General features: G+C 43.1%; 7 protein-coding genes, 4 long non-coding RNA genes and 1 pseudogene across 28 annotated transcripts in view; 6 read left to right on the top strand and 6 right to left on the bottom strand.

Annotated features, from left to right (window-relative positions):
* Window positions 1–1,285, top strand: part of PSMC1 (proteasome 26S subunit, ATPase 1) — a 17,554-nt gene extending 16,269 nt beyond the window's left edge. For both annotated transcript variants that reach the window (XM_030558937.1, XM_030558938.1), the window contains exon 11: window positions 647–1,285. In XM_030558937.1, the coding sequence (XP_030414797.1) occupies window positions 647–781 (135 nt within the window). In that variant the 3' untranslated portion in view covers window positions 782–1,285. The remainder of the gene's footprint in view (window positions 1–646) is intronic.
* A 14,561-nt stretch (window positions 1,286–15,846) lies between these two features.
* Window positions 15,847–79,690, bottom strand: NRDE2 (NRDE-2, necessary for RNA interference, domain containing). Of its 5 annotated transcripts, XM_030558932.1 has the most exons (14): window positions 79,294–79,491; window positions 62,328–62,427; window positions 57,573–57,803; window positions 55,305–55,454; window positions 51,141–51,600; window positions 50,448–50,853; window positions 40,364–40,497; window positions 36,176–36,299; window positions 34,938–35,110; window positions 28,442–28,825; window positions 26,055–26,983; window positions 23,969–24,107; window positions 17,382–17,453; window positions 15,847–16,685 (listed from the first exon to the last, which is right to left on the bottom strand). In XM_030558932.1, the coding sequence occupies exons 1-14, from the start codon at window positions 79,370–79,372 to the stop codon at window positions 16,560–16,562; spliced, it is 3,507 nt and encodes a 1,168-aa protein (XP_030414792.1). In that variant the 5' UTR covers window positions 79,373–79,491; the 3' UTR covers window positions 15,847–16,559. The 5 variants fall into 5 exon arrangements, with proteins under 5 accessions (XP_030414792.1, XP_030414796.1, XP_030414795.1 ...); XM_030558936.1 differs by lacking the exons at window positions 57,573–57,803; window positions 62,328–62,427; window positions 79,294–79,491 and adding exons at window positions 53,947–54,284; window positions 54,395–54,430 and having other exon boundaries at window positions 55,305–55,386; XM_030558933.1 differs by lacking the exons at window positions 15,847–16,685; window positions 17,382–17,453 and adding an exon at window positions 17,461–22,587 and having other exon boundaries at window positions 79,294–79,690.
* Window positions 79,691–114,501: 34,811 nt separating this feature from the next.
* LOC115649857 lies at window positions 114,502–116,398 on the bottom strand. Its single transcript, XR_003999949.1, has 2 exons — window positions 116,314–116,398; window positions 114,502–115,268 (listed from the first exon to the last, which is right to left on the bottom strand). It is a non-coding gene; the product is annotated as an uncharacterized LOC115649857 (long non-coding RNA).
* Window positions 116,399–126,702: 10,304 nt separating this feature from the next.
* On the top strand, window positions 126,703–138,138 carry CALM1 (calmodulin 1). The gene is made up of 6 exons (XM_030558931.1): window positions 126,703–126,893; window positions 130,952–130,982; window positions 132,459–132,602; window positions 136,105–136,211; window positions 137,698–137,833; window positions 138,110–138,138. The coding sequence occupies exons 1-6, from the start codon at window positions 126,891–126,893 to the stop codon at window positions 138,136–138,138; spliced, it is 450 nt and encodes a 149-aa protein (XP_030414791.1). The 5' UTR covers window positions 126,703–126,890.
* A 15,054-nt stretch (window positions 138,139–153,192) lies between these two features.
* Window positions 153,193–158,906, top strand: LOC115649855 (annotated as a pseudogene).
* Window positions 158,907–371,680: 212,774 nt separating this feature from the next.
* TTC7B (tetratricopeptide repeat domain 7B) lies at window positions 371,681–723,828 on the bottom strand. Of its 5 annotated transcripts, XM_030558928.1 has the most exons (21): window positions 723,647–723,733; window positions 716,202–716,352; window positions 696,870–697,024; window positions 695,287–695,455; window positions 659,569–659,699; window positions 640,625–640,746; window positions 594,848–594,926; window positions 591,371–591,543; window positions 576,808–576,871; window positions 570,937–571,074; window positions 554,110–554,193; window positions 552,233–552,337; window positions 550,310–550,427; window positions 549,737–549,794; window positions 526,323–526,395; window positions 517,398–517,573; window positions 493,286–493,402; window positions 486,686–486,783; window positions 475,674–475,814; window positions 443,076–443,278; window positions 371,681–372,701 (listed from the first exon to the last, which is right to left on the bottom strand). In XM_030558928.1, the coding sequence occupies exons 3-21, from the start codon at window positions 697,017–697,019 to the stop codon at window positions 372,480–372,482; spliced, it is 2,421 nt and encodes an 806-aa protein (XP_030414788.1). In that variant the 5' UTR covers window positions 697,020–697,024; window positions 716,202–716,352; window positions 723,647–723,733; the 3' UTR covers window positions 371,681–372,479. The 5 variants fall into 5 exon arrangements, with proteins under 5 accessions (XP_030414788.1, XP_030414786.1, XP_030414787.1 ...); XM_030558926.1 differs by lacking the exon at window positions 716,202–716,352 and having other exon boundaries at window positions 723,647–723,828; XM_030558927.1 differs by lacking the exon at window positions 716,202–716,352 and having other exon boundaries at window positions 517,398–517,558; window positions 723,647–723,827.
* Window positions 650,943–652,613, top strand: LOC115649854. Its single transcript, XR_003999947.1, has 2 exons — window positions 650,943–651,948; window positions 652,068–652,613. It is a non-coding gene; the product is annotated as an uncharacterized LOC115649854 (long non-coding RNA).
* Window positions 723,829–740,714: 16,886 nt separating the features above from the next.
* Window positions 740,715–901,727, bottom strand: RPS6KA5 (ribosomal protein S6 kinase A5). The gene is given in 19 exon segments (XM_030558925.1): window positions 740,715–741,561; window positions 744,318–744,481; window positions 744,942–745,101; window positions 745,817–746,008; window positions 764,308–764,478; window positions 766,896–766,989; window positions 775,374–775,507; window positions 776,338–776,463; window positions 780,055–780,216; window positions 799,814–799,964; window positions 808,214–808,317; window positions 817,698–817,764; window positions 817,766–817,779; window positions 819,014–819,121; window positions 826,405–826,499; window positions 826,502–826,519; window positions 835,992–836,210; window positions 853,467–853,538; window positions 901,457–901,727. Coding segments are annotated over 19 exon segments (2,364 nt in total). The 5' UTR covers window positions 901,530–901,727; the 3' UTR covers window positions 740,715–741,321.
* Window positions 901,728–946,173: 44,446 nt separating this feature from the next.
* On the bottom strand, window positions 946,174–980,738 carry GPR68 (G protein-coupled receptor 68). Of its 7 annotated transcripts, none has more exons than XM_030558921.1 (4): window positions 980,574–980,738; window positions 958,259–958,346; window positions 950,331–950,448; window positions 946,174–947,890 (listed from the first exon to the last, which is right to left on the bottom strand). In XM_030558921.1, exon 4 carries the CDS (start codon window positions 947,746–947,748, stop codon window positions 946,651–946,653), a length of 1,098 nt encoding a protein of 365 aa, XP_030414781.1. In that variant the 5' UTR covers window positions 947,749–947,890; window positions 950,331–950,448; window positions 958,259–958,346; window positions 980,574–980,738; the 3' UTR covers window positions 946,174–946,650. The 7 variants fall into 7 exon arrangements, with proteins under 7 accessions (XP_030414781.1, XP_030414778.1, XP_030414780.1 ...); XM_030558918.1 differs by lacking the exons at window positions 958,259–958,346; window positions 980,574–980,738 and adding exons at window positions 951,172–951,240; window positions 952,724–952,806; XM_030558920.1 differs by lacking the exon at window positions 958,259–958,346.
* LOC115649850 lies at window positions 948,081–967,385 on the top strand. The gene is made up of 3 exons (XR_003999946.1): window positions 948,081–948,218; window positions 957,879–957,881; window positions 967,374–967,385. It is a non-coding gene; the product is annotated as an uncharacterized LOC115649850 (long non-coding RNA).
* Window positions 980,739–991,790: 11,052 nt separating the features above from the next.
* Window positions 991,791–1,139,735, bottom strand: CCDC88C (coiled-coil domain containing 88C). Of its 3 annotated transcripts, XM_030558915.1 has the most exons (31): window positions 1,139,097–1,139,735; window positions 1,137,593–1,137,693; window positions 1,127,218–1,127,326; window positions 1,080,351–1,080,420; window positions 1,063,921–1,063,979; window positions 1,062,021–1,062,104; window positions 1,060,078–1,060,218; window positions 1,059,043–1,059,227; window positions 1,058,203–1,058,284; window positions 1,057,585–1,057,743; window positions 1,039,762–1,039,908; window positions 1,036,948–1,037,092; window positions 1,033,819–1,034,000; window positions 1,030,556–1,030,693; window positions 1,027,886–1,028,956; window positions 1,024,672–1,024,796; window positions 1,023,629–1,023,770; window positions 1,022,674–1,022,859; window positions 1,021,881–1,022,042; window positions 1,019,670–1,019,947; window positions 1,012,874–1,013,017; window positions 1,011,081–1,011,267; window positions 1,009,616–1,009,761; window positions 1,007,987–1,008,076; window positions 1,006,237–1,006,478; window positions 1,002,284–1,002,469; window positions 1,000,050–1,000,118; window positions 999,051–999,119; window positions 997,204–997,502; window positions 995,728–995,943; window positions 991,791–994,197 (listed from the first exon to the last, which is right to left on the bottom strand). In XM_030558915.1, the coding sequence occupies exons 1-31, from the start codon at window positions 1,139,154–1,139,156 to the stop codon at window positions 993,190–993,192; spliced, it is 6,282 nt and encodes a 2,093-aa protein (XP_030414775.1). In that variant the 5' UTR covers window positions 1,139,157–1,139,735; the 3' UTR covers window positions 991,791–993,189. The 3 variants fall into 3 exon arrangements, 2 of the variants coding, with proteins under 2 accessions (XP_030414775.1, XP_030414776.1); XM_030558916.1 differs by lacking the exon at window positions 995,728–995,943; XR_003999944.1 differs by lacking the exons at window positions 991,791–994,197; window positions 995,728–995,943; window positions 997,204–997,502; window positions 999,051–999,119; window positions 1,000,050–1,000,118 and adding an exon at window positions 1,004,304–1,004,742 and having other exon boundaries at window positions 1,002,384–1,002,469.
* LOC115649848 lies at window positions 1,139,427–1,146,799 on the top strand. Its single transcript, XR_003999945.1, has 3 exons — window positions 1,139,427–1,139,498; window positions 1,140,743–1,140,934; window positions 1,146,442–1,146,799. It is a non-coding gene; the product is annotated as an uncharacterized LOC115649848 (long non-coding RNA).
* Window positions 1,146,800–1,153,433: the final 6,634 nt, after the last annotated feature.

Raw genomic sequence — 1,153,433 nt, 5'->3', positions numbered from 1 at the left:
ACATTAATTCTTATGGGGAAATTGGATTCGCTTAACATCATTTTGCTTAAAGTTGCATTTTTCAGGAACATAACTACAATGTTAAGTGAGGAGTTACTGTAACTAAAATCATAGTGTTTTAATATGTGCTACACAGAGCTGCAGGAGACATGTGAAAGAGCCACTTGCAGCTGCCAAGCCTCAGTCTGAGTATCACTGCTGTACGCAAGTTGTAGATAGTGTAACTTGCCTAAAGCCATACAGCAGGTCTGTGGCAGAGTTGAGTATAGAGATTAGAAGTTCTGCCTCCTTGTAATTTCACCTCTAGAGACCCCTCTTAAAGTTCTGCTTAGCGATCACACATTGGCAGCCTCACTTTACTAGAGGGACTGTGCTAAGTTATATTGTAATGGTTGATTTTCTGTGGGCATGGAAGCACTGCTTGGATTGGAAACAGAACTATTTATTCAATACAGGTGTAGAGAGAACTTGAGTTCCAGTCTTATTAGCTTCATAACTTAATATGGCAAGTAATGATTAGCATGGTTTTGCCACTGTTCTGTTTGCACTAGCATCTAGAAAATATTTGAAAACTGTCAGTAATACATGTGTAGTTTGAATTAGTTGTCTGTAGCTAGCAATTAATATCAGCTTTTCTCTTCGGTAGGCAATTTGCACAGAAGCTGGTTTGATGGCTTTGAGAGAACGCAGAATGAAAGTAACTAATGAAGACTTCAAAAAATCAAAAGAGAATGTTCTCTATAAGAAACAAGAAGGCACCCCAGAGGGGCTTTATCTTTAGGGACTTCTCTCTCTTTCAAAATACATGAAATGACAACAGATGTTTCACAGGCCTCATCAATAGAGCATAACATCTTAGCCTCTAAGCATGGACTGTGTTTAGTTGTAAGTCTATAAAATACTTATTCAATTAAAATAAATTCTGAAAAATGTTTTATTTAGAAAATGTCTGTCAACACATCAGATGTATTAAATTGCCTAGTTACCTATTAGTGGCTTGATGAATTTTTTCATTGGGCTACTGGCTTCTCTGGACTATTTCAGAAAACAAGACCTGCAGCCACCGTTCAGTCTCATAACTTACTAACTATTGGGAGCAACTTTATTATAAAATTTCTCTGAATTGGATTTGTCAGTTATATAGTACTTCTGCTTCATCCTAAATGAATCTATACTTTTGTGTTAATCTTGTAGTAAGCCTAAATCTAGTTAACAGTTACACCTAGTCCAGTAACAATGGTATTCTTTTTATAGGATATTTCAATGTAATAGTATCCAGACAGTTATAAAAAGGGTTAAGAGTTTTGTTTTTTTTTAACGAACTCAGACCCTGTTTGTTAGAATCACAGCTGACCAAAACTTTTCATTAAGAGAAAAAGATATCCAAAAGGTTGTTTTAACTGACAACCTAGAGACTAAGTTTTAAAAGCTGGTGTTCATATTTAAAATAGAGTTAACACAATTGTTATTTTCACTTTGAGATCTTGTAAAGTCAAAACTTACGGCTTTCACCATATTGAAGATTCTGCATTTAAGACAACCACTACTGTTCTAATTTAAAAAAAAGTATACATTTTATAAATCCCGACACCTGGTGAACAATCGTGACTTCTGAAGTTTTACCAATTTATTCAAAGCACTCAATCTCCCAGCTCCTGCCCCTATGAGAAGAAACAAAGAAACTGCTTAGATTACTCTTATTTCTGTCACAAAGAATCTTATCATTTACTTCAAATTGTTCTACTCATTCTCTGACCACAATCTGAGTGAAATGCAATGATTTATAATATCCTGATTATCTGATATTGCTGCATTCCATAAGCACTATGGTATATTAAGTTCTGTATATATTTTCCCCAAAGTACTGAGAGCTTCCTAGTATGTAGCCACAAGAAAATGCAGAAAGATAGCTGGGGGCACTGCAGGGAGAGTAGACCAAATATAGCAGAAATACAATCACATTCTGATAATTAGTTCTTGCATAGTGTTAGGGGGCTTATTCCTTCACCTTCTCACTTCCCTGGTCCTTCTCGCTTGAACAGAGAGCAACAATACCTGAAGTCTGAAGGTGCAAACAAGTCAATGTTTATTGGGATGAACTTCCAGCAAGCATGATTCTTGTGTCCCTGTTCCCATCCCCCCCTAGCAAAACATGATTCCAATTCCCTTGTTCCCATTCCGCCCCTTACTTCCTGACTGACTGCAGACTCTATAGTAAAACTTGAGTTCCGCTTAGCTATACCGTAACCAATCCTACCATACTGTAACATGATTATTTAACCAATTATATCCCACCACCTTAATTGGTTTAGACCCAACAAAATTAATTATACAGCAGATAGAAACAATAGGGAAATGGGGACTACAGTGATAGAACAACAAATAAATGAAGATTTCACATCCCAGCTATTGATAAGTGAGTTCTTAGAGCCAGACAGAATGCTATCAAACTAAGTTTCCTTTTACATCTTCTAGGCTCTTCCCTTTCTCTGGAGGTGATAGGCATTATCAGGACAGGATTGTATTCCTAACAGCCAAATAGCACCTTACTTCAATGTGACTAGTTTGGAATGTGAGGATGTGACCATACACTTCCCAGCTTATGGATGCTTCTCCTACTTAGCCTGAGAACAGGGCCTCAGAGTGTCACAGTAAGAGAAGGCCCTTACACCAGCAGACAGTGATTTTGATTCTCTCTTTTATACCTCTATAACTAGCTAAGTGATAAGAATACACCTAAATTCTTAAAAGTATAGGCCTTTGCAGACAGGTCTGAATATCTATATCCTAACACATAGCCACTGAGGTACTTCCCTGTAATACTGAAAATTTGTTGCTAAAATCCCCTGTGCAATGATGTACAAATTATTAGGGTGCCTAATCTTCCAAGGGTCTCATGGCATTGATCTTTTCCATTATTTATTTAAAATGTATACAACAGTAAATGAGCTCTCGACAGACAAATACAAATCAGAAACATACTCCAGTAATCTCTCTCAGAAAACACCAGCTTGGCAACAAAAAGATTAAAAACTAGTGTGAACTATGGCACTATGTGAATTAGTGACAGAGCTCAAATTTAACACAAATTTAAGTTAACTATATTAACTTAGTTGATATGGCACTTTTCATTCCAGACACAAACCATAGTCATCACTTACTACAAAAATGAGACAGTGCGAAGCAACACTACCCACCAACTTAAGAGATGAATACTGTATCCAATCAAAATTGCAGTGAAAATGTACGTACTCATCTGTCCACTTAAGGCTGTTTGCACAGCAATGGCAAGCACAGTAACTTTGATCTGGTAATTTAAAAAGATATACTTGACAATGGAAAGCAACATAAATTTGGAAATTACTCACAAACAGCAATCCAGTGCTAAAATGATGATGACAGCAAAACCAGAAAACTGGTCTTCATGTTAAAAACAAGGTGGTTCATTGTCAAAAATCAGAACACAAATTGAGTCAGTCTATCTCAAGGATCTTGCCATCCAGCCAAAGGCAAAACTTGTTCTTCAGCTATAAAGAGCAAAAATGAGAGCGTTATTTCCTGCTCCTGTCTATGTGATGCATGCCTAATCCTGTGCAATGTTCAGGAAGAATCAATAATTTTGTGCTAACCTTTATGTTCTCCTGAGGTAACTAGATTCACTACAGCTTCAAAGTTAGGGCACAGTTGCTTTAATAAAAACAGGCATAATGAAAAAACAGATGCTGCAGCAAACAATAATTACAAGTCCTGCTTGCCATGTGTGATCTCTACACCAGAAGTGTGTGGAAATCTTAGAGGAGTTTTGGAGATGAGCAACAAAAATGAAGAGGCTGGATTAACAGGCTTGCAAAGAAAGCTAAAAAGTAGTAAATACAGACAGTTCGACTCAATAGTAGCTGAGGAGATGAGATGACATTTTTAGTCCATACTAACAACCTGCCAATTACCATTTCCAGGTAGAATTAAACTTTCTGCACTTTTTGCAACATTTCTATCCCTAAAATATGGAACGTTGCAAATAGAGTAATTTTGCTGCAACTTCTATGTACCAGGTTTAAATGGCACCATAGGACAATCTTCAAAAAGCGACAAAAGTTATTTTGCGTAGTGGCATGGGGAATACAATAATTGCATGAAATTTTAAAAATTAGGTGGAGATCTGGTAGAGTATGGAATAGTCTCCCCAGGGAAGTGGTAGAAGCCCCATCACTTGGCACATTTAAAATTAGCCAGGATAGAACACTGGAAAGTGGACTGTAGGGAACAATCTCGCATTGGCCGGGAGGTTAACATGAATCCAGCGAGGTCAAGGGGGCTGCTGAGATGGAGTCTGGGCTGGTGCTGGAATAGAAGGGGGTCTTTCTTCCTCTCCTTGTTCACATTGCACTCAGCTCCAGGGCAGCACCATTCTGAGAGGCTGTGAAACCAGCTCTTCAGCTCCTTGGAGCATGAAATATCCCCTGTCCTGAAGCAGAGCACTGTGTGGATGCTGCTGAAAGAAGGCTGAAAAAGGAAGAGTACAGAGAAGCAAGTTGCTTTTTCCCTTTTCCGCTCCAGAGAGTTGTCAGCATACCAGATGAGAGCAGCAACCTGCCTGGTACCCATTCTTGAACCGCTTCCAAATCACACCCCACCAGTTGAAAACTAGAAATGACCAGGAACTAGAAAGATAGATCACCTAACAAAATAATTTCTGTGAATATTTGCTCAGATTTTTAAATGTAGCCACTTTGTGCTCCTTGTGTGTTCACTTCCCAGGGAGCCAAGTTTTACTGCTAAAGGATATTTGTGAAAAGCGTATTTTAAAGTCACGTACTTGAGTGTTCACTGAATACCAGGGTACAAAATATACAAGAATGACAGAGTAGGTCATGCTGGTAGGGGAGTGGTACTAAGTTAAAAAAAATCATGGAATCAAATATGCTGAAAATCTTAAATGAATCAAACTGTGCCAAAGAAACTCTACAGAGAGAAATTCCGTGCTTGACTAAGAGTATAGCAGTAGGAATATATCATCAAACACCTGACCAGGATGGTGACAGTGATTGTGAAATGCTTCAGGAGGCTAGAGAGAGCACAAATCCAGAAAACGCAGTAATAATTAGTAATTTCAACTACCCTCATATTGACTGGGAATGTGTCACCTCAGGACAGGATGCAAAAATAAAATTTCTAGACACCACTGATGACTGCTTGGAGCAGCTAGTCCTGGAACCCACAGGGGGAGAGGCAAGTCTTGATTTAGTCCTAAGTGGGGCACAGGATCTGGTCCAAAAGGTGCATATAGCTGAACCGCTCGGTAATAGCATAATTAAGGCTACAATTTAATCATGGGTATTTTTAGTAAAAATCATGGACAGATCACGGCAATAAACAAAAATTCACAGCCTGTGACCTGTCCATGACTTATACTGTAAATACCCCTGACTAAATCTTGGGGGGAGCTGGGGGCTGCTGCAGGGGGGAAGGGGCACCCCCAGGGCCAACTGCCTAAGGCTGCTTGAGCAGTGGGTGGTGCAGCTGGCCTGGGGCCGCTCCAGCAGTGGCCAGTGTGGCTGTCCCCAGGGCCACCTGAGCCGCTGCCGTAGAAGTCACTGAGGTTGCAGAGAATTATGGTATCCGTGACTTCCTCAACCTCGGTGACAGACCCTAATGTAATTTAACTTAGCATCCTCATGGGGGAAGTCGGAATACCAAAAACAACAAAAACACCACAGTAACATTTGACTTAAAAAAGGGGAATGACACATGAATGAGGATGCTAGTTAGACAGAAATTAAAAAGCAGTCACAAGGGTAAAATGCCTGCAAGCAACAGACTATTTAAAAGCACCATAATAGAAGCTCAGACTAAATGTATACCCCAATTCCAAAAAAGCCAGCAGTCCAAAATAATGCCACTATAGCTAAACAACAGAGTAATGGAGGCCATTAGAGGCAAAAAAGCATCTTCTAAAATTAAGGCAAATCCTAATGAGGAAAATACGAAGGGGCATAAACTCTGGCAAGCAAAATGTAAAAGTATAATAAAGGAGGCTAAGAAAGAAGTTGAGAAGCGACTTTCTAAAGATGCAAAAACCAGCAGTAATTTTTTTTTTAAGTACATCAGAAGCAGGAAGCCTACCAAACAGGCAGCGGGGCTACTAGATGACAAAAGTGTTAAAGAAGCACTCAGGTAGACAAGGGCATTGCAAAGTAGTTAAATCAAATCTTTGCATCGGTGTTCACTACAGAGAACATGATGGAGATACCCACATCAGAGCTATTCTTTTTAGGAGACAAATGTGAAGTACTGTCCCAAATTGATGTGCCAGTAGAAGAGATTTTAGAACAAACCGATGAACTAAGTAGTAATAAGTCACAAGGACCAGATGGTATTCACCCAAGAGTTCTGACGGAACTCAAACATGCAATTGCAGAACTAACAGTAAAAATAACAAAAGAAGCTAAATGAATTCTTTATATCAGTCTTCACAGGGGATGTGTGGGAGATTCCCACAGTTGTGCCGCTCTTTTTAGGTGAAAAATCTGAGGAACTGTCCCAGATTGATCTGTCAATAGAGGAGGTTTGAGATTGATTAACAGTAGTAAGTTACCAGAATCAGATGGTATTCACCCTTAGCTCTGAAGGAACTCAAATAAGAAATTGAAGAACTACTAACTGGGGTATGTAACTGGTCACTTAAATCAGCCTCTGTACCAGATGACTGAAGGATAGCTAATGTGACACTAATTTTTAAAAAAAGGACTCCAAAGGTAATCCTGGCAGTTCCCGGCCAGTAAGCCTAGCTTCAGTACCAGGCAAACTGGCTAATAATATAGTAAAGAACAGAATTATCTGACACATAGATGAACTCAATTTGTTGGGGAAGAGTCAAAATGGCTTTTGTAAAGGGAAATCATGCCTAGCCAATGTACTAGAATTTTTTGAGGGAGTCAACAAGCATGTGGACAAGGGTGAGCCAGTGGATACAGTGTATTTGGACTTTCAGAAAGCCTTTGACAAGGTCCCTCACCAGAGGCTCAGAGGCTCATAAGCAAAGTAAGCAGTCATGGGATAAGACGGAGTCACTTTATTAAATTAATGGGCAGCAGGTTTAATACAAAAAAGATGAAGTACTTCTTCACACAACGGATGGTCAATCTGTGAAACTCACTTCTCTGCCTTGTGGTGGAGGCCAGAAGTATAACTGGGTTTAAAAAAAAAAAAGTGAACTGAGTAAATTCATGGAAGATATCAATGGCTATTAGCATAGATGGTCAGGGACACAACCCCATACTCAGCGCAACTCTAAACCTTTGACTACAAGAGGCTGGGAGTGAAAGAGAGTTGGTTCACTCCATAATTGCCCTGTTTGTACACTTCCTGGAGCTCTGCTACAGGCCACTATCAGAGACAGTATACTGGGCAAAATGGACTATGGTCTGACCCAGTATGGCAGCTCTTATGTTCTTAACTTTGGATTCACATAGCCGGGCATTTGTTCCAGAAGTGCTTGTTCAGTAACCCAATCTGAGAACAGAACCACCACCAAAAGGCTTATCTGAGAAGACAAACTAAGCACCAAAGATAAACACTGAATATTGACAAAGACAAGTTTGTCATCAGTCCACAGAAGTAAAAATCTTGCATCAGCAGATCTGCCAAACATTTTTTAAAAAGTTATCTTTGAATATCATCAAACGTATCTGAATATCCTCAGATGCTTCCTGAAGATGTTCTTCAAGCAGAAAGAGAAGCTAAATTTGTCAGCTAATTTATTCATTGTGAATCATTCACTCATCTCTAACCAGGACACTTAAAGCTCTGCTTAAAAATGCTGAATACCCACCTATAAAATCTTTTTGCTCTGGCTACTGCTACATACATCTCTCAGATTAATGGCAATTGTGGCCATTTGGTTTTTCATAATTATTAAATATGTCATAAGTAAAGGTTTAAAAGGTACAGTGCAATTGTCTGAGCAAAGGGCACACTATGTATGGAAATGAGATGGTTGAGTTCAGGATCCTGACAAAAGGAAGAAAAGAGAGCAGCAGAATACGGACCCTGGACTTCAGAAAAGCAAACTGACTCCCTCAGGGAACTGATGGGCAGGATCCTCTGGAGGCTAATATGAGGGGGAAAGGAGTTCGGAAGAGCTGGCTGTAATTTAAAGAAACCTTGTTGAGGGCACAGGAACAAACCATCCCAACGTGCAGAAAGAATAGCAAATACTGCAGGCAAACAACTTGGCTTAACAGAGAAATCTTCACTGAGCTTAAACACAAAAAGGAAACTTAAAAGAAGCAGAAATTTGGACAGATGACTAGGGAGGAGTATAAAAATATTGCTTGAGCATGCAGGGGCATAATCAGGAAGGCCAAAGCACAACTGGAGTTGCAGCTAGCAAGAGATGTGAAGGGCAACAAGAAGGGTTTCTACAGGTACGTTAGCAACAACAACAGGCATGTTAGGTGGTGGTCAGGGAAAGTGGGGGATGCAACCTAGTGACAGATGATGTGGAAAAAGCTGAAGTACTCAATGCTTTTTTTTTGCCTTGGTCTTCACAAACAAGTTGAGCTCCCAGACTGCTGCACTAGGCAGCACAATATGGGGAGGTGGTGAGCAGCCCTCAGTGGTGAAAGAACAGGTTAAAGACTTTTTAGAAAAGCTGGACATGCACAAGTCCATGGGGCTGGATGTAATGCATCTGAGGAAGTTTGCTTATGTGATTGCAGAGCCAATGACCATTATCTTTGAAAACTTGTGACGATTGGTGGAGGTCCTGGACAATTAGAAAAAGGCAAATATAGTGTCCATATTTATAAAAGGGAAGGAGGAGAACCCGGGGAACTACAGACCCGTCAACCTCACCTCAGTCCCCAGAAAAGTCATGGAGCAGGTCCTCAAGGAACCCATTTTGAAGCACTTGGAGGAGAGGAAGGTGATCAGGAACAGTCAACATGGATTCACCAAGGGAAAGTCATGCCTGAGCAACCTGATTGGCTCTGTGGATATGGGGAAAACGGTGGGCGTGATATACTTTGACTTTAACAAAACTTTTGACATGATCTCCCACAGCATTCTTGCCAGCAAGTTGAAGTAGCATGGACTGGAGGAATGGACTATAAAGTGAATAGAAAGCTGGCTATGTTGCATTCAGCAAGCCAAAACAGATGGAAATACAATGAAACCCCTTGAAACACTTGAGAACACAGAATGCTTACTAAAAACATCTTAAGAAAACTTCCTAGTGCAACAGTGCATTTCTTTTGGCAGTCTCTGGAACTCTAAGCAGAGATCCAGCCATGCTGCTTGCCCATGGTTTGAGCTCAGCGTATTGAAAGATCAATTCTATATACATGTAAGATCTCATGCACATAAATGATTTATTCACCACTGAAGTGCAGGCCCCTTGGCAGTACAGTGCACCAGCTCTTTATTGGTGCACAACACCACTGCACAATTGAAGAACCAAAACAACCAGGTCACTAGTTTAGCAGATCTTGTATGTATTTGTATTACCATATTGAGATCACAGACTAGTTAACTACAGTAAATATGAGATACAAGATGGGTGAGATAATATCTTTTACGGGACCAGTTTCTGTTGGTAAAAAAGAGACAAGCTTTTGAGCTACACAGAGCTCTTCTGCGTAGCTCGAAAGCTTGCCTCTTTCACCAACAGAAACTGGTCCCATAAAAGATATTATCTCACCCATCTTATCTCTCTCATATTCTGGGACCAAAATGACTTACAACACTGCAATGTGCAATGTATGTGTGACCAGAATTCCCTCCTCCCCCAAAATGACTCACTTTACAGTGAGGTTGTCATAGCCCAGAAAGACAGCTCCACACGTCCTACATCTGTTCAAGTGACAAATCACATACTCATTGTACTGGCAGGAGGCATCTTCACACACATCATAGTCACAGCTTCCATAGGCAGGCAATGCACCTGGGCAATCATCTAAAAGAGGCGTTTGCTTTCGTTAAACACTATCTTCAACTTTCTTGGTCGCTGCCATTTCCTAATTAACTACCCCAAATATATAATTGGAGAATCTCAGTCATACTGACAGCCGTGGAGACTGATATCTTTGTATTTACAGGCCAGGTACTACATAATATGATTAAAATTAAAAAAACAGCAAACAAAAATATATAGCAAAAACACCATAGATCTCAAAGTGCTTTACAAAGGAGGTCAGGATCGTTATCCCTGTGAGGCTCAGTCAGGGGTAGTCACTTCCCCATGGTCACAGAAAACCAGCAGCAGAGCTAATAATTGAACCGTGTGTGCCTGATTCCCAGTCCAGTGCACTCTCTTAGGATACACTGCCTCCCAGATCTTGTCAGCTGAAAGTTCAAAGCCCAGCCTCTGAATTCCCACTCTATAGAATATAACTGGTTTGGGTTCATCTAGTCTCAGGCAAAGATTTAGAGAAACAGATATTTTGGGAAGAAAAAAAAAGACTTCCCAGGCAATCAGTGTTGATGAGACCTTCATATGAAATCCACACAATCCAGAATCACAGATGGCAAAGGAAACTTATCCAGAAAAGTTCTGCTAGGTTCCCTTCTTAGTAATGAGAGAAAAATGATTATTCGCTGTTACTAAGAACCACTGGTCCAAATATCTTTTTGCTTACCTAGGAATAGGAGATACATGACAGATGACTTCCAACATGACTACACAGAAGAAAAACACTGTGGAAACATCTTTTTCCCTTGGCCCTGTGCAATAGAAACAGTGACATAGTAGTTCTGAAAAGGTTTTTCCCATTTACCCACTACATGGCCGGCAGTTTAATCTCCAGCAGTCAGTTCCAGTTCATTAAAGCTCCAGTTTGCCGTTATGTCTTCCAGGCACAGTTCATCACACAGATGTGCAGCTACATATTTTAAATCCAAAGCAGTGTGGGACATTTATGGTACTGAAAAGAAAGCACTGCATGCTCTAGCTCATAAGCACTTCAGTGAAAAGGCCTATTTGAAGAGGAAAGTACAGTAGTGTTGTGGGCAGGGCCGGCTCCAGGCACCAGCCCAGCAAGCAGGTGCTTGGGGTGGCCAACGGAGAGGAGCAGCACGTCCGGCAATTCAGCGGCAGGTTCTTCACTCCGTCGGAGGGAAGGACCAGCAGCCGAATTGCCGCTGAAGACTGAAACAGTGGCAGTAAGGCTGATCCCGATCGCGGCTTTTCTTTTTCTCCTCTTCTGCTTCTTTGGGCATCAAACCCTGGAGCCGGCCCTGGTTGTGGGACTAAAATTAACTTGATAGTATATCCAATTCCATGGGGAAGGTGAAAATTTGGCTTAGGATGAATTTCCTACAGTAGGCTGGATTCTCAGCTGGTGTAAATCAGTGTTGCTAATAGAGCTACATCAATTCACACCATCGGAGAATCTGATCCTGTATCTTCAGGCTCTTATACCCAATAGAGAGGGGTGGGTTTTAAACTGGACTATGGCAATGAATCTTACTAAATTAACTAACTGACCAGTCACGGAATCAGATATCATTTCCCCTCAGTCTTTACCCCTCACATTCTCCATCCCCCTTACCCCTTAGCAGTCCTCCTGCTCCCTACAACTCTTGAACTTCTTCCAGTTGTCTATCCAGGCTCCTGATTTTCAATGGCTCATAATTTGAGCAGGCTACCAAGACCAGGGGACCCCCCCTGCCAAATTTCTAGACCCTCCTTTTTCCTCCCACCACAGCCTCTTTTACTGTGGTTTCAGGATTGCAGAGGAGCATTTTGGAATAGAGGTGCTGTATGATGATGGTTTCCCCCACCCCCACTTCCCTTAGCTTCAGGCACTTGAAGCCTCCCAATACTGCACACACGGCTGAATAAGCACTAGGTTCTGTAGGTCCATGCCCTAAGAACCTGGCTCAGTGAGCAGTATGGGAGCATCCTTAAAATGCACAAGAATCTAGTCTGCTGCACCAGGCACTTCTGCTTCAGAAAAGGGAGAAATCAAAGAGGAATCAGGTGCAGCTGTGAGGCTGCAGAGAAAATGAAGGGTTAAAATCAATGTGCACTTTATATGGATTGTGCCAGCTCTTTTTGAGACCCAAAGTCCAGAGTTTGGTCAAGCAACCAGAGACCTAGCAAATAGTGATTAGCTAAGAGAAAGTTGGAGTAAACAAGATAACATGCCTTTACTAAGATATGCTTGGTCAGTAGTAATACCAGATGTTGAAATGGTAACTGAATAATTATGTTTCATCTAATGTTTCAGATTGAACAAAGGATCCCTCTTCCTATTGTGTCAGTCTCTCCTGTAGGGAACGTTCTTCCCACAGATCCAACCTTGAGTTTATGAAAAGTTGGCACATGTCAGTATAAGATATGGCATCCTTCCACCTCCCTTCCCAGGGACCAATGCCTGCCTTAAGACATAAAGGGGACAATCTTTATTGTCACATACTTTCACTGTTTCTTTGCTTTAACCCCTAGGAATGTACCTGTTGGACAATCAGAGTTGTTCCATTCCTATGGACCCCAAATCAAGATTCAATAATATATATATATATATAATACTAATAACATTTTATCAAAGTATTAATTAAATGTTAACTTGCTAACTTGAGACCATGGGCGAAGACATTATGTAACCTTTTAACCATTGGCTAATGTGCTATCTTGTCTTGCTGCAAAACCTATCCCGGGGTGTGGAACTGCCTATCCCGTCACTTTCCCCCGCTCATGGAAAATCTATATATTCTATTGTAATCCATCGATTGACAGTGTCTCTGAGCCTGATAAGCAAGGTGACACTCCGCCAGCGCTGTGCGTAATAAACTCCTATGCTTGACCTCTACACAGTGTAGATTTATGTCCTTCAGAAAGGAGACTGCCCAGCCATCTCTCCCCACCCCAAGTTCCTCCCCCATAGGGCTGGGGTCAGTACCTGTGTGCAGGGTCCAGCCTGCTGCCATTGCTGCTGTTCCCATTCTTCAGACAGGGAGGTGGGACAAAGGTTTCCTCACTCTGATCCTGGTTTTTCCAGCTGGGGTCTTCCTCCTGTCAGACCTACTATTACCACTGCTCCATGTCTGCTAATGGGCTGAGGGAAGATGAAGAATCTGACTTAATACTCCATTGCTGGTACTCCAGTTCTTCAGCAAGCCTAGGGCACCCTCCGGTACTACAAGGGGAGGAACAGGACCTGGCTCACTGATACAGATCAAGACAATGAGGTATGAGAACAATGGATTCTGAATGGCGAAGGAGCAGGGACCGATATAAGGGTGATGCCAAACTTTCCTTTTATATGCCTGAGGATGACTTGTCTTACAGAGGTCCTGTAAAGGAATTCGTAAACACAGCTTGTGAGCACTCTTGCTGCTTTGTGATGGATAAAGATGACCTGAAAGATTTAAAATAAAAAACATCTGCTTAAAAAAAACAAACCTTAGAAATGTCAGGAATATACAGTCCAATTCTCCTGCTTTTGCTGCAGAACTTGTTGGGTGTCTCAGAGATGCTCTAACCCCTTACTCAAAGGGTCAGGGATGTGGAAAAAGGACACTTCCAGAAACTGGGTAGACATGTAATATTTCTGTGACCCATCTTTTTTCCTCCGGCTAGGCTGACACTGATCCCAGCCAAAATCATGGAAAGACTGAGACGGGGCGCAATCAGTAAATTAAAGGATGGTAGTGTAGTTGATGACAATCAGCATGGTTTTACAGAAAGAAGTCTTATGACACATAGCTGATTTTTCTTGATGAAATTACAAGGCTGAATAATAAAAAGTAATTCTGAACATGGCATGCTTAAGACTTCTGTAAGGTATTTGACTTAGAACTGCACAACATTCTGATTAAAAAATTAACAATATAAAGAATAGCAATGGAATACCAATGGAACTTAGCCCATGAAATGGATTACATACTGACAAATCTCAAAAAAGTAAATTGTAAAATGGGAAACCATCATCTAAGAAGCTATTTCAGGTGGGTTCCTGCAGGAATATGTTCTTGGCCCAATGCCATCCAATATCTTTATCAGTAATCTCAAAGGAAATATAAAACCATTGCTGCTAAAGACGACACTAAAATTGGTGAAATGGTAACGAAGGACAGGTGAGTTTTACAAAGCAATCTGGATCACATAATAAGATGGGCTCACTTGAACATGTGTTTTAATACAGCCAAACTACAAGGAACACAGAACATAGGTCACATTTACAGAATGGGGAAATGCACCTTGGAAAGCGGTGACTCTGAAATAGATTTAGGGTCATCGTGCCTAACTAACTGAACATGAACTACCAGGTTGAAGCTGGGTTAAGAGGGCTAACTCAGATATCTAAGCAGGGGAAATATGTATGAATAAGGAATGGCATTACATCTGCATACAGCATTGTACAGTAAGTTCATGGAATTGGCAGCCAGCCAGTCATTACTGCTGCTCTTATTCTTCAGGTGTGGAGAAAAGGGTCTGGGGAAATGGGACTGCACCCACCAGCCCCAACCTGCTTACACTTCTCTGAGGGTGGAGTGGAGTCAATGACTTGCTCTTACGCATGAGAAATGAGATCCATGAAACCACACAAACGTTCTAGCTCTGGTACTGGGAGAGGAAGGGGCAGGGTAAAGTGAGCTAGGAGGAGAGAAAATGGACAAGTGTGAGCAAGAGGATCAGAGTAGGGAGAGAGGTGGAGAATAATATAGAGCAGGAGCTTTACGGACTTCCCCATCTCGTGGGAGAAAAAGCAAAGCAGAAACAGACCTCCAAGGCTGGGCAGAGCCTAGGCATGCCAGATCCTCTTCCACATCCCTACCATTGGCCACATCTCAAAGGGGAACAGAGAATGAGTGACTCAATTTTTGACTCACCAAAGAAACAGAGAAGTTAGAGTCTGACCTCTTTCTTCACCTACCACCCAGTAACAAGCTGCTAGCTCTCATATGAGTGTTCCTGCCATCTCGTGAAACTGGGAATTTAGAAGTAACGGGTTTTTTAAAAAGAAAAATATCATTGAATCCATTAATGTTGAAACAAAAATGTGGCCATACTTACACTTAATCAGAGCGATAATATGAGGCTAAATTTACTAAGCAAAGCAATTTTAGATATTCAGTAAAAGCTGCTACGGAAGTATTAGAAAATTTAAGAACATAGTCAAACATCTGCAAATTCCCTACTACATTCAAAATAAGTACTCAAATGGATAAATGAATTACAATGCAAACTAAAATGGACTTAACAGCCTGTGCTGCAATGCCAACAGATCTCATCAGCTGACCAGGAGCCCTCCATGGTCTATCTTATTGCTGCAGAGATAAGTATAAGTGATTGAGTAGCTTGCATTCTTCCTTCAGAGTCAATACAAAACCAATACCCCATATTGGTTAGAGGTAGTTAGAGGTAGTTTCTTTCACAGATGAAAACTCAGATCCTCATCACTTCCAGTCTTAACAGGATGCGAAATCCAGTGTCTTGTTCATATTTTCTATATAACTAGATTCCCTATTTATTTTTACCTGAACATAGTAACACTACACATCTGTTTATAGTGGGAAGTGGAAAAAACATGCTATGTACTGTTAAACAGTTGCCATATTCCATCTTATATCAGTGGCAAGTAGCCTGTAAAGTACAGAGTTGCTATAAATAGTCTTATGTCGTGAGAAGGAGCACCTCAAACAGAATTACCATTTATTTCTCTCATGACAATTACCCAGTGTATGTTGGGAGCACAGGGAAGTTAATTATAATAGCTTGCATATTAAAAACAAAACAAAAATTTGCTGCTAGAAAAGATCTAGATATTAAAAATAAAGATGAATACATTTTCCTCACCAAAATGAACATTTATAAAATAAAAAATCCAAGTTCCAACTAGATTAAAATATTTAAGTATGTTTTAATAAATATTTACATTAGAATTGTCATATTATTACACATACAAAGACAAAACTGATACTTTGTCAAACAAGTTTTGGCATTTAACAGTTTATCAACTGAGCTAATTGTTGTTCTGGTAATTTTTTTCAAGAGTTTTACTTATCTTCTTGTTTTGTACAGAGAGCAAGATACTGGAACATATGTGGATATTTATATATACATCCACACCAAGCAGGACATATTTAGCCTGTTGACAGTAGCAGATTGTAAAGGGTACATTTGGCAGATGTTTACTTCCTGTGCTGCCTAGCAAATTGTAGTAGGCATGTCTTGACATTCCACTGAATTCAAGGGAACGGCTGTATTAAACTGTAGCATATGAACTGTAGGTGGGGTCCAACAGCAAATTAATTATCGGTAAGTATCATTTTGTGGATTTTGCTTTCCAGAAAAACAGATGTATTTACATGTGTAAAGCAGCCCACTACAAGATGTGGAACAAATTTTAAGATATTTACAGCTAGTAGTGCGGCATAGGAATAGCAAAGTTTTTAACAAATTATTTTTAGTAAGAAAAATATGTGCATAGTCCATTGAAGTCCCAGTCAAAGATAATAGTTGAAAACAGACTTTTGGACGTCAACATTCCCTTTTTTTAGGTTTGCTTTTTCTTTTTCTTTTTTGTTGTTGTTGTTCTTGCACCATCTTTTTTTTAATCTTCCAGTAGCAATTCCAGTTCTTCTATAGGTACCCTTACTCTCAATTCTTTTTCAGTCATTAGATCTAGGGTCTCTTGCAGTTGATCTGGAAAATACTCTATTGCATCCATATACAGCACCTATGAATACAATTTAAAAAAAACAAACACACATTTACTCAGCCATCTTTCTGTTCAAGAAAGAGGGGCTAGACAGAGAAGAGTACATACAACTATCAGATGCAACCAGCATTTCAGCATACATAGAAGAAAGAATCAAGATAGGGTGGCAATCCTGTAGTCAGGGGTATGGACTATAAATGACTAGGTCTCTTCTGTTTCTAAAACTATATTTCTTTTATTCAGCAACCAAATGTAGGGTCTGAAATGTGCTGAAGTTCTTGAAGCTCCTTTTAATTTCAATGGGAGTCATAGGTGCTTGCCAATTTATTGATTTTCTGCTATTCTCTGAATTCCTTCTAATTTGTCTCCTACATATTTCTGCTACTGAAGTGCTCAGAATTAAACACGGTTCTCAAAACACCATCTCTCCAGGGAGGGGGATCGTCTCCATGCTTTATACAATACGATTCCTCAACTTATGAAACTGAAAACTCCACTGGCCACTTTATTTATTTATTGTTTGCCCTACAAATTCACCTCTCATTTGGAGTCAATCCTTAATATCTTTTGACAGTAAGAGTTCCCTCAGTTTTCATTCTTTTTCCACATATGTCTCATGGCTAATTACATCCTAAACTTCTCAAATTTATTTCTAAAATATAAAAATCTTCATTTCTTGATGACCAATTTAAATTTAAAAAACAAAACACTTACCTTTGCCCAGGGACAGTTCTGAAGGGCTTTATAAAACAGTCCTTTGCTCCTTTCTTTATTTCCTAGAGAAAACTGTGAGGGGGAAAAAAAATCCATATTTCAAATAAATTGTGGCTGCTGAAGTGATATTTTGTGTCTTCTTAGAAGCAGAGAAACTACCATGCAAAAGTTCAGACAGAGTTTCCCTGGTAAGGAGTCCTTTATGAACAGATTGTATAATAGGTATATATGTAATATGGTATATTACATTAATGGACTATGATATGAGCAATGCCTTTATGAGTTAGAAGTTGGCTCTTCGTAACTCACAAGTGGTGGAGTGAAACAGAAACACATCAAAGAATGACAGAAGGAACCTGTTTGATTTTTCACTTGCAGGACAGCACTCCTCTAATATCACACAGTCAAAGGTTAACATTAAGCAAGAACACAACTCCTAGCATGGAAGACCAAGGCTCCAAGGCACGTACATTAGCAACTGAGCTATACTATCTTTTCCTGTTAATCTTGAAATACTGTGTCATCTTAACTTTTCTCTCTCTTTAAAAAACTAGAATATCTAACTGATCCATTTCCAGAGTTTCCTCAATTCTAAATTTGCTAAGAAGTGCCCTCCATTTGTCCATACAATGTTAGTATACTGCTATTTGTATGCAAGTAATAATATTTACATGCACAACGATATTTGCATTTTATAAAGGGGTTACACGGGCAAATTCTATCACCTGCTTATAAAAGCGATAAGCCCACAAAAAATGTGTGTAGGAATGATAATGCCCATAGTTTCACACAAAGAGCAGGAGAAAGGGTTGAGGTCTTCTTGAAAATGTAGACCCTTTTGTTTGCAAAACTTAACTTTGCATCTGTGATAAATTTGGCTAAATTTATAAATTCTGTATGAGATTATGAGCTCTCTCTCTCTTTAGCAGACTCCAAACTCAATTTTGAATATCTGAGGGTAGATGATTCCTCGGTTCTACTTTTGCCTCCAGAATGGACAAAAATCCCAAGGGGAGTGATACAGGGCTGACAATAAAGGTTCCTTAACTCGGGATTGTCCTCTATTCAAATACAAATATAACTGATAACAGATTGACAAACCATTTCTGGGTGGGAGCCTGAGGAGTGCACCTGGCAACAAAGTCACCTCGTAAGGATTTGAGGTCACCTGACAGAGACTAAACAGCGATTAAAAGGGCAGGAGTTGAGTGATTTGAGATCTTTAGCCACTTTCACCAAGTATCCCCACCTACTGTAAGCGCCAACAAAAAAACCTTGCCGGAACTGGAGGAGAGCAAATTGGCGCAGTTTTATCACACATCTTTGCTGAAGAATCTTATATGCTGTTTACAAGAGCCATTTATAAAGCTTTCATCACCTCAATTCCAAGAGGTTGTTATAATGTCCTACACTCTCTATCTTGATAAGGAGCATGCAAAACTCCTCAATCAGTATGAAGAAAGTCGTGATTCAGACATCACCACACATCTTGAGACAGCTTGAATATTTCTAGAAGAGATGAGAGCAAGTTAACACGGAACTAAACACCTCAAGATCCAGCCACAAAGCCAGGGCATTAATCAGAAAACTTGGTGCTGCTCAGCTACCTCCAGCATAGTGCCCAGTCTCTCCAAACAACACTGCTACCCACCTGATAAATGTTGCAAAGGCAGATAAGGACAAAACATTTGAAGGAGAGATGAAGAAATAATGACGGCACTAGAAACAGTGTATACCTAGAACTGAAGACTTCAGCCATTTGCCACAGATTAAACAATTAAACAGAAAGGGCGATCAAAACACTGAAAACATGAATCTAAGGGCTTGGTAATATCTGAATTCCTGAAGAGCCAGGGAAAAACTAGAAAACACTGAGTAGCCGTTTTGCTATCAAGAGTCATCTAGAAGAGACATCTAGAATTGGATGTAAGAGTTATCTAGAAGAATAAAAAGCTTAAGAGCTTGCACAGGATCAAACATAATAAATAGTCTTGCCAAAACCTGGGAAAGACAATTGAACTGCAGCATATTACCACAACCTGATCTCTTTGTTAAGATTTGTGTTCAAATTACTTGAAAGGCTTATCCTTCAGAGAATTGCTCCCACCCCTTATCCTGAGTGTAGATTAAGCAGGTTTCAGACCAAACCACAATTACTTGTGGTCAAGTGCTGGCACTTGCTGCCTACATCAGGAATGGCTTCCAGACCAGGCAGAAGACAGGCGCAGTATTCCTAGACCTTGCTGCTGCATATAGCGCAATCTGGCATAGGTTGGCATAGGTGCAAAGTGTAATTGGTCCTACCGTGACAGGCTGTCAGAGGTGTGGAACTGCTGCTAAACGGCCGCCAAAACAATAGTATACCTCGGGGCTCAGTTCTAGCACTGACACTTTTCAGCCTCTTCACAAATGACCTTCCCTACGCCACAGCCAGGCCTTTTATCTATGCAGACATCTGTCTGGCAGTGCAGGACCAGGATTTCAGTCACCTAGACAAAGTCTTCCATGCAGATATGAGAAAGTTGGCCCACTACTGTAAAAAATGGAGACTCAAAGTAAGTGTCAAAGACCGTTTCCAGCTGTTTGCATCTAAACCACACAAGGCCAACGAACAGCTCAACATCTTCCTGAATGGACAACGACCTAATGTCTATGTATCTAGACGTCACACTGGGCCACACCTGGACATGCAAGGAACACCTTACCAAGACCTCACCTCAAATAGAGACAAGAAATGTCCTGATCAGCCAGCTATCTGGTTCAAACTAGGGAGCCAATGCGAAGTTCTGGGCCTTCCTTGTGCTATTCTGTAGCAGAATATCGTTCCCCAATGTGGCTCAGCCCCTCTCACATAGGACTAGTGGACATGCAGCTGAATTAAACTATGTATATAATAACCTGGCCTGGCTGCTGGTCCTGCCCCTTCTGACATCAGTTGACAAGTCACCTTACAGAATCTGGGTCTATCACTGTTTACAGAGGTCTCTAATCCACCAATCTACCATTTTAATTCAAGGCACCCAATCTGGACAATTCCTTTTAAGGAACCTCGATGTCACCTGCAGGCAGAATACTAGGTGGCAAGGACAAGCTTCCAGCATAGCTAGTGCCTATCTCATGACAGATGCAACCGTCCAGTCCCCGGGTTTTGACTTTCCACACCATCTGTGGGCAAAGCTCAATTGCTTCAGATTGAGTGATAAGATATACTTCTAGTGACTACAAATAGGGCCTTCATGACTCCTCCCATTGGCACTGTGGCCAAGATGATGTAGATTATATACTTGCAGGCTGCATCCATCGGCAAGGGCTGCCTGGTTTCCTCATGGACTTGCTCAATGCCCTTCCCTCAGTTATTAAATGGTTAAGTCACATACACTGGAATGTCTATGTAAAGGCAATTTCAACAATCACCACCAGAACAAGATTTGAGAAGTTGCTGCAGGAGCCTGAGTAGGTAGGGGAAGCCTTTCCTATCTGAACACAGATGGGTTCCCAAGAACTCCCAAAGGAAGGATAACTAAAGTGAGCATTATGTTCAGGTTGTTTGTTGTTTTCTATATGATCTGTACTCTGTATTTCTTGTGCTTTAGTAAAGAGTGCTTTAGAATTCTGTACAAGGTCTATGCATTTAACAGTTACACCTACCGCAAGGCCCCCTTGAAGCAGTAAACCAGAAGGCTCACACTTCTGAGTGGCATTCTGGGAAAGGGTAGGTTCAAACTACAAGGGGAGATTGAGAGTTAAGCACCAGTTCCAATGACGGGGCAGTGAGCTGTGTGATCTCAGTGGGCATGACAGAAGATCTGCACCCTGAGAGCATGCTCAGAGGCTGTAAGACTATCCCTGTTCACTATACCTGGGCTCTGTTTTAAGCCTCCAGAGTCTGAACAAACAGGATCCAGCAGCTGAATCCCCTCACAGCAGTCTGATGAGTGGCCAAGACAGGGTTGCTCATCACAACCTGTGACAGCATCTAGCTAAAGGAAGGTAAATCCTCTTCCTAGAAATGCCAGCTTGGATATCTGATGGGGCAAATACAGAACACACCAGCAGCACAGAGCTTTAAAACAGTTTTGAGTGCATTGGTTGGCTAGTCTCATTATTCGGTCATCATTTATATGTAAAGATTTTAATAGTTTCTTGCAAAGGGAATATTTTGAATTGACCAGGTTTGAAAATAACTTTATGTAAAGGAAACTCTGTGGCAAGTCTAGATCTAAACAGTGCCTTCCTACACCAACCACTTACAAAGCTCCTTGGGGTCTTCAAGGAGCAAGAGATTTTTCAACTGTAAGTAATTTAACATTTTCACTCGGTCTCACTACATTAATGATTATATTAAGATCAACAGGTTTCATGCTGAAGTGTACGGTTTCTATTTCACATAGATGAAATATTATTTGTAGACACCAATTGGGTTACGTTGGGTCACTAAACCTTTTATACTGCATGGTGAGATTTATGAATGCTAGATAGCAACACACTTCATTTAGTTGTCACAACTGAGCACTAAAATGTACATCTCCTGTTGTTCTTCAAACAGCTCTCAATATCATTCTGTCTCTAATTCTTTCTTAAAGAATAAATGGGATTTTAGGGGAAGGGGAATACTGATTCAAAATCCAACTGAATTACTGATTCTGTTAAAGATGGAGAAATACCTTGTCAAAAATACTTAAGAATGAACTAAACACATCTCAAGATCTGACAAGATCTACAGGACTTTCTGGTGACATTGGACAAACATAACATTTACTTTTAAGTGGTAATATCTGCAGAGGTGAACATTACTGAATAATTGGTTTTAGCCCTCAAGAAGCTTTTAGGTGCCATCGATGTTAGGTGAAGAATTATTATTGCGTCTTATTCTCATCTGACACCAATAACTCTTCCACAAGTGAAAATGTAAGGATCACATTTTATCATAGGTAGCATTTTTATCATTCAGACACACATGGTACAAATGTCAAACCAATTTTTGTTTTGCGTTGGGGATGTGACACTGGCAGACCAGGTCCCAACTCATGCCAAGGCCCAGGGCCTCACTGAACACTGACAAATGCTTAGCTGAAAACCAGTCCAGCTTACCTGTGGGTTAAGTTCAGAATAAAAAAGTCCCCCTTTATCTTCCTTTTCTGAAAAGCTTGATCCAAAAAGTTTGGGAATGTAACATTTAGAGCAGTGGTTCTCAAACTTTAGCAACCTGTGGACCCCCATTTTGATTTTAAAATTTTTTACGGACCCCCAAGCTCCCTGTTCAGCCCCTGGCCCTGCCCCCAATCCATCCTTCCCCCCAAGGCCCAACCCCAGCCCCACCTCTTCCCAACCCTGTTCCACCCCTGCCCCTCTTCCTGTCCCCTCCCATGAGTGCGCCCCCCTCCCCGCTACTCCCTCACCCTCCCAGTGCCTCCTGAAAACCTCTGAACAGCTGTTCTCTGGTGTGCTCGAGGCACTGGAAAGGAGGGGGAGGAATTGATCAGCGTGGCCGGTGGCCCTGGACATGATAGCAGACCCCCCGGAATACCCTCGTGGACCCGAGTTTGAGAAACCCTGATTTAGAGAAATGATACAAGAGGGGCTCAGAGATCAGATCACTTTCAAAATAAAAAAAACGGGATGAAACTTTTTATAAAGAAGTGCCCAGCCCATTATGGCCACCTCAGCAGATATTTCCATTTTGACTTTACTAACAAAAACAAAATCCAATGGAGAGATAACCATAATTATCGCATATAGCTAGTAAAGCAGTTACACCTTAAATCTTCAAGATCTTTATCTGCAGTGCTATCTAAAATAAACTGAGTTGACTTCTATAATTTTCCTATGTGTTCTTCCCCCTTTCCTTAACTTCTGTCCACCTATCTTTAAACTGCAAGCTCCATAACAGAGACAGTCCATTCCTGAATATCTGAAAAATGCCTACCACATTGTGGCCACTGCCATAAGCAAACAGTAATAATACTTAGTATCTCTCACTTGCTAAAACTATGTTACAAGCACATTACAACTCTTCACTAAACCAACACAGTTTAAATGAGCAGTTCTCAACTGGGGGGCTGCAAACAGGTCTCGGGGATCTGTCAAGACCCACTACCCCACAGGGGCCAGAGCCCCAAGCCCCGCTGCCTGGAGTTGAAGCCCGGAGCCCCACTTTCCCACGGCCTGAGGCTGAAGTTGAAAAACAACAAAGCTGCAGAAAACAACGTTTTTTTCTGCATATAAAAGCCTGAGCAACTGAGCTTTGCGAGGGCCTGGGCAATTGCCCTGCTTGCTACAGGCCTCAGCTTTTACATGCAGAACAAACAGTTGTGACACAGGTGGGCAGTGGAGTTTTTATAGCATGTTGGGGGGGGGGGGAGTCTCAGTAAGAAAAAGGTTGAGAATCCCTGGTCTAAATGACCGAACCGCATTTCCTCAAATATTCCCTTCTGTAGGAACAGATATGACTAACGTGCACCAAACTTCAAAATGATAAACGTAAGCATCTTTCAACCCATCCATACCATAGAGTGCCCACTGTTAATCAGAAATTCCAAATATGATAAATATAATAAAATTAAGCCCAAACACTGTTCTAATCTCACCAGAAAGTTCAAATACATTCTCCACAGCAATGGACAATGGGCACCATTTTCACTCTGAATTGCATGTTCAAATAAAGCTTTGATCCGATTTGTTAACCCAGTTTCAGGAATTGTTGAATATATTTCTCCAACATCTACTCTGAAACAGAAAAGCAAACAATATATACATGAGGTAAACAACTGTGTCCTTATATAAGAAGGCGAGAGTAATTTCACTGCTTCCATTCCACAGAAAATTTCACAAATGTATTAGGAACTTCATGCTGCTTTCTCTGTTAACATTTAGTGCTCTCAGATTACACTGATTTGGAATATATGCTGGTCCAACTGGCATTTTAATATATAAATCAATAAAAAAAATAGGTATTTATTTTTCTTTGTGGAAAGGGCATCTGGAATATCAAAGTAATTATTACTCTAAACTCAGAGTTGAGAAAAATGATCATTTTTTCTAGGTTATAATATCCTAATTCAATGTAACCTGAGGGCACTTATGGATTCTAGTTTTTACCCAGCATGACATATTACTATTCTTCAGACATTTTAGCCTACATGTTAGAAGTAATTAAAACAAGGCTTTTAGCAAATCAACAATTGTAACACTTTAAAAAAAATCAACATATGCTCTCAAGATTACGCAACATTTAAATTGTCTAATGTGTTCTGCACATTCTGTTCTGCATTCAGAAACATACTACAGAATGAATAACAATAGTTTAAATAACTAATAAAAATAGTGTAGTTAACACAAAATGCTGAAAACAGCACAAAAACATCAGTGATCCGAGATTAAATATTTTTGACCCCATTTAAGAATACTGTAGTCAGGCTCAATCACCTGTAGTTGCAAGTTCCCATAATGAATCACAATGGAGACTAGGGGGTGAATTAAAAAGTCCAAACAAAAACAAATTAAGAATAAGTTTGCGTTCAATTAACAAGGCAGGGGGGGGTGCATTCAGCACATAAACTATAACTAGCCTATAAAAAAAAGTTAATGACCTTCAATTTTGCTAGCTCCTTCTCCGTTCTCTAGAAATTTCCCGAAATACATCTTTAGCAAACCTGAAAGAGCAACTAGAGTTTGCAGAGGCTAAAAAGAATCTTTAAAAAGAGCAGAGATTTTTATTTACTGAATTCCTCTTATTCCTCAGTAGTGGGGGCATTCAACACATTTTATGCATAATTAATTAATCATTTGTATCTTTGTCCTATAATAGGAATTTATACAAATGGATAATACAGTCTTCACAAAGGTGTCTGGGTTAAAGATGACTTCATCCAGGAAAGAATGAAATATGGCAGGGAAAGTAATCTGACCAAAGGCAAACACCAACAGCACAGAGCTGCAATCATCCATTTCTTAAAAGCTTGTAATATTTTGATCTCTTCTCCATTACAGCATCAGGTCTTCTTGATCTCTCTCTGTGCTGCAGTGATACAAATTAAATCACTTAATGCGTTCAGATGATCTAAAATGAGCATTGTGGGCTTTTCATTTATTAAAACAGTCCAGCTAGCATACTAGGCAATTCTTTGTTCACTATCAAAGACCTGAGAATTGCCCCTGTCCTCTTAATGTCTGAAGGAAGAAGGCATGGGCTATTCTCAAATTTCCACCAATGAGCAAAGATTAATCTGATATTTATGATTATTAGTGATCTGCTGATTTAAAGAGAGACTTCTTGTTACAACAGTCAAAATACAGTACTCAGACTGCAAACAGCAGCAAGTTCTAAATTTCAACATGCTGTCTTCTTTTACATTGTATCACAAACTACTACAATTTATGACTTCATTATACTGACAGCTCAAGAACAAGAGTGTCACTTGTGCGGTTTGAGAAATGTTTGAGTACAGTATGATCCAGCAGAAAGAATATGGGACAAGAGTCAGGACATTTACATTTTATTCATGATTCTGCCACTGTTTCACTGTGAGATCTTGAACAAATACCCTCTCCAAACCTCAGTTTCCTCATCTGTAAAGTGAGGATAATGACAGTACCCACCCTCCTTGGTAAAGTAATTTGGCAGCTACAGATGAAGAGCGAAGCAGACAGTATTATTGTCTGGAGTTCTATTACCTCTGAACATTCTCGACAAGCTTCTTTCTCATCTCCTCTGCTTGGATTGCAAACAGCCACGGCTCTAGGGACTTAGTAGACCTTGTGACACTATCAAAAAATCTTCGTGCTTTGCTAGCATTGTGAGACTTGCTTTGGATCTGGATATATGACCTCCAAAGAGACTGGTTGCTAGGATACAGCTTCAAAGCTTCCATTAGTACCTCTCGCAGTGGATTTAAAGGGTAAATGCTAACTTTCATATGGTACCTGAGTAAATTTGTGTGCATGAGTGTGACAGCTTCAAGAGCAGTGGGGAAATTATGAATGCCAAGATTTTCTCCAATGCTTTCAAACTTCTGTGAAGCAGAACCTTTAAGCTTTTCAGAAATATGTCTACATATTAACACAGCAGCATCAATCCCAACAGTCAAATACTGGAAAAGTGCATAACAACCAACTAAATTAACCAGTTGGCTAGAACTGCTGGCTTGATCCCAATTAGAGACTGGACTTTCACTTAAATAATCTTGCAATGCATGCTCATATGCCTTCCGAGCTTTCAAGATATTCACAGATAGCAGTTGCCCAGTATAAGGTACATATGGTCCACTTTCAGCCAGTTTGGTCAATATATGTAAAGCACGTGACATAACAGTTTCCTCCAAATTCTCTAGTAGCTCCACTTCTAGTGAAGCATAAAGCAGGCTCAGATTACAGAGTTGGGTATTTCTCATTCCTTCAGTGCCTGCTAAGCAAAGAGCTGTATCAAACACTTTTCTAGCATCTTCAGTGTTGCCAAGTAACCATTCCAAGTAGGCATACAGTTTCCAGAGGGAAAGGTTGTTTCGGTTTTCAGATGCCTTAAGGAGATTCTTGGCTAGTTTTTTGCTTTTCTTTCCCTGTGACTTCAGTTTCTTCTTGTTTTTTGCTTGGAGACACTGAACAACCTGCATGGAAAATTGACAGAACAAACTTTGGAGGAAGAAAAACCAAAAAAAAACCCAACCCGCAGTTGTATTTGGGTTCATTATTCTATGTCTCTAGTCTTCAGCATCACTAGCCCATTAAAGATTACTGAGTCAACAGCATTTCCCATAGGCACAATCACTGGGAGGACAAGGGGAAAAAAATGCCCTCACCACCTTAGCTTCGCTCTTATGCCAAAAAAATTAATCTGTTTCCCTCCCCATGCTGGGCCACCAGCCAGCTCATGTCATATGTCACATATACTGCAGGGAGTGGTTGTATGGAACAGAGAATCAGCAAAGAGAAACTGAGGCCTTCTCCACACCAGGATTTTCAATCACCAGTGCTGCTGCACTGCTCTATTGTAGACTCGGAGTGTGAGTGTAAACCCATTACTTGCCAATGTGCTTTACTATGGTTTAAAACTGCAATAAGATGTACCAATGCATCCTACCTACAACTAAGGATCTGCACTAGTACCTTCACTGGTGAAGGTACACCAGAGGCTAAAAACCCCTTTGTATGCCTAAAAAAGACTGAATCCTTTGCCAAGTGTCAGATGTGTTTACTGCAGGTGAATACCACTCCCTATCAAGCTACCTTCACATGTATTCCATCCATACTAGTATTTCATGACAGGCAATTTGGGGAGACTTTGCAAAGTGCTGAAAATGTTATTACAATTTAAAGCAAAGAAACTCTCACTGTCCTCTGCTCCAGTATTCTTTGTCAACCTCTCAAAAATACACCCAATTTATATAGGTTCCTCATTCTTATTGATACATTTTTTTACTATTACAATAAATTTAAAGGGGTTTGTGAAAAAAAAATTTTTTTTTTTAAACTTTGAATAAGGGGTCACCAACCTGAAACGGTTGAGAAAACACTGCTCTATACAGTCACACACAATCACAGCTAGTAGAATTACAACTGAATTACATGATCACATTCTACTTTCCAAATGATACTATACTATTTTTTCAACAATGTAAAAACTGAGTATTGAGTTTCCTTGTTAAGTACTCAGGTATCATATCATTCAGGCACTCAGCTAAGTATCATACAAAATGCCTTGGTAGATTAGATTTCATAGGAGCTCTTGCCTCATTAACTGTGCATTTTGTATAACCATTGCTTATGGACTCTCTCTAGCACACACAAAGTAAGACACAGTAATAGACAATGTAATGTATCTAAGAATGTGGAAAAATTATACTATTTTTCAACAAACAAGTTATTGTGTAATTATAGACTACTGTGATATATATGCATAAGTGAACAGAGTTAAAGCTGAGTACACCACCTTAACTATAGCTTTTCCTGACCTTTGAGTGCTCAATCTTCACTTTACCATAATGTTGCTTATTTTAAATGGTATAAAAATGTACATAATAAAACTATAAGCCACATTGAGAGACAGTGCACAAATACTTAATTACCTTTGAGATTTCATATTGTAGCCAACAGACAGAAAGGTTTGCCTTTTCCTTTCCTGAAAACAACGGCAATATTAAATGAAAGACATTCTGTATGAACTCCTCTCCTTCCTTACAGTGTCCTATGTGCTGTCTCCCTCTTGTCATTGTGTCCATATGGCCAATACTATTGACTCCAGAAAGCAGTGAGTCAAAAGTCGTCAATGGCCTCTCAGACTGCTCAGTGTCAAAGATATTGTTCTCATCCATAGCGATATAGAGATTTGAAGGAAACAGACTACGCCCACATGGGACTCCCACGAATTGCAGAAATGAGTATAGCAGCTGAAACTGAAGATCTGGACTAGAAAGTCTGATTAAAGATGGACCAAGATCATCAAACAATACCTAGAAAAAGGAATAAAATAGTTAATTTAATCATAATTCAACCAAATAAGTCTATAATTTTTCAAGCAGCTTTCTGAGTTAAATGAAGATTTTCAAAAATGAATATAAAATGGTGATGGAACTTGATTCAAATTAAGAAAAACAAAGCAAATTAGATGAGTAATAGCCCCCTTCCAGAGAAGGCTGCAGGCCCAATCTGCAGATAATAGACTTCTACAGGTCTGGATTAGTGAAAGGAGTGCAGGATCTCCAATGACCTCTTCAAGAAACTTATATACAGGGGTCCAAAAGGACTAGTTTAAAAATTATTCCTTATATTGTTTTACTTGTCTTTACCTTGATGCTAATGTCTGATCACTTATTCTAACTATATTTTCTTTGTCTACAAATCTAACTTTCCTCTCTCTATTTGCACAGGTTTCAGTTTTACTTATGTCTCCTGGCTCTATAATAAAATTATATATTTATTATATGTATCACAGTAGTGCATAAAGCCCAAGACCCCATTGTGTTAGTCACTGAACAAACATAACAAGACTGTCACTGCCCCAAAGAGCTTGCAATCTAAGTGTAAGAATACAGTATCCTATATAAAATAACTACTCTGGGTGATTATTTACTTTTTGTTTGTTTGTTTATTCCCCATGCTCTCATGTCAGATGCTTATTTTATAAGTGGTCAGCTTTCAGGTAGCAAAATGGTCTTTCAGTTTGCTCATTTAACAAGGAAGTCTTTTTTTCTAAATGCAAGTTTTATTAACCACTCTGCAGTGCATCTCAGAACGTTTATAAAGATTAAGTCTCACAAGACTTCCATTTTACAGATGAGGGAAAAAAAAAATCAAGGAACCAAGAGGTCAAATGACTTGCCTAAAGTCAGACAGAAGAGCCCACAGGACAGATATACAAATATAACACAAAACCAGTCCGACACTTGAACTTCCCTGAAACGTAAGTGATTGAGTTACTATCTATGTGTCTGTTCCTCTGTAGAAATGCAATGGCAAGCAATGAGGTGAGATGTATGCGGAACTGGGGGTGGGACGTGGGAGGGGAGAAACAGAGAGGACAAATAGCTCAAGCTCCTTCCCTCGCCTGGTACAACTCCAAAGGCAGCCACAAGGCTCCAGGAAGCTCTCCTTAAGAACAGGGGCTGACTATCAATGATAGCAACTCTACACTCCTCAACATATGCACATGACTAAGGGGACTGGGGACACAGAGTGTTGCTAGTACACGGAGGCAAGTGCTGAGGGAGATGAGTGCTGCACCCTTTAAAGAAATATGTATGGAATATGATTGCTACTAGTGAGCAAACTCCTTCCAGCACTCATGGAGCTACTATGCCTTCTTCTCTAGACAGGCAAAGGGCCTCCCCGGCCACTATTGCTTAGTGCTTTGTTTCTGCATACCTGCACACCAAGGAGCAGAAGAACGATATTAACAAGGCAATGCCCAAGTTCACTGTCTATTTAGAACCCTTTGGGCAACAGTAAAATTGCCAAAAATCACATCCGTTTCATGCTGCTTGAAAAAGCAATGCATGACGGAGGCAGGTACTCAGCTATTCACAAAGAATGAGAACACAACTGGAAGAATGGTAAAGAGGCTGTGGGAGAGGCAGAGTAACGGACACACTCTCCATTTACAGCAGTTAGGGATGTTTGGAAAGGAGAAGAGAGACAGAAAGATTACTTACCTGTACAGTTCTTCAAGGTGTTTCGTCCCTATGGGTGCTCCACGTGAGGACTTGCATGTGCTCATGCACTCTTGATCAGAGATTTTTGTCATCAGTCCATGGGTCCACACTTGCACCCTACACATTCTCATGCTCTCGTATAAGGGTACAAGGGTGGACCCACCACCACTCCAGTTCCTTTTCAACCATAAAGTCCAAAGCAGAGGGGAAGGAGAGTAGGTAGTGGAACAACCCATACTTCCTATCTTTCCTATGTAGTGGGATAGTTTGCTCTTGTGCCCTTAATAACGGCAGTTTTTCAAAGAGATAACTTTCTCTAACTGTTTTTCCCTTAGACTTGCTTCCCAAGGGATCTTACCTACCAACTCCCTGAATTTGCTAACGTCTGCCTTCTTGAAATACATGGTCTTTGTTGTGCTGTCTTCCCTCCTACCATTCGTTACAATCACGAACTGTATCATTTCATGATCATTTTCATCCAAGCTGCCTTCCACTTTCAAATTCTCAATCAGCTCTTCCCTATTTGTCAAAATCAAATCTAGAACAGCCTCTCCTCTAGTGGCTTTCTCCACCTTCTGGAATAAAAAATGGTCTCCAATACATTCCAAGAACTTGTTGGAAATCTGTGCTTTGCTGTGTTATATTCCCCCTAACAGATGTTTGGGTAGCTGAAGTCCTCCATCACCACCAAATCCTGTGCTTTGGATGATTTTGTTAAGTTTATTTAAAAAAAGGAAAAAAAAAAAAAAGAAAAAAAAAGCCTCATTCACCTTCCCTTCCTGGTTAGGTGGTCTGTAGTAGATCCGTACCATGACATGACCCTTGTTTTTACCCCTTTTATCTTTACCCAGAAACTTTCAAAAAGTCTGTCTCCTATTTTCATCTCAACCTCAGTGCAAGTGCACACATTTTTTATATATAAGGCAAAACATCTTCCCTTTTTTCCCTGCCTGTCCTTCCTGAGCAAGCTGTACCTATACTAATATTCTCACCAAGTTAATAAACACCATGTCATAGTTGTGTTTATTAACTAGTTTTTCCAGTTCTTCCTTCTTATTCCCCATACTTCTCACATTAGTAAATAGACATGTAAGATACTGGTCTGATTTTCCCACCATGTTCTCTCTTGTCTCTCCTTTATCCCTGCTATAATGGCCCATGTTCCCCCCAGTTTCCAACCCTTCTCCCAAGTCTCCAGAGGATCCACAGGTGCCGGTGTTCTTGGTGAGACCTCTGGGTGCATTTCAAGGAAGGCTGGAAAGGGAAGGTGGCGGAATTCTGGACAAATATATCTGAGTCCAAGAAAGTGTCCTTACCCATGTCCAGTGGATGAGCAACAAGTTTCAGTACTGGGAGTCATTTTGGTACCAAAAGGCAAGGAAGGACTGGCAACCGCATCAGTAATGACAGCCGAGCCTTCATAGAAGGGTGCGTTGGTACAGCACCAGATGGTAATGTCAATACGTGTGGGAAATGCCTCTGAGTAGCCCTCAGCAGAGGTGATTTGGGCTCTTCCAGGATTCGAAAGTCTTCATGAAAGAGGATCCTGGATGGTACTAGAGAATCCAGGTACTGTTTTTCGGGAGTCATCATGTCGAGAGATACCTGGAATGGTACCAAACTATGGTCCATGTGCGCTTTCTCGTGGCCTGAGCACAGTGACACCAAGGACAATGACTGAGTCCTGAGTCTTCGAGGAATCCTTTTGTTTAGGAGGCTCCTATTCCGGTACCAACAATGGTACTGCACAAGGCTTCTCAGTACGCATTATGAAATTGTACTGGGAATTCAGTACCGGAGAAGGGAAAAGCCTTAATGGTACCCATACTGAAACATGAAGTCTCCTTGTTCCCTAGTTAGAGGGTGACTTTCTCCCTTCTCTTGGTATCCTTCTCAGGGAAATGGGGTCTCTTCTTTTCCGATGTTCTTGAAGACTCTGAAGATTCCCCTCCCAGGTCTTTGGTTATCGAGCAGAGGTTTGGGCAGCCACTGGAGCATTCTAAGCAGTTGAACAATAGTGGGGACTCGGACCCTGCAAGTCTCAGGGAATAGTCTATAAGAAGCAGTTTCAATCAATTCTCCCTCAGCTTTCTGGATATGCTGCTGACTAGATGCTACACTTGGAGGGGACATGCACTTCTTCAAGGCAGCTGGAATGCCCCTTGCTGACAGGGAAGAACCTATGGCAGGTCTGGCAAAGTTTGAAGCCCAGAATCTTTGGCATAATCCACGAAGAAAGGCCATGGAAGGAGAGGGGCTGAGTGGAACAGGCAAAAGAATACTGAGAGACAAAGACATCCCCCCCTCCCCAAAAAGCTGTACTAAATTAAACAAGAAAATGATGAAATAAAGAAAAAAAGTCAGCAAACTGGGTCAGCAGGCTACCAGACACCATGACGCTCCATCTCAAGCCACAGGTGGTTGAAAAGTACCTGCAGTGGCAGAGCATCTGCCCCTTCCTATATACTCTCATATCAGAGCAAGAGGATATGTAGGGAGCAGGCATGGAATCTCAGACACTGCTGACAAAAATCTCCTGACATGAAGAAATTTGAAGAAATTCCTTTTCCCTTACAGCATCTACAGCAGTAAAGTTTAAAATTTTTAAGACACCTACTAGTGAGAGGTTACTATAAAGGTGGAAGGCTTTAAGCAGGAGTAGAAGTCTCAGCACCTTCTTCCTTTCAAGCACATGAAATGACAAATGTACTGGGCTCATAAGCAGAGTATGGCCTCTAGATCTTGATGAGAAGTGCTTCCCCCCCACTCCCTTGTCTTTTGCAACTTCCTTGGTTACCCAGAGTTTTCAGAACCCACAGCAGGGGCATCTTAACTATTTCACTCCAGGCAGTGTCAGGAATAAATCAATAGGAACACAGCAATTCCATGTGATAAGATGAATGCAAATAAGTGTGCTCTATCTAAAACTGCAGTTTATTAGATTTAAGCACACACAGACGTAAGCAATAGGTTTAGCACATCCCAGATATTTACTTAATATCTGGAACAGTATTGCATAATTAACAGCAGGTTCGCAGTTGCCAGTTGCTCACCCAACGGGGAGAAAAGGTGTCAGGAAAAACCTCTCTCAAAATGGCTTCACAGGACTGCTCCAAAGTACACTCTACTATCTAGACTTTTTTTAACTAACTTCTATAAAACACATAGGTCATAATGACCCCTACTAGATCATCACTTTTCCTAACTTTCAATAAACTTTCTAATATCAGAGGCATCCAGACTCAAGGTCTTCCTTCCACCAAGGTTTTCAGTCTCAACTGTTTATTTTCCTCTCCCTTCCTCACATTCTGATTAGCAAAACTGCCAGTAGTTTTGATCTTGCTTCTGAAAGCCAGTCTACAAATTAACCCTTAACTATGTGGTGTTCTATTTCATTAATTCATGGTGGCTGAATGTACATAAAATGGCTGCAATTAGCTTGATCACATTCTGGGGTACACACAACCCTCCAATCCAGGGCAACACCTTGATTATAAAGATTATCATTTGATGTCTGGTAAATTTTTCAAGCCTTGATTTATAAAACTGTAGGGACAGTTCAAGCATGGTCGTGATTTTATGAACAAGGACTTATCTGCAAAAGGATTGGACTGGGAACACCATCACACTTCAGAAATGCCACCACAGGACTATCACTCACCACTGACACAGATTGGATATAAAGACACTGACCTACAGGTCAAAGGCTCCCACTACCAATCCCTAGGGCAGAGTTTTTCAAACTGTAGGGCACAATCAACAAGAGGGCAGGGGCAAAACAATTTAAAAAAAATTTCAGCCAAATCTTGCAGTAGCTAGGACCCAGAGACAGTCTACTCCCACCCCTAACCCACAGAAGCTCCTCCCTTCTTGATGCCTGCACTGTGCTCAGCTCCAGGGGACGTGAAACAGCATGTCCAGCAGGCTTTGGTGCCAACAAGACAGCTCCAGCTTTGTGAAGTAGCACAGTTCTGGAGCTAAACAACGATAAGAGGGAAACGCATCACCTCAACCCCCATGCCGTTTCCTAGTTCCACTAGTCTTCCACTTCCTTCCGGGAACTTCCCTCCCCACAACACAATATCTGATCTCCATGAGCCCCATCAGCCTACCCTCACCAACCAGTACCTCCTCACTCTGGAACAACCTTACCTCAAGCCCATCAGTCGGTTTTGGGGAGGACTTCATGGTTCCCAGCAAGAAACCACTGGTGAATTCTCAGTCCCACCCAAGTAAAAAAAAATAAATTAAAAAAAAAAAAAAATTTCAGAACCACTGCCCTAGAGATATCCAAGATCTCCCAAAACTATTATTTTTTGTTTAAAACAATTATGCATGCATGGAGTCCTTGACAGATTAACTTAAATGTAAAGAAATCTCTCTCTCTCACACACGTCTTATATATCACAATGACCTGTCTCTCTGGGTCGTCACAATCTTCTTCAGTCTGCTTTTTAGTTTTGTCAGGTCGCCAAGGCAGCCAATGCCTTGTTTCACGGGAACATTCAATGTCCAGCCAAATTTGCCATTTAGGTAGAGTTTTATCCTTTATTTCTTGATCTTCATCTACATCTTCCTCATCCTCATCTACAAAATAAACAAACTGGCTGGGATGGGTGATGCAGGTTATGTTACACGTATTTAAGGATATGAGTTAGTCACAAGGGTTAGGGAAGTAATGGATTCTGTGATTTTACTGGACCTCCGTGACTTCGCTTCAGCTGGCAGCAGCAAGGATGGAGCTGGGTCTGTGCACCCCCAACCGGCAACTTCAGCTGGAGCCAGGGATGTACAACCCTGACCCATAGCTTTGCTAGAGCTGGGGCTGTGCTCCCCCCCTCACAAGTGCAGCAGAAGCTGAGGCTGTGCACCCCCGACCCGTGGCTTCAGCCAGAGTCAGGGCTGTGCATGCCCCTCGCAGCTACAACAGGAGCCTGGGCTGTGTCCCCATCCACGCAGCTGCGGCTGGGGCTGTGCACCCCACAGCTTTCCATCAGTGCGGGAGAGTCCAAAGTCCATCTGTCCGAAGTAGTTTGCCTCCCCTGCCCTCCGTGGCTGAAGCTGTTTCTGTATGCTTCTGCCCCGTGGCTTCAGCCAGGGCTCGAGCTGTCATTCCTTCCCCTTCCCCTTGCAGCCCTTGCCCCACCCCATTCTTTTCAGTAAGAGTCTTGCACAGGTCAGAGCTCTGGTGAATTTTTGTTTATTGCCTGCAGCCTGTCTATGACTTTTACTAAAAATAACTGTGACAAAATCTTAACCTTACACATTGTACAAGACTGAAGAGCAAACTGTTGGAATTCATATGTGCACCAAGGCAGACTTAATTTGAGTGTAGTAACTGGTAAGGCTCTCCTCTTTTTTTTTTTTTTTTTTTTTTTTTTTTTAAAAAGGGCAATATATTTTCAACTTTACCTCTATCCTGGTGAAGATTTTTGTCTGGGAATAGCCTGTAACATGCAAAGGCACATGAAAAAAAATACAGTATATTTCCCTCAGCCCATGTGACTCAATTCCTTTTTGACATAGATATTTATGGTAACTCTCAGTGTTCTCAGGCTATGAGTAAAACCAGAAGCCTTTATGAGTTAATAAATAGGAGAAAGCAAAGAAAAAACTTGTTGAAAACAAATGTATGAAAGGGTACAGTTTTACCAGGTTTATTGATGATAATCCAGCCTCCCTTTTCTTGTTGATGCATCCATGATTTCCAGCCTTTTGCTCCTTTTTCTCCAAACCGAGGCTCTCCACTATCCCAAAATGGTTCAAAGAACTCCACCTATTGTTGAGGCAAGAAACATACTACATATTATTTTCAACATTGTAGCCACATTTAAAAAGGACTTAGTGATAGCTTGACACAGATGAACTGCTAATAAAAAAGGAATAACTAAATTAGCACACAGTAGAAAGAACGTAACACAGAAATATAGGTAAGTTTTAAAAAAAAAGTTTTGACGGTATACTTTTAACACGGATGAGCAGGCTCGCTGCTGCATATAACATGGGCAATGAGGCTCCTAGAAACCACGTCAATAGTGGAAGCAAGACAGCAGCTGCTCATCATCCACCTCTGGCCGTACAAGCACCTGTGAAACATCTGTGTCAGGATAACTGCTCTAGAAATAAATACTAAATGGGTCACTGAGCTATTTCAGTACATTGTTGAATGGGATGCTGAAAACTGATCAGAAATAGTGCATCTAATTTCATATAATTCTGCGTCACAACTCAACATTCTTATTGTGGTATCAAATCAGTAAGTACAGAAATAGTTATGGGCAGCAGAACACCATATAGCTATACTTAAAGCAGAAATATATATATACAGAGAGAGAGAGAGAGAGAGAGAGAGAGGATGAAGCCTGAATATGTTCTACAAGATATGACGTGGTAAGATGAAGAAATTGAACAAGGTATTAGAATGGACAGTCAGACTTTAATGTACACTAGGAAAAATTTTACAAAAAATTCCCACCATTGCTAACACACTACTGGTATTAGTAAAGCTGCAAATCCAAGTATGAATAAGCCGTTGGTGTTTTAATAAACCATGTCAGCTGGCATGATTAAAGGACAGTGCTTAAAACATGAGCGGCAGTCTGCCTAAACTAGGGCTCCTAAGGTGCTAACACCATATGAGCTAAATTGGTGTTAGCAAAGGTGGGAAATAAAAATAAAATAAAATAAAAAAATCCCCAGTACAGACAAAACTTTAGAAATGAGGCAGAGTCCATCCTTTCCCAGGTTTTTGTCTGACAGCAGGACGTGAATATGTACAGTGTTGTATGTAAGTTGTTTATTTTGGTTTTAGGTCTTCACTGCGTAATTTTGTATTACATACACAGGGATGTGCAACTGCGTGCATTTTATAAATTTAAAATAATTAAGTTTATGATTTCACAACTCAATAGATGTCGCTTTTCTTTACTACATGGCACAGAAAGCCATAAATGATTTAGTTAATAGAGATGAAGGAAACTGATGACATTTTCAAACAAATAGGAGAAAGATTAAGTGACATTTCATCACCCAAACCAAACAGCTTTTCAGTGTGAAAATTGCAAAAGGGCAATACAATTTTTCACCTAGGAAAACTGCCTCGTGTTTAGGTTTTTATTAATTATTTATTAATTAATTTTTATTATTAAAATAGAACCAAAAGTGATTTCCTTTTTCTGAACCTCCCAAACCATGATTTCTTTTTGGTGGCAGTGAATCTATTTCTGTACAGCTCCTAACAGTGCATATACTAACTTTGTGAGAGTGTACTTCTTCTTAAAATAGATATAGAATTTGTAATAATAGTTTGTGCACGCTCTTGATACAACCTGCCAATACATTTGTTAAACAGTGAGCAGAAATGAAAAAGTTCTACTGTGATGGAGTGGACTAGGTCCCGAGGTACCCTGCTGGAGGTCTTGCAGCCCGCGCTACACCCTGACCCAGTAAAGGGCAGTAGAGAGGTCCTCCAACCAGCCTAGAGTGGCTGTGTGGGATGCAGCCAATCAGGGCCCAACAAGCTAGTCTAAGAGGAGTTGCAGGGCCAGAGTAAGATCAGTTCCTTAATGGAGCTGGTGGAGTGTGGATAGTGTGCCTGGCTGGCTGAGGGAGCTACAGGACCCAGACAGAGCACTGCTGGCAGAGGCCAGGGGGAACACGAAGGAGTTCTGGGCTGCTAGGACTCAACCAGGACAAGGCCCTGAGGTAAAGGTGAAGAATGTGCTGGAGCCACGGGGAAGCAGCCCAGGGAACTGTAGCTGCAACACAGTTTATTTAAAAAGGGACGTGGCAGATGGTTGCTATCTTTAGCATTCCCGGGCTGGGACGCAGAGTTGAGGGCAGGCCCGGGTCCCCCTTACCAGCCACTGGGAAAGTGGTCTGGACTTTGAAACATCCTAAAAGGGGAACTGAACTCTCTTAGTGGGCCAGCTAAGAGTTGGGGCCAGAAAGGCCTAGAGAGGCAAAGACTCTCCAGGAAGGGAGCCCTGGGGGATGTGGCCCCACATCAGAGCCAGGACTGCTTGAAGAGCAGGGACAATTCAAAGGAGCCCAGAACGGGATAAGAGACATTTCAAACCAGGATGCTGCAATAAGAGCTAGGGCTGCAGATAAAGGGACCTTACAGAGACTGCTGTGATAGGCCCCCATTGGACTTATATCCCTGACATCTCTCACATACAGACTGTGACTCGGCCAGAGGTGTGCATGTGCCTCACGTGCCCTATGCTTCCTCATGCTCCCATATGAGGCCATGAAGGGTGAAATGGCAACTCCTCTCCCTAAGTTCCCTCAGAAGTTGAAGCCCATGGTAGCTGGGAACTCCGAAAACCAGAGATGCAGAGTGGGTTGTAGGACCCAGACTGACATCATCTCAAAGAAGCACAGATTTACTGCAGGATAAGTTTCCATTCTCCTCCTCCTTCAAGCAAATGGCAGTGTGGACCACACTATAAATAACTGACAAGCAGTGCCTTCCGTGGATGGCGAGAGTGTGGACTAGTGGCTGAATCAAACTGTGACTGGAGTACTGCTCTCCCATGTCAAGGGCACAGTGATTCACAAAAATTGGTGGGTTACTCCAGGGTGTAGTCTCACAAATCTCAGAATGTTTCTGAAGCAGGTGATAGATATAGTCTGGGCTCTGGTTTAGTATGCCTTAATGTTCAAAGGGGGACCCTCACCGGCCAGCTGATAGCAGGTGAAAAATGCATTACACAATCCACTTGTGATGAGATGGCTTGGCCTTTGGATGGTCCACAAATAGCCACAAAGAGGCACGGAGAAAGCTAAAATGGCTTGATCCTATTAAGGTACCACAGGAAAACTCTGGATACATCCAAGGTATGCAGGTTTCTTCTCTCCTGGCATCGGGATCAGCTTTAAGGAAAAAATTGACAAGATTTCTTACTGGTTCAGGTGAAAGTCCGAGAAAATCTTAGAGATGGATTTGAGGTTTGGTCTCAACACCACCTCGTCTTTAATAAAGAAAGTGTAAGGCAATCGATCCATAAGAGTTCAGAGCTCACCGACCTTCTGAGCTTGGGTGATGGCCACCAGAAGGAAAGAGTCTTGATAGTAAGTTGTGGAACATTTTGACAGTGGTACAAAAGGGGTCTCCATGAGTTTAACGAGGATGATACTGAAGTCCCATGAGGGTTTCAGATCTCTAACTCGAGGATAAATGTGAAGGAAGTTCTTGAGAAACTTCAATATCATTTGGTGTGACAAGATTGAGTGTGACTGTAGTGGTATGCAACATGCAGATACTGCTGGTACATGGATTCACCTGTTCCAGGAGTAGTATATAATCTAAGATCTTTGGTACTGGTGCCTTTACAGGGTCCAAAATTTTTTGGCTGCCCATGTACAAAATCTTTTCCACTTTTAGGACAATTTTTCCATTTCCTGGTGGAGGACTTCCTACTTTGTATGAGAGTTTGTTTAACCTGAAGGGAACAATCTCTGTCAGTAGTGCTCAACCAACCAACATCCAAGCTGTCAGATGAAACATCTGCAAGTCTAGGTACAAGATCTGATGCTGGTTCTGAGATATGATGTTTGCGTGAATGATACCAATATTCATTGCCGTAAGAGTGCACATTCCCTGTTGGGTATGCGTTTCAGAAAGTTCCAGAAGCTCACAGCACTATGGCTGCCTTTCCCAACCAGGGGAGAATGCAGGGACCACCCTGCAGAAGTGCCAAATAAATAGTGAATCAATTTTTAATTTTAACTAACATCTTTAAATCAGCAAATATTTTTATGTCAGTGTGAAGTTCCAACGTAAACAGATCATGCAATGAGACAGAGTGAAAAACAGTTCTAAATAGACATTGCTACCTGTCCTCTTGTTGGCAGATCTTTTACGCTGTCAGGTTTAAAGAAGGTGAAGTCAATCAGGGCTTGGAACAAAGACACAGCTTTCTCAGAATGGCCCGCCTGTCTAAGAAAATGGCACTGCTGAAGAAAGACAGCTGGAAAGCAAAGGGGACAAAATCATAATACTTTAAAGTAATATTTAGTTCCCCAATATTGGATAGCAACACAAAGATAAAGAGACACATCTCCTCCACTACCCAGTGCTATGGAGACTCATTACGTTGGAACAACAAAAAGACCTTCCGAAAAATAATTAAAATTGTTACTGGCATGTCCAAGATTTATGTCAAGGCCTACATTCCCTGTAAGCTGCACGGTTGCACAGCAGCCTATTTAGCACTGTGCAAGTGCTCAGGGAACCTGCCCAGGGACCTGCCGCAGCCGGGGGAGGGGCATCCCTCCCCTGCCCCTAACCTAGCCCCACCTCCAACCTGCCATGGCTGTGGCGGCCCCAACTATGCAGCAGCCCGGATCTGCCATGGCCGGGGCAGCCTGGCCCTGTCAGGGGGCGGCCCGGCCCTGTTGGGGGCACCCCTCTCAGAACCCAGCCCCAGCCTGGATCTGTCACAGCTGGGGTGTCCATCCCTGAACCTAGCCCCAACGGGACCTGCAGGGGCTGGGAGAGTGGCACCTATCCTACGGCCCCCAGCCCTAGAGCCACCGCAGAAGGGAGAGGTACCTCTCCCTCTCATCCCAGGTGCTGCTGCGGGGAGAACGCGCTGTGGGGAGTCCTCGCCAATTTAGTCCAGGTGGATGTGGTCCACTCCCAATAACTGATGAGGAGGTGTCAGTATCAAGAGAGGGAAAACTGCTTTTGTAGTGAGCCAGCCACTCCCAGTTCCTATTCAAACCCAAATTGATGGTGTTAAGTTTGCAAATGAATTGTAGCTCTGCAGTTTCTCTTTGAAGTCTGTTTCTGAAGTTTTTTTGTTGAAGAATGGCTACTTTTAAATGTGTTATTGAGTGTCCAGGGAGACTGAAGTGTTCTCCTACTGGCTTTTGTATGTTACCATTCATGATATCTGATTTGTGTCCATTCATACTTTTAGGTAGAGACTGTCAGGTTTAACCAATGTACATGGCATTGACACTTCCTCATCAATTACTGGGAGTGGACCACATGCACCCTGACTAAATGGGCCTACAACACTGGTTCTCCACTTGTAAGGTAACTCCCTTCTCTTCATTTGCCAATATATATTTATCCATGTATCTGTAATTTTCACTCCATGCATCTGAAGAAATAGTTTTTTTACCCAAGAAAGCTTATGCCCAAATAAATCTGTTAGTCTTTAAGGTGCTACCAGATTCCTCACTGTTTTTATTTTCATGCAGCTAGCAATACATTTGATTAAACACTAGATGGCATAATTCACCAGATTTTTTAATCCGTTCATTTATCCGTACTTGTCAAAGGCTGAAGATAGGAGACTGGCATACATCTTTAGTACCCACTATCTTCATAACAGGATTATGTCACCTGTAAATGCGTTTATCATGACTGACAATTTGATAATTTTCCTACTAAGTAAAGGGACACTGTCAGGTCAAATTTAACCCAAGATTTAGGTTTGGTTAAAAGAAGCATTCACAAAACCTGAAACTCTCAGAAATGTTTCCATTAGTATTATTTTAATTCTGATGTCAAAACCATTATCCTAAAATGTTTGCAACCCAGCTATAACAGCATCATGCTAGTGCATGGGAACCAGAAAGTGAAAATGACCAGAAACAAAAGTGAAATTGAGTCTATTTTCATTTCAACCAGAGGGATATCAATAAACAAAGAAAAAGTTTGTTTCTTTGAAAAAAAAATCGGATTATTGTCTATTTAACACAATGTATTTGCAAACTTTTTCCTCCAAAGAAAGTGGCAAACATTGAAAATAGCTTAAAGGTGTTTGGTAAGAAAAAGAATTTACAGATTAAGAAATGAGGATCAATAAGGATAGCCATACTCAGAGAAACATCCCTTACTGCGATGGCTGTAGGATGTGGTTAAAATGTCAGAAATTGTAGATGTAAGAAGCTATTATCATGTGGTCCAACATCTATCTGCCAATGCAGGATTTGTTCCTATAGTATATTTCCCAGTGCTCTGTCCAGCCCAGCTTAAATGAACAAGCAATGTAGAAGCACTCTAAACCAATTGGTAATCCAGCACTTTAAGTCTTTAAATCAATACAGTATACATTTTATTCCTATATTGTCAGAATTTTGAATTCAACTTCTTTAGAGGAGATTCTCAGGACAAAAAAAACAGACTTCCCATTATCCTTTCCCTAATAATTAGGAGTAGGGCTATCAACCGATTACAAAAATTATTTGTGATTAATCATGCTGTTAAACGATAGAAAAAACGGTTACCTACCTTTTCATAACTGCTGTTCTTCGAGATGTTGTTCATGTCCATTACACATTAGGTGTGTGCGTACCACGTGCACAGTCATTGGAAACTTTTTCCCTTAGCGGCTCCCGTCGGGCTGGCAGGGGAGCCCCCACCAGAGCAGCACCTCATGCTGGTGCATATATACCCCTGCCGACCCGACCGACCCTCCCTCAGTTCCTTCTTGCCGGTGACTCTGCCAGAGGAGCAGGAGGGTGGGAAATGTAATGGATGTGAACAACACATCTCAAAGAACAACAGTTACAAAAAGGTAGGTACCGTTTTTCCTTCTTCGAGTGATTGTTCACGTCCATTACCACATTAGGTGACTCATAAGCTTACCATAGGAGGTGGGTAGGAGTCATGGAACAATTGAGTGAAGCACAGCCCTGCCGACTGCCGCGTACCCTCTGGCCTGTTGATGGACTGCGTAGTGGGCTGTGACTGTGTACACCGACGACCAAGTGGCGGCTCTACAGATCCCCTGGAGCGGAACCTGTGCCAGAAAAGTTGTCGAGGACGCTTGAGCCCTAGTCAAGTGGGCTGTGATCGCCAGGGCTGGCACCTTGGCGAGCTCATAGCATGCACAGATACAATCCACAATGAAATCCGTTGTGCCAAGACCGGAAGCCCTTTCATTCCTTCCACAGTGGCAGCGAACAACTGCGTTGACTTGCGGAAAGGTCTAGTTCACTCCAGATAGCACGCCAGGGCCCTATGAACATCTAGAGTATGCAGGCTATGGTGACTTGGGTCCATGTGTGGTTTGGGAAAGAACACTGGCAAACAAATGTCTTGTCCCATATGAAATTGCCAAATTACTTTAGGGAGGAATTTAGGGTGTGGCCTAAGTTGCACCGTGTCCTTATAAAAAACTGTATAAGGGGGCTCCGAAGTGAGGACCCTCAGTTCTGATACCCTCCTTGCGGATGTAATGGCCGCCAAAGACACTACCTTCCAGGAGAGGTGAGTGAAAGCGCAAGAGGCTAGGGGCTCAAAAGGGTGGTCTCATGAGTTTAGTCAGGACCCAGGTTAAAGTTCCAGGGAGGGACCAGTGGGCGAGATTAAACAAACACCCTCTCACCGGGCTATCATGGGGCTGGAAAACACCGAATGCCCAGACTCCCCCAAATGGAAAGCTGAACTTGCAGCCAGATGTATTCTAATTGAGAAGGGGGCGAGACCTTGATGTTTGAGGTGCAGTAGGTATTCCAGTATGACTGGAACAAGAGGCCTGTAGAGGCTGTATGTGCTTTGGTTCATACCAGCAGGAGAACCTCTTCAACTTAGCAAGGCATGTTGCCCTAATGGAAGGCTTCCTACTACTGAGGAGAATTTGTCGCACCTGAAGGGAGCACTGACTCTCCATAGCATTCAACCACAGAGTTTCCATGCCATTAGATGTAGCGATAGCAGGTTTGAGTGGAGCAGGCGCCTGCGGTCCTGCATGATGAGATCTAGGGGCAGGGCAATCGGGTGGCCACTGACAGTTCCAGCAAAGTCGTAAACCGACGTTGGCGGGGCCAAGCTGGTGCGATGAGAATCATCACCGCTTTGTCCCTGCAAACCTTGAGGAGGACTCTGTGGATGAGCAGGAGTGGTGGAAACGTGTACTTCAGACTCCCGCTGCAAGGGATCATGAAGGCATCTGCACCTGAGCCCAGACTATGGTTTTGGCATTGACTGTTGTCCTTGGTGGCAAAGAGGTCCATTTGGGGAAATCTCCACTTCTGGAAGATCGAATGCAAGATATCCGATCTCATTGTCCATTCGTGCATTTGGCACAACCGGCTGAGGCATTGCGCCAGCTTGTTTTGCTTCCCCGGAAGGTATGATGCTACAAGGTTCACTGAGCGGACTATACAAAAGTCCCATCGGAGAAGAGCCTCTTGGCAGAAGGAGAGGAACAGGCTCCGCCCTGCTTGTTTATATAGAACATGGCGGTGGTGTTGTCTGTGAGAACTGTCACGCTGTGCCCTTCTAAAGTAGTGTGAAAGGTCTGGCAGGCTAGGTGAACTGCCCTGAGCTCCCTTATGCTGATGGAGAGCGACATTTCGTCCCTGGACCAAAAGCCCTGCGTCCGTAGGTCCCCCAAGTGTGCTCCCCAGCCAAGGTCCGACGTGTCTGTTACCAGTGTCACACATTGTGTGGCAGTGTGGCGAAGGGGATCCCTTCGCAAACTACCTGCTGATTGAGCCATTAGTCCAGAGAGTCTAATACCTGGGCAGGGGGGGGTCTCTGCCATGGGGGGGGGTCTCTGCCGGGACGATACGACTGGGCCAGCCACAACTGCAAAGTCCTGAGACGCAGACAAGCGTGTTTGACCACATGGGTGCACGCCACCATGTGTCCTAGGAGCTGCAGGCAGCATCTGGCTTTGGTTGTGAGGAACCTCAGCATGGAGTCTACGGCACGCTGGATGGCCAGAAATCTGGATTCCGGGAGGCTCACTCGCATCTGTACCGAGTCCAGGACTTCCTCGATGAACTGCAGCCTCTGTGCGGGTATCAGGGAGGACTTGGGCACATTGACTAGGAGACCTAGCCTGTGGAATACGTCCAGTGCCATCACCATGTAGGAGCGGACCTTCTCCTTGGACCAATCCTCGAGGAGACAGTCATCTAAGTACGAGTATACTCACATTTTTCTTTTGCGAAGAAAGGCTGCCACTACTGACATGCATTTCGTGAACATACATGGGGCTGTCGCCTGGCCTGTAAACTGGTAACGGTGCTGGTTTATGGTGAACCACAGGAACCGCCGGTGAGCGGGATGAATGGCAATGTGAAAGTTCGCATCTTTCATATCAAGGGCAGCGTACCAATCCCCAGGATAATAGAGCCAAGGGAGACCATGCAGAAGTGGACCTTGACTAAGAATTTGTTGAGTCCACAAAGGTCTAAAATGGGTCAAAGACCCCCCCTTTGCTTTGGGGATAAGGAAATAACGGGAGTAAAACCCCTTTCCCCTTAGGTCCCAAGGGACCTCTTCCACAGCCCCCACCTCGAGGAGTGTCTGTACCTCCTACATCAGGAGTTGCTCATGAGAGGGATCCCTGGAGAGGGACAGGGAAGGGGGGTAGCTGGGAGGGAGGGGAGGAGGAGAACTGAAGCGTGTATCCCACTTTCACCATACATAGGACCCAACGGTCCGATGTTATATGGGACCACGCACGGTAGAAGCAGGACAAGCGGGTCAGGAAACATACGGAAGGATCTGGTTCGATGCGCTGTCCTCGAGCACACCTTCAAAACCCTTGTTTGTTGCCAGGTTGTGGCTTTCCCTGGCCCTGGCCTTGGCTAGGTGTGTTGTTCCGCCTACGCCTATTGTCTCCGCCTCTCTTACAGTATGGTTCCTGCCTATGGTGAAGTTGGTATTGACCTTTGTTGTGGTGGCTGGGGCTTGACAGGTTTCCTCTGCATTACCAGGGTGTGCATCCCCAACGCCTGGGAGTCTTTAAGGCTATGCAGCCTGGCATCCGTTTGGTCTGAGAAGAAGCTGGACCCTTTGAATGGGAGGTCTTGAAGGGTATTTTGGATCTCTGGCAGAAGGCCTGATGTCTGGAGCCACGCCAAGCATCTCATTCCTACTCTTGAGGTCATTGTTCTGTCTGCAGCGTCTGCCGAGTTGAGGGAGGCTTGCAGAGAAGTTTTGGCTACTGCCTTCCCTTCATCCACGAGGGTCATGAACTCAGGTTGAGAGCCCTGGGGTAAGGAATCCTTAAATTTGGAAACTGCTGCCCAGGAATTAAAATTATATCTATTCGCCTGCTGATTCGCGATCCTCAATTGGAGGCCCCCAGGAGGAACAGACCTTTCTGCCGAATAGGTCTAGACGTTTTGCCTCCTTGGCCTTGGGAGCTGAGGCTTGCTGCCCATGTCGTTCCCGTTCGTTGACCATGGAGACAACCAGTGAAAAGGGGACCGGTGAAAGAGAGGAAGTCATAACTCTTGGAAGGGGCAAAGTACTTCCTCTCTATGCCCTTTGCTGTTGGCATGCTGGAGGTTGCCAGACCATCTTATAGTTTGACTGGATTGTCTTTATGAGTGGGAGCACGATTCTGGAGGGGCCTTCAGGGCTTAAGATGTCCACCATAGGATCCTCCTGCTCTACCATCTCCTCCGCCTACAGGCCCAAGTACTGGGCTATCCTGCAGAGCAGCTCCTGGTGTGCCCTGTGGTCGATCGGGGGAGGTCCCGATACTGCCATGCCCGCCACAGCTTCGTCTGAGGAGGACGAAGAGGTTAGGGCCTTCTGCGTCTTGTCCTCTAGCCCTTATTGCACCTCCTCGTACAGTGGGGGCTCATCTGGGGCCTGACTGACTGCGTCTGGGACGGCACCGGGCTCGGTGCCGCTTCCACCCTCCTGTGTTCCGGAGAAGTGTCTGGTGGCCTGGAAACTGTGGCCGCCTTAGGTGTGGAAGGGCGTCAGTGCGGGGACCAGGACCGATGTCTCAAGTAGCCATATCTTAAGGTTCTGGAGGGGGACCCTTCCTGCTAGTGATAAGCCCATAGTGTCCAAAACGGCCACTGTCCTGGTGGGCTCCACTGGGGATGCCACGGGGCTTGGAGCTCCCTGCTAGTCAGTACCCTGCGGGCATAGCTGGAGCAGCCCGAGTCCACCTCGGATTCCAAGGACGCTGACCTTGAAGGCAAGGGCAATGGCATGGATCAGTGCCGCTGCAGGGCTGGGAACGGTGCCTTGTCAACCGGGAACAGTATTCATGGCTTGTGGCCAGGCCCGGGGACTTCGGCCTTGCATCGCCTCAGCGCCAGCCCAGTGATGGTGTCGGGGAGTGGTGCATTGACAGAGCCGGTGCCATGTGTTGGCTGGGGTCTGGTGCCCTCGAGGCTCGCTGAGTCAGGGGCAACAGAGGATCCACCAAGGCTGAGCTCGACTGGGCCCAACGCCAGAAGCAGTGCCAGGATGGTGACCTGGACGGGCGCACCATTGCCGGTTTGCCTCTAAATGGCAGTCTTAGTGACAGTGCCGGAGGCTTCTCCTTGGCAGAAAGGGGGCTTGTAGCAGATAGACAATCTGATGAGATCCTTTGCCACCTCAAAGGTGTCCGGTGTGGAGGGCTGTTCTATGAGCACCTCCAGCCCTTCCTCCGCACTCGAGGCGCTTAGCCCAGGGCTCAACAGGCTCTTAGACGCTGGAGCCACCGGTGCCAGGACATGCCCTGGGGCAGCAATGCCATTTTGCGTGCTTGGTTCCCTTGGCGGTGCCGCCGTCTTATGTGGGGAGCGCCCTCGGGTCTTAGGCCAGCAAGGTCGAACAGTGCCGGGGCCTGTCTTGTTGCCTCGGTGCAGTATGCCTGTAGTGCCCCACCGGTGCCAGATCACAAACTGACGCAGGGGCACTCTGAAACGAGGAATCTGGTGCTGAGGTCGGATAGTCCAAGGCCAAAGGTTGAGCAGCTGCTTGAGACGAAAGTCTCTTTCTTAGTCCTTGGCTTAAAGGCCTTACAGATCTTGCAGTGCTCCATCTGATGCGATTCCCTCAGGCAATGGAGACACGAGTCGTGGAGATTGCTAATAGGCATAGGCTTGCGGCACATGGCACAAACCTTAAAGCCCTGGTCCTGTGGCATACCCCGCAGCCCAGGGCTGCTGTTGGAAGAGCTTCCAAACACCTAGAACAAAGGAAGCTTAAACTATCACTATTGAGAAGTGCTAACTACTGCTAACTATTAACTACTGATAACTGCTAAACGCTGATAACAATGCTAAGGGACACTGAGGCGAGAGATGAAGAACTGTTCCAATGCTGCCAGGATGGTAAAAAGGAACTGAAGGAGGGTTGGGTCGACAGGGGTATATATGCACCAGCATGAGGCGCCGCTCTGGCAGGGGCTCCCCTGCCAGCCCGACTGGAGTCGCTAAAGGAAAAAGTTTCCGACGTCCATGCACTTGGCACATGCACATCTAATGTGTAATGGACATGAACAATCGAAGAATATTATTTATTTAAATATTTTGAGGTGTTATCTACATTGTCTACAATGTCAAACTTTAGAGCCTACAAGTCCAATCAGCCCTACTTCTTATTCAGCCAATTACTCAAACAGGTTTGTTTACATTTGCAGAAGCTAATGCTGCCTGCTTCTTGTTTACAATGTCACCTGAAAGTGAGAACAGGTGCTACAACATATTTACATGCCAGATGCACTAAAGATTATGATTTTTGATGCTTCAACCACCATTCCAGAGGACATGCATCAAGCAGAACCCATCATCAGCATGGATAATGATCCAAAGCAGTGCAGACCCGACATGTTCATTTTCATAATCTGAATCAAATGTCACCTGCAAACAGCTGATTTTCTTTTTCGGTGGTTAGGGTTCTGTAATTTCTGCATCAGAGTGCTGCTCTTTTGAGACTTCTGAAAGCATGCTCCACACCTCATCCCTCTCTGATTTTGGAAAGCACTTCAGATTCTTAAATCTTGGGTCAAGTGCTGTAGCTATTTTTAGAAATTTCACACTGGTATCTTCTTTGCATATTGTCAAAATTGCAGTGAAAGTGTTCTTAAAACAAACAACATGTGCTGGGTCATCATCCAAGACTGCTAGAATATGAAATATATGGCTGAAGGAGGGTAAAACAGAGCAGGAGACATACAATACTCCCAAGGATTCAGTCACAAACTTAATTAACACTTTTTTTTTAAACAAGCATCATCAGCATGGAAGCAAGTCCTCTGGAATGATGGCCAAAGCATGAAGAGGCATATGAATCTTTAGCACATCTGGCACAAATAACTTGTGACGCCAGCTATAACAGTGTCATGTGAATGCCTGTTCTCACTTTTAGGTGACACCGTAAACAAGAAGCTACCTCCCGTAAATGTAAACAAAGCAATTGTCTGAACAAGAAGTAGCACAGAGTATATGTAGGCTCTAAAGTTGTGCATTGTTTTGTTTTTGAGTGCAGTTATGTAACAAAAAAAAATCTACATTTGTAAGTTACACTTTCATGATGGAGATTGCACAACAGTACTTGTATGAGGTGAATTAAAAAAATACAATTTCTTTAATCTTTTTACAGTGCAAATATCTGTAATAAAATATAAAGTGAGCACTGTACACTTTGTATTCTGTGATGTAACTGAAATTAATATACTTGAAAATGTAGAAAAACATCCAAAAATATTAAATTTAAATTGCTATTCTATTGTTTAACAGTATTACTCACGATTAATTTTTTTCAATCGTGCTTAATTTGAGTTAATCACGTGAGTAAACTGTGATTGACAGCCCTAATTAAGAGTACTCAGAAGTTTCATCTGTATATATAACTGCTATTTGCTGCGCAAACCAAAGGAATTTATTTTGCGAAGGTAAACAACACACCTATTTGATGTTGGCTACAAATCCCTCCCCTTGAAATTTGTACTTTAAACTCTTCACAGAGCATTACTGAATGTGATATCACAAGCTCTTTTGGGGAAGGGAAGCATCTGTTTTATCCATATTGGGCTTGAACATTTACTTTTACTATCACCTAAAGGGGAAAGATGCCAGACATTTTCAGTAGGCTCTTTGCAAAGCAAAAAATTAGCACAATACAGAGAAGAATCTCTTCTTAAAAATATATTCAGCCTGTATGAAAATCTTAATGGCCATAAAATGAGATATAAAAAGATAATCTTCTTACCTAACATAGCTTCTTCTGTGCCAGGCAGTACAGGATGTGATACCATGCTGCCATCCTGTACAGCTGCCAAAGTGCTCAAACATTTTCCATATAAACTATGGACTTTTGAAACTGAAAAGGTGCTGAACTGACTTTGACAAAATAAGAGATATTTCTGCCACAGGACTGGATTATTGGGATGCAAAAAAACCAGTTTCTGCCATTCTTTGATCAAACTTGATGGTTCCCAGAATTCTGTACAAAGCTTCAGCTTGGCAAGTTTCAGATCAACATCATTTGGGTTGCTTTCAATAGCTCTCTCTAAAATGGCCAGTTTCTTTTCTAGGATTAGCTTGAATGATTTTCTCCTTATTTCCTGCTCTCCATCTTTGATGGCGTAAGGGCTGGGTCCTCTCATTACTTCATCCTTAAAATAAAAGGAAATCAACAAAGTTATAAATACAGAAGGTTCTCAGGCTTTGTAGAAGCACAAAGGAGAAGGTTGACATAAGTGACAATGAATGACTGCATCTCTCTCTATTAGTGCAAGTTTTTATTTTTTAAAACATAAATCACAAAATATTTCATGTATAATAGCATAAACACACATATATAATTTAACTCAGAAACAAGATGTTAAGCAGAAAATTACTCAGATACAAATAAAATAAATATATCACAAATTACTGCAAGGAGAAGTACAAAAATGTGTACCTGAAAAGAAACAAATTCCATCCAAATGTGAACATCTCTTGGATTTTCTCTGACCATCCTATTATATTCTTCCACTTTTGCCTTTAGAATAGAGTTAACATTCTCACTGGTCTCTTGGGATGCCTGCTGCTTTAAAGTCTCATGCTCTGGGGGACCTTTTCCTTCCAACCAGAGTGTGGTCAATGGATCATAAATCCCAAGAGGATTCACACAGGTTGTTGGAGGAGGAGCATCACTGTCCAGTTGTGAAACCGGTATAAAAGTGCTTGGACCAGATGAAGAAGTTTGGCTTTTACTGTAAACTGGAATTCCATCTGTGCTCAATAACTGCACACTATTCTTCGTGAAGTAGCGTTCAGGTCGCTTGTGGGACTGTTTCTTTTCTACCATGGAACTTTCCCAAGTTATACATTGTTTCGTTAGGTCAATACCAAGGCATGAGTCCCCTTTCCGCTTGTATCTTAAACAAAAAATACAACAATGCATTTTTAAAAAATGCGACCATTAAAATATACATTAGTCAAATATGTATTTTTATCTTTTATAAGACAGAAGTTCGCTTTTCAGTATTTCCTAATTGAATTAGATATTTGTACAGAGCTTTAAAAAGGTAAAAAGTCCTTATTTTTTTCCCCTCTTATTCCAGTTCAACTTTTCTATCATAACTTCTACTATATGTGTTAGAACTGAAGCAAGCATTAAACTGCCACTTAATTAATACTTTCTAAGCAAGATCTTTAGTACTTCATGAAAGATCACCTTTTCTCTTCCTTCTAGTAGCATGAACCACTCTTCTCATGTGGACAAACTGGGGGCCATCCAATCAAGATACTGCTACATATTTAAGACTCCATATTTGCTATGTAAATTGGATTATTTTTATATAGGAAAAACAGAGTATAAGTAGCCTAGTCCTGTGCTAGTTTTCTGTATCTCTAGGTCTCTGTTCCTTTTTGTATTATTAACAATTTCACAAAAAGGAATAGACCAAATCTACATGGACAAGACCACAGGAATCAGAGCTACATGAAAACATGACAAATACGTACATAAATTTACTACAAAATATACAAAATACATGCAAGGTAAAGGGTATACAAATGTGCTGAGCTTTAAATATTTTTGGCAGCAGAATTGTGTCACAAATTATATACATATTGCTCTAGCTCAGCATACAAAGTACCAGTGTTAGATTTATAACAACAACATGAAAGAAAGAATGTTTCTATGATGTCGTACATTGGAGTAGGAGTCAGGCATTGAGTTTTATTTCTGACTCTGCCACTGACTTGCTGTGTGACATTTTCTGTACCTCAGTTTCCCCACACACTTTCTGTGACTTTCATACTTTGTCTCGTGAACCTTAGCTGGAGATGACTCACAAAGAGGAGAGATGTCCCAAGTTCTTTCCCCCTTCATCTCTACTCACAGCACTGACAACACCTGAAGAACAAAGGAAGAAGCACTGGACTCGGGGAGAGATCCTGACTGAAACAGTTTCAGACACTAAGACTGTGGTGAGAGACCTTTGCTTTGAATTCACTTAGCTTGTTAAGTTAGGCTTTAGTTGAGTTTTACTTTTATTTTCTTGTAACCAATTCTGAACTTTTATGCCTCATTACTTGTAGTCACTTCAAATCTAGCTCTCTGTAGTTAACAAACCTGTTTTACCTAAATCAATGTGTTTGGACTGAAGTGTCTGGGAAACTCCATTTGAGATAACAGGATTTGTGCTATCATTTTCTATTAATAAAATGACATACTTTATATGAGCTTGTATTGTGCAGGAGAGAGCTGGGCAGTACATGATGTACATTTCTGGGAGAAAGGGAATTTGCTGGGGTTGCTCTGCAGTGTAATTCAAGAGTGGCTGGCAATAGCATTCATATTGTATAACTGGGAGTAAATTACATGCCGGAGGCTATGAGCAGACGCGGAGTGGTAGCTCTCATAGCGAAGCAGTGTAAAAGGCGCCCCAGACTGGAGAATTCAAAGGATGCAGCTGTTCATCAAATCCAGCTTGTACCCTGGTTAATGTCACACACCCCCATTTAAAACCTTGTGAATTTTTGAAATGCCTTTTCCTGATTGTCCATTTTCGTGAGCACACCTCTAAGCAGCTCACCACTGTTGTGCACAACTGCCCAACTGACCATGACAGCTATATGCTCCAGATGTGCTCTGGCCAGAAGTAAACAGGAGATAATGGATCTCCTGGGCCTGTGTGGAGAAGAGACTATGCACACACAGCTACAGACCAGCCATAGAAACGTGGACATCTGCATCCTCCGTGCAATCTGCTTATAGAAGTGGTGTGACAGGGATCAGCAGCAGTGCCATGTGAAAGCGAAGGAACTGTGGCAGGCATTTCAGAAGGCCAGGGAGGCCAACAATCAATCCTGTGCCAAGTCACAGACCTGCTCCTTTTACAAAGAGCTGCATGCCATACTTGGCAGAGACCCCACCACCACCTCCACACATGGATACCCCCAAGCAGGCTGAGTCACAGGCCCCTGCTGTGAACACAGAGCACAAGGAGGTGAGGGAGGAGGAAGAAGAGAATTGGGAATATGAGTGCAGGGGGGAGGGAGGCTGCTATGCTGTGAACCAGAACCTGTTTGAGACTCCACCACAGTACAGTCAGTCCCAGTGGTCAAGCATGGGCAAGTCAGATGAAGGGGAAGGAACCTTGGGTAACTGTGTAAATTTGTCAGTACAGTAAAGCGCCCCCAACTTCTCAGGACACAGCTATTGACTTTTCATTAATTTTCTTGCACCAGAAGAGGTACAAAGGTAGAAATGTTACCAGTTTTTCATTCTCCCTCTAGAGTTAGGCAGGGGGCCATGCAGAGCAGTTTGTTTATGTACACAGGGATGCCCCTTGAATCCTCCTGAGCAATCTCAATGAAGTTTTCATGGAGGTACACTGCAATCCTCTCCTGAAGCTTTCATGGGATGGCAGCCTTATTTCTTCCTCCACAGTAGGACACTTTCCCATGCCAGTCAGCGATAACTTTGGCAGGCACCATTGCAGTAAACAGGCTAGCAGCATACGGGCCTAAACAGCTCTGGGGACCAGCACAGCTATGTTCTCTGTGCCTTTACCACCTTCAGGAGTGAGATACCAGCTAAAATCGCCATTGCCTGTGGAAAATGGTGCCAGTATTCAATGCCATTGCCCTGTACTCCCACAGAGTTTCATGCAATCAAGCAATTCCCTCCTCATTTCCCTCACCACAGCAAGCCATACTCACCATGGTTGGTGCTGTGAGTGGCACTCTGCACAATCACTGCAAAGCAGAAGTGTCAATAAGCAAGTCTTGTTTAAAACTTTTGGGGAGCAAGGCAAGGGAATTCTGAATCTTAACTTCTGATTTCCATTTGACTATACTGACTATGGCACCTCTGTATTTTATTTGTAGCTGTGCTGTACCAGCTTTTAGGAGTTTCCCCCTCCACACATACAGAACACCTGAGCCAGATAAAGAGGAGAAAAAAAGACGACTCAGGATGGACATGTCCTGTGAGATCCTGCAAGCCAGTGCTGCATCAGTCTGTGAACAGATGGCCTGGAGGATGAATATCACAGACTGTGTGGAGATGGAAAGAACGGATCAGAAAAAGGCCCAGGGGGCCTACCAGGAAAAGGAGGAGATGCACCAGGACCTAATGGGGCTTCTCCAAAAGCAAACACAGATGCTGCAGATTCTTGTGGACCTACAGGTTCAACATCTCAGACTTGCCTCCCTCTGCAGTCCATGGAGTACTGCAGCATAGTGCCTCTATACACCCCCTAGCCCCAGCATTCCTCATGGCATCAGGGGCCGCATCCCTACCCCTACCAGTCCAGACAAGGGGACAGTAAAGACAACCACAGCTTCACATACATCGGCCGTGGCTCTCGCAGGTCATAAGAACGGCCATACTGAGTCTTCTGATAGTGGCCAATGCCAGGTGCTTCAGAGGGAATGAACAGAACAGATAATCATCAAATGATCCATCCCACCGCCCATTCCCAGCTTCTGTCAAACAGAGGCTAGGGACATTACTGAGCATGGTTTTACATTTTATAAATAAATATTTTTAGTGTCAAACTTTGAATATAATCTCACCACTAACATGTCTTGAGACATTTTAAGATCAAAACAAAACAGCCCATTGTACCTTGCTATGTCCCCTCGATACAGTGACTTGTATTCCCAGTTTGCAGGGTCTGGATTCTTGTCTGTCCTGAAGGTCTCTGCTGTCAAAGCCTGAATATCCTCAAGCCAAACAAAGCGACTGGTGACACCATGTGAAGTTATGTCTTCTAGACTGACGAAGGGGAGGAAGAAGCATTTTCAGAACATCTGAGTTAAACATTAAGCATTTACAAAACCAGGAAATGTAACATTTCTAGATCCCATAATAAATTATACACATTCAAAAGGCCAGGATACATGTACCATTTAACAAATAAGTCACACACTGGTGAAAGAGATGGGAAAACAGAAGTGGAAATTTACCACTGGAGCCACCAATACAGTGAACTTTCAAAAGAAAATCATTCACTGCATTTCCCAAATGGACTTCCAAGAGCATGGAAAATGCTTAACAGGATTTAATAAATGGGTTTCTTACTAAGTCTAAAGCCTACAAGAAAAAAATATTGCTATTAACTGTAACTTTCTCTATAAGAAAAAGTAAATCAAAAAGGGGATAATCTGTTAGTATATTGTGCTGATTTTCTGTAACAATACCAATGCAATTCAGTAAAATGTAAAGGTTTTATGAATTAGTTACATAAGTGATTTTTTTTTTAAAGATGCAGCTACGTTACCTCTCTAAGAACTGCAAGATAAGGTGAATTCTGATTTCACATTTGTATTACAAAAAAAGGAGCTTCAGCATCCTGAAAAGGTTTTCAACAGTCACCTACGACAAGGCACTCAAGAGGGTTTCACTGTTTATGTTTCAGATGTAAATGCGAACAGGAATAATTCTGTGCATAGGTCCCATTTTAACATCAGTGAGAGTTTTAAACATAAAATTTAACACAGACTTTATATTTAAAGAGTATTTTAAGTTTTCTCAGAAAAAAAATATACAAAACAACCTATATGCACAATATAGGTACTGTACAAGAATATCAATCCTTTTGTTTGGGCACCTGAATTACAGGTAAGTGATCAAAGACCAATGAGAGTGGTCAGTGCAAAATGGAAGGTCCACTTTTTGAGCCTGGGCACCCAATGCACCCATGCACGCTCTTTTTCCTATTCAAACCATCATACTGGTCACTTTAAAACATATTTCTTGCCACATATAGACTAGTTACTGTTTATTTTAGTGTCTCTGAAAGCAGAAGCAAGCCAACAGGTGATATACAGTGGCTCTCAACCTTTCCAGACTACTGTACCCCTTTCAGGAATCTGATTTGTCTTGCATACCCCAAGGTTCACCTCACTTGAAAACTACTTGCTTACAAAATTAGACATAAAATACAAAAAAAAGTGTCACAGCACACTATTACTGAAAAATTTCTTACTTTCTAATTTTTACCATACAATTCTAAATAAATCAATTGGAATATAAACAATATATTTACATTTCAGTGTATAATATACAGAGCAGTATAAACAAATCATTGTCTGTATGAAATTTTAGTTTGTAGCAGCTTCGCTAATGCTTTTTATGCAGCCTGTTGTAAAACTAGGCAAACATCCAGATGAGTTGATGTACTCCCTGGAAGACCTCTGCATATCCCCAGGAGTATGTGTACCCCTGACTGAGAACCACTTATATAATAGAACATCACTCATTCAAATCTTGATTCACATATACAAAAAATAAAGTGTATGATGCATACTGCATACTAATGAATGGCTAAAGGGAAGAAATAAAACTAAAAATACTAACTTAATACAAACATCAATATACATCTTATAATGAATGCCCATTGCTGAGAGGGGAAATTATGAATGCATAGTATAATGAAACACTTCCCCTTAGGAAAAATAAATTTTTGCTTCATTATTCAACAACTTCAATCTTCGGCAGTATCTAAGAACATCGTTTAATACAATTCCTCTCAAAGCATAATAGGTTACTCAAGGATTAATATAATGAAACAAAGATTTACAATAATTCACAGGGAGCATTAAGATTAAAAAAGCACCACATGTTCATTGCTCTGCTATTCTGTTCAGCTCTGGAGAAAAATACTTCATAAAATATCCCACATCATAAATTTTCAGATGCAACAATGGATTAAAAAAAATGTTTGAGTGTTTCTTGTGCTGTTCTAAAATAGTTACAATGGAAGTTTAAACTTAAGAGAATAAGCGTTAGAACTGACCCACTGGTGAGAGTACTCTCATCTAACCAGTTCAAGCAACACATAGTAGAATAGGATTACATTTATATCCAAGCATATTAGTAAAATGCACATACTTCAGTGTTGCTGCTTCTCTTTCATGGTTTATGTCACTTCCTCTAGATTTATCCTTCATACACTCATTGTCTGAGTCTGACTCGCTATTACTTGATTCCTCTCTAGTTTTCTTTTTTCTTTTCTTGTGGTGGTGATGCTTTTTCTTTTTCCCTTTCCTTTTTTTAGTTGATTTTTTTAGATCTTCATTGGTATTACTTCCTCCTGAGAGTTCTGATCTTGAAGGACTCCTGCTAAGAAACAAATCACTCCTTACATAGTTAGAACAATTTTAAAGAAATCTCACCAGTGAGAAAGTTCATAACCAGAGTTTTCCTCATTCTCCAAATTATAGGGAATGATAGCTCTCAGACAGTGAAATGCATCAACGGTTGTCAAAAAGTGGAAGAAATATGAGCAACAGCCACCACCTTTACCTTTAAAATTACTGAAATTTTTTTGGAAATGACTACTTGAGACAGATCTTACAAAGTTGCACTTGCCCATGGTAAGTACACTTTGATAAGTGAATAAATATCAATAGTCCTTTCTATTATCACCCTCAGAGTAAAAGTGAATGAGTTGCTTTTGTACCTGGGCTGACACATTTTCAAGACAATTTTGCAAGGCCACTTTCACGTTAGATCAAGTTAAAATGACTGGAGAGGCTTTCAAAGAGGGGTGGGGAGAGGGAATGACCAGTGCTCTTTTTTGCTTTTTATTGATGCATAAGAAATACCTGAAAGATGTGTTGTAATATATATTATACATACACTTTTTAGATTAGAAATATATTTCTTGCTGATCTTGGAAGAATCTATGCTCACTAGAAAATTAGTAAAATTTTACAGTACAGTACAAGCAACTGAAAGCTGAGCAATTAAGAGAATAAAGAAAGCAATTGAGAGGATGCTCACTGTTAATTTCAGTACTTCATGAACAGCTGGAAGAAGGCATGTCTTTGTTAAGAAATCAGTACCCTCTCAGCTAAGATACAAACTGACAACAAACACCTGATACTTTCAAGACATCTTTCAGTAAAAAGCAAAAGAGACCAGACTTGACATTCTTGATATTTCGAAGATCAAAAATCAATCAGAAAAAAGCACTCTTTCGGGGCAAAAAAAGAAGCTTGGTAAACTGCACTCAACCGAACAGCATTCATTTTAACATGACTAAATATAAATGTATACATCCAGAAACAAAGAATGTAGGTGATATTTATAGAATGGGAGTCTGTTCTGGGAAGCAGTGACTCTGAAAAAGACTTGGGGGTCGTGGCTGATCATGAGCTTAACAAGAGATTCCAGTGTGATGCTATGGGCAAAAGAGCTAATGTGATCCTAGGATGCATAAGCAGGGGAATCTCGAGCAGGAGTAGAGAGGTTATTTTACCTCAATATTTGGCATTGGTGTGACTACTGCTAGAATATTGTGTCCACTTCTGTGCCCACAATTCAATGACGTGGATAAATTGGAGAGGATTCAGAGAAGAGCCACGAGAAGAATTAAAGGATTAGAAAACATGCCTTATAGTGATAAACTATATAGACTGAGCTCTTTGAGTCTAACAAAAAGAAGATTAAGGGGTGACTTGATTACAATTTTTAAGTATCTACATGGGGAACAAATATTTAATAACAGGCTCTTCAGTCCAGTAGAGAAAGGTAACACATGATCCAATGGCTAGAAGTTGAAGCTAGACAAATTCAGATGGGAAATAAGGTGAGAGTAACTAACCAGGAACAATGTGTCCTTAGCCTCTGTTTACCAGAAGCTGGGAATGGCTGACAGCAGATAAATTCGTAGATGATTACCTGTTCTGCTCATTCCCTCTGAAGCACCTGGCATTGGCCACTGTCAGAAGACAGGATTGGGCTAGATGGACCTTTGGTCTGCACCAATATGGCCGATATTACGTTCTAGGTCTCATGATGGATTTTCCATCACTGACCATTTTTAAAACAAGATTGGATGTTTTTCTAAAAGATACGCACTAGGAATCATTTTTGGGAAGTTCTATAGCCTGTATTATATAGGAGATCAAACTAGATCATCATAATGGTCCCTTCTGGCCTTGGAATCTACAAAAAGTACTTGGCACCCTTCTTCACAAAGATACCAAAAAAAAGGTCACAAACTCAACCTTTTAAAAATTATTTACAGACTACCTTTTGGGAAAACAAATAGGTGTTAAAAAAAAATCCATGAAGGGGCTACTGCCAATCATTGGGGAAAATCCCTCGAAATGTACCAAAAATTAAGTAGTCAAATTTATGAAATAATTCCTCTGTATATTTTCTCTCGATAGTTTAATTCAAATCATATTTTTATTTAAAATATCTGCTGTTTACATAATGTCATCTGCAAGGTAATTTTCAGAATTCCTTTTGCTTTATCACATTATAAGCCTGTAAAGACTTGAAGAAAAATGACAAATATACAAAGTTTTGGCAAGTTTAGCTGCAGAAGTTATATTCTGATAACCCAAGTCAAACATAAGTTGGTGAACAGAGATGGATTCAACTTTGATTTTTGTAACAAACACATTTTTGTCTGTACAAAGAGCAGCCGACACATCAAACAGAGGACTTTGTCCCAAATTAAACATCACTGAAGCTCAGAAATTTCCTGCTTCAACCTGACTCAGACTTTAAGGTCAGAAAGAACCATCTTGATCATACAGTCTGACCTCCTGAACATTGCCAGCCACAGAACCTCACCCACTCACTCCATTAACTACTACAGAATGCACTCAAGACTTAAATCAATATGTCTAATATTGCACCCTCTTGGGAAAAGTGTTTAAAATACAACCCTGTATTCCATAGAACTGGATCGATTTTTTTTTTAATCAAAATGCCCTTTAATCAGCCATTTAAGTGATCTATAAGATTGAATTGCAACTCCACAGCTTTACATGGGACAGTATTTCATTAATGCCCATCTCTGCACAGTTTATACTGACAATCTTCTGTATTCAACTGTGGTAAGGAAAGTGACTATTTGAACTGGTTTTCATAAAGAAGGGGGGGGGACGACACAAAGATGGTATCTAAACCTTAGCATTCCTTCAAGGATTACTTAGAATATTTAAAAGCTAATGAAAAATCATGATTAAGGGTGTGAGTTTGCCATGGAGGTCACAGATTCTGTGGCTTCTGCAGTGGCTAGGGGGCCACCTGAGCAGCTCAGGCAGTCCCTGGGCCAGCCACCCCGGCTACTGCTGGGGCAGTCTCAGGCCATCTTTCACCCCTCTCACAGCAGCAGCAGGAGTTTGGGTGTGGGAGGGTACTGGGGGTTGAGGCACAGGAGAGGGTGAGAGCTCTGGGCAGTGCTTACCTTGGGGGGCTCCCCAGAAGTAGTGACATACCTCGGCTCCTAAGCAGAGGCGCAGCCTCCGGGCTCTGCGCAGAGCCTCTGCCTGCAGACTCTGCCTCCACAGCTCCCACTGGCCAGGAGTCGTGGCCAATGGGAACTGCAGAGCCAGTGCTCAAGGCAGAAGCAGCGTGTAGAGCTGCCTGGCTGTGCCTACGCCTAGGGGCTGAGGGAGTGGGATGTCGCCGCTTCCGGGGAGGTGCAGAGCCAGATAGGGAGCCTGCCAGCCCCACCAACCTTCATCCTGCAGCACCTGCGGTGTCCCCTAGGCCACCACCCCAAGCAATCACCGCACCCATGGCCACCACAAGATTTAGTCAGGTGTATGTAGTACAAGTCATGAACAGGTCACAGGCTGTGGATTTTGCCTGTGACCTGTCCATGATTTTTACTAAAAACACTAGTGACTAACACACTGCCTTAATCATGATCACTCAGCTCCCACCTATCACTAAAATTAGCAGGGATTTGAATGCATCAGTGAGAAAGAGCTAAATCAAAAGTAATTTTAAAAGGCTAATTTCTCAATCATTTAAATGAGGGGTGGACAAACTTTTTGGCCTGAGGGCCACATGAAGTTTCCAAAATTGAATAGCAGGCCAGTTAGGGGAGGCTGTGCCTCCCCAAACAGCCAGGTGTGGCCTGGCCCCTGACCCCTATCAGACCCCCCCTCCGCTTCTCACCCCCTACAGCCCCCCTGGGACTCCTACACCATCCAACCCCACCTGTTCCCTGTCCCTGACTGCCTCCACCACTCCATCCAACCCCCCCTCCTTCCTGACTGCCCCCTTCGGGACCCCTGCCCCTATACAACTCCCCTCTGTTCCCCACCCTGTGACCACCCCAACCCCTAGTCACACCCCCATCCCCTGACCACCACCCCGAACTCCCCTACCCTCTTACCACGCTGCCTGGAGCAACGGTGGCTGGCAGCACTACAGCCATGCTGCCCAGAGCACCGGCTCAGGCTGCGGCTCTGCAGCTGTGCTGCCCGGCCGCCCAGAGCATTGCGCCGCTGGCGCAGTGTGCTGAGGCTGTGGGGGGAGAGGGAGCAGCAGGGGAGGGGCTGGGAGTGAGTCTCCTGAGCCAGGAGCTATGCGGCCGGGCAGGAGGGTCCGGCCCACGGCCCAGGCCGTAGCTTACCTACCCTGCTTTAAAATGAAAGGAAATGCAATTATTCATAGTTTTACAAATGACACCATGCTGGCTTTCTAACCAGTGAACTGAGCAACAAGGTGGGTGAGGTAATATCTTTCATTGGAACAACTGTTGGCAATATAAACAGTAAACCATGCAATGAAAAGCTACACTGTAAGCTCCTGAGTTTGGCCACACTTACAACAAAAGAAAACTAGGACATCAGAAAAAGGATATTTAAAAAGTTGCCAAGAACCTGCTACCTTATAAGTTGTGAGCTCTCAGGAGTAAGATCTGCATCACGCTGGTGCAGTTTCAATGCATCTTCTGTGCAGAAGCTTGGATTGCTAAGCCAGTCCAATTCTGAAGGTAGAGAAAAATGTGAGATCTACAAAAATTTGCCTGCTGTGCTCTTTAAAGTTGCAGATTCATCTAGTCAGCAGACAACCTAATTCACAGCAAACATCACTAAAGTCATTTATAAGAGGCAAGGATAGTAGAAAGCAATCCATGAAATTTTCACTTAGCAGAGCACTGAGCTTTAGCACATTGTAAAACATTTTTTAGGACCTGGAATCTACCCATGACATCAATCTAAATTTTAAGTAAAATGCTACAAAACAATATTTAAAAGTGTAAACTGAAAAGCAAAGAGTTTCACATACTCTAGAACTCCCTATATGGGCAATGTCAAAACCAGGGTGACTATGGGTTTTAATGCCCCAAACAACAGACATGTAGTTACTAAAATAAAACAAATACCAGAGGACTTCAAAAGGAATGTATTGCTCTCAGTGTTAACATTTATTATAATGCATAAATACCTGTATTATTCACATAGAGCTCTCCCTAGACAATATATCAATACAAAACTCTTAACCATCATTCCTATACAGAAATTATTTTATCTTTAAAACTTCTGAAAAATAAGATTGTGCTACATGCAAATACGAAGTGTTATTTATTTATTTATTTAATTCCTTCAAGTATATCAAAGCACTTCACGTATACTAACTAAATATGCTTCATAATACTATCTGTGTGAAAAGTATTTTTAAACCCATTTTACAGATAGGGACACTCAGCAAGTTTAAGTTACTTATACAAGTTCACATAGCAGAGCCAGATTTAGAACCCCAAACCCTCGACTGCCCCTCCTGTAACCACTAACGTACCATTACTCCTTTATCAAATGAAAGCAGAGACACATTTAATTCTGATATACTAATATGAATTTTAAGTGATTACTTCTCCAAAATGTTGCTTATGTCACTTTTTCTGGATGGTGGTAGGATATGAAAGTTGGTTCACTTCCCAGACATTTTATTGCTGGAGATCTCTCCATAAATACCAACTCTTTGTGTTTACAAATTCAGCTGTTCAGGCTACTTAATCATTGCCATAATTTTTACTTGTGCCATCAAAACTATCTCTACAACAACAGAATGGTAAAAGAGATTGGATGTTGACTTCTTTTGGAGAATAAAGAGAAGGAAATGAACTATTCAGAACAAAGACCTATTTTCATAAACATTCAGAATAGTAAAAAAGATGAGGAAGAATACAAAAAATATTTATTCCAGCCTTTCAGAATCATGAAAAATAGCTAGTGGAGGCACAAAATCTGTTGCTATGATGCTTGTGGTGGTGGTGATAATAATGGGGGAAAAAAACAAAAAACCTTCCAATTCCTTCCCTCCTTCTCTCTCTCCTACTTCAAAATGCAATTCTTCCAGGAGTACTTCCTTATAATTCCACATCAAAACCTTCTCTTCTGTTTCACTTCCCTGAACTGTTGTCCTGTACCTTGTCCACCTTAGGGCCTTACATGAACAAGGTTCACTCATTCAAGTAAGACTTGGTAGAAGTAAATAAGGTTCGATTGTAAGTGAAGGTGTCCTTGTTGGCCTGAATCTGCAAGCCTACCATACACAGTTCCTCAGAAGCTCTCAATGTGTGGGACTCAAGGTGGATAAAACTCAATGATTTAAAAAGCAAAAATATCTGATTTTTAATTAAAATCAGATTTCTTTGATTTTGATAACAATAATTCTCTTTATGATAAACCTGTTTTAAATGAAATTTGAATTTATTACAAAATATATTAAAGCCTAAATTTATTATAAGCTATTCAAAAATTTTAATAAAAAAATAGATATGCTGAATCCGTTGAGTTTTTAATCAAAAACTGAGTTAAAAGCTACTTTTCTACATAAAGAAAAAATTAGGAGGAAGACATCAAACTTTTGAGATCAAGCTTTACGAATATGGCACAACAGGTCAGCCTAAGAAATTTAGTAAACTGTCTCATTTTCAACAGACTTAGGCAAGATTAGGAACTTAAATTCCAGTCACTTTCACACAGGCATATTTGAAAATTTCCCTTGGTGACCTGAAATAATCAGCCTAATCCACTAACTACAGTTAATCCCTCTGTTAATAAATCATTTAGTTATAAATGTGAAACACATTTTGGATACATAAACTTTTTATCAAAATATTTAAGGATATTTTGTTTAATAATTCATTTTATACGTTGCTGGGGGTGTGTAATTAAATTCCAGTTACCATCCTAACAGTTTGACACAAAACATGAGTAATATTAAGATTTTGTCATGGTTATTTTTAGTAAAAGTCACGGACAAGTTGCAGGCAATAAACAAAAATTCACAGAAGCCCATGACCTGTCTGTGACTTTTACTAAAAATAATGGAAGGAGGGGTTGACTGGGGACAACCGAAGTCCAAGTCCTGCGGTGGAGGAAGGCGGGGGGGGGGGGAGCCCAGCCCCACTGCAGGAGTGGGAGGAGCTCAGGGTCCCCCCACCACCCAAGGCTGAAGCAGAAGGTCTTGGAAAGCCACAAAATCCATGACTTCCATGACCTCTGTGACAATCTTATCCTTAATCATAAGCAAAACATGAATTATCTAGTCCATAAGCAATATATCATTCACCATTTTCTAACATACTAAAAATGTACAATCAATAAGAACCTGAATATACTAAGCTATTTGTAGTAGAAAGAGAGAGCCATGAAGCATGGGCCTGATGTAAGGCCTGAGGCCTGAACCAAAATCAGCAAAGGTTATGCTATGAGCAACAGTCAGGCCATATCAAAAGCAGATACTTGCCTGCAAATCAGTGACCAGTACACAAACTCAGCACTAGTATTGCTAGCATTGCTAAAACACATCGAATATGTAAATACATTCCAGCAAGCCAGCACAAGAACACCCTAACCTAGTACATTATAAAATGGTTTGACAAAAGTGATGAACAGAGATAGTTTGACTGAAACATCAGGAGTAAAGGTACAAAGACAGGTGGTGAATAGGAATGTTTTGTCTAAAACATCAGGTGGAAAGTACAAGGAGAGGTAACAAACATGTCATGCAAAGGGTAAGGTGGTATGCAAGTTGTTTATCCCAGATTGTCTCAGTCCATAAATATTGGGATTACTTGCTTTAGCCCTTCGTCCGGCCTATGGGGCAGTGGTAAGTCCCTCCACTGACTGAGGTGGTTCATTGTCACGGGCATACAAGTCTCAGTATCCTCACAGAATCTACTAAGTGCTATTACCGTGCTTCGTCGACAATAAACCTGGCTGGGCAGCTCCGTACCTTAACCATGTTGCGGTCATTAGGCAGTTTGATTAAGGTCTGCTGTACCAACTATCTGCGCAGAGCTGGGACAGCACACAGGAGTCAAACATCTGACAACATTGGTGACCCTGACTGTTGATCTGGTAAGTAAGCTGTCCTCTGTAAGAATCACAATCTAACATGGCAGAAAGCTACATGCTAAGCCCTTAGTCCCACCCTATAAAACCCCACAAAGTTTAATAAGGTCTGGACACACTGGGTTGCCAGCAAAGAAGGTCCATGTGAATTTAAAAAATATGGTGGGAAAGAAACATGTAATGGAATCTGTAAGGCTAGTGCTGAGACTACAGTATTGCCTTAAAAAATAAAAGTAAAATATTGCAAAACTATGACCATGGCTGTTAAATGGTTAAGACAACATGCCACAAGACTGGCGGGACAAGTAATACAGAAACAAAGAGTGAGTTAAAAAAAGCAGAAGAAGCCACACAGTCCTGGAATGCTCCCACTCTCCTAACAGGGTGGCAAACAGTCAAGAGACAGAAAGCACAGGAAGATAATATAACGTTGGAAACAGCTGATTTAAATCACTGGTCAGGAAGACTCGATTTAATCATAGATTTCTACATAAAAGTGCACTCTTGTTGGTTGTTACAATCTTAATATATATTCTTCACAACTCAGAGATAGATGTAGGTTTCATTTTTAGAAGGTACACACTATACATTTTTTAAGTGATTTATTTTGAAAACTTTTCAGGTTAGTTTTACAGCTATATCAGAAAATGAATGATTGTTTGGTTATTTCATTTACCAAAGGTAACTGAACCAGAAATTTATGAAGTCATTGGGAGGTGAACTATCATTAATATTTGGAGGATTTTCTTGCCATGCTGCATTACAGGGACGGCCATTGTGAGCCTGAGGAGGAGCCAGAATTTACAAATGTACATTGCCAAAGAGCCACAGTACTATGTCTGCAGACCCCATTAGCTCCCCCCACTCCAACCCATAGCGCCTTCTGCCCACTCGCAGCCCCAGCAATCAGTGACTCCCCCACCCTCCCCATGCCTCTCGCCTGTGGCGTTCAGCTGTTTCGCAGTGCACAGGAAGCTCTGGTGGGGAGGGGGGAAGAGTGAGGGCATGACTGGCTCGGAGGAAGGGGTGAAGTGGGGGGCAGGGCCTGGGGCAGCTCAGGATTTAGCACTGAGCACTCCTCAGCACATTGGAAAGTTAGCATCTGTAGCTCCAGCCCCAGAGTCAGCACCTGTGCAAGGAGCCGTATATTAAACCATGAAGAGCCGCATACGGCTCCAGAGCCACAGGTTGGCCACGCCTGCTGTAGTAGGAGGAGAACATCACCAGACAGATATTTAAGTTGGTTTAGTTAACTAAAACAACATTATGTATTCTGGACTTTTTTCTTCAACAGCAAACATATAATATTTTAACAAAACAAGCATATGAATTTTTGAATTCAGTTAAACATTCAGGTTTTTTAAAATCAGGTTTGTTTTTGTTAAAATTGTTTTTAACTAAAATAATTACATGAAATTTAATTCAGTCACCTTCACCTTCATTTCCTGTTTGTTCATAATCTGGAAAAGAAAAACAAGCTTTCCTGGGTCCCAAATGATTTCTCAATTTGCAATGAATTAGTCCAAAGGAAGAAAATAGTCTTTCTAAACCAACAGAAGAAGCTACTGCTGTTAAAGTGAGATTATCACTTCAACAGTCTCTGAATCCAAGTGCTGGAGTGACTTCCACCAGTTCACCAGTGTGCCTTTCTTTAAAACATTATCAGCAAACATATATTTTTGAACGGTTCTTATTCCCAAACTTGGTCTCTTTTACGGCCTGCTGCCATTATAGCTTTTCCCTCCTAGTGAAAGAATGGTATGGTAGGTCTCAAATCAATGAAGGCTACACTCAGAAAGAGCTCAAGATGTCTGGAATATGCTGCTCAAACAGTTTCAATTTTATTTCTACTGCCTGCCTCTCCCTTCTCACATTTATCTCCAGACTTCTTCTCCTTGTCCAGATCTATTCCACCCCCAACAATTTTCTATTTATTGAACTTTTTGAAACTTTGCACTTTTAGAGAGAGAGGTAAGGGATTGACTCTGTGTACACAAATTTGCAGAGGGACAACAGGGTTGAGGTCGGTTATTTCTCACCTCTATATGTTATTTATCTATTTAAAAACATTTTTGCTGTTAACAAGCATGTTCTCTCTGGAGAGAAATCCACAGTTTGAGAACTGAAAAACTAAGCATCTCTGATGGTATCTTCTAGACTGAGAACTGAGTCCCACTGGATAAATAGAAAGATTAACCTAAATAATCTATACAGAAGGCCCAGGTGCCCCATAAGATTGGGTCTCTAATCCATGAACTATTGGAACTCATTTCATAGAATCATAGAATATCAGGGTTGGAAGGGACCTCAGGAGGTCATCTAGTCCAACCCCCTGCTCAAAGCAGGACCAATCCACAACTAAATCATCCCAGCCAGGGCTTTCTCAAGTCTGACCTTAAAAGCCTCTAAGGAAGGAGATTCCACAACCTCCCTAGGTAACCCATTCCAATGCTTCACCACCCTCCTAGAGAAAAAGTTTTTCCTAATACCCAATCTAAACCTCCCCCACTGCAATTTGAGACCACTACTCCTTGTTCTGTCATCTGCTACCACTGAGAAGAGTCTAGATCCATCCTTTTTGGAACTCCCTTTCAGGTAGTTGAATTAGGGAGGATTTGATAGCTGCTTGCTTCTCTTCTGTAGACTAAACAATCCCAGTTCCTTCAGCCTCTCCTCATAAATCATATGTTCCAGCCCCCAATCATTTTTGTAGCCCTCCGCTGGACACTCTCCAATTTTTCCACATCCTTCTTGTAGTGTGGGGCCCAAAACTGGACACAGTACTCCAGATGAGGCCTCAACAATGCTGAATAGAAGGGAATGATCACGTCCCTCAATCTGCTGGCAATGCTCCTACTTATACAGCCCAAAATGCTGTTAGCCTTCTTGGCAACAAGGGCACACTGTCGACTCATCTAGCTTCTCATCCACTGTGACCCCTAGGTCCTTTTCTGCAGAACTGCTGCCTAGTCATATTCAGTCCTTAGTCTGTAGCAGTGCATGGGATTCTTCCGTCCCAAGTGCAGGACTCTGCACTTCTCCTTGTTGAACCTCATTAGATTTCTTTTAATCCAATCCCCTAATTTGTCTAGGTCCCTCTGTATCCTATCCCTACCCTCCAGCATATCTACCACTCCTCCCAGTTTAGTGTCATCTGTAAACTTGTTGAGGGTGCAGTCCACACCATTCTCTAGATCATTAATTTATAAAACTTCTTAAACATTACATGAATATATTGTTTTATACTACAGAATTAGAATTTATAATCTCTACTCCATGATGAGATATCTTTGAGCTATAATGTATCTTAATTAAAATGATCTTTAGACAGGTTTTTTCCTCAAAAAGCATTTTATCAAAAAAATCCAATTTGACTAAAAAAAATCTGATTTAAATAAAAATCAGATTTTTTAAAAATCATTGATTTATATCCACCCTTTAGGGGAGTGAATAAAAGAATTTCAAAATGAAAAACCGAGATTAAGCAGGTTAACACTTAGAACTGATGCATTAACACACGGGGTTGCCCAAAAACAAGGAATTGCAGGAAAAAAGGGCACTCCTGCAATCTATTTGGCATGCAAACAAAAACAACAGACATTGGAGGAACAAATTCAGGTTTTTCAAGAGCAAGTAATGCCTCCCACTCTCCTCTCAGAGCTAGGATAAAAACCAGGGGTGCAGGTTCCCAATTGCTTTAATTTACGGAGCCACAATCCTCACTCAAATCTAAAAATATAAACCTCCTTTCTTGAGTATTTTTACATACTGGTTACATTTTCCTTTATATCCTTTCTCAGTTTGCAAAACTCACTCCTGCTGTCTGTACCTTAATATATCTTGATAGAGTTAATCTCTCTTGGCTCAGGTCTCCCTACTTTCCTAGGTTGCTAAAAATAATAAATAATAATAATAGGAGACATACCAATCTCCTAGAACTGGAAGGGACCTTGGTCATTGAGTCCAGCCCCCTGACTTCACTAGCAAGACCAAGTACTGATTTTTGCCCCAGATCCCTAAGTGGCCCCCTCAAGGATTGAACTCACAACCCTGGGTTTAGCAGGCCAATGCTCAAACCACTGAGCTATCCCTCTCTGCCTCCTCTGCCTCTCCACACTATTATTTTCTCTGTTTTAAAATTAAAGTTTTTACAGAAACCTCCAAAAGATAAAGCAGCTGAAAACAGAACAAAACAGCAAAGAGAAAACAAGGTAAAAAATTATTTTAAATTAATCTAGTAAATTAATTATTTTAACCCTTCAGGAATGCAACAGCTGGAATTACTCCTACCTTTCTTGAAGATATGGTTGCAAAGCAACAGACAAGTAGACTCTGTTTCTAATCCTAACTACTGACTAATATTTGAAACATGCACATTCCTTATTTCCAATTAGCAGAGTTTTAAAATAAAGTTAATATAAAGTAATGAAAAATGCCTCAAGCTACTAAATTGATAAGTCATATTTGCCAATTTCTGTTGTTAATTTTTATTAAAAGTTTTAAATAAAAAGATAACTTGCTTATTTAAATGTTTAACCCTTTTATCTGTTTGGTTTTGTTTTAAATGCATTGTTTTAGTAACTAAATTCTTAATGCCTTAAATAGAATTCTGGCACCATTTGTTTTTAATTGTAAGGCTGTCCTGTATATCATGCATGTTGTGTGTCATGTGATAAAAATAATTGTAAAAGTTATTTTGTTGCAACAAGTCAATTTTATAATCTTTTTAAAAAATATATAAGTAGTATACACTATTTTAATATTATGATTGGGATATAACCATAATAATATTATTACCATTTTCTCCAAAGTTCAAAAAGGTCTCAGTTATAAATATATGCCTCAACAAATAATGCAACTGCAAACAAAACAAATTCTCTTTTATTAACCAGTTTTGTTTTGTTTTTTTATTCAAAGAAAAAATGTAAGGGGAAACCTCAACATTAAGGTTAAGCTAAATACAAAATGTCAATTTCTTGTTTGAGTTTTTATAAACTTGTTTGCACTTTTAAATATAGTTATAAGAATGTCATAGCAAAAATGTTTAAAAAACAACAATTTATGCATAAAGCTAACCAAACAATTTCAACAGGTTTCCATCTTTGGCTCCCAAATACAATAAAGCAGGGGTGGGCAAATCCGGCCCTCGAGCTCTAGCTGGGGAGTGGGATCTGAGGCTTGCCCCGCTCAAGCCAGAGAGCAGGGTGACGGGGGGGAAGCACTCCACATGACTCCCAGAAGCAGCGGCATGTCCCCCCTCTGGCACTCCAGCCAGGGAGTAGGGTCATGGGCCACTCCACACAGCTCCCAGAAGCAGCAGCATGTCCCCGCTCCGGCTTCCACGTGAAGGGGAAGCCAGAGGGTTCCACTCTGCACGCTGCTCCCACCCCAGGCTCTACTCCCGCAGCTCCCATTTGCTGGGACCCACAGCCAATGGGAGCTGCAGGGGTGGTGCCTGCGGACAGGGCAGAGCTGCCTGGTCACACCTCTGCGTAGGAGCCAGAGAGGGGACATGCTGCTGAACCCAGAGCCTGCATCCCGGAGCTCCCCCCGCCCTCCAAACCTCTTAATCCCAGTGCAAAGCACCTGCCTGCACCCCAAACCTCTCATTGCCAGCCCCACCACAGAGCCCACACCCCCAGCTGGAGACCTCACCCCCCACCCCCGCCCTGATCCCCCTCTCACCCTCTGAACTCCTTGGTCTCAGCCTAGAGCACCCTCCTACACCCCAAACTCCTCATCCCCAGCCCCACCCCAGAGCCCACACCTCCAGCCGGAGCTCTTACCCCCCCTGCACCCCAACCTGAGCCCCCTCCTGTATTCTGAACTCATTTCTGGCCGCACCCCAGAGCCCACACTCCAGCCAGAGTCCTCATTGCAACCCCAATTTAGTCAGGATTCATGGTCCACCACACAATTTCTATTCCCAAATGTGGCCCTCGGGCCAAAAAGTTTGCCCTCCCCTGCAATCAAGTATCATAAAAATGTAATACCCTCAAAGTGTTTGCGTGAACTTGCATTTAAAATGTATTTTGGTTTAATTGTTATACACTTTTCTTTTATGTTATGTAGTGGTTGTTAAGGTTTGTGATTCTAAATAGTTAAAAGTGGAATTGGTATCACAAGCAAATTAACTCTAAAAAGCTTGGTAAAAATTATGTTACTAACTCTTTTGTAAAGCAGAGTGCTCAGCAGGGAAAAGCAATACACCTTCTCACAGAAGATTGTGAGCATCTATTTTAGCAGTTAGATATTAAATTTAGTAGAAAATATTAGTAATGCACCTCAAAGAAAAAATGATAGTCTATACAACAACTGCAAAAGTATAGCTTGTGTTATACAAGACTTGGTATCTATTACATTGTAAACACAATAAGTGTATTAAATTTGGGTTACCGAAAAGAAGAAATGTAAAACAAACAAAAAACTTGTATTATCTTAACTAACTAGCTGTTTAAGATTGCATCCCACAGACCAAAGACACCAGAAGATATCACACCACAGAGACACCAGAAGGTATCAGTACATAGTGAAGGAAGCCCCAAGCACCAAGACAAGACAAATGAAGTGCTCTATAATAAGAGACTGGTCAACACCACCTCAGTCTACCATATATGAACAATCAAGCTGGCAACCATCTAGAAACCACTAGCTAGATAGACCAGGTTAAACTGTCATTTAATTTGAATTTGGCTATTGTATAAAAGAACCATATTATTGCTGTACTACTGCTGTATTGTAGTATTGATGTGGGCAGGGAGATAGGAACTACCCAAACAAAAAGCTGTTTGATCCCTTGGTCATATTCTGATCTAATTTATACTTGTGTAATCTAGAATAACTGCATTGACTTCAATGGTATTATTCTGGATTTAAAGAATTTTAATGAGATCAGTATTTGGTCCTTTGTGTATGACATTTTCATTATTTATTTGTTTACACAAACACACAGTAGAATTTGTAAAGTGCCTATTTTAGCTTCTGCAATATCACCCAGATGAAAATAATGAAAGACAAAACTGACTGGCAAAGATTCAAGTTGTGCAGATAAGTGGCATAACAGCACAGGACGGGAAATAAGTCAGCTAGCCCTCCTTAAAATCATTACACCTATCCCAGAGGATATATTGAACACATTTATATTTTTGGCCATATGCCTAACAATCTACTTGAGAACTGAAGATATTTTGTATAACCACACAGCTTCCCTTATTAATAAATTATTGCTTACCTACATAAAATATGTAATAACTCACTACTGAGTAATTATTTATTTTGGCTGAAATACTTTTCATAAGTTTGCATAAAAAGTAATTATTGCACAGTAAATACTTAAAACATTTCATGTTTGATTTTAATTTTAAATATTGACAATACTACTTTGTACTTAATAATAGAAAGCGTTCTGACCATTTGCATTATATAAAGTACTAGCTTCATTTTACAGATGGTATAATGAAGCAAAGTGATTTGTCCAAAGTCACAGAGACTGTTGGTACAATGTTCAGGACCCAGAAGTTCTAATTCCCAATCTGTTAGATAACAGTGCCTCTGAAATTCTTCCTAAACAAGTAAGGCACCTTGCACCACTGAAGTGAAGGAAATCTGTGTCACTGACTAGAATAGTCACAGAACAAGGCCCTTAAACAATTAACGTGGATAGGTGCTAAGTTTTAGTTGACAATAAAACCATTTGAGACATAAAATGGTAAAACTACCCCAATAAGGGGGGAAATATTTTTGCATTACCAATTTTATTATTAGAACATAAGAACAGCCATACAGGGTCAGACCAAAGGTCCATCTAGCCCAGTAACCTGTCTTCCAACAATGGCCAATGCCAAGTGCCCTAGAGGCAATGAACACAACAGGTTATCATCAAGTGATCTATCCCCTATCGCTCATTCCAAGCTTCTGGCAAACAGAGGCTAGGGACATCATCCCTCTATTCTGTTATATGAGGCCTAATTTTTAGGGACCACTGCTCCTCGTGACTTCACTGGGAGTCGTAGGTGCACTGTGCCACTGAAAATCTGAGTCTTAAAACCGTAAAACAACAGTGCATGAGGGTCTCTTTACCTTTGAATTAGTTAATTACAAACACTGTTCCCTGAACTGTGTATATTATTGACCATATCACTCATGATGCCAGTGCACAGAGAACTAAAAGGCAGCAATGGGTAGAAACCACAAAAAAAAGTATAGGGCTGGTCAACATACCAACTTGCACTAAAATAACTAAATTTGTTTTAATTTGCAATTTATTTTATTTTTTTGTGCCAGTCTGTGGAATGAAAATGCTATTTCAAATCAAAACTGCTTTAGTTATTTCAGTTCAAGTTTATTTCTTTGCAGAAATCAGTAGAATTATATGCTCAAGCATTAGGTGTGGGGAGAACATCTTAAATGAAGGAACATCAGGTCAGGTAAATCCCTAAATCAAAGTATTTTAATATAAACAAAACATTAATAGATCATTTTTATTTTTTAAACACTGGAAACAGGTTGGTGAGCTGTTGTGACACAAGCAGGGGTCATCAGAGAAACAGTGAGGGAACTGATTGCCTGGGGGAACAAAAATATATTTCATTCATTAGTCAGTCAGTCTGGGTGAAGTGTGAGCCCAAAACTCAGCAGGTGAGAGGAAATAGGGAAACCACCTCACTTTGGGAGGGAGGAAGACTGTTATCAAACCTAATATGTCTAAATTTAAACAGTTGCTTGAAGAGTGAAAACCATACTCTAAAAACAAAAAACAAAGAAAAAAAGCAGTTGATATTCCCTTTTCATGTGTATTTCTCAAGATGATTGTCAAAAAAAAATTAGGGAAAAATATAAAAAAGGTAACATTCTCACTGTGAGCCATTATTAACAGACATTCCAAATACTGCAGATCTAAAATATTTAAAATGTGAACCTGAAATGAACTTTAACTGGAAGGATCTATTATACCTAGAACAGGTGAAGGCACCCACTAAAATCAATGGGATTGCTCACAAAAGTAAAAGGACACAGGTATAGTTCAATTTCTGATTCTTTACATTCCCATTTTAGGGCCTGTGACACATCCTGCAAAATAAATGACTCAAAAGACATGTGGGGAGATGTTTGTGTATGTTTACATATACCCTGTATATTGGTAGTGGTCAACAATGTAATCAACATTCCCCTGTATTCTGCTATTCTGTATGCTGTATTCTGACAGTTCAGAGATCAAAAGAACATCCTAGCATTTAAATGAATTGTAAACATGGAATATCGCGGTATTCATCTCTTTGAAACGTACAGCAAATCATCTCTGAATGGTGGAGGAACAGGCAATTTCCTTATGTTAATTAGTATAGCTAAGTACCAGTGATGGACCTCCTTCAAAGTCATCCTAATTACCTACTGTTCCCTGAGGGACTCGGACTTGTCAAAGGTGGCTTGAAATTGTCTAAAAGATCCCTGGGTCCTGATCTTCTTTATCTCAGATCTGCTTAAGCTTCATCAGGGGAAGTTTGAGTCACAAGATGAGATCCCAGTTAACCTGGTACACCCTGGATATGATATTGGATATTGGACTATAACCTATGGACTAAATTCTAAAAGAACTCTTTGCAACTACAAAGCTTTACCATCTCTGCTATGAATTTGAGCCTCAAGAATTGAACTCATGTATGTATCTATATTGATCTTTTAGCCATACTCTCTTTTCTTTTTTAATAAATTTTAGTTTAGTTAATAAGAATTGGCTATAAGCATATATTTGGGTAAAATCTGGAATATTCATTAACCTGAGAAGTAATGTGTCCAATCCTTTGGGATTGGAAGAACCTTTTCTTCTATGTGATGAAATAAGATTTTCAGAAATCTTTATCATATTTGACTTGGGTACCTGGATGGAGGCCAGAGGCTGGGCTACTGGTTTCTGGGCAACCAGTGAGGTAATAAAGAAGCTGTTTTGTGCTGGCTTGATAAATCTAAGTATTGAAATATCCACCAGCTTTGGGGATAAAATGCCCCATTCTTTGCAGTAACCTCAGCTGGCCCCCACTGGGATCCCAGACACAGGGCATTTCAACAAAGGCAATTTGACATTGAGAAATGATTATATAAACACGTTAATTCCTTGACTATGTCCATAGCTCAATCTTGCCTGCATAGACAAGCCTGAATTGTGTTTTAAACTTGTAGAATCGTGGTAGAAACTCCAACTCTACCCCTGGTACAATCAATGAACTTGCATAGATTTCCCCCTAAATCATCATTTATACCAGTCAGATGTTAAAAATGCTCTTGCTACTCCATACAAAATGGCAACCCATGCTGACCTAATGCTTTGGGGGAGAATTAAACAAATACTTCATTACATAACATGTACCTAGTTAAAGCCTACTTGTAAATAATCTCCAGTGAAATACTGAGCTGGGAACAAATATTTGAATCGCTTTTAATTCCTCATATTTCATCATCATTTACCTACAATTGTACAGTTTTCAAGGACGGAACTTCACTTTAATACAACTTTTAAACACACCTGGCATATTGCTGGTCTATATAATTTGTGTTAAAATTTAATTTTTCCTATTTTCAATGTTCATGGGCATAACACCAGAAAGATAATACATGGGACTCTTTCTACCCTTCCCACCTGAAAAAATCTCACAGTAGCTGACAGCAGAGTCAATGTTCAAGAATCTCGAAACAAACTCTTTTGCTTTGCAAACTTCTGAAAGTCTGGTTCTAGCACAAATTGTGGGACTTAGTGATACTTTTCATTTTTAAAGCACCTTTCACTGGAGGATCTTAAGACACATTATAAAATACAGGCCCAATCTTATAAGTACAACCCACCGCCATCAAGCGGCTGTTCACATTAGTAAGCACTATGTTTAGTAGTAGCCTTCTGCAGTATTGGGTCCTAATTAAACTTCATAACATTTCTTCACTTCACTCACCACTAAATTGCAGTGATGTCTAGAGTACAAAATGGCACAGCAAAAGTTTCAGAGAAGACAAACTATAAAAATGCAAATAAAACAGAGGGGAAAACATAGGAAGGCAGAATGCAGTTACCCAAAATGAAATCGGGCCAGGGCATCAGAGTTAATACCCCAGCTCCTACCAAAAAAAAAATAAAAAAAAATGCACAGAGATCTTAAATGATCAAAGAGCACCTCAGTTTTATGTATCATCTAAAATATGACACATTCAGCAGCATAATGAGCCCTACACTCCGGGAGGACACCAAAGAAAGAGTGCCATCTTTCATCAACACCAAATATAGTACCTAGTTCTCAGCCAAGTATTCATTTTATTCTATTTAATTTGTTAAATTTAATGGGATCACAGTTTATGGTGGTATAACAGTTATTTTTGTTTAATATTTAATTTTTATAACATTACTAAAATATGCTCAAATCTGTTAATTCGTGGAAGTTGATCATTTATAGAAGATATTTCCACAAATTCTGGAGAAGTAATTGTGTGTTAGTTTGCTAATCACTTCCTATCTCTACCTCTCCAACCTCAGGCACAAAAACTGAATTAGCACTGAGCCTCTGAGCTGAAATATATCTAAAATATTTGTACTCAGTTGCAGAATTAGGTGGTTAAAAACCAGAACAAAATACAGCAGAGAGTGCAATGTAACTGAATGATTCCCCCTTAAAGTGTCAATATTCCTAAAATGAATGATTTCTTAAAAAAATTATTTGTGGACAAAATGTGGTTTAGAAATAGTGCTAAAAACCAGCAGGACCAGCTCCAGGCCCCAGCACGCCAAGCACGTGCTTGGGCGCCATGCCACGGGGGGCGCTCTGCCGGTTGCCGGGAGGGCAACAGGCGGCTCCGGTGGACCTCCCGCAGGCGTCCTTGTGGAGTGTCCACTGGTCCCGCGGCTCCAGTGGAGCACCCACAGGGACACCTGCGGGAGGTCCATCGGAGCCGCGGGACCAGCAAGAGGCTGAGCGCCCCCTGTGGCGTGCCGCCATGCTTGGGGCAGCGAAATGGCTAGAGCTGGCCCTGAAAACCAGAACCCAAATCTGAACTTCAGTCGCAACCTCTTGGTCTATATGCCTTCAAGTCTATAAGATGAAAGATTGTTGTGGGGCCATGAAGTCCATACACAGCCAGGTCACAATCCTGCAAGGTACAATGAGTGGTCAGAGCTCTGCATCCATGAAAAACCCTACTGGATCTCCATATGGGCACACAGGTCTTCCCATGCAATGTAATTTGCAGGACTGGGACTTTAACCAGTACCATCTATCCTGTCCAGGTTTCACTACCCAACAAGGTCCCCTAACATTGCTAAAAGGTCCCCTCATTGTGAGGGCAGTACCAAAGGTTACAGTGCCATATAAAGAACGCACAGCACGGTGTATAACAGCAGCTCTCAGTCAGAGGTCCAAGGCCCCCTGGGGGGCAGTGAGCACATTTCAGAGGGTCAGACAAAATAAACCAAAGCACAGAGCCAGGGTTAGAGTTGCTGGAGTCCCAGGGCAGAAAGCAGAGCCCCACTGCCCAGGGCTGAAGCCTGAGCAACTTAGCCCCCCTGCACCATGGTGTCCGGACAATTACCCTGCTTGCTACATCTAATGCCAGCTTGGCTTTTAATCTTCTGGATATGCAGAAAAACAGTTGGTGTGGCACAAGTGGGCCATGGAGTTTTTATAGCATATTGGGTGGGCTTCAAAAAGAAAACAGGTTGAGAACCACTGCTGCATAACACAGGAGGGTGGACTCTCATGGAAAAAATTGTAGGTGTCATTATTTTAGGTTTTCTCTGCAATCGTCTTACTGTTTCACACAAAAATGATAGTTTTATTTACAGAAACTATATTTGTGTTGTGGACCTGGGTAAAAGGAATAAAGACCAACTCTGTCCAAAGTTAACACAACCTGGAGAAAGAATACAGGGGAACAGAGGTCTACCCCAAGGGCAGGACCTGAAAATCAGCGAAGTTCATGGTGTTTTTAAATCACCACACCCCCAGCGCAGCCACAAGTTAGGGGGAGGCGTGCCAGAGGATTGCTAGCCTTTCTCACACGCCACTGACTTCCCAGCAGCAGCCTCACTGAAAACCCCTGTATTACACCTCAGTAAGTGCGCTCCCGGGTACAACTGCACGGCATAAAACGGGGGCTACCTTGACAGCCAGGCATAACTAACACGGCAACACCCCCACGTGTGGGCAGCAGGCACCTTCGTGTACCTGATGCCGCCGCTTTCCCTTCCCCTCAGGGGCCCGGGCCCGGGCCCGGGCCCCACCTCCACGCACGGAGCAGCGGAAGCGGAGCCACCCCTTGGAGGGAGCGTGTGTGCAGTGCCGGCCCCGGGGGGTTGCTGAGAGGGGCGCGGCGGGGTCACCATAGGGAGCAGGAGACCCAGCAGGGTTTCTGGATGCAGGTCTGGGGCGTGAGCAGATGTACCGGGGCCGGCTCGCTACAGCTGGGAGCCGCCAGAGCACCGGGCCGCTGATGACGACCCCCTAGGAAGACGTTACCTCTCCTGGAGCCCTCGCTACCGCTGCCTGGCGTCTCCCCGGGCTCAGCGGCGCCGGCGAAGGCCGGGAAAAGAGCCATGGGCTGAACCACAGCCTCCTCCCCTCTGGCTTCCCAAGGAGACCCAGCCGCCCAACGAGGCAAGATGGCGCCGCTCGCTGCCCCAGCATGCTGGGAAATGTAGTCCCGCCTACCTCTGCTCCCAAAATGGCGTCGGGAGGAGGTCACTGGACAGTAGTGCAGCTCCAAGGCTACCTGGGCGTGTGGACGCTCCTGCTCGTGGGGGGAGCAAAAGAAAGACGCCCTGGCAGCCTCCTCGCGATCATCCAATCGCTTCCCGTGCCAGTTCTCTCACTCCTGGGAGAGGGCGGATTTTGCCCAACAGTTTAGGCCTGACACCCTTCGGGGCTCTCTGTGTTAGAGAGAGAAACTCCCCTCTTCAGGCCTGACTTCCCTCCACACACCGGGGTGTGCTACTGCTTAGGAAAACCACTTAAGTGCCTTGATTTCCATGGGTGAAAAGCTCTGTTTTGATATGTGAATGCGCAGACTCCACACACATAGGTGCTGACTCCCTCGGTGCTACAGGCCTCCTAAGTAGGGCTGGAGCACCCAAAGGGGAAAATGGGTGGGTGCTCTGTACTCACTGGCAGCTTCCCGCCCCAGCTCATCTCCACCTCCTCCCCTGAGCACGCTGCTGCATCCTGCTTCTCCCCCTTCCCTCCCAGCGCTTGCACCAGGGCTCCATGCGCTGCCCCAAGCACCGGCTCCACAGCGGCCAATGGGAGCTGGGGTGGGGCGGTGCCTGCGGGCAAGAGCAGCATGTGGAGCCTCTTGCTCCCCCCCCCATCTAGGACCCAACCTTCTGCCCCAGCCCTGAGCCCCCCTAAACCCAGGTCCCCCTCCTACATCCCAAACTCTTCATCTCCAGCCCCACCCCAGAGCCTGTACCCTCAGCTGAAGCCCTCACCCCCTCCTGCATCCCAGTCCCCTGACCCAGCCAGGGCCAGCTCCAGGCACCAGCCCAGCAAGCAGGTGCTTGGGGCGGCCAACAGAGAGGGGCGGCACGTCCGGCAATTCAGCGGTGGGTTCCTCGCTCCCTGTCGGTTCCCAAAAACTCAGTTCCTCAATTTGATTCTGGAATTTGTCACTTAGGTACCTTTATTTGGCATACAGCAACACTGCATCCAGGCTGGCCAGACTCAAACACATGGATGATGGAGGGTGCAGTGTAAATCCAAAGTTACACAGCAAAACTTTCCCATATATACATCTTTACTAACATCTGCATTCCCAACTATACATTGCATCATGGGATTCATGATTCACTTAATTACTGTTCAGGAACCAATCTCTGTACAGTATGCTCTGTCTTTGTGCTGTTCATGATCGCTGCATTCCAGATTTATCTTGTCAATTGTCCCTAGTACCAAGGTGTTCCTGCTTATCTTAGCTAACCTGACTCCAGCCTAATGCTTGTTACGCCCTTATTTACAGCTTAATGTTCCATTCCCTTCTCAGTCATGCCCACCAAGAAACAAGGTCTTACTTATGTCAAGTTACTTATGTCAGGTTAGGTCTACATTAATAAAAGGGTGTTTGAAAAGACAAAATTAATTTTCTCAGGAAGCCCATTAGGTTCAGTACTCCTCCCAACTACTACAGGAAGAGCCTGAGTAGGATTTTTAATCTCTCCTTTAGTTATATCTGCCCCCAGGAACTGTTGACATACAAACCTTTGAGATTTCAGAGACTCAGGAGTAATATATATTAGCACTGCTGTCACCTTCAGTTCATAGGGAGGTAAGTTTTTCATTATGGTTTAATTTTTAGCAAGTCATCAAATCCCTCATGACACCTATGTATAGTGTGAATGTATTTCTGTCTGCCTCTTGTTAATCAAATAAGCTATGTAGCCTCTTACTTCAAATTTCTGTGGAATGAACTTGTTAACATTACATCTGTCTAACAATAATGGAAGATGGCAACCATTTTTATTAAGGGCAATATTTAACAGGTTAGAAGCCAGAAATCAGATAATCATGTGACTCTCTACTGATATGTATGTATTGTAAGAATCTACAAAATCACAAGAGTTGGGAGCTGTATCAGGGAGAAAAGAAAGGTTTTCTTCAATGGAGTAATTTTACCCACACAGCTGGAGGGACAGCTTGGTGTATTTATATATACTTCCTTGCAGCATGAGATCTGCAAAACCCACAATAACACAAGCTCCTCTCTCTTTTCTTCTTGCCATCTCTCCAATAACATTACTCTCAGCCACTTCTCCTATGGGGCAGTTCTGCAGGCTTCCATCCTGTTCTCCTTCTGAGGCCTTGTCAACACCCCAGAGTTCAATCATCCTAGTGTGATTGTAGTTATACCTGCAAAAAATGCTTATATTAATATAGCTTATTCCAGCATGGGAAGGGGAATAAGATTGACCAGTATAAGGCACCTTTATAATGTTATAACTATGTCCACACTAAGAGTTGTAATGGTCTAAATATTTCCATAAAAAATCATAGCCCCTAACTGATATAATTATTCAGTACAAAATCTGTGTGTAAACCAGCCCTTAGAAATATTCTTCAGACATGCCAAGTTTCCACTCTCCCTCTACATTTCCCCTGGTCTCTTTTCAGGCTTCTCACACTGTGAAATTCCTCTGTCTCTTCTATATCACAGCATACCCCTTCCTCTTGGAATCCTTCCTTCTACCAACTCTGCCTGTTGTCCAGGAGCCCTCACAGCTGCCCGTGCCTCACCATCCAGTGTGTTTCCCTTTCCCTCCTATTCCCTTCCAATGCTCCTCTTGTCACTCCCTTTCTTCCAGGCTTCTCTATATCCCCTTCTCCTTTCCCCAAGGCCCTTAATCATTATAGGGAAGAGGTGAAGCAGTGCTCAGTGGCTGCTGCTCTGGACAGGTAGTCAAATCTCTTCTCTGATGGCTCACCTCTCACCCTACTTTTCCTAGCAGTCCTCTCTTGTCATGCAAACAACTATCATGTATGCAAACACCAAATGTCATGATAGTTGACAGACAAGCTGAAAGACTTCATGGAACAAGTGCCTTTGGGGAAAACCTTGCAGGTAAGACTTTGCCTGCAAGGTTTTCCCCAAAGGCACTTGTTCCATGAAGTCTTTCAGCTACTATCACAGCACGTGTGAATCTTGTATTTTCAAGTTATTGGCAAAAACAATCTCAGAAGACATCTTCCTAGAGAAAGGAGAAGTACTGTGCTTTTACTCCCCCAAAAGACCATTCTGAAAAATCAGAACTGCACATAGTTTGATGAAAAGGTGTCATAGCTTTAAATCCATAATTTAAAGGGATTATCCATAGATGTGAATATAACTGAAACAACTACATTTTGTAATCTTTTTGCCTGAGACAAACCAGATTCTGACCAGTTGTGGTCATGAAAGCATCCTCAGTATTTTTAGTATTTGTTAAGATAGCCTATGTAATAACCAAATTCCAGTTATTCTCTTTGGACAATTTGGTTATATACTGTATTATGTACACATTTACCATCCTAGACTATTGTGCCCTATCCAGCTATGAGATTAAACAGTTATCATGTTTCACCCCAGAAGTAGCTGCATTCCAGGGTGGATGAATTTTTTATGTATATAATTTCTTAAACATTTTGAAAGGCACTGTATAAAAGTAATATATTATTGCTTATTGAAGATTTTCATTTTGTCTAAATAGCCCTTTTATACTACTTATTTCTCAAGGCTGCATGTTTAATATTTTTCTTACTTTATAAACTTTATAAAGAAATCAGTGGCTTAATAAACAAAATTAGTAAAACAAACCTTAAATCATATGTCATGGGAATGCAAAACATTTTTCCCTAAGCAGCTGAAAATAAATAGAAAAAATATTAATCTTTCCCTTCCTACACCAGTTCTAATATTATTTTATATAGGCTTGTCAAGGTTCCTTCCCCATCTGAACTTTAGGGCACAGATGTGGGGACCTGCATGGACACTTCTAAGCTTAATTACTAGCTTAGATCTGGTTCACTGCCACCACCCAGAATTCCAGTGTCTGGAGCACTCTCTGTCCCCCCAAAACTTTCCCCTTCCTGGTTTGCCTTGAGGGACTTCACCAATTCCCTGGTGAACACAGATCCAAACCCCTTGGATCTTAAAACAAGGAGAAATTAACCATTCCCTCCCTTCTTTCCCCCCACCAATCCCTGGTGAGTCCAGATCCAATCCCCTTGGATCTTAAAACAAGGAAAAATCAATCAGGTTCTTAAAAAGAAAGCTTTTAATTAAAGAAAGAAAAGTAAAAATCATCTCTGTAAAATCAGGATGGAAAATACTTTACAGGGTAATCAGATTCATATAGCCCAGAGGAACTCCCTCTAGCCTTAGGTTCAAAGTTACAGCAAACAGAGGTAAAATCCTCTCAGCAAAAAAGGAACTTTTACAAGTTGAGAAACCAAAAATAAGACTAACACGCCTTGCCTGGCTATTACTTACAAGTTTGAAACATAAGAGACTGATTCAGAAAGATTTGGAGAGCCTGGATTGACGTCTGGTCCCTCTTAGTCCCAAGAGCAGACAGCCCTCAAAACAAAGAGCATAAACAAAGACTTCCCTCCACCAAGATCTGAAAGTATCTTGTCCCTCTATTGGTCCTCTGGTCAGGTGTCAGCCAGGTTTACTGAGCATCTTAACCCTTTACAGGTAAAAGAGACATTAACCTTAACTATCTGTTTATGACAAGGCTGTTCATGCATTCAGTAAATTATCTTTCAGTTATTTGAATTAACGATCCTTGTGATTTATTTACTGCCCTGGATGCTATCCATTAAATTTTCAATTATACTAAAACTTCATTCAGTACTGCATTAGACACTTGCCAGTTAGATGACCTGTAGAAGACATTTTTATGGTGGAGAAACGTAATAAAGACAAAGGACTCAGTTCAGATACACTAATGCACACTACTCTGAATCTTAAGAAATCTGTAAGTGAGCGATTGCATATAAGAAGAATACTGGCATTTTCAAGCTACATGGCAGTGCTGGCCCTGAACAGTCAGGTTCACTGTGCATGTGTGAAATTTGTGTACATGTTTAAAGATAAAAACCAGAAACAGTGAACAAATTAACACTAAAATCCTTCATTTAGAAGCCCAGACCCTGGATAGGCCTGTTAGGCTGAAGATGTCATGGAAAGGTATATAAATCTCAGCTCTACAAACATAGTTATGTCAACAAACCGTATTTATTTATACTGTATGCATATAAAACTGGAGGACTTGGTGCTGCTCCCATTGAAGTTCATTGGAATTTTGCTTTTGACTTTAGTGGGAGCAAGATCAGGCACAGAATGAAAAGTAGATAGATTCAATCCTCCAGTATTCTTTCTGATACAACTCCCATTAATTTTCCATGGAAGTGGCAAAGTTTGCAGATGATATTAAACTGCTCAAGATAATTAAGACCAAAGCAGACTGTGATGAACTTCAAAAAGATCTCACAAAACTAAGTGATTGGGCAACAAAATGGCAAATGAAATTTAATGTGGATAAATGTAAAGTAATGCACAATGGAAAAAATAACCCCAACTATACATACAATATAATGGGGACTAATTTAGCTACAAGAAGTTGGGAAAAAGTTCTTGCAGTCATCATGGATAGTTCTTTGAAGATGTCCACACAGTGTGCAGAGGCAGTCAAAAAAGCAAACAGGATGTTAGGAATCATTAAAAAGGGGATAGAGAATAAGACTGAGAATATATTATTGCCCTTATATAAATCGACGGTACACTCACATCTCGAATGTGGTGTACAGATGTGGTCCCCTCATCTCAAAAAAGATATACTGGCACTAGAAAAGGTTCAGAAAAGGGCAACTAAAATGATTAGGGGTTTGGAATGGGTCACATATGAGGAGAGATTAAAGAGGCTAGGACTCTTCAGCTTGGAAAAGAGGAGACTAAGGGGGGATATGATAGAGGTATATAAAATCATTGGTGATGTGGAGAAAGTGGATAAGGAAAAGTTATTTACTTATTCCCATAATACAAGAGCTAGAGGTCACCAAATGAAATAAGCAGGCAGCAGGTTTAAAACAAATACAAGGAAGTTCTTCTTCACGCAGCGCACAGTCAACTTGTGGAACTCCTTACCTGAGGAGGTTGTGAAGGCTAGGACTATAAGAGCATTTAAAAGAGAACTGGATACATTCATGGAGTTAAGTCCATTAATGGCTATTAGCCAGGCTGGGTAAGGAATGGTGTCCCTAGCCTCTGTTTGTCAGAGGATGGAGATGGATGGCAGGAGAGAGATCACTTGATCATTGCCTGTTAGGTCCACTCCCTCTGAGGCACCTGGCATTGGCCACTGTCAGTAGACAGGATACTGGGCTAGATGGATCTTTGGTCTGACCCGGTACAGCCGTTCTTATGTTCTTATGAGTTTTGCTGAATGAAGACTTCAGAACTGGGCCTGATTTTTAGAAGTGCTGAGCAGCCATAACTCCCCTTAAAGTCAATGGGAGCTAGGACCTACATATCTAGATGTGGATACAATTCCCATCCAACTAACTGATGTAAAGGGATATCAGTTTCTGGAAAAATCATGGAGCAAGTCCTCAAGGAATCCATTTTGAAGCACTTGGAGGAGAGGAAGGTGAACAGGAACAGTCAACATGGATTCACCAAGGGCAAGTCATGCCTGGGCAACCTGATTGCTTTCTATCATGAGATAACTGGTTCTGGGGATATGGGGAAAGCGGTGGACGTGATATACCTTGACTTTAGCAAAGCTTTTGATACAGTCTCCCACATTATTTTTGCCACTAAGTTAAAAAAGTATGAATTGGATGAATGGACTATAAGGTGGATAGGATGCTGGCTAGATTGTTGTGCTCAATGGGTAGTGATCAATGGCTCGATGTCTAGTTGGCAGCCGATATAAAGCAGAATGCCCAAAAGGTCTGTCTTGGAGCCGGTTTTGTTCAACATCTTCATTAATGATCTGGATGATGGGATGGATTACACCCTCAGCAAGTTTGTGGATGACAATTAACTCGGGGGAGAGGTAGATATGCTGGAGGGCAGGTATAGGGTTCAGAGTGACCTAGACAAATTGGAGGATTGGGCCAAAAGAAATCTGATGAGGTTCAACAAGGACAAGTGTAGAGTCCTGCACTTAGGACAGAAGTATCCCATGCACTGCTACAGGCTGGGGACTGACTGGCTAAGCAGCAGTTCTGCAGAATAGGACTGGGGGATTACAGTGGATGAGTAGCTGGCTATGAGTCAACAGTGTGCCCTTGTTGCCAAGAAGGCTAACGGCATTTGGGCTGCATTAGTAGGAGCATTGCCAGCAGATCGAGGGAAGAGATTATTCCCCTCTATTTGGCACTAGTGAGGCCACATCTGGAGTATTGTGTCCAGTTTGGGGGCCCCCACTACAGAAAGGATGTGGACAAATTGGAGAGAGAGTCAAGCGGAGGGCAATGAAAATTATTAGGGGGCTGGGACACATGATTTATGAGGAGAGGCTGAGGGAACTGGGCTTATTTAGTCTGCAGAAGAGAAGAGTGACGGGGGGATTTGATAGCAGCCTTCAACTACCTGAAGGAGGGTTCCAAAGAGGATGGAACTAGGCTGTTCTCAGTGGTGGCAGATGACAGAACAAGGAGCAATGGTCTCAAGTTGCAGTGTGGGATATTGGATAACTAGGTTGGATATTAGGAAAAACTATTTCACTAGGAGGGAGGTGAAGCACTGAAATGGGTTACCTAGGGAGGTGGTGGAATCTCCTTCCTTAGAGATTTTTAAGGCCCGGCTTGACAAAGCCCTGGCTGGAATGATTTAGTTGGAGTTGGTCCTGCTTTGAGCAGGGGATTAGACTAGATGACTTCCTGAGGTCTCTTCCAACCCTAATCTTCTATGATTCTATGACAGAGCATGGCACTTTACCTGGTCTCCTGTAGGAAAGTAGGACCATTCCTTCCTTCTGACTTATTCTTCTGTCTGTATGCTTGATGTCTCCCTTCACCCATTCTTTATAAAATAATAAGCAATAGTTCTTCCTTTAGGAAAAAAAAAGTGTTTGGCTTATTTCAGAGGGTGTTTTTATTACTATAAATAGAATGGCATTTGTCTCAGCCAGAAATGGTGGGTATACATTCAAACATTGCACAGTGACTTAAGAGTCACATTGATTTGTGGCTTCATCCTGTAGTCACTGTCCAGGGAAAACTTCCATTCCTCACAATGGGAGTGAGTGTTCCCTGGGCAGGGATTGTAGGATCAGACCATTTAATTGAAGGTGGGTGACTACATCGCAGTGCAACTTTTGAAAATTTAGACTGTCAAATAAATTTAATCAGTCTAAATAACGAAAATGTAAATCATAAAATAAAATAAAAACATAGTACTCATAAATAGACAGTGACCCAATGACAGCTAGGATGTTCTGTTATCCCATGGTCTGAAAACTTTTAACATTACCTGTCCCCAGGGGTTTCATGATTTCTCTTAGCCCTCGTCCAGACTAACCCGCGGCATCGGCGGGTTAAAATCGATTGCTCGGGGATCGATATATCGCGTCTAGTCTGGATGCGATGTATCGATCCCCGAGCGCGCTTACATCGATTCCGGAACTCCATCAACCCGAACGGAGTTCCGGAATCGACACGGAGACCCGCGGACATCGATGCAGCGCCGTCCAGATGGGTGAGTACCTCGATTTTAGAAATTCGACTTCAGCTACGTAATTCCCGTAGCTGAAGTTGCGTATCTAAAATCGATTTTAATATCTAGTCTGGACGTGGCCTTAGAGACTAACAAATATGCTACAATAAATTTGTTAGTCTCTAAGGTGCCAGAAGTACTCCTATTCTTTTTGCAGATACAGACTAACACGGCTACTACTCTGAAACCTGTCATGATATCTCTTGTAGTTCCATACCTTATCAACATGATCTCCTCAAATACTACTTAAGCAAAACATATCCAGCCACTAGCTCTTGTCTCCTAACCCTTTGTATACACATTCACCACCAGAGTGCCTCTGCCTGCCACAGCCAGAATATCTATCACAATGTAAGAAGGAGACTCACGCTACCACCCTTTTTTGTCTTGCCAAACTTCTGATAATTTAGGTACAAACAAGCCACAGTGCTAGAGAAGCCAACTTCCGTAAAGAATATCCCATAAGTTTCCTTTATTGGTACAGAGTTTATAAAATTTGGTTTATGACACTGGACAAGTGGTAAAATGATCAAGTTATATGCAGTATCATAACTCTGGCAGAAAGCTGTTTGCTGTTGCTAAACAATATGACAGAGGGAAGCCAGTCAATACAAATGCAATAGAGCTCCTCTGCAATGCACTGAACTGGAATAGTACAATACTGAAATATTGGATGGTCCTGTTAAAGGATGATCATCATGTGTAATTATTAATTTTAAACTTACCTAAAGATAGTATATTTGTTAATATTCATTAATATTTTATATTTATATGAACTCTTTTATCTGAAAGGCAGCTGAAGTGCTTTACAAACAATACTTATGCAGCAGCATGGAAATGCAACTGCTTCTGGTGTGAAGAGGAGCAGTAAAGTGGCCCAAAATACACTGCAAAACATTAAGAATAGAGAAATGTGTGACCAAGGACACTGAACAAACCTCAGCTTATAAAAAGTACTATGGGGAATTTTATATCTATACAGAGAAGACTGAACTTTTTTTTTTTTAAGATATTGCCTCAAAGATTTCACCATCACTTCCTTCCCTTTCCCCCTCACAGTCAACTGCATGAACTAAACTCATCTGGCTCAGAGGCTGGATAAAATGGTAACCTATGCACTCAAACCATTACACAGGGGCGTAAGCATTTGTACTTCACACCTAATGCTTAGCCGTGTCAGAGAGACAGGCAAAATTATTGAATATCCGTATAGATAATCACAAAAAGTCAGATGTGAGAGCATGACTCCATCACTCTTGCAAAATTTCCTAGAAAAATCTACTAGCCAACTATTACTGTACATCATACATATGGTTTATACACCAATATGCACAAATCCACCACTGCCTATTCCACAGTATTCCTCCACACGCTTTCTCTGTGTCATTCCTGAACACTTTCTCACACAGCCAGACCTTCTATTCACCCACCCACACATGGACATTCACACACCATTGGATTTGTTATTTATGTATTATTTGTATTGTGGTGGCATCTAGGAGCTCCAATCATAGACCAGGAACCTCTTGTGCTAGGCAGAACAAAAAAAACAGTCCCTACTTTCCACAGAGCTTACAATCTAAATATCTCTCCTATGCATACTTCTTGCTTGTTTTGCAAATCATTTTCTGCCCTGACCCACCAAATCTATTAATTCTGAACAATGGCTTTTCAAACCTGCTACAGCTGTCTCAGGCCCTCTCCCAGGATCTGTCCTCCTCTCAGATGCAGCAGCCATGGCAGACTCTTCTCTCCAATGAGGCCTTAAATCCTCTTCTATCAGCAGGCACCTCATTACTTCACTTCACTGCTCCATTTACAGCACCAATTCTCCGGTACCTCAAGAGGAGTTCATGGGTTCTGCCCTTCTCCATTCCTTGTGTAGGATCAACCACAGAACCTTGAGTCTCAGCCATATCAGTTTGAACAGAACTGAGGCTCTACAGGAGACATAAGACAATAGCCACAATCACTCCACGCCCAGGGCAGGCCTCAACTGTTTTAGTTTCCTCAACTACCTCCTGGAACTTCCTGTCCCATTTCCTAAAAGGAGACCTAGAGTGTTTCTCACTTTCTACCCTCTTCCTGCTTAGACATCTCTCGGCTTTGAGTGAGACAATAGTAACAGAAAACCAAAAAATCTGAACAATCCTTCTGCAGTACATAGTCGTCAATGTAGTACAGTCTACTACATAGTTCTAGCCATCTATTTTCTAGTACATAGTCCACATTGCATTATGCCTATCATCCTGGTATTTACGAGTTCCTGAGGCATTCCTAAGAATTAGATTCTGCAGAGTCTGTCTGGTTCTTTGGATGACTCATTCAAACAGTTCACATAGATTCCTGTGAATTCCAGATGGATTATCCTCCATTGCCTGTTGAATCTCACAGTCTGTTGTGTTGCCCTGGCAGAATATTGTCCCTCCACCTTCTTTAGACCGTCTTGATGAACCACTTTAGCCATGTTCCCTAATTTTGGAAAGGTCAGCAGATATCCAGGGATGTTGCAGCCTTCCATGGAGAAGGCTAAGAAACTAAGTATATTCTCTTCCTTTCTTTAGAAGTGGGGATGGAACAGCTGGAGTTGGGTAAGAGAAAGAGGTGGCTGGAGCTGGCAACAAAGCAGGAGCACCCTGGGCCTGACCTTAGCTTAGCCATCCAGTGGTTGAGTAGGTAATAGGCCTGTCCCGGCACCCAGAGGAATTGTTGAAGTTCCAGTCATATTCCATTCTATCTCCTACGTGCCCCTATGACCCTCATTTTCACGGTATCTGAGCACCTCACAAATTTCTGATGTGTTTATTACATCTCACAATACACTTGTGATATAGGGTTCACTATTATTTACACTTTACAGATAAGGAACTGAAGCCTAAGGTCACACACCACCCTGTGGTGGAGCAGGGAAGTGAACCCATGTTCCACAAGTCCTAGACAAGCACCTGAATCATCGGACCATACTTCTACTGTCTCTCATTGGCAAACAAGGGAGGAACTGAAAGCAAGGAAGGCACTAATTGGCTAGCAGAAAAAGGGGGTTATTGTATTCAGGAATCGGTCTAAGGCCAAGGTGTTTGAAAGAGATACTGGTTACTCTGTGACCAGTTCCAACTGCCTCTGCATGACAGAACATGGGCTTCTGCAGCACCCCTCCTCAGATTCCTTATTTCCAAAGCTAAGCCACTTAAAGGTACAGTTCCCAATACCACAGAGATGATGGCGTATCATATACTGGCCCCACCCAGCATGGCAACTGGCCAGAAGTTGGAGACACATTCTAAGGAGGGCAGATATCAGACCAGGTAAACCAAAGTCTCCAACCAAAAGCAAGAAATTAGGTAGTCTGGCCCAAAGTATAGAGAATCCAGAGAGGATTCAGTAGGGGTATTGTAGCTGCCCCTCCACTGGCTTTTGCTGCTGAAATGATTTAGAATGAAGAGAGCTCCCCCTACAACCTAAAAGGGTAATAATAGCATCTACTTTCAGACCAGCCAGTGGCTGCAGTATGTGTTCACATTTTTAAAGATTTCTTTTCAATACTGGCTAGAAGCTTTTATTTTTAAGCCTAGATTCTGCAGAACATTAAGGAATTGGTCACATTTGCCTGGGAAGCTTTCTGTTTGCATTTAGTGAGTAAGATTTTTCAAATATGCAATATATATTACATTATTATTATCCCTCAGAATTACATCAGAGGAATTTTTTTAAACAGCGTTAACAGCATACAAGGTCTTTAAGCATAAAAAGGGGGAAGCTACTGTCTAAAGTTTATCTGTATGAGTCACCAATAAATCCTGACCACAAGCCAACACCTTAGTTTTGGGTAGTCAAGAGTTTTGTTAAACCCTCTGCAGAATTCTTGCATTTTAGGTGCACAAGTGCATTTATTCTCCTTTGACTTTCCTTAAAATTCTCACAATGCCTAGGACGGTATCTTCTGGAGGTCACTGATCACGATGCCTTGCACTCCTAACATATTCTTCAGCTGCTCATTCAGACCCTTAAGATCACTCCAAGTAATTTAATAATCATTGAGATCATCTTTGTTCTAGTTTTCCATAATTGTTCCATCTCGTGGTAGAGTTCTTCATACATTGCTATCTTCGCTTCTTTTTTTGTTTTGTTTCTGTCTGTTGATATGGCAATATCAATTAACATGGTCTTGTCTGTCTTTTTTTCTAAAACCATGGTATTCAGCCAATTTGTGTACACCATTCAGTCTGTGACACTTGTCAGATTCCACATAATCTTAGCCTCTTCATTTTTACAGCGCTCTTAATTTGGTGGTCATAATACCACACTTGCCACAGAGGCTCCAACACAGACACACATTTTGTCTGTTCACATATTCTCTCCCAGCCAGGCTCCTGCTGGAGCTCAACACATGTTCCACAGTCTTTTCCTTTTCTGAAAACATTCTGCATTTGGGGAGCAGTCCCATTGGTCAGTTTTGTTTTGAACGTAATTAAGCCTTAAAGACTGTTCTTGTGCATTCATGAAGAGGATCTCTGTCTCTCTTTTGAGATATCCTCCAGGCATGAGGATTGTTAATCTTTGATCACTAATAGGTCTGATCTCTCCTCACCACTGTCAGTGCATTGACTTCTGTGTAATCTTTCAAGTCTTTCTTTGGCAATTTGCTTTTTCCTTTCTTTTATGCTTTCTTGGGCTGGGATGTATTTCATCCATCACTAGTTATCATGACCAGATGATCTTTTACTCTGGCTTACTTCTTGCATATATTCATATTATAGTCTTCATTGTCAAAAGCACTGTCCACAGATAGCAGACCTTTTCCTCCATCATACCATCAGATGTATGTCCTGTCCATGTCTTGATTGATATTCATTCTTCTATGCATTGCTTAGAAGCCTTCTTGTTTGGGTGTCAGTTTTTTTCTTTGCTTCTTGATCTCTCTGGTAGTGTACCCATATTGCTGGTATTGCTCATGTATTAATGGCTTGGATCAATTTTTCTGAGGTTTGTCCTTAGAATAATTCTTATTCATCTGTAATATTCTTTCCTCACTCCGTCTTTGACTTACCTTATGTTGTAACCCCAACAGTTCCCCGAGTTCAAGGTACATGTAGGGACCAACCTGAGAAATACTTAAGATAGTACCTTCATTAACTTGTATGCCATCTGATTGTACCTGTGTGCCCCTCTTTATAGATACCCAATGCACATTTAGCCAACCCAACCTATAGCTTTATATCTTCACCAAACTTTTCTATATATCATCAAACTCTGATTTTTATGATCATCCTTATAGTTTCAGATCATCCATAGGTAACAAATAGTTGACTGGTTGTTGCTCTTTGCTGATATGATAACCACAGTTTATTTCAAGGAGTATCCATGGCAGCAGCAGCATCACTACCATGAACAGCACTGATGATAAGGAATAACCTTGAAAAATTCCGCTTTTAATTTGGACTTCATCCGTGAGAGTCCCTTCTAGAGAGAGTTGAGTGTTCCAGTTAACCATAAATTGCTACAAAAAGGAAATTATCTCTTGATGAACCTTGTGCATTTTCAGTTTCTCAATGATCCACGAATGTAGGACCCTTCATATGCTTTTTGGTAGTTTATCCACCCCACCTCTAAGTTTTTCTTTCTTTGTTTTTCACCTCCTGTGACCTTCCTATTCAGCCTGAGATGGTCTTTTGTCCCTTTCATGTTTACTGTGCAACATTTATGCTCAGGAGGTAGCATTCCATTGTGAGCTAGCACCATCCAGATCTTCTTTGCCAGAATTACTCTTAGAAGTTTCCACATACTTGGTAAACACGTGGTCGGTCTATAATTCCTAGGATCATTGCAACCTTCTTTCTTCTTTTGTCTGAGGATGGTTCTCCCTGTCACCATCCACCTTGGACATCCATTCTTCAAACCGTTACTGAGTTGTTCAAGTAAACAATCACTGAGAATTGTTAGGTATTTCAGCTAGAATCCACGTACCCCATCTGGTCTGGGTGCTTTCATCTATTTCTTGCTTATATATTCCTTTGTATTCCTCTATTCTGTGTTTTTTACATTTTTCTCTCAATTTTTTAATCCAGTCCTCTGTCTGATTATGTTTTACATCATCAGACCAGGTTTCTATCCAGTAGTGCTGAAACTCTTCCACGTTATTTATTGGCTCTCTATTTTTTCCTATTCTGTTTTTAACATCAATCTGATCAATGAATCTCTTAGGGCAGGGGTGGGCAAGCTACGGCCTGCAGGCCAGATTTGGCCAGCAGGATTGCCAGCCCCATGGCACAGCGGGGCTAAGGCAGGCTCCCTCCCTGCCCTGGCCCCATGCTGCTCCCAGAAGCAGCCGGCATCACATCCCTGTGGCCTTTGGGGGCAGGGGGGAGGCAGATGGCTCTATGCGCTGCCCTTGCCTGCAGGCACCACCCCCCCACAGCTCCCTTTGGCCAGGAATGGGGAACTGCTGCCAATCGGAGCTTCAGGGAAGATACCCGCAGGCGAGGGCAGCGCGTGAAGCCCTCTGCTCTCCCCTCCCCCAGGGGCCACAGGGACGTGGTGCCATCTGCTTCTGGGAGCAGCGCAGGGCTGGGGAGGCAGGGAGCCTGCCTTAGGCCAACTGCGCACTACTGCCACCCTAGAGCCGCTCAAAGTAAGCAGCACCAGCCAGAGCCCACACCCGAACCCCTCCTGCACCCCAAACCCTTCCTGCACTCCAAACCCCAGCCTCCTGCCCCGAGCCCCCTGCTGCACCCCTCCTGCACCCCAATCTCCTGCCCTGCGCCCCCTCCTGCAGCCTGCACTCAAACCCTCTGCCTTGAGACCCCTCCCACACTCTGCACCCCTCCCTGCCCTGCAACCCCCTGCCCTGAGCCCCTCTCGCACCCTCTCCTGCACTCCAACCCCCTGCCCTGAACTCCCTCCTGCACCTCACACCCCTCCTGCACCCCAAATCCTTGCCCCAGCCCTACATTCATGGCCCTGCATGTAATTTCCCCACCCAGATGTGGCCCTCAGGCCAAAAAGTTTGTCCACCCCTGTCTTAGGATCTCTCCTGGCAAATCTGTTCTCTGGATACTGACAGCTTTGTGCTGAATATCTTTTCAAGCCTATGACTCAGTGAGATCAGCTTCTATTTACGTTGTTCCTTCATGACTCTCACATCTATTTCATTCGTCTCATATTTCATCTTCAGGGTTGTTCGCTTCTGTTTTCTCTTAAAAAGATTTTTCTTAAATTCATCCAATAGTCTGATATCTTGATGTCAAAACATAATCTTCTGGTTTAACCTTCATTTCCACTGAGGTTCTATAATATAGGGAGTATTCCAGTGGTACTCATCCTCATGTAAATATGGTCAAGGGGCTTGACCCTGTATGGGGTTACATAAATTACAGTGTGTTCAGGGTGAACTCACTGTCAATGACTTATGGAGAGGAGGTAGCCCCACCCCCCCAGGGACAGCTCTAGGTATTTTGCTGCCCCAAGCATGGCAGGCAGGCTGCCTTCGGTGGCTTGCCTGTGGGAGGTCCCCGGTCCTGCGAATTCGGCGGCAACCTGCGGGTGGTCCGCCGAAGCCGCGGGACCAGTGGACCCTCCGCAGGCATGCCACCGAAGGCAGCCTGCCTGCCGCCCTCACAGCGACTGGCAGAGCGCCCCCCGTGGCTTGCCACCCCAGGCACACGCTTGGCATGCTGGTGCCTGGAGCCGCCCTGCCACCCTCCCATAGAGGAGGGGCCACCACCTTCCACTTTCCCTGGGGGAGGAAGTGAAAGTAGAGAACAGGTGAGAGGCAGAGGCAGGCAGGGGAGAGACTGATAGAAACAGAAAGTCTGTGAGTAAATGGAGAGAAACAGGGCAATGGGAGAGGGCAGCCAGAGCAGAGGTGCTGCCTCTGTGGGTGGTCCAGGGCTGGAGCACACATAGAAAAAAATTAGTGGGTGCTTAGCAGCCAGCTCCCTCTCAATCCCACAGTTCTTCCTATCCGCCAGCGGCCCCAGCAATCAGCATCTCCCCCACCCTCCCAGCACCTTCCATCTGCTGTGATCAGCTGTCCCCTGGCGTGCAGGAGGCACTGGGGGCAGGGGGAAGGAGCTGGGGCAGGGCACACTTGGGGGAGGGGGCGGAACTGGGCAGAAAGAGGCAGGGCGGGGCAAAGCGGGGCGAGAGGAGCAGGGCTGGGGTGAGGGTTTGGGGGAAGGGTTCTGGTGGGAGTGGGGCCTGGGGCGGAGCAAGGGGTTGAGTACCCCATGGGCCCCGAGGAAGCAGGTGCCTGTGAGTCAGAAGACAGAGGGAAACCAAAGCTAAAAGAAGCAAAAAGAGTAAGTGGAGAGCAGGACAACCAGACATGCAGATGACAGTCACGTCAGTTTAAAACTGGCTGGTCAAATCAATCCATGAATGATGGCATGTTCCTGATCATCTGTTCCTATATGTTCCTGAGCATTGGATCCAGTTATCTTCTATCATTGATTCATGTTATCCCAGAGATCCAGACCAGGAGAACCAAAGGTCCTTCAGATCCAGTGTGCCTGGCCTAATGTGCATCCCCACAAGCAAGCATCACTGGAGTCAAGTCCATCTCTTCAGGATGTCACTAGAGGTGCTTAAGGCTCACAGACTGACTTAGGCTTTAGACAATATCCAGTAAGATATTTGGGGAACTTGAACTAAAAATAAATAATATAATAATTATAACCTTTAAGATAATAGCTAGTGCATACAGAGATAAATATAGCAATTTTTTTTATTTAGAGGATTATATGTAGTTAAGTACATTTAGTAGTAAATAATAGTGTGTTTATTCAAATTGTTATTTTTTATTATATATGTTCTTCATATATTTAATGTTATTGTATGTAGGCAGAATCCAGTTCCAGTTGAAATAAAATCCCTGTTATGTTTTTGGTTTTTGACAATCAATTGCATTATCTTGTCTACCATTAAATAACCTTTTGTAATGGTGTAACATTCCCACCCCAAGCTCTCACCTACCGAAATTGTACCACCACCCTGACGGACCATTACTAAATCTTAATCAGTGGTTTTGGGACAGGATGACTCTCGGATTTATTTCAAATTATAAACACAATAACTCTACTCTCAGAGGTCAGTTTACGCTCAAATGGCTTGATGTTAAACCAATGATTTATTGTTGTAGCATAGATTATATCATTCAGCTGGTCAATGTTCCATTAGTCTTACAGCTTCCTTGAGTGCTTCATTCAATGTTTGCATGATATCATCCAGTCTTTGCTGGTCTATAGATTTCATACTTGGTAATACTGGTTGGTGCTCAATGTCTCTCCAACTCTGCATGATCTCAATCAATAAACCTCCTTCCATTGTTGAAGCATTTGTTTCCTCCAGCCTCTCTCCTCCTTTTTTTCTAAAATCCACTATCACATCATTTCTGAGTTTGCACGAGTCCATTTTGCTCTTTTGTCAATAATGATCTCTGGTTTTCTTTGGTTGTTTGGTCACTTGTGAGATATCAACCTGAGATTGCCTGCTTCCACACAATACATCCTGCTGGGCGAGGAGCCTACAGTCCAGTTAAGCGCTTTTGAAGCCCTCTGTATGCGTTCATAATAATTATCAGTTTGCCTGTATTCTCCATATCGGATTTGGTTTGTAGGCTACATGCCTTTGGGTGCCAAACCAGTATTTTTAGGCCTTGGGTTTATTAATAATATAATTATTACATTTTTCACTTGTGCAGGTTCTTCCATCAAAAAACTCAAATTACTTTACAAATATTAGATTAAGATTCACAGCACCTCAGTAAGGTAGGTAAGCATTATTGTTATCTATGAGAAAGATAATAGATCATTTTTGGTTGACTATAGAGCATATGTTTTTGTAGCTTATTTCCTCAGAGGTCAATAATAATTAGGCCTGTAGCAATGTCAATGTGAGTGCATCTTGAACACCTGGGCTGTACAACTCCTTTAGAATATTAGTTTCAAAGGGAAATCTGCTACTTTTTGTCATGTATGGTGCTAATGAATAGATTTCTATATATTTAATATGAAAATACTTACATTATAAAAGTTACAATACTTATATTGATTTCTTGTTTTGCTGAGCATCAAGATTTCGACTTAAAGGCAATATTTACTATTCAGAATAAATCTTGAAATTTGCTTGATTAGAAGTCCATATTTGCTTATCCATTTTATAGATTGGAAAAATAACACACAGGCTCTGGTTATGCTGAAGGTCATACAGAAAATTCCCCATCCTGCTCCTATTGAAGTCAATGAGGTTTTGCCACTGTCTCCAGTGGGAGCAGAACCAAGTCCTAGGTTGGTAGCAGAGTAGGGAATAGAATTCAAGTGTCCTTTGTTCCCATAGCTTGAGAAACAGACTTTCTTCCATTGTTTTAAAAATGAAATAATGAACAGAAAAAAAGGAAACAAGCATATAAGCCATTGTTGCTTTTGACTAAACAAGTTTTAATTCAAAAAGTAGAGGCTGTCAAATTTTATCTCTATTTTTCATAGAATCTCTTGCTTTGAACCACAAGTAGTGATTTTTAACTCACTTAGTAGTTTGTTTTCTGAAACAGCAAATAATGATGACAAATTAACCTTTGATATCTGATGGACCTTCTTCCTATGAGGTTATGAGCACCTCCTGAAACATGCTAAATGTTCTAAAATCCCATAGGTTTGAAGAGTGTCCAGAATTTTACAGGACTGAGCCTGTGATTAGGGTGTTAGTTCTCAGATTAAGTAACTAACCCGGGAGGAAAAAAAACAACTTCTATTTAATGCTGAGTCTCCTTCCTTTCCAAGCAGAGTGAGAAATTTTACTTTACTGAAAGAAAAGAAACAGTACCCAATAAGTCCTCAGTGCCCCAAACATATTGTTTATTCTTAATCAAAAGCCACTAGATAAAGACCTGAGTCATGGAGAACAGACTAATTTATGTATCACTTAGTTCTCTTTGTCAGAGTAACTGTGAGGCTAAATAAAAAAAATGCAGTAACCCATGAAAAAGGTGAAAGGGTTAGGAAAAGATAAAAATCTCCTGAACTAATTTGTATGTCTTAGCTTTTTTTTGTTCAAGCATTTCTCTATAAAAGTGAAACAGTGTAACTTAAATATGAAAAATACCCATTAGTGCATCTAACAAAGTTTATTTCAACTGTTTCGCTTTGGTAAAAAGCCTGACTTGGTACATTAATTTCCATTTGCCATTTTTAATATAGCCTATATTAAGTATGGAGCCTTTTTCTTTATAATTTTAACTGTTCATTTACATTTGAATAAACATGTTATTCCAAAGTAGACATCAACAATTTTTTAAAATAAATTCATATAACAGAAAATGGAAATATAACTGTCAGAGAAAAGCTTAATAGGTAGCAGTTTAATAATTGATTAGTGGCACAGCTGAGAAATGAAAGTATGTGTTCACAGTTACATGCAGAACAATCCTATTGATCTGTAAAGAATAATCATAGTTGACCATCCTATACTGAATGTGATAAATGACTGCAGCTGAACCTCCTGACAGTTACAAATGTTGGTTTTCCCCCATCTCAGGTTTGGCCAAAGTGTAACCCATTGGCCACATACTCCTATAATGCTGCCTCCTGTCACCATCATCTTTAATACATTTAATACCTCCACTCTGGAACCTTCTGTCTTTGATTTGAGCTAAGGGCCATCCTGATCAGGATGGAGCACTGCAGGTTCCAGCCAGTCATCTCCTTGGGTTACACCTCTACATTAAAAATGCATTCCATTCCATATTATGCAGCGGAGTTCTCCCATTCACTCTCTGGGAGCAGTATTCGGACCTAAGTGTGGCTCCTGAAAAGTTACCAATGCAGCCTACAAGTGGACAAATTTTGAAGCTGTGTGTTTTTGCACCTTCTCCAATTAAAACTGGAAGAAAACTCTATCACCTGAATCTGAGTTAATAGCCCAGATTTGTTAGCAAACTTGTCAGAAACAATGGATTGTAGGACAAATTTCTATTTAGTTTATAATAGCATTTGAGTGGCCTCAATCATGGATAAGGGCCCCATTGTGCTAGCCACAATACAAACGTGATAAAGAGACATTTCCTAGCCTAAATTGCTTAAAATCAGGCTAGAAATCATCCTGTTCATTTAGATGCTATGATCAATTATTTTTTGGCTAGTAGTAATTACTTTTTACTGTTACCCATAAATAACTGTTCCAGAATGTAAATTAATAGGGTTAGCAGTACAGACTAGCCTGCAGACAAGCAATTTTCAGATGATCAGCACAATATGTTCAGTGAACTTCAACTATTGCCAAGGGCAAAGACAACTTTTTTTATTGGAGGGGGTGGAGAGACTTAGAGTTAAAATAATAGCTGTTGAGTATTGTTTTTACACTATATAATTATTTCAGCAAGAACAGTCCCCTGACAACTCAGTTTGTTCTCTTCAGCCCAGTAGGGGTACAGTCCTCTGATGGTCTTGGCTGCTTGAAGTCCCACTTTCTAGACTTGATTTTAACCAACAGGGAGGAACTTGTTGAGAATTTGAAAGTAGAAGGAAGCTTGGGTGAAAGTGATCATGAAATCATAGAATTTGCAATTCTAAGGAAGGGTAGAAAGGAGTACAGCAGAATAGAGACAATGGATTTCAGGAAGGCGGATTTTGGTAAGCTCAGAGAGCTGATAGGCAAGGTCCCATGGGAATTAAAACTGAGGGGAAAAACAACTGAGGAAAGTTGGCAGTTTTTCAAAGGGATGCTATTAAGGGCCCAGAAGCAAGTTATTCCGATGGTTAGGAAAGATAGAAAATGTGGCAAAAGACCACCTTGGCTTACCCTTGAGATCTTGCGTGACCTACAAAATAAAAAGGCGGCATATAAAAAATGGAAACTAGGTCAGATCACGAAGGATGAATATAGGCAAATAACACAGGAATGCAGAGGCAAGATTAGAAAAGCAAAGGCACAAAATGAACTCAAACTAGCTATGGGAATAAAGGGAAACAAGAAGACTTTTTATCAATACATTAGAAGCAAGAGGAAGACTAAGGACAGGGTAGGCCCACTGCTCAGTGAGGAGGGGGTAACAGTAACGGGAGACTTGGAAATGGCAGAGATGCTTAATGACTTCTTTGTTTCGGTCTTCACTGAGAAGTCTGAAGGAATGTCTAGTATAGTGAATGCTTACGGGAAGAGGGTAGGTTTAGAAGAGAAATAAGGAAAGAGCAAGTAAAAAATCACTTAGAAAAGTTAGATGCCTGCAAGTCACCAGGGCCTGATGAAATGCATCCTAGAATACTCAAGGAGTTAATAGAGGAGGTATCTGAGCCTCTAGCTATTATCTTTGGGAAATCATGGGAGACGGGGGAGATTCCAGAAGACTGGAAAACGGCAAATATAGTGCCCATCTATAAAAAGGGAAATAAAAACAACCCAGGAAACTACAGACCAGTTAGTTTAACTTCTGTGCCAGGGAAGATAATGGAGCAGGTAATCAAAGAAATCATCTGCAAACACTTGGAAGGTGGTAAGGTGATAGGGAATAGCCAGCATGGATTTGTAAAGAACAAATCGTGTCAAACTAATCTGATAACGTTCTTTGATAGGATAACGAGCCTTGTGGATAAGGGAGAAGCGGTGGATGTGATATACCTAGACTTTAGTAAGGCATTTGATACAGTTTCGCATGATATTCTTATAGATAAGCTAGGAAAGTACAATTTAGATGGGGCTACTATAAGGTGGGTGCATAACTGGCTGGATAACCGTACTCAGAGAGTAGTTGTTAATGGCTCCCAATCCTGCTGGAAAGGTATAACAAGTGAGGTTCCGCAGGGGTCTGTTTTGGGACCGGTTCTGTTCAATATCTTCATCAACGATTTAGATGTTGGCATAGAAAGTACGCTTATTAAGTTTGCGGACGATACCAAACTGGGAGGGATTGCAACTGCTCTGGAGGACAGGGTCAAAATTCAAAATGATCTGGACAAATTGGAGAAATGGTCTGAGGTAAACAGGATGAAGTTCAATAAAGATAAATGCAAAGTGCTCCACTTAGGAAGGAACAATCAGTTTCACACATACAGAATGGGAAGAGACTGTCTAGGAAGGAGTATGGCAGAAAGAGATCTAGGGGTCATAGTGGACCACAAGCTTAATATGAGTGAACAGTGTGATACTGTTGCAAAAAAAGCAAACATGATTCTGGGATGCATTAACAGGTGTGTTGTAAACAAGACACGAGAAGTCATTCTTCCGCTTTACTCTGCGCTGGTTAGGCCTCAACTGGAGTATTGTGTCCAGTTCTGGGCACCGCATTTCAAGAAAGATGTGGAGAAATTGGAGAGGGTCCAGAGAAGAGCAACAAGAATGATTAAAGGTCTTGAGAACATGACCTATGAAGGAAGGCTGAAGGAATTGGGTTTATTTAGTTTGGAAAAGAGAAGACTGAGAGGGGACCTGATATCAGTTTTCAGGTATCTAAAAGGGTGTCATCAGGAGGAGGGAGAAAACTTGTTCACCTTAGCCTCCAATGATAGAACAAGAAGCAATGGGCTTAAACTGCAGCAAGGGAGATTTAGGTTGGACATTAGGAAAAAGTTCCTAACTGTCAGGGTAGTTAAACACTGGAATAGATTGCCTAGGGAAGTTGTGGAATCTCCATCGCTGGAGATATTTAAGAGTAGGTTAGATAAATGTCTATTAGGGATGGTTTAGACAGTATTTGGTCCTGCCATGAGGGCAGGGGACTGGACTCGATGACCTCTCGAGGTCCCTTCCAGTCCTAGAGTCTATGAGTCTATGAGTTTCTTCCCTGGGATATCTGCTGACTCTTGGTAGCCAGCGTTGGAATCTCCCTTGCAGTAGCTGGCTCTCATTCCTTTCTATCCTGGTTGGAAATGACTCAGCAAGCAGAGTCTCTTCTTCCTGGGAAGGGCAATTCTGTGTGCCTCACCTGTGAGTATTTGGAGTTTTGTTTGGAGGTTTTTCTTGTTGTTTTAGTAAGATGTCTGTACATACATGCAGAACCAAGACTCAGAAATACATGAAAATCCCATGCTATACAGAATCAAATAAAATAGAACTAAGGGGAGAGAAGAAAAAGCAGAAGTGAAATGTGACAGAGGAAACCATGGAAGGAGAAGTGGAAGTGTGATTAATGGCCAAAAAGACATAGCTGATACCTCATAGTCAGTTTCAAGAAAGACATTTACACTGTAAAGTAATACTCTGCAAGAGAGCCCAGGAAACAGAAAAATTGGGAGTAGGATTTTCAAAAGCAATTAGCACTATCCTAAAGGTCAGATCACTTTTATCTCTTTTGTTATTGCAGAGTTTACAATTACTGTGGTCAAGGACTTCATCACCCCCTACACATACCCTGCGCCCTGCTATATCTGATGTCTCTGCATTCTGAGACACACTCTTTACTGCAACATTGTCCAGAATGGGTCCTTTTCTCCACAGCCTATGTACCACAAGGCAACAAAGAGAACAGTGGACACTGAGAGATCTCCTTAACTGTCTCACCTGCAAGGGACAGCTCTTCCACTGCCATCCCGTACCACAAGATGCAGAGAATGTTTTTGATCAACCCACGTTGCTACGAACCAGATAGTTAGGACCAGCTGCTGGCCTGCTCCCTGACTAACTGTGCTGCTAGGCAACGAGTGAATCGAGCTGCATTGCCTTGGAACTGATAGTGGCCAAAGCCCTGACTGGCTCCAACAGCAGATCAGTGACTGATCAATATGTAACACACCCACACCAACAGATGTGCTTGCCCGTGTTTCAGTCCCTGCTCCTGCTTGTTCCAGCCTTGCTTCAGCCTGCTTCCTGTTCCTGCTCTACTCCAGCCCCTGCTCCCCTTCATCAGACTTCTGGCTTCCATTCCTGGGTCTGCCTCTAGCATACAACTCTGGTTGACCTTATGGTTCTGGCAATCAGCTTGTCTCTTCTGTACTGATTCCCAGCTCTGCCTCTGGATCTTGACTCCAGTTTATCCCCCGGCCTCTGACATTTGGATTCTGTCCCTCCAGTACTGACCATCTGCATATTTCCTGAACTCTCCCCACCTTGGGCCCAGCTCTAAGTGGTAGGCTGAACTCTTACTTCCACCAATAGTCCTGACTTCCCACAGCCTAGTTGGCTATACACAGATTTGTGACCCTGAAAGCACAAATTTGGTTGCACACAACACGTTGTTTTTTAGGTTTTTAATGGGTTGTAACTTTGTACAGCATTATATATGGTCATTTTTTTTCTGTTCAATGTTTAACATAGTGTATTCACTGATACAAATTATTTAATTTTTTTTTACATTAATTGTTTTGAGTCTTGAATAATTCATTAAAATGTCCGCCTTCACTGTCATAAAATTCTCATATACACTATATTGCTATGAGCTGGATGAAACCTGAATTGAGTTAAAACTTCATTGAGATTAATAGGTGTGAATGCATCCTTCAGTTAACATAACTGTAAGGATAAGCCCCCAGCTAAGACAGAAAGGGGTATGTGAACCTGCCCAGGAGCTTTTGCTGAGGATTGTTTTGGGTAGGAGTGTGTTTGATAGGGAAGGCAGAACACAGAGGAAGAGAGAGTGACACAGACAGCCTGAAGGAGCTGCTGAAAACATGTGGCTGTCCCAGTACCAAGTTTATAATGGCGTCAAAGGTGCCATGGCATCAGGCCCATGCACAGCAGGGGCCCCACTGGGCCTGGCACTCCACTTCTGCTGCAGCCCAGCAGCTGCAGTGCTGGCTCTGCTTTCCAGCCCTTCCCTGACTACCTAGACCCTGGGCTTCTCCTCCCTACCTCACCCCCACCCACTTGCTCCTTGGCTGAGGGCTCCTCTCATCTCCACACACACACACATACACCTTCCTCAGTCACTGGCAAGCAGCCAGCCAGTGATGGGAGGGGAGGGCAGAGAGAAGCCCTCAACCATAGGCACCGACTCCATGGGTGCTCCCTGACCCGCCCCCTCGCCCCAGCTCACCTCTGCCTCCGCTCTGCCTCCTCCCCTGAGCACACCGCCACGTCCTGCTTCTCCCCCTCCCTCCCAGCACTTGTGCTGTGAAACAGCTGTTTTGCATGGCAAGCGCTGGGAGGGAGTGGGGAGGAGGAGGAACACGGTGCACTCAGGGAAGGGGCAGGGCCGGGGTCTGGAATTGAGGAGGGGTCCAATAGGGGCAGAGTCAGGGCAGGGTGGGAGAGGGCGCAAGCACCCACCAGCGCCAAGGAAAGTTGGTGCCTGTGCCCTCAACCACTGCCCTGCCACTCCTCCAGATTGCCGACGACTGACGGTCTGTCGCTTTGGGCTCCCCTGGGGTCGGGAAGCCCAAAGCCACAGACTGTCAACCAGTTGCCTGGAGTGGAGCAGAGCGGACTGAGTCCCTGCCTGCTGCTCAGCTTGCTCTGCAGCAGAGAAGGGGGAGGGCCGAGCTGCAGTGTGCCCAAGCTTCCTCAAACCCAGCGACTCGCTTCCATGATGTTGGTGGGTCAGGTGTGGTGCGGGGGAACACCAATTTTGAAGGTCTCCCCAGGTGCAATGTGCTGGGAACAGGAATCACTATGCTGTCACATCACCTGGGCTGGGGATACTGTGTCAGCTGATCCCCAGTCTCCAACCTTACCTGGGCAGTACAGCAAACACGGCCCTGCCCACTAGCCCCTCTCCACTGCCTAGCCCACCCACCCTCACTTGCTTCCCACTCTCTCCCGGACTCACTTAAGGCTTAGCCCTCCCACTTTTAAAAATGATTGCTTGCCCCTCCCCCGCTCAGGCTTTTCTGGCACTCCTGTTGCCAGGTATCCAGTTTTAGACTGGAAACTCCAGTAGAAAACGGGACCGAGTGTCCGGTTAGCAGTGCTGACTGGAAACTAAAAGTCCAGTTATAGGAGTAACCACATTAGCCTCTGCTCCTCCCACTCCCAACACTCACCCCAGAAGGTGGGAAGAGAACCTGTCCTGCTGCTGCTGGAGGAGGAGACGCTCAGTGCGGACAGAGATGAAGAGACTGAGCTAGAATCAGGGAGAAGGTAGGTACCTGCTCTATGTGGGGGGGAATCCTGTTTACCCCCTCCCCAGCCCTGCTGCGGTTGCAGTTTACCCCCAGCCCCTCCCTTGCTCAAGGGACCAACCCAAGTTCCCGCCCCGCTGTGCTTTTGCCCCCAGCCCCTGCCTTGATCCAGTCAGCAGGGACTAATCCTCCCCCCATGCCCCGCTGTGCTCTTGCCCCTGGCCCCTGCCTCGCTCTGGGGATCAACCTGGGCAGCCTCCTACAGGCCAAGCCCTGGACTCCTCCCCACACGCTGCCAGTGCCCCTCATTCCTGATCTGCAGCCCTGAGCCCTCTGCCCACCCAACCCTTTCATTTTATTTTCCTCCTCTGCAGTCATTTACGGAAAGCCACATGGTGTCAGTGGCATATGTATGCACTGTAATCTGCAGGTGTGGGTGAGGTGCAGAGCAGGATTCTATAAACATAGGATAACGAACAAATCCAAGTGATAAAGAAAATAATGATGAAAAAACATTTAAGTGGTGCTCAAAAACAGAGGCATAAAGCAGAAACTGAAGATAAGAATGCAAAAATGTGTCGTATAAGCAGTTACTTCATTAATAATCATACAGAGACTCCCGCTGATTACACTAATACTACTAGTAATGATGATGAGTGTGTAATTAATTAAACTAGTATAGCGGTGGGTCCAGCCAACATTGATCATGGCTCTGAAGAACAGGCTCTTTCTTCTGATTAAATTTTTTCACCAAATAAAGAACAGCTGCTGAAAAACACATCAGTACAATTACCCTCCTCTGATGCTGCCCTCTGGACTGTTGATGCTTTCACCCAACAGTGCTGCATAGACATGGGCCCCAATTTCTGCCAAAATCGTGTTGGTGATGGAAAATATGCAATGACATTAAGACAACATAAGGGCAGAACAAGGTAATTATAAATTTCTTATGCTTTTTAAAAAAAATACATTACTTGAGTCATTTTACGAGATCAACTCTTTCCAGCAGGAGTTGAATTAACTATTAATTTGTGAGACAATTGAAATAAACAGGTTTTTGTTGTATCTATCTGTAAGCAGAGTCAGGATGAGCTCTACCCTGACATCTGGTGGAAAGAATTTCAGAGAGTGTATTTGCATAGGCACGCCTACCCCATCCCATGCTGCTGAGCTGTGGGACTGCTTTGTGACAGAAATGACTCAACCTAGTGGTACTTGCTAGACAAGGGACATGGGTTCCAAAACCCAGTGAACTGAGAGAGGCTGGGGACAGGTATCTGTGCCTGGTGGTGCAGTCTCCTTGTGGAGCCGCACCAGTTCCACCCCCTCCTCTCTCCACTGTGGAATGTCAGAGTTGATTTTTTTACTCCCTCAAGAATCTAAATACAGGTTACTGAGCTGAACTCACTTTGGGCTAATGGTGCACTAGCACTGGGGCTCCCCTACAAAGAGCTGAGATCACTAAGAGTTGAAATCACTAAAGAGCTGAAATTACTGAGCTGAGAGCACTGAGTACTGTGCTAACTAGTGGGGGAGCCTGAAGCTATACTGTGGAACAGAGTAGCTGGCGGAGTGGAGCAGTTGTGGGGACGGCTGGAGCGGATCATGGGACAGCTGGTGGCAGCGGAGCGGCTGGCAGAGCGGAGCAGCTGTGGGACGGGTGGAGCGGCCCACAGAGCGAGCGGAGCCGAGCAGTTTGCAGGGAGAACTGGAGCAGCTCATGGAGCAGAGCAGCTGGTGGAGCGGAGCAGTTTCTGAGGACGGCTGGAGGAGCAGAGTGGAGTGGCTGGTAAAGCGGAGCAGTTCGTGGAGAAGGTGGAAGCAGAACCCACGGAGAGGCAGGGCAGTTGGCCCCGGACCACGTAAGGTGCCCCTTTCTACCCAGGCTAGGGGGAGGGACCTCTACAGATAAACTCTCAAACTCTGGGGTGGCATTGACCAGAGACTTTTGGGTTGTTGGACTTTGGGGTGATTGGACTTAAAACCCTAAGGGGAAAAAGGACAGTGCCAAATGTACTTGGAGGTGGGTTTTTGTTTATGGTTTGTGTTATAACCCTGTTTGTGGTGTTTCTCCAATGGGATGCCGCATTGATTCCTTCCCTTATTAAAAAGATTTTGCTACACTCAGACTCCGTGCTTGCGAGAGGGGAAGTATTGCCTCCTAGAGGCGCCCAGGGGGGTGTGGTATGTGAGTGTCCCAGGTCACTGGGTGGGGACTTGAGCTGGTTATGCATTGTGTTACTGAAACGGAACCCCTGGATACTGAACCCGGCCCTTGTTGCTGCCAACTCAGAGGGGCAGAAGGGTTACATATCTAAATGTAAAATATTTCATTCTAGGCTGCTTGCTACTGTACTATGATCCCCTTACTCTCTTAATGCACCACAAATATGCCTGTATTCATCACAAATGTTGGAGAGAATGCATTAAATAGTAAGATGTTTATTATTTTAGGAAACTCTGTGATACAGCCTTCAACCAAGTGTCCCCAAATGGTAAAATTATTGAAAGGCCCTGGCTCATATACTCACCATCAACTGGTTGTGTCTTCTGTTTTGTGTGCAAATTGTTTTATCCGAACAGCACATCTGCATTAGCTAAGAGAGGATTTGATTCATGGGATCACATTGGCAGACCTCGTAAACATGAAAGTTCTACTGAGCACCAACAACCTTTCACCACTTATGTAATGCGTTTATCAAAAACTCAAACCCTTGATAAACATATAGTAGATGGCTATATTAAAGAAAGAAATTACTAGACAGAAGTGTTGAAGCGAGTTGTAGCAACAATAACATTTCTGACAACATGAGGTCTGGCACTGAGAGGGTCTAATGAAACCTTTGGCAATCTTAATAATGACAACTTGCTTGGCTGCTTAGAGCTCTTAGCACAGTCTGATTCTCGACCCAAGGTTTAAGAATCTGAAGTGCCGTCCAAAATCTGAGAGGGACGAGGTGTGGCGCATGCTTTCAGAGGTCTTAAAAGAGCAACACTCTGATGCGGAAACTATAGAACCCAAACCACTAAAAGAAAATCAACCTTTTGCTGGTTGCATCTGACTCAGATGATGAAAACGAACACATATCAGTCTGCATTGTTTTGGATTGTTATTGAGCAGAACCTGTCATCAGCATGGACACATATCCTCTGGAATGGTGGTTGAAGCATGAAGTGACATATGAATCTTTAGTGCATCTGGCATGTAAATATCTTGTGACCCCGGCTACAAAAGTGCCATAAGAACACCTGTTCTCACTTTCTGGTGACATTGTAAACAAGAAGCGGGCAGCATTATCTCCTTCAAATGTAAACAGACTTGTTTGTCTGAGGGATTGGCTTAACAAGAAATAGGACTGAATGGACTTGTAGGCTCTGAAGTTTTACATTGTTTGATTTTTGAATGCAGCTATATTTTTGTACATAATTCTACATTTGTAAGTTCAACTTTCACAATAAAGACATTGCACTACAGTACTTGTATTAGGTGAATTGAAAAATACTATGGTTTTTTTAGTGTGAATATTTGTAATATAAAATAAATATAAAGTGAGCACTATACTCTTTGTATTCTGTTATAATTGAAATCAATGTATCAATGTATTTAAAATGTAGAAAACATCCAAAAATATTTAAAATAAATGGTATTCTATTATTAACATTGTGATTAATCACGATTAATTTAATTGCTTGGCAGCCCTATTTATAACTAAAATCAACAGTAAACACAAGTGAGCACTGCAGGTGAAATGAACTGAGTTAAGCAGTAATCCCTCAAGCATTTGATTGTAAGCTTTGAGTAGGACTGTCAAGGCACTCCCTGCATGACTTCATTCATCCTGGACAGAAAGTTTGCATTCTGGTGGGTTTTGGTAGCCCAATGCTCTATACAAAACCAAAAGGGCTGTAAGGTGAGGTACAAATGGGTAACCCAGGCATGTGAATCTTTCATTGTCTGGCGCGGTTGAAGCGCTGCTAGTTGGTGATAAGAAAAAAGGGAGTCCCAAACAAATAAGAGTGCAGGGCTTTCCCTGCCCAGTGCATTGCTACACACTCTTTATTGAGGACCAGATACTGGTTTCACAGTCCAGGAGTATCCTATTCCTATATACAGGATAAGATGTTCCTGACTGTGGAGCACCTAGGACAAAACTGCTCCCAGTGCTGTGAGGCATCCATGTGTAAAATAAATTCTTGTGAAAAATCAGGGCTACGCAGTACTGGTCTGTTAGAGAATCTTTTTAGTTTCTAGGAATGCCTGATCACATTGGGGAGATCAAATGACCTGGCAAAGAGCTGCTTTTTTAATGAGATCAGTAAGGGGAGTCAATAGTCAAACTTGGACACAAATATTCTATAAAACCCCACCCATGGCCATCCTTAGGTATACACAGCATATGCACCTGCATAGGGCATCCAAAAATTTGGGGCACCACTAGGACCAAAGGTGCCCACTTCTCATCTTGCTGGGGGGTACTCAACTCCCCCCCTCCACTCCAGGCCCCACCCCCACTCCACCCCTTCCCCCAAACCCCTGCCCTGCCTCTTCCCACCCCACTCCACCCCCACCCCACTTCTTCCCCACCTCCTCCCCTGAGCACACCCTGTCCCTGCTCCTCTCCCTCCCTCCTAGAGCTGGAACACTGTGAATCAGCTGTTCACGGCACTCCAGAAGTGCTGGGAGGTAGGGGGAGGAGTTGGTAAGTGCAGGGTCCCTGGCGCACGAGAGGCGCAGGGGGAAGGGGATGCGGGAGGGATGACCTTGGCACCAGTGGGTGTTCTGCACCCACTAAATTTTCCCCGTGGGTGCTCCAGCCCCAGAATACCCACCCACGAAGTCTGCGCCTATGACCGGGACAGCAGTAAGAGCGGGTTGACTTCCGCACACTCAGCACACGCCTTACGAGGCAAAAGGCAGGGGCCATATTCACAAAGTCAAATGTACCAGCGTAGGGGCACTAGTTTAATAATACTGCATAGGGCCCCATAAATCCTAAGGACAGCCCTGACCCCACCAGACCAAGAAATGCCCAAACTTGCTTTTTTGATTTCAAAATGGGAGTGTTGGCTATGGCTTCCACTTTATTAATCAAGAGTTCCACTTTACTGTTCCCCACCAGTGGTCTGCCACTTGCCTAATGTGCATTTCTTTCAGTTTGTGGTTAAATCGGCCTCCCATAGGGTCTGCAGAACTGTGGCTAAGTCCATACTGTAGACTAACACATCATCCAAGTAGGCTGTTGCTCAGGGTTGATAGGGCCACAACACCTGGTCCAAGAGTCTTTGAAAGGTGACCAGGCTGATGTGTAAACCAAATGGCATATTAACAAATTGAAAAATGCCTACAGGGTTTGAGAATGTTGTCTCAGCATGGGAACTGGGGGAAAGCAGGATCTGCCTATTGCCATTAGTTAAGTCTAACGTAGAGATGTATCAAGTCTGGCTGAGACAATTAAACAGAACGTTAACTCCAGATTCTGGCTAGGCAATGAAGTCAAAGTTCACACTGATTTGGTGGAAGTCTATGCAGAATCAAACAGTCCCATCCAGTTTAGGGACAAGGAGTACCAGACTATACCGACAAAGTGGGTATTCACCCACAAAAGCTCATGCTCCAAAACACCTGTTAGTGTATAAGCTGCCACAGGACTCTCTGCCGCTTTTACAGATCCAGACTAACATGGCTACCCTTCTGAAACAGACTATACCAGGGACTTCTCAGTTCCTCAGTCACACCTAGTTAATCTCCTGGACCTCTTCTACTAACTGGGACTTCAACGCCTCTGGGATGGGATACTGATTTTTGACTGGGTTGGGTCCTGGGTTTTATATGGCTCAGTAGGGCACTACAGAGATTCATCCTGGAAATGGGAAAAATATGTCCTGGTACACCTGCACCAGGTCTCTAATTTTTCTCTCTGACCAGTGAACCCATCCCCGAGCAGGACCCCCTTAATCCCTACCTCAGTTGGTTCTGTGAACTGGGGTCTTAAATCCTCATCTCCTTCTTCTGTATGGATGAAGAGGTTTTCCTGAGACCTTCAAGGCTTAAGCAGTTTACAGGGTAGATCTGCTTTGGTCATCACTGGTCCAGACAGTAAACCTCATGATTGACCAAACCTAACCTCCAAAGGACCTCATAGGGGTCCTGTCATTTGGCTAGGAGTTTGCTCTCTGTTCCAATGAACTTTCTCAGCAGGGATATAGGGGTTTGCACATGCTCAGTAGAGACATGCTAGAGCTTCAGAGCATGAAAACACTTTCTTTATATACATTTACACATTACATTGCATTTACTATACATAGCATCACACATTTTTGAATTGGCTTGGTCACTTTGTAAAAACCAACCTGTGCACAGCATACTCTGTCCATGCATGACTTACTCTTTGCCTCATCTTGCACTCCAGTTATCGTGTCCATTATTAATAGTTTCCTGGGTGTTCTTTCTTATCTTAACTAGTACAGACTTTTGTTTCCAGCCTGCTGATCCATTTACCTCTCTAATTCCGTTTACCAAAATATAAGGCCTCACCCATGTCCAATTACTCATGACAGACTAGGCCTACATGAGGAAAGGGGCTTAGATGTCTATCTGCATAACCTGGTGCACCTGGCTGTTGAGCCAGAGGTAGGCACCTCCCTCAGAGCATGTCTATGGGATCAGGCCCCATTGATGAGACAGACATTCCCTTGCCTCATTTGAGAATCCTGCTTTGGGGCCTCCAGTTTAAGCGAGGGCTCTGTGTAGTTCATTAGCAGTGGGGTGGCAGGAGTGCTTAGGTTGCTTTGAAAATGCTGACCAGAGGAAAGTTAGGTGCCTAGAGAGGTTAAGCTGTACCTGAGCTATAACTTTTTAAATGTCAGAGGTGCCTACATGGTAGATTTAAAAATCTGCAGTAGAATTCCTCTATGATGCTACTCAAGTCACATAAACCACATTTTTTCCACAGATGGTCATTGTGTGTTCCAAATTTTCTGAGTGCTAACAGGATACCCTGGGGTCTGATTTGCAGATGTTCTGAGCACTCACAGCTGCAACTGACATCATTGAAGGCTGTGCTTTGAACACAGAAGGTGCTACATAATGCTAAGTACTCTGAAAAAATCAGGTTCTAGGTGTCTCAAGTTGATCAACCAAAATTAGTGGAAACTTTTTACTTTCATCTATCTGTAACTTGGTTCCCTATCTGTAAAATGGGAATAATATCCCCACTCACCTCACAGGGGTGTCATGAAAATAAATTAATTAATGTTTGTAAAGCACTCTGTCTACTGAAGATGAGTACCACAGAAAAGCCAATGAGAAAATTAATAATTCTGTCTTCAGAACAGGGTTTGAATAGAGTGCAGTAAATAAGACATAGGCCCACACATTGAACAATAAGGAAAGAACAAAACATGGAATAACTGCTCATTACAATAACTGCTCCATCCTGTACAATGAATGAGACAGGGATCTTGTGGGAAAAAAATTGTCTGTGAGCATGTAATTAAAAAATCTCTCATAACACACATGCACAAGAGGACCAAATTAAGGTTGCACAGGCACTCTTAATTCTAGAATTTCCTAACTTTTGAGTGCTTGTCTTCAACTTTAATAATGTTCTTATGTAGTGAGTGTGGGGGGGGGTTTGCAAAAATACCATCGTTATTATATATAAATATGTATAATCACTGTGAAAAAGCAGATACAAATAACTGGTCAAAATGCTGGGGCATCTTCCAGTGGAAAGAACAATCTAAAAGGGTGAAAGCTATTAACAAAGTATTCTCCTGATCCTAATAAAATAATGCTGTATCCTGTGTTTTGGTAGTACCTTTCATGGTCCAGAAGATGGCAGACCTGTATATATTAGTTTTCAGTGCGATAACCATTACAGTGAATATACATTGGTTGCTTTAAAACTGATGCTACATGTTATATGCAGTGGCTAATAATATCACCTTCCTTAGGAAAAACTTTCCTTCAAATCAGAATATTTTTACGATGACACATTTGGAAATATAGAAACATGCAAATAAGAGTCCATTAATTACTATCGATGGTGTTTTCTATGGTTACTAAAGCTTTTGGAGCAGAATCACAGAGTATATTATTATTTGATAAAACCACCAGTGTTAATTATATAACTCAGTTAGGGATTATTTTAACTAAATCAGTGACCTATTTTTAATAAAGGAATAATTTACAATTATTTGTACTTACTCATCTTCAATAACCAAGTAAACTAACTCTTGCTTCACATATATTATCACAAAACATCCATCATTTTTTTCCATCTTCAGAGCATTAGTGTTTTCCTTTCAAAACAAATTTTTTATTCCTATTTGTTATGTAAAATGTATACAGATGTATTCAAGAGACTGCAACAACAAATAATTAATTTTAACCCCTAAAATGTACATGCTTATTTCCTGAATAAAGTGTTATTTTATAAATACCTTTTCAGATTCAGTCTGACACTCATATACTTTGGTCATTGTATTGAATTCAGCATAATTACATTTTTATTAAAATGAATAATTTCTACTACACAAATCATTACTAGTACACAGTTGTTCTTGAAGAAAGGCATCACTGAGAAACAAGTTTCCCTATTATTTTATACCCTTAAATTCCTTCGTTTTAGACCCAAGTTTTTCAGATGTGATATTGCCAAGCGATGCTGTCATATTCCAAAAGGCCAAGTGAGAAAAGGAATGAGCTCATAATCTTGCTTTTATGTTTTATTTTACCAAACCTTGCTTCACCCATAAATGTTATAATTATAATTACACAGGCATATCATTTTCCAATAAAGGTTTCATTCTATTTGTTCCGCTTGGCTGGGAGTTACCATGTGCTTCGATTCTTGCAAAATATTAGAGACAATTCTTCTGGGGAAAAAAATACAGTCAAAACTGTTTATACCAGCAAAGCTGTGAAAAGGCAACCAGGACAATTTAAAAATAAAAAATACACTCTTATTTCATAGTGAGCAAAAGGAATAAAAAAATTCCAAATTATTTAACCTTAAAATGCTTACAGTAGAACACAATAAGCCTTGCATTCTGTACTTAGGCAAAACTTCCACAAAGTCAAGGAACTGGGCGGTCAGGACCCATATTCCTATTCAATGTTCCAACTGACGCAGCAGGATTTTTCATATGCAAACATGCTTTTAATAATGTATTAGTGGTGAAGCCTCATTTAAAATATAACTTCCTACCTTGTTGTTCACAGACTTGTTGCTGACTCACCTTTCAACAACAGGATTCTGAAAGGGCAATAAAAGAGCCTCAAACAACAAAAATTACTTAAGTCTTTCAGTAAAATAAGCCTCTGTAAATTACTCCCATGTTTAGATTCTTTCCTGTAGCTAGCTTTTTGCAGACATGCCAACAAATTGTTGCTTATTTGAAGAAACTCCCATCATTTTGGATTAAATTTAAGGCAGCTTTTAAAGCATCTTCCTCTAATAATAAAGAATATTTTGCAGCATGTGTTTCAAATAGACATTTTTATTAGACTACGATTATAAAAAGCTCATCTTTATTAAACATTTTTTAACCTCAAACTGTCACAGGTTCTCAGCCTCATTTTATAGCTTATTATGCAACATACAGCTATACTTTCTAGCCAAAGCCAACAAGTTTGAGATTTTTGGATGCTGTTGGGTGTCTTAAATGGCCATATAGCAAGTTCTCATTTGTTTGCAGTTTCAATTTGGATTTAATTTTGCAAAAGCTTCTCCTTGCGATGAAGATTTTTGCCAAGTGTTGCAACAGGATAGTCACAAGACTGTACATCTTTTGACTTCAGTGTAAGATCCTCCCCTAACTTCCCATTGCCATGGTCTGAAAACTACTCCAGCAAATGCTTGTTGGACCCACAGTATTAGGGGATAAGAGAGATTTTAAAGCCCGGTGTACAGCTCTTGGAGTTGTGTGTGTTTGGGCAAGGGCACGCTTAGAAGAGAAGCTTTCCTGTCTTTTGACTGCTTTCTAATTCAGAAGCTGAGTTTTTTGTTTTCTAAACGGGGGTGGGGAGCAGGACTAGGTCTGGAAGGCGAAAAGCTCCCTCCGGCCACACGAGCCCATCGCTGCAAGTATCAGACCAGGAGGCCGCAGCAGCAGTGCTCCAACGCAGGCTACTGCTGCTGCTTGCTGAATTTGCACGCCCATCCTCCCTACAAAAGCGCGCACCGAGCCTCGGCTCCCCAAGCGCGCCGCTCTGCAGCCAACTCCCGCGTGCGAAGAGCGCCACACTCCCGCCGCTCCGCAGCGGCCATTCACAGGCAAGCCAAGCCCCAGCACACTCACTTTCGAGCATCATTACTTGACGCATTGCAGGTGCAACGCAACCAATCAAGAGGCTCAGTTCTTCCCGACAAACCATTGCAGGGTCCCTTCGGCCAATCGGAGAACCCTTGACAAAATGCTCCCCTCAGACGCATCAGCAGCTTTCAGTTACGTTATGCGTTGTGGCAGAGCGCGAGAGGGTAGTAACCCTCCGCGGGAGGATATAATCCCTGGTTTCAAGTAATTCACGTGCGAGCGGATCTCTTCTTCCCGGTGCCAGGCTCGTTGAGGGGTCTGGGTTTTAGATCATTGCACCTGAGCGTGCCTTTGCTTCCTTCCCTTCGGCTCTGTGGGAGCTGTGGAGTTGACTGCATTTAAAACAGCTCCAGGCAATAATCAGCCCGCACCAAGCGAGCATGTTTCAGTGCTTGGGGGCAGCGCTTCTGTATACAGCTCTTTTTTGCCACTCCAACAACAGCCATAAAGAAACCCCCTTGCAAAAACAGAAACCCTTTTCTGATGTCAACTCATCCCCTACCCATAGCCCCATGTAAATCCACTTCCAACAGTTTCAGGCCTCTTTATTTGCAGAGTAGACACCGAGTTTCTGTTTCCTTACAAAAGATGGTTCCCTTTTAATTTCATATAGAAGCTTTGCCAGGCTTAAATGCAATTTTGGGTAAGAAGGAAAAATGTGCTTGAGCTCAGCTCAGGTTGCTACTATAAAGGAATGGGTGCCTCACCGTGGAGACAAACGAATCTGAAATTTCTCCCAGAAAATCTTGATCCAAGCAGAGTTTAAAAGGATGTTAGAGAAGTTCCATCTCTAGTACTGCCCAGTCATACAATTCCATTTGTTTGTAACAAAATTTGGGGCTGTTGGTTGTCCAGTGCATTTCTAATATTAACTGTTCCTCCTTTGGGGATGGTGGGAAGTATATATAATACTAGGTAATAAGGCATTCAGTCAGTGCTGGGTCTTAGCTTCTTGAGCAACTTAAGAGAAAGATCAGCAGAAGCCTAAGTCATGCCCATGCTCAGTTTGGTTGTATTTCTAAAAGATATTTTTTAGCTCCAGCAGAAATTATGGGATTGATGTGAGACCCCCATGATAAAGTTCTACAGCCTGTGTTATGCAGGAGGTCAGACTAGGTTATCATAATGAACCCTTTAGAGAGCGTAGTGCAAAACCCCACTTTTAGCTAAAGCTTGTATATTTGCATTACTATGTATCTGAAGATGAGAGAGCACAAGAAGAGACAAACTGAAGAAAAAGAGGAGAGGGAAAGTATCCATGTTTAAAAGGCCTAACCCCATGATAAAAACAAAAGAGCATTTCAAGTCCTTTGCATTTTTGCTCATTCAGTGTTGAATTTTTGTTAACTTGTTTCCATTAAGGAGATTGGTGACCTAACTGCATCTAAAATAGCTTACAGAGAAGGCAAGAGAGCAAAAGCAGAGTGGATGCCCAAGTGAAATAATCTAAGTACTGAGTTCTGACCCAGGGATAGGCCCAGAGCAGTGAAGAAAAGAGTGTGACCTGACTCTCCCTAACTGGAACATTTATCTCAGGCAAACACAAGACTAAATCAGAAGACTAACCAACCTAAACTAATCAGATTTATCTCTAATGCATACAAATCCCAGTCTTGATGCAATGCATAATTAAATAAATTAAATGCAATTGCACCTGTTATGCTTGCAACCTGGAGTACCATCACTGCTAACCTCAAGTCCAGAAACTAGCATAAATTTACTGAAAATAAGTGCCTCCTAAGCATATTTCCCACTTCTGCCACAACAGAAATAACAAGAAAATAGCCTTATGGAGGGAATGGTCACACTGTTTGCCAGTGTGTGGGATGCCTGGATCATAGTTTAATTTTAGGCATTTCCTCAGTCCACAGAGGCTGAGACTTTGTCAGTCTCAGAATAAGGATAGCAAGATAGAAATTTAGATGGAGATACAATAGCTATTGACAGCAACACCCACACAAAGAATTTGGGAAAATCAGCCAAACTGGGCTAGCTCTCTTTTTGCTGTTCCCAGAAAGGACAGGGGTTTCTCTTTCTGTATGCAATCTCTGGAGCTGCAGCAGTGATCTGAGGTCCTCAAATATGGGAAGGACTGAACGTCTTGAGGGTCACAGTTATTGTAGGAGACTAGACAGTGTACAAACACTACAGTTCTTAAGGATGGGTACTTTTGGTTCCAAGCAATTAGAAAACCAGCTACTGGATTCTGAGGTGGACCAAGGAACTATTTAAATAGGGAGTTTAAAACTAGATTTTAGGAGGCTTCAGAGGTTTCTGTCATATCCAGCGTAGTCCTTTCTATTAAAGAGCCTCAAGTCTCAGAAGATTAAAGTGCTATGATTGCTAGATGCTGCCATCTCAGATAGGCAGGGGAGAGACAGGCTGGTGAAACTGAGGGAGATCTGGGTATTTTTTGACAGTTTCCCAATCTGATAATAGAGTTAGATGTTTCTGTGGCAGGTTGTTAGAAAATTTAGGGTTTGGTCAGTGTGCAGCCCTGGAGACTTTCCTGCTTGCTTGTAACTTTTTGTGGGGTCAGATACCATAAAATGGCTGTCCAGAGAAGTGGTATGATTACATAACTTTCTTCATGCACTTAGTACAACAGAATAAGTGAGCTAGTTGTCTAGAGGTCAGTTGTCTAGAACAGTGGTTTTTAAACTGCCGCTTGGAACCGAGTACTGGGTCACAGAATGTAAAGCACTGGGTTGCGGTGGCTCTGGTCAGCACTACTGACCAGGCCGTTAAAAGTCCTGTTAGCAATGCTGCCAGGCTAAGGCAGGCTAGTCGCTACCTGTTCTGACAGGCAGCTGTGCCCTGGAAGCAGCAGGTCCGGTTCCTAGGTGTGGAGGGACCATAGGGTTCCGCCCACTGCCCTTGCCCCAAGCACCAGCTCCGCACTCCCATTGGCTGGTTTTCAGCCAATGAGAGCTGGACCTGCTGCTAGCTGCTTCTGGGGCAGGAAGCCTTAGCACCTTTGCTGTGCTGCTGATTGGGAGTTGCCTGAGGTAAGCCTGTGCTCCAACCCTGCACCCCAATCCTCTGCCCTGAGTCCCTCCTCCACTCCAACCCTCTGCCCCAGCCCAGAGCCCCCTCCCCACCCTAAACCCTTCATTCCTGGCCCCACCCCACAGCCCTCACCCCAACCCCCTGCCACACCCAAACTCTTCATCCCCAGCTCAATTGGGTCACAGGCATCAACAATTTTCTTCAACTGGGTTGCTAGAAAAAAAGTTTTGAAGCCACTAGTCTAGATAAAAGAATTTAACTTCCAGCATCACTAATTTAGAACACACACATATAATGTAGTTCATCTCAGGCCTGTACAACAGTATGGCAGATTAGAGCATTTGCCTCATGGTTTTGTGTCCCAAGAACTATTGATGTGGTTTTGTGCAAATTGTGATAGAAACACCTTATTTGTTAGAGATAGAGGGACAGATCCTCAGCTGGTGTGAATTGTCATAGCTCTATTGATTTCAATGAAGGAAGCTGTGACAATTCACACTAGCTGAGGATTTGCTGCCCTAGAGATTACACTTCTAATTTAAAATTGGTATTCACTGAAATGTATATGCCATGTTGTTAGATGTTCTCTTACGTTTCTTAGCTTCTATGTTATGTTAGCCTTTCCTCTCTACTTTTCAGAAAAGAATAGAACTCAGAGTTACTATAGAATTGGGACACAAGATGAGGAGAACAACAGGTCTGGCCACTGGGATCAATATCTGTGGATTTCTGATGCCTGGGTTGTTCACCTCCATGTCATTCCTATTAATTGAGTTCTGAATTGGTATCAAAGCATCACAAACAAGCACAATATGAAAAGCCTTTTTCATTTATGTTTTTATGATATTGGGGCCTTTCCCTCATGTACTATTACTTACACCTGCCATTATCCCCACTAAAATCAGTGAGAGCTATTGCATCTATTTTTTCAGCAGAACTTATCATTAAATTCAGCTAGATCTATATCTCCCAATTTGGCCAGATAGGAATACTCAGATGAATAAGGATCACTTGTGTGAGAAATGGGTTGCAAAAAAATGCTTAAAAAAATTTTTTTAAGGATTTCCACCGTTTAAAAAAAAATATTCTCAGTTAACTTTGAAGTTTTTTTCTTATTTCAGTGTTGATTAATGGTAACAGAAATGAGTAAGAAATAACAGAGTAGAACTAACTAATTACTCTTGCTCTGCAACTTGTTTTTGGAACTTTAAATTCTGAAATTATTTATTTGTCATTATGTACTAGGTTATTTTAAATTACAAACTGTTTAAAATGTCTTGCCAATATCTACAATGGTTCAGCTTTTATAAACTGGTTACAGCACAGAAATTTGAAAGTACAGAGTAAACCAGTTTGTGGGCTTACTAAAGTTTCTGATGTGTTCTTGAGAGAGAGGAGATGACACAAAACTATTCTCAAAACATAATTTGACAATCTTTTTTTGGTTGTTTATATGGTATCCATATGCTATAATTTTGTGTGGTTCATAGCTATGAATGCTGTCTTATGCATCTTTTTATGTAAAATATTTTTAAAGTGTCTGTGATAAAACACTTAATTTTCTTTGACAGGTTTATTACTTATAATGGTTCTCAGGGAATCTGATTTGAGTGAATTTAAGCTAACAGTAAAGTAGCCTGCCCTCTGAAGTACCAAGCGTGTTTAACAGTGTTACCTTATGGAAATGTAAGATATATAGTTAATAACAAGATACAAATTCTGCCTCCCTCTGTTTGGTTTCTAAATTATAATTAATACTATTTGGTATCCAGTCTCACCATCAAGAAGAAAAATGTAAATCAGTATTTAAAGAAATATGATTCAATAGCAGATTCACATGTTTGTAGCATTAATTAGTTTTTGATGGTTGTGAAGGCTGACTCTTGCATTATAAGCTCTTGTTTTCCATGCTTCTGGGAATTTTCGATACATGATCCCAGACGTAAAGTGAGGGTTTTTTTTCAAATTAGAGCAAAATCTGTTCACTCAATTTAACTGTAGAAGAGTAGAAAAAATATTTCTGTTAAAAAAGACTGTAACCCTAAACCTGTGAAAACGTATACATGTAGTTAGCCGTGAAAACGTATACATGTACTTAGCTGTGTGTATGTGACTATTTCCATAACTGCCCCATGCATATCTTTGGATTAGGGCCTTTCAGTGCCATTAGCATAAACAGTAAATCAAAAATGCCTGAGATTTACAAGATGAAACTTTCTAAGTAGTTAGTCCTCAGTGAGGTCAATTTACACAGCAATACACACAAACATACAATAATTTAAATTAAAAAATAATACAGTTTCAAGCAACTGACTAATCAGTTTTACACATGTGCACTCACTTTAGAATGTCTTATGGAACTAAATACTGCATAATAACAGCCTTCATCAGTTTCTATTTACAAAACTTTGTGCTGTTATTTCCTTGTGAAGATCTATAATTGCACATACTTTTTCCTGTGCAACAGTGTGAGTATATAGGGAAATAATCAGAGATATGAGTGTGTTAGGTTTAATTTTTTTTAATCTTTTCCTTAACTTTAATGGGAATTGGATGCCTAGATCTCTTAGCTTTGAAACTCTGAGCTGTATTCAATATTAAGAATGTAGTGATCCCAGCAATGCTATCAGATATGTCCATGCAACTCCAGTTGACTTTAAAGGATGCTGAATGGTTTTCTCTTGAACAAATTCAAACCAAGTGTGCAAAAGTGCAACTTAATTGATATTAGTGAATTTGCATTAGTGAATACAGGAGTTAATTTGAATGCATGGCCCCAATCCCACAAACATTAATGCACATGGTTATCTTTGAGTATGTAAGTAATTCCATTGACTTCAGTAGGACAATTCATATGGTTAAAGTTCTATTCTATATAGGTTCTTATGCCATGCACATTGTCATAGTATCTGAGTGCCTTTCAGTAGTGAATTAAGCAACATGACTAACATCTGTCACATATTTGTTCCCTCACACTACTTCCCCTGGGGAGACAGTGTGCAGTGGAATGTTTTGGTTTGGATTTTTGAAAATAATATATACTACGTTTTGCTAGATGCTTATGTCAGAGAAGGCAACATCAAAGAAAAGAGCCTTGCACTTAGAGCGGAAGGTGCTGAGGTTTGTGGTGGTCCTTAGTTCCTGTGGGAGTCCATTCCACAGGCCTGGGCTACACTGGGGGGGAATTGCTCTAAGATACGCAACTCCAGCTATGAGAATAGCATAGCTGAAGTCAACGTATCTTAGATCGACTTAGAATTACTTACTTCACGTCCTTGCGGTGCAGGATCAATGGCCGCTCCGCCATCGACTTTGCTTCCGCCTCTGCTGAGCTGGAGTTCAGCAGTCGACGGGAGAGCATTCAGAGATTGATTTATCATGTGTAGTGTAGACATGATAAATTGATCCCCAATAGATCGATCACTACCCGCCAATCTGGCGGGTAGTGTAGACATACTCACAGTCTTGGCCTGGTCCCTGAGAAAGTAGGCATGCCAGTCTTCACAGGAGCAGATCTAAAATTGTAGTCTTACAGTTATAGTAAGTCAATTTTAAATAATATTATAGGAAATAGTATAAATTCAGAATTGTCTGTTACAATGACTAGTATAGCTACAGTAATAGTTTACTAATATTATAAATTAAACCTTTTTAATCAGCAAAAGTATTAGATAATTAAATCATGTAGTAATAATAATTTAAAACAGCAAACATTGCCCAGTCATAAATAGTTTATTCATTATAACAGTCATGGCCTACCTTACTGTCCAGAGCAAAAAAACTAATAGCCGTGGGGTACTAAGTTCTATAGTTCTAGCACAAACATTGCCTGATTTACTGACTCAATCCAGCTCCCATTGCAGGCATGAAAGACTCCCTTTGGCTTCCATTGGAGTTGGATCAGTTTATATGCAAGATCTTGGGCAAGTCATTTGACCTTCTTGTATGTTAGTCAAACTAGGGAATAATCCTGCATTCCTTGCATGCCCAAACTCTCAGAGTAAGTTTTAGATGCACAAGGAATACAGGTTCAAGATTTAGTTGTACACTAGCTGTACAATTGAGTAAAAGCAAATTTGCAAGGACTAGACAGATGTTAGGGCTTAGAGTAGTTTTTCCTACACTAAATAAGTGTCATTTCCCACTCCAAAATATATAACACATAATATAGCATGGAAAATGATAATAATGTCAAATTAACAAAATATTAATATTCTGCTTTGTTTACATTTATCATTGCCAGGATGAAATAACATAGTAATTTAGGAAATATGTATTTCCATTTAGTAAGAACATTATTTTGAGGCATTAACCTTGCAAGATTTTCAAATACAGAATCATGCAATTTTGTGGAAATTATTACAGATCAGAACTGACTCTTGATGATCAAAATTGAAGCTATTCTATCCTAAAGTAAAATGAGACACCTGTATTAAAAATACACAAATGGAACTTTATTTTTAAAATACTATTTTATTATAAGCTGGTATATATAACATACATATTTAGTATAAGCAGCCATGAACAAGGTAAAGATTTAAAAAAGTAAATTTGTTAAATGAATTATGCATAAATATACAATAATCCTTCCTTTCCAAGTCTTTTTATTTAATCTTTGGCAGGTGAGTATTTCTTTTAGTAGTATTTTACTATAACGTTTCTGAATTTCTTCACAGAAGTACTAAACATTATAATATTAATATTCTTTGAGATTATTTTCATTTTGTCTAATTCCATATATTCCACACGTTTCCTGATCTATATGTACACCTCACTCCCATCACTTTTAATGGAACTAAGTTTTTACGTCAATCGAGAACATACGTGCACATAAAAGGAAACTTTCAGATATGGGACTAAAAGTTAGGCATCTACATTTATATTTAGGCAAATACACACATAGCCGGACTTTCAGAGATCTTAAGCATATCCTGCAGCTATTAATTTCAAGCTCCCACATTTCAAAATTTTTGCCAAAAACTGCAGGATTGGACTTAATATTTGACATCAGAGGATACTCATGCAAATACCTTAATCCAATATTTGAATATGATTCTTGATCCAATAAACAAGAACTTTACCTGAGTAAGCACAGTATTTGTACATTAACATTCTTCTTTCAGACATTCTACAAGACTCATATATATCCAAGACTCACTTATTCAAGCAAAATGTTTTCCAGCAGCCCAGGCCAATTGAAGATTCTGCTATGTATTATAGGAAGAATAAGGAACTAATAGCTTAAAATTGTTGCTCTAGATTTGTAAACAAAAGACTAGTGTTCATGTTTTTCCTCTGCAAGAAATAAAACTTTAGTGATTAGTAGTAAAAACATATTCTGCCGCTTAGGTGAAACCACCCACTATTTGTGGAATCTTTAGTTGCAAATGACTTTTGACAGTATTTCATATACTGCACCTTACAGGAATGTTACTAAAGTTTTGGGACCAAAATGTGACATATTAAATAGCTACTGTTGAATCTGTTGGGGAAAGTCTTCAAGCTCGTAAATATCTAAAGATTGTGTGTGCAAATCTACTGTTCCATTCCATAGAAACTAACACATTAATAGTTGTTTAACAACATATTTTTGTTATCTAGCCTGTTTTTGCCTTTAATTAAAACATTAGAAGTAAATGAGGTTTTTCAAAAAGGAAAGCAAAAATCAATAGGGAAAAATTGTATTTTAAGGTTTTTGGAAGATATTACAAACAAATCAGAATTGAGACACTTATTGAAAGTATCTGACAGTCTCCTTTTAAAAGATGGGCCCAAACCTCAGATATAAAATCTTGAACTATGAGAATGAGTTCAAATCCAGAGGGTATCTTTTAATTAATGGAACCAACATCCTAATTTAGATCGATCTCTATCTACTCTTAAGACTCCATAGAGGTGCAGAATACATAGTGTGAATGCATATAAAATATGCATTATACCACATTAGGAAACAAACCACAAAAAATAGATGTAGGGCTAGTGCAGAGAAGCCATAGACTTTGGAATCAGGACATGACACAATGGTGATGCCTCTCATCTGTAGTACGTTGGACCTTTGTGGGGCAGGGATCCTAGTGCTAAATCATTAATAGACAATCCAATTCTGAGTCAGGACTTTATTGTGATCTAGTTGGGTTCTTGACAAAAAAAAATATTGTTTTGAAATAGGGTGACCAGATAGCAAGTGTGAAAAATCAGGACACAGGGTAAGGGGTAATAAGGACCTATGTAAGAAATATTGGGACTATTCCTATAAAACTGGGACATCTGGTTACTCTGTTTTGAAAAGAGGCAATCATAGACATGCCCACTCCCTGCACCTCGGTTTTACCTTCCACTTCAAACTCCAGGTACAGCCAACCCCTTTTCATCAAATATTCCTAAAAAGTTTGCTTGAGAAATGTAAATTCCTGTCTGGACAGTCAGCCCTCTCCCAAGTTCCCTTTTCCTAAACATTGGACAGAGGGGAGGAGAGTAGTGGCAGACAGCGGTAATGCTGTTTGTTTCTTGTTTTATTTAAATCCTATAATCCTCTCCACGTGTTAGTTTTGGAGAGAAGGAGAGGGGGTAAAGCCTGTGAAGGAGGATCTTGAAGTATGGGGGAAATCATTTTTCCCCTTATATACCACTTTATGCTATTTAGTGCATTTCAAAGGTGACACAATTTTGCAGCTCTTTCCCTACCTGCTACACTTTGACTCAGTAGAGCACAGGTGAATAGATGGAAATGGCTAAAATCTAGGCTTTGGCAAGTGTGTGCTCCCTGCCCCTCCTCCTCTCCAATAAACTATTGCAGTGGAGACTGGTGAGATTGGAAACAGGGATTAATAAAACAGCAGAGCGCTAATTTACAGTATGGCACAAAGAAAGGGTTGAATGGGTGTCATATGAGCCCCTATGAGCATCAAATAGGGACTTCACAGTCTTCCCAGGATTGTGAAAACACTTTCACCTTCCTGACCATTCATTCTTTGCTGCTACCTGTATAGTATGTCAAGTATGTGGCTCTTACCGCTGCTTCCATTGTGGGGCTTCTGATTGAGGGTTTGGGTAGCAGGGCACCTGCCATTCCCCAGGGTCCTCAGATGCCCGTTGCCCATCCTGGTGAAAGCTCATTCTATATCTGAGTTAAATCAGGGCAATCCATCCCTAACCACTGGTAAGCGTGTGCTGCACCCCTGGCAGGCAGCGTGCACTGCTGTCCCTGCACGGCGCCTGCTGGAGAGAGGGAAAGCCTGCCCCGCTTGCCAGCTGGGCTGGCAGAGGGGAGTGAACCGGCCAGGGAGGGACTGAGCATGGGGGCAGGGCTGCCCGCTGCAGTCACTCTCACACTGGCGGAGGCTGGGAGGAGAGAGAGAGAGACGCTGCTCCGGCGGAGGGATACAGCCCTACATATATAGCAGGGAGGTGCAAGCTCACACCTACAGCATTTGTCAGGGGGGAGCCGCTCGGAGGAGGTAGCAGCCGCTGCAGCTCCTGCTCCTTTGCTTGAGCAGCCCGTGTAGCAGCACCAGCAGCAACCCAACCTAACCCAACCCAACTACCCCCACGCAATGGTAGGTAGCCGGCGTGCACCGGCTGGTGGGGCTGACTTTGGAGCTGGCCTGGCCGGGAGGCTCGGACGCATCTGGATTTGCCATCGCAGTGGAGATGGCTGGCTTGGGACGAGCTGCTGCTGAGCTGCCTTGCCGTTGGGAGGGACTGGGGAAACCGCGTGGCGTTTGGTTTGGAGCCCGTCTTCCTCTGCTTGCCCACCCGCGGTGGGGAATCGGGTGGGAGTTAAGCTGGCTCAGCGGCTGCAGCCCCTCTTACTCCTCCTGGGCCCTACCAACGGGGTGAGTGAGCGGCGGGGGCTGCCGATCTTCTCCCTCCCACCCCGCCCATGTGAGGCGAGACTGGGCAGCCGGGCAGAAGCCCGCACACCCGCCTCCACCCCCCCCCCGGCTGTTTCCCTGCACCGCATGGCCGCTGTCCCTTGCATCGCGCAGCGTTGGGACTTGCTGCCACTGGCTCTCCGCGCCCGGGCTGCTCGCTGGGGTGGGAGGGCTCCTCTCCAGCGGCGCGGCGGTGAGCTGGGGGCTGGCTAGGAAGCTGTCGCTCTCGTGGCTGCTGGCAGTGCCCGCTCCCACCCCTTGCCAAGGGCTGTGGCCGGTCCCGCTGGGCGGGCTGGCTGGGATGCTGCCCCTGAGCCCGGAGCGGGCAGTGACTCTGCGCTGCGGTCCGGAGGGAGAGGAATGGCTGAGCCACCACTAGGGCAGGAGGTGCGGGGCGCCCTGTGCCGCCGGGTACAGCGGCTGCTCTAGGGCTCTGCCCGGTGCCCCTGGATGGGAAGGGGCGGTGGACAGCAGGAGCTAGCGGGGCTTGCCCCCCCCCCATCCCTCCATGGCTGGGGTGAGCGATGGCACCCCCGAGGCTCCCTGCTCCTCTCCCCGTTCGGGCTGGGAATAGAGTTCCCGCGGGGGGCACTAGGGATGACGATAACAATCCCAGTTTCAGCACCAGCTGCACTGCGCAGGGTGGCTGGGGTAGGGGAGGCCAGGACTCTGCGGCTGCTGCGCTCTTACCCCCCAATCCTTAAACGCAGTAACGCCAAAATCCTTCGCAGGCTGCATTACATCATGTCTCCTCCTCTTCCTCGCCAGCCCCAAGAGGGTGAGACGGGGCCGCAGTGTGCGCCGTTTCCATTAGAAACTTTCCAGTTTCTGCCTGGGGTTAGTGGGAGGAGAGCAGCAGCTGCAACACTGGAGCCTTTATCTTTCCGGAAGGGGTCTGGCTTCCTTACTGGAGACAGGACTCTGGATGCGCATGGGAACGGGTGGCTCCTGAGGAGTAGCTGCTTGGCTCCCTCAATGAACTGGGAAGGGGGAACTGGGAGCTGAAGAGGATGGACAGGCGTCTGGAGCTGGCAGAGAGATTCCGCAGCTGAATCACGCTCCTAACCAAAGGACGAAGAGGGGATATTGGACAATAGCGAGAGCAGCAGCTGCTTCTGCTTCAGGGCCGGCTCTAGCCATTTCGTTGCCCCAAGCACGGCGGCACGCCGCGGGGAGCGCTCTGCCGCTCGCCGGTCCTGCGGCTCCGGTGGACCTCCCGCAGGCGCCTGCGGGAGGTCCACTGGAGCCGGCAACCGGCAGAGCGCCCCCCGCGGCGTGCCGCCCCAAGCACGGGCTTGGCTCGCTGGGGCCTGGAGCCGACCCTGTTCTGCTTGGGGAGGGGGGAGCACTGCAGCAGTTGGTGGCTGCTGATCGCTTGGCTTGGTGTGCAGAGGTGCCTGTTGCGCTCTAGGAGAAGAGGTGCTCGCCTTACTTGGGTTTTCTTTAACAGACCTGGATTTCTAACATCTGCGCTGTCCATGTTCACTTTAAAAGTGCATCACTTGTGCATAGACTAGGCTGTGGGGTCTGTCTCTGTTCAGTCTGCGCTGGACTGCAACTCTGTACTCTTAATGACACTGGGTTGAGAGATTCTCCCCTCCCTTCAGCTTTGGCTTCCCAGAGGAGCTGTGAAAGCTGGGGTGCAGATTGCCAAATGTGATTGCTGGCCATGCTGGGTGTTCCCCACCACACCTCCTTCATTTCTCCCTTCCTGTTGGGGGAAGGCTGAGGTCACTGGAACAGGATTTTATGACTTGGCTGGGTTGAGTGATTTTTCTTGTGTTAGGTACCTTTGCCCTGGTAGCTAGGGTGATCAGACAGTGTTTGTGCCTGTTGCTTAGGAGGGTGAACTGGATGCTGTGCAAGGTCAGCTTTTAAAAGTAAACATAAATGCTGCTTGAAGACCAGAATATTGTCAGTTTCAAATTGGAGGGGCTTCAAACTGGTGCTGTGGATCTGAGTTTCTCTCTATTGAGGTGTGGCTCTATTTCCTGTTCTGCAGAGCATAGCATGACATATCAGAGCAATGACTTTTTCCGTTTCACTTAAAAGAGAATCTCTTTAGTGAGAGTAATACAGAGTGGGCCCTGGCCCACAAACCCTTTACAGTTATGTTTTAATATTCTTAAACACACACACACAAACTACAGCTTAGTCCGTATGAGGCTCCAATTAAATAATTTAGTAGAAATAATTTCTTCAATCACTATCCTTTTGTAAAATATCCCTAAAAGTAGTCTGTCTACAGATGGAAGTGCTTTCGGGTGTGTGTGTCTGTGTGCATATGTTTAATGCACGCAACAACCTTCCAGCCCGATCGTCCAGAGACCAACAAAGCGTGTAACAAATATACAACTTATTTCACACTAGCATTTGATACAATTTCTTCATAGAAATAGCTACTTTACTGTAGCTAACTGCTTCTGACTTAAAATTATTGCTGTTTTCCCAGGAGAGATTAGGAGCATCTTGGTATCCTTCCTAACTGATCAGTTAAATGTTATAGTTTTGTTTCTGAATTTGGTGTAAAAATGATTTTATTAAAATAATAGAGTTAAAAGCACAGGGTGCTAGGAAACCAAATATGATTGATCTGGTACCACACCATCCTCTAAAAATACTGAAACCAATTAAGTGGAGTTTTTCCTTTCCCCTAAAGGAAGATAATACAGGTCTACACAGTTGTTAGAACATAAGAACGGCCATACTGCTTCAGACCAAAGGTCCATCTAGCCCAGTATCCTGTCTTCCAACAATGGCCAATGCCAGGTGGGAATGAGCAGAACAGGTAATCACCATGTGATCCATCCCCGGTCGCTCATTCCCAGCTTCTGACAAACAGAGGCTAGGGACACCATCCCTGTCCATCCTGGCTTATAGCCATTGATGGACCCATTCTCCATGAATTTATCTATTCCTTTTTGAAACCTGTTATATATTGTTCTCTGAACCTATGGGCTGGAGAAAGCTTCAAAGTGTGTTTTGTTTTTGTTTTGTTTTTTGAACCCCCCCGCCCACACACACTCCTCTCCCCCCAAAAAAGCAAAGGATAAAATGTCTTGTGTTTGTGTTTGGTTCCATTGTGGGCCCAACAAAACGCAAATGCAGTTACCTGCTGATTTCAGATGTATTGGTGGTCTCACAACATGGTATTTAATTATTGTAAATGGCATGAACCTAACAAATTGTAGCTTAATGAAGACCTTTTCATTGCATGGTGACATTGCTACCTAATGGAGCTGTTACTTTAGCTAAATGGCATAACAAATGAGATGCTGACAGAAAAGCATGTAATTCTAAGAACATGGCGGAAGTCCAGATCTTGCAATCATGGTACTATTCTATCACAAGCTAAAAAACTGTGCTAGGTCAATATTGTGATGGATTATCTCCAGGAAACATTTTGGTCATGTTGAATCACTAGGGGATATCTGCTTTGTGCCTTAAACTTGGCTGTATTGAATTTCTCTATAAACTTGATCTGGTCATGGAATTCTTAACTAGTCCTAGAATGTGTAGTGTCTCTTTGCAGCATTAGCTATTCCACTGAGTCTTAGATGTTGCTGCACCCTATTGGTGGGTGAAATCATTCTTCTGTGTATTGAGTACTCTTGGATTTCTGGGGTTGAAAGGTGCTGTATAAATGTAAACTTCCTTACAAAGTTTGTATTGCATCTCATGGCTTGATAGAGCTATAGAAAAACAGTTTTTTCTAAAATAACTTTCTACTCTTCATGTAGGCTGATCAGCTGACTGAAGAACAGATTGCTGGTAAGTATCCCAATTAAGAAAATTGGTGAGCCAAAGGAAACTAGTGAGCCAAAAGAAAAGGGAGAATTGGTGAGCCAAAGGAGAGCCAACATCTCCTTTGAATATTGAAAAATATCTCTAAAACACTGCTGGATATTCTCTCCTGAGCTTGAATATCAGTCAATGAAGATTGCCTATATTGCTTGTTAAGTCTCTAAAAGTTCTGGCACATAATTGCTCTTCCCTCTTGAGAAATTTTGTGTTTTAAAGAAGCTGAAGGAATGCTTCTTTGGATAATTAAGGCCCAGCACCTAGGTCTGGTGTGACTTTTAAAAACAAATCTTATAGAAATATTTAAAATCCAGTTAATTCAAAACAGAGCTAAATAATCACTTCCAAAGTTTGGAGTCCAAACATTGCAACAGTAGACTCTTTCCTGAGATTGAAAGTGAAACTGAACCATGTGCCCCCCACTTTACTTGCCACCATTTGCTTTCACAAGCCAAATCTTTAAAACTTTATATTCTCTCTTGTGTTGGCAACATATGTAAGGAAACTTTTTTTTTTCCCTCTTAAATCATCTCTAATCTAACACTGCCTTTCTAAATTAGAGGAAGTGGTTAAGAGGGTAAAGCATTCGGTCTAAACCAGGGGTTGGCAACCTTTCAGAAGTGGCGTGCCGAGTCTTCATTTATTCACTCTGATTTAAGGTTTTGCTTGCCAGTAATACATTTTAACCTTTTTAGAAGGTTTCTTTCTATAAGTCTGTAATATGTAACTAAACTATTGTTGTATGCAAAGTAAATAAGGTTTTAAAAATGTTTAAGAAGCTTCATTTAAAATTAAATTAAAATGCAGAGCCCCTGCCCCCCCCCCCCCGATCAGTGGCCAGGACCCAGGCAGTGTGAGTGCCACTGAAAATCAGCTCGCGTGCTACCTTTGGCACACGTGCCATAGGTTGCCTATCCCTGGTCTAAACTTTTGGGAGCCTATTTAATTTATTGGTTGCTCACTGTTATGTTAGTAATTCAAAAATAACTGATGAATGAAAAGGTTCTCTGTCAGGGATGTCTGGCTAACTCCCTTGTTTCTCTAATCTTTGCTCAGAGTATTGTCCACAAACTATTTGAAACACTGGGTTCTTTATTACTCACTCCCCCCACAAATAAGTGCTGTTGATGAGAAATGGACTTGACCCAAATGGGTAACTCGTAAACAGGGTAGCATGTGCTTATCCAAAACTCTCACAGCCTGATGTAACGTACAGGCTAGGGAGTGTGGTTGGAGGGCAGTGGCTTGCACATGTGATACTTTTAGACTTTTAATACATTTTTCAGAAAATACAACACTAGTCTTCTAGTACAGAGTGCAGACAAAGTGCATTTTTAAATCCTATGGCATGGACATTGGGATCAATCTTCTGTCACTAAACGTATTATTTTGGTACTGTTTGGTAGTGGTCATAGTATTTAATAATGGGGCTGTTTCTGTCTTCAGAGTTCAAGGAAGCTTTCTCTCTATTTGACAAAGATGGTGATGGCACCATCACAACAAAAGAGCTTGGGACTGTCATGAGGTCATTGGGTCAAAACCCAACAGAAGCAGAATTACAGGATATGATCAACGAGGTAGATGCCGACGGTAAGTGTGGGGAAGATGCAGTTGGCAGTGTTTTATTCATGGTGAGTGTGCACACCCAACAAGCTTGGGTTTCAGCTGGGTAATACAGCCTCTCAAGTCCCGCTCTTTCCTTTGATAGTAATCCATTAAAATTTGGTCAAAAGCAGTGTAGGGTTTGGATTTTTTAACTGTTCTCTACATAAAGCAACCATTTGATTTCATATTAAATTTAATATGAACATAGTTGTTACCATTAACTATACCAGTAGATATATAAATATGGGATAGTCAGAGCCAAAATATAATACTGATAAGGGCTTCTGCATCTGTGTCCTGCCCACGGCTTCTATCCAGGGTTTAGTTTCCTTCCGCATTTCTTGGTGGTTTTTTTTTTCTCGCCTCCTGAATTGCTGCAAACTACAGTTCGCTAGAGTACCAAGTAGCTACCCATCCCATACTCGTCTCAGTGGTTAACCTAATCTTAATTTATTTTATATATTTTAATCCATTGTATTGGCCATGTAGTAAAAACTGACTTTTCTTTCTTCTCTTAAACTGGGTTAGGAATTAAAAATAAAACCTGGAGATAGGCTTTGTTTATTAGACTGATAGGAAGTTCTCTCACGAAAGGGGGGAAGCCTTCTCTTAGAGATTGACTTGGGTAAATGGATGCCAGAAAGGGTAACACCAGAACTGTGTTCAAAGCTTGCTTCAGATTCATGGATATGCAAAGGGAAAGTGCTTCATACTGGCTCTGTCATGGGAGGAAAATTTTAACTACAATGGTATTAACAGTATATTAGCAAATTCTTAGTGCCTCTGATAAGAGTATAAAGTGTACTGAAAGAGGAAGTGACTATTTGACCTTTGTGAAGAGACTCAAAATCAAAACCAAAACTACTTGTGAAGTGCAGGATACAATTACTTGCAAATTGCTTAGTGCGCAAGGGTTCAGGAACCGCCTTCCATTTTTGGTTGCTGAGGCAATACTATTGGAGTGTAATTATTAGTGACTTGTCTGATTCTTCTACTAAGTGTCATGAAATCTAGCCTGAAAATTGAATGAGTCTGAATCTCAGGGCTCCAATATAGTGAGCATATGCTATGCTTTTTATTTGTGCTATTATTTGTAGTAGGATGATGTGCTATAACCCCTTGCATTGGACACTTCTTTAAAGTAAATTCCAAGCTTTGATCTCTCTTTGGGGTGGCAATCAAATTAATTGACAGATTGTGCCAACCATTAAGAATCTTCCAAGAATTGAAAATAGGTAACTTTTTTTCTTCTGTGACTTAAAAGTAAGCTTCAAAATCAATATAGCTGTGTACACACTATTGGCCCTCTAAAGGAATTACTGAACACTAAAAAAACTAGATTGGAAACTGTTAAAACAGCAACAAGGCTAATAAAACATGAGTGCAAACCTTGATCTAATAGATGTGCCACAGTAGGATGGCTTGACACAAGACTCTGGGTACCGGAAATGGGGCACAAACCCCAAATTGATTGTGAGTTCTATATGTAGATTTCACCAACCTGTTATCAAGTGTAAACTTCTCAGGCATTAGAACAGCCTTAACATGTCACAGATAGTCGCCTTGAGTACTTCGATCTATCTGGCCACCCAGGTAAGCTTACCTTTGTGATAGGTGGTTCTTTACACCAAAGATCACAGCAATATTCAGGTTACTCCCATTCTTAGATGACCAGTCATTACCTCAGGTCAGTTGCACCTTAGATCTCATACCAAAGACAGTGCTTGTAGCAAATCCTATAATAAACTATCCTAAAGACTTAATAATAAGGAAATTAGTTGTTCACAAAGTTAAGGCATGCATGCACACTCAAATGAGTTCCAATTTTGTTTAAAAAAATAAAAAGCCGTAATAAGCAAGCTCTATACGTCCTTGAGAGCTAACCCAGGCTAAACCCTGGGGATCTTTTGCTTATGCTTAGTAATCCTTGTCCCTCAGAGTCCAAACAACATAGAGATACAGTTCCACCTTGTTAGGGATTTTTATTCCCTTTCCTCTTGTGCTTTGAGCTGCAAACTTCTCTGATGGAAAAAATTCTCCCTGCAGCTCCTCATGATCAACAAAAGTTGTGCAAGTGAGCAGTCAACAAAGTCGCTTGTCCTCTTCTACAGTAGTTCATCTGGTGTCAAAGATATCAATGGTCCTTGCTTGTCGGGCATGATAAACACTTTCACATTTCACAGTAGTTAATGTTTCTCTCCTGTCTGGTAACTTGTTCAGTTAGATGCTCACGATGCAAATGCTCAAATATTGCCTTATAATATGGGATACAGATGTTTTAAGAGAGATTAGACTTCATTGAATGCTTTTAAATTGCTGCATGCATTAGAAACATTTGCTTTTTGTTTAACTCTAATACCTATTTTAACAATACTGACACACGTGAACCAGACTGATCTCATCTAGCCATTTGTCAATATTCCAATGAGGCATGGGGACTTTGCATGAGTTGGCACCTGTTTTGCCAGCATCACAAGGCATGTCTCTGATCACATTAAGGCACTTTTAACAGTAAATGGACATGGTCAAAATATAGCCCCAAAAACAAGATGTAGCCTCTACTGGACTTCAGATAGGCTGTTTGCTCTTTACTACACACCTTCTCAATTGCCTTTAATTGATAGCATTCCCTAGTATTCTGAGGTGTTAGGGATTTCCTGTCAATGAGAAAAGATATCGTAATACAGGAAAAGATGGGGTGGGGTGATGACTCTGCAGTAGCAGAGGAATACTTATTAGGCCATGTAGGTCTGGATTTTTGAGAGGTGCTGAAATATTGCAGCTTACCCAGATGCTCTTCACCTCTCAAAATCAGGTCTCTAAGGTCCACAGTTTCCAGAAGATTGATTGTAAGCTTGCTTCTAACTATAAGTAAGCAAATATTATAATACTTTAATTGTGTGATCACGTTGTTTAAAGTCTTTGTATTGATTGCTGCTAAACATCCACTCTAAAATCTTTTTTTCCTTCTGGAGATCCAGCTGAAATCTACCCCAGCAGACTAGGATTTTAGCTCAATTGTCACTCTTATTCACCTCTTGGTCTTCAAAGTGAATATAAATGCATATGCTATCTGCAACTCAAAGTATCAGACTAAGTCTCACTAACACAATCCTCATCCAACATGGCACAGTAGGAGCAGACTCTTAATTACCTAGGATGGTGAACTGATGAATTCTGGGGTGTAAGTCTGGAGAGGAAGTAGCAGTCCATTCAATAGTCCTTATTACAGCCATATTTTTAGTGGTTGCTTGAGCATTCTAGAGCAAAAAATGCTATATTAACAATTTAGGGGAAGAGACTGACTTAAGGGTGACCACTTACAAAATTCTTGGAAGCCTCTATGGTTTTAGTATAAAAGTGGAAGGTAGCTTTTAAATACTTGATCAGTCATATGAGACTTGTCCCTTCCTAACTCTAAAGCTAGCTTTGGTATCAAGGAAGTGATGGGACTCCTAAAGTACAGATCAATTTCTGTGTTTTTAAGGCAATGGTACTATCGATTTCCCTGAGTTTTTGACCATGATGGCCAGAAAAATGAAGGACACTGACAGCGAGGAAGAAATCCGTGAGGCATTCCGAGTCTTTGACAAGGTACTGCTAGAATCCAAAGCTACAGACAGACTTTTTGAACAGTTTTTAATGATGAGCATCTTTCTCCCAGAATTGCCCTGTGCTTGCCTGGAAGGTGGGTATAAGCCCTTCTACCAGCAGCAGGAGGAAAACTTATTTTTGATATTATAGAGTAGGCTTGCTGAAACTGCTCCCCCAGGATGAAGGGTGGGGGGGTGTCAGATTCTTTCTTGCCGGAATCTCTGGTAGGCCTTCTCTCAGGAAATTGGAGTGATTAGACTTGTTCCTGTTTCAGTATCAAAGGTGTCTCCACTTCCCCCAGCCTCATGACATAAGCAAAGTACATGAACACAGGTGCAGAGGGCTTTGCACACCTGTATGAAGACTTTTCATAAAGTTGAGATCACCTGTTCAACTTGTAATATGTATGAGGAGGTGAAGCTTAATAGCCTCTGTGTTCAGGTTGTTGGGTTTGAAGCTGCTTATGGAAAGCTTGTTATCAGAAGCAGAACCTCTCCATTTTTCTCAAAGGACAGACATGAGCACAAGAACATCCTCTTCCTTCTGCTTGACAGTTTTTCCCCCCTTTGATTGTGTAAGATAACTATTTTAACATCTTACACATGTTCTCATATCACTAGACTTAACAGCACAGCCTTAAAGTGACCATAGCTATTAAACTAGGTTATTACCCAAACCCAGATCTAGAACAGTTTTTCTCCACTAGCGCAAGTAATGGGGACACTGGAGAAGGCTGGCTTCAAGTCCACTTCTGCCATTCTAGGTTCTGTACTGTGGCTTGTGGGTAGAGTTGGGATCATTTCTCAATGTGCTTTGTGTACTCTAGATCTTACTGCCCACGAAGCCTCTCTAGGCAAACCAGCAGTTGGTTGAGGATGTGATGCTGCAAGAGGTCAACTTGCGGCTCTTAACTTAATTTCTTCTGTTGGCAGGAGGAATTAAGTTATTGAACACACTGGGCTGACATACTGAAATTAAAGAAACCCAAATTGAAAGATAAATTACCATTCTGTTCTCCAGGGTACTGGAGACTTTCAGAAAGTGTCTGGAAACATTCAGAAATTCTAAGAACCACAACTCCAAACTAGTATATATGATTCAAATGTAGATGTGTGCTTACCTGGGTGAAAGAGTCAAAGATGTGTATTGAGGCATACAAAGACCTAATCAGGTAAGGCTACTTACCTGGTCCAAATAAGTATAGCAGACTTCACTTTTGTTCTGGAACACGCAGTCCTCATGTAATGCCTCCATCCTCTGTGCTTTAGAAGGCATGGCTATAACATTCTCTGTGGTTGGATAAGATGTACAGTGCACCAAGCCTCCAGGCTGGGTACTAGGTCACTGATGCCTCAGGGCACCTGGGAGAATAATTTCAAAGCCAATTACTGGAGACCTTAGTTTAATATAGAACAATCTCAGCTAGGCTTATGTTCCAGTCTTCTAAATTGTCATTTTCAACCCTATGCAACTATCTTCCTCACAGGATGGCAATGGTTATATCAGTGCAGCAGAACTACGTCATGTTATGACAAACTTAGGAGAAAAGCTAACAGATGAAGAAGTAGATGAAATGATCAGAGAAGCAGATATTGATGGAGATGGACAAGTGAACTATGAAGGTAGAAAAATATGCTCTTGTTCTGTTTGTGAAATCACTTATAAACTTAAGTAAAGCTTGCTGGGTGTTATATAAACTTGGTAATTTTGGAGTTTGAATTACTCTAACAATTCATTAAACTGTCTCTGTATTATTGAGTGAAAACACTTGATCAGAGCACTTTGTTTAGATTTTTAGATACACTGAAGGTTTATGCCAAGTGCAGTTAAGAGACTTCCTTGTGAAGTTAAAATTACTTTGAAGATACAAAGAGTCATGGTGGTTTTTATATTTTCAGAATTCGTACAGATGATGACTGCAAAATGAAGACCTCCTTTCACCTTTTTTCCCCCCTCTAGAAGAATCAAATTGAATCTTTTACTTACCTCTTGCAAAAAATGTTCATTTATTCATTCTGTTTCTGTATAGCAAAACTGAATGTCAAAGTACCTTCTGTCCACAAACTGCATGTAATGGTTGGTGGTCCTGTCCCCAAAAGATCAAGTTAAATATCAGTTTTACAATATAAGTAACTGTACTACCTTTTAAAAATAAAAATAAAAAAAAAAAAGGAAGCACTTAGTGAATTCCTCAAAAGTTCCATTTGCTAATAACTATTACACTGTTTGGGCTGGCCAGTTTTTCATGCATGCAGCTTGACAATTGAGCACAGTCAAACATTTTGTATTTAATTTAAAAAAAAAAACCCTAAAAAATTCAGTTTTGTCCAATTGTGGATTCTAATTCAATTTGTAGTGTAAATTGTCATAGCTGGTTTACTTCAAAATTAGTTAATACCTCAGGATGGTATGCAGCAGGAATGGTCAAAGGATGCAAAATTTAGAGGAAGATGCCCTAAAGGTTGAATGGTTCTCCTGTATGTAGCATTGTGCTCCACAAAAGATGATCTTAACTATGGGTGGCATGTCTGTTATAATACTGGTTTAACGTCTGCATTGCACTATAGTGAAACGGGTGTCAGGCTGTTACCGTTCACAAAATTTTTAAAAGAAACCTTCACCAAGGGAGCATCTTTGGACTCTCTCCTATTTTTAAAACCTTCTGTACCATGACTTGGAGCTGGCAGAGTAGCCTGTGGACTTCAGCACAACTATCAACATCGCTGTTCAAGCTATTACAGTTTGTCCATTCCAAGTTGTAAATGCTAGTTTGTTTTTTTTTCCAATAAAAGACCATTAACTTAAAGGTGGTGGTAAATGCTTTGTAAAGCTGACTTGTATATAAATTGAGATACTAAACCAAAAAAGCAGTAGGAAGGAAATGGTTTTTATGAATGACTTGCTGCTAAATTATAATACACATGTATGCAATAACTTATCCCATATCTCTTCTTCAAGATGGCAAGGATTGACCTTTTGTAACCCAAGACCTTTGCTATAAATAAATGAACTTGTGCTTGCCTTTCATATCATGACAATGTTAATTTAGTTGGTGTCAAACTAGTGTAATGCTGACTCTACAACTATCAGTGTAGTCACAACACTTTTTTTCACTAAAATGGAGTGCTGTCAGCCCAAGTGCTAGCAATAGGAATGACATGCAGGTGTCATCTTATATATAACTTATTGAAATCTGTTTGAAAGCTTGGACAGCTTCATGGAGTCTAGGCTGTCTGACACTCAATTCCAAAACAAAACTGGGTGGACAGGGAGGAATTCAAGACTTAAGCTCCACAGAGGGGAAAGGGCAAAAGAAAACTTGAGTGCACTCCAGTAAGCAAAGTGGGGCCAAAGGAACTAGTACGATCTTTTTTTGGAAGCTGGAACTGCTGACTTCTCAGATATTGCCACATCAATTTCACATGTCAAAAACAAGTTGGCACTACCCCTGCTCTGCATGCAGCAACAGTTCTTAGTCATTTCAGTTCTGCAAAGTGACGTTCTCTATTCCTCAACTCTGTTGTGCACAATGTAGAGCAGTAATATCTGCACAGTACCAAGCTTTTTGTCTGAGCTCAAAGAATGCTTTTAATATGACTCTCTCCACTTTGGATGACTTTCGTGTTGAGGGGGGATATGGAGGCCTTGGATCCTTAATTGTAACTTTGTGTTTTCTCACGTACAGAGCTGGACTCATAAATGTTAACTACAAATTCAAGGCATAGTAGGGTGGCAATGCCATTCCTGGGAGAGACATGGGTTAGTATGTCAGTGTAGCTTTAGTTTTCTCCTATATTGAGTTAATACAGCCTGTCCAGAAATGTAGAACCAGGTGGCTGTTTCAGAGTACCAATCACTTACAATGCGTAAAGCCCCTGTGGGCTGAGAACTTGTGTAGTATCTCACAACCACTAACTTGGAGTGGGTGGGGTACTTTATGAAAGAATGCATCTCTTCTGCTCTACTGTTGCTTACATTAGGTGAGTTAATTTAAATGCTTGCTAGTAAAGAGACTTTAGCTCTGAGTAGTATTTAACTTGATTAGAAACAAGTTTGGCAATGCTGACATGTCCTGTATCTTGTTTGAGTGCAGCAGCGTGTGTACACTGCAGCTGGGCATAAGCCTCCAACCATGGGTAGACAGGCTGGTGCTAGCTGGAGCCCTGCTAGCACACTAAAAATAGAAGTGTGCATATTGCGGCTTAGGCAGAAACTTGGGCTGTCAAGGTCAGCTGACCCCTGCTAGGTCTGAGCTCAGGTGGTAGCCTCAATCTTTGCTGGAGCTGCAACACTTATGCTTATTTTTAGTATGCTAGCTTGAGCCTGGTTAGTGCAAATGTGTCTGCCTGGGCTGGGAGTGACAGGCTTCAATGCCACATCAACTTGGAATAAATTTTCTACAGCAAGCTGGATTTTAGCATTGCTGTCCTATATGGTAGGAAACTTTGGAGAAACACATCTCACCTGTTCTCTTTTCAAAGCTGGCATAAAGTGAGGTGGCCAAACTTACTGCCTGATTATTATTATTTTTTTTTGTATAAATAGTCCATCATTAAACCATCTCTAATTGTTGCTTTAACTATGAAAGGCTGTGGAGAAAAAACAGGCCCTTTTGATGGTCATTAGTCACGGGATCCATTTGCTTTGTTGTTCCTTACAGTACTTCCTGCCAAGTGTTGCATTTTTACACCATTTATGCAGCCTTACTGGGTCACACCTAATATCCATCTAGCCCAGTATCCTGTCTTCCAATAGTGACCAATGCCAGATGTTATTCCCTCTGAAGCAGAACAGGTAATCAAGTGATCCACCCCATATCACCTATTCCCAGCTTCTGGCAAACAGAGACTAGGGATACCAATCCTGTCCATCCTGGGTAATAACCATTGATGGACCTATTCTCCATGAACTTACCTATTCCTTTTTGAACCCTATTACAGTCTTGACCTTCACAAGATTCTCAGGCAAGGAGTTCCACAGGTTGATAGTGCATTGTGTGAAGAAATACTTTTGTTTTAAACCTGCTGCCTATTAATTTTATTTGGTGACCCTTCCTTCTTGTGTTATCAGAAGGAGTAAATAACACTTCCTTATTCCTAGCAACTCCAGTTGCTAGGAAAAGGCAGGTGTTAGTAATGGGAGATTCGATCATTAGAAACGTAGATAGCTGGGTTTGTGATGACCGGGAGAATCGTATGGTGACTCGCCTGCCTGGTGCGAAGGTTGCGGATCTCTCTAGGCATCTAGACAGACTTATGTGTAGTGCTGGGGAGGAGCTAGTGGTTGTGGTACATGTAGGTATCAATGACAGGGAAGGGTAGGAGAGATGTCCTGGAAGCCAAATTTAGGCTGCTAGGGAAGAGACAAATCCAGGACCTCTATGGTGGCATTCTCAGAAATGCTCCCAGTTCCACGCGCAGGGTCAGGTAGGCAGGCAGAGCTTCAGAGTCTCGATGTGTGGATGAGACAATGGTGTAGAGAGAAGGAGTTTAAATTCGTTAGGAACTGGGGAAACTTTTGGGATGGGGGAGCCTATACAGAAGAGATGGGCTCCACCTAAACCAAAGTGGAGCCAGACTGCTGGCACTAAACATTAAAAGGATTGTAGCGCAGTTTTTAAACTAGGAGATGGGGGGAAAGCCGACTGCTGCAGAGGAGCATGTGGATCGGACACAGACTTCTCTTCGGGGAGAGTCTAATGATAGAGAATCTCCAGGTTATAGTCAGGAGCAGAGGATGGAAGAGGATAATGTAAGGGCCAGATCAGATGATAAACAGTCACATAAAAAAGAATCTGGCACATCAGAAACAGGCAGACAAATAAACAGGGACAAATTTTTATAGTGCTTGTACACAAAGGCTAGAAGTCTAAATAATAAGATGGGTGAAATAGAGTGCCTTGTGATAAAGGAGGATATTGATATTTTAGGCTTCACAGAAACCTGATGGACTGAGAGCAATCAATGGGACACAATCATTCCGGGGTACAAAATATATCGGAAGGACAGAACTGGTCATGCAGGGGGAGGAGTGGCACTATATGTGAAAGAAAATGTAGATTCAAATGAAGTAAAAATCTTAAGTGAATCTACATGTTCCATAGAATCTTTGGATAGAAATTTCATGCTCTAATGAAAATATGACATTAAGGATCTATTATCGACCACCTGCCTAGGACAGTAATAGTGATGATGAAATGCTAAGGGAAATTAGAGAGGCTATCAAAATTAAGAACCTTATAATAGTGGGGGATTTCAATTATCCCCATATTGACTGGGAACATTTCACTTCAGGACAAAATGCAGAGATAACATTTCTCGATACTTTAAATGACTACTTCATGGAATAGCTGGTATGGGAACCCACCAGGGGAGAGGCAACTCTAGATTTAATCCTGAGTGGAGCACAGGAGCTGGTCCAAGAGGTAACTATAGCAGGATCGCTTGGAAATAGTGACCATAATACAATAGCATTCAACATCTCTGTGGTGGGAAGAACATCTCAACAGCTCAACACTGTGGTATTTAATTTCAAAAGGGGGAACTATGCAAAAATGAGGGGGCTAGTTAAACAGAAGTTAAAAGGTACAGTGACTAAAGTGAAATCCCTGCAAGCTGCATGGGCCCTTTTTAAAGACACCATAATAGAGGCCCAACTTCAATGTATACCCCAAATTCAGAAACACAGTAAAAGAACTAAAAAAGAGCCACCGTGGCTTAACCATGTAAAAGAAACAGTGAGAGATAAAGACTTCCTTTAAAAAGTGGAAGTCAAATCCTAGTGAGGCAAATAGAAAGGAGCATAAACACTGCCAAATTAAATGCAAGAGTACAATAAGAAAAGCCAAAGAGGAGTTTGAAGAACGGCTAGCCAAGAACTCCAAAGGTGGTAATAAAATGTTTTTTAAGTACATCAGAAGCAGGAAGCCTGCTAAACATCCAGTGGGGCCCCTTGATCGAGATACGAAAGGAGCGCTTAAAGATGATAAAGTCATTATGGAGAAACTAAATGGATTCTTTGCTTCAGTCTTCACGGCTGAGGATGTTAGAGAGATTCCCAAACCTGAGCCGGCTTTTGTAGGTGACAAATCTGAGGAACTGTCACAGATTGAAGTGTCACTAGAGGAGGTTTTGGAATTAATTGATAAACTCAACATTAACAAGTCACCGGGACCAGATGGCATTCACCCAAGAGTTCTGAAAGAACTCAAATGTGAAGTTGCGGAACTATTAACTAAGATTTTTAACCTGTCCTTTAAATCGTCTTCAGTACCCAATGACTGGAAGTTAGCTAATATAACGCCAATATTTAAAAAGGGCTCTAGAGGTGATCCCGGCAATTACAGACCGATAAGTCTAACGTCAGTATCGGGCAAATTAGTTGAAACAATAGTTAAGAATAAAATTGTCAGACACATAGAAAAACATAAACTGTTGAGCAATAGTCAACATGGTTTCTGTAAAGGGAAATCGTGTCTTACTAATCTATTAGAGTTCTTTGAAGGGGTCAACAAACATGTGGACAAGGGGGATCCAGTGGACATAGTATACTTAGATTTCCAGAAAGCCTTTGACAAGGTCCCTCACCAAAGGCTCTTACGTAAATTAAGCTGTCATGGGATAAAAGGGAAGGTCCTTTCATGGATTGAGAACTGGTTAAAAGAGAGGGAACAAAGGGTAGGAATTAACGGTAAATTCTCATAATGGAGAGGGGTAACTAGTGGTGTTCCCCAAGGGTCAGTCCTAGGAACAATCCTATTCAATTTATTCATAAATGATCTGGAGAAAGGGGTAAACAGTGAGGTGGCAAAGTTTGCAGATGATACTAAGCTGCTCAAGATAGTTAAGACCAAAGCAGACTGTGAAGAACTTCAAAAAGATCTCACAGAACTAAGTGATTGGGCAACAAAATGGCAAATGAAATTTAATGTGGATAAATGTAAAGTAATGCACACTGGAAAAAATAACCCCAACTATACATACAATATGACGGGGGCTAATTTAGCTACAACTAATCAGGAAAAAGATCTTGGAGTCATCGTGGACAGTTCTCTGAAGATGTCCACGCAGCAGAGACGGTCAAAAAAGCAAACAGGATGTTAGGAATCATTAAAAAGGGGATAGAGAATAAGACTGAGAATATATTATTGCCCTTATATAAATCCATGGTATGCCCACATCTCGAATACTGTGTACAGATGTGGTCTCCTCATCTCAAAAAAGATATACTGGCACTAGAAAAGGTTCAGAAAAGGGCAATTAAAATAATTAGGGGTTTGGAGAGGGTCCCATATGAGGAAAGATTAAAGTGGCTAGGCCTCTTCAGCTTGGAAAAGAGGAGATTAAGGGGGGATATGATAGAGGTATATAAAAGCATGAGTGATGTAGAGAAAGTGGATAAGGAAAAGTTATTTACTTATTCCCATAATACAAGAACTAGGGGCCACCAAATGAAATTAATAGGCAGCAGGTTTAAAACAAATACAAGGAAGTTCTTCACGCAGCGCACAATCAACTCGTGGAACTCCTTACCTGAGGAGGTTGTGAATGTAGGACTATAACAGCGTTTAAAAGAGAACTGGATACATTCATGGTGGTTAAGTCCATAAACGGCTATTAGCCAGGCTGGGTAAGGAATGGTGTCCCTAGCCTCTGTTTGTCAGAGGATGGAGATGGATGGCAGGAGAGAGATCACTTGATCATTGCCTGTTAGGTTCTCTCCCTCTGGGGCACCTGACATTGGCCACTGTCGGTAGACAGATACTGGGCTAGATGGACCTTTGGTCTGACCCGGTACGGCCGTTCTTATGTTCTTATTTACTTTCTCCACATCAGTCATGATTTTATGGACCTTTATTATATCTCCCCTTAGTCTTCTCCTTTCCAAGCTGAAAAGTCCCAGTCTTATTAATCTCTCCTCATATGGAAGCTGTTCCATACCCCTAACCATTTTTTGTTGCCCTGCTTCTGTACCTCTTCCAATTCCAAAATATCTTTTTTGAGATGGGGTGACCAGATCTGTGCCCCATCAAGATATGGGCATACCTTGGATTCATATAGAGGTAATGATATTTTCTGTCTTATCTATCTCTTTCCTAATGATTCCCAACATTCTGTTAGCTATGTGTTAAGGCTGTGGGTACTTAATCTTTTTAAATTGGGAAGTTGGACATTTAATCCAAATATTTATTTCTTAAATAGTTTTAAGCATAACTCAAAATGTACAAGATGCTGAGCCTAATATTTAACTTTTATGAGCCAAAATAAAATTTTAATGTTACGGTTGAGCCAAACCTGCTTTAAAAAAAAATCCTGTAAAATTAGATTTTGCTATGCAATTAAAATCTACAAAATTAAAACAGAGTCCCCACTAATGAGTCACATGCCTCTGCTTATGGTTTTAAAAATAGTGAGCAAAGTCCAAACTGTTATTTAGGGTCCGACAATGTAATAGGCCACAAATTAGGCCTCTGGCAGTAAGAAAACAAAATTGTTGTCTAGATAACAAAACTATCTACACAGGGATTTAAGTTGTCTTAACACCACCTGGATTTTTCACACCCTTGAAGAATGGAGTTAAATGGACCTAATTTTCTAGTGTAGACCAGGCCTACAAAAGAAAATTCTTCTCAATACATAAAGCCATTTTTTGCCCCTGCAAGTCTGAGTGGTTTAAGATAAATACAGGAAAATTTGTATTTAAGATTAAGCAAGAAGCAGAAGGAGGTGTTGGACCTGGAATGAGCTGATCTCCAGAACAGCCAGAAGGAGGCGCCCCAGCAGTGAGTGGACCGCCTTATAACTTTTAGCCCAGTGGTTAGAACACTTGCCTGGATGTGGGAGAATCTGGGTTCAATTGCTCCCCACCCCAGGGGGAGAGAGAATTTGAACAGGTGTCTCCCATCTCTCAGGAGACTGCTATAATTTCTGAACTATTGGATAGTCTGATGTGGGATTGACTCAGTGTCTCCTGTTAAAGCTATTCCACTTTGCATAAGTAAAGAGTTATTGGAGCTGGGTACGGACCTTGGGACTTTCATTTTCTAGGCAGGTGCAGTTACTCACTCTTTTACTTGCCTAATGACAAGTATGTATTGACATTTGAATAACTTCAACTGGAGACATTGAGGTAGGTCCCCTGTTAGATTAGCCCATAGCTCAATGGTTAGAGTGCCCTCTTGAAAGGGGTGGGGAGATCCCTCTTCAAATCTTTTCTCACCCTCAGGCTGAGGTGGGAATTGAACCTGGTTCTCCCACATCCCAGACAAGCACTCTAACCACTGGGCAAAAAGAAGGGGGACATCACAGTCCTGTGTGGAGTGAGGTAGGTGAGGCATTTTCCATAATAAATGACTTAGGTGCCAAGGCCACCTGACTCCAAGACAGATGTCCCTGGATGTGGAACAATAATAGAGAAAGGCATCTCCCTGCAGTCTGGACTTAAGGTGCAGAACTTCCTAAGGAGTGTGTGGTTTAGGACCCACCACTCTCATCAATATCTCCCATTAGCTAGTTTAGGCAGATCCCCGCGTAGCACACTGGCTTTTGTGAATTGCTTTCTTAGGCATTATCTCATCTTATGCATTGTACAGGGAGACAAGGCACTTAACAGGCTTTGTTGAGCACAAAGTTATTCCAGGAATTTTCTAATACCCAAGCCCCTTTGGGGACTGATTCTTCAAGAAGAACTGCGTAAGTTTTCACCTAGTGAAGTCATTGGATCTATATATATGTACTGGAAGTAGGAGTATTAGATAGATTGCCTAGGGAAGTTGTGGAATCTCCATCTCTGGAGATATTTAAGAGTAGGTTAGATAAATGTCTATTAGGGATGGTCTAGACAGTATTTGGTCCTGCCATGAGGGCAGGGGACTGGACTCGATGACCTCTCGAGGTCCCTTCCAGTCCTAGAGTCTATGAGTCTATGAGTCTACTGGGGGTGCAGTAGCACCCCTTGGTTTGAAGTAATTTCTATCATTTACAGGGTTTACAGTTTGGTTCAATGGCTTTCCGCACACCCACTATAAACATTGTTCCAGCACCTATCTATATGTAGCCCCAAGGATCAGTCCACACAGTAATTCTTACAGGTTCAGGGAATAAGTTCTGTTTGTGGAATCTTTATTGCTGGGAATATGTAGAGATCAAGAAAATGAACACAGGTGATTTTCAGATTCCAGGTGCTTGCAGGGCAGACAGTTAGGAAAACCATAGTTGTTTTTGTAAATTGAGCAAAGTTGACCCAGAAGTCATTGGGAAATAATAAACAGGGAACCTTTTAAAACACTTCTAGATTTTTACTTTTCAGAGTGGAGGTACACATCTAAATTTTTTAGCTTCAACATTCTATAAAGTTCAAAGGGGGAAAGAGTCAATTAATAGTAACAAGTAATAAAGACAGTATTCAGGAAGAGCAAAAACACTTGCTTAAAGGGGTGAAGAATATGGTCACAAACAGCTTTTAAACCTCTCTCAGGATCCTTTGGACTGGATGAAGATGGATGGTGCTGCATCATAATGGCAGAAAAGAGTTTTAAAACATCTCTCCCAGCATCTCTTGGTGTAGACAGGGCCAGATAACACACAATGGATAGACAGGGATAGCAGAGAGGATTTTAGTCCCTTTCTCCTAGCATCCTGTGGGGTAGGTATGGTTTCCTGATGCTGGCTTTGGTTAGCAACAGCTGCTGCTGCCTTGGTCTTGCTATTCTGTTATGCTTTTTTCATATAAACAGTTCAGCAATGTAGCTGGGAAATCTTTTATACATCTCTAGAAAGTCACTTCATCCCACTTTAATGTGAATTGCCTCATAAACCAGCATTTGATGAGCTACTAAAGGAGTTACTGACTGCACAACTTTTCCAGGCAATAAGGTAGATATTCTGAAAATCCTTGGTTCAGGATATCACGAAGTTTTTGGATTTCACTTTTGAATAAAAAAAATTTCCCCACAGAACTCTTTCCTATACAAGTTTTATAGTTGCCATAACACTTAATTAGAAAAATACACCCAGTAGCAGTTTAAAAAACAAACATTCAAAAAGGAACATATTAACTCAATTCAGCTAGCCACAAAAATGCTGCTTTTGATACCCCATCCTTCCATACTTAATTGTTTTACAGAGAGTTATGCAGTACATACTAACTCATTAAAGAATTGTTACATTTGTATAGTGAATGTGTATGGGGAAGGAGGAGAGAGATTTCAGCATGAGACTGTCTCATTTCTTAAGCATTTTGTTGTAAACAAAGCTACAGATTTTGAATGGGAGCTTGCTGGGGAGTGACTTTCTCTAGTAGCAGTGCCGTCATTCAGTTTGTCACATTTTCATTAAAATATACCCTTCTCCCATCCAGCTTTATATACATATATACATATACATACACACAGACACATTTATGAAAACTGTCTTAGCTGTCAGCCTGCTGCAGGCTAAAACTTGTCAAACAGGTGCTCTACCCTTGCTGAGCTTTTCTTTCTGGTAGATGGCAAACACAGCAGTGATTTCAGATAGGTTTTTATTGAACTACTGCCAGGTTTTGTTGTTACTGTGTGTATGTGAGTGCAGCATAGTATAATAAAATATAAATCTTCCCAAGCATTCAGACTTTAACTTAGATAGGTTTCTTTTAATAACTGTATTTGTTTAATAGATTTAAGTACATCAGAAATGCCTACACACAAACTCCAGGTGTCTTTATGATTAATTAAACTCATAATCACACGGTGATAGCCATCCAGCAGCATAAGAATAGTTGTATTGAAAGAAAATAACTTTTGTTGATTTACTGACAGAGTTAATTTATCTCTTCCATTGCCAAGTAAGATGTTTTACAGAAGCATAGTTAACATGTGAAAATAAGCTATTATGCATAATATTTTCCAAACAAATGAGTTTCTAGTGAAAGACTCTGCCTTTTTGCCCCCAATTTAGGGCATCATCTTTTGATTTACTGTACACACATATATAAAAAGCATACATTAAAAGAACATCATTAAGACTGAAAAGTGAAGCTTTAAAGTTAGGAAATGCCAGAATTAAGGTTGCCCGTGCAACCTTAATTTGGCCCCCTTGGCATTGTGATGAGTCATCTCTGAGTTACCTGTGAGCCTAAACCTGACGATTCATCCCTGAGTCAGAGAGTGTGATGAGTCAGCAGAAGCAATTTCCTTCAGGTCTATTGACAGGCCCCATGCCATTCAACCAGAGTTCAGCCAATCCAGAGACAAGGACCCACCCAGGTGATCCCAAGGCAGGTATATAGGCTCGTGGGGGAAGTACTCTCTCTTATCTGCTCAATATCACTAGCTGGCTGGGAGTACTCGCATTATCAGTAGTTTCAACAGAGTGACCATGCTCCTTTTCCACCCCTTGCTTCTTCTCCAGCTCTAGCCACCCTTGCTCCTGTGCCTGTTTCCATGCTAGCCAACACCTGTTCCAGCCTGCATCTGCTCCTGTCTCAGCTGGTTGTCCAGCAATTCTGACATGTATATAGGTTACTCTTTAATTACATGATCACATTTCCCTCATGTGGCATCATAATAACACCACATTGGACACCAGCAAGGTTGGAACCTTTACATTCAGCACACAGACCTCTTCTACCTGAGCTAATGGCGTAACTGATAGCAGCAGTAGTAGCATCACTGGGGGAGATGGGACAGTTTGCCAGTGTGTTTCTTTGTTATTTGCTGACAGCAGAGAATACTGAGATTTGGAAATCTGGAGTTCCATTCCAGGCTCTGGAGGTGAATGTGCTCTAGCTGGCACAAACTCTTTTGACCATTCCCCTAAAGTGTGACTCTCTTCTACTCTGTCCCCTACAATCTGCCCTTGTTCTGTCTCTTCCTCACACTGGCTCCTCATCCTAGCACCAGTCTCCATACCTCAGGCTTTCCATCTCACTTTCTGCCTCATTGCCCAGTAAGTCCTAATCTTACCCTTTTGGACTCCCCATCACAGTCCCAGTTTCCCAATCCCAGTCCCAGTCTCATTGCCCTCCCAGTTCCCCAACCCCCAACATCTCCTTATCCAATCTGTCTCTCACTCTGACCCAGACCTCCAGTTTCCACACCCCCTACATAACTTGTACCCACTGGCTCTCGGTCCCAACCTACCTCTATATGCTCATCATCCAATCACAATGTCCCTGGCTCTCTGGCTTCTTGTTCCAGTCTCTTTGCCTAACCAGTCCTGGTTCTTCCCCTGCACACTGTCTCCTTCAGATCTGTTTCCTCTTCCCCCTCATCACCTTCTCCCTGTTCTATGTATTCTTAGTCCCAGTCTCCTTTCCCAGCCGGTCTCAGTCTTCCGTCCTTTCCCTGGGTTTCTCATGTGATCTCAGTCTTCCTTGCCATTGATTTCCTCTCTTTTCCTCCTGCCTTGTGGTCATCCCTGGCTCCCAGTCCGAGTCCATTGCACAGCAAATCACAGTCTTCTCCCCTCCCTTTACCCCACCACTCCCTGTTCTAGTCTTCTGCCTCTGGCTTCCAGCCTCAATTCTAGTTTTCTTGATCAGCAAGTTTCTGCTTCTTCCCAGGCTCCTTGTTCCGATCTATTACCCCCTCCCATCCTTCTGCCTACATATCTGGCTCTTGTCCCCTCTGCATTCAGATCAGGCAGCTTCCTTCCCCAGAGTTGCCTGAGCTTAGCAGGGGGATCAGTGAGAGCACAGGAGAGTCTCCCTGGTCTCACTTCCAGTGCATGGACATGGATCAGCCTGCAGAAGCCCAAGGTTCAATTGCAGGGAAAGTCCTGCCTATCTCAGGGCTAGAGTATGCCCAGGGCAGGTGGACTCTTCAGGGAAGTTAGATTCCTTAATTAGAGTAGCTAAGAATTCACTATTAAACATGTGTTAACTATGATTTCCCAAAGGCTTATAATTTGGTCCTATTTGGGCAGTTTTTCAGGGGGGGGCAAAAGGCACATCCTCGACACAAAGGCCTCCCTCTGCCAAATTTCAAGTCCCTGCTCCAAAGAATGGGGACACCAGAGCTTCTCAAAGAAAAGATCACCAAAATTGTTAACATGGGCAACACAATTTATTTGTCCTTATTCTCAGAAAAAGCTGAACTGTTTTGGCTGAAATTTTCCAAAATATTTAAGCCTGAGACAGACCCCCAGTATGGAAAATTTCAGCCCAAACAATTATACCTGGCAAAGTTATAAGCAACTGAAAGGAGGGTTTTATAATGGGAAGTGTTGGCAACCTTAAAAATAGGCAGTGCTACCCACCTCTCCTATAATCACTACAACGCTCATCACCATAATAGTGAAGTACTATGGAAGAGACAAATGAAAATTACCATTTCCCTGAAAGGAAAGAGGAATAGCAATATAGTATTTCAAAAATAATGCTAACATTTTTGTTGGCTAGAGAATGTTGAAAATACCTTATTCTTGTTGTAGTTACTTCTTTTTCAGTGTTACTGACCAGTCTAGTGATAATTAGAACAAATCTACATTTATGGAAGACTGTCTCTTCCTACATATGAAATAGTGCTTTTATCTCACTATTTGCTGCTATTTATGTCAGTGTAGAAATTGCATGATAAAGTCCTGCTCTACTCGAGGTCAATAAGAGGATTACAATTAAATTTCTTGAGGGCCAGATCAGTCTCTCTCTCTTTCTCTTTCTCTCTCTCTATATAACTACAGCCACATATTATAGACGTTCACCAACTACTAAAATGCAACCACTTCAATGTTGGAATGTGGTAGCTTTTTAAGGGCCCACTCTTGCTGTCATGTTGTTCCCATTGAAGATAGATGAATTAAGGGTAGCAGGCTGGAGCCCTGATGTCATACATTACTGCTACATAACAGTTTGGAACAAGATGGGGGCAGCCATGTACAGTTATACAGTTGAATCTGCAGAGACATACAAGTAGGTAGAGTGTTAGTTACCTAAACCGGATTTTAGTCAGGACACAAGTGCTAACAACACTACTTTGGCAAAATGTGCCATTGAATTTGTAATGAATGGTCAGAAAGTCAGTTTTACATCTCAGTTGAGAGGCAGCATGTCCAATAATACCGTCTTGGGAACTGGTTCAGTTTTGGCTCAATCTTTATTCCCTTGTGTTCCCACCCATTAAATCTTCCCTATCTCATAAAATAGAGTAGTTATCAGTGGTTCACAGTTAAGCTGGAAGGGTATATCAAAGGGATCAGTTCTGGTTCTGGTTCTGTTCAATATCTTCATCAATAATTTAGATAATGGCATAGAGAATACACTTATAAAGTTTGAGGATGATACCAAGATCGGAAGGGTTGCAAGCACTTTGGAGAATAGGATTAAAATGATCTGGACAAACTGGAAAAATGGTCTGAAGTAAATAGGGTGAAATTAAATAAGGACAAATGCAAAGTGCTCCACCTAGGAAAGAACAATAAGTTGCACACATACAAAATGGGAAATGAAGGAAAGAGATCTGGGTGTTACATTGGATCACAAGCTAAATATTAGTCAACAATGTAACACTTGCAAAAAGAAAAAAGAAAACATAATTCTGGGATTTATTAGCAGGAATGTTGTAAGCAAGACACAAGAAGTAATTCTGCTCATTATGCCTCACCTGGAGTGTTTTGTCCAGTTCTGTGCACCACATTTCAGGAAAGATATGGACAAATTGGAGAAAGTCCAGAGAACAGCAACAAAAATAATTAAAAGTCTAGAAAACTTGACTCATGAGGGAAGATTGAAAAATTGGGTTTGTTTAGTCTGGAGAAGAGAAAATACTGAGGAGGGGGAATGATAACAGTTTTCAAGTACATAAAAGCGTGTTATAAGAAGGAGAGAGAAAAATTGTTCTCTTTAACATCTGAAGGTAGAACAAGAAGCAATGAGCTTAAATTGCAGCAAGGACTGTTTAGCTTGGACATAAGGAAAAATTTCCTGTCAGGGTGGTTAAGCACTGGAATAAATTGCCTAGGGAGGTTGTGGAATTTCTTTCACTGGAGATTTTTAAGAGCAGGTTAGACAAACAGCTGTCAGGGTTGGTTTAGATAATACTTAGTCCTGTCATGAGTGCAGGACACTAGACTAGAAGACCTATTGAGGTTCCTTACAGTCCTACAATTCTATGATTCTGTGAAACACAGAAACTGGAAATGGACCTAGCGGTCATTTATTCTATCACCCTGGCAATCTACACTTTTATACATATAAATACTTTATCATGGCTTAAAGTTTTACAATATTATTATTTATATAGTGACCAGGCAGCACCTGAGGATTCCAAGTAAATTAGCTTATCATTCTCAAGATGGGGAACACCTTTGTTAGACAAGTTGACATAAATGCAGAGGACTCCAAAGGACTGTGGGACACCAGCTCTCTGGAGCGCTAGATCAAGGAAACAGCCAATGAACACAACACGTAAGGAGCAATTAAGGAAAACTAGATGTTCATCTAATTCTGCTGTGGCAGAATTCATTTCACTATAGCAAAGTGTTTTGGAGGAGATGCTGAAGAAAAGGATTACACTATTTTTAAAGAAGAGTCTCTGTTGACAGAGAGACTCTGTCCCAGATTATAAGATGGCTGTGAAAGCCTGAAGAAAAACTGTGCTAAAAGTATACATCTGAAAAGTAATTTACACGAGAGACATCTCTGTGTGTTCAGAATTCTTCCCATGCTGTTCCCATTATTCAACAAAATCTGCTGGAGGAGAAGATAAGACTGGTGAAGCAGACTCAAGAGAAAGGACAGCTACTTCAAAGATTCAAACCGGTCAAAGTGTAGAAGTCCAAGAATAATTTGTCATATTTGCAGCTTTTAACAGCCAAATGGAGCAGCATCACCCAAAGTGATGCTTTATAAGCTCCAATCAGTCTTGTCTGCAGATGGCAAGAAACTGAGATTCACTATGTTGATAGACAATTTTGGATTAGAAGACCAATTACTTCACTACAGAAGAACAGAAGAAGACTTTATAGCTACATAGTCTACACTTACAAAACTCACAGTTATAAAAACAATGTCTTCAAAAAGGCTGAATAAATTCTGATTGCATCAGAAGTATTACATCATCATGCTACTCTGTGCCGGACTAGTGGATTGTGCTAATAGACTGTTCTTAAAATCATGTATTAGATGCAGCATGTATAAGAGACAGATATTTTCTGGAGAGAATTAACTGTTGTGAACTGATGTAGCAAAAGCTGAGTCATATTGAGAAAACTGCCATTGGTGAATATGAAGAAACATGAACATAAAATCTAGTAATAAGTACTTATCAGCTGGCTGTTGATGGGTTTTACACAGTACATTCTCTTGCTCATTATGAAATAATGGAATCATGTTAGGTGCTGCTTCTAGTTATACTAAGACATGGAAGAATTGTACCCTTTGTTCATGGGGTACAAAATATCCATCTTCAGAAAGTTTCTTCCAACTACCAGTCAGCTGATGCCAGCATTCTAAGGGTTAAGTACTGGTGTAATCAATTTGTACGTTCTTAATTACTAAAGCAATATTGAGGTCTTGTATATAACTTTATTTCCTGTGATTTTATTAGAATAGAACCTATTTATATAATAACATAGGGGCTGCTGGCAGTTTACAGACATCGTAAGTTCCTGACCGAAGTGGAATCTAATCTAATAAAAACAAATAACACACTGATGATGGGAAGAGATCATCTGGCTGGATTTGGGTGTGTGGGAAAGAGGAAAAAAATATGAGGGGCCTGAAACATTTTTGGAGGGTTATTGCTATTTGCGCACTATTAACTGCTAGTTTTTGTATATATTTTGCAAGCTATCCCAAAATAATAGTTGGAGGATTTTTTATTTTAATTCCAAATATCTCCTACTTTGGGGACTAACATCAAGACCATCCTTCCCTATAAACTTTGGGGAGAACCTTGGTTTCAGTTGTTAACATCATTGTTAAAGGACCAATAAACTGATGGTAAAATTCTCGCTTTCATCTTCGCAAATTCTCAGTCCATTCAGGTTTTGTGATAAATCAGGTTGACGTCACTTCCAGTTAATAGGACACAAATATTTCAGTCTAGATCTTGACCTATTTTAAAGTTTTTATAACCATGGGGCAAATTTTCTCCAGAGTCTACATTTCTAAATGTTAAAACTCCAACATTATTTAGGAAAACTAGCTCAGGGGCCTCTGCTGATAAACCAACAATAATTTTGTTCTGTTGCTGCAGAAAACCACTTACGGACTAGGGCCCCTTGAGTTGTGATGCTTAAACATGACTGGGGTAGCTGAACTAAGCAGATTCATCATTAGCTCTGAATTTTCTTTGATTCCATAGATCTAGGTCAGACTAAGTGTTACCCTAATGGGGTTTTGTGGTTTCATTTAATTTTTCATTATAGCTTTCTTTTTCTTAAAAAAAAGAAAAATATTTAAAAGGAAAAAGGTGTTAATAGAAATCAATGGGCAGGAAAACTGGGTTGATAGATTCTTAGTGAAGAATAAAAGAGGGGGTCTTGGTGGGTAGAATAAGCAAATATGCTCACACAGGAGATCTGTGCTGGATGTTGAGAAAGGGAGAGGTTGTTTCAGAGCCTGCTCCAAAAGAATCCCTGCAGAGAGAAGAGTGAGTGATGGGGAGGAATGTTTGAGAGGAGATCCAAAGTAGTAAGTAAAGCAGAAGCAGAAGCAGCAGCTTGATTGTATGTCCCATCTTAAAGATGGTATTGCCAATTGCATTTTGGCCCACTGCACCAAGTGCAGATGTTGGTTCCTAAGGACATGGTTCACCTGGTAAATCACTAATTCTAGTTCCAATAGAACCCTAGCATTTTCCGTGAGAGCTCATGAGACCCCTGTCTGAAACTGAAGTCAATGGGTCTACAGGCTTTAGTAAGGAGTATTTGGGTGATTGAAGATTGCAGGATCAGACCCATGAAATGTAACTATGACATTTCCAATATTTCAGAGCATAACAAGGTGTTTTCTAGATCCTCATTATAGTCTGTGGGCGCCTGATTCTCCACTTCATTACAACTGTTTGACACGAAGGTCACTCTACTGAAATTAATGAAGTGGCAACAGAATAAAAACTAGTGTAATGGAGCACTGAAAAAGATCCCAAAGTAATTGCCTTTCTTTAAATAACTTAAACTGGCTGAAATAAGGGTACATAGATACACAGATAGGATACATAGTCTATCACCTCTAGATCACTGATTCAAATCTGACCCATTAGTAGTTACCAAAAATTATCATCAACAAGTGGGTGTTTGGCAGCCTACATAAAATATTATTTTAAGCACCATTGTGCATGAGTTAATGGTCTCAGTTCACTTGCTAGTTTCCACATCACAAAACTAGCATCACAATTTGCATCAATTAGTCTCCTAATCCGTAACTCAGGCAGCTAAATAAGTGGCCTGATTTTTCAGAAGGGCTGCATTGAGTGAAATTTTTTGAAAGTGTTCATGAAAAATAAGATAGTGCCTTAAGAATAGCAAATAGCTTGGTGTTTAAGACACTCAGCTGGGATGTGGGAGACCTGTGTTGAACTGCCTCCTCTGAATCGAGTACAATAGGGATTTGAAGCTGGGTCCCCTAGCAGAGGTGAGTATCTTGACCACAAGGCTATTGGCTAGTATTCTAGTATGCTTGTTCATTTTGACCACAAATTCCATCCTAGACTTGAGAAAGTTTCTGACCCCTTCCTGTGAAATTTTCCAGTTTTTATCATATTGGCATTTTCCAATGAAAAACCATTTAATCAAAAAGTTCCTGACCAGCTGCAACTATCAGTGACAGGTATCTAACTTCAAGCTTCCAAGTCTGAAAATTAGCCTAGTAAGAACCAGAGTGCAGGAAGCTACTGTGGTTGTTTCAAACCACCACACTGGAAAAAGAGTTGTTCATATTTTTTAATGAGCCAACCATCCTGTAAGTTGTACCCTTTCTGTGTTTGTTCATAGAGGGGTCAGCTATAGAACCATTTCCTTCCTGCACAACCAAACAACCCTCCAGTGCCTATGAAAACAGAACAGCTAATAACTAAGCCCATTAGAGCCTAACCAAGGTCTGCCAGGACCTGACAGTAAACCACGTGCTTGCAGCTCTCTTCCACAAACCACCCTCAGGGCACACTGTGGGGAAATTCAACAGGATATTTGCATATTAACAGGCAGATAAGAATGGAGAGAACTATTCTTTGGCCAACAGCATCTATCACTGTATGTTAGATATAAACACATGCATGAGAACTTCCTACAAATGGACTGTGCTGTAGAGATGAATCTGAACAAAACACTCAAATCCAAGAACTTTTGGAAAGTTCCAGATCAGGATCTAAATTTTGCCACTATCTTTATAACGGACTGAAACCCCAGATCCAATCCCCAATAAAAAAAAAATAGTGGGGCATTAGAGATCCAGACAGAGAGAGGAAGTTTACAGTTTGGGCCCCTCTCTAGCGCTTTATAACATGAAATATACATTGTCCCTTTTATTCTTCATTAGATCAGTATGAATGAATGCCTTTAATGGCACTTATCACTGGCTTAAAATGCATTGAAGGTCACAGTAATGTTTTAAAAAACAGATTTCAATATGAATGTTGTGGTAAATTTAGAGATGAAAGACTTCCCTACCCATAATCTGTGCCCTTGAGCTATCCAGTCCCCATCTGAAAACCATTACCATGTTTTTTTACATGAATGTTGCTATGGACTGCTTAATTTTTTTTAGCTATTATAAACAAAACAGCGGATCCTGTTGCTGATCTGTTCATTATGCCCCTGGCAAACCAAGTAATAGGGATGCTTTCTATCAAGTTGGATGAAATCTGGACATCTTGTGCAGTCCCCTTGTTTTGTTTCAGTAAAATCCTCTGAATGGTTTGCAGAGATTTTATTATTTGAAGCTCCTTGTTTGTATATAAACAATATTACCACATTATTTCCATGTGTCCAAACTATGATCTCAGCTTCTGCTCTTTTTTCATTTTTTGGTAGGTAGCTGATCAAAGCTTTAATAATCATCTACTGGACCAATGAGATCAAGTGCTGGTGCTCAAATTGCCATACTTAGTGAGCGAACTGGATGAGTCAGGGGATTAATAATGGTCTATAGAGACTTTTTGCCTCTAGTCTGACAGCTCAAACCCAAACAGCTCAGCCAGCAAGGACTGGAAGTAATTACCATACGCTGGCTATTTGATATTTCAACTGAAACAAGTTTAGTTCCGTTTCCAAGTGTCCATGTCACACTCACATTGGAAGACATTAGTAGAGAAGTGGAGGACTTGGTGGACTATGGAAACTGAATTAGCTCCTCACCCATAGAAGGTTAGGGTTTCAGGCACATTGCCAGGTGAATTTAAGGAAACCTTGCATTGACACCACCCAGCTGTACCTGTTATGTGAGTAAGTAGATGATTTCAGTCTTGAGGGTGTTTATCTAGAATTTTTCACACGCTCATTCACGCACCCTCTATCTGTCTATCCCAAGGTTTCTCAAACTTAATTCCACCGCAACCCCCTTCTGACAAAAAAAATTACTACATGACCCCAGGAAGGGGGACTGAAGCCCAAGCCTGTTGCCCAGGGGGAGGGGAGGGAGCAAAGCTTAAGGGCTTCAGCTCAGGGCAAGGGGGCCTGTAACGTAAGCCCCACTGCCTAGGGCTGAAGTCAAAGCCTGAGCCCCGCCACCCAGAGCTGAAGCCAAAGCATGAGCCCTTTCACCCAGGGCTGAAACCCTTGGGCTTCAGCTTCAGCCCTAGGCAGTGGGGCTCGGGCTTCAGCTTCAGCTCCAGACCCCAGCAAGTCTAATGCCAGCCCTGGCAACCCCATTACAACAGGGTCGTGACCCACTGTGGGGTCCCGGACCTACAGTTTGAGAACTGCTGTACAATTCACTAAGAAAGAGGAGGGAAATACATTATGTATATATATATTATCATAGCAGGATCCTGCTAGCATCCACTATAATTAAAGTTGGAAAAATGGTTCTCTCTTTTTCTCATATGCTTCTAATTTCCTAAAATAATCCAATTTTGGAGCAAATATATTCTCTCCTTGATCTCTGCCAAAAGGTGAATATTTCTGGCAAGCTTGAACATCCTCTCTTTATGCTCCAAAATGATTTTTTTTTTACTTTCTTTTAAAAACCTAAGAAATTAAATGCAAACTGCATTACTGCAACATTCGGGTTGCACAGCTGAAGCAACAAAATGTCAGACAATGTAAAAGGGAAGTTTCTAACAGCCCCTTTGACTCTGCTGCATTTCATACAAGTTGCATTTTTGTATTCCTCTTTGGTTGAATGTATTCCTCTTTGGTTGTATTCCTCTTTGGTTAACGTATTATCATCTATATTGTAAGATATATATCATAAAGCACACAGAGGGCCATATTTTCAAGAGTTTAGCATTTAGTACCTTTGATTGAAACCATGAAGAACAATAGGGACTTCTGGGTATGGAACACTTTTGAAAAATCTGGTCACTTTATTTAGATGCCTGAGCGGGAGCTGAGCCCTGATTGTGGGTATTGAGCACTTTTGACAATCTGGCCCACGATGTGCAAAATGGTTGAGTAAGCATTGCTTTTGTATAATCTTGATTTTTAATGACTTTTACTGTATTGTATTTCTAAAGTTTATTTATATTTTTCCATGTAGTTCTATTACAGTATATTGTATTATATTGAAAGAAAAAGAGTTGTGCAAAGAGAATAAAATGATCCATTAGTACAGTACATGTATTAGTACAGAATATCAATATATATTTAATATTACAAAAATGTAACTTTTTGACTTACACTTTGCCATCCTATTGACTTCAGTACAATTGCACAAATTTAACTGAGGCCAAAATTTCTTTCTGTTGTTTTAGCAAAGTCTTGATGAAATAATGTAGGGGTCTTTATTCAACCATGTATAGTGCAATAGGTGGCACTTGAAAAGAACAGGGTGCTTATTGCTTATATGTGATTTCTGTTGAAACTCTTCATTAGAGTTGCAATTTTTGCTTGCCCTCCTTTGGGTTGCCTTTTACTTTCTAATAACAAACTCCATGTTTTTTCTCATTCCTCTAGTGTCTCTAATAATTTTTCTGTGCAATGTGCTATGATTATGTAGCTCAGTGCTGCAGGCTGCACATTGCCTATTTTGGGTAGTATTAGAAGACAAAAGGTCAAAGACAAGTGCATTTATCAAACCCACTGGTGTGATAATCTCCCCATAACATTGTTTCTGTGTAACCCACATGCTCTATACTGCAGCATTTGACTTTGTTTGGTCCAAAGAAGGGAAGAGAAGACAACAATTTTAGTTAGAATACTCCATGTCTCTGCAAACATAAGAGAGCAAGGCAGGGCAACTCAGCTAGAAGGGCCCAGAAATATCTAGAAATAGGGTGTGTTGTGGCCAGGACCAGCTCCAGCGTTTTTGCTGCCCTAAGCGGGGGGGGGGGGGGGAATTAAAAAGCTGCTATCGGCAGCACTTCAGTGGCAGCTCTACCACCGTCGCTTCATTCTTCGGCGGCAATTCGGCGGCAGGTCCTTCCCTCTGAGAAGGACTGAGGGACCTGCCGCCGAATTGCTGCTGAAGAGCCGGACGTGCAGCCCCTGTCTGTTGGCCGCCCCAAGCACCTGCTTGCTGCGCTGGTGCCTGGAGCCGGCCCTGGTTGTGGCTATTTCTAAACATGCTCAGTAGCTGTTTCTAAAGCAGTACAGGAAGTTTTTCATTGTGGGCAATCCACCTGGCAGTCACCCCTAGTTACCCTCCAAGATCTGAACCAACCAGAATGCAAGGGGGAGGCAGTGCTTAATTTGTGCCAGGACTTGCCAGAGCTGAGCCCTGGCAACTCTAGGCTTGGCAGTCCATAGCCCTGGCATCTCTGGGCTTGCTGAATGAAAAAAATTGCTTGAGCCCTTTCACTTCTTTCATTACAAATTAAGCACTGAGTGGGGAGGAAGCTATAAGTGTTAAAGCAACCCTGTGGACTCAGTGGCTGATCCATGTGTCCACTTTGATGGCTGTGTCCTAATACCTCTACTGCTTTGGAAACAGGTGAGTGCTATTCCAGCTTTACTTACTATGCAAGCTATCTATTAGGATAATGTTTGGTCTACCATGGTTTATTCTGTGGAACTAGAGAGGAAGAACTGGGAGGGGAGCAATTGTCATCTCTAGAGGCTATATGGCCTATGGAATTTACATTTAGCTATTAGCTAACTGTTTGACACTGGGATTCTGTCTCAAAGAGAAAGTGGGCAGATATGAGTGAGGTGAGGGTTTGTAAATTCTTGTCTGATCTAGCTAAATTTATGGGGAGAAGATAATGCCATTGAGAGTGAAAGCCTTATTGAGATCCAGGGAATGGGTATTTTACATGCTGATCCAAGTACTTGTACCACTTTGAAAACAGGCTTCAGATTTCTGCCTCACCAGCAAATGAGGACCAGTCAGCTGTTTGCCCACGGGCTGGAAAGCTGATAGCTATGGAGATCTCTAGACTGTTTGTTTGCTGACCAGGTTCTGAAGTGTTTAAAATAACTGAGATGCTGCCATTTTCCCCAGGAGTCCACATGACATACATTACATATTTTGTTCACTCTACAAAAACTGAGAAATCGTCTCTGAAAGAAGATCAGAGGGGAATATGTATATATGTGTGTGCTAAAGCACAGAAGTATAAAATGTTATGTTGAAGCCTTAGATTTGCTTATATGTAACAGCAACAAAGAGGGGAAGTTTGAATAAGGAACACTAGTAGATTTACTATCTAATAGCGTTTGTTTAAAAGTTATTCATAGTGTTCCAAATGCTATTTACAGCAGTGGTCCCCAACTTTTTCATCTGGGGGGTGCCAGACGAAGGACCGTGGTGGCAGTGGAGCATCCGCCGAAATGCCGCCAAATTTCTGCGGCGTTTTGGTGGCGATGCCTCTCGATAACACCACTTGCACCAACAAGCATCATCATCGAGAGGTGTCGCCGCCAAAACACCACAGAAATTTGGTGGCATTTCGGCGGATGCTCGACTCCCAGCCAGGATATGGGCACATTTAGATGCTCCCGTGGGTGCCATGGCACCCACGGGCACCGCATTGGGGACCCTTGATTTACAGTGTTTTACACTATTATGTTTTTGGTGTTCATCAAATGTTTGTTTTACTATGAAACTGTGTTGTACTCTCTGTCTGAAATTCACAGGAAACTATTAACATCTATTTCTCAGAGTTTCACATACACTAGCCCTGAAGTTTAACTCTGTGTAATGCTTTCTGAAAAGACAGAATTCCAGCCTGTGCTTCAGCAAAAAGGTAAGCTGAGGTACAGAAGGAAGGGGAGCGTAATAGTCACAAATAATGGTGCCTCAGCATGCCCCAACTCTAGTACATTGGCAGCATCTCATTGCTATTAGAAACTGGTTAAATAAAATAAGGAAAGCAGTGGAAGATGGGCATTATAAGTGTGGATGTAAAATCAGTGAAGGCTCCGATTGTGCCCTTTCACAAAGCTCTGTATATGGGCTGGTAAATTTCCTGATGCCAGCAACTTTTGTAGGTGAGGATCTCTTGGATGGCATCTAACCCTTCCATGATTTGATCCCAAATCTATTGAAGTGGACAAGAGTTTTGATATTGACTTCAGTAGGTGCAGGTTTGGGTTTACTTTGGGCCCTATTCTGCTTTCATTTAAAATGAATGGAGTTGCATCAAGTTTAGGGTCAATTATTTCAGTAGGAGATGTGGGTGCTCACCCCTTAGTGGGACTGGGCTGCTAGGGCTCTATCTTGCAAGGTACTGAGTGATTTCCACTGAAGTCAGTGGGAGTTTCAGAGCTGAGCATCTTGCAGGATTAAGCCCCTGTAGAGAGCAGATTTGTCCCCGTCTGCTTCTCTTCCCTGTTTCTGAGAACTCTCCTTTTTTCTATTGCTCTTTATGTTCCTGCATAAGAGCTCGTTACTGTTCTCCTTTAGCTCATTTACACTCAATTCTGAGTCAGGAGGACAAACAACTGAAGAATCAAGCTCAGTATTCTGGTAACCATATGTTGATGATGGTATAGTGGGACAGCAAACTAATCTCACTAGGTTTCACAAAGTCTATTTTTGTTTATTTTAAATGATTTATGTGTTCATTTGAAATCCAGACATAAAAACTGCAATCTAGCTCTAAAAATCCATATAGAGACTTGGAGCAAATACATGATGCCTTCGATAACGGGTTAAAAGGATTATTTGTTTGGAATAAAATATTGAAGAATTACTCCAACTAAACTGATGTACATGTAATTCATCCTTATTTTCAATTTGAAAAAAATATATTAATTTGCTTTTTTCTGGACTCTTTTTCTTCTTCACCCATGAGTTTTTTTCTTCAATGTTTAGTGTGAGCTATCAATTTTAAGAAAAGTGCTAGAAATGAACTATCACATTTGTTGCTATATAGGGATGTGATTCAAACAAGAGGAAAGTCAGTGTTTTAGAACAGATCCTGCTCCCACAGAAAACAATAATAAAACTCTCATTGACCTCAATATGAACAAAATCATGCAATTTGTCCTCAATTCAAGAAAGTACTTAAGCACATGCCTAACTAAGCTGCTTTCAATAGGACCACTTGTGCTTAAAGTTACATGCCTAAGTATTTTCTAGTTATTTGTAAGAATGGATCCTGTAAGATATACATAGGGCAGTTAATTATACAGCATATTTATTATTTATATTGATTACTGGTGAATTTACCTATAAATGCTAGATGATAAAATTGGCAAGCATTTAATTATTTGTGTGTGGATATTAAATATTGCTGAGTTACTTTTCATTTTTGTATCATGGATTTATCATTTGTTAGACATTTTGAACAAAATGTTGCAAAATAATTGCAAGTACTCTGTATATATATATATTCATTTTGGTGGACCTGCAGTGTTTTGTGAAGGATTCACAATTCCAGCATGATAACCATGGCAGGGTAGCATTGTGCACCCCCACTACACAGAGAGATCCCTCTGAGTGGGCCTCTAGTTTTTCACCTGGGATGGGAGAGGGAAGTCAGTTATCTCCGCGGCACTATCTACTGCTCCCAGCCCCCTTGGAGGTCTCTCAAATGGCTTTGGAGTCTGCACAGGGGGAGTAGGAAGGTTGGGGAAGATAGGGGAATACATATTCCCCCAACTTCCACTGTCCCCGTGTAGATAGGGTGTACAACTTTGAGCTGTATCACCTTTTCTGTTGAACCCCCTTCATGTTGAGTAGTCCCTTTAAGGGGCGGTCCCTAATATTTCATGTATTGCATGTTGAGTAATAACATGAAAGGATTCCATGCCTCTGGCTCTTCATTAAGATAACTGTTTACAGAGGTGGTGCAACTGCAGCTGGCCTCCTAGCCAGATGCACACAGAGTGGCTTCCTGGTGCTTCCTCCAAACTCTTCCCTTTCGCAACCTGTGCGCCTCCCTCCAAGTTCCATACAGGCTGCTACTAGGGTTACCAGGCATCCAGTTTTTTACCAGAACACCCGGTCAAAGAGGGAGCCTGGCAGCTCCTGTCAACACCGCTGACTGGGCTGTTAAAAGTCCAGTTGGTGGTGCAGCAGGGCTAAAGCAGGCTCCTTGCTTGCCTTGGCTCTGCACAGCTCCTGGAAGAGGCCACCATGTCCAGCTCCTAGGTAAAGGGGCAGCCAGGGAGGCTCCATGCACTGCCCCCACCCTGAATGTCAGCTCCGCAGCTCTCATTGGCTGGGAACAGCAGCCAGTGGGTGCTGTGGGGGCAGTGCTTGCAGGCATGGGCAGCGTGCACCGTGAAGAGCCACCTGACCACCACAGCGCCTAGGAGCCTGACATGGTGGCCGCTTCTGGGAGCCACGTGGAGCCTTGGCAAGCAGGGAGTCTGCTTTAGCCCTGCTGCGCAGCCGTCTGGGAGCAGCCTGAGATAAGCACCACCCCGCTGGAGCCCATATTCTGAACGCCTTCCCCTACTCCAACTCCCTGCCCCAGCCCTGAGCCCCCTCCTGGAGCCCACATCCCCTCCTGTACCCTAGCCCCCTGTCCCAGCCCAGAGGCCCCTCCTGCATCCAAACCCCTCCTGGAGCCCACATCCCGTCCTGCATCCCAAACCCCTCATCCCCGGCCTCACCTCAGAGTCCACACCCCCAGCTGGAGCCTGCACTCTGTCCCACACCCGAACCCCCTGATCCAGTCCTAGCCCACTCCTGCACCCCAACCCAGAGCCCGCACCCCCAGCAGCAGCCTCAGCCTGGAACCCCCCTCCTCACCTTGAACCCCTCATTTCTGGCCCCATCCCAGAGCCTGCATCCCCAGCCAGAGCCCTCACCCCTTCCTGCATCACCCACTATCCGAGCCCAGTGAGAGTAAGTGAGGGTAAGGGAGAGTGAGTAACAGAGGGAAGGAAGATGGAATGAGTGGGGCTTCAGGGAAGGGGTGGGGCAGGGGACGAGGCAAGGGTGTTTTCTGTTTTATGCAGTTAGAAAGTTGGCAACCCTAGCTGCTACACCTAAGGCAGCCATGTCCAGTAGAGGCCCTATTACTGTTATTCCAATGGGGGCTGAAAAGGGCCAAAGCTGCAGCAGAGACCTCCCATACATCCCCTGGGATTTCTATACATCTTCAGGGGTCCACAGGGTTCATAGGGGGATGTCCTGTAGTCTAATCTGTGGAGAGAAGAGAATAATGTGGGGGGCTTCTTGGGGGAGATTTCTATCCTGGTAGTCCCTTCTTGGTTTTATTGTAACCAGTCTCTGTAAAAGTCACATTTACTTTAAATTTATTTTTGTTTGAACAGAATTAATTAAAATTAAAAAGCTTAAAAGAAACTTACATACTAACATGTCTGCCCATTGTGTAGTAAATATAACACATTTCATGAAAACATTTGATGAAATTTGAGACGGTTGCAAAAAGCTATGAATACTTCAGATTATAACAGGTCCTGGGGTTTGGGACCATATTAACCAGCTCTCTTCCCGCAGGCCAAAGAAAAGATGATCTCTCTCCCTCTGCAAACATACAGTATTATGATTCACCATAGCTCCCTTTACCTCTCAGAAGCTGCTTTAATAGCTGTTTGGTCATCATACTTTGTTTCATGAAGCTGAAGTGTGCAGCTTTTCTGAAATTTAAACAAAATGTTCATATAATTGTAGAATCTAACAATGAAAGTGGGGTGTTATGTAAACTAGTCCATGCCCCTGACCATACAGAATTGTTCCTTATGCTATATTCTCTAGTGTCAACAGGGTATGTGACACTCACAAAAGGGTAATGAGCTCTCTGTAGTTGCTAGGTAACTGTCTTGCCCTCAGGATCACTGATCAGTTAGTGATAGCTTGTTCTAATGATAACATGCTTAATTTGTAACTGGATAGCCTGCTTCATAGTGGAGTAAGTCACTATGCTGCCATAATTATTTTTTTTACTTCCTTTTAAAAAACTAGGAAATTAAATGCAAAAATCTTGTGGTACTGAAATGTTAAGTCTGCATGGGTAAAGCCATCAAAAAAAAAAATCAAGAAATGCAGAAGTTGAAGAACTTGTCTAAAGTGGCCTGTTCAGTTGCTAGGGTAGTTGAATTTAGTTCTTAATAGAAAACTAGCTCTACAGCAGACTCCTGAGTATTATCACCACAAACACAACAGTTCTTGGTGCAGTGTAGTGTGGAATAACCCCCCATGATAGGTCCCTTAGATTGATAGGTTGGGAAATAACAGTTAGGAAATGTTTCAGTCAGGGCTGGCTTAATGTTTTGTGGGCCCGGCCCCAAATATATTTGTGGGCCCCATGGAAGAAATGGGACATGGTGTGGAGGGAAGTATGGGGCGGGTGTCAGTCCCTGGCGTGAGGGGCTGGCAGGGCACAATGGGGTATGGTATGAAGGGGACAGTCCCGCTCCACCCAGCCCACTGTGAAAAAAAAACAGCAGCCACCAGATGCACTCTGGCCTGCCTAGCCCTGCACTGCCAGCATGACCCTTCCTCTCGGGGCTGGCCCCATGTCATGCTCTGTGTTACCCCGCCACTCCCGCCCAGTGCCCCCCCAAACCTCTTATGCCCAACGCCCCTGCCCAGAGACACCCGCCCCAGACCTCTAAACACAGCACCCCCTGGATCCACTATGCCCAGGGATCGCTCCAGCCCCTTGGGAGCAGTGTGATCAGCCAGGCTGGAGCAGGGCCTGGCCGTGTTCCCTCAGGAACAATTTGCTTGGCAGGGCCTGGCTGAGTTCTCCGCACTGCCCTCCCATACTTGGCCAAGACTGGCTAAACCTCTGCACCAGTCCCAGGTGGCTCAGTCCCAGGGAAGTGGGGGTGGGGCAGAGGTGAAAGTAAGCCGGTCCGGTCCGGTCCGGCGTACCAGCAAGAGCTAGTACGCCGTGCTGGACCGCACCGGCTTCCACGGCGGTGATTAAAAGGGCTCTGGGCTGCCTGCGGCTGCTGGCAGCCCTTTAAATCTCAGCCGCGTCTCCAGTGGCCGGGCTGGAGCCGGGATTTAAAGGGCTCAGAGCTCCCAGCGGCTGCTGGCAGCCCAGATCCCTTTAAATCCTGGCCGCGGCTGAGATTTAAAGGGCTCAGAACTCCCCACAGCTGCGGGCAGCCCAGACCCTTTGAATCCCGGACACGGCTCTGGCGGCCGGGCTGGGGCCAGGATTTAAAGGGCTTGGGGCTCCCCCCAGTGGCAGGAGCTCTGGGCCCTTTAAATCCCTGCCCCAACCCCGCAAAGCTCGGGGTTCCCCTGGCGGCTGGAGCCTCGGGCCCTTTAATTTATCCTTGAGCCCCGGGGGGCTCCCAGCCACCTCTTCAGCTGGGAGCCCCTGGCTGATTTAAAGGCCCTGGGTCTCCCAGCCACAGCTGGTGCCCCAGGGCCTTTAAATCTTGAGAGGCCCCGCTTCTTCCGGATGAGACCATGCCCCTCAGGACTCCGGCAGTATCGGTAAGTCATGTAAGTTACTTTCACCCCTGGGGTGGGGGCACAGGTGTTAGGCAGCAGAGATCGCTCTGAGCCAGAGCTGCGCTGGGCAGACCCCTGGGACGTGTCCCCTGAGAGCCTGCCCAACCCAGATGCACCCACTGGCACTGTGGCCAGCAGCCCTGCCCAGTCTGCATGACAGAGGCTGGCTCCTGGGATGTAAGCAGAACCTGGCATCTGGGAGCTGCTCGCATAGCAAGTGCTGGACTTCCCCAGGGAGGGGCCAGACGCAGCCGTGTGGGTGAGTTAGATGGGTCCATAATGCGCCCCTTCCCAGTGTGGCCCAGTGCCATTGGCGACATTATAAACCTAGTTTCAGTCAAAATTTCCTTTTTTAACTGCCACCTCGTAATTCCTGTTCCTACTTCATAACTAAAATCTATTCTTTGCAAGCCAGCAGGCACTGTTTGGGTTTAGATTATTAATGGATTTAGGCTAAACAGCTCAAAAATGCTTGTCAAGAGGTTCAATGTGCAGCCAAAGATCAAATAGTTAGGTCAGCTCCAGAAGTATGTTCTTTAGATATTGAGTTTGAAGAAAGTGGTAATTTATTCCTAGGTAACAGAAAAACACATTTGGTTTAAAATGAATAAAACAATTTAACAAACATTTCTCTCACTTTTGTGCCGTTCATATGGAAACAAAGTGATTTAACCCCAGATTAGCTCTTCCCACTCTGAAATCCTACAGGAGGGATCCAGGGATCACAACTATACAGAGTCTTGTGGACCATGTCCCTCCTATTTGAGTTCATTTAGTTTCCATGTACTAACTATAGCAATTGCTTATATGGAAAAGCAGTATTAGGAAATAACAGACCACAGACTGGGAACCACTTAGACAGCTAGATTAAACAAAATTTTGTCCTCTGCGTAGATAGATTATTATTATTATTGTATTTAATATTCCTGCACCACCATGGATGTGCATGCATTTAACAGACTATATCTGTATTCATTTGGCTTATAATTTGGAAAACACAGTAGCAGTATATTGGCTCCAAAACAAACATATAACCAACCCATCACCAGACCCCCATGTTGGGGGTCTAAGGGTTCCAACCGTACTTGAAGTAGCAATAACAAACACAAATACATGATTTTCATCAGCACCCCCACTATAAAAATTGTTCCGGCAGCCCTGTCATCAAGAGTCAGTGAACATACAAATATTCTGAATTTCTGCCATTTTGCCTTTGTGTTTGCTTTGTTGGGATCTTCACACAAAAAGAAGGTGCTAGATAACACCATTCAAAGAACTGGAATTGAACTTGTAGGTGTCAGTTTCGTTCTGGGAAACTTCCAAAAATGTGTTGTGTGCAGCAGGGTGCGATTTATCGGTACTCTGATTTGTACCTCCCATCCTAAACTATTTCTGAGCCTATGAAGGACACTTTCTCTATCTCTGATGGACTAGAAAAGTGACAGATTTATTCAGTAATGAAGGTGTAGACCTGCAAAATCTTTGTAAGAATTTGGAGATTATCTAAAAAAAACAAAACAAAAAAGAATAAACCCTTGAAATTGTTAACATAATTTAGGGAATGTGATCAGTTACTGCATTGGGTTAAAAAATGCACAACTATTATCCCAGTTTTAGAGAGGGGGAACTGAGATACAGAGAGGCTGGGTGTCCTTGAACACTAGGCAAATCTTGGCATACAGTCACCCAAAGTTACACAGCTAGACTGGGGTGGAGCCAGGAAAAGAACCTGGCAGTCAACTCCAAGTCTTGTCTTACCACAAGATAACCACAAACACAACTGCTGAGATTAGAACTCCTGATACCAATACACAAGCATGAACATGACACAGGTTACCATAAATGGCTATACAGAAATTATGAGGAGCATGGAGCTTAATAAAATAAGGCCTGATCCTTCCCACATTGACATAAAACCCCTTTTGCTTTGAACCTTTCCAGTTCTTTTGCTTCCTAATAAGAAACCTGAGCTTTTTAGCCTTACTTCACATCATCCCACTGTCAACTTAGCAGCTTCTAGTTTAATTTTTTAATTTTGTTTTTAATACATTTAAGATAAACATTTTAATATAACATAAATTTTCTAATTAGCAGCAGTGATCAAAATAATTATTTTATCCTTACCTTTGAGCCAGCTCTGGAAGTGACTTATGTGCCAAGGCATAGCCAAAGCAGAATAAAAACTACAGGGCTGTTGTGCAGGGGGACAAATGAATCAAGATTGTGCTCAGGTGACTCTTTGCTCTCCTCCTGCCACATGCACCACAGAGGAACTATCCACTGCAGGTCTCCACAGTTCATGGCAGAGGGGGAAGAGATGGGGCATGTAGGAACATTGGTCAGTTGAGCCACTTCCAGTGCAGAACTCAAATGGCAGGGAGCAGAAGACTGCATCTACTAATCCTCTCCATCCCCAGAAATAACTGGACTCAGCCTGGCTACGCTGCTGTCTCAGCCTAATTCTAGGTTATCAGTGAGGATTTTGCCCCCTACTCCTCAACCCCTTCACAGTTTTCTTAGTGAAGGCCATTTTACTGGGGCTTTGCTTGCAGGATTGGGCCCAGAAGGAATTATTCACGTTCCAGGTGTGCATTGAGGTTTCCAGTTAAATGGCTACAGAGGTTTGTTTCTGCCTTACCTCTCCTCACCTCAGCCAAATCTGGTATTTGGGAAGCCAATTTCATTTTGCTGATTTTGTTTGACTGTTTATTATTCTGGATTTCTAAGAGCTCACGCTTGGCTGGATGATTCTCAGAAAGGGAATAGCGCCATTCGTAGCTAATGCTGCAAAATGTCCAATGAATAATTAAATACCATCTTGTCTCTACTTCAGCTTTGTCTGTTTGGTCAGTCAGTTGATGGTTACCGCTCCTGTCAGAAAAAAACCTCTCTGCAAAACTTGTTTAAAATGCAGCATTTGCTAATTAGCATTGTTCCGAATGTAATTCTAAGTGCCACTTCTTCAGGCAATTCAAGCCTACAATGTAGGAAGCTTCAGGGTCGCTATGGATACCATTTATAATTTAAAAGAGAGTTTAATACCTTGCACTACTTAAAAAACACCCCAAAACAAAATAGGCTACCCTATTGTACCCTATCAGTATGTGGAACCAATTTGTTCAGGATACACTGAATGCAGCTAGAAAGGATTCAATGTATTCAGTTGAGTGGAAAGCCAAGACTCCAGAATTAGTCTCAGAGGTTTAAATTAAGCACTGAATAAATATTTAAAATGTGAAAGACCAAATCGTCAGGCACATGTGCCAGCTACAGAAAGGTAAAACCAGTTTAATGGAGTCAGATAGAGAAAGAAACAAGAAATGAATGAGGCAGCCCTGGTAACTTTCTGGATTAGAGCATTCTGAACCATAATTTATCTTTACTCATAGGACTATAGGATTTGCCAGAGAAGATCAGAACGTCAGTGTACTAAGCTGGCCATCCTGTCTCCAACAGGACCTTTTACCTGATGCTTCAGAGGAAGGCAATACTTAGCACGGGAGGAAGAAGGGGTTCCTTTCTCATCTATCTGTGGATTGGTTTTTGACTGAAGCGTAAGAATAGATTACCCTCATTATAGACTGCATAACTGTCAGTGTTATTAATGGCCATAAAATTATCCAGCTGTGCTTCAGATCCCACTACGATACTTGACTCTAACTCTCTGTGACAGTGAGTTGCACAGGTAACAATGCTGTTTCTACATGCCTTACTGCAGTCTCCTCAGCCAAACCATCTCAAGTGGCACTGATGGATGATCTCCTGTCAGAGCAGCAAAGAGTCCTGTGGCACCTTATAGACTAACAGACGTTTTGGAGCATGAGCTTTCGTGGGTGAATACCCACTTCGTCATGCATCTGATGAAGTGGGTATTCACCCACGAAAGCTCATGCTCCAAAACGTCTATTAGTCTATAAGGTGCCACAGGACTCTTTGCTGCTTTTACAGATCCAGACTAACACAGCTACCCCTCTGATACCTGATCTCCTGTCAGTGGATAGAAGACAGACATCCTTGCTCTGCTTCGTGGACTTCTCTGCAGCATTCAACACTGTTGACACAAGATTCTGTTGTCTCACCTGAGGGAGGTGGCAAAGGTCCAGGGTAAGAGCTAATATGGTTTGAGTCCTACCTGAAGGGATGGCCCTAAAGAATAATGATGGGAAACTGCACCTCCACCACTAGAACCATCACATGAAGAGTTCCACAAGGATTAATCGTCTCTCCAGGTCTTTTCAATATCTACATACAATCACTAGGCAAACTGGTTGGATGACATGGATTCAAGTGCCAGCAATATGCAGATGACACACAGCTCTACTTCTCCTTCAACACACATGACCACACCATTACCACCAAGATGGCTCAGTGCTTGGATGAGATTAGCTCTTGGATGAAGAATGGCTGGCTGAAGTTTAACTCTAACAAGACAGAGGTAATGCTGGTAGGAAGAGGAAAGTATTTTGAAGAGCTTGCAGCAACTGTCCATGTGTTGAATATTCATACCAACTATTGGTCACAACTGATACACACACACAGTTCCTATTCTAGAAGTACTCTTGGATTCTTCACTGATGCTAAACTCTCACATAGCAGCATCTGCAAGTAGTGCTTTCTACCATCTCTGCTTGGCTAGCAGGGGCAGCTCCAGGCACCAGCACGCCACGCACGTGCTTGGGGCGGCAAGCTGCGGGGGGCACTCTGCCAGTCACTGCAAGGGCAGCAGGCAGACTGCCTTTGGTGGTTTGCCTGCAGAGGGTCCACTGGTCCCGCGGCTTTGGCGGACCTCCCACAGGCTGCAGCTGAATTCGCGGGACCGGGGACCTCCTGCAGGCAAGCCGCCGAAGGCAGCCTGCCTGCCATGCTTGGGGCGGTAAAATGCCTAGAGCCGCCCCTGTTGGCTAGGAAACTCTGTCCCATCCTGGCCTAAGAAGACCTGGCCTCAGTTATTCATGCCTTGTCATCTCTTGGCTAAATTACAGCAATGCAATATACTTGGGCATGAAGCATTCAGCCTTGAAAAAATCCACTTAGTTCAGAATGCTGCAGCATGTATCCTCAGCAACACAGGCTACCACGCACATATCAAACTGCTCTCTACACCGACTTCCCATAGAATTTCAGATCAGGTTTAAGATCTTGGTCTTTATCTTCAAAGTGCTCCATGGTCTGGAGATCTAAAAGATTTCCTAAAGGCCTGGGACAAAGACCGTGGTCAACAGATCCTCTCCTCTGGCACAATGGAACTCTCAACAATAAGAATAAAGCTCATCTGTGCAGGAGACAGAACTTTCTCTGGTGGGGGAGAGGGGATGTCCTAGACTGTACAATGAACCGCTCCTGGAAGAAAGGACCTATGCAAACCTCACCACTTTCCACTCCAATTGCAAAGTATATTTCTTTGTCCTTGCCTTCTCTAATATAAACACATAGCAACAGGTATATTATATATTGTGGCAGGTCAATGACTCACTGGCACAGCGCCTCCTGCTAGTTGTCCAGGGAATTAGCTCTTCACCAGCTCTGAAGCACCCTCTACAGGCTGGCGGCTTGCCTGATGCTGGCCCCCGTGTCTCTCCCAGACCCTGGTGCCCTTTGGCCAGGGGTTCTGCCCACCACAGTATCCCACACTCTGGGTCTCCCCACCCAGGGAGACCCCCAAACCTCTATCCCCAACTTGCCTCAGTGGCTACTCAGTTACCATCTAGCCCCTGCTCTCTGGGGTGGACTGCGGTCTATAAACCACTCATCATCGGGAAAGGGAGTTGGACCAGCTGCCTCTGCCTATTTCTAGGCTGCCACTCTGCAGCCCTAGTACCTTTTTGTGGGCCTTAACTTGGCCTGCAGCCTGGGTCTTTGCTAGGCTGGAGCTCTCCAGCTCCCTCTGCCCTTCCCCAGCACTGCTCCACCCTACTTACCCTCCTCAGCTCCCAGGCAGCCAGGTCCTCCTCTCTCAAAAGGCTAGAGAGAGTTCTTTTCAGCCTCTGGCCCTCAGCACTCTTATAGGGCCAGCCGTGGCCTGATTGGGGCATGGCCCCAGCTGTGGCTGCTTTTCCAATCAGCCCAATTTTTCCATGCTGCAGCTCTCTCCTAGAGTTGTTTTATGCCTTTCAGGGCAGGAGCGGGGTGACCACCACATTCCATATATATAAATAAATAATAATAAAAAATGCACCCTACCAAAACAAGACACTCCACTGTACGTGGTTCTCCCAGTGTAGAGAGGATGAGAGACCAAACAACATGTGACAGATGTGTAATCACATTGCTTAATGGACTACTACAAGGTACTCAGATATTATGGCAACGAGTGTGGTATAAAAAATTATACAAAATAAAAATAAGACTTTTGTTTCTATCTGACTTCAGAAGTCCCCTAAGAGATCAGACTTTTATCACATAAGCTATTTGTGAAGTGGTAGCCACAGTCATTTTGAACAATGTAAATCACAGAACAGCCATGTCTGAAAACATGTGCCCCAGGGAACAAGCATCCACCCCAATCTCATGCATGTGAGATGCACTTCAGTTCTTCATGGAGATAAAATTGTAGTTCTGAATAGTCAAAATACTCTGGACAGTCATTGGGCCAATCCTCATACCAGTAAAGTGAATGGGAGTTCTGCCATTGACTTCAGAGGGAACTGGATTTAGCCTATTGATGCTTCTCTCCCTCCCATGCACATGCCACATGCGACATAGGACCTTATTCTGATCTCTCTTGCATCTGTATAAATCAGGAGATGCTCCTCGGATGTCAGTGGAGTTGCATATGTGTTGGTGAGAGGAGACTCAAGTGCAGTTGCCTGGAAGAGGGCATTGATATAAGGAAAGCTCCCAAGTCAGCTCAGACTCACAGATAACATCTTAAAGTGCTTGAAGTAATAACTAGTGCAGAGACCAGTAACAAACGTGATCTCAGAACAAATGTGCAGAAGGCCAAAGTCACTCAGTACAATCTAGAAGTGTAAAGGAGGGAAAGTTCATGGCAGATGCAAAATAAGATAATAAATAGCCCATTGAACGAGCTTGTCATTCCGGATACAATCACTACCGTCTGACTTCACAGAGCTTTCTGGTTTTGTGGCAAAGAGCACTGTGCTACATACAATAGACTGGCAGTGTCTAGCCTGCTTGCTGTAATGCAGGGTCCTATACCACTTGTAGCCATTAGGGCTTCGATGGTGGGCTGGAGCATCTACAGCCACTGGATGCTCTAATGTCCGGAGTACATCTGGTGGCCACTCGGGAACTCCTGGCGCTTGCCCAGTATCTCTTGTCACACATGGGCTTCAGGCCACAGCTGGGACTGTAGGTCTCTGTGGGACTAATTCAGTTTTGCCCTGCTGCTCCTCCAGGCTGTCTCCAGCTCCTGCTCCTCCAGGCCCAGCACCAGGTATCAGTGTTTGTGAGGGGGTGAGGGGGACTCCTGAGGCTGGAGGATCAAGTGAGAGGGGCATAGAGGTTCCGAGCTGGGAAGGGCAGGGGAGATACAGCAGGAGACAGAACAGGGGTACAGCACTGTATGAAGATACAAAAGGGGGAGGGAGAGAGTACAGCAGAGGGCAATAAGGCTATAGGACAGCACTGTAGTATGGGTGGACACTGGGAGACATTGAAGAGTGGAGAGCACTGGAGATGGGAAGAGTGAGAGAACTGAGTGAAAGAGAAAAGAACTGGGTAGGGGGGGCAATGAGAAAGGGAAGGGGAGAAGAGCCATAAAATTCAGAAGGGTCAAAGGGGAAGAAAGATAAGGGAGAAGAAAAGCAAGAATGAAGTGAAAAGAAAAACGAGAGAAGGAAATGAGAGAAATAGAACAGAAATTGGGGTAAGGAGATGGGTGAGGTGTAGCAATTGTGTCTGAGCATGAGGTGAGGGGGCCATGGGGAGTGATGGCTATCTGTTGCATAAGGGAGAAGTTCCATCTATTGCCATTAGGGTGACCAGACAGCAAGTGTGAAAAATCGAGACAGAAGGTGGAGGGTAATAGTAGCCTATATAAGAAAAAGCCCCAAATATCAGAACTGTCTCTATACAGCTGGTCACCCTAATTGCCATAGGCCATCTTCATTTTATACACTCTCAGCTTTTAAATGTAGAGGAAGAGTGCATCCTGCAAGCCATGCAAATCTCTCTGTGTAGCCTGTGGGAGGGGCTGGGCAATGGAGAAATTAAAGCATAATGGGTGAAATCTTTGGTGCTCAAAATCCTTCCTGCCATTGCAGTTGAGAGTTGCTGCTGTCATGGTATGAAATATCCCAAAATAAACAACCTAATCTCAAATCGTGCATTGTAATCAGCAGGTAGAAGTTTTTGGAAAGCTGAGAAGATACTTATGGGCTAATAATTTCATTTGATCAGCAATTATTTTGCTTACATACTTCCGATATTAGCATAAAGTAGGTTTACTTATTTTGTTTTGTTAGATGATAGGCAAGATATACAGGTTTATTTTATAATCTGCTCAACATTTTTTTAAAAATATACTCTCCATTTTAGCTTATTCATTGTCATTTTTTGTCATGCTGCTTCAGCAATGGCATTCATTAGAATCTATAAAAACAGACATTTAATGAGATGTTTACTTCATGTAATTAAAGCCTGATATTTTCTGCCTGGAATACAGTATGTTCTTAGTGTTTGTTGATACATTAGAGTCACATTAATTATATAACTGGATATTAATGCCGAACAGGGAGTCAGTGTAGTTTTGGTACGATGAGATCTGTTCTTCCTTTGATACACACCTGGTGGTCCCATTGATGTTAGTGGGAATTCCACGTGCATATTTAGGAGAGGATAAGCAGACCCCTAAGCATGGCACATCTCATGTTACATAGTATTTTATGAAGGGAACAAATGCCTTACATACCACCGGTTTTAATCTGTAGACTGTTGAAGTTATTTTCTCTTTCTTCCTGTTGCCACTTGTCCATTTGGGGTGTTCTGGGGAATGTGATCACCACAAAAGGGTTAATATGGTAAAGACCATTTTCAGAAGTTGCATATTATGCTCTTAGGTTATGATTAGCCAATGTGCACAGGCGCCGACTTCACCTCTTTCATGTGGGTGCTCGAACCCATCTCTGGCCCCAGTCCTCCCCCCACTCCAGCCCTTCCATGAGGTCTCACCCCTTCCCAACTCTTCGCTGCTCCCATTCCAACCCCTTCCCCAAAGTCCCCACCCCAACTCTGCCTGGTCCCCACCAATATTCCAACTCCTTCCTCAAATCCCCACCCTGGCCCTGCCTCCTCCCCGAATGTACCACGTTCCTACTCCTCCCTGCCCCGGAGTGTGCTGTTTGGTAGCAGCCAGATGGGAAATGCTGGGAGGTAGGTGGAGGAGCAGGGACATGGCACACTCAGGGGAGGAGGAGGAGATGTAGTGGGGGGTGAAGGGAGCTTGGCTGACAGTGGGTGCAGAGCACTTACTAATTTTTCCTCATGGGTGCTCCAGCCCTGGAGCACGGCGGAGTTAGTGCCTATGCCAATGAGAGTTTGATCAGCTGATGTGATGCTTCTAAATTGATGTTGCCTTATTTTAGGCCCCAATTCTGCAACTGCATCTGTGTGGATGGAGGCATGGGTCCCCAGTGCGGCTGGAAAAGCGTGGGCTGTGTCTGTTTTCATTGTCACTTGATAGCCTTCTAGAGTGTTTTGTAGGGCAGTGGTTCTCAAGTCGGGGTTGGGGGCCCCTTGGGGGGCCGTGAGATAGTTTCAGGGGGTCTGCCAAGCATGTCTGGTGCTAGACTCATTAGGTCCCGGGGCAGAAAGCTGAAGCCTCACCATGCAGGACTGCAGCCCAGGGCCCTGAGCTCCAGCATCCAGGGCTGAAGCTGAATCTTGAACAACCTGAACAAGTTTCACCGTGCCCCTTGTGGCTCAAGCCCTGGGCAATTGCCTTGCTTCCTATCCCTTAATGGCAGCTATATCTTTTATATGGAGAAAAACAGTTGTTGTGGTACAGGTGGGATGTGGAGTTTTTATAGCATCTTGGAGGGGCCTCAGAAAGAAAACAGTTGAGAACCCCTGCTATTGGGGGAGTTTCCACCATATGTGGTTCAGTTAAGGTCTTTATTAAACTCATTAGTTTTTCTAATTAATCTTTATTTTCCAAATAAATATTGCTCCAAACTCAACAGGTAGAGTTTGCAACTGATTATATACAATAATATATAGGATGGGGGAGTCACAGCACTGTACTTTGCGGGGGACATTGGGAAGCATAGCAGGGTGGAGAGCATTGGAGATATTAAAAATGACCACCAATATCAACAATCACCACCAAACATTCTTAAGCACTTTCTTTGTAGAAGTCACTGAAATATGCAGGTAGGCCCCAATCTTGCTTAAATGTACACATATGGATTCCCAGTGAAGTCAATGGGACCATTCAGGTATGCAAAGTTAAACCTGCTTAAGCATTCGCATGTTTGGGGCCTTTACGGACTATGGGAGAGATCCGCAAAGCCATATAGGCACCTAAAGCCCATATTTCGGCACTTGTGTCCCAGTTTTAGGCACTGCTGTAATATCAAAACTCTTGCTTGGCTGCCTCCTAGCCCTGTAGGCTCCTAAACTCACTTGTCTCCTAAATTTTTGCTGTAAAAGTTCCCTAGGTGCCTAAGTTTCTGCCTCTGAGCATGTGCACTACTGCCTTAGGCAGGCATCTGGGTACCTATCTCACACCTAAAGCTCACTGTTGTCCTTATAGCCAGGGATGAAAGGCAGAGGAATGCTCATTTTGCTTGTGGGCCCAGTCTGGGGGTGTGCTGAGACACTGCCTAACTCCATGGACCTGAAAAAGAGCTCTATGGAGCTTGAAAGCTTGTTTCTTTCACCCACAAAAGTTGATCCAATAAAAGATATTACCTCGCCCACCTCATTTAACTCCACATAAAACAGCCAGGGTGGGAGGCAACCTCCCTTTACTTTTACCCCAGTGGTTACAGAACTTAGCTGGGATGTGGGAGACTTTGGTTAAATTTCTCTCCCCTTCCTCCACCGCCCTTCCTCATGATGAAGAGTTCAAGAGGAACATTTCTGGGCGAAAGTCTGGGACTGGGAGTCTGCTGGTGTCACTCTACAGTGTAATTCAAGGGTGGTAACCTGGCTGAAGCACTCTTGAAATATAACTGGGAGTAATTACAAGCTGAAGGCTGAATGGGAGCAGGCCAGGAGTGGTTGCTCTGAGCAAAGTAGCATAAAAGGTACCTTAGGTTGGAGAACTGAGGGGCACAGCTGTTCAACAGTCCAGATTGTACCCTGCATAATGTGAGATGCACATTTTTAAATCAAAACTAAAGGTGCCAGCCACAATATTTGCTTGTATTTCTGTCTTTTAAGAGAAAGAGAGAGATGTGGGCTGCGTAGTAGGAGTCCATGGGCTGGCCTTTGACTTACTGGGTTGCATTGCAAAGATTCACTTCAGACCTATCTGTTAATGTTGTGTCTTTCACTTCAAACTTGGGCAGGTATTATTGTGTTGGATATTTTAAAGCATTTTTTAAATGTGTAAGCAGAGTCAGGATGAGCTCTACCCTGACATCTGGTAGTGAATTGTGGCGAGTTGTGAAAAAGAACTTCAGGGGCTGGTCTTGTTTGCATAGGCACACTCACCCCACCTAGCATGAGCCCACAGCTGCCCAAATGGTCACTTTGGCTGCTGTGGAATCCCCAGTTCCTCTGTTATTGGGGTAGGAAGAATAAAGGGTCGTTACCCTGATTATGTGAATCAAGGCCAATGGAACTGTTTTATGACAGAGGGACTCACCATCAACTAAGTAGCACTTGCTAGACAAGGGACATGGGTTCCAAAACCCAGTGAATGGAGAGAGTGGTTGGTTGGTTGGTTTTTTGTGCCTGATGGGATGCCCCTCCTTCCTTGAGGGCCTGAAACACCAATTGCATTACCTCCCCTCTCAACTGTTGAATAGCAGAGCTAGTTTTGATTCCATTAAGAGTCTAGTTACAGCCTGCTGTGCTGAATTTGTTTTGGGCCATTGGTGCACCAGCACTGGAGCTCTTCTACTATCAGCTGAAATCACAAAAGAGCTGAGATCACTGAGTGCTGTGTTAACTAGTGGGGGGAGCCTGAAGATATATTGCTAAGTGGCTGGCAGAGTGCAACAGTTTGTGGGATGGTTGGAGTGGGCTATAGGACAGCGAGTGGAGCGGAGCGGAGTGGAGCAGTTCGTAGGATGGCTGGAGTGGCTCACGGGACGGCTGGCGGAGTGAAGCGGCTTGAGATGAAGGTTGCAGCAGAGCCCTACAGAGAGGCGGGGCAATTGGCCTCGGACCACATAAGGTGCCCCTTAACACCCTGCGTGTCCCTTCCCCCCACCATTTACACCCAGGCTGGGGGAGGTAAAACTCTGCAGATAAACTTTTGAACTCGGGGGCTGCAATGACCAGGGACAGAGACTTTTGGGTTGTTGGACTATTGGGTGATTTTTGGGTTGCTGCACTCAAGAGACTTTTGGGGTGTTAGACTTTTGGGAATTGGAGTGATCTTTTGGGTTGCTGGACTTAAGACCCTGAGGGGAAAAGGATACTGCTAAACTAACTTGAGGGGTGGGTCTTTTGCTCATGGCTTGTGTTATGAATCCTGCTTGTGGTGTTTCCCCAACATAATGTCACATTGTTTCCCTCCTTTATTAAAAGGATTTTGCTACACTCAGACTCCGTACTTGCGAGAGGGGAAGTATTGCCTCTTAGAGGCACCCAGGGGGTGGTATGTAATTGTCCCAGGTCACTGGGTGGGTGCTTGAGCCAATTTTGCATTGCGTTATTGAAACGGAACCCCTAGATACTGAACCCGGCCCTTGTTGCTGCCAACTCAGAAGGGCAGAAGGGTTACAAATGTAATAAATTAAAACCTACCAGGTCTTCTAGGCCTCTCCTTCCTTTCCAGTGACATTGTTTGGGCAATATATAATAAGAAATGCCTCACCATGGTGATGTATGGCACTAATCTATCATGAGAGCACTCTCTCTCTGATATATTAGAATGATTCTTCATTAAAACACCATTGATGTGGATATATATCACTCAGCCACTGCCTGGCTAGCAACAACACATGTAGGAGATAAGGATAGGTTTAATGTATTAAATCAAAACTACATGTATCTGAACAGAAAAAAAAGTTGAATGCCATTAAAGAATGGTGAGAGGCAAAATATTAATAGATATAATGAGAGCTTCCAAAGACGTTTTGGTTGTTTTTTTTTTAATTACAGTTTAATGGAGTGATGGAAACTGCCCTCCTGCCACCCACATTGTTTTCCTGTTCCAGACTGCGTGGTGGTGAGGGATGAAGCTAGAAAGAAAAGATGCTGGGCAGTGATCCAATGGCATCAATCTATTCCACAGGTTTGTTAGGAAGCAGAAAAAATAATAAAAAGAAATGAGAGTTGAAATGGGGAAAGGTTACATACTTCATTTAGGATTTTCTGAAAGCTTTGGGTCCTTCTAATATTCCTTGCTGTCCTTCTTGACTTTGAAATTAAAATAGAGTTCCTGCTTTTCAGGGAGTTTAAGTGACACAAACTGTAGCACATAGGCTAACAAAGGGAATGGGGGAAAGCAATATTGTATGTTAGCCATTGTTTGTTTCTAGCAAATTATAGGTCTTTGTGGTGGAGCGTTTTTCAAAATTCTCTGCCAGTTTCAAGAGTGTTGCCGTTTGTTGAAATGAAAATATGGGGGTCACATCTGTTGAGGTGAAACAATGTTGATAGAGCAGTGCAAATGCTATTTTTACTCTTGTAGCAATGTTAGATGCACCTGCAGTCTTATCTGTTGTCTATGCTGGGCTGGGTTTTTTTCTACCTTTTGGGAATATTCAGGAAGTACTCATGTGGGATCCTTTTTGCTTCTGAAGCCAAGTGCAACAGAGTTGTGCTAAAAAATCTGCACTTGCAGGTGTATTAGATTTTGAAACTGGAACTGGTTCCAAAAAGAGCTGAAAGTTAAAAATAAGAAGAGAGGAAAGATTATAAAATGTTCTACAGAAGGCACAGGGAGGTTAAATTCTTCACTTAATGTGTCCATTTCTCATCTGCTTACGTTCTGTATTTGTTACTGACCTTAACTAAACTTTCAAATTCAACATCACATTCAAAGCAGATTGAATTCAATACAATAGAGTACAAATCAATAAATTTATTCCCACTCCTGGCTTATTCCTAAAGAACAAAGCAGAGGATCCTACAGCATAGAAGCTTCTCGTGACCAGGTTTTGGAAAGGATCATCTGAACTCCTGAGTAAGATAGTATCTAAGGAACAAATGTGATCTGGTCATTACAACAAGAAAGTTTGGCCAATATTGGATTGACACCAAGAAGTACTGTGTATCTTCAATGATAGAATTATGCAAAAGAATTGTGGAGATATCTTAATAGAAGGCAGTAGACAAAAACACAGGACCAGAGAATAGCAGGCTCAAGCAGGCTCAAGAGCACTGGGAAATCTTTTAATAGCATTGTGTGGGGAAGTGGGGATGTTGTGTGCATGATGATTCATTTTCAGCACAAAGATCTTTCCATGTTTACAGCCTGGGTACATCTGAAAATTGGGTGTCATCAGTTCATCACTTACTTGGCCTTTGACTTCTAGTGACCAAATTCCACTTCCAGTGGGAAAAGGTGGTAAAGCATCACTGATAAGGCCAAGGTGGAGGTTAACTTTTTGGTTCTGGTGCTAGCAATGCAACATAGAAAGTAGAAAATGAACTGTCCATTAAGTTTAAAAATATAATCTAGGTACATCATGTAGAGGTAAACTTTCAGCACTGTGCACAGAGATCCTTCTGTACATCTCTCATAAAGGTATACAGGAGTTAAGTGGACAGTGTGCCACACCGAAAGCCAGTGCTAGGAACCATGAACTAAGTCCACTTCTGACAGTGATTCCTTCAGTGGCCTTAGGCAAGTCTCACAACTATTCTGTGCCTCAGTTTCCCAATCTGTATAATAGGTCTAGTGATATTTAATTATGTAGTGTACTGAGGAGTTGTACAAATTGATTAATTCATTTTTGAAAATTTCTGTGAAGGTGAAAAATGCTATATTAGTGTTATGTATTATTCCAGTGGGCTCTTGATTTTGATGACTGACAGATCTATACCTCTATGAAACTGGTTTAAGTGGAAATCAAGAGATGTGGGTAATGATAGGAGACAAACATATCCACTACCAGCAGGCTGAACTGATGCACCAAGAGGAGATATATACAAGTAGGCTTGGCAGAAATCAATTAAAAAAATAATTTTGAAGGATATCAGTTTATTTGAAGCGTTTGTTCCTATTTTTATCTATTGAAATTTTGTCTAAATTATGGGTTTTAAACATTGTTTTCAATTTTTAATCTATTTAAATTTTCACAGTGGTAGAAAATTAGAGTGGGAAGACAATAATTATTTAATCATAGTAGACACTGAGATTCAATAAGTTAAAGCTTTATAAACATTAAAACACAAATGATCAATACCCATGTCAAAATATACAAAACAAATATTGTTAATCAAACTTTAATAAGTTCTCAAGCAGCATTTATCTTACTTTGCCTATCGGAACTTTCAATTACTATTGATGGAAGTATTTTTGTCAGTTTGCTGAAATCAGTGTATGCTGAAATCAGCATTTACTAATGAAAATCTAATGCTTCCAAGCCTACCCCATCAAGACACTCATAAAAAAAACCTCATTACTGTAGCTGGAACTGGTCACTGTCCTGACTATCTCATTATGCCCTGGACAGTAGTGAGAAACATGTTAATGAAACAGAAAAATATCTGGAGCATCTGGGAAGGCTATTGTGTCAGGTCATATTATGAGGTACACAGACATCTTCCAGAGTTCTCCAAGAATGAAACAATAATATGCACACATAAAAAAAACTTTTGTGGGTGCAAGCAAAGAGCAGAACATCAAAGGGGCAAAGAGAAGGAAAGAAAAGTTCACACTGTGAAATACAGCTCGTTCTATCAGAGCTCATGAAAGAAGCTGGTGAATGCCCTGTCAGTGCCTTTCACAAAGTCTGTCAAGGTAAGAAAAGAGGGGAACAGCCAACAAAACATCCCAAAATGCCTACCTCTGTTAGAACCAAAGTACAAAATCATTAATCTGCTCCACAAGGAAGGTGCAGCTGCTCATTACTGCAGACAGGGAGCCTGGCAAAGGAGCCCAGAAACTTCAAGTCAATTTTCTCTTTGATAATTTGGATGGTGAAGTTAAGGGAGCTAATTAATAACACCGCAAGTGCACCATTAATTACCAGACAGCATCCAAGGCACACACAGAATGGAGGTGATGCTTGAGATGGGTTTCTAATCTCAACTAATTGGATTAATTTAGAATTGGAGCAACATCAATAGTCAGTACCAAAATGGGGCTGGGAAGTGGTTCAGGAGAGGAAAAGATTACAATACTGTGGTTACACTAGCCAACCACATCTTTGTGCCTGTAAGCTATAGATAACCAGGAGGGCTGAAAAGCAGACTAAAAGCAGAAGAATGATCAGAACGGTGCAGTTAGGGCCTGATCCAAAGCCCAGTGAAGCCCGTGGAAGAACTCCCATACAGAAAGCAAAACATCCTATAAATTATGCACCACTGGGTTATTAATTGCACAAATACAAAATAGGAAATGAGGGTCTGGGGGTTACAGAGGATCACAAACTAATTATGAGTAAGGCTAAGAGTTTGTGATGGTTATTTTTAGTAAAAGTTATGGACAGGTCATGGGCAATTAACAAAAAATCACGGCAACCGTAACCTGTCTGTGACTTGTCCTGCTGCGGCTCCAAGGTTTCCCCGACCAACAAGGTGTGCTGGGAGCTGTGGAGTGACCATATTTCCCAAAGAGAAAACAAGACACCCCCAGCCTCTCGCCCGAGGCGTCCCTTTTCCCTTCATGCAAAGCTGTCACCCATCACTGGAACCTGGAGGAGGGATCCCTCAGGAGTCTGTCACCTATTGCTGGAGTTTTACAGGGGGCCCCGTCACTTCTTGCTGCTGTCGCCTGTCATTGGATCCCTGCCAGACCCCACTGGCTGTCAGCTCCAGACTCCTGCAGCCCCTGGGGCTGAAGCAGAGAATGTCACAGAGGTCTCTGGAAGTCACCGATTCCGACTTCCATGACCTCCATGAAATAAATGTAGCCTTAATTATGAGCCAACAATATAATACTGTCTCAAAAAAAGCAAACATCATTCTGGGATGTATTACCAGGAGTGTTGTAAGCAAGACACGAGAAGTAATTCTTGCACTCTACTCAGCACTGATAAGGCCTCAGCTGGGCACCATATTTCAGGAAAGATGTGGACAAATTGTTGAAAGTCCAGAGGAGAGCAATAAAAATGATTAAAGGTCTAAAAAACACAACCTGCGAGGAAAGATTGAAAAAATTGCATTTGTTTAGTCTGGACAAGAAAAGACTAAGGGGGAACTTGATAACAATCTTAAAGTATGTAAAAGGTTGATATAAAGAGGAGGTTGATAAATTGTTCTCCTTAAGCACCAAGGACAGGACAAGAAGCAGTGGCTTAAATTGCAGCAAGGGAGTTTTAGGTTAGACATTAGGTAATTAAGCACTGGAACAAATTACCTAGGGAGGTTGTGGAATTGCTGTCATTGGAGGTTTTTAAAAACAGGTTAGTAGAAACAAACACATTTCAGAAATGGTCTAGATAATACGCAGTCCTCCCTCAGTTCAGGGGACTGGACTAGATGACCTATTGAGGTCCCTTTCAATCCTACAATTCTATAATTAATATCATTTAATTGTATTACAGTAATGCCTAGAGGTTCCAACCAAGACGAGGTTGGAACCTCCAGGAATTACAACATACAAATATACATAGTAAGGTACAGTCCCTGCCCCAAACAGCTTGCAATCTAAATAGACAAGACACAGGGTGGGAGGCAAAATAGAGCCCCAGAGAGGGGAAGTGACCTGCCCAAGGTCACATAGCAGGTCAGTGTGAAAGCTGTGAATAAAGCATAGGTCTCCTGACTCACAGTCTGGTGCCCTATTCATTAGATTATACTCCCTCCCCCACTGCAAACTCCCCTATGCAATTATCCTGTACAAAAGTCAGAGAACAGATCACACATGACAACCTCGGTCTGAAACAGACTGAATACTCATCAGCCCTTAGGCTGAAAATAATATAGATGTTGAAAAAGAGGGAGAAAAATAAACCCAGGGAGAAAAATTACATGTCCCAACCCAACAGTAGAAAGGTGAGTGTTATTCAGAATGTCATTCTGGTCTGCAATTTCACAAGTCCAGGCTGCTTTAAAAAAATGGGGATGGGGTATGATGGCAACAGCCTTCATTCATGGTAAAGGAACAAAGCAGATCTAGAGAGCCATATAACTTATCAAGGTCTTGCTGTGCTCCACACAACAATCTTTTTCCTCCTCCACATATTTATTATAATAGTAATTAATTAAAATATTGTCCTTTGATGGTGCCTTCCATTTACACTATATTAAAATATTAACAAATGAAGCCTCATAATCTCTTTGTGAAGTAAGAATTATTGTTCTCCATATTTTATGGCTGGATAAACAAAGGCACAGCGAGATTAAAGGCTGATTGTTCACAGCCTTGCCTGGGTGGACACAGAGGTGGGGTAAAGGCCAAGAAACCTTTTTCCTTTCCTTGTGGTGCTGTTCAGGGGCTGGATACTGAGTCCTTGACCTCCCAGAGCCCAAACATTCTACATGGCTCACAGTGTTCATGGCAGTTCTAGCCCATCTGCCCACCACTGTATTATCTAAGCTTCCCCAAAGGGACAGGAAAAGACAGGGACAGGCATCCTATCCCACCCCCTCCCACACACTGACCTGCAAAGCTAACCCTATCATAAAGAGGGAACACTGCACTCCTGGAAAGAGTGGTACAACAGTGGAGCTCCACTTAACTTTGCATGAGATCTGGGGAGCATCATACTTGAGTCAGGCAAGTGTTTCCAGGAGCTCCTGCTAAGGAGGTAGTCTTCCATCTTGCCTGCAATGTGCAGCTGTGTCTGAGCCCTAAATTACTTGCCCAAGGTCAGACAGGGAACTTTTGGCCAAGCCAGGAGTAGTAGCCAGGAATCCCGACTCTAACCACTAGATCCCATTCCCTGCCTATAGTTGAAAAGTATAGTTTGTTAGTCTATGGACCAAGTTTTTCTCTCCATACCATCAGCTTGAAAATAGAACACTAGTCAGGTTGTCAGGATCAAGACACTGGAGTGACAGTTTAGCCAGCCTGTCTTACGAGATTGTTAGCTCAGAGATTTGGCCCCGACATTGCCACATGTAAAGTCAGACTTACATTTATCATTAGAAAATCCCGTGGGACATGCTCTGTTGTAATGGCCATTGTCTGCAGCACACACAGACATCCAGTGCTGCCTCTGGGTTTCCAGGGTGAATGCTCTGCTTTTATGTAACAGAGAGAAAGAGAGAACATGTGACTGATTCAGGAGACAATTCCAAGGAGTTCTGCTTGGCAAATGGTCTGTCTGAATGTGATGATGAATTTCTTTGCAATCATATCTCTGCACATCTGGGGCTTTATGTGGCACTTTTTCCTAGAGCAACTATGTGGCAAAAGGGCTTCTGTTCACATTGGTCAGTTTGGCTGCCCTCTTCTTCCTCTTATAGACTTTGTATCTAGGATATAATAAATAACATTGTTTCATCTGCTCCTGCTTTTTCATTCAATAAGATATATGAACATAAAGACACACTTTGCTTGCCTCTGAACACAGTCTGCTCCACGTATAGTGAAGATAAATAAGCAGGCAAGCCAACCTCATCTCCGCAAAATCCAGGCAAGCACCTATAAACTCTTCACCTGATACTACAATGATGAACACCGTACAGAAGCCTATGAATAAAATAAATAAATACAGAGCTACTGAGAATCAGGAGAAAGAAGTAATAATGATTAATGGTATCCTCTGGCCTATATTCTACAACCTACATACAGGCCCAAACAAATCAATTGAATTTGCCTGTTTCCTTATCCTTTCACCATATTTAGTAGGAATGAAAGCAATAGAAAACCTATAGCATTCAATAGAGAATGATCTCCTTTCCATGGATATCTGAACCACCATATCAAATTCTATAGCAGGAATATTATTCTCTATTTACAGTCTATATGATGGTTCAAAAAACCTGTAGAAGAGAGATCATTCTCAAATTTGCCTTTTCCTTTTGGTCAGTTGCATTTGTTTTTACTGCTTTTCAGCTTAGGCTGAACTATTAATACCTAGAAAGCTTTGTTTTTGCTGATCACAATAAAAGCACTCCAAGACTTCAGACCTGTATCAGTGCCTTTTTGTGTAGAGAAAAGTGGAAAAAACAGAGGTTCAGGTGCTCTGGTGCATGGAGCAAGAAAGATAATGCCAGAGGGAACTAAGGATAAGCAGATCAATCTGGGGGGAGGAGTCACTCAATCTGCAGTGGGTGGCAGTGTGGTTTAGTGGAACAGGGTTACTTTTAAAAGCCAGGGAGCCTGCATTCTGAAAACTGGCTCTCACATTGAGTTACAGTGACTCTTGAGCTGAGTCACTTCACCATTCTGAGTCTCAGTTTCCACATCTGTAAAATGAATGTTTGGCCCAGATATCTTGGTAATGGGCATGTAAGATATAATGAGAGATGGCCAGAAAGACAAATAGGTGAAATTTTTTCGGTGGGTGGCAGGCAGGAACAATACCAAAAAGGAAAAAAGCAAGTACTTTAAGTGGGAGGGTGGGATTGGGAGCAAGGGTAATTAAGAAATCTAGTTGCCATCTCATTCTGATAAACTGTTTACAACTGGCTAGTTTCTCTTTTTGATCCTTCTGTATTTGATGGGTGTTCCTTCATGCTAGGACTTTAGCTGTTTTCATATGCCTGATGCTGTCTTCTTAATGTCCTCTCTACCAACTGACTCGCCATTGGCGTGGTTTTGTTTCACATCACAGAATTTTCAGCAGAGTTGTGTGTGAAATGTTTTGTGTCTGGGATTACCATGTCATTGCATGCTGTTCTTTTTTACAGGACATATCCAAACTGTGCTACTGGGAAAGATCCCATGACTCAGGGTCTTTTCCAACCTGTCCTCATTATTCCTACATCCAGTTATGGCCAAGCAGTGAAACCATGGGAACCACTTATGTGCTCATCACTGTGGTATTTGACCACCAGGTCTCTATGCAGACATGTCAAATTCAAATCCTGCCTGTAGTATTCAACCATGGAAATGCTATGTTTCAAACCTACATCTTTTTGGACTGTGATGCAATTATCCAAGATGCACCCATCCATTTCATACCAAACCTGGAAAGATTTCCACAGCTCTGTTACCGTGCATTCCTCCTTCATGCCTACTGATTTGCTTGTTACTGCCAGTGGCTGCCCTCTCCAGCTGGTCCCTTGCATGGTGCTGCATTGTTGGTGTCTTCTCTAGTTTTGTAGAATTTATTTCTGAAATGTACTCTTTACCCAAATTATTTTATTATGCATGGGGGAAGGGAAACTGCTCACCCTCTCCTACTCAAATTCCCCCTTTTAAGAACTTTGCCTAATGCGTGGGGTTAGTATTTTAAACTATGGAAGAACAAAAGACACAGGAGGGGATGATTCAAAAACACAAACTAAACCATGTGGGTAAGATAAGGTCTTGCTCTTGCCCCCCTTCCCTCTGAGTCTCTGGGAAAGGATGTCCTTGCTTGCCACTGTAATCACTGATTACCATGTCATTTGCCTGTTATATTAAAGCTGCTTGCTTAATTAATATCATTTTAAAGGGCGGTCTTGGCATGAGGGAGACAAGCTGTTTGAACTCTAGTAAACACATTTAGTCTGTGATCATTGTAAGCAGCCCCGTAGCCTTTCTACAGCAAGCAGACAGAAAGCCACATGAGTTAATTAACTCTGTTTTAACCACCTGATGCTGGTCAAAGCTTTGATCCATCAGATTTAAGGGCTGCATGGAGAGGATGGGAAGAAAGATGTTACTGTACACTTCCCAGCAACATCCAAACTGTTAATCAGCTTGCTCTGCAGTCTACTGCGGAGTTTGCTTATTAAAACTCACTGCTGCCTGTACACGTTCACTGACACAGACCTAGCAAGATAAGGAAATGCTTATCAAAGTGCAGAGCACCTACTGCTGCATTGCAGAGTTTACTGGCATAAAATGATGGGGGTAGGTAATCACAGGTAGGAGCTTGGGTCCTCACTCACTCATTCTGTGTCTGCAGTGTCACGGATACTTGGAATAACAGATTCTAAGGGGGTTGGAGGCTAAACATATGTGTGTGTGTGTGTGTGTGTCTTTCTAATTAACTCTTAAATGTCTGACTGTCTGGCACTGAATACATTGGTCTCTAATGTGTTCTGTGTTGCTTAATGTATGTTTATCCAGAGTTATTCCATGAAACTAAAGGTTAATTTCCTGTGAGGTACTAGCTGGGGTAAGCTTAATTGTATTTATTGTTATTATTTACTTACACTAAATCAGTGACCAGAGACCCCGATCAGGGTCCCATTATGCCATATGCTGTGCAATGGTCTACAGAGGTGGACACAGGCCCTGAACCTAAGAGTTTACAATCTGAGAATTAAAGTCTCTTTGGCTTACTTGCATGTTTCTTATATAAGGGCTTGGGCAGAATTGAGTCATTTTCACAGAGTGAATTGTAGGTGACGAATTCAGTCCAGTTTCCCACAATAACTCTACTTATGGAGTTACACGTGAGAAGTGTTCTTTGCCAATACAAAAAGTAATTGATTATTTGAAATATTTATTGAGGATTAATAACAAGTAACAAATCTGTGCTGAAACCTGTCTGTAACTACAGTAGAGCTGTTAACCTTCAGGAAGCAGTTTTTGTGCAAGGAAACTGGTGTTTACCTAACAGGCATTAAGCATTTTTTTTTATCCTCCGCATTAAATGTATATTTGGAAACCTAATTTTAATCATGACCATATTTAGTTTACTCTTTGTAGGCAGTCACTTCAGGGTTTCTTTCATATGTGAGGAATAAAATGTAAAGTACTATTAAAGTTGCTGCTTAATTTTCAAGACAGGACAATTATGGAGTAGGTCTCTTCACCCTATATTTTCATTAGTGATACAATACTGCATTTCTTGCCTTACTCAGTTTATGTCTAATAGCGGAGTACATAGCTCATAGTTACTGCAAAAAAGATTCATGTGCAATCTTATCGTTTGATGCACATATTTGAAGTTATCCATCCATCCATCCATTTATAGTCTGCATTGTTAACAGATTTTCATGCACATAGCAGACCTCAATTACACATTGGATAGCAATTGATTCTGGGGACTCCAGATGAAGATGGCTCTGGGTGAGGTGGTTTGGGAATTAGCAGTGTAATTCATTGAAAGCAGTATGGTACACTGTGTATAAAGAAAGGAAATGAGGTTTCTTTTCAGCAAAAAAAACTGAGTTTGTCTGGAAATAAATTCATTTTGTTTTCCTGTGGAGCAGAAGCTTCCACCCCAGTATCCAGAATCAGAGCATCCATGGAGCAGCCGGAGCAGCCCAAACTGTTAAACACTCATTGAAACAGAGGAGCCACCAGGACTCAGTACCAAGAGTGTTACAGCTCAGGTTTGAAGTATTACAGCATTGAATTTAAAGTGTGATTATGATTGGAAACATGACCATTGGGCCTGATTTTCAGAGCTGTTGAGCATCTACAACTTCAAATGACTTGTGAATATAGCAAATTTTCTCTGTAAATCAATGAGGGAAAATCAGTGCTGGAACCCCAAGGTGACATTCACGGAGCATCATTTTTCAGAATATAGTTAGAATTTAAAACATTGTGGGAGGAATGCAGTGGGGGAGAGGAGAGAGAAATTGGATCTTGCATTTTTATTAGAAGATAAAGAGAGGTGAGTGAACTGCATAATACTGTAAGCTCTGTAACTGAGAGGAGGGTGAACCACACCTCTTGGAGACAAAATGTTAACTTATCTCAAGGCATGGCCTATAGTGCATAGAGCCCAAGGGATACCTTCTGATACCTTTTGAAAACAAGATCTAATATACTTACATACACTGACACCTAATCCTGCAGATAAGTAGCATTAGATTCATGTACTGCTATCAGCAGACTCTCTTGGGGTACATCTACACTGCAATAACAGACGTGTGACATGGCTGTAGCTGGCCCAGGTCAGCAGACTTGGGCTCTCCGGGCTTGGACTGTGAGGCTGAAAAACTGCAGTGTAGACGTTCATGGAGTCTCAGAGCCTGGGCCCGAGCCCGAACACCTACACTGCCATTTTTAGCCCCTCATCCTGAGCCTAGCAAGCTTGAGTCATTCAACCCAGGCCAGTCTTTTATTGCATGTAGACATACCCTTAATGTTATCAGAGGACCCTGTTCAGCAAAGTACTGGCATTGAATGTAAGTGGTTGTTTGGGGTGAGCCAGATCAAGCAAAAAATGGTCTTAATTTTGACCTGTTTTGGGATGTGGTAAACTGGAAGCAGCCCATGGTAAACAAGAACAGTAAATCACTGAATACTCTGGCCCATGGAACATTATTCTTATTAAAAAGTCCAACCTAATGGCAGTAATAACAACAGACACACAGAAGAGACTTTATATTAGATAAGGTCACTCTGATTTGAATTGATTTGACTGCATCCATGGGAAGAGAGCCACGTCTAGAATGGGCAAACACTGTATTGATTCGAGTTGAGCTTTGGCCATTTATTTACTGAGTTATATACATGCTGGGGCTCTTAAAAATTAGCAGGGAGATTATTGATGGAAATTTATGATGCCTCTCCTAGGCAAGGAATAGTACTAGCACAAGTCAAATCAGTAGGTATGAGGGCCATGCTCAAGAAATGGTCCTTAGGTGATGTTGGTGAGCTCACTAACTACTGACCTATCTTTTGTCTGTGTTTTTGGATAAGGTAATTGGGTTGGGAAGCATCTCGGGCAATATCTGCAGGGCTCAGGTTTCCTGGATCCTTGTCAGTCCAGTTTCACACATGGGCATGGTATAGAAGCTGTGTGTTGGTTTTGCTGGTTGATGATCTCCTAGAATTAAAGAAATGGCAGTTGTCCATGTAGGTTGTTTTAACTCTGTCAGCAGCCTTTGATAGCATTGGCCATATGGTTTTGTTGTCTTAACAGTGAAACCTGACAAAGCTAGACAAGATCATCCATGAATGTTTCCATTCTTTCCTCTCAGAGAGATATCCCAGGGACATGTATTGGGTAATAACTCAACTGCCCCAAGGTCTCTCTCTTGTAGGGTTCCAGAGGAATCTGTTCTGTTACTTCATCTGTTCAGTGTGTCATTGAGGCCACTGAAAGGGAGAGAGAGAAGGTTTTGGCTTCAGTGCCACGAGTATATGGATGACATGCAGTTCGACATCTTCTCTCCATTGGACCCAGACTGTGCAGGCTTTCTGTTTCCGAGTGCCAGAATAAGAGAGCAAGATAACTAAGACTAAATCCAGAGAAAGAGTGATGGCTGGCCAGAGGAAGCAACTGGAGTGTACAATGGGGATGGTGCCTTACATTACTGACTGGTTTTGCCTACCCTTCTAAATATAGGTTAGTAGTTCAGGGGTACTTTTCAAAACCAATTTGCTCCTAGAGCCCTTAGTGGCTTTGGTAGCCAAAAGTGCTTTTGTGTGAAGCACAGATGGAAAAACAATTGCAATCATGTCTCTCAGACCAGCAGGGGTGGCTCTAGGCATTTTGCCACCCCAAGCACGGCAGGCAGGCTGCCTTCGGCGGCTTGACTGTGGGAGGTCCTCCGAAGCCGCAGGAACAGCCGACCCTCCACAGGCAAGTCACCGAAGGCAGCCTGCCTGTCACCCTTGTGGCGACCGGCAAAGCACCCCCCATGGCTTGCCACCCCAAGCACACGCTTGGCGTACTGGGGCCTGGAGCCGCCCCTGCAGACCAGGAACCATAGTGCTCCATGACTTATGTCCTCTAGACTGGATTATTGAAATTTGATTTACACAGGTCTGTGCCTGAATATTACTTGCAATATGCATGGCACATGGGAGCATATTATACCAGCACTTGAAAGTCCACATGTACGGCTCCCTATTCAGTTACAGTTGCAACACAGGTTGTTGTCATTGATAAGTAAGTCCTAAAGATTTGGACTGTATGTATTTGAGAGAAAACCTCTCTCTAGCTGATGCACTCTTTGTTTTGAATTCCTGAAGCACAAGGTTCTCAGTAACTCTGGAATTTGCTTCCTCCCCTGGTCTGTAGAGGAAGAATTTTAGGTTTTACAATGTGTTCTAAAAGCCAATCAGTGCCTTCAGACCTTTGCCTGAGATAGGTTTGTGGGACAGGATGGCTCTGTTTATGAGTTGGAGATGTTACCTCTGCGGATTTTATTTTTCACTGATGTGGTTTCAGATTTGAGGAGAGTCCTTTTTACACCCAGAAAATTATTTGGGGCAGTGATTATCTCTTACTATTGGTATGTGTAGTGCCTAGCACAATAGGGTCCCGATCTCAGTTAGTTCCTGTAGGAATTGTCATAATATAATAATAACATTAAAATATGTCCACTAAATATTTTATCATTGGAAAAATATAGAACAAGATGTTAAAAAAGAAAAATGGTTTGATTTGATTCAAAGAACAATTTGCATTTCCATTGCACCTTTTATCTGAGGGTCTTCAAGCAATGTGAATTAGTTACTAGCCTTAAGCCTATAATAGTACTTTCCTGTTTTGCAGGATAGGTAAGTATCCCTATTTTACAGACCATTTATAGTGAGGGACTCAGACATTAAGAACTTTTTCATGGTTACTCAGTAATTCAGCAGCAGAGCTGAGAGAAGAATCTCGGAACCCTTATTCTCAATTCCATGCTCTGCTCACTAGAGCACACTCACCATTGCTGGACTATCTTTGACACATGAAATTAAAGCTAGCCTACTAATGATTTTTCACCACAGGATAGTGTTCAGCAGACATGTTAGCAGGAATAGATCCAAGTCTCAAGAGACCACGTCAAACCCTAATTACAAGGTGTGGATTTTTCTGGGTGGAAGTAATTTGATGGGCTGGAAATTTATTCTTAGCATATCCTCTGAATGTGATTGTGAACAACAATCTTTGTATCTCCCCTTTTGTAGCAGATCACATTTTCATGATGTCAAGCAAGCTGCCTTCTCTTCTATAATAAAGTTCACCTAATCAAAGCAAGTCAGGGTTTATCTAAGTCCCTAGCCAGAGATATCTCTGTGGTGGCTACAGAGCTGTGTATCCTAGCAACCTAAAAAGGCATAAGAAAGGGCTTTGTAGACATTAATCTGTTATACACAAAAACCTCTGTTTGAAAACTGACAAAAGCCAGGAAATTCAGAGTTGAAGCAGATTCTCTATCCTTGCCCCTCATCAGAGTGCAAAACAGAAAGCATAACCATGAGACTGATGGGCAGAGCAGCCCTATATTGATATTTCCTGATTTTTGTCACAAATGTAACACTATTTAAATGAAGGGCTTGCTTTACATTTTCTTTTCTTCAAGTGTGCTTGGTGCTTACCAAAGGTACTAAACTGACAGTCCTGCCAGTTTCCCCACACTGCCTTACCCTCTTCTGAAGGGACCACCTGCCATGAGTAAGGGACTATTTAAGCTTTCATGCCTGTGCGGTCCTTGACCTCTCTACTGTGACTGCTTCCATAAGTGGCAATTACAGTATAGATACCCATCTTCAAGGAACCAGTCAGAGACCATCAATCCACTTCATGTGAGCCACCATAGTTATCACACAGTAATGACTTTCCATCACTACAAACCTAGGCCAGACTTGAGCGTGTGGTGTCCCTGAGGTGAAAGACACTGTATCCTGCTACTAATCTCCTAGATCATCCATTTAATTTCCTGACTAGAAAAATACCTTTTATGCAAGGTTCAAGAGGTGTCTGAGAATCCAAGAACCTGGAATGAATCCTGATATAAAGTATTGGAAATGAATGGTCAGGAGACAAAGACTTCATTTTTTCCCACTCAGACAAAATATACACTGGGGACTCATGAATGGCCTATAAAATGATGCTTCAAAAATCTTGTTTTTCCAAGCTGTAGGACTGTGTGTGTCTGAAGTCCCACAACATCTGGGAGAGGCTGCTGAGGATGTTGCAAGATAAAGTAGGGAGACAGTTGCATTCTCTTATTACCACTTAAAATTCTTGTGGAAAAATCCAATTGCATTTCCTAGAAAATGATCACCTTTCCAGAGACTTTTTGAAACTAGAATTTAACAGAAAATGTGATTCCTGCTGTAGAATAACATAGGATAGTTTAAAAAAAAAACTATAGAAAAGAAATAAATCTATGTTTAAATTCATGGACCAGATTCTGAGCTGGTGTAATCTGGCCTAGCCCCATTGACTTCAATGGAGAGCAACACCAATTTACATTTGCTGAAAATCTAGCAATGTAGGTTTTTAGAGTAATTTTTATAGTGCTCTATTGGTTTCATCTCTGTAAAATGTCATAGAACTTTTTATTTCCTTCTGATGTGTGACCTGCTATAAACATTTTTTGCATTGAGTAAATTTTTTCCACCCTAATTCTGAAACCTCTGAAATGGTTTATAGAGAAAACACTGACAAAACCTTAGTTACAGCTCATCAAATAGCCTTGTTATAGTATTGTAGCAGAAAATCCTCTGCATCCTGTTATCAAGTTAGCAGCAGAGCTTTCATCCCCAGCATTCTCCATGGTAATCTTCATTTAACATAACACTTGGTGTATTACTCCCTACTCATGGATGCCATATTGTCTGATCACTGTGAGTTTGTCTGAATAATAATACCAAGGGCTCTGTATTGATGATAGCCAGGATATTTATGGACAGACACATCGTGAAAATATACACGAGATTGGAGAGGAATTACTGCACAAAGTTCTTTTGCAAAACCAGAAGCAAAAGGAGGATCTTGCCCTTTCTACCAGCATTATCTTTACCATTCATCCTTTTTAGCTTCTCCACTGGTAAAGCTTCCATTATGTGTGCATAAGAGGAGACATTTGAGCCTACTATGCACTGGAGAATTTATGCATTGTTCTTCTGATTCACCACAGAAATCCCTATGTACACATGACCCACTTGCTGAGATTTTTTTTTTTTTTTGAGATTTGGGGAGGAGGGGAATGGAGAAGAGATCTCACAGCAGTATGCTGATTAGCAGTGCATACACACACACACACACATATTGACATGGGTAAAATGCCCTTTATCTCCACAAAAGCCGTGCATAGAATGGGCGTATAACATCATTTAGCAGGACAAGAATATTGGGCAGCTTTCCCATCTCCTATGAGGTAATTGACTTTGACACCATCATAGACTTCTGCCTCAGGATGCATTACCTAAGTCACAGCTATCTTGTACAGAGCCTCTGATGGCAGGGGACTACTACCCAACTCTTTAATTCGGAATAATAGTCTGAAGGTTATTGAGGAATGTAGCACAGCTCTGTTGAGAGAACCTATGAGTAAGAATATCACAGAAATGTAACATGGCTTTTCCTCTACTTTGTTGAGAACTCATTTAATCTATATAATACATGCATTTGGCAAGCTGGTCTGTTGTGTTAATTTAGAGATAAAGGTGTTAATGTAGCCCAGTCCCTGACAAACATTAAACAGTGTTAAACAAGGTCTGGGGCTTGGTATATAGAGATCTCAGACTGCTTAGCACCCTGGCAAACACACCATTAAAATCCTTTTAACCTTTTATTAAAAGTACAGAAAAGGAAAAAACAAAGATGGTAATAACTGTCCTTTTGGAGAAAAGAGAAGAAGTTAGCTAAATGCAGATATTGTTGCTGCTGCTGTTAAAGTCCAGTCATAGAAGGAAAAGCCCTGTTGTTTCACTGTCTCTTAGATGGAATCAAAGATACTAGTAACTGCCATCCCAGGTGCTGTTTGGGATTCATCTGGAGTTGGTAGAGGTGGTGGTGGTGTCATCTGAGTCTCTCTCTCACTGGACCATTCTGGTCAGGACACTTCTCAGGATCAGGATGAGGAAGGCCTTGGATTCCAGGAAATGTTGGGGCTGGCAGCCATGATGGTGATGCTTGCTCCAGTAGCCTCTGTCTGTTCTTCTTTTTGTTTTTGTTTCTTCATTTTCTCCACAAAATCTTTTTCTTCTGAGGACCTAAAAAAAGACTGATGGATGGAATAGCCCATCCCATATTGTCCACCAATTAGGCCTAATATCCAACATATCAATTTTAGATGATTAACTTCTGCCTCCATATCTCCTGGTTTTAACAAGCATAATTTCAATATAGTTCTTGAATCATATCAGCTTGATGTTTTTGTTTAGACTAAGTCTGTTATTCTGTTTCCCTTTTGTACCTTTTCCATCAGCATTTGTTATTATAGGTAATTGTAACATTTTACGAACTTTTATATATATTTTACAGTTGAGTTCACAATTCATGTAAATTTGTAGGCCCACTTGTCACAAGCCCCGCAAAGTGTTACCACATCAGATAATCCAGCCATCAGAGCTATGGTTCATAGACTCTAGGACTGGAAGGGACCTCGAGAGGTCATCGAGTCCAGCCCCTGCCCTCATGGCAGGACCAAATACTGTCTAGACCATGGTGTACTCATCCAGAGTGCTATGGGGCTCCAATTTAAATGCTAGGTAGTTTTCACATGTGTAGCACTTCCTAAGACTGCACCTGAAGTAATCCCTATTTATTCTATAATCATATCCTCTAAATCAGTGATTCTCAATCAGCGTTATATGTATCCTTGGGGGTACTCAAAGGTCTTCCAGGGGGTATTCAACTCATCTAGATATTTGCCTAGTTTTATAACAGGCTACATATAAAGCACTGGCAAAGTCAGCACAAATTAAATTTCATATGGACAATTGCTTGTTTATACTGCTCTATATACATGTAAGTACAATATTTATGTTCTAACAGATTTATTTTATAATTATATAGTAAAAATGAGAACGTAAGCAATTTTTCCAGTACTAGTGTGCTGTTAAATATTTGTATTTTTATGTCTGATTTTTGTGAGCAAGTAGTTTTTAAAGGAGGTGAAACTTGGGGGTATGCAAAACAAATTGGACTCCTGAAAGGCCTACGGTAGTCTGGAAAGGTTGAGAACCACTGCTCTAAATGATTGTTTAGGAGAAGACTTAGTCCTGAAGCTAGGTAATACTTAGTCCTGCCATGAGTGCAGGGGACTGGACTAGATGACCTCTCAAAGTCCCTTCCAGTTCTACAATTCCAGAGAAAGATAATTAAAGAGTATATTCTATCATGGGCATAGAGTAGCAAGAACACAGTAGAACAAGTGTAGTACTGCTGTATAGGCAGGGGGAGAAGTTTCCTGGAGTTTGTGCTTTAGATGCATTAGTGGTGGTGAGCCATGAAAATGGTTGAGTCAATGATGTCAGACTGAAAAAAAATCCTCTGATCTTTTTCAACACATGAAAGCAATGGCCTGAGAGCTGCAGAGCTGGCCATAGAATGGTCCTGCCATCACTTAGCCTAGAGGAAAATCTTCCTTCTCACCAGTCCCAGCCTTAAGCCCCTGTATGCAGATATGGTGCCAGTTATGGGATTTGAGCATTAGGCAGAAAAATGTCTTTCTGATTTGGTAGAATTTTATATCCATTTCGCACATGTGAAAATGATGCTTCATAGTGCAATGCAATGGAGAATCAGATTGAGTGGAGAATTCTAGGCAGTGTTCTGGCCATTTTACATTGCTCCTGTAGCATAATGGAGCCAGAAAGCAGCTGGATCTTCCCCTTGGGAATTCCCAAGTGATAGATCTATACGTCCATCCCCTGCCACAAAACCTCTAGTGTAGGAGTGTGCTGGGGACAGGAAAGGGTATGGGGCAGAGCACATTGTGCTCTGGCTGTCCAGGGCTGCTGAAATGTCTCTCTGGGATCACTGTAATCTGAAGGTAAGTTGGAGCACCCTGGTTTCCCACCCTGTTCTGCATTGTTCAAGAGATGCAGCTTTGAATCAGGGCCATTGACTTAGGAGTGGAAGGTGCTCAGTATCTTACACACAGAGCTCAGCACCTTACAGGATGAGGCCCTAAATGAAAAAAATATTCTAAGACTTCTTTTTTCTCTCCCCGCCCCTTTCCATCTCTTCTATTCTGCTCTTCCCTGATTTCCTTTATTACTATTCTAAAATCTATATCTTTTAATTTACAACAGTATCATCTAATTGTGCACATAGGCCCTGTTTCAGTAAGATTGTGCATAATATAAGCATGTTCCTAATTGTAACTACCTGAAAAGTGGGACTGCTTGTACTTAAAGTTAAACACTTGCTTAAATTGATTTGGAAACACAGGAATATGTGACTATCTCCATGTTACCTCCATGCTGTCTACACCATTTCCTCGGTGTATTTGTTACACTACTTGTTGAGTCTGGGCTTAAATAAAATTGCAAGCCTTCTTGGACAGTTTCTAGTATATGTTTATGCAGTTCTTACTGGGGCCTCTGGACGCTGCCTTCATACAAACTATTAATAATAGTCTTCTGTCTCTCTTCCATGCCACCTCCAGGGGTGGCTCCAGTCCCCAGCACGCCAAGTGCCTGTTTGGGGCGTCATGCCGCGGGAGGCGCTCTGCCAGTTGCCGGGAGGGAGGCAGGCGGCTCTGGTGGACCTCCCGCAGGAGTGCTGCGGAGGGTCCGCTGGTCCCACGGCTCCACCAAAGCCTGCGGGAGGTCCACCGGACTGCCTTCTGCCCTCCTGGCGACTGGCAGAGCGCCCGCCGTGGCATGCCGCTGTGCTTGGGACAGCAAAATGTCTAGAGCCGCCCCTGGCCACCTCCCTTTTCTTCTTATAGTGTACCTTCTCCTTTGATTCAGTATTGACTTCCTTTTCCACCTCCTATGTTCCTCTTCCCTTTTTTTTCCCTCCTCCCCTTTTTCTACCCCATTGGCAGGCTGGTAAATCTGTGTTTTTGCCACTGCTGTTGCTACTACAGTCCCCAGCCTTGATTTAGCAAAGCAAGGAGGATATCAAAATATTTTTATGAAGTTATCTGTACTGAATTTTTACTCATACACCAGAGCTGAGATGGTTGTGTGGATAAGGCACAGGTATAGCAGACAGGATGCCTGGGTTCTGTTCTCAGCTATGACACTGACTTGCTCTAGCCCTTTAGGAAGTCACTAAACTGCAGGGAGATTAGCTCCCCCTATTGTAAACCAGAATGTTGTGAGGCTCAATTTGTTTATCTCTGTGAAGTGCTTTGAGATCTTCAGATGGAAATGCAAAGAATTGTTAATTATAATTGTGTTGGGAAAGATGGTCCAATTGGCACTGGATGAGCACTAAGGAACCTAACCCTAGACATGTGTTTTGTTTAATAGGCAAATGTGGAACTGATCAGGCAGCACCTCTGGGTGAAAAACAATACGTGTGCTAAATTGAGAAGTGCTGAGCACGTGCAGCTCACATTGCCATTGATGGGAGTTGTGAGAATTCATCACTTCTGAGAATCAGACCCTTACATACTCAGCATGACAGTCCCAAGGTTAAAATGTATACAGTAGAGTCTGTCAGACTTTCTGAACCATACTGTTAGCACTGTCAGAGCAAGTGAGACTGTCAAATGAAAAGCTGCATTTGCAGCGGTAGGAAAAGAAACCGCAAGGTCATATCAAATCCAAGAAATAGGTTTAGTTTCAAAATATAAATTGGCTAGCAAGGAGTTAGGTATTTTATCATCTAATAAAAACATGAACTGTTATTATGCAATATGTGGTATGGGCTATGGGAAAGGAGTGTGTTGGTTATTGGCACCAGCTTCTTGATCTGTGCTGGTGCCAGCCTGCAGTGACTGTATTTCATTTCTTGTGTAACAACTGTTAATTTTCACAACATGCTGTTCTGTAAAAAGTTAGTTGATCTTGTCACAGAGTTGCTCAATCAATAAGATGTAAATCAACTAGAGTGGCATCTAATTATACTAGGCCTGAGTTTGGCTCCTTGTTCCCAGTGCTGAGGTCTGGCCATTAGACATATATAAACAGCTGAGGGAAGGGGAGAATTTAAAAAATGCTTCAGTGTCTCACCCTAGAAAGGAGTTGTCCTGGATTTCCCATTGTTAAAATTATAAACTAATGTTCATTGAAACTGAAAGTGCAAAATAGAAGCTTGAAGAGAGGTCTCAAACATTTGTATTTGTGCAGATTAAAATGTCTCACTCACTCTTCAGGACTGTATATCTGTTAATCCACCACTTCCATTCAGCACTGAATACTGTGGTCTAGGCTTCCCTTATTGCCTTAGCCACTATATTGTATAGAACACTCTGCCAATCCCATGAGACCAAAAGGCAATTCAATATTCCACATTGGTACAATGTTTGACCATCAGACATTAAACTGAACCAGAGGTCAGCAACCTTTCGGAAGTGGTGTGCCAAGTCTTCTTTTATTCACTCTGATTTAAGGTTTCGTGTGCCAGTAATACATTGTAATGTTTTTAGAAAGTCTCTTTCTATGTCTATAATATATAACTAAACTACTGTTTTATGTAAAGTAAATAAGGTTTTTAAAATGTTTAAGAAGCTTCATTTAAAATTAAATTAAAATGCAGAGCCCCTCAGACTCGTGGCCAGGACCCAGGCAGTGTGAGCACCTCTGAAAATCGGCTCGCTTGCTGCCTTTGGCATGCGTGCCATAGGTTGCCTACCCCTGAGCTAAAGAATTGCTGGATGAAGAAGTGCCTGTAACGTTACTGGAAGTTACTAGATGGCACTCTAACAAGATAGTATTGATGCCCCTTTTATTGGACAGTTAGCTAGCATTTGAGGTCTTGCAGGTTTGTTTCCATTGGTAGGAGAAATGGATGATACTAGTCAAGTGTATTCTTTGGTGAGGTCCTGTGTATTGACAATGTTCTGTTTCCCAGAATGCAGTAGAAACAAACAACAGCAGGCAATTTCCTTGCTCAGAGATCCCCAAGCCTACTTTTCCAGTGTATTCTATGCCCACGAAGCTCTGTCTGTCTGGGTCCTCTCAGGACCACATTCATGACTGATTCTCTCAGTGTCAGCTTACCAAACAATTCCCTAGCGGCAGCATTTACAATCAGGGAACTTCTCATCACACATGGCTTAGCCTCTGGTCAGGCCTTGCCATATGGCCAATTGCCTTGGGTAATGGTTCTGTTGTTTCAGTTATCTCACTGTATAAAGGGGCTTAATTGTTCCTTCCATTGAGCTCGAAAAAAAGGTGGTTAGACACCCATTCACTTTAGCCAGATTTGTGATTATTTACTTATCAAAGACCTGCTTGATGGTACCCATTTACATCTTCCATCATAATGGTGTTATTTGTTCCATTAATCTGAATGTGTAGGAGTTAGATCTTGGAGAAATGCTTATTGTCAGCTCTTATCCAGTTCTTTCTAAAATCTGAGCATATTGATAATAGTGTGTTCCTTTCTGGAATCTCTGTCTGATTAAAATAATTCGGAGGTGTTGTTGCTGCCTACAGGATATACCCATGTGAACAAAGTTTTACATGATGCCAAAACATCATATGAATCAGAAACCCTGTAAGTGCAGAAATAGCCTAAGAGAAAGAACAAATTGTCCAGCATGGAACGTCCTAGAAATAAACTGCCTAAAATGAATTGGGATAACATGACACTTCCTTAGAAGTGGAAGAAGTTCAAGCAGTAGACAGAGCTCCTTTTCAAGGGCATCCTAAAATTCAAAATTGAGGCGGTAAAAAGCTGTTCTCTGTAATTAGGGTTGGAATGAAAGGCAGAGATATGAATACTATTATTTGTGTAGACATGTCGGATGAAGAGGAAATAATAGCTGAAAGCATATTACAACAGATCTGATGAACCTCCACAAAAAGCTAACCCAATGTTTGCATGCTATAGAATCTCATTCTTTAATGTATTGCAAGGTGCTAGTGAACCTTAGAACAATTTGTAACGGTTGAAGTTGCTGGCTAAAGACTCTGTATAGATTAGATACTTCATAGGTAGCAGGTATAATAAACCTGGTGGCTGGTGCAGCTGCCGCCACTCTGCCGCCAGATACCTGGGCCGTGGTGGCCCCACTTCTTCTCCTCCCTGCTCTGCCCCTTCCCCAGGCCCTCACTGCCTGCTGGTGCCACCTCCCAGCCTCTCTAAAGATACCTACTGCTCGTCGCATCCCTCCTAACCCCCACTTCCCTGTGGGGTGGGGGAGTGAGGAGGGATGCAGCAAGCTAGCAGCAGGTGGGAGTGTCTGGCAGGGGTGAGGAGGGTGAGCCACCAGCGGGTGAGTGGATGGGGATCTGGTGAGGGAGTGAGGAGGTGTGCAGTGGTCTGGCGAGGGTCTTGCTGGGGGTGAGGGGATCTGGCAGGGGAGTGAGGAGGTGAGTGGCGGGCAGGCATGGGGATGAGGAGGTGAGCAGCAGGTGGGCAGGGGTCTCGCCGTGGACAGGTGGTCTGGTGAGGAGTGAGGAAGCGGGCAGGTGGGGGTCTCATGGCAGGTGGGGGGCTCTGGCAGGGGAATGAGGAGGTGAGCGGCAGGTGGGGGGGGCAGGAGGCAAGCAGCAAGTTGAGGTCTCACACCCAGTGGGGGAGTGAGGAGGGATGTGATGAGCCAAGCAGGGGAGATAAGGAGGCAAGTGGCAGAGGGTGAAGAGTGAGGAGTTGAGCCACCACAGGTGGGTGGGAGAAGATCTGGCGTGGGGGTGAGGAGGCGAGCAGCAGGGGGGAACCGAGCCAGGAGGGGGCTCAGTCAGGGTGGGGTCTGGTGTGGGGCAGGGGTGGAGTGGGGGCAGGGCCAAGGGCAGAAGAGACAGGACAGGTAGCTAGTCTCCCCCAGGGGAAGCTTCACCTGCTGCCCATAGAAATACTGTCGTAGATGAAATAATTGACAGGACAGTGTTTCGGACAAATCACCAAATATCTGTGAAAAGTTGATAAGTGAATTGAGCAGATTTAAATAAAGTGCGCTCTTGCCACCGGTCTTCTGCTGCCTGGATAGGAACCTCTGCTTGGCAAGAGCTCATGGCTCTCCACCTTAGGCAGCTTTGCTGGAGTTAGGGGTCTATTCCTGAGGAGCTGTCACAAAACTCCACTCTATTGCCCATTCTCCAAAAGGCATCAGCGTGAGTGTCTGGCTGTCTGCCCCACTTTTGTATCTATATTATGATATACACCTCTACCCCATTATAACGCCACCCGATATAACACCAATTGGGATATAGCACGGTAAAGCAGCACTCTCAGGGGCCGGGGCTGCTGCGCTCCAGCGGATCAAATCAAGTTCGATATAATGCGGTTTCACCTGTAACACGGTAAGATTTTTTGGCTCCCGAGGACAGCGTTCTATCGAGATAGAGGTGTATTTCTATTTTTCAAACTATGTGGGTGCAGAATTTACTGTGCAGTATTTATTGTTTTGTTTTTGATTATAGAGTTGGCAATAATTTCCTGTATGTTCCATACTGGGCTGTCGTTTTAGAGAAATAAAGGCCCACCATGAGGATATCTTTGTCACTTTACCTGTGCAGTATTATACATCCTGAAGGTCAATAGATTTCTTCTTTGTTTTTATTTTTTGTGCTTGCCCAGTGGTATGCTTTTTAGGCACAAGGAGACCACTTTCATTTAATGTCTCCTTTAAGTGAGGAAAGATGAACTTGTGCAATGGAGTAGGGCTCAGGAAAATTAGGGTTGCCAACTTTCTACTCGCACAAAGCCTTGGCCCACCCCCTGCCCTGCCCCTTTTCCAAGACCCTGTCTGTGCTCTGCCCCTTCTCTGAGGCCCCACCCCCACTCACACCATCCTCCCTCCCTCTCACTCGCTCTCCCCACCCTCACACACTTGCTCATTTTCACTAGCCTAGCTCAGCAGGCTGGGGTGCAGGAGAGGGTGAGGGCTTCGGATGGGGGTACAGGCTCTGTGGTGGGGCTGGGGATGAGGGATTTGGGGTGTAGGAGGAGTCTGGGGGCTGGGGCTGAGGGTTTGCAGAGGCTGGGGTGGGAATCAGGACTGAGGCTAGGGGTTGGGGCCCGGGAGGTGGTCAGGAGTGCAGACTCTGGGCAGCACTTACCTCAAGCAGCTTCTGGAAGCAGCGGCATGTCCCTCCTCCGACTCCTACGCAGAGGTTCAGCCAGGCAGCTCTGCGCTCTGCCCCATCTGCAGGCGCTGTCCTCATCCAGTGGGAGCTGTGGGGGCAGCGCTTGGGGTGGCAGCATGCAGAGCCCCCTGACTTCCCCTACATGTAGGAACCAGAGGAGGGACATGCCGCTGCTTCTGGGAGTTGCGCGGCGCAGAGGCTAGCAGGGAGCCTGCCAGTCCCACTGTGTGGCGCCTCCAACTGGACAGTTAACAGCCCAGTGAGCAGTGCTGACCAGAGCAGCCAGGATCCCTTTTCGACCAGGTTTTCCTGGTCACCCTAAGGAAACCTGGGATCAGTTCCTGCCTTGCTACAGACACTATATATGACTTTGAGCAGTCAGTTAATATCTGTTTGCCTTAGTTCTCCATGTATAAAATGGGGATAATGTAACTTACTTTGTCTATTTAGAGACTGTAAATTTTTGGGGGCAAGGACAGGCAAGTAATATATTTAGAAAAGCACCAAACACAAGGAACCCCTCATCTCAGGTGGGGCTTCTTGGTACTACTGTAGAAGAAATAATAAACAGTAACTGACTTTTGAAATTCTTTGGATGTTCTTAACTCCACTGCTACCTCTCTTTGTCAAGGGGTCAGAGATGTTGTCAATACATAAGAACATAAAAACTTCCATGCAGAATCAGACACATGTGATCCATCTAGTGCAGCATGATGGGTCAGCACCAGATATTCCAGAGGAGGGTACAAGAAATAGCACAATGAACAGATGTGGAATAATCTGCCATCCAGAGGAGTCTCCTCCTAAACCACAATAGCTAGAGAAGATTTTAAACCCTTACGTATGAAGTTTTATATCCCTTCTAAAACTCCCTTTTTCTGAAATCTTATTATCTTATAAATGTCCAATCCTTCTTTAAATCTTGCTAAATTCTTCAATAATATACTGTGGCAATCAGTTCCACAGTCTAATTAAATATTGTGTGAAAAAATGACCTTTTATCAGTTTTGAATTTTTGCCTTTCAATTTTATTGAAGCCCCTTTGAGTCGCCAGTAAGAACTATTTCTTTTCTGAAGTATTTTAATCCAGTTCTTGTAGTGTACCGATCTCTGTCCTGTCTGGGTGGCTGTTGGTTTGTCTTTGCAATTATTATTTCTTTTGACGCTTCAGTGAACATTGAGAAATAGATGTTCTATGGTAGGAAAATAGTAAAATTTTACAGAGAGTTGTAAAATTTGATATTTTTCCTAATATGGCCAAAGTTACTTAGTCTGGGGCTGGGTGGGGAGCATTTGCTTCATTTTTAGCTTGAATTTCTTTCTTCTGGGTTTAACTGGTTGTGTTTCTTTTCCAGCAAAATTACATCTTATAAATAAAAAAACTTCCTGATGTTGATGATAACAATGTTTTTGCAACTCACTCTAAAACTGGTAAAAGCACCAAAGAATCCTGTGGCACTCTATAGACTAACAGACGTTTTGGAGCATGAGCTTTCGTGGGTGAATACCCACTTCGTCAGATGCATGTCATGCATCTGACGAAGTGGGTATTCACCCACGAAAGCTCATGCTCCAAAACGTCTGTTAGTCTAGGATGCCACAGGATTCTTTGCTGCTTTTACAGATCCAGACTAACACGGCTACCCCTCTGATACTATCTAAAACTGGTGAATCTGCTAATAAAGATCATGAGGAAATTGCTTCAGATATTGATTCATTTAGTTCTGTAATACCAAATGATTGAAATTGTCTTCAGTTCTTTAGATTGGTCTCAAAAATGAAAGAAATATTTATGAATTTGAGTGTACTATTGAATTTTTAAAGGTATTTATATTTTGCTTTGCGTTAATGTCTGGTCTGACTTCCCTAGGGCTAAATGACAATATTTCCATTTAGTTTTGGAAAGAAGTGTTTTTAAGATTTTAGTGTCCAATTCAAGAAGGTACTAAAGCAATTGCATAACTTTAAGCACATGCTTACATGTTGAATAACATAAGTCAGTTAAACTCTGTCTAAAAAGAAGGACCTACACTCAGGGATGGATTTCACTCAATGAATGTACACACTGGTTCAGATTCAGTCTGGGTTTGTTGTCTCTTCCCTATTTCACAGATTAACAGCCTGCCTGCTCATGTGCATTTAATATTTGCTGTGGTTGCCAGGAAATCATGGTGAGGCTTTGCTACTGCAGACTGAAACTGATCCAAGGTGTAGAATCAAGAACTTGTAAACACAAACACATTCATCCCACTGAAGATCCATGGCTGAATCATTAGGGGTGAATTTGTCCCATTGTGTCTATAGGTGTGTTTTATCCTCAGCAAACACTCACAGCTATACAATTCAAATCTGTAAATAGATTAGTGATAGGTGACCTAACATGCTTTTCCTTATGTCTTTCCTGTGAGCACTGCAGGATTGGAAGATGGGAAAACACAACTCACATTTGCACAGCAGTTAGCATGATTGGTTATGCCTGTGTTACACGATATATTACATTGGAACATAGAAATGAGCTTGAAGTATCACTTCATCAGATGTGGAGCATTTCAATAAACTCATTCACTGTGTGCTATTAAAGCCACATGCCATTTCAATGATGTTTTAAAACAGTGTTATTGATTTTTATTAGCATATATAATATTAACACCTATAGTAAAAGAACCTTCAAAACATCTGTGTATGATAAACAGGATGGTCTGAGTCAATATCCATCTGAACACTTACTCACTTCTGTCCCTGTCAAAGGGCAGTTTAAAATTAGGATATTGATTTCTCATGCTATAGAATAAAGGCCTGAAGAAGGTCTGTTTCTCAAAGGATAGCTGTGCAATGGATCCTATTCTGACAAACCAGTGTATGTATGTATAGTCTGGAACTCATGTACAACACTAATAGACCAACACAGTGTATGTGAGCAGGACTAGAATAACAATCCAACAGAGAGAGAGATGATGGAAAAAAAGAAACTTGTGCAAATAAACTACATTAAATTTGAATGCTTCCAAGGGGATTAATTGCACCCTCAGCAAGTTCGCAGATGACACTAAACTGGGAGGAGTGGTACATACGCTGGAGGATAGGGATAGGGTCCAGAGTGACCTAGACAAATTGGAGGATTGGGCCAAAAGAAATCTGAGGAGGTTCAACAAGAACAAGTGCAGAGTCCTGCACTTAAGATGGAAGAATCCCATGCACTGCTACAGGCTGGGGACCGATTGGCTAAGCAGCAGTTCTGCAGAAAAGGACCTGGGGATTACAGTGGATGAGAAGCTGGATATGAGTCAACTGTGTGCCCTTGTTGCCAAGAAGGCTAACGGCATATTGGGCCGCATTAGTAAGAGCATGCCAGCAGATGGAGGTAAGTGATTATTCCCCTCTATTTGGCACCAGTGAGGCCACATCTGGAGTATTGCATCCAGTTTTGGACCCCCCACTACAGAAAGGATGTGGACAAATGGGATAGAGTCCGATGGAGGGCCACGAAAATGATTAGGGGGCTGGGACACATAGCTTACAAGGAGAGGCTGAGTGAACTGGGCTTATTTAGTCTGAAGAAGAGACTAGTGAGGAGGGATTTGATAGCCTTCAACAACCTGAAGCGGGGGTTCCAAAGAGGATGCAGCTCGGCTTTTCTCAGTGGTAGCAGATGACAGAACAAGAAGCAATAGTCTCAAGTTGCAGTGGGGGAGGTTTAGGCTGGATATTAGGAAACTCTGTTTCACTAGGATGGTGGTGAAGCACTGGAATACGTTACCTAGAGAGGTAGTGGAATCTCCATCCTTAGAGGTTTTTAAGGCCTGTCTTGACAAAGCCCTGGCTGGGATGATTTTGTTGGGTTGGTCCTGCTTTGAGCAGGGGGTTGGACTAGATGACCTCTTGAGGTCTTTTCCAACCCTAATCTTCTATGATTCTTAATTATGTTACATAACATAGTAGAAAAAATGTTGAAAATGATTAAACAAATGCCTTGTCAGTGTCCTGATAATGTCATTCATTGTACGGTGTTGCTAAGAAAAGGCAGATATTGGGACAAATGTAACCATTAAAGGCAATAGACTTACACTAGGAAAATATGGCCTGTTGGCCTGTTGAAAAAGAGCTAAATTAACTTAATAAAAATCTCTCTCTCTCTGGGTAAGGATTACAGGGTGAGGTGAGGACCATGAAGGCCATTCTGCCTGCCTTATATTTGTTATGAAGTTCTGTCTTACCTTCCCCCTCCCCTTCTGTGTCTTTTCATGGGCCCTTTAGACCTTTATAGGCCCCTTAAAAATCTTTCATTGCTCTGCAGGGTGGGTGCAGCTACTCTGCACCTCTGCTTTCTTGGTGCTTTGTAACCCAAGATGGTCAATTATACTCTTTGAAGGACAAGTGATTCCATCTTCAGGCTGGCTCAATGCTGGTTTCCTCCTCTTTGGGGGCTAAATCACTAAGATTTACCCTGTATCCACTTTTCTCTATAAATCCAATGTACTTCGTGTGGATAAAAGCAACATAATTTGATTTTCACTTTAAAAGAGCATTAATCATGTTAGTTTGCCACTATGGGTCTCTGATATGCTACTGTCTGGCCCTCTTAGGTGGGTCCCAAAGGAATGAAAAAAAGAAGTGGTATGGTGGTATTTTTGCTTCTGCTATCAATAGGTCCCTGGGATGACCTGCTGTCATTTGATTTGCATTAAATCTACCTAGCATTTTCCATCTTCAGAGTGCTTTACGGACCTTAATTAATAAAGGATCACAGTGTCTCTGTTAGATAAGTATTACTTATCCACATTTTACAGCTGGGTAACGGGGGCAGAGAGTTCAGGTGACTGCTCCAAGATTCCAGGACTAAGCTGCATCCTCTTTGGAACCCCTGTGTGTCAGGGCAGGGATTGGAACTCAAGATCGTGATTTCAGTGTCCACGCTATTTCACTGCTGATCAGTTCCTGCTTCTCAGCACTGAACTACATTTCACCTTCCTCTCCCATAAAAAGGGATGAAAACCTTTTAATTTTTGAAACTCGTGTCATGTAACACAAAGCACTGTGGCTTCTTAGCATGGTGCTATGCAGTGATGGATTTTATTGCTGGCAACTTGTATTAAGTTTTAACATGTATGGTGCTATGTCTTGTTTTGTGGGCTTGAGTTTTACTAAGTACCTAGAAAGTCTCAACTGACAGACCCTAAAAAAAAGTCTTGTTATTGTTATTAGATGTATACTATAGAAGTCCAAATGATAGATGCTGTGAGGAGAAAAAAGTGAAAGATTCCAGAAACCTTAAATGGGATAATGGAACTCAGAGACAGAAAAGGTTTACAGCAGTGTGTCATCTTGTCCATCCACCCCTCCCCACAGTCAGTGCAGGATAGCTCCTTGCAGGGTGAATCCTCCATTGCTTCCTCCAAACCAGTTTTAAAAGGGGCGTCCAACACTTTCCTTGGCTTCCTTTGATTTTCCTTCATTATGAATGAATGATTATGACTAATTGCTTTTGCTGTTGCTCTTGCTCCCCGCTCTCTCCTGCAGGAGACATGTGCTTCTAGAGGCACTGACCTGTCAGCACCAGCAAAACTTGAGTTTCAGAGACTTTTTTGTTCTCCACCTGTGCCAAGGAGGGTCATCCCTTGGTTAGTATCAGAGCTCTCCTTAACCCCTCAAATCTCTGGGTGTTATAAAAATTAGTATCAGGTCAGGGCCTAGGCTCTACAGGGCCTTCAGTGAAATAAGACATGCAGAGCCCCTCATAACAATTTTGATCATTAGGATACATTTTATTTACAGCTTCTCCCCCTCACCCCCATCTGCTCAGTACTGAGCAATTATTTCAACATCTCACTCATTAGAATCACATCACATTTCAATTAGGAGTTGCATCCTCCACAAACCAGACCATGTGAAGAGATGGGTAGCTATGAGAATGTTGGGTGGGTGGAGGAGTGTGTGCATAGGGAGGTGATAAGTTCCTAGCTGTGCTTACAGTTACGTCACCAAAGAGCATACTCCTTCACCAGGGAAACTGGGCATGTGAACAGGCAGGATTCTTGGCTTCTCTTCTCAGTTTGGCCACTACCTTGCTGGGTGATCTCGGGCAAGTCTCTTAAGCCTACTTTCAAAAGTGCCCGCTGATTTTGGATGGCTCAATTTTGGGTGCTCAACTTCCTTTGCCTGATTTTCAGAAATTCTATGCATCCAAAAGTTAAGGAATTAAAAAAAAATAGGGTTGGGGGTTTTTTGTTTTGAAAATTTAATCCCTAATTTATAAAATGAGGATAATGATATTTACCCATCTTTGTAAAGCACTCTGGATCAAGACTGCTATGTAAGTGCAAGTTTTATGATGAGGCTGATTTTTAAATGATCTCCTTGCTTCCCCTCCATCCACGCAACTGCACCTCTGTAAACTTTGCGGCTACCAGTCTGTTAGCTGGAATGTGCCATGTGCCCTGTAATTCTGTGTGATGTGATTCCAAGTACATTGAGATATCTGTTGAAGAGCTCCAGGAAACACAGGCTGCAGACAATGTTCTGAAATTGTCAACCAGATTGCCAAGATCACATAACTTATCAAGGAAGTGCCTGTCTGATCTGTTTTTTCATCTTTTACCTTTAGAATGATCAGATCCGTTTTTAGGATGAGAAAAAAACACATCAGAAATTAATCCTGTGAAAGCCTCTTCTGGATGATGACTTCCTGTGAGGAATACACAGTCCCTAAAAGATACTTCCCTACTCTCTGAGAGGAAAAAGTTCTTCAGACTGTCACTGTAATATCCAGGGGAAAATCCCAACCAGTTTTTTTTGTCTATGACTTTGCAACCAAAGAAGAGGTATTCCCTGTAGGATCCTTCCCAGCTTTTACAATGAGCCTAGTGTGTCTGGGGACATTTTGATGAGTGCAGTGTGGATATTTGTACAGTGCAGACATGATCAGTGAAGCTTATAGATATATGTAGGCTTGGAAGGGTTAGATTTTTATTGCTAAATGTCGATAAACATTGATTCTGCTGTACTGTAGTGAGGCAGAGTGGCCTCCCACCAAGCCTGAGAGCAAGGGACCACTACACTCTGCCTGATGGGCAGACCCAAACCAGCCCTACCCCCCATGCCATAAGTGCAGGAGCAGACAGGACATATAAAAAAAGAGCCCTACAGCTCAGTTGGGGCAAAGCCAGGGAAGGAGGCAGACATCTCAAGCCCTTGGCAGGACTCTGCACTAGGCACCGAGCAACACCTTGCCCTGCCACTGGAGGAGATCTAGAGCAGAGAGGAGTTATCGGGACTACCATTGGCCGTCTACCCCAAAGCAGCTGAGGACCAACTGAATATGGATCCACGTCGATGGAGGGCAGTAGGAAGTAGCCCAGGGGAACCAGACTTTGGTTAGGTTGTACTGCCAAGAAGCAAGGCAGTATAGTTCGGCTTCCCCACCGACCCCATCGTGGGACTACCCGCCACTAACAGGGCCCTGGGACCCAGTAGAGTAGGATGGACCCAGGTCCCCCTATCCCTTCCCCTTCGCCACCAACTCCACAGCTGGGGATTGGCCATTCACCGTAATCCCTTGAGCCCCAAACTGTGTTTGCTATCTGCCCTAGCCAAGTGCCTACACTAAAGACAGCTTATTGCTCTGCCCCACCTGGGGGGTCAGAACCCAGACTGTGATTGGTGTCTGCTCTAGCCTGGGCTAAGGACTGATCCTTGCTCTGCCCTGCCCCGCTAGGGGGCGTGAGGGGCAGAGCCCTCGACTACTAATTGACTGTTGTTTGTTGCCTGATGCAGCAAGTCAGAGTGGCCTCCTGCCAAGCCTGAGACCGAGGGATCACTACATGTACACACACAAACAGACAAAAAGTATTTCCTTTGATGCTTTAACCATCTGTAAATTTAAATTAAGAAAAATGCTACTTGAGAATTTAGAGTTTGATTTAAAGCTAAAAGGTTGACTTATGATGTTGACAATTTGTGTTTTAATGGATACAAAACTTTATCTCTTTGAATCTCAACATCTACTGTTATAAAGAATATAAAGAACAGCCATATTGGGTCAGACCAAAGGTCAATCTAGCCCAGTATCCTGTCTTCTGACAGTGGCCAATGCCAGGTGCCCCAGAGGGAATGAATAGAACAGGTAATCATCAAGTGATCCATTCCCTGTCATCCACTCCCAGCTTCTGGCAAACAGAGGATAGGGCAGGGGTCAGCAAACTTTTTGGCCTGAGGGCCACATCCGGGATAAAATTGTATGGCAGGCATGAATGCTCACAGAATTGAGGGTGGAGTGTGAGAGAGGGTGTGGACTCTGGGGTGGGGCCAGGGATGAGAGGTTTGGGGTGCAGGAGGGTGCTCCGGGTTGGGATTGAGGGGTTTGGAGAGCGGGAGGGGGATCAGGGCTGGGGCATGGGAAGAGGCTTGGGGGTGCAGGATCTGAGCAGCGCTTACCTCAAGCAGCTGCTGGAAGCAGCAGCATGTCTCCAGTTCCTACACTCTGGCTCTGCGCACTGCCCCTGCAGCTCCCATTGGAGTGTGTAGGAGCTGGAGCAGGACCATGCCGCGGCTTCTGGGAGCCACATGGTGCGGCCCCAACTCTGTGCCTTGGCCGGAGTGAGGCCGAGCCGCATGGTGCGGCTCGCGGGCCAGCTTAAAATGGCTCATGGGCTGGATCTGGCCTGCGGGCTGTAGTTTGCCCCTGGGCTAGGGACACTATCCTTGTCCATCCTGGCTAATAGCCACTAATGGACCTATCCTCCATGAACTTATCTAGTTCTTTTTTGAAACCTGTTATAGTCTTGACCTTCACAACATCCTCTGGCAAGAAGTTCCACGGGTTGACTGTGTGTTGTGTGAAAAACTACTTCCTTTTGTTTGTTTTAAACCTGTTGCCTATTAATTTCATTTGGTGACCCCTAGTTCTTATGTTATGAGAAGGAGTAAATAACACTTCCTTAATTACCAGTACTTTCATTAAAAAATTATTTTCTGACTCCCACCCCATACTGTTTGAGCCACCATAATTTCCCACAATTGTGAAAATTTAAATTGATAAAAATAAAAAGAATACTTAAAGCCAATGATATTGCACAACTGTGAACATTTAAAGATAAAAATTTTTAAAAATGCTTAAATATAAAGATCAAGATTTTCCAATGAAATTTATATATTAAAATATTGAATTCTGGCAAACCTAGGTATGTGCCTTAATATTCACTCTTAAGGTCCTTATTTAAGGAGCGCTGTGACTAGGGACAGAGCAGTCACCACAATACTAGCTGCCATGCATCAGAGTTAGGAGAGGATAATTGCAAGAGAAGGATATTATGATGAGCTGTGAGAAAACCCCATTGAGATTGGTAGGTGTGAATTCACCCTTCAATTAACATAACTAAGCATAAATCCCACCTAAGACAAACGGTGTATGTGAATCCTCTCAGGAGCTTTTGGCTGAGCATTATTTTGGGTAGTGGTGTGTATGAGGGAAGAGAGATCATACAGAAACTGATGTGAGACAAGAACAGACTGAGTGAAAGAGCGAGCCTGAACGAACAGCTGGAAGTGTGTGGCTGACCCTGGAAGAACCTGGGAAGAGGTTTAGGGGTCCTGGTTGCCGGCTGAGAGGAGTGCTTTTGGTGCTGGGAGCAAAAGAAGCTGTTTCCTGGTATTACTTTCCTTTTGTGTTCAGAAATACAGGACCTTTGTACATTCTTTCTAAATAAACACAATTGCATCAAAGAAGTACTTGACTACCTCCAATTTCTACACCCAACTGGAACACCCACAGAGCCCCAAACTTTGACTAGCTAGTCGAAAACTGGCAACAAGATGAACATGCAGAACTGTGACCCTGATTCTGGCTTTCACTGTGGCCTCCATATGCTGGCTCTGCTGGTATATGGGAGCCATAACATCAGTGGATCTCACTTCTGGGGAATACTGTGTCATAAGAGGGATTCCTTGGTGGCTTGGGGCTTACAGAATGATACTATGCCACTCCCTGTTTGCAGCCCAGTGTAGAAGCCTGCTGGGGATGGAAGGGGTAGTTCTATGCACTGTTCTGGGCTGTTGGATATCTTCATATGGAACCTTGCAGGCAGAGTCATTACCGTGGCCACAATCAAAATCCAGGAGGTGCAGAGGTAGTGTGTGCATCCTTTTGCCCTGCCCTTCCCCTTCCACCTCCTCCCCACACCCTGACTGCACCAAGCTCAGCTCATCCATGGACCAGTATCAGGGCTTCAGTGTTTTTAAAGATGAGTATAATGTGGGACATTGCCCTTGGTTCTGGGTTAGTGCTGCAATAATCATGGAAATAGTTGCAGCATATTTGGGGGATGTAATTAACTCATTTTCTTCTTCATTGGTGGGACTGTATCTTTCAGTGGTCATGAGGGAGCCATATTGATCTTCGGTAATGGCACTACCCCAAAAATGGAAGGGACACTAAAGCTATTCAGAATTTAATGAAAAGCAAAAAAAAAAAAAGTCTTAGTCTCAAGTCCATTTTGCTGAAAACATACCCATGTTTTATCTATTTTTCACTTTGCCTCCCCTGTTGAAAATGAACCCATTCCAAGTCTAAATAATCTTTCAGATTGAATTTGAACTTGTGTGTGTTTTCAGCATGAAATTCCAGTTGATCTGAATGTGGCAGAAAAGTGAAGTCTCTGAGCAGTCCCCCAAAGACATATGGCAAGTATTTTTGTGTGAAGTGTTATGGAAAATTTTTCATCAACTTTGCCTAGCTGTTCTAAGCAGTTAAGCAAGCACTATTACAAAGCTTTACTACCAAGCAAGCTCTACTAAGAGAGAGAGTGGGTGACTAGGGGACTGTTTCCTGTATCATGTGCAGCCCATTTCAGAAGTGTCTGGGTTTAAATAAAATATGTCTTGATAGTTTACCTTAAAACTGTGTTCTTTTGCCTCAAATTCAGCAGAATCCTATGAAATAGATATGCAGCTTGGAGCCGTTCTTCACACCCCCACAAGCGCTAAAAATGGCCTTGATAAAACATGTATTTATATAACAGTCATCTGCATTAATATCTTCCTTTGTCTTCTGCATAGAGTCTGGAAAGGACTGTCCTGGGTGGATTTTAATGCAGTCCTGCACGAAGAGCAGGGTACCCTCTCCTCCATTCCCTTGGAGCTCACTGTAGTCCTGCTGTCCCAAATGCAGTGATGGTGAGTGACACCCTTCTGAACCACGAGACCAATAAGCATGAATATGACATAACTATTTACATTGCCCACATTTTTAAACCAGCAAAAAGCTAGGAGGCTGGCTGGCTGGCTCTGGGCATGGGGAGTGAGTAGCAGAGCCTTCCCTTCTGATTCAAATTTGGAAGAAGTGACTGAAAGTTGTTATTCTCCAAAAGCTGCCTGGTGCGCTATTGATCACAGTCATATCCTACTGGGGCTGTTCTCAGCATCTCATTATACCTGCCCCCATGGCTGGCAGCCTTAAAAAAGCGTTCAGATACTGTGTGAGCAAAGAGACTGAACTCCCCTTAACCTCCTAGAGTTAATCCCTCTAGGTCAACACTGAGTTACGTCATCAGGGTGGGAGGAAGGGGAGAAAAGCCTGAACTGTTGCTGCTGCTATGTCGATATAGAAAGTCTTGAGGGCAGACAAGTCAGCAGTGTTCACCACCATCAAACTTCCTTAAAGAATAAACAGCCTTTAACCCCTGAACTTCTTACACAAAGGCTTATGCACCCACCTCTGGTGTTCCTCTTTGTTTACTGATATCCCCATATACTGTTGGGCTTTCTCACAGGCTAACAAATGCATCACTATTCACTGAATCCTTGTGGTGGCTCACTGGTGCAGGATGGCTTGGCTCTGGGGCTTGTGTTTTGCAAGGGGCTGGCTGGGCTGTCCCAGAGAAAGACCTGTAAGCCTGTTAAATGTCCAAACCTGCTGCCTGTGTGGAACTTAGTACTAACCCAACAGCAAGAATCAAACCAACATTCTCATCAGCATCTGTAAACTTGATAAACCTATTTCCTTCCTGCCCCCCTTCGCACTTCCCCATAGTGTTGAAATGAAGGCAGAGACATGCTGAGAGAGGCAGTGCAGTGCTCTGTTTGCAGAGAGTAATATACAGACCACATATATGTATTCAAGGCTGTATAGAATAATAATGAGCCAGGAGCATTTAAATGTGAGCCAAGGGGAATTTGCTATTCTGTGTGGGCAGATTTCAATTGTAAGGTTGGCAGCTCTGGTATCCTGTTCTCTAATGCCATGGGATGAGAAAAAATAGGCTTTTCTTTCAGAGCAGTTGATTATTGAATCCGTACCAGCTGTTCACCCTAATCCAAGCTTTCTGTGCTTGCTCCTTGTAACAGAGGCATCTCTCATCAATCCATCCGCCTGTCCCCTGGCTCTTGTTTTCATGGCCCTTTTGTAATCTTTCAGAATGCTGGTTAGCAGATAGCAGCCATCTAAAGAGACATAAACATCGATACTAGGCAAGGGTTATAACTAATTAACAAGAGAAGAAAGACCCTGTGGCCTTTTAGTGAAACCCAAATTATATTTCTCAGCCATGATGAGAAGTGTGAGAAGGAAAAGAAAAAGCTGTCACAAATCGAAGATCAGGAAACCATTTTTAACAGTGACCAGGGTGGGCTCCAGGCCCCAGCACGCCAAGCGCGTGCTTTGGACGGCATGCCGCGGGGGGCGGTCTGCCTGTCGCCGGGAGGGCGGGGTGCAGGCTGCCTTTGATGGCATGTCTGCGGATGGTCCGCTGGTCCCGCGGCTCCAGTGGACCCTCCACAGGCACACCTGCGGGAGGTCCACCGGAGCCGCGGGACTGGCGACTGGCAGAGCGCCCCCCGTGGCATGCCGCCATGCTTGGGGCGGCGGAATGTCTAGAGCCGCCCCTGACAGTGACAACCCAGCTCGGTGCCCAGTGACAATGCGAACAGTGTGGCGGCACAACCTAGAGCTGGTCCTTTGCACATGCAGTCAGGTGGCTGTCCCTTTGGCAACTGAGGGCCAAAAATAAGTCTTTTTTTGTAATAAAGAAGGTGAAAGGGGTGAGTGTTGAGGGAGTGGCCACTTCTCACACTGCTGATCACATTATGTAAGACTGGTACTGCTTATGTCTTCACTGCTTTGTCATTGACTAGTTCATTCCATCTCTGTTACAATTATTTCGTCAGCCTCCCTTATCAATCTATACAAATGCAAACTGAACTGCAATCTCACTCCTAACGATGGTCCCTTTGGGCCTGGGTTGAAGTGTACTGGTGGGGGAGAAGGGGGAAGGCGAGACAGTCTGTCCTGTGAATGGTTAGTGTGATGGGACAAGGCCAGATGGCTACAGTAAAGTACTGAGAAACGATATGTTAGCCCCAGGCTAAACAAATCCCTAGGACCCTGGCAGTTGCTCCAGATTAATCAAGGCACCTGGGGCCAATTAAAATATTTCTAGAAGGCAGTGGAGATAGCTACTTTAATTAAAACACCTGCAGCCAATCAAGGCAGGCTAATCAGGGCACCTGGGTTTAAAAAGGAGCTCACTCCAGTCAGGCAGGGAGGAGCCTGAGGAGAAGGAGCCCGTGTAAGGAGCTGGGAGCAAGAGGCCAAGGAGCTGAGAGTGAGAGAGTGTACTGCTGGAGGATTGAGGAGGACAAGCATTATCAGACACCAGGAGGAAGGTCCTGTGGTGAGGATAAAGAAGGTGTTTGGAGGAGGCCATGGGGAAGTAGCCCAGGGAGTTGTAGTTGTCATGCAGCTGTTACAGGAGGCACTATAGACAGCTGTGATCCACAGGGCCCTGGGCTGGAACCCGGAGTAGAGGGCGGGCCTGGGTTCCCCCCAAACCTCCCAACTCCTGATCAGACACAGGAGGAGCTGACCCAGACTGTGGGTTCCACAAGAGGGGAAGATCACTGAGGTGAGCAAATCTGCCAATAAGCACAGGACCCACCAAGGTAGAGAAGGAACTTTGTCACATTAGATATATAATTGCATCTTTATACCGTACATGTGGATACATAAAACAAATTAATCTTGATCCTTGACTTGTGTGATTTAGAGCTGTCAAGTTTGTGCACACAGCTAACTAACATTTTTAAATCAGCAGGCTTGGACAACCTGCACCCAAAAATCCTAAAAAGAGATAGCTGAGGTGATCTTTGGCTCAATTTTAAATAAATCTTGATCTACTGGAGAAATTCCAGAAGACTGAGGAGTGCTCATGTTTGCAATATTAAAAGAAAAAAGGCAAGTGGGATGACTTGGGTAACTAAAGGCTGGTTACCCTGGCATTAATCCTGAGCAAAATAATGTAAAAGTTGACATGGAATTCAATTAATAATGAAAGAAAGGATAGGGATATAATTAATGTGAGTCAACATGGTTTTATGGAAAACTAATCTTGTCAAACAAATCTGATTTCATCCTTTGATGAGACTACAAGTTTGGTTAATGACGGTAACTGTGTAGACGTGATATACTTTGTCAAATGCCAGACAAAAGTTTTAGTACCACAAGATTAAAAAAAAATTAGTACTGTACAATATCAATAGAGCACACATTAAATTGATTAAGAACAGGCTAACTGACAGATCTCAAAAAGTAGTTGTTATTGGGGAATCATCATTACTGAAGGGGAGTATTTTTAGTGGATTTCCTCAAGGACTGGTACTAGGCCTGACATTATTCAATGTTTTCATCAATGATCTGGAAATAAACATAAAATCACTGCTGATAAGATTTGCAGCAGCTGCAAAGATTGGCAGAGTGGGAAATGATGATGACAGAGCAGTGATACAGAGTGATCTCGATTGTGTGGGAAAATGGGACCATTCAAACAAAATACTTTTCAGTACAGTCAAATGCAAATGTATACTTCTAGAAACAAGGAATGCAGGCCATACTTAGAGAATGGGGGACTATACCCTCCAAAGCAGTGACTCTGAAAGGGATGACAAGCAACTTAACATAAGCTTCCAGTGTGATGATGTAGTAAAAGGGCAAGTGGGATTGTTGGATGTATAAACGGGAGTAATGGGTAGGAGTAGGGAGGTGATTTTTAACTTCTGAATACAGCATTGGTGAGCCCAATACTGGAATACTGTGTCCAGTTCTGATGTCCACATATTAAAAAGAATGTGGAAAAATTGGAGACGGTGCAGAAAAGAGCCCCAAAAATTATTTGAGGGCTGGAGAAAATGTCTTGACGTGAAATGCTTAAAGAGCTCAATCAGTTTACATTATTAAAAAGAAGATTGAGAAATAACTCAGTCACAGTGTAAATACCTTCCTGGGGAGAAAATATTGGGTGCTAAAAGGCTCTTTAGCGGAGTACATAAGAATGGCCCTACTGGGTTGGACCAAAGGTCTATCTAGTCCAGTATCCTGTCTTCTGACAGTGGCCAGTGTCAGGTGCCCCAGAAGGAATGAACAGAACAGATAATCATCAAGTGATCCATCCCCTGTCACTCATTCCCAGCTTCTGGCAAATGGAGGCTAGAGACACCATTCCTGCCTATCCTGACTAATAGCCTATGCTCCATGAATTTATCTAGTTCTTTTTTGAACCCTGTCTGGCAAGGATGTTGTGAAGGCCAAGACCATAACAGGGTTCAAAAAAGAACTAGAAAATATTGGGTGCTAAAAGGATCTTTACTCTAGTGGAGTAAGGCAAAACAAGAACCAATGTCTGAAGCCAGACAAATTCAAATTAGAAATAAGGCACACATTTTTAACAGTTAGGGTTATTAACCATTAATTTGGGACTACCACGGTAGGTGGTAGATTTTCCATCTCTTGATGTCACCAGATCAAGACAGAATGCCTTTGTGGAAGAGATGCTGTAGCAGAACACAAGTGAGTGAAATGTAGTGAAATCTAGAATTCAGACTAATGGGTCCTGCTGGCCTTAAACTCTATGAGTAGCTGATGTAATCATGTTTTCTTACTGATGATACTCTCATCCTTCTCACATCTGCTTCCCCTTATAGTTTGTTATACAGACTTGTCTTACGTTAGAGGGAACTCATCAGAGCAGGGACTGTACCATTATAAGTGTGTGCACAGCATTGAGCACAATGGAGTCCAGATTTTGTCTGGGGCTTCTGAGAGCTTCTGCTATGCAAATATTAAATGATGATAATTAAAAACAAAACATTTGATCCCTAGGCTCAAATTCAATCTAAAGTGGGTCTGTCTCCCCTGGATGGTTTTGGTCCAAAACCATCAGAAATGTAAATAGTGGCATGAGTTATGTATTTGATGTAAATTACCCAGAAAATAGGTGTTAATTTAAGTAAGTGGAAAATTGTTTACATCTGGCAATCAGCGGCTGTGCTAACTGGGTGTAATTTACACACAGGACCCTGCCAAAAAATGGACTGACAGACTTTGCTGACTTACACTTGCTGGGGATCTGACTCAGAGTTGGGAAATATTCACTGGACTTTAGAAATGAATTTGCCCTGACTGTCTGATGCCCCCTTTTTGCTGTGTTTGCTTTTAGTGAATATTCTAGCAAGTGAGCTGATTGGCAGGAATGTTGTTGGCAACAGTGAATATGGGAAAATATTCCCAAACCACAGGGCTCGGGTGTGATGTACATCTCCACCCTTTACATCACAGCTGAATATGAACCATAGCTGCCTAGCTGTCAACCCAGCAGCTTTCACCAGCTATACATTCATGTATCAACAGACGAAAGAAAGGAAAAAGAAACATATTTGAGTAAGAGACTAATTCAAAGCCCATTCCATTGACTTCATGGACTTCAAATCATGCCTTAAAAGTGGTTCTCTGGGATCGCTGAACATTTCTCAGGGGGTTGAAGGCATTTGGCCTCTTGCCTCACAACATAACTGAAATGAGCCGGACTGCAGCAGAACTGCTTACCTTCCCTCTTGTTACTATTTTCCTAAGGGACAGCACTAATTCAGTCTCCACGTATTGTATCATCAGCCACATCTTTGAGTCTATTTCACATCATCGCGATGTGTGCAGAAGCAGACTCAGGCAGAAACAGCATGTTTGAATATAGGGCAGCAAGGGTGAAGAGACACTGAAGTAATGCACCTAATTTATCAAATTCTTTTGCGGTGGTGGCCTGGGGGCAGTAGGGAGTTACCTTTTCCTTCCCTGCATGCACATCAAACACAGCACATAGGCTCCTGCTGGACCCTTGCTGTGCTTCAGTGGCAGCACTGGAAGCGTCTCCTGTCAGTCACTAAGAGGAGGTGCTAATACAGCATGGCAGGGGACTGAGAGTTTGATGAATAAGGCGTAACATAACAAGCTTTCTGACTGTGATGCAGTAGGTACTGTCTGTGTGGGGAGTGGGAGATCAGGGGAGGACTTTAGGGGATGGACGATGCCAGAGCCTGTAACCTGAGCTAGATAAGGGAGGGGAAAGGTCAACACCTTTGCCCGGGAAGGGGACAAAGGAAGGGAGCGGCAGGAGGGAAGCAGTTGGAGTTTGGGCTTGGGGCTGTGTGGGCGGAATTCAGGGTATCCTAGCTAGGATCCAAGCACCCTGAGAGCCCAGAAGGACTCGGTGGAGGGGTCCTGACTGTACCTGCAAGCTCTGCTGTAACCTGTGTTCCTGTTGTCCAATAAACCTTCTGTTTTACTGGCTGGCTGAGAGTCACTGTGGGTCCCAGGAAGAGGGGTGCAGGGCTGGACTCCCCCACACTCCGTGACAACTGGTGGCAGCGGCGGGACATACTGCACCCCGTGGATGGCACTTCCTGCAGTAAGTGACTGGGGAGCAGTAAAACGAAGGGGTGATTAACCCCTGGGTGTGTGTGCCCAGTGAGAAGGACTTTGCAGTAACAGGGTCCCCCGGGGGATTGCAGCGAGCGGTCCCAGGGGCGGAGGAGTCTGCAGCTCGACCCTGGCAGAGAGGTGGTGTCCTCAAGAAGGGCTGGTGCACTAGGGGTCCCCCTGAAAACCGTGGGGAGCAGCAAGCAACCCGGCCTGTGAGCGCCCAGCAGGAAGATGTATGCCAAGCGGCGCAAGTGTGACCTGGTGGAGCTGTGCAAGCAGAGGGGGCTGCACCCAGGGAGGCTCAGGAAGGACCAGCTGATTGCCCAGCTGGAGCAGGGAGACCGCATGAATGAACGGAGCCCTGTCTCTGAGGGAAGCAGCCGGGCAGATGCAGCGCAGGCACCAGTGTCTGTCCCCGCTAGGAGTGGTCAGCCGGCGGACGAGGGCTTCCTGAGACCCCCCATTCCTAGGCCTAGGGGAAGGGCGGGGAGGAGCCCAGTGTTTACCGAGGGCACCGTGACACCCCCGGCCAGCAGGGGATCTGCCCAGCGAAGCTCACCCCCCAGCAGGGGATCCTCCTGGCAACGCTCGGCATCTGTGGAGCGGACGCGGCTGGAATATGAAAGGGAGCTGAAACGGGAGGAATTCGAGTTAAAGAGGAAAGAGCTGGAGGAGAAGGCAAAACAGCGTGAACATGAGCGGGAGGAGAAGGAGAAACAGCGTAAACATGAGGAGAACCAGCGTAAACATGAGCTGGAGCTGGCCCGGTTGGCGAGCAGTGGGGCCCTGGCTGCGGTGAGTGAGGGGGGACCCAAGCCTACAAAGAGCTTTGATAAGCACTTGCTGCCCCGGCGTAAGGAGGGGGAGGACATAGATACCTGTCTGACGGCCTTTGAGAATGCCTGCGAGCTGCACCGGGTTGACCCTGCAGACAGGATTGCAGTTCTCACCCCCTTACTGGACTCCACAGCCGTGGAGGTGTACAGCCGACTGAAAGGGGCGGAGGCAGGGGACTACGAACTGTTCAAACAGGCCCTGCTCCGCGAGTTTGGGCTGACTCCTGAGATGTATCGGAAAAAGTTCCGGAGCCAGCGTAAAACCCGTGAGGTCACATACCTACAACTGGTCAACCGGGCGCAGGGGTATGCCCGCAAGTGGACAGCTGGGGCCCAAACTAAAGAGGACCTGCTTGACCTATTCATACTGGAGCACCTGTACGAGCAGTGCCCGTCCTACTTGAGGCTGTGGTTGATGGACCAGAAGCCGGAGAACCCACAGCACGCAGGCCAGCTGGCCGACCAATTTGTGGACAGTCGGGCAGGGGATGGCAGGGAGGAGTCTCGAAGGAGCAAGCCTGCCTCAACGCAGAGAGAGAGTCATCATGGGATCTCCCAGCGGGGTCCTATGGAGAACCCCCCCAACAGGGGAACAGCCAGCGGCAGGTCCCTCCGACCCACTCAAGGGGACCCACGAGACATGGGCTGCTATCGCTGTGGCCAACGAGGTCACATACGGGCCCAGTGCCCCAAGCTCAGGGACAGACCAAGCAGACCCAACCCGCAGAGGGTGGACTGGGTAAAAACTCAATCGGAGGAGGGGCTACATTCCCAGGAAAGGGGGGATGGCAACGTACCACCTGTGGATGCTCCGGGTTTTTGGTTTACCGGGTGGGCGCGGGGCTGCCCCTCCAGAAGGAGTGCATTGTTTCCCTGGAAGTAGATGGGAGGAAGGTCACTGGGTACTGGGACACGGGCGCAGAAGTGACGCTGGCCCGATCCGAGGTAGTGGCCTCAGATCGGATGGTGCCTGACACCTACCTGACCCTGATGGGCGTGGGCGGGACCCCATTCAAGGTGCCCGTGGCAAGGGTACACCTGAAATGGGGGGCCAAGGAGGGCCCCAAGGATGTGGGGGTACACCGATATTTGCCCACTGACGTGTTAATGGGAGGGGACCTCGAGGACTGGCCTAGTAACACCCAGAGTGCCCTGGTCGTGACTCGTAGTCAGAGTCGGCAAAGGGCACTGCACCCCAACAACGGGGAAGGTACTCGACCCGAGGTGCAGGACCCTAACCCAGGGAGCGGGGAACGCCCAGGGGCACGGTGCAGAGAGGCTGCGGCCTCAGACCCAGCCAGCAAGAAAGAGCCGGTCCCCATCCCTGTCCCAGCTGCTGAGTTCCAGGCCGAGTTGCAGAAAGATCCCTCCTTGCGGAAGCACCGGGATCGGGCTGACCTTAGTGCGGTACAGACCATGAGGAGAGGTTGCAAGGAGAGGTTCCTGTGGGAGAAAGGGTTCCTGTACCGAGAATGGGCTCCCCCAGGGGAAGTAGAGTCATGGGGGATCAGGAGGCAGCTGGTGGTTCCCCAGAAGTTTCGTCACAAGCTGCTGTACCTGGCCCATGACATCCCTCTCGCGGGGCACCAGGGAATCCGATGCACCAGGCAGAGGCTGCTACAGAACTTTTACTGGCCTGGGGTCTTTACCCATGTCCGACAGTACTGTCAATCCTGTGACCCCTGCCAGAGGGTGGGGAAGGCCCGGGACAAGGGGAAAGCGGCTTTGAGGCCTTTACCCATCATAGAAGAACCTTTCCAGAAGGTGGCCATGGACATAGTGGGACCCCTCAGCAAGATGACCCGGTCAGGGAAGAAATACGTCCTGGTGGTGGTGGATTTTGCCACTCGCTACCCCGAGGCGGTGGCCTTGTCCTCTATCGAAGCAGACACAGTGGCAGATGCGCTGCTGACAATTTTCAGCCGGGTGGGGTTCCCCAAGGAGGTCTTAACGGACCAGGGGTCCAACTTCATGTCGGCACTGCTCCGGTCTTTATGGCAGAAATGTGGGGTCCAGCACAACTGGGCCTCAGCGTATCACCCCCAGTCCAACGGGCTGGTAGAAAGGTTCAACGGGACGCTGAAAATGATGCTAAAAACATTTATGAACCAGCACCCGCAGGATTGGGACAAGTACTTACCTCACCTGCTGTTTGCGTACAGGGAGGTACCCCAGGAATCTACCGGGTTTTCACCTTTCAAACTGTTGTATGGAAGGCGGGTAAGGGGGCCCCTAGACCTGATGAGGGACGAATGGGAGGGGAAGGCCTCTCCCGAGGGAGAGTCAGTGGTGGAGTATGTCCTGACCTTCCGGGAAAAACTGGCCGAGCTCATGGGCCTGGCCAGGGAGAATCTGGCCCGAGCCCAGAGGAGGCAGAAGGTCTGGTATGACCGCACGGCACGGGCCCGTGCCTTCGCCACCGGAGATCAGGTGATGGTTCTCATCCCCGTGAGGAGAAACAAACTCCAGGCCGCCTGGGAAGGGCCCTTCAAGGTTATCAAGCAACTGAATGAGGTAAACTATGTGGTGGAGCTGTCAAACCGGGCACATCACCGTCGGGTGTACCATGTGAACATGATGAAACCATACTATGACAGGGGGAATGTGGTGTTGGCCGTGTGTGGACATTGGGAGGGGCAGGGAGATGACCCCTTAGTAGATCTATTCCCTGGGACCAAAGCGGGTTCCCCCCTGGAGGCGATTCCCCTCTCTGATCAGCTGACCCCGGGCCAGCACGCTGAGATCAGGGGGGTGCTGCATCTATACCGACAGCTGTTTTCCAACCAGCCTGGACGCACTAGTTTGACTGTCCACCGGGTGGAGACCGGGTCACATCCCCCTATAAGATGCTCCCCTTTTCGGGTCACTGGTAAAACTGCCCAGGATCTTGAAAGAGAGGTCAGGGACATGCTGGATTTGGGGGTGATCCAGCCGTCTTCCAGCCCTTGGGCCTCGCCAGTGGTGCTGGTCCCCAAGAAGGATGGGTCAATCCGGTTCTGTGTGGACTATCGAAAGCTCAATGCCATCACCGTATCTGATGCCTACCCTATGCCCAGGCCTGACGAGCTCCTAGACAAGCTGGGAGGTGCTCGGTACCTCACCACCATGGATCTTACCAAAGGCTACTGGCAAGTGCCGCTGGACGCAGATGCCAGGCTGAAATCGGCCTTTATCACCCCTCTGGAGCTCTATGAGTTTCTGACCCTGCCCTTCGGCCTCAAGGGAGCACCGGCCACCTTCCAGCGCCTGGTGGATCAGCTACTGAGGGGGATGGAGAGTTTTGCCGTGGCGTATATTGACGACATCTGCGTCTTCAGCCAGACCTGGGAGGACCACATGTCCCAGGTTAAACAAGTCCTGGACCAACTCCGAAAGGCTGGGTTAACAGTAAAGGCTGAAAAGTGCAAGGTGGGGATGGCTGAAGTATCTTACCTGGGCCATCGGGTGGGGAGCGGCTGCCTGAAGCCGGAACCAGCCAAGGTGGAGGTAATCAGAGACTGGCCTGCCCCCCAAACCAAAAAGCAGGTCCAGGCCTTTATTGGGATGGCGGGGTACTATCGAAGGTTCGTGCCCCACTTTAGTGCCATAGCCGGCCCCATCACTGAACTGTGCAAAAAGAGGAAGCCAGACAAGGTGATCTGGACTGAGCAGTGCCAGGAGGCTTTCCGGGCGCTGAAGGAGGCTCTGGTTAGTGGCCCAGTTCTGGCAAACCCAAATTTTGACAAACCCTTTATGGTGTTCACCGATGCCTCAGACACGGGACTGGGGGCGGTGTTAATGCAAGAGGATGAAAAGGGGGAGAGACACCCCATCGTGTACCTGAGTAAGAAATTGCTACCCCGGGAACAAAGCTACGCGGCCATCGAGAAGGAATGCCTGGCCATGGTGTGGGCCCTTAAGAAGCTAGAGCCATATCTCTTTGGGCGACACTTCACCGTGTACACCGACCACTCTCCCCTGACCTGGTTGCACCAGATGAAAGGAGCCAACGCCAAGCTCCTGAGGTGGAGCCTGCTCCTGCAGGACTATGACATGGACGTGGTCCATGTGAAGGGAAGTGCCAACCTGACAGCGGATGCGTTGTCCCGGAGAGGGGACCCTGAACTTCCCCAGGTCACTGGGCAGAGTGACCCCGCTCAGTTCAGTCTCGAAGTGGGGGAGAGGTGTGATGCAGTAGGTACTGTCTGTGTGGGGAGTGGGAGATCAGGGGAGGACTTTAGGGGATGGACGATGCCAGAGCCTGTAACCTGAGCTAGGTAAGGGAGGGGAAAGGTCAACACCTTTGCCCGGGAAGGGGACAAAGGAAGGGAGCGGCAGGAGGGAAGCAGTTGGAGTTTGGGCTTGGGGCTGTGTGGGCGGAATTCAGGGTATCCTAGCTAGGATCCAAGCACCCTGAAAGCCCAGAAGGACTCGGTGGAGGGGTCCTGACTGTACCTGCAAGCTCTGCTGTAACCTGTGTTCCTGTTGTCCAATAAACCTTCTGTTTTACTGGCTGGCTGAGAGTCACTGTGGGTCCCAGGAAGAGGGGTGCAGGGCCGGACTCCCCCACACTCCGTGACACTGATACCCTGGAGTTCACTTCTATGTTTGTGTGGGCAACACAAGGCTTAATTCCAGCCACGGATGTACAGTATGGTATGGGCCATATTCTGATCATATGATCATATACAGTTACATCACTGTAAATCAGGAGTAACCTTTTTTAGGTCAATGGAATTAAAGTGGTGTAAAAGCAGTGTGATGTCAGAATCAGACTGTGCCTCTGTTTGAGAGAGAGAGATGGTGGGAGATCTAAAGTAACCACAGAAACACAGTATTCTTAGATATTAACAAAGATGACCTACTTCTGGATATTCACTCAGTTTATTAGTGCATCTGGCAGAGGGTTGTAATAGAGCTTTCAGCTTCAGAAAAGGAAAGGAATCTCGCTATCATTTTCCAGGAGCTGGATTATTTGTAATAATATTATGTTATATAACATTAGCAGTTTTCCTCTTTAGTGTATCACAATATTAAATTTGCATTCCTGCTTAATATATTCATAATATATTCATGTTCTAATATATTAATAATACATTATGTAAATAGTCCTCTTTTGTCACATGACAAATGATAAAGTCTAGGGGTCCTGATTCTGTTGTCACTTATACTAGTGTACTCCAACTGAATAAAATGGAGTTACTCTTGATAATCAAGGCCCCATGTTTATGAACAGTACTGAGCCAAATTCTACTCTCTCACACTGTTGCAAATCAAGAGGTATTACCCTAACAGCAGTTCAATTACATTGGTATAAGTGAGAGGAAAAATCAGGCCCCAGGCTTTATATATTTTAAATGACTTCAATGAAGCTACTAAGAATTTGCAGTAGTATGTAACTGACAGCATTTGACTTCATATATTTTATGCCACATGAAATACTCAGTGAGGAGCAAAAAGCCAACAAAGGAAGATGACTGGAATTCAGCATCTCCATTAAATTATGGTTGAGACTTTGTCTCTGAAAAAGCCACAGATTTTAATCTGATAGGACCATGCATATTTTCTGATTTTAATTTACAGTGGCTCTTGTTAAAGGTGTAAAATACCTCATGTAGGGCATAAGCCAAAGCCACTAAGCCTCAACTTCACTGGGCTCTTATAATCCAGAGATTCTGTACATGGCATGTTAGCAAAGGTGAAAACTGAGGAGCAGATCCTTGCATATGTTTTATATCTTTACATTTTTGCACTTAACGGTTTTGATCATTCAGTACAAAAATATGAAAACTAAGATCGGACTCATAAAGGTGCCCCAAGTTTCCTATGAGCTGTGGCTTCTTTTTGAGCTTTTATCCTGGGTTCATGGTCATTATATCACATACAGGATCAAACACTCAGACGTTACTAGCACCATAAGTCTAAAAGGAAAAGGATCTGAAAGCCTCTGGTATATGAAATTTAGCTTTACAGCATGATTTCTCATTAACTGGTAAAATGAAAATCCATCTTGCTGCGGATAACAATGCAATTTTCTGTGTTCCCTGCATTCTATTCAGATACTAGCTCTGTGCACATCTGCTGTCTGCGCATACTGAAATCCAGGGGTTTCTCATTTCTGTGCCTGCAACAGCACTTGAAACTAGATAACATGCTATTAATTAAAGGATTGACTCAAGGAAGCACATAATAATAATTAATGAGCCCATAACGTCTTAGCTCTCACAGCACCCCCAGTGCACCCAAATATTGGTATTCCCATTCTGCAGAAGAGAAACTTCAGTGACATGGACTGGAGATTAGGTGACTTGCTCAGTGCCACACAGTGATTTATTTTACAGGATTGGATTCTGGACTTGTGAATTCCAGAATCCATACCTGGGCTGCAAAAGTATGAGACTAGGGCTTTGTCTAAATAATATTTTTGACCTCAGGTTTCCTACTGTTGCTGTTACCTGTTCACGATTTTAAGTGCCACATCACATACGCTTGTTCTGATCAGGTCTAAACAACCTGAAGTGAAATTATGGCTGCATTGAAGTCAATGATAGATTTCCATTGACTTGAAGGAGGCCAGGCTTTCACCTCTGGTGTTTAAAATGGTGTCAGCTGCCTGAGCCTTGTCTGTACTAGAGCTCCCCCTGTAGCTACCACTACTGGAACCAAACATATGGTAGCAATGTTGGGAAACTTTTGGGAACCTCTCCAAAAAACCCAACAACAACTAGTGTAGGCATCTCCCAAATGGCAGATTAGATAGAGAAAAAGAAACAATGTAATGAAACAGAGAGACCTGTGTACCAGGGGGATGTAGATAATACTGTGTGCAGCTTTGCAATGCTGTCCAACACCTACATCCACTGGGATGGCTTGTGTAGAGGGCTCATAAAGGATTTGCAGAACAAGGTAGTATCAACAACCTATTAGTAACACAGCCATATGACAGATTCCAAGGCAATTCCAAAGCTGTTAGCATAATTGATTATGGCTGCAGAGTGGGTGATCTGGGGATTTTTTTTTTTAAAGGAAGCTTTTTCTGTTATACCCAAAGTTTTGCATTTTACAAAAAAAAAAAGAGAGAGAGAGCTTTTAATATTTCACTCTCTGTCCCCCCGTCTGAATAATATACCCTCTATGTTAGACTGATCTCTTTGTTTCATTCAGTGAATGGAATTTTACACAAGCATTTTAAGTTACCTTTCTCTTTTAAATAGTCATTTAGTTTTCTTTACTTTAAAGCTGAGCTTAACAGAATCTAATTTACATAACAAGCCATTCAAAGCCTATTATGAGTCAAATAAAAAAACCTGTCATATTTTATCCTTTCTAGCTGACAAGTAGAAAGAAATATGTTGAGAAGGACCTACCCAATTATTAGGTTTTATGGTCGGTGTTTGTGTGTGTGTATGTATATATAATTGTGGCACTTTCTAATACACCTCTTCCTCGATATAATGTGACCTGATATATCACAAATTCGGATATAATGCAGTAAAGCAGTGCTCCGGGTGTGGGGGGGAGGGCAGGGCTGTGCACTCTGGTGGATCAAAGCAAGTTTGATATAAGGCGGTTTCACCTATAACGCGGGTAAGATTTTTTTGGCTCCCAAGGACAGCGTTATATCAAGGTAGAGGTGTATATTAGAAATGCCACAATAACAAACTAGGATTTCCAAACACAGCAAGATCCTGCAACATCAGAATGTACCATCTGGACCTTATTCTCAAGGTGACATGACTTTGGCCAAGATAAACCTTGGATTATGAAGAAAGACAGGAAATCTTGCATTGACAGTACTAGAAGAAGCATGGAATCAAGAGGCAGAATCAAAAAGTAAACAGAACAACTTCTTAGGGACTGTGAGCAGCAGAAGAGTAGTGTACAACAAAGAAGGTGAACAGGGGCCCATCCAGTCCTGCCAGATGCTGAGCACTTTGCCCTAATCCAGCAAAGCATTGAAGCATATGCTTGACTTTAAGTACCGTATAAGTAGTCCTGATGTCAACTGAAAGAATGTAATAATAGTCTGTTTACTTTGAATTGAATCAGTGGGATTATTCACTTGCTCAAAGCTGAGAATGTGCTTTGCTGGAGGGGGGCCAGAGTGCTCAGCACTTTTCAAGCCTGAGCCTTAGCCGAGCAAGGATCTGACAGAAGATTTTAGGAAGAACATGAAATATCCAAGGGGCAAAGGGAATACTGGGGCAGTGGTAAAGAGTTACAGCTGATGAGACACACAGCTGAGGTTCTCATAATGACCATTTGTGGACATTAAATGTCCCATAACAGTTTTTGAAAGAGGAGAGATGAGGTGTTATCCTCAGTGTGCTGATCAAAGTCCAATGTGATTACTATCTGTCTATGAAAATTCCACCTGAAGTATCAGTTGGCTATAGCATTCTTCAGTTCCTGTCCTAAACTACTCTGTAATGTGCTGCTCACTGATAAAAAGCTGCCAAACATTTCACCATAGTCATGCATGTCGCTGGAGGATGGTAATCCAAACATACAGTGGCATGGTACTGCACATCAGCTTAAGTCAGCAAAATACATTGAGATTCTTTGGGTGAAAGGCAACACATATTGTAAATATAAGTTGTTACAAAAATTCAAAAAAGAGCATGTAAAGGAGTCCCCTGTACTAAGTCATCACCTTCAAGCCACATGTTGGGATCAAGGTCCGATTTGAATTAGTGGTAATATTACCAATAATTTGCCCATCCACAACATCTTCTGTCTGAGGATCTTTGCACGTATTAATAAATCAGTTTCTAAACACCCTTGTGAGATAGATAAGTAGTATTATAACTATTTTCCAGGAGAGCTGAAGTACAGCAGGATTAAATGATTTATCCAAGGGCACAGACCAAATGAGTCAGGCAGGTAAGGATTATTCTACCAGTGAGGAAACTAAATCACAGGTAGCGTAAGTGACTTGCCCAAAGTCACATCACATAATGAATGGCAGGCCGGAGAAGAAAATCCAGGAACTGACTCCCATGCTTTTGTGCTAACTACTATATTGCACTACTACTTTTTTATTTCCTTCTCAGTCAAAATAAAATAAAAAAGGTCCCTTTGACTCTGAAAAGTAAATTGTTCTGCTGAAGTTTGGTTTGAAGCCAAACAATCCAGTCAGTCTCTCAGCTGCTGAGAGCTTGTATTGGTGGGATTTGCCAACACAGTAAAGACACAACTAAATGAGTTTCGGTTTTGAATGGATCACAGGGCCTTCATTATTCTTAATTTTTTAAAATTATATATTTATTATCAGTGATTTGTATTCCAGTAACTACTATAATGTGCTAATACCCTTCAGACACACAAGAAGACACAGCCCCTGCTCCAAAGATTTTACATTTTTATTCTTCTTCTTATTCTTCTGTCTTGGTTTAGGATGAGATATGACCAAGAAAGGAGTTTAGGCTCCACCTCCAGTTCTATTGAGCATGAAGCAGTTGCAGAAACTCTAAGCTTCCCAAAACCAGGGCATCGGTACTTCTGGTGAGATACTGAAAATACAGTGTTCCTATGAACTCCCCTCCACTTTCAGAGTAGGGACTCAAAAGGCCTAATTTCCCCACACCTTATAGGGTAAAAGTTCCTGCAATCAAACATAATGGCAGTTACTTGTATCCTAATGAGAGGGGGGAGAGTGGAAGCTGAGACACACAATGGAGGATGAATAAGCAGTGCTTGAAGAACATCACCATGGTGAAGGGGGAAGAGGGATATGAGCAAATACTGACCGTCTACAGATGGAAATCAGAGAAAACAGAGCAGCAATCTAAAGGTGAATCTCTCAACAGTATTTCGTCCTACTGTGCACAGCCTTCACTGCTCTGTGATAGCTCCTCCTACTTTTATTCTTTTTAAATTTGGGCATCATTATATTTTTGGACAATCAAAAGCTGCAATGAATGTTTGGTACAGGGCTACCCCATGCCCAACACCACAAGCATGCTTTCATCATATGTTGTATTGTTAAACCAATGTCATATATTGAGCTTGTTTCTGGTGGCACAAGCTCCCTAACACACCCTGCTTGTGTGTCTCAGTTTGTTCATTCTCTGGGATCCATTCAGTTGGCTTCCCTGCAAAGAACACCATCAAAGGACAATAAGTAGTACCAATTGTGAAGGGTCCTTTTGTAATGTAGAAACCTAATCTCCAAGAACTGAAGTGAGATTGCCAACACATTTCACATAGACCTCTGAACACCTGTTACATGATCACTCTCCATCATCACTGACGTGCCACATTTCAACTAGGGAGCTAAAGGCAAAAAGGTTCACACTCTATTACCAATTTCCTCATCTATCTAGTCCTCCAAAGCCTACATTAATTAACCTCCACACTGGCCTTTGGGAAATCATTAGGAGATTAGAAGCCATGCTGGCTGATTCTCAAGGAGCCCCTACTTATCAATGATCACCCTTGTGTTCCAGTATAGAGAGATTCAGGGAAAGACTTTGCAATACGTAGGTTACTGTATGGCCCAACCTGAGGTTACCAAACTCAATTTAACCTGAGTCCCTCACTGGTCTTGCAGCCTCTTTCTTTAGCTCCCTAGGCCTTCAAGAGTAAATAAGGAAATTATCATTCTTTGTTTTCTCTGTATATCCTTTATAGAATGCTAAGTACTGCACTATGAAGCTATAAGATTACATTGGAAATGGAAATGGAAAGAGAAGGGTTTGGCCTTCAAGAAATTGTACTAGTACTATAAGTAACATTTAGGTAATTGTCTAGGGCAATGGTTCTCAAAGCCTGGCCGCCCCCATCCCTTGGTCCGTGCTGCTTCCTGCAGCCCCCATTGGCCTGGAGCAGCAAACTGTGGCCAATGGGAGCCACGATCGGCTGAACCCACAGACGTGGCAGGTTAACAAATTGGCCCAAACCACCAGGGGCTTTCCCTCAACTAGTGGCTCTGAGAACCACTAGTCTAGGGGGTTATTTTTTCACTTTGACAACTCTATTTTTCCTAAAATAGATTTTTGTAGTGGTTGCATACAGTAGATTTGCCTCTGACCCTCTTTTGGCTCTTTGCCTGTTTCATTGGCTGGCACCATTAATGGGTATTTGAACATAAGAATGGCCATACGGGTCAGGCTAAAGGTCTATCTAGCCAACTATCCTGTCTTCCAACAGTGGCCAATGTCAGGTGTCCCAGAGGGAATGAACAGAACAGGTAATCATCAAGTGATCCATCCCCTGTTGCCCATTCCCAGCTTCTGGCAAACAAATGCTAGGGACACCATCCCTGCCCAATCTATTTTGGTTTTTCATTTGTGTAATGTACAGCTTAGAGCATATGCTTCTTTGGAAGGATGGTCCAATGGTTAGACAACTAACTGGAGGTTGGGATGTCAGCCTTCAATTCCCTGCTCCACCACAGACTTCCTGTGTGATATTCAGTCTCTCTGTGCCTCAGTTTCCCCATCTGTAAAATGAGGATAAAAGCACTGCCCTATCTCACACAGGTGTTGTGAGGATGAATATATTAAAGATTCTGAGGTGCTCAGTTATTACAGTAATGATGGTTGAACAAGTACCTTAGATATGCTTTATTGATAAAGAATAGATAGATCAGATTAGGTATGTGAAGTGTGAGTTAGACAAATATTGAAGCAGATTGTGAACTGATCAACAGAGATTTAATGAAACATCCATGTGCACTATATGAGCCACCTACAGGTAGCATTATCAGACTATGGGGTCTTGGTCAATAAAAACTATGAGTCTGGTCCTTCTCCCACTGAGCAAAACTGACAAGTGATTTGTATGAGCGTCTATAGCTATGAATAAGTTTCATAGGTGGAGAAGCTGGACATGTCAGTTGAACTGAGTCTCTCAGCGAGTTGAAATCTGCAGCCTTCTCAAAGAGGCATCCAAGCTTAGGACACATAGGATAGGCCAGCCAGGCTGATTCTGTCTTACCAAGTTGCACTTTTGGTACTGGCTCTGTGAGCTTTGCAAGAGGCATCTTCTGATTTGGAACCAGAGGCTTTCGGTGTGGCTGTCAAATCTTTCTACATGTCTGTGTGTGTGCTTTCTCACCTTGTCACATTGACTTTTGGTTATTTATTGATCCAGCATTGATCCACCATTTTCAGTAGTCATTATGGGTGTCTCAAGTTTTTGGGTATCCAGCCTGAGTCACCTTAAAGGGGCCATATTTTCAGAAAGTGTTGAGCACTCACCCTCAAAAATCAGGCCGCTTTCAGGTGTTTCAAGTTCAGTGCCCAAAAACTGAAGCACCCCAAATCACTTTACTTTTGAAAATCTTTGCTCAAGTTCTTCAGCCGTTTCAGTTTAAATTTATACATTTTTTTAGCTAAGAAAAAAATCCTCTCCCCTCTTCTTTCTTCCAAGGTTCAAGAAAATTGTGCACTTTAGTCCGTTTTCCCAAGTTGTTCAGGAACATCAGCAATGCTAGTAGACACTGCACCCAAAAAGGAGACTATCATCTTATATGGCCTTCATTGCTGTGAGATCTGAGAATATTTACAGGGATCTCACTCCAAGGCATCCAGTGCACTAGCTGTCTGAACGTCCAGGACATACTCTTGTTGAGATGACAGCCTTTACTATTATTATTAGTTGTAATAGTAGTAATATTACCATAACCCCAGGAGTCCTACTTCTGGATCAGGACTCCCCTGTGCTAGGTGATGCATAATCACACAATAAAAATATGGTCCCTGCCCCAGAGAATTTGCAATCTAGGTAGAAAACAATAGACAACAGATGGGTACAGACAGATACTGGAGTACAAGTTCTGGTCTTGGCACACCAGTGGCCTTACTGTTAAAGTTGGTTTTTTTGTTGGCATCATGGCAAAGGAGAGTTTGAAGGAGGATAATGAGGTAACTTTGGGGATGTTTATGAGGAGTGTGTCCCCAAAGTAAGGAGCACCACAATGGAATGGGTTTGAAAATTTAACAAGTGTGCAATGGAGGTTGACATTATGAACTGATCGGAGGTTGGAGTTGACCTCTTGATAGTGACCCTGAAGTACAGGCCAAGTATCTCAATCTGAGAAACTGGAAGCAGTAAGAACCACATACATATAGTTAGAGGTGGACTTATGCTGAAGATTTCTCCAATACTGAGCAATATTTAGATCTGAGGTTTGGTTTGGGCCATGGTCCCAGCCAAGGGGCTAGATGGAGAGCTGAAAGCAAAGATTTTCTGATGTTTCTGATTGCAGCTCCCACTGGCCGCGGTTTGCCGTTCCAGGCCAATGGGGGCTGCGGGAAGTGGCAGCCAGCACATCCCTCAACCCACGCCACTTCCTACAGACCCATTGGCCAGTGGGAGCTGCGATCAGCCGAACCTGCGGATGCAGCAGGTAAACAAACTGGCCTGGCCCACCAGCAGGTTGCAAAGGTGCCTGACCCCTGGTGTAAGTGGTAATCAGTTTTACAGTGTGCTAGTGTAAAAACACAGTTCTCAACTCCAGGAAACTCTGAGACACTGGCCTTTGTAATGTGTAACACAGACAAAAAAAGAGAGATTAGGTGAGGTCCTTTTCTTTTCTGTGTATAAAGCCTTAGGGACATAGGATTTACCATGCCCAATAAGAGCAGTTATTCACCTAGATGCTTCAGAGGAAGCTGCAAGAAACTCTGTAATGGACCATTATGAAATAACCTGCCCATAGCAAAAGCTTCTTACGCTAACCCCAATTAGTTAGCACTTGGCTTATACACTAGACATGAGGGTTTATAGTCCTTTTAAATATTTTAACCCTTTCTGATGTAACTGTGGTTCTGGTATTATCCATATCAGTATCTAATTCTTTTTTCTCCCTTTCTGTGTAATTTCAGTTCAAGTCTGTATCTCTGGCACTAGCAATAATATAGCACATTCCATCCGGGGATTTCAAAGTTTTTAGAATTAATTAAACCTCAAAATCTCTCTGTGAGGTGAGTATTCATAGATTCCAAGGCCAGAATGGACCATTATGATTAACTAGTCTGACTTCCTGTGTAACACAGGCCAGAGACCTTCCCCCAAATAATTCCCAAAGTACATTTTTTAGAAAAACCATCCAATCTTGATTTAAAAATTGTCAGTGATAGAGAATCCACCACCACTCTTGGTAAATTGTTCCAGTGGTTAATTATTCTTATTGTTAAACAAGTACACCTTATATCCAGTCTGAATTTGTCTAGCTTCAGCATCCAGGCATTGGATCATGTTATATCTCTCTCTGCTAGACTGAAGAGCCCATTATTAAATATTTGTTCACCATATAGATACTTAGACTGTAATTAAGCTACGCCTTAGCCTTCTCTTTGTTTGATTCAGAGCTAAATCTTTTTAATTTAACAATATAAGCCATGTTTTTTAATTCTTTAATCATTCTCATTGCTCTTTCCTGAACCTTCTCCAATTCATCAACACCTTTCTTGATGCTTAGGTCCATTTTAGGTATGGGGAAACTGAGGCACAGTGAGTTAGGGTCTGATTCAATGCCCATCAACTTCAGTAGGAAGACTCCCACTGACATCCATCTGAGATATTTACTGAATTGCCCAGAGTCTTCCAGCCAGTCAGCGGCAGAGCTGGAAACAGAAGCCATATCTTCCAATTCCAAGTCTTGTTCCTGCATCACTTTCTCTCCTAGTCTTTCTGGGTAATGCCCCTAGGCAGTAAAGCAGGAACTGCGAGCAACACAATTACACTTTGGCCCTTCTAGCACCTCCGCTCAGGAGCTCAACATGCTTCAGTCAGAAAAGGTCATAGCCACACAACCTGCCAGTGGGCTAGGGAAATATCACTTTAAAAGGTGAGGAAACCAAGGTACAAAGGCCACATGATGTAGCTAAAGTCACAACTGAAGTCGCTCATTTGGGGCCTTATTTCATTTTATTATTTTGTGTTTGTTTAATACTGGAATTTTGTTATCATACAAAAAATCTTTTCTGCAGATGTTAAAACACCTTTTTGGTATTTATTGTTGATGTTACAGTAGCACCCAGAGGACCCTCCTCCCCAAATCAAGATCAGGGTCCCATTGTATGATGTGTCCTACAAACACATAGTCCTTGCCCTGGTGACAGGTTTCAGAGTGGTAGCTGTGTTAGTCTGTGTCAGCAAAAAGAACAGGAGTACTTGTGAGACCTTAGAGACAAACAAATTCATCTGGGCATAAGCTTTCGTGGGCTAAAAGCCACTTAATCAGATGGTATGGCAACACCCATTTTTTCCATGTTGTGTGTGTGTGTGTGTGTGTGTGTGTGTACACATCTTCCTACTGTATTTTCCATTGCATGCTTCTGATGAAGTGGGTTTTAGCCCCTGAAAGCTTATGCCCAAATAAATTTGTTAGTCTCTAAGGTCTCACAAGTACTCCTAGTCCTTGTCCTGAAGAGTTTATAATCTAAGGTCCCAATTCTGCAAACACTTAACACATGGAACTTTACCTGCGTAGTCCTGTTGAATTCAAAGGGATTATTCACCTGCACTAAATTACTCACCTATGTAAATGTTTGCAGGAATGAGGTATAAAGAGATAAAGGACATATGAAGGAGGAGAGAGAAATGCTAATATAAAATATTGTTTACGGTACAAATATACACTTTCCTCCCTTTATTCCCCCCTCTCTCTTTAATAGAGCTCATAGATGTTGAGATTTGTCTTTTTTTTAAAATTAGGAATAATAAAATAAGTGATGAGTCATAATATCAGTAGAGACCTAACAAACTCTCGAGCACTGCACGGCTATTTCAAGCTACAAAAAGATTGTTTTGAGTTTGACAAAATGAGAAGACCAGAAAGCTCTGTCTCTCCTGACTTGGTGTTTGAATCCTCAGGGGTCTTTTAAGGAGTGTTGAGAGTAACTAGTCCCAGAAGAAAAAAAAGTACTGATCTGAGACTGTCCTGTGCCTCCAGAAGCGAGGAGGCTTTAAGGCACCTTTGTGCCCACAGATTCTTGGCTGCACCACGTGCCAAAACAGCCCACAGCCAGAGCCAGGGCCAGCGCAATCCATTAGACAACTTAGGCGGTCGCCTAGGGCACTAACATTTGGGTGGTGGTGACTGTGGCGGCTGGATCTTCAGCTTCCCCGGTCATCGGTGGTATTTTGGGGGCGGGACCTTCCGCCACCTAGGGCGCCAAAAAAGCTGGCGGCGCTCCTGCCCACAGCATAAAGGAGAAGTTCTGGGATGCTCTAAATTAGAGCATACTCTTCTGGGATGCCTATGTGCTTTTCTATAGTCCAGAGCAGCTCAGAATCACCATAGCATTATGCATGGCAGAGTCATCTCTGCTCCTGACATGCATCTTCCTGCCTCCCACATGTAACAAGGTTATCAAGGGTTACTATGGTCCTACTTTGTACATGTGAAAAGGGAACTCTCCTTTGGCCCCTGGGTGCCTTCAAAACTTCATATGGGGCCAAGGTGGATGGAATGTCACCTTTGTTTCAGTTGGACCCATGATTGATATAGAATTGAGGTTTCAGTTTTGACTAATGCAGGGTTACTTAAGCTCTCCCTGCAGTGATTAGGTATGGTTCCCTGACACAACAAAACTGTTATTGGGGGGTAGTGTTTTTCTATATCTAGTTAATCAAATTGACACTAGAAATGGGTGAATTCAGTTAAGAAAAATTCCCCAAGAATAGTCACACTTTCTTTTGTTTTAATGAATTCTTTGAAATTCTACTTATACCCCTTTTTTTATTTTGTTCATCTTCCATGACTATTCAAGTAAGTACATTCACTGGCAGGAATGTTCATAAAAGTAGCCCATTTAAAACATATAACAATATTCACAAAAAGCACACTCCCAGTTTGTGATTGCTAGTATTGCACCAGAAACCTTATTCTAAAAGTTACGCTCATCCAAATAGGCCACAGAAGCATACCACATGACCTGTATGTAAGTACAGTCAAGACAGCTAGAATTTTGAATTTTAAATGCTTTCAATGAAATTTCTACAACTAAAACCAAGGCCTACCTCCTAGCTGCCTAATCTGTTTAGGTGCTTTTGAATAATTCCACTAAGTTCCTAGTGGATCTTTAGGCACCTATAGATATTTAAAAATCTGACTCCCTACCTCTCTATTCTTCAGTATCATGATGATGATTGTATTTGCTCTTATATTTAAAGTGCTTTTATATCTTCAGATGAAAAACTGTATTTAAAAATTATTATGAATCTCATTGAAGCATATCAGCTTGTTCCTCTGCTCTCACTGAAGTCAATAGCACAACTCCATTGACTATATAGAAAAAGAATGTGGCCCAGTTGGAATGCTTTTGTAAATAAGGGTTGTCAGATTGAAGCTGTTATGCTGAAGGGTATTGGTAGCTGCCAGTAAGCATGTCTTGGATGTCTGGGCAGTTACAGACTTTACTGAAGTTTGATGAGCATACAAGACAAGATTCCTTCTGTTTAACTAAAAGTAGTAAGTAAGCTCTTTTATGGAGTAAGATAGCTAAAACAATAGAAGCTATCACCCAAAGCACTAGGTACATGAAAGACCTGAACAACGACTAACAGAGAAAATAAAAGGAATTTACCTCAGAACCAGCTGGAAAACAGGGGCTATGGCTGTGTATGTCAAAGCAGAAAGCCAAGAGAGAGTTTAATCTTTGGATGGGCTAGAGATCACTTCATTGCCCTTCTCCAGTGCTTAAAAAACTCAATTCCCATAGAAAACCTGCTGAAGACCCAGAATTCAGTGTCTAAAGATTTTCAACAATGATTGCATAGAGTCAGCTTCCCCACAGTCAAGTCCCAAAAAGAACATTAGAAATTAATTTAACAACTTAATAAAATCTTAAGATAAAGAAAAATAATGTTTACAACATAGCATGGCTATTTTATAATCCATATATATTATCTTCAGTTATACATAAAGAAAACAAATTAAGTATAAACAGGTCAGTCCCCACAGTGAGAAGAAACTCAGAGTTCCCAAAAACTTAGGTTGAGTTCACCTGAGTCTCAGTAGTCTCTGATCACCAAATCTATATAGTCTGCTGAGTTACAAGCAACATCTTCCCTCCACTTGTTTGTTGGAATCCATACATGCAGACTCTTACTCTTTCTCCACTGAAATCACTGTTAGCCAGACAACTAACTGATTAACCAACCACTCAGTTAAGTATATAGAATTTAAAAAAAAAGTTACAAGATAATGCAAAACTAAGAATAGCAAAATAGAAATGACTCTTTCCCCATTACTACATTAAAGAAAAGTTGGTGAATCATACTAGTTGAGACAATTTAACTGAACAGTTTGGCTAAAAATTAAACATTCAAAGTGTACAATTAAAATAAATTATTTTCACTCCCAATTTCCTCTGTCTATAATTAACATTGCCCATTGCCTGTTGGAAGGTTACTAATATCACTAACCTACTGTGACAGACCCAGGCCAGTGGGGTACAGGAGGTTGGTCCTATTGGTATCCAGGATGTGGGCAGGCAAAGCCCGCCCACTTCGAAAGGACCTCTCCCTAGCATAAGGGGAGGATCCACAGGTCTGTGACACCAACTAATTCCGTGGGACAACTAATGAAAAAACAGGATCGGGAGTGAGGTCACAGGGCTAAACGAAGGGAACCTGATGGGGACACCGAGCAGAGAACCCGGACAACGCCCACTGCTCCTCAAAGGCATCAAAGGAGCCAGCGGACACTGCCCAGAGGAACTCTGCCCGGATGCGTGAACTGACGGAGGAGCAGAAATAGGCCCCACAGTCACAGGAAATCCCATCGGCCAACCTCCTCTCCCTGGTTTTGTAGATGGCTAGTTTGGCCAGGGCCAAGAGGAGGTTGACAAGGAGATCCCACGACTTGGTGGGGCCACGGACGGGGAGTGCGTAGATAAACAGGTGAGGGGAAAAGTGCAACCAAAAACGCAACATAAGATTCAAGAGGAGCCGGAACAGGGGCTGCAATCTGGCGCACTCTAAATAAATGTGCGCCAGGGTCTCTTTCATGCCACAAAAAGGGCAGGTGTTGGGGACAAGGGTAAACCGCGCCAAGTACACGCCCATGCTCACAGCCCCATGAAGGAGCAGCCAACTGACATCCCTGGCGCGCCTCGGGACCACAGCAGAGTATAAGCTGGCCCACCGGGGCCTCTCACCCTTGAGAGGTGGCAGGAGGTCCTGCCATTTGGTATTGGGGTGGGACGTGAGGGTGAGGTAGTGGAGAGTGTGGAGCACGAGCGTGTACAGATGTTTCCTTGGCGCAACCTGGAACAGAACCGGCTGCAGATTGTGCAGCCGGCTCGCAGTTAAAGGGTGAGGGGGCCGATTGGGTCCACAGGGCGAGGGCCCAATAAAAAGGTCCACGGGGCCTGGGGTGGTGGGTGGGCGGGGCGTGCCCTCTCGCAGGACCCGGTCACGATAGGCCCACGCAATGGGCAGTAAAGTAGCCTTCACCTCCTGAAGTACGTGCGGGGGAGTATGAGGTCTGGAGAGCCCCATGCACTGAGCAAGCCTCAGGGGATCTAACCAGTCTCCCCGGTCATAGTCCAGGAGGTCTCCGACCTGGTGACTCTCACCAAGACCAGCCTCTGGCACACGGCGGGGGTCTCCGCCACCTGCACATGAAGCTGGGGGTTGTGTAGCAGGGGCTCTGCAAGGAGATTGGCCCCCACGGTGGCTGCCACGGACCTGGTCATTGAAAAGAGCTTCCAGGTCTGGAGGAGGTCTTGGTAGAAGACCAGCAGCCCGGAGAGGTCTCGCGGAAGACCTCTCGGATGGAGGTAAAAGAGCTGCCGGTTGTATTGGAGCCCTAGGAAGCGGCGGAGGAAGGCGTGCGCCAATACACTCCACGCCAGACTACCTGCACCATACAGGAGCCTCTGCAGGGCCTGGAGGCGGAAGACATGGACCTGAGTGTGTAGGCACTTCAGGCCCTGCCCCTCCTCCTGGGGCAGATGGAGGACCCCTGCAGAGACCCAGTGCATCCCTGGCCAAAAGAACTCCAGAATCGTCATCCAGAGGTTGGCCAGGAAACCCGGGGCCGGGACCAGGGTGTTGAGCCGGTACCAGAGCATGGACAGGACTAGCTGATTGAGCACCAGCGCCCTCCCCTGAAGGGAGAGGCACCAGAGTAGTCCCATCCATTTCCAAAGCCACTCCGTCACCCTGCCCTTTAAACCGTGCCAGTTCTCTGGCGGAGATGGATGTGAGGCAGAAAGATAAATGCCGAGATAGAGCAGCGGACCCGCACTCCACCGGGTGGCCTGAAGCGCAGGTGGGAGGGAGCTCGCCTGCCACCCATCCCCGACCACCAGGCCAGAGCTCTTGATCCAGTTGACCAGGGCGAAGGAGGCTGCCAAGTAGAGGCCTGGCAAGCCTCCACCCGCACCAAGTCGCCCAGGTCCTGAACCACGAGGAGCACATCGTTGGCATACGCTGACAGGACCAGCCGCAGGTCCGGCTCCCAAAGCACCAACCCTGTCAGCCTCCAATGGAGGAGACAGAGGAAGGGCTTGGTCGCCAGAGTCCAGTTGAGCCTGGCCAGACACTCCGCAGAAGCATACAGCACCTGGAGAAAACCCACAAACTGGGGTCCAAAGCCGAATGCTCGCAGAGTGCTCAGGAGATACCCGTGGTCCACCCTGTTGAACACCTTCTCCTGATCCAGGGACAAGAGGGCGAATGACAGACCATCCCTACGCCCTAATTCCAGAAGGTCCCGGACTAGATACAGGTTATCAAAGATCGTGCAGCCCGGGATGGTGTAGGTCTGGTCTGGGTGGATCACGTCTGCCAGCACGGACCCTAGCCGCATCGAGATGGCCTTCGCAACGATTTTGTAGTCTGTGCTGAGGAGCAAGACGGGACGCCAATTCTGTAAGTTGCGGAGGTCCCCCCTCTTCGACAATAAGGCGAGCACGGCTCGCCTGCATGAGACAGGGAGGACCCCGCCCTGCAAAGACTCGGCCCAGACGGTGACCAGGTCTGGGCCGAGGGTGTCCCAGAACACATGGTAGAACTCCATGGTCAGCCCGTCCATGCCCAGAGATTTATTGGTGGGCATGCGACAGAGGACTTCCGAGAACTCGGCCAGAGAGAGGCAGCTCTAGCCGGTCCCGGTCGCCTGTGTTGACCGTCGGGAGTCCGTCCCAGAGCACTCTGCAAGCGATAGGATCAGTCGTATCCGGGGAGAAAAGAGTCGCATAGAAGGCCCTGGTCCTCTCGCACATCTCCACTGGATCCATGAGGGGGATGCCGTCCTCCACCAGGAGGCAGGTGACATGCTTCTTGGCCCCCCTCCTTTTCTCCAGGGCATAGAAGAAGCGGGAGCTGCGATCCATCTCCCGAAGGAGGCGGATACGGGATCGAACAAAGGCACCTCGGGCCCGATGGTCTTTGAGGGCCCGGAGCTTCTCCCGCTTCTCCCGGCATGCTCCGCAGAGGGACGGATCCTTGGGGCTGGCAGCCAGACGCCTCTCCAGCTCCAAGACCTCCCGTTCCAACTGCCCTATCACCGCATCCCTCTGTTGGCTGGCGCCCCGGGTGTAATCACGGCAGAAGAGCCGGGCGCGCACCTTCCCCAGGTCCCACCACTGCCACGCAGAGGGAAAGGCGCGCCTCTGCCCTCACCAGGACAGCCAGAACTCCCGGAAGGACGCCATGAAGCCCGCATCCTCCAGCAAACTATTATTAAAGTGTCAATAGGCTGGCCCTGGCCTCTCCGCGCAGAGAGAGGCTGTCATGGTGGCAAAGTGGTGATCTGAAAAGGGGGCCGGCCGAACGCTGGAGGAGTGGGCCCGTGAAAGGTGGAAACGCGACAGGTAAATACGGTCCAGCCAGGAGTGGCGGCGACCGATGGGCCTCCACCCGGACGAAGGTGAACGTCGAGACGTCGTTCGGGTGGTGGTCACGCCAGACGTCCACCAGGGAGTGGCAATCGACGATCTCCTGGAGGATGTCCGCGGCGGCTGGGCACTGCTTGGTCCCTGAGCAGTCTTGTTCCTCGAGGGTGGTGTTAAAGTCCCCACCCAGGACCAGGCACTCACGAGGATCCAGGGATCCGAGGAAGGTGGACGATTGCTGATAAAAACGCAACCTCTCCGGGCCCGATGTTGGGGCATAAACGTTGACAAGATTAACCACAAGCCCTTCCATATGGACCCAGAGGTGCAGCAGGCGGCCCGGCACAGCCTCGGCGACCCCCAGCACCTCAGGCCGTAGGAGAACAGGGTTGCCACTCCGGCCGTGTGGACTGAGAGGTGGCTAAAGTAGACCCCGTCCCCCCACTCCAGCCGCCAGCTAGTTTCAGTGGCTGGATCCATATGGGTCTCCTGCAGGAAAACCACAGAGTACCGCCCCCCTCCCCAAGGAAGGAGAGCACCTGGCTCCTGTGGAGACCCATCCTACAGCCCTGGCTGTTTAATGTGGCAAAGATGATTGGTGCCATGAGGAGGGCTGGGAGGGGATTCTCGCCGGCAGACACTCCCACGGCCTCTGTCGGGCCGCGCAGCAATCTGTGACCTACCCCGTAGATGAGTAAAGAGTTGCGGAAGAGGCGGACTCGCTGGTAGGCCACAGCAGCCTGCCTCCTGGTCCTCTTACCCTCCCCCATGAGGGCCCTTGTGGCCCGGAGGACCTGATGGAAATCCCCCTACCGCTGGAGCGCAAGCTGGACTTTGTTACAGGAGCCACGTCCGTCCTCAAGGAACTCCCATAGCTCCTCCTTCAGCGCATGGGGGGGGTGGGGTCACTGATCTATGACTGTCCCCCAGTGGGGCCCCTGTCACAGCCCCATGGCCCACCGAGGTGGGCAGGCAGGGGGCAGACCCCCGCCGTGTCGTCCGATGGGCTGACGCCACGCAACCTGCCCCACTCCCCGGTTCAACAGAGGGTGGCGTAAGGAAAACAGCAGCCCCCGATGGGTCGGGATGGGGAAAAACAACTAAAGCTGCTCCCTGGGGGGTATCCCCAGGGGCAGCATTGGCAGCACGAGAGGTGGAGGGGACAAGGAGAGGGCTGGCATCAGGAATAGGGCAGGGGAGAGGAGTAGGGCAGGGATCAGAAAGGAAACCAGGGAGGGGGTCAGAAGTAGGATCCTGAGCCTCAATAGTCGGGCCGCTGGAAGGTGGCCCCTCCTGGTTAGGCTCAGAGATCGGGGGAGTGGGAAGGAGACCCCCAACGATATCAGGCTCAGCCACTAGGGTTTAGGCGGTAGCCCTGGCATCAGGAGATGGATGATTGTCAACGGGGTCCCTGCCCGGGAAGGAGGTTCGGTGCTCCACACCCAAGAGGGACACCCCCTGGGAACTGGGTCCCGGCAGCGGGGCATTGGCCATTGCCTCAATGGGCTCGGCGGCTGTCAGCAGGGTGCCACCTGCAGCCGGGCTGATGGAAGATTCCAGGGGACCCTCAGAGGCGGGAGGAGAAGCAGCGGTCAGGGGAAGGGAACACGGGGACAGGGAGACTGGGGTGAGGTCGCCCAGATCGAGGCCCGCTGGCAGAGGGTCGTCCTCCCCCTTCATGACCGGGGTCAGACCTAGGGCCTCGATCTCCTCGTAGATGGAAGGGAGATCACTGTCTGCCACCCCGGGGCCCTCCCCACCAGCACCCGAGGCGACGCCCACTTCGGCTTGCAGGGGCCTCAGATGGAAAGGGGGCAAGAGGGGTTCCCTCGGGGGCTACCACAGGAAGGGACTGCGGAGGAGGGGTGGTGTCACCTTCCGGTGCTGCCACGGCGTCCCCAGCCGGTACCACACAACAGGAGTCGTCAAGGGACAAGGCGGAAGGCTCATCTTTGGTGCCCCCCTTCCTGCTCTTCCGGGGGGTCTCCAAAGCCGAGGGATGTAACAGGGCTTGAGCCTTCTGCTTCCCCTGCACTAAGGACCAGCCCTCCATGGCATCATCTGGGGGCTGGCAAACAGGGGTTGAGTCGGAGGGCCAGGGCGATGGCTCAGGAACTCGGGGAGGCAATGGTGGGGTAGCAGGAACAAGAGAGGAGTCTCCCTGGGGTGAGCCCTCTCCCACGCCCGGCAGTATCTCCGCCGCACCCTCCTCCACAGCGGTGGACCGAGAAGGAGGGGCAGCTTCGGGTGCCAGGCGGCCAGGGTCATTGGGGATGACAGGGCCGGCGCCTTGCCAGAGCTCAGGTGTCCCAGACACTCCTCCGTGCCGGGCCAAGGGGCAGTCCCTCCGGACGTGCCCCATCGCCCAGCAGAGGTAGCACCGGGCCTCCCCCATCGAGTAATGCACCTGGTAGTGGGCTTCCTGGTAGGGGACCAGAAAGGACCCCTCAAGCACCTCTCCACCACACGCTGCTGGCGGCAGTTGAAGCTGCACTTGCTGGCAGAACGAGAGGACGTGACAGAGGGCGGGGTCCTTGCATCCCAACAGGAGAGGGCTGATGATGGAGATAGGCTGCCCCAGGGCAGAAAGGGCGGGCAGCAAGACGGCATTGGGCAGGAAGGGAGGGACGGAGGTCAGGACCAAGCGGACCCCCAGGTCTTCCAATGGCCCCAGGGGGATGAACACGCCCCCCACCGCCAGGCCCATCTCTACCACCTCCTGGGCGGTGGCCTCCGATGCCAGGAAGAAGACTACCCTCCCGTACATTTTGAAGGCCGCCACGATGGCTGTGGGCCCCACCACCCTCGCCAACACCCGCACGTGGGGCGAGGCGGGCACCCGGAGGCAACGGACGCCGTGCTTTCTGGTCAAGGTGGGGAAGGGGCCCCGGCCGCTATCGATGGTAGCGGAAGCGGCAGTAGGAGGAGCATTGGCAGATGGGGGGTCCTCCGCCACCTGGGGGTATGCCTTGGGGGCCGGGGGAGGGCCACCCGCAGAGCTGGTGGAGGGAGCAGCGGGGAGGGGTGCCGTGGCCGATAGCGGGGCTGCGGCAGTGGGGGCAGTCTCTGCCATGGAGGGCCTGGCCTTTAGAGGGGCCTTTACCCTTTTTCCCACCCAGACCTTTCCCACCAGCTGGGGGGCTCCCCCCGAATCGGAAGGGGCGAGGGACGTGGCAGCAGCGAAGGTTTCCCCGATACTCAACACCACCGGTGCCCCAGCAGGGGTGGTGGTAGGTGGATCGGCAGCGGCGGTCGAGGGAGAGGCCTGGGGAATGGACGCAGGGATAGGTGGAGGAGGGGCAGTGGGAGCATTGCGAGGGTCTTCCCTGCCACGTCCCCCGCCATAATGAGAGCGGGAAGGGGGACAAACAGCGAGGGGAGGGGAGGGAAAGGAGGCGACCACCCCTCCCTGCTAGGCTGCAGGCAGGGGAGAAGGGTGCCAAAAAGGGAAGGCTAAAGGAGCGTGGGGAGCAACTAAGGACCTAGGGATGGGAGGGTGTCAGGTCACCGATTCAGAGGGGATTCTGGCTCCTCCAGTTGCACTAGGGGATATGGGGGGCCAAGGGCATAGGGGAGTGCAGTGAACAAGGGCGAACTCAAATGGGGGAAAGGCACAAGCGCATGGGAGGGGGCATGGGTGCACGAGGGAAGGGACCAATCAGGGCTGGGGGATCACAGGGTGGCGGGGGAGGGAAGGGCGAGCTGGGAATTGGATGGAGGGACCACGGGGATGGCTGCAGGGCTAAGGCAGGACTATCAGGGCCGCCGAGGGAAACAGGTGGGGCAGACAAATGTGGCAAAGGAAAGGGGGTCATTCCAGGGGGCAGAGGGAGGTGGTGCGCCCATGGGCACTTGTGCAAAAGTCAATGCTTGGCGGCTGCTGCTGCTGCAGGCCCAAATGATGGAGGCGGGCATGGTGAGCCAGGCGAGCAGCTCAGTCCCAGAGACAGGAGTCCGAAGCAGAAGGAAAACAGCCAGCGGGGATGGTGAAGGGGGCAACAATGGTGGTGGGAGTGAAGGGGAACACAGACGGACAGGGGGCAGGCTCCACGCCACACCCCCAGTGTCCCAACAGACACAGTCCAAACCCCCACCACAAGAGCACAATTCAAAAAAGACTCAGTCCAGTAAAGCCCCCTCCACAGCAGGCCTCACGTGGTCTTCCAGCAGCTGGTGGTCCTCTTCTCCTCAGGGCTCCAACACCTCCCCAGCAACAGCCACAGTAGTTCCAGCAGCTCCAGGTGGTGGTGGTCTAGTGTCCAGGCAGGAGGGACCCTGCTCAGATGGAGTCCTCAGCAACAAAAGCTAGGGCCCCTCACTCCCCTTCTTCTCTGGGAAGCAGGCCAGCAGCCTTCCTCCCCCACCCCGCCGGGGCTGTAGGTGGAGCAACAGCAGAGGTTGAGGGGGGCGAGGGGATCAGCAGCCAGCCAACTAGAGGGTAGCAGAGTAGGGGGGAGGCAGGGATGGAAGTGGTGGTGTCTGGCCCAGCCAAGGACGCAGCAGGAAGAGCAGCAGCAGCCCTCTCCCTCCTTCCCTCTACAGCAGAGGAATAGAAGGGAGATCTACTGGCCCCTGAAGAAGCAGGTTTCTGTTCCCTGAGTGACCAGAGCAGGGGCTGCACTAGAGTAATCAGGAACCTGCTAGAACCAATTAAGGCAGACAGGCTGATTAGATCACCTGCAGCCAATCAAGGCAGGCTAATCAGGGCACCTGGGTTTAAAAAGGAGCTCACTCCAGTCAGGTGAGGAGCAGCCAGAGGAGAGGAAGTGCATGTGAGGAGTTGGGAGTAAGAGGCACAAGGAACTGAGAGGGAGAGGGAGAGGGAGAGGGTGAGGGTGAGGGTGAGGGTGAGGGTGTGCTGTTGGAGGACTAAGGAGTACAAGTGTTATCAGACACCAGGAGGAAGGTCCTGTGGTGAGGATAAAGAAGGTGTTTGGAGGAGGCCATGGGGAAGTGGCCCAGGGAGTTGTAGCCAGGGCCGTCCTTAGGCATAGGCAACATAGGCAGCTGCGTAGGGCACCTGAAAATTTGGGGCACCACTGGGTCTTAGTGTCCACCCTCTTGTTTTCCTATCCCTGTTTTGACCCTTCCTGCAGGCTCCCACAGATGGCTGCTCTAGCCTGGTGAGTCTTCCTTGGGAGGGAATCTAGTAGGTAAAAGTGAAAAAAACTACAGCCTGCCAGACCTATTAGCACAACATTGAAACTGTTAAAGAGACATTCAAGGGGTAATAAAGCCATTTAACAGGCATTTGCCAACCCCAAGGTATATACTGACAGGCTTCAGAGTGGTAGTCCTGTTAGTCTGTATCAGCAAAAACAAGGATGAGTCCTTGTGTCACCTCAAAGACTAACAAATTATTTGGGCATAAGCTTTTGTGGACTGGAACCCATTTCATCAGATGTCCACGAAAGCTTATGCCCAAATAAATTTTTATACTGTCAGTTTCTGACTTTACTGACAAAAACTGTAGTGCATTAATGTAATATTTACACAGAACATGTCAGTCTACAGGACCTTAGTTTAAAATTTGCTTTAAAAATATTTCATTAGTGAGCTGGTGAAGATTATAAAATCACATTTCTAAAAAATGCTTGCATAGAGTTTTAGATGCACAATCATCTTTAGCCTTAAATGTGTGGATCTTCACACACAGTTTTTTAAATAAATCCTTCAAAAGACCTCCCTTATCTAAAATACACATTTTAATTACTATAGTTAAAAAAAAAGTGCTTCCAAGTCTTCCTGTCCTTTCTGTCCATCCCTTCACCACCTCTCCCTCCACTCCCCACTGAAGAGAGCCCTTAAAGGGACAACAGTCCTTCCCTTCCAGATAGCTGAACAAAGAGTTCCCTTTCTTTACTTCTGACTATCCAACAAACTAGTTTTAAAAGAACCCTCCAGCAAAATCTGTACCTTAGAAAGATAAAATCCTTGTTATACCTAAAATCTTTGGAAACATTTTTTTAAAGTTGGTGAAATTTCATAACCATGTCTCTTGTTATGGAGATCACACAAAGTAAATTACTGTTCCCTTTTTCTAAAAGCAATGAACATTGTTATGAACACACTAAATCTCTCTGATTAATTTAAAAGAATGTCTTTGTTTCAGTGAGTTAAATATGTAGTAATCTGGAATGCTGGCTTAAGATTTGAGTACATTTAAAATATAAATTCAACTTAATACTGATGAAGAAAATGTAAAACAGAGAAGAGCTGCATCATGTATTCCATTATATGTAATGTTGTATTCAGCAGGACAGCTGACTCACCCTTACTATGAAGTTTTTGCACATAAATCTCTGACAAACTTCAGGGCATATCAAAAAACCTGTGACTGACATTTTTTATTCCCAAATTTTAGTGCTTTTAATTAGGTACTTTCTTCATGTCCATTCTGCATGAGGGAGAGTGCATGGAACTTGTAGCTGTCATGCAGCTGTTACAAGAGGCACTACAGACAGCTGCAATCCACAGGGCCCTGGGCTGGAACGCAGAGTAGAGGGCGGGCCTGGGTTCCCCCTAAACCTCCCAACTTCTGATCAGACACAGGAGGAGTTGATCCAGACTGTGAGGAAGATCACAAAGGTGCACAAATCTGCCAATAAGTACAGGACCCACCAAGGTAGAGGAGGAACTTTGTCACAACACTCATTGGTGGATTTGAGGGGTAGGGGTGGGATAGACCACTGGGGACATTAGTGTCCCAAACTGCAGAACCATAATCAGAATAGGACAGCTCTGATGGCAGTTCCACCCCCTCCCTCTTGAGGCCCCACTGCTGGCCAGGTCAGAGGCTGGAAGACAGCTAGCCAAAGCCCAGAAGTACAGGGTAGCTGCTATTCTGGATGGTTCCATGGACCAGGTGGATATGGTATTCCCCTATCTGCTGCTGGTGCCTGGGATGTAGTTGCTTCTCAGCCTCCACCCAGCCTTCCTTGAATGCTTGTACAGCTGGTAAGAACCACCTGGGCAGGGGGACCCAACTCGGACAGGCAGAGCCCTCAGGGAGCAGTGACTGGGGAGACTCTCCAGAACACTCTTCTCTCTGTACCGAGCTACCCTCCTGCCTGTGCACAGCCCCAGGTACCTGTCTCCTCAAACTACACCTCTGCCTCCACACAGCTCCTAGCTACCCCTGCCTACACCCTGAGCAGTTTTCAAAGTTTTTGAGGTGAGCCCTTCCCTTTGGGCTATAGTTTTCAGCTGTGCACTGCACTACCCCCACTGGACGGGGTGGTCTGCTGAGGTGAGTCAGCGGGTTGAGGTGATACAATGGTACTCCCTCCCCAGGTCCTGCCGTGCAGAGCTGGCCTGAGCCTTGTTGGGCCCTGCCACGCCAAATATAAAAATCAAACTACTATATATCTACTACAAAATGTTTCAGGGTTAGGGAAAACAGCCTGCTCCTGGACTCAGCTTCTCCTAACTCACCCAGGACATGTGGTCTTTTGTAAAGAACCTGCCCTGACTGCTTGCCCTCATGGAGTCTGACACCCCAGCAACAGGGAACCTACTGGAGCAGACCCAAACCTACCACACCCAATTCCAGAAGCTTCTGGATGTGGTGTACTAAATCTGCCTAGGAACAATGGCTCAGACATAATTCACTTCTAACCCTCTCTCTCCAGGTCTCTTAAAGAGAGATCTCCCTATTTGGAGTTACAAAAGCAGCCAGAAAGTGGGCAGAAAGCCAGAAAAGCACTTGTTGTGTGGACCTAGAAGGAAACCAAGAGGGAGACCCTCTTTTCTGGTAAATAACTAGCTAGAAGAAGCCTGGGATTTTGTTCAAGGAAACTGTCTCCTCTTGTTTATTCCTATTCTGTTCAGGTAAACAGGACTTTGTGTACGTGTTTTGTAAATAAACAGGTTTGCAGCAAAGAAATACCCTGATTTGCTTAATCATTTTCTGCTTCTAACAGAAGCAATCTCCAGGGCCCCTGAGTAATGACTAATTGCTTGGGACAAAAGGGACAGTAGCATAGATCCTCATTTAGGTGCCTAACTCCCATTGATTTTTAATGGAAGTTAGGCACCTAGATATCTTTGAGGATCTTGACTAACAGACCCTATCATTTATACTTAAGGGACATAGAGAAGCCCATTCCGCTGAGAAGTAGGGGTTAGTGAAAGAGGGTGCATTTGGGTGTGTGGAATAATACTAAGGTGTTTGCAGCTGAGCCACTTTAATCATTAGGGGCTGAAAGCTGGGGAGATGCTAGAAAGGAAGCTGCAATCCAGAAGCTGGACTAAAAAAGCAAACAGTAGGGTAAGAAATAAAAATATACCTGTCTGTCTGAACTCAAGTCTTTGTGATCCAACTTACATATCTCGGGATTTATAGCAGTTCTATGAAACTGTGCGGAAGCAGAACTGAGTTAAGTCCTGTCCTGGCAGGCCCCCAGAGAAAGCCATTTACTTGCCTCATTGTTGCCTGTGTTCATTTAAATTAGAATGTGGATTATTTTCCTGACTTATTTCAAATATTTTTTTCATGTTAGTGTTCCCCCAAAGGGAAAGAAGAACTGAAGGTGAGGGTATGCATGGAGAGGTTTGTCTATAGGAAAATCTCAGGCTTTTTAGTTGCCTATTGTAGGCAGTAAGAAGAAAATCCTCCTTCGAAGGTTGAAAAAGTGCATTGGATTAACTCAGTCAAAGTCAGTGGAAAAAATGTTGTGTTCGACTTAGTAAATGATTTGTGCCTGACAAAAACAGTACTAAGAAAGATTTCTTCAACTGGGAGGAAATGGTGACTCCCAGTTTTGAAGTGGAGGAAGCTTGGCTGCAGTGCTTGTTTATACAGGGCCATAGATAAATATGAGCTTTTTGGGATTGTTCCCAAGACAAAATGTGTCTGGGAAAAAAACAAACGAGGAGTCCTTGTGGCACCTTAGAGACTAACAAATTTATTTGGGCATAAGCTTTTGTGTGCTAGAACCCACTTCATCAGATGTCTGAAGATATTCTTTGAAACCATTACCTCCAACTTGAGTGACTGGAATGATAATGTATGCAATTATTATGGTAGCACCTGATGGGTCCTACTGAGCCAGGAACTGTACAGACATGTAACAAAGACAATTGCAGTTGTGGACGCTATCATTGCAGTGCTTATGCGACTGTACAGTGATATAGAAGTTGGAGAGCTTGATAAGCCTTATCTGTGCTCGACCTGGGCTTAGCATTAGTATCTACTTGTCACACATGTGGACAGATTCTCAGCTGGTGTGACTCAATGTGAGCTATGCCATGGGGGTGGGTCCCATATCTGTAGGAATTGCAGGCAGTGCTGCCTCCTGTAGAACTACCATATTTTAAGTCACCCAGGGCTGAACAGGTCACTCCAGTGGTCACACTGCCCACCCTCAGCAGCCTAGAATTGTGAGGGTGCATAGGCCACATTCAGTCTTCTAGTTTCCAGGCCATCCGTTCAAGGTAAACCCTAGTACTAGGTTTCCCTTGCTATTTGCACTTAAATTCTGGTCTCCTTCTAGTTCTGAATAATTTAGTCAGAAGACACTCTCTGTATTTTCCTCTAGTGGCTGAAAGTAGTGCGGTTTTTATGGAAGAATTGAGTCTTTCCCCACAGCTGGAGTGTCTTCCTCTCTCTTTGAGTCAGATCCTCATCATCAGAGCTCTGCACAGCTGAGGAGGAGAGTAGGAAAAAGTGGATTTAAAAAACACTTCTGTTTGCTCAGTCCCCAGGCAGCTGGGGACCTTTTGTCATAATTCAAAGCAGCAGGGCCTTATTGGAAATCCAGCTATCCTCTGGAGACTGTTACGCTGGCCACAGACCATTGGAATACAGTGATGGTGTGACTACAGCCCATACTGTTCCCATGTTCAGGGGCAGGCATTCAGAATGGGTGACATAGTCAATGTGGTTAGCCCTAATGCTGATGCACAGCCATCAGTAGTCAATTGTAGAAGTAGGGTCTTGTTAAGAATGGAAACAGCCATTAGTTTCATTAGTAAGATTTGACCTCCAGACTGCTAGTACACAACATTAGCCTTTTTTCTTTTGCTCTGAATCTTCATAATTACAACATTTCATACCCTCTGATGAGAAAAGATTCTTTCTATTGTATCCTCTGAAAGGCCACAATGAAATATCACTTGCCAGTGTGATGAAAGCTTGGTGCCTAATAAAGAAAATCTGCTTGAGGGGGCCTCTCACTGTTGCAGGCTAGAGGATTGGAAGTAATTGAATTTCTGAATATCTTTTTATTCTAGATATAAATCCTCCCACAAGCTTCAAGAAAAAAGTGGCCTGTTAAGCACAAAAATAATCAGCTAAAACCAGACATAGGCTGTTACTGGGAAGAAAACAGGACTTTCATGAGTTACTTTCTAAACTCCCCGAGGTGACATGACTCTCAAAAGGATATAATCTAACATGTCTCATGCGGCAACCTGTGCCTTTGATTTTGAATGTAGGCCCATACTTACAGTATGGAGCACTGTATCCTGGAAAGCGGTGACTCTGAAAAGGAGCTCCTAATGCAATCCTGTGACAAAAACTCTATTCTAATTCTTGTATAATCAGTAGAATATTGAGGATGAATAGGGAAGTGATGTTACCCCTGTGCACAACACTGCTGGGGCCCCTACTGTTACACTGTGTCTCGTTCTGGTGTCCATGCTTTAAAAAGGATGTTGAAAAACTGGAGAGGGTTCAGGGAAGACCCACAAGAATGGCTGATCTGGAAAACACACTTTACAATAAGAAACTAAAGGAGCTCCATCTCTTTAGTTTAAGAGAAGATTAAGAGGTGATTTGACCAAAATTACCTGCAGAGAGAAGAAAATATCTGATCACTGAGGACTCTTTAATTCAGCAAAAACATAAGACCCTCAACAAGTGGCTGGAAATTCCAGTCTACAAAATTCAAACTGGAAAGAAGACTCTCCATTTTTTGTAAGTGTGTGATTAGCAAATAGAACAGATTACAAAGGGATATGGTAAATGCTCCATCATTTTTAGTTTTTTAATCCATATTGGATATGTTTTTAAATATTCCCTTGTTCAGCCAGATTGGGCTAGATTCAAGAATTACTAGGTGAAATTCTGTGGGTTGTGTTGTACAGATGGTCAGATTAGATGATCATAATGGACCCCTCAGGCCTTAAAAATCCATGAGTTTCACTAACAGTTTCATTGGCTCTGAGTACTGTCTCAGTGATTGACAGAAATGGATGGAATAACTTCATAATTAATCATCTGCCTGAAAAGTGGGCAGCAACTTTATTGCCTTACTTTCTGGTTGCCTTAGAGCATTTTATTTTAGTTCTTTGTTCTCTTACAATGACAGGGAGAAGGGGAATAGGACTGGGGGAACATAAGGAAACATGGGCATCTCTTATTGAGGAAATTGACGCCTTGGCTACACTGGCGCTTTACAGTGCTGCAACTTTCTCGCTCAGGGGTGTGAAAAAAACACACTCCTGAGTGCGGCAAGTTACAGTGCTGCAAAGCACCAGTGTAAACAGTGCCCCAGAACTGGGAGCGCTGCTTCCAGCGCTGGGAGCTAATCCCCATGGGGAGGTGGAGTACCTGCAGCACTGGGAGAGCTCTCTCCCAGCGCTGGTGCTGCGACCACACTCGAAACTCCAAAGTGCTGCCACGGGAGCGCTCCCGTGGCAGCGCTTTGGAGTTTCGAGTGTAGCCAAGCCCTGAGGTTTGGCTGTTTTTATATAGTGGTAGATTGAAAAATGCAGAAGTTAGAAATTATTTTTATTTCTGTCGGACAGGTTACACTAGTAATTCAGCCCTTTCTTTTCTACTTTAATCGGCTTTTCTCTTTAATCTCAGCATTTCTTGAGTCCTATATAAATTTGACACTTACCGCACTAGTGTCTCATCAAAATACTGCTGTTAATGACTCCTGGCTTCTTGTATCTTGTTTGCTTTTTACATAGCATATTTTTTGGAGTAGGAGAACCCGCAACATCTAGTCATTCAAGGGTGAGTCTTCTACAATAGAAGATTGGGACTTTGCCTCTCCTGAACTCTGCTGTGTAGCAAAGACATTAAGCCTAACTAAACACAGGAAATGATTCAAAACTAGCTATAAACGAGAGCCTTTCCACATAAGAAATTCAAGATAAAACAAAAAAACCAGAGTATAAGAAAAAAAAGTTAATCAAAGTATTTGGAGGTACAACAGAAAAATAGACGTAAGAATGCAAAGCCAGAGACTATTTAGGGGTTCAATGGATCTGACTGTGCTGTAATTAAACCCCTGTTGCTGGCCCTGCTGACTGGTGCTCGTGGGGCTCAGGCAAAGGGACTGTTTAATTGTGGTGTAGACATTTGGGCTCAAGCTGGGGTCTGAGCTCTAGGACCCTCCCCACTTGTTGGGTCCCAGAGCCTGAGTTCCAGTCCTAGCCCTAATGCCTACACTGCAGTTAAACAGTACCTTAGCCTGAGCCCTGCAAGCCTGAGAAAGCTGACACAGGCCAGCTACGGGTTTTTAAGTGCAATGTAGACACATTATTTGAGGCCAGGTGTCCCCTGACTCTTTGGTTAAAGGCAGATGTCAAGGCCAGTTCTCTTGTAACAACAGTAAGGCTGAAATTTTGAAAACTTTGGTGCCTGAAGGCAAGACTTTCAAGAGTGACTAATGACTTTTGGCTGACCATCTTGAGGCAGGAGTCTTAAAAGAGTATGATTTCCAGAAGATGGGTGCTGAACACCCTTCTAAAAATCAGGTCCCTGTAAAGTCTCACAGCAGTAGTCACTTTTGAAAATCTTGACTCTTGGGCAATATTTATGCATATAAATAAGTAGTTTGGTATATCAGAGGTGCTAAGCAGTCCAAACCACTGAAATCAGTGAGAGACAGAACCCCAAATTTATTTTTAAAATCTCATATTTTAAGCCAAACTCTCTCTTTGTTTGGGGGACAGGAGACCGATTCATGATTTTTGAATACTTGGGTTTGACAATACCAGGACTTGAGGGATCAGCACCTCAATCAGTTATTTAATCTAAGTATAGGTTTAAGGGCCTGACTTAATTCCCTTATTTCTCTAGTGTAACTAGGGTCTGAATGAGCTCTCCTCTGACATCTAGTGTTAAGCAGGGGGTCAAAGACCATATTTGCTGGGTTCAGTAGTAGAACCTGAGAATGTGGCATTGCAGAGCATGACGGGTAGCCGCAGCACCAGAGTGAGTGATGGTGCCAGAGTGAATGACGGTAACAGTGATGTCAGGTGCAGCGGCAGCAACTGAGGCACTGTTCAATGCTCCACCGTTCTGTGGTAGGAAGTGAACCCACACAAATGCACCTCTGAACTCTGGATCTTTGCCCGACCAAGGACAGCCAACTGTGAGTGGAGTGCAGTGGAGAGAGATGCGAGTGATGTTCTAAAGGGACATTGGTTCATTGGATGAATATGGGGTGGGAAACTGAGGCAAAAGACACTGCTCAGTGCATTGTGGGGTCAGGTTGACCTCTGATCACATGTTTTTGAATGTGGCTGTGTCAAGGTTCCTTCCCTACTCTGAACTTTAGGGTACAAATGTGGGGACCTGCATGGACACTTCTAAGCTTATTTACTATCTTAGATCTGGTAACTCTGCCACCATCCAGAAATTTTAGTATCTGGAGCACTTCCTGCCCCCCCCCCAACTCTCCCCTCCCTGGGTGGCCTTGAAAGACTTCACCAATTTCCTGGTGAACACAGATCTAACCCCCTTGGATCTTAAAACAAGGAAAAATCAATCAGGTTCTTAAAGAAAGCTTTTAATTAAAGAATAAAGGTAAAAATCATCTCATCTCTGTAAAATCAGGATGGAAAATACTTTACAGGGCAATCAAATTTATATAGCCCAGAGGAACCCCTCTAGCCTTAGGTTCAAAGTTACAGCAAGCAGAGGTAAAATCCTCTCAGCAAAAAAAATGACATTTACAGGTTGAGAAAACAAAAATAAGACTAATCTGCCTTGCCTGGCTATTACATACAATTTTGAAACATGAGAGACTGATTCAGAAAGATTTGGAGAGCCTGGATGGACGTTTGGTCCCTCTTAGTCCCAAGAGCGAACAACACTCAAAACAAAAAGCACAAACAAAGACTTCCCTCCACCAAGATTTGAAAGTATCTTGTCCCCTTATTGGTCCTCTGGTCAGGTGTCAGCCAGGTTCACTGAGCTTCTTAACCCTTTACAGGTAAAAGAGGCATTAACCCTTAACTATCTGTTTATGACAGGCTGTTTTCCCAAACTAATGCTTGGTTCCCGTTCCCTTTTAATGAAAGTTCTCTTTTGTTAACCACTTGCAAGCACTGTGTCAGTGTATAAGTATTCTCTCTTAGAGGCATCCAGCGGTGATGGTAAACTTTCCCAGATTATTGAGTGGGGGCTTGAGCTGGTTCTGTGTTGTAGTGTTAGGAGGAACCCCTAAATATGAAACCCGGCCCTTGTTGCTGTTGACTCCACCTGGCAGAAAGGTTGCACTAGCTATCCTAAAAAAATGTAACGGCTTTAAGGTTACTGTGATACTGCAATGCCTTTGAGCTATTGAAAACCACAGCTGTATGTCCCTTTGTTTTCTGAAGAGGCCCCCAGTATAAATATTAATGTGTGTTTTTTTTAATTTAATTCCCTGCTGTGTGATTCCAGAAATCACTGGAGACAAGGAACTGCAGTGATGCAGTGGAGAATCAGGACCAATATTTGTGGATATTTTCTTTTGCTATTTAACAACTCCTTGGAGTTGTGTACATGCTGGAAAAGCCAGATATAACATGAAGTTTTAAAGTTTCTCTGCTTTGGTGAGATTATGCAGAACTTACAAGAAGGAAATAAAAATAACTTGAGAGGACACGTGTAACCAGCTGGAGCTCTCAAGAGTAAACCTGCAATCCTGGAACAGCCAGATGGGGTGCTGGGGGAGTCTCTAGGAAATAGCATATGAGAATTTAAGCCCTGTGTGTAAAAATTAAAATATGCTAGCTAAATATTGTTGGCTGCGAAAGCCTGAAGGAGGTAAGAACTGGAAGTAGGTAGGATGAGAAGGGGATATAGAAGAACACTAGAGGAATTGCTATCTTGTTCAACCTTTAGACAGGATACGGGGACTCGTGTTAAACACAAAAGACAAAACTAAATTATTCTCCTCACTCATCGTGGGGTTTGATTCATGTTGATGTGAATGCTGTGTAGTTACCAAAGCAGTATGAAGGCACCTCACTCCACAGTGATGGTAGTAGGCATTGAAGCTCAAAACCTTCTTACACCCACTTCAGCAGAGTGGTGACACCTTCAGCCTCATCAACCTTCATTCAATAGTTGTGGTGAGGTGGGCTAGTCAGCTGAGCTCTAGACTAGTTCCATCCACCACAGAGTGCAACTATTGTGAGGAAAAGCTAGTTTTATTTTACTCCTGGCTTTAGTAATGGAAGCTTTTTATAGAGTTGTCTTTGGAATTGCAGATAAGCAATTCATGGGAGACTGTGTGCTCCTTAGATGCAGATGGCTACTTAGTGTGGACTTTTGGCACTTGGTAACCTGTGATCAGGTTGTGGTTTCTTAAACAATCTTTAATCTCTGTTCTAGGAAATCATGCTTTTCACCAGTGGTTGTTATGGTGATAGGAGAATGGACTAGGTATCAAGTTATTTTCTTGGCGGCAGCATCTGAAAAGAGGAGGCTAACGTGTGTGGGCGTAACTTGGCTTCAGTCTGAGCACACTCACTATAAACATGTATGTATGTGTTGTTAAGAAGTCAATTAACTGCCTCTTAGAGGAAGTATATTAAAGGTTTGATCTGAAACCCAGAAATCAAGAGAGAAATTTAAAAGGGCCCTGTCAAAGTAGGTGGCAGGCTAGCCTAATGTTTAAGGTGCAGTCCTGGGATTTAGGACACCATGGTTCAATTCCCTGCTCCACCACAGACTTTTCTGTGTGATCATGGGCAGGTCACTTGGTCCCTCTGGGTCTCAGCTCCTCATCTGTAAAAGAGAGGAGTAATATTGTCCCCAACAGGGGTGCTGTGAGGATAAAAACACTAAAGATTGTGAGGTGATCACATACAATGGGAATGGATCATGTAAGTACCTAAGATAGGTAGGCAGGCTATAAGTCTGAACTAATTCTATTTAGCTATCTTTTTGCTGACTTTTTGTTTAAAAAAATGCAATTAACCCCCTCCCCAAATACTCTAATGCTCATGAGTAACCCTTACAAGGCTTACTTTGTACAAAGATCATTACAATAGGGTGTGAATCAGGTATATTTTGTCAGCCTTATCTGCAATACAGGAATACTTTTCTTTCCTACTGTGCAGAGGGTTTTGAGTATTGGCATTATTTCAAACCATTTAGATTGCCACAAAGAACTTCCTGACTCAGTGTCTGTTTGGGGGGATTCCAACCAAGCTCACTTCATTCTTACTTCAGGGTACAAACTGTGGACCTGATTCTCCTGTGACTTATACCAGTGTAAATCAGGAGTAATTCTGAAGTCAAAGAAATTACATTGCTATAAAGTCACCAAATGAAATTAATAGGCAGCAGGTTTAAAACAAACAAAAGGAAGTATTTCTTTACCCAACGCACAGTCATCCTGTGGAACTCTTTGCCAGAGGATGTTATGAGGGTCACGACTATAACAGGGTTCAAAAACAAACTAGATAAATTCATGGAGGATAGCCATTGATGGACCTGTTAGCCAGGATGGTGGTCCGTAGCCTCTGTTTGCCAGAAACTGGGAATGGGCCTCAGGGGATGGATCACTTGATGATTACCTTTTCTGTTCATTCCTTCTGGGGCACCTGGCAGAGATGGCTCACAACATTTTGGCACCTGAGGCAGGGAGCTCAAATGACATCCCCATGCCCCCTCGCTTGGGCCAAAGTTTTGAAAGGTCTCAATTTTACCTTCTTCCTCTTCTACTCCTCTCATGGTACTCCTCTGCTACCTATCCCAATAAAGGAGAACTAACAACTTAAAATGCCTTGTTCAAGAATTTTAAGTAATGCTTACATTTGCTGTTCAGGCATTTGAAAGTTAACTTTTCTTGTCTGCATAGTAAACACTGGCATTTTTATCTGTTTGATTATTCAAAGTGGTGCTTTCTGTGCCTTCTTGGTTGCAGAGATTTGAACTGCTTCCTGAAGGTCCACAGTCTGGGCCAGCTCATGCTCTATTGAGATGGTTGCAAGTCTGATCAGCCTCTCCTGCGTCTTTGTGGGGCATAGATATGTTTTTATTAACTTCAGCTTGGAGAAGCTGCGTTCTTCACTGGCAACTGTTACAGGAAGTGTTAGAAGTATGTGCAGAGCAACAAAAGCATTGGGAAAGATGATGGTCATCTTATTTGTGTACATATATTCCAGAACAGCCTTTGGAGTTGATCCTGCTTAAATGTATCTTGGAAAGGGCTTTCAGTTCATCACCTAAATCACTTGCATCAATAACATGCATGTCTTCATGTGTCAACACTGTACCTAGTGCCCTGCATTGCTGGTGTAGGTCTTTAGGTACAGTGAGGAGTTTTGGAACATCCCAAATATACTGCTGTGTTCCTTGAGCTGCATGAAACATTCTTCAGCTGACTGTATTGCACAATCTAGCACCTGGTTAAAGAATTCAACTTTGAATTGTTGTTTGGGGTCTCTTATGGGGTTATCCCTTACCTCGTAATCGAAATGTCGTCATCTTCAATGATTCCTGTATTCTTGAATGGGTGGGAATATAGCTTCAATGCGAAGTTCCTCTGCCAACTTCTGTGTACTCTTCAGAATGTTTTGAAATCCTTCATCTGTCTGGTAAGACTGTAAGTATGACTTTGCTTTGTCCATTTGCTTTGTCTGCAGAACTGCTGCCTAGTCATTCGGTCCCTAGTCTGTAGCAGCGCATGTGATTCTTCCATCCTAAGTGCAGAACTCTGCACTTGTCCTTGTTGAACCTCATCAGATTTATTTTGGCCCAATCCTCTAATTTGTCTAGGTCTTTCTGTATTCTATCCCTACCCTCCAGCGTATCTACCATTCCTCCCGGATTAGTGTCATTTGCAAACTTGCTGAGGGTGCAGTCCCCGCCATCCTCCAGATCATTAATGAGTGTTTTCACACCAGTAATGTGTTGGATGGAAACTTCTATTTTCATTGTCTTTGGGGAACATGAAGTTTTTCACTTGCTGTGGTCTATGCAGTACAAAGAAGTCCCTCAGGCTACTGCTCAAGTGGGTCCACAGTTCTGGATCGTCTAGACCTAAGGAACTAAACTCAGCAGCAGCTGTTTCTTGTGCCTCCACCACACTCTTCTCTGATCTACACTTTTTTTCTTCAGGAATGTGCATGGTTACATCCATTTGAGATGGAGATATGGATGCTGCAGTAGAGGCCAGGTCACCTGCACTATGGCTAACTTGAAGATCAGGCATCTCCTCACTACTCCCTTCCAGCCCCATTGAGGATGTCTCACTGAACATTTGTGTCTATGCATCTGAGGAGAGCTCCTTCCTACTTAGATAGGAAAGCTTCCTTTGCTTGCTTTCTTTTTCTGAATGCTGCCCCAGAGGGGTGTTCTTTTCTTTCACTCATAACTGCTGTTCTGTGCCAGCTATAATGGCTCTCAACACTCATTTGAAGGGGACAAATAAGCAGGCTGGTAGCAGGGCCTGAGTGAGGAAAGATATCAGTGTCTTAAGGGCCTAACTGGCTCCTACTACTATTTCAGTTGACTGCCTGTTCTCCTCAAGTGGGTTCAGGGAAGCAGCACGAAACAGGAAGCTCCCTGAGAAGCTGGTGGTAATCAGACCAGGCTCCTGGGGGTGCTAGAGAGGCACATAGGAGGCTCCTCCTCCTCTCTCTCCCTGCAGCTGCTGCTGCTTTGTTATTCCCTCTCACCTTTTCTCCTGCCTGCTTGTTATGTCTCTTGTGCCCTCCTTCCTCCAGCACAGCACTCTACAATCTCTGTGCATCTACAGCAGAGGGAATACATATGCACCATAGTCTGGCACCTGAGGTGGCTGCCTCAATTTGCCTCATGGTAAGGCCAGCCCTGGCACTGGTCACTTTTTCAGAAGATGGGATACTGAGCTAGGTGAGACCCAGTATGGCCATTCTCTTATACAGACCTAGTGACTGCTGGTTCTGCTTTGAATCATGTGCATATAACAGATCCTCCCTATTATAATATAGAATCTGTATGAAAGTGAGCAGTTTGCATCACCACCATTCAGCAAATGAAGTTTCACTCATGCACAAATGGCAAACATCTCTAAGTCCAAAGAGCTCAGAACAAACATGGAAGGGCAGCTGTGACAGCAAATAGAGATTTATCCCAGCACAGGGTTCTCCAGTCACTTTCAGAATGTGACTTATGTTCTTATGTCAATATACATGAGTGGGGAATGGAGAACAGGCCAGTGTAGTAATTTATTATGAGAAACGACACCTAAACTAGACCGGCCTTAAGGCATTTAAAAATGTAATATAAAAACAGTTAAAATAGCAACTTTCATCTGAGGATTACAAATTCTTTACAAACGTTAACCCTCACAATGCACCCCTGAAGTGGGTTGTGTGTGTGTGGTTTTATTGAAGTGCAGCCATCCCTCAGATAGTTCTCAATTGGAGGAAGAAATTAGATAGGTATCACGGAATTATCGAAGATGAAATTTGGACTTTTTTTTTAACACAGTGTGTGGCATGATGGTAGGAAATTTATGGAAAATCTCTTAAAGCTGACTTTTTTTTTCCCTTCTCCCTACCCTTTCCCACCCCACCCGCCCCCGTCCTTAATCCACCCCACTGTGCTGCTTGGATGTTGTGGGGTCTTAGAACAATGTGAGAGATTATGTGCTAGTCAGGACAGTGTTATCTGCAGTATTGACCTTGGTTCTGAGTAGCCCCCTCGTTTTTGTGGGATTTAGTTGGTTACCACATTATTGAATTTAAAAAAAAATTGTTACTTTAATTATAATTGACTTTGAGTGTGTGAAACAACATGCAAATGTGTAAATTCATATTTAGGCCATTATTAAAATACATGTCATATGCCCTATGATCACTTTAGTTATTCGTTGTTTGTTCCACAGATTTGAGTAGCACTAGTCAGTCCCTTTGATTGTTCTGTATGTGGTGTCAGATTTGGCTTTCATGTGTGCATGAAGGAAGAATAGGATCATAAGTGTCCTTAGCTTTCACCCATCCAAGAGATGACTAGCCCACCTGAACTTCCTGAAGTGGTATATGGCTGATGAGCCTGGTCCTATGGATACTAGATAACTCCTTCCACAATGCATAATCTTATAATTTTGTGTTTGTAACACACACACACCAAACCAAATCTAATAGTGTCTTCCAAGGAAGCAACACCCTCATCAGTTAAATTAGCAAAGAGTCATGTGGCACCTTATAGACTAACAGATGTTTTGGAGCATGAGCTTTCGTGGGTGAATACCCACTTCGTCAGATGCATATTCACCCATGAAAGCTCATGCTCCAAAACGTCTGTTAGTCTATAAGGTGCCACAGGACTCTTTGCTGCTTTTACAGATCCAGACTAACACGGCTACCCCTCTGATATCAGTTAAATTATGATCCTTAAAAATAAATGTGCATGTTCTAATCTGGAAATGCTCTTCACAGGAAAGCACTGAAGACTGCAAAACTGCCTCTCAGAGCCGCAGCACCTCCTGAGAGCTACATGAGATGGCACAGAATGAGTCCAATTCTGCATGCATATATATATAATATAATTTTTTTTAATTATTTTTTGTGCACCCCGAATGGCCATTGAGGTCAGGTTGGTGGTCTGGGTACACTTTCCAATGAACAGGAGCTGCTAACAGGGAGTTTTGCAAGGGAGTTCTCCAGGTGAAGGAGGAGCACATACAGCATCTGTGGGGTAAGTGACTGTCTGCAGTGTTTGTGTTTGTGTTTGGGGGTTACTGGCTGTGTGCTGAGCTTGTGTTTGTCAGTCTGTTTGGTTGGTTTGTTTGAAGGACCGTGTGCTGTAGCTGGCAGTTGGAGGCAGAGCTACCAGGAAGGTTTGAAAGCTAGAAGCCTCTGGTAATTGGCTGAGCCTTAACCAGTGGGCAGGGCATTCACTCAGGCCAGGGCTTTATAAAGCTGTGCACAAGCGACCAGGGAGTGCTAATAAATAAATACAACTATGACATTATTGGCATTACTGAAACTTGGTGGGATAATACACACGACTGGAATGTTGGTGTGGATGGGTATAGTTTGCTCAGGAAGGATAGACAGGGGAAAAAGGGAGGAGGTGTTGCCTTATATATTAAAAATGTACACACTTGGACTGAGGTGGAGATGGACATAGGAGACGGAAGTGTGCAGAGTCTCTGGGTTAGGCTAAAAGGGGTAAAAAACACGGGTGATGTCGTGCTGGGAGTCTACTACAGGCCACCTAATCAGGTGGAAGAGGCTTTTTTCAAACAACTAACAAAATCATCCAAAGCCCAAGATTTGGTGGTGATGGGGGACTTCAACTATCCAGATATATGTTGGGAAAATAACACCGCGGGGCACAGACTATCTAATAAGTTCCTGGACTGCATTGCAGACAACTTTTTATTTCAGAAAGTTGAAAAAGCTACTGGGGGGAAGCTATTCTAGACTTGATTTTAACAAATAGGGAGGAACTTGTTGAGAATTTGAAAGTAGAAGGAAGCTTGGGTGGAAGCGATCATGAAATCATAGAATTTGCAATTCTAAGGAAGGGTAGAAGGGAGTACAGCAGAATAGAGACAATGGATTTCAGGAAGGCAGATTTTGGTAAGCTCAGAGAGCTGATAGGTAAGGTCCCATGGGAATTAAGACTGAGGGGAAAAACAACTGAGGAAAGTTGGCAGTTTTTCAAAGGGACACTATTAAAGGCCCAAAAGCAAGTTATTCCGATGGTTAGAAAAGATAGAAAATGTGGCAAAAGACCACCTTGGCTTAACCATGAGATCTTGCGTGACCTACAAAATAAAAAGGCGTCATATAAAAAATGGAAACTAGGTCAGATTACAAAGGATGAATATAGGCAAATAACACAGGAATGCAGAGGCAAGATTAGAAAAGCAAAGGCACAAAATGAACTCAAACTAGCTATGGAAATAAAGGGAAACAAGAAGACTTTTTATCAATACATCAGAAGCAAGAGGAAGACTAAGGACAGGGTAGGCCCACTGCTCAGTGAGGAGGGGGAAACAGTAACGGGAGACTTGGAAATGGCAGAGATGCTTAATGACTTCTTTGTTTCGGTCTTCACTGAGAAGTCTGAAGGAATGTCTAGTATAGTGAATGCTTACGGGAAGAGGGTAGGTTTAGAAGAGAAAATAAAAAAAGAGCAAGTAAAAAATCACTTAGAAAAGTTAGATGCCTGCAAGTCACCAGGGCCTGATGAAATGCATCCTAGAATACTCAAGGAGTTAATAGAAGAAGTATCTGAGCCTCTAGCTATTATCTTTGCGAAATCATGGGAGACGGGGGAGATTCCAGAAGACTGGAAGGGGGCAAATATAGTGCCCATTTATAAAAAGGGAAATAAAAACAACCCAGGAAACTACAGACCAGTTAGTTTAACTTCTGTGCCAGGGAAGATAATGGAGCAGGTAATCAAAGAAATCATCTGCAAACACTTGGAAGGTGGTAAGGTGATAGGGAATAGCCAGCATGGATTTGTAAAGAACAAATCCTGTCAAACTAATCTGATAGCGTTCTTTGATAGGATAACGAGCCTTGTGGATAAGGGAGAAGCGGTGGATGTGATATACCTAGACTTTAGTAAGGCATTTGATACAGTCTCGCATGATATTCTTATAGATAAACTAGGAAAGTACAATTTAGATGGGGCTACTATAAGGTGGGTGCATAACTGGCTGGATAACCGTACTCAGAGAGTAGTTGTTAATGGCTCCCAATCCTGCTGAAAAGGTATAACAAGTGGGGTACCGCAGGGGTCTGTTTTGGGACTGGTTCTGTTCAATATCTTCATCAACGATTTAGATGTTGGCATAGAAAGTACGCTTATTAAGTTTGCGGACGATACCAAACTGGGAGGGATTGCAACTGCTTTGGAGGACAGGGTCAAAATTCAAAATGATCTGGACAAATTGGAGAAATGGTCTGAGGTAAACAGGATGAAGTTCAATAAAGATAAATGCAAAGTGCTCCACCTAGGAAGGAACAATCAGTTTCACACATACAGACTGGGAAGAGACTGTCTAGGAAGGAGTATGGCAGAAAGAGATCTAGGGGTCATAGTAGACCACAAGCTTAATATGAGTCAACAGTGTGATACTGTTGCAAAAAAAGCAAATGTGATTCTGGGATGCATTAACAGGTGTGTTGTAAACAAGACACGAGAAGTCATTCTTCCGCTTTACTCTGCACTGGTTAGGCCTCAACTGGAGTATTGTGTCCAGTTCTGGGCACCGCATTTCAAGAAAGATGTGGAGAAATTGGAGAGGGTCCAGAGAAGAGCAACAAGAATGATTAAAGGTCTTGAGAACATGACCTATGAAGGAAGGCTGAAGGAATTGGGTTTGTTTAGTTTGGAAAAGAGAAGATTGAGAGGGGACACGATAGCAGTTTTCAGGTATCTAAAAGGGTGTCATAAGGAGGAGGGAGAAAACTTGTTCACCTTAGCCTCCAATGATAGAACAAGAAGCAATGGGCTTAAACTGCAGCAAGGGAGATTTAGGTTGGACATTAGGAAAAAGTTCCTAACTGTCAGGGTAGTTAAACACTGGAATAGATTGCCTAGGGAAGTTGTGGAATCTCCATCTCTGGAGATATTTAAGAGTAGGTTAGATAAATGTCTATTAGGGATGGTCTAGACAGTATTTGGTCCTGCCATGAGGGCAGGGGACTGGACTCGATGACCTCTCAAGGTCCCTTCCAGTCCTAGAGTCTATGAGTCTATGAATTTAACGAAATGGTTTGGGCTTATTGGAAATAGACTTTCCACAAATTTTGTCAGTAAAATTCCTGGAAAGCAGACACACAAAAGGGGCACCAAATAGCCTATCTGCACAAATGTTCACAGAAATTATAGATCAGTTTTAAATTTGCATGTACAAGCACTCTCTTGGAAGCCCGTGAGTGTTCATCGAATCTGGGAGTAGAAACAATGGCATGTGACTTGGCTAGTGACTCAAGCTAAGGAACAGGAGCAGCAAACATAGGAGTTCTCCCAGGTGAGGCAGGAGTTACTACATGACCCTGGGGGTGAGTTTGTTGTCTGATAGTTTACTAGGGTTGCCAACTTTCTAATCTCACAAAACTGAACACCCTAGCCTCATCCTTTCCCTGAGGCCCTGCCCCCACTCACTAGGTTCCCCCCCCCCCGGTGGATCGCTCTCCCCCACCCTCATTCATTTTCACTGCACTGGGGAGGGGGTTGGGGTGTAGAAGGGAGTGAGGGCTCTGGCTAAGGTTGCAGGCTCGGGGGTGGAGTTGGGGATGAGGGGTTGAGGTGCAGGAGGGGGCTCCAGGCTGCAGGGTGGGGCTGAGGGACTTGGAGTGTGGGATGGTGGTTGGTTGAGGTGGGGGTTGGTGTGGGAGAGATATGGGATCTGGGATGGGGGTATGGGTTCTGGGGTAGGGCTGGGGATGAAGGGTTTGGAGTGCAGGGGGGGCTCTGGGTTTGTGGGGGCAAGGGGCTGGGGCACAGGCTTACCTCGGTTAGCAGTGCAGCAGGGCTAAGGCAGGTTCCCTGGCTGTCCTGGCACTGTGCTGCGCCCCGGAAGCGACCAGCAGGTCCAGCTCTTAGGTGGGGTGGAGGGAAGGGCAGGAGGCTCTGTGCACTGCTCTTGTCTGCAGGCACTGCCCCTGCCCCAGGTCCTGGCCAATGGGTGTGCGGAGCCAGTGCTCGGGGTGGGAACTGCGCATGGAACCTAGTGACCCCCCCACACATAGGAGCCAGACCTGCTGGCCGCTTTCGCGGTGCAGCCAGGTGCCAGCACAGGTAGGGAATAGCCTGCCTAGCCCTGCAGCATCACCAATGGGACTCTTAGTGGCCCAGTTGGCAGTGCTGAGCAGAGCTGCCAGGGGCCCTTTTCGACCAGTATGCCCAGACACCTGGCAACCCAATAGTTTGTTTGTGGTTGTGTGCCTGCTTGATTCAAGTTTATAGTGTGGTTTGTTTGGGGGCTGTGATTGACTGACTGCCTTTCCCATTCCCCACCTCCTGGGGAAGAGCAGCCAGTTGGGGCTGCTTCAAGGGCTAGTCCACTTTCCCCTCCCTGCCCCCCAGAAGCCAGAGGAGTTCTTGGGGAGGTGATAGTGCAGGAGGGAACAGCTGATCTCATTTTTATGAGAGTGGAGTGGTAAGAGTCCAGCTGCTCAGGGCAGTTCTGTTCCCTTCCACCCTCCCTTCCTGCAAACAATGGATCAGTCTTCTCTCTGCTCATCCCCTCGGCCTCCTTTCACCACCAGGCTTCCCCAACCTGGGAGTGGGATGAAGAACCCCTGGAGCAGCAAGAACAGAGCAGAACCAGGTTGTAGTGGGAGGGCTAGGCAAGCCTGGGGGCCAGGCAGATGCAGGAGCTGGGTAGGTGGAAGAGATTGGTGGGCTGAGGAATGGGCAAATTTGGAGTGAGGGGGAGGGGATCACAGTATGTATTTAGGTATTATTAGAATTTTGGTGGCTGGGAAGAAGCTGGAAGTTTTGTACCATCAGGCAGTCAGCAGGGGCTAAAATCACTAAATTTGGGAGAGGTAGTAACAGTATTTGTGCAATAGTCACTGGGAATGGGTGGGGAGAGGTCAAAAATCAAGACAGACCAAAAAAACACTTCAAATTTTGTTGACTGATGCATGTGTAACCCTTCTGCCCCTCTGAGTTGGCAGCAACAAGGGCCGGGTTCAGTATCCAGGGGTTCCGTTTCAGTAACACAATGCATAACCAGCTCGAGCCCCCACCCAGTGACCTGGGACACTCACATACCACACCCCCCTGGGCGCCTCTAGGAGGCAATACTTCCCCTCTCGCAAGCACGGAGTCTGAGTGTAGCAAAATCTTTTTAATAAAGGAAGGAATCAATGTGGCATCCCATTGGAGAAACACCATAAACAAGGGTTATAACACAAACCATAAACAAAAACCCACCTCCAAGTACGTTTGGCACTGTCCTTTTTCCCCTTAGGGTTTTAAGTCCAATCACCCCAAAGTCCAACAACCCAAAAGTCTCTGGTCAATGCCATCCCAAAGTTCGAGAGTTTATCTGTAGAGGTCCCTCCCCCCAGCATGGGTAGAAAGGGGCACCTTACGTGGTCCGGGGCCAACTGCCCTGCCTCTCCAGGGTTCTGCTTCTGCCTTCTCCATAAACTGCTCCGTTTTACCAGCTGCTCCACTCTGCTCCTGCAGCCATCCTCAGAAACTGCTCTGCTCCATGAGCTGCTCTGCAAACTGCTCTGCTCCGCTCGCTCTGTAGGCCGCTCCACCCGTCCCACTGCTACTCCGCTCTGCTGCCACCAGCTGTCCTGTGATCTGCTCCAGCCGTCCCCGCAACTGCTCCACTCCACCAGCTGCTCTGTTCCACAGTATAACTTCAAGCTCCCCCACTAGTTAGCACAGTTCTCAGTGCTCTCAGCTCACTTATTTCAGCTCTTTAGTGATTTCAACTCTTAGTGATCTCAGCTCTTAGTGGGGGAGCCCCAGTGCTAATGCACCATTAGCCCAAAGTGAGTTCAGCTCAGTAACCTGTATTTAGATTCTTGAGGGAATAAAAAAAATCAACTCTGACATTCCACAGTGGAGAGAGGAGGGGGTGGAACTGGTGCTTCTGGCTCCACAAGGGGACTGCACCACCAGGCACAGAAACCCATCCCCAGCCTCTCTCAATTCACTGGGTTTTGGAACCCATGTCCCTTGTCTAGCAAGTACCACCCAACTGAGGGTGAATCATTTGTCACCAAGCAGTCCCACAGCTCGGCAGTCTGGGATAGGGTAGGTGTGCCTATGCAAATACACTCTCTGAAATCCACCAGATGTCAGGGTAGAGCTTATCCTGACTCTGCTTACACATGATTTTTGAAATTTTGGGTTGGCAGTACTGGAATTACTCACTCTGCTCTGCCAGGCCCAGGTTCTGCCTCTAGATGCATTCCTGGGCTCCCTTTTACATTTTTCAGGGGCTGTATTATAGGGGCTTATTTTTACTTTTTTTTTGGCTCCCTTTTTCTCAAGACTTGATTTCACTTTCTGAAAGTGAAATGTACTGACATTTTATCGCCTGCCTCAGTTTCTCACTGAATTCAAACAATAGTTAGGACAGCCTCTGGACTCTTGAGGCTCATGTAGTTAATACGTTGATGTAAATGACAAATTATACATGAATTAATAGGCACAATTCCCTGCAGGATTTTAATTTCCATTTTATATTGAAGTGCACATAGCTTAAACTCCTTCATGAGCTCATTCTGTCTTTTTCTTTACTGAATTTCCACATCCACCTTGATAATTTAAAAATGTAAATATTTTACTTTGGGGGAAGATGGGAGTGGAAACATTCTAATCAATAGGAAGTTTTAAACTACAAACCCTACGCATACGGGGCCCAAATGATGTACTCTTCAGGCAAATAAAACTTCCACTAATGTCAGCACAGGAACCAAACCATAAAGGTTCTGGTAAATCAAAGATCACTTCAAATTTTGCCTGGCAATGAACTGGAAGCCAGTGCAGTTAGTTAAGTGCCAGTGTAATATGACCCAGACAAAAAGTACTGCTAAGTAGATAGAGGGGCAGCTGTATTATGCTGAAGTTTCCAACTTCAGCTGAAATCAAATTTTACAAGTGGTCGTCAGGAGTAACACTATGTGCAGCATGAGTAATCCAACCTAGATGAGACTGCTTTTTCCCATTTTAAGAATGTGTTTCATTGCTGCTGCTCCCTGGCCAGCACTGTGACTGCAGGTGCCATAGGCAAGAGTGTGTCACATAGGGACATATGTATAGTGTGGCCACAAGGCCAAATCTGCTGGTGGCACTGCATCTCATCTTACTGGTTCCCCCCCGAGCTGAGCAGTTGAGGATGACAACAGGAGCCAGAGGTACTCTGCACATGCTATTATCAAATGCCCTACATAGCTTCCGCTTCCTTCTAGAGAGGAAAAAAAATTAAAACCAGGGGTGGGGTTTTTTTTGGTTTGTTTGTTTGCAGGGCGGGAAGGATTTTGAACAATGGCAGTACTGGGAATCTGAACAATGGCAGTGTAGTAGCAAATGAGAGTAAATAAAGGAAACTGACACATATAATTTTTTTTAAGCTAATGGAAACACAAAAATGGTAAATAGGCAGCACCATAAATGGCAAAGATTATTTGTTAATCTAAGTGCTGACTGTGCACTGTTCTAAAACATACAAAGACAGTCCCTGCCCTGAGGAATTTACAATAAAAAAAGCACTCAGTAAAATAAATGTTAGAATCAGTTGATTTTAGGCATTCATAGGGCATCAATCATTATAGGTAGGTGTGGGAAAAAAAATCTATTCACTCTTAATAATCTGAGGTTTTGTGGTTCGTGAGAGGCAAATAATCTTGAGTATGCTGTGCTGACTGTTCCTTTTTAAACTAAAAGAAACCCCACTGACTTTTTTTGGCGGGGGGAGGCCTACTCATTGCAAAACAATCTCTCTTCACCTACACATCTCGATCACTGTTCCACTTCTAATTCTATACATGAATAAACAGTATAGTTTGTCACTGTGAGCCATCTTGGACACATTCATCCACCATCAAACTGTCGTAAGAGTTCATTAATATTTTGTGATGCTCTGTCATCTTTGATAATGGTAAAGAGAATTATGTGACAGGTTATTTCTGTTTGCTCACATATAATTAGTCTCCATCCCATTAAACACAACACACAATAGTTGTGTCTTTGGAGGGCGGGGGAACAAACAGTTTGGAAATCTTCAAGTTGGTATTTTTCTTGAGTGCCAAGTAAAAGAGTAGATAGAAACCACTCATCTCTCAAGTACATTTTAAGACAGTAAATTATTCTGAAAAAGATAATCACTGCACCTATGTATAGCATAAAATTCAGCATCTGTGGTGTTCAGAATATCTTCTTTCCAGCATGCAAATAATGTACAATAGCATAAGCAGTTGGTAAATGATCCTCAATTTATAAGCATTTATAAGCAGTGTAGTCACTTTGGAACAGATTTGAGCACCCTCAAACTCTGCATTCTATAATTTCACACGACATGTGCAAGACTGTGTTTTCAGAGTATGTTTACCCTACAGCACTTGACTGAGGTTTTCAGATATTGACGCTGAACCCTTTTGAATGCCAGAGAGATTCCTAGAACTAGGCCAGTTGTCAGTAGCTTAAAAAAAATTGGAATATATGTGGGACAGATTAAAATGAAATTTCTCTTATACAGATATGGTGATTGTAGGTTCTGCTTGGAACCATGTGCATAAAACAGATCCTCCCTATTATAGTGTAGAATCTGTATGAAAATGGGCAGCTTGTATCACCACCATTCAGCAAATGAAGTTTCACCCATGCACAAATGGCAAACATCTCTGACTCCAAAGAACTCGGAAGGGCAGCTATGTCAGCAAATAGAGATTTATCCCAGCACAGGGTTCCTCAGTCATTTTCAGAAAGTGTACTGCATCTTAATTGAGAGTGTCACCTAAATACCTCTCTTCTGCTCCCAGCCTGTGCAGCCCAGTTTCTCTACCATTCACATGACATCACTATGAATACTAAAGCAGTTGCTCACGTGCAGCAGTAATATGAGGAAAGCATTTCTTGGATTTTTAGCAGTCTTTAATGCTTTGTTCTTTTTGAAAAAGTTAATCCCCTTGTCTCCTTTAGCTGTTAATATCTCCCCATCCCCTCTATTCTTCCCACCTTTCTCTTGATGCTGTATCCTCTCTTTCTTCTCCACTCACTTCTCTCCAGTGCATGGTGCCTAACAACCTCATTTTGTTAGCTCCACCGTCCCCTGATAAAACTGCCCTGTTCTCTTCTCCTCTGTGCATCCCTGCTATCCTTGTGGTGGCTCTGGTCCTTGAGGGTGACTTCTGTTTCCTTCTCCACTTTTACGCAGCAGTGATCTATGCTATGTTGGCTACTCCTTCTGTTTCCAAATGTTTAGAGGGTTCTAAGCTCTTCTCCTCAGCTAGAACCTGGACACAAATAGAAGGATACAAGTGGAAGAGGTAGCATCATGTGACTAGCCAGCTTTCCAAGACCACCAGCAAGTGTTCTGCAGATCACACTCTGGAAACTGCTCTTAGCATAATTAAAGAAATCCAGGTGTGACTGGGGAGCCAACTGAGATCACTCAATTATGGTCAACTGCAAAGAATGAGGCAAGCAATCCCCAAAGCTGGGAATATTCCAATACTTAGATTTACGAAGTCAGCACAAAACATCTTCTATAATACCTCACTGGTTACCCAGAAGCCAACAACACAACCCCCTTAAAGTAACCCACCTTTAAGCCTGCATCCAGACACCCAAGTCAAATATGATGAGGATTACTGAAAATCTTATTCATCGTATAAAAAAATTCTACCAATCCCAAAGGATCAGACACATTGCCTCCCAGGTTAATGAATATTCCAGATCTTACCTGAATACATGCTTACAGCCAATTGTTATTAACTAAACTAAAATTTATAAAGAAAGAAAAGAGTGAGTATTGGTTAAAAGATCAATATGCATACAGACATGAGTACAATTCTCAAGATTCAGATTCATAGCAGAGATGGTCAGCTTTTGTAGTTGCAAAGAGTCCTTTCAGAATTAGTCCATGGTTATAGTCCAATGACTGCTGCTTGGAGCAACTGGTACAGGAACCCACAAGAGGAGAGGCAATTCTCAATTTAGTCCTGAGTGGAGCGCAGGATCTAGTCCAAGAGGTAACTATAACAGGACCACTTGGAAATAGTGACCATAATAGTGACCCAGCTTTGTGAACAGAGGCTGCTAACAGGGAGTTTCGCAAGGGAGTTCTCCAGGTGAAGGAGGAGCAAATACAGCACCCTTGGGGTAAGTGGCTGTCTGTAGTGTGTGTTCATGTTTGGGGGTTACTTGCTGTGTGCTGAGCTTCTTTGTCTGGTTGGTTGATTGGTTGTTTGAAGGACTGTGTGCTGTGGCTGGCAGCTGGAAGCTGTAAGCTTCAAAGTAAGGTTTGAAAGCTAGAAGCATCTGTTAATTGGCTGTGCCTTAGTCAGTGGGCGGGGCTATCAAGAAGGCCAGGGCTTTATAAAGCAGTGCACAAGCAACCAGGGAGCTTTGTGAACAGGGGTTGCTAACAGGGAGTTTAGCAAGGGAGTTGGGAAGGGGGCAAGGTTCACTTGCTGTTCTTTAAAACCTGTAAACCAAACTACATTCAAAACTTCTTGAATTAAACAAAACCCTTTCATTAACTAGGTAGCTGCAGGAGACAATGCAGGCAGAAGCCCCACAGCAGAGTGGGGGCTATCTAGTTTATTGCGCTGAGTGCAGCATGTATGATTACCTGCCCTGTGGGTGGGTGGTGTATGTGTGCATTCAGTGCAAGGAGCTCCTGGCCCTCAGAAACCCCATACAGGCTTTGGAGGCCAAGATGGTGGAACTGGAGGAGCAAAGGGAGGCAGAGAGGTATGTTGATGAGTCTTTCTGGGACACTGTAGAATTGTCCCCCCTCTGGTCAGACAGCCCCTGCGCTGTTGAGGAGGAAGACAGGCCCAGGGAAGCAGAGCAGTCAATGGGAGCAGAGGGAAACCTTCCCATAGTTGGGACCCTCCTTCCAGATGGTGTTAGGGTATCCTCTCGCACTGAGGGTACCTCTCCTGGGAAGGGAACTCTAGTCACTAGGAAAAGGCAAGTGTTAGTAATCAGAGATTCGATCATTAGAAACATAGATAGCTGGGTTTGTGATGACCAGGAGAACCATATGTTGACTTGCCTGCCTGGTGCGAAGGTTGTGGATCTCTCGAGGCATCTGGATAGACTTATGTGTAGTGCTGGGGAGGAGCCGGTGGTTGTGGTACATGTAGGTACCAGTGACATAGGGAAGAGTAGGAGAGACATCCTGGAGGCCAGATATAGGCTGCTAGGGAAGAGACTGAAATCCAGGACCTCTATGGTGGCATTCTCAGAAATGCTCCCAGTTCCATGTGCAGGGCCAGGTAGGCAAGCAGAGCTTCAGAGTCTCAATGCTTGGATGAGACGATGGTGTAGAGAGAAGGGGATTAGATTCATTAGGAACTGCGCAAACTTTTGGGATGTGGTGGAGTCTATACAGGAGAGATGGGCTCCACCTAAACCAAAGTGGAACCAGACTTCTGGCATTTAACATTTAAAAGGTTGCAGAGCAGTTTTTAAACTAGCAGATGGGGGGGAGCCGACTGCTGCAGAGGAGCACATGGATTGGACAGAGACTTCTCTTAAAGGAAAGTCTATTGATAGAGATTCTCTAGGTTTTAGTTAGGAGCAGAGGATGGAAGAGGATAATGTAAGGGCCAGATCAGACTAGAAACATTCACAAAGAATTGGACATATCAGAAAAGGGCAGACAAATAAACAAGGACAAGTTTTTAAAGTGCTTGTACACAAATGCTGGAAGTCTAAATAATAAGATGGATGAACAAGAGTGCCTTGTGATAAAGGAGGATATTGATGTAATAGGCATCACAGAAACCTGGTGGACTGAGGACAAACAATAGTACCCAATCAATATATCGGAAAGACAGAACAGGTTGTGCGGGGGGAGGAGAGTGGCACTATATGTGAAAGAAAATGTAGACTCAAATGAAGTAAAAATCTTAATTGAATCCACATGTTCCATAGAATCTCTATGGATAGTAATTTCATGATCTAATAAGAATATAACATTAGGTATCTATTATCGACCACCTGACTAGAACAGTGATAGTGATGATGAAATGCTAAGGGAAATTAGAAAGGCTAATAAAATTAAGAACTCAATAATACTGGGGGATTTCAATTATCCCCATATTGACTGGGAACATGTCACCTCAGGACGAAATGCAGAGATAAAATTTCTCAATACTTTCAATGACTGCTTCTTGGAGCAGCTGGTACGGGAACCCACAAGGGAAGAGGCAACTCTTGATTTAGTCCTGAGTGGTGCCCAGGAGCTAGTCCAAGAGGTAACTATAACAGGACCACTTGGAAGTAGTGACCATAATATAATAACATTTAATGTCCCTGTGGTGGGAAGAACATCTCAACAGCCCAACACTGTGGCATTTAATTTCAAAAAGGGGAACTATGCAAAAATGAGGGGGTTAGTTAAACAGAAAATAAAAGGTACAGTGACTAAAGTGAAATCCCAGCAAGCTGCATGGACGCTTTTTAAAGACACCAGAATAGAGGCCCAACTTCAATATATACCCCAAATTAAGCAATGCAGTAAAAAAACTAAAAGAGCCACCATGGCTTAACAACTATGTAAAAGAAGCAGTGAAAGATATAAAAAGGCATATTTTTAAAAAGTGGAAGTCAAATCCTAGTGAGGTAAATAGAAAGGAGCATAAACACTGGGTTTTCTTATTACATTTTTACACTTAATTTATCAAAGAGGAGTTTGAAGAACAGTTAGGCAAAACCTCAAAAGGTAATAACACAATGTTTTTAAGTACATCCGAAGTAGGAAGCCTGCTAAACAACCAGTGGGGCCCCTGGATGATCAAGATACAAAAGGAGCGCTTAAAGACAATAAAGTCATTGCAGAGAAACTAAATGGATTCTTTGCTTCAGTCTTCACAGCTGAGGATGTTAGGGAGATTCCCAAACCTGAGCCTGCTTTTGTAGGTGACAAATCTGAGGAACTGTCAGAGATTGAAGTGTCACTAGAGTAGGTTTTGGAATTAATTGATAAACTTAACATTAACAAGTCACTGGAACCAGATGGCATTCAGCCAAGAGTTCTGAAATAACTCAGATGTGAAGTTGCGGAACTATTAACTATGGTTTGTAACTTGTCCTTTAAATCAGCTTCTGTACCCAATGACTGGAAGATAGCTAATGTAACACCAATATTTAAAAGGTGATCCTGGCAATTACAGACTGGTAAGTCTAACGTCAGTACTGGGCAAATTAGTTGAAACAATAGTAAAGAATAAAATTGTCAGACACATAGAAGAACATAAATTGTTGGGCAAAAGTCAACATGGTTTCTGTAAAGGGAAATCGTGTCCTACTAATCTATTGGAGTTCTTTGAAGGTGTCAACAAACGTGGACAAAGGGGATCCAGTGGACATAGTATACTTAGATTTCCAGAAAGCCTTTGACAAGGTTCCTCACCCAAGGCTCTTATGTAAATTAAGTTGTCATGGGATAAAAGGGAAGGTCCTTTCATGGATTGCGAACTGGTTAAAAGACAGGGAACAAAGGGTAGGAATAAATGGTAAATTCTCAGAATGGAGAGGGGTAACTAGTGGTGTTCCCCAAGGGTCAGTCTTAGGACCAATCCTATTCAATTTATTCATAAATGATCTGGAGAAAGAGGTAAAAATTGAGGTGGCAAAGTTTGCAGATGATACTAAACTGTTTAAGATAGTTAAGTCCAAAGCAGACTGTGAAGAACTTCAAAAAGATCTCACAAACCTAAGTGATTGGACAACAAAATGTGAAATTTAATGTGGATAAATGTAAAGTAATGCACATTGGAAAAAATAACCCCAACTATACATACAATATGATGGGGGCTAATTTAGCTACAATGAATCAGGAAAAAGATCTTGGAGTCATCGTGGATAGTTCTCTGAAGACGTCCATGCAGTATGCAGAGGCAGTCAAAAAAGCAAACAGGATGTTAGGAATCATTAAAAAGGGGATAGAGAATAAGACGGAGAATATATTATTGCCCTTATAAATTGATGGTATGCCAACATCTTGAAAACTGCGTACAGATGTGGTCTCCTCATCTCAAAAATATATACTGGAACTAGAAAAGGTTCAGAAAAGGGCAACTAAAATGATGAGGGGTTTGGAACTGGTCCCATATGAGGAGAGATTAAAGAGGCTAGGACTTTTCAGCTTGGAAAAGAGGAGACTAAGGGGGGATATGATAGAGGTATATAAAATTATGAGTGATATGGAGAAAGTAGATAAGGAAAAGTTATTTACTTATTCCCATAATACAAGAACTAGGGGCCACCAAATGAAATTAATAGGCAGCAGGTTTAAAACAAATAAAAGGAAGTTCTTCTTCACACAGCGCACAGTCAACTTGTGGAACTCCTTGCCTGAGGAGGTTGTGAAGGCTGGGACTATAACAGCGTTTAAAAGAGAACTGGATAAATTCTTGATGGTTAAGTCTATTAATGGCTATTAGCCAGGCTGGGTAAGGCATGGTGTCCCTAGCCTCTGTTTGTCAGAGGATGGAGATGGATGGCAGGAGAGAAATCACTTGATCATTACCTGTTAGGTTCACTCCCTCTGGGACACATAGCGTTGGTCGCTGTCGGTAGACCGGATACTGGGCTGGATGGACTATTCTTATGTTTATGTTCTAGGGTGGTCCAGTCAGGACTGGGATCTCAGTCCTTATGGCTTTGACTCTCCCGCATGAAACCTCAAGCAGATCTGAGATAAAAAAGAATTGGGACCCAAAGGTCTTTTATACAGTTTCAGGCCCTTTTGTGACAGTTTGGAGTCCTTTGGCAACAATAGTCACTCATGGGGACTTTGAAGTGGACCATTTCCTAAGTATCCCGGGTAATTATCTCCACAGATTAACATAAGGCAATTGCCTATTTTTCCACCATTTGCAGATGATTTGCTCTACATTTCAAAGAGAGGTGAATACAGTGATATCCTATTTACAGTTCATTTAAATGTTTAAGATGTCCTTTTGATCTCTGAACAGAATACAGCATAGACAGGGACTTTTTGATTACACTGTTAATCATTACATAAGATAATTTGTACCTCTCTGAAACAAGATATTAGTAAACACATACAATCAGTATCACCTTTAATTTCTACTGATACAGGTTTGCATTTCAAAGTTCTAGCTTATCTAACATGTCACTAAAGGTTGACTCTGAGGACTTGGCTACACTGGAGAGTTACAGCGCTAGTGGTGGCTTTCCCGCACTGTAACTTACTCCCCGTCCGCACTGGCAAGGCACATACAGTGCTATATGTCCCTGGCTACAGCGCTGGCTGTACTCCACCTCGGCCTGGGGAATAATGACTATAGCGCTGCTCTTGCAGCACTGGGGTGCCAGGGTAAACAGCAATTAATCTTACTATGCTGTAACTGACCTCCAGAACCTTCCCATAATGCTTTTTAAGTAAAGATAACACTCTTTGTTTTGTTGTGATGCCTCTCTTTGTTTTGTTGTGAACTCAGGGCTCCCAGAGCTGCTTATCTAAAAAACAAACACAGCTACTGTTTGCTCAGGCAGAGGCAGGCAGGGGGATTCCTTTGGAATGTCCACAGCTAGTATTTGCTTGAGGAGAGAAGCAGCCCGGACGGGGGGCAGGGAGGGGTCCGTTTTGGAGCAGCTGCTTATCTGGTCTGAAGGCTATTTGCATTTAGTGAATAAGAGAAGGGTGGGGGAAGGGGTTGAAACTTTTTAAATGATTGAAGGTTGGTGCTGTGTATCTTCAAGTCCTTAGAACTTGCAAGGCAGGGAGCTGACACAGTGTCAGCTCCAAAAATCCACTCTCTCTGTCTCCCCCACGCTCCCTGTCACACTCCACCCCACCCCTCTCTTTTGAAAAGCATGTTGCAGCCACTTGAACGCTGGGATAGTTGCCCATAATGCACCACTCCCAACACCGCTGCAAATGTGGCCACCCTGCAGCGCTGGTAGCTGTCAGTGTGGCCACCCTGCAGCGCTTTCCCTACACAGCTGTACGAAGACAGCTGTAACTCCCAGCGCTGTACAGCTGTAAGTGTAGCCAAACCCTGAGTCAACTAGTATGCAAGCTGCTTAACCCTTTCTGGCTATGCGTCACACCAGGTTAAGAGTTCTTTCAACTGCTTGGCTATGATTTAGAGTTGCCCCAGGCTCTGATAACTACTGCCTATGCATGTGCTCAGTCATTAATTCATGACACTGGTCTGTGGCAGCCACTACATCATATTACATACACAGTATCTCACAGCTTACCTTTTCAAGAGAATCTAGTGCTCATAGACTTGCAACACTAGACTGAAATCACATATTTCATATAGAACTTGGCATTGCCTCTGCTAATGCTTCTCTAGGTCAGAGCAGAGGCATGCTAGAAGCACTATCTTCTAGAGGTTGCACAGCTTACTTGGAGAAATACCTCACATATGCAGAGGTGCTGGAATGGGGTGGGGAGAGGGGGACCAGGGGGCCATGGCCCCATCACTTTTTACTGGCTATAAGGGTGAGTGACAGGGGGAGGGGGTGGAGAAGAGCAAGCTGGTAGCAGGGCCTCGGGGGTGAGGGGGACAACGTCAAGGTTTGGGTGCCAGTGGTCCCCCCACACTTTTATAGGTAGCCTCTGCTACTTCTCCACACATGTTGCTATAAGGGAGACCTAAAGAAGAGCTCAGTGTAGCTCTAAAGCAGGGGTCTCAAACTCAAATGACCATGAGGGCCACATAAAGACTAGTTCATTGGCCCGAGGGCCACATCACTGAGACACAGCCCCTTGCTGCCCCCAGCTCTGCCCCCACTACAGCCCTTTCATGAGGCCTCAGCCCTGCCCCACTTCTTCCTACCCTTCCCTGCCTCCATTCCAACCCCTTCCCTGAAGTCCCCATCCCAACTGTGCCCCCTCCCTGCCCCCAGAGCATGTCTGTCTGTCTGTCTCTCTCTCTCTCTCTCTGACCCACCAACAGAAGCTGGTCCAACAGAAGATACTACCTTGCCTCTCTCATTATAAGGGAGAGGTAGCAGTCACTCCATAGTTTTAAAGTTGAAGCTAGTGCGATTTTTTTTCAAAACATCCTCACTGCCCAATTTTTCCAAAAACAAACTTATCTTCCAGAGATTTTGCACACTGCATCTCCTTCCAAGGTAGAGAGAGTGGGAAGTTTGGTAAGATGGACAAAAAATTGCTATAGTTCAGGTTTTTGAAATGTTTCCAGTCCTTTTTTTTTATTATTATTCCTCTTATCTCCAGATGGCTGTACTACTTTTGTTTTGCTTTGTTGGCCTTACTGAGTAGAAGTCCTGGTCAGTATTTTTGGCTGGGGAAGAGGCAGAACATAGATTGTCAATATAAAAATTTGTTTTTGCATGAATAAAATAGATCAGTTACAAAAAATCATTATAGTCATTCATATTTTAGCAAGTATAACAGATTATATTACCAACATTCATAATCATGAATGATAGATTATATAAACTTTTAATTCAGTGGTTCATTCAGATGCAAGAGATATTCCCAATTTTAGCAGCATTACTTATTGTACGTGTAGGAAATGGAATATCTCTGGAACTGGTGATACCTGTAAACCAGAATTAATTTTTAATTTAGACTTGAGCTGATTGTTTACGCTTCCTTGTATGGATGAGAGATTGGCTGGAATAGCGAGAGAGAGACTGGGAAATGAGTAAAGATGGAATAAATGGCATAAATTAAGTGACTGTCCTGGAAATGCTTCTAGACTTAAGAGTTTTGTAGGTTATTCTCGCCCTCCCCCTGCCCAGCTGTCAGCAGAATGATTCTATAGAAATGCTAATCCATTTTCTAGGCATTAAGTAGTCATCACTGTTGCACAAATTCAAACATAGCTTTTTCCTAATGAATTAGTGTTTAGAAGTATGTAAAAAATTAGATGAAATCCTGGCCCCATTGAAGTCAATTACAAAGCTCCATTGTAGTCAATGGGGCCAGGATTTCATCCTTAACTCACATGACATGTGCATCAGCATCTCCAGCAGCTGCATTATGTTGTTATCGCTCTTGTCCTTTTCCCCTGTTCTTGTTAGGGTACTTATGTAGCCCCCAACACCATAGCACACAAGTACCTAAACCTTATTTCCTTATACTTTGTCTATATTTCTGACATCATGTCTCAAGTTAAAGCTCTTCGAAGCAAGGATAGTAGGCCTGATTTTGATCTCCTTATCACTAGCTTTACACGTTAGCTCAATTGACTTCAATGGAGTTACTTCTGATTTACACCAATGTCAGTAAGATCAGAATCAGCCCCATTGTCTCTTACTTCTCTGTAAAATACTATAAATATACATGGTTCTATCGGAATTAGATGAAAAGCATTTCTTAATGGAAGTTGAATTGATTTACTGACCGTAGTAGCATATACATGAATCGCTTAATTTTGGGACACTCCTAGGAAAGAGATCCTCACACCAGCCTGACAAAACTAAGGTGGTATGAGTAGTGTGAATGGACTGTCTTATTTAATCCGTTGGCTTGCTGGAACCGAGAGAATTATTATAGAGCATGTATCAGAGGGGTAGTCATGTTAGTCTGGATCTGTAAAAGCAGCAAAGAATCCTGTGGCATCTTATAGACTAACACATTTAGGAGCATGAGCTTTCGTGGGTGAATACCCACTTCGTCAGATGCATGTAGTGGAAATTTCCAGAGGCAGGTATATATAAGCAAGCAAGCTAGAGATAAAGAGGTTAGTTCAGTCAGGGAAGATGAGGCCCTGTTCTAGCAGTTGAAGTGTGAAAACCAAGGGAGAAGAAACTGGTTTTGTAGTTGGCAAGCCATTCGCAGTCCCTGGAACCACATGATCAGCATTCACAGTCTCTGGAACCACCTGATCAGCCATTCACAGTCTATTATATCACAGACATTATAGAGCATGTTGACTGACAGTTTTCTTTGTCTTAAAAGTATTGGCTTGAGAACCCTTGTGACACTTATAGAATGGTGACTAATGTTTTAAGACTGCTGCATTTCTGGAACTAGTTCTCAGCAATCCAACAGGTAGACAAAGAACCACAGAGAATGGAGGAATAAGAAAGACTTATGGAATGGGAAAAGAACATGGGAGAGACCTTAAATAATTACAAACTTGGTGCTAAATCTTCTGCAAAGCCCATCTAACCCTCAATGAACCAGGTTGGTAGGGATCAGCATGGGTTAAGAATCCTTCTTTGCCACCTAGGTCCACTTCATAAAGCACAATGCCAGTGGATCTGTACAGGGAACCCCCATGAAACAGGGCTCCATGGTGTACCAAGACATGGGCCCATAGCATGAACTCTGCTGGGATCTGATCCTGCGTCTACTGAAGTCAATTTCAAAACTCCCATTTACTTCAGTGTTGAAAGATTTAGTCCCAGTCCTGCCACCTCCCCTAGCCCTCATGCATCAGAAGGCTACTCTAGTTCTGCTTCATTTGCAGCCCATAGTTACGGAGGAGGGGGGCAAAATTTTCCCTGTAGTAAGTGTGACACAGAGGTTCTTTGCAAAGAACAGTGGAACCTTTGCCAAACAATTGTCATCTCAGACCTGACAAACTCTCTAGACTAAACGTATGTCTTGCAGGGTATTTATCCATAACATGAAAGCTTGTAACTTGTCAAGATTCATAATCATTGTGAGATGTATTTATGGGTAATATTTAAGGAATCCTGTATTTATATTGAAAGTATGCTTTATGGACTTGAAGTAAAAGTTAGTCAACAGGGGACAAGATGTCTCAGTGATGGCCCATTCAAGCATGAGGGAGTTGCCAATCCACCCTGGTTAGCTGGCGATGTAATGCAAAGCTCAGTTGTTCAGATGTACTCTTGGGATGGAGCATCAATGGAAAACCATCAAAGACAAGTGCAAACAATTGAAACCACCTGGAGGCTGTGCTGGCGCTAGGCGTAAGCAGGCTAAGCAATTGCTTATGGCCTTGAGCAGCGCAGGGTGGCCAACGTATAAACTAAGTGGAAGGATAAACAAAAATAGATCTGGGACTAGGGTTTTTGATTTCAAAAGGGCTAACTTTAAAGAATTAAGGAAATTAGTTAGGAAACTGGATTGGACTGAAGAATTTGGGGCTCTAAAGGTGGAGGAAGCCTGGAATTACTTCAAGTCAAAGTTTGCAGAAACTATCAGAAGCTGCATCCCAAGAAAGGGGAAAAAATTCATAGGCAGGAGTTGTAGACCAAGCTGGATGAGCAAGCATCTCAGAGAGGTGAGGCAGAGACCCTGGAGGTTTTTCGCCTTCCTCTGAAGCATGGGGCACGGATCACTTGCTGGAGGATTCTCTGCAGCTTGAGGTCTTCAAACCATAATTTCAGGACTTCAGTAACTCAGACATAGGTTAGGGGTTTGTTACAGGAGTGGGTGGGTGAGATTTTGTAGCCTGCATTGTGCAGGAGGTCAGACTAGATAATCATAATGGTCCCTTCTGTCTTTAGTCTATGAATCTATGAGGTAATTTTAGAAAGAAAAAAAAAGCAGAAAGCCTACAAGGAATGGAAGATGGGAATGATCAGCAAGGAAAGTTAGAAAGGCCAAAGCCATGTAGAGTTGGATCTTGTAAAGGGAATTAAAACCAAAGGTAAAAGGTTCTACAGCCATATAAATAAGAAGAAAACAAAGAAAGAAGAAGTGGGACCGCTAAAAACTGAAGATGGAGTGGAGGTTAAGGATAATATAGGCATGGCCCAATATCTAAACAAATACTTTTCCTCAGTCTTTAATGAGGAGATTAGGGATAATGGTAGGATGACAATAGGAATGAGGATATGGAGATAGATATTACCCCATCCAAGGTAGAAGGCGAACTCGAACAGCTTAATGGGACAAAATCAGGGGGCCCAGATAATCTTCATCCAAGAATATTAAAGGAACTGGCACATGAAATTGCAAGCTCATTGGCAAGAATTTTTAATGAATCTGTAAACTCGGGGATTGTACCCCATGACTGGAAAATTGCTAACACAGTTCCTATCTTTAAGAAAGGGAAAAAATGTGATCCAGGCAACTACAGGCCTTTCAGTTTGACATCTGTAGTATGCAAGGCCTTGGAAAAAAAATTGAAGGAAAAAGTAGTCAAGGACATTGAGGCCAATGGTAATTGGGACAAAATACAACATGGTTTTCCAAAAAGTAGATCGTGCCAAACCAACCTGATCTCCTTCTTTGAGAAGGTAACAGATTTTTTAGACAAAGGAAATGCAGTGGATCTAATTTACCTCGATTTCAGTAAGGCATTTGATACGGTTCCACATGGGGAATTATTGTCTAAATTGGAAAAGACGGGGATCAATATGAAAACTGAAAGGTGGATAAGGAACTGGTGAAAGGGGAGACTACAACAGGTTGTACTGAAAGGTGAATTGTCAGGCTGGAAGGAGGTTACTAGTGGAGTTCCTCAGGGATCGGGTTTGGGATCAATCTTATTTAATCTTTTTATTACTGACCTTGGCACAAAAAGTGGGAATGTGCTAATAAAGTTTGAGGATGACACAAAGCTGGGAGTTATTGCCAATACAGAGAAGGACCAGGATATCATACAGGAAGATCTGGATGACCTTGTAAACTGGAGTAATAGTAATAGGATGAAATTTAATAGTGAAAAGTGCAACATCATGCATTGAGGGATTAATAACAAAAACTATTGTTATAAGCTGGGGAGGCATCAGTTGTAGTAACAGAGGAGGAGAAGGAGCTCAGAGTATTGGTTGATCACAGGATGACTATGAGCCGCCAATATGATATGGCTGTGAAAAAAGCTAATGCGGTCTTGGATCAGGCGAGGTATTTCCAGTAGAGATAAGGAGGTGTTAATACCATTATACAAAGCACTGGTGAGACCTCATCTGGAATACTGTGTGCAGTTTTGGTATCCCATGTTTAAGAAGGATGAATTCAAACTGGAACAGGTTCAGAGAAGGGCTACTAGGATGATCCGAGAAATGGAAAACCTGTCATATGAAAGGAGACTCAAAGAGCTTGGCTTGTTTAGCCTAACCAAAAGAAGGCTGAGGGGCGATATGACTGCTCTCTATAAATATGTCACAGGAGTAAATATCAGGGAGGGAGAGGAATTATTTAAGCTCAGTACCAATGTGAACACAAGAACAAATGGATATAAACTGGCTATTAAGAAGTTTAGACTTGAAATTAGATGAAAGTTTCTAATCATCAGAGGAGAGAAGTTCTGGAACAGCCTTCCAAAGGGAGTAGGGGTGGGGGAAAGACATATCTGGCTTCAAGAATAAGCTTGATAAGTTTATGGAGGGTATGGTATAATGGGTTAGCCTAATTTTGGCAATTATTTAATCTTTGACTACTAGCAGTAAATATGCCCAATGGCTTGTGATGGGATGTTAGATGGGGTGGGATCTGAGTTACTGCAGAGAATTCTTTCTCTGAGTCTTGCCCACATGCTCAGGGTTTAGCCGATCGCCATATTTGGGGTTGGGAAGGAATTCCTCCAGGGGTTTTTCCCCCTGGGTTTTTTTTGCCTTCCTCTGCAGCGTGGGGCACGGGTCACTTGCTTGAAGATTCTCTGCACCTTGAAGTATTTAAACCATGATATGAGGACTTCAATGTCTCAGACACAAGTTTGATACAGGAGTGGGTGGGTGAGATTCTGTGGCCTGCATTGTGCAGCAGGTCAGACTTAGATGATCATAACGGTCCCTTCTGACCTTATTCTATGATTTTGCTTTTTTAGTTTGTGATGTGTGGGAGAGGGACAAATATTCCTGTTTAGGGTCACCAATGGGCTAGCACAGCCTCTGCCTGGAGGTAAAAAAGGAACATTACAACAGATAGTGGTTTTGCCCTCTCTGTGAATAAAAACAGACTGATTTGCAGATGATACTAAACTGGAGTGGAGGGGGAGGTAGATGGGGAGGTAGATACACTGGAGGGTAGGGATAGGATACAGAGGGACCCAAACAAATTAGAGGATTGTGCCAAAAGAAATCTGATGAGGTTCAACAAGGACAAGTGCAGAGTCCAGCACTTAGGACATAAAAATCCCATGCACTGCTACAGACTAGGGACCGAATGACTGGGCAGCAGTTCTGCAGAAAAGGACCTAGGGGTTACAGTGGACAAGAAGCTGGATAGGAGTCAACAGCGTGCCCTTGTTGCCAAGAAGGCTAATGGCATTTTGGGCTGTATAAGTAGGAGCACTGCCAGCAGATCAAGGGATGTGATGATGCCCCTCTATTTGGCATTGGTGTAGTTTTGGGCCCCACACTATAAGGATGTGGAAAAATTGGAAAGAGTCCAGTGGAGGGCAACAAAAATGATTAGGGGGGTGGGGCACGACTTATGAGGAGAGGCTGAGCAAACTGAGATTATTTAGTCTGCAGAAGAGAAGAATGACAGGGGGGGATTTGATAGCTGCTTTCAACTACCTGAAAGGGGTTCCAAAGAGGATGGATCTAGGCTGTTTTCAGTGGTAGCAGATGACAGAACAAGGAGTAATGGTCTCAAGTTGCAGTGGGAGAGGTTTAGGTTGGATATTAGGAAAAACTTTTTTTCATTAGGAGGATGGTGAAGCACTGGAATTGGCTCCTTCCTTAGAGTTTTTTTAAGGTCAGGCTTGACAAAGCCCTGGCTGGCATGATTTTGTTGGGGATTTGTTCTGCTCTGAGCAGGGGGTTGGACTAGATGATCTCCTGAGGTCCCTTCCAACCCTGATATTCTATGACTCGGTATATGAGAGGAGGGAGGGAGACCCTCTGCATCTTTTTTCTGAGGAGATATCTTGGGGAGCAAGGATATTCTCATGGGGAAAAATTGTATCCTGGTTCCTGTAAAACCAGCCAGCTCTGCAATAGACTGAATGTTGTGAGGGAAACCTACTTCATTAGATAGGAAAGGTAACTATTAATATGTGTAGACCCAGGTTAGTGTGTTGTGGTGATTTTTTTTAAATTGGTATTGTAACCATTTTGTTTCCACCACTCGCCTTTATTTCTAGTTCACTCTTTCTTTCTAAAATAAACCTACACTTTTATCGTATTATTAGTGCTGCATGGTTTATAGGAGCGGTGATTTTTAGATAATGCTAGTAAAAAGGAGTATGCATCTCCTTCGGGAGCAGGGGATCTGGAATTTCTGTGAAGAACCAATGTCAGGGGTTGGACATCACAGAGGAATAATTCAAAGGTACTCTGTGACTGGTGTGCACCTATTATTAACCTGCAAAGCGAAGAAATGACTGGCCTAGTCCAGAGGAGAGTGCTTGAGTGGCTGACAGGCTAGGGGTGTTAGCTCCTTAACATTCAGCCACCATGGGCAAAACTCCCTGCTTCCAATGAAGGGAGATAACAAGGTGATTCAAAATCCTGGGTGCCTGAGAGCCATCACAGTAAGTAATTTACAAGCCATGCTATCTGTACCTATCAGCACCTTCATGGGAGATGTCCAAGGAACTAGGCATCCGATTGTCCACAACCTTGACCTTGTGTCATCACTTACCCTTGTGCAAGGTGGGTGTAAAATGTCACCAAATGAGAATGGCAGCATTTTCCACCCACTTTGTATAGGTATAAATGACAATATGAGATGCAAGGAAGTAGAGAATCAGGACTTGGGTGTTACTGGAAGAGGTGCTGCTGATTTAATAAGTTGCACTCTTCCTTTTGAGCCTGTACCCCAGGATGGTATTAGGAAGCATCAGCAGTATAGCACCCCTATCTGTGAGATGTCATATTAAAACACCAAACAACAACAAAAAACTTCCAGGTCCTGACTGCTTATAGCTATTAAGGATCTCACAGTGGTTTTTTGCAAGAGTAGGATTATTAACTTTGGGCTCCAGCCCAAATTCCAGTTTGAGGTGTAGCTTTATTTTGTTGCATAACTACCCCATGCCTTTGCAATGTCAACTTGAATAAAGCCTCCTCTTTCATTTCCTATCATAAACTGTTGTACATTATTGCTGCCCTCTGTTAGACATCTGCTGTCACTCCAGAGGTGGCTGTATATCAGTAGAGCCTGATGCTAAACTTTGTGCATTGTATTTTCCTTGATAAAACACTTCAGAATGAAATTGTGCATTTATTATAATACATCTCTGCTTATTTAGCTATAGAAGGAGCTGGACTGCAGTGAAGAAGCAGCAGGTCTTTTCAGATCCTCCCTGAATACTCAGTAAATGACTTATAATTCATTCACTATTTATTTTTGGGTGGGAAAGTTCTCCTTTGCAGCTCTATGGTGAGGATTTCATGCATGTTGAGAAGAACCTGTGTGAAGGCCTAGCTCTTCAGACTGTTCCTGGGCTGGTCTGAATTCTAAGAATGGCAGGTGAATTTACAAACTGACTAATTCTGAATTACATATAAAGAAAATGCAGCTCCCCTATAACAGGATCCTAGCAACTGAAATAAATTCAGTTTGGTGCCTTCCACAATAGACTATAACAAGAAGCTTCAACCATACTTAAGCAGCCATTGAAAACAGTCCTACAATGAGAAGGCCTTAAGCCACGGGCACCTTTTATACAAAGATGATTTGGCCCACTGCGAGTGCTGTCAGACATCTTCGCCATGCAGATTATCACCAAGTGTTTGAATGCAGCCAAAGTGAATTTCATCTATCCGAGCTCAGACAAATTGTCAGCACATTGCTTCCAAATACTTACCCTGCCCTTTTACCTTCTATGTGTGTTGTAAGATTGAGGCCACATCCACACTAATTAGTCAATGGATATTCCCAAAATTCCTTTACTTATTAAGGTCTGGTCTATACTATAGCATTAGGTTGACATAAACTATGGAGGCATCTTTACTTCAATTTGGCTCCTGCTGATGTAAATGCCTCTCTATGCCAGTTTAGTAACATCACCTCTGTGAGCAACATAGAGTCGTGGTCAAGGCAATTAGGTTGATGCAGTGTCAGTACAGATACTATGTCCACTGTTACTTGCTTTCTGGAGTTTTCCCACACTACCTCTCACTGACAATACAATCGATACAAGAGCTCCTGGTGAGGACACGTACCACAGTCACAAGGAACAAAGTGTGTGCACATGCGCATGTACACAAGTGATTTAATAAATACGGTGGCTGTATGCTGACACCAGTTGGGTTGACATAATTTTGAAGTGTAGACATGGCCTTACCCTTTTCTCAATCTCTGTTTTTTTTGTCCAGCTTGCTGGAAAAAAAATACAAAACTTGGTTCTGCCGGTGGGGTAACATAATGAAATGTTTGCTGCACTAAACTGTGCTACTAAAAGCAAGGTGCAAAGGAATCTCACTTTTCTGCACACCCCAAAATAACTATCTGAAAATGAAATGTCTCTATCCTACGTCATTTCCATGGAAGTCCTATGACATCTGAATAAATCCTTTGTCCTCCTGATCAATTGAAGGGTGTTCAACTATCCTAAAACACATTCTGACTTAGATTTAATGGAGGCTGGGGTGAGGAAAAAATGATATTGGAAAGCCACTGTTGTTCTGTCAAAAAACACTGAATGACAGTCTCAGAGACTAAAATTCTTTATCCACAGAGTAAGTCTGGAAAGGGAATAGCACTGGAAGCTTCCCTTTCTCCCACTTGCTGCTGTGCCTCAACCCTGCCCTACAAAACTACCTCTAGAGAACTGTAGAAATTTATGCCTTGGCTTCTTAGTGAAGCTGCCTGGTGGTGATGCCAGCTTGGTACTTTGGGCACTTGTCAGTCTCTGTCAAATCCTTAGTTGGCTTCACACAGCCCCCTGATCAGTGGTGAGCTGGGAGGAAGTTCTGGTCATGACTCGGAACTGACCTGAGGTACTTTTTTGCACTGGTGAGCTATAAGAGAAAGAACTGGTTTCCTATTACCAGTCTCTAGAGCCATCATACCCATGAGAACTATCAAACCTGGCTGAAGGCGGTTGTAATAACTTGTTTTCTTGACTTGCAGAACTAACTACCAAAGGCATTTTCTTTAATACATAAGTAAAGGCACTCCACTTGTGTTCTTGAGATTAAGGATGGGTCATGCTTCTGTATTAGACAACAGTCACTTGACACTAAAACACTGGAAAAACATGACCTCTGAAGATTTGAGCAGTTGAAACATATTAGAATGCTACACAAGTATCTGTGTCAATATAAATATCTATAGAAGCCTATTGAAGGGCTAAGTAAAGATTGAATATAGGAAGAAAAGAATGTGTCCTGGAAGGTGAGTTGCCATAGCAGAGTTTGGTAGCTCCAGGTACCTCCTGTTTACTGAGCAAATACGTTAGTACACATAGCAACTAAGTGTACAAAGAAGGGATTTCTTCTGGATTTTTCTGTCCCAGCACATTCCACTACTTACAGGCAATGAATTAGAAAGGCTTGAGACTATGAGCTCTGTAAATAGCACTATGAGGTGACAATAATTTTCCTGGGATTCCAATCTGGAACAAGATATGCAATACAACACATTAGAATAACCTGACTATGACCCGAAATATAAACAGATGGACTGGTGAAGGATGAACACGATTCATGTTTAGAACAGGCTATGTAGCAAGATGGTGTCGAATGACATGGTAGCTCTGACCCTTGCTTGATATAAAAGGCAATGATGATAGAACTGGAGTAGAGGAAACCAATTAACAAAGTGATGGGTTGGTGGAGACTAAGTGGGTTATGACCGGGTCATCTTTTATTTGTGATGAAATAAGAGGTGAGCTTTGATTAAAATCTTTTATTACAGGAATAAAGGAGGGTGACACATCTCTTTAAATGCATTACTTTTTTCTGAGTGGGAAATGGCATTGAATAGCTATTGTGAGGGACATAGTTCTGCATGCCAGACACAAACCAGCAAAGCATTACCTTTTAAAATAAGGGCAAACTGGAAAATACTGCATATGCAGTGATGAGCTGCCAAAATATTAACAGGTTCCCTCCTCCTCACCCCATGAGGAGGTCATGGCCATCCCTGGGACTCCTGCCCCATCCAACCCCCCACATTCCTTGATGCCCCCCAGGACCTCTGCCCCATCCACCCCTCTTCCCTGTCTACTGACTGCCCCTTGCTGCCCCACCCAACCCCTCCTCTCATTCCTGATGCCTCCCTGGGACTCCTGCCCCATCCAACCACCCCTTCTCCCTGTCCCCTGACTGCCCCTGGAATCCCTGCCCCTGACTGCCCCCCGGGGAGCTCGGCTGGGGCCGGGACAAGACGGGGCTGGGGCACTCGGCCGGGACCAGGAGCCTGGCCGGATGGAGCCATGGGGCCGAAGTCAGGGGCACTTGGCTGGGGCCAGGACCGGGGGTGCCAGGCTGGAAGGAACCGCTCAGCCAGGACCAGGAGCTGGGCTGGAGGGAGCCGCTGATCTGGTCGCGCCTCCCCTCCCCCAGCTTACCTGCCTGCCTGCTGCTTGTGTCAGGCTTCCTGTGAACATCTGATTCGCAGGAAGCAGGGGTTGGGGAGAAGAAGGGGGGCGGAGCATTTAGGGGAAGAGGGGGAAGTGAGCTGGGACTGGGGCAGAGTGCTGGAGCTTTTGTTAAATAAAACCCTTATAGAACTTGCTCCAGCTCACCACTGTGCATATGCATAAGGAGAATCATAGAATACTAGAGTTGGAAGGGACCTCATCTAGATCAACCACCTGCTTAAAACAGGACCAATCACCAAATGGCCCCCTCAAGGATTGAGCTCACAACCCTGGATTTAGCAGACCAATGCTCAAACCACTGAGCTATCCCTTATGCTTACCTTATGATGTGCCAACAGGGTGTAATATTGGCTTGGACTCTTATTTACAAGGCTACATTTTTGCCTACCATATAAAAGGTCAAAACATCTCTATTCTGTAGGGATGTATTTTTTAACATATTCCATCTGGGATTGTGTGAGGATGATGAAATGTGCAACTCAGATTATTTCTTTCAGATGCTGAGTCTATAGATGTTAAACAGGGCAGACTACCTTTTCTTACCAATCTGTTCCATTTACCCTAAGTATTTGCCATAAGTGGCCTGTCAATTTATCTTTCATCAGGTTACAGGTCACTCTCCATTTATTGTAAGTGAGATAAATAATTCTACAAACAAATAGAATATTCCAGACACTTAGGCCTGAAGAATGTGATTGCAAAGTATGTCCCCCTCTAACATTAATAATAGATCAAAACAGTTTGCAGCAATTGCACCTCTGGCTCTGATCTTGACAGATCTTTCAAGTTAAGCAAGAGCAGGTTAGGTCAGTAGTGAAATGAGACTTCAGAGGAAAAGTCAGATGCTGTGGGAAATGGTGTTGATGATACTGCTTTTCTCTCTCTCAGTATAGAATCAATTCAACATTGTATTAAGGGGCAGAGCCCTGCTGGATGTTCTCATTTTGACAAGCTATAAAACTGACATTCCATTTATTGGCCCCATGTTGTTTTTTATATGAATAAAGCATTTGGCATTCTGTCTACCTGACCCCTATCTACTGTGTCCCTCATCATGGTATCTGAATCTTGGTGTTAGTCAAATTCCAACTTGTGGTGTTATGTGCCACATGCACTCCACAGCCTAAGCTGGACACAGTAATTTTTTATTTCTGGTTCTAAAGCTGTTGTGGGTCATGTTTCAATGGTGAATTAAATTGTTCCTGTATGCATACAATTTTTGTGAAGTACTTTGAGATAAAAAGTGCTATATAACTTGAAACTACTACATTATTAAAATGTTGTTAAATGGCACAAATAAGTTACTTGCTCTGTAATTAGGCAATGAGAATCTATAGGGTATTTGCTCAAAGTAGGATGCATCAGGTGAGGTATTTCCAGCAAAGATAAGGAGGTGTTAGTACCATTATATAAGGCACTGGTGAGACCTCATCTGGAATCCTGTGTGCAGTTCTGGTCTCCCATGTTTAAGAAGAATGAATTCAAACTGGAATAGGTTCAGAGATGGGCTACTAGGATGATCTGAGGAATGGAAAACCTGTCTTATGAAAGGAGACTCAAAGAGCTTGGCTTGTCTAGCTTAACCAAAAGAAGGTTAAGGGGGGATATGCTTGCTCTTTATAAATATATCAGAGGGATTAATATTAGGGAGGGAGATGAATTATTTAAGCTTAGTACCAATGTAGACACAAGAACAAATGGATATAAACTGGACACTAGAAAATTTAGACTTGAAATTAGACAAAGGTTTCTAATCATTAGAAGAGTGAAGTTCTGGAACAGCCTTCCAAGGGGAGTAGTGGGGGCAAAAGACATATCTGGCTTTAAGACTAAGCTTGATAAGTTTATGGAAGGGATGGTATAATGGGATAGCTTAATTTTGGCAACTGATCTTTGATTATCAGCAGGTAAGTATGCCCAGTGGTCTGTGATGGGATGTTAGATGGGATAGGATCTGAGGTACTGCAGAGAATTCTTTCCTGAGTGCTGGCTGGTGAGTCTTGCCCACATCCTGAGGGTTTAGCTGATTGCCATATTTGGGGTCAGGAAGGAATTTTCCTCCGGGGCAGATTGGCAGAGGCCCTGGAGATTTTTCGCCTTCCTCTGCAACATGGGGCATGGGTCACTTGCTGGTGGATTCTCTGCAGCTTGAGGTCTTCAAACCACAATTTGAAGTCTTCATTAACTCAGACATAGGTTAGGGGTTTGTTATAGAAGTGGATGGGTAGGATTCTGTGGCCTGCTTTGTGCAGGAGGTCAGACTAGATGATCATATTGGTCCCTTCTGACCCTAAAGTCTATAAGTCTATACTTAGCAAAGAGATTTCAAGTGCAAGGTTAGTTACAGCATAACATCTAGTTTTTAAATAATATTTTGATCCTCTAGAAAGAGAGATAATCCATGAAATAACCCTGTAATGTGTAGTATTTATTAGAGCTGAGTAAATCATTCTAGCTGTCAAGACTTTATCCACTCAGCCCTTGCTGCAGTAGCATAATCACCCATTCATTTGATGCATTTAGCGCTTCTCCACCCCGCCCCCTCCTTTGCTGGCAGAATATCTGTAAGCAGATCAGTTTCCTCAAGTTTATTGGCTTATTTATTGGCAAATATTTTACTGGGGATATTGCTTATTTGTGACAGATCAATCAAATGGCAGTGTTTGTTTCCTGATGGCAAAATGTGCAAACACATCCATTGTGCATATAGATGTGTTGGAAATTTAGGATCCATGAATATTCATATACTTGATTTAGAAATTTTTTTTCCATACGCATTCCTGGAAATCTAACATAAAAGGGGCAAGAGAACAGGGAGAACAAGTTGATTTAAAAATTAAAAGTGATATTCATGTATAGTGTACTCGCTAATGTGAGTTCTTTTTTTGTTTGGGTTTTGTTTTTTAATATTCACCCAGCTCTCATTCTCACCATGTATCAGTGATTGGGTAGTAGGATCTAAATAGCAGGTTATTTTACTCGCATTAGTAGCTAACACTTGACTCAGCAAATAGAAACAATACAGTTCTACTGCAGTTCCATGATTCTCTGTAATAAATCTGTCAATAAAATGTGCATTATATACCTAATATATAATATAAAGGGCATGTAACAGGATAGCAAGGTATTTAATAATCCACTCATCTAGCAGGTAATGGGAGCTGCATAGAAATGATTCCTGGCTTTTGCTGACTGACTTATAAGTGTGACTTATTAACTCTTTTCTGGATTCTAAGGAAGATGAGAATGGCTCCAAGAAGGTCATAGAAGGACAGCCTAGGAACACTGGAAAATAAGAATTGCCAGACTTACGCCTGGGGGAATTCTGCACCAAAAAAATAAAAGTTCTGCTCACAATATTTTAAAATTCTGCAAATTTTGTCAAATTAACACTACATAATCATGCAGCTTCAATTATTTTGGTAATTTATTTCAAAATACCTGTCAGCATGTATGTCTGACCCCTCCCCCCAGGAATAGAGCATTAAAAAAACACCTATGACAACCCAGTTCCAGTTTCTCGGCCCCCATGCCCCAGCTGGGGGGCCAGACACCCACAATCCTCCCCACCCAGAGCCCAGCCACAGGGGGCCACCCAGCCCAGCTACCTACACCCCTACCCCTTGCCCAGATACCCTCCCCGCACCTCTTCAAGCCCAGGGATTCAGAGGGAGAAACAGCATGATACTTGGTCCCACACTTGTGTGGAGTTTCCTGCACACCACCACTGCCTCCTTTCTTTATGGTGTGCTAGGAACTGCAGCTGCCAGGATCCCTCTAGCTCCCTCCACCTCCTGGCAGTGTCTTCTTTGTGTGAGCTGGGCTCTGCCCAATCCAGCAGCCCCAGTGGCATCCAGCAGCACTTCAGCCCATTTCTGTGGGGGAAAGGAAATTCTGAGCGCACAACATCAATTTCTGCAAAATTCTGCATTGTGCAGTGGCGCGGAATTCCCCCAGGAGTACAGACTGGATCAGATTGAAGGTCCATCTTGTCCAGGCCCTGACAGTGGCCATTACCAGATGCTTCAGGGGTCTGAGGCAGGCCTAGGTTTTTAAACATTTGGCCATGTATCATAAACTTAATTCCAGGTAATGAAAGATGGTCAGAGCAGGTTTTGGAATGGTGGCCTCTGGATTGCAAACAAAGAAGAGGACAGTTGTGAGCCAGATGAAGAAATGAGCTGACAGAGTAGTTATTTTGAATGGGAAAGTGTAAGATTGAAGAAGAGATGAATAATGGGGAAGGCCTTCATTCAGCAATGGGCTAATAATGTCTGATTAAAAGAGGAGTTGTTATCTTAATTCTAAGTAATTAATGAGAATGAAGACAAGTGCTGAAAATTCAGAGCTAGCACTGGTGATAGACATGTGCTGCATATTTTCATTTGGAAGAGGTCAATCCTTTGTTTGTTTGTTTTTGGTGTTTGTTGTAATAACTGTAATTATGAGCCACTAAAGTGGTAATTTAATGTAATTTAGCTCTTAATTAGTGAACCAAAATTCTTCACAACTATTCCTACCCGGAGTAGTGCAAGTAATTGGTAGTAGGGTTCTTTAATCATTTACATCTTCCATGTTGACACATTCATCAGCCCCACATAGGCTGCATGCTTCACGTGGCCTGCAGTATGTTTCCTTGTTTTGCTATTTGAAGACCCAGTATAAGTGCAGATATTGTGGAGGAATTATTGAAATGAGAGCTGCAGCAGAAGGGACAACTCCACCCTTCGGGTATGAAAACTGACTTATTCCTGGCCAAGTGAATGCAGCTGAAGGAACAGTATTCTCTGAAAGCTTCATTGTACCCTCCATGCTTCACTGCTGCTCAATAATGTCATCTCTCCTATTTCAAAAAAAAAAAAAAAAAAAAAAAAAAAAAAACCTAATGGAAGAAAACTTCAATAGCTTTTTCTGGGAAAATTTCCTCCTGGCTGCTCTTTCATACAGGAAAACTAATCTCTGACTGCAGTTGTGCTGTTCCCCTTCATACAGGGCAAACATATATCCACTTTTAATGTGTATAATAGAAAATGCCAGACAAACCAGGTGAGACATGCTTGAGGCTGGTTTAGGATTTTTATGGTATATTATTATAACAAACAATTAAATCATAAGAGCCAAAGCAAGTATATTTTGCTAAATCCCTATTAAAATTGTTGAGATGACCTTGTAAAGCATCATACAGTATATTTCTTGTCTTAAGGAACCAATCTTTTGAGGTGCTAAGTGCCCTTAGGTCCCATTCAAGTCAGTGGGATTTGCAGCTCTTCTGCAATTTTGAGGAAGCACTCAGCACCTTAGAGGATTGACTTTGTACTCTTAACTCAGATTTTTAAAACATAAAGGCTCTGAAGATCCTTGGGTTCAAATCCCAGCAAAAATAGATAAAGTTTCATGTAATTTGGATGTGGGGCTCTATATGAGCATTAAATATGTCTCAGTTTCATAGATTTGTAATATTTATAATATGACCTCCTGTGTGTGACAAGCCATTGAATTTCATCCATATTGAGTCCCATAACTTGTTTGACTAAAGTATACTTTCCAGAAAGGCATCCAGTCTTGATTTTCAGACATCAAGGTGGTAGATTCTCCATCTCTCCTTTGGTAGTTTGTTTCAATGGTTAATCGCCATCACTGTTAAAAATGTATGCCTTATTTCTAATTTGAATTTGTCTAGCTTGTTTCCAGTCATTGGTTCTTATTAAATCTTCCTCTCATTAGGTTAAAGAACGCTTTAGTAAGGCATGATTTTCCCCCCATAAGGATACTTATACTTATAATCAAGTCACCGTCTAATCTTATTTTTGATAAGGTTAGCAGATTGAGCTCTTTAAGTCTCACTGGCAAGGCCTTCTCTTCAGCACCTCAAATCATTCGTGTGGTTCTCTTCTGCAATCTCTCTAATTTTTCAGCATTCTTTTTAAAATGTGGATGCCAGAGCTGGAAGCAGAGTAAACAACATAAGAATAGCCATATTGGGTCAGATCAATGGTCCATCTAGCAGAGAATCCTGACTTCCAACAGTGGTCAATGCCAGATGGTTCAAAAGGACTGAACAGAACAGGGCAAATATTGAGTGATCCTTCCCCTGTTGTCCAGTTCCAGCTTCTGGCAGTCAGAGGTTTAGGGACACCCAAGTCATAGGATTGCATCCCTGACCACCTTTGCTAATAGGTTCACGAATGGCTATCTTCCAAGAACTTATCTAAATATTTTTTGAACCTCCTCATATTTTTGGCCTTCAGAACATTCCCTGATGATGAGTTGCACAGGTTGACTGTGTGTTGTATGAAGAAGTGTACTTCCTTTTGTTTGTTTTTAAAGGTGTTGCTTATTAATTTCATTAGGTGACCCTTGGTGCCTATGCTCATATGAAGGGGTAAATAACACTTTTTAAAATTCATTTCCTCCACACCATTCATGAGGTGAATGCTACAGCTATTCGCGTAGCTGAAGTTAAAGTATTTTAGTTCGACTTACCTAGCCGTCCTCATGGTGGCGAGTTGACTGGCGCGGCTCCCCCGTCGACTCCGCTTACTCCTCCTGCCAAGGTGGAGTACGGGCATCGATTAGCTGATCGATTTATCACATCCAGACAAGACGCGATAAATCAATCCCTGATACATTGAACACTATCCGCCGATCCAGCAGGTAGTATAGATGTACCCTTAGTCATCTCTTTGCCAAGCTGAACAGTCCCAGTCTCTTTAATCTCTCTTCAAATGGAAGCTGTTCCATACCCTTAATCATTTTTGTTGTCCTTCTCTATACCTTTTCCAGTTCTAATATATCTCTTTTGAAATGGGGCAACCAGAACTGCACACAGTATTCAAAGTGTGGGCATACCATGGATTTATATAGGGGCATTCTGATATTTTCTGTCTTCTTATCTGTCCCTTTCCTAATGGTTGCTAATACGGTTAGCTTTTTTTGATTGATGTTGCACATTGAGTGGATGTTTTCAGAAAACTATCCACAATGACTCCAAGATCTCTTTCCTGGGTAGAAACAGCTAATTTAGACTGCATCATTTTGTATGTCTAGCTAGGGAGCATGGGAACTGTGGGGGGTCAGTGTGGCATGCAGGAGGGGCACCTTGAAGGTTTGAGGGACACCCTGAGAACTGGAGAGAATGGAAGGTGGGGCTTAGAACTGGGAGGCTGGTACTTGTGAGGCAAAAGGAGGGGCCTCCTGGGAACTATGTGGGCATGGAGGGGGTGCTGTGAGCACAGGAAGAGGTTCCCCTGGGAGCTGGAGCCATAGGGAAGGGCCCCCCTGGAACCTGGGGGGGCTGGGCCTCCTGGGAGCTGGGTGGTCTGGGACCTAGAAGCACAGGGAGAGCCCTGGGGAGCTTGGGGTCCTCTGTAAGTTGGGGGGCATGGGGTCACAACCCTCTAAGACTTACTGGTCTCTTTGCCCTGCAGTTTTAGAATCATAGACTATCAGGGTTGGAAGGGACCTCAGGAGATCATCTAGTCTAACCCCCCTGCTCAAAGCAGGGCCAATCCCCCAACAGATTTTTGCCCCAGATCCCTAAATGGCCCCCTCAAGGATTGAACTCACAACCCTAGGTTTAGCAGGCCAATGCTCAAACCACTGAGCTATCCCTCACCCCAATTAGTTCTCAGTCACTCCCCTCCCTTCCCCTCCCCTCTCAACCTGGAAGAGGCCAGCAACTTCCAGCTCCCATTGGCTGGCTGAGACACCACACTCACCTTCCATTGGGCGGCATGGCTTTCATTCAGCCCATGGAAAGAGGAACAGCAGGGCTGGGAAGAGGAGGGGAAGAGCCCACCAGCTCACAATTGTAGAATGTGGAGATGGGGCTGGGAAACTACGTGGGGTGGCAAGCAGGGGACCTTTGCTCAGTCAGTAGCCAGGAAGCGGGTGTTCCTCACACTAGGCTTCACCCTGCAGGCAGTGAGGGGAAGCCCGAGCCCCTTGCCTCTGCACCACGGCACCCCCTGACTGTGGTGCCTTGGGCAGGTGCCTGGATCACCCAGGTCAAAGGCCAGCCCTGCGCAGTCAGTTTTGGAATTAACTATCTGGAGTAATACTGTATCATCTGTAAACTTTGACACTTCACTGTTTATCCCTTTTTTCCAGATTATCTATGAATATTGTGACAAAGTTCCTCCTCTACCTTGGTGGGTCCTGCACTTATTGGCAGATTTGCTCACCTCAGTGATCTTTCCCACAGTCTGGGTCAACTCCTCCTGTGTCTGATCAGGAGTTGGGAGGTTTAGGGGGAACCCAGGCCTGCCCTCTACTCCAGATTCCTGCCGAGGGCCCTGTGGATTACAGCTGCCTCCTGTAACAGCTGCATGACGGCTACAACTCCTTGGGCTACTTCCCCATGGCCTCCTCCAAACACCTTCTTTATCCTCACCACAGGACCTTCCTCCTGGTGTCTGATAACATTTGTACTCCTTAGTCTTCCAGCAGCTCTCCCTCTCCCTCTCCCTCTCCCTCTCCCTCTCCTTGCACCTCTTGCTCCTAGCACCTCACACACACTTCCTCTCCTCTGGCTCCCACTCACATGACTGGAGTGAGCTCCTTTTAAAACTCAAGTGCCTTGATTAGCCTGCCTTGATTGGCTGCAGGTGATCTAATCAGTTTGTCAGCCTTAATTGGTTCTAGCAGGTTCCTGATTACTCTAGTGCAGCCCCTGCTCTGGTCACTCAGGGAACAGAAAACTACTCATCCAGTGACCAGTATATTTGTCCTCTACCAGACTCCTGTACCCCACTGGTCTGGGTCTGTCACAATATGTTGAACAGCACTGGTCCCAGTACAGATCCTCAGGGACCTCATTGTTTACTTCTTGCCACTGTGAAAGCTAATAATTTGTTGCTACCCTTTGTTTCTCATCTTTTAACCAGTTGCTGATCCATGAGAGGACCTTTGCTCTTATCTCATGACTGCTTGCTTTGCTTAAGAGCTTTTGGTGAAGGCCCTTGTCAAAAGCTTTTGGAAAGTCCTAGTATGCTTTATCTACTGGATGACACTTATCCACATGTTTGTTGACCCCCCTCCCCAACTAATTCTAATAGATTGGCATTATTTCCATTTACAAAAGCCTTTTTGACTCTTCCCCAACAAGTCATGTTAATCTATGTCTGATAATTCTGTTCTTTACTATAGTTTCAACCTATTTATCTGGTACTGAAGTTAGGTTTATGGGCCTGTAGTTGCCAGGATTGCCTCTGGAGCCTTTTAAAAAAAAAATCAGCATTACATGAGCTATCTTCTAGTCATCTGGTGTAGAGGCTGACTTAAATGATAGGTTACATATCACACTTAGTAGTGCTGCAATTTCATATTTGAGTTCTTTCAGAACTCTTGGGTGAATACCATCTGGTTCTGGTGACTTTTAAGGTTTAATTTATCAATTAGTTTCAGAATCCCCTCTAATGACCTCAGTCTGGGACCATTCCTCAGATTTGTCACCTAATAAACATGACTAAGATGTGTGAATCTCCCACACATTCTCTGCAGTGAAGATTGATGCAAAGAATTCATTTAGCTTCTCTGCAGCATTTTCCTGAGTGCTCCTTTAGTACCTTGGTGGTCCACTGGCCCCACTGATTGTTTGATTCTTATGTACTTCGTTATTTTTTTGCTGTTTGAATTCTTTTTTGACCTGCCTAATTATACTTGACTCATCAGAGTTTATGCTCCTTTCTGTCTTCTTCAGTAGGATTTTACTTTCAATTTTTAAAGGATGCCTTTTTGCCTCTAACCACTGTTTTACCCTGCAGTTTAGCTGTGGTGGCATTTTTTGTGGTCCTCTTACTGTTTTTTGTTTGTTTGTTTTGTATTAATTTGGGGCATACATTTAATTTGAGCCTCTAATATGGTGTTTTAAAAAAGTTTGTATTCAGCTTTCTGGCATTTCATTCTTATGACTATTCCTTTTAATTTTCATTTAACTAGTTTCCTCATTTTTGCATAGTTCCCCTTTTTAAGTTAAATGCTACTGTCACGGACTTCTTTGGCCACCCCGTGCTCTCCTCCCCACAGATAGATGTTAAATTTAATTACATTATGGTAGCTATTACTGAGCTGTTCAGCTGTATTCACCTCTTGGACCAGATCCTGTGTGCCACTTAAGACTAAATCAAGAATTGTCTCTCTCCTTGTGGGTTCCAGGACTAGCTGCTCCAAGAAGCAGTCATTAATTTTATTTCTGCATCCTGTCCTGAGGTGACATGTACCCAGTCGATAAGGGAATAGTTGAAATCCCCTGTTATTACTGAGGTTTCCCTCTCCCCGCAAACTTTCTAATCTCCCTAAGCATTTTATGATCACTGTCACCATCTTAGTCAGGTGGTCCATAGTATATTCATGTTACTATACTCTTATTATTCAAGCATGGAATTTCTATCCCTCAAGATTCATTTGATTCATTTAAGGTTTTTACTATACTTTACTTTCTTTCACATATAGTGCCACTTCCCCACCATTCTGTCAATTCCTATATATTTTTGTATCGTAGTATTACAGTGTTATCATTCCATCAAGTTTCTGTTATGCCTATTATATCAATATACTTATTTAACACCAGGCACTCGAGTTCACTCATATTATTATTTAGACTTCTAACATTTGTATACAAGCACATATAAAATTTGTTTTGTCTGCCTTCATGTGATATAACTGAATGGGACCCTTTCATTTGACTTCTTCTCATTAAGCTGCTATCTTTTACTTCTATCCTCTCCTGCTTACTAGGATATAAAGAATTCCCCTTAATAGATCCTCTCCTAAGGATTTCTCCGTACAAATTTGTGCTCCTCTACACCTGTCAGCTCTTCCTCAGTTTAAAAACTCCTCTATGACCTTTTTAATTTTAATGCCAGCAATCTGATTCTGTTTTGATTTAGGGGGAGCCCATCCTTCCTGTATAGGCTCCTCCATTCCCAAAAGGTTCCCCTGCTCCTAATAAACCTAAAACCCTCCTCTCTACACCATGCCTTGAGACCCTGCAGTTCTGCCTATATAACTGGCCCTATATGTGGAACTGGAAGTATTTCAGAGAATGCCTCCATGGAGGTCCTGGATTTTAATCTCTTACCTAGCAGCCTAAATTTGGTTTCCAGGACCTCTCTCCTACCTTTTCCAATGTCATTGGTACCTACATGTATCACAGTCAGCGGCCGCTCCCCAGCACTGTAGTATCAGTTTCACTAAGGCCACATGTAGAAGTAAAGTTTCATCACTAGATCCCTATTTATACATCTAAGGATCATGTTAATCCTTTTTGCCACAGCATCACACTGGGAGCTCACGTTAATTTGCTTTACCATTGCTGCCCCTCCCCCCCCCAGCATCAGCTGCCCTGTTGGTACGCATCCTACCGGCAGGGCCCCCGACGGGAGGCAAAAGGGGCAGGGATATTAAAGTGCTGCTGCAGCAGCGTTTTAATGTGGGCTGGGTATGGGCCGGTGCAGGTTCTTACCGGTACAGAGTGCCAGCCAGTACCAGCTCACTTTCATCCCTGCCTTTTTTGGAAAAGCTTTTGCACCTTTCAGTTTGGTATCTAAGCGCTATGGCCTCCTCTGACAAAAATGGGAAGTGCTGAATATCTGCTTTGATGCACTTCTTTTTCTCTCTCTCTCTCTGTAGTGTACCAGGGACACTGCATGGTCATATTCACCTCAGAGCATTTTTATTACAGACTGTGGGAGAGGTCTGACACTTCTAGGATTCTGGTACAAAATGTGTTTACCACCTTTGACTCAAAGAAATTCTCCAGTAACAGAGACTTAGGTTAGGTAGGTTGCTAATAGTATTTATCTTACCAGATTCATCTTTTCTGCCTCAGCCTATTCAGTCGCTGGGAAGTGCAGTGTTGGAGCTCATCATTCCCATCCCCATTGGCAATAATTTCTAAAATGGTACCAAAGGGAAGGAAGTTCATATCATCCCCAGAAGTTTTGCCTTATAGGAATACTTTACATTTCCTAGCAAGTAGCTCCAAGACCTCCACAAACAATTGATGAAACCTTATAGCATCCCTAGGAAGAAAGTAGCTGCTATTTATTCACATTTTACAGTTGGCACAAAGAAGCAATGTGACTGCCCTAGATGTCTCAATGGGTCAGTAACAGAACTGGGAATGCAACCAAGGCAACTTAGTCTGATCTAAACTTTAGAAATTTCCAGGATTTTTGGAAAACTTTAATAGTTCTTCCTGGTTGGGTTAGTCACAGACAGGGTAATTTGGGAAAGAGGGAGTCAGATATCTAAGGACCTGGGCAAATGTCACCTAACTCAGGTTGCTTCTAGATGTGAATTATGATTTTGTTTTTAAGAAGAAATGGTGATTCAGACCTGGGAGTGCAGCTGATCTCTCTGCACAGGGATATTGTTAATCTGTATGAGGATTGGAAAGATTTGAGCTGGTAGTGTATCCTCTCACCAAATGTATTTTGCAACAGTTTTATTCAAAACCTCTCATCTCAAATCTGAATCCTCTTGGTCCTGGCCTTTTTATCTCAGCCTATTTTATGGAGATGTGGTTAATCCACAAGCCCTTGACATTTACTGATTTGTAATGCCATCACTATGTATTATACAGCTTTATGAGCCATTCAGCCCTACAAAAGCAAACATCCACTGTAGGGCTGTTTCCTTTTGAACAGTGCAACAGCCCAGGTAATGGTTTTATAATGCAATCAGTTTCATTTTGGGGAAGAAAATCCAGAAGAGTCTCAGGGTACGTCTACACTATGGGATTAGTCTGATTTGACATAAACCGGTTTTGTAAAACAGATTGCATAAAGTCAAGTGCACGCGACCACACTAAGCACATTAATTTGGTGGTGTGCGTCCATGGTCCGAGGCTAGCGTCGATTTCCGGAGCATTGCATTGTGGATAGCTATTCCGTAGCTATCCCATAGTTCCCACAGTCTCCCCCACCCCTTGGAATTCTGGGTTGAGATCCTAGTGCCTGACGGGGCAAAAATCATTGTTGCAGGTGGTTCTGGGTAAATGTCATCAGTCATTCCTTCCTCCGGGAAAACAAAGGCAGACAATCATTTTGCACTCTTTTTCCCTGGATTGCCCTGGCAGACGCCATAGCACGGCAACCATGGAGCCCGTTCAGCTTTTTTTTTACTGTCATCGTATGTGTACTGGATGCCGCTGACAGAGGCGTTATTGCAGCGCTACACAGCAGCATTTGTTTGCTGTTGCATGATAGCAGAGACGGTTATCAGTTGTTCTGTACGATCCGCTGCCATTGTAAATTGGCAGTAAGATGACGGTTATCTGTCGTTCTGTACTGTCTGCTGCTATCATGGGTGCCCTGGCTGAGGTCGGCCGGGGGCGCAAAGGCAAAAATGGGAATGACTCCCCGAGTCAATCCCTCCTTTATGGTATCTAAAAATAGAGTCAGTCTTGCCTAGAATATGGGGCAAGTGTACTAGCCAACCAATGTATCAGAAAGCACAGCTGCTCCATGTCAGATCCCGCAGAAATGACGAACTGCATGCTATTCACGGGGGGGGGGGGTGCCCCTGCAACAACCCCACCGGTTGCTTCCCTGCTCCCCAACCTTTCTGGGCTACTGTGGCAGTGTTCCCCCCATTTGTGTCATGAAATTATAAAGAATGCAGGAATAAGAAACAGTGACTTGTTAGTGAGATAAAATGACGGGGAGGCAGCCTCCCGCTGCTATGACAGTCCAGGCAGAACATTAAGCGGTATGGGGTAGAGGAGCCCAGCATCCCACTGCTATGCTTGTCCAGGCAGTACAGAATCTTTTCTTTACACATGAAAGGGAGGGGGCTGATGGAGCTCAGCCCCCAGTTGCTATGATGAGGACGGTTACCAGCCGTTCTGTCCCATCTACTGGGAATGACCAGGAATCATTCCTATTTTTACCCAGGCACCCCCGGCCAGCCTCTCTTGAGGCCAGCCAGGAGCACTCATGGGCTGATGATGACGACGGATAGCAGTCATATTGTACCGTCTGCCACCGGGGAGGGGAGAAGAGCGGATACTGCTCTTCACTGCTGCAGCATCGCGTCTACCACCAGCGTTCAGTAGACATATGGTGACATTGAAAATTGTCAAGAAACAATTTCTTTCCCTTATCTTTCACTTGGTGGGGGGAGGGAGTAAATTGACGAGCTATACCCTGAACCATGCCGGACAATGTGTTTGAACCTACAGGCACTGGGAGCTCAGCCAAGAATGCAAATACTTTTCGGAGACTGCTGTGGACTGTGGGATAGCTGGAGTCCTCAGTACCCCCTCCATCCCTCCCTCCATGAGCATCCATTTGATTCTTTGGCTTTCTGTTAAGCTTGTCACGCAGCACTGTGTAGCCCGGAGATTTTTTTCAAACGCTTTGGCATTTCGTCTTCTGTAACGGAGCTCTGATAGAACAGATTTGTCTCCCCATACAGCGATTAGATCCAGTATCTCCTGTACGGTCCATGCTGGAGCTCTTTTTGGATTTGGGACTGCATCGCCACCTGTGCTGATCAGAGCTCCACGCTGGGCAAACAGGAAATGTAATTCAAAAGTTAGCGGGGCTTTTCCTGTTTACCTGGCCACTGCATCCGAGTTCAGATTGCTGTCCAGAGTGGTCACAATGGTGAACTGTGGGATACCACCCGGAGGCCAATACCGTTGCTTTGCAGCCACACTAACCCTAATCTGATATGATAATACCAATTTTAGCGCTACTCCTCTCGTTGGGGAGGAGTACAGAAACTGATTTAAAGAGCCCTTTATATCGATATAAAGGGCCTTATAGTGTGGACAGGTGCGCCGTTAAATCGGTTTAATGCTGCTAAAATTGGTTTAAATGCGTAGTGTAGACCAGGCCTCAGTGTGAAATACAGAACTGAGAAGCCCTGTCTAGATTGCAGGGAGTTTGTGAGCCTGAATGAAAGGAAATCTTGCAAACTGCTGTGGATTATATTGGTCTTGCTAGGAACAGAAACTGAGAGAGGAAAAATGGGAGTTTAATATTAATACCTTGCAAGAAGCTGGCTTCATTTTCAAAGAAAGATTTCAGAAGCATTTAGCCTATAGCTTTGTTGAAGAATGGGTTGCTGGGATTTTGCAGTTACTGTAAAATATACAGGGGCATCAATTCTCCTCCTTCTCCTTCTCCTCCTCCTCCTTTCCTGCTTTTTATAGTAAGGCTGCTGAAAGGGGCAGTGCAGACAGCCTGAAGTCCTCCCTGTGTCCACAGAGCCAGAAGAACACAAACAAGAGATACAGGCTCTAACTGGAAGGGACCAACCATAGGGATAGTGGGGACAATTTAATTTCCATGCTGAGTAAATTCTTAGCCTCTTTCTTGAGACTGCCAGCAAGGGTATCAACTGAAGCAGTTGGGTTTGTGGGAGGTGGACCCCTGTCCATAAGGAACTGGACTGAAACTAAAAGCTCATTTCACAGTGGCCAGTAATGGCTTCCAGCTTCTTACTAACCTGAACTACATTTGAAGTGGCAATGGAGAGATGAGAAGATCCATGTGTGTTATCAATGCTGTCTCTTGCACTCTGCCCTTTGTTTCCAAGTTCCTTTTAGTAAACTATTTCTCATATTGGTTTCTCTATTAGGATAATGGAGACTAAAATTAGATAGTCTGAGGTGAACATGTCCTGTATTAAGATTACAGCGCTCTGCATTAAACAGCTCCACAAATGGTTACAGTCCTTCAGGTTTGGATGGAAACTCACGAAAGCAAGAACATATAGTCAAGAGTGAAACACACAATGCAGTAGTTTAATAAACAAAGCCCCTCTTGTTGTTTCTTCACAATGCAACCAGTTAAAGCCATTGGTTGTAGCCATGTTGTTCAACTTTAATGGTTTGTTTATTCCTAGTTTTGATTGCAGTTAGATTAATCTTTCTTATCTTCAGTGCTGAGATTTTCTAAATTCTGTAACTGGAATAAGAATACCGTACACTAGGAACTTCTAACCAGCCAAAAAGACTGTGCTCCAAACTTTCTGCTCTGCTACCATCGAGGAGGAAATAGGATACCATGAGAGCTCACATGACCATGGGACCTCTCACCCATGTAGAGTTAAAGGGTGATAATATAATACCTCTTAGGTCAACTGGCCCATCCCATTTCATCTATGTATTTTTTTCTAGAGATTTGTTCTAGTTTAAAACTTTCAAAGTAATGGGGCTTTTACTACTTTTTTGGGAGGTTATATCACAGGCTCATCTTTACTGACAAAAAGGGTGTGTTTTTACTGCTCAGTAACTAATATGGATTAGCTATCCAGCTGTAAAATTCTAGTGGAGACAAGGCACTTTCATTTCACTGCAAGATAAACTCGGTGTTGTCAGCCCCAGATGAGGATATAGTACTGACCTCATCTGACTACCTTGCAGAAATAACTGCAGGTGTCTTGTTTCTGGGTTAGGATTAACAAATGTACAATAGTTAAAAGCACCTTTTTAAGTAACGAAGACTCGGCAAAGACAAAGCTAAGAGCTCTCTCAGTTGGGGAGTGTTACCTGATAGTAGCCTTGCATAGATCTATTCCTTGTGTCACCCTAAGTAATTCCTTTATTTGCTGTTCACATCCATCAAAACCTTGTGGGTGGCCTTCCTGTTCTGTGCCTCCTTTGTATATAGGTCACTGCTCTACTTCCATGGAGCCTCCTTATGTCCTTTCTGAAATGTGAAGATTTATTAGCCACTTGCCAGTGTTCTGGCATTACCCTCCTCCATAGTGAGCTTTCAATATCCTTTACTAGTGGCTTTCTTCATTCCCTTGCTCTTCCCCTTTCAGAAACAGTATTGCCAAGCAACTCAGCGAATTGGAAACTCTGGGGAATGCCCATTAGCACATGATGGGCCACTCCTGTAAATATTTCACTGTGCTTTGTCTTATTTGGGAATCTCATTATGTTTCTTGTACATTCTGAATGTCAGGCACCTCTCTGCACCTCAGAGAAAACATTTTTTAAAAAACCCTTTGAATCACTGAATATGTGTGCACTTCTACAAACAAGGAGCAGCCATACTCTTTTACTTCAAATGGCTTTTATTTTAGAGTAAGAGAAGAAAATGAAACAAAAAACAAAATTAAAGTCTCCATAAGAGAGCACAGTGTGTATGTGCCCTCTCTGCAAAAGTTTGCGTTGGAACAGAACGTAAAATGACAGCTGTCTTTAGCTGGCAACAGGCTCTTAGAAATGCAAATGGCAGTTCACAGAAAGGAAAACCATGTATGTTACATAGCTACATACACCACATTCAACAAATAAGTCAGGGAATCTTTTCAATTTCTTTAGGATCCATGCTGCCAGTCCCCAGATTCCTGCTGTCATGAACTGCGATCTGCAATATACCACGAGCATGGCTGTATTTATATTTTATGACACCAAGGGCTGCATATCAGCAACTTACCAGGAGCTGAGGGCTGCGTTGGCTCACTCATACATGCACTTAGAATTTAACATACTGTGATGTTCTGTACCTCAAAACAGTACCCTGTAACTCCCATATTCATCACTTCTGTGTGGTTGTGATGTTTCATACAAAGCATGCCTTGTAAGGTATCATATGAAAGGTCATGATCAGCTGAAACTCATTGTTCTGTCAAAATATGTATATTGTAGAATCATAGGACTGGAAGAGAGGTCATCTAGTCCAGTCCCCACACTAATAGCAGGACTAAGTATCATCTAGAACATCTCTGACAGCTGTTTGTCTAACCTGCTCTTAAAGATTCCACAACCTTCCTGGGCAATTTATTGCAGTGCTTAACCACCCTGACAGGAAGTTTTTCCTAATGTCCAACCTAAACCACCCTTGCTGCAATTTAAACCCATTGCTTCTTGTCCACTCTTCAGAGGTTAAAGACAACAATTTTTCTCTCTCCTTCTCTTATGTACCTGAAAACTGTTATGTTCCCTCTGTCTTCCCTTCTCCAGACTAAACAAACCCAGTTTTTTCAGTCTTCCCTCATAGGTCATGTTTTCTAGATCTTTAATTGTTTTTGTTGCTCTTCTCTGGACTTTCTCCAATTTGTCCACATCTTTCCTGAAATGTGGTGCCCACAACTGGACACACTACTCCAGTTGAGGCCTAATCAGCACGCTACCCTTTATGTCTCTAGCTAGTTTAATCTCATTTTGTGCCTTGGCCTTTCTAATTTTGTCCCTACAGACTTGTGTTGTTTGTTTATATTCATCATTTGTAATTTGACCTAGTTTCCACTTTTTGTAGGACTCTTCTTTGAGTTTCAGACCACTGAAGATCTGGTTAAGCCAGGGTGGTCTCTTGCACACTTCCTATCATTCATGCAACTTAGCTGGGTGTGTCTCTGCATGCCAGTGGCTAAGTGATAAGTGTCACTAGCAAAGCATTATGAGAGACAGCCCTGGCTATAGAGTTAAGGGGGCACAGTGGTCCCACAGTTCCAGATTGTATACTGGGAATCCCATCACACATACAAAGCATACTGGATGAAGAGCAGTTGCTTTCTGTTGGGGGTTTGCTAGCAACAAAACCCTGCATCAGATCAGTATTGTCCATCTCCTGCAGTTGCAGAATGAGGAAGTACCTGCGTAGTAGCATTTCAGGGTACAAGGTTAGACTTGATATATATCTAGTTTCAGAGGAGCCTTTGAAGAATTGAGATACATAGATTTGCATGAACACAAAGCAATACAAGAATACTAAGCATTCTGTAGCACCCGATATTTCCACAGCCCTGCATGAATGTTAGCTAAATGTCTCACAGAGCATGTATGTCCGTTGTTATCCCCATTTTCCAGGTGGGGAGACTGACAGAAAATCAGTAGTAGATATTCCTCCCAACCCTGTAATCATTCTACCAGATCACACTGACTCCAGTGAATCATGTCCCAGATCATTTGTGCACAGACTCAGTTCTAGGGCTATCAGCAGTTCACCCTAGCAGTTCAGCTATCTTTCTATTCAGAGAGTTCCAGGTTCACTGGCTTCTGTAACTTTTATGCTAACAGTGAACACCACATACCGTCTCCTGTGGTCCAACAAGTACCAGAGGGGCCAGCATCCTCAGAAGAAGCAGTGGCAGATCTTAAGGGAATTTTTTTTCCCTCCTGTTTACAACTATCTCTGTTGCTGCCACTGCCATTTTGTATGTTTGTCTTTACTGTGCTTTCCCAGCTAAGACTCTCTCACATCTGCCTTCCTAATTACTCCCACTTCACTCTTCTTTTTCCAGTAGGTGCATGGGTGCAGCTAGTAGCTTTCCATACTTACAGCAGTGCTTCCAATTTTAAGAAGAAAAATTGGCTAGCTTACAAAACCCAGCCCTGAAGGTCACAAACTTTGGAGTTTTTTTTTCTTTTTAAAGCCTATGGTCTGTACTAGCCTGTCTGTCACATTAGTAACAACTCTTAGAGCACTCTTTATCTGTAGATCTCAAAGTGTTTTTACTAACGGTGTGTGATTCTCATTATCCCCATTTTAAAGATGGAGAAAGGAAGGCTTAGAGATGTTAAATTACCCAAGGTCGCCAGCAAATGAGGTTAGAGATGGGAATAGAACCCATCTCTCCTGGCTCTCAGTTCTGTTTTCAATTAGATCTGCTCCTGGAGTTTTGTGTGCTTTTGTTCTGTGCACTGGCACTCAGATCTCTTCTGGCTCTGGTCTGCTTTGTCTCCCAACTTTCTACTTTGATTCCATTTTCCTTTCATGCAAAGCCTGTGCGCACTCCAGTGCTATCATAATCTGTATCTTTCTTCCATCTTAGTATTATGTCATTAGTGACCACTACTTCGCACAAGAAATGGAATATCCTTCATAAATCCTCTTGTAATTTCTTCCACAGTGACTACTTTATTTTCCAAGGAGGAAGATGCCTTTGTTCAGAAACATTCCCTCTGCTCATTTGCATTATCCACCCTCCTCCTCCTCTTCAGAGTGCACAAACAAAAGGGAAGTTCTGGGCAGTTCTTTGGTTCGTGTCCAGTCCATGGTAAGTTTGGCAGGCAGGTTGCTGTCTGCTGATAGGAGCAATGCAAGAATCAGTATTATTGGTATTAGCCTCAATAATAAAAAGTGCAATTTCTCTATTTTTTTTAAAGGTAGCCTTCCCCCCACCCACTGGTGGCTTTGATCAGTATTGGGCTTTAGTCCAAGAACTCATTAAAAAGCAAGTACAGCCAGCTATCACTTTAAAAAAGGAAAATCTTGCTCATCTGTCAGGAGAAAGACAAACAATGTCACACTCACTGCTTGCTAATTTGCTCTCTCCTGGGAGCTCTGATTCTTTTTATACAGAAGTGAGTTGAAACATTGAGAGATGCTGAGTCAACCTTGTATTTGTTCAGACTTTCCTTCCCCTTCTCTTTCCCAGCACAGTTGTGAGGGAGTGAGCATTTCCTATGACGTGCCAATATAAATGTGGATTTCACTGGTGCAGGCCATTGTTGAGACAATAGCTTTGTAAATTTCAAAATAGTTCAGTAGATTTCAAAACAGGATCAGGCACTTATAGGAATGGCATTTGCTAGGATAAATTTGAAAGGTGTGTGAAAAATCCTCAAGCTTCAGAATGTAAACTGATCAGGGCTGGGTTCCCAAAAAAATCCAGCTTCTCGCCATCTCATGATGTAGTCCTGAGAATTAGTCAGGGCATTATTTGAAGGGAATGTGAATTGCCCTCCTCTGAAGTAACCCAGTATAAAACATGATCAGTCAGACAAGAAATTCTGCCTCAAGAAATACTAATTCTGAGACAGGGAAATTCAGGAGCATTTAGTATTAGCCTAACCTCACCTATCTTGATGTAAGAAAGTCTGTCCTGGGAATCAGGATGATGAGAAGTGGCCCATTTCTGTGCCATAAATGTGCCTTGAATGTTTCCACTTTTCACTCATCTTCCAGGGCCTCTACCAGCATTCCTACCCATCACTGAGAGTAAAAACCTTCACTAAATCCAGCCTATTCTCTTGTGATGTCCTTCCCCCACTTCATGTGTTAATGGCTGCAGTCCCAATACTGGCCTTTGTACCCTGCCAGGGCTTTGTTACTGAGTGCTCTTGGGGACTAAACAGCTTCCAATCATCCTTGAAGTTCTCTTGAAAATCTTGTAGTACATTAGCTGTGCTTTCAAAATGGCCTTTCTGGTGAGCCTGATCAGCTGAGCAAGACCCTCTGTGAAGTTTGTGGTGGCAACTCTGACTTATTTTCTTATGTGACACTGGCAGGTGTCACGGAGTTTAGCTTGGGACTGTTGTGTCAAAATTGAACTGCTTCATCCAAGGCAGTATTAAAGCCCCAGCTACTCTAAGGGTGGATCCCTCCCCCTACAATGCATTGTGTGTGTGTTGGAAAACCAGCTGGTGTGAGTGCAAATCCAAAGTGGGGAGTATACAACCTTGCCTACTAGGAAACAGGACTGAGCTACAATGACTGAGTGAAACTGGGCATTAACATGTGACTTGCCCGTGTGACTCCAAACACTATCTGGTCACCTGTGGTTCTCCACTAGCTGTGCTGAGGTTTTTGTTTGAAACAACAGGTTTCTTTCCACATGGCAGAGGACATAAATGGCCCTGGAAACCCCTCCATTTTGCTTCCATCCTGCTCCAGTCTCTGGACTATACTAATGGGAGCATTCTAACCAATGGACTGAGGACCTTCCAATGATTTGGAAGCAGCCAAAGACTTGACTTAAGCCAGCAGTTTATTCCATCACTGCTACAAGCTTGAATCAAGAACTTTGCAATTACTGTATGTATTTGATTTTTTTAACCAATTTTAACTCTCAACCTTCTTTCCTTTTATGAGTAAACCTTTAGATTTAGATACTCAAGGATTGGCATCAGCATGATTTTTGGGTAAGATCTAAGTTATATATTGACCTGGGTGTGTGGCTGGTCCTTTCGGATCAGAAAAACCATTTATTTGATGAGACTGGTTGTAAAGAACCACTCATGTCTAAACTAGTGTTTTTGGTGATGATATTAGGACTAGAATGCCTGAGGAAACTGCCCTTGTGTTCTTGTTAGCCAGTGTGGTGAAATAAAAGTTTACTTTTGTTGCTGGTTTGATATATCCTATGGGGAATTGGCCACCAGTCTTGGGGTGTATCTGCCCTAGTTCTCAGCAGTTTGTCCTGAATTTGGCGTCCTCAGTTGTGACCCCCTTAGGCACAGTTACACTAGCACAATGGGCTCTTGATCTTGAATGAGACCTCTATGCACTACTGTAATACAAATAAATAACGATGATGCATAATGGTGGGTAAAATATTATTTATCCCATTTTGGAAGTTAAGGAGACTGAGGCAGAGAGGTTACGTTACTTGCCTGAGGTCACAGAAGGAGTCGGTGTCACAGCAGAGGTTAATTCCTGGCCCAGCTCCATGAGAAGATGTCTTTTCATAGATTCATAGATTCTAGGACTGGAAGGGACCTCGAGAGGTTGAGTCCAGTCCCCTGCCCTCATGGCAGGACCAAATACTGTCTAGACTATCCCTGATAGACATTTATCTAATCTACTCTTAAATATCTCCAGAGATGGAGATTCCACAACCTCCATAGGCAATTTATTCCAGTGTTAAACCACCCTGACAGTTAGGAAGTTTTTCCTAATGTCCAACCTAAAGTTCCCTTGCTGCAGTTTAAGCCCATTGCTTCTTGTTCTATCCTTAGAGGCTAAGATGAACAAATTTTCTCCCTCCTCCTGATGACACCCTTTTAGATACCTGAAAACTGCTATCATGTCCCCTCTCAGTCTTGGGAAATGGCATTAATTGGAATGGTTCATTCATCCATTGAGTAGATCTTGCCATTGTGAGACACCGTGTGAGCATTGCACAAGCCAGCACTGAGCCATGCTGAGCTCTCTCGCTTTCAGTGTGCTGAGGAAGGAAGCATTTCCAGGACTAAAGCAAGGCACGAGGGCAATGGTGGGTCACAAATGAGACGGGAGGAAATGACTGTGCCCTTTAGCCAGCACACACACGCCTCTCTGGATTCTAGCCAGGAGCACATGCTGTGGGAAACTTTGGTAGCAATCTCTACTGCTGACTCAGAGAGTGTGGTATTGTGCAGCTCCAGAGCAGGAAAGGCAGCTGTTGGAGATGAGAGTCCACAATAGAGGCAGGAAGAGTTCAGCTGCCCTATTAATAAAACAAGAGAATGCTTAATGGTGGTGGCAGTATATGATAGCCTTTGTACAAGTTGGTGGGGTAATCGGTCTGGCTGACTTAATGCAGTAATAGTGTGTGTATGAGAGAATCCCCAGATCAGAAACAGCTCTTTGTTACCTCTGTACTTTTGGCGCTGTACTGTAGTATCAGACAGTCCTTGAAGCTGCGTGCTCATGGTTTCTGCATCTAATATCTGGATAAATCATACTTCTTCCAGGGATCTCAAAGATCTTTATAAAAACTAATTATAAATTCACTGTGTGTGTGGTGAGTGGGGAGGTGTATAGATGATGGCTTATTTCTCTCTTATTTACACCAGTTTTCTACCCATTGAACCCCAGTGATGTCTTGGAATTGATGTAAGGTGCAAAGAGAATTGGTTCCTTGCTCCCGTGGTTTGGGGGATTTGTTTATTTGCTACTGTATGTAAACCCTGTGAAGTGCATCCAAATAGCACTGTGGTGGTCACTTTCCATAGCTGACTGACTTCTCATAGGGGTTATCCTCATTTTGCAGGTGGGTAAATTGAGGCACAGAGAAATGGTGACTTGACAAAGGCTACATAGGAAGCTGATGGCAGAGCAGGGAATACAAGCCAGTAATTCTACCTCAGTCCCATGCTCAAACCAGTATAAATCCTTCTCTAAAGAAATGAAAGGGGGCCCTAATCCTCAGCTCCATCATACTAATCCTGTGACGAAGAAGGGCTATGATACAGCCAGATTTCCCCTGCTTAGAAATTCCCCTGCCACAAAGGGGTTTCCCTGCTGGTGTAGGTATAATGGTCCTGTGCTGCTCATTCTTGCAGCCCTGGTACTAGGCAGGCCCAGGGGGCTCTGAGATAGCTGGATCAGGGCTTTGAGCAGCCCATTGGCAACTATGGGAATCTTCCATAAACTAGAGCAGCCTGAATGCCAAGGACCACACCAGCCTCTGGAGCAGCCCAGAATTGGAGAGGTTCAAAGGTAGCACAAGGCCACTTTTCCTCCCCTTTCCACTGGATTATGCCTCCTGAAACAAAGCTCATAGTCTGGGCCACAGTCCCTTGATAGGGATTTATGACCCTGAAAAGATTTGATTTTTTTTAAGGTATCATTCTATAGATTATAAATTTGAGAAGCTTGTCCTGTGCTTCATTCTGGAGCTTGCCCTGCACTGAAGCACCAGTGCCCAGTGAAGTTCATGGCTTCAATCAGCCAGCTAGGTGCAGCAAATCTCTCTCTTATGTAATCCTAGCAAAGTGAATTTGTTCAGCTATGCTGTTTGCCAGGGACCACGTTCATTCTTATTTTAACTAGGAAAGAATTAACACTAGAAAAGCAAAGTCCTTCTCAAACCTGTACCTTACTACTTTTTTGTGCATTAGCAAGGTGGAATGGCTGTTATTGCCTGCGAAAGACTATAAATACAGCCTGCTTATTAGTGGGAGGATGAAGAAAAAGGTTCAGAATTTGGGTTTGGGAGCAAAATTAAAAATAGTGAAATAAGTTAAACAAACTTGTTCTGTATCATCCTGGGTTTGGTCAGCTCAAGTTCTGGGCTGGAGGTTCAGGAGGATTCTTGCAGTATTTGTTCCAAAGTGGGTTATCCCTCAGTAATTTATATATCCAGATGCTCTGTCTCCAGTGAAGTCCACAGAGGAAAATGGGCAGGGTTTGCTGCCTCTAGATGTTAGCAATCAGTGGAAGCAGCTAACTTGATTTTGTATAAGTTCCAAATGCATATGGAAGACAGTTAGGAGGAGAGAATATCATTTTGTGTTGTATACATTTCTAGAATCTAGGATAGGCCCATTTTCTGCATATAAAGAAACAAACAATAATAAATTAATCCTACACTAGGAGAAAGAATTGTCAAAAAAGTCACAGATAGAGGTACGTATACAAATATTCCTCTAAGGGAGGCAGAGAGGTATGTTGATGAGGCTTTCCGGGACACTGTAGAATTGTCCCACCTCCGTTCAGACAGCCTGTGTGCTGTTGAGGAGGAAGAAAGGCCCAGGGAAGCAGAGCAGTCAATGGGAGCAGAGGGAAACCTTGCCATAGTTGGGACCCTCCTTCCAGATGGTGCTGGGGTTGCCTCTCGCACTGAGGTTACCTCTCCGGGAGAGGGAACTCCAGTTGCTAGGAAAAGGCAGGAGTTAGTAATGGGAGATTCAATCATTAGAAACATAGATAGCTGTTTGTGATGACCGGGAGAACCGTATGGTGACTTGCCTGCCTGGTGCAAAGGTTGCGGATCTCTCGAGGCATCTAGACAGACTTATGTGTAGAGCTGGGGAGGAGCCGGTGGTCGTGGTACATGTAGGTACCAATGACATAGGGAAGAGTAGGAGAGATGTCCTGGAAGCCAAATTTAGGCTGCTAGGGAAGAGACTGAAATCCAGGACCTCTATGGTGGCATTCTCAGAAATGCTCCCAGTTCCACACGCAGGGCCAGGTAGGCAGGCAGAGCTTCAGAGTCTCAATGCGTGGATGAGACGATGGAGTAGAGAGGAGGGGTTTACGTTCATTAGGAACCGGGGAAACTTTTGGGATGGGGGGAGCCTAAACAGGAGAGATGGGCTCCACCTAAACCAAAGTGGAACCAGACTGCTGGCACTAAACATTAAAAAGGTTGTAGAACAATTTTTAAACTAGGAGATGGGGGAAAGCCGACTGCTGCAGAGGAGCACGTGGATTGGACACAGACTTTTCTTAGGGGAGAGTCTGATGATAGGGAATCTCCAGGTTATAGTCAGGAACAGAGGACAGAAGAGGATAAATGTAAGGGCCGGATCAGATAAACAGTCACATAAAAAAGAATCTGGCACATCAGAAAAGGGCAGACAAATAAACAGGGACAAGTTTTTATAGTGCTTGTACACAAAGGCTAGAAGTCTAAATAATAAGATGGGTGAACTAGACTGCCTTGTGATAAGGGAGGATATTGATATAATAGGCATCACAGAAACCTGGTGGACTGAGAGCAATCAATGGGACACAGTCAGTCCAGGGTACAAAATATATCGGAAGGACAGAACAGGTCATGCAGGGGGAGGAGTGGCACTATATGTGAAAGAAAATGAGGATTCAAATGAAGTAAAAATCTTAAGCGAATCCACATGTTCCATAGAATTGCTATGGATAGACATTTCATGCTCTAATAAAAATATAACATTAGGGATCTATTATCGACCACCTGACCAGGACAGTAATAGTGATGATGAAATGCTAAAGGAAATTAGAGAGGCTATCAAAATTAAGAACCCAATAACAGTGGGGGATTTCAATTATCCCCATATTGACTGGGAACATTTCACTTCAGGACGAAATGAAGAGATAACATTTCTCGATACTTTAAATTACTGCTTCATGGAGCAGCTGGTACAGGAACCCACAAGGGGAGAGGCAACTCTAGATTTAATCCTGAGTGGAGCACGGGAGCTGGTCCAAGAGGTAACTATAGCAGGACCGCTTGGAAATAGTGACCATAATACAATAGCATTCAACATCCCTGTGAGGGGAAGAACACCTCAACAGCCCAACACTGTGGCATTTAATTTCAAAAGAAGGAACTATACAAAAATGAGGGGGTTAGTTAAACAAAAGTTAAAAGGTACAGTGACTAAAGTGAAATCCCTGCAAGTTGCATGGGCGCTTTTTAAAGACACCATAATAGAGGCCCAATTTCAATGTATACCCTAAATTCAGAAACACAGTAAAAGAACTAAAAAAGAGCCACTGTGGCTTAACAACCATGTAAAAGAAGCAGTGAGAGATAAAAAGACTTCCTTTAAAAAGTGGAAGTCAAATCCTAGTGAGGCAAATAGAAAGGAGCACAAACTCTGCCAACTTAAGTGCAAGAGTGTAAAAAGAAAACCCAAAGAGGAGTTTGAAGAACGGCTAGCTAAAAACTCCAAAGGTAATAACAAAATGTTTTTTAAGTACACCAGAAGCAGGAAGCCTGCTAAACAACCAGTGGGGCCCCTGGATGATCGAGATACAAAAGGAGCCCTTAAAGACGATAAAGTCATTGCGGAGAAGCTAAATGTATTCTTTGCTTCAGTCTTCACGGCTGAGGATGTTAGAGAGATTCCCAAACCTGAGCCTGCTTTTGTAGGTGACAAATCTAAGGAACTGTCACAGATTGAAGTGTCACTAGAGGAGGTTTTGGAATTAATTGATAAACTCAACATTAACAAGTCACCGGGACCAGATGGCATTCACCCAAGAGTTCTGAAAGAACTCGGATGTGAAGTTGTGGAAATATTAACTAAGGTTTGTAACCAATCCTTTAAATTGGCTTCGGTACCCAATGACTGGAAGTTATCTAATGTAACGCCAATATTTAAAAAGGTCTCTGGAGGTGATCCCGGCAATTGCAGAATGGTAAGTCTAATGTCAGTACCTGGCAAATTAGTCGAAACAATAGTTAAGAATAAAATTGTCAGACACATAGAAAAACATAAACTGTAGAGCAATAGTTAACATGGTTTCTGTAAAGGGAAATCGTGTCTTACTAATCTGTTAGAGTTCTTTGAAGGGGTCAACAAACGTGGACAAGGGGGATCCAGTGGACATAGTGTACTTGGATTTCCAGAAAGCGTTTGACAAGGTCCCTCACCAAAGGCTCTTACATAAATTAAGCTGTCATGGGATAAAAGGGAAGGTCCTTTCATGGACTGAGAACTGGTTAAAAGAGAGGGAACAAAGGGTAGGAATTAATGGTAAATTCTCAGAATGGAGAGGGGTAACTAGTGGTGTTCCCCAAGGGTCAGTCCTAGGAACAATCCTATTCAATTTATTCATAAATGATCTGGAGAAAGGGGTAAACAGTGAGGTGGCAAAGTTTGCAGATGATACTAAACTACTCAAAATAGTTAAGACCAAAGCAGATTGTGAAGAACTTCAAAAAGATCTCACAAACCTAAGTGACTGGACAACAAAATGGCAAATGAAATTTAATGTGGATAAATGTAAAGTAATGCCCATTGGAAAAAATAACCCCAACTATACATATAATATGATGGGGGCTAATTTAGCTACAACGAATCAGGAAAAAGATCTTGGCGTCATCGTGGACGGTTCTCTGAAGTTGTCCACGCAGTGCACAGAGGCGGTCAAAAAAGCAAACAGGATGTTAGGAATCATTAAAAAGGGGATAGAGAATAAGACTGAGAATATATTATTGCCCTTATATAAATCCATGGTACGCCCACATCTCGAATACTGTGTACAGATGTGGTCTCCTCATCTCAAAAAAGATATTCTAGCACTAGAAAAGGTTCAGAAAAGGGCAATTAAAATGATTAGGGGGTTGGAGAGGGTCCCATATGAGGAGAGATTAAAGAGGCTAGGCCTCTTCAGCTTGGAAAAGAGGAGACCGAGGGGGGATTTGATAGAGGTATATAAAATCATGAGTGATGTAGAGAAAGTGGATAAGGAAAAGTTATTTACTTATTCCCATAATACGAGAACTAGGGGTCACCAAATGAAATTAATAGGTAGCAGGTTTAAAACAAATAAAAGGAAGTTCTTCTTCAGACAGCGCACAGTCAACTTGTGGAACTCCTTACCTGAGGAGGTTGTGAAGGCTGGGACTATAACAATGTTTAAAAGGGAACTGGATAAATTCATGGTGGCTAAGCCCATAAATGGCTATTAGCCAGGAAGGGTAAAGAATGGTGTCCCTAGCCTCTGTTTATCAGAGGATGGAGATGGATGGCAGGAGAGAGATCACTTGATCATTGCCTGTTAGCTTCACTACCTCTGGGCCACCTGCATTGGCCATTGTCGGTAGACAGACACTGGGCTAGATGGACCTTTGGTCTGACCCGGTACGGCCATTCTTATGTTCTTATGTTCTAACTATAGTGCCCCAAATGCCCATCCTGAAGGCCCCAAATCATCTTCAAAAGAGTGTGTGCTTATGTTCACAGTGCAGCACTTCTGCAAGCCCAGCTAAGCAGTAATGCATTTTGTTTTGTGGGGACTAGTCCTGGTATTTCCAAATGGCATTGAGCCCTAATCTCCTCTCAAGACAATAGTGTGGGCCCATGGTGATGAATTAAGGGCACTGTGGGTGGTTCAGACAAAATTCAGTGCTGTCTAGACCAGCTGCATTGGGGAGTGCTCAACCCAACTTCAAAATTACCAGTTTGATTTGGCAGATGAGAGCCTGTGCTCCAGCCACCCTTGCTCGGGGTGTATGTAAAGGGATTACATAAAGGATATAGAGCCTCTACAGGGAAGGAAAAGTCACTGCCCTCTGTGGGGAAGAAGAGGATGTTTCTAGTTTGCAAAGCATTGTAGTGGTTGCTGTTTATTGAAGACATATTATTTCTAATAATAGATTAAAATGTTTGGAACCAGGTAGTTTTTTGCTTGTCATGCAGTGCAGTGTGTTTGGGAAGGATTTGTTATTACATGAACTATCTCCTATAACTTGTTAAGAGCTTGGAGAAGACTGAGTCCCTCAAATGTAAGACAATAAGCAGAAATTCTACCATAAAGCAGGCTGATGCTGATTTCACTTGCTGACCATGCTGCTAGGGCAGTTGTTACCATAAGAATACAGACCAGACTAAAGCTACCTTGAGAAAGATGAGTCCAGGCTCTGGTCACCTGAAATGAGAAGCCAGCCTAATCCAGGTCACCTATGAAGGAGAAGGCAAGGAGGAGGACTGGATGGGTGGAGTTTGTGAATTTGGGTGTAAGCAAGCAAATAGGTGCCAAAGCAAGTGGCCTGAGTACCTTGGAGAGGCCCTATATTTGGGAAATTTACCTGGTAGGACTCAGAAGACAGATCCCGGGAGACTTACCAATAGAAAATTTGGGCAGTGTTTCTATTTAAATTCTCCATTGTTTCTGGATGGAATGAATTGCTCTGTTGTTCACTGTACATAGTGTTCAATAATATGAATAGAGTTGTTACAGAAATTCTCAGTGTGTGTAAGGGAAGTGGGTCATTGGTGTAAAACTGCCCCTTATAATGAGTTGTTTCTTCTCTTCCAGCTAAGAAAAGCCTGTGCTCCCAGAGACCATTGCTAGAACACAGGTGAGAGGAGAAGGCCAGAAGCTTGCACCTTCCCCGCATCTGACCATGAAGAGCCCATCTTGGAGAATGGCTTGCAGGTGAGTGCCAGTCATCTGGGGTAATGGCTGCTCCATAGGAGCCCTTCCTAGGGGCATGGAAGAGAATGAGGAGGCTGGGTTAAAGTTCAAGAAGTCCCACTCTGGGCCTCAAAATTTGGTGAAGTTGAATGTCTCTGAGCTCTGCAGACTTCTGACAACCGGGCTGGGCCATGAGATGAAGAAGAATCAGTAACAAGAACAATTCCTCCTGTGGGGTGTCTGGCACTGGGAGCAATTTTTTTTCTTCCGTCCAGAGCTGCATGAATATGGATTGTATGATTTCTTCTACTTTCGCATATACCATTCAAGCAAAAATAAAATCAGGACTCGGTGCACAGTGCATTCCTCCAGAATATTGTTTTTGGCCAAATTACTTTTGAATTAAACAAGAATGTTGGGGAAAGGTTTAGTCTCCCTTTGGGCTCAGATTGACTAGAGAAAAAGTGGGCTTGGACTTTGCAAACATCCAGTTCTTTTTGGAGCTCAGAATGTTTCTTTGCATTTTGATCTCACTGCTATTGGCGTCTTGTGCCAGCCAGACATTAGCCCTTCTCAGCTACGATCTACAATCTGAAAGTGACTGGTAGCGGAGTTCAATAAATGCAGGAATAAACAGATTTATTATTTCTCCAGAAAGGCATAGAATAGAGGTATCCATAAGTCTGTCCATCCACGTGTTGCCCATAACTGGCATGAAATGGAGCAGATTGCAGTGGCTCTCCTCTTCAGCCCACAGAGATTACAGCTCCTGGTGTGCACTACTCCATTTTGTAAATTATCCTCTGAAAATGTAATCTTAGATTTGCTCTGAGGAGAGGGAGCTGCCCCTAAAATTTGTCTGTTCAGCATCATGCACACACCTACGGTGCCATAGGAACAATAAATTATAACATGCAACTTAATCTGTTCTTCCAGATTGGTTAAAATGTTAAACAAACCTGTTATGATCAACTCTTCCATCTTGATACATTGCTTTTACTCATAGCTACCCTTCTATTTAACTGTTCGGTGAAATAATGTACGACCCATATGACAGAGCTAATATCTGAGCCCATTTCCAAATAACCCAAATAACCATGACACTGTATAAAATGCTTTAATAAAATCAAGATCTTGTCACGCTTTGGGCTTTGCCAATTACCATTATGTTGCCCATGGATGACACCTGAAACTTCTCTGTGATGGCAGGAATGGAATCGAGATCCTCTTGCTCCAAAAGCACAGGCTTTGTTGCCAAAGGAGAATCTTCCATTGTTAGTATTGTAGGATTTTATGATACACAACTGAGCAGTTCTGATCCAATCCACTGGGAGGTAGTGATAGACTACACATACTAACTAAAAAGAACAGGGGTACCTGTGGCACCTTAGAGACTAACAAACTTATTGGAACATAAGCTGTTGTGGGCTACAGCCCACTTCATTGGATGCATAGAATGGAGATCTAGATATACATATACAGAGAACATAAAAAGGTGGGAGTTGCCATACCAACTCTAAGAAGCTAATTAATTAAGATAAGCAATTACCAGCAGGAGAAAAAAAAACTTTTGTAGTGATAATCATGATAGCCCATTACAGACAGTTTGACAGGAAGGTGTGAGGATACTCAACATGGGGAAATAGATTCAATGTGTGTAATGGCTCGGCCAATCCCAGTGTCTATTCAAGCCTAAATTGATGGTATCTAGTTTGCATATTCATTCAAATTCAGTGGTTTCTCATTGGAGTCTGTTTTTGAAGCTTTTCTGTTGCAAAATTGCCACCTTTAATTCTATTATTGAGTGACCAGAAAAGTTGAAGTGTTCTCCTACTGGTTTTTGAATGTTATGATTCATGATGTCAGATTTGTGTCCATTTATTCTTTTGCGTAGAGACTGTCTGATTTGGCCAACGTACATTGATTATCACTACAAAAGTTTTTTTTTCTTCTGCTGATAATAGCTCATCATAATTAATTAGCCTCTTAGACTAGGTAAGGCAACTCCCACCTTTTCATGTTCTCTGTATGTGTATATATATCTCCTTACTATATGTTCCATTCTATGAAGTTGACTGTAGCCCACGAAAGCTTATGCTCAAATAAATTTGTTAGTCTCTAAGTTGCCACAAGTACTCCTGTTCTTTTTGCGGATACAGACTAACACGGCTGCTACTCTGAAACGTACTAACTAGTTCTTTATTATATACTGCATCTACTACAGGAGTTCCCAACATTTTTCTTTCTGAGCCCTTCCCCACCAAGTAATAAATATTCCATGACCCAACTGTTTTTCTGCATATAAAAGCCAGGGCCGGTGTAAGGGAGTAACAAGCAGAGCAATTGCTCAGGCTTTGGCTTGAGCCCGAAGTGGTGGGGCTCACAGCCCCAGGCTTCAGCCCTGTGCAGCTGGGTTTCAGCTTTCTGCAAACAAACCTCTGTTCCGTTAGTGGAGCCAGCCCAGCTTCTTTGCCTGACCAGCTCCTAATTCTATACAGAGGCAGCTCCCCTTCTCTGCCCCCAGAATCTCCAGTTTCACACAGTCTGGGGTCAGTGAGCCCAATCAAAGGAAGAGAAACAACGTCTACTTAAGAGGAGCATGTGCATGGGGAGAAAGTTTCTAGTTGGACCATGATTGTTGTAGACACTTACTGCACTTGTTCTTTATAAACCTCCATTAATGTTTCTTGGTCATAGTTCTGTGACCCTTTTGATACACAGGTTATTTTTTAATTGAACTTCATATCGCATATGAGTAGGACAAACCACAAGTTATTGAGTCTGAGGATAGTTTTAGAATATTATGCAGTATTAATTACAAAAGAGATGAGTTGAGCCACAGCCCCAGAAATAGCAGGGGCAGAAATGGAAGATAGACAATTTAGGAATATCTTTTGGGAAAGTATTAAGTGCTGGGAGAAAGAGGAAGGAATGAAGAGAGACAAACAATACCAAGTTGAGGGCAGACTTCCCAGTGAATGCCATCAGCTCTCTGCAGCTGCATGTAGAATTGTTCTTTGCATTTCTCTCTTTCCCAGTCTCTCAGAAAACCACTGTCTAGTGCCAGACCTAGCGGGAAGTGCAGCCACTCAATACAGCAAACACATCCACAAGCAAGTAAAAACTGAATTCAGAATCTGGCTTCTCTTATTTGTAGCTCATCTGCAACTTATCCTTAGGTATATGCAACTTTCTAACTTCTTTAAATTAAGCAGCGGATTACCAGTTATTGCAGAACAAAAGGCAAATGTCCTGCATTTCCTGGGACTTGTGACAGGCAGCAGGGTTGCAGAAGTTTCCAAACAAGCCAGTAAGTGAGGATATTTTTAGACTATTGTATCAAAAAGCCCTTAAGTAAATGTTGCATCATCTGCTTCTCTAATCTTAACAAAAGATTTAGACAGAGATCACCTATTCTGCAAAGCATATCTCTAGCATGGCCCTGGGGCTAAATTCATCCCTTGTGTCAATCCACTGAAGTCCGATGAATTGAGCTCATGCTCTGTAGATTGCCGAGAAAAGAATATTCTGTTCCCACCATCCCAGAAGACAAAGGAATGTATTAACTCCCCTGGTGTTTGGCAGGACTATCCTAGGCCAGCCTGGCATTCACCCCAGGGCATTCATCTCTGGGGGCCCATCTACACTAGAACCACAGCCAGGTCAGGTCACACTATAACAACACACAAGTTTATTTCCAGGCACTGTTCCATATTGTAGCTTGGCAACACGTGCCATGCAAAGGGAAGTGCCAAGGCTTCAGTACAGTTTACCCTTCCAGTTAAAGTCCAGTCTGCACTACTAAATGGACCCTTGCTTTACTTACAGCCTATGGAAAACTGTGTTGTTGTTGGGTCTGCCCCCAACACAGCTAAAACACTAAGAACCTGGTTCTGATTTCACTCACACCAGTTTAACTTCACTGACATCAGTGGAAATATTCCTGACTGAGATCAGAATTTGTCCCTAAATAAAGTGCAGCTACATACAGTATAGTGAACACAGGCTCCTTCTCAGACCAGATTTGATGCTGATGCCTAAGTACTCATCTCTGGCACTGAATGTTGGAGGAAGGCAGGTGTTATGATATCAGTGTCCTGAAGGTACTGACATGCAGAATATACATAGCCAAGGGATTTGCATTGTATTCAGCCAGGAGAGTATTGTTTGCTATACTCATGTCCTAATTACTGACTGAATATGCATACGTAATATATCTTGTTTTTAATCAGGTAAACAAGTATTTCCCTGGCTTTGGAACTTGCAGCCAAATAATGATTAAAAATCACTGTGTGTTTCCTATCCTCCCTGGCACTCCTGGGAGCGTGTGTTCCCACTGAGCCAATGAAGCCAGCTACTTAGTCATGGGCTGTGACCAAAGTCCCCGACAGAACAGTAGATCCTGCAGAAGAAGTCAGAGGGCAAACCTGCGAGGAATTACGTTTCCTTAAAAGTGCTTGAAAAACCTGGTTGAAAATTGTTGAAGGATCAAAAGCCACCATCCAGTAGACGTGTCTTCCAGTCAATAGGCACAGTGGGCGCAACACCACGGAAACAGCAGAATAAGAGAGCTTTCCTCCCCATCCCCTATTCTGATGCACTGGGCCAGGCACCCAGCCTACTCACTAGTAGGTTGACAGCCTGGCTTTTTTGATTTGGTAAGTTACTGAGAAGGATTCATCTTGTTAAAGTCTCCAAGCTCATGCCCTGTGTCTCTGTGTTAATTTATTCAGCAGCTGGGCTTGTTCCTTTGGCAGATCTTATGCATTTCACTAGATCAGAGTCTGAGCTGTCTGCAGAGGCTGACATGCATATTCAGAGCCTCCTTTAACATCACTGCAGGAGAATGCAGTGGCACTTAGCAGCCACTGCCTGAAACTCTGAATAGATATTGTTAATGAACCTCAATGCATTGCTTGTCATATAGGTATCAGAGCCTCTTTCAAAATGCTTGACTCACACTCCACTAATCAGAAGGGCTAATTATTTAGATGTCCCTTCATGGATATAAAAAACTTTTGTCTTCTTGCCTGTCATTGATCAAAGGTGGGTTTTGAAAGGTAGTAGCCATATGGGCTTGATTTATTCTACAAAACCACTCAGAGCTGAGATGGCAGTAAGTGCACAGCTTATCAAAGGGACTAACAGAGTGTCCCTCTAATAGCAATGAAATGGGAGTGCGTGTGAGAGAGGGAGATTGTGTGGTTTACATGTATTTCATTTACCCCTTTTTCTGTGCTCTAGTTTCCTTCTGTATAACAGTGTTCTCCACCAAGCCTGGGGGCCAGTTCATATCAAATCTGATAGCCAAGCACTGCTGTACCCCAAGAATTTTTCTCTTTATATTTTCAGTGTCTGGAATTAATCCAGGTTCTTGCTCCCTAGGCTCTGTTCTGAGCTACCTCGGCATGACCCAAATGCAAGTGCTGAGCAGCATAGAGTATGAACAAAGTGAAAAATGCTGAGCCGAGGTACAGAGTGGAGGAGGCTCCAGAGCATACTTGGATTGTTCCTCTTTCAACAGTGGGCAAAACCCAAAGGCTCAGAGACAATTTCTGTTCTGTGCAGAATATGCTAAAAAGACTTAAGCTAACTGCAGGCTCATATGCTCATGAGGTAGTCGTGCCATCCCATAAACCACACATTAAGGATTGGTGCTGAATTATCTTTGGTATTTAATGAATACCTCATTGGCTTTTGCTGTTTGACAGTAACAGCGACTGCCTCCTTACGCCCCTGAACACTGGATAGCAGGAATCCTTAAATGTGAGAGAACTGTGTTTTGATAAAGAGTCTGTGCTGTAGCTCCATTGTTACCAATGGCAGCACGGCTGGCAGAACCTCTGGGAAATGGCTGTTGGTGCAGTGCATATTTATGTCTCTGGGGTGATGATGGGCCTATATAATGAGAACTCAGTTTATCCAAATAGCATATGGCATTTAGATTTTATTCTGAAAGATGGAGCTTCACATAAATGGGGACCTTCACAATGTAAATGATGTGCATTGGAGTCATAACCAAGTTATAGATATGTGTACATGAGGGGCGTGTGTAGGAGGATAGGGAGTTGGTCACAGGGTGCAGAAGCCCTAGACTATCCCTGGCAAATGAGGTGGCAATAGCAATTCAGGCTCCAGGGAGGGGCCATGAAATCAGCTGATCCAGAAACAGGAGAGCAAGCCTGGGCGAAGGTTGTTCTCTGAACCCAGGACTATGCATCTGCCTAGGCACCCCCAGCCTGCATCATTTTTGTGTGTTATGCTTTGATGTTTTTGCCTTTGACTGAGAGAAAAAATTTTCCCTGGAGAAGAGGATATGACAGGCTGACCGGGTGTTCTTTAGAGTGTTGTTGCATCAGCATAAAAGGGCCAAATTCTGCTTTATTACATGGATCTCAGCTTGAAGAAAAACAAATTAATGGTTTTAAAGATATGAACATTTGACAATAACCAGCCCATAGTTTGATGCCCCAACATCCTAAGCCATTCAGCCATCATATCACTCAATAATTAAATCACTAAATGCTGATTTGGATTGCTCCTCATGTTAAAACAACCACATTGCCAATACAATTTACCTAGAGCTTGATAGCTTGAAAGGGCTGTTTTGCATTAACTGTGGACTGTAGGTTCATGTGATGGCTTTGCACAGATATCCTGAACACTGAGACCTTCTTCTTTGAAAGCCTCTCTCTAGGAGGCAAAGCTGCACTTTGAGTCAGGCATCTGCTTCAAGCAAATCTCTTTGAAGCACTCCAAGCTGACAAAGTTTTGGACTTGTTGGAATCTTATCTGAAGGCCTCAGAATATCTGAGTTTCTCTGCTGTCACCTGAGAGTTGCGGTAATGTCTCCAGGGCAGAGAGATATCCCTGTGCAAAGTCTCATCTGAATATATGAAATTCTAGTTCAGCAGAATCTACAAAAACTTGTGAAAGTATCTCCATGTAGCAAGAGAAGGTTTTGAAGCCAGGCACTGATTTATCAGCATACTTTCATGCTAAGTGTTTTGATGACTCATGGCCTTCGAAGGGAAGCTCAATAAGGAGGAATCAGCATTGTTGAAGTACTTAGGCTACTGATACACTGAAGTCACAGCAGCACCTTCTCACATCCTCCTCGGTAAGTCTCTTGTAGATAATGAAGAAGAGGGAGGGCCAGCTAGATCCCTGTGGGACTCCACAAGTGAAGGCTTTTGGGGAAGAGTAGCAGCTGCTCATGCCCACTCTTGCTGGAGAGGAATGATTGAAGCCATTGTGGTGCTGCACTGTTTGTTTTAGCTATATCAGGTAAGCAGGTCAGCAATACCTTGTTTTAACTCTGTGAAAAAATTGCAGCGAGGTTGAGTAGCACAAGTACAGAGACGTGGCCTTTAACCACTGCCGTGAGGTGGTCATTTGCTAGCACCATGAGGGCTGTTTCTGTGCCATGTCAAAAGCAAAAGCCTGATTGCAAAGGGTCCCAAGTGTCAGCAGATGTCACATGTTGCTGGAGTTTGGTTGTTACTGCTTTCTCATATTTTCCTTCCCTCACCTCAAGAAATGGGAGGTTGCAGAAACAGTGGTAGTTGGAGAGGTTCAGTGCATCATCTGGCCTCTTTAGGATTGAGTTGGTTGTTTTTCAAGATTGGCATGCTTGTTTCTCTTAAGCAGGCATTCAGTTCTGCTGGCAGTGGGCACAGCTGTTCTTGGATGGCTTCCACTGGCTAGGAGAGACATGGATCTGTTTTGTAGGAGGTAGGCTCGCTTTCTTGAGTTTAATCATGTGAGATAGGGCTGAACTCAGCATGTTGGCTGTTGCCATTCAGGCTGGTTTAATGTTTTTTGCCACAGTGAGTTCATTTCATATTTGGTCAATATTTCCTGCGTAGTAGGTTGAGAACTCTTTATCTAAACATTAGACCCAAGCACTGACCACAGTGAAGCAGTCTGGCTTGATCAACTGGTTCACCATGTGGAATCTCTCTGCTGCTGCCACTTCAGCTGTGATGGTGGAGAAGGTCTTTCTGAGCTTCATTTGTTGCCATGATGGAGTGCTGTAAAATTCTGTGTGTGTTGGTGGTGGATGGATTCAGAAGAGGTTTGTGTCACTAATGAGGTACACATTTAATCTGCCATAGCTGGTTTGTGTACTGCAGAGATCTTCATGACACATCAGTGGTTGTGGCTATCAGATGGTTGCACTGTTCTACTAGCTTGTCAGCATATTACCTGTCTAGCTGGTAACTGGCTTTCCATGGGCAAGCTGAACCAGCTATGTACTCCTCTCTTCTTGGGAGCGTGGAAGACCATGATCTTCATCTGGGTGAGGTGGCAGAACATTTGTCCCAAATTTCTACTCCTAGTCTGATGATCAGGTCCAGGTATCTGAGAACCCAGAGTTGCTATGTTCCATGCAGAACATCAGCTGCTAGGGTGGGTGTTTTGGGCATTGTCCATGTGGTTGTAACTGTCATTAAGAACAGTGAAGCTGGGGGATTCCAGCAGTAGTTGTTCTAGGAGGTTTGCTGGGTTTCAGGTGAACATCTCTAGGAGTCTAACGTACCTTCTAGTCTTTCCCTCATAGACCATCTGGGATTCTGAGGATTTTGGACTGGGGACATCTTCTGCATATTGGTCACAGGGCTACATCTCCATTTCCCTTTGTCTTCTTTTGCTTGCTTGGGGTCCTCCTTGGCTTGCGTTGTACTGAACAACCTATTGGGGCTAGCGGGGTTAAAAGGACTGGGTAGTGATGAGGATGGGTCAAGTCTTCGAGGGAGGCAGGGTCAGAGATCTCATCCTGAATCAGATAATGAATAATGCTACTTTTATTGACCTCTAACCTTGTATTCATTAACAGCAATTTGATGCACCCCTGGTTTTTCAGGTGTGGATTTAGAGAAAGGTAGTGGCATTATGTGCCTAAGTGTAGGACTGTTTTTATGGGCTGGCATTCTTGGATCCCATTAATGGTTGGGATTGGGGACGATAGGGGATATCTGAGTCCCAGGTCCCTTGAAGGGGTTGGGGTTCCAAATCTCCAGATTCCAAGAGTTTGGCCAGAGGGTTGCATGATGGCACTTGAAAGGGCGAATCTGGTAATAGTATTTTGCCTTAATGGATTAAGAACAGGTTAGACAAACATCTCTCAAGGATGGTTCACTAATACTTGGTCCTGCCACAGGGCAGGGGGATGGAGTAGATGACCTCTCAATATCCCTTCCAGCCCTACATTTCTGTGACTGGTGTTTGTGAAACTAGGAACTGAGTGTGTGTATCTGTCAGATGCAGCATGGCCGGATGCATTACATACCCTTCGACCTGTGGTCGTTGACTGGATGGCTTTGCACTCTGAGCTTACTTCCTCCTATGGTGATTGCGAATACTCAAGGTAATTTTTAATGATGTATAACTCAAAAATAGTTTGACCAATTTTCTTAATGCAGAAAAAAAGCTAGGTGCCATTGAACAATAAACCCATTGCTACATATGAGCAAACCTTACAATTATTAAACAAACTAAATCTGCCTGGAGAATGGGGAAAGATCACTGCTCCTAGCTCTCTACTGCTCGAGCTACAGAAGAGTCTGTTAGCTATAGGAAGGACCCATATGTTAACTGCTGTCTCCAAGATGTAACCAGCCACTAGAGGGGAACATGCTCATTGTGAGTGGGCATGGTCTCAGTACCACTTCCCCACTCCCCAAATGCATGATTGGGTTTTGTCTAAAAATCCCCACCCTTCCTGCATTAGTAACTTGTTCTGAAGCTTTGGAAAGTTAACAAAAGCAATAAATCTTTCAAGCAGGACCTGACACAGGCCTGGTCTACACTATGGGTTTATACAGAATTTAGCAGCGTTAAACCGAATTAACCCTGTATCCGTCCACACAACGAAGCCCTTTATATTGATATAAAGGGCTCTTAATATTGATATCTGTACTCTTCCCCGGTGAGGGGAGTAGCACTCAGATCTGTATTGCCATTTCAGAATAGGGTTAGTGTGGCCGCAATTTGATGGTATTGGCCTCCGGGAGCTATCCCACAGTGCACCATTTTGACCGCTCTGGACAGCAATCTGGAGTCGGATGCACTGGCCAGGTAGACAGGAAAAGCCCCGCAAACTTTTGAATTTCATTTCCTGTTTGCCCAGTGTGGAGAGCTGATCAGCACAGGTGACCACGCAGAGCTCATCAGCACAGGTAACAATGCAGTCTCCTGAGAATCGAAAAAGAGCTCCAGCATGGACCGCATGGGAGGTACTGGATCTGATCGCTATATGGGGAGAGGATTCTGTGCTAACAGAACTCCGTTCCAAAAGACGAAATGAAAAAACATTTGAAAAAATTTCCAAGGCCATGATGGAGAGAGGCCACACCAAGGACTCAGTACAGTGCCGTGTGAAAGTTAAGGAGCTCAGACAAGCCTACCAGAAAACCAAAGAAGCAAACGGAAGGTCTGGGGCAGGGCCGCAAACATGCCGCTTCTACGCTGAGCGGCATGCAATTCTAGGGGGGTCCACCACCACTACCCTACCCCTGTCCGTGGATTCCGAGGTGGGGGTAATCTTAGCCTTGCCTGAGGATTCTGCAGACAGGGAAGAAGAGGAGGAGGAAGAGGAGGATGAGCTTGCAGAGAACACAGCACTCCGTTCTCCCCAACAGCCAGGAGCTTTTCCTCAGCCTGACAGAAGTACCCTCCCAGCCTTCCCAAGCCACGATCCCAGACAATGAAGCCATGGAAGGGACCTCTGGAGAGTGTACCTTTGTAAATATAAAGCATGGTTTAAAAGCAAGTGTTTTTTAATGATTAATTTGCCCTGAGGACTTGGGATGCATTCGCGGCCAGTACAGTTACTGGAAAAGTCTGTTAACATGTCCCTGGAGGATTTCCACTCCATCCCCAGACATCTCCATGAAGCTCTCCTGGAGGTACTCCAAAAGCCTTGCAGAAGGTTTCTGAGCAGGGCAGCCTTATTCCGTCCTCCATGGTAGGACTCTTGACCACACCATGCATGTAGCAAGTAATCTGCTATCATTGCATGACAAAGCATAGCTGCGTATGGTCCTGGTGTTTGCTGGCATTCAAGCAACATCCATTCTTTATCTTGCTGTGTTATGCTCAGGAGAGTGATATTGTTCATGATAACCTGGTTGAAATACAGGAATTTAATTAAGGGGACAGAGATGGTTGGGCTGTTTGCCTGTGGCTTAAAAGAAATCCTTCCCTGCATTAGCCAAGCAGAGGGAGGAGAGGGGATGATTGGTGCTGAGCTTTTTCACGTTTGGCTAGCTGGGATCTTCCCTGCTACCAGCCACGCGGTGTGGGGAGGGATAAAGCAATCATCCCAGAGAATTGGATGGGGGCTGTTCTGGTGCTGCACGTTAATAGGAAAGAAGCAGCACTCAATGGGCTTTGCTTGCTGTTTGGGAAAGGAGGGCGCTGGATATATGAAGGCTGCAGAAGCCGAAAGACAATGGCTTACCATGGCCGCATGCAAGCCAAATTCTGCTGCCCAGACCTGTGTCTGTGATCTCTAACACCAAAGCCGCAGGCACTCTATATTAAGATGCAAAATGCGACCTTATAGTAAGATCACATGTGCTATGTAAGGTGAATAGTGTTGTTCACCGTGAAAGAGTATAACCATTGTTCTGTAAAATGTATCTTTTTAAATACTTCTCTCCCTTTTTTCCCTCCCTCCTGCAGCTGCAAATTTTTCAAGCCTCCCTACTCCATCCCAAAGGCTATCTCAGATAAGGCAGCGGAAAAAAAAGGCTCGAGACGAAATGTTCTCGGAAATCATGGAAGTGACCCGCAATGAAAGAGCTCATCTGAATGAGTGGAAGGACCTGGTATCAAAGTACAGGAAAGATGCCAATGACCGTGAGGACAGGAGGGACCAACGGGAAGAAAGGAGGGACGAATGTGAGGAGAGGAGAAAAGCTCAAGATGAGAGGTGGTGGCAGGAAGATCAGAGGTGGCAGCAGAAAGATCAGCGGTGGTGGGATGTAATTCTGGGGCTGCTGCGTGATCAAACGGACATGCTCCAGCGTCTGGTGGAGCTTCAGGAACAGCAGCATGATCACAGAGTGCCACTGCAGCCCCTGTATAACTGCCCTTCCCCCCCCGCATGTTCCTTAGCCTCCTCACCCACCAGATGACTAAGAACGTGTGGGGGGAGGCTAAGGAACATGGTGAGGGGGGAGGGCAGTTATACAGGGGCTGCAGTGCACCTGCCCATTCCACCCCAGTGGACAGCCCAACCAAAAGGCTGTCATTATTTTGAAATTTTTAGTGCCTTTTCCTTCCCTCCTATCCTCCTCCCAAACCTCACCCGGGCTACCTTGTTAGTTCTCTCCCTTTTTTATAATTAATTAATAAAGAATACATGATTTTTAAACGAGAGTGACTTTATTTCCTTAGGAATCAAGCAGTAATCAAAGGGGGAGGGTGAATGGCTTATAGGGAATGAGTCAATCAAGGGTGGGGGGTGGTTCGTCAAGGAGAAGCAAACACAACAGTCACACTGTACCCTGGCCCATGATGAAACTGGTTTTCAAAGCTGATCTGATGCGCACCGCTTCCTGGTGTGCTCTTCTAATCACCCTGGTGTCTGGCTGCGCATAATCAGCGGACAGGTGATTTGCCTCAGTCTCCCACCCTGCCATAAAGGTCTCCCCCTTACTCTCACAGAGATTGTGGAGCACACAGCAAGCAGCAATAACAAAGGGGACATTGGTTTGGCTGAGGTCTGAGTGAGTCAGTAATGTGCACCAACGCACCTTTAAACGGCCAAATGCACATTCTATCACTATTCTGCACTTGCTCAGCCTGTAGTTGAACAACTCCTGACTACTGACCAGGCAGCCTTTGTATGGCTTCATGATCCATGGCATCAATGGGTAGGCTGGGTCCCCCAGGATAACTACAGGCATTTCAACATCCCCAACTGTTATTTTCTGGTCTGGGAAGTAATTCCCTTGCTGCAGCCGTTTAAACAGAGTAGTGTTCCTGAAGACGCGAGCGTCATGAACCCTTCCTGGCCATCCCATGTGGATGTTGGTGAAACGTCCCTTGTGATTCACCAGTACTTGCAGCACCATGGAAAAGTATCCCTTTTGGTTTATGTACTGGGTGCCCTGGTGCTCCGGTGCCAAGATAGGGATATGGGTTCCATCTATTGCCCCCCCACAGTTAGGGAATCCCATTGCAGCAAAGCCATCCACTATGACCTGCACATTTCCCAGAGTCACAATCTTTGTAGCAGCAGCTTAATGATTGCTTTGGCTACTCGCATCACAGCAGCCCCCCACAGTAGATTTGCCCACTCCAAATTGATTCCTGACTGACCGGTAGCTGTCTGGCGTTGCAAGCTTCCAGAGGGCTATTGCCACTCGCTTCTCAACTGTGAGGGCTGCTCTCATCTTGGTATTCTGGCATTTCAGGGCAGGGGAAAGCAAGTCACAAAGTTCCATGAAAGTGCCCTTACGCATGCAAAAGTTTCGCAGCCACTGGGAATCGTCCCACACCTGCAACGCTATGTGATCCCACCAGTCTGTGCTTGTTTCCCTGGCCCAAAATCTGCGTTCAATGGCTAGAACCTGCCCCATTACCAGCATGATCTCCAAAGTGCAGGGGCCCGCAGTTTGAGAGAATTCTGTGTCCATGTCCTCATCATTCTCGTCGCCGCACTGGCATAGCCGCCGCCTCCTCACCTGGTTTTGCAGGTCCTGGTTCAGCACAGACTGCACGAGAATGCATGAGGTGTTTACAACATCCATGATTGCTGTCTTGAGCTGAGCAGGCTCCATGCTTGCCTTGCTATGGCGTCTGCACAGTTAACCCAGGAAAAAAGACGTGAAACGGTTGTCTGCTACTTGCACAGAGGGAGGGGTGAGGCTGTACCCAGAACCACCCGCGACAATGTTTTTTGCCCCATCAGGCACTGGGATCTCAGCCCAGAATTCCAATGGGCGGGGGAGGCTGCGGGAACTATGGGATAGCTATGGGATAGCTACCCACAGTGCAACACTCCGGAAATCGACACTAGCCTCGGTACACAGACGCACACAGCCGAATTAATGTGCTTAGTGTGGCCGCGTGCACTCGACTTTATACAATCTGTTTTAAAAAACCGGTTTCTGTAAAATCGGAATAATCCCATAGCGTAGACATACCTTCACAAACAATTCTCTATAGACTTTTTATGGGCTTTCACTTATTTCCAGGACTACTCCTTGCAGGATGACTAGTTCCTCTCACTAGCTCCTCTACTGCAGACTAGAATTAGTTAGCTTTTTCGCTTGCAAATTGATTTGAATGAGATTTATTTGCCCTGGCTACCAGAGTGAGTCAGTAGAGTACAGTAGCTCTGCTCATCCATGCAAAGCTCTAAAGCCTGCTATCATGTTGCATTTACACTCACACTATAACTATTATAATTAGATCTAGCAATTGCTAATAAAAAGTGCTTACTTCTAACCACATTTTGTCAAATATCCCCTGCTCATTAGTCTTCAAGAAGATTTTACCCTATGGAATGTTTGAAGGGGTTTTCAAAACTCTACAAAGCACCTACAAGCTGCTTTTGAGCTAAAAGACCCAGAGTACTGTTAAACTCTGGTAACATTTTATTTTAGGGCAATTTTTATACGCCATGTAACACAATACATTTTCTTCAGACTTTGCAGAAAATCTGACCTTTAACTCCAGAGAAAACCTAGCAATTTTCAGGAGTAGCCAATGTTAGCATGAAGATGCCTAAAACAAAAGTCATAGTGGAATGTGATTGCAATCTTAACCTTAGAGCCGTGACCGTAGCGCCACAACATATAATTTCCCTGCCTCTGCTCCAGCAAGTTATTTATGCCACCTCCTCCATGCAGGCTGCTGCTCTGCCTGAATGTCTCAGTCTGAGTGAGTGGCTCTCCAGAGGATTTCTTCTAGGAACTGGGACACAAAAGCTGTCAGAGCATGTTGTTCAGCTCTCCCAGTGAATTATGAAATCAGGGCCAGATACAAGCGCTGAGGCTGCTTGTGGCATAGTTCCAAGTTGCCTTTCACCCAGAAATGTCTCTTAAGTGTCAGAATGTGAAAGGAGCATCTATAAATGTACAGCAGGGCAAAAAGTGAGACAGAACCTACAGCCTCTTTCAAAAGGCTGAAGATGCACTGATGAACCTCTCTGGTGTGATGGAAATTGTAGCTTCTGAATGGAATATGGCAGCTATTTTTCACTAATTCCATTTAATCTGTGTCTTAAAATCTGTGCCTATAAAAATCATTCCTGATTTGGGGCTTATGTAGTTATAGCAGAGGTGCAGGGAAATGGCAGGGTAGAGCCAGATAAAGGCCAGGGAGAGAGGTATAGCGCTGCTTATGCTGCTGCAGTAACAATGTGCAGAGAGCAGATTGGAGCCAGGGGCATACAGATGCAAATGAAATACTGAGAGATAATGGGGACACACATCCCTGTAAGTGAGCCTGAGGGGCTTTGAGAGCAGCATCTGCTTTAACTTGGAAAAGACTAAACCAGTCAACAGCTTTTTTTTTTTTTTCTTCTTCAGGAAACTTAAAGTAGCCACAGGGTAGGTGCTGAGCTCTAAATAGCCAAGGTAAGGAGGAGCTCAGCACAGGCCTGGTCACCAGGATAAGTCCCCCAGAAAGCATGTGGCAGTGTGAGAGGTGTAAGACAAGCAGGAGGAAGATGCTTTCAGAATATGAATGACATGGAAATATGGATTTAAAAAAACATTTGCTATTTTAATATTTTTAATGCCCTCGCACAACCTTTGGAGCAGAGCCTAGAAACCTAAAAGAGCAGGTGCTTAGCATCTAGGTCATACTCAGCCCTGGCCATCCCTAAGCACTCAGCTAACAGCAACTAATGAGCCAAGTGGCCATTTCATGGGGCACACACACAATGTGAGTCAGTCACTGAAAGAGCTAGAATCAGACCATGGTCCCTGCTTATGTTAGCAGTAGGCTAGTGCTATGCAGGTGATGCTTGTTACCATTCTGCAGCTCTAGGGAGTGATGACAGGGTGGGGCAGCATAAAGGTTTTAGGGACACGTTTGGGATGGGTGTATTACTCTCAGATGTAAAGCCACTGGTCAGTAATGCAGGTCATTGTAAACAAATGCCAATAAAACCTTTCAGCCACACCATCATGTATCCTGTATATGTCACAGCTCTACTATAGCCTTTCTGGGTGACTGGGGCAGGTCACGTGTGATAACGTTTTCAAAAGAAACTCAGCACTAGCATTAACACTGCTTCCATTTTGTCCATGGGAGCTGAATGCTTTAGATCTTTGTGCCTCAATTCCCATCTGTAAAATGGAGATAAGGATCCTTTCTTTTGCCCACCATTTGGCTGGTGTATCTATTTTAGTTTGTGTGCTCTTTAGGGCATAGAGGGTCTTGCACGGTGTGTTCAGTACAGTGCTGTTCCTAATGAGGCTGCAGATCCTACTGGGGCACCCTAGGAAGTTACTACAAAAAGAACAGGAGTACTTGTGCTAATAAGCGATGGGCACATAAACACCACCCTATACAGGAAACCCACTGACCGCTATACTTACCTACATGTCTCCAGCTTCCATCCAGGACACACCACACAAATCATTGTCTACAGCCAAGCTCTAAGATACAACCGTATTTGCTCCAGTCCCTCAGGGCTTGGCTACACTGGTGCTTTACAGCGCTGCAACTTTCGCGCTCAGGGGTGTGAAAAAACACTCCCCTCAGAGCTGCAAGATACAGCGCTATAAAGCCTCAGTGTAATCAGTGCCGCAGCGCTGGGAGCGTGGCTCCCAGCACTGCAAGCTACACCCGTAAGGGATGTGGTTTACGTGCAGCACTGGGAGAGCTCTCTCCCAGCGCTGGCGCTCCGACCACACTCACACTTCCTCAGACAGAGATAAACACCTACAAGATCTCTATCAAGCATTCTTAAAACTACAATACCCACCTGCAGAAGTGAAAAAACAGATTGACAGAGCCAGAAGAGTACCCAGAAGCCACCTACTAGAGGACAGGCCCAACAAAGAAAATAACAGAATGCCACTAGCCATCACCTACAGCCCCCAACTAAAACCTCTCCAGCGCATCATCAAAGATCTACAACCTATCCTTAAAGATGATCCCTCACTCTCACAGATCTTGGGAGACAGGCCAGTCCTCGCTTATAGACAGCCTTCCAACCTGAAGCAAATACTCACCAACAACCGCACACCATACAACATAAACACTAACCGAGGAACCTATCCTTGCAACAAAGCCCGATGCCAGCTCTGTCCACATATCTATTCAAGTAATACCATCATAGGACCTAACCATATCAGCCACGCCATCAGGGGCTCGTTCACCTGCACATCTACCAACGTGATATATGCCATCATGTGCCAGCAATGCCCCTCTGCCATGTACATTGGCCAAACCTGGCAGTCTCTACGCAAAAGAATAAATGGACACAAATCTGACATCAGGAATCATAACATTCAAAAACCAGTGGGAGAACACTTCAACCTCTCTAACCACTCAGTGACAGACTTGAAGGTGGCAATTTTGCAACAAGAAAACTTCAAAAACAGACTCCAAAGAGAGACAGCTGAACTCGAATTAATATGCAAATTAGATACAATTAACTCAGGCCTAAACAGAGACTGGGAATGGTTGGGTCATTACACTAATTAAATCTATTTCCCTATGTTACGTTCTCCTCACACCTTCTATGGGTCATCTTAATTCTCACTTCAAAAGTTTTTTTTCTCCTGCTGATGATAGCTCATCTCAATTGATTAGACTCTTCCTGTTGGTATGCATACTTCCACCTTTTCATGTTCTCTGTATGTATAAATATCTCCTGTCTGTGTGTTCCACTCTGTGCATCTGAAGAAGTGAGCTCACGAAAGCTCATGCTGAAATAAATGTGTTAGTCTCTAAGGTGCCACAAGTACTCCTGTTCTTTTTGCGGATACAGACTAACACGGCTGCTACTCTGAAATCTAGGAAGTTACTGCGACACAGGCTTTTAGCCACTGATACAAAGCTGTAGCATAATCATGATTTATACTGGTGCAGTTAATGCACATTTCAAAGTAGGGCAAACTGCACCTGTGCAAAATGTGTCTGCTAGAGGATTGCACTGGTGCATTTAGACTGCTGCCTGAAAACAGTGGTGTAGAAAAAGGCACAAATAATATAAATGCGGCAGAACTACTTTAGAAATGGTTCAGCGGTTCTTTAGTAGAACTTGTCTTTTTTTTTTCGGTCTCCTCTCTGCCAAGGGGTCTAACTGGGGATACCGAAAGAGAAAACTTCAAATCCACGATCCAAAATAGATTTTTTTTTTCAGACATAAACACACCATCACTTTAAAGTCTGATTTTCCTGCTCCCAATACAGTGCCCGTTTCGGACCTTAAACCAGTCACTGGGCCAGGACTACACGGGAGCTAGAGGGATTGTCGGTAGTGCTGTGGAGAGAATCCCACCTTTGAGGTAAAGGATGGAACACTGTATGGCAGCATCACCTCTGCTATTCAAATGTAGTGCAAAGCCACTGTTAGAGTCCACAAAGCTGCAGGTGAAGTGGGGAGCTGCCTAAAAGTGAAATACAGAGGAAAGGGGCAGGACTTAAATTTATAACTCCCACTGGTCTGGGATTTAGGAGACTCATGGGCCAAAGGGAGGGGCTTTCTTCTGCTCCGGATTCTCAGCCATGTAGCTTCTCCTGGAGTTAGGCATATAGGGCTGACCTGGCTTTTCTCAGGAGAACTGTGAGATGCTGGCTAGGTCTACACAATTTATATTGATATATGTTACACTCACATAAGCACCAGCGTGGACAGTGCTATGTTGGCAGGAGAGGTGTACCAGAGCCTCAGGCTATTGTCAACTAACTGAGCCATCTTAGGCATTTCATGAGACTTCTACAGCTGAGTCAAATCGCACAAAATGTTCACCCAGTTGGAAACTCAGTTCAGAAGACTAGCTCTTTGCGATTAGGGATGAAACTCAGATGCAAGTCACTATAAATGTGACTTCCTCTCAGGCTCATGGTCCACAGAACAGTGTTGTAGGATGATCAAGCAAGAGGAAATTATTACTGAACTATGCATGTGGGAAGATGATATTTAGTTCATGAATATATTAGGAAGTAAGAATGCTGCAGTGGGGCCCTTCTGTGTTAATCATTGAACAGCATTGTTGTGTATTGCACTACACTCACTATTTCAGGCAGTGGCCTCCCTAGATGTTTCTCCTATCCACTGCCTTATGCTTCAGATCTTTGTACCCTCAGTGTGCAACCGTTAGTGTAAATAAATGATAACGCAACAGAAATGGTCTCAGGCTTGGATTTGGGAGATAGGACTTCTCAAGGTTGCAAACTCGCTTGCCCTTGCCAATTCCATATCAGTACTGAGGTGCTGTTCGGGAAGCATGAACTCTTGCGACTTTCTAAGTCTCACCACAGATCTGATATTTGGGCTCAATGGGAGGGCTTTGGGATGAAGCCAGTGGGTGACAATTTTGTTCTCTCTACAATAAGGGTAAAACTCATCTGTGCTGCAGATAGAGATTTCTCCAGGGGCTGTCAGAGACTGGACTGAACTCCCCCAGCACATTAGGCCCATCACAAATTTCACTGGGACAGGTTGGACCCCCTGCTGTGATGCCACCTGCTGTACTGGGATTTCATAGAGCCACATTACTTAATCCACCCTCTCTTAGAGCTTCTAAATTTTACTCTTTCAGATTACACCTGCAATTTACACTGTTTTAAAACCAATTTCTTAAATTTACCATAAGTGGCAGTATCACCAACTGGCATCTTATTGAATATGTCCAGAACTCTCCCAGTCAACTTTGCAACCAAACTGGTCATCTGTTGATCCTCAGGAATTGCATGGAGCATACCCAGCCTCTCAAAGGGGATGAAATATTCAGCAATGTCCCTGGACATGCTGTATGGAGAACACAACCACTCCCATTTGGGGATTTTTGGAAAGGTGGAGTCCCCTGGCGTGGGGTTCTGCTCTTCCATTTCATTACAGCCAGTCCATGCTTTTGGGCTTCTCTTTCCTTATCAGCCTCAGGCTTTCTGGGGGGCTGCTCTTTGTTCATCAAATTCTGTCTGTTTCAATTCCAACTGTCTTTGGTGTTCTTTCTCCCTCCCCTCTTACTAGAACAGGGGTGGGCAAACTATGGCCCCTGTGGGACTGTCCTGCCTGGCCCCTGAGCTCCTGGCCTGGGAGGCTAGCCCCCAGTCCCTCCCCTGCTGTCCCTCCTCCACCGCCAGCACAATGCTCTGGGCAGCAGGGCTGTGAGCTCCTGGGTCCGCACAGCTGCAGAGCCCGGCACTTTGTGCTGTGTAGTGGCAGCGTGGCCCAGCTCCAGCCGTGTGCCGTGGCTGTAGCGCTGCCAGCTACTGGTGCTCCAGGCAGCGCGATAAGGGGGCAGGAAGCGAGGGCGGGGGGTTGTGGATAGAGGGCAGGGGAGTTTGGGGTGGTGGTCGGAGGCAGGAATGTAGATAGGGGTTGGGGCGGAAACAGGGTTAAATGGGGGCAGCGGTCCTGGGGGGCAGTCAGGAAGGATGCGGGGGTGGCTGGGGAAGCAGGGCAAAGTCAGGGGCAGGGGTTCCAGGGGCAATCAGGGGACAGGGAGAAGGGGTGGTTGGATAGGGCAGGAGTTCCAGGGGGGCAGATAGGAGGTGGGGGCCAGGCCACGAGTGCATGCATCTGAAGAAGTGAGGTTTTCTACCCATGAAAGCTTATGCTCAAATAAATCTGTTAGTCTTGAAGGCGCCACTGGCCTCCATGTTGTTTTTGTGGATACAGCTACCACCTGATACTTGGTTTCAAGAAATAATTTCTCACTCTAAATGTTATTTTAGACAAAGTTGCAGAGTTTCTGCAGCTTAGAGTTCCAATTATTTCTCTTTCCAGACTAAACTAGATGCCTGTCTTAGTCTGGACTCCGCCTTGCCTTTCCCACTGTCTCTTCAGATATTTTAAGCAGTCTTTCTTCTTGACAGTAAGGCAATGGAGAAGAGTCCTGTTTGCCCTACTGCCCAGCCTGAAATAAGATTTACATAAGGCGGGAATCTTTTGTTTCCCAGTCTTAACCTCCCCCTGCTTTTAGTGGAAAATTACTAGAAGTCCAAGATGGTGTTTAGTACCAAGTGACAGGACCAACTGACAGAGTAGTGTCACAGCTACAGCCCAGGACGCCTATCAGGAAGGAGAGAGATTAGCATCTTTCAAAGTCTTATTGTTCCTTTCTAATGGCCCATCAGGGCTGATGGGTGTCTCCCAAATACACATACAGTTGTAGTTGTTACATAATTAGTATTGCTTAACTTTAGATACAGAAATGAGACCTGCATACAAATCGGATAATCACATGCAGTAAATTATAACCTTTATGATGATACCTTACAAGACCCATCTTGCATAAAATATATCTCCCTTATGCCATATCATAAGCATATTTCCATAAAGAATATGGGGAGTAACATCACACTCACCACCTACTGCTCCAAGTGCAGGTGCATTTCCTCAGATCTTGCCTTTTCTACATAGGAACAGCTATGTGTGTATAGTACTAAAAGAAAGAAAAACAAACAGACATTCTACTACACAGTTCTCCCCCAAGAGAAAGAATGAGAGAACAAACCTCATGCCAGCTGCTACTCATGTTGCTTTAATGCACTATGGGAAGGTGCTCAGGGCACGAAAGAACCTGAAGCTTGGGGCAGGCACTGATTTAGCAAAAAGCCAGGGAAAAAGCATCAGGCTGCTAACCAGTGGTTAGGGTATTCACTCTGGCATGTGGAAGACAACCTTCCCTCCTCCATTCAAGTCCCCCTCTCCATAGGCGGCAGGTTTGTATAATTTTAGGTGGTGCCCAAAATGGTGGTGTCCCCCGCCCCTCCGGCTCCCGCCCTGTAAGCCAATATAAAATGAAGCTACAATGCATCGGCACCAGCTATTACAATGGTCAATTAAAAGTGGAAAGTCAGAAGCAACACTTGCCTGCTTCAATATATGGTATTATATTTTGTTGCACCTGTTGTGACAAATGGGAATGTACTTAATGTTTTCTCTGAATAGTGTGTGGGTGCCTCAGTTTCCCCTGCAAGGTGCCAACTGAAGGTGTTGGGGACAAAGGTGGCCGCCTTGTCCAGAAGAGACACAAAGGGTAGAGGAGGGAGTGTCAGTTTGGAGCTGGCTGCGGAAATGGGGAGAGGCCCAGAATTTGGGAGAGGCCCAGAATTTGGGTCTAGGCTCCCCACCCTCCAAGATGGACCTGACTGAGGGGTCCTGTTTTCTGTACCTACAAGCTCTGTTTTAGACTGTGATCCTGTCATCTAATCAACCTTTTATTTTACCGGCTGGCTGAGAGTCACGTCTGACTGCAGAGTTGGGGGTGCAGGGACGTGTGGTTGCCCCAGGACCTGCCTGGGCACACGCGCTGTGGAAAGAACACAGTGTGGAAGGGCATGCCGAATGCTCCGAGGTCAGACCTATGAAGATGTAAGCTTCTAGCCCTGGAGACAGTATGCTCAGAGAGAGGAGGCTCCCCCACAGTCCTGACTGGCTTTGTATGGAGTACTTCCAAAGCATCCCAGCATCCCCTTCCACACCATGTGCTTCCCAGAAGTCCGCACAGACACTGACACTCTCTCCTCTGGCCTTTGTCTCTTTTCCAGGCATTAGCAGGCCACCTGATCTCTTTGTTCGACAAAACCTTCAGTTGGCATCTTGCAGGAGAGCGACCCAGGCCATCAATTGCCCGGAGACAGGGTTTCAGCCATTCTCTGTGCAGACAGCATCACACTGGCACTCTAGGGCTCTACAACAATCACACACCCTTATCCCACCATCTAGATCCTTGAGAAATGCATAGGGGAAACTGAGGCATCCACATAGTATTCAGAGAAAACATTAAGAACATTCCCACTTTGTAATACCTGTATACTTTAAAGGGTGTAAAATTATCAAGTATTGTGCTAAACGCAATGATACTTCAAACTGATCACCAAATTTAAGTTGCAAGTTTTTCCCCTCAAGTGAGGGCTCTGGGGTGGGGCTGGGGATGAGGGGTTGACAGTGCAGGAGGGTGCTCAGGGTTGGGGTACTGGGGGGTGCAGGCTCTGGGGTGGGGCAGGGCTGGGGATAAGGAACTTGGGATGCAGACAGGCTGCCCCAGGGCTAGGGCCAGAGAGGACTCCCTCCAACCTTACTGGCAGCAGCAAGCTCCAGGGGAGGGACCCCTCCTCTCCTCTCCCCCCCCCACCCCGCAACACACTCACTCTGCACCACGGTCACTGCACATGCTCCTAGGAACTCTCTCAGGTCCAGAAAGCCCACTCACCTCCCCTATGGTGGGTACCGGGCGGTGGGGGTTGCCATCACTTGTGGCCTCCCCACCTGCTACCCCTCACCATAGCTTCACTGGGGATGGGGGATAGGACTGCCCCTTGCCCAGCATGGGGCAGGAGTGGGGACTGCAGGGTGGTGACTGGGGTGGGGGGGGGCCTAGAGAGTCACAAAATTCACCCAAGCCCTAGCTGCTCAGTCTAGGAAGCTCCCCTCCTCCATCTCCCCTGTGGTGGGGGGGAGGGAGAGGGAACTGCCAGCACATGTGGCTTCCTTCCTCCCCTGCTGCAGCTTGCTGCCCCTCACTCTTGCCTCACTGGGGATGGGGCTGTCCCTTGCCCAGCATTGGGTAGGAGTGGGGACTGCAGGGGGGTAGCGGGTGGATCACAGGGTCAAACCTCACCGAAGCCCCAGCAGCTGCTCACGTGAGTGAGGTCCACCCCATATGTCCATCTCCTGGCCAGAAGTCCCCTTGGCGTCTACTTCATGTGGGTGCCTGGAGGCGGGGGGAGAGAGCTCCAAAGCACATGTGTGACTCCCCCTTCGCCTCCTCTCTCCCACTTCCCCTCCCCGGTGCTCCAAGAGGCTGCCGGCGGCTGATCTCTATAGCCTTAGGCAGAAGCAGCACAAGCAAGGGAGAGTGGCACCGGCTGTATTCTTTCAGGCAGAGAAGCTCTGAGGCGGGGGAGGGCCCGCTCCAGGCAGAGCCAGGGGAGAAACCCAGCTCCAAATATTCGTGGAGCACAACCTTCAGCCTTGAATATTCCTGGTGTGCGAGGACCTTGAGCCCATATAACCTGACACCCCTACCTAAGGATAGGGCATTTGGAGCTAGGGTTAGAGTTCCTCTGGGAAGAGGTTCCTGTCCTTGGATTAGGGTTCCTAAGGGTAGGGCACTTGGAGCTAGGGTTAGGGTTCCTATGGGTACAGCTTCCTGCCCTTGGTTTAAGGTTCTGAAGGGTAGGGCACTTTGAGCTAGGCTTAATGTTTCTATGGGTAGGGATTCCCACCCTAGAGTTAGGGCTCCTAAGGGTAGAGCACTTCGAGCTCAGGTTAGGGTTCTGAAGGGTAGGGCACTTGGAGCTATGGTTAGGGTTCCTATGCATAGAGCACCCTGACCTAGGGTCAGGGTTCCTATGGGTAGAGTACGTGGAATTAGGGTTAGGATTCCTATGGGTAGGACTTCCCGACCTAGGGTTAAGGATCCTAAGGGTAGGACACTTGGAGTTAGGGTTAGAGTTAATATAGATAGGGCTTCCCACCCTAGGGTTGGGGTTCTTAAGGGAAGAGCACTTGGAACTATGGTTAGGGTTCCTATGGGTAGGGCTTCCGGCCCTAGGATTAGGATTTCTAATGGTACGGCACTTGGAGATAGAGTTAGGGTTCCTATGGATAGGGAATTTGACGCTACAATTAGGGTTTCTATGGGTAGAGCACTTGAAGCCAAGGTTAGGGTAACTATAGGTAGGGCTTACCACCCTAGGGTTAGAGTTCCTAAGGGGAGGGCACCCCACCCTAGGGTTAGGGTTCCTATAAGTAGGGCACTTGGAGCTAGGGTTACGGTTCCTATGGGTAACACCACCCTAGAGTTAGGTTTCCTAAGTTTAGGGCACTTGGAGCTAGGGTTAGAGTTCCTTTGAGAATGGCACTTATATCTAGGGTTAGGTTTCCTATGGGTAGGGCTTCCCACCCTTAGGTTAAGGTTCCTAAGGGGAAAGCAACGAGCTCTAGGGTTAGAATTCAAATGGATAAGGCACTTCGAGCTAGGGTTAAGGTTTCTAAGGGTAGGGCGTTTGGAGCTAGGGTTAGCGTTCCTATGGGTAGTGCTCCGCGCCCTAGGGTTACAGTTCCTAAGGGGAGTGCACTTGGAGCTAGGGTTAGGGTTCGTTTTGGCAGGGCATCCCACCCTAGGGTTAGGGTTTCTAATGGTAGACCACTTGGAGCTAGATTTAGGCTTCCTGTTGGTAGGGAACCCTGCCCTAGGGTTAGGGTTCCTAAGGGTAGGGCACTTGGAGCTAGGGTTAGGTTTCCTTGGCATAGGGATTCCCGCCCTAGGGTTAGGGTTCCAAAGACTAGGGCACTTGGAGCTAGGGTTAGGCTTCCTAAGTGTAGCATACTTGGAATTAGGGTAAGAGTTCCTATCGGTAGGGCAGTTGAAGCTAGGATTAGGGTTCGTTTTGGTAGGGCATCCCACCCTAGGAGTAGGGATTCAAATGGTAGAGCACTTGGAGCTAGGGTTAGGGTTTCTGTGGGTTCGGCACTGGGAGCTAGGGTTAGGGTTCCTATGGGTAGGGAACTTGGAGCTAGGGTTAGGGTTCCTTTGGGTAGGGCTTCCCGCTCCAGGGTTAGGGTTCTTAAGGTTAGGGCACTTGCAGCTAGGGTTAGGGTTGCTATGTTTAGGGCACACCACCCTGGGGTTAGGTTTCCTATGGGTAGGGCACTTGGAACTATGGTTAGGGTTCCTATAGGTAGAGCTTCCCACTCTAGGGTTAAGGTTCCTAAGGGTAGGGCACTTAGAGCTACGGTTAGGGTTCCTATGGGTAGGGCTTCTGGCCCTAGGTTTAGGGTTCCAAAGACTAGGGCACTTGGAGCTAGGGTTAGACTTCCTAAGCATAGCGTACTTGGAGTTAGGGTTACAGTTCCTATGGGTAGGGCAGTTGGAGCTAGGTTTATGGTTTGTTTTGATAGAGCATCCCGCCCTAGGGTTAGGGTTTCTAATGTTAGAGCACATGAAGTTAGGGTTATGGTTCCTTTGGGTAGGGCTTCCCACCCTAGGATTAGGTTTCCTAAGGATAGGGCACTTGGATCTATGGTTAGGGTTCCTATGGGTAGAGTGTCCCACTCTAGGGTTAGAGTTCCTAAGGGTAGGGCACTTGGAACTATGGTTAGGGTTCCTATAGATAGGGCTTCCCACTCTAGGGTTAAGGTTCCTAAGGGTAGGACACTTGGAGCTAGGGTTAGGGTTCCTATGGGTAGGGCTTCTGGCCCTAGGGTTAGGGTTCCAAAGACTAGGGCACTTGGAGCTAGCGTTAGACTTCCTAAGAATAGCGTACTTGGAGTTAGGTTTACAGTTCCTATGCGTAGGGTAGTTGGAGCTAGGATTAGGGTTCATTTTGATAGGGCATCCCGCCCTAGAGTTAGGGTTTCTAATGGCAGAGCACGTGGAGTTAGAGTTATGGTTCCTTTGGGTAGAACTTCCCACCCTAGGGTTAGGGTTCTTAAGGGTAGGGTACTTGCAGCTAGGATTATGGTTGCTATGTTTAGGGCGCACCGCCCTAGAGTTTGGGTTTCTATGGGCAGAGCACTTGGAGCGAGGGTTAGGGTTCCTATGGGTAGGGCATTTGCTGCTAGACTTAGGGTTCCTATGGGTAGGGAACTTTGAGCTAGGGTTGGGGTTCCTATGGGTAGAGCACCGGGCCTTAGGGATACTGTTCCTAAGGGTAGGGCACTTGGAGTTAGGGTTAGGGTTCCTTTGGGTAGGGCATCCTGCCTTAGGGTTGCAGTTCCTATGGGTAGCCACGGTTAGGGTTCCTATGGGTAGGGCAGTTGGAGCCAGAATTAGCGTTCCTATGTTTAGGGTTCCCGACTTAAGGTTAGGATTCCCAAGGGTAGGGCACTTGGAGCTAGGGTTAGGGTATCAGTAGGTAGGGCTTCCCGTCCTAGGATTATTGATCCTAAGGGTAGAGCACTTGCATCTAGGGTTCGGGTTCCAAAGGGTAGCGCATTTGGAGCTAGGGCTCGGGTTTCTATGGGTAGGGCTTAGAACCGTAGGGTTAGGGTTCCTAAGGGTACGGCACTTAGAGTTAGAGTTCGGGTTCCTATAGGTAGGGCACTTGGAGCTAGGATTAGGGTTCCCATGGGAAACACTTCCCTCTGTAGAGTTAGGGTTTCTAAGGTCAAGACACTTGGTGCTAAGATTAGGTTTCCTATGGATAGGGCACTTGGATCTAGAGTTAGGGTTCTTAAGGATAGGGCTTCACGCCCTAGGGTTAGGGTTCCTAAAGGTAGGGCACTTGGAGCTAGGATTAGGGTTCTTTGGAGGGATCTTCCTGCCCTTAGGCCTTAGGTTTAGGGTTCCTAAGGATTGGACACTTGGAGCTAGGGTTAGGTTTGCTATTGGTAGAGCACTTGGAGCTAGAGGTAGGGTCTCTATGGGTAGGACTTCCCGCCCTAGGGTTAGGGTTACTAAGGATAGGACACTTGGAGCTAGGGTTAGGGTTGCTATTGGTAAGGCTTCCCTCCCTAGGGTTAGGGTTCCTAAGAATAGGGCACATGGAGCTAGGGTTAGGGTTGCTATTGGTAGGGCTTCCCGCCCTAGGGTTAGGGAACCGAAGGGTAGGGCACTTGAAGCTAGGCTTAGGGTGCAGATTGATAGGGGACTTGGAGCTAGGGTTAGGGTTCCTAAGGGTGAGACTTCCCGCCCTGGGGATAGGGTTCCTAACGGTAGGGCACTTCGAGCTAAGGTTTGAGTTCCTATTGGTAGGCCACTTGGAGCTAGAGCTTGGGTTCCTATGCGTAGGTTTTCCCATGATAGGGTTAGGATTCCTAAGGGTAGGGCAATTGTAGTTAGGGTTATGGTGCCTACGGATAGGACAATTGGAGCTAGGGTTAGGTTTCCTATGAGTAGGGCATTTGGAGCTATGGTTAGGGTTCCTATGATTAGTGCACTTGAAGCTAGGGTTAGGGTTAACGTAGCAGGGTGCCCATCCCTAGGATCAGGGTTCCTAAGGGTAGTGCTCTTAGAGATAGGGTTAGGTTTCCTATGGGTAGGGATTCCTGCCCTAGGGGTAGGTTTCCTAAGAGTAGAGCACTTGGAGCTAGGGTTAGGGATCCTACGCGTAGGGCTTCCCACCCTAGCGTTAGGTTTCCTAAGTGTAAGAGACTTGGAGCTAGATGAGGGTTCCTATGGGTAGGGGACTTGGACCTAGGGTTCGGGATCCTATAGGTAGGGTTTCCTGTCTAGGGATAGGTTTCCTATCAGTATGGCACTTGGAGCTAGGGTTAGGGTTCCTATGGATAGTGCTTCCCACCCTAGGATTAGAGTTCCTAAGGGGAGTGCACTTGAAGCTAGAGCTAGGGTTCCTATGGATAGGGCTTCCTACCCTAGGGTTACGGTTCCTATAGGTAGGGCACTTGGTGCTAGGGTTAGGGTTCCTAAGTGTAGGGCACTTGGAGCTACGATTAGTGTTCATATGGGTAGAATTTCTCGCTATAGGGTTAGGGTTAGTAAGCGTAGGGCACTTGGAGCTAGGGTTATTGTTCCTATGGGTAGAGCACTTGGAGGTAGGGTTAGGGTTTCTGTGGGCAGGGCACCCTGCATTAGGGATAGGATTCTTAAGTCTAGGGCACTTGGTGCTTGGATTAGGACTCCTATAGGTAGAGGTTCTCACCCTAGAGTGAGGTTTTCTAATGGTAGGGCACTTGGACTCAGGGTTAGGGTTCCTATGGGTAGGGATTCCCGCTCTAGGGTTAGGGTTCCAAAGGGTAGGGAACTTGCAGCTAGAGGTAAGTTTCCTATAGGTAGGGCACTTGGACCCAGGCTTAGGGTTCCTATGGGTAGGGCTTCCTGCTCTAGGGTTAGAGTTACTAAGGGTATGGCATTTGTAGCTAGGCTAAGGGTTCCTATAGATAGTGCTTACACCCCTAGGTTTAGGGTTCCTAAAGGTAGGACACTTGGAGGTAGGATTAACGTACCTATAAGTAGGGCTTCCCGCTCTAGGTTTAGCGTTCCTATCTGTAGGGCACTTGGAGCTAGAGTTAGGATTCCTTGTGGTAGGGTTTCCCATCCTAGGGTTAGGGTTTCCAAGGGTAGGGCCCTTGAAGCTTGGGTTAGGGTTCTCATGGGTAGGGCGTCCCGCCCTAGGGTTAGTATTCTGAATGGTAGAGCACTTGGAGCTACGGTTTGGGCTCCTATAGCTAGGGCTTCCCGCCTTAAGATTAGGGTTCCTAAGTGTAGGGCACCTGGTGCTAGCGTTAGGGTTCCTAAGTGTAGTGAACCTGGCCCTAGGGTTAGGGTTCCTATGCGTAGGGCACTTGGAGCTAGGTTTACGGTTCCTATGGGTAGGGCGCCCCTCTCTAGGGTTGGGATTCCTAAGGGCAGGACACTTGGTGCTAGCATTAGGGTTCCCATAGGTAGGGATTCCCACCATAGGCGTCTGGTTCCTCAGGGTAGGGCACTTGTAGCTAGGGTTATGGGTCCTAAGGGTAGGGAACTTGGAGCTAGGGCTTGACATCTTATGGGTAGGGTTTCCCACCCTGGAGTTGGGGGTCCTAAGGGTACGGCACTTGCAGCTAGCATTAAGGTTCCTATAGTAAGGGTGCTTGGAGCCAGAGCTCGGCTTCCTATGGGTACGTTTTCCCGCCCTAGGGTTAGAGTTCCTAAGAGTAGGGCAATTGGAGCTAGGATTAGGGTTCCTATGGGTAGGTCAATTGGAGCTAGGGTTAGGGTTCCTATGGTAGGAATCCCGCCCTAGGCTTAGGGTTCCTAAGAGTAGGTCACTTGGAGCTACGCTAAGGATTCCTATGGATAAGGATTCCCAACCCAGGGTTAGGTTTTCTAAGGATAGGGCACTTGGAGCTCGGGTTAGGGTTCCTATAGGTAGGGCACTTGGAATAGGGTTAGGGTTCCTATGGTTAGGGCTTCCCACCCTAGGGTTAGGGTTCCTATGGGTAGGGTTTCCCGCCCTAGGGTTAGGGTTTCTATGGGTAAGGCACTTGGAGCTAGGGTTAGCGTTCCTATGGGTAGGGCTTTCTGCCCTAGGGTTAGGTTTCCTAATGATAGGAAATTGGTGCTAGGGTTAGCGCTCCTAATTGTAGGGTAGTTGGAACAAGGGTTAGGGTACCTATTAGTAGAGCACACCTCCCTACAGTTAGGGTTCCTATGTGTAGGGCACTTGGATCTAGGGTTGTGGTTACTAAGCGTAGAGCAATTGGATCTACGGTTAAGATTCCTACGGATAGGGCTTCCCACCCTAGGGATAGTGTTCCTATGGGTAGGGCACTTGGAGCTAGGGTTAGGATTCCTATGGGTAGGGCGTCTCGCCCTAGAGCTAGGGTTCCTAACAGTAGGGGACTTGGAGCTAGGGTTAGGGTTCCTATGGGTAGGGCGTCTCGCCCTAGAGCTAGGGTTCCTAACAGTAGGGGACTTGGAGCTAGGGTTAGGGTTCCTATGGGTAGGGCGTCTCGCCCTAGAGCTAGGGTTCCTAACAGTAGGGGACTTGGAGCTAGGTTTGGGTTCCTATGGGTAGAGGTTCCCGCCTTATGGTTAGGGTTCCTAAGGGTAGGGCACTTGAAGCTAGGGTTAGGGTTACTAAGAGTAGGGCACTAGGAGCTAGGGATGGGTTTCCTATGGGTCGGGCTTCCCACCCTAGGTTTACGGTTCAGAAGGGTAGGGCACTTGGATTTAGGGTTAGGGTTCCTAAGGGTAGGGCGTTTGGAGCTACTAGGACTACTGTTAGGATTCCTATGGGTAGGGCTTCCCGCAGTAGGGCACTGGGTGCTACGGTTAAGGTTCCAATCGGAAGGGCATTCTTTCTAAGGGTAGGGTTCCTAAGGTAGGGCATTTGGACATAGGAATAGGGTTCCTATGGGTAGGGAATCTCACCCTAGGGTGATGGTTTCTATGGATAGGGTACTTGGAGTAAAAGTTAGAGTTCGTATGGGTAGGGCTTTCCACCCTAGGTTTAGGGTTCCTAAGGGTAGGGTACTTGGAACTAGGGTTAGGGCTCCTATGGGTAGGGCACTTGGAGCTAGGGTTTGGGTTCCTATGGGTAGGGCTTCTCGCCCTAGGCTTAGGGTTCCTATGGGTAATGCACTTGGACTGAGGGTTAGGGTTCCTTTGGGTGGGGCATCTCGCCCTGGGGTTATGGTTCCTATGGGTAGGGCAACCCCCCCCCCCCAGGGTTAGGGTTCCTATCGGTAGGGCACTCCGCCCAAGGGTTAGGATTCCTAAGGGTAGGGCATTGGAGCTAGAGTTATGGTTCCTATAGTTAGGGAATTCCACTCGAGCTTTAGGATTCCTGTGGGTAGAGCATTGGTGCTGGGGTTAGGGAACCAATGGATAGAGCTTCCTGCCCTAGTGTTAGGGTTACTAAGGGGAGGGCATTTGGAGCTAGGGTTAGGGTTCCTACGGGTAGGGCATCTCGCCCTAGCATTTGGGTTCCTCTGGGTTTTGCACTTGGAGCTAGGGTCACGGTTCTTTTGGGTTGGGTATCTCACCCTAGAGTTTTGGTTCCTATGGATAGGCATTTGGAGCTAGGGTTAGGGTTCCTAAGGGGAGGGCTTCCCACCCTAGCTTTAGGGTTCCTAAGTGTAGGGCACTTGTAGCAAGGGTTAGGGTTCCTATGGGTAGGGCACTTGGAACTAGGGTTAGGGTTTCTATGGTAGGGCTTCTCGCCCTACGGTTAGGGTTTCTAAGGGTAGGGCACTTAGAGCTAGGGATAAGGTTCCTATGGTTATGACTTCCCACCCTAGGTTTAGGATTTTAAGGGGAGGGCACTTGGAGCTAAGGTTAAGGTTCCTATGGGTAGGGCTTTCCGACCTAGGGTTAGGGTTCCTATGGGTAGGTTACTTGGAGCTAGGGTTAGGGTTCTTATGGGTAGGACTTCCCACTCTAGGGTTAGGGTTACTAAGGGGAGCGCGCTTGGAGCTAGGGTTAGGGTTCCTATGGATAGGGCTTTCTGACCTAGGGTTAGGGTTCCTATAGGTAGGGCAGTTGGAGAATGGTTTACGGTTCCTATGAGTAGGGCATCTCACCCTAGGGTTTGGGTTCCTATGGATTTTGCACTTGTAGCAAGGGTTAGATTTCCTATGGGTAGGATATCCCACTCTAGGTTTAGGAGTCCTATGGGTAGGGCACTTAGAACTAGGGTTAGGGTTCCTATGGGTAGGGCACTTCAAGTTAGGGTTAGGGTTCCTATGGGTAGGACTTCCCACCCTAGGGAAAGGGTTACTATGGGTACGGCACATTAAGCTAGGCTTAAGGTTCCTATGCGTAGGGCATATCGCCCTAGGGTTAGGGTTCCTTTGGGTAGGGCACCTCGAGCTAGGGTTCAGGTTCCTATAGGTGGGGCTTTCCACCCTTGGGTTAGGGTTTCTAAGGGGAGGGCACTTGGGACTAGGGTTAAGGTTCCTATGGGTAGGGCTTCCCGCCCTAGGGTTAAGGTTACTAAGGGGAGGGTACTTGGAGCTAGGTTTAGGGCTCCTATGGGTAGGGCATCTCGCCCTAGGGTTAGGATTCCTATGGGTAGGGCCTTCCGCCCTAGGGTTAGGATCTCTAAGGGGAGGGCACTTGGAGCTAGTGTTAGGGTTCCTATGGGTAGGGCTTCCCACCCTAGGGTTAGGGTTCCCATGAGTAGGGTACTTTGAGCTAGGGTTAGGGTTCCTATGGGTAGTGCTTTCTGACCTAGGGTTAGGGTTCCTATAGGTAGGGCACTTGGAGGTAGGGTTAGGGTTCCTATGGGTAGGGCATCTCGTTCTAGGGTTTGGGTTCTTATGAGTTTTGCACTTGGAGCAAGTTTTACGGTTCTTTTGGGTGAGGCATCTCACCCTAGGGTTTTTGTTTCTATGGATAGGGCACTTGGAGCTAGGGTTAGAGTTCCTATGGGTAGGGCATCCAGCTCTACGTTTATGGTTCCTATGGGTAGGGTACTTGGAACTAGGGTTAAGTTTCCTATGGGTAGGTCTTCCAGCCCTAGGGTTAGAAATCCGTCCTAAGGGGAGGACACTTTGAGCTATGGGTAGTTCATCTTGTCCTAGGGTTATGGTTCCTATTGGTAGGGCACTTGGAGCTAGGGTTGGGGTTCCTATGGGTAGGGCTTCCTGCCCTAGGTTTAGGGTTCCTAAGAGTAGGCCACTTGGAACTAGAGTTAGGGTTCCTTTGGGTAGGGCATCCCGCCCTTGGTTTAAGGTTCCTATGGGTAGGGCCCTTGTGTGACGATGCAGTTCTGGCGGACCCAACTGAGTGCCAATTCAGAATCAATTGCTCAAACAGGGCAGTCACAGCCCAAGGCTGGGGTTTTTCCACTTCTAAGGCAAACCAAACCAACCAGACAAAAATGACTTGAGTTTCACCCCACTGGTTAACCACAAGTCACACAAGCAATTTCCTTAGCCACTCCAGTCTCCCATTATCACCACCAGTGCCACCCGTTCTGGGGATGAATGGTTATTAAAACCAACACCCTAGTAAAAGAAAAAGGTTCTCTCGATCCCAAAGGACCAAGCCCCAGACCCAGGTCAATATACACATCAGATCTTACTCACAAATCACATTGTTGCCAGTCCTTCAGAATCTAAAATCTAAAGGTTTATTCATAAAGAGAAAAAGATAGAAATGAGAGCTAGAATTGGTTAAATGGAATTAATTACATACATTAATGGGAAAGTTCTTAGTTCAGGCTTGTAGCAGTAATGGAGTAAACTGCAGGTTCAAATCAAGTCTCTGGAGAACATCCCCCCTGGGATGGGTCATCAGTCCCTTGTGTAGAGCTTCAGCTTGTAGCAAAGTCCCTCCAGAGATAGGAACCAGGATTGAAGACAAGATGGAGAAGAGGCATCAGCCTTATATAGGCTCTTCCAGGTGTAAGAACACTTTGTTCTTACTGTGGAAGATTACAGCAACATGGAGTTTGCAGTCACATGGGCCAGTTCCTGCACACCCTGCTGAGTTACAAGGCGTATCTGCCTCCTCTCAATGAGTCAGTTGTGTAGCTGATGGTCCTTAATGGGCCATCAAGCAGGCTAAGCAGAGCTAACACCAACTTGTCTGGGGTGTCACCCAGAACTGCAGCACAAATTTGAAATACAGACAGTATACAGTCAATACTTATAACTTCAACTACAAAATGATACAGACATACAGACGGTATAATCATAACCAGCAACCCATAACCTGGTCATAGACACAGTATATGACCCCCTTTACATAAGATTTGGTGCCACTACAGGACTTTGGTGGCAAACCATGTTCTGTATGGTTCCAGTTTATACCAATAACCTCACAACTTGGAACTAGGGTTAGGGTTCCTATGGGTAGGGCTTTCAGTCCTAGGGTTAGGGTTCCTAAGGGTAGGGCACTTAGTGTTAGGGTTAGCGCTCCTAATGGTAGGGCATGTGGAACTAGGGCTACGGTTCCTATGGGTAGGGCAACCCCCCTAGGGTGAGAGTTCCTATGGGTAGGGCACCCCTTCTCGGGTTAGGGTTCCTATGGGTAGGATTTCCCGCCTTAGGGTTAGGGTCCTGAAGTGTAGGGCACGTGGCGCTAGGATTAGGGTTTCATTGGGTAAGGTTTCACATCCTCAGGTTAGGGTTCCTAAGGGTAGGGCAACTGGAGCTAGGGTTAGAGTTCCTATAGGTAGGGCTTCCCACCCTAGGGTTAGGGTTCCTAAGGGTAGGGCACTTGGAGCTAGGGTTAGGGTTCTTATGGATAGGGCTTCCTGCCTTATGGCTAGGGTTCCTAAGGATAGGGCACTTGGAGCTAGCGTTAGGATTCCTAAGGGTAGGGCACTTGGAGCTAGGGTGAGGGTTTGTATGGGTAGGCCTTCCCGCCCTAGGGTTAGGGTTCCGATGGGTAGGGCACTTGGAGCTAGGGTTACAGTTCCTAAGGATAGGGCACTTGGAGCTAGGGTTAGTGTTCCTATGGGTAGGACTTCCCGCCCTAGGGTTAGGGTTCCTTAGGATAGGGCTCTTGGAGCTAGGTTTAGGTTTCTTATGGATAGGGCTTTCTGCCTTATGGTTAGGGCTCCTAATGGTAGGGCACTTGGAGCTAGTGTTAGGATTCCTAAGGGTAGGGCACTTGGAGATAGGGTTAGGTTTCCTATGGGTTGGGCTTCCCGCCCTACGTTTAGGGTTCCTCAGGGTAGGGCACTTGGAACTAGGGTTAGGATTCCTATGGGTAGGGCACTTGGATTAGGATTCCTATGGGTAGGGCTTCCCGCCCTAGAATTAGCATTCCTATGTTAGGGCACTTGGAGCTAGGGTTAGGGTTCCTATGGGTAGGGGTTTTCGCCCCAGGGTTAGGGTTCTGAAGGGTAAGGCAGTTGGAACTAGGGTTAGGGTTCCTAAGGTTAGGGCACTTTGAGCTAAGGTTAGGGTTCCTATGGGTAGGGCACTCCGCCTTAGGGTTAGGGTTCTTAAGGATAGGGCATTTGGAGCTAGGATTAGGATTTCTATGAGTAGGGCATCCCGCCATAGGGTTCCTATGGGTAGAGCACTTGGAACTAGGGTTAGGGTTCCTATGGATAAGGCTTCCTACCCTAGGGGTAGGGTTCCTAGGAGGACGCCACTTGGAGCTAGGGTTGGGGTTCCTATTGGTAGGGCTTTCAGCCCTAGGGTTAGAGTTCCTAAGGGTAGGGTACTAGGTGCTCAGGTTAGCGCTCCTAATGGTAGGGCACTTGGAACTAGGGCTAGGGCTCCTATGGGTAGGGTACCCCACCCGGGGGGGGGGGGGTTCCTATGGGTAGGGCACTTGGAGCTATGGGTAGTTCATCTCGTCCTAGGGTTAGGGTTCCTAAGGGTAGGGCACTTGGAGCTAGGGTTAAGATTCCTAAGGGTAGGGCACTTGGAATTAGGGTTAGGATTCCTATGAGCAGGGCTTCCCATCCTAGCATTAGTGTTCCTATGTTTAGGGCACTTGGAGCTTGGGTTAGGGTTCGTATGGGTAGGCCTTCCCACCCTAGGGTTAGGGTTCCGATGGGTAGGGCACTTGGAGCTAGGGTTAAGGTTTCTAAGGATAGGGCACTTTGAGCTAGGGTTAGGGTTCCTATGGGTAGGACTTCCCGCCGAAGGGTTACGGTTCCTAATTTTAGGGCACTTGGAGATAGGGTTAGGGTTCCTATGGGTAGGGTATCCCAACCTAGGGTTAGGGTTCCTAAGGGTAGGGCACCTGGCGCTAGAGTTAGGGTTTCTATAGGTAAGGCTTCCCACCTTAGAGTTAGGGTTCCTAAGGGTAGGGCACTTGGAGCTAGGGTTAGTGTTCCTATGGGTAGGTCTTTTCGCCTTATGGTTAGGGCTCCTAGTGGTAGGGCACTTGGAGCTAGCGTTAGGGTTCCTAAGGGTAGGGCTTTTCACCCTAGGGTTAGGGTTTTGAAGGGTAGGGCAGTTGGAACTAGGGTTAGAGTTCCTAAGGTTAGGGCACTTTGAGCTGGGGTTAGGGTTCCTATGGGTAGGGCACTCCGACCTAGGGTTAGGGTTCCTAAGTGTAGGGCATTTGCTGCTAGGATTTGGATTCCTCTGGGTATGGCATCCTGCCCTAGGTTTAGGGTTCCTATGGGAAAGGCACTTGGACCTAGGGTTAGGGTTTCTATGGGTAGCGCTTCCTGCCCTAGGGTTAGGGTTTCTAAGGGGAGGGCACTTGGAGCTAGGGTAGGGCTTCCCACCGTAGGGTTAGGGTTCCAATGGGTAGGGCACTTGGAGCTAGGGGTTGGGTTCCTATGAGTAGGGCACTCCGCCGTAGGGTGAGGGTTTCAATAGGTAGGGCTTCCTGCCCTAGGGTTAGGGTTCCTATGAGTAGAGCAATTGGAAATAGGGTTAGGGTTCCTATGGGTAGGGCATTCCGCCCTAGCTTTAAGGTTCCTATGGGTAGGGCACTTGGAACTAGAGTTAGGGTTCCTATGGGTAGGGCACCCCCGCATAGAGTTAGGGTTCCCATGGGTAGGGCACCCTGCCCTAGGGTTAGGGCTCCTATGGATAGGACTTCCCGCCTTAGGGTTAGCATTCCTAAAGGTAGGGCACTTGGAGCTAGGGTTAGGCTTCCTATGGGTAGGGCTTCCCACCCTACGGTTTGGGTTCCTATGGGTAGGGCACCTGGAGCTAGGGTTAGGGTTCCTATAGGTAGGGCTTTCCACCCTAGGGTTAGGGTTCCTAAGGTTAGGGGACTTGGAGTCAGGGTTAGGATTCCTATGGGTAGGGCTTCCTGCCCTAGGGTTAGGGTTCCTAAAGGAAGTGTACTTGCAGGTAAAGTTGGGGTTGCTATGGATTGGGCTTCCCGATCTAGGGTTAGGGTTCCGAAGGGTAGGGCACTTGGAGCTAGGTTTAGTGTTCCTAAGTATAGGGCACTTTGAGCTAGGGTTAAGGTTCCTATGGGTAGGGCAGTCCACCCTAGAATTAGGGTACCTGTGGGTAGAGTTTCCTGCCCTAGGGTTATGGTTCTTAAGAGTAGGGCACTTGGAGTTAGGGTTATGGTTCCTGTGGGTAGGGCACTTGGAGCTAGAGTTTGGGTTCCTATGGGTAGAGCACTCCACCCTAGAATTAGGGTTCCTATGGGTAGGGCTTCCCGCCCAAGGGTTAGGGTTCCTAAGGGCAGAGACGGCAGTTGTGTATAATTTTTGGTGGTGCCCCCCCCACCCCCCGCCGTGTAAGCTGATATAAAATGAAGCTACAACGCGTTGGAACCACAAGATTACAAGAGTAAATTAAAAGTGGAAAGTCAGAAACTGCACTTGTCTGGTTCAATATACGGTATTATATTTGGTTGCCTCCGTTGTGACCAAGTGGGAATGTTCTTTATGTTTTCTCTGAATAGTGTGTGGGTGCCTCAGTTTCCCCTGCAAGGTGCCAACTGAAGGTGTTGGGGAGAAAGAGATCAGGTGGCCTCCTTGTCCAGAAGAGACACAAAGGCTAGAGGAGGGAGTGTCAATCTGGAGCTGGCTGGGTATACGGGGAGAGGCCAACAACTTGGGTCTAGGCTCTCCACCCTCCAAGATGGACCTGACTGAGGGGTCCTTTTTTCTGTATCTACAAGCTCTGTTTTAGACTGTGATCCTGTCGTCTAATCAACCTTTTGTTTTACCGGCTGGCTGAGAGTCATGTCTAACTGCAGAGTTGGGGTTCAGGGACGTGTGGTTGCCCCAGGACCTGCCTGGGCACACTCTCTGTGGAAAGCGCACGGTGTCAAAGGGCATGTTGAATGCTCCGAGGTCAGATCCAGGAAGATGTAAGCTTCTTGCCCTGGAGACAGTATGCTCAGAGAGAGGAGGCTCCCCCACAGTCCTGACTGGCTTTGTATGGAGTACTTCCAAAGCATCCCAGCATCCCCTTCCACACCATGTGCTTCCCAGAAGTCCGCACAGGCACTGACACACTCTCCTCTGGCCTTTGTCTCTTTTCCAGGCATTAGGAGGCCACCTGATCTCTTTGTTCTCCAAAACCTTCAGTTGGCACCTTGCAGGAGAGCGACCCAGGCCATCAGTTGCCTGGAGAAAGGGTTTCGGCCATCCTCTGTGCAGACGGCATCACACTGGCACTCTAGGGCTCTACAACAATCACACACCCACCATCTAGATCCTTGAGAAATGCATAGGGGAAACTGAGGCACACACAGTATTCAGAGAAAACATTAAGAACATTCCCACTTTGTAACACCTGTATACTTTAAAGGGTGTAAAATTATCAAGTATTGTGCTAAACACAATGATACTCCAAACTGACCACCAAATTTAAGTTGCAAGTTTTTCCCCTCAAGTGAGGGCTCTGGGGTGGGGCTCGGGATGAGGAACTTGGGAAGCAGACAGGCTGCCCCAGGGCTAGGGCCAGAGAGGACTCCCCCCCCCCCGCCTTACTGGCAGCAGCAAGCTCCAGGGGAGGGACCCCTTCTCTCCCCTCTCCCTCTCCCCCGCAGCACACTCACTCTGCACCACGGTCACTGCACATGCTCCCAGGAACTCTCTCAGGTCCAGAAAGCCCACTCACCTCCCCTATGGTGGGTACCAGGGCTTTTTTTTTGTCATCACGTGTGGCCTCCTCTGTTGCTGCCCCTCACCATAGCCTCCCTGGGGATGGGACTGCCCCTTGCGCAGCATGGGGGAGGAGTGGGGACTGCAGGGTGGTGGCTGGGGTTGGGGGTAGGGTGTCACAAAATTCACGCAAGCCCCAGCTGCTCAGGTCTAGGAAGTTCCCCTCCTCCATCTCCCCTGTGGTGGGTGAGTGTGTTGGCGGGGGAGGAACTGCCAGCAAATGTGGCTTCCTTTCTCCCCTGCTGCAGCCTGCTGCCTCTCCCCCTTGTCTCACTGAGGATGGGGCTGCCCCTTGCCCAAGATTGGGCAGGAGTGGGGGCTGCAGGTGGATCACAGGGTCAAACCTCACCGAAGCCCCAGCAGCTGCTCCCTTGAGTGACGTCCACTCCAGATGCCCATCTCCTGGCTGGAAGTCCCCTTGGCATCTACTCCATGTGAGTGCCTGGAGGCGGGGGGAGAGAGCTCCAAAGTGTGTGACTCCCCCTTCGCTTCCTCTCTCCCTCTTCCCCTCCCCCAGTGCTCCAAGAGGCTGCGTGGCTGATCTCTATAGCCTCAGGCAGAAGCAGCACTAGCTGTTTTCTTTCAGGCAGGGAAGGCCCGCGGGGGAAGGCCCGCTCCAGGCAGGGCCAGGGTAGAAACCCAGCTCCAAATATTGGTGGAGCACAGCCCTAAGCCGTGAATATTCCTGGTGCTTGAGAACCTTGGGCCCATACAACCTGCCACCCCTGCCCCTTTCTGCCTGAGAGGAAGAAGGGATTTAAACGGGCACCTGCCACCTCTCAGGTGAGGGCTCTGGGAAATGTCTGATGTGGTGCTCCAGCAGTGTCTCCCGTTGAAGTTGTTTCACTGTTGTTAAATAAAAATAAAAGTCATCAGCATGGGGGAGGGCTGCCTCCGGAGTCTCCCACAGCAATGCTGTAACAACCAGTCTAGAGCTTCATTCTCTCACTCTCCCTGGCCCATTGAGTCTTGGCACCACACAGCTGTTTTGTGCAAGCTCGCCTATAGGCGCTCGCACAAGTAGGTGAGGTCCAAGCATACTCACTGGATTGGGCCCTTCAGGTGAGTTAGGCAGAGGAATGCATATTCTACACTGACTTGTGTCTTGCTCTGGGGAGCAGGCCGCCAGGTGCCTGGCCTGGAACTTCAGTGCGCATGTGCCGGGGGAATGTTTATGGCAAATATGTAGGTGCTCAGTAAGACTAGGTGGTTCAGTAGCGATGAGCAGGGGGTGTGTGAATCCTAGTGGGACCTGATTCTGGGATTTAGGCACATAAATTCTTTTGTGAATGTAGCCCTCAGATACTACAGTTTATACATGTGGGGTAAGAACCTCTATAGAACAGACTGGAATGTTATTTGGGACCCATATTTTTAAAGGGTGGTGTTTGAGAAGCTATGGATTCTCAGCCCTGTTGGTCTTCCATACTGCTGAAGGGGAAGGGATCAAGTGTAAATGCTGGCTACATGGGAAGTGGTAGGTCCTGGCATGGGAAACAGTAAGAGAACCACTGATATGGGCTCTTACGATTACTTCTAATTGTGTCTTCCCTCACACTGGTATCTCACCATCAGTTATCACTAGCTGCTGTTGTGGCTAACAATTGTTCCAGAGACCTTCCATTATGGTGATGATTTCATATGAAGAATGTGAATTTATGTGGAGGCTGTATTTGAAGAGATGAGTGGGAGTCAAGACTATGTTCAACTTGCCACTACAGACTTAAGATCTCATGGCTTTATCCATCTGTAAAATGACATCAATGATCTGTACCTGGCTCGGAGCAGTCTTGTGAAGTTTAATCTATCTTTGGATGAAGAGTGGTACAGTAATGCCCATTTCAAGTGATTTGATTGAAACTGTCTGCTCTGAATGCACCTTATTTCAAAAAACACAAACGTGATCAAAATAAACTATCACCACATTTCAAGCATATTAACCCTTTCCTATCTTAAATAGATTTTTATGTCTACAGTTCCATGAAATAATGCACTTAGAAGGTGATTGCTTCTAGCTTCCCAATTGGCCAAGATGCTGTTAGCACTCCCTCACCAGCTGAGGGGCTATGTTCTTTGTCGCATTCCTGTCTTGTGAACTACATTCAGAAAAAGTACTGACTTCAGTTGCTGTTGAATGACTGTAAAAATGGCATTGTAGGGGTCAGAGTTTGGCTCTTGTATGATATGAATAGAGCTGGGAGGAGAATGAGAATCTTTTGCAGAGAAATCTGTGATTTCAAATTTTTGTTTCATTCAGATTTTGAACAAAACCCCAAAGTTTTGAAATTCATCATGCGACGGAATGTGATCTGGGGATGCTAGAAACCCTGGGAGCCCCGACTCAGAGGCAGCCAGCCCAGTGGGCTGCCCTGGAGCCAGGGACCCTGAAAACAAGATTGTGAAAGAGCTGCATGTCTGGGAGTCAGGATTTCCAGGGAGTGTGCCTTGCAAGCTAACAGAGAGCCTGAAAGCCCTAGAAACCTAAGCAGGTTTCAGAAAAGATTTCCAAGATTTTGACAAATTGGCAAATTCAGATGAAAAGTTTAGATGGATTTTTTTGATCAGCTCTCGATAGGAACTCAGTTTACAAATAAAAATATTTTTTACCCATCTCATCCTGAAAACTCAAACTGGGCTCAGAGTCAAGTTGGCTATTTTAATTCTCTCACTCACCAGTAATAAAGGTCATGTAAGGTGAATTATCTGTATCTGTGGCTCCTAGATGTCACTGGCAATACAAATCTATGTATAAAATACTCTAAGCCTCCAATTAATTGGAGCAGTGCTAACAGAACATAACCTGGATGCAGTGGGGTTTCACAGGTGGTATTGAAGACATAATTTGGACTACAGGACCTTTATCACTGGTGGTGACGAGAGAGAAGGCAACAGCCCAGGCTGAATATGAGGGTTGCTGGTCAGGGAAAAGTGTCATTTTAATTGAAAACTGAGCAAATTTTGAGAGGCAATTAGTGAGACAAAATAAATTTACAATGCCAAGATACCATTTTAACTTTACATCACCCACCTTGTCAGTTTAATATTGTCACTTTACAGAGTAGAACAGAACCTTCAGAAAAAGTTTCCAAAATAACATTTTTGCATAAATGTCTGATCAGGTTGTATAATATCAAGATGCTGAAAAATATGGAAGATACAATTGGGTTGGTTCTGCTTCTCTCTGAATCCTGCTATCCTCATCCAGGCAAGACACATATAGGCTGACTTAATTCCTCGTGTAAGTCCTCTTAATTCACTAGTTAGAGTGATGAACTTGCCCCATTAACTTCAATGGCAAAATATTGCCTATTGAAGCCCTGAAGTTCAGTCATTTTATGCACAGTGATTGTAACTACCACTAGTTTTGCAAATGCTTAGTAGCACCAGATGCAGTTAGTTTTGAGACGGACAAAGAAAAGCTCTGGCTGAAAAAGAAAGTCTGCAATCAGTTTTTGTCCTGATTGAATTCTGCTGGGCTACAGTCTAAGGTGAAGGAAATACACATTTTTAAAGTGATGGAAGTTTCATTCCTGGCTGAAGATCAGAAGACTTTATAGCAGTTTACAAAGAGGTGCTCCACATTTCATGTGGGCCAAGCTATAGAATATAAGGGCTGGTCTACACTAGGGGGGGAAATCGATCTAAGATACGCAACTTCAGCTACGTGAATAGCGTAGCTGAAGTCGAAGTATCTTAGATCGAGTTACCTACCGTCCTCACGGTGCGGGATTGACGTCCTCTGCTCCCCCTGTCAACTCCGCTACCGCCGTTCACATTGGTGGAGTTCTGGAGTCGATAGGAGCTCGTTTGGGGATCGATATATCGCGTCTAGATGAGACGTGATATATCGATCCCCGAGAAATCAATTGCTACCCGCCGATACGGCCGGTAGTGAAGACGTACCCAAAGAAACTACAGTCTCAGAATCCAGGTACTATTAGAGGCTGGGATCTCAGTAGGTCACTCAGCCTGTTTCAAAGAGAGCAGACCATGTATCTTTCATTAGGACTTGTTACTTAGACTGGATGCATATACCTTTTTCTAACAACTGCTGATATAAGATAGATGGTAAAGGTAAATTAAGTGATGTTTAAACAAGTTCTGCCATTTAATTAATGTGCTATGAGGGACTCCTACTTTGGTCTGAAAACTCCTAAATTTGACCTTGCATACATACTCCATTTTTTAAAGCATGTAGTTGAGTTTTCTTGTTTTGACCAGGCAATTTGTAGGAGGTAAAGTCTTGTGGAAAAAATAATGAAACTGATTCCAAGAAAAGAACATGAAACCCTGTTACACACTCCGCTGTACACGAAGTTACTCCTGCGAGAATTCTGCACCACTGTGCTAGTCATGTGCCCTGCAGATTTTTTTTTCCCCGCAGAACCATTCTGTGGGAGAGATGCTGCAGTTGTACCCTTTGCCCATCAGGGGCTGCTGTGGCACCAGAACAGAGCAGATGGGTCACCGCTTACCGGCTGTATCAATCAGCAGCTGCTAGGGAGAAAGAGGCTGCATTCCTCTCAGTGCCTGCCTGCTGGGCCAGGTAAAGAGGCACAAGATATGGGGGACAGAGAAAGGGGAGCACATGGGCCTTCTGGGAGGTGACAGAATGGTGTTCAGAAGAGCTAGTGGGGGGACAGACTGGAGGGAGGGCTGATTGTGAGTGAGGGTGCAGGGGCACATGGGGATGGGATGGGGGTGCAGAGCTACCTGGGGACAGGGACAGATGTGCCTGACTGATTGGGAGAGGCTAGGGATCATCCAGGATCTGATTGGGGGAGGCTCCCCAACTTAACAGTCTCTCCGTCTCCAAAAAACCTGTTCCATAATTTACGCCTAACAACCCTCCAAGTTCACTCCCAACATCCTTCCCAGCAATTAGTGGGTATTTTAAGAAACTGAAGAGGGACAGCAAAACTAAGGTTTACCATGGACAAAATCACACATAAGTCTTCATTTCTGCATTTCCTTTTAGTTATTAGACATGGGATCATATAACTGTTGAGATCAAACAAGTTTTAGGGGCTGAAAGAGGTCACAGAGTGTACATTGTGAGCTGTAGCTAGTGGGAGGCTTCAGCAGCGGGATGAGAACATGGAGGGATGACTAAGACATTGCCTAGGATAGCAGTCAAGGAGGAGAAAACAGGACCGTGTTTTGTCAAGAGATGAAAGCAAATGGGGGGGGGTTAGAAAAGCGAAGGAGTAATGTGATGTTTCTGTGTTGACTGGGGTTGGGAGGGTTATGCCTGGGTTTACAAACTGGGAGCTACCCAGTATAACAGTGCACTTTACAGAGGATGCGTGTTCTAAGGATTAAACTGTAACAGGTAAAATTTGAAAGCTGCCTCAATCTTATCGGACACATGAGATAGAAATAAAAAAAAAATCACTGCACCACGGAGCATGGGGCTAGCTTGGGTCTCCTACTTTCAGAAAACACTAGAATGAAAGAGACAGAAGTGTCAGTCGAGGTCCTCTGTCTGCTCTAGAGAAAGTATTTGCCAGAGTCATCCACTATCTTATGCACATGCTGAACACTTTAAAATCACTTCTTGAAGGTGAGTGACAGACTGAAGGAAGCATGCTTTGTGCAAGAACCATTGGTCACCTTGCTTAATGAGGACTCTGGAAAATTTCCCAGATTCAACATCTGCCTCATATTAGGAGGAAGAGGTGGACGAATCTGTTAGGACTGGCTCTTTTCTGTGCAGGAACTGTAGATGATTCTTATCCACTCCCCTCCGAAGCTCTGGAAAACACTTCTGTCCACTAACAACCTGGCACAACTGCTGCCACTGCCATGTTAGGAACATGCCACCAGACAATCGATGACTGTGAGATCTTTGTGAAATTGGTGCAAAGGATGGTGAAAGCTGGGGAGAAACATTTAAGATATACTTTCCAAATACTGTAAAGGTGTACAGGTAAAGGAAACTTCAGAATAGGGCTGAGAACTCACTGTGTGAATATATGGCAGGGTTATGAAGTCTAAGGTCCTCCAAAAAGAGACAAGGTAGAAAATCTGGGTACTGATGGCAGATATCAATTTATATACTTTTCTAATATATCAATCAATGTAGCAAAGTATTATTGAATGAATATTTCTGTTAAGGCAGGAAGACAGTCAGATATGGCAGACAGATCAATGAGCTCTCTGCTTCCTTTGTTTTCAAAAGTGTCTTGTATAACTGGGTTGATTTTAAAATTTTTATATTGGTCCAAATTAACTCCATGTGTGCATTTACCATGGGTTTTGGTGGAGATTTTTCTATCCTCTGGGAGGATGGAAAGGGGGGGGGGGGGATATTTTACAAGACTAGAAGACTAGGCAAAGATATCCGATGTGCCTCTTTCTCTTGACCTCATTGGACATAAGCAGTGCTAAAGGTGATCTTCTCAAGGCCAGTTGGCCTCCCACAGGCCCAACATTAATCAGCTGCACTCACAAGTTACCAGTTCCACTTCCTTTCATTGCGCTTTCAAACAGAGGACAGCCATGGGGGCCATTTAAAAATCTTTTTATTATTAACATAATCTTCCAAGTGTGAGTAATGTATAAGGAATGTCAGTAAATATTCCATTTGAAGCTTCTTTTTACATATTTCCATTGATAAATAAACTCTGAATTCACATAAAAAAGTTACACTTAAATAACGAATATTTTCTTTTTTTGTAGCAGGCATACATTGGTAAAATATAAATATTCTTATACTCAGCCTTTGTTCTAAGTAAAGATAACAATTAGCCACACATCACAGTTTTTAACAACCAAAACCAAGAACTCTTCAATTGATTTTCTGGCCTGGACTAGTATAGAGATGGAAAACAGAAAATTCACAGTTTGACTTTAGGCCAAGAGGGGTTGAGACGGAGGAGGAGAGAGAACAGTTTTCACGACAGGCTTGTTAAAAATAGTCTGCTCTGCCACTGAGTTTTAATTCAAATATATAATTCTACACTTGATGGTGGATTCCATTATAATTTTTACATAACACTCAGATGTCATCTAATGAAATATGGCACGTTATCTATTAGAACAATATAATCAGGCTTCATAACTACCATGGGGAAAAAATGTAGGTGATCTATGAGAGATTTGTTTTTGGTTAGTCATTTTTGCCTCACTAACATTAAAATATTGTATCACTTCAATGCTTTGTCAGGTTTCCCACAATAGTTAACAAATTTTGTGGGGTTTTCTGTTACCTCTGAAACCATGCTGTGTTATCAGAGACCTGTATGTTGTGTTTCCTCACTCTCAGATCCAGAACTTGAAACATGATGAACTCAGTAATCACGATATTATCTCAGAGAATTCGTGGAATGATGGTAAAAGGGACGACTGGGCTGCTGGCTTCAAGCTCTAACGCCGTCAGAAAGCACTCTGTTGCTGCATCGTCATTGCCCTGAGCTTGCAGAACCTCCCCAAGACCATTCCAAACCTCATGGGCTGTAGAATTCACCTGGACAGCATCTCTGAGAATCTTCTCAGCCAAACTATAGCGTCCTAATTGGTGAAGTATCAGAGCCTGCAATAAAATAAAGAAAACGCAAAGTGGCTGAGAACACCAATATTAAGTACTGAACACTAGCAGTAGTAACATGAACAAGACTCTTAACAGGACTTTTACCAGACCCAAATTATACCTAGAAGCACTGAAAGAAGTGAAAATGGCTAGATAGTTCGAGTGGATTAATGCATTTCACCATCTCTACTTTATAAACCTGGGTTCAAATTCTGATTTTGATTGTAAGTGAAAATGAGCGTGGTGGAGTGATATTGGTCTATTTCATAAAATCTCAGTAGCATGGTGAAGAGTTATTGCTGAGTAGAGGTGCAGGAATGAAATAGGGTGTTCTTAAATTCACATTGAAGAGAACTGGAAGAGCTGTATAAGCTGACTGTAAACAATTAGTCCCCACACCTTCATGAGCACCAAGTGGGCATAAAAGTAACTGAAGAGTGTAGAGATTCTGTGTAATTGTTTAACTATCCATTGTAAATTCCTAGAGTTTGAATTACTCTCTCCTCTGCCAACTACATTAAACTCTTTTGTAAGCAGACTATTAACTGCACGATATAATACAATTTTTGAATGCTTGACTGTTGAGAGAACAAATTCATGAAGAAGAAAGCAAATAAAGTAATTTCAGCAATGGGTTTAATGCAGAAATGCAATGAGAGCTAATTTCTAAGTCTAATGGATCTGCTGTCACAGATGTACCGCAGTTTCATTTTTTGAGTTGTCAAGTGAGTAAGCACTCCCAGGGATGGTGATCAGTGGTTTGAGCGATATTTGAAAATTAGACCATCAAATTAATTCAGAAAAAGTGAGGCAGGAAGGAATCTATGGATGTTCTCTGCACTAAGCTGATTTAGTATAGCATTCTCAGTTTATAATTTATTGCCATCAAAGTGAATGAATAAAAGGTACTTGATTTGCAGATGTAAGCTTCTCTTCCAAATTCATTTACAGAAATCTTCCTTCTGGAAGCTGTGTATATTCTATCCTAGTTAAAAATGCTAGTACTTTGTACATGAAAAATGATATGTGTGTGTGTGTATGTGTGTGTGTGTATATATATATATATATATATACATATATATATGTATATATGTATATATACACACATACACACACACACATATCATTTCTCATGTACAAAGTACTAGCATTTTTAACTAGGATAGAATATACACAGCTTCCAGAAGGAAGATATATATATATATATATATATATATATATATATATATATATATATATATATATATATATATATATATATATATATATATATGTATTTTCTATATGTATTTTCAACATGCCAGATCCCATTTGCCAACTTGTTAAAAAAACCAAACAAACTCTACTCTTCAAGACCAAAGGAAGCAACGTGGTCTTGTAGAGGTATTAGCCTGATTGATAGGGGTACAGATTAAAACAAATTACATCAAATCTGCAATTACTTTCTATGGAAACAGCACATTTTTTTCTGATTATCTGCTACTGCAGTTAAGTACTGACAGCAATTGTTTGGTAGCCAAGTTTTACTTGAGATGTTAGGGTATTTGATGCTGGTGAAGGATACTGCATTGAGAACACTGGAGACAGAAGTTAATTGTTTATCCACAGAACAGCTATGACATGGGCAGTAGCAAGGGTAAATCTTCACACCAAGCCCACTAAGGCACGTTAGCCCTGGAGGGCACCACCTTACAGCGCCCATTCACTCACTCCGCTGTGACTGCCAACAAAGGTTCAGGTGATTATTTTTATGATGATGAATCCTGTTCACTGGAACCCAGCAGACTGAGATTACAGACTCATTTCATATAGGGCATCAGAAAAGACTGCTATAACTTTTGGTCATGACAGACTTAGGCTGAACTGAAACCCGTGATCCACAGATAAAAGGCCTCATATCCCATTGTCAGTCTTCTGACTCATCATAAACGCATCTAAAAGAGAAACCAGATGCCAGAGTTTACTGGGAATATCCAATTTTTGCAGGGGTACCTCAAACCAATTATACTTCACTTGGATTTTTTTTATACCATTTTAATAATAATTGGTGAACAGTCAATCTCCAGTGTTTCAGGATTTCCTTCTTGCCTCTGAGGTTCCCAGGACTACATGCTGGATTCTTCTGCTCTACCACCTGCCTACTGGTCTCTTAATTTAGCTATGAGCAAATTACAGCACAACATAGTCTGAGGATTTTACAATCTCCAGAGTTTGCTAGTGTTGGGTTTTGGATTATTTTGACCATTCTCAATGTTAACTTGACTCAGTTCTTTTAAAGCACTGAATCCCCAGGTCACTACATCCCAAGCCTGGGAAAGTTCAGAACTGTACCCTATTTGAACATGGGCCTTGCCGAAATCATGGAATACTAATCTGAATACTAAACAGATACATGTCTCCCTATATTCTGATTATATCAAGGAGTACAACCTCTCATAAAATCATTTCTGCCCACTGCTCTGCCAATGAAATCAGGACACAATATTCTGTTTGTCTGATTCCTTCATAATCATCTTCATGATTTATTCTACACTGTCCCATATGCACATAACACTGTTTTTGAGTTTTCTCTCAAATCCATCAGCGCATGGATGGTATTTCATTATATGTCTGTACAATGCTTAGCACAATAGGGCCCCAATTCTTTATTTGGGCTCTAGGTACTACTGCCCGACAAATATATAATAATAATTCAAGCCCCTCCCTATGATCCACTATTGTCTCCAGGCCTACTCAAATGCTGATAATTAAGACATCTATTTAGACTGAATGTAATAACAAAACATCCTTAAACTTGCCACGTGCTAGACCTTGTTGAGTAATCACATAATCTTATTTGTTATCTCACATCTTCCCTCCAACTTACTACTCATTACTGTATCATGACTAATACTAGGTTGGAAGATCCTAGGGGCAAGGGTAATCTCTTCTCTTGGTTTTGGAAGGGGTCTAGCACACCTATTAATATTTTCCAGTGACAGTCCTGTTCTTTCCAGATCTACAGAGAAAGAACTGATTCAAAGATTTGCACTATGCTTGCTTCTGGGGAGGCCACTTCCTTGGACTTGGTAGGGGGAAATATATCTGTTTTCTCTCTTACTATGGCCCTACACCATGTAAACAATTCAGGGAGAATCATCTTGGCTTTGGAGCTTCTGCTGGACTGAAGGCTGCTGTGACTTGCCCCCTTGACAAATACTGTTCCCACTCATCCTCATTTCCTGAGATGGACTTAGACAGTAATGTCAAATCCCGTTGTTACAAAAAACCCCAAAAAACAAAACCCCATGATATTGACTAATAAGTCAAGAAAGTAAAAAGAAAATAGCTTTTGGGTTTTTTTTTGTTTGTTTTCTGGATTTTGAGCTCTTAGTGTTCATGTCTTCAAGCTTTTCTCTGCAAACCCAAGGGCAAGAAGCTTATTTTTAAACAATGAAAGCTGAAATCATCACAATCACTTGTCTCCAGAGCTGTGGTTTTAAGAAAAACATTCAACACTGCAAGACAAGGAATGAAATCACTACAATTGGCAACACTTCAGAGAAATACTCTCCTTTTCACTGATGGAACCTTGGTGCACTGAGACTTATATTTCTCTGAATGGTCTCTGCTTAGGAGACCTGGAGATTTGACCACTAACTGAGTTGTCTTGTCCTATCTGGAACAGGAGCCATTCTCAAGGGGAGAGCCATTTTAGTTTCCTCTGTGTCTACTTGGTGCTAAATGGACAATCTATGCTTTCCTTGTGGCCTGTAAAACTCTGGGAGAGGAATGGAGAAGAACAGAGACAAAGAACAGATGAAAAAATTGAAACTAGGAGGAGAAGAAGAAACTAATGGAGGAATTCAAGAGTCCAGCAGTCAGGACAGAAGCTGTGAATGCCAGCTCTTCTTCGAGTGCTTGTTCATGTCAATTCTAATTATGTGTGCGCGCGCTGCGTGCACAGCAGCCGGAAGGCTTTTCCCCTAGCAGTGTCCGTTGGGTTGGTCCAGGTGATCTCTGGAACATGCCTTCATGTGCTGGATATAGGGCCCTGCTGACCCACCATCCCCTCAGTTCCTTCTACCACCTATGATGGATAGCTGGAATGCTCATGTCTCTTGCTTCAGCAAGCATCTCTCTTAGCAGTTTGAACTTTCATCTCATGTATATATTTAGATCATATAGTAGTTAGTAGTAGTTAGAACAGTCTTCTTTGTGTTTCATTTGGGGGTTCCCCCCACTCCCTTTCTTCCCAGTAATGGGGCAAGCTTGGCTTTAAACCCTGCATGGCATGTGGGAAGCTTATGCCAAGACCGACTCACACATTTCTTGTCTGAAGTGTTTGGGGGAAAGCCACCAAAAAGAATGCTGCAACATCTGCAGGGGATTCTGTTGGACCACGCAAAAGGACAGGGACCCGTGTCTCAAGATCCTCATACACACTTGGACCCTGGATCAGCAGAGCTGGCATTGAGCACCTCATCTTTGATGCGCAGTGCGCCAGTACCAGTGACACATGAGTTGGCGCCACGGAAAGACTCCACCAGATACTTTTGGCACCATCATGGCTCCTCGCATAGGAGCTCCATGCATCCCAGTGGGCGGCACCATTCCCATTCCCTGGTGCCCCAGATGAAAAGGAGACTCGAAAGGGGCTGCTCCCCTGTGTCCAGACCGCCACAGAAGGAGCCCACAGCCATGGGATGCACGTTGGACAATGGCAGTTTGGCCCCACCAACTAAGGCCTTGTCGATTCCTGCCCCCACATGGGACCAGTCAAGTCCGGGCCCACAACACTCCCTGATCCGGGAGAGCAATGACCTGCAGTTGCCATTCACACTGGAGGTGTTTGGAGGGAGCAGGAGACCTCATTGTCCTTACAGCACCATCCTCCCCACCAAGGTGGATAGGTCTCCTGCACTGGTCACAGAGGCCCTTGTGAGATCCCCAGTGCCATCCAGAGGCAAGCCAGCAATGATGCAGTACCAGTCGCCATACCCTCAGCACCATTCACCAGCACCTTACACCAGTGCCAACATAGGGGAGCCACACTGGTCCCCGAGTTCCCAGCACCAATCTCCACCGCTCCTCCGTGGTCCTCCTATACAGAGTCCTCGGAGTCAGAGTCATACCGCTCTAGGAGAAGCAGGAAATCTAGGTCCAATAAGCACAGATGGAAACCCTACCCGGGACCATAGCCAGGTCACTGGCAAACTCCTACCCAGGGGCCATTCTGGACACCCTTGGCTTTCCACCGGGGCCAGGGACAGACTCAAAGGTCCTATTCAAGGCTGGCATTGGTGGTCGCAGCTTCATATGTACCAGCGACATATCAGCAGGATCGAGCATTTCCTACATAGACACCAACCGCGCCAGCATCGACACTCTCAGCACCAACCGTGCTGGCACTGGTGACGGATCTCCGAGCTCAACAAGATCCCCTTGGTGCTTAAGGCAGGGAACAGGACCTGCTCCTAGCTAGAGCGTTGTCTTCATCCTTGCTTGACAAGGTGGTGGCAGGAACATCGACAGCCGCTGCCTTGAAAAACAGCAGAGTGCTTCAACAGCTGCTTAGAAAGGTGGCACAGAACCTGGCAATCCAGACAAAGGAAGTTGTGGAAACATCAGACCCCATGGTGGACATACTTGCCCCCTTGGGTCCCTCCCTGGAGGGGGGAGGGGCACATTCAGCGGGGAACCACAGTGGTGAAAGGAGCAGAACATGGGGCCACCGGCGGCCCCACGGCCAGCAGCTCCTCCAGCACGGCTGTACTGTCTCCAGCCCTGCCCCCAGCCCTTCCACGCAGCTGTGTCTCCTGGGGTCGGTACAGCCGTGCTGAAGGAGCTGCAGGCGTGGGGCTGCTCCTTTCGCTGCTGTGGTTCAGTTCAGTGCTGAGTGTGGGATGCTGCTCCCAGGATCCAGCGTCCCATGCTGGCAGCTCCTCCGGCACAGCTGTACCAGTACCGCTCCCAGCGCTGTCCTCCGGTGGGGCTGAACACACCCTAGGAGATGCAGCTACAGGAAAGGACTGGAGACAGTACAGCCACGCTGGAGAAGCTGTCGGTGTCCGGTGCAGTGGGAGGACAGAGTGCTCCCCGCCCCTGGGTAATATGGGATGGGATGGGAAGGGGATGGGGAGAGCATGGGCCTGGGCTGGGTGGAGTCACATGGTGAGGTCATGTGCCCCACTTTAGCTGGTGCTCCCCCTTGTGTCCCTCCCATGAGTCACCCACCCTCCTGTACTGCTCTGCCACTCATCAAAACTATTTGTGATACCACCAAAACTCAGACCCCAGCCTCTTTGCTACCAATGGCAAAGAGGAATGAATGAAAATACTTTGTTCCCTCAAAGAGGTACGAACATCTGTATAAGCATTCCTTGCCGGACTCCATGGTGGTAGCTGCAGTGAATGAGGAGGAGTGCCAGGGCTACCAAAAAAATCAGGAGGCAAAAAAGCTGGACCTCTTTGTGAGGAAAACGTACTCCAACTCCGTATAGCCAACCACTAGGCCATCCCCAGCAGGTGTAATTACAACTTCTGCGGAGTGATGGCCAAGTTCACGGAGTTGTTGCCAGAAGACTCCTGGGCAGAGTTTTCCTCCTTGGTAGAGGAGGGCAAGCTCATTGCCCAAGCATCGCTGCAGGCAGCCCTTGATGTAGCAGATGCGGCCACCTGCACCATGGCCTCCACGACAGTCCTGAGGAGTAACTCCTAGCTACAAGTTTCAGGGCTCCCATATGAGGTCCAGCAGACAATCCAAGATCTCCCCTTTGAGGGTCTGTCCCTCTTTTCAGAAAAGACCAATTCATAGCCTCATAGCCTTAAGTTCTTGAGGGCCACCCTCAAGTCCCTTGGCTTCCACACTCCGGCTAATCAACAAACATTTTAAGCTGCAGCCACCGCCTCATTTTTACCATCTTCAAAACACTACATTGGATTGCTGGGTACTCCTCATGGTAGAAAGGGAATACTCCCTTCAGTTCTCTGCCCGCCCACCCACCCTTCCCCGTGCCTCTTCAGGGATCCCTCTCATGAGCAACTCCTCACACAGGAGATGCACTCGTGCCTAAAGCTGAGGACAGAGGAAGAGGTTCCTCAGCAACTGAAGGGCTAGGGGTTCTATTCCTGGTATTTCCTAATACCAAAAGCCAAAGGTGGCCTCAGGCCCATTCTAGACCTGCAAGAGCTCAACAAGTTCATGAAGAAACTGAAGTTCTGCATGGTCTCTTTGACCTCTATTATCTCTTCCTGGGATCCACGAGACTAGTATGCTGCCCTCAATTTGAAGGACGCTTACTTTCATATTTCAGTCAAGCCATCCCACAGAAGGTACCTCAGGTTTGTGGTGAACTGCAGTCATTATCAGTTCACAGTCCTTCCATTTGGCCTGTCAGTGGCTCCTTGAGTATTTACCAAGTGCATGGCAGTTATACCTCCTTTCCTGCACAAGAGCCAGGTGCAGGTGTCTCCATACCTTGATGACTGGCTAATCAAGGGCTGCTCCAAGGCAAAGTGACCTTTGTAAGAGCTACTTTTGATGACCCTGGGCCTTCTACTGAATGTACAGAAGTCAGTCCCAGGCGCCATTCAAAGAATAGAGTTTACAGGGGCAATGCTGAACTCTATGCAGGCGACGACGTACCTCCCAGAGTCGCGTTTCTGGTTTCCTCTGTGACTTAATATGAAGCCTTATGCAGTTCCCTATTACCACAGCAAGGAATTGCCTAAAACTTGTGGGACACATGGCTGCTTGTACCTCAGTGGTGCAGCACGCCAGATTAAGGCTCCGGCCTCTTCAGGCATGTTAACTTCAGTGTATCGGCTGGTTCGAGACTGTCTAGACGAGGTTGTCACTTTTCCTCATCTGGTTCTTGAGTCACCCTTAGGGTGGCTCAACCCTCAGGAGGTCTGTGCAGGTGTCCCCTTTGCCAGACCACGGCCTTCCCTCTTGCTGGTGATGGACGCATCAGCGTTGGGAGGGGGGTGCACCTCGGAGACCTCAGAACTCAAGGCCTCTGGTCCCAAGCAGAGCACTCACTCCACATCAATGTCAGAGAGCTGAGAGTGATCCTTCTTGTATGCCAGGCATTCCAAGTTCACCTCGAGGGCAAATGTGTATAAGTTATGACAGCCAATACAACAGCGATGTTTTATATAAACAGACAGGGGTATGTATGCTCCCCTCCCCTGTGCCAGGAATCCCTCAGTCTGTGGGACTTCTGCATAGCTCACTCAATACACCTGGAGGCATCATCCCTTCCCGGAATACAGAACAAGTTGGTGGACTATCTCAGCAGGTCCTTTCAGAGCCACAAATGGTCCCTATGCCTGGATGTCGTGAATAACATCTTCCAAAAGTGAGGATTTCCCCAGATAGACTTATTCACCACGCGGCACAACAGGGATGCCTGCATTTCTACTGCTTCCTGAATCATAGCCAGGGTTCCATTGCAGATGTGTTCCTCCTTCCCTGGAAGAGATCCCTTCTGTATGCGTTCCATCCCATACCTCTCATTCTCAAGGTGCTCCTCAAGGTTTGAAGGGAGGAGGCCTCAGCGATATTGATAGCTCTAGCCTGGCCCTGCTAGCACGGGTACACATCCCTTCTGGAAATGTCCATGAACAACCCAATAGCCTTACTGCTCTTTCCAGACCTGATAACTCAGGACCACGGCCATCTCCAGCACCCTAATCTTGAGTTGCTTCACCTCATGGCATGGAAGCTCCATGGCTAACCCCAATGGAGCTTGCCTGTTCGGGTCCGGTCAGGGAAGTCCGGTCAGTGGAGGGATAGCTCAGTGGTTTGAGCATTGGCCTGGTAAACCCAGGGTTGTGCGCTAAATCCTTGAGGGGGCCATTTAGGGAACTGGGGTACAAATCTGTCTCAGGATTGGTCCTGCTTTGAGCAGGGAGTTAGACTAGATGACCTCCTGAGGTCCCTTCCAACCCTGATATTCTATGATTCTAAGTCCTCCTGTGCAGTAGGAAACCCTCCACTAGGGCTATCTACCTGGCCAAATGCAAAAGAATCACAATTTGGTCCTTCCAATTCCTCTCGTCTCCAACATATTTGTTGATACCTGTAATATTGGACTATCTCCTCCATCTCAAACAGCAAGGGCTTTCCCTGTTGTCAATAAAGGCCCATCTGGCTGTTATCTCGGCCTTCTATCCAGGTACAGAGTGCCGGCGGGTCTTTGCCAAGTTAGTCTTTGCCTGTGGTTAGTGGTTTCCTAAATGGTCTCAACATGTTATACCCTCAGGTACGACAGCCGGTCTCAGCCTGGGACCTTAGCTTGGACCTTTTCCAGACTAATGAGGACATCCTTCAAACTATTGGCTAAAGGTTTGTTGCTGTACTTCTCATACAAGGTGGCATTCCTAGTAGCAATAACATTGGCCAGGAGGGTATCGGAGCTAAAGGCCCTAACATCTGAGCCTCCTTACACGATGTTCTTTCAGGTAAACGTCCAGCTCAGGCCGCATCCTGCTTTTCTCCCTAAGGTTATCTCCCAGTTCCACGTGAACCAGGATATCCTCCTTCCAGTTTTCTACCCCAAGCCACACGCAAGCAGCAGGGAGCAGAAACTGCATTCATTGGGCATTAGGCAGACATTAGGCGGGCACTTGCCTTCTATATTGAGTGCATCACACAAGGGCGTAGGCATCATCAGTGGCATTCCTGGCCCACGTTCCGACGCAGGACATCTGCAGAGCTGCAACATCGTCATGAATATATACTTTTACCTCGCATTACACTATTACACAACAGGCCACAGATGATGCAGCCTTCATCAGAGTGGTGCTACAATCAGCAAGCCATTGAGCTCCAACACTGCCTCCAAAACTTGGGCTTGGTAATCACCTAATTGGAATCAACATGAACAAGCACTTGAAGAAGAAAAAATGGTTACTTACTATTTCATAACTGTTCTTCGAGATGTGTTGTTCATGTCCATTCCAATACCCACCCTCCTACCCATCTGTCGGCGCAGCTGGCAGAAGGAACTGAGGGGGTGGCAGGTTGGCAGAGGCCTATATCCAGCGCCACAAAGGCGCAACCTAGGGGGCGCCTGGAGTGACCCGATGGATACTGCTAGGGGAAAAACCTTCCAGCTGCCATGCATATGGTGGGCGCACACCTAATTGGAATGGACATTGTCATAAACAGATAGTTAAGGGTTAATGTCTCTTTTACCTGTAAAGGGTTAAGAAGCTCAGTGAACCTGGCTGACACCTGACCAGAGGACCAATAGGGGGACAAGATACTTTCAAATCTTGGTGGAGGGAAGTCTTTGTTTGTGCTTTTTGTTTGGTTCGTTGTTCGCTCTCGGGACTGAGAGGAACAGGACATCATTCCAGGTTCTCCAATCTTTCTGAATCAGTCTTTCATGTTTCCAAATAGTAAGTAATAGCAGGCAAGGCGGATTAGTCTTATGTTTGTTTTCTCAACTGGTAAATGTGTCTTTTTGCTGGAAGGATTTTTATCTCTGTTTGCTGTAACTTTGAATCTCAGGCTGCAGAGGGGAGTCCCTCTAGTCTAGATGAATCTGAGTACCCTTTAAAGCATTTTCCATCCTGATTTCACAGAGATAATTTTTACCTTTTCTTTCTTTAATTAAAAGCTTTCTTTTTAAGAACCTGATTGATTTTTCCTTGTTTTAGAATCCAAGGGATTGAGTCTAAACTCACCAGGGATTGGTGGGGGGAAAAGGAGGGGGATGGTTAAATTCTCCTTGTTTTAAGACCCAAGGGGGTTGGGTCTTGGGTTCCCCAGGGAAGGTTTTAGGGGAACAGAAGTGTGCCAGACACAGACTTCTGGCTGGTGGCAGTGTACCAAATTTAAGCTAGTAATTAAGCTTAAAAGTGATCACGCAGGTCCCCACTTCTTGAACCCTAAAGTTCAAAGTGGGGAAAAAACCTTGACATGGTGAGCAGCATTGGGATATCTAGGAACCAAAAGCCAGTAGGATTTTTTTTCTCTCCTTTCTAGCTGCTTGGTTCTCTAATGTTCTTTTGGTTATTTTCCTTGCAAATTACCATCTAAAAAAGACTTAAGTATCTATACTTGTGTGCAGGAACACACTACAAAAAACTTCACTCAAAAACATGAAAACTAAGAATGATCTGACTATATAGTTATAGAACATCACTTAATATGCAAAACCTGCACAGCAAATCCATATGCACAGCAATTGTATCATCAAAAAAGTTCTTTTACCTCTAAAAGTGTATTGCTTTTTCAATCTAATTTGCATCTCTTATTGATGTGGCTGTTATTTTCAAACAAACCTATCAAACTTGAAGGTTTACAACAAAATTTTCAGTACTGTATTATAATCATAAAACAGAAATGCTGACTGCACATATCTAGAAACGTAAGATTTTCTATGATGTACAAAAAATGTAACATGAAACACCCCCTCCCAGAATCTGAGATTTTCTCATGTGCTGGGACAGAAACATGCATGTTTTGAAATCACATGATGGTTATTGTAAGGATTTTGCTTTTGTTCCATGTGTTTTACTACAAGCACGAGAACTGAAGTTTAAAATAAAATTAGTAAAGTATTTCCATATATTCCCTCTCATCCATGTACGTTGTGTTTCCCTTTTAGAAGATGTATTTGTAATGAAATATGTTGGCCTGTTTCTTTAAAGGAAATATGCAATTCTACAGAAAATAATTTAGTAGCTCTTTCCTTTGGAAACAAGTGCACACGGAACACTTAATCTGCTTGTAATTATTATAATCAGATGTGTTGTGCAAATGAGATTAAAAACTCAAATGCATATCAGTTTGGAAATTAAGGATTCTGTAAAAACAACCTGTAATCAAACAAGAAATTGGACTTAGATTATTCTGTAGTGTTATTTTCCATACAACATTGTGGCTCTCAAAATGTCCATATCTTTTACTCACCCATCTATAATACAATCCAAATTAGTAAATTTTTGTCTTGAAAAATTAAGTTAAATTTATTAAATTGGTCTGGTTCCTTTTAGATCATGCAAGCCAGTGGTTCTCAAATTATGGGTTGGGCCTCCAAACGGAGATGCGAGGTCCGCCTTTTTTTCTTTTAAAAGAGCTCTGGCTGTCAGCCCGGTGTGGCTGGCGGCCATACATATCCAGGAGGCAGGAATAATAGGGACAGCTGGAGCCCCGCCATCCTGGGGCTGACAGGTGGAGCCTGGCCATCCGAGCTTGGGCTCTTCTTCCACCCCCCAATCTCTCACAGGTGGCAGGCCGGGCTCTGCCTCCCCCCTTCCCCATTCCCTAACCAAGACGCAGGCTGGGCTCAGGTTCTCCTTCCTTTCCTTGCCCAATCACTCACCTGGTGGCAGCAGGGCTCTGGCTGTCAACTGTGGGGTGGCAGCAGCAGTGCAGAAATAAGGGTGGCAATGGGGCACTAAGTCTGCTGTGAGAAGTGATATATTGGAAGTGATGTATCACTTTTCACTTCGCCTCCCTTACTTTTGTGCTGCTGCTGGCTTGGCACTGCCTTTAGAGCTGGGTGGCGATATATTTATTTGTGTGTGTGGGGTGGGCGGCATAAATGACTTCAGACACAAAGAACGGGGCCCAATCAAATAAGTTTGAGAGCCACTCATTTAAGGTATATTTGCTCAGTAATGTTATTATGTTGCATTCAAATATATTTAAATGTACAGAATCATAGTACTGGAAGGGCCTGTGAGAGGTCATCTAGTCCAGTCCCCTGCGGGGGGGGGGGGGCAGAGCATCCCTGACAGGTGTTTATCTAACCCATTGGTTCTCAAACTTCTGTACTGGTGACCCCTTTCACAAGCCTCTGAGTGTGACCCTCCCCTAATAAATTAAAAACACTTTTAAACATATTTAACACCATCATAAATGCTTGGAGGCAAAGCAGGGTTTGGGGTGGAGGCTGACAGCTTGCGACCTCTCATGTAATAACCTCGTGACCCCCTGAGGGGTCCCAACTCCCAGTTCAAGAACCCCTGATCTAACTTGCTTTTAAAAATCTCCAACAATGGAGATTCCACAATCTCCCTAGGCAATGTATTCCAGTGCTTAACCATTCTGACAGGAAGTTTTTCCTAATGTCCAACCTAAACTGTCCTTGCTGCAATTTAAGCCCACTGCTTCTCATCCTATCCTCAGAGGTTAAGAAAAACAATTTTTTGCCCTCCTCCTTGTAACAACCTTTTACGTACTTGAAAACTGTTATCATGTCCCCCCTCAGTCTTCTCTTTTCCAGTCTAAACAAACCCAATTTTTTCAATCTTCCCTCATAAGTCATGTTTTGTAGACCTTTAATCATTTTTTGTTGCTCTTCTCTGTACTTTCTCCAATTTGTCCACATCCTTCCTGAAATGTGGCACCCAGAACTGGACACAATACTCCAGTTGAGGCCCAGACAGTGCGGAGTAGAGCGGAAGAATTACTTCTCCAGTTTTCCTTACAACACTCCTGCTAATACATTCCAGAATGATGATAGGTTTTTCTGCAACAGCGTTACACATATTAAGCTTGTGGTCCACTATGACCCCCAGATCCCTTTCCACAGTACTCCTTCCTAGGCAGCCATTTCCCATTTTGTCTGTGTGCAACTGACTGTTCCTTCCTAAGTGGAGTACTTTGCATTTGTCCTTATTGAATTTCATCCAGTTTACTTCAGACCATTTTTCCAGTTTGTCCAGATCCTTTTGAATTTTAATCCTATCCTTTAAAGAAATTGCAAACCCTCCCAGCTTGGTATCATCCACAAACTTTACAAGTTTACACTCTATCTAAATCATTGATGAAGATATTGAACAGAACCGGACCCAGAACTGATCCCTGAGGGACCCCACGCGTTACGTCCTTCCAGCATGACTGTGAAACACTGATAACTACTCTCTGGGAACGACAAGGAGCCCAGTGGCACCTTAAAGACTAACAGATTTATTTGGACATAAGCTTTTGTTGGTTAAAAAACCTCCTTCTTCAGATGCATGGAGTGAAAATTATAGATGCAGGCATTATTATACATGGTTTTCCAAGCAGTTTTGCACCCATCTTATAGTAGCTCCATATAGGTTGCATTTCCCCAGTTTGTTTACAAGAAAATCATGTGAGACAGTATCAAAAGCTCACTAAAGTCAAGATATACCATGTCTACTGCTCCCCCTCATCCACAAGGCTCGTTACCCTGACAAAAAAAGCTATCAGGTTGGTCTGACACAATTTGTTTTTGACAAATCCATGCTGTGACTTATCACCTTATTATCTTCTAGATATTTGCAAACTGATTGCTTAATTATTTGCTCCATTATCTTTCCGGGTACAGAAATTAGGCTAACTGGTCTGTAATTCCCCAGGTTGTCCTTATTTCCCTTTTTATAGATTGGCACTATATCTGCCTTTTTCCAGTTTTTGGAATCTCTCCAGTCTTCCATGACTTTTCAAAGATAATCGCTAATGGCTCAGATATCATCTCAGTCAGCTCTTTGAGTATTCTAAAATGTATTTCATCAGGCCCTGGTGACTTGAAGACATCTAATTTGTCTAAGTAATTTTTAACTTGTTCTTTTTCCCTATTTTAGCCTCTTCTGATCCTACCTCATTTTCACTGATATTCATTATGTTAGACGTCCCATCACCACCAACCTTCTTGGTGAAAACCAAAACAAAGAAGTCATTAAGCACCTTTATCATTTCCACATTTTCTGTTATTATTTTTCCCTCCTTATTGAGTAATGGGCCTATTCTGTCCTCAGTCTTCCTCTAGCTTCTAATGTACTTGTAGAATATTTTCTTGTTACCCTTTATGTCTCTAGCTAGTTGGATCTCGTTTTATGCCTTGACCTTTCTAATTTTGTCCCTACATACTTGTGTTAGTTGTTTATATTCATTCTTTGTAATCTGACTTAGTTTCCACTTTTAGGACTCTTTTTTGATTTTTAGATTCAAACTATTATCAAATAAAGGACTCATACTTATCAAATCTGTTACATTTCCGTGTGCTTATTTAGAGTGGATTTGAAATATTGTGATCCTAATTTTTTTTAAATTTAATGGCAACTCGGTCGTTCATTAGTATTTAAATGTAAAAATATAGTATCAGAGGGGTAGCCGTGTTCTGGATCTGTAAAAGCAGCAAAAAAGCCTGTGGCACCTTATAGACTAACAGACGTTTTGGAGAATGAGCTTTCGATGGTGAATACCCACTTCCGACGAAGTGAGTATTCACCCACGAAAGCTCATTCTCCAAAACGTCTGTTAGTCTATAAGGTGCCACAGGATTCTTTGCTGCTTGTAAAAATACAGTGTTTCTCCAGAAAGCGTCCTTCAGTGATTTTGAATTATAGGTGCATACTAAATAAAAGGGTGAAATCAGCCTTCAGTATATGATTAAAGTGTTTCAAAACACAGTATCTGTTTTAGCAAAGAGAAAAAGGATGCACTGGAATATAAATCATGTGTTCCCAACTGTAGAGCTTTTGTCTACTAATTTCTCTCGCTTTTGCTAATAAAAATAACCTTGAAATAAAACATGTTCTTCACTATTCACACATATAAATTCCTCCTTAACTCTCTTAGCAACTTTATCCTGAGACTATTATGAAGAAAATATGGCCCATTATATTGTAATACTGTATGGTTTCAGAGTAGCAGTTGTGTTAGTCTGTATCCACAAAACGAACAGGAGTCCTTGTGGCACCTTATATTGTAATAGTGTATGTGATCACTCTCCTATGGAAGCAGACTATGAACAAAACAATGCCTGCAATCAACATTTTATTTGTTCATCATCTATTTTAAACAATTGTTTGCATTGCATGTCCATTCCTGCCTCTCTTGCCTTTATTATTCAATCACTAGCACATTGAGAAATTCAGCTGTGTATTCTGTGTAAGCTCCTGATCCTAGCATGTTATTTCTTCCCCGCCCCCAAACATACCAACTTGTTTCCCCTGCTGCAAAACACTTGTTGCTAGGAAAAACAACCTCCTGCGTGACAACATATTTTTAAAAGAACAACTTCGGTGTAGTTACTTACTGAACTTTATATTGCCAGTATGCAATAATGAACACAAGTGGTTGTTAGTGCATCTCCGTGTGTTTATAAACCCCCTGAAAATGACTGACCCATTCTAACAAGAATGTCCTTGCTTTTTGTTTAATTCTTGGTTGCAGTTGTTAATAGAAAAAATATGGAAAGTGATTTTTTTTTTAAAAACAGCTGATGGATGGCTTTTACCAAAACTGAAGCTATTTTGGGCTTTTTTTCCACTTTGCAATTTTGTGACATTGTATCATAATTTACATTTACAGCTGATATGAACACTGCTAGACTAGCTTCAATAGAACATACTGGCATTACGAATTAATCTGACTATAATGAGTGTACTCAAACAAAGCCCCTTACTGATTAAATGAAAAGGCAAGTTATTTTACAAATGACTTAATTTTATAACCATGTCCGGAAATGGTACGGCGAGTGCCATATCTATAATCACAGCAATACCCATTACAGCTGCAAAAGGTACCAGTGAGATCACTGCAGGGAGGTATTCCACTTCCCTCTGGATACTAGCACTGCAGCTATGTGGGTAGAATTCACTAGAACCTCAGAGCTGCTCATGTGAGGACAAAACCTAAGTTTGGGGGATGAACTACCTAATACACATCCTTTTAATCTTCTCTCAGTTTTCTCCCATGAGGAAGCAGCACAGACAATGTGATTTGTTTTTTCCCCTCTTTTTTTCCCAAAATAAAAGCCACGTCAATCTCCTAAGTGAATCAAAGCATGAATTAGAAAAGGAGGAATCTGCTCATTCAAGATAACCCTCAAACACACACAGGAATAAAACATACTGTGGACAGTGTTGCCTCTGCATAGGATGAACTCTCTTATGTGGTTTATACCTCTCAAATGTTCACCCCTCTGTACTGTTATTCTTCTCCAAGCCTGGTAGTATTACTTTAACTCTGCCTGGGTCTATTTAACTATATTTTTACATGCAAGCATACTGCCTTGTTTATAGTCTCAGGCCTGGTCTACACTACAAAGTTTGGTCGATGTAAGGCAGTTTACATTGACCTAATAATGCGTCTACACTACAATGTTCCTCTTGCCAATGTAACTTGCTTGCTATGTCAACTTCATTACTCCACCTCCGTGAACGGCATAGTACTTAAGTTGACATACTTAGGTCGATGCAATGGCAGCATAGACACTTGTTGCTTACGTCAACTTACATGGCCTCCAGGTGTCCCATAATGCCCCATTGTGATTGCTCTGGTCACCGTTTTCAACTCTGCTTCCCAGCAGCCTGGTATACAACAACAAGCCCTTCCCTTGTTAAAGGAGTGCAAATATTTGAATGTTCATTTCCAGTCCACTTGGCAGGGAAAGCTCCCCTGGCAACTGCTCACCTGAACATGCTGGCTACATGGTCCAAATCCACTCCTGCCTGGAATGCACAGGAGGTCTGTTGGGAGAAGAGGCTGTGCAGGCCAGTGCCGTAACAAGGGAAGTGCCTCGGGTGCACAAAGCCGAGGGGCGCAGAAAGCGGAGGAGAAAAAAAAAGCCACTGGCGCGGACATATATATAACCTGGATAATCTCCCCCCGGCCCTGCCTGCCGCCCCCACATGCCTCCTCTGAGTGTCCCCTGGTCCCAACTTGCTCCCCAAACCCCTGCCTTCCTGGCCCCCGGAACAGAGAGTTCCTGTCCCTCTCCTGCAGCTCCATGCTGCCTCTCAGCAGCAACTGCTGTCGTAGGGTCCTAATGTCCCCCATATCAACTGCCAGGGCAAACTGACTCTGAGCCTGCCCTTCTCCCTCAAACCCTTTTATTTTCCAATGGGACCCTCCACCAGCACAGGGGGCCCCCCCGCCCTCAGTCACCGCTCCTAACCCATGCTGGGCAAGGAGGCAGCCCCATCTCTCACCCACAGTGAGGCTACAGTAAGGGGCAACAGCAGGGGAGGAAGTGCATGGAGCACCCCCCCCCCGGGCACCTACCACGGGGGAGGTGAGAGAGATTCCTGGACCTGAGAGGGGCCCTAGGAGCACATGCAGTGACAGTGGTGGGGGTGAGTGTGCTGCTGGGGGGGAGCAGGAAAGGGGGGCTCCTACCCCAGAGCTTGCTGCTGCTGCTGGCAGGAAAAGAGCTGGGGGGAGTCCTCCTCTCTGGCCGCTGTCCTGGAGCAGCCTGCCTGCACCCCAAACTCATCCCCAGCCCTGCCCCACCTCAAAGCCCACACCCCCAGTTGGAGCTTTCACCCCCCACTGCACCATCAACCCTCTGCCTGAGCCTTGAGCCCCTCCAGCACCCCAACACCTTATCCCCAGTCTCAGACAGAGCCCTCATCCCCCCGCAACCTGACCCTCTGCCCGAGCCCTGAGTCCCTCCAGCACCCTAAACACCTGATCTCCAGTCCCAGACAGAGCCCTCACCCTCCCCACTCCTACTCTTACCCTGAGCCCCTCCCACACCCCAAACCTCCCATTCCCAGCCCCAGACAGAGCCCTCACCCCTACTCTCACTTTGAGCCCCTCCCACACTCCAAATCCCTCATCTTCAGCCACAACCCACAGCCCTCATCCCTGCATTAATTACATTTGTGACTGAACTCCTTGGGGGAGAATTGTATGTCCCCTGTTCTGTTTCTGCCATATATTTCGTGTTATAGCAGTCTTGGATGATGACCCAGCACATGTTGTTCATTTTAAGAACACTTTCACTGCAGATTTGACAAAACGCAAAGAAGGTACCAATGTGAGATTTCTAAAGATAGCTACAGCACTCAACCCAAGGTTTCAGAATATGAAGTGCCGTCCAAAATCTGAGAGGAATGAAGTGTGGAGCATGCAGTCAGAAGTCTTAAAAGAGCAACACTCCAATGCAGAAACTACAGAAGCGAACCCACCAAAAAAGAAAATCAACCTTCTGCTGGTGGCATCAGACTCAGATAATGGAAATTAACATGCGTCGGTCCACACTGCTTTGGACTATTATCGAGCTGAAACGGTTACCAGTATGGACGCTGATGTCCCCTGGAATGGTGGTTAAAGCATGAAGGGACATATAAATCTTTAGTGCATCTGGCACGTAAATATCTTGCAACGCCGGCTACAAAAGTGCCATGTAAATGCCTGTTCTCACTTTCTGGTGACACTGTAAATAAGAAGAGGGTAGCATTATCTCCTATAAATGTAAACAAAATTGTTTGTCTAAGTGATTGGCTGAATGAGAAGTAGGACTGAACGGACCTGCAGGCTCTGAAGTTTTATATTGTTTTGTTTTTTAATGCAATTATGTAACAAAAAACCTCTACATTTGTAAGTTGCACCTTCACGATAAAGAGATTGCACTACAGTACTTGTATTAGGTGAACTGAAAAACACTTTCTTTTGATTTTTTACAGTGCAAATATTTGTAATAAGAATAAACATAAAGTGAGCACTCTACACTTTGTATTCTGTGTTGTAACTGAAATCAATACATCTGAAAATGTCGAAAACATCCAAAAATAATTAAATAAATGGCATTCTGTTTTTTTTAACAGTGCGAATAATTTTTTTAATCGCAGCCCTAGTCAAAATCCAAAACATATTTCAATATCCCAAACCACAGAACTAATGACAGAAAAATGCTCTACATACTGAAGAAAAACTGAATCTAGTGATGTTATTGGTGAAGAGCAAAGATAGAGGAACACAGAAGATGTCAGGCCAAGATTCTAAAAAACAGGACCCATAAAAAGTTAGAATTCTGAATCCATGTTTAAGCATCTAAGTAATTAGCCTCAGAGCAGAGATGGGCAAACTATGGCCTGCTGGACCATCCTGCCCAGCCCTTGAGTATCAGGCCGGGAAGGCTATAGCCCCTGGCTCCTCCTTTGCTGTTTCCCTCCCCTGCAGCCTGACCTCACCTCGCCGCGCTGCCAGAGCTCTGGCCAGCCGCTCCTGCTGGGCAGCACAGTGGCATGGCTGGCTCCAGCTGGCCGGTGGGGCTGCAAGCTCCTGCCGCTCTGAGTGGCATGGTAAGGGGGTGGAGAGTGGAGGGGGTTGGATAAGGGGCAGGAGGTCCTGGGGGGCAGTCAAGGGACAGGGAGTGATTGCATGGGGCGGAGGTTCTGGTAGGGTGTGATCATGGGATGGGGAGCAGGGTGGGTTGGATAGGTGTGGGAGTCTGGGGGGTGGTTAGGGGTGGGGGTCCCAGAAGGGGGTGGTCAGGGGACAAGGAGCAAGGGGGGTTGGATGGGCTGGGGGTTCTCAGAGGAGCAGTCGGAGGTGAGAAGTGGGAGGGGGTGCATAGGGGCCAGGCTGTTTGGTGAGGCACAGCCTTCCCTACCTGGCCCTCTGTACAGTTGTTCAATCCTGATGTGGCCCTTGGGCCAAAAAGTTTGCCCACCCCTGCCTTAGAGTGAGCAGTAGCACCAGTAGAAAAGCATGACCCTCAGCAGGAAAACACAGATTACAGCTATGGATTTAGAAGCCTAATTCTAAGGTCCCTGTTTTTGAAAAGAGTGCCTACCTTCAAACAATATTCCTACTTATGGACAGACACTAAATTAAGAATATGAATTTCCTAGCATTAGTCATAAAAAATTTGATACAGTCTAAGAAAAAACTGTGAAAAATTATAAGCATAGCTGCTGTGAAAGGAAGGTGTGAAACAGTTTAGGGTCCCTGCTGTTTAAGTTAGGCCTCCCCAAAGTCTACCTTATGAAGAGAATGTCAAAAAATATTCCAAAATCTGTGTACTGATAGTAATATACTTAGCACTTACATACTGCTGTGCACCTTCCAAGTGCTTTGCAAATATTAAATAATCCTCACATTACACCTGTTAGCAAGGTGAATAATTATTATTTTCTTCTTCTTTTTATATATGGAGAAACAGAGAAGTGAAGTGATTTGCCTGAGGACACACAATGAGTCATTACCACAACCAGGACTGAAATTGAGGAGTTTCTGGCTCCTAGGCTTATGCTAAAGTGAGTAGACCAAGCTACCTCCTGTGTACTTTGCATAATTGGGCTGATTTTTTGCCCCTGTTGTTTGCATTATCTAAATGACCAGAAGGTTTTCCTATAGCTCATCCCTTTAAAGTTACATTTACAAAGATTATACATATAACACAAGATTGTTATGCAGCTTCCCACAAAATGGAGTGCTGACAGTGTGTCAGAAAAGCATGAAAAGTGTAAAATGTAGAAGGAAGATAGGGATATCAGTGATGCTAACTAGGTTTTTTAAATAAGGCTACAATTTAGTCATGGGAATTTTTAGTAAAAGTCATGGACAGGTCACTGGCAATAAACAAAAATTCACAGCCAATGACCTGTTCATGACCTTTACTATAAATACCCCTGACTAAATCTTAGCTGGGAGGCCCTGCGGGGCCATTGCTCTGGGGAGCCTCTGGGGCCAGCCCCATTGGCTGCTGTTCTGGCTGCCCCCAGACCACCGCTCAGGTGGTCCCCAGGGCCAACTGCACTGGCTGTTGCTTGGGGGGTCCCCGGGGCCACCCCAGCAGCGGCCAGGGTGGCTGTCCTCAGGGCATATCAAGGTTAAGGGTTTTACACATACAAATCAGCCTAAGATCTGGTGTTTTTTAAAAAAACAAACCCACGAGATTTGAAGACATTAATTAATTTCTTATGATATTAAAATCTAGTACAAAATAATGCAAAACATGTCATATAATCACCACCTACCAGAATTACTAATAAAAAACAGAGGCTGTTAAGTACATATCTGATGTAGAGGACAGTTATAAATGGGCAGTGAATTCAAGGAGCTAAAGTTACAATAACATGAAATTAAACTGCTTTATGTAGTTTCAATAAAAGCTTTTATATAAAACAATAAGAAAATACAAGGGCATGATTTTTGGAGATAATGTTTAGAAAACTGATCACGTGAATGACTAAATGTTCCAATGAACAAATCAGCATGCAGTATGGACAGTAACAAAGTTACAGATACGGCCATTATGTTCTAAAGTGCTGTGCCAAAGGGTATGTGAAAATTACACATTGTCTGTGGCAGTGCATTTAACAACATATAACTGTAGGTTCCAATCCTACAAAGAGCCAAGCACCTTCCTGCAAAGAAACTCCACACATAACAGATCAGGCCGGCACATTGTAAAGGCCATCCTGGTGGACACTTGGTACTCAGGTTATCTATGTCAAAGAACATGCTGGTCACTATTTATCTGTCTGGAGTTCTTTGGAAACATAACTGAAAAAATAAAGAAGGTATTGTTTAAAATACAACCATATTTTTCAGAAACATATTTTCATTTATGTATGTGTGTTGCCATCAAAAATTCTGACAAAAGTTTAGTAAACATTTAAATTCAGAGCTACAATATATTATGCAAAGAGGAAGCCTGTCTCTTTTACTGGCAAAGGAACAAAAATAGGAAATCTAAATGCAGAAATTATTAAGCATACTTTTCACATTTTTTTCCCATTTTTTTGCTCTCAGTCACAGAGATTGTTATATAAATCTGAATATCTACATACGTAATAACATTCAGCCTTACGGTTAGCATCTTTGGAACAATTTTGCTGTTAGAATAAAACAGTATATATTAGATTAAATTAAGATTTCAACAAAATACCAATGAACTCAGTCCTTGGCATTTTAGCTATCTTAAGAATCTCTGGGAAAGCAACTGGATTCTTCTTGATAACAGAGAGAAAGGTAAATTAGTATTTAACACACAGATCTGTCAGTCATTGGAACAATGCCTGTGCTTCTTTTAGTTTAAGAAAAGAGAATCCAAGTGCTTCATATCAAATACAATAATCCTCAAATAAAACAGACATTCTGATTATCGCGTCCCCCACCCTCCACCCAGGCCTGGATCAGCACCTCCCTCTGAAATACACATGGGAGGGAGAAAGGTTTCCCATATGGAGTTTTATGGAGATCGTTCCTTGTGGGTTATTGTCTTCCCTTTCTCTCCAGAACCCATAGATTCCTAAGTAAACCAGAGGAGCCCAAGGACCTCATCAGCCCTCCTCTTGCTCCTTGTCAGCACAGCTTCCTGCTGATCCATCTCTGAAGGGAGGGGATTCTCAGCATGGATGGGAACCACACAATACTTAATGCAGCCACAACCTGTATTTCATTTTCACTAGCTTTTCCATGGGGAGAGGGAAAGCAGTTGTGTACTCCTCTCCCAGCCCACCATACTCCCCAGCTGTGGATCCCTGACTCAGAAAGAGCATTCTGCACATTCTGGCTAGAGGAGCACAATGCTGTGAACTGGACGTATCACCCCTTCCCATCCCGCTCGGTGCAGTCCCAGAGAGATATATAATGACGATTCTCATCTCACCCCTATTTTGGATATCCAACATTTAGATAGACTCTCCATATTGTCGAAAAAAAACAAGCTAATCAGAACTGGGCTGTTGGAATCAGATCACCTATATGTTTAAATACAGAAGCAGGGGTCAGGGGATCCTAAAAAGACAATCTAATTAAAGGTGAAGCATTAAAATTTCCCTCTAAAAGAAGAATGTTATGAACAAAAGCTGCTTACACAGCTTCATGAAGGACTGCTCAAAGATCTAAGGTTAGCAAAAGCTTGTCTGGAAATTAAAAAGGGGGAAGAAATCTAACAAGGATACACAGACAGTTACAGTTGGTAGGGAAGGATAAGAACAACTACAGAGGAGAAGTAGCCAATGGTATCCAAAGGAGTTACAGACGGGCTTTTAACACACGCATTATGGAAAAGCTAGTATAGAGAGTAAGCAAATCTATTAATGAACAAGAAATAAGCAGAAATTAATGTCTTGAAATTGGCTGAGTTTCTGAAGTTTTTTAAAAATTTATCTTCAACCACAATATAAAGAAAACAGGACTGGGCAATTGGAAAGTGAGCAAAAACCTAATATGAATAGCTATTGATAAAGAATAGGTAAGAGCATAAATGAAAAATTTAATCCTAAACAAATCAGCTGGCAGAAGGAGGCATATTTCCAGCAGGACTCAGAGAGTAAACAGCAAACTCATTCATTGTGATACTGATCAGACAGAGGGAAGGTAAATATAGTACAGTATGTACTCTACTTCCTTACTGGTTTGAAAGCAATCATTTAATATATTTGAAATAAAGAGCAAAACAATTTGCCACCCTGTTTCACAAGTATCATCCTGTGACTCTGTGAGTAACTATTCATGAGGGTCATTTTTATATGTAAAACTAGCCAACACTAAACATTTCTGCTTTAACTTAAGATAAAGCAAAAAAGCATCATCCAATAATATCCAATGTCACACTAAAGTCTCAAACTGTGACAAAGCTTCCTTAAAAATGACAAACTTTGATTTTCAAACACTGTACTGATTGATACCCCACTTTAAACCATTAAATGGGCCAGAATGAGCCCTTTAACCCTATTAAAATCCCAGTTCCTACACTGAGTGAAAACTCACCGAAACTAACCAGCCACATGGGCTGAGATCCTGAGAGAAAGCTAATGTGATGCTGAAAGTATGTCATCCCTGAACCCCTTCCTTTTGGCTTATTGCTGACTAACTGATTGAAAGGGATACAAATCCAGCTTCCAAGGTGAGAGGCAGAATCATGTCCCTTTTAATCACTTTTCCAGCTCGCTAGAGCAGAGTTGGTGAGGAGGATAGAAAGATGACACATAATGCACTACCATATATACACCTATGATTCTATCACACTCACCAAACTGGGCTATTAGTTGGTACTCATTTAGCCTCTGAGCTGGAATTCAGTCTTGAAAGCCTTCATTTTGGAGGACTGAAACAGTAACAATAGTGGGGATTCAGGAAAATGGCAATTCTAACAATGACATCATCATTTGAGTGGTGGGTGAGTCAAGTACATTTTCTGTCCATCAACTGTCAATGTATCAGAGGGGTAGCCGTGTTAGTCTGGATCTGTAAAAGCAGCAAAGAATCCTGTGGCACCTTATAGACTAACAGACGTTTTGGAGCATGAGCTTTCGTGGATGAATACCTACTTCGTCAGATGTATCTGACGAAGTAGGTATTCATCCACGAAAGCTCATGCTCCAAAACGTCTGTTAGTCTATAAGGTGCCACAGGATTCTTTGCTGCTTTAACTGTCAATGTGTTTTTCTGAGATTTGGATAGTTTCCTCCCTGCTCCACTTCACATCACCTTTTCCTACTGCCATGGAGACCTTCAGCCCAGACCAGACTATGCAATTTATACAGTAAGACACAAATGAAAATAAACAGCATGTTTAAGCAGCCATTTATTTCATTAGTACTTTCCAACAAATCCAACTAGTTAGAAAATCTTTAGCTAGAAACATCATGGGAAAGTCTCTCCTTTTTAAAAACATTCTGCCAGTCATTTTATTTATGTTCTTTTACTAGTCACCATTTTGTTTAATTTTTTTGTGAAAATAAGTACTGGCAAAAAGACAGGATAGATAAAAATGAATTAAAAATGAAACAGTTTTTTTCATTTACATTGGATTTTTAAAATTTAAAATAGGTTTATTTTAAAAAGAATAAAATTGACAGTCTATGTTGCCCTAAACTTATTAAAGGCTGTCACAATTATTTAAATTGTAGGCAGCAAACATGTACTGCATAATATTATTTTCAGTATTTAATTTAAAGGAAGTCAAACCACAGAACTGGTGAAAGTCTGGTTAAGTACTTGGAAAAGACGGTTACTCACCTTTGTAACTGTTGTTCTTCGAGATGTGTTGCTCATATCCATTCCAGTTAGGTGTGCGTGCCGCAAGTGCACGTTCGTCGGAAACTTTTTACCCTAGCAACTCCAGTGGGCCGGCAGGTCGCCCCCTAGAGTGGCGCCACCATGGCGCCTGATATATACCCCTGCCGGCCCACCCGCTCCTCAGTTCCTTCTTGCCGGCTACTCTGACAGTGGGGAAGGAGGGTGGGTGTGGAATGGATATGAGCAACACATCTCGAAGAACAACAGTTACAAAGGTGAGTAATCGTCTTTTCTTCTTCGAGTGATTGCTCATATCCATTCCAGTTAGGTGAATCCCAAGCCATACCTAGGCGGTGGGTCGGAGTGAGAAGTGGCGGCATGGAGCACTGCAGATCCGAAGGCCGCGTCATCTCCGGACTGCTGGACCAGGGCGTAATGGGAGGCGAAGGTGTGGACCGATGACCAGGTCGCTGCCCGACAGATCTCCTGGATGGGCACATGGGCGAGGAAAGCCAATGACGACGCCTGCGCCCTGGTAGAGTGCGCAGTCACACGGCCCGTAGGAACGTGAGCCAAGTCATAGCAGGTCCTGATACAGGATGTTACCCACGAGGATAACCTCTGCGAGGAAATGGGAAGCCCCTTAACGCGGTCCGCTACTGCTACGAAAAGCTGGGGGGATTTGCGGAACGGTTTGATCCTCTCCACATAAAACGCGAGAGCCCGACGGACATCAAGCTAGTGGAGTTGTTGCTCCCTGCGTGAGGAATGAGGCTTCGGGAAAAAAACTGGGAGGAAGATCTCCTGGTTGATGTGAAAGGCTGAGACCACCTTGGGGAGAAAGGCAGGGTGCGGTCTCAGCTGCACCTTATCTTTATGGAAGACCGTATACGGGGGATCTACCGTGAGCGCCCGGAGTTCCGACACCCGTCTAGCTGAGGTAATGGCTACTAGAAAGGCAGTCTTCCAAGAAAGATAGAGCAGGGAGCAAGTCGCTAAAGGCTCAAAGGGGGGCCCCATGAGCCGAGTCAGAACCAGGTTAAGATCCCAGGTAGGGGCAGGGGGTCGGACATTGGGGTATAGACGTTCCAGCCCCTTAAGGAATCTAGTCACCGTTGGGTGAGAGAAAACGGAGCGGCCATCCCCACCCGGGTGAAAGGTGGAGATAGCCGCCAGGTGAACCCGAAGGGACGATATCGCCAGGCCCTGTTGCTTGAGGGACCAAATATAATCCAAAATATTGGCCACCGAAACTTCCATAGGGAGGAAACCCCTCTCCGTGCACCAACATGAGAAATGCTTCCACTTGGCCGAGTACGTCGCTCTGGTGGAAGGCTTCCTGCTGCCCAGGAGTACCTCACGTACCGGGGTAGAGCAGCGTAACTCGGATCTGGTCAGCCACGCAGGAGCCACGCTGCTAGGTGCAGCGACTGGAGGTCCGGGTGACAGAGCGTACCGTGGTCCTGGGTGATCAGGTCCGGGTGAAGGGGCAGGGGGACTGGGTTGGCTATGGCCAGGTCCAGCAACAAGGGGTACCAATGTTGCCTGGGCCACGCTGGGGCTACCATAATCACGCGGGCCCTGTCCCTGCGCACCTTCAGAAGGACCTTGTGGACCAGTGGGAACGGAGGGAACGCGTAGAACAAGTGGGTCGTCCATGGGATAAGGAAGGCGTCCGCTACCAACTCGGGTTCCCAGCCCTGAAAGGAGCAGAACGCCTGGCATTTCCTGTTCCCCCTGGACGCGAAGAGGTCCACCCGGGGACAACCCCACCTCTGGAAGATCGAGAAGGCGACGTCCGGGCGAAGGGACCACTCGTGTGAGAGGAAGGATCTGCTCAGGCGGTCCGCCAGCGTGTTCCGTACTCTGGGGAGGAAGGAAGCCGTGAGGTGAATGGAGTGGGCTATACAAAAGTCCCAGAGTCGCATCGCCTCGTGACATAGGGGAGAGGATCTGGTGCCGCCCTGCTTGTTGATATAGTACATGGTCGTCGTGTTGTCGGTAAATACCGCGACACAACGACCTCGAAGCTGGTGACAGAACGTTTGACAAGCAAGGCAGACCGCTCTCAACTCCCGCATGTTGATGTGTAGACCCACCTCCTGTGGGGACCACAGGTCCTGTGTCCTCAGGGTTCCCAGGTGGGCTCCCCAGCCGAGATCTGAGGCATCCGTTGTTAGGGACACCGAGGGCTGGGGTGGGTGAAATGGGAGTCCCGCACACACGACGGACTGGTCTAGCCACCAGCCGAGGGAATCCAACACCCCCTGGGGGACTGTGACAAGTGTGTCTAGTGACTGTCTGGCCGGCCGGTATTGTGCGATGAGCCAAGATTGGAGGAGCCTCATGGGGAGCCGTGCATACCCTGTCACAAACGTGCAGGCCGCCATGTGGCCTAACAGGGTTAGGCATGTCCTTATAGAGGTCAGGGGGGCCGCCAGCAAGCGCTGAACTATGGTCGACAGCGACTGGAACCTGGGCAACGGTAGAAGGGCCCTGGCCAAGGTGGAGTCCAGGACGGCCCCAATGAACTCTACCCTCTGCGAGGGGAGCAGAGTGGACTTGTCCACGTTGATCATGAGGCCCAAGGTAGTAAACAGGCCAGTGATCCTGCGGACGTGGCTGCGGACCTGCAGCTCTGACGTGACCCGAATCAGCCAATCGTCGAGGTAAGGGAACACGTGAATGCGACTGTGTCGAAGATGTGCGACGACAGCCATGCATTTGGTGAATACCCTCGGGGCCGTAGAGACGCCAAACGGGAGGACCGCGAATTGGTAGTGATGGCGGTCGACCACGAACTGAAGGAAACGTCTGTGGTGTGGCCATATGGCAATATGAAAATAAGCGTCCTGCATGTCGAGGGCAGCATACCAGTCTCCAGGATCCAGAGATGGGATAATGGTCCCCAGGGATACCATGCGGAACTTCAACTTCACCAGATATTTGTTGAGTTCCCGCAGGCTGAGGATGGGTCTGAGACCTCCCTTGGCCTTGGGGATCAGAAAGTAGCGGGAATAAAACCCCTTGCCCTTCTCGTTCTCCGGAACCGCCTCTATGGCTCCTTTGTCAAGAAGCGTCTGCACCTCCTGGCGGAGGAATTGCTCGTGAGAGGGGTCCCTGAAGAGGGACGAGGGTAGGGGGCGGGAGGGAGGAAAAGACAAACTGCAGACGGTATCCCGTCTGCACCGTGTGTAAGACCCAGCGGTCGGATGTTACTTGGGTCCACGCCTGGAGGAAAAACGAAAGGCGGTTGGAAAACGGGGGGGAAGGATCCATGGGGGAAACTGGTACCACGCCCTCGGGCGCACCTTCAAAATGAAGGTTTGGGTCCAGGTGGGGCTTTAGAGGAGCTTTGGTTTTGCCCCCCTTGATTCCCCGACTGTCTGCGCCTGCCATTTCTGCCGCAGCGCCTATTGAGGTCCTGCCGCTGGCGGAACCTGGGGTACAGCCGGCGCTGCTGCTGTTGTTACGGCCGGAAGGGTCTGCATTGTGTACCGGGCGTGTGCATCCCAAGGGAACGCATAATGACCCGATTGTCCTTCAGACTTTTTAGTCTGGGGTCTGTCTTCTCCGAGAACAGGCCCTGGCCTTCGAACGGGAGGTCCTGGATGGTGTATTGGAGCTCCGGTGGAAGGCCAGAAACCTGAAGCCAGGAGATGCGGCACATTGTCACCCCCGAGGCGAGGGTATGAGCAGCCGAGTCCGCTGCGTCCAAGGAGCCCTGCAACGAGGTTCTCGCAACCTTCTTGCCCTCGTCAAGAATTGATGCAAATTCTTGACGTGCCTCCTGCGGCAACAGCTCTTTAAACTTATCCGCTGCCACCCAAGAGTTAAAGGCGTAGCGGCTAAGAAGGGCTTGCTGGTTGGAAACCCTGAGCTGAAGGGCCCCCGCTGAATAGATCTTGTGGCCGAGGAGGTCCATACGCCTGGCCTCCTTGGATTTTGGAGCTGGGGCTTCTTGTCCATGACGCTCCCGCTCGTTCACCGACTGCACCATGAGGGAGCACGGTGTCGGGTGAACATGAGCGGAAGTACATGGCCCCCTCCAAGGGCTATGAGTACCTCTGATGCCCCGTGCAGTAGGGGGGATGGAGGCCAGCGATTGCCAGATCATATTGGCGTTGGCCTGGATCGTCCGAATAAAGGGCAGGGCAACCCTGGTGGGAGCATCAGAGGAGAGGATGCTCACGACGGGATCCTCGATTTCGGAGACCTCCTCCGCTTGCAGGCTCAAGTTCTGCGCTACACGCCTGAGGAGGTCCTGATGTGCCCTGAGATCTAGTGGAAGAGGTGCCTGCCACAGCCTCATCGGGAGACGACGATGAGGAGACCCCTGGCAAGAGAGTGTCCAGTGGGGGGTCTGTCTGAGCCCTCGCCTCTGACTCCAGAGGGAGCTCAGGGTCTTGCTGTTTTGACCCGTCCTCCCCGTCCGGGGGGGGCGGGGAGTGAGACAGCGATGCCTCCGGCGCCCTGTGCTCCGTCGTCGCAGGCCTAGGAGGAAGCTGTTGGGGGCCCTGGGCTTGGTGATACGCCCAGGGTGTCCAGAACCCCCACTGCTGCGGTCCCCGGTCCTGTTGAGGAGGGTCTTGAAAAAGGGCCGCGTGCCCATCTGTGCCCAGCGCATAAACACTGTCCGCCTGTGACGACACAGACGGCTGTCTGGACGGCCATGGAGGGGCCGACCGCGGCTGGTAAGAATCTCCTCGTCCTGGTGCCCAAGATGTTCTCGGAGCCGGGGACCGGTACCGGGAGTCATACCGGTGCCGGGATCAGGACCGGGGTCTGTCTTGGACTCGGTGCCGGGATCGGGACCGGGACCTGCCACCGACGCGGTGCCGGGAGGTCGACCAGGACTGGGACCTGCCACCAGCTCGGTGCTGGGAGGTCGACCGGGGAGCTGAGCGACGGCGTGAACAGCTCCTAGAGTCCCGATGCCGGTATCGGTGACTGGAACCAGACCGGGACTGCCTGGAGGACGACTGGTGCCACGAGTGCGACCGGTACCGCCGAGGGGAGCGGTGCCGGGACTGCAAGTGGCACCGGGATCTGGAGCGACCACGGTGACGGGACCTCGACAGCGAGCGTGAGTCCCGAGACGGCGCTCTCATCGTTGGCTTGCCTCTGAACACAACCCGCACCGGAGGTACCAGAGGTGGAGGCTGAGTTGGCTCAGTCAGGGAAATTAGGTCCCGTGCCGAGGCGAAGGTCTCCGGCGTCGATGGGACCAGTAGCTCAACCCCAGATCTTATGGGGGAGCTAGGCGGGACCGGACTCGACAGACCCTCCGGGCCCGGAGTCGACAGGATCCCTGTCGGTAGTGCCGCGGCAGAGGCAGGTGCCGGGCGCTCCACTCGAGTCTGCCTGGATGGAGTTGCAGACTTCGAGGGCCTTGCTTCGGGACCCGGTGCCGGGGAGTCTTTCCAGTGCCGGCGCGGTTCGGTGCCGGTGTAGAGGCGACGGTCTGTGAAGCTGCCGGGTCGAGTGCTGCCTCCATAAGGAGAGTCCTCAGTCTCTGGTCTCTCTCCTTCTTTGTCCTAGGCTTAAAAGCCTTACAAATGCGGCACTTGTCCGAGATGTGCGATTCCCCCAGGCACTTTAGGCACGCGTCATGGGGATTGCTGGTCGGCATCGGCTTCTTACAGGCCGCGCATTGCTTGAAGCCCGGCGAACCAGGCATGGGCCTGGTGCCAGGTGCCGGGAAGGGCTATGGCCCAAACCGGCTAACAAATATTTACAACTATTATTTACAACTATTTACTATATACTTAACTAACTACACTTAACTACTAACTACAACTATAAACAGTACAACGAAGGAGAGCTAGGGACATGGAAGACAGCAAAGCCGTGCTCCACAGTTCCAACGACCAACACAGCGGTAAGAAGGAACTGAGGAGCTGGTGGGCCGGCAGGGGTATATATCAGGCGCCATGGCGGCGCCACTCTAGGGGGCGACCTGCCAGCCCACTGGAGTTGCTAGGGTAAAAAGTTTCCGACGAACGTGCACGCGCGGCGCACACACCTAACTGGAATGGATATGAGCAATCACTCGAAGAAGAACCAGAATTTGCTGAAGTGTTAAAACAGTTCTGAAGGCAGTACTTTCTTCTGCAGGTGCAGAGAGAATATATTCTTCATTTCAATTTATTCAATTAGTTGAATTCAATGACTAGTTCATTGAAAGTTAAGAAACCAAATGCAAGTTGAAAACCTGGAGAATTTGTTTTCCTCTTCCAATCTATGAATAAAAACTAGGTGTGAGAGGATGAGATCTATTAGCTCCAAAATATTCAAGGACATAGTGACCACAAATAACCAGTTCAATTTACTAACTAAAGATATTTTGTTTAATAAATCTATCAGTTTTAAATACAAAACATATTTTGATAAACATTTTTAATATATCCATTACATTTAAGGTAGTTTTATTTAACAAAAAGTTAAAATGCTGTTTATATGAATAAAGCTCTATATAAACCTCAAGTAAAAAATTAATTTAGTAAATAAGAACTGCATCATTTATCACTTTTTAACATAAAAATTAGGCATCTGAAAAATTTAATTAAGCCATATAATTGTTTAAATAAATGTGTTCAGAGGTAGTATATCCTCCTGGTTAGCAAAAAGCACCAAATTTAGTGTAAAGGCTATATTTAGTTGCAAATCAGTATTTTTCATGGTTACCAACTATTAAGAATCAACTTTTCTTTAAGAAAATAACTAAAAAGTACAGCTGAAAATCAATTTTATGATGATCTAAATTAAAGTTTCCTACTTGCTGATTTAAATCATGATGAAAATCAATCCATCCTGGTGAACGATGCCTATTGACAGCCCTGGAGGCTGAAATCCTCTATCTACAAAACAAATACTGTTCAGAGTTAGCTACAATGCAAGCTCTACTCCACACTACCAATAACATACTCCCCTACCATACCAATTTTCCTTTTTAATTTAGTTAATGACTGATTTGTTAGAAAAAATACTGAGTATAATGTTGGCAGTTCTAAAGACACTACTGAAATTTAGTCCATTAAAAAAACTTAAAAGTATTTTTAGGTATAACATCTGCCACTTTTGGTAGATTCACAATAATATTTTCCCACTTTAAAAATGTTTTTCATTCCCCCATAACTGCATTCTACAATTGTCAGATGAAAATGGCTGACTGAGGGGAAACTGTTAAACTCATTATACACAAAGTGTTGTCAAATATACAATGTAAAGAGAATTTTTTTGTCCATCCTTTGCTTACAGTGATCTTAAATGTTACTTGTGTTAATAGTTATGATGGAGTGAACAGCCCACACTGGTCCAGCAAGAACTGGGAGGGGCCAGCTACAAATTTGGCTGCAGACCAGGGACAGTGGTGTTGGAACAGTTTTTAGAGTGGGGGTGCTGCACCTGTGCTCCCCCTTATGCCTGTCCGTGCCCTTCACTGCCCCTAGAGCTGGGGCCGGGATGGGGGGAGAATGATGATGTGAACATGGGTGAGGGGGCTAAGGCTGGGGCCATAGCTGGGGGAGATGCAGAGCCCCAGGTGCAGGGCCAGCAGCTAGGACCCCATGCAAAACTTGGGGGTGCTTCAGAACCCCCTGCACCTCTAGTTCCCACACCTATGGCCAGGGAGTTAATTGATGAGGAACAGGCTCACCAGGACAGAAACAGGTGGGGTCTATAGAAAACCAGGGGCTGACTAGAGAGAGGGGCAGCTTCTTGGGAAGGGGAGTCACTCCCTGGAAAGGGGGAGGAGTGTCTGAGGCTGCAGGAAGACAGGCAGCACAGGCTCTCTGAGAGAAGGGAGTGGAGAAGCTGGTGAACCTGGCAAACCCAGAGAAGGGCAGAGCCAGTTAGGTAGGAAACAGCCCAGGGAAACAGCAGCAAGGTCAAAGGGAATACTGGCCTAGACTGAACGTTATAGGGTCCCTGGGCTGGAACCCAGTGTAGAGGGTGGGCATGGGTTCCTCTGTTAGACACTAGGTAGTGGTTCAGGGCACTGGAAACACTAGCCGGACAGCTGGTCTGGAAAGACTGTGATTTCCCCGGGAGGGAGTGAGTGACCTGGCCAGAGGGCCATGGCATTGACTGGAAGAGGCAGCACTGAGAGAGGCCCCATACAGAGAGAAGATGGGTGGACAGACCACTGCGGAGGCTGCAGCACAAGACGGAGATAATCCCCAGAGCAACCAGCAGGCGGTGTCATGAGTGGAGAGGGAATCCTGTCACAAGCATGTAAAAAAATGTTCAAACAAAGGCATAAAGATTTTAAATTGAGTGTCCCTTCAAACTACTACACTTACAGTTAGAAGAGAGTACCAACATAGTTTTTATAGGACCCACAAAATAACTTGTGGTAATTTTTCAGTATGATTTAGGGCTTCCTTCCTTCACCTAATGAAGTCAATGATAAAGTTTTCATTTACTTTAGTAGTGCAGGATCAAGGTCTTACTGTGTATTTTAAAATACAGACTTAGTTCAAATAGATTTACCCCATCAGATCATAATTTTAAAGGAGGTCAAATTTGGAGCATCAACTACTTTAATAAACCTAACAGCATTTCATACTGTTTTGGGCACCACACTAAGAACAGCTTAATTTTTGGCAGTGGTACTTACCAACTTTTGGCCAGGAGCCACATTAAAACTGAGACAATATCAAGGGCTGTATTCATAACATTGCCTGTCAAAGCCTTCTGCCAGGCCTGGAGAGCTGTCTGTGCACCATACTGATGACCTCATAGCATTACATGTTGAGATGTCACAGCAGCTATGTCGTCTCCAAAATGGTCATATATTGGATTGTAACTTTTAAAAGAGGCTTAAAACAAGGGAAACAATGTAAACTACACTGGTGGACTGTAGCAAAGACCACAAAAACAGGATGTGGGGTTGAAAGTGATCTGCAAATACTAAGGATTTATTGATTCTTCTTTTGAAAGATTTTTTAGCAATGTGAAAACACCTGTTTTTAATCGTGACTTTTGTTCTCTGCTCCATGTTCAGAAAACAATAAAATATGTTTTCTTTTACAAGCTTTTACCAGAGAATCCATGCATTTGAATTCAGCTCTATTTAAAGCCACTTTTATTTAAAAAAATGAAATGGAGGCAAGCTGCTCTATTGGTAAGGATTCAGAAGCTAAGGCAGCATCAGGCTTCCCTTTCTGTAGTTCATAGCTGGGAGGCCACTTAATTGAAATTGCAGTCAACGCTTTGATCTTTCAAGTTATTTTCATGTTGTGGGCCTTATGCAGAAGAGATACTGGATGTGCACTATTTTCTTCTCCTCTCATTTATACATTTCCTTACTGAAAAGACCATGTCCCTGATCCACACTAGTTACATTAGTTTATTTGGTGCAATAAGTGTACATACATAGACTCCCCTTTGCCAGCTAATTTGACTAGTACAGTGCAAGTAATTACAGCATCTATTTATTGTATGGATAAGAATTTTCTAAAAAAAAAATTAATAGGACTGAAATAAAAAAGTTAATAGGACTATTTCTATCTCATACATTAAACCCATCAATGGAAGTTGTGATATTTTGCTAGGCACATTGTACTGCAACAGATCTTTCCTACCAGAAAGGTTGGCACTAACTGAAGGTATTTTTTAATTAAAGATGCAATATTATAGAAATGTTAAAGAATAATTAGTTGATTAGAACCTGGGAGAGAATCTCTGTGAATTTTCAGGTCTTGCCATACAAACAGCGTGAAGAATTGTTCTTTTGAAAGTTGGCTTTTGGGGCAAGACCCGCCCCATCTTTCCCCGGGACTCTTGCTCTATTAATTAATTAGTTACATTTAGAGTATTTTAAAAAATAAAAACCATGCACGTGATATGGACATCCTAATGAGCTTCACCTAAATTATGCTATTTCATACAAATGCTTTGGACAGCATTCATTAACAATGAAACAGAGGTTACACAGTGCTTAGCCTAAGCTTTCAACACATTTGTAACAGTGCATTTGTTTTCATGTCAATGCCAAGTAGGTGGCTCACTAATGGACTGCTCTGCTCAGTTGTAATATTCGATGAGCAGTACATGATTGTATATAAGCAGACTCTCTTCCAGGTCAAATGCTTTATGTGAACAAATGTGGCTCTTGGATATGAAAACTTGCATTTGGCATTCCAACTCTTTGCTAATACAGCTTTTTCCTTCAACCCTTTACCTTTCTAAGCCAGTTCCTAACAACGAAGCAAAACTGTTTTTCAAAAGGCAACTTCAGGACTTTGAATTGTAAAGTCTAAACTATTTTCTGAAAGACAAGTTCCCCGAAGTACTGCAGCACTAAAAAGAAAAAGGCAATATTTTTATTATAAACATCATCTCTGAAATTTGTAATAAAAGGCCTAATGTTAGTGTTTTTATACACACACACACACACACACACACAGCTTAGGGCTGGAGAAAAAGCTGCACATTTTGTAATCTATGCTGCTTTTTAAATTTCTGGAGATATCTGTTAACATATTACCTAAAGTGAAAAACTCAACTCAGCCTTAGCCACAGGGTCATGATTAGCATCTTCATAACAATTACTTGGTACCCTTTTTGGCAATCTTAGCAGAGAAAGCATGATCACTAAAATATCCTCTCTTTCTTATTCTTAAGTCCAGGGCAGGGTTGAAGCTAATTATTGTTATTTGTATTATCATAGCACCTAGGACCCCAGCCCTGGACCAGGACCCCACTGTATTATGTGCTATACATACACAGAACAAAAAGATGGTCCTTGCCTTAAAGAGCTTACAATCCAATTATAAGACCAGAGACTGATACATACAGATGGTGGAACGCAAGGAAACAATGAGACAATATTGGTTAGCACGACAGGCAGTGGTACGAGCACATCTGCAGCCTAACCACCTAAGTTTTTATAGGCATAATGGAAAAGTTGAGTTTTAAGGAAGGATTTGAAGGTGGATAATCAGTTAGCTTTGTGGATGTTTATGGGGAACTCCCCCACCCCCAAGCGTGAGGGACAGCCTGGAAAGGTGCTTGTTTGAAAATTAAGTAGTAGGTGATAGAGGCTGGCATCATGTGCCAATTGGAGGCAAGGGAAGTCCTCTTAATAATGATTGGAAGCTGATAGGGGTGTGTGTGTGTGTGGGGGGGGGGGGAATAGGCCGTGAAGGGCCTCAAAAGTGAATACAAGTAGCCTATATTTTATGTGAAAGAAAAGGGGGAACCTGTGGAGAGATTCAAAGAGAGGGATGACATGCTCAAAACAGTTGGATAGGAAAATGATCTTTGCAGCAGCATTTTGAATTGATACAAGCAGTGCAGGATTGCATTTGTCAAGTGTACTGAGGTTCTGGGGTAGAATGTCACTGTAAGAGTGCAAAGTAATATAGTTTTTTTCTTAATTTACAGAGACTATGCCAGGGGTTCTCAAACTGGGGGTTGGGACCCCTCAGGGGGTTGCAAGGTTATTACATGGGGGGGTTGCAAGCTGTCAGCCTCCACCCCAAACCCTGGTTTGCCTCCAGCATTCATAATGGTGTTAAATATATTAAAACTTATTTTTAATTTACATGGGGAGCCACAGTCAAAGGCTTGCTATGTGAAAGGGGTCACCAGCAGGGTCGCTCGGGATGGGGGGGGCAAGTGGGGCAATTTGCTCCAGGCCCTTGGCCCCACAGGGGCCCCCATGAGAGTGTTTCGGGGCCCCTGGAGTGGGGTCCTTCACTTGCTCCAGGGGTCCCAGAAAAAACTCTCGCAGGGCCCCGGCCCCTCGTGCTTCTTCCACTCCAGGTCTTCGGCGGCAATTTGGAAGTGGGGGGGTCCTTCCGCTCCAGGACCCGCCGCCGAAGTGCCCTGAAGACCCGCGGTGGAAGGTCCTTCCTCCCTGGACCCCTGCCGCCAAAGACCCTAGGCCCCCTGAATCCTCTGGGCGGCCCTGGTACAGCATGTTTCATAAAAACTGTATTCTAAAATGCTTTACATAGCTGTGTTAATTCCCAGATAAAAGCAACATTAAAGCTGAGTTAAGGCTGAGAATACATACTAGTAACTTTGGTTAAAATACATTACAAGGATGTTGCAGTTATCCAGAAAGTAAGTATTATAAGCACAGGAAATTCAGAATTAAGGTTACATTTTGAGGAAATCCAAACAAGTTAATGGATGAAAAATCACATTTAGGGCATCTAAACAATTTTAATTCTATCTTGTTGTAACACCGTGCAACAATTGTATGACTACAGTTAAAGCTTTTTAATGTTTGTTGGTCCCAAATTACAATAAACTGATTTTAAAGATACGTTAGAATTTTATTTTCTTTCCCCTCATTGTGTGTTTGTTTTTTTAATTAAAGCTTTCATACATGAACAGTAAATGAGAAACCAAAGAGAAAGTTACAAGGTGATAGCTCCAATTTATTTGAAGATATCTTCCTTGAATCATTTTTTATTTTAAGTTGGATGGACGCATTCACTGGTATGCTCTGGATACCTTATGCTACTCTGGAGCAGCACAAAGCAGCCAGACATTCTGGCTAGTTAAAATGGGTGTAAAGATAGTTGCATTACCGTAGCAGCAAAAAGTAACTTGAGTATATACTCAAGATTGCCCATTCCTCCTGTGCTCTTAATTTTCCTGGCCTCTTGCACCTCCCTACTTCCTATAATACACCCCCTGCCACAGTCCTTTGTCTGTCCTGACTCAAGATTTACATATACACATCACAGTTTCCCCTTTCCATAATACACACCCCTAGTTTCCTCATCTTACTTTCTTTATTGAACAGGCCTGGCAAAATGGGTAGCTTTTGAAAAGAAATATCCAGGATTAATCGTCTTTCTGCTACTAATTTTCATAAGTGAAAGTTTATCTGTCAGCAGAGACTGATAATATTTTATTACAGAAAATTACATATAAAACTGCATTCTTCCTAAACTGCTGCCATAGCCTATTGTTCTCAATGTGAATGAAGCCACAGTTTCCCTTTTTCAAACGGTGTCCACTTTCAATTGTTTCCAGAATAAATTCAACAGCTAGCTTTAAGAGCCGCTATTAGCCTCAGCTCCATTGAGGACAGGCAATAGGGCTTCTCAACATGGCTAAGCTGTGCAAGATACAAGAACGGCCATACTGGGTAGGACTAATGGTCCATCTAGCCCAGAATCCTGTCTTTCAACAGCGGCCTATACCAGATGCTTCAAAGGGAATGAACAGAACAGTACGATCATCAAGTGATCCATCCTCTGTTCTTCTGACCCAGCATCTGGCAGTCAGAGGTTTAGGGACAACCGTGCATGTGGTTGCATCCCTGACCATCTTGGCTAATAGTCATTGATGGACCTATCCTCCACGAACTTATCTAATTCTTTTTAGAATCCAGTTATACTTTTAGACTTCACAACATCCCACAGAAACGAGTTCCACAGGCTGACTGTGCATTGTGTGAAGAAATACTTCTAATGTTTGTTTTAAACATGTTGCATATTAATTTAATTGGGTGATCTCTGGTTCTTGTGATATGTGAAAGGGTAAATGACACTTCCTCATCTCCTTTCTCCACACCATTCATGATTTTATAGACCTCTATCATATTGTCTTAGTTGTCTCTTTTCCAAGATGAACAGTCCCAGTCTTTTTAACGTCTCCTCATATAGAAACTGTTCCATACCCTTAATTTTTGTTGCCCTTCTCTACATCTCTTTCATTTCTAATGTTTCTTTTTGAGATGGGGTGACCATAAATGCATGCAGTATTCAAGGTATGGGCATACCATGGATTTATATAGTGGCATTGTATTTACTGTTTTATTATCTATCGCTGTTCTAATGGTTCCTAACATTCTGTTAGCTGTTTTGAGTACTACTGCACATTGAGTGGATGTTTTCAGAGAACTATCCATGACGACTCCAAGATCTCTTTTTTGAGTGGTAACAACTAATTTAGACCTCATCATTTTGAATGTATAGTTGGAGTCTGCTTTGGATTTAACTATCTTGAGTAATTATTTATCATCATCTGCAAACTTTGGCACCTGATTGTTTACCCCTTTTTCCAGATCATTTATGAATATGTTGAACAGCACTGATCCCAGTGCAGATCCCTGGGGACACTGCTACTTACCTCTTTCCATTCTGAAAATGGACCATTTCTTTCTACCCTTTGTTTCCTATCTTTTAACCAGTTACTGATCCATGAGAGGACCGTCCCTCTTATCCCAAGACTGCTCACTTTGCTAAGAGCCTTTCGTGAGGGACCTTATCAAAGGTTTTCTGAAAGTCCAAGTACACTGTATCTACTGGGTCACCCTTATCCACGTTTATTGACACCCTCAAAGAATTCCAATAGATTGATGAGGCATGATTTCCCTTTACAAAAACTGTGTTGACTCTTCCCCAATATATTGTGTTCATCTGTGTCTGATAATGCTCTTCTTTAATATAGTTCAACCCAATTTTCCCGGTACTTTTCCTGGAAGTTAGGCTTACGGGCCGATAATTGCCAGGAGCACCTCTGGAGCCTTTAAAAATATTGGCATTACATTAGTTATCCTAGAGTCATCGGCACAGAAGCTGATTTAAATGATAGTTCACAATTTCATATTTGAGTTCCTTCAGAACTCTTGGGTGAATACCATCTGGTCCTGGTGACTTATTATTGTTTAATTTGCCCATTTGCTCCTGTACTGACACCTTAATCTGGGACAATTCCTCAGATTGGTCACTTAAAAAGAAGCCTTAGGTGTGGGAATCTCCTCACGTCCTCTGCAGTGAAGAATGACACAAAATATTCATTTAGCTTAATCTTCCTTGGGTGCTCCTTTAGCACCTCAATCATCCAGTGGCCAAATGATTGTTTGGCAGGCTTCCTGCTTCTCATGTAATTAACATTTTTTTTTTGGCTGTTAGTTTTTTATGTCTTCTGCTAGTCCCTCTTCAAATTCTTTTTTGGTCTGCCTAATTATACTTTTACACTTGACTTGCCAACGTTTATGCTCCTTTTAATTTTCCTCATTAGGATTTGACTTCAAAATATTAAAGGATGCCTTTTTAGCTCTAACCACTTCTTTCACTCTGTTTAGCCATGGTGGCATTTTTTTGATTCTATGTTTTTTAAATTTAGGGTATACATTTAATTTGAGCCTCTGTTACAGTGTTTTTTAAAAAGTTTCCATGCAGTTTGCAGGCATCTCATTTTTATGACTATTCCTTTTAATTTCTGTTTAAGTAGCTTCCTCATTTTTGTGTAGTTCCTCTTTCTGAAGTTTAATGTTACTGTGGTGGTCTTCTTTGGTATTTCCTCCCACCCACGACAAGGATGTTAAATGCAATTATATTATGGTCACCATTACTGAGCAGTTCAGCTATAATTACCTCTTGGACCAGACCCTGTGCTCCACTTAGACTTAAATCCCTTGTGTGTTCTAAGACTAACTGCTCAAAGAAGCATTCATTAATGGTTTCTAGAAATTCTCTCTCTACATCCCTCCTGAAGTGACATGTATCCAGCCAACATAGGGATAGTTGAAATCCCCCATTATTATTGTGTTTTCTATTTTATAGCCTTTCTAATCTCCCTGGGCATTTCATGATCACCTTCACCATACTGGTCAGGTGATCAGTAGTATATTCCTCCTCTTATTTTTCAGGCATGGAATTTCTATCCATAGAAATTCTATGGTACAGTTTGATTCATTCAAGATTTTTTCCATACTTGACTCTATGTTTGTTTCATCTATAGTGCCACTTCCCCACCAGTATCACGCATTCTTTCATTCCTATATATTTTGTATCATGGAATTACAGTGTTATCATTCTATTTCAGCGTCTTCAATGACAGGCACTGGAGTTCACCCATCTTATTATTTATACTTCTAGCATTTGTATACAAACTCTTAAAACATTTGTCACTTTTTATCTGTCCGCTTTCATGTGATATAACTGAACTGCACCCTTCTTCATTTATGACCACAGTCCTATTGAGAATAATGAGAGATGGCAGCCATTTTGAAAGAGTATAATTTTACATATTATTTGCTGCAGAAAATTATTATTTGTCAGTCCCTGCCGACAGAGAATCTTTCAATTATGATCAATAATGAGGAAAATGACCACCAGGTCTTATATTTCATTTTCAGCAGTAGCCTATGTCACACATCATTAAGCTTTAACTATAAGGGAAGCTTAAAGTATTTGCATTATTAAGATCATTTGGGAACAAAAAATGGTCTGACACCAAAAATGGTGCTAAACTTGTTAATGGTCCCATTAATTAATTTTAACTCAAATGAATTAGCCAATTTACTTATAAAATTTCAGAAAATTCAGTCCTTACTCAAAGAGTAAATGCTGTAATTTTCGGGAGAGTATGCTCAATTCTTCAGACATAAAGAGGTTGAACCCCTGCTTTAAGTGCAAAACTCAACTCAGACTTAACTATAGAATTGTATGTGAGACTTTCATAATAATACAACTGCAGAGTATAACAGCATTATGCTGGGAGGTATTGGTGACTGCATGAATCAAAAAGCTTTTTGAGACTGAGTATTAATTTTATCTTCAATTAACTATTCCTGGAAGCATTCTGCACCAAAATATTAAAAAAATCTGCACACACTATTTTAAAATTCTGCAAATTTTGTCAAATAAATGTGGATGCTCCAGCATGTACAGCTCCCCAGACACAGACTAAGTGGTGAGGCTGCACCCAACTCTGACACAGTGCATCGACTGGGTCTGCCATAGAAACACCCCAGGGCCCTTCCCCCCATCAGGTGCACCAGGTATGGGCAGGCAGGCTCCAAGTGTGGAGGGGTTTAGGGGGTGGTGGGATTCAGATGTGGGTTGAGAGGGTTCTATGTGGGGCAATCTGGGTGCTGGTGGCTCAGTGGGGGAAGCAAGTGTGTGTGTGGGGAGGGATCTGGATGCACAGGGGCTTGTTAGGAGGTTCTGGGTGCAATGGCAATGGGACTCTACAGGTGGGTCCAGGTGAAGGTGGTTGGGGCTCAGCTGCAGGGGGGGTCTGGATGGGAGGGGATAGAGCTCAGCAGGGGAGTTTGGGTGTGGAGGGCTCAGGGGCTTGTCCAGATGCTGGGAGAGTGGGGATCAAGGGGTAGGGATTCAGGTGTGGCTGAATGGGGTTTGGTGGGGGGGGTGCGGGTGGCTCCTCGGGGGGGGGGTCCAGGTGCAAGGGGAGTGGGGCTCATCGGGGGTTTCTGAGTGTGGAAGGGCATGAGGGGGTCTGGATGCCTGGGGTCAGAGCCTCAGTTTTTAATAAGACTAGTGAGGAGTTTAGCGATGATGGAGGGATGGCAAGTGGGAATGTGGATATGGAGGTGGATATTACCGCAACTGAGGTAGAGGCCAAACTTGAACAGCTTGATGGGACAAAATCGGAGGGCCCGGACAATCTCCATCCGAGGATATTAAAGGAACTGGCGCGTGAAATTGCGAACCTGTTAGCGATAATTTTTAAGCAGTCGATAAACTCGGGGGTTGTGCCGTACGACTGGAGGATTGCTAACGTAGTCCCTATTTTTAAGAAAGGGAATAAAAGTGATCCAGGTAATTATAGGCCTGTTAGCTTGACGTCTGTAGTATGTAAGGTCTTGGAAAAAATTTTAAGGGAGAAATTAGTCAAGGACATAGAGGTCAATGGTAATTGGGACGAATTGCAACATGGATTTTCTAAAGGTAGATCGTGCCAAACCAATCTGATCTCCTTCTTTGAGAAGGTGACGGATTACTTAGATAAAGGAAATGCGGTAGATCTAATTTACCTCGATTTCAGTAAGGCGTTTGACACGGTTTCGCATGGGGAACTGTTAGTTAAATTGGAAAAGATGGGGATAAATATGAAAGTTGTAAGGTGGATAAGGAACTGGTTAAAGGGGAGACTCCAGCGGGTCGTATTGAAGGGTGAACTGTCAGGCTGGAAGGACGTTACTAGTGGAGTCCCTCAAGGATCGGTTTTGGGACCGATCTTATTTAGCCTTTTTATTACTGACCTTGGCACAAAGAGCGGGAATGTGCTAATAAAGTTTGTGGATGACACAAAGTTGGGGGGTATTGCTAACACGGAGAAGGACGGGGATACTATTCAGGAAGATCTGGACCACCTTGTAAACTGGAGTAAGAGTAATAGGATGAAATACAATAGTGAAAAGTGCAAAGTCATGCACTTAGGGATTAATAATAAGAATTTTAGATATACGCTGGGGACGCATCAGTTGGAAGCGACGGAGGAGGAGAAGGACCTTGGGGTATTGGTCAATAGCAGGATGACTATGAGCCGCCAATGTGATACGGCTGTTAAAAAAGCAAATGCGATTTTAGGATGCATTAGGCCAGGTATTTCCAGCAGGGATAAGGAGGTGTTAGTACCGTTATATAAGGCGCTGGTGAGACCTCATCTGGAATATTGTGTGCAGTTCTGGTGTCCCATGTTCAAGAAGGATGAATTCAAACTGGAACAGGTCCAGAGACGGGCTACTAGGATGATCCGAGGAATGGAAAACCTGCCTTATGAAAGGAGACTCAAAGAGCTTGGCTTGTTTAGCCTGGCCAAAAGAAAGCTGCGGGGGGATATGCTTGTTCTATATAAATATATCGGGGCGTTAACGTTAGGGAGGGAGAGGAATTATTTAAGTTTAGTTCTAATGTAGGCACGAGGACGAATGGGTACAAACTGGATATTAGGAAGTTTAGACTTGAAATTAGACGAAGGTTTCTAACCATTAGGGGAGTGAAGTTTTGGAACAGCCTTCCGAGGGAAGTAGTGGGGGCAAAAGACTTATCTGGCTTCAAGACTAAGCTTGATAAATATATGGAGGGGATGTTATGATAGGATAGTTTAATTTGGGCAATTGATCTTGGATTATCACCAGATAAGTCTGCTCAATGGTCTGCGGGGAGATGTTGGATGGGATGGGAACTGAGTTACTGCAGAGAATTCCTTCTTGGGTGCTGGCTGGTGAGTCTTGCCCACATGCAAGTATTTGGTCCTGCCATGAGGGCAGGGGACTGGACTCGATGATCTCTCGAGGTCCCTTCCAGTCCTAGAGTCTATGAGTCTATGAGTCTATGCTCAGGGTTTAGCTGATCGCCATATTTGGGGTCGGGAAGGAATTTTCCTCCAGGGCGGATTGGCAGGGGCCCTGGAGGTTTTTCGCCTTCCTCTGCAGCGTGGGGCATGGGTCGCTTGCTAGTGGATTCTCTGCAGTTTGAGGTCTTCAAACCAGTTTTGAGGATTTCAATAACTCAGTCCTGGATTAGGGGTTGTATAAAAGTGGATGGGTAGGGTTCTGTGGCCTGCCTTGTGCAGGAGGTCAGACTAGATGATCATATTGGTCCCTTCTGACCTATGAGTCTATGAGTGTCTATGAGCAGCTCCCTGTACAGGGATCCCTCTCCCTGCAGCTGAGGAGTGATGGGTACAGGAAGGGATAGCAGAGGAGGAGGGAGTTTGCAGAGCTTCCTGCAGCTGTGGGAGAAATCAGGGGGGTCTGACCCAGCTCTGGATGCCATGCAGGGGGAGAGGAAATCCCGTCCTCCCCAGCCCAGCCAGGAGTAGCAGCTGAGCCAGGTGCAGTGTAGGGAGCCGTGTCTTCCTCAGTAGCATTAGTAATGCTACATTATAAGTTTGAAAAATACAAATATGCTTTGTCCCATTCAGATTGACCGTGATAAACAATTATATTTATATTTCACCAGTAAGAGTTCTCCAGCTGACAGAAAAGACAATACGGGTGTGTTACTTCTTGCCAACAAATATTTTTTTGCTGCTAGTTCATGAGTTCAGACTCAGAGAATCTCAGAGTACTTTTCTTACCCAACCATCTCCCCCCCGATTTCAGCCTGTTTTTAAAGCCATTTGAGGATCGCTGCTCTCAGTAGCACTGTTTTGGTATCCATTATTTAGTCGAAACAATCCCAACCCTTCTTTTTAAAATAAGAGTAATTTTTATTAATTATACTGAAATACAATTACAAATGATTAGGTGCCAGATGTTGCCTACAAGCAAAAGGGCCTTGGAGAGTATATATAGGCAAGATGGCCATGCATGCCAGGTGCCACATAGCTTTGATTGCTGTGCAAGTTCTCAGCTCCAGCTATGAAGTAATGCTGTAATAAATTCAATGAGCAGAAAAAACACCCAGGGAGCAAAATAATCGCAATTAGTCCAGTGCACTGCACAGAAGACTGGCCTAATTTAAAAAATGTTTTGAAAAGCAATTCTCATCTACTATCAAAAGGATTACAGAGAGCAAAAGGTAAAGTTGCATCTTTGAGATATGTGCACAGGAAAGCAAGAGTGTCAACACAAAAATGGGTACACTAAACTCTCCTGTCAAATGCTAGGATGCAGAGCATGCTCTCAAAGATTATCCCAGACCTTCTATCACCATTTGAATTTCATTCTTTGTTTAAACAAGAACAAGTGATGTCTTAAATCAAATATTAACAATACACATCAATAATTAGAAGACACAAAAACCCCTCAGTTATGTCCTGATGCAGTAGGTTTATGACCAACTGACATTTTCATTGTTATAATGTCGTCTCACTTGTTAGTACTTTTTCCTTTGGTAAAATTTATTTAACAGGTGTGTGTATGTGTGTTTGTTTTTCTCTTTCAGTGGTAAATCTTACCCAGCAACAGTCATGGAAGGAAGAACAAAGAAGAATGCTCTGGATATCAGTATGTCCCAAATGACAATGATTTGTATACTTGTTACACTAATACAAAGCTCTGAGATAATCACCCCCTTGGAGGATCAGACATACATGGAGACTTTAAATGCACCTTTAACTGTCCGAAGATGATTATTTTATGAGCACTTCACTTCCTATAATACCTCTGTGCTTCCTAAGCATGGATTGTTTGAACTCTCCTCTTTTCTGAGCAAATTTAAAACATCTAATATATACATAAACACATAGGCAAAGGCTATAAAAGATAAATCAAACAAATACACACACACACACTCTAACCAAACCACCATCCTGTGATCAGGCACTTCTAATAACCTGTCAGCATTTGCACTCTCTCTGGGTTAATGATATCAAAAGAGAGAAAATCTTCCATGATAAGGACCTGCTATATATTCGAAAAGCCACAAATATGTTCTGTTCTTTCTATAATATTGGGCTACACTTTCACCTAAGAATGCAATACATGGCTCATTAAGGGCTTGTGAGGATTTGGGGAATCTATGTACAACTCATGAATTGTTATTCATTGTTTGAGACAATGAACTGTATGTCTGGTTAAGCCCAGATGCTTATCTGAACTATGTTCTTGCACACCCTGATACTTCTTGTCCTAACGAGACAGGGGAGTGGCATCTGTATGTCCAATTATGAATAGGTTGATCATTAAAGACTATCAGCAACTGAACAGAATTTGCCCAGGCAAAACAAATGGGCACTGTATCCTAGATAGAACCAGTTTTCTTCAACTTTTCTGTACCGTAGGTGGTTAGAAGAAATGGAATTTACCCAGGAGAGGGAACAAAGAGACGAAGTATAGATGCAGCCCTTTAAAAACACAGAGGGCATGTCTTCATTAGCAACGGCAGTGCTTTAACGTGGCTGTGTAGTCGTTGCACTAGCGAGAGAACTCTCCCAGTGCTATAAAAAAAACCCATCTCCATGAGGGGCGTGGCTACCATCACTGTAGCACTGTCTACACTGCCACGTTACAGCACTGAAACTTGCAGCGCTCAGGGGGGTGTTTTTTCATACCCCTGAGCGAGAAAGCTGCAGCGCTGTAAAGTGGCAGTGTAGGCAAGGCCTGAGACTGGGTCCTTCAGACAGGCAGAAAGGTTGGGGCAGGGGAAAGGAGCATGCTTTTGTGGCAGAGGAGACCTTTTTGACTACTGGATTAGAGCAAGCTGAAGGAAGCTGGTTGCAAGAAGGAGAGTGAGAGACTCTGTAACTCAGAAACTATAAACTGCAGGGGGGGATCATGGACACTCTGAAAGGACACTGATCGAAATCCAAAAAGAATGTTCATGAGTGCTAAAGAAATTGAAGCAGATAAAAGCATGTCAGTGTTTCTTATTTTGCCTACATCTGCATATCTCTTGTGCTGTCTATAGTAAAGAGTAATTGTGCTAGAAACTTTTGCAAAGCCTGTGTCTGTTTGCTTCTACAATCATGTGTCCCTGAAGAGGTGACATGTAAACCAGTATCAGAGGGGTAGCCGTGTTAGTCTGGATCTGTAAAAGCAGCAAAGAATCCTGTGGCACCTTATAGACTAAAAGACATTTTGGAGCATGATTAGCATGACGTTTTGGACCCTCGAAAGCTTGTGCTTCAAAAAGTCTGTTAGTCTATAAGGTGCCACAGGATTCTTTGCTGCTTTTATGTAAACCAGTGTGTCCACAAGGTTAGATCTCTGGGAAAGTGTGCTTAATCACCTGGGGATTCTGGGGGAGTAGGCACTACCCTCAGAGTTCAGACAGTTGGACCACAGTGTGAGCTCTCAGGGGACGAGACTAAAGAGAGGGCGCCTAGAAACTCAGAGCCAAAGGCAGTGCACACAGGTAAGTTTAAAAATACATGGATCTAGTATTGGGATCCAAACACAGTAGCCTCGTGAGTGCCTAGCAAGGGAAGCTCAACTAGGGCTGTGACAGGGCTCTATTTCCTACAGTGAAATGCTGGGAGGGAGCCAGGGCCCAGAAAACTGAAATATTCGCCTTGCAGAGTTTCCAATTAATGTTCTCAAACACTGACCACCGACACTTCTGCCTGCACAATCGCCAAGCCCCATCACACGAATAGGCTGTAGATGTGAAGGAGTTAATCCAGAGCATTAATGAAAAATACTGGGGAATAAATCTGGCACATTTCTGGGTTGCTTCATATCTGCATCCCAATGGTGCTCTCAACACATCATTAAAGCTGAGGTATTTAAGAAATACCCAAATCAACCAGATAACATTCTTACTGAAAAGGCCTTTTGTTAATAACTACCCTCACAACAAAGCCTGTCACTAACTTTAGCATTCTTCAATGCCTGTAAGAGATCATCCAGTTAATGAAGGCTAGGCTGTGTTGCAGATGGGCTAGTTGGCACAACTTTATTTTTAACAAGTTTTTTTAAATACAAACATACAAAATTTTATATATCATTCTACCCCTTTCCCACAACTATATGCATGTCAATTGTCTTCTGAGATTGTAAATTCTTTTAGGCAGGTACCTTATCTTTAGATGTGTATTTATAGGGTTTAGCATAATGGGGTCCTGATCATCACTGGAGTATAAAAATTATTAAACAATCCTGAAGTATTAAAGAGCAAACAGTAAAGTAAGTACTAAAATAGGCTACAATGCAGTGATCCAGAGGTCTTGTATATATTTCAAGATTATTTTTAAAGATAACTGGTGGTGACTGGATGCTGCATAGGAACATAACAAACGGCCTTTTATTTCTAGATCAGTGGTCCAAATCCAGACCAGGCTCACACTGACTGAAAAGACACTATTTGATGGCTATTAGCTGTCCACAAAGTGAGTTCGTAGTTTTGGTTCAGTTCTTGTTCTTTAACAGCTGAGATGGTCAGTTTTATTGTGCGCTGATGAATAAGTAGTTCTGAGAGAAGCAGCCAGTCAGGGTGGAAGAATTCTTATAATTAAGATCTGTTCAGAAATAAGAGCAATTTGTGCAATGGCAGCATGAAGAATTATAGTATTTCTCAGCAAGTTAACAGTATGCAGCACACAGTAGAGTCTTGTAATCTAACTGGGGACGGTTATTAGTCAAACTGAGTGCACGGATTTGTATTGTATATGGCTGACAAATAACCGTAATCATATAAATCAGACCCCAGATGGCCCAAGTTTAAGGGAATGTACTGATCACAACCATATAGCATCCCAGCACACTAACTGGCTGACAGAATTACATTTCACTATATTCCAGCACAGACAGTAAAACAAATCTCGCATCTGGTTCTAACTTAAGTTTTACATAGAGAAAGTGTGAATTGACAATGCTGAGTTGCTAACCTTTCATTGACAGTCTCATATGGTTTGCATGTGGTTACACAAAACTAGCAACAATAAATTCCTGAAGTAACTTTTTATTCCCAAAGTGGCAATTAAGTTTTACTATCCAATAAAGTGTGAAACTCCTGACAGTGACCATTCTCGAATGTACGTTACACAGTAGATATGTACACCAACAGGACCCGACATTAAAATAATATTTTTAAAGATCCTAGTGAAAGCCTATAGTAATGAGGTGAATCATCCCTTTACTACCTTTAATATGTTATTTCCAAAACTTGGATAGCAATCTTATAGCACTAACAAAGAAAAAAGAGTCTATTTTTAAACCAACCAATAGCAGAATTGACTTTATTGATCATTCAGCCATATGGACAAAATCTTAGTTTCCAAAAAGCAGTGTCTATGGATGCTGGCATCTATACCCTTTGATTTTATTACACTGATCAGTGGAGATTTTCAGTTGTAAGGCTCAAATGGGAATTATTATTTTTCAAGATCTCCAAGGCAGCAAAGAATGTCAGCTTTTGAGTGACATGTGGTAACAAGTGAAGAATTTAAGTTTGTGGGAGACATGCTTATAATTCAAATAACCTGTCTTGATTTAAAATGCACGATAGAACTTCTGCTATCCTTTCAAAATGAAAAATTTGTTTCTAAGCATGTATCTCATTTGGGAAAATCACAGTTTAAGGGTTGCACTAATAGTGCCTGATCCAAAGCCCACTGAATTTAACAGAAATACTCCCACTGACTTCAACAGGCCATGGATGAGATCCACAGTTATCTTCAAGACAGAATGACCCAAAGGTGGAGGGAGCCTGCTCAAACTGATTCAAACAGCAGAATTCCACTGTCTTCTTTTATTTTTAGGATAACAACATCATTATTTAAAGCATTTAGACCTCTGAGTGGCTAAAATAATGCTCCTGAGAAAACCATTTAATTTAAAGTGTATTTTGCTTTCTCTCCTTTTTCCTGCAGCAATCAAAGTTCCAAAGGTCAACTTATTTAAAACAGAAGCAATCTTTTAGTGAGAAATCTAATAAAACAAATTACTATTATTTTCCCATTCTTTTTTTCATCAACACACTGCAGGCTTGCGGACTCAGCAGAGAAGGGGCCAAGTGAATCTTGTAGACATGCCAGAGATATTACTTCTCTGGTTACTATTACAGTGTATGCTGCAGGAGCTAGTAATAATATGCTTGGGAAAGGTCCACTGATCTCAGAATAACATCTCTTACAAAGCAGGGACCTGACTCTGAAAACCCTTTATAGCATCAATAAGAGTTTTCATGATCAGGACCTCATGGTTGCTATGACACTATGGGCTCATGTAACCACATCACCTGGTACTGGACTCCATCTTGTTTAAAGGCGTGGGAACCAAGCTTGTAGACAAAGAGTTCCTGCCCAGGGCTGTCCTTTGGCATACACTGCATATGCGGCTGCGTAGGGCACCAGAAAATTTGGAGCATCCCTGGGTCTTAAGCGTCCACCCTCCCGTCTCTTCCTATCTCTGGCCATGGCTACACTAGAGAGTTGCAGCGCTGGTGAGGGGGTTACAGCACTGCAACTTAGGATGTGGCCACACTTGCAAAGCACGGCCAGCGCTGCAACTCCCTGGTTGCAGCGCTGGCTGTACACCCGGTTGAGCCTCGGGTGTAGGGATTACAGCGCTGGTGATCCCAGCACTGGTCAGCAAGTGTGGACACCCACCAGCGCTTTTATTGACCGCCGGGGTATAAGGAGGTATCCCAGCATACCTTAGAAGCCTCTCTGGTAATCATGCACACTCCACTGCCCTGGGCTCAGCTGACCCCACCTTTAAATGCCCCGGGAATTTTAAAAATCCCCTTCCTGTTTGCTCAGCCAGGCGTGGAGTGCAATCAATCATTCAATCAATCAGCGACAATGCCTCCACGCCCCAGACGAGCCCCAGCATGGAACAGTTCCGAGCTGCAGGACCTCATCAGTGTTTGGGGTGAGGAGGCTGTGCAAGCACAGCTGCGCTCCAGCCGGAGAAATTATGATACCTATGGGCAGATATCACAGTCCTTGCTGAGAAGGGGCCATGAACGGGACGCGTTGCAGTGCAGGGTCAAAATAAAAGAGCTGAGGAGTGCTTACTGCAAAGCCCGTGAGGGAAATCGACGCTCAGGATCTGCCCCCACAACCTGCCGTTTTTACAAGGAGCTGGATGCCATACTTGGGTGTGACCCCACTGCCAACCCTAGGAGCACGATGGAGAGTTCAGAGCAGGGAGAAGTGGGGGAGGGTGTAGAGGAAGCCGAGTCAGGCTACTGGGGTGGACGGAGACACCCCGGAGTCCCAGGAGGCATGCAGCCAGGAGCTCTTCTCAAGCCAGGAGGAGGCTAGCTAGTCGCAGCAGCTGGAAGTTGCTGGTGAGGAAGAAGCTGAGGAGCGCGCTCGGGGTAAGCAGATTTTTTATGTTTTGGGAGAGGACGGTTTGGGTTATGGCTGCCTGCATGCATGCCTTAACGTGGAATAGCCCATTGATTTGCTCTATCACATCTCTGTAATCTGCCTCCGTAATCTCTTGAAAAGTTGCAGCCAGAGCGTGGGCAATGTGCTTTCGCAAGTTTATAGAGAGAGCCACTGTGGTCCTTGTCCCAGTCAGGCTAAATCGTCAGATCCACTGTGCAGCGAGGGGTGGGGGGACCATGGCTGCACACAGGCAAGCTGCATAGGGGCCAGGGTGGAATCCACATTGCTGTAGAAGACCCTCCCTCTCTTCCTAGGTAACATGCAGCAGTGATATATCTGGCAGTAGGAAACCCTGTTGAGAATTTAGGGATACTTGAGTGCAGGGCGCCAGGTTCGTGGTCCCCCTCCAGCCCCGCGGTGCGTTCCGGTCTCCCCACCCCCTTCCAGCACGTAGCCAGCCCCGCGGCGCGATCCCGTCTCCACTCCCCCTTTCCAGCAGGCAGCCAGCCCAGCGGTGCGGTCCAGTTTCCCCCCCACACTTTCCAGCAGGCAGCCAGCCCCGTGGCGCGCTCCGGTCTCCACCCCCTCCTTTCCAGCAGGCAGCCAGCCCCGCGGCGCGCTCCAGTCTCCACCCCCCCTTTCCAGCAGGCAGCCAGCCCCGCGGCGCGCTCCGGTTTCCCCACCCTCCTTTCCAGCAGGCAGCCAGCCCCGCGGTGCATTTCCCCCACCCTCACCAGCAGGCCAGCATTTACGTGGACCGCCTCCCCCGCCAGCAGCTCGCCACCTTCCTGTTCACTACTGTCCCCTGTGCAGGACACCAGCTACCTCCTGTACCCAGTGCAGATAAACCCCAGTGACCCATCGGTCAGTTCCCCCTCCCAGGTGCAGTCAGGGCAGAAACACTCACCCCATTGCTCGCCATGCCTTCGCTTCCCTGGCCTCTCTGTGTTATGTTAGGTATGTGGGAAGGATGCTACAAAAAGTCTAAAAACTCCTTCACTGTGTGATAATAAACAATGTAGCCTCTGTGTATTACATGTTTCTATCTATGTTTTTTTTAGTGACCTTGACTAATGCAGCCGGATCACCGGCCTCACGTCGCTTGCAGAACTTGAGAAAAAATCCGCGAAAATCAAAAGAAGAATTGATCAAAGCAGTTATGATTCACTACAACAGAGAAAGTAGGAAGACGCAGGAATGGAGAGAGAAAATGTATGAGTGGAGGCAAACAGAAAGCAGGAGAAAGGAATTGGCTACCAAAAAAACCTCAAAGCAGATGATAAGCCTCCTGGCTCGCCAAACTGAGTCTTTCGAGTCTCTCGTAGCCATGCAGGCAGATCTGTACCGTGATAACCCACACCCCTCCCCCAAAGCTCTCTTTCTTGTTCCCCAGTATTTGCACAAAACACCTTTCTCCAGCAGCCAGTTTCTTATTACCCCCAGCTGACCCCAACACCTGTACGATCACCTACCAGCCCTGATAACTACAATTCTTACCCTGTGCACTCCACCCCCATTACCCTGCAGCATAGTAATCCTGAAGTGCAGCAGACATTGAACAGTAATCCAAACAGGACATATTCAAACCTCTGAATGTACAGTCCACCACCCTAACCCCCCTGGCCTTTTATGTACTATACTTTGAATAAAGGATTTTATGGCTTTTACAATACGTTTTATTATTGCAGGAAGTGGTAAATATTGTACCCCAAGGTAGAAAGGAGCACAGCAAAGGCACCAAACATTATTGTTGGCTCTCAGCATCAAATTGCTCCCTTAAGGCATCCCTAATCCTTGAAGCCCTTTCCTGGGCCTCTCTAGTAGCCCTGCTCTCTGGCTGTGCAAATTCATCCTCTAGGCATCAAACCTCGGAGGTCCATTCCTCACTGAATCTTTCACTCTTCCCTTCACAAATATTATGGAGGGTACAGCACGCGGATATAATAGCGGAGATGCTGCTTTCCCCCAAATCTAGCTTCCCATAAAGACACCTCCAGCGCCCTTTCAAACGGCCAAAAGCACACTCCACAGTCATTCTGCACCGGCTCAGCCTGTAGTTGAACCGGTCCTTGCTCCTGTCAAGCTTCCCTGTATACGGTTTCATGAGCCATGGCATTAAGGGGTAAGTGGGGTCTCCAAGGATCACAGTGGGCATTTCGACGTCCCCTACTGTGATCTTGCGGTCTGGGAAAAAAGTCCCGGCCCTCAGCCTCCTGAACAGGGCACTGTTCCGAAAGATGCATGCATCATGCACCTTTCCAGGCCATCCTGAGTAAATGTCAGTGAAACGCCCACGGTGATCCACAAGCGCTTGCAGAACCACAGAGAAATACCCCTTGCGATTAACGTACTCTGATGCCAGGTGGGGTGGGGACAGAATAGGAATATGCGTCCCATCTATTGCCCCTCCACAGTTAGGGAAACCCATTTATGCAAAGCCATCCACAATGTCCTGCACGTTCCCCAGAGTCACAGTTCTTCTTAGCAGGGTGCGATTAATGGCTGTGCAAACTTGCATCAGCACCATTCCAACGGTGGACTTTCCCACTCCAAACTGGTTCGCCACCGATCGGTAGCTGTCTGGAGTTGCCAGCTTCCAGATTGCAATAGCCACCCGCTTCTCCACTGGCAGGGCAGCTCTCAATCTTGTGTCCCTGCGCCACAGGGTAGGGGCGAGCTCAGCACACAGTCCCATGAAAGTGGCTTTTCTCATCCGAAAGTTCTGCAGCCACTGCTCGTCATCCCATGCTTGCAGGACGATGTGATCCCACCACTGAGTGCTGGTTTCCCGAGCCCAAAGGCGCCGTTCCACGGTGCTAAGCACGTCTGTTATTGCAACAAGCAATTGAGTGTCTTGAGCGTCAGGCGTTTCAATATCATCGTCTGACTCCTCACTGTCACTTTGCAGCTGAAGGAATAGCTCCACTGCCATGCGTGATGTGCTGGCAACATTCATCAGCAAGGTCCTCAGCAGCTCAGGCTCCATTTGTAACAGAAATCTCAGAAATCGCGCTGCAGACTCACAATGCCACCAAACTGCTCGGATGTGCAGCAAAGCACCACGGGGTGTTGGAACAGGAAGCGGAAAGACCCGCACACTTCCTTCCCCTTCCCACAAGCTACAGCGCCAAAATGGGATGAGGTGCTCTGTGGGATAGCTGCCCACAATGCACCACTCCCAACAGCGCTGCAAGTGCTGCAAATGTGGCCACACTGCAGCGCTGGCCCTACACAGCTGTACGAACACAGCTGTAACTACCAGCGCTGCAAAACTGTAAGGGCTTGTCTACATCAGAAAGTTGCAGCGCTGGTGAGGGGGTTACAGCGCTGCAACTTAGGAGGTGTACACATCTGCAGGGCATCACCAGCGCTGCAACTCCCTGTTTCCAGCGCTGGCCGTACTCCCGTTTTGTCTCGGGTGTAGAGGATCCAGCGCTGGTAATCAAGTGTAGACACTTACCAGCGCTTTTCTTGACCTCCGTGGAATAAGCAGGTATCCCAGCATACCTGAGGAAGCCTCTGGTAATCAAGCAGGTCTCCTTCCCCGGTTTGCTCTCGCGTTCCCCGAACCCCCGAGCAAGCAGGTCTCCTTCCCTGCGGTTTGCAGGGGGGTTCGGGGAACGCGAGAGCAAACCGCGGCGAAGCTGGTCTCCTTCCCCGGTTTGCTCTCGCGTTCCCCGAACCCCCGTGCAAGCAGGTCTCCTTCCCTGCGGTTTGCTCTCGCGTTCCCCGAATCCCCGAGCAAGCGGGTCTCCTTCCCTGCGGTTTGCAGGGGGGTTCGGGGAACGCGAGAGCAAACCGCGGCGAAGCTGGTCTCCTTCCCCGGTTTGCTCTCGCGTTCCCCGAACCCCCCTTGAAGCCGCCCAACAGCGCTGCAGTGTGGCCACATCTAACACCACTTGCAGCGCTGGTTGCTGTAAGTGTGGCCACTCTGCAGCGCTGGCCCTATACAGCTGTACTAATACAGCTGTAACAACCAGCGCTGCAAAATTGTAGATGTAGACATACCCTAAGTGTAGACATGGCCTCTGTTCTGACCCTTCTTGCAGGCTCCCACAGATACCTGCTGCAGCCTGGTGACTCTTTCTCCGGAGGGGATCTAGTAACTTAAAAGTGAAAAAGGTTTCCAGCCTGCCAGACCTATCAGCACAACATTGAAACTGTTAAAGAGCCATTCAAGTGGTAATGAAGCCATTTAACAGGCATTTGCCAAACCCCGGTATATATTCTCAGTTTCTGAATTTGCTAACAAAAACAGTTGTGCATTACTGTAATATTTACTCAGAACATGTTAGTCTACAGGACCTTAGTTTAAAATTTACTTTATAAATATTTCATTAGAAGACTGCTGAAGATTATAAAATCACATCTCTGAAAAATCCTTGCATAGATTTTAGATCCACAATCTGCGTATTCATCTACATCTTTAAATGCTTGGATCTCCAGACATAGTTTTTTCAAATAAATCCTTCATAAGACCACTCATCTAAAATACACATTTTAATTTTAATTATTATAGTACAAAAAATTTGTTTCCAAAATGTTCCTGTCCATCTCTTTCTCCCTTCACACCCCCTGTTGGAGAGGCTAGCTCTTAACGGGACAACACTACTTTCCTTCCAGATAGCTGGACAAATGAGTTTCCTTTTCTTTACTTCTGACTATTTGATGAACTAGTTTTAAGAAAACCCACCAGCAAAATCAGTACCTCAGTAAGATATAAAATCCTTTATTATGCCTAAAATCTTTGGAAACATATTTTTTAAAGTTTAAATATGTCTGTTGTTACGGAGATCACACAAAGTAAATTAGTGTTCCCTTTTTCTAAAAGCAATGAACACTTATGAACACGCTAAACCTCTGTGACTGATTAATTTAAAATAATGTCTTTGTTTCAATGAGTTAAATATATAGTAATCTGGAATGATTACTTTATGAAGGTTTAAGAGTACATTTAAAATATAAAATCAGCTCAGAAATACTGATTATGAAAATGTAAAACAGAAGAGCTGCATCATGTATTCCATAATATTTAATGTTGTATTCAGCAGGACAGCTGACTTACCCTTACTACAAAGTTTTTGCAAATAAATCTCTGACAAACTTCAGGGTATATCAAAATACCCGTGACTGATATTTTTTATTTCTAAATTTAGTGCTTTTTATTAGGTAACTTCTGCATGCCCAGTCTTCACCTTCTGGCACGCAGTGGAAAACATGCTCCATTATCTTTTGAAAAAAAACAAAACTTTTCTTCAATTTCTTTCTAATGTCATTTGCTTCATTTTGGTTCAGGGATTTGGCTGGAAGGGGGTAAGCAGGGAGGAGGAGGAGGAGAGACAGTGGAGAGCGGCAGGGCCTGGGCAGAGTGGGGTGGAGTATAGGTGGGGCCACAGGTAGAAGAGGTGGGCTGGGGAGCTAACCTCACAAGAGGCAGCATCACCCACCACCCATGACAGCAGGTAACAGCAGGTTGGCTCCCGCATACCCAGCGTGCGCTGCAGTGTCCAAAGGCAGGGGCCATATTTACAGAGCCGAATGCGCCGGTGCCGCACATTCTGTGTGAGGGAGCAGGTACGGGGCTCTCTGCAGGGATACTATGACTCTCCGCCACCGCGAGGTGGGTTGGGCGGCTCGGTATCTTTGCTGCCTCATCCCACCCCGCCCCCAAGGCTGCGAGCTCGGCCTGCCGTTGGGCATAGGAGCACCAGTTTAATAATACTGTGTAGGGTGCCATAAATCCTAAGGACAGCCATGTTCCTGCCCTATGCAAAAACTATTTAAGGCAGGGGAGTGACATCATCATGGCTCTTCACTGACTCCCAGCCTAAAAGAGACTCTTGGAAACAAGGACTGAACGAGTGGGAAGTGCTGGACCCAGGCTATAGAGATTTCTAGCTTGTGAAAGGAATACGTGAGGTTTTAAGCTGCAAGCAATGCAGCTTGCCCCTTAAGAGCCTGAAGCTGGCTTAAATCATAATTTAGGGTGAGAATTTGCTACTCATTTCCAATCTCTTTAGTATATTAAGCTTAGATTGCATTTTTGTTTATTTGCTAGGTAACCTGCTTTGATCTGTTTGCTATCCCTTACAATCACTTAAAATCTATCTTTTGTAGTTAATAAATCTGCTTTATCACAAACCAGTGTGGGAGTTACAACTTGGGGCAAAAAGCTGTTGTATATTCTCTCTCCACATCGAGCTTATGCTGTACAGCTCTCTGTGGCGCATAAGATGGTATAATTTTGGGTTTACACTCCAGAGAGGGGTGTGCTCTTGAGTAGCTGGGCAGTTCCTCAGCTGTAGCCTCCCCATACAGAGCGGATCACAGCAGCCTGTAAGTTCTGCACCTGGGTATGTCTCTACCTGTGTGTATGCTGGTGAAAGAGAAAGCTTGGAGAGCGCGGCGACTTATCACAGCCCCACAGTGAGAGAGCGCCCAGGCTGGTGAGTCGGGGGGCTCAGTGATATCCCAGTTCTAGGTGGCATCCTGGAGGGGAACACATCACAATACCCTCAACCTTATATCCAGCCTAAAATTTTTTGGTTTTGAAATAATAATAGTTAATGTAGTGGGAAACAAACAAACAACACTACATCTAGAATCCAATGATAAAGGGCATGACATTAATTTACAGACATCTTAAAAGATTTGGCTTATTTAGTTACAGTAGCTAAGCTTAGCTATAATTATAGGCATCTTTAACATATTTGTTCCAGTGGAAAAAACAACACCCTTTTGAAAACTATTTTTTAAAGTAACTTCCTTAAGCAAGTGATCTTGGGCTAGTCACTTCACCCTCTCTCTCTTTCAGTTTCCCCATCTCTGAAACTGGACTGCTGGAAGGATTAACTAGAGCAGAGGTGGCCAACCTGGCTCTGTGGATGAGGGGAAAGCAACGGATGTGTTATTCCTTGACTTTAGCAAAGCTTTTGATATGGTCTCCCAAAGTATTCTTGCCAGCAAGTTAAAGAAGTATGGGCTGGATAAATGGGGTATAAGGTGGATAGAAAGCTGGCTAAATCGTCAGGCTCAGCGGGTAGTGATCAATGGCTCCATGTTTAGTTGGCAGCTGGTATCTAGCGGAGTGCCCCAAGGGTCGGTCCTGGGGCTGGTTTTGTTCAATATCTTCATTAATGATCTGGAGGATGGTGTGGACTGCACTTTCAGCAAGTCTGCAAATGACACTAAGCTGGGAGGAATGGTACATAAACTGGATGGTAGAGATAGGATACAGAGGGACCAAGACAAATTAGAGGACTGGGCCAAAAGAAATCTGAGGAGGTTCAACAAGGACAAGTGCAGAGTCCTGCACTTGGGATGGAAGAATCCCATGCACTGCTATAGACTAGGGACTGAATGGCTAGACATCAGTTCTGCAGAAAAGGACCTAGGGGTTACAGTGGATGAGAAGCTGAATATGGGTCAACAGTGTGCCCTTGTTGCCAAGAAGGCTAATGGTATTTTGGGCTGTATAAGTAGGGGCATTGCCATTAGATTGAGGGACGTGATCATTCCCCTCTGTTCTGCATTGGTGAGGCCTCATCTGGAATACTGTGTCCAGTTTTGGGCCCCCGCTACAAAGAGGATGTGGAAAAATTGGAAAGAGTCCAGCGGAGAGCAACAAATATGATTAGCAGGCTGGAGCACATGACTTATGAGAAAAGGCTGAGGGAACTGGAATTGTTTAGTCTGCAGAGGAGAAGAAAGAGAGGGGATTTGATAGCTGCTTTCTACTACCTGAAAGTGGATTCCAAAGAGGATGGATCTAGACTGTTCTCAGTGGTAGCAGATGACAGAACAAGGAGTAATGGTCTCAAGTTGCAATGGGGGAGGTTTAGGTTGGTTATCAGGAAAAACTTTTTCACAAGGAGGGTGGTGAAGCACTGCAATGGGTTACCTAAGGAGGTGGTGGAATCTCCTTCCTTAAGAGTTTTTAAGGTCAGGCTTGACAAAGCCCTGGCTGGGACGATTTAGTTGTGGATTGGTCCTGCTTTGAGCAGGGGGTTGGACTAGATGACCTCCCGAGGTCCCTTCCAACCCTGATATTCTATGATTCTATGAACCTGTGGCTCCAGAGCTACCTGCGGCTCTTCAGAAATTAATATGTGGTTCCTTGCATAGGCACTGACTCCGGGGCTGGAGCTACAGGCACCAACTTTCCAACGTGCCAGGGGGTGCTCACTGCTCAACCCCTGGCTCAGCCACAAGCCCTTCTCGCCCCCTCCCCTGAGCCTGCCATGCCCTGGCTCCTCCCGTCCCCCCAGAGCCTCCTGCACACCACAAAACTGCTGATGGGGAGGGAAAGGGAGGTGCTGATTGGTGGGTGGGAGGTGCTGGGAGCAGAGGGGGAGCTGATGGGGGGCTGTTGATGTATTATCATGGCTCCTTGGCAATGTACACTGGTAAATTCTGGCTCCTTCTCAGGCTCAGGTTGGCACCCCTGAACTAGAGGGTGTTAATAAGGATTAATTAATGTTTGTAAAATGTTTTTGGATGAAAAGTGCTGTAAAACTGCATTATTACAATATACTGATTTATGCAGGGTGGTCAAATTATCTCAAATAAAAGCTGTTTTTTGGCTATAAACTTATCAGGTCCTAGAGAGAGCGTACAGGTTTTATTTTCTGGACAGTGATGTGAAGAGCTCTGTCCACTTCCAGCCATCACTGGATGATGACCTACTTCCCAAATGAGTCAGAAAAGTAACAGCTACTTTTCTATGGTGCTGCTCTGACTGTGAAATATAAAAAGCTTGTTTCTCCTTTCTCAAGGGAGGCAGAGCTACAAAAACAGGAAAGCAGCAGCGATGCAGAAACCTGCAGGTGATGGTCAAGAGAGGGGAGAATGGAGGAAATTATCTAAAGGAAACTATTTTAAGCAAAAACAGCCAGCTGACAAACACGTAACAAATGTATGTAACACTTAAGCTAAGTGAGAATCATGTTTAAGACTCAGGATTAGTACAGAGGTTTAACTTAAAATGTCACTGCTTGTTTTGGCTCAATATTTCAAGTTATTTAAATAATTTTAGATGTACAGATATTGACATACAACTTGCACTTGTCTTTCAGCACTGTTGGTGCATGGTGTGACATCCCCATGCTGTTTATCAATTTCCATGTAGTTCACATCTTGGATACTTTACTACTTAGGCCTTGAAATGTCAAAACCAATCGAGCCCATATTAAGTAGATTAAAAACTGCTTAACTAATATCTTAAAAGTAACTAAATGGGGATTCAGTATCCAATGGGAGTGTTTCTAGTGAGGTCCAGCCAGGGTCTGTTCTCGGCTAACTGCTATTAAATATCTTTATTTTCTTCCAAATTATTGATAAAGTCATTACTAGTTACATTTGCCGATCACACAAACATTAGTGGAATGGTAACTAACAATAGGGACATGTCACTTTTTTACAGACAGAGCTGGAATGCTTGGCAAGAGAGGCTCATTTTAATATAGCCAAATACAAGGTCAAATCTAGGAACAGAGAATGTAGGTCACACATAAGATGGGGGACTGGATCCTGGAAAGCAGTAACACTGAAAAAGACGTAGATAGAGTATTGTACTGGGAACTCATGTTAAGCTGGTTATTTACAATTAACGCTAAGAGGGCGAACACGACCCTTGGATGCATAAGAAGGGGAATATCAAGTAGGTGTAAGGAAGTGGTATTATATCGGTTACAGCATTAGTGAGACCATTACTGGAATACTGTGTTCTGGCATCCACACAGTTCAGAAAGAAGCTTGAATCTTTTCTAAGGAGTTAAAAACAGGCTACCAGAACGATTCAAGGTCTGGAAAACATGCCTTACATTGACAGGCTCAAGAAGCTCAATCTATTTAGTTTATCCAAAAGAAGCTTAAGAAGCAATTTGATCACATTGTATAAGTAAGCACATGGGGAAGAGATTTCTGAAGCAGATGGCTTTTTGGTCTAGCAGAAAAAGAAACAACAGGATCCAGTGGTTGGAGTCTTCTTGCCCATTGTCTTTCTGCTTCAAACTCTTCGCCCTTATTGTCCAAGACCTTAAAAAACCTGGCTTCTGCTACACCCAAACTACCTGACACACTGTTCATGTGTCCTTCTTTTGTTAGCTGTGACCTTTCTTCCATACAAGTCTCTATTCCTGGAACCCAGAATACCAAACCACCAAGTCCCTCTTTCAAACATACACATTACAAGAGGCCTATAAATTCTAGTACTGCACAAGATGTTTGAAAATCTTGACATTCTCCCCCACCTCAAAAAATTCAATATAGATTGCAGAATTACCCATGATTGTCAGCTACTTAAGTCTAGAACCCTGCCTTCATACCTTGCTGGGCATCATGTTTACACTGTTGATGCTAAATGAACTAATTTTTTTTTAAAAGAAGAATCACACTAAGAACAGTATTAAAACAACCTATCATTTTATTTTTTCGTGCTGCAATATGAAAATATAATCTGTAATTTGAACCTGACACAAACTTCTGTCGAATTTGGATCTGGGTCCAATTTCTCCAAACTTTTGGAGTATTCAACTCCAGAGCACTGGTTTGACCCATGATGGAGAAAGGGACCAACAGAAACGTTCTGATCATAATATGAGCTCCCCAAAATTTCAGAGGTGTTCGGACACAGGTTGGATTCAGGGCATCTTTAGCTCTGACAATTACACAGTGCAAATTTTAAAAAGTATATTTTACTTCATCTTTCTTCTAATAATTTGTGAGGAATTATTTTTATGTGCTGTATCTATCAATTTAGTCTAATGAAATAAAATACATTCTACTCCGCAAAAGAGAGACTCTAAAAACTAATAGTGAAGTCTCTAGACACAAAAGAAAGCAAAGATAATTAACTAGTAATCAACAGAACCTATTTTCATTGGCATTGTGGCAGTATATTTAATTTCTTTAAATTCAAACAAAAGAAGAGCAAATAATGCTGTAGTCACATATAAAAAGACAATTCTGCCTACATTTTACCCACCTATAATTCTTTCACCCCCTTCTCCAGCCAGCATTTGCAAATGCTACTTCTGGGGGAATTCTGCGCTACTGCATACACGCAGAATTCATGTCCTCCTGCAGATACCCCTTCCCCCCAAAAATACATTCTGCCAGGTAGGTGCTGCAATTACACCTTTTGCCCACCAGGGGCTGCTGTGGCATCAGAAGAGAGGGCAGCCACATCACAGGCCAGAGCAGCCAGCCGCGGAGATGGAGAAGAGCCTTCCTTCCTCACAGAGCCCTGTCCATTGGGCCAGGTGACAAGGCACAGGAAGGATGGGGGGGGGACAGACAGCAGGGCTGTTAGGGGTCACAGACTGGGATTCAGAAGGGCTAGTGGTGAGGGACAGACTGGGGCAGGGGCACAGGAGCTAGTGGGGTGACAGCATTGAGCCAAGGGCTGAATGGGAGTTGGGGTGCAGGGCCACATGAGGATTGGCGGTAGGGAGTGGCTGAGTGGTAGTGCAGGGATATGAGCATGTGCACCTTTCTTAAAAGAAGAGGCTAGGGGTCAGCCAGGGTCTGCATTGGGGAGGCTCCCCAACAATCCCTTCCACCCCTCAAAAACTGTTCCCTACTTCTCCCACCCACACACAACAACCCTCCAGGTTCACTCCGAGGCTCCTTCCAGCAATTACTTCCCTCTCCCTCAGCTCCTCCATTACCCCTGACCTCACTAAGCCTTTGTATTGCTTCTGAGGGGTGCGGAAAATGCGTTTCTGTATTGTAGTTTAAATGAACGATTACTTAAAGTTCTGTATTAACACGTCCAGTAAGGAATCTATTTGTCAAAAAACATTTTCTGAATCTTTTTTGTTGTCTGACATTCTTGCTGACAGCTATTTTGAAATGAATTACCAAAATAACTGAAAATAGCATGATTATATTGTGTTATTTAGACAAATAAAATTTGCAAGGAATGGGAGGGACAAGGGTGTTTGTGCAATTAGAAAGTTGGCAACCCTACTGGGGACAGACTATAGGTTATATCCTGTGGCTGGATAATGTGATGCCACCTTTAGCCAGAGACAGAAAAAAGGCTGGATCTGGATGAAAATATAGCCATACTTGTAAAATAGTAACATCTATAATGACGAAAGAATTCTAGTGAGACTACCTAAAACCAAACTTACTGTGAGAAAAAGGTAATATGGTACCATAGGTCCAGTCCTGTGAATACCATCTTCAACAGGATCTGGATGGTATTCAGCACTTCACAGCAGTAGTCCCCTATATACTCTTGTTGAAAAACACAGCTTCTACTGAAGAGCAGAGTACCTGGATCCAGTCATTTTTGCTTAAAACACAATTGTTATTGCTTATTTATCGATATAAGCTGATTAAACAGACGGATGAGAAAATGCAAAATGCTGCCATAACAAGCAATATAAAGTATACCATTTGTGCAGATATTTTGCTCACTTTATTTGGCAGTTCTACTCTGTCCACCCAGACAAAATATTACAAGGAAAACAAATCTACAAATTGTCAGCCTCAGGAACTCATTAACATCAGTTTAAATCTTAATATACTACTTTGAAATTGTATTATGATTAGGTGCAGTGTCAGACAAAATATTAATGCAAACCGGCCTTACTCAGAGACTTGAATGGATTCCTGTTTTTAGTATTCAGTATGACCCTCCATATTATTTTTGTTAATAGCCATTTCAAGGAATTCTCTCTTTTTTGGGATGAGGGGGGTGGACAGAGTAGTGAGTGGGAGGCAGGAGAGCAAGGGAACTCTCAGAGCCATCAACAAACCCTACAATTTGTGGTTCAGTATGTGTTTTTTATATCTATGTATCTATCTATCCCTGCATTTTTATGTAACTTTGATTTCTTATGCGAGTGATTGTTTTTAATGTAAAGCAATGAAATTGCTATGTTTGATTTACCTTAATATACATTTTGCCATCCGCTTTAGAATGTAAGCTTAACATGCTCTGAATATATGTTGGACATTCTATGCAAAAAATGCAACTGTTATTTAACCAACCTGAGCTCTATTACTGTATTCTGTAACTGATATATTCAAAATAGCAGAGCATTTTACTACTGCTTTGTAGAAGTCACTAGAAAGTCAAATTAAATAAGAAAGGCAAATTTTAAAAAATCACAATTAAAGATTAAAGAAAATCAACAGGCCTGAGACATATCCTTTCATAGAATTACAATTCCTAAAATTGCAAGGCAGATCCAAAATCTAAGCACAGTAATCACAAGTTAGAAATATCAACTGCTCCTGCAGGGATGTCGATGTCTGCACAGTGCTGTCACTGCTATGTCATTGCTGTTGGGCCTAAACATCTCTCTAGCACACGTGCAACTAATAGACAAAAAAAGGAGAAAAATGTTGAGTTGTGAGTATGAACACATGAGAAATCACCACAATTTTCCCCCTCAAAATACCCTCTCTTTGAAATCAACAACAAATATATCATTGGGGATTTGATACTCAGAAGACTCAAAAGAACAGTCTGAAAGGGACAGATGAACAACAGGATACTGCCTTCCCGGAGCTAAGACATGAGACATCACTCCAAAAGTAGGAAGGCGTCAATTTGTGGTGTTTCATATCGGCATTAATGACACTGTATTGCAGGACATCACACCAACAGTAGATGACTTCAAGGAACTCAGAAGTATGCCGAGGAAGAAGAATATCCAAGTGATCATCTCTGAAACCCTTCTTGTCCCATGAACAAAACAAGGCAGAAGACTCTGGAAGTGAACCGCTAGCTAGATAAGTGGTATAGGATTGAGGATTTTGGTTTTGGGAAACATTGGTCCACCTTTTACGAGGAAAGGGGTTCTACACATTTTGGATGACCTTCACCTCATTAAAAGAGGGATCAATCTTCTCCAGAACAGGCTGACTAGAATAGTCAGGAGAACATTAAACTAATAAAAAAGAGGAGGGTAAAAAGATGAAAGATACAAGCATTCAATTAGCACAAAACTGAGATGCTGAGAACAAAATTAATCAAGGAACTGAAGGACATGACAAAATTCTTGACTTGCTTATGTATCAATGCTAGGAGCCTAGGTAACAAACAAGATAAATTTGAATCTGTCATTTACAAGCATAAATTTGATTTAGTTGGTATTAATGAAACCTGATAGGATGACTCCCATGATTGGAATGTTAAAATCAATGGTTATAACCTATTTAGGAAGGACTGAGCAGGCAAAACAGGAGGACGAATGACACTATTTAAAAAGCGGCATTACCTGTTTTCAAGTCACTGATTACTTCAATGAAAATGATCCTGAATGCTTATGGATCAATGTCCTAACAGATAAAGCAAAAGACGGGGTAACAGTTTATATCTACTAAAGACTATGAAGTCACACCAGGGAACAGGATGACCAGCTCCTTATACACCTATCTATAATGTGCAGGAAAAAAGTCTTGTGATCATGGGAGACTTCAATTTGAGTGACACATGCTGGAGGTCTCATGTTGCCAGTACTAAAACATCTTGAAATTTCTCAGTGTTATAGATGACAAATTTCCTAACTCAGAAAGTGTTGCGTCCAACATGAGGGGAATTTTATATTAGACCTCATCTTGAGAGATGAAGCGGAACCGATCACAGAGCTAAAAATTAATGGTAACTTAAGTACAAATGATCATGACTTCACTACATTTATAACGTGCAAACAGAATAAAGCCAGACCAGGGATATATATATACTTGCTGCTTTAATAGGATCAGTTTCACAAAACTGAAAACAATTAAGAGCCAGATCAACTGGGAGGAAGAATTTTATCAGAAAACTATGAATGATAATTTGAAATTGTTGAAGATGCCCAAAAAAGCCATAATCCTACAACAGAGAAAGGCGGCTATATTGGTTAAAAAACTGACCTGGTTTAAAGGGTGAATGAAGGAAACTATAAAAAATAAAAATTACTACATAACAAATGGAAGACTGGAGAAATTGAGTAATGAACATAAATTGGAAGCTTTGAACTGTAGAAAATTGATAAAGGAAGCAAAGGGACACAAGGGGAAATCTAAGGCGAGCAAAGGTAAGGACAATAAGGAATTTTAAAAATATATTAGGAACAAAAAGAATTCTAACAATGGCATTAGTCCATTACTAAGTGGAAATGGCAGAATTATAAATAATAATGCAGAAAAGGCCAAATGTCCAATAAATATTTCTTGTCTGTATATGGGAAAGAAATATGATGTAGTCATATATAATACCACTCTTTCCATTCCACTAGTATCTCGGAAAGATGTTAAACAGCATTGACTAAAGTTAGACATTTTTAAACAAGCAGACAGCTTGCATTCAAGAGTTTTAAAAGAGCTGGCTGAGGAACTTGTTGAACCATTGATGCTGATTTTCAATAAGTCTTCCAACATCGGGGAAGTTCCAGAAGACTTGAAGAAAGGTAATGTTGTGCCAATTTTAAAAAAGGATAAATGGGATGACCAAGGTGGTTATAGGCCTGGCAGTCGGACATTGATTCTGGGCAAGATAATGGAAAGGCTCATTCAAGAATCAATTAGTAATGAATAAAGGATGGTAATATAATTAATGCCAATCAACTCTGGTTTATGAAAAATAGATTCTGTCAAACTAACTTGATGTGTTTTCTTTTTTAAATGAGATTACAAGTTTGGTTGATAAAGCATAAATTTGATCTAGTTAGTATTATTGATATTAACCTAACATACTAAGGCCATATCTACACTAGCAAAATTACAGTGGCACAGCTGCAGTGATGCAGCTATGCCACTGCCACTGAAAGATCGCTCATGTAGCTGCTCCATGCCAACAGGAGAGAGCTCTCCCATCGACAAAATAAAAGCACCTAAATGAGCAGTGGTAGCTATGTCAGCGGGAGAAGCTCTCCTGCCAACATAGCGCTGCGCACATGACTGCTTATGCCAGTGAAATTTATGTTGCTCAGGGTGTGTTTTTTTTTCACACCGCTGAGCGACATGTTTTGCCGACATCAGTGATAACGTAGATGACTTCTTAAGGCATCCGACTGCGTACTGCATGACAGTTTGATTAAAAAACTAGAAAGATATAAAATTAATATGGCACACATTACAGCAGCGGTCCAGGTGTTTGGCAGCATTTCGGCGGCGGGTGGGCCCTTCAGTACTGCTGAAGACACAATGCAACTGAAGGGCTCCCGTTGCCGAAATGCCCCACGAGCCCTGGCCCGGCAGAGGTCTGGGTCTTCGGTGGCAGTTCCACAGTGGGGGGCCCTTCAGTGCTGCTGAAGACACAGAGTGACTGAAGGGCCCTCCGCTGCCGAAATGCTGCTGAAGACCTGGACCGCTGCCAAGTGAGTACAAGCGCCACAGTTCCCCCGCTTTACCCCAGGCCCCTCGAATCCTCTGGGCGGCCCTGCTTTATTATACAGGATGTCAGACTAGATCAGGGGTTCTCAAACTGGGGGTTGTGACCCCTCAGGGGGTCACAAGGTTATTACATTGGGGGCTCACGAGCTGTCAGCCTCCACCCCCAAAGCCTGCTTTCCCTCCAGCATTTAAAACAGTGTTAAATACAAAAAAAGTGTTTTTGATTTATAAGGGGGGTGCACTCATAGGTTTGCTGTGTGAAAGGGGTAACCAATACAAAAGTTTGAGAAACACTGGACTAGATGATCACAGTAATCTCTTCTGGCCTTGAAATCTATGAATCATTCTGTGTCATGTAGCCTCCTGGTTCTTTGAAGTTATACAGACAACTCTATGCTTAAAGTATTATTGACATACTTTCCCCCCCCAAAATTCACAAGCATACATCACAAATTTTGGTCTCTATATTGACCCCATGAAGAACACAGTTCAGATTTGATTTAAACAAGAGATCCAAAGTAATAGACAAGATTTTTACAAACATATTTTAAAAAGAAAAAACACTTAAGGGGCTGGCAAATTCACTGAAATGCAGTGGACTGTTCTCCAGTCAGCACTCTAAAACATCTCAAACCACTTAGATACAAACGGTCAAAATAAAGAAACTTTCAGATATAATCTTTTTAAAAACTATGCTAAAGGTGCAATGCACGTGTTTTTAGGAAGCATCACAAGCTGATATCACAAGCACATAAAATAAAGCAGGCAGTGTTTTCCTGTAATGTTTTAGTTCATATTGACACTGTCAACCATCCCAAGGGAGCGATGTAATTCAAACGGACCAGGTAGGGTAAAGATGAACCAATTTTCAGATAGTTTAAAAAAACAAAAAAACAAAAACTATTTCTGTATTTTATGAGGTAACACTTTTCCTCTTACAACAGAATTCACCATCCTTTTTGCTTAACTGGACAGAATTAAATTCTTATCCTGGAAACAGGTTTCAGAGTTGCTATTCCAGCCTATGGATTGAAACAGTGACTCTTCTATCTTTTTCCCCAAAACCCATTCATATTAACACATCCAGATACTGCCTCACCTCCCAAACGACACAGAAGGGCAGAAACTTACATATGGCTACTCCACCCATGCAACCTCACAGTGGTGCAGAACCTTGCACTGGTCCTCTGTACCTACATGAATTTCACTCTCACGGACTTTGGCAATTTTAGTCATATCCACTAATCTATTTTTAGGCAAAAAAATAGAAATCACCTTCTACACCTGACAGTGTGAATGGAATCATTTCAGCTCCACTCTTTTAATAACCGATCTTTTAAAGATAACAGAACTTCTGCCTTTTGTCTAGAATTTGTATATTATTCTTTAATTGAAAATTTATGCTAAAGCTTGATATTCTAATGACTTTAAAAGTATCTTTCATCATGTACATTCCTCACTGAACATAATAATATGGGTCCCATTTAAATCATTGGGAATTTTATATATGTGATGGAACACAGTGGATTTACAAAAAAGGAGATGAGATCTAGACTATACACAGTAGCCTCTATTCGGACATACTCAAGCTCAGCTATTCATTCTTCTCAAAACAGATCATTCATATTGTGATTAAATCCACAAAACTAAGCCATTTTTGTTAGTGTGAGTGCAAAATTCACATAAAAATGGCAAAACACAGTACCCTTTGTTTGACTCCAACTTACAAGCAACTGATTTTTTTTTTAAACTGCACCTCAGCCATGAAACTAATTAATTTAAGTCAAATATAAATTTAAATGAGTTATAAACACCCCAAAATTGGGGCATCATAATATCAATGCAATAAGGCCCCCAAACAGAGTAGCCCAACTTGAAGTTAAAATGTGTATCCATTTGGGCTCAAGACTTACCAGTCTCTGCATACTTTTTACATGGGTAGGACTGATAGATAAGGCCTCTTCATACCAGCGTTTGGCTTCATCAATATTTCCTCGAAGTTCAGCCACTTGACCTCTCATGTAGAGGACGTTATGTGACATTGGAAAGAGGTTAGCTGCTTCCTGGATACATGCTGTGGCTTCAGCAGGCTTCCCAATTCCTACATAGACTTCAGCTGTAGGAGGAAAAAAAGAAAAAAAGAGTAAATACATTAATGTATTTTTCTATGGTTAATCATAATATGCCAAAATATTGCAAGAACGGTTACATTTTCTTGAGGTTTTTTCATTTCCTGCCAAGTGAATAAGGTTATTTCACTCAAGAAGGGTAATAACTGAAGCTACAAGAAGTGGCCACATAAACCGTTCCCCAAATGAATCTTTTAGAAAATAAGCAACTTTTATATCTGTAACATGTATACTTTAATTTTTTACAATGGCTGTTCCAGACAGCTGAGAGCTTTTTAATAGAAATGTTTTAGTACTACAAAGTAACCTTAATAACAGGTACTTTTAATAAACACTGGAAATTCTAAAAAACTTATCAGCATATATGCTGACACTATTAAAGAAAACCACTGAGTCCCCATGTTTCAGGTGTCAGACTGGAAGGCATCAATTACTGAGCTGACTGAAAAGTTTCTGCTTCTTACTGATATGATTTTACAAGTCACAAACTGAGGGAAGTGGCATCTGCTCATGTTCCCAACCACTGTATGTGGCAACCTGATCCAAATTATCCTGTGTATTTAAGCCTTTTCTTCTTAAAAACACATTTGATAAGAAAAAGAAGGTTCTTGGTAATGTAACATAATTGAACGACAGGTCTATTCAGCATTCTGATTTGCTGAGAAACTGCTTGTGAGATATGAGAAATAAGTTATTTAACTCAATAATTTTATGTGAACATTAAAAACTGTATAATTATATTGGCAACAATTAATTTAAAATATATCATAACTGATATAAATAACTGGCTGGCCTGAGAATGAACTGTCTTTAGGTTGGGTTGGTAAGCTAAAAGTTGCTCAATAAGTAATTAATTAATGGCTAGAAAAAAAGTGTTTTGTTTCAGGCATTCCCTCAGTCTTAAATATTATCATTATGTTGATCAATTAGTTCAAAGTCTGTCCTTTGACTGGGAGGAGGGAGGGTTAAAAATGATGGATGAGCAAGGGACTGTTATCTTGTATGTTTGCATAGCACAACTGGGCCACAAATAATGATTGGGACCGATGGATGCTACCATAGCACAATTTATAACAAATAGCAACTGTGTGTTTAAAAAGTCAAAGCACTACAGATACATCTCTTCTCTTCAAGCCAGTGTTCACGCTACATTATTTGGAGTAATACATCAACCCCATTTAGAAGGATAGGGACATTAAGAGCTCAGTCCAATGTCTACTGAAGTAAACTGGAGTCTTTTCAGGGAGTTTAATGATCTTCGGAGGGAGCCTTAAAAAAATTCAAGTTGATGAGATGTACCACAAATTTTAAGGCACTTTTTAGGGGATAAAAAATTATATCAAACAAACAATAATTAATATTACTTCAGTCTATTCAACTTAAAGAAAAGGAGAATGTAAGTCTTCAGTTGGTTGTAATTTATTAGTTCTTGTACTCATTACTCTGTCTATCCACTTACAGCAATCACAACCATAGCTTCTAGGCATCTAACAAAGGTAGTCAATAAACACAGTGTAAGAGCCCACACAATCTAAAGGCACACTGAAAAACAACCAGAATGGCAGGAGAACTAACAGAGGACAGGAGTCATGAAAGTCTGACGGAAACTGATGAAAGTAATTAATCAGAGAATTCAGGGAAGGAGATGGGTGAACATTCATTTAAGGTTCAGAATTTAATCTTCTGCCTGATCTGGTAATTTACATGAACATTTCTCACACAGTGTTCTCTGATTAATACCATTACTTCATCTTTTAGGAATAAAAGACGATTACCTTTCCCGTAAGTGGTGTTTTTTGAGATATGTTGCTCATGTCTATGCCACAATAGGTGTGCGTGCTCGCCACGTACACCGGTGCCGGAAGTTTTTCCCCTAGCAGTACCCGTAGGAGAGTGCCCCAGCGCCCCTGGAGTGGTGCCTCCATGGCACAGTATAAGGGGCACTGCGTGCTCCCCCCACCCTCAGTTCCTTCTTGCCAAACAACTCCGACAGAGGGGAAGGTGGGCCGGATGTGGAACAGACATGAGCAATACATCTCGAAGAACACCAGTTACAGAAAAGGTAACTGTCTTTTCTTCTTCTCTTAGAGAAGGGGGCCAATGATGCTGGTGTTTGCCACAGGGCATTTGAAATTTTTGCCACCCCTTCATGGAGAGGCAAAGCTACCCTGCCTGGTGCTGAGGAGGACAGAACATTAAACAAGGAGTCTGAGGGCTCCTCCATTTCCTCCTCCTCCTTCCTCTGAGGTCTGGAGAGGGAGGCTGGTGATCCTTCTGAGGCTCCAGTCACTGAGCGAGCCCCACTGGGGGCTGCGTCAGTGGACATGGTGCCCACTGGTACCACTGAGCTAGCCACAGGGCCCGGTACCACTACACCTGCTTTGGCACCAGCAGAGCCGGTTGTTCGGCCTGGCTGACCTGGCCAATCAATGGATGACTACGAAGGGAGGCTGGGCTGACATACGACCTGCGGCTGTCCCCGGACCAGGAGAAGCAGTGGTGCTGGAAGTGATGCTTACCACCGGACCGCGATCCTGACGTGGAGGACTGGTACCGTTGGTAACAGCTGCTCCACGATTGGCTTGGACGGACGGACCTGCAATGGTGAGACACTGGCGATCGACGCCCAGGGCTGTGGAGGCAGTGCTGTGGCAGGATCCTGGAGTGGGACGGCGAATGATGTCAACATCCATGCTGTGACCAGCTGCAGTAATCCCTCCAAGATGAAGACCTTTGACGACGTCTGCCTTGGTCCCATTGGTGTTCGCTCCTTGAGGTGGAGCGCTGCTGAAAGTCTCAATCAGATGGAGGCCAACCAGACAGTTTGGTGGGCGTCGAGGGCAATCCATGTGGACTTTGCCCTGAATGGTTGCTGGGCAGCGAACGGCGTTAGCAACGTTCTCTCAACTGAGACTGGTACCAAGCTGGGTGTGACTTCAGAGATCTCAGTGGAAACTTGTCTCTGGAGCGCGGGGCCAACATCGGTGGTGCTCCTAGTACTGGCATGGACATAACATCCCGGGCCGCCTATAGGGCCTCCAGTATGGAGGGCATCCGGACATCCGGGGAGGCCTGCTCTGAATGGGCCAGGCTACTCCGTTCAACTTAAGTTGGAGGCCTAGAGGCTGATGGGGATCGAGGTCTACCCGACATGGGTCTGGTCTCTGTCCTGGGTTTACTCCGGTGCCGCAGTGAAGGAGGCCTCTTTCTAGCCTTCTTGGCGTGCCACGTGGATGGAGACCGGTGCCGACTGGTTGATGGTGCCAAAGGGTCACCATGCACCGACACTGCAGTGCCTGGTGCCGACTCGGAGCAGCACGCTGGAGCCGGGATCAGCTTCAACTCCATCAGAATAGCTTGGAGCTTTCTCCCTTGGTCCAAGGCTTAAATGACTTACAAATCTTGCAGCAATCGCTGAGATGGGTTTTCCCCAAACAGCACAGACAGTCCGAGTGCGAATCACTCAGTGGCACAGATCACCGACAAGTGTTGCACGACATAAAACCTGGGGTGTGGGGCATGCCCCGGCCTGGGCACTCTAACTAAACTAAACAATTAACTAACTACAGGCACCATAGACTGAATGAACAAGCAGTTTTGGGGACGAGCTACAGCAAAGCTGGAGCAGAGAAATTCTGAAGCAACTTCACTGTTGGCAAGAAGAAACTGAGGGTGGGAGGAGCGTGCACTCCAGGGGTGGTTGGGGCACTCCCCTACGGGTACTGCTAGGGGAAAAGCTTCTGGCATCGGTGCATGTGGCGAGCACACACACCTATTGTGGAACACACATGAGCAATCACTTGAAGAACAACATGTATCACCAGTGAATAGAAGTCTACTGCAGATCACTGGGTCAAATTTAAGACAAGATGGAAATGACTGAAAGTCTGTATTATTTGTCAGGAAGACAGAGGCTTTAGAGGGGAGGGAACTAAGAGCAGAAGAGTCTTTGAACAGAACAGTATGAGAGAAGGGATGGAAAAGCTGGGGGACAAGGAGAAGATATGGAGTAGGTGATGCAGAGAAAAAAAGAGAAGACCTCAAAATGTTAAATAGATGTCCAAACTTCTGGTGGTTTAGATAACCGTTTTTGAGGTTCACCCATCACCACCTGTTGGTAGGAACTGAAAAGAGTTTGTAGCCCTAATTTCAGGGCTGCGAATATAGTATAAAGATAAAACCCCAGCTAGGTTTATTTTAAAAACAAATATTTTAAAGGAGGAGGGTACTGGTTTGGGTCCTTCACTCTTCATAATGCCATTTAATAATTATGTGAACAATGTTAGCTCAAGAGAAAAAAGTTTTTTAGTGTGAGCAAAACAAAGGTTATTTATACTAAATTATTTTCACTACCAGAAATTTAAGATAGAATTAAACTGAGAGAGCAGTGTTACAAGAATTGACAGTTTTTTAATAATGCACACTTACAAACTGGTGATAAGCAGACAGTAAGAGGACGTTATTTACCTTATAGTAACTGGAGCTTCTTCGAGATGTGTGGTCCCTATCTGTAATTCCACTCTTGGTGTGTGCATGTGCTCCAGAAGTCAGAGAATTCTTGCAAGCAATATCTGTTAGTCCATGCATGTGGCCTTGCCCTCCTTGTGATTTCAACTGAAGTCATAAAGGGCAGAGCAGACCAAACTGCCTCTCGAGTTCTCTCTCTACTATGACTCCAGTAAAGATCTGAAGCAGAGGGGAAGGAAGGCAGATAGTGGAATACAGATAAGGGCCACACATCTCAAAGAACCTGCAATTACTAAAAGGTAAGAAACCTCTTCTTCTTTGAGTGCTGGTCCCTATGTGTATTCCACTGTGGGTGACCGGCAAACAGGAGAAGGGAGCAAGGATGCAGACAGCAGAGCCATTTGTAGAATTGCTGCCCACAAAGGATGAGTCAGTGAAGGAGTTCTGTGCTAGTGCATAATGTCTCATGAATGTATGGACAGAGCTCAACATAGCTGTTCTGCAAATGCCAAGTAAAGTGATGTCATTTAGGTTGCTTGTGCTTTGTAAAATGAGCCTTCACTCCATTAGGAGAAAGAAGATGCAACAACTGGTAACTGAGGCCTTGGCTACACTGGAGAGTTGCAGCGCTGGTGGTGGCTTTACAGCACTGCAACTTACTCACCGTCCACATTTGCAAGGCACATACAGCGCTGTATCTCCCTGGATACAGCGCTGGCTGTACTCCTCCTCTGCCTGGGGAATAACGACTGCAGTGCTGGTGATGCAGCGCTGCTCCGCCAGTGTGGCCTCCAAAAGCGCTGTTATTGGCCTCCAGAGGTATTCAGAGGTATCCCAGAATGCCTGCTCAGCCACTCTGCTCATCAGTTCAAACTCTACTGCCCTGGCCTCAGGTGACTCGCCCTTTAAATGCCCCGGGAATTTTAAAAATCCCCTTCCTGTTTGCTCAGCCAGGTGTGGAGTGCAATCAGTGAATCTTTCCAGGTGACCATGCCTCCACACGCCAAACGAGCCCCAGCATGGAGCAATGGCAAGTTGCTGAACCTCATCAGTGTTTGGTGGGAGGAAGCTGTGCAGTCACAGCTGCGCTCCAGCCGTAGGAATTACGATACCTATGGGCAGATATCAAGGGTCATGCTGGAAAGGGGCCATGACCGGGACACGGTGCAGTGCAGGATTAAAATGAAGGAGCTGCAGAGTGCCTATTGCAAAGCCCGTGAGGGAAACTGCCGCTCTGGTGCTGCCCCCACGACCTGCCGTTTTTACAAAGAGCTGGATGCGATACTTGGGGGTGACCCCACCACCAATCCGAGGACCACGATGGACACTTCAGAGCGGGAGGGGGGAGGTGGAAGCGGAGGAGGAGTGGGGGGAGGAGGAAACCGAGAGTGAGGGTACTGGGGTGGGGGGAGACACCCCGGAGTCCCAGGAGGCATGCTGCCAGGAGCTCTTCTCAAGCCAGGAGGAAGGCAGCCAGTCGCAGCAGCAGGTACTTGGTGAAGGACAAGCAGAGGAGCGGGTTCCTGGTAAGCGGCTTTTATTTTCAGGATGGAAATGTGTCGGGAGAGGAGGGAGGGTTAGGGCTGCATGCATGCATGCCTAGATGTGGAATAGCCCGTTGATGTGGTGTATCACGTCGCGGTAATCGGCCTCGGTAATCTCTTCAAAAGTTTCAGCCAGAGCATGGGCAATTCGCTTGCGCAAGTTTATAGGGAGAGCCACTGTGGTCCTTGTCCCAGTCAGGCTAACGCGTCCGCGCCACTGTGCTGCGAGGGGTGGGGGGACCATTGCTGCACACAGGCAAGCTGCATAGGGGCCAGGGCGGAATCCGCATTGCTGTAGAAGACCCTGCCGCTCTTCCCAGGTGACCCGCAGCAGCGAGATACCTTCAAAGATTAACTCCTATGGGAAATGTTGGGAGAGAGTGTTCAGTGTAGGTGCCCATCGCGGCTGTTTGCTTTCCCCAATGCACAGAAACCCCAGCACAGCCCTGAAGCAATCATTCCCCCTTCCCAGGTGACCCGCAGCACTGAGATATCTTCCAGGATTAACTCCTGTTTGAAATGTTGGGAGAGTGTTCAGTGTAGGTGCCCCCTGCAGCTGTTTGCTTTCCCCAATGCACAGAAACCCCAGCACAGTCCTGAAGCAATCAGTCCCCCTTACTCACCATTTCAGGGCTCCTGTGGGTTATGTGCGCTCTATTTGGTATGGGAAAATTATGCTAAAGTGAAGACTGTAAACTCCTTCACTGTGTGGGAATAACTGTCTGAGATATAAACAATGCTGCCTCTGTTAACTGTTGCCTTTTTTTCCTTCCACAAGCGAAATTGAGTTCTCAGCTGTCCGTGCTAACAGCAGCTCAAAGACTCCAAAACCTGTGGAAGAAGCCGCGAAAAAGCAAAGACGACCTGCTTCAAACAGTTATGGATCACTCTGCCAGAGAGAATAAAAAACTGCAGGACTGGAGGGAAAGGGAAAGCAGGATCCGCCAGAGAAACGCAGCGGCCAGGAAGAAAAGCACAAAGCAGCTGATAAGCATCCTGGCGCACCAAGAGGACTCTATCCAGGCGCTCGTAGCCATGCAGGCAGAGGACTATGGCACCGCCCGCCCCCCCATCCCAAAGCTCTTTCCCTTGTGCCCCAATGTCAGCTCCAAACCCCCTTCCCCAGCATCCAGGTTCTTACCTCCACCAGCTGCCTCCAACACCTGTACGTTCACCAACCAGCCCTGAGAACTACGACCCTTACCCTCTGCACTCAACCCCCCTTACCATGCAGTATTTTCATCCTGAAGTGCAGCAGTCATTGCACAGCACTCCAGACAGGACATATTCAAACCTGTGACTGTACAGTTCACCACCACACCCCCCTGCCCTTTTAGGTTCCCAAAATGTTGTGTGTCTGTCAATAAAGTTACTTTCTTTTCAATAAATGAATTCTTGGCTTTGAAAACAGTCTTTATTATTGCAGAAAGTCAAAGATACCTTAGCCCAGGAAAGAAACAGGCACTGCAAATCAGCTTAGGAAAAACAGATTCCTACTAATATTGTAACCACTGCACTTCACTCCCGTGCAAGGCATTACTGTTGGTTTTCAGCCTCGAATTCCTCCCTCAAGGCATCCCTGATCCTTGAAGCCCTGTGCTGGGCCTCTCTAGTAGCCCTGCTCTCTGGCTGTGCAAATTCAGCCTCCAGGCGTTGAACCTCAGAGGTCCATGCCTGACTGAATGTTTCACCCTTCCCTTCACAAATATTATGGAGGATATAACTGCAGGGATGCTGCTTTCCCCCAAGTCTAGCTTTCCATACAGAGATCGCCAGCACCCTTTTAAACAGCCAAAAGCACACTCCACAGTCATTCAGCACTGGCTCAGCCTGTAGTTGAACCAGTCCTTGCTCCTGTCAAGCTTCCCTGTATACGGTTTCATGAGCCAAGGCATTAATGGGTAAGCGGGGTCTCCAAGGATCACAATGGGCATTTCAAGGTCCCTTACTGTGATCTTTCGGTCTGGGAAAAAAGTCCCTGCCTGCAGCTTCCTGAACAGGCCAGTGTTCTGAAAGATGCATGCATCATGCACCTTTCCAGGCCAGCCTGTGTTAATGTCAATGAAATGCCCACGGTGATCCACAAGTGCCTGGAGAACCATAGAGAAATACTCCTTCCCATTAACGTACTCGGATGCTAGGTGGGGTGTTGCCAGAATAGGAATCTGCGTCCTATCTATCGCCCCTCCACAGTTAGGGAAACCCATATGTGCAAAGCCATCCACAATGTCCTGCATGTTCCCCAGAGTCACGGTTCTTCTTAGCAGGATGCGATTAATGGCCCTGCAAACTTGCATCAAAATGACTCCAACGGTCGACTTTCCCATTCCAAACTGGTTCCCGACCAATCTGTAGCTGTCTAGAGTTGCCAGCTTCCAGACTGCAATAGCCACCTGCTTCTCCACTGGCAGGGCAGCTCTCAATCTCGTGTCCTTGCGCCGCAGGGTAGGGGTGAACTCAGCGCACACAGTCCCACGAAAGTGGCTTTTCTCATCCGAAAGTTCTGCAGCCACTGCTCATCATCCCAGACTTCCATGACGATGTGATCCCACCACTCAGTGCTTGTTTCCTGAGCCCAAAAGCGGCATTCCACGGTGCTGAGAATTTCTATGAAAGCCACAAGCAATGTCGTGTCGTATGCGTCACGCGACTCGCAATCATCGTCAGACTCCTCATCACTTTGGAGCTTAAGGAATAGCTCAACTGCCAAACGTGATGTGCTGGTGACACTCGCTAGCAAAGTCCTCAGCAGTTCGGGCTCCATTTCCCAAAGAAATCGCGCTGCACAGAAACCGTTGGGAGAGTCACAATGGCACCAAATGTGGACGGAAAAACAGGGACTGCTGGGATGCAAAGCGATGCATCACGGGGCATTGGGACAGGAAGCAGAATGACCTGCACCGTTCTGTCCCCTTCCCACAACCCACGGCACCAAAATGGGATGAGGTGCTCTGTGGGATAGCTGCCCATAATGCACCACTCCCAATAGCGCTGCAAATGCTGCAAATGTGGCCACACTCCAGCGCTGGTAGCTGTCAGTGTGGCCACACTCCAGCGCTTTCCCTGCACAGCCGTACGAAGACAGCAGTGACTCTAAGCGCTGCAGACCTCCAAGTGTAGCCAAGGCCTGAGCAGGATTCAGCCCAAGATCCACTTACAAATCTTCTGGGAAAATACAGCTTGAGCTCAGACTCATTCTGCTATAGTGAGAAACAATTTGGCAATTTTCTACTTGGTTTTGTCCTTTCCAGGCAGATGGCGAAAGCATGTTGTCCACTGAGGGAGTGAAGTCTCTTCTCTTCTTCAAATACATGCCGTTTCAGAAAAAAACACTGCTAAGTGGATCGACTGGTTCATGTGAAACTCCAAAACTACTTAGGGAGTGAATTTTGGACGAAAGAGACTTTGCCCTTATAGAATACAGTGTACGATGGATCAGCCATTACTGTTCCTAGCTCATCCATGCTTCTGGCTGAGGTAATGGTCACAAGGAATGTAATCTCATTGATAACTGAGACATGGAACATGTAGCTAATAGTTCAAAGGGAAGGTTAAAGAGTGCCAAAAGTACAAGATTTGAGTCCCAGTGAAGGGCAGGTTTCCTTACTGGTGGGAAAGTTATAGGTGGGCTCTTTAAGAATCTGGTAACCAATGGAAGAGTGAAAATTCAATAATCATCCGATAGTGCATGGCACTGATAGCACTGCTGCCAGGTGACCGTGTAGAACTGAGTGAACGCCCAGCTGTTTAGAGTGAAAGATTGTAGACCAAAATGAGGGGACTATCACTGACTCAGGAGATACATGCTTTGGTTGTGCTCCAATGGAAAAATGCTTCCACTTGGCTGGATTAGCATTTCCTAGTGGAATTCTTTCTGATGTTATGTAAAGCTTCAGAGCAGGAGTCTTCTAATGTTGATGCCTAACCAAATACCAAGCCATGAGATGAAGTGCTTTGGGGTTGGGACACTTGATCTTCCCTTTCTCTTGGGTCAAGAGATGAGGAGAGGATTAGAGGTGATCAGAGGAGGAGATGAGAGTCTTGGGAGATCTGGGAACCAAAGGTATCTGGGACTCACAGCCTGTCCTGATGAATTTTCCGTCAGGGAGGAAAGGCATAGCTCAGATGGTCTGAGCAGTGATGGAGTGCATTAGCTGAGAGTGTAGTCCTAGAGCTCCTCTAGAGCAGTACATGTTGCTTATCTTGTTTATTTTGGAGATGAACAGATCTCAGCAGGGGGTCCCCACTGAGCTGTTTGCTACTGAATCGTACAATGTTCACTCATGATCGATAGTACAATGCCTGCTGAGGGTGTCCGCCAACACATTCTGAGTTCCTGACAGATATACTGCAACAGGGTGATTCAATTCCTGATACACCAATTCCACAGGTGTCATAAACAGATAGCTAAGGGTTAATGTCTCTTTCACCTGAAACACCTGACCAGAGAACCAATCAGGAAACCGGATTTTTTCAACTTTGGGAGGAGGGAAGTGGGTGTCTGGGTCTTTTGTCTGTCTGCCTGTTTCCTCTGAGCTGTGGAGAAGTAGTTCTATTTTCTAGTCTTCTGTTTCTAAGTGTAAGGACAAAGAGATCAGATAGTAAGTTCTATGGTTTCTTTTCTTTGGTATTTGCATGAATATAAGTGCTGAAGTGCTTTGATTTGTGTTCTTTTTGAATAAGGCTGTTTATTCAATATTCTTTTAAGCAATTGACCCTGTGTTGTATCATCTTAATACAGAGAAAACATTTGTATTTTTTCTTTCTTTTTTTATATAAAGTTTTCTTTTAAGACCCTTTGTTGTGAGACTCAAGGGATTTGGGTCTTGGGGTCCCCAGGGAAGGTTTTTCAGTGGGACCAGAGTGCCCCAAAACACTCTAATTTTTTGGGTGGTGGCAGCAGTACCAGGTCCAAGCTGGTAACTAAGCTTGGAGGTTTTCATGCTAACCCCCAAATTTTGGACGCTAAGGTCCAGAATCTGGGAATAAGGTTATGTCATGGTGGCAGCGGTGGGATATAGACAGAATCCAGAAGCCAGTAGGAATATTATATTTTTCTTTTCTCTGCTAAGGGCTTTTTAGCAGAGAGAAACAGTTTGGTTTTAAAAGGGAACCAGAGAGAATTTTTTTTTTCTGCTCTCTCTAGCAGTTTGTGGTTTGCATGTTAAGCGAGAAGACTGTTGAGGGTCTTTTGTCATGCAATAGCCCTCCCATTAGCAGGCAAGTACCAGCACTTATATGCATGCAAATAAAGTGGTTTTTCTGGTTTCCCTTCATTGAACATTAGCTAGAGAGAGAAAGGGAAAAAAGCACTGTTGCTAGGCAGACTTCAGGAGGCAACAGAGCCTGCAGTTCAACAGAGAAACACCGGAGGGCACCCCAACACAAGAAAACAGGAACCATGTCTACTAGGACAAAAATGGAGGCCGAAGACCAATTAAAAGAAGCTGAACACAGGCGACAACTGGAAATAAAACAAAAAGAGATGGAGATAAAAGAAAAGGAAGAAAGCATCAAACTGGCAGCCTTCCAAAGAGAACAGGCAGCCCAAGAGGCAGCACACAAAAGAAAACTAGAAGAAGAAGAGGTGGCCCACCGCCGAGAAATGGAAAAGCACCAAAAAGAAATGGAAAAGCACCAAAAAGAAATGGAAAAACAACAAAAAGAGAATGAAGAGAAGGAAAAACAGAGAAAACATGAACTGGACTTGGCAAAAGCTGGGCTGCATGTGCCAGCCAACCCTAACAACCCGGCGCCAATTATTGCTCCACAGCACAGGAAATTTCCCACCTACAAGGCAGGTGATGACACCGAGGCCTTCTTGGAAAATTTTGAAAGAGCCTGTCTTGGGTACAGCATCCCCGAAGACCAGTACATGGTAGAATTAAGGCCACACCTCAGTGGACCTTTAGCAGAGGTGGCAGCTGAAATGCCCAAGCCGCAAATGAATGACTATAAACTTTTTCAAACCAAGGCCAGATACAGGATGGGGATAACCCCAGATCATGCCCGTCGGCGCTTCAGAACCCAAAAGTGGAAACCAGAGGTGTCATTTCCCAAACACGCCTACTACATTGCAAAAAACTATGAGGCCTGGTTAACAGGAAACAACATTCAAACCTTGGAAGAAGTGAACCTCCTCATACAAATGGAGCAGTTCTTGGATGGTGTTCCTGAAGACATCACACGGTACATACAAGATAGAAATCCCAAAACTATCGCTGAGGCGGGGGAGATTGGAGCCAAATGGATGGAACTGGCAGAAAGCAAAAAAGCTACTGTCAAGGGAAACGATTACCCCAGGGGGCACACAGACCATAAACCCTACAACCGAGGACAGCCAAAGACCCTACATACCACCCAAGTAAAGCCACAGATACCCTACTCTTCAACCTCACCAGTCTCCAGTAACTCACCTCGGCCCAGTGACCCATCAGATGGAAGATGCTTTAAGTGTAATGAACTGGGACATATCAAGGCCAACTGTCCCAAGAACACCATGCGAGTGCAATTCATTACACCACCATCACCCCAAAGATCCCCAGGCCCAGATGCCTCTCAAATACCCTTGGAGCGAAGGGAAAATTTGAGAGTGGGCGGAAAGAAGGTTACTGCGTGGAGAGACACGGGGGCACAAGTGTCAGCTATCCACCAATCCTTCGTTGACCCCAAATTCATCAACCCAAAGGCCAAAGTTACAATTTACCCCTTCATGTCACAAGCTGTAGACTTGCCTACAGCTCAACTGCCTGTCCAGTACAAAGGCTGGTCAGGAATGTGGACTTTTGCAGTCTATGACAATTATCCTATCCCCATGCTACTGGGGGAAGACTTGGCCAACCAGGTGAGGCGGGCCAAGAGAGTGGGAATGGTTACCCGTAGCCAAACCAGGCAAGCTTCCAGACCCATTCCTGTTCCTGAACCGTCCACAGAAGCCCCGTCTGTGTTACCAGAGACCCAGACAGAGGCAGTGGACCCGGATTCCATGCCTACCACTGAAACAGCCACAGCATCTCCAGTCCCAGGCCCGGAACTGGAACAGCAACCAGCACCAGCAAGTGCAACCACATCTTCAAACTCAACGCCAGAGGGCGCCAGCAAGCCAGAACTGGCAGAAGCAAAAGACAGCCATACCCAAAAGGCTCAGCCAGAGCCTGAAATACCCTCAGGTGCACCAGCGGAGAGCGGTTCACCAGCAACGGAAACAACCCCATCACCTACATCGCTTCCAGAGGGACCAAGCCCAAGTCCACAGTCTGAGGAAGAACTGGTGACCCCAGCCTCAAGGGAACAGTTCCAGGCTGAGCAGGAAGCAGATGACAGCCTTCAGAAAGCGTGGGCGGCGGCACGGAGCACCCCACCGCCTCTCAGCTCTTCTAATCGATCCCGGTTTGTTATAGACCAAGGACTTTTATACAAGGAAATTCTTTCTGGTGGACACCGGGAAGAATGGCAGCCGCAAAAACAGTTGGTGGTTCCAACTAAGTACCGGGAGAAGCTCTTAAGCTTAGCCCATGATCATCCCAGTGGCCATGCTGGGGTGAACAGAACCAAGGATCGGTTGGGGAAGTCCTTCCACTGGGAGGGGATGGGCAAGGACGTTGCCAAGTATGTCCGGTCTTGTGAGGTATGCCAAAGAGTGGGAAAGCCTCAAGACCAGGTCAAGGCCCCTCTCCAGCCACTCCCCATAATTGAGGTCCCATTTCAGCGAGTAGCTGTGGATATTCTGGGCCCTTTCCCAAAAAAGACGCCCAGAGGAAAGCAGTACGTACTGACTTTAGTGGACTTTGCTACCCGATGGCCAGAAGCAGTAGCTCTAAGCAACACCAGGGCTAACACTGTGTGCCTGGCCCTAACAGACATCTTTGCCAGGGTAGGTTGGCCCTCTGACATCCTTACAGATTCAGGGTCTAATTTCCTGGCAGGGACCATGGAAAAACTGTGGGAAACTCATGGGGTGAATCACTTGGTTGCCACCCCGTACCACCATCAAACCAATGGCCTGGTGGAAAGGTTCAATGGAACTTTGGGGGCCATGATAAGAAAATTCATCAACGAATTCTCCAATAATTGGGACCTAGTGTTGCAGCAGTTGCTGTTTGCCTACAGGGCTGTACCACATCCCAGTTTAGGGTTTTCACCATTTGAACTTGTGTATGGTCACGAGGTTAAGGGGCCATTACAGTTGGTGAAGCAGCAATGGGAGGGGTTTACGCCTTCTCCAGGAACTAACATTCTGGACTTTGTAAGCAACCTACAAAGCACCCTCCGACACTCTTTAGCCCTTGCTAGAGAGAACCTAAAGGATGCTCAAGAAGAGCAAAAGGCCTGGTATGACAGACATGCCAGAGAACGTTCCTTCAAGGTAGGAGACCAGGTTATGGTCTTGAAGGCGCAACAGGCCCATAAGATGGAAGCATCATGGGAAGGGCCATTCACGCTCCAAGAGCGCCTGGGAGCTGTAAACTACCTCATAGCATTTCCCAATTCCTCACTAAAGCCTAAAGTGTACCATGTTAATTCTCTCAAGCCTTTCTATTCCAGAGACTTACAGGTTTGTCAGTTTACAGTCCAGGGAGATGATGCTGAGTGGCCTGACGGTGTCTACTACGACGGGAAAAAAGACGGTGGCGTGGAAGAGGTGAACCTCTCAACCACCCTGGAACGTCTGCAGCGGCAACAAATCAAGGAGCTGTGCACTAGCTTCGCCCCATTGTTCTCAGCCACCCCAGGACGGACTGAACGGGCATACCACTCCATTGATACAGGTAATGCTCACCCAATCAGAACCCCACCCTACCGGGTGTCTCCTCATGCCCAAGCTGCTATACAACGGGAGATCCAGAACATGCTACAGATGGGTATAATCCGCCCATCTACCAGTGCATGGGCATCTCCAGTGGTTCTGGTACCCAAACCAGATGGGGAAATACGCTTCTGCGTGCACTACCGTAAGCTAAATGCTGTAACTCGTCCGACCAACTATCCAATGCCACGTACTAATGAGCTATTGGAAAAGTTGGGACGTGCCCAGTTCATCTCTACCATAGACTTAACCAAGGGGTACTGGCAAGTACCGCTAGATGAACCTGCCAAGGAGAGGTCAGCATTCGTCACCCATACGGGGGTGTATGAATTCAATGTCCTTCCTTTCGGCCTTCGAAATGCACCCGCCACCTTCCAGAGGCTGGTAGACGGTCTACTAGCTGGACTGGGAGAATTTGCAGTTGCCTACCTCGATGATGTGGCCATTTTTTCAGACTCCTGGCCCGAACACCTACTCCACCTGAAAAAGGTCTTTGAGCGCATCAGGCAGGCAGGACTAACTGTTAAGGCCAAAAAGTGTCAAATAGGCCAAAACAGAGTGACTTACCTGGGGCACCAGGTGGGTCGAGGAACCATAAACCCCCTACAGGCCAAGGTGGATGCTATCCAAAAGTGGCCTGTCCCAAGGTCAAAGAAACAGGTCCAATCCTTCTTAGGCTTGGCCGGATACTACAGGCGATTTGTACCACACTACAGCCAAATCGCTGCCCCATTGACCGACCTGACCAAAAAGACCCAGCCAAATGCCGTTAAGTGGACTGATGAGTGTCAAAAAGCCTTTACCCAGCTTAAGGCAACGCTCATGTCTGACCCTGTACTCAGGGCCCCGGATTTTGACAAACCATTCCTAGTAACCACAGATGCATCTGAGCGTGGTATAGGAGCCGTGCTCATGCAGGAAGCAACAGATCACAACTTCCATCCTGTCGTGTTTCTCAGCAAGAAACTGTCTGAGAGGGAAAGTCACTGGTCAGTCAGTGAAAAGGAATGCTATGCCATTGTGTACGCCCTGGAAAAGCTACGCCCATATGTTTGGGGACGGCGGTTCCAACTACAAACTGACCATGCTGCACTAAAGTGGCTTCATACTGCCAAGGGGAACAACAAGAAACTTCTTCGTTGGAGTTTAGCTCTCCAAGATTTTGATTTTGAAATTCAACACATCACAGGAGCTTCTAACAAAGTTGCTGATGCACTCTCCCGTGAGAGTTTCCCAGAATCCAGTAGTTAAAAAGTGTTCTTAAAATGTAAAAGTCTGTTAGTTATATACTTAGTAGTATATGTAAAGGTGCATGTGTTGTATTAATCTGTTTATTTTCAAGTTCTAGAAGGAAATTGCCGCCAGTGAGCTTCCCCACTGTCTGCAATTTGGGGGGCGTGTCATAAACAGATAGCTAAGGGTTAATGTCTCTTTCACCTGAAACACCTGACCAGAGAACCAATCAGGAAACCGGATTTTTTCAACTTTGGGAGGAGGGAAGTGGGTGTCTGGGTCTTTTGTCTGTCTGCCTGTTTCCTCTGAGCTGTGGAGAAGTAGTTCTATTTTCTAGTCTTCTGTTTCTAAGTGTAAGGACAAAGAGATCAGATAGTAAGTTCTATGGTTTCTTTTCTTTGGTATTTGCATGAATATAAGTGCTGAAGTGCTTTGATTTGTGTTCTTTTTGAATAAGGCTGTTTATTCAATATTCTTTTAAGCAATTGACCCTGTGTTGTATCATCTTAATACAGAGAAAACATTTGTATTTTTTCTTTCTTTTTTTATATAAAGTTTTCTTTTAAGACCTGTTGGAGTTTTTCTTTACTTCAGGGAAATTAAGTCTGTACTCACCAGGGAATTGGTGGGAGGAAGAAATCAAGGGGAGAGCTGGGTGTTGGATTGCTAGCCTGATTTGGCATTTCCTCGGGGTGAAGAGGAAAGTGCTTTTGTTCCAGGATTGGGAACGGAGAGGGGGAATCACTCTGCGTAGTTTCACAGAGCTTGTGTCTGGGTATCTCTCCAGGAGCATCTGGAGGGGGGAAGGGAAACAGGATTATTTCCCTTTGTTGTGAGACTCAAGGGATTTGGGTCTTGGGGTCCCCAGGGAAGGTTTTTCAGTGGGACCAGAGTGCCCCAAAACACTCTAATTTTTTGGGTGGTGGCAGCAGTACCAGGTCCAAGCTGGTAACTAAGCTTGGAGGTTTTCATGCTAACCCCCAAATTTTGGACGCTAAGGTCCAGAATCTGGGAATAAGGTTATGTCAACAGGGTGACTGATCTCTCTCATCCCCCTGTGATGCAAAAGATGGTTGTCATGTTGTCTGACATTATGAACACATAGTGAGCCTGGATGACCTGTATAAAAACCTTGTAAGCTTCTTGGACTCCCACAGTTTCAGAAAGTTGATATGTATCCTTGTTTCTCAGAGTGTCCAAGTGCTCTGTGCCATATAGTTGTCTATATGGGCTGGGGTGACTGCCTCATGGGAACACGAAGAAGATAATTTTGTCAGTACCGTTTCATATTTTTTTCTTTCATGAGGTCAGGAGGAGGCTTTGACTGTTCCCTTAGAGGGGAATGGTGGACTGATTCCCTGGCAAAATGCACAGGCTCTGTATATCTGGCACAGGTCCCATGTTCTCCAGTATGATCAGTATGTTGGTTCAGGAGGGAGTTGTGGGGGTCCCCAAGGTATGGGGTCCCCACAGCATGGGGTACTGATGGCCCTGAGGCATATGCCAAGGTGGGAATCGGTACGAGGAGACCAATGGACACTGCTTGCAAGAATTCTCAGACTTTGGGTGCACAGAAAATATGCACAGTGGAACACACATAAGAACAAGCACTTGAAGAAGGAGATACATCATTATATCAAGGGTTCTCACAACAAATTTTTTGGTGGCCTCAGAGTGGGGCCATCAACTCCTGCTGGTGACTGCTCTGACAATTTTTCCTAAAATACTTAATTAACTTTAGGAAAAACAAATAACCAAATCATTGTAATTTATTTACGCACTTTTTTTTGCAGACTCAATAATATAACTAACGTACAGTTGTCTCTACTCTTCACTGGATGCGAACAGAATAGATACACAATTAAGGTGCTTTGCATTTTCCTGTCTGTTTTGTTGTTCTTTCTTTTGATTTTTTGGGTTGCCATCTCCCATCAAAAAACCCACCCCAAATAGAAAACCTTCCCAGCTAGTAAGTCTGCTGCTGTGAAAAGTGATATTTGTATGTTCCTTAATATCATTTTCACAGCCTCTCAGCTAGCTAATAAGTCTGCTGTGAAAAATTATATTAACAAACATACAGATATGACTTTTCACAGCAGCAGACTTACTAGCTAGCTGGGAAGTAGTGAAAAGTGATACTTGTGTGTTTGTTAATATCACTTTTCACAGCAAGTCCCAGGACAAATTAAGCCGTAGATGGGGGAGTGGGGAAGCAGCGGAGGTGACAGGGTGGGTTGGGTGTGAGACCCGTGATGGGAGATGGGGTTCAGAGCCTCACATCCGCAGCCTGGAGCCAGGGATCAGAGACTGCTGGAGTTGGAGCCTGGAGCCCTGTGGCCAGAGCTGTGGGTTGGAGCCTGAACACCCACAGGAGGAGCCCACAGACAGAGACTGAAGCCCAAAGTCCTGCCCCCACGTCACCACCACTCCAGACTGAAGCCCAAGCCCCAGTGTCCCTGGGAAGGTTGAGGGAACTCACCTTGCTCCTACAGCACTGTGCCCCACCTGTCTGGAGAGGCGAAGTGGGGCACCATCCCCTGTTGGCAGCTTCAGCCACCAACACTAAAGTGGCACATCCAGGAGCAACAGGGAGGGGGAGGGGCTACTGCTTTGCCCTCCTCTGCCATCACTGTCCAGGAGGCTGCCATGGCTACAAGAAAAATCACTAGTGACCGTATGTGGCCACAGTGGCTGCATTTAAGAAAGGCTGATTTACACTGTTAGTGACTGGGAAAAAAGTCACATACTTTACAACACTGTAGAAGGAACCAGACGCTTTCATGGAATATTTGCTCCATGACTTTAAAAGTCCTAATGCAAGGTTGGAAGAAACCAGAAACATCTGATGGTGCATATTCTAAGAATAGCTGCTAGTTTAGACTGTGAAAGGTGCTAAGTGAAAGTCGTAATTATTAGCAAGTAGCATGCAGAAATTAACCACTTACTTAAAAGTAATTTTTAGCTGCTACCACAATTCTGGACTGAAAGATAAGCATGCAGAGGCTAAGGGTATGTCTACATGGGATTTTGGACTAGAGAGTGTGAACAGCAGTGCACGCTAAAGGGCTATGCTGTATCTCCTCAGTACGGATGCTGTGGGCATGAATTAAAAGATTCCTAGTTCACATTAAAGTGGTCCTCTTCAAACAAGACTACAGTAATGTGAACTAGGAACCTTCTAGTTCATGCCTGCGACAGCCACAATGGAAGTTACAGTACAGTTCTTTGGTGCACACTGCTATTCAGATCCCCATAGTCTGAACTGCAGGGCAGTGTAGATAAGTCCTAGCTTAAAAACTCACACAGTTCAATTTCTGGTACTCACTGCCTGGAGTCAAGTCAGAACCATGCTAGCAATGGGTCCTGAATGATAGGGGCAAGCCAGTGTAGCTTTTGGAAATGGTTTTCTTTTGAACTAACAGATAGTAAAGCAATGGTGGGAGACAGCATGGTTTTATATGGAGAAGCTTGACACCATTAACTAGTAAGTATTCCTGGAACTAATAAGCCATTAATAGAATTAAGGGAACATAAAAAAAAGACAGACTGATGTACCACTTTGAGAGTATACACATGTTGTGTTCTGCATATGTTTTTAATATTTTAAATTCCAGATGACATTCAAAATCTATATTTAAGAATGTATGTAAAGAATGAACTCTTTGTTGGCTGCTGAACAGAATACTTTATTCAAGGCAAACCACTGATCTAATAATCACCCAAGAACCTCAATCCATTATGAGCTGATTCAGTCTGACATCTACAAATAAAGGAGTGAAAACATCTTTGCACCGCAGGAGGAAAAGAAGAGAAGCTATTTTTAATCTAGCTAAGATGGAAATCATTTGTAAGAGGAAAAACACTACTATGCTAAAATCAGTGAGGCAAGTTTAAACAAATCAGCAAAGAATCCCGTGGCACCTTATAGATTAACAGACGTTTTGGAGCATGAGCTTTCGTTGGTGAATACCCACTTCGTCAGATGCACTGACGAAGTGGGTATTCACCCATGAAAGCTCATGCTCCAAAACGTCTGTTAGTCTATAAGGTGCCACAGGATTCGTTGGTGCTTTTACAGATCCAGACTAACACGGCTACCCCTTCGATACTGAAGTTTAAACAAGCCATTCATAAAAGTTTGACAAATAAGTCACCTCACTTGGTAGGAGTTTCCCAAAGAAGAAATGGGGAACTACAGTTTGAAGATGCATGAGCTCAAAAACAAAATGGTGGCTTTGACTTGCAGACTCTCCTCTTGCTCCACCTTGGAGAGAATGCCTCCAAGTTCTTGACTACCTGTCCAAGATGGACGTTTAAGTTTTGCTAAGATTGCTATCATATGATCTTCTTATAATAAAACTTATTGGCAGTATGAACGAATCCAATATACTTTCTGTATTTACTTGTATTTTCACACTTCCTTTAATGCATTTTGTGGCTTTGTAATTAACGTGAACAAAACCTACACTAATGAAATAGAGGAAATTATAAGGGAGTTCAGTCTTCATGTATTTTTCAAAAGAATAATAGCACAGCGTGTTAATTAAAGACCGGTACTGTACTTTCTGTTTCCTTAATTGGGACACACTAAGAAGTGATAAGAAGCATTATCAGATAAAGAGTTCTTCTGATTAACATTCAAGATAAATCAGTGAGTTTCCACCTCTGCAGTGTAACCTTGGAAAGGTATTCAAAGTTTGAGGTTGCCTGATAACAGTGAACACTGAAGATGTGAGGTGGTGGCCATGGGGAGACAAACCTGTGACAACTGCAAATAGAAAGAAGGGAGAGAAAGTGAAGAAGAGATACCAACATATAGGGCAGCTATTTATTTAGACTGAACACAGTAACTCACTCATGGTTCTACCACTGGTGAGTAAAGCTGTCTTTCCTGAACTCATGGCAATTAGAACAACAAATTCCATACTCTCAAGAGCTGTCTCTATCTATATTACAGTCATTAGAAGGCTGAGTTAGTTATAAATGCTTTCACATGTTTTTGCTGTGCTGTGTTTCTATGATTTAACATAAGAACAGGCATACTGAATCAGACCAATGGTCCATCTACGCCAACATCCTGTCTTCTGACAGTGGCCAATGCCAGGTGCTTCAGAGGGAATGAAAAGAATTGGCAAATCACCAACTGATCCAACTCCTGTCATCCACTCCCAGCTTCTGGCAACCAGAGGAAAAGCTGTACATTTTTATATCATATGAATGCAGAAGTTAATGTAATTAAGACAGCTATTTTACTTCCACTAGGGTAAGATAGATAATGCAACACTACTGTACAATGGCTGTTAAAAAGCAGTTTTCAAAACAGTGGCAGTGGTAGCCTCCTCATCAGAAGAAAGTGATTCCCCACACGGTGATCTTTGCTTTTATTTAGAGAATGTGTGCCATACATTAGGTTTAAAATAGGTTTTACAGCAGTCTATTGTTACAGATGGATAATATAAATAACCCTTTCAAGGTATCTTGAAAAAACCTGCCACTCTTTGGCCTTTCACCATGGTTCTCTGACCAAACCTGTTTTCTGACAGTCAATGTACAGGAAATGCTCCTTTCTCAAGATGCAGAACTAAATCTATTTGTTACTATATGTCACAGTTGGAAAGGTAACTTGGCTGCTTGAGAAAAATAATGTACATCACCCTGAAACATTACACAAAATACCAGCCTTACGTGGTGAGTTAAGTAACCTTTATAAAAGAGATGAATTGAAAAGGGCTCAGAGGAGAGCAATACTTTGCAAGAGCTCTGCTCTCTCTTCTCTCTCCTTCATCTACGTTGTAAGGGTGCTCTTTCACTTCCACACCCACACAACTGGAGTGGCTCTGTCTTTTCCTTCTCTCTTCCTACTGGGTGCTCTGGCCTTCCTAGTTGTCTCTTCTCTTTCCCCAATTCTGCTCTTTCTAGTACACCTCTACCCCGATATAACACTGTCCTTGGGAGCCAAAAAAATGTTACCACGTTATAGGTGAAACCATGTTATATCAAACTTGCTTTGCTCCGCCGGAGCATGCAGCCCCGCTGAGTCGGACCGCTGCTTTACCGTGTTATATCCGAACTCGTGTTATATCAGGTCGCATTATATGGGGTAGAGGTGTAACTGTAGTCAGGAGGCAGGGAACTGGCAGACATGGAGATCTGATCACCAGGGTATCTGAAGGAGGGGAACAGGAGGATATGGCCTGTACAGGAATGAATTCCTCTTGGCCACTGAGGAGAGAGTAGCCAAGCCAACTTCACTTGCTTCCTCACTACTCCCACCAATGGGAATAAGAAAAGGGTTCCCCACAGCAGGGAGGACATGGTTCGCATCCACACATTGCGGACCAGTCACTGGTTCTCATTAGGCATTGAGGACTGAATAAGGAGTAATGGATTTAAGCTACAACACTGAAAATTAAGGATGAATACGCAGAAAAATAAACTATGAGTTGAAAAACAAGTTCCAAGGAAGGCTGTGAAAATTATCAGCACTGGAAATATTCAAAGGTAACAGACACTCGCCTGCTTAGCATGGCTTATGAATATTTAAAAAAGTGATGCTATGATGCAAGGGAAGTGACTAGACTATCCCTACAGGCACATTCCAATTCTAAATCTCTGTGTGATTCTCTGGAGGAAAAGTCACCTCTTATTGAACTGTCAGAATTAATAGGAATTCTGAGGAACTTCAAACAAATAAAGTACCATACTAATCGCTAGCACATCTTTTGCTCTTATTCTTTTGTTTTTCTGAAATAATTACTACTTGGCAGCATTGCTACCTAATTACTTCTGCACAATACAATGGTCAATGCAAGACAAGGCTATTTAATATACAAAGAAACACAGCAATACTAAAAATAAACATGATTACTTCTTAATGGCAAAGAACTCCAACAAATTGAAAAAGTTATGCTAAACTCCTACCAACGAACAAGTTAGTGATGTTTGCTAAATGACATGGTGTCTTAGAGACCTTTGATATATGGTTACTTTTTACTGTATGACCAACTGTTACTAAAGGTATTGTTACTAAAGGTATTGTTAATATAGACTACAGTGTATGAATGACAAATATTTAAGCTAGTATACTGATAAGCGTCCTGCAGGATAAATGACCCAAATATAACTTTTAGGCACATATTTATAGATAATGTTTGTGGTTTTGTGTGCTTACATATATATAGTTAGAGGTTAACAGTGTAACCAAATGGTTCCTGTCTATGCTGTATTCTGTGAATTCAGAGACCAAAAGTACATCTTAAGGTTTAAATGAACTGTAAATATAGTGATATCACTGTATTGATCTCTCTCTAAAATGAACAAATCACCTGCAAATGGTGGAAAATATGCAATTGCATTATGTTGATCTGTGTAGTTAATTACCAGTGATGCTTGGGAAATAGGTCTACTTCAGAGTCTTGATGATTGCCTACTGTTCGCCTAAGTCAAACAACTGGGTGGGGAAATTGCATGCAGGGCCATGAATGTAGGGCTGGGGCAGGGGGTTGGATTGCAGGGGTGGTGCGGCAGGGGTCTCAGGGCAGGGGGTTGAAGTGCAGGAGGGGTGTGGCAGGGGGCTAGGAGCCCTCTGCCCCGCCCAGCCCCCAGGGACATGGTGCTGACCACTTCCCGGAGTGGCACAGGGCCCGCAGTGCCATGGGAGTGGCAATCCTGTGGGCCAGATCCAAAGCCCTGACAGGCCGGATCTGGACCGCGGTTCACAGTTTGCTCCCCCCTCCACCCCCGAGCCTAAGGACTCCGAGTTGTCAAGAGAAGGCCTGGAACTGCATTACTGACAATCCTTGAAGCTTTAGGTGAAGCAAATAGTACTGAATACACGATTTTGTTGCCTGACAGGACAAGAATCCTTTCTGCCCTAACCAGATGGAGAATCATTTTAGCAAATACGTAGCCCTGGTGGATAGTTTTCTGCTTCCTAGCAAGACCTCCTGAACCAGGCTAAAACACGTGAGCTCTGAGGGGTTCAGCCATGGAGCTTACAGACCGTGAGATGAAGGAACTTGATGTTCAGATGCTGGAGACGACTGTGATCCTGAGAGATTAGATTTGAAAACCTAGGCAGGGGGATTGGTGTTTCCACCGACAGGTTTAGGAGGGTGGTGAACCAATGCTGATGTTGCCAGGCTGGTACTATCAGGATCAGCCTTACTCTGTCCCTTTAGACCGTTAGGATCTTGTGAATGAGTGGAACAGGCAGGAACTCATAGAAAACATGGTCTTTCCATGGGAGAAGGAATGTGTCCGCCAGCAAGCCCAGGCTGTGATTCTGAAAGGAGGAGAACTGCAGGCACTTCTTGTTGTATTTTCTCGCCAACTGGTCTATCTGGGGAGTCCCTCACCTCTGGAAAATGTCCTTGATGCCAGGTGAGCGAAAAGACCACTCGTGATTGGAGAACGATCTCCTGAGACGATCTGCCAACATGTACTGAGTCCCTGGAAGGTAGGAAGCCTCCAGATGGAGGGAGCAGGTTATGCAGAACTCCCACAGGGGGAGGGCTTCCTGGCATAGGTGAGGAATGCGCTTCACCCTATCTGTTTATACAGGACCTTGTTGTCATGTTGTCTGTAAGCACTGACACGCACTTGCCATCCAAATGAAACTGGAATGCTTGACAAGCAGACAGGCCCAGGGTACAACCATCACAAGAGGGAGATGACCACAGGAAAGGGAAGCGTGATCACCATGTCCAGGCAATCCTGGACAGTATGCGGATACTAGCGAGGCCTGGAGTGGTTTGAGTTGTAACCTTGCGAACTTCACAATATACGTGCAGGACGCCACATGGCTCAGAATTTTCAGGCAGATTTGTGATGTGATGGTAGGTTGCTTTCTGAGGCTCTGAATGATTGACCCTAATGCCGGGACTCTGAATTCCAGCAGGAAGGCTTTGGCCTGGACTGAGTTGAGGATTGCCCCAATGAATTCTGTTCTTTGGCCAGGAACAAGAATCGATTTCTCTGTGGTCACAGGCCCAACCTCTGGAAGGCTGACAGTATTAGCTGGATATGCACCTACACCTGGGCTTTGAACTGAACCCTGATAGGGGCACACCTGTACTCTCTGCTTTCTCAGGAAGGCCGCGACTATTGCCATGTACTTTGTGAAGACAGAAGCGGGGATGGGTGCTGACAGGCCAAATGGTAGTAGTGTGAACTGATGGTGAAGTTGATCCACAACGAATCGGAGGAATCTCCTGTGGTCTTGGAGGATTGAAATGTTTAAGTATGCATTTTTCACGTTGAGGGCAGTATACCAAGGAGGGGATAATGGAGGCCAAGGAGACCATGAGGAACTTCAGTTTCTCCATGAACTAACTGAGGTTTCGCAGGTCCAGGATGGGTCTGAAACTGTCTTTGGCCTTGGGGATCAGGAAATAGTGGAGTAGAACCCCCTCCCCCATAGGAACCTCCTTTACCGCTCCCAGTTGCAGAAGTATTTGCACTTCCTGGAGTAGAAGTTGCTCCTGAGAAGGGTCCTTTAAGAGGGATGGAGAGGCAGGTTGAGAAGGAGGGGAAGAACTGAATTCCAGAGTGTATCTCTACGGGTACGTCTACACTACAGGATAAATTCGAATTAGCTTAAACTGATTTTATAAAACAGATATTATAAAGTCGATTGTGCGCATCTACACTAGGCACATTAATTTGGTGGTGTGCGTCCGTGGTTCGAGGCTAGCGTCGATTTCTGGAGCAGTGCACTGTGGGTAGCTACTGTAAAATAATGAGGCTATAACGTCAATTTGCGTCCACACTAACCCTAAATCGATATAGTAATATCGATTTTAGCGTTACTCCTCTCGTTTTGTAGGAGTATAGAAATCGATTTAAAGAGCCCTTTAAATCGATATAAAGAGCAGTATAGTGTGGACGGGTGCAGCGTTAAATCGATTTAATGCTGTTAAAATCGGTTTAACAGCGTAGTGTGGACCAGGCCTCAGAGTCTTATCATGCGTAGCATCCAGCAGTTTGATATAATATGGGCCCATGCCCAATAAAAGTGGGATAGCCAGTCCACAAAAGTAGGGAAGGTTGGATCCTGGCAAAGAACTGGTATGCCATCCTCAGACATTCCCTAACAGGCCTGCTTGGAGCCGAATGCTTGCCTGGCCAAACCCAATCCATGGGTTGATAAGGGTTGAGTAGGGGGCCTCCCTTCTTGTAGCCCCTACACCGATTTCTACTATAGTCCTGCCTTGGCAGTGACTGGTAGAACCGAAATAGTGGTTGTGGCTTCTTCAAGCCAAGAGCACCTCCTCATCACCATGGCCAAGGCCATGGTCTGTGTGGTGAAGTCAGTCACATCCAGAGACACTTGCAGGGATGCCTTTGCTACTGCCCTGCCTTTCTTGACCAATTTAAACTTCGTCATTGCACCCCAGGAGTTAAAGTTGCATCTGCTAAGGAGCACTTGCTGGTTAGCAATGCAAAGCTGGAGGCCTCCTGTGGCATAGCTGTCTGTCAATCAAAGAGGTCCAGCTTCTTGGCATCCTTAGCTTTAAGGGTAAGCCCCTGCTGCCCCTGCCATTTGCACTTGTTTGTTGCTGAGAAAACCAGAGACCCAGGGACCAGGGCATATTGGTACTAAAATCCTTTTGGGAGAACAAAGTTCTTGTGTTGCACACTTTTTGTCGTAGGCTGTAAGAGTCTGGAATCTGCCAGAGCGTCTTGACATGTTCTAAGATGGCAGAATTTAGTGGCAGGACCACCTGAGAAGGACCCAAAGGTGCCAAAATGTCCACTAGGGCATGGGAGAGCTCAGAAATTTTCTTCACCTGGACTCACAGGTTCTGTGCTATCCATCTCAACAATTCTTGGTGAATCCTGTGGTCATCCTGTATTGGTGCCACCAAGATACCTGTGAGCGTTGGCTTGCTAAACCCAGGGTTGTGAGTTCAATCCTTGAGGGGGCCATTTGGGGATTGGTCTTGCTTTGAGCAGTGGGTTGGACTAGATGATCTCTTGAGGTCCCTTCCAACCCTAATGATCTATGACTTCTAACTGCCTCATCTGGAGAGGAGGAAGAGGATTCCAGAACCAGTACATTGCTCTTGGCCATCCACTCCTGACAGGTCCTGTGGTGCTGGTCCCTGATGTGAGGTACCAGGCTCAGTATTTTGGTCCTGCCCCTGCAATACTAGAGGAGGAGGCGGCGGCAACAGGGCTCTAGTTTCCGATGTCATCAAGTATGACATCCTTGACTGGGGTCCTTGGGACTGATGGAAAGCACTCCACAAAGTCCCAAAGGGCCATTTACAGGCATCTGCCACTGTGCTGGCCAGACCGCAGGAGACAACCCCTGGCTCATGTCCTCCATCCAGGACCGATGGTCCGAGTGGTGCCGACTCCTGCTCTGAGGATTCACTCCCCAGAAGACCATGGGGGTGTGATGCTGACAAGTGGTGCTGGGATGGAGGCAGCCAATGCTGCTGCATCATTGCTGGCTTTCCTTTCAACGGCACCCAGAGCCTCGGTACCATAGCTGGCTTTGCCTCCGGTGCTGGCTCACATCTAATTGGCAACAGTGGCACTGGGAGGGACATCATATCCTGTGCCACCTGGAATATGTCTGGCATAGATGGGAGCGCCAGTCCCACACTCCTATGGCTCTCCCTTTAGGGAGAGTCCAATGGCATTGGACTCAACGGCTCCCTCCCTGGGGTCAGAGTCAACAGTGCCACAGCAGCAGTCATTGACCCTTGTGTGGTTCTCACTCTGCCATAGTCCTTCTGACTGGTGGTGTCAAACAGATAGTCAAGGGTTAATAGAACAGAAGTACTTCATCTCTCTTTTGCCTGTAAAGGGTTAAGTTCAGTGAGCCTGGCTGTCACCTGACCAGAGAACCAATCAGGAGACAGGATACTTTCAAATCTTGAGGGAGGGAAGTTTTTTGTGTGCGCTGTTAGTTTTTGGTTGTTGTTCACTTTGGGGGCTCAGAGGGACCAGACGTACAACCAGGTTTCTCTCTAATCTCTCCGATACAGGCTCTTATAAGTTCAGAATAGTGAGTACTAGGTACATAAAGTGAGTTAGGTCTATGGTTGTTTTCTTTATTTGCAAATGTGTATTTGGCTGGGAGGAGTTCAAACGTGTATTTGGCTGGAGAGAGTTCAAATTTGTATTTTGCTTAAAGGATTTTAATTTGTACTTGTATACTGAGGCTGGGAGGGTATTCCCAGTGTCCATAGCTGAAAGACCCTGTACCTATTCCATCTTAAATTTACAAAGATAATTTTTACTGTTCTTTCTTTCTTTAATTAAAAGCTTTTATTGTTTAAGAACCTGATTGTTTTTTTTATTCTGGTGAGACCCCAGGGGACTGGGTCTGGATCCACCAGGGAATTGGTGGGGAGAAAGGAGGGAAGGGAGAGAGAAAGGTTAATTCTCTCACTGGCCACGTCCACACTACAGAGTAAAATCGAAATTAATAAAATCGATTTTATAAAACAGATTTTATAAAATTGATTTTACGCGTCCACACTAGGGCACATTACTTCGGTGGTGTGCGTCCATGGTTCCAGGCTACCATCGATTTCCGGAGTGGTGTACTCTGGGTAGCTCAGTAAAAGAATGGGACCAATAACTTCGATTTCCGTCCATACTAACCCTAAATCGATTTAGTAATATCGATTTTAGGGTTACTCCTTTCGTTTAGCTGGAGTACAGAAATCGATTTTAAGAACTCTTAAAATCGATTTTAAGTGCCTTGCAGTGTGGACGGGTCCAGCGTTAAATCAATTTAACGCTGTTTAAATCGATTTAACGCTGTAGTGTGGACCTGGCCTCTGTGTTAGGATTACTTTCTCTCTCAGGGACAGTCTGGGAGGGGGAGAGAGAAGGAGGGGGGAAGGTAAATTTTCCTCTCTGTTTTAAGATTCAAGGAGTTTGAATCACAGTAATCTTCCAGGGTAACCCAGAGAGAGGAAGCCTGGGAGAGGCAACAGTGAGGGAAAGGGTTTACTTTCCTTGTGTTAAGATCCAGAGGGACTGGGTCTTGGGGGTCCCCGGGCAAGGTTATGGGGGGGACCAGAGTGTACCAGGCACTGGAATTCCTGGTTGGTGGCAGCACTACAAATACTACGCTGGTAATTGAGCTTAGAGAAATTCATGCTGGTACCCCATCTTTTGGACACTAAGGTTCAGAGTGGGGGTTTATACCATGACAGGTGGGCTTTGGGGTAGGGGAGTGAGTGTCCCCTGCCTGGTTTTGTGCTGCTTCTTATGCAGTACTAGTGAACAGAAGTGGTGCCACGTGCTCTCCTGTGCTGACCTCCTTTGTACCAGCAACCTGTGGTGGTGCCGGGAGTCATGTGAAACCAGCAAGGAATCTCTCCTTGGTGCCAGAGAGGTTGGGCTGCAGTGCTGGTCCCTCACAGAAGCAAGTGTACTCCTCACAGAGGCAGAGGTGCTTGGTGCTGAGTCATGGTGACTTGGCTTTGAGGGATGAAGAGCCGCTTCCATCAGGAGGAACTTAAATCTCTCTGTGATGCGTTGGATCACAGAAACCCCCTTGGGGCTGCCAACTAATGTGCTAAGACTACTTCTACCCCTGCCAGCTTGGGACTCCAGCACCCTGTCTCGTTGAGCCAGACATGCCAGTCTGCTCCAACGCAGACCCAGGGTCTGAACCATGTGCCCCAAAGCTGCAGACTTAACTGAAAGCAACTTAAGAAGCGTTCCTGTCTAACACTTAGATGTCCAACTCCCATTGGGGTCCAACCCCCAAATAAATCTGTTTTACCTTGTATAAAGCTTATACAGGATAAACTCATAAATTGTTCGCCCTTTATAACACTGATAGAGAGATATGCACAGCTGTGGATTCCAGTTCAGGTGACATGATCACATGTCACTATGAGACTTCATTACCCACTTGAAAGCACACACATATATAGGAAAACTTCCAAGTAAAACAGAGCCATCTACAGACAATTGTCCTGGTTAATGGAAGCCATCAAGATTCCAAATCACCATTAATGGCCCATACTTTTCATAATTACAATAGGCCCTCAGAATTATATTTCATATTTCTAGTTTCAGATACAAGAGTGATACATTCATACAAATAGGATGAACACACTCAGTAGATTATAAGCTTTGTAATGATATCTTACAAGAGATTGGCATATTCCAGTTACATTATATTCACTCTCATTAGCATATTTTCATAAAATCATATAGCGTGCAACATCACACTCTGGTACTTTCTTTTTGGGTCTGGGGCTTGAAACCTCTACAAATCCTGTAACGATCACGCAGTTGGGATTTGCCCAAACACTTGGGGATCACTGATAGGCATAGGCTTGTGGTGAGCCTTGAATGGCTTAAACCCCAGAGACTGAGGCATTCCCTGGTGCTGGGCAGGAGAGAACCCTGATAAGCGGGGTTCTACTCTATACTAGCAACTAGTAACTTCTGCAAACACTAATTACTAAAATTTTTAGAACTACTTACAGGAAAATATACAAGTCCACTGGGGAGAGTACTTGCAAAGCAAGAACAAGCAGTTCCAGCGACTGTCACAGGCAGAAAGAAGGAATTGAGGGGGTGGCAGGTCCCTTTATACAACGCCATGAGGGTGTGACTCCAGGGGGCACCAGAACCGACCCAACAGATACTACTGAGGGAAAAGCCTTCTGGCGACTGTGCACACACACCTACATGGGAATGGACATGAGCAAGCACCCAAAGAACCACTTTTCAAATTGAATATTTTTAAAAGAATGATTAGAACACTGTTTTCACATAAATCATTATGCAATGCACTATTACCATCCACTGCCATCAGTGACACTCTCTGACTTAGAGTTTGGTGCAAAGCTTCAAGCCACTCTTGGGCACAAACTCCATTCCAGATCATTCACCAGTTAGGAAAATGCTACCACACATCCCAACAGGCAAACCAAGAAATGGAGACACCAGAAGCCCACTATCACTTTTACACTGGATGGGTGTCACAAAAGCAAAATGATACTGGTTTACTCCAGTGACATTGTTGTCAAGTTTTTATACAGTGCTAATGTTTTTTCTTCCAGCTGCAGTTGTAATATCTGACATTTCTGTAAATGCCTGCTCCTCTCCATGGGAAATAAGGCATCTATGTTCCATGCTATTAGCTTCTCAAGAAGCTTCAGACACCATAACACCTACAAAGGGGACAGTGGTACCGCTCTATTAGTCTGCAAAGTTCTGATCCACCATTTAGCAATCCTACTATAAAACTGCTGCCCTATCTTACGTATGAATCAAGTGCTTTCTATTTAAGTGTTCCCATTCCTTTGCTTGCCTAAATACCAGGATCCAAATTTTCCCCTTTTTAAAAAACAAAAGTTCAGTAATTTAAGTATAAAAAGTTAATAACCAACTAGCCAGTACCAGCAAGCACTTCACATTGTCAGCTCAGAGGCCTAGTTCAAGTTTTGGGCCCAATCTATTGCTTGCTTTGCCACAGGACTCCATCTACCTCCATTCAAACTTTTTGAAAGGAGCATAAACAAATGTGCAACTTATGTACTTTATTGAAATACTAAATACCATGTTTACAGCACTACTTTGAACACGTGCCTTTCAGATCTAGTCCACAATGATTATGATGTGTCTGCCAGTAGCTTTAATAAATACTGTCCTGCCTCCCTTTGTAACAGAAGCACTTGCATATATTAGACGTATCTGAATTTTTGCACATGGAAAACAGCAGAAACCTATCCATCCCCCTCCCCTCTTTTTTTTTTTTTTAAAAAGCAGTCTCTCCTTTTTTTTAACCTACACATCCAATGAATATATTTTGGAAGATCATCTTTAATTATTGTGCCCCTTTATGCAGAGTGATATAAGCAACTCACATTAAAACTATATTTCTATGGTTAAGTTCAGCAAACTATGATATGCATTATTTGTATTATTAGGACCCCAAGACTATTAAACATTCTTATGGTGATTGACGTTTAGTTAAAAAGTTCCACAAAAACACAGCAACCCTTAATTCTCAAGGACAATTTTGCCAAATAAGAAATTTTAGAAATCCATGACTTAATGCAGTCTAAATTGTAGTTAGAAAATGCAACAACACTGTGACAAGGTTATTAAATTAAAAACTAAATGCTATCCTTATTGACCACTGTTTAATTTATAAAACATATAGTGTTCTTTCTTGAAATTCAACAAAATGCCACACTTTGAAAAAGTGTCCTTAAAAGCTCCAAGTTCAGTTGACAAATTATAATAGAGTCTGACCTGCTGAATGAAATGAATACAGATTCCTGGTTGCTTCATAGGTTAGTGAATAGGAATAAAAAAGTTGTTTCTGTTTTCCAGTACCTGCATGAAGCCAGATTTGAGCCAGAGTCATCCAAGGATGCAGAGGACCTTGCTTAGGAGCACTGCTCTGCAAAGATGAAGCAACCTCAGATAGTGCCTGCTCCACTCTGGAGGCTGCTATTGACGTTGCATGGACTGAACCTGTAGAAGTAATAAAAAAAAATTACATCAGTGTGTAGAGATGGGAGGGGAAGAAAGGAAGACAAAAAATGTTCACAAAGGCTGGTTTAAATACTACACCTTAACCCTTTCCATAACACAGGCTTCACCAAAAAAGCTAACTTGGGTCTTAACTTCTGGATGTTTGCTGTCAGTTTTTTTCTGACGTAAAATGCACAAATGTGAGTGAATGTACACTAAAATCATGTTATGATTTTACTAGCAGCAATGTTTGATGCCAAACTGAGTAGCCACTGTGAACACTGAAGATTTAACTCAGCATTTCATTTATGATTATAAATGATTCAAAGAAGGTTTGTGATGGCACTATATGCTGTAACCTTTATGCTGCTGCATGCACTTTGATGTTAGTAATTTCAATGTCTTTTCACAGAGTGCAATTAGATGTCTATTTAAAGGCTAATAATAGATTGCAAAAAAGAAAGACAGAACTAAAATATATAGGCTGAGCACAATGTGCCCCTGCATGGATACACGATTAAATTGCATGGGATTTAAACTTTAGCTAATCAACAATGTTGAAGAAAATGTTTAGCAGCCTAATAATTCCTTGCAGGAAGAATATCTTGAAAATGCTGAATGGAATGGATTAGTCTCTCAAAATAAAGCTTTTCTGAGTGATATTAAAATTCAGTCTGAAATAGTATCTCTTTTCCAGTAAATGAAAAATGAAACAGGTTTTCCACCAATTCAGTATATATGCTACCCTCATGATAAATTAAATATATGTATTAAATATTTAACTGTCAGCAGAGAATCTTTAGCACTGATGTTTTTCTATCCAGACCATAAACATTTTAAGTTATAGTTCTCACTGTGATTTTAAATACTTACAAATCCACTGTAAATTTGTTCTGTAATTTCAAATTGTATTTGAGGCTCACTGGGCTTGATTAAAGAAGAAGAAATTTTACACTGCTTACAGAGATAGGAAAACAGGAACACAGGAAATGTCAGACTGGATCAGACCAAAGGTTCACCTAGTCCAGTATCCTGCCTCTCATAATTACCAGCAGCAGATGCTTTACAGAAAGATGTTAAACTGATTACCACAGAAGTCAAAGACATAAGCTTAGTGATTGCTTGCCTAAAACTGCGAACAGTAAATGTGAGCTGGTCACATGACTGTTGACATTACAGGCTTCACAAGAGAAGAGACACAATATGGATGGCTTTCAGCAAACTGCTGCAGTTTGATATAGTAACATCAGAGTACACTTACAGTGGAGGAGGTCGTGAATGCAGATACATATTACATAATTTATCCCAATGCTTCTCTTGTCTACTGTCCCCTCCCCCAGACTATGATGGTGTCAGCTTCCCAATCAATTTGGGAAATGCTGATGTGTGTATTTTATTATTTGCACTGGAGAGAGAAATTTGTCACTATGTTTGAAAAGTCCTGTCAAGGCTATAAAAGCAGTGATTCCATTCATTTCAGGATCCAGTTTTAAAGATGACAAGCTCCACAATCAACAGCAGAGACTCATGCTCTCTCCCAGCAGTAAGGGGCTCAGAGAATTTTCTTAGTTAAAAAGTGTAAAGGATATCTGATGCGATCTGTGCAGTGGCTCAGTAACAGAGTAGAAGCCTTTGCTACTCCCAGTGCTGACATGGTCTGTTGTAAATGGTTAAGAAGGAGAATCAACCTCAGGTCTCTTGAAGAACTGTTAGGAAAGGGATGGCTCCTTGATACAAAGAAAAGCTGAGGAAATGAGAAAGTCGTAGACCATTATCCAACTCTTCACTTGTAATAATACAAAGCTTCAGCAGGGAGGAGGAGACCCCTAGCAGGAGGCTGGTTGTACAGTGGGAACCATGTAATCTTAACAGGAGTAAAAATTTTCCAGTATGCAAACTAATGTTTTGGTACCTTCTAAATAGGCCAAAATTTCTTCCATTTAGCATATATATTATTCAGATTGCACATCCCTAGTATCTAGGTCTAAAGTCAGAAAAACAATGGAATGTAAACAGTTTACAATAGTAATTCTGTAAGTGCATAAATCCACATACAGTGTAACAGTAACCTGGTGGTAAAACTTATTCGAGCAGAGGATAGTTCTATAGGATAATAAGCAACTATACCAAAGTTAAAACAGCTTATTTAAGAACATAAAAATGGCCATGAGGGTTCAAGACCAGTGATCCATCTAGCCCAGTATCCTATCTGCCAACAGAAGCCAATGCCAGATGCTTCAAAGGGAATGAAAAGAACAGGGTAATTTACCCATTGATCCATCCCTGTTGTCCAGTCCGAGCTTCTAGTAGTCAGACATTTAGGACATCTAGGGCATTTAGGAAACCCTGACCATCCTGACTAACAGCCATCAACAGACTTATCCTCCACAAATTTATCTAATTCTTTTTTGAATCCAGTTATGCCCTAAGCTGTTCTATACTCCTAATCTTTCTGTTGCATGTATCTGTATGTTTTCCAATTCTAATTTTGAGATGGGGCACCAGAACTGCACATAGTTTTCAAGGTGTGCAAGTACCAGGGATTTATATAGTGACATAATATTTTCTGTCTTATTATCTATCCCTTTGTTAATGGTGTCTACCATTTTGTTAGATTTTTAGATCTGCAGCACACTGAGCAGATGTTTTCAGAAAATTATCCATGATGACTTCAAGAGTTCTTTTTTGAGTGGTAATAGCTTATTCAGAACCCACCAATTTGTACAGATATTTGGGATTATGTTTTCCAGTGTGTATTACTTTGTACTTAACAACACTGAATTTAATTTGCCATTTTGTTGCCCAGTCACCCAGTTTTGAGAGAGGGATAGCCTCTAATGCAGCCTTTGGCAGTCCCTGTATTTTGTGGGTCTTTAGACAACACTACCACTGGAGCTTCATCATGCCTGGGCTATGCCTTTTTATAGTTTTTTCAGTCATCAAATCAAGCATCCTGACCATGTGTCACTCTCATCCCCGGAAATCTAACCCCACAATATTTCATGCTTCTCTGGTATCACTACAATTCATTAGCATTTCGCTCACTCATGGCTCTTCCAGCGGAAATGCATGGTACACAGTTTCTTAAAAGCTCTTCTGTGGACAACTGGGAGCAGTTCTCTTAAAAGCAGAGTTTTGAGTGCCCAAAGTTCACTCTGCCTTCCTTCTAGTTTCTTCAGAAGTTTTCTTATTTAAAATCCAGTTTTCTTGCCCTACATCTCACACTTGCTATGGTGATAAATGCCTACATTTTGGCTTCCCGTTCCACTCTACCGCACACTCACTCTGCTCTTTCCCCAGCATCACACAGATCTCTCCTAGTTTTATTTGTATGGTTATAGACCCTCAGCCAATCACATTCCTTTGCCAGTTGCTTAGCTCTCTCCAGCAAGGTTTTGTCGCTGCATTTCACTCAATTTTTATCCCCCTTCCATCCCCAAAAGGTGCTATGGCAGTTTTACTCTCATTGCTTCGACCAGGAAAAAAAAAATAAAAAAATAAAAAAATTATATATATATTTCTGTATTCTTTAATCCCTACCTACCCCATCAGAATTCATTGTAGAGGCCAACTTGTGTCTCAGCTGAATATGCTGTAAAAACACTCCATTATCTCTTCATCAGAAAACATAACCCATACAGAGAACCTGTTGGACAACTGCTAAAATCAGGATTTAAGCATGAACGTTGTGAAGAACTGAAGAAGGATTTTGTTCCCTTAAAACAGAAACTGAAGGTTCTTTTGAACTCAAATGTCTGAAAAAGGCATGAGAGGCCTGGGAAAGAAAACTAGTTATAATACATCAGCATAATGGCTCTCTGTTATCACCTTTGGCTTGTTTGATTTTACTTTTACTAGGGTTTATCTTTGATACTAAAATTGTCTCAATGGCTGGAAGTTTTTGAAAGTTCAAGAACTCACATATTTAGTTACCACCTGAATAACATCTGGAAATAGCAATTATCTCACACATGGTAAAATGATCTGTGAGATTTGCTGTCTAACTTTTTATTTCATGGCACATTTTTGTTGAGAAATATTTTGCTTTACTTCCAAGTTACCTTTTGCAATTGCTATTCGGGATTTATGAAGAGAGAATTTTTGTCATTAAACCAACATTTTATTAGTTTACAATCAGCCTTTGCTTGTTTGAACGTTTTAATCAATACACTTTTAATTCAATAGGAGACTTTATCTGTCATAATGTGAACAAATTACCAAGGAAACCTGACATTGTGACCAGATGGTTACTGAACCGTCAGCATTTTTACTGGCATTTGCTCTGAGAAGTCCTTTACATCTCAAAGACTTGCTTATTGCCTGATTTCAGCAAATACAGCAACGCCCTAAATTTACAGATTACCTCTAAAATCTTCTTTTAGATTATCTAAAATTCCATCTTGTCCTGAAGCCTAGATGTTCATAAGCATCACTATCTAAAAGAAAATTATGATAAAATCCATGTCTTTCCTAGTAATTTTCTTGGTAATTTCTAAATAAATTTCAACATTAAATACTTGATTTAATGAAAGTCTGTCATATATTCTTGCTCTCATCGCAGAAGAGGAAAGTTGCTTTATAAATCAAATGTAATGGAACAATGTCTTATTCAAAGCAAGAGAAATCTGAATTCAACAGAAACACTCAGGCAGGATGAAGAACACTTCCAATTTCACATGCACAAAAAGCAGGCATTAAAGCATTTAAAAATACTAATGGTGTAACATGCACTGGATTGTGTGCTAATGCAAGCAAACACATTTTGTGTAAAAAGACAGTACCTTCTGCAGGGCTACATAAAGCAGATGTTCCAATTGAAATTTATATTCTTCCTACTGAATATTCACAAGGCACGCGAGACACTTTTCCTCACACAGAAGTTGCAATGTTAATTATCAGTTTGGGCAGAAGAACATTTCAAGAAAGCCAAATCTGGGCAATAAGATTTAGCATACCCTCTCCTTTAGTTCCCTGAATAACACTATCTGCAATGAGACAAGGTGGGTGAGGTAATATCTTCTAATGGACCAACTTCTGTTGGTGAGAGAGACAAGCTTTCAGGCTTAGAGAGAGCTCTTCTTCAGATCTTCACAGGTCTATCTGCACTGAACAGACACCATATTTGCAGCGAAATATGTACAGCTCTCCCAAATTCTCCTTCCCCCCTACCCCTTAGTTAAAAAAAGTATCTTCCACTACTTATGCCACAATTTTCTATAGGCTAAGCATAAAATAATATTAAAATATATCTGATGGTAGCAATCTCAAGATTGCAAAAAATATGTTTTGTATCTTGGATAATTTGTCTAACTTTAAACAGATATTTACTGAACTATGTTCTTTATTTTATTCTCTTTATTGAGGTTTTTAGCTCTCCTCTGACAATCACTATTTCAGGTAGTGGAACACCTCTCAGAAAAGAAAGCAATGTCCCACTGTGAATTGCACTAGAAATCAAATTAACAGTAGCAACTTACATATTAGACCACCGTAATGCTTACTAACAGTGGTGGCTTAAGAACTTTAATAATAAAAATTATCGGTGACTGACCATTATTCTATATAAGACCTTCTTGAAATACCTTCTATTTGCAGCCCTCCAGAAATGAATACTGCCTCCTTAATAATTAAATTCACATGTTGGTTGAGTGCATTCAGATTTTGTAAGATTACGGCCCTCAGAGTGACTGAATGGGTAAACAGCATCAGCTGCACTTTACACATTGTAACAAACTTCCACTATTGATAAACAATATTTACATTTTGTGGTGAAGAAATTCGTGATTTTTAAGTCATTTAGAAATTAAATGTAGACCTGTATACCGAATACTACTTACAAACTGAAAAAAGGGAGTAAAAACCATGAAAGTAAGCATCTGGTGGATTACCTTTGAACAACAGATCAAATCACAAATTAAAATCTTAATTAAAAAAAGACAAAATATAAAAACTAAATACTCCAAGAAAACAAAAAGACTTCTGATAATCTTCAAACTGAAAATCAGGTTTACTGTTTTCAGCTTTCAATAAAGGTTTTGAAAAAGAGGGTGTGTTACAACTTCTGAAATCATTTTGGTTTTCACCAGTACAGGATGGTGAACTAAACATTTGTGATGTGTATTTTGTTTCTATTACAGGAAGATGTAGAGTTGAATAAAATAAGCAGCCCACAACCTTCAGCCCTGAAATTTATACCAAGAAGCTACAAGGATCTGGACTAAATTTTTATTCATATAGCATAGAGGGGAAAAATACCCAATGCTTTGAATCTCACCAATTATTTACACTTTAGATAAGAATCTGACATTCTGCTTTTATGACCTACACATCATCACGTACATTTCCCTCACATCATCATGCAACCTAAAAAACTCTTTTCCTTATCAATACTGTAGCTTTTATTGGAAATGGAAAACTCAGACTTTATACCACTTAGTCTGTGTTTGCACTTCTGCATTTTCTCATTATGGAGAATGAGAACTGCTGGTGACTCATTGCTCCACAAAGAACAAACGAACAATCTAATGCTGCATGGGATGTACCACTTTATAGCAGTATGCCCTGTGGAAACACAATGCAAAACCTACAACACTTTCCTAATTAATCAAGTATTGAAGTGCTACAAAATGGAACACAGCCCTCAACTTCTTAAGCCTTTGTATCTAAGTACCCTGAAGTTTAAAGAAACATTCATGCTTCCATAGATTTGAACATTTAAAATATCAAGGAGGGTGGTCACTGACCAATACCAAAACTGAACTTCAGAACACTGGATTATTGTGATTTAGCAGTGAAACCAAATAGTACTATACCTAAGGCTAACAGTAAGGGTCAGGAATATTAGTAGTAAGCAAATATAAACTGAGAAAAATGTTTGGAAAGTTATTTTAAACAAGAGGTTACAACACCAATACCAGATTTATTTTGGTAGTACCACCAGATTTATTTTGATAATTTTGTAGAGTTTTTAAGTGAGAGGAGAATCAGGCTTACAATGGGTTTACAGTAGCAGAACTCAACTGATTACAGTTCAGTAAGACAGATCAATAGGCCTTTGCAATATGCAAAACAAACAAAATAAATACAAATTATTTGATGCATTTTGCCTCCTTGGTGCAAGATTTCAGAAAAAGATAGTTGTTATAAATTATAGTTATTATAGTTGTTAATGAAGGATCCAACAACGCAAAATAAATTATTACAAATTATGGATGAGAAAGGCAAACCTCGTAGATAGTTATATTCCTATGAGACAAAGGGTACCAGTAACTGAACTGACTATTCCACGTTCAACACCAGATATGCTTTATTGCAACACATAACAGGTACTCTAAAACAACATTGATTGATAATCCCTTTCTCCTCCTATCTATTACATTGTGCCACATCCAGGAGTTTGAGATACTAATCTATTCAAAACTGTAAAGCTTTACGCACTCCAATATTACCTATTAAAATCTTCTCATACACCAGTAATATTTGTCTATTTAATATTTCCCCCACACTAGTTAACTAAGAGCATCTGACCAGACAGGCTCCAGTTGCACCTAATGTTTTGAAGTTTAAAATCGTTAAAATGGAAACACTGTTTATCAGTTATGGAGATTATCAGAAAACTAAACAAAGAGCAAATTAACACGCCTATCAGGAAGAGATAATCAGTTTACAGAGAGGAGGTGTGTGGGGCCCAGGAACATGGCTGCAGTCTGGATAGGCTGCATGGGGCCATGCAAAGGTATCAGATTTGGGATGAGGGTGAGAAGGTTGAGAAGATATAAACAGATGAAGAGGAGATTCTGTTCTTGAGAGAGATGAGGCGGAAGTATCGGTAGCTAAAAAAAATGAAAAAAAAATTGATAAAAGAAAAAAGATCCAAGAACAGGTTTTAATGGATTCCAAAAAGAAAATGATATAATGCACAGCATTTATTCCACTATTCATAATATGAAGATGGTTTCTGCAGCAAACAAGTATTCATTTTTCTTTAAACAACTTTACAGAGTCCATTATCTTGTATGATATTCAAAGACAAGGATCTTTATGTACAAGAAAACCAGAAAACTAGATTTAATCAAAATCAATTAATTTGGAAAGCAAATTTTCTTTAATATGCTCTAAACTCATTTTATTTGAGGAAAAACAAAGTTCTAGACAACGTGGTTTAAAACCAGCTACTAATTTTATTTTCTATTATGTTAGTCCAAAAATAAGTGAGCTAAGAGCTTTATCATCACATAATAAAACAAGTACAATAGAACCTCAGAGTTATGAACACCAGAGTTATGAACTCACCAGTGAACCTCTGGCCCCTTCTCCGGTAACAAAAAGTTCAACTAACAAGAAGTTTCCAATCCCTCTGTTCAATCTGTCACCCTTGGTCCTGGGTCCCATGGTTCATATACCCTTTATTCGAACTCCCAGTCATCAATCCCCCTTCTCACAAGTTTTCTATCACCTTACCAATGGGGTTAATAGAGGAACCCATGCCCAGGGTTCCAGTCTAGGGACCTTAAGACAGGCAGTCAAGTTTCAATCCCTCAAACTACTTACTGTCACCTCCCTGGACTTCTTCCTACCAACCCTGTAAGCAGACCTCTCCTACAGCTTAAGTTCACCCTTCTCGCAAGGCTAGGACCTCCAGGGCTCTCCCCTGGAATCCCCCAATAAATCCTAGAATAAAAGTATAAACAAACCCACTCCTTGGGCTTCACCTTTCAACCTCTCTTGGTCCGTAAGTGAATACATCTGAGGGATTTTCCACACACTGGACTGACTGCAGAGCTTCTACCATTCTCCCTGCAGACTTTTTTCTACTACAAACTTTCCTCTCTTTCTACTAACCCTGAGCTCCTCCCTGCCCAAGTACAGACAGTTCAGATTCAGAATAATACAAATCTGAACTTCCAAAAAGATCAAGTTTGTTGAGATCCTCTTTTCCGGTTTTTGCTGAAGATAATTTAAAGAACAGGTTAGACAAACATCTGTCAGGGATGGTTTTGGTAAATCTGGTCCTGTCTCTGTGAGGTCCCTTCCAGCACTTACATTTCCATGCTTGTGACAAGCCCCAGTAATAAAGGTCAGACCTGGATGCAAACTTCCCAAAAAGTTCACGTGGTTTTAGATTACAAGTTTTGATCCAGGCATATCTCTATTTAACAGCACCTCATCTGGCTGATTAATGGTGAGTGATGAAGGGCTATGAAGATAATTCAGTCTATAAAGGCAGCGATTACTGTTCATGGTCTGAGTAACTCAAGAGGTAAAAGCAGGGTGTCCCAAGGCTCTGTAAAGAATCTTGGCACCCACTTGAAAAACAAATGTTTCTTTGCATGCATAAGCAGCTAGATTTTAAAATTTCATACCTCATTTCTTATATTTCCTTGATAAAACAAAAGCAGTGAGACAGCCCAGTGATCACAAGCCAAATTTCATATTTTTAATTAAAATGCTTTTTTAAATTGCAAGTGCACATAAGAATGTGAAAGCAAAATAATCCCACTGTACAACTAACAGACTTCTTCCTATATGGCATAGTACACACTGCATCAAGCCTTTATAATTCTCAGAAATAAGGTATTTATAACAGAATACCTATAATAATGGTAAAAATGCACCTCTTTGTGCATGTGAGTGCGCACATCTGGTCCAACTTCATGGTTTCAGAAATGAAGCAAGCAAATACAATTTTTTACTATTGAATAATTCTGTTACATTATATTTCAACTATTCACAGGTTGACGAGTTCTAATTTACAGCTGTCAAGATGCCATAAAGGCACCTCAGGCTGGGAAATCTTTCCAAAAGCATTTTATATTGAAGCCCGAGTAAATAAAATTTCATGTCTCAAAGACAATTCAAAAGATATGTTATAGTTTTGACATAAAACCACAAAAGCAAGGAAACAAACAGCTAAGGAAAATCTCTTAGTACTTGTGATCCAATAGGATCTAGATTAGGATAAGCTTAATATGGCGTCCTTTCATGTAAAGTTAGTGAAACTAAAATCACCATATGTCAATTGTTTCCCCTTCTGAGAGTTTCTCTTAAAACTGTACATTTATTCAGTCATTTTGGCTGTGAGTTTTTCGTTTACACAGTCTTTTAGGTGTATTTATTTAAGTTACGATTGGTGAATATAAGATAATAGACAAATTACAGTTTATAAATATTTACTAACATGTAATGACATCGTAAAGCTAACCTATTGCATCTGTGCAGCATTTTATTTTGCACTGTTTAGTAAGAAGTTCATTATCTGACTTGTAAAATATTTATTTCCCTTAAAGTCAAAAGTTATAAGCCTCTATTGTGAACCTGCCACCAAAATGAAATTTGTTTTCAAATATACAGAGCCAAAAAATTGCTAAAATAAATCTTAACGTTTCTGAAGGGATGAGAGAGAGTTCTCTTTGTATCCCTAATTTGCTTATTAAATAATACCAAGAAAAAATGTACTCAGAAATGCTCAGATACCAAGGAAATGTGTAAAGTATCAGACCCTAGCTTGAATAGAATAGATCAGCATGCAATTATGAAATATTTAACAATAAGTATAGTAATACTTCCTAAAATGTTTATATATATTTTATTAATACAAATATACTGACACGCCTGGGAAATGGGCACTTTTAAAAACAAAAAATAATTAATTAATAAAAAGTAAAGTTTATATATTGCAAGCATCTCCTCAAACAAATTTGATACTGCAATTTATTTTCTATTTTTCACTTTACAACAATGAATATATATAGTGCAAAAATAATCACATCTTACACTGACTGCTTTGGTCTTTTTATCTTGTAAGATCTGACCGATGATACTGAGCCACACATTATCTTTGCCACTTTATTGTTCAAGATGTTAATTCTCACCTGTTTCAGGGTCACTGAAGTCAGGTAAGGTAATCGTATTGAGCTGTCGTCTGTCAGCAATGGCTCTGTCTAACAGACTGCTCCCACGTCCAGAATCACTGTAACACAATATTTGAAGTACAAGTCATTTAAAATATAAAATCAAACACTGATTGTTGAGATACAATTTTTATACTGTACCACCTCACATGTTGTTGCAAAAAAATGTGGAGAGCAACAATCAAAGTTTAGTATTAAACATGGCCAATTATTCAGTTGAACAACTACACTAAATAAAAGGTAACTAAAAATTTAATCCATACTTATTTTAACAATTTTTGTTCCATAATAAAAATCAATCAACATGGGCACAAAAGATGAGTGAGTCATATAATGTAATAGCTTTACAAGTCAAGTACAAACTCAGACTCAAGTTATTAAACTAGTGCACAATACAGTAAATTTACATGGCAATTAATAAGATGATGACAGTGCTAAAGAACAGAATCTGAACACATCCAAACCAAAACAAAATGTAGGACAAAGAGTTAAAGTTCAAGAGGAGTTGTGGAGATTACTAAAGAGTAAAAGAAAGGCCCCAAGAGCTGAGTTTTAAGCAGGGACCAGAAGAAAAGAGGATGTTTTGCAGATGAACCAATTCAGTTTTATGCTTAGTTAAATTTAGGGCAACAACCTTTGTATAAATACAGATGGTACAGGAGACTGGTAATGAATTACTGTAAGAATCTTTCACCTCTATTCACTACATCTGAGACTAGTCTAGTTTGGCAGTAACAAAGTCAATGCCACCTAGCTGGCTGATTTGGCAGCCTATGTGTGGGGCCCTACCAAATTCACAGTCCATTTCACAGTCATAGGATTTTAAAAATCACAAATTTCATGATTTCAGCTATTTACATCTGAAATTTCATGGTGTTGTAATTGTAGGGGTCCTGACCCAAAAAGGAGTTTGTGTGTGTGGGGGGCAGAAGGTTATTGTTGGGGGGAGGGTGTTGCAGCACTGCCACCCTTACTTCTGCGCTGGGCAGCTGGAGAGCAATTGCTGTTGGCCGGGAGCCCAACTCTAAAGGCAGAGTTGCCGCCAGCAGCATAGAAGTAAGGATGGACTGGTATGGTATTGCCACCCTTACTTCTCCGCTGCTGCCTGCAGAGCTGGGCCCTCAGTTACCAGCTCCACTCTCCGGCCGCCCAGCTCTGAAGGCAGCTGCGCAGAAGTAAGGGTGGTATGGTATGGTATTGCCACCCTTACTTCTGTGCTGCTGCTGCCGGTGGGGCACTGCCTTCAAAGCTGGATGCTCAGCCAACAGCCACCACTCTCTGGCCACTCAGCTCTGAAGGCAATGCAGAAGTAAGGGTAGAAATGCTTCTACACCCCAAAATAACCTTGTGGACCCCCTCAACTCTCTTTTGGGTCAGGACTCACCCCTAATTTGAGAAATGCTGGTTTCCCCAATGAAATCTGAAGAAAAGATTTCATGGTCCATGACACGTTTTTAATGGCTGTGAATTTGGTAGGGCCCTACCTATGTGGAAAAAAAATTGGTCTATTCGTCCATTTGTTAGTTCACATCACAAATAAACCAACCATACAACACCTGACTGACAATTTTAGCAGAAGGCCCAGGACTTAATGGGAATGGAGAATGAATTTCCTCTCACCCCTAAATTGTCTCTCCAGGTTGGTGGTGAGGCACATTAGCAGGACCGTGAGGGGAAGCTTGTACTGATACTGTCTGTGCCTTAAACATTCTGTGGATAAACAGATATTTTTTGTTTCTACGGCTGTTAATCTGGCATTTTTCCACAGTTAATTCTCCCTTTTAAAAGGCATTTTTTCAGTGGAACCCTAAATTGTAATAGCCCCATTTAATATGGTATATGCTCTTGCCTAATTCTCTCCTCGCAACAGTGACAATTCAGAGTAACTCCATTTAATTCACCAATATAAAATGAGGTCTAAGAGAGATCAGAATTTGGGCCAATTTTAAAATGGCCTCCTACTTTTGAATTCAAATGTATTTTTGCCCTTTTCTTTCAATTCGACTACTAAACTTATTATAGTTTCATATGTTAAAAACAGAGTGAAAGATACTATTTCCTTTCTTTATACAGATGTTGCTAAAATGTTATCAATAAGATCTTGCTAATGACACTAATGTTATTGATAGACTGCAATTTCCCTGCAAAGAGATGCTATTATAGCAATCTACAGGAAACAGAAGAGAATTTTCTAGGATACAGACACCTTAGCTATAGTTATTACATCAGTTGGCACATATTTTTTGGTAACAGCTATCTTAATTACTTCTTCAACCCAGGAACAATGTCACGCTAAATATCGTTGAACAGAACATTTAACGTAAATTACCTTTTAACTACTGCACTGACATTCTGGGTGGTTATCTGGTTTCCTCTCATAGTTAATTCACATTTTGTATTTATTCCAAAATAAACCTGTATGTGACAATGTCCTATGCTGCTCCTAATCTGGGATGTAGCCTACCTCTTTCCAATTTAAATATACAGAAATTGAATGAAAGTTATACGCATGTACACTGTATTCCCTTAATTAGGCTGAGTTGGTTTAAGGAGGGAAATACATTATACTGTAATTATAATGAGAAAAATATAGAAAAAGAAGAGAAAGAACCTATTTTAATTTTCAATATACTTTAGCAACTGGACTACAGATGCATTGCATTTGATGCATGTATTACACCTTAATTCTACAAGCCTTATATCTTACAATAAGGGAATTAAAGAGTAGCAGAATTCTAGGGATTTATAGCCAATTAGTGAGCAAACATTTACTTGTACACTGGAAATGACTTTCAACAAAGAGCAGATTGTTTTCTTGTGTTTTACAAGATCAAAGCCATGGGAAAGAGTAATATTAGCACTTTTATATCATGTATTCAGTTCAGTTGTTTTCATAGGTAACAGATTAATGAGGACACTGAGTCCAACTTTCTCCTAGAAAAGGTGATCTGATTGCAACCAGAGATATGTGCCATTGCAAGTTGAGCTAGTCAGGACAGGGAACTTTCATTCAGCAGCACAAATTAGAAAGGAAACCCTCTTCTAATTATAACACTGCTCCATGTTCAACTACTATTGGTTTGAAAATGCAGTATGCTACATTAGGGTAGGTATGTCACATCACCACAACCTGTCAGCACTGTATTGGAGAGGTATGCCACATCAGATGCTACGTAAGGGAGGTGTGTGATACCATCACAACTACAACAGTGCCAATGTGACGTGATTCGCAAAATCAAGTCTCCCGTATCACAGCATTTATTCATAGCCTCTCTCCCTTCCCTGAGATCCAGTGTGATCTTGATTGTAATCTATAAAGATTTTTTCTAACTGAATTGTTAGAGCTTTTCTATCAAAATCAGCAGCCTCAAAATCTAGGTTAGTGTCAAATACGGAGACAGAGGTTCCCAGCTTCTTAAGGAGAGGTGGAAAGATCAAGAGAGTTGGCAACTATTATTATTCAGAACTGATATCAAACCCAATGTAATGAGAATACTAAGCTTTTATCATTCAGGGCAGGTCAGAATTCCTGCTGTTATCTGGAGGAGTTGTTACTTAACCGAAGTATTTTTAGGCTAGATAGCACTGAGCACATCAGGAAAGCAATGACAAAGCATGGTTAGACATCTGTGCTGCACAGAAGAATAACTGCATATTGTAGGAAGGTATAAAGATATGCTTACAATGTTATGTGCACAGGTATGATGCTGCAATTAAGCTTATAAGTAAATTGAAACCATTCTGCTCAGCAGAGCATTCTGGGAATTTGGATAAGGAACTCTTTTTGCCATATATAAAATGGGAATATTAGAAATATTTTTCAAATGACAAACCTACTAACAGTATCTGGACACTTGCCAAATAGTCCTATTCTAATCTATTTCTAGCCCCTTTTCATACTGGTGTAACAATCTGAACAGAATATTTGGGCTTGTAAATATTTATAAAAATCTGAAAAACAAAATTATACACACATACACACACACAGCCTATTTCCACATCTCTTTCTCGACAACTTTATTTTTAAACGAGGAATAGCTTCATGAAAATAATAGATGCTTTTAAAGAGTTCATCTGCTCCTACTGCTTATTCCGACCTTCAATAAAAATACTCTCTTTGTGACATCATAACTAAATACTGTGCAGTAGATTGTGACATTACAAAAAGAGGACTTTATATTCAAGCAATGAGTAACCAAATTTGTGAATGGGGGATAGGCTTTTAAAAACTGCATGGCTGAAGATTAAAGTGGATTGGGCTCTAAACAGATGGTTCTCATGAAAACTCAACAAGTCTTCTAAATGGATTTTTTCTTTTTAATGGAAGAAAAACAAAAATATAGTACTACTCTACTGCATGAACTCCTCGCTCAGCAACAGGTCACCCCTGCAAATGCTTTTTAAATTGTCACACACTACAGGAATTTAGATGAAATAGAAATATTCCTTATACCGTACTATTTTTCTATAAACTACACCTAAAGCTACAACACATATAGCTAGTACAAACAAGGGATTAGACAGGTATTTGGAAGCAATACATTTTCAGGTATAAAAGGTACTACAATGGAGGCCACAGTTCAAGATGAACCCCCTATCTCCCTTGTGGTAAAATTGCTTATATTCCCATTACAAAGGTAAATTAATCTGAAGTACCATCTGCTTGGTTAGGGTCTGGCCCTTTGCACCACTAAAGCAATGTCAAGGGGCAGAGACTTGGACATAACTGGTCAAGTGCAGTTAATTTGGCAGAGCTAATTCCTTACACCAAATGCCCCCGGTTAGGGGGTATCCTAGGAAGGGCATCCCTCTGCTATGCTGAGTCTTAAGTGGTGTAAATTAGAATAGCTCCATGGCTTCTCTAACTTGTGGCCAGGCCAGGTCCACTAGAGACCAAAGCTCAGAATCAAGGATCCAGAAATAGCTGTCTTATGTGCTTGCATTCGCCTCTCCAAAATCATTCCTGCTCTCTAAAATATTCCCACTGGAGTAGCTTGTGCACAATTTCTAGCATGCCTCTCCTCCCCCCCAGATAATGGATGATATTGGCTCTTATATTTTAGGAATAATTAGGGCTGTCGATTAATTGCAGTTAACTCAAAACTAATTATGATTAATTGCACTTTTAATTGCACTCAAACAATAGAATACAAATTGAAATGTATTAAACATGTTTGGATATTTTTCTACATTTTCAAATATATTGATTTCAATTACAACACAGAATACGAAGTGTACACTGCTCACTCTACATTATTTTTTATTACAAATATTTGCACAGTAAAAATGATAAACAAAAGAAACAGTATTTTTCAATTCACCTCAAAGTAGTACTGTAGCGCAATCTCTTTATTGTCACAGTGTAAGTTACAAATGTTGATTTTTTTGTGGTTAAATAACTGCACTCAAAAAACAAACAACGTAAAACTTTAGAGACAACAAGTCCACTCAGTCCTACTTCTTGTTCAGCCAATGGCTAAAACAAACAAGTTTGTTTACATTTACAGGGCATAATGCTGCCAGCTTCTTATTTACAATGTCACCTGAACGTGAGATCAGGCATTTGCATGGAACTTTGTAGTTGGCACTACAAGGTATTTATGTGCTAGAATGCTAAACATTCGTACGCCCCTTCATGCTTTGGCCACCATTCCAGAGGACAGCCTTCCATGCTGATGACACTTGTTTAAAAAAAAGTGTGTTAATTAAATTTGTAACTGAACTCCTTAGGGGAGAACTGTACATCTCCTGCTCTGTTTTACTCGCATTCTGCCATATATTTCATGTTATAGCAATCTAGGATGATGACCCAGCACGTTGTTCATTTTAAGAACATTTTCACTGCAGATCTGACAAAACTCAAAGAAGGTACCAATGTGAGATTTTTAAATACAGCTACTACATCACTCAACCCAAGGTTTAAGAATCTGAAGCACCTTCCAAAATCTGAGAGGGATGAGGTGTGGAACATGCTTTAAGAAGTCTAAAAAGAGCAACACTCCAATATGGAAACTACAGAAACCAAACCACCAAAAAAGAAAATCAATCTTCGGCTGATTCAAATGATGAAAATGAATATGCGTCGGTCCGCACTGCTTTGGATTGTTATTGAGCAGAACCCATCATCGGCATGGAAGCATGTCCTCTGGAATGGTGGTTGAAGCATGATGGGACATATGAACCATTAGCGCATTTGGCATGTAAATATCTGATTGTACATTAAACATATCAGACTTTAACTCTTTTTCCCTTTGAAAAACAGAAATCAATGAGTCCCACCCATGTCTAATTTATATTATGAAAGCAGAAATAAAAATTAAGACAGGCCTTTCCAGCTTTCATTATCATAAAACTTCTTATAATTAACCACCCACTTCTGTCTCAAAATTGTAGAGCAATGCATTTAAAAATACCCTTTGTAAATAGAGACCAGATATATCCCAAGAACCATCTTAGCAGTAAACCCAAGAAAAAATATTTATGAATTGTAATTAAATTGGAATTCTTCTGTACACTGAAACTCATCAGGAGACAAAATCCAAGATTTCTTTAGCATCTTACCTAGGGTTAGTGAGATTGTAACAGGACTTCCAAATCTGTAGCATATGTTTGCAGATAAGGAGTGCCTCATCTGGGCCTCTGCACAGGGATTCCAGTTTGGCTTTTGAAAACAGCAATCTAATAGAGAAGGGGAATTTTTTTTTTTTGAGTCACACTGAAGCAAAAACTCTTAATCTCATTTAAGAGATCCTTGCAATGATTTGAAAAAAAAAAATAGAATACTAAAGTTCCCAATACTATCTACAGAGTACCAAACTGGAGGAGAATCTAAAATATTGACTTTATAGCACCATGGCCTGGAATTATATTCTTTAGGTATTTTTCCTTACCGTACACATCACATACAAAGAAATCATTCTAACAGGAGCCCTATTTGTAAAGTAACATATGGTAACATACAACTCATTTTTTGTTGTGGAAGCATAAACACACAGTACATTCAATCTGATTTTCATGAAATTTTGCATTTATGTAGATATCTTGGTCTGAACTAGGGGGCATTCTTCAATTAAACTGTATGTTCAAAGGGGAGTCTATATTTTTTTTTCTTGTAATTCTCAATATGGGCTCTATTCCAGTGTCAAAATCAGCTCCTAGATCCAAGATGTCATTGACTACATTTAACATACAGCCCATGTATAACAACCCTTGAGAACTGTGGTGTACAAAATATTTATCTTATATATCACTGTACGTTTGACTTCATGAATTGTTTTTTATTCTTGATAGAAGTTTAGTGTTCTTTTTTATGTCTGAAAACCCAAGGCTGAAATATCTGACCACAGAATACAATTTCTATGATACATCATTATTGTCAAACCAATCTTGGGAACCAATAACATCAGTGATATACTGTAAATTTGATGGAGACACAAGATGAGTGAGGTAATATCTTTTTTGGACCAACTTCAGCTGGTGAAAGAGAGAACCTCTCAAGCTACACAGAGGTCTTCTGGGTTCAATAAAAGATATTTCCTCACCCTCCGTGTCTGTCTAATATCCTGGGACCAACATGGCTACAGCAACACTGTAAACTTGATATTTTCACAGGGCAATTACAATGAAACTCAGTGTAGTCAGAATTGAATATTTTCACATTACTTTGTGTTTCAATACACTATCCTGATGAAAACCATGGTCTTTTACTGTGTGGGGTATGAGCACCCAAACAGGCACATTCACCTACAGAGGTTTAAGTCGGACATTACATTAGTCAGAACAGAACTAGATATAATGATGTTAAGTAAAACCCAAAGAAGAGTGAAAAAAGCACACTGTGTCTGAGGAGACAGCAGCATCTCTTAGTTGGGACTGTAACTACTACTTTTGTGTACGGGGGGTGGGGGTGGAGAGCAAGGTAGTAGGTAAGAACCCTGGTAGACAATAAGTGAAAGAATTTTAAAAGCTTAACTGTGAATCACTCTGGCAAAGAGGAAAATTGCACAGTGCCATACATAACTACTTTTAACAATGATCAGCACTTGCAAGTTTTCTTTGTTAACTACAATGGAAAACTGGAAATGGCCATATTGGAAATGACACTATTGGACTACAAAGGATAAAGGGAAGAGAGCGTGACAAGGAAAATCTACCTTCACTCTGCATTATGTTGTCATCAAGAGAAGGTCAAACTCAGGTTTGATTTGAATTTAAGACGTTTCCTAACAGAGTTCAAAATGGTATCTTGCACTATGGCTCATATAGGGAAAGCAAGGATAGATGCAAATGATGTCACTATCATAATTAATTACTATAGAAAAGAATTCAAGTGACTATTTTTAACTGCTCCTTTGCACAAAATGTCAAGATATCCTTTCAGCTGCATTTTTCAGATGTTATGTTAGAACATGGCACCCTATCAGTTATACTTGCAGTGAATGACTCAATTCCATGATATATAAAATGGGGACAGTACTTCCATAAAAGCTTTCAGGGGCATTAGAACGATAAATTCAGTGAAGTGCTTTGAGATCCTCAGATAGAAGTTCAAGATATTCAGAACAATTGTGTAATCAATGCATGATCATCTCTCTGTCAAATTTCAGTAACATTATCAGTTATCAGAGTGGTAGCTGAGTTAGTCTGTATCAGCAAAAAAGAATGAGGAGTATTTGTGGCACCTTAGAGACTAACAAACACGCATTAATAAAAGTGAATGTGATTTAACATATTGATGGAAGATTCAAATACTAAGAACTTTTGCTTGGACTATATTTTATCTGTCTGCTTTCATAGTTGTAATCTGTGCATTAAAAACAACATCGTTTGCTATCTCTCTACAGCACCAGACCGAAAAAATCTCTCTAGAATCAAGATAGGATAATACTGGTGGATATCTAGATTTTGTATGGCTTAAACGGTATAGAAAAAACAAGTTCAGAGCACACAGCTTAAGAGAAGTCATATGCAACACACCAAACTGACAAAGAACTTCTAATTAACATTAAATAACAGCTTTCAAACACTTGACTCAGAATACGGTGTTGAAAAGGTGTGGGTTGAATTAAAGGAAGTCACATGCAGAGAACAATGGAAGATTTAGTGTGCAGACTTGAAAACAAAGAGTAGCAGTAACACCTGCAAGGTAGGCAAGAAGTAATGACAATGGAAGCAAATGGGAAAGAAAACCTGATTTCAGAATATAGCACACACAAAACAGTAAAATGTCCATGAAATTTGAAAAAGAATCTTGGGCTAAATTGTAAAGAAACAGAAAATGAAATCTTCACGACCCTTTGTAAAGCAATCATCAATTAAAAGGAGGGTGCAATAGTCACTTCAAGGCATGAAAAAACAACGGAACTCCCTTGTAATTTCTTACTGGGATGGCCAACTAAACCAACGTAAGTGAAATAAGCAAGCGGGCTGTATTTGTTAATTGAAAATTATTCCAAAACTTCTTTTGCTCTAAGCTCCTGCCTAATTTAGTTTAGCAGAAAAACTATAACAGATGTCACAGATACCCATTCACCTGCTAAAGTATGTTAAGATGCAGTAAACTACAGTACAAAAAAGAAAAAGAAGAAGTATCTACTGATTAGAAAAGAGCCAAAAACAATGGAACAAAAGAGATTTAATAGCCTGAAACTACTGCAAAGTGAAGTCATACTGGGAAAATGTTGAGAATTACAATAATGATATAAATGAGAAACAAGCCTGAGAAATCGCATCAAAACAAAAATCAAGTCCTCTAGTGGGTGGATTGTATTTGATTTTTTTTTTAAATGGTTACAACAGAAAAACTTATCGTAGGTTTCAAAAGTTCTTACTCACAAATTCACTGGGTCCAAAAAATATTGTAGTGTGTATGAATCAGAGAGTAAATGTGTCATAGTCCAAGAAGTTGATCAGGAATGTTATTGAACAAAATAAGAGCAGAACCTGCTACACAAAAATCCAAGTACTGAAGAGCACTAGGAAAAAAAGACTAGTGACACAAGCAGGGCACTCAAATCTAATAGGATTTAATATATTAAATCTGAATCCTTCCTACGTGGGACACAAACAATGCTCCACTATCTGTACTGCCCAACCAGGACCTCTCTTGTGCATATCTTCTATGTTAAGCGCCGTAAATATTCCCTCTCTAAGTACAGTTCAGCAGAGAGGGTTCTTTCAGTCAGAATTACTGTTCCTCCCACTCCCCAGTTAAAGCAGACTCTTTAGCTTCATTCTTAACACATGCCAGCTTTCACAAGCTTTGTTGGTGACTTGGTTTTCACCGGTAGTTTTCCAAGTTTTAACTTTTTTATTAGCAGCAAAGAGTCCTGTGGCACCTTATAGACTAACAGATGTTTTGGAGCATGAGCTTTCATGGGTGAATACCCACAAAACGTCTGTAAGTCTATAAGGTGCCACAGGACTCTTTGCTGCTTTTACAGAGCCAGACTAACACAGCTACCCCTCTGATAACTTTTTTATTGAGTCTCACATCTTTGTTTGTAATGTGAGATGTTACAACACTGTCTTTGGGTGTTAACTTCTCTGTCAAAGGTTTTTTGTTGGGTTGGTCCATTTAGCAGTATTGCCAGCCCCAAATGTTTAAAAATCAAGAGTCAGGTTCACCAAAAATAATGAGATTTGGCTTCATGTAAAAATAATAGATTTGGTGTTCTTTTATTTGCCTTCTGCTTTTTGAGCCCTTAGGGTACACTGGGATCACACTTTAGGAAACTTTCTCCACAATCATGAGAGCTAGAAACTTACTTTCTCTTTAACAATGAAGGCTGAAAAAATCACATATCCACTTGACTCCAGAAGCTGGGGCTTTCAGGAAAACAATAATTATCATGAGACTAATGACAAAATCATGGCAACACTGATTATCTCTTGACAGTATTCTGCCTATCACACTCTTCGTTCTATTTCTGTTGTTCAGATTTTTCCTTGTTTGTTCTTAACACACTCTTGGCTGGTCTAAACATTCCACTTAGAACCCTGCTGAGTTTTGATAAAGTATTTTACTAACATCTCTTTCAGCATCAGCTTCTTTGGTGATGTTATCTATGAATTTCCTCGTCTCATCTTGTGCTGCTTTTTACTGCTTTGTCCTCTGTTTTGTGCAATTTTTTCCCTTTTAAATGATTAGCGCACAAAAATATATTGAAAGGCAAAGACATAACATCATGGATAATAATCGGTTAATTTATATTTGATATAGTGTAGCGGGGCAACCACCCGCTCCAGCCTGGAAGGGGTTGGAAAAGCCCTGCAGAGGGCTGGGGCTGGGCAAGGTAAAACTCTGGCTGATTGGGGGAAGTGGTTGCAGCTGGGGCCATGCCCCAAACTGAGCAACAGGGCCTTATAAGAAGGCCAGGGAAGCCAGAAGCAACAGTCTCTCTCTGTTTGTAGAGGGAGAAGGGCCTGGCTGCAGGGAGCTAGAGACAAAGTACCTGAGTGGAGCAGGGCTGGGGAAAGGTAGACTAGCTGGGGAGCTCCAGCCTGGAACAGGTACTGGGGGTTGCAGAGGACAGCCCAGGGGTAGGCAAAGGCTGCAGGTCCAAACCCAACCTTGCCAGTGATGAGTGGCTGATACTGCAGTCTGCCCCAGGGTGTGGGGGCTAGACGATGACTGGCAGTAGCTTTATACTGAGGCGAGGTGGGAATAGTGGGTGGGGGTTCCCTGGGAAGGGGAGACCCTAAGACCGAGGGGATTACTGCTAGGAGGCAGCACCCCAGGTAAAAAGGCACCATGTCTAGGGAGGGACACAGGGGCCAGGACAGGCAGATCACCGGCCTGCAGAGGGCGCTCCAGAGCTGGAATGAGCTAATTCCCAGGAGTCACCAGCAGGAGGCGCCGCAGGAGTGAGTCCACTCTACATATAGATTAAACCAAAAAGGAAATAAAATATATGAACAGTTTCTTTAAAGGCAGATAGCAAGCTGGATTTAGTTTGATACCTCCAGACAATAAAATGAATATGGAAAAGCTCAGACATAAGGTTAGAACAACTAGAGAGCTGTCTGAATGGAGAGAATCTTTTGTTTTGAAAATAAGACACAAAGGTGGGACTAAGAGGTTCACTTGCAAAGTTGGCACCAAAAATACAAAAAAACAAATCTAACAATTTGGGATAGTTGGTGGCACTTGGATCAGAGAAATCTCACTCAGTCTGTGGGCAGTTCAATGACAATTCTCATTTTTTGTGAAAACAAAATTCCATAGGGTTTTCCTGAATTGGGGAAAGCCCAGGAGCTAAATATGTTGTACTGCTTATAATTATGGACAGGACATTCAGGATTCAGCCCTGCAAATCCTGGATGTAAATCCCACAGGGACATTCCTTCCCACCTTAGAAATCACCATGGCAGAATGATTCATAAATTGGAGAACTGCTCTGAAATCAATTAAATAAATTCAAGGAAGACAAGTGTCAAGTCCTATACTTATGAAGCAAAAATCAAATGCACAAATACAAAATGGCAAATAACTGGCTAAGTAGTAGTACTACAGAAAAAGATCCAGGGTGTGTGGGGAGGTATAGTGCATCGCAAATTAAGCATGAGTCAACAGTTTAATGCTCAGTGTTGCCAACCTCAAGAGATTAAAAGTCATGTGCCAGACCCCTCAAGAAATTAACAATTATCAGGTTAGACCCCAAGAGTCATGAGATTGTCCCAAAAATCATGGGGTGTTTTTTTTTTGTTTTTTTTTAAGATTATGTTGTGGTTTTGGTCTGTCTTTTGATATTTAAACCCTCCTGCCCGTGTCCAGTGTGTGTAGGGGAGGGAGGGAATTAGCTTTGACCATTCTTCCACATTTACTGGGTAAGGTGATTTTGGCCCCTGCTGCTGGAGCTCTCCCCCCCACATCTGCCTGCCCCTGCTCAGCAATTAATCCTGCCTGACTGTGCTCGCATCAGTCCCACAACCCACCAATTCAACCCCCATCCCCAGCCTCACGTCTGCTTTTACTCCAGTTTTGTACCCCCTCACCCAGACCTGTGAGGCTGCAATAGAGTCCCATCTCCCGGGGCTGCTCCAGGAACTCTTAATCTCTCCATACCCTTCCCAGGCCAGGAGCTGCAAGGGGATGGGGGGACAAACAGAGGCACTGTCCTGTTCATCTTTATCACAGGAAGAGTGAGAGGAAGAAGGGAGTAGAGCTGTGCTGAGCTCTAGTATCCTCTGAAATCTTGTCACTTACAAAAAAAAATTGTATGGGTTGGCAATACTGGATGCTGTTGAGAAAAAGGTAAATGTCATTCTGGGCACACGTAGTCTAGAGAAGAAATGACTGGGGAGGCACATGATAACAGTCTTCAAATACATAAAAAGTTATTGTAAAGAGGACAGTGATCAACTGTTCTCCATGTCAACAAAGGGCAGGACAAGAAATAATCAACATGGTTTTCAGCAAGAGAGATTTAAGTCAGATATCGAGAAAAGCTTTCTATCTATAAGGATAGAACTTAGCTGCCTTCAAATAACATGACTGGAACAACACAAACATCTGAATATTCATGAAGCATGAGAGCTTGATAGGAAGCAGTCAGGAGAAAAAGGAAGGGGGCAGTCAGTTTGCTGCAGGACTTACACACCTACTGGCTGTACTGGGATGAGAGGCTGCAGGAGAGAAGGATTCAGTACACAGCAATATTGCAGTCTTAATCATGCCTCCTCCTCCTTGGCCTGCCAGACCCATCCCACCAATTGAGCTATCAGAGGGAAAGCTCCAGCTACCATAGCCTCTCCAAAGCAAACTTTCCACCATAAAGCCAGCATAAAACAGGACTGAATTTGGCTAACAGTGACTCAAGTCACTAAGCTGCTGCTTGTCTCTCTTGAAATGCTACAATCCAATGTGCTCACATTCTTCTTCCATCCTATCTACTAGGTATTTATCACTCGTTACTATGGTACTCGGAGCCCTCCAGTTTCATAACTCCTTGATTTTCATTCTGTATGGTACTTACCACATTCAGGTCATGAAGAACATAAGAAATGCCACGTTGCGTTGCCACAGGGTTAAGCCAACTATTCTTGGCAAGTGACAAAGAACGATGCACATTCAAAGAAACTAGCATTTAAAAGCTATTTCAAGAAAAGGTACCTGTCTGCACTGTGTGATGAAAAAAGTAATTTTGTACCCCAAAGAAACTGACTTTTCTTGTATTACATTCTATACAATTGAAAAATGAGACTATTACAGAATTCCAGATAGTCTCTTTGAATAATGCAACAGTTTGTATTTCTAATCTAGCTAACCTTTAATATGCTTTGCAAAGCATTTTTCTGATGAATACGTGATAGTATCAAACTGGAAAAGATTAGGAAAGAACAAAAGTAAGGCAATAATTCTCTCCAACTTCCATATGGTTGTAGGAAAAGTATATTAATTAACAGTATTGAATAAGAAAAATTATACTGATGCACAAAACAACAACTTTGTGAATGCTGAGATTATGTAGAATGCTTGGAAACGGTATCTAGACTGAATTTAAAAAACAGATAAATAGACCACAAACATTTCATTTACTCAGAATATGTTCCTTTTAAAGCCCATTTTATAGGATGATATGCTGGTTGTGTAGTTAGTGCGTAAGAGCTCCCAACAAATGCAAGGGATCTGGGATTTATTTCCATGTCAAGTCTGTTACTCAAAGGCTGGGAGTGTCCTGTATTATTCTTTAGAGAATCAGAGTTGAAGTAACAGCGTCATATATATGAGTTTAGAAAAGAATCTCAATCCATCACTCCAACTAGAACTAAGAACATCATTGGGGTGGCCTTGAGGATGGCATCAGCTGGGAAGAAACAAAAAGGGATTCTTTGGGCCCAGAGGCTGGGAGAGGATCCCTTTCTAAAAAGAATAAAAAATATCCCTCAAGAATGTGTAGATACTGTTCTAAGAATATTTACTGCATTAGAGAAACACATGTTCCATCATATTTTTAGTTTGCATTCCCTCACACAATAAATTGACTGTTCTTATTCAGATTTGTTTGGCAGTGACAATGCAATTTAATAGGTATCCTTTAAAAATGAAGTACCAGTATGTTAAATGGTAAAAGTGCAAATTTAAAAAAAGTAATCCTAACCGCGCTATAGCATTATTATTTTTAAACCATCACTTGAAGATTTTATAATTATTTAAACAGTACAGAAGTGAGTAGGGTGCCTTATAAAACTTGAGTTTATGAAAAAAAAATTAACAAAGACTCTACAAACCAAATCTTGAGTTGGGTCACGTTGCACTGGGTAGGTGACCTCATACTTATTGTTTAGTGGGAGGGATGAGGCTTTCCACCTTGGTCTCCAAAATCTCATTTTTTTAAAATGGTTATTATAAAGTAAATCTCTTGCCATCATGGTTGTGAAGAAAAACTTCAAAACATGAACTGAATGTAACTGAGATGAATATTGATCTGAACCCCAACACATAATTTATGTACTGGGTGTCTGAGATGGAGTGCTGGAATATTAGAGGGCAGCAAACAGTTTCAGCACCATCCTCCACAGTCACAAGACCAATGACCGCAAGCCATTAAGACTAAATGGACCTAACTGCCAAACAATGGAGCAATCATCTCAGGGACATTCTCTTAGGTGGGCTTGTCATAACATTTCTTCCCAGATCTGCACCTTAGCGTCCAAAATATGGGTGTTAGCATGAAAACTTCCAAGCTTAGTTACCAGCTTGGACCTGGTAAAGCTGCCACCAGCCAGGAATTATACAGTGCCTAGCTCACTGTTGTCTCTCCAAAACCTTCCCTGGGGGACCCCCAGACTCAGATGCCTTGAGTCCTACAACAAAGGGAAATAACCCCCTCCCCTTGTTTCCTGGTTACTTCCTCCCAGGCTCTCCTCCCTGGACGACCCAAGGAGATTCCCTGCTTCCAGTCCTGGAAACACAAGTACCGAGAGAGCTAATCTCTCTCCTCGCCCTCACCCAGAGGGTATGCAAAGTCAGGCTTAGTAAATCTAACACAAAGAGATTTTCCCCCTGACTTCTTCCTCCCACCAATTCCCTGGTGAGCTGCAGACTCAATTCCCCGGAGTCCCCACTAAAGAAAAACTCCAACAGGTCTTAAAAAGAAAGCTTTATATAAAAAGAGTGAAAAAGGACATAATATATAGTCTCTGTATCAAGTTGACAATATACAGGGTCAATTGCTTAAAGGAAAAAAATGAATATCCAAAAAGAATACAATTCAAAACACTTCAGCAACTACACACATGTAAATACAAAAGAAAACAATATAAACCTATTGTCTTACTATCCTTGTACTTACAACTTGGAAACAGAAGATTAGAAAGCCAGGAGATAGAAAAATCACTCTCAGAGCCAAGAGGGTCAGACCCAAGACAAAGAACAAAGAACTCACACCCAAAACTTCCCTCCACCCAGATTTGAAAAAGTCTTGTTTCCTGATTGGTCCTCTGGTCAGGTGTTTGGTTCCCTGTGTTAACCCTTTACAGGTAAAAGAACCTTAACCCTTAGCTATCTGTTTATGACAGGGCTGGACTGGGCAAATGGGGGAAAAAAGAAAGACTTCACACCTAGGCCCTGTAACAAAGTCTATGAGAAAGCAATATGGCAATAGGACTCAGACACACACAAGCAGGTTGGGCTTTGAGAAAAGGCTGGTTCTGAGAGGGGAGGATACCAACTAGGGTTGACTTGCTGGTTGGGCCCCAAGAGTTCCTCAGCTTCCTAAAAAGATGCAAGCTGGGTCTGTTCTATTCCATTAACTCAAGAGGGAAGCCCATTTAACTTGGCTTGTAATGAATCATAAGATTAGATGAGACTAAATATGTGTTTGGGTTTTTTAAAACTCATTTTCTCTAAAGTTTTGCTCCAGGGGTTAATAAACCTATTTGTTTTAAGATGACTGCAGGTCACTATATCATTGGTCTCATATTCCTAAAGAGAAAATCACGCAGGTGCCAAAATTTAGCTGGGCCTGTTTGGTAATAAGTGGTTGACACAGATAGAGTGTCTGGGGTAGAGTGGGAGAACTGTGAAATTCTACCCCAAAACAGCTAAAGGTATGAAATGCCCAACATCTGATATTAGCCCCATAAGTGAGACATTAACCAACACAATAATGTCTGCCTGAGTTTGCAGAGAGTTTGAATCAATAGTTTTGAGAGTTGTCAGCTACTGTGTTAATGTTTATGGTAGCTTACATTTACAAGAATAACTTAAAATGTCATCATTGTTAACTATTTCATTACTGATCAAAGCACATCAGAATGGAGACAAATTATCACAGTATAAAGAGCTGCATAATCTACTGCAAAAGATGTTCCATTTTAGTCCCACAAGTAAGTGGCAATTTGGAAAGTGCCAGAAATCTTGAAGCAACTGGGAAAATGCCAGATAACTTGTTAAAAACTAATGTTGGGCTAATATTTGAGAGGGGTAAATGGGATGACCTAGGAAGCTATAGGCTTGTTAGCCTGACAGTGATTGGAGGCAAAATCATGAAAAGGTTAATATGAGATGGAATCTGTAAAGAATTAAAGGATGGTAGCATAATTAATACCAATCAATATTTTTCATGGAAAATATGCCCTGTCAGACAAACACGATACGATTTTTGTATGAGATTCCAGGATTGGCTGATAAAGTGTAATACTCTTGACATAATATACTTAAAACTTCTGTAAGTCATCTCTCTTAATTAGATTAAAATTAACATTAAACAAAAATCAATCTAGCCCACATTAAGTGAGGTAAAAATGACTGATAGACCTCAAAAAGTAATTGTAATGGAGAATTGCCATCCATTACAGGTGTTCTGATTAAGGTCCCACAGGGATCTGTTCTTTGCTCAGTGCTATTATATATTTTCAATGTTCTGGAAGAAAATATAAAATCATTATTAGTAAAATCTCCAGCTAATATCAAAATTGGTGAACTGGTAAATAATACTGGAGACAAGTGAGTTACACTGGAACCTGGATCACTTCGTGAGGTGGGTGCATTTGAAGAATGTTCATTTTAATACAACCAAATGCAAGGTCCTACCCAGGAAAAAAAGAATGTAGGTCTCACTTACAAGATGGGGGATTATACCCTGGAAGGCAGTAACACTGAAAAGGACTTGGAATCATGGCAGATAACAATTAACATGAGTTCCCAAGTGCAATGCTACATCTAGCTAAGCAAACACAAGTCTAGCTCAGATATATAAGCTGGTGAACATCAAACATGAGTTTAAGAGTTGGTATTACCTCTGTCTATGGCATTAGTGAAATAATTAAATGTCCAGTCTTGGTGTTCACATTTATGAACGGGATGTTGAAAAATTGGAGGTATTCAGGAAAGAGCTATAAGAATGATTCAAAGTCTGGAATACAAGCTTTAGAGTGAGACTAAAGAAGCTCAATACGTTTAGTTGATCAAAGTGAAAGTTAAGAGGTGACTTGATCAAGGTCTATGTCAGTGGTCCCCAACCTTATGGCACCCGCCAGATGACAAGCCACAGAGGACCGTGGCGGCGGACGAACATCCGCTGAAATTCCGCCAAGGGGCAACGTCAATAGGCGTCGCTGCCGAAATGCCGCCGACAAGCAGCGTCATCCAGAGGCGTCACTGCTGAAATACCACCGAAAATCGGTGGTGACACCTCTGGATGACACAGCTTGTCGACGGCATTTCGGCGGACGCGCCTCTGCCAGCCAGTACGCGAGCACACTTAGACGCCATGGCGCCTGCAGGCACCGCGTTGGGGACCCCTGGTCTACGTACTACTTAGAGAAGATTTCTGATACTGTCTTTATTCTAGCAGAAAGGCATAACAAAATCCAATGGTCAGAAGCTGAAGCTAGACAAATTCAGATGAAAAATAAGTTCATGTTTTTCAAAGTAACAGTAATTTATCATTCAGAACAATTTACCTAGAGATGTGGTAGATTTTGTATCACTTTAAATTTAAAACTGGGTATCTTCCTTAAAGTTATGCAATAGCACAACGAGAAGTGATGGGCTTGATGCAGAGATTGCTGGGTGAGTTTTTTTGGCCTGTATTATGCCAGGTCAGACTATTGTTCTGATGTGTCCACTTGTAAGGAGGAATTCAGTTTCCAAGCCTATTCACCTCTCACAATGGACAGTAACCATATTTAATAATTCTTTTCACCACCACCATTAAACAGGAGTTAGAAAAAAAATACCTTCTTTTCTAAATATGTTAGACGGAGCAACAACTGCTCTAGTTCTGTCCCCTTTGCCCTGCCTGGAAGGAGCATAGGGCCAGACTCTGGTTGCAGCTTTGCTGTTGAAAATTTCCCCAGCAAGAATACTCATGTCATAAAAGCAGCGGACAAAACTCTCATACTGACTTCCCCATCCCAGCTTAGGGAGTCTTGCCAAGGGCAGACAGCACCATGTTAGTGCAGGGAGATCAAAGCTTGACTCTGCCAATTCACAGCTGGTGCATGATCACTTAGGGAACATAGTCAGTTGTCGTAAATTAGAGCAACCTAAAGCCAAAACTTGCTTGATAGTATTGATGCAACTTAAATAATTTTAAAATCAGGTGACATGTACACTAAATTAAATATATTCCATCTCAGTATAATTTAATGTTGGTGTATCTATCATCTTTTGTTTTTGATGAACACCAGTCTAATATACTGAAGTATCAGAGTTGACTAATATGAAGCTGTGAACATGCCACTTTGAACATTAAAATGACACCTGCCAAACTGAGTATTGGATAGAGTCACAGAGTTAAGACCAGAAGAAACCATTAGATCGAGTCTCATCTCCTGTGTATCACAGGCCATTACATTTAAATCAGTTACCCTATATTGAGCCAAATAACTCACATTTGACTAAAATATTTTCTGAAAGTCATCCAGTCTTGATATGAAGACATCAAGAGATGGAAGATCCACCACCTCCCTTAGTAGTTTGTTCAAACGGTTAAATCAACCTCACTATTAAAATTTGTGCCTAATTTCTAATTTGAATTTGTGTGGCTACAACTTCTAGTCACTGGGTCTCATTTTGCCTTTCTCCAGTAGATTAAAAAAAAGCCCTTTAATACCTGGCATTTTCTACCTATGAAAGTAGTTATACACTAATCAATCACCTGTCTTCTTTTCGATAAAATAATAGATTGATCCACCCCCCAGTGTAGACCAGGGCTAAGACATTTTCTCTAGCCCTTGAATAATTTTGAGGGGCTCTTTTCTGCACACTCTAAATTTTTCAACACCCTTTTTAAAAGTGGTCACCAGAATGGCAAGCAGTATTCCAGGATCCATCCCATGAATACCATATACAGAGGTAAAAATCATCTTTCTACTCACTACTCCCCTATTTATACATCCAAGGGAGTTGTGAACAACTGATCTAGGTGGATACATCTATATTTATATTTATACTTCCTCCAAGATGTATGAGTCAGGCTAAGATTTTGTCATGGATATTTTTAGTAAAAGTCACAGACAGGTCATGTGGAAGTCCATGACCTGTCTGTGACTTTTACTAAAAATATCCATGACAAAATGGGGACCTCGAGGCCCACCACCCACTGGGGCTCAGAGCTCCAGGGTCTCTGGCCATCCATGGCTTGGAGTTGTGGACCCCTGCCACCCGCAGCAGCTGCTGGGAACTGGCGGGTCCCCTGGCTCACAGTGGGAGCTGCATGTTGCCCCTACCACCCCAGAACTCCAGAGAGATTGGAGCACCGTTCATCCAAAGGCCGCATCGTCTCTGGCCTGCTGGATAACAGCATAGTGTGTGGTGAAAGTATGAATGTAGGACCACACTGCTGCTCTGCAGATTTCCTGAGTGGGAACCTGAGCCAGGAATGCTGCTGATGAAGCCTGCACCATAGTGGAGTGTGCAGTGATTGGAGGTGCAGGAATCCCCACCAGGCTGTAGTATTCAGGAATGCAGGATATGATCCATGACAAAATGCATTGCAGCGACACAGGCAGACCTTTCATTCTGTCCACCACTGCCACAAATAACTGGACTGATTTTCTGAATGGCTTTGTTCTCTTGATGTAAAAGACTAGCACTCTATGGACATTCAGTGAGTGAAGTCTCTGCTCCCTGCCGCTGGAATGCGGCTTAGGGAAGAATACCAGAAGAAAGATGTCCTGGTTGATGTGAAACTGCGACACAACCTTCGGCAGGAAAGCAGGATGGGGACTGAGCTGAACCTTGTCCTTATAGAACACAGTGTAAGGGGACTTTGATGTTAGGGCCTTAAGTTCAGACACCCTCGTGGCCAAGGTTATCGCTACCAGGAACATGACTTGGAAGAGAGGTAGAACGGAGCACAATGCCAAGGGTTCAAAGGGCGGTCCCATGAGTCTACAAAGGACCAGGTTGAGGTCCTTTGTAGATGTAGCCTGTCGAGATCTTTTAGAAATCGGCTGACCACAGAGCGGGCCTCCGTGCCCTGGTGGAAGGCTAAGATGGTGTCCAAGTGAACCCTCACTGATGACACTGAAAGTCCTTGCTGCTTCAATGGAGGAGATAGTCCAGAATAAGCGGTACTGAGGCAAGCATCGGGAATGAATGGTGCTGTGCCGACCAGACTGAAAATCTCTTCCACTTGGCAAGGTAGGAAGCTCTCATAGACGGTTTCCTGCTGCCAAGGAGGACTTGTCTAACCTGGTCTGAATAGGAAAGCTTCACCAGGTTCAACTACGGAGCTTCCACCCCATGAGGTGCAGCAACCTGAGGTTTGGATGTTGGAGACAACTGTGATCTTGTATCAGAAGGTCTGGGAAGAGAGGCAGGGAGACTGGAGGAGCTTCCACAGACATGTCTAGGAGATATGTGTACCAGTGCTGGTGGGGTCAGGCTGGAGCTATCAAGATGACCTGAGCTTGTTCCCTCTGGATCTTGAGGAGTATATTGGGAATGAGCGGTATGGGCAGAAAGGCATATAGGAGACAATCTCCCCATGGGAGGAGGAACGCGTCCGCGCTGGAGCCTGGGATGATTTTAGAAGGAGCAGAACTGCTGGCACTTCCTGTTTTCTTGCGTAGTGAAGAGGTCTATCTGGGGAAATCTCCACCTCTGGAAGACTGAATTCACGACGTCCGGGTGAAGGGACCACTCGTGGCCGTGAGGGCTGGAGTGAAGGCTGGAGTGCCTGAGAGGCTCCATGGTGGTGCCGAGCCTCCCTGGCAGTCTTTTTTGGACACTAGATGTTTCAAAGATGGCACCAGAGCACTGAAAAAGAAACTGGGAGTGGGGAACCCCGGCGCCTAGGTCTGACTGAGATCGGAGAGCTGTCTCCATGAGGAGGATTTTAAGGTGCTGCTCCCTCTCTTTAAGTGTTCTCAGTCAGAATTCCTGATAGATCGTGCAGCAGTCTTTTTGGTGACCCTACCCCAGACACTATAAACAGGAGGTGTGGGAGTCACTTTTAGGCATGTGTTTTGCGCAGTCCTTGCAAATCATAGAATCATAGAATATCAGGGTTGGAAAGGACCTCAGGAGATCATCTAGTCCAACTCCCTGCTCAAAGCAGGACCAATCTCCAGACAGATTTTTACCCTAGTTCCCTAAATGGCCCCCTCAAGGATTGAATTCACAACCCTGGGTTTAGCAGGCCAATGCTCAAACCACTGAGCTACCCCTCCCCCAATCTTGAAGTCCGGGGATCACTGCCTGCCCCAGTGACAAATAAGGGGGGGGGAGGGAACCCCCCGTAACTGAAACTTGTAAGTGAACTAACTATGCTATACTAACCAACTAGAACTATCTATCTACAGCAAAAACCAAAAGTACTGCTAAGCTGCATGCTGAAGCAAGAGCAAGGGGAAGATCCAGCTGCTGTCACTGGCGGTAAGAAGTAACTGAGGGGGTGGTGGATTGGCAAGGCCCTTTATTGAGTGCCACTAAGGCATGACTTGAGGGGGCTCGAGCCAACCCCAGCGATGCTGCTCGGGGAAAAATCTTCCCGCTACTGTGAGTGCACACACGCACCTGAATGGAATTGATATGAACAAGCACTCGAACAACAACTCATTTCACTTAGGATAATGGACAGTCATCAAATGAATATGACCTGCGGCCATTATTGACCTGGGGAAAAATAAAGGGCTCCATATTCCACTGCTGACTCCTGAAATAGTGTAGCTCAGAAAAAATTCCCATGGGCCAGGAAGAATTTTAGAGTTCTCAATTAAGATAATACATTTGCTTAAAATTTTATGAAATATTCTTGTAGCAAAAAAGTTTTCTACCACACTTCAACAAATGTAAATGTTTAAACAGTGAGCTGAGTCTTCAGTTGCTTTTAGACCTGTTACCATATGTCTTTCCTTTTTTGAGCTTACAGCTTAACAGTAAAATAAGATTATTGCATTCCTCAAATATCCCTTCTGCTGTTCCTTATGCCTGCTACTTTAAAAAGCCTGTCAGCTGTCATCTCGGAGTCATCACTAATTTGCAGCATATTAGCAGTTACTGTTTATTACTTATTCATTAAATCATGATGATCTCAGGTAACATACTAGACCTATTGATTTGGTAACATAATACCAAAAGTTAAAAAAAATACTAAGGTGAAAAAGCGACTATATAAATATTTAATTATGAAACATGAATCCATCCTGCTAAGTGATAATTTGATGGCTAAGCATGAGGTAGAATAAATGAAAAGGTATTTAAAGATTTTATACTATAAATAGCAGAGAACATATAGAAACACGTACCTCATGAGACAATAAAAAACAGGAAGTTTGGGAATTGTAAAAATTGAGATTTTAAGTAAAGGACTGTCACTAATCTCTCTCTCTTTGTGACTAAAATACAGTGTATTATACAGATACATGCTTTGCACAAGATAATGAACCTGATTTGACCAAAATCTACTCTTTTTCACAGTATTAACTAGAATTCTTATCAACTGATAGGCAGAGGGGAAACAGTTTCTTGTAAGAACGAAACAATACGAAATTCATAATGAAAATTTACAAAAATCTGTCCTAAGCAAACGGATGGAACACAGACAATTGAAGGATAAAACAGTTATTTGCAATCAAATATCAAGGCAACATTTTCATAACTTATTTACTCTATCCTCTTTGCAGAGGGGGACAAACATCTTGTCTACTTAGTCATTATACCACACTCATCATCCACATTCTAGCACCTAATATGTGTAGTTCTCTCTCTCCTCACCAACACTAGCACTGCGGCAAATTTACTTTGATATTTTAGTCATAAGCAGAACTCAAATTAGGCTGAAAAGTTTTCTGCAGTGTCAAAAAAATTATTGACTGTGGGATCCTGTATGTGCATTACCTGCCAGGACAGCCATTGGAAACTTGCCTGGGGAACATAGCAGGGGCCTTGACAAAGATTTGCACAAGTAGTTTTCTATGTTCTTTCCCCTCAGTATTTTCACAAGTCTTGCATCATTAATGGAAGTCTCATAAAAAAGCAGTATTAATCATAGAAACAGCTTCACAGTAAATGCACATGGGAGTGGGGCAGAAAAAGGGAATACAGGTGTGTTTAAAATGTGCTTAAGGTAATTCACTTCATTTTGAAACTCTTGACACAACATAAAAGTCACCACAGGTAATTTTCTTGAACATGCATCCAAACATATAAAATGGGTACCTGTTAAACAAACCTCTATTCTTCTGATAAATGTCTATCAGGGATGGTCTAGACAGTATTTGGTCCTGCCATGAGGGCAGGGGACTGGACTCGATGACCTCTCGAGGTCCCTTCCAGTCCTAGAGTCTATGAATCTCTCTGTGGCCATAGTTTGGCAGACAAGTCCTACAGTTGAACTTTGCAGAAATAACAAGAGGAAATTTTCTAGTCTGTATCTTTGCGTTTGTAGGCTGATTGAGTTTGAAGAGTAAGCAATCTAAGGCTATGTCTACACTATGCAACTTTCAGCAACACGGCTGTGCTGCTACAGCCGTGCTGCTAAAAGGCATGCAGGGTAGCAGCTGTTTGTCGGTAGGAGAGAGCTCTCCCGCAGACAAAAAACTTCCACCTCCAACGAGTGGCGTTAGCATTGTTGGCAAGAGAGTGCTCCAGCCAACAAGGTGCTCTTCGCACCAGCGCTTGTTGTCGACAAAGCTTTTGTCTTTCGGGAGTGTGTTTTTTTTAAACACCTCTAAATGACAAAAATGTTCTCTTTCACTTGCCAGTGTAGACAAAGCCTAAGAGTGCTGGAATAGGATGAGGTTATGTCCCTTTGTGTAAGTTTGGATTCTGATACTTGTGAAGAAAAAGGTGGAGTAGAAGCCTTTTCTTTAGATTATGCAGTGGTGTGGTAATAGATTCAAAATTTTAGGTAATTCTAGATGTGAAAGGTGTTACATATGAATATGGCTGTTTTCAGCAAAATACCTTGCAGCAATGTTGGTATGCCAAGCATACAGCTTTTAAATTCGTCCTCGAAAAATGATCTAAGCAGCATGTATTTCCTCAGTCTGGTGGATTTATTACTTCATCTTATTTTTTCCTCTCTATGTTGCAAAGAATGAGATGTCAATTCTCCATGTGGAGAAGATGCTATGACTTGCAGGCAACACTAGAATGTGGTATTCACTCTCTCCCATGACTTCATTTGCTTAGGATGGTTCTTGGGCCTGGAGCAAGCTCTCCATTTCTTAACAAAGGGGTCACACTGCCAAAAGTGTATATGAATGGCTGTGTTTGTTCAGCAGTTTTTCTTGGCTACCTATTAGAGCAATAAACCAGGGTCCCTATAAGCCCAAGACGCAGATTTGGGGGATATATCAATAGCATATTTCTGACATGAGCGGTGCCAGCGCGAGAATCAATCTTGGAAAGGTATCAAATTTTAAAGGATTAAAATGTTGAAAACCAGCAGTTAGGCAAAATGCATCTCTCAGCAAAAAGAGAAGAGGACCAGGAAACTGTTTTATCAGCACAGCTTCTATTACCAGTTTACAGCTTTCCCTTGTGTTTTATGAAGGTATCACATGCAAACTTGAAATTAAAGCCACTTGACTGGAAAAAAACAAAAACAAAACAAAAGCCCCGTAAGAATGGCAGGAAGACGCACAGTGCAGCATGTAGTGGTATTCAGTTATGCACAATGTAAATTAAATAATAAATGGCAAAATTCACATACACTGTGTATTTGGTTTTTAAATTTAGTTTTTCCACAAAGAGGATTATCTTCAATAAGCTGTAAAGCAACTTCTATATCCATGCTGTCAAGGCTGAATCCCCACTCTGTCACTTTGAGTACAGAAGGTGGGGGCTCGCAAGGATTTTAAAAATTAATACTTGCTACTCTAGTCTTGTATTAAACTCCCAAGGTTACAGCTTTTCTGTGACCTTGGCTTGGTAAACGTTGCCATCACCCAAATTCCAAAACCCCTCTGAACCCAGGAAGGAGCACTTGGGAATTCCTCCCTGTGGGTACCCTCAAGCCCTCTCTCTCTCTCTCACACACACACACACCCCTACACACCTCCCCCAATCCGGGAAGCGCTGAGAAAAAAACTAAAGCTACCAGCTAATTTAGCAACATGCACAAACCTCATAGGACACCAAAAATCCAATTCTGTTTTAAAAAAAGTAAATTTTATTAAAAACAAAAAGGAAGAAAATACATCTGGAACTTAGGCTTTTGCTAGATTTTAAAAGAGCAATTCCAAAAATTAAGCACTCAAGATAGCTTTCTTGGGGGTTAGTTTAAAGTTGACAAGCAAACAAAGCATCTGGAGTTAGTACAGAGGAGTCCACAAGCCTTAAAAAATAAACAGAAATAAACCTAATCGCATCTTTTTAGACATTCCCTAATTTTATCTACATATCTGAGGCTTCAGATAAGTAGGTTTGAGGTATGAATTGATACTCTATAATCATACCTAGCTTCAAGCTGCTTACAGCATTGCTGCTCCATGTCCCTGCAACCCAGAGAGAACAACAGACAAAGGAAAAGTTTCTTTCCCAATTTTAAAAAGTTCTACCTTCCCATTGGCTCTTTTGGTCAGGTTCCCACTTCCTTTTCTTTACCTGGGGGACTTTTAACCCTTCACAGGTAAAGCATGCAGAGAATAGCTACCAAGAGGGATTTTACAGCTAAGTGGCTGGCTGGGTGTCCATCAAAAGGAGCTACCTCCCCGCCCACCCCAAACACTTCATTTATCATACATACAAAAGTTTTAAATTATACTTTGATAGGGGAGTCTCTGATATGCAGCAATGAGGAGACTCAGAAGCCCCATACTATTTAATTTACTAAGATTCAGAACAAGGTACTGGATATCCTGGCCTGTGTCCCCAGAGAAAAAATAAAAAACAATTGAAATGTATCAAAAACCCAATTAAATACTAAAGAAAATAGAATGAATCAAGGAATATTTGAGCATACTGAAAATTAGCAACTTTTGAGGTGTGTTATAGGGATCTCTTCTCACAGGCAATGAGGGAGAGGGAATGGGGTTGTCTCATCTGTCAGCAGTTGCAGAGAGGGGAAAATAGAGTCAGCTTACATCCAAAGCACTTTTGTAGAATAAAAAAACCTGTCAAATACACTGCTACCTTGATATAACACCACCCGATATAACACAAATTTGGATACAACGCTGGAAAGCAGTGCTCCGGGGCAGCGGGGCTGCGCACTCTGGTGGATCAAAACAAGTTCAATATAACACGGTTTCACCTACAATGTGGTAAGATTTTTTGGCTCCCAAGGACAGCATTATATCGAGGTAGAGGTGTATTTGTACATGATGTTTTACATGTCAAAGATATAGTAATAAGATCTGATCATATAACTGAGGCTTCGCTGATAAATCCCTGTAGAAAATAATATAATGATATGGAGAATTCAATACCAAGTTTAAATTGTGGGCCACATTGTAGTTGCCCAAGAGAGAAGACAGAGAATAAGGAATCTTCATCATCCCTTGAACTCTCTGCAGGGACCAGCTATGACCTAATGGGGTATGCTACCAAGCAGATTATCCACCCAAAAAGGGAACTAAGAGGGGTACAGCTGTACTAGCACAGGGAGAGTAATTTCACATTCATTCTTTTTCAGAGGCTGGCAGATTTCCCACTCTGATGTCTGCACTCACTTCCTTTCTCCCCTCTCCAAAAGACTCTTCAGGAATTCTAGCCCAATAAGATCTGTCCAACTAGGTTTTCCACCAAGGGACCTGTACCGAATAATCTGGCCAGTGACTTAAAACCACAATCTTGTCCTAAATTAAGAATAAAAGATTGCCCCTTATTTTTTAGTGCATTGGAATTAGTGTGGAGCTACGTTTAGGCTCAAGATTCAATGTAAACAATTGTTTAACTTTTTCTTTTCTCAATTTGAAAAACCCACAGACTTATACTGAAACGGACATATAGGAATAAAGGAATTGCCATACTGGATCACATGCATCTGACAAAGTGTGTATTCACCCACAAAAGCTCACGCTCCAATACGTCTGTTAGCCTATAAGGTGCCACAGGACACTCTGCTGCTTTTACAGATCTAGACTAACATGGCTACCCCTCTGATACTGGATCATACCCTAGTTCACCTAGTTCAGTACCCTATCTCTGACAATAGCAAGATACTTCAGAGGAAGATGCAAACAACCGCCTCACTCATTAGTTAAAGACTGTCTCAAGACCTGATGTATGATGTTTAATATCTTTCAAAATTTTTGGTTCTTGAAAAGAGAATTGGGGGAGGCACAGATATGTTTGTGTACGAATCTGAGAAATGGATAGATGATGCTGAAATTGTGAAACAGAGGAGGCAAGAGATGACACAGTAGGTGATAAGATTGCACAAGTAGGGTGGCGTATTGCTGTGAAGGGCCTTTGAAGTCAAGTGCACAAAGACCTGAAGTGATGCAGTTCAACAGTTGGAGCAACTGGAGAGATTCAGGGAGAGGTGAGGTTGATGTGGTACCTGGTCAGAGCAATGAAGGTGATCTTACTAACTGTGCTTTGTATGGTTTTAACATGGAGTGGGAGGTGACCTGGATATAAGGGAGGCAAGTAATCAAGATGGGAGAGAATGAGGGTTTGGATGAGAGATGTTGTCTGCACTGAAAGAGGACGACTCATGCAGGGATAAGTGGCAAAATTTGGAAACAGCCTGGATGTTCAAGGTAAGCGAAGGATGAGTCAAAGATGATCCTCTAATTTATGGGGTGATGGAAAGACAGGGAGGATAGCAGAACTGTCAACAGCGAATGAGAATGAAGGAGTTCGGAGGGAAGAAGAGGAATTCAGCTTTGGCATTGTTAAGTTTAAGCGGACAGTGAGTCATTCCAGAGTAGTCATCAGAGAGCAAGACTGAGATGTGAGATTAGACAGAAGCAGACAGATCAGGCGTTGAGTAGTATATATGAGAGTCACCAGCATAAAGATGGAAGCTGAAACCAGGAGAGGAGCAGATTACACAGAGAAGGGGCTCACCCAAAGAAACAAGTATGGGGCAGTCTCAAAAGCAGCAGGCACAAATTCAACAGCTTCAGAGGGTCAGATTTCAAAAAGGAGGGCCAAAAGTAGTGATAAGATCCATGAGGATGAAATACAGACTCTGTGATTTGGCCATGAAAAGGTTGTTAGAAATCTTGGTGACAGCGATTTTATATTATTAGGAAACAGTTTCTAATTGAGGTAAGTCTGTTCTCTCTGACTGGTTCAAAACACTGATAGTTTTTTTTTTATTGCCACAAAGTTATATATTAGTTTAAAAATAGTTTATATTTTAAACTGAAAATTCTATTACTATCATATCTGTTAAATGGGCATCTGATAAAGACTAATACATTTTTAAAATGTTTGAAATAATGTTGAATTGTCAGCAACTTAGTTTGGGATGTTTAAAATGCTGTGGATCATAACCTGGAGTAGCTGACACTGAAACTTCTTTATCAGAATAAAACATAGCTGGTCTTACTGAAGTCAAAGGGAGTTTTACCATTGACTTCAGTAGTGTTATGATTTCACGCTGAAACTTTTGACCATATCATGGGGTTCCATATACTAATTTTATACTGAATTTAAATGCATCTTTACAGAATTATGAAATCCAACAACAAAGGAAACTGTGGTGCCTGTGTGTGTCCCTAGCAAAATATGAGTATGCACAACAAAAAATGAATTGTTTTTAATATGATAAAAGAACCTTCCACCAAATTTGTGCTGCTTCCACTTCAGTTGTTTAATTATGCACTTGTTGATTCCTGATGACTGGCCATTAAACACAGACAAAGTAGCATAGCAACTTTTATGCAATAAACACATTAGTGCATTTTTATCCTTAGAGGATGACATTATGAAACTACTTTTTTTTTCTGTTAAAGTATCATATAAGCTTTTTTAGGTTGCTACATAAAAATACACAACCCAGGAGAATACTGTAAAACATGCTAAGTGGGAAATTTTTAAAACAAATAACCAGTATATGGAATAATACCAAAAAAAAGGGCAGCTGCTTGAAACCTTTTTTCAAATTTAAAAAAGCCTAAAATGCTAAGAAACAGCAATAGTATTGAAAACAATGACAATGCATTGGAGAAAACAATAAAGCTAAAATAAAAAAGATGGCAATCTTCAAAAATAACCTCTCTTACCATTAATGAGATAGGGAGCCTACTTCTATCCAACAAAATTCAGGAGTTGTGAAATAGGGTATATGGAAATAGATGCACTGAAAGTACTCACATGAAGTTTTCTGGATATTCACTCAAGGCCATGTCAATTATATTCAAAGCATCATGATAGTGTTTCTGGGCTGACAGCAAGAGTGCAAGGAGATGCAAAGAGTTGGCATCATCTCCTTGAAGTTGAAGAGCCTGACGAACATAACCTAAAGCTTCTGGTATCTGAGTAAAAAAATGCTGACAAGAGTTATTATTAGAAATACCACTTGCTATAATTTCAATGCATGTATATAAACATTCAAAGTACATGTAATACTTGTAGAAATTATGCAAAGCTGCATAGGCTCACATAAAATACTAACCAGAAATATACAAGCAGACTTGACATTTTACAGTGAACATTAAAAGCTCCAAAGTAATAAATCAACCTCTGAAATGAGACAAAATGTGTTTAAATTTATGCATAGCAGTCACTACCAGACCATTGCATCTAATTCATTCCTTTTCTCCCATTTACAACATTTAAAATCTTTTTAATGATGCTCAAAAGATATTTTATTTTAACTTCAGCTCAAGTATATCTGAATAAGCACACAGATTTCAGAGTAATCTTTCTTCTTTATAACTCCCCATAATCACCAAAGTTATATATGCTTTTGTTTAAACAAATGCTTCAAGTGTTGAAATGAATGTACAATGTGAAATTGCATTTCATAAAGCAATGTGCTTCTGAAGTAAAAAGGAAATTCTGGCAAACTCATAACAGTTGGGATTCCCTCCAAGATCTCTTTCCACTCAGCTTCCCAGGAACTCAGTTCAACTCGAGACTTCATCACTCAGGTATCTTTATTTGGCATGCAGCAAAGCTATGCTGAGCTGATTAGACCCAAACAGAGAGTATGGATGCAGGGTACATCACAGATCCAAAGTTACACAGAAACCCTCTCCCTTTATGTACATCTACACATCTCATTGCATTTACTATACACTGCATTACAAATTTTGGGATTACCAAATACTTGGTAGGAACCAATTCTCATACAGCAAGCTCTGTCTACGCACTGGCCATGTTCAACCTACTCTTTACCTCACCTTTACATTTTCAGCATATCTTGTCCATTGTTATCTTGTTCTTTGCAAATGGTTCCCTAGGCATTCCCTCCCCGTACCTTAGCTAGTTCAGACATTCTGTCTCATAGCTGACTGAGCCATTTTTCTAATTTAGTTACACAACTGTTTTCAGCCTGCTCATATATTTACTTCCCTAAACCTGTCTTCCAAGAAATGAGGCCTCTCCCATGTTTAATTACTCATGTCAAACCAGACTGACATTCCACTGCCTTTCAGGTTTTTAAAATATTTTTTCAATATTTTTAAGCATTTGTTGTATTTTCATTACATTTTGGGATTTTTTTTTGTGTGCTTTTTGAAGCTTATTACCCAACAACACATTCTCAGGACAACAGTAATTGTAATAATTTGAACTACCATTAATATCAGGCTCAAAGTACAACCCAGGGGGTACAAGCTCACCTTGTCTGGTACAGCCCACCAATGTATTTCCACTGCCTGTACAGTATTGTCCCTAATCTTTTGTTCCATGGCTATTTAGTAACATGTTTTTTTCCAATTCTGATATAGTGGTTTTTACCATGGGCCATCCTGTGAAAGGGGAAGTATGAAGAACAGCTGAGGTGCAGAAGTCCGTAAACCCTATCAGGAGTTCACTGGATGAGCTTTCTCAGCAGGTGGACACCCCTGCAGAGCTTTCAATATTTTTACTTCCTCCTCCAGTTGCTGCTTCTCTTTTTCAAGCTGCCAAAATGGCACCCATAGTCTTCCATGTTCCTATCTCCTTGTCCCTCACCCAGAATCCCTTGCCCTTGGGGCCAGATTCCACTTGGAAAAGTTAGCTTCAGCTACTGACACTGCGGATTTATTTAAACCCAACCAGCACTCAGGTCTGGCTAAGAAACTGTCCAAATGACTGGGATCAGGGTTGCACTGCAAGAAATTTCTTGCATTCTGGGGAAGCACCATTCATGCCACTTCAATGTGCGCTTGCTCTCCTTATGCACATTATACTCTCAGAAATTCCACTTCCAAAGGAGGCAATCTGCTAGCTCTCGTGGACCTTCCTCCAGGAGAAGCTTCACATCCAATGTTTCTGCTTGAGTTGATCTTAAATTATATAGTACTCATGCCAACTGTGCCCCTAAATTTGAGTCATCAATAGTATGACCTATAACCTGCAACCATAAATGCCTCAAAGATCTCTGCCATAACTTATCTCAATCCTGCTTATTTAAGTGGTTCATCTTTTTCCAGACTATTCTTTTCAGTAACAATCTTTCCACCGTTGTTCCCTTCCCTTTGTACTTGAACTATAATTGGGGTAGGGGGATCGGGGCATGCCCAAATCCTCTGGATATATTATTCAACTCAGCCTGCGGGTACCTTGTTTTAGCAGTGTCAAAAGCAGGGGAGCAGTAGCTACTTGCACAGGCCCTGCTGCACAGATATATCCCATGGCTACAGTGAAAACTAAGGAAAATGCTCCTGGGTCCTGCCTCTCATTATGCTGGTATCTCCACAACTCATCCTGCAAATTTGCTACTTGTTCTACAAGCTAGTTGTGTTCCTCCCTCAGTTCCTCACAGCTTTTATTTTTCTCCAAAAACGCCTCATTGGATTGCACTGTATGTACCTTGTGTATCTTCTTTTCTTCTCCAGCCTATTTTTTCCTTTCCTAATTTGTGGATCTGGATCTTTAAGTCCTTTATCTTATAGACTCATAGACTCATAGGTCAGAAGGGACTAATATGATCATCTAGTCTGACCTCCTGTACAAGGCAGGCCACAGAACCCTACCCATCCACTTTTATACAACCCCTAATCCAGGACTGAGTTATTGAAATCCTCAAAACTGGTTTGAAGACCTCAAACTGCAGAGAATCCACCAGCAAGCGACCCATGCCCCACGCTGCAGAGAAAGGCGAAAAACCTCCAGGGCCCCTGCCAATCCGCTCTGGAGGAAAATTCCTTCCCGACCCCAAATATGGCGATCAGCTAAACCCTGAGCATGTGGGCAAGACTCACCAGCCAGCACTCAAGAAGGAATTCTCTGCAGTAACTCAGTTCCCATCCCATTCAACATCTCCCCGCAGACCATTGAGCAGACTTATCTGGTGATAATCCAAGATCAATTGCCCAAATTAAACTATCCTATCATAACATCCCCTCCATATATTTATCAAGCTTAGTCTTGAAGCCAGATAAGTCTTTTGCCCCCACTACTTCCCTCGGAAGGCTGTTCCAAAACTTCACTCCCCTAATGGTTAGAAACCTTCCTCTAATTTCAAGTCTAAACTTCCTAATATCCAGTTTGTACCCATTCGTCCTCGTGCCTACATTAGAACTAAACTTAAATAATTCCTCTCCCTCCCTAACGTTAACGCCCCTGATATATTTATATAGAACAAGCATATCCCCCCGCAGCCTTCTTTTGGCCAGGCTAAACAAGCCAAGCTCTTTGAGTCTCCTTTCATAAGGCAGGTTTTCCATTCCTCGGATCATCCTAGTAGCCCGTCTCTGGACCTGTTCCAGTTTGAATTCATCCTTCTTGAACATGGGACACCAGAACTGCACACAATATTCCAGATGAGGTCTCACCAGCACCTTATATAACGGTACTAACACCTCCTTATCCCTGCTGGAAATACCTGGCCTAATGCATCCTAAAATCGCATTTGCTTTTTTAACAGCCGTATCACATTGGCGGCTCATAGTCATCCTGCTATCGACCAATACCCCAAGGTCCTTCTCCTCCTCCGTCGCTTCCAACTGATGCGTCTCCAACGTATATCTAAAATTCTTATTATTAATCCCTAAGTGCATGACTTTGCACTTTTCACTATTGTATTTCATCCTATTACTCTTACTCCAGTTTACAAGGTGGTCCAGATCTTCCTGAATAGTATCCCCGTCCTTCTCCGTGTTAGCAATACCGCCCAACTTTGTGTCATCCGCAAACTTTATTAGCACATTCCCGCTCTTTGTGCCAAGGTCAGTAATAAAAAGGTTAAATAAGATCGGTCCCAAAACCGATCCTTGAGGGACTCCACTAGTAACGTCCTTCCAGCCTGACAGTTCACCCTTCAATACGACCCGCTGGAGTCTCCCCTTTAACCAGTTCCTTATCCACCTTACAACTTTCATATTCATCCCCATCTTTTCCAATTTAACTAACAGTTCCCCATGCGAAACCGTGTCAAACGCCTTACTGAAATCGAGGTAAATTAGATCTACCGCATTTCCTTTATCTAAGTAATCTGTCACCTTCTCAAAGAAGGAGATCAGATTGGTTTGGCACGATCTACCTTTAGTAAATCCATGTTGCAATTCGTCTCAATTACCTTTGACCTCTATGTCCTTGACTAATTTCTCCCTTAAAATTTTTTCCAAGACCTTACATACTACAGACGTCAAGCTAACAGGCCTATAATTACCCGGATCACTTTTATTCCCTTTCTTAAAAATAGGGACTACGTTAGCAATCCTCCAGTCGTACGGCACAACCCCCGAGTTTATCGACTGCTTAAAAATTATCGCTAACGGGTTCGCAATTTCACGCGCCAGTTCCTTTAATATCCTCGGATGGAGATTGTCCGGGCCCTCTGATTTTGTCCCATCAAGCTGTTCAAGTTTGGCCTCTACCTCAGTTGCGGTAATATCCACCTCCATATCCACATTCCCACTTATCATCCCTCCATCGTCGCTAAACTCCTCACTAGTCTTATTAAAAACTGAGGCAAAGTACATCTTTAGATATTGGGCCATGCCTAGGTTGTCCTTTACCTCCATTCCATCCTCATTGTATAGCGGCCCCACTTCCTCTTTCTTTGTTTTCTTCTTGTTTATGTGGCTGTAGAACCTTTTACTATTGGTTTTCATTCCCTTTGCAAGGTCCAGTTCAATGCGGCTTTTAGCCTTCCTCACTTTATCCCTATATGTTCTGACCTCACCAAGGTAGCTTCCCTTGCTAATCCCGCCTTTCTTCCACTCCCTGTAAGCTTTCTGCTTTCTCCTAATCCCCTCTCTGAGTTGCTTGCTCATCCAGCTTGGCCTACAACTCCTGCCCATGTTTTTTTTCCCCTTTCTTGGGATGCAGGCTTCCGACAATTTCCGCAGCTGCGACTTAAAGTAATTCCAGGCCTCCTCCGCATTTAAATCCGCAAGCTCCTCCATCCAATCCACTTCCATAACTAATTTCCTTAACTCTTTAAAATTAGCCCTCGAGAAATCGAAAACCCTAATCCGAGATCTACATTTGTTTATCCTTCCATCTAGTTTGAACTGAATCAGCTCATGATCACTCGAACCAAGGTTATCCCCTACCACCATTTCTTCTACGAGGTCCTCACTGCTCACGAAAACCAAATCTAAAATGGCATCCCCTCTCGTAGGTACTTCAACTACTTGATGAAGAAATCCATCCTGATCCAAGCCTCCAATGTCCAACATCAAGCAGTTTTTTGCTTTTATTTTTTCCATATTTTATCCAGCACTATTTGTTGGAGTTTCTTTTCCACCTGATTCTAGTCTCTCCCTACTACATTTCTGGGGTGTAAGAGCCAGGCTTACAATAACCTGCTACAGAAACCTGTGATATCATAAGACAGTCCATTCTTCTCCAATGTAATATTTTTGCTGTTCATTAGCAATGAAAAGTAGTCACCTAGAGTATGTAAACTACTCTGCTCCAATCTAGCTCCTAAAATAAACCTGACACGGGAAAAAGCCTACAATGACATATAGAAAGCAGCTATATATTACCCAGATTAATGCAATGCAAGATACAATTCTAGCTCCTTTAAATGTAACAGTTGTACAAGGACATGATTCAGGTTGTGTTTTAAGTATACAACTTAACTCTCACCTCTTTCTGCAGATATATAAGATTTTCCTTTTCTTTTGAAACAAATATTTGTAGTACTGTTTACAACAAGCAAACCATCCACAAGTATTCAGAGAACATGTGCTTTTACATGGCTATGAGGCACAAGAATTTGATTCCTAGTCTCCTACTTCTGACCCTTAGGGCTGGGTATGCTGTGGCAGAACACTGGATTAAAGGGCAACACTGACAGACTCTGAGGGAAATGCTCCCTGTATTGATGTTAGCCACAGTACAGGGCCTGTAGGGAACATAGGAATGGCTGTATCGGGTCAGACCAAAGGTCCATCTAGCCCAGTATCTGTCTACCGACAGTGGCCAATGCCAGGTACCCCAGAGGGAGTGAAGCTAACAGGCAATGATCAAGTGATCTCTCTCCTGCCATCCATCTCCATCCTCTGATGAACAGAGGCTAGGGACATCATTCTTTACTCTTCCTGGCTAACAGCCATTTATGGACTTAGCCATCATGAATTTATCCAGTTCCTTTTTAAACATTGTTATAGTCCCAGCCTTCACAACCTCCTCAGGTAAGGAGTTCCATAAGTTGACTGTGCACTGTGTGAAGAACTTCCTTTTGTTTTAAATCTGCTACCTATTAATTTCATTTGGTGACCCCTAGTTCTTGTATTATGGGAATAAGAAAATAACTTTTCCTTATCCACTATCTCCACATCACTCGTGATTTTATATAACTCTGTCATATCCCACCTCAGTCTCCTCTTTTCCAAGCTGAAGAGGCCTAGCCTCTTTAATCATTCCTCATATGGGACCCTCTCCAACCCCCAATCATTTTAGTTGCCCTTTTCTGAACCTTTTCTAGTGCTAGAATATCTTTTTTGAGGTGAGGAGACCACATCTGTACACAGTATTCGAGATGTGGGCGTACCATGGATTTATATAAGGGCAATAATATATTCTCAGTCTTATTCTCTATCCCTTTTAATGATTCCTAACATCCTGTTTGCTTTTTTGACCGCCTCAGAGCACTGCGGGAACATCTTCAGAGAACTATCCACGATGACGCCAAGATCTTTTTCCTGACTCGTTGTAGCTAAATTAGCCCCCATCATATTGTGTATATATAGTTGGGGTTATTTTTTCCAATGTGCATTACTTTACATTTATCCACATTACATTTCATTTGCCATTTTGTTGCCCAATCATTTAGGTTTGTGAGATCTTTTTGAAGTTCTTCACAATCTGCTTTGGTCTTAACTATCTTGAGTAGTTTACTATCATCTGCAAACTTTGCCACCTCACTGTTTACCCCTTTCTCCAGATCATTTATGAATAAATTGAATAGGATTGGTCCTAGGACTGACCCTTGGGGAATACCACTAGTTACCCCTCTCCATTCTGAGAATTTACCATTAATTTTTGTTCCATCTTTTAACCAGTTCTCAGTCCATCAAAGGACCTTCCCTTTTGTCCCATGACAGCTTAATTTATGTTAGAGCCTTTGGTGAGGGACCTTGTCAAAGGCTTTCTGAAAATCTAAGTACACTATGTCCACTGGATCCCCCTTGTCCACGTTTGTTAACCCCTTCAAAGAACTCTAATAGATTAGTAAGACATGATTTCCCTTTACAGAAACCATGTTGACTATTGCTCAACAGTTTGTGTGTTTCTATGTGTCTGACAATTTTATTCTTAACTATTGTTTCGACTAATTTGCCCGGTACCGACGTTAGACTTACTGGTCTGTAATTGCCAGGATCACCTCTAGAGCCCTTTTTAAATATTGGCATTACATTAGCTAACTTCCAGTCACTGGGTACCGAAGCCGATTTAAAAGGACAGGTTACAAACCTTAGTTAATAGTTCCGCAACTTCACATTTGAGTTCTTTCAGAACTCTTGGGTGAATGCCATCTGGTCCCGGTGACTTGTTAATGCTGAGTTTATCAATTAATTCCAAAACCACCTCTAGTGACACTTCAATCTGTGACAGTCCCTCAGATTTGTCACCTACAAAAGCCGGCTCAGGTTTGGGAATCTCCCTAATATCCTCAGCCGTGAAGACTGAAGCAAAGAATCCATTTAGTTTCTCCACAATGACTTTATCATCTTTAAGCATTCCTTTTGTATTTCAATCATCAAGGGGCCCCACTGGTTGTTTAGCAGGCTTCCTGCTTCTGATGTACTTAAAAAACATTTTGTTATTACCTTTGGAGTTTTTGGCTAGCCGTTCTTCAAACTCCTCTTTGGCTTTTCTTATTACACTCTTGCACTTAAGTTGGCAGTGTTTGTGCTCCTTTCTATTTGCCTACTAAGATTTGACTTCCACTTTTTAAAGGAAGTCTTTATTTCTCACTGCTTCTTTTACATGGTTGGTAAGCCATGGTGGCTCTTTTTTAGCTCTTTTACTGTGTTTCTTAATTTGGGGTATACATTGAAGTTGGGCCTCTATTATGGTGTCTTTAAAAAGAGCACAGGGCTGGCTCCAGGCACCAGCGAAGAAAGCAGGTGCTTGGGGCGGCCAATGGGAAGGGGTCTGGGTCTTCGGTGGCAATTTGGCAGCTGGTCCCTCAGTCCCTCTTGAAGCGAAGGACCCGCTGCCAAATAATGAAGCATCGCGGTAGAGCCGCTGCCGAAGTGCCACCGATCACGGCTTTATCTTTTTCTTTTTGGCTTCACCACTTGGGGTGACAAAAAAGCCGAAGCCAGCCCTGAAAGAGCAGAAACCATCTATTCATTAAATGAGGAAGTGGAATTAAGCATGTCTAGGTACAGAATTCAATACTCCGAGGACAGATATAAATAATGTAACAGATGATCAGAATTTATAATGAGTGCACACAGAAAGAGTAATTGAATCCTTAGGATAACAACATTTTCCATTGTTAAAAATGGCTGATGCTCCTTAATGGTATATTATACATTGGTGAGCACAGCTTGCACTAGGCTATGAAAACATATGAATTCTTTTGTTTGCTGTTTACCACTGCTGTGCCCATTTACACAGGTCAGAATTTCTATCTTCATATCACGATGTGGAGTTTTAATATATTTGACAAGTAGAACTAACCTGTCTAGATATGGCAAGCTGCAGTGCCAGGTAAAATGCTGCGAGATGATCTGCTGGAGACAAACTGTGGGCCCTGAAAAAAATTGAAACACAGTTAGTCTATTAAGACATATTAACTACTGTACATTCAGATCTCTTTTTGACTTGTCATTGGCTCATATTTTGACATAGGAGGACATGCCAGTCTTCTGTCCCTCCCACACTGGATTGGTTATAAAGTCATTGCTCATAACAACCCTGGGTTAAACAGAAAAACCTTTTGGTTTTGCACAGAGTCCTTTTAGTGCAAGCAGACTATGTACCTTCAGTGCAATCTTAGAAGTGGATGAAGTGAAAAGTAAGAACTCTCATTAATTACGTCTAATCCCAGGTCCATGCCAGAGACACCTATGGAAGAGTTATTTGCACTAAGAACTCAATTTCTCACAATTAACAATGGGGATCTTATTTTACATTAAAAATTTGATGTGCTTTAAAGTGACAATGAGAAGAACGATGCCAGCTTCATGACAGGCGCCCAAGCCATCCCACTGATGCAGGGCAGGATTATGCTGAAGGCTAGACCTCAAGGAAAGGGAATGTACAGTGGAGTGAATCTTACTGTTGCACACCCTCCAGTGAGTGTTGCAGAATCCAGAAATCTGATCACACTCTCAACAACCCAGTATTCTGTACCTCCCTGGGGACCAGACAGATGAGTCAGCCTGTCCAACTACAGGCACTCAGTAGGAGGGTATCCTGCTTCACTGCTGTGCAGGAACTTTCTAGCCATCCCTTTTCCGCCATAGCACAGGGCAGGATAAGACCTCATATTTAAAAGGAGAGAAGAAATAGAGAGCAATGTTTCTTTTAAAAACAAACAATACTGTAGCACACAAAAAAGAAAGTAGGGGGCCCAATAATACCACCACTTTAGGATTAGACACACAGTTAATGAAAATATCACTCTTCTGTTTGAAACATTTTTATCTATATTTATCATAAGTAACACTACAGTTACTATAACAAAGAAATCAGAGAAAAAACATTTTTCTCTCAATTATTTCCCGTTTTTTACTTTGTGCATTTGACAGAATTTTGTGTATAGACCATTTCGCTCCTTCTCCTGTAGAGTCAGTTTCCACTGCAGTTTGTGTGTTTGGGATTTTTTTTTTTAAAACATAGCAACAAAAGAGAAAAAGGATGTTAAAAATAAGTAGTTGTAAAAACACAAATACTGTCTGGTGAAAACTAAGGCATTAGGGGTAGAACCTAACAATTTCTAAACTTTGCTTTTAAAACAGACTAGATTTCAAATTGATTGTGCTCTCTAACGGATATTATATTACAAGTAGGACATAAAATAAAGATGCCAAGAAAATCTAGTCAGAATTCTTTTTTCAGAGAAAAAACATTGCTATCCCTTATGAGCATGAAGGGAACCTTCTACATATGCCTTGATCAGAGCAGTCATCCTGAATGTGCAGAAAAACAGTTCCAGTGGCTTGGCGGCTTCCCATAACACACCCGAGTCGCTGCAAAATGAAATTCTAGTAAACAGAGGAATTGGAGGGGGTTTCAAATTTACTATCAGATGCACACTACTCAGAGTTACATATGAGAGATGGAGACCATTAACAGGGTCAGGGGACATTTCTCATTTCACCCAGATTTTAAGTAGAAAACAAAAATAAAAAACCCACATAGAAGGAATGGCTCACTGAATAAGTAATGAGCTACAGAAATCTTCACTTGTAGGTTTAGGCGTCGTTTGAGGAGAAAGGGAGGAATCACCCCACCCCAACAAAGTCAACACATGGGGGGAGGCACAGAGGGTCATGTGCCATTGCCCCCCTTGATTTCTGAGAGCGCTGAGCAGCCCCTGCAGGGCCTGTGGGAAATGGGAAGAGGAGAGGTCTGTCCTTCTCACACTATGCCTCCCCCTCAGCATGTTTCTTGCTTGCTTGGGCCCTCTCCCCAGCAGCCAGGCCTGGCTGGGAAGGAGAGGGGGTAGTACCGGGCCGCTTCTTCTGCCGGGTGAGGGTGGCTGCTCTCAGTCACTGCCTCTGTGCAACGTGGCGACTGCCAGAAAGAGTCTGGCTGGGGAGGCAGTAGCAGCCTGCATGGTGGAGAGAGCACAGCTGCCCCGGGCTGGGCGTAGGGTCACTAGGGAAGGCACCGGGAGCAGGTTCCCTGTGCTTAGCCTGAGTCAGGGACAGTGCCCGTGCACCTCCTCCCACTGAGGTGTCCGTGAGGGCACACGAGTTGGGGAGGGGAGTTTCTGTGCGTTTTTTCACCTCCTTCCCCACTAGGCTAGGGTCAGCCCCAGCCCAGAGGCACATATTCCCTGTTCCTGCAGCCCTAGCCCCCCAGGAGCTGGCAGGATTGGCTTCTTTGGCCCAGTGAAGTGGGGCTAGAAGGTCCTTGCACTCAAAGGCAATGTATGGGGTGGGGCAGTCCATGACCCCCCAACCTTTAAACTGTGTACCCCCAATATCAGCAGGTACAGGTTGTCTCTGCCCCCAAATTGCAAGCCTTGGGCAGGCAAGGAATTTGCCTTCACTATACACGACCCTGTTAGCCTGATTAACCCCAAGCTGCCCCTCAAACACAGAAGTCAAAGTATGCCTATGTTTGTAGGTTACTGGTTCAAAAATTCAGCTCCAGCTAGCAGTGACTTATGTAAGTATGCCCAGTGGTCTGTGATGGGATGTTAGATGGGATGGGATCTGGGTTACTGTAGAGAATTCTTTCCTGAGTGCTGGCTGGTGAGTCTTGCCCACATGCTCAGGGTTTAGCTGATCGCAATATTTGGGGTCGGGAAGGAATTTTCCTCCAGGGCAGATTGGCAGAGACCCTGGAGGTTTTTCGCCTTCCTCTGCAGCGTGGGGTATGGGTCACTTGCTGGTGGAATCTCTGCAGCTTGAGGTCTTCAAACCACAATTTGAAGACTTCAATAACTCAGACATAGGTTAGGGGTTTGTTATAGAAGTGGATGGGTAGGATTCTGTGGCCTGCTTTGTGCAGGAGGTCAGACTACATGATCATATTGGTCCCTTCTGACCCTAAAGTCTATGAGTCCATGACTTAAAACTGTTCCCATCTGCCAGCTGTTCCGTGACTTATGTGAAATGATTATATCTGTTCCACCGCAAACACTTCAGAAATCATCTAAACAAGTACTGTTTGCACAAACATGACTCCTGTGAAAAGAACTCGTGGTACAATAGGATGTGGACAGGAATCTAAAATGCCACAACCAGCATCACGACTGGCCTCCTTGAACCTCGGCAGAGGAAAAGGTCACTTTATATGTAACTACTCTCCTTCTTGAAAGGTTAGGGGTAAGAATCTGACATAGCAATATGGTGAAGCCTGCACAGTTGCTGCCCTAATAACCTGTATTGTTGGTGAACCAAGTATTTCAGCTTCTACCATTCCCGAAGACCAAATTTATTTTCAAGAAGTGGGATGGAATAAAGAGCAAAGACACTCTGGAAAAAGTGCAAATAAGCACTCCTAGAAGTGACAATTTTAAAATGGAGTTGCCCTCCTCAGTCGTAAAAACAACTGAGCTAGCAAAGACACACACATTTCCAGCAGGGTTATATGCTGATGACTGTCAGCTCTAAGTGACGCTTCACGCTACAAATCAATACCAAACTTTCTAAAATTACTGTTTTCCTCCTCTTTGAAGCAAATTATAATGCTGATAAGTTCCAGCAACTCCAACCACTGTAAATGGTCAATCCATTTTAAACACATATGTTTGAGCCAGTCACATCTGCAGTGTTACCATGTCCTGGTCACAATACTGGAAGAGTTTTTTTAAAGTCTACTTTAACTGTTCACTGTCATTTTGAAATCCTATCCCACATGTTTCACTAACAACTCCAAAGATACTTCAATCAAAAACTTTGGTACAAATTAATGATAAGAAGTACCAGTTGACAGAATGGAGATATAACACTGCTCTACAGCCAAAATGCTTCTGAAATAAATGTAGTCCAACTTTACTAATTCTGGGTCACTGAGAACGAAAATGATGCTTAAAATTGTTGATTGGCTCTAGTTTTCAAGATATGCTATTGGGTCAGTATATATGACCCTTGACTTGGGAATGGCGGAGGATAAGTGAGTTATAAAGGGAAGGGATCTCAATTTAAACCAGAAATGACTAAAATACATCTTTGACTGGATCTATGAATAAATCTATGACTGGGTTTGGACAGTACTTGCTTTTGAGGCAAAACAATGAATGATGCAATCTGAAGCTGGTATTGCGTCATACATGATATGAATTGCATCCTGTTATTCCTAGAAGTCATGGATGATGCAATCATAACGAAGCTTACATCACTCTGCTGAACAAATTGCCCTAGATCAGCTCTAGAAATCATACAGTGTTGTGCTCTCTTATTTGTCAGTGTTTGATTTTGCAAAGGGACACATTTCTGTTTAGCCAAAGTGAGCAGAGATGCCTCGTGCTTGTGTGAACAGCGAAGATAACTTCTGCTATGTTTGTGGTGAAGTGACTTTTGCATCACAAAAGCGCAGTATAACCACTATGGTTAAGAAAGCCTATCACCTTTATTTTGGCTGCAAAATTGGAGATCAGGACAAGAGGTGGGCCCCACACATATGCTGCAACGCTTGTGCAACAAATCTTCACCAGTGGTTGAACAGGAAAAGGAAATTATGCCTTTTGCAGTGCCAATGATTTGGAGAGAGCCAACAGATCATACCAGCAATTGTTACTTCTGCATGGTGCCTCCAGTTGGGAAAGGTGTGTCAAAGAAGAAAAAGTGGACTGTGCATTATCCAAACATTCCATCAGCTATACGCCTAGTACCCCACGGAGAAGGACTGCCGGTTCCTGATGCACCAGAATCATTCTCACTTGAGTCAGACGAGGAAGAGGAAGAGGATGAAACTTCTGGTCCTGAACCATCAATGTCACAGGACCCACATTTTCTCCCATCCTCCTCCTCTGAACTACACCTCATAACACAAGGTGAACTGAATGACCTTGTCAGGGATTTGGAACTACCCAAGAGTAAGGCAGAGCTGTTGGGCTCCAGACTACAGCAATGGAATCTCCTGGCAGGCTATTAGGGCAAATGGAGCCCATCAATGCTTGCAGACTATTGCTGGACAGTGACAAGAGATGCTCCATTTAATGAATACAAGAGACAAGCCAAGAAGCGTCGAATAGACACTGAATAGGACTAAACTATGTACATAATAGTTTTTTGCCTTTTGTTTCATAATCTTATTTATAGAACCCTTTTGCTGATTTTTAAAGTGTTACATAAACAGGACAGGTGAAATATTATCATGTAAAGCAACCATAAACACATGAAAAGTCCTAGGTTTACAATTTATGATTAAAACCCTACTACGTACACAATATACATAGACATAAAATGTAAAAACTTAAATAACTTAAAAACAATAGCCAATCAGTTGTTTTGTCATATTTGAATTCAGCACATCAAAATACATAATAAATAGCACATTTTATCTCTGAAGCAGACAACTTCTCAAAAATTGTAGACCAGTGTAATTTTGATTTCAAGTAAACAAACTGTGCATTCAGACTGCTAAGCACAGAACACCACAGTGTATGTTTTCAAGTACGAACTGGTAATATAGAAATACAAAATACATAGCTTTTAAGAAAGGAAAAGATGTAATCACCATTTTCCGAGGCACCCTATGTTTATATGCCTCTATTTAGGACAAAAATTTCAAAGCTTCAACTCACTAAAAAATTAAAATTCCATCCACACTCTACAGCTAAAGGGCATCTGTAAAAGCTCACTGAACAGGCACCAGATATGTTTTCAGATATCAGCTGATGTTACTGTCTGCTAACAAGTCTTAGAAACAGTACAGTTAAGAAGCCATCAGGAATCTTGTTAGCTGCTGTAAGAAAAGAAGCTGCAAAGGTCCTAGGAGTAATAAAAACAGAAAATGAATGATAATGGTTGTGTGGGGAAAAAATATCTTCTCATAAAGTCTGAATTCATATGTTATTGCAGAGAAAGAATTCTAGTAACCCCCCCCACATAGTAATCAGTATTTTTCACAGGGTTTCAGCCCAAACATTTACAGTACCTCCTTTTCTATGACAAAATACTGTAAGAATAACAAAAATCGGACAAAGGGCACAGTCTCTACTTTATCAAGGCACATAGCATTTCCATTAGGAAGCTCACATTTTATTAATTTACAACTGCAGTAAAATACAGACCAAGGGAGCCACCAAGGTTTGGTGCATGCTGCACACTTTAATCCTGGGGGAAATGGCAAGTTACCATACAGATCACTAGCAGAGACTTGCTTCCTAAGGGCTTTTGGATCTCCATGGCAAGCTGGAAGATGAGGAAGAGATAGTTGCAGCTATGTAGTGGGCAGGGAAGGACTGACTTCAGTCAAGAGTCTCACTCTGTCACTGGCTCTTGGAAGGCAACCACAGAGGCAGGCAAGTCATGTTAGGAATTCAAGCCAGGGATGAAATGACATACAAGCTACCAGCATTTGAGTAAATGGAGTCAGGCTGACAGCAGAGCAAGGCAAGGGGATGGGGAGGCAAGTTAGGTGGTGATAGTTGGTAGTTGGTCCTGCTTTGAACAAGGGGTTGGACTAGATGACGTACTAGGGTCTCTTCAACCCTAATCTTCTATGAATCTATGAAATGGAGGTTGTCAAGTTTTAGAACTTTGCAGAGATGGCAGGAATCGTTGTGGAACCCAGGGAGTGACCAGGAAGTGGAAAGTGCACATTGAGAATGGGTGACAGGAGAAATGATGTACTCAAAAAAGGCTGAAGGAGCTCAATCTATTTAGCTTACAAAAGAGAAGGTTACTAGGTGACTTGATCACAGTCTGTAAGCACCTGCATGGGGAAAAGGAGGTTACTTACCTGTAACTTAAGGTTCTTTGAGAGGTGTGGTCCCCTATCTGTATTCCACTGAGGGTTACGCATGCACACCATGTGCCTGAGTGAGAGAATTAGGGCAGAGTGACCGCGTGTCTGAAGATGGAACTGGAAATGGAGTTTCTGGTAATCACATAATGAGCTGCAAAGGTATGCACAGGTTTCCACTCTACAGATTTCACAGATAGGGACATTGTTGAGGAAGGCAACAGAGGAGGAAACCAACCTGGTGGAGTGAGCTCGAATACTGAATGGAAGTGTTCTATTGCGAACCTGACAACATTGTTTAATACAGTTCGAGACCCATCTGGAGAGTCTCTGGGTCAATATCACTGAGCCCTTAGATCTCTCTTATTGAGGTGATTGCCACCAGGAAGGTTGTCTTCATCAACAGGTATATGACCGAACAAGTGGTCATGGGTTCAAAGGGAGGTCTAGCTGGGCTTTTTAGCATGAGGTTTAGGTCCCATGTTGGGACTGGATGTCTGGGTTTGGAAAAAAAGTTTAATATTCCCGCAAAGAATCATTTTGTGGTTGGATGTGAGAGCACTATCCCTCTTCTTGTTGATGGAACGTCACTATAACTTCTGGGTGAACTTTGAGTGAAAGCCCAGATTTTTTTTTTTATTTTTATTTTTTTTTTTAAAAAGAGTCAGTACATAGTTTGGGCCATTGGGAAAGTAGTGGATGTCAGGGAGATTTGTTGGGAATTACACCAAACCTGAAACCTGGACCACTTTTGCAGGGCAATAGTGGAGTGAAAGCAGCAAAGAATCCTGTGGCACCTTATAGACTAACAGATATTTTGGAGCATGAGCTTTCATGGGTGAATACCCACTTCTTCAGATGCATGTGGTGGAAATATCCAGGGGCAGGTATATATATGCTAGCAAGCAAGCTAGAGATAACGAGGTCAGTTCAATCAGGGAGGATGAGGAGTGGATTTTCTACTGTGCAGTTAACACTTCCTGTATCTTCTCAGCACGGATGTCGCCAGTTGTTTCACGTAAGAGTACCAAGTCTGTCTCAGCCATGTGGGAGCAATCAGTATGACATTTGCTCTCTCTCTTTTTATCTTTAACTGGACTTTTGACAGTAGGGGAACAGGGGAAAGGCATAGAGAATGTCGCCCAAGGAGTGTTGCCCTATCCATAGCCTGGAGCAGCAGCATGGACATTTCTTATAGATTCATAGACTTTAAGGTTAAAAGGGACCATTATGATCATCTAGTGTGACCTTCTTGTTCAGGTAAGTGACGAACAGGTCTGTGGTTGATGTCTCCCATGGCCTGAGTAGGTCATGAAGCACTGCTGGGTTTCTCTCTTACTTGTGGTCATGTGGGAATTTGTGACTGAGACTGTCCGCTATCAAGTTTTGTACTCCAGGAAGGTAGGTCATTGATAATGTGATGTTGCGGGAAATGCACCAGTTCCACAACTTTAGTGGTTCTGCGCAAAGGAAGAGGGACCTGGCTCCTCCCTGCCAATTTATGTAGTATATACGTGGTATTTTGTCTGTTAAGACACTTGTGTTCCCTCGAGCAGCAGGAGGAAATGGACCCAGGCATTCCTGATCACCCCGAAGAGGTTGATGTGAAGGGATATTTCCATGGATGACCATTTGCCTTGTGTTGTAAAGTTGTTTAGATTTGCACCCCATCCTATGAGGAATGTGTTGGTGGTGAGAAGTAATGACAGGGAAGTTTTCAGAAAGAGAATCCCCTTGCAAACACTGGCTGGACTTTTCCACCAGTCAAGGGAGTTTTTGACCTTGGTTCATAGTGACAGAGGTCTGTCTAATCTGTCTCTGCTGAACCATATCTGGAGGCACTGTATATGAAGTCTAGCATGAGGTATCACTGCTGTGCCTGCCACCATATCCCCCAGGATTTGGCAGCTGTGTCTTGCTGATATTTGAGGGCAGTTTTGTAGTGTCTCTATGGCCTGGACTACACTACGTGTTTATGATGAATTTAGCAGCGTTAAATCGAATTAACCCTGCACCCATCCACACAACGAAGCCACTTATTTCGACATAAAGGACTCTTAAAATCAATTACTGTACTCCTCCCTGTCGAGGGGATTAGTGCTGAAATCAATATCGCCGGTTCGAATTAGGGTTAGTGTGGACACAATTCAATGGTACTGGCCTCCAGGAGCTATCCCACAGTGCACCATTGTGACCACTCTGGACAGCACTTTCAACTCAGATGCACTGGCCAGGTGTACAGGAAAAGCCCCGCAAACTTTTGAATCTCATTTCCTGTTTGGCCAGTTGAGCTCATCAGCACAGGTAACCATGCAGTCCAGGAACTGAAAAAGAGCTCCAGCATGGACCGTACAGGAGCTACTGGATCTGATCACTGAATGGGGAGATGATTCCGTGCTATCAGAACTACGTTCCAAAAGACCAAATGCCAAAACATTTGAAAAAATCTCCAAGGGCATTATGGAGAGAGGCCACAACAGGGACTCAGTATAGTGCCGTGTGGAAGTTAAGGAGCTCAGACAAGTGTACGAGAAAATCAAAGAATCAAATGGACGCTCCGGGGCAGAGCCGCAGACATGCCGCTTCTACGCTGAGCTGCATTCAATTCTAGGGGGGGCCGCCACCACTACCCTGCCCCTGACCATGGATTCCGAGGAGGGGGGCACTCTCAGCCATGCCTGAGGATTTTGCTGACAGGGAAGATGAGGAAGACGACGAGGACAACCTTCAAGAGAGCACACAGCACAGTGTTCTCCCCAACAGCCAGGATCTTTCTCTTACTGTGACTGAAATACTCTTCCAACCCTCCCAAGGCGGTATCCCAGACCATGAAGTAGTAGAAGGGACCTCTGGTGAGTATACCTTTGTATATATAATACATGGTTTAAAAGCAAGCGTTTTTTAATGATTAATTTGCCCTGAGGACTTGGGATGCATTCACGGCCAGTACAGCTAATGGAAAAGTCTGTTAATGTGTCTGGGGATGGAGCAGAATCCTCCAGGGACATCTCCATGGAGCTCTCCTGGAGGTACAGCCTTTGCAGAAGGTTTCTGTAGAGAACCAGCCACGCAGTGGGGGAAGGGGTAAAATGATGATCCCAGAGAATTGGACTGGGGGTGGGGGGTTACTTTGGCTTCTGCTGCTGCATGGTAACAGCTGCTTTTATGAAGGTTGCAGAAGCCGAAAGACTATGGCTTACCATGGCCACCTGCAAGCTGAATTCTGTTGCCCGGCCCTGCATCTGTGATCTCTAACACCAAAGCTGCACGCACTCAATATAAAAGATGCAAAATGCGACCTTGTACTGAAATCACATGTACTATGTAATGTGAATAGCGTTGTTCACCGTGAAAGGGTATACTCATTGTTCTGTAAAATGTATCTTTTAAAATACTTCTCTCCCTTTTTTCCCTCCTGCAGCTGCAAATTTTTCAAGCCTTCCTCCTCCGTCCCGAGGGCTATCTCAGATAAGGTGGTGAAAAAAACCACACGCATGATGCAATGTTCTCTGAGATCATGTAGTCAACTCGCAATGAAAGAGCTCATCTGAATGAGTAGAAGGACACAGTATCACAGTACAGGAAAGCGGCCAATGACTATGAGGACAGGAGAGGCGAACGTGAGGACAGGAGGGACAATTGAGATGAGAGGTGATGGCAGGAAGATCAGAGGAGGCAAGATGCAATGCTGGGGCTACTGTGGGATCAAATGGACATGCTCTGGCGTCTGGTGGAGCGTCAGGAACGGCAGCGGATCACAGAGTGCTGCTGCAGCTCCTATTTAAGCGCCCTCCCCCATCCCCAAGTTCCACAGCCTCCTCACGCAGACGCCCAAGAACACGGTGGGGGGGGGGGGGAGGCTCCGGGCACCCAACCACTCCACCCCAGTAGACAGCCCAAGCAACAGAAGGCTTGCATTCAACAAGTTTTGAAGTGGCCTTTTCCTTCCTTCCTCCCACACTCCACCCGGGCTACCTTGTCAGTTATCTCCCTATTTTTATAATCAATTAATAAAGAATACATGTTTTTTAAACAATAGAGACTTTATTTCCTTTGCAAGCAAGCTGTGATTGAAGGGGGGAGGGTGGGTGGCTTACAGGGAATGAGTCAATCAAGGGGGCGGGTTTTCATCAAAGAGAAACAAACAGAACTGTCACATCATAGCCTGGCCAGTCATGAAACTGGTTTTCAAAGCTTCTCTGATGCGCAGTGCTTCCTGGTGTTCACTTCTAATCGCCCCGGTGTCCGGCTGCGCATAATCAGCGGCCAGGCAATTTGCCTCAACCTCCCACCCCGCCATAAACGTCTCCCCTTTACTCTCATAGAAATTGTGGAGCACACAGCAAGCAGCAATAACAATGGGAATATTGTTTTTGCTGAGGTCTGAGCGAGCCAGTAAAGTGCACTAGCAACCTTTTAAAAATCCAAATGCACATTCTACCACCATTCTGCACTTGCTCTGACTACAGTTGAACAGCTCCTGACTACTGTCCAGGCTGCCTGCGTATGGCTTCATGAGACATGGCATTAAGGGGTAGGCTGGGTCCCCAAAGATAACTATAGGCATGTCAACATTCTCAATGGTTATTTTCTGGTCTAGGAAGCAAATCCCTTGCTGCAGCTGTTTAAACAGACTAGCGTTCCTGAAGACGCGAGCGTCGTGAACCCTTCCCGGCCATCCCACGTTGATGTTGGTGAAATGTCCCTTGTGATCCACCAGTGCTTGCAGCACCATTGAAAAGTACCCCTTGCAGTTTATGTACTGGCTGCCCTGGTGGTCCGGTGCCAAGATAGGGAGATGGGTTCCATCTATCACCCTACCACAGTTAGGGAATCCCATTGCAGGAAAGCCATCTACTATGATCTGCACATTTCCCAGAGTCGCTACCTTTGGTAGCAGCAGCTCAGTGATTGCTCTGGCTACTTGCATCACAGCAGCCCCCACAGTAGATCTGCCCACTCCAAATTGATTCCTGACTGACCAGTAGCTGTCTGGCATTGCAAGCAGGGCTATTGCCACTCGCTTGTGAACTGTGAGGGCTGCTCTCATTTTGGTATTTTGGCGTTTCAGGGCAGGGGAAAGCAAGTCACAAAGTTCCATGAAAGTGCCCTTACGCATGCGAAAGTTTCGCAGCCACTGGGAATTGTCCCACACCTGCAACGCTATGCGATCCCACCAGTCTGTGCTTGTTTCCTGGGCCCAGAATCAGTATTCCATGGCATGAACCTGCCCCATTAACACCATGATCTCCAAAGCACCGGGGCCCGCGCTTTGAGATAATTTTGTGTCCATGTCCTCATCACTCTTGTCACCGTGCTGCTGTCGCCTCCCCCTCGCTTGATTTTTCAGGTTCTAGTTCTGCATAAACTGCATGATAATGCGTGAAGTGTTTACAATGTTCATGACTGCTGCGTTGAGATGAGCAGGCTCCATGCTTGCTGTGGTATGGCGTTTGCACTGAAAAAAGGCGCACAATGATTATCTGCCATTCCTCTGGGGAGGGGTGACTGACGACATGGCTTACAGGGAATTAAAATCAACAAAAGGGGTGGCTTTGCCTCAAGGAGAAACACAAACAACTGTCACACAGAATGGCCCCCTCAAGGATTGAACTCAAACCCCTGGGTTTAGCAGGCCAATGATTTCACGGGGGGGGGGGGGCCGGTGAGGGCAAATGAATACAAAACAAATACGGTCTATTTCTTGCTTTGATCCACTCCATCTATCTTTTACATCTTACGCTGGCAGCAGACGGTGCAGTATGACTGCTAGCCATCGTCATCTCCTGGGTGCTTGGCAGAAGATGCTGCATTACGACTGCTAGGCATCGTCATCTCCTGGGTGCTCACCAGGAGACGGTGCAGTACGACTGCTGGCCATCATCATCTTCTGGGTGCTTGGCAGAAGATGGGAATAACCTGGCTGAGTCACCCCCATGTGTGTGTCTAGATGCCCCTGACCGACCTCAGCGAGGTCAGCTAAAAGAGCACCCAGGAGTATGACAACTACCAGGCGTAATACACCGTCTGCTGCCAAAAGGTAATGAGCTGCTGCTGTGTAGCAATGCAGTCCCAAGTCTGCCAGCACCCAGGAGACATAGGGTGATGATCAGCTGAGCGAGCTCCATGCTTGCCGTGGTATGGTGTCTCCACAGGTAACCCAGGAAAAAAGGAGCAAAACAATTGTCTGTCATTGCTTTCATGGAGGGAGGAAGAGGAGCGCCTGACGACATGTACCCAGGACCGCCTGCGATAATGTTTTTTTGCGCCATCTGGAATTGGGATCTCAACCTAGAATTCCAATGGGCAGCGGAGACTGAAGGAACTATGGGATAGCTACTCACAGTGCAACACTCTGGAAGTCGACACTAGCCTCGGCACTAGGGACGCACACTGCCGATTAATGTGCTTAGTGTGGATGCATGCACTCGACTTTATACAATCTGTTGCCAAAAATCAAATTCTGTAAAATAGGAGTAATTCTGTAGTGTAGACATACCCTTAGAGTGTGGCCAAGGTGCAGAACCTGTGCTGAGGCAGAGCGCTTTGGCCTGTAACCAGGCCAAACTCTAGGTGCTGTACAGGGGTGAAGGTTGATTTTTGGATGTTGATCTGTTCTGTGAATAAGTCTACTGTGGTTTTGATAACCTACTAGGCCTCGTTGAACGAGTGGCCTCTGAAGAAACAATCATCCAGGTAGGGGTAGATCATGATTTCCTGTGAGCATAGGTAAGGCACCACTATGGAGAGGACCTTGGAGAATACTCTTGGAGCTGATGAGAAACCAAAGGAGAGTACTTTGTATTGGTAGTGGTCCTGGCCCAGGGTAAATCTGAGAAATCGTCTGTGTGAAGGTAGGATAGATATGTGGAAATCGCTGCTAGTATGACCATACTGAATTTCTGAGCTTTGACAAATTTGTTCAGAGCCATGAGGTCTAGCATAGGTCTCCAACCTCCCTTCTTCTTGGGTACCAGGAAATGATGAGACTAAAAACATTTGCCCCCTTGCAGATGTTGAGGTACTGGGTCTACAGCTCCTAACTGGAAGAGGAAATCTATTTTCTGTTGTAGTAATCTCTCGTGAAAAGGGTTCCTGAAGAGAGATTGGTGTTTGGGGAAGGTGGCAAAGTGAATAGAGTACACGTTGCAGATGATTTCCAGGACCCATTGGTCTTGATGTTATCTGTTCCCAGATGCTGCGGAATGGAGCAAGCTGGTAATCAAAGGGATGCGATGTGCTGGTCAGCTGCAGCAGTTGAGGGGATTGGTCTGTTGACCCCTTAATCAACACATCAAAACTGATGTTTCGAGGTAGATGGTTGCAACACAGAAGGCTCTGGAACTGATGGCTTATGTATGGAGAATCTGGATTTCTTTCTCTGAGGCCTGTAGAAACGCTGGGTTGGGAACTCCAAAGTATAGTATTTATGTTGAGGTTGTGGACTAAACTTTCTCTTTTGTCCAAGAGTAGAGATCCCTAATGAGCAGGGAGTCGCCCTGGAATCTTTGATGGTTCAAAAGCATGAGTCAGGCTTTTTAGCAAACAGTTTGGTGCCTTTGAAGGGAAGGTCTTCTACAGTCATCTGCACTTCCTTAGGGAAGCCAAAAGGCTCTTCACATAACGGCTGCAGTGGAGATGGACAGGGCTGCTTTGTCATTTGCAATGAGTGCTGACTGGAGCGCTGTTTTGGCAACTAGTAGCCCCTCCTGGATAATAGCCCAGAACTGGTCACGGTATGACTCTGGGAGCTGATCAGTAAAAGTGTTGAGCTTCGTACAATTGAAATAGTCACATTTTGCTGTTAATATTTGATAACTGGCAATTCTAAATTGCAATGTGGCTGAGGAGTAGGACTTTCTTCCAAAGAGCTCAGGTGTTTCCAATCCATATCATAGAGGATCTCATTTGACGATGGTGGCCATGGGAATTTCCTGCATCCATGACAACATAATTAAGGGGAGGGAGAGAAAAAGGAATTCCATCTTCCTAGCTGGGATGTAAATATTTTTTAACTGGACCATTTGTAAGTAGGTATCACCAATGCTGGGGTTTGCCATAACTTGAACAGGCCCAGAAGGACTCACTGATGGGGAAGACTATTCTGGAGAATGAGAAAGAGTGCAAGATCTTTTACCTCCTTCAGGGGTATCTGTAGGGTGTTTGCTACTCTCTTAGCCAAATGCTAGAAAAGCCGGAAATTGTTGGGCAAGGAAGATGGAGGGGGCATCACTCCCTTGCCTGAAGAGGAGGAAGAGATGTTGGTTCTCAGTGTAACTTCCTCCTCAGATCCACCCTCCCGTTCCTCCAAAGATCTCCTCCGGGGGCTCGGCAGTTCTGGATGCTGTGGCTGAGGGAGAATGTCTCAGGGACTTCATGGTGAGTCAATCTGGAAGCCCAAGAGTTGTGAGGTCTATATGTTACCCAGGGATCCCAACAGGGCCATTGGGGTGGTGGGATAGTTCCGCATGATGGTGCCAATGGCTGGCTGTACCATGGTAGTGGAGGAGGTTGAGGGTATGACTGAGGAGCCCCTTGATAAACAGGCACCATAGGGAGCATGAGAGGAGTGGTGAGAGATGACCTCCTCTGGCTCACTCACTGAGTCACCACTAGAAAATGAAAGTGCATGGCAAGGCGCCAGAGAAGACTCCCGTGACTGGAGAAGACTTGGTACCAGAGCCCTAGTGCCAAGAAGGGAAGACTCTGGTATATCAGATAACTTAAGTTCTCTTCAGTGCTACAACTTCTGTTGTGCAGACCAACCCACTGCCGATGCCAATACAAAGGGAGTCTCAGATTTCATCTCTACCGAGCGCTCTGGTCCTGGCTGGCTCACGGTTGACGGTGCTGAAAGTAAAGCTTGTACCACCAGCATCATCTTAACACTGTGCTCCCTGCTCCTGTCCTTATCCTCTGGTATCGTTGGCTCGGTCCCTGTGTCTACCAGGTTTTTAGGCATATCATCATATCTGCCATTCCAGACCCTCGTGAGCTATGTTTATGATGCTCGGACTGTTTCAGTACAGATGATACCAAGTATGCTGATGAACTTCTGCTAGCTTGGGGTTCATTCTGGGGACTCTCAGCTCTTTTTTTTAAGATGCTTTACCTGAGAGGTTCGCGGCTGTTTTCTTCGATTCATAGTCCCTGTATGTTGAGGGCCATAGGGAAGATCTGTGCCTTCTCGGTGATTCTTGGTGCAGATCTGGGGAAGGCTGAAGGGCTGCCTCCATCAGTATGATTTTCTGTCTCAGTTCCTATCATGGGGACAAGTGCACCCTCTGTCCCCCTTTGGGGCAGGGCAAGGGTGTTGTAGCCCTATGGTTAAGTCCGCTTGACCATTCTTATCCTCAGGTCAGTATGGCCTAATGGCCAAAGTCTATCTGGTCACCCTTCCTCACTGGGCTAGGCGGACTGGTGGCCAAAGTTAATATGCGTGCCCTCTTCCTAGGGGCGGTAGGGCCTCATGAAGCAAGTCAACAAGGCTGCCCTTTCCCTAGGGCAGAATGGTCCAGTAGCCAGAGTAAACATGGCTGCCCTCCTCCGTATGGCTGAGAGACCTGGTGATCAGCTCAGGGGGTGGGCAGCAGCTGAGGTAAGGGGACCCAGGCCCTCTGTACTCCACCAGATCCCAGCCCAAAGTCCTGGCAGTGGTGAGTACAGAGATCTGATCAAAGAGTCAGCAGGAATCTGACCGAAACACGCTGACAACACCAAGCACAATGGCTAGTGTCCCCTGGGCTACTTCCTACCCTGTCTCCTGATGCAGTGGTCCGGGTGTCTTCAGGGTCTCTGGGTTCCTTGGCCTGTGTAGCTCCCAACAGCTCCAACCTTCCCTGGGCATCAGTATGTACATGGGAATCCTCTTGTGTCTCAGCACTTTGGGCTTTCGTGTCCTGGGCCTTCCACACACGTCTCCCAGGCTGGAGCCTGCAAGGTCCGTCATCCCTCCTCGGCAGTTAGCCCAGACTGAGTTGAGTTGCTTCCTTTTTACTGGTGTTCCAGCTGGAGCATGTCCAGCAGGGTCAAGGGGACAGGGCTTCCTCTGTCCAGAGTGTGGGGTTAGCCCCTTCTTGACGAATGTGGGAAAAGTGCACCCTGTCACAGCTCCCTACCCTTCCGTGACCTGGGTTTAAGCTGTTGACAGAGACCACACTTCTGAGGAACATGGCCTTCCCTGAGGCAGAATATGCAGCAATAATGTTAATCTGCCACAGGGATGGCCTCCTTACATGAGAGGCACTTCTTGAAGCCCAGTGAGCTGGACATACCCTGCTGTGGAAAGGGTTCCCCAACAAAAGGGGAACATTAAGGTTTTTGGGTTTTTGTTTTGTTTTTAAAAGTGAAAATAAAGACAATCTACAACTAAGAAGGAAGGAGATGAACTAGCTACTAAAAATACTAATAAAGACTAAAGATAATGATTACAAATGGACTACTAGCAGCTCCCTCTCCATCGAGGGGGGTTCATCCCAGCATGCTGGTTAGCCTTGTGGTGGGACACAAAAGTGGGCACAGCACATGTGTAGGTCGAATGGACACTGCTACCAAAGTTCTCCAATCAGCAATGCAAGGATGCAAGTGCACCTGCAGTGGAGCACCCACAGTAGGGACACTACTCAAAAAAGAACAGAGGTCTTCCACAGGAGGAAGGAATGGGCTGATTGCCACCAGGTGGACTCGCAAAAGCACTGAAGGCGCGACCCAATGACTTTAAGGATAAAATGTAGTCTAGGATGAGGGGAATTCCTGCTGCTTCTGGTAAAACCCCTTCTTTATGTTGTGCCCAAGATAAAAAACACTTAGTCCGATAACACTGTCTAGTGAAATCTTTTCTGCTATTAGAGGGAATGTCTTGTACAGCCAAAGCACATGTCTGCTCTAGACTAGATTCCCATCCAAATACCACACCTTGAGGTGGAGTATATGTGAATTGTGACGCTTGATCTTGCCACTGTACCGGGTCAGAGGATTGAGAAAGTTCAGGATGGAAATTGGTGGGCCGGATGACATGTGCAGGCGTTTGGGGATCCAGAACTATCTTGGCCAGAGGGGCCGATGAGAAGACAGTCATCTTGTCTTGTTGGATCTTGTGCAGTATGCAAAGCAGGAGCAGTAGTCGAGAAAAGGCATAGTTGAGTTGGTCCAACCAGGAAAGTAGGAGAACGTTGTCCTGGGAGTGGAAGCTGAGGCGCACTTTCTGTTTGTCTGAGAATTGAATAGTTATCTAGCTGAGGTTCCCCACTGCGTGAAGATGTTGTGTAGCACTGTCTCTTGAAGTTCCCACTCATGGTTGATCACCAAGCATCTGCTGAGTGAGTCCATGAGTACAGTCTGTGTCCCCGGAAGGTAGGCTGCAGTTAGAATGATCTGATGGATGATACACCAATGCCAGGGATTGAGATTCCAGAGAGAATGAGCAAAAGAAAGTATTCACATGTTTTCTTTACTGCTCCAAGTTCCAGGATATGGATGTGCATCCTGGATTCTTGAGGTATCCATGACCCTTGTGTCTTAGTCGTCTATATGGGCTCCCCAGCCCAACAGGGATGCTTCAGTGAAGACAGTTCTGTCTGGGGAGGAGGGAAGGAAGGGGACTCCCATATGTATGTGATGTGGGTTTGTCCACCATAGCAGGGTGGACAGTACCATGGCCAGGACTGTCAGCCTGAGGTCCACGGAATGATGGACTGGGGAGCACAAGGACTGACTATGCTTGAAGGCAGTGGAGGTGAAGTCTCATGAAGGGGGTCACATAGGTGCATGAAGCCATGTGGCCAAGAAGTGACAGATAAGTCCTGGCTGGTACAGAAGGATTATTTGTGATATGAGCTATGACAACATTTATTGCCTGAAACTTGTCTGTGGGAAGGCATGCTCATGCCATGATTGAGTTTATGGTATCACTGATTAAGTCCAGTGATTGCATGGGGTTGAGGATTTACTTCTCAATGTTGATGCTAATAGGGAGATGTGTAACACAAAAGTCCAGGCATGGGCTTCCTGTTGGGACCTGGTAGCTAGGAGCCAGTCGCTGAGGTATGGAAAAACAAGTATCCCGAAGGGAAGCACGCTGTATTGGAAATGATTGGCGCCGACTGTAAATCTGAGAAAAAGTCTGTGGGCGGGTGAATATCAATGTGGAAAGTAAGCATCCCTCATAACGAGAGCAGTGAGCCACATGCCATTCTCTAAGGATGGAATTATTGCTGCCAACGTGATCATGCAAAACTTGAGTTTGCAGATGAAGCAACTGGGATGGCACAGATCAAGAATCGGTCTCCAATCCCCTTTTTTCATGGATTATGTTGAGTAGAATCCTGTTCCTTGATATTCTAAAGGAATACATTCTATCGCTCCCCATTATAATAAGGAATTTCCCTTTTGGGCAAGGATATTGTTGTGAGAGTGGTCCCCAAAGGGGGATGGGGGTTTTGGAGGAGGTAGTGTTACGAACTCAATCATACAGCCATGATGGATGACATTCAGCACCCATCTGTCCATTGTTATCGCACTCTAGGCATGGAAAAGTGTTAGGCTGAGTGGTTGGTGGCGCTCAGACTTGCATCAGAAATACCTCTTGGCTTGCAGTTGGGCCTGAGAGGCTGAAACCTGGGGGGAGGAGGGAGCCGGGGAGGAACCCAGGGAAGAAAGACCGCTGAATCTTTTGTAATTTATGTGGGGGTTCATAAGGTCTCTGATGATAGAATTGAGAAGATCTGTACCATTGGTTAGATGATGGAACTTTCATTTCAGGGCAGGAATGCAGGTGTCCAACAAGCAAAGGACAGGCCTGGGGTCTTTCAGTATATGCAGTGACTCACTGTCTTCTGGTTGAAGAGATGGGATTCGTCAAAAGGGAGGTCCTCAATGGTGTTCTGGACCTCCCTAGGAAAACCCAAAAGCATGAAGCCAGTACTCCCTACATATCATGATAGCCATAGCCGTATCAGCTGCATCTATTGCAGATTGAAGGTCAGTTCTGCCTATGAGTTTCCATTCCTTGATGGGTGCCTGAAAACTGACATGATCTTTTTGTGGGAGGGTCTTAGAAAATTCTTCTTCTCTAGCGTAATTGAGGAAATCATCCTTGGCCAATAATGCTTGATAATTGTAAGAGAAGACTTTCCTCCCCAAAAGATTTAGCCACTTCCCTTTCTTGTCTGTGGGTGTAGATCAAGGATGTTGGTGCTTAGCCCTCTCTCCAGCAGCATGAACTACCAAAGAGTTAGGAGCTGGGTGGGAGAAGAGGAATTCTGATCCTTTGGCCAGGATGTAGTAGCGTCTCTCTGCTCCTTTGGGGCTGCCCATATATGTGGCAGAGGTGTGCCACACTGTCCTGGCTGGCTCCAGTATGGCTTCATTGATTTGTAGTGCTGTTCTCACCAGTCTTGACATGTGAAGAATGTCCAGAAGCTTATTCTGGGAGCCTTGAACTCTTCCAATGGGATTTGAAGTTCCTCCGCAACTCTCCGTAAAAGCTATTGGAATCATCTGAAGTTATCTGGTGGGGAAGAGGATGATGCAGTCAAAGCCTTATCTGGAGGTTTGGAGGATGGGAATCTAGTCAGTTCTGGCAGAACCACTATGACCAGGGTATAAAATTCTCCCTCTGCTGTTGGATCTGTGGGCCTGCTTGATGGCAACTCTCTTGCAGATTGGGTGGGGTCTGAAGGAGGATACTGTGCCTACGGTTCCCAATATGGCCAATAGGCTGGATTAATAAAAGCTTGCAGGGATCCTCAGTGGTGCTGGGGAGGATAAGAAGGTAGTTGTTCCCAAAAGCATGCTAGTCTCCATGATGGTGCATAAGAACTGTACGGTAGAGGCAGTTCTTCTCTCAGTTCTGAATCACTGGAAGAGAAAAAGGCGGACTCTGGTTTTAATGGTGGTATCGCTGGAGCCAATGTAATGGTGTATAGCACATGCAAGGAGAATGAGACCCCCCATACTACAGGCACATCCCATAGTGGGAATATGATTTCTCCGGAAGTAGAGGGTCCTGATGGAGAAGACTCTGGATCTGGCAAGATGAAAATGTCTTGGATGTAGCCGTGGATCCAAATCTCTGTGTTGTGAGGGACACTCTCTCTTTCCCAGTTGTCAGTACTGGAACTGAGGTCTTTTCCAGTATGGGAAAGGGTTCGTCACCTGGGACCACTGTATCCCACTGTTCATGGGTCTTCTTCCCATGCCTGTGGGACTTGGAATGTGCTCTGTCCCCTTGGGCTCAGCTGGTGGACGGAATGTCCAGATTCTTGGACTGGGAGGAAGACTTCTTGGACTGGGAGGAAGACTTAGTCCCATGCTTATGGGAATAATTCCTAATCTCCCAACTAGGCCTCATCATGGGGTCTGCGGGAGTGGTTCTGCTGGCACCGGAGTCGGATGAAGCAGTGAGAGGCGCACTCCTCGTTGAATCAGGTCGATATACACCAGGTTCTCCAGCATGGTCTGAACGCAGTCTCTCAGTCATCTCTGAGATACTTCCAGAGACGAAGTCCTCAGCTTTCTTGGTTGCAGCTGGGGAAGGCATGGCAAATACTGTATCTAGCCACGATGCGAGATTCTCCTAGGCAGCAGAAGCAGCATTGGTGGTTGTCACTGACTGAGATAGATCATGGCAAGAGGTGCAGAATTTGAAGCCTGGAGTTCTGGGCGTAGCTCGGTACTTGCATGGTGCCAGGGGGTGCTCGACTGGGGAAAATCCCTGAAGTCTACTCTAAATTAACTGTTAAAACTAGCAACTACTAAAACCAGGAAAGAAATAAAACTACAGTTAAAATTGCTAAAACTGTATACTGCTATATTTTTAGAAGTGCGTCAGAAAGGACACTGAAGGTTTTGACTCAGACCATACATCTGTGAGAAGAAACTGGAGATACGGTCAGCCAGCCCCACCATCCAAGGTGAGTCAGGGCGCATACGCAGGCCAATGGATACTATTTTCAAATTCTTCGACTCTGGGCGCATACGTAACCCTCTGTGGAATATAATAGGGACCATCGTGCAAAGCACAATAAATATTTGATAATGGGATCTTCAATCTAGCAGACAAAGATATCACAAGACCCAGTGGCTACAAGACAAATTCAGACGGCAAATAAGGGATACATATTCAACAATGAGGTAATTAATCATTGGAACAATTTACAAAGGATAGTGGTGGAATCTTCCTCATTGGCAATTTTTAGATCAAGATTGGACGTTTTCCTAAAAAATATGCTTTAGTTCATACAAATTATTCTGAAGATCTGTGGCCTGTGTTATTCAGGAGGTCAGACTATATGATTACATTGGTCCCTTGTGGCCTCGGAATTTATGAATCCTCAGTGTTCTATGGACTTAAAAAAGTCTCAAGACAGTTACAGACTGCAACAACTATTGTAACTCACTGATAAGTGAGTGCTACAGGTCCCCCTCTGTGCTGACCCACGTAGGAAATTAGTCGTTACAGACCTCAGATAGGGAGCCATGGCTCTTTAGCTCAAGCCATAGACATTCATGCTTTTGCTCTGAACGTCCACAGTTCAATTCCAGTATGTCAGACAAGATGACAACTGTCACACCATCACAGTATCATACATGTCCATTTTTCCTCTACTCCCCTCCAATCTAATGCCACCATATTAAACAAAACCCTACATATTCTTGTGAAAGTGACTCAGGTATAAGTCAATGACCCCCATATTTAATAGGAAAAAAACCTGCAAAAGCCTTTTGACTTTTATATAACCCAAGTGGGCTTATGCAAGAGTATATACATTAGGAAGAATCAAGTGTAGACATTGTGGCACTTCTACTATTTAAACTTCTTTCTATATTTATAATATTTGATTCATGTACAAACTGACACCTTTTTGCTCCCCCTTTCCTCTTCCAAACAGTTCTGCTCCTGGGTCAAGATTTGGGGATATGTGCATGCGTGATTTGCACTGTCAGTGCCTGCGCTGTGACTGTTCTGTGGCTACAGAGGACTTCATTCTCCAGATCTAGCAATCTAGCATCTTCTGCAATGATAAAATCCGTTCACTCAAATGCACAAAGAAACTATATCGCATATCACTCTAAAACTATGCATATACGATTGCAAAAATCTTGGTGTACACTTTGATCAATGACAATCACTACAAAAATGTTTTTACTTGATTCAACAGTGACCTTAAGATTCTATTTCTCCCTCCTCTTTTTTCTTTAGCACATCAGAAAGAGAGAATATTTCTTTAAAGGGCTGTTAGGTGAACAATAGTCTCTGGTAGATGGCAACAAAAATATCTCTAATAATGAAATAAGAGGAAATTTTTCGGAATCTGTTCAGATTTGCCTGGCAGAAACTGATGAAGTGAATGTTAATGAAATATGTTCTGTACCCATGAAACCAGACTCCCAGAGGTAAAATCCTCATTATATAATCTTCATAGATATCTTTTTTTAAAACCACATATAATAAGGTTTTTCATTATGTACAGCTGAATGAAATGAAAAGATTAACACCCACTCACCTCTGAAATGCAAGAAGAGCCTTTCTCTGCAGGACCTCTTGCATCCCTCGCAAAGATGCTAAAAAAGGATATATTTGATCAGCAATATTTAAGAGTCAAAGATTTGCTTGCACATGCTTACTGAACAAAGATTAATACCTTCACAGACTATTATGACAAAAATGATGCAAAAAACGTACAACACATTTTCTTTTAGAGGCTGGTGTGTTTGAGGTTTTTCCATTATATGACTGGTATTTTCTAACTCTATGAGTATGTCTAAACTGCTGGTGGGAGCATGCTCCCAAGCATGGGCAGACAGACACACACACTAGCTTTGCTCGAGCTAGTGCACTAAAATTAGCAGTGTAACCAGAGTAGCATAGGTGGCCAACTGTCTGAATGCGTAACAAAGGTGTCTGGGCAGGTTTGTGCTTGGGCAGCTAGCCTGAGCTGCTGCCTTCTCTGCTATTTTGCTAAACTGCTATCTTTAGAGTGCTAGCTTGAGCAAAGCAAACACATCTGTTTACTCATGCTGGGATGCACACTCCAGCTGCAGTGTAGACATACCCAATGCGTGTAATCTTTTCTTACCATCAGTGGCTTGCAGGCTGTAAGTTAGTCCCAATGCTAAATAGCCTTTTGCTTTGAACTCCGACGTTTTGTCACCAACATCAACAACTGTTTTGGCAAATCTTTCCGCTTCTTCCAACTGAAAATATTACAAAAGATGAACATAAGTCTTTGTAAGATTTTTGCTTTTGAAAACTCCAGACACAAAACCATAAATATAAAGCAAGCCAAAATCTGTTATAGTGAGTCTAAAATTAGAAAGAAGTGTACAGATCATGGATCCAATATACATTAGGTCAGTTTAACAAATAATGTCAACCATTACCACTTCTTTTAAGCACCTCCTGTCCTTTTCCGCCTACATTTAGTTTTCCTGTTAACTCCACAACAAATAATATAGCTCTTACACAAGACCGAGACACCCATTTCTATGGTGAAATGGGAACTAGCACTGAAAGGATACAAGTGAACTTGAAATTTAGTCTGTTAAACAAAAAAAGGATTTAAAATCTATTTTCAGATCTAGTACCTGTCCCTGAACCCCACCTGCCAACCTCTACTGCCTTACAGTCACACTTCCCAATAAAAAAAAATAGTTTTCCTGCTGACTTATTTCTCTGTGAGACACCCCACTAATAACTGCAGAAACTAAGACCCTGATTCTGCATGGCAGATCTCTTCATCACACGCACACACATTGATTTGCATTTGCTAATGCAGAGCTCCTTCTAAGATCCAGGCCTGTCTACACATTCATACATCCCTCCCTCTCCAACACTTTGCGTTGTCAAGTAGTTAGACTACAAACTACAAAGAAAAAACAACATGAATTTACTAGAAATGAATCTAAAACCTACATGCCCAATACAGCAAGCTGCTCCATGCAGGATTCACCTATGCAGGAAAATTTACAGAACTCAGACCACTATTAGCAATCAAGTAATACTATGTTTTCAGCAACTTAACAAGTCATATCCCTGCTACTAAACCATTTTCTCATTTCTACTTGAACTAAACAAAAGCAATATTTATAAAGCACTGTCTTGCCTCTGTGGTACTATACATTCAAAACAAATTAAATATAACCGTCAATATTACAAAAAGTGCACATCTTCCTCCCAACATTTCCTCTGGAAGCTACAGGCCCACCTTGCAACTCATACAATAACCATCATGAACGCCAAATTATTCTTTTTATTAAATCAATGTCTGGAGAGAGATATCTATTTCAAGAGATCTAATAATGTATTTTACTATTAAATAACACTTTCAAGTTAAATATGGTCCCAAATTTAGGTTGTATAAAAAAAAAGTGAGATTTTCCAAAACCTAACATCAACAGAAATGTTACTATGAAATTCTTTCAAGAGGAAATTTTATCTTCTGATCTTGGGATGTCTGAATAATTAATAAAATGAAATGCTGTCAACTCCTCTCTACAATTATTTACTCTTAAAGCTAAAATAAGTGACTAATCTCTGAACCATATAACCATTAAAGCAAGTCATGTGCTGTGTGGATAATTACCTCTCTCTGAAAACTGTATGCAAAAAATTCTGCTCCTATATAAGTGAAAAAGTTTTGTGCTAAAGTGGTTGTCATTTATTAAAAAGTCAGAATTTAACAGTTACCACCCGTTAGTGTCTGAAACATATTCGTAATTTCTTATACCACCAGATATCAAGGTGTGCGAACTTTAGTTAAATGCTGACTTTAATGACAATAACTGTTCCTGAATATTTTTAAACCATGGAGATAAAAAGACATTGATAAACAGTACTGTTCAACTGCAATCCTATAGAAAATATTCCTGTGCTGGATTTTAATCAATATTCTACTGCATGCTGTCAGTGTGTTTACCATATTTTAAAAGTCCATAATCAAGGATTTGTCACATTCTGAAATTCTCAGTCCTTGCTGATCTGACTGCTAATATAAACTTACCCAGTGAAGAGATCCCATGCATAGCTTTGCGGCAAGAAGTGGAATAGTAGCATCATCTGGTTTCAAACGTATACACTCCTTCAGGACTTTGACAGCTCGAGCAGACTGTATAAAAATGTATTTTTCACTGTAAAACTCTAAAAGCACAAGCCCAGCATCTCACTACTGCAAGACCCCCAAGCTACATTTTCTAGTTTCTGTTGTACTAGCTGAAGGAACCACTATTAATTTATTTTTATTTTAACAATCCGCCATAAGCATCTGTACAGATCAGATATAAGACTTTATACACTGTATAGTCAATCATGCTGGATGTATATGCCAGCCCTGCATATTACTCCAGTGGTGCAGAAGAGCTAGAAAACTGCCCTACCAGGGGAGATAAGGGCTCACCTTTGGTCTACAGCATTCCACTTCTGATCCCCCCCCACAGAATAGGGGCATGACTAAGGCTGAGGCAGCAGGTTGGGGTGCAGGAGGAAGTGACGGCTCTGGGCGGTGGTTATCTTGGGGGAACTCCCTGAAAGCGGCAATACGTTCCTAGGTGGAGGCGCACCACCCCCGCAGCTCCCACTGGCCTTGGTTCCCACCCAATGGGAGCTGTAGAGCGGGTGCTTGGGGTGGGGCAGTGCATGGAGCCCAATGGCCGCACCTCTGCCTAGGGGCTGCAGGGACATGCTGGCTGCCTTTAGGAGCTGCACAGAGCCGGGTAGGCAGTCTGCCAGCCCTGCCAGGCATCCTCCCCAATACCAGTGGGGGTCCCGGGTTCCATGCCGCTCCCAGAACCCACAGCACCCCTAGTCTGCCCTCTGCCTCAGAGCCCCCAAGTTTTAGGCAGGGGTATATAGTACAAGTCATGGACAGGTCACAGGCTGTGAATTTTTGTTTACTGCCTGAGACCTGTCCATGACTTTTACTAAAAACACCTGTGACTAAAACCGAGACTTAGGCATGACTAGTGAAGGGATGGGACGAATATAGCCAGAACAAGCTGTACTCCAGTGATGCCCAGTTGGCATAACAGCATGTAAGGGACCTTTCTGAACTGGCATAATATAGATCAGCCCTTTATGGCTCCTTGGCCTGAAGCCTTTTTAATTCCGCTTCTGTTCCCAGCATAATTTAGAGGCCACTCTAAACTAAACTGGGGATTGGGGCAGAAGAAAAACATTCCTTTAAATAAAAAAATTTTCTCAGTAAATTATCTCTGTAGTAAAGATATGTGCACAGTCAGACTGGGCTTGGTGGAAGCAGGAGATATTAACTATTCATAATATAACAAAAATGGCTTGTTCTCCATACTAATTCATACGTAAGAGGAAAAAAATGTATCCAAAAGTATAAGATGAGAGTTGACATATTCCAACTCAATCTTTACTTGTATATGATATTTTGCATCCTGGACAAGAATATAAATAATGGTGTGAACATAAGTCCCAAACTAAATACATTTAGAAGTCATTGGATTGTCTTCCAAGATCAGTTTGAATCGTATCTAAAAATCAAACCTCTATTGATCACGCTGGCAGTTAACAACAGAAACTCTACTGCATTTTTCTCCAGAGTAATGTCTAACTTATCTAAAATAAACAAAATAATACAGCTTACATTCACTTTACTGCTTAGTTTAGTGTGTATAGCAGCAAAGTCCCCAAATATTTAATATTGGTTCTGTCTAGATTATAAATTCTTGCGGCAGAAACTGTATTTTTGTGCCTTGTATAACACTGACCACAAATTCACTGGTACATTATTCACAGAGCTTCTGTGAGGATTAGTTAATGTTTTCAAAGTTCTTTGAAGATGGAAAACATTAGTAAAAAAATTACTACTAGCCACCAGTATGAAGAATTATATACAGAAAAGATTAGACTTACTTTTCCTGCTGCCATTAGGGACAATGCAAACTGATACCAAAGATGGAACTCTTCAAATGCAAACTTCATTGCTCTTTCTAAACACTAATTTTAAAATAAAAATGATTAATACATTTATAAAATACTCATTAAGGGCTTTCAAAGATTTATGCACATGCTTATCTTAATGGCCTAAGAAGATCAAAATAATCCTAAGGCTTTTCTGTAGATTTGTCATATACATCCTCACTTAAAGTATATGAAATCAAAACCAATTTGGTTCAAATAACCTGCATATCAAGACAGTAAGCTCTTTGGGAAATGGACTGTCTTTCAGTTGTTTGTGTACAGCATTTAGCGCTGGGGTCCTAGGTGCTACAATAATAAGTACTACTACTCAACAAGACAAAACAAACAGAAGCTGTTAGAGCCTACAGGATCATTCTAACAGAAATTTACAAAATTTAAGAGCCAAGGAGAAAATTTCTCTCCCTCACACCATGAATGTTGAAATATTGCTATGTTGGCAGTTCCTTTTTGTTCTGATTGGAGGAGTGATACATATCTGCCATGTGACTGTTGGATGCGGGACCTGAGACTTCCAGCTGCTGGATGCTTATTTAAGACTCAGGTGCCAAAGGAAACTACATACCCATCTTCTCATTCAAAGTGAACACTTGTTGCAGCATTAGCACCCTCAAAACTGGTCACTGGTACAATGAAAAATTGATCCGGTAATATTATTTTCAATTTAAAGAAATCATCTGGACTCAAACTACTAGTGGGTATGAAATCAGAGTACTCATTTATTACACTGAATATTCAGCTGAGCCTCTCACTCATAGACTCATAGACTTTAGGGTCAGAAGGGACCAATGTGATCATCTAGTCTGACCTCCTGCACAAAGCAGACCACAGAACCCTATCCATCCACTTCTATAACAAACCTCTAACCTATGTCCGAGTTATTGAAGTCTTCAAATTGTGGTTTGAAGACCTCAAGCTGCAGAGAATCCACCAGCAAGTGACCCAGGCCCCACGCTGCAGAGGAAGGTGAAAAACCTCCAGGGCCTCTGCCAATCTGCCCTGGAGGAAAATTCCTTCCCGACCCCAAATATGGCAATCAGCTAAACCCTTTAGTAACTGGATGCCATAAGGTAGATTGATCATTAGTATATGGAGATTTAATATATTTTAATTAGTGTTGTGTATCAGTTACAAAAGTTTCATATTTGCAGTTGGCATTAAGAAACCATTTCCTCTTATGCTTATTATTCTGGTTTTATAAATGAGGCCAGCTCCAGGCAGTCCAAAGATTGGATGCTCTTCTGAATTAAACAAACTGGTTTAGCAATTATCTTCCTAGAATGCAAAGGCCAATTATACGAACTAGGTGTTTTGCACTGACAGATGTCCAATAAATACCCCCAACCTTTAAGAACTCAAACACTATTTCTGGTATTCAAATAAGCCTTCAGTATTATGGAAAACACAGAAAGAAAACAAAGACAATATTTATTGTGTTTCCATATAACAGGAGCTGAAGTGAACTATAATACAATAATGAGGCTGAAATAGATGAAAATGGTCAGAAATGTGTTAACTAGGCATTCTGTTTACAGAATAACATTTACATATTATAATTTTTCTTATTATAGGAAATTCTTCTGAATACAGAAATATTATTAATTATTATCCTTAAAAATTATGGTACCATATGGAAATTGGTAAAATGTAAGTGGTTTCTTTTGTTTTTTGGGTTTTTTTAAACAATCAGTAATTCCTTTGCAGCACTGTTACAAAAAGTTATTTGCAGGTGGCGTTGCAACCTGGTGCACTGGGTCACAGCACCGCTCACTCAAATTTTGTCTGGCCACTCCTATCAGGAATGCCTACCCAATCCTCAGCAGCCCCAGGGGCCAGGTCACAATGCTCAGAGTGAGAAGCCAACCCCAGCCAGCCCTGAGGGACTAGAGATGCTGCAGTGGGCTGAGTGCAAAGCAGGTTCACTCTGCAACTTCCCCCCCATGGCCACCCAATTTCTGGGGCAGCAGCTGACCCCTCCCCAGTGCTACCCACCAACTGGGGGAAGAACCTATCCCACCACCACCCAGGGCAGAACCTGGGCCACGTTAGCCTCTTGAAATGTTGGGAGGTATTTTGATGGAGCGCTAATCCAAAAACAAAGATCTAATTCCCTTGATATAGAAGTTTGTCCTTATGATCTCTTCTTGCTAATAAAACGTATCTCAAAGATTCACCATTAAAATGATGAGTCTCTTTTTAGCTTGGATTTACCTACTTGTTCTTGCCCACAATACTGTAATTCTTTCATATGTAAAGTGGGATATTCCACAATTCTGTTAGCAATGAGTGCGCCAATGAACTGCTGCTTTTGATATTAACCAGTTTTACTGCGATCCCACACATTTTCAGTGAGCCCTGGTTTTCTGGTAGCTTTCATAGCAGATATATTGTTTTGCAATTGCCACCTATGATGTGTTTTCCTTGACCTCCATCAAACTGTCTTCAAGTTTAATTTCCTATCTTATTAGGCGTCCTTAAGGCTGTTGACCTGGAGACAAGCAATTCCGTTTTGGTCTGCAGTGCAACTGAAAACACTTGCACATGGACCATTTTTTCCCCCTTTTAAGATGTGAAGTCTCAACCGAAAGTTTCTCTGGTGTTCAGGATTGCCATGAGATATGAACACATGGCCTAGTCATGGACATTGAGAACTCTGTTCTAAAGTGGTACATATAATGATGTGCATGCATACATGTCCCTTTATTTGGAAAATACATTGTGATTTTGACATCTCTGCACTTAAAACGCTTCTCCTGAACAGGAGTCAATAAACAAACAAATGTTTTACAACCACTATATAGCAGGGGCAGGCAGCCTCTGGCACGTGGTTCGTCAGGGTAAGCACTCTGACGGGCTGGGCTAGTTTACTTACCTGCTGTGTCGGCAGGTTCAGTGGACCGTGGCTCCCACTGGCCGTGGTTTGCCGTCCCCAGGCCAATGTGGGAGGCAGGAAGCCTCAGCCAGCACATTCCTCGGCCCATGGCGATTCCTGCTGCCCCCAACGGCCTGGGATGGCGGACTGTGGCCAGTGGGAGCCACGGTCCGCCGAACCTGCTGACTCAGCAGGTAAACAAACTGGCCCGGCCCGCCAGAGTGCTTACCCTGGCGAGCCGCATGCCAGAGGTTGCTGACCCCTGCTATGTAGTTTTCATAATGTTCATGAATTTAAATTCAAACGTGCTGTGCTCTTCATGAATATAATTGGTCTCACTGCATCTGTTCTTGCCCACTCTATCCTGCATCTAGGGCTTGATTCTGCAAGGTGCTCGTCACTCTGCATCTGAGCCACCAAAATGGAGCCAAAGCATCCTCACCTTGCAGGTTCAAGTCTTTCCTTTCTTCCTATTAGTTTAACTGTGAGAAAATTTCTTATTCCAGATATAAAAATAGAATTTGGAACACATAGTCACATAAACAGGTAAATCTCAAAATACAGCTACCCTGGCTCATGCAGAGCACTACCTTTGAAATCAGCAATTAATTCCATTTCAAGAACTGCAGCAATCAAGAGAGCTGAACCAAAAGCTTACTGAGCAACATGCCTCTGTTGGGAAAATATTTGCTACTTAGTTCTTCCATGAGTTGAGTGAGGTGAGGAATGCTTTTTAATAAAGGCCCAATATGTCATTATCACCACCAAGAGAGTTCCAAGTAGATTTAGGGACAGATATATAAAATTCATATCGCACAGCAAGAGAATAAACAGTGAATTCACAAATCATGAGATGATAAATATGGTGACTTCTCTGAGAGGATTACTAGACAAAAGGAAACAGGCTGATAATATACAAAAGTAGCTCTGTTCTACTGAGCATGGATATGACATATACTAATTTAGCTATGACACGATGTGAAAATCGTGGTCCAGACACCCCAAGAGGAAAACGGGAGGTCTGAATGCTAAAGAATAAGCAATTGAATGAATTGGTTGTGTATTAAATATATGTCATGTAAGGTCTTTTATGAATGCTTGTAACCTCCTGAATTTATTGGTCATTAGCAGATCTGCATAAAGTTATGATTATAGATGCACAAATGTATATAGGTGAAGAAAATTGTAACCGTAAGTATAGTGTAACTAGAGCATCACCTCATAGCAGTATGGTGAAACAGTCAGGCAGAGAGGGCACCACCTGGGCCAGGTATTTACATGAACCAGATCCAATCACTGAGCATTGTCCAGCCAGAGAGACAGTGGTGGACCACTAATGTTAATGGGAAAACACTGAAACCGAAAAGAACCCCCCACTCTGTGTAACCATGAATTAGTCTGAGAAAAAGGAAAAAACAAACCAAAACAGAAGCAAAAAACCTACAAGCCTTTAAAGGGAAGGAACTTGAAGTGAAGGCTGTCCTGAAACCGAGGTCCAGCATGGGTATGCTGTCCATGAAGCACCCCCTCTAGGACACAGAACACACTGGGAAACTGTTCAGAGGCAATAGGTAACTTGTATCAGAAAAGAGAACTTAATTAGTAGAGAATTATAAAGCCTGAGATTTGTGTTTATGTTTATTTTCTGTATAACTTGTATTTGCTTTTCCTTACTATTTCATCATTGACTATGATTTTTCTATTAAATAAACTTTTTATTTTTATCTTCTGTTGTGGAGGACAAGATAGCCATCAAAGATACGAAGGTTAATGGTAGGGTATGCCAGGCAGGGAAAGGCTCTGCAGATTTCACTGGTTAAAAGGGAGATGGTCAAAGAGCTTAACATGCTCTCAGAAGAAAATATGTACAATTCCTTGCTTTGGGAAATTTTGAAATCACAGCACCCTTAGCCCACATAGAGCTGGAGTAGAAGGGGAGCAAAATATGATCTGAAAGTGGGAATTTGGTATGGTATCCCTGCAGGCATTTTGGTTGGAAATTATTATACCAGTGTCTAAAGTTACTAATGTGGTAACCTGCAGTGGGAAAGTGTGTACCACAAAAGCCCCTTTGCCTGACCCAGGGGAGAAAGAGACAGAAGGAACAGGGAAAGACACTTTGCCTGCACCGCAGAGTGGGAAGCACTGCCAGGGAGTGGGTATCAGCTCCTCTTACTGAAGCAGCCCTCCAAATCAGCCAAAGGCAAGGAGCCCTTGTTAGGGATTGGGACACAGATGTTTTCCTAGAGACCATTAGCAATACCCCTGCAAAAGATGATGGGGGAGTTTTGTTTTTGTTTTTTTAATGGAGGAAGGCAGGATATTTAGGGAAGCCCCAATGGGAAAGAACAAGGGCCACAGGGAGCACTACAAACAATTGATAATGCTCAAAAAGCACAGGTCAGCATCACTACATTTAGCCAATGACTGTCCATTCGATGGACCTCTAGGAGTAGAAAGGACATTTAAACGGCTTCAGAAGAAGTTTTACTGGCCAGGTATAGGGATGGACATAAAGGAATACAGTAAATCCTGATAGTTGTGCCAGAAGTGGAAAAAGACTACAAGTCTCTGCAAAGTCCCATTAAAAACTGACTAATTTGCACAAAAAGTTGTTTGTCTCTCCCCACCGCTCAAACAAGATTTACTAGGACACTGTAGTGAGGAATTTTTGTACTATGGTCTCCTAAGCCTTACAAAATATACTGCAGTGCATTTATTAGCATACTAAGAAACGGTACAAATAATTGAAACTAAATTCTAAGTGTCCTTATTGTGATGCACATCACTCCCCCAAATTTTGTTTGTTTACTTATTTGCTACTTCGTAAAATTCAGTACCTCACAATTGGTCCTTCCAATACATGTAGATTTATAAATTTATTTGGGCATAAGCTTTTGTGGGCTAACACACACTTCATCAGATGCATAGAGTGGAGTGCATCTGATGAAGTGGGTTTTAGCCCACGAAAGCTTATGCCCAAATAAATCTGTTAGTCTCTAAGGTGCCACAAGGATTCCTCGTTGTTATTGCTGATACAGATTAACATGGCTACCACTCTGAAACATGTAAATTTCTGTCATTCTCCATTAGTTAAGCCATCCATGTGCTCAGCACTATACAAGACACAAAAAAAGCCCACAAATAAATTCCAGAAATTTACAATCAAAGGCCCCAAACTGGCCTACAAACACTAATCAAAATTACTCAAGATAAGTTCAAAGCTGACTATGAAGACTTACAAATGGCTCTCACTAAACTGGGTGACAGGGCAACAAAATGGCAGATAAAATTCAGTGTTGATAAATGCAAAGTAAAGCACATTGGAAAACATCATCCCAACTATACATACAAAATGATGGGATCTAAATTAACCACTACCACTACCACTCAAGAAACAGATCTTGGCATCATTGTGGATAGTTCTCTGAAAACATGTGCTCAATGTGAAACAGCAGTCAAAAAAGCTAACAATGTTAACAGCCATTAGGAAAAGGATAGATAAGAAGACAGTAAATATAATGCCACTATAAAAATCCATGGAATGCCCATATCTTTAATACTGCATGCAATTCTGGTCAGCCCATCTCAAAAAGAGAGATAAGAATTGGAAAAGGTACAAAGAAGGGCAACAAAAATGATTAAGTGAATAGAACAACTTCTGTATAAGGAGAGATTAAAAAGACTAGGACTTTTTAGTTTGGAAAAGAGACAACTAAGGGGGGGATATGATAAAGATCTATAAAATCATGAATGGTGTAAAGAAAGTGAATAAGGAAATATTATTTACTTCTTCACAAAACACAAAAACCAGAGGTCACTCAATAATATTAATAGGCAACATGTTAAAAGCAAACAAGTAGTACTTCTTCACATGGCACTCAGTCAGCTTGTGGAACTCGTTTTCGGGGATGTTGTGAAGGCCAAAATTATAACTGGATTAAAAAAAGAATTAGATACGTTCATGGAGGTCCTTCAATGGCTATTAGCCAAGCTGTTGAGGGACACAACCCCATGTTCTGGGTGTCTCTAGCCTTTGACTGCGAGAAGCTGGAAGGGAATGACTGGGCGATCATTCAATAATTGCCCTGTTCTGTTCATTCCCTTTGAGCACCTGGTTTTGGCCACTGTTTGAAGACAGGATACTGACCTAAATGACTGTTGGTCTGACCTATTATGGCCATTTTATGTTCTTATCAATTTAAACACGTTATTAAAACAGTAAAACAACTAACATGTTTGTAGTGTTCTAAGTCAATACTTCCTTTGGATCTTACTTGCATTTTACCTATGCTCAGTGTTTTAGACTGTAAGCTCCTCAGGGCAGGGATAGTCCTTGTATCTTTTACAGTGGTAAGAACATAATCTGCACTAGATATATAAAAAGGAATTTACCATGTGATATTTGAACAAAAACAGAAGTGTGAACTCAAATATATTGGCACTTAAACCAAGTCCACAGCATCAGCAAAAAATATTCTTCTTTCAAAATAATGTTGGACTCCATAATGCATTGTGAGAACTGTAAAACGTCAATAAACTATGTTAATATCTTTAGTATTTACAGATTCAAGCATATAATATTAATTGCTTTCCCTTCATAGCCATGATTCTCAAGCCAACCAGAGGTTAAGCCAAAAACAGGAACTAGTAGCCATAAATTTGCTCCCTTACTACATAAAGATTTCAACAAGGCTTACAATTGACCCATTAAACATTAATCTGTATTACTAATTATACTTTGGTAGTGCCCAAAATGCGTTAAGAAAAAATTCGGTAGCTCATTGACACACTAGGAAGTGTTTTCCACAAAACCGTATTGACTTGAGTTTTAAAAGTAACATCATAGGATGAAATAAATTTGAATGTTACTGTTTTTATAGGTGTTGTATTCATTGAGATGAGAGCTGTACTGGCTAAAATAGAATTCAGAGGTTAGGTTTCCTATTTTTTTCTTGTTAATTTATCGTCTTCTCACATGATGCAGGAAATAGCAGGGTAATTTGCTCTATTTATTAAAGTACAATGCTTTAAATCAGGAGTGGCCAACCTGTGGCTCCAGAGCCACATGCGGCTCTTCAGAAGTTAATATGTGGTGTGGCTCCTTGTATAGGCACCGACTCTGGGACTGGAGCTAAAGGCGCAAACTTTCCAATGTGCCCGGGGGTGCTCGCTGCTCAACCCCTGGCTCTGCCCCCACTCCACCCCTTTCCGTCCCCTCCCCTGAGCCTGCCATGCCCTCACTCCTTCCCCTTTCCCCTAGAGGCTCCTGCATGCCACAAAACAGCTGATTGGGAGGTACGGGGAGGGAGAGGGAGGTGCTGATTGGCAGGGCTGTAGGTGGGTGGGAGACACTAGGAGCGGGGGGAGTTGATGGAGAAGTGCTACTGACGTATTACTGTGGCTCTTTGGCAATGTACATTGGTAAATTCTGGTTCCTTCTCAGGCTCAGGCTGGCCACCCCTGCTTTAAATAAACAATTCTGAGGGAATTTCAATACTCAGTACAGACCCCTGACCTACTTTTTGATTCCCTCCCCCGCACCCAACCAAGCACAACTCCCAGAAAATTGTAGACTCATTTATTTTAGGCTAACAGAACAAAAAACAAACAAACAAACAAAAATATCTGTGAAGTCCATCCTGGACCACTTTACCTCAAGTTCCAGAGCCACTACCTTTAATAGTAATTATTGTAGAAGTATGAAATATGCACACACAAGTTCAGAGACATCAGCAAATATCTGCACTTGTGAATTTGTTGACATATTTGCACATTCACATATGCAAAATGTGAATGTGCAAATGAGTCAACAAATTCACAAGTGAAAATATTTGCAAAATGTGAATGTGTTATGTGACTGTTGGAAAGCATGGCATTGTAATTAAGGTTCTGCATTATACAGCGAGGGAGATAAATATATTATTTGAAAGGCATTTCCTTACCAGCTGGAGATAGAAGAAAATTCATTGCAACTATGCAGTGTATCTTTGCCACTGGAAGCATGTTGGGTAGGCATTAGAGTATGGTTAAGAGGTGACCCACAACTTGGTAATTCTTGTTTTTTAGGATTTGTCTTGGGGGATGTCACACTTAGCCAACTTCAGATCTCCAACTTCAATCCTTTTGATATCAAGCTTTTGGTTACAGAATAAAAAAAAAGAAACTAAAAGTGTAGTAGAAATAATTCTCCCAGTTCTCTACGCTAGAGTCCTTCTGTGGGTGAATGACTGGTCACTGACCTCCCAGGGCTTTCCCAGTGAGTATCAGATGATTACAGGTTTCCTGCTGAGTTAACTAGCAGAGGAGCTAGCCAAAAAAGCCAACTTCTTTAGGTGCTGCTGGTCCTGGATAAATTCTTGCAGCAGATAGTTGAGGTTGATAGCAGTGACTATACATCAGCTATGAAATGCTAAAACCAACTATGAAATGCTAAAACCAACTATGAAATGCTAAAACCAATGGAAATCTAAGGTCAGCAGAAGGATAATAAGGAATTTTAAAATTCAAAACAGTAACTAAAGAGTAGATTAACTAGACATTAAAGAGGAATTACTAAAGAACAACATTTTTAAACCTGCAGGACGGGACAATTCAGCACCAAAGAGTTTTAAAGATGGAAGGTGGTAATGACCACTTTCATGTGGTCCACTTTGTTAAGTGGGAAACCATCGCTATCATCATTAAACCAGAGACCAAACGTTAACGGTCAACCTCCCAGTCAAAAGAGCAACAAAATAAAGACTTTTCAGGGCCAACTTACTAGGCAGATTGGACCTGGGGTAAAAGTCTGCCAATTGAATGTTGAAGGCCTCTTATGCTCCAAGTGTGACTAACAGGAGAAAATGCTGAAGATGACCACCATCCACGTCCTCGCCCCCCTGGAAACTTATGCCACAAACGAAGAAAAAGCCTATTGCTACAACAGCTTCAATACAATAGCCAGCAATTACTACCCAAAATACTGCCAATATACATGAAGCAGGAGATCAACTAATATGTGGTCCTACTTCCTAAAGTGCACAAAGAAACAACTACAATCTGTGTGCCTTGTCAATTTTACCATCATTAATGTACACAAACCACCCCGTGTGAAGTTCCCTCAATCACCTCTGCTAACTGCACAGGACCCTGCTGTATTAGTGGGAGACTTTAATTGTCACTACACACAGTGGAGCTAGGCAGCAAACAATACCACAGGTGAAGAACTGACACAGGGGCATCAGCAAATGATATACTCCTCCTTTCTGCTGCAAAATAGCATGGCACTTTCCATTCTGAAAGACAGGCTACAGCCTGGCCTGAGGTTCACCTCTAAAGATGATACAGGCACACCAATACATGCATCATGGATTGTCCATAACAATTTCTCGAACAGCCAGCACAAATCAGTACTGACCCATATTAGCATTCAAATTCCAGTACTCTACTTAAAACCAGCGCCATGCTGGAGCTTCAAAAGAGTTGACTGAGCCACTTTCACAACTGCGGAGAATACAATCTTCCACACTGTCCCAACACTGAAGACTTTTGACCATTTGTCACATTCTGAGGTGCAATCCAGACCAGTGACGGGTTGTGTCACCGCATACCCCACAATGCGGTCACACTGAAACAGCCTACCAGCATGAAGTTCATACTTTGAATACTTCTGTATTGCTGTAGCCCTGGTCCAGCAGCTCTTAACCCAGCAGCCTGTCAGTAACACACCAATCACACTTCGGCTTCCATCACCCTTGATTACTACTTGCAGAGTGACTCCAACAAATTCCCAGTCCCAAATTTCCCCAAAAATGTGTGTTCTGCACTCTCCAGCCCTGTTCTGGACAATTCAGATATTAAGGTTTGTTGATCCTGTATGAAGCCAATATTCAACCGTTTGCTACTTTAACTGGAGTTACCAAACAGTTCAGTTTAAACTCAGCATTGTATTGCTTTAGATTTTAAAAAAAAGTCTATTAACACAAGAAAATAGTATTTTTAGTGAATTCAAGTATAAGAGATTAAGTTAGAAGTTGTCACAAGCAAATAGAAGTGAGAACATGCATCTAAAAGTCTAAAACTTAATCAAGCAAGTTTTGATTCAAAGCTTTGTTTAAAATGCACGTTCTCACCCAGTGTTTCCCAGCAAGATGGTGACTGACCCTTCCCCCTGGTCAGGGTCTCTCCAGGAGGCCCAAAGGCGCTGGTGTCTGTCTTCTTAGGTGAAAGAGATAATTTGGGGTTTCCTTCTGTTCTCTTTTACAGTTCAGTGAACTTTTAAAGTGGATTCTTCTGAAGATTACCCTTCAAAGCAAAGTTTTCCAACAATGAGGTAGGTGACATGGAGTCAAGTGATGGACACTTCATGCTCTCTCCCCTCACGTTTGTTGAACTGTTAATTTGCTTTGTCTGCTGCCATCTGCCCCTGTTGTCTAATGAATCCTGTTTACTATTTATGTGTGAATTGGGGTAAACACACATTCATTTGTTTAAGATAGCCCCAATTAACAACTTTTGCTTAGGCAGGGCTGTGTGGTTTTCAGCATGTGCTAATATCATACTGGGGGATTTCATAACTTTACATATAATTTTGCTACATAAATTTCACCATATTTACTAGTTTTCAAATGATACTTCAAAAGGCATATTTCGTATAAAGATTATTACAGCAGGGTATAGGGTGTGAATATGGGGGATGTTTTCAGTCACACCATTTTACTAAGCTCCTTCTTTGTGGGGGAGAGAAGCTAAAGTCATTGAAATCCTAAAGCCTGGAAAACCTGCACATGACCCTTCTAGTTATAGGGCAATCTCCTGTTTGAGAACCATCTACAAGTGATGAAGTGTATGAATCGGAACCAAATAGGGCCCGCTGCAGATACCAGCCTACACAAGGAGCAAGCTGGTTTCCAACTGCCCGGAAGTTGCTGTGCCCAGGTCCTGGGCCTCACTACATACACCAAGGCTGGATTCCAACAAAAACTCAAGACCTAGTACTGCTTTCTTCCACCTGTCAGCAGCATGTGACGTAGTCTGAAAGAATGGACTACTACTGAACCTGGCCAAAGTGATCCCGTGTTCACATTCCCCAGCTGCTGAACACCAGCTTAGCAGCCAAAAGATGTGAGTATACCTCGGAAGTCAAATCTGCAAGTCACGTGCTTTCCATAATCGGCTACCATAAGGCTCTGTACTTGCTCTAATACTCTACAATGTATACAAGAGCGATATCCCTGAAACAATAGCACATACATTTCTGCATGCTGATGATTTGGCCCTCACAACTCAGGCTCCATAACTTTAAAGAATTTGAAGTAACCCTTATATCTGACCTTAAGATCATGGAGGAGTACTTCCAAAAGTGGTGGCTGAGACCAAATCCGAGCAATTGGCAATCTCTACTTTCCACCTGAAAATAGAATTGCAGAAGGCACTGTCTAGTTTCATGGTGAAACTGTGCGTTATGACCCAAAGTCAACACATCTCGATATTATTCTTGACCACTCACTGATCTTTCATGACCACCTCAAGAAAGTAGCCTCTAAAGCAAAGGCTTGCACCAACATTATCCAAAAGTTAGTGGGAACAAGCTGGGCACCAACTGCTCTGGTGCTACGAATATCAGCTTTAACCCTGGTATACTTAGTTGCACTGTACTGTGCACTAGTTTTGGACAAGATGCTGCCATAGTCAACTTGTGGACAGGCAGCTGAATCAGACCATGTGCATTATGACAGAAACTTTACAATCAACACCTCACTGAACTGCATCTGAACAAACCATGCAGTTACTTCATGCACAAGTGGAAAATCAAAGACTCACCTTTCATGCGACTGCAGTGAGAACAACCAAACCACTGAATACATAATAATGCAGGGCTTCAAATATGGATTCAGAGGTGAAATGGACAATGGTTTATCTGACAAGGACACAGAGGAGGCCTTGAGATGGCTTATGGACCTACAACTGCATCTACAGAACATTGCTCTGCAGATGCCATACACATACGCGAGAAAGTAAGTTTTAAAAGATTTAGCTGAGGAGGATTCTGAACCACTGATGTTGATTTTTAACAAACCTTGGAATCTAGGAAAGCTCAAGAGAAAAAAGGAGAATACCAGTACTTTTAAAAGGGTAAGCAAGATGATCAGGATAACTAAAGGGCAGGTAGCCTGACATCAATCCTGGGCAAAATCATGGAAGGACTAATATGGGATGCAATCAGAAAAAACAATGAAAGGTTAGTAGCTCTGTACTAATCAGCACTCTTTTATGAAAAAGAGGTTCTGTCAGATAAATATCTTTTTTGAAGAGATCACAAGTTTGCTTTAAGCATAATAATGTCTAAACAACTCTGTAGATGTAATATTCTGAGACATTCATAAAACATTTGACTTAGTACCACCCGGCATTCTGATTAAAAACCCAAACACTATACAAAAACCAGTATAATGCATGTTAAATGTATTAAGACCTGGCTAACTGATAGATCTCAAAAAGTAATTATAAACAGAGAATCATCATAATAACAAAGGGAGCTATTTCTAATGGGGTCCAATAGGGATCTGTTTTTGCCCCAATGCTATTCAGCATCTTTACCAATAATCTGGAAGAAAATACAAAAGCATTGCTGATACATTTTGCAGATCACAAAAACTGGTAGAGTAGTAAATAATAATGACAGGTCACTACTGCAGAATGATCTGGAGTACTTGGGTAAACCATATTCCTCTGAACAATATGCATTTTAATACAGCTAGATGCAAGGTCATATACCTAGGAACAAAAAATCTGTGTCACACTTTCAGTATTAGGTAGAGTTGTGGGGCTGTATTCTGAAAAGGATTAGGGGTCATGGTGGATAACCAACTGTACATGAGCTTTCAGTACAATACTGTGGCTAAGAGGGATAACATTTCTTGGATATATAAGGAGGCAATATCAGGTAACTGTAGGGAGAGGGTATTATCTCTGTATACAGCACTGATGAGGAAAGGACTGGAATACTATTGTCTAGTTCTGCTGTTCATACTTCAAAAATGTTTAAAAATGGAAAAGAGTTCAAAGAACTTTAAGAATGATTTGAAGTCTAGAAAACATGTCTCACAGTGAAAAGTTTAAGAGGCTCAATCTATCTATCTTATCAACAAGAAAGTTAAGATGTAACTTTATCACAGTCTGTAAGTACCTGAATTTACAGAAGATTTCTGGCAGTAGAGGATTCTTTAATCTAGCAGACAAAGGCATAATGAGATCCAATGGCTGGAAACTGAAGCAAGATAAATTCAGACTAGAAATAAAGCACACGATTTAACAGTGAGGGTGATTAACCATTGGAATAACTTAACAAGGGATGTGGTGGATCCTCCATCACTTAACATTTTTAAATCAAGACTGGATATTTTTCTAAAAGATATGCTACAGATCAGAAAGATGGTATGGGTGTGATGCAAGAATTACTGTACAAAATCTTAAGGTCTTTGTATGCAAATGACTACAATAGATAAGCATAACAATCCATTATGATCTTAAATCTATTAATCTAGATAGAACTGGGTTTGTTTTCTAGTGACCTGCCTGGGGAAAGATGCTGTTCGTCCAGAAAGATCTCCCCCGAATTCATGGAGGACCAAATACACTTCATCACAGTAACTATATAAATAAAGATTTCTATGCTAATTCCGAGAGCACACATTATAGAGTTCCAGTTACTCAATGATTTTGGGAATATCTGAAATGTTATACACAGAAGTATCTTTATAAATGTAAATAAAACCCTTACTATTGTGGCCAGGGGAAAAAAAAAACCTAAAGAAATCAGGAAATATATATAAAGATCTATTCCTTGACTCTACTGAAGGCACTTCATTTCTTTCTGCATGAGCAAAAACTGTTATTGGCGCCAAAAGATGGCTGCCTCTTAGGAGCACCTATAGACAATCATCTGGTTTCCAGAACACAAAAGGTGATACAAAGCTCCAGGGTGGAGCCAAAGGAAAGGTCAGGTCAAGACAGGATGACAGGCTATCTGGAAGGAAATTTCCTCTGCTGGACTAATATTTAGATAGATTAATTATAAATGGGAATTACCAACTCCTTTTTGACCAAGCTGAAGTATATTAACACTAATGGATCAAAGACTTTTCAAATTCTATTATATTTATATTAATAATAAAATTAAGCTAGAGGCTCCTGGTTGGTGACCACAGAATTTGAAGGCAGATAAGCTGCACAATGCCATGGGTGGTTGGAAAAAATCAGCTTCTTAAGGCCTGGATGTTCTGGAATATTTTGGACAATAGTGCATGGGATTTAAGAGCTAGTTGAATGCTTTGTCGATAGGAGAGAAGAATAGATCTTACAGAACATCTGACAGAACAGTACATTTGTATCTTTCCATCAAAAACAGGCATTGTATTTTGACATATATTTTATTCTGATAATGTCTTTACAGAAGTTGTTTTTCCACATACAGGATAGCTGCTTCATGGCCAGAGTATCAGTATTTTTAAACGTTATGTATTGGCCAAGATTTTCAAAATGTGTGACTAAAGTTAGGCTTCTAAAAAGTGGCTTGATGTATAAAATAACCCTATAGTACTGCAGTGGACTATACCTATGAAGGGTTAGGCCCCATTTTGGCAAAGACTTAATTTTAACCATATGAGGAGTCCTACACAAGAGCCATGAAATCAGAGGAAGTTTCATGATTTATCAGTATAATTGACATGCCTACATGCACTGGAAGACATTGGGACAAACCTTGGGCCATTAATTTCTAAAGTGCACGAGCCTACATTAATACATTGGGGTACATGCTTGGCAAATGAAGCTCCAAACAAATTCTATGTAAACACCACATAGTGGATATACAATTTAGGAAACAAAGTCATTTACTGGAAAGAATTTTAAAATATTTGACAATCCAAGATTATGCTGAGAAACGAAAGCCCTACCTAAGCTTTTATACTGTTTGGTTTCATGGAAGGGCTACTATCACTCTGATAAAAGTTGTGTGTAGACCACCTGATGCTGAAAAACGCTGGTTACAGGAGGAAATACTTCCATTTCTGAGTTGAGCATGAGGAGATATTGCTATGAAATGCTTCACAGACATAACACTATTGAATTTTTATTTTAAGTAAAGAATCCTCCAGTGAATGTTCTGCGGCATATTACTAACCAGCTAATCAAATCCTTGATGGGCTTTCCCTGTCAAGCGAAATGTCTAGAATTCAGGTGTGACTAAGGGCTCATCGTGGATACAGATGGCTAACCATGAATCTCAGTTAATGGCATTTTGCTGAATTCAAAGCATTGCTTTAAGCAGGAGAAAAACCTTCTCTTCTGCAAAGAGCCTGATTAGCCATTATGCATTTGAGAAATAGGATATACACTTTAAAATGCCCTAAACATGTAAAAAGGCATATCTAAAAAGAACAGATTTTTATATTATATAATTAAATAAAACTCTTCAGGCATCATATGCAATTTCTATGGCAGAGATGTGAAGAGACAATTAATGAGGGAGAAGCTCATTATCAGCTATGTAAAAGCCAAGTATTATTATTATTATTATGAACAGCATTTTAGAGCAGTCCCAATGCTATGAGACCAAACGGGGAAATTATATAAAATACTTACCTCAAAATAAATAGTTTCATAAATTCCTTTTCTAGCTACTCACTAATGAGGATGTATTTATAATACAATTGTTATGGTAGAAGATTTTTTATGAAACTGTTTAGACCCTTTTACTACAACATAACTGAACAGAGTAGTAAATTCATGTCAGTTTTTGTTTTCAAATGACCATAGACAGTTTTGTCATCTACATTTCATATATGTTAACAACTGGAAACAAATTGAAGACATGGCACTGGAAATATTTACTATTAAAGACGTACCTCTGATAGCATTTCATATTGACCTCTTCTCCCTAAGGCAATTGTAAGCAAATCGTAGACCACAGATGCACTTTGCAAACTGATGATGCGATCATTTTTGTGCTCTGGTATTCTGCTCAGTACAGCATCACGGTTAGCCTGGAAGACAACACCAAGAAGAAACCTAGGGTGTCAGTCTAACCTGACTCACATTTTGATTCTGGTCATTAATATGTTTCAACATATCAATCATCACTGGAAGCAAGTGACCAAACAAGATAGCAACTGCTACTCATTTTGCATTTGATTACTTGTATTTAAACAAAAGACTGTTTGATGCCATTTTTTCACACTACTTTTTGTGAGGGATTTAATATACGAATTAACCCTAATCCAGTGTTTCTGTAACTGATTTACTTTCATTGTTATGTTTTAACTGTATAAAACAGAGGAAAATAATTTTGTTAAAAATTATCTAAGCTGAAGCGATACTTTGCAGTTTGATTCCGGTATAATTAGTGCTTTACAGCAACTCCTCACACTTAAAGTCGTCCCGGTTAACACTGTTTTGTTGCTGATCAATTAGGGAACATGCTCGTTTAAAGTTGAGCAATACTCCCTTATAATGTCATCTGGCAATTGCCTGCTTTGTCCACTGCTTGCAGGAAGAGCAGCCCATTGCAGCTACCTGGTAAAGGCTTGGAACCAGGGTGGACTGGCAGCCCCCCATCAGTTCCCCACTCCCCTAAGTTCCCTGTTTGGCAGCCGCCCAGCAGGCTATCAATTGCAGCAGTTCAGCTGTCCCTCCCTTCACTGCCACATGATGTTCCTGCCCTCTGCCTTGGAGCTGCTCCCCAGAGCCTCCTGCTTTCTGTGCGGGGGTGTGTATGCGCACTAATGTCAGGGTGCTCCCCTCCCCTCTGCTCCTGCATCTCGCTTACCCCATCTTCCATAGAGCGGGGGGGGGGGAGGACATGATAGGGCTCAGGATGGAGGGAGCTTCCTGGCAGTAGCTGGCATTTCAGCTTGCTGATCTACTTAAAAAGGCAGTGTACTTAGAGTGGGGCCTGCATACTTAAAGGAGCATCTCTCTCTGCCACACACAGTATGTGTCTCTGTCTGCCATGCTATCTCCCTCCCTCCATTTGTGCTGCCTTGTACAGTGTGAGGCTACTTTAACAAGTTAACCCTTGAGGGCTCAGCCAATTGCTAGTTCGTCATTCAGCAGTAAGGCATTCCCTGGGAAATATCCCACCCTCTGACTTCACCACCTCAACCAAGCCTCACAATCATTATCTCTGTGTACCAGTATTAAATTGTTTGTTTAACACACTTATACTGTGTGTGTGTGTGTATATAAAAATATAGTCTTTTGTCTGGTGCCAAAAATTTCTCTGGAACCTAACCCCCCATTTACATTAATTCTTATGGGGAAATTGGATTCACTTAACATCGTTTCGTTTAAAGTCACATTTTTCAGGAACATAACTACAACATTAAGCGAGGAGTTACTGTATTGTCTTTTGCATCAAAATAATGTACAACTTGGAGGCTGCTGACAGGCTGTTGGGGTCTTCCATCCTTCTTTTGTTCCACTTACTTCATCTTCTGAAAGTCATGACAGTGTCCTTTCTATGGAATGAATAAACAGTCTCTTCCAAAGATAACCCGCACCAACACAGTTCAATGTAAACTCCATAAGAAGGGCCTTATACAAGAAGCTCAGCCTCTTCAATCTTATGGTTCAAGTGTTGCACAGAAACGTGTGCATATTGACAACATACTGTACTTCTTATGTGCCTTTCATCTGATGGATTTCAAAATATTTTACAAAGACTAATGAATTACAATATACCTTTTTACAAACAGGCATACTGAGGTACAGGCAGATTAAACCAATGTGCCCAGGATAACAGAGGAAGTCTTTTGTAGAGCAGAGATAAAATTCAAGTCTTCTTATGCCCAGTGCTATGACTTAACGAGAAGACCACTTGTATGCCACTGCCTAGAACTTTAAAAGGTTACTCTAAAACCAACCTCTTCTATTCTCCAACACATCTTGTTATCACAAAACCACCAGTTTGAATATGTCTTGTCCTGATGTCCTCTAATTACAGTAAAAGCTCTAATTCTATATGCTTTTACATTCAAATTTAGAATTTCAGTTCAAATTTCATTGTTGTAGACTACAAACCTGAATTTTTATGGGTTACTATAATGTGAAACAAATTAAAGATCTGAAGTGAGAGGAGCCCAAGGTTTTTGTTTTGTTGTGTTTAAATATTAATGACAGTCAGAGGACCTTCTAGGGAACTGAAGAACAAGCTGACAACTGCATTTATTCACCTATTAGTCTCATCTAGCCAGAAACCAAACATTATTTCTAGCAACTTGTTTTTATTTCGACTTAAGTTTAATTTCTATATAGTTTATAGATTCACATTAGATGTCAGAATGGACAGCCTTCATTCCTCCCTTATAGGAAGACGAAAAATCACACACATTAAAATCTGAAGTACTTTTTAGCTATTTTAACTGGCTAACGTTTTAGGCTCTGAAAACAATGGATGAAAAAGTCAATAAAATCAGGATAATCAAACACTAAGTGGTAAATTTTCAAAGTGGTACATGGGGAGTTACATGCACAAATATTCCATTAGTTGTGAACTTAGCTACCCACATCTTCCTTTGAAAATGTACTCCCATATGTGTAGAAGAATTTGTTTTATTTTGATCAACAAGTAGTTGGCATTTACATTCTCCACTGTAAAAATATTTAGTCAGCTTCAAAATCTCTTACTTTTATGGTTGCATATGTCATCATGGTAACATCATGTTAGTGGCACTGACTGCTTCCTGCCTCTCAGGTGCAGTCAGCTGTGACAAAAACACTGTGGCTGGTACCATGGCAGGCTATACCACTGTGAGAGCAGGGAGAATTCTCCCACCCTAAGTATTAAAAACAAATTTAAAATTGCTTGAAGTAGGAAAAGAACCTCCATATACATATGTGTAATTACTTTAAAGGTCCAGTGACTCAGAACTGCTTATGAGTCTGACCTCTCTACAGGATCTTACTTAGATAAGCAAAGCAAAGGTAGGCATGTACTTTACCTGTATGGGAGCCAGAGTACAAGGGCACCTTATAACAGCAACAATGATAATATTGCAGCTGGCTCTCTGCACTACGAATGAGAGTACTGTGGTAGCAGCAGTCAGTGCAACTATCATAATGTTAAACAGTAAGAGACACTTCCTACTCTTAAATGTAAAAGACAAGCTGAACTTTATAAGACAATCGCACTTACAAATCACAGCTATATATCTTTCTAGAGTTGTCTTTTTCTTAAAGATTACCATTTAACTTTACCCATCAAAGTGTCCTTTCTGACTCAGATAGATTGAGGGGACATTCAAGGTGGCAAAAAATTGACTACTGGAAATTATCTATTTAGGAGACTATGCAATTTCTGGAAATGTTCTGTATCAGGATTGTTTCAAATAGGAAAAATGATTATAGCAATACCAATATTTATGAGCTATCATATTATCAATAAGTTTTTTCAGCTAAATAGAAGTAGTGAAAATATTTTCATGAGTTTTAAAAATAAATGACCAAAATACCCATTTTTATAATTTACTGCAATACATTAAAGCACTTAGTGCTTTTGAAAATTTCACCCTTTGATTCAATATAAGTACGGAAAAAGTTTCAGATTCATTACACAAAGTGAAATGATTACTCCTGGGGGAATTCTGCACCAAAAATTGTAAATGCTGTACACAATATTTTACAATTCTGCAAAATTCTGCCTATTTTATTGTCATAATAATACAACATACAGTAAAAGCTGTTTTATCCAGCATGTTGAGGGAATGAGGGGTGCCAGTAAGTGAAAATTGATGGTTAACTAAGAGGGAGTGGTGCTGGGGAGTCAGAGGGGGTGCGGAACGTGGGCTGTGGGAGGGATTTTGGCTGTGGGAGGGGGCTGGGGGCATGGGAAGGGGTGCTGGATCTGGGGGCGGTTCCCTGCAAGCATCAGCTTGTCCCATCTTTTCGTAAGCAGAGGCGTGGCAGGTGGCTCTGTGTGCTGCCTCTGTCCGCAGGCACTGCACCGCAGCTCCCATTGGCCATGGTTCCCAGCCAATGGCAGCTGCAGAGACAGTGCTCGGGGTGGCGCCTGCGGGCAGAAGCAGCACACAAAACCACCTGCCATGCCTCGTGTAGGAGCAGCTGGGACAGGTTGCCGCTTGCGGCGATCTGCCCAAGGTGAGCAGCCCTTCGAGCCAACACCCCAAACACCCCCTCCCGCATTCTAAGCTCCATCTCACACCCAAACTCCGTCCTAGAGCCTGCACTCAGCACCCCTTCTTGTGCCCCAACCCCCTGCTAGCCCCACGTCAACCGGACTATACGCTGATATTTCAATTAAGATCAGAAATGCCGGTTTATAGAGCTTTCCGGTTGGTGAAATGTCTGATAAAACAGCTTTTACTGTAATCACACCAGTTTAAATTATTTTTGGCCATTTATTTCAAAATACCTGTCAGCAATTATGTCTGTCACAATACAGACAATAAAAGATTCAGGAAATGTTTTTGACAAACAGATTCCTTGCTTGGCATATTAAGACAGAACTCGGAATAATAATTCATTTAAACTACAGTACAGAACCGTCTAAGCAGTGCAAAGACTTGGGGAGTCAGGGGTAATGGAGGAGCCAAGGGAGAGGGAAGTAATTGCTGGGAAGAAGTCTGGGTATGAACTTGAAGGGTTGCTGGGTATGGGTAGGAAAAGTATGGATCAGGTTTTTTGGGGGTGTAGGGAGGGATTGTTAGGGCATGTCCCCCATGCAGACCTTGGATGATGTCTAGCCTCTCGCATTCAGTCAGGCACATCTGCCCCAGTGCCCATGCTCCCTCCTGTGTCCTTGCACCCCCTGTCCCTCGACCTCAACTCAGACACCCACTCTCCCCATCCCCATGTGTCCCCACATCCCTGTCCCGTCCCCATGTGTCCATGCACCCCCACCCCCTGTCCCCGTAACTGTATCCCCACTTAACTATCCCCTGCCCCATGTGGTCCTACACTCCTCTCCCCATGTGTCCATGCACTCACTCAGCCACACCCTTTCCCTTCTGTAGCTCTGCACCCCCTCCACTCAGGTGGCCCTGTGCCTCCACTCCCATTCAGTTCCTGCTCCAGTCTGTCCTCTCTCACTAGGCCTTATGAGCACCGTCTGACCCCTCAGTAGCCCCATGCTGTCTGTCTCCCGGGGGGCAGTTAGGGGCAGGGGGTCGTGGGAGGGGGTAATTAGGGGACAAGGAGCAGAGGGCAGTTGGATGGGTTGGAGGTTCTGAAGGGGGGGATTCAGGGGGCGGGAGCCAGGCTGTTTGGGGAGGCACAGCCTTCCCTACCTGGCCCTCCATACAATTGCACAACCCCGATGTGGCCCTCAGGCCAAAAAGTTTGCCCACCCCTGGAATAGGTATATGTATCTAATTTTTGGTTTTCATAATTACAACAAAAACTACTTGAATTTTCAGATTTGCTTGTCTGAATGGCAGCAGCTGCTGTAACAGCTGTCCACACTGATGTGATGCCAAGTGAATGGTCTGGTTTTGGGAACAGACTCTACCTCTCCTCTCTAAAACTAAAGGAAGGGCAGGTTCAGCTCAGAGACAATGCACTTAGTCTCAAAAGGAAAGAGGAACTCAGAATCATAATACACTCACAGCTCTTCCTGCTGGCTCCCTGTCAGAGTAGCAATAGCTTTAGTTCCAGAAGGAACTGCTCATGTAGTTTCGTAACAGGAAATGAGACAAAATGTGCACTAAAGACAAATGACAGAAGTAACATAATTTTTTTTTTAAAGCAGCTGTTTAACTTACCATAGATTCACTAATCAGCAACAACAATAGGGCTTCTTCTGTGTTTTCTTGAGGACAAAAAATGCTGTCAAAAACAAAAACTTTCATATTTATTAAAATACAAGTGGAGCATATTACCCTTCAGAATGGTGTACATAACATCAAATGTTCCTCTGATTATTAGTATATTTTTAATATTCAGAAAAAATGAAAATCTCTATACATATTAGAATTTTAGTTTCAATGATTAGTTTTATTTCAGCACTTTGATTTGCCTTTAAAAAAATAAGTTGGCAAAACAGAATGAACAGAAGCACCAGACCGATCAGAACAGGCCAAATATCCCAAATACCATGTAATTTTGACAGCTGTAAAAAAAGGCAGTATTCACAATTAAACAAACCTCCCACTCTACTTGTAAGTGTGCATGAACTGCAGCCATTCATGAATAGCAACAAGGGTATATTAAAATAGATTTTCCCTCAGCTTACAAGAATAGGATATTGATTACATTTTAGCAATGTTTGGACCCCACTTGCATTATCTCTGCATTAGATATATTTAAGATTTCTCTTACTGATGCTGTACTGTACAGCTCACTATTAAAACCAAAAGCCACTCCAGTTTCTGCCTTTTCTGTGGACCATCGCTCTCATCATTTCCTAAGCACTTTAAATGTTTATTTCCAATTACTTAATTCTGAAGGCCCCTGCCAGCCTATGCAACAGATTGCAGAAAGCAGTTATCCAGACACATTCTACGAGGCCACAACTCCCCTCTGGTGCAGGGGTTGGGGATGAGGGTAGAAAAGTAAAATCTGTACCAGGTATAGAGCTAGGACCCTCCCACTCTCTCAAAGCAAAGGGAAACCAGGCATCAAATTGTGACCCAGTCAGAATTTGGTCTCTGGTCTGTTCCTGGAGTAGAACACCTATATTCTGCTCTTTACTCAGTGCTCGTGGTTACTCTACAATCAAGCTCTTACTAATGAGCTAAATTTCTCTCACCACTACTAGACACTGCCTTAGAGGTATTACGGAATTTGCCTAAACTATACTAAATTACTGAGAGGGAACTAAGGATTGTCTAAGATTTAGACATTTTTTATTTCTTAAAGATGCCTCAAATTTAACAGGAAAGTTACCATGAAACCGTGAAATCGTTTTAGACAAATAGCAGGTTTGATCTCAAGAATAGTGCCTCTCCTCTACCCTTACTTTTTTTAAATAGATGAGCTATTATCAATGCAAGTTGATCTCCACGTCTTTTTAGACATTAAAGTAATGGTACAAAATTATTTCCAAGACTAACTATTTTTTATGTAATAAAGAAGTTTCAACACATAGTTAAGACTGCTGGCACTACCAAAAGCTGCCAGAAATGGAATTAATGCATCTGTTAAGAAACTTGGCTTCGTTATTGCTTTAAAGAAACACTTCAGAGAGGTGATATACAAACCTATAAATATTATAGTATTTCTTTAAAAAGCAGACAGAAGAACTAAATGGGCTCCACTCACAGAAGTCCATAGTGCTAAATGAAACAACTAGACAATAAAAAAATAAATAAAAAGGTGAGTTTTGAGATGTTAGAGTCTGAAGGCAAATATTTTAAGCTACACCCACAATGTTAATGTGTATCTATTGATTCCCTCTCCAGTTTAATTAAATGATGGTTACTTACCTGTAACTGTAGGTTCTTTGAGATGTGTGAACCTACGTGTATTACACATGTGGGTACAAGGACACAGGTAGTATAGATATTTGCAATATTGTCATTCCAAAGACTGAGTCTGTAGAAGAGGTTTGGACTAAAGTATAATGCTTTGTGGAAGTGTTACAAGTGTCCAGTATAGGTACTTCTTGGAGAAATGCTACTGAAATTGCCTGTGCCCTAAAGAATGGTCTCTCACTCCATCCAGGGGATGGAGATGGGCTAACCGATAGCAAAGGAGGATACATCCAGAAATCCACTTAGAAATCTCTCTGAACAGATATTGCTTGTCCCTCATGCTCACTCTCCTACAACTACAAATAATCTAGGTATTTTTCTAAATGGCTTCTTTCTTCGCAAGCGGAACCCAAAGCTCATCGGACATTGAAGAAAAGAAATGCCCTGTCCTCACTGGAGGCAGGAGGTTTCAGAATGAATATCAATACAATAGATAAATTTATGTGGAACTCAGAAACAGTCTTGGGGCTGAATTTCAGATAGAGGTGAAGGGATGTGTTATCTTTATGAAAAGCAGTGTTGGCCAGTTCACTAATTCACAAGTGCTCCCATCTCACACACCACTCTGGCTGATGTGATGGCGATGAGGGCAACTTTCACAGACTAGTGGACACCAAGCACGTGGCCAACACTTCAAAGGGTGGCCTGGTAAGTATTCAAAGTATAGGACTGAAATACCATTGAAGTGCTGGCTTCACTACTGGTGGGAAGGCTCTAGTGAGGCACTTTAGGAATCTGGTTATCAGGTGACTAAAAATAGAACAGTGGGTGGAGAGCACTGATTGCTGCTAAGTAGACCTGAAGACAGCTAACAGAAAGGCCCAGTGTCTTGAGAGTGAGGAGATTATCTAAAATAGCAGGAATACCTGCTATCTCTGGAGATAACTGGTCTTGTTGCACCCAGGTAGAGAAATGCCACCATTTAGCTTGATGGAATTTCTGATGGAGTCTTCTCTTAAGATCAATCTGAACGGCCTCCAAACATGCTCTATGTCTGAGACCCATCCAAATACCAAGATGTGAGGCAAAAAGAGTCTGGGTTGGAATATCTGATACCACTATTCTCCTGCATTATCAGAGCTGGAAGATGCTGGATGCTAATGGGATAACTGGTTAACTTTCATAGGAGATCCAGAATCAGAACTCTGTGAACCAGTTGAGTGCATTGAGAATGACTCATGTTTTATTGTGATGAATCCAGACGAGACGCGATAAATTGATCCCCGATACACTGAACACTACCCGCCAATCCGGTGGGTAGTATAGACGTACCCTCAGTGTGTTTATCCTATTTGTTTGCATGTATTATTTCTATATCTGGAGTTAGGAGAATAAAATATAAATGTGTATCTCTGATGTAAACATATTAAGTGGAGACCATCAAGGATGCTCCAGAAACATCAGTTGTAAATGGCCTTACTTACTTGAAAGCCTTCCTGTATATGTGTGGGCCAGCCCATGAGGAATGGAGACTAGGGGTTTTACAGTGACATGTCACCTGATAATGAAATCCATCTTAAATCTGGTTCTCATCCATTTAGAAGGAGGGGTGGGGACTGAGAGACAAAAGACTCCCGCCTTGTGCCAAAGCTATAAAACGGGGGGGGGGGGGGGGGGAAGAAAAGCGCAGGACAAAAGGGGATACTACTCATGAGAAAACCTAACACCTAAGATGTCTGCTGGATCTAACAAAGACTGTACTGGGGGAAAGGATTGGGCCCAGATTAGGAAGGAGTCTAGACTGTGAAAGAAGCTTATTGGAACATCTTTGAGGGTGAGATATTACCTGTTCAGTTTCTTAATGTATTAGGCTTAGACTTGTGTGTTTTATTTTTATTTTGCTTGGTGACTTACTTTGTTCTGGCTGTTATTACTTGAAACCACTTAAATCTTACATTTAATACTTAATAAAATCACTTTTGTTTATTGATAAACCCAGAGTAAGTGATTAATACGTCAGCGATATACAGGGCAAACAATTTACAAATTTACCCTGTATAAGCTTTATACAGAATAAAATGGATTTATTTGGGGTTTGGATCCCATTGGGAGCTGCGTGTCTGGGTGCTGGAGACAGGTAAACTGCTGAGCTGTTTTAGTTAAAGTCTGCAGCCTTGGAGGCATGGCCCAGACCCTGAGCCTGTGTTGAAGCTGGCTAGTGTGTCTGGCTCAACAAGGCAGGATTCTGAAGTCCCAAGCTAGCACGGAAAATGGGCTCAGAGATAATTTAAGCACATTAGGTAACAGTCCCAAGGGGATCTCTGTGACCAAACCCGTCACAGGGTGAATGTTCAAGTGGAAATATACATCCTTCATGCTGGGAGCCATGAACCACATCCTTTCCTGATGAGCATGGATTATTGATGACAATCATCTGGAATTTCAGCTTTCGAATGAAGATGCTCAGTTGCCAAAGGTCCAGAATCGGTCTACACCCTCTCTCTTTTTTGGGAATGAGGAAATACAAGGTGTAGAACTCCCTCCCCTTGATACTGAGGTGGAACACATTTTATTGCCTCTCAGTGTAAGAGGGATTTTGCCTCCCATTGAAAAAACACCTTGTGAGAGTAGTCCCCCAAGTGGGACTGGGAAGGAGAGGAACTCCATAGAGCATCCCTGAAGGATAATCTCCAGCTGACCTTTATAATTAACCTCCAGTTATGGGCAAAGAGTGAGAGACATCACCCAAAAATAATGGGAGGAAGAGGTTGGTGGCTTCAGTGGTGGTAGGCAGGTCTCGACTAGTATGTCAAAAATAGCCGTTGGTGGGTGGCTGAGAGTGAGAAAAGGCTGTGGCAGTGGAGGGCGTTATGAAGCAAGGCCTCTGAACGCTGTTTCCACAGAGGCTTGGCTGGGCACTGGTAATAAGATATATGAGGAGGGGGTGATTTTAGTCTATAAGATTGTCTCTGGTGTTTCCTCCTGGGGGTTGACTATAAATCACCAAGTAATGCACAGTCAATCTCCAGTCCTTTAATGAATAAAAGGACTCTCTGTTTCTTTCATTGAAGAGATTTGACTCAAAGGGGAGGTCCGCACTAGGAAACCCTTATGATTGCAGACAAGAGTCACTCCTCTTGACCAAGCTAGTGGCCAGACTTGTGGAAGCTATGTCTGTCATATCCACCGTGGCCTGGAGAGCTGTTTTTGCTACTGGCGGTTCGCTCATCTAAAAGAGACTGAAACGGGGTTCTGTCCTTTGTGGGAAGCTGTTAGAGTCATATTTCGCTAACAGAACCTGGTAGTTATGACACAAAACTGCAAGCATGGGGAAGAGAAGGTAAGACTTTCCTCCCCAGGAGGTCCAGTCCCTTAAAGCCCTTATCTGCTGGGATAGCCTTTTGATAGTATGTCCGAGCCTCTTCTGTAGGCACTGTACCATTAGTAAGTTGGGGAGCAGGGTGAGAGAATAAAAATTCAGTTCCTTTGTCAGGAACAAAATATTGCCTCTCAGCAATTTTTGGCATAGGGGCACAGGATGCTGCAGTGTGCCATACTGCTCTGGCTTGTTCTAGTACGGCCTTATTAACTGGAAGACACACCTTACGTGGTCTCTTAGGTTGTAAGATATCCAGAAGCCAGCGCTGAGGGTCTTGGACCTCCTCTTGTGGAATCTGGAGGTCACTGGCAACTCTCTGTAGTAGTTCCTGGTACTGCCAATGGTAATCCAGTAGAGATGGCAAGGAAGGACTGATCACTTCATACAAGGATGATGAGGAGACACCTGTCGGAATCTGTGGATTCAGGTCAACCTCTTCCTCCTTATACCCTGACAGACCCAGTTGGCAGGAGGGAGAAGAGCAGTACAATTCTTGAGAAGTGTCCAGGCACCTGCCATAAGGATCCCACAGACCCCAATAAAGCCAGAAAAAGGTACCAACCAGTTGGAGGGGACTCTAAGGGAATCAATACAGCAATCTTGGGGTAAGGGGGCGGTAATACCCTAAGGAACAAGGAGCATGACTCCTTGATTGTCTGCAGTGTGCATGTAGCCACGTTGGTCCCAGGATACTGAAGAAGAGCTCTGTGTGGCTTGAAAGCTTGTTTCTCTCACCAAAAAAAGTTGGTCCAATAAAAGATATTACCTCGCCCATTTCAGATTTCCTTGAATATCTGTCAGGGCTCCTCTGTCTCTGCAGATATACCAGAGCATCTAGTACAGGGGTGGGAAAACTATGGCCCATGAGCCGCATCCAGCCCATTGGACCTTTTAATCAGGCCCTCAAGCTCCCGCCGGGGATCGGGGTTAGGAGCTTTCCCTGCTCCAGTGCTCCAGCTGGGGAGCGGGGTCAGAGGCTTGCCTTGCTCCACTCTGAGCAGCACGGCTCCCAGACGCACGGGCAGCCAGGGGGCTCCGCACGCTGCCCCTGCCCCAAGCACTGGCTCTGCAGCTCCCATTGGCTGAGAGCCCAGCACAGGGCACCTTCCTGCACCCCAAACCCCTCATCCCTAAATCCACCCCCGAGTCTGCACCTCCAACTTAGGTTTTGGTTGCTCCGATTCCGGGACTCTGGGCATAGTCCTGGATCCATGGTGGTGTTCCCCAACAGGGGAAAGAAAACACACTAAAGTAAGCATAATATGACTTTTAATTAACTATTAAGCTAGGAAATAGAACTATTTACAAATGTCTTTACAGACTGTACAATGAGTTGAAGGAAGACACAGGATTCTGACTCAGGCCACGTGGTGGTAAAAAGGAACTGGAGAGGCATTGACCTGCACTGTCTCATATATTCTCAGTCAAGAGCACAAATAGCTCTACTGTGCACATGCAGGCCAACAAACACTGTTTGGAAGAATTTCCAGACTCTCTCATAGATTTCTACCACAACTTCAACTCTCCATTAAACTCTCTCTGGAACACTCCCACACTAGCATCAACTTCCTGGATACCATGCTTCAACAATGGAACATGACAGACAACTATATACAAGAAACCTAGAGAACACCAAGCATACCTTCAGAGATACAGTAATCACACACCAAGAAATCTGTTATCTACTGCCAGGCACTCAGATACCACAGAAATTACTCTAAGGAGAAAGTCTGGGATATACACTTTAGCACACACAAAACTGCCTTCACCAAAAAAGGACACTCCACCACAGAAGTATATCACATCATGGAATAGGCCACCCAGATATCCCAAGAGAACTTGCTTCAGTATAGAAATAAAACTCTGTCTCACCACATACCCCTAGCTTTCAGCTACCATACCACAGTGGAATCCATAGTGGGCATCTTCAAACTACAACCCATACTCAATGGGGACCCCATCCTAAAAAAAAATCTTTCCTGAATCCCCACATCTGGCCTTTAAACAACTCCCTAAACTCTCCAGGCTCACCATCAGAAGCAAGTTCACCACAGACCAGGACACACCAACTCAAAGCAAGACCAGAACAACAGATGCAAAACCTGCAGGTATATCTCCATTGCTACAACAATCAACACCCTCCTCCTACCAACACACTTTTCAAGATCCCTGGATTCTACCCATGTCTATTACAGCATGTGGTGTATCTCATCCAGTGCACTAACTGTCCCAAAAACAATCATGTGGGTGACACTAGACAATCACTATGCTCTCAAATGAACTCACGTGGGAGACAAAAACACCCTGTCACCTATGACTGAACATTTTTCACAAAGGGATCATGCTGTATCTGACCTATCAGTCCTCATCCTCAAAGGAAACCTGCAAAAGACTTTCAAAAGATAAGCCTGGGAACTTAAATCCATTACTATAACAGACACTAAAAATCATGGACTGAACAGAGACAGTGGATTTATGGCTTATTAAAACTATCTGTAACCCACTGACCCCTCTTTTTGTCCTATAACTGATGAGGTGCTAACGGGCCACTCTACTTTGAAAGGTCCCTTATAATATGTTCTCATTACTTATGCTAAACAATCTGTCCCACTTCGCATTTTGCTGTGGCATTGGCAGTACCTTCCCAGACCTGAGGAAGAGCTCTGTGTGGCTTGAAAGCTTGTCTCTCTCTTCAACAGAAGTTGGTCCAATAAAAGATCTCTCTCTCTCATCCACCTTGTCTCTATCATACTGTGGCTAGGAAATTTTCACGGGTCTATCAGATAACTGACATTATTTGCAAGTGGACAGTCACCTTAAAAGGAAAAATTTTCATATAAGTTTTATTAGTTTCTGGAAGAGTTTGTGTGATTACCTCTCTTCTGAACAAAAATATCCTTTTAACAAGCTAAATTTCAGACTTCACTTCATGGATAATAAATTGCAAGCAATAAGACTATTTTAATTGGTCTTCTGCCACCAGATGACATATAAAGATACTAGCACACACTAACCTTGTTAGAAGTTACTCATTTTTGATATTGCTAGAACACAGCAAAACCTTTTACACTCCCTTATAGTCTAAATTGTCCACCTGTCCTTACAGTCTAGTCATTTTCACAATACAATAAGTTGCAAATTGCATTTTCATGATATACTGCATCTATGTAGTGTGGAACTTAATACTTCATGGGAACAGCAGACCTCTTTTAGGACAGAAGCTGGAAGACCAAAGCCTGGTACTAGATTTAGATCTGGTTATGCTTTAGATCCTTTTAACTTGTAAAGTTAATAAATTATGTCTGAATATTAGGTAGAGCACAAAACACTATCTTAAGTCTAGAATAAGCAGTTGGAGGTTGACTGTACTTCAAATTACAGTCTGTATCGGGGTTGGCAACCTTTCAGAAGTGGTGTACCAAGTCTTCATTCATTCACTCTAATTTAAGGTTTCACGTGCCAGTAATACACGTTAACGTTCCTAGAAGGTCTCTTTCTATAAGTCTATAATATATAATTAAACTATTGTTATATGTAAAGTAAATTAGGTTTTTCAAGTGTTTAAGAAGCTTCATTTAAAATTAAATAAAATGCAGAGCCCTCCGGACCAGTAGCCAGGACCCAGGCAGTGAGAGTGCCACTGAAAATCAGCTCTCGTGCCACCTTCGCCACCCGTGCCATAGGTTGCCTACCCCTAGTCTATATATACACACTGTGAAGTCCAGTCAATAAGTCTGACGTTTGTGAAAAAAATTGCACTTGTGGCTCAGAACTTGAGGGTAGAGCTGAGTCAGAGTCCATCAACAAATGGTCTACTGTAGAAGATAACTCTCAACCCAATGCTTAAAAAGGAGACAAATTATGGAAAACATTAATCCCCTAATGAATACGTTTTAGCAGTGAAGAAGGGAACAGAGGCTCTTTCTAGGAAACAATTGCTTGAATCTAAGGAGCCAGAATTATCACTTGAGAGAGTTAGTAAACCAGTGTCAAAGATATATTCTTAAAACTTCCTCATGCAGAATATTAGGGAAAAATATTTAAATTAGCAGAATTCTGTAGAAATGGTTACCCTTGTCTTCACATAGCTCCTACTTCAGCATTTCCTTTCTAGAATATAAGCTATTCTTAATGCTTAATAAGCAAGTTTATTGTGACATGCAAGGCACCAAACTGACTGACTGAATTGTATGCCATTATAGACAGTTCAAATGTGATACCCAGGATTCATAAAAAGACCTTACTTTACCAGCAGTCTCAAAGTTTGAAAAATTTTTAAAAACGGTGAAAAATCAAGGTAGAGCTGAAAATAATTGCACTGGTACAGGAAACTGCTCTAAGGTATTGACTGCATCTTTTCCTAACCTCAAAATTGGTTTTGGGGCACATGCATACCAAAGTCAAAGAGGAATCAGTAGCAATATTTTGCAGTTACACAGCACTGATAATCTCCAAAGAACATTACAATCATCAAGTTATATATTAACCAATCCTCAGAATTCCCCAAGAAGCATGTTTCACCTTCATTTTTAAAATAGGGAAACTGAGGTAGATGCATTTAAAGACCTAATTTTCAAGAATATACATAACTGAGTTTGCAAAAGCGTGTACAATTAATGCCTGAGTTACCCAAGGTAACTGCATTTGCATTTGTATTTACAAATTACTAGTTACATGCATAACTAACCAACTGCGTATTCACCTAATAATCTAGTTTGTATGGAGAATTAAAATAACTGTGTTTGCAAACTAGGTATGCAACCATATTTCTGTAATTTCAGCTCTCACTTGTAATCTTGGGAGCAGTGCCTGCTTAAATCATCAGCTATCATGTTTTGAGTGCCTGGAATGCAAGAGGCTGAGATGAGGATGTGATTGACTATACATCAGTTTCATCGCTTTAGTGCTTTGGCAAAAATGGGGGGGGAGGGATCTTACCCCTCATCTTGAAGATTTATGTAGAACATACAGACTACATTGTCTGTCATGACTTTGGTGGACTGACCCTTGATTAAGTGAAGGAAGTGGATACAGGCATTCCTGACTTCCCTTATTTCCAGGAAGTTGATGTGGAGAAGACACTCCTGAGAGGACCATTTGTGTTGACTGGTGTGTCCTCTGAGGGTGTGCTCCCCATCCCACAAGGGATGCTTCTGAAGTTCTAGTTATAGTAGTGAAAGGGAACTCCTTCACAAACTTTGTATGGGTCCTTCCACCAACTGAGTGAGTCTAGCTCCTGAACAGGACCAGACACCAGTTTATCAAGACTGTGTGTGTTAAAAATGTAGCCTGTTCTGAGCTATCCCTGGAAGCAATGAAGATGTAACCTGGAACGTGTTACAAAAGCGTAAGCTGCAATATGGCCTAACAGAGGATTTATTGCAGACATCCAAGGACTTTTATGAATCTTGGAAATAAGGTTCGTCAGTCCCATAAACCAGTGAGCTGGAAGCTAAGTTCTGGACATGATGGCATGCAGAGAAACCCATATGAAATCTCTCCGCTGAACTCAAGTCAAAAGGGACTTTTCACTATTGAGTTGTAGTCCCTACTTGTGGAACAGGGACATAGCTATCTTTACTGCAAAGAAAACCCCATTGTATGACTAGCCCTTAAGGAGCCAATCATCGAGATGGGGGGAGATGATTATTCCCATTCAACCTAGGTGAGTGGCCATCACTACAAGGACTTTCAGAATACCCTTGAAGAAAAGAATAGAATGAAGAGGAGCACTTGATACTGGAAGTCATCCTGGCCAACCATAAAATGAAGGTGCCTGTTCTGAGAGGAATGTATCGCAATTAAAAGGGAATGGCCTAAATATTCAGTGCCACAAATCAGTCCCTGGAATCTAAAGATGGAATTATAGCTACAAGAGTTACTATCCTGAATTTTTGCATTTTTGTAAAAGTGACGGTTAGTATCCGAGATGTAAAATTGGTCTCCATTCTCCATTTCTTTTGGGGACCAGAAAATACTTGGAACAGAATCACTTCCCTCTGTGCTGGATCAGAACTGATTCTATGGCTCCTGCGCACAGGTCAGAGAGAAATTCCTGTCTCAGCAATTCCTGCATGTGAGATGGGCCCCTGAGAATGAATGGGAAAGGAGGGTGGGATGGAGGAACAGAACTAAAATGGCTGGAGTAATTCAATGTTATACCTTCCAAAATCCATTGGTTGGCTACTATCTGCTCCCATGAAGGTCAAAAGCAGAAGAGATATCTCCAAAGGGTGGGTAGACTGATGCAGTTGAAGATGCTGATAAAGGGGAACTTCAGCACCCTCAACTGAACCATCAAAATTGCTGTTTCAACGAGGAGGAGGGCTGGGTGGTAGTAGTGGATATGGTAGGCGGCCTCTCTTTCTGATTTCTTGGTCTCTTTTGGGGTGGCTTGGCAGACTTATGGAAAACAGGAAGTTGGGCCTGGCGAGATCTCTGAACCAACTGTGATCCACTCAATTTTCTTTTGTTCACAGATGTGTAGATCCCAAGAGACCAGAGTATAGCCCTTAAATTCTTCGAAGTGTGCAAGGATTCATCTGTGGACTCACCGAAGAGCATAAATCTGTCAAAAAGAAGGTATTCTACAGTATGTTGGGTCCCCCTCGGAAATTCTGATAGTTGCAGCCAAGATGCTTGATACACGATAACAGCAGTGGAAATAGAGCAGGCTGCAGTGTTGGCTGCATCTTGTCCTTGCTAGGAGCTAACTGTGTTTGCCTGAAATTTTTCCCATGGTTTGAGAGGGAGATGCTCAATAAAAGCATTATATTTTTAATTATACTTTACCATCAGAGCTGGGCAATTCATAACCCCTAAATAAAAAAAAAGTGTCACGGAGGAGTAGCTCTTACAACCAAAGAGGTCCAAGCATTTTTAGCCCTTATCGTAAGGTGCTGCTTGCCATGCTTGTTGATGGCTTCCACATACAAAGAATTAGGCAGAAGATGTGTAAATAAAAACTCATTGTTTTGCTGGGATGTAACACTTTGTCAGCTAGTCTGCATGTAAGCAGTACCATGGCAGGAGTTTGACAGATTGTCTGGTGGATTCAAGCAGAGCCTTGTTCACCAGCAAGGCCGCTCAACCAAAAGTTGTCATGTGGCGAGCATCTTGTACCTCCTCCAGGGGGGTTTGGAGTGAATTGTTAATCCATTTATTAAGTTCTTGAAGCTATTTAAAATCATCTGCCTAAGAAGGTGAGAAGGGCAGCACAGCCTCACATGGTGAAGGTGAGGAGATATTAGTTTGTGGTGTTACCTCCTTATCAGCTGTAACCTCCTACTCCTCAAAAGATTCCCACTTGAGGAGGGAGAGATGGGGTGGAGACTGTCTTCTAGGATGATCCCCATGTGAATAGTTGGGAGCTCTAGAAAGTTGTTGACTACAGTCAGCCCACAGGTTCCAGTATGGTCAATGAGGGGGAATCACAAAAGTAGAAGCAGAGGTATCTAATGCTGTGCATAACAGACCGAATGAGAGGGAACATGAGATTGCCTCACCTTAAGAACCTCAGTCTTGGTGAAGGCATCAGGAGAGGTGTCTCTATGCTGGTAAGTAGCTGACCCCTGCTTTAATACCCAAATGGATTTATTTATTATCCAAACATCTCCGAGGGAGAACCCCTGAAGAAGGGAAGCCAGAGGAAAGGGGTATGTAACCAAATGAACCCAAAAAAATAAATGAAGTAATTATACAACTAAGCTAAATAAAAAACTAAAGTAAACTAAATTAAAACTAAACTAGACCTAGACGACCCAAGGGGCTGAAGGCTAGGTACTGCTAAAAAGGGGTACACCAAATGCTTTGTGCCAGGCTATAGGGTGGTTGAGAAGGAACTGAGGGTGGCTCCCCCATGCAGACCTATATGTCCTAAGTATAGAGCACAAGGAGGTCTGGAATGCATAAGCAGGCTGAACTGGAGTTGCTACCTAAAATCTCCAATCAAAGGTGCCTGGGGCATGTGCACTCCTGAAGTGAAGTGGAGCACCCACAGGGATGCTACTTGAAGAACTCTTACTTTTGAAGAGAAAAACTAAGTTCCAGAAAATAGTTACCCACATTCATTACATTACTAGCTGTGATCAGGACAGAAGGAATGAGACATCAGGAAGTGGAAATCATGTGCTTCAACCAGCGAAAGTAGGGGGTTTTGGGGGGTGGGGAGAAATCAAAGCTAAATGCAAATCAGCACAGAAAGCCATGTAATACCATACCACCTGCCTGACTAAATGGAAGAAAAGCAAACTCAACAATGAGTTGACAGCAGAGAAATGCTAGCGCTGGCTTAAGAGGATTAAGAGGCAGCTGCCTTGGGAAATACACTCCCTGTGCAAAGTGCTACAAATGTTTTTCAAATCTGTCACAGACATAATGAATCTCCCTATTGCTTTCCCTATCATTGCTTTCTCTAGTGCTACAGAACATAGAGGTCTAGAAACAGCACAAAAATTGTACAGCTTTAATACCTAAAGGGATTTACTTGTTATTCAGTTTCTATGACAAAAAACACACAATCCTGCCTCCATATCTTCAAAAAAAAAAATTTCAAAAAAGGAGCAAATAGCAATTGTGTAGTTTCAAATCATCCAGAGAGAAATCTTGTCTTTCCCAAGGGAGCTGCTCAAACTATGGATGTCAAGAGCAGTGGAGTGGTGCATGACAAGATAGCTCAAGGTAGGGGGGAAGACACATTGCCAGGCTCACTGTGATCACCTATGTTCCCCAGCTAACGTGTGCTACTGACCACAGCATGTGCACTAGTTAAACTGAACCCATAAACCTCCACTCCTCTGATAAATGATGTTGTAAGCACCATAGGACTAGAACCAGGAAGGTTCTTGGCCACTGTCACTTCCGTATCGCTATCAGAGCTCAGGCCAGGCTGCTGGTGGTGGACCCTGTGAAGCTAGACACTGCAGGAAGTACTGCCCAGTGGGGCTTGAGTGGCACCTCACCCCTGTAGTACACTGATTGGCCATCCTGGTATATAAACCAAGAACCAATCACAGGGAGCTGTCTGAGCAATGATGCTTCTGCTCCAGACCTCACCTTACTGTGAACTTCCAACTCAGACTTAGGCACTCACTTCCTGTCTGTAACCTGGAACCCGACCCTCTATCATCGGTATCCAGACCCCACTCAACCCTGTCACCACTACTTCCCTCCTGCTTGCAACTCAGTGCCTGATCCTGACTTGCCGGTATCCTGACTCGGCTCAATCCCAATTTCACCACCCATCACCTGACCGCAACTTCGTAACTGACCAGTGCACACTCGCTGCCCATGGCCCGGACCTGACAGATATGTTGGCTAGCTGGTTAGTCAGGCTCACTTCCTATAGTGGGCTCTGCTGCATTAGGAAAAGGTTCTATTCTTCTGCTATCTTTCGCCCCAACAGTATAAGACAAGACTGTGCCCTTATCATTTTTGAAATGCCTCTCTCCTTGTCAATAATATAAATAAGATATTTAATGGATAGAACAATCATAATTAGAGAACCAGTAGTGATATGAAGAACTCATTCCATACTTTTCTCCAGTGTACACCCGGGGTCTTCTGCTGAGTGCATAATTTTTAGTATTTGAGCCTTTCCGAAGTGGATCATCAAGAGGTGACTGATGAGGAGGATCTTCCAGTGGATTCCAATAACTCTGTTCACACATACCTCGTAACAAAATTTCAGCTAGCTGCCTGGCTATTGTCTGTGAAAGAAAAACAGAAAAATATTTTCTCCTAGAAATGCTGAACAGGAAGAGTTCAAAAAACTGGGATATTCAATATGATTTTGCTCAAAAAGGTTTCTATTCTCAATCTATTCATTATAGAGAATTCCCATCTTCCTTTATTTTTTCACTTCATGCAAAAAAATGAACAAACAAGATGATGTGACCACCACATATGTTTCCATTGGCCTGAAGAACTCAGAATGCCCTGCACTCCAAGAATGAAAGGCACAATGTCCAGTTCGCTTCTGTACAAGACTGCAACAAAAAGATTTCAAAACTGTTTGACAGATATTTGAAGAAACATATCAAAATATGTTTACATACCTAAAAATCACTTAAATTCAGGTGTGTGTGTTTTCGGTTATTCTACATTACAGTCATTACTGCCAAAAAGGCTTAATTTGAATCCTTAACTTCATCAATTCAAACACAGTAAAAATGCGATTTTCTATTAAAATTACATATTTCGGTTCACAGGACCTGAAAGTTTAGTTCCTTTGTATGATATCAATAATTCTGCCATCAAGCTGTGCACATAGGAACAAGTGGTTACACAGATTAGCTACCACCATTGCCCTTTTCTTTCTGTTCTCTATGGCCTCGTCTACAAATGTGTATGCACAACTTAGTTTTACATATGCAAATAATTCCATTAAACTCCACTTGATTATTCATATGTATGAGTATCAGGGTCTTAGACTGTAAATTCTTTGTGATGGGACAATGTGTCTCCCTATGAGCTCAAACGGTGCCTGCCACAATGCAGCCTCAACCCTGGCTGCAGCCTCTCTCGTTGCTGCCACAATACAAACAATAGCTGTGACAGATATCGCATGCAATTTCTTTGGGGACCACTGTATTAAATTTATGGTTTACATATGATTCTATTCTGCTCTATGGGGGACAGTTACTACAGCTCCTACAAGAACTAAAAATTCTGAGATTATGTCTGGGATAGTGAACAATTAAGCATTACCCGCTGGGGTGATTTCATACTAGTTCAGGCTGGGTTTTCTGAGATCAAGCGACAAAAACAGAATTTAGGATATATAAACCCTGAGTTTAAACTGACTGAGGGCTTCATTTTGAGTGAGAAAATGCACAAGACTGTCCAAGGGAGACCCAACCCTTACTGAAGAGATATTGGTATATGAGACTTCCCATGTGGAAGATGAGCAGTTTCTGCTACATTTAGTAGAGTGAAAGCAATTGTATTGTTTAAGTATTTCCTCCGTGATGCTTTATCCTAAGAATAAATGCACTCTGCTGAGAAGGAGTAGTGTGCTAATGTCTAACTGCTGGCAATATACTGCTCGGAGCCCTTGGAGAGAAAGCAGAGCCTAGGCGCTGGCCTTCAGGCAGACTGACTTGTTGGGGATATCACAGTGTAAGGCAAGGGGTGGTGCAGCCTTATAACCCATGGTCAGGAGGGAAAGAGAGAGTCTCCACCCAGAAGCAATGGCTGGGATCCTGAAAACCTGAGTGCCCTTGAAGGTCCACGGAGAGGGAATATACCGTTGTTACCCTTGAATTTTGACAGCAGCATTAGCAACAAACACTAAAAGCTTTGAATCAGATGTTTATCCCCATTTCCCCCACTCCAGAAATCCTAAACACTATAACAGAGCTTCAGTAAAAGAAGGAATATGATAGTACATTATGATCACCATGCAAGGAAATTACTTCCTATACTCTTCCCCAAACAAAATCTCAGTGGGCTTTTACTATCTATAAAAATATAACTCAAATTGCATCATCACCACAATATGTAGACTAAAGATTTTTAATCCCATTGTTATTTTAAAAGAGCTCAACAAAATGGCCTTTATTGAACTCTTTTTGCAATAGCTTTCATTATGTTGTTTATATTTTACTTCAAAAAAGATGACTAATTTCTTCCCCTGGTAATGTCAATGTAGAGTGAAAATAAAACATTTGAAGAATAAATTTGTTTAACACTCCCTCCAAAACTACAGATTCTCATTTGCCTTCCTACGTATCACAAAACTATTAAAATTTGTTAAAAATTCTGTTCTCTCTGATCTTTAAAGAAACTCACAAATAAAATATTAACATGAAAATCTACCTCCAAACAAGTTCAAGTGAACATCAGTGAAATAGCTCATAAGAGATAGAGAACATAAAAATGGTTTACTTTTTGGCCAAAATGTTCTGGGTACTGTATATTTATATTTCTCCAGCTTAAAATAAAAAGACTGTCTTAGATCCAAAACAATCAGCTTAATCCCTTTCTAAATGCTTTATACATATGTGTGTTAGCTACATATGACCCCTGGATGACAGTGTTGAAAAATTCTGACTTTGAGTCTTAGAAGTGGTAAAGTGGACTGCTATAGAAATGGGACAACTTCAGCATCTGTACAAGAGTTGTCAGCATTTCCCAGCAACAGATAGTTAGCAACTTAGCCAGAAAGTGTCACTGTCTAAGTGACATCATTTTTTGGTCCTTGTAATGTAAGAAACCTACCTTCCATTTCCTATTGTTCTATTTACACTCTGTACATGGAGTATTACTGGCCTCCTTTAAATGTCTAACATTTCACCATTTATGAAAAATGTGGTTTTGGAATCTCATTAAAAAAAGCTAACTGATCAACTGATTTTCTAATGGTGTTTTGAAAGTTTTGGAGAGACTATACTAGAACTCTTGTCTAGGACGTCTGTAGAAATGGTTCAGAATAACAAAAGACAAAATGTGTTGTAATGAATGTTGCATATCCCTTATTCTTATCTGAAAACTTTTGATTTATACTTGTTAACACTTGTTTAGTGAATGTTTACTTTATATGGATATGAATCTCCTTGATGGCTTCTCTTTTTTGAAAAAGTTTTATGAGAGAGAAGAAAGAGGTAATTTACATGACAATGGAAGTCAAAGTCAGTATTCTGGAAAAACAAAAACAGACAGTACAGAACCCTAAGAGTAATTAAACAATGCCTCTGCGGAACTGAAATACAGTTATGTTCATTAGACACTGATCACGGTTTCAAGCCTAATTCATTTTACACAACAACCAGATAAAGAAGGAAAGAAGGTAAGTCAGATGAAGAGAGGGAGGGGAAGAAAGACGGCTGATCAAACAGTCTCTTCTGGTTTTACTTATTATTTTAACCCCAAATTTTGCAACCAAATTTGGATAGGTTTTAGTAACTAATAGACTACTGTGCTGTAATCTGATTTGTTTCCCTCTGTAATAAATGTATGTTTATCATTTATACAATATTTAGATTTTAAGCAATGTAAGTTTGTAAAACTTACCATTCGCAGATTTTGTGTAGTTCTTGTTTCAACAGCTCTTAGAATCTCTCTAAATCTACCAACTCCTCTTGTCAAGTTCCTGTACACACACACACACACACACAGAATTTGACAGTATTCCCATCCAGTGCTTAGCAGTATTTTATACACAGTTTTTCTGTTGTTTTACTTGTTAGTCAAACCCATACAAGCAAAATTTTTCCTGCTGTAATATTTCATTCATTAGCTAAAAGAATCACATTTGGCAGGTAGCCCTGTCACTGTGGGTCACAGCAAAGAACCAAATTAAAAAACATAACTTTGCAAAAATAATAGCTAGCTTGAGAGAGTAAGAAAATTAAGTATATTGTACAATAGAAGGGACATGAGAGGGAAAACTGATTTAAATCATTTAAAAGCAAAACTGATATACTACACAAATCTTCGAACACTAATAATCCATTTCAGTAGCTTTTCTTCCTTTGCTTAACCCACAAAATAGTAAAATTTTCCAACTCCTTTTATATACAAAAATATTTCTCGAGAATACAGACATAGGAGACCAAGCTGTACAGTTAGAGCAGACAACTGGGAGGCAGGAAATCAGAGTTCCATTTTTGACTCTGCAAATGGATTCCTGTGTGACCTTGCACAACTCGTTTAATTTCTTCGTGTCTCAAATTCTTTCACTTAATACTTAAATCATTTTTGACAAGAGACGTGAACACGTGAGATGAAAAGCACTATATACATGCAGAGTAGCAGTATTCTTAATCCAAACTTTTCCCCCAAACAGTCTGGAAATATAATATTCTGAACCTATGCCAACTAACTTGTAAATGTTTCTCTTCTCTCATCATCTGGATAGTTCTCTCCACTGTTTTCCCTGTTTTCAATACACTAAGATTTTTTTTGATATTAACAATCCATTTATTACAAAACAGCTTGACTTCCAAATGAGCTGGTAAAAGACTGGGTCAGCATTTACTGACCCAGCCAGCTGAGTTCTGCAGTCTCTAGCACATACTACTATACTAAAATTATTTTGTTATTTGCTCTGACTGAATATCTATTATCTGATTTGAAACTTAATCAAAAAAGTGCTTTGCATTAACTCAGAGCCATGGTCATCTGACATGGAATTGAATCTTAAACTAATATAACAGTGTGCACATCACTGAACGGAACTTTAAAGGAAAAACAGATAGTTATGCATCACCTACATTGTTTATAGATGAAGACATCATATACATGTTTCACAAACATTTATTACAATCCCAACAAAGGTTTTGCAATATTACATACAGGTACATAAAATTACAGTGTTTAAATGTATTTGGAATAGCAAATATAAGCCCATCAGGATAACGAGGACAATTTTCTTTGGATATATTGAAATCTGAAATTTATTTTGTGCAAAGCAGTCCCCATTTTAATTGCACAGTGAGTGGAGTCAGACTGTTTTTTCAGCAAGGGGTCTTCAACTGTGGGACTCGCTTTCATCAGAACCTGAATTTTTTTTTTACTTTTAGGTTACATTGTAAAACTTATCTGTTCTACTTGGACTCTCTATGGAAAAGGATGAGCAAACACACACATTCTGCGTACGTCAAGGATTTCAGTCTCTAGGGCAGCTTCTTTCAAATGCAGCCACCATGTCTGCATGTGGCCATCAGGGGCTTTTCCTGAGGCCACAGCCTCCTGGGTTACACTGGGGGTGGGGAGAAGCAGTGGCCCCTCCCCCAGGCCCGCCAGCAGATGCTGGTCCCTACTCTCTTCTGGAGACCCATACACTGTAGGAGTAGGTAACCAGTGTGAGTTCTACATCTTTCCAGGGTGGCGGGGCTCGGGCTTCAGCCCTGGGGTGGGCAGCAGGCTCTAGCCGCGGAGCAGTGGGCTCCATCCCCCAGCCTCCGGGCTTCAGACTATGGCCCCGGACTCACTGCTCCTCCTCATGTTGCCCCTGACCCCACTGCCTCCTCCAGTCCCTAGTGGTGCAGTGGGATACTAGGCTTTAGCCCCAGGCTCTCTCCCCCTACACTGCCCCTGACCCCACTGTGTCGTCCTCCTCCTCCCAGCTGTGCAGTGGGACCCCAGGCTCACCTCCCCCTCCGTCCATCACCCTGACCCCCACTGCCTCCTCTGTCCCTCCACCCAGCTCCCTCATCATCCCTGCCCCCCCTCCACCCAGAGCTTAATTTGACCCCCAGCTTGCCAAGGCTGAGTAAGTTTGCTGTGAAAAGTGATATTAACAAATATACAACTATCAATTTTCGTAGTAGCAGACTTACTAGCTAGCAAGTCTGAAAAAAAAATCAACCAAAAAAGCAAAACATGCAAAGCACCTTATTTGTGTTTCTATTCCGTTTAGGTCCAGTAAATAATAGAGACAACTGTACATTATTTTTATTATTGAAGTCTGGCAAAAAAAACAACAACCACCCCTATATAAATAAATTACAATGATTTGGATGTGTGTGTGTGCATATTTATTTGTTTTTCCTAAAGTTAATTAAGTATTTTAGGAAAAATTGTCAGAGCAGCCACCAGCAAGAGTTGGTGGCTGCACTCTGTGGCCACCAAAAAACTTGCTACGAGACCCCTGCTCTAGGGTAACCAATATAACATTCTTCACCAGCAAAAATTGACTTAACAAAAGGAAAATAAGTTTAATATCAAGTACATCCATACATACCTATGAACAGCTGCTCAAAGTGGCTCAAGATCTGATAAAACCATATACCAATGATATGAGAAATAATGATCCATTTATGAGCATTAATAATTTCAGACATTGCTGGAGCCTGGTTTTAGGTAAACAGGTAACAAGATTTATTATGGTTTACACAGTTTTTGGTTCAGAAAGCATCTCCTCTAAGAAAAATACTACTTTGTACTTTGACCACGCAAGGGTCCCAATGTTCTTCACATATATTAACACATAAGATACCTGTGTGAAATAGGGATCACTATACTGATTTTACATCTGAGGAAAATGAGGCACAGAATGCTAGCAGGAAGCACTGCAGCTGTTCAGAATTTTTGAAAATCAGAACATAAATGATTTTTGCCAAGATCACACACCAAATCAGTAGCAGAGCCAGGAACAGAATGCAGGAGTCCTGATTCCCAGTCTTCTGTTCTAAATGAGCACGTGGGGGAGATATGTAGTTGTAGGGGGCATGTTAGTTAATCTAAAAATCAAGATGAAAACAGTCCTAAGAATGGAATATTCTCTATGAATCTGTCAACAGAGCAGCAGAAATGATCCAAAACATATAACTCTCTGGAAGACTGACTTGTTACAACAAATGAAATATGGAAACAGCAGAATCTCAGCTAATTCACACTAATTGAAAACCCCATTGCTAATTAGTTAATTTTGAGAATTAACAAATGTGTGTACAAAAACAAAACAGATAATACAATACAAAATGAACTTTGTTCATTTATGTCATTAATAAAAACTTTATATATGAAATCTATTATATTGTTATAATATTATAGTACATTCTGTAAAAAGAATCTTGGAGAAGTGGCATGAGACCTCACTAAATTACCTGCTAGTGCATCTTTGCTAACCAATAGGAAAAGACTAGAATGGAGTGTGAGACACTCAGATTCTACTGTCTCATGGAAAACACTATAAGGTTATGTAAGAAAACTGAAAAAATATATAACTAGTCTTTGCTTCATAAAGCATTTAACATAGTTTCACAGCACAAAAACACAGGAATACAACACAATTTAACTTTGCACAGCATCTTCCACACAAACTATTACAAAGTCCAAAGGGATAAATAACTCGAGAATTCAGCTAAATGCTTTGAGAGGAAAAAATTTGAAACAAAACTTATCGTCAACAATGTTTTAGGTTTTCACCTTTAGTAAAGTACATTTCATATATTTGTTAAAAGTTTTTACTAGTTGCTTGGGTACTCAAAGGGAGAGATTTTTTCCGATAACAGGTACATACTTTCACCAACAACTTCAAAAAGATGTGGCTTAATTTTAATAGCCCCACCCTTACTGATGTAGAGTTGCAGTGGCAAAGGTCAATTTACTAGTTAATTGTAACATTTGTACAGTGTCTGTAAAGAATTTTGAGATCCTGTGTGAATGAAATGCATTATAAAAGCAAATTCCATTCAACCATTCAATATACAGAGCAGTAACACAACTGTTAACATTCACTCACAACAGATCGAGATTTCCAGTAATTTAAGAATTGGCAACTTGGGGATTGGCACGCACAGTCAGTCAGTTCTGTCTCTGGTTGTGTATGTATGCATACCCCAATATGCACAAGAATCAGGCCTTTCCAATTGTGCATGATTCATTTTAAAAATATAGCTCCAAATTTTATTTTCTGTTTTCAAGCTGCTAGGTAAAGGAAGCTCAACTCTTCCATCTGGACTGGTACTTGTGAATGACTGAGAACTGGTATTTTCAGATGAGCTTAAGGGTATTAGGCACCTGACTCCCACTGAAACTCAGAATTGGTAGCTAATTCCCTGAGGATTGATCAAGACAAACATTCGCATCAAGACAAGAAAAGATGCAAGCAACTGAGTTATTTTTGTTCAAATCTGTGCATGGGCAGTGCAAGTTAGTGTGCAGATCAGTACTAAGTTCTTCTAAAAACACCAGGCAGTATTCCTCTACTGTTGACAAAACAAAATTAAAAATTAAGAAATCAAAAGATACTCTGTGCACTACTGTAAAAAATACAAAAATGACAAATCCTTAGAATTACATGAACATGTCAATTTCACCTATGTATAGCAGGAGTCTCCAAATAGAGCACAATATTACCATACATAACAAGCTTTGTGGATGGGGGTAAACGATAGATCTGGTATATCTTGACTTTAGTCAGGCTTCTGATACTGTCTTACATGACGCTCTCATAAACAAACTAGGGAAATACAGCCTAGATGGAGCTACTATAATGTGGAAACCATTATAAAACCATTCCCAGAGAGTACAGTAAAAGCTCAGTTATGAACACCTCAGGAAAGGAGGTGTTTATAAATCTGAAATGTTCGTAACTCTGAACAAAACGTTATTGTTCTTTCAAAAGATTACAACTAACCATTGACTTAATACAGCTTTGAAACTTTACAATTCAGAAGAACAACACTGCTTTTAATCATCTTAATTTAAATGAAACAAGCTCAGAAACAGTTTCCTTATCTTGTCAAAAAAAATTTTTTTTAAGTTACTCTACACTGGACTGGACTGCATTTGGTTTTTTTTGGGGGGGGGGAAAGGGAGGGGGAAGGGGCGGAGGCACTCTGCGGCTGTCTGATTGCATATTTCCAGTTCCAAATGAGGTGTGTGGTTGATTGATTAGCTTGTAATTCTGATGTTCACAACTCTGAGGTTCCACTGTAGCTATCTATGTACACAGTCAAGCTGAAAAAGCATAGCAAGTGGGGTCCCATATGGATCTGCCCTGGGTCCAGTTCTGTTTAATATCTTCATAAATGATTCTGATAAAGGCATAGAGTAAATTTACAAAGTTTGTGGACGATAACAAGCTGGGAAGGATTGAAAGTGTTTTGGAGGATAGGATTCAAATTCAAAATGATCTGGACAAACTGGAGAAATGGTCTAAAGGAAACAGGATGAAATTCAATAAGGACAAACGCAAAATGCTCCACTTTGGAAGGAACAATCAATTGCATGCATAAAATGGGAAATGACTGCCTAGGAAGGAGTACTGCGGAAAGGGATCTGGGGATCATAGTGACCCACAAGCTAATTATGAGTCAACAGTGTAGTGCTGTTGCAAAAAAAGGCCATCACTCTGGGATGTATTAGCAGGAGTGTTATAAACAAGACACAAGTCGTAATTCTTGCACTCTACTCTGTGCTGAAAGGGCCTCAGCTAGAGTACTGTATACAGTTCTGGGCACCACACTTCAGGAAAGATGTGGATAAATTGGAGAAAGTTCAGAGAAGAGCAACAAAAATTATTAAAAGTCTAAAAAAATGACCTATGAGAGAAAGGGTTTGTTTAGTCTGGAGAAGAAGAGGCTGAGAGGGGACATGATAACAGTTCTCAAGTACATAAAAGATGTTTCCAAGGAGGAGAGTGAAAAATGGTTCTCCTTAATGGCTGAGGATAGAACACAGAGTAATGGGCTTAAATTGCAGCAAGGGAGATTTAGATTGGACATTAGGAAAAACTTTCTGTCAGAGTTGTTAAGTATTGGAAAAAAATGCCTAGGGAGGTTGTGGAATCTCCATCATTGGAGGTTTTTAAGAAAAGGTTAGACAAACACCTACCAGGAATGGTCTAGCTTTTACTTAGTCCTGGTTTGAGGGTAGGGGACTGAACTAAATGACCTCTTGTGGCCTCTTCCGGTCCTATACTTCTATGATTCTATGTTCTTCGTGAAATTTGACAAGACTAAAGACCAGTTCAGTCTTGGAGAGATCAATACAATAAAGATTCTATGTATACTGAAGAAAAGGAAAATTATTAAGGGGTCAGAGAGATTAATTTTTTAAGAACTATTAAAAGAACTAAAAATGTGTCTCCAGGCTAAACAACACTTGGGTAGGAAAAAGAGAAGAGATGAGAAATATTTACAAGTGTATTAAGAATGTAAGCATCAAAGAGTGAGAGAGAAACTGTTCTGAGCAGTCATAAGAGACAGAAAGAGGAGTAATCTATTATCACTGAGAAAAGAAAAAAAATGTGATTGGATATAAGGAAACACTCCTTAATAGCCACATGTTAGGAACAGTATCCCTAAAGAAATGGTGGGAGTCTGAAAGCATTAAATTTAAAACTAAACTAGACAAAGCATTTGAAAATAATACTGTAGGAAACAATCCTGCAAAGGCCAGGTATGGACTAGATTAACTCAGTATTGTAGGTCTTTTTCATATCCAATAGATATGATTTTACAACTATGGTCATACACAACATTCAAGGTAACCAAGGTATTTCTATTCCACTCAACACTTATAACCGAGTGCCTACCTACTATTAACAAGTTACTAGGGCACATCCACAGGTTACCATTATACCTACATTAAATGAAATATTCATATTCTACATAGAAGCAGCAGAAACTATAAAACGAAAGATTTATGAAAGACAAATTGCTTTAATAAAAGTTAAACCCTTTTGGTCCCTCCTTCCTCATTCTCTCCATCTTTGCTTTCCCAACTTTTGTTCCTTCATTACAGGTATGCAAGGCTCTGTCCTCCAGAATACCCACAATCTATTTTGTTTAGATTGTGTTTCAAAATTTAATTAAGAGGGCATGGCTAGGATAAACCCAAATATAAACACACATACAAATATATTAATTATCCTGGGAATAGAGCCTCGCTGCCATGGGAAGAGGGGAAGGGACAAGAGCAAGCAGGGAAAGGAATCAAATGGTTTCAGAAACTTTAACCGAAAAAACAAACAATAAGATTTACCAGAAGAATTTAAAAGTCCTGTTTTCTTTTGGAGCGGTATGTGTGTGTGTATGTGGGGAAGGGGTTGTTTTCTGCATTAGGTGAAGTGAGAGAAGAGACTGAGGCAGCATCTATGTTGCAGGCAAGCATCTTAAAACTTCTGAATATATGAGCCAATCAGAGTACCAGAATTATAGTAGCCGGAGAAACATTTGCATATTTACTGTGCAGTTACTGAGAAATAACTATGAAGTGATCAAACAAATCCCCACACTAGATAATGGCTGTCAGCCAATAAGAGTAGAGGGATCCACATACTATAAAGCTGAGAAATAACTGTATATTGATTATGCAAATCAGCCAGCCACAGACAGTGCAGGAACTTGCATAACTGTGAAAAAAGTGCATAGCTCTTTATCAGTAATGGTGTAGCACCCTCACATGCTGACTGGCTCAGTCAATTCTATTCCTGTATAAATAATAATGTATATCACATTACAGCATCTGTGACCCAGAGAGCTCGATGATGCGAGATTAAACTGCATTAAAAGTTCCTTAACGCTCCAGCTAGTTTAAAGAATTGCAACACACAGCACTCTAGCACAATGTCAGGACTTGGATTAGATTTTTTTGCAATGTTTCTACATTGCTTTGTCAAACTTCCTAATGCTGAATATGCCAACCTTTACGATTTTGGTGTCTGAAATGTCCTTACTAAAAAGAGGTAAAATGTAAAATTACTAAATAAATTAAGTAAATAATGAAATTAGCTTGTCAAACAATTTACTCCAGGAGCATTTTCTTTCCAGTTCCGAATGTTTACTTCATCTTTGCCAACACCCTCCCCATAGCTCCACACACACTCATACATGCCCAGCACTCAGTGAGGACATGAAATCCAAGACTAAGATAGCAAGGGTGTTTAGAACAAGTTTATAAACAGCCGTTCTTTCTCCTTTTCTAAGCAAGCCCTATACAGACACTTTGCTGGTTGAGAAGGCTCTACTATAATTGGTCAGATCAACATCAACCTTTAATACCCACAATTGCATTTTAACTAAGTTTTATCTGGAGTAGAGCTGCCCTACTATATGTGTATATTTTTTTCTGGATAAGTAAAAATATTATTCATAAAACAGGAAACTCTACAGCAGTCAAAATTTACAAGAAAAAGATAACTTACATCCCTGGTGTATTTTAAAAAATATTTTGAATTGATTAAACCCAATATAACCTCTCCTTTCCTGAGTTCATTGGCTCATTTTACCCCATTTACTCAATATGCCTTTATGATAGTATACTTTTCCACTACCCACTTGTAAAGCACCATAAATGTGTAAGGCACTTTAGAACAAAATTACTGGTTTTCTTCACCACATAACATAACTTTTTCAAGGATTAATTGGGAGATGATGCTGCAGAAATTGTGCAGTTATTATTCAGATTATGATTCATCACTTTCACAGTACACACAACCAATGTGAAGTTTTACAGCTATTTTCTTTAACAACTCCATTCCCATCTGCCCATGCATGCCTCATAATAAAAATTAACAAAAATAACTACCAATTAAAAATCTCTAGAATACCTCTATGCCCTTCTGCAACAATAACCCTGTTAGTTAATTTAAAAGCCTGACCAAATATGTACTGAACCCAAACTTTTCAAAATTTAGCTCTGGTGAACAGTCACAGGGAACAAGATCCAGAGAAGGGGCCTTCCAGAGAACATTTACTGCTGGTCTTAGACAAGTCAACCACAGAGACAGACAGCAAGAGTGACCCAGTAACCACAAATGGTGATTCAATTTTTACACAGATATGTATGTTACTAAAAATGTGTCCCGTCAAAGTTCAAACACTACAGCAAACAACAGAGATGTTAGATCGCCTCGACAAAAGTAAGGGAATCTAACCAAAAGGGTTGCTACCAACATGCATATATTCACATACATAATGAGTGTTCCAGGAAGCAAAATGGGTTGAAAGTTTTATCTTTTAGAAAGGAATCTAGGAAAACTAGTTAAAGACAGCATTGACCAGGGACAGATTAAGAGGACACTAAGAAAGACAAGCAGAGTCAGCATGGATTCACAAAAGGGAAATTACACTGAACATGCCTCATACTGTTTTACTGAGAAAATAATAAGTTAGCAAGGGGAAGGCATGGGCATGACTTACTTTAGGAATTATATGATACAGTATTGTGCAGAGATTAATCTACATGTTCCGTAAATGTTATACATGAGGTGAGCTACTTAAAGAGAATTCTGAAACTGAAGATGCCTGTGTGTAGAAGAAGCTTGGGGGGGGGGAACATTTATTGGAATAATAAAAGCATCAGGTGCAGAACCCATTTTATTTATATTATACATTAATAAGAACCTAGAAGCAGGACCATGCAATACAAGGAATAACATTTTAAGGACATTAAACTGGGTGGGCCAAGCCAATATGAAGGATGACAAAATTTAAAAGGACTTCAACAGGCTTAGCAGTATAAGCAAATGAGTGGTTTTACAACTCACTGTGAAGAAAAGTTGAAAAGCAAAAGACAAAACATAGGAAGAGAGAATATACCATAATAAAATACAAGATTCAGACCAGGGACAAAAAATAGCTAGGAGATATTAATGAATGAGTAGACTTGGCAGCATACCAAATGCCAGTTTGAAATATATCATTAGAAAGATCAATATTTACTGCAGTGAGAGAGACAGTACAGAGGGACAACAGGAACAGACAAGAGAAAAAGAGGAAAAAGAATGGAAGAGGAGTTCTGTGTAAGCGCAAAATCTTGTCTCTTGCTTACCAACAGAAGTGACCCAATAAAAAAAGATATTACCTAATTCACATTGCCGCTCTAAGAGAAAAACAAACAGTCATTCTTTGGAGAAAATGCAGCTAAGTGCACCATGCATAGAAGCTAGACTGTAGAGCATGCCTGAAGAAGACTGGCAGCTGGCTATCCCCATGAGGGGACTGGCACTGTACAGTCCCAATGCCTTGTATGCTGACATTACCACTGCTACCAGAACATGCTGTCTTTACATTAATATTTTCCCAAAGCACACGGCACCACACACAGGAAGGTATAAACACATCTGCTAATCCTCCTAACAGAGGAACCATTGCCCCCACTTCCCCTAGCTCTATGTACCTCCAGTAGCTCCCAACACCCACCTACTCACCCAGAATCCCCCTGCTCCCCAGAACCCCCTGGCCCCAACACCCATCTATGCTCAGAGCCCATAACAATTTCTATCCCACAAGGAGTTCCCTATGCCCAAGCAGCTGCACCACCCATCTACATCCTGAGAAACCCCATGCCCCTCCTAATTGTAAGCTATCCACTCAGAATCCCCATATACCAAGTACCTTGCCTAGCTAGAGCTATCAAGTTTTGTTCAGCTCCACATCCCACTCTCGCCACTGCTTGTGGAAGGATGTGTTGATCATTATCTTATGTTTAGAGTTATATTCAAATTATTTGCAAATAAACACAATCAGTTTGCATTAAATGTCCCAAATGGAGCAGAACAAAGTTTGGCAACTACACTGTGGGGGGGAATAGAACCCGCTCAATTGTTCTCTTTCATAAAAAAAAGTCTCCAGCTGTTGTGGTTGCACAGAAAACCTGGAAACATGTTACAAAGATATGCCTAAACCTGCAAAGAGGCTGAAATAACAGTTTGAGTGGTGTGAACTGTCCTATCCCGTTATCTTGGCTACACTCACACTTTACAGCGCTGCAACTGGGGTGTGAAAAAACACCCCCCTGAGCGCTGCAAGATACAGCGCTGTAAAGCGTCAGTGTAATCAGGGCAGCAGCGCTGGGAGCGCAGCTCCCAGCGCTGCACGCTACACCCGTAAGGGATGTGGTTTACATGCAGCGCTGGGAGAACTGCTCCGACTACACTCACACTTCAAAGCGCTGCCGCGGCAGCGCTCCCACAGCGCAGCCGGGGCAGCGCTTTGAAATTCCAAATGTAGCCATACCCCAAGATGCTAATAATGGTAGTTAACTGTAAGCTTGTCTACAAAGAATCTAGTGCAAGGTACTTCTAGCACATGCCAGCAGGGTCCACATGGACAGTTAGTACATGACATGGTGGTGTGCACTAGAATTTATACCTCAGCTGCTGCACATTAGTGCACTATGGAAACATGCTCAATGTTGACATTTAAAACATTTTACTGCTCATTAAAGCATGTAATATTATGATTATCAAGATGATAAATTAGCACGTACCAAAGCACGTACTCACCTAGGGGTGAGTAAAGGACTAGTTGGAAGGATGGGGGAGAAGAGGAGAAAAAAATATATATAAATTAAGATGTGCAGACATTTAAAAGCAAATGGCAGGAGACATTAGGAGAGAACCATGTGGTTTCATTTTCCTGAAGTGCAAGCTCAGTCTTCAAAACTATAACTAACTGCTTTAGATGTTATCTTGTTAAGTTATTTAACAAAGCTGCAATCTTTTAGTCAGAAATTTATATAAATAGATCTCTGTTGTTACTTGTCCCTGCCCTCTGCATATGGAAATTCACTGAGGTAAGCAGCACATTCATTGTAGAAGAGAAAGAAGGAAGCATTGTATTTACTTCAGCTCATACAAGAACAAGGGAGCATAAATTGAAGATGAGGTCTTTAGAAGAGCAAGAGTGGAATTTCTTGATATAGAAAATTGTTAGCTATACGGCATTAACTGTGGTGACTAGCAGGAAAAGAACAGGAATCAGGCTTGATACTCTCCTGAATGGATTTAGAAAAATATTTGAAAGGAAAAATTACCATCACACACAAATGCTGGAGTAAATGCAGTCATGTTCCATTCTGAAGCTGTTCTTTGGACAATAGAAAGTCAATATTTGCCAAAAGATATCATAGTTTTCTCTTACTAGAAATGTTAACTAATACAATAGAAAATAACGGTGGTTAACTATTAGCATATGTTGGCCTTTTATTGGCAACCTCTATACACACTATCTGGCCATCATATGGAAAAAATAGAATGGAAGAGGAAACTCCATTTTCCCCCTTGCCTCATAGTATTTTTCAAATTGTTTACCAGATCCTCTTTATATCATTAACGTTTTTCAAATAATTATGTACATTAAGTACATTGCCTCCTGGCAGTATAATACTTCAGGGGGAGTAAGAGATAAGTGTAAGCATACTACATACACATCACCTGAAATATGGTTGCAGTTATAACAAGAAGAAAGAGCTAACTATGTAAGCCCTCCAAAGGCAAGAGAGGCAGAGTACTTATCAGTAACTGCACATCCTTGAGCGGTGCCTTTGTATATCCACTCCTGCAAAGAATGCCTCCTTGTACCTCGAGGCTCCAGGTGGCACTCTATCCCAGAATGGGAACATACAGAGGCCCGCGAAGAACATGCATTCACAATCTTATATAAACTTCAGAGTAAAAGGAATCATTTCATTGCTGCTTTGTACACCAGGTACATCCAAACAGGTATCCACTTCCCAGTGGTCTGATTTCAAAGGAAAATGTGATTTCAAAACCAGCAGAGGAGGAACTTAAGGAATATGGCTATGATGTGGACAATACACCACTAAACATGGAACAAAATGTTCAAACCCCACCCGCCATATATATACGGGTGGGTGGGAGGAACAATGAATGAGTGGAGTACTACATATCCTGATTCAGCTAAAAAAACATTATACACTTTGGGAAGAGGAAAAGACGGTTACTCACCTTTGTAACTGTTGTTCTTCGAGATGTGTTGCTCACATCCATTCCAGTTAGGTGTGCGCGCCGCGCGTGCACGTTCGTCGGAAACTTTTTACCCTAGCAACTCCAGTGGGCCGGCAGGTCGCCCCCTGGAGTGGCGCCGCCATGGCGCCCAATATATATCCCTGCCGGCCCGCCCGCTCCTCAGTTCCTTCTTGCCGGCTACTCCGACAGTGGGGAAGGAGGGCGGGTGTGGAATGGATGTGAGCAACACATCTCGAAGAACAACAGTTACAAAGGTGAGTAACCGTCTTTTCTTCTTCGAGTGATTGCTCACATCCATTCCAGTTAGGTGACTCCCAAGCCATACCTAGGCGGTGGGGTCGGAGTGAGAAGTCGCGGCACGGAGCACTGCAGTTCCGAAGGCCGCATCCTCTCTCGACTGCTGTACCAGGGCGTAGTGGGAAGCAAAGGTGTGGACCGATGACCAGGTCGCTGCCCGACAGATTTCCTGGATGGGCACACGGGCAAGGAAAGCCAGCGACGACGCCTGCGCCCTGGTAGAATGCGCAGTCACACGGCCCGTAGGGACATGGGCCAAGTCATAACAGGTCCTGATACAGGACGTAACCCATGAGGATAACCTCTGGGAGGAGATAGGAAGCCCTTTCATACGGTCCGCTACCGCCACGAAAAGCTGGGGGGATTTGCGGAAGGGTTTGGTCCTCTCTATGTAGAACGCGAGAGCTCTACGGACATCCAGCGAGTGGAGCTGCTGCTCCCTGCCTGAGGAGTGAGGTTTTGGGAAAAAAACCGGGAGGAAAATTTCTTGGTTGACGTGGAAGGCTGAGACCACCTTGGGTAGAAAGGCAGGGTGTGGTCTAAGCTGCACCTTGTCTTTGTGGAAGACCGTATATGGGGGGTCTACCACAAGGGCTCGGAGTTCCGACACCCGTCTAGCTGAGGTGATGGCTACTAAAAAGGCAGCCTTCCAAGAGAGGTAAAGCAGGGAGCAAGTAGCTAACGGCTCAAAGGGGGGCCCCATGAGTCGGGACAACACCAGGTTAAGATCCCAGGTTGGAGCAGGGGGACGGACGTTAGGGAATAACCGTTCCAGCCCTTTAAGAAATCTCGACACCGTCGGGTGAGAAAAGACGGAGCGACCGTCCGCACCCGGGTGAAAGGTGGAGATAGCTGCCAGATGGACTCGCAACGACGATAAGGCCAGACCATGTTCTTTGAGGGACCAAACATAATCTAAGATTTCGGATACCGAAACTTCCATAGGGCGGAGATTTCTCTCTACGCACCAACAGGAGAAGCGTTTCCATTTTGCCGAATATGTGGCTCTTGTGGATGGTTTCCTGCTGCTCAAGAGCACCTCTCTCACAGGCGTGGAGCAGCGCAGCTCGGAACCAGTTAGCCACGCAGGAGCCACGCCGCTAGGTGCAGCGACTGCAGGTCTGGGTGACAGAGGGACCCGTGGTCCTGGGTAATCAGGTCCGGATGAAGGGGCAGGGGAACTGGGTCGGCTACGGCCAAGTCTAGCAGCATGGTGTACCAGTGCTGTCTGGGCCATGCCGGGGCCACCATGATCACACGAGCCCTGTCTCTGCGCACCTTCAGGAGGACCTTGTGAACCAGAGGGAACGGAGGAAACGCATAGTACAGGTGGGTCGACCACTGGATGAGAAAGGCATCCGCTATCGACCCCGGCTCCCTGCCCTGAAAGGAGCAGAACGCTTGGCACTTCCTGTTCCCCTTGGACGCAAAGAGGTCCACCCGGGGATAACCCCACCTCCGGAAAATGGAGAGAGCGACGTCCGGTCGAAGGGACCACTCGTGTGACAGGAAGGATCTGCTCAATCGATCCGCCAGCGTGTTCCGTACTCCGGGAAGGAAGGAAGCCCTGAGGTGAATGGAGTGGGCTACGCAAAAGTCCCAGAGTCGTATCGCCTCGAGGCACAGGGAGGAGGACCTGGTGCCGCCCTGCTTGTTGATATAATACATGGTCGTCGTGTTGTCCGTGAACACGGCTACACAACGACCCTGAAGCTGATGACAAAACGTTTGGCAAGCAAGGCGGACCGCTCTCAACTCCCTCATGTTGATATGTAGCCCCACCTCCTCCTGGGACCATAGGCCCTGCGTCCGCAGGGTCCCTAGGTGGGCCCCCCAGCCTAGATCTGAGGCATCCGTTGTCAGGGATACCGAGGGCTGAGACGGGTGAAAGGGAAGACCCGCACACAATACGGACTGGTCCACCCACCAGCCGAGGGAATCTAAGACCTTCTGGGGGACTGTGATTAACATGTCTAGCGGTTGCCTTGGCCTGTAATGACTGATAAGCCACAGCTGGAGAGGCCTCATGCGGAGCCGAGCGTAGTCGGTCACAAAAGTGCACGCCGCCATGTGGCCTAACAGGGTTAGACATGTCCTCACTGACGTCAACGGGGCTGACCGCAAGCGTTGAACGATCGCCGCCATGGTCTGGAACCGCTGCCGAGGCAGCGAGGCCCTGCCCACAGTGGCGTCCAGGACGGCCCCGATAAAGTCCACCTTCTGAGTGGGCCTCAGGGTGGACTTGTCTGTGTTTATCAAGAGGCCCAGACTCGCAAACATGCCGGTGATCACGCGGACATGGCTGTACACCTGCTGTTCCGACGTGCCCCGAATCAACCAATCGTCCAGATAAGGGAACACGTGGACACGGTTGCGCCGAAGATGCGCCACGACAACTGCCATGCATTTTGTAAACACCCTCGGGGCCGTGGACAGGCCAAACGGGAGGACCGCAAATTGATAATGACGAGCCCCCACAACGAAGCGGAGGAAGCGTCTGTGGCGTGGCCAAATGGCAACGTGGAAATACGCGTCCTGCATGTCGAGGGCGGCGTACCAGTCTCCCGGATCCAGGGATGGAATAATGGTCCCCAGGGATACCATGCGGAACTTCAACTTCACCAGGTATTTGTTGAGCTCTCGCAGGTCGAGGATAGGCCTGAGGCCCCCCTTGGCCTTGGGGATCAGAAAATAGCGGGAATAAAACCCCTTGCCTTTCTCGTTTTCGGGAACTGCCTCTATAGCTCCTTTGCTGAGGAGCGTCTGCACCTCCTGCCGAAGGAATTGCTCGTGAGAGGGGTCCCTGAAGAGGGACGAGGAAGGAGGGCGGGAAGGAGGGAACGAAACAAACTGCAGGCGGTACCCCGTCTGCACCACGCTCAAGACCCAGCGGTCCGATGTTATTTGGGACCACGCCGGGAGGAAAAACGAAAGGCGGTTGGAAAACGGAGGGGAAGGATCCGTAGGGGAAACTGTTACTGCGCCCTCGAGCGCACCTTCAAAATGAAGGCTTAGGACCAGGCGGGGGTTTTGAGGAGCCTTGGTTCTGCCCCCCTTGGTTCCCCGACTGCCTGCGCCTCCCGTTCCTGCCGCGGTGCCTGTAAGGGTCCTGCCGCTGGCGGAACTGGGAAAACGGCCGACGGTGCTGCTGTTGTTGCGGCCTAAAGGGTCTACGCTGTGTCACGGGGGTGTGCATCCCGAGGGACCGCGCAATGACCCGGTTGTCCTTTAAACTCTTAAGTCTGGGGTCTGTCTTATCGGAAAACAGGCCCTGGCCTTCGAAAGGAAGGTCCTGTATCGTGTGCTGGAGCTCTGGCGGAAGGCCGGAAACCTGCAGCCAGGAGATGCGACGCATCGTAACTCCTGACGCGAGGCTACGGGCAGCCGAGTCCGCAGCGTCCAAGGAGGCTTGTAAGGCCGTGCGCGCGACCTTCTTGCCTTCGTCCAGGATGGCCGCAAACTCTTGGCGAGCATCCTGTGGCAGCAGCTCCTTAAATTTGTCCACTGCCACCCAGGAGTTAAAGGCGTATCTGCTCAGCAGGGCCTGTTGGTTAGAGACCCTGAGCTGCAGCGCCCCAGCCGAATACACCTTACGGCCAAGGAGGTCCATCCGCCTGGCTTCTCTGGATTTGGGGGCCGGAGCCTCCTGGCCGTGACGCTCCCTATCGTTCACCGATTGCACTACCAGTGAACCGGGAGTCGGGTGAACATGTAAATATTCGTACCCCTTAGAAGGGGCCATGTACTTCCTCTCGACTCCTTTCGCTGTCGGAGGGATGGAGGCCGGGGACTGCCAGATAGTATTGGCATTGGCCTGAATGGTCCGTATAAACGGCAGGGCGACCCTGGTGGGAGCATCGGAAGAGAGGATGGTGACAATTGGGTCCTCTATCTCCGAGACCTCCTCTGCCTGCAGACTCAGGTTTTGAGCCAATCGCCTGAGGAGGTCCTGGTGCGCCCTGAGATCCAGCGGGGGGGGACTGTTGGAGGAGGTACCCGCCACCGCCTCATCCGGGGAGGAGGATGATGAGACCCCAGGCACAATAGTGTCCAACTGAGGGTCTTCCTCAGCCCTCGCCTCTGTCTCTGGAGCCGCAGCGGAGTCCTGCTGTTTGGACCCTTCGTCCCCTTCCGGGGAGGGAGGGGGGCGAGACAAAGAGGCTTCAGGGGCCCTACGCTCCGCAGTCGCCGGCCTAGCAGGGAGCTGCTGGGGGCCCTGGGCCTGATGGTACGCCCAGGGTGTCCAGAATCCCCACTGTGGGGGGCCTTGGTCCTGCAGCGGCGGATCAGCAAACAGCGCCGCCTGCCGGTCGGTGCCCAGCGCATAGCCGCTGTCCGTCTGGGAGGACACGGACGGCTGCCTCGAGGGCCACGGCGGGGCCGACCCTGGATGGTACGGGTCTGCGCGGGCCGGCACGGAGGATCGTCTCGGTGCCGGGGACCGGTGCCGGGAGTCATAACGGTGCCGGGATCGGGACCGGGACCGGGATCTGTCACGGTGCCGGGCGCTGCTTCGGGACCGGGATCTGTCACGGTGCCGGGCGCCGCTTCGGTACCGGGCGCCGCTTCGGTGCCGGGACCTACTACCAGCTTGGTGCCGGGAGATCGATCGGGACCGGGACCTGCCTCCAGCTCGGTGCCGGGAGGTCGACCGGGACCTGCCACCAGCTCGGTGCCGGGAGGTCGAGCGAGATCGGGACCGGGACCGGGACCTGCCACCAGCTCGGTGCCGGGAGGTCGACCGGTGCGGCGAGTAGCGTCGGGACCTGCTCCTGGAGTCGCGGTGCCGGTGTCGACTGGAGCCTGACCGCGACCGTCTCGATGCCGACCGGTGCCGCGAGTGCGACCGGTACCGCTGAGGGGAGCGGTGCCGGGACTGCGAGCGGCGTCGGGATCTGGAGCGCCCAAGACGTCGGGGCCTGGATGGCGAACGACTGTCCGTGGGCGGTGCCGACATCATGGGCTTGCCTCTGGACGTGACCCGCACCGGAGGAACCGGGGGTGGCAGCCGAGTAGGCTCCGTCAGGGCAATAAGGTCCCGAGCCGAGGCGAAGGTCTCCGGTGTGGATGGGACCATTATCTCAACCCCAGATCTCATGGGGGAGCTCGGCGGCACCGGACTCAACGGACCCGCCGGGCCCGGAGTCAACGGTGCTGACGGTGCTGGCGGCGCCGCGGCCGATGTCGAGGCCGGGCGTTCAAGCCGGGTCTGCCTGGCTGGAGTATTAGACTTCGACGGCCTAGGCTCTGATTCCGGTGCCGGAGAAGGTCGGTGCCGAGGAGTCTTCTCGGTGCCGGAGCGATCCGGTGCCGGTGCCGAAACCACGGTCTGCGAAGTCGACGGGTCAAGTGCCGCCTCCATTAGGAGAGTTCGGAGCCTCTGATCCCTCTCCTTTTTTGTCCTCGGCTTAAAAGCCTTACAGATGCGGCACTTGTCAGATCTGTGCGATTCCCCGAGGCACTTCAGGCACGCTTCGTGGGGATCGCTGGTAGGCATGGGCTTCTTGCAGGCCGCACACTGCTTGAAGCCTGGCGAAACAGGCATGAGCCTGGCGCCCGGTGCCGGGAAGGGCTAAGCCCCCGGCAAGAAACTACTTAACAGCTATTTACTAAACTATCTACTTAACAATACTAATTAACAACTATATAGAACTAGAGATAAGCGATAAACAAGCGATAGAAACTAGGAGAGCTAGGGACGTGGAGGACAGCTATGCCGCGCTCCACAGTTCCAACGACCGACACGGCGGTAAGAAGGAACTGAGGAGCGGGCGGGCCGGCAGGGATATATATTGGGCGCCATGGCGGCGCCACTCCAGGGGGCGACCTGCCGGCCCACTGGAGTTGCTAGGGTAAAAAGTTTCCGACGAACGTGCACGCGCGGCGCGCACACCTAACTGGAATGGATGTGAGCAATCACTCGAAGAAGAAGGTATCTTCAAAGTCCCCCATCTCCTCAATAAACAATAGCATCAAAACATAATGGAAAAAGGTTACCAGGAGAAACAAGCCCAACAATGTCAGATCCCATCTATCTACCATACACAAACTACTAGAGCGTAGACAATTAAAATAATCATTTAATACAACACAAACTCAACTAAAAACCTAAAATTAACTTAGTGTTTCCACCTCTTCTTCACAAAAAGGCTAAAAATCAGGGTGGTTACAAATTAATGATTTTTAAAAAATTGGATTTTTTAAATTAAATCGGATTTTTTTTGATAAAATGTTTTTTTGAGGAAAAACCTATCTAGTTTTAATTAAGATACATTATAGCTCAAAGATAGCTCACGATGGAATAGGGATTATAAATTATATTTCTATAGTATGAGACAATATATTCATGTAAAGTTTAAGAGAAGTTTTCTAAATGAGTTGCAATAGTTCATGGATTAGGGACTCAATCTTATGGTCTTCCAGGGGCTTCTGTATAGATTATTTAGGTTAATCTTTCTACCTACTCAATTGAGCTCAGTCTAGAACTGGGGTCGGCAACCTTTCAGAAGCGGTGTGCCGAGTTTTCATTTATTCACTTTAATTTAAGGTTTTGCATGCTGGTAATATATGTTAATGTTTTTTAGAAGGTCTCTCTCTATAAGTCTATATATTATAAAACTAAACTATTGTTGTATTGTAAAATAAACAAGGTTTTCAAAATGTTTAAGAATCTTCATTTAAAATCAAATTAAAATGTTGTGCCATTAAAAATCGGCACGCGTGCCATAGGTAGCCAATCCCTGGTCTAGAAGATACCATCAGTGATGCTCAGTTTTGCAGTTCTCAAACTGTGGATTTGTGTCTCCAGAGATAACATGCTTGTTAACAGCATAAATGGTTTTAAATAAATAAACAACATATAGAGGTGAGAAATAATAGACCTCAACCCTGTTGTCCCTCTGCAAATTTGTGTACAGAGTCAATCCCTTACCTCTCTCTAAAAGTAAAAAGTTTTAAAAAGTTCAACGAACAGAAGATTGTTGGGGGTGGAATAAGATCTGGACAAGGAGAAGTCTGGAGATAAAGGTGAGAAGGGAGGGACAGGCAGTAGAAACAAAAGTGAAACTGTCTGAGCAGCATATTCCAGAAGTCTTGAGGTCTTTCTGAGTGTAGCCTTCATTGATTTGAAATCTACCACCCCATTCTCTCACTAGAAGGGAAAACCTATGATGCCAGCAGGCCATAAAAGAGACCCAGTTTGGGAATATTCTAATGAAGTTCCTCTACCTGTGCATAAGACACGCATGCATGCAACAAAGAAATGCAAGACCCAGTTGCCCAAATTAAATAACATCATGAGAAGTGTTCCTTCTCAGGAGGAAGCTGCACTGAAAATGATGAAAGGAACATGTCTGAACATGCAGGATCTTCAGGTTAGTACACTTTTTTATTTCATACTTCTTTCTCAAGGATTGCCTGTCTTCCTTCTGGACTATTCTTGAATTCTCATGTTTGAGCAAAAAATATAGTTGTTACTCATTTTAGATGCAGTTGTGATAAAAAATAAATGGCCGAAATAGGCAGATCTTCCTTTTACAATTTCATCATTTACTGAGTGTCAATAATAGCAGCAAAGAGTCCTGTGGCACCTTATAGACTAAACAGACGCATTGGAGCATGAGCTTTCGTGGGTGAATACCCACTTTGTCGGATAAGTGTCAATAAAGTTAGAGAATGTTAGAGAATGAGCAGGCGGATTCAGTAGATGGGCTTCTTTATTGTGGTACTTGTTCCCCTCGACCCAACAGTTGAGCAAGCACATAACACTTTTATCTAAGTTAATATGTAAATACCTACATTTACTACCACACCCCCAAAACCCTTATTTAGTAATATGAACGCCTATATACTGAATATAATAATCCCAACCCGTTTACTGTTTAAAACATTAAGCGTATTCTACAGACCTTTTTGCTTTGAAGATACATTTCTTTGTAATAATTGCAGCCACAAATTCCCTTAATCAGCAGTTCACAGGGAAGGGAAGAAGGGGCCATGAGCCCAAGCCTGTTTATGTAGTTGGGAAAGGAAGGGAGGGGGCAGTATGGTAATAATAATTAAATAACTGCATTGACTTATTTTGTTTAGGAGAATCCATCCTAAACATACAAGATTCTGAAGACCATCCACCTTCAAGATCACCATCATTCTCTACAGTTTCAGAGTTATCTGCCAATGATAGTGTTTCAGTCATATCATGTATGTCACATAGCCACAGTATATCACCTGTAGCAAAAAGAAGGAAAAAAAACTCCATTATCCAAAAACAACCATAGATAAGTTTGTGATAAGAACCAGCAGATTACAAAAAGAGGTAATTGGCGAAAAAATTGTCCAGTTTGTTTATGCAACAAACTTTCCTTTCCGTATGATTGAGAACCCACATTTCATTAACATTGTTCAGTCATTAAGACCAGGATATAGTCCACCCAAAAGAGCAAATGTCACAGGCAAATTGCTGGATCAAGTGTTTGAAAGAGAAATTGAGCAGTGTGCAAAAGATCTAGAGGATAAAATTGTTAACCTGCGTATTGATGGGTGGAGCAATGTCCACAATGTTCTTGTTCTATGTGCTTGTGTGACAACAGAAGAAGGGAATGTCTTCCTTACAGAAACAATTGATACATCAGGAATTGCACACACAGCAGAATACTTACAAGAAGTAGCAGTAAAACCAATAACAAACTGAAAAAAAAATAAATGTCTAGTACGCAACTTGGTCACAGACAATGCTGCAAATGTATCCAAGAGGAGAAGAAATTATTTAGAAGAGAGTCCCAAGCTAATAACATCCGATTGTAGTGCTTATTTGATGCACCTCCTAGCCAAACATGTCAGTGATCCAGAAATAAAGACTAATAGGGAAATATTTTGCAATTTCCACAACAACCACTTTGCAGCAGCTGCTCTGAAAAAAAAGTGAAAAGAACCAAGCTAACTCTCCCACAAGACGTGTGATGGAACTCAGTGGCAGACTTTTTTGAGCACTATATCAAGAACTGGCCTAATCTGATGACAGTTTGTGAACAAAATTGTGAAAAAATAGATGGCCCTGTTACAGCCAAAGTTCTCAACATTGGGCTTAAGAGAAATGTTTAACATATGCTGAGTACTCTGAAGCCTATTTCTGTAGCCTTGAACAAAATGCAGGGAAATAGCTGTTTTATTGCTGACACTGTTGAAATTTGGAAGGAACTGAGTGAGATCTTAAAAAGAGAAATATGCAATGACAGTTAAATTACAAGCATTAAAAAAACGAATGGGACAAGCACTATCTTCAGCTCATTTTCTTGCAAATATTCTCAATACTCAGTACTAGGGTACTGCTGAAGAAGAGGAGTTGGCTATGACATGGATGTCCAGCAATCATCCCACCATAATGCCAACTATAATAAACTTCAGAGCTAAGGGTGACCCATTCAAGAAAGATATGTTTGCTGATGATGTTTTAAAGAGAGTCACACCAGTGAACTGGTGGAAGTTACTTAAGCACTTGGATTCAGAGACTGTTGAAGTGATAATCTCACTTAGTAGCAGCAGCTTCTTTTGCTGGTGTAGAAAGACTATTTTCATCCTTTGGATTAATTCATTCAAAATTGAGAAATCGTTTGGGACCTGAAAAAGCTGGAAAGCTTGTTTTTCTTTTCCAGATTATGAATAAACAGAAAAACGAAGGTGAAGACGACTGAGTTAGCTGCAGAAGCCAATATTTTAAGTTTCACACAGTCTATTTAATTTTTGATTTTGTTTTTTTAAATATTTCATTTAACCATTTTAGTTAAAAACAATTTTAACAAAAACAAACCTGATTTTAAAAAAACTTGAATGTTTAACTAAATTCAAAAATTGATATGCTTGCTTTGTTAAATATGGTGTGTTTGCTGTTGAAGAAAAAAAATCCAGAATATATAACATTGCTGCTTTAGTTAAACAAAACATTTTAAATGTCTGTCTGGTGATGTCCTCCCAATACAGCATGGCAAGAAAATTCTCCAAATATTAATGATTAACCTGTTGAATTGGAGATCGTTCAACTCCCAATGACTTCATAAATATCTGCTTCAATTACCTTTGGTACATGAAATAACCAAACAATCATTTATTTTCTGATATAACTGTAAAACTAATCTGAAAAGTTTTCAAAATAAATCCCTTTACAAATGTATAATGCGTACATTCTAAAAATGAAATCTACATCTATCTCTGAGTTGTGAAGAATATGTATTAAAGTTATAACAACCAACAAGAATGCACTTTTATGTAGAAATCCATGATTAAATCAAGTCTTCCTGACTAATAATTTAAATCAAATCCACCTTGATAAAAATACAATTCATATTACTCATACATGGCTGCTAAAGAGCTCTGAAAATGATGTTCGCAACTACACAGCTAACCATTATCAAAAAAATAAAGTCCACACAGGAAAGAAGGAGAGCCTCCCTTTCATTTTCAGTAGATCACTGTAAGAGTTTCTGCTGCTTATTCTTTTTCCAAGGTTTTTTCAGCAAGTACTTTGTATCTTTCCTTCTTGCAGTTTATTTCACTTCAGATTTTAAGAAAATACAGCACACCCCTTACATGCAGTCCCATGGGATAGACGGAACCAGCCAAGTGATTGTACAGCAGTGGTAGAAGACAGAATTTTGGCCATGCAGACTGGACAAATACCTACTCTTCTGAAAAAAATATCAAATTAACTTCAATGACCAAGAAGACAAGACAAGACCTACAGACAGCCAACTGCGTGGGATTTACTTTATCTAATTTAGAATAAAGATGGACTGAGTTAACTCTTAGGATTTAAACTACTGGCTCCAGAACACCCATGTATTCCTACGTTTAAGCCTTGACTATTATGGCATTCCCTCCAGTTTGTACATTTACAAACACTTTGGAATAGAATTTAAAATGTTTTAATTTTAAAGAGTAGAAAATGGAATGTATTCTGATATAGCTTGTTAACAGAAATTGTAGGAGAACGGTATTACTATACAAAGTAAGATAAGCAAGGTGTTTTAACATTGCCTTTTTGCAGCCCTGGGCTCCTAATTAATCTCTTAGTTTCTCCAAAATTCAGTCCTTTGTTACCAGCTCATGACTGACATCACACACACTGACATCACACACACTGCACTGTTTCCATGACAAACTCTGACTGGGGAGGTTTATTAATTCAACAGTTTCTAATCTTACCGTGAGGCAATCTGGACCACCATTTAGTCAGCCCACACGCTAATTACTTTCCCCTAAAAAACCTCTGATGTGAATGAATTGAAATGTTTTCAGTTACACACTGGCTAATGCCACCAATTTTAACCAATTTCAGGTGCTTTCTTCAACTAGAACTATAGATTTAAATGTAAATAACTAACTCTGCTAGCAGCATATAAAACAGAGTATTGGGATATTTTGAAATAGAGGTAGCCAAAATATTTTATTTATAAAAGAAAACATTTATTCTGTTGACATATGAACTTAATACCATCTAAACGTGCCAATTAAACTGGAGCTAAACTAATGTTAGAGGAACTCTCTCTAATGTAATAGCTAAAGAGACTTTTCAGTTAATTGCATGCTAAGACCGCTACAACCTCAGCTGCAGCATCTCAGACACTTAACAACACAGTTCAACACAATACCCAAAAAACCACCAGAGGGTAACAGGGGTTCAAACCAGTTGGAATCACTGTCCCAAAAGCTGAGAGACCCCTGATTTCTGGATAGGTGAAAGGAAATTAAATACAGTAATTTTGTTAAATAGTGTTCTTTCTCTGACTTAATGCTACCACGATGCTTTTAGCTTGCCTTACTGTGTTGTACTGCAGCACACAAAAGACCTGAAACTTCCCACTTTGTGCAGATAAAAATAAGAATAAGGCCTACATTAGCTACTGTTAACGGACTACATACCGTACAGAAGCTAAAAATATACCTGAAGTCTTCATGACAGGATGAGTTAAGACAGAACTTCAGCTTCAAACTAGTAAACACACGAGTGTTCAATATCTAATTAATTCTGACCATGAGAATGGCCATACTGGGTCAGACCAATTGTCCATCTAGCCCAGTATCCAGTTTTCTGGCAGCAGCCAATGCCAAATACTTTAGAGGAATGAACAGAACAGGGCAATGATGAGTCATCCATCCCTGTTGTCCAGTCCCAATTTCTGGTAGTAAGAGATTTAGAGACACCTGGAAGATGCGGTGGCATCTCTGACCATCTTGCGTAATAGCTATTGACAGACTTCTGCTCCATGTGCTTATCTAATTCTTTTTGAAACATAGTTATAATTTTGGCCTTCACAACATCCCCTATCAATGAGTTCCACAAGTTAACTCTGCATTGTGTGAAGAAGTAATTCCTTATATTTGTTTTAAACTTGCTGCCTATTAATTTCAATGGGTGACCCCCTCGTTCTTGTGTTACAGGAGAGGCGGAGGTTAGGTTCTGAAGTCAGCGCGTAAGGCGAAAATCGCGTATAGTCAAACGCTCACTGAGTGGAATGGTGGGCAGAATCGCCTGCACTACAGGTACAGTATTTAAATTGCTATTTTTCTCTTTTATGTTTTGTTTTGCCGAGTGCGTATAGTTAAAATCGCGTAAGTTAAATGCGCCTATGATGCGACTCCACTGTATTGTGAAGGGGTAAATACCATTTAGCTACTCACCTTCTCCACCCCAGTCATGATTTTATAGACCTCTATCGTCACCCCTTCACCATCTCTTTTCTAAGCTGAACAATCCCAGTCTTTTTTTTCTCTCTCCCACTCTCGTACGGAAGCTGTTTCACACCCTTAATCATTTTTGTTGTCCTCCTCTCTACCTTTTCTAATTCTAATTTTCTTTTTGGAGATAGGGTGATCAGAACTGCACACAATATTCAAGGTGTTGGCATTCCATGGACTTATATAATGGCATTATGATATTTTCTGTCTTATTATCCATCTTTTTCCTAATGGTTCTTAAAATTGTGTTAGGGTTGGGTTTTTTTTGTTTGTTCGTTTTTAAAGCTGCCACTACACATTGATCTTCAACCTTTTTGGAGAGTTTTGTACTATATGCAACTATAAAGATCACAAAAAAATATTACTAAAATTAATTTCAACAGGAAAGCTTCGTTCAGTTTTAAATACAGTTTAGAGACAGTTTTATAGTGAATGACCTTTTAAATATATAAACTTCACATTAGTATTCCATTTGAAAGTCTGAACTTAAGACAAAATTCAATACATGTAACATGGCATAGGGAGCCTCAGACAGCCAAAACAAACTGTTCTTGACAGATTATCTTATCTGAATGAACAATTAACTCCCCTCACATTCAGACACATTGTGTTTTTCACTGAAGACTTGCCTGATCAGAACAGAATCTTAAATAAAAAGGCAGAAAAAGCTGATTTTACAGAGATTATATTAAAGCAGATTTTGTAACTACTTTTTGTTACTCATCACAAAAAACTACTTTTTGTTTCAACCAAGAATTTTTTTCTGGGTTAGCTTCAGCATAACATGACAGTTACTTCCATGACAAAGTTGTTTACGAAACTTGAAACTACAAACTGGAAATTACTGTTAGTTTAAATACATCAATGTTTCATGTATCAGAAATGTGAGACTTTCAACAGTGAGCTAACTTATAAGCATTTAACACTGAATTCTATATGTGATATTATTAATGTTTCGCTTTCTCATCTCATCATATCTACTGACCTACTTGGTTTGGGACCTGTGTAGATGCACAGGTGAGACATATAGTCCTTTCTGGGCTCATGACACATTTGTAAACTTTGATGACCTGCTGCGACCCAGTAAATACTTCTAGTACAAAAAAATCTGACTTACTAAATATTACTTACTCCAGATAAATACACATTAACTTAAGTACCAAATAAGTACTCTGTCTGTACAATAGTGGTGGCTCTTGATCGGCAGGGCTGGCTGGGCTTGGCTCCTGTAGTAACCCTGGGGGTCACAACACTGCTCAGGCTCAGCCTGGCAGCCAGCTGGGCCAAATCTGTGTGTGGCATTGAGACCTGGCACATGGGGTTGCAGTGCCACTCGCTCAAATTTGGCCTGGTTGCCCCCATTCTCATTGCGATGGAGGGGAAGCTGGGCCAAACCTGAGTAGTACCGTGACCCAGTGCACAAGTTGCAAGGTCCAGACCAGTAGGCTGAGCCACCATTGTGGGGTCTGTGCACAGCACACTCTGCAATCACCTCAGCCCCACAGATTGACCCAATTCCCCCCCCCCCATCATTTTATGTGATCTTTTGACATATTCTGGCAACCCAATTTTGGATCATAACCCACAGGTTGAGAAAAACCTGTGATAGTCTAACAGCATGTTCTGTCCAATAGATGGAATGGCAAGGTAACTAAACTTAAAGAGGGTTGTGACGAAGTGGGAGTTTTCTCTTATATTTGTATTAACGATATGAATGACAGTGACTTTCTTGATTAAGGATTGCTATGCAGTGGGTGCAGAAGGGTGCTCCTCAGGAGGAGCAGGAGACATGAGGTGTTTGGATCACATAACTGTCTGGGGTGATATGAATGGGTCTTAAGGACTGACTGAAACCAACCCCTATCAATGGAGAACGGGAAAGACAATGGGAACCCCAAGGACTGAACTACTGACCCCTAACAATTGGAAACTCCAGCAGGCAGAACATGTAAACTCAGCACTTGACTGGGTGAAGCCCTGGCTTTAGCCATATGGACTATGTCTTAACCTTTGCTCCTCTATATGCCAACCTAAGAACTTCCTGATGCTGTGTTCCAGCTGACTAATAAACCCTACTCCGATTTGAAAAGACTGCCTGGTGTCACTGCAAATACTTGCTGAGGTGCATTGGTCACCGATGAGGGTGAAAGTCTCTGAACAGGAAACTAACTAATAAACGCTACTCTGTTTTGAAAAGATGGCCTGGTATCTCTTCTTGCTGAGGTGCATTGGTCCTGACAAGAGTCAAAGCCTCTGAACAGGAACCTGTCCCAGCTTCACTTGCTAGACAGTGCTCACAGCAAGAAGCAGGAATGTTGGCGCCCAGAGGCTCAATGCCCGAGGCACTGAGGCCTTCCCTTAAAGAAGAGCGGGATCCTTCACGGGTCTGGCACGTTAAAAGAGTATCTCCAAGAGACTATTTAAAACAAGCATTTTCAGAAATTCTCCCTCTACAGCTACAGCACTCATACAACTCCACCAGTTTTACTACAGAACATAGGCGCATGTGATTTTATCAACATATTGTCTAATCTTTTTCAGAGATGGTCTAGATCAGTGGTTTTCAAACTTTTTTCTGGTGACCCAGTTGAAGAAAATTGTTGATGCCCGTCACACAATGGAGCTGGAGATGAGGGGTGTGAGGTGTGGGAGGGGTTCAGGGCTGGGGCAGAGTGGGCCGGGAATGAGAGTTCAGAGTGTGGGAGGAGGCTCTAGGCTGGGGCAGGGAGTTGAGGTGCAGGAGGGGGTCAGGGCTTGGGAATGCAGGATGGGGCTCTTGGTTTGGGCGGGAGCTCAGGGCTGGGCAGGGGATTGGGGCAGGGGTTGGGGCACGGGCTTACCTCAGGTGGCTCCCGGTCAGCGGTGCAGCGGGGATGCTAAGGCTTCTTGCCAGTCCTGGCACCGCGGACCATGCTGTGCCCCAGAAGCGGCCAGCAGCAGGTCCGGCTCCTAGGTGGAGGTGCACAAACAGCCTCACATGGCTCTCACCCGGAGGTACCATCCAGCAGCTCCCATTGGCCAGTTCCCAGCCAATGGGAGTGCAGAGCCGGTGCTTGGGCAGTTTGCGGAGCTCTGTGCCCCCCCCCGCCTAGAAGTTGGAACTGCTACTGGCCGCTTCTGGGACACAGCACAGAGTCAGAACAGGTAGGAACTAGCCTGCCTTAGCCAGGCAGCACTGTTGAGGGGTCTTCTAATGGCCCAGTTGGCAGTGCTGACCAGAGCCGCCGCAACCCAGTGCCTTACATTCCGTGACCCAGTACTGGGTCGCAACCCACAGTTTGAAAACCACTGGTCTAACAGACTTGGTGACAAAAACACCAATGCCTGCTTTACACTAACTCTTTCATAGTTTTTAACACCAGAGGTTGCTAAATATATACATTACATTAGGGGCAAGAGAAAAGACTGGGTCCACCACTTAGCAAGGAAAGAGAGCTAACAAAAGACAACACCAATAAGTCTGAGGCATTTAATACTTATTTTGCTTCAGTTTTCACTGAAAGGGTTAATTGTGACCAGATGCTTAACACAATTAATATTAACACCAAGGGGGAAGGAACACAAGCCAAAATAGGGGAAGAATATTTAATTAAATTAGATGTATTCAAGTTGGCAAGGCCTGATGAAAATTCACCCAGGGTATTTAAGGAACTAGCTGAAGCAATCTCAGAACTATTAGTGATTATCTCCGAGGACTCATGGAAGACAAGTGAGGTCACAAAGAACTGCAGAAGGGCAAGCATTCTACCTATCTTTAAAAAGGGAAACAAAGAGGATCCGGGGAACTACAGGCCACTCATCCTAACTTTGATATCTAGAAAGATAACTGGAACAAATTATTAAGTATGCAATTTGTAAGCACCTAAAAATAACAGGGTTATAAGCAGGGATCCCCAAAATTCTATGATAAAACAACATAAAAATCCACATTTTTCAGCAATTGAAACACTGAACTTTAGTTTCCCTAGCCACAATATATATAGGTATCAGTTGAACACAATGTTTTATCGATATACAGTAGAACACTGACTATCCAACCCTCCGTTATCCGTCTCTGTATTAACCAAACCACCAGCTGCCTGGGCTGACAGCGGCCAGGAGCTCCAGATAGAAAGCTCTCTACCAATTCTCCTGATTATCCAAATTTCTGATTCTCCAGTCTTGCCCCAGTCCCAATTAGATCAGATAAATGGGGTTCCATTGTAAATTTTAAATGCATTAATAAATCAACCACAAGAATGGGAGGCTGCACACACTGAATAAGTGACACTGGTATTTTTTGTAAAATTTAGTTGTTTGTTAAAATGTTTTTATTTTCACAGAATGTAAAATCTAAATATTCTCTTCAAAAACACAAATTTCATGTTTTTCTGTGTCAAACAGATTTCTAGAATCCCTGGTTATAAGTAATAGTAAGAGATGGTTACTCACTTTGTGCAGTAACTGAGGTTCTTTCAAGATGTGTCCCCCAGTGGGTGGTCCACTCCAGGTGATGGTGCGTCCCTGCACCTTTGCTTGGAGAATTTTACAGCAGTGCCTGTATGGGTCACACTTGTGCGGTGCTTACCTCGTGCGTCACTGGGGCTTCATCTAGTGCGCGTCTGCAACCTGAACTCCTCAGTTCCTTCTCTACCACAGTCTGTTTTAAACTCTGAAATAGAGGGGAGGAGAGTGGGTAGTGGAGCACCCGCAGGGGGACACAACTCAAAGAATCTCAGTTACTGCACAAGGGGAGTAACTGTCTCTTCTTCGAGAGATATCCCTGTGAGTGCTCCACTCCACGTTACTATAGAGCATTGCCCTCTTAGGATGAGAGGGGCTTCAGAGTTAGTAGAATAAGTGATGATAAGTATCCTCCTTAGGGCCTTGTGTTATTGCATCATGTTTGGCAAAGATGTGTTTGGAAGCTCAGGATGCAGCTTTGCATGTGTCATATATAAGGGGAACATTGATTAGAAATGCTATTGACACTGATATGGATCTAGCAGAGTGTGTCTTGGTCTGCACTGGAGGTTGTGCACCTTTAATTGATAGCACGGTTGAATGCATTAAGAGATCCACCTAGAGAGCCTCTGCGTGGATATGGCAGTACCTTTAAGACTGTTCTGTGATGAATATAAATACTTTCGGTGAAGCCCTAAATCGCTTGGTTCTGTCCAAGTAGAAAGCTAGTGCTCTTCTAATGTCTAGGGTGCGCATCGTAGCTTCAAATCCATTCTCGTGTGGTTTGAGAAAAAAAGCTAGAAGGCGTATAGGCTGGTTAATGTGGAAGGAAGAGTTTACCTTGGGGAGAAAGATAGGGTAGGTTCTTAACGTGACTTTATCTTTAAAAAAGATCTGCCATGAGAGCCTTGATTTCTCCCACTTGTCTAGTGAATGTGATCACTATTAGGAACACCACTTTCATGGACAGGTATAGTAGGGAGCAGTTTGCTCAGGGTTTAAGTCCCAGAGTTGTGTGGGTGGTCTCACATCTGGATAGATGGTTTGAATGTCCCTGAGGAATCACTTGGTGATTGAGTGAGCAAATATTGTAGTGTTGCTGATTTGTTGGTGCCAGGCAGTGATACCCGCGAAGTGTACCTTTATGGATGGAGAGACTAGATTATTTTAATTCCAGGAGGTAGTCTAGTATCAATGGAAGATTGATATTAGACAGACAGATGTTGCAGTGGTTCGTCAGTGGGGCACCATGCTGTAAATCTCTTCCACTTTTGTAGGCAGGTGTTACGTGTAGTATGTTTTCTACTGTGGAGTAGCACCCACTGGAACTGTTCAGAACTTAGTTTGCCATGAGAGAACCGTAGAGGAGCCATGCTTTCAGGTGTAGCATCTCTATGTTCGGATGTTGCATTTCAACCTCTTGTTGTTAACAGGTCTGTCTGGTGCAGAAGAGTTATTGGGGCACATGTCGACATCCTTGGTATGTACAGATACTATGCTTGTCTTGGCCATGTGGGGGCTATTAGAATGACTCTGGCTTTGTCAGTCCTTATTTTCTGTATTATTCTAGGTAGTAATGGAATTGGGGAGAATGCATAGAGAAGGTCTGTGTTCCACGCGGTCCGGAACATGTCCCCCTTTGATCACCTTCCCAGACAAGCTCTGGAGCAGAATTTCGGACACTTAGTGTTGCGGGCAGTCATGAATAGATTTATTTGTGGGTGGCCTTATTTTCGGAATATACATTCTAGTATCTCGTTGTTTAATTCCCATTTATGGTCATAGGGAAAATGTCTGCTGAGTTCATCTGCTGTGGTGTTCTGGCATCCAGATAGGCAGGAAGCCAAGATGTGGATATTCTGCTGGATGCACCAATTTCAGAGTCTCATAGTCTCAGGTACATAGCAAGTGCAATCGGACTCTTCCTTGCCTGTTTATGTAAAACATGCAAGCGATGTTGTCGGTCATTACTCTTATGTTTTGGTCTCTTATGAACGGTAGGAAGTGGAGGTAGGCATTGCAGATGGAATGAAGGTCTACCAGGTTTATGTGTAGCCTTGTCTCGGCTGTGGACTATAATCCAGGAATTGTGCAATGTTGCACATGTGCGCCCCACTTTATGAGGGCGGCATCTGTTGTGATCAGAAGTGATGGAGGATCTTGTGTAAATGGGATCCCCGAGCACAGGTTGTATGGTTAAGTCCACCAGTTAGTAGTTCCTTGACCTTGAGGGGCATCGTTAATCGTATGTTTAACCTTTGTTTGTTTGGTCTGTAGACAGTTGCTAGCCCTCCTTGTAGGCAACACATGTGCAGGCGCTCCTCTTTGACCACAAATGTGCATGAGGCCATGTGGCCCAAAAGTTTTAGGCATGCATGGGCTGTACCACACTGTGGATGAATGTCTTTATCGTGTCGAATCTGTCTTGTGGAAGTGATGCTTTCACTGCCACCGACTCGAGGTAAGCACTGATGAATTCTAACGGTTGAGCTGGTTCTGTTGTTGATTTATTTTCATTTACTTGTAGACCGAGACTCTGGAAGCAATCTATAATCGTTTGGGTAGAGCAAATGGTGTCTGATCGAGTGTGTGATTTCAAGAGACAGTTGTCCAGGTAAGGGAATATTATTATTCCTTGTTCTCTCACGTATGCCATTACCACTGTGAGGATTTTTGAGAAAACATGAGGCGCTGTTCACAGGCCGAAAGGTAAAATCTTGTATCGATAGTGGTCTGTGTCCAATGTAAATCTCAGAAAACACCTGTAGGTAGGGTATATTGTAACATAAAAATCAGCATCCCACAGGTCGAGGGCTGAAAGCCAGTACCCCTGCTCCAGTGCTGGTATTATTGTTGTTAAGGCGACCATCTTGAACAGCTGCTTTCTTATGAACTGGTTCAGTCGCCTGAGATCGAGGATGGATCACCATCCCTCATTTTTCTTTTACATTAAAAAGTAGTGGAAATAAAACCCCTTCCCCCTACGTTGCACAGGAACAATTTCCATTGTCCCTAATTGTAGATGATCAACCTCTTGGTGTAGCAAATGTTCGTGAGAGGGGTCCCTGAAGAGGGATGGGGGGGGGCGTATAGATAGTAAAGGAAGGGTGTAGCCCATAGGGATACTTCTAGGGCCCATTTGTCCATGGGACTGGGAGAAAACGGTTTCCAAATAGATGGATGGATTGTGTAGGCACTGGAATGTGGGAGAGGTCTTCCAGATCCTCGGCCAAGCCTTCAAATTTGTTGCTTAGAGGAAGGAGGTTGAGATGCTGGTGGTGGTGGAGGTTGGTGCCACTGTGATCTTTGTCATTGTTGGTGTTATTCATAAGGCCTCTGGTGTTGCTGTCTGTATACTATTTATTCCTCTGATATGGTTGATACCTGTATTGTCTCCTTTTTGTGGCAGGAGTATGAATGCAGAGGGACTAGACAGTTGCCTGCAAGTCCTTCACAGTGTCCAGTATCTCATTGATTTTGGCTGCAAACAATTCTTCTCATTCGAAGGGGAGATCTTCGACTATATTCTGTATTTCTGTGGGAATACTGAAGAATTAAACCACGAAACTTGTCGCATGACCACAGCTGTAGCGGTAGATGTGGTGTCAGTAATGTCTAGTCAGGCCTGTAGAGCCAGGCATGAAATCATTTGTCCTTCGGAGACCAATGATGTAAATTGTTGTCTTTTCCTCCAGAATCTCATTAATAAAGTCCATAAACTTTCCATAGTTTCTGTGGTCGTATTTGGCAAGCAGTGCCATGGTAATTTATCATGCTGAACTGAAGTGTCGAAGAAGAATATATTTTGCAGCCAAACAGGTCCAACCTCTTACTATCTTTATAGAAGGGTCTGGACCAAAAGTGCTGTTTGCCCCTCTGGTTGGCTGCTTCCACTACCAGCGAGTTGAGTGGTGGGTGCGTGAATAAAAATTCTAATCCCTTCGAGGGAATGTAATATTTTCTGTCCTCCCTTTTGCAGGTTGGAGATATGGTGGCTGGAGTTTGCCGTACTGTCTTGGCAGATTCCATGATAGCGCCATTGATTGGCAATACTCCCTTTGAGGAGGAAGATGTCTGTAAGATATCTGTTAGCTCACACTGAGTTTCTGGCACTTCCTCCAGAGCAATTTTGAGCTCATTGGTCACTCTTCTGAATAAATCTTGAAAGCGGGTAAAGTCATCAGCGGTGGTTGGGGTGGAGGCATAATAGCCTTGTCCTGTGAGGAGGATGAATTGTTGTTTATTGGTGAGGTGTCAGGAGCAGTGTCCTCTTCCTGCTGTGCCATGGATTCATCCCTTTTTTTGGTGACTACGGTCTTCGAGGGTGGAGGCGGGGATCTGGTGTCTCCCCAACATGGGCTGGAGCACCTGCTGCAGTGCTTTCTGTAAGCCCCCAGGGATTCCAGTATGGCTATTGACCAGGGAAGTCCCATCCATGGGTGACCGTGCCATGGTGGCATGTCGTGTGCAAATGTGGACTGTGATCGTAGTGGTCCAGTAGCCATAGGCATCCTGATCGGGGAGGAATGGTGAGGGGAGAATACCCCTTCAACCTCCTCATTGTCATCACTCAAGAACTGTGATGCTATTGGAGATAACTGTTTGCTGTGGTACCGCTGGCCCCAGTGACACATTAGTGCCCAAGAGAGGGGACTCAGAGGTCAAGGAGACCAACTGATACTTTGGTGCATAAAGTGACGTGGCGCCGAGAGCCTCAGTGCTGAAGAGTGAAGTGCCAATTGCGCTGGGAGTGCAGTGTACTGAGTCGGTGCCAGTGCAGTGTGTGTCAGCGCCATTGCACTAGCAGCATTGGGCTGTGGCACAGAAATAGGAGCGGCTGTCAGTGCTGTCTCCTTTAGTGCTGTCGATGGTACTGTGGTGGAGACGGACAACTTAGAGCCGTTAGACGTCACATTGGAGCGCTGGATTCTGGCGGTGGCCACCATGCAGAGGGCGCAGGAGGTGCCTAGAGTGTCACAGGTACTGATCCATGGTGCAGCCAGCACCAGTGAGAGCGATTTAGTTGGTGAATATTTTGTCTTGGTCTGCTCTTTATGAGGCAAAGAGGATGGCTATTTTTTTTTTTTAAACAGATTTTCTGGTCTTCGAGGACCTTGAAGAGACTGGTGACTTGTACCAGGAAGAGGGCTCCTGCCCCAGGTCAGAGGCTGGTCTTAATGACTTCTCCATCAAGATGAGTTTCAGTCTCAGATCTCTATCCATGCGTGCCCTAGCTTTCAGTTTGTTATAGTGGTCACATTTCTGAGGAATGTGAGCTTCCCCTACATAACAGAACACATTGAGTGTGTCCACCTGACACAGGCATCGCCTCTCTGCATGTTGTGCATATTTTAAATGCTGGTGAACCAGTCATTTTCCTAACTTAACATTAACTGTACTAAGGGATGGAGAAATAAAATCTTTCCCCACTTCCTGTCCTCCCCCCAGTAGGGGACATAACTCTAATAACTGAAACAATGTATCTAAATTATCCTAACTCATTAATTTATCTAAATTTATCTAGTAGAAACAAAAGCTTTCAACAGGACTGCTGAGCGAGGTCTCAGGCCGGGGACAGTTGAGAAGGAACTGAGGCGTCCAGGTCACATGTGAGCTATATAAAGCACCAACAGCAAGCAAGGCAGGCACCATGTGCACCTGACCCATATGGGCACTGCTGCAAAACTCTCTAACCAAAGGCATAGGGACGCATCATCATCTGGATTGGAGCACTCACAGGGCCCTCTCTCGAACAAGTAGTATAGATTTGTCAAGAACAAATCATGCCTAACTAATCTCATTTCCTCCTTTGACAGGGTTAATGGCCAACTGGATGGGGGGAAGGTGCAGACATGATATATCTTGATTTTAGTAAGGCTTTTAACAGTTTCATACAACATTCTCATAAGCAAATTAGAGAAATATTGTTTAGATCAGTGATACTTAGACTAAGGCTCACTAGCCACAAGTGGCTCTATAATCTGTCTCTTGCGGCTCTTTGCAGATTGTGATATTAAAACTCTGTATAATTTAGTTATTAACCAATCTAAGTTACTAATGAATCAGGATGCTTTCACTATGTTATGCACAAACCTCTTAGGACACCAAAAATCCAATTCTGTTCTTAAAAAAGGTAAATGTTATTAACAATAAAAAGAAAGAAAATACATTTGGAACTTAGGCTTTTGATAGATTTTAAAAGAACAATTCCAAAAATTAAGCACCCAAAATAGCTTTCTTGGGGGTTCAGCTTAAAGGTTACAAGCAAACAAAAGCACCTGGGCTTAGCACAGAGGAGATCCACAAACCAAAATAAAATATAAACCTGATTGTGTCTAACTAAACATTCCCTATCCAAATAATTTCTTCTAGGTATGGAATATGAATTTTCATACCTGGTTCAAGCCTTACATAGCATTGCTGCTCTGTGTGTCTGCAGCCCAGGGACAGCAACCACATAAAAAGGGAAAGTTTCTTTTCCCATTTTAAAAACTTCTAGCCTTCCCATTGGCCTTTTTGGTCAGGTACTTGCCTTTTTTTTTTTTCTTTACCTGGGGGACTTTTTAACCCTTTACAGGTAAAGCAAGTAAAGAACAGCTACCAAGAGGGATTTTACAGCTAACTGGTTAGCTGAGTGTCCATCAAAGGGAGCTACCCTCCCCCCCTTTATTTATCACATGCCACCTGCCCCAAAGCCAAGCCCCTGCCTGCCCCACCACCCACTCACGCATTCTCACTGGGCTGGGGTAGGGGTGTGGGGTTTTGGCTATGGGTGCAGGCTCTGGGATGAGGAGTTTGGGGTGGAGGAGGGGGGATGGTGCTGAGGGGTTCAGTGTGTGGGAGTGGGCTCTTGGCTGAGGCAGGGAGCTGGGGTGCAGGAGGGGGTACAGGATCCGGAATGAGACCAGAAATGAGGGGTTCAGGAGGGGGCTCCATTATGGGTCGGCAAATAAACTCCTCGATGAGAGTCATAAGGCTATTTGCACAGAGGCTCCAGCGCTCTATTCCCAGTGTGAACACTTGATTGCTTTCCGCACTGTAATTGGTGTCTGGAGCGGGGTCCCATAATACCTCAAGTGACCACTCTGCTCATTGTTTTGAACTCGGCTGCCCTGGAGACATGCACCTCTCCCCTTTCAAAGCACCCTTTCTGACAGTCCTTGCATGCTTGCTGATCTGCTCCAGGACACAAAGCAAATCATTAATGTGGAATGCTCGTGTTGTTGAACACAGAGAGAGGGGTGGGTGGGTGTGCGTGCATCCTGTGATTGCTGTCCAGGGAGGGAGACTGGAGTTGATGTCAGAGTTTCCCCCTCGCCCCCAAGGACTGGTTGTTTCTGCTGCTTTCTGAACTTACAAGACAGCTTGCTGACACACACTGTCACCCAAAACACACTGTCTCTCTCCCCAAACCCCATACCCACACACTTCAGTTGAAAAGCTGCTGTCAATGTAGAAGGATGCCCATGGAACAATGGGACTGGGAAACCTGCATCATGTGACACTGGGCATGCCCCATGAGTCATTAAAATCCCTTCCCAAAGCACCCTGTGGCCAGTTGCACAGCTGGATAGCTACCACAATGTCTTTGCCGTTGCAAGAGCTGCTAATGTGGATGCACTCCAGCGTCACAAGGAGCACAGTGTGGACACACAACAGCAGTTTAATTCCAGTGTTTTAATAAAAGTGGTATAACTTGTGGCGCAGAACCTTGCCAGTGTAGACATACCCTTAGATTAGATATTTAAAAACACTTCTAACTATATGACAGGTTTCAGAGTAGCAGCTGTGTTAGTCTGTATCCGCAAAGAGGAACAGGAGTACTTGCGGCATCTTAGAGTTAGTCTCTAAGGTGCCACAAGTATTCCTGTTCCTTCTAACTATATGGATAATTAAGCAATGGAACAAGTTACCAAGGGAGTTTGTGAAATCATCTGAAGTTTTTAAGAACAGGTCAGACAAACACCTGCCAGCGATGGTTAGGTATACTTGGTCCTGCCCCACCCAGCATGAACAGTGGGGTTAGATGATCTTTCGAAGTTCTGTTAAGACCTACATTTCTATGATTCCATAATGCATGGATGGGGAAAGGAATTAAAAGCATAGAGAAAGTACCAGAGTAAAGACTGTAGGAAAAGTTTCCACTGAAATTACTGGAATTTTATAAAACTGTAGGACATGGATTTTGAATTATTCACACCATCTTCCATCACCGATGCTTGGTCTACTTAGAATTAAAACAAAAGTTAATCCTGAAATGTAAGGAAACCAAAAATCAAAGAGAACTGATCTTTTTTTGTAGGGTCTCACTCAGTGGCAAGTCTAGGGGGATTACTAGAAAAATCCACTATTTGACACTTTTTAAGCACCAACCGTTTTCAAGTACTATTCATGCCCCAATCCAGGAATGCACTTAAGAACATGCTTAAATGGAACATAAGCATTAGGGCTGTCAACTAATCACAGTTAACTCACGTGATTAAACTAAAAAAAATTAATCGCACTGTTAAATAATAGAATACCAACTGAAATTTATTAAATATTTTTGGATGTTTTTCCTACATTTTCAAATATAATCTATTTCAGTTACAATACAGAATAAAAAGCGTACAGTGCTCACTTTGTATTATTTTTGATTATTTTTACAGAGCAAATATTTGTAAACAAAAGAAATAGTATTTTTCAATTCACCTCATAAAAGTACTGTAGTGCAATCTCTATCATGAAAGTGCAACTTACTAATATTGGTATTTTTGGTTACATAACTTCACTCAAAAACAAAACAGTGTAAAAGTTTAGAGCCTACAAGTCCACTCATTCCTACTTTCTGTTCAGCCAATCGCTAAGAGAAACAAGTTTGTTTACATTTATGGGAGATAATGCTGCCCACTTCTTAATTATAATGCACCTGAAAGAGAGAAGAGGCATTCACAGGGCACTGCGGTAGCTGGTGTTGCAAGATATTTACGTGGCAGATGCGCTAAAAAGCCATAAGCCTCTTCATGCTTCGGTCATCGTTCCAGAGGACATGCTTCCATGCTGATGACGCTCGTTAAAATAATAATGCATTAATTAAATTTGTGACTGAACTCCTTAGGGGAGAACTGTTTGTCTCCTGCTCTGTTTTACCCATATTCCGCCATATATTTCATGTTATAGCAGTCTCAGATGATGACCCAGCATGTTGTTGATTTTAAGAACATTTTCACTGCAAATTCGACAAAATGTAAAGAAAATACCTATGTGAAATTTCTAAAGATAGCTACAGCACTCAACCCAAGATTTAAGAATCTGAAACGTGTTTCAAAATCTGAGGGATGAGGTGTGGAGCATGCTTTCAGACATCTTGAAGGGGCAACACTGTGATGCGGAAACTACAGAACCTAAACCACCAAAAAAGAAAATCAATCTTCTGCTGGTGGCATCTGACTCAGATGATGAAAATGAACATCCACTGGTCCAGGCTGCTTTGGGTTGTTATTGAGCAGAACCTGTTATCAGCATGGACATGTTCTCTGGAATGGCGGATGAAGCATCAAGGGACATATGAATCTTTAGACTAACTGGCATGTAAATATCTTGTGACTCCGGCTACAACAGTGCCATGCAGATGTCTATTTTCACTTTCACGTGACACTGTAAACAAGAAGCAGGCAGCACTACTTTCTGAAAATGTAAACAAACTTGTTTGTCTTAGCGATTGGCTGAACAAGAAGAACTGAGTGGACTTGCAGGTTCTAAAGTTTTACACTTATTTTTGAATGCAGGGTTTTTTGGTACATAATTCTACATTTGTAAGTTAAACTTTCATGATAAAGAGATTGAACTGCAGTACTTGTATTAGGTGAATTGAAAAATACTATTTCTTTTGTTTTTTTACAGTGCAAATATTTGCAATAAATATAAAGTGAGCACTGTACACTTTGTATTCTGTTTTGTAATTGAAATCAATATATTTGAAAATGTAGAAAATATTGAAAAATATTTAAATAAATACTATTCTATTATTTAATCACACGATAAATCGCGATAATTTTTTTAATCATTTGTCAGCCCTAATAAGCATATATTTAAACATTTGGCTGAACTGCGGCATAAGGCAATAAGAAATGTCTTCCCAAAATCAACTAGCTAGTGATCATGTTAATTTGATTTTATTATTGTATTATACATTACATAGCATAATCAATAGTTCTAACTAAGGGCCAAATTGTTACCTGGCTTGTGCAGTGGCACAAGGGAGTGCATCATACGTAACACTGCAGGAGGCTCTGGACAGCTGTTTCCATCACTTGGGCAGAAATGGATGGGGACTGGATGGAATTTGGCTTCCCAGCCTCCAGTGCCATCAGTGTTGTTGCACCAGCATAGTAGGAAACATATACTGTGCTGGATACAGGCTTGGCACAATTTACTCACTACCTGAAGAAGCAGGGAAACTGGGACAGAGATTTTGATTGAGTCTGAACCTTCCTTCTGGAATACTCCTGGACAGTGCAACAAGACTTTTCTCTGGGCTCTGGGTAATGCTACTAACTGATTAGATGAGCCTAGTTTCACCAGTTGTGTTTGTGGGGTATGCAAATGATGAAGGAGTCCAACCACAAACATCTGTTGGGGTGTGCATGCACCTTGCTAGTATTTTTCTACGTATTTTGGATCTCTTTCACAAGTAACATTTATTACAGTATGAGACTTTGAAAGCATGTTTCTCACAAAACATTAATGCAAAGTAAAACAAATCATTGGTCAGACAACTATTAAAACCTGAAGTTTTTCATGTATTCATTTTCTTTCCAAAAGCATTTCACTTGAAAATAAATGCTTTATTAAAATACTAATATTAAAGATTTCAGATAAAGTACCTACATTCATAACTTTTGTTGTCTTCATAGCAAAGGACTCTGAACTACATTTTTTCTCCAATTTGAGACTACAACAAAGCAACCGGAGACCAAATGGAAGTTGTGTAGCAAGACAGAAAGTTATTTTAAATGTATTTTTGTAAATACTAAAAATCCCCCACAACATTTCTGTTTAAAATCAGAACTATTTCTTTCTTCCTTGTTTCTCATTTTATCACACAGAAAATCCTCACTGTCTCTGATTGAAACACAGACTTACATTTTAAGACCAGAAGGGACCATTGTGACCATCTAGTCTGACCTTCTGCATACTGCAGACCACACCACCTCATCCTCCCACTCCCATAACTTCTGGCTGAGTAGTCCTCAAATCATGTTTTAAAGACTTCAAGTTACAGAGAATCCATGATTTACTCTGGATTAAACCTGCAAGTGACCCATGCATGCCCATGAGGAAGAGGAAGGTGAAAACCCCCTAGGGTCTCTGCCAATTTGACCTGGGGGAAAATTCCTTCCTGATCCCAAATATGGCAAATTAGTTGGTCTCTCAGCATGTCAGCAAGACCTATCAGCCAGACACCCAGGAAAGAATTCTCCGAGGTAACTCAGAGCCCTTCTCATCTAATGCCCCTCTCCGGCTATTGGGGATATTTGCTACTAGCAGTTGCTAATGGGTCACATGCCATTGTAGGCAATTTCATCATATCATGGTCAAAATTCAAAATGATCTGGACAAATTGGAGAAATGGTCTGAGGTAAACCGGACGAAGTTCAATAAAGACAAATGCAAAGTGCTCCACTTAGGAAGGAACAATCTGTTTCACACATACAGAATGGGAAGAGACTGTCTAGGAAGGAGTATGGCAGAAAGAGATCTAGGGGTCATAGTGGACCACAAGCTTAATATGAGTCAACAGTGTGATACTGTTACAAAAAAAGCAAACGTGATTCTGGGATGCATTAACAGGTGTGTTGTAAACAAGACATGAGAAGTCATTCTTCCGCTCTACTCTGCGCTGGTTACGCCTCACCTGGAGTATTGTGTCCAGTTCTGGGCACTGCAGTTCAAGAAAGATGTGGAGAAATTGGAGAGGGTCCAGAGAAGAGCAACAAAAATGATTAAAGGTCTTGAGAACATGACCTATGAAGGAAGGCTGAAAGAACTGGGTTTATTTAGTTTGGAAAAGAGAAAACTGAGAGGGGACATGATAGCAGTCTTCAGGTATCTAAAAGGGTGTTATCAGGAGGAGGGAGAAAACTTGTTCACCTTAGCCTCCAATGATAGAACAAGAAGCAATGGGCTTAAACTGCAGCAAGGGAGATTTAGGTTGGACATTAGGAAAAAGTTCCTAACTGTCAGGGTAGTTAAACACTAGAATAAACTGCCTCGGGAGATTGTCGAATCTCCATCTCTGGAGATATTTAAGAGTAGGTTAGATAAATGTCTGTCAGGGATGGTCTAGACAGTATTTGGTCCTGCCATGAGGGCAGGGGACTGGACTCGATGACCTCTCGAGGTCCCTTCCAGTCCTAGAGTCTATGAATCTCCTCCACAAACTTATTATTAAGCTCAGTAGCTCAGTTTTGAAGCCAGTTAGGTTTTTTGCCCCCATTGCACCCCTTGGAAGGCTGTTCTAGAACTTCATGCCTCTGATGATTAGAAATCTTCATGTAATTTAAAACCTCAATTTGTGTGTGGCCAGTTTCTAGCCATTTGTTCCAATGTCAACACTGATGCTTAACTTAAATAACTCTTTGCCCAATTCCTGGTATTCATCCCTCTGATGTATAGAGAGCAATCATATCGACCCTCAGCCTTCCTTTGATTAGGCTAAACAAGTCAAGCTCCTTGAGTCTCCTCTCCTAAGACATAATTTTCCATTCCTCTGATCATCCTAGTAGCCCTTCTCTGTGCCTGTTCCACTTTGAATTCCTCTTTCTTAAATATCTGCATATAGCATTCCGGATGAGGTCTCAGAAGTTCCTTGTATAATGGTAATCACACTTCTCTATCTGTAGTGGAATTATCTCGCCTGGTGCAACCTAGGATTGCATTGGTCAATATAGGTTGCCCATCCTAACTCAATTCTTCTACACCTTTTGGGAAGAAAACATTAATTTGGAATTTCTGTCTTAATAAAGATTGCAAAATCATTCATGAAATATGGTTTCATAAATTTTTGATAGATAATGGTTTTTCCATGTATTTTCTAAATCCTAGCACTTAGCATTTAGACTTCTAAGGTTGCAATACTTTATCTTTTTTCTTACAAGAAAATGCATGCCTATAAGATCTTCACTGGTTTCTGTATAAGAATGTATACTTTTCTTTTTAAAAGAAAATCTGGGTACAGCGGCTGAGGAAAGAGACAGTTAATTGGATCAACAGGTCTAATTTAAAGAAGAGTGTTTTACCCAAGTAAGCAACAATGCACACCAGGTATCGGAGGACAGGGTCTAGCTCTTTCAATAGCTGTAAAAGTCTTTTTATATTTGCCAACTGTTTGTGAATGACACATACATAAATAAATATAAAAACAAGTGAGCACCTGGATTCTCGGTAATGCTCAGCACATTAGAAAACCTGACAGTGAGTTTCCAAGATATGCAGGAAGAAACAGTCCAGAGCAGAGGACTGAATCAAGCAACAAGCTTCTCTGTTTATGCAACAGATTTTTCAGAGCTACAGGATTACTATTATTTATTGGAGCTGGAGTGATTTCTTAAAAATATTATGCATATGTATTTATTCAGGTTTTTAAGTGAATATGTTTCATCAGGTAATTCTGATAACATGTTAATTGGAACTAACTCAGAAGCAATGCCAGATTAGAATCTAGTGACACTACCGACATTTAAAGATTTCATATAATTTTGTAATTACCTTTGCTTCATGAAGAAGCAGAAGGCAAAGGACCCCATTACACTACAATATCAGCATACTCTCGCCCAAGCCTACACGCAAAGACAAAACACAAAACAAATGTTACAAAGAAAGCAACACTCGAATTTTGCAAATTTTGCATCACCTTGATTTGAGACCTGTCGTCATCTATAGTTTTATCTGTAACAAAGCTTTGTTGTAAGATAAACAAGCACATTCATCCAATTTTCCTAATTGCCTAGCATCGATGTTCATATAACCCTAACATGAAAACAATGACTACTGAAACCTTTTTAAGTGAAAAGGTCTTAGACTGAATTCTTATAAACTTGACAAGGTTGGGACAAAGTAAAATACACATCAAGTAATTTTGGAGTTAAATATTAAAAGGGCACAAGGTAAAACACTGGTCACTATTTTAAAAGTTAACAATTCAGTATTCAGTTCTAGTCAGTCCAAGTTAAAAAAAGATACAGCAGAAAAACAGATGGGATCAAGAGACAGGTGGCAAAATAATAAATTTGAAAATCTTCATCAACCCTCACTATTCAAATTACATCAAAATCTCACACCTTTACAGACACTGGCTGACTCCACCCATTTTAGTTATTTATTTTTATTTGAAAGGTATTAATGAAATGAAGTGATATTCTGGGCTTACTGAAGTCAATGGGAGTTTTGCCAGTTAGGGGGTAGGATTTCACACATTATTTTCTCAGAAAAATCAAAAACCAGCAAACCAGTCTACGTAGTCTAAAATGACTATGGATTCAACAACAAATACCAGAAGTGTACTTTAAACCTAGCGTGCCAAGTTTTCAAGAGCTTAACAAAATGAATTTCTTTGTTTATTTTCTGTAATGTTTGAGATATATTTGTACACCTATATTGTTGAATTTTTACTTCACAAAATTATGAACGATCTCCCACGCACAGTCTAAAAGGTTCTACAGAGTAGACACAATGGAGATTATACATATACATACTGTTGATCTTCATGCACATTTATCCTGCAGCATAATGTTAAAATAAGTGATAACTGAAGAGATTTGAAAAAAAATTATAAAATCAAATGTTTCAATTTATTTCTTTTTCTTGTAATCTGCATTATTAAAGTTTCAACACAAAAGATAGAAATTTCATAGTTAATAAAGAGCTGTAAGAAAATATTTCACTCATTCTATTTAATATTCCCTATTTCATTTTATTCTTAACATATATTTTGAGGAAAAAATTAAATGCAACTTAAAATAAATAGTATCTGGACAGAAAAATTGCTATCTTCAACCAAAATATCTCTACTACAATAATAAAAAGTAAAGATGGAGATGCTCGTCAGCTTCATTTTCTGACTTTTTTGACATTATGATCAAGAACAAAAAAAACCTAAATTCAAATCTTACCCATTTTTGAAATACAAGACATGTGCTCTTTGAAGTCCTGTTTCTAGGAAAAATCCCAGTTCCTGTTCATGGACTGCAGACCCTGGTTTAGGGCTTCTGTTTTGTATATTGGTAATTATTACCTAAGAAAACACACAAGTAAAATAAAATTAGATGAAATACAGATGAAACATTCTATTCTTATTATTTGAGAGCATGTGGGGTAGAACAAAAAAGCTGGCGCTCGACAATGTTGTTAAGAAAGCCTTCTTCACTCCATTCTCCTGCTGTCTAGGAGAGCATTTCTGTATCTGTCTCACTGATTTTCCATCTCTTCAAATCTCTTCTCAGAACCTTCCTTCATTGCCACTTTTAATTTATTCTTCCTTCTTCTATTATTCTGACTGCAATTGTATTATTTAATTTTTAATGCATTTTACGATGCAATATATGAAAAAAGTACTCAAAGCAAAATAATGTATAACTTATAAAAATATATAGTTAAACATGCTTCAGTAATAGTAGATGGCAGTGCTCAGTTCCTCTTGGCATCAACCCCTACACATAAATGGTTTCGTTCCAATTACAAAAACGAATACATAGGCACTACCAACCTCAGTTAAAATAAGTGAGTCAAGTCCACAGAATTACAAACTAATGTAAAAAAACATGGAGATTAGTGAGATACTCAAAAGTAGTGTCCCCAGGTGGTTCAGAAAGAATGAAACACAGCACTTGAGTCCATTAATATTTGTGCTGACATTGCCCTTTTAGCCAAAGCTTCCTTGAAACTGCTGTGTGGCTTGGTTTTTCATTTATACACTCTATATTTTATCAGTCACGAAAACCCAATAATGAAAGACATTCTAGAGGAAACTATTTCAATAAATCCATTATACGAAAATGAACACTGACAACTCAATATGCGCGCTCGCTTTAAAAATAACATAGGCAAAATACAGCAATTGGGAAAGGGGGGCTAACAATGTGTTTGTTTCCTTTTTCCTTCACTTATAGCAAGATTAAAATATTTTTAGAAGTAGATTTGTGGTGTAACTATTGTCTTCCTTTAATGCAGTCTGCATAAAATACTTGCCATTCAAGCAGACATTCTCTCTGGCATCCTGAATTGACTTTTCTTAAAACAGAACAGTTCTTTATAGACATCCACAAAAGAACACTCGTTTAACTAACTGGTCCCCTGGTTACAATTTCATGTATCATAATGAAATTGGATGAACATTTAAATGTTAATAGAATCTGAATGAAAATACCCTATATTATCCAACACAATGAACCCTATTTACTACAGTTTTCCATCTACATTACAATAACTCTACTTAACAGCATTATAGAAGATGTATCTGAGAGAATGCTAACTTTCTACAAAAACTCAATGCCTTTGTCTAATCCAATCATAAATTCATTAGGCATGCTGAAGTCTAAACACTAGACCTTATAAAACAGCAGAAACGGTCTAAAAGTAAAATATTTTCAGCTGTGATTCTAACTCAGAGTGCACTGTGAATGTGACTGGTAACTTACCTCTTACCTCATGTTCATATTTAATAATTTTCAGGGAGTGCTCTTCACCAGGAAGTTCAGGGCAAAGGAAATGTTTTCTAACATACCTGCTATCTATGAGATCTGGCACATTGCAAAAAGGTAGAAAATTATTCATCAACAGGAACAGTTTGCAGCATCCAGACAAGAAAAAAAGTCAGATGAAGAGAAACCTCACCATCCCTCACAATACAAATACCAGACTCAATCCTCTCTCACTGAAGCCACTGGCAAATTCACTATTAATTTCAATGACAGTACCATTATGTCCACTGGTTGTACTGGCTTTATGCATGTGCCAATATGAAACGAATTATACACCAATACCCTGTGATGAACAGTTTAACTGTACAAGTGTTTAAGATATGGTCTATGGACTGACTAAAGTCATTAGAAAAAACTGCTTTAAAGATATGTCATTTAAAAACGTACTGTAAATATGTCTTCTTACAAAAAGGTATTCCTCTAGGCTATAAACAGGACTAATTGGTTAATCTCATCCATAGAACCACAGATGTAACTGACTGATTGAAGTATTGGAAGCTCCTGCTGTTCCCCCATACCATCTTAGCAAGTCCATCACAACCGCTGTTTAAAATCTTAAACCATAAAACACTATAAACATATGTGCAAAAGTGGGGAATAATCTAGATGAGATTATTTCCTATTATGAAAAGATTGCATGTTTCAATGATCTGTTGTCATTCACAGAAATTCATCTAGTCTGGAAACAGGACTGCTGAGAAATCACAAGCAGTCCAACCAGAAGAAGGGGAGGAAAAGCAGTGAAGACTTAGAGACCTACATACTATGATAGCCAGAGACTAAAGGCAGCATCTGATAAGGATCCCACATGTGCTTTGTAATGTCTGGTAAAAGGATGTGGAAGTTGCCAGGTAGACACATTCCAGATCTCATAAGTAGGGCCTAACCAAATTTACGGCCATAAAAAAAATAAGTAATGGATCGTGAAATCTGTGGTCCACCTGTGAAATCTGGTCTTTTGTGTACTTTTACACTATACTATAAAGATTTCATGGGGGAAGATCAGCATTTTTCAAATTGGGGGTCCTGATCCAAAAGGCAGTTGCAGGGGGGTTGCAAGGTTATTTTAGGGGGTATTGCCATCCTCACTTCTGCACTGTCTTCAGAGCTGGTTGCCGGAAAGCAGCTGCTGTTGGCCAGCTGCCAGCTCTGAATACCACCCTTACTTCTGTACTGCTGCCTTCAGAGCTGAGTAGCAGCAGCTGACCAAGGGCCCAACTCTGAAGGCAGCAGCGCAGAAGTAAGGGAGGCCATACCATTCCATGCCATCCTTACTTCTGTACTACAGCTGGCAGTGGTGTTGTCTTCAGAGCTGGGCTCTTGGCCAGTAGCAGGGCAGAAATAAGGGTAGCCAGACTGCAACCCCCCCACAACACACACAATAGCCTTGTGACCTCTCCACAACTCCTTTTCTGGTCAGGACCTGTACAATTACAACACCATGACATTTCAGATTTAAATTCTAAAATTTACAATTTCTAAATTATTGTGACCATGAAATTGACCAAACTGGACTGTGAATTTGGAAAGGCCCTACTCATAAGATGGGGTCAGGAGAGGTATACACGTTTTGGATGACTGGTGCAGTGGGGTTCAATAGCCCAGCTAATTCATAGGTGCAGGATGGATCTCCTTTGCTTGTTGCATGCCCAGAGGCCCTACTTTTATCCATGACTTTCTCAATTATTCCTCTCCAGGGTCTGTGGACGAGCTGGTCACTCATCTCCCTTAGCACAGAGAATCTCAGGGGAGGCACTGCCTTCAATGTGCTCAGTCATGGTGTGAGCAGGGTAGATACAAATCAATGATTTAAAAAAAATTTAAAAATCGCTTTTTATTTAAATCGGATTTGAGAAAAACTATCTAAAGATAGTTTTAATTAAGATTCACTATAGCTCAAAGATACCTCATCATGGAACAGGGATTATAAATTCTAATTCTATAGTATGAGGGCTTGTCTACATCAGAAAGTTGCAGCGCTGGTGAGGGAGTTACAGCGCTGCAACTTTGAAGGTGTACACATCTGCAGGGCATCACCAGCGCTGCAACTCCCTGTTTGCAGCGCTGGCCGTACTCCCGTTTTGTCTGGGGTGTAGAGGATCCAGCGCTGGTGATCCAGCGCTGGTAATCCAATGTAAACACTTACCAGCGCTTTTCTTGACCTCCGTGGAAGGAGGAAGCCTCTGGTAATCAAGCTGGTCTCCTTCCCCAGCTTGCTCTCGCGTTCCCAGAACCCCGAGCAAGCAGGTCTCCTTCCCTGCGGTTTGCTGGGTGGCTCCGGGAACGCGAGAGCAAACCGCGGCGAAGCGGGTCTCCTTTCCCGGTTTGCTCTCGCGTTCCCGAACCCCCCTGCAAACCGCAGGGAAGGAGACCTGCTTGTTCGGGGTTCCGGGAACGCGAGAGCAAACCGTGAAAGGAGACCAGCTTCGCCGCGGTTTGCTCTCCCGTTCCCCGACCAAGCAGGTCTCCTTCCCTGCGGTTTGCAGAGGGGTTCGGGGAACGCGAGAGCAAACCGCGGAGAAGCTGGTCTCCTTTCCCGGTTTGCTCTCTCGTTCCCCGAACCCCGAGCAAGCTGGTCTCCTTCCCTGCGGTTTGCAGAGGGGTTCGGGGAACGCGAGAGCAAACCGCGGCGAAGCTGGTCTCCTTTCCCGGTTTGCTCTCGCGTTCCCCGAACCCCCCCTTGAAGCCGCCCAACAGCGCTGCAGTGTGGCCACATCTAACACCACTTGCAGCGCTGGTTGCTGTAAGTGTGGCCACTCTGCAGCGCTGGCCCTAGATGTAGACATGGCCTGAGACAATATATTCACGTAATGTTTAAGAAAAGTTTTCTAAATGAGTTCCAATAATTCATGGATTAGGGATCCAATTTTATGCACTTCCAGGGGCTTCTGCATAGATTACTTAGGTTAATCTTTCCACCTACCCAATGGGCCTCAGTCTAGAAGATACCATCTGAGATGCTTAGTTTTGCAGTTCTCAAACTGTGGATTTGTGTCTCCAGATATAATATGCTTGTTAACAGCAAAAATGGAAGGAACTGAATGAGACTATGCAATGACAGAGTTAAATTACAAGCATTAAAAAAAACAAATGGGATAAGTACTATCTCCAGCTCATTTTCTTGCAAATATTCTCAATATTCAGTACCAGGGTACTGCTGAAGAAGAGGAGTTGGCTATGACATGGATGTCCAGCAATAATCCCTCCATAATGCCAACTATAATAAACTTCAGAGCTAAGAGTGAACCATTCAAGAAATATATGTTTGCTGATGATGTTTTAAAGAAAATCACACCAGTGAACTGGTGGAAGTCACTTAAACACTTGGATTCAGAGACTGTTGAAGTGATAATCTCACTTAATGGCAGTAGCTTCTTCTGCTGGTGTAAAAAGTCTATTTTCCTCCTTTGGATTAATTCATTCAAAACTGAGAAATCGTTTGGGACCTGAAAAAACAGGAAAGCTTGTTTTTCTTTTCCAGATTATGAACAAACAGGAAAATGAAGGTGAAGATGACTGAGTTAGCTGCAGAAGCCAATATTTTAAGTTTCACACAGTCTATTTAATTTTTTATTTTGTTTTTTAAATATTTCATTTAACTATTTTAGTTAAAAACAATTTTAACAAAAACAAACCTGACTTTAAGAGACTTGAATGTTTAACTAAATTCAAAATTTCATATACTTGTTTTGTTAAAATAGGATATATTTGCTGTTGAAGAAAAAAATCCAGAATACATAACGTTGTTTTAGTTAACTAAAACAATTTAAATGTCTGTCTGATTATGTTCTCCTCCTAATACAGCATGGCAAGAAAATCCTCCAAATATTAATGATAAACCTGTTGAATTGGAGATAGCTGACCTCCCAGTGACTTCACAAATATCTGCTTCAATTACCTTTGGTAAATGAAATAACTAATCATTCATTTTCTGATATTGCTGTGAAACTAATCTGAAAATTTTTCAAAATGAATCATTTAAAAAATGTAGAGCGTGTACCTTCTAAAAATGAAACGTACATCTATCTCTGAGTTGTGAAGAACATGTATTAAGGTTATAACAACCAACAAGAATGCACTTTTATGTAGAAATCCATGATTAAATTCAGTATTCCTGACTAGTTATTTAAATCAATTTGATTTAAATCAAATCTATCCTGGGTGAGAGACTCTTCCTAGTTTGTGCTGACCACAGTTTGGGGTTGGGAATAGTGCCTCTCCAACCTGAGGTAACAGTCACCAGCTTCCAGAGGTAACAGCACTGATCACAGAGAAATCCTCCTACACTGAGGCCTGGGTTTGGAGCTGCTGAAAGAGCAGAGAGATGGAGCCAGAGAAGAAAAGCTGGACAGGACTGTGGCCTTCCCTAGGAGCTCAAAGCAAAGATGCACAGGGAAAGCACAGAAGAGTTTTGAGGCACTCTTCCAGGCTGATTTACAAGGAAGAGTTTCAAAGATCAGAAACCTTGAGGAGATAGCTGCTTTTCTGATTTGATGGCCATGACCAGCATAACCAGACTTGAGAGTTTTCTATGTATGTAAATAATCATACATAGCTATAAAAGGAACAAAAAAAGGAAGATGAGAATGGGATCACTACTGGGGCAGAGGTAAAGTAATTTGGGCACCATAACTATGAATTTCCACATTTCTAAATATACAAGATCTAAAGTGTGATACCTCCAAACAAAACATTTCAATATTCAGCAAAGACCTAAGAAATTGAAGGGCAAGGAACGGAATTTGTATTTGAGTTTCCAAAGTCTCCTACCTCTTTGGGATAAGCTGTTCATCTCCAATGGTGGTACTATCAGTGACAAAGGAGCTGTCTCCAAAGGTGCTGACCTACCCAAGCCATGGTCAGCTGGCTTTTAAGAAGAAAATCACAAAAATGTAGGACTAGAAGGGACCTCGAAAGCTCATCTAGTCCAGAACCTTACACTGAAGCAGGACTAAGTATTATCTAGACCAGGGTTTCTCAAACTTCATTGCACCACGACCCCCTTCTAACAACAAAAAATATTTCATGACCCCTTGGGGAGGGGGAGAGGCGAACCCAAAACCTGAACCCCTCCACCCTGGGGGGAAGCAACTGGGTGCGGGCGGGGCTGTAACCAGCTGCCTAGGGCCGAAGCCAAAGCCTGAGCTGTCATAACTCTAGTCCCAGATTTGGACCTTAGCGTCCAAAATATGGGGGTTAGCATGAAAACCTCCAAGCTTAGTTACCAGCTTGGACCTGGTACTGCTGCCACCACCCAAAAAATTAGAGTGTTTTGGGGCACTCTGGTCCCCCCGAAACCCTTCCCTGGGGACCCCAAGACCCAAACCCTTGAGTCTCACAACAAAGGGAAATAAATCTTTTCCCTTCCCCCCTCCAGGTGAGATACACAGAAGCAACCTCCGTGAATCTAAGCAGAAGGAGTCCACCCTTTGTAATTCCAATCCTGGAAACAAAAGCACTTTCCTCTTCACCCAAAGGGAATGCAAAATCAGACTAGTAAATCTAACACACACAGACCTCCTTCTAACTTCTTCCTCCCACCAATTCCCCGGTGAGCTGCAGACCCAATTCCCTGAAGTTCCCCACTAAAGAAAAACTCCAACAGGTCTTAAAAGAAAGCTTTATATAAAAAGAAAGAAAATACATACAAATGGTCTCTCTGTATTAAGGTGACAAATACAGGGTCAATTGCTTAAAAGAAATATGAATAAACAGCCTTATTCAAAAAGAATACAATTCAAAGCACTCCAGCAATTATAGACATGTAAATACATGATCTCTGTACTCACAACTTGGAAACAGAAGATTAGAGAGCAGGAAATAGAAATCCCCTCATAGCTGAGAGAGAGCATACAGGCCGAAGACGAAGAACACAGACACAAACCTCCCTCCACCCAGAGTTGAAAAAATCCTGTTTCCTGATTGGTCTTCTGGTCAGGTGATTCAGGTGAAAGAGACATTAACCCTTAGTTATCTGTTTATGACATGAGCCCCACCACCAATATATCCCAGAATGATAGTCAGGGTTGGGGTTGGTTGGTTGTTTGTTTTTGTTTTGCACAGCATTACATTGATGACTCATATTAAATTTGGGATCCACTATAACACCCAGAACTACTTCTGCAGTACTCCTTCTTAGCAAGCCATTTCCCATTTTGTATTTGTGTAACTGATTATTCCTTCTTAAGTGTAATACTTTGCATTTGTCCTTACTGAATTTCATCCTATTTATTTCAGACCATTTCTCCAATTTATCAAGATTATTATGAATTCTAATCCTGTCCTCCAAAACACCTGCAACCTCTCTCAGCTTGGTATCATCTGCAATCTTTGGAACTGCATTCTCTATGCCATTATCCAAATAATTTATGAAGATACTGACTAGAACCTAGGCCCTGAGGGATCTGTCCTTCCAGGCTGACTGTGAACTATTAATAACTGCTCTGAGTATGCTTTTCAAACCAGCTGTGCATCCATCTTTTAGTAGGTTCATCTAAACTATATTTCTCTAGTTTGTTTATGGAGAAGGTCACATGAGACAGTACTAAAGTCAAGCTGTATCACATGCACTGCATTCCCCATCCATAAGGCTTATAACCCTGTCAAAGAAGGATATTAGGTTGGTTTGACATGACTTGTACTTGAAGAATCCATGCTGACTGTTACTTATCTTCTTATCCCCTAGGTCCTTAGAAATTGATTGATTAATTATTTGCTCCATTAGCTTTCTGGGTACCAAAGTTAAGGTGACTGGTTTACAATTTCCTGGGTTGTTCTTATTCCCCTTTTTATAGATAGGTACTATATTTACTCTTTTCCAGCCCTCTGGGATCACTGCTGTCCTCCATGAGTTCTCAAAGATGATCTCAAATGGCTCAGATAACTCTTCAGCCAGTTCCTTAAATATTCTAGCATGTACTTTGTCAGGCCCTTCTGACTTGACAACATCTAACTCATATCACTAATTTTTAACTGAGAACATTCACTTTATGTTCTATTGTTATTTACAGTGTTGGTCCCAGGATAGTAGAGAGACAAGGTGAAATAATATCTGTTATTGCATCAAGCTGTGTTAGTGTAAGAGACAAGCTTTTGAGCAACACAGAGCTCTCCTTCAGGAGGTCTGTACAGCTTGAAAGCTTCTCTTTCATCAACAGAAGTTGGTCCAATAAAATATATTAATGCACCCACCTTGTGTCTCTAATGTTCACTTTAGACATGCCAGAAGTACATCCTTCTGCCAACCTATTAACAAGCTAGTAAGAAGGCCTTCTTTACCTGTGTCAAGTTTCAGCACCAAGCTGACAACACTGATATACCCTACAAAGCAACTGTGTGCAAGTGAAATACTATCTTAAGCATTTTATTGTGTCCACCATTATTGTATCTAAGTGCCTATAATGTAGCTTGATGATAGAAGAGCAACTTCTCAGCTACTTCAGAGGGTTTCTGAGAAAGTGATCTATTTTACTGCACATTGCAACCAGTTACAAAATTAAATTTGGCAAACACCCATCACATTATTAATACAAGACTAATTTTTAAGTATGGTTTCCTGTGGCTACTAAACTGATTTAACACACACTCTAGGGTTCCTTCATTACACACATTTTACAAGAACAAGTAGTTTCTTATCTTAGAAAACACAGGGAGACAAAGAAAAGATTAAGGGAAATACATATAATCCAAGTTCCTTATCAAAATATATTTAGAGAGAAAGAAAAACTAGGTCTCTGATGGGACTGATAACAGGATAATTGCTAAGGAGATTGGCAATAGGATAAAGGGCATGATTCTGATTTCACTTTCTCTGGTCTTGCACTGATGTAACTCAAATGACTTTAGTGGTGCTGCAAATCAGGCCCCCAAGACCTTTCATTTGCAGGAGCTGGCTCAGTTACAGCGTGGTTTAGTAATGACTTTCTAGGTCTAAGACCAGAACGGACCAGTACAATCATATAGTCTGACCACCTCCATACACAGGCTATAGATTTTCCCCTAGAAACTGGATTAAACCATGTCTTTTTGAAAGATAGCTAATCTTGTGTGAACGACTCCAGGTGACATTGAGTGCACCACCTTCCCTGGTAAACCATAAATTAATTTCCTGAATATTATGCATTTAAAATCTCAACCATTAATGTTCATGAACACACTTTTTATAGTGAGCTCTCTTATTTGTTATTTATAAACAGGAAAAAAACAAGAGAAAAATCCAGTTTCATTTCAACATGGGACATGAAATTAAAACATGGGCAACTAAAGAGACGTATACCTTGGAACTTGCAGCTTGGTATTTAATTTAGCCCTAAACTTTTAAAGCATGTACCGGACTATATGTGAGCAGCACAAAGATCTTCAAACACTTGACAATTATTTCTAAACCAATTTTCTTTAAAACATGTTACTAGCACTTGATATCATTGATGTCTAAGTCCATGACCAGTTTCAGGTTTTAAAAAGAAAACATTTGGGTGCTTTTGAACACAAAATGGGTCTGAACAATTTCTTCAATGCCCGAAAGAAACCTTTCACACACATGCTGTAGGTATTTTGACATATTACTTCTGCGATTCATATAAGCAATATAATAATACTTCTATTTCATCCTTGCTAAGTGGCTCTTTAATTCTGCTGAAGAAAACTGGTTTAAAATTAATACTGCTATTAAGAAAAAGGTTAACATTTTTGCCTCGTTAAAGCAAAGCTACAAATGCTATCACCGGACTTTTTCAACTTGATGCTGTAAGCAATGGCTGTAGCAGACAGATGAAATGGGAGGAGTCATGTTACATGGTATGACAGTGCATAACTTTTAGATTCTCAGATTATATTGACCTCACTGCACTGACTAAGCAGTATTTACCGAGAATAACTGAAAAGGTAGCTAAGGAAAGCAGAAAATTTGGATTGAAGATCAGCATGGAGAAGACAAATTATGGCACTTGGAAAACAAAAGAAAGAGGTAACGATCAAACTCAGAGACAAAGAACTACAACAAGTGGGAAAAAATTGTTTACCCTTGGAGGACTAGTATTAAAGAATGGGAATTGTGAAGACAAAAAAAGAACAATCAATCAGACTTGCTGCTACTGCATTTGGAAAACTCTGAAATACCTGGAAGGTGCAAGACATTTAGATAAAAACAAAAATCAGTGTATATGCAACAACAGTCTTGAAAGTACTGCTATGTAGGTCGGAATGAGGGAGTAGGAGGAAAGCTGACTAATGTAAGATTTTGACTGCAGAAATGAACTGGCTGATAGGAATACTGAGAGTTCCAAGACTGCAGAAAATTAAAAATGAAGAGATAAGAAAATGGTTAGGGCAAGAAATAATGCTGTTCCAGAAGATTCAAGGAAGACAACTTCAATGGTTTGGACACATGGTAAGAATGGACTTGGAAAAGATACCATACATGGCGATACATACCAGACTCCAAGCAACTAGAAATGGAGGAAGACTGAGGATGTGTTGGATAGACACAGTCAAGAATGACAGAACAAAAAGGTTAAAGATGAATAAAGCCGTGAAGCTGGTACAAGATAGAAAGAGTTGACAGATTTCATTCAGTCTGATCATCGCTATTGAGCTGATGGATGGGAATCAAAGAAAAGAGAAGACAAGTGCTAAACTAAAATATGTAAATGGGAATTATGCAATTAATTTATTCATAAAACCTATGTGCCCCCTAGTTTAGGGGACTATTGTGGTTTGTGCACCTGTCAAAAGGAAAAGTAAGTAGTCAAATATACATTTGTTAATTATAAAGAATAGGTTCAATATATACATTTTATTTAGCATTTTGTGGGGCTGTTGTAATTTCATAGATCTCTTTTCTTTTTAAAATTTTCAGTGAAGTGTTAAGTATTCCTATAAAGTGACAGACTACTGTGGGAAGAGATGTTCTTTTCACCAAACAGGGAACACATGACAGTAGCTGTGGAGACATTCCTTACCAATATGCCTCATTTTTCACCAAGAAGAGTCACCTTTTAGAGCGGAAAGGGTATTCCAGTTTGATCACTTATAAATTCTGGCACATTGTAAGACTGACAGTTAATGCCACTTATAATATGGAGTTATGTCCACTAGGAACTGGACTGAGACTATTGGAAACCTTGGTGAAAACAGTCAGACATTAAATGGTAATAAAGTCCAGACACTACCAACTGAGAATGGATTTAAACATTTTAGAGAAAAATCCAATTACAAAAAGGGGTCATCATCTCTAGCAAACCCTATTTTCATAATTTATAATGTTTTAATTAAAATATGAATAATTTCAATCATTATTGCTGCTTTGACTCTGCAGAAAAAACTTGTTATGGTAGCATGTAGCCTTTTTCCCTCTTGCAACAATGTCTACAGAAAATGAGTGCAATTCAAGTAGATATCTGATTATTATTGTCCATTAGATTTATTATGGTAGGGGCCAACTGAGACGGGGGGGGCATGGTACAGAGCATTATACAAACAGGCTAACAGACAGAAAATCTTTGGATGGGTTTACTTAGGAGGGGGATTTGCTAAACAGAAAGAAAGTAAGGTAGCGGAGACACTGAAGGGAGGAAGTGGGACAGGGCAGGGGAGAATAGGGAGAAGGAGGAGGGTATGAATGGCAGGTGTAGATTGAAATGAAGAGAAGAAGATTTTTTAATTCAGAAGCTCAAATCTTTACACAAATAAACAAACAATGGTTATAACTTCCAGATTTTCCCCATATTTTAAAATTGGGAAACTGTGGCACAGAGACTTGCCCCAGGTCACTGAGGAAATCTGGGAATATAACTCAGATTTCCGAACTCTCGGTCCTGTGCTTCAAACTACTCGCTCATGTTTTCTCTTCCACTAATGAGGCTCTGAAATGCCAGCTTTGATTAAAAAATTTCCAACACATTTTATTACACAAACAAGGAAAAAGTGCTTTTCACCATATGAATTTTGAGGTTGCGGTTTGATTAAATTCAGTTGTGTACAGATGTCTCTTGGGTAAAAATCCAAGCAACATTTTAACTTCATAAAAATCATATAATATAGCAGTGGACCAAAACAACCAATCAGTTCACATCTGTCAAGCGCAAAGGACATCTCTCCATGCAGCAAACAAACAAATATTAACTGTATCTGAAGGTTTGTCAACAAGAAAGCAAAATTTCTATTAGGAAGAAAGAGAAGGCAATTGCTAAACAAACTGGTGCAGTCCCTGTCCAGTTTTAGGAAGTGTATTTGTAGTGTATATTATGTAAGTCACATAGCTTTAACCTTGACCTAGTGTTACTTCTAGAGACTCAGCACTCCCAAAACATCAAATGAAAAAGTGCTGATTAGTACATAAAATTTTACATTACTTTTCAATTGGAATGACCAGATAGATGAGTCGTCAGTAACAGAATTCAGCTCAAGCAAATAATGAGAATTTACATCCTGATACTGCCTATGCAGCATAAAGAAGGTACGGTTTGTTAGTTATTGCACACAGAGGACAAACAGTGGATAGCTTCATGTGACAAAGAAAGGCACCATATGGGGAGTTACATTTTAGAACTATAAATTAATTTTATAGTAATACAATAGCACTACAATACTATGAGCTCTTTCTGGGTCAGACAACTATTTACTCTTGAAATGCTGAAGCTACTCCTGGGGCAAATTAAACAAACGTTTAGGTAAAGAGTATATGGCACTTTTAATTCCAAATTAATAATGTAACATTTACACAGGACCTTGCATGCTTTGTGTTCTTCATCAACAAGACTGCAGGAAACATTCAGCACAGAAAAGTTTAAGCTTTTCTTTTTCTTTCACCTTTCCCAGTATGTGAAATCCTGTGACCAGTCCCCATTTACTAACCAGTGGTATTTCACTGATGCCTTTAGTCTCTAGCACAAAAGAAAAAAAAATTTAAATGCAAGTTAATATATATTCTGGAATTTTTCATTTCAGCTTCATAGTTCACCTTTAAATGCCCTCTTTCATGTTCTATTGATTATATACGAAGATGTTACAGACCCAGTCATGTGGCTGGACACTGACCAGACTACTGTGTTTTGATCCCAATCCTGGACCTGTGTAATCTTAAGATTCCCTTGGACTGAGCAGGCTCCAGCAATGTTTCTTCTTTAGCCTCTCTGGCACACATTCTGGGCATAGCTCCTCTGTTCCCCCTTCTGGAAGTGGGATGTGCTGGTAAAGCTGTCCTAAGGCCCCCAGAACCAGTGCTGACTTCCCACACCCCAAGACATCCCAGTGGCTTACACACACGCTCTCATAACACCAACTTTGTAGGCACTCTGGTTTATAGTTGTTCCCTCAGCGACATCTGACAGTTGAAGCACACAGATTTTGCAAAAGGATTTCTAAACATCATCATGCTTTACTTTAGACAGCAAAAGAGACATACAGTTCTAGGCAAACAATAAAATATCTGTAGGCTACTCCTTGCCTTACTTTCCTTACCAGTTTGGAATACATTTAGCAGAATACTCTGACTAAATTCTAAGGGAGTCTAGGATCCCTTTTCTCACTTTTCCTCTGGCGCATGGCTTCTCCCCAGCAACTTGGAATCTTGATCTCTGACCTCTGCAGTCACCAACTTTCTACTCTCTAAAATGGCCAATAAGAGAACCTCTCTTTTATAATTTCCAGCCCCCTTTGTCACATGATCCCTATGAAAGCCTCAACTCCCTCCAGTCAGATGATCAGTTGCCTGGTTATAGCACATCTGGGAGGTTCTTCTGGACAGTAGACAGCTCACTGACATAGGATGTCTCCATTTGCACAAAAGGCCATCGAGGTTTAATGACCCTCCACTATTAGTTCTTTGTCAACATCTCTCGAATTTCAGACTAAGATAGAGGTAAAAAACATACAGCAGAAAAGTCAAACCAGTCTTACAATCAACATGAAGTTTCTAGTTTAATATTGATGCATAATGAATCCAAATCAATCAGAATTCATGAATGGTACAGAGATTCACCAAATTATCACAGAAGGTAACAGTAACATCACGTCTGGTACAGTGCTAATTTCTTGATGGTTTTGTTTGAGCAATGGAAGAAGAAACAAAACGTCTGTTAATGCAGCAGGAACTTGTGAAATTCAATAAATCAGTTTTATTGGTAACATTTTTGGCCTATCACCCACAACACTCTTCATCTGTAAACGGAGCATCAGAGAGGCTATAGCTATGTAATCTTTGTAGAAAGTGACACTCAGTTACTCTGAAGGCTTGTCTACACTTAAGTTATACTGTTTTAACTATACAGTAGAACCTCAGTTATGAACACATTGGGAATGGAGGTTGTTCATAACTCTGAAATATTCGTAACTCTGAACAAAACATCATGGTTGTTCAGAGGGAGGGGAGGAGGGGCACAGCTTGAAACTAACAGAGATTAGGAATTTGGCCAATTTACTATAGCAAATTTTTGCAAAAGTGAACCAAGAGAGGCAGGGATCCTGCCTTCCCAGAATTTCCAGCTTGATATCTATTGCATGCTGTTGGTTCACAATCAGTTGAGATTGCGACCCTTAGATAAACATTTAGGTAGGACAGCACAAAGACATAAGCAGGTTGTGCATAGGGCCCCAACGGAGAACTCTGCACAAAAGTTCATAACATAAGAATGGTCATACTGGGTCAGACCAATAGTCCATCTACCCAGTATCCTGTCTTCTAACAGTGGCCAATGTCAGATGTTTCAGAAGGAATGAATAGAAGAGGTAATTATCAAGTGATCCATACCCTGTCGTCCAGTCCCAGCTTCCGGCAATCATAGGCTAGGGACATCCAGAGTGTGGAGTTGAACCTCTGACCATCTTGGCTAACAGCCATTGATGGACTTATCCTCCATGACCTTATCTAATTCTTTATTGAACCCCATTATAATTTTGGCCTTCATAACATCTCCTGGCAATGAGTTCCAAAGGTTGACTGTGCGTTTTGTGAAGAAGTACTTCCTTTTGTTTTTTTTTAAACTTGCTGCCTGTTAATTTAATTGGATTGCCCCTGGTTCTTCTGTTATGTGAAGGAGTAACTCTTCCTTATTCACTTTTTCCATGACATTCATGATTTTATAGACCTCTATCATATCCCTGCATAGTCGTCTCTTTTCCAGGCTGAAAAGTCACAGTCTTTATAATGTCAGAGGGAAGCTGTTGCAATCATTTTTGTTTCCCTTCTCTGTACCTTTTCCAAAACAATCCCCGCCCCCCCCGCCGCCCCCGAGACAGGTAGCTCAGAACTGCATACTGTATTCAAGATGTGCGTCTACCATGGATTTATATAGTGACATTATGATATAACTGTCTTATTATCTATCCCTTTCCTAATGGTTCCTAACTTTGTTAACCTTTTTGACTGCTGCTGCACATTCAGAGGACATTTTCAGAGAACTATTCACAACTCCAAGTTCTCTTTCTTGAGTAGTAACAACTAAGTTAGATCCCATCATTTTGTATGTATAGTGGGGATTGTGTTTTCCAATGCGCATTACTTTGAATTTATTAACACTGAATTTCATCTGCCATTTTGTTGCCCAGTCACCCAGTTTTGTGAGATTCCTTTGGAACTTTTCGCAATATGCTTTGGATTTAACTATCTTGAGTAATTTTGTATCATCTGTAAACTTTGCCACTTGACTGTTTACCGCTTTTGCCAAATCATTTATGAATATGTTGAACAGTATTGACCTTCGTACAGATTCTTGGGGGACACTTCAGACCTTCCCTCTTATCCCATGACTGATTACTTTGATGAGAGTCTTTTGTGAGGGACCATGTCAAAGGCTTTCTGAAAGTCCAAGTATACTATATCACCCTTGTTCACATGACTGTTGACCCCCTCAAAGAATTCTAATAGTTTAGTGACTCTTTGTTTAGTCAACTCATGTTGACTCTTCCCCCAACAAATCACATTCATCTATGTATCTGATAATTCTGTTCTTTACTATAGTTTCAACCAATTTGCCTGGTACTGAAGTTAGGTTTACTGGCCTGTAATTGCCAGCATCAGTTCTGGAGCCTTTTTTAAAAATTGGCATCACATTAAATATCTCACAGACATCAGTACAGAAGCTTATTTAACTGATAGGTTACATATCAATTAGTAGCTCTGCAATTTCATATTTGAATTCATTCAGAACTCTTGGGTGAACACCATCTGGCCCTGGTAACTTATTATTGATTAATTTTCCAATTTGTTCCAAACCCTCCTCTAATGACACCTAAATCTGGGACAGTTCCTCAGATTTGCCACCTAAAAAGAATGGCTCAGGTGTGAGAATCTCCCTCTCATCCTCTGCAGTGAAGACCAATGCAAATAATTTGTTTAGCTTCTTTGCAATAGCTCCTTTAGCACCTTGACTGTTCAGTGAACCCACTGACTGTTTGGCAGGCTTCCTGCTTCTGGTGTACTTACATTTTTTTGCTGTCTGTTTTTGATTCTTTTGCTACTAGCCCTTTAAATTCTCTTTGAGCCTGCCCAATTATACTTCTACATTTGACTTGCCAGAGTTTATGCTCCTCTCTATTTTCCTCAATAGGATCTGACTTCCAATTTTTAAAGGATGCCTTTTGGCCTCTAACTGCTTCTTTTACTTCGCTGTTTAGTTATGGTTGCACTTTTTTGATCCTCTTAATAGGCTTTTTAATTTGGGGTATACATTTAATATGAGCCTCTACTAAGGTGTTTTTAAAATGTTTCCATGCAACTTGGAAACATTTTACTTTTGTGACTGTTCCTTTTAAATTTCCATTTAACTCACTTCCTCATTTTTGTGTAGTTCCCCTTTCTGAAGTTACCGCTACTGTAGTTGGTTTCTTTGGTATTCCCTCACACACAAGGATTTTAAATTTACTTATATTATGGACACTATTACTGAGTGGTTCAGCTATGTGCATCACAAACTGTGGGATCCATGCAGGCAATGCTTGAAGAACATGCACTTATAATTAAACAGTCCTGTATCTATATAAGCCTATTACATTTACTCAAAATGTTCTGCTGTCAAACACACATGAATTTACTTTAACTCCTAATATTTCCACCAGCTGTTTAATTTTTCCTTCGCTAAAAGCGATAACCTGCACTCAAGTTCAAGGACTGGTAGAACTATATTACAAAAGAAATCTGCTATTTAAACAGAATTATAATTGTTTAACAAATTACTCTAATTTATTGAAATCAAATCAAGATACATTTATTAGGAAAATGTCAGCAATTACTGCAAATAAATTATGATTTAACTTAATATTGGGATCACAGATTTTTAGCAATGACCCAAGTTTTTTTTTATTACATCTCAGCACTGTGAGTGTAGTGTATCAGTTCTGATACACTACAGCCTGCAATATACCGGAAACACAGTTCGCTCTTAATTTATCATTGGTTAACGAATTACATAATTACGCTACAGCCTATGGTGGCATAACTTATGTCGCTCAGGGGTGTGAATAAACCACCTCCCCGGAGTGAAATAAGTTATAGCGACATAAGTGCTCGTGTGCACAACGCTAAGTTGGTGGGAGAACTTCTCCCGCCAACATTACCTCCATGAATGGCAGACGCTGTTTTATTATACCGACAGGAGAGTCCTCTCCCATCAGCATGGAGCGTCTTCACCAGACACACTGCAGTGGTGCAGCTGCATCAGTACAGCTGCACTTCTACAGCACTGTAAGCGTAGACATGCCCTTAATAACCTTACGCTTTTTCACTTGTTCCTCATTTTGCTTGAAGAATTTTTCAGTCCTACATTATTGATGAAAAATAGAAGTTACAGGTATGTCTTCATTGTCCCTGAATTATGTCTATAAAATGAAATTAATATATATTCTTCAAATGTTATTCTGGCTGTTCTAATGGGCATGACATGCCTCTTGCTGATAGGTGCAACACTATTTTAGGTTCTTTTCCACCAGTATACTTTATGGATTGGAAGGGAAATGAACTGTGGTGAAATCCTGGCTCCATCAAAGTCAATGGAAAGTCTGCTATTGACCTCCATTGAGCCAGGATTTCACTTCTGATATTTACATGCATGGGTTTATTTCATTTTTGTTGTTTTTTTAAATTAAACAAATAAACCCATGTGCAGGATCATGGACTACAAGGTTTTCTGTGTATCTTTTTCATCATCATGTCTATGAGAAAACAGAGCTTGGAACATTCCGTTGTGGTTAAATACCAAGTTATCTGATCACATCAATGAAAGCTAAGTATAATCTAGTCTCTCTCAGTCCTCAAAATGTTTCATTGGGAAACACTATAGGTTCTGCTGTTCTAAGGATGACTGCAAGCTGTTGTGTAATAAATAAGATCAGTTGTTTCAACTGGTCAAATTATCCCATCTTACCTTTTCTATCTCCTGAAGGTACAGGAGGGCAATATCTCCAGCTTTCTCGTAGCACATAATGATTTCTTGTTCACGGTCCGTGTGGAGGTTACTAGTTGACGAGGAAATTGGCAACTTCTCTAGACAAAGACCTGAAAATAAAACACAGTTTTAAAAGGGACACTTAGTTAAAACAATAGTCCTGTTTGGGACCCATGCTAAGCTAACCTCTGGCAACGTTAGAGGAGGAGAAGAACAAAAATGAATAAGGCGCGGTGGTCTTGAACAGTATATAGCATCGAGACCAAAACCCACACCTATTCCCATTTACCATGGCCCCGTTAAGTACTCATTCAGTTTCTAGCTGCCTTCTCACCCCAAAATTCACTCTTCACCAAGATGGCACCAGAGTTTGTCACAAAAACAACTCAGAAGTCCCAAAACAAACACAAAGATTCCCCTGGGTTCCAGCTCCCCCACAGATTCTGGTTTCCTGGGCTTCTCTTTTCTTACTGCCAGGACTCATGCTTCCAGCAGTCTCCAGCTACATCTCTCAACTCCACACTCTCTGTTGCCTTTTATATGACTCACCTGATTCCTCTCACGTGGGGTCATCTTGTAACCAGGACTGGTTAAGCCTCAGGCACACAAGGGCAAGCCACCCTGTTACACACACACACCCCACCACCCTCAGAACCAGGCTGCACTCCCCAGGGCAGGCTCAACCTGAAAAAATCCCCCCCTCTCTATTTCCCTCCACCATCCTGAGTTCACTAACCATGACATGCTGGCGATCTTGCTCCTCAAAGGCTACCTGGTGTTTATTAATTAACTGCTACCATGTACCCTATGGAGGAGCTTGGGCTACCCTGTTTCCCTTCTTATCCCACGGGACATCATTTGGGCGCCTACCACCTCTTAGAAGGGTATAGTCTGACAGTTACCACCTATGTGCTATGACAAGGTCTGCGTTCCTACTTCCTCCATTCTGGACCCTACTTGAATTTCCCCTACATCCCAGACCAGCACCTGTCCCCCAAGATTCCTTTCTGTCTGGAACAAATGCAGCTCCGAGGTTCGTCCATCCTTGGCTTCCTTTGTTTCACAATTTCAGATACGAGGCCTGAAGCTTCTCCCTGCTCTACAGAGTGGGTCAGAATCTCCTCCTCTAGTGGTCCTCCTCCCAATATGGAGAGTTCACCAATCCCTGCTGGCAAATTGTGTACTATGCTGCCCCTCTCTGGACTGCCTGAGTTGCTAATTCCCAGTCCTGGTGAAAACTGTTCTTCCTTACTGTCCCCAAATTGTGGTCGTCCCGTCCCTTTCCCCCTAACCCCTCGCCCCCCATATCAATCCATATGAGGGTAAGTCTTCTGCTTAGGCCCTTTTCTCCCACACTGAAAACAAACCTCTAGAGGTCTTGTCCTTCCCCTTAGCAGAAATAGCCTTTTTGGAGGGGACCTCAAACTACGTTGCCTGACTAAAACAGCAGCCCACAAAGTCACATTCCATGAGGGGGCAGTTTTTTTCTGGATGTGTCCCACTTGCCTACAGCAGCAGCACATCACTGGTAACTCTATCATCACCCCTCTGAAACTTTGCTGCTTGGTGACAATAAGGGATTAGTAGCTGTTCTTTTATGGTATGATGGTAAAGGTTAGCCCCTCTCCTTTCCTTTGTTGACTTCTCTGCCCTTGGGGTATCCTGGGTGCTGGCTTTCTGTCAATATCATATCGGAATGCTGGGCTAGACTCAGCATGCCTATGTGCTCCAGTCCCTCTGCCTCCAAATAGGCCTCTGCATTCTCTACCATTTCCACCACTATATTGTGTCCCCCTATGCAGAACATGCAGGAGCTGCTCTAAGACAATTAAGCCCGTTATTCCCACTAACAAATTCATTTCCAAGCTCAGCCATTGACCAGTTACATCCCATAGCGTCTGGATTACTGCATGGGGCTGGGCCTCTTGCAGAAACAGCTCTATCCGCAACTTCAATTGGTAATCCAAGCTGATCTAAGATGGCTGCTTTTAGATCAGGGTATGAGCTTGACAAGATATCACTCACGGCTCTATAAGACACTTGGGATGCCGCTATTAAAAAAGGGTGGTCTAGCAGCCTAGGTGGATTCTCCCTCAACCAGCAACCCACTAAAAAGTGCAGAGAACCTTCCACATCATCCCCCAGACCTAAGTTCCCTCTAAGCTGCGCGGCCATGCAGCAGGCTATCAAAGGCCATGCAGGAGGAGAGAGGCACCTCCTCCCCCAGCCCCAGAGCTGCCGCGGCCAGGGAGAGGAACCTCCTCCTCCGGCCCCAGCTCTGGAGCTGCCACGGCTGGGGAGAGGAACCTCCTCCTCTGGCCCCAGCTCCGGAGCTGCTGCAGCCGAAGAGAGGTGCCTCCTCCCTCAGCCTCAGCCTAGGAGACGCCACAGCTGGGGAGAAACGTCTCTTCCCCCAGGACCGGGCTTCCATGGAGAGAATGGGTTAAGGGGGAGTCCTCTCTCCCTGCTGCAGCCTGCATCTCAAACCCCTCATCCCCAACGCCACCCCAGTGCCAGCACCCCCAGCCAGAGCCCTCACCCCCAACACCCTATCCCTCTGCCCTAGCCCAGAGTCCCCTCCCATACCCCTCATCCCCGGCCCCACCCCCAGGGCCCACATCCTCAGCCAGAGCCACTGCATCTCCTGCCACTGTTGTTGGAAGGCAAACTGTACTTCCTGCTATTTCTGTTGGTTCTGTACAGGTGCGGGAGGAGAAACTGAGTTTTCTATTGCTGCTTTGCTAATAGGAGTACAAACCCTTCCATCTCCCCTTTTTTGGGGTTGCTCCTTCTAGAACTATTTCTCTCCTTGGTAGCAGAGGGTTCAGAGATCCCGCTGACAATCTGGTATAGCACCATGACTACCATCCTGCCTCTATTTCCCCTTCAAGAACTCAGTTTCCAGTCCCCTTCTCAGACCAAAATCCTTTAGTTGAATCTTTACCCAGCTGGCAATAGAGTTTGTCACAAAAACAACTCAAAAGTCTCAAAACAAACAAATTATTTCCCTCAGTTCCAGCTCCATAGCCTCCTGTTTTCTGGGCTTCCCTTTGATTATTGCCAGGACTCGTGCCTCTGGCAGTCCTAGCTACTTCTCTCTATTGCACACCTTGCAGCTTCCTGCTGCCTTTTATACATGAACCTCTTGCTTCCTCTCAGGTGGGCGCATCTTGTAATGAGGGCTGGATTAGCCCCAGGCTCTCCAACCCAAGGACACACCACCCTTTTATAAGTATACTGTAGCATCTACTGCAGTAACTAATTCAGCGGAAGCAAGTTGCAGTATTTATGCAAATATATGATGTATCATGACAGCCTAGTGCAAAAGCATCTTTTTCGAGTGTTTAAATTATTCAACAGATATATCTTCTGCCCAGAAGCCACCACAGTAGCTAAGGTAAGGTGAAATGCTCAAGCTAATGGTTCCTTGATTTAAATGTCTGAGCAAGGCAGGGGTATGTGTTACAAGAAAGTGGCAAAGTATTTTGAAGAAGAGAGTTTAGGAAGTTGTAAGATAGTTCAACATGTTTCTCCCTTTGCTTTTTAATCACAAATGTGGGCAGATGTACTCTGGAAGCTGTAATCATAGTGTGCAGCCAGTAACAAGTTGGAGCACATCTGATCATGACATTCCATCCTACAGAAAGTAGTGTTCATTGATGGGTAGGTGTTAGAAGGACAGATACCAACAACACACACATACACACACACACAGTGGAGCAACAAGTAACTTGTTAAATAATTTTATTAGTCTCACTATATAGTTCCATGTATTGAAATATATTGTTAATGATACACAGGACTGAATTAAGCATCTTCAGGAACAACATATTGAAAATCAATATAACAGCTTATGTAGCATAACACTGTTTGGGAAAGATCCTTAGCCCTGCTCTGACTCCTTGACATAGGGTATGAGGGCAGGATAGACATAAAGGGACCCTAAAAACCCCAGATCTAGCTGGGAAGGATTCCCTTAGCACAGGAACAGAGGAAGACAGCCATAACAACTTTTCAAGCATCCTTTCACAAGGCATGGCATTGAGGGCAGCAACCTCAGTGTGGAGATTCTAGTCAATGCCATGGTCCATAGGGCAGTTTCCCTGGGCTGATCTACCAGGCATACCCCTGGACTGTTGAAATTATGACAGGGCCTGCAGAGCAGTGCAGGATGAGAAGGGTGAAAAGGTAGTTTAAAGCCACCTTAACCCTTCCCTCCACTGTGGCTAGGAGTTCTGTACTGCACCTCACAGGCACACTGCAGAATCTCTCCTTTTAAGAAATATAAAAACTGCCAGAGGCAAACAGAAGCCTTGTTTCACAAAGAATATCAGATCTACAATGGATTTTAACAGTTATCTGGTACTCAATGCCAGGTACATGAGAGATTTATTAAGCTTTTTTTAATATCTAACTCTCACCACATGTGGGAGAGCAACTGAATACCACCTGCTATAATCAGATACCACTTGCTAGACAAATAATATCCATTATAATTATTTTCATGATATAACAGATCTAAATGCTATGCTTCATTTTTAAAGTATTATTCGGGCCATGTTTAGAGCTGAATAATGCTACCACCATCTATTTACATCATATAAGAGTACAGGGTTTCTATTAATTCACCAGCCACATCATTCAGATTAGATGAAGTGATTGGATCCTGCAGTATCCAGAGATGGGCATTGTTACATTATATGAACAACTATCTAATAGTGTCCTTTTTAGTGCAATTAGATGTCTCACTTACACCATCATCATCAATACCATTTTAAAAAAGCTGCATACGTGGAAAAATATTGCTCTATAGCCAAGAGTCAGCTTTTGATATTTTATTAATGCCGATCTGACAACTGCCATCTTGGTCAGCACACTGGGATTGAACTGAAGACCTCTACAACAAAATGTTCATGCTTCTACAGATTGAGCTATCGTGCCAAGCTGGAGACTGTAACAGACACGCATCCTCTATGGGTCAAACATCAAAGGGGACTAATAACACACACAGACCAGAGCGTTATATCCATACCTACCAAAATACGCTTATTCACACATATTGACTTAATATGAATATACATAAAATGTTATTCTTTGCATGTCCTTTTAGTTAAGGAGCTCAAAATGCTTTACAAACATGTATTAAGCCAACACTCTTGTGAGGCATGTATCATTACACTTAGGTTATAGAAGAGGAAATTGAATGAAGTAACTTATTCAAGACTATAAGAGTACGTCTGTTCAGAGACAGAGAACACGTCCAGGACTCTAATCTCTCAGTGAAATACTCTAATCCAGTGGTTCTCAAACTTTTGTACTGGTGAATCCTTTCATATAGCAAGCCTTTGAGTGCGACCACCCCCTTACAAATTAAAAAAACACTTTTTAATATATTTAACACCATTATAAATGCTGGAGGCAAAGCGGGTTTGAGGTGGAGACTAACAACTCGCAACACTTATGTAATAACCCTGTGACCCCCTCAGGGGTTCCAACTCCCCGTTTGAGAACCTCTGCTCTAATCAGTACACAACCCTCACTTTCTACTGCAGTTTGTTAGCTAAACAATCCAAGTAGCTAAAATAAAAATCCTTCAACCAAAACCAGTTTTCAGCTATTGCTAACACAGGTTTTCTAGATACTAGAATTTAAAAAGCCATTAGAAGTTGCTAGGCTAACGCCTTCCAATATGCACATTTTATAACTAGGGTAGACGGAGGTATATACGTTAATCTTGGCCAGTTTAGCATGTTTTAAATTATACACTATCAGTCTCTGATGCCTAGCCCACTTCGTCTGCTCCCCCTGCCACCATTTTTTTGTAGCCAGATATACTGCCCAGTAACTTCTTTCTATTCCTCTAAACATACTGCCCTGACACCTCCTGCTCTTCTCCTCTGGAACTTCCTCTCTGCACATGAGTGGCAGCTCTAGCTTCTGACAGCAGCTTCCATTTCCTCTTCTCGTGCAATGATCAGTCGCCATAAGCAGAGTCAGCAAAACTGGTTTCTCCTCTTAGTTTGCAGCTGCCTTTCCAGGCTTTAATTTTTGTAATGGAAGACATGGAAGCAGCAGCAAATTAGGAAAGCCAGTACCATGCGACCAGTCTGTCCACTCTACGCACTGCTATCAAATGTTCCATGGACCACACTTTGGGAATTAGTGCAATACACTCATCTAATAAGCCCAAAGAAATGGACAGAAAAATACTCCATTTTACACATCAGTAAATGAACGTGCGACAATTTTTTAAAAGGTGAATTATTTAACAAGCATCAAAAAGTTTTTCAGTTCTAATATTCAGAATTTTTTGTCCAAAAGTGCATAAAAGTGCACTATAAAAGTGCATCTTTATAAGTGTGTTCCTATGCACAACACACAAACTTTCAATAGATATGCAAGGGAATACTGACAAATGTTCAAGCTGACTTATATAGTAATTGTTCCCATAGAGTAATTTTTGTAAAAACTAAGCTAAATATTCTACCTACATTTAGGCTGAAATATCTCCATCTGCCAATATGTTACCAAACATGTTAAAAAAAAATTAAAAGTTTTACACTGAATTTATGCTACCCAAGAACTTCTACAGAAGGTGTCTACACTTAAAATGATACTGCCGATCTGATTTTATTAAAACAATTTAATTCAACAAATTCAGTTTCTAATAGTGCAACCTTCAAATACTCTGTCTTAGCTATTTTTTAAAAATGCCTTCTAAAAAATAAAGACTACTCCTGTTTCCTTGCTGGTATTTATAAAATACCTTTCTAGCAAGAGAGGGTAACACAGTAAAAAAAACAATGGTTCAGAGAAGAGCCAAGAGAGTGATTAACAGATTAGAAAACTGTTAATCGAGCTCTTTGAGTCTATTTAGCTTAATAGAAGGTTAAGGGGTGACTTTATCACAGTTTATAAGTATCTATACAGGGAAGAAATATTTAATAATGGGCTCATCAATCTAGCAGAGAAAGGTATAACACCACTCGATGTCTGAAAGATCAAGCTAGACAAATTCAAAGTGGAAATCAGGCTTACATTTTTAACAATGAGAGTAATTAACCAGTGAAACAATTTACCAAGGGCCATGGGAGAGTCTCCATTACTGACAATTATTAATCAAGATTGGATGTCACTCTAAAACATACACTATAGGAATTATTTTGGGGAGGTTCTATGGCCTGTGTTATACAGGAGGTAAAACTAGATTAGATTATCATAATGGTTCCTTTTAGCATTGGAATTTGTGAATAAAGGCACAACCCCCCTTTTTTTGTTCCTTCGTACATCATCTTTAAGAACTGTAATAAAATGACTGTGTCAAACATATACTATGTTATTTTAAATATAATCATGTTCAGCTGCTCCTATTGTGCTCATAAAAAAAGTTTACTTAGTTTAACTGTACTGTAAAACAAGCATGTCCGTCCTTTTAAGGGCTACAAGACTTGGGGACAGTCAGCCAACCTGGTTCTGCAGCAGTGCCCTGTTAAGAACTGGTTGGGGTCTGATGGTTTTCAAGGGGTCAGGTGATTGCCTGATGAGCGCCTGACTCCTATGAATGCTGAAAGAGCTTAGCTGAGGAAGGAGAGCTACAGGAAGCAAGCTGGCTCCTGTGGCAGGCCCTGGAGCAGGGAGACTCCCAGGCAAATGGAAGAGCTGCCAGAAACAGGGAGACTTCTAGGAAGGAAGCCCCTGAGTCTGGGGAAAGGACCTGGTTTAGCTGCTGCATTTATGTTGCACTATTTATTTTGGGAGTGTTGCTGAAGATTGTCAGTGACACCAATAAATGAAGCCCCGGGAAAGAGGGCCAGATCCAAACTCTGAGCTGACTCATGGGCTAGGTAGACAAGGCCAGCAGCTCAACAGTTACACAGTCAATTAGAATTTGGCCAAAAAAAATTTTTTTTTTGTAAAAATCAATCTTCTATAAAGCTTGCAACCAAAAAATTAGAGTTTCAGTACTTAACAAAAGTCCCAAAGAAATTAGTTTTTAAGCAACTAGATATTTTCATGCAGTATTTGATACGCCAACCCTGCAACACTGAGAACTAACGCTGGTTGAGAAATTTTCAGATTTTTTTTTGGGGGGTGGGAAAACGCCACTGTGTTGAAACCAAAACTTTTCACAAAAGCATATGAGTTCTGACAAAACTTTTGCCAAGAGGGTTTCTAAGGTCCAGGATAGAAGTTGAGGAGAGGGATGCGAGCAGAATAGCCAATAGCCCAGTGGTTTGGACACTTACCTGGGTTATGGAAAAGTCAGCTTCAAGTCCCTGCTCTGCCTGATTCAGAGCAAGGACTTGAACTTGGGTCTCTCCCAACCAACTACTGGCTGTTTCAGGGTAGGTCACTCTTTTTGCACAAAAAAATTCAAAAGGTCTCACTTTCATCCCAATGCAGAACAAATCTAAATATCTAAACCTCAATTTTTTTGACAAAGCAGAATTCCTGTTTTCCAGCCAGACTTACTAAGATCCTGAAAGTGATACTAACTCCATTGTTTTTTCAAGTCCAAACAAAGAAAAAAACCAGTAGGAGCTTCATTACCAGTAAAAATGGATTTTTAAAATAGTTTCACCTTTAAAAATATACTACATAGGTACTCAACCTGGGGGTTGTAAACAGATCCAAGGCAGCTGCAAACACCTTCTCTTTATGGTTAAATAGGAGGATGATCGTGAAACTGTTTTCTATAGTAACACAGGATCATGGTATGGAACAGGTTGAGAACTAAACATCTATGACATTATTAACAACTAAGATAACTAAGTATAGGTAAATAAATATTCCTTTAACATTTTTCTCTGAAGATCTACTTTGATGACCTCTGCCACAGGCTACTCATGGCTTTTCTTACTGCTGCTGAACAAACAGATCTGATTACAATCCAGCGAGCTTAAAGTTAAATGCAGCATCTTTTGGGAACTGCAAAAGGAGTAACTCAACTGTTTCACTTGACACTTTCACTGAACCTAATGAGCGTTTGCCTGTTTCTGCAAATAGAACTAATTAATAGCCAATCACTTAGCTCATCAAATACAACATTGAATTTGAATATGGGGTCAGCAGCAGTCAAAAGAGTTTTACGTTACTCATCTTACACCCTCTAAATATAAACAGAGACATTTGACCAGGCAACGTGAGACATGAACCAGTTTGCAGCAATATGGGTGCAATCTGTGTAATGAAAGGGTCTAACTTACATATGACAGATCTAGAGACAAGGAGGGTGAGGTAATATCTTTTATCGGACCAACTTCTGTGGGTGAGAGAGGTTATGTCTACAATGCAATTAGACACCCGCAGCTGGCCCGTGCCAGATGAGTTGGGCTCGCGTTGCTTGGGCTGAGGAGCTGTTTAACTGAGGTGTAAACATTCTGGTTCCAGCTGCAACCCAAGCTCTGGAATCCTCCCACCTCACAGGATCCTAGAGCCTGGGCTCCAGCCAGCAAAAGCCTGATCAGTGACCTGAAGAAGAGCTCTGTATAGCTCAAAAGCTTGTCACTCTCACTAACAGCAGTTGGTCCAATAAAACACCATCCACCCTTACTCATCTTGTCTCTCTCATATCTTGGGACCAACATGGCTACAACAACACTGCATATGACATCCCTCACATTCATGACAGTATTTTGCCACCATAACACAACACACAACCTTCTGGTTAGGTGGCCACAATTTGTCTTTTCATTTACTATAATGTAATAAGTAATGTTAACAAAAAATAGTCTCCTCTAATAAAATGAAAACGTATGACTTTTGCAGTTTTTGCAGAAGAGATCTACCTTTAAACTGCAATTTTCATTTGCATGCAGTGTTGCTGCAGCCATATTGGTCCCAGGATATTAGAGAGACTAGATGGGTGAGATAGGATCTTTTACTGGACCAACTGCTGCTAATGAGAGAGACAAGCTTTTGAGTTACACAGGGCTCTTCTTCAGGTTTGGGAAAAAGTACTAAGAGAGTACTAAAATAGAGCAAACAGTTTAACATAAGTAGTTACATATTCTAATGGACCATTCACTGTTAAGAGGCCAATTAACACCCCAGTAAGTCATAGGAGGAAAAGGGGGGCTAGTGCATCACAGATTGTTGTAATAAACCATAATTCAGTGTCTACTAATAATTATTCAATATTATAATTAATATTATGGCTTACTACAATCTGTAATCCACTAACCCCCTTTTTTGTCCTATAAATATGGGGGTACTAATGAACCACTTCCTCTTGAATGGTCCCTTAGAACATGTGCTATCTGCTCAAACTTATATTTAGTTGTGACATTCTTAGTACCTTTCCCAGACCTGAAGAAGAGCTCTGTGTAGCTGAAAAACTTGCGCCTCTCACCAACAATAGTTGATCTAATAAAATATATTACCTCACCCACCTTGCATCCTAACTGTCATTTGCAAGCCTTTTCAGGAAAATCACTAATTCAAGGGCCAGGGGCAGCACCAGAAATTCATATTCCTACTCTGTCTTCTGAACTACTGAAACAGAATCAGTTATGGTACATAAGGTTTCAATAAAATTATTTGCCAGTTAACTAAATTTTTTATATTTAAGCATCTTACAGATAAGTGTTACTCTCCTCTAAAGAACAGTTTATCTTGAGTGTTCCATTGGAAAAGATATTCTACTTGCAAGAATCTCATCACTTCTTTCACAAAGAAACAAAAATTTGCCAAGGAAAACAGAAAACAGATTTTCAAAATGGTCCACATTACAACCTTCATTTATTTTTCACTAAATTTATTTATCGTTGAAGCCTGTAGAACTTGTATTACTGGAGACTAACCTTTATTAAAGCAGACTCTTAATATATCCGTCTAAAATAATTACTGTAGGGTAACAGCATCACTTTTTTCCATCCTAACTTTCCAGTCTTGTCTACCTCAATTTCCTTTATAATTACAGTGAATAAGATACAAGGGAAGTTCAGAACCGGGCAGACATCAGGCACAAACCATATAATGAAACCCTCTCAAGGTCTTCAATTACTCTGTTATGGATTTATAATGTTTATTTATCTCATTTCAGACACTATACAATGTGCCAAGTTCCCTCAACATCCCCTCCCCCCCAGTATACTAGACATTTCTCATTAAAAGGATTTACTCAAGAAAGTAAATATAAACAAATTAAATGGATACTTAAGATCCAAAATTAAACCCATCTTAAAACATTGATCTCGTCTGCCAAAGATGGCAGTTCTCAATCTCTGTTGCTGGCCTCCCTATTTACAATAGACTGGGGGGTCGGAGCCCCCTCCCTATATTTCCTCAAGCCATACCCTGGCACAGTTAACTGATCTATTTTTTTTTCTGTACAGTACCTTCCCTCACTTTGTTTCTCTCATTTTTCCTCCATCTCATTTTGTTTCTTCTCATATTTGTATTAAATTTGAGCATTTTCTTGCTTTTGCTCCCTTGTATAATACGGTCAGTGACACATACTTCTGCTCCCTTGTGTAATATGGCCAGGGACACATGTTGTTACAGCTGAGTTGCATGTTGTGAGAGCACACACAAAATTTGAGCTGATGAACTGTTTCCTGACCCTTTAGAGCATACATATTAGCTGCTCCTGTGCCTAGCTGTATTGGGTACTGCTTCGCTGCAGGATGAGAAGGCAATTTTCAAGGATCTACCTACTGCTATATTTAAAGCAAAACGTTTGCCACAATAGATTAGATACAGGGCCATGAAGGTCCCCACCCCTCACTGTCCCTCACCCTCTTCTGCTCATGTCCTTTCTGAACTAGACTGGCATGTCTCCAGGATGGTAAACAACAAGTTAAGGTGTTGTTAAAAGATGCCTATCATCCTGATGGCTAAGCATCAAATGCAATTATGAAGACACAACGAACCCACAACAACTGTTCCCAAGTACAATTTGATTTTAAATCCACCTTTGTCTGCAAATATGCCCCTATTGTATTTATGAGTGACCCTGTGTAATACGTCTACTTTCAAGACCAACCAGCAGAGGGAGCACAAACAAATCAAACACAGGTTTTTCCTAGAGCTGAGATAATGTAACTGATGATTGCAACTACACCAAGAAAGTACAAGTTGTGCTGATGGGTAGTCCACATAAAACTGCACATTTTAAAACAGCTATATATAGTTTGCCAAATGACAAAAAACAGTATTTAAATAAATGTAATTTTAAACCTATGAAAGGGACTGAATGGAAAACAAATTTTAAAATGATAAACAGTATTTAAAGTATTTTGAAATTAAAGTTTGAGATCTTCAAGAAGTGAGTCTCGGAAGCAGTTTATCAAGGAGAGGAGTTTGAGAGTCCCATTTCTTATTCCAATTAAGAATAATATAAAATTTCTCTTAACAAAAGTTGGCAAAGTTCATATCTGTTTCTGAATTTTAAAAAACAACATCTCAAATAACTCTTTCTTGATACTCAACTCATTCATTTAATCAAAACAATCCTACATTTATCATCAAAACTGTGGTTTGCTAATGCTTTAACTACTATATATCACTACTGTAACTACTAGTCATCACTCAAATGAAAGCATAGAATAGATGAACACTGTAAAACAAGGAGGAATAAAGTAGGAGTCTGTATGATCTATAAATATGCCCAGTGTCACAACAACATCTCAGAACTGCCAAAGTTTGAAGTACAAAATAGAAAAACTAACTGCTATGGCAAATTAATGCTAGTAATGGCAACTCTGACCTGGTATTAAAAAGGCTTTCACTGTTTAGCTATAACTCTAAATAACCTCATAAAAATACCTAGTACAAAAGTGCCAATTTAACACTGATTCTTCCAATTCAATTCTTACAGAAATTAAAAAGTTACTCATCAGAATACAAAAATTCAGGGAGCTCTAGGCATGTTTCTTCCCTAAATCACTTGAACACCAAAATTTCTGGCCAGGGTGGATAAAAATCAATGATTTTAAAATTTTTTTTAAAAGATTGGATTTTTATTTAAATCAGATTTTTTTATAACATGCTTTTTAAGGAAAAAACCTACCAAAAGATAATATTAATTAAGATACATTATAGCTCAAAGATATCTCATCATGGAATAGGGATTATAAATTCTAATTCTATAGTATGACAAAATATATTCATGTAACATCTAAGAAAAGTTTTGTAAATGAGTTCTAATAGTTCATGGATTAGGGACCCAATCTTATGGGGCTGCAGGGGCTTCTGTATAGATTATTTAGGTTACTCTTTCTATCCATCCAATAGGACTCAGTGCTCAGTCTAGAAGATATCATCAGAAATGCTTAGTTTTGGAGTTCTCAAATTGTGGATTTGTGTCTCCAGAGATAACATGCTTGTTTAACAGCAAAAATGTTTTTAAATAAATAATTATATAGATGTGAGAAATAGTTAAATAAAACTATGTCAATGTCTGTCTGGTGATGTTCTCCTCCTAACACAGCATGGCAAGAAAATCCTCCAAATATTAATGATTAACTTGTTGAATTGGAGATAGTTCAGTTCCCAATGACTTCATAAATATCTGCTTCAATTACCTTTGGTAAATGAAATAACCAAACAATCATTGATTTTCTGATATAGCTGTAAAACTAATCTGAAAAGTTTTCAAAATAAATCTCTTTAAAAATGTATAGCGTGTACCTTCTAAAAATGAAACCTACATCTATCTCTGAGTTGTGAAGAATATGTACTGAAGTTTCAACAACCAACAAGAATGCACTTTTGTGTAGAAATCCATGATTAAATTGAGTCTTCCTGAAATCCACGATTAAATCAAATCCACCCTGTTTCTGGCATATGTGATGCACACACCAACAACATTTGAAGCAGAGCTAGGCAAAGAAACATTATTCTATTTTGCAGATGATTCTGATATGTTGAAATTTGGTTTCATTCTGATTTGGAATGAAAACCAAACGTTTCAAAAGTCCCCACAAAAAGGGAATGTCCCAGAGCCATAAACCCAGAAAGCCCTAGGATCCCTGACTTCAAGGCAGTCTGCTTCGCAGGCTGCAAGGCGTCAAACAGATGAGATGGCAGGAAACTAGCCAGGTTTCCAACAGAATCCTGCCTGGGCTCTGTTGAAGCTTCAGAAAACTCAAACCATTTTGCAAGCCATTTCAATTTTGACAAATTTCTTTGGAATTTTTCCAACTAGCTCTAATCTGAAGTGGAATTCTGTTAGCAATGTTATATTTTTCCAGGATAACAGCAACAACATTCATGACTAACCCAATATTTTTACAGGCTCTAAAATCCCTTGCTGGTCCCATCCTGGTCTTGTCATGACCCATAAGTGAGACTGGAAAGGGAACGCAGGCTGCAAGCAACAGCACAACATAAGATAAAAGGACAGAAAAGTAAAGTGTGGCAGAGAAATGCCCTACCATCACATTTAAAAATGGCAGTCACACTCCTTTTGAAATGGGGAAGATACGTTCTGTAAACCTATGGAAACCGTGAAGAGAAAAAAGGCAGAAGACATCAAAAGATACCATTGTAGATATCAAAAGTGAAATTTTTGTTTAAGGCCCCATTAAAAAGTACATTTATCTGCATTTAAAAGTTCCAGTAGTAAGTCATAAAGCAGCCAATCCTGCAAAAAGAGCAAAAAGTCACTCTGGCTCAAACTTCTGAGCTGAGGTCTAACCAGAAACTGAGTCTTGCTCTGACCTGCTGAAGCTAGAGACCAGCTTTACAATCCCTTGACTTCTCTCCTCTCTTTTTGGTAGATGTGTGTGTTCTTAGTATTTTTATATTAAATCATTTTCCACCTTACTTTCTCTGGTCAAGAGGAAATAGGGGCCACCAACACCCAAAACAAACCAGCTGTAGATTAAAGTAACAGATTTTTTGGCAGTCTTCCATGGCACCAGTGCTGCCTTGCTTGCAATACTATACTCCTGGCACCAGATGATGTTGTGTAAAGGAGTGAATAAATAACTTTTAAACCCTCTTTCACATAACCTAAAATGGAGACCAATAGCTACCAGCAAATACCATGGCTTCTCCAGGTAACAGAAACCTCTGCCACAAATATTGCTACTCCTTGGGTTTCCACATTCGCTGCGACAGCTCACTCTTTACAGTGGCACCACCCATTAACATGAAGGAGCTCCAGAGATTGGCTGCTCGGTAGTTACCAAAACTGGTAATGAACAGATTTTCTGTCTTTGACATTTACTAACTAAAACTTCCTGCAGATACTTGAAATATTTTCAATTTAATTACGCAAATTAGGTGTTATTCAAACTTTTTCATTCATCTGAGGGTCCAGCATAATCCAAATAGCACTTTTATTGAATTGATTTCAAGCCTTCATTTAAAACCGACTTGCTTATATTAGTGCAATTAAGATTCTACATAGAGAAAAAAAAGGTTGATTTTGTGGTTCAGAGCACATAACCAGGAGTCTGGAGACCTATGGCCAAGTCACAGCTTTGCTTCAGACTTCCAGCATCACTTTAGACAAGTCACTTAATCTCTCTATTGCCCAGTTTCCTCCTCTGTAAAATTGGGTTGTTAATATTTATCACACATTACTGTTGTGAGGCTAAAAGACGGTTACTCACCTTTGTAACTGTTGTTCTTCGAGATGTGTTGCTCATATCCATTCCAATTAGGTGTGTGCGCGCTGCGTGCATGTTCGTCGGAAGATTTTTACCCTAGCAACACCCGGTGGGTCGGCAGGGCGCCCCCTGGTGTGGCGCCGCTATGGCACTGGATATATACCCCTGCCGACCCGTCCGCTCCTCAGTTCCTTCTTGCCGGCTATTCCGACAGTGGGGAAGGAGGGCGGGTTTTGGAATGGATATGAGCAACACATCTTGAAGAACAACAGTTACAAAGGTGAGTAATCGTCTTTTCTTCTTCGAGTGCCTGCTCATATCCATTCCAGTTAGGTGAATCCCAAGCCTTACCTAGGCGGTGGGGTTGGAGTGAGAAACTGCAGAATGCAAGACTGCTAAGCCGAAGGCTGCATCGTCTCTGGATTGTTGGACCAGGGCATAATGGAAGGTAAAGGTGTGTACCGAAGACCATGTAGCTGCTCGGTATATCTCCTGAATAGGTACTCGAGCTAAGAGGGTGGCCAATGAGGCCTGAGCCCTGGTCGAATGTGCGGTAATATGACCTGGAGAGGCGTGAGCTAGATCGTAGCATGCCCGAATGCACACTGTTATCCAGGACGAAATCCTCTGGGTAGACACGGCCTGGCCTTTCATCCAGTCCGCCAGTGCAACAAAAAGCTGGGGCGTTTTGCAGACGGGCCTCGTACAGTCAATATAGAAGGCGAGTACCCTACGGACATCAAGCGAATGTAACTTCTGCTCCATATGTGATGCACGCGGTTTGGGGAAGAAGACCGGGAGGAAAATGTCCTGGTTGAAATGAAAGGCCGAGACTACTTTAGGGAGGAATGCTGGATGTGGGTGTAGCTGGAACACCATGTATGGTGGGTCCACCATCAGAGCCCGAAGCTCAGAGACTCTCCTAGCCGATGTAATGGCTACCAGGAAGGCAGTCTTCCATGACAAATATAAGAGCGAGCAGGTTGCCAATGGCTCGAACGGGGGGGATGTAAGTTTCGTTAGAACTAAATTGAGGTCCCAGGAAGGGGTGGGGCGTCGCACAAGAGGAAATAGACGCTCCAGGCCTTTGAGGAACCTCGAAACCATAGGGTGGGAGAAGACGGAGTGAACGCCTTCACCAGGGTGGAAAGTAGAGATAGCTGCTAAGTGTACTCGCAAGGATGAGATTGCGAGGCCCTGTTTGAGATGCCAGAGGTAGTCCAAAATAGTGGGGATGGAAACCTCCATAGGTGAGACACCAGCAAGACAATCATTTCCACTTGGCTATGTAAGTAGACTGGGTACAGGGTTTCCTGCTACCCAGGAGTATCTCTTGTACTGGGGCAGAGCAGTGTAATTCCGATCGGGTTAACCATGCAGGAGCCACGCTGTCAAGTGGAGGGATTGCAGGTCTGGGTGGAGAAGCCTGCTGTGGTCCTGCGTTATCCGGTCTTGATGGAGGGGCAGGAGGATCGGGGTCGGCTATTGAGTGGTCCAGTAACGTGGTGTACCAGTGTTGCCGGGGCTACGCAGGGGCTATCAAAATCAGTCGAGCCCTGTCCCTGCAAAGCTTTACGAGAACCCTGTGCACCATCAGGAAGGGTGGAAAGGCATAAAGCAGGTGGTTCGCCCAAGAGATTAGGAAGGCGTCCGATACTGAGCCCGGGGTGAGACCCTGGAAGGAGCAGAACCTCTGACACTTCCTGTTGTTGCAGGAAGCGAACAGGTCTATGTGGGGAAAGCCCCACTGCTGGAAGATGGAGTGAACAATGTCCGAGTGAAGTGACCACTCGTGAGCGAGAAAGGATCTGCTGAGATAGTCTGCCAGAGTATTCCGGGCTCCTGGGAGGAAGGACGCTACAAGATCTATAGAGTGGGCTATACAAAATTCCCACAGTTGGATCACCTCCTGACAAAGGGGGGAGGATCGAGTCCCGCCCTGCTTGTTGATGTAGTGCATTGCTGTTGTGTTGTCCGTAAGCACTAGAACACAACGGCCCTGTAGATGTTGTTGGAACGTCTGGCAGGCGAGGCGGACTGCTCTCAGCTCCCGGACGTTTATGTGCAAGGACAGCTCTTGAGCTGACCAGAGGCCTTGCGTGCAGCGATGGCCTAGGTGTGCCCCCCAGCCAAGAGACGAGGCATCCGTTGTTAGAAACACTGAGGGTTGTCTCGGTTGGAACGGCATCCCTGCAAACACCAGGGAAGGCATTAGCCACCAGTTGAGAGAGCCTAAGATGGTTTGAGGAACGGTGACAACCATGTCTATGGAGTCCTTGCCTGGGCGGTAAATTGAGGCAAGCCAGGCTTGAAGGGGACGCAGGCGTAGTCTGGCGTGCTTGGTTACAAAAAGTGCAAGCAGCCATGTGACCGAGAAGGCTGAGGCAGGTACGGGCCGAGGTCGTTGGGAAAGTTTGAAGGCTTTCTATGGCCGAGACTAGCGTCCGAAACCGGGGTAACAGAAGGGAGGCTGTTGCGAGCTTGGAGTCTAGAATGGCCTCAATGAATTCTATTCTTTGGGTGGGCACTAGAGTGGACTTCTCTAGATTGATCATAAGACCCAACCGCTTGAATAGGCTCGTGATGGCGGCCATATCCCTGGCGACTTGGGCCTCGGAGGTTCCGTGAACCAGCCAGTCATCTAGGTAAGGAAAGACGCTTATGCGCCAACGACGGAGAAAGGCGGCCACTACCGCCATGCACTTTGTAAATACGCGCGGGGTGGTGGAGAGGCCAAACGGAAGGACTGCAAATTGAAAATGCTGGTGGTGCACCATAAACCGTAGGTACCGTCTGTGCGGAGGGTAAATTGAGATGTGAAAGTATGCATCCATCATGTCGAGAGCAGCGTACCAGTCTCTGGGATCCAAGGATGGGATGATGGTCCCCAATGACACCATGCGGAACTTCAACTTCTTCAGAAAGACGTTGAGACCATGCAGGTCTAGGATGGGACAGAGACCTCCTTTTGCCTTGGGAATTAGAAAATATCAGGAGTAAAATCTCTTGCCCCTGAACTCCTCCGGCACCTCCTCTATAGCTCCAATTGAGAGGAGCGTGCGAACCTCCTGCCAGAGGAATTGCTCGTGAGAGGGGTCCCTGAAGAGGGACGGGGAGCGCGGGTGGGAGGGAGGGGAAGAAACAAATTGAAGGCGGTATCCAAATTCCACCGTGCGTAGGACCCAACGGTCTGAGGTTAACTGGGCCCACGCAGGGAGGAAGGAGGAAAGGCGGCTGGAGAACTGAAGAGGATCCTGGGAAAGGACTGGTGCTCTGCTCTCGGGCGCACCTTCAGAAGTTCGATTTTGGTCCCGCTGATGGTTTGGCGGGAGCGTTATTCTGGCCCCCTGGGGAACCCGATTGTCTCCTGCGGTTCTCGAGACCACGCCTCCTGTTAAAGTCTTGTCGTGGCCTGGGCGGGGGATGAGGGCGCTGAGGCTGGGTACGGAAGGACCGTATTTGGGTTTGCGGAGTATGCATCTTGAGGGAACGCATTATGACTCGATTGTCTTTGAGACTCTGGAGTCTAGGGTCCGTTTTCTGAGAGAAAAGGCCCTGTCCCTCAAACGGAAAGTCCTGAATAATGTGTTGCAGTTCGGGGGGTACACCCGAGACCTGCAACCACGATATTCTCCTCACTGTCATGCCCGAGGCTACGGTTCTGGCCACCGAATCAGCAGCATCAAGCGAGGCCTGCAGGGAAGTCCGTGCCACTTTCTTCCCCTCCTCCAGAAGGGCTTGGAATTCTGGGCGGAAGTCCTGTGGGACTAGTTCAACGAATTTACTCACCGACTGCCAGGTGTTATAAATGTATCTGCTGAGTAGGGCCTGTTGGTTGGCCACTCGCAGTTGGAGGCCTCTGGCGGAGTAGACGTTAGGCCCCAATAGATCCATCCTTCTAGCCTCCAGTGATTTTGAGGTAGGAGCTTGTTGGCCATGGCGCTCTCTCTCATTCACAGATTGAACGACCAGAGAGCATGGCGGAGGATGGGTATATAAATACTCGTACCCTTTAGAGGGTACGATGCACTTCCTCTCCACGCCTCTGGCCGTAGGAGGGATAGACGCCGGAGATTGCCAAATGGTGTCTGCTTTGGCTTGGATAGACCATATGAATGGCAAAGCCACGCGAGTTGGTGCATCTGCCGACAATGTCTATGACCGGGTCTTCCACCTCCGGGACCTCCTCCACCTGGAGGTTGATATTTAAGGTGACTCGCCTTAGAAGGTCCTGGTGGGCTTGGAGGTCAATCGGGGGCGGGCCCGATGAGGTGGTACCAGCCACTGCCTCGTCTGGTGATGAGGAGGAAGACAGGCCCGGCACGACTGGATCATGCAGTGACTCCTGTTCTTGAGGAACTTCACGGTCCGGGAACACCTGGGGGTCCGGTGCCAGAGCCAAGTCGTCTGTACCCGCTGGAGGAGGGTGGCTAACAGTGGCCTCTGGTGCTCAGTGTTCCAACGAGACGGAACGAGATGATACTGTAGGCTCGACTTGGGCCTGATGATATGCCCAAGGCGTCCAGAAGGACCACTGAGCTGCTTGTTCCGTGCCCTGAGCCTCCTGAAGGAGACGGCTCTGTGGGTCTGTGTCCCCATACACGGCGCTGTCAGCGTGCAAAGACTCAGATGGGTGCCATGATGGCCATGGCGGAGCAGAGTGCACATGAGGAGGGGCCCCATGCGCAGGGTACCGTACATCGTGCCGTGCCAGAGAGCGGTACCGGGAGTCGTATCGGTGCTGAGAGATTGACTGGGACCTGCGAGCAGCGCAGTGCCGGGAGGTCAACTGGGATCGTGAAGCTTGGTGGTGAGAGCGGCTGCGGCGAGAACGGTGCTGGGAGCTGGACCACCATCTGGAGTACCAGTCCGGGGAGCGGGATCTTGAGCGGTGCCACGAGTACGACCGGTACCGAGAAGGGGACCGATACCAGGACTGCGCGACCGGGACCGGCGGTGAGATCGGGAACGCTGGCGAGACCTCGACCTCGAGTGGTGCCTGCCTGCGGCGTCGACGGAAGGTGGCCTGACCAGGGCCGGCTTCCCCGCTGACGCAACAACCCGCACCGGCGGTGCCGGGAGTTGAGGGAGGGTGGGTTCCGTTAGAGCAATGAGTTCCCTCGCCGTTGAAAAGGTCTCTGGCGTGGTGGGAACGAGAAGCTCTACCGCGGCATGTGCCGGGGAGTTGTCACGCACCGGACTCGACAGCTCTTGCATGGCCGGAATCAACGGTGCCGGGATCGCCGGTGCCGCGGCAGTTGTTGGTGCCGGGCGACTCGGTCTTGGCTGATGCTCTGACTGCGGTGCGGGTATTGGAGCCACAGGAGCCTTGGCCTTCTTGGCACGTGGGGAGAGGGAGCGGTGCCGGGCTGTCTTCTGTGCTGGTGCCGGCTGGTGCCGGGGCGTCTTGGCGGTGCCGGCGGTCTCCGGTGCCGACGAGGCACTTCTCCCCGGCGCGGACTGTGTGGCACTCGGTGCTGAGGCTGGAGGAGTGAGGGCCGCCTCCATTAGGAGCTGCTTAAGGCGAAAATCTCGCTCCTTTTTTGTCCGCGGCTTAAACGATTTACAAATCCAGCACTTATCTGTGAGATGGGATTCCTCCAGGCACTTTAGGCAGGAGTCGTGGGGGTCTCCCATTGGCATCGGCCGGCAGCAGGCTGAGCACGGTTTGAAGCCCGGTGAACCAGGTATGGGCCTGGGCACCGGGAGAGGGGAAGGGGCTAATCCCCAACCCTCTAAGTATATACACTAACTACATTAATAAAAGTTAAAGTATAAACTACAACTATAACTATACAAAAGACGGTTACTCACCTTTGTAACTGTTGTTCTTCGAGATGTGTTGCTCACATCCATTCCAGTTAGGTGTGCGCGCTGCGCGTGCACGTTCGTCGGAAACTTTTTACCCTAGCAACTCCAGTGGGCCGGCAGGTCGCCCCCTGGAGTGGCGCCGCTATGGCGCCCAATATATAACCCTGCCGGCCCGCCCGCTCCTCAGTTCCTTCTTGCCGGCTACTCCGACAGTGGGGAAGGAGGGCGGGTGTGGAATGGATGTGAGCAACACATCTCGAAGAACAACAGTTACAAAGGTGAGTAACCGTCTTTTCTTCTTCGAATGATTGCTCACATCCATTCCAGTTAGGTGAATCCCAAGCCATACCTAGGCGGTGGGGTCGGAGTGAGAAGTCGCGGCATGGAGCACTGCAGATCTGAAGGCCGCGTCCTCTCTTGACTGCTGGACCAGGGCGTAGTGGGAAGCAAAGGTGTGGACCGATGACCAGGTCGCTGCCCGACAGATTTCCTGGATGGGCACACGGGCGAGGAAAGCCAGCGACGACGCCTGAGCCCTGGTAGAATGCGCAGTCACACAGCCCGTAGGGACATGGGCCAAGTCATAGCAGGTCCTGATGCAGGACGTCACCCAAGAGGATAACCTCTGGGAGGAGATAGGAAGCCCTTTCATGCGGTCCGCTACCGCCACGAAAAGCTGGGGGGATTTGCGGAAGGGCTTAGTCCTCTCCACGTAGAATGCGAGAGCCCTACGGACATCAAGCGAGTGGAGCTGCTGCTCCCTGCCTGAGGAGTGAGGTTTCGGGAAAAAAACCGGAAGGAATATCTCTTGGCTGATGTGGAAGGACGAGACTACCTTGGGAAGAAAGGCAGGGTGTGGTCTCAGCTGCACCTTATCTTTGTGGAAGAGTGTATACGGGGGGTCTACCACAAGAGCCCGGAGTTCCGACACCCGCCTAGCTGAGGTGATAGCTACTAGAAAGGCAGTCTTCCAAGAGAGGAAAAGCATGGAGCAAGTGTCTAACGGTTCAACGGGGGGTCCCATGAGCCGGGACAACACCAGGTTAAGATCCCAGGTTGGAGCAGGGGGACGGACGTTAGGGTATAAACGTTCCAGCCCCTTAAGGAATCTAGACACCGTCGGGTGAGAAAAAACAGAGCGACCATCCGCACCCGGGTGAAAGGTGGAGATAGCTGCCAGGTGGACTCGCAACGATGATATGGCCAGACCTTGCTGTTTGAGGGACCAAACGTAGTCTAAGATGTCGGCCACCGAAACTTCCATAGGGCGGAGATTTCTCTCCACGCACCAACAGGAGAAACGCTTCCACTTGGCCGAATATGTCGCTCTCGTGGAAGGCTTCCTGCTGCCCAAAAGCACCTCCCTCACCGGCGAGGAGCAGCGCAGCTCAGAACCAGTCAGCCACGCAGGAGCCACGCCGCTAGGTGCAGCGACTGCAGGTCCGGGTGACAGAGGGTCCCGTGCTCCTGGGTAATCAGGTCCGGGTGAAGGGGCAGGGGAACTGGGTCGGCTATGGTCAGGTCCAGCAGCATGGGGTACCAGTGCTGCCTGGGCCATGCCGGGGCTACCATGATCACGTGAGCCCTGTCCCTGCGCACCTTCAGAAGGACCCTGTGGACCAGAGGGAACGGGGGAAACGCATAGTACAGGTGGGTCGACCACTGAATAAGGAAGGCATCCGCTATCGACCCGGGCTCCCTGCCCTGAAAGGAGCAGAACGCTTGGCACTTCCTGTTCCCCCTGGACGCGAAGAGGTCCACCCGGGGATAACCCCACCTCCGGAAGATGGAGAGGGCGACGTCCGGGCGAAGGGACCACTCGTGCGACAGGAAGGATCTGCTCAATCGATCCGCCAGCGTGTTCCATACTCCAGGGAGGAAGAAAGCCGTGAGGTGAATGGAGTGGGCTACACAAAAGTCCCAGAGTCGCATCGCCTCGTGACACAGGGGGGAGGATCTGGTGCCGCCTTGCTTGTTGATATAATACATGGTCGTCGTGTTGTCGGTGAATACTGCGACACAACGACCCTGAAGCTGATGGCAGAACGTTTGACAAGCAAGGCGGACCGCTCTCAACTCCCGCATGTTGATGTGCAACCCAGCCTCCTCCTGGGACCACAGGCCCTGCGTTCTCAGGGTCCCTAGGTGGGCCCCCCAGCCTAGATCTGAGGCATCCGTTGTCAGGGACACCGAGGGCTGAGGTGGGTGGAAAGGGAGTCCCGCACATAGCACGGACTGGTCTAGCCACCAGCCAAGAGAATCTAACACCCTTTGGGGGATTGTGATTAGCATGTCTAGCGGCTGTCTTGCCGGCCTGTAATGATCGATGAGCCACAACTGGAGGGGCCTCATGCGGAGCCGAGCGTAACCGGTCACAAAGGTGCAAGCCGCCATGTGGCCTAACAGGGCTAGACATGTCCGCACTGATGTCAAGGGGGCTGTCCGCAGTCGTTGAACGATCGCCGACAAGGCCTGGAACCTCTGCAATGGCAGCAAGGCCCTGGCCACAGTGGCGTCCAGCACGGCCCCGATGAATTCCACCCTCTGCGTGGGAATCAGGGTGGACTTGTCCGTGTTTATCAAGAGGCCCAAAGTGGCGAACATGCCGGTGATCACTCGGACGTGGCTGCGGACTTGTTGTTCCGACGTGCCCCGAATCAACCAATCGTCCAGATAAGGAAACACGTGGATACGATTGCGCCGAAGATGCGCCACAACCACTGCCATGCATTTTGTAAACACCCTCGGGGCCGTGGACAGGCCAAATGGGAGGACTGCAAATTGGTAATGAAGGGGGCCCACCACGAAGCGAAGGAAACGTCTGTGGTGTGGCCAAATGGCAATGTGAAAATACGCCTCCTGCATGTCGAGGGCGGCGTACCAGTCTCCCGGATCCAGGGATGGGATAATGGTACCCAGGGATACCATGCGGAACTTCAACTTCACCAGGTATTTGTTGAGCTCTCGCAGGTCGAGGATAGGCCTGAGGCCTCCCTTGGCCTTGGGGATCAGAAAGTAGTGGGAATAAAACCCCTTGCCTTTCTCGTTTTCCGGAACCGCCTCTATAGCTCCTTTGCTGAGGAGCGTCTGCACCTCCTGCCGAAGGAATTGCTCGTGAGAGGGGTCCCTGAAGAGGGACGAGGAAGGGGGGCGGGAAGGAGGAAATGATACAAACTGCAGGCGGTATCCCGTCTGCACCGTGCGTAAGACCCAGCGGTCCGAAGTTATTTGGGACCACGTCGGGAGGAAAAACGAAAGGCGGTTGGAAAACGGGGAGGAAGGATCCATGGGGGAAACTGTTACTGCGCCCTCAAGCGCACCTTCAAAATGAAGGCTTAGGTCCAGGCGGGGGCTTAGAGGAGCCTTGGTTCTGCCCCCCTTGGTTCCCCGAATGCCTGCGCCTTCCATTCCTGCCGCGGCGCCTGTTAAGGTCCTGCTGCTGGCGGAACTGGGAATACGGCCTGCGCTGCTGTTGTTGCTGTGGCCGGAAGGGTCTGCATTGCGTTCCCGGTGTGTGCATCCCGAGGGACCGCATAATGACCCGATTATCTTTCAGACTCTTGAGTCTGGGGTCTGTCTTTTCAGAAAACAGGCCCTGGCCTTCGAAAGGGAGGTCCTGGATGGTATGCTGGAGCTCCGGCGGAAGGCCAGAAACCTGCAGCCAGGAGATGCGACGCATCGTTACTCCCGACGCGAGGGTACGGGCAGCCGAGTCTGCGGCGTCCAAAGAAGCTTGCAAGGACGTGCGTGCAACCTTCTTGCCTTCATCCAAGATGGCTGCAAATTCCTGGCGAGCGTCTTGCGGCAGCAGCTCCTTGAATTTGTCTGCTGCCACCCAGGAGTTGAAGGCGTATCTGCTCAGCAGGGCTTGCTGGTTCGAAACCCTGAGCTGCAGTGCCCCAGCCGAGTATACCTTACGGCCGAGGAGGTCCATTCGCCTGGCCTCTCTGGATTTGGGGGCTGGAGCCTCCTGCCCATGACGCTCTCTGTCATTCACCGATTGAACCATCAGGGAACCCGGTGTCGGGTGTACATGGAGGTACTCATAGCCTTTAGAAGGGGCCATGTACTTCCTCTCGACGCCCTTCGCAGTAGGGGGGATGGAGGCCGGAGACTGCCAGATGGTGTTGGCGTTGGCCTGGATGGTTCTTACGAAGGGCAGGGCGACCCTGGTGGGAGCATCTGCTGAGAGGATGGTGACGATCGGATCCTCTATTTCCGAGACCTCCTCGGCTTGCAGACTCAGATTCTGAGCTACTCGCCTGAGGAGGTCTTGGTGCGCTCTGAGATCCAGCGGGGGGCGGGGGGGGGCTGTTGGAGGAGGTACCAGCCACCGCTTCATCAGGGGAGGAGGATGAGGAGACCCCCGGCAAGAGAGTGTCTAATGGAGGGTCTCCCTCGGCCCTCGCCTCTGCCTCAGGAGCCAGAGCGGAGTCTTGTTGCTTGGACCCTTCCTCCCCATCCGGGGAGGGAGGGGGGCGAGACAATGAGGCTTCCGGCGCCCTGCGCTCCGCCATCGCAGGCCTAGCAGGGAGCTGTTGGGGCCCCTGGGCTTGATGGTATGCCCAGGGTGTCCAGAACCCCCATTGCTGCGGGCCTTGGTCTTGTTGTGGCGGATCGCTAAATAGCGCCGCCTGCCGGTCGGTGCCCAGCTCATACCCGCTGTCCGTTTGGGAAGAGACCGACGGCTGTCTAGAAGGCCATGGCGGGGCTGACCCTGGTTGGTAAGGGTCTGCGCGGGTCGGCATGGACGAATGTCTCGGTGCCGGGGACCGGTGCCGGGAGTCAAAACGGTGCCGGGATCGGGACCGGGACCGGGTTCTATCACGGTGCCGGGATCTAGACCGGTACCGGCCGCCGCTTCGGTGCCGGGATCGGGACCGGGACCTGCCACCAGCTCGGTGCCGGGAGGTCGACCGGGACCGGGACCTGCCACCAGCTCGGTGCCGGGAGGTCGACCGAGACCGGGACCTGCCACCAGCTCGGTGCCGGGAGGTCAACCGGTGCGGCGAGTAACGTCGGGACTGGCTCCTGGAGTCGCGGTGCCGGTATCGGCGGCTGGAGTCCGACCGCGACCGTCTTGAGGCCGACTGGCGCCGCGAGTGCGACCGGTACCGCCGAGGGGAGCGGTGCCGGGACTGCGAGCGCCGGCGGGATCTGGAGCGACCGTGGCGTCGGGACATCGATCGTGAGCGTGAGTCCCGAGACGGTGCCGACATCATGGGCTTGCCTCTGGACACGACCCGCACCGGAGGTACCGGGGGTGGCTGCTGAGTGGGCTCAGTCAGGGCTATGAGGTCCCGAGCCGAGGCGAAGGTCTCCGGCGTGGATGGGACCAATATCTCAACCCCAGATCTCATGGGGGAGCTTGGCGGCACCGGACTCGACGGACCCGCCGGGCCCGGAGTCGACGGTGCCGGCGGCGCCGCGGCCGGTGTTGAGGCCGGGCGCTCCAGTCGGGTCTGCCTGGCCGGAGTAGCAGACTTCGACGGCCTCGGTTCTGTCCCCGGTGCCGGAGAAGGTCGGTGCCAGGGAGTCTTTTCGGTGCCGGTGCGATCCGGTGCCGGTGCCGAGATCACGGCCTGCGAAGCCGCCGGGTCAAGTGCCGCCTCCATAAGGAGAGTTCGGAGTCTTTGATTCCTCTCCTTCTTTGTTCTTGGCTTAAAAGCCTTGCAGATGCGGCACTTGTCCGATCTGTGCGATTCCCCCAGGCACTTCAGGCATGTGTCGTGGGGGTCGCTGGTGGGCATAGGCTTCTTGCAGGCCGCACACTGCTTGAAGTCCGACGAACCAGGCATGAGCCCGGTGCCGGGAAGGGCTAAGCCCCCGGCGAAGAACTATTTACAACCTATTTAACTTAAGTACTACTATCTACACTCAACAATCTAATTAACAGTACGAGAGATAATCGAGAGATAACAAGGAGAGCTAGGGACGTGAAGGACAGCTATGCCGCGCTCCACAGTTCCAACGACCGACACGGCGGTAAGAAGGAACTGAGGAGCGGGCGGGCCGGCAGGGTTATATATTGGGCGCCATGGCGGCGCCACTCCAAGGGGCGACCTGCCGGCCCACTGGAGTTGCTAGGGTAAAAAGTTTCCGACGAACGTGCACGCGCAGCGCGCACACCTAACTGGAATGGATGTGAGCAATCACTCGAAGAAGAACTATATATACAATAAGTACTAGAACGGTGAATAGCTAGGAAAGTGGAGATCAGCTAAGCCGTGCTCCACTGTTCCAACAACCAACACGGGCGGTAAGAAGGAACTGAGGAGCAGACAGGTAGGCAGGGGTATATATCCGGTGCCATAGCGGCGCCACACCAGGGGGCGTCCTGCCAACCTGCCAGGTGTTGCTAGGGTAAAAATCTTCCGACGAACGTGCACGTGGCGCGCGCACACCTAATTGGAATGGATATGAGCAAGCACTTGAAGAAGAATTTCATTTATGACTCTAAGGCACTCCGAGAACCTCCTATGAAGGATGCTTTAGAAATGGAAGTATTATGTCAAGGTCAAGGTTTACTTGTTAATTTTTGTCCATATTTTCATACATGGGTAAAAAAATACAGATTCAAGACAAAACAGTAATATACAGCAGCAATCTTACATTTGATTAAGACTGATTGACAATTTCACTCCCCTGGCACAATGGAACTCTCTGTCCCAGGGTAAAACTCATCCGTGCAGGAGACAAAGCTTCCTTGGGCACCAACCCAAGACTGTGGAATGAACTCGCAACAAGAACTAAGGATCATCACAAACTTCACCTTCTGCTGTAAGTGCAAGTAGTATTTCTTTGACCATGCCTTCTCTAGCAAACTTAGAGGAAAATACTTATGTATTATATATATTTTTTTAAATCCAAAACAAAACACTCCACGGCACACATTTCTCCCCCTGGAGAGAGAATGAGAGAAAAAAATGTGAGAAATATTAGTCACGTTGTTTAATGCACTACTAGAAGGTGCTCAGATACTACGGTGATGAGTGCAGTATAAAAGAGCCCATACATAATAAAATGGAACAGATGTTTCTTTTAACCTCTAACTTATTTACTATCAATAAATCCCATACTACACAGGCATGGTCTTTCATTTGAGTCCTCTTACAGTCATGTATCTCCTTAGCTAGAGATAAAAGCAGTACCATGATCTAAGTTGCACTTTTACTGGAGGGTTAAAAGGAATGAAGATCCCTTCATTATATAACAATGATTTTCAGATTCTTTGCAAATGCAATGCAGCCCGCAGATGATTTTTGTTCTCTAGTTTGATGACAGAATTATTCTAAATTGAGCATTGTGGGGGTGTGAAAACACTGAATCTTCAAGTTTGAGAGAGAGAGAGAGAGCATGCTAAGATTTTCTGCTACAGGCTATTGTATTTAAATGCTCTTTAATGAACTTTTGCACTGTGTTTTGATAACAACCAACTTGGCAGAGACTGCATTCAGACAACTGCTCTATGAAAACTCATGAAGGAGCTTCCTTTTTCTTTTAAGGAATGTAAAGTCTTATTTTACAGTGACGCATTATGGTATATTTCATATTGCTTAGACCCTAGGTTCCTTGGAGCAAGAATTGTCTTCCTTGGTGTTCTACAGAGCACCAGGAACACTTTGGGTGCTCCATAAGCAAATATGAAAAACAGAACTTCTTCCATTATTAACTTGACTATTTAAGCTCCATCACAAATATCAGTCTATTCTCCCTCAGAAACACTAAGCTTCCACTGCATTTCCCCATACAACCAAGTTTTCAACCATAACACATCAAATTCTAACTGCACAACTCAGCTCCAAGTTCTTTTGTCCTATTTTAATTCTAATTCAAACACCAAATGGCCATTAATCATTTCCTTAGGCTTTTCTGTAGCTGATATCACTATCCTACTAAGCACTAAGAAAATAATGTATTTAATATCCTTGCCCCAACCTACATTCCTATTATCCTTGAACCTCCAGCTCAACTAGAAACACACATTCTAATAAACCCACAAAAGCCAGCAGGCATCAACCAATCTGACCGACCAACCAACCAAAGCTTTTCTTCTAAGGTTAGGGACCACAGATCTCCATGAACATCTTTTTAGATGAAGGGAGACTCTACTAACTCTCAGGGCAAGAACAGTCTTCATAAAGGCTTCCGGGCCATTTCCTCCACCATTATAAGAATGGAAAATTTCTTACTGATAATTTCCTGTTAGCATCTCCCATAATGCTGGACATCTGGGCTGCTTTCCTGTCTCTCTGCAGCTCACAGAGGTGGATCAGCATTTTAGTGGTCCGGCCACACCTCTTCTGCTCCTGCTTGCTGTCTGATGAGCTATTCCCAAGCTGTAAAACTTGCATAACATCATTAACAAATATTCCAGAGATAATGAAAAAATATGTATATTAGATCAGGAAGACCACCATCTGATAATGATTCCACTTAATACCTGACCCTAGACTCATGAGTCATCAAGTGGGTAGAACTGTTAGAGATGCTGCTAGAAGAAAGACAATTATCAGTACGAATTTTCTGTTCTGCAGCCCAGAATCTCCCACAATTCTGGTTGACTGGGAAGTAGGAAGCAGTGAACAAATGTAGGATTGCTTCCTGGAATGGGGGGAAGAATGCGCACCATCCTGACTGTTTATGTAGAACGTAGCCATCGTATTGTCTGTGAGGACTGAAATAGATTTGCCTGTCAAGTGAAGTAAAAACGCCTGGCATGCTAGACCTGAGTTCTCTGACCTGATGTGCAAGGAGAGCTCTTGGATTCAAAGCCTTGGGTTTGGATAGGTCCTAAGTGGGCTCTCCAACCGAGGGTTGATGCGTTGCATACCCGGGACACGGACGAGTGAGATCTTGAAAACGGTACTCCCACACATACGATGTGGCTGTCCAACCATCATTGCAGTGAGTCTAGAACATGGGCCAGTACCATGAGAACTGAGTCCAGGTGATGGAGAGAGGGAGAGCAGACCATGGCTAGCCAGGTTTGCGGAGGTCTGAGTTGTAGCCTTGTATGTTGCACTACGTGTGCATGATACTACGTAGCCCAGGAGGCTCAGGCACTTTCATGTGATCGAGATCGGATGACTTCAGAGAGATTGTTATCAGGGATGCAATAGCGAGGAACCAGTCATTTGGAAGCAGAGCTCTCACTTGCACCAAGATAAGTACTGACACTATGAACTCTATCTTCTGGACTGGGATCAGGGTGGACTTCTGAAAATTTAACAGAAGACCCAATGCATTGAAGGTTGATTGAATGAGACAGACGTCAGCCTCAACTCAAGCTCTGGACCAGACCTTTATCAGCCAGTCATCGAGGTATGGAAATACGTGGATGCCCCTTTTCCTTAGTCAGGCTGCTACTACCGACATATATTTTGTGAAAACCTGTGTGGCAGCCGACAAGCCAAACAGGAGCACCATGAACTATTAGTGACTTTGGTTCATTACAAACCTTAGGAAATGTCTGTGACCAGGAAGATCAAAATGTAGAAGTAAGCGTCCTTTAGATTGAGAGTGGCATACCAATTCCTGGGATCCAGCAAAGGGATGATGGAGGCCAAGGAGAACATGCAGAACTTCAGGTTCTCGAGATATTAGTTGAGACTGTGCAGGTCTAAAATGGGTCTGAGATCTCTCACACACACACACACACACACACACACACACACACACACACACACACCCCTCTTGATTTTCAGGATCAGGAAGTAGTGGGACTAGAACCCCCTTCCTCTCAAATGGGAGGGCACTTGCTCCACATCTCTCACCCGAAGGAGCGATTGGACTTCTTGTTCCAACAGGAGCTTGTGAGAAGTGTCCCTGAAGACGGACAGAGGGAGGGTAAAGAGGGCAGGAGGGAGGGAGGGCGGGACAAGGTGGAATGGATAGGAATTGGAAGGCGTAACCCAGTTCTATGGTGTTGAGGACCCATCGGTCTGAAGTAATCTGGATCCAGGCATCCAAGAAATAGGAAAGGTGATTGGAAAACAAGTGGGTAGCTGGATCCAATGTAGAAGGGACTGATATATCAACCTCAATTATCTTGTCAAAATGAATGCTTTGACAATCCAGGATGCCTGGCATCAGACTGCGTAGGGCCTGTTGAAGATGACTGGGAAGGGGGCCTGTGCCTAAACTTCTGTTCCTTCACATCTGTTGGTCCTGCCTGGCTGTCTGAAAAAAGTAATGGCTTGGCTGCTGCAAACTGCATTGCTTCTTTGCCCCTGCCGGTATGCAGAGCCCCAGGAATTTCAAAGTCACCTAGGAGTCTCGGAGGTCATGCAGCCTAAGATCCATCTGCTCTAAGAAGATCCCTCAAATGGGAGGTCCTGGATGGTCTGTTATACCTCTTGAGGGAGCTCTGAGGATTGCAGCCAGGAACTCCTATACATCGTCACCGCAGTCACCATTGATTCAGCCGCAGAGACAGTGGCATCCAGGGTTGCTTACAAGGAGGCCCGAGATAGTTTTCCCTTCCTCAGTTAGGGATGAAAACTCCTTTCTGGAGTCCTGGGGAAGAAGATCCTTGCATTTAATCAAGAATTGCCAAATGTTGAAGTTGTAGCTCTCCAGCAGGGCCTGCTGGGTTGCTATACAAAGTTGCAGGCCCACTGAAGAGTAAGTGTTGGACCCAAAGAGGTTTAGCTTTTTAAGGTCCTTTGACTTGGGCATAGAGCTTGGCTGTCCCTGGAGGGCTCCCTCATTGGCCACCGCAACCACCCATGATCCGAAGGGCGGGAGGTGTGTGTGAAGAGGAACTTGTACCTGGGCTGGAACAAAGTATTTATGCTCTGAGCATTTCACCATCAGTGGAAATGAGGCAGGGGTATGCTAGAGGGCTTTAATAGGGTTCATGATGGCATTGTGCAGCACCAGGACCACTCTGGACTCCGCTGGTGACAGAATATCCAGGAGGCCATGTGTCACCTCCTTAACCACTTCTGCTTGGACCCCTAGATTTGAGGCTACCCATTTTAGTAGGTCCCGATACACCTTATGGTCATCTGGAGGTGGAGATACCCCGGGTGCCACTATGGCCTTATTCAGCAAGGATGAGGAGGCAGCTAAACCCTGATGGGGAGCCTCAATTGGTATCTCAGTGTCCGCAGGAGCCTACAGGGCTTCTTGGAGTTCAGTGCCTTATTCGTTACAGGAAACTGGTTCCAGGGTATCCCTGTGCAGTACCGGGGGTGCTCTACTGTCCAAAATGACCAAATAAGAGCATCTCAAAAATGTCCCTTGAGGTTGGGGAAACCCCCAACGGTTCCAAAAGGGACACTGCATGCTGGGTAGGTACAGTGGCCAGGCACCCAGAGGTCCCGATGAACTCAGTGCTGTAATGGAGTAGGAATAGCATGGAGAGCAGCAGGGTCTGCTGCTTTGGCAGAGTGAGTACACTTTTGTGTCTGAGTTTGATGAGGAGGAAGAAGTGCACTGTGGAGACCAGAGGATGCCGTGCCACTGGGTGCCATTGAAGGCCACCTAGAGGACCTTCAGACTGTCAGAGATGATTTCCCCTTGGACAGCTGACACAGTGCTGGATGAGGTGCTGGCATTGATTTCCTATTGCTTGAGGGCACTGGCAGCGCCGAGCCCTGACCCTCTGGGGAGCTTGGTACCAGCAGGGTTAGAAGATACCTTGCAGCCACAAAGGTTTTGGGGGGAGCACCAGGACCACAAACTGCAAGGTACAATGGTCTTGAGTGGGTATCATAGGACACTGCAGATGTGCTCAGGGCACACATACACCTAAACTGGAATAGACATATGCATGCACTTGAAGAAGAACATGTAGGCCCTGCAGCCAACTGCAATAAGGCAACTGTCCCCCAGGGATCTGGGATCTGCCTCCCCTGTGAAGTATTTTGGCCTCTGTGTTCATATGATTCACAAACAAGTTGGCTGAAGGGAGGCCAAGCATCTGAACAATGAGATAGAAAAACTTCTGATTCAGGTACCACTCAGAATGGTTGACTCTGAGCCTGCTGAGCCAGTCTGCCTTTTGGTTCAGGTCCCCTTTGATGTGGATCACTTTGAGAGAAAGGAGGAATGGTCCCACCCACCTCACTATTTCCACTGCTTCTGCGTGTAGTGCCCAACTCCTTGTTCCCTCTTAGCTGTTTAAATATGCAATCACAGTTGTATTGTTTGATTTAATCAGGATGTGGTTTCCCCTCAGGGTGGGCTGGAACCTTCATGGAGCTAACTTGACCAATCTCAGCTATAGGAGGAGATTTATGCTGCAAGCCTGTTCCTTCTTGCTCCAGAGATTTTGCAAGTGAGCTCCCCAGACCTGCTTTCAAGAACTAAAGGATCTGGAAGCAGATAAGCAAGGCTTTACAGACATTATCATGGGCTGATGACCACTGCAAAGAGTTGAATACCTATATTGGAACCCATACTTGATCTTTCATGTGTTCCAGGGAGTGGTCCCACACGTTTTGTATGATGGCCTGAAGACTTCTGATGTGTGATTGTGCCCATGGAGTGATCCCTAAGCATGACACCAGGAATCCTAGCAGTTGGAAGCATAGCGCTATGGTAGGCTTCCTACAGCTCTGAAGCATGAAAATAAATTCCTGGACGAAACTAGAGAACTTTTCTTGGCACTGGTGATGAAACTGTATACCTGCAGAAGCACTGCCAAAAAACTGGGAAGAAAAGTTAAAATGGAAAGAGTAAGGACAGGAGTAAAAGAAACTGCCACTGTTCGCTGCTTCAGAGGCAGAGAAAACTGACAGCAAGCAGGAGCAGAGGAGAGGTGGCCAGACCCTGTGGCTCCAAAAAGGTCATCTGCCTCTGTGAGCTGCAGAGAGAGAGAGAGAGAGAGAGAGGAGGAGAGCAGCCCAGGCATCTAGAATTGTGGGAGATGCTGGGCTGCAGAAAAGGGAGGGGAGCCAAGGGAGCCAAGAGAAGCAGTTGATGGCTTCACAGTTATATTTTTGATTTGCTGAGTATCTAACGTATGTTTCTAGATTTCTTTTAAAAAGTACATTAAGAATATCCTCAATTTCCTACCACTTCCTTTAATCTAAATATTGCAATGATTTAGGAAGTATATTTTTCTCTCTTCTAGGAATCAAGGCTGCTATTTCCTGCACCTTTGTCTACAGTACACCTGATACTCGTCAGCACTCAGCAGGGAACTGAGCTGGTGGAAGACAGTCAGCCTTTTCCGAGACTAACGTTAGAAATATTCTTTGATCAGTTGTCAGCAAATGCAACTGAGCCATCTCTTGAAAGACAGCAAACATAACTTACGATACTGTGCACTCATTGAGCCATAGCAAGAAATTTTAAATGCATTCCAAAACCCAGGTTTTATACACCAGTCAAGCAAAAACATCCAGACATAGTGAATTCCATAAACTATGCCAAAACTGCCGCATTCTCAAAACATTAACACAGCTACAGGCTGTGTGTACGTAGTTCATAAAAGACGCCTCTAAATTGAAGTGGCACTGCCATCCTTAGACACAACACAAGCATTACAACTTTCACTGATATGATACCACTCAGATAGGAAAATTAAGATAAATCATTTGAATTTTTGGATACATTTATAAAAAAAAATCCACATCAGTACACATCCAAAATAAAATCCCACAGAAGAAAACCCTCCCATTCATACCAGTTATTTTATTTAATAATTACTATGATTACTACTATTATTATTATGGAACCGCTGGCCAAGTGTTGATAAAAAGCCAACTTGATTACTGATCTAAGGGCAGCAGGTTGTGTGTGAAAGATCTAAGCAAATAAAAGCAACTGACTCCACAAAGGAAACAGTGAAACTAACTATACACAAAAAGTTATCAAATGCACTAAGTAAACTGAGGGGGAAATAGAGACAAATTCTTTTCTCTAATGCCTTTTAATTATAGTAATAGCAGGTGCTACGTTTTAACTACAAGAAATAAAAATTTCAGACAAACGTAACATTTAGGCTGAGGGTGCAATTTTAACATTTGAATCTGTGCTGAAAAACTACTAATATATTTGCCAGAAAGGGGTTTAACAGTTAAGATATAAACACTTAACAAATGTGTTTTGGATGGGTGGATGGAGGGGGAAGGACTAGAATGGAAATGTTGACAGAAATAACAGTCCTACCAATTTAGCAAGTATTTAAATTAATCTAAAGGGATGAATGTTTCTTTCAGATATTTCTAAGGCACCCATCACTTTGGTATCTAAGCTCAGTGTCAACTGATATAGTATGAAAAAATTTTCCTTCAGTCAAAAATAATAAAAGTAGAAATATTTTATTTGAAAGAATCAACCACAATTAATAAATAGATATGAGCAATCTTACCTTTGGTAGAATATGCTTCAGCAATCATCCTCAGCCTGTAAGGAGGCACAGCAACAAGATGCAAGTCATCGACTTCAACCCTGGCATAAGTGTTAAGAGCTTCTTTGTAATCACCTTCCACATAGTTTAACTTGGCCATAATTAAGTTGGCTTCTTGTAAGAATTCTGGCTAGAAAAAAGAGGAATAAGTTAAACTATATTTTCTGAGGCAAAACACTGTAAAAAAAATGACAAAAAGTTATCTGCACCCTAGTAATTTCCACAATATTCTGGAAGCCTTTCCAGCAGATATTTCATTCCCGGATTACAGTTTATTATTTTTATTCTGTAGTTAAATTTTCAGATAATATTTGGGAGGCTACTACAGAAAAAAAACAAACAGAGTCCCTCACCAAGCTACAGAACAGTGATTTTATTCCTACCAGTCATTTTTACACTTGGAAATATACATTATTTCATATCTGCATTATGTAAGCATCCTTGAATCTGTATTAGGATTTTAGCGCGCCAGGTGGTGTACAAACTTTTAAGATGACACACCCTTGCCACCCAGAAAGTTTAACATGACAACCAATACATGAAGGTAGGAGTAGGAGATGATGAATTATAAATTCATCACTGTTATTTTAAGTTTAGTAATTATGCACTGGCTTTCCCCAACTGCTCCTCAGCCTAGTCATTTTAATTTGGTTGATTTCTTGTAAGTGGAGAGGAGGGTCTTGAAAAAGAAATCACATGAAGAGAGGTCAGTACCCTCACATATCAGTTTAAGGAGGGTATGGAAGAAATCTCAAAGATGGCTGTGGAAGATGACAAATAGAGTGCTGAAATAGCATCACTGGTGGGGCAAAGGGGAAGAGGGAGACATAGTAATATGCAGTAGCAGATAAGTATGGAGTGAGAGCATTGTGAAGTGCCTTGAAGGGGAGAACACATATATTTCACATCCAACACCAAGCATTATAGTTTGATGATGAATATCTAAAGGTGGGCCAGAATGGGCTCCAAGTAGAATCGAGGATAAAAATGTCTTGTATGGTTATCCTGAAAACATGGAACAAATTTGCAGTTTCACTACAGTGCTGAATATTTACACTGATTTTGTTTTCTTAATAGAAGGGGATCTTTATTGGGGTAGGAGTGCTGTGAGACTATTTCAGTAATGTTTGTGACGCACTTTAACATAACCAAATGCAAGATACTATGGGAATGCAAAGTGTTGTTATTCCTTGAAATGCATTATTTATGTCAAGTATCATGTCACTGTGTAAATAAGCTGTTCACAAGACAACTTGAAAATTCTTTTGAATTTTTAAACATCCCTGGGGTCAACAGCTCTCTTTTAAATGTTATCTTTCAATATTAGAATGAAAAAATGGTCTGAACAAAATTCCATAAGCAAATTAAAGGGATCAAATCCCAAAATACTGAAGATATTTTGGAAGCAATAAAATTGCTTAACAAGAACACTGTAACCAGAGAATTATTTGAGCTCTCAGAAGATCTCATTAAGCTTTTCTTCCCAATTAACTTCCAACTATATCCTTAATTTTCTAACCCCTTCTCCAGACTTATGTGAATACCTTTAGGTTTCCTCTGTCAAGTGCTGCAGTGAGATGTTTCCTGACCTCGGTCAGCTTTGGCCGAGGACCCCGCGGACTAGTGCCCTGTTTAAAAGGATTTTCCTTCAAAAACTGTTCTAGTTTGGACTCCCCAAGGAGAAGTTCTGCCATGTCATCTATAAAGAGAAAAAACAGCGTCAAAGGGAAAAAGTCTTCACAACAGTAGTAGCCATTCTATCCAGCTGATATTTCACACAGATTACAGTGGAAGCATACAGCAGGGGAGGTAATTATTTTTAGGTCTGGACTTTTAAATGCAGAACTAGACACATTAAGGGCCACTGACCCAGATTTAACTCGGTGTTATAAAAGTGGTGTTTATTATTTGATTCTTCGATGTATCATTTAAATACTTATCAAAGCATTATAGGAGCACTATAGCATTATAGTCACAGAGATTAAGGCTAATCTATTTCCCATTAATTGGGATCTAGTACTCTATGACCTTTTGGTTTTTTAAATCAAAAACCATTGACAAGAGGTGCAGCTCTCAGGGCTTTCCGAATATGGATAAACTCAGCATTTGATGAATTTCTGGCAGTAGTAAATTCCAGAGGCAAGCACTTGCTACCAAGAAAGCCCTACCCCATCTCACAAACATCATACTTGCAATAGTTAGATTAAGATTGCTACCTGAATACAGATTATGTGGCAGCTCAGAGATGGAGATGTCCCTCAGGATTTCCTGGTCAATTAAGGCATTACAGATGGTGACCAGCTACTTGAATTTTATATGGAAGTTAACCAGCAGCCAACACTAGCACTTTCATCTTGGAAAACTGTCATTCAGTTTCCCATTTTTCCAGACCTTGGAAAAAGCAAGACAATGGCTCAATATTGGTCTGATAAAAAGGTGACAAAGCTATGAAACTCAGGAGGCTGAGAAAACTGTAACCCTTATCAGCTTCCCAAGTGCCTTCACCTACACGTTAAACAAAACAGGTAATAAGACTGGGCTTTGCGATTCTGATACCATTCTAAGCAGTTTCCTTCCACTGTGTCAGGTCTCACAAACACATCATCAGCACCTTATGTTTGACATTATTAAGACTGCTAAAAGATCTAGCTGGATTAGCGCATCTGACCTGTGTACACTGAAATTATGAAGTCAGAGTGAGTAATGCTGTTTCTGTATCATATCCTGATCTTAAATGTGACAGGCAGATGTCTAAAGGACAAAAGGATGCCAGATACCATTTCATTTGGCCTGACAGAAGCAGCAACAACTCTGGACAATCTTTCAATCCACATATCAATGGTGTACATTTCCCATTTCAAAAGAGAAAAAATAGTAATTTTGCTCAGTATGTATCCAAATAATACAAAGATAAAAAGCTTCCTCTTACTGATTTGTAGAGCACCCAGCCTCTCTAAAATAAGTCAGTGCTGAGTTGCCAGCTCTTATCAACTCCTGTCCTGAATATTCACCAATGTATTGAATTATATATACTAGCAGGCAAGCGTCACTGTTCTGGGCATCAGCAATATGTGGAAATGGCTTGAGTTAGAACTATTCCTGTGTTGAAACCTATACATGCCTTTGTCAAAAGGCAAACTGACATTTGATTATTTTACTCCTAGAACAATGAGCCCAAAGTACTCAGAAGAAGTGTTTTATTTCATAGGCCTGGTCTACGCTATGACTTTAGGTCGAATTTAGCAGCGTTACTTCAATTTAAGCCTGGACCCGTCCACACAATGAAGCCCTTTTTTTCGACTTAAAGGGCTCTTTAAATCGATTTCTTTACTCCACCTCCGACGAAGGATCAGCACTGAAATTGGCCTTGCCAGGTTGAATTTGAAATAGTGTGGACGCAATTTGACAGTATTGGCTTCCAGGAGCTATCCCAGAGTGCTCCATTGTGTCTGCTCTGGGCAGCGCTCTCAACTCAGACGCACTGGCCAGGTACAGGAAAAGGCCCGCGAACTTCTGAATTTCATTTCTTGTTTGGCCAGCATGTGAGGAACATATCTTGAAGGGGAGGGGAGCTAAGAGAAGCAGTTGTTGGCTTCACTGTTATATTTTTGATTTGCTGGGGCAACTGACAACACGGCTTACAGGGAATTAAAATCAACAAAAAGGGTGGCTTTGCATCAAGGAGAAACACAAACAACTGTCACACAGAATGGCCCCCTCAAGGATTGAACTCAAAACCCTGGGTTTAGGAGGCCGTTGATTTCACAAAACAAATTGGGTCAATTTCTTGTTTTGATCCACCTATCTTTTACCTCTGAGGCTGGCAGCAGGTGGTGCAGTACGATTGCTAGGCATTGTCATCTCCTGGGTGCTCGGCAGAAGATGGGAATGACCTGGCTGAGTCACTGCCATGTCTGCCCAGGTGCCCCTTACCGCCCTCACCGAGGTTGACTAAAAGAGCACCCAGGAATATGACGACGATGGCTACCAATTATAATGCACCATCTGCTGCCAAAAGGCAATGAGCTGCCGCTGTGTAGCAATGCAGTGCCACGTCTGCCAGCACCCAGGAGACGTATGGTGACAGTGAGCTGAGCGGGCTCCATGCTTGCCATGGTATGGCGTCTGCTCAGGTAACCCAGGAAAAAAGGTGCAAAACGATTGTCTGCCGTTGCTTTCACGGAGGGTGGGTGGGAGGGAGGCCTGACGACATGTACCCAGAACCACCCGCGACGCTGTTTTTGCCCCATCAGGCATTGGAATCTCAACCCAGAATTCCAATGGGCAGCATAGATTGTGGGCTAGCTACCCACAGTGCAATGCTCCGGAAGTTGATGCTAGCCTTGGTACTGTGGACGCAGTCCGCCGACTTAATGCACTTAGAGCATTTTGTGTGGGGACACACACAATCAACTGTATAAAAACAATTTCTAAAAGACCAACTTCTATAAATTCGACCTAATTTCAGTGTAGACATACCCATAGTGTCAGTGACACTAGAGTTAGTTTAGGTTTAGTTTGGCTTGTTAGTCTAACTAGAGTTGTGAAATAAATGCCAATATTTTCCACTTACATATTTTGAAAAATAGTCCAGAGAGGACTTTCAATACAATGTACTCACTGAAGCTCTTACAACCAAACTAATCACCTTATGCACTGAATTTGATAACCCTGAATTAAATGTTTCAACTCTTAAATAAACCACGAATGAAAGGGTCTCATAGCAAAGAAGATCTTTTGATTTAGTAAAAGACAAGGAACCCATTGTTAACTGCTGCAGGAAACCAGCAGGTTAAGGAGGCTTTTAGTATTTGCTTCATCACTCATAAGGACTGAGCATTTTTATGAAATTCACAAGACTAAATAATGCTTACAAAGTACTCCTTGTGTTTACAAAGCAAGGAAATCTTTCCCAGTGGCATGAGTTTTTCTGCAATTATCAAGATATTTTAAACTGTGACTTTAATAGCTGCAACTTGTAATCAAAAAGGTCATTACAGCTTTTTAAGGGTAGACTCTAAAAATTAGGACATCAGTTACAAAGTCTGAAGCAGATTCTAATACTTTACAGGTAAATTTTTATTGTACACTATCTGAAGAAATAAAGATATGGCAGACCAATATGCTCCCAAACATTACGTAGTGCTGACACTTGCCTCTTTCAGGAAAGGTTAACTTCACTAGCACGTCACATTTTGAAGCAACTTAAGCGACACTGCAACAAAATCATTTAACTGTAACAGTCTGCTCAGAAGGAAAGAATAGAAAACAATGGCATAAGGGATGATTCAATGCTGAAAATGAGGAAAAAGAGGACAAGCCATATAACAACAGCAAGTGCAAGAAAGTAACCTTGTATTATTGATCCAATAAATATTTTACTGATAATGATTCATACCATAGGCATTCCAACAATGTAATTTGCATCAATACCAATAGGCCTGCTGCAAGTGCTGATATAACAGTGAACATATACTGAAATGTATAAAATTTACAATACAATAAGGCACCATTTTCAAAGGTACCAGAACTCTAGAATGAAAGCATATTTTTAAAATACTTGATATGGAATGGTACCTTTTTACTTTGCTATAGGCAGCTAATTATGTATTTTCTATTTTTCTTCAAACATAGCTTAAACTGTAACGGACTAGATGAGTGCAAACACTTTGAATCTAATGAAAGACACTACTCACAAAATACTTGGGATACAAAAAGAAGAGATCTGTATCTAACGTTATAGGTCATATTCCACCCCCATGGATACATCCTCATTTCAAATTTCATTCAAATAACCGTTCCAATATCAATCTGAAAAATAGGTAACAGAATCGGACACAAGCTTACAATAAAACTGCACTTCAAACATGTTCACTGACCCCCAGGATTCTGTCATCTGCCTTTCAGAGGAAAGATTACGGAGGGTATGGCTATACTGCAATTAAACACCCATGGCTGACCCATATGAAGGGCTCAGGCTACGGGGCTATAAAATTCTGATGTATACCGTTGGGGCTCAAGCTGGAGCTGAAGCTCAGGGACCCTGTGAGGGGATGGGCTATTTTTTATCAATTATCTGGAAGTAAACAAAATTACTGCTAATAAAATTTGCAGATGACACAAACGCTGGTAGAGAGGTAAATAATGAGGAGGACAGGTCAATCACAGGCACCTAAGACATGATGAGTGCGGGTCACTCTTACGCATGCGCTAAAGCGCAAGCCACACAGTTCTTAAATCCCAGGGACCGCAGCATGCCACGGCACTGACGCTGGAATTGGGGTGACATGCCCAATTACTACACTATACTAAACTTTTAACTGATAGTACAAACAGATAAACTATATACACAGAATAATGAAGAGAACTTGCTGTGCAAGAGCCAAGGGAAGTTCCATCCACCATCACTGGCAGTAAGAAGGAACCGAAGGGGTGGTGGGTCGGCAGGGCAATATATTAGGTGTCATAGGGGCATGACTCCAGGGGGCACCCAGACCGACCTGACGGATGCTACTAAGGGAAAAATCTTCCAGCCAACGTGCACACGTGATTGGAATCGACATGAACAAGCACTCGAAGAAGAATGCATTTTTATGTAGAAATCCATGATTAAATTGAGTCTTCCTGACTACTGATTTAAATCACTTTGATTTAAATCAAATCCACCCTATTCAACAGGGTCTTGAGTAGAATAAAGTGGTACATTTCTGGGGTGCAAAGCTGGGGGGATTTGCAGGTGTTCTCCTGTGTATGGTTCATGAATTGCCTAGAGCAATGTTTCTCAAACTAGGGTCCATGGACCCCTGGTGGTCTCCAAGGTACTTCGGGGGTCCATGGACCCTGCTGATTAACTCCTCCTCCTCCATTTCCCATAGGGTACTGAAGCCAAACAGGGAGATTTTAGGTGCTAAAACTCCAGCAGCACAGCAGGGCTAAGACAGGCTCCCTGCCTGCCCCGGCCCCCTGCCGCTCCCGGAAGCAGCTGGCATGTCCCTGGGGAATTGGGGGGCAAGGGGTCTCCATGCGCTACCCGTGCTCCCAGAGCCAACTCTGCAGCTCACATTAGCCAGGAACTGTGGACAATGGGACCTGCAGGGGTAGTGCCTGCGGGCAGGGGCAGCGCGTTGACACCCCCTGACCCCTCTTCCCCAAACCTAGGAGCCACTGCCAGAGAGATGTGCCAGTCACTTTTGGGAACCACCTCAGGTAAGCGCCACCTGGAAGGAGTCTGCACCCCTCTCCCCATCCTGCACCCCAACCGCCTGCCCCAGCCCAGAGCCCGCATCCCAACTCCCTCTCAAAGCCCACACCCTGCACCCTAAGCTCCAACTCCAGCCTGGTGAAAGTGAGGGTGGTGGAGAGCAAGCAATGGAGAGAGGGTGGATGGAGTGAGTGGGGGGGAGGAGATTGGGGGGGAGAGGTAGGGCAGGGGTGGAGCAGGGACTGGGCCTGGGGCTGAGAAGGGGGATTTGAGGGTCTCTGAAATTTTTTTTAAAACAAAACAGGGGTCATTGCTAAAGTTTGAGAACCACTGGCTTAGAGAGCATTCATGCAACTTAGCTGGGTATGTCCCTGCATGTTGTCAAGTATCAGAGGGGTAGCCGTGTTAGTCTAGATCTGTAAAAGCGGCAAAGAGTCCTGTGGCACCTTATAGACTAACAGACATATTGGAGCATGAGCTTTAATGGGTGAATACCCACTTTGTCAGAGGCATACACAAAAGCGCATGCTCCAATATGTTTGTTAGTTTATAAGGTGCCACAGGACTCCCTGCATGTTGTTGACTGAGTGATCACAGCACCTGGAGAGGTTTGCTGCTTGTCACTAACAAAGCATTGTGAGAGATAGTCTCAGGCTGAAGAGATAAGGGGGCACAGTTGTCCCACTGTTCCAGGTTGTACCCCAGGGATCTGTCACGGGGGAAGAGGAGGCAGAGGAAAGGCTGGAGTGGGTCAGTGATGATGCTGGAGTGAGGCTAGTGCAGAGGGCAAGGACGGGGCTCAGGCAAGGCTGGGGCAGGAGCAGGTTGGGAGTCGCTGGAGTCTGATGCACACTGCAAGGCAGCAGGAAGATTCCTGGCCAGATAGCTCTGTTGCTCAGACTCTGGTGAGGTTGTGGAAATACTTGAGTCTGGGGTCATCTGATCCAGGATCTGCTCAGTGATAGGTTGCTGCCGCATGCCTGAGGGCTGATTCACTGCGGGCTCTGTTGAGTGCTGACTCACCACGGCACCTGAGGGAGCAGCCCTGGTTTGGCTGTGAGTTTGCCTCATATATGCATGGTCATCTAGGAATTAACAACGTGGGCCACAGCTACAGTAAGTGCGTGGGGAGAATTGGGGGAGGCAGGCTGTATCCTGGCAAACATCAACTCTGAAAAGGATTTAAGGGTCACAGTGGACAAGCTACTCAACATAAGTGCCCACTATCATGCTGTGGCAACAAAGGCTAATGCAATCCTTGGATCTATAAATGGGGAGGAAAAGGAGGGAGGTGATTTTCTCCCTGTATACAGCTTTGGTGAGACTGATACTGGAACACTGTATCCAGTTCGGCTGTCCACATTTTATAAAGGATGTTAAAAAACTGGAGAGGATTCAGAGAAGAGCCACAAAAATGATTGGAGTGGAAAAAATACCCTACAGTGGGAAACAAAGAGTGCAATCAGAAAAAGATCAACGATTACTTGATTACAGTGTACCTCTACCTTCACGGGAAGAAAAGAGCAGCTCCTAGAGCAGAGAAAGGCATAACAAGAACCAATGGCTAGAATTTAAATCTAGACAAACCCAAAATTACAAACAAGCAAAAACTTTTAAGTGAAGACAACCAACAACTGGAAGAAACTACTGAGAGAACTGATGGATTCTCCATCTCTTGATGTCTTCAAGTTAAGTCTGGATGCCTTTTTAGAAGATCACCATACTTGGAATCGGAACGTTATTTCCCCCAGGTCAGGTTGGCAGAGATCCTGGGGGCTCTTGAAGTCTTTAAATCAATACAGCTAGAGATCATGGGCCTCTTACAGGAGTGAGTGGATGAGGTTCTGTGGCCTGTGATGTGCAGAAGGTCAGACTAAATGATCATGATGGTCCCTTCCGTCTTTAAAGTCTCTCTAGTCAAACACAAGTTACTGGGCTCAACAGAAGGGTAACCCAGTGAAATTACACAGAATTAGATCATTCAACTGTTCCTTTTGGCCTTAAAAATTTATGATTTCATCCCCCAGCAGTTCATCCTGTGCATGGAATAAAGAAGGGGTCCTGTGGGGAAACATAGTATATGATCATGATTTGCAAATACAACGCAAATACACAAGAAGGCTGAAGTAAGACTGAACAGTAAACCTTAATGTTCTTTTAATGTAGGTGTTTTTAAAATCAATTTCCTTGAATTTCAGGTTGGAGCATTCTCAGCATGCACAGTCTTCAGAGAATTTAGCTGCCAAATTCTAGCAAATCTCTACTGGGCAGGTGCAAATTGAGATTTTTCAAAGGTTTACAGTTTGGTCAAAATTGGGCACTTTTTCATGGGAATACCAAAAGGCACATCCTTGACAGAGAGGCAACCCTCTGCCAAATTTCAAGTCCCTGCTCCAAAGCTTGGGGGCAGTGCAACTTTTCTAAGAAAGGTTGGCAGAAATTTTTTAAAACATGACCACCACAATGTATTTTGCCTAATCTTAATCTCAGAAACATCTGAACCATTTTTGCAGAAACGTTACAAAAATCAAAAATTAAAATCAATCTGTGACAGACACCAAGCATGGAAAGTTTCAGCCTGAATGTTTAAAGTAAAGTTTAAAGTTTACAAGCAACTGAAAATGAGGTTTTATAAAGGCAAATGTGGGGAAAACGACTGTATGTGGCATTAAAACTTCTGTCTATAAGAGGAAAACACATAATGTAACAAACAAATTGAATATTTGTTGGGAGACTAGTTTCTGCAAATGCAACAGTGGGAAATCTTCAGAAACAATGTCTCCACAATATCCTCCTCCTCAACAACATGCTTACACAGCAGAGGTCCCTAGCACTGAGCAGCCATGATCACACTGTACATCTTTATTTCAGGTATGTAATTGCTCCACAAGTTTATTACAGCCAGATTAATCTCCTGGCCTTTAGTTCCATCTTCAAAGCTTGATATGCTGGGACTGTTTCAGAAGCAGGCAACATGACGAAAAAGGGCCAGCTGGTGTTAGCCAATGAGAGTTTCAGTTATCTCGAGGCCAGTTTTCAACAATGCATCCCTATTTCTGATAATGTCTATCCATCTTATACCCAATAGTTGCTACTGGCAATGCACATGAAATGCCTCCAGCCTCCTGATAGCTTGTTTAGGCAATGTACATATTTCAGATCCATATAAGAGGACTGCAAGAATTGGTCTGATAAATCCACACTTTTGTATATAGTTTCACCTCTTTTGACTTCAGACCTCATTTATGTAAGTCGTTCATGTATAAGGCTGCTAAACCATTTCTCCTTAGGAGTCTGACTGGCTGCTCCAGTTAGATAACAGTTTAGTGCCTAGATAGATGAAGTCATCCACTACTTCCACAGTTTGTTTGGAAGCACAGATATCTTGTCACAACTCACAATAGTCCCCTCCAGTTATTAAAATCAAGATGCCATAATCAGAATAGTACCACCATTATCTCTCTTAGGCAGAAGATATTTATTGTGAACAGCAATTCTGTTTCATATCTTATTATATCAGTTATGTTCCAAAACAAAGTCAAAATAAGTAAAAAAGATTTGCACCTCATTTGTGTGGAAAGCTAATAAAGAATCAGTTTATAACAGAGTAGGCAGCGCCTGACACACAAGAAATCCCTAATCCCAGACACTTTTGGCTTTTACTCCACGTGGGAGCAAAACAAACTGAAATTGACAAGATCAGTTCTTCCTTCCTACTAGGGCTGTTAAGCGATTAAAAAATTGAATCACGATAATCACACTGTTAAATAACAGAATACCATTTATTTATATATTTTGGATGTTGTCTACATTTTCAAATACACTGATTTCAATTACAGCACAGAATATGATAAATATGAAAATGCAGAAACATCCAAAATATTTAATAAATTTCAATTGGCAGTCTATTGTTTAACAATGCAATAAAAACAGTGATTAATCACGATTAATTTTTAATCATGACCTTTTAAAATCGCAGGAGTTAACTGCGATTAATCAAGAGCCTTACTTACTACTAATCTCCAGGTGCAATGGAAGCAACACAGTGAAAATGACAAATATCCTGTCCTCTTCAAATTTACTGCTCTGCTCCTACATGAAGCAAGGTAAACATAAGGAAAAGTAGGATTAACATGAAACAAAGTATTAGGAGGAGGTGGCGGTGGCAGCGAGGGAAAGGAGCCCAAAAAACCCAAATACACACAAACTAAGAAATAAGGCAGACAGATAAAAACCAAAATGAGGAAAGGAAGAGGAGGCAAGACACTTAACAGAAATAGAATAGAAAATTAAAAAGTGTTAAATGTTTTGTATATTTGCAATCGCAAACTTCAGAACTGCAAGCAATGTTTCTTTTGCACTCCAATGTGTCAAAATGTTTACTTTGCATCTGTGGCATGTGGATGCAACTTCATTAGAGAGGGGTCAGTGCAAGGTGTTCTCTCTTTCATATATAGTGGACATTTCACATCAACTAAGGTGTCTAGAAAATGGACAGATAACATGTCATTTCCTCTCATCTGAACTACAGAGGGTTGCCTCTTTGGTACTTTTTGGTTTTTCAGCAAGACCCACAGTTCCCAGTGCAATTCAGGAGGGTCACATTCTTGGTAGCAGTGACATGGGGCTGGAAGGAGGTCTGCAAATGAAGGGAAATCCATGAGCTGTACCCACTTCATCCACTCAGTTGTATTCCCAAACTGACACTATATGGATCTTATGCTTCCAAGATATTAACAATAAAAAAGAATTGTAAAAACTGCTGTTTGGAGGAAGTGTGGTCTGATTTTTTCGAGCAACTACAATCATGATATAAAGTTCCATTGTAACAATTTATTTTGAGCTACTTACTGTTTCATCACTACATAACATCATGAAGTTGCAACTTACCAGTGGCCTTGACTATCACGATATTCAGTGTTTTTGTTAGAGCCCCAGTTCCAGGAGTCATCTGATGTGAGAATCTCAGCTTTTTTAAAAAATGTCTAGCCCCCATAATTGCAGATAAAAGCTTGAAAGTGTGAATATTAGAGGCTCAAAACTCACAGAAGTAAAATCAAAAGGACCCAAAAAATATTTTAAAAATCATGATTTTAAAGACAAATCTCACAATTTTGGAGGGTCTGACAATTTTTAACACTGTTGACTGTCACCATTAAAAACAACTCTCCAATCAAAAAGATAACTTCAGAGACAAGTTTAGGCTACATGAAATTGTTAATCAACAGTGTTCCAGCCATTGGTAGTTGCTACTACAGTATCCAAAATCTATAGGTCCCAGTAGAATACTAGCAGTGAGAAGATCCTAACCTCTAATTCCAACTTTCAAACTAGATCCTTCTGCAGCCATTGACAGGTCACTTTTATACATGCTGCTGAGGGTAGAAGCCTATTTTTAAACTAACTTTTGCCCACACAGGCTTCACGCTAGTTCTGTAAGCTATGAGCACGTTTCCTGGCAATTTGCAAATAATAATTAAGAATGCCAGCCAACTCAGACTGGCTCAAAATAAAAGAAAATTCAACTTCTGTACCACCTTGAAGTGGAAAAAAGAAAAGCATGATCTCACTCTTAACATTTAATAATACTTAGCATCCAAACACACTACGTTTCAAGGCTCTGGATATTATGTACAAACAGAACTTATCTTCATAAGTAAGAATCTTGCCAGCTTTCTGTCACAAGAAAAATTTTGACTCATACCTCCCTGTTCATTCTCTAGTTAGCCAAAACTAGACTAATGGGACTGAAAATATTCATATATTTATCTGACAGAGAAGATATTCTTTTCAGTTAGCCAAAGTGCAATTGAGATATCACAGCTAGAGAAATCAAAAGGTATTTAATTTTACAAAACCATGCATATTTATTTTGGTAACTTTCTTTTTTTAAATACAAAGACGTGGCCAGTAATTCCCAATTTGTTTTATTATTTTTGTTCTATTTAATTTAGACACACTCACAACCACAGCATTTCGACGGCTGGTGCCTTTGAGTATTTGTGACACTTGGCTTGTAAGTTATTTAGTACAGTTTCTGTTAACCTTTGAGAATTCCACAAGGTTGCATGTACTGGTGTGATGATTCTCTGTGAAAAATGAAACAGATAACATTGCAAAGTTCATAAACTCTGGTACAAGATGGAGTCAAAACATGAGGAGTCTTGATGAAGTGAGGACTTTGAGAGGCGAGAGAAAAGGCCTGGTAAAACCTCAGCCATTCCTGTGGAACTCATAAACTGTACAACAGACTCTTTCCACTAGCCATCATCTGTGGGTCTCGGAGAGAAGTCTAAATCAGACTGTATTGACCCATAATGATCTTACATTATACACAAAGATCTTCTTACACCCATATGACCTCTTGTACTCAAAGATAATACTAAGGGCCGGAGCCTTGAGACACACTCTGTGCTCCAAATTGTAACTATGGTTTCCTTCCCATTCTAGGGCAAGTAAATCGTCTCTCTTCTGTCCAATTTCTCTATGAAGCCTTCCAAATGCAATCTCCCAAATACAGAAATTAAATGCTGGTAAGTGCTAGTTTGAACTCAAATCTCTTTATTATCAGTAGTTCATATTTGAGCTAGTGTTCAAAAATCATTTTTTTTACAAATCCCCAATTCTATGAAGGTTTTAGATGTGCAAAGCCAGCCTTAAAATCAGAGTTCACTACTAAATATTAAATAAACAAATCTAAACAAAACATGCTAATCCATTTGCTCATCACAGAAAACGAGACTCTCTCAAGAGCAGTTCTTTCCTCAAAGCATTTGCCACTGTCTCTCACTTGCACACACTGCTTCGCCTCCACAATCAGTCATCTCTCTCTGTTCTTGATTAATTTAGGTGGTAAGCTCTATGGCAGGGGTCCCCAACAGGGTGCCCATGGATGCCATGGCGCCTGCTGGGGCGTCTAAGTGTGTCCGCGTACTGGACGGCGGACAAGCATCTGCTGAAATGCCGCCGACAAGCTGCGTCATACAGAGGTGTTGCCGCTGAAATGCCACCGGTTTTCGGTGGTATTTCAGCGGCAACGCCTCTGGATGATGCAGCTTGTCGGCAGAATTTCAGCAGTGACACCTACTGATGTTGCTGCTTGTCGGCGGAATTTCGGCAGATGCTCGTTCGTCGCCATGGTCCTCCGTGGCTCATCATCTGGCGCCCACCAGATGAAAAAGATTTGGGACCACTGCTCTATGGGATAGAGACCCTGTCCTTTATGTTGCTTGATTTAGGAGGTAAATAATATCAATTTGGATAGTATGAGGTTTAGGTTTGCCAATCTGTTTGCTCAGAAGATAAAAGTTCTTGTCCAGAATCAGGCTCTACAGAATTTACAAAGGACCCTTGGGGGTATGAGAGGAAGCTTACACTGAGACAGATATAGACTTAAAGACTTTTTATTAAGATAAATGAAGTAGTAATTAAATGGTAAAATAATTAGAGTTACAATTGTATTACTGCTATTTAAAAGATACATATGGTATTATATGCTACAAAGCATAGATTAATATACTTACACCCTCTCTTGATAACCTGGTGGTGAGAGAGAGAACCAGCCTCGCCTTTGGTCATTTAGGTTCCTTAATTCTTGAGTGAGAGGTGCAAAGCTTAGAAGAAGCTAGAGCTAAGAGCTATTGACGCTAACTTAGAATTCAGTAACAAACTTAAAACCTAATAAACAAAACTAAGAACAAAAGCTTAGGGAAACCAAGTTTAGAAAGTTTAAGAAAAATAAGTACAGGCTTCCCCTAGCAAGGTGGGTTACCTTTTTTTTTTTTTTTTTTTTTTTTATAGGGCATAGGTGCCTGAAATTTTCTCTTCTATGCCCAGACTTCATTTTTTACCCACAAAAATGTTGGGGAACACTTACTCCATAGGCTAGTATGCTTGTAGATATTGATGACATATACATACATATTAATGACATTAGCTTATAAACACGTTATTTTTGTTTCCTGGTTATTTTGATTCTTTCCTTGTGGTGTACCTGTTAAGTTTGAGGGTACAGACCTGGAAACCCACTATGCCATTCTATCATTATTTATTTATTTAGGTGAAAGGTCTCAGACATATGTATGGGTGTTGATTTTGTTATTTGGGTGAAAGGTTTCAGAAACAGATGCACTAACTTTGCCTTAGCTTAACATACAGGATATGGTGTGTAGGTTGCTTGCATTACAGCCAAACTTACTTTAATATAAATTTATAAAAATAAACCAAATACTTAAACTATACGAAAAGATATATATATGCAAGCAAGCAGGTTAATTCTATAGGTGACATGCCCCTCTTTGAGGGGATGGTCTGCAGCAATGAACCCCGTCACATAGCTACAGATGTAGGTGGTTAAGTATCTGTGGAGATAGTGTTAACACTATTTTCCCTCAGTTAGGGTGGAGGAAGGGTATTATAAAGATGGTATTTTGGACCTGGCACATTTTTGGAGTGGGCACCATGTATACATATTTATTTTTCTTAACGTTTGGTGCTGGTTTAGGTTTCTGCTTGGGCCTGTTGGATTTATACTACAGGCATCCTAAAACAAGGAAATAAATTTCAATTACAATTCCTTGGATAATAACCCATTCTTTTCATTCAAAATTTTCCCCGGCAGTTGCTGCAGGCTTATTACCCTTATTTATTAACTAGGTAATAGTTTGTTTGGCTTTGTCCATATCGTTAGTAATTTGTATGAGGTGCGGAGGTTTTACGAGCCAATAATGACTTTCACTGAAACCCTACCTGGGGGTACATAGACAAGAAAGGTGGGTGTACTTTCGATAGTTAAATCCTGATAGGCTGAGTCGGACTGGATAGTGGGAACAGGGGATATAGCTTGATTCCCTATTAAAGTGGGTTGCTTTGGAGTAAAACAAAAATTTGGCTCTGTGAAGGACTCTCTAAGGGACCATATTGGTATGTTTTTTGACTGGTAACCATGCAAAACTGGCTATTTCCAACATAGGTGACCCTTTTCATTGGAGTTTTTCACTTGGTCAGCCTTACCAAGCATGACAATGATGAATTTTGTAATTTTTTTCCCTGCAGTTCACACAAAACGGTGTCTGTTTAAATACATTACACCTACAGATATACTGAGGTCCTTTTTTAGAGCAACAGGCCATTTGTGGTACTTTTCAGGTCTGAGTTGGAGTGTGATAGACCACCAAGGGAGGTGCATTAATGCATTCCCTATAGATGTCGCCTTTTAAGTGACCTATAGAATGGCCAGCTATCAATTCCCTGTACACATTCTTGTTTGGGTTTAATGAGACTGTGAATGAGACATACAAGGATCATGCCATTATACAATTTTTAGAAAGAGAACAACCGTTTCGGTAGGGCTGAGGTGTCATATTTCATTTTTTTTAATAACACCCTCTGATAAATGCTGGCATGAATTCAAACATTTGGATTGGGTTTTTTTCGGCCTTTGAAAACATTTGGGACAGTATCAACTTAACAGTTGCTTATTTTTAATTAGGTTAGGAACCTTTTACAATCTTAAGGATTGTAATGTATTAGTGATTACACTGCTCTACAGCCAAAATGCTTCTGAAATAAATGTAGTCCAACTTTACTAATTCTGGGTCACTGAGAACGAAAATGATGCTTAAAATTGTTGATTGGCTCTAGTTTTCAAGATATGCTATTGGGTCAGTATATACGACCCTTGACTTGGGAATGGTGGAGGATAAGTGAGTTATAAAGGGAAGGGATCTCAAATTAAACCAGAAATGACTAAAATACATCTTTGACTGGATCTATGAATAAATCTATGACTGGGTTTGGACAGTACTTGCTTTTTAGGCAAAACAATGAATGATGCAATTTGAAGCTGGTATTGCGTCATACATGACATGAATTGCATCCTGTTATTCCTAGAAGTCGTGGATGATGCAATTATAACGAAGCTTACATCACTCTGCTGAACAAATTGCCCTAGATCAGCTCTAGAAATCACACAGTGTCGTGCTCTCTTGTCAGTGTTTGATTTTGCAAAGGGACACATTTCTGTTTAGCCAAAGTGAGCAGAGATGCCTTGTACTTGTGTGAACAGTGCAGATAACTTCTGCTATGTTTGTGGTGAAATGACTTTTGCATCACAAAAGCGCAGTCTAACCACTATGGTTAAGAAAGCCTATCACCTTTATTTTGGCTGCAAAATTGGAGATCAGGACAAGAGGTGGGCCCCACACATATGCTGCAACGTTTGTGCAACAAATCTTCGCCAGTGGTTGAACAGGAAATCTATGCCTTTTGCAGTGCCAATGATTTGGAGAGAGCCCACAGATCATACCAGCAATTGTTACTTCTGCGTGGTGCCTCCAGTTGGGAAAGGTGTGTCAAAGAAGAAAAAGTGGACTGTGCATTATCCGAACATTCCATCAGCTATACGCCTAGTACCCCACGGAGAAGGACTGCCGGTTCCTGATGCACCAGAATCATTCTCACTTGAGTCAGATGAGGAAGAGGATGAAACTTCTGGTCCTGAACCATCAATGTCACAGGACCCACATTTTCTCCCATCCTCCTCCTCTGAACCACACCTCATAACACAAGGTGAACTGAATGATCTTGTCAGGGATTTGGAACAACCCAAGAGTAAGGCAGAGCTGTTGGGCTCCAGACTACAGGAGTGGAATCTCCTGGCAGGCTATCAGGGCAAATGGAGCCCATCAATGCTTGCAGACTATTGCGGGACAGTGACAAGAGATGCTCCATTTAATGAATACAAGAGACAAGCCAAGAAGCGCCGAGTAGACACTGAATAGGACTAAACTATGTACATAATAGTTTTTTGCCTTTTGTTTCATAATAAATTTTATTTATAGAACCCTTTTGCTGATTTTTAAAGTGTTACATAAACAGGACAGGTGAAATATTATCATGTAAAACAACCATAAACACATGAAAAGACCTAGGTTTACAATTTATGATTAAAATTCTACTATCTACACAATATACAAAGACGTAAAATGTAAAAACTTAAATATCTTAGAAACAGTAGCCAGTTGTTTTAATTGTCATATTTGAATTCACATCAAAATACATAATAAATATCACATTTTATCTCTGAAGCAGGCGACTTCTCAAAAATTGTAGACCAGTGTTACATTTACAACGCATCTCCAATATGCAGAGCATTTTTTTTAAATTTGATTCCTGTGCTGATTATTGTTTAAAGCAATTAGCTGATTAATTTTACATTGGGTCTTATTAAATAGTTGGGCTATGTCATGCATGTTATAAACAGTAAATTGCTTTTTCTGTGGCAATCCCTTTATTTCCTGTAATACTGAATTGACTACTTGGTTGGCTTCCTTTTGTAACACATAATTTATATGTTTGTGAATTTTTTACATATTCGCATGGTTTCAAATTGACACTTCTGAACCAAATAGTTCTGTTCGGGATCCTAAACTTTCAAAAAGTTTTAAGCTACGCTTTCTTCTCAAGGTATATGGTTTATGAATTTTATTACCCATCCCCAACAGAACAATATTCTGCACTTGCTGTTAATACACTGCAATCCTATCCACAAGTTGTACTGAGAAAAAGGAAGCCACTTTGGTATGCTGACAATAGCTAAATTTTTCTAGATACTAATTAGACAAATTTAACACTACAGGAGTACACATAAACCAAACCTGATTAATTACTTTCCCTATTATTGGCGTTGTGGTGAGACCACTAGCAGGTTCTGAGTTATTCATTGGACAAGTTATATTATTTAATATTGGACTGTTCTAATTATAGTTAATAATTGGATTTCGAACCTTATGTATAAATTTTACATTTAGTACATATTTTTTGCTTTTTGATTTGGTTTGAAAAGTAGCTATAATGAGCACTTTATATTGTTTTTTATTCGTATATTTAAGTTTATGTAAGCTTAAACTTCTGCGCTCCCCTGTTATCAGATTATTACAAATGGCTTTGTTTTTTTAGGTTTTATAAGACATTTCGTGTTTTAGAGAAGTTGAATTTGTTGGTGAGGAGGTATAGGTTTTACATCCTTCCTCCTTTGATTTATTATTTAAGGGCCAAATTTTTTTCCAGCCACTGGATGGCAACAAGATTACTCTAACCACCTGATATTTAAAGGTGGCATCTTTCCCTTTAATTTCCTTAACCTGGTGGATAGGACTGTATTAAGGTGACAAAATACAGGGTCAATTGCTTAAAAGAATATTGAATAAACAGCCTTATTCAAAAAGAATACAAATCAAAGCACTCCAGCACTTATATTCATGCAAATACCAAAGAAAAGAAACCATATAACTTACTATCTGATCTCTTTGTCCTTACACTTAGAAACAAAAGATTAGAAAGCAGAACTACTTCTCCAAAGCTCAGAGAAAGCAGGCAGACAGAAAACAAAGACTTAGACACAAACTTCCCTCCACCCAGAGTTGAAAAAATCCGGTTTCCTGATTGGTCCTCTGGTCAGGTGCTTCAGGTGAAAGAGACATTAACCCTTAGCTATCTGTTTATGACAGCTGCTTATATTTTTTTGTACAAAGGATTTACTGTTAGTGACTCTTTTTTTGTTTGTTTGTTTTGGATTACTTTCACTGTGTTTTTATTTGATTTTTGCATTTTTTTTAAATCCGGTATGTTAGCCTAAACAACTTCAGTAGTGGCAATAGGGCATTTGGGACTAGGGGTAGTAACAGAATATTTCTGATTTTTTTTTTTTTTTTTTAGAATTTTCCTGATTGGGCTTTTTTGGGGGTTAATTTATTAGTCTTTCCATTTTTTTTCCATTTTTTGTAGCACAGGGTTCTAATTTTTAGTGAGCTTTTATTTTTATTTACTTTAATTGGACACCCTAGAACAATGATTGTTTCTGCGAACTAGTGGATGTATTTAACCAGCGATGCATACCTGACAGGTGAGCCATCAGAAGATGTGAACACATTTGTTTCCCAACGTGGTAGAAACTTTGTGAGAGAACTGCATACCCATGTGGAGTCTGAAAACAGACAGATACTTTGGTATGTGGTGGTGCTGGAGAACTGCACAAAGTACTCCAACACACAAGCCACCGCTGCTAATTTAGCATATTGAGCCAAATGTGGAATGCATGACTATGCCGTCTTCCAAGGTTCTTCTTTTTTCTCAGGAGGAACTGCACAGCTTCCAAATCTTATATAAGGTTGCCTTGATGGTAATAACTAGAACTATTAGCAAAGAAAAGATACCTTTAACGGAATCTGTTTCCTGGATTAATGGTCGGAAAAGCTTTTGTTTTTCCTCCCCCCTTAGTTTTAATTGATTTAAGATTGGGATATACATGCGGCTTCCCTTGGTACCGTAGGGAAGTTGGTAACAAAGATGATGTTCTAACAGGTTTTACTGCAATATTTTTTTCTTGCAGCAGCAATGCCCAGTGGGCTAGGCGAGCATTTGAGACTTGCCCATCTTTTACTCTATTGGACAGTAAGAACCGAAGGGGAGTATGCGATGAGTGTAATATGATCGAGCTGAAGCCAATCAGAAAAGAAAAGTGTTGTATGACCCAACTGGTGGCCAATAGGTACTTTTTACAATTGTCATACTTAAGTTTAATTGATGACATTAAACATGAGGTATAGACCACAGGTTTGATTTTTCTATGTTCTTTTTTTTGTGAAGCCACAGCCGCTAACGCATTAACACTCACTGTTAGCTCAGATGATAGAGTATCTTAGGATATAGAGTGATCAACACCAGGGCCTTGACAATGGCCTGTTTTAGCTGGGATACGGCTTCCATGTGTTGCTCAGTCCATTTCCACTGAACATGTTTTTTTTAAGACAGTTGATACAAGGGACCTGCAATGGAAACAAAATTGGGAATGAAATCCCTGTGGTACCCAGTTAAAAGGATTTTAAAGCCGCTGGGTCCTGTGGTAAAGGCAATGTTTGGATTACATTCACTTTTTGTTGTGCTGGGGTTCTACTCCATTTTGTCAGGGTGAGGCCTAAGAAAGAGACACGGTTGGCCATTAGCTGTGCCTTGGCCGGACTGCATTTTAGCCCTGCTTTAGGATCTACAGGAGCTTTTCAAATGCTTCTTTTTGGTCCATGCTGCCAAACAAAGGTTATTTACGTATTGAAACAGAACAGTTGGTTTAGAAAATTGCAACAGTACCCACCTTATTTGCGCATTGAATAAAGCTGGAGAATTTGTATACCCCTGGGTTAAACGTGTCCAGGAATATTGGACCCCCCTGGAAACTAAATGCAAAGCAGTGCTGTGAAATGCAGGCCAATGGTAATGTCCAAAAGCTGTTACTGATGTTAAGGACAGTAAACCATACAGCCTCTGGATTAAAGGACTTGATTAGATCTGGCATCTTGGCCACTGTAGAGGCACAAGTGGGTGTGACCTGATTCAGGCATTTGTAATTAATTGCGAGATGTCAAGAACCATTTGAGTTTTTTACAGGTCAAATAGAGGAACTGGCAGTGGAAGTACATTTACGTAGTACTCCCTGTGTCAGTAAAGACTTGATAGTCTTTCCTATGTATGGGTTTGGATAGTTTGGTGTCATAAACAGATAGCTAAGGGTTAATGTCTCTTTCACCTGAAGCACCTGACCAGAGGACCAATCAGGAAACCGGATTTTTTCAACTTTGGGTGGAGGGAATTTTGTGTCTGAGGTTTTTGTTTTCTGTCTGGCTGCTTTCTCTGAGCTTTGGAGAAGTAGTCTCTGCTTTCTAATCTTCTGTTTCTAAGTGTAAGGACAAAGAGATCAGATAGTAAGTTATATGGTTTCTTTTCTTTGGTATTTGCATGAATATAAGTGCTGGAGTGCTTTGATTTGTATTCTTTTTGAATAAGGCTGTTTATTCATATTTCTTTTAAGCAATCGACCCTGTATTTTGTCACCTTAATACAGAGAAACCATTTGTATGTATTTTTTCTTCCTTTTTATATAAAGCTTTCTTGTTGAGACCTGTTGGAGTTTTCTTTTCTGGGAAATTTCAGGGAAATTGAGTCTGTACTCACCAGGGAATTGGTGGGAGGAAGAAATCAGGGGGAGATCTGTGTGTGTTGGATTTGCTAGCCTGATTTTGCATTCCCTCTGGGTGAAGAGGAAAGTGCTTTTGTTTCCAGGACCGGGAACGGAGAGGGGGAGTCACTCTGTTTGGATTCACAGAGCTTGTGTCTGTGTATCTCTCCAGGAGCACCTGGAGGGGGGAAGGGAAAAAGGATTATTTCCCTTTGTTGTGAGACTCAAGGGATTTGGGTCTTGGGGTCCCCAGGGAAGGTTTTACAGGGGGACCAGAGTGCCCCAAAACACTAATTTTTTGGGTGGTGGCAGCAAGTACCAGGTCCAAGCTGGTAACTAAGCTTGGAGGTTTTCATGCTAACCCCCATATTTTGGACGCTAAGGTCCAAATCTGGGACTAAGTTATGACATTTGGGTAAGGATATTGTTTTGGGGCTGATATCTCCCCTTCTTCCGCAACAATAGTGACTGCCATACATCCACAATTATGTTTGCATTTAGCAAAGGCATCCACATACTTGCCAAGTAAAGCCTGTAACTCAGGTTGGTCTGCATGATTAGTTACTATTTTGTTCAAATTATTCCCTCAAGTTCAGAGTTCCCCACTGGAGACACCATGCCACATTCAGGTATGATAACTGGTGAGTTATCCTTTGCCTGTTATACAGTAAGACACAACAATTGGTTAACCAAATTAAGAACACATTCCTGTTTGTATAGGAAATTAGTTCCTAATAGGCAATTTCCCGGGTTTCCTAAGTTCATTAACGCAAAGGTATGAACCTTTCTTAGGTGACCTATCTGTACTTTAACAGGTTTAGAAAGTGTGGTGGTAACTTGATTGCTTGCAAAAGCTGAAAGTGTTTTTGTATGCCCTGATGACAGAGAAGAGGATCTAGGATCCTTGACATGTATAATCCTAATTGCTGCCCCAGTATTTATAATAAAATTCCTGTGGAGGCCCCCTATCACTGCAGATACTGTGGGTTTCCTGCTTGCATCCCAGCCTGAAGGGGCTATGACTACGCTTGGGGCTGGATGGCATTATGCTGAGTAACTGTTGAGCATGCAGACAAATAATCTATGGGTTTTCCTTCTATCTCTTCAGAGACAGCCAACTCTGGAGGAGGAGAGGCTGTCCACCAGAGAGAAGGAACTGGGTCAACAGAGAGCACTGGACGGTTTGAGGGTGCTGGGCCTTGGCCTTCCGTTATTAGCTCATTCACACGTGCTCGGAGTTCCCAGATATTCCATTATTGAGCCTTAACCATTTGCTGCAGTGTCTTAAAGCTTATTACAACTGAGTCCTCATTTCTGTGGGGAGGTGGTGACTTGGATCTCTGCAGGCGTGAATTGTTTTGGGCGACATCTGAAAAGAAAGGAACACAATCCCGGGCCACTACATGGAGTACAAACACATAACCCTGTCAAGCGGCACGCCCATTTGAAGGGCCAGTATAATGATGTGGGTTAAGGTCATTCTGCCAACACTGGTACCTAGGGAATTTAGGAACACTGCAGCCTAACCCTGGGGGCCCCTTAATCCTCACAGTGGAATTAGCTCATGGTTCCTGAAGTATTGCAACAGGGGCTTCACAGCGACCTATTTTAGGGCCTCCCTGAGAATATGCCTTGGCCAGTAAGGCTAATGCCTCCTTTAAAGAAGTTCTATTATTTATATGCATGTTAACCTTTTCCTGCAAATGGGGAAGAGAGTTATTGATCAACAAACTAATGTATGATGGCTCATTTGTTTTCTCTTTTGTGTGACTGTGCCATGCTGCACTTAACCGCAGGTGAAATTGACGTGGGGACTTACTAAGTTTCTGCTTTAGGTTAGAAAGGATGGCCACTCCAGCTTGCCCCAGATGCTGATTATGTTTTAATAGGGCCACTGTGTCTTTAAAAGATCTCTTTCCTACCCTAAATTCAGGTGGCAAAGTACTGTATAATGCTTGATTCACTGTGAGCTGAAAGATTTTAACCCAGTCTTTCCTTGGTAAGCCAAACACTTTTGCTGTTTCTTGTACACATTGTGCATGCATTGCAACCGAAGAATCTGTCATCATTCCTACTGCTTAGCTACCAGATCTAGGGTCTTAATATTTGTAACAGGCAATTAGAATTAGAATCTGAGGATTCTCTTTCCAGATTGGGATCTGGGCATTTGTTTGAGCTTGAATTTATAATTTTTATGTTTTGACTTCTTCTACCCAAATTTACATTTTTCTTATTAGAGCTATTAGAACTTCTCTCTCGAAATAATCCTGGATGAGCAGGATAACTTTCCATAAATGCTTTACGTCTTACACTTAAAGCATTTCCACACTGACACCGGACATTTTTCAGTCCATTAAGATCTGGTGCAACAGGGTGTTTTACCAGTACACCAGGTGATACCAGCATATACCAAGGCGTGTCGAGGGTCCACAAAATTCTAGGGACCTGGGCAATGTTGATGATTGAGTGAACACTTATTGGCATTTTGGGAAAAGGGGCTGAGTCTTCTGATTTATACGGTGCCAATGTAACATTGGGTGGAGGAGTAGGAACTGCATTCATTGGTTGTTATATCTCTCTCTGTTGTAACCTAGAGATTACTACATCCCAGGCACTAGCTACTTGTGTCACTTGTGACACTGCATTTTTTAGTCCCTGAACAATTACAGTTCCTCTTTAATATCAAGGGTGCACACAAACAGAGGAGAGGATATCTCCTTCCCCTTTGCTCGTTTTATTCTTTACATCACTAGTTGCCTCCTCTATGATGACACTTAATTCCACCTTCTGTGATGCCATCCTGGGTCTTCCTTTTCCTATCTGCAGACTGCTAGTAGCTTCTGCACTGCTAACTTCCTCTTTTCACTCTTCCTATGGCTCCTGAGATTTAATCTCCAACTTCGCTTCTAAAGGTACTGTATTAGCCTGAACTATTTCGCCCTCTTTCTAGTAATTTGCCCTGCAGGTTTCTCTGTGTCCATCGATTCCACCACGCCAATAGGGATGGGAACCGATTCTTTGTTCTCTAACACATCTCCTATAATCATCTCCCTCACCCACATCTATGGTTTTATATAAATATAATCTAGATAAAAAAGTAGCAAACAACTATCTACATCAATTTTTCACACATAAAAGTTGTTTAAAGCAACAAAAGAAATTCCAAAACAAGAGCTTAATTAAAACAGAGTTACAGCTGCACATAGACTATATATTTACAACATTATTAAAGACTGGGCAATTAACAAAACAGGAGGGCTCCCTTAAGAGAAAGCTCCTATATTCTGGGTTTACTAAACCCAGGTCCCAAAAGTGTTTGTATCTTCAATCAAAGCCCAGCAGCATGTACAAGTTACCTTCTCTCCTGTGAAGGCTCCTACTGAACTCTTCTCTGTATAACTAATGATGATTCCTTCTCTATGGAGTCCCATAAGGTTCACCTGTAAGCTTTATTTTCCCTACCATCCTTTCTTTTTACTGTATCTTTAACACTTGCTTTTATTGCAAAGATACTCAACAGAACATCACCATCACCTAACACAGGGGTTTCTCAAACTGGAGGTCATAACGAGGTTATTATGGGGGGGGTCATGAACTGTCAGCCTGCACCCCAAACCCCGCTTTGCATCCAGTATTTATAATGGTGTTAAATCTATAAAAAAGTGTTTTTACTTTATAAGGGGGCGGGTCACACTCAGAGGCTTGCCGTGTGAAAGTCATCACCAGTACAAAAGTTTGAGAGCCACTGACCTAACACCTTTAATGACTCCTCCACTTTCCACCTGTGTTTATCCTGTAACTCGTCAATTTATGGCTTAGTATCAGGTTCATGCACTTAAATATCTTCAAAATTAATTGCTTCTCTTGAACAAGAGAAACAACAATCAACATCCAACTCCATCTTTCTTCTCTCTCTCCCTCTGAATCAGAGTGCTTTCACCATGTGTATTTCTGTCATCCCTGATCCTGAAATTTCTCCCTTTTCCCATATTTCCTGTGGTGTGCAAAGCTGCCTATCATCACTTCTGCAACACTGCCCAAGAAATTTGTTGTTTGCAGTGTCGTTGTAGCCATGATGGTCCCAGGATGACACACACACACAAGGGGGAAGTCAGATAATATCTTTGACTGGACCAACTTCTGTTGGTGGACCTTTACAGAACTCTTTTTCAAGTCTGAAGAGGGAAATAAGAACATTCAGACTAAATACCAGGTGGTGTGGCACAGACCATTAAGCATAAGGGGTTCACACATGTTGTAGGACTTAAAATGCAGTGGACAGTTAACACTTCTGCAGTCATGACAATGGAGGGTCAGTGGGTAGCTGGGTGTGTTATAAGTTGCCAGAGTGTCTGTGAAGTCTATCCTTTTTAGTGACCAGCATAGTTATGAATTTAAGTTCCCAGGCTCATCTTTTTGAAGGTTTTGTGCAGTTTTCCTTAAAGGATGAGAGGTCAGATATGGAGTGATTGTTTTGCAAAAAGTGTTCACCTACAGATGATGGAAAAAGGTTGTTGGGTTTTTTTTCCCTCTATGTGAGCAACTGAAATCCTCAGAACCATGCCTTTATCACTGCTCACCTTTGCTATTTTAACTACATTCCCTATAGCTACCCCAAGTTCCACATCACTGTTCATCAAGTTCTCCACAAAACAGCTCCAGTCTACCATACAGACCATATTTGTCTATCCCCTCCAAGTTCACTACATGCACACCTGTTTTAAGACACAGGCATCTTGTCTATGTTGGTGCAGGAACCTGCTCTCTACATCTCTTGAAAACTGAAACAGCTTTCCTAGGTCTTGATCTCTCATGGGCTATTTTCATATCAGATGTACATTATTTCTCCCTTCATCGCTTAAGTTCTCATCTCTAATTTTTAAATTGTATTTTGTAACCATTTAACTCCAACATATTTATTAGGGTGATAGTTTGTACAAGAGACTATGTTACATTTATCAGTGCTGATTTTTAACAAAAGTTAATTAAAAATACTGTATTTCTACCAATAACCCAAACTTGTCTAAGTATTGCATGAAATTATAAACTGAAGTGTTTTAATAATGCCATGTGCATTATCAACCTGCATATCCCACAAGATGCAACACCAGCTTAAAATACAACATTCGTGATTCAAAATAATGGGTCTCACCAACAGTACAAAATGTAAGATAGTCTGTAATATTTCCAGCACAAGCGAACTCCACTTTGGGCAAAGTGCTCCCACTACAAAGTGTATTTGCCTAATTTATACACTGAGAAGTATCTGCTCGAAAAGTCAGTTACACCTTATAAACATAAACTGAGTCCTCTACCCACCATTCTAATCTCATTACAGCTACAGACTTCATTTCTTCCTCTGAGGCCACAACTCACCTTCCACCCAAGGGATAAGAGTGGGGGGTGGGCGAGGGATCGGATAGCAGCCTTCAACTACTTGAACGGGGGTTCAAAGAGGATGGAGTTAGGCTGTTCTCAGTTGTGGCAGATGACAGAACAAGAACCAATGGCCTCAAATTGCAATGGGGAAGGTTGGATACTAGGAAAAACTATTTCACTATGAGGGCGGTGAAGCACTGGAATGGGTTACCTAGGGAGATGATGAAATCTCCATCCTTACAGGTTTTTAAGGCCCAGCTTGACAAAGCCCTGGCTGGGATGATTCCAACCCCATTCTTCCATGGCTCTACAGTCACAAGCATATAGAAGACACGCATCCTCGCGGCGGCTGGGTGCTGCTCCTTGTACGTCTACACGGCTCTAGCGCTATAAACACACGCGCAACAATCTCTCTTCGGGAACCAAGGCTCAAACACCCGTGAAAACAACAGCGTCAACCAATGCGGGACCCCCGCCCTACCCAGGGCAGCGAGCGCGCGCGAGACCCCCCACCTCACGACAGCGCGCCAGCGAAGCCCCCCCGACCCCTTCCCTCATTCATTCCCTCTGCTCCCTCCGCCCCGCGAGCGGTTCCCCTCCCGCTGCACCTGCCGGCCCCAGCCGCCAAACCCCCAGGCGAGGCCGCGCCGGTGCCCACCAGCTTCCCGTCCTCTCCTCCCGCCCGTTCAGTCCGTCCCATGCCGACCCCTCGGCCCAGCGCGGCCCCGCACCGTTGGCGATGAGCTTGGCCGACAGCTGCTTGACGAGCTCGGGGATCCGCTCCCATTGGCACTCGGAGCGGCACCGCTCGATCTCCGTCTCCAGCCGCGAGCCCGCCTTCTTCGTGGCCATGGCCGGAGTCCCCGAGGGGCGGCGGCGCCGGCAGCGGCAGTGAAGGATGGGGAACGTGAGGGCTGCGCGGCCCGAGCGCAGGGCGCCGAACGCCAGGAGCAGCGCCCCCTGGCGGGCCGCCGCGGGACTGCAGGGGAGGAAGGCGGGGGAGGGGGCACTCAGCACGCTGCGGGGAGGTGAAAGCGAGGGGTGGGCAGAGAGCGTTACAGCCCGCCCCGGCGGCCCTCGGGCCAGGGAAATGGCGGCCGGGCGGCCACTGAGGGTCAAGCTCAAAACGTGTCCTTGCACCACAGCCCCCTCACCCGCCAGCCCGCCCAGCGCCGCGGCTAACGCCTCTTCCTGCAGCCCACCGCAGAGCCAACCCGACCCTTTGCTGGGCCCCGCCCCCCGAGTGTGGGAGCCCGCCCCTGTCCTTAGTGCCCCCTTCTTCCCCGTGCAACCAGCAGTAACCAGCCTCCTCCGCCGAAGGCGCTTGTTGCCCAGGCTGAAGTGTCTCCCCCACACAAACCGGCTCTGCTCCTGCTTTGCCTCTCGTTACCGCAACGGTGCAGGAGGCCCCGGAAGGCGGAGCGCGCCCTTAGGTACAGGGCAGCAGCCGTGGAGAGACGAGGTGGGGCGCGGGGCAACGTTGCAGAGGAGCCATCGGGCCAGGGATTTGCTTAGCAGGCAGCCCCGAGCACGGAGGAGGAGGAGGGAAGAGGTCTAAGAACTGAGGGCCGGGGAAGGGAGGCGAACCACCAAAGTGAACGGACTGAGAGGACGGGGGAGGAATGCCTCAGATGATCAAGTGGAAATGGGGCTGGTCTTGAAATTATGGCTTACTTGGGGAAGACGGGCTAATAAGAAAGGCGGCCAATAATTTATGAATTAGAGGAATGAGTCTTGGAATTATGTAAATTGTTGGAGGAGTCTGAAATAGGAGTGGGCACGACTTCAAATCTTTCCTAGCCCTTAGCCTAAAGTCAGAACAAGGTATTTACTTTTTTTGGTTCTTCAAATAAATTAAAACAAGATTACACTTTGAAACTAAATGTCAAGAGGGGTTTTTTTACATGTCAAAACATTAAAAAAAATTCAATTCAGTCAAAATTATTTGATAATTTTGAGAATAGGTTCTCAACCTGAAACTACTATTAGGGGGCAGGAATAATTTGTCCAAAACATTTTGTCCAGTTCTAACACATAGATTGACAGCTAAGTTTTAAAAAATGGCCTCTGACTGTCAGGTGACTCCCTTTGTAGGAGGCTCAACTTGGACATCCTGACCTCATTTTCAGAGGTGCAGAATACTTCTAGCCCTTAATTAAGTCAGTTATAAGTGCTCAACCTTCTAAAAATGAGAACAAGGTCTGTGAACCCATAAATGGAGTTATCTAAACATAGTTGATACATCTGAAAAGTTGATCTAAAGTGATTTGATCTAAAGCGATTTTCCAGAGATGACACAAGAAGTCTGTGGAAGAACTGGAAATCACACCAGATCTTTTGAGCCCCAATGCAATACTTAGGTCTCTCTGTGGCCAATGCAAAGTGAATCAGTGGTCTCAGTCCAATTCCACATAAATGCATCCATAACACAAAAACATCACCATCACTGTCAACAGTAACCTCCATTTAGTTTTAGCAGAAAAACCAAGTACTGAATGTGCCAGAAACCCCTTTCTTCTCCCACTCTGCCATCTTCCTCCCCCCACAATAGAACTAAGGCCCATCAGCAATACAGCTGGGAGTTTATAATGAGACAAAGCATGATCTAATTATAATGCACTGAGCACAGGACCTGAAGCCAGGCACTCCAGAATTTTAATCCTTGTTCTGTCAATGAGGCATTGTGCGGCCTTGGGCAAGTTATTTAACTCTTCTGTGGCTCAGGCTCGACACTACAGCCGGGATCGACGCTCTGAGATCGATCCACCAGCAGTTGATTTAGTGAGTCTAGTGAAGACCCGTCAAATCGACACGAGATTGTTCTCCAGTTGACCCCTGTACTCTTACCTTACTCTTCTCGTCGGAGGTAAGTCAACGGAAGAGTTTCTTCTGTTGCCCTCCCGTGGTGTAGACCCTGCGGTAACTCAACCTAAGGTACGTCAACTCCAGCACAAATCCTGCCCCTAACCAGTTCCTTACCTTCCACTCTATGTCAAATTTCTGCTAATATCTACCACATTGTACGTAATTTTTGACTATCATTTTAAAAGCTCTTTTTGTGGCCAGCTAGAACATCTGAAGTGCTGAATAGCTCCTTTACTGTGCAGGCACCCACACTCATTACATGCAGGCAAAAGTCTCACTGAAGTCAGACTAATTTTTCTAGTAAGCATGGTACTGAATGTTGACGTGTGATCCAGTGATGTTCTGGGCACCCTCAACTACTGAAGCAGTATCTTTCCTCTAAACTAAGTAAAGCCGATATAGAAATTACTGACAGACAAACATGATGCCACAACACCATTTTTACAGTCAGGTTTTTTAGAGTCAAAATACACTTTAAAGGAAATTTAGATCATAGTGAGAGTTAGCAGTACTATAAAATCAAGACTTTGGCAATGTGCATATTATATTAAAAGAGCCAGACCCTTGAAGATCGTTATGATGAGCACAGTTCAAATAAACCAGAAGTGAAATGAACTGTAATGACGTACTTCCGAATTCAAGATTTTGCACTTAGACAAGTTTATTTTTAAAGGTAAAACAAACACATCTGTGAACATACACACAATTAGGTAAATGTAAGCCCTTACTGCTTTTTTAAAGTTAAATTCACACACAAAACACTTCAAAGAAATCCAAATAGCAAGATAGCACGTTCCTACACAATCAATGTTCAACTCTGTTGTTGCTATCAAGTTGATACAACTCATTCAGTCCTTGCCTAATACAGGAAAAACAAACTTCAAGACTTGGAAAAGAATATACGTCTTTACAACTTTTAGACAAGTATCTGATGATTTCTTACAATTCTCAATAAATAATCCATAGTATAACCCCCCTTGATTTGTATATTTCATCTTTAATGAATGGCAGTGCTAACCAGCACTGTAATAAAGCATTTAAGAGAAATTAACATTGCTTAGCATATATACAGCAACAGAAGGAAAACACACTGACATTTTTCTGTCTTAATAATTCCAAAGGAACCAAAGTTCCACATTACACAATAAGTTAACACTTTTAAGTTCTAGCCCAGCTAGAATTAAACAAGCTGAACAAGGTATTGTTTACTATCATTAACTAAATCTTTGCATATAAACTGTATAATATTACACAGATATTATTTCAGTAAAAGCTATTATAATATATTAAATTTTGTAATGCTACCTAAAAATATCTAAATCCCCTTTGATAATCACTAAAATATTTTTTTAAAATGGCATCCTGTGAGGTTAGAATATAAAAGAAAGTGAACTTTGATAGTCAGATATCTTTTATTCATTTCCCAGAATATCTTATGTTCTTTAAAAAAAAAAATCTTCACAGATCTAGAGAGATAACATACAAATGAAATACAAATCACACACTAGAAACAGACCTCATCATATATTGAGTAAATGGGCTAAGCAACTGAAGTCCTTGCAAAAGGAGATAAAGATTTTCTTGAATTTGAACAATTAACATTTACATAAAAATCTTTCCTCCTCTTCAAAATGTAAAAAACCTGCTCACAATAGAATCCTCAATCTGTAGGTTCTAGCTCACCCAATACTTCTGCTCAGTGGCATAGCCAGGTGGAGGGAACAGGGGGAGCGATCTCAAAAAAAGGCACCATCCACTGCAGCGCTTTTACTCACCCAGCAGTGCTTTTACTGATGGGGCGGCACTCTGGGTCTTCGGCAGCACCTCGGCAGCGGGACCTTCACTCGCTCCATGGGTCTTCAGCAGCATTTCGGCAGTGGGTCCTTCAGTGCCACCGAAGACACCTGGAGCTAGCGAAGGTCCTGCCACTGAAGTGCTGCCGAAGACCCGGAGCGCCGCTGGACAAGTAAAAATTAAAAAGGTGCCAAGAAATTTAAAAGGGGCCACTTGTGCTCAGTGGGAGAGCGGCCGCTGCCCCACTCCCCCTCTACCTACGCTACTGCAGTTCTGCTGCATGACTTACCTTCCCCATACCAATTCTCTGATGTTTAAAAAATGTGCACTTCTTTTAACAGCTAGTTATAGCTCATGTAAGTAGGAAGCACAGCTCAGATGTTGACAAAGTAAAACTCATTAGAAACAGGTCCCAAAGAATGAAAAATATGATTAGCTCTTTAACGACTGCCCAATAATCCAGTAAAATCTCAACTATAGCATATATTCTTTAATATTCTATTTCAAGTGGGACCTTACCCGCTGTACTCATGTCATTTTTCTTAAACTGGAGTAGCAGACACAAAAGACAATCATATTGAAATCCTTTTCATAGCCAACCATACCAAATGGGAACAAGACTGTACTAATGGTTAGGCTACAACAATGACCAGTTAATAAAAAGCATATATTAAAAGTCAACGTTCCATAGTTTAGGCAGAATATTTGTCCTACAGTATCTTAAGCTTGTCATAATATGGTGGGAAATGCCCTGGAGATTCTAAATATATATTATATATATAAAAATATAAAATACACCTTCAAGACATTTAGAAAAACCCAAATAGCCATTATTACTAATGGACCAAGAAAAAATGTTTCAGATTCTGCTATCTCTGCAGACACTGCTAGCTCTATAGAGCAGTTAAATACTATTCCAGAGCTATAGTCACATCATCAATAGTGTTGCTGCACTATCAAAGAACAAGATAAAAAGAGCCATTAATTTCAACATCAAAGAACAAGCAAAAGCAGTTTTCTAAATGGAAAAGGTCAGAACTGCTAGAGAAAGATATTTTATTTTCAGCTTCTAAAATGAAAGTATAAAAGAGGTTTTAAACATGACTGTACCCTTTTAAGAAAAAAGATGAACTTACCAAAAAATTGTATTCAGAAGCATCAAACCATTTTCTTACCACATAAGCTAATGTGTGGTAAGTAACATGAGGTAACATGCGATGAACACAAAGCAGTTTATAGTTTTCACGTGTTAGCACGTCAAGGTCAAGACTAGCAAGGGATAAGGTTGATGTCCAACCTCTTTCAAGGGATTACAATCAATACTTTATTTTCCTAGGCTCAGGCAGAGCCACCTAAGCCTCTAACCGTGGGCCTCCCACAGCCTGGCAAGGAAGCAGGCAGTGGAGAAACTAGTCAGTCTTTTCTCTCCCCTGCAATAAAACAGACTGCCACTGGGGATGCTGCTGAGCAGCTGCAACAGGGGAAGAACAGCAAGTAGCTGCTCAGAACGCTCCTGGTTCATGCCAGAAAAGAAGAAATAATGAGGCAGTTGGAGAAGGATGCTCCATATTGCCTCCCCATAGCAACATGGCTGATCAAGCAGTTCGGTTTAAAAATTGCAGAGCATGGCTCACTCAATATATTTTCAATTCATAATCAATATAATATTTCTTCTTTACACAATTACCCTTGAAAGCCACAATTTAGTGCTCTGAAGGCCTCAGGTTGGACACCACTGACACAGACCATTGGTTCTAACTTGGAAAGCCATCCTGTTAATTTTTTATCTCATTTAATCTAACAGCCCCCAGAAATTCTTTCAATGGTTTTGTTAATAAAAATATGCAGAAAGAGGGAATTTTTATTGTTTTAGAAAAATAACCTGTATTACACAGACTAATATTGTCACACATAGAAAATAAAACCATATGCAACAAAGTGGCAGAGTACTTTTATATGACCTAGATATTTAAAATTAAGAGGACTACCTCCATAATAATTAGTTTTATTACTTCTTGAGCATTGATAATGTGCTTGGCAATGCACAAGACAAAATACAGAGAGTCCCTGCCTTTAATAATTTGCATAATCCAAGTTCCCAACTGCAAGGTGAACAGTAATATTAAGTTCTATGTTTTTAAATATATTACGAAGAAAAGAAATCCTAGCAATGGTAATGGCCTTTTACTAGACAGAGTTAGTAACATTGTTAATAACGATGCACAAATGCAAAAATGTTCCGTGAGTATTTCTGTTCTGTAATTGGAAAGAAGCAGGATGATGTACTTGTATCATACCTACTGATCAAGTAAGTTCCCATTACATTAGTAACTGAGGAGGATGTTAGAGAACATCTACTATGAATAAATATTTTTAAATCAGCAGGCCTCAATAACTTGCAACCCAAGACTCCTACAAGGAAATCTCTGGCTCGCTGATGTTAATTTGTAATAAATCTTAGAATACCAACGAAATTCCAGAAGACAGAAACAGTGCTATTGTTGTGCCAATATTCAAAAAGAGCAAGCAGGATGACCTGAGTAACTATAGGCAGGTTAGCCTGACATCAGTTCTGTGCAAAATTAAGGAAAAACTAATTCAACTGATAAAAAACTAAAGGATAGGAATATAATTAATACCAGTCAACATGCCTTTATAGAAAATAGTTCTCAAACTAGCCCAATTTATTTTTTGGTGAGATTACAAGGTTGGTTGACAAAGATAACTGCATAGATGTTGACATGCATCTGACGAAGTGGGTATTCACCCACGAAAGCTCATGTACCAATATGTCTGTTAGTCCATAAGGTGCCACAGGACTCTTTGCCGCTTTTACAGATCCAGACTAACACAGCTACACCTCTGATGCATAGATGTTGTATACTTAGACTTTTGTAAGGCATTTGACTTAATACTGCATTCTTATTAAAAAACAGAACTATACAATACAACAAACAACATGTTAAATGGACTAAGAACAGGCTAATTAACAGATCTCAAAAAGTAGTTGTCAATGGGGAATCCTCATTGAATGCATCTGTTTTCGGTGCAGTTCCACAGGCATCAATACTAGGCCTGACACTATTCAACATTTTCATCAATGAACTGGAAATATAAAATCACTACTGATAAAATCTCCAGATGACACAAAGATGTGTGGAATGGTAAATAAAGAGGAGGACAGGGCACTCATACAGAGCGATATGGATCACTGGATAATTTAGACCCATTCAAACTAAATACATTTTAATATAACCAAATGCAAATTTATACATCTAGAACAGTGATACTCATCCTGAGGCTCATGAGCCGCAATGTGTCTTTAATGTGTCTTCTGTGGCTCTTTGCAACACATGATACTAAGGCTGTGTCCACACTGCCACTTTCAGTGCTAAAACTTTAGTCGTTCAGGGGTATGAAAAAACACACCCGAGCGACAAAAGTTTTAGTGCTGAAAAACACGAGTACAGACAGCACTTTATCGCCAAGAGTCACACTCCCGGCGAGAAAACGACCATGTCCCATTCGTGGTGGGGGTTTTTTAATCGCCGGGACAGCTCTCCTCCAGCGATAAAGCATGACTACCCTGCCCATGTCATAGCGCTGCCATGGCCGCGCTGTAACATGGGCAGTACAGACATACCCTATGTGTGTGATTTAACAAACAACAAAATCAGGATGCTTTTACTGTGTTATTACCCAATTGTAATTGATAAAATAATAATACTTGGTCAGTCATTCTGCTGTGAGAATAACATATGAATAACATGCAACTTAGATATATATGTTATTCTCACAACAAAATTACTGACAAGATGTTGTACAAATCTACACTGGTTACTCTGGTGATTCAACAGTAGACTTGGGCCTGGTCTACACTGGGGGAAGGAGGGGTATCGATCTAAGATACGCAACTTCAGCTACAAGAATAGCGTTGCTGAAGTTGGTGTATCTTAGATCGACTTAGAATCACTTACCTCACGTTCTCGTGGCGTGAGATTGACAGCCGCCGCTCCCCCGCCAGTCAGCGAGCAGACATTTGTACTGAACAGCAGTACATTCTGTATCTGTTCTGTAACTTAACCTTGGTTGTCCATGTAGCTCTTTCCCCTTGCACTACATTCACAAAAAATGGGAAATGATTTGTCATTTTTGTTTAAACAGGACTGGCAAGCTGCTTTCAACAAAATAATAGTTTTCTTTATCCTCCAGTCATCTCTCTATCCCTTAGGCACAACTTTAAACAATACAAACATCAACCCTGAGATTTCTTTACCCTCTGCTGCCTTTAGCATTAATTCTGTGCTCCACCCCTTCTCCCTCTTCTCTCCTTGTTCCTGTTCCCTAATTCTAAGGCCTGGTTTGTACTTAAAAGTTTTGCTGGCATAACTATGCTAGTTAGCAATGTGAAAAAAACCAACCCCTAACTGACACAGCTATGCTGGCAAGAGTCCAAATGTAGTCTCAGTTATATAAACAAAAAAAGACCATTTTCTATTGTAGAGAGCTTATTTCATTCGGGGAACTGATATAAGCTATGCTGACCAAAAAAAACAATTTTGTGGTTATGAAATGCAGCTACATTCGCAAACCCTTTCTAATATAGACAAGGTCACAATCAAAATTCTTATATTTTCTCTTCTTCCCTTCATTAAACATCCAAACATCTTGCTATTAAGAGAACTAATTACATAATTAACAACTGGTCAAGAATCCAGCAAAAATGAGTATTTATGAGAGTAAATATTTTAGGGAGAACCGAAGCTTAGAATATTCTAAACGCCCCAAACGTGTTGCCAAAAATTAAAGATGACTTTCTATTAAGGAGTATAATACATTGTACCTCTGCATCCAGTCTGCACTTTAATCTGTGATTTTTTTTTTAGTGGTTCCTTTGCCTTTGCGGGAGATAGGGGGAAGAAAAGCTGTTTTTCCATCTTTATCTCAGACAAATTTAAAGAAGTCAGTTGATTTCAATAAGAATTCTGTGGGTGCAGCTATTAACAGGCTTGGCTCTTAACTTTATAAAAAAAAGCTCATTTTTAAACTCCACTTTACTTCCAAATAAACATCAGATTCCAAAATCTTTCTAAACTAAGCCACTAATTTAATTTATTTTCCTAGTTGAATTAGGGCAACTAACACATATTAGCTTTTCTAATACTTAATTGATAGTTTTAGTCTGGTTAATTTTTATGTCAATTGCTCTCTTTCGTTCTTAATGTCAATACAGACGCTCCCCGACTTACGCAAGCGTTCCACTCCGGAACACCTTGCGTAACTCGAATTTTGCATAAGTTGGACACATATACCCGACTATTACACACACAAAAAAAACAAACAAAAAACAACCCTCCTATTTCTAGCTTACAGAACTTTTCCCGTAAGTGCGGATTTGCGTAAATCAGGTTTGTGTAACCTGGGATCATCTGCATTTTAAACAAAGGTGACTTTTACCAGTGAAGAGACTACTAACTGGGAGAGGACTCAGGAGGCATAAATTCTGGTTCTATTTCTGTCTCTGCCACCATGTTGCCTTTGGCAAATCACAGCCTTCCTGTGCTTCAGTTCCCCTTTATAAAATGCGCCTAATTCTAGATTTGCTTAAAATTTGTGTGGGAAATTCTAGAGAAAAATATGGAACATGTCAATTCTGATTAATATTATCAGCTTCCTTGTAGAAAATTTCAAAATGAGAATTATTTCAAATGGACATTTTGAAAATAAAGTAAATTTTACATTTAATTTAGACTTAAATTATAATTTTATTTTGGTTTAAAAACCAGAAACAAAATATTTTAATTCAAATTGACACTGACACAAATTTTCATTTTCAATTAAAAAGTTGCTTCATTTAAAAAATGAAATAAAAATTTAAGTCAAAACAAAATGAAAATTTTCATTTTTAATCTGTTCAAAACTACATGTGCAAAAACTAAAAAATAATTTTACTGCAATTTTGAACAAAGATTTTTTGCTTAAAATTTCTTGCAGGAAATGTTTTTGTTTTCCAACCAGCCTTACTTAATATTATCTATTTTTGTAAAGAACTTTGGAATATATGGTTCAAACAAGTTTTGTGTGTGTATTATAGTTAAGGCTACAATTTTGTCACAGAGATTATGTGACTCTGTGACTTCATCCCTGGTGGCTGGGAACTACAGGATCCCGCCAACTTCCACAGTGGCAGGGAGCTGTGAGTTACCCCCTCACTGTCTGAGGCAGCGGGCCCCTAAGCCCCGAGCCACCATGAGCAGTGGGCGTACCCTGCTGCTTCTGGCCACCGTAGGGGGAAGGCAGGTGGACCCCTGCAGCTCCCTGGCCACCATGGGTGGGAAGGGGACCCTGGCAGCTCCCCAGCCACCACAGGGGATGCAGGGGGGACCCCCAGAGCCCCGCCATGGTGGCAGGGGAGGGGAATCCCTGCAGCACCCCATAGTGGGGCAGACGGACCCCCACAGCTCCCCATCACTTTGGGGGGCACGGGGAACCCCACAGACTCCAGCTGCTGCAGGAGGGCAGAGGGACCCACACAGCCCCCAGCTGCCATGGGAGAGTAGGGGGATCCCTGAAGCTCTGAGCCCCCAAGGGCAGTGGAGACCCTGGACTTCAGGTACCCCGCAGCTGCCCAGCCCCTTCCCAGTTAATCATGGATATTTTTAGTAAAAGTCAAAGACAAGTCATGGGCTCCCGTGATTTTTTCTTTATTGCCCATGACCTGTCCGTGACTTTTACAAAAAATATCCATGACAAAATCTTAGCCTTAATTATAGTATTAGTATTATTTAAAAGGTAACATTACTTTCTTGGAATAGCAAAGAGCATGTATTTTTTCCTCTTGATTTTTCAACTAGCCTCAAACTTGCAGATACACAAGTTACTCATAAACATGTTTCCAGGATAGAGGTGTAGAATTATATATTTTTATCCAATTTTTATCAGCTTTACTCTATATTACATGTAAAGTGTACATATCTACAGCATTTGCAATACCGTTTGAAAAAGGACACTGAAGTTAAGAACTATATTATATCATGAATTTAGCAAACTACATGACTAAATGTTACACATCACACACACACTTTTTTCTTTTTAGGAAGAATTATACAAACAACTAAAATAAGCATATCTGTAGAGGTGCTACAAAAAAGAATAAGGTCTAATATAGCAGGCCTCAATAAACCCCCAAAACAAAAATACATATCTGACTTTACAGTATATTTGGTTAAAATATAAAACTTATCTATAATGCATTTTACTTTGAATCATATTTCCTAAAACTAATGGTATAAAAGTCAGGACAAGGTTGCGTATTTTGTTTACTCTTAAGCGGTTTTTAAGCATAGATTTCTAAAATGGACTTCACTGTCACCATAGATATTTCTTTATTTTTAGTAGTTTGTAAAGAATTTTTAAAAAACAGAAAATAGTTAACTCGTGTTCAATACTCAAAAATTCCAATTTCTACTTTAAAAAAAAGTGCTAACATAAAAATAAGCTTTCCCATTCTTGTGTCATGCAATTTCACAATCTTCCTGAACAAATATACTAGTCACTCATATGCTACACTGATGAATGCTATATAAATTTCCAGATTGAACAGAAGAAGGAAAAATGTTTATCTCAAAGCACAAGGAGAGGAGACCCATACCTTCCATCCATCAATTTTTGTAGTTCGCTCAGTGAACAGCTCTGGAAAACAACTGGTAGCTTATATATATTCTCAAGCTATACCTTGTTAACTTTTTTCTTCAATAATCATTTCACTTTTCTTATTTTTTTCTTACTATTTTTGGATGCAAGTATATACAGTCAGTAAATACATCAGACTCCCCACATCAGTCTATGCAATGTAGACCCTTAGTTTTGTCCACCCATCTGGAGCGTAGGATGCATCGGCTCACTCCTAAGTTTTTGTTGCTAAATAACAATTCAGAACTCTTAACTCAACAGACAAATAAGTGACTTATAAAAATGGAAGGTGGTAGGGGAAAGCTGGCTTGGAGCTCTACAGTTGTCATTTTTACCAACTTACAAGAGACTGATGTCTCGGGAGTAAACTGAAGATATTTTTTACAGGTTGACAAAGACTGAACGATCAAGGCACTTTGGTCTCTAGAACAGTAGCAGCCCTACTAATTCCAGTTTCCACTACCTAGGAAATTCAAACATTAGGATTCCTCAGAAGGAAGAAAGGAAATACAGTGGTGGTCACAGTAAAACACAGTGAGGGGTGTGTGTTACCTGTATTGGGGTGCAGGGGGCATTCAAAGAAAAGATATGGACTATGATCAGGAAGACTGAGCCAAAGCCTCTGGTATGATTAGGGCCCTATCAAATTCACAGCCTGTGAAATCTGGTCTTTTGTGTGCTTTTACCTTATAATATATAGATTTAATGGAGGAGCCCAGCGTTTCTCAAATTGGGGGTCCTGACCCAAAAAGGAGTTGCAGGGGGGTTGCAAGGTTATTCTAGTTGGGTGGAGGAACTGCCACCCTTACTTCTGTGCTGCCTTCAGAGCTGGGCAGCCGGAGAGCAGCAGCTTTTGACCAGATGCCCAGCTCTGAAGGCAGTGCCCCACCAGCAGCAGTGCAGAAGTAAGGGTGGCAATATCATACCATGCCATCCTTACTTCTGTGCTGCTGCCTTCAGAGCTGGAGGGCCACAGAGTGGTGGCTGCTGACTGAAGGTCCAGTTCTGCAGGCAGCAGTGCAGAAATAAGGGTGGCAATATTGTACCATGCCATCTTTACTTCTGCGCTGCTGCTGGCAGTGACGCTGCCTTCAGAACTATGACATTGGCTAGCAGCCACCACTCTCCAGCTGCACAGCTCTGAAGGCAGCGTCGCTGCCAGAGGCAGCTTAGAAGTAAGAGTAGCACTACCGCAATTCCCCCTACAATAACCTTGTGACTCTCCTCAACTCCTTTTTGGGTCAAGACCCCTACTATTACAACACTGTGAAATTTTAGATTTAAATAGCTGAAATAATGAAATTTATGATTTTTAAAATCCTATGACCGTGAAATTGACCAAAATGGACCATGAACTTGGTAGTGCCCTAGGTATGATGCTTAAGGCATAATACTACAACAAAAAATTATAACTGAAGACCAAATAACTATTAAAAAAATAAAATATATACACACTTGTTAAAAATTGAGAATAATACTTATATAGTAACAATTCTTTAGAATACTGATAAAACACATACATGACAGTTGTGTGAATCTATTCCTTTAAGTATATTCTGGAAGAAGCAGCAGGGGAATGTGGCTGTGCTGGTATAAAATTTTGTTTAGAAGAGCAGCGAAAACAGGTGCATCAGTAATGTTAATCTGGAAGATGGGAAATGTCAGCCATCTTGATGGTATACTGTATTTTTATGCTCTTCTGAAGAACAGTAACAATTATCCACTGTAGTAAAATCTTCTTTTATAATACTGCACGTGAGATAAGTGTACTGAGTACTTTGTCTGACCTTCTATGAAGAAACAATCCTCTAAATTAAAGACAGATTGCGCTTTGTGTGAGAAAGAGGAATTTAATTAGAAAGTCAAGTAAAACTCTGGTTTTGTGCTTTTCCTGCTCCAAGCCTTTCTCTTTTTTCCTATCTACCCTAAATTGTTACCGTTTGTATTTTTAAAAACAGTAAGTTCTCAGAACAAATAAATAGTTTTTGTACAACTAAATATTTTGATTTTTTAAAAAAATACATTAATATAAATAAAAGTAAATAGTTACTTAGAGCTATACTGTTAAAGAACTGGGTTTTCAAGAAACTAATCTACTGCTCTTCCTAGTACTGTTGACTGCACCAAATAATCTGGAAAGAATGGAGAGATATAAATTCAAATTAAATTAGAATCTGTCAGTAACATATCCCATATTTCCTCTTAATAAATGTGGCTGAATTTAGTATTTTGTGTTAATTAGAGAGAAATCTAGAAATATACATACAATTAGAAATATGGGGCTTGATTCCACCTTGTGCAGTGGTTTAAAAGTACCTTAAACTAACTATAAATGTAATTTACATCTACTTAGTGCCCTTTTACACTAATAGAGTGGTGTAAAGTAGTCTTAGCTTAAATGAGAATCTAGTCCTAACATTATGGTGTGGCAAAATTTTACACCCACATTGCACAGGCATAAATGACTGCACAGGCACAGGGCAACGAAGACTCAGGTCCATGATATTTATATGTGACTGAGTACCGTTCGTCCTCATATTAAAAATTAAATAGGTGATAGGCAAAACACTATACCAGTATAGCACAAAAGAAAAGCAGACTTTGCATCCAAATATCCTTACATAAAAGAAAATGTCTTTTATGCAAGAGATGTGTACCCGTAACAGGTAGCTGTAATAATTCCAGAGTCCCAATATAGTCTAAAAATGGCATAATGAAGTATTTCATAAATGCCTGTGCGATAAAACAATGAAAATACAACTGCACTTTCCTCAGAATGAAATGATCACTCTTTTAGTCAATTTTAGCAATTGTCCAAAGAGTCCATAAAAAGTTATTTCTTCAAGTTTCCAAAGCAAGGGAACACATTTTATTATCCCCTTAATTTAAAAAAGTTAAATTCAGCAGGGTCATTTAATTCCAATTTTTTTTCCATTTAAAAACCTTTTTGGTTTTGTTTAAAAAGTAATTGAAAAACTGTACAGCAAAAATATCTCAAAGTGAGGTTTACGGAACATTACAAACAATCAGCACTGCAATTTGTTAGTGCTGTTTGCATAATAAATATTAATTGTTGCTATGGTTTCTTTGTATTTACTGTAGGTTTACTGGGGAGAGGGAATGTATTTGTTTACAAATGAGTTGTATTTATTACTGAGATTACTCCCAAGAGAGTATTCAAAAAGCAAATCTGAATATTATATTAATATTAGTCTAAAATATCTTAACACCAGCCACTTTAAATTGTTTGTGTTACCAGCATATATACTGATTTTTAAGATTAAATATACTAATTCTACATAAACATTGCAAATGTCTCAATATTCACATCAACGTAAAATTAATGCTGCAATTACTACTGACACTCATGTCAAAAAAAGTAGTAAATTAAGTAATTCACATCAGTAATTCTCAAATCCTCAGAATGCTGTCATTGATAATATTAAAGCAACACAGAACAGATGTTGGGTCTCAAAACCTCTTGGTTTTGTCAAACACAGTCCTTGTAAACATGGCACCATAAGATTTCTCAGCACTGTTATCTGATGTAATTAAATAAATAAAACAATTGACAAACAATTCCTATATCTTTTTGCATAGGGTTTGGATTAAGTTTACTTCAAAATGCAGCAAGCTGTTAATAAAATCTGTTACTCAGCTAGGTTCCAGTCATGCTAACAATTACACATGTACTTTACACCAGTAGTCTCATTGACTTTAATGGCATGACTCACATGTGTAACTGTTTACAGAATTGGGGTCTTATTTAACACTTAATAGTTAGTTGTCCATAGTCATTCAGAAGGTGAGGAGTAGAAGTGCTCTGCATAAGTTTACAAAATATGCTATTCAATTTAAAAGTATATCAATGGAAATGTTTCAGTAAAAGTCACATATTTATGATTCCAAACAGGTTATGTACATAATATACTACCACAGCAGGAAATACCTCACTGTAGTACAACAGTGTACAGTTGTGCAACACAGTGTTTAGTTTAATTTCCCTTTAGTTTTCCCAGTGCATATGTGCTTTACAACTACACTATACAACATGCCCAAGTCTAGTTATTTATTATGTACAAGATAGAAGCAAGATGTGAGGAAGGAAATGTAATATAAGGAATAAAAAAAAATAATGGCAAAGATACAGAGTTTCATTCCTGCCAGGTGCTGAACACTCCTCCAAAGATGCTAAGAGCCCATAACTCCCACTGAAATCAGTGAGACTTAAGGACACTCAGCATCTCAGAGCAGCATGCAACACCTTGTGGGATCCCAAATACACTCCATGAGAAAACATCAAAATCATTCAGATGTTTTATAAAGCACAAATAAGAAAAATATATTTGAATATTTTACAATCAGTATTGAGCTAACTGCCATGTTTGTGCAATGCAAAAATTAAAAACATCAGTTGGCATGCATTCAATATGGACCCCATGATAACAAAAATGGAATTTGGAGTTTCTGCATCTTTTAAAAAAAAGATTCATCTTGGTATCTTCAAGTTATCATATAAATATAAAAGATAAACACAATACATTATAGCTGTTCCTTGAAATAGATATTTGAACACATGACCATTTTTAAAAAAATGTTCAGTACTAAATTTCAACTTCTTTTCTTCAAATGGGTTTTGGAGCTTGAAAAGTTTTTTAAAAAATTATATTTTCTAGAAATATAAATAAACAATAGCATTACAGTGCAAAGTCACCTCATCTTGCTAGCCATAGATTCCTTTTGCATCTAGATCAGGGGTCGGCAACCTTTCAGAAGTGCTGTGATGAGTTTTCATTTATTCACTCTAACTTAAGGTTCCGCGTGCCAGTAATACATTTTAACATTTTTAGAAGGTCTCTTTCTATAATATATAACTAAACTATTGTTGTATGTAAAGTAAATAAGGTTTTTAAAATGTTTAAGAAACTTCATTTAAAATTAAATTAAAATACAGAGCACCTTGGACTGGTGTCAGGACCTAGGCAGTGTGAGTGCCACTGAAAATCAGCTCACATGCCGCCTTCGGCACCTGTGCCATAGGTTGCCTACCCCTGATCTAGATAATATAAGACTGTTATATTCTGAGTAGCGTAAAACCAATTTTAAGGAATATATTTGTAAAACAGCATAATGGTACTCCTTTTATGTTCATCTCTGTTCTTAAATTCCAAAATAAGGTCCAGGTTCCAGCCCATCCTATGCACCAACACAAGGGAGTTAGAAGCAGGAGCGGCACCAGGGTTTTTGGTGCCCTAGGCGGGGGTCCTTCCGTGCTCCCGGTCGTTGGCAGCAATTCTGCGGCGGGGGGGGAGGTCCTTCCGCACTCTTGGTCTTCAGGGAACTTCGGCAGCGGGTCCCAGAGCGAGTGAAGGACCCGTCGCAGAATTGCCACCGCTGACCCAGAGCGCGGAATGACCCCCCGCCACCGAATTGCTGCCAAGGTCGGCAAAATGCCGCCCTCCCAAATCCTGGTGCCCTAGGCAACCGCCTAGGTCGCCTAAATGGAAGCGCCGGCCCTGGTTAGAAGTGATGTAAGATGGCCTCTTGCTTTAGTGCACTGTACTGCCATTACTTGTGTGCAGAGGGAACCAGAGCTGCTATGACCCTCCTTATGCAGATGGGCAGGAGGACTCTTGACTCTACTCCACACAACGTGCCTAGTTACATAGCATTTCAGGGAGTACACATTGACTTTTACAGCATATTCCCTCCCTGGAACAGTGGGGAAACTGAAAGGAGATTATGCCTCTCAGTAACACTCTTCTTCCAGGGACAAAACAACAATGTGATTACCCCTTACTCAGGACTAGACTGCATACCAATCCAGCCCTAAGAGAGTTCAATGTTGGTTGTATTCACAATATTATACCACATCCAGTGATTCTGAACTAAGACTAAAACCAAATGTCTTGAAACAAAAAGCTAAAAAGGCAGAACTGAAACAAGTTGTTCAAAGCAATGAACATATCCCTGTAATCCCTCTGTTCCAAGGAGGGACAAGTACTACCAGACTTATCACCTCTTAATTGTTCAAGAGAGGATATTTCTCTGCTTTTCAATCAGAGAACTGGAATATGGTTTCTGGGTTATTGCTCTCTGCAGGATTTGTTGGCTGCAGGGTTTTTGTTGGTGTAATTTTACCATGAGAATGAGAGGAGGAAGAATGTGAACTTTCACTGGAACTGCTACGTGTCTCTGTGCTTGTACTTGTCTTTTTCATCTTCCTTCTTTTAGCAAGAGGTGCCTTGTCAACATTCTGGAGGCAAAATCCTTCCCTTTTGTACTTGTTAAAGGCCTGTTTCAAAATAAAAAGGCAATTTATGCATTTATAAAAGGTTTAAGAAATGTTAGAACATGTATAATAAGGTATGAGTTCTATGTTTTATTATTTCTCAAGAGTCATGTCTATACATTCTTCATGCAGTTTATGACAATTTTACAAGCCTTTAAACTAGCGCTGTAAAGCGATTAAAAATATTACTCCCACAAGTAATCGCACTGTTAATAATAGAATACCATTTATTTAAATATTTTTGGATGTTTTCTACATTTTCCAATACATTGATTTCAATTACAACAGAATACAAAGTGTGCAATTCTAACTTTATTTTTGTTACAAATATTTGCACTGTAAAAAACAAAAGAAATAGCATTTTTCAATTCACCTAATACAAGTACTGTAGTGTAATCTCTTTATCAGGAAAGTTGAACTTACAAATGTAGAATTATATACAAAAAAAACTGCACTAAAAAATAAAATATAAAACTTTAGCGCCTGTAAGTCCACTCAGTCCTATTTCTTGTTCAGTCAATTGCTCAAACAAGTTTGTTTACATTTGCAGAAGATAATGCTGCCCACGTCTTGTTCAAAATGTCACCTGAAAGTGAGAACAGGTGTTTTCATGGCACTGTTGTAACTGGCATTGCAGGATATTTACATGCCAGATGCGCTGAAGATTCACATGTCCCTTCATGCTTCAACCACTATTCCAGAGGACATGCTGACGACAGGTTGTGCTCGATAACAATCCAAAGCAGTGCAGACCAACGCATTTTCATTTTCATCATCCGAGAAAGATGCAACCAGCAGAAGGCTAATTTTCTTTTTTGGTGGTTCGTGTTCTATAGTTTTCGCATCAAAGTGTTGCTCTTTTAAGACTTCTGAAAGCATGCTCTACACCTTGTCCCCGTCAGATTTTGGAAGTCCTTTGAGAGTCTTAAATCTGGGATTGAGTGCTGTAGCTATCTTTAGAAATCTCACATTGGTATCTTCTTTGCGTTTTGTCAAATCTTCAGTGAAAGTGTTCTTTAAATGAACAACATGTGCTGAGTCATCATCCAAGACAACTGTAACATGAAATATATGGCAGAATGCAGGTAAAATAGAACTGGAGACATACAATTCTCCCTCAAGGAGTTCAGTCACAAATTTAATTTAACGCATTATTTTTTTAATGAGCTTCATCAGAATGGACGCGTGTCCTCTGGAATGGTGGCCAAAGCATGAAAAGGCATACAGATGTTTAGCATATCTGGCACGTATATACCTTGCAATGCTGGCTACAGCAGTGCCATGTGAACGCCTGTTCTCACTTTCTGGTGACATTGTAAATAAGAAGTGGGCAGCATTATCTCCCATAAATGTAAACAAACTTGTTTATCTTTGCAATTGCCTGAATGAGAAGTAGGATTGTCTGAACTTGTAGGTGCTGAAGTTTTGTATTGTTTTGTTTTTGAGTGATCTTATGTAACAAAAAAAAAATCTACATTTAAAAGTTGCACCTTCACAATAAAGAGATTGCACTACAGTACTTGTATGAGGTGAATTGAAAAATACTATTTCTTATGTTTATCATTTTTACAGTGCAAATATTTGTAATCAAAAATAGTAATATAAAGTGAGGAGTGAACACTTTGTATTCGGTATTGTATTTGAAATCAATATATTTGAAAATGTAGAAAAACATTTAAAATATTTAATAAATTTCAATTGGTAGTCATTTAACAATGCAATTAAAATGGCAATTAATCACGATTTTTTTTTAATCGTGATTAATTTTTTTGAGTTAATCGCATGAGTTAACTGCAATTAATTGATGGCCCTACTTTAAACCTATATAAACACACACAATCACTAATTGGCAACCTTCTCCCCACATATTCCATGTTTTTTAATTATTTTACTAAGCCATAAATATAGTCAAGATTACATTTTAGTATTTTATATTTACTTAAATTAAAAATTTTAGTTTTAAACATTTCATATTTTTTTTCAAAACTTAGATCTCTGCAATTGCTAAATAAAGGAAAACTATTTACCCCACTTCTTCTTCTTGGACAACACAGTCCCTGTTTGCAACGAAGCCATAAAATGCAATGTGTTTTGAGCATAAACTGCTATTTAACATATTATGTTTTGAGATCATTCTTCATATATAAAGTTTTGAAAAAATCAATCTTACATTTTCCTCTTTGCTTGCATTTGTATAACAAACATATTTTTAGTGAATTAATGTTGGTATCCAAAAATGTCCATTAAGACAATTAAGGTATTTCCACAGAGCATTCAAAATCGTAATATATTTTAAATGCTTTACCTCAAATTTTTGTAGCAGTAGTTTACTTTCTTTCTAATCACAAGAACGGCAATTAAACTGAAAGTCAAGCAAGTGCTAAGTGTAACCAGAACGTTACACATATTTTAGAAAGCTTTGTTTAAGGACCTTCTCTAAACTTTATATTTATGGTAGGTGTTTCACCATCATCACTTTCCCCAGTGATATAAATATGCTGTCAAAATCTATATTCCTCTCTCAACTTCCCATTTTGACATGTTTCATTATATTCTCTCATGTAAGTTTTTGGCCACTGATATAAGTCAACATATTTTATAGGCTTTATATTTCTGTAACTTCCTATACACCTATCATAGAACTCTAAATGTAAATACATTTTTAAATAAACAAATTCATGTAAATCCAAATTCTAGGCTGATATAATGTAGCAAATGTTTAATATTTATAATTAAAATACAAGCGTTTTCAAGCTTACATGAAAGGTTGCTTTGACATATGTATGTACAGCAGCTCCTGAAGAGCCTAAGTTATCAGGAGTCATTAGAGGATTGGATGACAGCTGGCTCCCATCTTGAAGCCATTCACTGTATCTCAAGCTGGACATTTTAATTCTTTTATTTGGATCCACTGTAAGAAGTCCTAATAGAAATATATTATATATATTAAATATATCCTTAATCCAGGAGCTATTATTTATCTTTTTAATACTGTGGATAAAGTAATCATTTGAAAACATAAAACTTGAATCATTTGATGAGTCATGATTATATATCACTTTAGATATAACTCATACCATGTTGACACAGAGTTGTACAAAACACTTTTTAACAGAGTAATGAACTAAGAACTTATTATAAAATATTCATAAATCAACAATAATAAATCACGTGTTCAATAACTGACATCCCTAAAAAATTACAGACATTTATTCTGGATGAGCTGATAATTACTGCTTGTAACAAAAACACTACTTTGGTTTCCTTATAAACTTAAATTAATAGAAACACCAAAAACTGAAGAACACAAAAGTATACAGTATGGTACTTTACTCTGGTCACTGCAGCTAAAAGAAAAATATGAAATATCTATGGATTCCTACCTTGTATCAAATCTTTGGCTTCTTGAGATACATTCTTCCAGGCTTCTCTTTCAAAGGAGAATTCTCCTTTTTTAATTTTCTTCATAATTTCCAATCCACTGATGCATGTTAAACCTTTGTCTTGAGACTGGAAGGGTACCTGTCCTGACAGCATTGTATACTACCAGGAGAACAAAAGTAGCACTAATTAATACCATATATTTATTACCAACCTTACTACAACAGTACTGATTACACATTAACCTAACTCACTCAATATTCAGATATTGTTACTTGCAGAGTTAGCAACAGTATATATATTCCTATAAATAGTACTTTAACAAGAGTTATATTTTCTCTTTAAGGTGTACATGGTCTAAATCACAACAGGTCTTTATTTAGAGACCTTGTAAGCAAAATGGCTAACAAGTCTCAGGAATGTTGAAAACATACAGATTTTATGCAGTGGGAAAGCCTATACCATTTACTTATTTTTCAAAATAATTTTTTCCATAAAACAGAACGTAGGTTGGATCTTTATCTGAACCGGAGCCGTTTTAAGATCATAATATAAATTTATAGAGGTCTCATAATCGACTTATTATTTCCTTCACACATCCAAGCTGTTTTAACAGGTGAACATTCCAAGAAAAATTAACAATCAAATTGCTCAGAAAAAAACTGAAAGATGGCTCAAGCTCTACCTTCTTAAATGCCTCCAATACACATCCCAGCTGCCACTATATGTGCAGGAAAAAGATATCCTCATTCCACTCCAATTCTAGCTTATCTGGAACAATGTCAAGCCCTCTCCAGACATTAGTGTTAACAAGGAATCAATTTTGCTTGTGTTATAGAATGATTAAAATAAATAAGACACACAACCAAACACTCACCAAAATAACCCCCAAACTCCAGAGATCACAGGATTCATCATAACCATTGTGATTCAAGAGCTCTGGAGCAGCATAATGAAGAGTAAAACATGGAGTCTTAAGAGGCTGATTATCAGGTGGTTTTAACCGAGCAAATCCAAAATCAATTATTTTTATTTCTGAATTATCACTTTCATCTGTGAACAATAAATTCTGAAAAGCAAATGCAAAGATAACTAAGTTAAAGATAATATAAAGGATGCAGTTTTAAAACGTACATGAAACTGATTTGAACCAACAATTTAAAAAAGAATTTAGTCTCAAAGAACAAATATGTAAACCAATATGCTTTTCTCTTATTTGTGAATATATCGTATTTCCTCATACTGCTCAATTAGAAAGAGAAGTTAAATAATGTTAAATTTATAAATCAGCTCTGATTGGAGATAAGCATGCATTTACCACTATGCAACTTGTAAAATCAGCTGCTAAGTATGCTCATGCTTAGGAGATGATTTTTCCAAGATACAGGGCCAAGCATATCAGATCAAATTCTATATCACTAACAAACAGAAAAATTAGAAACTAGCATGTTTAGAAAGGGAAATGGAAAATGTTTAAACACTGAATTAGTACAAATATTACACTTCTTAGCAACCTCATTTTTACAGGATGAGTACTTATTGTAACTGAAGAATATTATTTAACACTAACTACTTTAAAAGAATTAAATTGGTTTATTCCAATTTAAGTGCACTAATCAAATGTGCATCAGTCTTTTAAATCATTTAAAGCTCTATTCTGTAATGTGCTAAGTAACCTAGACTGCCATATGAGTCAGAGTGCTCTGCATCTTGCAGGGTTGAGCTTTAAAGCTGTCTCTTGCTACCAATAAAAAGACTTGGAAAACCAAACCTGAGAAAATTGAGAGAGAGAAAGAATGTGTATTTTCCTGTGCCAGTTTCCCTAATTTAAGGAATATTCATATAATCACTAGATTCCAACATTAAAGATGGGTTATAAACCACTAAAATTTAACCAACATGGGTAATACAGTTCTGACAGGCTAAAGAAATAATTTGATTTAGTTATTAGAAAAGTTCCTGGTGAGAATTTGAGGAGAAAGCAAGCTGGTGTGCTGATAATGATAAGAAAATCTGATAGAGCTCAAATGACCTGTTTCTGACACCTCACATTTATCTACTTTCTTTGTCTGCCCACAAAACTCTACTAATAATGCCTTCATTTTGAGTCTTCCCTCACATATGATGGCTAGAATCAAATTTTCATTTGGCTACTTCATCTTCTTAAAACACTTCTTCATTCCCTCTGACCCAGAGCTATTTCTTTACTTTAAAAATATACTTTTTTTTAGTTTGTAATTAACGAAACTTTTATAGCATGCTCAAAGAATGTAAACGTATTAAGCCTAAATAATTTTTCTTCCTCCTTTACTGCATCTTTTCATTTCCCTCCCAATATACTCTGCATATTTCCAAGTACATTTGAATTTTTTCTTGTTCAATTTTAATGCATAGTTTATTCTTTTTCCTCAGGAATGAAAATCATCGTATTTAAGTACATAAAGCATTTTCACTCAGTGCACATGAGTGCACACGCACAAACATATTCCCAGCCTCATCTTTGGTTCATATATATAAAAATATAATACAAGGGAATAATGTTAAAGGGTTGAAAGCATTACAAACTCAGACTCCAGGTGCTAGGAATATATTGAACCTAAGTAGCAAAGAACGTAAAGAGAATAATTTTTTAAATTTCTTATACAATGGTGTTAGGAGTCTGGGTAATAAGTAGAAGGAACTGGAAATTCTCACTAGTGAGAAGAAATTTGACACAACTGCTATTACCGACCTCTGGGTGGATGCTTCCCTTTACTGGAATGTTAACATCACTGGTTACAATCTATTTAGGAGAGATATAGTGAGTAAAAGGAGGTGGGGACTGGCACTCTACATTAAGCAAACCATTATCTGTTTTAGAATTATTGATAGTTCAGAACAGCAGAATCTTGAATGCACGTGGATCAATTTGCTAACTAATAAAGCTCAAGGGGGACACTGACAGCAGCCTGTTACAGATGACTGAATCAATTTAGACAAAAGGATAAGTTGCTCCTTAAAGCACCTGTCTGCAATTTGTGTTAGGAAAAATTGTGTTATGTGAAATATATGCTGCAGGTCTCATGCAGCCAGTAGTAAAACACCATCAGAGTTTCTATCATAGGTGATAATATTCTGAAACAAAAGACGAAACACCTAAGATAACTATTGTGGACCCTCATTATCATGAATTGATCACTGGACTGGAAGTTGTGTTTGTCAATGAACCAGTGACCAAGACTTCATTACATTAATTATGGACAAACAGAGGATAATCCCAGCCAAGTAACAGATATACTTGGAACCTAATTTTCCAGAGATGAAGAAATTAGAATTATGAGCAGAACTGATGGGAAGGAAGAATTTAGAGAGCAAAATATGAATTAACATTGAAATTGTTTAAGAAGAGTTTACAAGACAGCCCAAAAGCCACAATTCCTCAGTCACAGAAGAGGACAACTGGGTTAAAAGCCCATCCTAGTTAAGAGGGAAGTCAAGACAGAAATTAGAAACAAGCACACACTATATAACAAATGGAAAAAAATATGATGTAGTTTGTGAACATTATAAATTACCAACTATGAAGTGTAGAAAATTGATAAGGGAAGCTAAAGACATCAGGGAAAAATTCCTGTTCCACTGCTTAATAATTCTTATACTTAGAGATAACCAACTTAAAACTCCCATATTGCAAACTAAGACAATTACTTCTTGTCTTATCCTCAGAGGACATGAAAAACAATTGAATAATGTCCTCTTCATAACAACCATTTACTTATTTGAAGACTTACCAGGTCCCCCTTCAGCCTTTTCCTCTCTACACTAAACATGCATAGTTCTTTCAATCTTTCCTTATAGGACATGTTTTCTAAACCTTTTACCATTTTTACTGCTCTCCTCTGGACTCCCTCCAATTCATCCACATCTTTCTTAAAGTATGATGCCAAAAACTGGACACAGTACTCCAGCTGAGGCCTCAGCAGTCCTGGGTATAGCAGAACAATTACCTCCTATGTCTTACATATGACATGCCTGTGTAATACAGCTCAGAATACTATTTGCTTTTTTCACAACACCATCATACTGTTGGCTCGTATTAAATTTGTGATCCACTATAGCCCTCAGACTCTTCTGCAGTAATGATGCCTATTCAATTATTCTCTGTTTTGTGTGTGCATTTGACTTTTCCTTCCTAAGTGCAGTACCTTGCACCTGTCTTTACTAAATATTGTGTTATTGATTTCAGACCAATTCTCTAAATTATCAAGATCATTTTGAATTCTAGTCCCATCCTGCACAGTGCTTGCAACCCCTCCCCAGCTTGGTATGCAAATTTTATAAGGATACTTTCCATTCCATCATTCAAGTTATTAATGAAAATACTGAATACTATCAGACCCAGAACAGACCCTTGGAGGATACTACTTGGTACATCCTCCCAGTTTGACAGCGAACCACTGATAACTACTTTTTGAGTAGTCTTTCAACTAGTTATATAAGCACTTTATAGTAATTGCACGTAGACCATATTTCCCTAGTTTGCTTATGAGAGTATCACATGGAACTGTGTCAAAAGCCTTACTAAAGTAAAGCTATATCACATCTACTGTTTCTATTTATTAGGCTAGTTACCCTGTCAAAGAAGGATATAAGATTGGTTTGGCATAACTTGTTCTTGACAAATCCGTACTGGCTACTGCTTATCACCTTATTATCCTCTATTATTGTTATTAAATTTATTGTTTAATAATTTGTTCCAGTATCTTTCCAGGTACTGAAGTTAGGCTAGCTTGCCTATTATTCTCCAGGTCCTTCCTTTTCTCCCTTTTTTAAAGATGGATACGATGTTTGTCCTTTTCCATTCCTATGGAACTTCACTTGTCCTCGATGGGTCCTTAAAAATAGCTAATGGAGCAGAAAAAAAATGTAATACATCAGAAGCAGGAAGCCTGCCAAACAATTAGCAGGACCACTGGATGATCCAGACAAAGACAAGGCAGTTGCAGAGAAGCTAAATGAATTCTTTGCATTGCTCATCACTGCAGAGGATGTGAGGAAGATTCCCACACTTGAGTCACCTGTAACGGGATGTACCAACCTCGCACTGGGCCCCCGGGGGCGGACCTATTCATTGTGGGCCCAGGCAACCACGTCCCCTTTCCCCTGCTGCGCATGCTCCAGGTGGAGAAGCTAGGTAAAAGGAGGCAGCCCAGGTCAGTTGGAGTGGATAACAGAGGGGAAAGGACGTACGCTGCTGATTCCTGCGATAGTCTTGGTGGTAGAGCCCAAACAGTCAGACTATGCTCCAGGAGTCTCACTGATGGCGAAGACTGCCAGGGAAGCCAAGCCACCACCTGCCGAGGAGGCTGCTGCCTGCTCTATGTCCCAGCCCAGAGGGAAGTAAGGCCTATAGACTGTTTTTTTTCCCCACCCAAGGGCCATAGACTGAATGATGTTTTGCCCTGGCCAGGGGGCTAATTACCCAAGTCCTATTGCCTGCCCCAGCCAGGAGGCTGCAGGGCTTCAGACTGCTTGTTTGTTTTGCCTGCCCAGGAACCCATCGACTATTCGTCTAAGTGATCCTGGCAGGGGGCCAGGACCTACTTGACTGGAATCACCCGCTTAACTGGGAATCCCAATGACTGTGTGATGGGGTGTACAAACCTCGCACTGGGTCGACGTGGGCACCCCAACTTGACACACTGGGCTCTGTCACACTATTCTTTTTAGGTTATGTAACATATCGCTTAAATCAGCCTCTATCAAGTGAGTGGAGGATAGCTAATGCAAATGCTTATTTTTTAAAAAGTCTCCAGAAGCAATCCTGGCAATTACAGGCCGGTAAGCCTAACTTAAGTACCAGGCAAATTAGTTGACACTATAGTAAAGAACAGAATTATCAGACAAACAGATGAACACAATATGTTGGGGAAGAGTCAACACGGGTTTTGTAAAGGGAAATCATGCCTCACCAATCTATTAGCATTCTTTGAGGGGGTCAACAAGCATGTGAACAAGGGTAATTCAGTGGATATGGTAAACTTGGACTTCCAAAAAGCCTTTAACAAGATTCCTCACCACAGGCTCTTATGCAAAGTAAGCAGCCAGGGGATAAGAGGGAAGGACCTCTCATGGATCAGTAACTAGTTAAAGACAGGAAACAAAGGGTAGGGAGAAATGGTCAGTTTTTAGATTGTAGAGAGGCCCCCTAAGGACCTGTATGGGGACCAGTGCTATTCAACATATTCATAAGTGATCTTGAAAAAGGGGTAAACATTCAGATAGCACAAAATTACTCAAGGATAGTTAAGTCCAAAGCAGACTGCAAAGAGTTACAAAAGGATCTCATAAAACTGGATGACTGTACAACAAAATGGCAGATTAAATTCAATATTCATAATAAATGCCAAGTAGTGCACACTGGAAAACATCATCCCAACTATACATACAAAATGATAGGGTCTAAATTAGCTCTTACCACACAAGAAAGAGAATTTTGAGTCATTTTGGCTAGTTCTCTGAAAATGTCTACTCAATTTGCAGTAGCAGTCAAAAAAGCTAACAGAATGTTAGGAACCATTTGGAAAGGCATAGTTAATACAGGGAGTCCTTGGACTTATGATGCCCGACTTACGTCTCATGCTCCCCATGATGCCCCTTATGATACTCGATTTGCATAAAGTTCGCTTGAAATCACTTCCTGGTGGTGTTATACTGGTATAGAGCTGGAAGGGGTCACTTCTGATTGGCTTCGAGATGCCAGGGTAGCTTGTTGCCAGGTAGGGTTGCCACTTGTTTTTGATTGGCTGAGCCCGGGGCCGTGAGCCAATCAGAAAGCTTGAACAGTGATTAGCTAAGGCTCAGCACATGTGCCGTTCTCCCTGGCTTTCTGAGCCTGTGTTGCCGGCATTCTGAGCAACATATGTGAGTTTATATGTTTATCTGAATGCTGTTTACAAAAGACATTGATGTTGCAATTGTCTATAATTCATTTAGTACAAAAATCTGGGTTATTGTGGTGAAAATAGTGTATCAAACCTTGGTTCAGGAACTAATCCCCCCTTCATATCACTGATTCCTATGGGAAAAGCGTTTTCGACTTACATTTCAACTTATAATGCAATTCTGAGGAACAAATTGTGTCGTAAGTCTGAAGATTCCCTGTAAAACCAACAATATCATCATACCACTATATAAATCCACAGTAGTCCCACACCTGGAATATTGCATGCAGTTCTGGTTGCCCCTTCTAAAAAAAAGTGTGTTAGAATTGGAAAAAGTGCAGAGAAGGGCAACAGAAAAGATTAGGGATACTGAACAACTTCCATATGAGGAGAGATTAAAAGGACTGGGACTGTTCAGTTTACAAAAGAAACGACCGGGGGTAGCACGGGATAGGTACTCTAGTTTTTCATAGGCTGAATTAAATCCATCTAATTTATCTAAATATTATTTAGCCTGTTCTTTCCTATTTTGGCCTGAGATCCTTCCCCCTTGTTGTTAATATTAATTGTGTTAAGCATCTCATCACAATTAGACTTTTTAGTGAAGACTGATGCAAAAAAGGCAATAAATACTTCAGCCTTCTCTGCATTACCTGTTACTTACTCTCCCCTTCTCCATGAAGTAATGGATATACACTTTCCTTCATCTTTGTCTTACAGAGTTGTGGGTGAGAAGGAGTCTTGACAGGGGTGCAGGTCAGTACTGAGAAGCACTAGCACAGCTGTGCGGGGAGGAGCCCAGGGCAAGCATGATAAGGGGCTGCACATCAGGATTATAGGGCAAGAAGGGCAGATGCACATCCTCTTCTTATTCCATTACTACAGTGATTTCCCTAAATTTTGCTACTATCCAATAGATTCCTGTCCCTTGCAGAACAAAACATCTCAAGCCTATAGCATAGTAGCATGGATAGGGAGGGGTGCTGCATAATTAAGAACTCCCTCTTCTACTTTAATGACATATGTAACTGCCATGTAAAAAAAAAAGTTTATCTATCAGTATTTCACTAAATCTACATAGTCACACCAAGCAACCCTGACCAGTACTGTTAAAAGAGTAGTTAGAGCCTAAATGGGGTCTCATGGTTTTACAGAAAGGTCCACTGACCACATCTATATGTGGAAAACTGCATCCCACCCTCAGTTCCCGACTGCCTTAAAATAGTAACTTTAAAAACAAGCAGGAAAAAGAGAAGAAGGGCTAGTCTGACTGTGGAGGCAGTAAATTCTGCAAACTGTTCACTAACAAGTAACCCTTCATTACTTCAACTTCTCAGATTTCCGTTCTGACAGATTAGCACTATTGAGATGAGTTGAAGAATGTGACCAGTTTATTAAGAGAATGAAGTACTCCCTTAGAAACCAAACATCTGAACCTGTCTTTAAATTAAGATGGTAACAAGAGTAAATGGGGGGACTCAGTTCCAGATGGTTCCGTATTTATAAAAACCTACCTCAAATGCTACTTTTTCTCTGATGGACAGAGAACCAGCAATCTAAGTTCTACATTAAGCATTTTGGCAATATATTTTCTTATCTTGTTAAAATTTCATGACACATCCCCAATGATTTATTATGTTCACTAATTCACAGACAGTACCTAAAAGCAAAGGGTAGGATTTTCAAAAGCAAATCTCCTGGGGACTTGCACAAATCCTTTTGCTCTGAAGTCACTTAGGTTTTTGGGTAAGATTTTCAAAAGCACCTTAGTACCATTATCGCACAGACTTCTTTAGCCTTTAACTTTAAACAGTTATAAACAACTGTATGCTAGGCAACCATAACACAAAGTATTCTGCAAAAAGAGTAACAGTTGCCTCAGTTGTAAGTGGGAGAGAATATTAAATTCCAGACAGAAAGTGGCTGGGAATCTTCTGAGATAACAGCTATATCATCTGCACTTAGGTCATATATTATAACCATCCCTTGAGGGTCAGTCCTACTGGAGAAATTCTGTTCTATTCAGGTTTTTATGCCATCATTATCACTACAGTAGCTGAACACCTTCCAACAGTGCATTAAGCGATATGTCTATACCTCTGTCATGTTTTGTTTGTCCTCTCATCCTCTACTCACAAGGAGAAGGCTGTACAGTAGAGTCTCTTGTTTTGCAAAGTAGAGTTGTTGGTTGGGTTTTTGTTTGTTTAACCACTGCAGAAGAACTGTTTTGAAAGGAAGGTGTGGTTGCATGATCAGAAAGGCATCAAGGTTCAGAATGAGTCTTTATTGTATTAGTTTGCAGCTGATTCATTATTTTTCATTTTTAAATCAAATACAGTTAATAGGTAGATGTGACAGTAACCACTAGCCACTTGATACTAATCCACATCATATTACTATTACCTTTTATTAGTAGAAAAGAAATGGTCACTTACTGTAACTGTGATTCTTTGAAATGTGATGCAGGTATGTATTCCATTTAGGTGTGCGTACCCCTGTTCACTGGAGCTGGAGAAATTTGCCTAGAAGTACCTGTAGAGGGGCAGCACTTGCACCTCATAGCTATTCCCCCTCCCCTGTCTATATGAGGCAGCGCTACCTGCACCCCACTCAGTTCCTTTGCAGTGAATGCCCAGAGACTAGTTTCTGATGCGGATGGGTCAGAGGGTGGGTTGTGGAATACACATCTGCATCACATCTCCAAGAACCACAGTTAGATTAAGTAACTGTTTCTTCTTCTTCGAGTAGATGCAGCATAGTATTCCACTTGGATGACTCACTAGCTATACCTGGGGGTGTGGCTCGGATTCTATTTAAACAATGACTGCAAAACCACCTTCCCAAAGTTTGCATCTGATCTGGATGCTGCAGTAATGGCATAATGGTTCATAAAAATACATATTGATGACCACATGGCAGCCCTGCAAAAATATTGAGATATCATGGACAAACACTATTGACATAGTTTGTGATCTCATAGAATGAACTTGCTACAATAGAGGGGGTGTAGCCAAAGCGGTTTTGTATGCAGTCTTGATGCAGGAAGTTGTCCACTTACAGATAGTCAGTGAGGAGGTTGCCTGTCCCTTCATACAGTTTGCTTACAACACAAACAGACAAGGTGAAGCCCAAAATAATTTAGTCCTGTCCAGGTAAAAAGCCAGACACAGTTTGAGGTCTAATGTGTGAAGATGCTGCTCCTCCAGAGATAAGCAGCTTAGGACAAAAACACAGAAAAATGAAACTGCCTGATTTAAATGAAACAGAGACCACTTTAGATACAAATTTCAGGTGCAGCCACAATGTCACTTTGTCTTGGGATAATTGCATGTAAGGAGGCTCTGCTATCAAAGCCTGCAGCTCTCACACTCTCCTTGCAAATGTTATTGCCACAAGGAATACAGTTTTTTGACACAAGAGAGGAAGGGACAGGATGCTAGATGTTTGTACATAAGTCCCATCAGAACTAAGACTGTGTTAAGGTCCCACAAGGAAACGGGGTACCAGACCACTGAATGGAGACAAAGGACTTCTTTTAAGAATCTCGCCATTGTTGAAAAACACCGATCTTCCATGAATGGGTGGATGAAAGACTGTTAGCACTAGATACACTGTCAATGAGCTAAGTATAACACCGATGACTGAAGAAGCGGTAAATACTCCAAGATGTCTTGGATACTACCCAGCATTGGGTGAACTCCACGGGCCAATTACCACATTGAAAAACACTTCCACTTTGCTGAATAGGCCATCCTGGTGGAGGGGGTTTTCTAGTACTAAGCAGGACCTGTCGAACAGCCACCAAACATTGCTCCTCCTCCACACCATAAGATGCAGGGAGCTGAAACCAGGATTCAAAGTGTGACCAGGTTGGGATGGAGAGGAAAGGATATGGGAGGCTAAAACAACACTGCAAGCTTAGAAAACCAACACTGTCTCACCCAGTGAAATGATCGAGATCTGAGGGAAAGCAGAAAGGGGAGCTGACTGCCAACTGAGGTGGAAGGTGTTGGAAACTGGACTGATGCCCATTAGAGAGCAGAAAAGAGAAAGTTACTCACCTTGAAGTAACTGAGGTTCTTCAAAATGTGTGTCCCAGTTGGTGCTCCACTTTAGGTGACCGTGCGTCCCGGCACCATTGATCGGAGATCTTCGGTAGCAGTGCCTCGTTGGGACGCACGCGCTCAGTTGATATCTCCCATTTCACTGGAATCTTCCTGAGAGCATGTGTCCCGCACCCTCATCAGTTCCGTCTCTACCGTGGAGAAATCATACTAGTACTTCAAAGTAGAGGGGAGGGGTGGGGAGTGGAGCACCCACAGGGACACAGATCTCGAAGAACCTCAGTTATTGCAAGGTGAGTAACTTTCTCTTCTTCGAGTGCTGTCCCTGTGGGTCCACCACTCTAGGTGAATGTGAAGCAGTACCCACTATGGTTGGTGGGATTTTGGAGTTTTGTGAGTGACAATGGTAGACAGTACCTTATGGCCAACTGGGACACACCGTCCCCTAGAGTGGACCACCCACAGGGACAGCACTCGAAGAAGTCTATGTTTCCTATTGTCTGTGTTTCCTATTCTGTGGTAGTGAACAGGAAGATCGTCGGGATGCCCCAAGCCACGAAGATGACTTGCAGAACACTGGGCTCCAGGGATCACTTGTGATCTGGGGAAAAATTCCCACTGTGATGATTTGTGAGATGATTCTGGACTCTGGGCAAGTGTCCAGCTATTGGAGTGACCCCCTCCTCAATGCAGAACTTCCATAGCCTAATAGTCTCTTGGCAGAGCACTTGGAGTGTGCTCCCCATTGCCTATTCACATAATACATCGGTAAAGCTAAGACTTTGTCATGGTTATTTTTAGTAAAAGTCATGGACAGCTCAAGGGCAATAAACAAACATTTGGATTTGGAAACCAGAAAATATTGGGAATAAAACTTTGACCCCAGTGTTCCGAAGGAATCTCCTTCATGGTTACCAAAACCTGAAAAAAAACAGACCTGCTTGAGGAGCAGTATCTCACGAGAGGGGCCCTGAAGAGGGACAGGTACAGACGGTGTGGAGAGCAACTGGATAACCTAAACTGACATTGCTTAGGCCTCAGCTGCCTGTAGTAACTGCGTCTCAAACACTGAGAAAATGGCCTATCCTGTCCCCGAAGTTCTGTAGAAGGGCCCACAGAAGTCATGACTGGATCACTGCTTTGGACCAACGAGTCAAAATGAGCACTTGGGGGCACCAGAGGAGGGAGAGTGGACTGGCCAAATCCAAGACCAGAATGCCTCCACCTTTGGGACCTATGCCCATTGCTAGGGTAGTCCTGCTCTCTTGGAGGGAGGGACAGACAGCCCAAACGGGCGTTGTGGCCGGTATTGTTGCTGCTGCTGTTGTCCGTCATAAGAATGCCTCTGCACTGCCAGTGTATACACCCACAAGCAACAAAGGGTAGCCCTAGAATCCTTGAAGGAGTGCAGAGTTTCATCTGTTGTGTCAGAAAAAAGTAGCTGACCATCAAAGGCCAAGTCCTCTCTTAGTTCTGGAAGAATTCTGTTCCACTGTACATGCGCATAATTCGTGTTACCCGCAATTTTTTCTCTCTGCAGAAAATTCATTCTGCCAGAGAGGTGCATCAATTATGCCTTTCACCCACCAGGGGCTGCTGTGGCACCAGAACAGAGGGCAGCTGGCTCAGCCAGCCCCAAAGAGGGATGTAGATAGGCTATGTTCCTCACAACACTCTTCCTGCAGAGCCAAGTGAGGAGACACATCATGTGGGGGACAAAGTAGGGAACACGGGGATGCTGGCTCATGGACTGGGGTTCAGAAGGGCTAGTTGGGGGGACAGACTGGGGTGGGGGCTGAATGAGAGTGGGTGTGCAGGGACACATGAGAACAGTGGCAGATATGCCTGACTGAATGGGAGAGGCTAGGGGTCTAGTGTGTGCATGGGGGAGGCTCCCTAATAATCCCTCCCTCCCAAAAGAAAAACTGTTCCATATTACTTCTTCCACCCACAACCAACAATCGTCCAGGTTCACACCTGGACTCCTGCCCAGCAACTACTTCCCTTCTCCTCAGCTCCTCCATTACTCTGACTCCTCAAGTCTTTGCACTCTTTCTCAAGAGTGCGGGAAATAGGTTTCTGTATTTTAAATGAATTATTATGTAAAGTTCTGTACTAATATGCTGAATAAGGAATCTGTTTATCAAAAAAACATTTCCTGAATATTTTTTTGTTGTCTGTATTGTTACAGACATCGTTGCTGACAGGGATTTTGAAATAAATTACCAAAACAATAGAAACTGGCGTGATCATATTTTATTTTCGACAAATAAAATAAGCAAAATTTCACAGAATTTTTAAATATTGTACACAGAATTTTTTAATTTTTGGCATAGAATTCCCCCTGGAGTACTCTGTGGTCTGCTGCACATCGGGAGCAATGCCCAAACTCTACCGCCAGGATGCCCTTCTCATGGTCACTGTCGAGGCCATTTCTCTGGCCAAAGTGTCTGCAATGTCTAGCACAGATTGTAGCAATGTCTTGGCAATCAAGCAGCCATCCATGATAAATGCCCAAAATTCCTACCACAGTGCTGTGTCCTGTCCAGGACACAAAGGACTGCACTTCCAAGTCAGAGGCTTCCAATAATTGAGGTGCTGATGCAGATGGTACCGGAGAGAGTTATCTTGAACCCTTGGAGGGTGGTAGCAGTGAAATCATGAGAGGTTTCCTTCTTGATAAGACTGGTTTGAGAGGAGGTGTAAGTAGTGGTACTTGAGGATTCTTGGTGTGGTGAGGGATGAGTTGCAGGAGCAAGAACCAGTTAGACAGTTTCCAATGCTGGTGAAACCTGTAATGAGGCACTAACCAAGTCTCCTGTGGCTGCATGCGCCTCTGGGGGAGATGGGAGTTCCATCAACTGTTGGCTCCTGAAATGTGTCTCAGGACAACCTCACTGAACCTGGCACGAGCTTTGGAGGCAGCGAAAACCTCTCAGGAGGTGAGGCTTCTGAGGTATCTCTCTCTGCCACATGTCTAGTAGAGTCCTTGCCTCTATCTTGCCTGGGTACCAAGGTTGATGAACAAGATGCTGAGACCGAGGGAGGCCTGGGTCTCTTCTTCGATACCAGGGATCAGGATGGAGAAGCCAAAAAAAATCTGGTGGAGCACTCCATACCCATAGAGATGTACTTGGGGCGCTCTCCTCATGCAGTGACTTGACTGGGGGGGTCAAAATGTTGCTTCCATAATCAAGCACATAAGTCTCACCGTTTCAAGCAAGGATTGAAGCACCTGCAAATGTGGTATTTGTCACTAATGTGGGCCTCACCCAAACACTTCAGGCAGGATGGATGAGGATCACTGACCAGCACAGGCTTTGAACATGTCCTGCAGGACTTAAACACTGAGGAGCAGGGCATCATTGTGGTACCAAGCCTGGTACCAAAAGAAAAGAAACAGTACCAAATGACACCAAAAATAGAAATGTAACACTAACTAACTTGAGAAATTATCTATCTAATAAGAAACAATAATTAACTGCAACTATTTAAAATGAATGAGGGATGCACTTGAGTAAACAAGTACAAGATCACTTTGAAAACCATCACTGGTGGCAAGAAGGAACTGGGGGGATCAGCTCCACCCTCTTACGCCAGCACCCTCTTACACCAGCACCAGCACCATGGTGCAGCAAAAGGGGACATTCAAGCTGCTATGATGGGTAGCACCGAGGGGAAAAAATATCTCTGACATCTGTGCATAAGGCACACACACACCTACAGTGGAATGGACATGTGCAATAGCTCAAAGAAGAACCAATTGTTCCTCTTCTTCTGTACAAGAGGTCTTGTTCACTTCATTAAGTATTTCGAGATTAACATGAAATCTATTCTAGCAAGTAAATGATGAGGGTGTGAATAAAATGTGTAATCTCATTCCCCTAAATGCATTTCTCTCCAGCAAACTGAGAGACTGAAGTTTTGGCACAGAGAAGTAAATGCTGCACTTGCTTCCCTAACACTTCATCTTCTTTATCTGATCTGTCCAATAAGGAATTGGTGTGCAACTGAAGTCTCCTCCAAGTATAATTTCCCTTCCCCAAAGTGTTGCAGTATTTTAAAGTCTTTTTTTTTCCCTTGTGATTGAGAACATATCCTTAGCCCACTGTTACTAATTATCTAATAACTGTACCTGTCAATAAGACAAACCATCCCTCCATATCCTTAACTGGATCTTCAATCTAAAATATTACATGTTTAGCAAATATTATGGCCATTCCTCTTTTCTTTGGCTGAAACAAAAAATTTCACTGAAACCAACCATCTTTCATGCCCAGAATATGCCACTCCTGAAAATGAGTTTCTTGAAGTAAAACAACACTGGCCTACAATTTTTGAGAAGTCGTCTGCTTCAGAGATAAAATGTGATATTTATTATGTATTTTGATGTGGTGAATTCAAATATGATAATTAAAACAACTGATTGGCTACTGTTTCTAAGATATTTAAGTTTTTACATTTTACGTCTTTGTATATTGTGTAGATAGTAGAGTTTTAATCATAAATTGTAAACCTAGGTCTTTTCATGTGTTTATGGTTGCTTTACATGATAATATTTCACCTGTCCTGTTTATGTAACACTTTAAAAATCAGCAAAAGGGTTCTATAAATAAAATTTATTATGAAACAAAAGGCAAAAAACTATTATGTACATAGTTTAGTCCTATTCAGTGTCTACTCGACGCTTCTTGGCTTGTCTCTTGTATTCATTAAATGGAGCATCTCCTGTCACTGTCCAGCAATAGTCTGCAAGCATTGATGGGCTCCATTTGCCCTGATAGCCTGCCAGGAGATTCCACTCCTGTAGTCTGGAGCCCAACAGCTCTGCCTTACTCTTGGGTAGTTCCAAATCCCTGACAAGGTCATTCAGTTCACCTTGTGTTATGAGGTGTGGTTGGATGGGAGAAAATGTGGGTCCTGTGACATTGATGGTTCAGGACCAGAAGTTTCATCCTCTTCCTCTTCCTCATCTGACTCAAGTGAGAATGATTCTGGTGCATCAGGAACCGGCAGTCCTTCTCCGTGGGGTACTAGGCGTATAGCTGATGGAATGTTCGGATAATGCACAGTCCACTTTTTTCTTCTTTGACACACCTTTCCCAACTGGAGGCACCACGCAGAAGTAACAATTGCTGGTATGATCCGTTGGCTCTCTCCAAATCATTGGCACTGCAAAAGGCATAGATTTCCTTTTCCTGTTCAACCACTGGCGAAGATTTGTTGCACAAGCGTTGCAGCATATGTGTGGGGCCCACCTCTTGTCCTGATCTCCAATTTTGCAGCCAAAATAAAGGTGATAGGCTTTCTTAACCATAGTGGTTAGACTGCGCTTTTGTGATGCAGAAGACATTTCACCGCAAACATAGCAGAAGTTATCTGCACTGTTCACACAAGTACAAGGCATCTCTGCTCACTTTGGCTAAACAGAAATGTGTCCCTTTGCAAAATCAAACATTGACAAATAAGAGAGCACGACACTGTGTGATTTCTAGAGCTGATCTAGGGCAATTTGTTCAGCAGAGTGATTTTGCTTATGATTGCATCATCCACGACTTCTAGGAATAACAGGATGCAATTCATATCATGTATGACGCAATACCAGCTTCAGATTGCATCATTCATTGTTTTGCCTCAAAAGCAAGTACTGTCCAAACCCAGTCATAGATTTATTCATAGATCCAGTCAAAGATGTATTTTAGTCATTTCTGGTTTAATTTGAGATCCCTTCCCTTTATAACTCACTTATCCTCCGCCATTCCCAAGTCACGGGTCGTATATATTGACCCAATAGCATATCTTGAAAACTAGAGCCAATCAACAATTTTAAGCATCATTTTCGTTCTCAGTGACCCAGAATTAGTAAAGTTGGACTACATTTATTTCAGAAGCATTTTGGCTGTAGAGCAGTGTAATCTGAGAATGAGGTTTTGAAAAAATTCAGCCAGGGCTTTTTTCCCTCCTTAACAACATTATTTAGCCCCTTAAAATTCAAAGGTGTTATTTTAAAAGGAAAAGCCATTGAGAATAACTATTTAGCTTATTGAAAAACTTGAAACTGATTATTTAGCTGTTTGATCGCATGAACCCTTGAGTGGCCAATATCTCTTGTTGCAAATTATGTTGTATTCAGAACTGTGCGTCTGAATATGGCACGATTTCGGTTTGTAAATTTCCATAGCTATGTCTTGTATTAAATCTCCCTCCCATCCCTGATTCCCTCCCCTCTCCTGCATTATTCCCCTTATTTTAAAAATAAAATACCAGAATCGCATATAATTCAGCCCCCAAACAACTGTGCTTTCTGGAACCCTAAACACATGTACTTTCCCCATGAACTGTTTCTCTTGTAACCAACAGAGTTACATTCTCCACATATGAGACCTTAGGGATAGATTGCCATCTGAATATTTGAGTCACATGGGGAGGATTTACACAAAACCTCTAAGTGCTCCTCAACAACCCCTTTCTATTTTCTCCAATCTCCCCACCCCTGGGACACTCATCTTATTGTCCTATATATGCTCTACGCTCTAAAATACAGAGTTATAATCATCCCAATTAAAACAAACTTCATACTATTTTCTTTATAACATTAACATAGTTATTGTTAAACTGTTCATTCTTAATGACTCTCAAGAAGTTCTTTCAGGGTAATCTTTTGGGAACTATTCATGGATCTGAGTCCTCTTGTACAGCTTCATTTTATGCCATTGACAGAACATTCTCTAGAGTCTTTTTCTTTTCCTATCCTAATATTCTTGGATTTGACCATCTGTCAAGATATTTCCAGCATTTTATACTTAGTTTCCACCTCCAGAGTATCCTCTTACCTTTCTGAGATTTTGATTTCTATTCGAAGTGAGTGGACTGTAGTTTTTCCTTGTGCAAAGTATCTTACTGGGTAAAACTGATTTTGAAAGCTGAATGAGAATTTAAATGAGAATCCCCATCAGTAACATATCTGCCCTCGAGTGCTGCTGAAACTTCCCCCAACTCTTGTCTCTTTTTTAAAGTTAGGGCAGAATGGTCATGCAAAAATTACAGCTTGTCATCTTTGGGTACAAACTCTGAATGTTTTCTGGCTCTTTCCATAGTTAAATCTTTCTGCTGAGATTGATGAAATTTCACAATCAAATCTCTGGATCTATTATAAGCTCCAAGTGTGGGGAACAGCACCATATGCATTCTCTCATCTTCTAAAGAACTGAGATTTAACAAATCTACGATTAAAATTCTTACATACTGGATTGTATTTCTTGCTTCAGCATTTTCAGGCAGTCACTTAATTCTGATGTTATTCCTTCACACTCTGTTTTCTATATCATCCAATTTAAGCTGCTTCTTTCTGTGTTCCAGCAGTGTTATGCAGCTCTGCAGCAATGGCTGTCTGTCTGTCACTAGCTTCCTTTAGGCCAATCTCCAGTACAGACAGTGACTCAACCTTTCAAATCAGTTACTTCCTTCTTTACTGCTAGAATCAGTCATCAGATCATTTCTCATGGCCTTGGAGATCAACTCCCAAATGTCTGCCTTGGAGACTGATTTTCTTCAGCCTTCACATTTCAGGGGCCTCTCCACACTGTATTTTTAATTATTTTTTGTTTTTGAGACTCCATCATCTGCAATGCAGTGCTTTGTTTTTTGGTGGAGTTTAGTAGCTTTTTGATGGAAGCAGATTACTTTCTTATCCCCTCAGAGCTCTGGATTCAGGCAGCCATTTTAGTTCTGACTACTGCTGATCCCCACAACCCTCTCTTTTTTAACTAACAGACCCACTACCTCCTCACCTACCTTATTTCTCAGGTGAAAACTGTATTAAACTAGAGTGAGATTGAGAGTAAAAACAGTACAAGGACACTGTAATTCCATCAAAAACAACCACTTCAAACCCAGGAATTCACAGTGAAGTAAAAGGAGGCATGAAAATGCACAGTAAAGGCACTGAAACAACCTTAATGCCACTTTGTCGCTATGCTATGCAATAATCATACATTTATGATCAGAATAGAATAGAATGTTAGTCTCTGAGTAGACAAAATTTAATTTTGATAGATTTTTTTTTCTCATCATATTACTACATGGTGGGGTAAGACTGAATTTTTTATTTTATAAACAAAGTTTATAAATTACTTATCTGAGTTGAGTATTTTATTGTTTTTACTATTGATCGCATAACATAATGGAATAAAATAAAATTAGATGGTAAATGTGTAAAACTTTCATTTCCTAATAACAAAAAAAGCATGAAAAACACATGAATTACATTATTTTTTCCATTAAAGTAACCATGCACTTTAATGAAGGGATACACTGCTTTGTTAAAGAATGTGTAAGTAAGGTATTAGAACAATAATATATACAATCATAGCACACTATACCTCAGGTTTCAGATCTCTATGGACGACTCCTACATCATGCATGTGGCTCACAGCTGAAACAAGTTTGCGCATGATATAACTGGCTTCTGTCTCACTGAAATGTTTCTTTTTCTGAATGCGTTCAAGCAATTCTCCTCCCTTCAGCAGTTCCATTACTAGAAATGTGTGAAGCTAGAAAACAAAAAAACAGTTTAATCTGAGACCTTAGAAAAATTAGATTATATACCAACACTTTGTGGATTTTAAATATTAATAATTAAGTCTTAACTTTTTACTGTTTATTATTAAAAATACTACACAACTGTATTTAGGGGAAAAAAAACCTGTATCATTTAAGACAGAAAATAGTGGAAAAATATAGCCTTTTAAACTGCAAAGCATAACATCACTTTTTTCTCATCAGTTCTTTTGTCTGGTTCTTTGTTCTGCATCACAACACATTTTCCTTCCACCAGCTACATGCTATACTGCAGTAGGATCTCTCTTTCCAGAGGTCAAAATGAGTAAAGCTTCTATTTATAATGCTGTTTTATGAGTACAAAAATATGAAGAACCAAATTCTACTCTTAGAGATGTCTGGTGCTCATGGCTACCAGTGACATCTATGGAATTCACTTATATACATTAGTGGGTAGGATCTAGCTCAAAGAGTGGTGAACATTGCCTGCTTCCACATAAGAGTACATTTTTATCATTATGCATGAAGAATTAATCACAGAGTTCAAGTTAATAGCAAGACTGGCAGTTCTGGTAGCTACGAAGGGGTGTTTTTTAATTTAATTTAATAATGGAGATATACCCATCTCCTAGAACTGAAAGGGACCCTGAAGGGTCATCAAGTCCAGCCCCCTGCCTTCACTACCAGGACCAAGTACTGATTTTGCCCCAGATCCCTAAGTGGCCCCCTCAAGGACTGAACTCACAACCCTGGGTTTAGCAGGCCAATGCTCAAATCACTGAGTTCTCCCTCCCCCCTCAGCGGTGTGATCAGCCTGATAGCCTTTAAGTAGGGAAGATTCTCCTCTCCCTTCTGCTGATGCTCAGTTTGGGATTTGTAAACCTCATTACACAGTCCTATCTCCCAACAAAAATTTCTAAGGATGTAATCTGGGGCAGGTGACACAAGTATGAAAAAATGTGAGGGGAACAGAGATATCAGCTTTTGTCTGTCCCCGAACATAGTGGAGGGCAGTATTAGGAGGAGCAGAATTGTGAAGATGGGTGGGCATTTTTTGGAACAGAGACTATATCTCATTAGTTAAGCTAAAAACACGGCTTGTCAAGTTACTTTTTCTGCAATTCTCTCCCCCATCCTTGAACACAGTGGAAGGGGCAGGGAAAGAGGATAAAAAATATTCTCTCAATAGCAATGTCCCAGGATTTGCCAAAATCCTTTAGTCATGGCCTGACAAACATTGGCAGGTCCAGTTGGAGTAGGATTCCCAATGGAGAACCTGATTAGATTTGTAGTAGAGCTAGTAAAAAAGGAAAAAATTTCAGAAAAAAATGGTAATTTTTTTTTGAATTTCAAAATTTGGAAAAAATTGACCAGCTCTAATCTGCGGAAGCCTTGAGTTGGTGACTATATACATGTTGCAGAAGGATGAAAAGCAGGATGAGTGGCTGGTTGGAAGTAGGCTAATCAGATTCACAGTAATCTAAGAGTACATTTATTGTTATATCTTGTTTATTAAGTATTGATTGTGCTCAAAAGAAGAAAATAAAGATAGCACCTTGCCACGAAGAGCTAATTTAAACAGATTCTTCTGCTTAAGGACTCAAAAAAGTACATTGATAATACATTCTGAACATGTTCTAGTACATAAAGTATAAATAGTGAAAATGTAAATCTCCTCCATCCTTAAAGATTGTAGGTTAAGATTCTTCAGTTTGCTAAGCGCATTTTTGTGCTGCATATGCCTACTAGCTGTTCCCTTAGACCCTTTCATAAGGGCATAGGGAACATTTTGGGAGGGGGCTGGGAGCATGTCGGGTGGAGAGGAGCTTGGCTTCATTACACCTGATCTTCTGCTGGGGAGTTTAAACTAACAGAGGAAGACAGAGTAGGCCCCCAGCTGCTCTGGTTTCCCAGAGACCACCAGTGTCCATTACATTTGAGCTATGCTAGGATACAGCAGATAACTGAGGTTTCTATAACTAAATAAAACTCAAGCATATTCTAGTCTTTTTTTTTTTTAAAGGAACTGCTTTTAAATCTGGTAATTTATTAAATAATTTGGGTTGCCTCATTTGAAATCAAACAAAATTATGAAAGAATCTTTGGTACTTATGTAGCACCATTAATTCAAGGATTTCCAAGCATGTTACAAATATCATTTAAACTTCACAATACCTCTGAAGGAAGGTAAGTATACCTGAGTTCCAACAAATATATTTTTGTTGTATATAAATAAAAATGTAATCTCCTTTGGTTTTAATGCTTTTGCTATATTTTTTCTAGGTTGACAAGACTCAAATAGTTGGAAAAAGCTGCCTATACAGAGTGTCAGTAAGCTTTATCACAAGAGTTAATGCTATGCACAACAAAATGTGTTTGGAAAATGCTTATTATAGTTTCTTCAAAATACCTGATCATGATAAACTTCATGCAATTTCACTACATTGGGGTGTCCTTCACAGAGTTTCAAAGCTGTTATTTCCCTCTGGGTGTTGGCTTCCATTCTGGAAAATTACCAAGATTAACAAAGCAAATTTCAAGTCAAAATTGTTACATTTATTTTTTTAAATTCTTCCTAATCCAGATTTTGGAATATTAGAACAGTTGCCCTTTTGATATACACAATTAGAAGTCAGCATCTTCAAACAAGCAAACTGAACCAACCAAACAAGTGAGTCCTGCAGAGTGGGGGTAAATAAATAAAACAAAACACATTTATGATTCAGTCATGTCTTGACATGCTAAGAATAAAAACCGTGTTATTTTACTAATACCATAAGCAATTCAGACTTGCCCATTAGGCTTGAAACACTGGCACTACCTGTTCCACCCTCATGCCAGAGAAGTACTTCCAAAGCTGTATGGAAACATTAAATCCATTTTGGATAAAATAATATTGATTTAAATAATAGCACTATACTCAACTATAAGTGACAGCACGTCCATCCGAAGTGAGAGAGTTCATGCGCATTAGGTAAGGGTACCAGTTCTGTCTGGCCTACGTCAGGGCTATCAGTATGACCTTGGCTTTGTCAACATGCATCTTGTGTATTACCTGCGAGAGCAATGGTAACGGGGGGGATGCATAAAGAGTGATTTGTCCCAGGTGATTAGAAAGGCATCCCCCAGTAATTGGGGTCCCATTCCTGCTCTCAAGAAAAAGATTGGGCATTTGTGATTTTGCGAATACATTGATGGGAGGGAAGCCCCATCACTGAAATATGGCTAGTAGGACTTTGCTGTTCATTTACCATTCCTGGTCCTGAGAAAACTGTCTGCTCTGTGTGTCCACTGTCATGTTCTGGCACCCAGGGAGGTAGGAGACTGTGACATTTATATTGTGACTTATGCACTAGTTCCACAGCCTCATGGTCTCGATGCATAGTGAGTGAGAGTGGGCTCCTCCTTGTCAATTTATATAGAACATGCAGGCAATGTTGTCGGTCATCATGCATACTGTTTTGTAATTTATCAGTGGAAGGAAGTGAAGAAAGGCATTGTACACAGTGCGTAATTCTACTAGGTTGATGTGTAGTTGGCTCTTGGTAGATGACTACCTCCCTTGGATTATATGCTAGTTCAGGTGGGTGTCCCAGCCTATCGAGGCATCTGTTGTGATTATTACTGAGGGTGGATCCTGATGAAAGGGCATCTTAGTGTACACATTCTCCAGTCTTGTCCACCACTGTAGAGATTCCAGTACTTTTGATGGCAGTGTTAGGCTTCTGTTCAGGTTGTGTTTGCTTCATATGTACACTGAACTCAGCCAACTTTGTAGGCAGCACATGTGTAGTCTTGCATGTCTTACCACAAAGGTCATGGCCACGATGTGACCTAAAAGTTGTAGGCAGTCTCATGCTGATGTTTGTGGGCTAGCCGTGACTACCTAGATAAGATTGGTCAGAGTTATGAATCTGTCCATCGGTAATGATGCCCTGGCCTCTACAGTCGAGGCGAACCCTGATGGAGTCCAATTGCTGTATAGGAACTAGGGTTGCTTTTTGTTTATTTGTAACCCTACCTTCCAGAAGAGAGTGAGTGATAGTCCTCTGAATGTTGTCTATTGCTTCTAACCAGGTAGGCTCTGTTAGTAAACAGTTTAGATATGGGAAAACCATTATCCCGGAAAGGCCGAAAGATAGGACTCTGTATTGGTAGTGGATGTTGACTTTGTGGTTCATATTCTTGTTGTTGCTGACGTTGGAATGAGATGTCTGTTTCGTTGGTATTGCTGGTAACGTCTCCATTTTGTGGCAGGTGTATATACCAAGAGTATGGAGAGTCATTCAGAAATCTTTCATCAAGTGGAGGACCTTGGTAGAAAAAAAGCTTTTCTCTGTCAAATGGGAGATACTCCACTTTCACTTGGAGATCTTCTGGAATCCCCCAAGATTGCAGCCATGATGCTCTGTGCATTACTATGGCTGTCGCTGCTATTCTCACTGCGGTGACTGCTATGTCCAGGGATGCTTGTAGTGCCGTTCTGGCAACCAGCTGTCCCTCAGTTAGTATGGCTTTGAATTTTGCAAGCCTCTCCTCTGGGAGGTCATTAATAAATTCATTCAGCTTGCCATAATTATCGTGGTCATACTTGGCTAGGAGCACACTGTAATTTGCCACTCGGAATTGTAGTGTCACCGAGGAATAGACCCTCTGACTGAAGAGGTCGAATCTCTTGTATTCCTTGTCCTGTGGAGTGGACCTGTACTGTGGTTGTTTGCCACAATGATTTGCGGCCTCTGCTACTAAGGAGTTGGGTGGTGGGCAGGAAAAAAGGAAGTCCATACCCTTGGCGGGCATGTAGTACTTCCTGTCCACCTTCTTGCATGCTAGTGGGACAGTAGCTGGTGTTTGCCAGACTGTCTCCGCCAGTTACACGATGGTGTCATTTATGACAACGCTATTTTAGAAGTCAACTCTGTCCTATGGAGGAGTTTGTGATGGGTGTCTCACACACTGGGATCTCCTGACTCTGACCTACCCTTCTGAACAGTTTTTGGAACTGTCTGAACTCATCTGCTGTGGTGGGAGGTAGGGGCATTAATGCTTCCTCTGGTGATGAACAAGAGTTATGCACAGGTGATGTTATGTCCTGTTTGGTGCCCTCTTCCCTCTCATCCCCCGTTTCCTCCTGGGCTTCCAAGATCTCCATTATGGAGGATGGTGATCTGATTTCACCTCTGGGTGGAGTTGAGGGCCTGTTGTAACGAGTCCTGTATGCTGCTCCATTGCTTGGAGAAGTGCACAGGTGGGCACATCCATGATTATGTGTACCGTGGTTGCATGCAAGAGGCCTTTGATTTCATGGGTTCCCAAGGTGGTCTGTATTCTGTAGGTGAAGAATGGTGTGAAGAGAAGACATCCTCTCTTTCTGATGGTCATCATCTTTGCTTGAGAATAGAGGGGTAGTAGGCGATACTGCTTGGTCTGATGCAGTATGCTCAGGGAAGCCATCAGTGTCAAAGAGTGGGGACTGCGGTATTGAAAAGACCATGAAGTCTTTTTGTTGCAGGAATTTCTGTGGTGGTGTTGGTTTCAGTGCCATCAGTACCCATGTTGCTATTTTAGGAGGTACCATGGACCGTGCTGATGATTTGTAGCTCGACTTACTTGATGTGGACCATGCTGTCTTTGCACTGTCCGTTGGTACCGATAGGGTTGTTGGACCTGGTGGTTGAGGCATAACCACTAGTGAGGGTCTTGGCACCATGTCTCTGATCTGTGTGGTCAGTGCCGTAGAGGAGGAGGCAGTCTTAGATCTGTGCCTCGACTCCTTGTCCTTCTGATGGGGCTCAGCAGAGGTGCCAGTGCGGATGGTGCCGGACGTTCCCCGTGCCTCAAGGTGCTTACCCAGGGGTTGACAGGCATCGAGGACAGCGATCTGGCAAAAGACGGTTTCTGTTTATGCAGCTCCCTTTGCAGAGAGGTCATGTCTCTTTTCCTTGATCTTTTAGAGGACTGAGTGTTGTCCTTGGTTGAAGTGGATGTGCCCGGGGAGTCCCCTGTGGAAGGAGTCTGTTACCCTGGATTGGAGGCCAGTTGGAGAAATTTCCCATCAGAATAAGTTTTAGATGGTGGTCTCGATCACGCCTGGCCCTCGCTTTCAAATTGCTGCAGTAAGTGCACTTCTGGGGAATGTGCAAATCACTGAGACAGTCAACACAGAGAGAATGGCTGTCTGAGATGGGCATAGTTTCGTGGCAAGACTCACATCTCTTAAAGCCTGGGAAACAGGCATTTTGAATCAGGTTAAGTGTTCCCCACTCTGAGGAAAATAAAAAGAAAAAAAATTGAACTGATTAAAACAAACTAAACTAACTATACTAGGAAAAAGCTAAAACTATTTCTAATTATATTTCTCTAGGTTTGAGAGAGATGCTGGCATATCACCCTGGAGTTCTACCTCAGGCCAGGGATGATTGAGAAGGAACAGGGGGGTGGACTGTGTGCGTGCTAGATGAGGTACCAACAGCACTGTGAGACGACTACTGCACACACGCATCCCAGACGGACATTGCTACTGAAAATCTCTGATGAACAGTGGTTGATCACACTGACATGGTTGAACACACTGATATCTGAAATGGAGCACCCATTCTTGAAGAAGAATCATCAGGTAACAATTTTTTCATTCTATATCGACATCTCCCTGAATCCAAGACATGTGGGACATAGCTAGCATTATGAAAAAAAAAATTTGTAGGGATGGAGAGAAGATAAAACAGTGATCCTTCTTTCCTCAAAATTAATGTTAATCTATCTTGGGGCAACTGCTTGAAGAACATTCACGCCAAAGGTCGCTTCTGCAGAGGGAAGGTCAGGTCTGTACTGATTTATAAAGGAGCTGATGGATCACCAGTTGCATCCTTTTTGACCTTGAACATGTCCCCTATATATTGCAGTTCCCATGTTGTGGTCAAAATGAAAAGGTGTCACTTATGGCCAGGATTTTGAGATATGAATTGTGGAGGAAAGACCCTATTATCATGTGGATTTCCTGTAACCAAAAGTGACAAACTGAACCACTTTGAATGGTCCTGTAACCAAAAGTGACAAACTGAACCACTTTGGATGGTCTTTTCATTTTACTTTTCATTTGATGTTGAAAGTGATTCCAGGCTCTTAAGAAGAATCCCTTACGTTGTCTTATATTGTCTTGTCATTAGAGGAATCTCTAGGCATGAGACGAGAAGACTTAGGAGTCACAGTAAAGATGGATCAATGACATGCAGCTTCATGACACCTCAGAGAGCAGTGTCTGGATTTTGTTGAACCTTTCCAGCAATACGAAGACTCTGGCTCCCTTTGCACCTATCTTAGACTCTTAGGTAGACAATAGTGTGATAAGGAATTGGGAAGGTCGCAAGAAGTAACCCAGATAACCCCCTCTGTGCTTCATACCTGGATTTATAATACATTTAAAGAACAATTGGATGGAGGTGAGCCAGTTGTTGACAACTGGCTATTTGGGCTAAAAGCAGGGATTGAACCACTTTCCTGATCTGAGCTTTCATCTAGTGTTTCAGGTCCAGATTTTAGCCAGCAATTGGAGTCACTTTTCTGGTACGTTTGCTATGGGTAGGAGCGAAAAGAGCGTCTGCCTTTGTATCAGCACTTGTAGTCCTTCTCAGACTTAACCAGAGTGGAGAGTAAATGCCTGGGCTGACGTGTGTGCAACTACCACCTTACCAATCTTCTCCCTGAATAAAAATCCTTTCAAATTGTGTGTCATAGATGATTTATTTATCTACTGTAGGGTTTAAACCAGAGTTGGCACCTGACCTCTGAGTTTTCTGCCACAACTTTTGCTGCCTGCTTTATGTAGCGTATGGATCTGTCCATCATGAATGCAGTAACTAAAGATATTTTCTTTAGTGCTGAATTGAATTCATCATGATTCTGAGGCTCAAGGCTTTTTAAGCCTTTACAATAACAAAGTACATGACTGTCTGTGATTTTAGCTCTAACAAAGTCAGTGAAGCGATAAAAGCCACCTTCTAAGGGTGGTTTCTATCTTCTTGTGAGTGGCGTTGTTTGGGAAGAAATCACCCTCAGCAGGAATGACCATGTCCACTGCCAGGAATGCCACTTCTACATCAATTTCAGGAAGCATAAAAAGAAAAAAAATAGATTCTAAGAGCCTGGGCTTATCTAATGAGACTTTTCCCTTTTGTCAGGCGTTTTCCATTCCATCCTAACGATTTCTTCTGAGGAGGTTGGAGGGGAATAGCAAATTCTGTTTTAATTCTGACTGGGAGATATTTGCTACTGCTCATCCTTTCCCTTTAGCTACCACTTTCTTTCCCTTAGTTGCATACATGCCTGGGGGAAAGAACCTTTCGTTTCTCTGGTTTTACAGTTTATTATGAACCAAAGGCAAAACTTCTCCTTTTTAGGGAGAGGTGCTAGTGCAGGGGCAGACAAACTTTTTGGCCTGAGGGCCACATCGGGGTATGGAAATTGTATGGCAGGGCATGAATGCTCATGAAATTCGGGGTAAGCATGCGGAAAGGGAGTGAGGGCTCTGGGGTGGGACCAGAAATGAGGAGTTCAGGGTGTGGGAAGGGGCTCCGGGCTGGGGCAGAGAGTTGGGGTGTGTGGGGGTGAGAGCTCCAGCTGGGGCTGCGGGCATTGGGGTGGGACTGGGATTAAGAGTTTGGGGTGCAGCAGGGTGGGACAGAGGGCTGGGGTACGAGGGTGCGTGAGGGCTCTGGCTGGGGGTGCTGGCTCTGGGGTGGCGCCGTGGATGAGGAGTTTGGGGTACCAGAGGCGGCTCTGGGCTGGGATTGAGGAGTTCAGAGGATGGGAGGGGGATCAGGGCTGGGTCAAGGAATTGGGGCGTAGGGGCAGGAGTGGGGAAATCGGGGTGCAGGCTCTGGGCAGTGCTTACCTCAAGCAGCTCCCAGAAGCATGTCCTCCCCTCTGGCTCCTACGCAGAGGTACATCTAGTCAGTTCTGCATGCTGCCCTGTCTGCAGGCACCACCCCCGCAGCTCCCACTGGCCGGGAACTGTGGCCAATGGGAGCAGAGGGGGCGGCGCCTGTGGACGGGGCAGCATGCAGAGCCACCTGGTCACACCCCCACATACTACATAGGAGCCGGAGGGGGGTCATCGCAGGAGCCACGCAGAGCAGGAGGAGCCTCTGACCCCGCTCCCTGGCTGGAGCGCAACAAGCCCCCGACCCCGCTCCTCGATGGGAGCTGAGGGATGGATTAAAAGGTCTGACTTTTGGGGAGGGATGGGGGATAGAGTGGGGATGATGGTGCACCTCATCATCTGAAATGTAACTAGAAGAAGCATAGGGAGAACATCCCTAAGGGAACCTAGATCTTCATTTTAGGAAGAAAATCTGAAAAGATGCCAAAGTCTTTACTATGTGACTCAATTATTCACATGTCGACTTAATATAGGACCCTGGAGCTTTTCCCTTTATAGGAGACTGAATCAAGAAGTTCAGGAGTTTTAGACTTATCCTTGAAGAATAATGAGCCTGTGAGGGGAATGCAGTTTGCTGAATCCCAAGAGCTGAAAAGGACTGACCCATATTTCAGGGGAGTCTCAACTGAGGGAGTGGTTGGGGGTTGTGGTGTGCATAAGTGATGATGGGAGAAACAGAAGTCCCAAAAAACTCTCCAGTTTCTGAGCTCCATAAAAAGCTGGCAGTAATCTTTGCAGGTGGACCAACTCTTACCTTCAGCTTGCTCCAGCCTGCACTGGCATACTTGGGGGGCGGGGGCTAGGGGGAGAAATAACAAGAAGGAACTTGTTATGTGATCCTATCTACGGACAAAGCCCCTGAAAATTTGGTCCTGTAAGGGAAAGGAAAGAGTAGAGAAAAAGATGTTGCTCACTATCACCAGAGTCAACTTTAAAAGCTAGTAAATTAATGGATAAGGAGCACTGAACTCACGCTCTGTTTGCACCAACCAATACAGAGAATCTGGCATAAAGGCATAAGGGGTGTAGTCAAATCCCAGAGCCTCAAGGACAAGTTTGAACTGCCTCCAATATTTGCAGAAAGAGGTACAGCCAAATATCCTAGACTTGGAGGAGTCATGATCCCAAAGTGGTCATCATCTATCTATTTGGTTACTAAATATTCACACTTCCCCAACCCTTTCCTTCCTTGCCAGCAGTCTACAAACTGATAAGCACAATTGTTTCAGTGACGCTGAGGAAAGGAAGGTAATAACATATTGAAAAAAAAATTAGAATTCTATTCATTCTAATTCATCTGCCACTGGCATTCTGGAATCAGAGGATCACAGAAAGTAGGACAGCTGCCTGCACAGCAGTGTTTTCCTTGTCCTGGGCCCCACAGTGAGTCAGGAAAGGGATACACATCATCCCTCATTGGCCCAGTTGAGCTTCTCACAGAATGTTAATACAGCCTGAGATTCTATTAACTTTGCGCTTGTCTCTGAATCCATGCTGGGGATCCCCAGATCAGCTACTGGCTTTATGCTACCTGGAAACTGGCTGGGGTGCAGGGGAAGCTACCATGGACTGCTATTCAGATGGCCCTGACCGTCTAAAGATCCCAAGTGGATCCAGAGACTCTGTGAGAGGACCCAACAAACTATTCTGCTGGGAGAGGAATGTAAAGGGGGCACAAAACAACTAGGAACAAATCTGCAGAAGAAAAGTATTACGGCGGTTTCTTTCCTCTTTATCCCATTCTGCAAGAGGCACAATTAGCCCCAAACTTCAAAATCTTCCAATTAAAAAAATTCATATTACCGTATGATGACTTTTGAATTCTCAAAAGAAAACTGATGTTTTAAACCAACATTTTTTTTTCACATGCAAAATTCAGTGAAAATTATTCGAGTTCATTGGTGATACTGAGCAAAAAAAAAGTTTTATTGTCTTAGTAAATATTTATACCTTTTGCTAATTATTTTTACTGCATATTCTTGGCTAGTTTTCTTGTGTAAACACTTTCGACAGATGGAAAAACTTCCTTCTCCCAGTGGTTTCTCTTTCAGATCCAGTTCATAGTGATGATAAAATGGAGAGTCCTGTCATAAAACTGACAGTATTTAGTTCTGTGGAATACTTTTGGTAATCAAAGACACATAATAAATTTTGGTGATAATTATTCATCTGCGTTTAAAGATCCAAAAATACAGTTTTAAAAGAGATCTCATTTTGGTAAACAACATACTATAAATTGAGTCTGAGAATAATAATGTGCAATTATATACATAAACTTCTCTAATGGTGCAGAGAGTACACACATTTAAGATACTTTAAACAAAAATTCTGAAATAAATTTACTATCAGAATAGCTTTAGCTACAAAAATATTCAGACAGTGCCAGGGATGATTTACAGATATTGATCCACTAACTGTGTGGTTATTTGGAGATACCACAACGATAGTTATCATACAGAATCTATTTCTAGCTGTATCTATATATGAAATTATAGGTGAATGTATCATAGAAAGAGAGATGTGAGTTAATAACCTCAGCAGCTTTGAAAACATATACTTACCTAGGGAGAGTACCATTCTGACAGTTGAGTAAAAGCATTGTTAATATTTTCATTGCTGTTCTGCTGGTAAGGTGGTGCCTCAGTTGTGATTTTTAACAACAGTTTTTCAATGCTGGACTCAAGTTATTTCTTAACTATATGGTATGTAAACTGAACGTTCTACCTGGCAGAAGATCCATTAGCAGACAAAGAGCAGATAACTGCATAATTACTGTAAATTACTTCTCAACAACTAATTAGTACTTCAGCCTCTGGGTTCAGAATTTATTTAGCCTGGAATAAGATTATTACCTCATAAATCATAAGCATCTTCAAATTATCACGGGTTATGTTTATTTAGAGATTATCATTACCTTCGTCATAGCACTTCTGGCAATAGTTGTAACTCCAGGTCTTTCAAATCCCGTATGAAACTGAACAGGATCTACTGTGGCTGCATTGCGTTTAAACAAGATAGAAGGAGCAACAAAAGAATATCCCTACAGAACAAAGACAGAAGATAAATATAAAGCCTTGAGGTTGTCTATATAACATATCATAATGCAGACAGTAAAAAGTAATCAACTGAAAAATGGGTAAATGTCATTATAGTCAAGGTAAAGATGCAACTTCATTTTAAATTAACAGAAAAATGGCTTCCCGAAAGAGGTTATAAAATCTTCTTTCTTTAAAAAATAAAAATAAGAGATGGTGTACAAAAAAGGCTCAGAAAAATCTGACTCACAGATTCAGTTCTTTTTCACTGGTGACAAAGGTTCATACTTCAAACTGGCTAGCTTCTCAAAACACCTATAGTTAAGGTATCAAATAAGTTTACATTATGATGGGGCGTATGTCTAAAAATTGCTTAAATGGCCAAACAAAAATGGTGTGTTGCATTGTTAGCATAATTATCTTCAGATAATATGTTATATATATAAATATACATACACATACACACACACGTAATTCAAAAAAATATTTAAAATTTAAGGTAAATATCTTGAACATGATTTGTAGCACACGGAAATATTATAATGTTGATGTATTTTTGATAGATGTGTACCCAAATAAGTTGGATTTCTCTAAGTGACTAAGCAAATAAAATCACTTAAAATAAAACAGTATGGATACTTCATTAACAGGGAAGGTTAATTCCCTGTAAATAATAATATATTCCAAGACTACAAGTGTAAGAGTGACCTAACTATTTATGATTTTTAAAAGTCTAATTTCCCCACAGTACATATTTAAAGTGCTTGTTTTTCTTAAGTAATTTTATTTTGTGTATTTGGAAAATAAGTGACGGTAATCTTTTAGAAAACAGATATTAAAGTCTACAAAAATTGAAAGTTATTTAATACCACACAAACCATTCAAATATAACCTATTTTTTTTTCAATTTCCCCAGTGGACTACATGTCGAAAATGGCATTAATTTATGTTCCTAATAGACACATAGTTTAAAGAACACAACTTAAAGTAAATTCAAAGATATACATGCAATATGTGACCAAAAAGAGTTTACAGGGTATCTGATAAAATTTTCAAATGCATCTAAATCTTATTGAATTTTTAAAAACATATTTTAGGTCATCCTGAAAATTATTCCCATCTTGAAATATTGTAAGAGCCCAAATCATTACATACAGAAAGAATTCCAACTGCAGGAAGCACAATAAGAAATTTTTGAATTTATTTTTCACCTGTGTGGACAGCGTATTGGTGGATTGCCATTTCTGTGGAAACATCTATAGGCCCAGGGCCAGAGGGACAAAAATCTGCAAGATTATACCTCAACCTTCTCCTTACTGCATCCACAGAGGCATATGGCCTGAGGTAGAGGTACAGTGTCTTGAAGATAGCTGACACTCCCCTTCTCCGTAGTCTCTTCCCCTCCCCCGAGGAAATGGGAGATCCCCAGAAAGGCAAAAGCAATTATCATTAAGACTAATTTGTACTAGGGCTATCAAGAAATTTAAAAAAATGATTGTGATTATTTGCACTGTTAAAAATATTAATTGTGCGATTAATTATACTTAAACAATAATCAAATACTGTTTAATTTTTTGATGTTTTCTATATTTTCAAATATATCGATTTCAATTTCAACACAGAAAACAAAGTGTACAGTGTTCACTTGAAATTTATTTTTATTACAAGTAGTTGTACTATAAAAAGACAAAAGAAATAGTATTTTTCAATTCACCTAATACAAGTACTGTAGTGCAATCTCTATCATGAAAGTTGAACATACAAATATAGAATTATGTACAAAAAACTGCATTCAAAAATAGAACAATGTAAAATTTTAGAGCTTGCAAGTCCACTCAGTCCTACTTCTTGTTCAGCCAATTGCTCAGACAAACAAGTTTGTTTACATTTACAGGAAATAATGCTGCCCGCTTCTTGTTTACAATGTCACCTGAAAGTGAGAATAGGCATTCTCATGGCACTGTTGTAGCCGGCGTTGTAAGATATTTACATGCCAGATGCGCTAAAGATTCACATGTCCCTTCATGCTTCAACCACTATTCCAGAGGACATGCATCCATGCTGATGATGGGTTCTGCTCAAAAACCATTCAAAGCAGTACAAACCGATGCATGTTCATTTTAATCATGAGTCAGATGCCAGCAGCAGAAGATTTTCTTTTTTGGTGGTTCAGGTTCTATAGTTTTCACATCAGAGTGTTGCTCTTCTAAGACTTCTGAAAGCATACTCTACACTTTGTCCTCTCAGATTTGGAAGGCACTTCAGATTCTTAAATCTTGGGTTGAGTGCTGTAGCTATCTTTACAAATCTCACATTGGTACCTTCAATGCATTTTGTCAAATCTGCAGTGAAAGCGTTCTTAAAACGAACAACATGTACTGGGTCATCATCCAAGACTGCCATAACATGAAACGAGAGCAGGGGACATACAATTCTCCCCAAGGAGTGGAGTCAGAAATTTAATTAACTCATTCTTTTTTTAATGAGCATCATCAGTACGGAAGCATGTCCTCTGGAATGGTGGCTGAAGCATGAAGGGGCATACGAATGGTTAGCATATCTGGCACATAAATACCTTGCCATGCTGACTACATAAGTGCCAATCAAATATCTGTTCTCACTTTCTGATGACATAATAAATAAGAGGAGGACAGCATTATCTCCTGTAAATGTAAACAAATTTGTTTGTCGTAGAGACTGGCTGAAAAAGTAGGGCTGAATGGACTTGTAGGCTCTGAAGCTTACATTGTTTTGTTTTTGAGTCCAGTTATGTAACAAAAAAAATTCCATTTGTAAGTTGCACTTTCAGGACAAAGAGATTGCACTACAGTACTTGTCTGAGATGAATTGAAAAATACTATTTCTTCTGTTTATCATTTTTACAGTGCAAATATTTGTAATCAAAATATATACTTTTATTTCAATTACAACACAGAATACAAGATATATATGAAAATGCAGAAAACCATCCAAAATATTTAATGCATTTCAATTGGTATTCTCGATTAAACCTGCGATTATTCGTGATTCTTTTTTTTTAGCTAATCACGTGAATTAACTGCTATTAATCGACAGCCCTAATTTGTATATATGAATAATCAGACAAAACCAGCATTCCTATTATCAAATACATTAATTTGCTTCTGTATTTGGTTAAAGGAATCTGGTAGCAAAGGTATTTTCTTATATAATAGACCTGATCCTGTCCCACTGAAATCAACAAGAGATTTGACATTGACTTCATAGGGGTAGAACTGGGCCCAAAAAGAATACTAATCAAGTCTAACACAGTGGTTAAGTGAGAAACATGTATTATATAATAATAAGTATACAAGAGTGTAACAGTGGCTGTTTATTAAACAATCAATTTTGCTAATAAGTCACAATTTCTATCCTCAAGAAAGATTTCTATAAAAAGTGTAACATAGCATAATTTATATGTTAAAACTACATTAATGATCCAATTCTGATCATTGATTCTGTATTTAACTCCCAATAACTTCAATGGCAATCACAAACACACATGGCAAGGACAAAATCTGGCCATACATGTGGGAAATGTATATTTTAAGAGAGTTGTAATAGTCTATAACTACCTGAAATATTCTCTCTGAAGTCTGTGGTGTGGCTGCAGGAGAGTATGTGGGATCCATTTCCGTAAATTCCTCTGCAAAGTTACTAACATCCAACTCATCCCGGATTACTGGTTTAAACGGAGCTGGTATTTTTTTGGCAGCTAAATCGTCCCAGTTTATTTTCTAAACCAGAAATAACAAATGAACTTTGAATCAAAATGTAAATTTAACAAGACAGACATATTAAAAGGAGAGATTAATATTTCCAAATTGAAACAGCCCCTGTACACTGCCTATAGAAGTCAGGAAGATCTGTTGAGGCTACATCCCCTTACATATTCCTCAAATTGGAGGCAGAAAAATAAGCAGCATTTGTGCATAGTCATATGGACACTGCTCTCAAAAAAAAAAAAAAAAGTCTGATTGTGTGCTGAGAAAGAATACTTCATTTAGAGCAGGGATCTGTCCACACAATATTTGAAAAAAGTAAACATCCATCAGTTATAAAAATAATTCCCGCACCATTGTTTTGAACAAATCTATAGCCTAATACAAAAAATGGCAAATTGAAATATGGCAAGGAAATAATGCACAATGAGAAAAGGCACCTGAGTCTTCCAATGAAAATGGTTCTGATTTCACTCAGTTATGACACATTGAAACGGAAATTTCTTACCTGATAATCTTCTGTTAGCAGCTTCTCTCTGAATTCATTACTAATGGACTAATGCCCCACCCTCCCACCCCTGTGGAATTTGGAGATGGTCTGATGTTGTTGCTAGAAGGCCCAAAATTAAGCTCCACCCTTCAGCTCAGGCCACCAGAACGCTTCTTCCACAGCTGCAGAAACAGTCCAGAAACCCATTATTAGCACTAAGAAAACATGATATAATGCATTAAATTGGCCTCAATACAATATATGTCTAAGTCTCCCTTTAGAGAAAATTTCAATTTATACTCTGGACATTTACCAGACTACCAGGGTGGGTTGAATTCAGAGAGAAGCTGCTAACAGAAAGAAAATTAAGTAAGAAATTTCTCATTCTATTGCACAGCTTTTCTCCTCATCCATTACTTATAGGAAGTAGTGATCAGTAAATTCCAGAAGTGTAGGGGCTAGTGCTCAGGAGGGCAGATATACTATAATAATTAAACAACAGGCAAGAATGGACATGCCTCCAGATTAAACTAAGGAGTTACGTGGGAACCAACTAAGTAGCACCTTCCTATTAAAAGACATCTCTGAAGAGAAATGAAAATTTACTGTGCAAATCTTCTTCAGCCTTCCTCTAGGGGCTTCTGTGAATAGTTTACCAAATGCCTAATACACCAATTAGTGCATGGATTTTATATCTTGCCTGCAGCAACCTTGAGGATGTAAGGCCTTGGCATTTTGGAAAGAATGAAATGGACAGGATACAATTGACATATGTACGCCATATCCTTGAGCTATATCTTTAGAGCTGTGGAATACCCATTTATGCCACAATCTTCCAAGGGTTAGAACAAAATGATAGAACTATTTCCCCAGAATTGTGAAAAGATGAACCTACTTTAAACATAAAGGTATCTGAAGTTATAAGAATAACCTTTTTCCTAATGACAAAAGCAGTGGGGTTCTTGTACATATATGGGGACTAATTTCAAAACTTGCTTTTCAGAGGTAATGGCAACAAGAAAGGCCAGCCTCAGGCTTCTTTAATTTGTCATTGTGATTAAACTGGGCATCAGATACTCAAAAAGAGAATCTGATGTGCCTGTCTACAAAATACCACTATGGCTGGTAACTACACATTTATGATGCTTGATTGTTGGATTCCAACAAAACCTCCTGGAGAAACACTAGCGTAACTCAGATCACCAGAACATTGTGTTTATTATTTGTATTACAATAGCATCTAGAAATCAGGGCCACGTAGTGCTGAGCACTGCCCCAAAGAGCCTGCCATTTCCCCTCACACCAGAAACATAAATTTGACCAGATTAATGATGAAATATCCTGGCTGAGTTCTGTATAGACACCAAACTATCAGAAGTTAATGGACAATTCATGGTGATCTACACTTGTCTTCCAACGCTCATTCTGCTAACTGTGAGCAATATGAATGGAGTCACTGCTACAAAAAAAGTCTTGTGTTTTCTGCATGAAAAACATGAAGTCTTTGGCTATCTGGAAAGTTTAAAGTGCTTTCTGGGTCAGTGGAGCACTAGGAAGACCACCATAACTCTCCCTTTTCCGTGTCCTTTATGTGAATTGTCTTCAAAGATAGATTCTTTTTGGCCCAGGACATTTTTCTATTGGCACAGACCTCTGGTTATTCCGTGGTTTTGGAAGGTATGCAAACATTTAATCATAAGCCAACTTCTAATGAGATGGGATGCTTCCTCTGCAAGTACCATAACTGCCCACTATGTGGTATCGTGCATCTTCAACTGATTCAGCTATCAATCACTGGATACTGGATTCAACAGACCACTGGTTCTATCCTATATTGCCATGTTTGTTGTTTTTTTAAGACACACCGATAAAGATGTTGTAATGAACGTAAAGGATGTGTATTATGAGATTTTAGAAATTTGTCTTCCAAGTATACTTGCTTCCATAGTGAGTATGCAAGGGTCTACAATGAAATTAGGGTTGGCTTTCAGCATGTTGTTTGTACTTACCTGCCCACAAAGGATAATTTGGACGTGAAAATGATACCTAATTTTGCATTGCATCAAGTGCATGGTTCTATGTCCCCAGAAGGAATTTCAGTAGGCGCATTTTGAGAAACCCACTCAGGGGATGAAGTTGATGTACGGCACTAGCAATCCTAGTCTTTGGATGAACCTTCAGGAAATGACTGATGCAATAAAGTTTTGGTTCTTTGCAAATCTTTATATTTTTGTTACAATTACAGCTAGAACCAGCTCTGTTTTCACCTCTGGCGATATGTCTACACTGCTATTATAAACCCAAGGCTGGTCCAAGATAGCTGACTTGGGCTTGCATGTTGTTTATGCATGAGTATAGAGTGTAACGTGAGACCGATGCCTTGCTGTGACTATCACCAGACACTTAAGACTCTGCGTAGAGAGAGGATCAGAAGGAAGACTCTTGCACAGGAATTGTGAGGTTCCAGACACAAAGGTTCTTTTTATCTGGCATGCTGAGGATTTTTTTGGTTTAGAGGAAAATTAATCTGGCTTCCCTTTGAAGCTTCTGCTCCAGCTTTCCCCCCCTCTGCCAGGGAACAGGCCCTTCTAGGATACCCTTGGTGTTGGCAATAACCAATGAATGGCTACGATAGCTTTGACTGCAAGGGTTGAGGACTCTCTATAATCTCAGCAACTAATCTCTCTAATGTTTCCCCAAAAAGCTCCTTACGTCTAAGTCCAGATGTACAAGGTATTCATTTAGGATGCATCATGGCCATTCATGGGCATAACATCACTTCCTTATAACCAACAAGTTAGAATTCCTTCGTCACAAATCACATCAAGGGTTTGACCAAGACAGAATCCGGGTCCCAGCAAGGTTCACGCTCCTAGACAATGAGTCACTTGTTTTTCAAAAAACAGAATTTCCTCACTAAATATATGAAAGACCTTTGGCCTGAATGGCTATAGTGAGGCTCAGAAATTGTTGTGCAGTGAATCATTACTCTTATTGTCTAGGACCTTTTGGAAGGAATTCCCCTTCTGAAGATTTGACTCTGTTTTTCACTGGGGGAACTTCTGCTGTACCACTTTTAGGCTCCCCATATTTACAAAATTTGTTTTTATATACAAATTTTGTTTTAACATTTGGTTTAATCAGATGTGCTCTTTTGAATCTCATGATGCCCTCAAAGAAGGCATCAACAGGAAACCATATATCTAATAATGCTTGAAATGGAAGATAGTTCACTAATATTAATTAGTTCCTTGCAAGCCACTGACTGACATTCTGTCCAGAAAAGGTCCTGTATTTTGTTTGGGCTTTTTTCCCTGATGTTGCATGTATAGTACTTTTTCCCTTGGCTGTGTACAGGGGGAGGTAGTCTATTATTCATCCTGGCATGGGGCCCACACAACTTCGGCGGGATACTGGTGTACATAGCTTGATTGTAGAAGTGGCTCACTAGATTGCCCCCCAAAGCCTCAAATGCTGCCTGTCTGCTCCAGCAGGCTGCTTAGCACCCAAATAAATATTGTAGGAGCAACCTACCACCACTCAGGGCTTTGCTTGGTAAATCAGGATCATTTTGAACATGGAAAGGGATTTCTCACTTACCCCTCTGCAATCCCACAATGGTGCAGTATCATAGTGAGTGGAATCCTCATGTTCTGGTCACAGAATGCCTGAAGTGCTCTTAGGGTTTTAATGTGGACCCTGGCTGTAGAGCGGGGCTGGAGGGACACAGAGACCCTTGTCAACTTTTTAGACTATGAACTCCTTTCCCTAGTAAAGCAAGGATTTATGGCTGATGATCAGAAGGCCCAATTCCCATCCTGCTGTTGCCTGAAACCTGAGCTCCTTTCCATGGCAGGGGGAGGGTTCCCAAACCCATTAGGCTGCAGCCTGAGGCAGAGCTGCACAGAAGGACACAGGCTTTTTCTGGAGGCCCACACGTGCTGGGATGGGGAAAGGATGGGGAAGGGCCATGTGCATGATACAGAGCACTATGAGTAGGGCCCTACCAAAGTCACGCTCCATTTTTATCAATGTCATGGTCATAGGAATTTAAAAATCATAAATTTCATGATTTCAGGTATTTACATCTGAGATTTCACAATGTTGTAAGTGTAAGGGTCCTGACCCAAAAATGAGTTTGGGAGGGAGGGGAGAGGTTACAAGGTTATTGTAGGGGGCGTTGTGTACTGCTACCCTTACTTTTTCACTGCTGCTGGCATGGTATGGTATTGCCACCCTTACTTCTGCACTGCTCCTGGCTGGGAGTTGCCTTCAGAGCTGGGCGTTTGGCCAACAGCTGCCGCTCTCCACCCATCCAGCTCTGAAGACAGCGCAGAAGGGTGGCAATACCCCCACTGCAACTCCCTTTTGGGTCAGGTTTCCCAATCTGAGAAATGCTGGTCTCCCTCTGAAATCTATATAGTGTAGGGTAAAGGCACACAAAAGACCAGATTTCAGAGGAGGAGGGAGGTCAGGTTTCACAGTCCATGATGCATTTTTCATGGCCATGAATTTGGTAGGGCCCTAACTATGATTCAAAGAAGATTAGGGTTGGAAGAGGCCTCAGGAGGTCATCTAGTCCAACCACCTACTCAAAGCAGGACCAACCAAATCATCCCAGCCAGGGCTTTGTCAAGCCAGGCCTTAAAAATCTCCAAGGATGAAGATTCTACCACCTCCCTAGATAACCCATTCCAGTGCTTCACCACACTCCTAGTGAAATAGTTTTTCCTAATATCCAACCCAGACCTCCTCACAACTTGAGACCATTGCTTCTTATTTTGTCATCTGCCACCATTGAGAACACACTAGATCTATCCTCTTTGGAACCCCCCTTCAGGTAGAAGGCTGCTATTAAATCTCCCCTCACTCTAACTGAATAATCCCAGTTCCCTCAGCCTCTCCTCATAAGTCATGTGCTCTAGCTCCCTAATAATTTTTGTTGCCCTCCACTGGACTCTCTCAAATTTGTTACATCCTTTCTGTACTGGGGGGACCAAAACTGGACGCAATACTCCAGATGTGGCCTAATAGGCCACTTGTAAACGACTCGCCAGATCAGGGTAGTAATCGATCTATCGGGGATCAATTGATCATGTCTCATCTAGATGAGATAAATCAATCCCTGAATCAACACCTGTACTCCACCTCGGCAGGAAGAGTAAGCGGACTCAACGGGGAAGCTGTGGCGATTTGCCGCCCTGAGGACGGCTAGGTAAGTCAAACTTGTCATCCACGAACTTGCTGAGGATGCAATCCATCCCATCAACCGGATCATTAACGAAGATGTTGAACAGAACTAGCCCCAGGACCGACTCCTGGGGCACTCTGCTTGATACCTGCTGCCAACCATGAGAGCCTCCGTGTGGGAGAAAAGCTACAGCAAACACTCCCTTGTGGGGGAGAAGGCACAGGACAAGAAGTTTAACCCCTGATTTTCACCACACTTGTTCTTTAACAATAGTAATCACTACTTTTTGAAGGACATGCTTGCTTTTGCCTTTTTAGGATTCAGAGTCTCTGGGACTTGCAAGACTCAACCCCCCACCTTCACCCCCCCCCCCCCCCAACGTATCATGAGAATTCCCTGATTCATAGTGGAAAGAATGGGAGTTATGTATAAGCCATGTTTCTTTCCCCAGGAAACTAGAGACCCACTTCAGTATCTTGTGACAGTGAGGAGGCAGCAGGGGGAGGACTTTGGATCCTTTCAGGGGTTTTCCCTTGCCAGTCCAGGTCTGTTGCAGGACTTATCCCCCCAGATCTGGCTGGATAGTTTCCTTCTCATCCTTAGACTCTCTCAATTGGAATTCCTGAGCTTTTGTGGAGCTCTTCTGCATTGGAGTCCTGGTTCCTTGTGGGAGGATGGGGACCAGACCTAGTTGTGTTTTTCTGAGCCCCAGCTAGGTAGGAACAGATAAGGCTTAATTCACTCTCTGTAGAGCCTGTAAATGCTGCCTCACTTAGGGAACACTGCTTATATTTAAGCTAGGTATTTGCAGGAGAGCTCTACTATGCCTGAGTGAGGGTAGAGGAGTCCAGCAGGGAGCTACTGCAGCTGCAGATCGAGATGGTTGAAACCACGATGTTGCTATTTACCCAATTCAAATGATGAGGAGAATGATTATAAATTGCAACTGCATGAAAATGAATAAAACGAAAGGTTTGAAAACAAAAATGATTGTGAAAAGCAGAACCGCCAACTTGTTCTACTGCTGGATGCAGAAAATCTGGTGGCTTGATGCGCTGCAGGATGGAGTTAGTCATAGAGGCTCCAGCAACAACCGTGGACTGCCTCCAAATTCCAGAGAGGGAGGGAATTAGCCCATTAGTAATGAATGAGGATAGAAGCTGTGAAACAGAAAAAAAAATCAACTTTGCGCACTCACACTATATTCTGAACAGGATTTGTTCACAATAAATAATAAAGATAATAAAATACACAGATAAGGAATGCTATAGAATGAAACCACACATAATTTACTATGTTCCTATAATATGTGCAAAGCAATGATAGTAGGACAATGACTTTCAAAGTTTCAGTTTGGACAGATTGGGGAGGATAAGAGACCAGGCAACAGAAACGCATAGTAACTAACACTGGAGATGACCAGCATATAGATAAAGACTTTAACGGTGAGAATAGTGAAAAAAGAGCAGATTTGAGGTATATGAAAAAGACAATCAATGCACTTTTACAAGATACTAGATATGTGGGTGCAAATGCAGCAGAAAAGGAAATAATAGTCAAAGATTACACCAGGGTAACTTGTTTCTTCTGAAAAGGTGGTTCTGTGGATGATTACCCACCAAAATCTATAATGAGACTCACCATAATCATTTCAGTGAATAGCCAATAAATAGTAACAACTTTAGTTCATTCACAACATTCTGTTTGAATTAATGATTAAACATTACTGGACGTATAATTTGTGTTTTATACATGATCTGTTTCCCCCCTTCTCTCCTGGTCAAAATAATTTCTGACAAAACTTCCTAACCACTGCTCTTCTTCACCACACTTGTTGAGCTCCATGTCTTATGGAGAGTTATGACACTGTGATCTCCATGAGGGACTCAGCAACACAGGATTTGCTTTCATTTGTGCAACATCACAAATACCAAAACCCTTACAAGTGACTTAGCAAACCTCACCCTAGATCAGTGGTTTTCAAATTCTGGGTTGTGGAATATAAGGCACTGGGTTGTGGTGGCTCTGGTCAGCACTGCCAAATGGGCCATTAAAGTCCCGTCGGCGGTGCTGCCCCTCTAAGACAAGCTAGTCCCTACCTATTCTGACACCATGCTGCACCCTGGAAGTGGACAGTTGGGGCTACTAGGTGATACTGTAATACAAATTAAATAACACATTAAATTAATAAACAAACAGTGGCAACAAAACAAGCTGTTTTGCAGGGGATAGGAGCTCTGTAAGTCTGGATCCCCAAGACAGGGAATTTTATGTGAGGTTCTTGAGTAACAGTCCATTCAACCAAAGCGCAGCATTAACAGACATTAAAAGGAGCTGTGCTCAGACCTCAGCTGAAAGTATGTATCTGCATACTACAAGCCTTTGGGGTAAGGAAGAAGCAGCAGAAGCATAAGGAATACCCTGCAACATCCCTCTCCAAATTAAGGAAAGAAATGAGAATTTTAGAAGTAATTTTTCTGACAATTTTTGGCACTTCTGTCTAAGTAGTGCTGTACTAATACAGTATTTGAGTCTTAATGCACCTCTTTGAAACAGGGCTAAACTAAGTACATGAACTATTAATATGCATCAGCAGGGCCCATATGGACAGTTAGTCTGTGGCAGGCTAGGGTCACAAATTCATACCCCATAAGAACGTAAGGATAGTCCATACTGGGGCAGACCAATGGTCCATCTAGCCCAGTATTCTGTCTTCTGACAGTTACAGGTGATTCAGAGGGAATGAACAGAACTGGATAATCATTAAGTGATCCTTCCCTGTAATCCAGTCTCAGCTTCCAGCTGTTGGGATTTAGGGACACCTAGAACGCAGGATTGCATCCCAGACCATCTTGGTTATAGCCATTGATAGACCTATCCTCCGTAATCCTCCAGTTGCATCTACCAGTCTAATACCAGGTTTTTCTTGGGAAGGGAGATCATCTTGTTATGCTATCTGTTGTGTACACTTATTTCAACCACTTCTGGAGTGAACAAAGGTGAAATCTGGCATGCTGTGACATGTACATACACACTGACATGTGCCTAAGCAGCTATGGATAGTTTTCATTGGTTGTAATAGTGTTTGCACATGAAGCTGCTATATGGTGTCTGTCATTAGAATCTGTTGCAGTATGTATGCCTTCAACAATTTAGTATCTAACACTGCTCCTATGAAATTCGATGCTTTATGCTGGAGTCAATGTGGATTTGTCTTTGCTGACCTTCAGGTCCACAGAGATGAAGAGGTTTGAGGTCTTGACTAGACACTGACTTGCTATGGAGAAGAGCTTCATATTAGCCATTAGTCTACGTACAGATAAACCTGGACTCCTTGTCTTCTTAGGTGTGCTGCCACTACCGTGAGGAACTTGGTAATATCCTTGAGATAGTGAAAAGACCAAAAGGTAGGACTACTGTACAGATAGTGAGATGCCTCCAGGGTGGATTAAAAAAACGTGTTTTTTTGGAAGAAAAAAAGATTTTTTAAAATTTAAATCTTACTTTTTATTTTGTTATGTAAGCTACTTTTTTTCTTTTTAAAAATAAACCTGTTTAAAATGAAATCTGAATGTACAAGAACATATGTTAAGGCCAAAAGTTAAAATTTCTTAAAACATTTAAATAAAAAAAATAAATCTGCTGAATGCACAGCCCTCTATCAAAGTGTTTGAGTTAAAGATTGCTTTTCTATAAAAAGAAAGGTATTTTCCCCCTATTCTTATTTTTGAGGTCAAGCTTTATAAAAATATGGCCCAACAGGTCAGCTTAAGTAACTTTCTCATTTTCAAGAGACTTAGGTGAAACTAGGAACTTACCGCTCCTGTCACTTTCACCTAGGCATATTTGAAGATATTTTCAGAGTGACCTGAAATAATCAGTTTAATTTATTGACTACAGTTAATCCCTGTTTAATAAATCATTTAGTTGCAAATATGAAATAAATTTTGGATACATAAACATCTCTTATCAAATATTTAAGATTGTTTTGTTTAATGAAAAAAATTCTGTCCTGTTTTGTGTTTAATTAAATTCCACTTACCATCCTAATGCAGTTTGACACAAATCATAAGCAAAAAGTTAATTCAATAAGCAATATATCATTCACAATTTTCTAATATATTAAAATGTACAATTAATAAGAATCTGAAAATATTAAGCTATACAATTCCTTAAATAACTGTATATCATTATAGTGTACTTTCCTAGACAGAAAAAAGATGCATCAAACCTAGTGTAAAGGTTCTATTTAGTTGTAAATCAATGTATTTTAATAGCCATATCAACTAATTAGAATGCACCTTTCTTTAGGAAATAAAAAGAATAAATGAAAAATTTGATTAAAATAGGTTATTTAAATCAAGGCTTTCTACTTAGTGATTTAAATCAATCTGGATTTAAATCAATCCATCCTGGGTGTCCCTACTGATAATTGTAGAAATTTTCTGTGTGCTAGGAGTATTGAGCTTTGGAAGAAGGCATCATGCAGTCGAAGAGCCATGAACAAGTCCATGGGATCCAGTGAGGGGATGATAGAGACTAGATGACCATCCTGAACTTGAAATGACAAATAAAGGCAATGAGATGTCGAAGGTCTAGAATGGGTCTCCACCCACATCTCTTCATTGTGATCAAGTAATAGTGGGAGTAGAAGCCTTCCCTCTGAATCCTAGAGGTGTGACGCTGGCAGACCAGGTACCAGCTCATTCAAAGGCCCCTAGGGCTCAACTGTACACTGACACTATATAGCTGCAAAAACAACAAGGAGTCCGGTGGCACCTTAAAGACTAACAGATTTATTTGGGCATAAACTTTCATGGGTAAAAAACCTCACTTCTTCAGATGTTACCCCCTGATATGATATAGCTGGAAACCAGTCTGGCTCACCCTGTGCGTTAGTCTTGTTAAAATAGGTATTAGATTTATAAAAATGTGTTTAGACTTTATGAAATGCTTGTGAGTTGCTGCATGCACTAATCCAACAGCCCATGTTATAAAAGTAGTATCAAACGTTTGCTCTGAAACTCTAAACCTCCCCAGTAAAGAGAGCTGCATTACCAAGTGTGAAATACTAGTTCTCCACAAGAGGTATCTGTGACGGGTTCAGTCACAGAAACTCCCTCAAGACTGTCACTAGATGTGCTGGGATATCACTGAGAGCCAACACCACTGCCAAAGAAGGCTTCCCTCCACTCCTGTCTTGCTCAGTTAGACACTCCAGTCAGCTACAGCACAGACCAAGAGGTTGGGCCATGCCCCCTGCAGTGCACAGAAACTAACATTCACTTAGCCCAAGGGTTTCTCAGTTAACAGGGACTTTCCCAGCACCCAGGATTGAGTCTTTCTCGGAGCCTAAACCCCAAATGAATCCATTTTACTCTGTATAAAGCTTATACAGGGTAAACTCATAAATTGTCTGCCCTCTATAACACTGATAGAGAGATATGCACAGCTGTTTGGTCCTCCAGGTATTAAATTACTTACTCTGGGTTAATTAATAGGCAAAAGTGATTTTATTAAATATAAAAAGTAGTATTTAAGTGGTTCCAAGTAATGACAGACAGAAGAAAGTAAGTTACCAAGCAAAATAAAACAAAACATGCAAATCTGAGCCTAATACAATATGAAACTGAATATAGGTAAATCTCATCCTCAGAGAAACCCCTTTGTTCTTCTGTGCAACGTCACAGCAACAAGATGGAATTTGTAGCCACCTGGGCAAGTCACATGTCCATATATGATTCAGCTTTTTGCAGGCCGATGCCATTTGTTTACTTGTTAGTTTAAATGTTCCCAGGAAAGCTCAGATGTGGATTGGCATCTCCCAAAGATAACTGTCAGTTAAGTGTTTCTTGATTGGGCACTTACTGAGAATAGTCCTTTCTCAAGAAGCTGACCAAATGCTTCACTGATGCTACTTAGAATCAAATACATTGAGATACAAATACATAGCCAATATTTATAACTTCAAATACAAAAATGATACACACATATAGATAGCATAAACTTCACCAGAAAATTACAGCCTTTCCATAGATATATAAATCTATCTCCTAGAACTGGAAAGGACCTTGAAAGGTCATTGAGTCCAGCCCCTTGCCTTCACTAGCAGGACCAAGTACTGATTTTTGCCCCAGATCCCTAAGTGGTCCCCTCAAGGACTGAACTGACAACCCTAGGTTTAGCAGGCCAATGCTCAAACCACTGAGCTATCCCTCACCCACCCTTACTTTACCTCCTTTGTACAAGATTTGGTGCAACTATAAGACCTTGGTTGCCACAATGATCTATATGGTCACAGTTCATGTCAATAACGTCACAGTGTCATCTCCTGCCCAACAAAAGAAGGACCACAGACATCACTGTGGAACATCAGTGGACAAAATATTTTGTTGATTGCTTTCCCCACACCCAAGAAGAAGAGACGTTCACAAGCACTCATCCCATAAGCTTGAACTCTGAGGGAATTAAAATTCCTTGTCAAGAAGAAATTGTTATGTCAATGCTGCTTGAACTCTGAAGGGCAAAGATTTCTAAGCTTAAGTAAGAATTCCCTAGTGCTTGGCCTGGGTTAGCCCTAAAGGACATATAGAGCTTGATTATTATCAAAGTCTCTATTATCTTTTGGAACTTAAGACTGTAACTCATTTGTGTGTGTATATTTACCTTTAATCTTGTAAATAATAAATCTGTAGTTAATTTACTATAGGACTGGCTACAAGCATTGTCTTAGGTAAAAGATCTAAGGTATAATTGATCGGGGGTAAGTGACTGGTCTTCTGGCAGTGAGAGTAATCTGAATATTGCTGTGATCTTTGGTGTAAGGAACTATCTATTACAAAGGCAAGCTTGCCTGGGTGGTAACACAGACTGGAGTACCCAAAGGGACTGTCTGTGACTCCATATTAAGGCTGTTATAGTGCTTGAGGAATTCACACTTGATACCTGGTTGGTGAAATCTAAGTTTAGAACTCAAACTGGTTAGGGCTTGTGCCCTGCTTCTTTGCATTCTGCCCTGAGGTTGGTAGTCATGCTCGTGAGCCACTCCAGACAGCTTAATAAACCTCCTCTACTGCTCTCAAATGCAATAGGAAGTTGATTCCTTCTTGTATTTGTGACTCATGAGCTGGGTCCCTGAAGACGGACTGGGAGGGAGGAGAGGAGGTTGGAACAGTTTGAAATTAGATGGGATACTCCTTGTTTATGATCTCCAGGAGCCTCTGGTCCACAGTAATCCCAGACCAAGCTTCTTTGAAATAACAGAGGCAGCTGCCTAACAGAAAAGTAGGAGATGGATTCAAAGATGATCCAGCTGAGCTCTCGATTGTCCCATCAAAACCGTTTGCGGGGCACCGGCTCCTGCTGCAAGGTTATCAAGGAGGTAGTTGAAAAATGCCATTGATGGAAATGCTGGAGCTTCCTCAGTGGTTCTGAGGGATGTTGTTGGAACTGCTGCTGGGGCCTGTATCTGAATGAAGACTGAGGCTGCTGTGGTGCTCCTTACGCTTAGGAGCTGGAACGTACAGCCCCAGTGAATGGAGGTTGCTCTCCAATTTGTTAGAAGGGCACAGAGCTTCATCCATGCTGCTGCTGAAGAGGTCATTTCCTGGAAATGGCAAGTCCTCTCTGGTCATTTGGACCTCGCAAGGGATGCCAGAACCATTCTAGTGGCAGTTTCTGACACATCCAGGGCTGTCTGGAGAATTGTCCTTTTGTTATGTTGGATCTTAGTTCCTCTTAATATCCACGGGGGAGCCTGCTCGTGGCAAAAAAAAAGTCATACTTTGCTGTGAGCACCTGATAGCTAGTAACTCTGAGATGAAGATTCTCAGAGCAGTACACCTTCTGTCCCACAAGGTCCAGCTTCTTTCGATTCCTTTCTCGGGGTGGGGGAGACCCTAGTTTGTCATTATGGCCTCCCATGCAGCTTGCAGGAATCCAGGATGCGGTGCTGGAAAGACATACTCTAAGGCCTGGTCTACACTACGCCTTTAAACCGATTTTAGCAGCGTTAAACCGATTTAACACCGCACCCGTCCACACAACGAGGCCCTTTATATCGATATAAAGGGCTCTTTAAACCAGTTCCTGTACTCCTCCCCGATGAGAGGAGTAGCGCTGAAATCGGTATTACCATATTGGATTAGGGTTAGTGTGGCCGCAAATCGATGGTATTGGCCTCCGGGCGGTATCCCACAGTGCACCACTGTGACTGCTCTGGACAGCAATCTGAACTCGGATGCAGTGGCCAGGTAGACGGAAAAGCCCCGCGAACTTTTGAATTTCATTTCCTGTTTGCCCAGCGTGGAGCTCTGATCAGCACGGGTGGCGATGCAGTCCCAAATCCAAAAAGAGCTCCAGCATGGACCATGCGGGAGAGACTGGATCTGACTGCTGTATGGGGAGACAAATCTGTTCTATCAGAGCTCTGTTACAGAAGACGAAATGCTAAAGCATTTGAAAAAAATCTCCAGGCTATGATACAGAGTCCACAGCCCAGTGCTGCGTGACAAGCGTAACAGAAAGCCAAAGAATCAAATGGAGGGAGGGAAGGGATACTGAGGACTCCAGCTATCCCACAGTCCACAGCAGTCTCCGAAAAGTATTTGCATTCTTGGCTGAGCTCCCAATGCCCGTAGGGTCAAACACATTGTCCAGGGTGGTTCAGAATATAGCTCGTTAATTTACCCCCTTCCCCCCCATGAACAAAAAGGGAAAGAAATCGTTTCTTGACTTTTTTCAATGTCACCCTATGTCTACTGCATGTTGCTGGCAGACGCAATGCTGCGGCAGTGAACAGCAGTATCCTCTCCCCTCCCCTCCTCTCCCCGATGGCAGACGGTACAATATGACTGCTATCCGTCATCATCATCAGCCCGTGAGTGCTCCTGGCTGGCCTCAGGTGAGGTCAGCCGAGGGTGCCTGGGTAAAAATAGGAATGACTCCCAGTCATTCCCAGTAGATGGCACAGAATGGCTGGTAACCATCCTCATCATAGCAACTGGGGGCTGAGCTCCATCAGCCCCCTCCCTTTCATGTGTAAAGAAAAGATTCTATAATGCCTGGACTATCATAGCAACGGGATGCTGGGCTCCTCTCCCCCGCACCGTTTAATGTCGGACTATCATAGCAGCTGGAGGCTGCCTCCCCCTCATTTTATCTCACTAACAAGTCAGTGTTTCTTATTTCTGCATTCTTTATTACTTCATCACACAAATGGGGGGGACACTGCAACGGTAGCCCAGGAGGGTTGGGGGAGCAGGGAAGCAACCGGTGAGGTTGTTGCAGGGGCACCCCCTAGAATGGCATGTAGCTCATCATTTCTGCGGGATCTGACATGGAGTGGCTGTGCTCTCTGGTACATTGGTTCTCTAGTACACTTGCACCATATTCTAGGCGGGACTGACTATTTTTAGATACCATAAAGGAGGGATTGACTTGGGGAGTCATCCTCATTTTTGTCTTTGCGCCCCCCGCCAACCTCAAGCAGAGGCACCCATGACAGCAGCAGACAGTACAGAACGACTGATAACCATCATCTCATCACCAATTTACAATGGCACAGCAGACAGTACAGAACAACTGGTAACCATCTCTGCTACCTTGCAAAGGCAAATGAATGCTGCTGTGTAGTGCTGCAGTATCGCATCTGTTAGCAACATCCAGTAGACATACGGTGACAGTAAAAAAAAGCTGAACGGGCTCCATGGTTGCTGTGCTATGGCATCTGCCAGGGCAATCCAGGGAAAAAGGGCGCAAAATGATTGTCTGCTGTTGTTTTCCTGGAGGAAGGAATGAGTGACGACATTTACCCAGAATCACCCGCGACACTGTTTTTGCACCATCATGCATTGGGGTCTCAACTCAGAATTCCAATGGACGGGGGAGACTGCGGGAACTATGGGAAAGCTACGGGATAGCTACCCACAGTGCAACGCTCCAGAAATCGACGCTAGCTTCGGATCATGGACGCATACCACCGAATTAATGTGCTTAGTGTAGCCGCATGCACTCGACTCTATACAATCTGTTTTACAAAACCAGTTTATGTAAAATCGGAATAATCCCGTAGTGTAGACATACCTTTAATCTCTTCACCAGAACCTGACCATTTGGAGGCAGTGGGCATTGATGCAAGTGTGTACCATATAACTTAAGCTCATTCATCAGTAGTACCATTCTACCAATTGAGAGGGCAGACGAATGTTTAATAGTTTGTGCTGCTTCTCTTACATGATCTCGAGCAAAATATTGAGAGTATCCACTAGCCTCCTCAGCAAATCCTGTGAAACATTCAACTTATTCAGAGTGTGTATGGATAGTAGATCAGTCGCTTTGTCTGGGGATAAGGAGGAGGGATAGCCAGTGGCTGCTGGTGGTCATCCCCACTGAGCACTTTTTCCTCTTCTACTAAGGGTGTTGAGACATTGGTGCCAACTGCAGCAGTAGTTTGAGCAAGGCCAACTTTGGTTTAGAGATAGGTGAGGTGGCCATTTTCCTGATGCAGGGGTTTACGCCCAAGTGGCCCAGTCGGTCCTGGGTTGGTGGGGTACTGATGAAGAAGTAGGCACATGGATGGACACCAGTTTGGTGGTTCTCTAGAGGAGCCTGGTGACATGTGATTGCCTCTTATGGACTCCTCCCTGGACTGACTGTCCATGTACCATTGGGCCATCTTTGGAGGAGTTGGTTGTAGTCTGGTAAGGATGGTCTGCTGAAATCACCTCAGAAAGATGAAAAGGCAAAGTCTTCTTCAATGGATGAGGAATAGCCCTCCTAGAGAGTCCTGTCTGGTTAGGTCTATGGCTGGTTTTGACAGACTGTGAGATGGACCTGGCCTCTGTGAGTCTGTCTAAGATCAGAGACTCTGCTACTAGTCTCGCCACTAAGTTTGCCGGTGCTAAGAATTACATCAGTGCTAATAAGCCCAAGTGTGCTGGTAAAGAACACTCTGCTGATGATTTCTTCAGCATTGTGATGCTTGGTATTAGGCCTGCCAACAGAAATTCCAGGCCCTAGGGTCAGGGCCATCCCTGGGGGAGCGAGGCCTGGGGTGAAAGTGATGAATCTGTCACTTCCGGGACTGCTCGCGCTGGCCAATCGCACTGGCCTGCAGAACTCGGAGCAGGCACACGTGTGCACCTAGGAGCCCTAAGTCCCCCCTAAGCAATTTAAAAGGGCCCAGGTCTCGCGGTAGCAGCCAGGGCCCCCTGGGTTCTTTTAAATCACCTGGGTCCCTGGGCAATTGCCCCTTTTGCCCCCCAACTCCCCCCAATGTCAATGGGCCTACTTGGTATTAACAAGTTTGGCATCAGTTTCCTTGGTGACAGGTTGTCTAGTACTGGTGTGCAGTGCCAGTGCAGGGTCAGCTGTTTGAACGATACTGGGGAAAATGCAATGCTTATTCTGGGAAGCGACCATTTGTGCAGTTTTTGCCTTCACATTTAGGCAAGGTTCAGTCTTAAGGCTCTGATGAGTTGAAACCTAATAAGAGGACTTCTTCCTCTTAGATGAGGAGGGAGATCAGCACCTTCCCTGGTCTCTAGCATGGAGCTCCTTGTTGCTCATACTGTGTCAAAGCTGAAGCTGCTGAAAAGCAAGATTTGTAAGTGTCCTTCAAGCTCAGTGTGACATTGAGACTCACAGGGGCACTGGAGGAGTAAGACTGGCCAGGAGGATGTGGTCTGTCAGCAGGTTTGCCTAGGTCCAGAAATGCTCACGGGGCATTGGAGAACTGAGATTGGCCAGGAGGATGCGGTCTCACAGCAGGCTTGCCTAGGTATGACAACATTTGCATCACGGTCTCAAGGAGATGTATCTTCTTCAGCCATATCTAGCTTTCAGGGTGCAATATGAGAAAGTCTTGTACACCAAACAGCATTCAGGCAGTTGCCTCTCAACTAAGTATGGAGGGCAGTTTGCATGAGCATAGCTGATGGGCATTGCTGTGTCACAGGAGGGGCAGATCTTGATTCCTGGATGTCAGTCTTTGGTCATTTTGGCCTCAGGTATGGAGTGGGGATGGGAGTTTAACCCTGTACTGAGGGGGAGGGGACAGAAACCCTATCCATGTTTCTACAGGGAACTTCTATCTAAATTCATTTTGAAAAAAAAAGAAGAATGGATGCACTGACAACTGCTCAATAAGAAGTAGAACAACCATAACTAATACATTTCTTGCAAGTTGAAGAGACATGGGCACCATAGGTTTTAGTCTCACAGCCATGGGTGGCAAGAAGGGATTGAGGTCGTTAAGGCTAATCCATCCCTTATGCTCTCCTGGTGGTCTCACAGCTCTCAGGACACAGGCACAGCCCTAAAGGACACTCCTATTAAAAAAGAATGGGATCTTGTGTGCATGAAACAGATGCATACCAAGAATGGAATCTGTGTACAATCGCTTGAAGAAGAAAAGGGTTGCTCAAACTTATACTTAATTTCCTTAAAAGAACATACCTACTGCTTAGGCACAAACTGTTTCCTAGAACATGAGTGAAAACAAGCCATAGAATTTTTTAAAATCTCTCTCTCCATTTCTAATAAAAAAAATTAGACAATAGTCACAATTTTATAAGTTAGATGAGAAACAAAACAACCAATGTTGTGTCTTTTCTTGCCTATGGAAACACTTAACAACTAACCTTTACACCACGTTCTGTGACAGATTCATACCTGAGGATTCTTGTATGCAAATATATTGTTAGAACTAGAGGCCATGATCGCAGCTGTTAACAGAAAATTGCTCTGTTAATTCCTGCTCCATTCAATACTTGTGTAATGGAATATGCAACACTCACTGCAGAAAAATGTATCTTCAAACACGAACACCAAAGAATGAAAAACAGAAGTTGATTTCATAAAATTATTTGTCAGTGCTTATTTATTCTGTACAGTATTTAAACATCAGAGGGGTAGCTGTGTTAGTCTGGATCTGCAAAAAGCGACAGAGTCCTGTGGCACCTTATAGACTAACAGACGTATTGGAGCATAAGCTTTCGTGGGTGAATACCCACTTCGTCAGACGCAACTGATGTCTGACGAAGTCGGTATTCACCCATGAAAGCTTATGCATCAATACGTCTGTTAGTCTATAAGGTGCCACAGGACTCTTTGTCAGTATTTAAATAGGAAATTCAAAGGAATAAGAAGGAACTGAATGTTTTAAGTGACTAATATTGGATATTTGAAAGTCAAGATAGAGCTTTCAAGGAAAATTTAAATAATATTTTCCCAAACTAACTTATGCCATTAGTCCCTGATTTTCCTCAGCACTAAAATTTACCCCTATTTTAAAAGAATAGTTAATTTTAAAGGAATAACTGACAATTCAAATTTGGTTTAAAATTGAAATTTTCAAAAAATAAAATTCTTGATTATGCTTAAGACTAAAAGGAACGTTTCCAAGTTTTTGTTTTTTTTAATGCCAATGGAAAGAGTTGTATAGCTGTTTTTACACAAGAACATTCTATTTCAGTATTTGGAACCCAAACACAAATGCACTGAAATCTGAAACTGACTATATACACAATGTATTAATCCAGTTTCCATTTCGATTATCCAAGCTAAGGAAGATGTAGAAAACAGACAGCATAAATAGTGAAAAGTAAAATGATTTTAAACAGTCTTTCATTTTTAATAATTTAAGATATTAGGAGCAAAGAAATTTGATTATTTTACAACACTGCAAGCTGCGTCCCTTTGTTTTATTTAACAATAAGATTTAAAAAACTGAAGTAAATGTAAAAGTATTGATTCAATTAGGCACTTCAGCATGTGCAATGCAACTATTCAAACAGTTAAAGTTATGTACTTGCTACGCTATATTGCTAAATCAGGGCTCATGATAGAAAAATGGGAACTGGTTTGATTCAGATTTCCAAAGGAGGTGAAGGGAGAGAAGAATAATTTATGAAGAATTTTATTTCTTTCACCTGAAAGAAGGGATGTTGTCTGATTTCATCAGCACCACCTGGACCACAGCCCAGCCTTTTCTTGGGATCTTTCATCAAAAGACGCTGAATTACATCTTTAGCTAAAGCACTCATTTCTTGGGGATATGGAGGTTCACTTTTTAATATTCTCCTGTAGAAAAAATGTTAATTACTTAATAACATTTCATTATGGTATTAAAACAAAAGACAACTGCTATGTATATATTGGATAGTTCTACAATAAGAAATGTACAGTTTCTTGCCACTCTTGTCACATACAGTATTCTTGTATGTGAGCTTATTGCATTTGTTCTCTGTGCAATATACTAACCTGGACAATATGACCTTCTGAGTAATTAGCTTGGGAAGAAATATGAAAGCCAATGAATGCAATAAAACTCCTCAGCTGGACTACCTAAACAAATTACTGGTGAAGACATCTTTCAAGTCAAAAACTCATCTGGCCAAAATAATAACAATGATTAAAGTTGTTTTTAAAACAAAAGAGGATGTCTGGGGAATGACAATTATAGGCTCAAATTTTTCCATGAAAGGACTACTGCACAAAAAAAAATAGTTACCTATTTTTTGTAACTTGTTCTTCGAGATGTGTTGCTCATGTCCATTCCATTCTAAGTGAGTGTGTGCCCGTGTGCACAGCTGTCAGAATTTTTTGCCTTAGTGGTATTTGTCGGGTCGGTTGTGGTGCCATCTGGAGTGCTATGCTCATGCACTGGTATATGAGGCGTTGCTGGCCCTACACCCTCTCAGTTCCTTCTTGCCAGCAACTCCAACAGAGGTGTAGGAGAGAAGGTAATGGAATGGACATGGGCAAAATACCTCAAAGAGCAACAGTTACAAAAAGGTAGGTAACCATTTTTTCTTCTTCAAGTGCTTGCTCACATCAATTCCATTCTAGGTGACTTACGAGCAGTAAACCTAGAGGTAGGATCACAGTTCATAGGCGTGCAGCTTGCAACACTGCTCTACAGAAGCCAGCACTGTTCTGGGTGTCCTGGGTGATTGCACAGTGGGACGTAAAAATGTGGATGGCCAACCAGGTAGCGGCCCTGCAGATCTCTTGAATCAGCACCTGGGCCAGGAAGGTTGCCAATGAGGCTTGCGCCTAGGTTGAATGGGCAGTTACGATCACCGGCAGTGGCACTTTCACGCCTTTGTAGCAAAACCAGATGCAGACAGTCCATCTGGGGAGTTCCCCACCTCCAGAAGATCACGCTGACCACCTCCAGACAGAGTGACCACTCGTTGCAAGACAAAGTCTTGCTGAGGTGATCTGCCAACACATTCTTGGCCCTGGGGAGGTGTGAAGTCACAAGATGAATGGCACGCTACACAGAGAAGTACTCCACCCCCGACCCCCCGGGGAGCTCCTTGGCAAAGGGCTGATGACAAGGCTCCGCCTTGTTTGTTGATGTAAAACATCACATTGTTGTTGTCCATCAGTATCTTTACCACCCTGCTCCTCAGATGAGCAGGGAACCCTGGCAGGCAAAGCAAACCACTCTGAGCTCTCAGACGTTTACATGGAGGGAGAGATCATCTCTCTACCAACAACCTTGCATGCTGAGGTTGCCCAGATGGGCTCCGCACCCCAGCTCTGAGGCACTGGAGACCAGGATCACCGACGGGAAGGAGTACCCTTTTGGAGGAGGGCAGTGCCTTCATAGTGGAGAACAGAGTCTTGGGAAGGGTCTGGAGGGCGGCCACCAGGTGGATGGTGAGAAGGGAAAGGGAAGGAATTCGACAATGTAGCCCTGGTGGATGATGTCCAGCACCCAACAATCAGAAGGGATCCTGCCACAGTTGTGGGCAAGGAAGGCAAGACGGCCCCTGAAGATTATTTGTGGTGTGGCTGGAAGGCACAAGGAGGGTTCATGGATCACTAGGGAAGAGTCAAAAGGGTTGTTTAGACAGTCAGTGAGAGGTGGAGGAGGCGGCAGAAAAAGAATGGCGAGACCATTGGGAGTCAGGGTGGTGATGAGGTAGATCAAGTGGCCACTGGGGGTATGGCTGATAAGTGACCCATGGGCAAGAGCGGAAGGATGGGTGTTGTTGCTGATGTGTGTGTGGGGTAGAATATAAATGTCCAGGAAACGAAGGGTTACTCGGGAGTCCTTAAGAGAGTGAAGGGACTCATCCATTTTGTCACCTCACAGGGGAGGTCCACAAGGGTTGTCTGGAACTCTAGACTGGACCCAAGAGTTGAGGCACAGTACCACGCTGGATGCCAAGGAGCAAGATGCAGTGTTCATAGCATCAACCACAGCCTGGAGGACCATTTTGGGTACCAGTTTGCTCTCGTCTAACAGGTGTTGGATCTCTTGCTGCCTGTCTGCTGGAAGAGAGTCCTGAAAGTCTGCCAGTTTGGAATAGGACAGGAAATCGTATTCAGCAAGAACAGCCTGGTAGCTGGCATTGCAGAACTGTAACCCTGCTGAGAATAAACTTTGCAGCCTGGAAATCTAGTTTTTTGGCAGCATGGTCAGGGGGCTAGATTTGAAGTGCTGCTGACTGGCACATTTGGTGGCGGCATGGACAATCAGAGAGTTGAGTAGTGAGTGGGTAAAAAGGAAGTCAGTGCCTTTAGAAGGGACAAAGCAGCCGTGTTCTGCACTCTTTGGTGTTGGGACGCAGGATGCTGGTGTGTGGCATACCATTTGGGCTGGTTGTAAGATGGTGTCATGTATTGGTAAGGCCGTACAAGAGGATCCGGGAGGTTGAAAGATGTCCAGGAACTGGTCCTGGCAGGGAGTCTTGAATATTCTTCAGCAGCAGACTGAGAGCAGCAGCCATGTGATGGAGCAGGGACTGGTACTGTGCGTGGTCCTCTGGTGGTGAGAGGGAAGGTGGAATAAGGGCATCATCCAGTGACAACGAAGCACCTGTAGGGACCAGTGGCTCTGATGGTGGGGCTGGGGCCAACGGTGTGGGAGTATCCAGGGGTTCGAAGGTTGCAGAAGGCAAGGAAATGAGCGGTGCAGGCAATACATACCGTGATGGTGTTAGGGGGCCCACAAGGGCCAGTGAGGTCAGGATTAGGGATCGCCATGCATCCACAGCACCCATAGGTAACGGAAACATGGGTCAGATGCAGGACCGTAGTCCAGAGGGTAAGACCAGTGTTAAGGGTCTGGACTGTAGGAGCGGGCCAGGGAAAGGGCCGTGTCCAGGTCGAAAAACCAGGTCAACTCCGAAGGGTCCAAGAGAGAAGGAGGCGTCAGCGCTGGTGGGACCAATGTGCCAGACATGGTGCAGGAGGATTGAGAAAGAGCAGAAGTGGCTCGTCCACCACCGGAGCTGGTGGAGAATGGTGGAGGACAAGAGGTTCATTGGCTGGAAACGGGAGTCTGGGGCCGGACAGAGGTCCAGAGCATGGCAAAGTGTCCACAAACAGCAACATGAGTTCTGCTGATGGTGTCAAGGGCGATAAATGGCCCGGAGTGTGCGGGACTCAGTACAATTAACATGAGGGTCCCGGGGGAGTTGGCGGTTCTGGGAGTGAAGTAGGAGTTTCTGGGGCCAGAATGGAAGATGGAGCTGGCAGTGAGAAATAGCATTTGGAACAGTGCTCCATACACACACTCTTTGGAACTGGAGCTTCCATCACGATGTGCAACTTCTCACCTAACCTATCACAGCTTGGGGAGGTAATGCTGCATTTTGAGACGGTCCTGTCAGAGAGCCGCCCTTGTGCCTATGCTTCTTGTGCATGCAGCGGGGCTCTGGTGGGTGTGGCGGTGCTGCAGGCAATGCACATGAGGGATCCAGTGAGGTGCTCACCGCTGGTGATGGATGCTGCTCCAATGGTTGTGTCGGAGCAGGATCAGGTTGTGCACGTGGTCGCATTGCCTCCTCCATTAGAAAATTATATAGGCAAAATTCTCGAGCTGCTTGGGTCCACAGTGGAAACAAGAAGCAGATGGAGCAGTGGAAAACTATGTGAGCATCACCCAGGTGGTAAAGGCAATGAGCGTGTTCGCTGCTCACCGAAAAGGAGTGAGAGCACGAGGAACAGTTCTTGAAGCTGGCCTGAGGGGCATAGTCCCGGTGCCAGGGAGGAGGAGAACTCCCCAGTAGAGGAATAAAGTCCAAGGGAGAACCTAGCTAACTACTATGAACCAATGGACAACTATGTCCAGTAAAAGGCAAACGCAGTACTTCTAGTTGTCAATCAAAGCAGCCTCTTAAAACCTCAGACGTGCCACATGGCCAATGCATGATGCATGTGCCGGTCAAAGGATAATATTATGAAGTTTTGGCTCCGGCACATGGCATGCATGCGCACCCGTGTTTGGAATCCACATATGGATCATTACTCAAAGAAGAATTATGCTTCTGCCAATTCACGTCTATGCCAGCGATAACTATTTAATCTATTCACTGTTGGCAGTTGACTGAAAGTTACCTGCAGTTCAACTTTTAGTCAGTATAGATAGAGAGAAGAGGAACTGGCTCAGCAGCAGGTCTTTGAGGTCTGCATAGCCTATGTGGGTTGGTTAACAGGTCTGTGAGATTTATTATTTCTGAAGTTGATCTTGGGGCAACTGGAAAACAAGAACCTGAAAAAAATCCACCTGTGGACTTGCCAAAGGACAGTCAGTCCTTAAAGTACTTAGTTGAGATGGTCCTGAGTTTTTGGGTAAGTCTGAAAGAAGCAAAGTCTTTGGACCAATATTTTTCAAAGTCTAGCCCAGGCTATTCCCAAAACCGTTATTCTTTTCATAACAGGAGAAGTTAATAAGATGCAGCTTAGATTCTAAGTCACCTGTTCATGGTTTTAGCTGTAGAAAATTAGTCACAATGTTGCCTGCCATCATCTAGGCCAACACTTTAATCAAGTCTGTAGCCCAGTGAGCTAGCTTGCCTTTATTATATTCTACTCTGCATTATATTCAGCAGCAATACAAGGAACCTAAAGGCCTGTATCCTGTAAGACATTTATCTTCAGCAAGTTGGCATAAGGCTTGAGGCCTATGTACTTGGAACAGATAAACTTTGTACAGATACACTGCCAGTATCTGATACAAGTACAGTAACTCCTCACTTAACGTTGTAGTTATGTTCCTGAAAAATGCTACTTTAAGTGAAAGTGTTAAGTGAATCCAATTTCCCCATAAGAATTAATATAAATGGGGGGGATTAAGTTCCAGGGAAATTTTTTTTTGCCAGACAAAAGACATTATATATACACACTGTCTAAGTTTTAAATAAATAATTTCATACTGTACACAGCAATGATGATTGTGAAAGCTTGGTTGAGGTGGTGAAGTCAGAAAGTGGAAGAGGATAGGCTATTTCCTAGGGAATGCCTTACTGCTAAATGATGAACTAGCACTCAGCTGAGCCCTCAAGGATTAATACATTGTTATTAATGCAAGCTCACACTCTACAAGGCAGCACGAATGAAGGGAGGAGACACAATAGATACATAGCACTGGCTGCAAACATTCCCTGCGGAAACTGAATGTGATGATTATCTCACTGGAGTGAACCACTCCCTTCACTTTTCAAAGAGAGAGAGAGAGAGAGAGTGTGTGTGACGCATTGCCCCTTTAAGTATGTTGACACCACTCTAAGTACACTGTCTTTTTAAGTATATCGGCAAGTTGAAACAGCAGCCGCTGCCAGCAAGCTCCCTCCGTCCTGAACCCCATGGTGTCCCACACCCTGCTCTGTGGAGATGGGGTACAGGAGCAGAGGGACACCCTGACATCAGCACCTCTCTTCCCCCAACACCCACTGCACAGCAAGCAGGAGGCTCCCGGGAGCAGCTCCAAGGCAGAGGGCAGGAGCAGCACATGGCAGTGGTGGGAGGGACACTTGAACTGCCTGCCACTTGACAGCCCACTGAGCAGATGCCTCACAGGGAACTTAGGGGAGCTGATGAGGGCTGCCAGTCCACCTTGGTTCCAAGCCCCCACCAGCTAGCTCCAACAAGCTGCTCTTCCTGCAAGCGGTGGACAAAGCAGGCGGCTGCCAAACAACATTATAATGGAGCATTGCGCAACTTTAAAAGAGCATGTTCTCTTATAGACCAGCAACAGAACAATGTTAACTGGGACGACGTTAAGTGAGGAGTTATTGTGTTGGGGTGCTAACAACAGGGTATTTAAAGGAAAGTTCTGACTACAGGTACGTGATCCAACCACAAGTGTCATGGCAATGAATTGTCATATATAACAGATATATAAGCTACATCTGCAGATACCTAACCACAAAAGGGCAATGGTAATGAATTGATGTATATGATAGTAAGTTGAGATCATTGATATACTAACCTATAGAATTAGTAAGGTAAGGACATAAAAATAAGGGTAAAGGGAAATACCCCTACTGAATATGCATCAAATATAGTATCACTAATATTTCATATTATAAAAGTTGCATCACAGTCTATGGGCAGTAGGAGAAGGAGATGTAGTCCTTGGAATGGCCACTGGTGATGATGGCGACAGTGATGGTGATGAGGAAGATGATGGCTAACATTTCAGATTGTTCTACGAGGGATGGTGTGAGCATATGGATGTGCAAATGTGCATTCTGTAGAATCTCTATCTTACTGAGTTGGGGTGTTTATGACTGTGCTAAATGTATTAATAAATTCTATTTTTAAATATAGAAGAGTTCCCACAGTGTGAGTGTTGCAATTTTGCACATCAGGGTTCCTAACTATATAATAATTTGTATAATACTGGGTCTGATCTTGGACAAGAACCTGTCAACCCTTAAAGTAATACCTGTGGATTCTTAAGTAATCAATATAATTAATACGTACACATCTCTACTGGCAACACATACAAATTGCCAGTTATAGCAGTGCCCACTCCACTACAGACTGCAAAAAGAAAGAGTTCTAAGTTTCTTTTTAAAAAACTCAAGATAAGCCTCATGGAGTTTCTAGGCTCTTGAAGACAACGTGAATCAACAGAAAAGACACACATGTATTTCCTGAATTTATAGCATCAAAGATCCTCTTTGTCTCACTTATGTATACTCTAACAATTATTATAGCATTGGTGTCTGGGAGTGAGGACTGTAGTTGTCGTTGTCCATTGGGAGCAAGATCAATGGGAACCAGATACTCTCTTCTTTGAGCAAAGTTTAATGAGGATTTTTAACTTGTGGGATGTAAGACCCACAAAGTCAAGAAACAAATTAGAAATGGGAAATATCCATTTGGGTATGGATGCATTTGGGGTATCTTATCTGGGAACAGGCCTATTTTCTTCAAATTGCCTCTACAGCCTGCTCAGAGATTTAGATTTCGATACCTAGGTACCACCCCGATGTAACAATACAGATACATGCTGGGTGCTCACGCAAAGGTTTAGTTCAGGGTGACTGGCCTCTTAAATCTCTTGAGTAAGGGTTTATAAGACAAGAAAAAACTGTATATTAAACAATCTGAAAGGAGATGTTCAGTTTTGTGCACACTGTTTTCACTGTCTCCTCTCAGAAGTGCATCATGTTGGCAGAAAGAGACCATGTTCTTTGATTTGTGTTGTTTGTTAGTTAATAAAGTACCTAACACCCATGATGTAAACTAAGAACGAGATCCCCAATTCCACATATATGATCCACTTGGATGACCTTCAAGGGCTCATATGTTGGCAAAGCTATCCCTCTGCAAAGTATGCAGTTCATCACTGGATGACGCAAGATATGACAGGCAGCTGTTCTGTTTGCATATGGTTTCAAATGTAGATAGTCTTCCATTCTACAACTACACCTCATTTTGCATGAGTATTTTGGAAAGCTTTAATATGAAGCTAGCACTTGTGTAAAGATGATTTTGCCGCAACACAAAGTTTCTATTTGTGCTGATGGAGCTCCTCTCTGCAGCAGCACTAAAAATGCTACAACTGATTGTTCTCAAAAGCTTCAATGTCTATGCACATGAGGACTTCTGAATTAGCTCAAAGATCTCTACCATGGCATTTCGAATGTGGAGTGGAGGTTGTACAGGTGGAGATTACACCCTTGCCACAGACCATCCATTGCCTCTTTCTGTTTGGAGCAAGGTTGTATGCATTTAGGTGCAATGAATACATCTTCATCTGTGCTTGGAAACCATCTACCATGCTGCAAGTGCTATTACAATTAAATATTATAAATACTAGGCAGATTCTTGTTGATGGTCTACCTGCAGAAGTTAATGAAACCAGTCTGCTTCCTGATGGCTCAGTGAGAAATGCTGAATTTCTGATAAGAAGGATTTGGTAGGTGTTTAATCTAACATCTGTAATTTAACTGAACTGAAACAGAATACGTTGCATTTTTTTCCTAAATCAGGATAAAAGTCATCAAAATAATTTACAGAGTGGCACTGTAATAATTTTCTATGAGAAAACACACACACGTTATTGTTTCATAACTTACCTAGAAATCTCAGCCTGGGAATTTTTCTCTCCATCAACTGTAAAAGGTGATGCTCCAGTTAATAACTCATACATAAGAACACCAAGACTCCACCAATCAACAGCCTATAAAATAAAAATTATATACATGGTACTTCAAAAAGCATATAAAAATAAAACAAAATCCTAGAAATAGCTAACAAAAGAGAACTATGTTGCAGTTTAACACACAAAGGCAGGGTATGGTGAAATTACAGAATTAAGATATTAGAATAATTAAGTTGAGATAGCGTAGAAAATGTTTAACTGTATTTTATATACATATATAAAAATAAAAAACATATATGAACATTTCCCTAGTTGGATTTATGAGAAAATACTAAATCATAGTCATCTGCTCCAATCCCCTACACTGAGGCAGAACTAAATGTTATCTAGACCATCCCAACAGGTCTTTGTCTCACTTGTTCTTAATAACCTCTAATGATGAAGATTTCACAACTTCTTAAGTAATTTGTTCAGTGCTTAACTACTCTTACAGTTAGTAAGTTTTTTCTAATGTCTAACCTAAATGTCCCTTGCTGTAATGTAACCCACTGCTTCTTGTCCTGTCCTTAGTGCTATGGAGAACAATTTATCACCCTCCTCTTTAAAAAAACTTTTACATGAAGACTATAATGTCCCCCCTCAGTCTTTCTTCTCCAAACTAAACAAACTCATTTTTTTTCAATCTTTCCTCGCAGGTCATTGTGATGGGTTGTATGCCCCCCACTGAAACAGCCAGAGTTGGGGGCGGGTCTGGATACCCGTGCCATCCACTGCAAAATGGTATTGCTAGGGTAGTGAATGGGAAGACTACCTGAGTCACTGTGGGAGTGACATAGTCAGGGCAGTGGGTATGAGGACTACCTCATGTTGCTGCTGCAGAGGGACTTACCATGGTGTGACCTGGCCGGAGGGCTGAGTCACAAAGCAGTTGTACTGTGACTCTGAGATGGAGGAGAGCTGCAATGGCGGAAGAGAAAAAAGGGAGCACTGTACAAGGCAGAGCTATCCCCAGAATCTCCAGAAGGGAGCATCACCAAGATATCAGTATAGGACACTATGACAGCATGTTGGAGAATGTGGCCATAAGGCATCAGTGATAGACTGTGCATGACGAGTACCCTGAGATGAGGGGTTAGAGAGAAACTGTAAGGCAGACAAATCTCGACAAAGGGGAGGGTGAGGGGCCATAGCCGAGAAAGGACCTCTATGAGAAAGTAAAAATAGAGATGTCAACAGTACAGGCTTTTTATTTTGCTGAAAGAAGTCATCCTCTACCAGGGTGGATGCCAGAGTTGCTGCTCCCAGAGGGGACCTGATAAGCACCAGAAGCAGGTCCATGCCACAAAGGGACAGATACTGGAAAATCAGCAGAGACTGTGAGAGGCCAAGGTATACCTACAGAACTATATGGTGAGGGTAGCTGATCAACAGCAGTGGTTTATAAAATCCTAGAAGAGGGAAGTATGACAGGTCATAAGGGCCAGGAAAGGGAAAGATGGTGTGTACGGCTGTGATCCTTCCAAGTTAAACTGAAGAGATTAGGCTTCATGATATCATGGAGAGTCCAGTGATCATAATGGGGAAAGGTGGAAGCTGACTGTCTTGGTGGTTCATGTCTCTTGATATAAGCAAATATCTTTCTATGCAGAGGAGGCTTTCTTCAAAACAGAAGAAGAGATGCTTGCAATAGTGTGACTTGATTTTCAAAAAAAATTAATAGTAACAAAATTTTAGAGCACATCTCATTTCTATAAAATAAGCTAGAATAATGGCTTGCAAAAACTAGTATGTGTTTTCCTAAGATTAAAGTTTCTATATACATTTTAACTTAGCACTCTAAAATCTGTCTTCACATCATTGACACATTCTGGGCAGTAACTTGATATGTACATTCTAATAAGGATCATACAGAAAATAGTTGTGAGACTTTGTGAGCCCGGGTTTGGGTACTTGATTTCCCAACCTCAATCCTGATTTAGGAGATCTGGAAACAGGCGGATCCTGATAGGTGGAAATATGGACATCAGTGGAAGTTCTGTGAATCAGAACTATCTGGATCAGCAGGGAGCTAGGAGGAGGATGGTGGCTCTGTGGTGATGGATCTTCCCTCCAACTTGAGGTAGCAGGTGGATAGGAAGAAAGGCAGTATCTGAGGCTGTCTGTCCAGGAAAGCATCACCTTCAGAATAGTGATATATGTCCCCCCCTAGAACAATATAAAGGGGAAGTTTTCTGTTCGTACTGGGACACAAAGAGGTCCCATAATTGTGTAAATATCTTAGTTAGGACTGCTATGGCTCTCCCATTCCGTGGTCTGCAGAGAACTTCTACTTAGTTTGCCTGCCGGGAGTTGTGAAATCCCAGGATGTACACGGCTTATACCACGATGTGGCTTCTGATACACCAGTCCCAAAGTCTGACTGCTTCTAGGCAGAGGGGATGAGATCTCGCTCCTCCCTCTTTGCTTACATACACCACCGTGAGGATAATGTCCAACATTATCTGTACATGGAGTGAGCTTATGAGGGGAAAGAAGGTCGTGCATGCATCTGATGAAGTGGGTATTCACCCACAAAAGCTCATGCTCCAAAACGTCTCAGTCTATAAGGTGCCACAGGATTCTTTGCTGCTTTTACAGATCCAGACTAACACGGCTACCCTTCTGATACTTGCATGCAAGTTGAACCGCCCTCAGTTCCAATAATTTACCTGCAGCCTAGTCTCTTGTGAGGTCCAGGTACCCTGAGCAGTGTGGTAGTCCACGTGAGGACCTGACCCTGTAAGGGAGGTGTCTCTCAAAAATGGTGGCTCTTAGTGCGGGAGGGTTGAAAGAAATCCACACTACGACTTGAGTTTGATCATCAAGTGAGGAGTCGAGAACTCTGGTGGGAACAGTCACCGTGGAGTCATATGGTCCCTGTTTGGCCAGTAAGTTGAGTGGAACCAGGCTTGCAGACAGCATATATGGAGTCTGGTGAACAGAGACATGTAGGCACGTGACGCAAGAGAGATGGGCGTACATAGTTCACGGTTTATGGGTGATGCAGGAAATCAGGTTGCTCATCACATGAAATCTGACTTGAGAGAGAAATGCTCTCACAGAAACGGCGTCCAACCGTGCGCCTATAAAGTTGTTGTCCTCGTGGATAACAAAATTGGAATTTTCTTTGTTATTCAAATGCCAAAGGTAGCAAGAAGCTGTGCAAGAGATCCTATTGCTGACATGATTTCCTGATGAGTCTAGGCTACCAGGAGCCAGTCGTCCATGTATGGAAACAAGAGTATAGCCCTAGCATCTGATCTGGGCTGGTACCACAGAGAAAACTTCCATGAATACCCTGGGTGCTGTAGTGGGTCCAAAGGAGAGTACCCAAAACTGGCAACATTCCTGTCATATCATAAAACGCAAGGACTCTTGTGGGATGGTGTAATGAGGCGGTGTGGATCCCCTCCTCATCTGGAGGGTCGAGCCCATCAATCATCCATAGGGGCGGGGCCTCGAAGCGGAAGTCCCACCCCCCCGAGGGTCAAGCGGCGACCCGGAAGAATAAAAGCCAGCCCTCAGCCCTCAGTTGGAGCCCAGCCACCGTCAGGAGCAGACCTGTCCGCGGGAGCTCCTGACTGGGAAGCTGCTGAGGCCGCAGGCCGGTGTCCGACTGGCCAGAACCTCCCCGCTAACGACGAGGAGCTGCTGGAGCTGCCCCGCGCCCGCTACGACGAGGAGTGGCCGGAGCCGCCCCCGCCCTTGTTGCGGCCCCGAGGATCCCCCGGAACAGGCACTGGCCGGACTTCCCAGAAGAGCTGCCGGACCTGCGGCCCAGCCCTGGTCGTGAGGAGCCGATGTGGTGGGACGTCCCTGAAGCTGATCCCACGAACCAGGTAGGCTCAGATGGGGATACTGGAAGTAGCCCGGGGGCAGCCGACCCGAGTCAGGCTGCAGACCTCCCGATACCCATGGGCAGTGGTGTTGCGGTCAGGATCCCCACTGACCACCTGCAGCGTGAATCACCACTACTAGGGCCCCGGGCTGGAACGCAGTGGAGTGGGTGGGCCTGCATTCCCCCTGCCACCGGTAGCCGGGTGGCAGCATCCCCCTCCCCTGGCCTGAGGAGGCCTTAGGCCTACTGTGTGTTTGCCACTGCTCTGCCCTGCTCCAAAGGGCCAGAGCTGTATAACTGTGTTTGGTGCCCCGCCGGAACCAATGCTGGGTACCCTCTGACTTTGCCACTGCTCTGCCCTGCCCCAAGAGCCCGAGCAACCCGCACTCCTGCCAGCCTGCCCTGAACCAAAGGGCCGGAGCTGGGATAACTGACTGTATATTATTGCTCAAGCCGTGCAGCAGGGTGGCCTGAGCTCCTAATTAACTGTGTTTGGTGAGAAATTGACATCTGCGTACAGACTCAGGTAGACACGGTAATACAGAGCATGCAGAGAAGGTTTTTGCTCTAAAGGAATGTCTACGGTGTTTCCTCTTGGGGACCTGAAGTGTAAATCCCAGGGACTCAGAGTAGATCTTGAGTCCTTTTAGAGAGTACAGGGATTTATATGTCTCTTCATTAAAAAAGCTGGACTCACTGAAGGGAAGGTCCTGCAAGGTGTTCTGGACCTCCCTAAGAAATCCTGACAACTGTAGCCACAAGTCCTTCACCATAGCAAGTTCCCTGGCCAAAGTCCTGGGACATCATGTCTGCGGTAGCTACTGCAGCCTGGAGGGCTTTGCTACTAACTTTACTTCACCTAGAAGGGACTGGAACTGGGTTCTGTCCTCTGTGGGGAGTTTATCTTAAGGTCTGCAAGCCTGGCATAGCTGTTAAAATCATCTTTCACTAACAATGCTTGGTAGTTAAGCCATATGAAATGGCAGATCTGTGGAGAACACTTTCCTTCCCAGGAAGTCCAGTCTCTGACTGCCAGGATGGATTTCTGGTAATGCGACTTACCTCGTTCCAGAGCTGCCTGTACCATCAATGAGTTGGGGCAGCATGAGAAAACAAAAAAGTCAGTTTCTTTGGAGAAACAAAATCACATTTTATTTTAGTGGAGATATACCTATCTCCTAGAACTGGAAGGGACCCTGAAAGGTCATCGAGTCCAGTCCCTGCCTTCACTAGGCAGGACCAGTACTGATTTTTGCCTCAGATCCCTAGGTGGCCCCCTCAAGGACTGAACTCACAACCCTGGGTTTAGCAGCCAATGCTCAAACCTCTGAGCTCCCCCCCTGCCCTCTTGCTCAGCCTTTTTTGGTGTAGGGAACACAGATGCTGGTTGTGTGCCATACCATTCTGGCTGCTCTAGTATAAGCCTCGTTAATTGGAAAGGCCACCTTACTCAGTCCCTTTGGTTGCAAAATGTCCGGGCACCAGTACTGGGGATCCTGAACTAATTTACTGGGATCTGAAGATCGTATGCAACCCTATGTAACAACTCCTAGTACTGACTGTCATCTGGTGGACAAGGCAATGACTAAGTGACAGCATTGTCCAGAGATGATGAAGCAGCAGCCTGTGGCAGGGCCTCTGCTCAAGTCAAAAACAGCACAGAGACCTTTATGCTAGTAAAACAGCCAGTGCAGCTTATTTACAATGTTGGTTCCCACCACTCTTGTACACTATACAGTCTTAACTCCTACAGTTTTAGGGAGCCCTCAGCTCCTCTCTGCTCTTCCCCACCACTTCCGCCCTGTGCCTTTTATATCCTCCGCCTAATAGCTTAATTAGCCTTCCAGTTCGTCTCCACCCATCAGTTAGACACAGTTCTTAATAGGTCTCTTCTACAGTGCTTAACTGAAGCTGCAGTGACCAGAGTGCTGGCTCAACTGTTGTTGCTCAGTGTTCTATCACAAAGCTCATATCAAATCAGCAGAACTGGTTCTGGCTCCTCCTCATACACCAATGGAACTGGCCGGCAAGAAGGGGAGAAGTGGGACGACTCATGAGAGGGGTCCAGACTCCTGCCATAGGAATCCTGTGGTCCCCAATAAGGTCAGAAAGGGATCCATCAGTCACAATGGCTCCCCAAGGAATTGGTACCAGTGGTGCTGGGAGCGAAGGGGGTCATACCAGGAGGGATGCCAAAGGCAGCACATGAGCTGATTTTCAGTGGCACTCATGCTGCCCGGGTCCTGGCCACCAATCTGGGGGGTTCTGCATTTTAATTTAATTTTAAATGAAGCTTCTTAAACATTTTAAAAACCTTATTTGCTTTACATACAACAATAGTTTAGTTATATTCTTACATACTTATAGAAAGAGACCTTCTAAAAACATTAAAATGTATTACTGGCATGCAAAACCTTAAATTAGAGTGAATAATGAAGACTCACACCACTTCTGAAAGGTTGCCGACCCCTGGTATAGCCTCTCAACTGTCTGTTGGGTCTCCTGTCCTTCTGTGGAAATACTGATGCAGCTATCTCCTCTTCCAATTCTGAGGACTGTTCTGTTGGTAGCAGCAGTGCCATTGGTACTGGAACACTCCTGCCCGATAGTTGAAGATGCAACTGCTGAATTCTGAGACATTAGTAAAGATTATTCCCCCAGAACCAGGACATCCCTCACAAGATCAGGGCCAGAAAGAAGTGGAGACTGTAGGCAGGGGAGGAAAATATCCTCTGGTGTTACATAAGTCTGTACTGCCCAGGGAGTTTCAGCAGATATGCCTGAAGACTTGGCTCTCTGTTGCAGCTGAACAGTCTTTAGATGAACAAGGTGATACCAACGAGTCCAGACTCTCACATGTATATGGAACTGGTGAGCATCTGTTCTTCCATTTTGGTACCACAGTCACAGTCGGAACTGACTGATCCTTCTTTTTGCATGTCTTGCCCTCCTCCTTGGGGTCTTAGTGGAGCTGATTCCATGGTTCCAAACACAGTGTGTCACCCGAACTGGACCAGCTCAGGAACAGAATGCATTTCTTATGGACCATCCTCTGTCCTTGCACCCTGAGAGTGCTCTCTACTCTCAAGAGGCGGCCTGGAAAAAGAGTCCTTTGGCTTTGGGATTGATGACTCTGCTCTAAGGCGTATTTTGGAGAGGCACTGCTGGTTGGTGGAGGCCAACATACAGGGGGGTCTTCCAGGCCCAGATCAGAGCAGGACCTCACACAAAGTTCCTGATAGAGGATGCTAAGTTGGAGCTCCTGGGCCTCTCGAGTTCTAGGTGGAAAAGGATCTACAGATACTGCTCTGTGCAGAGATATGTGCTTCACTCATACAGTAGAAGCACCGTTGATACTTGTCACTGATGCAGAAGAAGTGCACAAGACACAATTCTTGAAGTCGGGACTCTGGGCATAGTCTTAGACCAGAGAGTGGATTGAGAAATGATTCTATACTATAACAACAAACTTCTTAAACAAATATAGAAAAACTATTACAAATATTGCGTGTTATAGTTTATACACAGAGTGAAACAGGACACTATTGCAACTCAGGCCATATGGTGTTAAGAAGTAACTAGATTGGCGTTGACCCACACTGCCTTTACACTCTGGGTCTGAAGCATGAGGGGATCTATCACACATGTGCAGATCAACGGACACTCCTTTGAAGAATTTCTGGACTTGGGCACATGCAGCCAATGCAAATCCACCTGTGGAATACACATAGGGACTTTCACTCAAAGAATCACCAGTGAGAACTACTCTGAGTACACTTTTCAAAACAGTCCTGCATCCACCTTATGGTAGACTACATTTTCCTAGTTTGCTTATGAGAATGTCATGTGGGACTGTGTCAAAACCTTATTAAGTCTACTGCTTCCCCACTATCCACTAGGCCAGTTACCCTGTCAAAGAAGGAAATTAATGGTTTGGCATGATTTATTCTTGCAAAATCCATGTTGCCTATTATTATTAAGTTAGGCTGATAGTCTATAACTTCCTGGGTCCTCTTTGTTCCCCTTTTTGAAGACAGGTATCATGTTCCCCCTTCTCTAATCCTTTGGGACCTTCCCCATCCTCCACGAGTTCTTGAAAACTATTGCTTTAGCTAGCTTCTTAAGCACTCTAGGATGAATTTCATCAGCCCTGTCAACTTGAATACAATATTTAATTTACCTCAATATTCTTTAATCTGTTAATTCCCTATTCTGTCCTGTGTTCCTTCCTCCTTGTTGTTAATATGGGTGAAGCATCTAGTGAAATAATTGTTTTAGTGAAACTGAAGCAAATAGGCATTAAACAGTGTCTTCTTTGTGTCATCTGTTATAAGCTTTTCTTTCCTAGTAAGTAATGGACCTACACTTTCCTTTATCTTTCTCTTGCCCAATGTATTTAGAATCTCTTCTTACTGCCTTTTGTCTTTCGTTAGATATACCATTTGGTGTCTTAGGGCTTATCTACTTATCCGCTGGATAGACAGGCAGTGATTGATCCAGCAGGGTTCGATTTATCGTGTCTAGTCTAGATGGAGTTAATGGGAAAGCATCAGCCGTCGACTTACTGCAGTAAAAACACCACGGTAGTAGATCTAAGTACGTCGACTTCAGCTACGCTATTCACATAGCTGAAGTTGCGTAACTTAGATCAATTCCTCCCCCCACCCCCGTGTAGACCAGGCCTTAGTCTTTCTGATTTTGTTCCTGCTTGTTTGTGCTATTCTTTCACACTCATCCTTAGCAATTTTGTGCTTGTTTCCATTTTGTACAATTCCTTTTTGAGTTTCACGTTATTAAAGAACTCCTGATACAATCATATTGGCCTCTTATTAGTCTTCCCATTTTCTTCTGCGTCAGGATATAGTTTGCTGTTTTGCTTTTAAAATTGTCTCAGAGAAACTGCCAGCTCTCCTGTACTACTTCCATTTGCCTTATACTCTCTTTTCAAAGGTATCATACATAACAGTTCTTTAAGTTTGTCAAAGTCTGCTTTTGTGAAGTCCATTGTCCTTACTCTGCTCTCTCATTCCTTTTCCTTAGAATAATAAATTCTATCATTTGTGGTCTTCACTGAAGTTGCCTTTTGCTTTCAGACTCACAAAAACTACTTCCTCTCTATTAATCAGAATCAAATCTAAAATCTGCTCCTCTTGTTACCTCCTCCACCTTCTGAAATAAAAAGTTGCCCCAAATACATTCCAAGAACTTGTTAGCAGTCTGTTTTCCTGAATTATTTTCCAACAAGTATCTGGGAAGTTAAAGTCCCCCATTACTACCATGGTTCATGTTGTGGCTGCTTCTGTTATTTGTTCTAAAAATGTCGTCTCCTCCTCCTCATTTGGTGGCCTACAGTAGACATCCTACTGCCTCCCCACCTTTTCCTCCTTTTATCTTCACCTAGAAACTTTCAACATGTTTGATTCTCACTTCTTTCTGGGCCTTAGTTGAGAAAGCTTGAGCTGTGAAATGAGGTGAGAAATTTTGAGGCCAGGCAAATAATCACATAAAAAACTACACAGTAGGATTCATTTTAATCAGGAATGTAATAGGCAGTGACAAAAAAAGCTGAGATGAAACACACCTTGTCATGTCCGGTGTCTCCTCCTCTGACAATATCTGGAGCCATGTATTCTATAGTTCCACAAAAAATATGCTCTCTCATTCTAAAAAGACACATATATTGGTATTAAATGATTACAGTGAATAAGGACTATATATAACAACTGTGACCCACAGCTATCATCCAAACAATTCAGAACTGCATAGACAAATAACCTTCCATCAAACAGAGAATTAACCCAGAACCCTTGAGACTATTCACTACCTCCTAGGCAAGAACTACAATATTATGGATTTGTGAGGCAGATTTAACATAAGCACATGAAGCAATCTTTGTTTATTAAAACAAAAATGTCATCTAGACTTAAAATAGAGTATAACCAATTAGATGCTACAGGACATTCTCCAATATACGATTTATGATCTCTGCCAGGTGCATTACTAATGCTCTAAATAACATGATAAAATGTGTAGGTAAATACAATGATATATTTTTATAAAGGTCTTTGCAATTTGGCTAAACTTGATGTTATATCACACCCTCTGGCTCCCATATTCATGAAGCTATACTGACCTTTTTTAAAAAATCTCTCTTTCCATAATACACAGTGTGCAAAAAACAACTCCCCTCTCTTCTTGGGAGCAAATTGTTTTCATTTTATACTACACACAAGGTATTTGTGTTGGGTGTGTTCAATCTGAGCTGTTTTCTCAGGTCACTGTACCATTCTTTGTTAATAGCCATTTACTTTTGTGGGCAACAAGGTAATGCTGTGTCTTGATAATTATGAAAGCACATGTGATTAGGCCGAGCAACACTGTTCACCCCTTATCCTTCAAGGTTCTAGAATTTTTGGAGAGATCGTGATAGGTCCTTCAAAGAAGTGTGTTTAAATAAGCAGATAAATCACAAGTCAGGTTTACATTTGTAGATTCAGATTTGGAGTTCAAGACAAGTGCTATACAAGGAAATCAAGAACAGATACAACTTTTAGATAATGCTTTCACCTCTTAGCTCAGAGAGCCGAGAAAAAGGAAACTTCTGAAATAAATTTAAAAAAAACCTCTTGTTCAGTGCTTCCATGAGATGTAAATTAATCAGTATAATGCCAAATTATTAAACTATATTTTATTTAAAAATGTATATTCTGTCTTGCTTCTGATAAATTTCTGATTTTAATATAGTTAAATATAAGCCTAATTTTTTGGGAATGTTATTTGCTTAAGATTGTTTCAGCTGTTACCCTTAATAAAGCAATAGGATAGAAAACAATTACTTTCTTCTAACCAAATTCTTTTGGGATTGTGTCCACAATCACTGAATATTCAAATACTCACTTCATCTGTAAGAAACTCCTTACTCAGACCAAAGTCTGTCAGCACAACGTGGCCATTAGAATCAAGTAGAATATTCTCAAGTTTTATATCTCGATATATAATCCCCAACTGCAAATAAACATAAAAACAGTAATATAACATTGATTTGGAAATACTAACAGATATGTTAAAAAAGTTTCTAAATCTGAATCTAGCAAAAGTGATTAAAAATCCCAGATACAAAACTATGTTAAATTCTCTCAACTTTCACTAAACGTATCAGTAATTTAAGGGTAAAATATGTTACAAAAATGTTTTAATTATACCAAAAATAATCACCACAAACCCAGTAAAATTCAGATTTATGGTCAAATTTAAAACGAATCCAAGTATGTTAAGGTATGGAAATACACAGTTATGGAACTCAAACCTAAACTCCACCCTGTAGTGACATTATAACATACAAATATGATAAAACCATAATAGGGGTTGCAGTCCCAGATTATAATAAACTGATTTTTAAGAGAGATTTTATTTATTTGTTTTGTTCATGGTATCATTACAGGGCAGAGTAATGATTATTTGGATGCTTAACTGTGCATTACCATAGCTTAATACTTCTAGATTTCTTTTAAATTTAAAATTTAGCTCTGAATTTCCTTGGTTTGTAATAGTTATTTTGGGGATCATTACAGCATTCTTTTTGTTTTTACCCTTAAAATTACTGCCATGCACTCTTTGTTCAGTTTAAGTTTTTAGCCTGGGAATTTCCTTTTTATTTTTGCAATTAAAATTTTTGTACATGGTCACTAACAAGAAAGGTAGAGAAAACATTACCATGCAATCTAATGATTTTGGCTTTTAGATTGACCAATATGCACTGGGTGCTTCATCCACTGAAGAGCAACACAAAGCATCCAGAGTGTATTGGCCAGCTCCCACGCCCCACCATCTCCTAACCTCCACATTCCCCTGCTTTTACTTACACACACCAGTTTCCTTTGTCTATCCTGTGCCACAAGTTCCCTTCCACAGCACCCCAGCATTTCCCCCTTGTGAAAAGTTCACAAAAGTTCAGTGATCCAGTGCAAAGAAGAGATTTTTGAAAGTAAGCGTTTAGGATTAATAGTGCTATTTATTTTTTTCTCCAGTGGAGGCTGAAAATTAATGTTCTTTTACAGAGAATTCCATGAAGACCTTCCATCTCAAAATGGCTGCCATCTCTTACTGTTGTCAATGGGTGTGAAGCTACAAGTTACCATTAGCAAAGATCCCTTGTTTCAAAATGGCCATTACTTCCGACTGTCCCCAACGAGCATGAAATCAAACTGCCATCAAGAAGAATGGTGGCTCTATGAGTTGGTAGCCACCATCCTCCCTGAGGGCATCTTGGCTTCACCCTCAATGGAAACAACGGCAGGCTGTAAACATTTGAAAGAGACCATCTTTCTGATAGCAACCCGCAGCTTCACATCCATTGAGAAGAGTAGAGTAAGAGATGGCAACCCCCATTTTGAAGAGGATGGATTGTGAAGGACACAAGGCTAATTTGTATTAATCCATGAAAACTGTATGTTTTATATGATTGTCTGATTGCTGAATTAAATAGGTACTTTGTAGTTATATTGGGTTAATGGGAACTGAACACATAGGTTAGTTCGTTTTAATACCAGGCTGTTCAAAAAACAGTTAGGAACACTAGACAATGAGTGCAAATAAGCTACAAAAACACAAGAAGGCTGAGCAATTAACTGTAAATATTCCACTTACAGGCTCTAGCCAAGAGTTACACTACTGTTCTGCCAAGGCTGGAAACTAAAGATCAAAAGGACACTAAACAGTTAAAGCGACTCTCTACTGAGAAAGAGGTGTGAGTTGTTGGGGATGCTTACACAGAGCAGTCCAAAACAGAGACAGATTCTGTGGGAGAGTCTAAGTTGTCCTATCTGGCTACTATCAGGGGAATAGTAGTCTAGACAGGCATTTGGACTGTTTAGTGGCCTCAAATTCTCTTTCTCTTATGCAGAGCAGTGTTCCTACTGTAAAAGATAAGCAACACATTGTTTTGAGAAGATCACTATATAGTAACTGCTCATCAAAGCCCTGAAGGAAAGACCTGCAGGGCTCAGTAAATTGGGCCAGCTGAGTGAACAAGAGAAGTATGCAAGGGATATAGACCAGGTCCCTGGACTACAAATCAGAGAAGTGTAAGATTCTCCCCAGGTAGAGGGAGGAAGGAAGCCTCTCATCTGAGAGGGCTGCGCACTTGGAGAGACTAGAAAGGGGTTCCAGGTGCAGTTAAGAAGGTAACTGTGACACAGATCTTCATGGAATTCTCTGTAGAAGAATATTGTTTTTCAGCATCTGCTGAAGAAAATCTTTCAGTTATGAAAAAAACAAACAGAAATGACTTACTCCTATATAAAATTTTTCAAATGTAGTGTGGAAGTAGAGAAAGAACTGACAGGTTGTTGAAGAGGATTTCAAATCCACGCAGTCTCCTTATGTAAGCAACCGTCAGGCTAGCTGTAATCCTAATAACACGAGATTTGTAGGAGTAAGGATTGTGTGAGGCAAGTGGGAAAGAATTGTGTGAGAAGTTGTTGCGACCTTGTGTGAGGTAAGTATGAAATGTAGACTATAGTCTAAATTGCAGAGGAATATAGATATCCGATGACATATGTATAAACAAAATGCAGCTGTCACCCATTATTGTATGTAACAAAGGTATAAATGCTTGCTGTAATTGTTTACCTGCGAGAGACCTGTTTTACCTCTCCTTCCAAGCAATTGCTAGAGATAATGAAGTACTGACTTGCTGCACCCAACCTGAGAGTGAGAACTCTGTTTTTCCCCCGACAGTAGGCAAGCATGAAATTTCAATATTTTAACTATATGGGAGGTTTCAAGAGTATGTTACTCCATGATTAAGACTATTCAGGACCCTAAAAAAACCAAAGCTAAGATTCTTAAAGGACCCACTTTAAATTTAACTTGTAAACTAATTAAATTACTTACTTGTAGATTATCAGAAACTAAAGAAGTGTTGTAATTTAGGGGAGTATAAACTGTATTCTTCAAATATAAGAAAGTGACTGAATCCCTACTTAAGTGCAAAACTGAATTCAACCTTAATAATGGAACCACCAGCACCTATATTCATAAGACAATAAGAATATAGGTTCCTGGCTCGTCTCTGCAGATTATGTAAGAGTCCATAAACACAATGAAGGAGCCAGTTATGCTACAGCAGGCTGCATGGCAATTTTGCTCACATAAATTTCCACTCTCTTTGCATCATTAAAATAACAATTCGTACATTCCTAAAGCTCATGCTTCAGAGTTTCAGCAGGACACCTGTAGGGATCAGGAAGGATTTCCCCTCTCCCCCAATGTATTCTTGGAGGTTTGGGTTTTTTTTTTTTAAATTTTTTTTTTTTTTTTTTTTTGTTTTTTTTTAAATCTTTTTCTGAAGTATCAGGGATGACCATGACTGGAGATGGGACATTAAGCAGGACAGGACAGGGCCCCAAGGAGGCACTGAGCATTCTCTCTCTCCGGTACTTGGGCTGGTGCATCCTTGTTCAAATACTCAGGTCTAACTGACTGCCGTTTGTGGGGCTGGGAAGGAATCTTCCACCAGGTCAGATTGCAAAGGAAGTGGAAAACCCCCAAGATCACTGCCAGTGTCAATGTGTGTCACTTGCTTGCTTAATCACTTACAAACCATTGCAGGGGCCTAAAAACTGGTGCACCTCAGTCTTTCCTAGCCTCTGCCTGTGGCACATAATAGTCTAGTCTTCTCTAGGTTGTAACACTGTGATCTAATTTCGGTTGTTGGTGGTGATAGACTGTGATGTACAGGAGGGCAGACTAGATGATCTCGTGGTCCCTTCTGGCCTCAAGCTCTCTGACTCTAAACTCTACATGTACAAAAAAACTACAGTCTTAGCCCTTCTCTATCACATAGCCAAAATAAGGAGCTGAAAGTGCAAACATTTTCATTATAGCCTCTCTGCTGGGAAGAGCAGGTTGGCTGTTTTACTGAAGACCATGAACATATATATTGTTCACTAATATCAAAATTTCAAACCTAGCTGTCTAGAGCTAGGCTCTGTGAAAGGGTACTGTTAGTAGCTGTAACTAACTGGTCACTTAGAACACCCAGGTCACCAGGTGTAGTTAAGAGTAGGAAGGACTTAGGTAGTTGGGTGGGAAGGAAGAAATTCAACTTGCACCTGTAGGGAGCCTTATGAAGGTAATTAGCTCACCAGCTTAATGCTCTCAGAAGAAAGCCGCCATATAAAAGGCTAGGGCCAAAGAGCAGGAAAGGGGTTCTACATCACTGTGGCTATATGTTGTGATGTATTTGCAGCATAAACAGCAAGACACCTGGTTGAGGTACTTGCTGGAATTAAGCATGATGCTTAGTTCATAAAGAGGGCTTATCAGCCATGGTTTCCAGGAGCTGAAGGGGAAGCTCATTCAGAGGCTCCTAAATTTATATTTAGAATCTAAATGAAAGTGGCCTGATTTTTAGAAGTGCTGAGTCCCCACAATGAATATTTTGTCTTGGTTTTCAATAAGGATGATCATATGAAACATGTGCATGAAGGTATTAAGGCTGATGGAAATTACCCATCTGAGATGGAAAAAAAAAAAAAACCTTGAAGAGCTTAATGCGCTCAAACAGAAGGGACTGGATAATTTCCATCCCAGAACACAAAGAACTGGCACATGAGATTGCTAATCTAGTAGCAAAGATTTTTCATAAATCTATCTATTTGGGGGGTACCATATTGACTGAAGAATAGTTAATGTTATACTTACATTTCTTTTAAAAGTGATTTGGACAATTACAGACCTGTTAAATTAACCTTAGGAGTATGTCAGGCTTTAAAACAAATTGTAAAGAAAAGAATAAAATTAACAGAAATAAATGGTAAAGGGAATATAACGCCTCATGGGTTTACCAAACATAGATCATGCCAAACTAACCCAATTTACTACTCTGAGAAAAATAACTGATTTTTTTAGATAATGGAAATGCAGTAGATCTAATACACCTGGACTTCAACACATCATTTAATGTGGTATCACATGGGAAATTATTAGCTAAATTAGGGAAAATGGGGATCAGTACAACAATTGTAAGGTGGATAAGGAACTGGCTAAAGGGGAGAAAGCAACAGGTTATCCTGAAAGATGAATTACCAGACTGAAAGGAGGTTACTTGTTGAATTCCTCAAATATCAGTCTTGAGACCAATCTTAGTCATGACTTTGGCACAAAAAGTAGAAGTGTGCTAATGAAATTTGCTGATGATACAAAGTTGGGAGGCATTGTCAATACAGAGGAGAACAGAAATATTATACACGGGGATCTGGATGTTCTTGAAGACTGGAGTGGCAGAAATGGGATAAAACTTAATAGTAGAAAGTGAAAAATTGTTGTGCTTAGGATCTAATAAGAATTTCTGCTGGCACCTCATCAGCTTGAAGTGACAAATAGAGAGACCTAACTACGAGTGTCAGTCACAATATAACTATGAGCCACTTCATAATTCAGCTGTGAAATGCAGCTGTGAAAAGGCAAAGGCGATCTTAGTATGTTTCACGCAAGGCATTTCTAGTAGAGATAGAGAAGAATTAATGCCATCATACAAGGTACTGGTAAGACCTCATTTGGAATACTGTGTACAGTTCTGGTCACCCGTGTTCAAGAAAGATTAATTTAAACCAAAACAGGTGCAGAGAAGAGCTGCTAAGATGACCTAAGGAATGGAGGGCCTATCTTTTGATAGGTTTCAGAGTAGCAGCCGTGTTAGTCTGTATCCACAAAAAGAACAGAAGTACTTGTGGCATCTTAGAGACGAACAAATTTGTTAGTCTCTAAGGTGCCACACGTACTCCTATCTTTTGATAGGAGATTGAAGAATTTGGCTTGTTTAGTTTATCAAAAAGAAGGCTGAGAGGGGATATGACAGCTCTTTATAATAGATGGTAAATACAAGGGAGGGTGAAAAACTATTTAAGCTCAAGGACAATGTTGGCACAAGAGCAAATGGATAAACTGGTCATGAACAAATTCAGGATGGGAAATTAGAAGGCTTCCAACCATCAGAGGGGCGAGTTTCTGGAATAGCTTACCAATAGGAGTCATAGGGGTGAACAACTTAAATTAACTTTAAGACAACTAAACAAATTTATGAGTGTGATTGTATGAGGGGTAGCTTACGATGGGTAGGAGGCAGGGCTCAGCAGCCCTGGGTTTCACTTATGGTTTATGCCATATGTTCTATGTTCTATGCCATATGAAGCTTATGCTTCAGTGTTTCAGCCAGACACCTGGAGAGATCAGGAAGGGATTTCTCTCCCTCACACTAGTTTTTGGTGGTTGTTTTTTTTTTCATCTCCTTCCTCTGAAATATCAGGATGGACACAGCTGAAGATGAAACATTAGATAGGGAGGTACAGGGCTCTGTGGTGACACCAAACATTCTCTCTCTCAGGTGTGTGGCTGGCTGGTTCTTGCTCTTATGTTCAGGGTCTCACTGATTGTCACTATAGGTTGAGGAAGGACTTTCCCCCCAGATCATATGGATAGTGATCTTGGTGTTTTTTTTTCCCCACCTTTCTCTTCAGGATGTGGGTGCAGGTTATTTGCCAGGATGATCTGGATATATCTTGCTTAACCATTTCTCTGACATTCCGGAGCCCTAAAGCACTGGTGCACCTTTCTCCATTTTATTCTCTGCCTGTGGCACATAACAGTCTAGTCTTCTGTGGGCTGTAATACTTTAGTCTAATTTCAGTTGTTGGATTTAGTATGCGGGTGCTGAGTAGTGTTGGTGTCCTGTGATATACACAAGATCAGATTAAACAATCTGCCGGTTTCTTCTGGCCGTAAAGTCTATGACTCTCAAATCCCAGTAAATTCAATGGGATATCTTTGTAAATTATGCCTCTCTTTGGTGCCTAAATAGGAAATTAAGTGTCTAATTTTACGCCTCAGCTTTGAAAATGTTAACTGTAATTTTAATGAGGACAGAGTTATAAAAACTGACTGCAGACATCTCTGTTCTTTGCTGAAAGAAAATAAGAGTCACAATGACATTTCATGTGTGAAAAGAAGATACTTTTGGAAATGGAGATATTCAGAAAGTAACAACCAATTGGCAAAATAACAAATACTGACTCCAGAGGCGAAGTGTAGACTCTAGTCTTAATCTGTGCACAGATACTACAGATGAATACCTAATAAAGGGACATTATAATTCATTAAATATTTAAAATTGGTGTATATAATCATAAGCTATATTTCTAAACAAAAAAAATTAAGTCCTTTTTATTTTGTATATAATCATCAAGATATAACTCACAAGAAAATATTGATGGAATAAACTATCTTACCTTGTGCAGGTGTTCAAGAGCCAGTACAATTTCTCCAATGTATATCTGCACCTCATTTTCCGTAAATTTCTCTCTTTGAGAAAGGTGAGTAAAAGTTCTCCTCCATTTATATAATCTATAAATTAAAACAGAAAATCTAGTAATTTCACTTTCTTGTTCTGAACTAGATGCTTATTGTATTTTAATAATATTTTACATATGTATACAGCTTTTTATACATATATATACACACACACACACACACACACCACACACACCACACACACACACACACACAGCACATGAAATCCCTTGAGGAAGGAATATGAGAATCTTTATAAAATTTCAAATCCAAGGCCCAAAATTAAAGTTTCCCTTAGATAGATTTTTCACACAGCAGCTCAGTAACAACAAAAACCTATTTATCTCAAAAGTATGAAAGGCAAATTGCAAAGAATTTTCTTTTAAAGAGTCAGTCTTTCATTTATTTACCAAGATGCTTAGAAAAGGAATAAGACCTACAAACATCACATTGTGCACACTTATAAAAGAGAGATGAACAGCAAGGAAGCAGAATCTTCAGTTAACGTTGTACACATAAGCAGTGCAAAATTATGTAGCACAAAGTGGGCTTAAAGAGTCTGGAAACAGCCAGTGAAGTATTCCCCCTATGCAGGAGAACTCTCTGCTGCCAGGAAGTATCAAAGGAACTGTTACCTCATGTGTCATCACTCCTCCCCTCCCTTTTGCACTGCCCAGGTATGGAAGATGGTATTTTGGGCAGGAAGTGTTCCAAAACTAGAAAGGGAAGGGAAGGGAAAGGTGTAGTAGCAGAGTTCTCCACAGGTGTAAGACTCCCTGAGGAACCATCACCTCCTCATGGGTTTAGGTGTGCTCTGAGAATGCTACTGGATTAAACAACAGAACCCGAACCACCAAAAAAAGAAAATCTGCTGGTGGCATCTGACTGAGATGATGAAAATGAACATGAGTTGGTCTGCACGGCTTTGGATTGTTATTAAGCAGAACCCATCATCGGCATGGACACATGTCCTCTGGAATGGTGGTTGAAGCACTGAGGGATATATGAATTTTTAGTGCATCGGTACGAAAATATCTTGCCACACCAGCTACAACAATGCCATGGAGAACAACTAGGTCTCACTTTCAGGTGTCATTGCGAACAAGAAGCAGGCAGCATTTATCTCCTGCAAATGTAAACAAACTTGTTGTCTGAGCGACTGTTGATCAAGAATAGGACTGAGTGGACTTCTAGACTCTAAAGTTTACAGTGTTATATTTTGAATGCAGTTCTTTTTTGTACATAATTGTACCTTTGTAAGTTCAACTTTCATGATAAGAGATTACACTATACTTCTTGTATTAGGTGAATTGAAAATACTGTTTTTTGGTTTTTTACAGTGCAAATATTTGTAAAATAATAAGGGAGCACTGTACACTTGTATCTGTATTCTAATTACTCAATATATTTGAAAATGTAGAAAACATCCAAAAATATTTAAATTAATGGTATTCTATTATTGTTTACAATGTGATTAATCGCACAATAATCGTGATTAATTTTTTTAATTGAGCGATTAATCGCGATTTTTTTAATCGCTTGACAGACCTAGTTGTAAAGCAAGCAAAAGATGTGCTACTGCTCTAGCAGAATGAGAACTTACAACAGAATGCACACAACTGTCATTAACTTGTAACTTTCAATGATACACTGTCTTAACCTATCTGGAAATATGTGAGCAAAAATACTATGACCATATGATTCTTAGCATAAGAAACCCAACTTAAACTACATTTTAGAAAATCATGATTTAAATACATAGGTTAGTACTCTTTTTCTGCATCTAAGAATTGTCCCTGCCGAGAATTCTGCAATCACACTGCTCTCCCCTGCTAAAGGCAGGGCTCCGCTCGACAGACCATGACGAATGATGATGTCGTGCTGGGAGTCTTACTACAGGCACACTAATCAGGCGGAGAGGTGGATGAGGGTTCTTTTTCAAACAACTAACAAAATTCATCCAAAGCCCAAGATTTGGTGGTGATGGGGACTTCCACATCCAGCTATATGTTGGGAAAATAACACCGCGGGCAACAGACTATCCAATAAGTTCCTGGACTGCATTGCAGACAACTTTTTATTTCCGAAAGTTGAAAAAGCTACTAGGGGAGAAGCTGTTCTAGACTTGATTTTAACAAATATGGAGGAACTTGTGAGAATTTGAAGTAGAAGGAAGCTTGGGTGAAAGTGATCATGAAATCATAGAATTTGAAATTCTACGGAGGGTAAAAGGGAGTACAGCAAAATAGAGACAATGAATTTCAGGAAGGCGGATTTTGGTAAGCTCAGAGCTGATAGGTAAGGTCCCATGGGAATTAAGACTGAGGGGAAAAACAACTGAGGAAAGTTGGCAGTTTTTCAAAGGGAGGCTATTAAGGGCCCAAAAGCAAGTTATTCCGATGGTTAGGAAAGATAGAAAATGTGGCAAAAGATCACCTTGGCTTACCCTTGAGATCTTGCGTGACCTACAAAATAAAAAGGCGTCATATAAAAAATGGAAACTAGGTCAGATCACGAAGGATGAATATAGGCAAATAACACAGGAATGCAGAGGCAAGATTAGAAAAGCAAAGGCACAAAATGAACTCAAACTAGCTATGGGAATAAAGGGAAACAAGAAGACTTTTTATCATACATTAGAAGCAAGAGGAAGACTAAGGACAGGGTAGGCCACTGCTCAATGAGGAGGGGTAACAGTAATGGGAGACTTGGAAATGGCAGAGATGCTTAATGACTTCTTTGTTTCGGTCTCACTGAGAAGTCTGAAGGAATGTCTAGTATAGTGAATGCTTACGGAAGAGGGTAGGTTTTAGAAGAGAAAATAAGGAAAGAGCAAGTAAAAAATCACTTAGAAAAGTTAGATGCCTGCAAGTCACCAGGGCCTGATGAAATGCATCCTAGCATACTCAAGGAGTTTAATAGAGAGGTATCTGAGCCTCTAGCTATTATCTTTGGGAAATCAGGGGAGACGGGGGAGATTCCAGAAGACTGGAAGGGGGCAAATATAGTGCCCATCTATAAAAGGAAATAAAAAACACCCAGGAAACTACAGACCAGTTAGTTTAACTTCTGTGCCAGGGAAGATATAGGAGCAGGTAATCAAAGAAATCATCTGCAAACACTTGGAAGGTGGTAAGGTGATAGGGAAGAGCCAGCATGGATTTGTAAAGAACAATCGTGTCAAACTAATCTGATAGCGTTCTTTGATAGGATAACGAGCCTTGTGGATAAGGGAGAAGCGGTGGATGTGATATACCTAGACTTTAGTAAGGCATTTGATACAGTTTCGCATGATATTCTTATAGATAAGCTAGGAAAGTACAATTTAGATGGGGGCTACTATAAGGTGGGTGCATAACTGGCTGGATAACCGTACTCAGAGAGTAGTGTTAATGGCTCCCCATCCTGCTGGAAAGGTATAACAAGTGGGGTTCCGCAGGGGTCTGTTTTGGGACCGGTTCTGTTCAATATCTTCATCAACGATTTAGATGTTGGCATAGAAAGTAGCTTATTAAGTTTGCGGGACGATACCAAACTGGGAGGGATTGCAACATGCTCTGGAGGACAGGGTCAAAATTCAAAATGATCTGGACAAATTGGAGAAATGGTCTGAGGTAAACAGGATGAAGTTCAATAAAAGATAAATGCAAGTGCTCCACTTAGGAAGGAACAATCAGTTTCACACATACAGCATGGTAATAGACTGTCTAGGAAGGAGTATGGCGAAAGAGATCTAGGGTCATAGTGGACCACAAGCTTAATATAGTGAACAGTGTGATACGTTGCAAAAAAGCAAACATGATTCTGGGATGCATTAACAGGTGTGTTTGTAAACAAGACACGAGAAGTCATTCTTCCACTTTACTCTGCGCTGGTTAGGCCTCAACTGGAGTATTGTGTCCAGTCTGGGCACCGCATTTCAAGAAAGATGTGGAGAAATTGGAGAGGGTCCAGACATGACCTATGAAGGAAGGCTGAAGGAATTGGGTTGTTTAGTTTGGAAAAGAGAAGACCTGAGAGGGGACATGATAGCAGTTTTCAGGTATCTAAAAGGGTGTCATCAGGAGGAGGGAGAAAACTTGTTCACCTTAGCCTCCAGTGACTAGACCAAGAAGCAATGGACTTAAACTGCAGCCAAGGGAGATTTAGGTTGGACATTAGGAAAAAGTTCCTAACTGTCAGGGTAGTTAAACACTGGAATAGATTGCCTAGGGAAATTGTGGAATCTCCATCTCTGGAGATATTTAAGAGTAGGTTAGATAAATGTCTATCAGGGATGGTCTAGACAGTATTAGGTCCTGCCATGAGGGCAGGGGACTGGACTCGATGACCTCTCGAGGTCCCTTCCAGTCCTAGAGTCTATGAGTCTATGAATGCATGAGTCCCATAATGACTGCTTCAGCACAAAACTGCGAACAGTCAACCACCCCTTGCTTGTTGATATAACATATAGTGACTGTATTGTTCATTGCTTGAGGAAGGAAAGATCAAACACATGACTCTTAACTTCAGTGCATTTAAAAGGAAGATCTTTTCCTGAGAAGCCAGTGGCCCTGAATTGTAAAATGACCCAAATGCACTCCTCATCCATTGTGTGGTGCATCTGAAGTTAACATTCTGAGTCTGGTGTGGCGAACCACATATGAAATTAACGCCAACATGTGACCCAACAGCTAGAGACATGTTCTGGCTGTTGTCACTGGAAATCTTGTGACTGTGTCAATGAGCCCTTTCAGGGTCTTGAACCTGTTCAGTGGGAGGGATGCTCTGGCCAACGTGGTGTCCAGGACTGCACCGATAAACTCTATGCACTGTACCGGGACTAATGTGGACATGGTGTCATTCACCAACAGGCCCAGAGTGGCGCATGTGGACAGGAGCGCCACATGATGCCACACCTACAACCGGGAGCTGTCCTTGACCAGCCAGTCGTCCAGATAGAGGAAGATCTGGACCCCACGACACCTGAGATAGGTGCCACACAGACATATACTTTGTAAATATCCTGGGAGCAGCGGACAGGCCAAATGGGAGGACCGTAAATTGGTAGTGTTCCTGTCCAACCGTGAAATGGAGGAAACGCCTGTGCCCCTCGAATATGTGGATGTGGAAGTACGTGTCCTGCAGATCAAGGGCGGTGTACCAGTCCCCATGATCCGGGGAGGGAATGATGGAGGTCAGGGAGACCATGCAGAACTTGAGCTTCACCATGTACTGGTTCAGGCCTTGCAGGTCCAGGATGGGCCTGAGCTCCCCTTTGGCCTTCGGGATAAGGAAATAGCAGGAGTGGTACCTCTTGCATTTGAACTCCGCTGGCACCACTTCCACCACTCCTAGGCCCAGGAGCCACACCACCTTCTCCTCAGGTGAGAGGGGTTGCCTCAGGAAGGACAGGGCGGAGGGTGATTGGCAGGGTAGAGGTAAACTGGAGGGTGTAGCCTGGGAGATGTTGCTGAGGACCCATCGTTCCGAGGTCAGCCGTGACCACTCCAGGAAAAAGCACACAACTGGTTGGAGAAGGTAAGCTTTATTGTGGGTGCTTCCCTGATATGGACTGGTAGGTCACCCCCAGGCGTCCTGTCAAAACTGTCATTTCCCTGACTTTTTGCCCTTGGAGGACCCAGGCTGGGGGGCAGACCGAGACTGCCTCTGCGGGCATTTCTTATAGTCCCACAACTTTTTATAAGGGGGCTCGTATTTAGAGTAGGTGGCCAGGGTGGGAGCCTGCTGCAGCTTAAACTTAGGTCTAGCCAGAGCCGGAACATAGAGACCAAGAGTCTTAACATAGTGTGGGAGTCTTTCAGGCCATGCAGTTTTATGGCCATCTGTTCTGCAAACAGCTTTGCCATCAAACGGGAGGTCCTGCAAGTAGTTCTGCACCTCACTGAACAGCCCTGACAGCAGGAGCCACAATGCCCTTCTCATGGATACCGCGGAGGCCATGAACTGCGCAGCCGTGTCCACCACATTCAATGCTGTCTGCAGGGTTGCCTTGACAGCCACTGTACCCTCCTCCAACCAAAGCTCTGAACTCCTTCCTGTCACGCTCCTGGAGGAAGTCCTCGAATTTGGACAGAGAGTCCACAGATTGAAACTCATACTGGCCCAGGAGAGCCTGATGGTTTGCCACCCGTAACTGGAAGCTCAAGATGAATACATTTTTCTCCCAAATGAATTCAGCCTCCCTAAGTCTTTATTTTTCGGAGTAGGGGCTCGTTGGCCCTGCCGCTCCCTGTGGTTGACCAACTTGACCACCAGGGAGTTAGGGCAGGGTGGGTGTACAGGTATTCATGTCCCTTGGCGGGCACAAAATACTTGCATTCCACTCTCTTTGAGATGGCGGGCAAGGAGACCGGGGTTGCCATAAGGCATTTGAAATTTTTGCCACTCCTTCGTGGAATGACAAGACTGCCCTGCCCAGTACCGAGGCAGACAGGATGTTAAAGAGGGAGTCTGAGGGCTTCTCCACCCTCCTGCCTCAAGGTTGAGGTTTGATGCCACCCTTTTCAATAGTTCCTGGTGGGCTTTAGAGTCCTCCTGCAGGACAGAGGGCCGTAATTGCCACATCAGGGGAGGTTGAGGAGGTGGGGGCAATACTTTGCAAGTCCACTGGCACCAGAGGATCCATCACTTGGTCATTCTCCAGGCATGGCACCGAAGATGCACATCCCACCAACTCCTTCCTCGAAGGCTGAGAGAGGGAGGCCAAAGGTTGTTCCAAGGCTATGGCCACGGTGCCCACTGGTACCACTGTGCCGGCCTGTGCCACCGCACCTGCTGCGGCACCGACAGAGCAGGCTGTTCGCCCTGACTGGCCTGTCCCATCGATTGACGACTATGAAGGGAGGCCAGGCTGACGTACAATCTGCTGCTGTCCCTGGACCAGTAGAAGCGGCGGTGCTGGGAGCGGTGCAACCACGAGACCGTGATCCCAATGTAGAGGAACGGTACCGCCAGTAGCAGCTGCTCCACGATCAGCTCTGGTGGGTGGATCCATGATGGCGGTGATCAACACCCAGGGCTGCAAAGTGGTGCCGTGGCAGGGTCTTGGAGCGAGACGACAAACGGGAACCGGCGTCAACATTCGTGTAGCAACTGGCTACAATAGCCCCTCAGAGACAAGGACCTTTGGCAGCGTCTGCGTCAGTCTCTTCTGTGGCCACTCCTCGAGGCAGAGCAGTGCCTGGAGTCTCTGTCAGTCGGAACCCAGCCAGACAACCTGGCGGGGGGCCACAGTGACCCACGAAGACTACACAAGGACGGTCACTGAGCAGCAAACGGCGTCAGGAACATTCCCTAGACCGTGACCAGTACCGAGTCGGGGGCGACTGTGGATCCCAACGGCAGCTGCTTCTGGACCGTGGAGCCAACATTGGCAGTGCCCCTGGTACTGGCTATGGACATAACGTCCTGGGCTGCTTGCAGGGTCTCTGGCATGGAGAGCATCTGGACATCTGGGGAAGCCTGCTCCGAATGGGCCGGGCTATTCCACTCAACCTGAGTCAGAGGCCTAGAGGCCAATGGGGACCAAAGACTGCACACATGGGTCTAGTCTCTCCCCAATCTTGCTTCCGTGCCGCAGAGGAGAAGGCCTCTTCTTAGCCTTCTTGGTGTGCACCGCAGATGGGGAGCAGTGCCGACTGGTAGATGGCACTGGAGGGTCGCAGTGCACAGACACCGTGGTATCCAGTGCTGACTCAGGGCAGTGTGCCGGAGCGAGGTCAACACTGACTCCATCAGGAAGGCCTCGAGACGAATGTCTCCTTCTCTCTTAGTCTGACACTTTAACGACTTTCAATCTTGCAGCAATCGCTGAGATGGGTTTCACCCAAACAGGATAAAACAATCCGTGTGCAGCTCACTCACTGGCATCGGTTGTCTACAAGTGTCACATGACTTAAAAATGGGGCACAGGGCATACCTTGGCCCAGGCTCACTAAACTAAACTAATCAAACTACTTAACTACAGGTACTAGTACACTGAATGAACAAGAGTTCTGGAGGAGAGCTGCAGCAAAGCTGGAGCAGAGCAGTGCCGAAGCACCTACATTGGGTGGCAAGAAGGAACTGAGGATGGGGGAGCGCGCAGCGCCCCTTATACCTCGCCATGGACGCGCCACTCTAGCGGTCACTAGGTGCGCTCCCCTACGGGTACTGCTAGGGGTTAATCTTCCAGCAGCAGTGCATGTGGCAAGCACGCACACCTATTAGGAATACACATGAGCAATTCACTCAAAGAAGAATTATGGGTGCTTATGATTCACATACAAAGACAATTTATCTGGTCAATTTTCTTAAATCTAGAATGGTACAAAAACCTTCATCTTTTTTCTGTGCCAAGAAATACCCTGGATAAAATTTCCAGCTCTACAGATGTTTGGGTACCTCCTCCAGAGCCCTATCAGGAGCAGTTTCTGTGTTTCTGAAAGTATAATAGCCTTGTATGTCCCCTGAAAAAAGGAAGAACAGAGGGAACTGAAAGGAGGTAAGTTTTCAAAATGAATGATATAGCCTTTTTTTTTTTTTTTAAACAATTTCTATGGCCCACTTGTCCGACATAATAAGCCTGCAATTGTTCATAAAAGAAGGGACAGATCCTCACTTTTTGGCTCATGATTCTCAATCCCTCACATCAGATCTGAGATTTTGTGTTCAAAGGAGAGAGCAGGCTGTTTTGTCTTAGGTCTGGATCTGAAAGACCTCTTTTTTTGTGCTGGCTCTGAAAAGACAATTTTTTAATTCCAAATATGCAAAGACAGTACTCAAATATGATGTACTATCTTTGCATGTTTGGGAGTGAGGATGTGCAGGAACCATTTCCAAAGTGAATATGTTCATTCATATGATTATATCATATTCACATAAATAAGAGTTCCTTTCCAAATATTCAGGGAAGCAAAAACAGTTTGCTTGAAATTTTTCAGAACAGCAAACAGATGAAATTCAATCATGGTCAAATCAAGAAGTGAAAATTCCCTAAAAGTTCAAGAAATGTATTTCCATTATTTGTCCATCTCCTCAGCTTTCTCATAGCCATACAGAATTATGACACAAGGGACTCACTGATAAAAACAAACAAACAAAAACCATATATGAGCAGAGTACTGACACTGAAACACAACGAACAAGTGCTAGCTTCACAAAAGCTTTAGGTGCCTAACTGCCTTTTTAGGCACCTAAATCCCAGAATCAGGGACCAGTGAGATTCACAAAACCCTATTTAGCTGTGGCCAAACCTTATAGGCACCTAAACTCATTTGGTGCCTGAATGTGGTAAACGTTCCCTCGGCACCCATGTTTCTGTCTGTGTTCATGCAGCCTAAGCCCCACTGCAATGCACAAACCAGGGTAAGACAGGCATTCCTCTACTTAAGTCACTTTGGGACCCAATCTGGTAAGTGTGTTCAGACGTCACATCAGGCCATACTAGTGAACTCAACAAAGGGGGCGGGAGAATACAGAATATTAAATAATGGGAAACAATAAATAAAAATTAATAATCAACTTCAATTATGACAACACTTACCTAAAATGAGATGAAGTTTTGTGTCTGTCTGGAAAGCATAGTGCAATGTGACCAAAAATGGTGATTGCCTAATATGTTCCAGTACTTGTCGTTCCGTCCTTGTGTGCTCTGCTGTTTGGCTTTTTTGAATTCTTGTTGCTTTTTTCAATACTTTCATAGCATACAGCTTTCCATTATCATGGCCACTTATTTTCCTCACTAGAAATACTTTTCCATAAGCTTAAAAAGAAAAAAAAAGGAAGAAGGGAAATTGAGATGTACAATTAATCAAAGAGAAATAGCAAGAGATTAAACTGATCATATAGTACATATATATATATGTTCTACAAAAATATGTTTTTTAAAAAAGCACACAGTTTTCAGTGCTGTTTCTTGCAAAGCACTTTAATAGATTTCTTCATTTCTACATTAAAACTGTATAAATGCAAAAATGCTTTGAGCAAGATTCTGACTTCTCTTACATAATTCCTTTTAAATCTATGGAATTATACCAGCAGAAAACAAGTATATCAGAGAGAATAGTCAAACCCCCTCTCTCATGGCGGGGCTGGGTAACACAAACTAGAAAGGCTGCCCCACACATCATATAACAACATTTGTTTTCATTGGCTACTAACTATGCCAAACTTTAACAATTTGGGACGAAATTTTCCAAGTCAGGTGCCTGTCTCAGGCTAGATATTTCTGAACATTTCAGTCAAAATGTTTCAGTTTTTTCAGAGAATACAGCTAGGGAATAAATACATTGTTCTTCCTACAGTAAAAGAGTCTGTCAGCCTTTTCTTGGGACAGTTATTTTTATGTAACTACTGAAAACGTATTTGAAATCATGTTTTTGTGCAATTTTAGTTGAATTTCAATTTTCATCTAAATGGATTTTAATTTTGTTTTGCATTTGTGTTTTTTAGTTATTTTACTAAGGAAAAGTTGTTTCTCATTGCCAACCAACATTTGAATATGTTGATTTCCAACAGACTATATCCATTACACTAAATTTGGTACTTTTGCTAACCAAGAGGATATGCTGTATCTATATACATTTAAAGTATATAGCTCAACATATAGTTATACAGATTCTTAACTTTTACTCTTTTTCATTATGTTAGAAAACTGTGAATAACATGTATTAGATGACTAAGGGTTTTTTGCTTGTGATTTGTGTCAAGCTACATCTGGACAGAAACTAGAATTCATTAAAAATGCACAGAAACATTTTAAATGTTTTCATTAATTAAATAAAATTACTTGGAATGCGCTGGATACATAAGGGGAATAAAAATAAATTTATCAAAACATGTTTGGCATTTAAAACTGATTTATTAAACAAAGGAAGTGTGATCTATAGTTAGTGAACTGAATTGATTGTTTTGGGTCACCATGTCCTTCAAGATTTTAGAGCTACTAGATCTCATCCTCTCATGCTTCTTAAGAACATAAACATAAGAACATAAAACGGCCGTACCTGTCAGACCAAAGGTCCATCTAGCCTAGTATCTATCTACCGACAATGGCCAATGCCAGGTGCCCCGGAGGGAGTGAAGCTAACAGGCAATGATCAAGTGATCTCTCTCCTGCCATCTATCTCCATCCTCTGACAAACAGAGGCTAAGGACACCATTCCTTAACCATCCTGGCTAACAGCCATTTACGGACTTAACCACCATGAATTTATCCAGTTCTCTTTTAAACACTGTTATAGTCCTAACCTTCACAACCTCCTCAGGTAAGGGGTTCCACAAGCTGACTCTGCACTGCGTGAAGAAGAACTTCCTTTTATTTGTTTTAAACCTGCTGCCTATTAATTTTATTTGGTGACCCTTAGTTCTCGTATTATGGGAATAAGTAAATAACTTTTCCTTATCTGCTTTCTCTACCATCACTCATGATTTTATATACCTCTATCATATCCCCCTTAGTCTCCTCTTTCCCAAGCTGAAGAGTCCTAGCCTCTTTAATCTTTTGTCATACGGGACCCCCTCCAAACCCCTAATCATTTTTAGCTGCCCTTTTCTGAACCTTTTCTAGTGCCAGTATATCTTTTTTGAGGTGAGGAGACCACATCTGTACACAGTATTCGAGATGTGGGTGTACCATGGATTTATAGAAGGGCAATAAGATATTCTCCGTCTTATTCTCTATCCCTTTTTAATGATTCCTAACATCCTGTTTGCTTTTTGACCGCCTCTGCACACTGTGTGGACATCTTAAGAGAACTGTCCACGATGATGCCAAGATCTTTCTCCTTATTCGTTGTAGCTAAATTAGCCTCCATCATCTTGTATGTATAGTTGGGGTTATTTCTTCCAATGTGCATTATTTTACATTTATCCACATGAAATTTCATTTGCCATTTTGTTGCTCAATCACTTAAGTTTTGTGAGATCTTTTTGAAGTTCTTCACAGTCTGCTTTGGTCTTAACTATCTTGAATAGTTTAATATCATCTGCAAACTTTGCCACCTCACTGTTTACCCCTTTCACCAGATCGTTTATGAATAAATTGAATAGGATTGGTCCTAGGACTGACCCTTGGGGAACACCACTAGTTACCCTCTCCATTCTGAGAATTTACCATTAATTCCTACCCTTTGTTCCCTCTCTTTTAACCAGTTCGCAATCCATGAAAGGACCTACCCTTTTATCTCATGACAGCTTAATTTACGTACCAGCCTTTGGTGAGGGACCTTGTCAAAGGCTTTCTGGAAATCTACGTATACTATGTCCACTGGATCCCCCTTGTCCACATGTTTGTTGACTCCTTCAAAGAACTCTAATAGATTAGTAAGACACGATTTCCCTTTACAGAAACCATGTTGACTATTGCTCATCAGTTTATGTTTTTCTATGTGTCTGACAATTTTATTCTTTACTATTGTTTCAACTAATGTGCCCGGTAACGACGCTAGACTTACCGGTCTGTAATTGCTGGGATTACCTCTAGAGCCCTTTTTAAATATTGGCGTTACATTAGATAACTTCCAGTCACTGGGTACCGAAGCCAATTTAAAGGACAGGTTACAAATCTTACTTAATAGTTCTGCAACTTCATATTTGAGTTCCTTTAGAACTCTTGGGTGAATGCCATCTGGTCCCGGTGACTAGTTAATGTTGAGTTTATCAATTAATTCCAAAACCTCTTCTAGTGACACTTCAATATGTGACAGTTCCTCGGATTTGTCACCTACAAAAGCCGGCTCAGGTTTGGAAATCTCCCTAACATCCTCAGCCGTGAAGACTGAAGCAAAGAATACATTTAGTTTCTCCGCAATGACTTTATCATCTTTAAGCGCTCCTTTCGTATCTCGATCATCAAGGAGTCCCCAGTGGTTGTGAAGCAGGCTTCCTGCTTCTGACGTACTTAAAAAACATTTTATTACCCTTGGAGTTTTTGGCTAGCCGTTCTTCAAACTCCTCTTTGGCTTTTCTTATTATACTCTTGCATTTAATTTGGCAGGGTTTATGCTCCTTTCTATTGGTCTCACTAGGATTTGACTTCCACTTTTTAAAGGAAGTCTTTTTATCTCTCACTGCTTCTTTACATGGTGGTTAAGCCACAGTGGCTCTTTTTAGTTCTTTTACTGTTTTCTTAATTTGGGGTATACATTGAAGTTAGGCCTCCATTATGGTGTCTTTAAAAAGCGCCCATGCAGCTTGCAGGGATTTCACTTTAGTCACTGTATCTTTTAACTTCCGTTTAACTAACCGCCTCATTTTTGCATAGTTACCCCTTTTGAAATTAAATGCCACAGTGTTGGGCTGTTGAGATGTTCTTCCCACCACAGGGATGTTGAATGCTATTGTATTATGGTCATTATTTCCAAGCGGTGCTGCTATAGTTACCTCTTGGACCAGCTCATGCCCTCCACTCAGGATTAAATCTAGAGTTGCCTCTCCCCTTGTGGGTTCCCGTACCAGCTGCTCCATGAAACAGTCATTTAAAGTATCGAGAAATTTTATCTCTGCATTTCGTCCTGATGTGAAATGTTCCCAGTCAATATGGGGATAATTGAAATCCCCCACTACTATTGGGTTCTTAATTTTGATAGCCTCTCTCATTTCCCTTAGCATTTCATCATCACTATTACTGTCCTGGTCAGGTGGTCGATAATAGATCCCTAATGTTATATTTTTATTAGAGCATGAAATTTCTATTCATAGAGATTCTATGGAACATGTGGATTTGCTTAAGATTTTTACTTCATTTGAATCTACATTTTCTTTCACATATAGTGCCACTCCCCCCTACCCCCACAGCATGACCTGTTCTGTCTTTCTGATATATTTTGTACCCCAGAATGATTGTGTCCCATTGATTGCTCTCAGTCAACCAGGTTTTTGTGATGCCTATTATATCAATATCCTCCTTTATCACAAGGCACTCTAGTTCACCCATCTTATTATTTATTCTTTTTATTCATAGATTGGTAGGGCAAAACAAACTTTCCTGTTTTTTCAACTCCCAAGTGATTTCTCAACTTTGAATATTTTCTTTATTTCAGTTTGACTAATTCACTCTGCCCCTGCACAAGAGGCTACTGTTGTCAAAAGTGGGTTTAGCACTTCAACAAACTCAGGCTCCAGGTGCTTAGCTAGGGACTTGCACCAGGTTCAGTGGCTTAACTCTCTAAAACTTTGGTAGCAAATATTATCTGAATATTATTTAAATAATTGTAATAGATTATATTAAATTTAGGTCATAATTTCAAATTTAAATAGATTTTTAAGAAAGAAAGTGTATTTAATATAAATTTAAAATCTGGTATTTTTAAATAGATTTTTTATCCATCTTGCTCACTGGCAAGTGGGTCTCATCCCTCTCTAGTGCTATTGCCTTCAGTTACTCTATTTATCTCAGGTGACAGACGTCTGTGTCGTGGATCTAAAGGTTCCAACACAACTGATGAAGCAGGAAAGTATCAACTGGATGACACACGACAGAATGTATTTTTTCAGTTTGCTTTTTTAAAAACCTAGAAAATTACATACCCACACAAAACCTATGTTAAAAAAACATTGTTACTATTGCAAAGTCAAGGATTCCAACTTAGGAAATACCAGAATTAAGGTTGCATATGCATTATAATACAAACTTTAATTATAAGATCACATGCCGTTTTTTTTCCACAGGACCCTGCCTCATTTATTACTATGAATCCTGTGAGCTCAGCACTTCTGTAAATAAAACCACAGGGTACAGGTATGCAGAAAATGAGCTGTACACAGTTAGTGACCACCTCTGAAAAATTTGGTTTTGGCCACGTTCACACTACGGGGACTCTAGTGGCATAGCTACAGCACCATAGCTATATTGGCATAACCAAACAGTCTAGATGCAGCCTAGAGTGACAAAAGGGATTTTTCCATCATTGTAGGAACACCACCTCATTCAGTAATAGTAGCCATATCAATGGAAGCATTCCTCTGTAAACCTACCTGTCTCTACACCATGATCAACTATGACTGTCATAAACAGACAGTTAAGGGTTAATGTCTCTTTTACCTGTAAAGGGTTAAGAAGCTCAGTAAACCTGGCTGACACCTGACCAGAGTATCAATAGGGGGACAGGATACTTTCAAATCTTGCCGGAGGGAAGTCTTTTGTTTGTGCTCTTTGTTTTGGGGGTTGTTCGCTCTTGGGACTAAGACGGACCAGACATCAATCCAGGCTCTCCAAATCTTTCAGAATCAGTCTCTCATGTTTCAAATTTCTAAGTAATAGCCAGGCAAGGCGTGTTAGTCTTATTTTTGTTTTCTCAACTTGTAAATGTTCCTTTTTTGCTGAGAGGATTTTACCTCTGTTTGCTGTAACTTTGAACCTAAAGGCTAGAGGGGGTTCCTCTGGGCTATATGAATCTGAGTACCCTGTAAAGTATTTTCCATCCTGATTTTACAGAGATGATTTTTACTTCTCTTTCTTTAATTAAAAGCTTTCTTTTTAAGAACCTGATTGATGTTTCCTTGTTTTAAGATCCAAGGGGATTGGATCTGGACTCACTAGAGATTGCTGGGGGGATGGTTAATTTCTCCTTGTTTTAAGACCCAAGGGATTTGGATCTGTGTTCACCAGGGAATTGGTGAAGTCCCTCAAGGCAACCCAGGGAGGGGAAAGTTTTGGGGGGCAGAGAGTGCTCCAGACACTGGAATTCTGGATGGTGGCAGTGTATCAGATCTAAGCTAATAATTAAGCTTAGAAGTGTCCATGCAGGTCCCCACATCTGTACCCTGAAATTCAGAATGGGGAAGGAACCTTGACAATGACACTCAGGGGCATGGATATTTTCACACTTCAGGGAGGCCAAGGAACGCCAGTGGGCCAGCCAGTATTTCACCGTGGGTCCATGGCACGCCAGAGTTATAAGATGGCAGCTCCTTCATGGAGCCATGAGCACAGAGGTATCACTGACAGTTTTTGGATGCCTCAACCCTTGTTTCTCCTATGGTAAGAGACACACCCTGGCACATGCATATTTGCAGTATACCAGACTGCAGCCCTTTTTCCTCCTCATCAGAAATTTTTGTTGAGGCGCTGGATGCAATTTTCCCTGCATCTTTTCATTTATACATTCTCCCTTCACTACCCCACAAAGTCATGAGACCTCCTCATCAACCTCTTCCTGGTGTTAGTCAAATATCAATCAAGGCAAGAGGGTTAAATGGGGAAGAGAGGGTCCTTGTGACCTGTGGGGCTCATTTTTGAACACTCATCCATTCACGTCTCCAGGCAGAGTACCTGTAGGCAGCGTCCACTATCTCCCTGGACTCTTTCAGGGAATTTAGGTCACCCAAATTTAGGTGCTTCCCCTGTTTTTTTCTATCTCTTCCCATGTGAAGAGAAGGCAGCCCTTCTAGTTTAATGGATGGAAGGGAATCAATCACTAACCAGGGGAACAAATAGGCCTGTTCACGGAATGATGCAGCGGTACTGTGGAAAAAAAATAGTATGTGATCAGGAAATTAAAGACTTCATCATAATGCATACACACAACGGAGATGAATTAAGGTTGCACAGGCAACCGTAATTTTGGCATTTCCTAAAGCTTGAGTGCTTGACTTAGCAACCCTAGCAATTTTATTTTAACACCATTTTATGTGTAATGTATTTTACCAGTGTTTTCAATATTACAAATGTTTTTTTCAATATGGTCTCTCTCTCTGCTGTTTAAGATACTAAAGAGGCAATAAAGAAAGTATTTGTAATAAATAAAAACACATATGACCTGCTTCCCAGGCCAGAGGCATATTGACTTCCTGCCTGTTAATTTCTGAATAGTCTTCTCAATATAGAATCCATCAATGTCATGCACAGTTAAAGTGTTCCATCAAAGTCTCCTTAGACATAAGAATAACAGAGCTTTGAGAAGTGAGGTGTGAATAAAGAATGAGACTTTCTAAAGGTCCAAAAAGAGTCAGGCTCCCAACTCTTATTAATTTTCAGTGAGAGTAGGAAACATATCTACATTAGACCCTTTTCAAAAGTGCATCCTAACTATTAAATAGAAATTAATTTAATACTCCACATTCATTGTAAACAGACTAATAAAAAGTTATTTCAAATTGAAAGTTAAGATTGAAAACCTATATATTTTATAATCTACTTAACTGAAGCACGCCTTATTACAAGATATGTTAATGCATTTCCTAAAAACTAACGCTTGCGGTAAAAACAGGAATAGAAGCAATTATGATTATGAATGTATCTTATAAAAAAGTTAGCTGATAAGTAAATATAAATTTTAGAAATGGTTTCCAAATGGCACTTATGTCATGTTAAACTAACATCAATATAAAGATTCACTGGCGAATAAATCTGATTCTTTAGTAACCAGACAGAGGCAGACATAAGATTGAAGACACTGGGCTGAATTCTGATATGAGTTACAGCAGTGTAAATCCAGAGTAACACCATTTAAATCAATGAAGTTATTCCTGATGTACACCAGACTGACTAAAATTAGAATCCTTTCTCTACCTCCACAGGTTCCTAAAATCCATTGGAACTACCACCTTGAATCAGGCCTGTAGACCTATAATTTCTTTCCTGACAAAGATGAAGCTCACCGTTTAAAAGTCTCGCCACTCAATAATTTCTGATTTTACTCCAACTTATTTTCATTATACAGAAATACATTTTAGCTACATTTTCTGAAGTTCAATTTCATGATCAAGATCCAAATTCTGTCCTTAGAGTCTATTGTGTAAATCTCAATACGGATCTTAACGAAATTATTTCTGAGGCAGAAACATTTGGCTTGGGATCGACCAACGTAAGAGAAGCACAAACACACATGGATTATCATGAAATATCTGCACCTACTGTCCAACCTAAACTGCTCTTGCTGCAATTTAAGTTGATTATCGTCTGAGGTTAGGACAAGAAGCAAAGAGAACATTTTTTTCTCCTTCCTACTTGTAACAACCTTTTATGTACTTGAAAACTGTTATGTCTCCTCTCATCTTCTCTTCTCCAGGCTAAACCAACCTAACTTTTTCAGTCTTCCCTCAAGATCACCATCATTTTCTATAGTTTCAGAGTTATCTGCCAATGACAGTGTTTTGGTCACATCATGTATGTCACTTAGCCACAGTATATCACCTGTAGCAAAAAAAAAAAAATCTCCATCATCCAGAAATGACCATAGATAAGTTTGTGATAAGAACCAACAGATTACAAAAGATAATTGATTAAAAACTGGCCCGGTTTGTTTACGAAACGAACTCTCTTTTCAGTATGATTGAAAACCCACACTTCATTAACATGGTTCAGTCATTAAGACCAGGGCACAGTCCAACCAACAAAGCAGATGTCACAGGCAAATTGCTGGATAAAGTGTATGAAAGAGAAATTGAGCAGTGTGCAAAAGCTGTGAAGCAGAGGGGGGCAAACTACAGCCCATGGGCCACATCTGGCCTGCAGGACTGTCCTGCCCAGCCCTTGAGCTCCCAGCTGGGGAAGTTAGCCCCCGGCCCCTCCCCTGTTGTCCCTCTCCCCCACAGCCTCAGCTCACTGTTCCGCCCATGCTAGGCCCGGCTGCTCCTCTCGGGCAGCACAGCGGCGTGGCTGGCTCAGGCCGGGCTGCAAGCTCTTGCTGCTCTGAGTGGCATGTTAAGAGGCTGGGAAGCAGGCGGGGGGTTGGATAAGGGGCAGGGGATTCCGGGGGGCAGTCAGGGGACAGTGAGCAGGGGGCAGTTGGCTGGAGCGGTGGTAATGGCAGGAGGCAGTCAGGGGATGGGGAACGGGGGTGGGGGGGTTGGATAGGCGTGGGAGTACCGGGGGCCCTGTCAGGGGGCAAGGTGTGGATAGGAGTTGGGGAAATCAGGGGACAAGGAGTGGGGGGGGGTTGGATGAGTGGGGTGTTCTGAGGGGGGCAGTCAGGGGGTAGGAGTGGGAGGGGGCGGATAGGAGGTGGATAGCAGGTGGGGGCCAAGCTGTTTGGGGAGGCACAGCCTTCCCTACCTGGCCTTCCATACGGATTCACAACCTCCATATGGCCCTTGGGCCAAAAATTTTGCCCACCCATGGTCTAGAGGGTAAAATTGTTAACCTGTGCCTTGATGGGTGGAACAACTGATATATCAGAAAATGCACACACAGCAGAATACTTACAAGGAGTAGCAATAAAAGCTATAACAAACTGAAAAAAAAATTCAAATGTCTAGACTGCAGCTTGCTCACAGACAATGCCGCAAATGTATCCAGGATGAGAAGAGAGTCCCAAGCAACTAACATACAGTTGCAGTGCTCATTTGATGCACCTCCGAGCCAAAGACTTCAGTGTTCCAGAATAAAGGCTAATAATGTTGAAATTGCAAAACACTTCTGTAACAACCACTCAGCAGCTGCTTGAAAAAAAGTAGGAGGAACCAAGCTAACTCTCCCACAAGACATGCGATGGAACTCGGACTGTTTTGAGCACTGTATCAAGAATTGGTCTAATCGGATGATAGTTTGTGAACAAAATTGTGGAAAAAGAGATGGCCCTGTCACAGCCAAAGTTCTCAACATTGGGCTTAAGAGAAATGTTGAACACATGCTGAGTACTCTGAAGCCTATTTCTGTAGCCTGGAACAAAATGCAGAAAAAGAGCGGGTTTTTTGCTAATGCCGCTGAAATTTGGAAGGAACTTAGATCTTAAAAAGAGAAATATGCAATGACAGAGTTAAATTACAAGCATTAAAAAAAACAAATGGGACAAGCACTGTCTTCAGCTCATTTTCTTGCAAATATTCTCAATACTCGGTACCAGGGTCACACCTTAACTGCTGAAGAAGAAGAGTTGGCTATGACATGGACATCCAGCAATCATCCCTCAATAATGCCAGCTATAATAAACTTCAGAGCTAAGGGTGAAATATTCAAGAAATATATGTTTGCTGACGATGTTTTAAAGAAAATCACATCAGTGAACTGGTGGAAGTCTCTTAAGTACTTGGATTCAGAGACTGTTGAAGTGATAGTCTCACTTTTAACTGCAGTAGCTTCTTCTGCCGGTGTAGAAAGACTATTTTCTTCCTTTGGACTAATTCGTTCCAAATTGAGAAATGGTTTGGAAACTGAAAAAGCAAGAAAGCTTGTTTTTCTTTTCCAGATTATGAACAAACAGGAAAATGAAGGTGAGGATGACTGAGTTAACTTCAGAAGCCAATATCTTAAGTTGACCTGGTTGACCCAGTCAATTTAATTTTGGGGTTTTTTTTTAAATATATTTCATTTAACTATTTCAGTTAAAAACAATTTTAACAAAAACAAACCTGATTTTAAGAGACTTGAATGTTTAACTAAATTCAAAAATTCATATGCTTGTGTTGTTCAAATATTATATATTTGCTGTTGAAGAAAAAAATCCAGAATACATAACGTTGTTTTAGTTAAATAAAACAATTTAAATGACTGTCTGGTGATGTTCTCCTCCTAATACAACATGGCAAGAAAATCGTCCAAATATTAATCATTAACCTTCTGAACTGGAGATATTTATGAAGTCATTGGGAGGTGAACTATCTATTTCAATTACCTTTAGTACATGAAATAAACAATCATTCATTTTCTGATATAGCAGTAAAACTAATCTGAAAAGTTTTCAAAATAAATCACTTTAAAAATGTAGAGCGTGTACCTTCTAAAAATGAAACCTACATCTAACTCTGAATTGTGAAGAATATGTATTAAGGTTATAACAACCAAGAAGAACGCACTTTTATGTAGAAATTCATGACTACATCGAGTCTTCCTGACTAGTGATTTAAATCATGATTTAAAATCAATTTGATTTAAATCAAATCCACCCTGCCAAGGACTGCTTGATCCTGGTGAACACTGATAGTACTTTGCTTATGTTGTGTCTGTGCAGCCTATAAATCAAACCACACCATGCTTGGGAGGCACTTCATGCGTAGTCTGACGTGAACAAGAACTGATGTGCCCACAGCCTTGTGCCTCAGGAGCTGGAGACAACGTTTGGCCGAAATCTGAGGACTGGATTGTACTGAATCAATGAGGAGAAACTAAGAAATCTGTGTCAGAAGAGTGCTTTTGCCTGAATGGGGTTGAGGGGGTAGGGCTGGCAGCAGGGATCCCCCCTAAAAGGTCGGAGTGGTGCTGCACCTCCCACACTCTTAATTCCCCGGTCAAACATTTAACTGTGTAACCGACAGAAATTTTATCCATTACACGGTTATTGTTTTTACATATTATGTACATCCCTACTACAGGTCATACCTGTATGTTGAGCTAAGGCAAAGTTAGTACACATATGTTTGGGACCTTTCATCTAGATAGGTGATGATGAGCTAAAGCATAAGGCTAACATAAGGGGGTTCCTAAGTTCATAGTGTCTGTAAATGTAACAGGTACACCACATGGAAAGAACTGAAAGAACCGGGTAGGACAGAAATAAATCCGAGAATGATCTAATGTCATTAATTTGTATGTATATGTCAGCCTATGGAGTAAGTGTACCCTAACATTTTGTGGAGGAGGAAACTAAGTTTGGACATAGGAGGAGGGCTCAAGTACTCTAGCTCTATTAGAGAGGTGACCACCATGCCAAGGAAGCTTCTAAGTTTCTAAGCTTCAGGGTTTCTAAGCTTCAAGTTTCAAGTTTTCAGGCTTCTTTGTTTATTAGTCTGTTAGTTCTGAATTCTACATTTTAAGTCAGTTAGTTAGTTAAGTAAAATACTAAATTAGCTTTGATAGCTCTTAAGCTTCTCCTAAGCTCTACACTCCCACTCAAGAATTGAGTAACCTGGACCTGAACTCTCTTGGCATGCCAGAGGTGAGGCTGGTCCTTTGTCTCTCACCACCATGTTATCAAGGAAGGGTGTGAGTATATTAATCAAAAGCTTTATAGTATATATCATCACATGTATCTCTAGAACAATATTATTGCATTTGTAACTATTTTACCATTTGATTACTATTTGATTATTATTCCATTTATCGCAATAAAAGTCTTTAAGGCTACATTTGTCTCGGTGTGAGTGTCCTGTCATACACCCCAAGGATCCTTGCAAACTCTGTATAGCCTGATTCTGTGACAAGAACTTTATTATTTTCTGATCAGATTAATTGGCGAGCCTATAATCAATACTATCAAATTAATATTATCTTCCTAAAATCAGGCAACAATACACATACCCCGAAGTGCAACGGACATGCACATTCCCTTGAAGAACTAAAAATTAGTGGTAGAATAGGTACATGTAATTATGACTTGATCAAAGTCCAAACCAGTAACAAACACTTGATGCTTTAAAAGCAGCAATTTCACAAAGCTGAAAACAATTCTGAGCCAAATCAGTTGGGACGAAGACTGTAAACAGAAAAAATGTGAATGATAATTGGGGACTTTTAATCCACAATCAAGAAAGAAGGCCATGCTGTTTTTTAAAAAGCAAAAAGCAATCTGGTTTAGAGGGGAAGTGAAAGTAACTATAAAAAAACATAACATGTGGAAGACAATGGAAGTTGACAGTCATGAATATAAATGAAAAGCTAGGAATTGTAGAAAATTGATAAGAGAAGCAAAAAGACAAGAAGAAATCTATGGCCAGCAGAGTTAAGGACAATAAGAAGGAACTTTTGTTAACTACATTGGGAACAAAAAGAATTCTAACAACAGTATTAGTCTATTACTAGATGGAAATGGTAGAACTGTGTAATAATGGAGAAAGGGCAGAAATGTTTAATAAGTAATTCTGGTCTGTACTTGGGAAAAAGTGAATTGATGATGATGATGGTGGAAATACTTTCCATTCTAATGGTAACTCATGAAAATGTTAAACAGCAGCTACTAAAGAGAGATATTTTTAAACTGACAGGACTGGATAACTTGCATCCAAGAGTTTTAAAAGAGCTGTCTAATGAGCACACTCAACCGTTGATGTTGATTTCCAAAATCTGTTGCAATACCAGGGCAGTTCAGAGAACTGGAAGATGTTATGTTGTGCCAATATTTAAAAAGAATAAATGGGATGACCCGGGTACTTAAAGTCCTGTCAGCACGACACTGATCCCAGGCAAAATAACGAGTGGCTGATATAGGACTTGATTAATAAAGAATTAAAGGAGAGTAATATAATATGCCAATCAAAATGGGTTTACGGAAAACAGATCTAGTCAAAATAACAATAATGTTTGTATTATGTTGCAAGTTTGGTTGATAAAGATAGTCGTGTTGATATAATATGCTTACACTTTTATAAGGTATTTGATTTGGTGTTGTACAACATTTTGATTAAGATACAAAATCAGCATGGCACTCGTTAAATGGCGTACAAACTCGTCAACTGAAGGGTCTCAAACTATAACTGTAAACAGGGAATCATCGTCAAGTGGGCCTATTTCTAGTGGTGCCTTTGCAGGGATTCATTCTCGGCCCAACACAATTTAACATTTTTACCAGTGTCCTGGGAAAAAAAATTTAAAATTATAATTGATAAAGTTTGCATATAACAAAAGACTGAGGGAGTCAAATAATGAGGAGGACAGGTCACTGATACGGAGCAGTTTACTATTGCCTAATGTAACAGCCATACATTTAAGAACAACGAACGTAGCCCATATTTACAGAGTGGGGGACTCTATCCTGTGAAGCAATGATTCTGAAGTTCTGGTGGCTAGCATGACACTGTGGCAAAAAGGACCAGCGTGATCCTTGGATGCATAAACAGGGGAAATTTGAGTAGCAGTAGGGAGGTGATATTACCTCTGTATTTTTCACTGGACTGACAGCTACTGGAATATTATGTCCAGTTCTCGTGACCACAATTCAAGAAGGATGTTGGTATATTGAAGAAGGTTCAGAAAGGAGCCATGAGAAAGATTACAGGATGAGAAAGCATGCCTTATAAGCAACGGTTCCCAAACCGTGGGCCGAGGCCCAAAGGTAGGCTGTGCACAGTTCCGTGTGGTCTGCCATCGTGGGTGGCATTTTGGGGGTGGGGGCAAGTAGCAATACCAGCTGCTCTGTGCATCCAGGTCAGTTTCCCCACTTGAGTTGGGTAAGGGGAGGGTGGGAGAACAGCTTCTCACGCCTCAAAGCACTGTCCTCATGGGGAAACTGACTTGGACGCACAGAGCACCTGGCATCAACACTCGCCCTCCAGCCCCAAGCTCCCTGAGGGGGAGCACAGCAACACTAAATGCTCTGTACATCCAGATCAGCTTCCCCGTGTGGGCTGAATAATGGATTCCGCACCCACCAGGCTCAAGTAACTGTAGTCCTCAGTGTCCACAGCCACAGTGAATGTGCAGGACAGCACAGGACTCACAGAGCCACAAGGAGCAGAGCTGCCCCCACTGTGCTAATGAGGGATTGAGTGCAAGGCTGGGCCCCATAGCACCAGCACCTCTTCGTACACAGCCCCTGCCTGCACTTTGAGCTACCACCCTGCCTTAACACAGCCTGTAGCCACCACCTCTTCATGCACCCTGAGTTATACTCCCCCAGGGATAAAGCTCCTAATTACTTCCTGCCTGCACCCTAAGCTGGCTGAAAGGCTGAAAATTGAAAATGAGATCAGGTTGAGCCTCACTAACAGATGTTACCAGTCTGAAAACCAGTGCAAGGAGAAGCAGGCAAATCCATCCCACTAAGAAGACTCCTGAATTGTAAGTTGTTATAACTAAAAATACAAAGTATTTGACTCTTTTCTAATTAGTAGAGAATAGGATTGGGTCTTTACTTCCCCAGCACAGAAATTCAGATTTTACACAAACTGAAAACAATATAGTGTTCAAAGTTGGACAATTATTTTGTTTTAAAATCAAATAACTTTTTCTTAACAATTTTGTTGCGTTGCTTATGTTCAGTTTTAAACAAATTCTGTTTTCCCTGTTTGAACACATTTTGGACATTTTTTTTAATGTGTAGTTTTACTAAAACTGCTTGGTTTCACACATCTTGAAGCATTTCTTTGACTGCATATTGCTAAGGCTTTCTATTATTACAATAATTTACATTAAAATGAAAAGTAAACATGTACATTGTTTATTTAGTGTTAGTTTATACATGTGTAACAAAATTAATATTTTTCTTCAAGAAGTGTTAATAGCAGGCCATAATGCCTATTGTAACTGCACAGATGAGCGTCAGGAGAAAAAGTTTGGGAACCCCTCCCTTACAGGAATAGACATAAGGAGCTCAATCTGCTTAGTTTAACAAAGGGAAGGTTAACTGTGACTTCATCACAGTTTTTAAGTACCTACATGGGAAAAGAAATGTGACAAGAAAGGGCTCTTCAATCTAGCAGGCAAACATGTAACAAGATACAACATTTGGACTTCAAAGCTAGACAAGTTCAGACTAGGAATCAGGGACAAATTTTTAAGAATGAAGGTGATTATCCATTGGAACAAATTACCAAGGATTATGGAGGATCCTCCATCACTGGCAACTTTAAAATGAAGGTTGGGTACTTTTCTAAAAGATATGCCTTAGTTCAAACAGGAAATAATTCAGGGAAGTCCTATGACCTGTTTTATTCAGGTCAGACATTAGATGATCACACTAATTCCATCTACCTTAAAATATAAAATTTGTGCATCACAGCCTCCTAAGGCTCCTTCTTCACTGGAAAAGAAGTCAGCTAGTACCTGCTTAGATCTCAGTGGATTTCCCCCCTTCTTTTTTCCTAGAAACTTTGAAAATCTAGCTACAGAAACTCCATAGCAAGATAAGTGGAATGTGGAACGGTATCCTCTGGCATTTGTCCATGTTTCTCATGGATACCAGGATCGTTAATCTCTGGAGAACGTTCTTCCACCTGCTCTGAGATGCTTGGTATGCAAGGTGTTTTCCCGCGCCATGTGGGCAGGGAGCATCATAAGATCTTTCCCTGCTCCTGCACAAGGCATTGCCCCAATTTATTTTTCTACCATTTACACTTCCTCCTCTGATTTTGACATAAACATGGATGTAGGACATTTTGATTTCTCTGAGGAGAATAAGCAATCTGGCAACTGCTCTTGCCTGATAGCAAAATTCCATATTGCATCTCTTGCTAATTAGTTCAAATATGATAGTCACCATGAGTCCTCACTCTCCTACTCTGGATTATTTGATGGCTTATATAAAAGGAATTGGTGATCTCAGTTAAACTGAGAACTCAGTGATCTCAGCAGTTAAGTGCCCACCACATTAAAATCTATTCTCACAATTGGAATTCTCTGGCAATCCCACAGAGCACAATCACTGAACAGCCACAGACATGAAATCCCTTCTTACCACTGCAACCCTTGTTCCTCCACGTTAGTGCTGAAGAACAGTGGCAAAAACAGTGAGAGGAAGCATATACTGCTGTTACTCTTACTGTACATTTTCTACGTACAGAGAGAGAATCTTGTCTCCTGAAATATCAACCCACCATCTTTCTCTAGCTCTAAATGTTCTTTAAAAAGTGCATGCACGCACACACACAAAGCTCTCCCTACCATAATAAAATCCAAAATCCAATACTTAGTGCTTTCACTTATCTTCTTAAAAAGTAGTGCTATTCTGCTTGCATGACAAAACAGACAAAGCCACCAATGATACTTCTGTGAAAAAGTGTAGTTAAAAAGAATGAAGACTCCAGTTGATGAAGAGGCAGACGTTTCTGTTTTTCCACAAACAATGATCTTCATCAACTGTAGAGGTTTGAAGAATTTAACGAAAACTTCAAGCGTATGCCTTAAAACTTAGTACCAGATTTTAAATGTTTTGTTATACTGTCATGTGAGTCACCGGTCAATGCTGTTCTATTTGACCATCTTTTCAAAAGGATGCTTCTTTTATGTGAAAAAAATTGATATGATATAATTGTGCATATTTGTTCTTTACATATCCCAGGTTCTCTTTGCCTTATTTTATAAGACAAATCCCCCTAAATAATTTGTTCCAATTACTCCCTAGATAATTTCTTCCAAAAACTGAGCTAGGAAACAGAACTGCACTAAGGAACATTACTTCCAAAGGTCACTTTAGAAGAAAAGTCTTACCTCCTGTTCCAAGAACTTTCAAAAGTTCGAAGTTTTCAATGCCCACCTTCTCTGCATGGCCTGTCAAATTTGCTGAGAAAAAAGAAAAAAATTTCCATCTCAAAATCTTCAGAGATGTAACGCATTGATATATCAGATATTCTGACACGTTTCTGCACTTTCAGAACATTTTAATGGATAGAAGGGGAAAAAAGGAACCCTAAAAGAACACTGTACCATTTCAATTTGAAACTTTAAAAAAAAAATTACCCACATTTTTGTACATTTTAAATAAAATCAAATTAGTCCAGGGTAGTAACTCTCAAGCTATTGTCTTTCGACTACCAGTTGTCCACAGGGATCTTCCAGGTATTTCACAAAACAAAACGTTTTGAGAACTAAGTACTCGGGAACAGAGGTGTTGGTAAAGAAGATCAGTCTGTGACAGGATTTCTTGTACAAAGTGGTCCACCATAAGTTACATCTGAGAAATATCTTCTCAAGCAAATACATAAGTGTTTGCATTATCAGGGCCTTATTGATTATTCTAAAAATTTTAAGTGCTCTAAAGGTGAAAGCATTTTTGCACTAATTCTTGCCCTGATGCTGCAACTTGTTCCATATGGGTACAAGAGATCCATCCAGAGGGAACATTGGCAGGATCTGGGACTCTGTATTCAATATGTTTTCCAGTGGCATTTTAGAAGAAATAACATTAAAAGTCTTTTGAAGACTCATTAAACAGGTGCATTCAAATGGCAAGAGTATCAGATATATAATTTGAATACATTCTAACTGGATGCACTACCAGGAATTTTATAAGTTACTACTTTACAAAGCTATCAATTTCTGTAAATACATGTAGCCCCTTCCAAAACTAATAAAAATGGTTATTTACCTTACAGTGACTTTGGATCTTCAAAATGTTTTATCCACATGGATACCACTCTGTATGTGCATGCACCTGAGACTGGATTCTTTTTGACTAGCAGTATACATTGGGCCCCTGCATGAGCCCTGAATGTCCTTAAGCCCTTCCCTTAAGGGCACAAAGGGCAGGGCAGTCCTAACTGCTATTCAGTTCCTTCACCAACACAGAATCCCACAGGCTAAAAGGACTTCAGATTAGCAGAGAAGGGGGGTAGATCATAGGATCAGTGTCGACAAAACATCTTGAAGAACCACAGTTACTATAAGGTAAAGTAACCATTTTTCTTCAAGTATTTATCCACATAGATCCCACTGAAGGCAACTACCTGTTCTCTCTCTCTCTAAGGTGCTTGGTGCTAGGAGTCCTATTTAAATAAGTACTGTAAAACTTCCCTGCGAAACTGCGTATCAGATCTAGAGGCTGACACTAGAGAATAATAGCTTGTAAACATGTATGGAGATCCAAGAAGCAGCTCTTCAGATTTCAAATATAGAGATGCCTCTTAAAAAGCCAAAAGGAGGCTGCTTGAGCTACAGTAGACTGCGCCTTGATAGGATATGGAGTTAACTTACTCAGCTGATAAGAACTTCTAAGCAGTCTGCAAGTTCCAAGGAAACCAGTATGACAAGGATTGCAACCTATATGGATATGGTATGTGGGAGCAAGGTGAAGGGAAGAAGAGGTCACTTACCTGTAACTGGAGGTTCTTTGAGATGTGTGGACCCTATCTGTATATCATTGAGGGTTATATGAATACATCATGTGTCCAGAGCTGGAGATTTTGAAAGTAGTAGTGTGCATTCATCCACATATGCACCTTTGCTTCAACTAATGCTTTTGTCCCAGGTGAAAAAGGGCAGGGCGGAGAGACTGTGCCTTCAGTTCCTTCTCCACCACAATCCAAGTAGTCCCCAGGGGAAGGAGAAGTGGAGTACAGATAGGGCCCACACATCTCTCGAAGAACCTCCAGTTACAGGTAAGTAACCTTCTCTTCTTCGAGTGATGCTCCCTATTGTATTCCACTGAAGGCAATTGACAAGGAGTACTTAGTTAAGAGGAGGGTGAGAGGAAGAATGATGGGAACAAAAAACAGCTGCTCTGAAAAAGACAGCTGTTGCAGAGTCTCGCACCAAGGCATAATGGGAAGAGAAAGTATGTAAAGATCTCCAGGTGGCTGCCCAACATATGTCTGTAAGCAGTATGTCGTGAAGTGCAGCCAAAGTCAATGCTTGTGCTCATACTCCAAAGGGCAGAGACAGTCCCAATAGTCAACAAGAGAGCATAATGCACCCCAAAATCCACTTGGAAATTTTCTAAGTGGAGATTGCTTGCCCATAAATTCTTTCTGCTACAGTGATAAACAACCTAGGGGACTTTCTGAAGGATCTCGTCCTCTGCAGGTAGGAGCCCAGGGCCCTGTGGACACCAAGGGAGTGAGAGTGTCATTCTTCCACTAATGTATGCTCTTTTGGAAAGAATGCATGCAAGTGGTTGAGTTGGTTGAGATGAAAAATGGGAAACAACCTTCGGCAAAAACTTGGGGTGCAAGTGCAGGGAAACGTTGTCCTTATGGAACATGGTAAAGGGGGGGATCCACCATCATAGCCCCCAATTCGCCTACCTTCCTTGTGAAGATAATAGCTACCAGGAAGGTGATCTTCATGGAAAGAAGACACAGGAGGCTAGCAGTTCAAAGGGCAATTTCATCAGCACCATGAGGATGAGGCTAAGATCCCACTGGGAAGCTATGGATTAAATGGGAGAACAAGTCTGTAAGAGGCCTCTCCAAAACCTTGTAGTCAAGGAGTGCATAAAGACATAGTGTCCCTTGACAAGGGGGTGGAAAGCACTAATACCTGCCACGTGCACCTCAATGGAGTTAAGAGCAAGTTCTGATGCCTTCAGGGATAGGAAATAGTCCACGAAAAGAGGAATACCCACAGTTTCAGGGAAGATCCTTCTGCTGGGACCAGGAGATGAAAAGTTTCTACTTGCCCCTATAGGACTGCCTCATGAACTTTTTGCTGCTACTTGAGATGATGTCTTGCACAGCTGATGAACATTCCTGCTCTACTGAAGATGCCCATCCAAAAAATCAAACTCTTAGGTGATGTTTCCGCAGATTGGGACATCTGATTCTGCCACTGTGTTGTGTGAGCAGCTCTGGAGAAACCGGCAGTGGAAGCAAGGGGATGCGCCAACATACAGAGAAGGAGAGGAAACCAGAATTAGCGAGGCCAGAATAGGGTGATCAGGATGACCATAGCTCTTTCCCGTCTCATCTTGTGAGGACCATGGCAGGAACAGTAAAGGAGGAAAGAAAAAACTGATCTGGTCCGGTCAGTGGAAGACCAGGGCATCACCTTGGGAAAGGGTGCCGAGCCGCCCCCGCCCCCACCCCCACACCATGAAGCAGTACTGGATGCATTTGCTGTTGGTGCAGGAGGCAAAAAGGTCTCTGGTCAGAGTCCCCAGAGGTCAAAAATGTCAACAATCACAGAGTCACATAGCTCCCATTCGTGATCAGCCACGAATTTCCTGCTGAGAGAGTCAGCAATCACATTCTGATTCCCCAGAAGATAGGCTGCCAACAACAGTATCTTCTGTGCGATGCACTAGTCTCAGAGACGAACCGCTTCTGCACAAAGTGCTGATGACCTCGTGCCCCCTTGTTTGTTTATGTAATAAACAGTGGTGGTGTTGTCTGACATGATGAGACCATCACGGGAGAGAATGGATGGGAGAAAGCATGACATGCTTTTCTTACCGTCGTAAGTTCTTGGACGTTGATGTGCATCCTGGATTCCTGAGAAGTCCAAGTTCCCTATGTCACGTGCTCGCCTATGTCAGCACGCCATCAATTGAGTGATGCATCTGTGATGATCATCATGCATGGGGAGGATGGAAGAAAGGGTATCCCATTGTAAACCTGAACTGGGTCTGTCTACCATCGAAGGTAGGAGAGAACCTCAAGGGGAATGGTCAAGAAGAGGTCCACAGAATGGTGCATAAGAGAATAGATTCTCTGTAGCCACAGCTGTAGATAGCAGAAGCGATATGAGCAAAGGTAGTGATGCACGTGTATGCTGTCATGTGGCCAAGAAGGGAAAGGCTGGTTCTGGCTGGAACAGAATGACTGGAAGTCACCATGGCAATCAGTTCTTGCAGAATCTGGAACCTGTCCTCTGGTAGATAGGCACACACAGAGATTACATTAATTCATGCCTCCATGAACTCTTAGGATTGTAGGAGCTAATACCAATTTTTTGATGTTTATGCTTAACCCCAGAGAGGAAAGGAGTAGGAGCAGCAAGGCGGTTGAGGCTCGAGCTTCTTGTCTGGATTGCACTGCTAGCAGCCAGTCATCAAGCTAAGGGAATATGAGGATTCCTTGACGCCGGAGATGGACCGCCACTAAAGAAAAATATTTAGTGAAAAACCACAGAGCGGTGGTGAGTCCCAACGGTAGAATCTTGTATTGGAAGTGTCGAGGGCCTACAGTGAATCTCAAGAACTGCCTATGGGTAGGATGAATGTCTACATGGAAATAAGCGTCTTGCATATTGAAAGTCATTAACCACATGCCTTTTTTCTAGTGAGGACATAATGGCTGCAAGGCTGACCATACAAAAAAGACGGTTACTCACCTTTGTAACTGTTGTTCTTCGAGATGTGTTGCTCATATCCATTCCAATTAGGTGTGTGCGCACCGCGTGCACGTTCATCGGAAGATTTTTACCCTAGCAACACTCGGTGGGTCAGCTGAGGGGACCCCTGGAGTGGCACCAGATATATACTCCTGCCGACCCATCGTCCCCTCAGTTCCTTCTTGCCGGCTACTCCAACAGAAGAGAAGGAGGACAGGTTTGGAATGGATATTAGCAACACATCTCGAAGAACAACAGTTACAAAGATGAGTAACTATCTTCTTCGAGTGCTTGCTCATATCAATTCCAATTAGGTGACTCTCAAGCCTTACCTAGGCGGTGGGGTCGGAGTGAGATATCGCAGACTGAAGTACCTCTGAACCAAATGCCGCATCATCTCTGGACTGCTGTACTACAAAGCGAAGGTGTGCACGGATGACCAAGTCGCTGCCCTACAGATCTCCTGGATGGGTATATGGGCCAGGAAGACAGCAGATGAAGCTTGAGCCCGAGTAGAATGGGCAGTGAGATGGCTAGTTGAAACGTGAGCCAAGTCATAACAGGCACGGATGCAAGACATCACCCAAGATGAAATTTGCTGCGAGGAGGCCGGTAGGCCATTCATCCAGTCCGCCACCGCTATGAAGAGTTGAGGTGTCTTTCTAAAGGGCTTTGTTCTCTCGACGTAAAAGGAAAGAGCCCTATGAATATCCAGGGAATGCCAGCTGTTGCTCCCTGCGTGAGGAGTGCGGTTTCAGGAAGAAGACTAGGAGGAAGACGTCCTGATTGACGTGAAAGGCAGACACCACCTTAGGGAGGAAGGCGGGGTGTGGTCGCAGCTGTACCTTATCCTTATGGAATACTGTATACGGGAGGTTCGCTGTGAGGGTCCAAAGTTCCGATACTCGCCTCGCCAATGTAATAGCGACGAGGAAGGCTGTCTTCCAGGAAAGGTACAGCAGCAAGCAGGTGGCCATCAGCTCAAAGGGAGCACCCGTGAGCCTAGTTAGAACTAGATTCAGATCCCATGTAGGGGTCGGACGACGGACCTGGGGGTACAAGCGCTCCAGGCCCTTAAGGAAACTGGTAACCATAGGGTTAGAAAAGACAGAATGTCTGTTCTCCTCTGGATGGAAGGCTGAGATGGCTGCCAGGTGTACCTTGATGGACAAGACCGTTAGGCCGTGCTGCTTCAGGGACCAGAGATACTCCAGGATGGTAGGGACTGGTGCCTGCATGGGGGGCAGTATCGTTCTGGGCACACCAGCAGGAAAAATGCTTCCACTTGGCCAGGTACGTGGACCTAGTGGAAGGTTTCCTGCTGCCCAGGAGCACCTGCTGTACCAAGGCAGAGCAATGCAGCTCGGATTGATTTAACCATGCAGCATCCATGCTGTGAGATGGAGGGACTGCAGGTATGGGTGGTGTAGCCTGCCGTGTTCTTGAGTTATGAGATCCGGCCAGAGCGGTAGAAGAATTGAGTCGGTCACCGACAGGTTGAGCAACATGGTGTACCAGTGCTGCCTTGGCCACGCTGGAGCAATCAGGATTAAGTGGGCCTTCTCTCTGCGCAGCTTGAGCAGGACCCTGTGGACCAGTGGGAAGGAAGGACAGGCGTAGAGCAGATGGTCTTTCCAAGTTATCAGGAATGCGTCCAAGAGGGAGCCCGGGGAGCACCCCTGGAGAGAGCAGAACACGTGGCACTTCTGATTCTTGCCAGAGGTGAAGAGGTCTATGTGGGGAAATCTTCACTTTTGGAAAATAGAATGGATGACATCCGGACGAATCGACCACTCATGAGCTAGGAAGGATCTGCTGAGATGATCTGCCAGGGGGTTCTGGACTCCTGGGAGAAAGGACGCTGCCATATCGGTCGAATGGGCTATACAAAACTCCCAGAGGTCTATGGCTTCCTGACAAAGGAGGGAAGTTGATGTAAAACATGGCCGTTGTGTTGTCTGTGAATAGTATAACACAACAACGGCCTTGGAGATGTTCGCGAAACACTTGACACGCAAGACGTACTGCCCTCAGTTCCCTCACATTGATGTGCAAGGTCACTTCCTGTGCGGACCAGAGGCCTTGCGTATGGAGTTCCACAAGGTGGACACCACAACCTAGCGATGACGCATCTGTGGTCAGGGCCATCAAAGGTTGTGGGGCATGGAAAGGCATCCCTGCGCAGACCAGGGAGGGGTTCAGCCACCAAGTCAAGGAGGCTAAGACGTTCTTGGGTACAGTGAGAATCGTGTCCAAGCTGTCGCAGCCCGGCCGGTACACCAAGGAAAGCCAGGTCTGAAGTGGGCGGAGGCGTAGTCTGGTATGACTGGTCACGAAAGTGCAGGCGGCCTTGTGACCTAAGAGACCAAGACATGTGCGAACCGACGAGGTCGGAAAGTTGTGGAGGCCTTGAATTATGGCTACTGTTCCCTGAAAGCAGGGCTGTGGTAAGCAAGCCCTGGAGAGATTGGAGTCCAAGATTGCTTCCATAAAGTCTATCCTCTGTGCGGGTACCAGAGTGGACTTTTCGATGTTGGGCATAAGGCTGAGTTGCCTGAACAGTTCTCCGACGAGATGCATATGATGTTGCACTTGTGTCTCGGAGGAGCTTCGAATGAGCCAATCGTCGAGGTACGGGAAGACTTGTATGCGACGTCGACGGAGTGAGGCCGCAACGACAGCCAAAGATTTTGTAAATACTCTTGGGGCCGTGGAGAGGTCGAATGGAAGAACCACAAACTGAAAGTGCTGCTAATTGATCACAAAGCAAAGGTATAGCAATTTACCCACTGCACAGACGATGTGGAAGTACACATCCTTCGTATCGAGGGCGGCGTACTAGTCTCCCGGATCCAGGGAAGGGATAATGGTTCCCAGGGATACCATGCGGAACTTCAACTTTACCATGAATTTGTTGAGTCCATGCAGGTCCAGGATGGGCCTTAGACCCCCCTTTGCCTTGGGAATTAGGAAGTAGCGGGAGTAAAACCCCTTGCCCCTCAGGTCCTTTGGGACCTCTTCTATTGCTCCGATATCCAGGAGCGTCTGTACCTCCTGTACGAGGAATTGCTTGTGGAGGGGGGGAAGGGGCGAAACAAACTGAAGTTGGTATCCCAATTCCACCATGCGCAGAACCCAATGATCTGAGGTCAGGCGGGACTACACAGGGAGGAAATAGGAAAGGCGGTTGTGAAAGGGTGGAGAAGGATCCGGGTTTGAGGTGTTCCGTTCTCAAGCGCATCTTTCAAAGTTTTGTTTGGGCCCCACCGGTGGTTTTGGGGGGCCCTGATTCTGACCCCCTTGGGGACCAGATTGCCTCCTACGGTTACCCCAGCCACGTCTTCCAGTGAACTCTGCCGTGGCCGAGGGTTAGGATAGGTGCATTGAAGGGTCAGAAGGGTCTGCGCTGGGTTACTGGGGTGTGCATCCCCAGCGAGCACATGATCACTCGGTTATCTTTTAGGTTTTGGAGCCTGGGATCAGTTATGACCGAGAATAAGCCCTGGCCTTCGAAGGGCAAGTCTTGAATCGTTTGCTGAAGCTCAGGCGGAAGGCTGGACACCTGAAGACAGGAAATGCGTCGCATGGCCACTCCCGAGGCTAGAGTTCTGGCCGCAGAGTCCGCTGCATCCAACGACGCCTGAAGGGAAGTCCTTGCCACCTTTCTGCCTTCTTCTACTAAGGCCACAAACTCCTGTTGGGACTCTTGGGGAACAAGTTCTTTAAAATTCCCCATGGAGGTCCACGTGTTATAATAACAGCAGCTTAGGAGAGCTTATTGATTAGCTACCCTAAGTTGAAGGCCCCCCGCTGAGTAGATCTTACGACCGAATAAGTCCAGGCGCCTGGCTTCCTTGGACTTGGGGGTAGGAGCTTGCTGGCCATGCCGCTCTCTCTCATTAACTGAATGTACGACCAAGGAGCAAGGGTGAGGGTGTACATACAGATACTCATAGCCCATATATTTCCTCTCCGCCCCTCTGGCCATGGGAGGAATAGATGCTGGGGACTGCCAGATTGTATCCGCATTTGCCTGAATGGTCCTGATAAATAGCAGGGTGACCCTGGTAGCTGTATCAGCCGACAAAATGTCAACCAGGTCCTCTATTTCTGGAACCTCCTCCACCTGGAGGTTCATATTCTGCGCCACCCTATGCAGGAGATCTTGGTGAGCTCGCAGATCTATTGGCAGAGGACCAGAGAAGGATGTGCCTGTCACTGCCTCATCTGGTGAGGAGGAAAGAACAGGAACCAGGGGTTCCTGAGGAAGCTCCTGTTGTGGTGGGTCCTGGTGTTTGGGGTCAGGTACAGCCAGGGCCTGAGTGTCAGTTGGTGGGACAACAGTGTCATCTGTGTCCATAGGAGGAGGATAGCTCATGGTGGCCTCAGGCATGCGATGGTCAGAATGGGCTGACCGGGAGGCACCTGAAGGGGCACCTTAGGCTTGATGGTATGCCCAAGGTGTCCAGAAGGACCATTGTGGTGGTGCCTGATCTGGATCTTGACTCTCAACATAGGTCTGCCTAGCGCCCTCTGTGTCACGACTTTGGACATAGTAGCCGCTCCCCGCCTGAGACGATGACAAATTGTGCCTCGAAGGCCAAGGAGGGGCCGAGCATCTCTGAGAAGTTGCGCCGTCCCGAACTGTTAAGTTGTGGGTTGGAGCAGGAGACAAGTGCCGGGATCTTGGGCGGTACTGCGATCAAGACCGGGATCGACGACTATAGAGGTGCCAGGAGGCCGACCTGGATCTCGACGATGATCTGCAGCGTCAAGATCGGCTCTGAGAGACCAGTGCTAGGATCGGTTCCGGGAGCTGGATCGGTACTGACCGTACCGGGCGGGCGTATGGGAGGTAGAGCGGTGCCGCGAGTACGACCAGTGCCGTGATTCAGAGCGGTGCTGGGACTGCGAGCGGTGCCAGGACCATCGGTGGGATCGGGACCGTCGGCGGGACTGATGTTTATCAGTCACTCCCATGGAGGCAGGCCTCGTCAAGGCAAGCTTGCCTATCGACTGAATTGCCCGCACAGGCGGTGCCAGGGGCTGAGGTGGTCCAGGTTCAGTCAGCACGATCAGGTCACGGGCGGTGGAGAAGGTCTCCGGAGTGGACGGGAGACCAAGCTCAACCACGGTGAGCACCAGGGAGCTTTGGAGCACCGGACTTGATGGCCCTTGTGGAGCCGGAATCAACGGTGCCGAAGCCTGTGTAGCCGCGGCGGATGCCTTGGTAGGGCGATCCGATCTGGGCTGTTGCTCCATGGCGGTACGGGCGGTGCCGAAGCAGCAGGTGGTTGTGCTCCTTCCTAGGCTGCGGAAACAGCGAACGGTGCCATGATGGTATCGGTGTTGAGGTTCTTTAGCGGTGCCGGATTGTGCCGGTGCCAAAGGAGCGCTTCGAACTGGAGTCTGCTCCGTGCTCTGTACCGAGGGCGCCGGGCTAAGTGCCGCCTCCATTAGGAGCTGTTCCAAATGAAAGTCACGCTCCTTCTTTGTTCTAGGCTTAAAAGCCTTGCAAATGTGGCACTTATCAGATAGATGGGATTTCCTGCGGCACTTCAGACAGGAGTCATGGGGATCTCCTACTGGCATCAGCTTGAGACGCACAGTTTGAAACCAGTGACTCGGGTATGGGCCCCGGTACCGGGGTGAAGGAAGGGGGGATGATCCCCGATCCCTCCAAATACTATATACACCATCTATATACAAAACACTAATTAACTATAACTGTAAAACTATTGAACTATCTACAACTATCTATAGAGAAAACACGAGGAAAGCCAGGGAGGTGGAGATCAGCTATGCTGCACTCCACAGTTCCAATGACCGTCACAGGTGGTAAGAAGGAACTGAGGAGGGCGATAGGTCGGCAGGGATCTATATCTGGCGCCATAGCGGCGCCCCTCCAGGGGGCCCCTCAGCTGATCCATGGAGTGTTGTTAGGGTAAAAATCTTCCGACGAACGTGCACACGGCGCGCGCACACCTAATTGGAATCAATACGAGCAAGCACTCGAAGAACTTTGGTTTACTTATGAAGCGGTTGAGACAACAGAGATGTAAGATTGGTCTCCATCCTCCCTTCTTCTTGAGTATCAGGAAATATGTGGGCTAGAACCCTGTGTCTTGCAAGGCCATAGGAACAGCCTCTATTTCTCCCTTTTGCAGTAGGGAGTCCACCTTTAGGGCAAGAATATCGTCATGAAAGTGGTCTCAGAGGCAGGATCGGGATGAGACATGTGGATGAGGCAGCATCGTGAGCTCAGTCATATAGCCATGTCGAGTGACATCCAAGACCGACCTGTTCTTTATTATCACACTCCAAGCTGGCAGAAAGAGTGCTAGGCGTCCCCCAAAGAAGAGGTGAGTCATAAGTATGGTAGGATCCAAGGTAGCTGATGCATCTGACGAAGTGGGTATTCACCCACGAAAGCTCATGCTCCAAAATGTCTGTTAGTCTATAAGGTGCCACAAGACTCTTTGCTGCTTTTACAGATCCAGACTAACACGGCTACCCCCTGATACAAGGTAGCTGATGGTTCTCTAAATACACTCAGAATTAAACCACTTATGCAAAGGCTGAGTGTGTGGTATCAAAGACTGTACAGACTGACCAGGTGGACAGGACCACTGGTCTTCTGATGCTTACGAGGAGGCTCCTATGATTGCTGATGAAAGAACTGAGGAACTCTGAACTGTTGTGCAGGAGGCGGGCAGTAGAACTTGCGCTTGGGTGCAGGTGTACAGATACCCAGTGATCACAGGGAGGCTCTGGAGTCGTTGAGGGAGTGTAGGGACTTGTCGGGGTTCTAGCTGAAAAGGTGAGATTAACTGAAAGGGAGATCTTCAATGGTATTCTGCACCTCCCTTGGGGAACCAGAAGAGTACAACCAGGATTTCCTCTGCAAGATGATGCCGGTGGCCACAGTACATAAAGATGTGTCTGCTGAATCCACAGCAGCCTGGAGCGTTGTCCTGCTGCCCAGCTTGCCCTCCTCTAAGACAGTCTGGAAACCGGCACGATCCTGCTGAGGAAGCTTGTCTGTAATGTCTGCTAACTGGTTGTAATTTAGAGAGTCATATTTAGCTAATAACATCAGATAATTGGAGATCCAAAACTGAAGGCTGGCCAAAAAAAAAGAGACCTTACTACGTAGGAAGTCCAGTCTCTTATCCTTGTCTGCTGGAGCAGAATGTGGATATTGTTGCCTGGCCAGTTCTGTTGCTGCTTGTATAACCAGAGAATTCAGTGGAGGGTGAGAAAACAGAAACTCAATCCCCTTTGCCAATACTTCTTGTCGACCCCCTTTGAGGTGGGAACGCAAGTGGCCTTAGCATGACAGACAGTTTGGGACAGCTGGAAAATGGCACTGCTCATTGGTAGCACCACCCTGGCCAGTACCGATGAATGGAAGATATCAAGTAACTGATGTAGGCTGTCCTGTACTTTCTCCAGTGGAGGGCATCAGCTACTCTTGACCACCAGTTCCAGGAACTTGTGCTAGTCATCCAGAGGGGAGGAAGGAGTAGACGACACTGCTGCAACACTTTGGTTCTGGGAGAAGTATCAGAGACAGGCTATTCAGTGCATCCTCCAGTCTTGGTTTTGAACATCTACTTCATGAAAGGCAGAGTGGTATGATGGGAGACTCCTCTTGGGTGGATCAGGAAGGTTGAAAAGGTGGATATTGTGCCCAAGACCCCCAGTATGGCCAAAACAGCAGGTGTTCTGGGGGGCCCCATGGAGCTAGGTACTAACGACTCCTGTGCCGAGAAAGAGAAGGTATTGCCACTGAGCTGGCAGTATCTTTGGGAAGTCGTGCCAATGGTATGAGGGGGTGAACTTTGCATTCCATCCGAGTCCTCCCATGCTGAGAAGTCAGAGCCCTGCTTGAACAGCAGTGCTGGCAGAACCATGTAAGCCACAGAGAAACGATCAGGAACATGACCTGAAAGAGATAAGTCCAAGGTAGGAGAGCAGCCTCTTTTAGGAGCCGAGTGCACCAGGAGATGTGGAGATCTCACCTTTTCCAGAGCAAAGTGTTTATGAGACCCGGGAGCCAACTCAAGCCTCCCCAGCATCAGCAGTACATGTTCCAAAGTTGGAACCAGAGCCGGAACCGGAGCAGAGGACTGTCTCAGAACCAAAAAGTCCCTTGATTTTGGTGGTGTCGATTCGGAGGGGGTACACAGCTCAGTGACAGGGACTAGTAGGTCCTGTGCGATTTCTTGCTGTGTGTGTGAGCACCTTGGAATGCGCTGCTTCTCCATGGCTGGAGCTCATGAAGGGTCCGTTCTTCTTGGGCCTTGAGGAAGATTTACTATCATGCTTATGCACATGCTTCCTTGCCTCACGATTTAGGCCCCAGCATGGGGTCTGTAGCACTAGTACCAGTGGAACCGGACTGGGGCTTCACAGTAGGTGGTGTGCTCCCCAAATGCACAGGCCCAAACTGGGGGTGTTTTTCAGTCTGGATCTGACTGTGGCCTCATGGCAATGTCCATGGAGGTGCTTCTTGGGGTGGAGACCCTTCCCAGGTATAGCTTGGGAAAAGGAGGCAGATACTGCACTTGCATGCAACATGGGCTCCCCCCAAGCAGTAAAGGCAGTGTTGGTGCTCGTTGCTGACAGAGAATGAACAAGGCCAAGAGGAGCAGATCTTGAACCCAGGCATGGGTGCTGGGGGAAGGGGGATGAGAGATTGGCAAAAAGGCATACGCAAATCCTTAAAATCCTAAAAACTATTACTCTACAGAAAAACTGCTGACAACAGTCCCCAGTCTGAGCTTCTTCCAGGCACTTCAGGCAGCTTGAATGCAGGCTGCCCAGGTGCATAGCTTTGTTGCAAGAGGCGGAGAGCTTAAAGTCCAGTGACCGAGGCACGCCTTAGCACCAGAGAACAGACAAAAAACTCCATTAACACACAAAATTACAGAACTTAACTAAAACTAGCTAAAACTGACTACAAATAACTATGTACAGATAAGAAAAAAAATACCACAGAGAGCTTGCCAAAGCAAGGATAGAGTATTGGAATGCCCACATTACTCATGAGTGGCAAAGCTACAAATGAATCATGCAGTTCATCCTAAATAGATGCTAAGAAAACCTTCACTCCCTATTACATCATCATGCATTCTGAATATGCCACATATTACAGAACAAAAATTAGAAAGTTTTAGGAAGGTTGTTAAAAACTGTACTGCAAGTGTTCTTGTATCCTTCTACCTTGTAAAGCTAGGCACTATAAACACAAGTTAAAATACAGACTTTGGAGAGGAGATTTAAAACTATTCCATTTCTTAGCAGTGTTATAACTAAAACAGCTTTTCTAGAAATAAGATTGGTGTGATTTTAAAATATGATCTCTTTCTTCAGATCTTTCCTGGTTAGAAGTCAGATGTAAATGGGTTGAAGAAAACAAGAGAAAGCAGCCATCACAAGGAATCCCCTAGCTACCACCTGAGCTGGAACAAGGCCTGTACCAGGGGAAAAAACTGGGCCCAAACAAGGAAGGTGTCCAGTCTGTGAAACTTATTGAAACATCTCTCAGGGTGAGATTTTATCTGTACTCAATTGTATTACTGTATTGTGCTTAGATTTGCATGTTTTATTTTATTTCACTTGGTAATTAACTCTGTTCTGTCTGTTACTACTTGTATCCACTTGAATCGTACTTTCTGTATTTAATAAAATCACTTTTTACTTATTAATTACCCAGAGTATGTATCAATACTGGGAAGGGGGAGCACAAACAGCTGAGTATACCTCTCTATCAGTGTTATAGAGGGCCAATAATTTATGAGTTTACCCTGTATAAAGTTTTATACAGGGTAAAAGGGATTTATTTGTGTTTTAGACCCCACTGGAATTTGGGCATCTAAATGTTAAAGACAAGAACACTTCTGTAAGCTGCTTTCAGTTAAGTCTGCAGCTTTGGGGCAAGTAATTCAGGGTACGTCTACACTACGGGATTAGTCCGATTTTACATAAAACGGTTTTGTAAAACAGATTGTATAAAGTTGAGTGTACACTAAGCACATTAATTCAGCGGTGTGCGTCCATGCTCCGAGGCTAGCGTCGATTTCCGGAGCGTTGCACTGTGGGTAGCTATTCCATAGCTATCCCATAGCCCCCGAAGTCTCCCCCGCCCCTTGAAATTCTGGGTTGAGATCCCAGTGCCTGATGGGGCAAAAATCATTGTCGCGGTGGTTCTGAGTAAATGTCGTCAGTCATTCCTTCCTCCGGGAAAACAACGGCAGACAATCATTTCACGCCCTTTTTCCCTGGATTACCCTGGCAGACGCCATAGCACGGCAACCATGGAGCCCGTTCAGCTTTTTTTTTTTTTTTTTTTTTTACTGTCACCGTATGTGTACTGGATGCTGCTGACAGAGGCGTTACTGCAGCACTACACAGCAGCATTCGTTTGCTGTTGCATGATAGCAGAAAAGGTTATCAGTTGTTCTGTACCGTCTGCTGCCATTGTAAATTGCCAAAAGATGAGGGTTATCTGTTGTTCTGTACTGTCTGCTGCTATCCATGGGTGCCCCTGGCTGAGGTCGGCCGGGGGCGCAAAGGCAAAAATGGGAATGACTGCCCAAGTTAATCCCTCCTTTATGGTTTCTAAAAATAGAGCCAGTCCTGCCTAGAATATGTGGCAAGTGTACTAGAGAACCAGTGTATCAGAGAGCACAGCTGCTCCGTGTCAGATCCCACAGAAATGATGAGCTACATGGCATTCTAGGGGGGTGCCCCTGCAACAGCCCCACCCATTGCTTCCCTCCTCCCCCAACCTTCCTGGGCTACCGTGGCAGTGTCCCCCCCCCCATTTGTGTCATGAAGTAATAAAGAATGCAGCAATAAGAAACACTGACTTGTTAGTGAGATTAAATGAGGGGGAGGCAGCATCCCGCTGCTATGACAGTCCAGGCAGGACATTAAGCGGTGCAGGGGAGAAGAGCCCAGCATCCCACTGCTATGATAGTCCAGGCAGTACAGAATCTTTTCTTTATACATGAAAGGGAGGGGGCTGATGGAGCTCAGCCCCCAGTTGCTATGATAAGGACGGTTACCAGCCGTTCTATACCATCTTCTGAGAATGACCAGGAATCACTCCTATTTTTATCCAGGCGCCCCCAGCCAGCCTCACCTGAGGCCAGCCAGGAGCACTCACGGGCTGACGGTGATGACGGATAGCAGTCATATTGTACCATCTGCCACCGAGGAGGGGAGAAGAGCAGATACTGCTCTTCACTGCTGCAGCATCACATCTACCACCAGCATTCAGTAGACATACAGTGACATTGAAAAAAGTCAAGAAACGATTTATTTCCCTTTTCTTTCATGGGGTGGGGGGAGGGAGTAAATTGACGAGCTATTCCCTGAACAACGCCGGACAAGTGTTTGAATCTACAGGCACTGGGAGCTCAGCCAAGAATGCAAATACTTTTCGGAGACTGCTGTGGACTGTGGGATAGCTGGAGTCCTCAGTACCCGCTCCCTCCATGAGCGTCCATTTGATTCTTTGGCTTTCCGTTATGCTTGTCACACAGCACTGTGCTGCGGACTCTGTATCATAGCCTGGAGATTTTTTTCAAACGCTTTGGCATTTCGTCTTCTGTAATGGAGCTCTGATAGAACAGATTTGTCTCCCCATACAGAGATCAGATCCAGTATCTCTCGTACGGTCCATGCTGGAGCTCTCTTTGGATTTGGGAATGCATCGCCACCCGTGCTGATCAGAGCTCCACGCTGGGCAAACAGGAAATGTAATTCAAAAATTCGCAGGGCTTTTCCTGTCTACCTGGCCACTGCATCCGAGTTCAGATTGCTGTCCAGAGCGGTCACAGTGCTGCACTGTGGGATATCACCCGGAGGCCAAAACCGTCGATTTGCGGCCACACTAATCCTAATCCGATATGGTAATACCAATTTTAGCACTACTCCTCTCGTTGGGGAGGAGTACAGAAACCGATTTAAAGAGCCCTTTATATCGATATAAAGGGCCTCGTAGTGTGGATGGGTGCGCTGTTAAATCGGTTTAACGCTGCTAAAATCAATTTAAACGCGTAGTGTAGACAAGGCCACAGACCTTGGGTCTGTGTTGAAGCAGACAGGCATGTCTGGCTCAGCAAGACAGGGTGGTGAGGTCCCAAGCTGGCAGGGAAAGCAGGGGCAGAAGTAGTCTTGGCACATCAGTTGGCAGCTCCCAAGGGGGGTTCTGTAATCCAACCTGTCACAACATGCCACATATTAAGTGGATTAAAACCTGGCTAACTGATGGGTCTCAAAATGTAATTGTAAATGGGGAATCATCACTGAACAGGTCTGCTTCCACTGGGATGCCATAGAGATCAGTACCTGGCCCTATGGTAGTTAACACTTTTAATCAATGACCAGAAGAAAACAAAATCGTAAATGATAAAGTTTGCAGATTGTTGCCTGATTTGTTGAGTGGATACTTATTATTAAGAATTTCCAATTAGCTACTTAGTAAAATTTCTGAGGTTTAAAGGGTTACAGTCCCAGAATTAGGCACAACAGAAGTAAATTCAATACACAGATGGGAACCCCAGCATGCACAGTCACAACACTCACATTCAGGGCAAAAGAACTCTTCAAATACTTTTATTAGCATAATTAGTAAAAACACAAATGTTCCAACCCAAATAAATGTAGTATTCCCAGTTTCCCAATAACACTTATGCAACAGCTAACAGGCCTCAAAACCTTATGCTAACTACTTCAGCTAATATCTTAAGGATGTATGCTCATAGGTTTCTTGCATAACCGCTGCATAAAATAACTTTAAGTTAGCTCTATGGACTACAAGCTGACAAAAACTGGTTTGGTAACTAGAGAAGACAGGTCCCAACTCTACATATAAAATGTTGAAGTCTAAATTAGTTGTTACCGCTCAAGAAAGAGTTCTTGGAGTCATTGGGGATAGTTCTCTGACAACACCCATTTAATGTGCAGTGGCAGTCAAGAAAGCTAACAATCATTATGAAAGGAATAGATAATAAGACAGAAAATATCATATTGCCGCTATATAAATCTATGGTATGCCCACATCTTGAATACTGCATGACACATCTCAAAGAAGATAAATTGGAATTGGAAGCGGTACAGGAAAGGGCAACAAAAATGATTAGGGGTATGGAACAGCTTCCATATGAGGAGAGATTAAAAAGACTGGGACTGCTCATCTTGGAAAAAAGAGGTAACTAATGGGGGATATGAAATGATGTCTATAAAATCATGACTGGTATGGAAAAAGTAACATAACACAAGAACTAGGGGTCACCAAGTGAAATTCACAGGCATCAAGATTAACAAACAAACAGCGTATTTCTTCACACAACGCACAGTCAGCCTGTGGAACTCTTTGCCAGAGGATGTTGTGAAGGCCAAGACCATAATAGGGTTTAAAAAAAAAAAAAAAACCTAGATAAATTCGTGGAGGATAGGTCCATTAATGACTATTAGCCAGAATGGGCAGGGATACAAAACCTCAGAAGTGTCCCTAGTCTCTGTTTGCCAGAAGCTGGGAATGGGCAACAGGATGGATCACTTGATGATTATCTGTTCTGTTCATTCCCTCTGAAGCACTTGGCATTGGCCACTGTCCGAAGACAAGATACTAGGTTGGATGGACTATTGGTCTGACCTAGTATTGACATTCTTATGTTCAGAGCAATCTGGATCTCTTGTTAAACTGGGTGCAAGCAAACATCATGCATTTAATACAGATAAATGTAAATATATACACCTAGGAACAAAGAACATAGGCCATACTTACAAGATTGCGAACTCTACCCTAGGAAGCAGTGACTCTGAAAAAGATTTGGGTGTCATGGTGGACATTCAGCAGAACATGAGCTCCCACTGTGACACTGTGCCAGAAAGAGTTAATGCAATCCTCAGATGAATAAACAGGGCAATCTTGAGTAGGAGCAGAGAAGTTATTTTACCTCTATATTTTTTACTGGTGTCACTACTGCTGGAATACTGTGTCTAGTTCTCGTGCCCACAGTTCAAAAAGAATGTTGATAAATTGGAGAGGGTTCAGAGAAGACCCACAAAAATCAAAGGATTAGAAAACCAGCCTTATAGTGATAAGTAGAATTAAGGCGTTCAATCTATCTTAATAGAGATTAAAGGATTGACTTGATTACAGTTTACAAGTACTTACCTGGGGAACAAATATTTAATAACAGGCTCTTCAATCTAGCAGAGAAAGGTATAACACGATCTAGTGGTTGGAAGCTGAAGCCAGACAAATTCAGACTGGAAATAAAGTATAAATTGTTAACAGTGAGCAATTAGCCACTGGAACAATTGATCACAGTGAATTCTCCATCACTTGATTTTAAAAACTGCCAGACTGGATGTTTTCCTAAAAGATATACTACAGGAATTATTTTGGAAAGGTTCTATGGCCTGTGTTATACAGGAGGTCAGACTAAACAATCCCTTCTGGGCATGGAATCTATGAACAAAAGACATTATGATGCCTCAGACGCTAGCATGAGAGCTACAGCCACAGATATAGCCCTAAAAAAATACTCATGGTTAAAATCCTCAGAACACTACAGAACAAAGACCTTCCTTTTGAAAGCATAGATCTTTTTAATGTCAAGACTGATCAGACTTTGGATAATATCAAAACCTCAAAAAGGTGAATTTGACCCTTAAGACTTACTCAGTCCACATCCTCTACCAGAACAAAACCCTTTTAATCTAACATTCCACTTCCAGAGACAGTGTCTCTCGAGTCTACAACAAAAGATGCAGCCTTAGAGATGGGACCACTTTTTCCTCAGCTAAGCCTGTGTCCAGTAAGAGATCTCTATACAGAAACAGAATTCTCTGTTGTGCATTTCAGCCAAAAGCTTTGGCCTCCAAGCAACAGTTTTGACAGGATGGTGGATTACTGCACACTCATGTCTCTTGGTGCAGAATTACTTCCCATAGCAGGATACTGGAAACCATCCGGGACAGTTATTCCATCCAGTTCTCCACCAAGCCACCTTGCTTTCCTCCCTCATGCTTCAGGGACTCATCTCATGAGCATCTTATTAGAGAAGTGGTTCTCAAACTTTTGTACGGGTGACCCCTTTCACATAGCAAGCCTCTGAGTGTGACACCCCTTACAGATTAAAAACACTTTTATATATTTAACACCATTATAAATGCTGGAGACAAAGCGAGATTTGGGGTGGATGCTGACAGTTCTCGACCCCCATGTAATAACCTCGCAACCCCCTGAGGGGTGCCAACCCCAGTTTGAGAACCACTGTATTAGAGGAACTAGATTCTCTCTTTAAAAAAGGGAGCCACAGAGGAGGTTCCATAAGAAAACCAGAGAAAGGAGTTCTAGGTCATGTTGCTTCCTAATCCCCAAGAAGAGCAACTGTCTTAAAGCCATTCTAGCCCACAGAAATCTCAACAGATTATTCAACTACAGGATACTCACATGGACAGTTCTCAGAAAGGATTTCTCTGTTGTGATTCACTACATGTGCACCCTCCTGAAATCTCTGGGACTGCTAATTAACTAGGAGAGTTCCTCGCTGCACCTACACAGAGAATCATTTTCATCAGAGCAGACCCAGGCGCTCGTCAAGCCAGGTCCTTTCTCTCAGGTGATGCTTTCTGAGAACTGTAATGATACAAACCAGGACAAACTATGCAGCTTTTCTTAAAACTCTAAGACCTGATGGCCTCATCAACCCAAATCCCGTCTTTTGTTTGTATCCAAAGGAGATACTTACGACACAGGGTAGCATCTCACCATGCTCAATGGCCACAGTTACATAACCATAACTCCCTGACTACACCAGCAACACCGTTTGTAGGAGAACAAATACAAAGGAGTAACATTTGTTCCTCTCTGCCTCACTATTACAATCGCCACTGATGTCCCCAATCTGGGCTGTGGCATAGACTCACAGACTCTAGGACTGGAAGGGACCTTGAGAGGTCATCAAGTCCAGTCCCCTGTCCTCATGGCAGGACCAAATACTGTCTAGACCATCTCTAACAGACATTTATCTAACCTACTCTTAAATATCTCCAGAGATGGAGATTCCACAACTGCCCTAGACAATCTATTCCAGTGTTTAACTACCCTGACAGTCAGAAACTTTTTCCTAATGTCCAACCTAAATCTCCCTTGCTGCACTTTAAGCCCATTGCTTCTTGTTCTATCATTGGAGGCTAAGGTGAACAAGTTTTCTCCCTCCTCCTGACGACACCCTTTTAGATACCTGAAAACTGCTATCATGTCCCCTCTCAGTCTTCTCTTTTCCAAACTAAACAAACCCAATTCCTTCAGCCTTCCTTCATAGGTCATGTTCTCAAGACCTTTAATCATTCTTGTTGCTCTTCTCTGGACCCTCTCCAATTTCTCCACATCTTTCTTGAAATGCGGTGCCCAGAACTGGACACAATACTCCAGTTGAGGCCTAACCAGCGCAGAGTAAAGCGGAAGAATGACTTCTCGTGTCTTGTTTACAACACACCTGTTAATGCATCCCAGAATCACGTTTGCTTTTTTTGCAACAGTATCACACTGTTGACTCATATTAAGCTTGTGGTCCACTATGACCCCTAGATCTCTTTCTGCCATACTCCTTCCTAGACAGTCTCTTCCCATTCTGTATGCGTGAAACTGATTGTTCCTTCCTAAGTGGAGCACTTTGCATTTGTCTTTATTGAACTTCATCCTGTTTACCTCAGACCATTACTCCAATTTGTCCAGATCATTTTGAATTTTGACCCTGTCCTCCAAAGCAGTTGCAATCCCTCCCAGTTTGGTATCGTCCGCAAACTTAATAAGCGTACTTTCTATGCCAACATCTAAATCGTTGATGAAGATATTGAACAGAGCCGGTCCCAACACAGACCCCTGCGGAACCCCACTTGTTATACCTTTCCCGCAGGATTGGGAGCCATTAATAAATACTCTCTGAGTACGGTTATCAAGCCAGTTATGCACCCACCTTATAGTAGCCCCATCTAAATTGTACTTTCCTAGTTTATCTATAAGGATATCATGCGAGATCGTATCAAATGCCTTACTAAAGTCTAGGTATATCACATCCACCGCTTCTCCCTTATCCACAAGGCTCGTTATCCTATCAAAGAACGCTATCAGATTAGTTTGACACGATTTGTTCTTTACAAATCCATGCTGGCTATTCCCTATCACCTTACCACATTCCAAGTGTTTGCAGATGATTTCTTTAATTACTTGCTCCATTATCTTCCCTGGCACAGAAGTTACACTATCTGGTCTGTAGTTTCCTGGGTTGTTTTTATTTCCCTTTTAATAGATGGGCACTATATTTGCCCTTTTCCAGTCTTCTGGAATCTCCCCCGTCTCCCATGATTTCCCAAAGATAATAGCTAGAGGCTCAGATACCTCTTCTATTAACTCCTTGAGTATTCTAGGATGCATTTCATCAGGCCCTGGTGACTTGCAGACATCTAACTTTTCTAAGTGATTTTTTACTTGCTCTTTTTTTAGTTTATCTTCTAAACCTACCCTCTTCCCGTAAGCATTCACTATATCGGACATTCCTTCAGACTTCTCAGTGAAGACCGAAACAAAGAAGTCATTAAGCATCTCTGCCATTTCCAAGTCTCCCGTTACTGTTTCCCCCTCCTCACTAAGCAGTGGGCCTACCCTGTCCTTGGTCTTCCTCTTGCTTCTAATGTATTGATAAAAAAAATGTCTTCTTGTTTCCCTTTATTCCCATACCTAGTTTGAGCTCATTTTGTGCCTTTGCCTTTCTAATCTTGTCTCTGCATTCCTGTGTTATTTGCCTATATTCATACTTTGTAATCTGACCTAGTTTCCATTTTTTATATGATGCCTTTTTATTTTGTAGGTCACGCAAGATCTCGTGGTTAAGCCAAGGTGGTCTTTTGCCACATTTTCTATCTTTCCTAACCATCGGAATAGCTTGCTTTTGGGCCCTTAATAGTGTCCCTTTGAAAAACTGCCAACTCTCCTCAGTTGTTTTTCCTCTCAGTCTTGATTCCCATGGGACCTTACCTATCAGCTCTCTGAGCTTACCAAAATCCACCTTCCTGAAATCCATTGTCTCTATTTTGCTGTACTCCCTTCTACTCTTCCTTAGAATTGCAAACTCTATGATTTCATGATCACTTTCACCCAAGCTTCCTTCTACTTTCAAATTCTCATATATCATAGCGCCCTATGAAATCCACATTAACAAAAACAGACGGAATTACAGAATCGAAATAACATGGAATCCAGGTTCTCCACTGCAAGAGAACCGCAGCTGCAGGCAGGCTGCATGACTGAGCTATGTGTAGCCACTGGAGGTAAGACACTAGTGGGCATGAGGAGGGAGGTGCAGAGGGCTAAAGCCATGGGAGAGTGCAGGATTAGTGGAGAAGTGCTAGCATCTGGAATTTAAGAACAGCTTCTGAGAACTCAGTTCCTCATTATGTTAGTTTCATACTGGTAGTTGCAGCTGAGCAATTCCCCATTCAGGGCGGGAGCACCTGCCCATCCCTCTGAGTTTCGCATCACAGTGGAGTGCAAACAGGAAAAAGAACTGCTGCTTTCACTCTCACTGGAGGACCTAGACGCTCTTAGCTGTGGTCTGAGAAGTTGCTGCAGGGCTGTCCCTGAGGAGGTAGACCAGCAGCACCCCTCTCCTCCCCCCCTCCCAGCTCATCCCTGGCTGTGTTGGCTGCTTCGTGCCCAGGAGCAGGAGAGCTTACACTCTTGCCAGCCCCCACTGCCAGTAGCAGCAGTCCCAGGACCAGAGGGGTATTCAAAGCACTTCATGTGGGTAAATAGCTCCTTGTTACCCAACTGATAGGATGAGATCCAGGACAGAACAGTTTCTGGTTAGCCTTGGCTGAGAGAAGAGACTTGTTGAGTGCTGATCTCCTTAAGTCTCTCCCATAAAGCTGATCAGTTTTATTTTCAGTGTGACAAACAGTTAGCGGTTACATGAAAACCCAAGAACCGGGGATGTCTTTCTGACAAAAGTATCCAATTTATGGCTTTCCGCATCTGAGGGTGCAGACTGAGATGTCTTACCACCTCTACAAATTTTCTGTATTGCAGATACCATCACAAAACTTTTCAGAAAGCACTGGAGTAAAAACTGATAATCCTCAGTAGGTACTGTAATCCTTAGTAGGTACTGGGTATATCCTATTAAATGCTCTTCCATATTGGTGGTGAAAAGATAGTAGACACAGTCAAATATTCAGAATGCCAGGGACAGCAAATTCCACCCCAGAATGTGGTCTTGGAGACACAGACCTTGGGCATAATATGGAGCGTGGTGCTGAAGCTAGGATGATGAGGTGCGTCATAGCTCTTTATTGGAAGATCTTGACACAGAGGCTGGCCTTGCTACTCCCAAAGGAATAGCTGAAGAAGCCAACTATAGGCACCAAGAAGCCACGTACATCCAAAGCCTCAGAATGTTTTTTTACGGCTCTCCTGGAAGTAGAAGCATGACACATCACACACTGGGACAGAAAGTAGGTCTCTCCCAGGCATATGAGATATCTAACAGGTGTTTTCTGGAATCATCACTGAGTAAGGAACACACTTCTTAAAGGACTCAGGGACCAATATGACTATAGGGGCTACCTAAGGCAAGTAGCCACTTAAAAAACTATGCTAACGCTTCACTGAACTAATTAAACTATGTACAAGAAAAGAATTAGAATACTAGGAATATCCAGAGGACACGAAAAGTGAGTTTTGTTAGCTTTTTGTGACAATGGCAAAGGAACTGAGGCAGTCAGGGATGCACCCCCTTATAAAGGTAGGACAACTGTGTTACCCTCACACCAGACCGCTAATGCACTTTCCAATTTTCAAGGCAGTTCCACAGCTCAGTGGCTGGGGCACCATACCCAAGACATGGAGATGGACAAAAGCTCTTGAGGAAGAACAAAAATTTAAAAAACCCAAACCTAATGAAATATGTAACTCTGAAGAGTCACAGGACAGCCTGTTTATGATAACAAAATTAGCAGCAGATTAGAACAACCAGTTGTACTTATGAAGAAAGCGGTAAAAGGATAACAGCACACGACACACAGAGGTTCCTATATAAATTTTTGAAATTCAGGAATTATAGCCATAACGTTTTTTTAACATGAATCAAAACGTACTACCTCTCAAGTGAGATACTTATGTCTCCAAGGTCAGATATTCTTCAACTGATTCGGCTTCCACTCGAGCAGTAACACAGTTTCTTTCTGTTCCTTATCCTCAGCAAGAAGTGAAAGTTGCAACTCAATCTAAACAGACTGGAATCTTGCCAATCTTTCTTTTCTTTTTTTTTAACTGAAGTCTCTCTCAAGTGCCATGGCATATCAAATGTATCTGGATTCCAGACAACGAAGCAGAAAGAATTAGACAAATGAAAGATAAAGAGACAAAGAAAACAAAAAAGTGTTACCAAACTAGCTTGAATACAAAGGAGCTATAGAATCTTAGGGAACAGACTAATGAAATAAAGCTTTTGGGAGGGATACTTATGAAGCCCAACTCTTGTTTTTACTGTCAAGTATTTGCATGACCTGCTATTACTTAATGGAATTCACATGCACTAATATGCATGACTAAGATTCCTATATGATCTTTCATGCAGTAAAAGACTATCAGAACTGTCAGAGATAAACCTACTTAGATTAGATGAATCTCAGTGTCTTGAGGAAGACAACAACAAAATAACTCAGTTTCATTACTACGGCCTGGTCTACACTACTTGTTTATACCGATTTTAGCAGAGTTAAACTGATTTAACGCTGCATCCGTCCACACAACGAGGCCGTTTATATCGATATAAAGGGCTCTTTAAACCGGCTTCTGTACTCCTCCCCGACGAGAGGAGTAGCGCTGAAATCATATCGGATTAGGGTTAGTGTGGCCACAAATGGCCGGTATTGGCCTCCGGGCGGTATCCCACAGTGCACCATTGTGACCGCTCTCGACAGCAATCTCAACTCTGATTCACTGGCCAAGTAGACAGGAAAAGCCCCGCGAACTTTTGAATTTCATTTCCTGTTTGGCCAGCGTGGAGAGCTCACCAGCACAGGTGACCACGCAGAGCTCATCAGCGCAGGTAACAATGCAGTCTCCTGAGAATCGAAAAAGAGCTCCAGCATGGACAGTACTGGATCTGATCGCTATATGGGGAGAGGATTTTGTGCTAACAGAACCCCGTTCCAAAAGACGAAATGAAAAAATATTTGAAAAAATTTCCAAGGCTATGATGGAGAAAGGCCACACCAGGGACTCAGTGCAGTGCAGAGTGAAAGTTAAGGAACTCAGACAAGCCTACCAGAAAACCAAAGAAGCAAACGGAAGGTCCGGGGCAGGGCCGCTTCTACGCTGAGCTGCATGCAATTTTACGGGGGTCCGTCACCACTACCCCACCCCTGTCTGTGGATTCCGAGGTGGGGGTGGTAATCTCAAACATGGCTGAGGATTCTGTGGACGGGGAAGAGGAGGAGGAGGAAGAGGAGGACGAGCTTGCAGAGAGCACACAGCACTCCATTCTCCCAACAGCCAGAAGCTTTTTCTCACCCAGATGGAATTACCCTCACAGCCCTCCCAAGCCACTAGCCCAGACAGTGAAGCCATGGAAGCGACCTCTGGTGAGTGTACCTTTGTAAATATAAAACATGGTTTAAAAGCAAGCGTTTTTTAATGATTGATTTGCCCTGAGGACTTGGGATGCATTCGCGGCCTGTACACTTATTGGAAAAGTTTGTTAACATGTCTGGGGATGGAGCGGAAATCCTCCAGGGACATCTACATGAAGTGCTCTTGGAGGTACTCCAAAAGCCTTTGAAGAAGGTTTCTGGGCAAGGCAGCCTTATTCCGTCCACCATGGTAGGACACTTGACCACACCATGCATGTAGCAAGTAATCGGGTATCATTGCATGACAAAGCATAGCTGCGTATGGTCCCAGTGATTGCTGGCATTCAAGCAACATCCGTTCTTTACCTTGCTCTGTTATCCTCAGGAGACTGATATCATTCATGGTAACTTGGTTGAAATTCAGGAATTTAAGTAAGGGGACAGAGATGGCCATTCCTATTGGGCTGTTGCTTAAAAGAAATCCTTCCTTGCAACTAGTCAAGCGGGGGGAGGGAAGGAGGGAATGGCGTTGAGCTTTTTCGCATTTGGCTAGCAGGAATCTTCCCTGCTACCAGCCACGCGGTGGGGGGGAAGGAAGGGGGGTGATTAGCAGTGATCTTCCATGATACCAGCCATGCGGTGGGGGAAGGCGTAAAGCGATCATCCCACAGAATTGGAGGCGGGGGGGTTTCTGCTGCTGCATGTTAATAGGAAAGAAGCAGCACTGAACGGGATTTGCTTGGTATTTGGGAAAGGAGGGCACTGTGTATATGAAGGCTGCAGAAGCCGAAAGACAATGGCTTACCATGGCGCCATGCAAGCTGAATTCTGATGCCCGGACCTGTGTCTGTGAGATCTGTAACACCAGAGCCGCAGGCACTCAATATTAAGATGCAAAATGCGACCTTGTAGTGAAATCACATGTGCTATGTAAGGTGAAGAGTGTTGTTCACTGTGAAAGAGTATAACCATTGTTCTGTAAAATGTATCTTTTTAAATACTTCTCTCCCTTTTATACCTCCCTCATGCAGCTGCAAATTTTTCAAGTCTCCCTACTCCATCCCAAAGGCTATCTCAGATAAGGCAGAGGAAAAAAAAAAAGATGCGAGATGAAATGTTCTCGGAAATCATGGAAGTAACCCGCAATGAAAGAGCTCATCTGAAAGAGTGGAAGGACGTCGTATCAGATTACAGGAAAGATGCCAGTGAACATGAGGACAGGAGGGACGCTCAACATGAGAGGTGGCGGCAGGAAGATCAGAGGTGTAGGCAGGAAGATATGCGGTGGCGGGATGCAATGCTGGGGCTGCTGCGTGATCAAACTGATTTCCTCCGACGTCTGGTGGAGCTTCAGGAACAGCAGCAGGGTCACAGAGTGCCGCTGCAGCCCCTGTGTAACCACCCTCATCACTCACAATGTTCCATATCTTCCTCACCCAGACGTGTAAGAACGCGTGGGGGAAGGCTTTGTGCACCCGCTCACTCCACCCCCGTGGACAGCCCAACCAAAAGGCTGTCATTACTTTGAAATATTTTTAGTGGCCTTTTCCTTCCCTCCTATCCTCCTCCCGAACCAAACCCGGGATACCGTGTCAGTTTCTCTCCCTCTTTTTATAATGACTTTTTAATAAAGAATACATGATTTTTAAACGATAGTGACTTTACTTCCTTAAGCAAACAGTAATCGAAGGGGGAGGGTAGGCTGCTTACAGGAAATGAGTAAATCAAGGGGGAGCGTTCATCAAAGGGAAACAAACACAACATTCACACCATACCCTGGCCAGTGATGAAACTCAATTTTCAAAGCTTCTCTGATGCGCACCACTTCCTAGTGTGCTCTGCTAATCGCCCTGGTGTCTGGCTGCGTGTAATCAGTGGCCAGTTGATTTGCATCAGCCTCCCACCCCGCCATTAAGGTCTCCCCCTTACTCTCACAGAGATTGTGGAGCACACAGCAAGCAGAAATAACAATGGGGACATTGGTTTGGCTGAGATCTGAGTGAGTCAGTAATGTGCACCAGCGCGCCTTTAAACGGCCAATTGCACATTCTATCACCATTCTGCACTTGCTCAGCCTGTAGTTGAACAGCTCCTGACTACTGTCCAGGCTGCCTGTGTATGGCTTCATGAGTCATGGCATCAAGGAGTATGCTGGGTCACCCAGGATAACTACAGGCATTTCAACATCCCCAACTGTTAGTTTCTGGTCTGGGAAGTAATTCCCGTGCTGCAGCCGTTGAAACACAGTAGTGTTCCTGAAGACGCGAGCGTCATGAACCCTTCCTGGCCATCCCACGTGGATGTTGGTGAAACGTCCCTTGTGATCCACCAGTGCTTGCAGCACCATGGAAAAGTATCCCTTGCGGTTTACGTACTGGGTGCCCTGGTGCTCCGGTGCCAAGATAGGGATATGGGTTCCATCTATCGCCCCCCCCACAGTTAGGGAATCCCATTGCAGCAAAGCCATCCACTATGACCTGCACGTTTCCCAGAGTCACAACCTTTCGTAGCAGCAGCTTAATGATTGCTTTGGCTTCTTGTATCACAGCAGCCCCCATAGTAGATTTGCCCACTCCAAATTGATTCCCAACTGACCGGTAACTGTCTGGGGTTGCAAGCTTCCAGAGGGCTATTGCCACTCGCTTCTCAACTGTGAGGGCTGCTCTCATCTTGGTATTCTGGCGTTTCAGGGCAGGGCAGGGCAAAGCAAGTCACAAAGTTCCATGAAAGTGCCCTTACACATGCAAAAGTTTCGCAGACACTGGGAATCGTCCCAAACCTGCAAAACTATGCAGTCCCACCAGTCTGTGCTTGATTCCCGGGCCCAAAATCGGCGTTCAATGGCTAGAACCTGCCCCATTACCAGCAGGATCTCCAAAGCACAGAGGCCTGCAGTTTGAGAGAATTCTGTGTCCATGTCCTCATCACTCTCGTCGCCCACTCTGCTGTAGCCACCTCCTCCTTGCCTGGCTTTGCAGGTCCTGGGTCAGCATAGACTGCACCAGAATGCGCGAGGTGTTTACAACGTCCACAATTGCGGTCTTGAGCTCAGCAGGGTCCACACTTGCTGTGCTTTGGCGTCTGCACAGTTCACCCAGGAAAAAAGGCGTGAAACGGTTGTCTGCTGCTTTCACGGAGGGAGCGGTGGGGCTGTACCCAGAAACACCCGCAACAATGTTTTTTGCCCCATCAGGCACTGGGATCTCAACCCAGAATTCCAAGGGGCAGGGGAGACTGCGGGAACTATGGGATAGCTACGGGATAGCTACTCACAGTGCAACGCTCCGGAAATCGACGCCAGCCTCGGTACATGGACGCACACCGCCGACTTAAGGTGCTTAGTGGGTCGCGTGCACTTGACTTTAAACAATCTGTTTTACAAAACTGGTTTATGTAAAATTGGAATAATCCCATAGTGTAGACATACCCTATAATAATTATCCCCTTTCAGAGGGTTCACCAATCATGTGTTTGTATGGCAAGTGCAAAATCTAGATATCTGGGTGAACCACTAGGACAGTGGAAACAGCTACAGCCAGACAACTTTTTCACATCTACATACAGCCAGAAGATTAAGATCATAACCTTGCAACTGTTACCCATGTCTTTATCACCTCCAGATTACACTACCACAATATGTTCCACATGACGCTAGATCTTAAATCTATCCATAAACTGAAGCTGGCACAGTAGTCATCATCTTTCCTTAAAGAAAAGAAAAGCCACAGGTTATATCTTTGTAGAACATAACAGTGCTATTGGATCTGCTCTGGTTCGCTATTGTATACCACGCAGAAATTAAGGGGACAGTTTTGAGCTACATAGTTCTAAACAGTCTGTGACCTACTTATCTGATCACCGCCCCATGGATGGATTTAAGATACTGGGAGGACTTTAGAGGGAGACCTAAGAATATAATGTGTTTTCAGGTGCTAGGTTATTTATATATGTTCATTATTAGCAGAAGAGCCTTACTGGAGTCTTTTTTTAAATGTTTCAAGCATGTAGAGCAAAGCTAGGCATTCCTCTTGAAAGAATCAGCGTATACTTCAAATAAAAATATCATCTGAGGCAGAATTAGAGTGAAAGACTCTTCAAGAAATATTCTGACATTATTTGTATTACAGTACTGCCTAGAGCAGGGATCGGCAACGTGTGGCATATCCCTCGGCCCACGCTGCTTCCCGCAGCCCCCATTAGCCTGGAGCAGTGAACTGCAGGGGAACTTGATCATCTGAATCTGCAGACGCGGCAGGTAAACAAACAGGCCCGGCCCACCAAGGTGCTTACCCTGGCGGGCCGTGTGCCAAAGGTTGCTGATCCCTGGCCTAGAGGATCCAATACAGATTATGGCACCATTATACTAGATGCCTTTTACGTAGGCTTGGAAGGATTAGATTTTTATCTGTAAACGTTGATAAATGTCAATTAACCATACACACAAACCAACAAAAGAATATTTCCATTGATAATAACTGACATTTATGAATTAGCAAAGAAAGAAAAATGCTGCTTGAGAAATTACTTTGATTTAAGCATTATCTGCTTTGTATATTTTGACATGTGATGTTGACAATAAGTGTTTGAGCAGTTATAAATCTAACTTTTTAAATCTCAGTCATTAAACTGAAGCCATCCCCCTTAATTTCCCATAACTGAAAATTTAAATAGATTAAAAACAGAAAAAGCTTAAAAATAAAACACTAATATTATCCATCAAAATTATAAAAATAATTGAATTCTATCAAGACTGTCTACATAACTACAACAGGACATGCCTATGCCCAGAAGAGTTTACAATATAATATAGATGAGGGGAACAAAGGATTATTGTCCCATTTTTACAGATGAAGTTATAGAGGCACAGAGAGATTAAGGTTTTGAACCTTTGCAGTCAAGGAGAGTTTTCTCATAAACTTCAGCAGGTCTTGGACCAATGACCAGCCCATGATCACACAGGAAGCCTGTGGCAGAGCCAGGAACTGAACCCAGATCCTAGGCAAAAACCATATGGTTAAGGTCTTTTAACATGTCTGCAGTCCCAGATTAAGTGAAACGCTCATCCTTTCATAGTGTCATCACAAGTGTCATTACAAGGCTGTGCCATAAGTATGCATTTCCACATCTTAACACATTTAGCTATATTTTAAATGTAGCCTTAACTCCAAACTTCCTGGTTTTATAATGCTTGTTTCTGAGATGATTACAACATTCCAGCTGTTTTTTTTACCCTAAATTACTGACTTGTTCCCTCAACCATAATGACATCTTCAGGGTTTTTTTTCCTAGTAATTTCCTTAGGTTTTTGTTAATTAAAAAAAAAATCATAAGCCAACACTAAAAAGAAACCTGAAGAGACTATTAAAATGTGATGCTTGTAATGATTCTAAGATATGTACTATCAACCTTAACAATATTTATTTTAACTTTTAGGCTAGATTCAGCAAGTACACTCAGATTGCTTTACGCTGTTGTGGAGAAGTGCCGTACAGCCACAGTTTAATGGCCAGTTAAGCTGTTCACAACTTCTCTGCGTAATTAAGAAAGTGCAAAGCAAGCAGAGGGCACACCTCATTTTTTCCTTAGTTCTGATACTCTACATTCTCTTGCACGCATCCTTTAGTTTCACTCACTCCTGTTAAACAGAGCTTGTGTGCAATGGATAGATTTTTTTAAAAGAAATAATAAGTATCACAGATCATTTTTAACAACAATTTTCATAACTGGAAGTTTCTGCTTCAGAAACTGGCTCAAAATAGTCTCCTTTGAAAAACCTCAAAGAACTGTGCATTTCAAAAGTGGCTGCCCTCTCCCACTGTTATCAATGGCAAGGAGGATACAGACTGCCCTCAGTTTAGTTTCAAAATGGCAACCATTATTTTTTGGCCCCCAAAGAACATAGTCCTCCTCCCTCCCCCCATGATTACAGTAATAAGAGCAAAGCAATGCGAGGAGCAGGTGAGTGGAAGCAGTGGTCTCAATCGCATTGCAAAAAAAAAATTGGGATATGGCAGCTATTTTGAAAGGCCAATTCTTTTCAAAATTTTATGAAGGAGAAAATTATTCAGCCTTGGTGAAGCATAAAAAATGATTACTTACTTGTACAGTAACTGTTGTTATTTGAGATTTGTTGTGCAAGTACACTTTCACTATAAGTGTCTGCCCACCCAGTGCACTTAGGTTGGAGACTTGATAGCAGTACTGACACAGCAAAGAATGTGGCCTGCACATCCTCGTGCCAAGGGCATCAAGAGCACAGTTGCTCCATTTCTCTCTGTTTCTTTGCACCAAAGAAAGTAAGATGGTAACTGAGGGTGTGGAATGTATATGTACACAATACATCTTGAAGAATCCAGGAAGATTTCCCAGAATCAGACCGGTGAAAATGTCCCTGTATTCTAAGTCACTTGAAATGTGAAAAATACTGTTTAGTTCTTCATGTAATTAGTAGCAAAATTAGAGGTGCATGTATCTTATTAACTCTGTTTCCTAAACCTCCAGGAAGAAATCCCAGCTGGTTTGGATCCAACCTAAACCAGGTTGGCCAGCACCATCTGTGATTTGGGGGGCATGTGATAAATGAAGGGGGAGGTAGTTCCCTTTTGTGGACATCCAGCTGGCCAATTAGTTATAGAATCCCTCTTGGTGGCAGTTCTCTACTTGCTTTACCTGTAAAGGGTTAGCAAGTCCATAGACAAAAGGAAAGGAGTGGGCACCTGACCAAAAAAGCCAATGGGAGGGCTAGAACTTTTTAAAATAGGTGAAAAAAACTTTCCCTTTGTCTGTTGTTATTGTTCTCTGGAGAGAGAGGACAGAGCAGAGACAGGGCTGAGACTATGCTGTAAAAAGCTTTTTGTCAGGTATGGAAATCATCAGATCATATCTAAAATGCCTCATTTTAACCCAGATACGTAAGTAAACCAGAAAACATGTAGGAAGATGCGATTAGGTTTATTTTGACTTGTGGACTCCTCTGTGCCAACCTCAGATGCTTTTGTTGCTTGTAACCTTTAAGCTGAATCCCCAGAAAACTATTTTGGGTGCTTAATTTTTGGAATTGCTCTTTTAAAAAAAAATCTAACAATAGTCTGAGTTTTCAGATGTATTTTCTTTCTTATAGATTTTAATAAAATTTACTTTTTTTAAGAACAGGATTTAGGTTTGTGTGTCTTTAAGGGGTTTGTGCACATGTTTTTTAGTTAGCTGGTGGCAACACCTGATTTCTTTGCTTTTCTTTCTCAGCTCTTCCCTGGGGGAGAGGAGGAAGGGTGAAAGGGCTTGAGGGTACCCCACAGGAAGGAATTCCCAAGTGCGCCTTCCTGGGGTCCAACAGATTTTGCATTTGGGTGATGGCAGCATCTACCCATCCAAGGTCAGACAGAAGCTGTGACCTTGGGAGTTTAATACTAGCCTGGAACGGCCAGTATTAACTTCTAGAATCCTTGCAGGGCCCCACCTTCTGCCTCAACATGCCAGAGTGGGGAAAGAGTTATTCTAAAGATACACAAGTAATTTTTTTTTCTTTGGAATGCTCGTGCACATATCCATCCCATTACAGGTGATTTCCAAGGAATTCACTGATGACAGTAGGGCTTCAGAGTCTAGCAAAACATTGGAAGAGCTGTCCTCCAGTCTCAGTCTGTGTCAGCCCAAAATGCCTGAATGACAGCATGCACTGAAAACCATTCAGCTGCTCTGCATATTTCTGACTCAGGTACTCACTTGTGCTCTGGTTGAATGTGGTGGTGTTATAGTCAAAGGGCCTAAACTGACCATTTAATAGAAAATCCAAATATATGCAATAATCCAGGTTGACATTTGTTGAGCTGAAGTGACTGTTATTTAACTCCTTTGCAAATGCTATAAAGCGTTTGGGTCAAGATCTAAAACTTAATTCTACAAATGTAAAAGGACTAAGCCCTTCTACCATGTAGGCATGAAGTTTCTGCTCATCTTTGTAAGAATGAGTTCTGGGGAAAAATAAACACAGATGCACTGTTTGATTCAAATGAAAATCCTAAACGCTTTGGACATAAACTTAGGGGGAGGTCTTAAAGATACACTGGCCTTGTAAAAATGGTGTAGAGTGGGTCGATCATTAAAGCTTGAAGCTCTAATACACTTTTAACAGAAGTGATCGCCATCAAGAAGACAGTCTTATACAACATGTAGGCAAAGAACATGAAGCCATTAACTCAAAGGGAGGATCTGTCAAACAATAAAGGACAACATTCAGATCTCAAGGAGGAATTTGGCTCTTAATAAGTAAATAAAGTTCTGATAAGAGCTTTAAGAAAACTGCAGGTTGTAGTGTAAGAGAACACTGAAGAGCCTCGGTAGGTGGATGTATGGCAGATATAACAGTGAAGTGAATTTAACTGTACAAATCAAAAGATTTGATTGTTTGAGCTGCAATAAGCATCACAGAATATCTTGAATGTGAATTGTACTAAGAGATGATTAATAGGATAATGCACAAACTGAAAACCTCTTCTGCCTGGCAAGGAAAGTGCATCCTGTAGACTCCTTTCTGCTGGATATCAAGATACTATAAGAAAGTTCAGAATAAGCTCTTTCAATCGGGTTCAGCCACTGATGAGCCATGCTGTTAGATGCGGAGTGTGAGGACTGTGATCAAAGAATTGTTCCTGGTTCTGTGTCAGGAGACCTTCTGGTACAGGAGAGTTATTGGTGGCTGGATGAACAGCTCTTGAAGATTCACATACCAGTACTGAGAAATGAAAAGTGGGAAATCCCCTGAAACCTGTAGTCCAGGATAAGCTGAGTAATTGTTTTTGAGTTTTGCTTATGTCTAAAAAATAAGCCTGCCTGGAAAGAGGCTCTGGGTGTGACTCTGGATTCTTCAGAGGTATGGGACAAGTCAGCACCTTACAGTGTCCTTCTGACACCATTCAGGCTGGAATGCGAAATTCCTGCTTAACCAGTCCACTAATGTACTCTTTGCTCCAGGGAGATGAAAAGTTTTCAGGGTGATTCTGTTGCACATACAGACATTCCGCAATTGGACCCCCTCCTGACATAGTTTGATGGACTTCAGGAAGATTTAAACCCAGTGAAAGTGCGTTTAACTCCAGTATGTTTATGTGGAGAGATGACTCCTCTGACAATCAAAGGTATAGAGACTGAAAGTGCCTCAAGTGGGCACCCCAGACAATCACGGATATATCTATAACCAAAGTCAGAGATGGCTGTGGAGAGGAGAATGGAACATCCATTGTCTAGCTCCATTCACTAATCAGGGGATGACAGCATTCACATAAATCAGCATGATCAGATGATGGTTGGTTGGTTTGTAAACTGAGCTAAGCCAGGTCTACATTCATGAGGTGAAGTCTGGCATGCTGATACACACATGCATAATACTATGTGCCTCATTGTGGTCCTGGGATCATTCTTCAGATCCTCAGGTATGTATTTGATGGGCAGAAGGTGGTCTCAAGTTAGTTGTGCCATCATGGAACTGGAGTTGAGAACCACTCCAACTGACTGGATCCTTTGGACAAGAACTTTTTAGAGCTAGACTGTTGAACAGAGACTGGATCTGCTACAAGTTCTGAGATGCAAGTCAGAAGTCCAGGTCCCAGAGAAGCAAGTCATCTAGATAAGGGGAAACTGTATGCCTGTCTTTCTGAGACAGCCCACCATCACTGCCATACATTTTGTGAACACTCTGGGGGAAAGATGAGAGATTGAATGGAAACACAATGTACTGATAAATGAGTATTTTTTATCATGAATTTTAAATGCTTCCTGGGGCTTGGACAGATCACCACATGGAAATATGCATCCTATAAATTGAGGGCAATATACCAATCTCCATGGTTCAAAGCAGGGATAACGGAGCAAAAGGATTCATCCCAAGCTTCGCCTTCTTTATGAAGGCATTCCGCTTTCTTAAGTCCAAGATGAATCACATACCGTCTTTTTTTCCCAGGGATGAGGAAGTAACGAGAATAGAAAAGATTTTGCCTTTGGTGTGGAGGAACTTCCCATACCGCTCCTTGATCTAACAAACTGCATTTGTGAAAGCTACACAGTCTCATGGGAGGGCGCCTATAAAGAGAGACTAGGAAAGGTGTGAAAGGAATTGGATAGAATATCCTGTCTTCAATGCTTTGAGAAGCCACTGGTCCATTGCTATTGCTTTCCAGATACAAAGAAAAAGAAATACCAAACTTCCAAAAGCTAGTCAAGGTTCCAGAACAGAAGATAAACATGGTACAGCGCTCTCACCCTGATTGTTAAATGGTTTGCTTGGTAGAAGCTGAACCTTGGTGGGCAGAAGCTCCAGTTGTTGATGCAGACTGCCTGTATTTGAAGGGTTTCCCTTTCCTCCTAGACATGTCATCTTGTTAGTGCTAGTACAAAGATTGTCTAGGCTAGCTGAAGTTTATACTGATGCCATTTAGGAGGTAGCACATATGTTCCTAAAGAGCAGAGTATGGCTGTGGAATCTTTAAGAGACCTCACCCATTAGGGTTTTGTTTCTTGTGGAGGGGGAGACTTTGCGGGGGGGAGGGAGGGAAAGGAACAGCTTAAGTCCTTCAAAGGCATCCTCAAACATGGTCTGTTAATTCTTAATAAATGCTTGAGGATTGCAGCCACAGACTGTCACATTACTATGGCATTTGCCACCAAGCAAGAAGTTGTATCCACTTTATCAGTGACTGCCTGAAGGGATGTCTTTTTTGACGAGATGACCTTTTGAGACAAAATGTCAAACTGGTCTCTATAGTCTTCTGGCAGTTTGGATGAGAATTCTAAGACAGAGTCCCAATTAACAAAAGAATATTTTGCAAGCAATGCCTCACAGTTGGATATCCTCATTTGGAGGCTCACTATGGAAAAGGCTTTTCTGGCAAACAGATCTAGTCATTTAAAGCCCTTCTCCTTAGTAGCAGACTTTATTGGGATCTACTTGGACCTCTCATTTGCTGCAGTAACAACCAGGGAAACAGGCACTGAGTGCATAAAGAATTGCACAAAGCCTTGTGCTGGGACATGGTATTTTCTGTCTGTCTTTTAAGAAATGGGAAGCTGAAGTCAACCAAAGCACTTGTCCTTCCCGCTAATTAAATACTACTTGTACACAATTTTTTCAGATAGGTAATTAAATATTTAAGAAGAGATGATTTATAGGAGACCACTGAAATCCTTCAACATGTTCAAGGGTCTTATCTTGGCTGCAGGAACAGGCTACAGCAGAAATACCAGAAGAATCTCCTTACTTGAGTTTCTTCCAAATCATTCCATTTTGGAAGGGAAAGATAGGCTGTGAAACTAGACCTAAACCTTGCAAATCTTTCAGCATCCACAAAGGGAAAAGGCCACCCAAGCTAGCAACATGGGTCTACTCAGGAGCTACCTCAGCATTTCCCCAAGTACTCGCTGCAAGACCAGTTTGAGAGTGGTAGAACAATGTGCATCCCCAACCCTGTACCAGCTATTCATAGGCTTTCCATTTCCCGCCTGACCTACCCATTTACTACTCTTTCTCCCATTCCCTACATGGTTTCCAACCCTACCGAGCTCCCTCCTGAAGGTCTGGGGACTGTGCCACAGGTGGTTTACAGCTCTCGGATGGAGCAAGGAGGGGTGTAAATCAGGACACACTATACTCTCCAGTCCATATGGTGAGGTGATCAAATCTAGCCCCTTGTGAGGAGCTGAGCACCCTCAACTCCTATTAACTTCAGTGGGAAATGAAGGCATTCTGTAACTCCCAGAAGGCACTCAAACATAACTACTATGTAGTTTTGAAGCCAATCCTGGGCTGATACGGCAAATAAGCACATTACGAGCAAGTCAACAGTATGGTACCTTTATCTACATTTCTCAAATTTGCAAGCCATGCTGGGTTAAGCTATAAAATTGTATCTATTTTAGAACTGTAAAAAAACCGGCAAACCCTATGATAAAGATTTTCTGCATTTGGATGTTTGCTAGTCATTATGGTTTAATTAGATATGAAAAGTATAGCAATGCTTTATTCCTTCTAAGGCACTAATCTAATTTTTTTTTTCAATTCTACTGTCATCCCTACTTTTCATTTTATTTTGAGAATGAATTTTTATCAACCTTTTCCCTTTCTATTTCTCATTCAAATTGAAAGTCTTCATTTCAGCATTAGTTCATGAGAATCACTGTGACTACAAAACATTGTTGAAAGAGACACTGCTAACTAGTTCAAGTTAAAAGTTTGATCTCCTTTAAAACACTTATAGTCTCCAGAAGAGAAGGCAGTCCACTGCACTAAGGGTTCAGAAGTTGGCGAACTTCAAAACTCTATTACAAGTAGTTATAAGAATGACAGAAAGATGGCAGGGAATACTAAGTTCTTTCATAACTTTTTCAGCTAATTCAAGTTATACTAACTGGTCCTGAAGAGATCCATATCTAGCATTCCTTAGCCCAAAGGCTGACACAATATCGGTGTGGGGTGGAAAAGAAAGGCTTAAGCGGGGATTGAGGCATTCTGGACAACATTTTTTTTTTTAATTCAATACCTCTAAACTTTTGTAATATCTTCCGAGTAGGCTTCATTTGAACATTTTTTTTTTTTAATTTAAGACTGGCACAGTTAAAGGGTAAGCTGCAAATTAGACCCCTTTTGTCACTCTCAAGGGAATCTCTCACAATGATAGGCCTGGCTTCCTCCACCTCTGGCTTCCTCCACCTCTACACTACGCGTTTAAACCGATTTTAGCAGCGTTAAACCAATTTAACGCTGTACCCGTCCACACAACAAGGTCCTTTATATCGATATAAAGGGCTCTTTAAACCGGCTTCTGTACCCCTCCCCGACGAGAGGAGTAGCGCTAAAATCGGTATTACCATATCAGATTAGGGATAGTGTGGCCGCAAATCAACTGTATTGCCCTCCGGGCAGTATCCCACAGTGCACCATTGTGACCGCTCTCGACAGCAATCTCAACTCTGATTCACTGGCCAGGGAGACAGGAAAAGCCCCGCGAACTTTTGAATTTCATTTCCTGTTTGGCCAGCGTGGAGAGCTCACCAGCACAGGTGACCACGCAGAGCTCATCAGCACAGTTAACAATGCAGTCTCCTGAGAATTGAAAAAGAGCTCCAGCATGGACCACACAGGAGGCATTGGATCTGATCGCTATTTGGGGAGAGGATTCTGTGCTAACAGAACCCTGTTCCAAAAGACGAAATGAAAAAATATTTGAAAAAATTTCCAAGGCTAGGATGGAGAAAGGCCACACCAGGGACTCAGTGCAGTGCAGAGTGAAAGTTAAGGAGCTCAGACAAGCCTACCAGAAAACCAAAGAAGCAAACGGAAGGTCCGGGGCAGGGCCGAAAACATGCCGCTTCTACGCTGAGCTGCATGCAATTTTACGGGGGTCCGTCACCACTACCCCACCCCTGTCTGTGGATTCCGAGGTGGGGATGGTAATCTCAGCCATGGCTGAGGATTCTGTGGATGGGGAAGATGAGGAGGAGGAAGAGGAGGACGAGCTTGCAGAGAGCACACAGCACTCCGTTAGCCCCAACAGCGAGGAGCTTTTTCTCACCCAGATGGAATTACCCTCACAGCCCTCCCAAGCCACTAGCCCAGACAGTGAAGCCATGGAAGCGACCTCTGGTGAGTATACCTTTGTAAATATAAAACATGGTTTAAAAGCAAGCGTTTCTTAATGATTGATTTGCCCTGAGGACTTGGGATGCATTCGCGGCCTGTACACTTATTGGAAAAGTTTGTTAACATGTCTGGGGATGGAGCGGAAATCCTCCAGGGACATCTACATGAAGCGCTCCTGGAGGTACTCCAAAAGCCTTTGCAGAAGGTTTCTGGGCAAGGCAGTCTTATTCTGTCCACCACGGTAGGACATTTGACCACGCCATGCATGTATGTAGCAAGTAATCGGGTATCATTGCATGACAAAGCATAGCTGCGTATGGTCCCGGTGACTGCTGGCATTCAAGAAACATCCATTCTTTATCTCGCTGTGTTATCCTCAGGAGAGTGATATCGTTCATGGTAACCTGGTTGAAATTCAGGAATTTAAGTAAGGGGACAGAGATGGCCATTCCCACTGGGCTGTTTGCCTGTTGCTTAAAAGAAATCCTTCCTTGCATGTAGCCAAGCGGAGGGAGGGGAAGAGCGCTGAGCTTTTTCGCGTTTGGCTATCAGGGATCTTCCCTGCTACAGCCACACGGTGGTTGGGGGGGTGGAGGGTAGGGCGGTGATTAGCAATGATCTTCCATGATACCAGCCATGCGGTGGGGGAAGGCGTAACGCGATCATCCCACAGAATTGGAGGCGGGGGTGGCTTCTGCTGCTGCATGTTAATAAAAAAGAAGCAGCACTGAACGGGATTTGCTTGGTATTTGGGAAAGGAGGTCACTGTGTATATGAGGGCTGCAGAAGCCGAAAGACAATGGCTTACCATGGCCGCATGCAAGCTGAATTCTGATGCCCGGGCCTGCGTCTGTGAGATCTGTAACACCAGAGCCGCAGGCACTCAATATTAAGATGCAAAATGCGATCTTGTAGTGAAATCACATGTGCTATGTAAGGTGAAGAGTGTTGTTCACTGTGAAAGAGTATAATCATTGTTCTGTAAAATGTATCTTTTTAAATACTTCTCTCCCTTCTTTCCCCCCTCATGCAGCTGCACATTCTTCAAGTCTCCCTACTCCATCCTGAAGGCTATCTCAGATAAGGCAGAGGAAAAAGAAGATGCGAGACGAAATGTTCTCGGAAATCATGGAAGTGACCCGCAATGAAAGAGCTCATCTGAATGAGTGGAAGGACGTGGTATCAAGTTACAGGAAAGATGCCAGAGAACATGAGGACAGGAGGGACCAACGTGAGGATAGGAGGGATGCTCGAGATGAGAGATGGCGGCAGGAAGACATGCGGTGGCGGGATGCAACGCTGGAGCTGCTGCGTGATCAAACTGATATCCTCCGACATCTGGTGGAGTTTCAGGAACAGCAGCAGGGTCACAGAGTGCCGCTGCAGCCCCTGTGTAACCACCCTCACCACTCACAATGTTTTATATCTTCCTCACCCAGACGTGTAAGAACGCGTGGGGGAAGGCTTTGTAGTTGAACAGCTCCTGACCACTGTCCAGGCTGCCTGTGTATGGCTTCATGAGTCATGGCATCAAGGGGTAGGCTGGGTCACCCAGGATAACTACAGGCATTTCAACATCCCCAACTGTTAGTTTCTGGTCTGGGAAGTAATTCCCGTGCTGCAGCCATTGAAACACAGTAGTGTTCCTGAAGACGCGAGCGTCATGAACCCTTCCTGGCCATCCCACGTGGATGTTGGTGAAACGTCCCTTGTGATCCACCAGTGCTTGCAGCACCATGGAAAAGTACCCCTTGCGGTTTACGTACTGGGTGCCCTGGTGCTCCGGTGCCAAGATAGATGGAACCCATATCCCTATCGCCCCCCCACAGTTAGGGAATCCCATTGCAGCAAAGCCATCCACTATGACCTGCACATTTCCCAGAGTCACAACCTTTTGCAGCAACAGCTTAATGATTGCTTTGGCTACTTGCAACACAGCAGTCTCCATAGTAGATTTGCCCACTCCAAATTGATTCCTAACTGACCGGTAACTGTCTGGGGTTGCAAGCTTCCAGAGGGCTATTGCCACTCGCTTCTCAACTGTGAGGGCTGCTCTCATCTTGGTATTCTGGCGTTTCAGGGCAGGGCAGGGCAAAGCAAGTCACAAAGTTCCATGAAAGTGCTCTTACACATGCAAAAGTTTCACAGCCACTGGGAATCGTCCCACATCTGCAAAACTATGCGGTCTCACCAGTCTGTGCTTGTTTCCCGGGCCCAAAATCAGCGTTCAATGGCTAGAACCTGCCCCATTACCAGCAGGATCTCCAAAGCGCAGGGGCCCACGGTTTGAGAGAATTCCATGTCCATGTCCTCATCACTCTTGTCACTGCGCTGCCGTAGCCGCCTCCTCCTCCTCGCCTGGCTTTGCAGGTCCCGGTTCAGCATAGACTGCACGAGAATGCGCGAGGTGTTTACAACGTCCACAATTGCAGTATTGATCTGAACAGGGTCCATGCTTGCCATGTTATGGAATCTGCACAGTTCACCCAGGCAAAAAGGGCGTGAAACGGTTGTCTGCTGTTTTCACGGAGGAAGGAATGAGTGACGACATTTACCCAGAATCACCCGCGACATTGCACCATCATGCATTGGGGTCTCAACCCAGAATTCCAATCGGCGGGGGAGACTGCGGGAACTATGGGATAGCTACAGGATAGCTACCCACAGTGCAACGCTCCAGAAATCGACGCTAGCCTTGGACCATAGACGCACACCACCAAATTAATGTGCCTAGTATGGCCGCGTGCACTTGACTTTATACAATCTGTTTTACAAAACCAGTTTATGTAAAATCGGAATAATCCCGTAGTGTAGACGTACCCTCTGTCTGGGTGGAGCCCTGCAGTCCAACCACTCTTAGACCAGATCTCTAAGCTGCAGCACTCTGTTTCTCAATGGTGTTAACCCAATACGCCCGGCTTTGGCACCTCTATTCTTTTCCATCAGGAGCTTGTGACCGTGGGTGTTTAAAGTGATTAAAAAACAACTTCTTTTTTAAAAAAATGATAACATTATTTGCCAAAAGAAACAAAGCATTTAGGAAAACTGATTTAAAACACTCCTTGCAGAATCCCAGTCTACTGCTCTACCAGCTGTGGCAGACCTATTCAAGAGATGGGAGGGAACTACTGAGGGGAACATGAAGCACAGGATGAAGGGAAAACTGAGGTGTATACTATGATTGTTTTGGTGATTCAAAGCAGTTGTAAAACTAGCCCAACCAATTAGTATGTTCTGACTGCTTAGTGCTGCTCCAGGGCAGAACAAAGCTACCATATCATACCAGTGAATATGGCCATACTACCCACCACCTAACCAGGATGTTGATGGTGACTGTGAAATGCTCTGAGATTAGAAACTAAACAACACAAACCTCAGTAATAATGGGAGATTTCAACTATCCCCACATAGACTGGGTACTTGTCACCTCAGGACAAGATGCAGAGATAAAGTTTCTATACACCCTAACATGACTGCTCCTTAGAGCAGCCAGTCCTGAAATACACAAGGGGAGAGGCAACTCTTGATTTAGCCCGAAGTGGAAAACCGGGTCTGCTCTATGAGGTGAATATATCTGAACTGCTAGGTAATAGCTACAATAATATTATTAAATTTAACATCCTATGGAGAGGAACACCAAAGAAGGCCATCACAGTAGCATTAAACTCCAAAAAAGGGGAACCACACAAAAATGAGGAAGCTAGTTAAAACAAAAATTAAAAGATATAGTCACAAAAGTGAAATGCCTGAAAGGTGCCTGGAAGCTCTTTAAAAACACTGTAATAGAGGTTCAAATTGATTGTACACCCCAAATTAAAAAAACATAGTCACAGGACCAAAAAGAGTGCCACCCTGACTAAATAATAAAGTAAAAGAAGTGGTTACAGGCAAAAAAAGACATCCTTTAAAAACTGGAAGTCATATTCTACTGAGGAGTATAGAAAAGAGCATAAACTTTGGCAAGTCAAGTGTAAAAGTATAATTAGGCAAGTCAAAAAAGAATTTGAAGAGCAACTATTGAAATACTCAAAAACTAACAGCAAAAATAATTTTAAGGACATAAGAAGCAGGAAGCCTGCCACATAATAAGTGGGACCACTGGATAATTGAGGTGTTAAAGGAGCACTCAAGGAAGATAAAGGCCATTGAGGAGAAGCAATATGAATTATTTGCGTCTGTCTTCACTGCAGCGGGTATGAGGAAGATTCCCACACCTGAGCCATTCTTTTAAGGTCCTTGTAATTATCCCATAAACAAGCATTATAACTTCAGAGTTAAGGTTAAACGTGAAAGAAAATGTAAACATGTTAAGGTATAGTCAATAATCATATGAGCACCGTAAGGGGTTACTACAAGATAGATTTAACACTGTTTATACACCTTAATAGTGTATTTCCTTAATTTATTTTTAGAGAAATAACTATAACAGCCCCCATAATGTACTTCACTCTAAATTACTGATATGTACTCTCAGCCTGAACAGTAATTTCACCATTTTCTTATCTGACAAATTAGGTAAACAAGCATATACTGTAAACAGTGTCTATTTTTTAGAGCAATCCCATCTGAGGTTCTTATGATAACAGAAAAAATAAACTCAAGTATGAGCATATGTCCGCCAGTATCTTGCTCAATTTAAATACAACACTCTGTTCGCTGAATGTGGTATAGTGCTTTTGACAATAGAAACACAATTACCAAAACACCCTTACAAAGATCCAAGCAGCGTCTTCCAAAATGTGTAAATAAGAAATCACGCCCTTTTCAAAGCAACTCCTATTTTAGTAATCATAGTATGATTTTTAAAAAATGCTGTTGAGACTGCCCTCTCTTTTTCCTCTGCTTACTGATACTTTCAGTGTATAGTTAGGAACTCATTCAGTGAACCACACAGACAGCAAACTCAAAAAAATAACTGGGAGGGGTGGCAAGGAACAAAGACACCCAAGAAAGCCATCCACAAAAAGTAGTAAGATCAAGGGATTAACATTTTTTTAAACAGAAAAATCAGAGCAATTCCCTTCTTTAGTTCTTCCAATGTGTCTCCTCTTTCCATGCCTCATCTAGATTGTAAATTCAGAGGTAGGGTCTTTGAATCTGTGCCCTGAATAGTGATTACATTGTTGACACTTAAATCCAGGCAGATAAGATGTAGTTCTTCCCCCACCCATGCACTCCAAATATTTCCAAAAGTAGCCTGAATTCTTCCAGAAAGCATATGAAAGGTAGTAAAACTCTGGATATTTGGTACGGAGTAAAACTCAAAAATATATACACACACGGAAAAAGCAGCACGCAACTGAATTCCATTATACTGAAGACACTAAAAAGAAGTTTATATAAAAGCCTTCTGTTAAAAATATATATGTGGGCTTTTCAGGGCTAGAAAGAGTTTAAAGTAAAGGTTGACCAAATTCAAGGGTGATGCTAAAGAAACCACACTCTCACATTTCAAAACATTTCTTTATTCCCTATACCATCTTTGTACAACTGTGTTGATCAGATACAGTCTTATTTTTTTAGTGTTGTAAAGCAGTCTGAAAACTATAAAATAAAGTAGTATTGGGTTTACTCTTACCACATGACCTCACACACCACCTTATCTCAAAATTGAAGATGAATTTGTTCTGTATCTACACTCAAAAAAAAAAAAAAAAAAAAGATAGAATAAAACTGCAACCCCTATATAAGGTGGTATGGATCTAGCTGTAAAAAATTCTCTCTCTGTGCTGCAGTGACAGTTAAGGTCAACTGGTGAGCTTTTGTACACAGTCCATAGATCTGAATGTCTGCGGGTGGGAATCTGCACTCTCTCAGTGGTGTGTCCTTAACTATTGAATTTCCACAAGTGGTCTAAAGACTGAATCTGTTACACTTTGGGCTTGTCTACATCAGAAAGTTGCAGCGCTGGTGAGGGAGTTACAGCGCTGCAACTTTGAGAGTGTCCACATCTGCAGGGCATCACCAGCGCTGCAACTCCCTCTTTGCAGCGCTGGCCGTACTCCCGTTTTGTCTCGGGTGTAGAGGATCCAGCGCTGGTGATCCAGCGCTGGTAATGCAATGTAGACACTCACCAGCGCTTTTCTTGACCTCCGTGGAAGGAGGAAGCCTCTGGTAATCAAGCTGGTTTCCTTTCCCGGTTTGCCCTCTCGGTCCCGGAGCCAGCCAGCAAACCGCAGGGAAGGAGACCTGCTTGCTCGGGGTTCCGGGACCGAGAGAGCAAACCGGGAACGCCGCAGTTTGCTCTCTCGGTCCCGGAGCCAGCCAGCAAACCGCGGGGAAGGAGACCTGCTTGCTCGGGGTTCCGGGACCGAGAGAGCAAACCGGGAAAGGAAACCAGCTTCGCCGCGGTTTGCTCTCTCGGTCCCGGAACCCCGAGCAAGCAGGTCTCCTTCCCTGCGGTTTGCTGGCTGGCTCCGGGACCGAGAGAGCAAACCGCGGCGTTCCCGGTTTGCTCTCTCGGTCCCGGAACCCCGAGCAAGCAGGTCTCCTTCCCCGCGGTTTGCTGGCTGGCTCCGGGACCGAGAGAGCAAACCGCGGCGTTCCCGGTTTGCTCTCTCGGTCCCGGAACCCCGAGCAAGCAGGTCTCCTTCCCTGCGGTTTGCTGGCTGGCTCCGGGACCGAGAGAGCAAACCGCGGCGAAGCTGGTTTCCTTTCCCGGTTTGCTCTCTCGGTCCCGGAACCCCCCTTGAAGCCGCCCAACAGCGCTGCAGTGTGGCCACATCTAACACCACTTGCAGCGCTGGTTGCTGTAAGTGTGGCCACTCTGCAGCGCTGGCCTTATACAGCTGTACTAATACAGCTGTAACAACCAGCGCTGCAAAATTTTAGATGTAGACATGGCCTTTGTCTTGTAGGTTAAGATCTCTCTCTCCCTTTTTCTTAACAGAAGTACCATGTTACTGTTTTGTGGTGCAGCTAATTTTACTTTATTTTGGGGCTGAAGGGGAAAGGACAGAGGGCTGTTGTTTTTCTGGTTGGCATAGGCCACAGGACATGGATTGTTTTAAAATACCGTGCATGCATTTTGTAAACTTAAAATAAGCCCAAAACTTCCTGTAGCATTCAAGTTACTTGAAGACCACGTCAAAAACAAGATACCAAAATCATCCATAAAACTACAACTTACAACAGCATTCCTACTGTTTTTTAACATTATACAGTATGTTTTGTTTGTGCAAATATTTCCATGCAGCATTTTCAAACAGCTACCTAATTGTGAGGAGGTTTGAAGACCAAGGCAGAAAAGTCAGAACATCTAACAGCACACCAAAAAAAGCTGCACTTGCCACAGCTAAGGACACTCAATGATTTTTTAGAAAAAGAAAGCATGGAATTTTGAGTAGGCGGAAGGGAAACTGGTGAATACTATAGTAAGCTGCAATGTTTTGGACCATTACTTCTTAAAAAACACCTTTTAAAATATACATACAAGAACTAGAACTCAAGTCCACACATGGGAAGATATGGTGAATTTATGGTAGGCAACAGGCAGTCTCCAGCCATTTATGCCCTTCAGACACTACACGTTAGGGAAAATTATAGATCACAAAAACTCAATACTGATATATATACATATTTTTTTAAAAGGCCCCTTTCCCTGTTTCACCTCCCCATGCCAGGCCGTTTCGCCTTCTTTTTTCCCAGTTCTTTCCCAAGCACCACAGCTCCCTCGAATCTCCCTTCTCTTCCCCGCTCACCGTCCATGGTCAGCGCTTCTCTCCAGTCACCAACTCCCTTCTCTCTGGCCTCTTCTTGGAGCCGCCACCCCGCGCTCCCCTTTCCACCTGTCTTCGCGGTGTCTCTGCCCTCCATACTCCCTTCTCCGCTCAGCCTCCGTCTCCCCCATCGCACCTCTCGCCCGATGTCCCCATTTCTCTCCCTACCCTACCGCTCCATTTACCCCAGCTCACCCTGCCCCACGCTAACGTCCCCAGCCCTGCTACCCCCCGCACGCCACGACCCCCATCCCAACCTCGCGTTGCCCTCGTAACCGTTCTCTGACACCCGTGCCCTCTCCTCACTCCGCTTCCACCGGCCTCATCCACGGCTCACCCCCGCCCACCTCGGCCCTTACAAGGCACCCGCACTCCCGCCTGGCCGTCAGCCCCTCTCCGCCCCCGGGCGCTGTGCGGTCACTCACCGTTCTTCAGCTCGTGCTTGACAGTGAGGAGGGGCAGCTCCCCTTCCTCTGCAGAGCCGGAGGGTCCCTCCATTTTCTCACAGGCTCGCCATCCCCCGCCCCTCTGCCTCCCGCCTGGGGTGTGCGTGTGGGGTCACCGTGTTTGGCAGGATTTTATTGTTCACAGACGTATTTGCGGGTTAAAAGCCATAACATTAAACAAAAAGAAAACAACATTAAAATTCCGCCTCCCCCAAATCCAGTCCCTGTAGCTCCCCCCTCGCTCCGGCTCCCCTCCCTACCCAACAGCAGTGGGATGGGGACCCAGCCACGGCGGCGGGGTGGGGGGAAGGCTATACGAGGAAGAGGAGACTCTACTCACTATCACCCCGCCCCTCATTTCTCCAGACCTCAAAGAGGAACGGTGGAGAGCTGAGAGCTCATTGGCGCGCGCGCCCTCACATCGGGAGACGGTTGGTCAGAGAGCGTTAGACATTCGATCCGCACCCCCTAGCCACCGAGTGGCGCACTGCCCTATTGGTTCACAGGTTGCGCTAATCGCTTGCTCCTCCCCCTTCCCTTCTGCCTTTTCCCCGCCCACCCGCCGTTTTATTTGTAAACATTCCCTCCCGCCTCCTGAAGTGGGCGGGTGCTAGGTCGCCAGGAGATGAAGGGACGACGCTGACTGGCTCCTTGGGACTGCTAGTCATTCTAGACTGAGAGAGGGAGGAGTGTTCCCTCCGGCTCGGACCTCACATAATTCTGGGAAAAAGGGGCGCGGTAGCCGGGGAAGGGAAGATGTTACCCCCCCCCCGGCGTCCCTTACTCGCCTATCCCCGAAAAGCGCTGATGGGTCTTAGCGCCATCGGGTCCGCCAACCCCCTAATGTGGGAAGCGGCAGAAAGAAGGGAAGGGGTCGCCCCGCCCCTTGTTGCTGAGTGGGAAGAAGTTCCCGGCTCAGAGAGACAGAACGAGACGGAAGGATTGAAGTGGGTGCCCGGAGCACAGCACCGTGCGCTAGCTACTCAGTAGCATTACCCCTCAGGGAGTGAGGACCCCTCGAGGTAACTTCTGTGCATCTGCAACAAAACGGTGGGCCCCGTCCCAATATCCCAGCGACCTTAATATCTACATAACGAGAGCCAAAAGCTGGGTGCAACGAGGAGGTTGGAGAAACAGCTGGTAACAGTTAAGGATAACGGTAAGTGTAATAAACAGTGGTCACAGCCCACCAGCTGACTAGCCTTTCAAAAGCAAGTGTTTTGTGCGCTCTCTAGCAGAGGTGAATTTTAAGGAGACCACTCAGTCCCAGCAGCATGACCTGCAGCAAAAGGGAAGTTCCAATATGCAACATACTGTATCAGTCCCAGTGACACATCCTGCAACAACATCAGGTGTTAGATATCCTAGCTCCAGTCCAGCGATGCAGCACAACCCAGTGCTCTAACTTGATCCTGATAACACAACCCACAGCAAAGCCAAGTCCCTCAGCATGCAGTGCATCCTCTCTCCACAGCCCATATCTATTTATTTAGGTGCATATACTGTGGCAAAGAGCCTTCAAGCTCCCAGTATACAGTTTGCCACATGAGCAGTATGGTGACTGGAGACAACAGGTAGTGGCACATATGGGAGGCATGGATCAGCATTCATGTCCGGCTCCCCATCTGTGCCCAGCCCAGGCTGTGGAAGCTAATGATCTAACCGCTGTGGTAGCAAATGCACATTGCACGTATGCTTAGAAGTGACACACATGCCACTTCACCTCATTTGGCTTTCCTGAAGAGCACAGAAGTCAGGAGATAAGCCAATCCAAACAGCATATGAATTGAAACTGCTTCTCCCAGATCTTTGGCAGGTCAGTTGAAGCAGATGCTGCTCCTTCCACTGAAAATAGCGGAGATGTACATAGGATTGGGGAATGCAGCTTCTAGGATGCAGCTAGAGTAGGCACTCCTGTATGGTACCAGCAGGGCCAGCTTTAGGAAATGCGGGGCCCAATTTGAACATTTTCGGTGGGGCCCTGGCAGGGATGACTTAATAAAAAAAAATGGAAAAAAAAGCCTTTCGTGTATTATTTACTTTCCATAACTATATAAATAATAAAATTATATATTATGTACATTGCATCATATATGCTGTTGATTGGTTATTAATGACTGCTGTTTCATATGTGTGGGTCCCTGCTACTCCCTGGGGGTGTGCACATGTGTGGGTCCCAGCTGCTCCCTGCCCCCCTCATTGAAGCATGTGTGCAGAGTTACTGCCCTGGAACTGCAGGGCAGCAGTGGACATGGGGCCGGTTGGAGGCAGGGCAGGGGTTGACTGGAGGTAGGGTCTGGCTGCAGGCAGGGCAAGGGGTGCGGGGCTGGTTGGAGATAGGGGGTGTGTGGGGCGGGCTGGCTTCAGGCAGGGCCGCAGGGGGATGCAGCAGGGGTTGGCAGGGTAGAGACAGAGGAGTGTGAGACTGGTTGGCTTCAGGCAGGGGGGTGCAGCAGGGTTTGGCTGGAGACAGCAGGGTGTGCAGGGCTGGTGCAGGCAGCAGTGTGTGGGGGGCTGGCAGGCTTTGGGCAGGGCCGCAGGGGTGTGTGGCAGGGATTGACTGGAGACAGGGCAGGGAGTTTGACGGGCTGGCTGTGGGCATGGGGTGCAGAGCTGGCTGCAGGCAGAGGGAGCGGGGCTGGTGTGGGCAGGACAGGGGGTGCAGCAGAGGCAGCTGGAGCCCCAGCCCTTTAAATAGCCCCCAAGCTCCCTGCTATCCCAGGGCTTTGGGGGCTATTTAAAGGGCCCGGGGCTCCCCAGCTTCTACCCCGCCCTGGACCTTTTAAATAGCCATGGGAGCCCTGGGGAATGCATGGGGGTGGCGGGGCTCCAGTGGCTATTTAAAAGGACCGAGGTGGCAGAGGCAGCTGGAGCCCTGGCCGTTTAAATAGCCCCTGGAGCCCCTCACTACCCCAGGGCTCTGGAGGCTATTTAAAGGGCCCGGAGCACCGCGCTCCGACTGGAGCTCCAGCCGGGGCTGCGGGGCTTGCTGCGCTCCCAGCTGCGCTTTGGTCAAGGGAGCAGGACCATGGAAGACCCCGGAGCAGATTGCAGCCAGCGACCTGGGGTAAGTATAAAAAATAAATAAATAAAGGTGCCTAAGACACAGGGCCCTCTTGGGCGTGGGGCCCGTTTCCTGGAAATGGGGCGAATCGGCCTAAAGCCAGCCCTGAGTTCCAGGCTCAGGGGCAGAGGAAAAAGTCATCTGGCCCAGTCTTATGTTGCAAACAGGTTAAGATCCAGTTTCAATACAATCAGCCTTTGCACTAAGACAGTGTTGGCACCTCTTCTGGTTTTACTGAGAGTCTCACACAATGTGGTGCTTTTCTTAAAGATCGTGCCACAAGAATCAAGATGTCAGCTTTATTTTTTTTAAATAGTTTCTTGCCCTCATGGTTATGAAGAAAAGCTTGAAAATGTGAAGCATATGTACCTTAAAGTCTTGAAAACTAAAAGGCAAATAAAGAGAACCCAAAAATGATTTTAAAAAACTCAATTTTTAAGCCAGTCATGATACTTTGGGGTCTAACTTTTTTTTTTAAAAACACTTGGGCTCAAAACATGAGGCGTTTCTGCTGAATCAGGCATTCTTGTTGCCTATGGTATTATGATCTGTAGTATCAGTGAGATGCACTTAATATTAAACACAATGGTATCTTCAGTCTGTTTAGTTGCATACAGATTAGGTGCAGCACTCAGTCTCCTGGCAAATTGTCAGTGCAGGCCTTAATTGGACAGGCTGTTAGAATATCCCTGTTAAAGCGGACAGGGAGGTAAGGGAAGAGTGATGGATATAGTTTTGGAAAGTGTGTGTATATGTCTTTAAATACATGTGTGGCTTAGTGGTTCCTGTTTGCATGTAACAACATAGAAGGAGGAAGCAGGAAGAGACTCGGGCTGCATGATGTCAGAGCAAAGTTTTCTTTCCTTAGAATTGCAGCAAATGCAAAAGAGCATTAGATTATTTTCTGGGGAGCAATAAGAGACAGGGTAATATGGAAGACCAAGATTGTGTTTACTTGAAGATAAACAGCCTTTGCAATAGGTGAAAGGCCAAACTAACAATAAGATTGCTTATTTACACTATGTTAGATTGTTACCAGATAATTGTTAAATGTGATGGGGAGTGTTATGTGCTGTTATTACACACTGAATATTTGGTGGTGTGAGGAAAGGAGAACCTATTATAGAAATACATCAATTCACGAATAGGTATTTGAGTTATGTAATTTGGTTTATTTTCATATGAAGTGGGCTGGGAGATATATTAATAAAAATTAACCAAAAATCAGTTTCCTAAGAAAACAAGAGACTTATGTGTTTAGAATCATTAGGCCTTCACCCTCACTTAGGTCTCCACAGCTTTTACATTGTGGAAATAATATGGCACATGTTAGGCAGATTCCTATGTTTCCCTCTGACCCAGAGATAATTCTGTTAGTGATAAGTAAGGCTAAGATTTAGTCAGAAGTATTTTAAGTAAAAGTCATGGGCAGGTCTGTCATAAACAGATAGCTAAGGGTTAATGTTCTTTTACCTGTAAAGGGTTAACAGAGGGAATCAAACACCTGACCAGAGGACCAATCAGAAAACAAGATTTTTCAAATGTCATGGGAGGGAAGTTTTTGGGTGGGTGTCCTTTGTCTTGGTTCGGTGGCCCTCTTGGCTCTGAGAGTGATCTCTCTATCTCCAGGCTTTCTAATCTTCTGTTTCCAAGTTGTAAGTACAAGGATAGTAAAACAATAGGTTTATATTGTTTTTTTGTATTTACATGTGTGTAGTTGCTGGAATGTTTTAAATTGTATTCTTGTTGGATAAGGCTGTTTATTCATTTTTTCTTTTAAGCAATTGGCCCAGTATATTGTCACCTTTATACAGAGACCATTTTTATGTCTTTTTCTTTCTTTTTATATAAAGCTTTCTTTTTAAGACCTGTTTGAGTTTTTTCACTAGTTAAGGCTAAGGAACAAAGGGAGGGGGAAAATCTCTTTGTGTTAGATTTACTAAGCCTGACTTTGCATACTCTCTGGGTGAGGGGAGAGAGAGATTTGATCTCTCGGTACTTGTGTTTCAAGGACTTGAAGCAGGGAATATCCTAGAGTACCCAGGGCAGGGAAATCTGGAAGGAGGTAAAGAGGGGGAAGGGAAGTGGGTTATTTCCCTTTGTGGTGAGACTGAGGGCATCTGAGTCTTGGGGTCCTCCAGGGAAGGTTTTGGGGAGACCAGAGTGAGCCAGACACTGGAATTTTCTGGCTGGTGGCAGCGATATCAGATCCAAGCTGGTAATTAAGTTTGGAGGTTTCATGCTAGCTTCTCATGTTCTGAACTCTAAGGTTCAGATCTGAGTAGGAAAGTTATGACAAGGTCACAGGCAGTAAACAAAAACTCACGGCCTGTGACCTCTCCATGACTTTTACCATATACCCCTAACTAAAACTTGGGCCAGAAGTGCGCTGCAGGGGAGAGGTCCCAGTGACAGAGGCATGTGGCCTGGGACACCTGCTGGTGCTGGGGAGCACAGTGGCAGCGCACAGCCCCGGGACCCCTGCTGGTCCTGGGGGGAGGGGGGACAGACGGTGGGGCTGGCAGGCTCCCTATCTGTCTCCAACCTGCATGTCTCTGCAGCTCCTAGGGGGAGGGGTGGCCAGGGGGCTCCGCATGCTGCTCCCACCACAAGCACCAGCTCCATAGCTCCCAGTGGCCAGAACTGCAGCCAATGGGAGCTGAGGGGGGGTGGCGGTTGAAGGCAGTGTGCAGAGCCCACTGGCCCCTCCACGTAGGAGCTACAGGGACATGCCAGTGGGAGCCCCGGTAAGTGCTGCCCAATACTCCAATCCCCTGCCCCAACCCCGAGCCCTCTCCCACACCCAAACTGCTGAGCCAGCCACACCAGCTGCTGCAGAAGTCACAGAAAATCACGGAATCTGTGGTTTCCATGACACACATGCAGCCTTAGTGATAAGGTACAGCTGCATTAGATTTACAGTTATGTATTGCAACATTTGTTTTCAGTCACGCTGTTTGTTGTCCTTTGTTTATGTCCTTGCTGTACCATTTGAAAGATTTGCTGTTGTGTATGAGTATTACTATGCCATCTACTGGTTAGAATAACAGGTCTGCTCATTTTTTACTTCATTTCCCTAATCAGAGTTTGACAAGATTGTGGACCTAACTATAATAATTATTTATTGAGTACTGATTGTGCAGTTGGAGCACTGTGTTTGAGCAAAACTGAGCTTGACTTTTGGCAATTCTCACTTTATGTCTATACTTTGACTTCCAAGCTGTAGCTTTCTTTGCTGACGCGTCCCTTTTTTCTGTTCCTTGTATACTTTGTTTTTACTCTTAATGTCCTTTTTGAGGTGGTTATATAGCAAGTTAGAGCTGGAGCCTTTTCACCTTATTTGGCATGCAACTTCCAGATAAATTTTTGCTCCTCTGACTTAAAGAAATTCCAAACCTCCTACAATTTTAAGTCCCTGAGCTCTTCCATCCATTTGACTTCACTAACTAGTTCCCTTAGTTTCCCAAATTCTGCCATTTTGAAATTGAATACCTATTTCTAACCTGTTTTAGAGTCTCTTTCCATTTAACTTTAACTGGATTACCTCATGATCACTTAGTCCAAGGCTTTCTTCTATAGTCTCATCACTGTTTACCCATACCAAGTCTAATATAGCATCACGTCTAATTGTTCAGTGATTATTTGGTGAAGAAACCTGTTGTCTAGTGCCTCACTGGACCTTACCATTTTTAGTAGAGATTAACTTCCAAGCTATAGCTTGGAGAAGAAAGTCTCCCATAATGACAATTTGCATTAGTTCTCTCTTTAATAATATTAAGAGATTTCTATCCATGTCCAAAACTGACCCTGGAGGTCTATATCAAATCCCTAACACTAGCACAATAGAACCTCTTTTTACAATCCTTCCCCAAAGTGATTTTGGCCCAAATGGATTCTGTTTTATTTGTTATCTCTTCTCATTTCTTTACAATGCTATCCCAGTATCTTTACTTCTTTCTCTCCTGAACAGTATGTACCCATTAGTACCTGTATTCCAGTCATGACTGCTATTCTGCCATATTTCTGTTATCCCTTTAACAACCTGCATTGGTGGGTCTAATTCCTCCATTTTGATGCCAAGGCCCCTCATGTTAGTTTACAAATATGAGTTTTCTTCTTGACTTCATCCAATTTCCTAGCTCGATTGGGCATAGTCCTTTTGCTGTCCTTACTCCTATCTTCTGGTTTCCCTTATCCATTATTATTATATCTCTTGCTTACCTGCTTTTCCTTTCCTGTCTGTTAAAACCAGGTATAAAGTTACTCCTTTCCTTCTTCTGAATCTTGCGTATAGTCTCCCCTGGTTTCTTCCTGCAGACTGCTGCTGGCTCATGTTCACGCTTTCTCTGTTAGAGATTGAATGTATAATAAAATGCTAATTTGCATTGTTAATTTCAGTGGCACTAATCACATTTGACAGTTCTGTTCAATTTAGGCAGAGAGCCCAGTTCTGATAGACTCCAATGAAATAAACTTGCTTCTGGTAGTCCATCTCTTATTCTACATTTTGCTGCTTTACAGTTTACATGAATACACACAGGCAGCGACTGTCACTTTAAAAAAAATATTCAAGTTAAATCTGTTTTCTAATAGAGTGCTATTTAAATAGCATACGCTCATTTGTTTGATTTTTTTTTAATTTCTGAAAAATATTCAGAAGGGTTACTGTGCTCCTCTGGGGATATTTATAAGGGCTTTTCCAGCAAGGGAGAGAGAGCAACTCAGGCCTCCAATCCTGAAAGTTATTCTGCTTGGATGCATCCTGGCACACCCACATGGAGCCCCAGTAATGTCAGTGGGGTTCCATGTGGATGCAGGAGTCTGTCCACACAGAACAACCTAATGTATGAGTGCCTTATTGGCTATACACTGGAAAGAGTGAAACAGTATACGAAGTCCTGTCAGATACACAGTTTATAAACTGAAAAACAAGATTGTCTTTCACGAAATCTTAAAGTACATAATTTTCTGACAAAGATGTCATTTTCAAGTTGGTGTGCCTTAATATTAGTGGGCTTTGCATGAACAGCTTGGAAAATACCAAGGAAGTTTCTGATGCAGAGACAGCGAGTTTTGTATCAGCAAATCTGTTATATACATACATTCAATATAGAGAGCTATACTTTTTAATCTGCTTAGAAAATATTTTACATTAAAATTGAAGCTATCTATAATTCTGAGTCTGTAACTTTAATAGGCCCCTTTTCACTACCAGTGAATACTGCTTGCTCTGTAGTGCTTCTGCAGCAGTCCCAGCTGCAGGAGGCATTGTGGTGGCATAACTGCAACCAGGTTGTATTTTGCCCTGCAATGGCCTATTTGGCCCTTGTAAAAGGAGCACAAGAAAGGCAATGTGATGGCTGGTCTAGCCTGCATGTGGGCTAAACTGGTCCCTGGCAGCCCCAAAGAAAAAAGGTGCAAGCCATCTCCCCTCTGTCCCTACGCTGGCAAAATTATAGTCAGAACTAGTAGCACCTCTTACAGCAGGGGTCGGCAACCTTTCAGAAGTGGTGTGCCCAGTCTTCATTTATTCACTCTAATGTAAGGTTTGGCATGCCAGTAATACATTTTAACATTTTCAGAAGGTCACTTTCTATAAGTCTATAATATATAACTAAACAATTGTTGTATGTTTAAGAAGCTTCATTTAAAATTAAATTAAAATGCAGAGCCCCCGGACTGGTGGCCAAGACCCGGGCAGTGTGAGTGCCACTGAAAATCAGCCCGCATGCTGACTTCGGCACCCGTGCCATAGGTTGCCTACTCCTGTCTTACAGTGATAGGTGCAAAATACTTTCAGTTACAAGATCGTGTTTTCAGATGTTTAGAGATTTCAAAAAAAATTGAGTCTGAACAGTTAAAGTTTGCAAAAAGTATCAGCTAAAGTGGTTCAGCCATTTCAGAGAATGAGACAAGGGTCCTCTAGAAAAAAGGAAGTTATTTGATTGTATAATTAAAGACCATATCAATAATTAAGGCTAAGTTTTAGACATGGGTATTTTCAGTAAAAGTCATGGACAGATCACAGGCTGTAAACAAAAATTCACGGCCCATGACTTTTACTATACACCCTTAACTAAGACTTGGGCCAGGGGTGCTCTAGGGGGATGGTCCCAGGCACCATGGGTCTTAGGAGTGGTGACCTGGGACCCCTGCTGGTGCTGGGGGGAGGGGAGGTGGGTGGCGGTGCACAGCCCAGGACCCCTGCTGGCACTGGGTGGGTGGGTAGAGAGCAGGCAGCTGCACACAGCCCAGGGTGGAGGGAGAGGGACAGGCGGTGGTATGCATCCTGGGACCACTGCTGGTGCTTTGTGGGGGTGGGGCATGGTCCGGGACCCCTGCTGCAGGGGAGGGCTGGCAGGCTCCCTACTCAGCTCTGACCAGCATGTCCCTGCAGCTCCTAGGGGGAGGGGCAGTCACGGGGGCTCCACATGCAGCTCCCACTGCAAGCACCATTAGCCAAGAACTGCAGCCAATGGGAACTGTGGAGTGGTGCTTGCAGTCACATGGTTCATAGAAATGATGCATCATCATAGAAATCATCACCATGTGGAGCCCCCTGGTCCTTCCGCCTAGGAGCTGCAGGGACATGCCAGTGTGAGCCGGGGACCCCCCAGGTAAATGCCACTCCGCACCCGCATGCTGTGCCCTAGCCCTGAGCCTCCACCCACACACCCAGACTGCTGCCTCCGCTGGCCCAGGGACTGCCCAGCTCAGACAACACCTGAGCTAGATGCACCGGCCACTGCAGAAGTCACAGAAGGTCACGGAATCCATGGACTTCTGTGACCTCCATGATAGACGTGCAACCTTAATCATAATACATATGCATAAGGGGACCGGATTAAGGCTATTTAGGCAACCTTAATTCTGACATTTCCTAATTTTTGAATGCTTGACTTTGCAACCTTAATATTGCTCTAGTGTAGGGGGTTATTTTTTTGTTTTGTATATAGTTACATATTTGTATTGCAGTAACTGTAGAGGCCCCAACTAAGGTCAGCACCCTATTGTGACTGATGTTGTACATGCATATAGCAAGAGACAGTCCCTGCCCCAGAGAGTTTAGATTAAAAAGTAACAGATTCAGGGGAAGTCTACAACAGTTCTCACACAAACATTTTTATATAAGGTGAGTATTCAGTGTGATCAATTAGTAGAAGCAGCAATCACACCCTGCAAAAAGTGGCCAGCAGCTCAGTTATTTTAGAAATAAAGACTTCCCTACACTAACAAAGCAGGAGGTTTAGAGCTAGAACAGGGGTCTCAAAGTCCCGGCCCACAGGCCTTCTGCGGCCCAAAACCTCCCCACTGCGGCCCGTGGAGGAATGACGCATACAGCCTGCAGCGTGGCGCTGCCCCCCGCAGCTCCCATTGGTTGAGGGAGAGGGACAGAGATATCATCATGAGTCACTGGGCAGAGTAAGCCATGAAGCAGCACAATGAATATAAACAAGTCAAAATACTGAACACAACTATCTGAGGCACATCTTGCTGCAGTCCTGAAGGTTTCAGCTGCTCAGTCATTGAGGCCAAACATCAACAAATTGACAGGTCTGGCAAACACTAAAAACACTCTGGCAGGCAAAGAATTGTATAAAGTTGGAATAGAGAGATACTTTAACATGATCACATAAAACATGTAATTGCATATTGGAGGTTGTCCTCAGTTCAGTAAAAGCATATGCTTATGGCTTCAGTCACAGAACAGGTGTACAGTACAGTTAACTGGTTTCTTCACACTATTTGTATTATTAGCACATAGGAGCCCCTGTCATGGACAAGGACCCCATTGTGCTAGACACTGTGCAGCAGGGGTGGGCAAACTTTTTGGCCTGAGGGCTGCATCCGGTTTTGTAAATTGTATGGAGGGTCAGTTAGGGAAGGGGGTGGTGGCATGGCCTGCACCTCCTATCTGCCCCCCCAGGACTCCTGCCCCATCCAACCCCCCCTATTCCCTGACAGCCCCTGACCCCCACCCAACCCCTCCTCTCATTCCTGATGGCTGCCCCAGAATCTCTGCCCCATCCAACCACCCCTTCTCCCTGTCCCCTGACTGCCCCCATCCAACCCCCCACTCCTTTCTGACTGCCCCCTGGTACCTCCACCCCCACCCCCATTCAACCCCCTGTTCCCACCCTGACCCCTATCCACACCCCTGCTGCTGCCCCCTATCCAACCTTCCCTGCCCCCTTACCACACTGTCTGGAGCACCAGTGGCTGTCAGCGCTACAGCCAGGCCACACCACCACTACCACCATGCAGCACAGAAGACCAGGTCAGGCCATGCTCTGCAGCCCAAAGCATTGCACCAGTGGCAAAGCAAGCAAGCTGAGGCTGCAGGGGAGGAGCTAGGGATAGCCTCCCAGGCCAGGCAGGATGTGGCCTGCCCATCTCTAGTGTAAAGAGACAGAACAGAAAGATGGTCTCTGCCCTCAAAGAGCTTCTTATTAATATGCCTTGATGAAAACCTGCAGGGCCCAAACTCTAAGAGCAAGAGGTTTTTTTTTGTTAAATGGAGATATACATATCTCCTAGAACTGGAAGGGAAGGGTCCTTGAGTCGAGTTGAGTCAAGTCAAGTCCAGCCCCCTGCCTTCACTAGGCAGGACTAAGTACTGATTTTTGCCCCATATCCTTATCAAGGATTGAACTAACAACCCTGGGTTTAACAAGCCAATGCTCAAACCACTGAGCTATCTCTCCCCTAGTGGAGAGAGAGGATGATCTTCATATCCATGCTTGACTTTCTTACTGAGACTGCCAGTGAGAACCCCAGTTGTGGTGGTGTTTCTGTTGGGAATGCATGTCAACTAGAAACAGGACATGAAGCACTGAAGTACACCAATTTCTCTCTTTTTTTAAGGAAACCATTTCAGACATGTCATTCTTGCACAGTGTATATAAACTGTAAGTGCATTTTCTTGTTAGTATTTTCAACTAGTCACTGTTTAATTTTAAATATACACACAAACTACTCCCTAAACAACCCTATTCATATTTTTTCAGCACACTGATTTATGTCCCCTTGAATACTAAATAAGATTAGAAAAACATATAAATCATACTTTAGGTCAAATTTTTAATCTATTCCATATGGTATATATTATATCTTGAAATATAAGAAGCTGTTCATTTAGGGCAAAATTGTGATCTGTTATACTAATATAATTCTGGAGTAATTCCATTGTAACTGAGAACAGCTCACTCTGCCACTGAATATGAAATATTTTTCCTAGAGTCCAAAATGAAATACTGGGTATAGTACAGTTTACTTGTTCAGAGTGAATGCACCATTTTGTACAACATTTTCCAGAGTGAAGTTGGCTACATCAAAATACTTATAGTTAATTTGATCTTCCTGATACCTGAAAAAGCTAGTACTTTATTTGGCTGGAAGAGGGACAGAGAAGGAGAGGCTAATCTCTTTATATACATCCTGCCAATCTAACAACTTTTATGTTTAGTGAGCAAACTTCAGGAAACTCGTCATGCGTCCATTCTAGTCCTTAGAGAGGAAAAGGTATATGTTTGCTTAAATATTTCTAAAACTTTGAAGAGAAACATATAAACTTTCTGACATCTGCCTGAGTGAACCTAGATGTATTATTAACAGAGAACTAATGCCTTGCTCTTCACGAGTTCCCAGCTGCTTTTTTGGGTCCATCTGGAGTTTGATGGTAGTGCATTATGACTGTAGTTTGAGGGATTTTCTAGGTTCAAAACTCGCCTTATAAAACAAAGTTCTGTGTTACTGTTCTACATTTAGCAAGCAAAACCAAATAAACAGCAAGAGTATATTTCTACAGGTTTTATACTGAAACCCAGACGTTAGTATTTGACCACCCCACACATAGTATGAACTGAGTTTGAAAGCCATTAGTCACTATGAACTTTTAAAATGGTTTATAATAAAAAAAGTTGTATTTTTCTTTCGACAAGCCCTCCCCCCTCCTATTTCCCAGTCAGATGACCTGAGAATCACATCAAGCCAGGGTGGATAAAAATCAATGATTTATTTTTAAAATAAATATAATCAGATTTTTTTTAATTTAAATCGGATTTTTTTGATAAAATGCTCTTTGAGGAAAAACCTATCTAAAGATAGTTTTAATTAAGATACATTATAGCTCAAAGATATCTCATCATGAAATAGGGATTATAAATTCTAATTCTATAGTATAAGACAATATATTCATGTAATGTTTAAGAAAAGTTTTCTAAATGAGTTCCCATAGTTCATGGATTAGGGACCCAATTTTATGGGGTTCCGGGGCTTATTTAGGTTAATCTTTCTATCTATCCAATGGGACTCAGTGCTCAGTCTAGAAGATACCATCAGAGATGCTTAGGATTGCATTTCTCGAACTGTGGATTTGTGTCTCCAGAGATAACATGCTCCTTAACAGCAAAAATGGTTTTAAATAAATATATAGAGGTAAGAAACAACAGACCTCAACTCTATTGTCCCTCTGTAAATTTGTGTACACAGAGTCAATCCTTTACCACTCTCTAAAAGTGCAAATTTCAGAAAGTTCAATGAATAGAAGATTGGTGGAGGCGGATTAGATCTGGACAAGGAGAAATCTGGAGATAAGTGTGAGAAGGAAGGTACAGGCAGTAGAAACAAAAGGGAAATTGTTTGAGAAGCATATTCCAGAAGTCTTGAGGGCTTTCTGAGGGTAGCCTGCATTGATTTAAGATCTACCATCCCATTCTCTCACTAGAAGGAAAAACCTATAATGGCAGCAGGCCGTAAAAGAGACCCAGTCTGGGAATATTTTAATGAAGTTCTTCTACCTGTGAGTAAGACAGGCATGTGTGCAAAATGCAAAGAGTGCAAGAAAGAAATGCAAGTCCTGATTGCCCGAATGAAACAACATCATGAGAAGTGTTCCTTCTCAGGAGGAAGCTGCGTTGAAGATGATGAAAGGAACCTGTGTGAACATGCAGGATATTCAGGTTGGTAATCTTTTTTTATTTCATACTTCTTTCTTAAGGACTGCCTATCTTCCTTCTGGATTATTCTTGAATTCTCACGTTTGAGCAAAAGACATAGTTATTACTCTGTGGTAATATCGTTTTAGATGCAGTTGTGACAAAAATAAATAGCTGAAATAGGAAGATCTTCTGTTTACAATTTCACTTTTAAAGTAGTACTGAGTGTCAGTGAATGCAATGAGTAATATTAAATGAGCAGTATGGTAATAAGTATTATATAACTGCATTGACTTATTTTGTTTAGGAGAATCTATCCTCAACATATAGGATTCTGAAGACTATCCACCGTCAAGATCACCATAATTTTCTATAGTTTCAGAGTTATCTGCCAATGATAGTGTTTCGGTCACATCATATATGTCACTTAGCCACAGTATATCACCTGTAGCAAAAAGAACAAAAAATCTCCATCATCCAGAAACAACCATAGATAAATTTGTGATAAGAACCAGATTACAAAAAGAGGTAATTGATGAAAAAAGTGCCCGGTTTGTTTATGCAACAAACTGTCCTTTACGTATGATTGAGAACCCACGCTTCATGATTCAGTCATTGAGACCAGGATACAATCCACCCAACAGAGCAGATGTCGCAGGCAAATTGCTGGATAAAGTGTCTGAAAGAGAAATTGAGCAGTGTGCAAAAGGTCTAGAGGGTAAAATTGATAACCTGGGTCTTGATAGGTGGAGCAGTGTCCACAATGATCCTGTTGTATGTGCTTATGTGACAACAGAAGAAGGCAATGTCTTACTTACAGAAACAATTGATACATCAGGAAATGCACACACAGAAGAATACTTACAAGTAGCAGTAAAAGCTATAACAAAGTGAAAAAAAAATTAAATGTCTAGTATGCAGCTTGGTCACAGACAATACCGCAAATGTATCCAAGATGAGAAGAAATTATTTAGAAGAGAGAGTCCCAAGCTAATAATATGTGGTTGTAGTGCTCATTTGATGCACCTCCTAGCCAAAGACTTCAGTGTTCCAGAAATAAAGGCTAATGCTGTTGAAATTGCAAAATACTTCCGTAACAACCATTTTGCAGCAGCTGCTTTGAAAAAAGTGGGAGGAACCAAGCTAATTCTCCCACAAGACATGTGATGGAACTCAGTAGTGGACTGTTTTGAGCATTAAATCTGATGACAGTTTGTGAACAAAATTGTGAAAAAATAGATGGTACTGTCACCACCAAAGTTCTCAGCATTGGGCTTACGAGAAATGTTGAACACATGCTGAGTACCCTGAAGCCTATTTCTGTAGGCTGGAACAAAATGCCGGGAAATAGCGGGTTTTTTGCTAATGCTGTTGAAATTTGGAAGGAACTTAGATCTTAAAAAGAAAAATATGCAATGACAGAGTTAAATTACAAGCAATAAAAAATGAATGGGACAAGCACTATCTCCAGCTCATTTTCTTGTAAATATTCTCAATACTTAGTGCCAGAGTCAAACCTTAACTGCTGACGAAGAGGAGTTGGCTATGATATGGACATCCAGCAATCATCCCTCCATAATGCCACCTATAATAAACGTCGGCATTAAGGGTAAACCATTCAAGAAATATATGTTTGCTGAGATGTTTTAAAGAAAGTCACACTAGTGAACTGGTGGAAGCCACTTAAGCACTTGGATTCAGAGATTGTTGAAGTGATAATCTCACTTTTAACAGAAGTAGCTTCTTCTGCTGGAGTAGAAAAAATATTTTCTTCCTTTGGACTAATTTGTCCCAAATTGAGAAATCGTTTGAGACCTGAAAAAGCAGGAAAGCTTGTTTTTCTTTTCCAGATTATGAACAAAACAGGAAAATGAAGGTGAAGACAACTGAGTTAGCTTCAGAAGCCAATATTTTAAGTTTCTCATGTTGACCTGGCTGACATAGTCAATTTAATTTTTTTTTTAATATTTCATTTAACTATTTTAGTTAAAAACAACTTTAAGAAAAACAAACCTAATTTCAAAAAACTTGAATGTTTAAGTTCAAAAATTCATATGCTTGTTTTGTTAAAATATTATATATTTGCTGTTGAAGAAAAAAATCCAGAATACATAACGTTGTTGTTTTAGTTAAATAAAACAATTTAAATGCCTGTCTGGTGATGTTCTCCTCTTAATACAGCATGGTAAGAAAATCTTCCAAATATTAATGATTCATCTGTTGAATTGGGGATAGTTCACCTCCCAATGACTTCATAAATATCTGCTTCAATTACCTTTGGTAAATGAAATAACCAAACAATCATTCATTTTCTGATATAGCTGTAAAACTAATCTGAAAAGTTTTCAAAATAAATCAATTTACAAATGTATAATATGTACCTTCTAAAAATGAGACTTACATCTATGAGTTGTGAAGAATATGTATTAAGGTTATTACAACCCACAAAAATGCACTTTTATGTAGAAATCCATTATTAAATTGAGTCATCTTGACTAGTGATTTAAATTTAAACCCTGCACCAAGCCCCAGAGGCCTATACACATACATGTTTCTTTTCATCTGATTAAATTCCTCTGACCTCCTTCCTGTCTTTCTTATAACAAGAAGGTCACTAGTCAATCTTCCTTCAGATAAGAATACTCTCCCATTACTTCCTAATATCAAGAACCCTGTCTGCTAAAAACACTCACAATCTCATACATAGGATTGTTTATATTTTAATGGGAATTAGGCACCTAACCTGCTTAGGTGCTTTTGTGAATCCAATTGGGGTTGGATTCAGAAGGAGGACCTCATGCACTTAAGGCCTAATTTAGATTCTCAAAATCCCTGCTCACCGTTGCCCAACCTACATTTCCTAAGCACTTAAGTTTTCACTGGTGAAGTCCCCGTAGCACCTAGATTTCTGCTTGTAGACATGGATAGCCTCCTCAGACCTGGCACCACCAAGCAGCTGAATGCCTAACACACTTTAGCCCAAGTGGGAGTTGGAATTATTATTTATGCAAGATCTTACACACAGGGTGGTAGGGGATAGCTCAGTGGTTTGAACAATGGCCCGCTAAACCCAGGGTTGTGAGCTCAGCCCTTGAGGGGGCCACTTAGGGGGACCTGGGTCAAAATCAGTACTTGATCCCACTAGTGAAAGCAAGGGGCTGGATTCAATGACCTTTCAGGGTCCCTTCCAATTCTATGAGATAGGTATATCTCAACTATAAATTCTTTTATTAAGATCAGAGGCCAGATGGTATTTATACAAATTGCTCTAAACATATCTAAAGAGCCTAACTAAGCAATTTACTACATCCAAAATAGTAATACATTTATAAGCATTTGATCTAGATATTATAAAAGGGCTAGACCCAGAGGTGTTGGGACCCATAAGAAGTTGGTTCCAACTTGGTCAGGCAGGTATTAGCAATGAACTCTTTTAAGAGTTTACTCTTTTTACCCTTTAACAAAGAAAAGACATCATTGGCAGTTGTGTGACCTTAACTAAGACCAGAAGAAGCAGTTTCTTATATAGTCAATTTACTGCACCTGGAACCCTATTAACAGCTATTACTTCAATCCAAACCTTAAATAACACTGGTATTTCAAAAGCTCATTTCAAGTTTAACACAACTCTTCTTTCTGATCACCTCATTCTTTTTGGTCATGTGCTTTGGCCTATTGCTCATGCTAATATCCAAACTCAATTTAAAACCATAGTTCACACAAATCTAATGTGAGTTTATATTCCTACATAGGGTTCCCCTACCTTTTGTCTGGTCCAGCAAGAGATTGACTCTATAGCCCAGTATTTAGGGCACACATCTAGAAGGAGTTCAAGTCCCTTACTCCAATGCCTATTTAAATATTTTATACAAAGTGGAACAGCTTCAACAGAAGGTACTGATCCACCCAGAGCTGAGTGATTAGGGCACTCACCTGGGAAAGGGAAGACTTGGGTTTAAGTCCTTGCTTCATATTAGGCATAGTTGGGATCTGAACCTGGGTTTCCCACATTATGGGCAAAATGTAAGTCACATCACCACCACCTCCTCAGTTTTTCTTGAAAAAGGACTGGCCTAACTTGAGTGCCTAAGTTCATGTCTGTGAATCCCAAGTTGAGGTTTCCAATTTTCTAATTGCACAAAACAGAAGACCTTTGCCCCACCCCTTCTCTGAGGCCCCAGCCCACTCACTCCATCCCCCTACCCTCTGTTGCTCTCCCCCCACCCTCACTCACTTGGTCATTTTCATCAGGCTGGGGAGGGTACCTTTTGACAATGTGCTTAGTGCTATACAAAGATACATAACGAGGAATGTTCTTCCATTCAGTTCACAGTCAGATATATAAAATCAGAGAAGACAGAATAAACTGAAAAGGAGATGTGACAGAGTTATTTCATGTTTGTCTGAATCCCTAAAAGACAAGAAAAAATCCAGACCTTCCTCCTTTGGACTGCCAACCTATTATAAACCTATGAAAAGTTCTGGAGGTACAGAAACTTGATTTGAATTTCACAGTGGACCTAATCAAAACCCCACTTCAGAATACCTCAAACTTTGGGAGGGGTTTTGAAATTTGGACTGAAGATCAGATCAGAATTTCACAATCAAAACCCATCTGCTCTCTTAGTGCAAGTTAATTAATAATAAAGTTGCTCAGAAATATAAATTATTAAAGTAAAGTGGTTCGTGTATGACCTCTTAGGACTGGAATCTTGCATTGTCATGGTAATAACACAAAACACTGTAGATTTTTAACAGATGTTACCATTTTCTAGAAACCCATAACAACATGTTGAATGTTAACTCATGAACTTTTAAAAGAACAGCACTGAATTTTCTATGTTTAAAACCATTATTGATTCTTTAGGAATTACATCAACAATACTGGCTTCTCCAGAATTAAAAATAACTTCAATGGTAAAGTAATTTGACTACTTGGAGGGTGTTTTCTCACTAACAAGGAATTGAGCATAGTCCTGAGGTGGCATAGGTTAGTTGTTAGAGCAGAGAGCTGGAAACCAGGAGACTTGGCTTCTAATTTCCTCTCTCTTTGGGTACGTCTACACTGCAGCTGGGAGTGAGCCTTCAAGCCTGGGTACACAGACTCTCACTAGCAGGGTTCAAGCTAGCATGCTAAAAATAGCAGTGTGAACATTGCTGCTCTGGGGTTTGTCTGGATTAAGACAAATGTCCAAAATTAAGTCAGGCTAGCTAACACATTACCTTATCCTGACCTATACTTAAATGTTTTCCTAATATAGATTCAAATTAACAACTTTTATGTCTGCTTAGCAGGTTGAGGTTGAGTGGGGAATTTAGGGTAGACTCTGATTAACTAAATCAAGATAAAAGGCGTTAACCTGCATCTACAAAAGGTCAGGGATAGGTCAGGGTTAGGTAACATGTGACTTCAGACATATTTCCCAGTCTAGACATACTCTCACTGCATGATCTTGGATGAGTCACTTAAACATTCCTGTGCCTAAATTTCCCCAACAGAAAACTTGACCCAAGAGTATCCATCGTACTATATAAATGGGAAGTATTAAGGTTACAGTTATATTCAGAAAATATATTCTTTGATTATCAAAGAGTTAAATTTCTAATCTACAAAGGCATTTTCAGTTAGTAAATCAGTTCTACACGTCAGAATCTGATGGACTAATCTAGCTGTGCATTTGTGAGTCTCAAAAAGGTTTTGAGAACCAAAAACTTCAGAAGTTAAACACTTACCAAAATGAATAAAGTCTATATATTGACTCCCTACAGCTAACTAGATTTTACATTGCAGCCAGACTGATAAACTAAACCTCAGTAGCTAATTCATTAGGAGATTCAGCCTATGCTTAGTCACTAACCATCAGTGAATCAACCCTTTGAGTTTGTGATTTGTATTTTGTTTTGAGACGGAGAATTGCAAATAGAGAGGAAACATAGCAGAACATTAAGAAGAAACACAAACCTTGAAACTGACACATTAGATTTTAAAGCAATAGTAAAATACATTTGCTATATTTTTAAGTTTATAATATAGTAATTGTAGCATTCTTCTGTTCAAGGATGAAGAGATGGTTTTTACAGGAGGCTTGAGATCTCTTCTTCCCCTTGCAGTCAGAAGTCTAATTCAATTCAACAAACTCAATATAAGTAATACTTCTTGAATGGCTGAGGGTAAGGGAACACAACAGCTGTAGGTAGACACATATGTCCCATTCCTGGATAGTAAATGGCCAGGATTTTTCAAAAGCATATAAGTAAAATAGATACAGAAGTCCAACGGAAAGTCAACTGGACATTTGTATCTATTTCACTTGGGTTCTTTTTTAAATTCTGGGTGTCTAAAGTTAGGCTCCCAAATCCATCTTAACTAGGGTGACCAGACAGCAAATGCGAAAAATCGGAATGGGGGTTGGGGGTGGGGTAATAGGAGCCTGTATAAGAAGAAGACCCAAAAATCGGGACTGTCCCTGTAAAATCGGGACATCTGGTCATGCTATGGTCACCCTAATCTTAACTCACTTAAATGGCTTCATTTTTAAAACTGCAGAGCACACAGAAGCTCCCTGTAATGTCAGTGGAATTGGCTCTTTTAAAGCACCAAGTGTATATTAATTACTGGTCTGGATTTTATTCTGTTTGCACATTATAAATGTGATCAAGTCATGATCACTTGAACATAAGCTATCATTAATTTTTAGGTCTGTGGTCAATTCCTCTTTATGTCAAGATGAGGTCTAATATAGAATTTCCCCATGTTGGGTGGAAAATGTTTTGAGTTAGAAAATTGTCACCTATAATATTTAGACAGTCAAGGATGTTTTATTAGTGGCAACATGAGACCTCCAGCATCTGTCATTCAATCTGAATTTCCCACCACACACACATATTATAGATAGGTGCATAAGGAGCTGGTCATCCTGTTCCCTTGTATGATTTTGTGGCCTGTTGCAGACATCAGCTAATACCTTATTTGTACCTATCTTGTCCTTAGTCTGTTAGGACATTGATCCACAAGCATTCATGATCATTTTTGTCTGAGTTATCAGTGACTTGGAACCAGGTTATGCCATTTTTGACGCAGAGTGCCACTCTCTCTCCACTTTTGCTCACTGGATCCTTCGTAAATAGATTATAACCACTGATTTTAACATTCCAATCATGAAGTTGTACTCCAGGACTCAGAGATTACTTCAGGAGTGCTCTCAAAAAATGATATACTTGACTTTATTAGGCCTCGTAGCTTCAATAATATATATGACACCATACGCCAGGCTCAGAATGAAGGCACTTCAGTACTGGGAATCAAGGAATTTCAATCCCATTATGGACAGTATGTTCAAGGTCACTCTTCCACGAAATATCCAAATATCTCTAATGTGGTGGCTGAGACCAGAAAATGTTCTTCTCAAAGGAGTTTTGTTGAACTCCCATCTTCTAATGTAATAGTTGCATCAGATACTTTTCAAAATGGGTTGTGTACCATGTCTCAATAATTTATTTGAGGCATTTGGAATCACCAGGACTCAAATTTACACATAAATATGTTTGAACCGTGCCTAGCTCTCAGTCATTCCTTCCACAAGTGCACAACTCAGAGTCATTTATGTATCTAGTTTAGGTACTTACTGGGCAACAATCACCAAAGTATCTTGATATGATAGTAAGGTTAAGCTCCAGATCATGTGAATAACTATCCAGTGGGTCCACAGCTGAAATCAAGTATCAACAAAAAGAGCGAAGATTTAAATAACTTATTTAGTAAGTCAATAAAACAGAATGCACTATCATATGCCAGTGGTATGCGTCCATTCACTGCCATAAACTTGAATAGGCTACAGAAGCAAAAGGTGTGAGATAAAAAGCATAGTAAATGTAATGGCAAGAAAGCTAAAAAGACCCAAGTATTACCTACTCACCAATTTATTGTTACTTTTCAAAGCTCTGCATGAGACTTAGCCACTAAACTCCCTGTCACACTTCAGGGCTCAGGCCTGTTCAACTCTGAAAATGTAGCTGTTAGTTGGGAGCTAAATAGCAAATTCCTGCTGAGGAACAGCTTTGAAGTCACTAGCAGAAAAATTAAACACATATATGCACTTGAAATCTGTGAACTACATTTTAATAAAAATTCCACCTGTATCACGTTTCAGTGATTAATTCAGTTATTAAAGAATAAATTGTGAGTACAGGAATCTTACTGTTGTAGAATGTGATAGGCATTAGAATCCAGACACATTTCAAATACAAAAATGATGCATTGCAAAGAGGAATTTGGCACTCTCAACTGTTCTGTAAACATGAACATTATATTTTGTTTCACAAAATCTGAACTTGGAATTCTTCAAGTGATTGCTCGTGTGCATTCCAGTCTTGCTGTCTGTGCACAGTCGGCAAAAACTTTTTTCCTCAGCAATACCCATTGGGTGGACCCAGTCACCAGTCTTCAAGCCATGTGCTTCTTGCTAGAGACCTATGACAGTGAGGAACCAGCATATTAACTTCCTGAAGTGCTTGGGTGAAACACACGTAAAAGACCAGTGTCAAATTTGCATGGAGTTCAAGCCTAGTACGAAGAAGGCTAGGGAGGGTAGGCTGAAAGTCATGCTGATTGAAGTAATGCTAAGGCCACCATCAGAGCCAGTCTGGTCTGAGTCTGCAACTTCAGTGGGAATCCCACCTCCAGCTCTAGTGAATTCCTGGCACGTGTCTCGACAGGTGCTGACTTTTATTTTTGTTAGTGGCTGCTCCTCTCTGCCCTCTTCCCCCATGTGAGAGGTGGGCAGGGCCTTGGCGGAAAAGGCTGAGCGGAGACGAGGCTTCGGGGAGGGGTGCAGGCAGAGCATGGGGTAGAGCCCTGTCATAAACAGATAGCTAAGGGTTAATGTCTCTTTCACCTGAAGCACCTGACCAGAGGACCAATCAGGAAACCGGATTTTTTCAACTTTGGGTGGAGGGAATTTTGTGTCTAGGTCTTTGTTTTCTGGCTGCCTGCTTTCTCTGAGCTTTGGAGAAGTAGTTCTGTTTTCTAATCTTCTGTTTCTAAGTGTAAGGACAAAGAGATCAGATAGTAAGTTATATTGTTTCTTTTCTTTGGTATTTGCATGAATATAAGTGCTGGAGTGCTTTGATTTGTATTCTTTTTGAATAAGGCTGTTTATTCAATATTCTTTTAAGCAATCGACCCTGTGTTGTGTCACCTTAATACAGAGAGAACATTTGTATGTATTTTTCTTTCTTTTTTTATAAAGCTTTCTTTTAAGACCTGTTGGAGTTTTTCTTTACTTCAGGGAAATTGAGTCTGTACTCACCAGGGAATTGGTGGGAGGAAGAAATCAGTGGAGATCGGTGTGTGTTGAATTGGCTAGCCTGATTTTGCATTCCCTCTGGGGGAATACGAAAGTCCTTTTTGTTTCCAGGACCGGGAACGGAGAGGGGGAGTCACTTTGTTTGGATTCACAGAGCTTGTGTCTGTGTATCTCTCCAGGAGCACCTGGAGGGGGGGAGGAAGGGAAAAAGGATTATTTCCCTTTGTTGTGAGACTCAAGGGATTTGGGTCTTGGGGTCCCCAGGGAAGGTTTTTCAGGGGGACCAGAGTGCCCCAAAACACTTTAATTTTTTGGGTGGTGGCAGCAAGTACCAGGTCCAAGCTGGTAGCTAAGCTTGGAGGTTTTCATGCTAACCCCCATATTTTGGACGCTAAGGTCCAAATCTGGGACTAAGGTTATGAGCATGGTGGCAGGGGTGGGATCTAGACAGAATCCAGAAGCCAGTAGGAATATTATATTTTTCTTTTCTCTGCTAAGGGCTTTTTAGCAGAGAGAAACAGTTGGTTTTAAAAGGGAACCAGAGAGAATTTTTTTTTCTGCTCTCTCTGGCAGTTTGTGGCTTGCATGTTAAGCAAGAAGCCATTACCAGACTATTAACAGTCTTTTGTCACACAATAGCACTCCCATTGAGAGTCATACCAGCACTATATAAATGCAAATAAAGTGGTTTTTCAGGTTTACTTAACATTGAAGATTAGCTAAAGGCACTGTTGCTAGGCAGACTTCAGGAGGCAACAGAGAACCTGCAGTTCGGAAGATAAACACCGGAGGGCACCCCAACACAAGAAAACAGGAACCATGTCTACCAAGGCAAAAATTGAGGCCGAAGGCCAATTCAAAGAAGCTGAACACCGGCGACAACTGGAGCTAAAAGAAAAGGAAGAAAGCATCAAACTGGCAGCCTACCAAAGAGAACAGGCAGCCTTAGAGGCAGCACACAAAAGAAAACTAGAAGAAGAAGAGGTGGCCTACCGAAGGAAACAAGCAGAAGAAGAGTTGGCCCACCGCCGAGACATGGAAAAACAACAAAAAGAAATGGAAAAACAACAAAAAGAAATGGAAAAACAACAAAAAGAGTATGAAGAGAAGGAAAAACAGAGAAAACATGAACTGGACTTGGCAAAAGCTGGGCTGCATGTGCCAGCCAACCCTAACAACCCGGTGCCAATTATTTCTCCACAGCACAGGAAATTTCCCACCTACAAGGCAGGTGATGACACCGAGGCCTTCTTGGAAAATTTTGAAAGAGCCTGTCTTGGGTACAACATCCCTGAAGACCAGTACATGGTAGAATTAAGGCCACAACTCAGTGGACCTTTAGCAGAGGTGGCAGCTGAAATGCCTAAGCAGCAAATGAATGACTATAAACTTTTTCAAACCAAGGCCAGATACAGGATGGGGATAACCCCAGATCATGCCCGTCGGCGCTTCAGAACCCAAAAGTGGAAACCAGAGGTGTCATTTCCCAAACACGCCTACTACATTGCAAAAAACTATGAGGCCTGGATAACAGGAAACAACATTCAAACCTTGGAAGAACTGAACCTCCTCATACAAATGGAGCAGTTCTTGGATGGTGTTCCTGAAGACATCACACGGTACATACAAGATGGAAAACCCAAAGATCTCGCTGAGGTGGGGGAGATTGGAGCCAAATGGATGGAACTGGCAGAAAGCAAGAAAGCTACTGTCAAGGGGAACGATTACCCCAGGGGGCACACAGACCGTAAACCCTACAACCGAGGACAGCCAAAGACCCCGCATACCACCCAAGTAAAGCTACAAACACCCTACTCTTCCACCTCACCAGTCTCCAGTAACTCACCTCGGCCCAGTGACCCATCAGATGGAAGATGCTTTAAGTGTAATGAACTGGGACATATCAAGGCCAACTGTCCAAAGAACACCATGCGAGTGCAATTCATTACACCTCCATCACACCAAAGATCCCCAGGCCCAGATGCCTCTCGAATTCCTGGCACGTGTCTCGACAGGTGCTGACTTTTATTTTTGTTAGCGGCTGCTCCTCTCTGCTCTCTTCCCCCATGTGAGAGGTGGGCAGGGCCTTGGCGGAAAAGGCTGAGCGGAGACGAGGCTTCGGGGAGGGGTGCAGGCAGAGCATGGGGTAGAGCCCACAAAAGATTAATCTGGTAATGCGGGTACTAAGCATCCCCTATTCTTTTCGGTGGGTGCTTGAGCCCCAGAGCACCCATGGAGTTGGCACCCTGGCGCCCTTGCCCATGCAAAGGAAGAAATATAAGACTTCCAGAGATGCCCCAGCCAGGGGAAGGGATCCACCCTCTAACTCTGGGAAGAGGAGTGAGAAGGAGTTGAGCAGAGCGCACCTGAAACCTAAGCACTCCTCCTCCAGATTGGTACCTAAATCAGCACAATTGGCTCTGACACCACAAGAGCACCATCAAGTCCGGTGTTAGAAGTGGCACTGGCGTCTTCTTCAACACTACAATAAGATACCATCTCGGTGCGGACTACCTTGTAAGTATTTGCGGCAGCAAAAAATATCTGCTCTGCCTCTCAGTGCTGATGTCTCCATCACTATAGGGATTGGATTCCTTGGCAATATTGTGCTATCCCCATACCAGCAGTTCAACCTCTGGTACTTCAGTTGCCTGCTTCCTGCACTGTCTTAAGGGGAAGCCTGATATGATGGCAATGCTCCGCCTGTCACCAGGTTCTCGTCATCGGTCTCTGGCAGTAATTGGATCAGCCTCTTCATGGTCGGAGGAAGGGGAATCTTTGTCGTTGGACTCATAAGTGGGATCTTAAGTCTCACAACTCTGAAGCAGGACCTGCCAGTCTCCTCCCAGATCCTCTCTTTCAGCCTACCATTGTGACTCCTTAATGGGAACTTCCATGGGACTGTGGCCAGGTCAATGGGGTCCAACCCCATATCAATGGCTGTTTTGGAACCCTTGGAGTTTTCCCCCAGCTTCCAGTTTTTGTTCTCACTGTCTATACTCAGTACCCTCATCCACGAGGGCAGAAACTATGGTCTGGGCAGCTCTGGCTCCAGAGTACAGTACCGGGCCTGGCTCCGAGAATCAAGAAGAGGTCCTAGAGCTAGAGCAACAGCCATAGAAGAAGGTCTGCCCTCACCAGTCTTGGCTTCCTCTTAGAATCATAAAACCATAGGGTTAAAAGGGACCACAAGGATCATCTAGTCTAACCCCGTGCCAAGATGCAGAATTCGTTGTGTCTAAACCATCCAAGACAGATGGCTAGCCAACCTCCTTTTGAAAACCTCTAATAAAGGAGCTTCCACAAGCTCCCTAGGCAGTTTGTTCCATTGCTCTACTGTTCTTACAGTTAGGAAATTTTTCCTGAGATTTAATCTAAATCAACTATACTGTAGTTTAAACTCATTGCCTCTTGTCCTGCCCTCTGGGGCAAAAGAGAACAACTTTTCTCCATCTTTCTAATGGCAGCCTTTCAAGTAGTTGAAGACTGCTATCATGTCCCCCTTTAATCTCCTCTCTTCCAAACTAAACATACCTACTTCCTTCAGCCTTTGCTCATATGCCTTGCATTCCATCCTTTTGATCATCTTTGCTGCTCAGCTCTGGATCCTTTCCAGTTTTTCTACATCCTTTCTATACATTGATGACCAAAACTGGACACAGTACTCCAGCTGAGGCCTAACCAGCTAAGTAGAAGAGTACTATCACCTCCCATGACCTGCATACTATGCCTCTGTTAATGCAACCCAAAATTACATTTGCTTTTTTTGCAACAGCATCATATTGTTGACTCCGTGTTGAGGTTGTGATCCACCACAACTCCCAGATCATTCTCAGTAGTGCTGCTGCCAAGCCAGTGTTTCCTCATTCTGTATTTGTGCATTTGGTTTTCCTTCCCTAAGTGTAGAACCTTACATTTGTATTTGTTGAATTTCCTTTTGTTGTTTATAGCCCAGTTCTCTCATTTATCAAGATCCCTTTGAATTTTAGCTCTATCTTCCATAGTGTTGGCAACTCCCTCTAGCTTTGTGTCATCTGCAGATTTGATCAGTAGGCTCTCTATTCGTACATCCAGGTCATAAATAAAGATGTTAAATAACACCAGACCCAGATCATATCCCTGTGAAACCCCACTTGAGACTTTCTTCCAAGATGACATAATTCCGTTAATATCTACTCTTTGTTTGCAGTTGTTTAACTAATTATTTATCCACTTAATTTTGTGAATTCACCAGTATTAATGCAATTTAATGATTTATCTGATATCTTGCTCTCCAGATCTCTGGCTATCAGCCAAATTTTTCAGAAGATCCTCAATTTTTGGGTGTCCAACTTAAGACACCTAGGACAGGTTATTCAGACATTTATTGGTCCCTACAGCTCCCACTGACTTTAATGGTACTATAGATGCTCAGCACATCTGAAAGTCAGATACAACGGGGCAGTCACGGGTGTATCGGCTCTGCCCACCAGGGGACGGTCGCAACTCTCTCCCCATCCGTCAGGGAGGGAGACCACACCCCCTCACTACAATGTTTTCACCTATTGTTTTTGTGGTCTCCAGTTCTGTGACACTTTTGAAACAGTTCAAGAAAGCTAACCTGTTATACACAGACCCTTGTGAAAGGCACTGGATAGCTTATAAATGGGTTTGTATTTGTAAGGTGGTTTGGATACTCATGGTATCTTTTTTATTTTTTAATGAAGGCATTGGGGATGGAGGAAATGAACTTGGAATGGGAAAAGTAAAAGAAGCTGTAAGGAAGCACATAAAAAATGGAGATGTTATAGCTTGTGACATCGAAGCTGATTTCGCTATTGTAGCCGGTAAGTTTTAAAATATTGAGAACAAAGCACATGTGTTGCAGATTAATTTTGGTTTGTCACTTTCTCTAAATGACCTACTGAGCATTCAGGTACGGTGAGCTTTCTCTGTTTTGTGCCCAATCCTATGAGGTGTTGATCATCCACATCTTCCCCAGGTATAACTGAAAATGGAGAATGCTCAGCATGCCACAGGATTGAACTTTTCATAATGAGTTCCTGTAAAATAAAAGATCAAAGATCATCACTTGATTCTAGAATCCTGTTTGTGAGTTACTTTGAAGCCTTTTTAACTTTTAGACTGCTGTTAATTTCATGTAGAAACTGTACTAAGCAATTAAAGGTGTTGTGTTCAAAAGCATTCAGCCTATCTCTGCTCCCATTGAAGTCAGTGCTCAGTATTGGCATAGCTCTGCTCTCATTAAAGTCAGCATTACTTCAATGGGAGCAGAACTAGACCAACACTGAGTATTTATGAAAATTCCCACCCTAAATAACTATTAAAATCATTTGACTCTCAAGGAGAACTGTACAGCCATCTTCTATGCAGGAATTAAATGAACTTTGTATTCATATAAGTTTTCATGTATTTGTTAGTGCCTTAGGGGTGTACCATACCAGGATAAAATCAATTGCAATATACTCCATATGGGGTGATGCGAACTCTATCAAATAAAGTCTACAGGGCTTCTATACATTCTAAATTTTGCATGTAACAAAACATAAATACAACTTCATGTTTAGAACCTTTTCCTACCCTATTGACTTGGCCAACAAGAAACAGACTTGAGAGAAGTTAATAGTGAAGGACACAGATTCAGCAATGACAGATTTACAAATTGTGTGATCTATATTGTGCTATAGCTCAGTGCAATGGATGCCCGTGTATGTATGATAATGGAAGGTCACTTTAATAGAAGGGAGTAGGGAGGCTAGATTTCCAACACCAATGGTACAGAAATGGGAAGTAGCTGGGGGGAAGAATTATAGACTTCATCAGCAGTCCACAGTCATTTGCTGTTTTCATCACAGCTGCTCTTCCCATAAAATGGCTGAACTCTTTACGTGGCCTATGCTCTTTGTGAACAAAAGGAATAAGCAATGAACTTTAAAGAACTTTCATTATGAAATCTGACACCATGCAAATCTCACCTGGTTTTGGAAAAGCTGGTAACTCAGCTCATCTTAAGTTTGCAAAAGTTGGCAAGACTTGATTCAGTCAAAGCCACACAGAATCTATGGCTTTGGCAAAGCCAAGTGAAATTCTGGTTTGGACCATTTTCCTTTTGAGTTTTTGCACTTGTTTGAACCACAAACCCCCAAACTAAACTAGTAGTTGCAAACCTGCCCTTATTGGATCTGAAATAAAAGTTCACACAAACAGCTAAAAAACTTTGCTCAACTCTAAATTAGACACAGAAATACAGCATACAGCAAAGTTAGGAATTTTATATTACAGAAGATACCTGAATGTGAACGTGAATGACAAGATTTGTATCTTGAATTCTATCCCTGGCTCTCTCATTTATTGTTAGATAATAAGTATCACCCCAAATATGAATATGTACTTTAAAGGACTGATTTCAGAGGCATGTCAATAAGCTATATGATGCATCTAACTGCAGGAAAATTGTTGATGCTGTAGAATTCCCCATGAGATGTTTCCTGGTAAAATGTTTCTGCAAGGATAAAAATAAACAACTGTAAGGCATATTAAAAATAGAATATCTCTGTGGAACAGTTAATGAAACAGCACATGCCTGTTCTTATAGACTATTTCAATCCAAAACAGGCACTAGGAAAATCTTGCTAATAAACCCCATCAAATTGTGTATTCCACCACAGGTCCATAAATTGGTTTCTGATTGTGGCTAACTTTGTCGCTGGCAACTAACCTATCAAAGTAATGTGAAAGGCTAGAGACATCTCCAGTCTTTAGCCCTTACAGCTGAGTTTTTCAACATAGTTAATTTCAAAGCATAGCTTTAGACTGAGTAGTACAGTAACTTTTCAGAATTTAGTAAACTGGTAGGGTGTGTACAATGTACTGTGTGAAATGTTTGTGTTATCTTAAAACGTTTCATTAAAAAAACCTTATTGTTCCAAATGAATATTATTAGGACATTCCTACCTCTCTCCCCACCCTTTGAGACTTATGTGGATTAGGTTCACTCACAATTTTTTAAAAACTTTTTACATTTAATTTTTACTGTCCAGTTTCATGATGACTTTCTCTTGCAGGGGTCTCTAACTGGGGAGGCTATGCTGTTGCTTGTGCTCTGTATATCCTCAACACCTGTGAAATACATGATCACTATCTGAGGAAAGCTATCGGGTTCCCCAGATTGTCCAAGAAGGCAAACTGGGCATCGGCACTTCCATCCATTACTAAGGAATTCTCTGTGGATAGGTTAGAGGATTGCTAATGGGATGTTGACACCTTCAGCTATTAGTCACTGGTTCAAAACCACTGCTATCACATGGCTATTTAATGGGCTACAGGAAATGAGTTTGGGCTCTCAGTCCAATTCCCAGTGGACAAGAGCACATACCACAACCAACTTTCTCAGGAAAGGGTGCACTGATTATGTGAGAATGGAAAACTGAACCTCCTTGTTATTCTTATAAATGTGCCATCCAGAATGGGGTTTAGACAAATTAATGGAGCAACATGAGAAATCTTGTATACTGAAAGTATCTGTCTTGTACCTGTTCCTTGGATAAAAAAAAAAGATTTCACTCTGAGTGGCTGCCAGACTCCTTTCACCGGCATGAAAATCATTTTAAAAATATTCAAAAATATGTAGACTTTGTCCTCTGAATACATCTGCTGCTGGGGGGGGGGGGAGTTTGAGTATTTCGACAGAATCAGTATAAACAATTATAAACAATTGTATAATTGTATAAATTATAATTGTATAAACAATTTGAAGGTTCAATATAAACAATTCTAGGATGTTACAAGCTGCCTTTCCCCTAAAGTAGTTCAGTCAAGTTTAAGAGAGAGACCAAGTGGATTTTAACCATTTGTTGAAAACTACAATAGATTACGTGATCCTAGGCTATATTATAGCAAATAAATTAAACAATCGCCCTCCCTGCTGGGTGAGCCTGCAAGGCACACTGGTTGTGGGCTGTTCAAAGTCTGTCACCATAATACCACAAAGAGAAGCTCTTAACACCCGGTATAGATTCTAAGTTACTCATGTATCTTGTGATAGTCACATGTCACATAATTAGCATGTCCAGACATGCCCAACCATGGCTCCCCTTACTGCTAGAAAATATGAAACAGGTGGTAAGAAGATAAACATTAAAACAAGGGCAAAGGTGTCACATCCCCAGGACACAGGAGCATGTAAAGGTGCATTTTTGGAGGGAAGGGGTTCTCCAATCTCCTAACAGGGTTTTATTGTTTTTTCAACTTACAGTACCACTACGCTCTGTCTTGAATTATAACCTTTCTTCCCTCCTTATTATGTTTATGTTGGCAGAAACTGATTTGATGCCTGACTGTAAGATTATAATTGGAAATCTATAAAGGTTTCCATTTGAGGGAGCCAACTGTAAAAGTGTTCTTGGCTGAAATTGATTATCACAGGTTGAAGCCCAGGAATGAACTTTATTTACCAGATTTTATGTCCACTGTTTCAGATATTTCTAAATTAAAGAAGGGAGAGATAATTGAAGTTCTGAAGTTTCAAACATATTTCACCAATACAACTCTGAACTAGGTGTAAATCTGTAATTATGTGGAGGTTTTCAAAATGAGAATAAATTAAAATGGCAGATAAGAGTCATAGTTATACTTTTTCTTTGATAATAAAAAGGAGCATCATTAAGAGAGCAGGGTCTGGTATACTGTGTCAATAACACACCAGTCTGGATTTCCTAAATGTTCATTGGCAGAATGACCATCATAAGGGCTTGGAAACAGTCAATACTGTTTGTGTGATCTGTAAGCAAAGTCCTAGGCAACTTCTGTCTATACATCCATCCTGTACTCATCACAGTGGTATTTCTAGTGAGCTAACAATAGGTTCCACTTAGAATTCCATTAAAATATCTCATGCTAATCACGGTGACAGGTTTGTTATTTAACACTAGAAAAACTAAATTAATATTGCAGGTTAGGCAAATACAACAAAAACAGGATAGTCAGGACTGTTTCTTCACATCATGTGCTTAAATCATCAGGTATTACAAAAAGTTTCTCAGAACAGTGCATGCACTTTTTAGTTATTTTTGAGAGGTATTGTAATTAAACACAGTATCTCACAGAGCAAATCCTGTCTTGCATTTGTATTACCAAGTTCTACAGCTAGCAGTCTCAATAATGATCTGATAATGGGAAGGACCCTTGAAGGTTCAATGCTAACATTCATTCAGATAAAACTAATGGAAACAGCTCTGTAGAGAGAGAGAAAATTACAAATTCTCTGTCAAGAGGCTATGATGGCTCTAACTGTAAACCTTGGAACAGTTAAACACTGCAGCAAATTTCTTGAGCACGCCTTACTCCATTAGTATAAAAAGATATAAACTGAGCAAGAAATTCCAGACTGTTTGTGTTTTCTGCTGGCAGTTACCTCTCAAATACAGTTGCTTTTAGTGCTCTGGCCAAGTGCCGAGTTAAGATAATAAGGCACCCTCGACATCTATACACATGGGCACCCTGGTACCAGTATTCGCATGAGGACCAACACGGCCTTTGGCACAGGCATGTGCTCTCATCTGAGGCACCACTTCCTGCCTCATTCTACGCGATGGATGAATCAGATCACCTACTCTCTTCCTCTGCTGTTGCTCCACCCCGTCACCAAGATCCCAGAACTCTTCTGCATCCAAGTCAGGGTCATCCTCCTCCTGCTCCACATCACTCAATGAGCACTGTGGGCTGCTAATGGCCTGGTATGGCTCTCAGGATTGGCATGCACTCTGTGGTCAGGACAGAGGTCCCTGACTTGGTGCCTACTGGCCAGTGATGTCCTACTCATGTCAGTGGCCTCCTTGGACTCAGTGGGATGTCCCTCACTTGCAGAGATCCCACTCCTCATTAGATTCAATGGTGAGATCATTCACCAAATCAACAGTGATGGTTGCAGATCAGCTGCAAGCCCAGGCATCAGCGGGTCTCCTTGTAGAGCCTCCGGAGTCCTCCCATCTGAGTAAGTTATCCCGGGAGCAAGATCCGGCTTTGGCTCAATCAAGAACATCGTCCTCATCTCCTCTTGTCCGATTCATCCTCCCCTTCCATACTGGAGGACTTTAAGGCATACTGAGACCTTTTACACTGTATCCATGTCCCTTGACATTCAGGCAGAGTTCTACATGAGAACACCCACAAATTGGTGGACATTCTGCAGCCACCTGTCTCAGGAGAGTTGCCCTCCCAATCAATGATGCATTCCTTGAACCAGCAAAAGCCCTCTGGAGTGCACCTTGGTATTGCCACTGGCTAAGTGCATGGAAAAGTGCTTTTTCGCTCCTGTGCAGGGATTTGAGGAGTTCTATTCCCATTCGGCTCTGAATTCCCTGCTTGTAATGGTGGTGAGTGACACAACTCGACAGCACAAAAAGTCCACCGCTAACGACGGAGACTCCAAGCTGTTGGCCCTTCTGGGCTGGAAAGTCTACACGTCCTTGTCCCTACAGATGTGGATCATCAATCAACAAGTCTTGGTGTCCAAATGTAATTTCCTTAATTGGACAGCTGTATACAAATTTGTGGGCCTGAGCCTTGTGTGAGGAGTTTTGGGTGTTTGTCATGGAAGGCTGCTTGGTGACCAAGACATCCCTGCAGTCTGCTCTTGAAGTTGTAGACACTTTGGCCAGGGTGATGGATTCTGTAATCACTGTGAGGAGGGCTTACTGACTGGAAAACTCTGGAATTGTGCATGATGTCCACCAAGCCATCGAGGACTTGCCTTTTGAGGGATGGATCTTGTTCTCGGAAAAGATCAATGACACACTAGTGCTCCTTTAAGGACTCCAGGGCTATCTTGAGGTTCTTGTGGAGGTACACATTGTTGACACAGACGCACCACTGTGGTGCTCAGCAGCAGTAGTACTGTCTGCACCATTCCTTTGTGCATTTCTTCCCCCCAAAACAGCAAGACTACCCAATAAAAAGGGATCATTCCCACAAGAGGAAACAATCAAGTTTGGGGTTTGGCCAGTCCATGTGTCTTCCCCCTGTACCCTCTGTCTGCTCATTTTGACTCCTTGGTCCAGAGCACTGTTCCAGTCATTGCTATGCCGCCTTCTTCGCCCTACTCCTTTGGGGACAGGCTGGACCATGTTAATAATGTTTGAGGATCAATTACTTCCGACAGCTGGGTCCTAGACACTGTCAGATTGATTATGCCATCCAGTTGCTCTCTACACCTCCTTTTCCATCTCCAACCTTTTTCAGGGACCATTCTCGTGAGACACTGCTCATTGAGCAGGTCCACTCTCAGCTAGCTTTGGGAGTGGTGGAGCCTGGAGGAAGTTCTTCCAGAACACCAGACTTCTACTGCTAGTACTTCCTGACACCCAAAGCCAAGAGTGGAATAAGGCCCATCCTCAATCTTTGTGGTCTCAACAAGTTTATCAAATACATGAGGTTCCAAATGTTTACTCTATTGACTAGCCTCCCTGCGACTGGTTTGCTGCTCTGGACCTACTTTCATATGGTGATTCTACCAAGCCACAGGAAGTTTCTCCATTTCATTGTAAGAGAACACTACTTTTAGTATATGGGTTTCCCATTTGGACCCTCTTCTGTCCCCTGAGTTTTCACCAGATGCATGGCCATGGTTATGGCATATCTCAGGAGGAAGGGAATCCACATCTTCCTGTACCTTGATGACTGGCTACTAAGAAGCAGCTCCAGAGAGGAAATTGTTGCTTACATCAACACCATGTTGTGTTTGCTCAACTCTCTGGGTCTCATTTTAAACAATATAAAGTCAACCTTCGCTCCCATCAAAAATCGAGTTCATTGGGGCCCTGTTAGGTGCTACGATGTTAAGGGTGTTCCTGCTGACTGATCACGTCCATGCAGTTGAACAGCTCTGCCTTAGTCTACATTCTCAGCCGTTCACAACAGTCCAGGTGCGTCTGAGCCTGTTGGGCCACATATCCGCTTGTACACATGTAGTCAAAATTGCGAGGCTGTACTTTCACCCCATTCACATGTGGTAGATGGTCTACCTGCCCTGCATTCTCTGGACAGTTTGGTTCACCTTTTCTCCACTATTCCTGTACTCCTTACAGTGATGGGCATGCCCACACAACGTATGGCAGGGCATCCCCTTCGGTCGACTCTCTCCAAATAAATCAGTAATTACAATGCTTCCCTTCAGGGTTGGGGAGCACATCTGGACTCACTGAGAGTACAGTGTCTGTGGTTGGAACAGGAAGCCTCACTCCATAGCAGCATACTGGAACTTTCGGCAATCCACAATGCATGGTTCACATACTCACTAACAATACCACCACATTGTACTGTGTGAACAAACAAGGTGCAGCACACTCTAGGTTACTGTGCCTAGAGATGATCAACCTGGGCAATTCTGCATTTAAGAGGACATCGCTCTGATAGCTGTCCACTTGCCTGGCATGCAGAATTATCTCATGGACCACCTAAGTGAGGTTTTCTACCTGAGTCACAAGTGGTCCTTGAAGGTGAGGGTCCTCTGGGTCATCCTTGCAACATGGGGCATTCCCATGGTCAACCTGTTTATGATGAGCAAAAACAGGAAGTGTCACCTATTGAGCTCTTGGTGGAGGTGTCTGAACCCGAGCTCCCTCTCTGATGTCTTTCACTGTAGCTGGCAGTCGACACTTCTGTATATGTTCTCCCCTATCCCAATCATTCCTCAAGGCATCCTCAAGTTCAAGGTGGATCAGGACAAGCTCATCCTCATTTCTCCAGCATGGCTGAGGCAGTACTGGTTCTTGGACCGTCTTGTACCATTGGTTCAGCCTCCTATACCACTTCTTCCCCATTGCAGCCTGCTTACTCAGAACCATGGCATCAGTCTCCATTCTGCACTTACCTTCCTATACCTTACAGTGAGGCTGCTGCATGGTTTAATGAAGAGAAAGAGCAGTGCTCAGTGTCCAACAAGTCCTACTCATTAGAAGGAAGTCATCTACTAGGATGGCTTACTTAGCAAAGTGGAAGAGGTCTTTCATGTGGGATACAACCTGTGTAATCTTCTATCCAAGACACCTTGGAGTACCTACTATATCAGAGACAGGCAAACTACAGCCTGCGGGCCACATCCGGTCCGTGGGACCCTCCTGCCCAGTCCCTGAGCTCCTGCCCTGGAAGGCTCACCCACAGCCCCTCCCCTGCTGTTCCCCCCCTGCCTCAGCTCGTGCCACTGCCGGCACAATGCTGTGGGTGGTGGAGCTGCGAGCTCCTGGGGCTGCACAGCTGCAGAACCATGGCCTGACCCGGTGCTCTGTGCTGTGCAGTGGCGTGGTATGGCTGGCTGCAGCCTGGCGGCGCAGCTGCCTTTCCTGGTGCTCTGGGCAGCACAGCTGTAGTGCCGCCAGCCACCAGCGCTCCAGGCAGAGCGATAAGGGGGCAAGAAGCTGGGGTGGGGGGTTGGATAGAGGGCAGGGGAGTTCGGGGTGGTGGTCAGGGGGTGGGGGTGTGGATAGGGGTTTGCGCAGTCAGAGGGCAGGGAACAGGGGGGTTGAATGGGGGCAAGAGTCCTCAGGGGGCAGTCAGGAAGGAGACGGGGGGTTGGATTCGGCAGTGGGGGGCAGTCAGGGGCAGGGGTTCCAGGGGCGGTCAGGGGACATGGAGAAGGGGTGGTTGGATAGGACACGGGTCCCCGGGGCGGAGGCAGTCAGGAATGAGAGGAGGGGTTGGATTGTGGGGACAGTCAGGGGCAGGGGTTCCAGGGGCTGTCAGGGGACAGGGAACGGGGGGTAGGGGTGGATGGGGCAAGAGTCCCCGGGGAGGCTGTCAGGGGATGAGAAGTAGGAGAGGTAGAATAGGGAGCAGGGCCAGGCCATGCCTGGCTATTTGTGGAGGCACAGCCTCCACTAACCAGCCCTCCATGCAATTTTGGAAACCCGATGTGGCCCTCAGGCCAAAAAGTTTGTCCGCCCCTGTACTACATCTACAGAAACTGGGCCTTGCAGTCAGTTGACTAATAGTGCATCTAGCAGCAGTCTTTCATGTTCACAGAAACTCAATCTTTTCCAATGCCTTGATGACAAGATTTCTAAAAAGGGCTTCTCCATTTAATGCTCTGGTCTGTGAGCCAGTCCTCTTGTGGGACCTAAATATGGTTCTGGCAGCTCTAATGGATATTCTACTCGAACCCCTTGTTTCCTGTCCACTGCCCCTTTTGTCTCAGAAAACCACATTCCTCGTAGCCATTACACCTACAAGGAGGGTGTGAGAGTTGCAGGCCCTGATGGGTGGGCCTCCTTACACACAGTTCTTCAAAGACAAGGTAACTTTATGACCACACCCAAGGTCTCAGTTTCATTTGAACCAGGCAGTGTATTTACTTGTATTTTTTCCTAAGCTGCATTCATCCCTGGAGTAAGAGTACCTCCATAGTTTGGATGTCAAACAATATCTAGCCTTTTACCTGGACAGGACTGAAGTGTTTTGTGCTTTGCCTCACCTGTTCATGGCGTATGCAGACCGTACAAAGGGGCAAGCAGTTTCTTCACAGACCATCTCTAGATGGATAGCATCAAGATAGCTTGAACTGTACCTCCTCAGTTGATATGATCTCATTTGATGAGAGTGCAAGCAATGATGATAGTGTTCCTGGGTGACTTTTCCATATTTTATATTTGCCACATGGTCATTCATACACATGTTTACAGACCATTATGCTATTATCGCATCTTCCAAAGTGGATGCAAGCTTTAGAAGGACAGTCCTGTGATCCCTCTTTCACTAGACCCTTAACACACCTCTCCTGGACAGCGTACTGCTTGTGAATCACCTAAGGGGAATACACTTCTACATCTACTTGAAGAAGAAGAAGAAGAAGAAACAGTTACTTACTGTAACTGTGGTTCTTCAAGATGTTATGCAGATGTGTATTCCACAGGCTACCCTCTGTCTCCTGTGCTTGGAGTCTTCTCTCAGGGGCATTCAGAACGAAGGAACTCAGCAGGGCAGTGCTGTCTCATATAGCCAGGGGAGGGCCACAGCCATGAGGTGCCACCCCTCTATAGGTACTGTCAGGCAAAATCTTCAGCTCCACTCATGCATCTAAGTGGAATACACGTCTTTATCACATTTTGAAGAACCACCGCTAGAGTAAGTTTCTTCTTCCAGTAGATCTGCATCTCAAAGAACCATTTCTTTTGGGAGTTGCTGTATGGCTAAAATTTCATTATTAGTATTACAAAATATACTACACATCATTCACTCACACATTATGTACTATCACAAATTCAAGCTGAACTATAGTTGTCTGCATAAATGAGCAGCATATAAAGATGTACTATCCTTGTTTTACTATTATTTATTCATTTGTTAAATTCACAAATGGGTTTTCCCCATTACTAATGCAAATTAGTGTATTTCTACTGTATTACTTGCTATTTCGTCTATTGAATTTTGATTTCTTGTTGCCCTAATTTTTGCGCTCAGTTTAAAGTACTTTTGTAAACATTGATTTGAGAGTGAATTGCAAAGAGCTCCACAGCTAAGGAAAGGTGTTACACATTGTGTTTGCCCATTACAGACACAAAGAGTAACATATCTGACAGTGGAATATAATTTAGCAGAGACAATCTCATCGTATTAAACAGGAGAAGCTTTTTCAGTGTAGTCAGGCCAGAGATCTTTAGCAAGTAAAATGTACTTGCTAAAGGTAAAAGAATTATAGCTACAAGATGAGAATAAATTCATCTACTTTGTTTCTCCCTCATGAGTCAAGAGGAGAAATTTAGTTTACATCGTTTTGTATTCAGTGACACTTTTTGCATGGGGAAAAGGCTCATACGTAAATTTACAGCTGGATTCTGCACTTGATATATTTAGATGTTAAAGCACAGTTATGATCAGAATCATGTCATTGTCTTATGAAAACTGGCACTTATGCAAAAGATGAAGCCAGATGCTTTCTGTAAGAAGTTAATTAACTGGTTGCTGTACACAGTTTGACATAATGTACCTAGGTGTTTTCTGGTTCTTTCCTGTAAAAGCTGTGACTTATTTAAGACTGCTTTGGCTGTGAAATATATCACATGAATCAGGAAATTTAAGAAAGATAGCAATCATTATGAGGTACAGTTAGAAAAACAGCGTACCAGCTAACAAATTTTCGATTGTTAACTGGCTTTGGGAGACTATTCCAGTGCTTCCAAAAAAATGTCAAAGGTAATCACACACAAAAGTACATTATACATATGTATAATAATGCTACAGTATACTTCATTCATATAGCCAAACACTGTAGTAAATCTATTGTAATCAGTAGGGTTTGAAACATTTCTGTACAAATAGTATACATTGCATGAATGGGAATACTTGACATTTTTGGTTTATGAATTCTTGTATCAAGCGAACTACAAGTACTAAAAATGTTTCTTTTCTTTCCTTCCTGTTTCTTCTCTCATTGTGTTAGGATCCAATCAGGTGTGGTGCTAAGCACTCTCAATTCTCACTGAAATCAGTAGAAGCTAAGGGTGCTGATCATTGTGCAAAGTTGGATATAGATTGCACAGACTATCCCAGTATTTTCTGTAAAAGCAGCAAAGAATCCTGTGGCATCTTATAGACTAACAGACATGCATCTGACGAAGTGGGTATTCACCCATGAAAGCTCATGCTCCAAAACGTCTGTTAGTCTATAAGGTGCCAGAGGATTCTTTGCTGCTTTTACAGATCCAGACTAACACGGCTACCCCTCTGATACTTGACACCAGTATTTTCTCTTTCTCTTTCTCCCCATCTTTTCTCTTTTCCTCTGTTTCTTTTCTTTAAAATCTGTCTGTTTCTGACTGTTGTATATATCAGGAAATAAGTTAGTGATGAGAAACCCAAAGGATGGCAGAAGCCCTTCCACGGGTGAATTTATGCTACTTATGGGAGGACACCCCACACACACATACACACACACTGCCAGCCCTAGCCAGTAAAAGCAGTCAATTAGGGTTAGCCCTAAAAGAACGTCACATCCAGGCTGCTTTAAGCCATTATTTTCTGGGGGAATCAGATAGTCTTTAAGAGGCTTTGTGTGAATATGTATTTGGTTTCACTTTTTTAAATTTACTGACATGAAGCTAGCCAGAATCTCAGTGCAGTGGATTCAGATTTCTGAATGGACCCTAATATGTTTTTGGCTTGGTACCATTAGCATTGCACAGTAATTAAAGGGTATCTATGAATACTGCCTTTTGTTAATTCCTTAGCACTTGCATTTCCTGGTACTAAAAGTACCCTTTGGCCCCCTGAGAGTGGTAATGTTTTTGATACTGCTAGCCAAAATAAATTCTTAGGCAGATGTGGTCACAGTCTTCTAATGTTTAATTGAAAGATTTTGAGGAATATTCTTTGCCTTATTAGTTACATTAGTAATATATTAATTATACCTTGTTTTAGGAAGAAAAGTTGCTGAAGACACTTATACAGCATGGAGTCCGTAGTGGAGTAACTGCCAGTCTCGAAATGGAAGTGGATAGACTGCCCTTCTACAATATACACTCAGTTATGATTGAAAAACTTCTGGAGCAGATACCATGATGCCTTTTCCCTAACCATTTCTAAACTCTAAAGTTTCTATTAGAGTATCTCTCCACCCCCAATCTAACAACAAGGTATGGAAGACCAGAAAAGGCTTGTAGGTACTTATATGGCCTCCATCACTAGTGTCTGAGCACCTCACAATCATTAATGATTATCCTTCTAACATTGCTGTGAAATAGGGAGGTTTCATTAGCCCCATTTGACAGATGAAGGCATGAGAAATGGAGAGATTAAATTATTTCATCAAGATCACACAAAGAGTCTGACACAGACCTGAATGCAGCTCTCAAGAATCCCAGGCTCCTGCCTTCACCACAATCCCATCTTTCCTGTTTGATAAGCATAAAACTCTTAGTTATAATGACTCACTCAGACAATCTATGGCCTTATATAGTAAAAGGTGACCCGTGTTTCATGAAAAAAATCAAGTGTCTCTTGCCATTAAATGCAGAAGTATTATAACCATTGCTTGTTCCTGTTTTCCTAAGCCACATAGCTGCAACAGGAAGTAGTGCTTGTAGCAACTTGGTTTTTAAAAGACAATATGGAAAGCAGCTCCAATAAAGGTGCAGGTTAAAAAAAAAAAAAAAAAGAGGCTTTATGGCAGTGAAAGTCCTAAATGTAGCATCTATACCAGAAGTTCTCAAACTGTGGTCCGCGGACCACCAATAGTGTGTGAGCTCCATTCAGGTAGTCCACGGATAGTTCCCTCTAAGGTGCGTGCCTGGGCAGCCGCACACAAAAGAATGGCGGGCCACTCATCTAATTAGTGGAGCTGTGTAGGTGAGGCTCCACTAATTAGGTGCCTGGACCCTGGAGAAGACACACATGTAAGGTGAGGTGGTGGCCTTGGGGGGAATAAGGGGTATGTGGGAGGGGGCAGTGGGATGAGAAGAGGGGGTGGAGTGAATTTGGGACATGCAGGGCTGCGGCGGCCAGAGAAAGAGGCAACTTTCCTCAACTCCAGGGCTGTGGCTGGCAGGGAGCGATGGCCCTCCTTCCCAGCCTCAGCTCTGTTGCTTCTGTGGAGGGGCAGAGCCCATCCTCCTCGCCACCTTCCCACTGCCCTGGCAAGGGAGAGAGGGCACATCCATCGCATTAGAAAGGTAAGACTACTGATATTAAAATATGAGTTGTGTGCCTTTATGTGTAGAACCCCAAAACATTAATAATTATTAAGGGTTTTTTAAAATACAGTGCTTTTATCCAAAGCGCTTTACAATAGTTAGCTAATGGTACAAACAACATTTGGAAAGATCAAGTGGTCTGCCGAGACGCTCAGCAATTTTCTGTTCCTGCAGCCCCTCTGACTGTGTATTCTTTTGATCGTGAATAGACAAGGGAAGCTTTACCAGAATTAGTGAAATAATAGTAGCATTGCATGACTCCTATGTAAAGCATGGGGAAATAATGAAACTGACATTGTGCAGAAATTTCCCTTTGGTGAAAGAGAGGCCTGGTTTGTGTGTGTGTCTCTCTCTCACATCTGCATCCATACACAGTCCAGTGTGCGGATGAAAGCACTCCAGTAAGACTGCATTTACTTAACTCCATAACCACCAATTAGCAGCTGTAACAAATGTATTTTACAACACTAAATTTAGTCAAGAATGTTTGAATCAGTACGTCTTTATCCGCTCCCATCTTCCGTCCAAATACGGGGATATGTCAGATAGCTATTACTGGGAAATACTAAGTTTAACACTTTGTTGTTTTTCTCTAAATGACAATAAAAATCCCAGCTCTTTTTCATTAATGAGACTTTAATCTGGTGGCGATGTATAGCATTTTCCTGACAACTGCAATGTGGCATATGATGTTATATGCAGAGTAAAAGGCCATCATAGTGAAAATCTGTGATAATTAAACTACTGGTATAGTCATGACATTAAAATTGCACCTGTCCGGCAGGATGAATTTAATTAAGTAAAACTGAGTTCATGTTTAGAAAAAGAAAACCACAAACACCTCCCTTTCTGTAGGACAGAAGAAATTTTAAAATTCTAAGGGCCAAATTCTGATTCAGTTGCACAAGTTTCAATCTGCTTTTACACTAACAACGAAATTTTGCCCCACACATGTACCAACTCAGATTAGCCTTATTCTAGTAGATGACAGTTGCATGTAAGATGCCATACTCTTCATTCCAGCACCATATTTTAATTGACATGGAAGACTATAAACGACTTAATATAAACAAGGCAACAAATGCCTTCAGTCTTCTCAATCCAAAACTAGTGTGTGCCTAACACCATTTTAGATCAGGGAGGATGAATAGTTAAAGATGTGTTTGTGCAGGCTGCGTTCCCAACAACATTCTAGATTTGCTTTAGTGTAATTTGGAACTGCTGCCATGTGACCTGGAGGGCAGAATGGAATGGGAAAGGTTTGGAAGGAAGAAACGTTAAATAACAATGATCAGGAGAAAAGTGCATGTATAAGGAAATCAACCCAGCATTGTGGGAGCTCTCAGCATAATGAAACTTAAATGAACTAAACAAGCTGAGTGATAATGTAAACGGACCTAATCCTCTTTTGGGAGTGGGGATATGATTTCTTTTGGCACAAGGAGGGAAGAGAGAATGATCTGAAGTCTCACAAATGGACTCTGTGGGCCAAAGCCAAAAGATAGTTTCTCCAATCACAGAACAAATCAATATAGGAGGAAAATATAATCAATATAATCAATGCATTATTTATTAAACATATTCCCTAATTATTTCTAGTGTATACTTTCACAATGATTTTCAGTGCAGTGTTCAGTACGTATTATTTGTTAAGCATACAGACAACACAAATCAGACTCAAGATGCAAAAAATCTGCCTTTAAATATATTGAGTATTTACATTGCTGTGTGTTATTGTCTGTCTGTGGGTTGCACTGCACGGAATTAGTGTGTTTTAAGGAGAGCTTGAAAGCAGAAAGTGGATGCCAGGAGCAGCAGTGCAGGTGGGGTTTTAGGGTGTGAAGGGCAGAAGGCAAGAAGGCACAAAAATTAGACTTCAAAAAGGAGATGAAGTAAAGGTGAGGCGGTATTGATTAGCAAAGCAAAGATGTATAAGAAAGAAGATGTGGGTAGGAAGCGAGGTGGGAGCATAAACATATGCGACTCTCCATTCTTTTATTGCCAATACATTTTGTTTTATAATAGTACCTCCCTATGTTTTTTCTGTTCCCTCTGTGTAAACCAAAGGCCATTATGGATCACTTTACATACAATGCATTTTGACACTGCATTCCAGGAAAAGTGGTTCCCTTTATAACAGATCAAACTAGAGAATTTAAAAAAAATCTGTTGGGGGACATAGAAGTTAAACTCATCCTGTTCAACACACTGTCTGCCCTACAATTTATTATAATTTAAGTGCCTTTATGCTCTGTGCTGCACAAAACACAGAAACATGGAAAAACACAACAATCCAAATTTTAAACTGGTTAGTGGAGTATGGATTTAAATGAATGTGTGTCCTCAAATACTGTGAATCAGTGCACTGGCATGTGGTGTCAACTCTATCTGTGCCCCTTTTGAAGTCCATGGAATAAATCAATTGCCCACTAAGTTCCAGATCAAGTGTCCACTGAAGTCAGTGGGAATCAGTGGCACTGCATCAAGCCCAAAGAGCAGTGGCTCAAGACCCAACAGACATTAACTTAACTATCAGTTATGGAAAACAGCTTCATTGTGAATTCTCTTCAAATATATCCCTCATGATTTTGTTGGCTGATTCCTTTGCTTTTTTAGTTTGGCTGTGTCTTTGCATTCACTGCTCACTGGTTGTTGCATGGCTTGAGGATGATTGGGACAAAGTTACAGAAAACATACACATAGACAAAAAATGTTCTTTTGGGAAATGTTTATCACTTCATTTTACATAATTTGTTCCATCTTCCACCTTTTCAGCAAGGTGATCACAGAGTTTGACAGCTTTCTCATAAAGTCAATACATGGACAAACAATCAGCAATTAAAGACCATTATGGAAAATTCACACCACTAACATCTTATTTCAGCCAGTCCAGTCATCAGAAAAGCAGCTTCCCCATGACTAGCGCTATACTGAATCAGTAATATATACATGTGACCTGAGCTAAACTGACCTGGTGTATATTTTCCCTGCCCTATGTCAAGGCCCAGGTTACTCAAAGGAACTAAGGAATTCCCCCTGTGGAAAGAGTATCAACTCAGCTCTGCTTATAATAGTGATGAATTATTAAGCTCTTTAGAATGTAAAGCAGTTGCAATACATTTATAAACCAAAGACTGAAGCCCAAACTTAGACCTGGAAACTTTAGATCAGTCTGCCTTTCTAATGGGTGCTAGAGTCTGTCTATACTGACCATGGAGGAGTCTTTCATTTCATTGACAGTATGTAGTTTGTTTAATAACTCTGGCTCTTCAACTGCTGGTACACTGTTGCTTTTTCTGAGGGTTTCTAGAGTTTTCAGCTGGTAGGATACCTGGGTTTTAGTCCTTAAACATCTTAGGCATGTTAAACCAGAGTCTCTCATTTTGACAAAATTCTGGTAGGTGCTCTCACTGGAAAAGCAGTACAATACTGGGTCAGCAACACAGTTAAAACTAGTCAACAAGAGAGAAAAGTGGTAAATGTTAAAGATTTTCTCTGCAAACATGCAGCTGTTCTCAAACAAGCTGCGAATTACCAACAGGATGTGGTATGGTCCAAAGCAAACCAAGAAAATTATAACTGTGCTTGAAACTAGACGTTTAATTTGGATTTTTGTCTTCTTTTGCGTACCATGGCTCTTGCGGACAACTCGCAAAATGCCACAGTAAGAAAAGAGCAGTAGGAAGAAGGGGAAAAGGAAGCCACCAAAGAAGCGGTAGTAATTGATGTTGTGCTCCCAATCTTTGATGGGATAATGTTCAAAGCATATTATATGACTCTCTGCATCCATACTAATATCAGCATGCTTAAAGACAAACCAGCTCATCAGAATTTCCTTGCCCCAGATTATGATGCTCACTACCACAGCAGCCTTTATTGTCCGAAACTGATAGAAACGAAAAGGATGTACCACTGCTAGATAGCGGTCAATGGAGATGCAGCAGAGGAAGCCCACACTGATGTAGATGTTTTCATACAGGAGTATGCCACAGATTTTGCACAGATTTGCGTCATAGGTCCAGTTGTCATGCTGCAAAACGTACTGGAGCCAGAAAGGCAAAGAGAAGATGTAGAACAGGTCTGCTATAGTCAAATTGCACAGATAGATCCCCAGTTCATTTTTGGCCCTGATCTGTAGGTATCCATAGTACAGCGAGAGGCAGTTAGCTGGGAGACCTACTCCAAAGACAAGTATGTATATAGTGGGGGATAAAGTCTGGTGTATGCTGTGATTAATGGTACAGTTAGTAGAACTATTCCCAGTCACTTTCTGTGTGAAATCCTGCATCTTCTAGCAGTGACCATACATCTCTCATCAGGGTCCCAAAGAGGGAGATGTAAATTTTAATTTCATCCCATTTCATAAGTTACTCATTTCTTCCGCACTCTCTTCCTACTGGAGTGGCTGTCTGCCTTAGGATCCTAGCAACCTGGAAGTAAAACATATGAAAGTTCTGTTACCGAAATGTCGGGTCCGCCTAGCTGAGAGCCAGTGACAGCCAGACAAGGATAAGGAAAGGTTGCTTTATTCTGCAGAAGAAAGGAGAGTTTTGTACCTTGGTACAAAGACTCTACTTCATACAAAAACCAAGATTTTTTTATACACACTGGCTTTGGTCGTGTTAGCATTTGATTGGTGATTAGCAAACCCTGCACTTCTGCAATTTGCTCAGCAAAAACCAGCTTAGGACTAGCTTTAACTGCCTTAAGACCGATAAGGGAAGACAATTCAAAAGTTCAGGCTATTGTGTCCGTGAGGTGTTTAATTTTTTTTAATGGTTGCCAGCTATTATAAGGCTACTAGCTGTTCGGAGGTCGCTGCTGACTGTCACAATCCCCGCTTCGGGCCTGATAATCCAAATTGTCATGCCCGATATGCAATTTGCGATGAAGCTGGAGGGAGAGATATTGTGTTTTCCTACAGACAGTAGAGCCCCTAGTAACAGCACTGTACAAACATTTTGCACATTGCAACATTACTTAAACAACACATAGAAAGAAAATAATTTATTGGACAATTTTACGGAAAAGGCTAGTAAACCGTGACCTAAGGTCTGGGAGGAGGTTTTTAAAATTAAAGGTATGATTAAGAAATACAGTGTGGAAAACAACAGCTGCATTTTTGATGGCCTGCAAATTTTTTTTAATTAAACCAGAGCGATTAATATAAAAACAGCATTTTTTCCCAATGCGAGCACAAGCCCCGCCCTACTTTAGCATTTATGGCATTTAGCACACACCTATTTTGCAGTGTTACTTTTGTTATGTTATTGATTTTTTGTAAGTTTTGGAAAGCATTTAAGGAGGCATTAGCTGCTTTTTTAAGCTTTGCAGAAATGTTTACCACTGCCTTTTTCAGCTTTGCTATTTTTAGTCCAGGAATAAGTCCACGTATAAAAGAATGAAATCCCGTTTGCATGATTACTAGGGTTTTTTTGGCACGTTTAACCCGAGCCCCTTTTAAGGGTGTGAAGAGCTTGTGAGAATAAGTCCCCAGGTTGAGGATTTGGCGTGAGTTCAGTGTGGTGTTTACTTGAATGTTTGATAATACTCTGGCCACACCACACCGGCCATGCCAACCTGGCGGGAGAGCTTTATAAGCATTATGGCCACAAATAAAATACAGACTGGGGCTTTGTAAATAAAGGGTGAGGGCGCTTTCTGCTACTCAGTGGCGCCAATTTATCCTAACATCTCGATGTTTGGAGTTGCCAAATACCCGGCCCTGGCACCACCAATAGGATGCATTCAAATGTCCCATGGCGTGGGTGTTGTTTAAGATACCCCCACAGTATGTAACAGCAAACAAGTGTGATGTAAAGCTTACTAGCACCCACTGGCATTCAGAAATTTTTACAAGGGATGAGTGAGGTGATAAAATGCTAGAGGAGATGTTCATATAATATGCATGGGTTTTATTTATGGGACCCAAGGGAAGGAATGAAGGAAACCACTTTTTTTTGATAACGTTTGCCTGTTAATTTTGCAATATAGGCCTTTTGAAACTGGCAGGGAGGTCTTTGGGTGTCTACACCAATTTTTACGGGGTAAAAGGTTTCATTTTTAACACTAAACCTAAGGATTAGATCGCAGGCTTCTAAGAGGATGTAACCCAGTTCCTTCCTGGTCCCATCAACAGCCTTAAAACATAGGGCCAGCTTATACCCAAACCCAAGGATATCGAAGAGAGGGACCTCTTGGGCCTCCCAGCTATGATGCCAAACCTTAGACTTTTTTTTATACTTATTGGACTGGTATTTTTTTTTAACCACCATTTAGTTTTCCGCACCACTTGTAGGGAGAGAGTTTTAGAGAGGTTTAAAGGTACAACCCACAGTCCTATTCTTTCCTCAGAACGAGTTCGGTGACACAACCAACAGTCAGACAAGTGTTCTAACGTGGCTAGTCGCTGAAGAGGTTTAGCCGCTGGGTGCAGGTTAGCTTGTACAAGGGGCAAGCTTAGAAATAATAGCTACCGCAGCACCGTTTGAGAACCCACAGTCACAAAGTCTTAGGATTTTGTTCGTCAGAACAAAAACTTTAGTTTCTCAAGAGGTTTAGTTTTTCAGGTATTGTCTGCTTCTGGCTCTTCCAGGTCGCGGTGGGAAGAACTGGCAGTGCTTCCTTGACGTTTGATGTTGTTTGCTTTTGGCCCCGGTCTAGGGGCTAGCTTGATTTGGGTGTGGTGGATTTAGGTATTTTGGTTTTTTTACTCGAATTGCAGTGTGGGAGGTAAGTAGGACTTGAAAAGGGCCAGTCCACCAGGGTTGGGGAGGCTTAATTTTTTACTTTTTTACATAGACCCAATCCCCTGGCTGGATTTGGTGAGCAGGTATATTAGCGGGTAAGGACTGAAATTGGGCTGCATACCTTCTGTTTGAGTCGCTAGGGTAGGATCGGGTCCGCAGGCAGGATCGAGTCCTCTGAAGCCTGGGTCAGAACAGCACACAGCTGGGGAAGTTGGTTTTGAGGTAACCGGAGGACGATCCTGTTATTTGAAAAAAAGATTTGAGCATGCAATTTACACAACAGGTCTCTGCCCAGGAGGTTAACTGGAGAATTCGGAGCTAGCAAAAAGGCATGGGAGGCGGAGACACCAGAAATTTTCCCAGTAGCCTCCTGCAACACAGAACAGTCAAATGGCTTTTTGCCTATACCCATTCACACTCACTCACTCATGCCCGTCACCCCAATCGGGGTATGGACCGCCGGAATATTTTTATTTATGAGGTTTCCCTTCTTTGGCTTGACAGTAACAGTGGAGAGGGCAGACCCAGAGTCCAGAAAACAAGAATAAACGGTTCCTCACAAAGTTAGACGGACCTGGGGGTCATTGGAGGAACAAACATAAGTGGTAAAATCATTTGAATAGGTGACAGAAGAACCCCCTGATCGCCATCATTTCTTACTGTCGTTAACGTCTGTTTTTCCCACAGTCATCTGGTGTTGCGGTGGGTCTAGGTGGCGGGGCTTCCGCCCAGTGGGTCAGTATTGGCACTCCCTCTTCCAATGACCAGGCTGCTTACAATAGTCACATATATTTTTGGCGTGTCCTGGGGCCCCCTCTTTCTGTTTTAAGTTGCTTTTTGGGGGGTCCCCTCCTCCCTTCTTGTTTTTTATTTTCAGCATTTACAAGAGCCGCCAGCATTTTTACCTGCTTTGTTTTTTGTACCTTTTTTTTTGTGTTATATACACGGGTGGCAACGCTTACCAGTTCCTCCAGGGATTTCCCTTCAGCCCCTTCAAGTTGCTGTAACCGCTTTTTGATGTCCGGGGCTGACTGAGAAATAAAGATAAGCCTGACTGTGGACTGTGCGTCCGCTGTCTTGGGGTCTAGGTTAGTATAGGTACAAAATGCTTTACAAAGTCTTTTATAAAAATCGGAAGGGTGCTCCTCTTTTCCTTGCACAGTATTATGAACTTTTGACCAATTCAGAGTTTTTTTGCCTGCCTGTTTGATACCTATTAAAATGCAGTCCTGGAATCTCTTTAAATTCGCCTGGTGGGCCGGATCATTCGGGTTCCATTGGGCCGGATTAGCAAGGGTTATAAGGTCACGGGAATGGCCGCCGACTTCCGCGGCAGCCTGGGCACCCCGAAGGACCCGCTCCTTCTCCTCTGTGCATAACAAGCAATTCAAAAGTTGGCCCACATCTTGCCAATTGGGATTATGAGTCTGGAAAATAGTACGGAATCGCCTATGGACGACATCCGGGTCGTCCCTGAGGCGAGGCTTAGTGGTTTGCCAATTCATAAGGTCCGCTGTGGTAAATGGAACATAAACGTGATAGTCCACAACATTCCCTTCTGTCGTTGGAACTGGGATGACCCGGAGGAGTGTTTGAATTAAATTTCCCATGGGTTTCTTCCCATAAACTGACCCCAATCTAGTGTAGGATGGACTACCCAAGAGGCTAAAAGACTCTGACCCACTACTCGTCATCCCGCCAGTAGCCGGTTCGTCTACTCGAGCTGTAGTGTTCTTAATTTTCCCGGGCGGGGGTTTCTGTGGTAGGGCTGCTATCTCTGAACCCATGGCTGCAGAGGAAGGTATCGAGCCCGTCCCACTTGGTAGTGCTGCTGCTACCGGTGGCCAAGGTCGAGGACAGTATATGGGGGGATTTTCTTCCCAAAAATCGGCCTCTTTAGGGGCAGAAGGTTTTGGGTATAGAGGGGCTTGAATCTATATTTTCTTTAAGCGACGATGAGCTTCATCGTCACACAAGAAGCAATAATTCATTTGTCCCGGTGCCTGGTTTTCCAGCACCAGGTGCAGAGGAGTTAAGTAAGTCGGAATGTCAAAAGACCAAAACTCTGGCCAGTCGGTACCCAGGGCTGGCCAATCCTGGGTACAAAGCTGCAATAAGCGCCTCTTTGACATTCCTTTCTGAACACCGGGTAAAGGCTATTTATTTAACACGTAATTCAAAGGGCTATCCTTAGAGGGGTTCCGCTGAGACCCACCCATCCTCTTTTCTGGCACTCAAATAGAGAATTAAACAGAAAGAAGGAGGGAATAATGGTCTAATCCAAAAAATCCAAGCCAGCAATCTCTGCTTACACTGACTGCTATAGGGATCAGAACAGAAGGATCTTAATACGACCTCAGGGCTTCCTCACACGCCATGGCTTCCACCCCGAGGAATTACGAACAAGAAGCTCAGTTCCACCCACACACCTAATACCCAAAGGTATGACAGAAATACAGTAACCAGAATATAACCAGAACCCGGGAAGTGTTTCCTTATCCTGTAAGGGCTCACCTTATCGGAGCACGAACCCCAGGGGCCACGGTGAAGTGAGGAAGAAGGGCTAAGCACCCCGGTGGCGCTGCTCCTAGTTTGCCGCAACCATCCAGAGTCCGATGTCCAAGCTAGGAGGGTCCCATCTGGGTCGCCAGAAACTGTTACCGAAATGTCGGGTCCGCCTAGCTGAGAGCCAATGACAGCCAGACAGGGATAAGGAAAGGTTGCTTTATTCTGCAGAAGAAAGGAGAGTTTTGTACCTTGGTACAAAGACTCTACTTCATACAAAAACCAAGATTTTTTTTATACACACTTACACTCAGGCTTTGGTCATGTTAGCATTTGATTGGTGGTTAGCAAACCCTGCACTTCTGCAATTTGCTCAGCAAAAACCGGCTTAGGACCAGCTTCAACTGCCTCGAGACCGATAAGGGAAGACAGTTCAAAAGTTCAGGCTACTGTGTCCGTGAGGTATCTAATTTTCTCTAATAGTTGCCAGCTATTATAAGGCTACTAGCTGTTCGGGGTCACTGCTGACTGTCACAGTTCTTATGAGGAATATCACTGAAAAATAGTATCATTTTCAATAAATTGAATTGTCCTAGCCCTGAGCTCTCTCAAGTTCTCTAACACAAGACCTGCCTCAGAAATTTTGGAATTGTAAATACATGAATATAGCACCTTCCACCAAAGCATTTCACTTTACAAACATTCATCGGTTTAGCCTCGCAACCATGCTATCAGATAAGGAAATATCTCCATTTTACAGATGAGGCACAGAGATATTAAGTTAGTTGCTCAGGATAACATGCTTCCCAAGGCAGAGTAGTGAATAGAGTCCTATTCAGACTTTCTTATAGGGCATTGCAGCTATGGCAATTTAATTTCCTGAACAAAATGTACTGGCTCAGCAATTCCTGCAAAGAAATTGCACTTTTGAAGCAGTCTCTCCCGCACAGACACAGTTGCAAAGCTACTTTTCCCTGTCAAAAGAATCTTGCCAGGAAAGATTTCCAGAATCCTGTAAAAATCTCTAACTACAACATATCCATTGTCTCTGCCCTGCAAGATATTCTGTTGCAGATCTGCTTACTTACAATGGATCCCCCCCAAAAAACCCAGTCTGCTGCAAGTTTCACTTTGTACATCTCCACTGTACATGGGTATAAATATGTTCAGCTAAGGAATCCTTTTATAATCCAGAGCTCTAACCATACAAGCTTTGTCTACACGACACAATTTTACAGTGTTTGAACATGTTTGTGAAGAGCTGACTACAGTTTAGCAGTCAGTACAGACCACAATAAATTGTGCTCAGCATCAGGCAGCTAACTGATTAAATCCTGATCTCCACCAACTACTAAATCATGGTCAGCATTTGGTCATCTAACATGATTGTTCACAGGTGTGTTCAATCATAGCAAACGTAAAGGCTTCAGTGTAGATGTTCAGGGGTGAAGGCCTGCTTACTCTTGTGAAGATAACCCTTTTTATACGGTGTATATTTCCTAAAGCTCAAATTAATATTAGGCTGTTCAAAAAAATGCCAGCATTCTAAAGGAGAGTAGAAATGATCTTTACAGCTTCTGCATGTTTCCTCTCCCTGTTTGATTTCAACCTACTTGTATTTTTGTTTGTTTCCTTTCATCTCTGTGCAGTGTCAGGTTGTACGAACCCTCCCAATGTAATGCAACAAACAATAACAAAAACTATCCTTTCCTACAGCAATTGCCCCAAACACTGCAGTAGTTGTATTGTGTGCTGCAGTGTTTGAGAATGTTATTGTAGAATTTTTTTAATGCTTTTTATAAAAGGAATTGTAGTCTTTTTCAAGGAGCTAATGGGCTACAGTCCTTTAACAGGGACCTAAAAAGAAGTTTTAAAAATGTTGCTTCTATATGTGATGAAGATGGTTGGAAGTGGTTTTCCCCCCAGACTAAAAACATTGACCTTGTCCTGCAAAGATTCATGCATGTTTCACTTTACTCACTGTGGAGTAGTCCCACTGAAGTCACAGTGAAGTTAAGCATAAACATGTCTTTGAAAGATTGTGCTCGTGTTTTTTTTTTTTTGCTTCCCTGCCCTTCCCATCAGGAATATCAGGCCTGGTCTTGCTTGAGGCTTTCTTAGGGATCTTAGATATGTTCAATGTGAGCCCTTACATCCTATGTGAAGGGAAGGACATCTTGAGTGCTTAATAAAGGCATCCAGTCACTACATAGCTTTCCCCAGGAGACAAGACCAAAACCAATGGAACAAATTACTTGAGTAAGGTTCAGTTATGTGACTAAAGATTGCAAGACTGGGCCTTAAATTCTAACTAATTGGTCTGAGTGCTTGTTTGGATGACTTGCATACCAGGAAGGAAGCATGAGCAAGAACACACATTTTGGGATGCTATTTTTACAGTTTTCCCCTAAACAACATTGTGGTGCAGGAGTACTGGTCAGGAGTAAGTCTTTCTCTGAGAATCACTAGGACGCACTGCAGTGGGTGTGAGGCTGTGACGCTCAGTAGAGAAACAGGGCTTCTTGTGCATATTTCACATGGGTGGTTAGAAATCTCAGTCCCATTTTCCCTAATCACAATAATATCATTTTACCGTTAGGACAGCACATCCTGAATTATTTGCCTAATCTTGAGTTTTCACTTTGAAGCAGTTATATCGCTGATTTTATGTTTTAAAGGATAACTGTCAGGAAGTAAAATAATCTTTCATGCAACTTTCATTTAAATGATCATTGAAGACTGCAACTTTAGTTAACGTAACAGATTCAACAAGGTTTGAATCACCTCTGAGGTGAAGGAGGACCCTGGATCTCCCCGTGAGCAGGCTGGAACACCTTCACACTATTCCACTCAGTAATCAGGAACATGAGACAGTAGGCCGAATCCTGTTTACCTTTCTCATACCACTGATTTCATTGACGGAAGCTAGTTGTGTGTTAAACAAGCAGAATCCAGTGAAGTGTGGAGAGTTTAGTCTCCTGCTTGTCATTCTCCTACAAAACTGTGCACCTCCACTGTGGACAGTGTCATAATTATTTTATGCATTAATCAAATGTGGCAGAAGAAAGGCTCTTTGAAGGGAACAAGTCACAAGTATCAATGGTTTGATTTGAAGTTTGCTCTTCATTATGGCCATAAATCTTCTCCCATAGAACAAAAAGTGTGGAAATGTACTACCAAAGTCTTAAACTGGATAACAATTAATAACTCCATGGTGAATGTAGATTGCACTGAGACAAAAATCAGATGCAATCTATATTTGTAAAGTGCTTTGCAAATGGTTCTTTTCCTTCAAGGAACTCAAAATATTATTATTATTATAATATCAGTACTACTCTGTATGAAAACCAAATCCCATACATATGAGAAATCCCCAAGTTAGTTGGGTTTGTTTTCTGTAAGCCTTTGCCAGAATTCAAAATGGAGTGCAGTGTGAAGGCCACAGCAAAAGTTTTCTTGAAACAATATTGTTCTAATCCAATTTAAACTTGCACGTGATGACAACAAGGTTTCCTGCTACTGTATTAAGTGCACTGCCTCCCAGAAGTGCTGGAGTGTGTTATCTGAGTGGGGAAGGAGAGGAAATTGGCTTCTATAAAACTCTTTGCCCTGTTACAGCTAAAATATATACTTGAGCTCCTTTTAAAGTTTTGATCTCTTTATCACTTAACACATGGTTCAAATATGGGGAAAATCTCAGAAGTCCAGCTTCTTGGCTGCACGGTACTGTTATGCACTGGTCTACTTGTGTGAGGTAGCAGTGAGCCTGGAGGATTCCTCCAGTACTTCTGTCATGCTGGCTGGAGTGGCTGATGACCATGAGTGCCAACCTTAGGGCAGACTGTCAAGAAGCAGGGCAGAGACCCCAAACTGGTTGTACGGTCTATAATTAGATTTCACTGATCTGGTAACAAGTGTGAACTCCTAAAGCACTATAACAATCTTACCATGGAGTTACAGACAGCCCCTTTGGGCATTCCAGTCTATTTTGCCACCCAGGTTGCTTCCAGTCACAAGAGACCAGTCACATACCTCAGGTCAATTTGTACCTCAGATTTCACACCAAAAATAATGCTTGTAGCCAATCCTATAGTAAACTGTCTAAGGATTTATTAACTAAGAAAAGAAATGAGAGAGTTATTATAAGGTTAAAGCAAGCAAACAAATACACACAAATTACAAGTTACAGTCTATGGTTCCCAAAAGATGACAGAGTTGTAATAATCTGTCCACTCTGAATGTCTTTTAGAGGTGACCCTAGGGATCTCTGCTTCTGTTTCATAGCTCCCGCCCTGGGAATCCAAACAACAAAAGAGATGAAAAAAAATTTCTTCACAGCTATTTTTATTTCTTTCTTCCAGAATTCAAGCTGAGAGGACGAGCCCTTCTTCATGTAGCCTCTTAATAGGTGTGAAGGGGGCAATTAAAGTCTACGTATTGTGATGTCCCACAATGGCCCATTTAGTTTTGATAGACCTTCTTAATGGTCAGAAGATGATCCTTCCTGACTGGGTTCACAGCAGTGCTTAATTTGTCTCAGGGCTGAGTCTCGGCATTTCTAGGCTTGGCAATTCATAGACCCAGCACCTCTGAGCTTGCCATGTTAGTTATGAAAATAAAATAATTGCTTCAATTCCAGCACCTCTTTAATTACAGATTAAGCACTGGTTCACAGTTATAAAGCAAAAACTTAAATATTACCGTATAGCATGTGACAAAGATATTACAAGATTAATACATGCGGCAACTGATAATGTGTTTAGACTTTATGAAATATTTGTAAATTCAATAACTACCTTAACTGTACTAAAACGTGGATGAAACAGACTGGTTTCCAGCAATTAATTTATCAGTGCTTGGCAGCCAGCGTAAAGTAGAGTGCCCCAAGGCCAGTGCCGATGACTCAAGGATCGAGGCGATATAAATGTTGTTTAAATCCACCATTTCCCCTCTTCCTTCCTCTGGTGTTATGAAACTGACAAATAACTTCCTTGTAAAATGTACCAGAAAAGCTGGAATTGAAGGGAACAGCAATAAGAGGCTAAGGCAAAGAGAATCTGAGCCAACCCAGACAGCTGAAGAAATTTAAAAAAAAGAGAGAAATGAATAAGTTGCTCTGTAAAAACTGCTTGTGGTGCAACTAAACCCAATGACTAAACAGAAGATAGTCACTGGTCTACTACCAACACCAATTAGGGATGGTAACAGACAAGCACATTTTTCTTAAGATAGCTTTAAAAAACAAAATAGTAGCTCTGAAAAATGACACAGCTGCTATGATCTGTAACAGTGGCAGCATCTCCCTGCTACTCTGTGGCCACAATCCAGGCAAATTACTTATCACACTGGTCATCTGATGGTTTCCTTTCCCATCTCTACTCACCCTATTGCACTATGTCTCCTTTTAATAGACTCATCTTAGAGCCCAATTTTCCAAAAGTGGGAAAGACAGAAGTAGACTCTCCTCAACATCTGAAGATGCTCCAATCACTCCTCCTATTCCTGGTTTAAACACAACACAGAAGACAAACATTCACTACTCACTCTCACACCTGCAGGAGGTTCTTTCCTCACCAATCTCTCCGTATCCTAACTGCAGCCAAAAAAGTAGTGCCTTCCCAAGGCAGTTAAACTGTAAAAAAAAAACCATACAAAACTATGCAATATCATGTCTGCACCAAGTACAGTCTGCTGGCGATGGTCTAGGAAACAACATAAAAGCCTTAGCAAACTCAAACTGAGTAATAATGTGTAGCTAGGGTGGGTTCTTTGGTTTGAATGACGCATTACAGGAAATCCCTCTACACTCTCGCCCACATCTTCAGTAGCAGGGCCAGAGGGCCCTATTCCAAAGAGCCTTCCTTAGGCACGTATGAAATTTGCAGTCAACCCTTCTCACACACAAGACACTTACTTCCATGAACAGCTTCAGTAGTAGGATGTACCTTTGTGCACACAATGGGCTGACTCCGTGGCACTGGATCTCTTGATGTTTAATCTGCCTCTACCTCTACCCCTGTCACACAATGAAGACAGACTTGAATCATTGTCTTTTATAGCAGGAGATGGGCCAAGGTGCACGTTTTAGACCAAAACTTCCCCAATGCTTGAGGTTGTTTATATCTGGGACTTTGGTTCAGCCCATTGTTTTGATAAAAGACATGAAGTTCACTTCCAAGTTTAAGGTGAAAAGGGATCACCAGATTATAGGAGCAGGATATTATAATTGCACTATGAGAATTAATGTATGATTCGATTTCATCTTCCAGCCACCCTTTCTGAATAGCAGAAAGGAATGACCCCCTGGAACTATGGGATTCTGTTTCCCATATGCATTACAAATTGGGCCCTTTTTAGTTCTTTGTTTTAAGGTTTAGTTAGTAAGAGATAGGATTCTGTATTGTGTCTATGTTAAGTAGATTAAAGGACTGTTGAAGGCCTGGGCCTCAGTGTGAATTGTTTTGGTTATAAAACTTAGCAAGGTTTAATTTAATTTTTTTTGCTTGATATGAAATACTGCTGTTTGTATTCTCACAGGTCTCTGTAAAAGACTGTTTGTGTGAATGAGGAATGCATGCATCAGGAAAAGATAAGATATGAAGGCCAAAGTTAACCAGATGGTCAAGAAAGGAGGAGTGAAGACGCTTATCGAGACTTATTGACACCAGAGAACCATCAACGTGCATCCATAAGTGAGGAAGGGCAGATTGATGACTATGAGGTGGAGGCTGGCACCCCTAAAGACAATTGATTAAATCAAATCCGGGACAGGATGACCCTCTCGGAGGTGTTTTGGAATGTTTACATCAAAAGATAACACCAATTAACGAGTAACCAGTCATAAACTGACACAGCAAAATCCATAGACTTCAACAGAGAAAAAAAAAAAGACTATAAGAACAGGGTGCTTTACCATCGGACTTTAAGTTTGTTTTGCCACAACTCCAGGAGCATCGGATCGTGACTGACAGAGCCCCTCCAGGACCAATCTGGCTGGCCACTAGATCGATCCAGATTCTGGAATGGTAACTATAAACATCGACTGGTGGGACTGTGTGCATGGTGTGTGTGTGTGTGTGTGTGTGTGTGTGAGAGTGACTGAAAAGCATATGCTAACTGCTGTATTCTCAATAAATGCAGTGTTGCCTTCTCCTCTATAAAAGATCTTGTGTGCTTTATTTAAGCATAACAAGATCATCTAGTCTGACCTCCTGCACATATCACAGGCCACCAACACCACTCAATACCTGCACACTACACCCAGCAACTGAAATTAGACCAAAGTATTACAACCCTCAGAAGACTATGCTACTGTGGACCACAGGCAGAGAATAGGACAGAATGAGGCACACGAGTGCCAGCAGGCCCCGCAGTGGCAGAGAACTGATTAAATGAGATATACCCAGATGATCCTAGCAAGCAACCCCCATCCCATGCAGCGGACGAAAGCAAAATCCCTCATGGTACCTGCCAATCTGACCTGGGAAGAAATTCCTTCCCAGCCCCGCATATGGTCATCAGTTAGTCCCTGAGCATGTGAGCAAGAAGCAAGCACCTAAGAGAGTATTCTCAGTACAATCTCAAAGAACCAGCCTTCTCCATCCAGAATCCCATCTCCAGCAATGGCCTAAATTTGGGGGATTGTATCCCAGATATTAGTTTTGGCTTATGGTGACTAGGGAACAGATTGGATGAGTAGCCTAGTTGGGGGAGACTAGAATGGAGCCCCAGAGGAGCCTGGGAATGGAAGCGAAGGAGATTAGGACCACGAGAACACACTCCTCTCCAGAAGTTGGAATGGAATCCAAGTTTCCTGATTCACAACATTGCTTCTTTGTCAGCAAACATCTGTGAGACCCACTGGTAAGGTGGTGTATCTCATGCCCTTGTAGTGTTGATCCACACTGAGGACGACAACATATTATTTCTATCAGTTACTTCATTAGGTAAAGTGGCAGAGGTCTGGGCAATGGATCTAAAGGTTCTAATCCTGCTGATGACCCATGTGGCACCATATTGACATCCACATGATGCAATTTCTGTTTTTTTCCCCCGTTTGTTTTTATAAAAACTTGCTGAGGTACACACAGAAACTGCTTTAAAAGAACATTAATGGTCCAAAGTTGAGCACTCAAAAGTTAAGAAATAACAGGATTAAGATTGCTTGTGCAACCCTAATTCAGCCGTGTGCATATGCATTATGATACTGTGATTACCTTGCCTCACATAGCTGACACAGTTGGCCTGACATAGCACTACAGTTCAGCAAACCAAGCCCACATGTTACATTTAAATCAGGGATGGGAGGAATCTTCAGAGCTTCTGCAGATGTTCAGACACTTATTGCAATGGCATATTGCAGTCAGGGCTAATCACTTGAGCAAAAGTACGGGAGGAGAGGGCTGGTTGTTCCTCTGCAGCCATCCCAGAAATGGGGTCCTGAAGTGTATAGAAAAGGTAAAGTGACCCAGCTGCATAGTGAAGCAGCCTGATCAAGAAACTCTCCGGAAGTCCATACACAGAACATGGACAGGACACTGAGGTCTGTGAACACATTAACCAAGTTCATTTTCACTGAACAAGCCTCATGAGATCACACTTCCTCACAAAACACTCATACTTACCCAGAAAGACTCATTTCTCTGGCAAACAACTAGTACCCTGTATTGTGCGCCCACAAGCCTCCAAGGTATGGGTGTCAGGTAATGAAAAAATTGGCAAATGATATCAAGACATACCTCTCACAGACACCACAGTGGCACTATTAGGTTCAGCAAAAAGGAAAAAATGGTCCAACTACTTAATAATTAAATGTTTCAGTATTGTTTACACTCTTTTGCTTCTCCACGCTAGCTGCATACTTCTACCCAACACTAGGAATATGGGTCAACATTAGCATATGTAGTGTGGGGCCCCAAACTGGACACAGTACTCCAGATGAGGCCTCACTAATGCCAAATAGAGGCGAATGATCACATCCCTCAATCTGCAGGCAATGCCCCTACTTATACAGCCCAAAATGACATTAGCCTTGTTGGAAACAAGGGCACACTGTTGACTCATATCCATCTTCTCATCCACTGTAACCTGTAGGTCCTTTTCTGCAGAACTGCTGCCTAGCCATTCGGTCCCTAGTCTGTAGCAGTGCATGGGATTCTTCAGTCCTAAGAAAGTCTTCCTCAAAGTCTTTCTGCTATAACTGCTGTAACCATATGAGATTCACTGTTGCGGTGCCTCCCGATGCTCGTTCAGTGAATGAGCTCGCCAGCCTCCAGAGCGCCCTCTGCAGGCCACTGTCTCGCCTTGCTGCTGGCCTTGGTGCCTCTCCCATACCCCGGTGCCCCTTTCTCTTGGGTGCTGCCCTTTGGCAGTACCCCCACAGTTTCTGGGTCTCCCCACCTAGGGGAACCCCCACCCACTATCACCACCTTGCCTCAGTATAAGGCTACTGCCAGTCACCATCTAGTCACTGGGGCAGACTGCAGTTTTACAAGTCACTCATCACAGGCAAGGGGGGTTGGTACCTGCTGTCTCCGCCTACTCTTGGGCTACCCCCTGCATCCCCAGTATCTATTTGGCCTTGCACAAGGCCAGCAACATGGGGAGTTGCCAGGCAGGAGCTCCTCAGCTCCTCTCGCCTTTCCTCCACCCTGCTCCACCTCAGGTACCCTGGTACACTCCCCAGCAGCCAGACCAGTTTCCTTCCACAGCTAGAGGAGACTCTCTTTGAGCCTCTGGCTCACAGCCCTTTTATAAAGGCTAGCTGAGGTCTGTTTGGGGTGTGGCCCCCAGCTGTGCCTGCTTCCCCGATCAGCCTGGGACCTGCTTGCCCCAGCCACAGCCCTCTCCTGGGCAGTTTTAAACCCCTAAGGGCAGGAGTGGGTGACCATCCTGCTATACCTGCCTTCCAGTTTTTCTCCACTTCTTTTTTTACATTAGAAAGATCCGGTCTGCTTTTCTTTTCTTTGCAAGATGATCTTGCCAAAGACCTACAACTAAAAGATGAACTTTATTTTTTTTGGAATCTGACACCACCTTCATTCATCCTAAAGGAGAAGTAAAGGGCGAAAAACAAAGCCACAATACTTCCTAACCTTAAACCTGAGTCCCAGCCTAAAATTTAATTCAGATCTGAACACTACCCACTCAATGTTAGTCTGTTTTATTAACTTGTAAATGGGCCCCTCTGACTTGTATTCCTATACACAATAATAATGACTCGTATTTTTTTCAGTGGGAGGGAACCATTGAATTATTCTGTAAATTATACATTCCTTGATTTTTGTCATCCCTACTTGGCTTCATTTATAAAAATCTATTGTAAAAAAGGAAGCCAGCAATATTTTTTAAAACCCCATATAAACAATTGATGAATTATTCTACGTACAATTTTCCTGGAACATAGACACACAATTATTCATTGCATTGGCTAAACTTCTTCACTCATCGCTCTCTTGATTTCCTGTTAGGAAGTCAACAAGTGGCAAAAACTTTCTCAATTAAATCCTTCAAATGTTTGAAACAGGTCTGTGTCTTTAAGTATTTAATTACTGAAATTGATAGTTTCAGATGTCACCTGTGTTGTACTTTTTGTAAATTCAGGACTAATGACCATAAACATGTTGGCAAGTACCTGTTAAATAGATTTGGATATCAGTTTTTAACAGGAAATTTCCTTTTTTTCTCAGAGGGAATTTAGTGTTTATTAACTGTGCTGGATTGGACATGTTTTCTACATGGAAAAAAGTGCTATAATATTCCACGAAAAAAGGTTTACACCACTGTTGTTACTGGTCCCGGTGAGTACTCTAGAATATTGCAATACATTAACTGACATAACATTTCTTCATTTCTCTTTTGGTAATGAATCCCATCCAATAGACTTTCATCCCATCCTATCCAATAATATAGACAATTTAGTCTAATACTATACTACTGTGACACAGAGACTCCTTCGCAAAGGGTCCCCTGTTCTTTGCAAACAACTCTCACCTCAGACCTGACAAACTCACTATGCCAAACACAGGTCTTACAGGATCTTTACTCATAAAGAGTAATATGTAAAAGAAGCAGTGAGAGAGAAAAAGACTTCCTTTAAAAAGTGGAAGTCAAATCCTAGTGAGGCAAATAGAAAGGAGCACAAACACTGCCAGCTTAAGTGCAAGAGTGTAATAAGAAAAGCCAAAGAGGAGTTTGAAGAACAGCTAGCCAAAAACTCCAAAGGTAATAACAAAATGTTTTTTAAGTACATCAGAAGCAGGAAGCCTGCTAAACAACCAGTGGGGACCCTTGGCGATCAAAATACAAAAGGTGCGCTTAAAGATGATAAAGTCATTGTGGAGAAACTAAATGGATTCTTTGCTTCAGTCGTCACGGCTGAGGATGTTAGGGAGATTCCCAAACCTGAACTGGCTTTTGTAGGTGACAAATCTGAGGAACTGTCACAGATTGAAGTGTCACTAGAGGAGGTTTTGGAATTAATTGATAAACTTAGCATTAACAAGTCACCGGGACCAGATGGCATTCACCCAAGAATTCTGAAAGAAGTCAAATATGAAGTTGTGAAACTATTAACTAAGGTTTGTAACCTGTCCTTTAAATCGGCTTCGGTACCCAATGACTGGAAGATAGCTAATGTAACGCCAATATTTAAAAAGGGCTCTAGAGGTGATCACGGCAATTACAGATTGGTAAGTCTAATATCGGTACCGGGCAAATTAGTCGAAACAATAGTTAAGAATAAAATTGTCAGACGCATAGAAAAGCATAAACTGTTGAGCAATAGTCAACATGGTTTCTGTAAAGGGAAATCGTGTCTTACTAATCTATTAGAGTTCTTTGAAGAGGTCAACAAACATGTGGACAAGGGGGATCCAGTGGACATAGTGTACTTAGATTTCCAGAATGCCTTTGACAAGGTCCCTCACCAAGGCTCTTACGTAAATTAAGCTGTCATGGGTTAAAAGGGAAGGTCCTTTCATGGATTGAGAACTGGTTAAAAGAGAGGGAACAAAGGGTAGGAATTAATGGTAAATTCTCAGAATGGAGAGGGGTAACTAGTGGTGTTCCCCAAGGGTCAGTCCTAGGATCAATCCTATTAAATTTATTCATAAATGATCTGGAGAAAGGGGTAAACAGTGAGGTGGCAAAGTTTGCAGATGATACTAAACTACTCAAGATAGTTTAGACCAAAGCAGACTGTGAATAACTTCAAAAAGATCTCACAGAACTAAGTGATTGGGCAACAAAATGACAAATAAAATTTAATGTGGACAAATGTAAAGTAATGCACATTGGAAAAAATAACCCCAACTATGCATATAATATGATGGGGGCTAATTTAGCTACAACGAGTCAGGAAAAAGATCTTGGTGTCATCGTGGATAGTTCTCTGAAGATGTTCACGCAGTGCGCAGAGGCGGTCAAAAAAGCAAACAGGATGTTAGGAATCATTAAAAAGGGGATAGAGAATAGGACTGAGAATATATTATTGCCCTTATATAAATCCATGGTACGCCCACATCTCGAATACTGTGTACAGATGTGATCTCCTCACCTCAAAAAAGATATTCTAGCACTAGAAAAGGTTCAGAAAAGGGCAACTAAAATGATTAGGGGTTTGGAGAGGGTCCCATATGAGGAAAGATTAAAGAGGCTAGGCCTCTTCAGCTTGGAAAAGAGGAGACTGAGGGGGGATATGATAGAGGTATATAAAATCATGAGTGATGTAGAGAAAGTGGATAAGGAAAAGTTATTTACTTATTCCCATAATACAAGAACTAGGGGTCACCAAATGAAATTAATAGGTAGCAGGTTTAAAACAAATAAAAGGAAGTTCTTCTTCACACAGTGCACAGTCAACTTGTGGAACTCCTTACCTGAGGAGGTTGTGAAGGCTGGGACAATAACAATGTTTAAAAGGGAACTGGATAAATTCATGGCGGCTAAGTCCATAAATGGCTATTAGCTAGGAAGTGTAAAGAATGGCATCCCTAGCCTCTGTTCATCAGAGGATGGAGATGGATGGCAGGAGAGAGATCACTTGATTATTGTCTGTTAGCTTCACTCCCTCTGGGGCACCTGGCATTGGCCACTGTTGATAGACAGATACTGGGCTAGATGGACCTTTGGTCTGACCCGGTACAGCCGTTCTTATGTTCTTATGTTATGTTCTTATGCAAGGTATCTACCGAAAACTTGTAATTTGTCAAGATTCATAACATTGAGAGATGTATGTATGTGTAATATTTAAGGAATAAGGTATTTATATTGAAAGTACACTTTATGGACTTGGAGTAGAAATTAGTTACCAAGAGATTTTGTGTCTTGATGATGTCCCATTCAGGCAAGGTGGAGTTGTAACCTTGCCCTGTTTGGCCAATGATGCACTGCAAGGCTCAGTTGTTTAACATTGTTTGTACAATACTAAGACTTTGAACAGGAAACCATCAGAGGCAACTGTAAACAATCAAAACCCCAAAGGTTAAAAAAACAAAAAAAAGCTTTACAACAAGACAGAGGTTCACCCTATGAATAGAAACAAAGGGCTGTTTTCAGTATAACACAGAGGGAGAAGCACTGTCTATCCATTCACTGAGGAAACCCCTTGTGGAGTGGGGCCGCTTTCATGAACGTTTGGGTCTTGGTTCTTGGGAAACCAGCCAGTTCTGCAACAGACTGAACTTTGGGGTGGGGAGGAAGGGAAATCTACTTTATGAGATAGGAAAGGTAACCATTCACAAATGTAGACCCAGGTTTATGTTTTATGATTTTGTTTTGCATTGTAGCCACTTGTTTCCATCAGTCTCTGATTTTTAGTTAAATCATTATTTTTTCTTCAATAAACTTACTTTTGTTTTATCAGAAGTGCTCACAAGTGCTGTGTGGTTTACATGAGCTGTGGAGTGAGGTAAAACTTGTGCTCTGTGGTACACTGCACCTTTGGGCGCAGGGGATCTGAAATTTCTCTGAGTAGCTAAAACAATGAGGAGTACTTGTGGCACCTTAGAGACTAACAAATTTATTTGGGCATAAGCTTTCATGGGCTAAGGGTTTTAGCCCACAAAAGCTTATGCCCAAATAAATTTGTTAGTCTCTAAGGTGCCACAAGTACTCCTCGTTGTTTTTGCTGATACAGACTAACATGGCTACCACTCTGAAACCTATGAGTAGCTAGTGTCAGGGGATAGATATCACAGGGGAACGATTGAAAGGGACTCAGGGACTGGGTGCATCTACTGTTAACCTGCAAAGTGATGTTAGGCCTGGCATAACCCAGAGGAAAGTGATTGAATGGCTGAAAGACTGACAATGTCAGGAAGCCAACACTCAGCTACCACAAGGAAGACTCCCTCTTGTTGGCAGCAGTGGGTGCCCTGAGAACTGTCACAACTACATATTACCATCCTATCTGATCCAGTCCCAGGCCTATCCACTCAAGAACGTACATGCCCATCCTATTCCATCAAATCCACTATTATCCAACACCTAATCATACTGTCCTCTTTGATATCTTTCAGTACCACATCACCTAGTACCATCCAATGCCCTCTCTAGAATACTGCTGGTATGTTGTTCATTTGTTTGATTAATAAGCACTGGAAACTAATATTCTCTATTTATCCATAGCATAGGTACAGTATGGAGGGCAGCAATAAAGTCCAGTTTCCCTATTGGTATTCCTAATAATTTCTGTTTCTGGTGCCAGTTATACCTTGGCCTCACTGCTGAAAATGCCATTGAGGATGACAATGATTGGGGAGGAGCATCAGAGCAGCACCACTTCTTTCACAGAGTCTACCCATCACTTTCATTCACTCAAACCTTACCAGACTGGAATCAGTGACAGGATAATAAAATATTATCTATTTCACCACCAATCCCATGAAGCCCAGGAGCTATTTGTTTGAGAATCCCTAGCGGTGGAGTTGGCACTTCTATTTCTCCACCAGAAGTTGAATTTGCTGGCTTTCCGTATGCTGCTCTAGGCTCATAGTTTCGGTCAAACATTTGCTTGACTGGGAACTTGACAATTTTCCCTCCCATCATGGGTTAAAGCACTTGACATATTGATTCCAAATATGAACAAAGCAGGCAGCATGTATTACATTAGAAAATACATAAAATAATTCCTTGTCATTCTAAGTTTTGTTCTAGTGCTGTCTGGTTTCCCACGGGTAGCAATATAATAGAATCATAGAAGTATAGGACTGGAAGGAACCTAAATACATCATCTAGTCCAGTCTCTTGGACTGAAGGCAAGACTAAATAATAACTAGAAAATTCCTGACAAGTGTTTGGAGGTTTTTAAGAACAAGTTAGACAATGACAGAGACTCCACAACTGCCCTAGACAATTTGTTCCAGTTCTTTACTACCCTGACAGGAAATTTTTCTAACGTCTAACTTAAAACTTCCTTGCTGCAATTTAAGCCCATTGCTTCTTGTCCTATCCTGAGATTAACAAGAACAATTTTTTACCCTCCTCCTTGTGACAGCCTTTTACATACTTGAAAACTGTAATCATATCCCACCTTGGTCTGCTCTTATGTCCCACCTTGGTCTGCTCTTCTCCAGACTAAACAAACCCAATTTTTTCAATCTTCCCTCATAGGTCATGTTTTCTAGACATTTAATCATTTTTGTTGCTCTCCTCTGGACTTTCTCCAATTTGTCCAAATCTTTCCTGAAACGTGGCACCCAGAACTGGACACAATAGTCTAACTGAGGCCTTATCAATGCAGAATAGAATGTCTTGCTTACAACACTCCTGCTATTACATCCCAGAATTATGTTCACTTCTCTTTGCAACAGTGTTACACTGTTGACTCATATTTAGCTTGTGATCCATTATAATCACCAGATCCCTATTCGTAGTACTCCTTCCTAAGCAGTCATTTCCCATTTTGTATGTGTGCAACTGACTCTGCCTTCTTAAATGGAGTACTTTGCATTTGTCCTCATTGAATTTCATTCTATTTACTTCAGACCATTTCTCCAGATCATTTTGAATTTTAATCTTCCAGAGCACCTACAACTCGTTCCAGCTTGTAATCATCTGCAAACTTTATAAGTGTACTCTCTATGCCATTATCTAAATCATTGATTTTGAACAGAACCGGACCCAGAACTGATTCCTACAGGACCCCACTCATTATGCCCTTCCAGCTTGACTATGAACCACTGATAACTATTCTCTGGGAATGATTTTCCAACCAGTTCAGCACCCACCTTATAGTAGCTCTATCTAGGCTAGCTTGTTTATGAGCAATAAGGGGTCCTAGCACATGTAAATAAGATGGGCAGGAAGATAAATACAGTTCAGCCCATGTGTGAAGGATCATCATAGTTTTATCCATTGTCACTACTCAGGAGCACCCTCTTGTGGCAGGCTTTGGCATGACGGACACACCTGCCTCAGTCTCCTTCCTTTGCACTCCCCAGCAGTAGTTCAAACAGGCTTTCTGAGTATAAATAGCCCTTGTAGAGTTAATTTATGACAGAAGAAAGCCCTATTTACATATATCATAAGCCAAGACCCATAACGATAATCCATATGGTTCTGACATCCCTCACAATGCCCCAGTTCTCCAGTACCTTTCAGCATGCCTCACCATAGCCCCTCTAACTAGCAAGTTTCTTCAACCTGTTTCAGTCTCAGATTTCATTTTAGCTCTTGCCTGGAGATATCAGAAGGCTCACAACCTCCATCATTTCCCAGCTTTTAGTCCTCTCCAGCCCTCTGGCTTCAGCTCTCTATCACCAAGAGCCAGCAGGCATCTCCATTGCTATAAACCTTCAGCTCTCGCCTTCCTTCTATGGCTGAGGATATTTGGCTCAGGAAAGATAAGCAAGTTCTTCCTGCAGCTGATTTCCTAGCCCTCAGCCCTTTCCAGCCTCCTGGCACTAGCTCTGACTCAGGAAGTCCCATCCACTGGCTTCATGGTAATTCCTCCCTCTTTCCAAAGAGAGCCTGCAGAGAGCTATCTGCAGCTTTCCCCCAAAGACCTTCTCCTCCAGTCTCCTGACTCTCATTAGGTCCCTCATGGATCTTTTATAGCACCCCTCCCCCATATTTCCCCCCCTCTCAATTGGCTAAAGTGGGAGCACCAGTTCTGTAGCAGGGGCATTAACTGTGGCCAGCGATCCTGTGACATCACTGCTTTGCTTTTTACTGTGTAGCGAGGGCTGAACAACTTGCACTGCAAAGGTGTTGAGAGTTCCTCATGCTAGTGCTAACCACAGGGACATGTGAAAAGGAGCCTAGAGCTTCCTCCTGGAATTCCCTGTTTCTGGCCCAGCAAAGTTCACACACCTTTTTAAAATTATTTTTTAAATTTGTGTTTGTTTATTTCCATAAGAGTTTGGCCCAGAGCCTTGTGAAAGACAACCCACGTCAGTCTCTTCTGCTTGCTGCTCTTAAAGGCCTGGTCCACGCTACGCTGTTAAACCGATTTTAACAGCATTAAATCGATTTAACGCTGTACCCGTCCACACTACAATGCACTTAAAATTCATTTAAAGGGCTCTTAAAATCGATTTCTGTACTCCTCCCAGAGAGGAGTAACGCTAAAATCGATATTAACATATCGAGTTAGGGTTAGTGTGGCTGCAAATCGAAGTTATTGGCCGGTTAGTTATAGTGATAGCTACCCACAGTGCAACGCTCCGGAAATCGATGCTAGCCTCGGACCAGGACGCATACCGCCGAATTAATGTGCCTAGTTTGGACGCGTGCAATCGACTTTATAATATCTATTTAATAAAACCGGTTTAAGTTAATTCGAAATTATCCTGCTGTGTAGACGTACCCAAAATCACATAAATATTCAGGGCAAGCCTTTGTTCTCCACCAGTCTGGCATCGAACAAAGAGGGGTGTGAGCCTTCAAATCATCACCTGACTAGTTCTCACCCATGTGATTCATCTGATTGATGTGAGCAGAACTACCTCTATGAATTAGGGATTTGGGATCAAGCCTATAGCTGGTATTATACTTATTAACCTCCAAAATCCAGATCCCAACACCTTCACCCCTCAAAAGAACAAAATCCCTGGAAACCAAATCACCATGCTCTATGAACGGAAAGCCAGGCAAATATGCGGTTATCCTGCCATCATCAAACAATGCCTAAAATCCCCATTTAAAATGACAGTATCAGAAATTCTGTCTGTTTTTGCATTACCAGTCACAAACCATGTAGAACACAATGAGACATAGAACATCCCAGCTAAGGGACAAGTGTTCCACATGCCCATATACATGGTGTTGGTAAAGGTGTGCTGTAGGCACAGATTGGGGACCAGGAATGCCTGTGTTCTAAATTGACTCTGACATAGAATATTCTCTATAGCCCTGGGCAAATCACCTAATCTCTCTGGGGTTTTCCCCAGCTGTAAAGTGGGAATTATTGTAGTCTTTTCTTCTGTCCCAGTCAGATACCAGCACTGTTCTCCTGCTAAGCAGCTGTTTGGGCCTTGTAGGTCAGCCTTCCAGTGAAGAGGAAATCAATTATATAGAGTCTGGGTATATTCTAAGTGCAGCTTGCTTTATTTACACATATACACCAGCTCTGGAATGGGGGATAGGGTGTGAAACAGCATGCAACACTCTCTACTTTCAGGGATCTCAGCCCAACACTAATTCCCTAGTTTCCAGAGAGAAACTCTGCTCAGGAATTGACTAAAAATAGACCAGGGCACAGATAGGGTGCCCAGACAGCAAGTGTGAAAAATCGGGACAGGGAATGCGGGGTAATAGGCACCTATATAAGACAAAGCCCCAAATATCTGGACTGTCCCTATAAAATTGGGACATCTGGTCACCCTAGGGAACTCTCCTGCAGCTTACACAGCTCCCTCTCCAAGGGCTACTGACTCTACACAGAACCTTGCATTACCACAACCAAAGTCAACACAGCATGCTTCCTAAGACAGAACATTTGTTCACACAATAAGAAAATGAATTTGGAACAGCGCTGCCTAGTAGTACATATCAAAATATTGCAGCCCCTACCTGTCAGTGGCACAGCTAGCTCCCAGCCTGGTCACTAGGTAACCTAGCAAGCTCAGCTAGGCCTAATGAGCTCCCTCCAAACAATTGATCTCCCTGATTGCTGGCTGCCCTGCTCAGTCTGCAACTTTGGCCTTACAGCAGCTAGTCAGTGTGTATCATGCCCACAGATGCACATACCCTGCTCTAACTTCTGTGTCCTGCTCCAGCCTGTTTACAATCCTTGCTCCAAGCCTTATTTCCTGCTTCATTCTGGTTTCTGACTGCTGGCTCCCCATCTTGGCTACATCCCTGACCATGACTCCAGTTTACTTGTTGGCTTAGGCTTTGGCTTCTGACTCTGGTTCTGACCTTCTGCTTGGAGACCAGTGCTTTGCCTTGGACTGGTGCCTGATCTCTGGATCTACACTTGTCATTACCTGAACTGCCACCAAAATCGCCAGGCCATGTCCTGCTCCACCTGCTAGGTAGGTCGCCCATGCCCTGGCAGCTTACACTACCTCACATCACTGCATTTATTTTAATTCACAGGGCACAGTTCATCACAGGAAAGTAGTCTGCTGAATTAGAGGGCCTCAGATAGCACACCCCAGACATTTAAAAAAATTACTCATTCTTTTGCACCTTGTGTGTTTCTGGCTTACACTAAATTACTATGTTTTGTTTTGTTTTGATACTCCTTGCATTGGCTCCTAATTAAAACATTATAAGTTGATCCTTTAGCATCAGCACACAAAGGTGGCTTCACGCAGCGCTGCCTCATCATGGAGTACGGAGTAACTCATCCAGAGACCTTTGTATTGGTTGGTTTCCATGGGAGTGTCAACACTGGAATTCAAATGACAAATGCCTTTTTGAAGAGTTCCCTAAGTGGTCTATTTAAGAGTTCGTCTTCATCGTTAAGTGTTATTATTGTCTCTCTGAGAGTTGGATTATTTTATAATTCTAAGATTATCATCAAATGTAGCCTTAAGATGTATTTGCATCATTCATCTTAGTTCTTAATATTGCTTATTTAAAAACTCGAAACCTTGTTTATCATGAACAACAGTGTGTTTTTAATTTCTTCCAAAAGGCTAATTCACAGTAAGTTTATGGGAATATTGTATAGACTATGTGTATGCACAGTGTACATTGAGTGTGAATTTATATACTTCTGGGGTGGCTAACATACATGTGAAGGTGATGGTGGGGTGTAATACAGAGATGAGGATTGTGGAAAGTGCAGAGCCCAGCATGAAATGCTCTCTTTGAATCCAAGTAGCCTGGCCACTTAAGTTAAGAGGGAAGATTATAGGATGACAAGGGCAGCAGGTTTGTATAATTTTTGGTGGTGCCCAGAATGAGTCCAAGCCCCCCCACACACCTATCTAAGGCTCTGGGAGGGAGTTTGGGGTTCAGGTTCTGGGAGGAAGTTTGGGTGTGGGAAGGGTATGGGCTCTGGGATGGAGTTTGGGTGCAGGCTCTGGGCTGGTGCAGGCGGTTGGGATGCAGGAGGGTGTGCGCGCTCTGGGAGGGAGTTTGGGTGCTGGGTGCAGACTCTGTCTAGGACAGAAGTTTAGGGTGCAGGAGGGGGTGTGGGCTCTGGGAGGAAGTTTGGGTGCAGGAGGGATTTGGGGTGCAGGCTCTGGGAGAGAGTTTGGGTGCTGGGTGCAGGCTCTGGGCTGGGACAGGGAGTTGGGCTGCAGGCAGGGGTGCAGGAGGGGGTTTGGGTGCTGGGTGCGGGCTCTGGGAGGGGGTTGGGTGCAGGAGGGGGTTGTGGTGCAGGATCTAGAAGAGAGTTTGGGTGTGGGCTCTGGGAGGGCGCTTGGGTGCTGGGTGCGGGCTCTGGACTGGGACAGGGGGTTGGAGTGCAGGAAGGGGCTTGGGGTGCTGGGTGCAGGAGGGGGTTTGGGTGCTGGGTGCGAGCTCAGAGGGGGTTTGGGCGCTGGGTGCAGGCTCTAGGCTAGGACAGGGGGTTGGGGTGGGGGAGGGGGGTTGGGGTGCTGGCTGTGGGCTCTGGTCTGGGACAGAGGGTTGCGGTGTGAGATGGGGTATGGGAGGAGGCTTGGGGTGCAAGGTCTGGGAGGGAGCCTGGGTGTGGGCTTTGGGCTGGGACAGAGGGTTGCAATGCGAGAGGGTGTGCGGGGTGTGGGACTGGGCCATGGATGAGGAGTTTGGGGTGCAGTAGGCAGACTGCCCCAGAGCTGAGGTGGGGACCAGAGAGGACTCCCCTCACCCTTCTCCCCACCGGCAGCAGCAAGCTCTAGGGGAGGGGAGCCTTCCCCAGCCCAACAGTCACCCAAGCGCCCCCAGGCTCCTGCTCAGGCAGTTCAACCAAGATAAGCCCCCCACTCGGAGTCACCTGCCGGGGGAGGCTGCCATGCACCTCCTTCCCTCCTCCCTCTGCAGACACAGCAGCTGCCTCAGCCTGTCCCCGGTGCCACTCCCTTGTAGCCAGCCGCGGCTGGCAAGGGAACGCAGCACAGAGCTGCAGGGGGCAGCTGCCTACTGCCCAGAGCAGGCAGGGATGCTTGGGGGAGGCACAGGGAGGCAGCATGCAGGGCCGGAGGACACTCAGGGGAGGCATGCAGGGGCAGCAGGTGGAGCCCGAGGAGAGGCTTGGCCCCAAACATTGGTGGAGTTGGCCCCCCCAGGCCCTAAATTTGCTGGAGCCTGGGAATCACGGGCCCATACAACTCGCCGCCCCTATAAGATGAAACCTATAGTCGCTGTGGGTCACTTCTCTGTATCACATACAAAGACAGCTGCAATCTGCAGCCATTTGGTTTCTGTGTGCCTCACTTGAGCAGCTCCTGCTGTATCTGCTGCTCATACTTTGCTCTGGTTGATGCCAATACTTCTTTATACCAAAATATAAAAAATAGATCTGGTCTGGATTTGAGGGTCATTGTCATTCAAAATGTTGCACTCTCTGTGATTCTGCGTGCACACGTAACGTTAGTGGGAGTCAAAAGGAGAATAAGTCTGCTTGGTACTCTGTCAGATATAACCAGTCCTCAACCAGTTATCTTAGGATCAGCCAACCAGCAAGCAATATTGCGATTCATTCAGAGACAAGAAATTCAATCCATAAATCAAGCATCAAGTTAAAGAACCATGACATTAAATCAGCATTCAAAAAGCACGTCCCTTAAATTATCAGAGCAACAAGTTCACAAATAGTCTTTACAGTTGAATTCTATTTTAATTAGGTGGAATATTTGGATTAAAAGATTTAAGATCCCAGCGTTCAGAAGTTTTGAGATGTTCAGGTCATGAGTTTTGGTGTGGCTCATGTACTGGGATAAGGGTCCAGCTGTAAAATGTGGAGACCAGTGTGAATTCCAACTCCCATTATTTCGGGGCATTCAGATGAGGGATTCTGGTCTGGGCCCATCTATAGTCATAAAGGGTCATTTTAAGCAACTTTCCTTGTAATACCATAGTTATGTCTGATTGTGACATGCAGAAGCATAAAGCACTTAAATCCCCAAATTAGGTATGTGCATAGAAGCTAAATCACTATCCTACACAGGCAGAGTGAGTTCTGCTAGATGGGTTCTTTCCATGACATAAGGATGATGGGAACACTTCCCAATTATTTCCCTGAAATAACATATTCTAATTCTATTTGTTACTAATGTGGTTAAAACAGTACTATAGATCTTAAAATCTTGTGCCAAAAAATCCCAAACCAAAGCCAAAAATCTTGATAAATTGCATCTCTATGATTATGTTTATATTTCCCTCCTTCTGGTGTTGTCCATTTTTGCTACATAATACTGTCTGTGATTGTAGCAGATGATTTAAAGACTTCACACTACAGAGAATCTAAAATTTGAGGGCTTCATTAACTCAGCCAGAAATTACGGGCCTACTACAGGAGTGGATGGGTGAGGTTCTGTGACCTGCAATATGCAGAAGGTTAGACTAGATGATCATGATGCTCCCCCTTCTGGCCTTAAAGTCTATGCATCTGTTAGAATATTTTTTATTTTTGTAACGCTCCCATTTCAGCTTCTTCTCTTCTTCTCTCCTGATAGCTAAAATCACACCTTTAAAACTAGATTAGCACTACTTTAGAGCTCAACCAGCAATAAACAAGCTCCAGAACAAGGGAACACGAAGGTTTGTAGATAGGCAACTACAATAGTGATGTTTAAAATTAATAGATTGGAATTATCTCAGCAGCAACAGCTATATGTGGCAACTGATGAGTTGGAGAATGTCATGAGTGCATTTGTCATGGTGGGACTGTAACAGAAGCACAGTACAGTGCACCCTCGGTTACTTACAGACTAGATCAGATCTGATATTCTTCCAGCCCTTAGTATGGTTAGCGCTCTCCACATACCAATATCAGATTCAACCTCCAATCCAAACCAGTTTACGGACAAATTTGCTGTCCCTGAGTGGCTCAGTCACTACTCCCGAGGACATTATGTCATTAGCCATGACAGGCTGCGGGAACATTCTGCATGCATCAAGGTAAACTTCTTATCAGTCTCCCCCTACTGCAGGAATAAGATAGGAACAGAATTTGTAAAAGAATATTACCGTGTCTTGTTCTTCAGGCAGATTATCTACAGATTTCTGATGAAGTGCCAAAATGTTAACTCACAAAGCTCAAGAACATAGCTTCTGATGGGAAATTACGATGGAGCTAGCCTTGCTTGACACACTCCCCAAGAGCATGAACTACAGAGCAGATTCTTAGCTGCTAATTACCGATACTATTACTTGTAGGTGACTGCCCAGTTTTGCTTTAGTCAGTGCAGCTGCTCTGCATCTTTTCAAACCCAAAGGTCAATTCTCATCAGACTGTCTGACAGACGCTCTGCAAATGATTCAGCTGAGAAAACAAGCCGCAGTAATAACCACTCAAAGGGAACTTTATAGAAAAAAGCAAACTTCTTGGAGAAAACATAAAGCTAATTGTGAGATAATCAGACTAATTAGGTGGACTCCTGCTATGCCCAAAGTTCTGTGTCTAAATAGTTCTCCATTTAAAAAAGGTAATAAAAATGTGTAAAATGTTGAGTTGACAGGTTCCAGGACTGAAATTCTTCAGGTCCAGCAGCCATGCCACAGGTCCAGCAGCAGTCACTGTCAGTGAAGCTTTCCCACAATACACCTGCCCTTTGAATGCACCTCAGCTGTGACCTGGAGAAATTGCTTGTGACTGGTGATGAGAGAATCCTTCTCTCCACAGCACAGTGTGTCCTGGGTGTCCGTGCTGAAGGGTGCCAACAGAAGTCAGATAAGCTAAGGTCAGAAATTGAAGAAACAACTGACGATTATGGGTTCAAATTAGGGTTGCCAGCTGTCTGGTTTTCAACCGGAACACCTGGTTGAAAAGGGACCCTGGCGGCTCTGGTCAGCATCATTGACAGGGCTGCTAAAAGTCTGGTCAGCAGTGCAGCGGGGCTAAGGCATGCTCCCTGCCTGGATCTGCGTAGCTCCCAGCATATCCCTCAGACTCAGAGGCAGCCATGGGGGCTCCACGTGCTGCCCCTGCCTTGAGCGCCTGCTCCGCTGCTCCTATTGGCCAGGAACCACAGCCAATAGAACCTGCGAGCGCAGCGCCTGCAGGCAGGGTCAGTGTGCAGAGCCTCCATGGCTGCCCCTCCACCTAGGAGCTGAAGAGATGTGACACCATTTCCCGGGAGCCACCTGAGGTAAGTGCCACCCAGAGCCCACTCCTCCTCCTACACCCTACTCCTATGCCCCAACCCTGAGCCCCAACCCACACCCAAACTCCCTCCTGAAGCCTTCACCCCAACACCCTGCCCCAGCCTGGAGCCCCCTCCCACACACAAATCCCTCATCCTTGGCTGCACCCCAGATCCTGCACTCCCCAGCTGGAGCCCTCACCTCCTCCCATACCTGAAACCCCTGCCCCAGCCCAATGAAAATCAGCAAGTGAGGGTGGGGGAAAAAGAGGGAGACAAGAGGAGGGTGATGGAGTGAGCGGGGGTGGGAAATTGGGGAAGGGGTTGAGGCAAGGATGTTGTTTTCTGTGATTAGAAAGTTTGCAACCCTAGTTCAAATGGCTGGTCCAAATTAATATATATATTTTTTTAAAAAAAGATTTTTGTAGCTTGAAGTCAATGAGTAGGTTAGATAAATGTCTATTAGGGATGGTCTAGACAGTATTTGGTCCTGCCATGAGGGCAGGGGACTGGACTCGATGACCTCTCAAGGTCCCTTCCAGTCCTAGAGTCTATGAGTAAAAAGGTGAAAGGCCTTTGAGTATTTCCTTATACAAGGATAAGCAATTCCCACATCCCAAATGTAGGAAGTACGTTACTATCTTGGCCCACTCTACTTCATGTAATCCCAACAGATGGACAGATTCACCCCTCACTGAGCTGAGCACCATCCCCCCCTGCAACTAGGATTCCTGGTAATTTTGTCAGTCATCTGGGCTAGCTTCTCTGCTCAGAGAAAAGGCTTTAATGCTCTTACAGCCAGTTATAAGGTGGGGTCAATACAGCCCCCATCTGTTAGGGCCAGGGGCGGCTCTAGGTATTTTGCCACCCCAAGCACAGCAGGCAGCCTTCTTTCGGCGGCTTGCCTGCAGGGGTCCCCGGTCCCATGGATTTGGCGGCTCCCCTGCAGAAGGTCTGCCGAAGCTGCGGGACCAGCAGACCCTCCGCAGACATGCTGCCGAAGGTAACCAGCTGTAGCCCTCGTGGCGACCGGAAGAGCGCCCCCCGTGGCTTGCCGCCCCAGACACATGCTTGGCATGCTGGTGCCTGGAGCCGTCCCTGGTTAGGGCCAAGCCATGGGCGGCTGGTGTGCACTGGTCAGTTACCAAGTTGTGGTCAAGGGATGTGTAGTGGAGTTGGGATCTACCTGGGTCAGGATGCCAGGAAGTCAGGTTCATGCATCAGGTGACAGACAGGAAGCAAGTAGTGGAGTCAGGGACAAATCAGGGGCAGGAGCTAGAATCTGGGGTTCACAGTAAGGCAAGGTCTGGAACAGAAGCAAGCAGGTGGTCCGCATTGTTGCTCAGAGAGCTCTCCATGCTGGCTTCTTGGTATATACACCAGCATGAGTTAATCAGTGGGCTGCAGGGAGGACACCACTCAGGCCCCACTGGATAGTACTTCCTGAGTGTCTAGCTTCATGAGGTCCTCCGGTGGAACCCCAGCCTGAGCTCCCAATGGCAATGTAGAAGCACTGATGGCCCAGAACCTCTGTGGTCCCAGGTTTTAGTCCTGCAGGGTCTAACACTAGCATAGGCACCAGTTTAAATTAAAATAGCCAGGCTACCACTTCTCTTTTCACCTGAAACGGATGTTTAACACTGCAATACCGTGTTATAATATTATTGTGTCCCAACACCATGCTTCACCACCACATGTAGTCAACTCATAGTCAGACTCCAGTGAAGAATGTTCCATCATTGCATCACAACATGATTCACAGGCCCTGGAAAGACTCTCAAGCAATGACTGAAACGTAGGGAATATACTTCATACTATATCACTTTATTTACTATTTGACAGCAGTTAGATGCCTTACAGTACAGAAAAGATGATGTGACACCTCCCACTCTCATCCCCCGCCTTCCATGAAGAGTTTACAAATTAGTTACAGGCAGTGACACAATGAGCAGGACAACAGCACAATCAGGAAGATGGGGGCGAAGGAAGGGCTGGTTACAAATTAAAATTACATGTGCAGCAAAGGTGTGTGTACAGCAAGCAATACATTTTATATAAATAAGTGTCTGACTCACTTCTTGCGGGTGTTGTGGTAGAAACTGGCCTGAAGGAGACATCTGAATGAGGAGAGGAAAGTGGTCTAGTAGGCTGGGAAGGACATTTTTAATGAAATGTGGTAAAAGACACTGAGATCGCTTATGAATACATAATTAAGATGGTCATGAAATTCTTAGAATTACACTATGTTGTGAGCTGGTATCTGGCCATTTCTCCCAGTTGAAAAGTTTTTTTTTTAGATTACTAGTTAATAGCTGTACATAGAAATTGCTGAGTAAGTGCTGAATATTTTCTTCTTAATTCGATATATGCATTTACAGCCCCCACAAAACCAATCCCTCAGTGATTTGTTCAAAAGAAGTGTTAGAAATCTGAGGAAATTCTCAACAGCACAAGCTCCTACAACAACGAAACTTTATGCTGTTCAGTAGCAAACCAGCATGTTTTCTGGTGGAAGGATTTCAGTACAAAGCCTTCCAACGTCAAGTTTCCCAAGGATCACCGTAAATAATAGGGAGAAAAATTGTTTACAGATGAGGAAAATATTTAGATTGGGTCCTTCTGAGTGATCATTTACACAGGTAAACCCTACAGCAGTACACAGAATACATATATAGCCAGGTGCTTGGTTTGGCAGTTTCCCTCTGGATTGCCCTCGACAAATCACTTGTTAATCAGTTCAAACTTGCTTACATTGGTACCTTCATATTGACATGCTTTGGAAGTGCCTTAAAAAAAAGTCAGTCTACCTGTCTCTGTGCCAGTCCATCTGCAAACAGGAAATCATTTCCAGTCCATTCTAATCGTTCCATTTCACCACTGTATCTTCAACACTTAAGGTTCCCCTTATCTAAACAGAACTCATCTATGTTCTGCCAAAGAACCTCTGTCCAAAGCACTTACACTATGGGGAACTGGCTCTTTGGAGATCAAGGAAGTTATTTTAAAGTTGTGTTTTTCTATGCACATTTCTTTGCTCAAGTTCCTGGATTCTTTGTTTTGTTTCTGCTTTTAAGACTTCAGCATAAACTGATGCCACATTGCCTGTCCACCAGGTCTCTGACCCTGAACAGTCCAGATCAGTACTGAAAAACTTCATGTGTGTTAAAAAAAAATAGAATAAAACAGAGACTCACTTGAGAGCAGGAGATCCCTGGGGAGTGCTGAGATATAAGGAAATTCACTGAGGTGTGGCAGCATAGATCTTCTGTCTTCCCAGCTCCTGACTCCGGCTGGCTGGCTTAGCTGACCTTCACCCCACTCCGAGCAAGGCAGTGAGTGAGAGAGTCTGGAGGAGGATGGGGGAGGAGATTGTGCTTCAGTTCCTGCTGCTCTTGCTGGTACCACTGCAGAGGAGTGAGACTATCAGTTCCCTCCTGTCTCACTCGCTCAGAGGACACGAAACCAAAACCACATACTGAAGTGTACAAATCACAACTAGAAAATAACCACACAGCCATACAATATACACTGTACAATATACACAACTGTTCAAACCTACACAAACACATCGGTGGTCACAGACATAAGCAAGTCTAGAATATATGCACAAATCCTATACACAGGGACCAAACACACACAGCCTAGATATCGCTGTGTGTAGTATGTCTGGATACACAATGTGCACCTACATGACACACACTAAGCATACAGAGTTTTTTTGTATGGCAGTGGCTCCTAGAGGCCTCATATGAGATCAGGGCCTCATCATGCTAGGTCAGTGGTTCCCAAACTGGGGGTTCACGAAATGTTACAGAGGCTTCTCAGGAAAAAAAATTCCCTAATGGCAGACAGAGCTATTCCTAGGGACCCCAGGTGCATGGGACCAGCAGCTCGGAGCCCCTGGACTTCCAAGAACTAAGCAGATCAAAGCAAGCATCTCTATCACACTGAGGAGATTTAAACTTCAAGACTCCTTACAGGAAATGGAAAGGGAGGTGAATATTTTTTGCTGTTTTTACAATTAAATAGGCAGCTATAATTGTTTTTAAAATTGTTATGAAGAACAAGTTTAAGCTTTGTTGTAACGTGTATTGTTTACCTGAACTGCTCAAGACCTGAATGCTTGTATAAGAGGAACTGTTTGAGTTGGCTTCTTAGATACCTTTATGCTGTTTCACATCTGATACTTCTTGATGAAACATAGGAGCCTTGTCTTATAACAGTCTTATTCAAAGTGATACTTTGGAAGAGTGTTGCAGTTTTTATAATGTAATAAAAATAGTATAATGATAAATAATAATTAATAATAGTGTGTAATAAGCATGCCATAAAAACAAATTTTATATTTCCAAGATCACTGCTTTTATAATTTATACTCAGGTAAAAGAGAAAATCCCTGCCAATATTCATTTTTAGGAGGAGGTTCACGAGACTTGACATTATGGTGAAAGGGGTTCACAAGGTTGTTAAAGTTTGGGAACCACTGTGCTAGATACAGAAACATTATTTATATAAACATAATGAAAGACAGTCCATGTGAGATTTTGCAGGGACTGGAACCTGGGTCTGTGGGTTGCTTAACGCTTCCATGCTTCTACCCCACAGCTGTGATGAGGCCATATGCCTTATCACATAGACCTTGAGGAGATGAGCACCACAGGAAGTTCCCCTCAGAAGGCCAGACTGATAACTGCCCTCATTGCTGCTGATTGGGCCAGGCACTCTGTTTGAGCCCAGGAGTTGTTTCAGAAAGTGTCCATGCAAGGTGATGGACTCCCCTGCCAGCCGTAGTAATGGACCTGCCTGACGGCTCGCTCTCAGACTCCAGCTCTGACCTTCGGCACTGTTCCTAGCTTTTGACTGTCATTGCTATGACCACTAGGACTAACTGCCAAAGCTCCAGTCATGACAGTCCCTGCCTTGAAGAGTTTACAATTTACAAAAGGGCTGGAGAGGCAGTATCAGCATTAAATCATTTGTCTAAGGTCTTATAGGAAGTCTGCAGCAGAACTGGAAACTGAACCTGAGTTGCAGTCCAGTGCCTTATCCACAAGACCATTTGTTCTCCTCTAGGACAGAGAGATGCACATTAGAAACTGCACACTGTATATTAAACACTGCACAACACAGGTGTAGACACACACACTATCAAATAAATAAATAAAAATCCATGCCAATTTGGAGCATGGTGCAGATAGGATCCATCCATTAAAAGAGAAGGTGTGAGCTTTTGAGAATGTTGCTATATCCCAAAAGGTTTCAGAGCCCAGATATTTTTGGCAGACTTAAACTATTATAGAAGATCTGTGTCAAATGTATCAGTATTAAGCAAACTACCTGCATTTTTAATTAAAAGAAAATATTAAATGGATTTGGGCCAAGAACCAAAAATAAGGTTGTGATGGGGGGCACTTGAGGTGCCTCATTGCAGCTGGGCGTGGTACTGCAATCTTTTCCCTGCTCCTGGCAACCCGTATAGGTCACCAGTCTTGCTAGGTGGGTCTTCAGTGGTTTAGCCCTCCAGCCAAGTCACACATTCAAATGGACTCCTTTCAGGGTGATAAAGAGTTCACTTAAGTGTCTGCCCTCATCAGAGTCTTCAGCTCCATCTCTGGGCCCTGTACATTCAACCCTCTGCTTAGACTTCTAAGGGAGCTTTGTCCCCTTCTCACAGACTAGGCCGATTCACCAGTGGGTGGTGGAGGAAACTAGATCTGCACATGTCACTGGGTCCCAATCCAGGGACCCTATCCACAGCAGCTGCATATGGCCTCCTTTAATAAGTTGCTGCTGTTTTCTCTGGGCTTTTCCTTCCTGGTCCCTTTGTCTTCACCCATTACAGTACGGTTACAGTTCTCAGGTCCTCTCTCTCTTTGGTCCAGTAAGTGCAGCCAGTCAAGCTCCTTTGGCCAGAGAGGAGCACCCTGCCTCACCCTTCTGGTCCCAGCCAGGAACTGAGCTGCTAAGCCCCTGCAGCTCTTTTTATCTGAGCCTGCTGGGCTCTGATTAACTGCTTCCATGTGTCCTCCCTGGGCAACTCACCTCCACTGTTCTTTTCCTGGGGCAAGGGGTAATAGGATCACCGGGCCTCCAACGGGGGGCCACAAAGGGCCAGGTAAACCCCATCACAAAAATCTTTCAGGAAGCAAAATGAAAATTGTCTAGTTCCGTCACCTTTTAATCAAAATCTTCCCATGTTGTTAGCATATGATGCCTCTCTTGTTGGATTTGTTACTTCGAATATATGTAAAGAAAAACCCATAGCATTTGCTTCCAGGATATTATCAAAGGCTGGGAGATATTACTCTCAAATAAAGAGCCGCTAGGCATGGTTTTGGGGTAATTATGTTTCATTAATTCCTGTTTGGAGAAAAATCCACCTTGCTCACAATCCCCTGGTAATGACACTAGATCAAAAGGCAGGCACTCCACCTTTAGCAGCCACCAGGGTGCAAAGGGAAACATTCATGTTAGCTGCATGCTAGACATAAGCCGTTAGTGAGACATGTTAACACTGATGCATTATCCCAATTGCCACTGAAAGTAGAGAGACGATCAAAAATAATATTGGTCAACAGAATCTCTTTTCCAGACCCCCCAAGTCTGATGATTAAACCCCTGATTTCCAGAGGCGCTGAACACTGAAGCTCTACCTGAAGTCAACAGGAGCTGATCAGTGTCTCTGGAAATCAGACTCTTGGACTCTGGACACATCATTCTCCATTAGAATCCACTGTAATGGAATTATTTTTATGCTTCATTCTCTAAAGCAGGCATCTTGGATGGAATTGTATCTCCACCTCTTGACCCCTCTCCCCTCCCCCCCAAAAAAAGGAAAAAAAGAAACAGACCACAATAAAACCCAGCAAAGTTGTGGTTGGTTTTTGTTCTGTCCATCTATTAAATACAACTCTTCTCAGTCCAGTTCATTGAGGCGGAAGCTGTACAGCTTGAGAGTAACTTGCCTCTGACTGTGTCTGTTGGCAAACATCCCGACAAGCTTTTAAAAGAAGAAAACAAAACACATGTGAATGTAGTTGCTGTATAACACACAGCTCAGCTATGGGGGATTCTGGAGAGTTTGGGAATTGTGTAAACAGAGGATTGGCTGAAATATAGGGCGATTCCTTTCAGGAGCACAGTTAATTCACAAGTGTCTAGAACAAACTCTACTGCCATTAACACACATGCACATACCCTCTCCCTCCTCCCCACCTCATTGCACGTTGGGACTCACTTAAAAAGAAAATATAATGAAAGTACTTATAGTGTTTTCTCTCTGATGAATTATTCAAAACTGAAATAACTATTCTGTGCATGTGACAATAATTCTTTCCATTTTGCACTGGGAGACTGTTTTACTTTTGTGATGATTAATTAGCCCCATTCGGTAGGGTAGCTTCTGGTAGGCAATTGGCATAACCAAAAAATGTTGTGCTTAAAAAGGAACAGGGCTAAACTGATACTGTTAATGCCAGTTACTAATTACTGGGACATTGTCAATTAATTTAGACTTGATGTGGGAGAATACATCCAAAATTTGAATGGAAGTTGCAAACACAATTTGGATGCTATTCATGACCCTTTTAATTTTTTCCATAAAATTTTTTTGAGAGAGAGATTTGGGTTTTTTTTATTATTCTTATTCATGTGGTGACATTACCCTTTTCCACAAAGGATATCTCCACAAGTGTTTATCTACATTTTTCCTACAGTTTATGTTTCAGTCATCCAAATCAGAGAACAAACAGCCCAGTGGCTCAGATGACCAGTCACGCAATGACTAACTTATGATCCAGGACATAACCAAAAGGAGCAGCTTTTACAATGGCTGTAAAATAGCATAGCTCCTTGACAATTTACACCAGCTTAGGATCTACTCCAAAATTTCAACACAATGTACCTTCAGCACACACTCATCTCTGCTCGAGCTCTGGCTAAGGGGAAATTTTGTTATGAAAAGTTGAGTAAATTCCTTTCAGACATGTGAGTCTTCTGAGAATGTGGGGACAAATATCTTCCACTTTTAAAAAACATACCCCTGAGAAATAACTCTCAAACCAGCTGACTGCTGTAACAGCCTGTAAATGGTGCTCATTGAAGCATGTGGCTATGACAGTATATTAACAGTATATTAACAGGATATTAATAAAGTTAAATGCAATAGAAAAAAAAACAGTGAGGAGAGGAATAAGATGTTAAATGATAGAGCCATAAAAATGATATAGCGAATGAAAATTGGCTCTGTCAATTTACTATAATCCAAGAACAAGAGTATGTACTTTGGGAAACATGATAAAGCACCTGGGGTAAAATCCTGGCTCCACTGAAGCCAATGGAAAAACTCTCAGTGGGGCCACAATTTCGCTTCTTATCATGACCACCAGGGATAATAGTTTGAAAAATAATAATAAAAAAATTAACAAATAGTTTTTCTGTAATGGTCATGGCATACGCAGAATACATGATGGTGTGGTGTGATATAAATGTGTTCACTGGCATTAATTTGGAATGAACTGCATAATTCATTCATGATTTTGTTTCTGGTGAATAACCTGTTCATCACAGACTCATGCTGAAAAATCCCTTATACCACATCACCTCATCTCTTTAGAGTTTCCAAAATATAATTCGCTTGTAACCATTAAACCAGCTATTTTACTGTATTGCTATCAGCTTGGCTAATGAAAGATGGACAACTAGTCAATTTTACTCTTGGTTACAGTTGGGTTTCTAGTCAACTTTGACTTTCAGAGGCTCCAGCACACCAAGGCTGAAATTTTTACATGGCAAACACTGCATTAGCATAAACAATTAAATCCATTAGAATGCAACATACTGTGGGAACATTTCTATTTATTCTACTAACAAAACTTAAACGTGGGGCCAAATATGATCTGACAAAGTCTTGTTAACTTCTGCAATTGTTGATATATTTGTTATATAAACCAGGAAACAGACTCCTGTTCACTGAGGCTCCAGGAGGAATTCAGTAGTTCCCAAAATCAGCAAGGAAGGAAATGTTCTTTTGAGCTTATAAAACAATGGAAATAAAGTGGAAAGTTGATCTATTTAAACAACGTAAGTTCAAAGTGGTAGAATGGGCATGGCAAATATATACAGAGTGTTACGTCCTCTTCTAATTGTGTATATATTTCTATTGTTATTTTATACCACCAATTAATTCTTCCAAAAGGTTTAGCCAACAGGGTTTTCTATACAACAAACCTAAAATACTGCAAAGCTTCTTGTCCAAAAATAGCTATTTAGTCTGGCACCATTCAAATCTTGCTATGTGTGTTAGGAATGTTAATACAGAAATACAGAAAAGATGTAAATCTCTGTAACAAATAGAAAACAAGTTTTGAAATTAGATTGAACAACATACTTTCTTTGGACATTATTAACACATCTATACAGTGACACATTACCTGACCTAAAGAGTTTACAGTCTCAACTAGCCAACATCATGAAAAGGAGCCAAAACAAGGTAATACAGCTAAGCTAAAGGAGGGCATGGGGATTATTTATGTTGAGCTGTCAGGAAGAATTGCTGGTAGCAATGGGTTTTAAGGCAAGATGTGGAGAAGAGGGCTCTTGGTGGAGGAGAAAAAGGGAAGATTGTTCTATTTGTTAGGGTAGCATGACAGAAAGCCAGATTGTGAGTGGGGAAAGATGACTTAGGAAGCAGCAAGGTGACTGTACAGGGAAGTGCTAAGGAGCAACAGAGGGAATTGAGAGAGAGCAGATACATAGGTAGGGACAAGACTGTGTATCAGCATTGCCTTATAGGAGAGGATGTGAAGCTTGAATTTGATGTTGTGAGAAAGAGGATGCCACCAAAGGGGCCAGTGAAGATGGTGTGACAGAAAAAGGCAACTGCAGGTCTAAGAGGTGGGAGGCCAGAGAGGTGACAGTAAAGAGAAGAAATGTTTAAGGTGTAGTGAAGGCTTTTAGCAGTAGGGTAATGATGAAAGGGCAGACTGTTGATACGAAATGATGAATAGGGAACAGGATTTGAATAGAGACTAGCTATGAGGGAAGATTGAAGGACAGAGATGAGTCAAAGATAACACTGTGGGGATGGGCCTGGGAGACAAAAAAAGGAGAGTGGAGTTCTCAGTGGTGACTGAAAAGGTAGGTGCTGAAGAAGGAAAAAATGAGCAGACTGAGGTGGCAGGACATCCCTTGGGAGATGTATGAAAGGCAGCTGGAGATGTAGGATACAACAGAGTGGGTGAATTTAGGGATGGAAGGTAGATATGGAATCACTCCACATAAGTGGTAGTTGAAACCCTTGGGAGTAAATGAGGTTGCTGAGATTGAAGAGGAGGAGGCGGAAGCTGGGAATGGAACCCTGGCAGATGCCAACAGGCTAGAGCTAATCAAAATTGTACAAGATAAGATGGGAGCTGGAAGAGCAGTGATTTGATAAGGCCAAGAGAGGTGTGCATGTGGAGCAGTGCTGTGGAAGGCAGCACTAGATCAAGAAGAGTAATCATGCAGAAGTGCTCCCAGGATTTAGCTAGGAATAGCTCATTAGTGACCTTTCTCAGGCTGTTTCAATGGGCTGGAGAGGATGAAATCTAGGGTAGAAGTAATCAAAACCTTGAGAAGAGCAGTGCAGTCAGTTTCTAGTAGCTTGTCCATTATAGGGATGAAATTACAGTGTCACTGATAATTTGAGTGGTAAGAAGGCTGCATACCAAAATTAGACAAATTTACTGAAATATTACAGTGAAGTTTTTTTAAACACATAATTTTCCATGCAAAGGCCTAATTCAGAAGTTGTATCTGAGGCAGACCTATAAACAAAGGACCCGAAGAACTTCTTGTTTCTATTCTAAGCTGAGCAGCTATATTGAGGACACACAGGCATGTGCTGTGCAGTAGTTTGAGAAAGTGATTTTACTGAGCACATTGACACTAGAAACTGATTCTTCCCCACTACACAGTTCTTTTAAAACAACAACTATTCACCCTGCACAAAGAAATATTAAGCAAAAACACAAGTTATGTAACTTATCAATGTATCATTGATTACTCAAAATTTATAAAGGCACCTGTGCAGCCAATAGATCAAATTCAGAAATGATTTATAAAATGGTGTCAGAGTTAGATCTCCCTTTATGCTAATTTACACCACTTTACATTCAGGTTCCCCTAGATCTATTCTCTCCAGGTGTAAAGGATTCTGAGTGTAATTTACACCCTAAACAGCTGGATTCTTTAATATACACCATGTTATACAAGCTCTTCAGGGTATGAATTACCCCCACTTTAGACTTCCTGACACATGGGCAAAGTGAGTGTGAACAGACTGAAGAAGAATCTGAGTAGAAGGTAGTTTAAGTTACCCACCTTATGCATCATATTTGCCTCTGGCCCAATCACAGCTTTACAAACTGTGCTGATCCAAGGCTTACTTGGTGCATAATGCTTGCTTTTCTCCATTTAATTTTGTATTACCATGAGACAGCTTCTTGCTTCAAAGCCCTGCAGTCAGGCTAAAACCCCCTAAAATCTCCAAGAGCCTCCCATATCAATGTGTGTTCCCTGATCCTCGAAGGTTTAATGTTTTTCCACTCCTCAGCATCCAATTTTGCAAATTAAATGGCATTATTTAAATCCACAAAGCCCACACACAAAAATTCAAATGTTCAGATAACTAAAGAAAAAAAATATTTCTAATCATTCACAAGCACTTACAGCTTTTTTCACAGGTTCACGAGGAATTTGAGAAATGTTTGTAAAATATATTTAAAGATACAGGAAGACAATCTTGTGAGTCCCATAACCTTCCAAATGCCCTGCAGAATGGTAAACTAAACATAATTTAGGAACAGCACAGTTTGCTTCAGTGCATTACAAACATTTTTTCTACTTATTTATTGCAGAAATCTTTTTCCTGCTTTCAATTCAATAGTCTCTGGAGATGCCTTAGTGTTTTTCATTTTGTTCTCAAGCTGAAATATCCTGCTAAAAATTCTCACGGCCTTCCCTAGAAATAATAATTATTGTCCTATTTTCTCCTCTTTCCCATACACTCCTTACCTTCAGCTAATCCATAGATTGTAAATCATTCCATGACTAATTGGAAATTCCCTCTGTATGTTTCAGAGATTTTCCTGGTTTAAAATTACTTACCTTAAACCAAACTTAAAAAACAAACCAACCAACTCACCCACCCACAAACCATCTGGCTGATCAGAAATAATTTCCAGTTATGTGGTGTGCGTCTGTCAATAATCTAAAGATACATGCCTTAGCCATTTTAAAAAAAAACTCCTACTCTGCACTCCTTTATTATGGAAAAAAACTAATTTACATTTGGTACTCTGCTTTTTCAATTTCCTACACTTTAGTCCCAGTTACACTCAGAATAAACAGTCTGTATATTTGAAAGACAACTTCAAACTTCAGGGCGCAGGGGCAGAATATCCAATAGAGCAAACACTCCTGTCACAAGGTTGCTCCTTAGAGGAGCAGGGATTTACATTTCCTAACCAGGCCACACTAGATGAGACAGCATCAATGAACAAAAGGGGTTTATCAAGAAGTACTGTACATACGAGCTGCTTTTTAAATTCAAGAGATTAACAAGGTCACTTGGGTGGTGGTGATTTTTAAAATCAAAATTACTCACTTATATTTAACAGCCTCCTCCATTTCTGCGTCTGAGCACATTGCATAGTGAGCGTATTTCCACAGGCACAAGCCTTGAGTACAAATCTAGTTGCACTTATGGACAGATTCTCCAGAGCTCAGCAGTCAAGGGGTTGATCTCTTTGGAAAAATCTGTCCACTTATTTGGGTGCCAAACTATGAACAGCACTTCTTTGGAAAATCTGGCCCTTACTGCAAAACGTGATCACCAGGGGGGAGGGGGGAAAGCCTTGACTATTGCCCTCTCGCAGTCTGCTATTTAAGGGGTGTGGGTGTGTGTGGGAGGAGGGCTATATATTTACTTTGAATTTTTGAGGTAAAAAAGCAAAATAAAAGCAAATCTTTCTAAACTTCACATCCCATTTTACACCCACCCACTTCACAGAACATAGAATGAAAGCTATAAGGAAGATAGTGGTATTGTGGAAATTCAAGCCAGAATAGATCTATTAAATCACCTGGTTCACGTCCCTGTCAGCACTAGACTGTTCTTCACAGTGCTTTTTCCATTAGTTTGTATTAGGAAATCAGCTTATGTAGCCTATTTTTAAATTTCTCAAGTGTTGGGGATTCCACTGCTTCCTGAGGGAGTTCTATTGCATTGAGGCAGGGGATTCCCAGTCTCAGAGGCCTTTTCAGAGGGAGGGACATCATCCAACTGCTCACGCTGAATAGAAAATTAGTGGACTGATATACTCCGTAGGAAAGATTTTATAGCCACCAAGTCTATTAAAGGTCAAATGATAATGATGTATATATATTGAACAGACTGCAGTATAATGTCCCCATAACAGAGTGCTCACCTTTGCCTATTCACTCTTTAATGTTAATTCTCTTGACAGTTTGAGTGCTACAGCACAGGATGTTAGGCTCACAGTGACTTTGGTTTTTAAGACCACTTTAAGATATATTCACTGTAACAATTTGTGTTTTTTTCAAGTTATGTGATGCACTTAGATATGAGATAGAGGCAATAAAAGTTTAAATAAGACAAATAGGGATTCAGAGGATAATTAAAAACACCTCGCATGCCAGTTTAATAAATAATTAGAAACATTGTTTTTCAAGTTGAAGAGCTCAAGGTTGTGATGAATCTCATGTGTCTCCATCAAATCAGAGCCTGTAACCTCCCAGATAGGGTTCTAACTCTTTAGCAGTTTAATCTGGAGGTCAGTGAATATATTCAAGCAAACTCCTTGATGAAGGATTTTTAAGAGAGGAGAATGCAATAGATAAAGACATAGGCCTTTTGGGGGTTCTAGATTGAAATAATAGGGAATGTTGCAAGTCACTTTACTACAGTTCCTCAGTTTGGAGATAACATTTATCCACGTTTGTAAAATGCTTTGAGATTGATGCATGAAAAGTGTTATGTAAATTCATACTTGTTAAATATCAGCAATGTGCTTGGTGTTCTTTAAAATGATCTCTGCTCATAAATGCTTACATCTAAGTGCCTGCTCCTACAAAGGCATGCCTGTCATTTAATTCACAATTTGTTGCCCTGAAGCCCTCATTAAGGAGATTACAATCTAAACAATATCAATTTATGATAAAGCTAATATTGACATATTGTACAGAGAAGTGCAACTATATTGTTTGTGAATACTTTTCAGTATTAAAATAAATTTACACACATCTCATAGACTCAGATCTAGCCCCATCTCTGTGAATCTGGGATTTTCTAAAGGAAAAAATATATCGCATCTGTTTTTTTAAAATCTTTTATTATAAACAATCCTGTAGTTTTCAGAATGTGATTGCTACATACTATAACAAAAACATTCCTAGCTGACCAGATATCAGTTTTAAATTGTTTACTTATGTCTTTTGCTATATTAAATCGGAGCCTGTGTAAGGAAAACCTTAAAATTTTTTAGGGATTTAGTCTATCACAAGGAAACACCTTTACAAACATGAATAGAATTGAAGATACATGTTTCATCATATATACATAAGCAGCTGATGAAACTTGACAGACACATGAGAAATTTTATTTGGACATAAATAGATTTTTTTAAAGTAGAGTTCTTTCTCATGTATATAACATTATTTTGGTTTCTACACTGAACAAGTTCTTTAAGACAGAAACAAAGATTTCATCTTATGAGAGAGATTCCTGTATATTACTTAGGACATGGGCAATCACGCACATGGGGATGCAAGAAGAAGTGATAGCACATTTATTAATACAGTTTACACAGCAATCCTATACAATGATTTAACTTTTCATTTACATGTGTCCAAGTCACCTTTGTACATGGGATGCCATCTTTGCAATGCCATTGAAATCAGGCATCTCCCTGAACAGGCTGTATCAGTTCCAGTGTTTGTATAAAAGATAAAGCAAGTGTCAAAAGGCAGCATCACTTGGCTTTCAGAATCAAGGATCCGCTGAATTGTGCGTGTAGTGGAGGAGCGAGGCAAATACACTGACCTCTTTGGGTTCAAACAGTTCCCAATGTGAAAAGTTAATATGGGACCCTTTAATTCTACTCCTCCTGTTTATAAAACACAGCTGTCACAAACATAATTGCTTTTACTTACACCCATTGCAAAGCTATACACTTTTGCCCTTCAGCTTTTCTTTAAGCTGCTGCAAGCGTCTGGTTCTTTTCCCCAGGGAGGAGTTTGGCTTTTACATGATCTTTTCTGCAACTTAAGTCATTTTTCAAACTGAGGGCTGAATTCAGCACAGTTAAATTTGACCCATGAATGTTTCTTTAATGCAGAATCTGGGGGAGCATGGGAGAGGGCAGTACGAAGATAGGGAGAGGCGGTGACCAATTGTCAGAGAGTGGTGAGCCCTCACAGATCCCCTTGTCTTCAGCTGGATTTGTGGGTGCTCAACACTTCTGAAAATTAGCCCAGAGTCTTTTGTGGGAGTCTGTAAGGGGTCCACTTTGTTTTAGGCACTATAGTGTGAAAGGAAAGGCCCTGGTTCGGCTGTTCAGTTCTGCGTTTTAACCGTGAAAATGTCCTTTGTTCCATTAAAAACCAATGGCTGGAAGGCATTTAGACAAACTAGAAAATTAGATGCAGGTAATGCCTTTTAAGACCTGCCACAGTGTTTAGACAAATGCCACTAGAAAATTCCACCCAAATGTCACCAGCTTAAAACACGTTACCAAGAGAATCAACAGATTACACACATCCATACTCATACCAGACAGTCTGCTGGTCCCCTTGGGGATCTGGAGAACCAGGAGTGCTCCTGGAGCTGCCTCCTCTGTTGGATTCCTCTATTCCCCCTGCACCAGCGTGGCCTTCTGGTGACCTACTCTGGCACTTGGTAATTAGGGCATCACTCCGACTTTGCCCTTGGGTCACATCGCCCTCACTGTTACTAGAGGCAGCTCTGACAGGAGTCACGGTGGCCACTTCCCCGGAGCGTGCGGCTGGCTTGGATTTGACTTTAGCCGGTGTGTATTGTGTGGGTGAATAGTGCTGCCCAGGCACTGAACTCACATGTTCAGGCTGCTGTAAACTGTTGGCACCGGCAGAGACAGAAGACTGATGAAACGAAAGAGGCCTCTCCTCCTTTGGAGGTGCCAGAGAAAGACGTCTCACATCAAGCTGCCGGCAACGGGAATCGACAGCTTGCAAAGTGCACACTGCCTTTGCAGACTGTGGTCTGTCTCGTATGATAGCGTGAGAGCCTGGGGGCACAGAGAGCCGCAAGGTCTGACTGCCAGAGTCTTTGCCCGTATTAACATCTGCACCTAGCTTCTGAGGGCTCTCCTGTCTGTATGTCTCTGGACCTGTGGCTCTCAGGAGGTCTGCAGAGGCCAAACTAAAGGCTCTGCTCAGTGAGGCATTCCTCTGGCTCATCATACTGGTCTGCTGCAGTTGTGCCATCGGCCTCAGCCCACTGAGCGGCTGATGTGGTGGTGTGGGAGGAAGTTTAAGAGATCCTGTGGCCAATGCCTCAGATTCAGCTGGTCTAAGGTTGGGTTTGACACAGTGTCCAGGTTTAGCCACTCTCCCCTCTTCACTGGCGATGGTCATTTTTATGGTTGGTGACACATAGCTGGTAGGCATCTTAGCTGTCTCCTTTCTACTTGGCTGACCCAGCTGGTTCCCAACAGGAGGGGGTTCATTTGCTTTTCTAAAATAATCACTCAGCAAGTCATCTCTGCTACTGGAAGTGTCCTACGGGGAGAAAATACATACATGGCACATTAATGGCAACAGTGTTATAAGGAAAATGTGTTCAACGAGCACTTTTCCTCTCAAGGATGTCACAACATAATTCCATACATCAAGCAACCCAGGGATCAACACAAAGTAACTGTATGAGAGAGAGCACTTGGCACTACGTACAACATGCCTCACCTTCAAAGTGCTTTACGCACTAATTGGTGCATCAGTGTCAACTTCTGAGGGACCCTCAACATCTTATATAAAACCACTTATTTCATGCCTATAGCTGAGAGCACTGGGGGAAAGAGTATCTAAACGTGGATCAATGAGTTACATGATGATTAAAATTAGATTGTGACAGCCTTATTTGCCAGTTTAATTGTCTCCAGTTAAAGAAATTCATCTTGATAGCACCCTGGGCTGCAGCTCTTTTGCTTCACTTAGTATTGTCCAATTTAGTGCACATCAGTGATTGAGTGTTTGTCGTTTCTAGAACGCAGGCTGTTCTGGACAACACCTTGTTCAATATTAGTGAAACAAGAGAAGATTACTCTAAGTGGAGATGTGCAAGCAGCCTACTATAGGGCAATTTCATTGGGCTTGGGGTTTTTTGAACCAAGGCCAACATACTGCATGTGTTAAATGCTGTATGTACAATAGATGAATGACTGAGCATCCAGAAATTAATGTGCAATATTCTGAAGGCAAATAATTAACCTGGCCACAAAAGAAAATATACAATAAATGCTTAATGGAAATGGACTCATGCAAAACATACGGATGACACTATCAACTGCTGTTGAGGTTTAGTACAAGGCATGCTGTGAATAGTTAACAGACATGTTAGTTGTAAAAAGAATGTGCTGAAACAATCTGATGTACAGAGGCTCCCCGGGTTACGCAAGACCAGACTTACACAAATCCGCACTTACGGAAAAAGTTCTGTAAGCTAGAAACAGGAGGGATTTTTTGCGTAATGGCTGGAGATACATTGCCAACTTACACAAAATTTGAGATATGCAAGGCGTTCCGGAACAGAATGCTTGTGTAAGTCAGGGAGCATCTGTACTTCATTTCTTTACTCTTCTCTGGGGAAGTACGTCATGGTTTAATATATCTTTTCATTTCACTAGAGTTTACAGAGAAGGTTACTTCCAGTGGCAAAACCAATTTTGCTCATAGTAAATAGTAATAGTTATAAAACGGCAGCTCATGATAATTCCTTACTGTGTCAGAAGCATTCCAGGTTCAATCAAATGTTAAGAGCCTGGATTATTTTTTTTTGTTAGTCTAAATCTCTGTTGTGCATATTAAACTTAGAGGGTCACCATATTGTGCTATTACAATCCTCCCAGCAAACAGGGGCTCATGCTCAACACTAGAAATACTTTAGAGATCATTAATATGAGTAATTTGGCTACTTTAGTTTTTAAACTAAAGTAACGATGAAACATTAAAACAAGCTTTCATAGGCATGAACGTGCTTGCAGGCTGGAGTCAGGGGGGAGCTGTTAACTGCATAGTGATAGCGATGGATACCCTGGGGATAGACAGCGAAGTTGCTCTCCTACTCCCACTGCCAGTTCTGTGCCTCAGACTGTCACAACACGAATGACTGAGGACTGGTTCGACTGAACACGAAGGTTCCTGATGGAGGGAATGAGATGGGAAATGGCAAGAGGGATACAGTGCGTCAGCTTCTAACAGAAATTGGTGCAATGAGATAATTTCGGTCTCATTTAAGCTGCGTCGCTGCTGAAAAGGAACAAGGATGACAGAAAGAATGAAAATGGAGACATGATCACATGGTCACAGACAACAAGCGTTTTGCATTCAACTAATTTACCCCTAGGGACTCAGAACAAGGGACTACAATACATTTTAAAAGGTTTGTCTTAAACATTGAGGACCAAAATTCGCTGATGTCATAAGAGGGTGGGACTCCGATGACATCAGTGATGCTACTGGGCTGTTGATGTACCATTAACTTTCACTCACTTATACCAGCAGTGAATTTGGTCTGAAGACATCAACATGTTTTGTACTGCGACATTTCATGTGACTGGTATGCATCATCACTCAGTGATACAAGACATTTACAAACAAATGCATATTATTTCCTACAAAACATCTTTAACTGCACAGTGAAATATTGTAGCATTGATTTCTCCAACAGCACAACAGTACCACATGGTTCACAGAAACAGATAACACAATCCAGGGGAACAGAGACTTCCCTCCCTCAAATCCTTAATAAAATCCTCCTGAAAAAACTGGATCATGAGATTTTTTTCAATAGAGCAGACCTTTTTGAAGATGCACACTTTATAATTCAATTAATGATGGTCATCAAGCTTTAGTTTTCGGCAGAGATTTAGCAGCTGAGAACTGTATCAAAGGCTCAGATGATTAAAATTTAATTCTGCAGAATACTGCACAGTACAGTTACTAGTTCACAAATAATTAAAACTCACCTAAACTTAGAGCTGGTGGAATAATGGGAAAGTTTAATCACAAAGAATTACCGGATTAAAAAAATACCAATATTCCAACAAATAACACTTAATGAATTATTTCACTAACTCTAGCTACAAATATAAAAATAAACTAACAGGATATTTGTTTCAAGTATCAGAGGGGTAGCCGTGTTAGTCTGGATCTGTAAAAGCAGCAGAGAATCCTGTGGCACCTTATACACTAACAGACGTTTTTAGAGCATGAGCTTTCGTAGGTGAATATTTGTGATGTATTATCCTGAGTTTTTTTGCGGGGGTTGTTCCCTTAAATACTGATTTGAAAAATTCATAGCTCACAATGAGCTTTGTGTAGCTTGAAGGCATCTCTCACCGAGAAGTTGGTCCAACAAAAGATATTACCTCACCCACCTTTCCACTTTAATGAATCTCACAGTCATTATTGACGATCTCACTGTATTTCTTATTTGTCCCCTCCCCATCAGATCAGCTTGGAGTATTTTCATGTCACCTGAGATAGCTACAGTATTATTTTACGTACACTTGGTGGGGATAACTTGTTGCTCTCTTCCAGAAACTCTTCCAAAGTCACCATGTCACTGCCAGGAGAAGCAGATCGCTGCCTGCCAGCATGGGATTGGGTTGGGTTACTCCTCTGAGGTATGTCATAAGTCGAGCTGTTCCTGTGAAGGGAGGGGTCTTGTCTGTTGTTAGAGCTTAAGATGGCAGAAGTGGAATGACAGATGTAGCCGTCTCTGGGCAAGGCAGGTGTGTCTCTACTTGGCACCATATCTTCACTGCTGAGGCTCTCAGCTCTGCCGTAGATACAATCTGAAGAACCTGAGGAGGGAAAAAAGTAACATTAAAAACACTTATTTTCCTCTATTTTAGCAGAATGTCAACTCCCTACTGAGGTAGGTATGTATGATTCAGTTCCCTTTCCATGCTGAATATATCAACTAAAATTGGACTTTACAATCACTATTTCCTCCTCCCCAAACCCATATGAAATCAGAGCTTCAGAATACCAGGAACAGTACATATTCCAGAGCTTCAAAAAGGAATCCAGTTACATGAGCCGAGGTACTTGTCCACAGAACAGGAGTAAGAAGTTCTACTTCATGAGCCATAACAACACACAACAAAAGTCAGCTGTTCACTACCTTGATCTCGGGGCTGTTGTGTACAGGGCCAGTCCTCAAGTACAAGGTACAGCCGCCTTGAAGCTCCTCTAAATTATGCTGGTTGCTAACGGTCCTAAGGAGCTGAAACAGCTGCCAGGGGATTAGTACAGGGTGGTAGCATCCTGGCCACATCCCTTCCTATGGCCACACTCTTTGCTAGCAACAGGGATAACAATTGAGCCTCCGTGTCAGCTCTGTGGCACTAAAAGAGCCTCCTAGCCCTGGCATTGTGCCAACTTGAGAGCCAGAATTTGCCAGGGAGGCAGCACAAAGTGGTTTCACCAGGTTTAGCCTAATAGGTTTATCCTTGTTAATAGACAGAACTCTAGCATCTAGACAGCATGGAATCATAGAATATCAGAGTTGGAAGAGACTTCAGGAGGTCATCTAGTCCAACCCCCTGCTCAAAGCAGGACCGATCCCCAACAAAATCATCCCAGCCAGGGCTTTGTCAAGCACGATCTTAAAAACCATTAAGGAAGGAGATGCCACCACCTCCCCAGGTAACCCATTCCAGTGCTTCACCACCCTCCTAGTGAAAAAGTTTTTCATAATATCCAACTTAGACCTCCCCAACTGCAACTTGAGACCATTACTCCTTGTTCAGTCATCTGGTACCACTGAGAACAGTCTAGATCCATCCTCTTTGGAACCCCTATCAGGTAGTTGAAAGCAGCTATCAAATCCCCCCCTCATTCTTCTCTTCTGCAGACTAAATAACCCCAGTTCCCTCAGCCTCACCTCCTAAATCATGTGCTCCAGCCCCCTAATCATTTCTGTTACCCTCCGCTGGACTCTTTCCAGTCTTTTCACATCCTTCTTGTATTGTGGGGCCCAAAAAGCATGTTTATCTTACAAAGTTGTACACAGAGTGAGAATGCTGGAGAACTGCTTGTATATACAGACAGAGTTTAAGTCTGGACTTTCATCCATCAGAATACCCCAAAATGATATCTTTGATATGGCAGAAGAATCGGTCTCTCTCTCTGTCCTAGAACTCATGCCCCGTTAGTCATGATCATGCTTTAAAAAAATCATTTTTGCTAACACTGTTTCAAGTCTCTGTGGTAGCCAGGCCCCTGCTCAGGTTACAAAACCATGTTATTTGTTCAAGCCCAACTGGAAAGAAAAGAAAATGCTTTGCATGCAATTCAATTTCATTTCCTGTTCGTCAGAAAGCATCTCAGTTCTGAAAATATCTTACCTTTCAAGTTGAGAGGTGAACTATTGCTGGATGCATTTCGACTGCTCTCTAAACTATTTAGCTTGGAAACTGTAAAGAAAGAGGAATATTAAGTTCATGAGCACATAACAAGGTCTGGACAAAACGTAACATTTTCAAAAGTGCCTGTGTGACTTAAGAGCCTAAGTTCCATTGACTTTCAGTGAGACTTAGGATTTGCCTTTTGAAAATATGACTTTGGCACTTTTGAAAATTTTACCAGAATGTGATGTACATCAAGTGAGAAAGTCTGGACACAACACAAATCAACCCTGCTCTTCCTTTGTCAGGTGTTTAAGAACATCTCATTTTTTTACTATCATTTTGTGCAGATAAATGTATTCTTCAGTTTGCTTCTACAGTAATTAGGTTTGCCAGAAAGAGAATTTTTTATGATGAAAAGGGCTAATGTGATGTTATGTTTGATATACTAAGGTAGTTTTTATTGGTCCAACTATGAAACATGCAGTTTTATTTAAAACTTCTCCTCTATTTTCAAGTTCTTTTTAGAGGCGAGCTAGTGAATTTTTAGGGTTGACTGTCCCAGCTTGCAAATTCAAAGTCCTCCAGAAAGGCACTTATTATGCAGTGCTGCTGCTACCACCCCGGAAGAAATCTACTCCGGCTGATTCCTTCCCTTCCTCTTATATGTAAATATTGATCTGAAAAATCAGTGCATGCACCTGTACTGCATACACTGAACATGCTGCTGCTGAAGCAGATCTGTTTGTCTTGATTAGGAATTTCTTCTTCTTCTTTTTTTTTTTCACGGTTTCACTGGGAAATAATGAATTTTTTTTAAAAATCTTAAAATAAAAATAAAACATTTGGATCCAAAATCCCCAAGAAATTAATAATAAATAATTTCAGATCATTTTATAATCCAAGTTTAACTATAATGGCCTATGAGGGTTTGTTTAGACATTATGAAGCAGGTCTCAATATCTGGGGTTAGTGTAATCTTACATTCCATAAACTTACCATTTTGTCTGTTTCTTGAAAACTCTACCTCAGGGGATTGGTCACAAAGATTATCCTCTGAATTATATCCTGGAAAGAATATAAAATTTAGTAGGTAACATTAAGTTTAGGAAGGTCAATCCCACAGATTTGCCTCGAACAGACCATTACAGTATAAAGTAGTAGAGCCTGTTGAGTGACGTTATAAAGGTTACATGGAGAAGTATCCATCTCTTTGGCCACCATTTTGAATCAATGGGCCCACAATCAAGCTGAGCTGGAGGGAAGGACTAGTGCATTGAAACGCAACCTCCCACATGGTAGCTTTGCTAGTCTAAAGAAGCCGTATAACTAGGGCCTTACCAAATTCACAGTCCGTTTTGGTCAATTTCTCAGTCATAGGATTCCATGATTTCAGTTATTTCATGGTGGTGTAACTGTAGGGATCCTGACCAAAAAAGGAGTGTGGGAGGGCGTTTGTAAGGTTATTGTTGGGGGGTTGCGCTTCTGCTACCCTTATTTCTGTGCTGCAGCTGGCAGTGGTGCTGCCTTCAGAGGCTGGGCAGCTGGACAGCAGCGGCTGCTGGCCAGGACCCCCGTTCTGAAGGCAGCACGGCCACCAGCAGCAGTGCAGAAGTAAGGGTGGCATGGTATGATATTACTTCTGCGCTGCTGCTGGCAGGGCACTGCCTTCAGAGCTGGGCACTCGGCCAACAGTTGCCACTCTCTGGCCGTCCACCTCTGAAGGCAGCCCAGAATTTAAGGGTGGCAATATCATGATCCCCCCTAAAATAATCTTGTAATCGCCCTGCAATTCTCTTTTGGGTGAGGACCCCCAGTTTGAGAAATGCTGGTCTCTCCTGTGGAATCTGTATAGTATAGGGCAGGGGTCGGCAACCTTTCAGAAGTGGTGTGCTGAGTCTTCATTTATTCACTCGAATTTAAGGTTTCGCATGCCAGTAATATATTTTAATGTTTTTAGAAGGTCTCTTTCTATAAGTCTATAATATAGAACTAAACTATTGTTGTATGTAAAGTAAATAAAGTTTTCAAAATGTTTAAGAAGCTTCATTTAAAATTAAATTAAAATGCAGAGTGCCCTGGACCAGTGGCCAGGACCCGGGCAGTGTGAGTGCCACTGAAAATCGGCACGCATGCCATAGGTTGCCTACCCCTGGTATAGGGTAAAAGCACACAAAAGACCAGATTTCATGGTCCGTAATGCATTTTCCATGGCTGTGAATTTGGTAGGGCCCTACCTATAACTTATCAAGGGGACCGCTGTGTTACAGCTAGAGCCCTGTGTGGATACAAAAATGTGGATCCGCATCCAATCCTCATCCACCAGAATCAACGTGCATCCAACCCATGATTCACTAGCCATCTTCTATGTGTATCCGCATTTGCACTCGCAGCAGCAAGCCATCTTGCAAGGGCTAGCGATGGGGAGGGTGGGAGAGGGGAGATGGGAGAGGGAGCGGAGATGAGTGAGCAGGGGGTGGGGTCTTGCAGGGTGGAAGCGGCACAAGGACGGGGACTGGGGGTAAGGGGCAGGGCAGGGCCGGGGTCTTGAGGAGAAGGATGCTGAGGGAGCTGGAGGGGAAGGGGCATCACATTGCTTGCTGTTCCTGGGGACTTCCAAGTGATGGCAGCAGCAGTCCATGTTGCATCACAGTGGGGAGAAGGGGTGAGGAGCTTGCCTGCTCCAATCCCTGTGGCCAGGAGCAGGCCCCACTGCCCAGGAGCCAGCGGGCCAGGAGCACAGCCAGTGCTGTCAGGATGAGTCATGGTGGAGATGCTAGTACTGCCCGAGGGACCTGAGCTGCTGGACAGGAAGCGGTGTTGCGAGCAGGTGCTGGAGCGCCCTGACTCTGGACTGCCACCCAATCCCAGCCACTGGTAGCTTGCCCCAAGCGCACTCTGCCCCTTGGGCTGGCCAATTTGGATACTGTGGGGCAGGTGCCGCCAGGGAGTAGAGCCCTGTGCAGTTGTATCTGCATATGATCCACTATCCACAAAAATGGTCCGTGGATATCTGCATCCGGGGATGCGGCTATTCACAGATATGAAGCGGATATTCATGGATTTGCAGGCTCTAGTTATAGCATGTGCTGAGCTTCTGTAATTGCAGAAAGCCTATTATGTACCTTGCAGTATCTGTTATGATGGGGGTCATATTACAGTGAAGTGGGGGCTCCAAGTACTGGGAGTTGGACTAGCTGTAGATACACTAAATACAAGCTTACACAACACACCTTTGGATTTGCTTTGGTGCCTGGAAGTGGGAGTAGAACTTGAAGCGGTCAAATGGATGGCTGAGGTAGAGTAAGTTCGGGAACCCAGCTCCATGCAGTGCTTAGTAGCAGAGTCTGCTGAATTTTCAACATTATCCTTGCGGCCTCCACGTTGGGAAATTCGGTTTTGTTTTAGATCCGTTAATGCTGAGTAGGGGAGAAAGAGGTAAATAAAGGAGGCAATAGAGGACAACATAATCAAACATGTATCCATCCACTTTCACAGAGATGCAACAAGCAGGCACACACAAAAATGCACAACAGAGGCGCCAGTTTTGCAAGCTTTTCAAGAACCAGTTCACTCTTGGGGAAGAGATTTCTGTAACCAGTTTTGCAATCATATGTCTGCACACTAGGGAGATTAGGAGTGACAAGGGCTAATTTAGTGTCAGTAGGAAGGTTGTTTTTATACATGCAACACATATTGTGAAAGGAAGAGGATAGACATGGGAGCAAAGACATGAAAGCAGAAAAAATAAGTGGGATATGAAATGCCTTAAAGTACATTTTATAAGCACTTGCTTCAGTAATAAAAGGGAATAAAGCTTTGATATATTGACAAGTCAAAGCCATATTCAAAACAAAGATTCCTGACTTTAAAATCACCTAACAGGATTCATGAGAAGATATCTCTGTCCATACAGAATTCTGCTGTGGTAAGAGCTCAGACTCTCCAGAGGGTTTAAACTCTCCTCCTTCAATGCACTGATTTCTTAAACAGGATTTTTGGATAACAACAAATACTGCCTGCTAAAATATTAAACACACCTAGATGGACAGAAAGGCTTTTTTCCAGTGATGAGGTGAAATGTATTAAAACCCCCAAATTAACACAACTGATACACATTTCAAGGCTCAAATAAAACAGAGTGAAATGTAAAGCCTTCATTTTAGAAAACAGCCTTGATGAGAAGCAAGATTCTGGTTTCCTAAATTTTTCTGAAGTGAGGTTAATTAAAGGTAATTAGATACTGAAAACAAAGAAGAGCAAAGCCTTCAAAATAAACAGCTGGCAGGGACAAAACAAAACCAGTTAGTTCAAAGGCACAGGGCAGCAACAAAAATGTATTAGAGAAGGTGGACCAGGGTACTAATGGGTTATGCTGTTTCTGAAAGTTTCTCTCACAAAAAATGTCTTGTATAGCAGAGGTAGTCTATCTGTGCTACTACAGCATGGGGTCTGCACCATATTCACTCTCTCCCACATTTTATACATTTATAGCACAGCCATAAAAATTGTTATGGGCTAAAACTTGCCATGCAAGTCAATATTTCAAATTGCCTTTGAAAAATTAATTTAGTGCTTTTCAAAGATGCTGAATTAATAGCCCTGGAGACTCTCTATTAATACAAAGAAAGGTAGTGACAGTGCAGACTTCTCTATGTTGCTATGCCAGTGTGCTCAGCTCTGATATGGAGGAATCACCTCTAGGAGAGAAAGGGGAGTTTGGCCTCTCTGCTGAGGATGACCACAAGGGCACCAACTGTGATATGGAAGTGGATTGTGACCATGAGTTTGTTTCACAAGCTACCAAATAGCAATGACTATTAGATGGTAAGGAGTTTGGGAAATTAAAAGAAATCAAATCACCTTTTCTGACATAAAAACATTCTCAAAAGTCAAATTCTCAGAGGCTCAGATCTTACCCCCCAACTTATAAACCTTCTAAAAATGGCTGTTTAGAATGCAAATGTTGAGACAATTGGAGAGTAGCATTGCGCTAATGAGTGCCACTATATTTCCAGATTTAGACTGCCTGGAAGCACAGAGAAATTGGAATAAGTTGGCCATCTTAAATTTAGCTGCACAGAGCACTGGAAAAATCTCCAAGATTTGAGCGTGCTCATATATTAGCTTCGTATTTTAGCAGTGATAATACATTGTAGGAAGCATAGCAAAAGCAATTTCCACATTTCAATTGGACATGATGCAAATCTGTGATTGCAAGAAGACAACGAAGCGCACAGCAACTTCACTTACTTATAATGTGCACCACAGCCAGTATACATAAGCATACTGCATGTCATGAGGTCCCCTAAGAGTGTACTGCATTGAAGAAATGATCCATAGTGTGCAATAAAGATTCATCTTCTACTGAAAAAATTAAGTCCACATTCACTAATCTGTGCTTGTATTTAGTTTATTTTAAGGACATGCTGAGTGTTTGTAGTAACGTGTGTGTTCATTTAAGCATGTGGGTTTTTTGTTTTAAACTTGAGAAATGTATGAAAATAAAGACAAGGTGTTAGAAATCTCCCATTTCCGAGAAAGAAAGAGGTTCAATTAGGAGAAGATGGGATGTCGGAAGAAGACCAGAACCGCAGACGATTAGTGAGAGACTGATGATTCGATGGAGACTTAGGAGACTTTTCTTTGTCCTTGCTTTTGCTTCTCAAAAAGGCAATCTTTTTGCGTTGAGCTAAATTGTTATCACCCAGGAATTCCAAAAAGAAGAAGAAGAAAAATAGTGAACAAAAAATAGAAATATAACTAAAATGTCTTAAAACAGCTAAGTGACAACACAATCCAGTGAAACATGAAAAAGACTAAACTAACCCTAAATAACGTTTAGGGAATCAGATTCATGATTAGTTAATACAGTGCACATGAGCAACCTCTACCTAAAACTGCCAATAATGTCATCCGTGATATAAAATGTATTATAACATACTATATATACACACTTGATATAATTCATGTACATCGAAACATTACTTAGTGGTAGCGTATACAGATTACTTAGGGTTTTATACAGACGTCCACCACTGCAGGATCTGAGCACCTTCCATGTAAAATCAGTAGTAACAGTGATTAGAGGACTTCATGGAGTCCCTAGCACTCTGAAGGGGCCTGACTCTACATTTCTTGCTCATCTCAAACTTTCCCTTAGGTCAGCGGGAACTTTGAATGCACACAGATTGCATTTCACATTTTCTGGAATTACACAGTGCTAAGATACAGATGATTTTAAATATGCCTTTTCATTCTATATTGATCACAGACCATGCAGAATGGGGGGGAAGGGAAAGAGAAGAGGAATGAAAACAATTAAAGACTTTTCTAAACTGCCATTTCTAATAATGGAGCCCTCCATTCTTCCCTCATACCCAGCATGAAACCATGAGTGTAAGATGTTGAGACCATTAAAGTTGTTCCTTGAAAAATATTCTTAGAGGACAAAAAGTTAAAGGGAGGCAGATCTGAGCAATCTCAGTGGCAGCAGTGAAGGCTGGAGGTTTTTTTTTTCCTTGCAAAGTTAATAATTCATTAATTTTGTGGGGGTTCCATTAAAATTCTGCATTATTGAGAACATCCAATTATTGTACAAAATAATTCTCTCAAACTGTACACAAAACCAACACACTACACTACATATACATGCACAAAATTATATACCTTTTATATCACATTCTTGCAACATCTCAGAAATCACTTGTTACAGCTTTGCATTAGGAAACTCTTAAATCGACTACAAAGGGAAACACTCCATTGTCTCCACGAATAATAGGCATTTATTAGAAATTAACATGATTTTACTCTTCTTGCATTTATTTTCTGACAGTGCCCTCTGCTGGTGACAGACAATACCACATAAATAACTTTAACAACAGAAAAGGCTAGTGAATTGCATAGTTTCACAGATGGACTTTATTTTCGTTTTGCAAGCTAACTTAATTTTGCCCATCATCTTATTAACTAACATGCCATATATGCAGGAAAATGTGAAGCTGAAAAACAAGTCACAGATAAGGAAAACTAATAAATATAAATACTGGTTTAATATTAAAAGTGCATAATACATGGTGACATAATATATTATATAAGAATCATGCCTATTAAACCTTCCCAACAAATAAAATGCCTAGTGTGTGACTTCTGTTTCATTAACTACCTCTCTAAGTCAGACACATACCTTTGTTTGAAGCTCCATTGTGGCTCACTTTCTCTTCCATAGAGTTTGACCCCAGAGAGGTGTTATCCAGACTCTCCTGCTGATGCTTGAATATCTGAGAAGCAGATGGCGAGGATGCTGTCTCTGTGGATTCAGAGTGCCATGGAGGACTCTCCACCGATGATATCAATCGCTCCTTTGTAGCCTCTTTCTTTGGCTTGATCAGTTTGACTAAAGCTCTGGCTCCAATCCAGTGGTTTTTCCTGTTAGAGGCACATTTTGATAACGGAAGATCATAAAATACTTGAAAAATTTTCCCTTGAAATCTAGAACTGTGCCACAGCTTCCCCTCTCCTGCACTTTAAAATTATGCTGAAACTAAGGCATGGTGCAGGGTCCTCAGAGCGTGAGATGCGGAGATCTTATCATTAAACACATGGCTGGGGAATGATTTCACAAAATGAAAATGGCTGGCTCTCCTCCTTCAAGGTCAGCATCAGTCTAGAGAAATATTTCTCCAGAGCTAGTGATCTGAATAAGGGGACTGTCCTATTGTTAGAAGCAAAACCATATATGCGGACCCACATGAAACATTTTAATAAGGTGGGAGGTCCTGCTACATGAACAGCCTGTAAAGTTGTGAAATCAAGGCTTCTAACCATTAGTATGGATTCTCCTTTGCACTGGATGCGTCAGACATTTATGTTGGGGTTCACATGGCTTTGTTGTTTAAATGATTTTTTTAAAGGCCTATTCCTCTTTTTGGACTGCTTATCCCCCACTGAAAGAGCAGCTCTGGGAGCAGCGCTGCTGCTTAATCATTATCTGGGTCACATTCTCTGTGATGCCAATTTAGTGTCAACAGGAAGATGCAGTTCCAAAGACAGACAGAGGTGGCTTTGTTGATTAAAGCATCCCACTAGTTTGACAGCCCAGCTTAGTGGCCATTCATTGCCTAGCTGCTCCTCAGATCAGACACCGCAGCTCGAATTTGAGTACAGCATTTGAAACAAAAGCTGACAGATTATATTGTGAGGCTTTCACAAACAGATTAAATGACCCCAACCTGAGCAGCAATTCAGCATCCTTTGGATACCAGGATTTTATATGGCCCTCATCACTGTAATACCTCTGCCTCTCCCATTACTAAAATACGATAATTTCTCTCTCTCTCTCCTCTACTACCAGGAAGCAGGTTTAGGGATTGGTCTTTTAAACAGAAGAATCTGAGATTTCACTTAATAAACAGCAACGCAGGGCCTGATTCAGGAAAGCATTAAAGCATCAATGGAGACATTGTTCTGTCCCTGCCCCAGGGCTCCCTCCCTGTGATGAGTTCTGCTGCTTGAAACTCACTCCTGGACGAAGAGGAAGAAGGTGGTATTCCTCAGGGCAAAATGGCTCCCTGTAGAAGCTTATAGTGACTCAGATCCCGATATGAAGTTACTGGGACTCCGCAAGTGCACAGGGGTCTATGTTAGCACATGCTAAAGCAGGATTGCCGCTTGAGTGAGTTAACTTTTGTGTGGCTGTTCAACGGGAGTGTGTGGGGGACACCAAACAGGCTCTCATCAAGGAGAATCCCAATTAAAGCAAGAGGCTTCTGGGGTGAGAGGAGGAGAGCGTAGTGATGACCAGACATACCAATTGCCCTCTTTGTCACATCTCCTGACAGGGAGTCACAGGGTTTTGGTCCTCTCCGGCTATGAAGAGCCCCTTTTGTTCTCAATTCTGTATTGCAATAGTGGCACTGAAATGGAAGGGAACTTACTTTTTTGGAGCAGGATCATAAAACTTGTACTGATCCATTATCTTCTCTTCCAGTTTTTCTTTGTGTCTCCTTAATGTATTTAATTTATCACTGTGAAAATAAAAAAATAAAAAAGGTAGATCTTGAAGGATTTGCTGATCTCACAATGGTTACAAAATGGAAGGGAAAGGTCAACAATCACCAGGAGAAGAAAGAGGTCATCCTACAGGTTAGATCTTTACAGATCAAAAAGCCTTCTTATACAGTGCATTCAAGCAGCAGAAGTAATTTAACCCTAGCGATCTTATTCATTAACAATCTGGGAAAACAAAATGCAAACACACCTTAACCTTACTGACACGTCAGTTTGATACAGTTGTCATAGATAGAAGGCTCACCAGTTATGGTCTCAATAAAGAGAAGATAGGAAGTAGGAAACCAAAATGCCTTATATTTTGAACAACGCCAATGTTTCCAGAGAGTCGTGCTACAATGCTAAATTATTTCTCCCAGTTCTTTTAGCTACCATTTAATTGACATGCTAGAAAATCTACAGGCACAATTTTTCTTTTCAGAAGTGGGGCTGGTTTGTCTCTGCCATATGTTCGTCCAGGTGTTTCATTTACAAACACAGTTTCAATAATTTTTCCTGGTACTGAAGTAAAACTCAATCAGTTATTCCCAAGATCACTCCTAGCTCCTGGGTCTGTAAATCCAAGGATCTACCCTAGATAGGAACAAGCATGTATTTTGTTCATCCTCACTGTAGTACAGGGAGAGCCCACATATCCGTGTGAAGATTAGAGTGTCTGTAGATGTAAAAAAGAAGGAAACAGTGCCATACTTCAGTGAATCAGCCTATTTAAAAATGAGATTGTGAAAGCGGATGAAGAACTTGGACCCTTAGAGACTCTGTGTCCTTTAAAAGAATATTGTGTTGAATATTTATGGTAACAAAAATCACTAAAATGATCTTAAATATTGGTGGCATCCCATGTTTAGTGCCTGGAACACCTGCTATCTGCCACTCCTCCAGTACTGTACTTATTTTAATGAGAGACTGCAGGTTTTTGTTAGCAGGTCAGCCGCTTCATTCTTAAGTTCCTTCAGAGCTCTTGGATGCTGCTCTTTTATCATCTGGTTTCAGCACCTCCTGTTTTCTACCCTCAACATCTCAGAGTGCCTCATCTTTATTACTTGAAAAGAGTTGGTCTAAGGCAGGGGTAGTCAATTATTTTTTGTCAAAGTCCAAATTTCTCAGACAAGGTATAGTCAAGGTCCGTACTCCACAGAAACATTTTTCACACTGTAATAACAATAATATGTAAATAAAAAGATTTTACGGTCCATTCAAAAGTGTTTGCTCGTCCGGAGTTGGCCTGCGGCCCAACTATTGACTATCCCTGGTCTAGGGTAGGTATTTCCTCAGAATCCTCTGTGGTGGAAGCATGGAAAGATATAGCTTCTCTGCAAAGTCTTTATTCTCCTTAAATGGTCCTTTACTTACCTGGGGAATCCAGTGGGCCCATCAGTTCATTTGGTCTTTCTGCTTCTGATATGCAACGTTTTCCATTTTCTACACTCACCATTCCTTTTCTTGCCTACCAGATTACTTCTAGTTGTCAAAAGTCAGTATTTCTAGTCTCTTACATGTATTGCTTCTGCTCTTCATGGTATTGTTCCTTGTTCTCCATGTTTTGCTCCAGTAGCATTTGGTTCTGCTGACTCAGCATCTGGATCTGGCTCAGGAGATGATGGTTCTCTTCTTCCAGATTTCCTTTCAGACGGGTAAGCAGCTAGTCAACAGAATAAGAGGTGAATTTTCCTTTTGCACTTGACTTCACTCTGAATGCAATATAATACACTAGCACAAGTACAGAATTACCTGGGTACAGAGTCAGAGATTTTTAAGGCCAGAAGGGCCCATTATAATCACTTAATCTGACCTGCATAACACAGGGCAAAGAATTTCCTTCAATGATTCCTGAATTGAGCCCATATCTTGTGGTAATTTGTCCTCACAAGTCCTCTTTGGAGTAGGGGAGTGGTGTATCCCCATTTTATAGATGGGGAACCGAAGCACAGAGATTAAGTGACATGGCCAAGGTCACACAGGGACTGTATACCACAGCCGGAACTGAACCCAGTGTCCCAAATCTCAGTTCAGTGCCTTACCTACAAGATCATCCTGTTTCCCAATATCCTGTACTTCCCTCTCTCCAGCTGTGTCTTGCTAATATTGCCCTACTGCTACCCAAAAGTCCAGCACCGCAGTGTACTGAGTATCTCTTGAGCATCACTGGACACCCTCAACTCCCACTTAAGCAAGGGGAGCTGAAGGTGCTCAGTACTTTGCAGGACTGTGCCCTACAAAGATGTGTAGGAAATTCAACTCAACAGAAGTGGATCTTTAGCCAGTAGGTTTAGAACTCATTCAAATCCAAAAAGGCCAAGGGGTAACTGGATTTCTCCCTCTCCCTCATATTTTGGTAAATAAACCATGTACAACTTTTACCACAGGCAAATACTCTTGGTCTTATCTGTTCCTTCATGCTGGTTGTCACTGTTTCAATCATGTGGAAGAATTCAATACAGTTATCGGGTTAAGGACAAAACACTAGTCCTCAAGCCACAGTCCTCAATTGCAAGGGCAAGCAGCACAGGAAGGTGGTAGAGGGGTAGCTGGTACAGGAGGTCAGATGATTCCTCACCTTCCAAATAATTCCTGCCTCTGGGTTTAACTCCCTCTGAAAGCCTTTTTCTCCTGCCTTGTCCCAGCCCACACCACACATACTCCCCAAGGAGCAACATCTACAGCACAAATTTCCTGATACTAAGAGTTGAGTAACCAAATCATCTTCCCTATGGACAGCACATCACCTCTTTGATGTGCCTGCCTCGCAAGTAATAATGCAAATACGCAGCAAGAGAGGCAGCTAAGCTGAAAGTCCGGCTTCCATTTCAACTGAAAACTTAACCGAAGGTGATTTTCTTCTGTTGCTTAGAGCTCAAGGTCAACAATTTCCAAAGAACCGGGGCACAGACGACCTTTTAACATAGAGGGAGATAAGCCCTTTGGAAAGGCTGGGAAAATGTCCAGCTGCTAGATGCTCACCTCACAGTGGTTATCAAGCTTGGTCAGGGAGATATCCATGGACTGGTGCTGCTCCTTCAGTTCATCATAACGAGCCTGCCAGCGGTTCAGCTCCAGCTGAGAATTATTCAATGAGGTTTTCAGCTCCTTAGTGTGTGCATGCAGTCCCTCATACTCTGCCTTTAGCTGGCTATGCAAGAAATTTACCCTGAAAATGAAGAAATCAGGAAGCTTACAAATAATAATCAACAACTGAAAGCCCCAATACCAGTATGCTGAGCCACGGTTGTCAAATCTAAACTGAATTTGTCAAGGCCAATTTTTAAATCTATCTTTACTTGATTGTATCTTATATGTTTGCTACAGCACTGACAGTGTTACAAAATGTTCCATCTCTACAAAATAATTGAAAGGAAAAGAATACAGAGCATAATGCTTACTACTCTTCCTTGGTACTTAACCATTTAGGATAGGACAAGTTTCCACGATAAAAATATATCTAAAAGCATTCTGATGTTAAAACAGCCCCACTGGGCACAGGTGAAAACTATCTATTGGAATTTATTTTCCTGATGCATGAAATGTAAGTGTTATTGTGCACTGTATGTCATAGACATTGCAATACTTCAGTAAATTAGACAACTTGTTGTTTGTTTTTTAAGTCACTAGTAATGCTAAAAATATCTACTATTCCTGGATGCCAAAAATGAATTCTGACTCTGTGGACAAATAAAGCAAACAAACCTACTTCTCCGCAAACCCTCTGCAATTTTGGGACACTGTTCCCAAGCCCTGTCCACATAGGAAAATGACCCATGGTTGAAAAGAGCAAGCTCAGAGAACCTGCATTCCATGAAAACAGCATAAGGTTATATCTTCAGCAAACTCAAAGAACGTTTGATTTTTAAACATGGTTCAAATTATGATGTAGACATAAAGCATCAGGTCTTGCTTACACCAAGCTACTTCTTAAAATTTCCCCATGAACCTGCCTGAACATTGCAGGTTCACTGGTTGTAGCAACAACTGTAGTGCTACCAGCCTGAAACATTTTTACCACTGTCTTGTTTAAACTTGCTCAGTCATTGTTTAAAATGTGCCCAGTAAGTATACAAACCACTGAGTCCACTTTTAAACCATGTTTAGTTCTTGTACTTTAGTCTTGACAGTGTTGCTAGTCTGGACAGGTTATTACAACTTAAAATAAGGAACATCAGAGCTTTAACTCCTGGCACCAGAGCACATCTTGAACAAATCAGAAATAATATAGTTACAAATGTAAGGGAGACAGTATTGGGTATTTGGGTAGCAATTTCAGCTGACACTGAATACAAAGCACCTTCTAGTGAATCCTCAACAATTGGAAGGCATGTTCCTCCTGTTCCCCATCATGGGGCAAATTCCACATTGATTTATGCCCCATGCAATCCCATGGATTTTCATGAGATTGCAATGGCCAGAAGTCAGCACAGAATTTGGTCAGTAGACCCTTTATAAAACAGATACAAATGCAAACAAAAACCATAGCCCCAGCCTATCTGAAATGAGTCCAAGTCACAGCAACAGACTACATCTGAATCACTAACAGCCCATTTACAATTATTAGAAAGCTGATTATCTACCAGCGATTAAGCAAACATGAGCAGATTAACAAAACAGAGCTATTAGGGAACAGAAATTCTGTTATGACTAGACACACTGATGAAGGCTTCCAGGAACCTTATGTTACCACAACAGTGGATTAGAGCAAGTCTATATTGCATAGGATTGAATTTTTACTACTATATGCAAAACACAGTTCCAAGCAGCCATACCTGTCCAGTTCTTCTCTCATCTTTTGATTTTCTCCAGTGGTTATTGTATTTGTTCTCCTTTCTTGCTGCAGAACCTCTCTCTCGGTTTTTAGAACAATTTCCAATTCTTCCAATTCTGCCTTGTGTTTTACTAAACTGTTGTACCTACAAGAGACGAATAAGCATCTTCTGGGCTTTGCCTACAAAATGTTATTCCTTTAGCACAAGATTTCTCAGTAGATAAAAATGCATCATCAGAAAACAAGACTTCTTCAATATATATTTTTTTAGTTGAGTTCAAAAGAAATCTATAGTGAGTGAGTGAATGCAGGCTAGTCTATAAGCCTACAGGGAGGCTGCACAATTATATTTTTGACTGAATTGAAATGCAAGTTGTAAGAACTGTGATCACTCTGTACATCCTAATCAACTGGTACAAAGCAAGGATTTCTCTGGGGTGAAGGAAACCTAAAGGGAGGGTTCCCAGATAGTGCTGCACCATTTACTCAACACACCATTCAGAATCAATTACTACGGGCAGGTCCCAAAGCAGAGCATAAAGAGGCAGACAAAAACAAGAAAGGAGTGAAATTAACTACTTATATCCACCCTCAAATATTAGATATAGGAGGCAGACAATGTGATCATGACACGCGAGTGCCAATGGAGTATTGTTGAAGTGTTGTAGCCTTTTGTAGTGGTTGCTCAAATGGTTCTGCTCGTTTGCTAATGAGAAATCCCAGAGGGTAGCACAGGGGTTTATTTGCCCTGAGGCCTCCACTCTGCAGCATTCTATTTCACCTCCTGATTTGTTCATCAAGGGCGGTGAGGAAGGGAGTGAGAAAGCACAGTGGTGTCTCCTCTGTGCTGAGGATACCTAGCTTTATAGTATCAGAGGTGTAGCCGTGTTAGTCTGGATCTGTAAGAGCAGCAAAGAATCCTGTGGCACCTTATAGACTAACAGACATTTTGGAGCATGAGCTTTCGTGGGTGAATACCCACTTCCTCAGATGCATGTAGTGGAAATTTCCAGGGGCAGGTATATATATGCTAGCAAGCAAGCTAGAGATAACGAGGTCAGTTCAATCAGGGAGGATGAGGCCCTGTTCTAGCAGTTGAGGTGTGAAAACCAAGAGAGGAGAAACTGGTTCTGTAGTTGGCAAGCCATTCAGTCTTTGTTCAATCCTGAGCTGATGGTGTCAAATTTGCAGATGAACTGAAGCTCAGCAGTTTCTCTTTGAAGTCTGGTCCTGAAGTTTTTTTGCTGCAGGATGGCCACCTTAAGGTCTGCTATAGTGTGGCCAGGGAGGTTGAAGTGCTCTCCTACAGGTTTTTGTACATTGTCATTCCTAATGTCTGATTTGTGTCCATTTATCCTTTTCCGTAGAGACTGTCCAGTTTGGCCGATGTACATAGCAGAGGGGCATTGCTGGCATATGATGGCGTATATTACATTGGTGGATGTGCAGGTGAATGAACCAGTGATGGTGTGGCTGATCTGGTTAGGTCCTGTGATGGTGTCGCTGGTTTAGATATGTGGGCAGAGTTGGCATCGAGGTTTGTTGCATGGATTGGTTCCTGAGCTAGAGTTATTATGGTGCGGTGTGCAGTTACTGGTGAGAATATGTTTCAGGTTGGCAGGCTGTCTGTGGGCAAGGACTGGCCTGCCACCCAAGGCCTGTGAAAGTGTGGGATCATTGTCCAGGATGGGTTGTAGATCCTTGATGATGCGTTGGAGGGGTTTTAGCTGGGGGCTGTATGTGATGGCCAGTGGAGTCCTGTTGGTTTAGCTTTATAGTGACACCTCTCCTGACCCTGCTGGCATGGTGGAACAATTTCCCTAATGTCTAAAGGAGACAGGCATGGATGAGGGGGTTGAGTGCTCCTTCCAAGCCATGGCTGCCCATTTCTCAGATAACACTAGTCCCATACTGCCACCCTGATATAAGGTAGGTTATGGCCACTTTGCACTGTAATAAGTTGTTCTCAGGCGGATTTTCTGCAACTGGGATCCTCTGTCAAGGTTTACGTTTGCATAAACTGGGGTAGACTATATAGGAATCTGACTCAGTGAAGTGGAAATGACCAGTGTCTTGACTTAGCACAGCTTTGTGTGACAATGGTATGTAACCATTGCTGGAGCTGGGACAGCAGATTTTCACTCCCAAAGCATGCTCTTGCTGGGGCAGGTATATCTGTTGTGATTCACGGAAGAACTCTGTTATAAGAAGTGTCAAAAAAGCAGCCAAACAGAGGATAGAGGAGTACATTAAAAAGTATCAGAGGAGTAGCCATGTTAGTCTGGATCTGTAAAAGCAGCAAAGAATCCTGTGGCACCTTATAGACTAACAGACGTTTTAGAGCATGCATCCGACGAAGTGGGTATTCACTCACGAAAGCTCATGTTCCAAAACGTCTGTTAGTCTACAAGGTGCCACAGGACTCTTTGCTGCTTTTACATTAAAAAAGTACAGCGAACAAATAGACTTCTACTGCATTCATCCAACCAGGCATTGGCAATTCTCATTTCAAGAGAGATGAAAGCAGACCAAGGATAGTTACTTTGCAACCACAGCAAACAGTAAAAACAAAACAAATGAAAGAGAGCAGCACCAAATGTATTGACTCTGGCCAAGTTATTTCTCTTTCAGGCTCATCCCTCTCCCTCAGGGGTCACATTACAGCCTGTTCCAAATTCCAGCCCAGTGAGCTGCCTCACAGAGGAGTACCTGTCTGCCAGACAAAAAGTTGCTCTTTACTATTCATCACCGGGGGCAGTAATGGAGTTGAATTAACCTTGTTTATTTCAGCTACAGGACATTTTAAATACTGAGTGTTCAGCGTCCACATGGTGAATGGAAGATCCTGAATGTGGGGGATAGTTTCTCATGTAAACCTGAGGTATTAGGGGTTAGATAAGATGACCATTGCAGTCTCTTCTAACCCTATGATTCTATAATTATTTTCTCTTCTGTGAAAACATTTATGGATTTTTTTAAAAAAAAATTTTTTTACAACCCCCTTTCTTTATACCTCATCCTTTGCCTTTGGATCTTGGCTCTAGATGAGACTTTCATGTCCGGCTTCAAGCATTATTTTTGAAAGACAGCCCATGTCAATCCCAGAGTTTGACCAAACCAGCTCTGTGTCAATATTCTGACAGAGGTCATCGAGGCCTTGTCTGTATGGAGCCTTTCAGAAACTCTCTTATCACTGCCCTCGTGCTTCTGCAGCTTGACTGACACTAGTATAGATTTGCTACCAGCAGCTTTACACCAGGTGTCCAACTCTGAGCAGGGTTAGATAATCTAGAGGTAAATCAGTCAATGGCTAGTCTTCACTAGTATCCCCACCATTGGTGTAGCACTGGTGACAGTCCAATGGTGGGAAGATTTCACTCTAGGCGCAGACCAAGTGCATCCCAGTACTGATTCAGCCTACACTGATCAAGGACTTGAATGGCCGTATTCCTCTACATTCCTGTTCTGATAACATTACTTGGCTTCCACTTGCTGCTGCTGTGTTTGTACCGATACTATGAGTGGATATTTGTGACTGAGAACATTTTTAAAATGCACAGCCATGATGAGAAACATATGTAGAAGCAGCCCACAAGCAGGATTACCAACCAGCATTGGTAAGTTGATAATGCAAGTCCCTGCAGCATGTAACCCTGCCTGGCAGGACCTATTTTCTCCAGTGAGAAGAGTTATTTTAATATCTGTGATGGACTACAGGTTTCTACAAAGCAAGCCATACAGAACTGTGTAATCTCTAGCAGTGGTGGCTAGTTATTATGATTCCTTAGTAATAAGTAGTATCCAAAGTACTCCAAAAATGCAGAAGAGAGCCAGTTCCTCTCAGCACAAGCTAGCCAAACACACGACAGCATAAAGAAAATGTTGTTTTTAATAGACGCCCTGTAACACGTCAACTACTCCTTTCCCTGCCAAGTCAAACCCACAGCTTCTGTGTATGGCTAAGCTTTGGCAGACTATTTCACTGAACTTAGATACAGAGGTGAAAGTAAGTCCGATTCGGTACGGCATACCGGCAAGAGCCAGTACGCCATGCTGGACCGCACCGGCTTCCACGGCGGGGATTGAAAGGGCTCAGAGCTCCCCGCAGCTGCGGGCAGCCCAGAGCCCTTTGAATCCCAGCCACGGCTCCGGTGGCTGGGCTGGGGCCAGGATTTAAAGGGCTCGGGGCTCCCCTCAGCGGCAGGAGCTCTGGGCCCTTTAAATCCCTGCTCCAGCTCCGAAAAGCTCCGAGTTCCTCCCAGCCGCTGGAGCCACGGGCCCTTTAATTTTCCCCTGAGGGCTCCCAGCCACCTCTTCAGCTGGGAGCCCCTGGTTGATTCAAAGGCTCTGGGTCTCCCAGCCACAGCTAGTGTTCCAGGGCCTTTAAATCTTGAGAGGCCATGCCTTTTCAAGAGGAGGCCACGCCCCCCTCAGGACTCTGGAAGTACCTGTAAGTTACTTTCACCCCTGCTTAGATACAATCTATGTGGTGGGACTAGGATCTATATTCATGATCATCATTTGAGAAAAAAACTATTGTCTTGTAGCCTGGAACAAAAAAACCTTGTTCAGACACATTATAAAGTAGACAGTTACTTCATGCCTACTGGTCATGCTGAGGAGCACTTACAAATTTTGGGTGCACTTCCTGGGTGGTGCATCCTAGTTGAAGGTGAAAGTGAGAAATTTCCTGTCATCAGTTAAATATCTCCTGAGTAGCAGAAGAAAACAGATGACTTTGCTGCCTGCTATTTTGCTAACTTCCTCCCTGGACTGCTCTCAGCCAGTTGTGCCCCATGTTGTACACAGATTAAAAAAAATGTAACATGCACATTTTTTTCTGACAGCTGAACAAAGATACAGGCTGGCCTTACACAAATCACCTTGACTAATATCTTCCTAACTTGACCTGAGATGAGAAGAGATTATGGAGAAGCGCATCGTACTCTTAAAACTGCCTAAATCAATCTGTTCTGAGTACACAAAAGGTCACCATCTGTTTCCACGCCAGCATTTTTCACTGGTAGTTACGTCCCAGCAATAGTTGGGGCAAGAGAGTTTGAAACGTTATCACTGGCATAGGCAATGATGATCAAAGCGCTTATCAGTGACAACGTATTTTTCAGCAAACTACTGACTCCTCAGGCTGCAACCGTTTAATTATTGATACTCATCAAGAAAACAAGGAAGGTCAGCAAATTGTCTTTGCACACAGCAGTGTGATAAGCTAAGGCAAGGCTCACATCAGTGGGAACCATTAATCAGTCTGTGAAAGACACAGCAAGCAGGGATGGTGCCTGTGTGATCACTTATAGCTCATTTAGCTGACAGACAGGCAGCTGTCCTGTCATACACCTCTAATGGATATTTTCATCACAGCACGATTATTTCTGTACCCTGTCAAATCCTGCTGCACACTGTGTGGCCAGATCCTTCAAGTTTAGGAAAGAAAAGTTTCTATTAATCCACGTCCTAGGACAGTGTCAACTTAATCTGAGCCTCCAGTTCAGCTTTTATATAAAAATTAAATGTGAATACAGATATGTTGGGAAAATAATCAAAACATTAAAATTAAAATTCTTTGGTGTTTCTTCTTTAGAGCAGGAAGTGGGAAAAACACTCTTGAGCATTAGATCAATACACGATCACCAGAAAGTGAAAATGCCTCAACTAAAAGTGAAACGGATCAGTCTAATTTCATTGTGCAAACTGAAGCACCTAGATGGCACAGATGGTGAAAAGTAGAAGCAAAACAAAATATATAAAAAACATAATTTACATCTGTCCCAACAGGGCCTCTGAGGGTATGTCTACACAGCAAAGAAAAACCTGCGGCTGGCCCATGCCAGCTGACTCGGGCTCACTGGTCATGGGGCTGTTTCATTGCTGTGTACACGTCTGGGCTAGAGTCAGGGTACAGGCTATAGGATCCTGTGGGGTGGGAGGATCTCAGATCCCAGGCTCCAGCTTGAGCCTGAATGTCTACTCTGCAATTACAGTCCCACAGCATGAGTTCTGTGACCTCCTGACAGGGGCCAGCCACAGGTGTTTAACTGCAGGGCAGACATAGCTTCTATGACAGTGGTTTTCAACCTATTTTCATATATGGATCCCTAAATAATTTCAAATGGAGGTGTGGATTCCTTTGGAAATGTTAGGTATTAGTCTGCAGACCCCTAGCGGTCTGCGGGCCACAGGTTGAAAACCACTGCCCTAAGACAACCTCTTTTGTCACAATAATCCGTATCTTTCCTCCATACAATTTTCAGTGATTCATATTGTTTCACAGTTCTCAAGATACGCATCATTCTCACTTTGCTAGTTAATTAGCTGATTTAGAGGTTTTACCCTGTGACTCTACCATCACAAAACAGGACCAGGGAAATCTTTTAAGGGTCTACATTTTAAAGGCATTAAGGGCAAAATTTTCAAAAGTGCCTAAATGATCAAGGATCCTAAGTGCTTAGACACTTAGGATCCTACGTTTCATTGAAAGGTACCTGCTTGGTAATTCCCAAATTTACCCTCTTGCAACACCTACTCCTTTGCAGGCGATTATGTTTCCAGTCTTAACCCCTTGATGAAAGTAAGAATAGGAAGGAAGGCCTCCAGAAGCAATGGCTTACTCTAGTGAAATGCTAGTTATGTATACTCTCAGAGAACAAAAAGGAAAATAGAAATCTGCAATATGAGTACTTAGCACACACTAGATATGCAATTCCCTTGGGTATTGCTGAACTGTAATTCCCTTATTAGTGACTATTCAGCACATTGTAATGCATTTTAAAAATTCATACCTTTCCCCAAGAGCTTTGTGCTCCAGTTCCAGATTTTTGTGCAATGTTTTTAGGTAGCTGTGCTGCTTTATTAGCATTTCATATTCTGTGGACTGTCGCTCATGCAGTGAGGCAAAGTGTTCGTGGTCCTGCAGCAGTGACTCGTATTCAGCTTTTAGCTGATCTTTCTGTTTCAGTAGATTTTCATTCTCATTTTCCTTAGCTGTCTGCTGGTTTTGGAGTAAAGTATTCTGGGCCATCAGTGAAGTGCTCTGGGAGCTCAAGGTTGAATTTTCTACCTAAAGTTTCTCAAATAAAAAGTAATTATATTTATATACAAATGTTGGTACACACCAAGGACATGCTATGCAGTATCTACTCACACGTAGGTAAACATACCCAAAAGATACTTATACAGTTACTGAGAACATGAAGAAATTTGGAAAGGACACTTGAGCAACTTTTTAGTATTACTGGTAATGTACAGGATAAGAAGTCATGACATACGTGAGATCAATGTTTGTCCCGTAACAAGACAATCTCAAAGCTGGTACAGCAATATTAAGACTAGATTTGTGAAAGGTAAGTAACCTGGAACATTTGGGTCCCATGTATAACTGACAAGAGTCTACAAGAACTGAAATTGCTCCATGTTTGTATACAACTGAATGGAAGCTTGTTCATTTCATCTAACGCAAGTGGGGGTGAAATTCTCCACTGTGCAGCGGGCCAGTATGAAATCTATATTTCAATTCAGATCACTTTTAGTAGTTACCTGGTGCATTGGGTTTATGGTGACCATGTGGTTATGAGTATGTCTAAGTAAATCTAAACTGGTGTTGAAAAGGTGGAAGAAAGTAAAGTTGAAGTAGAGGGCAGAGTAGGGCTAGTTAAGGAAGTTTCCATTGCAACTGCTTTGATAGAAAATTGGGTTTTCAATTAAATGAAATTGTTCTTCAAAGGTTTCTGCTTTTCATGGAAAATTCTTATTTTTCATCAAGAAATCAAATGACTGAAAACTGAAATACATTGATTTGGATATGCCACCTCATTCTCACTTCCCCAGGGAAAGTTCTTTCTGGGACACAATAGGAAAAGAAAAAAAGAACTAACACAAAGAAGGAATATATATATAACAGGCTAGCTGGAATAGTAAATCTGGATAACGACCGTATATACTCGTTCATTAGCCTGTTTGTTTATAAGCTGACCCCCAAAAATGGATAGGTAAAAATAGCAAAAACTGTATGACCCTTTCATAAGCCGACCCTAGATTTCAGGGGTTGGAAAACATTGGCTCCTGGCCCATCAGGGTAAGCCGCTGGCAGGTCGGGAGGTTTTGTTTACTTGGAGCGTCTGCAGGCGTGGAGCCCATCAGTTCCCTGTGGCCGCGCTTCACCGTTCCCAGCCAATGGGAACTGTGGGAAGTTCCCATTGGCTGGGAATGGTGAACTGTGGCCACAGGGAGCTGAGGAGCCTGCAGACGCTCCAGGTAAACAAAACTACAATGTATTAGATCAGGGATCGGCAATCTTTGGCGTGTGGCTCACCAGGGTAAGCACCCTGGTGGGCCGGGCCAGTTTGTTTACCTGCTGCATCCGCAGGTTCAGCCAATCGCGGCTCCCACTGGCCGCGGTTTGCCACTTCAGGCCAATGGGGCGGCAGGAAGTGGTGCAGGCCGAGGGATGTGCTGGCCGCCATTTCCTGTCACCCCCATTGGCCTGGAGTGGCGAACCACGGCCAGTGTGAGCTGCGATTGGAAGAACCTGCAGACGCGGTAGGTAAACAAACTGGCCCATCTCATCAGGGTGCTTACCCTGGTGGGCTGCGTGTCAAAGGTTGCCAATCCCTGTATTAGATATTCAATTCAATGATTCCATAGAGTTTAAAATCTTCAAATGTTGGTGTAGATCCGTTTATAAGAGAACCCTGGCTCTTTGATGCGTCATTTTTTTACCAAAAATATTCGGCTTATGAACGAGTATATACAGTAATTACTTCTTCCCAAGTACTATAAATAGCAATTTCTTAATAGTCATGAGCCAAGGCTGAAATTTTGGATCCAAACCCTTTTTAATTTGAAGGAAATTCAGATCTGAATCTCAATTCCCTTGCTTCAGCACCATCTGATTATTGTCAACACTGAAATCTTCCTTCTCAGCTTCCCTCCTCTCTACACAACTAAAATCAAATCCAAAGTTTCCTGAGACATTGGCATTTGGTTCTTCTGACCTGGAGCTTGGCTGTTTGGGTCTGCAGAGCAGTGTTGTGCTCCTGAAGGAAGCCATTTTGCTTCTGTAGTGTCAGGATCTGGTTGTTGAAAGAGACATTCTGCATTTCCAAATGCTTCAGCTGTTCTTTCAGCAGCTTCTTCTCAGCATGGAGGGCTGCATTCTAACAGAGAAATAGAATGGAAGTGTTGGGGAAGAAAAAAATTAAACAGCTGTTCTGATTATTTAGAGCCCTATCAAAGGTGAGAACAAACTTCTGATACCCCTTAAGCCGTGAAGTTTTAGTAGCAAATACCTCACAGCATTAAATCAAAGGTCAGATAGATGTTATGGTGCAAGATTCACCCCTGGACAGAGGTCAGCACAAGACCCATGTGTCACGCAAGTCCCACATAGTCCCTAAGGTGAGGGTTTAAGTGGTACATAGGTCTGGTGTTGGTTCACTGCACATGGGTAAATTTCCCCTGCAATGATAAAATTATTCCATGCTGTAGTACTTATATGATCCATTACCATAGTATCTGAGCTCTCGACAATCTTTAATATATTTATCCACATAACACCCCTGTGAGGCTATCAGCCCCATTTCACAAATGGGGAACTGAGGCATGGACTTCCCAAAGGTCCCCTAGAAGCCTGTGGTGGAGCAGGGAATCAAACCCCTGAGTCCCAGGCTAGCACTCTGACCATTGATCCTCTCTGAATACACAGAACTCGGGGTTCCTTCCTACTTTAAAAAATGACACAAACATCCCCAAATGCCTTATACCCGCATCCTGAAGGAGAAGACTTACATTCCTTTCCAGCTCTATAGCCCTGTCTTTCACTTTCAACAGCTCCATTGTTGTTTCTCGGTGTCCTGTTTCCCATTTCTCTTTCATCTGGTTGGAAACGAGTTTTTCTGCAGGAGATTTTAATGAGTTCTTCATACATTGCCCATCTTCTTGACTTTGCTTAAGAACTTCAAAGTCCTTCTTTATCTGTGAAGTAGACAAGAAATATGCTTGTAAAACTGGCTTTTTGGAAAGTAATTGCAGCACACTCAAATAAATAAAACAATAATAATAATTAGGTCTTATGCAGAATTTTTTCTCATGATTTCAAGATAGCTTATAAAAGATGGGGAGGTGTAGTATCATTATTCACATTTTATGGCTAGGGAAAGTGAGACACAGAGGTGAAATTATAAATCAGGAAAAGAATGCACATCCCTCACTCCCAGTCAGGTGCCTCTCCACTTGAACTCCCTGCCTCCTAATAAATAAAAATAATATAAAGGTGATACCCGGTGTGGGAATTTTTAAAAGCATTCAACATTGGCAGAACTCTGCTCTCATTGAGGATTATTATTTTTACTTGTATTACCGTAGCACCTAAGAGCCCCTAGTCATGACCAGGAACCCACTGAGCTACGTGCTGAACAAACACAGAACAAAAAGGTGGTGTCTGCCCCAAAGAGCTTACAATCTAAACATAAGACAAGAGACAACAGATGGTGGTAAAATTCCATGACTTCTAAAGGAAACAGGACTAAGCCAAACCTGAGCACTCTTGAAAACCTCATCCCGGACTCCAAAAACCCAATAATGCCGGTATTATTATTATTATTGGCTAGGATATGATAGAAGAAGGCATTTAAGTCAAATAGGGTTTTTTTTGGCTATCTGTTCCTCTGGAGTAAAAATGCATGTGCCGTACCAACCTATAGAATAGCTAAACCTAACACCTTAAAATGGAGTTTCCTCTTACCGTATTTAGCTCATTCTGCAACTGCTGATTCAAGTTAAGAGACTCTTCCACTTGAGCTTCTAACAATACAATCTTCTCTTCTTTAATGGCTAGTGTTGTCTTTAATGCAGAGTCAGTTTTGCTTTCCAGAATCTTATATTTGCTGAAAGACAATGAGAACAACATTCCAACATTTGTCACTGGAAAACATGCACCCATCTAGCTTGCAGACATTTCTCTCCCACATCACATATCTCATAATTACATTTATTTGCTCTCATATACACTTGGTTTCCATCACTACTCTATATTTTTGCATTTGGACAAAAGTAAATTGAAAGATTACTAAGGAGGAAAAAAATTACTTATGGGAAAGTCCAACAGATTTTAATGGGATAAAATCAATTCAGTTCTATGGAAGAAACAAAAACTACAGAATTCAATATAGAATAACACTTCTAATTTTTTTCCTAAGCACACTGTAGAAATAATAGAAAATTATATCCCTGCTGTGGATTTCTATAGCTTGGGGGGAAACCTGACCCAACAAAATTCTGCATTAAGGATATAATCATCCATTAAATTCTATAGGACAGTTCAAAAAAGCCTATAGAAAGAAGATCTTTTTTGTTAAATTCTATAGGACTTGCCCATCAGGGATGTCCCATGGCATACCTTTATAGGGGGACACAAAACAGCTGTAATCCAAATGTACTGCAGTATGAAGACATGTAATGATTTTACAAAGTTAATGTCACCAGTTCAGCACATTGAACTGGAATTCACTTCTCCTTCAAGTAGATACAGAACACCCATCTGTGGTAGCCAGCCTGCATGATTTCTATTAAGACTTGTTACAGTGGCTTTGCTGTTGTTAGAAAACAAAATCTAAGACAAATGGTTTCGTGTAGTCTCTCTTGTCTAGGACACGAAACCATGATTTCAGTGGGAGTGGGTGGAAGTGGGAGGGGTACAAAATGTGAAAATGAAAAAAGCAAAAAGATGTGGTTAGCAGGTTTAAGGAGTTATGGAGTTACACTGTTAAAGGAACTCAGTTTCCTCACTTGTCATTGCCATTATCATCCTGCAGCAGCAGCTCTTTGTTCAATCCAATCTTCTCCAGTTCTTGGCTGAGTTTGTCCATTTCACTAGACAACTGTTGGCTCTTTAACTTTTCAAGGACCAAATCCTGTAACAACACTAACATCATTAACCATCATACAGAAGACAGTGATAATTACACAGTACTAGTGATTTTAAAAACCCTGAGGTATGATAAGGGCATTGGGTGAAATCTTGGCCCCATTAAAGTCAAAGGGAGTTTTCCCATTGATTTCAATGGGGTCAGGATCTCACTCATTGTTTTTTGGGACCTGTTTCTTCTCTCAGACCGGTGTAAATTACGAGCAGCTGCACTGTACATCACTGTGAGAGGAGAATCAGCTGCTTTGTTTTTAAATAGCAATCTATTTTCATTCTCTATTTGTAGTTTTCTCAAATAAAATAGAAGGATTTTTCCTTCAGATTTTGGCCTTTCCTAATTTGTTTTTAATTCTTTATGCTTTCTTTAGCACAGGTTTGTTAGTGAATTGATATTAGGCCAGCAGAGGGAGCTAACAGTTTTCTGAATCCAACCAAAAGAAGAAGACAAAAAAACGTTTTAGAATTACATGTAAAAGTAATTTTTTTTTAAATCTTCTGAATAGCACAAAAATTAACTAATGAAAACCAAATACCTATACAGTGGTGGGACTTCAATTTGCCAATTTCCTGTGAAAATTTAATAAGCTTTTCAGTTTACTAACCTCTGCATTTACAGTATTGAAGGTATTTCCTAAACCTAGTGCTAGTCCACACGTAGAAATTTACCAGCATAATTATAGCAGTATAACTCCCAGTGCGGACACTCTTATTCTCTTATTCAAGTGCCTTTTTCTGGTTTAGGCTATGTTGCTTTCAAAGCAGTATTAATTATGCCAGAATAAACAAGTGTCCACCCAGGGAGTTATACTAGTATAAACATAGTGGCATAATTATACCAATATAATTATGCAAGTAAATTTCCCTGTGTAGATGAGCTCTATGTATGTAAAAGGAAATACTGACACGTAAGGCAATCTTCTTGGTTTCATTGTCAGACTCCATGTCCAAAAGCAACAAATGATTTTGGGTGCCCAACTGCAGACACCTTTAAAGGGTCCTGAGTTTCCTAAGCATCCAGAACGCTTTTGAAAATTTAGGCATATTATACATCCCCCATTAAACAATGGGTGAAATCCTGGTCTCACTGAAGTCAATGGAGTTTTGTCATTGACTTCCACGGAGCCAGGATTTCACCCAGTATTTCAGTAATTCAAATAAGCTATTGGAAAAACAGTATTATAAATAACACGTGTCAAATTTAAGCTTGCACACAGGACCCGGAGCTACTTAAATGGTTCTGCATGACCTCTGAGATGATTATATTCCAATAAGATATAGATTATGGGTGTGAAAGCCTGTTTTGACATTGAAGGTGCAGATTCCTTTAACTGTTTATGCATGTTCTTCCTACTGACAATATGACTGCCATAAATTTTCTTTTATATCTATGTAGTTTTAAAATTTAAATTTAAAAACCAGAGGATACTGTCAATTGATGTAAGGATTTAAGATAGGGTAAAATGTTGGGCAAAATTCCTGAACTTAAATCTATCTCAGGGCTTTATGTGAAGGCTTGGTCTCCACTACCAACATATGTCTGTATAACTATGTTGCTTAGGTGTATGGAAAATCCACACCCCAAGTGACAGTTATACTGACCTAACTCCCAGTGCAAACAGTGCCATGTTGATGGGAGGGCATCTCCTGTGGACATAGCTACCGCCTCTTGGGAAGGTAGAGTGCCTATGCCTATGGAAGAAGCTCTCCTGTTGGCGTAGGTAGCGTCTTCACTAAGTGCTAAGGCAGGGGTCAGCAACCTTTCAGAATGCCGAGTCTTCATTTAGTCACTCTGATTTAAGGTTTTGCGTGCCAGTAATACATTTTAATGTTTTTAGAAGGTCTCTTTCTATAAGTCTATAATATATAACTAAACTATTGTTGTATGTAAGGTAAATAAGGTTTTTAAAATGTTTAAGCTTCATTTAAAATTAAATTAAAATGCAGAGCCCCCCGGACCGGCGGCGAGGACCTGGGCAGTGTGAGTGCCACTGAAAATCAGATTGCGTGCCACCTTTGGCACACGTGCCGTAAGTTGCCTATCCCTGTGCTAAGATGCTGTAATTGTAGACATGCACTAAGACTACTTCCTCACCGAGATCCTTTCTTAAACCATCCTTGGGAGGAGAGGGGCAGACAACTGATTACAACCTTTTCCCCAAGAAACATTTTCTAAAACTAAAGAAAGTGGATGTTGAACAGCAGCTAGACTGAATTAACAAATGTGTGATTTTTTTAATTAAAAAATTCAAATGTTATCTCCCCAAAGCAATTTAGCTCCATTTGTACATATGAAATCATTTGTTTAGACCACAGAAGACTAAGCAGAAGTACAGATAATAACAGCACTCAGCTTTTCACTTTATATTGTTTAAAGTAATTCTGAAAAACATTAGCCTAATTTGTAAACTAGACATGGGTGGCTTGAAGACTTTTAAAAGAAAACCAACTTTCAACATAATAATAATAATATGCTCTATGCTTATGCTGTGGCATCCCTTAAAAACTTGGTCATTTAACTAAGTTATCTCAATATCTACAATATTCCCTTACATGTCCTTATACTTTCTACAGAAAATTCTTTGAATAATAGAAATACTTCCTTGGACACCAATCCTGCAACCACATCTGAATGTGTCCATTCAAACTCCATTAGTTTTAACAGGGCTCTGCCTGGGCTAAAGGCTCCAGCCATATGGATACAATTGCAGCAACAGGTGCTTATTAACCTTGTGCAACAGGTATGCTTTTAAAGAGCCACTACTGTATAATACATGAGGCACAATAAGTAGTGTTGCCTTGTGCCACAGCAGAAAAGGGTCAGGACTCCAGCATAGTGAATGCAAAGCTAAGCCTGATTATAGAGTTATGGACACAAGACAAACTCTGCAGTTCTAGTATTCCTCTTCCTCGGGCAGCACAAACTGTGATGCCTAGAGTCACAACACAGGGTCTCTCGGTCTCCCTAATTCATGGTCTGGATCAAACTGGCATGGAATGGACCACTGTCTACACCACATACCATAAATTAAATAAATAAAATACACATGATGAAGGCAATATTATTATTTTGATTACCTCTCTCAATGTAGCTAGTGTTCTTTTATCAATGGTAACTTGCTTTATAAGGTCTTTATTGTCTTTTTCAAATTCTTTCATCTTATTAGACGAATCTCTGAATCGAGCCATTTCTTTTTCAAGTGTTCTGTTTTCCTTCTCCACAGCCGCCAGCTTTACTGTGTTATCATCCAAAATAGCATCTTTCAACTCCATCTGCTGCCAAAGCCTTTTTGTTTCCTTCTCCAGCATCTTTTTGTCTTTCTCCAGTTGGGACACTTCTTGCTCCAGCACTTTGTTCTCCTTTTCTAATCTCTCCAGCCGTTTGCTGGAAATCTTCAGCTCTTCAAGTTTTCTCTGGAGGACCTGATTTTCACTTTCCATTCCCTGAAGCTCTTTTTCTAGCTCTTGGGTTTTTTTGCTGCTGTTCTCCAGGATCTGCTGAAGCCTCTGATTCTCAGAGTTCACACTCTGATAGCTCAGCTCCAGCCTTTCTGACTTCTTTCCCAGTATTTTTAACATCTCCACATTTTTTCTTAGCTCCTCTTTCTCCTTCTCCAGCTCTTTATTTTCTTCCTCTATCTGTGCCATTTTTGTACTGGTGAATCTCATGGTCTCTACCACCCTCCTGAGCTCCAGGTTCTCTTCATCCAGTTGCTTGTTGTCCCTCTGCAGGTCCTCTAGACGGATGGAAACATTCTGTAAGGTATCCAGGGATTTTCTCAACTTCCTGTTCTCCAGTTCCAGATCCCCATTTTCCTGCTCTAGAACCTCAACTTTTTCTGCTACAATTTTCATGGCTGCTGCCTTCTTTGTGAGCTGTTCATTCTCCCTCTCTAGCCGATGGAGCTCTTTCTCCATTTCCTCCACTCGTTCTACCTTTTCTTTAACCTGCTCAAAATCTTTATGCAATTGTTTCTTCTCAAACTCAAGCTTGCTGAGTTTGCTACTAGTCTCTGTAACTGTTTCATGGAGCATCTTGTTCTCTTTTTCAATGTCTTTTACTCTGGCCTCGCTACTAACCTGAGCCCTCTGCCTCAGGGACAAAACCACTTGGTTGAGGTGGTCATTCTCTTGTCTGAGGTCATTAATCTACATGAAAAATAAAACAAGGAGAGAGTTATCTATAGTAGAGTAGACAGTACCTGAGGTGTTCCTAGTGAGTATGTTTTTTTAGAGCAATGTACCGTCTGGCAATTTACCCTTGAAGCTGTCAGAACTCTGTATTAATAAAACAATGCCCCTTTAACACAACACAAATTCTTCAACCATTAGCCACTGTCATCCCTGATTCAAACCCTCCTCACCAATCCAAACTAAGGAAGAGGCTTCTTGAAGAAAATTTGGTTTTATCTAGCCCTTTTAATACCATACATGAGGTATCTCAAGGTACTAGTGAGTTAAACATTGTGCTTTATTTTTTTCAAATCTTGAACTAAGCAGGTCTAGGCAAAGTCAGTCCATGGATGGGAGATCTCCATGGAACAGTTTGGACTTGATGATTTATGAGCAGCCACTCCTGTCTCTGAGTCAGATTGAACCAATGTCCTAGCACAGTGCTCAGCGGCATTGTTCCCTCTCTTTTCAGGTTCATATTCTCCACTCATCTCTGTGAAAACTGAAAGCACAAGTGCCCTTTTTCTTATAAGATGTAAAATTAATGTGCTAAACACTAGTAGTTGTTAAAGAGTTCATTAAAAAAATATTCTTTGTAAGGGAAGAGAGTTCATCACGATTTCTTGGCCAGATTCCAGCTGAGGTAGGTACGTTGGACCAAATACTCAAATCCTTAGTCAGATTTTTACCTAGTTCTTACTCAGGCAGAACACCTACTGAAATCAAATGGAGTTAGGCCTGAGTAAAGGCCATCTCTACCCTACTTTCTGCTTACCCTAGTTTTCTTCACTTCCTGTCCTAAATGTGAAGTGTCCACTTCCTATCATGTCATGAAGAATTCCTTTGTGCTTTTACACAGCAGCTGTGCTTCACCACAGCTGTATTTCAGAGGTGGAGTTTTCCCGGAGTATAAATCCGTAAAGCACTTAAGAATGCTTCAGGATAAAAGGCACTACATATAAATGTAAGGTTTACTTCTATTATTTAACCTCACCTCAGACTTGTCATACAAATCAATTTAATATATTTAAAAGCAAGCACACCATTCTCCAATGACCTACACGTCTATCCCCATTATTAAATTACTAAGTATGAATGACAGCTTGTAATAGTGATATTGTACTTGAATTGCATCACAGCAGTAAAGGCTGCAGGGTACTTAAAATGTCAGTCTTATGAGTGTTGCAGCTTTCTCAGCATTTTTTTACTTAGATCAAGGAAGTCTAAGAAAACTACTATGACAAATAGCTGGTATCAATCCAATCTTCTTCAGCAATATGAGATTTGAATTGTACATCCTAATCTGTCTAGTCAAGGCTTTTTGAAGGGCAGGGAAGAACCAATGTTACAAACAACGTGAAGGTTCCCAAAGAGCAATGGGATGAGCAGCAGACACCATCACATGTAGTTATTTTTGCTCAAAGCCACCTTGACTTGTATTTGAACAAGTGTTCTGCATGCAATACGCTCTGCAGGTTATTACCAAGCCCCAAGCCACTGAGACCCTCTAAATGGCCATGGTGATATGACCACTACTGAGCATAAGCTTTTGGATCACATGTGTGAAATCAGCACCTGTCTGTCTTTGTCAGCTTTTACAGTTTCCATGACACCCTGTAGCTGTTGTTTCTCTTTTATCAGCTCCTCGCTTAAAGTCTCCAAGTCTTGGTTGCTTTGTTTCTCTTTTTCAATCTGATTTTTCAACTTCTCAATCTGCACAGAGAAAGCACCACAAAATACATCAGACAACAAATTGAACCATGACTGTTTTATTGCAGGGCATTTTGAAAAGTAGAGATTAAATAGATGGCCAGGATGCTAACTGTTCCTGAAGGGTTATGTCAAACCAACAAGACTGAGCAAACTAACCCTTCCCTTCTGAAAGCTGCCAACCACTGTTTAACCAACTATACAAATTTAGATCAGAATTTTCAGAAATCTGAAAGTTAGTCAGGGACTAGAGGTGAAACTCTGGCCCTATTTAAGTCAATGGTAAAACTCTCATTGTTTTCAATGAGGCCAGGATTTCACACCTGATACCTCAAGGTTCCCAAAGAGCAATGGGGATGAGCAGCAGACAAAATCACATGTAGTTATTTTTGCTCAAACCCACCTTGACCTGTATTTGAACAAGTGTTCTGCATGACACCCAAAATGGAGGCACATGAAATTAGAGAACACTTCTAAAAATGTGGTTGCTAGTTCTTTGATCTCTCCAGTTACATCAATATTTTGTCCTATTGTCTTTAGTAATCCTCACACTCAACATTACAGTGTCCTTTTCTTCCTGCTTGCATTAACTATCCAGCAAGTCTGAGGGAACTATGGTTTGGTTTACCGTTGTTTTTTAAATTACCTCTTCCCCCATAAAAACCTCCTCTATCATCACCCCTTTTCTACATTCCCTGTATCTGACACACAGGCCACTTGTGTAGAAGTTCTGAGTCACCATTCATATTTGCTTTGCTGCTGCATTAAAAACAAAAAAACCTTCCCACTCTACAAAAATCCATTGATCATTCTTGGACATGCAGTTTTGTCAGCATCAGGAATCTCAGCATTATAGGTCTCCACACAGCATGTGTGAAGAAGACACATTTTGTTAAAAAAACACCCAATAAACCAATGTAAGATACTTCACAAGCCTTATATCTCTTAGTATCAACAGACCATGTACCACTGACACAGGCAAATGACTGTGCAGTAACTTCTTCTCAAATCTCCTTGAATAGGTGACACAGTCACCAGCAATATGATCAGACTGTGATATTCACTCAACACTCGCAGACTAGGTTAGCTCCCATCACAATCTACCTCCCTGTTCCGAAAGTGATGCATCATTAGCAAAATATTTTAGTTCTGTTTCATGAATCTCAGCTGTTCTTGATTACAACACTTTAAACCCACTGGCATTTTTGCTCAGTCTCATGCCCACACATTCTGCCCTGCCCCTGCACTGGCACTCTCTATTATTGGGTAATCCTATTCATTTAAGGGTGGGGATCAAACCTTTAGGTAACCCAGGCTTGGTAACACTCTCCGACTGCCAAAACAGGAGCAAATTAGACTAATGCTGGGCCCACAAGTGCTGGAACTGATATAGTGCCACAACTTGAGGTATCAAAGAAATATGTATGTGGTAAGTCAAAGTCAACTGCAGCTGTTCAAATGACTTAAGTTGCTGGGCACCAGAGACATTTGTTTGGCACTTTATACCCTCAGATCTCAAGTTCTGAGTGTTTTAATTAGAGAACCTAGTTTGAATCACTATCCCAAAGGGGCCGTGAGGGAGTGGAGTGGGAATAGAGAGAGATGAATTTTTGCAGACTCTCTCTCTTGCCCAGATAGGGACTCTGAGAAGTGGATTTTGTTCTCTCACCTTGGCAAAAGCATCCATCAAAGTGCTCCCTGTAGTAAGAGGATGCCAACCCCCTCTCAGTGGCATAGAGGCAGGTACTGTGCTAATTATAATCAGTCAATCTACATCTAGACTACGATCTACAAAACAGCAAATGGGCGCTCTCATTTAGGGCATCCTAATGGTCCACCACATCTTTAACGGGAAGCTGAGCAAAGAGAGAAGCCCAATATGTTTCAGGGCCAAAGTGTTGTATAAGCTTGTATCAGTACCACAAAAGACATTAGTTACAGCAGCAAAGAAAAAGGCAGGAGTAGGCCCCATAACATGCTTAGTGTTATGTAGAGGGGTGAGGAGAACTAAGTCCCTTACGTGGGAATTCTTCAGATGCATCAAACTAATAAGCATCTTATTTCCCCACTGGCAGTGGGTTCAGTTAATTGGACATCAGAATGCATGCTGTAGCCAGACAAAACCAAAGCAGGTGGCTGGGGCAGAATGGAACACTCCTTTCCAAAGGCAGAGCTGGGCTGGCACATGAGCTAGAAGTACTAACAGTCAATAAGGGAGTGTAGCAAAAAATGTGATGAGCAGCGCATTCATTACCAGGAATGAAAAGAACACATGGCTTTGTGGGAAGGGGAGATGCAGCAGAATGCTGTGATAGCCAGAAAAGGAGACAAGGCAGAAAAATCAGTCAAGGACCATGAATAGCAGAGGACGTTTCTTTAAAAATATATCGGTTTGAACTCACCATTCATGTAACTTCACTGATTTACAAGGAATTACACAAAGGATGAGTGCAGCCCATTGTTTTTTCCCCTGTAACAGAACAAGCTGAGGAAATACTTGTCACAGGAACCAGGGCCGGCTCTAGCAATTTCGCCGCCCCAAGCACGGCGGCACGCCGTGGGGGGCGCTCTGCCGCTCGCCGGTCCCGCGGCTCTGGTGGACCTTCCGCAGGTGTTTCTGCGGACGGTCCGCTGGTCCCGCGGCTCTGATGGAGCTGCCGCAGGCGTGTCTGCGGGAGCTCCACTGGAGCCGCGGGACCAGCGGACCGTCCGCAGCCACACCTGTGGCAGGTTCACTGGAGCTGTCTGCCGCCCTCCCAGCAACCGGCAGAGCGCCCCCCGTGGCGTGCTGCCCCAAGCACGTGCTTGCCGCACTGTGGCCTGGAGCCGGCCCTGACAGGAACAGGAAGTGAGACAAGAGCACAATCTGCCAGTGGCAGAATAGCTCCATGAAGTGCATATACAAGGAAGAGGATGATTATAATTATCTAGGCAAGCACTAAAAAAAATGAGTTGAGAACCTCATGCAGAACATGCATGAACTCTCCAGAGTTGACAGTACTGCCATCAAGCATCACTCAGGAATGCTGTAAGTTGCAGAGTGTAACAGGTCTAGTTCCAGCACACCGTTAGAAACAGCAGAATCAGCTCCCAGATAGCTAGGCCAGCATGAACTTAGTGAGAGTTACCTTCTTGCTAAGTTGTTGATTCTCCTTTTCCAGCTCTACAAACTTTAGGCTGCTCTCTTCCGTGGTCAGAGAGAGATCTCTGAGCTCCTGGATAGTGTTTTGCAGGCTCTGATTGTCCTTTTCTAGCTTCAGAATGCGACTCGATGCACACTCGTTTAGCTCAAACACAAAGGACTTTCTAGCTGTTGAAACATAAGAATCAGAATGCAGGAGTTAATACACATTCATAAACATGTTATCATTTCTAGGATCATAAAACATAGATAATTAGGGCCAGACCCCTAGCTTTTCAGCTGATCTTAGGTGATAGAGTGGTCCCTAAGTAAAAACACCTACATAAAAAAAATGGAGCATACTTCCATAAATAATAGTTACACCCCTTCATGAACAGGAAAGTGTCCAAAGACATGATATAGCAAAAGCTGCTTATCTTTATAGTCTCTTATCTAAGAGTCAGGTTAGTTACTAAGTTGAATGGTCAACTAGAAACGTTTGGTGACACACACTTTTGCTGAGATAGAAATTCTTAAAAAATCAATATCTGACACTAGGAAAAACGCCATTTTCAATCATTTATACCATGAAGTTGCAGCTTCAGCACATGGCCAATTAAAACTTGTATATTAACCACTGAAATTACTCATGTGAATGGGTGCCAGTGCTCTGGGTTACCCAACTGCTTTAACAGGCACACACTGAAGCAGTGTGTGTATTTTAAGGCTGGATACACATGCACTAAGCATCAATCACAGAGAACTCTTTATGAGTGTGAGTTTTGCCACTGACTTCAACAAAGCCAGGATTTCACTCCAGGTGTTTAGAGTTCACAAGTTTTATCACATTTCATGTGACATTTCCCAATAGCAGCATCTCCATTGCACATTTACCTTTTGCACAGTGCTTGATTTTAGTAACTCAGCACTGGAGTAACTAAAAATCTATTCCTGTTTCAAATGTCACAGATCTACTCTCTACATAAAAATCATATGTTTAACATGCAAGTGACATTAACTCTGTGTTCTAGTATTAGAAAATATTCATCCTTGCCAGAAGAAAGACAAAATTTAGTGCTGCTACAGCCCCTTAAATAGCACTTACAACTGGCAGAAACTCCTAGGAGATTGAATGGTTTACAACATCCATGATCTTTATGAGCAATACGCTGGTGAGTTTTGGTTGCATCGACGTTTAACACTAATACCATCAGCATGGTTCAATTTCAATTCTATTCTGAAATAAAGACTTTAAAAGTGGCTTTATTGGTTTCCATGCTTATTGTTACCCATTGATTTCTGTATCAACAGTGCGCAGTTTACAAGTTAAAAAAAAAAAGGGGTGAGGGGGGAGGTTTCCTACGTGTCATCCTTCCAAACTCAACCTGAGATCCAACAGTCAAGCTGGGTTCTTTCCTGATCACCACCACAGCTAAAATAAAAGTTCTGGAGACCAAACTGTGCTCTCAGTTACATTTGCACAATTCAGCTATCCTCAGTGGGATAAAGTGTAACTAATTGGAACTTCATAAATGGAGCTGGCTGAAAAATAGGAAAACATTTTGTGAAAGATTTTGAAATTTTTAAGTTGCTTTCATTTCACAGAGTTCAAAAAAATGAAATAACTTTTTGTTTTTTTCCCAAAATTTTAATGATTTTTTTATTCAGATTTTCAAAATTTTGTCTCTCCCCCCCCGCACTTTTTTCCTTTTGCCACTGAGTGCAATAAAGTAAATGCTGTCATTGACTCCCCTCCACTTTTCTTTTGCTACTCTGGTGAAGTTTTGAATAGCTACAACTTTTGAAGAGTTACAGACTGATCGAGTTACAAAGTTTATCATTAATTATTATTCCCCTTTGATAACTTTTCTGAAGCCAAGGAAGTTTTGAAAGGTTAAAAAATGGACAAACAAAAAACAAAAATGTAAAATGGGAAAGAACCGAGACATCATTCATTCTAATGTATTAAGCAGCAAAAAAGAAATACAGGAAAAAGCAAACAAAGGAGGGGAAACACCAGAAATGAAACAAAAATTGCAATTTGAAACAAGGCAGAAATTTTTGCATTGTTTCAAATTTGTCAGAAAAATTGCACTGTTTTCCCAAAATGTTTCAACGTTGATGAAACCGTATTTTTGCTGCCCAAGAAGAATCAGAATACAGTTCACCCTCTCTGAACTTTGCTGAGCTAGCTCTGCAGGGCTAACAAAGTAATAAGAACTAATTAGTCACTACTGTTAGTAGACTTAGGTCAGAATACACACAGCAAGCCAATGGGAGGAGCAAGGTGGTAGTGCATTTTTACATATAGTCACTTTACAAGACCCTGATTTTACCAAGACATGTGTATGTGCTAAGGTTTACACGACGTGATTTGCCGCACTGATATCAACGAACCTGCTCATCATGTGTAAAGCTAAGTATTTGCATGAGTCTTTGAGGGATTAAGTAAGTGCTCAGTAAAGTTCTGATACTGAAAACTTCTGTCAGTAACATCCTGTTATATATCCCAGGATTCTTTAAAAATATGATTTTGTATCCTAGTATTATAAATTGAATTAATCATATGAAAGAAACTAAATATCAAGCCTATGATACAGGGCACTGATTTTTTTTTTATGTCTTGCATATAATTACTGAAAGTGAATCACCCACTTAAAAAATATCCAGCCGGTTATTTCCCCTCCCTCCCACTCATTTTTCACCTTCTATTAAAAATAGTTATCTCACAGCATAGGCTTTTTCCTGGGACTTAAAGATCAGCTGGGAGTAGAGAAGGGTCATCGACTCCTCCCAGACACTATTTAGTTAAAAATAACTCGTGCTGGGATCATTACTGTGCAGTATACGAGGGTGTTTGTTTATTTTTGGGCACTTTCTCAAGGGAGGTTTAAATATAAAGAAGTCATTGTTAATAGTTACATAATGTAAGGAAAGAAGCTGGAAGCTGTGGTGTTAGAAGCTTTACTGTGTCAAGTGGTTAAATACAGAAATTTAGTTCGCCATGTGAACTATTGAGCTTGGAGTTTGAGGTTTTGCTTCAGCCCAATGCAGTAACTTGTTCCCCTCCTCTTTTACAAGGAAACCTTGCGCAAGCACAATAATAATTAAGAGTCACCTCATGACTGCTACTTACTATCTGCGAGGTCCGTGCTCTTTGACAGCTGTTCTAGTTCCCAGCCCAGGTGCACAGACTCATTCATGCTCTGTTTTTGCGCAATCTCCAGTACCATATTCTCTTCCAGCAGCTCTTCAATTCGCTTCTTGTCTGTGTCCCGGTCCTGTGGAAAGAGCATGCAAATGGAACGTCATGCTGAGCTTATTAACTAGGGAGCCTGATCAGGCTTGCACAGTTATCGTTACTAGGAGTGATGAATGCATCAAGAATTGAATTGACCCCTCTATACAACATACAATATTAAGAGAGGTTTCAGAGTAGCAGCCATGTTAGCCTGTATTTGCGAAAAGAACAGGAGGTACTTGTGGCACCTTAGAGACTAACAAATTTATTTGAGCATAAGCTTTCGTGGACAACAGCCCACTTCATCGGATGCATGAAGTGGAAAATACAGTAGGAAGATATATATATATACACACACAGAGAGAACATGAAACAATGGGTGTTACCATACACACTCTAACGAGAGTGATGAGTTAACGTGAGCTATTATCAGCAGAAGAGAAAAATAACTGTTTGTAGTGGTAATGAAAATGGCCCATTTCCAGCAACTGACAAGGAGATGTAAGGAACTGTGTGTGTGTGGGGGAATAAGCATGGGGAAAATAGTTTTACTTTGTGTAATGGCCCATCCACTCCCTATCTTTATTCAAGCCTAATTTAATGGTGTCTAATTTGCAAATTAATTTCAATTCAGCAGTCTCTCGTTAGAGTCTGTTTTTGAAGATTTTTTGTTGTAATACTGCGACTTTTAGGTCTGTAATCGAATGGCCAGGGAGACTGAAGTGTTCTCCAGCCTGGTTTTTGAATGTTATAATTCTTGATGTCTGATTTGTGTCCATTTATTCTTTAAGAGAGACACCTCACAGATCCAAGATTAAAGCCACCCTCTGGATGGGCCAGATCTCAAATGAAACAAAGATCCAGGGTTTTGATCCATCTCTAATTACCTGAAATACCAAATGGACGATTCAAGACATGTTTAATACAATCAAGCCTGCATAATTTCACTACTAACTTGACAACTTTTTTATACTATCTAGGCTCAAAATAAGCTCTCTGCTCTTCCTAAAGCTGAAGATAAGCATCACAGAATCAAAGGTATTTTTTCTTCATTTCTTGAAATGCCAAGAAGTGAAATCTTCATGTCACATCATTGTCAGTTTCACACAGCTTTTTAACAAAGAAACCGTGTGAATAAAGGGAAAATAAATTAATATAATGTACTTCAAAAAACTACCATACCAGGTGATACCACATACTGTAATTGGAACTAAGTGCTGTTAGGGTAGGAAATCAGTAATTTCTAATTGACATTAACTTCTTGACTTAATTCTTGCCTTTCACATGCAAAATGCACCAAATATTCATGGGCTCAATGAGACATTGTTCAATGTTTCCCAATGGAAGTCAGTTTTTTTACTGCTGATTGACAAAATGGGAATTATTCTAATGAACAGATGAAAAATAGGCTTATATACATAGAAAAATGTCCATTAAAGTGAGTTGGTATTGAATGGGATAGACTTTAGAGAGTGATGAACAGCTGTTCCCAGTCAAAGTACTGGTGTAGCATATAGGCGCAGGCATGCTCCTCTCTCTCTCTTTGTCTCTCTCTCACACACACACCCCTCACCCCTTTCTCCTTATAAACACTTGCATCACTCCAAATAATATTTACATGCATGATGTTTGCATTGAAATGAGAACAACCATCTCTATATGTCACATAATACACTAAGACACAATAGACTAAGACATGCAAAACACACCCAACATGAAAAGCATCAGCTAGGTTAGTGATTTGGAGAAATATGTTTTTGGTTGCTCAACTCGAGACACCTGAAAGGCGTGCCAGCCCTCTGCATGTCATGCCTCTTCAAGGTATCTCAAGATGGGCACCCAAAATTTGAGGCACCCAAAATTATGAGCCAATTTTGAAAATCTTGGGTATCATTCGTTTCTTAATTTACAATGTTCTGAGCTGGGCATTTAGCATAACACTAGTGGATCTGACCAATACCTCCATTCCAGCAAAATCTTTTTCAGGTTAATAAATGACCACACTTTGCAAGAATTCAGAACAACGAACCCATACGAATGAGGAACACTAGTAACTAAAATTTCAGCACATGAAGTAACATTTCTTATGTTTAATGCAATAATATATGTCCGATGTAATTTATTAGCCTTTTAGTTGTGAGTGATAAACTGCCAGGTCTTAAGTTTCTCATTTGTGTTCAGATGAATAAGCCCCTTTTCTCTGATTTATGTAGTATTAAATATTGAGAACATTTTATTTTTTGCAGTGGTCAATGCCTCATAGACCTGCTGCAATAACTATACATTTTATTTTCAGCAAGAACAGTTGTTCACTGCAGCAGATTTTCATTCCCATTGTGTAAGAGATTTCTTTTTTTTAAACTGATACATTCTAAACCCTCTAACATCCATGTACATAGGTTCAGTATTTGAAACTTGGTGATATACGCTCACGTAACCTGAAATCTGTCCAACCGTCTGCTTCTCCCAAGCAGATTTTTTTATATATTTATACAAAATATAAATAGATTTTTATTGTAAGTTGAGTGTCATGCTATTTTAAGCATGCACGATGCACTACACTGACACAAAGATCACATAGCCTGAGACATATTGAAAACTTTGTAAATGGAATTTGACCAACTCCAACAGATTATGTAAAAAGAGTATGTAATCTAGTTTAGAAATATGATTTTTTTTAAAATTCATAGTTAAATAAAGAGTGTGTACCAGCTCTACATCATGAAGTTTGGATTTCAATTGCAAGTTTTCCTTCTCCAGTTCATGCAATTTATCACCACGAGCTCTTGCTACTGTTAACTGTTCTTCTAGCATAGCCTTTGTTTCAATTAATATGATGTTGTCTTCTCTTAATTCCTATAAAACAAAAAGAAAAACAGCATAAGAAGTTAATCTCCTAGTTTCAGAATTTTACATTTCAAACATCAGACAACTTTAATATACTACAGTTTGAAAAAAAAGGATATATAGCACACCTAGAACAAGGGCACTGAAATACTGGATATTTAACTATGAATAGCACCTTTTAATCATTACCTCTAAAATGACAATTTTACATATGAAGATCCCATGAAGACAAAGATTTATACTGTAAAATGTTCCAGTATCAACGTTGCTGAAGCACTTGGAAGACAGAGAGTGCAAAATATAAACAAACAGACCTAGACCTTTAGAGGTTATGGGAACATTTACATGAAAAAGTCCTTTCAAAAACGTCAGAAAAGAATTCTCTTTCCCTCTCTCATGTACATGGCTTTATTTCACTTAACGCACTGGTTTGCAATGACCTCTTAAACACCTGACACATTACCTGTATGAACAGTTCTGTTTTTCCTCTAGGCCAGCAGCATTTTTCGTTTGTGTTTTGCGGAACACAAACCAACCTGGTTCTGCAGCTACAGCAGTTCTAGCACAGCTCCAGGAACAAGTCTGGTGAATTGTATGGTGCTCCCCTTGTTGTTTGAACCACAACAAAGCAAAAATTGCAGCATCATGTATTCATATACCTTATCTCCAGAAATAATGCATGTCCGCAGCATAAAATCTGGTTGACATTCTTGACCAGGTCAGAACAGCTTTAAATTGTCTGATTTCAGGTAAAAAAAAAAAAATGACAGCTTACTTTTATCTTTAAATGCTTTTGATATCAGAAACATACATGTAAGGCCTACAATTCTCTCACTCAGGAAAGTGATGGGCATTTGAAAGATGAAGAAGAGCAGGATGTTACACAGGAGAACCGAGGGTGGAGTGGGCCCACCCCGCCCCCCAGCAATTTACCTTGTTCCGCTAAAAAGATTTTTTTTAGTTTATTTTTTCCTCCAACATACAGAAAAAATGGAACATGCACACATCCATGGAGAAATAATTATGGGTTGACAGTTTATTGCTGGACAATAGCCTTCAAATTGTAAAGCATCTGCTGATATCAGTGAATAAATCTGCTCTTTCGGACAACCAACCTTCAAAACATATGGACTACTGAAAGATGATCAGGAATGAGTAAGTTGTGGTGATCCGTTGGACAACAGCTGCCTTCCCATTTTTGGAAGGATACAATCAGTGGCCTCAAAAGTCTCACAGCAGCTCAGTAAGACTCACTCCCAGGTCTGAATGTCCCATTTCAGAACATAGTTTGCAGAGACTGTTATGAAATGGTGTTCATGCTCTAACATGCATACCAACCTAATATATACATAATCCTTAACCATAACCAGTCTATTAATGCTGACTTAAAGAGAAAGCCTATAAAGGCTTTCAATTTAACCCTAATTTATCCTAAAGCCAGTGGGAAGAGTCAGCAGTTAACTAACTAATCTTCAGGAATTTCTTGCCATTCCTATAGGACTTTCCCGCAGTATGCAAAACGCTAACCATCAGCTACCCTCCTTAGAAATAGAGAGTGCTGTGAGGTGGAGATGTGCTGCAATTTCTTGGAAATAAACTTTGGCAGGAAAAAAAAATCTCCTGGCCCATAGAAAAGAAAAATCCGTGGTTATTGTTGCTACTGCTTAGAACCAACACATCCATCACCTATTGCGTGGAATGGCTTTTAAGTCCCCATCACACTGAAACTGATTAGTGCAAAGCTGTTGCAAAACTTTAGATTAATATGTTTTTAGAACAATTCCACTAGTGGTAAGAATCCATGGAAAAACATTTCTATTAGTTTTAGGTTTTATAAAAAGAGAAAGGATGTTCATGTGGTTGGGACTCGGGAACTCTGGATTCTGTTTCCCAGCTCTGGTACAGAGTTCCAGTGATATCCTAGACCTAGAGACGTCCCTTAATCGATGTGTGCCTCAGTTCCCCATCTGTAAAATAGGGATGATTGCACTTTGTGCTCACAGGAGATACTGTGATGGTGGCTGCAATAGAGATGCCTGTGAGTAAATGAATAAAGAGAAAATGTTGAAACTCTGATATTTTAAGACCTAAATTTTGGGCCAAGTTTGACCAGAGAGGATGGATATGTTAAATTGTCTGACACCAAAACAGATGAGAGCGAGTGGAGTTAAAAACAGGCAGTATGCTGGGTGTAAAACAAGTACCAAAAATACTCATACTGAAACAATGGGTCAATCAGAATATATTTAACAAACTGTCCTGCTCAGTCTGGACCACAACCATGAGAAGTAAGATGGTGTTTGACCTCATAAACATCACCTCAGAACTATCTCTGAAACTGCTTACCAAGCAGGAACTGATTATTTAAGTGTCTCATGAAGAGTCTAACTGTGTGCCAAGTAAGGTATACACATATTTGATCTCTATTTGCAAATCACACATTGTTGGGAACCATAATATCTGAGAAATGGGAGGTACACACCATGCATGTGCCTGAGGGGCAAGGGGGAGGAAGACCTGTCAGATCAGAAGGTTTCTGATGAAATCTTAAATTAAGAACCTTTTGCAGAAGCCTGTTAAAGTTGGGCCAACATTATTTACTTGCACCCATTTTCTGAGGTCATCTTTATAGTGCAAACTTAATTTAAGTAATTACTCCAGGATAGCTTTATAAAGTTATATCTCAGAGCCTGGAAGGTAGAATTGTTCTTAGCACAGCATATTATAACTAATGTCACCCTAGGGTAGCACAACTGACCTGAGAATTGGTTTGGCTATAAATCATTTTTGTATTAGATAGGCAGAATGGTTGGGTGTATTCTTCATGGGAATGAAGATTTTTTTTCCTTTTAAGTTAATAAAACTCTCAAAATGGTTTTATAGCCGTGGGAAACTTTTAAATCAACAGCACAGAATAGTTATCTATGGTCTTTTACGATTTATAATACATTTACTTATAAAAGATTCCAAAATCAATTAGAGGAAATTTACCTTAAAACTGACTATAAAATATCCAACAATTTCTGATCTTGCCTTCATAAATCTCTCACTGAATTAAACCACAGAATTTGGTCTGCAGCCTTAACAGCACAGGCCCTGATCCTGCAAACACTTGCATCTATGAGTAGACCACTTAAAATTAAATCTTGGCATAAGTATTTGCAGGATTGGGGCCAGAGTGTTTACTATTCAATTGAAACTGGAGAGTTCGTTCGTGTTCTCTCTCCAACACACACACCTGATGCTATGGAAGTTGCTCCTGCTGAGCTGCAAAAATGTTAACAAATTCCCTGGAATAATTGCATTTTGCATCCATCAAACTAAATGAAAATGTAAAAGAAATGCCTTTTTTTTTTTTTAAATGTTCACAGGAATTTCTTCCCATTATCCTGTGGGGAAACTTATTGCAGTTGGGGGAGGAAAAAATGCAAGTAAGACTCCCTGGTCTCCAAAAAGAATCTGATCTCCTGGAGCAGCACTAGACTCAATGGAGAGGAATGCTGCAGCAGGGTTTTTACATTGGAGGGAACCAACTCCTCAGAGGAAGCACTGCGTTAAGCCTGCCCCTGCACATTGATAGCTATGACCTCATTAAGCCACCACAGCGGGCAAGTCCATAGCAGGGCTGCCCAAAGGATTCGGGGGCCTCTGGGCAAAGCAATTCGGGGGCCCCTTTCATAAAAAAAGTTGCAATATTATAGAACACCATAGTCTCGTGGGGGCCCCTGCAGGGCCCGGGGCAAATTGCCCCACTTGCCCCCCTCCTCCCCCCAGGGTGCCCTGGTCCATAGACTGCATTTGCATTGTGTTTTCTTAGAGCTATAATCAAATTAAAACAGTGTTTGCTAATTTCTTCTTGTCGTGAAAGACGTGGAAGGAAAACAGTCACCTGCTCAGACATGTCAAGTCTCGCTTGCCTGCAGTGAGGCTTGCTCCTTTTGCACTTGTTCTAAGGCAGCTTCTCTAATCTCCCTCCTGCCATTAGGGACTTTTAGCCTGTGGTTTAAGGAGCTATTTAAAGTCTTACTCCAATTTCTCTTCTCTTACCTCTTGTAAACTGCCTCACATGGTCTGCCCTCTATATGGCACTTTCATGACCACTGCCTGGAAATGACATTCAATAGGGGTATGTTTTCATGGCTGTACTTCAAGTACCAGAACTAGAGGCTTGTTAAGTGCCCATCATATGTTTCTTCACTGAAGTGCATGCAGTTAAAATGGCCCCATCCATGTGAAATTTGTTTCAAAGTCTCAGACCCTCTGAACTCAGGAAGCTACCAATAAGTATCAGGGGAGTTGGATCAGTTTTACAGCCTAGTGGAATCTCTCACTGTCAAGTGAGAGACTAGAACTAGACCCCTGCTCCGACGCTGGGAGTGGTTCTGAGGAAACTGTAAATCCAGCTATTTTTCAACGGGGTGAGAGGAATGTGAGTAGGCACAGCTGTGAATTAAGTCCTATTCATTACACATCACTTTGAAGGACAGTTGCTTGAGGCGGGGGGCAGGGGGAATGGAAGGGAAACTGAGGATAACACTGGCTGAAGGACATATATATTGTCAGATTCTGGCTTCACTGAAGCCTCTTTACATTGGTACAGCAACATAAAAGGGCCAGAATCCCCCCTGAATTTCCTGAATGCAGCCAGCAGGGGCAGCACAAGGCCAAAGGAGACAGACTTATGCTGCCCTTCCACATCGTGGGATGTGCTGGGGTATTTAGGACAAGAAGTGGCTGGAATGCAAAATATTGGCAATTTTACACTGTGGAGCAGCCCAAAGGCAGCTGAAGCAGCTCCTAGAGCAAACAGAGTTAGAAAGGTGCCAAGAAGACGTAAAATGACCTTTGCTCCATCCTCATGCCTCCAGATTGCAGCTCTTAGGCCTAGTCTACACTAGCAGCGTTAAACCGATTTAACCCTGCACCCGTCCACACAACGAGGTCTTTACGAGAGGAGTAGCGCTGAAATCGGTATTGCCATGTCGGATGAGGGTTAGTGTGGCCGCAAATCGACAGTATTGGCCTCCGGGCGGTATCCCACAGTGCACTATTGTGACCGCTCTGGAAAGCCATCTGAACTCGGATGCACTGGCCAGATAGACATGAAAAGCCCCGCAAACTTTTGAATTTCATTTCCTGTTTGGCCAGCGTGGAGAGTTCACCAGCACAGGTGACCATGCAGAGCTCATCAGCACAGGTAACAATGCAGTCTCCTGAGAATCGAAAAAGAGCTCCAGCATGGACCGCACGGGTGGTACTGGATCTGATCGCTATATGGGGAGAGGATTCCGTGCTAACAGAACTCCGTTCCAAAAGACGAAATGAAAAAACATTTGAAAAAATTTCCAAGGTCATGATGCAGAGAGGCCACACCAGGGACTCAGTACAGTGCCATGTGAAAGTTAAGGAGCTCAGACAAGCCTACCCAAAAACCAAAGAAGCAAATGGAAGGTCCGGGGCATGGCCGAAAACATGCTGCTTCTACGCTGAGCTGCATGCAATTCTAGGGGGGTCCGCCACCACTACCCCACCCCTGTCCGTGGATTCTGAGGTGGGGTTGGTAATCTCAATCATGCCTGAGGATTCTGTGGAAGGGGAAGATGAGGAGGAGGAAGAGGAGGATGAGCTTGCAGACAGCACACAGCACTCTGTTCTCCCCAACAGCCAGGAGCTTTTTCTCACCCAGACAGAATTATCCTCCCAGCCCTCCCAAGCCACTGGCCCAGACAATGAAGCCATGGAAGTGACCTCTGGTGAGTGTATCTTTGTAAATATAAAACATGGTTTAAAAGCAAATGTTTTTAAATGATTAATTTTCCCTGAGGACTTTGGATGCATTCACGGCCAGTATAGTTATTGGAAAAGTCTGTTAACATGTCTGGGGATAGAGCGGAAATCCTCCAGGGACATCTCCATGAAGTGCTCCTGGAAGTACTCCAAAAGCCTTTGCAGAAGGTTTCTGGGCAGGGCAGCCTTATTCCGTCCTCCCTGGTAGGACACTTGACAACGCCATGCATGTAGCAAGTAATCGGGTATCATTGCATGACAAAGCCTAGCTCCGTATGGTCCCGGTGATTGCTGGCATTCAAGCAACATCCATTCTTTATCTCGCTGTGTTATACTCAGGAGAGTGATATTGTTCATGGTAACCTAGTTGAAATTCAGGAATTTAATTAAGGGGAGATGGCCATTCCTACTGGGCTGTTTGCCTGTTGCTTAAAAGAAATCCTTCCTTGCAGGTAGCCAAGCAGGGGCAGGGGGTGGGGATTGGCGCTGAGCTTTTTCATGTTTGGCTAGCAGTGATCTTCCATGATACCAGCCACGCGGTGGGGGGAGGGGTAAAGCACTCATCCCAGAGAATTGGATGCGGGGGGGAGCGGTTTCTGCTGCTGCATGTTAACAGGAAAGCAGCAGCACTGAACAGGATTTGCTTGGTATTTGGGAAAGGAGGGCACTGTGTATATGAAGGCTGCAGAAGCCAAAAGACAATGGCTTACCATGGACGCATGCAAGCTGAATTCTGCTGCCTGGACCTGTGTCTGTGAGATCTCTAACACCAGAGCCGCAGGCACTCAATATTAAGATGCAAAATGCGACGTTGTAGTGAAATCACATGGGCTATGTAAGGTGAATAGCGTTGTTCACCGTGAAAGAGTATAACCATTGTTCCGTAAAATGTATCTTTTAAAATACTTCTCTCCCTTTTTTCCCTCCCTCATGCAGCTGCAAATTTTTCAAGCCTCCCTACTCCATCCCGAAGGCTATCTCAGATAAGGCAGCGGAAAAAAAAGACGCAAGATGAAATGTTCTCGGAAATCATGGAAGTGACCCGCAATGAAAGAGCTCATCTGAATGAGTGGAAGGATGTGGTATCAAATTACAGGAAAGATGCCAGTGAATGTGAGGACCAAAGTGAGGACAGGAGGGACGCTCGAGATGAGAGGTGGTGCCAGGAAGATCGGTGTAGGCAGGAAGATCAGCGGTGGCAGGATGCAACGCTGGGGCTGCTGCGTGATCAAACTGACATCCTCCGACGTCTAGTGGACCTTCAGGAACAGCAGCAGGATGACAGAGTTCCACTGCAGCCACTGTGTAACCACCCTCACCATGTTCCATATCCTCCTCACCTAGATGTATAAGAACGTGTGGGGGAAGGCTTTGTGCACCCGCCCACTCCACCCCTGTGGACAGCCCAACCAAAAGGCTGTCATTACTTTGAAATTTTTTTAGTGGCCTTTTCCTTCCCTCCTATCCTCCTCCCAAACCACACCTGGGATATCTTGTCAGTTCTCTCCCTCTTTTTATAATGACTTTTTAATAAAGAATACATGATTTTTAAACGATAGTGACTTTATTTCCTTAGAAAGCAAGCTGTAATCGAAGCGGGAAGGTGTGTTGCTGACAGGGAATGAGTCAATCAAGGGGGAGGGCGTTCATCAAGGGGAAACAAACACAGCAGTCAGACCATACCCTGGCCCGTGATGAAACTCGTTTTCAAAGCTTCTCTAATGCGCACCACTTCCTGGTGGCTCTTCTAATCGCCCTTGTGTCTGGCTGCGCATAATCAGCCTCCCACCATAAAGGTCTCCCCCTTACTCTCACACAGCTTGTGGAGCACACAGCAAGCAGCAATAACAATTGGGACATTGATTTGGCTGAGGTCAGAGCGAGTCAGTAATGTGCGCCAGCGCGCCTTTAAACAGCCAAATGCACATTCTACCACCATTCTGCACATGCTCAGCCTTTGGTTGAACAACTCCTGACTACTGTCCAGGCTGCCTGTGTATGGCTTCATGAGCCATGGCATCAAGGGGTAGGCTGGGTCACCCAGGATAACTATAGGCATTTCAACATCCCCAACTGTTATTTTCTGGTCTGGGAAGTAATTCCCTTGCTGCAGCAGTTTAAACAGAGCAGTGCTTCTGAAGACGCGAGCGTCATGAACCCTTCCTGGCCATCCCACGTGGATGTTGGTGAAATGTCCCTTGTGATCCACCAGTGCTTGCAACACCATTGAAAAGTACCCCTTGCGGTTTATGTACTGGGTGCCCTGGTGTCCCGGTGCCAAGATAGGGATATGGGTTCCATCTATCGCCCCACCACAGTTAGGGAATCTCATTGCAGCAAAGCCATCCACTATGACCTGCACATTTCCCAGAGTCACAATCTTTCGCAGCAGCAGCTTAATGATTGCTTTGGCTACTTGCATCACAGCAGCCCCCACAGTAGATTTGCCCACTCCAAATTGATTCTCGACTGACCAGTAGCTGTCTGGCGTTGCAAGTTTCCAGAGGGCTATTGCCACTCGCTTCTCAACTGTGAGGGCTGCTCTCATCTTGGTATTATGGCGTTTCAGGGCAGGGGAAAGCAAGTCACAAAGTTCCATGAAAGTGCCCTTATGCATGTGAAAGTTTCGCAGCCACTGGGAATCGTCCCACACCTGCAACACTATGCGGTCCCACCAGTCTGTGCTTGTTTCCTGGGCCCAAAATCGGCATTCAATGGCTAGAACCTGCCCCATTACCAGCAGGATCTCCAAAGCGCAGGGGTCCGCGGTTTGAGAGAATTTTGTGTCCATGTCCTCATCACTCTCGTCACCACGCTGCCATAGCTGCCTCCTCCTCACCTGGTTTTGCAGGTCCTGGTTCAGCATAGACTGCACGAGAATGCACGAGGTGTTTACAACGATTGCAGTCTTGATCTGAGCAGGGTCCATGCTTGCTGTGCTATGGCGTTTGCACAGTTCACCCAGGAAAAAAGGCAAGAAACGGTTGTCTGCTGCTTTCACGGAGGGAGGGGTGAGGCTGTACCCAGAACCACCCGCGACAATGTTTTTTGCCCCATCAGGCACTGGGATCTCAACCCAGAATTCCAAGGGACGGGGGAGACTGCAGGAACTATGGGATAGCTACCCACAGTGCAACGCTCCGGAAATTGACACTAGCGTCAGTACATGGACGCACACCGCCGAATTAATGTGCTTACTGTGGCCACATGCACTTGACTTTATACAATCTGTTTTAAAAAACCGGTTTCTGTAAAATCAGAATAATCCCGTAGTGTAGACGTACCCTTAGAGATGCAGCACAGAATCTCACCTATGATGCAGAACCTCGACACTCAACACAGAAGATATAGAGGTGGGAGACTGCATAAGGGATGGAAGAAAAGACATGAAGGAGAGCTCTGTAAATTTTACATTATGGATCAAGTTAACTTAGTACATAGGAAACAGAAGTGGTTAGTTTGAGGGTATCACTGGCTCCGGGCAAGCCACAGTTCTGAGAACTCAAGTACAGTACAATAGAATGGCTGCCCTCTTGTCTCAGATGAAGATAAGAGGAAGCACTAGCCTCTCCCATGCTACCAGAACCAACTCTTCTGAATGCTTTGGGCAGCAGACTAAAGTACAGCAGCACAGAGCTGAAGGGAAAATGTCAAGACATGGCTCTGCTATCTAGAGTGCATGATAGGGTTAATGCACAACTGACTTGCCAGCTTGAAGGAGTAGGAGAGAGACACCACTTACAGTAAGAAATTCCAGTAAACTGGAAATTGCCAGCAGAGAGGAGCCTGCCTCAGTTTGCAGTTTATACATTTGATACTCAGCAGGCTTAGTAGACCTATTCATAAGATGCAGTGGACAGCTGGCCCCCTAGGTTGGCAAAGAGAAAAATGTATTTACAAGGTGAGGTTTGCAAACCATAAAGAACTGCCATGTTTTCAGCAGGAAGTGTTATGGGCATATGTTGTAGTGACACTGACACTCCATCATCTCAGAGCCAGGAGCTTCATCTACTTACAGTTTGGGCCCAATCTTGAAGTCAATTGCAAAATTTCCTCTGGCTTCAATGTAAGCAGAACTGGGATTACATGATTCCAAGATTCAGCCTCCAGAATCAATCTCAGACGGTCTTTTGATTGCATCTGACTCTGGCTGAAGTGCCACATTCTTCCATTGGAAAGGCAAAGAATTACTCAACCAGCCCAAAGCATTCTCTTTGTTGCTAGTGGCATGACAGTCACAATCAGATATTTATCCATAGGACAAGCAGAAGAATTTTGTCTGTTTTTGCTTACCATAAAGGTTTCATACACAGTAAAATAAACAAGTGAATTGGATGCTGCAAGGTAGAGGACTTCAGTATTAGTCTGATTCAGTTCTGGAGCCCATATATAGTAGATTCAGTGAAGTATTTGTTGACAGCTGTTTCCCACAATCTTAGTCACACATTGAGTCTATCAATTTTCTTCAGCATGAATCCTAACAGAAGCAAGCAGGGCTAATGCAAATTCACTGAGCAGAGCCGTCCCTTGGGTACTGTGAATTGGGGTGACTGTTCCAGGCCCCGTGCTTTGGGGGGCCCCGTGGGCCAGACCAACTGGCTGGTATGGTCAGTCCTGGAAGTGACGGATTCATCACTTCTGCTCCAGACCCTGCACCCTCTTAAGGACAGTCCTGGTACTGAGGCAACCCTTCCTGCCACAGGTCACTGCTATCTTCCCACATTACCAGAAACAGGTCCATCCATGTTTCTAGCACAGAAAAGACGGTTACTCACCTTTGTAACTGTTGTTCTTCGAGATGTGTTGCTCATATCCATTCCAGTTAGGTGTACGCGCCGCGCGTGCACATTCGTCGGAAAACTTTTACCCTAGCAACTCAGTGGGCCGGCAGGTCGCCCCCTAGAGTGGCGCCACCATGGCGCTCCATATATACTCCTGCCGGCCCACCCGCTCCTCAGTTCCTTCTTGCCGGCTACTCCGACAGTGGGGAAGGAGGGCGGGTGCGGAATGGATATGAGCAACACATCTCGAAGAACAACAGTTACAAAGGTGAGTAACCGTCTTTTCTTCTTCGAGTGATTGCTCATATCCATTCCAGTTAGGTGAATCCCAAGCCTTACAAAGGCGGTGGGGTCGGAGTGAAATGTGGCAGAATAAAACTGCCGAGCCAGAGGCTACAGCCTCTCTTGAACCAGGGCATACTGCGAAGCAAAGGTAAGGACCAAGGACCAATGGAGCTTCGCGACCGGTCTCGTGGGTAGAAACACGAGCCAGCAAGGCGGCAGATGAAGCCTGAGCCCTGGTAGAATGCACGGTGATGTGGCTTGGGGAAATATGAGCCAAATCAGAACAAGTGGGGATGTCCGCCATCACCCAAGATGAGATCCTCTGAGAGGAAAACAAGCAAGCCCTCCCTTTGGCCCGCTACCGGGGCAGAGCTGGGGCACCTTAGGAAATGATTCTGTCAGCACAACATAATGCGAGCACTCCACAGATGTCCAAGGAGTGCAACGGTTATGCCCATTGCGTTGAGCTGTGGGTAACATGAAAGGCCAAAACACCTTAGGGAGGAAAGCCGGGTGTGGTCATAACTGCACCTTGTCTTTGTGGAACCTTCGTAAGAGCTCTGATCTCAGAGACCCGTCTGGCCAAGACTAGGTTGAGGCCCCAGGCGGGGCTGGGCGGCGCACCCGAGGGTGCAAGCGCTCCAAGCCCTTGAGGGACCTCGAACCCATAGTGGGACACTGAACGTCCATCTTAGCCTGCTGGAAGGTAGGGATGGCTGCTGAGAGTATCCTCAGCGATGATACCGCCAGATCCTGCCGCTGAAGGCCAGAGGCAGGCCAAATAGAGGGGATCGAGACCTCAGCAGGAGCAAGATCGAGCGTACTGCAGCTGTAAAGGAAACGCTTCCACCTGGCTCGGTACGTTGACCAGGCGGAAGGCTGCCTGTCACCCCGACTCAGGTACGTGAGGCGAAGAGGCTGCAGGTCCAAGTGACGAAGCCTGTCATTGCCCTGAGTGATGAGGTCTGGGCTGACAGGCCGAGCAACGTGGTATGTCAGTGCGTAACGAACCAGTGGGAACAGCGGGAAGGCATAATGCAGTTGGCCGTTCCACGGCATCAGGAATGCGTCCAAGATCGATTCTGAGGAGAGACCTTGGAAGGAGCAGAACACCTGGCATTTCCTGCACTCGCGGTGAGCGAACAGGTCTGTGTGAGGAACCATTTCCACTTCCGGAAAGCGGGACGGCTCACATGGGGCAGAGTGATGACTCGTAAGACAGGAAAGACCTGCTGAGTCAAAGAGATAAGACGTTCCGAACGCCTGGGAGAAAGGACGTCGCCAGCTCCATCGAGTGGGCCATGCAAAAGACCCGGAAATGGATGGCCTCCTGACAAAAAAAAAGGGGGAAGGACTATGTCCCCCCTGAATGCTTATGAAGCACCTGGCCATTGTGTTGGCTGTAAACACCGAGATACAACGGCCTCGCAGCTGCCGCTGGAACCCCTGGCATGCCAGGCAGACTACTCTCATTTTTGGGGCATTAATGAGGAATGCCAGCTCCCTAGAAGACCGAAGGCCTTAAGCTCGGAGGTGACCATGAGCACTCGAGCAGAGAGATGATGCGTCCGCCGTCAGGGGCAGTGAGGGCTGGGGCGGATGAAACCGCATCCTGTCCACACCAAGGAGGGAGTTAGCCACCACTCCAGGGAGCCTAAGGCGTTCGAGGGAACGGTGACTACCATGACCATTGGCTCCCTGTCCAAGCGGTACGCCGAGGTGGGCCGGACTTGGAGAGGACGGAGGCGGAGCTTGGCGCATTTGGTTACAAACTTGCGGGCAACCATGGACCCAGGAGACTGAGACAAGAACGAGCTGAGGTCGTTGGGAAAGCCTTCAGACCTCAGATGATTGATGCCATCGCCTAAAACCGCAGTTGCGATAAGCAGGCTCCGGCTAGGTAGGAGACCAAGATAGCCCCTAGGAAGCCCAACCTCTGCGTGGGAACCAGAGCGGATTGCTCTATAGTAATCATCAGGCCTTGATCTGAATAAGACCGTGACGATGCCCACGGGCTGAGTGGTTTGTGTGTCAGAGTCTCCTCGGATAAGCGAATCGTCCCAAAACGGAAAAACGCATATCCGACATAGCTACGGTAGGCGGCGACTATGGCCGTAAACCGGGAGTATTCACCGCTGGCTATAAAGCGGAGGCATCTCCCATGTGGAGGGAAGATGGCATTGCGAAAGTACGCGTCCTTCCTATCCAGGGCGGCATAGTAGCCCCCCGGAGGCAAGGATGGAATAATGGTTCCCAGGGATACCATGCAGAACTTCAACCTTATCCCAAACCGGTTGAGTCCATGCAGGACCAGGGAGGTCTGAGACCTGTGGTCGAGTGGGGGACTAGGGCATAACGGGAGTAAAACCCCTAGCCCCTTTCGTCCGCTGAAGGGGGACAGGGCTGGAGCAATTTAAAGGTGGTACCTATGCTCCATCGTGCGCAGGACCCAGCGATCTGAAAGTAACTGGGGCCATGCCAGGAGAAAGCGGGATCAGGATCCCGTCCTGCGACTGGTACACCGCCTTCCGGCGAACCTTGGAAGGTCCGTCTTTGGTCCCAGTGGTAATTGCGAGGGACCTTGACTTTGGCTTTTTAGGGGGCCTGACGTTTGTCTGCGACCACCTTGGCCTTGCCGTTTTCCAGAGTTCTGCCTCTGGCTAGGCACAGAGTATGGCGGCTGGGGCCATAAAGGCCTGCGTTTGGTCGCAGGCGTATACATGCTGAGACGCATTAGGACCCTATTGTCCAGCAGGCTTCGCAGTCTGGGGCTGTCTCTGCCGCGAAGATGCCTTTACCAACAAAGGGTAAATTCTTTCCCCCGTCCTCCAAGACGGCAGCGAACTCTAGGTGGGAGGTTCGAGGGAGAAACTCCTCCACCCAGGTGCTATAATTATCGCAGCTAAGCAAGGCTTGTTGCTTTGCTACCCAGAGGTGCAGGGCCCCTGCAGAGTACACCTTGCATTCGCCAAGGCTCTTTCTGCTTCGGGGCTGGCGCCCGCTGGCCATGATATCAGGATCGTGGTCCTGAGCATAAGATCCGCGCATATGGGGTGACACGGATGCGTGTCCGGACGGCCATGGAGGTACTAAAAGAGGGCACGGGCCGAGTCTCTGACTCACTCGGACCTTGCCCAACTCGGCACCGGGGACCGGCGTCAGGAGGCGTATCGGTACCTGGAACGAGATCCAGACCCGCAACCAGAACGGTGTCGGGAGGTGGACCGAGATCTCGAGGCTCGGAGAAGAGCTACAGGAGTCAAGGTACCTGCCCCGGTGCCAGATGTCGGAACGGTGCCGATAGCGGGTCGGCGAACGGGATACCGACCGGTGCAGTGAGTGTGACCAGTACCGAGGAAAACAGTACCGGAACTGCCAGTGGTGTCCGGCGTGCCGACAGGACTTGGAGCGTCTGCGGGACCGTGATCATGGACGGTGCCGCTCTGCTGTACTGACAGGGGACAGTCCCTTGAAGAGACTGTATTACCCGTACCGGCGGTGCCCAGGTCAGGCAGCACTGACTCCGTCATGGCACTGAGAGCCCTCGCCGTTGGTAACATCTCCGGCGCGCAGGGAACAGCAGGCTCAACCACAGTGCGTACTGGGGAGCTGTCAGGCACCGGATTCGACGGCCCTCGTGGGGCTGGGATCCATGGTACCGAGGTCATCAGAGCTTCGGTAGGTGCCGGTGCCGGGAGAACCGAGTTAGATAAGCCGTCTGGCTGGGGTGCCGTCAGCACTGAAGCAGCGGGAGTAATACGCTCAACCACGGCGCGTGCCGGGGAGCCGTCGGGCACCGGATTCGATAGCCCTTGTGGGACTGGAATCGACGGTGCCGATGGAAGCAGCCGGAACAGGAGCTCAACCACGGCGCGTGCCTGGGAGCCGTCAGGCACCGGATTCTATGGCCCTTGCGGGACCGGGATCGACGGTGCCGACGTCATCGGTGCCGCAGCAGGTGTCGGTGCCGGGCGATCCGACTTAGACTATCCCTCTGGCCGCGGTGCCGTTGGCACGGAAGCAGCCGGAGGATTAGCTCAACCACGGCGCGTGCCGGGGAGCCGTCAGGCACCGGATACTACGGCCCTTGCGGGACCGGGATCGACGGTGCCGACGTCATCGGTGCCGCAGCAGGTGTCGGTGCCGGGCGATCCGACGTAGACAAGCTCTCTGGCTGCGGTGCCGTTGGCACGGAAGCAGCCGGAGCAATACGCTCAACCACGGCGCGTGCCGGGGAGCCGTCAGGCACCGGATTCTACGGCCCGTGTGGGACTGGGATCGATGGTGCCGACGCCATCGGTGCCGCAGCAGGTGTCGGTGCCGGGCGATCCGACGGAGACGAGCCCTCTGGCTGCGGTGCCGTTGGCACGGAAGCAGCCGGAGCAATACGCTCAACCACGGCGCGTGCCGGGGAGCCGTCAGGCACCGGATTCTACGGCCCGTGTGGGACCGGGATCGACGGTGCCGACGCCATCGGTGCCGCAGCAGGTGTCGGTGCCGGGCGATCCGACGTAGACGAGCCCTCTGGCTGCGGTGCCGCTGGCACGGAAGCAGCAGGAGCAATACGCTCAACCACGGCGCGTGCCGGGGAGCCGTCAGGCACCGGATTCCACGGCCCTTGTGGGACCGGGATCGACGGTGACGACGTCATCGGTGCCGTAGCAGGCGTCAGCGCCGGGCGATCCGACTAGACGAGCTCTCTGGCTGCGGTGCCGCTGGCACGGAAGCAACAGGAGCAAGACGCTCAACCACGGCGTGTGCCGGGGAGCCGTCAGGCACCGGATTCTACGGCCCTTATGGGACCGGGATCAACGGTGACGACGTCATCGGTGCCGTAGTAGGTGTCAGCGCCGGGCGATCCGACTAGACGAGCTCTCTGGCTGCGGTGCCGCTGGCACGGAAGCAGCAGGAGCAATACGCTCAACCACGGCGCGTGCCGGGGAGCCGTCAGGCACCGGATTCTACGGCCCTCGTGGGACCGGGATCGACGGTGCCGACGTCGTCGGTGCCGGGCGAGCCATCTTAGACGAGCTGTCTAGCTGTGGTGCAGCTGGCACAGAAGCAGCAGGAGCAGTAAGCTCTACCACGGCGCGAGCCGGGGAGCTGCCAGGCACCGGATTCCCTGGTCCTGGGGGACTGGAATCGACGGAGCCGAAGTCATCGGTGCCTCTGCAGGCCGGATAACGCAACTGAGGCGAGCTCTCTGGCTGCGATGCAGGTGGCACGGAAGTAGCGGGAGCAGGGGGCTCAACCACGGCGCGTGCCGGGGAGCCGCCAGGCACCAGCAGGAATCGTAGACTCTCTCGACCTCGGAAGAAGGGAGCGGTGCCGAGTCGACATCGGTGCCGGCGACGGTCGGTGCCGAAAGGCCTTGGTGGTACCGGCGGGGACCGGTGCCGAGGAGGCGCTTCTGCCCGCCGCTTGAACATCGCTCCGCGCCCAAGGTGGAGGGGCAAGTGAAAGTCCCGCACCTTTTTGTTCTCGGCTTAAAAGCCTTGCAAATGGGGCACTTATCTGTCAAGTGTGATTCCCTGAGGCACTTCAAACAGGAGTCATGTAGATCTCTCTTCGGCCGCGGCTTCTGGCAAGCCGGGCCCCTTTTAAAACCCGGTGAGCCATGCATGGCTCCGGCACTGGGCTCATGGAAGGGGCTACTTCCTGAACCCCGCTAACTAAACTAACCATGTTAGCAAGGAAAACACGTATAACTATACAAATATATATATAAAAGTGTTATAACTGCATAATTATATACGAGAAAACGAGTAGCTAGGGAAGTGGAGGTCAGCTAAGCCGCGCTCCACTGTTCCAACGACCGACACGGGCGGTAAGAAGGAACTGAGGAGCGGGTGGGCCGGCAGGAGTATATATGGAGCGCCATGGTGGCGCCACTCTAGGGGGCGACCTGCCGGCCCACTGAGTTGCTAGGGTAAAAGTTTTCCGACGAATGTGCACGCGCGGCGCGTACACCTAACTGGAATGGATATGAGCAATCACTCGAAGAAGAATCCTCAGCTCTCACTCTATTAGTTTTAGGTGGAAAAGAATTATTAAGAATGAGCAATAGAAAAACTCAAGAAAGGTAGAATTAGGTGCTTGTACTGTGGGTCAGATGAAATGGGATGGCAGGTATCCCTCTGTATCAGGGAAATGTAGGGGATCTCAAGAGTTAAAGATGAGATTAGCCAAGAGGCCTGGAAAGAGAGTGAAATAGGATGAGCAGTGGCCTGAAGTGGCTAAGCAGAAGATATTGGTATTACTAATAGCATAAACTTATAGGTACAAACACTCCACTTCAGAGCAGTTTCTCTGTTATTTACTAAGGCCAACATTTGCAGATTTCGATTCCTAAAGTTTGCCATCCGAAACTATACTTAAAAATTTCTAGCCACTTCAATTGGAGCCACAGATGCTAAGAACCTCTGAAAAAATCAGGCCACCTATTTAGATTATTAGCACAGGGTACTCACAAATGGAAAATTTTGGCCAAAGAATCAACTCTAGCACAAAGACAGCTTGACCCCTAGTGTCAAAGAACAGGGCTGCTACAGTCAGCCACATAATGGAGACCCAACAGATCTATAATGAGGGGGCTTTTCAGCACTGGCCTAGCCCATCTCTCACTGTTGAGAGTTTTACCGCTGACTCCAATGGGGGAGCAGAGCTAGGCCATTGCTGAGTGCTTTCAAAAATCCCATCCATCAGCTATTTTCTGGAACTTCAGTTTGCTTTAGTGTGCTGCTAGAGTGATTACAAATGAAGCATGAACTCGTAAGCAGCACTGGGGAAAATGGGCCCTGCACAGCAGATTTTTTTCCTGATCTTCACTTGCCTCCATACGAGCCTTGTAGAAATCCACATCATGCAGTTTCTCTTTACACCGGACCAGTTCCATCTCGAGTCTCTCGACTCTGTTTGCTCTCTCTCTCAGTGAATCCAGTTCATCCCTGTATGCTCGGGCAGAGCGTGCATCAGTTGCCAGGTGGATGTTCTGGGAAAACGGACAGACAAATGGAAAAAAATAAAATTAACCCCCCCCATGCTGGTGAAAACTCATGACATACCCCTTTCCCTGCCCCCAACTCCAAATGAGAGGAAGTGAATGGAAAGCCAGGAGTGACCCCACGGTGCAAGTGTGGGGAAGCCTTCAATTAGCCATCAAACTCATTGCAGGATTGAGTGGTAACTCAGCCTACAGGGATTCTTCAGTTTTCAATGATCAGCGCTGTATATGCTCCAGGCGTTATTGGACAAGCCAGTGAACTGAGCAGATGAGACCTGCTCTCACCAGTAAGTCACTGCATTACTCTGTTACAATCAGACCAACATGCTGCAGTAACTTGGTTCCACCATTCAAATTTCATGAGAAGAATTTTTATCTTACTATTGAAAGCAATTGTTAAAGTGTTGTGTGTCACAGCAGTGTTACAACTGAAGAAGCTCCACTTACCTCCTGTTTTATTTTCTGCAGCTCTTGTACAAGCTGTTCTGCTTCATGTTTAGTGTCCACAAGTTGCTCAGATTTTTCTTCCCTGAAAATGATTAGGGAAAACTTAATAAGAAACTATAACAAGGGTTCCTGGAACAATACTTATGGCATTAACATCATGGCAAGATGCAGGGGGTATTAGTCACCAGGAATATCTGAACACAAGACCATCTAGATTTTCTTGGTGCTGCTCCAGTTTCAAAGTTACCAATAGCTGCAGATGTTTTCGTGTGGGGCCCTGAGACACAGGAAATTTGGGACTCTCTCTCTTTTTTAAATCATCATTTCACCTGCCATTCCTACTGCCACAGCTAACAGCCATTTGTAATCAGTTCTTCCCAACAATCACTGCCAACAAGCAAGGGTAATATGTATGCATGTGGGGAAGGGGAAATACCAACTGGAATCAACAATCTTTGAAAACGTACGGATGGCATAGGGGTGGGCAGGGAAAGAAGGAAAAGGGGAAGAAAGTGTGAGGGATGTGGGAAGGCAAGAAAAGAGGGAAGGGAAAGACAAACTAATGGATGTTTGAGATTGGTGACAAGAAAGAGGGGAGATGGGAGAAGGCGAAGCCAGCTACATTGCGAGCATCCTTTCCTTGAGCAACCGCCCACCCCCAACATACAAGACCCAAATCTAGAGCAAGTCTGCACGCAGAACTCCAAGACAAGTCAAGTTGAAGCCAATGGGCAACCCGATGCTGCAAACGCAGGCTTAATACATGTTTACTTGACACTGTTAGCAAAGAACCTGAAATAGAGAGCATTTCTCCAGCAGCCCAGGCGTTTAGTGACTTACAATTCCTGTCGGACCCTTCTCAGTTTTGCTCGTGTGTCTGCCAGCTCAACAGCCAGGTGCTGCTTGTCCTCACTGGAGAGACGACTGGCTAGGTTTGGTGAAGAGTCTGGACTAGATGTTTTCAGAGGACTTGGTGGTTGCTGAGACTGCAGATAATCTCTCTCTTGAGTGAGATCCACAATCAGCTGGAAAAAGAGAGAGGCCAGTGGCATTAACAAGAAATAACAATACATTGCACTTATAGCTCCTTTCACTCAAGCATCTCAAAGTACTTTGCAAAGGTGGGTAATTATTAGCCTACCTGACAGATGTGGAAACTCAAGCACAGAAGGTTCAGGTGATGTACCTAATGTCACACACTCAAATCAGTGACAGAGTTGGGAACAGAACACAATTTTGATTCCCAGTCCTTTGCTGACCACGGGAATACATTACTTCCTAGTGTTTTAGATAAGGACTTTATTTTGCTTTGAGTTTTTATAAAAACTGCAGCAATTTACAGGTTTAACGAATACAATCAGAGTCAAATCAATAACAGTAGGAAGAGGAGAAAGTTAAGAGATCTCAGTCGGGAGAAGGGAAGTTTCTAGCAGAGATCTGAAATAAGATTATTTGATGAGTCACAGATAACGAGAAAAGAAGTCACTGGTGGCATAAGCTAGAGAGAAGGCTCTTAAACCAACAATGGCAGATATTGTGGGAAGGACGGAAAAGTATCCACTCGGAGAAGAGAATAAGAGACAAAAACTTTATGGCAAATTCACAAAAGAAAGCATATTGTGTTTCCTGCACACACTTCTCCTTCACAGATCAATTCTCTGTAGCTCGAGTATACAATTTATGAGAGCAGCAAGGCATGATTAAACATCACTCTAACGAATGCTAGAATTTTCAGAGATTTAATAGAGTGACAAGAGACTGAACCTTAAATGAAACATAGAGGCTATCAGTACAGAAGCAAAAGACAATAGAAAAGCAGAGCCTGTGTCTGATCCCTCAAATAAACTGTATGAGAAACAGACATCTCATTCATACTTCTGTGCACTCGTCTCTCTCATCAATAAGCCTCTTGAGATGGAAAACCATATTCCTTGAGAGAGACTCCAGTTCTTCTGGGGCCATATCTGGCAGCTCTAGCCACTGCAAGTCAAACACATTCTCCTGGTTCTGAGTCACCTGCAAACAAGAACAAAATACAGTTTTTGTTTTTTTAATTTTCAAATGTTGCTTGTTGAATTGATTCATTCTGTGCAAGGATTTTCTTTCAAGTTTGCTACTTATATAACTCAGCTGTTGGAATCAGTACAGTTCCTCTTCCAATTGTCACCAATTTTCAAGAATTAATGAGTGGGCAAACCTAATCATAAATGTCACTTTTCAGCAAATATAGCCAGGAAATGGTGCAGAAATGCTCAGTTCAACTGCAACATCATGTAACAAAGCTTCTAGTTTTCACAAGATAGCTAGATTTAGAAAAAGTGGCTGGATAATTTTGTGCTCAAGAGTACTGTACTCAACTCTCAATCTTCATGCGAGTGAGCTAGTCTCTGCAAGAGTCAGGAAGGTATTGGCCCTGTATTGCGCAATTAGCTAGATGCATTATTGTGGGGGTGACAAGATTTGTGCATCCCCTGACGCTCTGGTATTTGATCACTGCCACAGGGAGTATCTGACTTAACAGATCTGATGTGGCAGTGATCTAATCTGGTATGGAGAAAAAAATTTTTTTTTAAACTATAATTCTCTAAAAATTGCTTTTTTTTTTCCAAATGATGTTGCTGAAAAGTGCACTGGACTGGAAAGGTTCTTTTCAAGTTGCTATGTCCACATTTAGAGCTATGCATGTTTCTGCTTTTACCAGAACCATATTCTTTATATTCCTTAGTCTTTAAATGAAATTGCTAGTCTGTAGCATCTGCTTTTAGAAAGCAGGTTCTAAAATATATTAAAAGGTTATTGTCAACATCTTCTAACAGTATGTGTTCCCTAACCCCCCTAAGTTAGTTGGTTTTTCGCTTCTGCATCAGATGAAGCCAGCACATCCTGAGAGAACGTGCATTTTGTACTTGAGGCCTGTCCAGCAGAGGGCATTTACAGAAGGCTTCACTGAACTCCCAGAAGGTGGGATGATAGTTGTTTGAGCAAAAAATCTTTTTCTTTTAACGAAGCATTTAGAATCCAGGCGACATATGTCACCAAATTATACCATTTTTAAAAGATTGAAATCAAATTTTGGACCATCGATAATATTTTCAAAAGCACTTATGTGATTTAGGTGCTCAAGTCCCAATTTCAAAAGTGCCACAGGCACTTGGGAGTCTCATTGCCTTCTAATGGGACTTAAGCTCCTAAGTGACTTTTGAAAATAAGACTAAATCACTAAAGCGCTTCTGAAAATTTTACCTGAAACTCTTTCTGTGTATCTTTATAAAACTACTTTCAGTCTGAGCTGACGTTTGGCAGTTCTGACATTTATCACTGGCATTCTTTGAGAAGTAGTTAGTCCAGTTAATTTCCCAACCACCTAGTAATTTTACCTTTTAATTTGATTACACTTAGAGAGAAGCAGTGATTCCCAGCTCATGTAGACATACCTGTGCTAGCACTACACAAGCTAGCATGCTAAAAACAGCAGCATAGCTGGAGTAGCAAGGGAAGGTGGCTCGGGCTAGCCACCCAAGTATGTACCTAGTGCATCTGGGTGGGCACATATTTGGCAGGTAGCCCAAGCTGCTACCCAGACTATCTGGGTTATACTACTAGTTTTAACATGAGTATGTCTATGCAAGCTGGGAACCATACCTCCAAGCCCCAAAATAGATATATCCATACATTAATGGAATATATCTTTTTGTGTCAAACACACTAGTGCCACTATGAAAGGTTAACCTGTGCTACTACATAGCAAAGTAAACAATACCACTGAACCATCAGGAGAAGAAAAAAAGAAAGCAAGCTTCAAGTGCTGAGAACCCTACCTCCTGAATGTGTGAAACAATTGCAGCCTGAGTCTCAATATCCAGTTGTTTTATTCTTTCGATAAACTCTTCCTTTCTTTCACACTGTAAACAAACAGGAAATAAATACACATGTCACTTGAAAACAGCTATGGATCAAAACTCTACCATGGTGTTATTTTTTTTGAACATCTCTGCACAGCTAAAAGGACACTTGCAACACCAAGGGCCAGGCTCTGTCACGCTTACTCACATTGAGTAACTAGCGCTTTATTGCACTATTCCAATGCTCCTTGAGGTCACTGAACTAACTGACGAGTCAATGAACATGCGGTCTGAGTAAGGGTGACTGAGTCCTGCCAAAAGTTTTTAAACTTAAGGCTAAGTTAAATGTAAGAAAGAAACCCAAACAAAATCCAACCTCCCCCCACCCAAGCTAAAAATCAAGGATTGGATCCATAGCCGGCGTAAATCAGCAAAGCTCCACTGATTTCGAAGGAACTACACCAACATATAGCAGCTGAGGATCTGGCCCTAACTTTACTTTACATCATTTAAACCATTTGTTTACTTTTTGCATTTTGCTCATCTTGGGCAATGACAACAGATCAGTAGGTTTTGCTTTTGCTTCTGCTCACTTCAGCTTCATTTTTTGGTTCTTGGGCACTAATTAAATGTTTGCTTTGTATGTAAAATATTTAATGAAAAATAAATGACATTTTAACTCCATAGCTTCACAACTCTATTTTTATCAAATTAGTTTTGTAAATCTTAGAAAACAAAAAAATACTCCACACAATGAGAGTCTGAAAATTTGGGACCCCAAGTTGGCAGAATCTCTAGACAGAAGTAACAGAGAAGTTGAACATTTCCACAGTCCGTTTTCTGTTGATTCCATGATACACAGTGCCGAATTTGGCCAAATTCTGAGTACAACCATTCACTTCAGGTCTTTAAACAGGAATTGAGACTATTCAGCCCCTTGCCGAATCAGGTCTTTTATTCTTTGTGTTAACATGTGTTAGTAAGTATAAAGTTCCGAACATGAAGAGAGCACTGCTCTGACATAATTGACTTGACACAGCTGGGCAGGGAGAGTGTCCTAAGGCATGACAAGAACATTAGACAGACACACAAACAAGGTCAATTATAAGCAAAGACTGGCCCACAACATTCCTATTGTCTGTTACAACAGTTTACAGTGGAATTCCAAACACAGAGCTTTGGTGTGCAGGACACTGATTCCTTTATTTGGTTAACTGTCATGTATTTCAGGGGAATTTACCATATGTATCGGCTGTCCACTTGGTTTAACAACACAGCATAAAAACCCTCACGTGATCATACAGAGTTCCTATTTAGGACTTTCTAGCTACACATATTAAAAAAAAAAAAGGTGCGGCTGAGTAGTATGCGTTAGAAGACAGTGATTAGATGATGGCTTATCTATTCTCTTTGCACTAATGTACTCCACTACATTCCTGTATATTATAACAACAAAAAACACCAACCCCAGAACAAAAACAAACCAATTCCCTCTCTCCCACAACAATCCTTAGACTAAGGAGATTGTTCACACTCCCATTCTCTCCTGCAGGAATTACTGTGTGCCAATGATTTGGATTGCCTAATTGTGACAGCATGTATCAAAGTGCTGGTTCAGACAGTGGCAAGGCAGGTGGCAAGTTGAGGCTATAGCTTATTATGCAAAATGTGCTAATTTTTCTCCCATCTCCTTTCCCCTGTTTTTTCTGTTTCATCCATCTATTGTGTCTTACAATTCTAGACCACAAACTGTCTGGGGCAGTACAGCACTTAGCATAATGGGACTGGATCATTGATTGGCACTTCCAGTTCCAGCACCAAAATCAGATTCAAATGACATATTAAAATATTTTGTAATTCCATAAGGCATGTTCACCTGTACAGCACAGCCCAACACCAACAACAGCATCTTCTTAATTTCATCCATACTTTTACCTACATTGAAAGAAAAGAGGCAAATCAGTCCACATGCACAACACAAGTCATGAAAAATACTTGCATAAAGTGATTAACTCAAAACGAACAGCAAAGCTCTGTTGGACTGCATATATACACCCACATCTTTTGATTTAACTGAGTGCCTGCATATATACACACACATCTAGATCTGTTTAACATGATTTCAATGTAGCAAAATGGTTGTTATAGATTCAATTAACAGATCCATCAAAGCACTTATGCATTTGCCCATACAGGCACCATGCTTGATCCCTTAATTCTGATGAAGTAAAAATACAAAGCAGGAGTGGGGGAGGGATTGTTTTTAAAAGGAAACCCCTCTGGCAACCCAAATTACACATTTTAAAAGTAATCACCACACAGCTTCCCCCAGAGTTAAAATCAGAATGCTGAAGACTACTAGTGCGTACTTAAATTCATTGTCCATCAGAGTGGTATGCTTCAGCAAGGAGCATTGTCTCTGTTTTGCAACCAAGTGTACACACTTTGAAGTGAATGCTCCATGTGCTAAGAGAAAAAAAATGGGCTGTGTAGAACAGAGAATATTCAGCCACCACATGCTCGTGGATCTGGCGGGGAGAAGGGGCATAAGCAGGATGCTATTGCAGGGAATCTTGCTGTGACCAAGAACCCAGCAAGTATCATTCTCATTCTTAGGTGAAGAAAAAGAGTGCTATGGAAGGGAAATTGCTCTGGCTTATTGCCAAGTTCAGATCTTGTCTCAGCAAAATTAAAATATGGCTATTACCTCCTCATTGGGAAGTAAAGAAAGTTATATAATAGTAAAATAAAGGATGAAGAAATTAGAAGAACAAAAGGTTGAGATATAACTGAAATTGCATCTCCAGCTGGTAAAAAACTGGAGGCAAGTTAGATTCAAAATGCAACATCCAGGAAGCGCCTGACATCATACACACCATGCCAAAAAAATGGGCAATGCATAGTTTTCTCTCCCTTACCCATCTGTAAATGTATGCACTCTTCACACACTGTATAATAGTGAGATAAACACTTTAACATTCTGCACCTCTCTACTTGGGTGTTCGATTGTTCATATCTATATACAGGCAGAGGAAGGAAATTCCCTCTGCTCACTGAGAAGTTTGTGTGTGTAACTGTATTAACACACCACCATGCCCTTGTAAGGCTGTGCTGTGCTGTAAGTTACATGCATCTGCAGGACTGACAGTAGAGAACTGGAGTGAAATTGATTAATCAATTATGCTAACCCAGCATTTCAGATTAACAAAGAAGGCACACTGACCTAAATTAGCAAAGGGGTGGAGTTTCAACCTGAGACTCTTGCAATATAGACCAACCAAAGTTACTCTTAAAAAAAGAATTATTTTGTTTTTTTTTCTCCCTATTTTCTTTTAACAAAAGTGCCCTGAAGCGTCTAAATAAACCATTTTTGTTAGCTAAATTTTCCAGGACAACCTGAGGACAGAATGCTTTATCTACTTAAAGAAAAAAGCAACAATTTTATAAGTATCAATTTTAAAAGACTTAAATAGTTTTTCAAGAGTGCTTCACACAAATTCGCAGTGCCTGATATGTATAAGAGCTGATTTATCAGTAGGGCTCCATTAGTAGAGCTCTAGTCTTCTAAGAAAACCTACAGTTGTAAACCCTGCCAGATCCCAGGCTATATTACAGGTATATTTTTATTTCCCTTAAGACTATTTGAAACCTATTTTTTCAAAAAGGGTTAACATCCTTCCTACATAAACACACAGTGTTACAGTATTCATGGCTCACTCTCTTTTGTACAATTGAATTTTTATGTACACATAGAATCCACAGTTTCGCACAAATAAAATAATGGTACATTATTCTGAGAGATACAGGCAACGTGAAATGTAGTCAGTACCAAAAATGAACAGAGTTAGAAGTAGTTTCAGACAATATTTCTGCTTCTATGTACGCTTGCCCATTCTTCTGGCATTACAATCAAATTTTCCTAATTAAATTTTTTTCTGTGTCTCCTGTTACACCATGAAAGACCCTATGTAAAACTGACTGACTATATAGGAAGATTTGTTATTAGGTGTTTTAACAACAGGAACATAAACAATTCAGAGACGTGTTTTTAAAGTTGATGAACCTTTTAAACACTATTTACAAAAAAAAAACAACCTCCAATACCTTTCTCCATCCTCCTACCAAATGCAGCTGAAACTTACTATATAGCAAGTGCTGTCTCAGGTGAATCAGCTGATCCTGCATGGGTGTAAAGTGAGCTTTCTTCCTGTGCTTATAAAATACTCCTTCTACAGGAAAGGGGCCCCACACATTTTGAAGCCAGTGTCTGATAACTATTTGGTCCAGTCAGTCACTATTGCCCTAAGCAGATATTTAGCACTGGCCAGAAAATTTAATTTAATTTAATTTTAAAAATGGAGGTTCTGGCATCATTCCACATCAGTTTCAGACCAGACTCTGAGCAGGGACTTGAACCTTGGTCTCCCAGATCCCAAGTGAGTGGCCCAGTCACTGGTGTTCTTCTGGGGTCATTCTCTCTGACCAGAAATTCCCATCCTGGGCCTGAGACACCTTCCTGACAAAACTTTAATCAAAATGGACATGGCTTTGGCATATCGGTATTTTCTGACAAAAAAAAAATGTGTCATTGAAATATTCCTGCAGTTTTACAGATATTGCCCAGGCACACATCTAACAGGACAATCCTAAGACAATTTTGAAATGAACAGTTTACATTCCAGGAAGAGCAGAACATGGATCTAAATTAGAAATCTTGTTTGCTTCTGCATTATTTATTTGGCATATACAATCAGGTCAAGTCAAACCACAGCATTCTTATCAACAATGTTCAAGGCATGAAAACCTCCAGGAAGCTGAGTAATTTTGCAGTCCTCAACCAAGTGTGTGATGATTTGTGGCTGTCCACACTGACATAGTGTACTGTCTTTAAAATGCCACCGAAATTCTGCGGCAGCACAAATTCCATGTCTGATACGAAACTGGTTGAGAAGGCTCCATTGCCATCATAATAAGTCAAACCCAGGTTGACATTGTGTGGTGTCCAAGATAAGATAATGATTTGTCACTTTCTCTGCGAACCATGAAGCTTGCCCTATGTCCTCTACTGTAAATCTCTCACCTGGTAAACTTATCCACAACGAGCGCTCTGAGGGCAGACGACCATGTGGTGGATTAAACAAATCTTTAATTAACAGTAGATGTGGTATATCACACAATTTCATCACGAACTTTGCTGCGTTTTCCCCTCTGCGAACACTGGGTGGAGCAATATTGCAAAGAACCAGTAATCGTGGTAGAGGAGAAGATTTAAGTATGCCTGAAATAATACACACGTTGGAATGAAGTTCTATGTCAATCATCCTTGTGTGAGATGAGCGAACCCATACTGGAGTGCAGTACTCTGCTGCTGAATAACACAGCGCCAAGACTGAAGTGTGTAACATTTGGAAATTGGCACTCCATGTCATTCCGGCCAGTTTTCCGAGCAGGTTGTGTGCGTTTTGACCTTAGTTGCTGACTTTGTACAATGGTCATGATATGTGAGAGTTCTATCCACAGTGAAGCCTAGATAGAGCAAGTGTGACTCATGCTTTATTCACTGACCACTGAAAACTATATTCATCTCTCTGCATGCTTGTGCATGATATAAATGGAAGACACTCGACACGGAGTATGTCTACACTACAGGATTATTCCAATTTTACTTAAACTGGTTTTGTAAAACAGATTGTATAAAGTCGAGTGCACGCGGCCACACTAAGCACATTAATTCGGTGGTGTGCGTCCATGTACCGAGGCTAGCGTCGATTTCCGGAGCATTGCACTGTGGGTAGCTATCTCGTAGCTATCCCATAGTTCCCACCATCTCCCCCAACCATTGGAATTCTGGGTTGAGATCCCAATGCAAAAACAGTGTCGTGAGTGATTCTGGGTAAATGTCGTCAGTCATTCCTTCCTCCGTGAAAGCAACGGCAGACAATCATTTCGCGCCCTTTTTCCCCGGATTGCCCTGGCAGACGCCATAGCATGGCAATCATGGAGCCGTTTTGCCTTTTGTCACTGTCACCGTATGTTTACTGGATGCTGCTGACAAACACGGTACTGCAGTGCTACACAGCAGCATTCATTTGCCTTTGCAAGGTAGCAGAGACGGTTACCATTCCTATTGCACCATCTGCCATGCCATTGTAAATTGGCAATGAGATGATGGTTATCAGTCGTTCTGTACCGTCTGCTGCTGTCCTGGGTGCTCCTGGCTGGCCTCGCTGAGATCAGCCGGGGGCGCATGGACAACAATGGGAATGACTCCCCGGGTCATTCCCTTCTTTATGTTTTGTCTAAAAATAGAGTCAGTCCTGCCTAGAATATGGGGCAAATGTTCTAGAGAACCAGAGAGCACACCTGCTCCGTGTCAGAGCCCCGGAGATCCCACAGAAATGATGAGCTGCATGCCATTCTAGGGGGTACCCCTGCAACAACCCCACCCATTGCTTCCCTCCTCCCCCAACCCTCCTGGGCTCCGTGGTTGTGTCCCCCCATTTGTGTGATGAAGTAATAAAGAATGCAGGAATAAGAAACACTGACTTTTTAGTGAGATAAAATGAGGGGGAAGAAGCCTCCAGCTGCTATGATAGTCCAGGCAGGACATTAAAGGGTGGCGGGGGAGAGGAGCCCAGCCTCCCGTTGCTATGATAGTCCAGGCAGTACAGAATCTTTTCTTTAGACATGCGGCGGGCGGGGGGGGAGGCTGATGGAGCTCAGCCTCTAGTTGCTATGATGAAGACGGTTACCAGCCATTTTGTACCATCTGCCGGGAATGACCAGGAGTCATTCCCATTTTTACCCAGGCGCTCCTGGCCGACCTCACCAAGGCCAGCCAGGAGCACTCATGGGCTGCTGCTGCTGCTAGATAGCAGTCATAATGTACCGTCTGCCACCGGGAAGGGGATGCTGGTGTTCAGCGCTGCAGCACTTCGTCTACCAGCAACATGCAGTAGACATAGGGGTGACGCTGAAAAAAGGCGAGAAACGTTTTTTTCCCATTTTCTTTCGGGGGCGGAAGGGTGTAAATTGACGACATATACCCTGAAACACCTGGGAAAATGTTTTTGACCCTTCAGGCATTGGGAGCTCAGCCAAGAATGCAAATGCTTTTCGGAGACTGTGGGGACTGTGGGATAGCTGGAGTCCTCAGTACCCTCTCCCTCCCTCCATGAGCGTCCATTTGATTCTTTGGCTTTCCGTTACGCTTGTCACACAGCACTGTGCTGTGGCCTTTGTCTATCATAGCCTGGAGATTTTTTCAAATGCTTTGTCATTTCGTCTTCTGTAACGGAGCTCTGATAGAACAGATTTGTCTCCCGATACAGTGATCAGATCCAGTATTTCCCGTACGGTCCATGCTAGAGCTCTTTTTGGATTTGGGACTGCATCGCCACCCATGCTGATCAGAGCTCCACACTGGGCAAACAGGAAATGAAATTCAAAAGTTTGCGGGGCTTTTCCTGTCTAACTGGCCAGTGCATCCGAGTTCAGATTCCTTTCCAGAGCGGTCACAATGGTGCACTGTGGGATACCGCCCGGAGGCCAATATTGTTGATTTTCGGCCACACTAACCCTAATCCGATATGGCAATATCGATTTCAAAGCTACTCTTCTCGTCAGGGAGGAGTACAGAAATCAGTTTAAAGATCCCTTTATACTGATATAAAGGGCCTCGTTGTGTGGACGGGTGCAGGGTTAAATCGGTTTAACGCTGCTAAATTCGGTTTAAACGTGTAGTGTAGACCAGGCCAGTCTTACTTCCACTATTAATCAGGTGCCTCTTATGACAATAATTGGCCATTGCCACCATATCTACATACGAAACACTCTCAAGTATGTCGAAGGAGTGTGACTAAGTGCTTACCTGCATTAGGAAGTTATCGCTATATCCCTATGAAAAGAGGGCACCATTAAAATACTTTGTCTATTGCACTGTTCTAAAGACAGGATTGGGGAATGCCATGAATACTGTTAGTGGTTCGATGACAATAAGTGATAACTATCGAGATAATAATTATGATCATTGCACTCTAATCACTATAGAGTAACATCAAATACATACTTAACTACCTGCAGGCCTTACTACAGCTTACAGTATTAGCTCACGTACAATACTTCACCAAAAATCTGTGTTTAACATTTATCAGTATGCCTATTGGTATGGTAACTGAGGCAAATAATTAACTAGGATAGCTGTGATGGTACCTGTAATTGCCCGCAATGAAACAAAGTTTTCCAAAAATAATGTGATTGATTTTGGCCAGTAAGCAGGGCCAGCCCTGGGTTTTTTGCCACCCCAAGCAAACAAACAAACAAACAAACAAACAAACAAACAAACAAACCCCTGTGTATGCGTGGGCGGGGGGGAGGTGGAACTGCGAAGCAAAAAAAAACAACAAAAAAACACCTGTGGGGCGGCCAGAGCGGCAAAGCACACACACACACACAAAACACCTGTGGGGTGGCCGGAGCAGCAAAGCACACACACGCACACACGCACAAAACACCTGTGGGGCAGCCGGAGCGGCAAAGCACACACATGCAACACCTGCGGGGCGGCCAGAGCGGCAAAGCGCACACACACACAGAGAAAACACCTGTGGGGCAGCTGGAGCGGCAAAGCACACACACGCACAGAAAAAACACCTGCGGGGTGGCTGGAGCGGCAAAGCAGAGGGGAAAAAAAACCAAAAACCCTGCAGGGCAGCCGGAGCCAGGGTGCAGGGGGACTCCCTGTGCTGCAGATGTGCAGCGAAGTGCGTGCCCGGTCTAGCGGGGGAGTTGGGGAGGGAGCGGGGGGGGCAGAGAGAGAAGGGGGGCAGCCCAGGCTTCAGCGGGGCACTCGCCACACGGCCCCTCCCACCGCGCCACCTGCCGGGAGGGCTCTGCGCAGCTCCAGTTGTCTGGGAGGGAAGGACGTGGACTGCCCTGCCGAGTTTGCTGCAGGTCGCTCCCCTTCTCCGTGCTGCCGACCCCTACAAGGCAGACGGAGCAGCAAACCAAAAAGAAAAAGAAAAAAAAAAAGGGCAGCCAGAATGCCGCCCCTTGGAATCTGCCACCCCAAGCACGAACTTGCTCGGCTAGTGACTGGAGTCGGCTCTGCTAGTAAGCGTATTACCAATTAACCCAAAAGGTGTAGATGTTACTTAATCCAGTCTGGCTAGGTCTTCACTGCAAAACAATTTGTTTATTTGTTTGACAATGGGCTAACTAAAGCAATATAGAAATCCTGCTGTAAGATCTGAGGGTGGTGAGGTACTTTTAGTTTTTGCTGTGGGGTAGCTAGGTGAGGTCAGTGCTAGACCTTGCTTCATTTCCCTCCTGGTGAAAACTAAAAGTGCCTTGTCTCCAATAGGATTTTACAACAGAATAGCTAAAGCACTTCAAATTATCTCGCAGTAAACAAATGACTTTTTTGTTTGGTTTTTTTGGTAGTGAAGGCAAAGCCAGAGTTTAGGGGAAGGAATGAGAAATCAAAAGGAAGACTCCAGCTTAATAGCTAGTACTCACATAACCCTTTGCTGTCTGAAGTGTTCCAAAGCAGAATTTGATTAACATTTTTAATGCTTGAGGGTATGTAATGCACATCTAATGAAAACTGGTTTCTATGGCTCACTAGACACACTCTGAAGGTCATGAGATATATTAATAGTTTTACTCCATAGGCTGCAAACATGTTTTAAAGGTAATGTGTTAAAGTTTTAAGAGCCATATTTAGTTCAATTCAATGGGGAAACTGAGGCACAGAAAAGTTACGTGGCTTATATCAGATTACAGAGCAAGTCACTGGCTGGAACTAAAACAGTACAGTATTGTGTACACTTGGGATTAAAACAACACAGTGACAGACCTGGGACTTATGTACAGAATCATGTACATTTGGGATACAATATACATTGAACAAAAACAACTATTCTTTATCCCCAATTTAATAATGCTTCATCCACAGCACACACTCCTGCAGTGCTTTCTAAAGGATTGATTTGCATTATCATAATGAGGTGGTGAAGCCATAAGGCACCATGCTGATAAAACTGGAGACTGAAGTCCTACATCCATAGGAAAGGCACAGCATGAACAGTCATAGGCAAGCGTCCCTAGGCTGCTTCACCAAAGTGTTTCAACGCTATCTTATGTGTTGAGAAGATAGTGCCCAGCTCAATCCAGCCCGTGGGATCTCTGCTGAGATTGCCAAGAAGAGAGCCACATTGCGATGTCTACTAGGAACTGAACTGAGATGTACACACTTATCGCGTGGGTCAACCAACAGTGGACCTAGAATGGACTTGAACCAGTAACCAAAGAGAAGGGCTTTAAATTCAACACAACAGCATTTTCCACCTTGCTGAAAATTCCAGGGCAGCTGTTCCTATGCTAGGTCTCTGAGCCAGTGAGGCAGCCAGTGACCTGAGGATTTGCAGGAAGGCCATCTGCTCTCAACAGTGGGAAAAGGCATTTGGGTTTTTAGGAAAAAATCCTGTTCTCTGGGATTTTTCTCTCTGTGCTGTGGGCTCAGAACACTCCCATGGTCTCTCAGGAGAGAGAGGGTGAGAAACAGATGGCAGGATTGGGGAAATGGGGGGCAAGGTGGGGAAGGAGATTAGGAGACAACAACAAAAAGGAGGATAAAGGTAAAGAGAAAATAAGAGAGATAAATGAGGGGAGGTGGAGAGGAAGCTGGAGAGAGAGATGAGAAAGAGAGAGTGCAGAAGAAATGGTAGATTCTGAGTTGATACATTTTATTTATTCACATTCCTACTGTGTATTAAATTTCCTCAGCAGAAAACAGGGAACTGTAATGTGTTTGTGTGGCGGGGGTTAACATCCAGCAGACGGTGGAGCAGGTGAAACGTGGGAAACACATCGGCACTCATTTCTTCCAGTCAGAACAGAGTCCCAAATTATATAAGCCTGAACTCTACAGTTAACATTTTAGAGACAGAGCTTTGTTATTAACAGGGAAAAACTGTACAACATATTTTACAAGCCTTTGTCTCCTTGGACAGTTATGAAACAAAATAAGGAAGGAAATCAGGCATGAAAAAAAATATACCAGTGGGAGACTAAATCCTTTATGATTATAATGAAAAACATTTTCTATCGACATTTATTAGCAGGGACTTTTGGCTCACTCCCGTGCAAGGACTTAACGGCCTTTAATTTGAAAAACGTACTGAACCTGCAAAGTGTTTCCAGAAGACGGAAATGAGCTGTAGGTCTAGTAAATTAAGTCACTTTTTTAATCTTTTGGAGGAAGTGAAGCTAAAAACCCTGAAAGACTCAGTTTAAAAAAAAAAAGTGCATATTTCAAAATGTTTGTTTCCATCAGTTTCTGAAGAATCAGTACTGTGTGTGTTTGGGTCTAAGTGAAGGTTGCCGGGCAACCAAGAAAAAGAAACGAAGTCAGTTTCAGAAGTTCAGGATCATCATACATTAGCAGTTCACTCTGTGTGTATGGGGTGGGGGGTGGGGTAAGACATGCTGCAAAGAGGAAATTACGAAAGACAGCCATGGTTTATTATGTTCATTACAGCTCCCCCATATGTGCCATGGGATATGTGGAGTGGTAATGAAATGATGAGTTTGTACAGTCAGAATTACCACTGAGGGGAAAAATATTCCAAAGGGAAGAAGATGGCAACGTGTGAATACAATGCTTTAACAATTGTATATTGTACAAAGCAGTAAAGAGAGAACCAATCCTGTATCTCCCAGCAGAACTGTCTAATGTGTCTCAGAAGTTTTCCACTGCCATGAACTCACAGATTTTTTTCAGTTCCTTACTTTTCAGGAACTAACTATTAAATGAAACAATTCAGCTTGCTCAGAGGCTTTTATTTTTTAAATATTTATCCTTATCTTAAACTGAATTGAACCAGATGAAATTAGCATGGACTGGAAAAATATTCAGAGGGCATGGGGAAGGGTTACATCTTCTAAACCCGGTGGGCATGTGCCATTGCATAAGCACTGTCCCACTGAAAACTGTAATGCCATTTTCTGAAGTGTTAAGTCCAGGAGGTGTGACTGTACTTCTATGAGCAATATAGCAGTCCCAGTGGCCTGAAACACTCACATATATACATGGATGAGTATTTAAGGCATATAAGTATCCTCGCTTACTACCAAGATCCCTATTTGAACACATATAACGCCACTTTGGTCTACATCTTACCAAAGACAAAGGAAAATTCACAATTTGAATGGTCAGACAGGCAATTCTGGAAGGTATGTTTTAGGCAAACACAAGCTGGGCTCAATACAAGAGTGACTGTCCCTTTTGGCTTTGAATTAATGACTCTATGAAGGCAGAAGGGACTCAGAAACCTTCACAGTTTGAGCAAAACAAATCATCCCTTTATTTATTTACTCATTTTAAATTAAGCAAAATTTCAGGAATCTAAATATGGGACCTGATTTATTTCCCCAACTAATATGGCTGTCTCAACCTCTCCCTTTTCCAGGAAAGCATACAGACCCTTTATCCATGTTAGTTAACTCCTGATTTCCCCCTGCTCCCATCAGTACAAACCCAGATCCCACATCTACACTCTCTTCTGCCTCCTCCTCCTCACCTCTGGTGACATTTGCCCCAGTCTGGGTCCTCCCTCCATCCCCTTCCTCTCCATCTCCCACACCCATCCCCACCCTCTTATGCCATCATTCTTAACCTCACAGCTATCCTCCTCTTTCCCCTTGCTGTCTCTGGAATACCCATTCCATCTCTAAAAATAATCACATCCATCCATGACCTCTTCACATCTTGCTTCCTTCAGCTCTTGGGTCTCACAGAGACCAGGATTCCTTCATCTGACAGAGCCTTAGCAGCTGTACTCTCTTATGGAGGCCCCTCCTTCATTTCACACTCCCTGCCCTGGATCAGGCCCTGCTGGGGGTGTTGGACTTCTCCTCTTCCATTCCTGTCACTTCTAACTCCTCCCTTCCCCCCCTTCCCACTCTATCTCCTCTTTTGAACAGCACTGAAGCTGACTCTTCTCTCCTCTCCCCTTCCATGTTGATCCGGTTTACCATCCACTCAACTCCCCCAAACATCAGCCTTCCTCTCTGATTTCAACTCGTCTCTCTCTTCCTCTTCTGACAGTCTCCCACACTCATCCTCAGTAACTACTACTTCTACGTTAGTAACTCCTCTGACCCCTTAGCTTCACGTTTCCTCATCCTCACTTCTTTATCGCACATGGAGCCCTGGTTCAACTCTTCCACTCATGAAAAGGACTCAGCTTGGTCTTCATCAAGCTCTGCTCTCTCTCTTTAATCTCTCCTTGCAGAGTTCCCCCTTTCCAACTATTACCTGTCACACTGTCCTATCACTTCTATGATTTCCAGTGCAGCAGTGTGGCTGATTTCTTATCTGCTCTCAGCCCTCTTTTCCTTGCGTCTCTCTCTTCCCATTTTCTTCCACCGATATGGTTACTGATTCTCTCCTTGTTTCATTTTCCTCCAAATCAGACTTCTCTCTAGGCTATGTCTAAATCTTTGAAATTATTTCTGCACAACACCTCTAAGATATGACCCTTCCTATCATTTCACACTGCTGAAGCACTTGTCTCTCATCATATTACATCTTGATTACTGCAACAGCCTACTCTCTGACCTTGACAAATGCAATCTTGCCTCACTCATATCCACTCGGAATCCTGCTGCAAAGATAATTCTTGTACCATGTCACTTTGACCATGCTACCCTTCTCTTTGCATCCCTTCACTGGCTCCCTCTTTATTGTATCAAACATACCTATTGTCTTCACTGTCAAAGGCCTAGCTCCACCCTACCTATAATCTCTCATTCACTACCAAAGTGTTGACTGCCACTTCTGACCGGCCCATGATATAAGCCATCATTGGCCACTCGTTAAATTTTCAAACAAGCACCTTCATGCTTTCTCCCAAGCTGCCACGCATGGTTGCAAAAAGTTCCCTGTAAACATCTGCAAAACTACCTCATAATCCACCTTCAAATTCCTCTCCATAAAACTTCTTTGCTGTGATGCCTCCAAAAAGCTTAACAGCAGCTAGGCCACCAGTGTGCTGAAACCATTGTTTCCTTGTATTCCCCTTGAATACCTGTCTGTATCCATTTGTTAGCTCTTGTCTTACATTTAAAGGTCAGTGTTCTTGTACAGCAGCTACCACAGTGGGGTCCTGTCCATGACTAGGGCTCCTAGGTGCTAGGATAATATAAATATTAAATAATAACTTCAAATTTTCCCATCAGTCCCATCGCTTTCAGCCTTCAAGTTGTTCCACTTCTGCATTACCAAACCTCTACTGCAGTGTACACTCCCGTATAATATTAGCAATAATACTTACAGTGTCCCTGTACTTGCGTAACAATTAATTGAAATCCACCTTCTAAAAAACTTCAAAGGGATTAAGCAAGTGAGTGGTTGTAACAGAAGTTTGGAAAGTAATGAACATGGGCCAACAGTGGCCATTTTAAAGCAAGACTTTTCTCCAAGAAAGATTTCAAGTGCTTGTTAAATGTGGGGAAAGAAGGACTGAGACTGATTTCAGGTGGGGGAAGAGAGTTTTACACGAACCGGACTCCCACAGCAATGATCTCCTCACCAAACACAGTGGCACGACTGTTTAATATTAAGTGATATCTAAATGCAAATATCCATCAGGTTCGCATTCTAGGATGTTTTGAATGCAGCTTCCACTGTGAAGGGATTTGAAAACCTACTGTGGTAGCTTTTTGTTAATTGATGCTCACATCAGGCCAGGACGACAGGCTAGCCAGCCTTTTCCTAAGATGAATTTCAAAGTTGCTCTGGGAGAGATGTTACGAGACAGGAGGAGAGGGGAGAAGGATGAGGACTGGTGAACTCTGAAGGTAGAAAGCAACACAGCTACATCTACTTCCAGAAGAACAGTGGCCCAGAGAACAGAAGTACTTGAGGAGGGTTTTGTAGTATGTAACACACAGACTACACTGGCAATATATTAAAGGGAGACAGCAACTTCATAATCTGCCCTGGGCGAGGGGTGTTGGGTAGCTAAACTGCCCCAGGGACAGACCAAGGACAATCCTCTGACTCACAACTCACTTTTGAAGGGAAGGAAGAAGTAATTCGAGCCTACTCTTGGCCAGCAGCAGATTAACTCCCCCTTTGCTCCTGGACAACTCTGCTGCCGGGTGCATTGGATGGATGGAGTCAAGGCTCTGCCCTCACCTGTTCTCTGTGCAGACGGCACACTCCCATGCCTATTCTCCCCATTGTACTGGGATTGGCCATTCAGGTAGCCTGTAAGGGGGGTGAGGGGGCTGGGCTTGCAGACCTTACACTCCTTTTTGTGGGCATGCTGAGCAAGTGGCAATCGTAACTGCAAAGGTGCCAGGAGTACGAACTGTAGTGGTCCATGAACTGGAGGGTAGATTTATTTTCAGACTAAAAATAAAACAAAACACCCCAACACTGCTGCTAAGCACAGCAAAAAGAAACCTCATGCTGAGGCTTATTATTCTGGTGAGATGTTTGTTACACCACATGGCTCTCAATCAACGCTGGCTATCCAATTTTCCTTCTATGGTAAAACTGGTATTTCTTCCTTGGCTTTTGCAAGGAGGGAAGGAAATAGGCATTTGGCATAAAGTCAAAACCCAACAACAAACCCATAATTTTAGAGACATGCAGGCTGGGAAAGATCATTTTCAATATTCTGGCTAAACCCCAGCAATGAACTGGGAAAGTCAAACATTAGCTCAGTGGTTCCCAACTTATTTTATGTGGTATTCTCCATGCGATGGAGTGGCAGGGCAGGGTGTCTGCCCTGGTGTCCCTTAGCAAAACACCTGGCATGATTGCTAAGCATCTGTTGTCCCATTCCCCCACCCCCATCTATTCTCTCCTTTCTGTGTTCCTATACTCCTCCTTTTCATTGTCTCCCTTTCTCCATGTTGTCTTGTGTATTTTTGCCTCTTCCCCCACTTTCTTGGTGGCAGTCCCTTCATCACAGCAGATGCCACCACTTAGCAAATGGCTACTCAGACAGCACTGCTCTTGGTGCAAGCATCCACAGCTGGCTTTATGGGGCCACGTCCATGTGTGCTCTCACGACTGAGCTGAGTGCTGCAGGAGCAGAAGACAGGAACACAGCAGGACAAGAGACATTCCCATGTCAGCCTACATCACAGGCTGCACTGGAGCAGAGACCCAAGGAAGGTAGCTTCCAAGAAAACCCTCGCTGCTCTTCTACCAGCTATGGGAGCACATGGGGAGTGGGTCCAGAGCCAATCTTCCACAAGAAGAAGGATGAGCCAGTGGCTAGAGTGCTAGTATAGGATTCAAGAGACAGGGTTAATTCTGTGCTCTGCCACAGACTTCAAGTGACTTTCCCAAGATAACACAGGGCTCTCTGCATCTCAGTTCCCATCTATGAAATAGAAATAATAAGCCTTCTTCATCTCACAGGGTAATGTCTGGATAAATACATACACAAAAAATTGCGAGGCACTCATATACTATGATAATAGGGGCCACATAAGTACCTGAGATAGAAAGAATTAGCTTTTTCTCTCATAGACTCATAGACTTTAAGGTCAGAAGGGACCAATGTGATCATCTAGTCTGACCTCCTGCACAAAGCAGGCCACAGAACCCTACCCATCCACTTCTATAACAAACCCCTAACCTATGTCCGAGTTATTGAAGTCCTCAAATTGTGGTCTGAAGACCTCAAGCTGCAGAGAATCCACCAGCAAGTGACCCATGCCCCACGCTGCAGGAGAAGGCAAAAAACCTCCAGGGCCTCTGCCAATCTGCCCCGGAGGAAAATTCCTTCCCGACCCCAAATATGGTGATCAGCTAAACCCTGAGCATGTGGGCAAGACTCACCAGCCAGCAGGAAAGAATTCTCTACAGTAACTCAAATCCCATCCCGTCCAACACCCCATCACCGCCCACATGGCCTACTTATCCGCTGATAATCAAAGATCAATTGCCAAAATTAAGCTATCCCATCATACCATCCCTTCCATAAACTTATGAAGCTTAGTCTTAAAGCCAGATATGTCTTTTGCCCCCACTACTCCCCTTGGAAGGCTGTTCCAGAACTTCACTCTAATGGTTAGAAACCTTCGTCTAATTTCAGGTCTAAACTTCCTAGTGTCCAGTTTATACCCATTTGTTCTTGTGTCTACATTGGTACTAAGCGTAAATAATTCCTCTCCCTCCCTAATATTAATCCCTCTGATATATTTATAAAGAGCAAGCATATCCCCCCTCAGCCTTCTTTTGGCTAGACTAAACAAGCCAAGCTCTTTGAGTCTCCTTTCATATGACACGTTTTCCATTCCTCAGATCATCCTAGTAGCCCGTCTGTGAGCCTGTTCCAGTTTGAATTCATACTTCTTAAACATGGGAGACCAGAACTGCACACGGTATTCCAGGTGAGGTGTCACCAGAGCCTTATATAAAGGTACTAACATCTCCTTATCTTTGCTGGAAATACCTCGCCTGATCCATCCTAAAACCGCATTAGCTTTTTTAATGGCCATATCACATTGGCGGCTCATAGTCATCCTGTGATCAACCAATACTCCAAGGTCCTTCTCCTCCTCTGTTGCTTCCAACTGATGCGTCCCCAATGTATATCTAAAATTCTTATTATTAATCCCTAAGTGCATGACCTTGCACTTTTCACTATTAAATTTCATCCTATTACTATTACTCCAGTTTACAAGGTCATCTAGATCTTCCTGTATGATATCCCGGTCCTTCTCTGTGTTAGCAATACCCCCCAGCTTTGTGTCATCCACAAACTTTATTAGCACACTCCCGCTTTTTGTGCCAAGGTCAGTAATAAAAAGGTTAAATAAGATTGGTCCCAAAACCGATCCTTGAGGAACTCCACTAGTAACCTCCTTCCAGCCTGACAGTTCACCCTTCAGCACTACCCGTTGTAGTCTCCCCTTTAACCAGTTCCTTATCCACCTTTCAATTTTCATATTGATCCCCATCTTTTCCAATTTAACTAATAATTCCCCATGTGGAACCGTGTCAAATGCCTTACTAAAATCGAGGTAATTAGGTCTACTGCATTTCCTTTGTCTAAATAATCTGTCACCTTCTCAAAGAAGGAGATCAGCTTGGTTTGGCACGATCTACCTTTAGTAAAACCATGTTGTAATTTGTCCCAATTACCATTAACCTCTCTTCTCCCCATCCCCTATATTAATCCTAGTATGGGAAACTGCGTGTACAATATCAAAAGAAAAAAAAATTATGAAACAATGTTGTGTACAACTCGAAGGAAAAAACTACCCAAAATTACTCACCGGAAAGAGGATCTTTGCCAATCGTTAAAACGTTTGGTAAATGCATTACGATCAGCTGCTGGAGGACCTCCTAAATGAAATGGAAAATTGTAAACAAGAGTCAGTCAAGAATCCAGATCAATTGAATCATGCAAAATACACAGCTCTATTGATTTGCAAGGCTTCGGCATGCTGGCAGTTAAAGAGGTCACAAGGTGAAGGCTCACATGAGACAAATCACTCTTTGAAGATGGCTACAGACTCTACAACTGAGATACACCAGTGGTCTCTTATAATGATGGTTAATATAGGACTTAAGGGTCTCACGATACAAATAAAAATGAATGCAAAGTGATGCCTGGGCATAGCTATCAATCACACCTTTCCTCCTGACAAGACCTTTGTTCGTATAGCGCTCAACCCATAGTTGCTGCCATTTTTCTGGATTTACAGCTGCAGCATGTTGACCAAAGCCATGTAAGCCACTCTGGTATGCCTGGTTAATTCAAATAATTCATCAAATTATTTCATGGGTCTGGACATTTTAAGGATGGATTGGGGGGGGCGCGAAAGAAAGCTATTAACATGATCTCCTGCACTGTTGTGAGAAATTGGATTGAAAAGCTGTGATTCTTTAGGTACAGGAGAGCTGACACCCTGCCTAAATACTAAGTTTTCCCATCATAGGTCTTGGACAAGTGTCATTTTAATTTTGAGGTGTGTGGGGAAATCCTCACAATAGATGGAGAACAGGAGGTCACATTATTTTGGCAGGTTCCATTTTTCAAAAACTGTCAGCTATTTGAAGCTGAGCAGGGCCTTGAAGTGCCAGAATGGGTCCTGAGGAGATGGATCGGCAGCCAGAGGACAGGTGCAGTGGTCAAAGGAGCCTGGTAAGTACACCACAGAGATGACATTCATGGGATAAATTGCAGAACCATGTGATTCATGAATATTTTGCAACCTGGCATGAAGGTAACTAGCACTCATTTGGGATGACACCATTATTTCTCTCTCTTTCCCCTCCCCCGAATAAAAAGATGGTCTTGTGTTTCATGCACTGGACTGGGACTCAGGAGATCCAGATTCTCTACCCATCTCCCGCTAACCTTTGGTAAGTGCCTTAACCTGCCTGTCTCCATTTCCCATTCTACCTCAGAGGATGCTGTGAAGATAAATTCATTAGTGTCTCAGATATTATGGGAACCAGAGCCATAGCAAAAACTATAAATAAAGCACACAGTGTGTGTGTCTCTCTGTCTCTCCACACACACATACACTTCTATAAAGTGTCACCAATTCATCCAAACACACTCCCCCCTTAAACTACTGGATTGTTATTTCTGCACTTTGAGAACCATCACAAAAGGAAAACTGAATCTGAATAGGTAAGGAAATCATTCACTGATCTAGCAGTGTCTAGGGAGGAACTGGAAGGGATTTTAAAAACCATTTTGGGTGCAATACGTTTCATCTTTTCTCTGATCTCAATTTAAATAAACAACACATGTTTAAAGCAATGGTTAGTTTGCATAAAGAAGAAATGTGTTAATATCACAGCTGATACCTTTGGTGATGTTAGGAAACAAGAATTTAACCAAGCACTACATTGCATCAAGATTTGTGACTTGGACTGACTGTTTGCTGAGTCATTATCCAAATGCTGTACAGTACAGGTATTTTCAAGACATGCTAAACAAAAGTTTGTTGCCACTTGTTGCCAATGGGTGCAAAACACATTAGATTTCACAGCACATGGCCGGAATATGATACTCTGCTAATCAGTTCCACAGTGCATTGTCTCCTTTGCCAGATGCAAATTCTGACAATTCAGTTAATGAACTTGTCTCTTACTACTGAGTTCCTTGGCAAAGGAAAATTTTTTTTTCAATCATCCAGCACATGGAGCGGCACTGAGGCAGGAATGCATAAAGAATTCTTGTTGTCTGTGTCTAATTATCAGATCTCTTGCTATTTAGCTAACACAGACAAAAGGCACTGGGGCTAAATTTTATGTAGTTAGCATTCCCACACACTCCTTCTGCAAATTATTATTTGATTACATCACCCAGTATTTAAACAACTAGCTTCCCTTCTAGTGATGTGAGTTTATTCTCTGTGAGGTGGCATGCAAGAATCTTTGTTTAATTGTTACTAATATAAGAAATGGGCCCAAACTATGAACATCAAATCAAACCACGATTTTCTAATTTAGATTAAAAGATTCCATCTGATGCAAGAGATTGTACCTATTTCTCTCTGACCTAAAGAGCAGTATCTTTACCTGTGCTATTAGAATCATCTTAGATATTAATAATGGCAATACTCTTATACAGTAAACAGTAAGGCTCTAATATGGAGCTTTTCATCAGTAGATCTGAGGAGGTTGGTATCAGATGGGGAAACTGAGGCACAGAAGTGAAATTATTTACTTGAGTCATACAACTGGCCAATTACAGAGCTGGGAATAGAACCAGAGTCCCAGGCCAATACTTTATCCATTAGGCCACACCGCCTCCCGCTACCAAGATCACAGAATTCTTAAAATCCTGCATGTGCATCAATATTTCTTTTATTTGTTTAGTTTTGGCATTTCCTCTCAGCTTGGACAACGAAAATCCATCCAGCCAGTTTTACTTTCAGATGCTCAATGCTGCATTATTTGAGTTGCATACACCGAAGGAAAATGTTTGTTTAAAGGCAGCTGTTTTCTATTGGAATTGTAAAAATTACAAACATTTCTATTAGATGAGGGTTTTGAAGACATCAGGATTTATAAATATGGAGCAATTTTGAGCTTTGAGGGCACTCACATGTGACTCTAAAAATGAGCTGAAATGTTTACTGTCCCAGTGATTTGCAAATCAACTACAAGACAGACCCCCCCCGCCCCTTCCCCAATGAAAGCCCTTCAAATTCAACCTGGGCTCCAACAACGGAGTTGTGTTCTTTACGGCTTGTGAATCACCAGTACTAAAAAGATTCTGTGGGCCAAATTCTATTTTCAGTGTTACAAGCCCAACTGTATTACAACATGAGTAAATGAACAGGAGAACACGAAAACGAAATCTGGCCCTACAACTGGAACTTAGTTAACAATAAGCAAATGGTAAATACAGTGCAACTTATTTCTAAAGGTGTAGTAAGCACTTGTATTAGGCTATATCTACAATTATGGCAGCGTGTAGTGCACAGACATTGCCGTAGCATGGATATGCATAGCAGTGTAGATGGTGATGCACTGCTTAGGTGAGTACAGACATGCTATAACTTCAGAGTATATTCCCTACACAGTTCTCTATGCGGCCAAGCAGTGTCTCCTACATCTACACTGCTGTTATTAGCAGGGTAATGTCCTGCTGCCTACCCACTATCAGAGCCATTCATGTCCACATGTAGCTATACATCTCAGTGTGGACGCAGCCTGCTTTCCAGTGCAGCGTGTACATGTCATCGCAAGTGTAGACAAAGCCTCAGACAACAAGGAAGTTGTAATACTTGTTAAATGCTTGGAACTGGATATGGCTTTTGAAACAGAGGAGTCTGAAAGAATCTGCAAGTTTCCTCCACCTCCCCTCCCTCCAAGACATTACACTGTGTATAGTAGCCAATGTGAGAGGAGAGGCACTAAAAAGAACAGCAGAATAAAGAAATTACACTGTCCAGGAAGGTTGGCATTCTTCAGAGCACCAGGGAGGGCTGGTATACAATAAATCCTCCTTTCTCCTAGGAGAGATCCAGTTAATGATTTTAACAGCCAAACTAACCCTTGATTAAAACAATAAAGGCAACAGCAACAACATATGGTACCAATTTCCCTTAACTATAAGCTATTAGAACAATTAATGGTAATGCTGTCAGCTTTACACCTGAGGCCATTAACAAACCAAGTGGCCATTAACTGCAAGTCATAAATCATTTCACAGAGATTACGGTTTTCCATGTTACTTTGTAATGAAATTTCCATTAAAAAAATAATTTTGATACAGGAAGCCACACTTATGGGATCCAATTCAAACAGCTCATTACTCAGTTTTCAGTGCAAACGAGGTGATATCGGAAACCAGCCTCTCCCAAGATCAGAATATCAGAAGGCTGGATGTATTTTCTGAAATCTAGGACCCTTTTATGTAATTGGCAGGTGCCATATTGAACTTCAAAGAACAAGTCTGTCCTATAGCTAGCAGAACCAAGCTCTATTCCCCCCCAGTGAAACACCCCAAACTTTAAGGATGTTTAGCTTCAGATCTAAACTGCAGCTCGAGTCTATTTCTATTAATTGGTAAAGCACCCACAAATCATAAGAGTGGATTAAGAATCATGAGATGTTTCTAAAATAATACATTTTGTTGGCTTCTTGTTATTTGCCTTTTGGTTTCTGAGCCTTCAGCGTGCTTTCACGTCACGTTTTAAGCTCTTCTCTTCAACAACTGGAATGAAAAACTTACTTGTAAAAAATGAAAGTTGAGATTCGCCCGCAGTTCTTTGATTGCAGCAGCTGGGTATTTAAGATAAACAGAAAATAGCACAAGACTCGCAAGAGCCGGCAATATGGCATTACTAGGAGTCTGAGTCATGAGGTCCCCCTTTACTTCATTCTCTTTGGCTGATAAGTGCTCTAATTTATTCCTGAGGAGTTGCTGAAAACTCTAGTTTTCTTTTTTTTACTAACCCAAGATTACTCTCAGGATATTTGCTTGTCTGTCTTTGTAGGCAGGTGGGATGTAAAAGCATTTCCCATTCTTAGTCTGCATGGTCATATGTTAATATTTTTTATTCAGCAACAGGTTAGTTAGACAGATCCTCTGAAGTTTAGAAGGGAACATTCCTGGGCAGCACAACTCTATTCCAGGTTAGGCTCTTAAAAATACCTGTGAATCAGCAGTGCGAGAAACGGCTCAATCAGTCTGCAGTTTCTAACAGCTTGTACACCGATGGCTCCACGGAGCTCAGGGTTGGAGGGTAGGCTAGACTTCTGTCCCCTCTGCAGTGAGGTCGAAAGCTGATTCAGACTGGTTCCTAACTGGCATCTTTCTGTATTAGGAAAGCAAGGTTGCTGGAAAACGTAGTTTCTCGTGGCAGCCATAGTAACTCCAGAGTGAGGAGCAAGTGGTTTCAGGGAAGCAGCTCTGAAGTTTATAACAAAGCCCATGACTTTGTGACCCTCACTCTAAACAAAGCATGCTAGGAAGTATGTAAAAATGGCCTTTCCACAGCTGAGAGAGACCTGGAAGGATGCAGGTTGTGTCAATGAGTCTCTCTTGGGGAAATAAAAACAAACTTTCTTTTGTTTGCTTGTATAATCCTTTGCTTTATAATAGCATACCCCTCTGATGAGTGTCTGAACCAATCAAACTGTGGATGAATTTTTGTCTTTTAAGTGAACTGAAATAAAGTCCTGAGAAGAACTGTTTTTTTGTTTACCAGTTCCAAAGTTGGGCTTTGGGGTTTTCTGCTTGTCTGGTCTGGGAAACAGAACTGAAAACACCCACTTAACCAGAGATGGGCCAACCTCAGAACCCCAAAGATGTGTTTCTGAATTGGGGGTGGGAAAGAAGACTTCTGTTGCAAGTAGGATCTAAAACCTTAAGAGGCTCATTTTAAGGCTACGGGGCAGCTGAAATCTCACAAGAACAGCCTGAAAGATTTAGGTGACATGGAAATTCAAACCCTAAACTGAATCTCAGCCCTGATTCAGCCTCAAACCAGAATCCTAGCCTAATCAGGATCCAAACACTACCTCCTCAGTCCAGTTGTACTGTCCATGTATATGGTTTTTCAAAGGCTACTACATGATTTACATAGAAACTTCTCCCTACATCACAGTACAGTGTTAACTTACATTCACCATTAGCTTCTCCTGTAGATTTAAATTAATCTTCCCCTGAATCCTAAAAACACATGTAGGCACTAAATAAATTATCTAAAATTTGCAGTCTCTTGGTCATTGTAATTCAATGCCCAAGCCAGGTAAGTCCACTTAAGAATACTATTTAACTAGAAAATGCTAATTGCCCAGATGATTGAAAGCCAAATGGCTCTTTCCTGCTTATTCATAATTACCATGAGAAATATCATCACCTGCTTTATCTTCACCACAAAGACATCACTACTGACCCAGAGCGGCTAGTCTAAATTTCTACATAAACTCAGGCCCCATAGAGTGGATGGGGCTAACAGAAATATTAAGGCTTGTCATGAGTTTCTTTGAGTTCTTAATTATACATTATGATCATAGTTTCACCCCCCTATACATATGACCTTAATATGTGTACCAGAAAAATAAAACTATGAGCCTGATTCTGGAAATATCACCTGGAGTGGGACTACTCACTGTAGTAAGCACCACACCCTAGGGCACTTGAAGCTCAGCTCCCACAACAATAAGTGTTGGCAGTTCTGGATCATGATAGCAACTGACGGCTTCACTCATTATAGCTGGCTCTCATAGAATCCAGGGGTACACATGGAATTCAAATTGCACTGACTAGAGAAAGGCCCCAAGTCAAAGAGGTGATTGGATTCAAGGTATTTTTGGTTCAGAGCAATTTCTAATTTGCTAGAGAACGTACAGAAAAATAGGCTTTTCTTCAAAACTAATTTAATTATATTAAATCTAAGATAAATTTAAATGTTTTCAGTTTTGTTTTTATACATCAGTGAAAACAGTTATTTTTAAAGCAATAACATAACCTGTTGCTTGCAGACTGCAGAAACAAAAACCAGGAAGGAAATTTGATGTTCAGTGCCCCAACTGGGATAAAGGTTAAAAACTGACAAGTAAAATTAGATTTTAAAAAATATTTCAGTTTTAATGAGCCCGGGGGTTACTAGTTACACAAGTAAATACATTAAACGTACAATGTTGTAAACCAATGTGACAGTGCCCCTTTAAAAGTTAGACAAGACAACACAAGTTGTTGCTGGGAAATTTCAGTGCAATTAAATACAAACAGATCTATCAAAAATCTCTACATACACAACTTACAATTTGCACATACCTGAGCACAGTTCTTGTACAACTAGGAGGTACTTGTTCCCCAGGTAACACATTATATATACGACAAACTATTTGATTAAGAACTTTGCTTACTTCTGCAACAATTTTATGTATTATTTGATGGACAATAGGATTAGAAGTGTTTCAAGGGCAATTTTTGAAAACCAGCAACTTAGAAAGCACAATTCCAAAACCCCATCAAGTGGAAACTAAAAGCCAATAAAATAGCTGTGGCTTCATCTGTTGAGAATAATCAGCCCTGACAATCATAGGCTGGAATTTCAGTAGGAGGGCAGAGCGAAGGAATCATATCTCATCGTAACTATACAAAGCATATGTGGGATGCAGGTAACTACAGTAGCAGCCAAAGGAGAGAAAAATAAACCCAACATAGGTGCAGCATGAGCAATGTTCTATTAAAAAGTTTAATAGGGTCACGGCAGCATATAGAGGGTTATTCTATAGACAACTGGCACTATAAAAAGAGAATTTCCATAAAGCCATCTTCCACCAATCTAGCGACACATTACTGGTCAGATACCATCACTAATGATCAGTGTTATGATTGTTATGTGTATTACGGGAGCACAGAGGTCCCAGTCAGAAGCGGATCCTAACATGCTACATGCTGTACTAACACATTACAAAATAACCTTTGCCCTGGTTAGCTTATCATCTACAGACCAAGTGCAATAAGAAAATGTGACAAACAGGAGGCAAGGGAGGACAGCAGGGTTGCCAACTTTCTAATCGCACAAAACCGAATACCCTTGTCCCGCCACTGACCCGAGGCCCAGCCCCTGCCCCACCCCTTCTCTGAGGCCCCCACCCCCTTGCTCACTCCATCCCCCCTCCCTCTGTCACTCACTCTCCTCCACCCCCCCCCACTCATTTTCCCATGCTTGGGCAGGGGGTTGGGGTGTGGGAAGGGGTGATGGCTCTGACTGGGAGTGTGGACTCTGGGGTGGGGCTGGAGATGTGGGGTTTGAGGTGCAAGACGGGGCTCTGGGCTAGGGCCGAGGGGTTCAGAGTGTGGGAGGGGATTCCTAACTGGGGCAAGGAACTGGGGTGTGGGAGGGGGTTTAGGATGTGGGGTCCAGGAGTTTGGGTGCAGGAGGGGGCCTGGGCTCCAGGCAGCGCTTATCTCACTAAGGTGTCTCCCGGAAGTAGAGACATGACATGTCCCTTGGCTCCTAGGCAAAGGGGCAACTAGGGGGCTCTGCCTGCTGCATGCACCTGCAAGTGCCACCCCCGTAACTTCCATTAGCTGCAGTTCCCAGCTAATGGGAGCTGCGGAGCCGGCACTTGGGGTGGGGGCAGCCTGTGGAGCCCCCTGACCATCCCTCCACTTAGGAGCCAAGGGACGCTGCCACTTCCAGGGAGCCACATGGAGCCAGGTAGGGAGCCTGCCAGCCCTGCACCAACTGGACTTTTAATGGCCCACTCAGTGGTGCTGACTGGAGCCGCCAAGCTCCCTTTTCAACTGCATGTTCTGATCGAAAACTAGACACTTGGCAACCCAGGAGGACAGAAGAGGTAAAAAATGAAAATAAGATCCTCTGGTTATAAAGAGAGATACTGCATAACTAGATTATTCCTGAAGGTACCAAATTTAGTATTATTATTTTTAAAATAAACACATTGGCTATTCCTGTCAGGCACACAACGAAACCACCGCTGACAGGATGATGTCTTGCAGAAACTGCAGCAGAAGTGGGTCTTGAAGAGGACATGAGGAAAGGCAGGGGGGTCTGATCAATGATTTCATAATGTGCAAGTCATATAACAGAAGTTCTGATTAAGATGCACTTCCTGGCATATATAAGTGGCTACTGAAATATTATTAAAATATGGCACAATGTATTGCATTTTAAGATGTTTGTTCCATTCCTTAAAGTTTGAATTCATTCCATGTAAAAAGCGACTCCCTGCGATTTACATACCACAAAGTAATAAGCACAGAAAAAGCTATTTTATCAAACAAAATACAAAAACTGCCATGCCGAACAGTGTAAAACAAGGATTCACAAAATAAAGGGGGCACATTTTAACATTACTTCCATATAGTAATTCAGTATGATACAAACTTTATTCCCTCGCCTCCCGGACTCAGAAATGTCAATCACTTATTTTCATGCAATATGCAGCATTGCAATTGGGTCCTAGTGGCACTATTGATTTGACCCTGAAAGGGAAAATCCAAATGTCGAGGTCTGTGTCCTCCAGGTTTTATTGCCAGCAGCACGTTTTACTAATTTAACCACTCATAGAAAATAAAAAGCTTATTGATTTATCCTCAACTCCCTTCAAAGCCCGTGCAAGTGACTTCACATGCTTATAACAGTATCCACACAAATTACTCTAGACTTCTATTTAATTCCACCTCCAAATTGTCCAGGAGTGGTTTTTGCAGTAGCAGGGAATAACAAACCGTGTTGTGTTAAAGGGCTGTGACTTAAAATTACAGATGTAACCAGCTAAAATGCAATCCATCTGTTCAACATATATCCAGTTAATCTGTGGTGGTCTCAAGGGCCCATAACGGTTTAACCCAAAACATGCTGAAAAGAAATAAAATTAAAGTGGTTTAAAAATCAGTATAACTCAGCAGTAAATACCCATTTAAACAAAAATCATTCACAGTTTGAGCAGTGTGTGTGCACGTGCATGCCTTGACATTGTACATCAAATTCTAACACTGAACCATTAAGTATATTTAAATTTTTAGGTTGAAATTTGCTACCTACTTACAGCAGCCTTGCAAAATTGCCATGAACATTTACTAGCCCAGCAACAAATTCTATCAGGCTGCTTGTTAATGAGACGAGTGTTAATGACAAATGTAACAATAACATTTTACTTCCCTATCAAAAAACCACTCACCCTTATAAGTGCTTGCAAAAACTGCTTTTATTATAGATCTTAAATAGGTGATAGTTTTCTAACTCTGTTCAGAGAGAAGCCATTGCTACTAACAGACACTTCATGGCATGGAACACCATTTGATGTTAAATTCTGCCACTGGACTTGGTAACATGAAGAGATCAATTTGTAAGATGGCATCTTAAATGTCATGAAGACATGCCAAAACGATCAGCCTAAGAGACAACCATGTATTGAGTGGTGGGGCTGGTCTAATAGCCTAGTGTTAGAGCTCTGCACTGCAAATGAAACATCTGGATTTGAGTCTTGTTTCATGCTCACCAGGCCTGGGATTGCTTTGGAAGCAGAAGGTTCAGCCCCTGGGTGGTGTGAGGAAGAGGGAGTGTCTCAGGCTGCTCACCAATTATTACTGTGTCAAGTTAAGAGTATCATTCATGGGCTTCAAAGAGGAATCCATCCTGTCCTTTTAGACCATATGGGTGATAGCCATTAGGTAAGGTCTGAAGAGGAGGATGTTGTACAAACTGTACTAGAGAGTGAGGAAGTACACAGATCTGACAGGTAGGAAAGAATTAGAACAAAGAATATGAGACAAAGTAATACAGCTATATCCAAAGGTGTAAAGTGCCCCCCTTCAAACACAGCCCCTTTACCAAACTCTGACCCAGCTACTGTATTTCACTCTTGCTGTGCTTTGAAAAGAACCACATGCACTGGGGAAAATATTGTAACACAAGCTGCTGATCCAAGGCCTAATACCAGGAGGAAGCAAAGCCAGCCACAGGCTGGAGCCATTTCCAAGTTTCTCCAGAGAGACACTGAGATATCAACTTCAGCTTTCAAAGAAGATTGAACTCCTGAAATGTTAAACTGAGAGCAAGACAGACAAAAACAGGAACATAGCCGGATATTGGAGATGGGGGCAGTGATGGTCCTTGGGGGATTTTAGAAATGACTGGCCTGTCACAACTAATGTTTCAGTAAGAAATGAAAATCTTAGCAGATATCATCAAGTTCAGAACAGCTGTCTGAATCAGGCTTCACGAATGACTCCAAACAGAATGTACAAAACTCAGCCAGGAGCACACAGACTGGTCATTGCAAGTGTGGTAATCAGGGTATTCTTCCCTGTGTCAGTTTCAGATTGAAAGTCTGCCAGTTAAGCCCCAAAAGAGACTAGGGGCTATAGTCTGCCACTCTTCCTCATAATGAGTAGTATCTTACTCAGCAAGTATCAGAGGGGTAGCCGTGTTTGTCTGGATCTGTAAAAGCAGCAAAGAATCCTGTGGCACCTTATAGACTAACAGATGTTTTGGAGCATGAGTTTTCGTGGGTTTCGTGCATCCAACGAAGTGGGTATTCACCCATGAAAACTCATGCTCCAAAACATCTGTTAGTCTATAAGGTGCCACAGGATTCTTTGCTGCTTTTACTCAGCAAGTAGCCCTACTGATTTCAATGGGGCTACTCGTGGAGTACGCATTTCTCAATGTGAAGTGTGGTCTTAAGTACATAAAATGACTTCAGGGTTGCTTGGATATACAGCTGCTAAGTTGTTATGTTTTATAAGGAGGCATCATTTACTGGCCTCAGTTTACCAGGCTAACACTCATTTACCATACAAGAATCATGAGACTATTCATTAATGTTTGTAAATTGCTTTGTGATCTTTGGCTGGATGGCATTAGGGAAATGCAAAACATTATAAGAAGGTACCTATAAACTAAGCAGCAGTAGATATATGGACATAGGATAGTTACTGCTGATTTACTGTATGTATGGAATAAATCAGATAAATAAATGATTTCAAAGTGACGTCTAAAGTATAGCTCAGAGTTCTTCAGATCAATAATAAGGTATGTAGTGATCCAACCTATGGTTAATGTAAGGTGGAGATCTGGAATAAATTCTGCCAGTGGTAAAACCATCAGCTCCTGCATTAAAACGGTTGTGAGGGATGTCTAGGAACACCAAAGAAATAAGTTGAACCCTGCATGGACACAAAATTTGTATCTGCATCCAAGCCACAATCCGCAAACATGGTCCATGGATATACGCAGATTTGCAGGGCTCTAGAAATAAGTGAGCAACTGGTCTATTTGGTAGGTTTGGAAGGATTAGATTTTTGTTGGTAATTGTTGGTAAACATTGATTTCACTGTATACACAAAAACTGATGAAAGCATATTGCTATTGATAATAATTAAACAGATAGGCAAAGAAAGAAAAATGCTTATTAGATTCCCACCTTAATATAAATAAAACATGCTGTAATGCCGGCAATAGCAGAGCTGGTGCAGGGGTTTTAACTTTTTGAATCTCAACATATGCTGTCATTAGTCTGTGTTCCTTCCCCATAACTGTTAAAATTTAAATAGATAAAAACAGAAATAAACCAATATTATCCATCACAACTATAAAAATGAATAAAAATCTATTGGTGATCATCTTACTTTCCTCTCCCCAAAAATAAATAGAAACTGGTAAAAATAAATTTAAATATGCTTAATTTCTGAAACATATGTAGAGCTTAAAACTGGCATCAGTTTGCATTAGAGTATAAATTTTTTTGTGTTCATGCAGCCTATTTTATAAATATATTATTGCAAAATGAACTTACCATTACACATAAGCGCAGAGAGACAAAGTCCAAGAGGAGAGGACCTTATCTTTTTACTCAGACAATACTACACATGGGACAACAGTGTAGCCATGAGAAAGTACAGAGATCAGTGTAGGATTTGTAGATGAAACAAGTTTTAAAGAGGCTGGAAGGAAGAAAGAAGGGTCACTGTGCCTGAGAATTCAGAAGCTGATCCGAGCTCAGAGAGCCAAATTGAAAGAAGGTGTGAAACCAAGAGGGTCAGAAGGAGACAAAGGGAGCAGGTAGGTGCAGGGAGTGAGTTGGGGGTGGGAGCAAATGAAATGTTTTTACTGCTAATTGCCTTGGCTGTGTAAAAAAGATACCCAAACAGATGAGATTAGTTTGCTTCCAGGCTTCTCTGCAGCAACTCAGCACCATTTCTCTAGGCTTTCAGTGACAGGGGAACTGCTGCTTCTGCGTATTTATTAAATGGTGTAAAATCTTTAAAATAGGTATTTGAAGGAAAGATTTTACTTGGTTCTGTTTGGCTGTCATCTAACACAGGAAGGCGGTTGGTAAGTTTTAATAGGGGAATGATGACCTGACAAAATGGAGCCTTGTTTTTAAAATGTAGATTAACTTTGGGGCCTGTTGATTAGCGTGTCCTTTTGTGCTTTGGATTAGTTACATACAGTATTACTGCCAGGATCTACTACGAGAGTCAGTGCCTATCAAGTTTATCAGTTTTTGGAAACCTTGACAATCATCCACCGGCAGGTCATTAGCCAGAAGATTTATCCTATTCCACAACTGTGTGCACAATTTTTTTCTTGAGGTGGCTGATAAGGAATCTTGAGGCAAAGATCATGTGATTCGTCTAAGCACTGCTCTACGGGAGTGCTCTCTGTCCCTCACCTTGGCAAAAGCTAGTAGGGGAGTGCATTGTCACAGGCTGGTAATTTGCACAGAATTCAAGGGCTTTGTACAGCTGGAGCAGATGAAGCACAAAAGCAGTAAGTTATTTGCCCAAGGTTACACGGGAAGCCTGCGACAGAGCTGAGAAGAGATCCTAGAACTCCTCACACCAATGCCAGTCTGATCTCCAGGCCATGCTGCAATTTTAATACTCGATCAAGTGACAGAAACTGTTCAGTAGCCCTAACAAAAAAGGGTGTGGGGCACAAAAGGGAGCTAAACTTCTGAAAAAGGTTCCACACTCTCAAAACCTCCCCCCTCCCCCTGCTGCACGTTTTGGATTTTTCCCCTTAGGTCACATCTACACTTAGGGTGACCAGGTAGCAAGTGTGAAAAATTGGGACAGGAGGTGGCCGGGGGGCAGGTAATAGGAGCCTATATAAGAAAAAGCCCCAAATATCAAGACTGTCCCTATAAAATCAGGACATCCGGTCATCCTATCTACATTATAGATTTCTGCCAGGATAACTATGTTCGTCAGGGTGAGGTGTGACGAGTTGTGATCTCTGATTGACAAAGCAGAACTGGCAGAAGCCCCTAGTGTAAATTCAGTTTTGCACTTTACTGGTATGGCTTCTTTCGCTCAAGGAGGTCTGGAATACGCGTGCCGGGAAAAGCGCCATTTTTCCAGTATAAGTTGCATCCGCACAGCACTGCTGATACAGCACGCTGATACAGCTATTTCAGGAAAGGGCTCCTAGTGTAGACATGGCCTTAGTTTGCTAATACTTTCTGATGGCTTGACCACTATGCATCCTTTGGAGGAGGGAGAAGTTCTCCTTAGCAGAGCAATGCCATGTGAAGATGAAGACAGGCATTTGCAACTGACACTCAGCTACTAATCAAGTAGATTGCTGCCACAGATTTGTTTCTTCAAACCACGGTCATGTGTGGCCCGGAGACGACTGTATCATATCACCAGCAGAACAAAATCTCTGTTTTTTTGCAACTTGCTGCCATCAAGGCACTTGAAAGAGAAGCCTCCCCCCTTTCATTCCAATGAGACCTTTCACTGACATCTGTTCACTTTGTTAACTGTCAGCTTGAAGTCACCATGACAAAAAGGGAGTATTTCCACAGTGAATAGCGCCCAGCAGCTACTAAATGCAAGCAGAATCAGAAGGAAACCAACGGCACCAGAGAAGTGCCTCAGCTTCCGCCTCTGCATGGAGATCTCTGCTTTTACCATCTCTTCTTTCATTCTCTGCCCTAGCTTTATTATATGATAAACATAAAGCACAACAAAACTAGCCAAGCTTAAAAAAAATCAAGAGCAAGATAGACAACGGAAGCAGCTTTTATTGGTCAGAAAAAGCAACTGCTCTCTTAATGGAACAGACTGACTTGTTCTGTGACTACATCAAAGTCCAAATGGAAGATAGAGGGTTGTTGGAGAGCTAAGGAAGGACTCAGCCTTGCATTACTTTAACCCTTTCAGCTCCTTAAGGGGTGCAGCACATGAAGAATGCAGGAACTGGCCAAGAAAAATGTGGAATGAGCAGGGACATTCTCTGGAAGCTTTGTTTATACAATGGTGACAAAGCTAATACTTCCCAATGGAAATGGTGCCCTTTGCCTCATTGTTAATGGCACTGCATCCTGTCCATCTCCACCTGGTTTACTAAGGGGAGGGGTAAGAAGCTAAATCATTAGCAGATTACAGTTCAGATTCAATGTCTGAGTATAACCTGACACCAGACTAGTAGCTTTTGCAAGGGTTAGAAATTTTGTATTGCAATAGCAAAAACAAGTCATTGCAGATACTGAAAGCCGAAGTCTAATTCTGACTTGATGTGAACAGGAGGCACTGCACTGGCTTTAACAGTTACATTATCTTTCAGCTCAGCCCCATGTGTTAGCAATGTTTGTAACATGCATGTGTGTGGCTGAAGTGAAACTCAGCAGCACCCTGAAATGTGCTGGTGAGCAAATAAGTTGGAATTTGTATCACTTAATAAATAATCATCATTAGCTCTCATGCAGCACTCTTCAAGAACCACTTTCCATGGAAGTATTTCCAATGCACCCAATACCAGTAGTGCCAAAACACCTTACACTTAAACCATCACTGGGAAAGACTATTTTTCATTTAGTCCTAGTATCACTCAGAGCAAATAAACACAGAGTAAACAACAGGCCTGCTGACAGGAATTCTGGGCTCCAGGGTAGAACAGTCAATGGGCCCCCCGTGCCCGCCTGACACTTGGGTGATGCTGCGCCGGCGCTGCTGGTGGCCAATGAGCTGCCGGCTGCACTGCTAGGCACGCTCTTCTGGCACAGCCAGGGCTTCCACATGCCCACCTGGTTGGGTTGCCAACTGTTTAATTGCACAAACCCAAAGACCCTTGTCCCACCCTCTGCCCCGCCCCTTCCCTGAGACCATGCCCCTGCCCCGCCCCTCCATCGCTCACTCGCCCCCATTCTCACTCACTTTCAACAGGCTGGGGCAGGGGGTGTGGGGTGCAGGCTCTGGGAGGGAGTTTGGATGTGGGCTCTAGGCTGGGGCAGGGGGTTGGGGTCCAGGAGGGGCCCAAGGGGTTGGCGCTTACCTCAGGGGGCTCCTGAAAGTGACCGGCACACCCCTCTGGCAGCAGCTCCTAGGCAGGGGGCCTACGGGGTCTCCGCGCATCACCGCCTGCGGGCACTGCCCCCACAGCTCCTATTGGCCGCAGTTCCCAGCCAATGGGAGCTGCGGAGTCGGTGCTTGGGGCGGGGGCAGCACACGGAAACCCCCTCCCCAGGGGCCGCAGGGACCTGCCGGATGCTTCCAGGAGCGGTGTGGAGTGAGGGCGGGTAGAAAGCCTGCCTCTAGCACCGCGGCGCTGCTGGCAGCGGTGGTGGCTAGAGGTCCCCGGGCCCCTTGGCAATTGCCCCATTTGTCCTGTCCCCACCCCATCAGCGGGCCTGGCAAACGAGTAAGTTTGTGGAGCTAAGAATTTTTCAAGAAAGGCGATATGTAGTGTGTGTTTGTATAAATATACGTTGCCTATCTGTTACATATGGCTATGTGATAAGTTCACTTATCTCATAGTTCTGTACTTATCAAGCACCTCTAACCTTAATCTTCCCTTTGTCTATTAATTAATTTCCCTAGCACCTAATCTAACGTGCTTGAGTTCTCTTTTCCCCCATATTAACTTACCAGCGAAATATTTCCTCCTTCTCCTCTAAATGCGGATTCCCCTTTCAATTACTACACCTGCTTGAGGCCCAGGATGGGCAAGATTCATTCTTGGAGCACTGAAATCTTCTATACATATAAATAAATGTATTTAGTAATTTAAATGTCTGAAATCACATGGCTATAATATATAGTTATAATATTGATGGGAGGGACAGATTACCAGCTTTTCAGTGAAACACACAGCACTTAATGTCCCATTTTTATGCACAAAATAAAATAAACTCTACAGTCATTAGCAACATAGTTATTAAGGCACCTGGCTTCACAAGCTCAGGGATTAAATAAAAATAAATAGTCCAAATGCTATTTAAAAACTCTCAAACTCTCAGATGTTTTTAACATATGTGGCATGTACAGAACATATTTTGCTGTGGTGTGGCATGGGATGATCTGCATAGTTCACCTGTGGCTTTGCTACTCATGAACAATGCACCCATCTCACTCTTATGATAAAACCTGAATGTTGCCATGTGAGCTTCGCATATTCCATTTCACACACATCCCATAAATTATGCCATTAAAAATTAAAGAATTTGCCACCCCACGGTGATTGTGGTACTGTAATATTATCTCCTATTTTAAATACAGAAAGGTACTACTATTGTTGTAAAAATTGCAGAACAATTTCTTTAAATACAAGTACAGTCATTAGGAAATATGATTTTAACAGCTGCCCCCATTTTTGCTTATACTTAGACTACAAAATAATGCGTATCCAAAATGTCTCTGTGTGGTAGCTGTTAGGAAAGGCTGATTTATTGACTGTAACCCACCCATGTGTGTACACGTACACACAGAGCGTCCATACAGTTTTAAGGAACACTGTTTCAGACTTGCCAAACATAGCAATGTCCCTTTAAAGATCTGAAACTACTGATTAGCCCTGCTTAATACAATCTGTGTAATCTACTGTGGATCTTACAGATAACTAGTAACTGTTAACATTAATTAACTCAACAGAGCTTTAACCTCTCCTTCTCTTCCTCCCCACCCTCCCACTCCCAGGCTCTCCCTGGAGTCCCTGAGTTGAGGGTTTTCTTTTAAAGCAGAACTAGAGCATGACTTAGCTAGTTATTAAGTGTCATCCTTGTGGATCTAGGGTGGAAAGCCATTAAATAATTTACACACATTTTTAAAAGGGATTTCCTCTCCCCTTTTTGACTTGCCTTCTCTAATACCTGCTGTAGTCCTGACATGCTTAATACGCATAATATCCTGGGAATATCCATTAAACCCCAAGAAAAATTTAGAGGGTGCAGCTGCATTCTAGGACTCCTTTCTTCCACCATCTGTCACAGAGACAAAGGTAAGCTGTGTCACTATGTAATTTATTAACATTCACAAAAGATTAAGGACCTAATACCCGCTATTCCAGTGTTAAGGCTTCCAAGCATTGTATTTTCAGTATTGCTAGCTCTCACCATTGTAATCTCGAGTCTTGTGATATCTGGTAAAGTCCCAGCTCCTGGAGTCAGGTAATTATGTGACAAACCTCTACTTTCATGAAACAGACAGAAAGAAAGGTTAAGGTTCTAGCTCTCGTGGTTGAAGAGAAAGAAACTTGAAAAATGTGACCCTCTAACATCAGTGGTGGGCAACCTGCGGCCCATCAGGGTAACCTGATTGCAGGCCATGAGACATTTTGGTGACGCTGACCATCCACAGGCACGGCCCCTCCCCCCCCCCCAAACTCCCATTGTCCAGGAATGGCAAACCACCGGGACCTGCAGGGGGCTGTGCCTGCGTACGGTCAACATCACCAAAATGTCTCGTGGCCCGCAATCAGATTACCCTGATGGACTGCATGCAGCCTGCTGACCACAGGTTGACCACCACTGCTCTACAGGTTCAAAAACTGGAAGGCAAATAAAAAGAACCGTAAATGCATTATTATTTAAAATCTCATGATTGAGGGGTCTGACTTATGATTTTTGAACACGTGGGACTGGCAATACAGCATTTTCCTCAAAGGTAGCCCATAGGCTGTTATGGACTGAGGAGACAGTCAACCAGAAGGAAGGTGTTATTCTTGCTACAAGTCAGGAAAACAGAGAGGCTGGGACTTACTACACATGCTACAGAAAGCGCTCCCGTGTTACTAATTTCATTTCTCAGTTATGCTTCTCGATCCATGGTTTCTTTGGATTTAACAGCTGGGAGAGAGTGACACTCAGAATGACATTTCCTAGTGTGTTAACATTTGCAGAGGTGCTGGTGGTTGGCAAGACTACGATGCTTTAAGGCAATGTGTTTCTCACACCACACTCTTTACCTGTGCTGCTGGAGATCAGGATTACTGCGAAAGTAACAGTCAGGCTTGGAACGAAGGAAGAAACACAAGAAGATGTATATCAAATTATCTGTACTCTCTCCCAGCCAGATCATGAAACAGTAGTGCTGCTGCGATGGGGCTGACCTCCCAGCTAGCTAGAAGTTGAGGGAGGGAGGATATGAAAGGGGACTAAATGTTAAATCCCCAGAAAGAATGCTTCAGGCAAGGAAAGAATCAAGCCTCAGAACGCTGAAGGGATAATAGTGCCTCCCATGCTCTCACTCTAGGAGGGTTTTAAATGCTGATTTACAAGTAACAAAGGCTGTAGGGAAATAAGGCCAACATTTACTAACCTTGGTGCCTAAAGTTAAACCGCAAAATCCATATTCAGGTGCCTAAACAAGTGACTTGATCTTCAGGAGTGCTAAACAACCGACAGCTTCAATGGGAACTGCAGATCCTCAGTGCCTTTGAAATGCAGGTCACTTATTTAGGTGCCTAAATATAGACATAAGGGCTTACCTTTAGGCACTGGAGTTGGAGCATTTTGGGCTCAAATCTCTTTTAAAAGTTTAACAAATACTAGTGTAATATTCACAAATATCTTGATTACAATCGAGTTTAAATTTCTGTCATAATTGCTAACAATTGATGCAAAGGCTATAATGGTTCTGTACCTAGTACCCTCTCCTCAGGCCTGCTGGGGCAGGGGGGAGGGGGAAAGGAAATTGCCCGGGGGCCTGGGCGATTTCAAAGGGCCCAGGACTCCCAGCTGCTAACACGGTCGCAGTAGCGACAGACCGCACGACTCCTAGGTGTGCGTGAGGTGGTGCTGGCAGCGAGGGCAGCTGGGCAGGCACGTGGAAGCCCCAGCTGTGCCAGAAGAGGGCCCATTGACTGTCCTGCTCTGGGGCTTGGAATTGCTCTCGGTGGGCTTGCCTCTCCTATACCGTGTTGAGTCAACACTGTAGCTAATGGCAAGAGTTTGTCTCTCCTACTGCAACTGTTTAGAGGGCTTTCAAATCAAGTCAGAAAAGCACAGTCCGAGCAAGTAGTTCAGTTAATACTTAATCAGCAAGAGGAATGTGTCATCTTTCGTTCTTGTGGCACACAAAGCACGTGTGTAACTAGAGCAACACTGTGTTTATTATGAGCTTCAAAGAGTTGAGGGTAAGTGGTGGAGTTAGGGGAGAGGAGAGTTTTGTTCTGGTTTACAAACAGCTTTTCATATCACTTATTAAAACTTCCCTGAATCATTGTTTAAATATATTTATACTAAGGTGTCAGGTTACTTTGTCAAACCTGTTCTTTGCTGAGAATACCGTGAATTAGTTGACTCTGGTGAATGGCTGATCTGAAACTGGAGAGCGGTGGGAATTAGCTCAGTTGCTTACCAAACCAAGTGCTGCAAGAAAACAAATATGTCTTGCACTCTTAAAATCTACAATTAAAGTGTGTTAGGTCTGAGGGCCGACATTTTCAAAATTGCATGCTTAAAGTTAGCCCTCTATAGTTAAGTGCCTAAATAAGCGACCTGATTTTTCAGAACTGAACACACACTGCTCCCATTAACTTCAAAGGGAGTAGTAGATATTTCATATGTCTGAAAAAAATCAGACCGTTTCTATGTAGGGATCTGAATGTAGATCTGGATGACAAGGTACCTTCACAGAAGTAGCCTGACTTTCACATACGACCAAGTCCTACCACTCTCTTTGAACTCAAGGAAGCAGCATAGGTTCGGTGCCTCTGAAAAGTCCAGCCACGTATTGGCAAATCTAAATATGGATGTTGAAGGTTAGAAATTTAAAGTTTGAAATTTGTGATCTAGGTGCTCAGTTTCTGCACCTGATAATCGTAATATGATAATAGCCACTTATCTTACGGGGTGCACAGGAATGTTTGTAGAGCATATTGAAATCCTCTAACGAATGGGGCTGCATAAAGTATTAATTAGACAGGAATCCCCAATATCCACAAATAATGAGGAAGCTTGCTCCTTGATCCAAACTTGATGACTCATGTCGATCTCTAGCATTAACATATATACATGTACAAATGACGCAGAAGGTAAGAATGTACTGCTAGTGTTCCAGATCAGCAGATTAACAATTCATTGTGAATTACAATTGAATGTGATACCATGAAACAGAGAGAACAGCCATTTTAATCTTACCCAAAACTAATGCAGTCAGGAGCTGTGCAAGCTTTTTCAAACAGCTCTGCCAATACAACTCTGCCCTGAGCTGCAGCGTTCCTGGTATTTCAAACCCCAGGCCTCACTAGAGCAGAATGCTCATTTCATCCAATTGTGTGGCAGTTTTATGATTTGCATAACAGGGAGCAGGAGGAAATTAAGTTTGTCCATTTGTGATGTAAGATAGGATTTGAAACCAAGACAAGATCAGGATATTTTGCTACCTCTCCCTGTTCCTCAATAAAACAAAAGGGTTTATAGATAGATACACGCACACTCACCCTTTTGAGAGTACAGCTCTATACATATGTTATGTGAACTGGGTTTTTTTTTTACTATTTAAGAGATCAGAGATGGCACTTGTATTGGTTGGAATCAGGAACAACTCCACTGAAATCAGTGGAGTTTCACCAGTGTAAAGCTGATGCAAGATGACGCTCAAGCCCCATATGCATGTTTAGTAGCCACAGTCCTACTATTACTGTTCGTGTAGGTGCTTCACAGAAGATTAGGAAAGATATGGTCCCTACCCCAAAGAATAAAGCCTAAATTCAGTCCTTGTAAGGAACCTGGGGGAGCCTCTTTTTATCCGTAAGGCAGTTGCTACCTACTCAGAAATGCAGCTTGATCATCTTGCTTGCTCTTGGCTGGGGTCACACATTTAGCGCTCTAGTTATTATGCAAGGGCCACCAAATCAGGATGAAAAAACATCAACCAGCTTTTCCAGTTGATCATAAAGATGGTGCATTGGAAGTCTTTTCCCTGGGGATGGCTAGACCAGAAATCTGAATGTATTTCAGCCCATATGGTTCAAAGCACTGAATAATGTACTTCAGAAAAGAATAATGATGGGGAAAAAAACACATCACCACATTAAAGAATGAATCACATGAAACAAATAGCAGGTGGTGACTAACAATACATATTTAATGAGGGCCTCCTGCTTCATGAATACATACAATATAGCCTTGGTTTCTCTGGCTAATTGACACCACTCCTTGTTATAGACTGAAAAAAGGGCTTTGTTATATGGAACTACATATTTGAGTTGTTTTTATTTTATACAGGAATTTTTTTAGTAAAAAATATGTTTAACCACCAAGCAATATGAACTTTAAATTCCTAACCATTTATTTATCAGAGCTATATTTCCCCCTCCCCCAGCTATGTTTGCAATTACTGTATACTCTAAAACGTTCTATATCCTGTATAGTTGCCTTGGGTTCAAAAACTCATGCTACTCTTTACATGAATTCAATAAGCTGAGGGAATGAACACCAGTGGTTAGAGCAGGTGACAGAATTAGGACTCCTGGCTTGTTTCCAGCTGTGCCACGGACCAGCTGTGACATTTCATGCAAGTCATTTAACCTCTCTGTGCCTGAGATGCTCCTCCTGTAAAATAAGGATAATTCATGACTATAATGGGGAGAACACACAAGTATAATACCCAAGACCCTGTGAGCTTCACAGGCACTAATGTTCATGGATTCTGTGCTTAAAGACATTCCATGCAAGTGCTTTATAAAACCTAATTTATTTAAAAAAAATTAATTAGTTTATGAACACAGGCTGACTGAAGGATGTGCTAAGAAATGGTTTGGAAATAAATTCTGCCTACGGATTCTCGGAGTTGCATGGTCTGGAGGACTAGCCATGTAGATTCATGGTGTCCTCCTACTTGGGTAAAAGCTGGTCACAAGCTCCTCCTGGATCTATTGGGCATAAAGCCTGTGGCCAAGTGTCATAGACATGACTCTGCAGTGGCAGAGATCCTTATACCACAGGACATTAGAGGGCCCAGAGAGAATCAGGTCACCAATGCTGGTATCCCATAAATTAGGGGAAAATTAGGAGCAATGAATTATGAGAAAACTGTTATTTGGGGGGTTTAGCAGGTCAGGCTGCTTTGGCAGGGTGGTGCAGCAGGGAAGAAGTCTGAGTTTTAAACAGTTAACTTAGTCAGGAAATGGGACTTTATTGCACTAGCTCTGCAGTCTGATAAACTACATGTAACCAAAGCTAAAAACTGCCCTGGCTCAGCACAAAATGTTATCATCTTCAGGGCTGTGGCAGCCATTTAAACCTTGACTCATAGACTCATAGATTCTAGGGTCAGAAGGGACCAATGTGATCATCTAGTCCGACCCCCTGCACAAAGCAGGCCACAGAACCCTATCCATCCACTTCTATAACAAACGCCTAACCTATGTCTGAGTTATTGAAGTCTTCAAATTGTGGTTTGAAGACCTCAAGCTGCAGAGAATCCACCAGCAAGTGACCCATGCCCCATGCTGCAGAGGAAGGCGAAAAACCTCCAGGGCCTCTGCCAATCTGCCCCGGAGGAAAATTCCTTCTCGACCCCAACTATGGCGATCAGCTAAATCCTGAGCATGTGGGCAAGACTCACCAGCCAGCACTCAGAAAAGAATTCTCTGCAGTAACTCAGGGTATGTCTACACTTACGGTTTTGCAGCGCTGGTAGTTACAGCTGTGTTAGTACAGCTGTATAGGGCCAGCGCTGCAGAGTGGCCACACTTACAGCAACCAGCGCTGCAGTGTGGCCACATTTAACAGCACTTGCAGTGCTGTTGGGAGTGGTGCATTGTGGGCAGCTATCCCACAGAGCACCTCGTCCCATTTCGGCGCTGTGGCTTGTGGGAAGGGGAAGGAAGTGTGATTGTCTTTCCGCTTCCTGTTCCAATGCCCCGTGGTGCTTTGCTACACATTCCGAGCAGTTTGGCGGCATTGTGATTCTACAGCGCTTTTTCTGTGATTTTTGTTATAAATGGATCCTGAGCAGCTGACAACCTTATTGATGAACGTTGCCAGCACATCGCGCTTGGCAGTGGAGCTATTCCTTCAGCTGCAAAATGAGAGTGACAGTGAGAGTGCCAGTGCCAGTGAGGAGTCAGACGATGATATTGAATCGCCTCACTGTGAAGACAGTAAATTGCTTGTAGCAGTAACAGACGTGCTCAGCTCCGTGGACTGGCGCGTTTGGGCTCGGGAAACCAGCACTCAGTGGTGGGATCAAATCGTCCTGCAATCCTGGGATGACGAGCAGTGGCTGCAGAACTTTCAGATGAGAAAAGCCACTTTCATGGCACTGTGTGCTGAGCTCGCCCCTGCCCTGTGGCGCAGGGACACGAGATTGAGAGCTGCCCTGCCAGTGGAGAAGCGGGTGGCTATTGCAATCTGGAAGCTGGCAACTCCAGACTGCCTCAGATCAGTGGCGAACCAGTTTGGAGTGGGAAAGTCTACCGTTGGAATGGTGCTGATGCAAGTTTGCACAGCCATTAATCGCACCCTGCTAAGAAGAACCGTGACTCTTGGGAACGTGCAGGACATTGTGGATGGCTTTGCAGAAATGGGGTTCCCTAACTGTGGAGGTGCAATAGATGGGACGCATATTCCTATTCTGTCACCACCCCACCTGGCATCAGAGTACGTTAATCGCAAGGGGTATTTCTCCGTGGTTCTGCAAGCGCTTGTGGATCACCGTGGGCGTTTCACTGACATTTACTCAGGATGGCCTGGAAAGGTGCACGATGCACGCATCTTTAGGAACAGTTCCCTGTTCAGGAGGCTGAGGGCCGGGACTTTTTCCCCAGACCGCAAGATAACAGAGGGGGTTTCGAAATGCCCACTGTGATCCTTGGAGACCCCACTTACTCCTTAATGCCCTGGCTCATGAAACCATATACAGGGAAGCTTGACAGGAGCAAGGACCGGTTCAACTACAGGCTGAGCCGGTGCAGAATGACTGTGGAGTGTGCCTTTGGCCGTTTGAAAGCACGCTGGCGCTGTCTTTATGGGAAGCTAGATTTGGTGGAAAGCAGCATCACCGCTGTTATATCCGCGTGCTGTACCCTCCATAATATTTGTGAACGGAAGGATGAAAGATTCAGTGAGGAATGGACCTCCGAGGTTCGACGCCTAGAGGATGAGTTTGCTCAGCCAGAGACCAGGGCTAATAGGGAGGCCCAGGAAAGGGCTTCCAGGATTAGCGATGCTTTAAGGGAGCAATTTGATGCTGAGAGCCAACAGTAATGTTTGATGCATTCGATGTGCTTTGCTTTACCTTGCTGTATAATATTTACCACTTCCAGCAACAATATAACGTAGTGAAATAGAAAAAAAGAACTTTATTCAACATACAGTACATAACAGACAAGGGGGTTGCGGTGGTGGACTGTAGATTCTCAGGTTTTAATATGTCCTATTTTGATCACTATTCAATGTCTGCTGCAATTCAGGATTACTATGCTGCAGAATAATGGGGGTGGAGTGAACAGGGTAAGAATTATAGTTCTCAGGGCTGGTAGGTGATCTTACAGGTGTTGGGGGCAGCTGGGGATAATAAGGAACTGGCTGCTGGAGAAAGTTGTTTTGTGGAAATACTGGGGAACAAGGAAGAGGGCTTTGGGAGGGCTGTGGGTTACCACGGTACATATTTGTCTGCATGGCTACAATAGACTCGAAAGACTCAGTTTGGCGAGCCAGGAGGCTTATCATCTGCTTTGTGGTTTTTTTGGAAGACAATTCCTTTCTCCTGCTTTCTGTTTGCCTCCATTCATGTACAATCTCTCTCAATTCATGTACACTGCTTCTCCATTCATAGGTCTTCTCTCTCCATTCCTCTGTCTTCCTACTTTCTCTGTTGTAGTGGCTCATAACAGATTTAATCAATTCCTCTTTGGATTTTCTAGGATTCCGTCTCAAGTTCTGCAACCTACGTGAGGCCGGTGATCCGGCTGCAGTAGTCAAGGTCACTAGACAAAAGAGAGATAGAAACATGTAATACACAGAGGCTACATTGTTTATTATCACTTGGTGAAGGACTTTTTAGACTTTTGGTAGCATCCTTCTCACATACCTCACATAACACAGAGAGGGCAGGCAAGCTAAGTCATGGCGAGCAATGGGGTGAGTGGTTTTGCCCCGATTTCCCCTTGGGAGTGGGAATTGACCAGTGGGTCACTGGGGTTTATCAGCAATGGGTACAGGAGGTAGCTGGTGTCCTGAAGAGGGGACAGTAGTGAACAGGAAGGTGGTGAGCTAGCTGCTTGGGGTGGGGGGTGGTCTATGGTCCGCGTTCACGCTGTCCTGCTGGTGAGGGGGGGGGGAAGCAACGCGGTGCTGGATGCCTGCTTGGAGGGGGGAGTGGGGAACACCGGAGCACACCGCGGGGCTGGATGCCTGCTTGGAGGGGGGAGTAGGGAACACCGGAACACACCGCGGTGCTGGATGCCTGCTTGGAGCAGGGGGTGGGGAACACCGGAGCACACCGCGGTGCTGGATGCCTGCTTGGAGAGGGGGGTGGGGAACGCAGGAGCGCACCGCGTGACTGCCTACGTGCTGGGGGTGGTGGTTAAAAACAGAGCGCCATGGGCTGGGGAAACGCGAACCTGGCGCCCTGCACTCAATTATCCCTAAACTCTCAACAGGGTTTCCTACTGCCAGATATATCACTGCTGCGTGTTACCTGGGAAGAGAGGGAGGGTCTTCTACAGGAATGTGGATACCGCCCTGGCCCCTATGCAGCTTGCCTGTGTGCAGCCATGGTCCCCCCACCCCTCGCTGCACAGTGGATCGGACGAGTTAGCCTGACCGGGACAGGGACCACGGTGGCTCTCCCGATCAATTTGAGAAAGCAAATTGCAAACGCTCTTGCAGCAACATTTCAAGAGATTACCGAGGCGGATTACAGAGACGTGATAGAGCAAATCAATGGGCTATTCCACGTTAAGGCATGCAGGCAGGCAGCCATAACCAAAATCCTCCTCTCCCAAAACATAAACATCTACTTACCCCGAGCACGATCCTCAGCTTCTTCCTCAACATCAACTTCCAGCTGCTGCAACTGGCTAGCCTCCTCCGGGCTTGAGAAGAGCTCCTGGCTGCATGTGTACTGGGACTCCGGGGTGTCTCCCTCCACGCCAGTAGCCTCCCTGCTCTGAACTCTCCATCGTGCTCCTAGGATTGGCAGTGGGATCACACCCAAGTATGGCATCCAGCTCCTTGTAAAAACGGCAGGTTGTGGGGGCAGATCCTGAGCGGCGATTTCCCTCACGGGCTTTGCAGTAAGCACTCCTCAGCTCTTTAATTTTTACCTTGCACTGCAACGCGTCCCGTTCATGGCCCCTTCTCATCAAGGACTGCGATATCTGCCCATAGGTATCATAATTTCTCCTTCTGGAGCGCAGCTGTGCCTGCACAGCCTCCTCTCCCCAAACACTAATGAGGTCCTGCAGCTCTGCATTGGTCCATGCTGGGGCTCGTTTGGTGCGTGGAGGCATGGTCGCTGAGTGATTGATTGATTGATTGATTGCACTCCACGCCTGGCTGAGCAAACAGGAAGGGGATTTTTAAAATTCCCAGGGCATTTAAAGGAGGGGTCAGGTGAGCCCAGGGCAGTGGAGTTTGCATGATTACCAGAGAGGCTTCTCAGGTATGCTGGGATACCTGCTTATGCCACGGAGGTCAGTAAAAACGCTGGTGAGTGTCTACACTTTATGACCAGCGCTGGTGATCCAGCGCTGGATCCTCTACACCCGAGGCTCGACCGGGTGTACGGCCAGCGCTGCAACCAGGGAGCTGCAGCGCTGGCCGTGCTGTGCAAGTGTGTACACCACCTAGGTTGCAGCGCTGTAACCCCCTCACCAGCGCTGCAACTCTGTAGTGTAGACAAGACCTCAGATCCCATCCCATCCAACATCCCATCACCGACCACTGGGCATACTTATCTGCTGATAATCAAAGATCAATTGCCAAAATTAGGCTATCCCATCATACCATCCCTTCCATAAACTGATGTTTAAATTTTTTCATGCCCCCTTACGTTACCCTTCATGCAACAAAATTAATTCTACTTTTTGCTCTGATATAGGAGGGATTCTCTTGTTAATCACCAGCAAGCTCTCTCTTCTGCAAAACCCTAAGCTAGCATTCTAAATCCCTGCTTCGGAGGAGGGGAGGAGGAACGACTTCACAAGTACCCAGCAGGCTATTGCTTCAGCAGGTTTATTTGTAAGCTAACTACAGTACATCTCATAACTGTTAACTGCTTTCCCCCTTGAGGGCATACATCATACATTCTGGGAAGAGAACCTGAAGAGACTTGCTCCAAATCAAACCAAGAAAAATGAATGGGTTTCCTTAAAAAAGAGGCAAACAGCAGCAGTTAAAAATCTATCCTTTAGTACTTGGCCCTTCAATGAGATAAACAGATGACATTTCTCTGTTTAATGATCCTATAGAAGATGCTTTTCTGAAAGCAAAAACACAGGTTTGGCCCTCTACCAGGGTGAATATTTTATGCTGTGTATTTAGTACTATATTAATTTTGCCAGCATGGCTGCTTTTATAGGTTTGTGCATTAGCACTAACATCAGTGTCTGAATGCCAAGAAACCAGTTTATTCTATTCCTAATTTCTCTCTGATACTCCAGCGGCGTGTCTCAGGGTGCCTACTTGCTTGTAAAATGAGTGGAATTCAGATGGGCCTTCCTCCTACCACATGTTGGGGTGGGGAGAAGCATGGAATCATTAGAATCCAAAGCACTAGAATCCAAAAACCTCAGAGTAATAAAATTGGTGGGTGGATTTTTAAAAAATGTTTAAGAGCCAAATACTGCCAGCAGTATGTGCGTGAAATTCTCTCTAGTCCTACATATTTAGAATGCAGGGTACAATCTCCACTCTAGTCCCCCATATTTAAGACTAGCCATATTTTAATGCTAAACAGGCTGACAGCATCTATTTAATAAGCTTATCAGAGCAGTCAGTGAAAAGCACTGCACTGTAATTTCAGCTGGGCCTCACTGTGTTCTGAACCCTCCTTTGTGTAAATAGAATAAATGGCAAGTTGTTTGTTGGCCATGATGGATGAACATGTCAAGATGCTAAAATCTGCAAATGTGTTTTATTTGAGATGGGGAGTAGATGATGTGCAAGGATGGTTGACCATGACTAGAGACACCCTCCTCATCCAAGAACTCAGTTTAATACTCGGGGGGAGGGGAAGACTTTACACTGGAAGGGACAATTACCAGCAATTATATGAGTCACTAGATTTAAAAGAAAAGACTGTTCAGTTCATGTGAGCTTCCTTTTGTGTTGTAAAACAGCAAGAGACAAGGACGGGGAACAACATACCCAACACCCCAATGCTTTGGTCTTTAGGTATGAATAACTGCCTGGGAACATGCTCAAAGAAGGGTTTATTGTATCTGATGAGGGTTAATGCACTTGGGGTGTGATTCTGTGTGCCCCTGCAACTTGTGCAGTCACTCACACCAGCAGAGTGAGTCTAAAACAGTACCAGATCACCATCATAGCATTTTACACCCACTGTGCATTAACAAAAGTGCCGGTACAAAGTATAGGCAACAAAGACTAAAGCCATCCAGCCGGCTGAGGGTCTGAATAAAGTTTCTAGAGTTCTGGAAGTGGTATACTACATCCTAAATTTGCTTTTGTCATTTCATCTCTGTTCAGCAGATTGCATGTTGTAAATCAATTAGACATAGCATCCTGTATCTATCTCAACTCATCTCTCTCCCAATAATCTACCTCCTGGAATCCAGGACCTTCTGACCACTCAGACAGTGGCAGGAACTAGATTACTAAAAGAATTTCTAGCCTCACCGATGTGTGCCTTGCATTTAGTTCAGGGTGGTCTCCTAAAAAACAGAGGTTGTCTAACCTTTCCTCCAATATGAATTATAATAGAAAACAGCTTGGGGTCTTCCTTCCTCCCAAGCACTATTACTAGATTCCTACAAAATTCACAGTCCATTTTGGTCAATTTCATGGACATTTGATTTTAAAAATCAAATATTATTTCAGCTACACAAATCTGAAACGTCATGGTGTTGTAAATGTAGAGGTCCTGACCCAAAAAGGAGTTGGGTGAGAGGGGGTCACAAGGTTTTTTCTAGGGATGTTTGCAGTACTGTTACCCTTACTTCTGTGCTGCTAATAGCGACGGTGCTGCTTTCAGAGCTGGGCAGCTGGAAAGCAGTGGCTGCTGGCTGGGAACCCAGCTCTGAAGGCAGAGCTGCCGCCAGCAGCAGCGCAGAAATAAGGATGGCCTGGTACGGTATTGCCACCCTTCTGTGCTGCTGCCTACAGAGCTGGGCCCTCAGTCAGCATCTGTTGCTCTCTGGCCAGCCAGCAATGCAGAACTATCAGTGGCAATATACCCCTCCCCTAAAATAACATTGTGAACCCCCCCGTGCAACTCCCTTTTGGGTCAGGACCCCCAATTTGAGAAAAGGCTGGTCTCCCCTGTGAAATCTGTATAGTACAGGGTAAAAGCACACAAGATCAGATTTCATGGGAGACAACCAGATTTCACAGTGTGTGATGTGTTCTTCCACAGCTGTGAATTTGGTGGGGCCCTCCTATTTGTAACCATGTAACACGCTTGTATCAACTACAATGGTTGTCTTCAAGGAAGTGCAATAGGAAAGTATTAAATATATTTTAGCTGCGTTTTAATGTAATTTAGCAGCTAGAATCGGGGAGGAGTCGTTAGCACCATGGGACAAACTAGCTCTCTGCTGGACCAGTTTGGGAACTAAAGTCTTAAATAAGTGGGGATGGAGGAACACAGTAACATAAAACTAGCCTACTATAAAAAAAATTACCTTGAAGTATTTTCACTAAAGTACTAATATATTAATATTTATGTATTTTTCAAAAGTCAGTTATACTGAAGTCTGAAACATCACAAACTTCTGAATTATTTTCTTGCAGGGTTGAAGTAAACATCTGGTTATAAAGCATTTCTTGATTTTACTGTAATTTCAGCATTTTCCGACCTTTACATTCTTGTACATTTTCTAATACCCATAGATATTAATTTGCTGACAGTATAACCAGCAATCATGAATTGGATGAGAAAACTACTTACAAGTTTTAGCTGTCTCTAATATTACACAGTTCTCCTTTTTGCCATTTGTTTGTACTGTACAGGCATGGAATTGACACCTGTGACCATAGTGAAAGAAAAACAACTGTTGCTACTACCATAAAAAAAAGTCTATTGTGATAGTCAGCCACACAGCAGCTTTTGGCAGCCCTGGGAGGAGAAAACAAACAGGGAAGCAAGGAGACCTGTAATCCCGTCATGTTTGCTTTCATAGGTTATATTTGCCATTTTCTTATATAAAAAAATAAAATCATACAGTTCAAACTACAAAACAGATCTTGCATATGGATTTGTTTATATTACGTAAGCCTTTAAAACCCACAAGTGTAGTGAGCATTCCATATTCTCAGTCACTTTCTATGTGCATCTGTGAAGTAGCATAATTCAGGCAAGTAGTGTGCCACGACTCCTGTTTTTATGCTAATGCTCAGGTACACAGAGTAGCAAAACGCAGCAGTTCATTTTAAATATGCTTTTTGTTTAGCTGCGTAACCTGGCTGTCACCAACTTAAAGACTTTCTCTAATTACTTAATACATAAACACCCCAAATGCTAGATTACATGACATTTATTGGATAAGCATCATATTTTACAAGTTATCAAAACCAGGGCAGTCAGATCCTTGCCTATTTGCATATCATTCTGCAAAGTGGATAGCCAACTATAAATAAACTGAGGCTGGCAATTATGTATGGTTACATTATCTTGCTATATATACTAGGACACGGATTAGGTTAGTCCAATATATGAGGCTTCCACCATGAATACTGACTAGATTCATCCTTCTGCTTTTGTTGAATTTGGTATTGGAGATAAATCACCAGAGACCCTGGAGAATAGAATCACTAGTCATGTAACTATTCCTTCATGTTTCATATCTAGATGGCTGCAGAATTAAAGTATGACCTAGGATCACTTTAAGGGTACTTCTGTCTAGTCTTGATGAAATGACTGAAGAAATAGGTCTGACCTTAATTCTGGACATTGGAAAATAGAAAAGCGGTATTAAGATCACTGTAGAAATAGGCAACAGCACTGACTAACTAAAAAAGCTCTTTCTTTGGTAAGATGGGCAGAGATGCATTATCAACCTAACATACTTGAGCAAATCTGAGAAACCCACTTGTGCATAAAGATGAAAACAATTGATAAGGATGGTTTCAGGTATCCAACTGGTTGCTGTAAACACTGAAAGAATGTTTTAATAAGATATGACCAGTACCTTGAAAAGTGTTTAACATTGCCACAGGGTGTCAGGGAGAAGAGCCAAAGCAAACCGTGACCTGGCATCCAGCTTTGTTTTAACCATACACAAACGTGTATCAAACAAAACTGTTCTAGGGCCCAGTCATGGGAGCTGCTCAGCATCTCACCTGAAGCCAGCTGAGGAACTGAAGGTGTTCAGCAGCACTCATGATCAGGCTCTAAGTTAGAGAATGAAAAGGAACAAACTGGATTTATTTTCTCCGTAGGACTGGAATTGGAGGGCAAGATTAAGTGTTCAGGCACTGAAACGTAAGCAACTCTCGCAAAACTGGCAGCTTTTGTTACTGTGTATCAGCTTATGCCTTCTGCACATAAAACCATAAAGAAATATCAACGTGCTACTCAGATAAATACAAATCATGACGCTGAAGAAAAAACCCACAAATCATGACACTGAAGGCAACAGGCTGGCTGCACCATGGGCTTTTCACATTCATGAAAACCTAAAAAAATACATGCATTCTTTTTTAAGGGGCAAAAGCCAACAAGCAACTTGAAGACATGAATTGTATGAGAGGGTAACTTTTATTTTTTTAAGGTACACTATGTTTCTGCTCTGAAAAATGACTATTAAGAGAACTCACATTTATGGTTTCTTAATTACTCATACAAAACATGCCCATATTAATAAAACCTTCTCATTAACACCCCCGCAGACTAAGGGTATGTCTACACTACAAAATTAGGTCGATTTAATAGAAGTAGATTTTTTCAGAAATCGATTTGATTCAGTCGATTGTGCGTGTCCCCACTAAGCACATTAAGTTGGCGATGTGCGTCCACAGTACTGAGGCTAGCGTCGACTTTCGGAGCGTTGCACTGTGGTAGTTATCCCACAGTTCCCGCAGTCTCCGCTGCCCACTGGAATTCTCAGTTGAGCTCCCAATGCCTGATGGGGCAAAAACATTGTTGCGGGTGGTTCTGGGTACATGTCGTCAGCCCCCCCTGTGAAAACAATGGCAAAAAATCGTTTCTCGCCTTTTTTCCTGGGTTACCCATGCAGACGACATATCACGGCAAGCATGGAGCCCGCTCAGCTCACTGTCACTGTATGTCTCCTGGGTGGTGGTGCTGGCAGATGCGGTACTGCAGTGCTACACAGCAGCATCCCCTTGCCTTGCCTTGCGGATGGCAGATGGTACAATACAACTGCTAGCTGCTGCTGTTGTCCTGTGGGTGCTCCTGGCCGACCTCAGTGAGGTCGGGGGCGCCTGGACAAAAATGGGAATGACTCCAGGTCATTTTCTTCTTTAAGTTTCGTCTAATGGAGATTCAGTCCTGCCTGGAATATCATGCCAGCTGGAGGCTTCTGCCTCAGGCTGCTCTCCCAGAAGAGCACAGCAGGGTGCGCTATGCATCAGAGAAGCTTTGAAAATCAGTTTCATGACTGGCCAGACTACGGTGTGAAAGTTGTGTTTGTTTCTCCTTGATGAATACCCACCCCCTTGGTTCACTCTACTTCCCTGTAACTCAACCGCCCTCCCCTCTCCCCTTTGATTTCTGCTTGCAGAGGCAATAAAGTCACTGTTTCAAATTCATGCATTCTTTATTAATTCGTCACACAAATGAGGGAGTAACCGCCAAAGTAGCCCAGGAAGGGTGAGGAAGAAGGGAAGCCTGGGGTGGGGTAATTGTACAAGCACCCCCTAGAATGGCATGCAGCTCATCATAAAAGTGGCATGTCTGGGGCTCTGACCCAGAGCGGCCTTTTGCCTCTGGTTCTTTGGTAGGTTTCATGTGGCACTGCTGCGGGTCCCTGTTATAACCTCTGTCCTTCATGCTCTTGAGTTTTTTTCAAATATTCCAGCATTGTGTCTTTTAGAACAGAGTTCAGCTAGCACGGATTCATCTCCCCATACAATGATCAGATGCAGTACCTCCTGTTCGGTCCATGCTGGAGCTCTTTTGCGATTCTAGGATTCCATGGTCACCTGTGCTGATCAGCTCGCTATGCTGGCCAAACAGGAAATGAAATTCAAAAGTTTGGGGGCTTTTCCTGTCTACCTGGCCAGTGCATCTGACTTGAGAGTGCTGTCCAGAGCGGTCACAATGGAGCACTCTGGGATAGCTTCTGGATGCCAATACAATTAAATTGTGTCCACACTACCCCAAATTCGACCCAGCAGGGTTAATTTCAGCACAAATCCCCTTGTCGGGGAGGAGTACAGAAATCGATTTTAAGAGCCCTTTAAATTGACAAAAATGGCTTCATTGTGTGGACAAGTGCAGGGTTAAATAGATCTAACGCTGCTAAATTCGACCTAACTCGTAGTGTAGACCAGGACTCAGCTTGGGACCAGGAAGTCAAGCTGTTTGCTTTCAGTGTCACTACCAATAACAAAGATGCTATAACTGAAATTTAATTAAGAATTCTGTTGAGGATCTGTGAGCCAGAAAATAACCAACCTCCTCTGCCTTAGCTGCTTTGCCTCAGGAAGGCTAGCAGGGATGATCACCAGTAAAGAAAACCCCAGAATGATACTTCTGTCATTAAAATAAGCTGGTATGACTTGAAATACACACAAGGAGCAAGTGTGGAGGCTCATTTTTTGGATCATAAATTCACTTTAAAGCAAAACATGCAATTAGTAAATTTGAAAGGTAGTTTAAAAATTGAATTCCATGTTACTCTGCGTTAAAGTATGGTAGCTAATGTTCTACAGAATCAATCTTGAACAAGTATCCTAAAAAAGGTCTATTATAATTCATAAACTAACAATTTTGGATTGAACATTTGCAAGAGAAGTTTTACCCACCACTGTTTTCTAGTGGTAATTCTTAAAGTTCTCATGGGACTACAGCCATTTAGTCTTACTGCAACACAGCTGTTCCAAATAAACTAGGCATTAACCCCAATAAGACCTTCTCCTTCCTCTAACTCACTGTGCACCAAAGGGGTTCACAGAAGTAGGTCTCTTCGCAAACACCATTTGGATATTGGACTCCATTCCAAAGGCCACATTGGTGGATCTTTTATGCATTAGTCTATTGGGCCAGCTTTTGAAAAAAAAAATGTATTTAAGATGCCATAGAAAAAAATGACATTTACTTTTTCTCTTGCTGTTAAACTTCAAAGCAAACAGATTTGGCAAATATTTTAAATTAGCCATTTAACATGAGGTGACTAAATCCAACAAATTGGATCCATTTTCCTGAGAGACGGACTAAGCTTATTAGTTAAAAGGTTTTAAAGATATTCAATAATTCCAACAGCTCAATTTTTAATGGAGAGAGGTATTTAGATGCAGTGTGCATGATATCTTACTTTATAAGGGGTGGACTTGATTTTTAAAAGGAATAGCAGAATTAATGGCCTCTAAGTCTTTAGAAATACTAAAACCCAAGATTACGTAAGTATCTAGGGACTTTTAAGAATGCTAATTATTAAACAGACAGAAAGTGACAGCTCCACAGGGGTGATTTCAGTCTGTTGAACAGATTCTTATTTAGGGACTTTTATTGGCCAGATTAGGGCCTGATAGAATTTAAAAGCTTAACTCTTTAGCTGCTGGATTTATCTAGATTGCTACATGCTGTGTGGTGTAGACAGCGTAACCATCATTGCACACATTCAAATTATCTCAAAGAGACAAGAAACAGACATTGTGCTAGCACAGCTGTTAGTTAGGGGTTTTTTTTGTTTTTGTTTTTTTTAAGTAAGAGGTGTCTTTAAAAATTTTCCCCATTAAAAAACAAATCCATGAACCCAGAAGCATTATTGCGTATTAGGGATTAGTGGATGACAAAATTTCAGTTAAAACACACACTTGTGAACAGGTGCCCTTCAAAACCAATTCTGACACAAAGTCCATGCTCTGTAGTGTCAAAATTTCAAATTGTTCCTAAGGCTTGCCTTTATTAACAAAACAATAAAGTTTAGCTCAAGCGTTCTCCGCGACCTGCTCCATTCCTACACCAGGTCTGCTCAGCCCACACTCTACATCCGCTCTCCAGAGAGTCACTCCCAATTCCTTTATATCCAGGTGCGGTAATCAGACACACGATTCAGCAAACCCCACTGACCCATTTCCCCAGCAGGATCTACACCTGCCAGGAGGACTGGGTGTTTCAAGCAAACACTGTCGGCCAGTTACAACAATGAACTGCATGAGACACATGATAGTATCAAAAGCAAATCTAAAAACAGTAACTTCCTTTTTTGGAATGCCTACGAGTTAAACAAATAAATAAATAAATCGCCCAAGCTTTTTTCCAAAATTAAAAAACACCCTGGAGGTATGGTTTGCAGGTCCAATTCCTTGTTTTGTTTTCTGGGGAGTGGGGGAGCCTATGTTAAAATGACAGCCAAGTAACTGCTACTTTTAAGATTAAGTGCTGATACAGCTGAAGTCATAGGCCCCAATCCTGCACACTCACAGACACAGGCAGAACCCTTTGCTCATGCAGTGCCCCATTAAAGTCAATGGGGTGCATATGACATTGCAGGATTAAGGTTTTAATTCCCCTCTTTATATACCACTTCTGTACAGGAGATTAATCTAGATTTATAGGGAAACCAGCACCTAAAACAGAATGGATCTAATATGGTGTCATATACACCATTTACGTATGCCGATATATACAGATTATGTTTTCTGAGATCATAATATAAAATTATTCATTGATAGAATGTGCATATAATCAAAGAAATATCATTTCCATTTGTGACCTGCCAAGAAAAAGCAGAAATCTTTTGTTTACGGAACTGCTGTGCAATTGGAAGATTTTTTTTTTAATTTACCATATATTTATGGAATTCATGTAAACTTCACTTTAAAATATCTGTATGCAAAAGGCTAAATTAAATGGAACCCATTACAGAAATACAACTGACCAAAGCAGGCCTTTAGAGCTGCAAATATTATAGCTATGCAACAGACATTACAGGCAGTCCTTGGACTTATGACACAATTGGTTCCTGAAAATTGCTTCGTAAATCAAAATGTCGTAATTCAGAACCGCAATCCACTCCATTGTGGGATTGAATGTCGTAAAGTTGAAACCAATTGTCGTAAGTTGAATCAGGGTGTCAATTCAAAACGTCGTAAGTGCCATTCATGGTAAGTCAAACATCGTAAAGTTGAGGACTGCCTGTATAAACAATTAATTTAGCAAAAATAAATCCCTTTACTACTATACACTGCACAGAGCAGACAGAATATTTTCCAATATATCTGAAACTGTAGCTTCCTCAGGCTATAGGGAACCTAGGGCTGCAGTATCTACCTAAACAATACTCCAACTGATGTAAATGGGAATTTTGCATACATCTAGATAGCAGAATGGAGTCAAAAGCATGTTGAGTCTGATGAGATTGTCTAGATACAGTGATATATGCCTTAAACCTAATAAAAAACTCACAATAGATATGGTAGTGGAAGGTAGCAAAATGCCCTGGGGTTTTACTCTTGCAAGTTGTAGTGCAAAAGTTTACTAGGTTAACACTAGAATAAATTAAATTCTTAAACAGAAGATTTACACCAGGTAAATTCAAATTAGTACAGACCTAACTCTTTTTTTAAGCTGTCTAGCCCGCCCCACCCCACCCCAGTTGATGATAAAATGTCGTGGGTTAAATCAAGAAGTGTTTAATAAAAGCCAGAGAGATATTTCATGCTGTACAATACTGATTTTTGACCCTGAGGTCCAGTGGGTGCTGGAGCCCACCATGATGATCATCCCACCTCCCCACCTGTGCTTTCAGAATAATGCCCCTTCAACGCTACTTCTCATGTGGCAACCTTAACCAACTGCTGCCACAGGCTAGAACAACAAACCCACTGAAACTTTGGATCAGAGCAAAAGAGGCAGCTGATGACAGCAGCACAGCTTGTCTCCTCCAAGTACATTCCATTCAAGCTATGAGCCTAAATTCAGAGTCATCTTCATTGTCATCCTTTAGTATTTATATTATAGGAGCACACACGAAGTCCCTTGCTATCTCAGCTTTGTTTCCCCATTTGTCTGTACAATGAATTCACACCTTCCTAGCTTATTACCAAAACAAAAACATAACTAACCCAGGCACATGCCAGCCTATTCTGTCCTTCCTATATTCCAGCTCCAGGAAATTAGGGGGCATAAAGAAGTTTAAAAGCTGGGCTGTTTTCCCTACCATCTGTTTGAGGTTACCATTTCATTCAGGATTAAAATATATGCAGAGCCTCAAGGGGGAAAAATGTGCCTCTTAAAGCTCAGTGCTGTATTAAGCTTTCAGACATAATCCAATATATCAGCTACAATGCATCCTAGAATCACAGCTAGTAAACTAACAGCAGAGTTCTCAATGACGTGGTGGGATCCCTGTACCATCTGAAATAGTAGCTCTCAAAATATTGATATCTTTCCAAATTAGCCACCACACTCTGGGACAAATCGCTAATTTGTCTATTTCCACCAGAGTTATAGATGGCATAAATCTCACTACACAGTATCAGATCCTCTCTCTTGTACAGATAAGTAACCTGTCTAGGGACCTACCTATAAAAAGTACTTCTATGGCCCCCATTATTGTACTATCTGACCATCTCACAATCTTTAGTATACTTATCTCTACAAACACACTTGTGAGGTAGGGCAGTACCATTAGCTCCCCATTTCACTGATGGGGAACTGAAGCACTGGAAGATTAAGTAATTGCCTGCTCACTCAAGAAATCTATGCCAGAACAAAGAATTCACTTACATGGCACACCTGACTACAGTATATGAATGGCTTCTTAGTATCCATTTAACATACTGTCTACTTCGTATTTCATACTGTAGCTAGTGCACTGGTTAAAGAATATTTAGATAAGTTAGATGCATTCAAGTCAGTGGGGCCTGATGAAATTCATATTAAGGTACATAAAGAGCTAGCTGACACAATCTCAGAACCATTAGCGATTATCAAGAATGCACAGAAGATGGGCGAGCTCCCAGAGGCTGGAGAAAGGCAAACAAAGGAGACCTGGGGAATTATAGACTGATTGGCCTAACTTTGATAACTGGAAAGATACTGGAACAAATTATTAAACAATTAGTTTGTAAGTAAGTAGAGGATAAAAGGGTTAAGTACAGCCAGCATGGGTTTGTCAAGAACAAATCATGCCAAACCAACCTAATTTCCTTCTCTGATGGGGTTACTGGCCTACATGGGAAGCAGAAGACAGGCTAAATCTTGACTTTAGAAAGGGATACCATCCTTTGTGACAGTCTCATAATCAAACTAGGAAAACATTGTCTGGATGAAATTACTATAAGGTGGGTGCCCAATTGGTTGAAAGACTGTATTTTAAGAGTAGTTATTAATGGATTGCTATCTAACTGGGATGGTGTAACTAGTGAGTCCCTCAGGGGTCAGTCCTAGATCCAGAACTATTCAACATTTTCATTAATGACTTGGATAATGGAGTGGAGAATATGCTTATAAAATTTGCAGATGACAACAAGCTGGAGGGTGGGGGGTCGTAAGCACTCTGGAGGATAGGATTAGAATTCAAAACGACCTTGACAAATTGGACAATTGTTCTGAATTCAACAACAGGAAATTCAATAAAGTGCAAAATACTACACTCAGGAAGGAAAAAAAATTAAATGCATAACTACAGAACAGGGAATAACTGGCTCGGTGGCAGTACTGTTTATGTTATAAAGAAGACGGTGATCAATTGTTCTCCATTTCCAGCGAAGGTAGGACAAGTAGTAATGGACTTAATCTGCAGCAAGGGAAATTTAGGTTAGATATCAGGAAAAACTTTAACTCTTAGGATAGTTAAACACTGGAGTAGACTTCAAGGGAGGTTGTAGAATCCCTGTCACTGGAGGTTTTAAAGAACAGGTTGGACAAATACCCATGAGGGATGGTCTAGGTTTACTTGGTCCTGCCTCAGCGTAGGGGGTGGACTCAATGACCTCTTGAGGTCCCTTCTAGCCCTACATTCTGTGATTCCATAATGGAAAACCTGACCACAAATTTTATTTGCATCACAGTAGTGTCAAGAGGCCTCAACTGAGATTGGGGTCCTGCTGTGCTTGGCACTGCCTAAACACACAATAAGACAGTTAGTGCCCCATGGACGTTCAATCTAAATAAAGATAGACAAAGGTTAGGAGCTGAAATGGAGGCACAGAAAACAGAAAGGTCTTGCCCAAAGTGACCACCAGAGCTAAGACTAAAACCAACATCTCCTACCCCCCAATCCACTTGACCAAATTATCCCTTTGTAAAAAGTACAAGTACGTGATACTAAATTATCCCAGTATACGTAACAAGGTTTATGGAACTAAGAATCTCAGCTTCTATACCTTACCTTGCTCATATCCTGCTACAAGTTATCACAGTTTAAAATCTGTTATCTTTGAGAGGCACATTAATGTTCAAAATTAATTACATGTGAGACTGATTCAGGCACACATATATATATATTACAAACAAATAGTGCTCTCAGTTGCATACACCTTGGAGAGGAAACTGACAAACCCATAGCGTACAGTCAGCAAAGTAGTTTGGGTGAATTTATAAGGGACTATTATTTGTTAAAATTGTGGTCTTGAGAAGAGACAAATATTGTGGTTTACAAGCCTGGATTTTAAAACTCAAGAAAAAAGTTCCTCCCCTGAGTTCCTGAACTGAGAGAGAGCTTGAGATATAGACATGTAGTAGTACTAAGAAATAAAGTTTATCTATAGAGGCCTATTAATTATGCAACAAATCAGAGACCTCTGGGGGTCTTCTTACTATTAGAAGAGAGATGTAAATTCAACAAAGGGGCACACTGTATATAAAAACTTGTTTACAGCTGGCAACACAGCTATTGGGCACAAGCTATGAACCAAAACCAGAACTTGGATTTGCAGCAATACGATATATATAATGTTCTTTCTGCACATTCAGTGAATGACTTCATATTTACTCCTCCCACCATTATTAATGGAACTTCTAAGGTCTGAGTTACTTGTGGAAGTTGCACATGAGCCATTTTGAGAGTTCAACTGGTTTCAGAATTGTGTCTCAGCAGCAATTTTTTTTTAAATGCAAAACTATCTCCAGCCATTTAGAAATGTCAAGCAATTGTCCAAGGACTAAGTGGTCACAACTATGGGAACTACAGGCAACAAAATGTAGCGGTGACCACATACAGTGCTTCTTCCACTGGCACTCCCAATCTGCATTCTTCAAATGAAAGATATGCCTCAAAACCACACAGACACTAGCCAAGTGATGATAATGTTAATTCTTTTCTTCCCATAACCACAAGCTTTTATGCAAACTGTAGGGGTTTTTGTGATGCAGTATGTGCCATTTGAGTGAATATTGGCATGTCTGAAAGTTAATAATCTAGCAGATATGGAAACAGATCTTTTTGTTGCTTCTAGTTTTTTCAAACTATAATTAAAATGAATTTCATTGCCCATAAAAGGTGTCAGATCCAGAGGCCGAAGCACAGAATGGAGGAAGCATGACACTTCAAGCTTCCCCAGGCTACCCTGCCAGTCTGCCCCAGCCCAGGCTTGTTGCAAATAACCGCTCCAAAGCCTAGTCCACACAAGCACATTCTGTACCCACTGTTGGTAAAGAATGCAGTTGCACTGGTGTTGACAATGGTTTAATGTGAGCACTATAGGCTAAATAAAGCATTACCTACAGTGTGGTAAAGGGTGCTATGGGGATGAATTCAGTATAAGAACCAAACAGAATAGAATAGGGTGTGTCTACACTCAGGATTTTCCCCAAGTTCTCCTGCCATTTTCCTAGCTACAACTTACCCCTCAACTTGATGTCATCTACAAATTTTATAAGCACACTCTTCACTCCATTATCCAAATCATTAATGAAAATATTGAATAGTACCAGACCCAGGACTGATCCGAGGGACCCCACTAAAAAACACCATCCAGTTGGGCAGTGAACCATTGATAACTACTCTTGGTCTTTCAGCCAGATGTGCACCCACCTTATAGTAATTTCAGATCACATTTCCCTGGTTTAATTATGAGACCATCACATGGGACAGTATCCATTTTTAAAGTCAAGATATATCCCATACTGCTTCCCCAGTAACCCTGTCAAAGAAGGAAGTTAGGCAGGTTTGACATGATTTATTCTTGATAAACCCATGCTGGCTGCATCTTCACCCTTTTATCCTCTACTTGTTTACAAACTGTTTAATAAATTTGTTCCAGTATTTTTCTAGGAATCAAAGTTAGGCCGACCAGTCTACAATTCCCCACATCTCTTCCCTTTTTAAAGACAGGTATTGCGTTTGTCCTTCTCCAGTCCTCTGGGAGCTCACCTGTCTACCATGTGTTCTCAAAAATAATCACTAATGGTTCTGAGATTGCTTCAGCTAGTTCCTTAAGTACCCTAATATGAATTTCATCAGGTCCTGCCAACTTGAATACATCTAACTTATCTAAATGTTCTTTAACCTGTTCTTACACTATTTTCCTTCCCCCTTGTTGCTCATATTAATTGTGTTGAGTATCTGCTAACTTTAACCTTTTTAGTGAAGACTGAAGCAAAATGGGCATTAAACACTTCAGCCTTCGTGATGTCCTCAGTTATTAGGTCAACTTCTTCTCTAAGTTGTGGGCCAACACTTTCCTTTGTCTTTCACTTGTTCCTAATGTATTTAAAGAACCCATTTTTACTGCCTTTTATGTGCATTACAAGGTTTAACTCATTTTGTGTCTTAGCCTTTCTGGTTTTGTCCCTACATGCTTGTGTTCTTCTTTTGTACACCTCCTAAGCACTTCATCCATGTTTCCACTTTTTCTAGGATTCCTTTTTGATTTTCAGTTCGTTAAAGACATACAATTACGTACATCAACAAGGGCAGTGGAAAGCTGCCAATGCTCTGAACCGTCAGCTTGATCAAAGCACTAGCTAGAAAGTGCAAAAGCACCCTCCAACACACATGTACGTACACACACACACACACACACACACACACACACACACACACAGAGCTGACAATGACATTTCACATTCTCCCTCAGAAAAGCCTTCCCAAAATGTCACAAAAGTTCAAAAAATTAATTACCAGCATTTTTGCTGTTAGCCAGTGGCACAATGTTCATTAAATGCAATTAGTGGCAGATCCTCTTTAACAGATTTCTGCTCAAGAAATCCCACAACAAAGTGACTAATTTGCTTCGTTTCAGGAGCTGAAGTTCTCACAGGCCATGATTACAGAGCCTGTAAAAGTGCGGATACTCACTGGGAAATGTAGAGACTTTACTTGCCACCAGGACTAACCCTTTTTTATACACTCCCATTAAAACAAAAAATTGGAACTAGCCAGCTCAAAGTTATCTCATCTTAAAAGTTGTCAATGTTTCTCCCCATTTTACTGCAACAATCATGACACAAAGCACTGGTGGTTGTTTTTTTTACAGCCCTAAGTGATCAAGGTTTTGTGCTGCTTTAAGTGCTGGCATAAATTCACTGAATTCATAGATGAATTGCTTTTGACAGAGTTAACAAAAACAGCAATTGAAACACCAGGTGAACATGAGAGCCACCTAAACTGTTCCGATTCCAGTGTAAAAACGTGTTTCTTTAGTGCATTTGCTCATCCCATTTATGCCCAATGAAGCAAATTTTAAAAAGAGATAAGTCCAAGCCCACAAGGTCAGATCTAGATCCAAATTTCCCAGATACCCAGCTCTCTTCAGATACAGGCTTTACATTCAGACCTGTTAGAGAGAGAGTGCTTCAAAGTTCCGATCCAGATCTGGAATGTCCTAACATTGTGGGGAGCCATTTGCGTCCAGGGTTCTGGTTTACTCCCACCTCTACTTTTAGAAGAATATCACCAAATACTGAAATAAATTTTGTTTTAACAAGGAGATCAAATATACTGAGCACAGTTATGTTAGACATTTATATGGACTCAAAAAACTATCCAGCCTTTGAGTGATATCTTAAAATAGTTTGATTTTTGTAGCTACTGATATCTTATTCCACAAAAACACAGGGACTAGGGGACCATGAACTTATGTTTCTGTTCTTCCTTGTCTTTGGGTGGGGAGAAAGGCTTTTGTTTTGACACACCCACTTTGACCCTTTGTTTAATAATACACAAAAGAATAATCACCCTCACTTCCCTCCATATACACTCCCCCCACCAAACACAAGGAATTAACTGTAAATGAGATTTGAATCCATTTGGTGAAAGTGAAGGGAATTCCCCAAGGCCAACATGCTGTTTTTTAAGCCTGTGCTTCCCTTGAGGAAGCAGCAATTTGTGCTTCTTTTGTTTGTCGGGAACCTTCCCTCCCACTTCCAGACTGCCACTGAAATTGATTAGATGTTTTCTGTCAGTAACACACTAGTCTCATCTCAAGCTATTGACTTAGATTACTCAACTATACAAACACAACTAATTTCAGGCTACTTAAAAAAACAACAAAAAGGTTCAAAGGAGGAGAGGTTTCACAATAATTACTATGAAAAGTTTTAGATGGCAAAATTCTCTAGCACATCCTGAAATATCCATTCTAGATGCCTTGGGTATACTTTGTAACAACCAACCATCATTTAATTCAAATGATATACACTAGCTGGGCTTCTAACACACAAGAAATCCCCCCAAAATACAACAACCATTAGTAGAAATGCGACGTTGCATAACAATCATATATAGAACTGCGCGGGTTGCTGCACAGACAGCCTTTAACTCCTTCTAGGCTATTGGAAATTGAAGGTTATGCAGTGTCATTTAAAAGGGAATCTCTCATAGATTAACAAGAGGCCTTGGATTTGCCCTAAAAATCTTGATGTGATAAAGGAGAAATGAGCTCCTTACATGTAGTGTATAGATACAAAACTTTAATTTTTGTTAGATTTGCTATTTAACATTTTCAAGAACAAGCTAATTAATTTTTGCTATCATATTATTTACATGCAGGGTATGCATTCCTGAGGCAGAAAGATGCACTAGCCTGACAAAGTAATGGTCTAGAATGATTTTTCTGGAATATGGCCAGAGTCTTATTATTATGCCTCCCATCTCCAGCCACAGCTCTTGCTCGCTGTTACCTTATAACACACTTTCTTATTATTTGTATTACTGTAGTGCCTGGCAGGATTAGATTATATTAAAAAAAACCCAACAGCGCAGAACCAACAAGACACTAAACAAGCCAGGTCCCGTACTTCTGAATCACATTTATTTTCTCCCATATTCTAGCCCCTGTTCATACATTGTCTAACAAAGGGCCTGATCATCTGCTGCAAGGTGCTGAACTTCCATGAGTGAGACTAAATGCCTAGGGTTCTCAGCAAACGAAGGATCAGGCTTTTGGATTCCAAACTTTGTGAAGAAAGGACTGTGTCTTCTGATGTTGTATGTAGCATAGTTGTAGAAATGTCGGTCCCGGGATATTAGAGAGATAAGGTGAGTGAGGTAATATCTTGTATAAGATCAACTTCTGCTGGTGAGACAGACAAGTTGAAGAAGAATCTGGGTGGTTCAAAAGCTTGTCTGTCTCACCAACAAAAGTTGGTCCAATAAAACGGGGGGAAAAAAATAAAAAAAAAATAAATGTACCTCATCCACCTTGTCTGTCTCTGTCTTCTGATGTCTGTAAAACTTCATACAGATCTATGGTGCTGAGTAAGCAATAACAAAGACAGACAAGGAAATCCCATCCTGTTATGTTGAAAGATTGAGGAAATGGGATTTCCCTGCTCGAGTAGAGAACTCAATGGGACAATTAAAGTTATTTTTTTAAGTGAATGACGACCCATTCCAGCAATACCTACAATGCTAAATCATTGAGCCATACGTTTGTTGTCTTCAAAAATATATAAAATGCCAACATACCACCTCAGATCAAAAAACTACACAATCTACTCTCCTGACATGCTGCCACAACTTGCATTTAAAAGTCATCGGTTCTATTTTACTTTCTTCTGCATGAATTCCTCTCAGACTTTCTTTAGCAAGCTCTGTAGCAGAGATAGCAATTGGTGGCAGTAATATTTTGGGTTCTCTCTCTACTTTAGTGGCATCAAGCCACAGAACTGTAATTAAAGTTAATGAAGTACCATTATTCTCCCACACTCTCAAGAGATGCAACATTCCACCCAGCAGCCTCTAGTGTACAGCATATGGCTAGAAGAGATGCAGGTGGATGAGAAGAATCTGGGAATGGGAGTTGATGTGGTCAATCTTTCATGGGACTTATTTAAACACAATATGTATGTACAGGAACATTTTAATACTCCTTGGCATTTCAAGATGTCTCTAGGGGTGAAAGCAATGCTACTTGTTTTAAACACGTTTTATATCCTCAGACATTAGTCCTATTTCATAGATCCTGCAGAAGACTTGAATATCGACACAGCTAATCAAAGTGCTATCATATCCTTCAAACTCAGTTTTTTCCTTCCTTTTTAAAATCTGCTGATGGGCCATGAAGGCTAGAAAAGTTAGCTCTATCTGTATTTCAAAGTGCTGGCAATGATGGCTGAAAATGCTTTTACATGAACACAATATCCTCTTCATTTCCTGTGGCAGTTTTCTTTAACAGATTACTAATTCCTGTGCTAGCGGAAAGACCACAACTCTTGGCAGACACCAGTAAGAGCAGAAGGCACACCTGATAGTAAATCTTGATGTTTCTGACTAAGATGGTCAGGTTTTGGATTCGGAGGTTGACATCATTATCGACGTGCTTGTTGACACGTTGGTTTGTCGGCCGTGGATCTCTAGAAGAAAAAAAAGGGAAAACCCAATGTTAAAGACTGGGCATGCATCAGCTCTATCCTGTCACACTACAATAATGCAGTACAAGGAGGACTCTTAAGCATTTGAATATTTCAGTACAATTAATACAAACTTACAGAACAACTTAATTTTCCCTTTGCAGCCATGCAATGAAAGGGAGGGAGAGAGTTTGGAACCCCTCCACATACCACTCTGCATAACACATTTTAGGTGACCCTATGTGGCGATTCAAGAGACTCCCTCATTTCTAAGCAACAGCATCCTACAACCACTATGCACTCCCAGAGCAAGGGGTATGCATCATACATATAGTTAGACCGTCTCTGTTGCAAGGAAATCTCATTCAGACACAGGCCATTTTCTGTCTTGCCTAATTAAATTGAAGCCCTGTCTTATATTTTAAGAGTGTTCAGTGTCTAGCACACTGGGGCCCAGATCCTGACTGGGGCTTCCAGGCAAGGGTGGCAGGTTTGTAGAAATTTTGGTGGTGCCTAGAACCTGCCCCCCGCCATACTCTACCCCCACATCTGCCTAAGGCTCTGGGAGGAAGTTTGGGTAGCGGGAGGAGGTCTGGGGTGCAGGCCCAGGCTGGGGCAGGGGATTGGGGTACAGGCAGGGTGCAGGCTCTGGGAGGGAATTTGGGTGCAGAAGGGGTGAGAGGTTGGGCTCTGGGAGGGAGTTTGGGTGGCAGGGGAGGTCTGGAGTGCAGGCCCTGGGTTGGGTATTAGGGTGCAGGATGCAGACTCTGGGGGGGAGTTGGAGAGGCTCAGGGCTAGGGCAGAGGGTTTGGATGTGTGGGGGTGAGGGCTCTGGCTGGGGGTGTGGGCTCTGGGGTGGGGCAGGGCTGGGGATGTGTTTGGGGTGTAGGAAAGCTGCCCCGGGGCTGGGGCCAGAGAGGAAGACGCCCCCAGCCCTCTTCCTGCCGGCAGCAGTGAGCTCTGGGGAAGCCCCCCCACAGCAGCACACTCACCTCGCATCAGTGTCACTGCATGTGCTTCTAGGGCCCCCCTCAGGTCCAGAAAGCCCCCTTGCCTCCCCTGTGGTGAGTGCCAGGGGGAGGCTGCCATCACATGTGCACCTCCTCCCCTGCTGCTGCCCCTCACTGTAGCCTCACTGAGGGTGGGAGATAGGGCTGCCCCTTGCCCTGTGCTGGTGATAGGTCCCGCCGGAAAAGGGAAGGGTCCAAGACAGAAGAGTAGCCTGCCCTGCTACTAGTGGGTGGGGGAACTAGGACCTTGTGGTGGCAGTTGATGCTGGAAGCCAGCAGAGCAGAGTCAGTGTGGACTTGCAGGGGAGAGGCAGGGATGCTCCGGGGCCTGAGGAGGTGTGTGGGGGCAGCCAGTAGGGTCGGGGAACACTTGGGAGAGGAGTGTGGGGGCAGCAGGCGGGGCTGGGGGGAGAGACCCAGCCCCAAACATTGGTAGAGCTGGGCCCCCTGGGGCTGAATATTGCTGGAGCCCTGGCACCAGAGGCCCATAAAACTTGCCGCCCATGCTTCTAGGAACTATTGGAAGATATATATATAAAGGTGCATGCGCGTGCAAGAGAGCAACTAATCGGGATTGGGGGGGGGGAGATTAGGAGGCTAGAAGTTTTCTTTGTTTTAAAGGAAGTGACTACAATTGAATCTCAAGGGTGAGCTGAAATGACTGTTTCTCAGGTAAAGAAAAGCCCCAAATGATTAAGGGTATCTGTATGGAAGTTAAACACATCAATGTACCTTAAAAGGTATCTGAAAAACTTGTGATCAGTCAATCCCCTAGTTCAGAGTGTTATCAGTTGACACCTAACCAATACTGGCATCTGCATCCAGGACTCTGCTTTGGCAGTTAATCTAGTCATTAACAACTCTTCCAGAGGAAACACTGAATTTTGGTGTTGACAGATGAATTAAAGGGGAACTGACATACAGTGTGACTGTTTGTCAAAGTTTACACAAGTACTGTAAGCAGTTAAGAGTATGTGTGTGTTTTTAAGCATAACCACGTCAATTCATCTTTGCACTGAACGTGGGTGATATGTGTAGACATCACAGAGTGTCTCTCCCACTCAAGAGATGGCCAAAATCCTGCTTTGCTATTAGACTTGATACCTATACGCATGTGCAGTTGGTGATTTTAAATGCACTGAGGTACAAAGTGGTAAATTTGCCACTGGCCTAAATGGGCAAGACTCCTCTTCATCCACTCTTACAGAAGCAGTAATATTTGGCACACTGACTGCAGTTTTAACGCACAAGAAAAACATAGGACTTCAACACAAATGCCATACTATCACCTTTACTTGAACCGTCTCATTTTTGTTGTAGTTTGCAGCCATGAGATTAACTTGCCATTGTTACTGAAACCAGTGCTCAAATACTATGGTGATGGGGTTATACAAGTAACTAGTGAGACAGATCAGCCAGCAGTGCAACAGCACAAGACATGTGCAAGATTTGAAAGGGGAACCTGGGTTTGGCCTCTGCAGGTCCTTGTTAGGGCAGCCTGTATGGGGAATGCTTTAAAGAATACTAGTAGAGAGTCCGATTCTGATGGATACTGGATACTTAGTGATTTACTTTGTGATTAAAGTCATTACAATACACAGAGAAGCGAACAAACAGTAAAGAGAAGTTGACCAAACAGAAGTGGTAGTTCAAAGTCCTCCAGGTTCCACATGAACCAATCCATTCATGCACTACATAGCGGTGCCGCTGTCTAATACTACAGCCCATTAGCCCAAAGTCTAGATCCAGAAAGAAGAGATGTTGGTTTTGGCCGTTCCATTTGGCACCTGCTGCCATACTTTAACTAAAGGAAATATTTTTGATAGTTGCTTCTCTCACAAATCTATCACTGGAACATACTAGGAATGATGATGGGGCTGGAAAATATGCTGACTTTAAAAGTTTGATTAATAAAAAAACCCATGAGAAGAAAACACACCCAACCCACTGAAGGCACATAACTGGCCATGGCATAGAACTGGTGTTTCTTTTGAATATTCCTAGATAGGGCAGTTTTAGGCCCAGCGTGAGATTTTCAAAAGCACCTAAGTGACTCAGGAGCACAAGATCGATTGACTTTTAATGGGACTTTTGCTCCTAAATCATTTAGACAACTTTGGGGAAAAAAAAAATCACACCCCCTTTACTGCCCAGAAATTGCAAAACATACACCCATACAGCCACTTAATTTTACACATACAAGTAGCCCCACTGAAATCATTGGGATTATTCACATCCATAAGTGTTTGCAGGATCAGGGCGTGAGGAAAAAAAAACTTCTTCAACTGCCACTATGACTTTTAATGACAATAATGAGTTTGCCCAGGGCAGCCTTTAATATCATTGACCACGAGGCTTGTTGATCTGCCTGTGGAGCCAGACAGGAGTAAATGGTGTTATTTAAGCAGTTCCATCATCTCCACCTGAGATGGAGGCCAAGTGCCTTTTTGAAAATAAACTATTGTCTGAACATTATGTTACAGATGTTTGAAGAAATTGCATAAGTAGGCAGGTTTGTTTAATGTCAGAAAGGGGCACTGTGCAATGCCCTGAAAGCTCACAGCTGCTAGTCAGTATACAGACCACAATCATGTACAATTTGTTGCCCAATAGGACAGACTGGGATAAGTGAGACCATGTGTACAGCAACTTTATAAACTTCCTAAGCAGCATAGGATCTTATGCATGAGGTGAGGTAAGCAGCTCCTTTCCCTGAAACAGAAATGCTTTTCAACTTGTCACCACAGAAGCACTTTATGAAATGTTAATGCTCACTGTATAACAAATTCAGATACTGATACTGGAGATGCACATGTGCAATAGGAGATCAGTAAGTTATGTGAGTCATGGCAAGTTGCTCGTTGAGTCAATGGCTGGTTTCTGAAAAGCAGATTATTTTACGGGTCCTGGTTTGCTTGGTCTTACACAATTCTGTAACTTAAAGGCATCTTGGCCCAGTTAGTACTTGGATGAGAACCTATTTATGAATCCCAGGTGTTCCAGGCATTCAGCTTTTCTGCAAGAAAAACTGATACTTCATTACAATATTTTTAAATAAGTGTTTACAATATGTTTTCTATATTTGATTTTCTATCTAGTGTGAGTGGGCAGCATAATGCAAAGGGAACAGATTGGATTGCTGCTATCTCTACCTCACTCACCAGGATTTAAAAATCCACTTGCCCCAGGCTAGCGGGGATGGGGCAAGCATGAATGCGCTAAGTGATGTAGGGGAGCAGAGACGGGGGTGGGGTGACTGCCTGGCTGGTAAGGGAAGGGAGCAACTGTGGAATCACAGCAACACAGGGGGCAGCCGCTCCTTTTAGACATTAGAAAGACAGGACCATTGTGATCCAGGGGACATGCCTGTATCTTCAGCAGAGTGGCATCTCCCCACTTCTCTTTAACTGGGGGAACCAGAAATCAGCCTGTGAATGCGTGGTTGCATATGGACACATGCAGGACAGGTGGGTATGTTGGAAGATGTGGGTCTGGGAAGTGAGAGGAAGGATGTTTGGGGAAAGGAGAAGATAAATGAAGACAAAAACACAGAGTGAGAGAGAAGAAGATACCAGAAATCTAGGGGAGAAGCAAAAGAACAGAACTCAGTGTAGGGAAAGAGAGAGGAAGCTACTCAAAACAACACAAAACAGGGTACAACTCACTCTGTAATAGCAAAGAATAGGGGGAGCAAAGTCAAGGAGTGGGAACAGGGTTCAACAAAATCAAAAGACACTGGGTAAGCTGTGCAATAAGAAGCAAGCTTCAAATTTACAGGAATATCTTTTTCCTTTAATTAAACTGAGACAAAGAGTCTCAAACCATGGCCTATGGACTGATACTGGCTCTCCTCCTTGTTTCCAGCTTCTAAACTCTAAGCACTCTCAGCTCAGCCACTAGCCTGTTAGGCAACTTTGGGTAACTCACTGGTCTCAGTTTCTCCATTTGTAAAATGGGGATAATGATATTGACCTCCCTTTGTAAAGCCTTTTGAGAGCTCTCAATGAGAAGATCTCTAAGAGTTAGACATTATTGAATTGTATTAAAAGAAACTAGAAATATATCATACTTAGATTACACAGAAAACTAACAGGGATATTATGCAAGTGGAGGCGACAGCTCAAAAGAATCTTCATATTAAAATATGCTCCCCACTATGAATGAGTTTGAGACCCCTGAACTAAATCTCATGAGTACCTCCCTATTCAACATTTTCCTTAAAGCCCCTGCTCCATATGAGTGCATGAGAATCTCAACTTTCATTTCTAAAGAGAAGGTATGTTTTTAGCCCTCATGACTGCAGAGAAAAACCATGAGTTGAGTATAACCCAAAGTTTAAAAAACAATAGAAGGCAAATAAAAGGACAGCAAAATTATTAATTAAAAAAAATCCAAATTTTTTTTTTTTGGAGGACGCGGGTGGGTCTTGATGGTCAAATGCTTTGCACTGCTAATACTGGGTAACTGTGCTTGAGAAGAGCTCAGAGAGCTAGCCGTCAGATAAACCATTACAAGTCAGTGGGAAGCCCTCAAACAGGGCCAGCGAATTATCAAATATCATGGATAATCAAATGTACCAAGGGTTATTAGTATTCTATTGCCTCTGGGCTGATTTTGTCAGAGATAAAAGTTGGTTTGGGAAGAACTATCCTGCAGTCCCAATGTCCTATAATTATTTTGCCTGCACTTTGTTCCTGGAAGTAATTCACTAATGGAAAACAAGCAACAGAAGGGGACTTTGTTTAGTCTAATTGCCACCTGAATATCAGCTTCCTCTTCTTTCGTATCTAACAGACTAAAAGCCAATGAGAGTAGAATTGGGTCCTAAACTGCCTGTAAAATAAATATTCAAATATTTAAAAATATTACAAGAAATATGCTTCCAAATAATGTAACCCTCATGTATACATGGCTGCTTGCTGCATCCATTATTGTATTGGTTACTCCTATCACATATACTGAGATCACAGAAGACAGGTTGTTATTATAAACCATGACAATTCCAAGCAAAGTTCACAGATATTTTCATTTAGGAGTTGCAAAAAAATGTTGATTTTGTCAGATTTATTCCTGTCAGTTATTTTGTCACTTTATTCCTGTCAGATATGTTCCAGTCTAGGAGTGTAACTTATTGTTTAACAAGTCAATACACAAATATTTAGGGCTCCTTGTGTATATACATCCACCATTTCCCAATAAAAACACTCCATCATAAAAAGCTAGGGGGTTAAGCATTAAATATTTGCTTACACTAACAGATATTCCTGCCCCAATGTAATCACTGTGCTCAAGACAGTCAGATTTGTGTCATTTTCATACCAGAAGTGACACAAAACTGTATGCAGCAGAGTCTGAAAAACTTTGAAATGTGCTGTAGAACAGTGTATTAATTTGATACAAATGCACCCACAAGAAATCCAGACGTTCTAGTACTATCATAGTTTCACTATGGATACCTGTATTATTTTAGCACCCCACTAAAAAAATATTGTATCATTTGCTCATAAGGGATACTATGTACAGACATGCAACTGTGCCATATCCATGCTTAGGTCAGAGTCAATTGTGTCAGAATACAGAAGGAAGAAACCATCAACAACAAAAAGATTTATCCTGTTTAGCAGTATCTAAAAATGTAGAGACATTAACACTGGATGTTGGCCACAGTCTGACTCAATATGTAACTATCACCTGCATGAGTGTGTAAGGAGGCCTATTGTCCCTCCTTGCAAAGTTTAGCATGCCTGAGGCTCAGCTCATTTCTGAGTCTCTTTGAACTCTAGCTGTCTAAAAAGGACAGGGTGGCAGCAGGCCACTTGCCAGCCCTCACTCCCCCTCCCCCATTTCGCACAGCCAGCAGACCTGGACAGGCAAAAAGAATGGCAGCCTGCACTGCACCTCCCTCTGAGGGTGGTGCAGTTGCCATGCTGATCTGACTAAGCCATCCAAAATGCCTCCTGGGGGTTCTGGCTGGAGCACGGCCCTTCTGCACCCACACCAGCATGCCAGATGGTGTGTAGGGCCTAATCCAGCCTACCGTATTTAGAAATCATTGGTCTGCTTGTGTGAATGAAGCCTGCACAGCACCGCACACAGTCAAAGCCCTATGTTTTGCCAGCAAGCAAAGCTCACCAAGTTTAACCACGCCACTTAATAGAGCCACTGGATTCCTTTCAGCAATGATCGGACATTAAACCTCACTTGACAGCAGGACAGAAATAAAGTATTTTAACAACGAAACACCTACAGCACCAGCCCCCGCAACTCAAAACAAAGTTTTGGTCACGGGTGAGGGGAGGGGAAGTAATACAAATACCAGCTTCACCGATTCCCATTTAGAGACATCTGTTTTGCTGCAGCTAAACAATAAGGGTTTCAATCACATGAGACCATAAAAAAATCCAAACCTAAAACTCAAACTGTCATTTAGGTGTGAAGTCATATGCCTGTGCTGTGTGTGTTCAAACAACTCTGTCAACAGGATATTCCTCAGGCGAAACAATTTCAAGTAGGACTGACAAGAAGAGAACACCTGATTGGTCAGATAGTTGTCTAAGAGCTCTTTACTACACTCCACCTTCAGAGCACCAACGTTATTTTAATATGGCACATAATATACTATCTGATTTATCAAGGACCCTGACAAGCACAGTTTCAGTAAGACACAAGCATTTAAAGTCAACCTTACATGGAACCTGAAGAACTGCTGAGTGAGCATTTCTGAGACACATTTGTTTTTCTATTCTGAAAACTTTGTGGGGCAGAAACACATTTAGAAAGACTCTCCTGATTTACAGGCAAGCAGTAATTGCATTGCACATTCTAAAGATTGGCGAACAAAGAGTGAAGGTCATGGACAGTAGCTCTCTTCAGCACCTTGCTGGGTTGGGTGTACATAAATACTGTAGTGCTGGTTCCTTAGTTAAATAATCTTGGCCTCTCAATAGAAAAGTTTTGGTTTCTTTGATCCCAAGACACCACCAGAAGCACTGCCAAAGCCATCTGAAAAAAAGGAAAAAGTAAAGCCCTGTCTGCTTGTGTTTAATCTAATGGGAGTTTCTTACTCCATTACTCCTGTGTTAGTGCTTCCCGCCCCCCCTGCATTTTCCATGGTGCTGCTGGCAGAGTTGTCTTTTGGGAGAGATGTAAGACTAAGCTCTTGAATGCTTTTGGTCATTAAAGATCCCACGGCATTTTTCGCCAGAGTATGGTATCCTGACCAAACTCCAATAGCATAATTACAGTTAACCTGATTCCTTCCCACCTGCAATTTCAATTGGATTTTATTGTTCACTTCTTGCTCCAAAACACTGTTAAATTTTTGTACACTGTAGAACAGTTATGTTCCTCTCTAGAGGTGGTGGCATTTCAATGGCTGATGAGGTGATGTAAACACTCTCTCTCTCTCTCTCTGTATATATATATATGCACATATAATTTTAGTCAGCAAAGCACTTTTGGATTCATTATTATGAGACACAGTGATCTTCTACAGTTCTATCATTAAAAGAAAAACTCAGTTGCTCATATTTCTTTGTTGTAAATAGACACCAAGATAGCACCATTTTTGTTAGGTACTCTCTCTTTGGATGTACGAGGTCTTCTAAAAAATTTTTTTTCCCAACAGTGTCCATACATTAATTAATTCTAGTTAGTTAATTCCATAGCAGCCTCACTACAGCTGTAACTTTGTCTGGCATGGAGAAGTACTTTAAGAAAAGATGGACATGATGTAAAACCCCCTTCCACTTCTATACACTGAGGAAGTTTAGATTTGGATCTAAATATTGATGCTTGGAACCCTGATTTTAGAAATGCTATTTAAAAAAGAAACATGGCCTTTCTGTAACCAGAGTCATAGGTCATGTAAAATTTTATCCCCATCCTCCCCACACACACACTTTTTTTTTTTAAACCACTTCAGTTAACGCTGCAGAAACAATACACCTCAGAGGGAGTGCTCTGGAATCGACCTTGGCTTGTGTTAATTGTTAGCTAAATTCCATTTACAGAATCTTTATTGCTGGTAATGCACAAACCAGAAAGAATTCAGTTTCACTTTGCAGATTGCACGTGGAGCTGGCCACCATCAGAGACAGGATACTGGACTCGATATCTTGGGGGTAAGAAGCCAGACTCAAGATACCACCTTTACAAAGTCACTTTTCAGAAAATACTTGCACAGTAAGCTCCCAGTGACAAGTTAATCATCTACAGCAGGCTTTTCAAAAGTGTTCAGGGTTGGCCTAGATCTGAATACATTGAAATCTATGGTAAAATGTCAAGAAACTTCATTCAATGGGAGCAGAATTAGACCCTTATTAAGTGCTTTTGAAAATTCCACCTTTAACAGTTAAATCAAAAAAACTTTTCCACATAAATTCTTCATCTTAAATATGTCCATTATGTTTAAAGCCAAATGCAAATCCATATGAAACAGAATCTGCATATGATAAATTCAGCAACAGGAAAGGATGTGGTCAAAACTAGATTAACGTAGAAACTTTTTACTAAGAGCTTACTTAAATGTAAGAAAAAAAACCAGCTAGATTAAGGTAACTGTTTTCTATTTCACATTAAACTATTTATAAATGTCTTAGTTCTATCTGCAGTGGTCCGTGACAAACACATCACCCAAATGAAAAAGTATTTTACTGAACTACATGAACACAGTGAAACTTTATATTTGAACATCGATACTTCAGCCCTTCTACGCAAGTGTGACACACTAACTACAGTAAAGTTTCACGTGATAAGGCTTTTTCATTTCTCCAGAGATGATGAAATGTGCCATCACAGGGGGATACACAAACAATTAACGAATGGATCAGGGCATTTTTAAGTCCATTTTAAACCTGAGTCAACTTTTTTGTGTGGTCAATTTCAAATTCAGGAAATTAAAAAAACAAAACAAACAAACAAACAAAACACCAATCCCCCTCTCAACCTAGGGAAAAATATTGCAAAAGATTTTCTTCTCGCCATGCACCTGTTTTCCAATCAACTCGCTATCAATTATAGAGAAGACTGAAATGCTTTAATGCCTGTGAAACAACAGTAACACACACTTCACCTTCAATGGGAAGACACAATTCATTCACCAATAATAAGGCAATCTGCATGTCAGGAAACTGACCTGTCTATTCAAAAGTATTGATTTCCAGTATACATTTAAATACAAGTCAACTCAATTACAGTAATTTAAAGTTGGATCATGTAACACTAAGCAGTTTTCATGATCCCTTAAAAGATTACTTACATTTGCAACATGATTTTGTTCAGAAACACACCATCTACCAGATCCATATACATAGTCAATTTATCTTCATTTTCATTCCCTAACGGGCCAAACGTCTTCACCTGTCAGAAAACACAGCAGATATTTTAATAATCCATCACAATTTTCTTACAGAACTTAAAATTGCACTTGTCCCAAGTCTCACTAGAAACTGCCTCCAACCCCACTCCTGCCAAAGCAATTACAAACTGAGTAGCCAAACTATCCCTGCACATCTTCTAAACACAGAAGACTCATCTGCAAATAGGCTTTCTGACATAAGGGGAGGGAAGCAGCCCTGCTGTAAAACCGTTGATTTCAACAGTGCTAGACTTGTTTACACCAGCATTGAATTTAAATCAGGATTGGATGTTTTTCTAAAAGATCTGCTCTAGAAATTATTCTGGAGACAATCTCTGGCCTATGTTACACAGGAGGTCAGACTAGATGATCACAAGGGTCCCTTCCGGCCTTGGAATCTATGAATTTGACTCAAGCTTCTTCACAACCTTGTTCTCGCTGCTTACACATTTTTTTCTTCCTCCAGCAAGAACTGTGTACCTGTGTCATAAAAGCAAAGGGCAGTGGTTCTTATTCAGTGACTCTGATCACCCACAGGGACCAATATTTTTGGATGAGGGTGCCCAGGCCTATTTGACAACATTGTTCACATTTAAATTAAAAGATTGAGACAGATTCCCAACCAGAGGTGGATGTCAAATTCATAGAAAGAAAGTTCCTTGCTCTAATTGTACCAGGGCAAGATTTATACCATCCAGGCTCCATTCTCATTCTCCATTCCAAAGGTGTGGTTTAACGCTCCCCATTTCAGAGTCACACAGTTCTTTTTCAGATTCCGGAAAAGATTCATCCCAATTACTGATCTCACAACACTTATCTATGGTTCATGTGACAATCATATCCTGGAAGGTATTTTTGCTTTGGGCCTAGCATTCAAGCTTCCAAACAGCAGGTAAGTAGCAACAGCATAACTGAATTCCTCTTTTCAAGATAGTCCCCCCGCCCTCCTAGGTCAAAATCACTTTTCTTCTATGGACCTATTGTGAGCAGCACCTAACAACTCGCTAGCTCTCAGAGAGGAAAGTTTCTTTTTGTTTTGCAGGCAGATCGCTAGCAGACCCCCGGACTGGTCGCAGACACATATGCTGCAGCTTTATTTAAAGTTGAAAAATAGAGCTACTTTGTAACTGGAATAGACAGCTGATATTATTTAAAATAACAAGGACCCATACACCTGTCCCCCTGCCAGCCGCCAAGGTGGGGATAATTCAGCCTGGCCAAGAGATCTCTGCATGAAGTTGTTTTTAAGAATCAAAAAGCAGCGTTGGGGGTGTGTGCGCAGCGGGAAGCCAACCTGTCCCCAGCCCCTCGGGGCAGGCGGCCAGGTGCTCCCCGGGGCGCGGGGGAGCGGACAGCCCCTCCCCAACACACGTCCCAGAACCCGTAACAATGAGGCGCCACTTACCCAGGTCACCAAAGGGCTCTGCAGGAAGAGCTCCATGAGCTCGGAAATGGTCACGTCCATGTTCGCGGGGCTCGGCTCACAAAGGCGGCGTGCGAAGGGCTCGCTCACTCGGGAGACAAAGGCGAAGAGCCCATGTTCCGCGGCGCCAGCGCCCCGCAGGAGTTGCTTAGCAGAGGAACAATGCGAGGTCCATCCCCGCTTCCCCTGAGGGCACGCGGTGCGCGGGGCCGCCCCCTCTGGCTGCGAGTCCGCTCGCCAGGCTGCCCCGCCAGGGATCGGAGCCCCTCGGCTGCAGACCGGTCCCTCCGCCCCCGCTCCTGGCAAGGGCTCGCTAGTCACTCCCCCAGCGGGTTGCGGTGTCCCGGCAAGACGCTCCCACTCCGCACAACTCCACGGCGGCAGGTTAGTCGGCGCGGCAGCAGCGGGTTCTGAAGCGGAGTCAAAGGAATCACGCGCCTCGCCGCAGCATTGTCAGCGCGAGGAAGGGGCGTGCGGGGAAGCTGGGTGCATTAATAATAATAAAAGAGCACGGCCTAGAAACTCCCCTGCGCTCCAGAGAGGCCAGGCAACGCGGAGCCCCTTGTAGCAGAGCAAGCGATGCAGCGCCCCTCGCTTCACGACTACCTGTAGCAACTAGGAAAGTCCCTGCACCCGCAATTAGACAGGGGGTGGGAGGGGACGGTAAGGAGGAACTTTGACAGGCATCGCCGGCTGCAAATGGCAGGCTGGAGAATGGACTGAACCTGACCAATGGGAGCTGCCGCTGGCTTTTTTTTGGTGTCAGTTAAGCTTGCTGTTACTTTGGAGCTGAACGAACCCTAGGAGGGGCGGCTGAGGTGGTGGGGCGAGAGGCGGCAGGCTGGTCACTGCGGCGCGGTGGGGAGGTGCATGCCGGCGCTAGCTGGGACGCGGACGGGTGGCGCGTGGGGGCCTGGCTCGTCTGCGCGCCCGGGGGAAGAATCCGGGCTGCTCCTGGGGAGGGGGGTGATGCCCGCGGGGGAACCTGCCTGCAGATGGCTCCCAGTGTGTCCACCACGCTCCCTTAACTCAGCGTGTGGGAGCAGTTACCCGTGCCGAAGGCAGAGGTATCAGTCAGTGCCCAGAGATCGGTATTGAAAACCAATTCTTGTTTTCCGAGTATTGAACAGGGCGGATCTAGAAACGCATAAAACTAAAAGACAATGAAGGGGGGCGAGGGGAGGAATGGAGAGAGAGAAAGAGAGAGAAACCTCCTTTGACCTGCAGGATGTTTTTCGTCTATGCTAATAGCCATTGCTAGCATGACCCCAGTACTAGCCCGCTTGTGTTTAAACATGAACTCATGCCCAGGGCTTCCCAAAGCCGAGGGAAGGCGGTTGGGCAAGTGACCGTTTAGACACAGTACCCAAATCCTTCCGTTTAACCTCGGAGCTCTACTAATTTTGAACTTCAATGGGAGCGGATGACTAGATTCAGTGATCTCTTTCGTTCAGTTCCACGTTCTCTCGTTTTCGGAGGGCTCTGCTTATTGTCTCTGACTTTCCCTCATCCCTTAACCAAAGGATGGCAGTGGGGAGGCTGTGGTATTTATATGAGCCATGCACGGGGTTAGTTCTCCTTGTAAATTCTGATAGCTGCATACATCCCTCCTCCCCTTCTTTCATCAGCTCAGCTGCCAAGTCTGCACCATGTCCGGTCTGAGAGGAAGAGCAGCAGGTTGCTGAAGCCAGTCCGTGTTGATCTATACACGATTGGCTGAAAGACACCTAGAATGAGTAACTGAGTCATTCAACCTCTGCAGCCCTCCAAAACTAGTTTTCTGAAGATAGGTTTCCAAGCAGCACCGCAAAATACAACAGGTAGGGTGGGGACTTCTTGTGTTCTTTTCAGTAGTACCCAAATTAGCTACAACTCGATCATCACTTCTATTTGTCCCCATGTAAATGACCATAACTCTTATTCATACACTCACATAAAATTCCTTGGGAAAAAAAAACCCCACAAAAATAAAATTAGGTCCCTCTCTGCCCCAAAATGCAATGGCATAGAAAAACACTCAATGGTGGACTGTGGTTTCTCTGTGTGGTCCCCAAAATTAGTATACACTATTGCATGAACCTCTCTTCTATTGTAACAGAGGTTGAAAGGGAGGCAAGACAGTCATGCAGTTAAGACATTGAAATGGGACTCGAGCTCTAGATTCAAAAGGCTGCTGCAGACTTTTTGGGTAACCTTAGTAAAGTTACTTAATCTCTCTGTGCTTTAATTTCTCCACGTGTGAGTCTGATCTAAAGCCCACTGAAGTCAGTGAAAAGACTAATCGCCTCCAGGGGGCTTTAGATCAGACCTTAACTAGGGCTGCTAACTCCTTACTGACAAAAAAATTGTGCAGTTAATTAACATTTATAAAGTGCTTTAGGTGGAAGGCAATATAAGTGCAACATATTATTAAATTAATGGATATATTTTGAAAAAGCAAAATGAAGACTCTCAAAGCTACTGAGATGTGTTTAAGTGGGCTAAAACAAAGGAAACCCAACGGTGTTTTAAAATGTATTACTTTGTGTCAAAGATACTGAAGGAAGCAAAAAACAGAAGAGGGAAAAGGAGAAATCTTGACGCACAGTCAGACAAGTGAGAAGCATAAACTACAGCATGTCTATTTTTTAAATACATACAAAATCAGGTGGTTAATTCTGGTTACACTCTACTAGTTGTATTCTTTAACAACACTTGCAGCATTTGACAGTAGTAAATATTTTGTATATTGGGATATGGATGCCAAAATATAGTCTTGGAAAAAGGAAGTGGGAATTATATTCTTTCAGACAGAATTTAGCTTATTTGAGCTATAAAAAATGCAGATAATTTAACATGCTGCATGATGGTCCTATCAAATTCAACAAATTGCTAGTAGGCATTTTGATAGTTACAATAAAATCTGTCCCATTCATTGGTTCTCAAGAGTTGAAATGAAACCACTGTATGCAAAATTTTAGCATCTAGATAGAGATTACTACATTTGTTTTTCACATATGTAGTATTTTATTTAACCTCTTTATCAGCCTCTCCATCACTGGTTTTCCTAGTACAGCCTATCTTTTTATTGTTTAGACACTAAGCTCTCTAGGTCAGAGACTGTTTTTATTTTTGGGTATTTTAGAGGGGTCAAGTACATTAGCAGAGGTAAGCAAGTAGGAGAGAATACCTCAATAAAGATACCATTTAAATTATTTTCTGCACTTTTCCCACTTTGTCCAAGGAAAATATCAGCTGGTTTGAACAATATAGCTGTACAGTTTGTAAAACATCTACTGCTAAATGATAGAAGTCAGTGTTAATTGTAGTGTCTTGTTCATATCATTTAAGTTGGGTTTTAGTGGCTCATAATTATAGGTAGGTAAGTAGATCCTTGATCCCCAGGGGCCTGTTTCTTGTAAAAGTCAATGGCAAAAATCTCCTTGACATCAGTGGGAAAAAGATTAGGCCCCATACGACAGGAGGAAAGAAAACATTCTCTCCAAGTTAGAGAGAGTTGCTGAGACAACATGGGATTGATCACAGTCACTCATCTGTCATTTAAAGACTAGGTAAACTAAGTTGAAAATCACTTCCTGTTTGAACAACCTGTGCTCTGTCTACTTCATTAAATCAGTCCACCCGGAAAACATGTTTATCTACCATTCCCCACTGTAAGAAGTGTAGTATCTTATTGCAAATCAAGATAGGCTCATGCCTCAGAGTTCAGATCTGCATTTGGATGTCTGCACAACTCAGGGCTCTTCCTATCTAAGGGGTTGGTTAGTAGAGACACATTTGTAATTTAGCAGTGGTTCAAATTTTACAACCACCCCTGAACTTTTGGGTGCTTGGCAGACTTGCTCTACATGAATTGTCACTTGCCTACATCCCTGTATATCTTCCTCTCTAGCTTTCCTGAGAAAAGTGAACAGCGGTATCTGAACAATAAACAAAAAAGTCATAAAACAGCGGGCCACACACCCATCAGTGTGCCTTACTAAGTGTCTCAGGGACCTATGAGGCTAACCATGAGAAAGAATGGAGAAAGAGGCAGAATAGTAATGGTTAACAATTTTTCTACAAGTTTTAGAGGGGTTGACTGTTACAATTGAACTTGTACCCTGTGATCTTCCATACTATTGACTGGTCTGTTCCTCCACTTATTTGTGATTGTTCTCTAGTGGCTAGAGCAGGGGACCAGTGATCAAGAAGATCTAACTGGCTAAAGCATAGGGCCAGGAGTCTAGAACCTTGGATTCTATTTTCAGTTCTGCTACTGACTGGCTATGTGACTTTGGGGCAAGTCATTTAAATCTCTTTAAGCTGTAACTTCCCCATCTATAAAATGGGGATAATTATCCGGTTTGTAAAGTGGTGTGAGATCCTCATCTGAAAGTGTAAACATATCCTTACCTGTCATGACTTGAGTGCACTTTCCTCTGTTCTCACAGAGTCCTAAGCTAGAGCAGTCTCTCAACATAGGATTTGGGCATTAGGAATGTGGGATAATTGAAAGGAGCTGTGGAGAAAGTCAATATAAATCACAAATTATAAAATCAGTGTGTGCTGATCTAAAGGCCCCAAGGGAATAAAAGCCTGCTCCTGAAAGGTGCTGAGCACCTCAGCTCCCATTGCATTCAGTATTTGGCCCCTCACAGCAGCAAATGCTGTGGGTGAAATCTTGGCTTCAGTAAAATCAGTAGCAAAACTCCCATAAATGGGAGTTCAATGGGCCCAGGATTTCACCCATGATTTCACTTCTCTGTGTAAGGAGATGAGTTCCATCTAGTGGATACAGGAAAGCACAGCATGCTTTCTAGTGGATGCAGAAAGGTACAGCATCGGTAAATGAAAATGTCAAATAACCAAATAGCTATGCTGAATTCAAGATAAAAACCTGCGGGGAGTGCACTTTTAGATAAAAAACCAAATTAAAATATAAGCTTTGAAAAATGGATGCACTTTGAAAGTGTGATACCTTTTATTTTTGTAACATGAGCTTCCATTCTTTTCTTCCACTGTTTCTCCCCACTCACAAACACACACGTTAAAAATATATATATATTACTCTAGTACCCAAAAGTGAATGAGGTGTTCTAAAACTACTTAAGAAGAAAGATGCCTGCCTAAAGAGTCTAAATACAAAAATTAAAAAAATAAAGGCTAGAAAGTTTTTTGGGATGAGTTTTTTGGGCCCATGACTAGGAAAGTTTGTTGCTTTCCAACTTCTACCTCCTATCCTGGAGCAGAGCCATGATTTTCAGGGTGGGGTCCTTCAGAGCACTCAGTTTTGGCTTAACTCTGCTCCTATTAAAGTCAAGGATAAAATTCCTATTGACTTCAGTGGGAGCAAAAATTAGGTCAATCCTGAGTGCTTTTGAAAATCCCATCCTCAGTGCATAAAGGTATTCTGGGGAACACGGAGGCTTCCCCTGCCTTCGGAGTCCTTGGTCCAATGTGATTTTTTCCCCCCTTATCTTCTCCCTGCTACAGATTCTGTCTCACATTTTTGACTCAGCCCTCACCCATACACACTGCTTTCCTATATTTACTCCCTGTTCGTTGTCTCCCTTACCATAGTATAATCAGCCCACTTTCCCCATCCTGTCTCACCAAAGCAACAGTTGGCTTCTCCAACACCTACCCACCTATCAAGAATTAAGTTTTTGTCCCTGTCCAAACCACTGACAGGATCTGGTGCTGCTGCTTTCAAAAAGGCAGTGAAATAAATGTTTATCTGAATGTGATCAGAGCTAGGTCTAAGCATGAGTATTTGTATGGATAACAGCACTCTCTGCTTAGATCAGTAAGGAAAATAGTGTGCACGTTAGTATTATGTGATTTTTCTAGTGGTTTGTAACATTCATTTCTAAATCTTTTTGTCAAGATTTGGCAAAAAGCTCATTTCTCTCCATTACAAATGCTGAACTTCAGCCTCTGAACAAAAAACTTAGTTACCAGAGCACCAAAACACACCAGAACAATGTCCTTAAGCAGCTAAGAGAATACAAGCCATTAAAAATAGAGACCATAATTATTGCCTGTATTTATTATTACTGCACACATTTCTAAAGCACCCACCACCATCATGCTATAGTTGTGTGACAGACAGACACACTACAGAAGAAAAAAATTTCTAAGTCCAAGCATTTTCAAATGTTCCTTTATGCTGACTGTACGCAGCATAATTCACCTCTCTCAAACTGTCCCCTGGCAACAGCTATAAGCATCAACAAAGCTACACCATTCATGTGTTGTCTGAAGTGTAAGGCCCTGAGTGATGGGAATAGCAGAATGTACAAGATTACAATACAGGACAGCTAAATTGATGGTAATGAAAGTAGGTTTTCTATTTCTCTCTGCCTAGGAGTGTCATTAAGAAACTTGCTTGTAAATATGACACTCTTGTTCACAACTAAGAGTCTTAGCAATGAAGAAAATTTATTTTAAATTAACTAGTGTGAAAAGAGCTGCTAGTGCAGCATTGACAGGAGATTCCCCATATCTTGCTGTCCAGTGTCTACAGCAATCTTTTATTACAGTATTTTAATCTTTTTACAAGCTTGAAACAGCTCTTTGTACAGCAAGTCTGCTGGCTCAGCCCTATAAGACAACTCCTGTTCCCTCCCTCCCCCCTGCCCCCCCAAAAAATCTAGGGGATTAATTCTTTTTGGTTTTGGAAATCTAATTTTAAATCTGATTTTAGGCACAAATGAAATTGTTGTTCTCCATTTATTGTTGTCTAGCACAGGGATTTTCAAACTTTCATCACATGAATAATATTTTAGTTGGTAGATACACATGCTCCAATTCACAACTTCACGCTCACTTGTAATCACAGAATATCCCCTGGAGCAGTGGCAGCAGTTGCTTAAGTGGAAAAGTGACACTTGGGAAGTTTCAATGTATGTTTCGTCATGTTTAACATAATTTAACAACGAGAAATAAGGAGAAACCAGTTCTGTGCAACCAGGGGCGGCTCTAGCTTTTTTGCTGCCCCAAGCACGGCAGGCAGGCTGCTTTGGCAGCTTGCCTGTGGGAGGTCCCCGGTCCTGCAGATTCGCGGCATGCCTGGAGCCGCTGCTGTGTGCAACCAGCATGCACAGACCAGAGCTGGGGAAATTCTGACCTAGTGGATGCTTTTCTGGGTTACCAATTTACCTAACAACTGGCAGTTTCCATTCAGGATGCCCAGGAATAGTACAATATGGGGAGGTTGTTGGATTGGGAGGAGGTGCACTAGCAGAATTGTTTATGGAAGTTTAGGCACTGGGACTGGCTCCCTGCAGCTAGTTAGCACACCCTCTATGGGCTTTCTGACCTAGCATTTTCCTTTCCATTGTAGAGCAGTCTCAGACAGATTCTACTTGAAGACAACTGAAGAATTTCGGGACAAGACAGACTACCTCACTGAGAGTGTTTCGTTTCAGTTTAGGCTCCTTTGAATGGGATTATAAAAATAAACGGATACGGAAAAGACTTGTTAGACTATTCAGATGACTTCATGCCATTGTCAGATTGTTCCTTAGAGTACATTCTGTAAGGGCCAAAGCTTGTTCCCCTCTTAACCATAGGCACAGAAGGTCCTAAATGTCACAATCATGCAGGGATCTAACAGAAGAGTTTTAACATCCTCTGTCCACCACCGAGTAACTAAATCCATAGCAGCATTAGGTGTGTGAAAGAGAAAGAAGGGGGTTGGGCCTTAGGGTCCATTACTGATAAATTTCTTACCTGATAATTTTTTTTGTTAGAAGGCTCTCTCTTCATTCACTAATAATGGGTTAATTGCCCCCTCTGTGAAATTCAGAGGCAACCTAATGTTGTTGCTGGAGGCTCCAGGACTAAGCCCCACTCTGCAGTTTAGGCCACCACCAAATTTCTTCCACAGCTGTAGAAATACTGCAGCAACTGATTATTAGTGTTAAGATAACTTGATATAATGTATCAGTTAACCTTGAGCCTTAGACATGTAATTGTTTTCCTTTAGATAAAATTTCAATTTGTGTTCTAGTCATTTACCAGACTATCGGGGGGGTTGAATGAGGAGAAAAGCCGGGCAACAGAAAATTATCAGAAAAGAAATATTACAACGTCTCTCCTCAGTTGTCACTAATGGAAAGCAGAGAAAACACAGCAGCAGTGGATGAAATAAGCAGAGTTTTAAGTGATGTAGCAGAATAATAAGTAGTAATGAAAGTTCCCCCCATAATAAGGCAAGGAATTATGTGGGCACCAACCCAGTAGCATCTCTCTACTGAAGGAGGCCTCTACAGAGAAATGGAAACCTACTTTTCCTCAGTGTCAGTAGGGGCTTCTGTGAATAGCTTCCCAGACGCTTAATATGCCAGCAGATGCAGGATTTTTATATCTTTCCTGCAGCAACTCTAAGGTCTTGGCATTTTGGGTAGAATGAGGTGAGCAGGGTACTGTTGGTATGTGAATGTCACATGCTTGTCCCACTGAAACACACTGAGATTGGCCTGAAAACCCACAAGTTTCTATCTCCGTGTACGAGCTGGCCCTCCAGGGCACATCCAGAAGCAAAAGAAACAATACACAAAGTTAGTATTGTGGGTGCACTCACAGTCTTGAATCATAAAATTACATACACCTCTTTCTCACTTTCCCTCGGGAAACATGCTGCATGGCCAGAGCACTAAACATGGTGAGTTTGGCCCAGGGATAGGGGGTGGGGGTGGCGAAGGGTGGTGTTTGTGCAAGATGGGACAAAGGGTCTGGGTTTCCAGAAGGGGATCAGTACAAGCACCTAGGGATACTATTCTGAATACTGGCACTGAAACTGAAATCGCACTACTGAGGGTAACGGAAGATGTTTGATGTTCGCCTGTGTGTTACTTTGGTGCCTCCAGAAGTAACTGCCGATTGGTGCCACAAAGTGTCATGTAATGGGAGAAGAAACAAAGCAGCTCTGCCAAGGAACCTTCGGCAGAGAATTGCACAGCATCTGCAGGGAAGTTTCCTAGTGTTCTCTATGGAGGATTCCTGGGAGATCTGAGTGTGTATTAACAAAAACTTTTCTGCAGAGCCCCCCCTAGAATCATAGAATAGAATCATTAGGGTTGGAAAAGACTTCAAGAGATCATCTAGTCCAATCCCCTGCTCAAAGCAGGACCAATCCCCAAAACACCCCCTCAAGGATTGAACTCACAACCGTGGGTTTAGCAGGCCAATGCTCAAACCACTGAGCTATCCCTCCCCACCACAGGGGAGTGTGAAGCAGATGCAAACAGTATCTACTGTTGTTAATTTTGATCCCTTCTCCCACGTGCACCATGTAACAAAATAAAGGATGCCGCTACCTTATGTAACTGTCAGGAAAAAGAAAAAGATACTTACCAGATCTCCACTCTCGCTTCAGACATACTAGAGCCAGACTGCTGGGACTGGCTAGACCCCTCCAGAGACAAAAGAGGTCCTGGCTCACCACACCACCAGACAAGCCTGGCGCCTGTCCCACATCCTCCTCCAACTCAACCTCCTTGTCCACCACTTAACCCTCAGAGTTGACTTCCTGGGCACTGCCTCCAGTCCCCATCAAAGTATCCACAGGGCTCTTGGCAGCAGAGGTGGGGTCACCACTGAGAGTGGTGTGCAGCTCCTTTTAGAAGTTGCATGTTTTCTGTGCCACACCAGAGTGACAGTTGGCCTCCTTTGCCTTCTGGTACACTTGCCTCAGCTCCTTGATCTTAGCACAGCACTGCTGCATGTCCCTATTGTGCCCTTCTCAGCCATCTGAACCATCCTATGGCTCAAAGCTGCGACTGCACAGCCTCCTCTCCCCACAGACTGAACAGATCCAACAACTCTGGTATACTCCACAAGGAAGCCTATTTGCTGCAGAAAGCCACCATAGTCAGCTTGGAAGATGCGATGTGAGCTGTCCACATCAAGCAAACAGGAAATGGAATTGCAAAAATTCTTGAGGCTTTAAAGGGGGAGCGATGGATGCCTGTGTACCTGGTGGGAGGGCAGCAGAGAAGAAACTGCTTACCAGAGTGGTCATGATGGGCATTGTGGAACACCTCCTTGAGGCCACTTAGGGTAACATAAGCAAACACAGTGTCTACACTGATACTGTGTCGCTCTTTTTCACAAAAACCTCTATGCCGCTCATTGAGGTGGTTTTATTCTGTTGATGTAGCAGGAGAGTTAAATCAGCAGGAGGAGCACTTTTTCAGCAGGAGGAGCAACTGTTTTGTTGATGAAACCTGACTTTTGTCAACAAAACTGTGTAGTGTAGATATACGTAGTGTTAATATTAAAATAGGTATTAAAATTATAAAAATGTTCTTAGTGTTTAGACTTTATTGAATACTTGTAAGTTGCTGCCTGCATCTCACTTATTACTTTACAATATGGGATACAGATGTTATATGAGCATTTGTATTGTAAGTCTCTGTAAGTGTGTAAATCACCAGACAAAAGAAAAGCATTAACTAGTGTGAAATACTAGTCTCCAACAGCTGTTTGACCTGCATGACAAAAAAAGGCCCATCGACACCAGACAAAAATTGTGGATTAGAGAACAAGACTTGGTTGATTGCTCTGTCTCTCTTCCCTCCTTCCTCCTAACCTCTCTCTCCATGATGAGATGTGTAAGGCCACGGCTACACTGGCACTTTACAGCGCTGCAACTTTCGCGCTCAGGGGTGTGAAAAAACACCCCCCTGAGCGCTGCAAAGCCTCAGTGTAATCAGCGCTGCAAGCTACACCCGTAAGGGATGTGGTTTACGTGCAGGGCCGGGAGAACTCTCTCCCAGCACTGGTGCTCCGACTACACTCACACTTCAAAGCGCTGCCACGGCAGCACTTTGAAATTTCAAGTGTAGCCATACCCTAAGTGAATTCCTCCCATCAGCTAAGTTTGCAACTCAAAGCAGATGGGGTGGGAGGAGGGGAATTAATATAAAGCCTGAACAAAGAGGAACTGTATCTCAATGCTGCTTGGATTCTCAAGGGCAAGGCTTCCTAGGCATAAGCAAGAGATCCCCAGGGTTTAGCCTGGGTTAGCCCTGAAGGACATATAGAGCTTGCTTATTATAGAAGTTTCTGCTACTTCTTGAAAGTTAAGACTGGAACTCATTTGACTGTTTGTATGGTAGCCTACTTTCACATTGTAAATAATACTAATTTCCTTTGCCTATATAATAAATCTTTACACAACTCATTATAGGATTAGCTACAAGTGGTGTTTTCCAGGATGAGATCTAAGGTGCAACTGACCTGGGGAAAATGACTGGGCCTCTGGGACTGGCAGTAACCTAGTGCTGTGATGTTTGGTGTAAGAGACCAGCTATCACAAAGGTAAGCTTACCTGGGGCAAGACAGATTGGAGTAACCAAGGGCACTGTCTGTGACTCCATGGTAAGGCTGTCACAGTGCCTGAGGAGTGAACACTTGATAACTAGCTGGTGAAATCTAAGCATAGAACTCTCAGCCAATTTGAGGCTTGTGCTCTGTTGCCTAAGAGTCTGCCTCAAGGTTAGTACCCATGCTCTTGAGCCACTGCAGGACAGCTTGACACTCCCATCTTCTGTACTGGTCACAGTCTGCCTGAAAGTCTCCTCAGGCTTAAATATGGAGCCAGCCTGTGGAGAGGGATAGGCAGAGACTTTCCCCCATCTTTCAGAATCCTTTCCCTGGCAGAGCAGGGTTTATGGCTGATGCTCAAAAGGCAGTTCCCATGCCACAGTTGCCTGACAGAGCCCTTTCCCCTGGCAGAGTGCCAGATAGGCACAATTCCCATTAGCTGCACAGGAAGAACAGGGGTATCTGCTGAGCCCAGACATGCTGCAGGCTGAGGTACAGGCAGTGAATCTGCAGAGTACTGAGACCGTTTAGGAGAAAAACACCCAGCAAACACTCCCTCTGTGATAGGATAGGGGAGAGGAGGAGGAGTTGTTTACTCCCTGATTTTCACCCCACTTATTCATTAACGATATTGCTACCTCAGGAAGGCAAAGCTAGCTTTTGCCCTTTTGGGGAACTCGACTCTGGCATTTGCAGAATACCATGAAATGGAAGGAATGGGAGCAGAGGACCCAATTCAGTAGTGGGAGTGGATTTTGGACCCTTTTGGGGTTTTATCCCTCCAGCCCAGGTCTGATGTGGGACTTCCTCTCTGAGCTAGCCAAGTGGCTTCCTCCTTGTCCTTGGACTCTCCATCCGAAAGCTGAGAAACTCAGGCTTTTCTGCAATGGAGCCACAGCTCCTCAGGCAAGGTGGGGACCCAATCTTCCAGTCCACCTCTGAGCCCTGTACATTGGCAGTGGAAGGATCTGCTGACTGGGAGCAGTCAGGGCATAATTCTCCCTCTGCCAAGCTTGTAAATGCTACTTCAGAGGGAGCACCTCTGATTTATCCCAAAGCTTGCAGAACAGCTCTGCCTTGCCTTGCCTGAGTGGGGGAAGAGGAGTCTCAGAGAGTAGGTGGGTAGCAACAGATCTGGGTGGTTAAAACCACCATGCTGTTATATATCAGATGGGGGGCAAAGGGGGAGGAAGAAGATAGATAGGTTACTGGATTTTTTTATAGTAATTAAAATAAAAACAAAATGGGTAGGGCAAAACTGAGCTGCCAACTTGTTCTACCACCAGAGGCAGACTGAGCTGAAGGTTGGGGCTGAGTGATGAATAGACAGCAGCTGTGCAAGAGAATGCAAATATAGGGGTGTGCAGTGGTCGCAGCTCATGAACTGTTCTTGTTGGAAAGAATATTCTTGGAGCTGGTCACTGTGACTCTTTTCTTCTGCTAGGTGCATAAGGAGAGACTGACCCATGTATCTCTTCTTCAACTTAGGGCTCAGGCTCCAAGGTTACTATCTGGAAATCCCTCCCCTAAGGACCTGGCAGAAAAGAGGCAGGCTAGGCAGCCTACACATACACTTCCCTCTTCCTTGCCCAAATCAGTCTGCTGATGTTGAGACAAACAGGACCAAATGCAAGCATGCAGGGAGGCAGCAAATCCAGCTTTTAGTGGGCACCACTAAATGTGTAGCTTGGCCTGCTTTCAAGCTCTGCGGGTCAGCCCAGCATATACATACACAAAGTGTATCCCTGAACACTTCTTTAAGAGGAACCTTAAGGGAAGCATAAAAGGTTCCCAGAGGAAACTGGGCACATATTCCATGCTGCTCCCACTTACCCCAAATCAAATCCATGAGTCTAATGTATGTCTCAGGCAATTCCATCAAATGTGCACCAGTCATCTGACAGAGACGACAGCTGATTAATGCAGATCACCCTTAAACAGGGTTGAAAGCTGAGCTGAAGACCATCACACAAGCTCCACAGTAACAGCTGCCCTATACCAGACTGTTCTGTGATACAACTGGAATCACTTCATAATTAATGACAGGTTCTCCTCCTCTTCCTACAACCACCACAATATTTTATCATGGGAACTGACTGCTTTATATGAGAAACAGTTACAGGCTAATCAAAAACTGTAACTTAGAGGGCCACTAATTCACACCCTTTCAATGTACATGCAGGGCTAGTGACATTTATTTTCAGAAACTTGATCAATGCAAGTTGATTTAGGATTGTTTAATCATACTACTTTGTTTGACTAGGTTAGCTCTGTTACAAAAGACCTCCAAAAGTTTGTTATTGTTCACACACAGAGCCAAATTCTACTCTCTTGTATGCATACAACTCTAACTGAAATTAAATGTAGTGCTGTGCACATATGAGAGCAGAATTTGGTTCATAGATGGCTGCAGCTTGAGTTGATAAACTTGAGTTGACAAACTGGACTGTTTTGGCTTTAAAACTATATAATATAGGAGTGATGTTACTTTGTTACCACTTAGCTTTAATTCTCCTATCTTTGGGTTGGTTTATAAGAAAGCTAAGACTATGCTTTTTAGTGTGATCTTAGTGCTAGCAGAAAAATACTTTTGGGAGTTCTCATGTATGGCTATTTTTATATGGAAAAAAATTCACCTGGAGCTGATATGACCCTGAAGTAGTTACTCACCTTATACAGTAACAATAGTTCTTCAACATGTGTCCACCCATTGGAGATCGGAGAACTCTGGTAGCAGTTGGACCAGCACATGCACTGTCTCTCCTTGTGCCCTGCCACGAGGCTAGCCAGAGCACACTGTTGAACCCCTCTCAGTCCCCCCTTCTCTACTGAGACAAGAACTCCAAAGTAGAGTGAAGGTGGGTGGGTTGTGGAGCACCCATAGAGAGACATTTCAAAGAACCATCATTACTGCACACGGCAACTTAGAGACACTACTCGATGGGTACTCCACTGTAGGAGACTGCCGAGAAGTATCCGTACTGGAAGGCTGGGGCTTTGGAG

The sequence above is a fragment of the Gopherus evgoodei genome, chromosome 4, assembly GCF_007399415.2.
Source record: "Gopherus evgoodei ecotype Sinaloan lineage chromosome 4, rGopEvg1_v1.p, whole genome shotgun sequence".
Classification (NCBI taxonomy): domain Eukaryota; kingdom Metazoa; phylum Chordata; order Testudines; family Testudinidae; genus Gopherus; species Gopherus evgoodei.
Note: the sequence above shows the minus strand (reverse complement) of the source record. Positions and strands in the feature narration are given on the sequence as shown.

Coding starts and splice junctions, on each gene's coding strand:
- NRDE2 (XM_030558932.1), bottom strand. CDS start 79,372: ATGGCTCTTTTCCCGGCCTTCGCCGGCGCCGCTGAGCCCGGGGAGACG. Junction 40,498..50,447: donor CACAGAAGAAGCTATGTTAG/GTAAGAAGATTA, acceptor TTTGCTTTCCAG/CTGTCTTTCTTCAGCAGTGC. Junction 16,686..17,381: donor AGAACTGTCCCTGGGCAAAG/GTAAGTGTTTTG, acceptor TTGTATTCATAG/GTGCTGTATATGGATGCAAT.
- CALM1 (XM_030558931.1), top strand. Junction 132,603..136,104: donor CAACGAGGTAGATGCCGACG/GTAAGTGTGGGG, acceptor TGTGTTTTTAAG/GCAATGGTACTATCGATTTC. Junction 136,212..137,697: donor CATTCCGAGTCTTTGACAAG/GTACTGCTAGAA, acceptor TCTTCCTCACAG/GATGGCAATGGTTATATCAG.
- TTC7B (XM_030558926.1), bottom strand. CDS start 723,767: ATGGCCACGAAGAAGGCGGGCTCGCGGCTGGAGACGGAGATCGAGCGG. Junction 659,700..695,286: donor TGAAGCATATTCTACCAAAG/GTAAGATTGCTC, acceptor TTTTATTTTCAG/GTCTTTGTCTAGAGAAGTTG. Junction 549,795..550,309: donor CAGCCTGCAAGCCACTGATG/GTAAGAAAAGAT, acceptor ATCCTTTTTTAG/CATCTTTGCGAGGGATGCAA.
- GPR68 (XM_030558921.1), bottom strand. CDS start 947,748: ATGCAGGATTTCACACAGAAAGTGACTGGGAATAGTTCTACTAACTGT.
- CCDC88C (XM_030558915.1), bottom strand. CDS start 1,139,156: ATGGACGTGACCATTTCCGAGCTCATGGAGCTCTTCCTGCAGAGCCCT. Junction 1,063,980..1,080,350: donor TGGCAAAGATCCTCTTTCCG/GTGAGTAATTTT, acceptor CTTTCAATGTAG/GTAAAAGTATGGATGAAATT. Junction 997,503..999,050: donor TTCACCTCTCAACTTGAAAG/GTAAGATATTTT, acceptor TTCCCTCCTCAG/GTTCTTCAGATTGTATCTAC.